Raw genomic sequence first — 1,153,433 nt, 5'->3', positions numbered from 1 at the left:
GTATTCAGCCACATGTGAAACGTCAACGACTAACTGCAACAAATGATGATTCCCAAGTAGATGTTTTAGCTGCTGTCGCGGCTAATCCGCACATCAGTAGCAGACAAACTGCGCGAGAATCGGGAATCCCAAAAACGTCGGCGTTGAGAATGCTACATCAACATCGATTGCACCCGTATAATATTTCTGTGCAACAGGAATTGCATGGCGACGACTTTGAATGTCGTATCAGTTCCACCACTGGGCACAAGAGACAGAATGGCGATCTACTTCCAACATGATGGATGCCACGCACATATCTCGCGTGCTGTTGAAGCGGTATTGAATGGCATATTTCATGGTAGGTGGATCGGCCGTCGAAGCACCATACAATGGCCCACACGTTCACCGGGTCTAACGTCTAGGGATTTCTTTCTATGGGGAAAGTTGAAGGATATTTGCTATCTTGATTCACCAACAACGCCTGACAACATGCGTCACCGCATTGTCAATGCATGTGCGAACATTACGGATGGCGAACTACTCGCTATTGAGAGGAATGTCGTTACACGTATTGCCAAATGCATTGAGGCTGACGGACATCATTTTGAGCATTTATTGCATTAATGTTGTATTTTCAGGTACTCAAGCTGTAACAGCATGCGTTCTCACAAGCGATAAGTTCACAAAGGTACATGTATCACATTGGAAAAACGGAAATAAAATGTTCAAACGTACCTACGTTCTTTATTTTAATTTAAAATCCTACCTGTTACCAACTGTTCGTCTAAAATTGTGAGCCATATGTTTGTGACTATTACAGCGCCATCTATCACAAAGCGAAAAAAGTGGTCCAATTAAAACATTTGTATTTCTTTATGTACTACACCAATATGTAATAAAAATGGGGGTTCCTATTAAAAAACCGCAGTTGATATTCGTTTGAAGTATGGCAACGCCATCTAACGGGCCAACCATAGCGCCATATGGTTTCCCGCTTGAAGCTAGAAAAGTTTCGTTCTTTGTAGTTTTTTCGTTTGACGCTTATTTCGCGAGATATTTGGCTCCGACACGGTCAATGGACCACCCTGTAGACATGTTTATCTGCGAATTCTGCCCAATACGTGTAAGTCCCTCGCCGTCATGTTCCCGTTTTCAAGATAAAAATATTCTGTAACAAGTGTCGATTTTAACTCATTCATTATTTAACTTTTTGTAAATTATTCGTAATGGACTGCCCTTCCATTGTCGTAGTTTATAAACGACGTATGAAAGTAATGCGCAGCAAAATACTCGCCAGACACTAGTCCATAATCAAAAATGTAGTTTCTTTCAAAAATGGTTCTAATGGTTCTGAGCACTATGGGACTCAACATCTGGGGTCATCAGTCCCCTAGAACTTAGAACTACTTAAACCTAACTAACCTAAGGACACCACACACATCCATGCCCGAGGCAGGATTCGAAGCTGCGACCGTAGCAGTCACGCGGTTCCGGACTGAGCGCCTTAACCGCGAGACCACCGCGGCTGGCGTGGTTTCTTTGCTTTATTTTTTATGAGATAAGGTGCATTACACATGGAAAACTGCGCTAAATATGGCGCGAATGTAAGCATTCCGCTACACTACAGGTCACTATGTTACTACAATCTTCATTTCACATTCGCACTCGTTCTCTAACCTTCACTTCAGGATAAGTTGTACATCAGTCTCAATGGCCACCAACGGAAAATGGTGTATCCAGTACCACACTTTAGCGTAAGTGAGTTGGGTTAAGATCATGCAAAAAATAATCGATTAGAAACCATGTTTTTGTTTTAATACTTTTTAACTAAGATTCTACATATTAGAAAAAAATAATAACAGATTCATCATGTACTTATATACCACCATTACAAACATTTATTTGTACACACATACATATCCACAGCGGAGAATACCAAGATATTTGTAAATTATTAGTATATTTTTTCGCTATTAGTCATCGTAACACTGATATGCGAGTGCAGCTACTAAGAGGTACACAGGGCCAGTGTAGTTCCTGGTAGCCGGTTGATGTGACAAGATAACTTTGTTGACGGAGCTACAGACGCTACCACTTTATATGGAAACAAATCTTGCACTCGAGTCATCACAAATGCACTCAGTTCAAAATTTGGCCCCAGCTGACCATTTTAACGATTTTCAGCTCTCGTTCATATATTACAACTGTTTGCTCAGTGTCCACGTTTCTTTCCAAACATCTTCTTCTCAAGAAAACCTGCATTTCTCCTTTCTAAGGACACAAGGAGTAAACACACAGTACACCTATTGAGTAATGGAGATGATTTACTGCCGGTCGCTGTGGCCTACCGTTATAGGCGCTTCAGTCCGGAACCGCGCGACCGCTACGGTCGCAGGTTCGAATCCTGCCTCGGGCATGGGTGTGTGTGATTTCTTAGTTAGGTTTAGTTAGTTCTAAGTTCTAGGCGACTGATGAACTCAGAAGTTAAGTCGCATAGTGCTCAGAGCCATTTGAACCATTTGACAGCAACGTGGGATGTTGAAGCCTCTCTGCCCGATAGACAGACGTCTTTCCCTCGTGCTATCCAAGTAACAGCTTGTGACGTGTGTAACTACTACCGTACCAAATTACTCATGATTCTATTTTCTCCAGCCCCCCCCCCCCCCCCGCCCCACCTCTCTTTCTGAAACGTTTGTATCCTGTCCTTTATGTTGCTGAGACGTCGCCAGTAGTCTACAACTCTGAAACAAGAGACTCCGGCTGAGGCTCAGACCACAGGATTTTAAATGTTACCTAAAGCCCTAGTTTTTCGTATTAGAGGGAAACCAGTCCATCAGATATTGGCTGCAGATAAATGCAAGCAACTCTAGCCCATCAGGCCTGGAAATTTCGCTCGTACTCGCTCGGTAGAGGAGAGAAAGGTATACACCTGGAGCTCGGAATACGAGATTGTTTACAGTGCCACAAGGGAGAAGAAATAGGCAGACAGCAGATGCGTAATTATAACAGAAACGAAAGACAAAGTGTGCTCCTTGACAGAAAAAAACGCTTTAGTCACTACAGGCCTACAGTGTGAGCCAAAGAAAACTGTCCTGGAATGTACTTCGTGCTGCTTAAAGCGCGATTCTCACTGAGGCGAGACGATATGCGATACGAAACGTAACGATGAAGATCGTGCAACGCGACAGTCACCCGACTGCGCGTGACACTTGTGTCCCCACAGCACCCAACAAGAGACAGCACGCGGTCACAGACTCACTGCGGACAATTTCCAAATATCTCACATATTTACTCGAGACAGGGAAGATGTATGGCTCCCCTTCCAGCGTTAAAAACAATTTCGCTATGTCAGCCACAATTCGTGTGTGACGTTGTTATGACCTAAAATGAATCAAACGTAAAGTAGCGACTACATTTTTACTGCAAATTTCCCGAAATCTCTGCTGCGTTTTACTTCATGTCACTACTACTCACTAACTACGGACAACAGCTATGATTCCGTACTATAAGATGCACGAAAATCGAGTGACAAAGATTGAATAACGAAGAACACGCTCGAATCACGAAACAGTAATATTAATTTTTTTCGAGAAAAGCAAAAGTTTTACTATGAAACCAACGCCGTAGAAGGATGTAGCATTGCTTCATCTACATAACAGTTTCTTTTAGTCGCATAAGGTGACTTGAAATGTCCTCCCCCGTGTATCGTACGATACCGTTTGGCGCAACCTGTACACTGTGTTGTGCCTGGCGATGTGACAGAAAATCCTATCAGTGTTCTACATCTACATCTACATGCATACTCTTTAAATCACACTTAAATGCCTGGCGGAGGGTTCATGGAACCACCTTCACAAAAATTCTTGATTATTCCTATTCCGAACAGCGCACGGTAAAACAACGCCTGTACCTTTCCGTACAAGCTGCTTTCTCTCATCTTGTGATGATCATCGTTGGCGTCAATTAAATATTTTCGCATTCGCAGAAAAACACTAACTGAAATTTCGTGAGAAGATTCCGCAGCAACGAAAAACACCTATTTTTTAATGTTGTCCACCCCAAACCATGTATAATTTCAATGTCACTCTTTCACCTATTTCGCTAAAGTACAAAACGTGTTGTTCTTATTTGAACATCCTCGGTTATCCCCGTTAATTCTATCTGGTAGGAATACCCGACTGCGCAGCAATTCTCCAGAAGATGACGGACAAGCGTAGTGTAGGGAGTCTCTTTAGTACATCAGTTACATTTTCTGAGTGGTCTGCCAACAAAACGCAGTCTCTGGTTTGCCTTTCCCAAGACATTTTTAGTGTGTTCTTTCCAATTTAAGTTGTTCGTAATTGTAATTCCTAGGTATTTGGTTGAATTTATGGTCTTTAGATTTGATTAATTTATCGTGTGACATAAGTTTAACGGATTCCTTCTAGCTCTCATGTGGATGACCTCACACTTATCATTATTTAATGTCAATTGTCAATTTACGCACGATTCAGATATTTTTAAAAAATGTTCAGATGTGTGTGAAATCTTATGGGACTTAACTGCTAAGATCATCAGTCCCTAAGCTTACACGCTACTTAACCTAAATTATCCTAAGGACAAATACACACACCCATGCCCGAGGGAGGACTCGAACCTCCCGCCGGGACCAGCCGCACAGTCCATGACTGCAGCGCCATAGACTTGGCTAATGCCGAGCGGTGATATATTTTATCTAAATCGTTTTGCAATTTCTTTTGATCTTCTGATTACTTTACTAGTAGATAAACGACAGCATGAACCGCAAACAACCTATGACGGCTGCACAGATTTGCTCTTAAATCTTTTATCTAGATACAGAATAGCAGAGGGCCTATAACACTACCCTGAAGAACGCCAGAAATCACTTCTGTTTTACTCGATGACTTTCCGTCAGTTACTGCGAACTCTGACCTCTCTAACAAAAAAAAAAATGGTTCAAATGGCTCTGAGCACTATGGGACTTAACTGCTGTGGTCATCAGTCCTCTAGAACTTAGAACTACTTAAACCTAACTAACCTAAGGACATCACACACATCCATGCCTGAGGCAGGATTCGAACCTGCGACCGTAGTGGTCGCGCGGCTCCAGACTGTAGCGCCTAGAGCCGATCGGCCACTCCGGCCATACGGGATGCCACTCGCTTTTTATTAGCAGAATACAAGAAACTGCATAATTATATTCCACTCTATGAATCACAAATAATCGCCTATCGTTACATTTCAATAAAAATAAAACAATGAACCGCATATTTGCGTAGTTACTATCAAATCGTTCTCAATTGTAAGTCCACATAACTAGAAATCGCTAATAAAGTCTTAACTGACACAGACCGCAGCAGACAACATGTCCGTTCTCCGAGACTGCCGAATCAGCTATAATCTTACAGCCGAACCAATTCACCGAGCACCCAAGTTAGGCGCGATCCGAAGATCACAAAAGTGCTTCGTCTGCCTTTTCGTTCAGCAACTGTTCATTATTCTGCTATCTATTAATGCTTGTCAAATAGTGGAATAATAGCACGCTGTTGAGAGAAGCTTTTATATGAAATGCAAGTAAACGCGCTGTTTAGTTTTTCTAGTATTAATAACAGAAGGCTGTCACTGTGGCGCAACTTCGGAATGCAACAACCAATCGCGGAGAAGGACCAGAATTTAGGCGGTCTTTCTCACGAAACCCGTACCGAACAAACCGTCTGTCATCGGTACCTCACACCGCACTACGTCATCTTCCCTCTGGTGCCTTCTCAACTGCTCTAAGAAGAGCTTCTTTTAGCTGAATACGTAAAGAAAGAAATATTACACTACGGAAGAAAATGAAAAAAAGGCTTCGCAGAGAAAAGAAAAACGTTGTCTGAGAACGAGTTGCGGTGAAATGTGTGTTCTCTGGGGAGCACTCCAGGAGAGCTGTACCTCAGGGTCGCAGACTGCCTTAGGGAGGCTGGTGCCATCAGTATGGGGTTTTGTGGGACACGGTGAGGATCAGAGCAAAGGGGGAGGCGGGGTGGAGGGGGGCAGGTGTCGGTTCCCAGCTGCTGGGCGACCCTGCGTTGCCGCTCACGCCTCGTAGCCGTCGTTTGTTTGTGTCCTGCAGGTGGCAGCAAGTGGCGAGGGCTGCTACGGCCACCGCTGCTGCTGCCGCTGTCTGCGATTTATGGCCGACCATTACGACGGGGGCGCTAACACCCACCTCCAGCCCGGCACACAAAGCGCGCGGGCAGACGGCGTGAGTGAAACGATCGCACGCCGTCATCTGTGCGAACTGCGTCATCCGTGAAGGATGGACCGATTGAATTCAGACTCATATAATGTGTGGAACGGTCCTCCTGCACCAGGTCATTAATACTGCAGCGAGATAATCTTAGTGTAGGACCTAAAATCATCCTCGCTTGTGACACGTGAGAGATCGATGTCGTACCAGACAGACAATTAAAGAGATGAAGAATTAAGCGGGAGGTGGAGAGCAGCGTCAGCGTGCCTTGCAGAGGCCAAACTAGGGGTGGAGAAAAAACTGACCGGTTAAAACCGATGCTGGTATTTAAGTTGTGAATAATCGGTTTTTACCGTTGTTTGTTCCGTCTCGGTTTTAACACAATTTTTTTCATTTTTTAGTAATAACCGGGTGTAAAGAACCGTATATCAGTTTACCACAGCAACAAACCAAACTTATTTTCTGTTTTTAAACGAGTGTTTATTCACTACTCTCCTGGGCATTAAAATCCCCGCACCAAGAAGAAATGCAGATGATAAACGGGTATTCATTGGACAAATATATTATACTAGAACTGACATGTGATTACATTTTCTCGCAATTTGGGTGCATACATCCTGAGAAATCAGTACTCAGAACAACCACCTCTGACCGTAATAACGGCCTTGATACGCCTCGGCATTGGGTCAAACAGAGCTTGGATGGCGTGTACATGTAAAGCTGCCCGTGCAGCTTCAACGCGATACCACAGTTCATCAAGAGTTGTGACTGGCGTATTGTGACGAGCCAGTTGCTCGGCCACCATTGACGAGATGTTTTCAGTTGGTGAGGGATCTGGAGAACGTGCTAGCCAGGGCAGCAGTCGAACAGTTTCTGTATCCAGAAAGGCCCGTACAGGACCTGCAACATGCGGTCGTGCATTATTCTGCTGAAATGTAGGGTTTCACAGAGATCGAATGAAGGGAAGAACCACGGGTCGGCCGGCTGTGGTGGCCAAGCTGTTCTAGGCGCTGTAGTCTGGAACCGAGCGACTACTACGCCGCAGGTTGGAATCCTGCCTCGGGCATGGATGTGTGTGATGTCCTTAAGTTAGTTAGGTTTAAGTAGTTCTCGTGTACGTTAACATTTTGCTATTTTATCCACATTCATTTCTTTTAATGTGTGTAATGGTGCTGATAATCTCGCCATTGAGCGTCCATAAGCTCCAAAAAACACACACACTCACACACACACACACACACACACACACACACACACACACACACACACACACACACACACACACACACACACACACACACTTGGAGGACGTTCTAGGGCACTGATGACCTCAAATGTTATGTCCCATACTGCTCAGAGCCATTTGAGCCACGGGTCGTAACACATCTGAAATGTAACGTCCACTGTTCAAAGTGCCGTCATTGCGAACAAGAGGTGACCGAGACGTGTAAACAATGGCACCCCATACCATCACGCCGGGTGATACGACAGTATGCCGATCACGACCACACGCTTTTAATGTGTGTTCACAGCGATATTGCCACATACGGATGCGACCATCATGATGCTATAAACAGAACCTGGATTCATCAGAAAAAATGACGCTTTGCCATTCGTGCACCCAGGTTCGTCGTTCAGTACACCATCGCAAGCGCTCCTGTTTGTGATGCAGCGTCGAGGGTAACCGCAACCATTGTATCAGAGCTGGGTAGTCCATGCTGCTGCGAACGTCGTCGAACTGTTCGTGCAGATGTTTGTTGGCTTGCAAACATCCCCATGTGTTGCGAGCAGCAATGTCGCGATACGATAAACCGCAATCGCGGTGGGCTACAATCCGACCTTTATCAAAGTCGGAAACGTGGTAGGCATTTCTCCTCCTTACACGAAGCATCACAACAACGTTTCACCGGTCAACGCCGGTCAACTGGTGTTTGTGTATGAGAAATCGGTTGGAAACTTTCGTCATGTCAGCACGTCACCACCGGCGCGAACATTGTGTGAATGTTCTCAAAAGCAAATCATTTTCAGATCACAGCATCTTCTTTCTGTCAGTTAAATTTCGCGTCTGTAGCAATTTTAATGGCCAGTAATGTAAATTTCCATTTCTTCGATATATTGAGTTAATATAGAACGTGAGAAAAGCAATCAGGGCTACTATGATTATACACCGGCTGAAACTAGCAAGAAATACTTGACAAGAGTCTGTACAGCATTGCTGAGACAATACTGTACTTACTGCCGTGTGGCGTGACTTATTGGACGGTACGTATGTACGTACTAAACATGACCAAACGTGTTCTATAAGTATTTTTCCGCTGTCATTTTTGGACATTATCACAGAATTGCAGTTCCGTAGTTTGGAAATATTTCTATGTAGTGCGGTAGCAATTAACTACGGTGCTCCATTCACTTTAAAAGATTAAAAGTAGAAGGAGGCAAAACAAACGTGCGACGTCATACAAGGAGAAAACACCAATGCTGTTCCTTGGAAGAGAAGATATATTTCGTTGTACCTATAATTTTATTGACCTGCTATAAACTTGGTGTAATAACTGAACCCTTAATTTTGCGGTTGCTTCAGGATGAAAACCTGATACCACCCAAAACTGATTATACAATGAAATCATCAATCTGTGACATTTCACTGATACTGTCGCAGCAGGTGTCTCCTTCAACTTAGTCATCCTTTCTGGAGACAGTGAGTACAATTTCTGCCACAGCCCCCAAACCCGTATCGAACGAAATCTCCTGCTCCATCACTTTCAGTAGACTTTTTCACTCTTTGTTCGAAGCCTACGTTTATTACCGGAAAAAATAGCAACAAAAAAATCTGAAAATGGGTTATTTCATAAACCAGTTTTTTTTAGCTGGTTTAACAGCCAGGTTGAACTGAAGACAAAAAAGAACCGATATTGTCTAAAACTGGAGGTGTTAGCAACAACCAGCTTCCTACGCCAAACGACAACACTACACCGTGCGAGCGAGTTCCCACTGGCCAGACTGTTGTGTGTAGTTTTGCTATACCACTACATCTCGACTAAGTAATACGTTTGAGGAACCAGAAGATAAGCGCATCGTCACGTGCAAGTGATCACAACAAGGGGTGACGAAAGACATCTTGTCCAAATTACACCGATCTACATCAAAATCTGCTGCTTTTTGATATGTAGTTCCACATGGATACGACAGGTTCTTTATGCAGATACATTGATCTGAATATGATCAAATTATGATCAAAGCTAATCATCATAAAATAAAATGTGCAACTGAGACAATATAAAGGATAAATTTTAAAATATTTAACGTATATTTCAGTTACAAAAAAACTTACTCTATTAAGCTGTTGGGCTCTGCCTATTCAACAGGTGAATATGTAATTGCTGGCGGTAAAACGAAGTTGGTTTCGTTATCATCTATTCCTTTTCATTGCCTGAAAAATTTCTCTGCGGCTACTGAGAACAGCTTAAACGGAATGTGACCTTGTCACCTGACTCCCTTACAATCCTGACTTCCTTCTTGAACCATGCATTTACTTTCAAAATCTTTTCTTAAAGAATTTACTTTATTTACTAGTGATTCATCAAAAACATTTACACATTTAATCATACTACTTGAGCGTGGAAGTAGTGGCCAGTGGGTAACGGCTCAAAACAAATTTCTTTCAACAAATGGAAACTTTATTCCTAAAAACCCTTTCGTTTTCTTAAAAGAAAAGAAAAACAGATTTAAAAATTATAATGAGAAAGCACCCTCTAAGTATCTAGTGACAATTTATTCAGAGGTAGAAATAACTTTTTTTTTTCTTTTTTGACAGTTTGAACTTTCGGGCTGAGAACCTTGCTGCTCCTTTTAGCACAGCTGTAGTCACGACCGCTCACAACAATCTCTGAAAGACTACACTGGTGCAAATCTGAACACACCAGATTACTTTAAACTAAAAATTTTAACAACTCACACAAACACATAAACTATGTACCCCGTAGGGGGGTTGGAAATGGTACAAAACACTCACATTAAAAACAATTACTTGCCACCGAAATTGCAACTTGTTTTTAAAAGAGAACTCTTACGGTGGAAGGATGGCAACATTATATACTAAAATGACCATTTAAATAAAAACCCATGAAATGCAGTCTTAAATAAAATGTACAAACATGCTCTACATTACACGTATACCGCCTCTCAAGATGGCAGGCAAGATAAAAACATATTTCAGGAGTTCGGCCTTTACACCTTAAGCAATAAATTCGCTAACATCGAATCCGAAAAACATGACAGAGGCAGCTATTAACGTATGGGAGATTGACAGGGGGATTACTGAACAACCCGAACCGCAGATTGCTCTAACCCGCCCCTACTCCACAAGGGAAAAACGGACCACCGAATTAATAAATAACCACCTTCCCGAGGGTGGGCAAACGGAGAAGAATGGTGTGACGACCCAGAAACAAAGCGACTGGTGATCTCACCAAGAAAACAAGTAGAATTTAACAAGTAAATGAAAAACATATCTCCAAACAACTTCTAATAAAATGTGATTTCTGGCAAAGACCTGGCGCAGCACCCCCAACGCTCTTCCGACCCGTCCGCTGCCAGCTGCTTCAACGGACGCAGGAAGGCCATCTCACGGCGTCGCAGCTCGCACTGGTCAGCCTGATGCCGTGGCTTGACTCCTGTTGCTCTCGTATCGACCGCCAAGCCACTACCTATTTCTACAGGGCACGGCCCATTGGACTGGGAACCTCACATGCGCCGACGCTCAAGACGCACAAGTCATCTTGTGTCTCAGTGCGCGACCACCAACCGATCGATCCAACCGCCAGTGACCATTGCCTGAGCAACTCGAGCAGACTGGCGGCCTAACGCGCAGACTCAGATGCAGGAACTAAGCCCCGACCAGGCGACCACTACCTATGTTCTGTTACTGGCGGAGTGGTAAGACTCTTTTTCTGGCTTAAAAGTTTGATCCAAACGACAGACATATCAGCACTCCGACGACAGACAGACACTAACTGCCGCACAGATGCGAACGAGAGACGGACCAGCAACTGGTGACGCGAGACTGACCCAGGCTCACTCCGACTGACCAACTCTCGCTGGCGAGCTCATAGCGCCCCTTAAATGCACGTGAACAGGCAACCTTTCCCCTTCCCCACCAGAGGGAGACACCAAAGCTGTGATTGCCACAGCGGCGCCACCGCCAGATACGGAGGGCGACTGCTTCACACTACGCGCTGCGGCGCGCTCTTCAAAACAGCAAATGTTACCACGGCTCACTTCTCACGTGACGAATTCTACTAACATATATCCAATCAATGTGTGCATGCCACATTTATCTTTCCAAAGATCTATCATCACCCTGACCCTGACCGTAGCTTCAGTTTCCACTTCCTGCATCCTCACACACTGTCACACGTGTCCCGCATACTGCAGTCGGATTGCCTTGTGCTTGAGCCGACAATAATTTGCCGTCCACTTCAGTATCAGAGGTGTCTTGAACATCACTTGGCACTCCCACGTCGATCTCTCCGCATGCGCATTTTACGGGTCTGAGCCACTGAACTACTGGGATTTACTTCCCTACATAAATCAGTGCCAGAAATGAAGCAACAGTTCTTTCAAATGGATGATCGGCCCGTGGATAGTTGCATTTCTCTTGGATACTGTAAAAATCGGCACGTTGAATCGAACCACCGACACCCACCGACCCCACTGCTCTCATCTATCATTCGCTTGAGTTCGTACACGGTGGAAAAAACCACTCTGTAGGTCACAGCCGGTACCGGTTGAGGGTACTCTGACGGCATAACGGTACACAGATGATATTCTGCTTCCCCGGGACGTGCCTCTCATCTGTCAGTGCTGTGGAGCCATTCTTCGCAAGGAAATGCTTGCTCGAATGTGACATGTGCCCCTATGAATTATCAGCGTGATGTTGAGTTACACCCGTGTCCAGCAGGATCTCCAGACCAATCGCCGTCTGAACACGTGTGGGACATCAGCTCTGACGTCAGCAGTGCTCTGGCGGCAGTATCCAGGATGTTCAGATCTGTGGACCACCTTGTACGAGGATAGGATGCAATGGCCTTATGACACACTTGTCAAACGAGAGAGTGCGTACATCCATTCCGGAGGACGTTGTGAGGTAACGGGCGACTTGCGGCGCCCTGGAAACATCCTAAGTTCAGAGTTGGCGGACACCTCTCGGGCCGTGCGGCACGGCCGGGCACGTTAGCATCCGCGTGTTGCCTCACAACAGCCGGAGCACGTGGTCTATCGAGCACGTGGCTGGCAATTCCTTGTTGATGCTGTGCGCCTGGACGGCCAAAGATGACGGACTGTGTGAATCCATCTTGGCAGACATTTCACAGTTTGTACAGAAATTAATAGAAGACAGATAAATCATGATACCTCAAAAAAACATGTACATTACTATTATTTGCACGACGATTCTGATGGTGTAATCAGATTTTCAATATCTTTATTAGTTTAAAGATTAATATCTGACTGTAAATTAGACAAGTAACACCCAGCAACGAATTTCCAAAATGTAAACGATTCCTCAGATTTCGTCGATCGATGTGTCTTAGGAAAGCTATCAGTGTAAACCTAAATTGGAAAAAAACTATAGGCATGTTACTTGAATAGTACATGAGTTATTGGAGGTCAAAGTGGCCGATTGCTATCGATCGCGTCAGGCCGTATGTACTCCACAATTACACGAAGAAACGGTAGCAGCATGCTTATAAATACATTTATTCTTCTATGCCTTTCATTACATCGGATATATACTATTTATGAAGAAATTGGTTAAATATTTACTGTGCTTTAGAAAGCACAGAGACATTAGGCTACTGGCCTACCTTTTCTTTTATTCCTTTGACATATGTTTATTTAATTTGTTTATGTATCTAATAATGTGTGTTACAGCGTGTTTATGGTCCAGCCGTAGGAATATTTATTTAATTTAAAATTATTTAAATGTAACTCCAATCTCTCGTATGTGTTTAAATATGTTTGTCAGTGTACGTAGGTTTGAAGACACGGCACAAGCACTCTAGCCAATCGCAGCGCTCGTGAATGGGGAGACTGGATGGAAGCGAGTTCGGGAGAGGGGGAGACGGGTTGTGCTGAGCAGTTCGGGGGCATACGAGGAGTGCAGCAGTTCTGGACAGTACCGCACAGGACACGGAAAGTGCTGGACGCGAGAGTCGATGGAGAATGGAGAAACTTGGAGAGATTGTGGGGAGGGTTTGCGATTGATCGCGACAGATAGAAATACTTAGGAGTGCCAACTTGTGCACTTCTGAGATTTCCGTGGCTTCTACAGTGGAAACGTAGTGTGAGTTTAGAAGTAAATATCTTGCGAATTATGTTGTCGTTCATATCTAATTACGTGCAGTAGGAATCTATTGTTTCCCTGTTATTCCACTTATATTTCTTTAAATTGCACCAATAAGTGTTTTGGAGAAATACTACTTCTACTATCATACTCATCATTCAAAGTCGTTAAAATAGTACCTGCAGATTGTATTTAATTCCAATCTTTCATTTATAAATTTCTATATTAATTCACAATTTCAGAGCGATAAGAACCTTCGACGATTCGATTAATGTGTGTATTCTTATCGTATACTGTAGACTCACCAGTGAAATGAAATGAGTGTATGGCATTGTTGGCCGGGAGGCCCCATCTGGGGAAGTTCGGCAACCGAGTGCAAGTCTTATTTCAGTCGACGCCACACATTGGGCGACTTGAGTGCCGGTGATGAGGATAAAATGATGATGAGTGCAACAAAACACAGGCAAAACCTCCAACCCCGCCGGGAATCGAACACAGGCCCGCTGCATGGGAGGCAAGCGCGTTACCACCAAGCTAAGCAAGCGGACGGCTCAGCAGTATTTAGCTTGTAATGTGGCAACTACGTATCCCAGCCCCTAGACAACTAAACCACCCAAACTTCAATATTGCATCTCTGAGTCTGAGGGTGCGTAGTTATTGGAAAGCCCGAAATGTGCAACGTCTTACACGGCCTAACACTGCGAAGTAGTTCGTAAATCTGACTCGATTTTGTGATCACTGAAATATCGTCATGTTTCCTCTCAAACTGCAAACTTACATTTCGTTTCCTCGTCTGCTTCTTGGTGAGTCACACTTTCTGCCAGGCAATGCACATTTTAACTACGATACAAAATCAACAAAAACTTTTGTTCCTCATCGAGTAGACCTACAGGCCGTTCGGTCTTTACTGAAGCCATCTGTTCCTCTGTCATCTTACATCTCCCTTCCTACAGTTTCATACTTTGTTACTTGGCTTAATGATATGTCATGCACTCTTCCTCATTTTTTTTCATTTATGCACTGTATGTTAAGTTCTTCACTATAATATATTGTTGTATTTGATCTCTGAGAGTACAATCTCTACTAATCTTTAAAAATTGCATTTCAGACAGTTGCAGTCGTCTTTTGTCTTTCTTCGTTAATGCCCAAGTTTCGATTCCATAACGACACAAGTTCTCCCATGTGCGATGGTCAGTGGTCAGTGATATTCCAAGAACGATCATTCGAAGCACAAATAGCCTATTAAACATGTTCTGTAAAATCCAGATCTTAAGAGCTATGAGCACTTGTTCAACTTCGATACTGTTAAACAAATTTCTTCTACTGCTAGCTCTTTGCTTCACTAATTTGGGGAGGAGGTAGTATGGTCCAAGAAAAGTTCTTAAAGGGAATTTTCCAATTGACTTCAAGTCAGCACTAAATGTACAATGTAAATAGCATGTGTCAAAATTAAAAAGATGCTACCGATATATTAAATAAGTTTCAAATGATACGTGGCACAATACGTAGAACGTTGGACCACGAGACAAGGAAGGATACAAAGTTAAAATCTTACAAAGTAATGTCTTCCTCTTTCCTAATATAGTATGTCCAACGAGGATGGACAAGTGTTCATAGTTCTTAAGATATGCACTTTACAGTCTATGTCCACTGGACACTATTTTCTTGTTTTGGTCAACATCTACATCTACATTTATACTCTGCAGGCCACCCAACGGTGCGTGGCGGAGGGCACTTTACGTGCCACTGTCATTACCTCACTTTCCTGTTCCAGTCGCGTATGGTGCCCGGACGAACGACTGCCGGAAAGCCTCCGTACTTGCTCTAATCTCTCTAATTTTACAATCGTGATTTCCTCGGGAGGTATAAGTAGGGGGAAGCAACATATTCGTTACCTCATCCAGAAACGCACCCTCTCGAAACCTGGACAGCAAGCTACACCGCGATGCACAGCGCCTATCTTGCAGAGTCTGCCAAACATCTCCGTAACGCTATCACGCTTACCAAATAATCCTGTGACGAAACGCGTCGCTCTTCTTTGGATCTTCTCTCTGTCCTTTGTCAACTCGGCCTGGTACGGATCCCACACTGATCAGCAATACTCAAGTATAGGCCGAACGAGTGTTTTGTAAGCTACCTCCTTTGTTGATGGATTACATTTTGTAATGACTCTCCCAATGAATCTCAACCTGGTACCCGCCTTACCAACAATTAATTTTATATGATCATTCCACTTCAAATCATTCCGTACGCATACGCCCAGATTTTTATAGAAGTAGTTGCTACCGCTATTTGTTCTCCTATCATATAATTATACAATAAAGGATCCTTCTTTGTTTGTTTTCTCAATACATTACATTTGTCTATGTTAAAGGTCAGTTGCCACTCCCTGCACAAAGTGCGTATCCGCTGCAGATCTTCCTGCATTTCACTGCAATTTTCTAATGCTGCAATTTCTCTGTATACTGCAGCAGCATCCGCGAAAAGCCGCATAGAACTTCCATACTATCATCTCTCAAAATATTGAAAGCACAGAGCACAGAGGTAAAGCGATTTTTTTTCAGAGTACGGGAGTATTATTCATAGTACTTAGGGTACGCATTTTATAGCCGATATTTACCAAACTTTTTTGCTTGGAATGATCTTTCCCGTCATATCACTGACTTCTGATTAGTCCTTCTTGGGCACACTATATTAGAAGAGTTATAATATTTTGGATTTGTATCCTTCCTTGTCTTGTGGCTCAGTGTTCTGCGTATTGTGACACGTATCATTTGAAACTTATTTAATTCATTATTAACATCCTTTTTGTTTTGACACCTGCTGTCTACCTTGTCCTATTAGTATTGTTTTGAAGCAAACTGGAGAATTTCCTTTGAAGAAAGTTAGCAAAATATTTTTAAAATCATAATTAGTTTCCTCCAGTTTCTTTTCGTTTTCCTGTTTTTATAGAATACATCATTTTATTAAAACTTTTATTCAATATGTACAACCGTCGGCTGAAAATTTGTTGTATTCGCTGTCGGGCCACCCCTTCGCGTGGAAGTGGAATAACAATAAAGAAGAAAAATGGCAGATGTGAAAAGACCGATGGCGTCCGCAATGTGAGCTGTATCCTTTCCACCGTGGGGAGGAAGTGCCTGCACCAGCTGGAAGCCACCCTCCGCCATTCGCCGCCAGCCAGCCGGCGGCAGCTGTAACGAATAGGAAGGGCTGGCGACACCCCCCAGCTGTGATCTACGGCCGCCGTATCCGCCCACACGCGCCCCGAAATTGAGTTTCACAACTCGCAGTCCCCTCCGCCGAAATGTTTCCGGATCGAGAGGCGAAAACGCGCGCGGCGCGCGGTGGATGGCGAAAATACGTCGCGGCGGCCGCCGCCTCTTCCCCCTCCGGTCGGAGGCGGAGACCTCGCGATCGGCTGTCTCATTTCTTTCTGATTCACGTCGAGATCTACCTAAGTTTATCTCAAAAACTGCATTAATACGAGCCCTCCAATAATTCCGTAGAATCTCACATCCAGAATTCTTCTGGATAAATTTATCTAGCGGTTGTTGACTGTCCGGGCTAGTAGTCCAACAAATGATATGAAATTTTGTGAACTGCTAGTTTATTTGTAAATATCTCACTACATCAGTGATGCTACCTTCAAATTATACAAAACAATACACCGTTACCATGAAAATAAGCAGATCTCTAGCTGTCAAAGCGTCTGCCTGCTACATTAATCGACATCCTATCAAGACTCTGACGATACTTCACCATCCTCATTTGCGGTTGCTTCTTTCCCCTCGTAGCGTGCTACGCCACTACCCTAGAGCCTACCAAGCCTTCCGTCACACATTCTTGTGAATGAAATTAAGTTCTACACTATCGGCCATAAAAACTGCTACACCAAGAAGAAAGGCAGATGACAAACGAGTATTCATTGGACAAATATGTTATACTAGAACTGACATGTGATCACATTTTCACGCAATTTCGGTGCATATATCCTGAGAAATCAGTACCCACCTATGGCAGAAATAAAGCCCTTGATACGCCTGAGCATTGAATCAAACAGAGCTTGGATGGCGTGTACATGTACAGCTACCCGTGCAGCTTCAACGCGATACTACAGTTCATCAAGAGTAGTGACTGGCGTATTGTCACGAGCCAGTTGCTCGGCCACCATTGACCAGACGTTTTAAGTTGGTGAGAGATCTGGAGAACGTGCTGGCCAGGGCAGCAGTCGAACATTTTCTGTATCGAGAACGGCCCGTACAGGACCTGCAACATGCGGTCGTGCATTACCCTGCTTAAATGTACGGTTTCGCAGGGATCAAATGAAGGGTAGAGCCACGGGTCGTAACACATCTGAAATGTAACGTCCACTGTTCAATGTGCCGTCAATGTGAACAAGAGGTGACCGACACATGTAAACAATGTCACCCCATACCATCACGCCGGGTGATACGCCAGTATGGCGATGACGAATACACGCTTCCAATGTGCGTTCACCGCGATGTCACCAAACACGGATGCTACCATCATGATGCTGTAAACAGAACCTGGATTCATTCGAAAAAATGACGTTCTGCCATTCGTGCACCCAATTCGTCGTTCAGTACACCGTCGCAGGTGCTCCTGTCTGTGATGCAGCGTCAAGGGTAACCGCAGCCATGGTCTCCGAGCTGATAGTCCATGCTGCTGCAAACGTCGTCGAATTGTTCGTGCAGATGGTTGTTGTCTTGCAAACGTCATCATCTGTTGACTCAGGGATCGAGACATGGCTGCACGATCCATTACAGCCATGCGGATAAGATGCCTGTCATCTGGATACGAGGCCGTTGGGATCCAGCACGGCGTTGCGTATTACCCTCCCGAACCCACCGATACCATATTCTGCTAACAGTCATTGGATCTAGACCAATGCGAGCAGCAATGCCGCGATACGATAAACCGCAATAGCGATAGGCTACAATCCGACCTTTCTCAAAGTCGGAAACGCGATGGTAAGTATTTCTCCACCTTATACGAGGCATCACAACAACGTTTCAACAGGCAACACCGTTCATCTGCTGTTTGTGTATGAGAAATCGGTTGGAAACTTTCCTCATGTCAGCACGTTATAGCTAATCATTTTCATATCACAGGATCTTCTTCCTGTCGGTTAAATTTCGCGTCTGTAGCACGTCATCTTCGTGACGTAGCAATTTTAATAGCCAGTAGTGTATATGTTTTCTAATTATACTGACGACCTCTTTTATAGATAATAAGTTATTTGCCCGCATCTACCCCTGCATATGCATATGTTATACAATTATACAGGGAGGTTCCGTAAGGACGTGAAGTCGCAGAGAATGCTCCACTGAACTATTCGAGGTAGGAACCTGGGGTCGGAGAAGCCAGCTTAAGGAGATATTGGAGTAAACTTATCTACTGATTTGTCTAGCTTTCCTGTTTTCCAGCCTATTTATAACAAACATGCTTACACGTTACACGCGCCATGCTGTTTATTTACATGTACATTCTTTGTTTTCTGTAAGGATACAAGGAAGACGAGCCTGATTACTAGAAAGTCATGATGCAGGGCTATAAGGTGGCACTGTTTTATCATACTTGCATTGTCCCCATGACAGAACGTGGTATGAACCAAAGACAGTTGCATCGACGACTCAGTGCTATTCAGAGACGTACAGTACAATACGATGGAGCAGTTTCGGAGAATTCACTGACATGCACTTTGTGCATGGAGAGATACGTTGAAATAAGCTCTCTGCTGAAAGGCTGTACAGACAACGATTTCCTAACAGACCTCACCCGACACGACGTGTGTGTATTTCTCTCGATCGACGAATGCGGGAGACGGGTTCATTGGAACGAGGAAACGAGGGACCTGCCAACGTGAGGACCGCTCTCACATCCGATTTTGAAGAGGAGGTGCTGGATGGCACGTGTTGCAGCAGAGCCCAAAACAAGTATTCTTCGTATTGTATGTGAAATGAGCGCTGCACATACTAGCGTGTGACAAGTACTCCACGAACAGCAGTTACACCCACATCACCATATCAATGCCTGTGACTTACTTTGCGCTAAGGGTTGCATTGTGTCAGTGGTGCTCCAAGAATAGATTGATACACCAGATTTCCTCCAAATCGTGCTGTTCACTGACAACCTCTTTTGATAGTGATGATATTTCAAACAGCAGGAATAGCCCTGTGTGGGATGAAGAAAACCCTCACCCTGCAGTACATTCAAACCTTCAAGAACGTTTTCCTGTGCATAGTCCGCAGCTCGTGGTCGTGTGGTAGCGTTCCCGCACTCGGGTTCCCGGGTTCGATTCCCGGTGGGGTCAGGGAATTTCTCAGCCTCGTGATGACTGGGTGTTGTGTGATGTCCTTAGGTTAGTTAGGTTTAAGTAGTTCTAGGGGACTGATGACCATAGATGTTTAGGCCCATAGTGCTCAGAGCCATTTTTTGAATCTTGTGCATATTTGGGCCGGCATTTTAGACGATAATCTCAATGGACCATGTCTTCTACCTGACCGTCTGAATGGCTACTTGTACTTACCTGATTGCTGCAGAACGTAGCCTTGACTGTTCGCGAGAGAATGTGGATACAACATGACGTACACCGCCTCACTTCGGTACGGATGTCCATAACCACCTCAATACTGTATTTCCTGGTCGCTGGAACGGAAAGGGAGGTCCTATTCCATGGTCTGTGTGGTCACTGACCTGAATACCGTTGATTATTACTTGTGTATGAGACCCCAGTGGACACGAAGATAGGATGAGTTACCAGAATTGTATCTGCCTGTGATGAGATTCGAAACACACCAGGGATATTTCTCAGAGTGCGTCAGAAACTTGATCGCTGATGTCATGTTGGCATTGAGGTTGGTGGCCGTCAGTTTCAGCACATTTTATAACATACTATACAGGTGGTACGTTCACTGTGTCAATGATGGTATTTGCTTTCAGCTGTAACTAATGCAAACAAAAAAGACACAGTAATATGATTTTATTCCTATTGTCTCCTTCAACTGTCTTCTCCGACCCTAGGTTTCCTACCTCATATTGTTCAGTGGAGCATCCTTTATGTCTTGTTAAATTTTTGCACCTTTTTCCGGAAACACTCTGTATTTCATACACATGTTCAGGATGTTAGGAGTATAATTGTAGGTATTTTGATCACTGGTACCTCAATATGCACGCACTTCGGTTTTTTCTTTCTTTATCTAACAGCGTTAGATACATTTTTTTACTACTTGATGTTTTCGTCAGGGTCCTAACTGCACCACTACGTGTACTTTGCCTGTTAGTATAGACTAACCGTTTTGTGTCCACTTATCCACTTTTCAAAACTTGACCTGCTGCCCAGGGCAAAATAAGCGTTAACACCCGAGCTGCTCGGAAAGCAAGATCCTATCAGTCGCAAAATGGAAACCACAGTAAAAATTGAAACTGATCTACTGGAATTTGCCACAAACTGCTACACCTTACAGCAACTTCTCCACATAATCGCCGCTTCGACTTAAACATTTGTCGTACCGTTGTACCAACTTTTCAAAACCCTCCTGATAGAAGGCAGCCGATTATGTTTTCTGCCACTTCTCTGCATCTCATCTGCAGTTCGTTGTCTCTGCAAAAATGTTGTCTTCGTGGCCAGCCGAACATGGTAGTGGAAATGTACATGAGATGAAGCTAAGTCCGGACTGTAAGTTGGATGATAAAACGATTCCCATCGAAAACACTGCAGGGGCGTCGTCATTGCCCTTGCAGTGAGAGGCTGAGAATTGTCTCAAGAAGAAGGAAAAGCATGACAGGTATGTTGTGTATGGTTTCATAAAATCGGCGTATCTCTGACGAGCAACTTTACGTGCTCACTGCATGCTCAGAACTGAAAAGAGCTACGTGACACGATCGACAGGCACACTAGAGGCACTGCTCAACACATACGTGCATATCTTCATCGGATGTTTCACTGTTGTGTCCATTTCGCGACCTATCAGACCTTACTTTCAGAACAGCCCTCGTAGCTTGCTCTTGCCACATGTACTAAAAGGTACTAACCAACCTAGAAATTTAAATATCTATACTTATTGGTCTGAAAATGAAGGAAATACTGATGTAATGTTGTTCAGCCCACTTTCCTCAGTCAGCAATAAAAATATCAGCATTTATAGTCCTAACACTATATTTTACACGTTTGTTTAACATTCTGCACAGATAGATAGTTATGTATGTATTAAATATAGTACAAACTGATCTAGATATTCCTCAGTTATGTCACTCCTTTTCACCCCTAACATCAGTATGTGTGTGTTAAGGCTTTTCTTTAGCGAGTCCCAAGTTCGGTACATATTTCTTCAAGTTTTACAGATATATGCTGACATCTCAATATCTTTGCACCCCCACCCCGTCTGTAGAGATGGAACGTCATGGGGCTTCAATCGGCTTAGCGACACATAGAACTATGGATTGGATACTAACATTGGTGATTATAGAATAGAAATGTTACACTTTCTCTCCTGCATCCCTAAGGATGGTAGGGGTAGATTACCTCAATAGTATTTTTATGAAAATAATTCTATAAATAATGTGTCACGTAAATAAAATTTTCGTTAAATTGCTCCAGGCGCTTCTGAGTTCTCTGGAACCTTGTTTCCACCCCTTTGGTATCCCATCATGCATCCTTCCAGATAGTGAATGTCATGTTTACTATGTTTCGCTGAAACAGATCGAGTGATTTAGGACTAGATGTGAAGTATTCATATACCCATACACATATCCATTTTTATAATACAGGGAGTTTCAAAAAGAACTATCTGATTTCAATACTCCAAATTCATTGATAAAAACATATTACAAACATGGGATGAATTGCAAAATTCTCACAAAATCTTGAAGTTTATCTATGCTATCACAAATGCTCTGTGTGTCTGGCAGCACCAACAACATCTTTTTTACATTTTTACCACGGTTAATTTTCAGTGATGAAGCAACATCTCATGTTAGCGGTAACGTGACGACTCCAGAAACCTCATGACATTATTGAGCACGAAAGAGATTCACCTGAACTGAACGTTTTTCGTGTCATTTTTCGTGAAAAAGTGTATGATCCCTTGTTTTTTGAGGAAAACACAGTGACTGGAATAAGTCATCTTCAAATGCTGCGGAATAGGGTTTTCCCACGACTTCAGGAGGATGACGCTGACTTAATTCTTCAACACGACGGAGCTCCATGACAATGGCACAGCAACGTCCGTCAGTTTCTCAGTGCCATTCTGCCTCAACGCCGTGTAGAGCGCACGGGAACCTGAGGCACCACGCTGAATTCTTGGTCTCAAAGGCCGGAAGGCGTCATCCCATGTGATTTTTTTCTTGTGGGGATTTGTGAAGGAAAGTGTGTTCACCTCCGCCTTCCCTCGTGACATATTAAAAATGAAGAACAGAATAACAGCCGCCATAATTTCTGTAAAAGCTCATATACAGTATACAGTTTATGCCGAAACTAGCCACCGTCTAGAAATTGTTCGTGCTGTTAGTGAGGGACACAGAGAGCATTTATAATAACATAGCTAAAAATTTTACGACTTTTGAGGATTTTGCAATTCATCCCACGTTTGTAGTATTTTTTTATCAATAAGTGCGGAGTTTTGAAATCAGGACAATTTCTTTGAAACAATCTGTATATGAAGACTTAAGGTGTCTAAATAACATTTGAAATTACTCACAAATTGCCACTTCTGGTCGCGTGCAAATCATGTTTACGACATATAAGATTATTCGTAAGTACTTCCAGGGATTCAGAAATTGACTTTAGGAAAAGGACAAGACACACTTGAAACAGACACACGTCAGTGGATGAAGCATCTCTCCAAGTTTGTAGCTCACATCACAGGTGCTCAGTATCGGGAATTGTTACTAATGCGGCAAACGTCACTGCACTGCGTGCAGTTCATTGCAGTCGCTGACCCGAACTTCCCTGGAGGGTGAGCCTGCAGCTCTTTTTGACGGTCTGTATTCGCTCGGTTGCCTATTTGCAGCCGCGAACTAGTTCACGGCGACAATACCGACCGGGTAATTAGGCTACATGTTCTGACTGGCCTGTCTCGTAATGCGTCGACGCCACGGCGAGTATTTTGAATTTTAAACTTGGAGGTATTAAAAGAGGTGCTTGCCAGTGTGAAGTAGCGTTATGGGATTTTTAGGAAATGATGCGTTCATTGAGTTGAGTCGCTCAATCAAAAAGGGATACAGAATTTAACGTAAAGGATAGGAAACATGCATAAATAATTAATATCTCACAATGTAACTCTCTTACTAATACACTTTCACCACATCAAGTGGATTTTGGTTTAGTGCCAACTAATGAGACACGTTAATTTTGCATGAGAACGAATGACAAATAATTCATATGTAGAGGTCTATCGCATGTGCTAGGGTCGTGCAGGATCGGAGAAATGATCTAATTCATCAAACAATACAGTATGGTACGGCAAAACCCGACCAACTGAACGACATGATTCAAGTTTCGTTATTTCCTTGACAAGAATTACGAAATTCTTAACAAGTGCTTTGCAAACACTCATATGTTAGTTATTTCTTGGGCGGAGAGGGGCGGTATTATCATTAAAGAAGAGATTTCAACGGCAAATATGAAACTTATTACAAAAATCGTCTTACATTTGGGTACAAATGACAGGAAAAGCTAGTTATTCCTATCCATTGTATAATCTCATAGTATAACCTGATCTGTCTGGATGTCATTTCAGCAGTGGTATCACTCTCAGTAAGGAATAAGTTAAAATGATTGTACCGGAAAAGGAGAGTGCGTATTGGAACTCGACCATTGAGGAAAGAAAATCACGATAGTGCTTGTGAAGAACTAGGAACAAGCATCGAAAATACTAGATTGATAGGAGAAGTCGATAGAGGAAGCTTAAAAGAACAAAGTGGCCTCCCATCCATTTTTTTTAAATAACTGAGCTGTGTTACTGCTCAAGTTACGTGCTAGAGAAACCAAAACTGCAATTTAACCACAGCTACTCAAAGAAGATAGGAAGCTAGGGATCTTTCCAGATAGACAAACTTGTGGTTCGTACACAATTTTAATTTTAACCAAAGAACAAATTTCATTATTCCAGAATTACACTATATGGACAAACTTGTGGTTCGTGCACAATTTTAATTGCAAACAAAGAACAAATTTCATTATTACAAAATTACACTATCAGATTAACAATATAAAAATTTTATTCGGACTTTTGCCTTTAAGAAAATATACAATTGACTTTAACCGTCTGCTCCTTTTTCCTTTTCCTAAAAAAAAAAACTTTAAATTTCGGACGCTTGTCCTTCACCAAACTTCGAAAAATTTTGTGAGTAGATCACGAATTAATATAACAAACAGTATTTTAAGATAATAATTAGATTTGATTGCGAAACGAACACAGTCACCACTATAAGCACACTATCAAGTCCATTGCTTACGTAACCAAAATTTCCACAACACTAATGATTCACCTTGAGTTACTTACGAAAACATCTCGTCCGTCCCGGCGCACGGGCCAGGTATTTAACTGAAGGATGGAAGCGCGCCTTATACGCGATGGTACACGGAAGAAACGAGTAAAAAGCAACCGCCAAGCAATTTCGAAGAAGATCAGGCTGCAAGGAGGGCAGAAAACACGCCGAACACACACACGGTTTGAGCCTGCCCACCAAGGCGACAAACCTCCTTCTGCCCCACATACCAGACCATTTCTGCAACAGCAAATAATTCATGCCGCAGACAAATTCAACTCGTGATTCAGGCTTACTACCTACGTGACTATCTGTAACATAACTGGAAACCAAACAGGGACCTTAACCGAATAAAAGAACAAAATTACACTGACTTAATATAAGCTCTGCCCTCCGTATTAGAAGAAAATCTAAAATCAAAACTGGGCGAAGATCACACTAATTAACATACTACATCAAATTAGTACTGCAAGGAACCTTTAAAACAAGCACAAAAATTCTATTCCGTTTTGCATTTGCCGAAATAATTAGACTCCACTCCGCGGAAACAACACTTCGAAGCCTTAGACTTTGTAAGTTCCGAATAACACTCTATTATCCAAAACCATCTTTAACTACTCTCCGGTAGATACAACATGCCACAATAAGTTTTACAAATCCTCACAGGTTAACATCAGAATATGAATCATAAATATCTTAATGCTTCCAGTTACGAGATGAGAAGATGTCCAGCATGAGATGACGGACCCGTCACCTCCGCAAGCAAACGCGTCGACTAATCAGCACCGTACACCCGGCGCGCGGCAAAACGACAAGAATGGCGAATAGAGAATAGGACCTGCCTTCAAAACATGTTGCCTCGTTGAACGTCGACCGCAGAATGACCCCGGCCACACGCCAAGCCCGAAAACCAACGGCGGAACAGTCAGAGATACAAGACCAGACGAGTGTCGATATCAGCGACGCAAGTGGAGCATAACTATCGCCAGCTGCCACCGCTCAATAACTGTAGATAAAATACTATCTCGAACACGTTTACGAGAGATATTCGCAAAGTAATGTCCGATCGGTCCCAAAACAAAAACGACAGCGAAAATCCGATGAAGTTTGTGCGAGGAGCCGGAGCTAGCAGTGTATTTAACAGTATATTCTTCTAGAATCTTCATATGGAAATGATGCTCTAAGCCCCTCTTTTCTAACTCCGACTTCTGCTGTTGCACGTGGATTTAGAAGAAACGCGAACTGCTCCCTAATCGACCCTCCAAGTAGAGTAGAAAAGAGTTTGGCACCTGCAATAATTTAATTTGATAAAGGAAAGTTTCATTAATGTAGTGAGAAATGAAAGGGTTGCTTTACCGATCAACAGAATGAAAGTTCTGTCCAAAATAACAATTTGATTTTTTATGACTAAGCTGGCCAGAGTCGCAGGTTCGAATCCTGCCTCGGGCATGGATTTGTGTGATGTCCTTAGGTTAGTTAGGTTTAAGTAGTTCTACGTTCTAGTGGACTGGTGACCTCAGTCCCATAGTGCTCAGAGCCATGACTAAACTGAAAATAATAAACAAAACACATGAAATATTTACAACACGTCAAATTGGATACTAAAATAAATGCTGTGAAGGTGAAGTTGTCCATAAACTAGCTTGTGACGTTTATGGTATGTGGCTTCAATTCCTTGCAATTCAAATCTTAAGAGAAACACCCAGCCAAACCAACATTAATTGTTGCTACAGTAGTAAGAACTCAGACAATGAACATCCAAGACAGAACCACGTAAGAAAAGGAGGGAACAGGAGCGTTCTGCTGAGCTCTGATTATCACAGAGCAAAATTCCCTAATCTGCCGGTGCTGCGGACATACATTACCAAGCTCTCTTCTTAACTTCAAGGACACGATCTGGCCTACCGGAGGCGATGGCTGGTTGCTTCGACGGCCCGTCGTGGAGATGATAATGTAGCGAGTATGGCCCGAAACAAATTATCGTGGTCTGGTCGTTCCAGACTGAAGACTTCCTGTCAATACAAATGCGCCTCTGAGGGAGACGGAGAAGGCTCGCCACACGATCACAGACGGTTCAGTGATTGATTTTAACAAGCAAAGTCACACAGTAACTCCGATACAGTCAACTTTAGCCAAAACTGCTCAAGACGGAAAACATAGACCGCTTGTACGCAGAACGCTCAATTGCCAACTGTACTCGGAAAGTTACGTTGAATTTCGTGAAACAGTTACAATGAAATGAAAATTTATTAGACAGCCAACGGAAGGCAGGCTGTCCAGAGCAGTTAGAGCTCACTCTTGTAACCTACCCCGACCGAAAGGCGAGAGCCGACTCCCTCAAGAACACACGTTCAAGCCGAACATAGAACATTCCCGTCCCTACGACAGTGGCCGTGGTTAACCGTTCCAATCAGCAACTCGAAAACCGGTGGAAAATTCCACTCTATTGCCGACGCACTACTATTCCACCAATGGAGATACTTGGCCCCAATTTCTACCCTGATTTTGCTACGTCACGGAGCTATCCAGTGAGCAAGCCAATCACAGTTATGGTTTTGCAGAAAACGCGGGAATTTGCCCGCCAAGACTGCCTGAGAACACAAGTCATTCCCACGCCTCGCTGGTAGCGCGTCAGAAAGTGTTTCCACTAAGTTTCTGCGAGGTAATGGAATCTCTAGCCGCCGCTGCTCCTTCAGGCCCCTGTGGGCGTGTCGCCCCCGCTCTTATGACAATGTCGGCGTCTGGAAAGCATCCACTCGACTCCCTCGCACCCGTCGGAATAACCCTTTCAAGATCAGCAGAACCCTCCTGTCACCGGACCACCCTGGTTACAAGAGACGCTGCATGGGGAGTCCGCGTATGAAGCGATAGCAACTTTTCACCACATGCAATTAGAGAGGAAAATATTCATATCTTCTCAATACTGGCCTTGTAATGAGAATACTCGGCCATACTTCTCCAAATCGAATCAGAGTAAGATAGAAACATGAGAGGGGGCTCATGCCACCACTCAATGTGTTGGGCTGTGTCTCTTTAGTATGCCAGTCGATCGTGTCACTTCGCTCTTTTCAGTTCTGAGCGCACAGTGAGCGCGTAAAGATTAGTAGAATAATAGTGTCTCCCGCCAAGTATGAGTGCCCGCCACGAAGTGTCGCCGATATCCTGCACCCCCATAACGTAATTGTCATGTATTTCCTTCTTCATGTCAATTCTCGGTTGCACACTGCTAGGACAATGAGCACGCACCTGCAGCGTTTTCGATCGGAAGTCCTTGATCACCCGCCATACAGTCTGGACTTGCCTCCATCTGACGTTCATCTCTACTCACATGAACAGCCGGCCAGGAAGACACCATTTCCCCATAGACGACGAACAGCAGAACAGCGTCGAGAAGTGGCAGGAGGCACAGGCCGCTGCCTTCTACGAGGAGGCTATTGGAATGTTGGTACAGCGATATGACAAATGCGTAATTCGAGGAGGCAATTATGTATGGCAGCAGCTATAAAGAGTACGAAGCTTTTTCAAATGAAACAGTTTTGATTTCCACTGTGACTTCCATTTCGCGCACCGTTCGGACCTTACATTCCAAATAGCCGTCGTGTGATGACTGTTGCACGACAAAACTACCGTCACTTGTTGTGGTCAGAAATGGCCAATAGAAACTTTTATGAAGAGCATTCTTGTCCTCAGGTTTCCACGCATTTCTACACGGGTCCACTATCACTATCGCATTCGCCACAAATCTGGATACAGCACGAGTCAATCTGCCGTTCAAATGGAGGTACCCAATAAGGCACCTTCCAAACTATCTCACATATGAGTGTCTTTGTGCTCTTCACAGTGATAACATTTAAGGCTGGTCACTCTCCTTATACGTCCTACTAGGCTTCGTAACAAAATACGAACCATACCGATGTACTCCGGTGAGCGTTCTAGCTGCCACAGAAAACTGCAGCTCCAATCATTTACGAGCATATACCTGGCAATAGTGTGTACTTGTACAGTGTTCAATTGACATCTGTCCACGTATTTCGGGTTCTTCAACTTTTTCTAGGGTAGTGTATAACACAAGGTACAAATATGAGGTGCAGGTATGCCGTCTGATGAGTCAACAATAAAGAAGTGCACATATGGAAGTTTCGTTTATGGAGCTATCGTTCCTTGGAAGCACGCTGCTCAGGTTATAAAACAGCTGCAAGACTCGCGCTCCCCCCACCCTCCATAACCACCACTCCCCATTCGCCACTCGTTCGCGTCTCATTCATTTCTCCTTAGTTTGCGGGCGCCTATATCTTAATCGGTACCGTTACCACTGCCGCTTTATGGGATATGTGATAGCGTGCTCTGATCCCTGTTACCTTGGAGTCAGACTTCCGGAGTCCTGCCTCGCCACTAATTCAACCACGCAGCGAGAATGTGGTATCGAGCTGCCAGCCACCTAAGTGCAGTCGATAAGCTGCTAAGCGCTACTGCCTGTGCCTGCCTCTTTAACTTTCATAGCTGGTTAACAACTATGATTATATCTCCACGTAGTTCTCCCCTTAGAACGTTTAAAATTCGAATCGTTTTCTTTGTTCCATACCCAAGCGCGGTAGTTATCTCATCTGATGCAATCTTGCTATTCTTTTTTAGATTCAGTACTTCGGTCGGTAAAAAAAAGTAATCCTTAAAGGGAAGCTTTGTTGTCCGTCTGTTTGTCTGTTCGACTGCCCAACTGTTACGACCCTTTTTTCTAAGGAACTGGTAGAGATGTTGAAATTTATGTGACCTACTGATGTCGACACCCTTCTGGTGATAAATTTGCATCAGAGCAATTGTAAGTAGGCTGTTCAGGTTTTTATGTTGGTAACACCACGTAGCGCTATGTATGAAAATCACTGAATGCGCTGTGTAAAGTCTGTGGCTGGTTGGCATTGTTGAAATATTCGCTATTGTAGTGTTGGGCAGTTGGATGTGAACAGAGCGTAGGGTTGCGCAGTTGGAGGTGAGCCGCCAGCAGTTGTGGATGTGGGGAGAGAGATGGCAGAATTTTGAGAGCGGACGATTTGGACGTGTGTCCATCAGAAAGTGTAAATTTGTAATATTGGACATCATGAACTGACATACATATTATGACTTTTGAACGCTGTTAAGGTAAATACATTGTTTGTTCTTTATCAAAATATTTCATTTGCTAACTGTGCTTATCAGTAGTTAGTGAATTCAGTAGTTAGAATCTTTTATTTAGCTGGCAGTATTGGCGCTCGCTGTATTGCAGTAGTTGGAATAACGAAGATTTTTGTAAGTCATTCATGAAAGGTATAGGTTATTGTCAGTCAGGGCCATTCTTTTGTAGGGATTATTGAAAGTCAGATTGCGTTGAGCTAAAAATATTGTGTGTCAGTTTAAGCACAGTCATTTATAATTTTTTAAGGGGACGTTTGATAAAGGTACGAGCATTTTTTGATATTCGCAAATTCACTGATCAAAATCCATTGGGGACTTCTCGCTGGCCCAGAATCATTAAATATGACAAGAAGCAATGTTTCACAGTACAAGTTACGGGAAATGTCCTACAATTATTAATTTGTAATCGTGTAAATATATACAGGTTGTGGCACTTAAATCCGGACAAACTTCAATTTGCGTTTCCCGCCATATCGTAGATCCGCCAGAGGTGGCGATTGGCGTTCTTGAAAGCCATAGGCATGTAGTAAACAGCCAGGACTTCAGAATGGCAGACATGTTACGGACAAGTGCCACGCGGTTAGAGGCACCATGTCACGAGTCGGGTGGCCACTTCCACCGGAGGTTCGAGTCCTCCCTCGGGCATTTGTGTGTGTGTGTGTGTGTGTGTGTGTGTGTGTGTGTGTGTGTGTGTGTGTGTGTGTGTTGTGTCTTTAGCGTAAGTTAGTTTAATTTGTGTGTAAGTCTAGGGACCGATGACAACAGCAGTTTTGTCCCATAGGAATTCACACACATTTGAACAATTGTTACGGACAGGTGCAGAGTACAACCGAAGAGCCGCGATTATCGAATGCCTTCGAGCTGGGCGTTTGTCCACTGAAGTAGTTCGATTCGTCGGGAACCAGAGATCAACTGTTTACGATATTGTGGCCAAGTTTAATGCTTCGAAGAAGTCTGGGGAAGGTTCCACTAAGCCGGCGAGGAAAACTCATTCGAGGAAACGCGTGTCACGCACTGTGGCAGTCAACGGAAAGGTTCAGGTGCTGATTTCGGAGGACCGGGACAATCGTTGAGGAAACTGGCGTCAGTATTGAATGGCAGCGAGCGAACTAGCCCTTACTTGAACCCCTTCGACTACAGTGTTTAGAGCGTTGTCCACATACTTACCAATAAGACAAGGTGCCCTAGTGTAGGACCTCTACGCATCGCTATTGAAGCAGCATTCGCGAATATGGACAGCGCTGTCGTAAAGAGTGCACGCGATAGACTGGAGGTGGTAATTTGCAGTTGAAAAGGGTTACATCTGCAGTGCTACTTTTGAAAGATACCAATACTTATATGTAAAAGGATTTTCATTTTTATTTGTATTTTTTCGATAAATGTGATTTTAAAAAAATTCTTTTTTCCGCATTTAAACGTCGCACTTGATCCGGTTTTCAGTAATAACTAGAGTGATTCGGGTAGATGGTTTGTGTCTATAATTTAAAAATACTTCATACTAATTGGTTGAGCTACGATGAAGAGAGGTCGCCTGCCACTGAAAATAATGCGTTGCCTACGTAGCCCTGATATGTGGAAGACAATCCAACAAGCGCCCCGAGCTCACGGTAACATTGAGAGGCACCCACAGGCCTTGCTCATACTGTGGCATCAAGCAGTCAGGCCTGCAAGAAGAATGGTCTGCCAAGCGAGTGGATTTTTTTTTCCTCGAGTAATGACTGATTATGAGCTCTAGTACCCTCATTAAGCTACAAGTTATTCTCCTGTTTGAATATTACGCAACGGAAACGGATAATGCACATCGGACTATTAGGAATTTACTCAACTCTGATTGTTCACTACGCTCTGGCAATACAATATTTTCTTTCTTACCCAACGGATTTGATCAACACGTGGCCATCGCACTGAATATGAATGGCGCACACATATATCATGATTACACACTATTCGAAGAACAAGTCCACCAATCTTTTTCTTTTCACTATCTTTTTTATTCCGATAAATTCTATTATGGTTCAAAGATAACCTAAACACACCATTACATTTTATACAACAATTACACATGAGAAACTCGGCCCAGTGGGCATGGCTTTACATTGGTGATTGTCTATCTTATGGTCTCGTAATGATCTAACGCTACAGTGCACTTTCTGGATAGGATAGTAGATCTTTTTCTATATCTCACACTTCGACTCTCACACCCATCATCACGAATATTTACTCCAGACCGAGCGGTACAAAAAGGAACATGCATAACCCACTGCCTCTGAACCTATCTAGCTATTCTCCCATGCAAACCACACATACGTAAATTATATGAAATACATCACACTGGCAACATGGAATACATCACAAAGAATAGTCACAAAGTTAGAATCACTACATCTTCAGCTTTCCCACTTCAATTAGTATTCATCCCAGTTTCACACGACACTGCCCCACTTCGTAACTTTTCTTTCCTACTACGAACTCTGGAGGATATATGCACGTCTTCCTGTGCAATTCAAGCCAAGTGGCGTTGCTGGATAGACGGCTGACTCATCTTGCTTCTCTCTCAGAGTATTAGAGTTTGAATCTAGCGTCACATGGAAGCATAACACGTAAAGTAATATTAAGATCATAGTCGTCACACACGCGAGTCCTCAACTGATACCTTAGACGTGTACTTATCTTTATCCTTTGTCTCATACACAGATTGAGACTCACACAGTACTCACAACGTGGAAGTGCTCGTCTGTAATTTGAAGTCCTGCACACGCCATTACTTAAATATTTCTAATTTGTAGTACACGTGCCAGCAATTCAGCTTAACTTTAGCACTCGGAAGTATTTCAACTTAGTACTAGCACTCGCAAGTATTTCAACTTATTGCTACACGTGGTTTCATTGTGACCGTTGGTCGCTTCCGAAGATTACTGCGATCACCTTAATATTACCTGCCTGTCATTTAATTCTCCCGCCAAAAGTTCCTGAAATACAGAAATAATTATTCCAAACTACTCTTAAGTATTTCACATGCATACCATTCTCTCCACTCTTTGGTCTTTACGGAGCACACTTAATACAGGTCTTACCAACACAAGATCCAGCACCAGAGTGCTGAAACATGGCCGTTCTCCAGGTCATCTCGCACCTCCGCCGAGTTGGGGGAGCACCGTGCTACCATATTGGTCAGCCACATTTCAGGTGCTCAAAGCTCAGGTAAATTTCATCTGTTTGGTACCACCAAAGGTGACCAAAGGATCGTCTCAAAGATGATCATATATTGCACATAACTATCTGCGCTTAGCAGACGACCATACATTCATTCATTTCATAAATCTCACCAAATTGGATGTAGGGATTTATTTTGTGGAAGTCCACATGTGATCAATTAAAGAAATAAATTGTCCTTTTTTCCTACACTGGTATCCGGCTTCGGTGTATTAAGTGAAATTGCGTTATTATTACAAAAAATATGTTATTCTGACAAGAATAACGAAGAATGTTGTACTTATTATCAATGTCGGGCGGTACTGTACCCATTCAACATCACAGATTCTTTCTGAACTGGCGATCCTACATAAAAACATTCTATGATAGTCCATGTAAGCGACAAGATCAGCATGTGTAACGTTTCCAACCAAATTAATACTGATGACTGACGCTGGACAGAGCCTCCATTGTTTCGGATGAGGTTTAGACATTCCATAAAAAATCCTTTCAAAAATTACGCAGAACAATTAGACATTTGCGTCACAGCAATCACCCTTCTGCAGGCTGCACCATTTCCTTCTCTAGAGACTTCCACCAAATCTTAGCAGCAATCGGAACACAGACGAGGGCAGACGAACTCAACGCAATTGCTATTTAGCGTGGTATGTTACTATAGCTCCAAGATTAACAAAATAAATGTAAAATTGTAATAGCGAATAGAGTTAAACTTAAATCTAAAACATTCTCGAAAAAATTCTCCGATATCTTACCAGTATCGATATCAGTAACAGGAAAAAATCATCCTCGTTCTCGATTCCTTCGATGCATCTATTTGCATAATTAAGTTTATAAGGAAACGTAGCATGAGTTCTGTTCGCAATTGCTTCCTTTTTTTAATACTTTTTCAGCTTGAACTTTTTCAGCTTAAACTTTTTCCTGTGTATTACAGAGTATTTACGCTGACAATCCAGCATTCTCCACTAGTTGCTCCAGCAATCAAAAGTTTGTGTTATAAAGTGAAGAGCCAAAGAAACTGGTACACCTGCCTAATATCGTGTAGGGCCCGTACGAGGACGCGTAAGTGTCGCAACACGACGTGACAAGGACTCGGCTAATGTGTGAAGTAGTGCTGCAGGAAATTGACACCATGAATCCTGCAGGGCTGTCCGTAAATCCGTACGATTACGGTTTGTCTGGGGAGTTTGGTGGCCAACGCAAATGTTAAGAACAGTGTTGCTGGAGCCACTCTCTAGCAATTCGGGACGGGTGGGGTGTCGCATTGTCCTGCTGGAATTACCCAAGTCCGTCAGAACGCACAATGGACATGAATGGGTGCCGGTGATTAGACAGGATGCTAACGTACGTGTCACCTGTCGTAGTCGTACCTAGACGTCCCATATCACTCCAACTGCTCACGCCCCACACCATTGTAGGGCCTCCACCATCTTGAACAGTCCCCTCCTCACATGGATTCATGAGGTTGTCTCCATACCCGTACACGTCCATCCGCTCGATGCAATTTGGAGCGAGACTCGTTCGACCATCCAACATGCCTCCGCTCACCAACATTCCAATGTCGGTGTTGACGGGCTCGTGTCGTGCAGTCATCAAGGATACACGAGTGGGCCTTCGGCTCCGAAAGCCCATATCGATGATGCTTCGTTGAATGATTCGCATGCTGACACATATTGATAGCCTCCCATGCAAATCTGAAGCAATATGCGGAAGGGTTGAATTTCTGTCACGTTGAACGGTTCGCTTGAGTCGTCGTTGGTCCCGTTCTTGCAGGATCTTTTTCCAGCCTCAGCGACGTCGGCGATTTGGTGTTTAACCGGATTGCTGATATTCACAGTAACTCGTGAAATGGTGTTGTGGGAAAAATGCCCATTGGAGTTCCAGTATAGCACTCGTGACTGCCGCATCGCGGTCACGAATTGACAATAATTTATGCACTTTTAGTTTTAGCTTGACGATGTCCACTGTGGACAAACGGTAGATACTGTTTTTCTTGAGAAGGTTGGGTTATCCAGCCTGAAAACTAGGTAAATGATAAGTAAACGGTGCAACTGAGGCTGTTCATTATTAAAATTCATATTTATATTTATACAGTTGCTGACAAGGCCGCGAAGTGTTGAAAATATTTACTAGTAATTTCCTTACGATCGAGATGTCCTGTTCGAGTACCCCGCTTGGAACGACAAAATCTTGCAGCTCTCCGTCAGTTCTGCCGTTCCCATGCCAACTGCAGGTGCGTCACGGACAAAACGTGTTATTCACAGACGAGTCCAGAGACCCTCAGAAAAAGATCATAGCCTTGATCGTATGCGGAGGCCCGTGGTGAGTGGTGCTTCAAAAAGCGTGTACAGGAAATCGACAGATTTCCAAGGTTCGAAGTGATGTCGTGGGGTGGCTTCAGTTTTGACAGCCACACGGATGTGGTCATTGTCCACTGCCAGGCAATACATCGAACAGGCCCTATTCGACTAGCAGCTACTGCCTACTGTGGTGGCCCTGGATTCCTGTTGATGCCGTGGCCCATGTGACAGGCATCATCAGGAATGTTTTGCGAAGCCTGGACATTGAAGCGATGGAATGGCCTGTGGTGAGCCCCGACCTAAACCCTGTCATTGAGTATGCGGGACATGTTTGATTGTCGTGTTCGTGGTTGTCCTGTTCCACCACAGACCGTCCAAGAACTCTGACGGGCTCACATTGAGGAATCGAAATGCAAGGCAAAGGGTGCCTGTAGAGTTATACGTAGCCTGCGACGTTAGTGTCAGACAGAGATAAACGTTGATGGAAGGCAGTTATTGAAGCTCTCAGAAATCGAATGAAATGCACCCAGTATGACGGGATGAACGATTGTTTCCACTTTATTTCTACAGCTGTCGGATATTTCAGTTTTTGTAAACGATCACGGATGTAATGATGTACACTCAGTTGCACAGAAAAGTGGACGCCATAATTTTAAATGTAACGTCCGCAGCGAGATCAACGGTAGTGGTCTCGAATCTGTACTCAGTGCGCTTTTGGACAGTGTACAGATAAACAGTGTAGGAGTTGAGTGTGTGCAGGTAAACGGTGTGTGCATGTTTGGGGACGTTTCTCTAAATGGTTTTGGTAATTTGCACTAATTTACAGCCAATTTATAGGCTGAAAAACTGTGCAGCATTCATCAGAAAAGTGTTCTGATGTCAGTTAAGAAGGTATTTGGTTTGAACGAGCCAAACTAGGTGCTTCAAGAGGATAATAACCCGAAACAACTCAGCCGTCTCTGTACAGCGTGGAAGCAAGACACTGGAGTTCCGCCTCGAGCTGCAAATCCAATCACAAATGTTTGGTCGTATATTAAGATGAAACTTAAAGTAAAGCCAATATATATACGTGAGTGGACGCTTTCTCGGAGAATTTCATATGTGAAGTCTTCACGGGTTGTCAGCCGAGTAGTGTCGTCGTCTCGTAGCAACGTTTCGATGGAATGCGTCTCCATCATCTTCAGGCGAAGATGGAGGTGATGGAGACGCATTCCATCAAAACGTTTCTACAAAACGACGACGCTACTCGGCTGACAATCCGTGAAGACTTCATATAAGCCAATATATACTTTGAAGCAGCTGTTGCATAAAATCAGAACGACATGGAGATCGCTAGCGAGAAAATACGCAGAAAATCTCGTGGAAAACATGCCGTAAGGCTATAATCGATAATGGCGGCGATTGTATTAAGTATTAATAAAAACATGTATTTTCCGATAAACATGTATTTGTAACAGTGTCCTTTATTTCATACAATCCGCCGCTCGTGGTCTCGCGGTAGCGATCTTGCTTCCCGAGCACGGGCTCTCGAGTTCGAACTCCGGCGGGGTCAGGGACTTTCACCTGCCCCAAGATGACTTGGTGTTGTTGTGTCATCATCATCATTCATCATCATCATCATCATCATCATCATCTTGCATTCCAGTTACGGTCGGAGGAAGGCAACGGCAAACCACCTCAGTTAGGACCTTGCCTAGTACGGTGGTGCAGGTCTCCTACATCGTTCCCCTACACTCTGTCAAGAACCATGGGACTTCCATATCTATTTCAGACGGATAACGGCGTGCACTTTCTTGTGGAACTGAGTGTATGTAATTAATTTGTGAAAGGTAAAGATTTCGTTTGGTAACATACTCTGTCTTCTAATATGGCTCAGTGGACTGTGGCAGACACCAATGGGTCATGTTCACCTAATTTTCTGAGTATTGTACGTTACCATAACATCAATGTACAGTAACTACCACAAGCAATAAGTCACACAATTTGTTTTACTTTCATTTCTTTTAGAAAGTCTCTACAATTTGCAATTTATTTTCTAAAATGATACTTTTAAAATGTTATGTTCAATATTTTTCGTGTACATACACTACTGGCCATTAAAATTACTACACCACGAAGACGACGTGCTACAGACGCGAAATTTAACCTACAGGAAGAAGATGCTGTGATATGCAAATGATTAGCTTTTCAGAGCATTCACACAAGGTTGGCACCGGTGGCGACACCTACAACGTGCTAACATAAGGAAAGTTTCCAACCGATTTCTCATACACCAACAGCAGTTGACCGGCGTTTTCTGGTGAAACGTTGTTGTGATGCCTCGTGTAAGGAGGAGAAATGCGTACCATCACGTTTCCGACTTCGATAAAAGTCGGATTGTAGCCTATCGCGATTGCGGTTTATCGTATCGCGACATTGCTGCTCCCGTTGGTCGAGATCTAATGACTGCAGAATATGGAATCGCTGGGTTCTGGAGGGTAATACGCAACGCCGTGCTGGATCCCAACGGCCTCTTTTCACTAGCAGTCGAAATGACAGGCATCTTATCCGCATGGCTGTAACAGATCGTGCAGCCACGTCTCGATCCCTGAGTCAACAGATGGGGACGTTTACAAGACAACAACCATCTGCACCAACAGTTCGACTACGTTTGCAGCATCATGGACTATCAGCCCTGGAGACCATGGCTGCGGTTACCCTTGTCGCTGCATCACAGACAGGAGCGCCTGCGATGGAGTACTGGACGACGACCCTGGGTGCACGAATGGCAAAACGTTATTTTTTCGGATGAATCCATGTTCTGTTGACAGCATCATAATGGTCGCATCCATGTTTGGCGACATCGCGGTGATCGCACTTTGGAAGCGTGTATTCGTCATCGCCGTACTGCCGTATCACCCGGCATGATGGTATGGGGTGCCACTGGTTACACGTCTCGGTCACCTATTGTTCGCACTGACGGTACTTTGAACAGTGGACGTTACATTTCAGACGTGTTACGATCCGTGGCTCTACCCTTCATTCGATCCCTGCAAAACCCTACATAGCCGGACGAGGTGGCCGAGCGGTTCTAGACGCTACAGTCTGCTACCGCGCGACCGCTACGGTCGCAGGTTCGAACCGTGCCTCGGGAATGGATGTGTGTGATGTCCATAGGTTAGTTAAGTTTAAGTAGTTCGGTTCTAGGGGACTGATGACGTTAGCAGTTATGTCCCATAGTGCTCAGAGCCACTTGAACCACTTTTGAAACCCTACATTTCAGCAGGATAATTTACGACTGCATGTTGCGTGTTCTCTACGGGACTTTCTGGATACAGAAAATGTTCGACTGCTACCCTGGCCAGCACATTCCCCAGATCTCTCACCAACTGAAAACGTCTGGTCAATGGTGGCTCAGCAACTAGCTCGTCACAATACGCCAGTCACTACTCATGATGAACTGTGGTATCGTATTGACTCAATGCCCAGGCGTATCAAGGCCGTTATTACGGCCAGAGGTGGTTGTTCCGGGTACTGATTTCTCAGGATCTCTGGACTCAAATTGCGTGAAAATGTAATCACATGTCAGTTCTAGTATATTTGTCCAATGAATGCCCGTTTATCACCTGCATTTCTTCTTTTTGTAGCAATTTTAATGGCCAGTAGTGTAATTTGTGAAAGGTAAAGATTTCATTTGGTAACATACTCTCCCCTCTATTATCGCTTAGTGGACTGTGGCAGACGCGTATGGTTATGTTCACCTACTTTTCTGAGCAGTTTACGTTACCGTAAAATGAATACTCAATGACTACCACAAGTAGTAAGTCACACAGTTTGTTTTACTTTCTGCTCTTTTTGAAAGTCTCTACAATTTGAAATTTATTTAATAAAATGTTACATTTAACATGTTGTGTGCAATATTTTTCGTGTCTATAGCTCTTTTACGTTATGATTTTCAGTAACGCATCATTTTTATTAAACCTTCCATACGAATTACAAAATTACATAAAAGTTGGCGGAAGATAGTTTTTCGGGGTCGGGGATGTGGGGGATGGGGTGTGCCGCTTTCGCAACTCCGTCGGGGACCCAAGACCACCTCGGTACGACTCTCACCTCGTGTAGTTTGATTATAGCTGTTTGTGTCCTCAGCGGCACACACTTCGCGCGCCCAGACAGGACAACCTCGTGCTTTGATTTGTTGTTTGCCCGCTGCCAGCAGGCGAGCGTCGGCCGGTGCAGTCGGCGCACCGCCCCCACCACCCCCGCGCGCTCGCTGCAGCACACCGCCCGCCGTGCGTCCACACTCGGTCGCACAGCCCCACCCTACCCCACCCCAACCTCCGCCCACGCGGCTCGCACGCGTCTGGCGCCGGAAATACGATTGGGCAGGTGTGGCGCGTTTGCAAGCGCCCCGCTGCGGCGTAATCAGGCGTGGCGCGCGGGCCAGTCGGCCCTTTTATCGAATTACCGGCTGCGACTTCAAAGGCCGCCGCCACCGCCGCCGCTGCTTTAATTGGGGACTCATATCCGACCCCCGAGCTAACTCGGTTACGCCCGCGCCAACCTCGCGAGCATTCGCAACGCACCGCCGACCTCTGCGAGTTTATTATTCGTCCTGAAAAATGGGGGAAAATAAAAACAGAGCAGAGAAGGGCACGTGCCCGCTAAGCAGCTAATGCCGAGGGGCAAACTCGATTACCGTTGAACCTCGCGAGATCTCCCCTTTTTTACGCTGCTGCTAACCTGGTTAGTGCGCCGTTCTGCGCGTCGCTAATCTTCTCCCACTCTGACGTAGGAAGCGTACATCATTTACGGCAGCTTATTTGTAGCGTCACACAACGTGTCTTACGGTAGCGCTGTAGTACTGACTCGTAGTGATCCTGAAGCACAGTAAATGTATAGTGTTGGAAGGAAGAAGTAACGGTGTGAGGACGAGAGGCGAGTCGTGCTTGGGTAGCAAAAGGTGAAAGACACAGGTTCGACTTCCGATGAGGCACAGAGATTTAATGTCGGGAAGGTTCACATCGCCGGTCGGAGTGGCCGAGCGGTTCTAGACGCTACAGTGTGGAACCGCGCGACCGCTACAGTCGCAGTTCGAATCCTGTCTCGGGCATGGATATGAGTGATGTCCTTAGGTTAGTTAGGTTTAAGTAGTTCTAAGTTCTAGGGGACTAATGACCTCAGAAGTTAAGTCCCATAGTGCTCAGAGCCATTTGAACCAAGGTTCACATCAGCGCACACTCCGCTGCAGAGAGAAATTTTCATTCTGGACACATCCCCCAGGCTGTGACTAAGTCAACATTCGCGCTGTTTCTTTTCTTCCAGGAGTGCTAGGCTTGCAACTTTCGCAGGAGGACTTCTTCGAAGTTTGGAAGTTAAAGATAGGTGAAGAACATTAAGGATCACCAAACCAGCTAATATTGTACTTTTAAAATCTGAATTTCTTTACACGCAAGTTGTCATTTTGCTACCGTATTACACCAGTAGGTAATCGGATGCTATGTACCGGCATGTACATGATCGGCAGTACGATGTATGAGTATCGTACATTGGTACACCTGCCTCATATCGTGTAGTGTCCCCACGAGCACTCAGAATTACCGCAACATTACGTGTCATGGACTATATTAATGTCTGAAGTAGTGCTGGAGTGAAATGACAACATGAATCCCGCACGGCTGTCTATAAATCTGCAAGAATACGACGGGGTGCAGATCTCTGCTGAACAGCAAGTTGCAAGTCATCCCAGATATGCTAGATAGTGTGCGAGCATCTGTGCTGGTTATGTGACAATCACTTTCTTTCATGTATTCTATGATGTTGCAATACAGTATGCGAGGTGCCGGGGCTAGCAGTGTATTTAAAACTAAATTCTTCTCGAATCTTCATATGGAAATGATGCTGTAAGCCCCCCCCCCCCCCCCCTTTTTTCTAACTCCGACTTTTGCTGTTGCACATGGATTAAGAAGAAACACGAACTGACAGTAATCCACCATGCAAGTGGAGTAGAAAAGAGTTTTGCACCTTCAATAATTTAATTGGATAGAAATTAATTAGATAAAGGAAAGTTTCATTAACGTAGTGATAAATGAAAGGGTTGCTCTACCGATTAACAGAACGAAACTTCTGTCCAAAATAACAATTTGATTTCTTATGACTAAACTCAAAATAATAAACAAAACACATGAAACATTTACAATACGTCAAACTGGATACTCAAATAAATCCTGTGAAGGAGAAGTTGTCCATAAACTAACTTGTGACATTTATGACCATGTGGTATGTGGAGCCAATTCCTTGCAACTCAAATCTTAAGAGAAACACGCAGGCACTAAACATTAATTGCTGCTACAGTAGTGAGAACTCAGACAGTGAACACCCAAGACAGAACCACGTTAGAACAGACGAGAACAGGTGTGCTCTGCTCAGCCCTGATGATCACAAAGCAAAATTTACTAATCTGCCGGTGCTGCGGACATACGTTACCAAGCTGTCTTATTAACTGCAAGGACACGATCTGGCGTACTGTAGGCGATGGCTGGTTGCTTCGACGTCCCATCGTGGAGATGATAATGTCACGAGTATAGCCAAAAACAAATTATCCTGGTCAGCTTGTTCCAGACTAAAGACTTCCTAGCAATAGAAATGCGCCTCTGAGAGAGACGAAGGAGGCTCGCCTCACGATCAGTGACGGTACAGTGATTGATTTTAACAAGCGAAGTCACACAGTAACTCCGATACACTCAACTTTAGCCAAAACTGCTCAAGATGGACAACATAGGCTACTTGCACGCACAACACTCAATTACCAACTGTACTCGGGAAGTTACGCTGAAGTCGAAACTTCAGCTACTAGGTCAAACAGTTACAATTAAATGAAAGTATGCCAATCAGCAACTCGAAAACAGGCAGAAAATTCCGCTCTATCACCGAAGCACTACTATTCCACTAATGGAGATACTTGGCGCCAATTTCTGCGCCGATTTTGCTACAACATGGAGCTATCTTCTGAGCAAGCCAATCACATTTATTATTTTGCAGAAAACGCGGGACTTTGCCCTCCAAAACTGCCTTGGAACACGTCATTCTCAAGTTTTCGCTGGTAGCCCGTCAGAAAAGAGTTTTCACTAAGTTTTTGCAATGTATCGGAATCTATAACCCCAGCCGCTCCTTCAGGCCCCTGTGGGCGTGTCGCCCCCGCTATTACGACAATGTCGGCGTCTGGACAGCATCCACTCGACTCCCTCTCACCCGTCGGCATAGCCCGTTCAAGATCAGCAGAGCCCGCCTGTCACCGGACCACACGGGTGACGAGAGACGTTGCGTGGGAAGTCCGCATGTGAGACAATAACAACTTTTCACCACATGCAATTAGAGAGGAAAATATTCATATCTTCTGAGTTCTCAATACTAACCTTGTAATGAACATACTCGGCCATACTTCCCCAAGTCGAATAACTCAGAGTAAGATATAAATATGAGAGGGGGCAAGTCACTGTGTGCATCGTAAAAGAATTCCACCTCTAAAATATTCAAGTCTGGGGAGTTTGGTTGCGAGCGGAAGAACGTAAGTTCCAAAGAGTGTTTCTGGAGCCACCCTCTAGTGATTCTGGGCTTGTGGGGTATCACATTATCCTACTGGGAATTGCCCTAGTTCTTTGGAATGCGCAATGGACATGAAGGGATGCACGTGGTCACACAGGCTGCTTACGGAAGTGTCACCTATCACAGAGCCGGCCGCGGTGGTCTCGCGGTTCTAGGCGCGCAGTCCGGATCCGTGCGACTGCTACAGTCTCAGGTTCGAATCCTGCCTCGGGCATGGATGAGTGATGTCCTTAGGTTAGTTAGGTTTAAGTAGTTCTAAGTTCTAGGGGGCTGATGACCACAGCAGTTGAGTCCCATAGTGCTCAGAGCCATTTGAAACTATCGCAGACGTATCTAGACGTACTAGCCGTCCCATATCACTCCAACTGTACACGCCCCACGCCAATACAGAGCATCCACCAGCTTAAGTAGTTCCTGCTTACACGCAGGGTCTATGAATTCATGAGGTCCTCTCCGTACCCGTACACGTCCATCCGCTATATAGAATCTAAAGCGAGACTCGTCCGACCAAGCAACATGTTTCCACTCACAAACAATCCAATATTTGATTTGACGGGCCCAGACGAGGCGTAAAGCTTAGTGTCGTGCACTCATCAAGGGTATACGAGTGGGCCTTCGACTCCCAAAGCCCACATCGATGATGTTCCGTTGAACAGTTCGCACACTGACACTTGGTGATGGTCCAGCATTGAAATCTGCAGGAATTTGCACAAGAATTGCACTTCTGTCCCGTTGAGCGATTCTCTTCAGTCGTCATTGGTCCCGTTCTTGGAGGTTGTTTTTCCGGCCTCAGCGATGTCGGATATTTGATGTTTTACCGGATTCCTGGTATTCGGGATACAGCCGTGAAATGGTTGTACGGGAAAATCCTCACTTCATCGCTACCTCGGAGATGAAGTGCCCCACCTCTCGTGCGCCGACTATAAAACCACGTTGAAACACCCTTAAATCTTGATAACCAGTCATTGGAGCAGCAGTAACCGATCTAACTACTGTTCCAGACACTTGTTTTATGTAGACGTTGCCGACCGCAACGCCGTATTCTGCCAGTTTACATATTTGAATACGTATGCCAGTACCAGTTTCTTTGGCGTTTCAGTGTAATTTCGTTCATGACGAGCAGGAGTTCTGGGGCGGAAGAGACTAGGCCATATATGTTTACGTAATGTGTATACATAAACATACGTTATAAACGTCCCCGTTCGTAGTCGCTAATTATGACAATATGTTTCTTTTGTGTTGAAACATATAGCTATAATCAGCGGTGGAAATAAATTTGCTAACGCCGACCGTGTGCAGCTGCCTCTTGTTGGATCTTCTGATCAGTCCGAAGTTGCATTGCAGAGGAGAAAAAATGCCTATTCAAAATATAATTACTTTTGGATAGCTCAACATGAATTTCCAAAGGGACCGTAGTTTATCATGCATTTACCAGTAGAATGTGGCGCGGAGAAAATATTTCGCCGCATACAACTTCCGTCCGATTTCGACGAAAGAATTCGTGACTGTGAACTCTCTATTTGGCAGAAACATAAAGAAAATTAAATAACTTCATGAAGGAGTGAGACATACATTCTATATTAAATAAATAGTCCATACACCAATTCCATTTAAATCTGAATTTATGGCAATTAATAGATGAACTTACACTACAATGAAGAATTTTAACATGGATGCCGATTTGACTGGCACATCTCTTCTCGTAATGACACTAATTCCTTTGACGTTTTCACATACACGTCACACAATAAATATACTGTTATGCAGTATTGCACTTTTAGTATAGCACTTTTACTTTACACTAAAATATTATTATTTTAACGATAATTATACGGCGACAAGACATGAGCGTCCGACACATGTTACAAGAGACAAGAGAGGACTGAGTAACTGTTCATCGAGAATATCTCGTACATAAAAAAGAAATGTGTAAAAGTGTTCTTCTTCTGTCCGTTTTTCGCGCCGCGGTTTTCAAAGTCAATAACCCACTGCATCTCTGACGGCGATTCGACAATAAACAAGTTACGTCACAGGTCGTTCACCTTTTACATTCTCGCAACATTATTTGCTAACTGTAGCTGTTGCCGATCGACTGCTCGATTAGTGAATGATTGAAAATGATAAGGCAATCACATAATGTTACAGAGTTCTGGGGTGGAAGAGACTAGCCAGTTGCTTCCTTGGCCGTCGCAGGCGTTGGTCACGTATTTTGCCGCCCTCGCTGCAGAGTAATTTCATTGACAAACGTATATTGAAATGGTCCTGTTGCCATCTTTAGTTAGTCCCGTAGCCCACTTTCACTAGCATTTCTCTTTCTTTCCCTTCTTTCTCTTTTGTCATAACTAATTGAATGAATGTGGTTGTGTGTCACGTTGCTATTCGATGGCGTAGTCTGCTGCAGAAGGTCTGCGATAGTCATATACATAGATTCAGCAGCAGTTGTACAGAGTAGCCAACTCTTACAGTGTTCAAGTAGGCAAAGACAGCTGTGCTCCGGTCGAAGAAGGGTGAGTCATACATTGAGCGCGTGGAGCGTTGTTGCTTGGCAAGAGGTGAGCTGTTAGCTTTTGGTCTCGCTTTTCAACTCTGAAACATTGCTTTACCTTGTCGCTGCTAGGAATGCAAAACTTTGGCAGATTTTTCTTTTAATAAATTTCTGTAGCAGACTTGGATCCACCGGAAGAGCGCCACACAAAGGTGAGCCCTCGCTTCTGTATGAATATCTGTTTGCCTTCAGTTGTGCCTGTATACGCTTTTATTTTTCTAAATATTAATAGCTTTGCCTTCTCGTAAATATTCCTTGCTTTATGTATCTTTCGTCCGTGGGGCGCTCACCACGTGGTTGAACAATAGTTTGTTGGGCTGCCGTCATCACTAACTGTCCGATCTTATGTGTGTTTTAAAGAAACTTAACTGTTCGTGATTGCGTGATGTGATATTGTTGCAACTTGGCGACGATACCTAGAAACTGCGTCTCTACAAACAACGTGGACACGCGGATGTACTGCGAAACGTTTACCGTTTCACGTGCTATTGCAATCAGTTATCAGGCAACCGCAGTTGTATGAATGATTCACACCAATGATTTTAGGTGTAGATTATAACGGTGAATGTATCGATGCTTTTCTTTAATGTCTTAGGAATTAATGTTATCAGGAGTTGTGTACATGCCTCACATCCATGTCTTAGGAATAAATGATTTAATCCACTATTTTCTCTTGTATTCCTAGGTTATGTGTTTGTACCTAAGCCACTCTCCCCGTAGCTTTCCCGTTAGCACATCCAACGCGTTTCCTTACGCACAGGTCCAGTGATTAGTTTCCCCTTCGATTTTAATACTAATGCTTTAGATTAACTCTTATTTTCAGGTGTGTTGCTGGGAGCTAATCTTATGCACAGTGATCATGAGATTCCTATTTTATTTTAAATGTTTCATCCTCGTGAACAGTGCACGGACAATACTATTAAATACATCGCATCCGCTATGAGCGATATAACAACGTAAGCACTATTATGAGTTTTTGGACTGTGATCAAATTACACTACGGGCCAATAAAATTGCTACACCAAGAAGAAATGCAGATGATAAACGGATATTCATTGGCAAACATACACTCCTGGAAATTGAAATAAGAACACCGTGAATTCATTGTCCCAGGAAGGGGAAACTTTATTGACACATTCCTGGGGTCAGATACATCACATGATCACACTGACAGAACCACAGGCACATAGACACAGGCCACAGAGCATGCACAATGTCGGCACTAGTACAGTGTATATCCACCTTTCGCAGCAATGCAGGCTGCTATTCTCCCATGGAGACGATCGTAGAGATGCTGGATGCAGTCCTGTGGAACGGCTTGCTATGCCATTTCCACCTGGCGCCTCAGTTGGACCAGCGTTCGTGCTGGATGTGCAGACCGCGTGAGACGACGCTTCATCCAATCCCAAACATGCTCAATGGGGGACAGATCCGGAGATCTTGCTGGCCAGGGTAGTTGACTTACACCTTCTAGAGCACGTTGGGTGGCACGGGATACATGCGGACGTGCATTGTCCTGTGGGAACAGCAAGTTCCCTTGCCGGTCTAGGAATGGTAGAACGATGGGTTCGCTGACGGTTTGGATGTACCGTGCACTATTCAGTGTCCCCTCGACGATCACCAGAGGTGTACGGCCAGTGTAGGAGATCGCTCCCCACACCATGATGCCGGGTGTTGGCCCTGTGTGCCTCGGTCGTATGTAGTCTTGATTGTGGCGCTCACCTGCACGGCGCCAGACACGCATACGACCATAATTGGCACCAAGGCAGAAGCGACTCTCATCGCTGAAGACGACACGTCTCCATTCGTCCCTCCATTCACGCCTGTCGCGACACCACTGCAGGCGGGCTGCACGATGTTGGGGCGTGAGCGGAGGACGGCCTAACGGTGTGCGGTACCGTAGCCCAGCTTCATGGAGACGGTTGCGAATGGTCCTCGCCGATACCCCAGGAGCAACAGTGTCCCTAATTTGCTGGGACGTCGCGGTGCGGTTCCCTACGGCACTGCGTAGGATCCTACGGTCTTGGCGTGCATCCGTGCGTCGCTGCGGTCCGGTCCCAGGTTGACGGGCACGTGCACCTTCCGCCGACCACTGGCGACAACATCGATGTACTGTGGAGACCTCACGCCCCACGTGTTGAGCAATTCGGCGGTACGTCCACCCGGCCTCCCGCATGCCCACTATACGCCCTCGCTCAAAGTCCGTCAACTGCACATACGGTTCACGTCCACGCTGTCGCGGCATGCTACCAGTGTTAAAGACTGCGATGAAGCTCCGTATGCCACGGCAAACTGGCTGACACTGACGGCGGCGGTGCACAAATGCTGCGCAGCTAGCGCCATTCGACGGCCAACACCGCGGTTCCTGGTGTGTCCGCTGTGCCGTGCGTGTGATCATTGCTTGTACAGCCCTCCCGCAGTGTCCGGAGCAAGTATGGTGGGTCTGACACACCGGTGTCAATGTGTTCTTTTTTCCATTTCCAGGAGTGTATTACACTAGAAATGACATGTGATTACATTTTCACGCAGTTTGTTTGCATAGATCCTGAGAAATCAGTACCCAGAACAATCACCTCTGGCCCTAATAACGGCTTGATAGCCTGGGTATTGAGTCAAACAGAGCTTGGATGGCGTGTACAGGTACAGCTGCCCATGCAGTTTCAACACTATACCACAGTTCAACTAGTGTAGTGACTGGCGTATTGTGAATAGCCAGTTGCTCGGCCACCATTGACCAGACGTTTTCAGTTGGTGAGAGATCTGGAGAATGTGCTGGCCAGGGCAGCAGTCGAACATTGTCTGTATCCAGACAGGTTCGTACAGGACCTGCAACATGCGGTCGTGCGTTATCCTGCTGTAATGTAGGGTTTCGCAGGGATCAAATGAAGGGTAGAGCCAGGGGTCGTAACACATCTGAAATGTAACGTGCACTATTCAAAGTGCCGTCAATGCGAACAAGAGATGACTGAGACGTGTAACCAATGGCATCTCATACCATCACGCCGGGTGATACTGCAGTATGCCGATCACGAATGCACGCTTTGAATGTGCGTTCGCCGCGATGTCGCCAAACACGGATGCGACCATCATGATGCTGTAAACAGAACCTAGATTCCTCCGAAAAAATGACGTTTTGCCACTCGTGCACCAAGGTTCGTCGTCGAGTACACCATGACAGGCGCTCCTGTCCGTGAACCAGCGTCAAGGGTAACCGCAGCCATGGTCTTCGAGCTGATAGTCCATGCTGTTGCAAACTTCGTCGAACTGTTCATGCAGAGGGTTGTTGTCTTGCAAACGTCCCCATCTGTTGACTCAGGGATCGAGACGTGGCTGCACGATCCGTTACAGCCGTGCGGATAAGATGCCTGTCATCTCGACTGCTAGTGATACGAGGTCGTTGGGATCCAACACGGCGTTTCGTATTACCCACCTGAACCCACCGAATGTCAAGATACGATAAACCGCAATCGCGATAGGCTACAATACGACCTTTATCAAAGTCGGAAACGTGATGGTACGCATTTCTCCTCCTTACACGAAACATCACAACAACGTTTCACCAGGCAACGCTGGTCAACTAAGCCGTGATGGTACGCATTTCTCCTCCTTACACGAAGCATCACAATAACGTTTCACCAGGCAACGCTGGTCAACTGCTGTTTGTATATGAGAAATTGGTTGGAAACTTTCCTCATGTCAGCACGTTTTAGGTGTTGCCACCGGCGCCAACCATGTATGAATACTCTGAAAAGCTAATCATTTGCGTATCACAGCATCTTCTTCCTGTCGGTTAAAATTCGCCTCTGTAGCACGTCAGCTTCGTGGTGTAGTTGGCCGTCCTGCAAGGAGTTGTACATGTTTTTCATGATAGCTCAGGTGCTACAGGGTCACAATTATTGAACTATACACAAAAAAACGCTTTACTCAACATAAAAACGTCACTACAGATATTCGGATTTAGGTTACGACACGTTCGATATGCCTGCCATCGTTGGCGGTGATGTGGCGCAGACGAATAGCGAAATTCTGCATGACCTTCTGAAGTGTCGAAACATCGTTACTAATGATGACCTCCTGAATGGCTGTTTTCACTTCAGCAACGGTTTTAGAATAAATGCTGTACACCTTGTCTCTAATATAGCCCCCAAAAAAGCGTTCAGGTCCGGAGAATACGGCGGACAATGAAGGCGACGCCCGTGGCCATTGGGTAGCCCAGAGCCAGTGTGCGGTCCCCAGAGTGCTCCTCCAGGACATTAAACACTCTGCTGCTTCGATGGGGTCGAGCTCCGTCTTGCATGAACCACACCTTGTCGAAATCAACGTCACTTTGGATAATGGGTATGAAATTATCTTGCAAAACCTTCACATACCGTTCCGTAGTCCCCGTGTCGTCAAGGAATATTGCACCAATTATTCCGTAACTGGACATTGCGTCATACCGAGGAGACATTAATACCAGAATTCCATGGTAACCAACTTTCCCTTTTGAACTATACGACAAAACTCAGCGGAAAACAGATTCTCAGTCCCCCAAATGGCCAATATTGCTTCTTGACAAACCCATTTGTATGAAAGTGGACGCTAAACCAAACCCTATTCACATCAAAGTCATGTTCGTCAGTTGTGTGCGTAATAATGTTGACGAAGCACAACTCCTGGCCCTGCGGCTTAATAGTGATGGGTTTGAATTTTGTATGGGAAGAGATGCAGGTCTTCAGCAGCAACTTACAGTATGGTCTCCCAGTCGATTTCCACCTGTTGTTCAGCTCGTCTGATCGATTTCCTGGAGCTGGTTTGAAACACAGCGTGTGTCTTGTCGATGTTTTCAGTGGCGTTTTCACCCTTTCTGAACGACCGCCATTTCCAACATTGTCATCACAGACACTGCCGGTCCTCTCAAACTTGCGAATCAAATTCTTGATTGTTAGCACACTTGCACCAGCAGTCTTCAGTTTGAACTCGGTCGCAAACTTCCTTTGAGCCGCAGTTGGGCTGTTATTGCTCGACTAGTAGGGCTCCACAAGCACTGTAGTCCCATGCACGCTGCGCCATGACATTTTCACGTGCAAATGGCCGACAACAGGAAGGCGCTAGCGCATGCGCATGCTAATTCCCATCATGCCCTGGGGCCAGCTGAGCAGTTTGAACGTCTTAATGCAAACCGTTCAGAAGTGTTAACGATTCTTTTTCATACAGTTCAATAATTGTCACCCTGAGGAAATAAAAAAAATTCGGAGTAGGTATTAAAATCCATGGAGAAGAAATAAAATGTTTGAGGTTCGCCGATGACATTGTAATTGTATCAGAGACGACCTGGAAGTGCAGTTAAACGGAATGGACAGTGTCTTGAAAGGAGGATATAAGGTGAACATCAACAAAAGCAAAACTAGGATAATGGAATGTAGTCGAATTAAGTCGGGTGATGCTGAAGGAATTAGATTAGGAAATGAGACACTTAAAGTAGTAGATGAGTTTTGCTATTTGAGGAGCAAAATAACTGATGGTCAAAGTAGAGAGGATATAAAATGTATACTGGCAATGGCAAGGAAAGCGTTTCTGAAGAAGAGAAAATTGTTAACATGGAGTTTAGATGTAAGTGTCAAGAAGTCGTCTCTGAAAGTATTTGTATGGAGTATGGCCATGCATGGGAGTGAAACGTGGACAATAAATAGTTTGGACAAGAGGAGAATAGAAGCTTTCGAAATGTGGTGCTACAGAAGAATGCTGAAGATTAGATGGGTACATCTAATAACTAATAAGGAGGTATTGAATATAATTAGGAAGAGGAGAAATTAGTGGCACAACTTGAGTAGACGAAGGGATCGGTTGGCAGGACATGTTCTGAGGCATCAAGAGATTACCAATTTAGTATTGGAGGACCAAGAGATGAATACACTAAGCAGATTCAGTAGGATGTAGGTTGCAGTGCGTAGGGAGATGAAGAAGCTTGGACAGGGTAGAGCAGCATGGAGAGCTGCATCAAACCAGTCTGTGGACTGAAGACTACAACATCAACAACAAAAACAACCATAACAACAACAACAGGAACGATCGCAACAGGAACGATCGCTCCAGAGACAAAACTACCCAAAAACGGAATACAAGGAAAATGGTCGATTATAACGGACACTTTTCACGTCGAGCAGTGATGAATTGGCAAGAGAAGCATGAAGGAGCCAAACAACAAAGGAAATTTTATTATCGATTACAATGGCCGTACTTATGCTCTGCATTTCGTCAAGTAGCGTGAGTGACAGAGCGGCTATAGCACATCGAAATGATCCTTCATTCCCTCCTGTTCCATCCAAGGTCATTATCAATATGCATATTGTCCATATGTGAGGAAATAAAATGTAGGGACGAAGGATTTATAATATTCTAGAATGTGTGTAACGATGGCTTTGCACTTGAGCTGTTTTGAAGGGAAATTACATTCTTCTGCAAACTTTATTCAGAGATCAACTTGCATCAGATTCAGTGGTCCTCTCGGCTGAAAGTGGTACACAAAGATACTCCTGGAAGGAAGAAAGGAAGAGCAGAAATTAAGGAACATTTCACCACGAAGTCGAACTGGAGAGGGATTGGTAAGGAAATCGGCCTCGATCTTTCGAAACCACCACTGTGCACTCGCCTGGCGTAATTTACATAGATCATCACTACCAGCGAAACTCCAAGATGCTTGCTGTGCTGGTTTTGAGTAGTTTCTCTGAGTTTGTGAAAATTACATACGACAAGGTATCTCTAGACAGTTATCTTTGAACCGGGAGAAGTAGTAAAACGGGGCGGGTGAAACGGACATCAACGAAGAAGTTGAGTACATTGGATACCGCGGACATCAGTAGTCACTGACACAAGGTAGAAGCAGACACAGTATCAAACTTGTTGAACAACTTACAACGTTGAAATAAAAAGGACGTTTCTGCCACCTGTTCTATGGTGTGAAATGAATTCTTGGAGTTCATGTTCAGTAAATCGCGCCCGTCATACCGAGGAGACATTAAATACCAGAATTCCATGATAACCACCTTTCCCTTTTGAACTACACGACAAAACTCAGCGTCACTCCAAACCAATAACTGATGGCAACTTTTCTGGCATTTCAACAATAGGGCCTGCAGTGCATAAGGCAGAACAGGGCAGCCGTGGCGTTGTTCACTCAGGGACGTAAAGGGCAGTGAATGACACAGTAAAGGGCCAGCTAGCGTCATGCAGGGGGCGGAGACCAAAGGGCAGGCGAGGCTGCATTTAGCGCCAAGTGTGCGAGGCGAGGCTGCCCCACAAAGGGTGGAAGGGCGGCTTTCTCACGGCGATTTTATTGGGAAATTCCTGGCCGGCAGGCGTAAGGGTGGGGAGTCTACTGGGCAGCGGGCAGTGGCGCGGGGGATGGAGGGGTGGTGAGAATTCTGGCGGGAGTTCGGAATCCTGGCCGCGTTATTGCTGGGGCGCTTTTTGTTCAGTTTACCGACAAACGCGTTTCTTTTTAGTGAGGTCAAACATCATCGATGGACTGTAATAGAGCATAGTAACAATTTCCTTTTCTTTCTAGATCCAAACAAAGTTAGTAACAAAATGCTTATAAGTTGATTTCACTTTTTATTTTATGATAACATGCGAAGAGGCAGTGAAGGGCAGGTGTAGAGGGTAAGGAAGGTGGACAGGGGTAAGCAGATGATAAGGATAATAATAATAACGAAAATTATAAATCGCCCCGTCCCTGTTTAGCAGAGCCTGTTCTCATGTCTCCTCTGTCTGTCTGTGTGTGTAGCTTGACAAGGCTTGTGGGTTCATGTTACGCGTGTTACTTTCTTAAATATCGGACGAGATATTATACAGTATTATCTATTTTACGATGCTATTTTCTTTTGATGATGTTTGTTGTTGATTTCTTTTCATATAACGTATGCTATTTGTACCTTGTTTTTCAGTATTGTCGAGATAATCGTTTGAAATGTGTATGCTCTCTTATATAGATTTAAACCAATTGATATTGAAGATAATTGCCCTATTGGAAAGACCCTCTTGTATTTATGAAAATTGATCCATAAAAATAATACCACGACACAATCTGACTACCCTTCAGAGATAACTTAACACAGACACACATACTAAGCGAAACTATAAAACTAGGCCTCTTGATCACTTAGTGTTTTGTAATAAGAAGCCTTCATACCACGAAACATTTCGTATGCTGCGTCTCATAGTCAAAAAGGTGCAAGAGGCACGCTTTGCTCTCGACCGTAATTCTATAAAGAAGCTGAGAACACAGAATTTTTATAAGACACTGCCCAGAATATGGGACTGCAACATCTGATGTGACGTTCTCGACGGTAACTTACCATCTAGAACCTCAAAGAAATCTTCTAGACTATTATGCGATGAAATGGGGATTTTCCCATACCACCATTTCACTAGTGTACCGTGAATATCGGGAATCCGGTAAAACATCAAATCTCCAACATCCCTGCGGCCGGAAAAAGATCCTGCATGAGCGGGACCAACGACGACTGAAGAGAACTGTTCAACGTGACAGAAGTTCAACCCTTCCGCAGATTGCTGCAGATTTCAATGCAGGGCAATTAACAAGTGTCAGCGTGCGAAGCATTCAACGAAACATCATTGATATGGGCTTTCTGACTTCATATCTCTGACGCTACCTCACCTAGCAACAAAAACCCAACGTCATATTATGGCCCCTGTTGTCCCATGCAACTCTTGCCTCACAAACTTTCCAGCTCCTATCATACTTTCGGAGTTATTCTAGGTGGCAATAGTTAGTGACTCACCCCGGTATAGGTGCTGCCGAACCGCAGCGCCGTATCTGCCTGTTTAGATATCCCTGTATTTGAATACGTATGTCTATAGCAGTCCATAGTAGTAGAACAATGCTTTACTTTCGCTGTGTGAAGGAGTCTTACTACTTTTTGAGTTTCACCACGTCCAGTCTTTCTGCATGTGTGGAGCACGTATAGGTGGCACAAAGCAGATGTCCGTTTTCACTTGGGGGTGGCGATGTTAATGGAGTAACAAGATATCCCGTGTCTAGAAATAGCACACCATTTTCGTTAAGGAACAGTTATTTTGAAACTGTAGTAGAACGTAATTTTCCTTTAACTTTGTAAAGAAATCTTACTACTAATTGAGCTTTCATCAGTTCCAGTCTTTTCTTTGATTGTGTGAAGCCAGTGTAGGTGGCACAATAACCGTCGAGCTGCACTGTCGAAGTGAAGCTGTGAATGGAATAACAAGATATGCGATGTGAAGAAATAGCAAAAAAATTTTTTAACACAACTAGTGTGCTATTGAGTTTATGTGATCGCTCTAAGCTTGTGCTTATAACTTGATACCAGAGCCTACCAATTTTAATTGTATATTACAGCACTGAGAATGGTCACTAAGTGACCGAAAATCTATTTTGCTGACAATAAAACAACAAAATACGGCCAATGCTGATTTTCCTTCCAATTCTATCCACTATTTAGTCGTGGTGCACACAAACGCCATGGAGTCGCCAATCAATAGTGTGCTTTTTCTTCACATGGGCATTCTTCGTAAGCAGTTGGTGCCACTAATGGACAAAAATCTAAATGAGAAGATTGGTCTTTGCGGTGGGCAGAGACGTGTGAGGGGAAATGCTGACATAGCCCCCGCTCGGCGTTACCAACACAAAACTGCAACGTTGAACTTCAGTTAGTCGTGACACTACGACTGCTAGATCGCTGCCGTTTACGGAAATTGAAAAACAAGGAAGACGTTAAGAAATATTGCACACAAATTCCACACGTTACGAAAGCGGACGACAGACCCATTGACACCTTCTACTGTGGACTGAACTTGCAATAACCATTGTTAGCGAAGTGGTAATCGCCAAGCGTGTTGTTGTTGTTGTTGTTGTTATGGTCTTCAGTTCTGAGTTTGATGCATCTCTCCATGCTAATCTATCCTGTGCAAGCTCCTTCATCTCCCAGTACCTACTGCAACCTACATCCTTCTGAATCTGCTTAGTGTATTCATCTCTTGGTCTCCCTCTACAATTTTTACCCTCCACACTGCCCTACAATGTTAAATTTGTGATCCCCTGATGCCTCAGGACATGTCCTACCACCCGATCCCTTCTTCTAGTCAAGTTGTGCCACAAGCTTCTCTTCTCCCCAATCCTATTAAATACCTTCTCATTAGTTACGCGATCTTCCCACCTAATCTTCAACATTCTTCTCTAGCACCACATTTCGAAAGCTTCTATTCTCTTCTTGTCCAAACTATTTATTGTCCACGTTTCACTTCCATACATGGCTACACTCCATACAAATACTTTCAGAAACGACTTCCTGACACTTAAATCTATACTCGATCTTAACAAATTTCTCTTCTTCAGAAACTCTTTCCTTGCCATTGCCAGTCTACATTTTATATCCTCTCTACTTCGACCATCATCAGTTATTTTGCTCCCGAAATAGCAAAACTCCTTTACTATTTTAAGTGTCTCATTTCCTAATCTAATTCCCTCAGCATCACCCGACTTAATTCGAGAACATTCCATTATCCTCGTTTTGCCTTTGCTGATGTTCATCTTATATCCTCCTTTCAAGACACTGTCCATTCCTTTCCCCGCATCTCGTGGTCGTGCGGTAGCGGTCTCGCTTCCCACGCCTGGGTTCCCGGGTTCGATTCCCGGCGGGGTCAGGGATTTTCTCTGCCTCGTGATGGCTGGGTGTTGTGTGATGTCCTTAGGTTAGTTAGGTTTAAGTAGTTCTAAGTTCTAGGGGACTGATGACCATAGATGTTTAGTCCCATAGTGCTCAGAGCCATTTTCCATTCCGTTCAACTGCTCTTCCAAGTCCTTTGCAGTCTCTGACAGAATTACAATGTCATAGCGAACCTCAAAGTTTTTATTTCTTCTCTCTGGATTTTAATACCTACTCCAAATTTTCCTTTTGTTTCCTTTACTGCTTGCTCAATATACAGTTCGAATAACATCGGTGAGAGGCTACAACCCTGTCTCACTCCCTTCCCAACCACTGCTTCCTTTTCATACCCCTCGATTCATAACTGCCATCTGGTTTCTGTACAAAGTGTAAACAGCCTTTCGCTCCCTGTATTTTACGCCTGCAACCTTTAGAATTTGAAAGAGAGTATTCCAGTCAACATTGTCAAAAGCTTTCTCTAAGTCTACAAATGCTAGAAACGTAGGTTTGCCTTTCCTTAATCTTCCTTCTAAGATAAGTCGTAAGGTCAGTATTTCCTCACGTGTTCCAACATTTCTACGGAATCCAAACTGATCTTCCCCGAGGTCGGCTTCTGCCAGTTTTTCCATTCGTCTGTAAATAATGCGGGTTGTATTTTGCAGCTGTGACTTATTAAACTGATAGTTCGGTGTCAACACCTGCTTTCTTTGGGATTGGAATTATTATATTCGTCTTGAAGTATGAGGGTATTTCGCTTTCCTCGTACATCTTGCTCACCAGATGGTAGAGTTTTGTCAGGACTGGTTCTCCCAAGGCCGTCAGTAGTTCTGATGGAATGTTGTCTACTCCCGGGGCCGTGTTTCGACTCAGGTCTTTCAGTGCTCTGTCCAACTCTTCACGCAGTATCGTATCTCCCATTTCATCTTCATCTACATCTACATTCTCTTCCATTTCCATAATATTGTCCTCAAGTACATCGCTCTTGTATATATACTCCTTCCACCTTTCTGCTTTCCCCTCTTTGCTTAGAGGTGGGTTTCCATCTGAGCTCTTGATATTCATACAAGTGGCTCTCTTTTCTGCAAAGGTCTCTTTAATTTTTCTGTAGGCTGTACCTATCTTACCCCTAGTGAGATAAGCCTCTACATCGTTACATTTGTCCTCTAGCCATCCCTGCTTAGCCATTTTGCACTTCCTGTCGATCTCATTTTTGATACGTTTGTATTCCTTTTCGCCTGTTTCATTTACTGCATTTTTATATTTTCTCCTTTCATCAATTCAATATTTCTTCTATTACTCAAGGATTTATACTAGCCCTCGACTTTTTACCTACTTGATCTTCTGCTACCTTCACTACCTCATCCCTCAGAGCTACCCATTCGTCGTCTACTGTATTTCTTTAGCCCATTTCTGTCAATTGTTCACTTATGCTCTCCCTGAAACTCTGTACAACGTTTAGTCGGTTTATCCAGGTCCCATCTCCTTAAATTCCCACCTTTTTGCAATTTATTCAGTTTTAATCTACAGTTCATAACCAATAGATTGTGGTCAGAGTCCACATCTGCCCCTGGAAATGACTTACATTTTAAAACCTGGTTCCTAAATCTCTGTCTTGCCATTATATAATCTATCTGAGCGCTTCTAGATCTCCAAGGTTCTTCCATGTACACAACCTTCTTTGATGATTCTTGAACCAAGTGTTAGCTATGATTAAGTCATGCTCTGTGCAAAATTTTACCAGACGGCTTCCTCTTTCATTTCTTAGCCGCAATCCATATTCACCTACTATATTTCCTTCTCTCCCTTTTCCTACTGTCGAATTCCAGTCACCCATGACTATTAAATTTTCGTCTCCCTTCACTACCTGAATAATTTCTTGTATCTCATCATACATTTCTTCAATTTCTTCAAGTCAAGCGTGAACGTGCATAATTTTCCTTTCTATTCCTGCCCTGACGGGTATAAGCAGGCTGATAGCTTGTTGATGTACAGAATACCTAATAACAGATCAATACTTAAAAATACAGCTCTAAAACTGGCAGCCAATAGTCTTTTTTTCCAGGGTACGTCGATATTTTTTCCATCGGTATACCGATAATTTTTTCTATATGTCGGGGGCGGCTAGTGACATATGCTCAAATATCTATATATCGGATTCCCAATATCTTAAAAAATATCTGATGAGACTAGTAGCGCCGGGGAGGAAGGGCGTCGGCGCCCTGAAGGCGCCTCTCGCTGTAGCTCGCGGTCGACGTGAGCCATCCCAGCAGCTCTGCCTACCGGCGCAGCGGCACAACTTCCCCAATTAGCGCGGCCCTCCCTCCACGCCTAACAGGCGGCCCGGCACTGATAGCAGGGGAGGCGGCTCCACCTCTCCGCCGGCTCCGCCTTCAGCGACAGGAGACGCCCGGGGAGGGCTCTGCGTTCATTAATATTCTTGTTCCTTCGAGGCTGACGACTCAACTACACGAACACGGGAACCACTCGCTGATCACTCTCTCGACCGTGGCGGAAGTTGGTGCTGTCCCGTAATTCTTCTTCTACGTTATAATGCTTGTGGTGCTACAGCCCTCTGTTCGCATCAGTAATCCTTCCTTTGCTGTAAAATTTTGTCCGGCACGGTGGTCTGGCGATAAAGTCCATTCGTGGAAATCGAAAAGCCGCTGCATCGAATCCCGTCAAAACCAGGGAGTTTTCAGTCTGCGATTTAACACAGACTTCACCTCTCGACGAGCTGAGGAGTCGCCAGAAGTGACATGTGATTCGGACTCCATTGTATACCAGGGGTAGAGTAAGGACACGCTAGCCACCGTAGAGCAGTCCAATAGGAGGTCTTGCACCAGAGCATTGACACACGAAATTATCGTTATTAGTGACAAAAATTTCAAACGTGAGGAGTGAGATGTCAAAAGTCGTCCACTGGAGACAGTGTCTAAATTCATGTTCATAGTGAACGAGTAACGAAGATATCATTCCCTTGTCTAGAAAGTGTGGTCAAAAACTAACGGGAATTTCGTAATTTCTCGTTTTATTAGCCCTACTCGCACTGATGTTTCGTTGTTATTTTGGTAAACTTTCCTGCAAAGTAACTCTGCTGTGACGGCCATGACGGATATGTCATTCATTACCAAAAAGGTTACATATGTTTTGGTAGTATTGTAAACTTATTTGTCCGTCTCTGACGTAGAAGAATGCAAACCTTCTTTCCTTCCCGTCTGGGCAAGCTGTGCAGCGACAAGAGTACATGTAAAGCATACTGGGATAGGGTAAATGCTAGCAACAATGAAGTCGATAATTCGATTTTAATATTGGCATTTTAATTTGATATTCTCCAGAAATGACAAAATTTACAAAAAAATATGAATCTCTTTGTCCACCCACACACTCCTGAGAATGGCACATTAACAATTTGCAATTATGCGCCCCTATTACCGGCAGCTGCGTTGATAAATACTCGGCACCTCGCAAGGATAACTACCATATCAAGAATATTAGGTAAGTTGTTGGAAGTGGTTAAGCGTTGGTGAAAATCTCACTTTTGAGCACACAAAGAGCTCTAACCGCAGAACTCTGCACGGAACACGCGTTGGTGCAGTGCTGCGATACAGACCGTATATCTCCCTTCGAAGGCGATGGCGAAGACGCCGTCTCCATGTATGTACCGCTCGATGGCTGAAGGCGAGGTCCTCACTCTCTAGAATTCCCCTGTCGCACACGCATACGAAACGCGACGGAAGAATACTCTGTTTCGGCCAATGTCGAACGCTCTATCATCGCCAAGATCCCTGAGATCTACCCAATGATCGAGTAGGTCATAACGCCCCTAGGCAAACGAAATTCCCGTCTTCGCCACGTGTTGCCCAGCACAGGTGGCTCCGGATGCCGGGCTATCCCCGAAAGCGCCGTATTGTCCCAGGTTTCCGGTGACCGCTACCTGCCGTCCACGGCGACCTGGCGAGCTACGACTTTACATTCCACAATTCTCAACTTCCGACGCTCTTCACCAACGCTTTACGATAGTGGCTCAATCATGCAGGGAGTTCCGCTCGAGAGTGCCTCATATTTATCGTAATTCAATAGAGTAATGAACTGATGCCCTTGCCGGTCCCTTTATTATTAATACTAACGTTGCTAAGCTAATGTGTAAATGCTCATGTCCTGGCACCTTACTGTATCGGCGAGTGTTTATTTTGCATAATAGTTGATCAGAAAATTTGTACTAAATTTTGCCACAATAACGGAATAATGTGCACGAAAGTGTTGGAAATCTTAAGTATTGCTATTGGTATTGGAAAAGTAAGGATGGAATGTAACAATTTTATGAAAAAGAAAGTTGCTACCCATCATATAGCGGAGATGCTGAGTCGCAGATAGGCACAAACTGTCACAAATAAAGCCTTCGACCAGTAACGCCTTAGTCAAAAATAGACGACAGAGCCACGTACACACACTCGCGCAAACGCAAATCACACACACGTCTGCAGTGTCAGGCAACTGGAACCACACTGCGGTGTGGCAACTTGGCATTTCAGGTGGCTCAGTCTATGAACTTTTCTGACGTTTTGTTCCAAAACTGTTCAATTTAGAACGAAAACAGTGGTAAACGCAAGTCGCTATATGAAGTCTACAGTACTCCAGAACTACTGAAAAGCCGGCCGCGGTGGTCTCGCGGTTCTAGGCGCGCAGTCCGGAACCATGCGACTCCTACGGTCGCAGGTTCGAATCCTGCCTCGGGCATGGATGTGTGTGTGATGTCCTTAGGTTAGTTAGGTTTAAGTAGTTCTACGTTCTAGGGGACTAATGACCACAGCAGTTGAGTCCCATAGTGCTCAGAGCCAACTACTGAAATGTGTCATAACAGATGATGAAGCAAGACTCTGCGAACGTGACGTCGAAACTAAGATTCATTCGTACGAGTGGAAACTTCCAGGATCGACAACACCGAAAAACATTGAAGCTATACGCTTGCTGTGTCATTCTTACCACAATGTCTTACGAGCAGTAACGATAAGTGCTTGCAACTCCAGTGCCGTTGTTTCCGTGAAATAGTCCGAAAAAGTTCCCGAAGAATTGGCGAAGTAGTCCATGACTTTTGCAATATGACAATGGACTTGTTCACACTGTGTTGTTTGTTGCTGAATATTTAGGCAAAAACAATACTATATTGATGGCACAGCATCTACATTAACTCAGTGTGATTTCCATTCCCAAAAATAGTGAAAAATTTAAGGGCTTGCTGTTTTAGAAGCTTAGATTAACAACGAGCCACTGAGGGACATAGAAAACTATCCAAAAGATCGAATTGGAAAAAGTGCCGTATAATATCTGATGGAGCTATATGAATGGTATGCCACTAATGTAGACAATACACAAAATTCTTTCAAAAAAAATTGTCGTTGTTTTTCGACACCACTCACATATCTTGTACTCTCGTGCTATGTTCCATGGGTACGTTCGGTCGCGAGGTTAATTCAAGCAATAGGAATTTGGTTATTTACGGGGTGAGAGAGGGGTGGAGGAGGGGGTAGTGGAGGAGTACCAAGGTCACATACAGGTAAAGATGTGAATGTTAAGATCGTTGTCCGTGTGATTTGTATCCATACCACAAGTCTAGTACGATTGCAGTTCCTTTTCTTCTTCTTTTAGTTTTGGCCAAAAGAGGACCATGTTAATTTGGGACACTTCTGTTCTTCTGATCTTCGTCCTTATCCAGTATTGTTTGGTTCTCATACTTCGCTCTTCTTTCCATTTCACTTTAATCACTATTTATTTTAAATTCAAACAGTCTACTGAATGAGCGTGGTCTTGCTTATATCATCCAGAACGAGCAAAACAGTTAAACACTTCGTTGTTTATGTGACGCGCTTTTCAACCATAAGACTTGCACTCCGTTGTCACACCCACCACTACAGATACAACACCATTTTGACCGTGCTTCGTCTTAGACTAAAGTGATCCCCTTAAAACCAATAAAAATTGTTGAAACGTCGTGTATTACAGTTGTTGTTCCTTATTATTTATACGCGAATGTGACATTTGCTTATTTCAGTCACAGTAAAGCAGGGCACTACGCCAATCATGACTCCCTATCGCAATATCTTCAGAAAAGGTTCAAATGGCTCTGCGCACTATGGGACTTAACTTCTGAGGTCATCAGTCCCCTATAACTTACAACTACTTAAGCTTAGGGACTGATGACCTTAGCAGTTAAGTCCCATAAGATTTCACACACATTTAAACATTTTTTGGCTGGAAATGGAGGAAACATCAAGAGCTCAGATGGAAACCCAATTCTAAGCAAAGAAGGGAACGCAGAAAGCTGGGAGTATATAGAGGGTCTATACAAGGGCGATGTACTTAAGGACAATATTATGGAAATGGAAGAGAATGTAGATGTAGATGAAGATGAAATGGGAGATACGATACTGAGTGAAGAGTTTGACAGAGCACTGAAAGACCTGAGTCAAAACAAGGCCCCGGGAGTAGACAACATTCCATTAGAACTACTGACGGCCTTGGGAGAACCAGTCCTGACAAAACTCTACCGTCTCGTGAGCAAGGTGTACGAGACAAGCGAAATACCCTCAAACTTAAAGACGAATATAATAATTCCAATCCCAAAGAAAGCAGGTGTTCACACCGAACTATCAGTTCAATAAGTCACAGCTGCAAAATACAACCCGAATTATTTGCAGACGAATGGAAAAATTGGTAGAAGCCGACCTCGGGGAAGATCAGTTTGGATTCCGTAGAAATGTTGGAACAAATGAGGCAATACTGACCCTAGGACGTATCTTATAAGAAAGATTAAGGACAGGCGAACCTACGTTTCTAGCATTTGTAGACTTAAAGCTTTTGACAATGTTGACTGGAATACTCTCTTTCAAACTCTAAAGGTGGCAGGGGTAAAATACAGGAAGCGAAAGGCTATTTACAATTTGTACAGAAAGCAGATGGCAGTTATAAGAGTCGAGGGACATGAAAGGGAAGTAGTGGTTGGAAAGGGAGTAAGACAGGGTTGTAGCCTCTCACCGATGTTATTCAATCTGTATGTTGAGCAAGCAGTAAAGGAAACAAAAGAAAAATTCGGAGTAGGTGTTAAAATCCATGGAGAAGAAATAAAAACTTTGAGGTTCGCCGATGACATTATAATTCTGTCAGAGACAGCAAAGGACTTGGAAGAGCAGTTGAACGGAATGGACAGTGTCTTGAAAGGAGGATATAATATGAACATCAACAAAAGCAAAACTAGGATAATGGAATGTAGTCGAATTAAGTCGGGTGATGCTGAAGGAATTAGATTAGGAAATGAAACACTTAAGGTAGTAAAGGAGTTTTGCTATTTGGGGAGCAAAATAACTGATGATGATCGAAGTAGAGAGTATATAAAATGTAGACTGGCAATGGCAAGGAAAGCGTTTCTGAAGAAGAGAAATTTGTTAACAACGAGTATAGATTTAAGTGTTTGGAAGTCATTTCTGAAAGTATTTGTATGGAGTGTAGCCATGTATGGAAGTGAAACATGGACGATAAATAGGTTGGACAAGAAGAGAATAGAAGATTTCGAAACGTGGTGCTACAGAAGAATGCTGAAGATTAGATGGGTAGATCACATAACTAATGAGGAAGTATTGAATAGGATTGGGGAGAAGAGAAGTTTGTGGCACAACTTGACCAGAAGAAGGGATCGGTTGGTAGGACATTAGGGTAAAAATCGTAGAGGGAGACCAAGAGATGAATACACTAAGCAGATTCAGAAGGATGTAGGCTGCAGTAGGTACTGGGAGATGAAGAAGCTTGCACAGGATAGAGTAGCATGGAGAGCTGCATCAAACCAGTCTCAGGACTGAAGACCAGAACAACAACATGGAGGAAAAAAGGTGTTATGAGCATGTGTTCGAAAATGAATCGTTGCCACGGTAGATGGTGCTTACTAAGTGTTCGTTGTGTGTTGCTGGATCGGTCATTAAAGCAAGCAGCAGTATAGTCCGTTATTCATGCCGGTAACAAGCCGAGATGGTGTTTGTGTACGTCCAAGTAGATATAAACGGTCGAGAGGCATCGCGGCTACTGCAAAACAAGTGCCCTCACAGACACCAAACACACGATGCAACATTTCAAGCCACTTTTGGGCGTTTGTGTTGTCATAAGTCCATTCAGAAAGAGAAGCATGCAGGGCGGCAGCGGACTGAGCGTACATCAGATTTGGAAGACCAGTTTTCTACAGGATATTGCGCGAACCTTAGTACAAGCTCCAGGCAAGTGGCCAGTCTACATGACCATACACATTGCAATTTCATTCCATTTACGTCTTATTTGCAATGGCACAGTATTCGTGTCCTCGACTTGATCGTATGACCTGTTTAGATTCGACATGTTTTCGTGTCATCTCACGCTAAGTTTAACATTGCCAGCCAACGATAGCTTTTGTGTTCAGTATAAATATTCTTTGAGTCCCAAATTTTATGCCGGCCGCTGTGGCCGAGCGGTTCTAGGCGCTTCAGTCCGGAACCGCGATGCTGCTACGGTCGCAGGTTCGAATCCTGCCTCGGGTATGGATGTGTGTGATGTCCTTAGGTCAGTTATGTTTAAGTAGTTCTAAGTCTAGGGCACTGATGACCTCAGATGTCAAGTCCTATAGTGCTGAGCGACATTTGAACCAAATTTTACACGAATACGTAATGATAGTCCGCCTTACTGAACTTTATTTAAAAAAAAAATAATCATTCTTATTGGTCCTTCGGGTCTTGTATGAAGAACAGCGCATTGTGTTGCTTCATGCTGATTTTGGCAGCGTAACCGCGGAGCCACACGCGGAACTGGAAATGCAGATTGTGCAGCAGCCACAGGTGACAGAGAAGCTGATTGGCCAGCCGCTGCAACGTCACGCGACCACAGCAGCGCCGAGCACACAAAACCGCTCGGCCAGTGTGTGTGTGTGTGTGTGTTCAACAGGTCCCCAGCCACAGGTAGCACCTGCTCTCTGCCTGGTTTGGCCGTCATGGTGCTGGAGGTGCTGTCACGAGCAGACGCTTTTCATTCCTCTCCCCACAGTTAATGACTCATTAACAACAAATCCAACTACCAGTTTCCTCAGTTATACGAAGGCTACAGCAAAATTTACAGGAAAAGTAAAGCAGCTGCACGAGCACCAGTAGCTCAGGTGAAAAGTCACTGTTAACCAAAACAGGAAATGCTGAAAGATGGAAGCAATATAAGTAAGCGATATGAGAAGGAAATGATACCAATATTATAGGAAGAAGAAGTAAGTGATGACGAGAATGATTTGATATAATTCGGAAGAATGGAACTGGAGTAGAGGACATCACCTCAGTATTATTGACATCCTTGGAAGAGGCCACCCATGACAAAACTATTCCAAACGCTGTACATGATATATCACACAGGCGAAATACCTTCAATAAATATGATAATACGAATTTTAAAAAAGGCAGAAATTGGCTGCTGTGAATATTACTATACTGTCAGTTTAGTACTAGTAATGGGAAGTATTTGATGAAGAATGGGAAAACTGATGGAATTCGATTACGAGGACTATCTATTTGCATTGCGGAGCAATGTAGGAACACCCGAAGCAATATTGCCCCTACTTCACACTTTGTACACCTTAAGTAAGCCATTCCAACAAGTGAAAGTAGTAAATTGACCCGCCAGGATAGCCGAGAGCGCTAATGCGCTGCTTCCAGGGCTCGGGTAGGCGCGCCGGCCCCAGATCGAATCCGCCTGCCGGGTTAACGACGAGGGCCGGTGTGCCGGCCAGCCTGGATGTGGTCTTTAGGCGGTTTTCCACATCCCTCTAGGTGAATACCGGGCTGGTCCCCACGTCCCGTCTCAGTTACATGTCTCACACACATTTGAAAAACATCCGCACTTTTCTATGATTTACACTAGACGCAGACAGAAGGGGTACTCTGATTCCGTCCCGGGGGAGTATGGGTGGCGGCAGGGAGGGCATCCGTCCACCCCTTAAACTAGACATGCCAAATCCGATTTAACCGTCCCAGTCCCGCGCAAAATGCGTGACAAAGGCGCAAACGATAGATATGTGCCAGTAGTAAGATGCACTATTCCGACGTCACGAGCAAATGAATTTTTTGAAAAATTCCTGTTTTTGCTTGAAGTTGTAGTGAACTTCATGGTATTCACATATTTACTGATTTTAATTGAATTTAATTATTGGAACAAACATATTTATAACTGACGACAAGTAAATCAAAAAATCGCATAGAGTGTTGTGGGAAATGCATGCCTGTCGTGATCTGCGAAATCCCTTGTTCATGCAATCTGGTAGGCTACCTGGAACTACTTTGCGCCTCGACGCTTCCTTCGAGCTGCAAACACAGAGGCAGGTCCCATTTGGCAGTTAACCTGCGTAGCAAGAACGAAGAGTGTAGGTGCAAATTTTTTGAATATCACTTGTACTGCAACAAACAAGTTTTGAGCGGGAATCGAACCGTCACCTCATACACGTAGCAAGCAGACAGCGGCTAAAATAGATTTCTGTTTCTGAATTCTGTTCAAACTGTTGCGGGGGACAATGCGTGATGACAAACAGTGGGGTGGGGAGGGTGACTTTTGCTGTGAAATTATGTTCCAAGACAACGGTTTTAGAATGAAGTATATATTCAAAAGACAGAATAATACTTCATTAGGTCTTCACACATAACAATCGTCTGCTTAACGAAGTGAACAACAATTTAAAAGGGAAAGAAGTTAACAGATAATTTCTATAAAAATAAAACAGTTTAATCAATTAATATGTTAATCCATGATTCAGGGAAGTGAGTTAGTCTTTCTCTTAGATCTGAGCGAGTTAACTGGCTGATAATCGTTCCGAAGAATTGGGTGCGCAGCGCTGCAGTCTTCCCTCAAACTTCTGCTCTTCAAAAATCATTAATGAACCGTGGTATTTACTTTCAAAATCTTTTCTTAAAGAATTTACTTCATTTACTAGCGATTCATCAAGAACATTAAAAACTATGTGAGCGTGGAAATAGTTGTCAAGGAGTAGCTGATGGAAGCAAATTAAATTTCAACCAATGGAAATTTTATTCATAGAAGCCTTTTCAAAAACAGATTTAAAATTTATAAGCAGAAAAGCACCCTAGAAACATCAAGTTACAATTATTCAGAGGCGGAATAATTTTTTTTTCTTACAGTAGGAGCCTACGGGCTCAGAAGCTTCCGCTCCCTTTCAACACGGCCGTAGTCACGACCGCTCACAACAGCCTCTGAAAGACGACACTGGTGCAAATCTGCAACACACCAGATTAGTTTAAACTAAGAATTTTAACAACTCACACAAACACATTGACTATGCACCCCGTAGGAGGGATGGAAATGGTACAAACACTCAGACTAAGAAATTATTTTCCATCAAAAGAACAATTTTTTATTAAAAGGACTCTTACGATGGAAGAGTGGCAACTTTATAAAAATTACTATTTAAATAAAACCCATGAAATTCAGACTTGCTTAAAGTGTACAACATGCTCCACATTACACATCTACCTCCCCGCAAGATGGTAGGCAAGATAAAAACATATTTCAGGAATTCGGCCTTTACCTTAATTCTATAAATTCGTTAACACCGAATCCGACAAACATGAAAGAGGCAGCTATTAACGTACGGCAGAGCGACAGACAGTCAGACCGACACTAACTGCCTAACAAATGCGGACGAGAGACAAACGAGCAAGCTGGTGACGAGAGGTTGACCAACAACACAAGTAGAGTTTTAACAAGTAACCGACACAACATATCACTAATCACTGAGCTTCTAAGAACTGTGATTTCTGGCGAAGAACTGAAGCAGCACCCCCAAAACGCTCTCCCGAACCGTCCGCTGCCAGCCGCTTCAACGGACGCAGGAAGGCGCGCCGATCTCCCGTCTCACAGCGTCGCAGCTCGCCCCGGCCAGACCGATGTCGTGGGTTGACTCCTGTTGCTCTCGTGTCGGCCGCGAAGCCACTACGCCTCGCTATACGGCGCAGCCCACTGGACTCACGTGGCGACCCCACATGCGCCGCCGCTCCAGGCGGACAAGTCATCTCGTGTCCCAGTGTGCGACCGACCAACGAACAATCCAACCGCCAATGAACTCGAGCAGACTGGTGGCCTAACGCGCAGACTTAGATGCAGGAACTAAGCCCCGAAAGGGCGACCAGTAGCTGAGTTCTGTTACTGGCAGAGTGACAAGACTCTCATTTTCTGGCTTTAAGGTTTGATCCAAACGACAGACATACTAGCACTCCGACGACAGATAGACACTGCCTCACAAATGCAAACGAGAGCCATACCAGCAACTGGTGACGCGAGACTGACCTAGCCTAACTCCGACTGACCGACCTACTAGACTCGCCGAGACTGACAGACTAATCCAAGCAAGTTTTTTTCTTTTTTTTCTTTATTGATTTTCAATTTCCCCCGTAGGGGGTGGTCTGGCAGCAGCTTAGTATGCTGCTCTACAGCCTACAGGCTTTTTTTTAAAGCGGAAGAAGAAAAGAAACCAGAAAAACAGGCGATAAAACGGTGACTTAAAGTGTAAAATGGCGGAAAAATGGGGAAAGTTATAACAGAAAGCAAAAGGGGCTGGCAATGTTAATAAAATACACAGGAATCAGACAAGTAACATAGTAGACACGCAATTGAAAAACATGGCGACAGTCTGGTTTCTGTTCGCAAGAGAGAAAAAAATCACGCCAGCGACAGTATGATGGCCGTTCGCAACACTTTCCAAAAGACACAACACTCACTGTAAAACACTGCACGAAAATGGCAGCACAAAGATGACACTCCCGAGCCAAAGGCAGATGGGGGGTAGGGGTGGGGGGGGGGGGGTGGGGGGGGGGGAGGCGAGCTTATAGCGCCCCTTAAATACACGTGATCAGGCAACATTTTCGCTTTCCCTCCAGAGGGAGACACCAAAGCGGCGACTGCCACAGCGGCGTCAGCGCCGGAACCGGAAGGCGACTGCTTCACACTACGCGCTGCCGCGCGCTCTTCAAAACAGCAAATTTTACCACGGCTCTATTGACATTATTCGAAATTTATATTCCTTTTCTACGTCATATTCATCCTTGATGTCCTTTCTTCACCTAACAGATACAATCACAAGTCAATGCACCGCTACTAAATACGTCCGTCACCTGACACACTTCAACTAGGTTCAAATGGCTCTGAGCACTATGCGACTTAACTTCTGCGGTCATCAGTCGCCTAGGACTTGGAACTAATTAAACCTAAATAACCAAAGGACATCACACACATCCATGCCCGAGGCAGGATTCGAACCTGCGATCGTAGCGGTCGCTCGGTTCCAGAACCGCACGGTGACTCCGGCCGGCCTTCAACTAGGAATGTATCAGACATCACACAGGCAAGAAACTATGCCACGACAAGAACAAAGATTGTTTAACAGTAAAGAAACCTGCACATCGGTGACATACAAAAAGCAAAATGACATGAGCACCTTACACTGAATTAAATAAGTCGTCGGGTACGGCTTATCTCCGTGTCTTGCAGCCTAGCGCACTGTGCGTTAAGCTGTGTGAGCAGAACAGGAACTCATTCAGGGTCAAATAATGTATCACATAACAGCACAATACATTTTCTAACACTTTATTTTTGGTTTCGTGTAGCTTTGTCAAAAGCGCCGCTGTGAAAGGAATTGAAGACGACATTTTACTAAGGTATCCGAGACACATTTTTAGAGGAAGTCCAAAGAGTTGCAGATTGTGTCCTCGGAGGGAGAGCAAAGTTGACAAGACGGCCGGTACCGCGGAGCGAGCGAGAGCTACTCGCCGGCAAGTAAAAAACTAATTGCGCGAGCGCCTTTGAGGGCGGAAGGCGTCGAGCTGTCGGTGGGCCGCCTTGTCTCCGGTGGCTGTTTGCGGGACAGCGTTGGGAGCCATTTGCCTAATTGCCAGCTGCCGCTTCTTCAAAGCGAGTCGCCAACTCCGGCACTGTTAAGCTGCGCAAACTCTCTGGCCGCTAGCCGCTTCTGAATGAACAGTGGATTTGGGAGGGGGGGGGGGGGGGGGAGGAGGCGACCACTTCTCGGCAGGAGGCGCGGAATCCCGGTGGCCGCCTGCTGCGGAACTGACAATGGGAAGCAGGGTGTGGGTGGGAGTCAACCAGGCAGCGGCAGCGCAGCTACCCGTTCGCTCACTCGCGGCACCCTGTTGTTTAAGTGCTGGCCACTCTCCCGTCACCTTAAGTAAAGCACAATACGTACAGGGCGTTCACAGAAGAGCAAAAGAAACTGGTACGCCTGCCTAATATCGTGTACGGCCCTCGCGGGAAAGCAATAGTGCCGCAACACGACGTGGCATGTATTCGACTAACCTCTGAAGTAGTATATACGAAGACAGTAACTTGTTCTCGAAAGAACAGTTACTGTTGATGACCGTGCAGCTTTTCTCTGGAATAAATGATGACTAACTGAAAACCTCAGCCCCAGACATGAACAGTACTGAGCATTCTGGGATGCCTTGCAACGTGCTGTTCAGAAGAGATCTCCGCCACCCCCCCCCCCCCCCCCCCCCCCGTAGTCTTACTGTTGTATGGACAGCCCTGCAGGATACATAGAGTCGTTTCGCACCAACACTACTTCAGAATTATGACTAACTGAAAACCTCAGTTGCCGACAGGTGCTGTTGATATACCTCGATGAGGACAGCTGAAAATGTGCGCCCCGACCGGGACTCGAACAATGGATCTCCTGCTTACATGGCAGACGCTCTATCCATCTGAGCCACCGAGGACACAGATGAATAGCGCGACTGCTGGGACTTATCCCTTGCACGCTTCCCGTGAGACTCTCAGTGGCTCAGATGGATAGAGCGTCTGCCATGTAAGCAGGAGATCCCGGGTCCGGTTCGAGTCCCGGTCGGGGCGCACATTTTCAGCTGTCCTCATCGAGGTATATCAACAGCACCTGTCGGCAGCTGAGGTTTTCAGTTAGTCATAATTCTGAAGTAGTGTTGGTGCGAAATGACTCTATGAATCCTGCAGGGCTGTCCATACATCAGTAAGAGTACGGGGGTTGGAGATCTCTTCTGAACAGCACGTTGCAAGGCATCCCAGAATGCTCAGTACTGTTCATGTCTGGGGCGTTTGGTGGCCAGCGGTGCTCCTGGAGCCACTCTGTATCAATTCTGAACGTGTGGGATGTCGCGTTGTACTACTGGAACTGCCCAAGTCCGTCGAAATACACAGTGGACATGAATGGATCAGACAGGATTCTTACGTACGTGTCACCTGTCAGAGTCGTATCAGGGATGCCACATCACTCCAACTGCACATGCTCCCACTATTACAGAGTCTCCACCAGTCCTCTGCTGACATGCTGAGTCCATAGATTCATGAGGTTGTCTCCATATCCATACACCCGCAATTTGAAACGAGACTCGTCCGGCCAGGCAACATGATTGCAGTCATCAACAGTCCAATTACTTTGTTGACGTGTGCAGGTGCGGCGTAAGGCTTTGTCATGAAGTCATCAAGAGTATACAAATGGGCTTTCGACTCCGAAAGCCCGTATCGATGCTGTTTCGTTGAATGGTTCTTACGCTGACACTTGTTGATGCCACAACATTGAAATCTGCAGCAACTTACGGAAGAGTTGCACTTTTGTCACGTTGAGCGATTCTCTTCAGTCGTCGTTCGTCCTGTTCTTGCAGGATCTTTCTCCAGCTGCACCGATGTTGGAGGTTTGATGCTTTAGCGGATTCCTGATATTCGCGCTGCTCTCGTGAAATTGTCGTATCGGAAAATCCCCACTTCATCACTACCTCGGAGATGTTGTGTCCCATCGGTCGTGCGCCGACTATAACAACATGTTCAAACTCATTTAAATCTTGATAACCTGCCATTGTAGCAGGTCTCTGTGTTTGGATACGCATGCCTGTACCAGTTTCTTTGGCGCTTCAGAGTAAAAGGTAGTGTCATGACGGACTGACTCATCTTCCCTAAGCCGCGAACATTGATGCTGCACGCGTCGTTTAAGAAGGGATTTTTAGTAATTCCATCCCTTAAGGGGGTGAAACAGGCGACGAGAGGTTTTTCAAAATATGATGCTGTAATGTTGTAGCTTTAATTTGTTATGTGAAAGCGGTGCTGATAGACAATAAAAGAGGGTTAAAAGCTGTGAGCTATCTGAGGAAGTTAACGTTGCATTACTGAGCAACTGTTTCACCAGGTATCCAATCTAGCTTACCAAATTTCCAACCAGACTAACATTAATTATAATCTTTTAATAGTCATACGAAAACCAGTAATACATATATAAAAAAGAGAATTTAAATAAAAATAAATAAATCAGTTTATATTTGGAAATTTATTTTAACATTGATCATTGAAATTTCAGCATATTAAACTTCAGTCATAACTAAGCTGGTGCCTTATTTTGAATTGTGAAAATGTGAGTTTGTAATCTTACGGAACACATCAAATAGGGAGCCAAGATTGGGAGACTGCATACAACACTAGATTCATAAAATAACACACGAAGAACATTGAAACATGTGTAAGAGGAAATTAACCACAACCAACCGATTCAATTTTCACCCAAAGAAGTAACGTTCGTAGCGCAATCCTGTCCGTCATGTAATAACCACACCCTGGTATACTAGATTCATACTAACTCTCTGTGAAATCTTCCTGAAAAGAATAGCTGAGAGCTACTTTGATGATTACACCACATGCTTCACGTGGTTAACTTGGTTTACACAAAGAGTGTAACTCCACAATATTTCTGATAATTAAAATAAATTAGATCGAAAAGCAATTTACAAAAGAAAAACCTCGAACTGATTACTATTAACCTGATGGGTCAAACAATTGTATAAGCACGTGGTACTGGTCTCACGAAGTACACCCCACGTGGGTTGAACATAAAGAAAAGTTGCTATATTGAAAAATATTGTTAAGGCGAGACGTTATAATCTCACGCACATTCGCATTTAAGATTGATGATCTTAATTAGAGTTACTGATCAACACGTGGTTCCACTTTACTCAAAAAGTAGTGACAAAGCAACTACTGTAAATTATTCGCACTCGAAATACACTGCGTTGCAACTTAAGATGACATTAGATATTTTAGAGCTAAACCTGAAATAAAGTTGATAAATTTTCAGTTAGGCTGAACTTAAGAAATCCATTGTCCTGCGGACTTAGCAGACACGCGCTTAGCCGGAGATCTTACCACTTCAGACGCTCCCCTTGGACAGACTGACCTGCGCTCCTACCGAGCGTGCTTCACGATACAAAACGGAAGTGACCAGAGGGGCAGCTTCCTATACCAACATGACAAGGGACGGACAGAACCATACTAAGGATAGAAACCTCTTTGCTTTTAGAAAGCATAGCTACCTGTTCCGACGTTGGTCCTACTGTTCTCTAGAAGACAGGCTTGTCTGCTACCCTCAAGCATGCAACTAGAAATACATTTGCTCATTCATCCTCTCACACAGAAGGGAAGGGGGATGACAGTATCTTATCATATACAGTACATAAAAGAAAGCGGATGTAGGTTCCGTATGAGACTGTGAGACATGAATTGCATATAAACTGTGTTCTAAAGTGTAGTAGTGTGACAGATCGTTCTTGTTTATGTGTAAAAGTAACACGTTCCACTACTCAGTCTCCTCGCAGATAGTCAGAAACGCCACAGTAAATTTAGAAGAGAAATTTATGCCGTAAATGACAACAGATTTAAGAAATTAACATGAAAGGAATCCAAGAGAGACCTTTCATAACCCCAACGCTCCGGGAAAAGACTGTGCAGGGAATTTTCTGGCCATGCTAGGACATTCCCAGCAGGCTTCTCACACCCAACTTAAACCAAAAATGTAAAGAAAAGGCTAAAGGTCACCAGCTACTTGCTAAAATACCACAATTTCAACACATCATTAGAATCTACTAATTTCAAAGAGAAAAATAAACAATCTGTGACACCTATTTAAAAGATAGTGTAGACTTAATTCGGTCAGCAAGTAAAAACAGTGGTTCCTGTGTCATTAATATGAAAACAATTTCTGGTTGTTACCCTTATGGAGTTCACCAGTATTTGCTCATTGCAAGAGCCAACTGATCACAGGAAATTTTATGACTGTTTATTAACAAGTAAAATTTATGAAAATGGCAAAGGTGCCACAGCAATTTAAAAAAAAAAAACATGAAAATAACATCAGTATTATAAAGCAGAACATTACAATGCACAATCCGCAAAAGCAAAAAAAAAAAAAAAAAAAGAGATAAGAGAAAACATGTTTTACAAAGTGGTTATCGCAAAAAATTCTATATCTCATAAAACTACTAATTTGTAGAATTAAAATAACTTTGTGGCACTAATTTAATCACTCTACTATACTTTAGTTAGTTATCAAACAGTGATCACTATGTCATTATACTGAAACTACAATTAATTATGTGAGTGTTACCCTTAAGGGGTTCCTCACTATAAATATGCCCCATGCAAAGGCAAATCGATCACAGTCCAATGAGAATGAATAGCTATCTGACTGATAAACGAACCAATGCCACAGGAATGAATTTACGAAACAAAATATCACAAATCTAATACAACACACAAAAACAAACATTGAGAAATAAAACAGCTCTGAAAGTACAGTAGTCAACTTCTAAAAAAAAAAAACACCAATAAATAAAATACCTGCAAAATACAAGAGTCAAAGTCTAAAAAAAAAGCACACCTGCAAAATACAAGAGTCAGTCTAATAAACACCAATAAATCGAACCCCTGCAAAACACACGAGTCAAAGTTTCTCTGACAGAACACACGTATATGCATTGGACTAAGAACCGTATAATCACTGTTCACTGACAGACTCAGTAGTTCCACTGTTCTGAGGCACAATATAAGGGGAGGGGGGTTTGTCGCCGCAGCTGTCAGTAGAGATTTTTGTCCATCTGTTGCGTGCAATCCCGCCTTCTCTGCCCTCTCCTGAAGTTTCTCTTGGTGGCCCGTGTCACCTATATCTCGATTTGGTTCCATGTTTGTGTTGTCAAATTCGTGCGGTATCCTCGTTTGACACGCGCTTAGCCGGAGATCTTACCACTTCAGACGCTCCCCTTGGACAGACTGACCTGCGCTCCTACCGAGCGTGCTTCACGATACAAAACGGAAGTGACCAGAGGGGCAGCTTCCTATACCAACATGACAAGGGACGGACAGAACCATACTAAGGATAGAAACCTCTTTGCTTTTAGAAAGCATAGCTACCTGTTCCGACGTTGGTCCTACTGTTCTCTAGAAGACAGGCTTGTCTGCTACCCTCAAGCATGCAACTAGAAATACATTTGCTCATTCATCCTCTCACACAGAAGGGAAGGGGGATGACAGTATCTTATCATATACAGTACATAAAAGAAAGCGGATGTAGGTTCCGTATGAGACTGTGTGACATGAATTGCATATAAACTGTGTTTTAAAGTGTAGTAGTGTGACAGATCGTTCTTGTTTATGTGTAAAAGTAACACGTTCCACTACTCAGTCTCCTCGCAGATAGTCAGAAACGCCACAGTAAATTTAGAAGAGGAATTTATGCCGTAAATGACAACAGATTTAAGAAATTAACATGAAAGGAATCCAAGAGAGACCTTTCAATGCTATTAAGGCAATTTTGTAGCTAAATATACGAAAATTAGTTTCGGTTTCTCGGTCAGAAATAAAGAAATACGAGTTTATGTGTTCTTGGAAATTGAATCCCCGATGGGTGAAATAGTGTGTGAAACTTTTTTCATTATTACAAAACTATTAAAGTATTTTTGAGGCTGAATGTAAGAAAATTAGTGTTTGGCTGATCGATTGTAAATAAAAAATTCATATTTCACTGTTTTTAGAAGTTCATCTCGTAAAGGGATCAAGTACGGGGTGAACTGTGTTTGGAAAACATTTCGCCGGCCGGGGTGACCAAGCGGTTCTTGGCGCTTCAGTGTGGACTCGCGCGACTGCTACGGTCGCAGGTTCGAATCCTGCCTCGGGCATGGATGTGTGTGATGTCCTTAGGTTTGTTAGGTTTAAGTAGTTCTAGGTTCTAGGGGACTGATGACCTCAGAAGTTAAGTCCCGTAGTGCTCAGAGCCATTTTGAAAACATTTCACTATGAAAGCAATTTCAAAGCTAAACATTAAAATTTGTATTTGGCTTCCCTGTTAGAAATAAAAAATATGTGTTTCACGGTTTCTGAAAATTCAATTCCTAAGTGGAACCAATAGGGGATGAAATTTTTAAGGGAATATTTCGATATATTAAAAAATTTCTGAAGCTAAGTCTACGAAAATTGGTATTTCACTTCGCGGTTAGATATAAAGAAATACCTTTTATGGATATAAGTGTATGTACTACGAAAACCACCTTTTGGTCAGAAGTACATTCGGAAAAGATCATGCCTCTATGGCTTTAGTTAGCGTGAAAAGTTTGAAAGGTGTTACAATTTGTGTACATTTGTGACGGAATATAAGACAACGACACCTGCAGAACCGAATGTCACACTCGCGAAACCTGTCAGCACGGAGGGAGCTCAATGAGCCGGCAATCGCTGGGAGGCCTGGAATTCCAGTACCACTCATCAGTGACGTAAATGCTAGTAGCTGGAAGACGGAATGCCGAAGCGATATAGACTGATGGCGCAGCAGTTATTTGGTAACGTGAGTCTCGTTTCACGCTGTTTCCAAACTGTCGCCGAGTTTACAACCCACCAGTTGCTGTGTTGGTTTGAGCAGCCATGTCGTGGCGTTCCATGAGCTCCATGGTTACTCCGCAAGGTCGTGTCACCGCCGAAAGTTATGCAACCATTTTTTCTGATCAGGCCCATCCTATGGTACAGTGTTCCCCAATGATGAAGCTGCGTTCCAAGAAGACTGGGCACTTGTTCACATAGTTCGCTGCGTTGCGATTAGTTTTTCTGAGTACGAGGATGAATTGTCACATCACCCCAGACTACTACGGTCACCTGATCTCATTGCTATTGAGACTTGGTGGACTAATTAGTAAACAAGGGTGTGTGATCGCTATCCACATCCGTTGTCGTTACATGAACTTTCCACCATTTTTCAGGAAGAATAGTGTAAGATTCCCTTTAAACCCTACATTCTGAGGCGAATGGAAGCTGTTTTGAATGACACGGTGTTAGGCATTGTCTGCGTATTCTTCTGTCTCCACCCATCCCCTCCCTAATACATACTGAGTAAACCAAAATTCACTCACTCACGATTTATTGTATACTAAGAAAACTTTTTATTGTGTGCACATTTTCGGTAGAAGAAGGGACATCAAAGAAAGGTAATTTGCTAACACTGTAACCACATATACGGGAAATATCTTCACTCAGTAGTCTGGGACACGGTTCCACAGTTAGTGTACTGGGCAAAGGTACGCGTTAGAATGCTGGAATTAGAGACTTCATTTCCGGGAATAAGGGTACCGTAACTTTTTATTTTATAATTATAGACTGTTTGATATGCTATTCGTTACATAACAATTACAGCAGGACTTATTGCAAGGCCGGCCGGAGTGGCCGAGCGGTTCTAGGCGCTACAGTCTAGAACCGCGCGACCGCTACGGTCGCAGGTTCGAATCCTGCCTCGGGCATGGATTTGTGTGATGTCCTTAGGTTAGTTAGGTTTAAGTAGTTCTAAGTTCTAGGGGACTGATGAACTCAGATGTTAAGTCTCAAAGCGCTCAGAGCCATTTGAACCATTTGAACTTATTGCAAGATACGAGCATTTATATAACAGTAAGACAAAAATCAAAAATGAGAATGTGCCGTTCCCCTATAAAGTTCTGAAACTTATTTTGTTCTTGAGATATAAGCGATGTCAGCATTGTAGCTATGGTGTCAACTTCACATCACAACTGTAGACAACAGATGTGCTTTCAACCAGTCTGTTGTGATGAGCAGTCAGTGTTAGATGGTGGACGTGCTAACTACTGTGTCAGCGCTATTGTGTCCAAACTTTACAGCAGCTCTTCTGTGAACATTGCAGAACTAGCACTCCTGAAAGAAAGGATATAGCGGAGACATGGCTTAGCCACAGCCTGGGGGATGTTTCCAGAATGAGATTTTCACTCTGCAGCGGAGTGTGCGCTGATATGAAAAGTTTGGAAGGATATGTAAAGTTTGGAAGGTAGGAGACGAGGTACTGGCAGAATTAAAGCTGGGAGTACTGGGCGTGAGTCGTGCTTCGGTAGCTCAGATGGTAGAGCACTTGCCCGCGAAAGGCAAAGGTCCCGAGTTCGAGTTTCGGTCGGGCACACAGTTTTAATCTGCCAGGAAGTTTCATTCTCCTTGACCATTTTTACTACCCTTCTCATTGACAGCGTGTGCAGGGCTTACTAGCGACAGACGTTCCACATCTGGAGCAGTTTTTTCACTTGTTTCTTCACAAGGCAACGACAATTCCGGGATTTGTGTCATCCATTCTATTCGCAGATGAGGCCAACTTCACGCGGAGTGGTATCTTCAACTTTCATAACAATCATTCGTGGGATAGTATTCCCACCCCATGACGGCGAATCATCACCATTGGTGCAGGAATGTGAGGGCCGGGATAATTTGCGACCGTATTTGGGGACCAGTCTCGCTTTCACGTCGTCTAACGGCCCGAACTATCGACTTTCTTGCGGGTGACTTCGCCTCCCCTGCTGGAAGAAGTGCCGTTTAACATTCGAAGGGTCATGTGTCTGCTACTTGACAGTGCTCCAGCCCACCTAGCCGTTAACGTCCGGAGGCGTCACAATCACTTCTTCCCTGGTCGATGGATCGGACAAGGGGTTTCAGTTGTAAGGCCGGATGGTTCTCCGGATCCTAACCCGCCCAATTTCTAGTAATGGGGCCATCTTAGAAATATCGTGTATTCAGAGCCCATTCCAGATGTGAAGACACTGGAGCAGCATGTTCATGTTACCTTTGACGCTGTTGGTATGCGGCCTTGTCGCTGTAAACGTGTGAGACAGAATACGGTACGGAGCATACACGCATGCGTTGAGGCACATGGAAACCATTTTTAGCACGTACTGTAACTGTGACCGCAGGGTATAGCGCGTATTAGACCGCACTCTCTGTTAACACGCCGGCCGCGGTGGTCTCGCGGTTCTAGGCGCGCAGTCCGGAACCGTGCGACTGCTACGGTCACAGGTTCGAATCCTGCCTAGGGCATGGATGTGTGTGATGTCCTTAGGTTACTTAGGTTTAAGTAGTTCTAAGTTCTAGAGGACTGATGACCACAGCAGTTGAATCCCATAGTGCTCAGAGCCATTTGAACCATTTTTCTGTTAACACAGTGTGAGTGACTAAATGCTCGCTAGCGTGGCAAGCGTGCATTTCCGGACGTAAATTAATTAGTCCATTTTGTTCCGGATCCTCTCACCGATCAATCCCTACATTTTGTGCACGGTGGAAAAAAATCACCCTTTATATCGTTTAAAAACGTTGCATATTACCTCTGTTTCTGGGTATCAGGGATCCGACAATTTGTTGGTCGGTTAGTGGAGGTATGTGGCATTGGGTGTCTAATCACATGGCGTAAATAACGGGCCGTTGACGTGCGTACGCGGTGATGCTACCCGACAGCGACCCAGGTCAGTATCATAGGTTTTATATCAGGCGAATTTGGTCGGTGAGACGTAAAAGTGAGTTTACCATAATGCTCCCCAAATAACTGTAGCCCAGTTCTGGCTCCGAGACACGGGCAATACTGCAATCGCCGTTGGGAAAGACATCAAGCATGATGGGATGCAGATCGTTCGCAGCTGTAAGCGCGTCGTCGATTACTACCGCATGTCCCGTAGAAGCGCTGGCGAATGTCTCCCACAGCATGATACTGCGCCCACCAGCCTGCGTCCGTGGCGCGCTGCACGTTTCGAGTCGCTGTTCACCTCGATAACGGCGTTCGTGGAGACGACCATGGATCTAGTGTAGCATAATTCTCCCGAAGAGCCGTCCCTTTTTCATTGATCGAGGTCGACTCCCGATGGTCCCGTGTCCACTGCAATCGTTAATGACGATGTCACTGGGTCAACATGTGAACACGTAAGGGTGGTCTACTGCGGAACTCCATGTTCAACAATATACGATGAACGATGTGCTCCGAAACACTTGTGCGTGCACCAGAATTGTGCTCTTTCGGCAGAGATGCCACAGATGACCAATCATCCTGCTTTACAGAGCAGGAAAGCCTCCGAACCCCGCCTTGTGAGAACAGCCGTGGACGTTCAACCATTTAACGCCCACTGTCCTTCTCCCTCTTTCGATAGGACCTCAGGACTGTATCACGTGAATATTCGACCAGCTTCGCTTTCGATATACTCGGCCTTTTGTGAAAGTCAGTTATCTCAATGGATTTCCACACCTACACTCCATATCTTCGCTGGGATATACCCCATCCGTGACTGGTACGCATTTATACTTTTGTTACAGCGTCACGTGCTCGCAACGCTCCAACGTCGTAGTAGATAGTGGTCATAATGTTTTGTCTTATGACTGTATCAAAGGTCATGTCCTGACTCACCTATTGACTGGTTGAGTGACCCATGGTCACCGATCCCAAACCACTAAGGGCAGACGGAAGCTTGAAAATTGATAGTACACTTTAGGCGTCGCCTAAGAAGGATTTTTTTGGAATGCCACGCCTAAGGGGGTGAAAGATGGGAAGAAAAATTTTTGAAAACATGTCGCTATTAAGAAATTTTGAAGCTAGAACTATGAAAAGTAGTATTTACTTCCACGGTTGGATATAAAATGCATTATACTTCTGCATTTTCTGGTAGTGCGTTGAAATTTATTTTGAAATTATTCAATGTTAAAATACTACTAAACCATTTTTAAAGCTATATCTATTAAAACTGGTATCTGACTTCTCGGTTAGAAGTAAAAATATGTGTTACAGTGTATTCGTGAATTCAACCCCAATGGAACGAAATACAGTATGAAAACTTTTACGAAGTAATTTCGTTGTGAGAGATTTCTGAAAGCTAAATTTAAGAAAATACTTTTTCGAATTCTCCGTTGAAAATTTAAAAAAAATAAGCGTTTCAGTGTGAGAAACAGCTGTTTCCATGTTAGAATGGTTCAAATGGCTCTAAGCACTATGCGACTTAACATCTAAGGTCATCAGACCCCTAGACTTAGAACTACTTAAACCTAACTAACCTAAGGATATCACATACATCCATGCCCGAGGCAGGATTCGAACCTGCGACCGTAGCAGCAGTGCGGTTCCGGACTGAAGCACCTAGAACCTCTCGGTCACAGTGGCCGGCATGTTTCCATGTTTTTGGACAGACATCTCCTAAGGGAATGAAAAAGGTGTAGATACAAAATTGGAATTTGATCTCCTATCTCTTTCTCCATAGTAAACATTGTGTAAGAATTAAAACTAGAAATTCTGGGAGGTTTTTTTCTTCAGGAGGCCATATTCGAAAGCATCATCACTTCTCCAAAGCAACATGAGCCTTGCAATTCTGTCGCCTGAGAGACCTTCAATATCTTCCACATAAACATTTGCTACAACTACTCTGAGTGATTCCAGCAGTGTACAAACAGTCCGGCTTGCTGAGCTTGTTTACGTTCGTGCCGCTATCTGAGTGTTTATAGTTTCTGATGATGTTTGCAGTACTAGAAGAAGAAGAAAAAGAAGAAACTTTAGGCAAAGGAATGCGTATTTTTATTGTAATCTTGATTAACTTAATTTTTTTTTAAATTAGTGGTTTTAATTTAAAAGGAACCATCCTCATACTTGTAGACAACAATAAAAACTAATTAATTTTTTTTCTCTGCGGAATACCTTGTTGCTACGTAATACCAAAATCGAACATCAAATGTACCAGAACGTTTCTGATTTTATTGGTAATATAAGTAAAAGGCTAATTATGTGACAGACACAATCAGATACGTTCCGGTACGTTTGATATATTTCAATGAGGAAATATTTTGTTGATTTTTTTCAAAATATCTGAGTGTACTTCGTCTTAAACTAAAACATGTCATTTAAAGAAAATTAAAGCAATGAAGATGGTGAGCAAAAAATTATTTTACAACCAGTGATTGCAGATTATCTCCAAGAACATTATGGCTGTTATTCCAAAGAGAAATATGTCTTGGACCACGACGTAATGCCCACAAAACGAAAATCAGCAAGGACGCAAATATTGGACGTGAAAGCCAGCTTTGTATGAGAACTATACTCCGCAATACAATTAATCACTTTTTCGAAACCATGTAATTAATTTTTTCTCATTAAAACGCAAAACTTTGAGATTCGGTTCAAAGCTAAATCATAACCTTCCTCCCTGATGGTGCAAGAGCGTGGCTCCCTCCGGCAAGGCGATGCTTCAGACAACCGTGTGTCGAGACGTGTGGCGACACGCCCATAGATCAGAAGTTCACATAAGCTGTGAGCTGGGTTAATGATGTGTCAGCCGGCCGGAGTGGCCGAGCGGTTCTAGGCGCTACAGTCTGTAACCGCGCGACCGCTACGGTCGCAGATTCGAATCCTGCCTCGGGCATGGATGTGTGAGATGTCCTTAGTTTAGTGAGCTTTAAGTAGTTCTAAGTTCTAGGGGACTGATGACCTCAGAAGTTAAGTCGCACAGTGCTCATACCCATTTGAACCAATGATGTGTCATTGGCACCAAATTTCATCACAATTCCGCCCAGCGCCACCGGGAACGTGTCACACAATAGTAAAGCCATAACACCCCCTCTCACCTACATTTCAACCATTCCATTAACGTCTTTGTGACGGAAGTCGAACCGCTACGGCTAGAATTGAAATCAGGCGGTTTTCTTGTGGGTGGAAGAGGAAAATTTGTCAGACCCACCGCCACTCACAATCGATTCGGAAAGGCCTCAATTGGTGGCGTACAAGGGTCAATGAAACCACCCTCTCTCCTGTGGAGCTCATTTACACTCATCTTTGGGCCGGAAACGACAGTTGACAGTGCTGCGTGCAAGACCACGACTTTCTTGGCAACTTCTGACACTGTTGATACTGGCTGAGTACATCTCTAAATTAGGCAAACATTTTCGGTGCCCTTTGTTGCACACTTTATAAACGTTGCTATACAGCACTGATTCCTAGTGCTGATTCCGTTCACTGATTCCTAGGCGCCGGTATTACAAGCAAGCACTTTGACACACCTCAGCGCAACGGCGCCGCCCATTACATAAGTGGCGCCTTCTGCCTACACGCGAAATGTAACGGCTGTCTAAAGGTACGCCTGTCAGTAAGTGACGGTCTCAGTACAAGAACAGTTTGAAAGTTCACAAGAAAGTTCCACAGAGGGTGATGCCGAACTAGGAAGCCATAGAGCGACCCTTTGCCATTTTATTGGCGCATGTGTCCTATTCGCAACCCCCACCTCCTTTATGGCACCCTCCCCCTCCCCCCCCCCCCCCCCCCCCCCCGTGACAACAACACCACACAGGAGGGCTGAAAACCCATAAACACCCTTTGGTGTTTCGGATCACTCTCAAATTTCTTCGAATGGTTTTGAACGGTTCCTAGAGTTCCAATCTGCACAGATCAAAAATTGTGGTTACGCTGCTCTCCATAGTGGTGTGACCAGGTTTAAGGGGTTAAAGGGCTCACGATGTCCGACACGGACAATATTGAGAGTTTATGGAAAAAGTTCAAGGCAACTGTAAAATGCGTTTTACACAGGTACGTGCCGAGTAAAACTGTGAGGGACGGCAAAAAACCACCGTGGTTGAACAACAACGTTAGGAAACTACTGCGAAAGGAAAGAGAGCTTCACTGCAAGTTAAAACGTAGCCAAAACCTCTCAGACAAACAGAAGCTAAACGTGGTCAAAGTTTGCGTAAGGAGGGCTATGGGTGAAGCTTCCGTGAATTCGAAAGTAAAATTCTATGTACCGACTTGACAGAAAATCCTAGGAAGTTCTGGTCTTACGTTAAATTAGTAAGTGGCTCGAAACAGCATATCCAGACACACTGGGATGATGATGATATTGAAACAGAGGATGGCACGCGTAAAGCTGAAATATTATACACCTTTTTCCAAATTTGTTTTACAGAAGAAGACTGCACTGCAGTTCCTTCCCTAAATCCTCGCACAAACTAAAAAATAGCTCTAATCGAAATAAGTGTCCAAGGAATAGAAAAGCAACTGAAATCACTCAACAGAAGAAAGTCCACTGGACCTGACGGGATATCAATTCGATTCTACACAGAGTACACGAAAGAGCTTGCACCCTTCTAACAGCTGTGTACCGCAAGTCTCTAGAGGAATGGAAGGTTCCAAATGATTGGAAAAGAGCACAGATAGCTCAGTTTTCAAGAAGAGTCGTCGAGCAGATGCGCAAAATTATAGACCTATATCTCTGACATCAATCTGTTGTAGAATTTTAAAAGATGTTTTTTACTCGTGTATCAGGTCATTTCTGGATAACCAGAATCTACTCTGTAGGAATCAACATGGATTCCGGAAACAGCGATCGTGTGAGACCCAACTCGCTTTATTTGTTCATGAGAACCAGAAAATATTAGATACAGGCTCCCAGGTACATGTTATTTTCCTTGACTTCCGGAAGGCGTTCGATACAGTTCCACACTGTCGCCTGATAAACAAAGTAAGAGCCTACGGAATATCAGACCAGCTGTGTGGCTGGATTCAAGAGTTTTTAGCAAACAGAACACAGCATGTTGTTCTCAATGGAGAGATGTCTACAGACAAAGTAACCTCTGGCGTGCCACAGGGGAGTGTTAAGGGACCATTGCTTTTCAATATATATATATATATATATATATATATATATATATATATATATATATATATATATGTGTGTGTGTGTGTGTGTGTGTGTGTGTGTGTAAATGACCTATTAGAGAGGCTTTTCGCGGAAGATGCTGTACTATACAGAGAAGTTGCAGCATTATAAAATTATAGCGAAATGCAGGAACATCTGCAGCGGATAAGCACTTGGTGCAGGGAGTGGCAACTGACCCTAACATAGACAAATGTAATGTATTGCGAATACATAGAAAGAAAGATCCTTTATTATATAATTATATGATAGCGGAATAGGCACTGGTAGCAGTTACTTCTGTAAAATATCTGGGAGTATGCGTGCGGAACGATGTGAAGTGGAATGATCATATAAAATTAATTGTTGGTAAGGCGAGTGCCAGGTTGAGATTCATTGGGAGAGTCCTTAGAAAATTTAGTCCATCAACAAAGGAGGTGACTTATAAAACACTCGTTCGACCTGTACTTGAGTATTTCTAATCAGTGTGGGATCCGTACCAGACCGGGTTGACAGAGGAGATAGAGAAGATCAAAAGAAGAGCGGTGCGTTTCGTCACACGGTTATCTGGTAAACGTGATAGCGTTATGGAGATGTTTAGCAAACTCAAGTGGCAGACTCTGCAAGAGAGGCGCTTTGCATCGCGGTGTAGCTTGCTCGCCAGGTTTCGAGAGGGTGCGCTTCTGGATGAGGTATCGAATATATTGCTTCCCCCGACTTATACCTCGCGAGGAGATCACGAATGTAAAATTAGAGAGATTTGAACGCGCACAGAGGCTTTCCGGCAGTCGTTCTTCCCGCGAACCATACGCGACTGGAACAGGAAATGGAGGTAATGACAGCGGCATGTAAAGTGTCCTCCGCCACACACCATGGGTGGCCTGAGGAGTATAAATGTAGATGTAGATGTAGATGTCTTGAGAGAAGGGCTGTGAAGGAGGGGGGTTTAGCAGTGTTAAAGGTTGTTGAGCAACGCATTTTAAACTGACGTTTTCGACTGCGAAATGTTTGGAATCAATGCATGAAGGCAAGGGGTGATTTCATTGACACTCCGTATGCTACCTACTAAGGCCTTTTCGGGTCGATTCTGTGTGGCCATGTGTGAACAAAACCCGAGTGGATTCAACTCCGGGCATCGCGGGCGTGAACTCCATCGTAGAAGCGCCAAAAGAATGGCTGAAATGTGGGTAACATGAGTTGTGTCGAGCTTTCGCTCGTGTGACACGTACACAGTGCCGTCGGGCAGAACAGTTGTGAAATTTCGTCCCATTATGACGTCTCTGACTCACCTTTCACCTCATATGCACTTCTGAGCTCTGGCCCTTTTAACGCGTTTGTCGAAACGAAAGGTGACATCGCTGGGCGCTAGGATAGAGAAACCTCGTCAGCACTATCGAGCCAAATTTCAAATTTCTGTCTTGCAGTAGGAGCCAATTACGAGGTTTTGAAAAAGTGACCGTTGCGTAAAGTAATTAGATCTGTGGCAGGTATCGGCGAAGAGAATACATCTTCGTCGCAGGTCCCCTTGAGCCATACCGAGCACCCGCTGGCCAGCCATCAACCGTGGCGCACCCAAATATTGACACGCCGCAGGGCCGGATGACACCCCTCACGCTCTGGGTGAGCGCTCAGCCGTCTTCTCGGCGGCCACCTCCCCACCCCCCACCCCCCCCCCCCCCCCCATCACCCGCTAGCCATTCCTACGTCACACGGCTCGACTTCTGCACGCGCTGACCGCCCATCCCGCATGACCCATGTTTACGGCTGCGCGGTGTTCTTCCGCCTCTTTACTGCCGACAGTATACACCGCCATAACGGCGGTTGTTACTGCGGGGCTTGGTCCGCAAGCTTTTTCATTCCGCACCTGAGGAAACCATTGTTTCGGCGTTATGACGCCGGAGCTAAGTTCTCAGTCAGCCCGCGAGGCCGCTTAGTTCCATCTCCATGGCAGCGGCAGCCTCCTCTGCGGCTTAATGAGCTTACCGTGTACCATCAGTCGAATGCAGTCGCTTCCATAAGAAAGTGTAAGTCATAATTTTAAGTGTAATGTACGCAGCGACGTCTCTGGTAGTGGTCTCAAATCTGTACTCAATGCGCTTTTGCACAGTGTCTAGATAAACAGTGAGAGATTGAATGTTTTCTCGGTTGCTGTTTTGGCTATTTGCACTTATTTACTGCCAATTTAAAGACTAAAAATATGCAAAATTTATCAAAAACGTCTTTTGAGGTCCGTTAAGAAGCTATTTCTTTCGAACGAGGAAAACTGGGTGCTTCGAGAAGGTAATGATCAGAAACATCCCAGCGTGGAGACAAGACATTGGGGTATCCACGGTGGATTGGCCTGTAATGTCTCCGGTTGCAAATCCGATAGGAAATGTTTGGTCGTGTATTAAGATGAAACTTAAAGGAAAGCCAATACACATTTTGAAGTAGCAGTCACATAACATTAGGACGATATGGAGGTCGTTACCAAGCGAATATGCAGAAAATCTCGTAAAAAGCATGCCAAAAAGGTGCCAAGCCATAATCGATAATGGCAGTGATTGGATTAACAATCAGATAATTGTGCAGTTACTAATAACATGCAAACTATGGGATAAAAAGTATTTGGACACCCACAGAAACATAAGTTTTTCATTTTAGCTGCATTGTGCTGCCACCTACTACCAGGTAATCCATGTCAATGACTTCAGCAGTCATTAGACATCGTGAGATAGCAGAGTGGGGCACCCAACTGAATTCACGGGCTTCGAACGTGGTCAGGTGATTGGGTGTCACTTGTGTCATACGGCTGTATGCGAGATTTCCACACTCCTAAACATTCCTAGGTCCACTGTTCCCGATGTGATAGTGAAGTGGAAACGTACAGTACAAAAGCGTACCGGCCGACCTCGTCTGTTGACTGACAGAGGCCGCCAACAGTTGATCGTAATAGGCAGACAGCTATCCAAACCATCACACAGGAATTCCAAACTGCATCAGAATCCACTGCAAGTACTATGACAGAGGTGGGAGGAGAGAAAACGTGGATTTCATGGTCGAGCGGCTGCTCAAAAGCCACACATCACGCCGGTAAATGCCAAACGACGGATCGCTTGGTGCAAGGAACGTAAACATTGGACGAGTGAACAGTGGAAACACGTTGTGTGGAGTGACGAATCGCGGCACACAATGCGGCTATCCGATGGCAGGGTGTGGCTATGAGTAATGACCGGTGAATGTCATCTGCCAGCGTGTGTATTGCCAATAGTAAAATTTGGAGGCCGTGTTGTTATTTGTGGTCGTGTTTTCCATGGGGGGTGGGGGGCTGGCACCCCTCGTTGTTTTGCGTGACCATATCATAGCACAGGCCTACATCGATTTTTAGGCGCCTTCTTGTTTGCCGCTGTTGAAGAGCAATTTGGTGATGGCGATTGTATCTTTAAACACGATCGAGCACCTCTTCATAACGCACGGCCTACGGCGGAGTGGTTACACGACAATAACATCCCTGTGATGGACCAGCCTGCACAGTATCCTGACCTGAATCCTATAGAACACATTGGGGATGTTTTGCAACGCCGGCTTCGTGCCAGGCCTCACCGACCGACATCGATACCTCTCCTCAGTGCAGCTCTACATGAAGAATGGGCTGCCATTCCCCAAGAAACCTTCCAGCACCTGACTGAACGTATGCCTGCGAGAGTGGAAGCTGTCATCGAGGCTACGGCTGGGCCAACACCGTATCGAATCCCAGCGTGCCGGCCGCGGTGGTCTCGCGGTTCTAGGCGCTGCAGTCCGGAACCGTGTGACTGCTACGGTCGCAGGTTCGAATCCTGCCTCGGGCATGGATGAGTGTGATGTCCTTAGGTTAGTTAGGTCTAAGTAGTTCTAAGTTCTAGGAGACTGATGACCACAGCAGTTGAGTCCCATAGTGCTCAGAGCCATTTGAACCAATCCCAGCGTGGATGGACGGCAGCACGAACTTGTAAATCATTTCAGCCAGGTGTCCGGATCCTTTTGTTCACATAGTGTACTTTCATGTAAACATATATTTATAATAGTGCCTCTTACTTCATACAGATAACGGCGTACTGTTTCTTGTGGCACTGACTGTAAATGGCGCAATATTCTTGCGAAGTTTCTCACTCTCTTTCTTCAGCGGAAGTGAAATGACTTTTCTAAGGTATGCTTCATGTAACAAGATTAATGTCTAATCTCACGGCGGATGCGCACAAGTAATAAGATATCGAGTTGATAAATATGGCTTTGCCTCGTAGGTCTGAGTGGTTGTAATTGAATATTTAGCCACTTGGATGACGCAACTGTGGTGGATGAGAAGAAAACCAGTTTGATTTTAGGACACGTAGGGGCTAGGATTGTTGATGTTTTTAAAAATATCTGGAATCCGATATACCGATATTTAAAGAGATATCATTATCGGCACTCAATATACCAAAAAAATTATCGATATATCTGTAGTGTCCTGCAGTCAGCGGGAAAGAACTGACGATCAAGTTTGGACACACTTTATTGAACTAAAACGTCCTCTCGGAGTACAATGATTTCCAAACGCAAGAAAAAGAAGCACAACAATTCTTGTGGTGGCAAACACCAAAGAAGATTATAATACAATGAAAAGAAGTAATAACTAGAATATTACTCTACACAATTACAAAGTGGCGTTACCCCCAACAAAATACAAATTTGTACTGAATGCTATGCCGAGTGTCTCTAGTTCCAGTTGCTGGATCTCTGTCACATGTCTTTTCACAAGGTAATCCCGTATTTACAGGGTGTTTCAAAAATGACCGGTATATTTGAAACGGCAATAAAAACTAAACGAGCAGCGACAGAAATACACCGTTTGTTGCAATATGCCTGGGACAACAGTACATTTTCAGGCGGACAAACTTTCGAATTTACAGTAGTTACAATTTTCAACAACAGATGGCGCTGCAAGTGATGTGAAAGATATAGAAGACAACGCAGTCTGTGGGTGCGCCATTCTGTACGTCGTCTTTCTGCTGTAAGCGTGTGCTGTTCACAACGTGCAAGTGTGCTGTGGACAACATGGTTTATTCCTTAGAACAGAGGATTTTTCTGGTGTTGGAATTCCACCGCCTAGAACACAGTGTTGTTGCAACAAGACGAAGTTTTCAACGGAGGTTTAATGTAACCAAAGGACCGAAATGCGATACAATAAAGGATCTGTTTGAAAAATTTCAACGGACTGGGAACGTGACGGATGAACGTGCTGGAAAGGTAGGGCGACCGCGTACGGCAATCACAGAGGGCAACGCGCAGCTAGTGCTGCAGGTGATCCAACAGCGATCTCGGGTTTCCGTTCGCCGTGTTGCGTCTGCGGTCCAAATGACGCCAACGTCCACGTATCGTCTCATGCGCCAGAGTTTACACCTCTATCCATACAAAATTCAAACGCGGCAACCCCTCAGCGCCGCTAAAATTGCTGCACGAGAGACATTCGCTAACGATATAGTGCACAGGATTGATGACGGCGATATGCATGTGGGTAGCATTTGGTTTACTGACGAAGCTTATCTTTACCTGGACGGCTTCGTCAATAAACAGAACTGGCGCATATGGGGAACCGAAAAGCCCCATATTGCAGTCCCATCGTCCCTGTATCCTCAAAAAGTACTGGTTTGGGCCGCCATTTCTTCCAAAGGAATCATTGGCCCATTTTTCAGAGCCGAAACGATTACTGCATCACGCTATCTGGACATTCTTCGTGAAATTGTGGCGGTACAAACTGCCTTAGACGACACTGCGAACACCTCGTGGTTTATGCAAGATGGTGCCCGGCCACATCGCACGGCCGACGTCTTTAATTTCCTGAATGAATATGTCGATGATCGTGTGATTGCTTGGGGCTATCCGAAACATACAGAAGGCGGCGTGGATTGGTCTCCCTATTCGCCAGACATGAACCCCTGTGACTTCTTTCTGTGGGGACACTTGAAAGACCAGGTGTACCGCCAGAATCCAGAAACAATTGAACAGCTGAAGCACTACATCTCATCTGCATGTGAAGCCATTCCGCCAGACACATTGTCAAAGGTTTCGGGTAATTTCATTCAGAGACTACGCCATATTATTGCTACGCATGGTGGATATGTGGAAAATATCGTACTATAGAGTTTCCCAGACCGCAGCGCCATCTGTTGTTGAAAATTGTAACTACTGTAATTTCGAAAGTTTGTCTGCCTGAAAATGTACTGTTGTCCCAAGCATATTGCAACAAACGGTGTATTTCTATCGCTGCTCGTTTAGTTTGTATTGCCGTTTCAAATATACCGGTCATTTTTGAAACACCCTGTATATGGAAAGTCTGTTGATGTTTATTCCACTGGCGACGTTTTGATCTGAGCTCTTGAAGGGCGGTCAGCAGCCCACCTTGCTTATCTGTTACACGGGTCCTCTAACTGATAAGGGGCCGCTACGACAATATCGACAAAAAAAAAAAAAAATCTGCTGCGCATTGTAAATATACAGCCAGTTTTAGAGCCGTATATTGAAGTATTGATTTGTTATTAGATGTTCTACCCATCAGCAAGCTAGCAGCCTGATGAGAATTGAAAGGAAAGCGATGAACGTTTGCACTTGGTGATAACCACTTTGCTAACAATGGTAACTGCAGGTAAGTGGCACAATAAACGGTGTACGATGGGTTGGTCACTCGGTTTCGTCACGTATCGGATTTGTCTGGAACAGTTTATGTCGACTTCAGTATTTTTTTCATTTCTACCAACACCAGCGAACTAGCAGCTGTAGTGTCAAAACTGCGTGCTGAAGTTACACATTGCAGTTTCTGTTGGTAGCACCGAGCACCCATTACCTCAGCATTTCCCCCTCATACATATCGGCCCACTGCAGAGACCAATCTTGTCGTCTAGATTTTTGTTTGTCAGGTTCAGCAGCTGTTTTGAAGAATGCCTATGTGAAAAAGTAGCACACTAGTTGCGTTAAAATTGTTTTTGCTATTTCTTTACATGTCACACCTTGTTATTCCATTGAAACCGCCAACGTGAGAGTGCAGTCGGACTACTTCTTTGTGACAACTATACTTGCTTCACACAAAGAGAAAGACTGAACGTGATGAAAGCTCAAAAAGCAGTAAGACTCTTAACCAAGTTGAAGTAAAATTATGTTCTACTACAATGTCAGAAGAACAAGTTCAAATATTTATCGAAAATTGCGAATAAATAGAATATAAAGCAAAAACATTGGCTCTCGGTATTGCCATTCACATATCAAGATATCTGTAAATAAATATCAGCGATACACATCTACATTCCCTTCTAGATTTTCCTTTTTAAGAAGTCAGGTACCAAGTGTAGAAACTGAAACCTAAACGTTTTTCATTACACACTTCAGTCTGGAGTAACAGCCGTGACTAAATGCAAGAGGTCGGAATTATGCAGTTACGACACGCGTAAGGCGTGATATATGGCTAAATGTCTAAATAAGACAAGAGAATTTTGAAAGGCTTGTGACTTTCGCTTAGTGGATCATATGTCGCCTCTTGCATAAGGAGATACGGTCCCTTTAAGAGCGCTGGGGTTCCATACTGGCAGCTTGAGGGACATTCTGGAACATCCACGCGACGTCTCAGCTACGAAGTGCATGCGTGTGCCGTCCACTTCATTCAATCATGCAGAAAAGAGCAAAGCGACAGCTTGCTGAAAGTGGGAGGGGCACGGGGAACGGAAATTCACCCTAGACTGGCACAAGTGTGCGGAGAGCACTGCATGTCAGTTACAAGGACGGACGTCGCTGACCAGTGAAAACGCCACACAGTATTACCGAGGACACTGGCCAGCAGCTGGATGCCCTCATTATTCATGACCGATGAGTTGCGGTAGGAGCCAGTGTCGCAGACGCCGGAATGAGCGTCGATGGTGTTCACGCCATCATTAAGAACAGGTTTAGATTCTGCAAACTGTGCATCCAGGTGCGTCGCAGTCTTCAACCAGCCCAGGGGTCAGACGAATAGGAGCCTCCCTTGAGCACCTCCAACGCTGTGCCGAGGGAGGAAGAGGTCCCTGGAGACGAGACATGGCGTCACCACCTCGAATCCCAGTCAAAACAGCGTCTTCAGTGGTTGTGTGCATGGTCGCCCCCACGGGAAACCTCAAATGCTGTCCACAAAAGTGCGGCAAAGGCTATACTCACCTTCTCCTTCGACTAAAAGGACCTCACTCGAATCGACTTCCTGCAACGTGGGGCAACGATGAATGCGCAGATGCACTCAGAAACGTTGACCACCGTTTTCAAAGCGATCAGTCTAAACGACCAAGTCCGCACACCTGCGGTGTCATTTTTCACAATAACAATGCAAGGTACCATACAACAGACGCTGTCAAGCAACTCTTTCAACATTCAAACTGAAAGGTACTCAGTCACTCTTCATAGGGTCTGGACCTATCTCATTCATACCACGCTAATTTTTGTTATCTAAAGGAGACTGTCTGAGGGAAACGATTTATCTCGGAGCAGAACCTCAAGCACTGCCCTCGGAACTGGTTCACATCACAGCGCCAGGAATTTTAGAAACTTTTTCGCAGGGAGGCAAGCACCACAACAGTGGCCGGCAATACTTTTGAAATAAAGGTACAAGTTTATGTTTGCAAGCTCGTTTTTGATGCCCCTCATGTGAGAGAAGAAAATAAAATAAGTACACAGTATTGTGGATCCAACGAAGAAAAAGGACATTCTATGAAAGGAAACAGCTGTGAATATCCAAGTATATGAGTCTTGAGACCAGTAAAAGAGTCACGCAAAATGTTTGGGCTAAACATCTGTGTAGACATGAAAGGACAACAAAAATGGCTAAATGGCTCTGAGGACTATGGGACTGCTGAGGTCATCAGTTCGCTAGAACTTAGAACTACTTAAACCTAACTAACGTAAGGGCATCACACACATCCATGCCCGAGGCAGGATTCGAATCTGCGACCGTAGCGGTCACGCGGTTCCTGAATGTAGCGCCTAGAACCGCTCGGCCACATCGTCCGGCGAAGGGAACAGGTTGACGGAAATGTAACGATTAGTAGCCTTTGAAATACTGAGTTACAGGATACTGTTGAAGGTCAAATGGACTGATCGAGAAGGGAACGAAGACGTCCTGCAACGACTCAACGACAAAAAATGCCTGAGAATACACAATGAATTGGAAACGTAGGATATTATATGACATATTAAAATAGGTGTTGTTGGTGGATACTACAATTACTATTCGGTGAAGCGAAAGAAACGTAGAGTTAGGCGTGGATGTAAGTTCACGAAACACTCTTTGCACGACGTAGAATCCTGAAATAAGTTACGCAGCTCGTGGTCGTGCGGTAGGGTTCTCGATTCCCGGCTGTGTCAGGGATTTTCTCTGCCTCGTGATGACTGGGTGTTGTGTGATGTCCTTAGGTTAGTTAGGTTTAAGTAGTTCTAAGTTCTAGGGGACTGATGACCATAGATGTTAAGTCCCATAGTGCTCAGAGCCATTTGAACCAGCCTGAAACAGGGGGGGGGGGGGGGTGGGAGGGGGGGGGGGGTTGGCAAACGACGTTCTGCGCATCATACCAAACATTTGGTCGATCGTCAAAGCAACAGTTGCAGTTCACGCCACTCGCTGTTGAGACGCCGAAACGTGATCACTCTTCCTTTCTTCACACACTTCCGTACGCTCTACTCAGATAACAAATGCCAGTTTCATTGTTGTGATGTTCACTCCGAAGACTGGTTTGATGCAGCTCTCAGCGCTAGTCTTCCCCGAGTAAATCTTTTCATCTCGTAACAACTACTGCAGAGTAAATCCACTTTGAAGCTGCTTATTGTAGTAAAACTTTAGCCCTCTGCTATTTTTGTCCACCTAAACGTTCCTCCATTACCTCCTGGTAATGGAGAAACGTTTAGGTGGACAAAAATGCCCCAGGAAATATAAAGTTGCTCCACAACATTCCTTCTTCCCCAGTTCGATTGGTGTCTCCCCATTAGCTGTCCGAACTACCCTTCCATTCTTCAGTATTCTTCTGTTATACCATATTTCGAAAGATTCTTGTCTGAACTGTTAATAATCCACGTTTAACCTCCGTAGCCCAGACAAATTTGTTCAGAAGAGACTTCCTTACTTTCAATTTTATATTAGATGTTAACAAATTAATTGTTTTCAGAAATGCTATTCTAGCTATTCCTCTCTGCTTCATTTATCGTTAGTTATTTCGCTGTTCAAATAGCAAAACTGTTTTAGTGGTAGTGTCGGATTTCTCAACGTATTTAGAATTTCCTTATGTAATTCGATTACATTCCATTACCTTTGGTTTACTTTGGCTGATGTTCATCTTACACCATTCTGATGAACTGCTCTTGCAAGTCCTTCGGCGTCTGTGACAGAGCTACCATTTCATGATCGGACTTCAAAACTTTAACTTCTTCCCCTTGCACATTAAATGCCTTTCCAAATTTTGTCTATGTTTCCCTAGAAACTTGCTCAATGTAAAGACTGAATAACATCGGGAAGCAGCAGCAGGATCCGATAAGGCTAACGCTGAAGTTGGCAAGTGTAGAGAATTAAAGTTAGAATAACTGAGGCTGTTGCATTTACTACAGGAATTTGGGAAGGAAGATGACGTCCGATTGTTGGAGAGTGGCTAGAGTAATATCACTTAAAACAGAAGGAACTGAAAATTACAGAGGAACACCGCTATAAATTATATGCACCAATAATTAATAACAGAGTGGAAAGAATAGGTGACGCCCACTTACTAAAGGAACAGACTGGTCCGAAAAGAGACGAGAGTGTCCTTTTGAGACTAATTTCGCATTTTTAGATTACAAACAGCCTTGGGTAGAGTGATGCTGTGGAATGTATTAGAAAGACGAGGTTATCCGAAACATTTAATACAAGTGATAATAAGTTGATACTTCGGTAACGAACTTTGCAATAATGCAGGCAGAGAGAGAACAGGAGCAATAACATGTATCAGAGGAGTATAAGTGAGCAGTCTCTCAACTAATTTGTTTTATATTAAGGTAGGTGTCGTTGCAAGCCGATGACTATCATATGAATAAAATGGAAAGTGCGATGTGTTGTATGGTTAAGTGTTTAATTTAGGCAAGTGAATTTTGAAAGCCTTGTGACATTCTCTCAAAGGATCGTAATGTCATTTCTTCTTCAATCAACTCCATGAGTGGGGCTTTCGTGGCCGTCTCCCCATCTTCATTCGGTCCTTTCTTTCTCACCGCCTCTTTCAGTATCGGGTTGGTAATGTGCTATCGGATTTGTACGTGCAGGAGAATGGTGTTCCTCAGGGCAGCGTTTTAAGTGTCACCCTCTTTGCCGTCGCTATTAACAGTATCACGTCCACTGTCCGAAGTCCTGCCCAATGCTCCTTGTTTGTGGACGATTTTGCTATTTTCTGTTCTTCCTCCAGTTTTGTCACTGCTAGTCGGCAGTTGCAGCTTACGATAAAGCGCTTAGAGGAATGGACTGCAAAGACGGGTTTTACCTTTTCTGCAGACAAATCTGTGTGTGTTCATTTTAATCGTTCTCGGCGTCTTTTTACCTCCCCTGAATTGCGTGTGAGGGACACCGTTCTTCCTTTTAGAGACATTGTGAGGTTCCTGGGCCTCACTTTTGATTCCAAGTTGTCGTGGTTGCCTCCTTAAAGACCTCAAGGTGTGGGCCCTGAAGGCACTGAATATTTTGAAGTGTCTGAGCCATCGGTCCTGGGGAGCAGATCGGGCGCGTCTGCTGCAGTTTTATAGGGCTTTCGTCCGATCGCGTCTTGACTATGCTTGCACCGTGTATGGGTCAGCAAGGCCTTCGTATCTGAAGATCCTTGACGCAGTACACCATGAGGGTATCAGGCTGGCCACTGGTGCCTTCCGTACCAGTCCCATCCCCAGCCTGTGTGCTGAGGCAGGGGAACCGCCGCTCGCCATCCGGCGGACACTCCTCATGGTGCGACGTGTGTGTCATTTCCTTGCCTGTCCTACCTCCCCTGCGTACCCTACCGTTGCCCGACCGCCTATGGAACGTCTCTTTTCCAGTCGTCCCAGGGCAACAAGACCATTTGGGATTCGTGCCAAGCATTTGCTTGAGTCCCTTGGTGTGGAGCGTGTGGCCCCCCAACGACAAGGTTTTACTCGCCTGCCTCCCTGGTTGCTCCAGAGGCCCAGCATCCTTCTAGACTTGTCGGAGAACCGGAGGAACTGCACTCCGGCGTTTGTTTTTACCTCCTTATTTTACGATATTTTAAATCAGCATCCGGACCATGTACCTGTATTCACAGATGGCTCTAAACAGGGGGACTCTGTTGGTTGTGCTGTTGTTTTCCCTGATCGAGTCGTCAAGTTACGGCTTCCTGCGGCGTTTACCATCCTCGATGCCGAATTGTTTGCAATCTTGCGGGCATTGGAGCAGATGAGATGTGTTACCAGTCTTAAGTTCCTCATCTTTTCTGACTCCCTGAGTGCCCTTCAGACCATGCGACACTTGTACCCAGCGGATACGGTCGTCCAGAACATCCATGATGCCCTACTCCACCTGCAACGGCAGGGGAAGGAGGTTTCTTTCTGCTGGGTGCCGGGGCACGTGGGTGTTAGGGGAAACGAACTGGCGGATGTGGCTGCCAAAGATGCATGTTCCCTCCCTCACGTTGTTGAATGTGCCGTCCCCCTCCATGCTGTAACCTCCCTTTTGCGTTTTCGTGTTATGCATCAATGGGAAGAGGAGTGGTTGGCAGTTTCTGACAATAAGCTGCGTCTGGTAAAGGCCACTACGCGACCATGGCGTACGTCCTACCAGTCATACAGGCGGGATGAGGTTCTCCTCACTCGCCTCCGCATTGGACACAGTCCCTTCACGCATGGTTTTTTACTCCGGCGGGAGGACCCCCCAATCTGCAGTGCTTGTGGCGTCCAGATTACTGTCCGCCACATTTTACTTGACTGTCTTTTATTCTCTGACCAGGAGGGCGGTGGTTTCTTTGCCACCGGATTTGCCCTCTATTTTGCAAGACGACGCAGCGACTGTGGTTAAGGTCTTACGGTTTTGTGTCCTGTCCAATCTGTTGCCTCGGATTTTAGGGAGAAGGTTTTAATGTGCTGCTGGGTGACTGGCTCACCCAGGTTTTAGGTAAGAGGTCCGCCAGTCACGATTACCTCCTTGTTTCCCTTCGGTATCTGTTCTCTTTTCCTTGTGTTTCCTTTCCTTTTTTAGTGTGTTTTGCCTCTGTATGTGCGCATTTGGAACTGCGTCAGGCCTGTGTCTTTTACCCGTTCTCCTTGTTCGGCGTCCGTCTTCGTCCCTTCACCGCTTGTGTTCCTGTTTCTATGCGTTTGGGTGCTGATGACCACGCTGTTTAGCGCCCGTAAACCTCAAACACACACACGCACACACTCTTGCGGAAGGAGGTACTCAACTGCGCCGCCAACAGCGCCCGTACAAAGTCAGAAATTTTACACAGTCCACTCTAGCCACTGTCACGAATAATGACGATGATGAAATGGCGAGGACAACATAAACACCCAGGGAAGAGGAAAATCCGCATTTCGGCCGGGAATCGAACCCGGGACCAAGTGATCCAAAGGCAGCAACGCCGCCCACGAGCTGCGGGCAGGGTCCTGTCCGTGCACGAGCTCTGAGCTCCCCCACTCGCCACTGGAGGAACACGGGTACACACCCATGTGATGACTCAGCTACTACGTAAGCTTCGACCCTCTACTTCGTTCAGTCACGCTGACAACAGGAAAGTGGAGGCTTCGAAACAAGAGCAAAGGGATGTTTTGCGTTTCCTGACAGCATGCACGGACGAAATTCGTAGACAATCGAAACAAGAAGTTAACCCGGGAATGAAATTAATTCCTAGAAACACACATTCAAATTCCGCACTCTTTGCTGATGACGAAATAATTTTGCAAAACACGACCGATGTTTTAAAATTTGCTCTAATCACTTGCATGTAATAGGCAAACTCTATAGGTGGAAAATATCAGGAAAGAAAACTATAGCATGTTCTAAAATAATGATAAATGGGAAGTCAGCTGAATAGGTATTTCACTTTCAGTTATTAGGTTTTGATGAAATTATGAATGTGATAAAGATATCTGTAGTAAGTTAAACGGGTTTCAAATGGTATGTGGCACACTATACATAGACCATCAGTCAATAAAACCAGCACAGATACAAAGCCAAAATTCTACAAAGTAATGGCGACGCCTGTCCCCACGCACAGGAGTGAGACCTAGGCAATAGCTAAGAAAGACCAAAAAAGGATACAGTAGGATGAAATGATTTTCTTAAGGAGAGCAAAAGTACGTACTCTGAGAGATCAAATAAAGAATCCTAAAGTAAGTAAAGAACTGAATATATTCTCCATTGATGAAAGAGTAGAATACTGGATAATAAAATGGGCAATGTATATTCCAAGCATGGGGACAGAGAGAACAGTAAATGATTATACACTGCTGGCCATTAAAATTGCCTGGTGATCAAATGTTGTTTTGAAGCCTCGTGTAAGGAGCAGAAATGTGTACCATCACGTTTCCGACTTTGATAAGGTCGGATTGTAGCCTATCGCGATTGCGGTTTATCGTATCGAGACATTGCTGCTCTCGTTGGTCGAGATCCAATGACTGTTAGCAGAATATGGAATTGGTGGGTTCGGGAGGGTAATACGGAACGCCGTGCTGGATCCGAACGGCCTCCTGCCACCAGCAATCGAGCTGACAGGAATCTTATCCGCATGGCTGTAATGGATCGTGCAACCACGTCTCAATCCCTGAAACAACAGATGGGGACGTCTTCAATACAACAACCACCAGCACGAACAGTTCGACGACGTTTGCAGCAGCATGGAGTAGCAGCTCGGAGACCATGGCTGTCGTTATCCTTGACGCTGCATCGCAGACAGGAGTGCCTGCGATGGTGTACTCAACGACGAAACTGGGTACACGAATGGCTAAACGTCATTTTTTCGGATGAATCCAGGTTGTGTTTACAGCATCACGATGGTCGCATCCGTGTTTGGTGACATCGCGGTGAACGCACATTGGCAGCGTGTATTCGTCATCGCCGTACTGGCGTGTCACCCGACGTGATGGTATGGGGTGCCACTGGTTACACGTCTCGGTCACCTCTTGTTCGCATTGACGGCACTTTGAATACTGGACGTCACATTTCAGATGTGTTACGACCCGTGGCTCTACCCTTCCTTCATTCGATCCCTGCGAAACCCTACGTTTTAAGCAGGATAATGCACGACCGCATGTTGCAGGTCCTGTACGGGCCTTTCTCGATACAGAAAATGCGGGACTGCTCTCCTGGCCAGTACATTCTCCAGACCTTTCACCAATTGAAAACGTCTGGTCAGTGGTGGCTGAGCAACTGGCTCGTCACAATACGCCAGTCACTACTCTTGATGAACTTTGGTATCGTGTTGAAGCTGCATGGGCAGCAGTACATGTACACGGAATCCAAGCTCTGTTTGACTCAATGATCAGGCGTATCAAGGCCCTTATTGCGACCAGAGGTGGTTGTTCTGGGTAGTTTTCTCAGGATCTACGTACCCAAATTGCGTTAAAATGTAATCACATGTCAGTTCTAGTATAATATATTTGTCCAAAAAATACCCGTTTATCATCTGCATTTCTTCTTGGTGTAACAATTTTAATGGCCGGTAGTGTAGATCCAAACGAAAGAGAATTACAGGAAGATCAATGGAAATATATATTTTGTCGAAGTAGAACAGTATATAAGCCTGTTGCTTGAAGTGAAGAAGAATTAGAAGAAGAAGAAGGGCACTAGGAACAGCCCCGTCTCACTTCTCAACTATTGCTTCTATTTCATGCTCCTACGATTCTTAGAAATGGAGCGTGGTTTCTTCAAAAGTTATAGACGATTTATCGTTCCCTATATTTTATGGCTTCGTAATACGAAAGAACGTATCCCACGACATAATGCGTTACAATTTCATTGGATACCTGGAGCGACTACTATAAAGAAGGGCGCAGCAAAAGCGGGCAGGCCGGGCTATTATGTTCGTACGAGTGGCTGGCTGCGCCGGCGGCAGCTGAGACCGCTAAAAATACGGGCCGTGCAGGCAGTCGATATGCGCCTCAGCGCACCCACGGCGGCGCCCGCTATCGATTGCGATGGACGGCGGGCGGCGCGGCGTCGTGTTCCGGCACTGTGTCCACGCCTCCACCTGCTGCTGCCGCGGCAGCCGACTGACCGCCCAAGGGCTCGTCGCAGCCAGCGGCCTGGCCCACGCGCGCACGCCTCAGCTTGCGCCACCTCTACAGGCCATCCGCCAGGCAACTCTCCCGCTATACTATCCGATCAAAGGTATCCACACACACCTGTTAGCCACTGATGTGGAATGCATCCACGCTTCGCCATTATAACGGGTCTAGCTCTGATGGGGACACTTTCAATGAATGAGGGGTCTGAATATCTGTTCTTTGTCTACGTGGATACTCTGCAAATCACACTTAATGTGCTGGCGTAATCTGTCACCAGCACAATTTCCAAGGTGCCGGGGCTAGCAGTGTATTTAACACTAAATTCTTCTAGAATCTTCATATGGAAATGATGCTATGAGCCCCACCCCCCTTTCCTAACTCTGACTTTTGCAGTTGCACATGGATTAAGAAGAATTGCGAACTGACTGTAATCGGCCCTGCAAGTGGAGTAGAAAAGAGTTTCGATCCTGCAATAATTTCATTTGATAGAAATTAAGTTGCTAAAGGAAAGTTTCGTTAACGCAGTGAGAAATCAAAGGGTTGCTTTACCGATCCACAGAATGAAAGTTCTGTCCAAATAACAATTTGATTTCTTATGACTAAACTCAAAATAATAAACAAAACACATTAAACATTCAAAATACGTCAAATCGGATACTCAAATAAAGGCTGTGAAGGTGAAGTTGTCCATAAACTAGATTGTGACGTTTATGACCAAATGGTATGTGGCGCCAATTCCTCGCAACTCAAATTTTAAGAGAAACACCCAGACAACTCAACATTAATTGCTGCTACAGTAATGAGAACTCAGACTATGAACACCCACGACAGAACCACGTCAGAAAAGACGGGAACAGGCGCGCTCTGCTGAGCTCTGATTGTCACGTAGCAAAATTCCTTGATTTTTCCGGTGCTGCGGACATACATTACCAAGCTGTCTTCTTAACTGCAAGGTCACGATCTGGCATACCTGAGGTGATGGCTTGTTACTTCGGCGTCCCATCGTAGTGATGACAATGTTGCGAGTATAGCACAAAATAAATTCTCCTGGTCTGGTTGTTTCAAACTGAAGACTTCCTAGCAACACAAATACGCCTCTGAGGGAGACGAAGAAGGCTCGCTACACAGTCACTGACGGTACAGTGAGTGATTTTAACACACGAAGTCACAAGGTAACTCCGATACAGTCAACTTTAGCTCAAGACGAACAACATAGGAGGCTTGTATGCAGAACCCTCAATTGCCAACTGTACTCGGAAAGTTACTTTAGAGTCGAAACTTCACCAACTTCGTCAAACAGTTACAATTAAATTAGACAGCCAACGGAAGACAGACTTTCCAGATCAGCGAGAGCTCCGTCTTGTAACCTGCTCTGACCGAAAGGCGAGAGCCGACTCCCTCAAGAGCACCCATAAAAGGCCGAACATTCCCGGCCCCACGACAGTGGCCGTGGTTAAACGTTCCAATCAGCAACTCGAAAACCGGCCGAAAATTCCACTCTATTGCCGACACACTACTATTCTACTAATTTCTGCGCCGCTTTTGCTACGTCACGAAGCTATCTCCTGAGCAAGCCAATCACAGTTATAATTTTGCAGAAAACGCGAGAATTTGCACGCCAAGACTGCTTGGGAACACAAGTCATTCCAACGTCTCGCTGGTAGCCCCCCGGAAAGTGTTTTCACTAAGTTTCTGCGAAGTAACGGGATCTCTAGCCCAGCTGCTCCTTCAGGCCCCTGTGGGCGTGTCTCCCCCGCTCTTATGACAATGTCGGCGTCTGGAAAGCATCCACTCGACTCCCTCACACCTGTCGGCTTAACCCTTTCAAAATCAGCAGAACCTGCCTGTCACCAGACCACCTTGGTGACGAGAGACGCTGCGTGGGAAGTCTGCATTTGAAGGAATAGCAGCTTTTCAGCGCATGCAATTACAGAGGAAAATCGAATCACTCTGAATAAGAGAGGGCCTCATGCCACCTCTCACCTTGTTGCCAAGGATGAAGCGCGAAGTGCGATTTGTAGGCGCTGGATCGAGCGTACCTATCACGAGAGAGGCCAGAGACACATCCACAAGTGAAACGCCGCCAACGAGCTCTCGACAGCATGCATTTAGGCCGCCGCCACTTGGCGGAGGGCCTCAATCAGTCATTCATTTTGGCAACTGTTAGTTTACGGTACATACCAGCAACATTACTGACTACAGTGGGACTACTGTTTTGTATGATTCTTTGATAGCAGAACAAACACAGTTAGCAGTTACTTCTGTAAAATATCTGGGAATATGCCTACGGAACGATTTGAAGTGGAATGATCATATAAAATTGGTGGTAAAGCGGATGCCAGGTTGAAATTCATTGGAAGAGTCCTTAGGAAATGTAGTCCATCAACAAAGGAGGTGGCTTACAAAACACTCGTTCGACATATACTTGAGTATTGCTCATCAGTGTGGGATCCATACCAGGTCGAGTTGACGGAGGAGATGGATAAGATCCAAAGAAGAGCGGCACGTTTCGTCACAGGGTTATTTGGTAAGCGTGATAGCGTTACGAAGATGTTTATCAAACTCAAGTGGCAGACTCTGCAAGAGAGGCGCTCTGCATCGCGGGGTAGCCTGCTGCCCAGGTTTCGAGAGGGTGCGTTTCTGGATGAGGTATCGAATATATTGCTTCGCCCTACTTATACCTCGCGAGGAGATCACGAAAGTAAAATTAGACAGATTCGAGCGCGAACGGGGTTTTTCCGGCACTCGTTCTTCCCGCAAACCATACGCGACTGGAACAAGGAAGGGAGGTAATGACAGTGGCACGTAAAGTGCCCTCCGTCACACACCGTTGGGTGGTTTGCGGAGTATAAATGTAGATAAAGATGTAGATGTACAACCAGAATTGCACTTTACGTCAGTCTGCAAGATGACTACTACCGATGAATTTGTAACACAACACATAGACTCTATTCAATTTAAGTAAATGTTTCAAGTTCATATAAATAAAGAGCCATATTTAACCACATGTGCATTTGTGTTGTGGAAAGACAATACCAGCCACCCATAACAACATCGCCTCTACTCTTAAGTGCCTGGCAGATAGTTAATCGAAGCACCTTCACAATAATTCTTCGTTATTCCAATCTCGAAAGGCGCGTGGAAAGAAATGAAGACCTATGTCTTTCCGTGTGAGCTCTGATTTCCCTTATTTTATTATGATGATCGTTCTTCCCTATTTAGCTCGGCGTCAAAACAACATTTTCGCGTTCGGAGAACAACGATGGTAATTGAAATTTCTTGAGCAGTTTCTGTCGCAACGAAAAACGCCTTCGTTTCAGTGATGTCCACCTCAAATACTGTATCACATCCGTGACAATCTCTCGCCTATTCCGCGATAACACAAAACGTGCTGCCCTTCTTTGAAATTTCTCGATGTAGTCCATTAATCTTATCTGGTAAGGATCCCAGACCGCGAGGCAGTAGTCCAAAAGATGACGGACAAGCATAGTGCAGGCAGCCTCTTTAGTAGGTCTGTTACGTTTCCCAAGTGTTCTGCCGATAAAACGCAGTCTTTGGTTTGCCTTCCCCACACACTTTCTATGTGTTCTTTCCCATTTAAGTTGTTCATAATTGTAATTCCCAGGTATTTAGTTGAATTTACGGCCTTTATATTTGACTGGTTTATCGTGTAACCAATGTTTAACGCGTACTCTTTAAGCACTAGTGTCGATGACTTGAAACTTTTCATAATTTAGGGCCAACTGTCAATTTTTGCACCATACATATCTATTTTCTAAATCGTTCTGCAATTTCTTTTGGCCTTCTGATGACTTTACTACTCGGAAAACGATAGCAGCATCTGCAAACAACCTAAGATGCGTGCTCAGATTGTCTCCTAAATCGTTTATGTAGATAAGGACCAGCAGAGTGCCTATAAGACTACCTTGGGGAGTGCCAGAAATCACTTCTCTTTGACTTGATGACTTTCCGTCAATTACTACGAAGTGTAACCTCTCTGGCAGGAAATAACGGATCCAGTAGCGCAACTGAGATGATACTGCTTAAGCACGCAATTTCACTATAAGCGACTGCGGTAAAGTGTAAAAAACTTTCTGCATATCTCGAAATACGAATTAAATTGAAATTTCTTGTCAATAGTACTCAACATTTCATGTGAGTAAAGAGCTTTCACAATAACGATGTTTTCTACATCCATGTTAACTGTGTCTCAACAGACCTTTCTCTTCGAAACAGAACAGTGTATATGAGCAAATACGGCAGCAATTCTTCGACAAGAGCCGAAACCAGAAAACAATTTTGGACGATGATGCCTGGAGCGGAGTCGACGTCCCGACTCACTCCGAAGTATTTCATTGGTTTCAGGTCGGGATTTTGGGCAGACCAATCCATTCCACGAATATCATTCTCAACAGACCGTTGCCCCACAGAAGGTGCTTCATGACAGCGTGCATTGGCATGCTGATCAATCGTAGTCTCCGAACTTTTCTTCTACTACACGCTGTACAAAATTCTGTACGTATTTTCCGCATTTAGCCTTTGATTAAGCGAAGTAAGGGAACCACACGCTATACGCAGGCGCGCTTGACATATGCGTTTCAAGTTGGCTAAACAAGTGAAGAACGAGAAGCGCGATGCGCCGGACGTTGGACGTGAACCAATCCAAGCGTGAGGACCGCTGCCAGTCGTGACGTCAGAACTCCCGCGTTGCCGCCTATTTTGGTGTCAACAAAAACAATGTGCGCTGTGGTCGTTTCCACTGTGTGCTTGCGTTGTGCCTTGCTTTGTTTCGCTGTGCTTTAGAAAATTCTGATACCCGAAAGAACTTCGTTCGCCTAGTGGCAATTTTTTGCGTCAAGGCGTGCCGCTAGAAAGCAAGTCATTGATGTTAACTATAGGGAACTCGTGAGTCCTGCGAGCAGTGTTGATGGAGAGTCATCTGTTCCTGCCGTTAAAGCTGTGGAAGGGAAATCAGAAGTTCTCGGAGTTAGTGGAAGAACAGATGTATTCAAGGGACTATTACTGCAAAAGTTGAAAGAAGAAGACGTGAGCTGTAACATTTACAAGCGGTCTGGATCAGATAATAGATTTTCAGCGACTCTTGGAAATAAGAAAAGGCAGCCTCTGTCACCGACTCGGATTCTTTCAAGAGTGAAGCAATTCGCAGGCCTATTCATGCTTACTGCGGCAGAAAAGAGAATCCTACGGTAGCAAAGCTACTAGTATCGTTAAAAGAAAGTGAAGTTTCCAAGGCTAGCAAAATGTCACTAAAAACTGTGCTGAAAAGTACGGATTTCCGTTACAATGCGAAAGACGGACGCAAAGTCGTGTGAGGAAAGATCCATACTGTTACAGCTCAAAGCATATTGTTGCAGAAAATTGTGGGCGAAGAGATTCGATCTGTGTTTGTGAGACAACCTTGAAGAATATTTTGGCGCTGATTCCGACACCAGTGACTATAGAAAGCTGAGTGGATTTGCGCCATTGTCACCGTAAAATGGCGAGTGAAAAGCTACGAATATCGATGATGTATTGCATCATAGAGCGAGAAATTACAATTTCGGTTATTACATACTTTGTAAACCATGTACTGTATTGTTTTCATATTATTGGTAATCATCAAATGCTTATTTTCCGTATTTCTTTGTTCCATTATTGAAAACGTGTGGTTCGATACGATTATATATACGTTATTATGCGGTTGTGTCTTTGCTGTCATTGTGATTCCAAGTCAAAAACCATTTCTTATACAGAGTGGTCCATTGATCGTGACCGGGCCAGGTAGCTCACGAAATAAGCGTCAAACAAAAAACAAAAAACTACAAAGAACCAAACTTGTGTAGCTTGAAGGGCGAAACCAGATGGCGCTATGGTTGGTCCGCTAGATGGCGCTGCCATAGGACAAACGGACATCAAATGAGCTTTTTTTTAAATAGGAACCCCTATTCTTTATTACATATTCGTGTTGTACGTAAAGAAATATGAATGTTTTCGCAGGATCACTTTTTTCCCTTTGTGATAGATGGCGCTGTGATAGTCGCAAACTTATAAGTACGAGATATCACGTAATATTCCGCCAGTGCAGACGGTAATGGCTTCGTGATATATTACCCGTGTTAAAATGGACCCTTTACCAATTGCGGAAAAGGTAGATATCGTGTTGATGTATGGCTATTGTCATCAAAATGCTCAAGGGCGTGTGCTATGTATGCTGCTCGTTATCCTGGAAGACATCATCCAAATGTCCGGACCGTTCGCCGGATAGTTACGTTATTTAAGGAAACAGGAAGTGTTCAGCCACATGTGAAACGTCAACCACGACCTGCAACAAATGATGATGGCCAAGTAGGTGTTTTAGCTGCTGTCGCGGCTAATCCGCACGTCAGTAGCAGACAAACTGTGCGAGAATCGGGATCTCGAAAACGTCGGTATTGAGAATACTACATCAACATCCATTGCACCCGGAACATATTTGTATACCAGGAATTGCATGCGGACCACTTTGAACGTCGTGTACAATCTCTGCCACTGCGCACAAGAGAAATTACTGGATTATGACAGATTATTTGCACGCGTTCTGTTTAGTGAAGAAGAGTCATTCGCCAACGTAAACCGGCTTAATATGCACTATTGGGCAACGGAAAATCCACGATGGCTGCGAGAAGTAGAACATAGCGACCATGGCGGGTTAATGTATGGTTCGGCATTGTGGGAGGAAGGATATTTGGCCCCTATTTTGTCGATGGTAATCTAAATGGTGCGACGAAAGCTGATTCCCTACGTAATGTTCTATAGATGTTACTACAAGATGTTCACTGCATGACTTCCAACATGATAGCTCGCGAGCTGTTGAAGCGATACTGAATAGCATATTTCATGACAGGTGGATTGGTGGTCGAAGCACCATCCCATGGCCCACACGTTCACCGGATCTGACGTCCCCGGATTTCTTTCTATGGGGAACGATAAAGGAGATTTGCTATCGTGATCCTCCAACAACGCCTGAAAACATGCATCGGTGCATTGTCAATGCATGTGCGAACATTACGGAAGGCGAACTACTTTCTCTTGAGAGGAATGTCGTTATACGTATTGCCAAATGCATTGAGGTTGACGGACATCATTTTGAGCATTTATTGTTCAAACGTATCTACGTTCTGTGTTTTAATTTGAAAAAAATACCTGTTGCCAACTGTTCGTCTAAAATTGTGAGCAATATGTTTGTGACTATTACAGCGCCATCCATCACAAAGTGAAAAAAGTGCTCCAACTAAAACATTCATATTTCTTTACTTACTACACGAATATGTAATAAAACTGGGGGTTCCTATTAAAAAAAAAAAACGCTGTTGATATCCGTTTGACCTATGGCAGCGCCAACTAGCGGGGCAACCATAGCTTCATCTGGTTTCCCCCTTCAAGCTAGACGAGTTTCGTTCTTTGTATTTTTTTGTTTGACGCTATTTGGCCCGGTGACTATCGATGGACCACCCTGTATATACTGTTATTGTTCAATAGCTTACATTAACAAGATTGAATAGAAAATCGTATAGCCTGCTATGCGTAATGACACTGCTGCTATAACATCGTTTTTGTAGTGTAGCCAACCTAACTCGACGTAATGCGAGCTGTCAGCTGCTACGTTTTGCCGGCGCAGGTATAACCGCGAAAAATACCTCCACACCGTCAGACCACCTCCTCCGTATTTCACTTTTGGTTCTGTACATGGTCGCTAGTAATGGCCTCCAGGCATTCGCCAGTGTTAAGTCCTTCCGTGGTATTGCTGCAGGTAATCACACCAGATCATTCCGTTCCAGACATCCACTGTGCAGTTGCGTCTATCTTTACACCCCCTAAACGACGCTTACCACAGACTACACAAATATGTGGCTTTTGGGGAGCTGCTCAAACACAGCGCCTCATTCTTTTTAACTCATTACACGCTGTCACTCTGCTAGCTGGGCTGCTGGTACCACTTTGAAATTTCCGAGTCAATCCATCTGATGATTTAATTCATATTTTATAACCTTCTGTTTGCTGATAATCCTTAAACATATTCTCAGTTCGAATATAATAAAGTTGGATTAGACTGAGAAGCTTATGTCCACGAAACAGCATGGTTTTAGAAGCATCATTCGTGCGAAACTCAGCTTTCCTTTTCCACATGAAATATGGATGAAGGGCAATAGGCATATATATTTCTAGACTTCCAGAAAGCATCTGACACGCTGCTCCAAGGCAGGCTGTTAACGAAGGTACCAGCACATGGAATAGGTTCACAGATATGTGAGTGGCTGGAAGACTTCTTAAATAATAGAACTCAGTACGTTGTCCTGGACGGCCAGTGTTCATCAGATACCAGGGTATCACCAGGAGTCCCCCAGGGAAGTGATACCGCTCTTGTTCTCTATATACATAAATAATTTTTCTGACAGGGTGGTCAGCAATCTGCTATTGTTTGCTGATGATGCCGTCGCATATTGTAAGGTGTCGACATTGAGTGAGTGTAGGAAAGTACAAGACGACTTAGACAAAATTCCCATTTGGTGTCACGAATAGCAGCTAGCCTTAAATACGGAAAAACGTAAGTTAATGGGGATGAGAAGAATATCAAACCTGTAATGTCCGGATGCAGTGTTGTTAGTGTCCTGCTTGACATAGTCAAGTCGTTTAAGAGCCTGGGCGCAATTTTTGAAATCAGTATGAGAGTGAACGAGCACGTGAGAACTGTAGTAGGGAAGGCGAATGGTCGACTTCGGTTTATTGGAAGAATTTTGGGAGAGAGTAGTTCTTCCGTGAAGGAAACCGCATATAGGACGCTGGTGCGACCTATTCTTGAGTACTGGTAGAGTGTTGGGATCCGAACCAGATCGGACTGAATGCAGACATCGAAGCAATTCAGAGACGGACTGCTAGATTTGTTACCAGTAGGTTAGAACCATACGTAATTGTTACCGAGATGCTTCGGGAACTGAAATGGGAATGTCTGGAGGCAAGGCGAGGAAGACTATTGAGAAAAATTTAGAGAACTGCGTCTGAAGTTGACTGCCGAACCATTCTAATGTGGCCAACATATGCACGTAAGGATCTTGAAGGTAAGATACGAGAAATTAGGTCTCATATTAAGGCATGTAGGCAGTGGTTTGTCCGTAGCTCTGTTTGCGAGTGGAAAAGGAAAGGAAATGACAAGCAGTCGTTCACGGTACTTTCCATCACGCACTGTACGGTGGTTTGTGGAGTATCTATGTAGGTGTAGTTGTAGATTACTCTACAGTCCATGCGCAACTTCAGTACATGAGCCTGCCTGGTTTTTGTTTAGCTTTGGTTGTTGCTTCACGTTTCCACCTCACGATCGACTTGGGCTGCTCTGAACAGGATGAAATGTCCCTGACGGATATGTTAGTCAGGTGACACCCAGTGACTAGTCCACGTCATTGAACTCTCATGCCCGCTTTCTACTGCTACTGCTTAGATACTCACGACACAATAGCGCCCACGTCCTTTTATAGTGGCGGTTCCCTCTCTTGTGCCGTCTAGTGGTGTATTCGGCATTACGTACGGCTGTAGCGACAGCTTTGATCAGACAGCGTAGCTGCCTCGGGGAAGCGTGAGATATACGCGTTTACTGCCAAAAGACAAAACGACCAGGAAAAGTAAGTTAATTGCATAAAAATATGACAGTCACGGTGAAAAAACTCTACGTTTCAACAGTTCCTCAATATTTGTTGTACGTTGAATCCTAAATATCTAGGATCAATGTTATGCACAATATAAAGGTCCCTAAGCTGAGTAGTTTGAGTTAACAAACTAAAGCTATTAAATTAGTATTTAGTTGTTGACTAACGTAAATCATATAAACGTTACAGCAATACCTCCAGTTTCTTGGAAAGACATTCATAAATGAACACCTACAAAAATAAAACAATTGTAACGGGGCGTATTCGAATTAAATCAAGCAATGGTCAGAGAATTAGATTAGATAATGTATGCACGGTTTCTTCCTCCCGTGGTGATACACTGGAGTTTGAGTGTATAGTGCGAGGGGACTCACTGTCCTCCCCTTATTTCCACTCACAGTAATTGGATGAAACTAATTATATTTTATGTTTCTTAGAATGAACTTTACAACGAGCACAGGCAGCGCACCGAACACGTAATGAGATACGTTTTTGGGCGGCAAAATAACTGATGACGGCCGATGTGCAGATGATACACACTGATACGCCAAACAAACTGATATAAGTATGGGTATTCAAATACAGAGATAAGTAAACAGGCAGAATACGGCGCTGAGGTCGGCAACGCCTATGCAAGGCAAAAGCGTCTAGCGCAGTTGTTAGTTCGGTTACTGCTGCTACAGTAACTGGTTATCAAGATTTAAGTGAGTTTGGTGTTAAACTTGGCTCACTAGCGATGGAACACAGCATCTCCGAGGTACCGATGAAGTGATGATCTTCCCATACGACCATATTGTGAGTGTACCATGAATATCAGGAATTCGGTAAACATCACCTTCCCGACATCAACTCGACCGGGAAAGGATCATGCAAGAACGGGACCAACGGCGACTGAAGAGAATCGTCCAATGCGACAGAAGTACAACCCTTCTGCGGATTGCTGGAAATTTCAATGCTGGGACATCAACAAGTGCCAGAGTGCGAACCATCCATCGATATGGGCTTTCGGAGCCAAAGGCACACTCGTGTAACCTTGTTGACAACATGACTCAAAGCTTTACGCCTCTCCTGGGCCTGTTAACACTGACATGGACTGTTGATAACTGAAAACATGTTGCCTGGTCGTACAAGTCTCATTTCAAATTTACCGAGCTGATGCACGTGTACGGGTATGAAGACAACCTCATGAAGCCTTGGGCCCTGCTTGTCACCGTGGGACTGTTCATGCTGGCTGAGGCTCTGTAATGATGTGTGGCGAGTGCAGTTCGATTGATAGGAGGGCCCCTAATACGTCTATATACGACTCTGACAGTAGACACACACGTAAGCGTCACCTGCATCTATTCATATCCATTGGTCAGTTCCAGCAGGACAAAGCGACATCTAATACGTCCACAAGAGCTACAGAGTGGGTCCAGGAACGATCTTCTGAGTTGAAACACTTCCGCTGGCATTTTTGAGCATATCTGGGATGCTTTGCAACATGCTGTTCAGAAGAGATCTCCACCCCCTCGTACTCTTACGGATTTATGGGCAGCCCTGCAGGATTCATGGTGTCAGTTCCCTCCAGCACTACTCAGACATTAAACGAGTCCATACCACATAGTCCTGCTGCAATTCTGCGTGCTCGCAGGTGGCCCTACACTGTATTAGGCAAGTGTTCAGTTTCTTTGCCTCTTCAGTGTATAATGCACAACGGCAATTGCAAGAAAATCATTCCTGAACAAGAGGGACTTATTAACATGTAATATCAGTTTAAGTGTTAGTAAATTATTTCTCAAGTTATGTGTCTGGAGTATAGCTTTGTACGGAAGAGAAGCCGAGCAGTCTAAGGCGCTGTTGTCATGGACTGTGCGGCTGGTCCCAGCAGAGGTTCGAGTCCTCCCTCGGGCATCGGTGTGTATGTGTGTTTGTCCTTAGGATAATTTAGGTTAAGTAGTGTGTAAGCTTAGGGACTGATGACCTTAGCAGTTAAGTCCCATAAGATTTCACACACATTTGAATATTATTGAACGGAAGTGAAACGTGGTGATTGCTCGGACAAGAAAAGAATAAATGCTTTTCAGTTGCGGTGCTTAGCAAGAATATTGAAGATTAGATGCAGAGATTATTAATAAAGACGTATTCACTTGAATTGAGAAAAAATTATGGCACAATTTCACTGAGAGAAGGGGTCTATTGAAAGGATCCATCATCAGATATCAGGGAATTTTCAATTGTTAGTGGAGAGAAGTGTAGAAAGGAGAAATTTTGGAGTGAGGTGAAGAGATGAATACACTAAGCAGGTTCAGATGGATGTCGCTAAGCAGAGACGAAGAAGCTTGCGCAGGATGAGATAGCATGGAGAGCTATACCAAACCAGTCTTCGGATTGAAGACCACAACATTGTTAACTCTTTTTTTTTTTTTTTTGGTCATCAGTCTACTGACTGGTTTGATGAGGCCCGCCACGAATTCCTTTCCTGTGCTAACCTCTTCATCTCAGAGCAGCACTTGCAACATACGTCCTCAATTATTTGCTTGACGTATTCCCATCTCTGTCTTCCTCTACGGTTTTTGCCCTCTACAGATCTCTCTAGTACCATGGAAGTCATTCCCTCATGTCTTAGCAGATGTCCTATCATCCTGTCCCTTCTCCTTATCAGTGTTTTCCACATATTCCTTTCCTCTCCGATTCTGTGTAGAACCTCCTCATTCCTTACCTTATCAGTCCACCTAATTTTCAACATTCGTCTATAGCACCACATCTCAAATGCTTCGATTCTCTTCTGTTCCGGTATTCCCACAGTCCATGTGTACTCATTAGACTGTTCATTCCGTTCAGCAGATCGTTTAATTCTTCTTTACTTTCACTCAGGATAGCAATGTCATCAGTGAATCGTATCATTGATATCATTTCACCTTTTATTTTAATTCCACTCCTGAACCTTTCTTTTATTTCCATCATTGCTTCCTCGATGTACAGATTGAAGAGTAGGGGCGAAAGGCTACAGCCTTGTCTTACTCCCTTCTTAATACGAGCACTTCGTTCTTGATCGTCCACTCTTATTATTCCCTTTTGATTGTTGTACATATTGTATATGACCCGTCTCTCCCTATAGCTTACCCCTACTTTTTCAGAATCTTGAACAGCTTGCACCATTTTATATTGTCAAACGCTTTTTCCAGGTCAACGAATCCTATGACCGTGTCTTGATTTTTCTTTAGCCTTGCTTCCATTATTAGCCGTAACGTCAGAATTGCCTCTCTCGTGCCTTTACTTTTCCTAAAGCCAAACTGATCGTCACCTAGCGCATTCTCAATTTTCTTTTCCATTCTTCTGTATATTATTCTTGCAAGCAGCTTCGATGCATGAGCTGTTAAGCTGATTGTGCGATAATTATCGCACTTGTCAGCTCTTGCCGTCTTCGGAATTGTGTGGATGATGCTTTTCCGAAAGTCAGATGGTAGGTCGCCAGACTCATATATTCTACACACCAACGTGAATAGTAGTTTTGTTGCCACTTCCTCTAGTTAACTCTAGCGTGTGTGAATTGCTAAGGGACCAAACTACTTAGATCATCCGTCTCTAGACTTACACACTACTTCAACTAAGTTATGCTAACAACTACACGCACACCCATGCCCGGTGGAGGACTCGAACCTCATCCGGGAGGGGTTGCGCAGTCAGGGACATGGCGCCTCTAACCGCCTCCCCTCCACTCCACTATAGTACATGTGTTCAATAGTCCCCTACGCTGCAGCTAAGCCTTGTTGTGGCACATTCCGATCCCGTGTCCTATTGAGCGAGCTATACAGCCCAATTCCTTATGACCATTGATATGAAGTCCACTCCAGCTGGTCTGCTTTTGCATAGAGTCAAATCCCAGAAACGCCGTTGTCCCCACTAAATAGATTTTCTACCAACGTGCTACTTGTGAGAGGTCCTCGTTTACTGACTCGCATTCACTCTCTCTCAATCATCCTACATGGTAAGACACAGCCTTCAAGTGACGTACCATAATTTAAATGTAAATTAATAAGGTAAGCTGCTGCGCTCAGCTGAATACGTGGACAAAGTAATCGTCGAGACGGTATTGCCAATATTTGACTAGATTATGCTAGGTAAGCAACTGAAATGTACACAGTCTTTTCATTTTTTTCTCCGAAGAATCCGGCCCATTAGAGAGTCATAGTTCATTTCAACAAAATAGCCAAGTGAGTTGAGTGTGGATCGGAGGGGTTTCCGATTGAGAATAAATAAATAAGAGTTTTTCAGCTGTTCCGCCATTCGCCTGACACCCACAGGAAAAATCTAAAAACTTGGTCAGATTTTGGGAATCGAGCAGATTTAATTTATTCAACATTCAAATTTCGTATGGATGGGGGTGTTGTGTGTTAATAGTACTGTGCCTAGTTATTTTACCAGTTGGCTTATAGACTCAGTGTAGCACATGGCTGCGAGGTGTAATTCAGTTAGACATTAAATATCTGGTAATTCAAAGCTTCTTGGTTAACATTAACTGTTTTCCCTGTTGTGTTTCAGTTATCCATATGGAACTTATATTGCCTTGCTATTGAGTTTCAATAGTTGGTCGAATGCTGTTGCCAATTTTTCAATCAAGTACTTCGCTCGCCGCAGTAGTTGATGGTTTACCTTCTTCAGCCGATCAATTATGACTACTTTTTCTTTCCTTTTTATGTTTAACTACAAATTTGTGTTGCCCGAAAGTAATAATCTTTCTACGCTTTTACTAGCTTTAATTCTGATCCCATTTTAGTAGCTGTATATTTCATACCTGTATATAAACACAGACGTACAAAGTTCTTAATAGCTACACAGTCTTTTCTTATAATCGCTGAGTTTCGTCAAAGATGAAAAAGCAGAGAGGTAATAGATAAGACTTATCTTGGGATGACGTAGCTTTGCTGATTTTGTTGCAATGAAATCTGTGACTGCCGCTAACGCCCAGACCTCCAGATGTCAGAACAGACACTCAGATCTGCACCAAACGTTGTATGTCAATAGAGTATCAACCAAAACATCGACTCAGTTCGTGCTATGTGCTGTTGTCGAGTAGGATATGAGTAAACGTGAATTAAAGTTAACAGCAAAGCAACGGAGCACAGGAAAAAGGTATCTGTTAGTTATTTTTGTAGATTTCGAGTGGGTGAGCAGGAAGAGTGTTCAGACCAAAGTGATGGTAATTTTTTTTAACTGTTTACTCGTCAAACTGTTATGTGGGAGAACATTTTCCTGACGTGTATAAGAACTTTCAAGAGTTTGTGGCAATGTTGTTGCGGCAGTCTGCTTTCGCTTTGTTAGATGAACGTTATGTTCAGTGAAACTACAAATGTAGTCTACAGGTTCTACTTTCAGCGAAACGAAGCGAAAACAGACTGCCGAGAGAGCATTGCTGTAAATTCCAAACAGACCTTTTGCATTTGATAAACACTTTATTCCATATAAAACTTTCATGCTCAACACAGTAAAGAAATAAGTTGTTAATGGTGTTTGAACCCGAGACCCTTGTTAGGGAATCTACCGCTGTAGTTACTTCCCCATGGATACAACACGTGTTTGTTAGTCACATTTATGCTTTTGATAGGCTCCGTAGTTGTGGTATTACGTTTAGCCCGTTCTCCTGGACGACGGCACATACTACGAACTACACTGAAGAGCCATAGACATTGCTACATATGCCAGAATGAGATTTTCACTCTGCAGCGGAGTGTGCGCTGATATGAAACTTCCTGGCAGATTAAAACTGTGTGCCCGACCGAAACTCGAACTCGGGAGCTTTGCCTTTCGCTGGCAAGTGCTCTACCATCTGAGCTACCGAAGCACGACTCACGGCCGGTACTCACAGCTTTACCTCTGCCAGTATCTCGTCTCCTACCTTCCAAACTTTACAGAAGGTCTCCTGCGCTCTCCTCCGCTGCAGAGTGAAAATCTCATTCTGGAAACGTCCCCCAGGCTGTGGCTAAGCCATGTCTCCGCAATATCCTTTCTTTCAGAAGTGCTAGTTCTGCAAGATTCGCAGGAGAGCTTCTGTAAAGTTTGGAAGGTAGGAGACGGATATTGGCAGAAGTAAAGCTGTGAGTACCGTCCGTGAGTCGTGCTTCGGTAGCTCAGATGGTAGAGCACGTGCCCGCGAAAGGCAAAGGTCCCGAGTTCGAGTCTCGGTCGGGCACACAGTTTTAATCTGCCAGGAAGTTTCATTGCTACATATGCCTAATACCGTGTAGGGACCCGGCGAGTACGCAGAAGTACCGCAACACGTCATGCCATGGACTTGGCTAAAGTGAGAAGTAGTGCTGGAGGGAACTGACACCATGAATGCTCAAAAATGGCTCTGAGCACTATGGGACTCAACTGCTGTGGTCATTAGTCCCCTAGAACTTAGAACTACTTAAACCTAACTAACCTAGGGACATCACACACATCCATGCCCAAGGCAGGATTCGAACCTGCGACCGTAGCAGTCGCACGATTCCGGACTGCGCGCCTAGAACCGCGAGACCACCGCGGCCGGCACCATGAATGCTGCAGAGCTCTCCATAAATCCGTAAGAGTACGATGGGACGGAGATCTCTCCTGAACAGCACGTTGCAAGGCATCCCAGGTATGCTCAATATCGAGGCTGGGGAGTTTTGTGAACAGCAGAAGTGTTAAACTCAGAAGATTGTTCCTGGAGTCACTCTGTAGCAATTCTGGACGTGAGGGGGTGTCGCATTGTCCATTTGTAATTGTCCACGTCCGTCGGAATGCACAATGGACATGAATGGATGTAGGTGATCAGAGAGGATGTTTACGTACGTGGGACCTGTCAGAATCGTACCTAGACGTATCAGGGGTCCCACACCACTCCAGCTGTACACGATCCACACCATTTCAGAGCCTCCACCAGCTTGAACAGTCCCCTGCTGACATGCAGGGTCCGTGGATTAATAAGATGACTTGACCATTCAGAACGATACTCGTACGACCAGGCAACACCTTTCTAATCGCTGTTGACGGGCCCAGGTGAGGGTTTAAAGCTTTGTGTTGTGCTTCGACATTTCGATCATGTTTCGTTGAATAGTTCGCATGCTAACACACTTGTTGATGGCCCAAACTTAAAATCTGCAACAATCTGCGGAAGGGTTGCACTTCTGTCACGTTGAAGGATTCGCTTCAATCGTCGTTGGTCCCGTTCTTGCAGGATCTTTTTCCGATCGCAGCGATGTCGGAGTATCGATGTTTTACCGGATTCCTGATATTCACGGTACACTCGTGAAATGGTCATACTGGAAGATTCCCACTTCAACACTACCTCGGAGATGCTGTGTCCCATCCCTCGTGCACAGAACACCACGTTGAAGCCGGCCGGAGTGAACGAGCGGATCTAGGCGCTACAGTCTCAAACTGCGCGACCGCTACGATCGCATGTGTGTGATGTCCTTAGGTTAGTTACGTTTAAGTAGTTCTAAGTTCTAGGGAATAATGACCTCAGAAGTTAAGTCGCATAGTGCTCAGAGCCATTTTTGAACCACGTTCAAACTCACTTAAGAGTTTATAACCTGCCATTGTAGCAGCAGTAACCGATCTAACAACTGCGCCAGACACTTGTTTTATATAGGCATTGCCGAGTGGAGCGCCTTCTTTATATATGTCTGTATTTGAATGCGCATGACTATATCAGTTTCTTTGGCGCTTCAGTGTGACTACGTAGGTGCTTCGGTTGATACTCTATCGACATGCAACGTTTGGTACCGATCTGAGTGTCTGACATTTGGAGGATTGAGTGTAAGCCAACAAAAAATGGGAGGTGTTACGGAATGAATAATGTTGGTACCCAGATCACTTTCGACTGATGGGTGAAACGTACAGTCCAGTTGTGTATCGAGTTCATGGGGAGAAGGGATGGCGGATGAAGTTGGACGGCAGCTAGCAGCCCATCACCGCTGGCGCGCTTCTGAAAAGCCAACTTGCTCCCAGTGTGCAGCGCGGGTCGCGGGACTGCTGGCCTTTTGTCCTGACGTCACACCCCCCACCCTTCGAGCCAGCATGCGAGGCTACGCGACGCGTCCAATGGCGGTCCGCCGCTTTGAGGCGGGGCACGCTTTACCGCAGCAGCGCGCCCACACGCCGCCGCCTGCTTCATTCATGGGGCGCAGGGCCAGTTAGCGTCTAGTGTGGTCTAGTGTCTAGCGCGGCCCCACGGGCACCAGCTCACATTCCGCGGTCCTCACTGCACGTGGCGCACCTGTGCGGGTACCGGTATTAACGGCACGTCCACGCCGCTGTAACGTCGGTATGCCGAGCGTGACAAGAAGCCAACTTCCACATTCAGCGGTCAGAGGGACTCCTACAGCTCTGCACAAATTAATGAGGGAACGGACCGAAACTGGTGAGCTGTGATGGCACGCCCTCCAGGCGCCGCAAACTACTATCCACCCACCAGAATTAGCTTAATTCTAAATGAAGAATCCTTTCAGGGTAGCAACGACGTTAATTAAAATGGTTCAAATAGCTCTGAGCACTATGGAACTTAACATCTGTGGTCATCAGTCCCCTAGAACTTAGAACTACTTAAACCTAACTAACCTAAGGACATCACACGCATCCATGTCCGAGGCAGGATTCGAACCTGCGACCGTAGCGATCACGCGGTTCCTGACTGAAGCGCCTAGAACCGAAAGGCCACACCGGCCGGCTACGTTAATTAAATTGGGTATAACTTGAGTGATGATTTCATGTGTTTTACGACAGTGAATCTACTAAATGGACAGTTACCACTAAGCGACCATCCCTCATCCTAGTCTGTTTAAAGAATCAAACTCACATGTGTAAAAGAGCTTCAAACGTCCGATTACTTTACAGATGTGTTAACCCTCGTAATACCAAGGTGGTGGTGGAGTGGGGTGGGGGAGGGGGGTGAGTATGGGGAGTTACTTTGTGTCCACATATTGAAAATATTGTAATTTAAGCAGTTACTTTACATTTTAAAATTTAGGAAAAAATGCTTTGCAAAAACAGACATAAGGCCTGATGGGATAGCAGAAATCAGTGATTATACAATGTTATTTATAATCCCTCATGATTGCAAAATTTTTATTCATATGACCGGTTTCGGTTCATCCAGAACCATCTTCAGATCTGATATTTCGGTTACAGCAGTAACCGAAATATCAGATCTGAAGATGGTTCTGGATGAACCGAAACCGGTCATGTCAATAAAAAAATGGCAATCAAGACGGATTATATGTAACATTGAAAAAATATTTATTCTTTTTGATGAGTTCTTTTACTATATTCCATTTTTTTCGTTTAACATTAACCCTAAAATTTAAGTGTTACTAGTAGATGTCACTACCCCAATGCCTGTCACATTGAATATTTTCAGGTTGAGGACTTCATTTACGCATCAGTATCTCATTAAATAATATGTAGTGAATTAAAGTCAACGACAATTAATTAAATATGAATTTTTAATTTTTTTTTTTTACGGTGGAAATAAAGTAACCCCTCCCTACCATCTCACACATTACTGAATGTGTATTGACACTGTTAACATTGCGCTAAAAGGTTTCTTCAGTTTCTGGAGTGGAGGGTGCTCACACGGCAGTGTGTCTTTAAAATGTATGATGTTGATGGAAGTCACCAGTGTATAGAGTGTAGAAAAATTGTGTCACCAAATTTTAACCCTAGATAGCTGATGTCAGTAGGAACCACAGTTATTAATGTTGTGTACATCGACAACGCATCATTTTGAAACTGCGAAAACTTGGCGCCACGCGCTCCGATTGGTAGTGAGATGCCCTGTTTCCGTTCATCGGTTGACGGGCAGCGCCATGGTTGTCGGTTCACATCAGGAATCTTTGAAATAGTTCGGCAAAACATCGTTCGACGTTACCAAGATCGTGTCGCGTCAGATGGTCGCCAGTTCGAGCACCTGCTTTAAGTAAGCCGCGCGTGACTAGCCGAGCGGTCCAGGGAGCTGCAGTCATGGACTGTGCGGGTGGTCCCGGCGGAGGTTCGAGTCCTCCCTCGGGCATGGATGTTCTAACAACCCTACCACAACAAAGGTCAAAATTTAATAATGATTGTTGTGTTGCTCTCGCTGCTAAATACTACATTTTCGGGCAACAACAAAGTTATTATGTAGCAGGTGTCATTAGAGCACAGTTAATAAAGTCATTTCATGTGATAATGAATAAACTAGCTACTCATCTTTTCGTGTTTTCCACGCTGGTATCGTAAAATCATGGCTCAATCGTCGAATATCTAGGTGGTGATGAATCGGATGCAAAGAGGCGTAGGTTTTATTATGCGATATCAAAAGTTTTGAAGATGCGCTTCACAAACCATTCTTGAAGATTACACTTGTGGAGGACAATGGTGATGTAAAAAAATAATCAGCACTCCACATTTACGTTACACTTCCTTTTTATTGCTTTTTTTTTGCAATATCACGTGACACACACAACTTCACAATACAAAACATCTTCCTCACTGTTGAAGTTCGCATTTTATAAGCTGATTACAATATGTGTCTTTTCAACATGACGTCCAAGACTTGACTTTCTCAAGGTCCGACTCTAACTAACTAATAATCGCTTACGCGCCAAGAAATCAAGAGTTACAAGTGCATCAAAGATCGTAGTGACAAAAGAAAGAATACACATAAGAATAATATTATTGAAATATAAACATATCGATGTATCAAAGTACCTCTACATTAATGAAATCAAATCTGAATGTTGTCTCAGAAATATGTCAACTACTTTACAGAGAGAGAGTAGAATATTGCTAGTATCGAGAGGTTCAGTTGAGGTGCCGTAATGGTTACGTAATTCAAGTACCATTACAGTGTGTGTGTTTATCCTTAGGATAATTTAGGTTAAGTGTGTATAACGTGAGGGACTGATGACCTTAGCAGTTAAGTCCCATAAGATTTCACACTTTTTGAGCATTTTGCTTTAAGTAAACAATGTCCTAGCTATAAAAAAAGGCCCTTTTCAGGGCCAATATAATTTGTAAAGGACTTTCTGTACGAGAACTAACAAGTGTTGACGGGTTTGTTCCCTGTACATGTTATTATGAAACTACAATGGATGTGTCGGTACCCCGGCGGATTCACCATCAGGCCCCCCAGAGAGGAAGGCTGGTGCGATACCACAGAGCGTGGTGGCCGCTTTGGATACATCGCGATCTCCGGTAGGCAAAGCATTCGCGGTCATGCGTTGTCAAGAGCATCCGGCAACAGCGCAATCGAGTCACGTGGCGCCAGGTTTCCGTAGTTTAAAAACCGTGCGTTGTCGACCTACACAACATTAGTAATTTTGGTTCCCTCTGGTATCAGCTACTCAGGGTGAAAATTTTGTGACACAATATTTCTCCAGCATCTATAATGAATTTTTCATTCAATGTTCCTTTTTCTTTCTTTTTACGATCATTATACAGTGCCCCCTCCCCACCCTCCCTTGGTAACGTGCGTTTCGAAAAAGATCTTCAACATTTCGCAGCCCTGTCAGACATTGTATAAATATTAATTTTAATTTTAATAATCAACAGCCTCAGTTTACCTAGGTTCCAGTCTGGATAACCTAACCTTCAAATGGTTCAAATGGTTCTGCGTACTATGGGACTTAACATCTGTGGTCATCAGTCCCCTAGAACTACTTAAACCTAACTAACCTAAGGATATCACACACATCTATGCCCGTGGCAGGATTCGAACCTGCGACCCTAGCAGTCGCGCGGTTCCGGACTGATGCGCCTAGGACCGCTCGGCCACCACGGCCGGCGCCTTACCTTCTTCAGAATAACAGTAACTACTGTTTGTCCATGGTGGACATCGTCAAGCTAAAAACTACAGATCCATAAATTATCGTCAGACGATGTCCACCATGGACAAACAGTAGTTACTGTTGTTCTGAAGAAGGATCGGTTATCCCGACTGAAACCCAGGAAAATTTGAGGTAAACGGTGCAACTGAGGCTGTTGGTTTTAAGTTAAAATTAAGTTTTGAAAAATGCTGTATTATAGCTTGGATTATTGGGTTACATATTTGACTTCAAGCACGTGAAAAGTTTATCGTTGAAGATGCAGTACCTTAATTATGTTGTTTCTACCTGTGTCAGACTATTCACCCACGGGTTAATGAAACAGCCAACGGGTGTTTAGTAAACGATAGACTGTTTCCATTTATTTATTTTGTGGGGCTGTAAGACTGAAACACTTTGTAATTATATTTAATGTCTGTTGGAAGTCGCTAAGTGCTCCTGCTAACAAACACTGCGTAATTTACGCTCCCTTTTAAGAAAACCTTGTTTTTCACGCACCTCATTGCCAATGAAATTATATCTAAAACATGGCTCTGAGCACTATGGGACTTAACATCTATGGTCATCAGTCCCCTAGAACTTAGAACTACTTAAACCTAACTAACCTAAGGACATCACACAACACCCAGCCATCACGAGGTAGAGAAAATCACTGACCCCGCCGGGAATCGAACCCGGGAACCCGGGCGTGGGAAGCGAGAACGCTACCGCACAACCACGAGATGCAGGCAAATTATATCTGCTGAACTGTGTATCGTACAATGATACAACATTTTTTTGGCGGTACATTCAGCGGCATATGTCGATACTGTCTTTTACCCAGCGTACACAATTCCCTGAAGAGTATGCCGCAGGAATCGGCTGAGTCGCTACACTCCACATTCCATTCTACAGTTTCTGCCAACCTTCGTTTCTGGCTTTACTGACTAAGATTTTTCCTGTAGATACACGAAAAAAGAGACTTTCTTTGATTCTATGACTAGTTTCAACAGGACAGTGCTGTTTCACACCTGCCACGTGTCTCTATGAACTGTCTGCGTGATACTCCCATGACCAGAAAAATACCAAGATACGTCCCGGATGGTAGCAGTTCGGATTTAAAGTCCGTCCCAGTGCCAGTACCGGGGATATCAAGGGCCAGATACCACATTTGTGCGCCGTCCTGCCTCAGGATGTGATACAACGTCTTTATGACGCCGTTACGAACTGAACCAGTGCGTGCATCGAGCGCAGGTTTAGTGCAGCGACATACTGGTAACTGGAGTCACTCAGTACAGTTCTTTCTAAATTTCACCTGAGTTTGTAATCTCTGAAATAACATCGCATACCCTCTAACCCGTGAAGTTCCATTTGGTTTACGCATCACCCTCTGTGTCTGTTTCACTTTTACTGTCGGAGATTGCGTGTCACAATCGCATAACACATTTTTGTAATACGCACTTACCTCGCATAATGTTCTTGTTACACTTATTTGACTTTTCGTAGGTATGTTCGTTTCTGTGCTGACCTGCTGCTGACATTCTGAGAATTTCGTGTATGTCGCTACATCAACCACCCGCTCTATGTGTGTAAAAGATTGTCCATGTCTTTGTCAAATTTTCGTTACCATTGGTCTACGTGAGTCGGACGTTTTCTGCTTGTACAGCCAAATAGCTTATTGATCAGCAACCTGGAACGCTTCTTATACCGTACAGTCCCATATGACGGTTGTATCTCAGACGTGCCCTTTTCAGCAACTGCTGACAAAGAGTGAGAATGAATAATAATTTTTTGTTATTTTTCTTAAGCATAGTCTAACTAAAAATTCCATAACACTAATCTGTGGTTGCTATGTCGATTGGGATCTCTCGCGTCCGTCGGCCGTCGTAATTTAATTTACTATTACGTGGTGGGCCCTAATCAAAGTGATATTTCATTCAATTTTGTGCAATTGCCTCTTTGTTCAACAATATTAATCTTCAGTGGAAATTAGTTGTTACGTTTACGACGTAGGACTCACTGCATCTTAAAACACGAGCATATAGGTTGAACAATGGAATAAACTTTTCATATTAATTTCCTAGGCTAGTCAGTTCACTTTAAAGCAAAAAATCTTTACTTATTAATTACAATTGAGGCCCACACACGCGCGAGAGTATTTCTTCTTACCTCCGTTAACCATTGTATTGTAGTCGGTGTCCTGGCTCTGACTCTCGGCTGTTGTACTGAAAACCAGAATCTTAAAGCTACGTATTTTCTCTTATATTAATAGCGGGCGACTTTTTCGCTTCCGCTAATTTTTATAAGTTAATATCGCCACGTAATGGCGTCGTTGGCTGCATCGGCCGCTGCGATTGTTGCTCTGTAAATTACTCGAATGCAGGTTAATTCAAGGAAGGCGGACATGAAATCGGGATCACCTCTTACAAATTAAAAGTGAACACTAATATTAAATCAATATATTCTCTGCTTAATTAGTACAAATATGCTTACATTTGTCAGCACTCGCAAGATGTCCGTCTACACACAACCAAGACAAAAGAAGAAGTGAAGACGATAAAAAATTAGCAAAAGAGCGCATCTTGTCGTGTCTTTGGATCATTTTGTTTCGAGTGCATCTTTGCCCTCGAAACTTACACAGAGAAATTATTACAATTTTTAAATGTCTCTTCTTTATAAGTACTGTTTTTAAGTCTTTTCTTAGTATTTCATTGGGGACGGTATAGATCATTAAACTACAATACAAACAAAACAGCTTTTATGATAATGGACGTTCTAAAAAATATTTTGTTAGGAGTTTACCTTTGCGCTGACTCCAAATATCTGGCAGAAAAAGTAGCTGGAAATATCTTCAGAATCGCCAGAAGAAAGTCACCTGGCGGCTTTTAGGAGGGAGACTGGGTATACAGCGTACAAATTAAATGTTCCTCCTATGAGTGTTAATGTAATCATGTTTTGGATAAACTGGTACTCGAAATGTTAAGTAATATGCGGGTTCACTTGAGCGTATTTCACTTGTGCTGTTACCGATCGTCTGTTTCTCACGCCATTGACGATGATGATGTTTGGTTTGTGGGGCACTCAACTGCGCGGTCATCAGCGCCCGTACAAATTCCCAATCTGTACACAGTCCAGTCCAGTCACTTTCACGAATGCTGATGGAATAATGAGGACAACTCAAAGACCCAGTCCCTGGAGAGAGAAAATCCCCAACCCGGCCGGGAAACAAACCCGCTTCCCCGTGATCCAGAGGTAGCAACTCAAGCCACTATACCATGAGATGCGGACGCGCCATTGTCGATTTGATATCCTCTCTTGTCCCATTTCTGGCGGTGTTACTGTTTAACTTAGATTATTTGGCTGCTGGTATTTCCAACTTTATGTTCATGTCTTTTTTATTTTATTATCATTCAGATACTAAAGAAGTAGCATTGAGATATTTAATATTTATCGACGTTTTTAACGATTAAACCCATGGTTGCACCGAGATTGTAAAACTTACTGTCACAATTAAAAAAAAAAAAACATCTACCACATGGCTATTACAACTGTTACGTCGTTGTCAAGTTCCGCCTGTGACGCGAGACATATACATCGAATATTTTCAGCTGTAGAATAAAATGTAAATTGTAGCGTAATAAATATAACAATATTCGGCACCTAAAGCATGAGAAATATACATCGAATGTTTTCGGGTGTAAAAAAACGTGTAAATTGTGGCAACGTAGCCATAAAAAGAAGTCGGCGCATAAAATACATATCAGGCTATGCATATCGATGCGCTAATAACCTTCCTGCGCTAACCACGTTTTTATTTCGATGTACGTGTGTATTAACAAACAATTTTTTCTGCATTTTGTAAATTGATGGTGGAAAGGAAAGAGAGGGAACTGATGGTACCTGCTGCATCGGGACCCTAGGCGGCGACCAGTGAAAATATATGCTGGACCAGGGCTCTAACTCGAAATCTCTTGCTTTCTAGGCGTTACATTAAGCACTGTGCCGCCGAACATAGACGCAGATGCGCAGACTATTTCGGCAAGTTCCCCGGACGATCCGCATTCCCACCTGGTGCCACCACCTATCCGCATTTCCCGTCCGTGTCCTTCGTGCTTGCTAATTTTAAATTCCCGACGGAGGTCGAACGTAAATGTGTAGCTTCCCGTCGAGACGTATCACTTAAATGAATGCGTAAAGTGTGCTGTTTCGGATATGTCCGAAAGAACAGTCATCAGGCATTGATATAATTTTTTGTAGCTGTAAAGATTCAACTTACATGTTACTTCACATCAGGATGCATCTAATCAGCTAAAACATATAACCATTGCCCACTGTTAGACAGAATGTCACCTGGTTCCGCTGCGGCCACATGACACGGTAAGGAAAGTACACATATCCAAAAAAAAAATGTGCACCACCTGGATTCTGAGAGTGCCAGAACCTGTACAGAAAATTGGAATAGAGATCAACGTAAACATCATTTCTGCCATTATTATTGCTCATGAAAACCACACATTGCATGTTGTGTCACTATACATTGAGACCTTCAGAGGTGGCAGTCCAGATTGCTGTACACACCGATACATCTAATACCCAGTAGCACGTCCTCTTGCATTGATGCAAACCTGTATTCGAAGTGACATACTATCCACAAGATCATCAAGCCACTGTTGGTTCAAATTGTCTCACTCCCCAATGGTGATTTGGCGTGGAGCCCTGAGAGTTGTTGGTGGGTCACGTTGTTCATAAACAGCCCTTTTCAACCCATCCCAGACATGTTAGATAGAGTTCATGTCTGGAAAACATGCTGGCCACTCTAGTCGAGCGATGTTGTTATCCCGAAAGAAGTCATTCACAAGATCTGCACTATGGACGCGCGAAATTCCGTCCATGAAGACGAATGCCTCACCAATATGAAGCCGATATGGTTGCACTATCTGTCGGAGGATGGCATTCACGTATCGTACAGCCGTTACCACCAGCGGCATACGTCGGCCCCACATATTGCCACCCCAAAACAGCAGGGAACCTCCACCTTGCTCCACGCGCTGAACAGTGTGTCTAAGGCGTTCAGCCTGATCGGGTTGCCTCCAAACACGTCTCCGACGATTGTCTGGTTGAAGGCACATGCGACACCCATCGGTAAAGAGAATGTGATGCCAATCCTGAGCGGTCCATTGGGCATGTGTTGGGCCCATCTGTACCGCGCTGCATTGTGTCGTGGTTCCAAAGATGGACCTTGCCAAGGACGTCAGGAATGAAGCTGCGCATCATGCAGCCTATTGCGCACAGTTTGAGTCGCAAGACGACGTCCTGTGGCAGCACGAAAAGTATTATTCAACATGGTGGCGTTGCTGTCAAGGTTCTTCCGAGCGATAATCCGGAGGTAGCGGTCACCCACTGCAGTTGTAGCCCTTGGGCGGCCTGAAAGAGACATGTAATCAGTAGTTCCTCTCTGTATCTCCTCCATGTCCTAACAACATAGCCGAGGCGCCTGGGCACTTGCCACGTTGAAAGCCCTTCGTGGCACTAAGTAACAATGCAGACGCGATCGAACCGCGGTACTGACCGCCTAGGCGTGGTTGAACTACGGACAACACGAGCCGTGTACCTCCTTCCTGGTGAAATGACTGAAACTGATCGGCTGTAGGACCCCTCCGTCTAACAGGCGCTGTTCATGCATGGTTGTTTACATCTTTCGGCAAGTTTAGTGACGCAGTCAAAGGGTCTGTGTCGCGATGCAATATCCACAGTAAACATCTGTCTTCAGGAGTTCTGGGAATCGGGGTGATGCAAAACTTTTTTTGATGTGTGTATATAATTGGGACAGAGATGAAGATGGGAGCCGTTCTAGCGACGGATACGGGCTGAAAATGAAAAAAATCCACTGACTTTAGCGACCCTGACAAAGGGCAGGCTGTTTTGGCCCGGCTCCTTGGAACGAACGTCTCAGACGCGGCGAAGGTGGTCGGTTGTTCGTGTGCTACTGCGTTAAGCATTTATGGAAAGTTGTTGAATGACGGTGAAACAAGAGTTAGACGACAGAGGGTTGCTCGTCCACGCCCAATCACTGAGCATGGAGACTGACGGATTTCCTTCCTCTGTAAAGTAGTATAGGCAGATCTGAATACAATACTAGTACAAGCTAAAGTACATCGGAGCTCAGTGAAAGTTGTTGTAATTCGTGTTCCGCGGCAGATGACCCCTCAATGTTCACTTGTTGACTCAACAAGGTCGTCAGATAAGTTTTTTATTTATTTTTTATTGAGGAGCAAGTCTCCAAGGACATGGACCCTGTCAGTACATGACATTACAATATAAAAGTAATAACAGATAAAATAAAATGTTTATGAACCCAAAACAGACAAGCCATAAGTTTATGTAAAAGCAGTCAATAATATAATACAGGAAAGCTTAATTTTTCAAGGAAACCCTCGGCAGAATAGAAGGAGTGACCCATGAGTAATCTCTTCAGTTTCGGTTTGAACGTGCGTGAAGTACTGCTAAGATTTTTGGATTCTTATGATGGCTTATTGAAAATGGATACAGCAGTTTATTGCACACCTTTCTACACAAGAGTAAAGGAAGTGCGATCCAAATGTATACTTGTATTTTGCCTAGTACTGACTGAAAGGTGCTAATTCTTGGGAATAAGATGATACTGTTAACAAGAAACGACAGTGAAGACTATAGGTATACTGAGAGGCCAATGTCAGAATACCATGGCTAGTGAGCAGGGGTCGATCAGAGGTTCACGAACTTACGCCACTTATTGCCCGAACAGCCCATTTCTGAGCCAGAGATACCCTTTGGGAATGGGAAGAGTTACCCCAAAATATACGAGGGTCACTCCAAAAGAAAAGCACACTATTTTTTTAAAATCCATCTTTTATTCTACATGTTTGAAAGTTTTACAGTGTGTAGATACGTCCGTTAGGAACAATATTTTCATTTCTCCACATAATTCCCATCCGTCTCAACTGTCTTACGCCATCTTGGAACCAGCCCCTGTATACCCGCATGGTAAAATTCTGCACCAACCTGTTGGAGCCACTGTTTGGCAGCGTTCACAGGGTACTCATCATCTTCAAACCTTGTTCCACGAAGAGAGTCTTTCAAATTCCCAAAGAGATGATAGTCACAGGTCAGGTCAGGACTGTAAGGCAGGTGTTTCAGTGTTGTTTATCCGAGTTTTGTGATCACTTCCATTGGTTTTCGACTGGCATGTGGCCGTGCATTGTCGGGCAACAGTAAAACATCCTGCTTTTGCCGATGTGGTCAAACACGACTCAGTCAAGCTTGAAGTTTCTTCAGTGTCGTCACGTATGCATCAGAATTTATGGTGGTTCCACTTGGCATGATGTTCACAAGCAAGAGTCCTTCGGAACCGAAAAACACCGTAGCCATAACTTTTCCAGCAGAAGGTGTAGTTTTGAATTTGTTTTTCCTTGGTTGAATTTGCATGACGCCACTGCATAGATTGCCTCTTTGTCTCTGGTGAAAAATTATGGAGCCATGTTTTATCACCTGTCACAATTCTTCCAAGAAATTCATCTCCACCGTTCTCGTACTGTTCCAAAAGTTCGCTGCATACGGTTTTTCTTGTTTCTTTGTGAGCCACTGACAACATCCTGGGACCCACCTGGCACAAACCTTATTTAACACCAACATTTGCAATATTCTACACACATTTTCTTCCCCTATCCCAACGTAGCGTGACAATTCGTTCACTGTGATGCGTATGTCAGCAGTCACAAATTCGTTAGTTCTCTGCACATTGTCTGGAGTGTGTGCAGTACGAGGCCTGCCGCTGCGAGGACAATCCTCAATATTGCCATGCCCGCTTTCATCACATAACCTGCTTCACCACCGACTAACTGTACTGCGATCGACAGCAGTATCTCTATACATCTTTTTCAACCTCTTGTGAATGTTTCCCACTGTATCGTTTTCACAGCACGTTGCTCCTGACGAACGTCAAGTGTAGCAGCCATCTTGAAGACATACTGTGACGGCGTCACTCACGAGAACCGCTTGAACTAAGTTTGAAAACAAGCGGGAAGGATGTATCTACATACTGTAAAACTTTCACATACGCAGAAAGAAAACTGTATTTTTACAAAAATAGTGTGCATTTCTTTTGAAGTGACCCTCGTAATACCATACGTCATAAGCGAATAAAAATAAGCAAAGTAGACTACTTTTCGGGTCGAACTGTCACTTCCTTCAGATACAGCTCGAGTACTAAAAATGGCAACATTAAGTCTTTGCACAACATCCTAAACGTGGGCTTTCCACGACAGATTACTATCCGTCTGAACACGTATAAACTTTAAATGTTCAGTTTCACTAATCATACGCCCGCTCTGTGAAATTGTAACATCGGGTTGTGTTGAATTGTGTGTTAGAAACTGTAAAAAGTGAGTCTTAGTGTGATTTATTTAGCGTTCGTTTCTTTTCTACAACCCATGAAATTAGGTCACGATTTGCACTATTTGAAACTGAGCCAATGTTATACACAACATCCTTTACTACTAAGTTAGTATCACCAGCAAACAGAAATATTTTATAGTTACCGGTAATATTAGAGGCCATAAGGAACAGGAATGGCCCCAGCTCTCATCCGTGAGATACCCCCCCCCCCCCTCCACCATTTGACTCTGCCCCCCTCAGACCTCATATCATAGCCATTCTCGACACTTGGATAATGGCTTTTTCCTGTCTCTTGTTAAAGTAAGAGGTCAAACAATTGTGAACTACTCCCCATATTCCTTAATGGTCCAAATTTGGGGCAACATTTTGTGATCAACACAATCAAACGCCTTAATTAAATTAAAAAAGATGCCTAGAGTTCGAAACTTTTCAGCAGGATTGCTGTCTGCGTCGCTGTACTAGAGTCGTACTGCAGTTATCTGAGGAGCGCAACACTGAACACACGCAGATTTCTTGGCGACCAAATTCGCCTGATATGTTCATGATTGTGGTCTCTAACAAATTCTTAGGAGCTGTGAAACAAAAAGAGACGTTTATACCTTCTTCACCAAACATACTGAACCAGTAAGAACTTTAGTTTTCCTTTCCCAGGAACACTTAGCATTTCTTGGTTACTGTGTTGGAATCAAAGCTTCCACTAAGGATCACTCTTCCGTCCCTGGACGGAGAGAGGATGGCGAATTTATTTCGGTCCTAACTGAAGCGCTGCTCCTGTTCTGTTTTGGAATGGCCTGGAAATGGATTCCTGGAGATCGTTATTTATCTGCAGCAATAACTGGAACCCATTAAGCGGGCGTATTGTGACAAATATGAAATGAATGTGCTGTCGAATTCCCCCCTCCCCTTCCGACCCCCTCAACTACATCAAAGGTCCGATGCCCTGGCCCTAAATCCCATGACGCATCTCTCTCCACCCGCCCACTCACGAGCTAACGCCACACACACACACACACACACAGAGAGAGAGAGAGAGACACGGACACACGCAAATATCCACTCTTCTGCAAAAGTTCAGTTGGCAGGAAATTGCCAAAGCTTCCATTCTCTCGCGAACTTCGTGCCGGAATTTATCGGCAATTTGTAGAGAATTCCATTGTCTTTTGCTTTGGCGAAACTCTCCACTTGATAGAAATCGTTAAAAGTTTTATCCCGCTTTTCAGAAAGTGATGAAATATTGTCTTCCTTTAAGTATGTCGGTATGTCGCGCAACGTATTTAAAAAATAACTTTACTGTCAATTTGGCAGTACGAATTCGTTCCTCACAACATACCAAAAATTAACGATGTTTACATCTTATGAGCATTTATATTTATTTTGTGGCGTGTATTATACTCTGAAATATTTTTGCTTCCTTCGCCTGCCGCTTGAGACATGCACGAATAGTACTTGGTGATCATTAAGGCCACAAGCTGAGTTGTTTCATCCTTTCTCCATCTGTTGTTCGAGGCATTCCAGCAGGCGTTTTCCTGTGATGTTCTTTCCTTCACTATACTTCAATGTTACTCCTAACACCATATTATACTTATGATCGTTGTCTGTCAATGTTTATCACCCCCTTTCGTCAATTACGAGAGAAATAGACACTATCAGCTTCAATTTGTGAAATATTAATCGGTTCTTTGACACAATAATTTATAAATCTTTAATTATACAGTGCATTTCACAGTCCATGTCATTGACGTCCAGGTGTTGTAGAGAGCATTTACTAGATAAAGCTTTTATAACGAACACGTGTCCGGAACTGTAACATTTGGACATAAAACAAGGATGAAGATCGGATCGCTTTCAGTGCCTTCTCTGCACTATAGCAATGGAAATACTATCGATGACAGGAGTGCTAAAGCAGAGTTACTAAACACAGCCTTCCGAAATTACTTCACCAAAGAAGATTTACTAAATATTGGAGAAATCGAATCAAGGACAGCTGTAAAGAACAGCAACTTAGAAGCAGATATCGTTGGAGTAGTGAAGCCACTTAAATTACTTAAAACACAAAGTCTTCCGACTCAGACTGTATCCCAATTAGGTTCCGTTCAGAGTATGTTGATGCAATACCTCCACGCTTAACAATGATATACAACCGCTCGCTCGACGTAAGATCCGTACCCAAGGCTTCGAATATAGCACAGGTCACACCAATAATCAAAAAAGGTAGTAGGAGTAAACCACTAAATTACCGGCCCGTATCATTAAAGTCGATATGCAACGGTATTTTGCAACATGTATTTTGTTCGAAGAGAACTGTCTAATGACACATATCGACGCGAACTTAAAAAACATCGTTCTTGTGAAACACAACTAGCTCTTTACTCACACGGAGTGCTTTTGAGAAGAAGTTTCAAACTGATTCCGTATTTCTAGATTTTTTGGCACTGTATCTAGCAAGCGGCTTGTAGTGAAATTGTGTGCGTATGAAATATCGTCTTAGTTATGTGGCTGGATACGTGATTTGCTTTCAGACAGGTTCGTAGTAACTGACGGAAAGTCATCGAGTACAACAGAAGTGATGTCTGGCGTTTCACAAGAAGTGTTAGAGGCCCTCTGCTGTACCTTATGTATATAAACGATTTAGGAGACAATCTGAGAGCCGTCTTAGGTTGTTTGCAGATGATGCTGTCGCTTATCGCCTAAAAAACTCATCAGGAGACCAAAACAAATTGCAAAACGGCTTAGAAAAGATATATGAATGGTGCGAAAATTCGCAATTGACATCAAATAACGGAAAGTGTGAGGTCATCCACATGACTGTTAAAAGGAATCCGTTCGTCGTTTACACAGTAAAATCAGTCAAATCTTAGGCCGTAAAAGCAACTAAATACCCGTTAATTACAATTACGAGCAAATTAAACGGAAAAGAACACATAGAAAATGATGTAGAGAAGGCAAACCGAAGACTCTACTTTACTGGCGGAACACTTAAAAGATGAAACAAATCTACTAAAGAGACTCCCTACACTACGCTTGTCCGTCATGAGGTAATATCGGCCACGCTATTTGAACGAGCTATAGAGGTTAAAAACTGTAGCGGAAGGTAGGGATTGTAATATAAGGAGCGATCAACGAAGGCCGTGTAGTCCAGAATCGGTATGCCTGTCGTGCAAAATCGTCTTGAGTACTGAGGCAATCATCTCACCAAGGTATCAGGTTGAAGATACTCGTTGGGTTAAACATCGTGTCCGGCTGCGTGAAGAAGTCCGGAACTGTAACATGCACATCTCCATGCCACAGGATTCTTCGAACTTTGAAGGCCTTTTTTAAGAGACCGAAGACCTGATAATCGCATGGAGAGATGTAAGGACTATAGGGCTGATGGTCGAGTCATCAACCACCGCAGTTTCCCACCCCTCCCCCCTTCGAAGTTGGACGGACCGGATTCTTTGCTCGAATAGCGACCAGCGCGGAGGTTGGCTCACCATTCCACAACGGAGGATTCCGGCACACCCATACACGCTCTTCATTGTCCTTGCCAGCCAAGGATAGAATACTAGCACGTCGTTTACTTTCAGGCATTTGGTGATAACGCCGCCATAGCTCACGTTTGCGCTCTTACCGCATGCACTTTGGAAGAAAACACGAATGAAACATTCACACCTTGCCTACAAGCCGGTGCAAGTATACCCGCATCAGAGCCCCGCGCGCTCGTCAGGTTTTGGGCCTTTGAGATGCATAATGGAACACTCTTTCTTCGCCGAACAAGCTCAGTGCAATTAAGGATTCTACAACTCCACGACGGTCGTCCATACGGGCCTCTCGTAAGGCCTATTTCGTTCTCTGACGGCTCCGCATCTGCCATACTTTTTTTACTTCTCCGTCGTGAGGACCCCCCCCCCCTCCCCCCTGTCCTTGTGGATCGATGTTGACTGTGGGTCACATCTTATTAGACTGTCCCAACTTAGCCACCCTACGACGGACTTTCAGCTTTCCAGAATCGCTACCCCGAGTGTTGGCTGACGATGCCTCAGCGTCGAATCTCGTTTTATGTTTTATTCGTGATGGGGGTTTTTATCGCTTGATTTAAGGGAGCGGCCTTCCACCTTATAGGTGAGTGAAAGGGATGGCATATTTCATGCTCTCCCCTTCACCCTCACTGGATTGGTTTCAACTGGGTTTGGTTGTTTACCCCGGACCTGCCTTCCCACTCCTTTCCTCATGGGGTCTGTTATGTCCTGAGCATCACTCTTGTCTCCTGTGCTTCTTCCTTCATGCCCTTTTTATTGTTTCTTTCCCTCCCCTCGTCTTCTGTCCTTTTCCTTCCTTCCCTGTCAATAGTTTATCAAATGGCTCTGAGCACTATAGGACTTAACTTCTGTGGTCATCAGTCCCCTAGAACTTAGGACTACGTAAACCTAACTAACCTAAGGACATCACACACATCCATTACCGAGGCAGGAATCGAACCTGAGACCGTAGCGGCCGCGCGGCTCCAGACTGTAGCGCCTAGAACCGCTCGGCCACTTCGGCCGGCAGTTTATCATTTTATGGATGTTGTAGTTCCCTCTTTTAATGTGGGATTTTATCGGTTTTAGTTAATCGCAGGTCGGAGGGACTGATGACCGCGTAGTTTGGTCCCTTCTCCAACCAACCGACCAACCCAACCAACCAACCATCGGAGCCGCGATCCCTTGCATATACGTGCAGCAAACTAAAGCTTTTTGATCGTCCGTTATATATCCCACAAACAAGGTGCAAGTGCTACTCTCAGATCGGAATGTCGAGGAACCCAAATACAAAAATTCTGGAAAAACTGGTAACAGGTCTGTTAGTTTCCCAACGCACTGTACACTAATCAGCGACGTAGGCTGCAACCGAAAGACGAACTGGGCCTTGATCTGGCGCGCAGCCGCTGCATAATCGTGGGGTGATTACGTATTCCGGGCGCTGAGTCACGCCTCACGAACTTGTGCAGGCGCTCTGCAAACAGTCCGTACTCCGAGTAACGGCCCGACGCGCTGGGCTGCCGAGGGGCGCTGCCGCCAGCTGCTCCACACTGTCGGAGCCTGCTTCTGGACATGAATGTGATAGATATGACACGCGCACCGTGTGAAACTGGAAGGACTGTACCAACACCGTACATAGGGTGGGCAAAATGAAACTGGCCCGGAAAACATTTCACGCACGTCAAGATAGGCAACTTACATACAGAGCGGATGATGTAAGGTGTGTTGCCTATCTAAACGTGCGTGAAATGTTTTCCGGGCCAGTTCTGCTTTGCTTAACCTGGGAACCGTGACGATGTGGAGTCCGAATGGAACGCAATCTAGATTAGTAGAAACTAATGAAAGTTTTATGCTTCAACTTAAAATAGTTAATCTTCGTTGATCCATTATGGATCATGCGACGACGGCTGGCATGAACTTCTTGATGCAATAATGTACTAACAGCCGTACGTATTGAAGAAATTTATTTTATTTTATGAACTTCTATCTGCTACCAGTTTCGGCATTACATTGATGCCATCTTCAGACCCAACTCGTCATAGTCGTAAAATCGCTGTACACGGAAGGATCCATATAATTGGATCCGTCAATGAAATCGCTCTGCAGCTGTTCTTGGTGTGCAGTTAAATTCTTTCAGAGCCTGTATATTAGACTTACACTGATGGGGATATACGACGGCCAGCAGCGGTGGTCTCGCGGTTCTAGGCGCGCAGTCTAGACCCGTGCGACTGCTACGGTCGCAGGTTCGAATCCTGCCTCGGGCATGGATGTGTGTGATGTCCTTAGGTTAGTTAGGTTTAAGTAGTTCTAAGTTCTAGGGGACTAATGACCACAGCAGTTGAGTCCCATAGTGCTCAGAGCCATTTGAACCATTTAACATGTTTTCGAATTATGACCGGAAACTGAAATGTCGTGCAGGTTTGCCTGTAGCCAAAGACAACGGATATTGTGCGCTCCACCTGCCACGCAGTCGAATAAGGCGGAAGTGACCCTGAACTCTGAAAGAAAGTACGTTAATATACTAGTGTGTGAAATGGACGTCGATTAATAAATTACAAGGTGAGAATGTGTCCGTGGGAACGACAGTCAGGAAGTTGCTGAAAATGATGTTCAGAGTGTGAAAGAAATATTACTAGTCTTATTGGCCGAATATTTACAAGTAAGCTTAAAAGAACAGCAAAAAGAATTTGTAGTTCCAATTATAATCATGATTGCGAATATACATGGCTCCTAACTGAAGGATCATAAGATTTGAAGACCTGTTGTTGAGGTACAAATCACACAAAATTATTCATCAAGCAGTTTAAAAATTTAAAAAATGTCGCAAGGGAAGATGTAAGGCATTGTAAACAAACAATGTGAGAAACAAGGAAATTCGCATAGTCCTGGACACACTTCAAATTATCAGCCAGCCAGTACACAAATTAAAGTGCAGATGTCGTGATCACGAAGCAGTATAAACCTAAAACTATTGTTTGAATTAATTATGACCTTAGATATATTCGATGATTAAAACAAAATCAGACAGCAAAAGATACTCCAGTTCCGCTGGAGTGCCCAAGTGCTTGGCCTGAAACGACTAGAGCAAATCTTGATTCATTGCACATTCGAAACTTAAGGCAACATTTACGCATGACTATTAAAAACAAATAAGCTGCACGCCTTTCACTATACGCATGGGATTAACTAATTACTATTTTTTTTTTCTTACAAACTCCGCAGTTCGCAACACACACTAGTTAACGCGCACGAGCCAGCGTACTGCCGAGGGAAAACCACCGCAAGAGTACTTGTTCTCACAAAGACGTTAATTGCGCAAACGTTTTTCCACTCATGTGCCAAAGGCAGTCCTCTCTTACTGAGATCAACTATCTGATAAGCAAGTCTCGACAACATCGGAATGTCAGAGAGTAATAGTGAGTTACAATGCAACAGTGCCACTGCCACCTCTCGCCGGCCGATGTGGCCGAGCGATTCTAGGCGCTTCAGTCTGGAACCGAGCGACCGCTACAGTCACAGGTTCGAATCTTGCCTCGGGCATGGAAATGTGTGATGTCCTGAGGTTAGTTAGTTCTAAGTTCTAGGGGACTGATGACCTCAGATGTTAACTCTCATAGTGCTCAGAGCCATTTGAACAATTTCTTGCCACCTCTCACAAAGTTTAACACTACCTTGCATTTTCGTTCCAAGCTGCATCAGAATACATGCGCTACGTTGTGTCTACAATGTGCTCCACAGTTCCTATTACAGACTCCCAGAGACTGTAGAGGAGACTCACGAAAAGCTATGATAAGGAATCCATATTCATAAATGAACGGTTTAATATGAAATGAGTCTCAAGACTAGATCACACTGAAATCTCCAGCTTAACAGCACGCACACAAGCCGATGTCGTCAACCCTCTGGGTGGCAATTATGACATCAAACATCATTTTCTTCCAGTTTTCCGGAAATAGCTTCGCCATGGAAACTTTATCTACTAATTCCTTCTACAACCCCTGGGACCCTGTAATAGAAACTGTGAAAAATCCACTGTAAAGTTTACTTTAGAACGTAGCACCCTATAGAGGTGAAGAGATCCACTACTAACGACAAGTCACTGGAAACAGTAACTACAGAAAAGTATCTAAGAGTAACTATCCAGAGCGACCTGAAGGCAAAAAGAAAGAACGCCAGATGCCAGGCTGGTATTCTTTGGGAGAATTTTGAGATGAAATTCATTCACGAAAGACGCGAATTACTAGTTCCACGGGAACGTTATCAAGTGGGACTAACAGAAAAGATTCAACGAAGAGCGGCGTGTATCGTGACAGGATCATTTACTCGACGCGAGAGATGTCCAGAGATCTCCTGTGACAGACGCGACAAGGGCGGCTTTGTGTATCACGGAGAGGTTTTACTGTTGAAGTTGGGAGCATGTACATTCTCAGAAGAGTCGGGCAATGTGTGGGTCGCACGAAACGAACGCAATGGCGACATCAGAAGAATCTGATGTCATACGAACGTTTACTGTCAAATGTTGTTTCCACAATCCATTCGTGAATGGAACAGGAAAGGGGCGAAGAGACAATGGTACAAGCAAATCCCTCCACCACACAGAGTAAGTAGGATTGTGGAGTGTACACGTAGATGTAGATGTTTCTTGTTTCTTCTTGTGGACTATCGACATGATTTGTATTCCTCAAAGGCATTCCTCATGTGCCGTTGACGTTACTGGACCTGGGTTAAGTTACCAGAAACTGGCCATCAGATCAAGGGAACCACCAGCGCACTAAGAAATAATTTATACACAGGTTATTTTTTATAACCTACTAAGTATAGTAGGCGAAATACCCTTAGGCTGCGTTCACACTGCCGGCCGGGCCGACGCGCTCTGGGTCGGCTCGTGCCTCAGGCCGACGTGCAGTGCATTCATATTTGCGCGGCGCGCCGAGCCGGGACGGCGAAATGGGGGGGGGGGGGGGGGGGGGAATCCACTTCTCCGATTTTCATGTTTTAAAAATTCTTTGCGGTATATAAGACTTCGCCACATCGTTTTATGAACTTATTTTTTTCCTTAAAAGAGTTACTTACGTTATGAAAGAAGAAAAAGTCTACTTCTCGTTTCGAGTGATTTCTTAGTTTCGTAACGCTTCCCAACCGATTTTGAAGAAAGTATGCAGCTAAAGAATCTGATTTTTGTACACGTGATAGTGCAACATCTTAGCTTCGTATTGAATCATTTAGCTTTCCATATTTCTTAACAGTCATTGTGAAATGCTGCTACTTGTCAACGTTGTGCACTTGATTTACAAACCTTGTAGTGAAAAAGTTGTGTAGCGGGTAGCTTACTGTTACATCCGTTTTAGACCATACATTGTTGGGAATGAAATGTAGCTAAAAGTACCAAAAAGTTTTTGAAATGATAATGATACTGATATCTGTCTCTGGTCTCAAGTAATGCGAGATATTCGGTGGCGTCAGTGACGCGTCCGTAAGCCACGGAGTTCGCGCGGTTACAGCTTGGTTTAATGTAGTCATATAATGCAGGACAGAAAAAAACTAATTACTAGTGATCAGCGCAGACCTAGTGCCGCTCCCTCGTATTATTTTAATGGTCTCATTCTCTAGATAAATCCAAATGTATAAGAATTTTTCCCTCGGCTACTGGACAATCATCTGCTATGCTTTTATAATTGGCCACACGTTGCATCACAAAAGACAAACAATTATTTGTCATCAACATCCTACAATTAGTATGATGTACATTTCGTATTTCGAACTAAAAGATAACTGAGGCGCAATTCTGTAGTCTCGTTGTCTACTCTGACAAAAAAAAAAAAAAATAATGGAGAGTTAATGAAACTACTGTAGATCGGTACAGATGTGCGTTTCATTGTTCTTCATTGGTTTTTTTTTCTTCCTTGGCGGGCTGCGCTGCACTGTCAAGGTAATCCCCACTCTTTGGCTAAATGTCTGGCCGGAGGCCAAATAAATAAATTTAAAAAGATCCCCACCCTTCGACAGCTGAGAAGCAAGTCAGTAGAAAACGCAGCTGCAGTCAACAGTTGCTCGCCTTTAGCTAGTATGTGCTGTTGTGTAGAACAATGTCTTCACTCTTTTATTGGTATTGTTTTGACTCTGCAGTAACTCGTCGAGTTTTGAAGTACAGAAGAACTAGGAGGTTATGGATTCATCCCATAAATAGCGACAGACATTTAGGAGAGTTTTTTTCTTTATATGAAGAACTTAAAAACTATCCGGAAAAATTTTATTCAAATTACAGAATGAATCAATACATTTCAGTATGTGCTGCAGAACATTCAAGAGAAAATTTCTAAACAGAACACAAATTTTCGCAGAACTATAACAGCAGAAGGAAAAATTGTGTATAACGATAAGGTAAGATTCGTTAGTACACACTTTTTGGTTTGCAGTAAAACTTTGTGCAGCATTCACTACCTCCAATTAATTGTAGTGATGCTTTTGTATTTTAAATTTCACAAACGCTTACCTCTGAGGGGAAGAGAGTTTATGGGACTCATGAGAATCATTAGGAAGTAATTAGCTTCGTCATTTTCAGTAATGTCTTGCTGTGCCTTCAACGAAGAATCGCAGAAATACTCCTTCAGAATTTTCAAACTTTTTTCATCTTTTTTCTTCATGATGCAGCGCTTGGCAGTGGTGATGGTTCACCATGTGGAGCCGCTGATGACCTTACAGAATTCTCTTCATTACCTTGTAAGATAGACAGATTGACAGGCGAAGAGTTTTGAGATAATATAATGCCCTTTGACTCACTGGTTCTATTTCCACTGATAAGGAACTGCCACTGCATGACTTTTCAATGCGTTATCATCTGGTAGGGACACATTTCCGTCCCTCAGTGACACTCATATCTGTCTCCGTTTACAAGTAAATGCGAACTATTCAGTAGCGGCAATGCCGCAATCGCTGGCAAGCTATTGTTGTAAATGAATGTAAATACGGTAGATTAAATAAATGAAATAAAAGTAATTTCGCATGTATCATTATAATAAACGAAATTTTTCTTCATTGATTGTGAAATGTGAGGTAACATCTTAAAATAAAAGACGTGTGCAGTCACACTTGTGATGAAAGCAGAAGGGAGACGTGTGATGCGTGCACTGCAGAAGCTGTAGCGCTGCTCCACAGGCTCGCGCCTGCGGTCGGCTCGCCCCGGCAATATTAAACACTCGGGATGTCGCCGGCTGGGCTCCGGGAGGCTCACGCCGTGTCGGCGCGGCCCGGCTGCCAGTGTGAACACCGCAATGCAAAACCATGTGTCTGACATCAAAGCAGGCGGCGACCCGGCCAGGCTCGGCTCGGCCCGGCCGGCAGTGTGAATGCAGCCTTAGACTTCAAGAAGAATGTAATAATTCCAATCTCAAAGAAAGCAGGTGGTGACAGATATGAAAATTAACGAACTATCAGTTTAATGAGTCACGGGTTCAAAACACTAACACGAGTTCTTTCCAGACGAATGGAAAAACTGGTAGAAGCCAACCTCGGGAAAGATCAGTTTGGATTCCATAGAATGTTGGAATACGTGAGGCAATACTGACCCAACGACTTATCTTAGAATATACACTCCTGGAAATTGAAATAAGAACACCGTGAATTTATTGCCCCAGGAAGGGGAAACTTTATTGACACATTCCTGGGGTCAGATACATCACATGATCACACTGACAGAACTACAGGCACATAGACACAGGCAACAGAGCATGCACAATGTCGGCACTAGTACAGTGTATATCCACCTTTCGCAGCAATGCAGGCAGCTATTCTCCCATGGAGACGATCGTAGAGATGCTGGATGTAGTCCTGTGGAACGGCTTGCCATGCCATTTCCACCTGGCGCCTCAGTTGGACCAGCGTTCGTGCTGGACGTGCAGACCGCGTGAGATGACGCTTCATCCAGTCCCAAACATGCTCAATGGGGGACAGATCCGGAGATCTTGCTGGCCAGGGTAGTTGACTTACACATTCTAGAGCACATTGGGTGGCACGGGATACATGCAGACGTTCATTGTCCTGTTGGAACAGCAAGTTCCCTTGCCGGTCTAGGACTGGTAGAACGATGGGTTCGATGACGGTTTGGATGTACCGTGCACTATTCAGTGTCCCCTCGACGATCACCAGAGGTGTACGGCCAGTGTAGGAGATCGCTCCCCATACCATGATGCCGGGTGTTGGCCCTGTTTGCCTCGGTCGTATGCAGTCCTGATTGTGGCGCTCACCTGCACGGTGCCAAACACGCATACGACCATCATTGGCACCAAGGCAGAAGCGACTCTCATCGCTGAAGACGACACGTCCCCATTCGTCCCTCCATTCACGCCTGTCGCGACACCACTGGAGGCGGGCTGCACGATGTTGGGACGAGAGCGGAAGACGGCCTAACGGTATGCGGGACCGTAGCCCAGCTTCATGGAGACTGTTGCGAATGGTCCTCGCCGATACCCCAGGAGCAACAGTGTCCCTAATTTGCTGGGAAGTGGCGGTGCGGTCCCCTACGGCACTGCATAGGATCCTACGGTCTTGGCGTGCATCCGTGCGTCGCTGCGGTCCGGTCCCAGGTCGACGGGCACGTGCACCTTCCGCCGACCACTGGCGACAACGTCGATGTACTGTAGAGACCTCACGCGGAACGTGTTGAGCAATTCGGCGGTATGTCCACCCGGCCTCCCGCATGCCCACTATACGCCCTCGCTCAACGTCCGTCAACTGCACATACGGTTCACGTCCACGCTGTCGCGGCATGCTACCAGTGTTAAAGACTGCGATGGAGCTCTGTATGCCATGGCAAACTGGCTGACACTGACGGCGGCGGTGCACAAATGCTGCGCAGCTAGCGCCATTCGACTGCCAACACCGCGGTTCCTGGTGTGTCCGCTGTGCCGTGCGTGTGATCATTGCTTGTACAGCAGTGTCCGGAGCAAGTATGGTGGGTCTGACACACCGGTGTAAATGTGTTCTTTTTTCCATTTCCAGGAGTGTAGATTAAGGAAAGGCAAACCTACGTCTCTAGCATTTGTAGACTTAGAGAAAGCTTTTGATAATGTTTACTGTAATACTCTCTTTCAAATTCTGAAGGCGGCAGGTGTAAAATACAGGGAGCGAAAGGCCATTTACAATTCGTACAGAAATCAGATGGCAGTTATAAGAGTCGAGGGACATGAAAAGGAAGCCGTGGTTGGGAAGGGAGTGAGACAGGGTTGTAGCCTCTCCCCGATGTTATACAGTGTGTATATTGAATGTGGGTATTAAAATAAAATTTGAGGTTTTCCGATGACATTGTAATTCTGTCAGGGACAGCAAAGTACCTGGAAGAGCAGTTGAACGGAATGGATAGTGTCTTGAAAGGAGGATATAAAATGAACATCAACAAAAGCAAAACGAGGATAATGGAATGTAGTCGAATTAAATCGGGTGATGCTGAGAGAATTAGACTAGTAAATGAGACACTTGAAGCAGTAAAGGAGTTTTGCTATTTGGGGAGCAAAATAACTGATTATGGTCGAAGTAGAGAGGATATAAAATGTAGACTGGCAATGGCAAGGAAAGAGTTTCTGAAGAAGAGAAATTTGTTAACATGGAGTATAGATTTAAGTGTCAGAAAGTCGTTTCTGAAAGTATTTGTATGTAGTGTAGCCATGTATGGAAGTGAAGCATGCACGATAAATAGTTTGGACAAAAAGAGGATGGAAGCTTTGGAAATGTAGTGCTACAGAAGAATGCTGAAGATTAGATGGGTATATCATATAACTAACGAGGAGGTACTGAATAGAATTGGGGAGAAGAGGATTTTGTGACACAACTTGGCTAGAATAAGGGATGGGTTGGTAGGAAATGTTCTGAGGTGTATCAAGGGATCACCAATTTAGCACTAGAGGGCAACGTGGAGGGTAAAATCGCAGAGAGAGATAAAGAGATTAATTCACTAAGCAGATTCAGAAGGATGTATGTTGCAGCAGTTACTTGAAGATGAAGAAGCTTACACAGGATAGAGTAGCATGGAGAGCTGCATCAAACCAGTCTCTGGACTGAAGACAACAGCACGCAAGTGTAGTTACAACATGGGTTATGATACCTTGCAATCGTGGTGACGCAGAGACGGGTAGAGTAAACAGGCAGTTCCTGCGCCGACAGTGGAAGAGTCCACAGAGTGAACGGCTTGCCACAAGCAAAGTTCAGAGCACAGAGAATTTCGTCGAATGCTTGTACAGCCAGTCCAGGTAGTGATTCGAACTGCAAACCGTAAAAACGGGTAAGGTGAATCACGTTGCTGTCAATGGCGTACATCGAAGACCTCACAGAAAAGCGAGAACTGCCCTACAAGCGCGGAACCGCGGCATTTACAGACGCTCCACTGGAGCAAGCTATAGCCGTAGTACATGGCCTGAGTATCGCTGACTTTTCCTCCCTGTTGATACTAAGGCTGTCTGGGGAATTTCAAATCATTGCCAGATATTAAAATAAGTTTTACGATATTTGAGAAGTGTACAGCACTGATTGAAGAGACGAAAAGGAATGGATTAAGACACAGCTGCTGTTTCAAAAAGGTGACGTAGATAGTTACCTGCTACGACTTGTATGCTGACCAATATGTTAATAATACCTGGCCGTCTGAGCACACCCTCAGTCTGTCCCGTTGATATAAAGCGAATATGGCCTCCATTGGTGAAACAAAAGGTGGTTCAAAAAAAGCTAACTGCAACGATTGATGGTGGCAAGTATACAGAATATGGCAACACTTGCTGAGAAGGGCAGAGGCCAGCTGTGGACCTTGGGCTAACGAAGGCACTGAAAGATGTGTCTGTACTCAGGTAATTGTGATCCTGCACACAGTAGCTATTCTAGCAGATAAAGCATCTTCTTATACCTTCATTTGGCACTTTCGCTGTAATTTTCGAGCATCTCTAGCCTTTTGTCAGGTTGAAGGAGAACAAGCAAACTTAATTCTAACGACTTATATGAGTTTTGCAAAAAAAGTGATAAATTAAACTACAAGGAATGACTGTGCACACAGAAAGCTGTGTTCTATCCACCTTACTCCAACAGGACACACTTATACATTGAGCCACACACAACATAAATGGAATCTGTGAGTGGACGCCACAAAAACTGAGATGGCCACACAGCATGTCAAGATACAATAAGTTGTGGCATCCAGTAAAACGCCATACCCTGGCCAGAAAAAAACATGGTAGTCTAGGTGTTGTGCCCATTCGTACACTATGAGATAACATAAGAAAGACCGAGTTTTAAAGAACTGAAGACAAACACCAAAAGTATGAGCTGAAGAAGAAATCAAAGTATCGATAATTACTAAGGGGACTGGTTGAGCACACTAGGACGCAAAAAACTGATCAATGTCATCTACATAAAACTCAACAACATCTCACATACCACCTGCATTGGTATAATTTAACAAAAAGATTAATTTCTGAACAAAAAATATTAAAAACGGATAGCCCAAGAAAACTACAGTAACAATAAATCAGGTGGTGGCAGCCAGTTTCAATCAAATCAAAAATTTATTATCACTATTTTCAATTTAATACTAACATCTTCCAAAAATTGAAAGTGCCAAGTAGCAATTAATTTCAACTATCTGTTTGATAAAATAATTTTAAATTTATTATCAAGCTCCATGCAAATTTTTCTCCATGTCTAGTTTTTAGGTAAAATAAATTATTTATTTCTAACTCATTAATCTTTTTAAACAAATTAGAATTGGATTTGTTACTGAGCATCTTCAGAAGGGCCTCCATTTATGTAGATTAAAATCTTATTAAGCACAAAAATATTAATATTCAAAATGTGTCTGATGTGTGGAATGAACTTAAATTGGACCAAATTATTTTTGTCGCGAGAAATATTGAAACAAACAATAAACAAATGAAATGTAATATCTGTATATATAATTTTAAATCATTATCAGTTACAGAAATTTTGCGAAGTATGTAACATAATGGTTGTGGAGAAGAATAGACACTTGAGGAAACTGATGTAGAAATATATGAAGAAATAGAAAAGTTACTCTCTGCTTTTATAACTGAAAATGTAGCAGGCAACATAGCAATTATCATTCACCAATAAATAATTTACCAAAAATGTTAAAATATAATATCAAAGTTTATTTATTACTTTCATAAGCTTCTCCCCCTACAACCAAAAGATCTATTCTAGAGATCTAGAAAACTGAGAATACAATAAAAAGCCACTAATAAATTAGAAATTGTTTCCTTAGCTCTAGACAACCTCTTCTCAGTATCACCACATCAGGAATACTATATTCGTTAATTTCTTTCCTTATATCGCATACAAAATTTCATGAGCTTTTTGACTAAACCATTTGAGAAAAACCTCTCTTTCTTTTGATTTCATTGTGTCAACACAATAATACTTGATATTGGGAATTGGCCCAATGGTATTTTGATTTTGCTGTGTATTGAAGAAATGTCAGAAGTAAACTTTCTTCACCTGTTTCAAATCAGATGTTTTTTTGGAAACTACAATCCATAATTTTTAGTTCTAAATGGTATATCTCGAATAACATCAGTTTAGATCCTGTGATGATAGTACATGGTTTTATCCTGAGTATATGAACTGTGTATCGAAACCTTTAGCATAATAAGCTAGAAATGTAAAATTATGATGTTTATCACATATCATCCACCTACAAATTTCATAACTTGTCTTAAATTTATAAACAGTATACTATGGGATATGTATACCAGTTTCTTGTTGAGTTTCATAATCAAACCACATGTATTTTTCTGTATAGGCGCACACTCACAGCGAATTTCATTGGAAAAACAATGAAAAGTCGCCACATTTCAATTAAAGTATTTGTAGATGGTACGTGTAACGTTAGTATTTCTGTTTCGGTTTCTTAAATGTTAAAATTTGGCCATTGAAAGAACTAATGCTATAAGGATTTTATAGGAAATTACATTTGGGTATAATTTAATAATAATGTTCCTACTCGTCTTTGCTGTCCTACTCACTCTGTCCAGCACAACTTACTTTTTTAACTCTTTATTCTAACACTGTAGTTTAAGGGACTTCACTACCTGTGCCAAGCTAATTGGCAGATATATTTCGTTATTTTTACCAACTTCCAGTTCCTCAAGTGTCCTTATTTAATTCCTGCGTAATGTCTTGTTTCTTTAAACTAATTTCGAAACTATTCTAGTACCTCTACAAATGTTTTGCACAGGTATGAGAAGATTTCTCGATGTGGCATGTTTTACCTGACCGAAAACTACTACGTCATGGCAGTATCGATATGATAATGTCCTGCAGTACATCTTAGCGTCCAGAGACATTTATGCAGAACTAATCAAAGAGTTTCATGAGTAAGGCTGGGTTTCCTCCGTCTCATGAATATTATATGAGTGGAGACACGGCAATAGAGAAAGGAAAATTCCAATCCGAGCGTTTTATTATGCGCCGCCAGCCAAGGCCCAGACTGGCGAGTTTGTCTTCCAGCCGGCTGCTTCTCGATTTCTCTCCCGCTTTCCGCCTTTTCCTTGCGGGAGAACCAGCCACGGAGACCGGCTCTAATCAAATAGTAGTCTCTTGCCCACCCCTCCCTCCCCTCCCGCACTCAAAATCTCTCATTTCCCCTCCCCTCAGGATAAAAATGTGGCCATCCTCCTTCGGCCCTGCTTCCTTAATGGAGCACTCCGCTGTCTATTCGTTACCAGTAATTGGCGAACGAGCAACCAGATACTCCTCTGCCCTGTACCCCTCACTCTAACTCTGCCAATACCCCTTCCCTTTTTACAACACAAACACAACACATACACACACACACATACACACACACACACACACACACACACACACACACAGATACACATACAGAGAAAACATACTTCAACACATGTCATTACAGAAAAAACAATTGAAAGCAAAACCTGAGAAAGTTGGCAACACGTACAGGGAAGAATGACACTCTAGATGAAAAATGAAAGTTACAGAGCTATATTTCGAAAACAGTTATCAGAAGGAATCCTGCAAATTTTCACTCAATGTCCCACATGAGAGAAAAATATTTATCTTACAAATAATGAATTAGACGCTGATCTGAAAGTACTTCCACATTTTATTATAAAAACTTCATGAATTGTTCTAAATCTATAACCTGTACGTTCAAACGATAATCTATATGTGTAAACGAAAATATTGTGTAATCTTTCAGGAGACTTACTGGAGATTCCTTCTAGGGCGGAACGCGTATGAGTGCGTAAGGGAAATAAACAACTTGATGTGCAGCATACGACAGACGTTTTTCTTTTGAACTGCTCAAGTTTACAAACATTTCATGTTTGCTGCTTTTCTTTTAGAAACCCACCATGGTTGCGACAATCTCAGCTCCCCTTTTGACACGATTGTCGCGTACAGACACGTACAAAATACAGGGTGTCCCTGACGAAAGACTGAGTGCTATCCATTACCATGTACATAGTCGCTCAGTCATTACTGGTAGCTGACTCTGAACTTTGATAACAAGAATTTCTTCTTGAATTTTTGGTTGTACCGCTCTGCCAGTCACTATCTGAACAAACTGACAACTAACGGCATCCACTAATCCTATATGAAATAATTGCTTAAGGTACCGCCGTCAGCTTAACGTAGCTCTGCAGTCTTTCTAGAAGAATAACCATAGATATTAATAAAGAAAGAAACCCTGTGAATCAAACGACTTCGTTTCAATTTTATTTGTAGCGTTGGGAAACAGTATGGTGACCATGGACCAATTACAGAGCTGGAAGGTGGATAGGGACAGCAGCTCACAATCTATTATTTGGGCTAGTCATGTAAAAAAAATTATGCACAGAAGAAACCTGTTGTAAACCGCTTATATCCTTGAAACAGATCAGTGCGCTAGTTATATATTGGAAAAATCTAATAGGTGTCCAATGAGCGTAGGAAGAAAGAGAGGAGTAATTACGTCTGGGTTCTGCTATGTACAGAGGGTTTGCCCTCGTACTGTAATGTTTGTGCAGCGGCGTCAGTAACCTCAGTGACGCACTGAGCCAGCGTCGTAAACAGAGGTTCATCGATCATGGAGGCGGCACATGTGTCTGCAAGCGGGCTCTTGAACCACCCCGAGAACTCTTGACCTCTCTTCGGTGGTTGGCTTCAAAGAGCCTGTAGTACTGGGTCATCCCATGTTGTCAACCAAATTGGAACCGGAGCCATGATCCTCCCACAGGAATAACAGAAGAATTCTGTTAACTTTCCTGAAAAGGTAGATTTTGCACCAGACCTGAGACTGACAATATCTCTGTCTCCCTACCGAGTTTGAACGTACCGTCTTCGTTCTCACTTCCTGCCATAAGAAGCGGCCACTGTGTCGCCAAATGTGCGCCCTGCGGTTCCTTCATCAAATCTCTGGATCACGGGTGCGACGGGTCAGGCTCTTATCGCGCAGTTTCCTTTCCCTGAAAGAAAATCCACCTACCTCGTTTCTTAGGTAGTTGCTGCACTCGCCTCTCCTGATAGCAGCTACTGGAAAAATTGCAGAAAAGCAGTGTTGAAGAAACTGCAATTTAATAGCCGCTCACCGGAGGCCGCGATACATGTTTGCTGAAATACAATCTATGAGCAATCTTCCTAAATAAATTGAGTTATTGGAATGGTAGTAATTGTTTACTCAAACGAGAACGCGAAGTTGGTAATTCTATTTAAGCTCTTTATTGTCTTTAAGCCTGATCATCAGCCCGCTAATCTACGTTTGAAGAAAGTTCAGTTCACAATTCTATCCACACTCAAACCCCGCCAGAATTAGCTTTCAAAGTTACGGAATTTACTTAACTGCAACACAGACGATTTTCTAACATACACGTTTGCAGTCGATGTTCAATAATAGTTCGTTTTTTAACGTTACTGCTCGCCATAAGCACTTAGTAAAAGTTTACGAAGTACCGCCACGCTTTTAATTATTAAAGTTACTCGCGTCTTTCGCGGAACGAAAAGTCACAACTCGCTCAAACTCACACTACGCGTTACTGGACTCTTCCAGTCTCAAATCGCACAGTACCGAACCGATGAAGCCGTTTTATGACTTCATTTTACACATTATTCGCGAGGACACATCAAGCATGTCTCTTCTCGATCACAGTTCCTTCGCGACTCCTCCTCCACTCGCGACTCACTCTCCTAGTCTGCTAACCGTCCTCGCATCTCATTGGCTCACACATCACACAGCCAATCAGAATTAACTCTTTGGGTGCGCCTCGCGCCAAAATCTAGCACGCACCAGTCATGACTTCTGAATCATTTACGTCATGATTTCTTGTTACACAAAATTTACTGTATAATTTAACAAACCGAAAGGAAAACTAGACTTTACTTTATTTCCAGAAATTATTTAAATACTCGCGAACGTTCTGGCTGCTTGTACAATACCATACACTCTTGGACATCCGACATTCACTAAGATGGGGAACCACTGGCGACTCTGTTCCCACGGTTACATCGTCTGAACACTTGCGAGTTCCAACCTAGATTTTTATACACTTGCAAAGAATGGCGAATGTCCCTCTTTCATTCACTCAGGCACACTCATTCACTCTCACCTACTCATATAAAATAACTGTTCACAAAAATTCAAAACATTTATGGTTTTAACAAAGTTATAGGTGAATTTCTAAAAGTAAAATTCTCAAAATAAATACAAAAGCACGGAAGGTGATTTTGTTTCATAGTTGGATGGTCACTGAAGGTGATCTATACATAATGGTATTTATTTAGACTCGAAAATTGTAGAAATTTGCGTTTTCTGCAAGATTTTTCTAATTTCCAAAATATGCAGGTTTCAAAGCTCAAATTTGGATGACTTATTTTTATTCATAACAGAAACTAGTATATTAACTTTTAATTTCCTCAGGTTCCTCAGTTAGAAGTTATTAAAGATGAAAGTTCCACGTTATACACGCGGCTAGTTAGCGCACAGGTCTTACATTCTCACGGTACAGACATGCCATATGGTCGTGACGTCAGACGAACGGACACCGGTAATCTGCCCGCTACAGCACATATGCTAATCTGATGGCTACTTTACAGTCTGTCTACATTTCACAGTAAATATTTGATAGAAAACTGTGCGCTCGCACTAGTTGCGACGCCACACACCTCCTGAGGAAACTAAATTTTTTCATTCATGACAAACTTTTAGTTTTCTAAAAAAATTTCTATTAAAGATTTACTCAAACAGCTATTTAACATTTATAGTTCCTGTACATCAATCATCCACTTATACCTAGGGCTGACGACCTACAAAACATCTTATATCTAAACATGCACTTTTATCATCATTCAAAAAAAAATTTTTCAGATTACAAAATTCTATTTACAAATTCCTGAAAGAGAAAACAAACCTAAATACTATCTTGATGTACGTCACACGCACACTAACACTACTATCGCTATGGTGAGCGTCACTTTTTTACCACTTACACTTAAGATTTTGATAGCACTCGTAGTTCGACCGGGTCCTGCTTGGGAGGTCCATTTCAAGTCTCGTGCTACCACCTCTGTTTACTTCGGCGCACCTGAAACATCAGCTGGCCTCAGTTCCCTTTCTAACTGCTACGTCTTAACCTACAGCAGCGATAAATGGCGCTATCTGCTTGACTCTAAAGTCTCATATTTTTGATAAAATTTACTTTACAGTATGTATAATTTTCAATTTTTTTTTTTTTTTTTTTTTTTTTTAATTTAAGTGAAAAGTGAATTGACTTTCCTAATGCAGTACCGAAGTGGCACATTTACTCTTTAATTACTTCTTCATCTCATAATCAAACAAGTTATGGTTACCTAAGAAATACTAAGAAAAACAATTCCTACAAATAGTTCACAAATACATAATAAATCTCCGCCAGCACTGGTGACTCTCCAGTTCCTGTACAATACACAACAATATAAAATATACACAAAATTATCAATATTACAATTCTGTCTCCAGGCAATCTCCTGTAGTCCTGTATCATAAATTAAACACTGAAAAATACATATTTACTTATTCATTTATCAACACTACAATCCTTATACTAATCTCTACGACAAACTTGGGGAGCTTTGTGTGTCTCTGGTCAAAAATGGAATCGATGTCATGGGTACTTTCCTCATCTCACATATCTGGAGTTACTTCAATTTCTTGTCAACATCAGGTTTTCTCTAGTCACATTCGGGTTTAATTTACAACTCTCATACTCATACTTCACACACTCAGGTTAGTATTTGTTAAAGCGTTTCCTACTAATCTGCGAAACCTCGTTACCCATACTTTCTAACATACATCCACCTCCTGAGTTACCAACGTCGCCTCAGCTCTGTTTACATTCGTAGCCTCACTTCCTTTTGTTTACAAACATCTCCTCTGTTTACCAACAAACGCCACCTCTGGTTACCAACATTAAGCTTTTTATTTACTCACCTTCGTAGCCTCACTTTTTCCTAATATCGAGCTAGCCAAACACTATGCTCATTCTCTCTCCTTTTCTCACATATTTCTCTTCATTTGACAGTCAGTCCTGCTGCACTGTCCCTTTAACTTAACTTCCTTTACCCCTTTGACAGTCAACCTTGTTGCACTGTACCTTTACTCATTTTACCACTAAATCACCTCCTGAGGCTCTGACTTCATTGAACAGACAGTTTTGCTGTACTGCTCCATTTCCTTTCCTAAACATTAGCTTAATGCTACGTCTTAACATATCGTTCTGTTACTTAACAAACAGCTTCAATGTTCGTCACCATATTTTCTGAGGCTCTTACATTTCTTAGTTATTTTACCTTTCTAAGGGCATTACTCACACCTTAGGCCAAACATTTACTTTACTGAGACTTATTACTTATCTGAGGTATCTTAATCCTTTTTGATTTTCTCTTACACTCATTCCTTACGCTTAACCTATACTGCACTGAGGTTCTTTCCTACTCATTACTTAAACACTTTATCACTTAAAAACTACGATAGAGAAGAAGGAAAGACGATAGAATTTTAGTTCTGAATGAAAGAAGAGGTAGGTTGACAATACGGAAAAGAAAGTGGAAGAAATATTGTCAAACGACTCGAGACCTAGTGCTCGTCACGCACTTAGCTCTGCAAAGAGTGCAAAGCTCTCTGAGGTATCTACTCACTCCTGGCCACGTCTCTCTTTTGAACATATCTTTTCAAATCCACAATGTTCCTAAGCCCTAACACCTTATGTGATTTCACAAACTCCAGTCTATAAGCATTTGGGTGAGGCTTCTCTACGATTCTAAATGGGCCCACGTACTCATCATAGCCCTCCAAGAATTTCTCTGTTTTACAAATACATATAGGAAAATCATTCTGCTCAGGATCCTCACATAGCTGCTTACCGATGAAAGGTATAGTAATTAGTTTACCCTTAATTTTTACCATAACATCATTGGTAGAAAAATTCACCCATCCTTCATATTTATTCAAAAAGTCAGCCCCCACCAATATGTCTACACTCAGTCCATTTATAACTAAGAAGTTCTGTCTTATTTCTACTTCCTTAAATGCTATGGGTAGAAACACTTCCTGTTTTACTGTCTTCTTAGTCTTACCGGTTGCTACTACAATGTTCAAGCCACTTACTGGCATCTTAACAATCTGTTTACTGTTAGGGAGTTCATTTACCAAGTTCTGGGATACTGCACAGACTTCCGATCCAGTATCTATCAAACATTTAACTGGTTCATTTAATACTCTTAGCTCTACTATCGGTTGCCCTAAGTACTCTTTATTTATTTTGGGTTCTGCTTCCTCCAATAAATCTTGCACAATTTCTCTCCTTTCGAAGCCTGTCTTTTGGGTGGCAATCACATTCACACTTACAGGGTTTATTTCATGCTTATTATCACCCTCAATTCTAGTGGCAGCTCCTATTAGCCTATCCACTATTGCTAAGTCAAAACATTTTTCCAATGTTTCCCCCTCTTTCTCATTAACCTCCTTTTCTACGACCCTATCCAAGGCGTCGTCATTAACCTCTACCTCCTCCTCTAATCTATCCTCTTCTTCGTAACTATCTACAACATCAATTATCTTATCAAGCACAGTCACAACCCTGCCATTATTACTGTTCTCACCCCTATCCGACAGCTCTTCATTAGTTTTACTGTGCATAATGTCTTTCTGATTATTACCCTTATAACTAGTACTTAGTTCTTCAATAAGTGGCTTCTTATGATTATTCTTACAGTTAATTGGTTCATTAACCTCCACTTGACTTAAAGCTACTATCTCTGTCTGTTTTACGTTATCCTCCCTAAATTTTGTAGCAACAACATTTATGTTAGGTGGTCGTTCAGGCTGCTTTCTTATGAATGGTTTTGCCAGCGGATTTAACTTTAAACGCTGTTGCCTACGATCGCCAGCACACTCGTAGACAATTAATGGTTTTCCGAGCGCGGTGCGTCATCACTATGCCTCCAGCTGACCGCCTCACCTCCTGACATCTGTCGGCCGCTGTCATACTGCTCGCGTTCATTGAACCGGTTAACATATGTTCTTCCTCTACCACGTGAACTGCCACGGTATCCGCCGCCTCTCTGAACACTCATCCTATTAATGTTTACATCCGCGCGATTGTCATTCTGCCTAGCAGGCGGGCGATGCTCCCTCCTCATGTTTTCTTCTTCTTTTTGGACGGATTCAACCCTTTCTAAATACTGTACGAACTTGTCAATGTTATCTCGGGGCGCAGATATGATCTTAGTTTTCCAGTTCCACGGTAGCTTATTTTCTACCCCTAATATGATCTGTTCTGTTTCTAACTTATTACTAAGGTAGGACAGAGTTGTTACCCACCTTTGAACAAATCGTTTGATGCCCTCTCTCTTGGGGTCATACTTCTCTCCCGACCAGAACCGATTAAGAACATCCATCTGCTTTCTCTTTCCCCAGTATTCCTCAAAGAACGCTAATTTAAATTCTGACAATTTCGCGTATTTTTCAGAGGCTAAATTCCCCCATACTCTGGCCTCTCCCATCAAATTTGAAGTGATAAAGCCTATCTTTTGTTTATCGCTCCATACTTTCGGCAAAACGTCTTCAAAATCGTTCCAAAATTCTCTGGGGTGCATGTTCTTACTTGGGTCAAATTTTAAAAACTGTCTGTGGGTAACATACGCAACCTCGGTAGATTCAATTATTCCACTGGAAATTATACTACCACTATGGTTAGAAACACACTGTTCTACTTTGGTTAGTCTGCATTCATGCCCACAAAGTTGCTCATTCACACTTTCACTGAAATGGCTTATGTGAGTCTCTAAATTATTGACCTTATTTACAACTTGCTCTCCAAGTTTCTCACACCGAATTTTGGTATCATTTACTTTACATTCTAAGGCGGCATGATTAATTTCATTGGAATTCTCTACCACTTTTATGTGCTCACATACTTTATCTAATTCTGCATCAACATGGGATTTAAATTGCTGTTGATCCTCAGTAACCTGTTCGATTCGTGTCGTCAATTCACTTTGCACTTGAACAATATTTTCTGTACATTCTAGTTTAACCTGCTGTATTTCAACATTTACTTTACTACTGAGCACTGCTAAATCTTGCTTCCAACAGTCTCTGAGATCGGATATTTTGGAATCTAAATCAGCGCCCATTTTAGTCATCTCATTACTTAAATCAGATCCTAATTTAGACATTTTTGAATCCATTTTACTTGACATATTAGTTTCCAATTTTGATATACTGGAATCCATCTTACTTGACATATTGGAATCCAACACGTTCATCTTAGTTAATAGATTCATCAGCATACTGGCGACATTATCCTTCGCCCCCTCATTTGCTGATACAATGTCCCTATTAACATTAACTACCGGCATGGGTAACTGTAACTCACTGGGCACTGACATATTTGGATCTGACTCCAAACTATAATTAACATAGGATGAATCAGTCAAACTACTACTGAAATTGGGTTGAGACACGTCTAAACTAAAATTCATGGGGTCATTTTCCCCTGTCTCCATCCCACTATCACAACTTAGTTCCGCCTTTTTGTCACTTGGTTGAAACTCAGCCATTTTTCTCAGTTTGACTCCACAAACACACAAAGTTTTCAAAAGCACTGTACTTAACTTTGTGCTTCGGCGTGCTGCGTTGCTGCTAGATGAAACTGCGGGTCCGTTCACCATACACTGCAATGCTGTACCAGTTTCCGGGTCCCCGCTCGAATCAACACTGCCAACTGCCACTGCTGTCGTCGCCTCTGCGTAGTCTCCGTAGCTCGTCGTCTGCCAGACGCCGTCGTAGACTGCTATTCCAATCGGCGCGTAGTCACCGAAAAATTCTTCCGTTCCGTACAACACATTACAGTTCACGGACACTTTCACTGTCCTTCCTATTCACGTGGCGATATCAATTTGTACGCTACACAGTTCCTACACATAGCGAGCACTTCTGTATTGTCCGGTAATTGTCACTACTGCTTTTTTTTTTGAAATTCACTGGAATTTACTATTTTTATTTCCCGGCCGATGCACCACTTGCGACGGGTCAGGCTCTTATCGCGCAGTTTCCTTTCCCTGAAAGAAAATCCACCTACCTCGTTTCTTAGGTAGTTGCTGCACTCGCCTCTCCTGATAGCAGCTACTGGAAAAATTGCAGAAAAGCAGTGTTGAAGAAACTGCAATTTAATAGCCGCTCACCGGAGGCCGCGATACATGTTTGCTGAAATACAATCTATGAGCAATCTTCCTAAATAAATTGAGTTATTGGAATGGTAGTAATTGTTTACTCAAACGAGAACGCGAAGTTGGTAATTCTATTTAAGCTCTTTATTGTCTTTAAGCCTGATCATCAGCCCGCTAATCTACGTTTGAAGAAAGTTCAGTTCACAATTCTATCCACACTCAAACCCCGCCAGAATTAGCTTTCAAAGTTACGGAATTTACTTAACTGCAACACAGACGATTTTCTAACATACACGTTTGCAGTCGATGTTCAATAATAGTTCGTTTTTTAACGTTACTGCTCGCCATAAGCACTTAGTAAAAGTTTACGAAGTACCGCCACGCTTTTAATTATTAAAGTTACTCGCGTCTTTCGCGGAACGAAAAGTCACAACTCGCTCAAACTCACACTACGCGTTACTGGACTCTTCCAGTCTCAAATCGCACAGTACCGAACCGATGAAGCCGTTTTATGACTTCATTTTACACATTATTCGCGAGGACACATCAAGCATGTCTCTTCTCGATCACAGTTCCTTCGCGACTCCTCCTCCACTCGCGACTCACTCTCCTAGTCTGCTAACCGTCCTCGCATCTCATTGGCTCACACATCACACAGCCAATCAGAATTAACTCTTTGGGTGCGCCTCGCGCCAAAATCTAGCACGCACCAGTCATGACTTCTGAATCATTTACGTCATGATTTCTTGTTACACAAAATTTACTGTATAATTTAACAAACCGAAAGGAAAACTAGACTTTACTTTATTTCCAGAAATTATTTAAATACTCGCGAACGTTCTGGCTGCTTGTACAATACCATACACTCTTGGACATCCGACATTCACTAAGATGGGGAACCACTGGCGACTCTGTTCCCACGGTTACATCGTCTGAACACTTGCGAGTTCCAACCTAGATTTTTATACACTTGCAAAGAATGGCGAATGTCCCTCTTTCATTCACTCAGGCACACTCATTCACTCTCACCTACTCATATAAAATAACTGTTCACAAAAATTCAAAACATTTATGGTTTTAACAAAGTTATAGGTGAATTTCTAAAAGTAAAATTCTCAAAATAAATACAAAAGCACGGAAGGTGATTTTGTTTCATAGTTGGATGGTCACTGAAGGTGATCTATACATAATGGTATTTATTTAGACTCGAAAATTGTAGAAATTTGCGTTTTCTGCAAGATTTTTCTAATTTCCAAAATATGCAGGTTTCAAAGCTCAAATTTGGATGACTTATTTTTATTCATAACAGAAACTAGTATATTAACTTTTAATTTCCTCAGGTTCCTCAGTTAGAAGTTATTAAAGATGAAAGTTCCACGTTATACACGCGGCTAGTTAGCGCACAGGTCTTACATTCTCACGGTACAGACATGCCATATGGTCGTGACGTCAGACGAACGGACACCGGTAATCTGCCCGCTACAGCACATATGCTAATCTGATGGCTACTTTACAGTCTGTCTACATTTCACAGTAAATATTTGATAGAAAACTGTGCGCTCGCACTAGTTGCGACGCCACACGGGGTCCCGGGTTCGATTCCCGTCTGGGTTGGAAATTTTTCTCTTCCTGGGGACTGGGTGTTTGTGTTATCCTTATTTCATCATCATTCGTGACAGTCGATCGATTGGATTGCGTGAAAAAATTGGACTGTTTAAAAATTAAGTCTCTGTACAGGTGCTGATAACCGAGTATTTGAGCGGCCCACAATGCTAATGCTTGGATGGGTAACCACATGGGTGCGCCATGTGTTGTTGACATTCTTTTGCATTTGCAGCGAAGTGGAGGATGGCTTGTGGCATGTTCTCTTCTAAGCTCATCCCATGAGCCCATGGTACTATAAGGGTAATTTAGTTGCCCCTACCTAAAGGTTTGATGCAACCTGCGACACCTTCAAAAACCACACGCGAAATTTTCATATGCTCTCGCAAACTACGATGTGCAGACTATTAGCCGTAAAGAAAAAATGAACACGACCTATTGTTAGGAGATTTACTCGGACACGCCTTCGATGGACGTCAGAATTCTTCAAGAAAAGTCAATTTTGTACTTTTTTCGTAAATAATTCGAAACAAACAGACGTTGTCACAGTATCATACGTCTGTCTACGTATTTAAGACCAGAGTATTTGTTATTGTTACTTTGAGACGAGGTGAACAAGAACTCCAAACGACAAATAAAATTTCATAGACAAATGTGGGATGTTTAATGGTATTTTGATATTCGCACGCCTGGTTTCTGGTGATTAGTTACAAAGTAATGACGTAATACTGATTTCTTCAGGTTGCTACCCAAAGTATCTTTTCTTCCCTGAAAATACTTTCACAATAGTGATAAAGCCTATAATTTGCAACCACTAAAATGATCAACACATATCCTCAGACAGATGCGAAAGTTCGGTGATGTGGACCATCGCTGCAGAAGGTGGCGGCGTAGTTCCGCTTTTCCATTTTAATCAGCGAATCTACACATGAGGTGCCTACTGGACAACTTTCTATCAGCAAACCTATCCATGCGCCTCTTTAACACGGTTAACATGCAACCAACAAAGCCGAGACAGTACTGATCTCTGGAATGAATATTGTTATCGGGAAGTATCGTGCATTAATGGAACAAGTCTGGAAACAAACAAGACATATACTGCATACTGTAGCGATCTGCGCTTTACTGCAGATATTGTCGGTGGAGTACAGGAACGAAGATAAATACAGTTAAGAAACCAAACAAAATGCCACTACTGTGCGACAAGGCGCTGGAGACCTGAACGCTCCAGACTCTGCTGGTAGACTTCTGACTCCCCTTGTATTTCAGTTTAGCCTGTGTCATTGACTGACACGTGCAGACATGACTTCGTTACAGTGCCCCACATACGAGTACGTAAGGGGAGGCTTCAAGCCAGAAACGACATTAAATTTTGAGGTGCCAAAGCTACCGTTCAGTTCCCATACAGCTGCCTTTGGTTCATTTTCGATATATTGTCTCATTATGAAAGAGTCCGTTTTAAAGTTTTGGAAATTTTTCCAATGATGATTGGACGCCGGATCGCACAGTCCCATTCCTCACTTTCGAGAAAGTAACGCCCGTTAACGACACCCGACGAAATTGCATACCGCCTCCTCACCTACGTATAAAGTGCGTCTATCTCCTGCACAAAGTTTTTTTTCTGTCAAGCGTCCATAGAACTACTTCTTTATGTAGGTTGTGAGGTTTTAATGACCTCGTGTAATATCCATTCACATCTTCGCCATTAACGTCTGCTGCTGCTCCTTCTTAATTGACTTCATTTGCTCGACGAATGCTAATGTGGTCTCCTTCGGTACCGAACAACAACTGTGCGAGGGAGGGACATATTTTCTGTACGCTCACAAGGCCGCTTTTCTTGACTTATATACTGCGGGATTTCCATTTGCCGTGGCATTACTGAGAATTACGTGACTTTTTGTTAACTTTAGGAAATGGCTTGCTCAATATTTCATCTAAGTGCCTCCTTGATATTCAGCCAACACTGAAGGTTGCCGTCAGTTTTAATGAAACACTGTAACCATTCTGCCTATACAGACTGAGCCACGTAATGCGATCACCTGCAGTAACTTCGCATAAGTTTCAAACACTTATTATAGCCTTTCGTTTCACTTCAGTGCGTTGTAGATGTATATACTTCTCCAAATCCTCATGTTTTACTTCCTTATTGAAAACTGTTGATTCCCTCGGGAAACAACATCGAGTCGACGAAGGACAATCGTGTGAAACTCATCTCCCTCTCCCTCCCTCCCTCTCTCTCTCTCTCTATCTCTCTCTCTCTCTCTCTCTCTCTCTCTCTCCGTCAGTGGGATCCACATTATAGTCTATAACTGAGCCCAATTTGATACCGCAGTCCTCGACTTTTGGAAGAAACGAATACTGATTGAGTACCACCATACAGACAGTGTGGTTGGACTAAAGACTTGCTGTCAAACAGGACTCAAGACGTATTTCGTAATGAATCGCCGTCAATGAAAATCACACTACTCTCGCACCAAGGCACTGATACAGTAGTGTTGCTGCTGACAATGCCTGTAAATGAGCTGGTGGTCAGTTTCTGACGCTCCACGAGGCTGTCCATGAGTGCTGCTGTTGTGCCTAGGAAACTTTCCATTCCAGAAACTTAAAAGCCTGGCACAGAAGCCACTGCTGAGAATAAGTGTCTGCTTGTGGTACTGGAAATTCACACACGATATTTATAAACATAACACATTGCATATTAACCCTTTCGGTGTGTTTGTCCACTTTAGTTAAGAATTTTGTTTTCAGTAGATACACGCTTTCTAAAAGCTTTGTAAGACACTGGCCTTGAGGTACATTCTCTTCTAAGAATTTTCATGTCAGTGCCATCTACTAATGGATTTTGAACTTACAATTAATGCATAAAGCGTCGATCGTGTAAAGGCTGAGGCTGCGTATACTACTTAGCGTTTAGAAACATATAAATTTATTTCTAAATGTTCAATGAATTTCTCGTATTTCTTTTCTAGTTGAAAGAGGATTCCATGATTTCAAAACTAGCTACAGTCGTAAGTTACCGATATTACAGTTGTCACAGTAAAATTTCAAAAATATCGTCAATGACAGTGGGCAAAGTGTTAGCTGTCCTCATCTTTGGTTTCCTACGACAATTTACGTGTTGCTTGTGTGCTGCTTCTAAGATTTTGCTCATAGTTTTACAAGTAAGTCGTTATTAGTTATTACTTAGAATTATCTCAACTATAAGGAATTAGAAAGTGAAAAAGATTTTAAAAATTCTGGAAAACGATGACATCTGATACTGAAGAACTTGAAAAAGACGAAAATCTTTCTTCAGTGGCGGACAGCAATGATGAATTCTCCCAGACAATAAATTTTCCCAAGGAGGAAGATTTAGATGAAGATAAGCATTCCGGTGGGCCTGATTTTGATACAGTTTCTGACAGTCACATTTTGAATGAATATCATTCTGTCTCAAGTCTTGGAAATAATGCCTCTGTTGAACAAGAATATTACAGGTTCGTGGACTGTGGCATGAAAACGGACTATAAAGAAGAGGCGCAGACTATCCAAGAATATTTGTCTTGAAAGCATAGAAATGACGTAAAATCAGGAGGGGATATCAGATATGATTCTGTCGACCATTTGCCATGCTTTGATCAGCAGAAACCAGCACCCAGGTGCAAAAAAAAAAAAAAAAAAACTGCGTGCAAATCTTAATATCATACGCAGTGTGCCTACTACAAGTTCCATCTTTGTCGAGCAAGAGAGCACAACTGCTTTCTGCAGTGCCATAAAACGTAAAGTTTGCGTGTAAATACAACGTCACCACATTGAAATCCATGAACGTAGGATGGGGTACGACGAAGAAAGCATGCAAGGGCGAACCCAGAATAGCAGAGTCATTTGTCGTTCCAGTGCTTAATTTTGTATAAGCACCACGTTATAGAATAAATAAATAAATACAATATTCACAAATAAGTGGCAGGGTAAGGGTAATTAGGTGCTTACAGCAGTTATCGTCTTTAACAAATTACTTTACCTCAACACTCCACAAAACACAGTTCCAAGATAGATCTAAGAGAGTAATTTTTTTTAAAAAAAAAAGGCCGCTAATGGTTTTTCGGAAAACTAATTATGTTTCTTTTATGAAACAGATCCTTAATACTAGAGAGAGCTAACACACTGCTAAAATCAGCGCAAAATCTACTGAAAATTTTCTCAGGTACCAAAACAGAGAAACAGACTTAGGTTGTCCACACGTGAGGCAAGTATAGTCGAAATTTAGTCTCAGGCCAGCAATTATGGGTCGATAATTAGGAAATATTCCAGTAAGATAATAATCAAGCCTGTATCTTGTGCTTAAGCACCTTTAGAAAAAAAACTTAACTACCAGAAATTTATAACATGGATAATAGAATCATATACCAATTGAGATATACAGCTTTAAGTAAGGTTCCACACATCAGAACATTAAGTAATACAACCACTACTTAACTTACAATTATTAGCCGGCAGTGCAAACTAGCGTGCTTATGCGATCGCGGACGCGCCTGAAAGGCAGCCAACAAACACCAAGGCGTTGCCTTACAGCAACAAGTACCCGCAGCTACCAGCCACCGAAAAACAGGCAGCGGATCTCAGAAGACAGGGCTGTTCACAAACACCACTTACGTGAAACATAGGCCGAACAAACAAGTTACGCAAATATTAACGGCCACCTTCTCGAGAAATGGTCAGCATAAGGCCTCTTAATATGCCACCAAATTTCTAAATTTATTTTTAACCAAATTTATCAAGAATGCATAAGAGTGGCGAAAGTAATGTCTCTTAAACCGTTTTGCTTAATTAAATTTGGTACAGGAAAAGGTAATAAATGCCAACGGCATGAGATCGGACAGTAGTTTAGCCAAACCACACGACAAAGTACCTTGCGTGAACCAAACAGTTATGTATGGCTGTTGGGGTTGTTTTGGGGGAAGAGACCAAACAGAGAGGTCATCGGTCTCATCGGATTAGGGAAGGATGAGGAAGGAAGTCGGCCGTGCCCTTTAAAAGGTACCATCCCAACATTTGCCTGGAGCGATTTAGGGAAATCACGGAAAACCTAAATCAGGGTGGCAGGACGCGGGATTGAACCGTCGTCCTTCCGAATGCGAGTCCAGTGTGCTACCACAGTTATGTATGAAAAATGACTACCTGTATGAGACGGTACTTAGTGAGCAGATCTTACAAGCAAAGGTTATTTCCGTGGTATTTAGACATGGAAATCTGTAACACAATTTTAACACATGTACTCGTATTAACTACACGAAATTTCTGTGAAAGCAAACAAAATATTAAGCAAAGCATTACGTGCAGTATCCTTAAAATCAGTGAAGATCACAATTTAACCTGCAAAATTTTTGCCACAGCTTATTGCCAACATACTTTCCCAGAACACTATCTCAAAGAAAACCGACGGCCATATCAGTGGGAAAATGGCTGCCAAACCAACGCTAGTCAAGGCCTACGTTAGGACTCGCTCTGCCAGAGATAATGAGTGACAAGTTGCAATAGATTTGCGCCAGTGAATAATGCCAGATATCAAGGCACTCGAACTCCCACCCTGAATTATCTTTTCATTTTTGTAAAGTCTCTTCTAATAGTTTTTGATAACTATTTTACAAAATATTACTTACATGTTCCATTCCTTTAAAACACATTTCAATAATTTCCGAGATTAAAAAATTCCTGGAAACTATGAAAAAGTATACCTATAAGTCACAGTGTCCTCCGCAGTGGACGATCCATAATTTGGATCTGGGTAGTTCAATTTTTGTTTGTACTGTATAACAAAGTTTCTAAAAGTAAGTTCTGCGACAGTACAAAACTACAGATTACCTGTACCAGAAATGAGAAAGTATGACTGAAAGGGTTAAAATGGACTACAACCCACTACAGATTGATCGAACCACTGGTCCTACAGCACTGTAATCAGCCACTACGTAGCCAGTACCTCGTCAGAACTGGAATGGCTGTGTATAGGGTTGTCAAAACTCGCCTGCAAGCCCCTTAAGACAGCCACCCCAGGGTACTGCGTGAACGTCTGGTTGCCTACCTTCAGGGGCATGAAATTTTTTTCCGAGACACTTTTATTCTGGCACCCTGTAAAACTAGTTGTATGGAAGCCACAACCGCGAGATTTGCTGGGAGAACCCCAAGAGAAACGATTTGGAAGAACATAGGGCACTGCCAATACCCAAAGATGAGTAGTATGTTTTTCTTAGACTCCTTTGGTAAATTCGGGAGCGTCCCAGAGGTGCCCAATAACTCCAGTGTCACGTGACAGAAGACGTGGGTTGTCCATCATGGAAAAGATTAGAGTCAACACTCCGAGATCGCATGTTTCAAGGAACGACAACGGGCGTGTTTCTTTCCCCAAATCCATCTCGTGAAATAACCACACGGTATAATCGTAGAAACTGTAATACCTAAGGAGGCTTTTTGACGCTGATTTACGAATTGAACCGATACATAAGGTACATAAGGTGGCTTGACATAAACAAAAACACGTAGTCATAATGTAATGGCTGACGTGCTTATCTAACAGTGTCAACCACTGTGATAAGGGTATTTAATTCGCAATCGTTATAGCACTGCTATTCCTAGTACTCCTCTGAGAAATGAATTCTACAACGTGGCACCGTTTTATGTGTGACATTAAATTACGTTATGAGACTGGATTTAGAATATCTAGTTATTTTTGTTTTCCGAACGAGTTATTAAAATTTCCAGACGTTTATCCTCTCATAAGAACTAAAATGTCTGATCGTTTATGAATTGCCTGTAGCAGGCTATGAATGTTTTAAAGGGAACCATTATTCTCGTAACCTTACTTTATTCATTACTGTACGGTGCCGGTGAGATATAAAGATCAGTACTTGAAAATATGCTACCACTTGGAGAAAAACACGGCTTCTGCTGCCCCTTTGATAATATTATAACAACGAACGGGTATTTTCTAATAACGAAATTTGCACATTCATGAAGTCTATTAATATCAGTGAAGAAGACATGATGGAAATAATAAACCATCCTGCATTCGATTCAAACGTTCTTGATGGATTTCGATAACATTTTTGTAATACCTTGTAAATCAGCTCTTAGTAAGAAAACATGTTTGTAGATCTGAAATCAATTTAAATGGCAATAAAAACTGGGCTTTGCTCATGTTTTACTATCCTCATTCTGTAAATGAAATTCTGGAGATACGATCTACATAGATAATGATTCGCAACGTGTGTTTCATTAAAATCATCGAAGGAAAATCCACAACTGATCAGTTACCTTCAATTACCTTCAAGCACTTTATTGTCGAGTCTGTCCGAATAATATGGCATTCAACCCACAGGATAATTTACAACCTATACCTAAATTCATTTCGTAATTTTATTTGTAATCAAAAGTAACATTCTTGTTTTTAAAAATTTGGTATCTATGTCTTTGTAAGTAATGAGATTAGGGAACAGTCTAGGCCATTATTTTGTCAGGTCATGTCATAGTTTATGTAAAATCAAATCATAAATACCTTCAAAAATTTTGAGAATATTTGCACCTTATGCAAGATACAATTGTTTTCCAAAATTATTCTGCCAGAATTCTTTGCAGAGGGATAACAAATGATCTGCTGAAACATGCACGAGTAAGGGAAAAATAAATGTATTGCGTCTTTGATAATGCCTAATATTTGTCCAATTTTTGTTCGCTAGCTACTGTTTCCAAAAGATGGTTCATACCTTTAACAGCTCAAAGGTAATTGAAGTGAAAAATAATACGGAACTGCCGTGTATTCAAAAATAAATACTTGCCATCTCTCTGTTAACGTAGCAGGATCGCGTATTACTGTAGCATACAGAGTAAATGCAGAGGCAAAATGATTCTCTCCGCCCGTTTATTTCCGCCGCTCTGATATCCCGCTTGCATGTAGCGGTGTTTGCTGTACGTTCGACAGAGCCCCGAGACGCATCATATCAGCCTCTGTGTCCAGATTTGCGGATTTCGGCGTAAGGACACCTGTTGCTACAGGGCGGACTGTTGACAAAGGCAGACCCAAAGCGGCCAAGTTGCCAACTCCAAGAGTCACTCTCTGCTGTGCTTAGGGCGTAGGGGGTGGGAGAGACTGTCCTCTGAGGTACTCGGCAGGCAAAAGTGCCAACACTCAGACCCAACTAAGATAATCAGCGTATCCACTGACTAGCTAGAACTCACGTCTGTGTTTCTGATCATTCGACACTGCGTCTCCGAAGACCCTGCTGTCTCAGATGCTGATAAGCTGAGGTTTTTACAATATCACCAAAGAAACTATTTCATGTTAGCAACGCTGCACTCATATGGCATACGTGGCAGACCAACATGTACTACACTGAAGCACCACAGAAACTGGTATGGGCATGAGTATTCATATACGGAGATATGTAAACAGGCAGAATTCGGAGCTGCGGTCGGCAACACTTACATTAAAAGTGTGTGGTGCTGTTGTTACATCGGTTACTTCTGATAAAATAGCAGGTTATGAAGGTTTAAGTTCGTTTGAACGTGGTGTTAAAGTCGGCTCACGAGAGATGGGACACAGCATCACTGAGGTAGCGATAAAGTGGGGATTTCCCGTACGACCATTTCACGAGTTTTCCGTGAATATTAGGAATCAGGTAAAACGTGAAATCTACGACATCGCTGAGGCCGGAAATACATCCTCCAAGAACGAGACAAACGACGACTGAAGAGAAACGTTCAACGCGACAAAAGTGCAACCCTCACGCAAATTGCTGCAGATTTCAGTGCTTGGCTATCAAAAAGTGTCAGTGTGCAAAACATTCAACGAAACATCATCGATACGAACTTTCGGAGCCGAAGGACCACTCGCGTACTCTTGATGACTGCACAACAGAAAGCTTTACACCTAGCCTAAGCCTATCAGCACCGACACTGGACTGTTGGCCACTGGAAACATGTTGCCTGGTCGAACGAGTTTCGCATCAAATTGTAACGAGTGGATGGACGTGCACAGGTATGGAGACAACCTCATGAATCCATGGACCCTGTATGTCAGCAGGGGACTGTTCAAGCTGGTGGAGGCTCTGTAATGGTGTGGGGAGTGTACAGTTGGGTTGATGTGGACCCCTGATAGTCTAGGTGTGGTCTGACAGGTGACATGTACGTAAGCATCCTGTCTGATCACCTGCATCCATTCGTGACCATTGTGCATTCCGACGGACTTGGGCAATTCCAGCAGGACAATGCGATACCCCACACGTCCAGAATTGCTACAGAGTGGCTACAGGAGCACTCTACTGAGTTTAAACACTTCCGCTGCCCCACAAACTCCCATGATATGAACATTATTGCACATATCTGGAATGCTTTTCAACATGCTCTTATGGACAGTCCTGCAGGATTCACGGTGTCGTTCCTCCAGCACTGCTTCATATGTTAGTTGAGTCCAGGCTACGTCGTGTTGCTTCACATCTGCGTGCTCGCGGGGACCCTACACGATATTAGGCAAGTACACCAGTTTCTCTGGCTCATCAGTGCATGTCGTTAATGCCTTAATGGTTAGAATGTTTGAAACATTCAGTAAGAACTAGAAACGAATCATTAGGCAGCATTTTAAATTCTTTTGAGGTAATCTGTTCTTCATCGAACTGTGCGTGGAAGTTAGTGCCGGCAGCGCCTGTTTCTGGGTCACCACTTCGGCATAAAACGTGAAATTATACGCTGAGGGAACGTAGTCGGAAAGTCTCACTATTTTGATTGTTATTCAGTGATCACGATCGCCAAAGGAATGGCTGGTGCTAGCAGCTGTGTAGACAGGCTTTGGCTCCTATCAATACAGTGTTCTGCAGCGTTGTTGTATGACGTTACCGGTCACAGGATCCTATCCTAAATTTGTTCCACATGACACACTCAACAACCCTCGAAGTTTGTCAGTATCATACCGTAACACTTCGAATATCGAGTTTTCGCCTCATCTCTTGTTCCTTGTGGAACTAGTATTAATGCTGGCCGAGATCCGTGCCTCTGATTTTGTAGCTACACACATATAAAGTCGGGACAAAATGGCAAAATTTTATATTACGCCTCTCCATCAACTTACGAAACATGTTCTTAATGGAAGTAAAAGATAAAAAGACGAAAATATTCATGGGCAGTACTAGCGTATGATCCAATTATAAGTGCGCTGCAGAAGGAGAATGTGTCAGTCCCTAGTGATAATGTGAACTGAGTTGTTTGCCAGTAGCTCAAAAACTATTTCACGGCACTTCAGAGTGGATGCAGGCAGTTTACTGTGGTCAGCTCGCCAGGGAAGGTTACCATCTGTCATGTGTGGTGGCGCAGGAAAGACACCTCATCTCATCGACTACTCACTTTTCTTTTCTATTGCCACGATTCCTCGATTCGTTCTACCCCAGCGACACTTACTACCCCTCTCTCCAGTAAAAAAACAAAAATAAAAAAACCTTTAGTACCTGTCTAGATAAGGAGTATCGAAGACTTCCTCAGCGTACCCAACAACGTGCACATCACCAGAATCGCTTTTGGAGTTTCTGCTAGTCGTGGCATGGCTCTTGAGTCCATTGCCAGTTTCTGTGCCTTAATGACACTGTTTCAGCATAAGAAATTGTGTAAGTTTCCACAGAACGATTTCTCTACGTCTATATACACTGAAGAGGAGCCAAAGAAACTGGTACATCAGCCTAGTATCGTATAGGAATCCCCGAGCATGCAGAAGTGCCGCAACACGACGTGGCATATACTCGACTAATGTCTGAAGTAGTGCTGTAGGGAATTCACACAATGAATCCTGCAGGGCTGTCCATAAACCCGTAAGAGTACGAGAGGGTGGAGATCTCTTCTCAACAGCACGTTGCAAGGTATCCCAGATATGCTCAATAATATTCATGTCTCGGGATTTGGGTGGCTAGCCGAAGAGTGTAAACTTTGAAAAGTGTTGTTGGAGCCAGTCTATAGTGTTTCTTGACGTGTGGGGTGTCGCATTGTCCTGATTTAATTGCCAAGTCCATCGGAATGCACAATGGACATGAATGGATGCAGGATGCTTATGTACGTGTCACACGTCAGCGTCGTATTTAGTATCAGGAGTCCCACATCACTCCAACTGCACACGCCCACACCATTACAGAGCCTCCGCGAGCTTAAACAGTCCCCTGCTGACGTGCAGGGTCCCTGGATTCATGAGGTTTTCTCCATACCCGTACTCGTCTTTCCACTCGATACAATCTGAAACGCGACTAGTCCAACAAGGAAACATGTTTCGAATTCGTACTCACGTCAACATACTTTCTGTTCGATGGGAACAACTACGAACAAACATATGGAGTAGCGATGGGCCGTCCGCATCATCAGTAGAAGCTCCCGAGTCGGCAGTCTACAAGTCCTCATGCTTCTTTTTATATGTAGACGATACATTCGTAATGTGGCCTCACGGACGACAACGCCTCCAAAACTTTCTGCAGCATCTGAACTCACTGCACCAGAACATGTTCACGGTGGAGGTACAAGGAAACAACCAGTTCCCATTTCTGGATGTACGCGTCAAGCGAAGACCAGATGGCACAATAGGACACAGCGTCTACCGTAAGACGACACATACAGATTTGTACCTGCCTGCCTCTAGCTGTCATGCTCCTTCACAGCGAGAGGGTATTCTGAGCACACTGGTGTACAGAGCACTTGCAGGCGATGTTCCGCACAAACGGTCACAACAATCGGCAGATAAAACGCGCCTTAAGACCGAAGAAGCCGAGACCGCAGCCTTCCGAGGACGAAGACACCCCGGTATCGACGAGTATCGTAGCGTATGTCGGGAACACATCGGCAAAGATCGGTAGAATACGCATAAAATATAATGTCAAGTGCGTGTTTCGCCCACCATCCGAAGCGGAAATATTATTAGGATCAGTCAAGGATGACTTAGGACTCCGGAAACCAAGAGTTTACAGCGTCCTTTGCCACTGCGGCAAAATGTACGAGTATGTAGGCCAGACCATCCGGATGGTACAGGAGAGATGTAGGGAGCATAAACGCCCTACCGACAACGCACAGCCGACCAAGTAAGCCGTGGCAGAGCACTGCAACTCACATGGAAATTACATGAACTACGATGGCACAAAGGTGTAATAGCAATCGAACACCTTCTGGGACTGTATCCTCAAAGAGGCAGTGGAGATCTGGCTGCATGACGAACTAGTAAGTAAAAACAGTGGTTTCCAGTTAAGCAAGGCCTGGGATCCAGCTTTGAATATGATTAAAACACAACGACAGTCTACACGTAAATCCGCTCCTGTCAGGACACCTGAAGAACGAGAAGAAGCATTGACACCAAGGTGACAGAGTTCCGCAAGCTGCCGTGGCCGTGGAAGGACTGCGGAGCATGATCTGTTGCGGGGCGCCGCACTTCCCCCACCACCCAGCGCCGACCTTCCCCCACCTTCGGCCGCTGACCGCTCGGAAGTGACCAGACGGAGACCGCGGGAGAGGGGTGGAGATTATATAAAGTCGGCATCCCTCAGAGATCAATCAGACTCCAAGAACGCCTGAGGATGGAATAGAAGTCGGCTAGCAGAAATATCGTGCCCTTTGGACGACGCTACCCGACTGAATACCCGAGAAATTTTCAAGAACAAGTTTCCAGTCATCAGCAGTCCAATGTAGGTGTCGACGGGCCCAGGCGAGGTGAAAGCTTTGTGTCGTGCAGTCATCAAAGGTGCACGAGTGGGCCATCGACTCCGAAAGCCCGTATCGATGATATTTCGTTGAATGTTTCGCACGCTGACACTTGTTGATGGGCAAGCACTGAATCTGCAGCAATTTGCAGAAGTGTTGCACTTGCATTGAACGATTCTCTTCAGTCGTCGTTGGTCTCTTTCTTGGAGGATCTTTCTCCGGCCGCAGTGTTGTCGTAGATTTGATGTTTTGCCGGATTTATTATATTCACAGTCCACTAGTTAAATGGTCGTACGGGAAAATTCCCACTTCATCGCTACCTTGAAGATGCTGTGTCCCATCGCTAGTGCGCCGAGCGATTGATTATAACACCACGTTCACATTCACTTAAATCTTAATGACTTGCCATTGTAGTAGCACTAATCGATATAGGCATTGTCGACTGCAGCGCCGTGTTCTGCCTGTTTATGTATCTGCATTTGGGTCAAACGGTTCAAATGGCTCTGAGCACTATGGGACTCAACTGCTGTGGTCATTAGTCCCCTAGAACTTAGAACTACTTAAACCTAACTAACCTAAGGACATCACACACATCCATGCCCGAGGCAGGATTCGAACCTGCGACCGTAGCAGTCGCACGGTTCCGGACTGCGCGCCTAGAACCGCGAGACCACCGCGGCCGGCTATCTGCATTTGGATACGGATGCCTATACCAGTTTCTTTTGCGCGTCAGTGTAGAAGATATAATGTGTTTATTTTGGATCACAGGTTTTTCTCGCCTAAACCGTGTGCAGCAGTATCCTCTCGGCTTGTGCACCGTGGGCAAAAGAAAACCAAAAGAGAAAATATTGCATGCAACTTACTGCAGGTGTCCCCAGCTTATACCATACGAAACACGGGAGAATGATGCTTGTTGGGTTGCCTACCTTAAGGTGCAAGAAAAATTTGACGGATTAGTTGAGTGTCGCCGACCCTGTAGGACGCGGAACTCGGCCAGGTGGGGGTAAGGGTTGTAGGGCGACCTGCCGAGGGCTCGCCTACCTGAGGCGACGCGGCGCAACGAGACGGAGACGGCCGCGGTGTGGCGTTAATTAGAGCGGCGACCCGGCGCTAATGAGCGGCTCTCGTTCCGCCTCCGATGGCCACCGGCTCACGGCCTCCAGCTTCGCACACCTCTAAGCGCCCGTGGTCCCACAACGCCCGTAGCCTGTAAAGCGATCCCCTGGCCTGGACCAAGTGTCTGTTGACTCGTGGCCTGTGTGTGTGTATGTGTGCCACAGAGAGAGAGAGAGAGAGGGGGGGGGGGATGAGGGAGAGGGAGAGAGAGAGAGAGAGAGAGAGAGAGAGAGAGAGAGAGAGAGAGAGAGAGAGAGAGAGAGAGGAGATGCCCCGGGCTAGTTTCCTCTGCTGAGCTTATTAAGGCCTTTGTTTATCTTCCTGATTTACAGAAGGGAGGAGCTACACGACGGCAAATGTGATTCTCCACTGTACAGTGAGATGCTTTGTCCCTAGCTCAAATATGCAATCATCCTTCGATGTTGACTTATTTCTGCCAAGCACGTTTCCACTGACTCATTCCATCCGTGAAACGCGCTTCTCCGATTTCTCTACAGTCTTGCAAATGATCTTCAAAATACACTCTACAACACAGTTAAACGATCAGTTTTTGAAAACGTCGTAATTGCACCCCATTGCTATGTGAAAATTTGAAATTTGGTTCAGAGGTGCCTACACCATTCATCTGTGTTGTCGCGAAAGCGTGGCACCCTGGCGACGTCACTCTTTAGCTCAGCGACACACCAGACACCAAGCTGTCGACACAGGCGAAGGTAAGCCCAGAGCTCAGAAGTTCATGTAAAGTGTAAGTAGAGTTAATAATGTCAAATTGGCACCACATTTCACCAAAGGTCTGTCCAATGTTACCTTGGAGGTGTCACATGATGGGAAGGTATTCCTCTTACCTACATATCATCTGTTATTTGCACGCCTCTACCACTGAAGTCACAATCGCGAAGTCCACCGTTGAAATTACGCGGTTTTCATATGGGTGGCGCACTACAAGACCGTCACCAAACCAGAGTGCCTTTGTGAGGCTTAAGCACTCAGTTTACAAGAAAGACGGGCGCTAAACTCATCCAAAAGATAGGATGGCAGTGAACCGTCAATTACGGTGGTTCACAAACAACAACTCAGGTAGACATGTTATTCCAAAAACGTTATCGTGGAAGTAGGGGCCAGGAGGTCCTGGTAAAGTAACACACACTCTTAAGGTTATCTTTTTATTTTAAAAGGCTTTGTCAATAGTACTTTTTAATTCTAGCATTAAAAAATTAATAAACAATTTCGAATAGCTGAGAAATTTTCTTTACGAAAAGGAGATTGCCAAGTATGACGTCAACAAATTCCCAATAGTAAGATTTTAATATATATGACAACAATTTAAATAAAACTCTTTTAAATAGCTGGAAAATTTTCTCTATGTAAAGGATATTGCAAGGTATGACGTTAACAAATGCCCAATAATAAGATTTTAAACTTTTTATATCTATAAGAGAACAATTCCTTAAAGAACGCCTTTAAATAGCTAGTTTGTACTAAAGCTAAAATAGTTGTCTCTCGCCAGTTAAGTAACTTATATTACACCTGTCAGTTGTTATAAGATAAATGTGGATAAGCCAGCACACAAACCTTCTCATTAAAGACATCTCCCAAAAAAATTGTCCTTAGCTCGGTGAGTGAGTGACACGTGTAAAGGGGCCCAAATCACAATAGGTGGATATCTACTGGTGGTCTACAGGTCCTCAACATATCATCCCCAAAACTTCCATTACAAGCCACCACCTCCCCGAGTTACCCAAAACCAAAGATGTAGCAACGGCGGTACCCGCACAGACTCTGAACCACAGAGACACGCGACACCGACGCTAAATCACCCAAGCGAGGTGTGAATGAAACGGCCCGACCAAGAAGCAATTACCACATTTCCGCGGACAGGCAAACGAAAACTGTGGGGGTAGACCGCAACAAAACCAGTGGTGATGAAACTCATACACTTCTCTAGAACCTGAAAAACCCTTTTTTATATATGTAGATATGTAGAACTAACTATGTTACATAAAAATAGTACTCAACTTCTCTCACTCCACCACATCGCCGGGAACACGTTGCACTTCCAAATGCTCGTCAGAGCCAACCGCTGCCAGTGGCTTCGACGGCCGATAAGAAGACATACGGTCCCATGCGCTGGTCTGCTGCACCACGGCTTCTAAGCTTCGTAAGACGCGTACATGCGGGTAAGGCAGACTTATCCCCTGACAGCCAAGAGGTCGGACAAAGCACGTGGCGAGCAGTTGATGACCTCCAACAGCAGGGCCCCGCTCGCGCCACCACCTCTGTCGGTCTCCGCCCAGTACGTACTGCCTATATCGTCACGCGACCGTACACTTTCTCCACCTCCCGCCCATAGGGCGGTAGCGATTCAAACAGCGCTCCAAACCGAAAGCGCCACCGCAAACACTAGACGCGAAGGAAAAGCACTCCACCTGGCGCGCTTTTCGAAGAGCGACACACAACTAAGGCTCAGGCAGTAATCAGAATAATTTTAGGTGCAAACTATACTGAAGAAGGGACATACAGACAAAGGAAAAATAAATAAATTGAAAACTATGTCAGTATTTATTTTGAATTTTTTTTAAAATAGCTTCATATAATTCTACAGATATATTAAAAGAGTGAAACTAACCAGATCCATTAGACAAGTTGTGGAATTCTAATTACAGTAAAGCTAATACTGAAAGAATAAGATGGATAGGCACAGTAAAAGAAAGCCGGAAGGAAGCAGCAATAACACAATGACACAACTGATACATCAGGCGGAAAGGATGTCAGGCAGCAAAGTCACGACTGTACGGCTGGCCTGGGGAAAAATCCAAAAAAGGGAGGAACTGCTTTAACTGACGAGCGGAACAAAGCGTGTTCTGAGAGCGTGTGATGTGGGCGCCAAGAAGAGCTAAAACAAAGTCGTCTGAAAATGACGCTTGTTGCACATCACTTAGTGCAAATGGTTCAAAAGTCTCTGAGCACTATGGGACTTAACATCTGAGGTCATCAATCCCCTAGAACTTAGAACTACTTAAACGTAACTAACCTAAGGACATCACACACATCCATGCCCGAGGCAGGATTCGAACCTGCAACCGTAGCAGCCGTGTGGTTCCGAACTGAAGCGCCTAGAACCTTTCGGCCACCGCCGCCTGTTGCTGAAAGAACAGCTTCGATCATAAACGTCTGCCCTTCTTTGTATTGCTTCTAAAACACTTAACAGTCGATATTCTCGCTGTCTGTTTTCCTTAAAGGAGTCAAGTGATATTGTTGGCTGAGAGAGCTCCACTGATTATCAAAATATCCACGGGTGTACTGCCGGTCTATTTTGATTATCAAATACGCCGGGAGAAACTCAAGAATCACAGCTCCACTGATTGTTCCTCCGCGTCCATAGCCTACGTGCCTTACCGTGAATGACAGTGGCGTGTCCAATCGTCTACCTCCACTTCGTGGGAAACGAAATACCTCAAGAATAAGCCAATGTGTTGTATTCGCCTATCTGTGACTATGACTTGGGGATAAAGTGTGATTACGGATAGTAAGTATGCTCAGATATAAAAGATAACATCATAAATGAAGACAAGGGAAATTAATTAGTCGTCCTTCCTCTTCCCTAACATCAAACATCTTAAATGAACTGCGCAGAAAATCATTCACCAGAAGTGAATGACTTTTAGCAGCACCAGATGATATTAACTGCTTGCCGGCGCGGATTAGCCGTGCGTTCAACGGCGTACCGCGCGGCTGCTTGGGCCGTCAGTTCGAATCCTTCCCCGGGCATGGATGTGTGTTAGGTTAGCAGTTTGGTCGCATAGTTCTTAGAGCCATTTTTTGACCTTTCGAGTAACTTTTCTTTACATAAACAGCCGTATTTTTAGAATGCGTTGACATAGAAGCTCACTTTTTTACACCAACAACGGACCGTATATCGCAGGAAGTGCGATACATTTCCGTTTATTATGTCTACCCATACTCGAGGTAATCGGGTTTTAAGAGTTGGGTAGACGATAGATGGTCAAGAAAGTGAGACTAGTAGGGTTCCATTTTAAACGATTTAAGTGACGAAATCCTAACAACGAAAATAGCTACGACAGCTACTGAAGATGAGGGCCGCATAAATAATTCCTCCTACTCTTTATTCGAAATGTTCTAGTTGCAGTCGATACATCAGCATATTAACCGCACCTACTCTTTCGATTCAAATTACGTTTACAGGAATGCATATAAAATCCATTTGCTTATACACGTGGTAATTCAAATCCCTGTATTAATAGCACCACGTTTTAGAAGTGCGAGCACTCCCACTGGTAGCTAGCTTAATAAACACTTTCTTCGGCTAATGAAAGTTTTCTGGCTGTGACGAGTCTAATGGAGAATTCTAAACATTGTAGAATACGTTTCACAGCTATGGTGCCTTTTATTTCCTGGGGTGGTGCAGAATTATCCCACTAATTATACTCGCTAACAACAATATTTTGTTATTTAGGTAAACAACCTCAAAGATTGTCACATAAGCGATGACATAAAGGCATAAAATTCATATTTTTGAGTCCAGAAATCTCTATACAACAGAAACTGCAGGTCATGTTGCCATTTTCATTGCGAAATTGTCGGCTTATTCATGTCTGGGGTAATAATAGAGGGCTGCTTGCCTGGGTTGTCTGATAGTGTTGTGAAAGTTGTTTGCTATTGCAAGGGAGGTCTGGTTTGTTTTCGGTTCTAATCTCGATGGAGGCAGATAGACTATCAGTAAAGCAATTTTAAGAAATTCTCAGGTCCCCATTACGTTTCATTGCTACATTTATTCTGTACCGGCGCCCTGTGGATGTCCGTATGAAACTCTTTGTAGAATTTCATACTTGTTACTGCCCACTTTTTCCGCTTCTGTCATTAACTGAATTGACTTAAAAGTGGCACTGAATGATTTTTAACTGAATATAGTTATGAATCTTAATGCATTGCTAAATTTGCACACTTTCATGGCAGGTCAGCAACGGTAATCCAGTACGACTGGTCTGAACGTTGACACAGGCCTTTTCACCGCCGAATGGAGATAATATTTTGCTAATTAGTAACGATCTGCGGTACTTTGTCTTACTAAAACAGTCATGTTATCTCGATAAGATGAAATTCATTTTTATTAGTACAGTTCATACTAATTAGCGTTTCTTCTTTCATTTATATCTTTTATTTACATGTTGTGTTTAACATACTAATCAGCATTAATATAGTCTTACAGATGATTGAAAATAGTCTGACAAAGTTCGGATAGTTTTTCAATTTCACGCCTGTGCATAGTATGTTGGTAGCACTTCGTCTCCTTGCCTGTTCTGCTGTGTAGCAGACTTTGAAGCTGTGCGGATCAGCATAAGCAAAAGGCGAGGGGTCTCGTTCGTTTTGTCCAAGACTGTACCTGTATACGTGACTGCAATTCTTAAGATAGTGACGCGGTGTCGTTGTTGCGTTGTATGATGACAAGAGGAGGCAGAAAATGAAATTCTGTGCCGGCAAGCAGCCAATTCCTCGCTGAGATTTAATGTCCCCAAATAATAGTCTGATCACCAAAAACATTGTTACTCCCCTCGCTTCGTGAGGCACTACAGAGAAGTTTTCAGTTTAATACTGGACATAAGCGCTAAGTCTCGTAACCATGATCTCGATGCTCCGCCCCACAATATCTTCTCGGCGATATACCACTGGTGCACATATCTTACACCATGTGTACTGGATAAAACAGAGCCCTCGACTCCCCCCGTCGGAGGTTCGAGTCCTACCTCGGGCATGGGTGAGTGTGTTGTCCATAGCGTAAGATAGTTTAAGGTAGGCTTAGGACCGCTGACCTAAGCAGTTTGGTCCCATAGGACCTCACCGCAAATTTCCAATTCCAAAAGCCTTCGAAACCATCCACTGACATTGAACACTGTCGTCATAACAAGCCCCAAAATGCAGACAAAAGTATTTCAGAATGGCGACCACGGACATTATCTGTTCCCACGGTGCGAAATATATACACGAATTACAGAAACGTACAAATTATTGATACTGGATGTTAAAGTTAAGAGGAGAAGGACGGAAAATGGGAGGCTTTGATCCGGGGCAATCTAAAATAACAACTGTAAAATACGTAAAAACGCAGAATTGACGTGAAACAACTTTATCGAAAATACCACTTGTCTTAAATAGGTCAACTTTAACTCGGATACCAATATAAAAATCGAAACATCACCAGCAATACAAACGTCGAAAAAGCCATACCAATACAGATGCCCGAAAATCACAGCAATTAACGAAACGTGATATCGAATTAATCACTTGATCTGTATATCTCAACTGAAAAGGCTGACAGCGGTGCAGAAACCTAGCAGTGGATAGCAGTTCACTAGCCAAAAGGCGACAGGAATACACACAACGAAAAATTGTGAGTACAAACGAAACGTAATGTTGAAAATATCAACATTAGAACGCCAATACCAGTACAAACGCCCAAAAACCGAAAGCACAAGAAATCAAAAGGCGATACCAATACACATATCCAAAATCGCGATAAACAGTGAAACTCGGAGTAGAAACCATCACTTTAGCAATGTACTTGAACTAGCCAAAAATCGCGTCGATTAACGAAAAGCTATATTGAAATAAAACAAGTGATTAATAGATTAACATCCCTATAAAACTGACCGCTCTTCTCCCAAAGCAAGTAGCCTGCCAGTCAAAAATTCATATACAAAGGGAAATGTAATTAGTAAATAATTGCAAGTGTCTGTAAAGTGTAATCACAGTTTTCGCTCTTTATTAGGACAAGGAAAGATAATGCTCAATTTCCGAGTGATGAATGAGCTCCGCCACCACAACAGTACATTACGGACGGTATCCAAGGCACAAGTTGACCCTTTGGATTCATACGAACTACCCTTAATGCTCCAGCACAGTCCTGAATCAGGGTTCGTAGCTAGTGTTTGGTGAGGATCAGGCGGTGGGTAACAAATATTTAAACTCGCATTCGAGACGACGACGGTTCAAACACGCGTCTGGCCATCGCGATTCCTTTGAAAGGTCATGCCGCTCTCCTTCTCCGTCCTTCCCTAATCCTAACTTGTGCTTCATCTCTGATAACCTCATTGTCGACGCGACATTAAAATTACTAATCACCGTTTTAACAAATATTTGTTTGTTGCACTCCTGACATCGAAATAAGTGTCCAAGGAATTACTCAACAGAGGAAACTCTACTCGACCTGGCGGGATACCAATTCGATTCTACACAGAGTACGCGAAAGAACTTACCCTCCTCCTAACAGCCGTGTACCGGAAGTTTCTAGAGGAACGGAAGGTTCCAAATGATTGGAAAAGAGCACAGGCAGTCCCAGTCTTCAAGAAGGATAGTAGAGCACATGCACAAAACAATAGACCTATATCTCTGACATCGATCTGTTGTAGAATTTTAGAACATGTTTTTTTTTTTCACGTATCATGTCATTTCTGGGAACGCAGAATCAACTCTGTAGGAATCAACGTGGATTCCCGAAACAGCGATCGTGTGGGACCCAACTCGCTTAATTTGTTCATGAGACCCATAAAATAGTAGATACAGGCTCCCAGGTAGATGCCATTTTCCTTGACTTCCGGAAGGCGTTCGATACAGTTTCGCACTGTCGCCTGATAAAGTAAGAGCAACGGAATATCAGACCAGCTGTGTGACTGGATTGAAAAGTTTTTAGCAAACAGAACACAGCATGTTGTTCTCAATGGTGAGTCGTCTACAGACGTTAAACCTCTGGCGTTACACAGGGGAGTGTTATGGGACCATTGCTTTTCACTATATATGTATAAAAGACCCAGTAGATAGTGTCGGAATTTCCATGCGGCTTTTCCCGGATGATGCTGTAGTATACAGAGAAGTTGCACCATTAGAAAACTGCAGCGAAATGCAGGAAGATCTGCAGCGGATAGGCACTTGGTGCAGGGAGTGGCAACTGACCCTTAACATAGACAAATATAGTGTATTGCAAATACATAGAAAGAAGGATCCTTTATTTTATGATTATATGACAGCGGAACAAACACTGGTAGCAGTTATTTCTGTGAAATATCTGGGAGTATGCGTACGGAACGATCAGAAGTGGAATGATCATATAAAATTAATTGTTGGTAAGGCGGGTGCCAAGTTGAGATTCATTGGGAGCGTCCTTAGAAAATGTAGTGCATCAACAAAAGAGATGGCTTACAAAACACTCTTTCGACCTATATAAGAGTATTGCTCATCAGTGTGGTATCCGTACCAGGTCAGGTTGACAGAGGAAATAGAGAAGATCCAAAGAAGAGCGGCACAGGGTTATTTGGTAAGCTGGATAGCGTTAAGGAGATGTTTAGCAAACTCAAGTGGCAGACTCTGTAAGAGAGGCGTTCTGCATCGCGGCGTAGCTTTCTGTCCAGGTTTCGAGAGGGTTCGTTTCTGAATGAGGTATCCAATATACTGCTTCCCCCTACTTACACCTCCCGAGGAGATCACAAATGCAAAATTAGAGAGATTAGTGCAAGCACGGAGGCTTTCCGGCAGTCGTTCTTCCCGCGCACCATACGCGAGTAGAACAGAAAAGGGAGGTAATGACAGTGGCACGTAAAGTGCCCTCCGCCACTCACCGCTGGGTGGCTTTCGGAGTATAAATGTAGTTGTAGATGTAGAAGTAGATGGCTTTGTCGACAGAAACAGTGTGACGCAGCGTCTAATGGAAGTGTCCCGTCTGCGCGTGTTGCAGAGGCTGCGACAGGAGGTCGCCATGAGCGGCTAGCGGCGGGCGCCACACGGCAGAGGATGCAGCGTCCGTGCAGGGCACAGCCGGGCAGCCGCCTGCGGTGATCGACCGCGCGGTCCCACCGTCACCGTGATCGCGACCGTGATCGCCACCGCCCCCGGGAACACCCGCACCCGCTACCGCAGCCGCAGCAGCACCGAGCGGAACAGCTGCCAGCCGCCCGGCACGGGGGCGGCGCGGGTCCGGTGCGGCCCATGTGAGAGCTCGCGGGCCCGCTGTCTGCGCTAGGCGAGACCGTCGGCCAGGGGGGCGGCGGGGGCGGTGGGGGCGGCGGGGGGCGGCGGCTGAGCCACGCGGTGGTGACGGCGTCGCGCCACACGCTGCAGCAGGTGGCGGCCGCGCTCGCCCGGCCCTCCGCCCCCCAGGCGCCCTCCGCCCCCGCCAGCGCCGCGGCCCCCGCGCCCTCCGCCTCCTCCAAGCGGCGCGTCTCCATGCCGGCCACCACCATGTTCTCCAAGTTCAAGCACGGCGGCGGCGGCGCCGGAGGCGGCGGCGACGGCGGCGCGGGCAGCGCGCGCGCCCAGTCGCTGCTCGAGGCCAACCCCATCGCGCAGTACTTCGAGATCGGCAAGCAGGTGGCCAGCGCCGGCCCCGAGCTCGTCTGGCGCATCCACGACGGCTACCGCAAGAGCGACGGCAAGGTCAGTGCCGCAGCCTGCCTCTCCTATCGTCGTCGAGTTTTCCACGTCTCTTCCCAAAACGTTATTAATCCGTAACAGTTCTAGCTGTTACGTTGCGCGCCTGTCCGTGACGGCCAGAGAAAGCACTGTTACGATAAACTGGCGACATTCTTTCGCAGTTTTTTTCACCTCTAGCCTCTCCCAGTCAGACGTAAACACAAATTCAACACTTTCCCCGTTTGGGCGTGCGATGTAACAAATGACGGTTGGAGTAGAATCTGCTTCAAACGTCCGATTGCAATTATGCATTCTGATCCTACTTTTTCATACTGTTGTGTACATAGTTCCACGTAGTCATCGCGTACAAACTTTCCCACTAGAGCGCGCCCCGCTAAGCACGACAGCGCAGGCGCACCGCTCGTCTGTCTCCGCACTACTAGATGGCGCTGCCGTAGAGACGGACCAAATTCTGCTTCCGCCGATCCGCGTATTAGTATGTAACGCAGCCAAGGAGATTGCTGCTTTCTCCTCGCAGATCACACACGTGCAGTGATACATGAACGCGCTAGGTATTATAACAATTGTACAGACCTCCGATTAGTCAGTCTACATTTGTCTCCACCAGTCTGTACCAGTCGGCATTTGTCTGCACCAGTCTGTACCAATCTGCATTAGTCTGTACCAGTCTGTACGAGTTCTACATTTGTCTGTACCAGTCTATAGTCAAAATTCAGTCTGCGCCTAATAAGGTTACCATATTACTGTACATAGCCATGAGGATAAATGAATAAACACTTTGTCAAGTATCAGAGATATGTGAGTACAAGATTAACGTTCCTACACCAAAGGAACTTCAGATTGTCAATTGTAAACAGCATCCAGAATCAAGTTAAGTAATTTTTATGCTTGTTATTATTTTAATAAATGTGTGCGAAAATTAATCAAGGTTTGTTTAAAGTTGCTCACCGTCAATCTGCTACTCTAAGCGTGCAAGTGGCATTGCTATCGTGTGACCTAACGGCAGAAGATAAACACTCCACGATATGACCACGAGACATATTGCTCACACTCGCCTACTTCGTTAGAGTGACGGGTCAAATAATCTGATGGTGTGTGTACCGAAGGTCTTACAGTACGCACACCACACATACCCTGTCTGTACGGCGTCATAGAGACGTACGATTTAATGGCACTGTATATCATGCTAACGTTGATTCATCAGACAAAAACCTGAGCACAAAATTGTTTCATACTTTCCAAATGTAATAAAAAAGTGTGCAATTTCAGTTTACTTGATATATTAATAACAATGTGCATCGGTAGTAAATCAAAAATTTAAGAGTATCATTTAAAATTTATTACTAACTAGAAATATATCTATACCCAGATTTACACAGATACTCCGCAGGACACCTCACGGTGGGTGGCAGAGGTTACCCTGTACTACTACTTGTCTTTTCCCCTCCTGTTCCACTCGCAAATAGAGCGCGGGCAAAACGCGTCTGTATCAGCCCAAATTTAATATGGGTACCTTTTTAATAGTTGCACGTGCAAGTAAATAATATAATCAAGGTTACCATTTTCACATTTTTGATTACAGCTCTCTTTCTGGTTACGTACAATATTTCAAGTCTACAGTCCATTTATGTTGTTCTACAACTAAACCCCTATGATTCCTTTATAAAAATACCTTGAACCCATAATTTTTCTGCGTAAAACTGAAAAATCCGCTTTCAATATTAATGCTCTCTGGTTCAGCTGCTACTTTCTGCTAACCATTAGTATTATCTCCTCTCCTCCTCCGTTCTTATTGCTCATATAGCGCATCTCCCTTGTCTAGTAATAGCAAATTTCGACAATCCATGCCCAAGCACTGACGGATCTAAGAAATAAAATAATTTTATGTATGAATGCATAGTTCCTCGGCGATATGAATTAATAAAATGTTCTCGGGCTGCCAGCCACCTCAGGTGGTTAAAATCCCACGAGCTTTCGACCGAGCTCTCCCCGGTCTTTGTCAAGTGCTAAGACTGACTGCTGTGTCGCCGTGGCCGCGTCGTTATATCGCGGCACTGCTGGCTGTGACGTCACTGGTGCTCTCTTCCTCGCCATATATGGTAAAGTTTTCATCCCGCGTCCGTTGCGCACATTTCAACCTCGCGAAGGCCGGGTCCCAGGCTGTGCTGAGCTGCAAACCGCCGTCCTTGTTGATGGTGTTTTCAGAGGTTTTTATTTCAATAGCTTCTTTTATGACTCTATCCCAAAAACCAAACGTTTACACAATGAAATTATGAATGTAAATACTTTACATAATAAGAACGTAGCAGTTTTGACACGAAAAATAGTTTTGCCTGCTCACGCTAGATAACGTATGGTAACTTTTCTCTTGACTTTATTTATTATTACAAAGGATCGATTGGATATGTATCGATATATACACAATAATCTGTCCCATTTTTTTGTTTATATGTCCGTGGATTTGAGATATCAGCCAAGAAGTAAATAATGGTATATAGTTTCACCGATTAGACGTTGTGAAGTGCCTCTTCCAATGAAAAACATGCATTTCAGGTAATATTGATTCATAAATTATCTCCAAAATGTTGGCTGTTGCGATAATGTAAATTATTTCCGCTAACAGTGCACATGTAGATCGATTATTGGAAATACGCAGCATGAGGAAAATACTTTATGCCAACGCGTGAAAGTTATAGGTATATTTCTTACATTTTTTACAGTTAGAAGGATCTCTACTGACAATCGGAATATTTATTTTAGATCTACAAAACTGACTAAATGGCAGTGGTATAGTTCCACTACACATCAAGTTCCAGCTGATCGTGAAATGGACTACTAAGAAGAGGTTACAGGAAAGCACGCGAAGATTCAGAATTTAGAGGAGACTCTGATGCATATGCTGTAACTACTGTTTCTACCGTTTCAACCATTTCTACAGTGTTAAGTAGAACAGTAGTTGAACGTCTAACAACAGATTTGGAGGGAGGATAGATTGGTTACCTGTGGTTTAAGACGCATTTCACGAAAGTTGTGAAACTAAGTCTCAGTTGAAGTGGATGCAAATATGGATTTACATGCATGGTCTAAAGTTGGGTACGAACCTCAGTCCTTTCGGAAATGTCTCCCTCCTCATGGCATATGTTTACTAACAGTAATTGACAATGATAATTTCCTCCATATTTTTTCCAAATTTTTCAGCATAGGTTTTGGCTTCAGATATATTGGTATGAATATTTATGACGCCATAAGTCATGGTGAACTTAGAAATAAATCATAAATTGAGCAGTTTTATTGATTTCAATTCCCAGAGAACAGTGGCACATATTTCATTGTTACTAGGAATAAAACATTTTGTCACTTAAAGGAAAAATAAGCTCTCTACATTTAGCCGTTCCTGGATTAGATCCAAACGGTGCGTTTTCATTTCCCCGAATTTTCTCAACGAGTGTGATGCCCTGGAACATCATGTGGACGAAACGTCATTGTTAAATAACTCCTGCCTCATTAACTGACAGAGTTTGGTTACATTCAGTGAAGACCTTTTCCAAAGGCTTTCAATAATATTTGTAAAGAGTATGTAAGCAGCAGCAAATACATTTTTAGATGTTAATGCTTCTTACCACATAACTACAATGTTGGTAGACTGAGTTAATGGAGCAAGGGTCTGGTGTATTCGCAGGCCTCGTTAACATGACGGTGAAACCTTGCTGTCAACCCGTTCGATGTAGCTGTTCTGGTTGAGGTACCAGCCACAAATTTTTCCGCGTTGCTATAGAATTAGCACGTAATTGTAAAATTTATATATCTCGTAGAGATGAGGGTTTGCGGAATCACTAACGGTCGCAAAATATGTCACTGTTGATAAACATTTAAGTCTGTATGCAACGAAATCCGGAGTATCTAACATAGTAAGATCTTAACGGCTCTACTCTGTCGTTCTGTGACTTTCACTTCTTCTTCATTCACACTTGTAGTGTATGTTTGGGTTTCAAGCCTCCAGTTCTATCTTGGTAACGTACACATTCAAACATACGCTTAAATCTGTAAATTTTTCGCGAACTTAAGTTTGCAACAGACATTCGTCCTTCATCTGTCAAGCACGAACATTCCACGATTACACAGAGCGCAACTTTCTTATAAACATAACAGCTTAACAACAGACACAAGTTCGCACGCTTTCACGGCCAGTGCCAGCTCGAATGAAATCATTTGAGTATGAGGCTTCGTCATTATGGAACACTAAGAACAACAAAAGTATCGACGTTTCGGCTGTATTTTTAGTGGTCCTCTTCAGGGCAACTAACTGCTGCCCTGTTTTAGTTGTTTCTAGCGTTTCAGAATGACGCAGCCTAATACCCATAATTATTCTCTACAAAATAGAAACTTGGAATAAGTTGTTTTGCCACTTTATAAAAGTTGTTAGTTATACACATATTAAGGAACCTCAGTGGATTATAAATTTTTCAAGACAGCCTTTACTTTTGCTCGTCATGAGTCATGCTTTAGCTCATACGTCAAGGACACTAGTTAAAAATATTTGGAGGATTATCTGAGCACAGCAACCTATACACGAGACCTAATTGTGAAATACAAGGAAACATAAAAAACACGCTATGGAAAAGGGTTATGTTTTTGGACGCTTATAGAATCTGAATGACAATAAGTTGCTGAAACAGATCTTCAAGTATCTCTGGGAAAAGAGATCAACATTAAACTATTAAGAGAAGAAGAAGCAGCGGAAAGAAACGTTTCCACAGGAATAATTTCAAAACTAAAAGGGGTCCATGGCAGAAATGATATGGAAACGTTGATACAAAAAAGAGGAATACCATACGAAAGAAAACAGCAGATGATAAAGACTTAAGACTGGCACGTTAACATAGAGAAAAAAAGAAAGGAAAATAACTGTCATACAGAAAGTCCGTACACCATTACAAATCCGAGAGAGGATCCGATACACCTTGACCTTGTGCTTACATTTCCTCCGTGAAAAAGGACCATTGTGTTTCATATTGTTGTTTCGGATTCCGCGATCGTTATTGTTGTAATGGACAAGAGAAACCGGAGGAAAGTGAAGGCCGACTCCATATTTCAAATCCGACAGTCACGTTACGTAATACCTTCTACAGACAACTCCAGATATTAGATGCCGGTACTACATCGTAAGTGATATGAAATAGTTGCTGCTTTTTTTTATTTCATGGCAGAGAAGAAAATGAGATCCTTCACACATTATCTTTTGTAGCAGCCATTTAATACAATTTTATAGAAGAATGTACAAACTGGATCATACTAGAACAGAGAAAACGTTATCTGTTCTTAATAACGGTGATAAGCAACAGATTTTTGTGGCTGTTGGAACAGTTTTTTAGAAAAAGATTAAGTAGAAATGTACATGTTCTTCCAGCACCGTGATGCTACCCTATAGGTGAAACAAACATGTCGCCCTTTGTGCTGCATTTCTCTGAATATGTCATTTCTGGTATGGGTACCACACGCTTCAACCAAATCCTGAGGCACATACGAATGTTTTATAAGCGTCTACTATATAAACTGACAAAATTTCTCAGTATACTGACAATGAACAGGAGTCAACTCATTCCTACGACCTTTTTCATTCAATACTCACAGAAATTTTTAGAATCAGCTGTTCGCATTAGTTGACTGGTTGTATCGTGCCTCATTGCTATTTTAGTGACAGAAATACGTCTCTGCATTGTGTGCATTGGGCAACTTAGGGGGGAATGTTGGCTAAATGGTAGAACTTTTGAGTTTTTATTTAGTATAGCCTAAATTTAAGCTACAAAACTATTCAATCAATGTCATCCTCAAACGATGTCGTTCTTGGCATGTGATATACAGAATGGAAGTTATGAGAAAAATGATCACACTACATGTAATTTTATAGAGTCCTGCAAATGGCACAAATTAGGAATCTTGTTTTCTTATTTTGAATCAGTGAGTGCATAAATTGTACCAGCTTTACAATCTGTCTCCCTGACCAAAAGATATGTGATACTCAAACCTTAGGGAAATGTTCCACATTTGGTTCACTTCTGTCTGCACGCATTACATTTTAGCATTTTATCTTCTTTCCCGAACCACGCAGACTTTTCGTGAAGCAACGTTTTGCATTTCATGTACCTGGCTTTTCTTTTCAATTTCATCTTCCTCTCACAATTCTAAGTTTTTTGAATGAGTTTCTGCAGTGGCTTTTCCACAGTCTCCAAGATACTCCCTTTCATAGGTAAAGTTGTATAGATTTATCTTTCGTTGCTTCGGTTAATTTTGTTTCTGACATAAGCTACTGGTCAGCTCACAGGCTCCTTGGTCAGATCTTCAAGTTTTGCTTTTAACTTTTATCATTTCTCTCTAATTCGGTGATATTTCTTGGTTGGATACCATCAGAACGGTTTTTGCCTGCCATGGATCTTCTGCACTGAAATTATGGTGCACTCTGTTGCTTTCTAAAATGCGGAAAGCAAATTTTCTTACGTGTGCCACACATAAACCACCACCATCGCTTCAAATGTCAGAACATACTATTCCAATTCATTTTCCACTTCGCTGGAAAACACTTTTTCTGCGGCCAAAAATATAGCCATGATCCTCATTTACATTTACTGTCCTGGTGTACTGTCGAAAACTTATAGGGGTACTTGTAGGCAACATCGGCAGTATTCTCTTCGTCAATTTCCTACAAACCTACAACGAATACTAACTCGTGACTGTGTCAAAAATAAGATTATTTTACGTACATTCGCCAATAAATAAAGAATTGTGTTGCCACTTGCCTTACAATATTAATTCCCTTCGCCATGTTAGATGAAAACTGCGACAGAATCAATGCTGTTCTCAGATGGACCGTTCCTCAACACACGGAGTTCATAGCAGTCCGGTTGGTATCGCACCGCTTTCTAGGGCTTCTCCAGACACGTCTTGACTAGAGTAGAGCTATTTTCAGCAGTGAGTCCCACTTCGAATAGCGAGCGAAGACGTGTCTGGAGAAACTATGGACAGTCGCCATATGACCCAACAACCTGGTTCAAACGGTTCAAGTGGCTCTGAGCACTATGGGACTTAACATCTAAGGTCATCAGTCCCCTAGAACTTAGAACTACTTAAACCTAACTAATCTAAGGACATCACACACATCCATGCCCGAGGCAGGACCGTAGCGGTGCCACGGTTCCAGACTGAAGCGCCTAGAACCTCTCGGCCACACCGGCTGGCCAACAACCTGGTCCGATGGCCTGGGGCGACATCTGTTTTCGTAGCAGGACTACTTTGTTTTGTCATCCGCGCCACCCTCACAACACAGCTGTACATCGATCATATCCCACCCCTTCACGGCATGCAACCTTGGGCTTCCATGTGAGCAAGGTAATGCCCGCCCACACACGACGAGAGTTTCAAATGATTGTCTTCGTGGTTCACAAACCCAACCTTGCGGATCTCTCCACAATTGAGAACGTTTGGAACATTAGGGCAGGGCCCTCCAACTGGCTCGGGATTTTGAAGATCTAACGCGCCAGTGCTATAGAATTTCGCACGATATTTATCAGACGAGCTCCAAATCACGTGTCAACCAATGACAAGCTGAATAACTGCTTGCATAAGTGCCAAAGATGGACCAAATCGTTAATGACTTGCTAAATTTGTGAAGCACTTTCTCTTGAACAAATCATCCAACTTTTTATAAAACTGTAATCATTTGTTCTTCAGCATACGAGCATGACGTCTACCGATTTCCATCCCATTTTGCTGATTCATTTGTGTTGCGTCGGTTTATTTCTCTTAGAGTGTATAGTCTGGATATTTACTTGTCGTGAGCTACAATATTTTTTTACTCGCATACCAACCCCTGAGACGGGACTGGTTCGTATCCCCACAGTGCTCCCCTCCAGACAGTAAATGATATGTGTGCCAAACTTAGATGAAATCAGTCCAGTTGTTTAGGAGGAGATGTGGAACATACATAGATACATCCACTTTTGCAATATACACATCAAATAAAATCTGTACAGGTAATTGGAAGAGGGATCAACGTAAACATCATTCTGTCCTTTTTATTGCTCATAAAAACCACACACTACATGTTGTACCACCATACAGACTGCTGTACACTCAGATACATTCTAATACGCTGTAGCACGTCCTCTTGCATTGAGGCATACCTGTATTCGTAGTGGCACACTATCCACAATTTCAGGAAGGCATTGTTGGTCGAGATTATCCCAATCCTCAATGTCGGTTCGGCGTAAATCCCTCAGAGTGGCTGCTGGTCACGTCGTCCATAAACAGCCCTTTTCAAACTACCCCAGGCGTGTTCGATGGGGTTCATGTCTGGAGAACATGCTGTCCACACTAGACGAGCGATGTCGTTATCCTCAGGGAAGTCATTCACAAGATGGGGGCGCGAATTGTCGTCCATGAAGACGAATGCCTCCTCAGTATGCTGCCGATGTGGTTAACTAGCGACTCGTTTCACCCGTTGTTACTCGGCGGTCGTGACGGATATCTGGTCGACACTGTGTGTTTTGTAATGTCAGTGCAATCGACGAGCGGCCGATCAGTGAACCGGGGTTGCGCTTCAGCTTCTCTGCACCGAAGAACCCTTCGTCCAACACAGGGCCAACAAGATATATGTGCCCTGCAACGAACTTGTGACGTCACAGTCTTGGGCTTGTCCTCCACACTTCGCAAATGCTCGGCTCGTTGTAACGCCCATAGGACACCAACATTTAAATTGAAAAGGTACGCACTAAAGGCCGTAATTTTGCCGTGTGCAGTTGAGAAGTTGATTGCATTTCAACATACTGTCAAGAATTATTAAACTCATCTGAAACAGTAGCCCGCTCCCAGCCGTAAACGGCAGCTAGTGCTCCGTGGTGCACTGCAGTGTCACGTGCTATGAAACTTGTGCCACGACCTGTCCGTGTTCTGGGCCTTCGTCTTATGATAGTGACCTCCATCGTAACTTCACTACACAACTTCTTCGGCTTTTCATGAATGCGACTAGGCATTTAGCCTTCTGCAATTCAATTAATAACGGTTTATTATACATACGTCAATGTCGGCCATTATTAAACTTATCACACTGTTGCCATGTATCGATGTACTCATGTGACACTATTGTTATATTGCGATTCACAAGAATCCTTGTGGAAGCGTGCCGCATTCGTGATAACTACATTACCAACCAAAAACTGGAGGCATTATTTTTTCTTTGGCCCTTGTACGAGTTGAGGTTGGAGAAAAATTGTTCGATTCCATTGTGGCTGGGTGGTATAGCAACCATTTTCGAATTACTTCGGAAAATATTTCGGTTGCGAAATTATTTAATGTCAATGACTTGTTTCACCCTTTTGGGGCATCATCAGATTGAACAGAAGTAGCCGGATATGTAACCCATTCGTCATATAGCCAAATGAAATGGGAAAAAAACGCTACTTACTGTTACGGCCTTCTTCCACGTCATATGGCTGTATTAGCACTTTCGATGTTTTAAAAAATCAGGAATCCCAGAAATCGATATTTAAAGAAAAATTATTATCGGTCCTCCGTATATCGAAAAAGGAAAAAACATCGATGTACTGGTCGAAGAAAATATCGGCTGCACATTGTGAATATACTGCCAGTTTTAGAGGTGTATATTTAAGTATACATTTATTATCAGATATTCTGAACATCAACAAGTTAGCAGCCTGCTTATACCACTATTTTTTTTTTGTCATCGGTCTACTGACTGGTTTGATGCGGCCCGCCACGAATTCCTTTCCTGTGCTAACCTCTTCAGCTCAGATTAGCACTTGCAACCTATGTCCTCAATTATTTGCTTGGCGTATTCCAATCTCTATCTTCCTCTACAGTTTTTGCCCTCTACAGCTCCCTCTAGTACCATGGAAGTCATTCCCTCATGTCTTAGCAGATGTCCTATCATCCTGTCCCTTCTCCTTAACAGTGTTTTCCACATATTCCTTTCCTCTCCTATTCTGCGTAGAACCTCCTCATTCCTTACCTTATCAGTCCACCTAATTTTCAACATTCGTCTATAGCACCACATCTCAAATGCTTCGATTCTCTTCTGTTCCGGTTTTCCCACAGTCCATGTTTTACTACCATACAATGCTGTACTCCAGACGTACATCCTCAGAAATTTCTACCTCAAATTAAGGCCGGTATTTGATATTAGTACACTTCTCTTGGCCAGAAATGCCTTTTTTGCCATAGCGAGTCTGCTTTTAATGTCTTCCTTGCTCCGTCCGTCATTGGTTATTTTACTGCCTAGGTAGTAGAATTCCTTAACTTCATTGACTTCGTGACCATCAATCCTGATGTTAAGTTTCTCGCTGTTCTCATTTCTACTACTTCTCATTACCTTCGTCTTTTTCCGATTTACTCTCAAACCATACTGTGTACTCATTAGACTGTTCATTCCGGTCAGCAGATCATTTAATTCTTCTTCACTGTCACTCAGGATAGCAATGTCATCATCGTATAATTGATATCCTTTCACCTTGTATTTTAATTCCATTCCTGAATCTTTCTTTTATTTCCACCATTGCTTCTTCGATGTACAGATTGAAGAGTAGGGGCGAAAGGCTACAGCCTTGTTTTACACCCTTCTTAATACGAGCACGCCGTTCTTGATCGTCCACTCTTATTATTCCCTCTTGGTTGTTGTACATATTGTATATGACCCGTCTCTCCCTATAGCTTACCCCTACGTTTTTCAGAATCTCGAACAGCTTGCACCATTATATACTGTCGAACGCTTTTTCCAGATCGACAAATCCTATGAACGTGTCTTGATTTTTCTTCAGCCTTGCTTCCATTATTAGCCGGAACGTCAGAATTGCCTCTCTCGTGCCTTTACTTTTCCTAAAGCCAAACTGATCGTCACCTAGCGCATTCTCAATTTTCTTTTCCATTCTTCTGTATATTATTCTTGTAAGCAGCTCCGATGCATGAGCTGTTAAGCTGATTGTGCGATAATTCTCGCACTTGTCAGCTCTTGCCGTCTTCGGAATTGTGTGGATGATGCTTTTCCGAAAGTCAGATGATATGTCGCCAGACTCATATATTCTACACACCAACGTGAATAGTTTTGTTGCCACTTCCCTTAATGATTTTAGAAATTCTGATGGAATGTTATCTATCCCTCCTGCCTTATTTGACCGTAAGTCCTCCAAAGCTCTTTTAAATTCCGATTCTAATACTGGATCCCCTATCTCTTCTAAATCGACTCCTGTTTCTTCTTCTATCACATCCCAGTTACACCACAGAATTGAAAGGAAAACGATGCTCGTTAATGCTTGGCAATAACAATTGTAACTGCAGGTAAGTGGCACCATATAAAGGGTCCGATGTGTCGGTCGTTCGGTTTCGTCACATATCAGATTTGTCTGGAACACTTCATGTTGATTTCCCTGTTTTATCATTTCTTCTAACCGCAGCACCCTAGCACTTGTAGTGTCAAAACAGAGTGGTAAAGCTAAATGTTGCAGTTTCAGTTGCTGGCACCGAGTGACGACTGCATCAGCATTTCCCCTCACACATCTTCGCCCACCGCAAAGACCGAACTCGTCATTTGGATTTCAGTTCATCAGTTTCAGAAGTTCATCAGCTGAAGAATGCCGATCGGAAGCAAAAGCAACAGTTTATTTTTTAACGCAACCATCGTGCTGTTTCTTCACATCTGAAATCTTGTTAATCCATTCACACCGCCCCATCTGAGGTCATAAGTCCCCTAGAACTTAGGACTACTTAAACCTAACTAGCCTAAGGACAACGCACACATCCATACCCGAGGCAGGATTCGAACCTGCGACCGTAGAGGTCGCGCGGTTCCAGACTGAAGCGCCTAGAACCGCTCGGCCACACTAGCCGGCTTCTTATATTCAAATGGGCTCTAAGCACTATGGGACTTAACATCTAAGGTCATCAGTCCCCTAGAATTTAGAACTACTTAAACCTAACTAACCTAAGGACATCACACAAATCCATGCCTGAGGAGGATTCGAATCTGTGACCGTAGCAGTCGTGCGGTTCCAGACAGAAGCTCCTAGAACCGCTCGGCCACCGTGGCCGGCTCCTCTTATATTCAATGCTTACATCCAGGAAGCTGTAGGCCAAGTTCGATAAACCACTGATGTGGGAATCAAAATTAATGGGCAGAAGATGGGTATGCTACGTTATGTAGACGATATTGCTAAAGTCACGGAGACAAAAGAAGATCTAGAGGAAGTCCGCAGAAGAATGGAAAAAATTCAATGCAATCAGTATGGAATTAGAATAAATAAGAAAAAGACTAAAGCGATGGTATGCAGTACAGGAGCAGAATACGAACCTCTGAGAATGAAAATTGGAAGAGAGGAGCTGGAAGTGCGAGAGGGGAAGCAAAATCACAAGGGATGGTAGAAGGCGGAAAGAAATTGCGAGCAGAATACAAAAAGCTGAAATTGCATTTAATCGGATGATGAACTTATTCATCAGCAGCAAAACCAGTCTGAAAATAAGGAAACGTATCATGAAAGGTTTCGTTTGGATTGTGGCCCTATAAGAATGTGAAACTTGGACAATTGAAAGAGAAGACGGCTAGAGGCCCTGAAGATGTTACACTATAGAAGGATGATGAAGATCAGCTGGAGAGATAAAGTAACAAATGAATAGGTGCTTAGAAGAGTACAGGAAACCAGACCTCTGTGGAGGCTCATCCAAAAAGAAGAGGCAAACTTGTAGGGCACATCCTGTGACACAACAACATCATTGGAACAATAGCAGAAGGAGCTATTGAGGGAAGAAATCGGCAGGGGTGACCAAGGATATCACACATGCAACAGATCATGAATTTCGTTGCATGTGACACACACGTGAAAATGAAGAGGAAGGCAGACAGGAGGGAGGAATGACACTCTTCTGCAAACCAACCTCAGGGTTGAACACTAAAAAAAAATAGAAGGAAGAAGAAGATATTTAGTCAGCCTCGCTACGACGCATGGGTTGCATATACAGCTACTGTTATTCAGTTTTATGATGCCTCGAAAGGATGAAGCGCACAATTGACATTAAATAATTTCGCAAAACAGACTATTTTCATTACCAAAGAAACTTGGATAAATGCTCTGTCCACTCATATGTGACTGTTTTCTTACTGTTTTCTTTGTGCTGACCTGAGTCGAAACAAGGCCCCCTGGAGTAGACAACATTCCATTAGAATTACTGATGGCCTTGGGAGAGCCAGTCCTGACAGAACTCTACCGTCTGGTGAGACAGGCCAAATACTTCAAGAAGAATATAATATTTCCAATCCCAAGGAAAGCAGGTGTTGACAGATGTGAAAATTACCGAACTATCAGTTTAATAGGTCACAGCTGCAAAATACTAACGCGAATTCTTTACAGACGAATGGAAAAACTGATAGAAGCCGACCTCGAGGAAGATCAGTTTGCATTCCGTAGAAATATTGGAACACGTGAGGCAATTCTGACTCTACGACTTAACTTAGAAGAAAGATTAACGAAAGGCAAACCTACGTTTCTAGCGTTTGTAGACTTCGAGAAAGCTTTTGACAATGTTGATTGGAATACTCTCTTTCAAATTCTGAATATGACAGGGGTTAAATACAGGGAGCGAAAGCCTATTTACCATTTGTACAGAAAGCAGATGGCAGTTATAAGAGCCGAGGGGTATGAAAAGGAAGCAGTGGTTGGGAAGGGAGCGAGACAGGGTTGTAGCCTATCCCCGATGTTATTCAATCTGTATATTGAGCAAGCAATAAAGGAAACAAAAGAAAAGTTCGGAGTAGGTATTAAAATCCATGGAGAAGAAATCAAAACTTTGAGGTTCGCCGATGACATTGTAATTCTGTCAGAGACAGCAAAGGACTTGGAATGTAGTCGAATTAAGTCGGCCGGCCGCGGTGGTCTAGCGGTTCAGGCGCTCAGTCCGGAACCGCGGGACTGCTGCGGTCGCAGGTTCGAATCCTGCCTCGGGCGTGGATGTGTGTGGTGTCCTTAGGTTGGTTAGGTTTAAGTAGTTCTAAGTTCTAGGCGACTGATGACCTCAGAAGTTAAGTCGCATAGTGCTCAGAGCCATTTGAACCATTTGAATTAAGTCGGGTGATGCTGAGGGAATTACATTAGAGAATGAGTCACTTAAAGTAGTGAAGGAGTTTTGCTCTTTGGGGAGCAAAATAACTGATGACGGTCGAAGTAGAGAGGATATCAAATGTAGACTGGCAATGACAAGGAAAGCGTTTCTGAAGAACAAAAATTTGATAACAATGGGTATAGATTTAAATGTCAGGAAGTTGTTTCTGAAAGTATTTGCATGGAGTGTAGCCATGTACGGAAGTGAAACGTGGACGATAAATAGCTTAGACAAGAAGAGAATAGAAGCTTTCGAAATGTGGTGCTACAGAAGAATGCTAGAGATTAGATGGGTAGATCACATAACAGATGAGAAGGTATTGAATAGAATTGGGGAGAAGAGGAGTTTGTGGCACAACTTGACAAGAAGAAGGGACCGGTTGGTAGGACATGTTGTGAGGCATCAAGGGATTACCAATTTAGTATTGGAGGGCAGCGTGGAGGGTAAAAATCGTAGAGGGAGACCAAGAGATGAATTCACTAAGCAGATTCAGAAGGATGTAGGCTGCAATAGGTACTGGGGCATGAAGAAGCTTGCACACGATAGAGTAGCATAGAGAGCTGCATCAAACCAGTCTCAGGACTGAATATCACAACAATAACAACATAAATTTCCGGCAGTCGCCTTTTGAGACCCTGGAGGTGTTTCTGAATAGCCGCGTGACAGCTGGCACGGGGCTTCGGTCAGACCGCCGGGTCGGTCGGTCGATGTAAGTGGCGCGCTGCGCGGCGGCGTGGCGTGTTGCTGGGTGGCGGCCTTTCAGGCGCCGAATAAAGCCAACCGCAGCCGGCCGACGCCCTCGCCTGAGCGCCGCCATTAAAATGATTGTTCGTGCAATGGCGGCGGCGGCGGCGGCACTCGCCTTAATTAAAAATCGCGGTTACTCTGCGCCCGTCCGCACCTGCCGAGGCTCACTCACTTTACTCCGCTTCCTCCGGTTACACTCGTAACGCCGCCCAGCAGCTGTCTTCTCCCGTCGCCTCTGAAACTTGGAACGCTAAGGCCACCGGCACAAGGATCGTACGTTCGAACGCCAACGTTGGGCGTGCCGAGTTCATCGTCTTGCTGAAACGATGTGCCTTGTCCACACGGCACGAGGGCCGCAACGTGGTGTACGTGATCGCAACGCGCTCCAGCGGCATTTGTTTACTGTATCTGGATTGTAAATGAACGGACGTACAATTCCCATGTTAGCTCTATTAAAACGTATTTTTCTCCCTTGTCCAGATGGTAGTCAGGTTGTTCTGTCTGTAGTACACATAAATAAAATTCTGTAAACTCCGAGAAAATATTACAAAACAAAAAGGGGCGTATTGTGTCCAGTCAGCAAGGACATCGGCTTATAAACGTCCCATTACAAATAGTGCGATACATATTTAGAATAGTTCTCCACACAAGATAAAAACTATTCATCACTGTCACGTTTTAGTAGAACACTAAGGTCATTCCTTGATCACCGTTCGTACTCAGCAGCAGAATCTCTACAACATGCGAATAACAAAAGTTGAAATAAAAAAAGGGCAAAATATCTTACTGCAAGTAGTTAAAGTGTCGTGCAGATTAAGCCAATCGAACAAAATTACCCCTTAAAAAAGAGCGCACTTTCATTTTCACAACATCGAAGACAGTAGTACTTATGTTATGTTATGTTATCCGGGGGCCTAGAAACGAAGGAGAGGCTCCGTCCCCATTGCAGCCTCAGTGTGCGCAACCCCACGACGACTACCGCAGTCCACTTCACCCCTCCGCCGCCCCACACCGAACCCAGGCATATTGTGCGGTTCGGCCCCAGGTGGACCCCCAGGGAACGTCTCACACCAGACGAGTGTAACCCCTATGTTTTGCGTGGTAGAGTAATGGTGGTGTACGCGTACGTGAAGAAATTGTTTGCGCAGCAATCGCCGACATAGTGTAGCTGAGGCGGAATAAGCGGAACCAGTCCGCATTTGCCGAGACAGATGGAAAACCGCCTAAAAACCATCCACAGACTGGCCGGCTCACCAAACCTTGACACAAATCCGCGGGGCGGATTCGTGCCGTGGACCGGTGCTCATTCCCGCTCGGGAGTACACACTTATATTTTTTAAAAAAAAAAAAAAACATATTAAGAAAGCGAAGATTAGAAGAATTTTTTTGTGTTGTAGAATGAAAAACATCAACACTTCAAAATTTCGATATGTCACTGTGACGCTATTCAGTGCGCTACCGCTACCACGAAGGATCATACGACGTATCTAGATTGCTACTGTATCTTGTAAGCTTCAATTGTAGTTATATTACTATTTCAAATTTAACCATAACAAATTTTACCAGTGACAATGCGTTTATAATGAATCCTTAACATGATGGTGATTTCAAGTGGACTACTCTCATTAACCCACAAGCAATAATAATTCTTTTAGCAGTAATATGTTGTTTCGTGTCATTTTATTACAACGAATCGTACAATTAACGGAGGGTTTTCGAGGGCTCCCCAGTGTGCTGGTTTTCAGAAATGGTATTTATACATACGGGCGTTAACTGGAAACCAGACGGCGCGTCACGACTCTGCACCGAAAGACATGCACGTGATGTTGGTGGCGTTCTGCCATCTCATTGGTCAACGTTCAGAGCATCTGACATACTAGATATTGCTGTGCACTTTCGGAAAGACTTTCCAACATGCTAAACTATGCTATGACGTTCAGATGCACTGTCCGTGAGTCGACGCGACAGCTTAACGAAAGGCCGGACCGGGCAGTTGGCGCTCGACTCGATCGTCACCAGCATGACTGCAGTTGGTGTAAATAATGTTCACCGCGAGGATAGAAAGGTGATCACCCAAAGTACATGATCTAGAAAGCAGGCGCCAATGTCCCGTAGTAAATACCAAATTCCTATGCAGTGCCACGTAAAGTAAGTGTACGTGACGTTGTTGATCTACATTTACATCTACACCCACACCCTGGAAATCATTGTGCAGTGTATGGCACGAAGTACTTCCCACTGTATTATTATTACTTCTTCCTATTCTGTTCACATGTGGAGTGCGGGAAGAATGGTTGCATCGACGTCTGTGCGCATGCTCTAATCTGTGTAAGCAAGCAGTCTCCTTTGCAGGACTGACTGCGTTTCCTTAGTGTGTATTCTCCTAATGAACCAGAGACTGCCACCTGCTTTATCTACGACTATTGTCATTTCATTTCATATCCCTACAAACTGTTACCTCCAATAAATTTCCTTTGTTTTACTTCTATGGTCACAAATGTTTTGTCATCAGGCTACCGGTTTCGGTCTATAATGACTATTATAAAAATATGTCCTGGAGTGCTAGAGTCATAGTGGCATTATCAGATTGGTAGACACCACTTTTGTGCCGGCCGTTCGTATTCTGCTCCTGTACTGCATACCATCGCTTTAGTCTTTTTCTTGTTTATTCTAATTCCACACTGATTGCATAGAATTTGTTCCATTGTTCTGAGGACTTCCTCTAGATCTTCTTTAGCAATATCGTCTGCACAACGTAGCATATCTATCTTCTGCCCATTACTTTTAATACCCATCTCAGTAGTTTCTCGAACTTGGTATATAGTTTCCTGGATGTAAGCATTGAATATAAGAGGAGCCGGCCGCGGTGGCCTACCGGTTCCAGGCGCTTCAGTCCGGAATCGCGCTTCTGCTACGGTCGCAGGTTCGAATCCTGCCTCGGGCATGGATGTGTGTGATGTCCTTAGGTTAGTTAGGTTTAAGTAGTTCTAAGTTCTAGGGGACTGATGACCTCAGATGTTAAGTCCCACAGTGCTCAGAGCCAGCCCAACACCACTTTCGACTAATTGGAAATGAACTCATAGCATACTCGTTTTTTTAGTTTATTTGATGTGTACAGTTTTACATTTCTGAACATTTAAAACAAGAAGCCAACACCTGAATCTCTACAAACCTTATCAAAAAGTGACTGAATACTTGTGTAGCTCCTTTCAGATACTAGCTCTTTATATAAAATGCATCATCTGCAAACTGTCTGAGGTTACTGTTAGTATTGTGTGGAAGGTCATTAATATACAACATGAAAAGTCAGGGCGCCAACACAGTTCCGTGGGACTGGTACTTGATCCAAGGTAACATGCTCAGCCCTCTCTGCTAAGAAATCTTCAGTCCAGGAACCAATTTTGTTGATACCCCATATGGCTGTATTTCCAGTAATAAGCTTAGTTGTCGTACTCAATTAAATGCTCTTCAGAATTCAGCAAACACTGCATCTGCCAGCCTGTCTAGAATCAAGACTTTCAGGTAGCATATGAGAAAAGCGCTAGTTGAGTTTAACATGATTTACTGTTTCAGAAGTCGTGGTGGTTGGCATGGAGGTGGTCCTTCTGTTCGAGATAGCTCATTGGTTAATTTTTCATCTATTGGACACGGTTTCTTGTTAGAGGTATCTACGGTATACTATCGTTAGAACAAGATCTAATTCTGCCCCAAAGTCGTTATAGAGCCTGATAAATAAGTCCACTGGTCCTTGGAGCTTCGTTCAGATTTGGAAATTTCAGCCTGTTCCTCAAGACCAGTAATTTTTGACCAGCCGGGGTGCCCGAGCGGTTCTAGGCGCTACAGTCTAGAACCGCGCGACCGCTACGGTTGCAGGTTCGAATGCTGCCTCGGGCATGGATGTGTGTGATGTCCTTAGGTTAGTTAGCTTTAAGTAGTTCTAAGTTCTAGGGGCTAATGACCTCAGAAGTTAAGTCCCATAGTGCTCAGAGCCATTTTGAACTAATTTTTGTAGAATTGTGGAATTAGTCCTGAACGTTCTTTTCTAAACTGAGTTCAGCATTTCTGTTTTTGCTTCTCTACCCTACTACTACTGTGACAGTCGTTGAAGGCTTGACGCATTGTCTGTTGACAGCCAATAATGTTTCATTCAAAATCTCTCTATCTACAGTGATATTTTTTTCCCTTTATTTTCAGTATCCTGTTTCTTTAGAAGTTTCCTTATAGAGACCGTATACAATGGAGATTCTCGACCATCACTAGCTGTTCCACCAGGTACATGCCGAACCTGCGAACGTAGTGGTCGCGCGGTTCCAGACTGAAGCGCCTACAACCGCTCGGCCACTCCGTACTGCCGAAAGTAGATAATGTAAGTTGGGTTGTCTATCATAAGGTGAATGAAATGTTTGACAATCCAGTTATTTTTTGCCCACCCTGCACATTACACACACAGCTCTCATACTTCATGAAGCAAACATGCCATTTTTGCTAAAGAAGAAAATCCTTTCCGGTTAGGCAGCTGAATCTCCCCCTCTCGCGCTTCCTCCCCTCCCTCAAATCCTCCAACCCACACAGGTTGCCTAGTGAACTATGCCATGCGACTTAGCATGTACCTCACAGTCGAGCTACAGGCACTTTATCGGTGTACTATTGAATCAACCTCTCGCAACGTTTCCTCACACACATAAATTGTAATCTGATACTTTCCTTCCGTTTTTCAGTTTAGATCTGCCTTGTCCAATTTTTTAGCCTACCTAGCCACACTGAAACAAGAGAAGTATTTTTGGGCAATATGTAATATAAGTAACACTAAGAGTAAATACTGAGGAAAAATGTATATATTTAACACATTTAAGTAACTTAGAATTTATTAATTTATGGTTCTTAATTCAACATGAGATTTCATTAATAATTCTATTTATAAGTAACTTCAAATCATCGAATTAATTTGTTATTTTACTCTGAAGTTGGGAAATTGATGCATCAGTATCCGGTTCGATTAAATTGGTTGCAATTCTCAGAGTTGACTGAACGTGTTCATCTCAGAGTTAGGTTCCATTTTTTACTCTTCTTCTGCTTTATTCTTGAAGACAACTGTTCAGAAACAAAAGTGCTTCCTAACAAATATGACACATATAATGAGTGACTGTGCAGCAAGGGATATTTTTTCTCTGTGTATGATTTCTCTAAGTCCCACGAAGAGACATAATCAAATTTTTTTCTTTTTGTTGGATGTCATACCGCAGCTCTATCCATTCCACCTGAAAATCTTCTGGCATGTTATGTACATTGTTTGTAAAAGGTGTCACATATTTGCAACGTTTTGGTTATTATTTCTAGAACCCTGAAATTGATTTTGAAATTAGAGCATCAAATTGAAAAGTGTGGCTGTGTCTTAGTTTCGCAATCGCAACTTCAGTAGCGCGACTGACTGGCGGATTGTAAGAATGAGTCCAGAATGATATTTTCACTCTGCAGCGGAGTGTGCGCTGATATGAAACTTCCTGGCAGATTAAAAGTGTGTGTCAGACAGTGACTCGAACTCGGGATCTTTGCCTTTCGCGGACAAGTCTCTACAACTGAGCTACCCAAGCACAAGTCGCGCCCCGTCCTCGCACCTTTACTTCTGCCAGTATCTCGTCTCCTACCTTCCAGACTTTACAGAAGCTCTCCTGCAAACCTTGCAGAACTAGCGCTCCTGAAAGAAAGAATATTGCAGAGATATGGCTTAGCCACAGCCTGGGGGTGTTTCCAGAATGAGAGTTTCACTCTGCAGCGGAGTGTGCGCTGATATGAAACTTCCTGACAGATTAAAACTGTGTGCCGGACCGAGACTCGAACTCGGGACTTTTACCTTTCGTGGGCAAGTGCTCTACCATCTGAGCTACCGAAAGCACGACTCACGCCCCGACCTCACAGCTTTACTTCTGCCTGTACCTCACAGCTTTACGTCTTCCATTTATGTATTTTCTGTACTCGTTAAATACTTTATTTATTGTGCCTATTTCGTCACAGTTAATGTGGGTTCCTAGTCAAAGTAAAAAGAGAGAAACTTGTTAAGTCTGTCAAAAATCGCATCATTATCCAACGAAGGATTTCCGATTCATGCGGCAGTTCACTTGTATTCTATATCTCTTATTAGGTGTTGAGTGGAAGAAAGTTTCCTGTTTCCCTTGTAACATCCTGTTTGGGGTGGTGGTCCAGTACCAAATGTCTGATACTGCAAATATATCTTCCTAAATGAATTTTCCTTTTGCAGCGGAGTCTGAACTGATTCGAAACTTCCCTGCAGATTAAAACTGTGGCCGGACCGATACTCGGGCTCGAAAGTGGGACCTCTGCCTTTCGCGGGCAAGTGTTCTACCGTCTGAGGCATCGAAGCAAGGTTCACCAACAGTTCGCCAGTACCTCATCTGCTACCTTCGAAACCACCCAAAAGTTTTCCTGCATACATTGAGCGCCTAGCATTCCTGGGAGATGTCTGCCTCTGGAAAGATTCACATTCAGGTATGAGTGCGTAAGGTCTTTGCTAAGAGTCCACCTATAGTTGAATAATTAACCTACGTTATTGGAAGTGACCTTCATCAGTATATGTGCATCTTTAATAAATTGTACTCACTGCTGCCCGTGTAATGCCTTAAGCACTCCGTCTTCAGGCCACAAGCGGCCCATCGGGACCATCCGACTGCCGTGCATTCCTCAGCTGAGGATGAGGATAGGAGGGGCGTGTGGTCAGCACACCGCTCTCCCGATCGTTATGATGGTTTTCTTTCCATTCGGTCGAGTAGCTCCTCACTTGGCATCACGTGTAATGCCTTAAAATGAGTGTAAATTAAATAAGTCGTAAGATAGGATTCCTGGAAGAGGGGACTGAAGTTCTTTATGAACAGCACACTATTTTATCCTAGACTCGAAGGTCATTGTATTTCGACTCCGCTATTGGTTTCTTCGATGCGTTGAGACCCCTCACTCCAATGTGCTATTAAATATCGCACTATGATGTTGTGTAACGCAATATTAATGTGAAGATTCTGACATCAGTGACATTTATTGTCACAATCACCAAATAACAGGTCATATTCCAATCGCGAATATCCATTCATTCCTAACGTATAAGCTACCGCACGAAACACAGGAAACTACAGAGGAGTCCGTTAACCCACACCTACGCCATAGCAAAGTATCCGTGTGAATCACACTCCATTACCGAGTATTTAAAAGTAGTCGCATAAGAAAGAGAAGTGAAGCAGGTACACAGATGTACTTCTTACTTTAGACACAATGATATCATATTGCAGCAATCGATTTTGCCCATACATTTGCTGTCTTCATTTTGCACAGCTAGTTTAGAATCCACTGCTTTGCTCGTGTAGACTGTATGTCCTGTAGAGATCGTTCTGTTTATTTACTAGAATTTTTATGTTGCTTAAATGTTTTTTTCGACACTAGAGTAGTGAAGCCGTAGTCACAGTACATAAAGTTTTTCTTTAAAAAGATAGTGTGTTACACTAGCTGTTTCAACGAACTACTTCATTTTCAACGAGCATATGGCTGATACAAATTCACAAGACAGTGCATATGGAGTACATGACAACGTTTACAGATCAATGGAACACCAGTTTTCCGAGTTACCAGGTATTGACCCATGCTGAAACACCCATAATGGAGCGTGGTGCTGCCTCCAGAGGCGGCAGTGCCGGCACTGACACTGGCATCCCGCCAGTCGTCCATGAGGCGAGAGCTGTCCTGGGATACGTTATACCACGCCTGCCCGACCTGTTCACGTAGTTCTGTAATAGTTGTTGCATGGCGAGTTGCACGAGTCACTTCTGGTCCGACCATATCCCACACGTGCTCGATTGGAGAGAGGTCTGGAGATCGTGGTGGCCAGGGAAGTTGCTTCACGTCTTTCAGAGCACGTTGCGTTTCACAGGCATTATGTGGGCAAGCATTATCCTACTGGAATAACACCTTCCTGCAGTAGAAATGGCAAATGAATGGGTCTAACTTCATTCCGCACATACCGAACACTGTTTAACATGCCCTGCAGGAAAAAACCAAAGGAGAAGACAGTTGTAGCTTATCACACCGCACACCATAAGGGCTGTGGTGGGGTCAGTGTGTCTTGGACGAACGCATTCTACGGTACAGCGCTCACCACGTCTACATCGTACGATCATACGACCATAACCTGCGTGCAGGTGGAATCTGGTTTCATCGCTGAAGACCACCGGGCCCTGTTCCACCTTCCAAGTGATCCTCTGATGGCACCAGTCGGGCCGTGCACGTCGACGCCGTGGCGCCAGTGGAAGAGGGGCTAGAGGTGTGCGTGCACGTAGTAGCTCTGCTACTAACTGGTTCGCAAAAGTTCGTATTGACACGGCTGGGCTGACAAGCCCTCTTACCTGTGCTGTGGTAACTATAAGATCTGCCACTGCTGCGTTCTGCATGGCGTATATGCTGCTCGGACGTGTAGAACCACTTCGAGGGGTGAGAGAATGTCCACGTGACCACTGATACTACCATTACTGCACAACTGTCGCAGGACGTCCAACTTTAATGGCAATTCTCCGTAAGGACCATCCTGCCACACCACAATTTGAATCATTTCTAACCCTCTCACTTGCCTGTAGAAGCACGGGCACGTCTCGGTGGCATGGTTGCCTGCTTGCTTCACACGCCTGCTCCATAATCAGCTTTCTAGCTGTGAAAATTCCCCATTAAAGAGACCTATACCAATATGCTGTATGTTGATTGACGACTTTGGACGACTTTGGAACCATTATCAGTACATCTTCTATCTTCCAGGTGAAATATGCAGTCCTCGGATCTAAATCGATGTCGTCTTTCAATATGCACTAATTTTTTCCAGCAGTGTACAATAAATTATTTATGAAAGATTAAAATTGTTGCCGATCGGGTTTTTTGCAAGTTTCTGCTTGTTACTGATTTTTCTTAGTTTAGATTATACTTTAAAGCAGTATCTGTTCGATTTTTGATAACCTACGATTATTTATTGTGCAGAAGTGGTACAAAGCTGTATCAATTTCCAACATAATCTCCCCTACACTCAATGGAAGTAATCCAGCGCTTACAAAGTGCATAAATTCCTTTAGAAAAAAAAATTCTTTTGGTAGTCCGCGCAACCACTCACGCACTGCGTGGCTTTCCTCTTCTTTCCTCCCACTGCATCTTTGAGTGATCCAAACATATGGAAATCACTTCGGGCAAGGCCTGGTGAATATGGTGGATGAGGAAGACACTCAAAATGCAGGTCTGTGACTATTGCAACTGTTGTACGGACTGTGTGGTGCCTTCGACAGTCATGTTGCCCAAAGACACCTGTTGACAGCAATCCACGTCGCTTTGATTTGATTGCAGGCCGCAGATGATTTTTTAGGAGATCTGTGTATGATGCACTGGTGACAGTGGTCCCTCTAGGCATGTAATGCTCCAAAATGACGCCTTTTTCGTCCCAAAAGAGAGTCAGCATAATCTTCCCTGCTGCTGGTTCCGTTAGACACTTCTTTGGTTTTGGTGATAGGAATGGTGCCATCCCTTGCTCGCTCTCTTCGTTACCGATTAGTGAAAGTTAACCCAGGTTTCGTCCCCAGTAACGATTCTTGCAAGGAAGCCACCACCCTCTCGTTCAAAGCGCCGAAAAACTTCTTCACAAGCATCAACACGTCGTTCTCTCATTTCAGGAGTCAGCTGCCATGGCACCCATCTTGCAGACGCTTTGTGAAACTGGAGCACATCATGCACAATGTGGTGTGCAGATCCATGATTAACCTGTAAATATGCTGCAATGTCATTCAATCCTTCACTACGGCTTCAACTGCTGAAATGTTCTGTGAAGTCTCAACTCGTTGTGCCTGACCTGGACGAAGAGCATCTTCCACTGAAGTCACACCATTTGCTAACTTCCTACTCCATTCCTAGACTTGCTGCTGTGACAAAACATGCATCACTGTACTGAACCTTCATTCGTCTATGAATTTAAAAAGGTTTCACACCATCACTATGTGAAAACCGAATAACAGAACGCTGTTCTTCCCTGGTACAAGTCGCAAGTGGGGCGGCCATCTTTATACTGATACTGCAACGGTATGTGTGCTTCTGCACTATGCTGCCCTCTACAGGCCATTCTGCACGCTGTTTGTAGTACGCTTACCAACTTACAGGATAACGGCGCGAAATTTCGATTTGTACTAAAAATTTAAAGTTATTGGTGTTTTAATTTTACCCTTCCTCGTACATAAAATGCGATGTAGTAGTACTTCTTTCCACCAGTTCGTCTGTTCTTAGTATTACAACCTACCAGTTGTCGAGGTGTTCCTAAATGAGGGTACCAGGAACTTAGACTGAGAACGAAAATACAGTCGACATATGAATGATAAGAAATCAAATAATTGTTCGTCTCGAAATTTCTGTGATTATGATGAAATCGGCCATGCCTCGTGGGTTATATTACTGGTGACACAAATGTGTCTCCTGGAGAGCTAGTGCTACTCGGACAGATGTATTTACCCCTCAAAAGGTGACGACTGTGGCCCGTTAAATCACAGCAGGACTGAGGGAGGTTTACGACCCTAATTCGCGCCGCTTCGCCTCGGACAGGGAAAGCGTGGACGTGAAGCGGTACCCCCGCCAACCGGCGTGAGGTGTCCACAGTAAAGACAGTGTAAACGGGAGGCCGGGCGCAGGGGCCCGGAGTGGCAGTGAGAGCAACAAGTGCGCCGCCGTAACGAGGCGCGTCGCCATGGCGACGGCCTGAGGGACCCGTCGTTACCCCGGCTCCTAACGAGGCGGTGGCAGTCCCTCCACCCTCTGTCCAGGTGCGGTGCGCTGCCGCCGCGCTCACATCCCGCTGCCCTTGTCCGAGTGCACGTCCACTCTGGCGCTCCTACTGCACAATAAAAGGTAACGCACGCCCATAAAGATAACTTGTAATTACGTTCTCAGTAAAATATATACTGCACTTTAAACTCAGCGGGTCGGAATGCAACATGTAATTTCACGGAAAAGAAAATGTAAGCTACTCACTCGGGTAATATACACCGTGCAGGCAAAAGTCATGGGACACCTCCTAATATCGTGACGGACCTCTTCATCGGCATCGTGCAGCAGCCAAACGTGGCATGGACTCAACAAATAGTTGCAAGTATCCTGGAGAAATATTGAGCCATGCAGCCGTCCATAATTGCGAAAGAGTTGCCGGTGGAGAATTTATGTCCCATATGTTGCCGGCCGCGGTGGCCGAGCGGTTCTAGGCGCTTCAGTCCGGGACCGAGCTGCTGCTACGGTCGCAGGTTCGAATCCTGCCTCGCGCATGGATGTGTGTGATGTCCTTAGGTTAGTTAGGTTTAAATAGTTCTAAGTTCTAGGGGACTGATGACCTCAGATGTTAAGTCCCATAGTGCTCAGAGATATTTTAACCATAAATGGTCAATGAGATTCGCTTGAATTGGCCAGAATGTTCTCCAAATCTATTGAAAACAATTGTGGCCCGGGGACATGTCATCGTTTTGTAGAAACATGAAGTCCATAAATAGCTACAAATTGTCTGCTTGTAGCCGAACACAGTCGTTTCCAGTCAGTGATCTTCAGTTAGACCAGGGAAAGTTCTCAGAAGACGTGATACAATCGCCAAACATCATCATAGTTTAGTTAGTTCGCACGAATTATACATTTTATTTTACATACAAATATTCGTCGTAAATCACTGTACATATTAGTGAAAACCGTATAAATGTCTCTACAGTAATTCCTGAGATTTGCCTTCAGGTACAGACAGAAAAACGTGACAGATGACTTTAATATAGTAACCAGGGATGACCAGGAATTAATGTCACAAGGCCCGTATTTCTGGCAATTCATCTATTGTAGGGAAGTTTGTAGCGTGCCGTAGATGTGATACCCGCAGTGGGCAAGTGTGCAGGGTTTCAGCCACCCGCCACCTTCAGCACTAGTTGTACGAATGATGACTGTTTTGGAAAACTGCACCCGCAAAGAAAGCCGCTCAGTTGTTCAATTTCTGTGCACGCTTTACTGCCACCACTTCTCTTCGAGGGCATCATCTTCCCTCACGACAAAGCGCCACCTCGTACCGCCCAGAAGACCACTACATTGTTGAAGCAGTTTCCTCCCTATAGACTGAACATCGTTCCAGGCCACTTTCACATTTTTCCTCACTTCAAGGAGCACTTAGGACGCCCACTATTCACTTCAGTCGAAGAGGTGAAAAACTTCACGACAACGTAGCTGAACACGTAAGGACAAAATTTTTACCAGGAGGGTATATTCAAACTCGTCCCACGAAGCGAAAAGTCAGTAAATCGATATGGAGACTATGTCGAAAAATAACCTAACGTGTGTACTACGAACACAGCCACATACTTATTGGGTGAAATAAAATGTACACGTTTCATTGCAAGCTTTGCAACCTTACTTTGTCATCACACCTTGTAGTGCAGAAAAGTGAAGATGAACTCCAGTTAACGGTACATTACCTTAACCAAATCTGAACATTTTTATCTGAAAATTTTATTACATAAGACGAACGTTATGGTCTTTCAGTGTAAATGACCAATACTGTAGAAAATAGTAGTTGGCAGCAAAGTAATTGATCAGGCATCACAGTAAAATATTTGGGCTACGATAATAGCAATGATTATAATAATGGTTGCACAAGAAGACACTGAAAGACTATTCAAATGAGTTGAATGAACACGAGGAAGAAGCGGAATATAGAGATACGTGAAAGCAACATGTTAATAGAATGAAAGACTACCCAAAAAAATCCTGAGCCATAACTCGAATGACAGGAGATTGACAACAGAAAAAAGAATCTTTGTGAAGCTGGAACGAGAAGATGGCTAACTCCTGAGTTATAGATTTTTTAATGAAGCGGTCATAATGGACATCACCTGGTTGAAATCTAAATCCATCTATTTAATTTCACGACAACAGCATTTGAATTTTTCATCTTACGATGTATAGGGACCTCGGTCCAATAATCAGCATCGGCGATGTGGTATCGAAACCGGTCCCAAATTATAAATGTACATGTTGTGATATCACTTACAAGTAAAACTTTTGTAGATAGGTTTACAGTATTCTATAAAATATGTGGCACAACACGTAGGAATATCTTATAGAACAAAGATTCTTAAACCGATAAAATGATTACAAATAATCAGTATTATACGGAAGTGGGACATGGGATGTTAGAACACAGAAATAGACCCTTGATACAGGCAGAGTTAATGAGATTTACACGTGCAATTAAGAACAGCTCCAATGTTGAAGTAACTGATCAACACGAGCGATGAGGATTAATGGAAAACGCATATTAAATAGCGTCCATTCTACCCTGTTCCACTCTGATCCACCTCCACCACACCCAAGAAGTGGGAGCCGTCTCGGAAATAAGGTGGACTGTTGAAATGGGCCAGTCTATACAACCAAATCCGCTGAAATGGTCATGATAATTATGATAAACGTAGTTGGTGCTGAGAAGGGTACCATTGCCCATGATGGGTGACAACCTGCACAGGATTCGGTGGAATTTTGTTTCATCAGTAACAGTAAGGCAACAGCGGTGGGCAGTGAAAGCAGATACCGAGCCACTATCGGTGGGTTCAGGTTTTGACATTTGTGCACACAAGACAGTACTGAATGTGCTGGACAGCGGAAGATACCTGTGCCACCCGTGCCGTTTGACGAAGAGGACGACTCTGTGGTCGTGCCCAAGCCGCACTATATGCTTCAACCAATATGCTGTATCACGATATTTAAAATTTTCCATACCCTTAATGAATAACGTTCTGTTTTGAATGTAGCATGAGACAGGAGCAAATACTGCGTTAGATGTAGTTACTGGGCATATTAACAGACATATGCCTGTTAGTTCACGAGCAGTTGTTGGAAGCACAAACGGAATACGAGAGAATCGATAAATTGTGCTTTTTCTGGCGTTTATGTGATCTTCAACATTGTTGTTCTTGGAATTGTACTAGAAAAATCTAGTAAGTCTCTGTCTTCATGGTATAGAGAGAGCTGTAGAATTTCGGACCTCAGTCAACGATTAGGTCATTAAGGGATAGTGGACCTCATTTGTGTGAGAAACCATCAAAAACTATTCCCCATTTCGTGGTTCTCTGTCTTTCTAGTGTGACGCACTGATCACACAAATAAAATGTATTCGCAGATTCTTTAGAAGAAACCTCTATCTCGTCGTTGTTAGTGCATTCTAACAATACAGTGCCGTAAACGCATCTTATTTCATCATTTCTGCATAGTCTTCCTTGTAAGGCAGCATAACACCTCTCTGAACTGTGAACGTTATTGGGTAAGAGGACAGCGGATTTTCGAGGGAGGCTAACTGCTTACCACTGGTCCGCAAGCACGTCCGTTGCGTGATATTCTCCCCTGACTCTTTCTCTCCCTGTAATCTTTCTTGATCGGCGTTGATCCCGATTGAGTCTCAGTCCCAAAACCTAAGTATAGTGTCATCATTCGGTTCTTCACTAGCTGAAGTAATGAGATAAGCGGTTGCCTGTTTTTATCTCGCAAGGGAAGGCCACGACGCTGGGACCACGGATTTACTTCAAACTTTGCACACCTTTAGTAGGCTATTAAAACAACATAATGTGCAACTTGTAAGGTGCACTAATGTGGCAATTCCGAGAAAATCGCAAGAGAAGTTTTACACGTCTATTATGTGCCTTACATATCTGTGCGAAGGTGCCGGACGTTAGAGTTCCTAGTGGTCACGTGATTAGCGTTTGAGTTTCGTAACGTGGAGGTGGCGGCGGTTTGACTCCAGCTCAAACTCTATTGTTAATCTGTTTTTTCATCATGGGTCATATTATTTAATTTATTTGCCATTTGAGAGGTAATATAATGCAAAAATACGACTTGTATTTGCATGAAGTTTCAATGTATGTTTCCCATACCTCTATGACAAATACCGTTCTGCAACGTGTGATGTCGGCGGCACATTACTCTTGTGGTCCGGCACATCGTAACTTCCTATATTACTGATTGTGAATAACATCATGTGCTTCATTATTTATCGGGGTTTCACTTCGCTTTCCAAGCCTTTCCCTCGTCCTTAAAAATTTCATTACAAATAGTAAGTAGTCAAATAACATATGAAATTCACTACGACTTCATGACATGGTTTTTCTTCACTGTATTACCTCTTAAATATCATATAATGAAAAAAAAATAAAGATTAAAAAATAAGGGTCGCCTCGTCCACGCCTCTCTTGCGAAGCGCGAACGTTATTTGACCACAATGACTTTCTACGTCCCGCAACTACGCACAGACACATCAGTTACATACTACCCGGGTAAAACTTCTCTTCCGATTTTCTCGGAATTGCCAGAGTAGTGCATCTTACTACTTGCTCATTACGTTGTTTTAATGGCCTACTAAAGGTGTACAAACTTTGAAGTAAATCTGAGATCCTAGTGTCGTGGCCACTCTTCGTAAAACACCTGGGAAATACCCATTGACAATCCACTCCAGAGACGGAGAAATGTGTAATGGTGCAGAGTCGCCCACAAATGCACAGCACTGATCGGCTCCAATAAGTAATTATATAGGAACATCACCTTCCCCTTCAGTGGGGTCCGACAAACGAAAATGTTTGATTTTTCGTTTATCTTGACATCTTTGGGGACAGCCAGATGCTTCGTGAAGCTGTGTAAACTCTTGAAAGCATTGAGCCTATGATCAGCTTTCTTGTAAGTGTTGCTTAGCTTGGAACGCGCAAATCTGAGAAGCATGGACGTCAAAGAAAATTCGAACGTATCTACTGACAGAGGCAGAGTATCGATAACTTGTAGGATTAGATGATCGATCAGACTTCGGCAGATAAACATGGATTGGACGTCTGCACCCACAACACAACCCGTGTGTCTGCTTTCGCCTGTGGGCCCATCTGGAGGGATACTTTATAAATCACACTTAAGTACCTGACAGAGAGTTCATCAGCATGGAAGCATATTTCCAAAAAGAAAAAAAAGGAAGTTGACGTCAATAAATAATGACTCGTTCCATATCATTACGATTTGTCGTGCAAATGATATAGGGAACATGAAACTAAGTAACTAATTATTGGTATATCACAATGTATGGTATGGACGTACATACTTTGAAAATTTCAAAGTGAAATTCAAAAGTAAAATCAAGCAAATGGTCAAAGTAAGCGCACATTCCAATTATACTGTATTTCGTTATTCCTAGAAAACTGACAGAGCTACTGGTAAAGAAGCAAACAGGCTACTGTTGGAAAGATAGACCTACGTCTTACACAGGTTTGGCTATCGTTACCAAAAAATTATTCACATGCACATTAAACCAAAATATCCATTTTACGGGGTCTTAAGCGTTTGAGACCATTACCTTTTTTTTCTTACCCTGTAAGTTGCCGTTATTGGGCACACACTGAATGACGCGTCATAGGCCAGATTTCAGAGTGAGAAGAAGGGTAAAATATAGTGAGACTAATGCACTGACAATCTAATAAAACAAGAGAATTCTATTCTGCATGGAGGTATACTTCTATGCAGTTCTGTTTCTTTGACTTTCCAATAATCATTCACTTTGCTGACATTCTCAAGATACGATAGTATGTCTTGCTTCTTTCCTCATTGCATACGCGTATGGGCTAGTATAAAATACGTCGGTACGTTGTCTGCAAACGTGAACACTAAAACTGTCTTGCATACGAGTTGAAAGCTGAAACTGTAAAGAAGAAGAAGCAGTACCGATACCAGTAAGCAAACGAGCAATGGTTTCGGTGTTCCAGTTTCATCTGCTATCGATGCAAATACAGTAGAAGTGGAATTAAATAGATTACGAAAGTGTGCTTTTCATATCAGTTCCTTCTGTTTGTGCAGCAAAAAACAAGTCCAGAGCGCCAAATGTGTCGTATTACTAGAGCATATACACGTTCAAGAACAGAAAAACATTAGAAATTGTCTTCCTTACTCGATGATATTCATGTGAGCTCTATAATTTTTAGTATTTAAAACCGCTGCTGTGCGCACGAACAGAAATAATGACAAGAAGCCATCGTAAACAGTAGTCTGCTAATGTTTTGGGCTTCTTAAAATGGCGGCAGGCCCCGCCCACTCTGGGTTCAAAACAGTCTGTATAGAGCTGTCTCCCTTCTTTTTTTTTACCTCCATGGATAAAGTGCCCAGGACAACGATTTACAACGTTTTTGATCTTGCACATCATCTATCTCCATACATCTACACACCTGTTACGTAACTCATTACGTTACTCTTATCACCCAATAATAATCTGACCAGGACTCTCCTTACTCCGATAAAATCTAGTAAAAATCGTCTAATGGCTAATGCGTCTTACAACGTGACGATAATGTATATGATAGCCACATATTTCTTAAAAGGAAACCTCTATTTAAAAGTACAGTGCTTGAGCGACGTTTAAGTTGATTTATTCGGTATAGAATGGCCTACAAATTCACAGCAGAGGCCATGTGAACTTTTCTCTCTTTATTTTGTATGTGGTCTCTACATTAGCTTGTTTCATTTTCAGATGAAACTTTTCGTCAGGACATCATATTCAATTTCATTCATTTCTGGCAGACGTGCAGCAACGATCCCTTCAGAACGCTGCCACTAAACCACCTCCGGAGCGTCCATTTGACAGTTTGAGCACACCCGTAGTAAGCATCACACTTCTCTGTAGCCAAGTCGTCTCGCAAAATTATGCAGTACTGAATCAGAAATTCCACCCATTTATCCTCCAAACGTCATGCTACCTATATCCACCCTTCCCTATAAAGCACTCAAATGATACCTGCGGTAAGAGTATATCGCTCGGTAGCAGAACAACCCGGCCTGCAAGGAACTTTTGAAAGTTTTCTTTTAGTGAGGCATCACACTTCTCTATAGCCAAGTCGTCTCGCAAAATTATGCAGTACTGAATCAGAAATTCCACCCATTTATCCTCCAAACGTCATGCTACCTATATCTACCCTTCCCTATAAAGCACTCAAATGATACCTGCGATCAGAGTATATCGCTCGGTAGCAGAACAACCCGGCCTGCAAGGAACTTTTGCCAGTTTTCTTTTAGTGAGGCATCACACTTCTCTATAGCCAAGTCGTCTCGCAAAATTATGCAGTACTGAATCAGAAATTCCACCCATTTATCCTCCAAACGTCATGCTACCTATATCCACCCTTCCCTATAAAGCACTCAAATGATACCTGCGGTCAGAGTATATCGTTCGGTAGCAGAACAACCCGGCCTGCAAGGAACTTCTGCCAGTTTTCTTTTAGTGAGGCATCACACTTCTCTATAGCCAAGTCGTCTCGCAAAATTATGCAGTACTGAATCAGAAATTCCACCCATTTATGCTCCAAACGTCATGCTACCTATATCCACCCTTCCCTATAAAGCACTCAAATGATACCTGCGATAAGAGTATATCGCTCGGTAGCAGAACAACCCGGCCTACAAGGAACTTCTGCCAGTTTTCTTTTAGTGAGGTATCGTCTGAGGATCGGCGAGGGTCTATGCTCCTATCCAGATCACAGCGATAGCAGTGAATTTTATAAGCGCTCAGTTTGTACTGCTCTTTCGAACCATATAGGCCATCAACAGTCATCTCTCTAATGTGAAATGTGTCAGTTGTTTATTCCCTTTGCAACGTTCGAAATCATCGAAACTATAGATCATGCGGTTTAAATGCATTTATTGAAATGTTCATGCTTCATTCTCTCCTACTCTCTAAGTCTCTTTCGCAATCTCGTAGCAAAATTACATCTTAATAGTCTTTTAGAGGGTGTTCTAAACTCTTAAGGTGGTAGGGCCGTTTCCAGTCAGTTCACCGAAATTAAGCGCTGTCGAGCTGGGCTAGCACTTGGATGGGTGACCATCCGGTCTGCCGAGCGCTGTTCGCTAGCGGGGTGCAGCCAGTTATTGTGAGGCAGACAGAGGAGCTACTTGACTGAGAAGTAGCGGCTCCGATCTCGTAAACTGACATAAGGCCGGGAGAGCGGTGAGCTGACCATATGACCCTCCTTATCTTCATCCAGTGACGCCTGTGGGCTGAGGATTTGACCGCTGGGCTTTCTTGGACTGTTCTGGTGGAGATTACTTTAGTTTTTAAGGTGGTAGAGAATCCTAAATTAAGCAACTTTAAATAGCTAACTAATAGTCGGGGACGTATATTTAATTTTTTATTGACGTAAACAACCAACGTACCCGTACCCCATGTGGTGGAAAGGATCCGGATATCTAGCAGAAGACATTAATATGGGGCGTGTCCATCCACTGCTTTTATGACTGCTTGAACTTTGTCGGAGACACTTTAAATGAGTTCTCTGACTGTCTGTCTCGTTTAGCTAGGTTCATCACTCCAAAATATCTCACATTTTCATCCACTGCCCAGTGGCGTCGGCGTCGCCCTTCATACTTCCTCAACTATCACTTAGCAATGACTACAGAAATGTCATGACCTATGGGAAGCTGCCCGGCCACTCTTCCCGTTATTTTTAACTCTCTACACGAAGTCATAGATGGACTACTGGTAGCACTTTGGAACTGATTACTGATTCCATCGGTGACTAGGTCGATTTTTTACAACCTCCTTCTTCAATGCTGGATGTTCCCGCGTAGTTGAGGTCTGTCTGGTCTTTCTTTATGTGTGGTTTTTCCACTGCGTTACCACTGCAGAAGCAGATCAGAAACTTCGGAAATTTAAGAAGGGTTGAAATGTCCCTGATGTATTTGTTACTGAGATGACAGCCAGTGATTCGTCCACGTTCGGAGCCACTGAGGTCTCTTGACTGGCCATTCCTGATGCTGCTACTGATGTTCTGGCAACACAATTCTCTCCGCCGTGCTGGCCGTAGTGGCCGAGCGGTTCTAGGCGCTTCAGTCTGGAACTGCGCGACCGCTCCGGAGGCAGGTTCGAATCCTGCCTCGGGCATGGATGTGAGTGATGTCCTTAGGTTAATTAGGATTAAATAGTTCTAAGTTCTAGAGGACTGATGACCTCAGATGTTAAGTCCCATAGTGTTCAGAGCCATTTAACCATCTCTCCGCCGTCTTTTAGAATGGCGGGTCGCCACTCAATACATCTAGCTGTCAATTTTGCATTGCGTGTGGGAGTCCGGATTTATGAAGTAGATTAAGAGAACTTAGGCTCAAGTCAGCAGTTGACAGTGAGTCTGAGCATGCATTACCGCAGCGCGTAAGCTTTCCCCCATCTTTCTAAAGTATTCCTGATCTGCGTGGCACGATGAGACACTCAACTGGAACACTATCAAGCAGTTCCACTTTATTAATTTTTTCATTTGTGTGGCCAAATTGTCCGTAGTTGCTTTGCAATTCTTGGGGGTGTTTTTGTTGTCGTTCCAACTGCAAAAATGAGTGTTTCAATTTTTTCTCACTAGACGCGTTTCGCTTTATTGAAGTAAAGCATCATCGGCGGTCTGTAATTAAGTTATTTACGTATTGATTTGTTTTAAGTTCAGAAACCAATTCGTTAACAATATGTCGGTTTGGACTTACAGTGATTTTCGATCGATTTCTCGCTTACATTGGGAAATGCCTTTGCTAATAGATCGTTGATGTTTTTCTTCTTTAGAAACTGATAGTTGTGCTTCAATTTCGAGCTGTTCTGCAGCACTATGCATTTCTTACATTTTCACAGCACACTTTTTCGCACACCACTGTTTTCTGTTTGTTTTTATTCTTTTAAGCATGGCTTGTGGTTTGTGTTTTGTAGTGTTGCCAACGTAACATTGCCAGCAGTTTGTCTTTGACCTAAACTCTTTCCTTATTTTAGATTATTGTATGTGTGTAATTTTATTTAATTTTGTTGGTGTGCATCTATAAACTGCGTAAGAATAGCGAAGAAATAGTGATGGGGTTCCTCATTTTTTGGTTCGGGGAACCGAGAAAGCGTATAGTAGTGTGATGGAGTGTGAGTTGGGGGAGAAGGTGAGGAGCAACAGGTGAAATGAAATTCGGAGCAGTTGGGGGCCGGAGCGGGGGGAGGGGGGGGGGGGGGGGTTGGATGGGAGAGTGGGTTGGGAGGCGGTAAAGATGCAAAAGGCTTCTTTTCTTTTTCATTTAATTTCATTAATTATATTATATAGAGTCTGGTTTTCCAATATTTATTTGATCACTGAGCAACTGTAAATTTTGTGTGTGTAGAAATTTTCTTGGAAAGAGAGGAGGTGTCTGTCTTTACCGATTCTTATGATATTCATATCTTTTTCAATATTGCTTGGTCTATAGTGTTCTTGTTTTAGATGATCTGCAGATGTTGAATGATTTGTGCCGTATTTAAATGCTATAACGTGTTCTTTATATCTTGTCTCGAATGTCTTGCCAGTCATTCCATTGACAATCTCTGCAACTTAGCTGACAGATACCAGATTGTTGATATCTGTCTGGTTTCGATTTCAGTTTTGGGATGTGCTTTTCTACTGAATTCTTTGTTTTATAAGCAAAGTTTATGCCTTTTTTTACCTACATTATGTCTCGTGTCGTTGTGGTATGCCATTGTACGCCATGTTTTGTAGTAGTGTAAGTTGTATGTGTTTGTGTTGTTTGGTTAGTTTTTTTTCATTATTTGTTTCTTTACTTTTCTGTTTATTTTGTGCCCGCATCTCGTAGTCGTGCGGTAGCGTTCTCGCTTCCCACTCCCGGGTTCCCGGGTTCGATTCCCGGCGGGGTCAGGGATTTTCTCTGCCTCGTGATGGCTGGGTGTTGTGTGATGTCGTTAGGTTAGTCAGGTTTAAGTAGTTCTAAGTTCTAGGGGACTGATGACCGTAGATGTTAAGTCCCATAGTGCTCAGAGCCATTTGAACCATTTTTTGTTTATTTTGTTTACCATTGTTTCTTTGTGTCCATTTTTAATGCTATCTGTTTTATAAAGGGTAGGTCTTTCTGGTAATCAGAAATGTCTGGGGGATCCTGTTCAGTCTGTTTAACATGTATATAATTCCTACCTGTTTGTGATTCTGCAGGTGGTCTAAGGTTGCATTTAAGATAGTGTGACTTGTTGTGGGTTTTCTGTACACGTCAACTGCCTGTTCGTTACTGTCTTTTCGTATGGTTATCTCTAGAAAGCTGAGTGAGTTTTCTAGTGCTTCTTCTACTGTGAACTTTTAAGTTTTTGTGTACAGTATTTATGTCTTTGTGTTCATTTTTATATGTTGTGGAGCCACTGTAAAACTGTGTCACAAGTCAGTTCTGAGAATATTCCGTATCTGTTGTCGAAATGTGGATTCATTAACCACATTACTTTTCGAGTCTACATTATCACATTATCGATTTATTACACTAACTTTAAGAACTCGAAAATAGGATGATGTAGTCTGGAAATATCTTGCGGTAATTCAATCACAGATTTTGACAACGGGTGCGGTATATATTCTCAGTAGCAATTCCTGTTCAGTTTCCACTGTGTTTTCACGCAACCCCAGCAGATAGCACATATAATGATGAAATACAGCAACCAGCCACTTTTTTGTACAGTTTTATTTGTGCCACAACTTGTTTACGGCATACTTCTCTATCTTCATTAATACAGCGTTTTTGTGCACTTCATTCTGAACGTTGAGGGTTCATTGTGAAAGTAATACATTCCTGGAAATGGAAAAAAGAACACATTGACACCGGTGTATCAGACCCACCATACTTGCTCCGGACACTGCGAGAGGGCTGTACAAGCAATGATCACACGCACGGCACAGCGGATACACCAGGAACCGCGGTGTTGGCCGTCGAATGGCGCTAGCTGCGCAGCATTTGTGCACCGCCGCCGTCAGTGTCAGCCAGTTTGCCGTGGCATACGGAGCTCCATCGCAGTCTTTAACACTGGTAGCATTCCGCGACAGCGTGGACGTGAACCGTATGTGCAGTTGACGGACTTTGACCGAGGGCGTATAGTGGGCATGCGGGAGGCCGGGTGGACGTACCGCCGAATTGCTCAACACGTGGGGCGTGAGGTCTTCACAGTACATCGATGTTGTCGCCAGTGGTCGGCAGAAGGTGCACGTGCCCGTCGACCTGGGACCGGACCGCAGCGACGCACGGATGCACGCCAAGACCGTAGGATCCTACCCAGTGCCGTAGGGGACCGCACCGCCACTTCCCGGCAAATTAGGGACACTGTTGGTCCTGGGGTATCGGCGAGGACCATTCGCAACCGTCTCCATGAAGCTGGGCTACGGTCCAGCACACCGTCAGGCCGTCTTCCGCTCACGCTCCAACATCGTGCAACCCGCCTCCAGTGGTGTCGCGACAGGCGTGAATGGAGGGACGATTGGAGACGTGTCGTCTTCAGCGTTGAGAGTCGCTTCTGCCTTGGTGCCAATGATGGTCGTATGCGTGTTTGGCGCCGTGCAGGTGAGCGCCACAATCAGGACTGCATACGACCGAGGCACACAGGGCCAACACCCGGCATCATGGTGTGGGGAGCGATCTCCTACACTGGCCATACACCTCTGGTGATCGTCGAGGGGACACTGAATAGTGCACGGTACATCCAAATCGTCATCGAACCCATCGTTCTACCATTCCTAGACCGGCAAGGGAACTTGCTGTTCCAACAGGACAATGCACGTCCGCATGTATCCCGTGCCACCCAACGTGCTCTAGAAGGTGTAAGTCAACTACCCTGGCCAGCAAGATCTCCGGATCTTTCCCCCATTGGGCATGTTTGGGACTGGATGAAGCGTCGTCTCACGCGGTCTGCACGTCCAGCACGAACGCTGGTCCAACTGAGGCGCCAGATGGAAATGGCATGGCAAGCCGTTCCACAGGACTACATCCAGCATCTCTACGATCGTCTCCATGGGAGAATATCAGCGTGCATTGCTGCGAAAGGTGGATATACACTGTACTAGTGCCGACATTGTGCATGCTCTGTTGCCTGTGTCTATGTGCCTGTGGTTCTGTCAGTGTGATCATGTGATGTATCTGACCCCAGGAATGTGTCAATAAAGTTTCCCCTTCCTGGGACAATGAATTCACGGTGTTCTTATTTCCATTTCCAGGAGTGTATATATCGCCAAGTAAAGAATGTGATACGCTGGTCGGAGGTAGGTGAATACCCCAAAGTGTTTTGATATAAACAATGCTGTAGAAAAAGTGGCTGATTGTTGTATTTCTTCAAGGAACTCTGTCCGAAGACAGGGAGCTCAAACACTTTAAATCTAGATTTATTAATGCCAGCAGGAAATACGAATGTCCATTGGAGTGCGGTGTGCTTTGCACTGGCGTTGGGTCACATCGTACCCTTCGAGTCGAGCGATGACTCTGTTACGCACCACTGTCTCGTTACCTCAAAATAGTTAATGGTCCTCTGCGACTGTATACACTGACCTTAAAAATGTCGGAGAACAGGGAAATTACAGAAGAGAAAAGTCTCAGCCAATCCGCAAACTGAACAATGAAGTGATGGTAAATATGCAAAAAACACCAAACAAATAATTGTAAACAAACGTACGAGACAAGTATGTCCTGTATGACGGGTATCATTTAACTTTTATACTGATGCCATTATTCATTGCCCATGACGTATAATAAAGAACTGCCAAAGATAAACTTAAGTAATTATAAAGAAATGAAAAAGTAGTTTACAAACGTCAGTCCACAAACTGATGACTACTAACAAAAATTAAGATTTTCAGATGTCCGTTAAACAAACTGAGATACAAGCATTCACTGCGAAATAGTTGATAACAGCAAAAATTTTGGTAGGGGGGAAACCTAACTAAGTCGTTAATGTTTTTCAATACTCGTTCGTAGTTTACAGAAAGACAAAATTAACTTATTCTCTATTTTATGGGGCACAGTGAAAAGAATTTTAGATGGAAATGCCGGCTGTGAAGCAAATATATGGTTTACAAAACCTCAGTATCCGAGGAAACAATACTTAAATTTGGTGTAAAAAGTATACTGAAAGAAAATGAATTAAATCAGGTAAAATGCATATATCATATTGAAGTAATGGCCAGTAGTAGATATCCCAAAATAAGATATAATTACAAATCCATAAGGCAGAAAGGTTAGCAATTCTGCCAGACGGTATAGAGGTCGTGCAAAGCCGGATACAAATACTGTACTCAGACATCAGGAAAATCAGGGTTACCAATACCCTTCGAAAAAACAAATGTAGTGACAAACAACAAAACTGAACGATCAGAATTAAACACGAAATATGGAAATGTCATAACGGCCTGTGACGACGCAGTTGACAATTCCTAATGCTATAGAAAGAACCCACACTAGTGAGTTCTTGAGGAGCACGGTCTGTCGTGAAGCGACGTGTAATGCTCCTCATCTGAGAACAGTTGTAAAAAATTGGCCGCACTACACGTGTCAACGGGGTGGACAGATATGTTTAAGTCTATCACACTGTTAAAGCAATTTAATTCACCAGGTCTAGCTGTAGCAACAGAATTAGAAAAAGTCCTTCAGTCAAAACATGTGTTCTGTGCTTTCTCTTTGTGTACACACTCTTGCTAAAAAGTCTGTCCTAGTATATGGTTCCAGAAATACACAAACAAAAATAAGCACTGGTTTTACTGATCCTCTCTCTCTCTCTCTCTCTCTCTCTCTCTCTCACACACACACACACACACACACACACACACACACACACACACACACACACACACACACTCTGCTAGCCAGTTTTAAGAGTTTCAACTCAGACTAGATACTAAAAGATCAGCACTTTCCATCATTTCATAAACAGGTTTTAAAAAGACACGGTACTTAATAGCTTTTAATACTAGTTCAGGCCCTATACAGGTCATCACTTTGCCCTTATAACTGCTCAGCACTGTACATGGAATTTAGACCCTTCAAAGGAAACACTCAGTTTTCAATAAAAAACCGAAAATTCCCTAGATGTCATCCATGAACGACCACAAACTTTTACCGATGACACATCTTCTCCAAAAAACTGCTACTACCCAGTCATAATGAGGCTGCGAAGATCTCGGTGCCACGCCATCTTCTGTAACAAGGGCAGCGCATCCCGACCCAATCATAGAGTTCCTCTCCCAGTACCAAAACGTGAGAAATATCTCTCCCCTGACTAGGCGAAAAACACAGCAGATAATCAGGTTCGTATTTCGTTTCACATGACCCGATACTCGTTCTCTTTGAACCAATCCCTTTTCGGAAGTTATTTTAAATAAAATCTCATAATAACCCATTTCAGAAAAGGAAAAAGATTATACTACGGTTAATCATCTTAAGGAAAATACCAAAAACAAATACCATTTTCTCCCCTCTTTTTGGATTAATCAACGGCAGTAAAATCTGATTCCCACAATGATTCAGTCTTAGTATGTAATTCATAATCACAACGATTCCTACTTCCCATCCGTGTCACATTCATTCCTTTACTCACTCAGAGAGTATGACAGACGAAAATAATAATATCAAACGCACTGAAAAGATAATTACTTTCTGGAAGCTGAGAACATTTGTAATTTACACTGTTAAACAAAATATTGTTTAGTCAGCTATTTTGGTCACTAATTACTGAGTTTAAGTCATCATCTGATTTACTTACAATAACATCTTAAAGGGCCTCAGTGCTGAATGTAATGAAAAGTTAGAAATTTTGGGTTTTAGGTAATTTTTAATATTTCCGAAATCACTTCAAATTTGAAACAGACTCGTAAAATAGTTAATATTGTCGTTTTGAAAGTCTCATGTCGGTTGGTGACCGGTGAATGACTTCATTAATTCCCAGGATGGTGAGTATTTTAGACTATGTTCAAAGCATATGAGAGGAGCTAGGAGCACATACAGCAGACGGCAGGCACCAGAGCGTGGGAAAACTTTCGGCAGAGCATCACAGCCACTGAGACAAATCCAGCCTAATAGGAAAAAACAGCAGTTATAGCCAGATAACGAAACCTGTTCACTTAACAAAAGCTGTTTACAACAAAAAATCGTTGGCTGTAAATGCAAAATTTCATCACCACAAGGCAGTAATTCGGCCAGAATGTACGTATGCAACCAAAACGGTTATTTTATGATAAGCAAAAAACGTGAAGAAATCGGGGAATAGGGAAGGGAGATGGTTGTTTTTGGTGTTGTGGTCTTAAGTCCAGAGACTGGTTTGATGCAGCTCTCCATGCTACTCTATCCTGTGCAAGTTTCTTCATTTCCCAGTGCCTACTGCAACCTACATCCTTCTGAATCTGCTTAGTGTATTCATCTCTTGGTCTCCCTCTATGATTTTTACCCTCCACGCTGCCCTCCGATACCAAATTAGTGATCCCTTGATGCCTCAGAATATGTCCTACCAAGCGATCCTTTCTTCTTGTCAAGTTGTGCCACAAATTTCTCTTCTCCCCAATTCTATTCAATAACTCCTTATTAGTTATGTGATCTACCCATCTAATCTTCAGCATTCTTCTGTAGCACAACATTTCGAAAGCTTCTATTCTCTTGTTGTCTAAACTATTTATCGTCCACGTTTCACTTCCATACATCACTACACTCCATACAAATACTTTCAGAAACGACCTCCTGACATTGAAATCTATACCCGATGTTAACAAATTTTTATTCTTCAGAAACACTTTCCTTGCCATTGCCATTCTACATTTTATATCCTCTCTACTTCGACCATCATCAGTTATTTTGCTCCCCAAATAGAAAACCTCATTTACTACTTTAAGCGTCTCATTTCTTAATCAGATACCCTCAGCATCACCCGATTAAATTCGACTACATTCCATTATCCTCGTTTTGCTTTTGCTGATGTTCATCTTATAACCTCCTTTCAAGACAGTGTCCATTCCGTTCAGCTGCACTTCCAGGTACTTTGCTGTCTCTGAGAGAATTACAGTGTCATCGGCGAAACTCAAAGTTTTTATTTCTTCTCCATGGATTTTAGTTCCTACTCCAAATTTTTCTTTTGTTTCCTTTACTGCTTTCTCGAATCACAAACTGAATAAAATCGGGGATAGGCTGTCTCACTACCTCCCCAGCCACTGCTTCCCTTTCATGCCCCTCGACTCTTATAACTGCCATCTGGTTTCTAAACAAATTGTAAATAGCCTTTCGCTCCCTGTATTTTACCCATTCCACCTTCAGAATTTGAAAGAGAGTATTCCATTGTGAGGCAGATATTAGGAAACAGAAGACACATTTAAATTAAGAAGTAACACAGTAGCATACAGTCACGTAGAAAAAAATTAGAAATGGACGTAGGAAAAAAATTGGTTTTGTATGACCACATACAAAAAATGAGTACTAGCAGACGTAAAAGAAACATTTTACAGCGAGTTTCAAAAATTAAAAAACAAACCTATCTGGCTTTACAAGGAGCATGAAGGGCCAGAACAAATTAACATAATTAAGCAAGAATTTGACCGTAGTGCAAGATAGGGAAGGCAAATAAGGAGTTGGGAGAAAAGTTACTAAGAGACAAAGAAGAAAACGCTCAGCAAAAAGAGAAAAAAAACTGAGTAGATAATTTGGAGAAAGCGTATAGCTAACCTGGTGACATGAACGTGACTCTTAGCTGGCCTTCACGAAAGAAGGAGAAGAAAGCCACAGAGAAGCAAGGTAGAGCAAGACCACAGAAAAGATGGAAAGACCGATTCTGAGATGAAGGCACAATAGCCTTAACTAGACTAATCGTTGATATTCGTGTTGATGGTGGTGATGAAGCTCTTAGAAGAAGAAAGAATGCTCCATGGAGAAAGGCAACAGTTGCCGAATGTATTAATGTTTTTTTTTCGAGGCACTCTTTTCGACAGCATGAAGTCAGAAGTTACTTCCACGTGCAGGCAGACAGTTTCGACAGTAGTGAACGACTGACGGTATTACCCTGGAGACGAACCGCTGGCTGGTGCACAAGTTGGTCCTCCGCTGTGAGCGCCGTTTGTGTGCGGGCGCCGCAGGGACGCAGGAAGTTGGCTCACTTTGCCGGCAAGCCGCCCCTGTCTGTCTCGAGCCGCGACCCGTAATTAAGAAGACGGGGCGCGCTTTGAAGAAGCATTCCTTTGTGCGCCGTGCCCTCCCGTGGAACCTCCGACCTCCCGCGGCCCGCTGCTGTTTTCTGCAGAGTTGGCACAGAGCAGAGGGCCATTTTCACCTCCACTTCGTCACTTCCGTAATTACGCACGCTACGCTTCCTATTTAAAACAGAGCACCGTCTGCTGAACTGGCAATTCACGACGGAAGTCTACACTTGATGAACTTCCGTTTGTCGTTACGTGGTGAGATACAATTACTTCGCAATGGCTCCCTGTGGCATCCAGGAGGTGTCAGGGGCAAAATAAAACTGTCCTGCAAAATATTTCGTGCACTTTAATCCTTTGACTCCCACGATAGGCTTTCAGAGAACCAAGTGGAATTCGTTGCTTCTCATTGCTGCGTATCAGTGTCTCACTTACCGACTAGTAAGGTCATCCGAAGACCAGTATCAGCTGCAAAGCGATTTAGAAAAGATTGCTGTATGGTGTGTCAGGTGGCAGTTGACGCTAAATAACGAAAAGTGTGAGATGGTCCACATGAGTTCCAAAAGAAATCCGTTGGAATTCGATTACTCGATAAATAGTACAATTCTCAAGGCTGTCAATTCAACTAAGTACCTGGGTGTTAAAATTACGAACAACTTCAGTTGGAAGGACCACATAGATAATATTGTGGGGAAGGCGAGCCAAAGGTTGCGTTTCATTGGCAGGACACTTAGAAGATGCAACAAGTCCACTAAAGAGACAGCTTACACTACACTCGTTCGTCCTCTGTTAGAATATTGCTGCGCGGTGTGGGATCCTTACCAGGTGGGATTGACGGAGGACATCGAGAGGGTGCAAAGAAGGGCAGCTCGTTTTGTATTATCGCGTTGTAGGGGAGAGAGTGTGGCAGATATGATACACGAGTTGGGATGGAAGTCATTACAGCATAGACGTTTTTCGTCGCGGCGAGACCTTTTTACGAAATTTCAGTCACCAACTTTCTCTTCCGAATGCGAAAATATTTTGTTGAGCCCAACCTACATAGGTAGGAATGATCATCAAAATAAAATAAGAGAAATCAGAGCTCGAACAGAAAGGTTTAGGTGTTCGTTTTTCCCGCTCGCTGTTCGGGAGTGGAATAGTAGAGAGATAGTATGATTGTGGTTCGATGAACCCTCTGCCAAGCACTTAAATGTGAATTGCAGAGTAGTCATGTAGATGTAGATGTAGATGTAGAAAGGGAACCCTACTAATTGGATGCAGAATTAGTTCAGTTACTAGTTGCACCTGTATGTTGTGCTGTCCTCAAGTTTCATATTTAACCCTCGTCACCGTATCGACACATCGAATTAGTTCGCACCTGCAGATAGGCAAACCAATTGCCAGATCCACAAAGCAGGCTGTCTTCGCACCTTCCGGGACACATCGCGTGAGTGACTCGAGTCGACGAATTGACGGTGCCACATCACAAAAGAAGCTCTTATTGAGCGCCTTCAGCGTCAGTTACAAACTTGGAGAGATGCTTTGTCCACTGATGTGGGTCGGTTTTCAGTATGTCTTGCAGTATCTGTGCAGTCGTCGTCTCACCCACTGGACATACTATCCCCAACCACTTCGGAAAACGAAACGACGGGGGGAAGTGTTCTTCTCATATTGTTACTTTTGACGTTATTTAAAATAACCATACATTAATGTTTTTGACACAAAATTGGCAGTCAAAGAGTTCAGGAAGGCAACAAGCCTTACACTATCCCCACCGCGGGCAGATGATGTAAGTTGGATTACTTACCTTGAAATGCATGAAGTATTCTGAAGGGCAGTTTTCTTTTGTCCACCCTACACGAACGTAGCGAAAACTTCACATACGGAAGCAGTGTATATCGTGGAATAATAGAAATTATTGTGGTTACGGAGACTCAGTCGCATTTGTGTAATTCTGCGGGGTATGCTCCAGTAAAACAAATTTACTCTGGGAACCAAACTAAAGTATAGCAAACACCAGTCACGGACTAGGTCTTTGGCGTAGCTGCTGCCTATAAGACAGTAGAAGGAGCGATGTGGGATCGTGGGACATTCGATGAGCATGTGACCAGTCTCTCCAGCAGATGAATGGTGATAATGCTGACGCTTTTTTTTATTCAAACAGTTGCTCATTTGGCCTCATAAGGGCTCAGTGGAACCCGTTCTAGATCCCAACTCTGAGAAATGTCAGGAACTACAGGGACAGAGCGAGGTGGTGAAATGGTTAGCACATTGGACTGGCATTCGGGAGGTAGGCGGTCCAAACCCGCGTCCGGCCATTCTGATTTTGGTTTTTTGTGGTTTCCATAAATCACTTCAGGCAAATTCCGGGACTTTTACTTTGAGAGGGCACGGCCGAATCCTTCTTCATCCTTCACTAATCCGATAGCAACAATGACCTCGCTGTTTGGTCCCCTCCCTCAGATCAACCAACCAATCATCTCCTGTGCCAACCTCTTCATACCAGAGTAGAAAGAATACGTACCGGGAATTCAACCCTGGTCCTTTTCTATCAAAGGCGGGGACGCTGAACACTCGGTTACATTTTTAAATATATTTTCGAGTACTTTATTAATGATTCATATTTTACAAATTCATAGCACTTCATCTTCTTCTTTATCTGATACTCCAACAACTGGACTAGTCTTCCTCAGACTCTTCTTCTTCACCACAAAGTCTGAATGGCCACTTCCAAAGTGAGACTCCAGTGAGAAATCTGTGTCATTTGGAGAGTACGCCATAACAATTAAGCTCACAGTATTGACAAACTGCTTGCGAACACGTACATGTCACTGCCGAGGAGAAATTTTGCATGCTCTTTTGATTTAGCAATAACTAGTTCGTAAATTTACATTGGTAAACTTCTCTCTAAGAAGTCTTCAACGTTCTAACCCAGAACATAACCATCATACGATCTTCATTCACTACTCCAATTGGTACCAACGTTCTCAACAATGCATTACCTTCAAATAAGCGACGAGGCTCTTCCTCCTCCAGCGTCAGCAATTCTCTACCAGCCTTCCGAATTTGGCCAATGTGTACTTCATACATCAAACGTTTCGCTTCGTAGGCCATATTCACCAACGATCTTTAATTCTTGGACAAGACGAGCCTATTCATATACATGCCTCGCTATGACACAGTTCTTCCTAAAGACCGAGGACATGCGCCCGTTAGTAAAGCAGGCCCTATCCTATACCAGCTTGAGACATGAAAACGATTACAGCTTCGGACGATCATCCACCTCCCCACTTGAACGCTACAGAGGTGATCCACTAATATTCAGCAGTGAGCGTTTATTCGTTAACAGAGATCCAAATATGACACGTTTTCCTACCCCTTGGAACTCCATTCGCATCAACATAGTCATTACTCCTGGTATCGAGTATAGTTTCTTTTCCATATTCTGCTCATGGACCGCCCCTATTATTTTTCGCCTCTATTACTCCTTTCAGCATGCATGTATGTGCAAAGGAACTTTCCATCGTAATTAGAATAACACAGGCAGTGCACTATCGTACTTCAATACATTTATCCCTCTATGAGACAGAACGATCACTGCCTTCATGGAAAGATGTTGGCAGCAGTCTATCTACATCTACACATACTCCGCTAGCCCCCAAGCGGCGTGTAGCGGAGGGCACCACCTATTCACGCCAAAGTCATATTTCCTCCCCCCCCCCCCCCCCCTCCCGCTCTGTTCCACTCGCGGATCACGAGAGGGAGAAACGACTGGGAGAAACGACTGTCTGAACGCCTCAGTACGAGGTCTAATTTCCCTTATCTTTGAATGTGATCATTGCGCGATTTGGAAGTTGTTGGTATTAATGTATGCTGTACATCCTCGGCGAAAATCGGATTTTGGAATGTAGTGAGCAGCCTGTTCCGTTTAGCGCGTCGCCTATCTGCAATTGTATCCCACTTCAAACTTTCTATGAGATTTGTAACGCTCTCGCGATGGATAAATTTACCAGTCACGAATCTTACCGCTCTTCTTTGGGCCTTCTCAGTCTGTTGAATTAGAGCCAACTGTTAAGGGTCCCATACAGACGAACAATGATCTTACTGAAGCATGCACCGTCCTTCAGGACTCCAAAAATATTTGGGCGAGCCCACAAGTTGCCAAGTTCCGACGACGCTGCAAAAGTTTCTTTGGGAAGTCCTTACACATTATCTATAGAGAAAAGATAGAAACACAGTATGGTTTTTGAAGTTTATGTAGTCTTCTTGCACTGATGTTTTGATGGAGGTAATATAGATAAGTTGTCTTCCACTGATTGTTGCCGTTGGGCACTGAATTGGTTTTGTCTGCGATTGCACTGAAGTCGAAATTGTCTTTGTTCGTCTCTTTGTGTGTCATTTCTCCTTCTGCGGTCTGCCAAACGCTCCAGTGGTGTGGAACGCCCTCTGGTTGGAGGTTCACTTTCGCTCTGCATGTTGCGCCCTGCGCCATCGTGGGAAACTGAAGTACAGAAGAAATTTAGCAGCTTGCATAAGTAAAGTAAACAACTCCAACCGCTGTAGTATAAAATAATAAAATGACATTGTCAATAGATGGCGCCTTATGAATACTTTGCATCGATATGTATGACTGTAATCGCGTGATAGATTACTCTTGTCATTACTCGCGAAAGAAATCTTGAAAATGAAGTCTCAATCATTAATTTTTGATAAGCAATTCGGGAGATATGCGTACCGACAAAAAACACCCTTCATAAATAAAATATTATTGTTATTATTATTGTTATAGTTCCTCTATTATTCCTTTTTTCTGTTGTGTGGTGTCATGTTATCGTTGATACGTAGGTTCACGGATATTCGGTGTCAGGCTTTTCATTCCACATTAACAGCTCTCTACGAATTTCAGTTACTTGCTTGTTACAACTGCTGGTACGAGCTATAAACTCACTTAATGGTACCGGAATATACTGCGACCATCGTTTCTGGAAGAGATTAATTCCGCTGCGGTTTGAGTCGCTGCATTCCTGTGGAGCGTCCGGCGTCCGATAGCAATCGGGGTGTTTGCTCAGCTGTCCGGGCCTACTTTAAAGGTCATCGCCAGTATTGATCTCTAGTCTGCACAACATCAACGGCCTTCTTCGTAACGTGCTAACCACTCCAGCATATGTATTAAAATACACATTTCATAATTAACGAAAGGCGAGTCGCTTTTTCAGTTACGATTATCGACCCGAAACTATTAAATTACACCAATACTTCATTAGATACTTGCCGAAGTAGCTTACTGTGACGTCACATTTAAGGAAACTTATAAGGCAGATGCTCCGATCCGCAACTTGGCAAGGGTCACAGTACTCTCACTCGGAATCTATTGCTGTCCTAGATCAACAGTCACATTGCTTCCTGGCAGATTAAAACTGTGTGCCCGACCGAGACTCGAACTCCCGAGTTCGAGTCTCGGTCGGGCACACAGTTTTAATCTGCCAGTAAGTTTCATATCAGCGCACACTCCGCTGCAGAGTGAAAATCTCATTCTGGAACAGTCACATTGTTTTCCTGTGGCGAACCTCATTTTTGGCTTGCAGGAGAGCATATGTCAATGAGACAAATTCAATTTTAAGCTGCCTGTTTCTGAACTTAATCTGAGTTAGCAGCAATGCCTGCTGAAATTTGCCCTGATTAAAATTCCCCTTTCAAATCTATGAATATTGACCCATGAAAGTACTAGTACACAGAACCTAATCACATTTTTTGAATAATTGGACACAGACAAGATTAATTCACTTTAATGATTAAGTTTTCTAACCAGACAATTACCACTTGACCTTCCAGAAGCTTAATATGTCTCACCTTGTAGGCAAAACAGGCTTAGTGAGCATTCTTGGCTCATAAATATGATTCTAAATGTGTTTCTGTGAGAAACTGAAAAAACAGGACTTTCGAAGAATTTTGTTTGTAATTCAATAGAGCATCTGATGCTCCGAATCTGTCGACGAAAACTTACCTTCTGGAATTTGTTAGGACATTACTAAAAATACTACAAGTCATCTTACGCTAACTGAATGAATGCTACACATGAAAGAAATTGCTACTGAGCTAATGACCACATTGAAGGCAAATTATCACACAATAATACATATTATTGAGTGATTTATAAGATCATGGCGCCATTGGTTCTTGAAAACAATCTCTATACACACAGGTGAACCTCAAGTCCACTGACAAACTATCAGAGGTGGTACTATGGACGATAATAAGAAAAATATTGTCTGCTAAACATGGACTCTAAGACACCTATCTTAACAGCTACGAGCACTTGTTCATCTTCGCTTCGACATAAAGCTCTTTGTTTCTCATATATTGGGAGGCTATAGTTGGATCAAAACAAGAACTGAATATCTAGTAAACATGGGCTCTAAAATGCATACTTTCAGAACGAAGAGCACTTGTTCATCTCCTCTTGCCTGCTATCCCTATCCAAGTCCTACTGTAGCTCCTCTCCCTAGACATCTCTTCCTGCCCACCTCTCGCTGTCCATCTTCTCCTCACTCCTCTTTATACAGCTCTTCCTCCGAATCTCTGTCCCTTCCCCTCCTCCTTCCCTCTCTCTATCCATCCCCTCCTATCCCCTCTCCCTGCCCATCCTGATACCACTCCCACAACATGTCTGACATGCAGGGCAACCTATCAATGGCTTAAAAAAACAAATAAATTAAATCTTTTTTCCCTTACGTGTAGGCAACCATGCAAAGAAGCCGAGAAAGCAGGCTGATACTATTCCAACGCAACATACATGTCGTGCAGTGCAGTCTACACGAGAGCGCTGCTGGCGCGTGACGAAGCCGCCTGAATAGCACTCGCCTACATCTCTTGCTGTGCACGCACACACGGAAGTACGTGATTGGCAGTTCGCTCACTCGGTATCAAATGTTACATACTCGCAGAGTGATGGGTGACACCCGCATGGCCTTGCCATGCGTCTAAGAAAACATACACGGGATGGGCAAAATAAAGTGAACACCTGTACTTACACGGGAATTGTTTATTAATAACAGGCAGGACCCACATTTGCCCGTAATACAGCTGCGATTTTTATTGGAATACTGGCATATAATGACTGTGTAGTCTCCAGGTGAATGTCATGCCACTCTTCGATCAGAACCTCTTCTACCTCCAGTAGCGACGAGAGAAGCGGAAATCTGCTCCAGAGTCTTCGCTCTTATACCGCCCACAAGGGTTCGATAATGTTGAAGTCCGGAGACTGTGCTGGCCAGGGAAGACGCTATAGTTCAGTTGCATGCTCCTCATACCACGATTGTAATGTCCTGGATGTGTGAATGGTTGCATTATCGTTCTCAAATATAGCATCACTGTTGGGGCACAACATTTGAATCATGAGGTGCACCTGATCATCTAAAATGTTCACATAATCGTTGGCTGTAACACGACCTTTGAGAGTAATGATCATCAGAAGACCATGACATGGCTGCCCCCACCATCACTCTTCCACATCATTCTTTAACCGTTGGAATCAAGCAATCAGGATAGAAGGGTTCATTTGTTGTTCTCCAGACGTAAACCCGGCCTGATGTTGGAAATAACGAAAACGTCGACTCATCGGACCAAATGGCCGTCCAGGATTTATGCTCCTGTACCATGTTTTGCGCTTCTTTGCGCTGATTCTCGTCAATAGTGATTTGGCTACAGCAGGTCGTATATGAACATTCGCTTTATGGAGTTGTCGGCGGATAGTGTCGATAGATACAGGTCTCGAAGATGGCTATTGAGCTCTGCAGTCACTTTACCCGCCATAGTTGTGTGCTGTTTTGACACAATTCGTGTTAGCATACGACATCTGTCATTTAGTTTTGATTTGCGCCCAATATTATGTATACACGATAATGTCTTTCCATGTTTTGTGTAGGCTGTCATGACTGTTGAAACAGTTGCTCTTGAAACATTCAATAAGTTGCCTGTCTTTGTTACTGACGCTGAAGGCAGTCGGACCTCCACAACCTGAACTGATGCCTAGTCCGTACTGAAAACGCAGTCCAACGCGACACGTTCCTTACCTGCGTTGATGACCGTCAAACACAACTAACCCATTACTACCACTGTTCACATTATTTTGCCTATCCCCTGTAGATTCTGTCTACACACCATCGACACAACGTACCGGCACTAACAGGCACGGCGAGCATTCAAATGCACTTACAATTAGAATTTCCTTTTAGCTCTCCGTTTCCCGCCGGCCGCGGTGGTCTAGCGGTTCTAGGCGCTCAGTCCGGAACCGCGCGACTGCTACGCTCGCAGGTTCGAATCCTGCCTCGGTCATGGATGTGTGTGATGTCCTTAGGTTAGTTAGGTTTAAGTAGTTCTATGTTCTAGGGGACTGATCACCACAGATGTTAAGTCCCATAGTGCTCAGAGCCATTTGTCTGTTTCCGTGTTTTACCACGGAGTAATTGTGCGCTGAACACCAGAGATTCAGAAGTGCAACCACGGTGTACCCAAAATTAAGATGATAAGCGAATGTCAAATGCTATTGATCATTATTTCAGTTGTGTAACTTTATATTTCCGTGAAATAATAGCCGATCGATTAATGGTAAAATCGCAATGACATTTAGACGTATTTTCAACAGAAAAAATTAAAAAGCTTATGCTGAGAGTGTGTAATTAACTAAAAAACATCAATACAGCTATTTCGTAGACTTTCAGGAGTAAATGAAGCGAGTGAACTAGTAGTACATTTGGAAATATGAACAGAAAGAGAAAGGGAATATATGGCGTAGTGGTGAAAGGAGATGAGTGTTATTTGAATAGATGTCTGTCTGGATAATTACTCGAATAAGAAGGTTATTCAAACAAATTTATTCTCCAATAAATTATCTGTGAATTAAATAAAAAATAGCATAGAATGCCACCGTATTTTCTTTGTTTACGTCTTCTACAAAATACCAGTTTCCTCGTCTCGGCGCATTTCTGTTTTATAAATAACTGGTTTGTCAAAAAATTCTCCTTTGTGGCTCAGTTCCAGACTACAAAACTTAGGGTTCGATCCCCAGTTAGTCCTACGATTTTCTCTGTTCTTACCGCTTCTTTCACCTATAACAATGATACGAGTAACATTGCCAAGTTAAGTTGTACCATATTTCGAAGTACGTGTTGAAATGTAGATCCCCTTCTAACTTGCTGTGTCTCTTCAGAGATGAGAGGAAGTCAGGGAAACACCACCATGCCTAGTAAAGCACTGCAGTGCTGAAACCATCTTCAAGCTGAGCATAGCTTTTCTTGATTTACAGCGTAACAAATTAAATATAAAAATGCTTATAAGCGGACGGTCCCAGCAGTTTGGCCTATAAAGTACTTGGCAGCTGCAGCGTTAAGTAACCAATTTAGTCAGCCAGCTGACGGTTAGTCGTGGCGAGATGGACGTGCCGTATGTGATGTCTTCTTCTCAAAACAAACTTATTTAACTACAATCATAAAAATTATTTTTCTAAAGTTTTATTTAGCAACAACATTCTTTCTCGATGATTTTCAGAATAGCCACATTTCTTCCTCAAAACGGCATTACTGTAGAGACAAGAAAGTAGAAGTATTTCCCAGAACTTTTCTTCGTTATCCAAAAACATAGGCTAAGATTTTCTCACTGGTCCCTTTACATTATTATTTGACGAACCACTGCACTCATCAAACAGCTTCTTTATAATGAGCTACGAATGGTCGCTCCACACATGTGGACCACTGGGGGCAGGCTATCGTAGGAAACCTGTTCGCGAGTTCACAGATAAGTAAAACAGGAGAAACTACAAGCCGACAATTTTAAGGGCCAATTTTTAATTTGTGGAATAATTTTTGGTTATACGAGTAATAAGAATCATATTTTCTGTTGTGCAAGTGATTTTCTTAATTACGTGTCACCTTAAAAACCCTCTTAAAGAAATGATGCACGGTCCAGTTACCGCTCAGGGTACGAAATGTCTCTGTTAATATCCTACAATGGGCGTCTAGTCGAGTATCACATGAGGCAGTTTTTCACAAAACATTTACACTGTCAGTCTCATGGGAGATTTGGTATAATGTTTACCGTTAAATACACGTCTTACGCCATTATAACTTATTAAAAGAAATCGGTAGCATGCTTGTGGAACATTGCAATCGAATTCAGAATGGTTAAAGGGTAGTTTCTGAGCAGCCGTTCCTATTTCAGTTTTTATGTAAGGTGGCAGACAAATTCCTCATATAAGAGCTGCATGGAGAAACTAATTTCTCTGCGTTTTTAATGTAGAACTGATCACGGCGTTCTTAAACATCCGCCGTTATGGAGGCTATTATAGCGGATAGAACTTCATCGGTTTACCCAAACTTGTTTCTTTGCCCAGATCGTTGGTGGGCAAATACGCACACCACATCCGTAACTAAGTTGACTTCATCAATAGACTGGGGGTTCTCTGTCTAAACAGTTCTAAACGTTTGGTTCGCTTTGATGTGATATCACGTTTTACAAACGTCCCTCTCTCAGATTCTTTGGGGCTAACTGACAGAAAGTTTCAGATGGACATCACTGCTCTGTTTCGGCATTCTCTCTCTATCCTCAGCCAATTTTATGTTCAACCAACACTATTGAATCGCCATGGGTAGCCATCTGTGTTCCTTGGTGGCCAATCTTTTTATGAAGGACTTGGAAGAGAAAATTCTCGAATCAGCTGCCCTTCGACCAACCGTCTGTTGAGGTATATGAACGATACTTTCATAGTGTGGCCTCAGGGAGGAGATAAATTCATGGACTTTCTTTATCATCTTAACTGCATTCATAAATACATCCGGTTCACTGCGGAAACGACGAACAGCTGCACATTAATATTCGTTACAACTCATTTGTCGTTAGAACAATATTTTTAATTGTCTGCCATTTTTCCATCACCTACAATGCAGAAACTATTACTCCAAGAGAAAGAAATGAATAGGACCTCATGTGTAGAATATTTAATTTATTTTAAGTCTCAACTTGCAAATAATTCGATGGAAGCAGTGGTTTTAGAGTTATTGGAGAGAAACATAAAAACATATAAAAGTGACTTTTAACCTCTCTCCCATCCCAACGCCCAAGCCACACCGATCAGTATTCTTAATATATTGTTCATAACACACACTCCTAACACTGTGCAAAAGTTTTCGACTACACGAATTTTTCCCCCACTCGACCATTTTCGGTCTTCGTTGACTGGGCTCTTCGTGGTCTCCTTTAGAAGGAGGGGTGTGTGTTCGGTATTCACCTTCACCACATTACCTAAACGTCCCTCTATTTTGCGGGAACGTTGCTACTGTACTTACCGATTCAGAGACGAACGGAAGCTGAAACGTCCTGGCAGATTAAAACTGTGTGCCGGACCGAGACTCGGACTCGGGACGCTTGCCTTTCGCGGGCAAGTGCTCTACCGCAGGAGAGTTTCTGTGAAGTTTGGAAGGTAGGAGACAAGGTACTGGCAGAAGTAAAGCTTTGAGGACGAGGCGTGAGTCGTGTTTGGTTAGCTCAGTCGGTAGAGCACTTGCCCGCGAAAGGCAAAGGACCCGAGTTCGTGTCTCGGTCCGGCACATTTTTAATCTGCCAGGAAGTTTCATATCAGCGCACACTCCGCTGTAGAGTTAAAATTTCATTCTACGAATGGAAGCTGTTTTGAATGCCAACGGTCGTTCTAAGCCGTATTGGATTCACTCCATGCTTGTGGAATTACCTATAAAATAACTGCTCTTGTCAAGTGCACGTATGAAAATTATACGTTCCAGGTTAAACATAAAGGTCCGCTTTCAGATCCAATAGGAATGAGAACAGGAGTTAAACAAGGCTGCTAGCTCTCACCGCCACTGTTTAACATAGTACTGAATTTTGTAATGACACAAACAGTGGATAAAGTGAGAGGAAAAACAATGGAACAGTGTAACACACCTACAAGAACTAGACTTTACACATGACCTTTGCCTTATATCCCACGCTTCAACGACATGAAAGAGAAACTAGAAGATCTGAAATCTGTGGTGTTTTGTTTGTAGGGCTCTCATTTACGCGGTCATCAGCGCCCGTACAAAGACCCAATTTTTACCCAGTCCATTGTAGCCATAGTCACGAACTGTGCTGCTGCTGCTGCTGCTGCTGATGATGATGATGATGTTGATGGTGATGTTGATGATGAAATGATGAGGACAACATTAGCAGCCAGTCCCCAAGGCAGAGAAAATCCCCAACCCGGGCGGGAATCGAACGCGCGACCCCGTGACCATGAGGCAGCAACGCTAGCTACTATACCGCGAGCTGTGAACATCTGTGGCGAAAGAAAGGCGATTTGAAAATTTATGCCGAATAAACAAAAGACATGCGGGCAAATTACAACAACACTGCAGAGCTTAAGCTGGGCAGCTACCTTGGAACCACGATTACACCAGTGGACATTAACAGCCTCATCAACGAAGCCAAAGGCACCTTTAGAACTCTCCGCTGTACCTGGAGATCGTAGGAAATAACGTTGAGGACAAAATTTCGGATATTTTAAACTAATATGAAATCTGTGTTTCTATATGTATATGAAACATGGAAAGTGACATAGCAGCTATTCCATAAGCTGCAGACATTCAACAACAGATGTTTCAGGAACATCGTAGGGATATGGTAGCTAAATGTCATCTCTTACGAAACGCTGTAGAAAGAACCAGCCAGAAGCCAATTGAGCTGCAAATGAGAAGCAGGAGGTGGAGACGGTTAGGACATGCACTTAGGAGACCAAATAAACACATAGCGATGGAAGCAGTTTATTGGATCCCACAGGGATGACCCAGAAGAGGATTGCTCAGAGACGATCAGTTGGAGTAGAATGTCAACAGCAAGGAATAGAATGGGAAGAAGTGAAAATGCTACTAGAAGACGGAACAAGATGGCTATCCTTTGTTGCAGCCCCATGCCCCACACAAGGAATTAAAGGAATTTACACAAATTAGGCGTGCTACTGTGATGTGTTTTCGGCGTTTCCATATTTTTATCCACCCCCTGTGTCTGGAGAATTCTGCCTGGCTGTGGCGCCTTTCACAGATGTCAGTGTTCCACTGGCCGCTCGCCCGGTTAGAGCGGACCAGATGATCGCGGGCGCTCACGTCGCAGTCAGTCCAGCGGCAGACTCTAGACGTAAACGGCTCATACGGCGCCGTGCGACGCCAGAACAGCGCATCGGCGCAGTGGCGCTGGCGCTACGCCGTTTTCATCCGCGGCCCGCGCGCCCGTTATTTATACCTGCGGGCCGGTAATTTGATTTGGTCAGGAGGCGCGCGCCAGTCGCACAACTCGATGGCACAAATTTAATTATCGCCGGCGTGGGAGGGGCTGGGGCTGCTGCAACAGCCGCATAATTACTCACCGGGGCAGCGGGGCCGCCACCTGCACGGCACGCGGGACGCAGACGTCGACGCCGACGCGGACGTGCGTAATTACGCAAATGGGCCGCGCGCCGCGCTTTCCGCGTCACTTGCCTCGCCACTGACGCAATACGGCCGCCCCGCGGCGACAAAGCCGCGCTTCTGTCGGACAGGGCGCTGCTGCAGTGTAACACCGCAGAAATGAGGACGTGCGTCTAAAAGCTGGCAAAGAAACACAATAGACGACACTTGTTCCCGCAATAGGCTACTAAACACAAGATATCTTACAACTATTTCTTTGTCCTTGACACTGAAAGACTTCATAGCCTAACCTTAAAATGATCAGTACTTTCTAATATCGTGTCGGACGTCTTTCGCCCGGCGTGCTATGTGCTACGTGCCTGATACCGAGAGTTATCGCTTAAATGGTATAATATTCTGTGAAACATCGTGAAAATGGTCCGCCCTCCGGTAGCTGAGCGGTCAGCGCGATGGACTGTCAATCCTAAGGCCCCGAGTTCGATTCCCGGCTGGGTCGGACATTTTCTCCGCTCAGGTACTGCGTGTTGTGTTATCATCATCATTCCATCCCCATCGACGCGCAAGTCGCCGAAGTCGCGTCAAATTGAAAGACTTGCACCAGGCGAGCGGTCTACCCGACAGGAGGCCCTCGTCACACGCCACTATTATTATTATCGTGAAAATACAACTGTTCTTGCAATCCCCAAGTCTGGAGATTGGTGTAGAAAACAAGCAAGCAAGCAGGTCGGGATCAGATACAGTGAAACTTTTGAGCCAAGGGGACCGACCCAGCCTCTATACAACAGTCTGCACGGTATATGTACGAGTGTCTCGCGAAAATGACATCATATTCTGGCAAACAATGTGAAATTATATATGTTCTTCTAATCCCAGAGTCTGGAGATGGGTGTAGAAAGCAGGTTTAGGACAGAAGTAGTAACACCTTTGGCTGAGGGAAACCGACCCTGACTTTGTACAACAGTTCTGAGAGTGATTTTGGTCCACTGAGGGTGCTCTGCTCAAGTGTCAGGAGTGGATGGCTTGTGACCATCGGCTGCAGTGCATGAACGCCCAACCTCACGGGAAATATCTATAGCAGTGAGAAGTACACTTACGGTGCATGTGCCTATGCTGCCTGTCTTCGTGGTATATGTACGAGTGTCTGTAGGTCGATAGCTATATGTATGATGCATAATGGGCGATTATGAATGGCATAGAATATGAATTGTATGTTTACTACATCGACACGGGGCACGGTGATATATAGCCATGTTGGAGATCGGTTTCACGCTTTAATATTCAAGCTCCCATTCTCAGTGGCAGACCAGCATAATTGAGCAAGTGTCTTTCCACATTTGACGATCTGTAGGCCACTTTTGCAGGATTAACTGTCAGTGCAATAAGGGATTCTCTACAAAACAGTTTTGCTACTGAAAGTCTCGCCTGCAGAAACAAAGAAGAAGGTGGACAGTGCTTCCACACTGGCAGCATCAACAATTTGGTGGGTAAACTCAGTAAGAGCGGATCAGAATGCTCCATTCATTCGCAAGACAATATTTCTGTAGGAGACGTCCAACTAAGTTCGCAGCTCAGTGTCTTGCAGTAGCGTTCTCGCTTTCCGAGCACGTAGTCCTCGGTTCTATTCCTGGCAGGGTCAGGGATTTTCACCTGCCTCGAGATGACTGGATGTTGTTTTGTCGTCTTCATCATCATCATTCATCTCTATAATGGTCGGAGGAAGGCAATGGCAAACCACCTCCACTAGGACCTTGCCTAGTATGGTGGTGCAGGTCTTCTGCATTGTTCCCCTATGCTCTGTCAAGGAGTGTGGGACTTCATCATCATCATCACATCCAACTACTTGTTGAGTCCAAGAAATGTCCACCTGCTGCCTCTATAATCGGCGACAACTGCCAGTGTAGGAGTGTGTGGACGAACTGACTTCTCAATTACGTCCACTAAATGTTCAGTATGATTCATGTTGGGCGATAAGGGTGGTCAAATCATTTTCTCACATTTACATTCTCCTTCAAAATCAGTCGTCAACAGTAGTGGTCCAGTAATATGACATCGTAGTTTGGGAGCAAGAAATCCATGAATGACTGCAAATGATATCCAAGTCGCCCAACGTAACCACTTCCAGCTAATGATCGGTTCAGTTAGGCCAGAGGACCCACCCCATTCCCTTCAAACACAGCCCTCACCATTACAAAGACACCAACAGCTTATCTTGCACAATGCCTTCTCGACAATTTGGGTCCGTGGCTCCGTGGGGTCTGCGCCACACTTAAATCCTACTATCAGCTCTTACCAGCTGAAATACTCATCCGACAAGGCCTTGAGTTGTCTAGGTTCCAACCAATATGGTCACGAGCCTAAAAGAGGCGCTGCAGGTGATGTCACGCTGTTACTAAAGGCACTAGCGTTGGTTTTTTGTTACCATAGTCTATTAACGCTATATTTTGCCACGGTGTCCTAATGGATTCATTTATCACACTCCCCACATTGATTTCTGCCTTTATACACCAAAGAGCCAAAGAAACTGGTACACCTGCCTAATATTGCCTAGCCCTCCACTAACATGCAAGAAATGCCACAACACAATGTGGTGTGACTAATGTCTGATGTAATGCTGGAGGGAATTGACACCACGAATCTTGCAGGGCTGTCCATAAATTCGTAAGAGTACGAGTCGGTGGAGACCTCTTCTCAACAGCACGTTGCAAGACATTCCAGATATGCTCCATAATGTTCATGTCTGGGGAGGCTGGTGGCCAGAGGAAGTATTTAAACTCGGAAGAGTGTTCCTGGAGCCGCTCTGTAGCAGTTCTGGACGTGTGGCGTGTCACATTATTCTGCTGGAGTTGCTCAATGGATATTAATGGCCGAAGGTGATCAGACAGGATGCTTACGTACGTGTCACCTGTCAGAGCCATATCTAGCGGTATCAGGGGTCCCATATTACTCAAACTGAATACGTGCCACACCATTACAGAGCCATCGACAGCCCCTGCTGACATGCGGAGTCCATGGATTCATGAGATTGTTTCCATGCTCCTAAAGGTCCATCCGCTGGACAAAATTTGAAATGAGACTCGTCCGACGAGGCAACATGTTTCCAGTCATCAACAGTCCAAAGTCGTTGTTGACGCGCCTACGCGAGGTGTAAAGCTTTGTGTTGTACATTCATCAAGGCTCCTAAAGATCAAGTCGATGATGATTTGTTGAATGGTTCGCACGCTGACGCTTGTCGATGGCGCAGCATTGAAATCTGCAACAATTTGCGGAAGGGTTGCACTTCAGTCACATTGGACGATTCTCTTCATTCGTCATTGGTCCCCCTCTTGCAGGACCTTTTCCCGGCAGCAGCGATGTCACCGGTTTTATTTTTTACCAGATTCCTGATAAATGGTTCAAATGGCTCTCAGCACTGTGGAACTTAACATCTCAGGTCATCAGTCCCCTAGACTTAGGACTATTTAATCCTAAGTAACCTAAGGACATCACACACATCCATACTCGAGGCAGGATTCGTACCTGCGACCGTAGCAGAAGCATGGTTCCGGACCGAAGCGCCCAGAACCGCTCGGCCACAACGGCCGGCGATTCCTGATATTCACAGAAAACTCTTGAAATCGTCTTACGGGAAAATCCCCACTTCACTGCTACCTCGAAGATGCTGTGTCACATTCCTTGTGCGCTGACTACAACACCAGGTTAAAACTCACTTCAGTTTTGATAACCGCTATTGAAGTAGCAGTAACCGATGTAACAACTGCGCCGACCGCAGCGAAGTATTCTGTCTGTTTACGCATCTCTGTATTTGAATACATATGGCTATTACCAGTTTCTTTGGCGCTTCCGTGTATCGCAGAGTGTTGCTTGACTGTTAGCACTGACAATTCTATGCAAACGCCGCTGCTCTCGGTTGTTATGTGAAAGTCGGTGGCCACGGCATTGTGAGTGGTGGCAGGAAATGCCTGAAATCTAGTATTCTTGATAGACTTAAAACTTTGAATTTCGGAATACTGAATTCCCTAACGATTGCCGAAATGAAATGTCCCACACGTCTAGCTGCAGGTACCATATTGTACCATCAGTGAATACTATAGTGCTAGAAAGACAACAGCTTCTTAATTTCCTTTTCAATGACCAAATAAATATCAATGGTAAAAATGCACTCCCATTGCATCTCTCCTGGTGTCGAGTTCTTATACAAATCTGTCAGTGCAGACTATTTTAATTCGCTTTGGGGAATGAGACCGGATTCCATCCCCTGCCTCAAAAAGGAAAAACGTTTTCTTTCATCCTGTGTTATACAAAGCCTTTCCATATTTATAACTCCACATAAACATCCGAAATACTACCTCCAATGCATTTTGAGTACCTCTCTACACCCTACTTAGATAATGCACAATCCTTCCGCAGTATGTTTATACATGCCAGTCACTTGCAGTAAACGGAAGATGATCGCTATCTTTGGTCAAATCTAAGGCGAAGAGCTATATTTGATCAAATAAATTTGGCGAAAGGCAACATTTGACAAAAGTTTCCTCTTACATTACGTATAATATATCTGACAAACCAACTTTGTCAAAGAAATTTGATAGTGTAATACCAGCCTAAAGCGGTCCCAAGGTGCCCAATGTCGTTGCGTAATATTTCCGGATGCAGAAGAATACTGAATGTGATGGGGAGAGCCTGGATTGCTGTACAATGATATTGAGCATACCAAAAACTTTGAAATATATTGCGCTGCCCGGAAATTTTGTGCGTTATTGACCATGTCCTTTGCAGTCTGTAGAGTAGCATCGTCTCTGGATATCTTTGTATTCGCTGTTCGTTGTTTTTGTATTGAAAATGAGTTCAAAATAAGACTTAAGAACCTTCTTGTTACATGGCATCTAAACGTATAAATCGTTATCAGGATTGTGGGATTTAAGGGCAGATGAATACAAGAACAGCAATATTAAGAATTATCGTATGATTTGTCACTCAGATAACAGAACCACGAAGGAAAAAGTGACACAAAAAGTTTGTAATAATATTCTAAGTTATGAATAAAACTATACGCAGTATTTATGTGCGTCTATACATTACTTAGGCGAATATAGTCCTTTAGTGCACGTATTATTACATGACACATTTCAATAAGTTATAAATTAGAAGTTTTTGAAAGAATTGCCAGTAGCAAGGTATCGTAGCGTGATGGATGAGCGCTCACTTGATTGCACTTCGTCTCTCATTGTAGTATTTTGTTTTTCAAACATTTATCAATGGGGGCTTGTCAAGACTTTGAAATTACCGCTTTTGTTATAAATATCTGGTCAGTTTCAAGACGTGTTTTGGCACAAGAACAAATTTTATTGGAGGCGCGAAAATTTCTTTTATACCTCAGAGAACTGATCGTTATCCACTGAATATTTGTTATCAGGAGATTACTTTGATACCTAAAAACCAGATAAAGCTATACGGGAATCGATTAAGCCACTTATTTGATCAGCCAGGTGATATCACATTTGGCTAAAAGAGAGGTTTAGCGGAATCACGGAAAGTAACTAGTGTAAGTGTATGACGGTTTTGTAGCGAATAAAACGACAGACTGCAACTTCCTGTACAGTATATGAGGACAACCCTTATCAGTATTATATCAAATGTTGGAAGATCAACAAGTAAGAAGTTATGATAATTTTTTACCCAACCCCAAATATTTCAGGAAGATTTTGTAAGTGATATTTTACGCTCCTTGATCCAAGTTTTCATCCATCCTGTCTTCTGCTTGCAGCAAGCTACAGCAATTACGACAGCAGCAGTGTCTTTATCCTCTAACGTTCCGTACCACAATATTATTGAGCTGTCGAGGGAGAACTTCAACAATATTCCATGGTATTATTGTACGATATTACTGACCGTTTAGAGGGGTGCATAAGGTTCACCTGAATGTCTCCATATCTCATTATAACCTGCTCTCTAGGCCCAGTACTCCCTCTCCGGCTGCGACGTGATCATACACTCCTGGAAATGGAAAAAAGAACACATTGACACCGGTGTGTCAGACCCACCATACTTGCTCCGGACACTGCGAGAGGGCTGTACAAGCAATGATCACACGCACGGCACAGCGGACACACCAGGAACCGCGGTGTTGGCCGTCGAATGGCGCTAGCTGCACAGCATTTGTGCACCGCCGCCGTCAGTGTCAGCCAGTTTGCCGTGGGATACGGAGCTCCATCGCAGTCTTTAACATTGGTAGCATGCCGTGACAGCGTGGACGTGAACCGTATGTGCAGTTGACGGACTTTGAGCGAGGGCGTATAGTGGGCATGCGGGAGGTCGGGTGGGCGTACCGCCGAATTGCTCAACACGTGGGGCGTGAGGTCTCCACAGTACATCGATGTTGTCGCCAGTGGTCGGCGGAAGGTGCACGCGCTCGTTGACCTGGGACCGGACCGCAGCGACGCACGGATGCACGCCAAGACCGTAGGATCCTACGCAGTGCCGTAGGGGACCGCACCGCCACTTCCCAGCAAATTAGGGACACTGTTGCTCCTGGGGTATCGGCGAGGACCATTCGCAACCGTCTCCATGAAGCTGGGCTACGGTCCCGCACACCGTTAGGCCGTCTTCCGCTCACGCCCCAACATCGTGCAGCCCGCCTACAGTGGTGTCGCGACAGGCGTGAATGGAGGGACGAATGGAGACGTGTCGTCTTCAGCGATGAGAGTCGCTTCTGCCTTGGTGCCAATGATGGTCGTATGCGTGTTTGGCACCGTGCAGGTGAGCGCCACAATCAGGACTGCATACGACCGAGGCACACAGGGCCAACACCCGGCATCATGGTGTGGGGAGCGATCTCCTACACTGGCCGTACACCTCTGGTGATCGTCGAGGGGACACTGAATAGTGCACGGTACATCCAAACCGTCATCGAACACATCGTTCTACCATTCCTAGACCGGCAAGGGAACTTGCTGTTCCAACAGGACAATGCAAGTCCGCATGTATCCCGTGCCACCCAACGTGCTCTAGAAGGTGTAAGTCAACTACCCTGGCCAGCAAGATCTCCGGATCTGTCCCCCATTGAGCATGTTTGGGACTGGATGAAGCGTCGTCTCACGCGGTCTGCACGTCCAGCACGAACGCTAGTCCAACTGAGGCGCCAGGTGGAAATGGCATGGGAAGCCGTTCCACAGGACTACATCCAGCATCTCTACGATCGTCTCCATGGGAGAATAGCAGCCTGCATTGCTGCGAAAGGTGGATATACACTGTACTAGTGCCAACATTGTGCATGCTCTGTTGCCTGTGTCTATGTGCCTGTGGTTCTGTCAGTGTGATCATGTGATGTATCTGACCCCAGGAATGTGTCAATAAAGTTTCCCCTTCATGGGACAATGAATTCACGGTGTTCTTATTTCAATTTCCAGGAGTGTATTTCTCTGTATCTAGCTGTATATATGCGCTCTGTGTCGTTTATCGCGGCCAATTATTGTGTTTAGTTTAGTGCTGTTTCATAGAGCAACAACATTTTCTTGCTGATCCATGTCCTTGTTATTAGAATTGTGACAGCCTCCCATCTTTCCCAGTATCCAAACAAATCAACCGCTGCGAGCAGGAACGTTGCCGATGCCTTTGTGTGTTGTGTATTGAACCGGGGACATAGAAACAACGGAGGGGCTTTGTCTCTCCACCATAGCGCTCAGTGGTTCACAACCCGACGACATGCCAAGCAGTCCACCCACCTCACCGCCGCCCCACACCGATCCCAGGGTTATTGTGCGGTTCGGCCTCAGTACTAGGCGTGACGTTTTAATTTATTACTTCTTTACTACCAACTTCAATGGCACCATGCTTTGCAGGCAGTATCCACATACGTCACTGAACGCACCTGGCTAATTATCTGATTGCATGAGACTCAGTTCAGGAGAGATGACGTCATAAACACTGAGATTATAAAAAAAACTTCTGTTTTGTACATGGGATTACTTAAAGAAATAAAGAAACAGTGCTGAGAGTAGGGGGCAGGCCACGGTATTAACCTGATCCGCCAATAGATGTCTTGTTAGACATGTTTCCACGAGCTCACACCGCATATGCAGCTCATCAAGAAATGAAAAAACCTCTCTTCTTGTATTATGTGTTGTGTGTTTGCCCGGATGCTGGTATCCTGAACTGTTTATGACTCTATTCTCTGGTTTGCACGTACACTTAAAGTTACTTGAGTACATTTTGAATAACAGTAACAAGTTTTACCAACTTTGATTCCACGCCGAACCGTTGTGCCAGCGTCTGCATTTTATTATAAGGAAGGACAGGAATAAAACCACCAGTCGTACTGTCACTGGATTTTTATATTCTTGTTTATCCATATTTCGGCTGTAAATAGTCATATTCAGCGTTAGAATACAAGGAAATTACAGACAGAATCAGAGTCGCGCGGGATTAGGCGTGCGGTCCAAGGCGCTGCAGTCACGGACTGTACGGCTGGTCACGGCGGAGAGTCGTGTACTTCCTCGGGCATGGGTGTGTGTGTTTGTCCTTAGGATAATTTAGGTTAAGTAGTGTGTAACCTTAGGGACTGATGACCTTAGCAGTTAAGTCCTATAAGATTTCTACATCTACATCTACATCCATACTCCGCAAGCCACCTGACGGTGTGTGGCGGAGGGTACCTTGAGTACCTCTATCGGTTCTCCCTTCTATTCCAGTCTCGTATTGCTCGTGGAAAGAAGGATTATCGGTATGCTTTTGTGTGGGCTCTAATCTCTCTGATTTTATCCTCATGGTCTCTTCGCGAGATATACGTTGGAGGGAGCAATATAATGCTCGATTCCTCGACGAAGGTACGTTCTCGAAACTTCAACAAAATCCCGTATCGAACTACTGAACGTCTCTCCTGCAGAGTCCTTCACTGGAGTTTATCTGTCATCTCCGTAACGCTCTCGTGATTACTAAATGATCCTCTAAGGAAGCGCGCTGCTCTCCGTTGGATTCTTCTCTATCTCTTCTATCGACCCTATCTGGTACGGATCCCACACTGCTGAGCAGTATTAAAGCAGTGGGCGAACAAGCGTACTGTAACCTACTTCCTTTGTTTTCGGATTGCATTTCCTTAGGATTCTTCGAATGACTCTCAGTCTGGCATCTGCTTTACCGACAATCAACTTTATATGATCATTCCATTTTAAATCACTCCTATCGCGTACTCCCAGATAATTTATGGAATTAACTGCTTCCAATTGTTGACGTGCTATTTTGTAGCTAAACGGTAAGGGATCTATCTTTCTATGTATTCGCAGCACATTACACTTGTCTACATTGATATTCAATTGCCATTCCCTGCACCATGCGTCAATTCGCTGCACATCCTCCTGCATTTGAGTAAAATTCACCATTGTTACATCCTCTCGATACACCACAGCATCATCTGCAAAAAGCTTCAATGAACTTCCGATGTCATCCACAAGGTCATTTACGTATATTGTGAATAGCAACGGTCCTATGACACTCCCCTGCGGCACACATGAAATCACTCTTACTTCGGAAGACTTATCTCCATTGAGAACGACATGCTGCGTTCTGTTATCTAGGAACTCTTCAATCCAATCACACAATCGGTCTGATAGTCCATATGCTCTTACTTTGTTCATTAAACGACTGTGGGGAACTGTATCGAACGCGTTGCGGAAGTCAAGAAACACGGCATCTACCTGTGAACCCGTGTCTATGGCCCTCTGAGTCTCGTGGACGAATAGCGCGAGCTGGGTTTCACACCACCGTCTTTGTCGAAACCTATGCTGATTCCTACAGAGTAGATTTCTAGTCTCCAGAAAATTCATTATACTCGAACATAATACGTGTTCCAAAATTCTACAACTGATCGACGTTAGAGATATAGGTCTATAGTTCTGCACATCTGTTCGACGTCCCTTCTTGAAAACGGGGATAACCTCTGCCCTTTTCCAATCGTTTGGAACGCTATGCTCTTCTAGAGACCTACGGTACACCGCTGCAAGAAGGGGGGCAAGTTCCTTCGCGTACTCTTTGTAAAACCAAACTGGTATCCCAACAGGTCCAGCGGCCTTTCGTCTTTTGAGCGATTTTAAATGTTTCTCTAACCCTCTGTCGTCTATTTCGACATCTACCATTTTGTCATCTGTGCGACAATCTAGAGAAGGAACTACAGTGCAGTCTTCCTCTGTGAAACGGCTTTGGAAAAAGACCTTTAGTATTTCGGCCTTTGGTCTGTCATCCTCTGCTTCAGTACCATTTTGGTCACAGAGTGTCTGGACATTTTGTTTTGACCCACCTACCACTTTGACATAAGATTTTCTGCCAAGTCAGTACACAGAACGCCTCTCGCATAGCCCTTCTCACACTTCATTTCGCTTCGTGTAATTTTTGTTTGTCTGCAAGGCTTTGGCTATGTTTGTGTTTGCTGTGAAGTTCCCTTTGCTTCCGCAGCAGTTTTCTAACTCGGTTATTGTACTACGGTGGCTCTTTTCCATCTCTTACGATCTTGCTTGGCACGTACTCATCTAACGCATATTGTACGATGGTTTTGAACTTTATCGACTGATCCTCAACACTATCTGTACTTGAGACAAAACTTTTGTGTTGAGCCGTCAGGTACTCTGTAATCTGATTTTTGTCACTTTTGCTAAACAGAAAAATCTTCCTACCTTTTTTAATATTTCTATTTACGGCTGAAATCATCGATGCCGTAACCGCTTTATGATCGCTGATTCCCTGTTCTGCGATAACTGTTTCAAATAGTTCGGGTCTGTTTGTCACCAGAAGGTCTAATATGTTATCGCCACGAGTCGGTTCACCGTTTAACTGCTCAAGGTAGTTTTCAGACAAAGCACTTAAAAAAATTTCACTGAATTCCTTGTCCCTGCCACCCGTTATGAACGTTTCAGCTTCCCAGTCTATATCCGGCAAATTAAAATCTCCACCCAGAACCATAACATGTTGGGTAAATCTACTCGAAATATTTTCCAAATTATCCTTCAGATGCTCAGCCACAACAGCTCCTGAGGCAGGGGGCCTATAGAGACATCCAATCATCATGTCTGAGCCTGCTTTAACCGTGACCTTCACCCAAATTATTTCATATTTCGGATCTCCGTCAATTTCCTTCGATACTATTGCACTTTTATCGCTATAAACACGCCTCCCCCTTCACTTTGTAGCCTGTCTCTGCGGTATGCATTCCAATCTGAGTTTAGGATTTCATTACTGTTTACGTCTGGTTTCAGCCAACTTTCTGTTCCTAGTACTATGTGGGCTTTGTGACCGTTTATTAATTAGAGCAGTTCTGGGACCTTTCTATAGACGTTCCTGCAGTTTACTATTAGCACATTAATATTGTTATTCCCTGTTGCATTTTGCCTACTTCTACCTTGCCGCGTCTCAGGAGGTGTCTTGTCGGGCCTAGGGAGGGAATTCTCTAACCTAAAAACCCACATGTGCACTCCACACGTATTCCGATACTCTTGTAGCCGCTTCCGGAGAGTAGTGAACGCCTGACCTACTCAGGGGGACCCTACATTTCTCCACTCGATAGCGGAGGTCGAGAAATTTGCATCCCAGATCTCCGCAGAATCGGCTGAGCCTCTGGTTTAAGCCTTCTACTCGGCTCCAAACCAAGGACCGCGATCGGTTCTGGAAACGATACTACAAATCGTTAGCTCCGATTCCACCCCGCGAGCGAGGATTTCCGCCTCCACCAATTCCGCCAACCGCCTGTACGAACTGAGGTTGACCTCTGAACCCAGACGGCAGGAGTCATTGGTGCCGACATGAGCAACAATTTGCAGTCGGGTGCACCCAGTGTTTCTCTATCGCCGGCAGGGCCTCCTCCACATCTCGGATGAGACCCTCCGGCAAGCAGACAGAGTGAACACTGGCCTTCTTCCCCGACCTTTCCGCTATTTCCCTAAGGGGCTCCATCACCCGCCTAACGTTTCACACACATTTAAACATTTGAACAGAATCAGAAATGACTGACACAAAACAAGGAGTAAAGCGCTATTTTATCCAAGAAGTGGTCCATTTTAGTCAACATGCCATCTGATTGAGTTATAATCCTATTCCCAGCAGTAGATGTCACCATACGACTTTAATGACGTCCAGGCAGTAAGAAACTGAGGCTGTTGTTTACATCAAGTACACCAGCCTCGGTTTGCGTCATTTAGTGTGAATAACGCCCTCTACATTACAAGAATTAAACCGGATTCTTTCCGGTATAGTAGTTTAAAATCCATGTTAAAATGTGTGTGAATTCGTAAGGGACCAAACTGCTGAGGTCATCGGTCCCTAGACTTACACAGTACTTTAACTTAAAGTAACTTAAGAACAACCCACACATCCATGCCCGAGGGAGGACTCGAACCTACGGCGGGAGGCGCCGCGTTTTACTAAGTAATTATTAAATGATATGCACGTGTACTTGCGTAGGGTGATTGTGATGAACTGCAGACGTACTGCCAAAAATTGATTACGTGACGCGTTGAGGCGACAGCGTCGGCAGACTGGAACGAGGAAGCGGTTGCACGTCATTTGGGACGCGTCGGTATCCAAGCGATGCAAGAGTCTGTCTCTCACGAGAGCTGAGAGGCTTTTAGAGACAGCCACCCCTCCTCTAGCCAGTTTGCATACCAGATGTCGCATCGAGGCGACGATTTGCATCTCCGTGTCTGCCTCCTGAGTGCCGTCATAACTACACCCACCGCGAATCCGCCCCGGCGTAGCGGCAAACCTATTACGCCGCGCACTCTCTCTGTGGTACAAATAACTGCAGCCCATTTGAGGCTTTATAGATGTCGCGGCGTTGTATTCCAGTTCTACATTTTCATGAGAACAGTATAGATTAGTGTCAACCCTTGAAGTTTTGTAGTAAAAATGCAGGATACCGTATTTGAATAAAAATATTCGTCAATCACCAATATTTTGGCTATTTTAACATCTGACAGCACGAAGGGAATCTTCTCCTGCTGAATGTTTATGCTTCTTACGCCACACAAGAAATTAGTTTGCTTTTATGTCAATGGTCTTTCTGCAACTTCATTCCAAAGAATCAGTTCCATCCCGGTTTGTGAGTTCCGGAACGCCCGCAATATACCCATCTATGGCCTGCATAAGCTCTAAATTGGTCTCAAAATGTCGTAAAATCGCTTTCTTTAGATAAAGAAATAGATTAAAGGCAATTGTTACTGGGGACGTGAATGCCACTTCAAGGGCTTAACTTTCTCAGATTTCTCATTACAGAACCACATTATTGGTAGATTATTTGGCCTTATTTTCATCTATTTCTTTTTTAATTCCGAAAACGAGCTTTGTACTTGCTAAGTATTTTTCCGTTTTACGCAACCATGTCGGGCGCTCTTCAAAAATAATTATTTAAATCAAAATAAAAATTTAATGTTAACTGCCTGATACGGTAAACAAGTACGTATACCAACATAAAATGCACCAACAGTCAGGTCGTAGATGAAGGACCGGGAAACTTATTGAACACCTCTTGTTACTTAGCAATCCTCATAAACCATTTACTGAACATCTTCATTAACAAGTGCAATGTCCAAGCATAAACGTCTCTTATCTTTAGAACAATACAAATCTTAAAAAACAAGTAGGATAAATGTCACTCTCTTTAGCATCAATAAAATTTAAGGAATAAAATTTTACTCTAATCTCACTTTAATCTCTAATAACGTTCCAAGTTTTCCCTGTCGCAGGACGTATGAATACATTACAGTTGGTACGCCGACGACGGATCGCGGCGTAAGCCCGCAGGCGGCACAATAGACTCAGACGGAGACATCGGGCACCTGTCGCAGGTCCCAACGAGACAAGCAAAGTGCCGATGCAGCCACAACACACATAGCAAGGCTGTCTCAGACTATGTCCGGACATAACAAAAAACCTTTGAGCCACCACAAGGATACCACACACACACACACACACACACACACACACACACACACACACATACACACACGCACAATCACGCATACACAGAGTCTTCACAAAGTAAAACGTAAAGGTAGGCGTAAGCATAAAATGCCCAGGCGTAAAATTTCGATGTAAATACTGTACCTCATTTAGTTCTATAAGGTTGCAGATGACAAAAATTGTGAAACAAAACAACTGCATTAAACAACATTAAAATCCAAGAAATTCACAGAATGTGGTAATAAAGAATATACAGAAAGTTTTTTGTATATTATTAGTTACCACATTCTGTATCTTTTTCAGATACGTAATTACTGACTTAAAACTCGAATTTATATGTGTACTTGTAGTAATGATTATTTTTCCTGTTTTATAGAAACATAATAAAAAATCCGCTGATGATGCTGTAATTTGAGCTAAACATGCCTGAGAAAAGAAAAACGAAACGCAGACCCTCTCTAAAAGAAAATCAGTTTTTTCCGGGTTGCAAGTTATATGTGTCCTCAGTTTGGTATTTATAGTAGGAGTTGTGTAGGTAATGTACGCACACTGCCCATCGTAGCCATAGTGCAGGAACTCCAATTGGGGAGATGGCGCTGTGCGTTGTACTTCTTCGTCACCCCATTTCCACTCCCACCCGATCGCCACATCGTTGGTAGATGGTTCCTACCACACAGTATTGCTACGTTATCCAGTTACAGGGTGTTTAAAAAATGACCGGTATATTTGAAACGGCAATAAAAACTAAACGAGCAGCGATAGAAATACACCGTTTGTTGCAATATGCTTGGGACAACAGTACATTTTCAGGCGTGCAAACTTTTGAAATTACAGTAGTTACAATTTTCAACAACAGATGGCGCTGCAAGTGATGTGAAAGATATAGAAGACAACGCAGTCTGTGGGTGCGCCATTCTGTACGTCGTCTTTCCGCTCTAAGTGTGTGCTGTTCACAACGTGCAAGTGTGCTGTGGACAACATGGTTTATTCCTTAGAACAGAGGATTTTTCTGGTGTTGGAATTCTACCGCCTAGAACACAGTGTTGTTGCAACAAGACGAAGTTTTCAACGGAGGTTTAATGTAACCAAAGGACCGAAAAGCGATACAATAAAGGATCTGTTTGAAAAATTTCAACGGACTGGGAACGTGACGGATGAACGTGCTGGAAAGGTAGGGCGACCGCGTACGGCAACCACAGAGGGCAACGTGCAGCTAGTGCAGCAGGTAATCCAACAGCGGCCTCTGGTTTCCGTTCGCCGTGTTGCAGCTGCGGTCCAAATGACACCAACGTCCACGTATCGTCTCATGCGCCAGAGTTTACACCTCTATCCATACAAAATTCAAACGCGGCAACCCCTCAGCGCCGCTACCATTGCTGCACGAGAGACATTCGCTAACGATATAGTGCACATGATTGATGACGGCGATATGCATGTGGGCAGCATTTGGTTTACTGACGAAGCTTATTTTTACCTGGACGGCTTCGTCAATAAACAGAACTGGCGCATATGGGGAACCGAAAAGCCCGATGTTGCAGTCCCATCGTCCCTGCATCCTCAAAAAGTACTGGTCTGGGCTGCCATTTCTTCCAAAGGAATCATTGGCCCATTTTTCAGATCCGAAACGATTACTGCATCACGCTATCTGGACATTCTTCGTGAATTCGTGGCGGTACAAACTGCCTTAGACGACACTGCGAACACCTCGTGGTTTATGCAAGATGGTGCCCGGCCACATCGCACGGCCGACGTCTTTAATTTCCTGAATGAACATCGATGATCGTGTGATTGCTTTGGGCTATCCGAAACATACAGGAGGCGGCGTGGATTGGCCTCCCAATTCGCCAGACATGAACCCCTGTGACTTCTTTCTGTGGGGACACTTGAAAGACCAGGTGTACCGCCAGAATCCAGAAACAATTGAACAGCTGAAGCAGTACATCTCTTCTGCATGTGAAGCCATTCCTCCAGACACGTTGTCAAAGGTTTCGGGTAATTTCATTCAGAGACTACGCCATATTATTGCTACGCATGGTGGATATGTGGAAAATATCGTACTATAGAGTTTCCCAGACCGCAGCGCCATCTGTTGTTGACAATTGTAACTACTGTAATTTCAAAAGTTTGTCTGCCTGAAAATGTACTGCTGTCCCAAGCATATTGCAACAAACGGTGTATTTCTATCGCTGCTCGTTTAGTTTGTATTGCCGTTTCAAATATACCGGTCATTTTTGAAACACCCTGTATGAGCTATGGTCAGAATTTAAAGCCCTTAACGTATCGGGAAGTAAGTTTAAAATCAGTTATTAAATTTGTACCAAAGAGACAGACAGATCGACCGACAAGAAGGAATGGAATGTGCCCACATCATTTTGTGCACTACCAACAGTGTGTTGCATAATAGACTCCTGGAAATTGAAATAAGAACACCGTGAATTCATTGTCCCAGGAAGGGGAAACTTTATTGACACATTCCTGGGGTCAGATACATCACATGATCACACTGACAGAACCACAGGCACATAGACACAGGCAACAGAGCATGCACAATGTCGGCACTAGTACAGTGTATATCCACCTTTCGCAGCAATGCAGGCTGCTATTCTCCCATGGAGACGATCGTAGAGATGCTGGATGTAGTCCTGTGGAACGGCTTGCCATGCCATTTCCACCTGGCGCCTCAGTTGGACCAGTGTTCGTGCTGGACGTGCAGACCGCGTGAGACGACGCTTCATCCAGTCCCAAACATGCTCAATGGGGGATAGATCCGGAGATGTTGCTGGCCTGGGTAGTTGACTTACACCTCCTACAGCACGTTTGGTGGCACGGGATACTTGCGGACGTGCATTGTCCTGTTGGAACAGCAAGTTCCCTTGCCGGTCTAGGAATGGTAGAACGATGGGTTCGATGACGGTTTGGATGTACCGTGCACTATTCAGTGTCCCCTCGACGATCACAAGAGGTGTACGGCCAGAGTAGGAGATCGCTCCCCACACCATGATGCTGGGTGTTGGCCATGTGCGCCTCGGTCGTATGCAGTCCTGATTGTGGCGCTCACCTGCACGGCGCCAAACACGCATACGACCATCATTGGCACCAAGGCAGAAGCGACTCTCATCGCTGAAGACGACACGTCTCCACTCGTCCCTCCATTCACGCCTGTCGCGACACCACTGGAGGCGGGCTGCACGATGTTGGGGCGTGAGCGGAAGACGGCATAACGGTGTGCGGAACAGTAGCCCAGCTTCATGGAGACGGTTGCGAATGGTCCTCGCTGATACCCCAGGAGCAACAGTGTCCCTAATTTGCTGGGAAGTGGCGGTGCGGTCCCCTACGGCACTGCGTAGGATCCTACGGTCTTGGCGTGCATCCGTGCGTCGCTGCGGTACGGTCCCAGGTCGACGGGCACGTGCACCTTCCGCCGACCACTGGCGACAACATCGATGTACTGTGGAGACCTCACGCCCCACGTGTTGAGCAATTCGGCGGTACGTCCACCCGGCCTCCCGCATGCCCACTATACGCCCTCGCTCAAAGTCCGTCAGCTGCACATACGGTTCACGTCCACGCTGTCGCGGCATGCTACCAGTGTTAAAGACTGCGATGGAACTCCGTATGCCACGGCAAACTGGCTGACACTGACGGCGGCGGTGCACAATTGCTGCGCAGCTAGCGCCATTCGACGGCCAACACCGCGGTTCCTGGTGTGTCCGCTGTGCCGTGCGTGTGATCATTGCTTGTACAGCCCTCTCGCAGTGTCCGGAGCAAGTATGGTGGGTCTGACACACCGGTGTCAATGTGTTCTTTTTCCATTTCCAGGAGTGTATATTGTGTGAGCTTCTACATAAGAGGACAACAATGAATTTGTAAGCAAAAATTATCTAGAAGTTTATCATTTCTGCAGAGAAAGGTACATCAATAATTACCAGATTGCGGATGTTCACATTTTCAAACAAAGTTTATACATAATAAACGTCATGCCTAAAAAGTTTTTAATATACTTAAAACGTATCTGATAGAGGAAATTATTTCTCTCAACGTATCAAGCAGAAGATAAACAATTGTTAATCTTCTCTAACAACAGCAAATATCATTTTATAATAAACAAAAGTATTACGAATTATCTATTGCACCTCGTCCACTTACAAGATTGACATCTTGTTTCATACCTACAAATCAGTAGCCATGAAGACCTGTTATGAAGTTAGCCCCCAAATCACATCTTGGAGCAAAATGTGTATGCAAATGGATGATAAATAACATGTACTACGTTTCAAGGGTAGCAAGCCAAGGACTCTGCAGCCCGTCCCGCACACGATCCTCGCGTACACGAGAGAAGAAGAGCAAGGGACGACGCTGCCACGGACCTTCTGTTGCATCCACTGGGTCTCCTGCGGCCAATCGAATTAGAGTACACCTCCGCAATGTCAGGGCTTACAAGGGAAAGGCCTCAGCCACGGCCAACCGATTCATCTCAAATTTGGCAGGTCGCTTTTGTACAACCTAAAACGAAGGAATCTAAGATATTTTGGGTCAACAGCATCACGTGTTTAAAGAAAATCACCCCTAAATGTATGACGAGCAATCGACTCAAAATTGGGGGGATCGACAGATAATTGTAAATAGAGCATTTTTAATCATCAGGTATGGGGTCCGAAAACGCATACTTTTCCAGAAATCGAGGTAAGAAACTTTTACAACTGCCTCTTCTGTACCCACATGGTAAACGCTTTTCACCGCCAGCACCGATAGCGCAACGGCCAAGGCTGTGTTCCGTCAGAGGGTTAACTGCCCTCTGCAGTAAAAAAAACTGAGTTAATGTATCAACGACGAACTGAAACGGGTGTCTTCCGACGTCCGCCCCAACCAGATACAACGAACGAAAACGAACAAAAATGAGATTAAAAAAAATGGTAACTGGCTGGGAATCTGAGAAACCGGGTTCGAATCTCGAATAAACCTAGCGGATGTTACTCTTCTTGCGTATATTTTTCCATATCTCAGTTGATAGGGATAGGAAGGTTAATACGGAAAGTAAATCAATAAGGAATGATAGTAGTAAGGTAAACAAATAAATTTCTCAAACCTCTTGGGATAGCAAACAACAAAAATGTTGACATGTGGAATAATCGGGTCTACTGCCGGATGTTTGTGTCGCTCTGGCACAATATTTCTGCCAGGTAACTCGTTGCCTTCTTCAGGTGCTACCAGAGACTGTCGTGTTGGAGGATCGTGTCCTGGACAAGATCCTCCAACACGGCAATCTCAGGTAGCACCTGAAGAAGGCAACGAGTTACCTGGCAGAAATATTGTGCCAGAGCGACACAAACATCCGGCAGTAGACCCGATTATTCCACATATCAAGATCTCGCGGGGAAAGCCTGAATAGTTACAACTAAAATGTTACTCCAGGCCACTTAACAATGGCTCTTCCAGTCACTGTTACGTGTCCTCACTTTTCTTCGAACAACTAGATGGATGGTGCTTGTCATATAAACATTCGAAACAAATATACTCACGGCACCAAAAACATCTCATGAATGCAATCTTTCGACAGCTACACTGTTCCCTCAGAATAGTCGGCGGAAAACACACTTGGTTTACATTCTCTTTTTCGAGAATTAATTTTGATGCGTACCACGCATACGATATCATTGCCTGAAAAATCTGTGCTGAAAGTTGGTTATGAATTATGCAGTGAATAGTTATTGCATCCGTGCAGTTGTGCAGTTCCCGCTGGGTTTCCAGAAGCACACTGCTATTCTGAATCCTGCAAATAAACTTTTTAACCTGGTGATAGAAATAAACATCACACGGCTGGCACACAGGTGTGCAGTTTGGCGGTATTACTTTTACTGTGTATATCGGCTACCCTCGCCATCTATATACATTGCGATATAATTTGTTGTATTAATTTGTCCACTTCAGGAATCCAATATCAGACAAAACTTGTTATCAGAAACGCATGACTTTAAAACATTCTCAAGAAATGTTCTGTAAATCGCATTCGTCAGTTTCCCGGATTTGGAGCAGGTAATGTAAACATTTTTCATCGAGTCGGTTAAACGATTGACCTCTTCTATAACCCGAAGACCAAATGTTCCGTTTTTTGTATACACAGGAAAATCTTAGGAAACACTTTCCCAGAGGCTGTGATGGCATACTGCGCCGTGTACGAACGTGTTAGTTTGTTTGTACTACCAACTGCGACAAGGGTTCGTTTTTCACCCTTATGCGATAACGCGATTCGAATGTTCACCCGATACTCCCATCCTGTTTGATCGGTGTTGATCACGTAATCACTTTTAAAACCGGTCATAAGTGACGCAGTTCGCGTGCTAAAAACAGCTGCCACTTTCTGTATATCTTCTATATTTTGTACCTCCTTATGACAGACGTATTTTGTGACGTGCCGTTGACGAATTTTATACTCCGATTTGAAATTTCTTGCCCAAGATAATGATGTAGCAAACGTAAAACCCTTGTTGGCCGTATACTGAAGCGCTGCACCTGCAACCCACTCCTGAAGTATTCTCGTTGTTACATTCTCGTTACAACGAGATTCGACAAATCGGTCGTATGTCCACTTAAATATCGCCTGGTATTTGTCGTATTTTGTCCCTCCTTTAACGACATCACTTTCCCACAATTTCTTCTTCCTGTTCAGGGTTGTTGTTGCTCCATAACTTTGCAGTGTTTGTAAGTTCCAATTTGGATGATTCCTGGCTAGCGCTATCGCCTTTACTTTTACTCCAAGGGGCATAGCGCCGTAGTTCAATCGTTTAGTAACCGGTTCATAATACTCATCGGGAACAGATGAAGCACATCGTCCGAGTGACGTTGAGATTTCCAAAGTGTTATGAACATTTTGCGATTCACTAATCGTGATATCTTCCACCGAATCACCTTCTGGTTCGTCTTCATGGTATAGTACTTCAGTATCAACAAAAGTCATTTCCTTCGTCAGCTCCAAAAATCGCTCCTATCAATCTGGAACGCCGAGAAACAGAACTGTCTGCTTCCAGTAGTGCATTGGTAATGCACCTGTCTTGCAACACTTTTACAAAGCAAAACACAGCGTCGTTAACTTCCCGCTTGCCATCGTCTGTGACAGGCTCCCAGCTATATGTTACAGCTCTAGGCGAAGAGAGTACATCCTCCATTATTCATATTATGCTTCTGAAAGATATGACACAACAAACAATAACTAGTTACTACGGCATAAACGTATTTCATTCGGCGCATTAACGATGGAAAAATCGCTACATGTATCCGCGAGGTTCGCGGCAGCCTAATGACGGAAAACAACTGTTTCCGATTGACTTCTATAAGGCTCGTGCTGGACACCTTCACTCTTCCCGGATCACAACTATGATATGACAAAGGGGCAACCGGGACAACATAACTCTCCGAGTGCATTCCGTCCCGTGCCTCGCTGTAACCAAGCGTTGCGTGGTTGGCTGTCTGTGATCCCTCGTGAGGAATTCGCAGCACTCTTACTCGGAGTTGTTTTCGTGTGACAAGGCTTAAAAGTTTAATACTTTACTAACTTACGGCATTTGGGAAATTAGTTTGCATACCTTATTATCATCATTCCTTATTGATTTACTTACCTTAGTAACACTCCTATTCCTATCAATTGAGACATCGAAAAAATACGAACGAAAAGAACAACATCCGCTAGATTTCTTCGAGATTCGAACTCGGGTTTTCCGATTTCCAGTCAGTTACCTTCGCCGTTGCGCTATCGGCGCCGTCGGTGAACAGCGTTTACCATGTGAGTACAGAAGCGGCAGTTGGAAAAGTTTCTTTCCTCGATTTCTGGAAAAGTTTGCGTTTGCGGACCCCATACCTGATGGTGAAAAATTCTCTATTCACAATTATCTATCGATAGCTCCAATTTTGAGTCGATTACTTGTCATAACCTTTAGGGGTGATTTTCTAAAAATTGCGGGAGTGTTGAGTCAAAATGTCTTAGAGTCCTTCGTTTTAGGCTGTACAAAAGCGACCTGCCAAATTTGAGCCAAATCGATTGGCCGTGTCTGAAGCCTTCCCCTTCTTACAACCAAACTGTCCCCGACCTCAGCAGTTCAGTGGCGGTGACTCAGCTGATGCCTTCTGCTACGGCCCCAACACGCAGGTTTCGCCTCCAGTGGACAGCGCTAAGATCGGCGACGTGCTTGCGCAAACTGCTGACATCACTCGTTACTTTCAGAGTCATCCAGCGAGATTGAGGCGACTTTGAAATTATACCGGTGTTGCCACAACCTCTAATTTCATTGCATGCATACTTAAGCCTCCCAGTCGGAGCGTGGAGTTTTCCGAGTGTCCGGAGGAGTGGGAGTGTTGTGTCAGATCATCTACATCTGCATGGGTACTCAGCACTTGTTAGTTCATCCAACCAAAGTGACAATAATTCTCTATTATTTCAATATCGAACAGCGTGAGGACAAAACAAACACCTATATTTTTCCGTGCGAGCACTGATTTCCCTTATTTTATTATGATGATCGTTCTCCCTGTATAAGCTGGCGTCAACAAAAGATTTCGCATCCGGAGGAGAAATTTGGTGACTGAAATTTCATGAGGAGATTCCGTTGCAACGAAAAACGCCTTTGTTTTAATGATGTCCACCCCAAATCCTCTATCATGTCCGTGACGCTCTCTCCCTTATTTAACGATAATACAAAACGTGCCGCTTTTCTTTCAAATTTGTCGATGTACTCCGTTAAACTTGTCTGCTATGGATCCCACACAGCGCAGCAGTATTCTAAAAGCGAACGGAAAGGCGTAGTGTAGGCAGTCTCCTTGGTAGATCTGTTACATTTTCTAAGTGTTCTGCCAATAAAACGAAGCCTATGGTTTGCCTTCCCCACAACATTTTCTATGTGTTCCTTCCAACTTAAGTTGTTCGTAATTGTAATTCCTAGGTATTTATTTGAATTTACATCGTTTAGACTTGACTGATTTATCGTGTAACCGACGTTTGAGGGATTGCTTTTAGTACTGATGTGAATGACCTCTCACTTTTCATTCTTTAGTGTCAGTTGCCAATTCTCGGACGGTACACATACGAATTCAGGCATGCATCAGTGCAAGAGGACGTGCTACAGGGTAGTGGAAGTACAGGTGTGTACAGAAATCTGGATCACCATCTCGGAAGGTCTCGCTGAATGGTTGTACAGCATGTAATGTGTAGTTTCATGAGTAATAAGAGCGGAAATTATGTTTGTTGATCTCTTCTCCAATTTTAGGTACAGGTTCTGGAACTCTCAGAACAGAGGTTATGCAAAACTTTTTTGATGTGCGTTTTAGCTATCGCAGAATCTAAAAATTAAATATAAAATAAAAAGTCGTTGTATGGATCCCACACAGAGTCAGCTACGTATGTAGCAGCCTCTGACGTGTAGTGTAGACCTGACCCACATAAGAGGGGGGGGGGGGGGGGCTACTGTCCTGAGGACAATGCTGCAAGCGGTTTGCTTTGTTCAGAAACTTCTCTGCCAGTCGCTGTAATGATCCAAGTATGACCTCGGAGCACAGACGATAGGCAACGTTTCTTTCAACCTGCAACACAGTCTGCAGTTGGTTTCACCCTATTGCCTCAAATGCTGATGAAATAACCTCATCCTGTTGATTAGGGTGTCTCTCAGTACACATGGTGTTTCTTCCCGTCTCCTACTACCTTTGTCTTAAGGATTGCCATATCCACTATATACCTGAACTGTCGGCCATTAATAGACCCCTATCGTTCTGTGTTTACCTCCGCTTGAGGCGGGACACAGAAGGTTTCCGAACAGGTGAAGTGAGTCGCTGTCTCAGTTTCGATGCACCTGGAACTTGTAGGTTAGGGGGCTCGATGTAACACCGTGAGTTCTGCCTGGTCCCTAAACTCCCCAGACGTAGCAGTAGAGATAGACCTGTACTTCCTGTAGAGCAGACAGAGTCAACAGGAGAGGTTAGAACTGGAGGTACCTCTTTTATCTCTGGTACACCAATCTCAGGAGATCTCCTAACGCAACCATTCGGAGCAGCTTCAAATCGCTTGATAGTCAGGGCGATTTCCGCGTGCTTATGAGCGCCAACAAACTCGTCCCACGTCCGAGAACAACATTTACAGTGGGGATGCAGTGCGGCTGGGATAATATTTTACATACACGAAAAAATTACAAAAACAAACTCTTTGATTCTCTTTTAATTACTGAATCTGTTAACCTTAAAGTATTACCAGGCGCCTTTGAAAACTGAAGCAAGTAATACGCAAAATGAAATACCTATAGAGACAACAGAAAGCCACCGATAAAAAGTACAGATTTTTTGAAACTTTTTGAGATTATGGTAACTAACAACAAAAATTAGCGTTAATTTATGATAAAAAAATTATATTTGGCCCAATATGTTACTTATAATACGCTCTACAGTAATTTCAGAACACAGCACTCGTAACTTCCAAAAATTCACTAAAATATACTTATTCACGCACAGATACAGACAAATTTCGGACCAACGATTTATTTGTGCAAGGACACTGCTGCAGAGACTGTGTGAACCATAAATGTAGATTACAACTCTGTAGATTACAAGTCTGTAGCACAAAATACTTTTCTCGTGGCTCTCAAGCATACGAAAACGCACGATATATTACCACTCACGCACGAGTTTTAAAAGTAACATGAAAAATCGCGTTTACTTTCTACGTGAAGCGCTCGAATCTAGATGTTAAAATGAATTTATTTCACATGTGATCCTACTGAAATACGAAGGAAATAAAGGATGCCGGCCTATACACGTAAATATAAGTAAATAAACCTGCGAAAGGCATGGATTTTGGGCTTAACAGGTTTCGTGACACCTGCCACACATCGTCTGCTTGGGGCAGCCAAAACGCAGGTTTTGTACCATTTTTCATGAACTAGTGTAAACTCTGTATATTTTCTACGAAGGGGCTTCAAAATCGTAAGACGTCGTGGTCTCCTGACCTTCATTGCTTACATATTCCGCCCTCTCAATCATATTCCGCACATGAAGACGCTTCATTCGAGCCCAAACTTGATAAGATAAAGTGAATGTTGTATGAATTCATGTCCCAACCCATCTACGTCGGTCGGTGGCCGTCCGTGGAGCGGACAGCGTGCGCCCGAGGGAAAGGAGGAACGACCCTGTGTTCGGCTTAAAAGCAAATTCCGCTACATTGTGTGGGAGCGGCCAGCCTACGCATTCTTTACACATAGCAAGCAGTTTCAGAGGTTTTCACAGGGAGACAGCAAATGCCAAACGCTGATACTACAGGTTTCCGGATTGGTCGCCTTAAACGAAACGTCATTCTCCCGTTTTAGAAGAGCAATGCTTATTGGCAGACGATATTTCTAACGACTTGAACTGAAGGCGTAATGGAAGAGACCGAAATATATACCCCTTCACGTCTGGTGTGGAGAGGGGCCGTTCCGTTGTCGCTCTTGGAGCGAGGAACAAGTCTCTCCTCAGTACTTCACTGGGAGAGCACCTCTGTCGAGATCAAATGGAAGTGTGACGCCATATTGAGTCCTTGCGATAAAGCATTGTTTACTGTGTTGGCCGACACTCTTGTTGTACGGTGTGAACGGACAGAGTTATAGTTAAACGCCTGCGAGCGAATTTTTGAGTGGCATCGTGGTGGACTGGTTATCTGACCGGTGCACCACGCCAATAGTTAGACTAGGGGCGAATAGGAGTCCTTGACTTCATCAAGGCGTAGGGACAGTTTGATTGGCGAAGGTCAATCCAGATAGAACGAGAGTTATCTTATTTGTCAGCAGCGAGCGGCGCAGACAGCAGTCATTGCAGCTTACGGTATTGTGCTCTAAAGCTCTTGTGAGTCCCATATTTCCTCCACACTTCACTGCATTTCACACGCGACAGCCTCGACCGTACCTAGCAACATTCTAAAGTCATGAACTAGTGTAAACTCTGTATTTTCTACGAAGGGGCTTCAAAATGTAATTTACACATTATAATGGCAGTCCAAGTAACTTTTACTGGATACTGCACTATACTTCGAAGAAACACATAACGCTGTGTTTCAGCAAGCCTTTGTACAGAATGGCCGTAACGTTCCACCGATCGCTCAGTTTCTCAGTAATATACACTGCTGTCCAAAATTGAAGTAACTATCCGAATTTTTGCAAGCCTGTGTTTATTTTGCCACAAAACAGTACAAGATGCATAACGGTAGACAAAAATGTTCTTCGTTTTTTTGCAACTTAACGAATTTATACACACATCCAACAATTGGTTAAGGCGTGTGTGACGACCTATGGAAGCAATACAGGATTCAAATCGGGAGAACGAGCAGGCCGCGCCATGCATGGAGTATCTTCCGTTTCCTGGAAAACATCAACCAGGCGTGTTCTACGGGGTCGAGCATTATCATCCAGCAGTACGAAGTCTGGGCCCAAAGCACGTCGCAACAACAGCACTTGAGGTCACAAGATCTCTCCAAGATAAGACGGTCACTCCAAAAGAATTGCACACTATTTTTTAAAAATACAGTTTTCATTCTGCATGCGTGAAAGTTTACAGTGTGTAGATACATCCTTCCCGCTTGTTTTCAAACTTAGTTCAACCTGTTCCCGTGAGTGGGGCCGTCACAGCATGTCTTCAAAATGGTTGCTATACTTGACGTTCGCCAGAAGCAACGTGCTGTAACAGAATTTCTATGGTGTGGAAACGAGACAATGGGAAACATCCACAAGAGGTTGAAAAAGGTGTATGGAGATGCAGCTGTCGATCGCAGTACAGTTAGTCTGTGGGCAAGCAGGCTACGTGATGAAAGCGGGCACGGCAATATTGAGGATTGTCCTCGCAGCACCAGGCCTCGTACTGCACACACTCCAGACAATGAGCACAGAGTTAACGAATTGGTGACTGCTGACAGACCCATGACAGTGAACGAATTGTCACGCTACGTTGGGATAGGGGAAGGAAGTGTTTGAAGAATACTGAAAGTATTCGCGTTAAAAAAGGTTTGTGCCGGGTGGTTTCCCAGGATGTTCACAGTGGCTCACAAAGAAACAAGAAAAACGGTATGGAGCGAACTTTTGGAACAGTACGAGAATGGTGGATGAATTTCTTGGAAGAATTGTGACAGGTGATGAAAAATGGCTCCATCATTTCTCTCCAGAGACGAAGAGGCAATCAGTGGAGTGGCATCATTCAAATTCGCCCAAGAAAAAAAATTCAGAACCACACCTTCTGCTGGAAAAGTTATGGCTACGGTGTTTTTCGATTCCGAACGGATCTTGTTTGTGGATATCATGCAAAGTGGAACCACATAAATTCTGATGCAAATGTGATGACACTGCAGAAACTTGAAGCTCGACTGAGTCGAGTTAAATCCCATCGGCAAAAGCAGGATGTTTTGCTGTTGAACGACAATGCACGGCCACATGTCAGAAAAAAAACAACATGGAAGCGATCACAAAACTCGAATGGACAACACTGAAACACCCGCCTTACAGTCCGGACCTGGTTCCATGTGACTCGTCTCTTTGGGAAACTGAAAGACTCTCTTCGCGGAAGAAGGTTTGAAGACGATGACTCCCTTGTGCACACTGCCAAACAGTGGCTCCAACAGGTTGGTCCAGAATTTTACCGTGCGGGTATATAGGCGCTGGTTCGAAGATGGCGTAAGGCAGTTGAGAGGGATGGAAATTTTATGGAGAAATGAAAATTTTGTTCCTAAAGGATGTATATACAAACTGTAAAACTTTCAAAAAACTTTTTAAAAAAATAGTGTGCATTTCTTTTGGAGTGACCCTCGTACCTGACAGCAGGTAAACCTTGCCTATTTCATGAAGAGACGTTCATGCAGTCAACATAATCCCTGCCCACACCATTAGGGATGAGTCTCCATATCAGTGTCTCTCCACTGTGGTTGGGATCCAGATGCGAATGTGTCGACAGTCACTGTCCAGAACAAACCGGGACTCATCCGAAGACCAGTATCAGTTGCAAAGCGATTTAGAAAAGATTGCTGTATGGTGTGGCAGGTGGCAGTTGACGCTAAATAACGAAAAGTGTGAGGTGATCCACATGAGTTCCAAAAGAAATCCGTTGGAATTCGATTACTCGATAAATAGTACAATTCTCAAGGCTGTCAATTCAACTAAGTACCTGGGTGATAAAATTACGAACAACTTCAGTTGGAAGGACCACATAGATAATATTGTGGGGAAGGCGAGCCAAAGGTTGCGTTTCATTGGCAGGACACTTAGAAGTCCACTAAAGAGACAGCTTACACTACACTCGGTCGTCCTCTGTTAGAATATCGCTGCGCGGTGTGGGATCCTTACCAGGTGGGATTGACGGAGGACATCGAAAGGGTGCAAAAAAGGACAGCTCGTTTTGTATTATCACGTAATAGAGGAGAGAGTGTGGCAGATATGATACGCGAGTTGGGATGGAACTCATTACAGCAAAGACGTTTTTCGTCGCGGCGAGACCTTTTTATGAAATTTCAGTCACCAACTTTCTCTTCCGAATGCGAAAATATTTTGTTGATCCCTACCTACATAGGTAGGAATGATCATCAAAATAAAATAAGAGAAATCAGAGCTCGAACAGAAAGGTTTAGGTGTTCGTTTTTGCCGCGCGCTGTTCGAGAGCGGAATAGTAGAGAGATAGTATGATTGTGGTTCGATGAACCATCTGCCAAGCACTTAATTGTGAATTGCAGAGTAGTCATGTAGATGTAGATGTAGATCTGTTTAAAAGAACATTGATGTGGTGGTATGTTGAAGGCTCCACTTTTGTCGTTCCCTTCTGTAAAGCTGCGTCAGAGGTCAATAAAGGCCACCCTGCCGAAGCCTTCTGTACGCCGTTTGCATCGATACAACACCTCCACTGGATGTTGCGAGGTCAGACGTCAGTTGCCGTGCAGTTCTAAGGCGGTACTGCTGTGCCCTTACAGCCAAATAACGGTTCCCTCTTCCCGATGTTACACGTGGTCGGCCCCTCCCTGGTCTTCGGCCAGATCCGAAAAACAACAGAACGATTCATACTAAGCCATCGGGCCACATGAGTTTGCGACTGTCCTGCTCCCATTCTTACCACCGGCCTCCAGCGCGGAGCGTCTGGTACGCGTCTTCTTCTGTGACTGTGTACACAGCGATTGTGGATGTCGGACTACCCGGAAAACCTCATCCCGTTTGATAGATGCTTGACGTCATAATCGCCGTGGTTGTCCGTTGAGCAGAATCCCATCTTCGGTGTAGAACACGACCATACGGATATTTGTTGACAGTTTGTATCGTTAATTAAGACACAGGATGGGGAGACAGTGGCTTGTTGCTTTAATTTTGGACACCAGTGTTAATCATCTCATTAGACACAGAGACATTCGCTAACCTCAGTGAAAACGTCCTCATCGCTGGAGAATGTTTTTCCCTTCAAATGTTCTTTCAGCTTGCCGGGAAGATGGAAATCGCTTTGCATAAGATGTTGGCTGTATGGTGGACTAGGCCCTCTCAAGCCTGTCCGGCGTTGGTGGAATTGTTGGCACCGTTTAACGGCGGCTGGACGCCACACTCCGTTTGGCCCTGTCACACACAGTGGTTACGGTTACTACAAGCCACACCACAAGTTGGGAAACGGGGCCAAATTTCTAGTAGTTTACTGTCCAGTTGAGATTTTCACACAAATGTTTTATTCATATCTTACAGAAACTAGCAGAACGGCAATAAACAGCCTTTTAAACACGCCGCTAACGGCAATCAAGTAACTTATAGCAATACAACAGTTTAAAAGATTTAAAGAACATTAGTAAACAGGCTACTAAAGTAAATACAGAACTTTGTTAATAAGGTACGATGAGGTAGTGAAGCTGCCGACACCACCATTATAAAAACTCAAAGGTCTCACCAAACACACGATTAATGGCAATAAAGGAATGGAGGAATTTAAAAAGGGTTTTTAAACAAAAGTGTCCTGGAATATCATTAGAACATCACAGATATGACGGACCCGTGTAAGGCGGCCACAAATCACACACTCTGGCTAGGCAGAATATTGACCAATTTAAATATGCCCGTAAACACAATTGCCACCCTCAGGCTAGTCACTGCACCGACTTTTAGCCAGCGAAAACTTGTAATAAGATGGCTTAACTTGCTGACAGAATTAGAGCTAACCTCGTGCAAGGAAACAATACACCACGCAGTCCTGAATGAGCGACCACATGGCCAACCAACAAGGAGCTTGAATTTACGCACAACACACGACAGAATAGCGAAACAATTCAACTGCCAAAACTACACCTCCCATCGCGCAGTAACGAGACGAGGAGGAAAGATCACTGTCTTCAGTTACACCGGTGCCGGGGGCAGGAAACCCGATCGCCGGAGGCCACAAGGCAGAAGAGACACTGGTTACACAAACTTATTACTTAATGATTAAACCTTCCACTAACTTAGCATGCAATTATGCTCGAACAGGCAGTACACGACCTCCGATGGCCAGGATCCACACATCCGACCACGCACGCGTCGCCAGTGTACCCAGCACGCCACGGTCACGCGACAACACGCTCTGTCACTAGAGTTCACGTCTTCTCTCCAATGTTGACGGGTAGTGACCGCTCCTTCATGTTAGGTGTCTCCTTTTTAAAATCCAGTGTTGAAACGGAGGGTTTAAAGAAGCTCGTTAACGCCCCACCAAAGTGAAATGAGCAGCAACTACTCGTGGGGCGATTCTGTATACAACCAACCCGCGGGGAGCTCTTCCGTCAAATCGACCCGCTCGTTACACACATCCGACATACATCACGTGGCGACTCGGTACAACACACCACTTCTGGTCCGCGCTGGCGAGCCAGACTGCCCTCCCGTGTCCACCACACTCTCTGCTCACAACGCCCCTACTTCCGCGCCACCACACGAAGTTACCACCGGTCAAAGATCTCACTTCCTCCATAGCAGTTTCCCGGAAGCATAAACGCAGATATCGATAGCAGAGGGAATAGACAACCAAGCAACCACTTAATGACAGACAACATATCAAACAAACATACCCGGGGAAGAAAAGGAAAACCAATGCAATTTAAACACAAGGTGTAGAACGAGTCGATACACGGCTCAGGCCCGTATCCGGCCAGAATTTTACAGTGGATCTGACTGAAATTCAGACATTTTGCCCACACTTCAACTTTGTAGCACGTTTCCTGTTGCCACACCATTGCAGTCGCATACTGCGATGCACCTAACGCTGCAGAACTGCGTCCGCAAGACACCTTGCTCTGTCTTCTGACACTGCGCCAAACTTGTCCCACACTGACCGACCTCCTGTCGGCCCTCTCGCCGCGAGGGGATCATTTTAGATAGTCTGCGTATTGGACACTGCCTTTTAACCATCACTGCTTGTTAAGTGGTGATCCCCCACGACTTATTTGTACCCAATATCGTCAACCACTGTAGGTTCGCCACACCCGACAGAACGCCCTTTTTTTAACCACATACGTTTTAATTTACGTTTGCCGTTTGAGTTACCGGCCGTTTTAGCTAACGACGCGCGGGCTGTCGACCGCGTTTTGCTTTTTATCCTTCGCAGGAATATGGCGAAGGACATTTAACCATTTCACGACCTACGTTGTCTCTATGGCGTATTTTATGACCATTTGTCCAGGAGGAAGTCCTGATTTTTGGCTGGTTTTTGTCCGTCGATTGATCTTAATGTGTTGTCGCTTTTAAGTCATTTCTCGTTTTCGTGTTTAACAGTTCTGACATGGGCACGTATGATCCTACTTGTTTTTGCGCCCTAAAGCAAAACTAACGAACAAACTTGTTGCGCAAGTATCTCAGTGCAACAGGAAACTGGTACACTTGCCTAATATCGTGTAGCACCCCCACGAATTATATAATGGTAAGACAGAGATTTAGGAATCAGGTTTTAAATTGTAAGACATTTCCAGGGGCAGATGTGGACTCTGACCACAATCTATTGGTTATAACCTGTAGGTTAAAACTGAAGAAACTGCAGAAAGGTGGGAATTTAAGGACATGGGATCTGAATAAGCTGAAAGAACCAGAGGTTGTACAGAGTTTCAAGGAGAGCATAAGGAAACAATTTACAGGAATGGGGGAAAGAAACACAGTAGAAGAAGAATGGGTAGCTCTGAGGGATGAAGTAGTGAAGGCAGCAGAGGATAAAGTAGGTAAAAAGACGAGGGCTGCTGGAAATCCTTGGGTAACAGAAGAAATATTGAATTTAATTGATAAAAGGAGAAAATATAAAAATGCAGTAAATGAAGCAGGCAAAATGGAATACAAACGTCTCAAAAATGAGATCGACAGGAAGTGCAAAATAGCTAAGCAGGGATGGCTATAGGACAAATGTAAGGATGTAGAAGCTTATCTCACTAGGGGTAAGATAGATACTGCCTACAGGAAAATTAAAGAGAACCACGTGTGTGAATAGCAAGAGCTCAGATGGCAACCCAGTTCTAAGCAAAGAAGGAAAGGCAGAAATGTGGAGGGAGTATATAGAAGGTTTATACAAGGGCGTTGTACTTGCGGACAATATAATGGAAATGGGAGAGGATGTAGATGAAGATGAAATGGGAGATATGATACTGCGTGAAGAGTTTGACAGAGCACTGAAAGACCTGAGTGGAATCAAGGCCCCCGGAGTAGACAACATTCCATTAGAACTACTGACGGCTTTGGGAGAGCCAGTCATAACAAAACTCTTCCAGCTGGTGAGCAAGATGTATGAGACAGGCGAAATACCCTCAGACTTCAAGACGAATATAGTAATTCCAATCCCAAAGAAAGCAGGTGATGACAGATGTGAAAATTACTGAACTATCAGTTTAATAAGTCACAGCTGCAAAATACTAACGTGAATTCTTTTCAGACGAATGGAAAAACTGATAGTCACGGACCTCGGGGAGAATCAGTTTGGATTCCGTAGAAATGTTGGAACACGTGAGGCAATACTAACCTTACGACTAATCTTAGAAGAAAGGTTATGAAAAGGCAAACCTACGTTTCTAGCATTTGTAGACTTAGATAAAGCTTTTGACAATGTCGACTGGAATACTCTCTTTCAAATTCTGAAGGTGGCAGGGGTAAAATACAGGGAGCGAAAGGCTATTTACAATTTATACAGAAACCAGATGGCAGTCATAAGAGTTGAGGGGCATGAAAGGGAAGCAGTGGTTGGGAAAGGAGTGAGACATGGTTGTAGCCTCTCCCCGATGTTATTCAATCTGTATATTGAGCAAGCAGTAAAGGAAATAAAACAAAAATTTGGAGTAGGTATTAAAATTCACGGTGAAGAAGTAAAAACTTTGAGGTTCGCCGATGACATTGTAATTCTGTCAGGGACGGCAAGGGACTTGGAAGAGCAGTTGAACGGGATGGACAGTGTCTTGAAGGGAGGATATAAGATGTACATCAACAAAAGCAAAACGAGGATAATGGAATGTAGTCAAATTAAATCGGGTGATGCTGAGGGAATTAGATTAGGAAATGAGACACTTAAAGCAGTAAAGGAGTTTTGCTATTTAGGAAGTAAAATAACTGATGATGGTCGAAGTAGAGAGGATATAAAATGTATACTGGCAATGCCAAGGAAAGCGTTTCTGAAGAAGAGAAATTTGTTAACATCGAATATAGATTTATGTATCAGGAAGTCGTTTCTGAAAGTATTTGTTTGGAGTGTAGCCATGTATGGAGTGAAACATGCACGATAACTAGTTTGGACAAGAAGAGAATAGAAGCTTTCGAAATGTGATGCTACAGAAGAATGCTGAAGATAAGGTGGGTAGATCACGTAACTAATGAGGAGGCATTGAATAGGATTGGGGAGAAGAGAAGTGTGTGGCACAACTTGACTAGAAGAAGGGTTCGGTTGGTAGGACATGTTTTGAGGCATCAAGGGATCACAAGTTTAGCATTGGAGGGCACCGTGGAGGGTAAAAATCGTAGAGGGAGACCAAGAGATGAATACACTAAGCAGATTCAGAAGGATGTAGAGTAGCATGGAGAGCTGCATCAAACCATTCTCAGGACTGAAGACAAAAACAACAACAACATCCCCACGAATACGCAGAAGTGGTGCAATACGACGTGGCATGGACTCGACTGATGTCTGAAGTAGTGCTGTAGGGAAATCAACCCGCGTATCTTGCACGGATGTCCATAAATCCGTAAGAGTACGAGGAGGTGAACATCTCTTCTGAACAGCACGTTGCAAGGCGTCCCAGATACGGTCAGTAATGTTCATGTCTGGGAACTCTGGTGGCCAGTGGGAGTGTTTAAACTCATAAGAGTGTTCCTGGAGCCACTCTGTAGCAATTTTCGCATTGTCCTGCTGGAATTGCCCAAGTCCGTCGAATGCACAGTGGTCATGAATGGATAGAAGTGATCACACAGGATGCTTACGTACGTGTCACCTGTCAGAGTCGTATCTAGACGTACCAGGGGCCCCATATCACTCCAACTGCACACCGCCCACATCAACCTGAACAGGCTCCTGCTGACTTGCAGGGTCCATGGACACATGACGCTGTCTCCATGCCCGCACACGTCCATCCGCTCGATACAATTTGAAACGAGACTCGTCCGACAAGGCAACATGTTTCCACTCATCAATAGCCCAATTTCGGTGCTGACGGGGCCAGGCGAGGTTTAGAGCCTTGTGTCGTGCAGTCATTAAGTTTACACGAGTCGACCTTCGACTCCGAAAGCCTATATCGACGATGTTCCGTTGAATGGTTCGCCCGCTGACACTTGTTGATGGCCGAGCAATGGAATCTGCAGCAGTTTACGGAAGAGTTGCGCTTCTGCTACGTCGGACGGTTCTCTTCAGTCGACATTGGTCCCGTTCTTGCAGGATTTTTTTTCCGGCCGCAGCGATGTCGGAGATTTCATGGCTTACCGGATTCCTTATATACAATCGTGAAACGGTCGTACTGTAAAATCTCCATTTCATCTCTACCTCAGAGATGCTGTGTCCCATCGCACGTGCGCCGACTGGAACACCACTTTCAAACTCACGTAAATCTTTTTTTTTTTTTTTCGTGTCAGAAGCATTTACAATATATAAAATAATGTACAATATTTACATGTTGTTTGTAGATACATTTACAAGATAATTATTTACACTTTTGCCGCCCAGAAGTTAGCGACCTCTATTGCATTTGGCTTTGCGTGTAGCAGGTCTTCTGTTGTGCATGTTGCTGGACGTTGGGTACACTGGAGCAGGTGGAAGGTCGTCTGCGTTGCTCCACACTGGCAGAGTGGCGGCCCCTCTAGGAAACCCCATTTGGTAAACCTTGATAAGCTGCCATTGTAAAAGCAGTAACCGACTTATCAACTACCACAGATATTTGTTGTTTTATATAGGCGATTCCGACCGCAGCGCCGTACTTTGTATATTAACATATCTGTATTTAAATACGCATGCCTATACCAGTTTCTTTGGTGCTTTAGAGAATATAGTGTGCCTCATAGTGTATATAGTGTGCTTTATAGTATCTATGTCGTTAGGTGAACGTAAAGTAAAATATGTAGCCTACCGTGTTAAGCCGAAGGAACTGTCTCAAGGCCCTTAACTTACACGATAAATAAATCAATAGATACAACAACATTAAATAAATACTAGATAACAGCAGACAGTGGGTCAGCAGTAGCCTCTTCGAATAGGAACCAAAGGCGTTTTAAATCTAGGGTGCGAACATAGCCGCTGCTCGAATTTTCAATAAAAACTGCCAGCTGTGGCAGCCAAATCCTTCCGGCGTAAGTAGTCTTTGTGGTTCTGCGAAAGGCCTCGTCAAAGAAACCAAAGGAGAGGACACAGATTTGGAGCACCCTGTTGCCTCTGGGATGACAAATTGTCTGTAAAAGGCGCAAGAATCAGCAGAGCATTCCGATCTTATGACTGTGGTGTAGCGTTTTCGTTTTCTGTCAGTTATTATATTTACTTCGTACTTAACTTTTAGCTGAAAAAAAGATTAACAGTACACTTTAAAGTGCACTGAATGCGGACACTTGATAGTGGGATTATTACAAAAATACGGGAACAACACTAACAACCGAGAGTTGTAAAATGGAGACTAGAGAGAAAGTCTACCGAAAACTATAGAAATTATCGGAAGCAATAACAAAACGAAGGTAAATCTCTTTTGATACTTCTACCTAGTGAATCAGAACAGGCTAACATTGCAAATGCTTGTACATTTCTGAATAAAAAGAAATCAACAGTTGTATGAATTCCAAAAAGAAAGAAAATAATTGAATAGGGAATCTAAGAACTAATCTTTTTTAACAAACCAGTTTGTCCAGATCTCATGTTTGTTTTTCTGATAACCGGTTTCTCATATATTTTAGAGCAGTATGTAGCTCTGAAATGAAGAAAGCAGAAATAGAACAGCTGTTCATCTTATACGGCATTAAACAAACATCACAGTTACAAAATATAAATAAAACTTGCATATACTCACTGCTGTCCCGTGGGTCGATGCACTGAGCCGCAGTACATGCTTACATGCATATGTCAAGTGCTAGCTATCTCAGGGATGTCAGGAGCTGCAAAGAGCAGTCTTGATCTAGGCTGGTGGTTTTTGTTAAATTACAATAAAAGATGGCTGTTGTTTCAGTTATCACTTAAATAGTTGTTAGTCTATTCCATGAATAAAATACCAAGTCTAAAAAGCTTTCAGCAAAAAAAAAGTGTACATGGAATATACTAAGAAAATGTTTTGAGAAGAAGAGAAAACAGTGGGAAAATAGGAAACAACGAAGAAGAGAAGTTGAATTGCAAAATGATTTAGACAAAATACTTGTATGGTGCAAAAAGTGGCAGTTGTCTCAGTATAAGGAGAAATGTCAGGTCATCCACATGAGTATGATAATCACAAAAAATTTAAAGGCTACTACGAAAAATTTTAGTTGGAATGATCACGTAGAGAGGGGTGGGGTTGGGAGGCAAACCAGAGATTGCGTTTCATTCCGAGAACACTTACAAGAGGCAACAAGTCTACAAAATAGAGTTCCTACACTACGCTTGTCCGTTCCCTGCTAGATTACTGCTGTGCGGTGTGGTAGCCTCACCATATAGGATTGATGGAGGCTATCGAAAAATTCCGAAGAAGAGAACTTCGTTTTCTATTATCACGGGTAGGAAAGAGACTGTCACCGATATAATAAAGAAGTCTGTATGGCAGTCATTTATTCAAAGGCAGTTTTGGTTGTGGCGAGACCTTTTTCTCCGAACGTGAAAATATTTTACTGGCGCCAACCTACATGTGAAGAAATGATCATCATAATAACGTAAGAGAAATCAGAGTTCGTATAGAAAGATTTAAGTGTTCATTCTTCCCACGCAGTGTTAGTGAGTTGAAAGGTAGAGAAATACTCTGAACGCTGTTCGAAAATCTTTCTGCAAGGCACTTGAGCGTTAATTTGCACAGTAGTCATGCAAATGTAAATGAAGTTGTTGCGTAATCTCGGTTAGCCAATTCTAAGATAAGAGGATGGGTAGTGTAATTTCATATAGTTTTTTACATTATGAAACAGTGCAATATTCAAAAACTTGTACACCAGCGGAAACGATAGCTTTTTGGTACCGAGGTGGAATAATAATCTGACTGCTTCAAAGCCCGGAAACACGAAAACACATAAAGAATCAGTTGGATACGAAATCCTGTCCACGGCGTGACAATAGCCTCTCCAATGCCGAAGGAAATTACAAAAGAAAGAAGCTGTGCGATTCTACCGAGTTTCATTGTCTGAATTTTGCTTTGATTCTGAAATTCGCCGCGATCGCCCACAGCGGACGCAGATATCCGACGGCCTCCCTCCCAGATTCCTGATCACACCGGCGTCTGCAGAGGCCCTCAGCGCGCGCCCTCCTGGGCCCTGACGACGCGGCCGTCGCCGGGCCCTGTAATCTGGCGCCCCTCACAAAAGCCCTCCCACTGCCGACTTGTTATTAGGCGGCCGGTGGTGGCCATTGTTCTGGAGCAGCGCTCATTACGGCTATCCGCCACAATGAGGCATCAAGGCAAAGCCGCCACACTGCATAAATAGTTGTCCGCGGTACCGCAGATACGTGTCTACGCTCACGCCGGTTACTGCCGCTCGACTTTAATTGACACATCTCTGTCAGTAGTTGCTGCGAGTAGTTTCGTGTAGTGCAGGGGCGTAATCCGGGCCACCTGCTTTAACATCAGCACTCGGTCCGTACGTCTGCGCCACTGTGCACACAGCGTGGTAAAGTTGACGGCGCACGTTCCCTCGTTCCAGTCTAGACGTCAGGAATAGAGGGTCGCCATTTCAAATAACGAATTCCTACATATAGGTCGAGTGCCCCAGTCTCTGTTATAGCTTTCGCTTGTAACACGAGTCTAGTGAAATGGTACGTGGCAGATTATATCTTCAGACAACTCAGAGCGTCCAGGCCTCGTTTCACGTATCAAATATTACATTGTGTAAGGCCCTTAGCTGAGAGCCTCACGGTTGCATAATGATGAGGCGTGAACTATAGTGGTGAAAGCCAGATGCCGCTAATGCCACACCATTAGCAAGATACACTACTGGCCATTAAAGTTGCTACACCAAGAAGACATGCAGATGATAAACGGGTATTCATTCGACAAATATATTACACTAGAACTGACATGTGATTAAATTTTCACGCAATTTGGGTGTATAGATCCTGAGAAATCAGTACCCAGAACAACCACCTCTGACCCTTATAACGGCCTTGATACCCCTGAGCATTGAGTCGAACAGAGCTTCGATGGCGTGTACAGGTACAGCTGCCCATGCAGCTTCAACACGATACCACAGTTCATCAAGAGTAGTGACTGGCGTATTGTCACGAGCCAGTTGCTCGGCCACCATTGACCAGACGTTTTCAGTTGAGAATGTGCTGGCTAGAGCAGCAGTCGAACACTTTCTGTATCGAGAAAGGCCCGTACAGGACCTGCATTATCCTGCTGAAATTTAGGGTTTCGCAAGGAGGGGAGTGTTTTGTGTTATTTTCTCTCGCCCCATAGGGTCTACCACGTCTAAGTATGTAAAATATGGGACTCTATCCACATGACCGTATTTTGTAGTCAAGTTTTGGGTGTCAGTTTTGTGTTGATGAGCTAGACTTTAGGAAAGATATTTGCAGACGAAATTCCTCTGCACGTTCTTTACGAGTTTCAACCTGTTCAATACCTGTTATCTCATCATCCGCTAGTAAGACTAAGCATTCAGCAAAAGCTAAACATGAAATTCTTGTATCATCCTTGACTCGCCCCTATATGTTTGCAGAAGTTTTATTCTTCAATTCCTTTTCCCTACGCGGATCTCCTTGTCCAACACAACGTTGAATAGGAGACGAGACAGACCCTCACCTTGTAGGACGCCAATTTTGATCAGGAAGTTCTCGGATGCTTCACTCATGAATTTCTCCTTATAGTTAGTATCGGACAGTGTTTCTTCGATGAGGTTAAGGGTTTTCGGATCTAGCCCTTGTTCTTCAACGATATCAAAAAATGCTTGTCGGTCAACCGAGTCATATGCCTTTTCAAAGTCATCAAACAGACAAATTATTGGGCTGTTTCTGACTGCTTTGTATTTTAGCACGGTCTTTACACTGAAAAATTGTTCAGGCAATTCAGTCCTCAGTTGCTGAGCTCAGTAACCGTTAACATGAATGAATTAATGAAACTGGTGCTGTTGAGTCTTGTATCATCTGTTCATAAGTGAGAGGAAAATGTCCGCAATGCAGGAGCAGATACCAGCTGTGCGGTAGAAGCAAAGGTAGGCTACGATGTGTTGAAGGCCTCCCCCCACTCCTCCCCTCGCCTACCCCCCCCCCCCCCTCCACCCACACACACACGCGCGCGCACTGCTAGAGGACGCGTTGCCGAAGCGGTTTTCCCGAGTGCCACGGCTGCAAGCGCCGCTCTAGCTCCTCCACCTGCATCGATCGCTGAGACGGGACACGAGGCCTCCGTGCAGGCGCGGAGGACGAGCGCCGCTACGCGACACCTGCTGTTCGCACAGCGCCGAGCCACCATGCTTCTACGTCGCTCTCGCACTGTTAAGCCTGTCGCACACGAGGGGTGTAAAACTTAAAAAAAAACTCTCTCTCATTTGCCGATCTGGAGCGTGTGTGGCTACGCTGAAGCAAGTCCTGTACGCTAACGGTGCAACATTACTAGCACCTTCTCGAGACGGCGTTCAAAGACTTGTGGATAAGTGTGGTACTGCGTGCGAGCTCTCCTCTATGTCTGCGAGTGTCAAGAAGACTGTGATTATAGCGCAAGCACACACAGATTTGCCTGCTGTAAGATTCTATGTTTGCCTCTTGAAATGTACGTCTGCCACCGTGTATCGCTACTGTCAGAAGATTCTCTGGATAATAAGAGGTGGTGGTGTTTGTGGTAAGTTCCTCCGGGGCCAAACTGCTGACGTAATCGGTCCCTCGGCTTACACAATACTCAATCTAACTTACGATAAGGACAACGCAGATACCATTGCCCGAGAGAGGACTCGAACCTCCGACGGGGCTAGCCGCGCGAACCCTGTCAAGGCGCCCCAGACCGCACGTCTACCCCGCGTGGTGGATAATATGGAAGACATACGATCTGGCAAAGCAGCCAACACTTCTAGCAGGATTATGAGACAAAAACACTTTGCAGCGACCACAAAAATTAATTTGCGGTGTTTACGAAATGCCTCACGGAACGTCAAAATGGCTCTGCGCACTATGGGACTTAACATCTGTGGTCATCAGTCCCCTAGAACTTGGAACTACTTAAACCTAACTAACCTAAGGACAGCACACAACAACCAGCCATCATGAGGTAGAGAAAAATCCCCGACCCCGCCGGGAATCGCACCCGGGAACCCGGGCGTGGGAAACGAGAACGGTACCGCACGACCACAAGATGCGGGCTCAAGGAACTTTACCGACTGGCGTAGGCCTCTTAATTGTATGGACCGCTCCCATGTTTCATGACGCACACTGTTTAGTGAGAGCATCTTCCAAAAGACGCACGGTATGAGCACGATTAATATTAACTGCGGCAAACGGAGCACGTGGTCAAAGATTGCAGCAGATGGAGGCAACAAGTTCCACAGTGGAGCTCGGCTCAACACCTTCTTTGTGAAAGGACCACTTACATATCCGTCTTTCGGGGTGTTATACACCTGCCAGACATATGATCACGAAGTGGGCTGTCGCATCGGATTCATAAGTCACCAAGCAATTCGGCTACATGATGCTGCTTGCATCGTTCATTAAGAAGCATAGGCCAATGATTCATCTGAGGCACTTAACAGACTTGTTCAATTTGTAATAGGTGTGAGTACTTCGAACAGATGTTTACTGCAAAAGAAGGGGTATACAACATGGCGTAAATAGAAGGTCGTTCATTAAGTAATACTACACATACGTTTCTCGCTCAGTTTCAGTTGAAGAAATGCATAATGTGTTGTGCGATATTGTGGAATATTACCACTTCAAGCTCCTTATAGTTTCATAAATTTCTGATAGGTGACAGCGCCGTAAGGAGTCTTCACCATAGCGTCTGTAACGGAGGTGCGATCCAAGCAGAGAGCTATGACTGAGTTTCTTTTGCCGGACGGAGTGGCCGAGCGGTTCTAGGCGCTTCAGTCAGGAAACGCGTGACCGCTACTGTCGCAGGTTCGAATCTTGCCTCGGGCATGGATGTGTGTGATGTGCTTAGTTAGGTTTAAGTAGTTCTAAGTTCTAGGGGACTGATGACCTTAGATATGAAGACCCATAGTGCTCAGAGCCGTTTGAACCACTTTTGCTGCCGAGTTTGCGTCCCAACAGTGAAATACACTCCTGGAAATGGAAAAAAGAACGCATTGACACCAGTATGTCAGACCCACCATACTTGCTCCGGACACTGCGAGAGGGCTGTACAAGCAATGATCACACGCACGGCACAGCGGACACACTAGGAACCGCGGTGTTGGCCGTCGAATGGCGCTAGCTGCGCAGCATTTGTGCACCGCCGCCGTCAGTGTCAGCCAGTTTGCCGTGGCATACGGAGCTCCATCGCAGTCTTTAACACTGGTAGCATGCCGCGACAGCGTTGACGTGAACCGTATGTGCAGTTGACGGACTTTGAGCGAGGGCGTATAGTGGGCATACGGGAGGCCGGGTGGACGTACCGCCGAATTGCTCAACACGTGGGGCGTCAGGTCTCCACAGTACATCGATGTTGTCGCCAGTGGTCGGCGGAAGGTGCACGTGCCCGTCGACCTGGGACCAGACCGCAGCGACGCACGGAAGCACGCCAAGACCGTAGGATCCTATGCAGTGCCGTAGGGGACCGCACCGTCACTTCCCAGCAAATTAGGGACACTGTTGCTCCTGGGGTATCGGCGAGGACCATTCGCAACCGCCTCATGAAGCTGGGATACGGTCCCGCACACCGTTAGGCCGTCTTCCGCTCACGCCCCAACATCGTGCAGCCCGCCTCCAGTGGTGTCGCGACAGGCGTGAATGGAGGGACGAATGGAGACGTGTCGTCTTCAGCGATGAGAGTCGCTTCTGCCTTGGTGCCAATTGTGGTCGTATGCGTGTTTGGCGCTGTGCAGGTGAGCGCCACAATCAGGACTGCATACGACCGAGGCACACAGGGCCAACACCCGGCATCATGGTGTGGGGAGCGATCTCCTACACTGGCCGTACACCTCTGGTGATCGTCGAGGGGACACTGAATAGTGCACGGTACATCCAAACCGTCATCGAACACATCGTTCTACCATTCCTAGACCGGCAAGGGAACTTGCTGTTCCAACAGGACAATGCACGTCCGCATGTATCCCGTGCCACCCAACGTGCTCTAGAAGGTGTAAGTCAACTACCCTGGCCAGCAAGATCTCAGGATCTGTCCCCCATGGAGCATATTTGGGACTGGATGAAGCGTCGTCTCACGCGGTCTGCACGTCCAGCACGAACGCTGGTCCAACTGAGGCGCCAGGTGGAAATGGCATGGCAAGCCGTTCCACAGGATTACATCCAGCATCTCTACGATCGTCTCCATGGGAGAATAGCAGCCTGCATTGCTGCGAAAGGTGGATATACACTGTACTAGTGCCGACATTGTGCATGCTCTGTTGCCTGTGTCTATGTGCCTGTGGTTCTGTCAGTGTGATCATGTGATGTATCTGACCCCAGGAATGTGTCAATAAAGTTTCCCCTTCCTGGGACAATGAATTCACGGTGTTCTTATTTCAATTTCCAGGAGTGTATGACAGTGATCTGACGATGATTGTGGTAGCCATGTCGTGGTACTGCCCTGGCCCCATGGTTACTCTGGAGGGTCACATTACTGACAAGGATTACGTGACCATTTTGGCTGATCAGGTCCATTGCATGGTACAATGTTCGTTGCCAAATGGTGATGCTGTGATCCAGGATGACAGGTTTCTGTTCACTCAATTCGCATCGTCCAGGACTGGTTTTGTGAGCACGAGGATGTACTTTCCCCTGGCTGTCACAGTCACCAGATCTCAATATTCAAAATGGCTCTGAGCTCTATGGGACTTAACTCATCAATCCCCTAGAACTTAGAATTACTTAAAGCTAACTAACCTAAGGACAGCACACACATCCATGCCCGAGGCAGGATTCGAACCTGCGACCGTAGCGGTCGCGCGGTTCCAGACTGTAGCGCCTAGAACCACTCGGCCACTCCTCCCGGCCGATCTCAATATTGTTGAACTTTTGAACGGAAGGCTGCGTGATCACTACCCACTTCAAGTATTGTTACCTGAACTTGAAAGTACTTTGCAGCGAGAATGGCACAAGATTCCCTTGAAAATCATCCACTCCGAGACAACTGGAAACTATTTTGAATGCCAGCGGGTTTCCTACACCGTACTGGGCACGGTAATGTATTTTTGGTGTAACCATATTTGTATCCACCACCTGTACGTGTACAACTCCTTGAAGTATACTACTCAAAAAGTTTTGCATCACCGTGACGACTTGCATAGTTCATTTCTCTATTTCCTTTCCACTCCTTGAATCACCACGTACAGTCGTGTGTACCATGGAACTGTCTGTTCTCCTCAAGCTACATTATGATGTGTAGCATAGGATGCCTCTGCTACGACTTTCTCTCCTCCTTATCGGTTCCATTCGTGGACGGTGTATTTGGAAGCCGACTGTCTATAAATTACCTCAAGATTTCTAATCTCACGGATTTCCTGTTCTCTCTGTCATTTCTCAAGACACTTTTGGGAGGAAATAATATGTTTCCGATTCTTCTACGAACGTATGCTCTCAGAACTTTAACACTGAAACTCTCAGCGATGCACAACGCTGGTCTTGTAACGTCTGTCGTTGGACTTCGTTGAGCATCTCCGTAACAGCGCTCGCAGTTACTGGACGGGACCCAGTCGGGACGTGTCGCTCTGAGTTCGATCGTCTCTATCTCATCTATTAGCCCTACCTGGTAAGGTTCCAAGGCTGATGAGCAATAATAAAAAATAAGTCGAATAAGTGTTTTCTGAGCCACTTCTTTCGTGTACGAATTTTGTAAAATTCAGAGGGACGACATCCAGATTTAGAATGCCATTTTGTTGTTTGGCTGGTTGATTTTGTGGGACCAAACTGCGAGGTCATCGATCTCGTACAATTAGGGAAGGATGAATAAGAAAGTCAGCCGTATCCTTCCAAAGGACCATCCCGACATTCCTGAAACGGTTGAGGGAAATGACTTACAACCTAAATCAGGATGACCGGACGCGGGATTGGACGATCGTCCTCTCGAATGCGAGTCCGCCTTGCTAGCCACTGCGCCACCTCACTCGGTAGCATCTCAGTGATTCCCCTAAATCGCTTAAGGTGCAATCCGAGATGGGACCTTTGGTAAGCCATGGTGGGTCTCCTCTCCCCCACCCACTACCCAACCCCCGCCACGCGGTCCAACACGCCTTGCTACCGACCGCGCGGCTCCCACCGTCGGAGGTTCGAGTCCTCCCTCGGGCATGGATGTGGGTGTGGGTATTGTCCTTAGCGCAAGTTAGTTTAAGTAGTACGTAAGCTTAGCAATCGATGACCTCAACAGTTTGGTCCCATGAGAGCTTACCACAAAAAATAACCCCCCCCCCCCCCCCCCCCCCAAACACCAACACCACCTTCCGTAATCCGCGCTAGTGCTCCGTCTCGTGTAAACTTTTCGTCGACGGAATCTCGGCCCTCGACTTCCTTATTGTTTCGTGACGAAGGTGAATGTAAACCTGTACTTTCAGGATAGTTCATTAGAGCGAACTGTGTCTCTAGATGTGAACGGGACACCGCGGCTTGCGTACGCTGTTCACTTTGCAAACCACCAGCAAGGGTCCTTTGGGCACACTGTCACTTTACGGCAAGAGTGATTCTTATCGCAGCAAATTAATCCGCGTAGGAAAACGTCCGCTTACGTGCTTCAAATGTAACGTTACTCCTGCACGTCAGAGATGTTTCGAAAATTCGAAAAGATTATAGAGCAGTAGTGAATCATCAACTTGGCGTCTGCAAAAGACACACGTTACACTCGACGTGCTGTTACTGAATTCTTTGTTACAGAAAAAGAACATCCATAAATGCTTGTTTGCAATGTATGATACTGCATAAAAGCAAGTCTTCTGGTCCAGACTGTATACCAATTAGGTTTCAAAATATAGCGCCATACTTAACAATCATCTACGACCGCCCGCTCGACGAAAGATTCGTACCCAAAGACTGAAAAGTTGCACAGGTCACACCAATATCCAAGAAAGGTAGTAGGAGTAATCCGCTAATTTACAGGCCCATATCATTAAATCGATATGCAGCAGGATTTTGGAACATACGTCGTGTTCTAACATTATGAACTACCTGGAAGACAACGGTCTATTGACACACAGCCAACACGGACTTAGAAAACATCGTTCTTATGAAATACAATTAGCTCTTTATTCACATTTTGAGTGCTATTGATGAGGGATTTCAAATTGATTCTGTATTTCTAGATTTCCAAAATGCTTTTGACGTTTACCACACAAGCGGAAGATTGCTTTTGGATTCTTCTCACAGCGAATTCGTCGGAAATGCAATGAATGTAACTCCATCTTCTGGTGGAGTACGAGACTACAGCTGTTCATTGTTCAATAAAAACAATACCAATCTTTGTTCTATACGTTTATTTTTAGGCAACCAGTTTCGACGTTACACTAAGTCATCTTCAGGCCTAAACTTCTCCAAACCAGTAACCTTCGTGTTATAAATATGGCAGTTACTGGATTGAAATAGATTACTCGATTGAATAGAATACGTTTATTTCTAGACAACCAGTTTCGACGTTACACTAAGTCATCTTCAGGCCTAAAATTCTCCAATCCAGTAACCTTCGTGTTATAAATAAGCCAGTTACTGGATTGAAATAGTTTCGGCCTGAAGATGACGTAGTGTAACGTCGAAACTGGTTTCCTAGAAATAAACCTCTACAACAGCGATTGGTACTGTTTTTATTGAACAATGAACAGCCGTAGTCCCGTACTCCACCAGAAGATGGAGCTACATTCATTGCATTTCCGACGAATTCGCTGTGACAAGAATCCAAAAGAAATCTTCCTCCAGCATGCCAACACACACCCACACACAAGTCTCAGAATCCAGGAATCCATCGCCAAACTGGATCGGACATCATTGCCTTAGCCGATCCTAAAACCCAGATCTGGCGCCCTCGGACTTTCGTTCAATTGGCTCAATTAAGCGGAGACACTTTGAAGGTCAGGTGAGCGTAATTCGAGCTGCGAAAACGTACCGAAATCATGGCACAATGCAGAAGCTTTACCAACAGGGAACACAACGCCGACCTAAGACCGTCGGCACACGGACCGTGTATTCGAACGTTGAGCGTTGAGTGTGCAGAGTTTCTGACGTCATAGCGTGGAACAGCACGTTTGGGAGTCTTTCCGAACGTGCACAGCAACATCTAGCACGTCAGATATTCTGAGCGTGCGTCTGAGCGTTGACCAATCAGGTGGTACAACGCCACCTACGTCACACGCACGCCACCTCCCTTCAGCACGGAGTTGTGAGGCGCCATATTGGCATTTATTTCAAGCTTATACGTATATATGCAGTTTCTGAGCACCAGCAAATTGAGAATCACTCGAAAACACGTTGTTAATTGTGTGATTCGTTGCAATAAAATAATGAGAAACAACATAATCGTGGCAAAAGACTTATTGTAACTTGCGTATTATGAGTCTATGCCACTCAAAGGCAACGACAAACTGAGGAGCTACCAAAAAAGCATTGTTCTTCCTACAATTTGTTATAATTAAATTTCAGTTAGTAACATAGCTACGATTACATCGTTTACCAAGTAGCAACATGCTACCATTGGCTGCAACATCTGGGCTGTCGGTTCAGCGTAGTAAATAGCGTGACTGATTCCTGACTAAACTGAACAGAATGTTGGAGGTTCGCGTCTTCCCCCGTCCAACAATTTTTTCCCTAACATTCGCGTAATTGGTTCTGATGCTTTATTATTAGTTTAATGTAAGTATATACTATAACATTTGATGTTATTTAAATACAAATTCACCTTTTTTATCATCGAGTTTGATCGATTGGCTTAATCTACAGGACAGCTTGCGCTACTTATATAAAGATATTTTGCTCCTTTTTTTTACGTTTCGTAATTCACATGTTACAAAGATTCTGCTACAAGGTATGAACAGTGATCAAGTAAGGATGACCTTGAGGTTTTACTATAATGTGGGAATGATGAAATAATGTTTATCTTATGTGGGAGAACTATTGCAAATTTGGATCGAGCGTTTGTACTGGAACGTTTGTAAGCCTTTGTGCTTATTGATTGGACATGGTACTTTCCTTTTCTTCTTAAAACATGTACATGGATATTGAAGTTTTTATTTGTGTATATTACATATAGAACAACGTGACTAGCATATGGACAATGGAGCAAATGTGCGTTTCAATAGAGCTAACGTGGGAATTTTACATGCGCCCGTTTAGCAAACAGTGTGATTTATAAACTAGAAACATTCCGCAATTGCCGCTGGAGTGCGTTGTGACCGCGTATACCACATTGGGGCCCACGTACCGTGTGCACAAGTTGCGTCGATCCTGAGCATTCAGCAGCACGTTGAACTCGGCACGCTCAACGTTGACGTTCGACAGCACGGTGCGTGTGCCGACGGCTTAAGGCCACAAAACGTGATAGACACTACTTAGGAAATCAGCACTCTTAAAAGAAACGTTCATTGATATAGTCACCGGGTTTTACCTCTTAAGAAGAAATATGTTAGGAGAAAAAAACTGTGGGGGCATTATTCGTTGCTAACTTGCCACTAGTCGCCCTTTTTTGCAGACAACGTAGCAGCTCGTGTAACTTCTCCAATAATCCAAAGAGCGATTGCCTCCTTACACAACGGATGCACTTCATTATTAGTTTCATTTCGAGCTGGAGCGCGTGGAGCGTTTCGGCAGCAGAACCGCGCGCCTCATATAAAGCACTAAGCAGCACAAACTCGCATCCCATCCCGAGTTTCCACTTTACGACGCAATAAAACGGGAGTGCCAATCTGCAAGCTCGGCAGAGTAATTTTCCAGGTTTCGTCAACAGCACTGCCGGAAATGGGCAAACACTAAACTGCGACAGCAAAATTAACTTTATAACATGTTCTTGTTTTTCTCACTTGTGAAACGGATAGAGAAAAGTCCGGCTCCACAGCGCTCATATTTACAGCGCTGACAGTTCAATGGTGGCCAGAACGTTTTTGATGTCTCTGTCTGTATCACATATCTGGCAGCGCTCTTCCGTGCCTGCTGGAGGATACGTAGCAACAGATTCTGTCCTGTTCTATTCAGGTGGTTAGCGAGAGGTGGAACGAGGGGGGGGGGGGGGGAATTACTGTCCACATGGCTCCGTAGACAACCTGACAACTTCCATCTCATACTCGTGATTCTCATCCGACATGCATGGTGGTGGTAGCAGAATTGATGCACAGCGCTCCTCATAATATTGTCTCTCTAAACTTATTCGACAGCATTGGTTAAAAACAGCCTTGGCTGCAATTTTAGCTTTTTATTTTTCAACTACGCGTTTCACCTTGTATAGGCATCTTCAGGTTGATCTTAATTTGGTATTTCCTAGACCGATCCTTTAGACAGTGTAGCCAAAAGGCATCGTTGAATACATCAGGCCAACTTCGCCTTTTTAAACTCAGTAAAAACTCGCGTCCATAAAGAAAAGTTTTTACTGTGTAAAAAATCGCTCTAAGAAATACCAAACTAAGATCAACGTGAAGATGCCTAAATAAGGCGAACGCGTAGTTGAAAAATAAAAAAAATTAAATTGAAACCAAGACTGTTTTTAACCAATACTGTTAAGCAATTGTTTACTGTACGCCACATATGGATTGGAAGAATTTCTTTACTCGACAGAGTTTCTACTTCCAAACATTCATATGTAATATGCAGTGTTAAAAAAATGGCTCTGAGCACTATGGGAGTTAACATCTGAGGTCATCAGTCCCCTAGATCTTTGAACTACTTAAACCTAACTTAACCTCAGGACATCACACACATCCATGCCCGAGGCAGGATTCGAACCGGCGACCGTAGCGACACCGGCCGGCTATGCAATGTTCCATCGGTACTTCCTACTGAACATACTCACATTAGAAATTAAGACATAGTGTGTTGATGTTTCACAGTTACAGTTATTTTATATTTTCTCCTGAACATTCTTTTTCTTGGCTTATGGATGAATAAATAATCTTCCTACTGTCGCTTATCTTTGGAAATATAGGTTTTTTGCACATTTATCAGATCGTCCTTGTTTGGTTAACGCTGCTGCTACGCCGCTGTGAACTGAATTCAAGAATATCCGGTCGTACTTTGTTAGTCTGTGTAAATGAAAATAATAGTAAATTCAAGACTCCGTCAGCACTGTAACATAGGTTAAATATCCATCATTTTAGTTATGTGGTGTTGTCATAAACATGTTAAATCGTCTGAAAATCTAAGTACTAGTATAGAAGTTTTCCACCAAAGCAGAAGACGAATGTTACGTGGTCAAACGAAGTTAATACGTTACAAAACTTTATTTTTCCCATTTTTTTTCTTTTGCATTCGTTCATTAATCCTGACTGAGACCCAGTTTTCTCGTTAAACCTAATAACTTTGTCGTTTTCTCAGTGTCAGGTGAAAGACTGAAGCAGACGTAACACCTGTTACGCCTAGACTATCCTTGAAAATGGAGTTGTAGCTCCGAAACTCGTTGGACACTGATCAGAAAATAAAATTCGTGACGGAAGAAGGAATATTAATTTACTTATCCCTAACCTAGAATTTGCAGTCACGGACAGTCCACGACTTAATGTCCGTTTATGACATAACATCCATTCCTCAGTCAAGTCCTTGCACGGTTATATGCATTCGTTGATATTGCGTGGACTGTTTGTTCAATCTTAAATTGGATAATGATGATCCAGAAAGACGAAAGCCGCATCGCAACAAAATGTAATGGAAAAATATTATTGTAATCTTGCAGTTTTTAAATTACATTTAAGTACCAATGCGTTCTCTCCTTATTACGAGGGCGTGCTGAAGAGTAACGTCTCCGAATTTTTATTTGAAAACTCTTCAAGCATTTAAATAAAGCAAACGTTATTAACATTCTACATATTTCTTCTTCATGGTTCAAATGGCTCTGAGCACTATGGGACTTAACATCTTTGGTCATCAGTCCCCTAGAACTTAGAACTACTTAAACCTAACTAACCTAAGGGCATCACACACACATCCATGCCCGAGGCAGGATTCGAACCTGCGACCGTAGCAGTCGCGCGGCTCCGGACTGAGCGCCTAGAACCGCTAGACCACCGCGGCCGGCTTTCTTCTTCATGTCTACGTATTTGTTTCTCAGCGTGGTCACTCTGTCAATAAACAAATTCCTCCCAAAGAGAGCCCAGTTTGTTGATATCGTCATTGTAGAATGTTTGACTTCGTTGACGGAGCCATACCTTCGTCTCTACTTGCACCGCTTCATCACTATAAAAGTGAAGTCCTCGAATGTGTTCTCCAAGTTTTTAAAACATATCAAAAAAAGGATGGGGCCAAATCTGGACTGTATGAAAGATCATCGATGACATGAACCCAAGGCACCAGATTTTCGTAGATATGGCGTTCACGTGTGGTCTGGCATTTTCGGATGCGAAACTCGATTACTGCACGCTGTTTCTCACACACTGACATAGTTAACGCTACACACCGCCTTCTTACTTGCAACAATTTGGAGCTTTATAGCGGCAGAGGCCTGCAAATATGTAGACATCAGAATTAAAGATTTAAGGGGACCACACCCTGCTTATCTAACCCATGTTAATTTAGGCAAGTATATGAACCATTTCTGAAGAAACTGTTTGATGCAGGTCCTTAATATTTTTACTGTATGTTACATGATGCTAATAGAGTCAACTGTACTAAAATCTACTTTATCTATTTTATAGTTTTCAAGAAATACTTTTTTTAAATTTATTAACAAAAATATAAAGCATTTTCTGCAGAAAATATTATTTTGTGAACTTCCTAATTGGGGGAATATTAATGAATGTAGTATCAGAGGTAGCTTTTTTGTTATGTAGAGTCTCTGAAAATAACATTCATTTATCTATGATAGTTTCTGATATAAATGGGGCATATGCACTGAAAATTTTAGTTTGCGGGAAATTGACTTCAAAGAAAAAACTTTTTGGAATTTGTTACTTACAGTCAATTAAAACTATCCTGCTGCATATGATAGTCCCTTCTTTGGCCTCTAGCAGATCTTCCAGCTTCTTTTTCGTCTTTCTGGATGTTTGTCTTGCTTTCTTGGCCATATTAGATGCAGAGCTGTCTGCATCGGCTATCCTCATTTTATCGTATTTTTGCAGCCCAGTGATCATATTTTCACCAGGATTAATTCCAGGCCGGACGCGGTGGCCGATCGGTTCTAGGCGCTACAGTCTGGAACCGAGTGACCGCTACGGTCGCAGGTTCGAATCCTGCCTCGGGCCTGGATGTGTGTGATGCCCCTAGGTCAGTTAGGTTTAAGTAGTTCTAAGTTATAGGGTACTGATGACCTCAGAAATTAAGTCCCATAGTGCTCAGAGCAATTTGATTAATTCCGAGCTTTTCCAGTACCCAACACTTTCCAATATTGCCGCAACCGAATGTAATAATAGGATCCTGAACTCCTAGGTTCATTGTATGCATGTCTACAAATACAGTTTTAGGAAGACGGTTCCAAATTATGCTGTTGAAACATTCATTTGGGTTCTGTGTCTGCCCCTGCAGACATTTCCTTAGAAGGTCAAAATGAGCCAAGTCTCTGAAAACAGGTTTAATTGCTGTAATAACAGCAGCAGGAAGAGAATGCTCGTGAGAATAAGATTCTCCAGTTGCCTGAGCCTTATTGTATTTGCACCACGAATTTTCTCCTGATGGACACAATCCATGACATGGCTTATCATTAGTAGAGGACTTATGGAAGAATATGGCCCAGACATCTCTCTTCATTGCCTCCAGAATTTCTTTATCTCTACTAATTGCCTGCCCATAGTATACCTGCAAGTTTTCTATTTCAGTTTTAGTTAACCGACCCTGTCCGGTCGACAGTTAGTTTTCTCAGCCTTGTTCCCAAAATCCCTAACGTGCAATGTAGGGGATATAAAGAGCTAAAATATATGCGGAAAAGTCGGTGACAGAAAAGTGGGGGTGGCACATAACGACACGTGGTAGGAAAATGCTCTAATTTTTTTTTTCAGCAAAATCCTTTTCAGAGTACTTCAATAAAACCTTAATCCAACGAAATATGATGAAAACTGAAAGTCAATTTTTTCTGACCTGAACCGCGGTGCGCTCCCGTTAAAATATCTGTGTTTTATTTAAAAAGCAGTAAGAATTTGCACATAAAAATTGGAAGGCATTGCTTTTCAACTTGCGTTCGCATTGTTGGGAACCGAAAAACTCATATGAGGTGAGCGCAAAATGTCCTCTGTAGTTCCATATCCACAAGCCTAGCACAGACTAACGTCAGCAATGTGTGCATACAGTTCACCGAATGATCATAGAAGCTGTACGGAAATGAAATGCGCTCAGTTTTCAATTGCTTCTTTTTTCCGGCAACGAGGAACTGATATTTAAAAATGGGGTCGTGCGTTTCCATAAGCACTCTTTGAGATACAACCCTCTCTCCTCGGTTGAGCGACATTAGTCGATTTTCTATTCGTTGGGCGTTTATAGGGTGCGTGGCCTAAATCCGGACAAATGAAACTTCTTTTAAAAATCAAATTTATTAAAACAAAATAGAAATGAAAATGAAAATCCTTATACATATAAGTAGTGCCATCTTTCAAGAAGTAACCCCCTTCAGCAGCAATGGCCGCCTCCAGTCTTCTACTGAAGCGATCTGTAAAACAGCACTGTCCATGAAACTTCCTGGCAGATTAAAACTGTGTGCCGGAGCGAGACCGAGACTTGGTAGAGCACTTGCCCGCGAAAGGCAAAGGCCCCGAGTTCGACTCTCGGTCCGGCACACAGTTTTATTCTGCCAGGAAGTTTCATATCAGCGCACACTCCGCTGCAGAGTGAAAATCTCATTCTGGAGCACTGTCCATATTCGGGAATGCTGCTTCAGTAGCGGTGCGTAGAGGTGCAACATTAGGATGTCTCGTCTTACTAGTAACTCTTTCGATTACGCACCAAAAACAATAGTCGAGGCTGTTCAAATCCGGGCTACTTGGGGACCACAACTCCTTTGATCAGAACATGTCAACGTCATTCGAGAGCGAGTTTTGAACTAAATGGCTCGTATGAGGTCTTACTCTGCCTTGCGACGCATTGGTCGCTCACTGACATTCAATACGGACGCCAGTTTCATCAGCGATTGTCCCAGGTCTTCCGAAATCAGCGCCCGAACCTTTTCGATGACTGCCACAGTTCGTAACACGCGTTTCATCGAATGAGGCTTCCTCGCCGGCTTAGCGGAACCTCCCCCAGACTTCTTCGAAGCCTTATACTTGGCCAAAATATCGTAAACATAAAGAAACTGACACAATTACTTTGCGCAAAGGAAACGAAACAATGACGTATTATGAATCTCGCCTGCAAAGTGAAGTACTAATACTTAGCAAGACCCCTACTAAAAACTAACTGCAGTATGTCCAGGGAAATTGGGTTCAAAATCTTGACACAGAATGCCAGTGAATCACATGGCTCAACATTCAGGTTCCGACATTTTAGTTAGGAAGAAATTTACATTACATAAATTATAGACTCCAACATTAAAATTGATTTAAATTAATAACTTCTGTGGTACAGGAAATTAACTCAGAAGATCAATCAATAGGATAATAGACAAAAACTCATCTGCGACGAGGATGAAGTGGACCAACAACACAAGTCTACAAAATAAAAATAAACTCTTTGTATGATCAAATAATACCTTGCTCTTCATTTCAAAACCTGTTTTATGTTCGTATACTATCCAACCACTGTTCCTCCTCGTTATAAATCTGCACCGTACATAGTTCCAAAAATGCGTCCATGCATTACACTGTACACTCAACGAGAAATTCCCTTACTGCACACTGCAGCTATTCACTGTTAGCTGTCAAAAGATTCAACGACTCCACAGGACTGCCGTCGCAGACACAGATACTGTTGCCTAACAACTGTTTTTCTGACCACAATTCTTCAAATATATCATTTCCCTCTACAAATATTAACACCTCCTATGACATCATGAAATGACATCCATCTTACATGGGTTCGATGGTCGGAATGACGAAAAAAATGTTTTATTCAAAGCGGCACTTAATTTGCCCTTGATTAGTACGACTCTCACATGAGTATTTCAGTAGACGTTTTAAGTACGCTATGCTACAAATTTGGATCTCGTGCGTCTATACCCGTTTCGCCGTCACTAATTGCACTTTCATATTTCTGGCATTCTTCGTAGGATGCTGATTCATTTCGATCCGTTAGGTACGTACATCGCTGATGTCACGTACACCTACACAAAACAATTCTATTGCGTGGGGCCTCGATTACGACATGTGACTTTCAGACGGAGTTCGGTATAAAGCAGAAGAGTGGACATATTTATAAGTGAAAGTGTTTACAGTTTCCACGGTAGTGAAATGTATGAGATGCCGTGTTTCCATAGCAGCTTTCATATTATTCCAATAGTTCTTTCCCGACCTCGATCATTTCCCAGTGGTGTTGTCGTTGACTACAAAGCAAACTTGGTTGGAACAGCTTAGTACTTATTCAAAAATTACTATTCCGTCTAAAAAAAATGTTCAAATAGCTCTAAACACTATGGGACTTAACATCTGAGGTCATCAGTCCCGACTTAGAACTACTTAAACCTAACTAACCTAAGAACATAACACGCATGCCTGAGGCAGGATTCGAACCTGCGACCGTAGCAGCAGCGCGGTTCCGGACTGAAGCGCCTAGAACCGCTCGCCCGCAGCGACCGGCTGTGGGACATACATTCATCCATTCATAGATATAGGGCTGTTCAAGAAGGAGGAAAAAATTTCAAACATTTACTGCTTCCAAACTACAGAAGATAGAAACACAATTCCAACGTTCCTGTAAGACAGAAGAAATGTTTATGCATTCAGTGGGAGAACCATGTGTTACCCGACAAATATTGAAACGTTGGTTCATTTCGTGCTACACACAAGCAGCTGGTCCCTCGCTATCGGATTCACAGCTCTAACAATGCAATGTCGCAGACTTTCAAGAGTGTCAGGCATAGGGGCTATAAAAAGCGGTCTTTTACATACCGCCACAGATCAAAGTGACAAGGTGTAAAGTCTGGGGACCTGGAAGGCCACCGGCGATGAAGCTCATCTTCTGCCCCTCCTCTTCCAGTCCAACGTCCCAGACCTCACATCTTGTGACGCATCTGTGGAGTTACATAAAAGATCACGTTTTTATCCACCTATGCCTGACACTCTTGAAGGTTTGCGACATCACATTGAGGAAGCTGTAAATTTGATAACTAGAGACCAGCTGCTTCATGTGTGGCAGGACATGAGCCACTGTTTTGATATTTGTTGTGTAACACATGGTGCCCACATTGAATGCATAAAAGTTTGAACATTTCTCTTTCCACGGACATTGGAACTGTGTTTCTATCTTTTGTGTTTTGGAAGTAATAAATTATTGAAATTGTTCCTTCTTTTTCGAATAACCCTGTGTATACATACATCTGCTTTTATAATAATATATAGATGTCACTGGGACGACATGATACCATAGCATGGAAGCTGTGGCAACAACTTGCGCTTACAGCCACGAATCGATGGAAAGGTTTCTACTTGTAGGGAGAAGACTGGAACGCAAGGATAGGAAAACTCACGTACTTCCTCCGTGAAATTTCTTCAGTCTTTCATTACTGTTTATTTCATTTATTTTTCAGTTTTTGGAGCCCCTCTGTGCCTGTTTGCTTGGCCTGGGCCTATCTGGCCACTACTCTGGAATGTCTTTGTACGTGACTCCATTTTTTAAGTGTTTAGTGTTGATTTGCTACAACTTTAGCTTAATTGACGCGGTATCTTTGTGAGTTTACATGCCTTTACACTTCTTTTTGGCGCAGCAGTTTTTGTTTTGCAGGCCGCGTAGCGTGGCCGCCACAGGTGCGCATTCGCCGGCTTCTGCGCATGCGCACAGGCAAGGCGAGACCCCCGCGGCGGCTGCTGCAGTTCCGAACAATCGGGAGTGACGTCACAATGCACGCTGCTAGCTCTTCACAAAGCCCGAATGGCGGGCGACGACGCGCGTAATTAAAACTGAAAAGCCGGCAGCCAGCCACACGCAAAGCAGTTACTTGTCTAGCGCTGCAGTCTTTTTTATTGGCCCACGCCTTTTGTTTCTCATTCAAAGAGACCCCATGCCACCGAGCACGGACGCGTCCCTAGTGGGTTAGACCTGGCAGACCGTATACAGAATAAACCAAAAAAAAAATTTTAAAAATTACGCACAGGCAAATCAGGAAGCAAATTTTTTTCTCTCTTGTTGTTCGCTGTAAACACGTGCGGCTTGGAGCAGTTTAGGTCACTAGTTCATACTGGAACAACCGCTAAATAACTCCCGTTACACAAGAGTGAGCTGTAGAAGGCAGGAACGGCAGAGGAGAACGCAGATTACAATATATGTAACAAACAGTTAATGCTGTTGAGTGTAATTACTACTCTAAGAACTGAGGTGAAGGGGCATATTATTTAGTTATTTATTTAACCGCTGTTACATCAAATCACTGGGAAAAGGCACAGGTCACACCTGTCTACAAGAACGGTAGTAAAAGTGGTCCACATAACTACCGTCCAATATCCTTGACATCGACACGTTGGAGATTCTTAGAACATATTCTGACCTCAAAAATAATGGGATATCTTGAACAGAATGACCTCCTCAATATCAACCAGCATGGTTTTCCACAACATCGATCATGTGAAACTCAATTCGCACTTTTCTCGCTTGACATGCTGAAAGTTTTGGATCAAGGCAACAGGTATATGCAGTTTTTCTTGATTTTCGAAAAGTACTTGGCTCCGTACCGAACCTACGCTTATTGTCAAAAGTACGATCATATGGGGTATCAAGTGACATTTGTGACTGGATTGAGGATTTTTCGGTAGGGAGGATATAGCATGTTATCCTGGATCGACAGTCATCGTCAAATGCAGAAGTAACTTCAGGTGTGCCGCAGTGAAGCGTGTTGGGACCTTTGCTGCTCATGTTGTGTATTAATAACCCGGCAGTCAATGTGAATAGTAAAATTAGGATTTTTCCAGATGATGGAGTTGTCACGTATGAACAGAAGTTGCATAAATATTGAATCAGATGTTGATAAGATTTGAATGTGGTGCAGAGATTGGCAGCTTGCTCTAAATGTTAGAAGTGTGAAATTTTGCACTTCACAAAACGAAAAAACGTTGTATTCTATGACTATAGTATCAATGAGGCACTGTTGGAAACGGCCAACTCACACAAATACCTGGGTGTAACACTTTGTATAGATATGAAATGAAATGATCTGAAAGGTTCAGTTGTGGGTGAAGCAGGTGGCAGACTGAGAAAGTACACTCAGCCTATAAAAGACATTTCTCGCAAATTACTTGTGCGACCATTTCTGGAATATTGCTGTAGTGTGTGGGACCCATAGCAGATAGGACTCACAGGGGATACTGAACGTATACAGAGAAGGACAGCACGAATGGTCACAGGTTTGTATCATCCATAGTATAGTGTCACAGACTTGCTGAAGAAACTGAAATGACAGGCTCTTGAAGATATACGTAAACTATCCCGAGAAAGCCTATTAACCATGTTTCAAGAACCGTCTTTAAATGATTACTCTGGGGATATACTACAACTCCATATGTATCGCTCACACAGGGATCGTGAGGGTTGTTGTTGTTGTTGTTGTTGTTGATGTGGTCTTCAGTCCTGAGACTGGTTTGATGCAGCTCTCCATGCTACTCTATCCTGTGCCAGATTCTTCATCTCCCAGTACCTATTGCAACCTGCAACCTTTTGAATCTGCTAAGTGTATTCATCTCTTAATCACCCTCCACACTGCCCTCCAGTACTAAATTGGTGATCCCTTGATGCCTCAGAACATGTCCTACCAACCGATCCCTTCTTCTTGTCAAGTTGTGCCACAAACTCCTCCCCAATCCTATTCAATACCTCCTCATTAGTTATGTGATCTACCCATCTAATCTTCAGGATTCTTCTGTAGCACCACATTTCGAAAGCTTCTATTCTCTTCTTGTCCAAACTATTTATCGTCCATGTTTCACTTGCATACATGGCTACACTCCATACAAATACTTTCAGAAATGAGTTGCCCGCATCTCGTGGTCGTGCGGTAGCGTTCTCGCTTCCCGCGCCCGGGTTCCCAGGTTCGATTCCCGGCGGTGTCAAGGATTTTCTCTGCCTCGTGATGGCTGGGTGTTGTGTGTTGTCCTTAGGTTAGATAGGTTTAAGTAGTTCTAAGTTCTAGGGGACTGATGACCATAGATGTTAAGTCCCATAGTGCTCAGAGCCATTTGAACCATTTTTGATCCAGAAATGAGTTCCTGACACTTAAATCTATACTTGTTGTTAACAAATTTCTCTTCTTCAGAAACGCTTTCCTTACCATTGAATATTAGAATAATTACTGCACGCACAGAGACATTCAGACAGTCATTCTAGCCACGTTCCATACGTGAATGGAAAACGAGGAAACCCTAATAACTGGTGCAATGGGAAGTACCCCCTGCGATGCACCTCACGATCGTTTTCAGAGTACATATGTAGACCAGGGTTTCACACCAACAGCACTTTCCTTATGTCACACTTACCTTAGAAATAGAAGTTTTAATATGTCATAAGGTATTAAAATAAGTAAGTGTATATAGTGGCAGTGTGAGTAAGTAATACTGACCACGAAGCAATGAAGTTAATACTGCCAGTCCTTGTACTGCAGCTTCCACAAATTGTGATAATCGTAGGTACACAGCAAATGCAATTACAACAGCCGGCCGGTTTGACCTAGCGGTTCTAGACGTTTCAGTCTGGAACCTCGAGACTGCTACGGTCGCCGGTTCGAATCCTGCCTCGGGCATGGATGTGTGTGATGTCCTTAGGTTCGTTAGGTTTAAGGGGACTGATGACCTCAGAAGTTAAGTCCCATAGTGCTCAGAGCCATTTTTTTTTTTTTTTTTTTTTTTTTGCAATTACAACAACTGTCCAATTCTAAGAGTTCACTAAACGACGTTTCTGTCCAGGACAGCTCTGATGTATAGCCCACTGAGCGAGAGCTGCTCTTGTATCTTGCGAGTAGGTTTCTGTCCGTTATCGTCAGGTCATTGGCGGATTGTACACGGCTGGCAACTGGCCGAGGTGAAGTCGGTATCTTCATCCTTAGCGCCACCCGAGGCGCTGATGGAACTTACGCAAGTGGCGAGTCTCTACGGCACCGGCACCAGCTCGCATCTTTGCGCCTGTGGTGCTTCTGCCCCGGCTGTGCCTTGTTCGAGCGACACAGCACTACGTTTCAGAAGTTCATTAGAACCTTTAACAACTCGGCGGTTCTCCACTACGGTTCCCCACTATGGTGTTGACTACTTCACACTAGATCAAGAACTGGGCAACAGCTCTTGCAAATTCAGCTCTATCTTGACCTTCTGGAAAGGGGGTGAAGGTAGAAGCGTGGTGTTCAGAAGAGCCTTCCATTCGTACGTGAGGACTGCAGCGAGACTTCGCTAACGTCTGTAGTATCGATAAGCGATGCCGACTTTGATGTGGCACCACAATCTCTGAACTAAACGTCAGTAATAATATTAATAATAATCATAGTGACAAATATAAAAAGACTTTGAAACTTCCTGGCAGATTAAAACTGTGTTCCGGACCGAGACTCGAACTCGGGACCATTGCCTTTCGCGGGCAAGTGCTCTACCAACTGAGCTACCCAAGCACGACTTGCTGTAGCGTTCTCCACCAGACATCACAGCGCCTAGAGTATCGGTAACCGAACTGACAGCTTTCAGTCGCGGGTTGCCCGCCCCGCAGGCACACTGAAGCACTACACAACCGACAGGCAATATTGATGAACGGCCACAGCAACAATCACAACAACAACACCGCAGCAAAGACACCAGCGCCACCAGAGGCCACTGCCTGCTCACATAAACATAAGGAAGAGGTCGCTGCAGATCCCGGAACTATTTTCACACATCAAACCACGTGATGGAAAATAGTTCCGAGGTACTCATCCGCTGAAGCGCTATAAAGGCCGGCGCTCGGCCGCACATCGGACTTTCCTGGACCCCCCCGTCTCCGGACAATCCAAGCCAAGGCACGCTCCCGACTCCGTCTCCTCAAGCTCCTTTCTGGCCGCAAGTGGAGTCTGTACCCCTCCACCATACTCCACACCTATAAATCCCTCATCCGCTCTATCTTTTGTTACACCCATCCGGCCTGAATCTCCGCCCCCCCCCCCCCCTCCTACCTTTTATAAATCTCTCCAAATCCTTGAACGCCATGCTCTCCGCCTCACCTATCACACACATCTCCCCTCCCCCACGCGGATCCTGTACGATCTCATACCATTCCCCCACCTCCTCCTCTTCCTTGAGAGGATACGGATCCTGTACATCTCCCGTGAACTCGATCTTCCTCACCAACTTGTCTCGCCCATCCTCTCCCGCCCCCGCCTGCTCCCGCGCCTGTTTTCCCACGTCCCACCCAGTTTCCATCTCTCCACCCTCCTTACCCTCCCCCAAGGTGGCTTCCGCCAGCTCTCCCTCCCTGATGATGCCCTCCTCCCATCCATATACCCCACCTACCAACTTTGATCCTCCCTCCCTCTTCCTCTGTCTGTTAATTTGGGCACCCTGTCTCCCTCCTCCCTTTCTCCCCACCCCTCCCCCGGGGCCTCCCCACCCCTGTCCCTCTCCCCCTCCTCCCATCTCCTCAGCCATTGGCATCTTGGTTCTCCCCTCCTTACCCTCTCCCCCTCACCTTTCTTCCCCTCTTGGCAGGTCACTCGACACGCACACACTACGTGGACTTTCGCGCGCTAGAGATCATCGCCATCTGTGTGTCGTGTGTGTGACGTCGTTTTGTGGTTTTAGTGTCCGCCGTCACGCTTATACGTTCACTTGTGCCAATAGATTCATTAGTGTTCTGTGTGCCATGTCAACGTGTTTTCAGTGTCGTTGTCGTCGAGTGTGAACGGCTCCGTGTTTTTTGTGTATCTGTGACCACTATTTTTTAGCTCGTCACTATGTTCATTCTGTTTCTTCAGCCTGTGTTCTGTCATTGTCAACACTATGGCTGAAGAGCAGGGTGGCATGCCGCTGACAGCCTACCTGGTTGTATAGGTAATAAAATAACAATAAAGGAAAAAAAACTGCACATCGGCAGTTCATCAACCGCCAGCATACTTGGATGGCTGCCGCCCCGGCAGGCCTGCTTCGATCTTCTCGCTGACCTCTGGATTAGGCTTGATATATCGGAGAAGTCTCTGGCAGAGACTTTTTTTTTTGTCATCAGTCTACTGACTGGTTTGATGCGGCCCGCCACCAATTCCTTTCCTGTGCTAACCTCTTCATCTCAGAGTAGCACTTGCAACCTACATCCTCAATTATTTGCTTGACGTATTCTAATCTCTATCTTCCTCTACAGTTTTTGCCCTCTACAGCTCCCTCTAGTACCATAAAAGTCATTCCCTCATGTCTTAGCAGATGTCCTATCATCCTGTCCCTTCTCCTTATCAGTGTTTTCCATATATTCCTTTCCTCTCCGATTCTGCGTAGAACCTCCTCATTCCTTACCTTATCAGTCCACCTAATTTTCAACATTCGTCTATAGCACCACGTCTCAAATGCTTCGATTCTCTTCTGTTCCGGTTTTCCCACAGTCCATGTTTCACTACCATACAATGCTGTACTCCAGACGTACATCGTCAGAAATTTCTTCCTCAAATTAAGGCTGGTATTTGATATTAGTCGACTTCTCTTGGCCAGAAATGCCTTTTTTGCCATAGCGAGTCTGCTTTTGATGTCCTCCTTGCTCCGTCCGTCATTGGTTATTTTACTGTCTAGGTAGCAGAATTCCTTAACTTCATTGACTTCGTGACCATCAATCCTGACGTTAAGTTTCTCGCTGTTCTCATTTCTACTACTTCTCATTACCTTCGTCTTTCTCCGATTTACTCTCAAACCATACCGTGTACTCATTAGACTGTTCATTCCGTTCAGCAGATCATTTAATTCTTCTTCACTTTCACTCAAGATAGCAATGTCATCAGCGAATCGTATCATTGATATCCTTTCACCTTGTATTTCAATTCCACTCCTGAACCTTTCTTTTATTTCCATCATTGCTTCCTCGATGTACAGATTGAAGAGTAGGGGCGAAATACTACAGCCTTGTCTTACTCCCTTCTCAATACGAGCACTTCGTTCTTGATCGACCATTCTTATTATTCCCTCTTGGTTGTTGTACATATTGTATATGACCCGTCTTTCCCTATAGCTTACCCCTACTTTTTTCAGAATCTTGAACAGCTTGCACCATTTTATATTGTCGAACGCTTTTTCCAGGTCGACAAATCCTATGAACGTGTCTTGATTTTTCTTTAGCCTTGCTTCCATTATTAGCCGTAACATCAGAATTGCCTCTTTCGTGCCTTTACTTTTCCTAAAGCCAAACTGATCGTCACCTAGCCCATTCTCAATTTTCTTTTCCATTCTTTTGTATATTATTCTTGTAAGCAGCTTCGATGCATGAGCTGTTAAGCTGATTGTGCGATGATTCTCGCACTTGTCAGCTCTTGCCGTCTTCGGGATTGTGTGGATGATGCTTTTCAGAAAGTCAGATGGTATGTCGCCAGGCTGATATATTCTGCACACCAACGTGAATAGTCGTTTTGTTGCCACTTCCCCTAATGATTTTAGAAATTCTGATGGAACGGTATCTTTCCCTTCTGCCTTATTTGACCGTAAGTCCTCCAAAGCCCTTTTAAATTCCGATTCTAATACTGGATCCCCTATCTCTTCTAAATCGTCTCCTGTTTCTTCTTCTATCACATCAGACAAATCTTCACCCTCATCTTTCAATGTATTCTTTCCACGTATCTGCTCTCTCCTCTGCATTTAACAGTGGATTCCCGTTGCACTCTTAATGTTACCACCGTTGCTTTTAATGTCACCAAAGGTTGTTTTGGCTTTCCTGTATGCTGAGTCTGTCCTTCCGACAATCATATCTTTTTCGATGTCTTCACATTTTTCCTGCAGCCATTTCGTCTTAGCTTCCCTGCACTTCCTATTTATTTCATTCCCCAGCGACTTGTATTTCTGTATTCCTGATTTTCGCGGAACATGTTTGTACTTCCTCCTTTCATCAATCAACTGAAGTATTTCTTCTGTTACCCATGGTTTCTTCGCAGCTACCTTCTTTGTACCTATGTTTTCCTTCCAGAGACTATTAGGAAATTATTTCAGGTGTTTACTATGTTATTCTTGTATGTAGTTACGTTTCGAAGACGGATCACTGTTTTGTGTTGGTGTTATACTTGGAGAATTAGTTTTGGTTAAGTGAACAGTCCAATAAATTGTTTTCGGACTTTGATCGTTAGTTTCTTCTGTTTACGCAGACATGTCACGACTGAGCTTTACCTCTGCCAGTGCCTCGTCTCCGACCTTCCAAACTTTACAGAAGTTCTCCTGCGAAACTTGGAAGGTAGGAGACGAGGTAATGGCAGAAGTAAAGGTGTGAGGAGGGTGCGTTAGTCATGCTTGGGTAGCTCAATTAGTAGATCACTTGCCCGCGAAAGGCAAAGTTCCCGAGTTCAAGTCTCGGTCGGGCACACAGTTTTAATCTGCCGGGAAGTTTCATATCAGCGCACACTCCGCTGCAGAGTGAAAAACTCATTTTATATAAAGACTTTATACGAGTACAAAATAGATGTTTCCTGATATAGTCACTTCTGGGAAAGGAAATTTAAGGAGACAGTATCAGCTAAGAAAACTGGGAAATAAGGTAGGCAGAGGAGAGGAAGTTGTTGGCGGCTATTTTAAGTCAGACAGAGAACTGATTTGGATAAAATTCAGTGACACTGTAGGAGCCACTACTGGATGGCAGTTTTCAAGCAAATGATATACCATTTTTGCAAAAAAGGGGAGCCAATTTGCATGTCGCATTAATGACCGTGTCAGCTACAGGGGGCGTTGTAAGCAAGTAACACACGAAACCGATGCAAGTAGCACAAATATGGCTTTATTCGTAAACATCTGAGCAATAACAGGAACACGCGTCTCGTGACTCCACACGCAACAATACATAGGCCTGCGCGATTCGCAGAACAACTGACGTGAGTGGTACAATCTAAAAAAGAACACAGTGGGAGTGAGTCAGCGCTGCTACGCGCGGAGATAGCCGCGAGCGAACAGTAGACGGCGCGGCGGAGACAGTGGCCGTGTGGTGCAGGCTGCCTACACGCGGCCCCTAGTGGCCGACCCACGCTGGTACGGCTGGCAGTTCATATGACTACACACGCGCGGCGACATGACATTTGGCGCACTAACACTCACACGCACTAATGGCAGGTCTCGTTTTCCGGTCCGAGAATCTGGACAGCCCGCCAGAAGGCTAGGAAGCGCCGAAATAACCTGCGGGAGTTGCTGTCGGCGCCACAGCGTTATGCGTGGGCCGGCAGAGCAGGGGCTCCCACAGTCATTCCTATGTCATCATTCATAATATCAATTCCAGTACCTTCTACCCTACCGCAGGGCTGCGTCCTTTCTCCACCCGTGTCCTGTACCTCCTGTACGCTGCTGATCTGCCCAAAACCTACCCCACCTCTCCATCTGCTTCAATATTCTGATGACACCGCCTTGCTTGCTCTCTATTCCCCGTAGATAAGCAACACAGAATGTCTGCTCTGTGTGCTGTGCTGCAGGGTGGTAGAGAATTTCAAATCGGGTAATTTGAAAAAGAAGAGTGGACAACGTTTCAGCTTCTCCAGACTACGATAAGGCACATCTTTCATCATATTAAAACGGCCAGTCAATGGCTTGTGTTTTGCCATGACAAAACATTTTCTATCATGGAGACATTGATGAAATTTCACACCACCACGGGTGACTACTAAGTCTTACTTTTTCGGGCTGACTGTTGTTGCCTTGGGCCTTGTTCAACGCCTTGGTCGTGAAAGCAATGAGGTGGTCAGAGTTTCCATTTTTGTGAGGTAAAACGGCCTCTATTCCATGTGATGATACACAACTGGCCATTAAAATTGCTACACCAAGAAGACATGCAGATGATAAACGGGAATTCATTGAACAAATATATTATACTAGAACTGACATGTGATTACATTTTCATGCAGTTTCGGTCCATAGAGCCTGAGAAATCAGTACCCAGAACAACCACCTCCGGCACTAATAACAGCCTTGATACGTCTGGGCATTGAGTCAAACAGAGCTTGGATAGCGTGTACAGGTACAGCTGCCTATGTAGCTTCAACACGATACCACAGTTCATCAAACGTAGTGATTGGCGTATTGTGACGAGCCATTTGCTCGGCCACCATTTACCAGACGTTTTCAATTGCTGAGAGATCTGGAGAATGTGCTGGCCAGGGGGGCAGCAGTTGAAAATTTTCCGTAACCAGAAAGTTCCATACAGGACCTGCAACATGCGGTCGTGCATTATCCTGCTGAAATGTAGGGTTGTGCAGGGATCGAATTAAGGGTAGAGCCACCGGTCCTAACACATCTGAAATGTAACGTCCACTGTCCAAAGTGCCGTCAATGCGAACAAGAGGTGACCGAGACGCGTAACAGTGGCACCCCATACCATCACGCCGGTGACACGCAAGTATGGTGATGACGAATACGCGCTTCGAATGTGCGTTCACCGCGATGTCGCCATACACGGATGCGACCATCATGATGCTGTAAACAGAACCTGGATTCATCCGAAAAAATGATGTTTTGCCATTCGTGCACCCAGGTTCGTCGTTGAGTACACCATCGTAGGCGCTCCTGTCTGTGATGCAGCGTCAAGGGTAACCGCAGCCATGGTCTCCGAGCTGATAGTCCATGCTGCAGCAAAACGTCGTGGAACTGTTCGTGCATATGGTTAGTGTCTTGCAAACGTCCCCATCTGTTGACTCAGGGATCGAGACGTGGCTGCACGATCCATTAAAACCATGCGGATAAGATGGCTGTCATCTCGACTGCTAGTGATACGAGGCCGTTGGGATCCAGCACGGCGTTCCGTATTACCCTCCTGAACCCACCGATTCCATATTCTGCTAACAATCATTGGATCTCGACCAACGTGAGCAGCAGTGTCGTGATACGATAAACGGCAATCGCGATAGGCTACAATCCGACCTTTATCAAAGTCGGAAGCGTGATGGTACGCATTTCTCCTCCTTACACGATTCATCACAACAACGTTTCACCAGGCAAAGCCGGTCAACTGCTGTTTGTGTATGAGAAATCGGTTGGAAACTTTCCTCATGTCGGCACGTTGTAGGTGTCGCCACCGGCGCCAACCTCGTTTGAATGCTCTGGAAAGCTAATCATTTGCATATCACAGCATCTTCTTCCTGTCGGTTAAATTTCGCGTTTGTAGCACGTCATCTTCGTGGTGTAGTAATTTTAATGGCCAGTAGTGTAAATGTCATAGTGCAATAAATCCATAGATGTCGTGAACTGAATCGTTTCATTAGTGCTTCATCTGAAGACTCGATACTGTGTCAATAAAATAAAATAATATCTTAAGTTACACTGCTGTTGGAGAATTTCATTGACACTGACATTTTCGCATTCGCAGTGACGTAATAAGTTGTGTGTGGCATAGCTTCCATCAACAAATCCTGCGAAGCCTGACATGAGAACAGACACTGTTCAACCTAATTTTAAACCGTTTCAGAAGTGCCTTTTGCCGCAATTGAGGTATTTTAATCGAAGCACAGTATCAAAATACCTCGATTCTGACAATTGGTTTTACTTAAGAGAGGGCTTTGATTACTATAAATTAATTAAAATATATGCAAAAGTACACTGATAACTCTCGTAATACTTTGCTAGGCAGAATCAAATTTCATCTTCGTGATCTTCTAATCAAACAGAATTGTATGATATGCATCACAATAACATTATTTTTAACTTTTATTTTGAAATTTTTCTACTGACTTTTGGTATTGTTTGTTTGTAGCCCCTGTATTCTCCTATCAACCCAATCCAGTCAGTATTACAAACGTGATTTGCATGTGAACAGAACCAGAAATTTGTAAAGGACTCGGAATGTCATTTGGATGAACTGAACTGTCCATGCACTGTAAGCATTAATAAAACCGACAAACTGCAGGGGACCTAACTTTGTTGTTGTGAGTGACGTATCGGAAATATTCCATTTCAGTATTGAAAAATGAAAACTTCTGTAACTTCATCCCTGCGTCGGTGAAAACTTGAAAAAGAGGTTCGAAATTTCTGAGATGCTCTTCCAGTGCTTTCCCGGGCACAATCATGTCATCCAAATAATTTTGACATGCCTGAACTTTAGACATCACTGTTTCAAAAAAGCATAGAAACAAAGTAGGAGCAGCAACGTTTCCAAACGGAAACAGCTGATTTTTAAGTCGTCACCATGTCACATCCATCCCGTTCGATTTTTTTGCGATAACCAGAAAAGAAGGCCATTCGCTAGCAAAAACTGCTGGTTCTCATCTGTTGAGTTCAGAAGCAGCTTCATTGCCAATGGCGTAAGGTACCGGACGTTCGCGGTAAAACTTTTGTTCAGCATTATCTTCGAGTGTAAAGTGTGGCTACAAGTTCTATGCATGTTCCAATGTGCCATCGAACACATGTCCATATTTTTCGCGCACCTCATGAATGATGTCACGGGAACTTTGCGTATCAATAGTATGGGCATTGTCCTGAACATAATCCAAAGTAATCAGATGCATCCGCGCCTAAAATATTGGGCCCCGGTCATGACTGAAATCATTCGAAAGGCACTGCTGGAGTCGTATTTCGATATTTTGCTTGCAAACTGCTCGCCCCAAGAAGAGACGCACTGTCGCTGTTATAGGCTGCCAGATGTAGACGTCATCTTTGGAACTGACTATCTCCTAGTTGCTCTAAGTATGATTAATGTGACTGAAGCATCAGTATCTCACTAAAATACACTCCTGGAAATTGAAATAAGAACACCGTGAATTCATTGTCCCAGGAAGGGGAAACTTTATTGACACATTCCTGGGGTCAGATACATCACATGATCACACTGACAGAACCACAGGCACATAGACACAGGCAACAGAGCATGCACAATGTCGGCACTAGTACAGTGTATATCCACCTTTTGCAGCAATGCAGGCTGCTATTCTCCCATGGAGACGATCGTAGAGATGCTGGATGTAATCCTGTGGAACGGCTTGCCATGCCATTTCCACCTGGCGCCTCAGTTAGACCAGCGTTCTTGCTGGACGTGCAGACCGCGTGAGACGACGCTTCATCCAGTCCCAAACATGCTCAATGGGGGATAGATACGGAGATCTTGCTGGCCAGAGTAGTTGACTTACACCTTCTAGAGCACGTTGGGTGGCACGGGATATATGCGGACGTGCATTGTCCTGTTGGAACAGCAAGTTCCCTTGCCGGTCTAGGAATGGTAGAACGATGGGTTCGATGAAGGTTTGGATGTACCGTGCACTATTCAGTGTCCCCTCGACGATAACCAGAGGTGTACGGCCAGTGCAGGAGATCGCTCCCCACACCGTGATGCCGAGTGTTGGCCCTGTGTGCCTCGGTCGTATGCAGTCCCGATTGTGGCGCTCACCTGCACGGCGCCAAACACGCATACGACCATCATTGGCACCAAGGCAGAAGCGACTCTCATCGCTGAAGACGATACGTCTCCATTCGTCCCCCCATTCACGCCTGTCGCGACACCACTGGAGGCGGGCTGCACGATGTTGGGGCGTGAGCGGAAGACGGCCTAACGGTGTGCGGGACCGTAGCCCAGCTTCATGGAGACGGTTGCGAATGGTCCTCGCCGATACCCCAGGAGCAACAGTGTCCCTAATTTGCTGGGAAGTGGCGGTGCGGTCCCCTACGGCACTGCGTAGGATCCTACGGTCTTGGCGTGCATCCGTGCGTCGCTGCGGTCCGGTCCCAGGTCGACGGGCACGTGCACCTTCCCCCGACCACTGGCGACAACATCGATGTACTGTGGAGACCACACGTCCCACGTGTTGAGCAATTCGGCGGTACGTCCACCCGGCCTCCCGCATGCCCACTATACGCCCTCGCTCAAAGTCCGTCAACTGCACATACGGTTCACGTCCACGCTGTCGCGGCATGCTACCAGTGTTAAAGACTGCGATGGAGCTCCGTATGCCACGGCAAACTGGCTGACACTGACGGCGGCGGTGCACAAATGCTGCGCAGCTAGCGCCATTCGACGGCCAACACCGCGGTTCCTGGTGTGTCCGCTGTGCCGTGCGTGTGATCATTGCTTGTACAGCCCTCTCGCAGTGTCCGGAGCAAGTATGGTGGGTCTGACACACCGGTGTCAATGTGTTCTTTTTTCCATTTCCAGGAGTGTAGTATGGATTGGTTGCAGATGTGTATAGGCATGAATTCACTGAACAGCGAAAGAAAGTGATACATTGAGATCTCTTCTGAACAGCACTTTGCTCAATAATATTCATGTCCGGGGAACTTGCTGGTCAGCGGAAGCGTTTAATCTCAGAAGAGTGTTCCTTGAGCCACTCTGTAGTAATTCTGGAAGTGTTGTGTGTCGCATTCTCCTGCTGGAAATACGCAAACCCGTCGGAATGTACAATGGACATGACCGGATGCAGTTGTCAGACAGGATGCTTACGTACGCTATCAGAGTCGTATCTAGACGTGTATAACTAGAGCTGCACTTGGCGCACACCATTACAGAGCCGCCGCCAGCTTCGACAATCCCCTGCTGACATGCAGCGTCCATGGTTTCATGAGATTGTCTCCACACCCATACACGTCCAACCGCTCCATACAATTTCAAACGAGACTCGTCTGACCCTGCAACATATTTCCAGTCATCAATAGACCGTTGTCGGTGTTGATGGCCCCAGGCGAGGCGTAATGCTTTGTGTAGTGCAGTCATCAATGATACACGAGTCCGCCTTCGCTCCGGTGGATGTTTAAAAAAATTTCCCATTTGCCTCTGTTCTTCATATGCATCTCCCTCCTCCTCTCTCGTGCCTGCTACACCACAAGCCGTCATACAGGCTCGAGCTCGGCAGCGTCATATTGTTTTGGCTCTTCAGTGTCAGTAAGTCCACCAGCCGAACTAAATCCCTCTTCATGCCTGGGATGCCGGGAAACGTGACGTCACAAACACTGAGCCGCCCTAAGGAGACGGCGCCGCTGGCGTGGCCGCCAGGAGCCAACCAGACGGCAGGTGTTGTGCCTTAAGCCCGCCGCGTTTTAATTAAGGAGCTGGAAACCTCATTCCGGCGGGACGGGCGCCAGATTGAGACGGCCTGTGTGCGGGTAATTAGTTTCGCATTAGGCGGCGCGGCCCGCGGCTGGCCTAGTGTTTGCCTGCCGGGGCGCCCTCAGCCGGTTAAACTCTGCCCCTTCTCACTGGCTGGTGGCCGAAGGGCGAGGCGCAGGGTGGGCGCTCCTCCCGTAGGCTGCCGAAATTCATCTGCAGTACACGGGAACAGCATGATGTCATGGATAAAAAAATAAAAGACAGTGTTTTGATGAACTACATCAGAGCCTTTTTCAAAAAATATTCAGAGAACAAACTGCAAAATATATTGTAGCACGAAAGAAACTGGTACAGACATGCGTATTCAAAGACAGAGATATGTAACCAGGCATAATACTGATCTGCGGTCGGCAACGACTATGTAAGATAAGTGTCTATCGCGACGTATTTCTTGAATAAAAGCCTTTCGGTGTACACGCCGCGTCAATTCAGGATAAAACTCCAAGCTTTCGACCACTACATCCTTGGAGTTTTATCCTGAATTGACGCGGCGTGTACACCGAGAGGCTTTTATTCAAGATCATCATAGATCGCCAAAACGTGGAATTAGATCGAAACAACGTGTCGTTACAGATAGTGGATAGCAAAACCTCTGCCATTTTGGCTTTTTGTAGGTCCAAAGACATCTCATTGTAAATTGTCGAGATAGTTATATGGCATGAAACAATCGCTGTGGTGCGTCGTCTTACCCCGCCATTCATCGGAGCTTTTTACACTAAGCTTTTCTGAATATACGTAATTACTCTGACATTTCCGCGCTACTAAAACAATGCATTAATAACATACGCTACTTTATATTCGATATTCTGTTTCACGCGTTAATGCAACTTAGTGAGAAATAACAGTCCACAATCAGTGAATAAATTAGTTAGAAGCTAGCTTGTCCTTGGAATATTACCTCCACCCACCAGCCCAATGCCCTGTTCACCAGTGATATTTTCGCTGAATTCACACACTGCCACCGTCGTGCAGCAACGAGAATGCTAGACACCGTGTAGCCCATCTCACACCATTCTGTAACGTGTGGAGCGAAAATGTGAATGTTAATGTTCTGATGACGATGATTTATCTTGTCTTCCCGTCTCTTGATAATGATAAGTTTACAGCTGTGTTCTGTGTATGACTGTAATCAGTGCCTGCGCTACACTAATATGTGGTCGAAACAAACCCTAGATAGGACTTTGTTTCTTTATGATTGTTGAAATATAGAAGTGTTCTCAGCGTCCCACTGTACATCGGTTTAAGAGTATAGCACATAGAAACTGACTGAGTGTTTGCTAAATGTCCAGATCTTGCCGGCAAAATGCAAGTGGCGGTGACTGATGCACACCGCACCTACTGACGGAGAGCCAATACGCCACTGTTGTTCTACATTTCGTGTTCTGACTACAGTGGCACATTTCTTAATGTTAGTTTAGACCCCTGTTAAATATTAGGCAGTCGGAGGAGACGGAAGAAAAGCCTGCTGTTTTCCCAGACATCCACGTCAAAACAACTGTTCGCTGTGGGTACTGTATGAGTCGACATTCGTGCAGGGGAGTACCGCGATGTTGGTATAAGAACCCCCAGAGGTGCAAAGCCTAATTGCACTCATACGGCACAGACGCAGAACGGAAATATTGCTACGGTCTCAATCAACGCGAAATTATGTCAAGTCTGTTTAGAGCTATTTTTATAATTGACCCTTCGTTAGAAACACTTGGAGGCAGGGAGCCCAATTCCCGTTTTACGCACACAACTCACGCCTAATCTTACATTTTATTCAACTCGCTCCAACTATCAGACTGTCTGACGTACAGATATGGGACTGGGTCATGTTTTCTGGAAGACATGTACTATGTTTTAATTTCAGTTTCATTTAAAATGACAAATTTTTAATACGGCATTTTGTAATGGCGTCACCGAATTTTCGAGATGCAGGCAACTTTTTGTTGCATTGAATTTAGTTGAATACATTGCGGGAGCAAAATCTTAACAATGCATTATACTTTCATCTGCGCCAAATCTGTATTCTGTCGGAACCCTATAGTATGAGATAATTTGAGTGAAGTTATGACGAATGACGCTGTGCTCGAGAGTGAAAATTTTAGCAAGGCCCATTTGGTTTCATCGAGAGAAACAAAGGACTGCCTTTATAATTAACCTACTTATTTCTAACATTTTTCTGTTTATTTCTAACATAATAGGAAATATACATGTTAATAGAGGAGAGGGAGCCTATCTGTTTGGAAGTATTGCAACAGTTATAATGTAAACATGTGAGAGACTTCTTTTGAGAGTTCCTGAGATGAACTTCTTTTTGGCATCGGTTACTAATAACAGCCTTTTTATTGATAGTCAAAACTTACGCAATTTTACTGAGTAGGTACTTGAACAGCACGCACCAAACAGTCAGCTGAATCGGTCTGCAGCTCTTTTGTGATGACATAGGAAAATCTACTGTCATTACTCTCGCCGCTATTACAGATGCTTGAGGTGACTCAGCTCCTGCCGTCATTTAATGACGTGAACGTTTCCTGTAACGACTGTTTTTTTTTCATACTGTTCCCAAGACGCCCTCTGGTTAATGACGGATACCTTCCAACTTTCAGAAGTGACTTTCATAACCGCAACGTCGCTGATTGCCTCGAACAATCTTTAAATTGAGTTCATGTCGTTTCTGCTGGGTTGGAATGGCAGTGACAAGTCTGCAGCCTAATGACTTGTCACCATACGTTTCTACCAGTTCGTCGATTTCGTTCGTGTGAACCGTGCTTCATGGAGATGTATCAGATCCATACGCTGTACCTTTCTTAAGCTAACAGTCAACTCAACGTTTCGAGACTAAATCTGAAACGTCCCCTTAGAAAAATTAGTGAATAACTTTGCTCATAAACCTCTTACATTATTTGATTTTCAAACAGTTGAGCAGAACTGAACGTACTCAGACATTTCGCATTTCGCTCTTTACCTATTCTGATCAACACTAAACTGACACCGAGCGTGGTGGCGCAGTGGTTAGCATACTGGACTCGCATTCGGGAGGACGACAGTTCAATCCCGTCTCCGGCCATCCTGATTTAGGTTTTCCGTGATTTCCCTAAATCGTTTCAGGCAAATGCCGGGATGGTTCCTTTGAAAGGGCACGGCCGATTTCCTTCCCAATCCTTCCCTAACCCGAGCTTGCGCTCCGTCTCTCATGACCTCGTTGTCGACGGGACGTTAAACACCCACCACCACCACTAAACTGACACACAATATTTTTAGCGCAACGCTATCTGACTTTTAATAATCCCTACAACAGAATGGCCATCACTAACATTAAACTATACCTTTCACAAATCACTTACCTCACAAAAATCTTCGTTACTCGAACTACTGCAATACAGCGAGCGCCAATACTGCCAGCTAAATAAAAGATTCTAACTACTGAAGGCACTAACTACTGATAGGCATAGTTAGAAAATACAAGATTTTGATAGAGAACAAACAATGGTGGAGAAATGTAGTGTCCCCCCCTCCCCCCCCCCCCCCTGAACAGGTCAGGCGTGCACTACACGCCATAAGCGGCTACGAGGGTAGCGGAGTACGTGTGGAGTGCACATGGGATTTTTTTTAGGTTAGAGAATTCCCTCCCTAGGCCCGACAAGACGCCTCCTGAGACGCAGCAAGGCAGGAGTAGGCAAAATGCAACAAGTAATGACAATATTAATGTGCTAATAGTAAACTGCAGGAGCGTCTGTAGAAAGGTCCCAGAACTGCTCTCATTAATAAACGGTCACAACGCCCATATAGTACTAGGAACAGAAAGTTGGCTGAAACCAGACGTAAACAGTAATGAAATCCTAAACTCGGATTGGAATGTATACCGCAGAGATAGGCTGGACAGTGAAGGGGGAGGCGTGATTGTAGCGATAAGAAGTGCAATAGTATCGAAGGAAATTGACGGAGATTCGAATTGTGAAATGATTTGGGTGAAGGTCACGGTTAAAGCAGGCTCAGACATGGTAATTGGATGTCTCTATAGGCCCCCGGAATCAGCAGCTGTTGTGGCTCAGCACCTGCAGAATAATTTGGAAAATATTTCGAGTAGATTTCCCCACCATGTTACAGTTCTGGGTGGAGATTTTAATTTGCCGGATATATACCGGGAGACTCAAACGTTCATAACGGGTGGCAGGGACAAAGAATCCAGTGAAATATTTTTAAGTGCTTTATCTGAAAACTACCTTGAGCAGTTAAACAGAAAACCGACTCGTCGCGATAACGTATTAGACCTTCTGGTGACAAATAGACCCGAACTATTTGAATCAGTTAATGCAGAACAGGGAATCAGCGATCATAAAGCGGTTATTGCATCGATGATTTCAGCCGTAAATAGAAATATTAAAGAAGGTAGGAAGATTTTCCTGTTTAGCAAAAGTGACAAAAAGCAGATTTCAGAGTACTTGATGGCTCAACACAAAAGTACAGATAGTGTTGAGGATCAATGGACAAAGTTCAAAACCATCGTACAATATGCGTTAGATGAGTATGTGCCAAGCAAGATCGTAAGAGATGGGAAAGAGCCACCGTGGTACAACAACCGAGTTAGAAAACTGCTGCGGAAGCAAAGGGAACTTCACAGCAAACATAAACATAGCCAAAGCCTTGCAGACAAACAAAAATTACGCGAAGCGAAATGAGGTGTGAGGAGGGCTATGCGAGAGGCTTTCAATGAATTCGAAAGTAAAGTTCTATGTACTGACTTGGCAGAAAATCCTAAGAAATTTTGGTCCTATGTCAAAGCGGTAGGTGGATCAAAACAAAATGTCCAGACACTCTGTGACCAAAATGGTACTGAAACAGAGGATGACAGACTAAAGGCCGAAATACTAAATGTCTTCTTCCAAAGCTGTTTCACAGAGGAAGACTGCACTGTGCTTCCTTCTCTAGATTGTCGCACAGTTGACAAAATGGTAGATATCGAAGTAGACGACAGAGGGATAGAGAAACAATTAAAATCGCTCAAAAGAGGAAAGGCCGCTGGTCCTGATGGGATACCAGTTCGATTTTACACAGAGTACGCGAAGGAACTTGCCCCCCTTCTTGCAGCGGTGTACCGTAGGTCTCTAGAAGAGCGAAGCGTTCCAAAGGATTGGAAAAGGGCACAGGTCATCCTCGTTTTCAAGAAGGGACGTCGAACAGATGTGCAGAACTATAGACCTATATCACTAACGTCGATCAGTTGTATAATTTTGGAACACGTATTATGTTCGAGAATAATGTCTTTTCTGGAGACTAGAAATCTACTCTGTAGGAATCAGCATGGGTTTCGAAAAAGACGATCGTGTGAAACACAGCTCGCGCTATTCGTCCACGAGACTCAGAGGGCCATAGACACGGGTTCACAGGTAGATGCCGTGTTTCTTGACTTCCGCAAGGCGTTTGACACAGTTCCCCACAGTCGTTTAATGAACAAAGTAAGAGCATACGGACTATCAGATCAATTGTGTGATTGGATTGAAGAGTTCCTAGATAACAGAACGCAGCATGTCATTCTCAATGGAGAGAAGTCTTCCGAAGTAAGAGTGATTTCAGGTGTGCCGCAGGGGAGTGTCATAGGACCGTTGCTATTCACAATACACATAAATGACCTGGTGGATGACATCGGAAGTTCACTGAGGCTTTTTGCAGATGATGCTGTGGTGTATCGAGAGGTTGCAACAATGGAAAATTGTACTGAAATGCAGGAGGATGTGCAGCGAATTGACGCATGGTGCACGGAATGGCAATTGAATCTCAATGTAGACAAGTGTAATGTGATGCGAATACATAGAAAGCTAGGTCCATTATCATTTAGCTACAAAATAGCAGGTCAGCAACTGGAAGCACTTAATTCCATAAATTATCTGGGAGTACGGATTAGGAGTGATTTAAAATGGAATGATCATATAAAGTTGATCGTCGGTAAAGCAGATGCCAGACTGAGATTCATTGGAAGAATCCTAAGGAAATGCAATCCGACAACAAAGGAAGTAGGTTACAGTACTCTTGTTCGCCCAATGCTTGAATACTGCTCAGCAGCGTGGGATCCGCACCAGGTAGGGTTGATAGAAGAGATAGAGAAGATCCAACGGAGAGCAGCGCGCTTCGTTACAGGATCATTTAGTAATTGCGAAAGCGTTACGGAGATGATAGATAAACTCCAGTGGAAGACTCTGCAGGAGAGACGCTCAGTAGCTCGGTACGGGCTTTTGTTAAAGTTTCGAGAACATACCTTCACCGAAGAGTCAAGCAGTATATTGCTCCCTCCTACGTATATCTCGCGAAGAGACCATGAGGATAAAATCAGAGAGATTAGAGCCCACACAGAAGCATACCGACAATCCTTGTTTCCACGTACAATACGAGACTGGAATAGAAGGGAGAACCGATAGAGGTACTCAGGGTACCCTCCGCCACACACCGTCAGGTCTAAAGGACGACTGATAGCTGAAATGTGTTATTTACAAGCTTTATAATTTTAGTAGGCTTTAACTTGAATGTTTAAGTCTGACACGTCTGCCCTTTCAAAAAAATAAGGATTAGTCCAAATAGCGACTCTGAGAGTCTAGCTTTTTAGATAAGATCACGGAACTGACACTTATATTTTGAATTATTGTCGGTCGAATTGGTACTTCGTAAATACTGCAGTGATAAGTGTCGCTGAATAATTCACTGTTATAAATAAGTTCCCACTGTGGATTCTTTTATTGATTTTACAGTTATATTACTCTAGAATGCATTCCGCATAACTAGGGTAACAATGAGAGGTTGAACCTTTACCATGCAATATTTCTCAAGATTTATTGTAACTGACCGATTCAACCAGTGCTAATGTGTCAGCCTAACCAAGATGTGTTGCAGTGATGGGGTTCATAAGATAACAGTAGTGTCTTTTATGGTTTCTAATAGTCAGCAAGTAGAAGGAAAATGACTACAGTAATGTTTGAACTACAATCTGACTCTACAATCTGACTCTACAATCTACAATCTGACTCTACAATCTGACTCTACTGACAGTCAAAAATATGGAAATTGGCAAAAAGTGACTCCAAATAAAATGAAATGTTGTAGTTGGCGTCTCGTAAATAAAAAAATAATGTTGGCGTGCATTATTAAGTAAATTATTTATGATGTGAGCACGTAACGCGTAAACCACTTTTGTGGGCTGGCCTCGAACCAGCCATCCTCTGGTCAAGAGAGAGACGTCGAACTTAACCATTGAATAACGTTTAACGAACTAGCTTCTGACTTTGTTCACTATAACAGTACACACCACAAAGTGATGAAGAAAAATATTAATCCTGCAACTGTAGAAATATAAAGAAACAAACACTCAGTGTACAACGAACGATGTCATAATAGAGCAAGCCACCTGCAAGCCGGTAGTGTTGTACTGGTACAGTGAAGGTCTGCCAATCGCGAGTGTTTGCTGCCGCTAGACATTAGTTCCCGTGAGGTTGGCTGAATGCGTGCGCTGTTCCGTGCTTGGGCCTCACCCCACTACTTGCTTCGTAGCTGTCAGTGTCAAAGTAATCATGAACAGACTACAGTGTGCGACCGCCTCTCGCACCACTCCCAGGATTAAAACTGAGCCCTCATAATTCACTGCCAACAAAGTCGATGTCCCTCTAGCTGTGCCGCGACGGAAAGTGGTCGGGCGTCCAACCACAGGCTGGAGGGAGCGCACTCTCCCCCAGACCCCTGCCGCTGCACAGCGTCTAGAGCGGCAGTTGTTTGCAGCAGACCGGGGCCGAGTACCTCGGCTTGCTGTGACTTACCAACGCTGTGTGACAAGCAACATCTACTCAAATTCATTGCCCTTTCGTTCTTACCATTCGAAAATTTTCATGTATGTTTGACATCAAATCAACTTCTCTCCTCGCATGACATTCTGAAAGCCACAGATCGAGGCAGTCTGGTACATTCAGTGTATCTCGACATCCGAAAAGTATCAGAGTCTGTATAATAGCTACATCTTTCGCTACTGCCTTTATCCCGCATATGCGCAGGGTCGACAGGGTTAAGTGCGAATTTGGCATGGTTAATTGTAAGGGGTGGTCAGAAGCCCTTCCTGCTGCCACCCCATACCCCCTGGGACGGAATTAGTGTCTGCGTCTAGTGTAAATCGTGAAATAGTGTGAATGTGTTTCAAATGGCTGCGAGTCGTGTGACTGAGGCAGGACGTGGGAACCAGCCCGGTATTCACGTAGGAGGATGTGGAAAACCACCTAAAAACCACGTCCAAGCTGACCGGCACACCGGCCGTCGTCGTTAATGCGCCAGGCGGATTCTATCCGAGGCCGGCGCGCCTACCCGCGTCCAGGAAGCAGCTAGTTAGTGTTCTCGGCTACCCGGGCGGGTAGTACAATTGCTACATCTATTATCGAAAATACGATCTTATAAGGTATCAAGCGAAATTGGTGAGTGGACTGAGAAGGATTTCTTGGATGCAGCAGGGTATCTTGCGTAGAGCGTCTACAGCTGTACAAGTAATATCAGGTGTGCCCCAGGGAAGTTTCTTGAGATCCTCGCTGTTCATATTGTGTATTAATGGCTTTGAGAACACAATCAATGGCAACCTCAGGTTTTCGCAGATGATGCTGTTATCTATAATGAAGCAGTGCCAGAGAAAAGCTCCGCATATATTCTGTCGGACATTGATGAGATTTCAAAGTGGTGCTGAAATTTACTACTTGCTTTAAATGTTCTTCGGTGCAAAAATGTGCACTTCACAAAACAAAATATTACATTATAGTATGACTAAAATATCAATGAGTCTCAACCTAGGATTAAACAGCCAACCGGCTGCACAAAAACGGAATCAGTATCAGATGTTGCTAAATCATAAAACTATATTACTAAAAAGCTATAGTCAGAATCTGGAGTAGCTATACTTATGTCAAAAGTAAAACATTAAGTTCTAGCCTTTTCCAAGAGTACTCACCCGGGAATAACATCAGGTTGTTCACAGCTGGGCCCACGTGGCAAAGGCTAGAACGTAATGTTTTACTTTTGACATAAGTATAGCTGCTCTAGATTCTAACGATCGCTTTTTAGCAATATAATTTTATTATTTGGCAACATCTCATTCTGATGAAGACACCCCTAGTAGGTGTCGAAACCTAGGTCAAAGTACGTACCGTTTATGTGCAACTGGTTGGTTGTTCAATCCTAGATTGAAACCAGTATACGGTTTCTAAATAACAGCCATGTTCAAAACTGTAATATCAATTAGTCTCAACAGGAATTTGTCAATTTGTACAAATAATAAGATGTAACAGTTTGTAGGCACTTGAGATAACACATCACATAAGCTCACTCGTAGGTAAAGTGTGTCGCAGACTTCGTCCAGTTGCCAGAGTAATAGGAAAATGCAATCAGTCTACAAAGGGAATTGCTTCCAAAACACTCATGTGACCCATCCTACAATATTACTCAAGTGAGTGGAGCGTGTACCAGATAGACTAGTGGGAGATATTGAATGTATACGAGAAAAGACGTCACGAATGGTTACATGGGAGAATGTCACACACATGGCGAAGAAACGGAACTGACAGATACTTGAAGGTAATACAAAATATTCAGTGAAAGCTAACTTACAAACTTTCAAGAACCAACTATAAGTGATAAATTTGCGAATACATCAAAACTAATCACAACCCACTCGAGAGTTGAATACCTCGTGTGCTTGTGTGGCTGCGCAAGTCAACCCATGTGCTATGCTTGGAGCTTCTAGGCAACAGAAGTCGAGAGTACGGCATATTGACGCTATTACGCTGCTTAAATCCACTTAAACGGCTAGTGCGCCCGGACCATCGCCGAACGGCGGCCAGAGATAACGCCGTTACCTCGCTAGCCAAGAGTATACTGCTCAGAATCCAACTTCATACGGCCCTCAACTCTCTGCCCACGAAAGCTGTGCATAGAGTAGGTTCTGTTGCCAGCGCGACGGGCGATAATAGCTGCTAAATCCATGACAAAGCGGGAGAAAGCATGCGTAACTTTCCTCCGTTTCCATACAAGATGCACATTTCCTAAGACGAAGTGTACTAATAGCAGAAGCAGATTTTTAGAATGAACACAACTAATTCACCCCCGAGGGCATAAAAGGAGAAATAGTGCTCTCAGCAATTGGCTGGGGGACGTAGCGTGGCCGTGGAGTACACTGGACCCCGGGATGCAGGTTCTAGCACAGCTTTCAATAGCCGCGGACCTGGTCGTTTTCAGGGTTATGCGAACTGTTTATTCTCCCCAAAACTAATGAGATCCAGCGGTATTATTTCTGCCGACAAGAGAAGCATAAGGACGCTTCCGGAGGCCAACTACCCCCCATGGTTGGTGCAAGGCTGCTTTTTCAGAAATGCTGCTCAAACCCATTCGATAAGGGGGAAATTGGCACAGAAAATGAAATATCACATAGTGATGTGCGAAAGTAACATCACAACATGTAGAGGCGTTTCAGTAATCAAGTCCTAAAAATTGTTGGGGAAAGTGTGCCCAGCCACGCGTTTCACAGTGATTTTCAGGGTATGACTGAATGTAGTTGGCCGACCAGTGTGGCAGAGCGGTGCTAGGAGCTTCAGTCCGGAAACGCGCGATCGCTACGGTCGGAGGTTCGAATTCTGCCTCGGGCATAGATGTGTGGGATGTCCTTAGGTTACTTAGGTTTAAGTAGTAGCGGCCGCGCGGTTCCAGACTGAAGCGCCTAGAACCACTCGGCCACGCAGGCCGACTAAAAGCAAATTATTAAAGCAATGTTTAATGTGTGTGTGTATGGTTTTTTTCCCGCTACAAGACGTACCTCAAAAATCACAGTCGACCGTTCGAAATTTTTGGCTTCTCATTTCGCAAGACGAGTGCACTTCGATGCTACAGTATTCTCAGTAGTGTATTGCAATGGCTGTCGATAGGAAAGTACAGGCGAGCGACTCTCTGCTGGAGGAAGGTGTAGGTGACTATGGCAGACATTTTGTTGTTTATTTCCTGTCATAAACGAACGTAGAGCAAAGTGTCTGCGGCGAGTGTCGAGTCACGGATCCAAGATCACTGGTTCAGATGCGCCTATACGAGCAACTCTCAAGGAGGCGAACGGTAGCGTGCAACTTTGCCAATTCTATCTCCACAGCTGAGCAGCTGAGTCGTCGGCGAGGCAGAACGGTATGCCAGGGGCTCGCGTTCGATTTGCGACCGGGTCAGAGGTTTTCTGAGCTTTGGGACTGGGTCTTGTCTTCATCATCATTTCACCCTCATCAACACGCAACTCGCCGAAGTGGCGACGATGTATCCGATGGGGGGCCCTAGCTACACGCACATTTCGTTTCACCTCTGGATTGTGGTGGTCGGCTGCTGTGTTGTCAGCATGGAAGGGCAGCGACACGACAACTGGTAGGTATGGTCAGGCATCCCAGACGAGCAGAAGATGGCAGAAGTGCCCATTCTGATGAACGCGGCGCGTGGCATCAGAACCTCGCGGCACCTCACCTCGTGCCTTGGTCAGAACACTGACTTTCAAGAGCCTGTTCAGTCAGGCACCAGTTGGCCAATAGAGGCCAAATGGTGGTGGTGGTTGTGTCGTAAGTTTGACGTTGACCATTATAGGCTGTACCTACAGTCTGCTCGGATGGCCCTGGGGTTTAGACACAGCTGCTTGGAACTGACCATGCAGAAGAAGTCGTGCTGCTGCGCTCCCATGTCCTGAGAAACCTTCCCAAAGGAACGTCAGACACAGCCGTAGGATCGTGTGCAATAGTAGCTGAGCAGCGGGAGTGCTGCATCGATACGACATCGACGGCAGCAATCAGCGGCGAATGACACCTAGTTGCGGCTCTGGGACCCTGCCTAGGCTTGTGTCGATGCAGTATATTTCAGTCAGAAATATAAGATGTAAAATCTCGTGCTGAAGCAGAGTCAGTGATGTATTCTTTGCTCCAAAATACATGTCAGTTGAAGTGATAGTTTTGCACTGCTACATCCACCACTGCTACATAAGATTGTGGTGACAGTTGATTCAGAAGTATTACGTTGACCTCGTACTGGAAGGAAAAACCCCGTTAAGTGGGGGACAAGTAGATAAAAGAATAAATGAGGAGCCGGCCGCTGTGGTCTGGAGGTTCTAGGCGCGCAGTCTGGAACCGTGCGACTGTTACGGTCGCAGGTTCGAATCCTGCCTCGGACATGGATGTGTGTGATGTCTTTAAGGTTAGTTAGGTTTAAGTAGTTCTAAGTTCTAGGGGACTGATGACCACAGCAGTTGAGTCCCATAGTGCTCAGAGCCATTTGAACCAATAAATGAGGGAGTAAACTTTTTGGAGACACGTACTTGAAGAAAGTAAAGGCCGGTGGAGCATCGGCTACAGCATATGAGAACTGTTATCTTGGCCCTGGAAGGAGCAGTAGGAAGAAAAAGTAGTTGTGATGGACACGGTGTAGAGTATGCAAAACGGGCTAAGTATCATTCTCGACGTGAAGATTAGCAGCAGGTAAGAAAACAACATCAAACGAAAAAAATGACTCTACGCACTATGGGATTTAATATCTGAGGTCATCAATCCCTTAGACTTAGAACTACTTAAACCTAACTAACCTAAGGACATCACACACATCGATGCCCTAGGCAGGATTAGAACCTGCGACCGTAGCAGCAGCGCGGTTCCGGACTGAAGCGCCTAGAACCGCTCGGCAACATCAAACCATTTGAAAGACAGGGTGCTTAAAAAATGAAAAAAGTCAGAAAATGGAAGTTAGTTGATGAGGTACAGTTACTGACTGCCGGACTTGACGCCATTGTTCTGTGATAAATGCTAAACATGTCCTCAGTGTCTTACAGGGTTCGGTCATGTGGCACTGATGATGATCTGTCCTTCGGATAGGCTCGTTACGTTCAGCTGCCCCATTAGTACTATTTCATAAAAGTAGGCTACTGCAGGCATTTGATTTTATCCTCTCCCTTCGCTTTCATCGATGTCAAGAGTGCAGACACGATATTAAAACTGCACTTCGTATAGGCATATTCAACACATACACTTAAGAGTCAATCCTCACTCGTAACAATGACAAGTAACTGTAGAGTACAAAGAATGAATGAAACCTTTCCAATGAGCTGAGCAAATTCATTGAGGTCTTTTGGCAGCTAAATTTACGAATGTTAGTCATCTTCTTTCTATTACGCACGTTAGTTCGTCAGTGTCTCCTGCCTCATTTAATGTGATATTTTTGTATGTCCATCGTTATGGTTGTGGTCTGCAGGCCTTCAGCCGGGGGAGGGGGAAGTAGGGTCTATGTACACTCGAGCTCCACACACTAATTTGGTGGGAATTGCAGTACGTGCAGATACCGTAGTCAACAGGTTTGCACAAGTTGGTCCATGCACCAACAACAAGGTAGCAGCCATTTGAGAGAGAGAGAGAGAGAGAGAGAGAGAGAGAGAGAGAGAGAGAGAGAGAGAGAGAGAAGGTGGTTTGCCAGGTATCAGATATCAAAAAGACGCACACATGTGCTCTAGGTTCGTTGGACTGTCCAAGTGATGACGCTCGAGGTGCTCCCTGGGTGGGTGAAACGTGAACTACTGCTCAGTATGCGTTTGGCCATCTTCATGATACCGTGGGCTATGAGCAGCACTTGGAGGAGCGTGCTTGTGTTCTCAAATGTCTCCTCGTTGGGTGCGCCGTGGGTGGGATGCGGATCTAGTGCCAAGCGGGAGCCTTACATACCACAATACCTTGTCTGCAGCAGGACTGATGGTGACTCCTTTCTTACGATGAAGCCTCTGTTTTTTGTGGAACACCTGGAGGATAAGTTTGGGGAAGGGGCGGGGTTGTCTAAAATGAGGAATGGGTCCATCCTCCTCAAGATATCCTCCCAAGCCCAGTCACGAGCGTTGCTCTTGTGTGATAAGCTGGATGACGTCCCTGTTACCGTCACTCCCCACAGTAGCTTAAATATGGTCCAGGGGATTATTTACCATCCTCACCTATTACAGTTCCGGTGTGACGTCAAGCCATACATCCCTCCCCAGATGTGGTGCTTCCAGTGCTGGAAGTTTGGGCATATGTCCTCCCATTGCCCATCCAGCACCACATGTCGAGATTGCGGAAGCCCCTCTCATCCCGATTCTCCATGTGCGCCTCCGCCTGTATGTGTCAACTGTGGGGAGCACCACTCTCCATGCTCGCCGGATTTCCCCGTTCTTCACAAGGAGCGGAAGATAATGGAATTTAAGACTCTGGACCGGATTACTTATTGAGAGGCAAAACTGAAATTTGAAAGGTTGTATCCTGTTTCCCTTTGAGCATCTTATGCTGCAACCACGTTATCGTCGCCCTTGTCGCCTCATCTGTGCCACCTTCAGTGGGCCCTCGGGACCGTTCATCTCTGTCTGCCCCCCCTAGTGTCTGGGGGCAAGCCTTCCTGTGTTGCCCCCTTAGCAGTTGGGGGCAAACCCTCTTCTGTCACTCCCCCCACACTTCCTTCGGGAGTGACATCTGCTCAAAAACCGGGGGGGCTGGATCCCTCACCCTCCTTCTCCACCGGCGTTGTCTCTGCCGGTTACTCTCTCGCGGATGGGGTCCCTCGGGGCTCTCCCTTCCTCTATTTCTTCTCCTATCCAGCCAGATGTCAGCCAGTGGCTGAAGGTTCCGCCACCTGCTGGTTGTAGGGCTTCTGCGTGGTCGTCAGCCTCCGACGCTCCTTCAGAGAGGCTCTCCCAGCACTCTAACCCTAAGGACAGATGCGAGAAGAAGGAACGGAACGTGTCCCAGAAGAAGAACATTCTGACGGTTTCAGTACCGCTACTGTAAATAGTTCTGGCTCCAGGGATGAGGTGGAGATCCTCGCCTCTGCCGCGGATCTCGCCCTCACGGAACCCTCAGGGGCCTTTCCTATGGACACAGCTGACTCTCCCCTGGTGGCGGCAGTTGGCTCTAAGGCGCCGTCTGCCTCTTAGTCGCCTTCACGCCCTCCAAGTGCCATACTGCTTCCATTCTCCAGTGGAATTTCGGCGGTTATTTCCGCCACCTGCCTGAGCTCCGGATGCTTCTGAGGGTTTCCCCTGTTCTCTGCATTGCTCTTCAGGAAACTTGGTTTCCAGCAATGCGGACCCCCACCCTTTGTGGTTATTGTGGATACTATAAGAACCGCGCTGCCTGTCAACGAGCGTCAGGTGGAGTTTTCCTCTTTGTTCACCACTCTGTCTGTAGCTCGCCAGTACCCCTTCTGATGCCTTTATAGGCAGCCGCTGTCAGGGTTGAGCTCTCGCCTGCTATTACTGTTTGCTCTGTTTACATTCGTCTGGATGGGGAGCTCCCCCAACATGTCTTGGCTGTGCTGCTGGCTCAACTCCCGCCACCATTGCTGCTTCTGGGCGATTTCAATGCCCACAATCCTCTATGGGGTGGTACTGTCTCCGATGTGTTGGCTCAGCTCGACCTTAGCCTCTTGAACACCGGTGCTCTCACGCATTTCAGTGTGGCCCATGGCTCGTTCTCGGCCATTGATCTCTCTCTTTGCAGCCCTATACTTGTCCCATCCCTCCACTGGAGAGTGCATCCTGACCTGTGTGGTAGTGACCATTTTCCCATCTATTTGTCACTGCCCCAGTGTCATTCTTCTGGGCGCTTGCCCCACTGGGCTCTCAACAGGGCTGACTGGCCAGCTTTTACTTCCACTGCCACCATTGAGTCTCCCCCACAGGATGACATTGACGAGGTGATCCGTGTCTTGACCACGTCAATCATTTCTGCGGCTGAGAGTGCCATCTCCCGCTCTTCTGGACTCCCTCGGAGGAAGGCTGTACCCTGGTGGTTGCCGGAGATTACTGAGGCTATTCGCGACCGTAGGGGGGCTCTCCAGTGTCATAGTCGGCACCTGTCTCTGGAGACGCTCATCGCCTTTAAGAGGCTCCATGCCTTGGCCTGTGGTCTTATTGCATGGCGTAAGCAGGAGTGCTGGGAGAGGGTTGTCTCATCCTTGGGCTCCCGTGTCTCCCCCTCGCTCGTGTGGTCCCGGATCCGGCGGATTTATGGATACCAGACCCCTATGGGTGTCACTGGGATCTCCCTGGATGGCGCTGTCTGCACGGACGCTGCCGCCATTGCTGACCACCTTGCCGCGCACTTTGCTACAAGCTCTGCGACTGCAACTTTCCCCCCCGCCTTTCGATCTCTAAAGGAGCGAGCCAAGCAGACGCCGTTATTATTCCACATGCGTCATTCTGAAAAATACAATGCTCCTTTCAGCGAGAGGGAATTCCTCACTGCTCTCGCCTATTGCCCTGATACAGCACCAGGACCAGGCTGCATTCATGCGCAGATGCTGAAGCATCTCTCCAGGGACTGCCAGAGACACATCCTCACCATCTTTAACCGCATTTGGAGTGAGGACGTGTTCCCATCGCAATGGCGAGAGGGTGTTATTGTCCCCATCTTGAAGCCCCGTGCGGACCCACTGGCGGTGGACAGCTATCGTCCCATTACCCTCACCAACGTTTTGTGCAAATTGCTCGAACGTATGGTGGGGCGGTGTTTGTGTTGGGTCCTTGAGTCGTGCGGTCTCCTCACTCCATCCCAGGGTGGCTTCCATCGGGGTCGGTCTGCTGAGGACAAATTTGGTGCGGCTGGAATCTGCTATCTGCACAGCCTTTGCCCGACCTCAGCACCTCGTTGCTGTATTTCTTGATCTGTGGAAGGCGTATTACACCACATGGAGGCATCACATCCTTGCTACGTTGCATGAGTGGGGTCTCTGTGGTCAGCTTCCGGCTTTTCTTCAAACCTTTTTATTGCGCCGCTCTTTCCAGGTGCAAGTTGGTGCCACCTCTAGTTCATCTTATATACAGGAAAATGGGGTCCCACAGGGCTCGGTGTTGAGCGTCTCCTTATTTGTAGTGGATATTAATGGTCTGGCTGCAGCCATGGGGTCGTCGGTGTCTTCTTCCTTGTATGCTGATGACTTCTGCATCCCATTTAGCTCAACGACTACGGGAGTCGCCGAACGCAGGCTGCAAGTAGCCATTCGCAAGGCAGCATCATGGGCTCATGGTTTTCAGTTCTCTACAGCCAAGACTCGAGTTATGCACTTCTGCAGGCGTCGGACGTTCCACCCTCATCTTGAACTTTACCTCGATGGCCACCTACTTGATGTGGTGGACACTAGCCACTTCTTAGGACTCGTCTTTGATGTCCGGCTCACATGGGTTCCTCATATTACTCAGCTGAAGCAAAAGTGCTGGCGACACCTAAACACCCTCTGCTGCCTGAACCACACGTCTTGCAGTGCAGATCGCTGCATGCTGTTGAGATTGTACAGAGCCCTTGTGCAGTTCAGGCCTGATTATTGGAGCCTGGCCTATGGGCCTGCATCAACCTCAGTGTTGACCTTGTTGGACCCCATACACCACTCTGGGGTTCGGCTTGCAACTGGCGCTTTCCGTACAAGCCCCGTGGATAGTCTATTGGTGGAGGCCGGGGTTCCCCCACTGCGGATTAGCCGCCATCGACTGCTCGCCGACTATGCTGTCCACGTGCATTGCTCGCCAAGCCATCCCAATCATCGCCTGCTTTTCCCTGCCATGGGCCTCCATCTGCCCGAACGGCGACCTAGGTCTGGGCTTTCCATTGCTGTCCGCATCCAGTCCCTGCTGCTGGAACTGGGGTCATTCCCTCTTCTGCCTCCCTTCCGGGTCTGTGCACCTATGCCTCCCTGGTGTATGCCCCAGCCGTCTGTCCGTCTGGACCTGGCATGCGGACCCAAGGACTCGGTTCCGCCTGTGGCCCTCCGTCGCCGTTTTCTTGCGCTCCTCGCCTCATTTTTGGGCTATGAGACTGTCTACACTGATGGTTCCCTGGTTGATGGACGTACTGCCGACACTTTTGCTCACACTGCCCATGTTGAACAGCGCTCCTTGTAGCTGGCTGCACTATTTTTACTACAGAGCTGTTGGCCATATTGCGCGCTCTTGAGCATATGCATTCCTGCTCAGGTACGTCCATCGTCATCTGCAGTGACTCCCTGAGCAGCCTCCAGGCTATCGACCGCTGCTGTACCTCTTCTCGTCTGGTATCATTTATTCAGGAGTCTGTTTCTGCCATTACCCGCTCTGGTCGTTTGGTGGTCTTTGTTTGGACGCCAGGTCACATTGGCATCCCGGGGAATGAACGTGTCGACATGCTGGCCAAAGGGGCGGTCGACGCACCAGCTTTGGAGATCGGCTCGTGATCTGCAGTTGATGTTGCGCCGTAAGGTGCTTGGGATGTGGAATGATGAGTGGTGTGGCCTGACATCCCCGAATAAACTGCGGGCTGTTAAGGAGATGACTGATGTGTGGCGGTCCTCCCTGCGGGCTTCTCGCAGGGGCTCTGTCGTCCTGTGTCGGCTCCGCATCGGCCATACCTACCTGACGCACAGCCATCGGTGTGGGTCACGGCTGACGGTCGCCCACATTTTGTTGGAGTGTTCCCGACTGCACTCCCTCCGGCTGTCTTTTAATCTCCCGGGCACTTTGCCTTTGGTTTCATGCGACGATGCCTCCATGGCTGACGATGTTTTAAATTTTATCCTTGGTAGTCCTTTTTATGGTTCCATTTAGGAAGGTCCTACTCCTTTCCCTTTCTGTGTCTCTTGTTCTCGAGTCTCTCATAATTGGTTGCAGATTTTGTTGTGTAGTCGGATGGTTGACTCTTTCCCGTTTTTTGTTCACGTGGTCAGTCAACCAGTCTCTGACCATCTTCTTTTCTTCTGTTTCTTTCTGTCTGGTGTTCATCTGTACTCTTCTTGTCTGTAGTGTTCTTTCAGTGCCTGGGGGGGGGGGAGTCTCCTTCCCCTTAGGGTTTTACCTGCTCTGCAACTTTTCGTCTCACCTGTTTTTGGAATGGGGGACTGATGACCTTAGCTGTTTAGTCACCCTTAAACATCCCAACAACCACCACCACCACCACCATCTCCCAAAATGTGTGCTTGGGAATATAAGAACATCTGACCTGCAGTCGGTGCAAATGCAGGACTGACAGATTTTTAACAATGTAATTATGTGTGGTGAGCTATGTTGACGTCTATTTGGTGTGGGATCGAAGAAAAGCAGTCTATTTAATTACCTGTTTTTTTTACAAGATCTGCATCTACCCAAACAGCAGAGACTGGTGAGCTTTCCTCACAAAATAAAAAACAAATTCAGCCCCAGCGAACTGAATTTTGTAAATAGACATCATATACTTTGGAACGTAATTGACATTGATTTGAATTTCCTGCCATCAGATAGACTGAGTCCTTTCCCACCAATTTCCAGGTGGGAGAGGGAAGGGCGAGTGGGGTGCAGTAGGAGAGGGCTGGGGAATTTCCCAGGAGGGGGAGGGCTCAATAAATTTATAGATTCAGTTAATTAATCAATTAATTTGATCTCGAAGATGTGCTTTTATCAGCAGAGGGATTTCCCAGAGGGATGGGACAGGAGGAGGGGGAGAGGGAGAAGGTTTCTCAGAAGGACAGATTATCCCCTGAGGTCATAAATCAATTAACAGAACGATAGGTTCAGGGGATGGGGAAGGGGTCGTAAATCAGTCAAGTCTGCCTTGAACACATGTAAGCTACACTAACAAATTGTCTTAAAACACAGCTTTCCCCACTACTCCTCATAACCTTCTGCTTTGTCACCACCATTGCCTTCAGGAGATTGTCCACAGATGACCTGAAAGTTTTGACTACATTTTTGACATGTATCGGCCCTGCTGGTTCCTTTTGAGCAGACACAACAGATACCAGTAAAAGGAGGATTTTCAGTATTCAGAGAAATGGAAGGCTTTTCAATAACCATGCCTTCATTATTGTTTTGGTTTCCTCTTACATGGATTGCACCCTCATCTTCGTCTTCTGCAGTGAGCTGTGCTTCTTGCACCTTTCTGCTGCTGTGTTGTTTGCATGCTCTCTGTTATTTTTTCCAGCTCTTCCTCAGTCTCTACCACTTGGAAAACGTCTGTCCTTTGAAGCAGGACAGAGCATCGTATGATGACCTGTTATTCCCAGAGTGAAAAACTGTTTTTAATAATTTTGATCCCAGCAGAGGTTCGAGTCCTCCCTCGGGTATGGGTGGGTGTGTTTGTCCTTAGGATAATTTAGGTAAAGTAGTGTGTAAGCTTAGGGATTGATAACCTTAGCAGTTAAGTCCCATAAGATTTAACACACATTTGAACTTTTTTTTCTTTTAATAATTTTGACGAAATGCAGTCCATCACTACAGCAGCTAGCTTTTTCATCTTGCATCCAAGCACACAACTCATGTTCTGATTTGCCTTGACGAATCTCTCCTACCTTTGTGAGTGGTGCAGTTTACAATGGACAATCTTTAAGGTACTCCTGCACTGCTTTAGGCTGCTTACCACATTGTTTGAAAACTTCCTACAATTATTGAATTGTAGAATAATTTGAGCACCAAGTAATGGAAAGAAGTCGGTGAGGCTGTAGGCTAATTCTTCCACTCTCTTTGATTTCAGAGCCCTGAGAACTACAACCTGATTGAGTTAATCTTGGTAGATCGTTATAAACTTGTACTCTCTTATCAGGATCGGATTGCAAATCAATGGGATCGACCTGACAATGTGAACTGAATTTAAAAAAAGAAAAAGAAAGAAAAAAGCATTGGCTTGACCAAGACACCTCGTTTTTAACAACCTTTAGCATCTTTTGGCAAGACTCACAAAAGTGATGTACAGCACAATGTCATGTTCTTACACTTGGGTGAAAATTCTGCCAACATCCTCTCTCACCCTTCATGATCAATAGCCAAATAGGCCTTACGGAGTATGTCAAATAACTAGGAGTCCTTAATGTAAAATTTAATAGCACTCTTACCTTCTTTAACAGGATAGATCAACTTATTCTTCAGCACCATTATCTCATAGTGTTTAGCAGCCAGTAATCCAGTGGTTCTTTCTTTTCGATCGCCTTAGTCTTTTTACATTGTAGACTAATTTTGGTACCTGGTTTCAGTTAGTGAAACAGTTATCAGCAGCACTGGCTGTTGCATGAGATAATTCATCACAGAACCGTCATGGAATGTCGGCATGGCGTGGTACCTGTCTTGGCACTACACTCTCTCCCAACAAGGTGACAATGAGAATGGATGGCGGGAGGGCGTCTGTGAAACTTTTGTTGGGTGCTACCCACTGAAGAACTATTATGGCGATATCCATGGCATGATCACTCAATGTCATACAACAATACGCTGTCTTCACAACCACTAAACAAAGACCCAAACACCATCGCAAACAGTGGTGGCGGGAAAAATATGGCAAGATTACACGATTATATACTTTTCCAGCAGACTATCCAGCAAAAGTTACAATGCCTAAGGAATGTATAAAACATCAGTCTTTCATACTTTGACATTCGATTTTAGGCGTTCTATACATTACTTAGTAATTCTATAGAATGCCAGATTTCACATGACGTCGGTAAAATATACAAAATTAAGAACTTATATTCTTACATCAAGACCCAAATTATCATTTCATTGTATACCTTTTTAATTAAGAACTTGTATTTGTAGATGTAGACTCAAAGTATCTTGGATACGATACTCTATATGAAACTACTGTAAGAAGAGATGTGTGCATAATGTAATCGCCTTGGTATATTGTACTGTCCCCGAAGCTAAATTATTCTCCGGTTTCAGTTTAACTCGAAAGTTCTGTGTTAAGTCTGTGCAGTTATGACTATTGCTGATTGTATAGTCAGTGTTGCGCTAGGCCATAAATAAATATAAAGCTATACATCCTACCAGTAGCGGCTACCGGAGGCGCGGCAGTAGTGGGGACTTTCCCCACGCTGCCAGATACTTCCCCCGCGGTGTCCGGGACTTCCCCGCGCGGCCGGCGGCCTTTGTCCTGCGGCAGCCTTTGGCGCGTCTTTCAGGCGCGCCGGCGGCGGCCATTCCGCTGATTACTTCGCCTTACACGCCTCGCCTCACATTGATTTCCTTGGAGACTGGTCGCGACCCTCGTGCCCGACGGCTTAAACGGTGTTCCCAGAGCTCCCCAGATGTTTCTCGCACATTTATCTCGACGTATATCCCCCCAGCGTAACAAGCAACGCAGTTTATAAATATACAGCTGTAAAGAATGTAGAATAGATCGGCGTTAAAAATTGAATGTCCAGTTCCTGTAACACTGGAAATTTACACATATGAAAGTAACAATATTAAACTATATTTTATCAAACTCACTTCAAGTTCTTCTTTACTTCACAACTTAAGTCTTCACTTAATTCGGACGTTTCCCATTGGTAACAGTTGGGATGGAAATTAATGCAACTAGAAGAATATATACTTCGAGCAGACCACGTTAGTGGTGATGTAATATTTAGGTTAATGGGAAGGAGCTTTATGTCCTCGTTGGTCCTCAGATGAATGCTGCTGGGAGCTTGAATTAATTCTCGCTGTTCGTTGGACAAAATTACTTGTTCATTTTAACATAATTGTTTAAGGTAGACTGGAGAATATGCTGGCCACTCCAGTCGAGCTGGTCGGTGTGGCCGTGCGGTTCTAGGCGCTACAGTCTGGAACCGCGCGACTGCTACGGTTGCAGGTTCGAATCCTGCCTCAGACATGGATGTGTGTGATGTGCTTAGGTTAGTTAGGTATAAGTAGTTCTAAGTTCTAGGGGAGTGATGACCTCAGTAGTTTAGTCCTACAGTGCTCAGAGCCATTTGAACCATTTTTGAAACAGGTCTTGTGTTGCTGTCCATAGTGCTGTACTAGTACAACTGCTGCCCACTTTTCATGAACAGTCAGAATTGATTCAAGTTCCCAATAACAACGTGTGTGAGTTTTCAGAGATGCAGTTGCTCTGCATTTTTCTTCATAGACGAAGCACCCCATAAGAACTGAGCTGGCATGATGATTCATACTCATGACACGGTTGACCAACTTCTCATCTGACACCAAAGTCTCTTCCAGTACTCTCCGCAGCTATTTTTCTGGGCTGCCATTGAACGTCATGAGTCACTCTTGCTACCTCCCAGATGGAATGTCAAGCATATGTGGCACATACTCAGTTAACTGTTCTGTGAGAGTGGAAGAGCACATCTTGTTTCGCACTTTTTTAAAACGGTTTTTTTGGTTTAAAATTGCAAGTTTTGAACAGTTTTGTTGCAAATGACACACATTAAGAAAAAATTGTTGCATCTCCTCGGTTTCGAGAGTTCCGGAACCTGTACAGAAAATTTGAATAGAGATTTCCGACCGTTTTATTACTCATGAAAACCACACATTGCATTTTGTACCACCATACAGCGAGACCTTCAGAGGGGGTGGTCCAGATTGCTGCAGACATGAGTGTCTCTAATAACCAGTAGCACATACTCCTGCACTGATACATGCCTGTATTCGTTCGTCGTGGCATTGTGTCCATAAGATCATCAAGGTACTATTGGTCCAAATTGTCCCACTTCTCAACGGCGATTCGGCATATATCCCTCAGAGTGGTTAGTGGGTCACGTCGTCCATAAACAGCCCTTTTCGATCTATCCCACGCACGTTGGATAGGGTTCATGACTAGAGAATATGCTGGCCAATCTAGTCGAGCTGGTCGGTGTGGCCGTGCGTTTCTAGGCGCTACAGTCTGGAACCGCGTGACCGCTACGGTCGCAGGTTCGAATCCTGCCTCAGGCATGGATGTGTGTGATGTCCTTAGGTTAGTTAGGTATAAGTAGTTCTAAGTTCTAGGGGACTGATGACCACAGATGTTAAGTCCCAAAGTGCTCAGAGCCATTTGAACCATTTTTGGACTCTAGTCGAGCGATGTCGTTGCCCTGAAGGAAGACAATCACAAAATGTGCATGATGGGGGGGGGGGGGGGGGGGGGGAATTGTCGCCCATGAAGACGAATGCCTAGCCAATATGATGTTGATATGGTGGCACTATCGGTCGGAAGATGGCATTTGCGTATCGTACAGCCGTTACGGCACCCACCAACGGCGTACGTCGGTCCCACATAATGCCACTCCAAAACAGCAGGGAACCTCCATCTTGCTGCTCTCGCTGGACAGTGGGCCAAAGGCGTTCAGCCTGACTGGATTGTCTCCAAACACGTCTCCCGCGATTGTCTGGTTGAATGCATATGCGACACTCATCGGTGTAGAGAACGTGTTGCCAATCCTGAGCGGTCAATTGGCCATGTTTCTGGACCCATCTGTACCGCTCTGCATGGTGTCGTTGTTGCACAGATGGACCTCGCCATGGACGTAGGGAGTGAAGTTGCGTTTCATGCGGCCTACTGCGCACAGCTTGAGTCCTAACTGGCTGCACCAAGAGCACTGTTCAACATGGTGGCGTTGCTGTCTAGGTTCCTCCAAGTCATAATCCGTAGGTAGCCGTCATCCATTACAGTAGTAGCCCTTGGACGGCCTCAGCTAGGCTTGTCATCGAGGGTTCCTGTCTCTCTGTGTCTCTTCCATGTCTGAACAACATCGCTTCAGTTCACTCCGGGACGCCTGGACATTTACCTTGTTGACAGCCCTTCCTGGCACAAAGTAACAATGCGGACGCGATCGAACAGCGGTATTGACCGTCTACGCATGTTTGAACTACAGACAACTCGAGGCGTGTACTTCCTTGCTGGTGGAATGACTGGAACTGATCGGCAGTCGGAGCCCCTTCGCCTAATAGGCGCTGCTCATCCATGCTTGTTTACATCTTTGGGTGGGTTTAGTGACATCTCTCAACAGTCAGAGACTGTCTCTGTGATACAATATCGACAATCAACGTCTATCTTCAGAAGTTCTGGGAACCGGGGTAATGCAAAACTTTTTTTGATGTGTGTATTTACTTTTTTAAGCACTCTCCCTGGCATCAGTATAGGAAATTTGTTCTCGTATTTTGATTATCTTTAAGCTTGTAGACACTACTGTAGATATATGTCTTTCTTCTAGATGAGATTAACACTAAGTAGTTGCGTAGCAGTTTGCTGGAGAAACGGGAGCATAGTTCTACTGAGAAACATCGGTGCATGTGCTCAAGTTCGTTGCAGTATTCAAAACTAAGTACCTTGACAAACCCATAACTGGAAATGAGTAGTTCAGGTGGTACAAAGTATAAAGTGGGAAAAATAAATGTTGTCCAGAAAATATTTCATGCACCTCAAGATAGGAAATCCAGTTTACATCATCAATCCTGGGAGCGGGGAAAAATGAAAGCTCATCGAAAAATATTCCATGCTCCTTATGATAAGCAACCCAACTGAGAAGTTGTCTCCGATTCCTAGTGACATGATGAAAGGCGTCCTTCCGTGAAATCCTAGACGTTGTTCACCCCCAGTCACACGAGTGCTTTGATATCTTCTGTCCACATTTTCTTTTGTTTTCCACTACACCTTCCTTTGGGAATACATGATGTAAGTTCGGGTGCCTGCCTTAAGTTGCCTTAAATATTTTCCAGGCATTTATTTGTGCCTCACTACTTGTGGCATGCATTTGTAAACTGCCTTTGTTTCACAAAATACAGTTGTCTGCCCCATCAGAAGTAATGACATCAAATTTTATATTTGTCGTCTGAAGCCCGCAAAGTACATCACTGGGGACAAAAATGTATGAATAACTGGTTTAACGAAATAAAAGACCAGAGCTCTCATCAAGGATTTTTCGGCGCAGTAGAGTATGAGAAATTAATCAAAAAGCAGCTGAAAGTCCATGAAAAGGGCACTCCGAAGAAGACAATGCAAGGGAGGAGGGGCTTTCAATTACATCCTTATCAAAATCAGTGTGTGTGTAAATCGTGACGCCAAATACTTTTAACCCATCTGTAGATTGTATTACTCGATTATACCGCGGAGAAGGTGGGTTGCTGATGTAGTTACTTTGACCTGCAGATGAACAAGAGTATTCGAAGGACATAATCGAATTAAAGAAGTGGGTAACTGAGACGGAACAATACATGAGCAGTAACGCAAACATTTACTTGTATGCAGCTGCTGTACGATTACGTAGATTGTAGTGTATACTTCGCTTTCTTGTAGATGATGAGTGGAACTTGAAACTAAGTAGTTAATGTCTCAGAGCCTGCAGTCTCAGCTTTGTCGGCACATGATTTTAAGATGTAATTGTAGTTGATAAAACTGGTCGTTACTTTTAATAGTCTTCATGATTTATTTTCGCTTCTTGCTTTTTATGTCTAAGAAGCGATAATGTTGCAACAAAGGTTGTAAAACTGCGCAACGCGATAACCTGAGGAGAATTTATACAACGAATCTGGATCCCAAAACATTTCGTCAGCGACGCCTTCCTCCATGTAACAAATATGTTGCCGTTTCTGCAACGTCAACAGAGCTTCTACAGTCTAGCTTTTTTACACAGATCACTAACAATTGTTTAAATCTCTGGTCATTACTCAGTAGAGATGGGAAATTTTAATGAAATATTTTTATTTATTTGGAATATCATATTCTATAAAAAATATAATGTAGCGTTCCTCTTTTCAACAGTCCAAGGAACTGGACCACGATGGTGGTCGTTGTGATACTTACTGAACCAAAACTACAAATTAATGTCAAATTTTATCTGAACATGACTTTCCAGGTTTTGTGCATTGTTTAAGTGTTACAAAAATCTAAATATAAGTATCCGCAGTTATGAGGATCAAGCGTGATTTAGAATTTCAATTTGAAAAGCAATGTACGTTTTTAATACTTGGATTTTATCCCAACTCAACAGTTTCGGCATAATCCAAAATACGTTGTGTTTACTCCATCCTCGAAGTTGATCAACGAAACATGAATTATCTCATGCTGGTGGATTATTAAAAAAATGTAAATATTGAAACTAAATGTTTCGTCAGTTCGAATCTCTGTTCTGTAATAGTTTGATTAATGTTGTTTTTTTCTTTTTTCCAAACAATATGTGATCATTTTGTTAAAAGTCTAAAATTAGTCACATTTAAATTTCATCGCAAGATAGTACTTTCAGATGTGCGTACGTCGTAAACATGACTGTAATTTTCCTTGAGAACACATATTCAGCAGTGTAAAATTATGTGAGTGAAGGTGGCAGGAGTAAAATACAGGGAGCGAAAGCATATTTACAATTTATACAGAAACCAGATGGCAGTTATAAGAGTCGAGGGGCACGAAAGGAAAGCAGTGGTTGGGAAAGGAGTGAGACAGGGTTGTAGCCTCTCCCCAATGTTATTCTATCTGTATATTGAGCAAGCAGTAAAGGAAACAAAAGAAAGATTTGGAGTAGGGATTAAAATCCATGGAGAAGAAATAAAAACTTTGAGGTTCGCCGATGACATTGTAATTCTGTCAGAGGCAGCAAAGGACTTGGAAGAGCAGTTGAACGGAATGGACAGTATCTTGAAAGGAGGGTATAAGATGAACATCAACAAAAGCAAAACGAGGGTAATGGAATGTAGTCGAATTAAGTTGGGCAATACTGACGGCATTAGATTAGGAAATGAGACATTTAAAGTAGTAAAGTAGTTTTGCTATTTGGGGAGCAAAATAACTGATTATAGTCGAAGTAGAGAGGATATAAAATGTAGACTGGCAATGGCAAGGAAAGCGTTTCTGAAGGAGTGAAATTTGTTAACATAGAGTATAGATTTAAGTGTCAGGAAGTCGTTTCTGAAAGTATTTGTATGGAGTGTGCCCATGTATGGAAGTGAAACATGGACGATGATTAGTTTGGACAGGAAGAGAATAGAAGCTTTCGAAATGTGGTGTTACAGCAGAATGCTGAAGATTAGATTGGTAGATCACATAACTAATGTGAAGGTATTGAATAGAATTGAAGAGAAGAGGAGTTTGTGGCACAACTTGACTAGAAGAAGGGATCGGTTGGTAGGACATGTTCTGAGGCATCAAGGGATCACCAATTTAGTATTGGAGGGCATCGTGGAGGATAAAAATCGTAGAGGGAGACCAAGAGATGAATATACTAAACAGATTTAGAAGGATGTAGGCTGCAGTACGTACTGGGAGATGAAGGAGCTTGCACAAGATAGAGTAGCATGGAGAGCTGCATCAAACCAGTCTCAGGACTGAAGACAACAACAACAACGACTAATAGCAAGAATTGTATCCTGACGTGTATTTACTCGTCTAATTCGGTGATGTTTCGGCGTGGAAGCTTCTATTGTAATACCGGATACAGGACATATTGTACTAACTGATACACGACCTGAGTATTATAGTACGCGGTACTCGGGGTAAAAAATTATAAGACGCTGCGCAGGTGGAGGCTACGAGTTCTGCGCCAGCAGAGGCCTCGGGCGGCCTCCAGTCACGCACGGTGAATGCGCCCCCGCGCTTCTTTGAGATCCGAGCGCCGGGTCGTTAGGGCTGTGTGGAGGGCCCTTGACCCCAGGCCAGCACAGTCCGGCCCTGCCGTTACCTGTGCTCCCCTTCCCTCCCCAGCCCTCTACCCGCCTACGCCCTCTCAGGAAAACCACTCGCGGTCAGACTCTGAAAGCACGCCGTGAGTGCCGGAGGAGAGAAAAGGGTGTGTCCGCTTAAGGCAAACACAGAGGAAGTGGAGCAAGCGGAAAATTAAGGCGGGACTTAGTTAACAAGTGTGCCTGCTTTTCACACACACACAAACACATAAACACACACACACACACATACACACACTCAACGCAGTTTACAGACAATGGAAACGTTACAATATGCTATGTAACAATATGCTTCTGTGATGAATGTGGAGCACCAAAATAAGATATATACAATCGCAAAGATACATTTCTTTTGTTACTTAGGACATAAAGGGAGAGGAAGTAAATAAGATGAGGAATTCAGTTCTGTAAGAATTTCACATAACGCTCAAAGACCTGTGTCAAAAAGGACACTCAATAGTCTACATTCCCTCAGAATTGTTGATCTGTTTGCTGTGCTTTTGGATGAAAAAAGAAATTTATTCTAGACACACAGCCAGTTTCGCAGGATGCAATCAACAGTTTTCACGTGATAGCACGTGTCAGCGCTGCAGATTGTCTAATACCGCGGATATCAGAGCGTAATCTTCAGTGAACTAGTCACGCTGGAGAGAGATTGAAAAGTTACACGTTCACTCTGGTGCGGGCGCTACCTAGACTCTCCAGAGCTTTTAGGACAACACTGACAAAATCCCTGTTTTGATTTTTGGAGTATGCCTAGTTGACATAATTATTTATTTCAAGTTTCTGCTACCAGTCACTTTTTATTTTATGCTTAATCTAACATAATGCAACGCGTTTCGAGCATGTTCTGTTCATCTTCAGGCGTTTATACATACATACATACATACATACATATAGAGAAATTTTAATTAAAAATAAACAAACTGGATTAAGCTAGAACTCTTTGTCCATTGTTTTTTACTGTAGATGCTGGTGTGACATCATTCGGGGCAGTGCGGTAGGCGCCCTTTAAGCTTAGTAGCTCGCCTCGTTGAACTCTTTTCACTACTGATTCTGGCTTCACTAGCTGTTTCATATCACCCCATCCTACGACTGATGCTAATATACTGTAGATTGGCGGTATATTCTGCCAATGGAAGCCGAAATTACCTATTTGCAATGGTTATAATTTTATTCATTACGTTGGTACCTTTCTTGCGTGCTTCCTCAATGTCATGTGTAAAGTTACGACGTTCGCCAAGAAATACCCCTACGTCTCTTTACTGCGCTTTTTCTAATCGTTACATCATTTAATTTTATATTTGGGTTTTTTATTAGATTCCCTTTAAGTGGGAAGTACGTTATTTTGTAAGGTGTTATTGACAATGTAACACTTCGACACCAGCGCTCCAGTACGTGGAGGACAGCATTTCATTTGTCTTCTACGATTCTTTTGCAGTCACCACTTACAACGAACAGCACGTCAGCTGAAAATGCCACCAGAGCCCTTTTGTTACCGTTGTCATACAACTTCTGTAGTATGGAGTCCAGTGCCAGAACCCAAGTCTCCGGACCAAACTCTGATCCCCGCGGATAGTCTCTTGTCTTTTCTCCGTCATTTTCTTTCCTAGGAATATTAAAGAAGTATGTCGTCTGTGACAATAATCTCTTCGGTAATTATACAGCACTTCTGGGCACTCGAAATCGCAAGGTAACCAAAAAAAGTCGGCCACCACAGGTTATCGAAAGCGCCAGCAATATGAATCATCATCGCTAGAGCGTACGTTGAATGAACATCTGGCGTTAGCAAAATCGCGTTACTAATGGCGTCTTCGGCTGACTCGCCACTTCTAAATCCGTACTGGTGGGGGCTCACTTCGCGTGGCAGTCTGTGATCTTTTGCATAACAGTTTCTCAAATATTTTGCTGGGACCGTCCAAAAGAGAAATTGCTCTGTAGAATTTGTGTATTATTGGATCCTTATCTAGCCCTTTACTAATTATTACCACTTCAGCGTTCTTCCATTTTGCAGGGACCCTTCCTTGCGAGACACACTCGTTGTACAGATCAGACAAGTAGCTATCTAGTCGGTAACATAAGGCCGAAGTATCGGCAGGGATCCCGTCCGGACCTGCAGATTTTTCTTTTTCAGTCTTAAAATTATTTATCTAATTTCTTCTTACGCGAAGGTGTACACAAGTTTATTATCCCTACATTCTTCCCATAACATTTCCCATAACCTACGCTGATCATTCGTCTCGCCTTCTTCTCGATCGTCAGGAAATAGTGTTACCATTAGTAGGGCAGCTGACTGCTCTACTTCGTGTTACAGTCCCATTACTCTTTCTGAGTGTGGCTAAGACTGTTGGTGATCGTCTTTTCTTTTAGACTAAGTTCGCCTCCACGAATTGGTTCGATCGTTTCATTTTTTCCCCCACAACTCTTCCTTGAAACGTTGCTGAAGATACCTATGTCTATGCAGCCTTTGTACTCTTCTTCTTGGGTCATGCTGCTCTGGCATAACTTCCTGGCTCTTCTTGTTTCGCAGCTTAATTTCTGCAGCTGGTCGGTCCAGATACAAGGTACTCCTTTAGAATGACCTCTGATGACCGTTATCGATGCCTCCATTGCCTTATGTACAGCAGCTGTCAGTTCTTGCGCTTTAACATCTATATTATCACCCAGCGATGGACTTTCCGGTCACTGAAACACCCTTCTTAGTTCTCCCCAGTTGGCATCCTAGATCTTATATTTGGGCCTTATGCGCACGTTTTCTCTGTCGTCTTGGATTTCCCTTCCAGTGTTTGTATAGCACGTGATATTGTGGTCGCTCGATATTATTCCACTCGCAACTTTCCATCCTTTCACACGGCGCGGCGCTGTCGTATTCGCCAAAGTGACGCCAATATTTGGCGTTGCTCCAACCCTCCCTTCATAGGTTGGCTGATTGTGAGGTGCAGTCAATACATGAAGGTTGAATCCTTTAATGGCTTCTTCTATTTGTCGTCCAGGGTCATCAGTCAGGTGGCTACGGCACAATACTGACTTCGCATTTGCATCAGTGGAGGTTTAGCTTGTCCTGGGTGACTAATATCCTCAGTTACTTGTCGATATCACCGAAAGCCAAGATGCAACTCTCCCTTCCGGTTACCATGACCATTCAGATTACGTGTTCTGAACAGTATTGTGATATTTTCGTCATGTTATGGCCTTGTTAAGAACTATTGTTGCTGCGATAGGACTAACTGGGCAGTTATTGGCATACTGGAGACCTTTCCTGCCTTCGTATACGGTCTTTCATATGATAGAGACAGAAGCCCGAACAACAGAGGACTGACGTACTAGAACATGAAATGGTGCGTTGATAATGGCTACGCACTAGCCGAAATCTAGATTTGCCGAATAAAACCTGCAAGGAAAGGGTGACCAATTGCTGTGTTCCATAATTTGAAAGTCATAAACAGTCGTCGAGTGCACTCGCGCTCCTAACACAAAGTAACCTGATTCGTATTCGGTTCTTGGAGGTTAATACATCTAACTGCAACTCCGCTGTCACTCTTCTGGCGTCATGCAATACGCTAACACTTCTCATGGCACTACGCTGTCCTGTATGTCCATAATGGCTGACGGTATATTTCACAGTCTTGCCCTACTCTACTGTAATCGAGTGCTATACGACCATGCGTCATTACAAAGTGCTTGTACAAAGTATATAAGAAGAATGTTTCATGTCTTCTGGTAGAAACCAGCTTCAGTAACTTCTCCGGGTTTTTCACTTCTGTTGACAGATTGTTCACTCTAAGATGGATTCTATCTACGATATCAGTTACAGGAAATGTAATACACACCTCTTCTGGATGCTTATACCTTACCGGATGTCTAGTGAGTTGCATAACGTTCTCTGTGCTTTCATAAATTTGTCGGGGATATATTCTGATCTGTGTTTTTTGTAGGTGTTTTTTTTTTCCTGTACAAGCTGAGTCACGTACTATTTTTTTTTTTTTTTTTGGTTCGCTTCCTACACTGGCGAACCTTCTTTTACTTCTCCAGGTAGTGCAGTGTCCTCCTCAGAATGTCTTCTGTCGCTTTCTACATACAACTGCCCAGTTTGTGTCACCAAATCCTGTTCGCCTATATCATACGTCACTCCTAAATCCGTCTCTGATCTTGCTTCTCTCTTATACCACATAGTTCTGAATCTTCGCTCTGTTGAAAGAGCACTTTTTTAAAGTCCCCAAAAGCGTTTCTCCTCAGTTGTGACAACTACAGCGTTGTTCTTTTTAATTTTATTTTCTTGTTTCTGAAACATATTCATACAAATATTATGTAGGTAGATATCAGATTTTGCTGTTCCTTAGATTGAATGTCTGCATCAGCTTCGTCTTACATTATGTGTGCCCTGTAACTGCCAATGAAAGTCAGCCACAATTATAACATAGGATGTCACCTGCGGCTCATGAATAGTAGGTCAACATCCGAACTGAATTGTTGTTTAGAATATAACCTCTGAACTGTGTATTCCAGTAAAACATTACCATAGGTCCCGTTTTGATGCTTATCATTTCTGTAACTGAGTTGTTCATCCTCATTTTGTACTTGATAAATGTGTTGTTATTGTTTTCATTGTCCAAGTGACATATGGAAATCGGTAATTTTTCTTGATGTTTTCTTTTGGAAACGTATTTTACGTGCTTTCCCATTTACAGATTGTTTTTCGGATTTATAACAGTGTTTAGTTTCGTTGTCCCGTGCTCATTGGCTAATTGGTGAAAAATGTTCGAAGTTTAAACAAAACAGAAAAAGTATTCTTCCAAAAAGGCGGAACCTCTTTAGTTTATTATCAAATTAAGAGCCATGTTAGCTCTACTAGACTTCTTAGCCTTACTCATCTGTATTGTCCTTGCTGCGTCCATCCTGCGTTATTTTTCTTCCGAGGTAGCAGAATTCCTTAACTTCACTTACCACACGATCTTCAGTCTTTTAGTTTCCGCTGATCCAATTTCTACCCGTCCAAAATACATTTATCTTTCGTTGATTTACTCTCAATCCTTACTCTGTAAGCAGTACACTGTTCATTCCGTTCAACCGAGCTTGTAATTCTTCCTGACTTTTAGAAGGAATACCAGTGTCACAACTCAGCAGCTAATGCTTTCGCTGCTATCCTTTCGCCTCCAATTTTAACCTCACGTCTGAATCTTTCTTTTCTTTTCTTTATTGGACACAGGCGAAACAGGTCACACAGTAGTTTTTCTTATCCGAAGACTTCTCTCCTGATCTGTTCTTCGTGTATGCTCTCGATCTGTGTTTACAATAAAAGCCAGTGAACCCACCACCTTCGACAACCGAAACAGCTTCAATAGCTTCGTTTTCGCAAAAGTTAGCTTTTCACGCATCCCAATATTTATGGCATCATCTATCCTGAACTATGCGTTGTACAATGCAAATAATTTTGCGGGTACTTTAAGTAGCACATGTGGATACCGAAGCAAAAATGTGTTGCCAATAGAGTTAGAAGTAAAGGAGTGAGAAATGAAATGTCATGCTAGATGTTGAAGTTCATGAACAGCAAAAATGTAGTAAGTCACAAACTATTTTCTTTTCATTATTTTGTAGGTGGTGTCAGTGAGAAGAAATCACAGAAAGGTCTGAAATTACTTGCAAAGTTTGTAGGAAGTCACTAAGTTCTGCATAAACGTACTCTGCATCATCTACGTGCCATGATTTGTGCTGCCTCGAGACACAAAGACTGTTTCTAACTTGAATACTTCACTTTTTATGTTTACCCATTAATATAAGATTATGCCTATTAATGAATAGAATACGACACCATTTTAAATTCGGTCAGAAATACTGAAATTTTTCGTTTTCCCTGGACACCTAGAACTCGAACTGCAACTGCAAACAGGTGACGGGCAACCGGTTTGCCATCTAGTAATAAGTGTCTGACAGAGAAGTGTAGCACCAAGAAGGGAACGAGGAAACCAAATAAAACTTCACGGGTCGAGAGGGTATGTGGTGCTATTCCAAAATCGAGACAAACTGAAACATGTACGTTTGAAATATGTACGTTTTAAATATGATTGAAGTTACGTAACTGACTGTAGTCTGAAACATAACTGTTAGAATGGGAATGGCATGCATACGTGTATTTTATCTCGTCGGTTATGTGCTTTGCCCTGTACTGAACTTTTAGGACTGTGAGAATGTAAATTTAATTTAGCTGCGAGAATGTAAAGTGTCAATAACTTTAAACCAAATCAATACACAGTGAATTTTCGTGACACAAGAACTGTATATTATGCAACACTATTGATTTGAAACTGGAGCTGGTAATGAAACAAAACTTGATAAATTTGAAAATCATTGTCCATGTGCTTAATGAATGCTATCGCTGAAATAATAAAATTTATTACATTTATCTGCGCAATGGTAAAGCTCTTTGCACTGTTCTTTGCTAGTACCTTAAATTTTATAGTTAGCAAACAGCTATCGTGCAAGGTTCTTGCTTAGCATACATTTTAATGAAACCGAATATAACTGAGACAATAACTTCTTGAGAAACATAGTTAATCAAAAGGGAGATGGATCTGAGAACTACTGTTGACCTGTGGTAAGTAACAATATGGCACTTACTTTAAAACTTGTATCTTGACTCTTTGAAAATTAATAATGCTCACAATTAACACACTTAATAAACTTTACCTTTACTAAATCGCTGGATGTGAGTGCTATACATTGTCTCAATCATCATTTGTGAATACACACATTGCATTAGTAACAAAACAACTTTCTTTACCTTAATTATTTCCATCTTCTTTTGAGATTCCTTTTACAGTTAGCAAACATCATAGTAGCTTGCAAATAAAAATTCATTATTGCCCGTATCAAATAAGTATATATGCAGCACAGATACAACGCGTCTTTACAATTGAGAGTCTTCCATACATCTCTCGATCTAAAGCTACTCTAAAACATTACCCGTAACACTTTGAATCAGCGATAACTGTTGAGCAGCGACACTACTATATGATCGATACTGCATTTGATCATCTCTGGTTCAATTTAACATTTTCTTACAAAACTTGAGTTAATTTACCGTGTGTATATAGCTTTCAAAATTTACAAAGAACTGGGCAGAATGAGCCCACATCATCGTGATGTCGCTCCTGGTCTGTCCTGGATGCATGCATTGATTCGGTTGGAAAGACGTTGTATCCTCTAGTGAGGAAAGCTGTCTCACAACTGTTATAAACAGACATTTATAAACGGATACTACCGCTGGGACGGAGTATGCGGTCCAAATTGTCCCACACATGTTGTATCAAGTGCACCTCTAGAGCTCAACATCATACAAGCCATTGATGGTGACATGAGCCACATGCAGACTATCTTTTCTTGAGTTCGAGATCTGGCCAGCCAGTTTGTGCTGTAGACAGATCTGTCAGAATCAGAAGATAAATAAAGAGTAGATGAATGTGTATAATTTCAAGCTGTATGCAATCTGTTTATTTAATCACTCTCACATACAAAAAATATAAACTCTATACTATGTGTTAATTTATACATCTTTTACAACAGGTATTCACTTATTACAACAACTTAAGCTTTTATGACACTTGGAGATACACAAGAGTTTCTTGTTTCTGCATTTTCAGCACATTGTGGCATATTTAGTAAAGCAACTGCATCAATGGTATCCTTGGCCACTGGTCAGTGACTATAAAGACGATATGGTTTGTAATGATTTTTCTTCTTTGGGCACGTATTCCTGCATGATCAGTTTCTCGTGCAGAATAGAGAACTCGTTTCCGGAAGATGGGAACTGAACATACTGAATTTTTAAGTATCTATGCACCTTGAGCTTGCAAATTGTAGTAACCTTGTGCCCCTTTCTTCATGATTCCTTGTTTATTATAACATAGTTTGTAAATAATTTTCCCTCTGTATACTTCATCTGCTTCATTACTTCTTCCACAAACTGTAAGTTCATCTTTGCGGCAGGATATACAACAATAAACTGCTCTACGCTCTTCTCCACAGATCACACAAAATTGTCAGGTAGCTGGTCTCGACTATCCTATAGTTCGACCTCCACAGCCGCAGCTTCATTGTTGGGAGTAGTCCGTACATTTACAGCATCCTCCAGTTCTTGTTCGACATGAAGGCCTTCATTTGTCACAACGTTCTAAACTACTTTTTTAGGCAGATTTGAAGTAATCAATCCCACATTTGGTCTTACTGCCAAACATTGCCTCATATGGCGACTGCTTATTTCCTTGATCAAAAGAACGGTGGTTCATGAATTTGATGAATCGAAGACTCTCAGCCCAATGTGGATTGTCTGCATCCATGTCATTATCATATTCTGCACATCCTGGTTGGCCCACTCGATGGAATCTTGTCTTTGGATAGCCGGCCGATGTGGCCGAGCGGTTCTAGGCGCTACAATCTCGAACGGCGCGACCACTATGGTTGCAGGTTCGAATCCTGCCTCGGGCATGGATGTGTGTAGGTTAGTTAGGTTTCATTAGTCTTAGGTTAGTTAGGTTTCATTAGTTCTTAGGTTAGTTAGGTTTCATTAGTTCTAAGTTCTAGGGGACTGATGACCTTAGAAGTTAAGTCCCATAGTGCTCAGAGCCATTTTTTGTCTTTGGCTATGTCTGGGTTTTCCATGTACCAATTTCAGTTCAAGCCACATGTTACTTAGCTCATTTCTAACTTGGTACGAAAGCTCCCTACCATTATCTGACTCCAGCACAATTGGGGCACCTATAGTGGTAAAGATGTCAAGGAAATGTAAGCAACTTCTTCTTCTCTTGTGTTTTTTAGAGGTCGCAATAATATAAACTTGGTTAAGTGACCTTGTAATTGACTATGAAGCCCAATTATTATAAAAGATAACATTTTGTTTTATACAATTAATCACGATCATAGACAGTATTAAAATATGTACTAGTCTCAATGTAGACTGTGATTTGAACTGATACGTGTGTATTCCCGGGATTCATAGATCCGAAAGGCGTGCCACACGAATGTCAGGTTTCATTTGGTTCTCTCCGAGAGCGGCCGGATTCATGCGTGTTAGCTGAGAAGGAGTCTTGATAATCTGCCACTCACAAATGTATGCTACTGTTTTAAAAATGGATTTGTACCATAGCTTTTATGATGTTTGCGTTAATTGACCTGCTGACAAGTAGAAACTAACGTCCCAGAGAAACGTTAATGTTTTGTGAAAGGAAGCTAATCTCAAGTTAACTGACAAGAATTCACCTAGTCACTACATAAATTTAAAAATTGAGATGGTACGTAACAATAAGGTTCGGAAGATGATGGAAACAATGTTGTCTTTCATGTGAACAGTAAGGTTCAGTGACATTAGTCTATATCAGTAAATGGTCTTTTTTTCGATCTGTTAAAACAGTTAGGTCTACTATTTCAGGAACCTTCTTGTCGGTCTGTCCAATAGTTATAGACGTGAATACTAGGGCCTGCTTAGGGTTGGTGTGTTTAAAGCAGATGTTTTCAGGTCTTAGAAAAGTGTTTAATACAGTTTGCTGCAGTAACATATTTCCAATAAAGTGTTTTAAATCAATATTGGGAGCAAATAAAAAGCTTTTCAGTGTATGTGTGTTCTAATGTTTGTCAGTAGAACGTTTTAAACATATTACAGTAGAGGAAGCACACATGGACTGAGTGAGGAATTAGCGACGGTGGTATCGCCCCATAATTTGTGTTTACTTGTTTGAAGAAATTATTTTCAAAAAACCGCGATCTTAGAGGGCCATTTGGCAGCTGTCAAAACCATCAACTTCATTAAAGTCGTTGTAATGAACGTCGAAATAAACTAGTCATCATTTTCTCTTCCACTTTCACAGAAAAACTGTAATGCATGAAAGGCAGGCTATAAGTATGTTTAGTAAATATATTTTCTATTTAAAATAGACAGGGTAGACCTGAAGTGAGGGGGCGGGGGGCGCTACATCACACTTCACGAAGCGAATAAAATAAAAAAAGAAACAGACAACCAAAAGACACCCGAGGCAATTATCCGACGTTCCCTTACCACATCTGAACCATGCACAAATTCCACAAACAAAAATACCAGAAAACGTAACAGGACTCACAATTAATCCAATGTGTCAGTGAGAAAAGCAAGGCGGAGAGGTAGGACCTTCTCCGACAAGCAGCAGCTACCACGTGCACGGCACGGCTAACACTGAAAGTGAGAGAAGTGCTGCCTACCGCACATTGTTGCCTCATAGCAGTACGTAGTGTGATTTCGCCAGGAATTTCCCGACGCATGTGCACGCAAGTCGGATATACGCCGATTCTTTAAAGTAACCGGACTTTGAGCAATACTCTCGGCCAAAGTGCGAAATGGCCGGCCAATTTGCGATGTGGACGGTCTTCGTGCTTTGGCCATAACAAAGATAAACTTCGTTATAAAATCGTTGTCTTGGAATATCATTTCATAGGTATAGTTACTCTCTCCATCCGACTGTTTAAAGAAGGTTTATCATAAAGCGTTACCACATTGCACCATATGGTATGCAATAGTTTGAATTGTTGCCTGCTTACTGTTTCTTGTTGTGCTTTCGAGAAACCTGTAACAACGAGGTAAGTGAAAATTTTAATTAGGCCAGTAATTGTTCTACGGTACTTGAGTTGCGGATTTAATATAAAGTTGTCTTCGGACTAGGTACACTTCAACTGGAATTAGATTCTGTTTACTCAAAGGATAGCATATTAGTTTAAGTTTGATAAGACTTTGTGGGTACATAATTTTGATAATACATAGATTTTTTGTAGAGTGAGAGGTAATTCTGGGCTAAAGTTCATACATAAACATATAGTGGGTAGCTCACAATTTATGTACGCGCCAATGGTATATATATGTGTACAAAATCGGATTGATATCCGACCATGTATTCTGTGTGCTTCACTCTTTTTGTCAGGCAGTGTAAATTGCTGAAGTGATCCTCTTGTATCTCTACCTGAGGGTTTAATTAAAAATATGTGTTTCTTCGAGTCTGTCTACGACTCTTGTTTACATAACTTTGTAATCATCCACCTTATCATTTAATCTGTATTAGTAGGTTCATAGTGTCCAAAGTTAATGACTCCATCAAGTACCAGAGGAAGCTGTTGCCTGGGTAAGGGCGAGATTACGGAGTTGTAGGGCGGGTATCCGTTTCATCAGGAGGCCGACGGTATTAAAGGAGCTTTTAAGGCTGTTCCGTTTGAAGACTGGCGTAGGTTCCACAAGGGGTTACTGCCAGGAAGCATACGAGGAGGCATAATCACGCAAACTTGAAACTGGGGATGGGTGAGAGTCACCAACAACCAAAACTTTGCAGGTTGGTTCGAGCATAGATCGAGAAACCACGCCACGATTGAGATCAGAGGTGAAGCCGCAGCGGTCCTGGAAAGGCTATGGGTGGAGCAAGGCAGGTTAACTGAGTAGGGGGAAGCCGGCAGACGACAAACCCCTCCTCGCTCTTAGGTAATCTCGCGAGTAAAGGAAACTTTAATTCAATTACTACATTTTAATGCAGCCAGTTAGAACGAGATTTCTGTGAAAGTTGGCGAGTAATCCTCTTAGAGGGCACAAAGGGCCTTAATTTTAGCGAACGCGGAAGGAAGCTCAGAAAGGAACAGAAATTTCGAGACAGGTGCAGGCAGAACAGAGGCAGCTACAAGCGTTATTAGGGATTCCCAGTGACGTCAGTGGCACGGGGGGTTCGTCTCAGGGCACGAGAGCAAAATAGCACCATCCAAAAGACTCCAAATGTCGCGTCTTTGATTATTAAAATTCATGTGATAGATACCGTGTAAGTCGTATTGCAAAATCAGAGTTTTCCAATGTAGAAATTTTTCTCACAATTTTAAACCATATATCTGCGACGAACTCTTGCTGTAGACAACTCACTTATCAGAATACTTCTAACATTTCAGGCTTCAGAAATCGTGCAGTCAACTGTGCTGTTCGCAGCTGAGAAGAATGTGAGCGATGTGAATCTAGCAGCGAGATGGCATAACACTCCTTTTGATTCTCCCGTCTCTCTAAAGCGCCAGAATAGCTCCACATCAGTTGTGGCTGTGCTTGTGGCTGGGAACTCTCCCTGAGGCGTCCAATGCCTCCGTTAAGGGACTTCCCGACCTGCGTCCAGTGTATAAAAAGTGATGGGACGCCTTCTTACACCGTGTCGGACCTCCTTTTGCCCTCCGTAGTGCAGCAGCTCGGGGTGGCATGGACTCAACAGGTCGTTGGAAATCCGTCGCAGATATATTGAGCCAGACTGCCTCTCAAGCCGTCCATAATTGAGAGTGTTGCCGGTGCCGTATTTTGCGCATGAACTGAGTTCTTGATGATGTCCCATAAATGTTCGATGGGATTTGTATGAGGCTATTTGGGTGGTCAAATTATTCGCTCGATTTTTCCAGAATGTTCTTCAAATCAATTGCGTCGAATTGTGCGTCCGTGACACAGCGTATTGCCATCCATAAATATTCCATGGTTGTTTGGTAATATGAAGTCAATGAATGGATGCAAGTGCTCTCCAAGTAGCTAGACATAACCATATCCGGACAATGATCGGTTCATTTGAACCACAGAACCGAGTTCATTGCATGTAAATTTATCTCACACCATGTGAGACCTTAACTTTTTCCGGCGAATTGAAAGTTCAAATAACTTACGGGTATGCTGCTGGGTGACGTCTCGACTACCACCGATATATCGACAGGAGCACACCCTGCCATTCTCGAGGCACAACTGCAAGGAGGAAGCAATGTGCAAGGGAATTTAATACCGCGGTTCACAGAGGAGAAACAAGGAAGCTACCACACACAGAACAAGTAAACGCAGAGTCAACTCACAACCAAAGATAACCAACGTCAGAAATATCGATAGTGAATATTAATCTGCAAGTGAGGTAGCACTAATTCTGCCCCTCTGTTTTTTGATGAGAGACAGAGCCGGATTCCGAGCAGCATTTAAACAAAATCCACCATCTCTGTTTATAAAGTTGCTTGATAGTTTGATTTTAACAGCTTCCTTAATAACAAATGGTTCAAATGGCTCTGAGCACTATGCGACTTAACTTCTGAGGTCATCAGTCGCCTAGAACATAGAACTAATTAAACCTAACTAAGCTAAGGACATCACACACATCCATGCCCGAGGCAGGATTCGAACCTCCGACAGTAGCGGCCTCGCAGTTCCAGACTGACGCGCCTAGAACCGCACGGCCACACTGGCCGGCCCTTAATAACATTATCCCAATAGGCTGGACGTGAAAGCCAGAATCTCACTGTTGTTGTATTCCATAGGATGACCGGCGTCAAGGCAATGTTCTGCAATAGCGGATTTGCTCGGCTGTTGTAAGCGTGTGTGACACACCGTTATCAAGCCACTGCCTGCTTACACAGTACCTAGTTGACTTCTTGGGTTCTGAGCCTCACTCGGAACATACCATCAGCTCTTCCCAGCTGAAATCGGAACTCGTCTGACCGGGCCTAGGTTTTCCTGTCGTCTAGGATCCAATCGACAGTGTCACAAGACCAGGAGAGTCGCTGCAGATGACGTCGCGCTATTAGCATAAGCACTCGCGTCGGTCGTCTGCTGTCATAGCCCATTAACGCCAACTTTCGCCGCACTGGCCTAACGGGTACCTTCTTCGTATGTCCCACAATGATTAATGCGTTTGTTTCAAGGAGTGTTGCCTGTCTGTTAGCACTGACAACTCTACGCAAATGTCAATATTTTTATTGTGTCGTTGTTATTGGTTTCTTTTACTCAGCCAAAGATGCTAAGCAACAACTTACATTGCAATGAAGTTTGCAAGTAAATGATTATTGGGATTCTTCATACCTAAACTCTCAACAAATGGTTCGTGTGATTGCTGAAATGATTTCCGTCCAAAACTTTCGCACAGTAATGAATGCTGCTCTTCCAAAGCATATGTTAAAAGGTCATGATTATTTTACTTCGTGTTTGTGTGATAAATTGTACAATAAGCTGGCAAGAAAAATGGAAAAATTTTCTTGAAGAATCTGAGAAAATAATTTTGACGTGTGGTCTGATCTCCATCCTGGAACTTCGCTACTTAGTTTGACTTATCATGGTATTTCAAAGGATTTTCACAAGATGTCCATAATTCTGAAATGTGAACTCATGACTGAGCTTCATACATGTGAAGTAATATTGGCAAAATTTGAAACGATACTTTATGATTGGGGCATAACTCACCAAGCAGTGCATTGTATTGTTCGTGATCGTGGATCTAACATAATTAAAACATTGTGCTGTCTGGCTTTGATGATGTGAGCTGTGCAATAGATCAGATGCAACTTTGTATTCGGGTTGCTGTGCAATCACTGAACTGACTCTTGCAACGTACTGCTAAACTGAAAAAAATTGCCACCCATTTCAGTCATTCCTTGGTCGCACAAACAGAGTTAAAATTCAATGGGGGCTCTTTATCTGTCATTCAGGATGGCCCAACATGGTAAATATTATGAAATATATAAAAATGAATTTTAACTTTATGGTATATTTTTAGAGTAAGTATTGTGTGTTTTGTTTTTATGGAAATCCTGTCAGTTACTTAGATTTCTTCAATTTCCAACTGGAATAGCACGTTCTATATGATGAAACAGTTTTGAAAGCTCAAAAATTAGCTAATTTCATATTTAGGTTAAAATCCAATCACGATGATCTCCTCTGAAGACTGGATAAATGTTCAAAAAATTGTTTAAGTAATGCAACCATGAGAAAAAACTACTAGAAACTTAAGCAGTTCTCAAGCGAGCGTTTCATCAGTCATACCGCTAATTCAAATTCTTGTGAGCACTTTACAGAACAGTTCCGAAAATTTTACGAGAAAATTACGCCATGAATTGAAATCAAGCATGAGATTTGGAGAACTGACCAGAAACGATAAGTACAAAATTACGACGTATTTAAATCAGCGATAACAGCCATAATTTTTCAGTGGCATCCTCACAGATCAAGTTGAGTCCCAAACACTTAATATGAATGATGATGAAAGCTAAGAAATCCAAACTCATCTCAAGATTACTGCACAGCTACTAGCTCTGAGAGGATCTGATTGGAAAGTGAAAATCAGCCTTCAACAATTTGTGGCTTAATCACAGAATCTCAATTAAAAACGTCGTTACAAACGTTAAATGTGAATGAAGATCAACAAGATCTGACTACTGTTAATGAAAACGACAGTCTGCTTTTGATGCTACAATTAAACCTGCTGTAGTACAAAAAGGAAGAAAAGACGTACTCTAAAAGGTGATCCGATAAAGTTGTGGAGATCAAATGGACACAGGTACCACTATCTGTTGCCACTAGCTCGCCAGTATTTGTCAGCTCCTCCCAGTAGCGCAGCCAGTGGACATTTATTCAGTGGAGTTGGCCGCATGTACGAAGAACATCGAAATAGATTGCAGGGTGAAAAAGTGGCAAAATTACTTTTTGCTCAATACAATCTGCCACTCATAAACATCGAGTGGGCATATCAAAAAGAATCATCCGATTTGGCACATCTATACTTCTGAAACTAATAAACACGTACAATGAATTTTGTTTTTTAAAGAATGGAAATCTCAAAAAGTTTTTTCATGCCTTATCATAGGTGGTCAGTCTAAATGAGAAGCCATCATGGCAGAATAGGATAAAAAAACTGAACTACGCAAAATTACATTACCAAAACAACATACAACAAAGAATCCTATCTATAGATGCAAAATTAAAACACTATAAAACAGTTACACGGCCAGAAATAACGTATGCAGCTGAAACTATCTTCAAAACAACTAATACAGCAGAAATGGACAGAATACTAAAAATAGAAAGAAGAATAATTAGGACGTATAAATAAACAGTATAAAATAAAGGGACATTGGAGAATAGCATCAAATGAAACAGTATATAAAAAAATAGAACAGTCATGAGCACAATCAGGAAGAAACGCATCTCATTCTTTGGATATCTGCTGAGAACTGAAGAAAACAGAATTAGTAAAAAAATAATACAAAAATTGTGGAATAGCAAGAGCGACATTAAATGGATCACAGAAATTAAGGAAGATATAAAAGAACTTCAAATTACAGTAGATGACCTAAAAAACAAGACAGAGAGAACCAGAATACTGCAAGACCCGCAAACCAGACTACAAATGAAAATCAATAAAAGGAGTACAGGAAGAGTGGTCTCAGATGAAGAAAGAAAGAAAATATCTGAAAGAATGAAGAAATATTGGGCAGACAGAAGAGCAAAACACCTTTCATATAAGAATAGACTCTAATAATTATATTACCTAAATATCATATTAATTTATTGTTGAACCAAATTGTATCCCTGTGTAACAACTTGTTTAGAACTTTGTATTTTTGATTAGAGTGGTCCAATGAAGGCCATAAAATAAATAATAATAAAAATAATAATAAATAGGTGTTCAGTATGTCCCCCTTGAGGTGCACAGCATATGTCAATGCGGTATTCAGATTGTTCCCACACTGCAGCAAGCATGTCTTGAGATACAGCTACCACAGCTGCTGTCACGCGCAGTTCATTCATTGTTGTTAGTAATGGAGGTCTTTTATAAACCCCCACAAGAAATAGTCAAATGCAGTCACGTCCTGTGATCTTGGAGCCCCGTAATGTAAGGCCGAATCATTTGATCCAGTGCGATCGATCCATCGTTCAATAATCCTTTGATTTCAAGAATCCCGCACTTCCAGACGCCAGTGTGGGTGTCCCCCGTCTTGTTAGTAAATGAAGTCGTTCGAATCAGTCTCCAACTCTACAAAATCAAATTTCTCAAGCATATTTCGACATGTGCTTCCTGTAACAGTGTTCTCGGCACAGAATAATGAATCATATACCTTCTCCCACGAATCTGCACAAAACACATCAAATTTTTGAGAGTCCCACTCACGTTGTACAACTTCATGTGGTTGTTCTGTACCACATATTTTCACATTATGACGGTTCACCTATCCATTTAAATGGAATTTTCCTTGCGACTAAACACTAAGCGCGGTAGAAAACTGCCATCCTCCATCTTTCCAAGAAAGAAATTACAGAACTCCACACGTTGCTGTTTGCCATGTTCAGAAAGAGCTTGCAGCAGCTGAATTTTTTATGGTTCCACGTGTGAACGTCGACGCAACACACGCCAGCCGGACATTGGGGCCTTGCGCTAACGAGCTGCCCGGCGAAAGTATTTCTGCCGACTCCATGTGAAACTATGGCGGATGCGGTTGACGTCTGTGTCAGACACTCTGGGAGGGCTCGACGAGTTGCCTTTAGTCAAGCGACGTATTTCTTGGAATTGTTCATGCCATCGTCTAATGCTCTGTACTGTAGGAGGATGCGCACCTTACATAGTACGAAAGTCTCGCACATCAGTTATTACTGACCCGCACTGCGCAAACCGACACCAGTTTTCCTAACCTGAAGTGGGCGCTCACTGCTGCTTCCTAGCGGGAACCAAGTGAAACTCGAGAGTTTCCTCTTTCCAACAGTACGTTTCTCATGCACGTATCCCAAATAATATAATAGTTATACACTACTGGTCATTAAAATTTTTACACCACGAAGATGAGGTGCTACAGGCGCGAAATTTAAGCGACAGGAAGAAGATGCTGTGATATGCAAATGGTTAGCGTTTCAGAGCATTCACAGAAGGTTGGCGCCGGTGGCGACACCTACAGCGTGCTGACATTAGGAAAGTTTCCAACCGATTTCTCACACACAAACAGCAGTTGATCGGCGTTGCCTGGTGAAACGTTGTTGCGATGCCTCCTGTAAAGAGGAGAAATGCGTAACATCACGTTTCCGTCTTTGATAAAGGTATGTTTGTGGCCTATCGCGATTGCGGTTTATCGTATCCCGACATTGCTGCTCGCGTTGGTCGAGATCCAATGACTGTTAGCAGAATATGGAATCGGTGGGTTCAGGAGGGTAATACGGAACGCCGTGCTGGATCCCAACGGCCTCGTATCACTAACAGTAGAGATGACAGTTACCTTATTAGCATGGCTGTAACGGATCGAGCAGCCACGTCTCGATCCCTGAGTCCACAGACGGGGACGTTGCAAGAGAACAATTATCTGCACGAACAGTTAGACGATGTTTGCAACAGCATGGACTATCAGCTCGGAGACCATGGCTGCGGTTACCCTTGACACTGCATCACAGGCAGGAGCGCCTGCGATGGTGTTAACGACGAATCTGGGTGCACGAATGGCAAAACGTCATTTTTTCGGATGAATCCAGATTCTGTTTACAGCATCATGATGGTCGCATCCGTTTTTGGCAACATCGCGGTGAACGCACATTGGAAGCGTGTATTCGTAATCGCCATACTTGCACCGAGCGAGGTGGCGCAGTGGTTAGACACTGGACTCGCATTCGGGAGGAGGACGGTTCAATCCCGCTTCCGGCCATCCTGATTTAGGTTTTCCGTGATTTCCCTCAATCATTCCAGGCAAATGCCGGGATGGTTCCTCTGAAAGGGCACGGCCGCCTTCCTTCCCCATCCTTCCCTTATCCGATGAGACCGATGACCACGCTGTTTGGTCTCCTTCCGCAAACAACCAACCAACCAACCATACTTGCGTAGCACCCGGCGTGATTGTATAGGGTGTAGACTTGGCCACTGTCTCTATGTTTCGATACAGTGTATCGATACATGGAACTGTTTCAGTGTTTCGGAACGGCTGTAGTTCACTGTTTCGAAACAGTGGTGTTTCATCCCGCCCCTGTTTCGGATAACCGGACCAGATTCGATCTCAAGCCAGACACAGGAACTGTATCGTTGTTTCAAAATAAGGCTGTTTCAGTTCACCTGTGCTTAGAACGGACTAATTGTATCGCAACAGTCATGTTTCATTCCGCTTTATGTCGGACGAGATTCGGGCTTGGCACAGGTACTGAAACACAACATACCACTTCATGAAACACTTTCCAGAGTGTCGAAATCTTTTTGACAAGCAATAGCATGAAGCTGAAGATATCCGAAAATAAGGCTTCGTTTCTAGCTGACTGTCTTATTCCGAAATGGCGTAACATCTGCTTTATAAATACTAACCAAACAATAAAACAACGCATATTATTCACATTCAAAATAATAAATATGTGAAAATCACTGTGTTAAATTAGACTTTTTTTATAACATACGCTTCTCTGTTCATGTACAATAATCATATTAATAAACGCAAGTAAGCCTACAACATTTTGAATAAAAAAAGGCGTATATACATAAATTTGATGTAGGTATAAATGCAAGCAATCTGTTTTACTTATCACAGATAGTGTAATTGTGAACGGGAAGGACTGGGACGCAAGGTGAATTAATAGTAACGGTTCGAAACACCTTGCAAGACAATTTTTTTTCCGTTATATTTTGTTATTTATTCGAATTATTTGGCGTTATTTGTGAGTCTATGGTCACTGTGCCTATTATCCACAATGATTCCCTTTGTATACATGGAAATTAGCAGGATCGGTATATTACCCATACTAACGGAATGTGGGAATCCCAGTAGCATATCTGCTGTTTCTGCAGTTTGCTCCCATCTCCAGTTCTGTTCGTGGTGGTTCTTCTGTCTTCAGCTATGGCTGACCTCAGCCAATTGAAAAGTATGAAAGTCACACGACACGAAAGCAGCGCATTTGCTGCAGGAAGTAAGAAACTGCCAAGATGCCTAAGTGATAGTTTCATACTTTCTGCGATATGATTAGCGCTCTCGCACCTCATTTGTGTTTATATGGACATACGTATACAGTAGACATTCAAGATGATAAAATGTGTAGGTTTATTAGAGTACAAAACACAAACTGTTTCACTGTTTCGAAACAGCGTATCGAAACATTACATTGTACTGTTTCATTTGTTTCGAAACAGTTAGGTGTTTCAGTTTGCCCATCTCTAATGGGGTGCCATTGGTCACCTCTTATTCGTGTTGACGGCACTTTGAACAGTGGACGTTACATTTCAGATGTGTTACGACCCGTGGCTCTACTCTTCATTTGATCCCTGCGAAACCCTATATTTCAGCAGGATAATGCACGACCGCATGGTGCAGGTCCTGTACGGGCCTTTCTGGATACAGAAAATGTTCGACTGCTGCCCTAGCAAGCACATTCTCTAGATCTCTCACCAATTGAAAACGTCTGGTCAATGGTGGCCGAGCAACAGGCTTGTCACAGTACGCCAGTCACTACTCTTGATGAACTGTGGTATAATGTGAACCTGTACACGCCATCCAACCTCTGTTTGATTCAATGCCCAGGCGTATCAAGGCCGTTATTACGGCCACAGGTGGTTGTTCTGGGTACTAATTTCTCAGGATCTAAGCACCCGAATTGCGTGAAAATGTAATCACATGTCAGTTCTAGTATAATATATTTGTCCAATGAATACCCGTTTATCATCTGCATTTCTTCTTGGTGTAGCAATTTTAATGGCCAGTAGTGTATTTTTTTGTTTCATGCTGCATAATAAAAATGGTGTTTGACAGACAACTGTTACTTTTTTCTTGATACATAGACCTCCCCTCCTTCGTCAGCATCCGTTTCCACCTCCACTACCATTGGCTTTCACTCGATTATGGAAGACGGGCTTCATTCACTTGTGGGCCGATATCCCTTCCATAATGGCGAGCATGCCGGTGTACTGTGATTTAAACGAATGCTGAAAGAACTTCCTCGATGTATTATTGTGAAGTTGCCTACAAGGCGTACCCCAATTGTAACGGAATCAAATTCCACGTAGCAGTCTCCAACAATAGCTAAACACAGCGCTTCGTGAATCATTGTTTCGTTACGAACAACCGCACGAGCTGGAACCTGCGTACTGCGTTATGCCTTATGCCTTAATGATCGCTTTCACAGCGGCTTTGTCGTCTTCCTCGCAAGAAGACATCAAAGAGTACGTTTCGACATTTTTTTTAAATTTATCATCGTACGGCCTGTTCACACACAGCTATCTCAAACTGGAAATGTTATTCTACAGCCTGCTCAGACAATTCAACGTCTGAATTGCTTCAAGCCGTATAACAGCACGAAATTACATAGGCTTAACAAAGGACATATTTTGACATAAAACAAATTTTACATACACAGTGAAGTGAACGAGTAAACAAGATCGAGATGGAACACAGGATACACAGAGGCAGTATGCTACTAAAATCGCCATTAGTACACATATGGGATATTCCTAATTCACAATTTCATATTGCTGGAAAGAAATGTAGCCTGCTTAAGGGAGCTTAGTGAGTTAGTTTAGTGCATTACGTTTATTAACAATATGCGACATTCCGGACACTCAGACTCGAAATGTGGCTAATCCCGTGAATTTCGGTAGGCTAAGACCAGAAATAACAACCATTCTGATTTTTCAGGTATGGCGTGAGGCAGCGACTGATGTTTTAAATAGTAAGCAGTTTGTCACAAGTCGTCAGCTGCAGCCATTTCTAAGTAGTTCTGACTTGGAGGAGACGGATGTACACCACTGTCACGAAAAGCACGCAAAACTGTCAGCTTTACACTATATGGAGAGCTCACCTGCAGTCTTTTCTCCTTATGTTTCGACACACATCTTCCGATATTGTCGATGTGGGTTCGAGGGACGATGGCATTGTAGTTAGGTACCAATATTGTAAATTGTTCTTCTCGGGATTTCCCAAATCATAATACAGGTTAGTTTCACTCTTCAATTTTCTAGTTGTATCTGACAACTAGATGTGCACTGAATGTTTACCAGTATTTGTCTTATCGAAACAGCTCACAAGAAATTTTGTATGCTGTGACATATATACTTCATGATTTACAGCTTGGTCAAGCTAAGTATTTCCTGAACGAAAGCGGCTCAGAAATACTATAGTACTGATGGCTTCTTATCCGAAGCAACACTGTGATACGATTTTTGCTCTGTTGTTGTGGTCTTCAGTCTTGAGACTGGTTTGATGCAGCTCTCCATGCTACTCTATCCTGTGCAAGCTTCTTCATCTCCCAGTACCTACTGCAACCTACATCCTTCTGAATCTGCTTAGTGTATTCATCTCTTTGTCTCCCTCTACGATTTTTACCCTCCACGCTGCCCTCCAATGCAAAATTGGTGATCCCTTGATGCCTCAGAACATGTCCTACGAACCGATCCCTTCTTCTGATCAAGTTGTGCCACAAATTCTCTTCTCCCCAATCCCATTCAATACTTCCTCATTAGTTATGTGATCCACCCATCTAATCTTCAGCATTCTTCTGTAGCACCACATTTCGAAAGCTTCTATTCTCTTCTTGTCCAAACTATTTATCTTCCATGTTTCACATCCATGCATGGCTACACTCCATACAAATACTTTCAGAAATGACTTCCTGACACGTAAATCTATACTCGATGTCAACAAATTTCTCTTCTTCAGAAACGCTTTCCTTGCCATTACCAGTCTACATTTTATATCCTCTCTACTTCGACCATCATCAGTTATTTTGCTCCCCAAATAGAAAAACTCCTTTACTACTTTAAGGGTCTCATTTCCTAATCTAATTCCCTCAACATCACTCGACTTAATTCGACTACATTCCATTATCCTCGTTTTGCTTTTGTTGATGTTCATCTTATGTCCTCCTTTCAAGACACTATCCATTCCGTTCAACTGCTCTTCCAAGTCCTTTGCTGTCTCTGACAGAATTACGATGTCATCGGCAAACCTCAAAGTTTTTATTTCTTCTCCATGGATTTTAATACCTACTCCGAATTTTTCTTTTGTTTTCTTCTCTGCTTGCTCAATATACAGATTGAATAACATCGGGGAGAGACTACAACCCTGTCTCACTCCCTTCCCAACCACTGTTTCCCTTTCATGTCCCTCGACTCTTAAAACTGCCATCTGGTTTCTGTACAAATGGTAAATAGCCTTTCGCTCCCTGTATTTTACCCCTGGCACCTTTAGATTTTGAAAGAGAGTATTCCAGTCAACGTTGTCAAAAGCTTTCTCTAAGTCTACAAATGCTAGAAAGGTAGGTTTGCCCTTCCTTATTCTAGCTTCTAAGATAAGTCGTAGGGTCAGTATTGCCTCACGTGTTCCAACATTTCTACGGAATCCAAACTGATCTTCCCCGAGGTCGGCTTCTACTAGTTTTTCCATTCGTCTGTAAAGAATTCGCGTTAGTATTTTGCAGCTGAGACTTATTAAAGTGATAGTTCGGTAATTTTCACATCTGTCAACACCTGTTTTCTTTGGGATTGGAATTATTACATTCTTCTTGAAGTCTGAGGGTATTTCGCCTGTCTCATATATCTTGCTCACCAGATGGTAGAGTTTTGTCAGGACTGGCTCTCCCAAGGCTGTCAGTAGTTCCAATGGAATGTTGTCTACTCCCGGGGCCTTGTTTCGACTCAGGTCTTTCAGTGCTCTGTCAAACTCTTCACGCAGTATCATATTCCCATTTCATCTTCATCTACATCCTCTTCTATTTCCATAACATTGTCCTCAAGTACATCGCCCTTGTATAGACCCTCTATATACTCCTTCCACCTTTCTGCTTTCCCTTCTTTGCTTAGAACTGGGTTTCCATCTGAGCTCTTGATGTTCATACAAGTGGTTCTCTTATCTCCAAAGGTCTCTTTAATTTTCCTGTAGGCAGTATCTATCTTTCCCCTAGTGAGATAAGCCTCTACATCCTTACATTTGTCCTCCATGCTTAGCTATTTTGCACTTCCTCTCAATCTCATTTTTGAGACGTCTGTATTTCTTTTTGCCTGCTTCATTTACTGCATTTTTCTATTTTCTCCTTTCATCAATTAAATTCAATATTTCTTCTGTTACCCAAGGATTTCTACCAGCCCTCGTCTTTGTACCTACTTGATCCTCTGTTGCCTTCACTACTTCATACCTCAAAGCTACCCATTCGTCTTCTACTGTATTTCTTTCCCCCATTACTGTCAGTTGCTCCCTTATGCTCTCCATGAAACGCTGTACAACTTCTGGTTCTTTTAGTTTATCCATGTCCCATCTCCTTAAATTCCCACCTTTTTGCAGTTTCTTCAGTTTTAATCTACAGGTCATAACCATTTTATTGTGGTCAGAGTCCACATCTGCCCCTTGAAAAGTCTTACAATTTAAAACCTGGTTCCTAAATCTCTGTGTTACCATTACATAATCTATCTGAAACCTATCAGTATCTCCAGGCTTCTTCCATGTATACAGCCTTCTTTTATGATTCTTGAACCAAGTGTTAGCTATGATTAAGTTGTGCTCTGTGCAAAATTCTACCAGGCGGCTTTCTCTTTCATTTCTTTTCCCCAATCCATATTCACCTACTGCGTTTCCTTCTTTGCCTTTTCCTACTACCGAATTCCAGTCACCCATGACTATTAAATTATCATCACCCTTCACTATCTGATTAATTTCTTTTATTTCATCATACATTTCTTCAATTTCTTCGTCATCTGCAGAGCTAGTTGGCATGTAAACTTGTACTACTGTAGTAGGTGTGGGCTATGAAAGCACAAATACCTACAAATCTATGAATCACTAGTATTACTGATAAACATAGAGATTTTTTCGTGTTATGAAAAAAGCTATAGCAAATGCTCTTGCTTTGCCTGCTACTACATCTACAATTCAACGATCCTTCATTACCCTAGGAAGAGTAAAACTGTGGTCGTATTCTACAGTGAGTGAAAAAAGGTTATGTGAGTCGTACATGCTAAGTGTTCACAGAAGAAAAGTGATCTAAAAATCTTATTTTACTAACATAGCTACTGACATATTTGTGCAACAGCCTCGGCAATTGTTATTCGCCTTCAAACAAGAGCAGATTATTATTGCATTTTGTATAATTAGACATCAGCACATGTTTCCGGAATGAGATTTTCGCTCTGCAGCAGAGTGTGCGCTGATATGAAACTTCGTGGCAGATTAAAACTGTGTGCCGGACCGAGACTCGAACTCGGGACCTTTGCCTTTCGCGCGAAAGTGCTCTACCAAATGAGCTACCCAAGCTCGACTCACGCCCCGCCCTCACAGCTTCACTTCTGACTCGTGCTTGGGTAGCTCAGTTGGTAGAGCACTTGCCCGCGAAAGGCAAAGATCCCGAGTTCGAGTCTCGGCCGGCACACAGTTTTAATCTTCCATAAGTTTCATATCAGCGCACACACTGCTGCAGAGTGAAATTCTCATTCTGGAAACATCCCCAGGTTGTGTCTAAGCCATGTCTCCGCAATGTCCTTTCTTTCAGGAGTGCTAGTTCTGCAAGGTTCGCAGGAGAGCTTCTGTAAAGTTTGGAAGGTGGGAGACGAGGTACTGGCAGAAGTGAAGCTGTGAGGACAGGGCGTGAGTCGTGCTTCGGTAACTCAGTTGGTAGAGCAGTTGCCCGCGAAAGGCAAACGTCCCGAGTTCGATTCTCGGTCCGGCACACAGTTTCAATCTGCCAGGACGTTTCACCATCACATGTGTTTCTTCATAACTCCTCAATGAGTGGAAGACGAACGACATCTAAAGCACTTACTAAACATTTACTAAACTCCGGGTCTCTTGTCACGTTGTGTTCTGCTTCTCCTAACTGTTCGGGATGTCGGAACCGTACATGACTTCGAGGGGCCAGGAATATATTCATCGTAATTCATCGCTAAATGCTTCATTTACTGATACTGGATACCCGTACACAGAGTGGCTAACACGCAACTGATTGAACGTTGCGACTGGTGCCAACTAGAAAGGCTCAAATGGTTCAAATGGCTCTGAGCACTATGGGACTTAACATCTACGGTCATCAGTCCCCTAGAACTTACAACTACTTAAACCTAACTAACCTAAGGACACCACACAACACCCAGCCATCACGAGGCAGAGAAAATCCCTGACCCCGCCGGGAATCGAACTAGAAAGGCAAACTGGCACTGTTGTGGGGACAGACACGGTAGCACCTGTTGTTTATATTAAATCTTATGGTTAAATAGTCTTGATTATAGGAAATTATGTTTTAAAAACTGTAATCTCAACACAGTATTTTCAATGGAGGCTGTTGTGTAACCTTTGAAACCTTGCGGATTTACTGGTGATTTTCTTTGAATGCGGTTAAACGCAATGTAGATATGGTAAACTGAAATGCACAGGAGTAAATCTACCACACAATATCACATTGCCACTCCTCTAGATTCCATGAAACTTGGCATCAGGGTCACGAGCACACCTTCCCTTGTGCACGTTGTAAGGAGCTTTTGCTCATGCGTAATTGGTGTGACTTAATTGCCTTACGGTCCAAATACGTAGGATTGATAAACACTGTGCATAGCTCCTGGCGTGCACAGTTAGCCCTTAGCACTCAACTGCAAGTTTACATCAATGCCACTGGGTGTTATTAATCCTGCTAGATGGAAGCACACTCTTCAGATATTGCAATACACTTACTATATAGCAAAATTAATTGGGCGTCAGTATATCTTATACTGATAGAAAAACCTGTTTTGTGAGATTCTGAATGAGATATACTACACTCCTGGAAATGGAAAAAATAACACATTGACACCGATGTGTCAGACCCACCATACTAGCTCCGGACACTGCGAGAGGGCTGTACAAGCAATGATCACACACACGGCACAGCGGACACACCAGCAACCGCGATGTTGGCCGTCGAATGGCGCTAGCTGCGCAGCATTTGTGCACCGCCGCCGTCAGTATCAGCCAGTTTGCCGTGGCATACGGAGCTCCATCGCAGTCTTTAACACTGGTAGCATGCCGCGACAGCGTGGACGTGAACCGTATGTGCAGTTGACGGACTTTGAGCGAGGGCGTATAGTGGGCATGCGGGAGGCCGGGTGGACGTACCGCCGAATTGCTCAACACGTGGGGCGTGAGGTCTCCACAGTACATCGATGTTGTCGCCAGTGGTCGGCGGAAGGTTCACGTGCCTGTCGACCTGGGACCGGACCGCAGCGACGCACGGATGCACGCCAAGACCGTAGGATCCTACGCAGTGCCGTAGGGGACCGCATCGCCACTTCCCAGCAAATTAGGGACACTGTTGCTCCTGGGGTATCGGCGAGGACCATTCGCAACCGTCTCCATGAAGCTGGGCTACGGTCCCGCACACCGTTAGGCAGTCTTCCGCTCACGCCCCAACATCGTGCAGCCCGCCTCCAGTGGTGTCGCGACAGGCGTGAATGGAGGTACGAATGGAGACGTGTCGTCTTCAGCGATGAGAGTCGCTTCTGCCTTGGTGCCAATGATGGTCGTATGCGTGTTTGGCGCCGTGCAGGTGAGCGCCACAATCAGGACTGCATATGACCGAGGCACACAGGGCCAACACCCGGCATCATGGTGTGGGGAGCGATCTCCTACACTGGCCGTACACCTCTGGTGATCGTCGAGGGGACACTGAATAGTGCACGGTACATCCAAACCGTCATCGAACCCATCGTTCTACCATTCCTAGACCGGCAAGAGAACTTGCTGTTCCAACAGGACAATGCACGTTAGCATGTATCCCGTGCCACCCAACGTGCTCTAGAAGGTGCAAGTCAACTACCCTGGCCAGCAAGATCTCCGGATCTGTCCCCCATTGAGCATGTTTGGGACTGGATGAAGCGTCGTCTCACGCGGTCTGCACGTCCAGCACGAACGCTGGTCTAACTGAGGCGCCAGGTGGAAATGGCATGGCAAGCCGTTCCACAGGATTACATCCAGCATCTCTACGATCGTCTCCATGGGAGAATAACAGCCTGCATTGCTGCGAAAGGTGAATATACTCTGTACTAGTACCGACATTGTGCATGCTCTGTTGCCTGTGTCTATGTGCCTGTGGTTCTGTCAGTGTGATCATGTGATGTATCTGACCCCAGGAATGTGTCAATAAAGTTTCCCCTTCCTGGGACAATGAATTCACGGTGTTCTTATTTCAATTTCCAGGAGTGTACCTTAAGTTTTGGATTTTATCATACAGTAATCCATTTGAGGTGCTCAGAACTACAAAGTACATCATCGTCGGTTATTAGTCATGCAAAGGCATCTGTTGGTCTTATCGCAGGTCAGGTTCTCTGTTCTGTAGGCGCTCATTGTGTACATGAACATTCACGAAAAGATGATTTCTCTGGTATCCATTTAAATGTGAGATCGAAGATAGTGTGCTTTCGGCCCTTATCGTTTTCAGTACCTCATTTGTATTCTAGTGAAGTGACCATGTTGATACTTCTTGAATGTAATAGCCGGCGGGGTGGCCGAGCGGTTCTAGGCGCTACAGTCTGGAACTGCGCGACCACTACGGTCGCAGATTCGAATCCAGCCTCGGGCATGGATGTGTGTGATGTCCTTAGGTTAGTTGGGTTTAAGTAGTTCTAAGTTATAGGAGACTGATGACCTCAGAAGTTAAGTCCCATAGTGCTCAGAGCCATTTGAACCATTTTTTTTTAATTCAATAATTTCGACAAACTGCAGTTCGTGTTTGGAGGTGGTTATTTACTGTGCAAGAATCGGATTTTGTGTGCAGTGTCAGCATGGACTCTGTTAAATTTGCTTTAGGCGCTAACAGGAAAGCAAATTACCAAGAAGAGTTAGGTTCAAAGGAACAAGGGCCTCCCAATCTGTTCATGGAGAAACTGACGAAATCAAATGAGATTGACTACAAGTGAACGTTTAACAAAGAAGTTATAATAATCGTAAGTTGTTGTGTGGGTGCGGCATAAGAATGTCTAACTTTGAGCCAGGAAATTTATTTGTTAACTAATATGTGTGTTAGGGACCTTGCACATTGGTCCGAAAAAAAGCACACACAAACTTCCAGTTACAAAAAAATAAAAAAAATAAAAATGCGAAACTGAGAGCAGCCACAGCTTAAACATTATTTCGTTCTTGCCATCAATTGTACTGAAGTATGTACAAAGGAAAAGTATTACGAAACAAAAAAAAATTCTATCTTTTTTCAGACAAGTTATGCATATCATTATTGTTATTTTCTTTTCTTTTTTTTTTTTGAGTCATCAGTCTACTGACTGGTTTGATGCGGCCCGCCACGAATTCCTCCCCTGTGCTAACCTCTTCATCTCAGAGTAGCACTTGCAACCTACGTCCTCAATTATTTGCTTGACGTATTCCAATCTCTGTCTTCCTCTACGGTTTTTGCCCTCTACAGCTCCCTCTATTACCATGGAAGTCATTCCCTCATGTCTTAGCAGATGTCCTATCACCCTGTCCCTTCTCCTTATCACATATTCCTTTCCTCTCCGATTCTGCGTAGAACCTCCTCATTCCTTACCTTATCAGTCCACCTAATTTTCAACATTCGTCTATAGCACCACATCTCAAATGCTTCGATTCTCTTCTGTTGCGGTTTTCCCACAGTCCATGTTTCACTACCATACAATGTTGTTTATTATATTATTATTATTATTATTATTATTATTATTATTACTGTTATTATTATTGGCAGTGGAAAACTGTTATACAGCAGGTGGTATTAATTTCACAGTCTCATATTTATCTGAACCTAAAACTTGGTGGACACCCACAATGTATACGCACGAGCCGCCATTGAATATTTCGTAAAACAATGATTTCTCATTGTAATTTTTATTATAGGTTTCCAAGAATCGAAACTTGTGACTTTTGTTGCTGGGATTGGCAGTCGGTCGGGCGTGCTTGTGTGGTTGATGAAATGCGTTCCGGCACCTAAAATTTTAGACTGGTCAGTTTTAGTTTTGCCCATTAGGAAAACAAATGTCTCTTGTACTTAGCTTAGTCAATGTTGCCAGGATATTAAGTAATCTAAAAATGAATATTACTGGACTAAATCAAAGCCCTCCTAAGCCCGCCCGGGTAGCCATGTATGCTAATGTCCCGTTTCCGGAACGGGCAATTCCGCTAGCCTCTGTCGAATCCACGGACTAAGGACGAAGGTCGGTGTGCTGGCGGCCTGGATGTGGTTTCCAGGCGGTTTCCCACATCCCACTAGGCAAACGCAGGATTTAATTTTAAGTGACGCTAATGGCCAGCTGTACAAGGTGAACATTAACAAAAACGAAAAACTTCAGAGACGCATTCCTGGCTGGAAATCGAGGAAAAAGGTCGTATGAAGATGTGTATGGAAATGAATATTTGCCACGTTAGATGGCGCTGACGAATGACAGTTGCCCTGACCACGTGCCGTGTGCTACTTGTGTGTTGCAGGCTGTGCAATTGACGCAGAGTACTGTAGGCAGCAGAATGGTCCCGTATTCATGTCGGGACCAAGCTGAGATGGAGTTTGTTTACGGCCAAGAAGGTGCAAACGATAGAGAGGTAGCACGACGTTACCAAAACTAGTACGCTCACAGACACCAACCACACCACACATTGTTTCAAGCCCTTTTGGGCGTTTATGTGATCACAGGTCCTTTCAGAGAGACTAAAGTGCAGTGAGGCGGCGGACTGACCGAACACCAGATTTGGAGGACGGATTCTACAGGATATTGAGACGAACCCTACTGCAGGAACCAGACAAGCGACCCGCTAACATGGTGTGAGCCGAAGTAGGCTTATGTGTATCTTGCATGGCAACCGCTACCATCCCTGTCACCTAAAATCCTATGGAGGCCACTTTTGAACATCTGTTATGACTTACATGCGATGCAGCTCTGTGCTCTGCTCCAGGACGATTTGTCGCAGTTCCATTCACACCATCCAATTCAGGACACATGTTTCCAGTTGGGGATCCCTCCCTGCAGTTTGTCGGTTTTATTAATGCTTACAGTGCATGGACAGTTCAGTTCATCCAAATGACATTCCGAGTCCTTTACAAATTTCTGGTTCTGTTCACATGCAAATCACGTTTGTAATACTGACTGGATTGGGTTGATAGGAGAATACAGGGGCTACAAACAAACAATACCAAAAGTCACTAGAAAAATTTCAAAATAAAAGTTAAAAATAATGTTATTGTGATGCATATCATACAATTCTGTTTGATTAGAAGATTACGAAGATGAAATTGGATTCTGCCTAGCAAAGTATTACGAGAGTTATCAGTGTACTTTTGCATATATTTTAATTAATTTATAGTAATCAAAGCCGTCTCTTAAGTAAAACCAATTGTCAGAATCGAGGTATTTTGATACTGTGCTTCGATTAAAATACCTCAATTGCGGCAAAAGGCACTTCTGAAACGGTTTAAAATTAGGTTGAACAGTGTCTGTTCTCATGTCAGGCTTCGCAGGATTTGTTGATGGAAGCTATGCCACACACAACTTATTACGTCACTGCGAATGCGAAAATGTAAGTGTCAATGAAATTCTCCAACAGCAGTGTAACTTAAGATATTATTTTATTTTATTGACACAGTATCGAGTCTTCAGATGAAGCACTAATGAAACGATTCAGTTCACGACATCTATGGATTTATTGCACTATGACATTTACACTACTGGCCATTAAAATTGCTACACCACGAAGATGACGTGCTACAGACGCGAAATTTAACCGACAGGAAGAAGATACTGTGATATGCAAATGATGAACTTTTCAGAGCATTCACACAAGGTTGGCGCCGGTGGCAACACCTACAACGTGCTGACATGAGGAAAGTTTCCTACCGATTTCTCATACACAAACAGAAGTTGACCGGCTTGGCCTGGTGAAACGTTGTTTTGATGCCTCTTGTAAGGAGAAGAAATGCGTACCATCACGTTCCCGACTTTGATAAAGGTCGGATTGTAGCCTATCGCGATTGCGGTTTATCGTATCGTGACATTGCTGCACGCGTTGGTCGAGATCCAATGATTGTTAGCAGAACATGGAATCGGTAGGTTCAAGAGGGTAATACGAAACGCCGTGCTCGATCCCAACGGCCTCGTATCACCAACAGTCGAGATGACAGGCAGCTTATCCGCATGGCTGTAACGGATCGTGCAGCCACGTCTCGATCCCTGAGTCAACAAATAGGGACGTTTGCAAGACAACAACCATATGCACGAACAGTTCGACGACGTTTGTAACAACATGGACTATCAGCTCGGAGACCATGGCTGCGGTTACCCTTGACGCTGCATCACAGACAGGAGCGCCAGCGATGGTGTACTCAACGTCGAACCTGTGTGCACGAATGGCAAAACGTCATTTTTTCGGATGAATCCAGATTCTGTTTACAGCATCATGATGGTCGCATCCATGTTTGGCGACATCGCGGTGAACGCACATTGGAAGCGCGTATTCGTCATCGCAATACTGGCGTATAACCCGGCGTGATTTTCTGGGGTGCCTTTGGTTACACGTCTCGGTCACCTCTAGTTCGCATTGACGACACTTTGAATAGTGCAGTCTATATTCCAGATGTGTTACGACCCGTCGCTCTAGCCTTCATTCGATCCCTACGAAACCCTACATTTCAGCAGGATAATTCACGACCGCATGTTGCAGCTCCTGTATGGGCCTTTCTGGATACAGAAAATGTTCGACTGCTGCCCTGGCCAGCACATTCTTCAGATCTCTCACCAATTGAAAACGTCTGGTAAATCGTGGCCGAGCAACTGGCTAGTCATAATACGCCAGTCACTATTCTTGAGGAACTGTGGTATCGTGTTGAAGCTACATGGGCAGCTATACCTGTACACGCTGCCCAAAAAATGGTTCAAATGGCTCTGAGCACTATGGGACTTAACTTCTGAGTTCATCAGTCCCCTAGAACGTAGAATACTTAAACCTAACTAACCTAACGACATCACACACACCCATGCCCGAGATAGGATTCGAACCTGCGACTGTAGCGGTCGCATGGTTGCAGACTTTAGCTCCTAGAACCGCTCGGCCACCACGGCAGGCCCACGCTATTCAAGATCTGTTTGGCTCAATGCCCAGGCGTATCAAGGCCGTTATTATGGCCACAGGTGGTTGTTCTGGGTACTGATTTCTCACGCTCTAAGCACCCAAATTGCGTGAAAATGTAATCACATGTCAGTTCCAGTATATTTGTCCAATGAATACCCGTTTATTATCTGCATTTCTTCTTGGTGTAGCAATTTTAATGGGCAGTGGTGTTGATTTTTTGAGAGACACTTATGGGGTTCGAAGGTGGTATAGTGAAATACTGAAACTTGTAGCCTTCAAAATATAGTAAAATAACATCTTAAGTTAAACGGCTGTTGGAGAATTTCATTGACATTGACAATTACTTAAACAGCCAACGTACCCTGTCCACGAAGGACCAACAGAGACCGCGAATAAGTAGTAGTAATTCTCTGACATTGTAAACAGAAGTAGAAAGCTTTACAGCCGCCCGGTGTGGCCGAGCGGTTGTAGGCGCTACCGTCTGGAGCAGCGCGAGCGCTGCGGTTGCAGGTTCGAATCCTGCCTCGGGCATGGATGTGTGTGATGTTCTTAGGTTAGTTAGGTTTAAGTAATTCTTAGCTCTAGGGGACTGTTGACCGCAGATGTTAAATCCCGCAGTGCTCAGAGCTATTTGAACAAAACTATACATGGAAAAGCACAGGTTACTTCAAGCAGTTTCACGTCGCGTCCGAAAATTCCTGTTACGCTACATTGGGAATCTATTCTTATTAAGTCATATTTTATGTTCTGATTTTGCAAAATCGATCAAGTATAGATCGAAGAATCGCATTTGACCTTGAACCACAGTATGTATAAAATAAAGGCAAGGGGAGGCCGTCCGTGGCAAAGAATGAAACACAAAAAGGCTGACAATGATATCGTGGCGAGGCAAGATTGTTTTGGACGGCCAGTAAGACGGACCATGGGCAGTAGAGATGAAGAAGGAAGCGAGGGGAGGGACTGCTTCTCCGTTGCCCACCTCACTCCTCGTAGGCGTTCTCAGGAGCTGCCTAAACTGCAGGAAAGTTATCTCACGATTACTGCATCGCACAACGTGGTATTGTTGTCATGATAGTTGTTTGAGCAGCAATAAGAATCAAAGAAGAGTAAGTATACAATTTCAGCACGAATCATCACTGTATGAAGGAATTCGCTGTGTTATGCACCCTTCGTTTTGTATGGGACGACAAACAAGTCACTGCCGTTTCCAACGATGTCGAAAACGGTGCAATGCACGTAAAATAATCAGCTTGTGACATCTCCATTATAGAAACGACACATTTGCTTTGCTTTATTTTATTTCGCAATTTCGTAATTTTACCAGAAATCAGAAAGTTTAAAAAATTTGAGAAAAAATTTCTTAATTGCCTGCTACATATTTCTACTGATACAATTACTTGGTAGGGAGGAACAGAAATGTGACAGCGAAATACGGTATAATAAATAACATTTATTAATAGTTATTATCAAAATTGTACTTTGGTAACAGTGTTATAAGAGTCACTTGATGTTTTGTGCACTATTGCAATCAAATCTAAATAACTTTGCTCTCTCAAAATGGCTCTGAGCACTATGGGACAGCATCTGAGGTCATCAGTCCCCTAGAACTTAGAACTACTTGATGATGATGATGAGTCCCATACTCCGTTTACCGAGCGTAGGGGAGCCACGCGGGAGACCCGCGCCGCCATACTAGGCAAGGTCCTAGTGGAGGTGGTTTGCCATTGCCTTCCTCCGACCGTAATGGGGATGATTGATGATGATGATGAAGACGACACAAACACCCAGTCATCACGAGGCAGGTGAAAAATCCCTGACCCCGCCGGGAATCGAACCCGGGACCCCGTGCTCGGGAAGCGAGAACGCTACCGCGAGACCACGAGCTGCGGACTAGAACTACTTAAACCTAACTAATTAAGAACATCACAAACATCCATGCCCGAGGCAGGATTCGAGCTGCGACCGTAGCGGTCGCGCGGTTCCAGAGTGAAGCGCCTAGAACCGCTCTGCCACACCGGCCGGCTTTGCTCTCTCTCTCTCTCTCTCTCTCTCTCTCTCTCTCTCTTTCTCTCTCTCTCTCTCTCTCGGCATTCTGTGATATTATTACTATGATTGAAAGTAACATCCAGACACTCGTGGTTTACTATGTTTATTGCACTGTAAATAGCGACTGCTAGTCAGAAGTGTAGTCTTGTAAACAGAAGCTCGTGGAAATGTCCTTCGTAACGTACTTACTGGTAATGCTGGCTGGCACTGTAGGAACGGTTGAACTGCAGCGGCAGGATCTGTGGCGCTGCAGATGCTGGCACAGTGTCGGCGGTCCGTCGTCAGTTCACAGGTGCTTCCCCATCTAGGTCAGCAGCAGGTGGAAGCGAAGTAGTCCGCCATTGAGAGCGCTCTCCCCGGCGGCTGGCAGCACCATCGGTGGACGAATACGGTGCGCTGAAGGACGTGTGAGAGAATCAGAAAGACAGCCCTGCTTGGCGAGTGCCATCTAGAGGCAGCTGCTAGACACAGAGCAGCCGTACAAACAGCAATCTCTTTTCTTTACCTTTATTGTCATTTGATACCCCTCACTCTGGCTGCTGTGGGCTGGCAGGGGATCAATTCGCCGCTCTTCACATAATAGGTTATATAAAATATCGCAGGAAAACGGTACATACATAAAACTTGGGGATAAAAGGTGAAGTCTATACATGACAAGGGGAAAAAAATTAGAGTTGAAATATACAAAAAAGGCGTAGTACGACGAGGCACGTTGACATAAAATTCACAAATAATTAAAATGACACTCGACAGAGGCGTAGCACATAAATATTGGCGGCGCGAATAACACATTTAAATACGACGTTCAGATTATGTGACGACGACACTGAACACACACTGCACTTATGTAATACACACGGCAGGCACACCCTTTACAAAGAGTAAATGGATAACAATTGGAAGAACTTGCCAAGGGAGGGGAGGTCAGAGAGGAAGGAGAAAGGAAAGAGAGAAGGGGATTTAGAGTAAGAGGGGGGGGGCAGGAAGGAGCACAAAGGGAGGGGAGCCGGTAACACACCAAGGGGCAGGAGATGGGGAGGGTACGGAGGGAGCAACCCAGAATGGAGCGCAAGGACTGAGAAAGAAGAAGTGAGAGGGTGGTTGGAGGGAAGAGCCAGCAGAGGGGGTGAGGAACGACATGGTTCCCTAGGGAGAACAGGAGAGGAAAAGGAGGGTGAGATTTGGATGGAAGCACATCATTCGTGATGGGGAGACACCAGTTTATTTGGGAGACAAGGTGGAAGGAGTGGAGATCGAGAGATCGTGGGTCACAAAGGTAGAGGAGCAGCAAGTAGGGAGTGGAGAGGAAAGGCGACACCAAGGGGTGAGAGGGATTAAGGTGGCGGTTGCTGCAGAGGATACAGATGTAATCAAGGAAAATAAGGGGATGTGGAAAAGAGATGTCATAGAGGATCATTGTGGGGAATGGGAGACAGATGCAAAACAAAGGAGGAGCACATGGTGTACAAGGATTTCGAGTACTTTGTAGAATTTAGGAGGGGCAGCGATCCATGCAGCACTAACATAACAAAGGATGGGACATTTCAAGGATTTGTGGGTGTAAAGGATGTTCGAAGGATGCAATACCCATGTCCGACTGGACAGCGGTTTCAGGAGGCGGAGTCTATCGTGGCCTTTCCGTTGGATTGTAAGGAGATGAGGAGTCCAGGTGGGGCGACAGTCAAGACAAGGCCAAGGTATTTCAAGGTGAGAGTAAGTTGGATAGGGCGGTCGTGGGCGGTGAAGTAGAAATCATTAAGCCGGAAGGAGGGGATGGTACATCCTGTAATGATTGCTTGGGTTTTGGTTGCACCAAGCGGTAAACTGGTCTAGATGAGTTTTGAGGGAACGCTGGGACCGTTAAAGGGTAGGATAGAGGATAATGAGGGCGGTGTCATAAGCATATTGAAGGAGATGGACAGGTGTGTTGGTTTGGGCATTTAAGCAGTGTACAAGAGATAAAGAAGAGGAGCATGTATGGAGCCCTTGGGTACAACTGCGGTAGCATAGAAGGCACGAAAATTTATATTATGGATGGTGGGAAACTCTAACCTCACGGTTGGTACCAAAAACATTTGGTTGCCAGACTGATATTAATTTCTTTTGCTAGGTTCCTTCTTTTCTTATATTTCTCACTTCTCTTCCCATACAAATCCAAGTGGACTGGCCAAACTGTTTTAGGTACTGGCTCATTCAAGAGCTTTGACGTTACAGCCAGATCACAGTGGCCCGGGATTACGACAGGTGTTCGCAGTTGTATCTGGAAGGGGGTCCCCAATTACAGCACTCTCCTAACGAACAAAGGAGACTCGCCTCTAATCCTGGCATTCTAAACGCACAGCTGTCACGACTCACCAGTGACAGCCACTGGTGAAGCTGCTACGTATGGCGTAATCTTACCAGCAGAAGGGAATAATTTACCACTCCACATACTGAAAACATGTGTCAATGCTGAAGGGAATTCAAATATGGTTTTTATTAAAACTGTGTAGGTCGCTTTAAATAGTGTTTTCGAAAGCGAAGCAGTCATCACCAGAACTACGCCCAGATCGTTAGAAGACAACGTGTCGCGGCCATGTGACAGACACGTGGACACCTTGGCCGTGAAACGTTACCTTCTGACAAGTTGGTTGTACCGTACTGTATACCGTACTGGGACTCTAACCTGGGACCTATGCCTTTCGTAGGCAACTGCTCTAACATCTGAGCTATCCTGAAACGACGCATTACCCGCCCTGACTGCTTTACTTCTGCCAGTACTTGGTCTCCTACCTTCCAAACTTCACTCTAGTTCTCCTTCTTACCTTGCGTCATGAGGACACCTGAAGAAAGGATACTGTTCACGAGAAAGGGGATTGTTCCAACAGCGGAACTGTACTGATTCAAACCTTTCTGGGAAATTAACACAGTTTTAATTTGCCAGTAAGTTACAAATCAGCGCACACGACCCTGCAGAGTAAACATTCATTCTGGAAGGTGGATGAAGTTCTAATCATGACTCATTAACAGGCGAAACCGGTCAGCTTTGCAATTATATTTAGTACGAGCAAGACGGTTTTAATGAAAACATATCTGAGTGTGCCAGATATAGTACTCTAACTGACAAAGTTATAGTTCTGGAGATAATTAGCCGACCTGTTATTTTACCTTGTAAGTCTCGTGGATGTTCACCTTCAAAAATCTTCTTTGGATAATTAATAGGTTCTAGAAGTAAGTGACACAGTCAATTTACGTTCCATGCATTTGCATTTATTGCTGTAAACCTACGATGATCATCTTGTATTTAGTAATTGTAAGAATTAGTCTCAGACTCCAGCACTGCACATAAAGTATAAATAGCTTAACAGAGTTTTTCAAGTGAAAACAGTGGTCATGAATATAGTAGCTGCTGACTATAAATAACGAACACTGAGTAATAATATAAGGACTCTACTGATGCGCTAGCGGAAGCTAACTAACTCACATATATGGTCACATTCTCACAAACTGACACGAACTCATTGAAAACTGCGTGATGGAAAACCTAACTGACTTACAACCCTTTCATTATGTCAGCTAAACACTGACTGCCTCAAAGTCCGTCCGTGACGCCTGTTTATGGACGATCCTACAGAGAGCTGCAAATAGATGAAATACGAATCTATACCATTTTATATATTAACGTAGAAGGTAGGACATAGAATAAGGCATAACACTAATTTGGATTCACTACCCGATGTATCATTAGAAAACGGTAAAATTAAGGATAGCATCTTGTGGGAGAGCAGTTTAATGTGTACGGTGATTCACAAAGGGCACGATACAGTTTCAAAATAAGTGAAATCTTCTAATTAGAATAATTAGCAAAATAACGGGTTTTTCTGTAAATTTATATATTTTTGGAAACTGAAAAATCACGATTACAATATAATGATACTGGGTTGTAGAAAGAATTATATTTTAAGATTTGAACATTCTGGAAAACGACAAGTATCACTATGAATAACTTTTGATTCAAATGGTTCAAATGGCTCTGAGCACTATGGGACTTAACATCTATGGTCATCAGTTCCCTAGAACTTAGAACTACTTAAACCTAACGAACTTAAGGACAGCACACAACACCAAGTCATCACGAGGCAGAGAAAATCCCTGACCCCGGGAACCCGGGCGCGGAATAACTTTTGAAACAAAAACGTTTTGGAAAAATTAAGACGTTTGTTGAAAAGACGAGAATGAGGGCTTTTAAATGCGCTATGTCAATCTTAAAACAAACAATTTTTAGTATAGCTGAATTTTTACGTTCAAATGATGTATGAGTAAAGTATATCACAAATACTTCTTTAAATAAAATGTTTTAATCTGGACTTAATCCACTGTTCTCATCGGCAAACAATAAATTAATCAATGAATTATGCATTTTAGTTATATACTGAATGAAAAAGAAATTACTTATTTCCTGTGATCATCGTGTATGTGCTATTATTAAAAGAGATCACAAAAGAAAAAATAATAATATTGGCATATGGAGAAATATAACAATGAGTAGGAAAAGTTCACCTTTCCTTGTTACACTGAGGAAAACGAACCTTAGGAATCCCGTAATACGAGCAACTTAATCAAACGTTTCGTTGCAATATTATTTTTATTTTTTATTCTTAAATAAAGGTAATAAATGCAGCGTTCCGAGCACCTAATCTGCTGTGAATCTTGGAAACTTAGGTAATGGAAATAATAATAAATTCATTCAGTTCTAGCCGAAAGATATATGATCAGTGTGGCAATAAAAGTTTTTTCAATTTATGTCTATTGTCACTTGCAATAGTCATTGTACCTTTCCAGTTTCTGCATTTAGCTAATGTTACAAAACCGAAGAGCATTTTGCAACAAAGAACTTCACAGATAGCACTCCGGGCACATCAAAGTGATGCGAGGAAAGTACGCGTTTAAACAGAAAAATGTCCAGCACTTTGAGGCGGATAGTGCAGCGGTATGGCCCTGTACGCGACTTGCAATTGGTGTAGAGGTGCCGCTAAAGACGACCGCGGCTAAGGGGTCCGCTATTTCTGTGATGGTGGCAGCGGCCACCAGGAATCCCGGCGCCGCCTTTGAAGCGGCTCGTTTCGCGGCTGGCTGCCTCCAGCTCCAGAGAGACGCTCTGCCCATGGAATCCTAATCGCGAAGATGAGACACCAAACCACACCTCCCCCTCCCGGCTGCGTGTCGGCGTCCGCTCTCAAAGAAACCCCCAACCCCGCCCTATATCGGCCGTCCTGGAGCACTCAGCGTAGCAAAAATGACTGTCTCAGCGACGCCGTTCTCTAACGTGAGTTTCGTGATTCCCTTACTACAGTACGTTTCTTAAAACCTGTAAGATGTTAGGTTGGTACCATGTAGCTTTGACGTGCGTTACGAAGCCTGTGTATGACAGAAAGTGACGACGAAAGCTGTTAGTACTAATTTTCTTTCATTTATTCAAACCTTCTTGAATGTCCTATTTCGGGTTTTTCCACCCGTCACCTCCAGATAGAGCATATATAGTCAGTGTGTACTAAACTGTCTCATTGATTTAGCCCATCATTATAAACTCTGATGCGCAGCTTGTTGTATAGTGCTTCACCGTTCGATCTCTCTGTATCACGTTCTTCCTACAACACCATATAAGTTGTATATGAGGGCGACTATATCGATGAGACATTGTTGTTGCCGTACATGATGAGCGTTAACGTTTGAAACGGTGCGGCAAAAACATTTGGACAAATGAACGGAAATTAATACACTACTGACCATTAAAATTGCTACACCAAGAAAAATGCAAATGATAAACGCGCATTCATTGGACAAATATATTACACTATAATGACATGTGATAACAATTTCACGCAATTTGGGTGCATAGATCCTGAGAAATCAGTACCTAGATCAGCAACCTCTGGCCCTATTAACGGACTTGATACGCCTATGCATTGAGTCAAACAGAGCTTGGATGGCGTGTACAGGTACAGCTGCCCATGCAGCTTCAACAGGATACCACAGTTCATCAAGAGTAGTGACTGGCGTATTGTGACGAGCCAGTTGCTCGGCCACCACTGACGAGAAGTTTTCAATTGGTGAGAGATCTGGAGAATGTGCTGCCTGGGGCAGCAGTCGAACATTTTCTGTATCCAGAAAGGCCCGTACAGGACCTACAACATGCGGTCGTGCATTATCCTTCTGAAATGTAGGGACTGAATGAAGCACAGAGCCACGGGTCGTAACACATGTGAAATGTATATCACACCATCTTCTCCCTGTCGGTTAAATTTCGCGTCTGTAGCACATCTTCGTGGTGTAGCAATTTTAATGGCCAGTAGCGTACATTCAACATTTGTCTTCACTCACGTACAAAAAAAGTAAGCTTCATCGCTTAAAACATTGGTCGCAAGAATCTGTCTGTGTCGTACGACCGCTCGCCGCCACATCATCATCGCCATCAAACGTAAATAGGTGTGTCAGCGTAAACACATTTCTTTTTCTCGTGGATTGTCGAGTACCCTTACACAGAATTTTGCTGCTTTTTAAAGATTTTATTGAATTTTCCGATTGTAAAAAGATAGAACGATCGATCTTCTGAACTTCCTAAAAATATTCTAAAGCCAAGATCGCATCAATATTTCTTTATTTAAAACTATCGGTTTCGACAGACTTTGCTGTCATCTTCGGGTCTGCAACAAAGCGCATATACGTGGAATACGCCTAATAACATAAATTGAGAAGTAACGTTTGAGACAAAAATTTTCGCTTGGCATTACAAAAACGAAAGTCGAACGATACGTTTGTGTACCTTAAAAAATCTTTTTGTTATCAGACACGTTCATTTTCAGTTGATCCTCACGCCAAATTGTCATGTTTGTAAAAATAGCACACTACAAAAGGTTTGTCATAACTAAAATATTTAAAACCAGAAAGCACCTCATGCAAAAGGCCATATCCAGGTTCAGGGTGTTTTCGTAAGAGCATGCAAAAAATGTAACAGGACACAGAGAATGCTCCAATGAGCAATTTGACCTTGGGAACCAGGGGTCGGCAAAGCCACCTTAAGGAGATGTGGAAGTAAACTTGTGCATCGCTTTGTCTAGCATTAATGTTCTCCAGTTTAGTTACAACTAACACGCGTACAAGTTTACACGTGCTGTGCTGTTTGTTCACATGTACAGTCTTTATTTCCTGCAGGGTAGCAAGATGGATGTGGCTGACTACCAGGTGGTCATGATGCAAGTTTTGTTTACTTTTCTTGTCCATAAGATTGCTCTGTTGTATCGTGTTTACACTGTCCCATGACAGAACGCGCAATGAATCAACGACAGACCCATTGATTACTCAGTGATTTTCATAGCCATACAGTACAGTACGATGGAGCAGTACCGGTACAGTTTCACAAAACTTGCTGACTTCACCTTGTGTATGGCGATGTACGTTGCAGTGCTCTCGTTGCTGGAAGCCTGTGCAGGCAACGATTTCCTAACAGGCATTACTAATCACGACGAGTGTTGATTTCAGTGTGGATGTCCGGCAACCATCTCAGTGCTGTATTTACTGGTCGCTGTATTGGAATGGAAGGTCCTATTCCATGGCCTGCGTATTCACCTCATTTGAATTCATTCCTACGTATGAGACACTAATAGATACAATTGTAGCTGCCTGTGATATGATTCGAAATACTCCAGGAATGTTTGTCAGGATGCGTACGAATATTGTTCGCCGATGTCATGCTTGCATTGAGGTTGACGACCGTATCCTTGTAAGATACAAATGGTGCACTGATTGTGTTAATGATGGTATCTGTAATTAACTGTAACTAACGTAAATAAAAAATTACACAGTAATATGTATTTATTCCTATTATCTCCTTAAGCTGGTTTCTCCGACCCCAGGTACCCTATCTCAAACTGTTCAGTGCAGAATCGTCTATGTCCTGTTACATATTTGCACCCTCTTACAGTACACAGTAGCACAGGAGCACATCTGTTTACATAAGGTGAACGTATTCTAAACGTTGGAAGTCCATCTTAAACGGCTTATAATGTACAACGGGAAAATAGTATTGCACAGATAACACTTACATTAAGTGTCGGAGCCACTAGATACCTCTTCCGTTGCTACCATGCAATCAGACTTCTCACATTTAAAATTAACTACTTTAGTGGGTGGCCTTTAAGAGTAGTAACAATTACAAAACTGTACTTTATTTAGAACTAAGACATATTTTTAATTCGCACAATCCCTTCCAGAACTTCTTATTACTGCACGCATAATACAAAAGTTAACAGTGAAACTACTTCTACTATGCGATAAATAGTTATACGTCCACGATTTTTCACAGAACGTGGAGTTTGTAGTCTTGTCTGCAGCCCCGGATCTACTATATTTCCAACCGGGGCAAAAACTTCATAGTGACGCCGCTCCGCACCCCCTCCCCCCCCCGCCCCCACCCCCCATCCCTCCTCCTCCCAGGTGTTTCAAATAGGACGTAAAAATTTTAAAGAATCGATTTTGCTGCTAAGGCCACCAGTCCCTAAGCTTACACACTACTTAACCTAAATTATCCTAAGGACAAACACACACACCCATGCCCGAGGAAGGGACTCGAACCTCCGCCGGGACCAGCCGCACAGTCCATGACTGCAGCGCCCTAGGCCGCTCGGCTAATCCAGCGCGGCTCGATTTTTCAAAAATAAGTTCAATTTGTAGCGCACGTCTTTCTCAAGGGCTTTATGTGTAAACATGTATGTTCGAGGAAATGTTATCTGTTCTTGGGTGTGCCAAAGAGCAGTGCCACGTCTCTTCACACAGCTTTCTTCTACCGTATGTCACTGTATTCACTGTTTCAGGCCGAACATCCACGACCTAGATCTTTCGAAGTCGAACATTTCATCCGAGAGGATCTACATTTGAACCCCCAGGACGTAATCGGCATACACGTTCCATCGCTGGAAGTGTTGTCTGCATCAAGATGTCGATGGAGGAAATCTGCACTGACATAATTCACCGTCATGCCACCGGACTAAAATTTAAACACTCTGGTGGACACATGGGTGCTGTGACAGTCGCCCATGCTGGATTCGGTCTCCGGACATTGCGGGTGTTTGAGCTCCTATTTGAGGTGCCCCAGGATGTAGTAATTGCCGCTTTCCAACCATATGGCATCGTCTTGGGTCACGTCGCGGAAAAGTGGCAAACATTTACTACCTACCCTGTACTAAATGGCGTCCGGCAAATAAAAATTGAGCTGACGAAACATGTCCCATCGTACCTGCTGATTGGCGGTGTGAGGGCCATCGTCATGTACGATGGACAGCCACGAACGTGCGCAGGGTGTGGCCAGGAGGGACATGTACGTTCCGAATGCTTACACCGCCGTTTAACACAACGCCGTTACGTGAAGAGACCCAGGCTTCGACGGTCACGCCCTTACCCATCACCTACGCCAAGGTTGCACAGGACCCCGTCGTGCCACTCCCGATTGCGCCAGCAGCATCGTCAACGCCACCTGCCACAGCACAACGCGCAGACGACACAAGCACGGCGTCGCCTCCAGTGCTCGCTTCAGGACCGTCCGGGTTGCAGACTGCAACCGCTGTTCCTGTTGGAACCATGGACATCGACGTCGCTGCCGTGCCGACGTCTGCCTTTGTCCAGACAGGTCCGGCGTCAGATGACGGGCGACCACATTCTGATTCAGAAGGCCACATCAGAACACAGCGGTCGCCTCGCAAACACAGGAAACGACGACGAACTCCTTCCGATGACGCCCTTTCCCAGACGGGCCCGCGAGATGTCGCCCCGATGTCTGACGGCGATCTCCCACATTGCGTCCAGTCACGCGATGTGGCAGCAACAGGCGCCCCTCCTGTGACGCCTCCTCTCCCAGCCTGGGACGTGTCCTCGCCTTTGTCAACGAATGATGACAGCGGTCCCCCTGCCACTCATGATGCGGCATCCAAAACACCCGTTCCAGAAGTACGTGACCGTAACACGTCCACGTCGTCAGCTTCCTGGGCCGGTGACGTTGAAGAAGAAGTGGAACAGACTGCCAGCGTGTCTGCACAGGAGTCCAACTCAGTACGCCCCGCCAGTAATTATCACCACTGAGGCACCACCGGCGGGTCTCCACCTGCCGGCTACTTCTACCGCACGTTCGGGAAATACTGAGGATGGCCGTACACAGCAATATCGCATCGCCACGATGAATCTTGCCACCATTCGTGCCTCCCACAAACTGGCCATGTTCCGAGACCCTATTTACTCTTCGGGTGTTGATATAGCACTCTTACAAGAGGTGTTTGTGGCTGACTTCCTAGTTCTTACCGGATACAACGCCCATGTTTCCCCCGCATCCGACACCGGCAGCGGCGTCGCCATCCTGCTACGCGACGGACTCCCTGCAGAGGACGTCATCTACCTCCCCACTGCGCGAGGTATGGCCCTCACACTGTTCGGCGTGCGTATTATTAATGTCTACGCTCCGTCCGGAAATGGCCGCCGTCATGACCGACAAACTTTTTTTGCCGAAAGCGTCACACCCCTTTTCACAGGTCCGCAAGACGATCTGGTACTCGGTGGGGATTTTAACTCGACACAAGAGCCCGCGGACCAACTCCCGGGACATTCACCTTGTGCATCTCTCTCAGTGGTCATCGACCGTCTATGACTTGTTGACACTTGGAAGAAGCTCCACGGAATTCAACCGGGCTATACATTCTACACCTCTCACTCGTCAAGCCGCATAGATCGCATCTACGTTACCCGCTCCCTTGATGATGGCACACGTCATGCGGAAGTCTGGCCCTTGGCCTTTTCAGACCATGATGCGTACCTCTGTGACGTCACTCTTGCCCGACAGCGATTGTGGCATAGTCGTGGTCTGTGGAAACTCAATGTCGCTCACCTGACCTCCTCAGACTGTCGCCGTATGGTCGAAGAAGCGTGGGCACGCTGCCGCCATCGTCGAGAAGCCTATGACTCCACCTTATCATGGTGGCTCTCCTGTGAAAAACTGGCCCTCAGGAAGACACTGATGAGTTATGGGAAGGAATTTAAGGCGGGGCAAACTAATACCCTGCACTTCTATTACACCATACTACGTGACTGTACGACGATGCCTTTCTCGCCAGCCCGTCAGTCGATGGTCCATCGCACGAAGGCGCAGATCTCCTTGATCATGCGGCGTTACTTGGAAGGAACCGTAGTCCGTTCTCGTGCTTCTAATCGTAACTCTCAAGAACGTCCGTCGATGTACCACCTCCTTCAGGAGCGACAACGACGACGACGAGCTCTGATCCAAGTCCTGACTGATGTGGAAGGGCGCCGGCACGACACCCAACAAAGCATCGGTCGTGCTCTCCATGCTCATTTTGCCGCGCTATACGCAGCCGTACCGCAATCTGCAGCACTGATCACAGAAGTCGCTCAGCTTACTACGAACATTCTTCCAGAGGATGCTGTGCATGACCTCCAAGACGACGTAACCACAGATGAAGTGGTAGATGCTATCAAGGCGGGTACCAATAACAGATCTCCTGGACCTGACGGTACACCCATATAATTTTATACAAATTTTCACTACTTTTTGGCTTCCACGTGGACGGCAATCGTACAAGAGCTGATATCACCGATGACAGTGGTCCGGAGCGCCTTTCTAGATGGCATTATTATCCCCGTACATAAATCGCACGGGTTATCGAGGGTACATGACTATCGACCAATTACTTTGCTCAACAGCGACATGAAAATATTGACACTGCTATCGGCATCGCGACTCAAGAAGGTCGCACGTTACATCACATCCTGCGGCCAGACTTCCCTAGGAGGCGACAACAGCATCCGTACGGCCGTTTGCCGTTACAGAGACATGATAGTATTGGCGCATTATCAACGTCTCCCTGGCGCCTTGGCTTCACTGGACTTTAGCCAGGCTTTCGACCGTGTTGACCACTTCTATTTACGAACATTTCTTGAGCATATGGGATTTCCTGGCGGTATTGTCACAGTGGTTATGCGCCTGTTGAGTAGCAACCTCTAAAATCATGTACAATGGTCGCCTCACACCGCCCCTGGTCGTCGCACGATTTGTACGACAAGGCTGCCCCCTTTCCACGATTTTGTATGCTTTCACCTTGGAACCCCTGCGCCAGGGCATGTGCCAACGTTGCAAGGTATGGCTGTGCACGGCCACCGTTTTTGTTTTACAGCCTACGCAGACGACATAGTACTATATCTGCGCAGTGAAGATGAAGTACGAGCAGCACTGACATGGGTGGCGACTTACGGCGAAGTGTCGGGGAGCTGCCTCAACGTGTCAAAATCCAAGGTCCTGCTCATTGGTGAGGGCTTCCAAGAGAGATGCGTGCCCCCCTTAGTGTCGCAGCCACCATGCGATGTCTTGGACTTGATTTCGCAGCAGATCTGCGCCGCTCAGCGACTATCAATGGTTGACGCTTGCTACAGACAATCAGAGCAAATATCGCAGATCACCGGCTACGAGCTCTCGACGTTATCCAACGCGCGCAATACGTGAACGTGTATCATGCTTCCCGCATACCACACGTGGCTCAAGTACTACCAGTCCCAAATCTCCTAGCCCGACGACTGTTGATGGCTTTGGGCTCCTTCGTCAGCTCGGGGATGTTATTCAAGGTGCAATGTGAATCCCTTGCACTGCCACGAGATCGTGGCGGGGTGGGGCTCAACCACGTGCCGACTCGTGTCAAGGCACTTTACGTCAGCTCGCAACTAAAACTTTGGCAACGTTGCCCGCAGGGCCTTACTAGCCTCCTGCTTCACAACTTTGCGCAGACCCCCTTGTCCGCCCCGGTACTGGTATCGACCATTCCAACCCCTTTTTATTAAATCCAGCGATTTTTCCTGAAGTGCAGCTAGCGCTGCCACCCTTAGTATTTGAAAGAGAGTATTCCAGTCATCATTGTAAAAAGATTTCTCTAAGTCCTCAAAAGTTATGAATGTAAGTTTGCCTTTCCTTAATGACGAGGCGTAGGGTCAGTATTGCCTCGCGTGTTCCTACATTTCTCCTGAATACATACCGATCTTTCCCGAGGTGAGCTTCTAACAGCTTTTCCATTGTTCTGTAAAGGATTCGTGTTAGTATTTGGAACCGTGACTTTTTACACAGATAGTTCGGTAATTTTCACATCTGTCAGCATGTGATTTCTTTGGAATTGGAATTATCAAATTCTTCTTCAAGTCTGAGGTTATTTCGGCAACCTAGTGCATCTTGTTCAGCGAGATATTGAGATAAAGGCACATATCATTGGATAGAACGTCTTTCCAAGCTTCGATATGCGCCGTGGCATAGATGTATTAACGGGAGAGCATGTCGAAACATGTAAATAAAACATCCATTTCATACTGTCTCAGCGAATTAGTTTGCTCGTACGGGTAGCCAATAGAATAAACAGATTTCGAAACTGGGCTGCTGTCGCACCTTCCTGGACAGTTAGTGTCAGTGGCTACAGAGAACTGCACCCACCTACCGACTGTGTCACAAACCTGTAATGGCATTTCAAAACTTGAAGAGATAATCTGTCCACTAATGTGTGTCTATTTCCTTCAACTCTCATAGTTTTTGTGCAGTCATCTTCCGAAACGCTGAGGACACCTGGGTACTTATAAAATCCTGTACTATCTACAGAGGCACGCGAATTGTTCTGCTTGCCTGCTCCAGTGTCAAGACTCGCTCCAGTCAGCAAAAATCAGGAACCATCTCTAAGACCTGTTCGCCGACTTTTTAGATCCTTCAAATTGTAGCTATATAGGAGCGCCACTGTCGATGGTAACAGCGGGCTGTGTAACCGGCAGCTGTGTGAATCGAGAGACCTTTTTTTGGGTTTGCTCGGGGCGGACGTCGTAAAACATACGTTAAAGTTCGTTGTTGATCGATGAACTCTGTTTTTTTTATTTTTTTATTTTTTTTAATTACAGAACGCACGTAACCCTCTGACCGAACACGCTGAGCTACCGTGCCGGCGATGGACGAAATCACTCTGTATTAACGAAGTTGCTACAACGGCGTTTACAGTCGATGGCCATGGGAAAGGATTCGTCGGTGGAAGATACAGTAGTAACAACCCGTACCTCTCACGGTTAAGACTTAAACCTTCCTTTTTCGGGTTCTCTTTCTGGTTAGTTTTTCAGTCCCATCTGTTCCATGTCGCCACCCACTCCGTACGGTCCTGTTTACAATCACTGACAACCTCTCGAAAAGCTGGGTGAGAACTGCAATTTTTGATATTTTTAAAAATATTGGGTATTTGATATATCGATATAAAGTATCGACATATCTACAGTATATATATCTAAGGGAGAAATATCGACGTACCGGCCTATAAAAATATCGGCATCATGTTGTAAATATACTGCCGGTTTTAGAGTTGGACATTTAAGTACTGATTTATTATCGGATATTCTGTACATCAACAAACTAGCAGTCTGCCTATCCCCCTTAGAGCAGGAATTGATAGAAAAACGATGGACGCTTGGAGATAACCACTTTGCAAACAAGGGTAACTGCATGAAAGTGGCACTATAAATGCTATTTCCTATTTTTCCAGTATTCCCTCATTTACTACCCATGAGGTTTCTTCCTTTCTTGTGTCCATGTTGTTTTACATTTTTTTTCTGTCAACATTTCCCCTCACACGTCTGCGCCCACAGCAAAGACAAATCGTATCATTTACATTACCGTTCATAATTTTCAGCAACTTTTAGTGAAGAAATAGCACGCTAATGGTGTGCTATTTATTCACATCGTAAGTCTTGTTATTCCACTCCACCGTCTACCCACATTGCAATCGTCTTCTTCTTTTGTGTCTCATATACTTTCTTCGCACAAAGAGGAATTTTGGGCGTTTTGAAAGCTCAGAAAGCAGTAAGACACCTTCACAAAGTGAAGAGGGACTATATTCTACTACAGTTTCAAAATAACATGTTCAAATATGTACCGAAAACTGTAAAGTATATATAATAAAAATACCAGCTCCTGATTTCGCCATATTGGTATCGATATATCAGAGCTAGTAGTGTCGTCGATATATATCGTCATTTCTGGAAGAAAGCATCGATATATCGATATCTTATCAACAGCCCTAGTCAGAACTGGTGTGCTACACTCCTGGATATTGAAATAAGAACACCGTGAATTCATTGTCCCAGGAAGGGGAAACTTTATTGACACATTCCTGGGGTCAGATACATCACATGATCACACTGACAGAACCACAGGCACATAGACACAGGCAACAGAGCATGCACAATGTCGGCACTAGTACAGTGTATATCCACCTTTCGCAGCAATGCAGGCTGCTATTCTCCCATGGAGACGATCGTAGAGATGCTGGATGTAGTCCTGTGGAACGGCTTGCCATGCCATTTCCACCTGGCGCCTCAGTTGGACCAGCGTTCGTGCTGGACGTGCAGACCGCGTGAGACGACGCTTCATCCAGTCCCAAACATGCTCAATTGGGGACAGATCCAGAGATCTTGCTCGCCAGGGTAGTTGACTTACACCTTCTAGAGCACGTTGGGTGGCACGGGATACATGCGGACGTGCATTGTCCTGTTGGAACAGCAAGTTCCCTTGCCGGTCTAGGAATGGTAGAACGATGGGTTCGATGACGGTTTGGATGTACCGTGCACTATTCAGTGTCCCCTCGACGATCACCAGAGGTGTACGGCCAGTGTAGGAGATCGCTCCCCACACCATGATGCCGGGTGTTGGCCCTGTGTGCCTCGGTCGTATGCAGTCCTGATTGTGGCGCTCATCTGCACGCATACGACCATCATTGGCACCAAGGCAGAAGCAACTCTCATCGCTGAAGACGACACGTCTCCATTCGTCCCTCCATTCACGCCTATCGCGACACAACTGGAGGCGGGCTGCACGATGTTGGGGCGTGAGCGGAAGACGGCCTAACGGTGTGCGGGACCGTAGCCCAGCTTCATGGAGACGGTTGCGAATGGTCCTCGCCGATACCCCAGGAGCAACAGTGTCCCTAATTTGCTGGGAAGTGGCGGTACGGTCCCCTACGGCACTGCGTAGGATCCTACGGTCTTGGCGTGCATCCGTGCGTCGCTGCGGTCCGGTCCCAGGTCGACGGGCACGTGCACCTTCCGCCGACCACTGGCGACAACATCGATGTACTGTGGAGACCTCACACCCCACGTGTTGAGCAATTCGGCGGTACGTCCACCCGGCCTCCCGCATGCCCACTATACGCCCTCGCTCAAAGGCCGTCAACTGCACATACGGTTCACGTCCACGCTGTCGCGGCATGCTACCAGTGTTAAAGACTGCGATGGAGCTCCGTATGCCACAGCAAACTGGCTGACACTGACGGCGGCGGTGCACAAATGCTGCGCAGCTAGCGCCATTCGACGGCCAACACCGCGGTTCCTGGTGTGTCCGCTGTGCCGTGCGTGTGATCATTGCTTGTACAGCCCTCTCGCAGTGTCCGGAGCAAGTATGGTGGGTCTGACACACCGGTGTCAATGTGTTCTTTTTTCCATTTCCAGGAGAGTAGGTCTGTATTTCGCCTTCATGGACTTACCACGCTCGTTACTTATAAAAAAGATATCCAAATTGAGTCTCCAGACCGTTTTCCTTTATTTCCTAATGACTGTTTTGGGCCAGCTGCCAGTCTTCAGATCATTTGGCACAGTTAGATAGTAACCTATCGAATATGGAACTGAAATTCGCTGTCATAATTGCACTTACAGAAGTAAACTTGCAGCTCCGTATTCTACATCTTACTCTGTAACTGTGACAAATGATCTCAAGATGGGCCGCTTGCGCGAAAACGCACGTATTGAAATCAAAGATCTGAAGATTCAGTTCGGGCACGTTTTCAACTGTTTCATTAGTTTTGGGTCAATATGTCTCAGACAAAATGGTTCGTAGTTTACTCGGGACAAGCACGTTAGCAGTTTCACGAGAGACTTCGTTCGCTACCCTGTGGGATACCCCATCGGGAAGTCGTTGAGTCCCCTTCTCCGTGGAGCGGTTGCGCTGTTTGCTGCAGTGCCCGGCGCGACCGCCGCCCACCTGGCGGAGGGGCGCGTTTATCGAGGCAGAGGGCCGCGGGCGGCTTTGTGCACGGCCCCTGCTTTGTGGCTGCGGTCGGCGGCTCCTTTATTGTCACACAGCCGCAGAACACTTGTGGCCGCCCGACCGCCGCCCACCGACCTCTGCCGAAACTTTCCGGGCCGCGCCGAGCGCTGCCACGCCGCAACCTGTTGAGTGCCCTCCGCATCAACAAGTCGCCCCGGCGCGCCAAACGTCCCCATTACGGCCATTACGTCGCTGTCAAACAAATTAGTAGTCGCAAAACCGGATGCCGACTGGAGTGGAGTGCCGCTCCAGCGGGACAGAGTTGCCCTGCCTGAAAAGGAAGCCGCAAAATGTCATCACCGTCGTGTCGCTAGACTGGTTGAGCGAGGGAACCGTGTTGGAGGAACAAACGACGCCAGTGGTCCAACAGACTGCACCCCAACTGGAAGTGTACATTCCCTCGGATTCCTAACTAAAATACTCCGATAACCAAACTGACCCATGTTTCGCACCCAGAGGATCCGGGAGACGCTCGATGAAATGAGTGATGAAAAACATAACAAATTCCAGAATGAGAATTTCACTCTGCAGCGGAGTGTGCGCTGATATGAAACTTCCAGGCAGATTAAAACTGTGTGCCTGACCGAGACTCGAAAATGGCTCTGAGCAGTATGGCACTTAACAGCTGAGGTCATCAGTCCCTTAGAACTTAGAACAACTTAAACCTAACTAACCTAAGGACATCATCCATGCCCGAGGCAAGATTCGAACCTGCGACCGTAGCAGTAGTGCGATTCCGGCCTGAAGCGCCTAGAACCGCTCGGCCACCGCGGCCGATCCGAGACTCGAACTCGAGACCTTGCCTTTCGCGGGCAAGTGCTCTACCAAAGGGCCCGAGTTCGAGTATCGGTCCTACACACAGTTTTAACCTGCCAGGAAGTTTTATAACATAGCAAATTTTTTGTTAGAAACACTTACGATTTGGCACGCTAAGAAGGCTCACGTTGCGTGAGACGTAGGAACACCTGGTATGCTGGCCTGCTGTGGACAGTAAATGCACTACAGTTCAATTCTTTTATCTTGGCGGTTCGCGCATGCCCGCCCGGACGCGGGAGATTGCTGCATTGCCAGTTGTACGCTCCAAGGGAAGCAGCGCCATGGTTGTTGTTGTTGTTGTCTTCAGTCCTGAGACTGTTTTGATGCAGCTCTCCATGCTACTCTATCCTGTGCAAGCTTCTTCATCTCCCAGTACCTACTGCATCTACATCTACATGACTACTCTGCAATTCACATTTAAGTGCTTGGCAGAGCGTTCATCGAACCACAATCATACTATCTCTCTACTATTCCACTCCCGAACAGCGAGCGGGAAAAACGAACACCTAAACCTTTCTGTTCGAGCTCTGATTTCTCTTATTTTATTTTGATGATCATTCCTACCTATGTAGGTTGGGCTCAACAAAATATTTTCGCATTCGGAAGAGAAAGTTGGTGACTGAAATTTCGTAAAAAGGTCTCGCCGCGACGAAAAACGTCTATGCTGTAATGAATTCCATCCCAACTCGTGTATCATATCTGCCACACTCTCTCCCCTATAACGCGATAATACAAAACGAGCTGCACTTCTTTGCACCCTCTCGATGTCCTCCGTCAATCCCACCTGGTAAGGATCCCACACCGCGCAGCAATATTCTAACAGAGGACGAACGAGTGTAGTGTAAGCTGTCTCTTTAGTGGACTTGTTGCATCTGCTAAGTGTCCTGCCAATGAAACGCAACCTTTGGCTCGCCTTCCCGACAATATTATCTATGTGGTCCTTCCAACTGAAGTTGTTCGTAATTTTAACACCCAGGTACTTAGTTGAATTGACAGCCTTGAGAATTGTACTATTTATCGAGTAATCGAATTCCAACGGATTTCTTTTGGAACTCATGTGGATCATCTCACACTTTTAGTTATTTAGCGTCAACTGCCACCTGACACACCATACAGCAATCTTTTCTAAATCGCTTTGCAGCTGATACTGGTCTTTGGATGACCTTACTAGACGGTAAATTACAGCATCATCTGCGAACAGTCTAAAAGAACTGCTCAGATTGTCACCCAGGTCATTTATATAGATCAGGAACAGTAGAGGTCCCAGGACGCTTCCCTGGGGAACACCTGATATCAATTCAGTTTTACTCGATGATTTGCCGTCTATTACTACGAACTGCGACTTCCCTGACAGGAAATCACGAATCCAGTCGCACAACTGAGACGATACCCCATAGCTCCGCAGTTTGATTAGAAGTCGCTTGTGAGGAACGGTGTCAAAAGCTTTCCGGAAATCTAGAAATACGGAATCAACTTGAGATCCCCTGTCGATAGCGGCCATTACTTCGTGCGAATAAAGAGCTAGCTGCGTTGCACAAGAGCGATGTTTTCTGAAGCCATGCTGATTACGTGTCAATAGATCGTTCCCTTCGAGGTGATTCATAATGTTTGAATACAGTATATGCTCCAAAACCCTACTGCAAACCGACGTCAATGATATAGGTCTGTAGTTAAATGGATTACTCCTACTACCCTTCTTGAACACTGGTGCGACCTGCGCAATTTTCCAATCTGTAGGTACAGATCTATCGGTGAGCGAGCGGTTGTATATGAGTGCTAAGTAGGGAGCTATAGTATCAGCGTAATCTGAAAGGAACCTAATCGGTATACAATCTGGACCTGAAGACTTGCCCGTATCAAGCGATTTGAGTTGCTTCGCAACCCCTAAGGTATCTACTTCTAAGAAACTCGTGCTAGCAGATGTTCGTGTTTCAAATTCTGGAATATTCCATTCGTCTTCCCTGGTGAAGGAATTTCGGAAAACTGCGTTCAATAACTCCGCTTTAGCGGCACAGTCGTCGATAACAGTGCCATCGGCACTGCACAGCGAAGGTATTGACTGCGTCTTGCCGCTTGTGTACTTTACATACGACCAGAATTTCTTCGGATTTTCTGCAACCTACACCCTTCTGAATCTGCTTAGTGTATTCATCTCTTTGTCTCCCTCTACGATTTTTACCCTCCATGCTACCCTCCAATACTAAACTGGTGATCCCTTGATGCCTCAGAACATGTCCTAGAAACCGATCTCTTCTCCTAGTCAAGTTGTGCCACAAACTTCTCTGCTTCCCAATCCTATTCAATACCTCCTCATTAGTTATGTGATCCACCCATCTAATCTTCAGCATTCTTCTGTAGCACCACATTTCGAAAGCTTCTATTCTCTTCCTGTCCAAACTATTTATCGTGCATGTTTCACTTCCATACATGGCTACACTCCATACAAATACTTTCAGAAACGACTTCCTGGCACTTAAACCTATACTCGATGTTTAACCATTTGATATCCTTTCACTTTGAATTTTAATTCCATTCTTGAAACTATTTTATTTCCATCATTGCTTCTTCGATGTACAGATTGAACAGTAGGGACGAAAGACTACATCCCTGTCTTACACCCATTTTAAACCGAGCACTTCGTTCTTGGTCCTCTAGGCCCTTGAATATTACCCATCTTTCCCTCCCGCTTAATCCTATTTTCCTCAGAATTTTAAACATCCCGCACCATTTTACAGTGTCGAACTCTTTTATCGTGTCGACAAATACTATGGCCGTTTCTTGATTTTTCTTTAATCTCCGTTCCGTTATCAACGGCAACATTAGAACTGCCTCTCTAGTGCTCTTACCTTTCGTAAAGCCAAACTGATCGTCATCCAGCACTTCCTCAGTTTTCTTTTCCATTCTTTTGTGTGTTATACTGCCCGGGCATTACTCGCAATAAAAACATATTATAACTGCATTCTTAGTCTACATTTATTACTGTTGCTGACCTCAAGTTTTGTTTCATTTACGACGTTTTCGCTGGTGTGGCGACTGCAAGCTTTAACCTTGTATACTAGTAACACAAACAGTTTGTAGTTGCAACACTTTACTGATTACACTTACACATGAATTCATCAGCAGTAATAATCAATTAACAACATTTGCCTGTCAAGGCCATGTCCACAATTAGTATTTACAATATTAACCGTCACATTTGTGACAACGGCCCCTTTATGTGCTGGTAACAACAACCAAAATAATAGATGAAATAGATAACCAAATTTTACAATGTTGGCTATCGCCTTTCTCACTCAGTTTTACACTTACTGAAAAGGTAAAATTAATTTGATGCTATCTGACCTAAAAGGTACTATTAATTGTTCTGTTTACACTTAGCATTCTACTACACGCAAGATTCTAGAATTTATGCAAGCTTAAGGCATAATGTCAATGTGATGAACATGTGATGGACGCGAACAAACGTTACTCTATTACGATTACACAAACATGCAATCCAAAGGGTGAACTTATACTTAACTTTGTGCAGTAGGAAATCTTCCGCCTAAAACAAGCCTCTCACTGAATGGAATAGAGAAATCGCACGTTAATGGTGTCCGGACGGCCCTGAATTCAAATCCTGAGATTTCCGTCACAGTGCAGGCTTGCGGGGCGAGGTTAGCTCGCGTCGTCCACTATACACATTCTGAAAACAGGAAAACATGAGCGGCAACTGTAGTACGTACCTTAATGTAAATGTATTACAAGTTTCCTTTGATCCCAAAAAAATCTAGATACTACTATAATATTGTTGCATTAATTTGTTGTGTAAGCGGGAAGCGGTGCTGCTATTCATGACCATAAAAATGGGATAAAAGCTGTGAGCTGTCTGGGGAAGTTAACCTTGCATTACTGAGCAACTGTTTCACCAGGTATCCAGTCTAGCTTCAAAATTCCCAACCAGACTAACATTAATTATAATCTTCTAATAGTCATACGACAATAGATGATTACAAAAAGAAATAAATCAGTTTATATTTGGAAATTTACTTTAATATTGGTCATTGAAATTTCAGCATATTAAACTTGATTCATAACTAAACTGGTGCCTTATTTAGGATTGTGAAAATGTGAGTCTGTACTCTTACGGAAGACATCAAATATGGAGCCAAGATTGGGAGACTGCATACAATACTGCATTCATAAAATAATACACGAAGAACGTTGTAACATATGAAAGAGGAAATCAAACACAACCAACCGATTCAATTTTCACACAAAGAAGTTACGTTCGTAGCCCAATCCTGTCCATCATGAAATTACCACACACTGGAATACTAAATTCATACTAACTCTCTGTGAAATTTTCCCGAAAAGAACAGCTGAGGGCTACTTTGATGATTACACCACATGCTTCACGTGGTCAACTTGGTTTACACAAACAGTGTAACTCCACAATAATTTTGATAATTAAAATAAATGACATCGAAACGCAATTTACAAAAGAAAAACCTCGAACTGGTTACTATCGTCTTATTATTAATCTGATGGGTCAAACAATTGTATAAGCACGTGGTACTGGTCTCACAAAGTACACCGCACGCGGGTTGAACATAAGGAAAAGTTACTATATTGAAAAATATTGTCAAGACGAGACGTTATAATCTCACGCACGTTCGCATTTAAGATTGATGATCTTAGTTAGAGTTACTGATCAACACGTGGTTCCACTTTACGCACAAAGTAGTGACAAAGCAACTATTGGAAGATATTCTAAAATTCACACTCGAAATACACTGCGTTGCAATTTAAGATAACATTAGATATTTTAGAGCTAAACCTGAAGTGAAGGTGATTAAATTTTTCAGTTAGGCTGAACTTAAGAAATCCATTGTCCTGCGGACTTAGCAGACATGCGCTTAGCCGGAGATCTTACCACTTCAGACGCTCGCCGCGGACAGACTGACGTGGCCCGCTACAGAGCGTGCTTAACAGATACAAACGGAAGTGACCAGAGAGGCAGCTCCCTATACCAACATGACAAGGGACGGACAGGACAATACTAAGAATAGAAACCTCTTTGCTTCTAGAAAGCGTAGCTACCTGTTCCGACGTTGCTCTTACTGTTCTCTAGCAGACCGGCTTGCCTGCTACCCTCAAGCGTGCAACTAGAAATACACTTGCTCATTCATCCTCTCACACAGAAGGGAAGGGGGATGACAGTATCTTACCATATATAGTATATAAAAGAAAGCGGATGTAGGTTCCGTATGAGACTGTGTGACATGCTACAGTTTACATGTAAACTGTGTTTTAAACTGTAGTAGTGTGACAGGTCGTTCTTGTTTATGTGTAAAAGTAACACGTTTCACTGCTCAGTCTCCTCCCAGATAGTCAGAAACACCACAGTAAATTTAGAAGAGGAATTTATGCCGTAAATGACAACAGATTTCAGAAATTAACATGAAAGTAATCCAACAGATACATTTCACTACGTGAAAAGATGTGTCAGTCCACACCCAATGACTTAAGGTCCACCTAACAAGATAATCTGTCTTTGCTGAATGGCTGACACAACATAAATCAAACGTGCAGTACCTAACGTGAGAATCAACCTTCAGATTGGTATTTGAAATTGCAATAGAAAACTAATGTCAGTCAATAGGCCACTAATCCAAGAAGCACTGCCCCTATGGTCACAGACCAAAATACACACTGCCTCTATCCGATCATAAAATGCAGTGTGACCTATATTTATCATGGCCACTTGCCTTCCATAGACATAAGAAATTATTAAGAAAAACAACTACCACTAATTCGTGAAACCAGAAAATGTAAATCTGTAACTAAATTAAGAAATGACGTTGAAGTGAACCAGCTACCTTCAGAGTGCCACTAAGCACCAAATCCAAACTTAAATATGCGAGGCGCTATTTGTAGCCACTTTTGTAACATAATTTCGTGACCGCTCGAGAACATAACTCGCCTCGCCACCACTGCAGTGAATGTTTTGCTGGCCACTAGCACGAGCAACTGCAACAGTCCTTAAATATACAATAATATTCACTATATATAGAAGGAGGAACCCACCACGAAATCTTGGCGATTAATTGTTTCTTCTTCGTGTGAAATTCACACGCCATCCATACACATAGCTCTCGAGATATTAGGAAATCCTGGTCGCCACTAGCCAGACGTGTCTACAACTTTAATACTTTCCAGAAGCGGCCCATGCTTCTTCGTTGCTCAAACACAACAGGTCCTCACGGCATACGGCCGTGCCACGTGACATGGTGTCGCCAACTCCCCACAACGACAACATCGAAAGCACGACACGTCACAGACTGGCTCGGCTCATGCACGGACTCACTCTCCTCGACTTGAGCACACGCGCCCCCCTTCGACCATAGATACCAGCAGACTGGCCCTGCTGTGCAGAAGCTATAGGGCTGGTGTGGCTCCAACATACACCACGTGACTCTTGGCAAAACGCGGGATTTCAAATCAGCAGCCTGCCATCCTATTTTTGTATAGTATTTTACCCACATTTCACAATTGACTGCCAAACGCTTCCAACAAAAATTACTTTTTTATTTGCGAAAAGTATGTCAAAACTACATTTGACCTGGATTTGTTCAGAGTACCATTTATAAAATCTACCAAATACATCGAACGCCCCTCTGGTGGGCAGCGGGACGAAATTACTATAAACTATCAATTAAAGTAAAATGTCGTCAAAATTCTTTTAAACAGTAAGAGTTGGCTCGGGTAAAACTTTAAGTATTGGATTTGCCGCGTTTTGAGATCTAGTCACTTATGAAAGAAGATGGGATATGGGAATTATGTCAACTACAGGTGTCAAAATTGTCGGCTTTAGGAGCAGGTCCATTTTAGAGTATTAATTTTAGGTGCACTTCAAAGGTTCAGTTCCTACTATTTTTACAAAAGTTTAAACTATCAGTTTAAAAAAATTATATTTTAGATGAAAGGTGAGACTCTGAAGTTTCAGAAAATAATTTTGGGGCCTACATTTATTTAATAGTATTGGAATGTAGAAAAAAGTTCTCTTCATGTGTCGACTGTAGGTGCTCTTACCTTATTATAATCTTACTTGTATATACAAAAAGGAGCGTATGAGCAAATGGCTTAAAGTTTTTCCGTCTCAGGGCCTGTATCCAAAGCTGCCTTCGGTTTTCATCCGTAGGGAACCTATGAGTAGGAACGAGAAACAGTTACACTTACTTCTGTAACCGATTTATCACAGATACTTTCCAAAATGTATTATGAGTCTGACTTTACAGGCATCACTTTCAACACTTTAATTTACCTGATACTCTATTTCAAGTGTAAAAAACATATAAGAGTCACATAAGCAGATTTCAATAAACGCGTCTGCACTATCATAGAAACACAAGTGAAATTTAATGCCATTTCCCCCCCGACAAAACGCTGAGTACAGCCATAAGCGCAACATGAAACAGCCATGTTTTGCCAACATTCACGTGACTTTAGCCCAGAGATGTTGGATCCACGAAAATGACGACAGGGCCAGTCTATTATATTTACGGTCGAACGCGCCACCATAAATAGCCTGCCTCAAAGATGCAAAGAGAGCAAGGCACAGGGACAACGATCAAAGATGGAAGTAAGAGTCGATTTCGCCTGGCGCCAGAAACCCACCGGCTCAATCACCCTATCTTTTGCTCTAAATATTTTTAAGTTAATATCTTTGTCCATGTTTTCTCGTTCATTCACTATTAATTGCGCGTCGTGCTCTAAAAATGATGTGTTCCCCGGTCAGTGAAAGAGCGCGGGGCTTGCGTGTTGCAGGAGGTGTCGGTGTTCGTGTTCGAGAAGCGGTGCGCGGAGAAGCTGCACAAGCCGAAGCGCAAGGAGATGGTGACGGAGGTGCTGCGCGGCAGCGTGCGCCAGCTGGAGCGCTTCCGCCACCCCAAGCTGGTGCAGGTGGTCCACCCGGTGGAGGAGTGCGCCGACACGCTCGCCTTCGCCTGCGAGCCCGTGCTCGGCTCGCTCGCCAACCTGCTGGCCGCCAACGCCAGCGCTGGCGGCGGGGGCGGCGGGGGCGGCGCCTCCACGCCGGACGGCCAGGCGCCGCAGGCAGGCCGCGAGTACCGCTTCCTCGACATCGAGTACAAGTACGGCATCCTGCAGGTGAGTGCGCGCCGTAGCGTGCGACCGAGTGGTTAACGTAAGCCGGCGGCACACGCACAGGGCAATATCTGAAGTGCGCGGCCGAGTTAAGGTTCGTTCTGCGCATCTGACGTCACAAAACACAGTCAGCCAATGAACAGAGAACGACGTTGCCACAGCTCGACTGCAGTGCAGAGCACGGACGAGTGTCTTCAGTTTTAGAAACGTTCAGTCATAAATAAAGTAATTGAGCAAAAGCAATGTCTTGATAGCAGACTTTCTTTTATACAACGTTTTGGTAAAAGCATTCTTTATACCAATTGCTTCATATTCTATTAATTAATTAAACCAAAAAAGCAATAAGCTTCCTAATTAAGGCGATAGCAAGGAAAGGCGTTTGTATCATTCTCACTAACCGCTTTTTCGCAATAAAGGACAGCGGTAATTGTTTATTTCCTGCTGTACTTGAACGAAACGTAATTCATAGTCATACAAAAATTGTTTGTCGGTATTTTCTGTGATAATTTAAAGTCCTATCGAATGGCGAGCTGCATTAGCGCCGGCATGGTAGCTCAGCGTGTTCTGTTAGAGGGTAACGTGCCCTCTGCAATAAAAGAAACTGAGTTAAAAGATCAACAACGAACTTAAATGGATGTCTTACGACGTATGCCCCGAGCAGATGCAACGAACTAAAGCGAACAAAATGAAAATTAAAAAAAAAGCGTAATGGTTATAGTGTGAGTCTGCTGAGCGAAAGCTTCTGAGTTCTAACCTTGATCGGAGCTAAATATTTTCTTTATTTTAAAAACAATATCGAAGTGTCTTACTTCACGAATTTTAATCGTTTTAATGTAATTTTTTGAAATTTCTAGTGGCAACTAAAATCGACCATACGGAAAGTATACACGATCGAGTTTTACCTCTGCAAACTCTTAAAAATTTCGTGCACTGGTTTACTACATCTAATGCTGCACAATAACTGCGTTGAACATCGAAACAAAATTAAGTCATTTATGGGGGGAAGAAATCAGTCAATAAGATGTGTAAAAATAAAATTTTTGTGCCAAATAGTTTTTGTGAAATCGAGTGATAAAGTGTGTCAAAGCAGTCGAAACACCATGTGTCCGCACAGGCGAACAGTGCAATGATGACAAAATCGCGCTCATCGCGGAATGCGGGGAGCACGTCTCTGTAGCAGCGAAAGGCTTCATGCGGCCGTGGTGGCTTTTACTTCATAAACTGCGCGCTCCCCCCTAAACGTAACTTTGCGAACTATACTATGGCGCTACTTCTTTTGGCGCGTACAGCTGGCAACGCAGCAATCTCCCGCGTCTGGGCGGGCATGCGCGAACCGCCAAGATAAAAGAATTGAACATAGCAGGTCAGATATTCTAAGCGTGCGGCTGAGCGTTGACCAATGAGATGGCGGAACGCCACCTACGTCACATGCACGCCATCTCTCTTCAGCACAGAGCTGTGATGCGCCATTTTCGCATTCGTTTCAAGCTTATACGTGTATATGCCGTTTATGAGCACCAGCAAATTGAGAATCACTCGAAAACCCGTTGTTAACTGTCTGATTCGTTGCAAAAAAATGATGAGAAACATCTTATTCGTTATTGTAACTTGCGTGTTAATGAGAGTATGCAATTTAAAGGCAACGAAACACCGAGTATCCACCAAAAACACATTTTTCTTGGTACAATTTGTTATAATTAAATTTCAGTTAGTAACATAGCTACGATTAGCGCTTTTAGCAACTCGTAATATACTAGGAGTGGGGATGGGAGCCTTCATGTCAGGGTATCGCGGTGAGTAGCATTAGCGACTTCTACCTAAAAACAGAAACTGTCGTTGGTTCGCGTCTCGCGCTGTCTAAATTTTCTTTCCCTCTAACATTCACGTAATAGGTTCTGACGCATTGTTATTAGTTTAATATAAATATATACTATTGCATTTGATGTTATGTAAATATAAGTCAACCTATTTTTGAGGAGTGAGTTTGTTCGATTTGCTTAATCTACAGGACAGCTTGCGCTACTTGTATAACGATATTTTGCTCCTTTTTCTTTTACGTTTCGCAAATCACATGTTGCAAAAATTCTGCTACTCCGTAGGCACAGTGATCAAGTAAGAATGACATTATGATTTTACTAAAATGTGGGAATGCTGAAATAATGCTTATCTTATGTGGAGAACTATTGCAAATTTGTATCACACTGTTTGTAATAGAACTTTTATAAGCCTGTGTTCTTACTTATTTGACATAGTACTTTCCTTTTCGTGGACGATGGAGTAAATGTGCGTTTTAATAGAGGCAGCGTGGGAATTTTAGGCCCGCCCGTTGAGTAAACAGTGTGATTTACAAACTAGAAACATCCCTCAACTGCTGCTGGAGTGCGTTGCGATCGCGTATACCACGTTGGGGCCCACGTACCGTATGCACTAGTCGCATCGTTCCTGAGCGTTCAGCAGCACGTTGAACTTGGCACGCTCAACGTTAACGTTCGACAGCACGGTCCGTGTGCCGACGGCTTTACAGCGACTAGTGTGCTTACGACATCGGCGTGGAAGTTGGTGATTTACTGACAATGTTTTAACCAACGCGCCGTGAGGGGAGGGGTGGGGAGGAGCAAGGGAGACTCCCAGATAATGACGGTAAGGACAATTACAAGGAGAATTCTAATTCGTGCCACACATATTTCAGTCGAACTGCGAGGGCTATTCGGTTAGTAATGTCCGCTAATAAAGGAAAGGAGCTAGTTTGCTATTGTCCTATAGTGCTACTTGTATTGTCCCCTTTAGTGACCAGTGGGAACTATAGTTACCACTTATTTGTTTTCGCTGTAAGTCCAGTGGTAATCCGTGTTCCCACTTCTAAGTTGTGCTACCATCTCTGTTAGAGTGTGCTAACTATGTGTAGATTGTCAACGGTTAGGTGAAAGCTGTTGTATTTCTACCTTGTGAGTCAATCAGTGCACAAGCGCAGTTCCCGCGTGAAAACGAGCCACTGTTTCGGCCGCTAGAGCGTTTTTTGGATAGTGTGCTTTCCTTTTGCGTGTGAAGTGACTTGTGTTGTATTTATTTACTTTTATTTTTATGAAGGAGATAGTATTCGTGTATATTTGCTGAATTTGACATAAAATTACATAAATATTACAAGCTTAGTGGAAGCAGAAGTGAAGTATTCTGCCCATTGGCTGTTGCAGAGTATAATAAAGTAATGGGAGGAGTGGATATATTTGATCAGCTGCGTGAACGGTACGCTGTAGGCCGTCGTTCATGGAAGTGGTGGCACAAACTGTCCTTCTTTCTTGTGGATTTGGCAGTTGTCAATTCCTACGTTGTGTGGAAGTTACAAAAGACAGAAGCAGAACAGCTAACATTTAGATTGCACTTAGCAAGGCAGCTTATCTCTGGCTTCTCAAGTCGTAAGAGAAGAGGAAGGCCGGTTCATTTTCAAACACCAAAAAGAGGTGTGTCTGGAGTACCAGATGAAGTTTGGCTGGAGAAAGTTGGAACTCATTTCCCTAAAAAAGGTACAACAAACAGAAGATGCTGCCAATGTACCATCAAGAACAAAGGAAAGAGAACATAAATAATGTATAGCAACTGTCGTGTACCATGCTTCTCTAAGTTCCATAGCACATCACCTTAGTGAACTCAAAGGACAGTATGAACTAATACAAATATAAATGTAATGTTTAATTACCATGTTTTTGTACTAAAAAATAAAGCAAATACATTTTTTTTAAAAATTTGCATGTGAAGTTACTCCAGATTTTTTTATACTCGTAGGCTAAACTCTCACTTTCAAGATTTAAACTATGATTTTATGAACGGTTTCTTAGCCCAATAAAGTGTTCATAAGAAGTCTACAACTTCCGGAAATAATTTGGTCACTAAAGGGCTAACCGTGAAAGGTTCCTTCTGTTTAGTTATGCATCGTTACTTTTTTGTATCTCTGTTTCCTTCTATCTATGCTAGAGCGTGCCGGACGTGTGTGTGGCCAAGACGTCTCATTGACACGTGCTTGCCCGATTGATACATTGCTCGGAAAGATTGAATTTAAGGGGCCGGCCCGACGTTTAGTTAAATGATCTGATGATTATTATGTTAATATTGCGCAACGGATAACGCGGCGGAGGGCTCAAACAACCAAGCGGGCAAGTCAGAAAAGGCCACACACTATCATGATCCATAAGGACACCACTTTGTTGGTAACATTGCTCTCTACACAGGACTGGGGTTTGTAATGATCATTAAATTCATGACATTGCTCTCGACACAGGACTGGGGTTTGTAATGACCACTAAATCCATGACATCAAGTTTATAGGACATTTATTGTCTACATTCCCAGAACCTTTACAAACTTAATATGTCATTTATTAACTATTCCCCAAAACTTTACAAATTTAACAATTCCAGCAAATAAAGTCTAGTCAAATAACATCTAGTTTTGTCTATCACTGAAGGTGCTTAAACTAACAGGCATCTCGATTCTACTTAAGCAATGGGAAAGAGGATGGGACTACGTTGCTGCCCTTGTGGTCCGTCTGCTGGGACAGTAATCGAAATTCGCACCCAAGATTACTAAGAGGACCGAATAACAAAAATTCTCTTTGGCGGAAAAACGGGGAAACAAAGCAGACATAAACATCTCCCATACTCACAAAAGAAAGCAAATTCTTAAAAAATGAAACATCCTGTGAAATACGGCGCACGCAAATAATCAATTAACAGCACAAGTAAGCATCCTCACCTTAATTAATTTCCAAGAACGAACAGGTATCTCGCTGTTAGTGCAATTCGGCACCACGTGGGTGGCCGATACCAACAGCTAATTTCTTTGTACTCACCGCTCTGTTCGTTCTTGCTTTCCATACTGTACAATCATTCACACACGCCAACCTATTCTCTGTCAAAATAGTTAGGACGTGCTCCTTGCAAATGGAGGTGAAAAAGGAACCGTGAACAAAATTTATGAGACGGCCTAGAAAATGCTCACTTCACACGCTTAGAACCTTTAGTATGTCACACACGCATCTCCTACCAGGTTTCACACGGAATCGTCATCCAAATTACTCATGAGCCCTTATGACCACCTGTTAACTAGGCGCAGTGAGGCCCTAGGTTACTTAAACATTGCAGAAAACGCTCCTTATAAAAGTGAAACTATACGATTTTTGTAGAGCTATTGCTGCTCTCGTACGCTGAAGGCGCCAAGTGATTGTAGCACTATAAATGGATTACTCGAGCCTCCATGCTCGCCTCTGAAAAAGAATCCCTAACTGAAAACTATATTGTACAGGCAAACGTTCTCAAAAAATGAATGACACGCTAACTATTTCAATTCTGAAAAAGAGCGAATTAGTAACAGTGTAACATGTAATACCTCATCCCACGGTGAAGTTGGCGGTAAAGTCGGATATCGCCCTCGATTCCGTCCGCTCAGTTCAGCCACTACGCCAAGAGTGGCTATCATGGCGGCTCTCAACGGCCGATCCCTTACATGGAGGGGAGGGGGACCTGTTACCAACCCCGGACCACCCCCTGGCAAACAGGTGCATCATCTCTGTCTTGACTACAGGATTAGCTTGGCACTAACCGACCTACAGCGTGACCACATCTCTGCCTTGGCATTACCAGCAGACGAGTTCTTAATACAAACCCCAAACTTAATCAACCGAAGGCAACGTAGTGGGAATTACGGAAAGGAAGTGCATTTATGTAATTATGACTTGATCTAAATAAACAGGTAGTCCACTTATTCACTCGAGATATCACACTATTTATACTAAAAAAATGTTTAAAGTATATTCAATATAATGCAACAAAAAACTAATTGTAATGAGATGGAACAAACTGTTCCCTGTCAACCGATTTACGGCTTGGAAGGCTATCTTCAGACATTTACTGACTATTGTCGTTAAAGAAGTTACAGCATTTCTAAACTACACTGCAAAGGAAGTTACCATCTACACTGAAGGAGAAACACAGTAAGTAAAAGCTTTGACAGTGTGGTTGTAATGCAGTGAATAACTATAAACGGAGTAAACAGGAAAAACTTTAACACAAAATTAGAACAACAAGCCTACATAACAGTTTATATTAACAAACAAAAGCAATAAAATAAAATCAGTACTTCACAGAGTTACTTCAGGAGGTAAAAACATGGAGAGTGATACACAAACCAACTGAAAGAAGAAAGGATTATCAATGTAATTACTGAATACAGCACGAACTTAAACAATATCATTAAGCTAAAAAGAAGTGATTAAATGCAGGAACATGGAGGAGTGCACGGGAACCTGCAGTAAATTCCATCTTTCAGAGTGTGGTGGTGCTACATTTTAGAAAGTAAAAAGTTTAACAATATGCGAATATAAAACGAGCAAACAGCGAAACATTAACACTAAACTGTGTAATACTGGCATTAATTTTAATACCTCTTGTAGTTGTCTCATCAAGTACTGCTTTTATTTTACTTTGTTCATTTATTAATTGCGAAGTATTAAACAGGCACAACTTTGAGTATAATGTAAATGTTTTTTTCTGTTTGCTCAGTTCATATTCGTATCTTGTTTTACTTTTTAAAATGCAGTACCACCACACTCTGAAAGATGGCGTTTACTGCATGTTCCCTCACACTCCTTATTGATATTGCTGAAATTCGTTATACGAGGGTCAGTCAAAAAGTAATGCCTTCTATTTTTTTTTTTCTACGTTTAATTGTCAGGAAATTTAAATGCAATTACATACGTTGAAAACCACAACATTGAGGATCATTTTGTCATTTTTCAATGTAATCTCCGCCCATCTCTACAGTTTTGGTCTATCTTTGAACAAGGGCATGTATCCCAGCACGGTAAAAATCACAGCTCTGCTTCCTAAGCCACTGACGCACGGATGTTTTGACGGCCTCCTCATCTTCAAAATGAATCCCACGATGAGCTTCTTTTAGTGGCCCGAACAGATGGAAGTCTGATGGTGCCAGGTCAGGGCTGTATGGGGGATGAGGCAAAACTTCCCATCCAATTTTGACAATCTCGTCAGAGGTGTGACGACTGGTGTGTGGTCTTGCATTGTCATGCAAAAGAAGAACATCTGCCATTGATTTTGTTGGGCGAACTCGCTGAAGACGTGCTTTAAGTTTTTTGAGGATTGTGACGTATTGAACAGAATTTATTGTGCATCCCTGCTCCGAAAAATCAACCAGAATCACACCCTCTGTATCCCAGAAAACTGTTGGCATAACTTTCCCTGCCGATCGCACAGTTTTGAATTTTTTCTTCCTCGGCGAGCTTGTGTGACGCCACTCCATTGACTGCCTCTTTGATTCGGGTTCAAAAAAATGCACCCATGTTTCGTCCCCGGTCACAATTTTTTTCAGAAACTCATCTCCCTCCAAACGGAAGGGCTGCAAGTGTTGGGAGGGTATTGTTTTCCTTGCCCCTTTATTCTGATCGGTTAACATTCTTGGAACCCACCGTGCACAAACATTTGAGTACCCCAATTGTGTAATAATCGTGATCACACTGCCTTTACTAAGAGAAATAATGCGACACACTTCATCTGCAGTCACCCGACGGTCACCACGAATGATGTCATCAACTTGCTGAATGTTGTGTGGAGTCACTGCACTCACCGGCCTGCCGCTCCGCTTTTCGTCAGTCAACGGTGTTTGCCCTTCAGCTTCCTTACAACGACGAACCCATCGTCTAACAGTGCTGACATCCACTGTCACAACACCATACACCTTCTTCAGTCTTTCATGAATGCGTATGGGCGTTTCACCTTCTGCATTCAAGAATTCAATCACACAACGCTGTCTCAAACGAACATCGATGTCGGCCATCTTACAAACTTCTGCTGTGCTGCCACCTGTTGACACAGAAAGTTACTACTGCAGTGGATTGCAGAAGAAGGTTTGAGGAATGGCGCCAAATTCAAATTTTTCACTTAACTTAATTTTTTTAAGTAGAAAAAAAAATGGGAGGCATTACTTTTTGACCGACCCTCGTATATTCAGCAGTTACATTGTTAATCTTTCTTCTTGCAATTGGTTTGTGCATCACTCTCCATGTTTTATACCCCCTGAAGTAGCCTTTTGAAGTATTAAGTTTATTTTATTGCTTTTGTTTATTACTATAAACAGTTATGTACGCTTGTTGTCCCAGTTTTCTGTTAAAGCTCTTCCTGTTTACTCCGTTTACATTTATTCTGTCCAACATTTACTTTCTACATCACATTACCACAACACTTTCAAAGCTGTTGTTTACTGTACTTTCCTCCTTCATTACAGACGTGTAACTGCTTTTCCAACCTGTTTAGAACCATTGCAACAAAAGTCTGAAGCTGGCTTTATAATCTGAAAACCAGTTAACGCAACTACTACTGTAGAACAAGAGCAAACTAGCTCTTTTCATTTGTTATGAATTTGTTCTACCAAGAACCGACGGAAGATTCAGTTATCATATGGACGGATATGTACCGAAAAACTAGAATCTCTTTACCCCTATCGATCTTGTCACGTCATAAAAAAAAATGGTTCAAATGGCTCTGAGCACTATGGGATTTAACATCAATGGTCATCAGTCCCCTAGAACTTAGAACTACTTAAACCTAACTAACCTAAGGACATCACACAACACCCAGCCATCATGAGGCAGAGAAAATCCTCTGACCCCGCCGGGTCATGTCATCCTTTTCAGTTCTGAGCACACACTGAGCACATAAAGATGTAAAGATGCCTAAAACAATAGAGTCTCCCGACGAGTACACTACTGGCCAGTAAAATTGCTGCACCACGCAAATGGCGTGCTACAGACGTGAAATTTAACTGACAGGAAGAAGATACTGTGATATGCAAATGATTAGCTTTTCAGAGCATTCACACATGTTGCCGACGGTGGCGACACCTACAATGTGCTGACATGAGGAAAGTTTCCAACAGATTTCTCATATACAAACAGCAGTTGACCGGCGTTTCTTGGTGAAACGCTGTTGTGATGCCTCGTGTAAGGAAAAGAAATGAGCACCATCATGTTTTAGACTTTGATAAAGGTCGGATTGTAGCCTATCGCGATTGCAGTTTATCGTATCGCGACATTGCTGCTCGCGTTGGTCGAGATCCAATGACTGTTAGCAGAATACGGAATCTGTGGGTCCAGGAGGGTAATATGGGACGCCGTACTGGATCCCAACGGCCTCGTATCACTAGCAGTCAAGATGACAGGCATCTTATCCGCATGGCTGTAACGCATCGTGCAGCCACGTCTCGATCCCTGAGTAAACAGATGGGGACGTTTGCAAGACAACAACCATCTGCAAAAACAGTTCGACGACGTTTGTAGCAGCACGGACTATCAGCTCGGAGACCTTGACGCTGCATCGCAGACAGGAGCGCCTGTGATGGTGCACTCAACGACGAACCTAGGTGCACGAATGGCAAAACGTCATTTTTTCGGATGAATTCAGGTTCTGTTTACAGCGTCATAATGGGCGCAAACGTGTTTGGCGACATCGCGATGAACGCACATTGGGAGCGTGTATTCGTCATCGCCATACTGGCGAATCACCTGGCGTGATGGTATTGGGTGCCATTGGTTACACGTCTCGGTCACTTCTTGTTCGCATTGACGGCACTTTGAACAGTGGACGTCAAATTTCAGATGTGTTCCGACCCGTGGCTCTACCCTTCATTCGATCCCTGCGAAACCCTACATTTCAGCAGGATAATGCAGGACCGCATGTTGCATGTCCTGTACGGGCCTTTCTGAATACAGAAAATGTTCGACTGCTGCCCTGGCCAACACATTCTCCAGATCTCTCACCAACTGAAAACATCTGGTCAATGGTGGCCGAGCAACTGGCTCGTCACAATATGCCAGTCACTACTCTTGATGAACTGTGCTACCGTGTTGAAGCTTCATGGGCAGCTGTACCTGTACACGTCATCCAAGCTCTGTTTGACTCAATGCCCAGGCGTATCAAAGCCGTTATTACGGCTAGTGGTGGTTGTTCTGGGTACTGATTTCTCAGGATCTATGCACCCAAATTGCGTGGGAAATGTAATGACATGTCAGTTCTTGTATAATATATTTGTCCAATGAATGCCCGTTTGTCATTTGCATTTTTTCTTGGTGTAGCTATTTTAATGGCCAGTAGTGTTTTTTGCAGGAGGAATTTCGAGTCGACTGGAAAATATTTAGGACGCGAAAGTGTTTCGTACACCGTATTTTGTACGGTAATGTGTTGTGATTCTGGCGTCCCCATATATTTGTCCATCCCCTTGTTGCAGGAGTTATGCAGCACTCTAGAGAGTTTCATAGCATAGGCTAACGTGGAAAGCTGCTTCAAATCGGGTCTCAGACTGAAGACAGCAGATGTAACGTGTTTATTGCACTGACGACGGTGACAATTTGAACACCTGGAAATACTTAAGAGAACTAACCTGAAAACCATGGCTGTGTAAAACAGTGTAGCATCAGTACGTGATTGAGATTACATACAGAGAGGCGCCGCCGCGCACATTCAGAAGACAAAAGTGGAAGCACGTGACATCAACCCTCGTGACGTGAATCGTCTCAGCACCAGGGTGTGACGGAGTTCGAGTAGACAAGAATAACCATTATACAAATAACTTCATAATATAGCATTTTCGGCTCTACCACGAAGTACTTGTATTTAGTGGGCGTGCAGAAATACCACATCGAATACACTCAGGCACGGTATAACTTCATGTCGTGTTACGCACTTCGACTGCAGTGTATTACACCATAATGAATTTTTAAAAGTTCAGAGTGGTGTACGATGTGGCCTATTTCACACCTTATTTTAATTCTATGTGCTGAGTATATTTATATGTTTTGACGATGCCATTACGGCCTTATGACTTAAGGACATGGTGTAGAAAAATCTGAGGCTGGTCATTACTGACTGAAACCGTCTCATCAAGAGAATTGATATTGTGATGAAAGACTGGAATAAAAATATTTGAGAGATCATATACACTTCTGTAACCCTAATCGTTTGTGGATCTTCACGCACTTAAACTGTCAAATTACAGAACTCTAGTCACGGTCATGTAAATTGTTATGAGTGTCCCATCTGGAATAGTTTTTTGCATGCACCTACATTCTCACTTGCATCCTAGAATAAGAACTACTGAGATTTTATTAGAGCGCCCCGAGGAACCTTTCCTCCTTGGAAATGCTGTAGCACTCAACATGTAAAATTTTGCCCAACACCTTCACCTGAATAAAGGAAAGAAACTTATCAGCTGCCTTTTATGTTCTGAATGTTTTTGAAACGTAACAGAATCGTTTACGCTCATGAGATCTTACTTCACGGCATTTCCTTGTAGATTTCCTCTTCAGTGGGAGTGGGCAACAATGTACATCATTTGTAGTGAGATTCCTCCTAAAACACAGAAGGTTATACGATATGGACGGCGGGCAGAAATGGGTAATCCACCAAGATTCGATGGTAAAATGTCAGTCCAGAAGAAGACAGCATGATATTAAGTGAAACAATAAATTTCAACTGTGGTGAAGTACAAGTTTCCGTGATCGGGAAAAAGTTAGAATGTACACTACTAGATAAATTCCTAAATCACGTCTGACAAACAAGTGTAAAGGTGTAAGAGACTTTTAAAATCAGTAATGAGTTGATGAGTCGTCTAAAGTGGTTACTTATCCCCAGCAAGAGTTTAGGAATTTATAAAACTGATTGGGTATAATAAACAATTACGAGGGCGTTCAGTAAGTAACGCAACACACTTTTTTCTGAAAAGAGGTTACTTTTATTCGGGATTCCAATACATCATATTATTCCCAACACTTTTGGCAACAAAAACCGTATTTTTCAACTAAATCTCAGTTCAATGCGACGGTCTTACGCGATCTTATAGGGAGGACCTGTACGATCACGTGGTACCACTTTACTGCGAGACGTCGGAGATGACGTCTTGTGCGCTGCGTCAGTAACCTCTCCACCATCCACGTACTGCCTCCCGCGGAATGCATCATTCAGTGGGCCAGACGGATGGAAATCGGAAGGCGTAAGATACGGCCTGTAGGATGGATCACACACATCCATGCCCGAGGCAGGATTCGAACCTGCGACCGTAGCAATCACGCGGAACAGAATGAAGTTCTGTGAGCTATACTCGTGTGCGCTCACTTGAGTGAGGCCTTGCGTCCTTGCGACTACATTTTTATCGCGACGAACACGCGGAAGTCGTTCCTTAAGTTTCCGAAGGGTAACACAGTACACTTGAGAGCGGATCGTTGCAGCATCAGGAGGGTCATAAAACAGAATAACCCCTTCGGAGTACCAGAAGGCTGTCGCCGTGCTTGTACCGGCTTTGAATATTTTCTTCAGAGGGGAGGTAATGTGCCGCAGCTCTACGGATTGCCTTTTTGTTTCCGGTTTGAAATGATGAATCCACGTTTCATCGCGTGTGACACTGTTCGACAAAAAATTGTCATGATCACTTTATTACGTGTAGGGAATCCCACACGGATGGTCCTTCGTTTCTCAGCGTCTCAGCGTGCTTTTGCTCACTGCCAGGTCTGCTTAGACATTCTGCAAGCGCCTGTGAATATATGCGATGCTGTGGCTTTCCGGCAAAAGAAACATATTGATAGCTCTCCGTTATAGACGCCACTGTTCCTGTGAAACACAACTAACTCTTTATTCACATGAAGTGCTGAGTGCTATTGACAAAGGATTTCAGATCGATTCCGTATTCTTGGATTTCCGGAAGGCTTTTGACACTCTACCACACAAGCGGCTCGTAGTAAAATTGCATGCTTATGGAAAATCGTCTCAGTTATGTGATTGGATTTGCGATTTCCTGTCAGAGAGGTCCCAGTTCGTAGTAACTGACGGAAAGTCATCGAGTAAAACATAAGTGCTTTCGGGCGTTCCCCAAGGTAGTGTTATAGGCCCTTTGCTGTTCCTTATCTATATAAACGATTTCGGAGCCAATATGACCAGCCGTCTGCGGCTGTCTGCATATAACGCCGTCATTTATCGACTAATAAAATCATCAGAAGATCAAAAATTGCAAAACGATTTAGAAAAAACATCTACATGGTGCGCAAAGTGGTAGTTGACACTAAATAATGAAAAGAGTGAGGTCATCCACATGAGTGGTAAAAGGAACTCGTGAAACTTCGGTTACACGATAAATCAGTCTAATCTAAAAGCCGTAAATTCAGCTAAATACCTAGATGTTACAATTACGAAAAACTTAAATTGGAAGGAACACATAGAAAATGCTGTGGGGAAGGCTAACCATAGGCTGCATTTTATTGGTAGGACACTTAGAAAATGTAACAGACCTGCAAAGCAGACTGCATACACTACGTTTGTCCGTCCTCGTTTAGAATACTGCTGCGCGGTGTGGGATCCTTACCAGGTAGGAGTGACGGAGTACGTCAAAAAGTTGAAAGCAAGCCAGCACGTTTTGTATTATCGCGAAATACGGGAGAGAGTGTCACAGAAATGATACACGATTTGGGCTGGATATAATTAAAATAAAGGCGTTTTTCGTTGCGGTGAAATCTTCTCACGAAATTCCAATCACCAACTTTCTCCTCCGAATGCAAAATATTTTGTTGACACCGACCTACATAGGACGGAGCGACCACGATAAAATAAGGGAAATCAGAGCTCGTACGGAAAGATATAGATCTTCATTCTTTCCGTGCGCTGTACGAGATTGGAATAACAGAGAATTGTGAAGGTGGTTCGATGAACCTTCAGCCAGGCACTTAAATGTGATTCGCATAGTATCCATGTAGATGTAGATGTAGATATAGATTTGGAAGTAGGCCTACTGTGAGAAAAGTGATATACACTATGCTGTGTTTTTGTAAGACAGCACAATCTCTATCATACGTTTCTCCACGTATATCGATGCCGCTTACAGTCGCCTGAAAAAAACATTTTTTGGCAACTTTGAAGTCTACGTATAGCGCTGCCATCTGTCGGAACTTCATGAAACTGTAGAGGCTAAAGTGGGGATATTCCACGATGTCCCACAATACATTCCGATTTTTTCAGCCGAAATTAGCCGAGAGAAGAGAAGTGTTGAATTACTCACTGAACTCCCCTCTTATTTACATCCCGATAATTGGTGCCCTAACTTCAGTGATTAAGGACGTAAGCAGTAAATTCAGCTCACAGTACGTACATCAACCGTGGCCGTTAGAGGGCCTTTGACGAACCTAGGTCATGTTTCCGCGCTGCGAGTGAGACGTCTAAATTTTTGGCCGCAATTCTGGAGTAGAAACTCCAGTTTTATGCGTATTGGAGACAAACCCACTCGCCTTCGTCACACCTCAGATGGCAGCCAGCACACGTAGGACCGTTTTTACTAGCACTGATGGACGAAGACAACTAACCAACACTCCAATTTTCGTGGACCGTGGAATACATTTTGCCTGTCGATATCCGCCATCGTAGCCTGGCGTTACGGAGCAGAAACTAGAATGTCAAGAATGAATGTTCAGTCTGCAGCGGTGTGTGTGCTGCTATGAAACTTCCTGGAGGAGTAAAACTGTATGGCCGATTGGGACTCGAATCTGGGACCTCTGTCCTTCGCGGGCATGTGCTCTACCGACTGAACTACCCAAGCACGACTACAGCCCTTCTTCCGCCAGCACCTAACCCTACCTTCCAAATTTCACACAAATTCTCCTCAATATCCTACCCGACTAATACTTTTGGGAGAAACAATATGCAGAATGAAATAACTTGAGCCACAACCTAGGCGACTGTTTACACAATGAATCGTCTCTCTGTAGCGATGTGTGCTAATTTGAGACTTTCTGGCAGATAAGTACACTTTTGATCTCCCAGTAAGTCTCAAATCCGCTGCAGAGTGAAAATTCGTTGTGGGAGCTGCATGAATTTCGATGTTTTCTTAACGGTGGAAACTGGCCAGCTTTTTCATTGTACACTCCTGGAAACGGAAAAAAGAACACATTGACACCGGTGTGTCAGACCCACCATACTTGCTCCGGACACTACGAGAGGGCTGTACAAGCAATGATCACACGCACAGCACAGCGGACACACCAGGAACAGCGGTGTTGGCCGTCGAATGGCGCTAGCTGCGCAGCATTTGTGCACCGCCGCCGTCAGTGTCAGCCAGATTGCCGTGGCATACGGAGCTCCATCGCAGTCTTTAACACTGGTAGCATGCCGCGACAGCGTGGACGTGAACCGTATGTGCAGTTCACGGACTTTGAGCGAGGGCGTATAATGGGCATGCGGGAGGCCGGGTGGACGTACCGCCGAATTGCTCAACACGTGGGGCGTGAGGCCTCCACAGTACATCGACGTTGTCGCCAGTGGTCGGCGGAAAGTGCACGTGCCCGTCGACCTGGGACCGGACCGCAGCGACGCACGGATGCACGCCAAGACCGTAGGATCCTACGCAGTGCCGTAGGGGACCGCACCGCCACTTCCCAGCAAATTAGGGACACTGTTGCTCCTGGGGTATCGACAATTCGCAACGGTCTCCATGAAGCTGGGCTACGGTCCCGCACACCATTAGGCCGTCTTCCGCTCACGCCCCAACATCGTGCAGCCCGCCTCCAGTGGTGTCGCGACAGGCGTGAATGGAGGGACGAATGGAGACGTGTCGTCTTCAGCGATGAGAGTCGCTTCTGCCTTGGTGCCAATGATGGTCGTATGCGTGTTTGGCGCCGTGCAGGTGAGCGCCACAATCAGGACTGCATACGACCGAGGCACACAGGGCCAACACCCGGCATCATGGTGTGGGAAGCGATCTCATACACTGGCCGTACACCTCTGGTGATCGTCGAGGGGACACTGAATAGTGCACGGTACATCCAAACCGTCATCGAACCCAACGTTCTACCATTCCTAGACCGGCAAGGGAACTTGCTGTTCCAACAGGACAATGCACGTCCGCATGTATCCCGTGCCACCCAACGTGCTCTAGAAGGTGGAAGTCAACTACGCTGGCCAGCAAGATCTCCGGATCTGTCCCCCATTGAGCATGTTTGGGACTGGATGAAGCGTCGTCTCACGCGGTCTGCACGTCCAGCACGAACGCTGGTCCAACTAAGGCGCCAGGTGGAAATGGCATGGCAAGACGTTCCACAGGACTACATCCAGCATCTCTACGATCGTCTCCATGGGAGAATAGCAGCCTGCATTGCTGCGAAAGGTGGATATACACTGTACTAGTGCCGACATTGTGTATGCTCTGTTGCCTTTGTCTATGTGCCTGTGGTTCTGTCAGTGTGATCATGTGATGTATCTGACCCCAGGAATGTGTCAATAAAGTTTCCCCTTCCTGGGACAATGAATTCACGGTGTTCTTATTTCAATTTCCAGGAGTGTATACCTGTATGATGCGATATCTGAATAACTCAAATGGCGTGCCATGAGTGACAATGTCCAGTTTCGGGAGATAATTACTGCTATGGAACACATCTGGAATGCTATCGCATGCCAGATCCGCGCCCGCAAATCAGCGGCCCGTAATTCACCGGAATTGCGTGACCTGTGAGTACAAATCTGGTGCCACATACCTCCGCAACCTGTCAACATGTCGTAGAGACCATGAGACTCAGAATGGCTGTTACGCCGCGTTCCAAAGGTGGATCAACACATCACTAAGCAGGTAACCTGGTTTATCAGTGTGCTTCTCTTTCTTTGACATCTAAACATGAATACCACGCATTTTTATAATTTTATGTCATGGATCTGCTCTTTCACTTCTTGAAAGTCATTCTCGTATTATTGTAACATACAAAAATATTGCATTTCGTTGGTTATGATATTAACCAAAACATACAAGGTTTTTTAAAAAAAATAAATAACGCACGGCCCTTGACAAAACGGGCATGTTCATGGCTCTAAATCGTCCACATATCAATGAATAGAAGATCTCAGCTTGTGCTAAAGTAGTCAGTAGCAACAAATTTTTGGAGGTGGCCGTTGGCAACTCTGCAAGGATCGCAGTAGCTGATTGATTAGCCCCATCGCCTATAAAGGGAAGCTAAATTTGGACGGAAATCTGTTTAACGAAACTCAAAAGCTCATTTGTAGCGCAGGAATTAGATCACTGTCACTTGCATTGTATTACAGGGTGCTGATTGAAACAGGGAAAAATAGGTATGCTTTGACATTAACTGCAAAATTTGAGTAGCAGTTAACAACCTCGAAATTTCATCAGATTAGCGCTAAATCGCACGTGAGTTTCATTTAGCCTGCTTCGTTGGCTACTGCGATCAGTGACAATATTACGCGCTGCTGTTTCCAACAGCTATATGCGCGATTTGGTCCGACATAATCCGTCCGAACAATTGGTGCATTCAAGCCATTCTTCTTTTTAATTTGTGTATTTCAGAACTGTGTACCTGTTTGGTGAACAGCTGGTGATATTTCGAATATAGATTGTTGTGCCGTATAGCTTAACGTCAGCTCTCCGGATTTTTGAAGTGGACGCGGTGGCAGTAATCATGAAAAAAACACAAAATATTTTTATTTGCTTATTTGAAAGTACATATATTTGGGACTATTAGTTCATATTTTTACTTTGAAATTCGAACTACAGACGTTATGAAAAATTAGAAGCCTAAGCAGTGTTATTATGTGCGGTGCCTACTTTTTAAGGTTTCCATTGGAGGAACGATTTTTTTGCTCGATCTTTATTTTGCTCTTAAACTTAAGAAACAAGTTTTCTGCTGTTTAGTGCAATCTGACTATAGTTTCAGTTAATTTGTCTTCGTCCAAGATGAATGTATTGATCCTTACTTACGTTGCCATGGCCTGGTAAACTATTTAATAAGCGTAGTACATCCAATATTACGAATTCAAAGAGGCAAAATGGTACTGAGTGCATACCAAGTAATACAGGGGACAGCATGGGACAGGTATTATGCCAGGAGAAGCATATAATGACAGAAACAACTGTTTCTGAGTTGTGGATCTGGAACTGCTAACAGAGGCACATAGAAAAGGTTGCTACTGCTCTGTTTGTGGAGGAAATTTGAATTTGGTGGATGATGGAAAGATAAAAGGTTTGGCTCGTACATGACACATTTTATGTCAAAACTGTGATGTTGACATATCATTCAAGACATCAGATGAAATTACTAGAACTATGAAGCCAATATAAGGTTTGGTTCTGGACTAGGATGTACAGTAATCCATTTGAAAGAAAGGGTGGAAACTTTTTATGTGATATCATGAACATGCTTGGTGCTCCGCCAAAATTTGCTGCAATGAACACTACTCTCCTCAAATCAGATATAGATGAATAGAGCATGAAAGTGGCATTGCAGGAGGCTGTTCCAGAAAACTGTTGGCAACTAACAGCAAAGATGTATCAGTTTCCAGTGCCGTTTTCCGGATGAACAGGGGACATACTTCATGTATCATTAGCGTCGACAATGGAAAAGTCTGAAGCGTAGACCTAATGTCGCTGTTCTGCGTGTTTCCATAGATCTTTGTAAAAGTACGGAGTAAGATGCATAAAGTACAGAGGAAATGGAGACTTTAGTGCTTCCAAAACTGTAGCCGCGTGTCAGCCCTATGGAAACGGCAGCAGTACTGAAAAATTGGAGTGCTTGGGCTTTATTTAGAAAGGTTTGTCACAGACAATTAGAGGCGAGCTTCTGGAGCATGGGAAGCAACTGGGAGGAAATACCCCGGCCAACAAAGGAGAGAACTAACAACCTACAGGTATATTATAGCGGAGCAATTAGAAATAATCTCACACACGTGGATAATAAGAGAAAGTCAGTTTTGACTCTTTGGTTTCGTTACTTGTCAACAAGCAATTCACCTGATCATGGACTATCAATAGTCCAACTTCCTGAAAAGTAAGAAATGTGGGAAAGTTATAGACATAAGATTAATCTTGCAGTGGCTGTTAAACCAACATCTCGACCACTAGACTCACCAGAGTTGCTAGAAAAATGTCTGTATGGAAAGTGCGGAACCCTAATGAGAGTTTCAGTGCTCCTACTTGGAAGAGATATCCAAATACTGTGTTTGTCGCTGACTTCGTAGTGAATATTACTGCTTTGGAAACTACAGCAGTGTTTAATGTAGGGTTGAAGCAAGACTTCACATCCTCAAGAATTTGGACTTTGTACCTGTGTCTCCACTGAACAGATAATGCGGATTATCGATGACCAAAGAACTGCAAAGGCACATCCTTCAATGCAGATTATAGAAAAAATTCTTAGACAAAAGTGCGAAGGAGCTGAAAGAGCTGCAGGAGATAGTGAAGAACGACCGGAATATGGATATTGGGAAGTTTGCTAAGATACGATTTTCATTCAAAATTTAAATTAACTTTTCTGTAAAAAAATTTTCATCTTTTAGGAATACATATATCAGAAACTGTAGAACCGATTTTGATTAAATTTGGCAAACTTATTGCTTTAAACAGATGCAATACTTAAGTGGAACTGAGTTTTAGTCTATACACTATAAATACTTTACCGGAGGAAAATATATGGAAAATTTGTCTTTAAAAATATTCAAATCCAGAAAAATCATAGCAAATAATTGAAATAATTCACCAGGGTGCCACTTCACGTAAATCTACACTAACTAGTGTAGATTACTTTACTGCACAAAAGAGAGAAATTTGCCCATTAATAATGAAAAAGTGTACCGCAAAATAATAATGTCATAAAAAATTCAAAATTCTCTCACATAATAGTAATTTATTTAAAATGATGTAAAAATTATTTAAAACGTTTTGGATCCGTCTAAATAAGCGTACAAAATTTGAGTGAGATTTAAGAAGAAATGTAAGAGATATGGATTTGCAAATATGTTAGTGCCAGTGTCTCCCCTTCAGAGACGCAGTTCACAGCAATCAGTTCTGAACGACGTTTCAGATTAGCGATTCTTTGTCTGGTATAACACACAGCACAAATCATATGTTTGAGTGGTTTCCCACGTTCGTGCAACATACAGTCAAATTCTTCGCGTTTTCATCTCAGAAACATCCCCCACACAGTAGTAGCTGAAATACGAAAGACATAGAACAAAATGTGTACTACCCATCAATCAACAGCCCAAACGAATTGTCTCGGTTGCGATAATTCGTGTTTGTGGCGACAAAACGGGCAATCAGCCACAGGATTTGCCATTCTCGTGACTCACATTAATGTTGCTACTTCCCCATCAAAGAACTATTGATGTACTCTTACATGTCTGCCAAAGTCAACGTCGACGTGTATAAAAAATTTTAATGTATTTTTGCCTCCAACATTCTGGCATAAAAGTAGCTGTAGACTTTTCAGTGATCATATCAGAGACGAAAGGAATTGATCGTCCAAATAATTATCGGATATTCTATAGTTTTCAGCATTCTGGTACTGCGATACTACTGTACTCCATTAGCATTTAAATATCAAATTCTCTTAGTAGCTGGAAAGATATATGCGTCCTTTGACCCCAAGAAGCAACAAGAAGACTTCTGTGCCTTCACTCTCTAAGACTAGCAAACCCGTTCCACAATACGTGCAAAACTGATCCACAATACGTGATAAACGCTCTTTCCCATTCGAATCAAGCCTCGAATGGTGTGTATTTGTCCTGAACGCAGACCACCACAGATTGCGTATCGTGTAACATTGATGGAACACCACCCTCTGAAGGGAGAGATCCGAGAATGGAGACACTTACATCTCAAAATTATCGTACGTTTGATTACAACGGAGCAGGAATCCGAGAGTCACCAGAACAAGGTAACACTGAAAAACATTTCTCGCTGCAATGGATCCCAGGAGCCGTTCGCCAGCTTTGTCCAAACCACACTCATTCCTACATCCAAGGGATTGACCATCATGTATCCTAAACTCCATCTCGAAGAAGACTTTTTCTGGATGTGGAAAGATGCGAGAATAAACTGCTAGGAATTCTAATTAAACAACACCAGACGACTTGTCCCTCTCCAAGCTATTTAATATAGCGAGATTAAAAAGGTAGCCGCTACTTTGAAAACTTTGATCCCCCGTCATTTATTTATGTCACATTGCAGGCTTAAAGTCTACGTGACCACATCGATCATAGCGTGGGGCGGTGGATAAATTATAGTCGCCGTTTACAAGAGTCTGAAAAATATTTTTGCGGTTAGCCAGAAAGCGCTGGAGAACACACTGACTGTAATTACCAGTCTGGAAGTCCGCATTATTCTTGTGGTCACTGAAAGAAAATCTTCCTACAATCTATTTATTCAGCGGGATCAGGAACTACGACTATAAATAAAAGTTTTGAGTTCTGACTGATGATATACTCAGTAAAAGTTCTAACGCACAGTGTAAAATAATACTCCTAATAGTAATAATAATAATAATAATAACGATGTCTCTATCAGAAACAACACTATTAGCGGTTCATAGGCGACCTCTACGGTATGTTGCAAGCATAATGGTCTATCACCCTGACTTTAATCATCAAAGTTAACTGTGGAAAATAGTCTCGCCATACGGTTTTGTTAACATCACGGGCGGCACGCAAATAGCTACTTTCGTGAAAAATAAGGTATCCAGGTCGTTGTACAGTTCTCGAAAGTTCACTTCCTACTTACACCGAAAATGCGTTCCGCGGCGTTCTCGCTTCCCGCGCCCGGGTTCCCGGATTTGGTTCCCGGCGGGGTCAGGGATTTTCTCTGACTAGGTGTTGTGTGCTGTCCTTAGGTTAGTTAAGTTTAAGTACTTCTAAGTTCTAGGGGACTGATGACCATAGATTTTAAGTCCCTTAGTGCTGAGAGCCAGAGCCGTCCCGCGGCTATCCGGCTGTGAGGTCATCCGAGGCACAGCGCAAACAGGCATTTGACTGACGCGGATTGATATTCCGGTGCGAAGTGTCTTCTCTACTGCATCTCTGACTGTATTTGTAATGTACACAGGCGCAGCAAACCGCCGAACAGAACATCTGCCGCCAACCGCTGTAGGTACAGGCAGCAGCATCTAAATGGCCCCTTTCTTGGACATAGGCCTACATTAATTAATAGTGCTGTCGTTTAACAATTTACAATTTTCTTAATTTTTATGTCAATAGAATTAGTTACAGAAAAAGTTTTACCTCTACTGCATTTAAATTTTGCCGGGTAGAATTTTTAGAATGGAACTGACAATAGAACACGAACTCTGAACTGACTCTTTACGATTCTTCGTAATGATTGTTACGTACACCAAAGTCTTGAAACTTGAGGCAGCTGTATTATTCCATCAATTTAAGTTACTTGAAAACTAGACATAGCTTAATGGAATCACATAGTGTTTTTATGTGAAACTGAGTCTACATACAAATTTTCATCTTTCTGAATCTAGTATTTAGCGCCTTCAGATTTTCGTAAAAGCGCCGATTTTAGCCAAAATATTGCCCCAGCCAGATTGAGACTTGTAACTTCTGATTGTGACATACATTTGCACATTATGAACAACTTTTAGCTTTCTAGTTTCATTATTTATCGCCACTTATTCTCTCTTAATATAATATATTTAGCGAATCATATTCGTTAGGCAGTGTTGGGACATGGCAATGTTAACATTAATATATTAAAGCAAAAACTGACAATGATTGGAAGAGTTGTTTTAATTTTTAATTTCATTCTTAGATTACAGCGCAACACGTTGTGCACTATGCACAGGCATGTTATGATGACGTGGCGCTGGTAGCAGTGAACTGGGGTTAATCCAACGGCACTCGCTCGCCTCTGTACCTCACACAATAACACAGCGCTTTTTTGCCACAATAGTACAACAATTATGTGTAGCAACTGAATCCCGATTATAATGAAAATTGCCGCTTTTTATGTGACTAACCTGAAACTTTATAAATCAATAAAATGAGGAAATTTATAAAACAGAGTATAATAAGTCAGGTTTCTAGTTGTTTTTATTGTTAATTTATAGCGATTATGTCAAATTAGATCATACTGAATACTAGAATACAAAAGCCTAGACTGAGGAACCCTAGGTCTTCTGCCAGCAGAAGGCCACAACATTCTATATTTAACTCGTGGGATGAGAATAGAATCAAAATTTTCATATTTCAGAAGCGATTGTGATGACAAAGAGATGATCTTCACACTTCATGAGGTTTCTGGTTGTGGATGACAGCGAATATCTGCCCATTCTTAAATCTGCCTTTGACGCAGGCATGGATATCAAATTGTGACAACAGCTCATTTCATATTATGTGTGGCTCACTCCATGTCTGCATTTTTCTAGTTTATTTAGAGGGGTTGGTACTCCCAGTTGTGATTTGTTACAAGCGCAGGTGCGTTCAAACTGAATGATTTATCAAGAACGGCGCTTTTGATCACTCTCGTAGGTTCTTTCGGCTTCACATGCTGTACGCGTGTCATGTCATGTCTTCGCCATTTCAAATTTTCAAATTCTCTAACTGTATACTTTTCTGGGCTTGTACACGCTTTCTGCTAACATTCTTTAAATATTTACCTCCCGACAACTGAAATGCAATGTCGATTCACTTTGACGTCTGACATCTACATCCCATATCTTGCGGCACAAATTATCTCAAAGCCACTGGTGCAGCAGATGTTCGTAGGACTACCAGATTGTCTACGCTCATTTTTACTCACAGTTGTCATATAGTGTAGGAAGTGATTTATCCGAGTTGCACAAAGAGGCGGTCATTATCTTTCGGGAAAAGGGGACAGTCTTTCTAACCAAGATAAGTACATAAACTGTTTTGTGTGCTTCATCAATGCGTCTCCTGAATGGGGGTTAGTAAAACACTGAAGCGCCAAAGAAACCCGTATAGATATGCATATACGGGGTGGTCCATTGATCTTGACCGGGCCAAATATCTCAGGAAACGTGAAACAAAAAAACTACAAAGAGCGAAACTTGTCTAGCTTGAAGGAGTACACCAGACGGCGCTATGGTTGGTCCGCTAGATGGCGCAGCCATAGCTCAAACGGATATCAACTCAGTTTTCTTAAATAGGAAACCCCATTTTTTATTAGATATTTGTGTAGTACGTAAAGCAATATGAATGTTTTAGTTGGACCACTTTCCGCTTTGTGGTAGATGGCGTTGTAATAGTCACAAACATATAGCTCACGATTTTAGACGAACAGTTGGTAACAGGTAGGTTTCTTAAATTAAAATACAGAGCACAGGTAAGTTTGAACATTTTATTTCAGTTGTTCCAATGTGATACATGTACCTTTGTGAACTTATCATTTCTAAGAACGCATGCTGTTGGAGCGTGATTACCTGTAAATACCACATTACTGCAATAAATGCTCAAATGATTTCCGTCAACCTCAATGCATTTCGCAATACGTCCAACGCCATTCTTCTCAACAGCGAGTAGTTCGCCTTCCGTAATGTTCGCACATGCATTGACAATGCGCTCACGCATTTTGTCAGGCGTTGTCGTTGGATCACGATAGCGAATATCCTTCAATTTTCCCCACAGAAAAAAATCCGGAGACGGCAGATCCGGTGAACGTCCGGACGACCAATCCACCTGTCATGAAATATGCTATTCAATACCGCTTCAACCGCACGCGAGCTATGTGCCGGACATCCATCATGTTGAAAGTACATCGCCATTCTGTCATGCAGTGAAACATCCTGTAGTAACATCGGTAGAACATTACTTAGGAAATCAGCATACATTGCACCATTTAGATTGCCATCGATAAAATGGGGGCCAATTATCCCTCCTCCCATAATGCCGCACCATACATTAACCCGCCAAGGTTGCTGATGTTCCACTTGTCGCAACCCATCGTGGATTTTCCGTTGCCCAATAGTGCATATTATGCCGGTTTCCGTTACCGCTGTTGGTGAATGATGCTTCGTAGCTAAATAGAACGAGTGCAAAAAATCTGTCATCGTGCCGTAATTTCTCTTGTGCCCAGTGGCAGAACTATACACGACGTTCAAAGTCGTCGCCATGCAATTCCTCGTGCATAGAAATTTGGTACGGGTGCAATCGATTTTAATGTAGCGTTGTCAATACCGACGTTTTTCAGGTTCCTGATTCTCGCGCAGTTTGTCTGATACTGATGTGCGGATTAGCCGCGACAGCAGCTAAAATACCTAATTGGGCGTCATCATTTGTTGCAGGTTGTGGTTGACGTTTCACATGTCGCTGAACACTTCCTGCTTCCTTAAATAACGAAAATATCCGGCGAACGGTCAAGACACTTGGATGATGTCGTCCAGGATACCGAGCAGCATACATAGCACACGTCCGTTGGGCATTTTGATCACAATAGCCATACATCAACACGATATCGACCTTTTCCGCAACTGGTAAACGGTCCATTTTAATACGTGTAATGTATCAAGAAGCAAATTCCGTCCGCACGGGCGGAATGTTACGTGATACCACGTACTTAATATGTTTGTGATTATTACAGCGCCATCTATCACAAAGTAAAAAAGTGGTCCAAATAAAACATTCATATTTCTTTGCATACCACACTAATATGTAATAAAAAACGGGGGTTCCTATTTTTAAAAAAAATGCTGTTGATATCCGTTTGACCTACGGCAGGGCCATCTAGCGGGCCAACCATAGCGCCATCTGGTTTCCCCCTTCAAGTTAGACGAGTTTCGTTCTTTGTAGTTTTTTCGTCTGATGCTTATATCGTGAGATATTTTGTGCGGTCACTACCTGTGGACCACCCTGTATATGTAAACTGATGGAATACTGCGCCGCGGCCGGCAACGACTATATGAGACAAGTGTCTGGCGCAGTTGTTACCTCGGTTACTGTTGGTACAATGGCAGGTTATCAAGATTTAAGTGAGTTTGAAAGTGGTGTTACAGTATCCCTCCAAAACCCAGGCGATCATTGTAGGCAAAACCACCCCTTCCTTCCGGCTCCTTGATTTCTATCACACCATGTATCGCCGTCCTATCGCCCTCACAACCACCCTCAAGTGCCTTGGTGTCACCCTCGACCGTCGCCTCTCCTGGACCCCCCATCTCCGAACAACCCAAGCCAAGGCACACTCCCGACTCCGCCTCATCAAGCTCCTTTCGGGCCGTACGTGGGGTCTAGACCCCTCTACCCTCCTCCACACCTATAAATCCCTCATCCGCCCATTCCTCTGCTACGCCCATCCTGCCTGGATCTCCGCACCCCCTTCCTTTTATAAATCCCTTCAAATCCAAGAACGCCATGCTCTCCGCCTCGCCTATCACATCCGTCTCCCCTCCTCCACACGGATCCTGTACGATCTCATTCCTTTCCCCCACCTCCTCCTTTTCCTTGAAAGGATACGGATCCTGTACACCTCCAGCAAACTCGACCCTCCTCACCCACTTGTCTCGCCCATCCTCTCCCAACCCTGCCCGCTGCCGCGCCTGTATTCCCACGTCCCACCCGGTCTCCATCTCTCCACCCTCCTTACCCTCTCCCAAGGTGGTTTCCGGCAGCTCACCCTCTCTGATGATGTCCTCCTCCCCTCCATCTACCCATCCTATCAACTTTGATCCTCCCTCCCTCTTCCTCTGTCTGTTCATTTGGGCACCCTCCCACCCTCCTCCCTTTCTCCCCACCCCTCCCCAGGCTTCCCCTCCCCTGTCCCTCTCCCCCTCCTCCCATCTCCTCAGCCATTGGCATCTTTGTTCTCCCCTCCCCACCCTCTCCCCCCTCACCTTTCTTCCCCTCTTGGCAGGTCCCCGGACTCGCATACGCTTCGTGGACTTTCGCGCGCCGGAGATCATCACCATCGGTGTCTCGTGTGTGTATGACGTCGTTTTGTGTTTTTAGTGTCCGCCGTCACGCTTCTACGTTCACTTGTGCCATCGGATTCATCAGTATTCTGTGTGCCGTGTCAACGTGTTTTCAGTGTCGTTATCGTCGAGTGTGAACGGCTCCGTGTTTTTTTTGTGTATCTGTGACCACTATTTTTTAGCCCGTCACTATGTTCATTCCGTTTCTCCAACCTGTGTTCTGTCATTGTCAACACTATGGCTGAAGAGCGGCGTAGCATGCCGCTGACAGCCTACCTGTTTGTATAGGTATTAAAATAACAATAAAGGGAAAAAAATGGTGGTACAGTCGGTGCACAAGCGATGGGACACAGCATCTCCGAGGTAGTGATGAAGTACGGCCATTTCACGAGTGTACTGTGAATATCGGGAATCCGGTAAATACCAAATGTCCGACATCGTTGTGGGCGGAAGAAGATACTGCAAAACGGGACCTCCCACGACTGAAGAGAATCGCTGAACATAACAGAAGTGCAACCCTTTCTCAAATTCCTGCAGATTTCAATGCTGCACATCAACAAGTATCAGCGTGCACACCATTCAACGAAAAATCATCGGTATGTGCTTTCGGAGCTGAAACCCACTAGTATATCCTTGATGACTGCGCGGCACATAGGTTTACGCCTCGCCTGGGCCTGTTAAGTCAGAGTGACCGAGCGGTTCTAGGCGCTTCAGTCTGGAACCGAGCGACTGCTACGGTCGCAGCTTCGAACCTGCCTCGGGCGTGGATGTGTGTGTTGTCCTTAGGTTAGTTAGGTTTAAGTAGTTCTAATTCTAGGGGACTGATGACCTTAGATGTTAAGTCCCATAGTGCTCAGAGCCATTTGAACAATTTTGGGCCCGTCAACACCGACATTGGACTGTTGATGGCTGGAAACATGTTGTCTGGTCGGACGAGTCTCGTTTCAGACGGTATCGAGGGTATGGATGTGTATGGGTATGGACACAACCTATGAATCCATGGACTCTGCATGTCATTAAGGGACTGTTAAGTGTGGTGGAGGCTCTATAATGGTGTGGGGTGTCAGCAGTTGGAGTGTTTTGGGAGCCGTGATATGTCTAGATACGACTCTGGCAGATGAGACGTACGTTAGCATCCTGTCTGATCATCTGCATCCGTTCATGTCCATTGTGTATTCCGACGTACTGGGGAAATTCCAGCACGACAATGCGACACCCCACACGTCAAGCGTTGCTACAGAGTAGCTCCAGGAACACTCTTCAGAATTTAAACACTTCCGCTGGTCCCCAAACTCGCAAGACATAAACATTATTGGCATATCTGGGATGCCATGCAACGTGCTGTTCAGAAGAAATGTCCCCACCCTCGTACTCTTACCGATTTATGGACATCCCTGGAGGATTGATGGTGGCATTTCCCTCCAGTACTACTTCAGACATTAGTCGAGTCAATGCCACATCATGTTGCGCACTTTTGCGTGCTTGCGGGGGCACTACACGATATTATGCAGGTGTAACAGTTTGTTTGACTCTTTAGTGTAATATGCTGCAGAAATCGCGCACCACAACTTCCCGTTGTTACTCGATGTGAGTATCCACTAGGAGAGTGCGTAAACGTCAGCTGACATTCAACAGTGGACTAGGTCGCAGCTAAAACAAACCAGGGACCAACCCACATATGTTAAAACTTAGCAGTACAGCGAAATCTGCTGCCTGTCAGGTACTGAAGTAGAATTTTGTAAAAGGAGATGGATGAGTGATTCGTTCTAAGGTTTTAGTTACTTTGACGCAATGGCTTTATATGACACGATCATAACTAGCTTCAGTCCACAATGTACATGTCTAGATGAGGAAGACATTAAGAGTTATAAGTCTTATCGACAGTAAGACAGAGACGGATCAGAAACTCGGATTACGGAAAGTTCGGGGCGGGAATCGCCCGTGCCCGTTTTAAAGGAACCATTCCGTCGTTTGCCTGGAGCAATTTAGGAAAATCATGGAAAACTTAAGTCTGGATGGCCGGACGGGAATTTGAACTGGTTTCCTCCCGAATGGGAGTCCAGTGTGCTAACATGTTTAGATGATAATGAGTGGCGTCTGTTCAACAAACGTTCATACTCTGTCAGATCTAGAACAATGGCACGTGAGCCAATGGAACGAGAAGAAAAGCACAGCCTGAAAAAAGGTTGAAACTTCACGGTTTGACAGGGCATGTGATGTTATTGCAGTGCTTCCATGATCGCGGCAAGATTTCAAAGAACTCAACAGTATGAATCCACTTATCAGCATGATGGTGCTCCCGCTCTGGCCTGCGTGTGTGCACTTGTGCAATTGAGAAGTGTGACACAAAGCCGTTTTACCCTCTCCTGGGGCACACTGACCCCAAACTGCTGTAATGGGTCTTAGGTATCCTGGAATTGGGGCGGAATTGACGTCGGAGCTGTTCCCGCACAACTTCTATCTGGGACATCTGGGGCTCTTGCTTGTCACGAGTATAACTCAACATCACGCACAAAATACAGATGTATGTGGACCATCATTCACCTGTTCAGAAAAATGGCAGCCCAATAGTGTCACATGAAACATATCACATGAGGACGCAGGAAGTCCGTGAGGTACTGTTTTGCAGTCAGAGCTCCCTCGCTCACTATCGGCGGTGACCTGAAGCTATACCCGATGGCTGCCCAACCCATTACGCCGTGAATAACACCGATGTCCCTCCCCGAAACATTGGGATGTCTCCTCAGATCCCACGATGTTCACCAATGATCGTCGTCTGTTCTAGTGTAGAACAGCGATACATCGACGAACACAATCTGAGGCCATTCATCAAATGTTCGCGCCTCCCGTTCATGGCACCACTTTAAACGTAACGTTTGCGTTGTGTTAAAGGCAGCCTACTTTTTTTGCAGTCGTTAGTCTTCTGACTGGTTTGATGCGGCCCGCCACAAATTCCTCTCCTGTGTCAACCTCTTCATCCCAGAGTAGCACTTGTAAAGTACATCCTCAATTATTTGCTGGATCTCTACAGTTTTTGCCCTCTACAGCTCCGTCTAGTAACATGGAAGACAGTCCCTCATGTCTTAACAGATGTATTATCATCCTGTCCCTTCTCCTTATCGCTGTCTTCAATATATTCCTTTCCTCTCAGATTCTGCTCAGAACCTGATCATTCCTCATCTTATCAGTCGATCTAATTTTCAATATTCGACTGCAGCTCGACATCTCAAATGCTTCTATTCTTTTCTGTTCCGGTTTTCTCACAATCCATGTTTCAGTACGATACAGTGCTGTGCTCCAGACGTACATTCTCAGAAATTTATTCCTCAAATTATGACCTATGTTTGGTACCTGTAGACTTCTCTGATCCAGAGGCATGCCTTTTCTGCTAGTACTAGTTTGCTTTTGATGTTCTTCTTGTTCCGTTCGCTATGAGTTATTTTGCTGCTTAGGTAACAGAATTGGTTAAAAATGGTTCAAATGGCTCTGAGCACTATGCGACTTAACTTCTGAGGCCATTAGTCGCCTAGGAAGTAGAAATAATTAAACCTAACTAACCTAAGGACATCACACAAATCCATGCCCGAAGCAGGATTCGAACCTGCGACCGTAGCGGTCGCTCGGCTCCAGACTGTAGCGCCTAGAACCGCACGGCTACTCCGGCCGGCGTAACAGAATTCCTTAACTTCATCTACTTCGTGATCACCAACCCTCCCGTTGTTCTCATTTCTGTTAGTTCTCAGTACTTTCCTCTTTCCTCTTTCTTCGATCCTGTAATCCTTCTTCACTTTCACTGAGGATAGCAATGTCACCAACCAGTCGTAACATTGATATCCTTTCACCTTGAATTTTAATTCCATTCCTGGACATTTCTTATATCTTCATAATTGCTTCTTTCATGTACAGATTGAACAGTAGGGCCGAAAGGCTTCATATTTGTATTACACCATTTTTAATCAAAACTTTTAATTCGTACTTGGTAGTCCACTCTTAATATTCCCTTTTGGGCCTTGATTCGTCTTTAGTCTTGCTTCCATTACCAACCGCAACGTCAGAATTGCCTCTCTGGTGCCTTTACCTTTCTTAAAGATAAACTGATTGTCATCTAACACACCTTCAATTCTCTTCTCCATTCTTCTGTGTATCATTGCAGTGCAGCCTAGTCTGGCTACTGCTAGTCTTTGACTAGTGGTGGGGGAAGACACAGATTATGGCAGGGAATCCACTAAATGTTCTCACATGATGGGCGCCATTGTGCAGGTGTTACACCTTCGTGCATAATACGGCGATCCTGCCTTGTGGAGGTCACATGTGGTCGATGTTGGCCTTGATGATGAGTACGGCTGCCCTCAGCTTGCCATGCAGTCCAGTGAGGGCTGGGCTGTCATATGCGGATGTTTTATACAGGGTGTTACAAAAAGGTACGGCCAAACTTTCAGGAAACATTTTTCACACACAAAGAAAGAAAATATATTATGTGGACATGTGTCCGGAAACACTTACTTTCCATGTTAGAGCTCATTTTATTACTGCTCTTCAAATCACATTAATCATGGAATGGAAACACACAGCAATAGAACGCACCAGCGTGGCTTCAAACACTTTGTTAGAGGAAATGTTCAAAATGTCCTCCGTTTGCGAGGATACATGCATCCACCCTCCGTCGCTTGGAATCCCTGTTGCGCTGATGTAGCCCTGGAGAATGGCGCATTGTATCACAGCCGTCCACAATACGAGTTCGAAGAGTCTCTACATTTGATACCGGGGTTGCGTAGACAAGAGCATTCAAATGACCCCATAAATGAAAGTCAAGAGGGTTGAGGTCAGGAGAGCGTGGAGGCCATGGAATTGCTCCGCCTCTACCAATCCATCGGTCACCGAATCTGTTTGTAAGAAGCGTAGGAACACTTCGACTGAAATGTGCAGGAGCTCCGTCGTGCATGAACCACATGTTGTGTCGTACTTGTAAAGGCATATGTTCCAGCAGCACAGGCAGAGTATACCGTATGAAATCATGATAACTTGCTTCATTGGGCGTAGGTGGAAGAACATTGTGCCCAATCAAGACATCACCAACAATGCCTGCCCAAACGTTCACAGAAAATCTGTGTTAATGACGTGATTGCACAATTGCGTGCGGATTCTCGTCAGCCCACACATGTTGATTGTGAAAATTTACAATTTGATCACGTTGGAATTAAGCCTCATCCCTAAAGAGAACATTTGCACTGAAATGAGGATTGACACATTGTTGGATGAACCATTCGCAGAAGTGTACCCGTGGAGGTCGATCAGATGCTGATAGTGCCTCCCCACGCTGTACATGCTACGGAAACAACTGGCTCTCCCGTAGCACTCTCCATACAGTGACGTCGTCAACGTTACCTTGTACAGCAGCAACTTTTCTGACGCTGACATTAGGGTTATCGTCAACTGCACGAAGAATTGCCTCGTCCATTGCAGGTGTCCTCGTCGTTCTAGGTCTTCCCCATTCGCGAGTCATAGGCTGGAATGTTCCGTGCTTCCTAAGACGCCGATCAATTGCTTCGAACGTCTTCCTGTCGGGACATCTTCGTTCTGGCAATCTGTCTCGATACCAACGTACCGCGCCACGTTTATTTCCCACTGCTAATCCATACATCAAATGGGCATCTGTAAACTCCGCAATTGTAAACATTGCGCTGACTGCAAAACCACGTTCGTGATGAACACTAACCTGTTGATGCTACCTACTGATGTGCTTGATGCTAGTACTGTAGAGCAATGAGTCGCATGTCAACACAAGCACCGAAGTCAACATTACCTTGCTTCAATTGGGCCAACTGGCGGTGAATCGAGGAACTACAGTACATACTGACGAAACTAAAATGAGCTCTAACATGGAAATTAAGCGTTTCCGGACACATGTCCACATAACATCTTTTCTTTATTTGTGTGTGTGAGGAATGTTTCCTGAAAGTTTGGCCGTACCTTTTTGTAACACCCTGTAGATCAGTATACTGCATGGTTCGACCAGCCAGCCAAATGGATGCCAAGAAATGTCAGGTACTGATAATGCTGTGTACTACGAGGACGTGGCATGTACGTGTACCTGAGAATGATCACTCAACATCTGACGCTGTTGACGATTGTTATATATACTGTCAGCCTTGTAACAACATTAAACATAAACAACATTAATGAATTTTCGTGGCCTCTCTCCCTGTCACAAACAGCTGTAGCTCTAACCCACTGATGGCGTATACTTGTACAAAGTTTTATTGAAATTTGATCACGTCTTTTATTTATTTCACTATTTTTGTCGTGCAGCCTGTATAGGAAACGTATGAATTTGTTGCAAACAGCCGCACGGGATTAGCCGAGCGGCCTAAGGCGCTGCAGTCATGGACTGTGCGGCTGGTCCCGGTGGAGGTTCGAGTCCTCCCTCGAGCATGGGTGTGTGTGTTTGTCCTGAGGATAACTTAGGTTAAGTATTGTATAAGCTTAGGGAGTGATGGCCTAAATAGTTAAGTCCCATAAGGTTTCACACACATTTGAACATTTTGTTGCATACAATAGAAGTCGTGTAATTTACAATTTCCAGTTTTTTTAAACTAATTTACTGTTTATACGAGACTCTTCACATACTTTGTGGGCAACACTTGAGAATGCGGCGCCGTGTATATTTTACCGATATTTAAACAATGCCAGACCTTTAGTAACTCACCGACTGGGTTACGTTGGGTCCTAATTTCCAATTACTCAGAAGCTATCGAAGAGCACAGTTCCGACGGTTTTCATCAGCTTCTGAAATGGAAAGGATCAGCGGAGAGTCTGGACAGGAGAGTAGGTTCATTCATAAAGTAGACCACATACAGGGTGTCTCCGTAAGAGCGTACAAAAATATAACAGGGCGTACAGAAGGCTCCGCTGAAGAATTAGAGGAGGGAACCTGGGTTCGGAGGAGCCAGCTTAAGCAGATATGGAAGGAAAATTCTCTACCGCTTTGTCTAGCATTACTGTTTCCACCTTATTTACAACCGTCAAGCGCACAAGTTTACACGTACTATGCTGTTTATTTACAAGGACATTCTTTATTTCCTGCAATGAAACAAGGAGGGCGAGCCTGGTTTTCAGGAAGTCATGATGCAGGTTTCTGTTTACTTTACTTGTCCATAACATGCCTCTTTCGTTTGGTGACAGAACGTGTTCTGAACTAAAAACAGACTCATTCATTACTCAGTGCTATTCAGAGACGTACAGTACTTAACGATAGAGAAGTACCGGTAAAGTATTTGCTGGTCGCTAGATTGGAACGGGAGGCCCTATTCCATGGCATGCAACATCAGCTGACCTGAATGCCCTTGATTATTTTCTATGGGGATATGTAAAGTCACTTGTGCATGAGACTCCAGTACATACGGAGATGGCATTAGTTGCCAGAATTGTAGTTGCCTATGAGGTGACTCGAAATACATCAGCCTGCCGCGGTGGACGAGCGGTTCTAGGCGCTTCATTGCGGAACCACGCTGCTGCTACAGTCGCAGGTTCGAATCCTGCCTCGGGCATGGATGTGTGTGATGTCCTTAGGCTAGTTAGGTTTAAGTAGTTCTATGTTTAGGAGACTGATGACCTCAACTGTTAAGGCCCATAGTGTTTAGAGCCATTTTAACCATTTTTGAAATGAACCAAGGATATTTGGCAGGGTGCGTCAAAATCTAGATCGCTGGAAACATCGTCACTTTGAAACAGAGCCTTCGAATGAGAACACTATTCCCAACCTGAACAAAGTCTGCTTTTGTTTGTTTGTCTTTTATATCACTCTTTTTTGGATGTGCAAATAGTCAGCACACTTCACTTTCATGTGGCCCCAGTCAGATGACATTTCAAATAGTTCTTTTCACAAAACACACTGCAACTGTGTCAACTGGCAAATTCCTCACGAAAACACAGAACTCACTGGATGGTCTCAGATTTCTTAGAAGTCTCTTCAGTAAACAAATTAGCTCTGAACAATTATGACAAAGAAACTGAGAAGAAACTACAGCAAAGTGTAAGAAATATCTGCAACAATTAAAGTGAAAAGAAATAACTGCAACAAAGAAAGTGCTAGGAAGGTTCAAATGGCTCTGAGCACCATGGGACTTAACATCTGAGGTCATCAGTCCCCTAGAACTTAGAACTAGTTAAACCTAGCTAACCTAAGGACATCACACACATCCATGCAAGAGGCAGGATTCGAACCTGAACCGAACCGCTCTTGCGGTTCCAGACTGTAGCGCCTAGAACCACTCAGCCACACCGGCCGGAGAAAGTGATAGGAAATAACTCCAACAAAGACAATGAAAATAAACACTGTAACAAAGAAAATAGTAAGAAACAACTTCAGTGAAGACATACATTGCCCTTGAAAGTTAAAAAATTATTGTTTTAAGCTAAAACCTGCCCAACTTAAAAGTGGAAGCTCTCCTTTACAGATAATGTAGTACTACATGGTCCTAAACAACAGAAAAACATCTAACTTTTCTTGATTGGCATTATTGAAAAAAATGTGTAATTATAAAAAAGTCAAAAGGCGGCAGTAAAAACTTTGACAGATATGTATAATCAGATGATACCATTGTAATCATAAAGTAATTATCTTTCAAACAAAAAAAACTAAAGCAAAAGAATACATGTTTCATTCTTACTGATGAATTTTAACATGTGCTAAATTCAGTAACACCCGAGTCTATGAAGGTAACCCCCTGCCTGAAGTGATATGGATTATGTCTCTAATTAAAGAGCGCACAGGGGCATTTAAATAGCGACCGTTCCTGCGCTCTATAATCTAATGTAGCCATTTCATAAAAAATAAAAAAAACACAATTTACATATTTTCTTCAAAACTACTTTGGCTGGTGACTTACTTGGCCAAATAACTAATACCCATACTGGTGAAGGAGACATACTTAGATAGCTGACAAAAACCTTTATCTTCATAATTTATCTTTACATTTGGTACATCATTAACAGGACTTGGGTACTTATTTCATCCCGACATTCCTTTTATTTTTTGCAGGATCAGGACAAAATTACAGATATTGTCGCAGCTGTCGCAGCTATTGATTTCACATTTCCTTCTTAGGAGACAGTATAAAGTGTTGTTTCCATAATTAGTTCCCCTTTTGTTTTTAACTACTTCCCTTACTTTAAAACAAATTATGTGGTGACGAACCTTTATTACTTAATGACAACTTAAAAAAAAGTTTCTAAAATTTACAACGCAGGCTGAATGAAACAATTAGGCGAGAGTGTTCTAGTTTTATACTCTTTTCAGGCATCCGCCCCTAGTCAGTCCCGTAACAGAAGTTTAATATCTTTCCTTAATCCCATTTTAAAATATGACATTCAATATTTATGCTGCAATATTTCCACAATTAAGAAACTTAAGGTTTTTACAGATGAGAAAACATGTTCCAAGGTACAACATGGTCATCTAGGAGCAAATGTTCAACTGAAATATGTGAGTGTTGCAAACGAAAAATCTTGCCACTACTGATCGTCTGTCTGTTACCTGTACATTATTACTCCAGAACACCAAAATAGTTGGTAATTCAAACCAGATTAAGCCAAAGTATTATCAAAAACCGGTTACAAGTTAAATACGCTTTTGAATATTTTCTGTTGAAATCGAACAAACTAATTTCCGTCTTCAAATTTTTGAGACATTAAACACACTGAGTGCATTTGCAAGTATCACGTGTTCCATGGCAAAAGACCTTCTTCTCTTCCAAGATACAAGATTTATATTGACTGTTACATGGGATATAAATAGTTCACCATAAAATTTTGCACCTGAAGAATTAGCAATATATTCCAAATAGCTTTAATATACACTCTAAGACAAAAGAAACGATGCACCACTAAAGAATTATCTGAGTGGGACGGAACTTGGTAGATGCGATGTACATGTACAGAAAAACAAAAGATTACAATTTCAGAAAAATTGGATGATTTATTCAAGACAAAGAGCGCGCGTTGTTATATATGTGGCTCATATACAACGAGTTATTCGGCTATCATTGATTGACAGACATGTCAGATGTCCTCCTGAGATATATCGTGCCAAGTTCTGCCCAGCAACCAGAAGCGATGTTCTGGGGTGGCATTTTATTTCATAGCTAAATCCCTTTGGTTGTCTTCGGCAGCACCTTTACAGCACAGCGATACGACGACAATATTCTACGTCCCGTTTTGTTGCACTTCATGGAAAGCCATCCTTGTCCTACATTTCAGCAAGATAACGCCCACCTGCACATGGTGAGAGTTTCTAATGCTTGTCTTCGTACTTGCCAAAACCTCTCATGGTCAGCAAGATCACCGGATCTCTCCTCAAATGTGAACCTTTGGACTATTAAGGGCTGGACCCTCCAGCCATATCGACATTGACAATATAACGCGCCAGCTGGACAGAATTTGGTATGATATCCCTCAGAAGGATTGTCCGACAACTATATCAGTCAATGCCAAGCCGAATAACCATTTGAAAAGGGCCAGAGGTGGAGAAACCCGTTATTCACTTGCTCCATTTGTAAAACCCTTTCTTTTGAATAACTCAAACATTTTTTCTGATATTGTAATAATCTTTTTGTCTGTACATTTACTTCACATCTACCGAGTTTCGTTCTATTCCGATAACTTCATCGTGGTTTGTCATCTCTCTCTCTCTCTCTCTCTCTCTCTCTCTCTCTCTCTCTCTCTCTCTCTCTTTCTCTCTCTCTCTCCCCTTGCTTTTTCTTAGAGTTTATTACACAGCTCTTAAGTGCGAATTATGTAGAACACGTAATATTTACAAGTACTGTAAAAATTAAATATTTACAAATGCCGCAAAAAATACAACAGCAACAAAAAGCAAATATGGTAGTCTCTAGTCTGCAATCCTTCATGTCGTAGACTGCATTATCGGCGAAATACAAACGTGTTCTAGATACACCATCCATTACATACAACACTCTCTTCTACTTATATCTGATTACATATACCACATAATCTAGATATAAGTTAGTATCGAGAGCTATAACCATCATTGGTTCTGACAACTCCAACAATCGAAATTAACTACCAGCCAGTTACATTTCAAACACAAAGAAGGAAAAGAGGAGTTGCAACATACGTAAGACTTGGACACAAATTCAAACATATTGAAACAAATAGATTTTGTGTTGATCAGAACCTTGGAGCCTGATCTTGTGAGTTGTTACCGCAGATTATCTCTGTGAAAGTTGTAGCGGTCTATAGATCTCATTTAGGAAACTTTCAGCTATTTATGAGAAATCTAGATGCATTATTGAGGTACCTGTCACACAAGAAGAAACAATTAGAAGTCTGCAGAGATTTTTATTTAGATTTCTTAAGTGATGTGGACAGTTTAGAATTGTTAATTGCGTGTTTTATTCTCATTTCAGTAGCCAATTTTCAACTCATTTGCAGTAAATGGTAAGATACTGATTGATAACATTTTTATAGACACTGCTCTGGTTGAGATAATTAATGAGATAATTAATGTGTACCCAGTTGCTAGTGAAATATCTGATCCTGATGCAAAATGAATGAAAATAAAGAGTATGGTATCTTAAACCCCAGAGGCAGGTTCATGGAAAGTAGTAAGGCTTATTAATGAGAACAGGATGAACTGTTTTAAGAGTAAGTCAAAAGGGGTGTTGTGGGATGAAATATATGTAAAAAGCGATACTAATCTCAAATTCAATTTATTCCATAGTAAATTTGTGTAAACATTTAAAACTTGCTATCCTAAAAAGTTATGCAAGAGATCCATTAAAAGACGCAAGTAAGCTATAGGTAACTCAGGGAATTAAAATCTCACGTAGAAGGAAGAGGGAAATTTATGTAATGGTCAGAGTAAGTAAAGATCCCACATTACCTGCTTGTCACAAAAAATGCTGTGTATAAGTAAAGTCATTAAAATGTCCAGAAGTATGGATGTCCTGACAGAAGTAAGTAAGGCAGGCATTTTTAAATGATAGACATGACCATCAGTCATTCTACATTACAAAAAAAATTAAACTAAATGACGTTTTTGTGACAGATAATTCACAAGTTACAAGTATTTTCAACGACCACTCTCCAAATATAGTAGAAAATATGGGATTGAATGGTTCAACTGCAGAAACAAGAGAATATGTTATACATATTACTCCACAAAACTTTAAGCGACTAGAAGTAGCACCAACATCGTTCACTGAAATTAATACAGTTAAAAAAATTCTAAAAACCAGATGCTCTTTTGGGTTTGATGCAATTTCAAACAGAATTATGAAAATGTTTATAAACTTAGTAAGTAATGTCCTTGGTAACATATGCACTGCATAAGTGACAAGGGGAATTTCTCCAGACAGGTTAAAATATGTAATTATTAAACAATTCATGAGAAAGTTGACAAAACGGATTTAGCTAGTTATCTTCCAATTTCCTTATTGACATATTTTTCCAAAATATTCGAAGAGGTAAGGTACACAAGAATAGGCGCACACTTAAGTGGAAACAATTTACTTGCATATCACAGTTTTCATTCCAGATAGGTTGGTCGACTGAGAACGCTATTTAGTACAAACCTTACATAATAACATATCGTCAGTTGGTATTTTTCGTGATCTCTTCAAGGCCTTCGACTGTGTAAATCATGATATGATGTTTGAAAACCCCGGGTTTCATGGAATTGGTCACTTTTCACACAGCTGATTTCAATCAAACTTGGCAAACAGTAAGCAAAACGTTGCGCTGAGTAAGTTGCACAATGTGGAGAATGTAGAAAATTTTAATAAGTGGGGTAAAAGTAAAATATGGAGTCCCACAGGTTTCAATTTTGGGTCCACTCCTACCCCTTATATATGTGAATGGCCTTTCACTTAACATTTAAAAAAACAAAATTTGTGCTTTTTGCAGACGATACTAGTGTTATAATAAATAGCCTCAGTGAAGCATCAACAGAAGACTTGGTAAATAATATTTTCTAATCAATTATTAGGTGGTTCTCTGAAAATGGACTCTCCCTAAATAAAAAAATTAAAAATAAAAAACCATCTACCTCCTATTCTGTACAACAAATAGAGTTATACCACCAGTTGATTTAGTAATTGAGTCGGTAAGTAGAATACTCCATATTTGTTGGTGAACATATTAACGAAAACGTGAACTGGAAGAAGTGTTTTACTGAGCTACTCGAAGAACTAGGTTCAGCTACTTTTGCTCCTCGTAACATTGCTGACCTAGGAAATTAATGTATCAATCTCATGACGTATTTTGCGTATTCCCACTCAATAATGTGGTAAGGAATAATTTTCTGGTGTTATTCACCACTTAGAAAGCAGGTATTGACTGCACAAAAGCGAGCAGTAAGAACAACATGCCCGTCATGTAAATACCTTTCCAAGGAACTAGTCAATTTTAACTGCACGTCACAATACATATTTTCGCTAATAAAATTCCCCATACATAATCCATCACAATTTGAGAAAAACAGTGACATACATACCTCCAACAACACAGGGAAAAAATGATTTTTATTACGCATTGTTAAAACTGTCACTAGCTCAGAGAAGTGTTCAATATGCACCAATAAATATATTTGATCATTTGCACACTAACATAAAATGTTTGACACGTAGCGAAGCAAGCTGTAAATCTAATTTAAAATAATTTGTCCTCACAACTGCTTCTTTTTCATTGGTGACATTCTACCAAAAAACTGGTAACCATTAAAAAAATAAAAACAAAAACAAACAAATAATAAAACGGAAGAAACGACTGGTTTTTAAATGTAGTTGCATGAGTAGGAATAAAGTGATAATGCGTTCATTAATGTTGACACTAATCATGCACACATATTCTGTAAACTAATTCGTTCCAACTCATTGCGATAAAGGAATTGTTCAAACGATCTATGATTCCATAGATCGTTTGAACGATTCCTTTATCGAATCAGTTTACAGAATATGTGTGCATGATTAGTGTCAACATTAATCAACACATTATCACTTTATTCCTACTCATGCAACTACATTACCTCATTTACTAACTGAATGTAGTACTCCAAGAAGTAACCTCCGTGATGGGGTTGACAGTGATTTTCAGAGAATAGAACTGCCTTATAGATGCAGGCTGTACTCCACAGTGGTGCGACGGCTGGCAGGACTAAACGATCGCAGCCTGTGTCCCCAGGGCAGAAACACATCGCTGGCAGCGTGACAGTAGAGCCACCCCCCCCCCCCCCCCAATGTGTAGCGGCGGAGATGCTCACAAATCGAGTTGGCGGGTCCAGTCATCCGACGAGAACTGGTTCGCGCAAACAGCGGGCGCCTCGCCCAATCACGCACGATTTTACCTGCAGCACATGGCCGCGTTTACTTGCTCGTCACCCAACTCGTTGATTGACTTAGTGGCAGGCAGAATTCTGGCGACTCTCCATTTTAGTTGGTGGCAAGAAATATTATTACAGCTGAACGCTGCACTGACGCGGACCTCTCTCTAGTGTTTACATGCGTTCTGTGTGGAGCGAGCAGATGTTAGCCGGCCAAGCGAACTGAAGACCAGACCACACTAGGATGGAAAGTGGGTCGCGAAAACGTGCGAGCAACTGGGAGGGAAGCGTCGCCACAGGCTACACCTCTACAGAGACAATGCCCTGCGTAGCACAGTAATTAAATATGGACCGACACTTTTCTTGGACAGCATTCCTCTCCAACTTTAACTTTCATTTACACTGTAATGTGTATGAAACCACGTTTCGTTTGGATAAGCCGGTGAACTCATTTTTTCCATTGAAATTCGTTGTAGTGTCTGTTTCTGAAACTCGTTTACTGTGGCACCATTCACAACCGAATACCACAGACAGAGAAACGTCTCTCACTGTTTTCGTCGTACCCTCTAAACCTAGTTCTGTGTTAAGTTATCGCAAAGTTGGTAATTCTGAGCACTATTCATAACAGCGCAAACGTTGTGCTTACGTACAACACTAGCAAACCCAGCAGTGCTTCGCAGTTGTTAAATACGTATTGTAATTGTTCTCTCCCCACTCTCTGTCAATCTCCTCATTCCCTCTATATCTATCTCCTCCATCGACCCCCACCATCCATACATCATCTCCTCACAACTCACGCAGTTTATCACCTCCTCCCCCTTGTTCAACTCTTCCTCCCCCTCTCCCAGACCACTTTCACTCTGCCAATGTCGTCCTCTCTCTCTCTTTGTCTATCTGCTCCTCGTCCCTCCACCCTCTGTACATCTTCCCCTGTCACAGATTATCATCTCCTCTGCCTCTTCCACTCCATCTCCTTCTCCCTGTCCACTCCCACCTTCCCTCCATATTTCTCTCTCTCTCTCTCTCTCTCTCTCTCTCTCTATCTATCTATCTCTATTTTATCTCTGTCCATCTCCTCCTTTCACGCCTCTGTCTGTCCATATCCTCCTCCCTTCACCCTGTCCACTTTTATCTCCCCTCTCTCTGTCCATCTCCTACTCCACTCTCTCTCTTTCACCCCTCTTTCTGCCCATCTTCTCCCTCCCTTCTCTCTGCAGTTTCACCCATATCCCAGTAGGAGGTTGCTGGTTCTTACCCTTACAGCGTTTTTTCCCCAATGACAAGTAGTATGGGTACCAAATTTGGTTAAAATCGGTACAGAGGTTTAGTAGGAGCTTTTTACTGTGGCTTTGCCCGAGTACACATATTTCACGTATATTTAACATATTTCACATATTTCTACACACAGTTAACCTGTGCCTCTAGCGAATTTTTTCCTCTCATTTCGATTTCACGCAGCTTAATGTTTATGACGACACACCTCCTAAACTATGAGTGGTACAATGATACAATTTTGCAGTTACATTCAGAGGTGGCTGTGAATACTGTCTACCTAATTCGTCGCGAATAAAGTTAGTACTAAGGAAGTAATAAGTTATAACGTCATGCCTTGTGACAGTTTTGCTGCGTAAACAGCGAAAATGAAGTAAGCGATAAACTTCCTTTCTTTCATCACTTTGTGGTGGCTGTCAGCAAGAAAGAGTTTCGTAAAGGATTGAAATTATGTGTAAAGTTTGTTGCAAGTCGGTGAATGCTCTCTTTCTCAAATACTGGACTACACTTCTTTTTCACCCCCACCCCCAGTCCTTTCATAAGTATGTGGTTCTTAACCACCACACCAATTCTGCCCAGACAGTAACTGATATGCAGAAAATATATGCACACATGCATACATATCTACATTTCATAACATGTATCGGTAGATTTACCCGAATATTTATGTGTTTATGTGTGCACTTTGCTTCTTCATCCGTCGGGTAGGTACTTGACTCCATCCCCCCCCCCCGCCCAGAATCATGTGCCTCCTATATTAATTTGCACACCATCGTCTTAGCCTATTATGACCTTGGTTTTTCTGTCGTCTTTTCCATGAGCCCGCAATGGAATTATAACCGAACAATTTCCTTTCCTGTACCACGAGGCAACGGTGCTCACTACTTTGAACTGGCAGGCGTCTGTAGACAGTTAGTGGCCGGCGTAGTCTATGGCCGGCTACAGATCTACGATATTTCCGAGCAGGGGCAGAAACTCGATAGTGCCACCCTTCCCATCTAGCGTTTGAAATAGGACGTCAAAATCTTTAAAAAAATATTTCAAAATTACGTTATATTTTGTAGCGCACATCTTTCTGAAGAGTTTGGTATATAAAACGATATGTTGGAGGAATTTGTATGTAAATTTGGAATCGTCATATCCTTCCATATAATTTGTGTGATGTCCCCTTTCCTTCTTCTTCTTCTTCTTCGCTATAAAAAACAATCTTGTTATCATTAATTTTGTAACTATTCCTGCCGTTGTGAAAACTTTTCCTCCAGTCAACTTCACTGACCGTGCTAGAATCACAGGTTCAATTATCCCGCGTTTATTCCCCCGCTATGCGTTTTTCGCACTTTCCGGAAATTGAAGCGGCTGCTGACCGGGGAGTGTACAAGTGGTAGTGTAGCGACCTGGGAAAATTTTCTGTCAAAGTTTCATTTTCTTGGATACAACGAGAAGATAATATGCAATCTTTATTACCTGTTTATTTCCACCCTGCTAGTCCGGATCTGTGTATGTTAATAATAATTACAACATTACTTACCATTCGCACACCCATTCAACCACATAACAGAGATTGGTATTCACCCGTTCGGGTTTATTCGGCTCAGCTCTTATAACGCTGTTCCCTTCTGTCTGCGGTAAAGTCTTTTATTTCTAGACGCGATGGGGATTCCCCTCGCAAAGACATCATGTACACTATGCACGCATTCAAAAGTCAACTTACGATTCTTTCAGAAATCAACTTAGAATATGTTCAAAAATCTTCAAAAACCAACTGGGATGTGTTCGGATATCATAGGAACAATCGATAGACCAACGCGCGTTGCATGCTCGGGCGCTTTGTGAAACAAGAATCTTTTCTTCAAGAATATGGATTTGGCGCCGCCTGAAATTGCCGCCCGGGGCAGATACCCCGGTCTGCCTTCCCCCTAGGTCCGGCTGTGTCTACGGCTGGTTCTAGATGTGTCTTTATCGAGTAGCAAATGGCGACCAGGCGCTGCAAACTTAACACTGTTTCGAGAGGCCATACTAAGAACATTGAACCGGCAGTGTATTCCACTTCCTAAACTGTTTTAAATTTTAGCCGTATAGTAACATAAAATTCGAGACAGGCGCCAGTTCTCAGCCAGGTGACAACATGTGCGTAGATTTCTCTGCCGTGTAAGCTTCATAACGTCAGTAGTTCTGACTCGATGTCGACCGACAACTTGTGATTCGCAAAAATTGGATATATTTTGTTTCACTTTTTTTGTTTGAAATGAATGGAAGTAAAATGAACCGCAAGATATATGTAATTAGTGTTTTTTTTATTGTTACGACCGGTTGCGCTTCATTGAAACAGCATCTTCAGGTGAACTACATAAGAAGAAGGATCCCATGTAATACAAATACTCTGAGAATCATTTAGAAACATTCTATAAATTTTTAATTTATAGAGAATTATTAAGAAAAATTTTCTACTATCATGTAGATTACATGTAAAGTATTTAAAGAAGCAGAAAAATAAATATTAAAACTTGCTTGCGACAGTCTCACATTATCGAGACGTACTCCAAGTTCGTAGTGAAAAAATCAAACCCCTGAAGAGGGGAAACCAATTCAATGAATAAAAATGGACAACGTGGCGAATAACGTGAGGCGCACTGCGAGGGAAAAAACAACATGTATAAGTGCATGAATGAAGGTGAGAGACATAAATTATGAGAGGTCAAAACTGGGGCTTCCAACAAGCTAAATAACCAACTCCACCTGTCTTGGACCCTTTCTCACACCATCCCGTTGCGATTTATTTTATTTCAATTCATTATGAAGTTTAATGGCTATGGCTGCCTGCGTTACATAGTTGTATTTCAATTTTACATACTGGTAGTATGTGTCTTTTTATGTCGGCTTTCGACTATCTTTGTGCCATCGCACCTGTGGGGCGGAAAAGTTTGGTTGTTGGGATGGAGGGGGGAGGGGGGGCGGCCGGAAGAAAAAGGAATGACATGATGTGTCTCGAAACTAATCACCTTATCAGCTCATTTATATCAAAAATGCCATGCTCACAACCTTCCACTTCTTCCCTCCCCCCCCCCCCCCCCCACCGTCCCTAATAAATTTCTGTCGATGCCCTTGATCATACCTCTCTTTTGACCTTTCAGTTGATTATGTATCGGAGGATGACTTACATAAGACTGAAGTCGATTATCCATCAAAATATAAAAGTGACTTGAACGTTGTTACTCCTTCTACACTATGGAAGTAGTCACGATGTCCCCCTGCTGATGATATGCATTTAAAACGTTATGGCGTTTAAAATAATAATGAGTGCAGCAGTAAACCGATCTTTCCTTTTTCTGTGTGTATCAGGACACTAGTGTAAATACGCCATTTACGGAAGGTGCGCCTTCTGAATTGCCGCTGCGGGACGGCACGCACCACCGCACTGGACTGACTGTTTCGGCCGGCCGCAGTTCGCCGGCTCGCCACCGGCCCTGGAGAGCGCTCTCAGCCGGCCGCGCCGTTGATTTCCGGCGCCGCCAATCCGCTTCCGGAAGCTGGCCGGCCGCCGCAGACGCGCTCTCGCGCTGTTTGTTTGTCTCTGCGGCTACGGCGGTAATTACGCCGCCGCCCACCAGGAGCGCTGCCGGCGGCCGAGCCGCAAATACCTCGTGACGTCACGCAGCGCGGTTTCTGCCTGTAATTACGGAATGCGAAACTAGACAGTAGTCGGCCGAGCGGTTCTCGATCTGTCGCTGAGACGGCTCCCTGTCAAATACAAAGGTCTGTTTCGCTTCTAGTAGGAGTTTATCCTGGGTCACTGAGGCACCTGGCGCCTGAGGTCATTGCGGTTTTCAGGAAGAGTCTTAAAGACAGATGCACATAATGTTAGCCCCATATTGCTGATGTCAATGTTGAAGACGTATGCAAAAATTTTCACGCTCACGTACACTTTGTGTACCAAATGTCACGAGAGGCGGACCCGACAGTATAAAAGGAGGCGGGGTGTATTGTGCTGTGAGCAGACATGCAGTAACAGCAGAACGGATTGGTCAGGAGCGGTCAGTGATATAGGACTAGCAAGTGGGTGTCATACGAGTAAGGGTACCATCACGGACATTTCAATCCTTCTAAAGCTGCCCAAAGCGAATGCTTATGATGTAATCATGAAATGGAAACGCGAAGTAACAGCCAGACCTAATGGAGGGTCGGAATGTATCGAACATTGCCGAGGGTGCTTGTAAAAAATCGTGTGAAATCAGTACTAGAAATCACTCTAGATGATGATGATGATTGGTTTGTAGGGCGCTCATCTGTGCGGTCATCATCGCCCGTACAAAGTCCCAATTTGTACACAATCCTATTTTTACACAGTCCAATCTAGTCACCGTCACAAATGACGATGGTGAAATGATGTACACAACACAAACATCCAGACGCCGGGCAGAGAAAATCCCCAAGCCAGCCGGGAATCGAACCTGGAAGCCCGTGACCCAGAGCTGCGGACAAATCACTCTAAAGTTCCCCAGGGCTATCAGCAGTCCACTTAGCGCAAGGAACGTGGGTAGGGAGTTGAAAAGAATGTAGGGGTCGAGCTGCTCCACGTAAGTCACATATTTCTATAGTCAATGCAAAGCAATACTTGAGGTGATGTAAAGATCGACGCCATTGGTCAATAGATGCCTCGAAACGAGTGACTTGCAATGATAAACTATACTTCAGCCTGTGGCAATTCGATGGAAGGGTTTGGAATCGGCGAATGCCTGGGAAAGTTACTTGCCGTCATGTGTATTGGCAACAGCGAAGTAAAGAGGACGTGAGGTCACTGCATGGGGGTCTTGTTGGGTTGTGCCCAGCATGCTCACCATATTACGTTCAAGAAAACGCTTAATGTGGAATAACATGTAAACATTTTACAAGCTTGTGTGCTGCATACGTTAGAGGATCCATTTGCAGATAATTAATGTACCAACATAACAATGCGCCCTCTCATAAAGCAAGAGTTTTGACACAGTTGTTTGTGGACAATAACATTTCTGAAATGTAAATTGTAGTTGGGGAGAAAGGAAAGGAAGGGGTCACTGCTGTCAGTTGCAATGAGACATTAAGTGGAATCAGTGGCGACGAGTGAAAATGTGTACTGGACCCAGATTCGAACCCAAAATCTCCTGCTTACGGGGCAGGTGCGTTAACCACTGCGGCATCCTGTATGCACCATTATCGCAACCATGCGCACTATCTCGCCACGAGTCACGGCCGATCCACATTCCCATCGAGCACCATCTATGTCCAATCCCTGTCCATTTGCTCTCTGAGATTCCCACAGGAGGTCGGGCGTATTTGTACATCCGCACTGAAGAAATGGCATTTGGCTAGAAGGAAGCGAGGAGAAGGAGGTATTCAGACAGTTGTACCTTGCGTATATAGAATAGATTTGACCAACGTTCTCTGCCTCGTGACGACTGGGTGTTGTGTGCTGTTCTTAGGTTAGTTAGGTTTAAGTAGTTCTGTTCTAGGGGACTGATGACCATAGATGTTAAGTTCCATAGTGCTCAGAGCCATTTTTTGAACCATTTGACCAACTGTCAGATTTGAGTGGACAGGAGCCTCTTGTAGCTGTAGATGTAGGGAACGTGCAGCAGTCCTCAGCAGTGAGGAGGCCTAGGTTAGCAGCAAAGTCTAACAGAAAGAAGGTTCTACTGCTAGGTAGTTTGCACAGTAGAGATGTGGTCCAGCAGTTGAAGGAAGTGTTGGGGAGTGAGTACCAGGTTACCAGCATTGTGAAGCCTAGTGCAGGGTTGACTCAGGTGAGTGACAGCACATGGGAGTTACATAAGAATTTTATGAAGGAGGATCAGGTAGTATTAGTGGGTGGAGCGGGGAATAGTCCAGATAGGGACGAGGAATATGATGTAGGTGCTGACCTGGTAAAAATAGCTACTCAAACTGCTGGCACTAATGTGCATTTCATGCAGCTGTTTCAGCGTCATGATCGGCCTCATCTTAATGCTGCTGTTAGGCGTGTTAACATGGAGATGGAGAAGGCACAGACGGTAGAGGGCATGGCTCACACTGCAGTGGTGCCAATTCAGCTTGTTAGTAGATCAGGTAAGCATGGCCTGCACCTCAATTTGTATGGGAAAGGGAGGCAGGGCTATGCTTATAGGCTACAGGGTAGTGGGTGGTGGTGTGATCACTCATGGAAAAATTCCTGTAATAGTTGGTGTTAGAGCTGCCCTTTTTTTTTAGACTGAAGTCAGCTGATAGGTACACGTGCTTAAAGACAGTCCCTCTGACTAAGGAATCACCTTCAGAGGGCGTCATGTTTTCTAGTAGAGAAGGAATTAGCAGATTTCATCAAAATATGAGGTATTAAAGATATATATGAAGATGGTATCTGTTCTTTCAGACATGTCTGGAAGAATAGATACTATAGGTGACCATGCAGCTCGTTAGCTGCCATGTAAGCAGGAGATCCTGGGTTCGAGTCCCGGTCGGGGCACACTTTTTCAACTGTCCCCATTGACTAAATCAACTCCTGTATGCAGCTAGGGGTATTCATTACATTGTAAGGTTTTAAAAGTAAAGTTAGTGAACTGCTTACAGATTTTGGCGCTGAAATGGAATAAAGCAGTACCACTTAAATAATTTAATTCAGAGGCTTCATTTACCAGGATGCAGATTAGCTTGCTGATTTTCAAGGACTTCCTTGTGGGGTGAGGGAGTAGCTATGTTTGTAAAAAAAAAAAGTATTCCACTTGAGTCCTTAAACGTGTCATGGCATAGCACTGAACAGATATTAGAATGTTGTGCAGTTGAAACTAAACTTCTAACTTTTGTTGTTTATAGGTGCTCTAACTCTGACTTCAGAGGATTTCTGATCCAGCTAGAGAGGGTTCTTGAAGCACTTTATAGAAACTACCAGAAATCAGTTATATGTGGTGATTTCAATATTCGTTTTGTATATAAATTTGCAAGAAAAAGATGTTGGTAGATCTCCTAAATTCATATGATCTGATGCAGATGTGTTCCTTCTAAGTAGGCTGCAGGGAACAGTACCACAGTCATAGACAATATTTTTATTCATTCTTCATTACTAGATGGGCATTCTGTTAGTAAAACGGTGAATGGCCTTTCAGACCAAAAATTTAACACTAAAAGGCTTTTGTTCTCAAACGAATGTAGGAAGGTTAATCCAACTGCAATAGAGGGTTTTCTGAACCTCGTCAAGCAACAATAGTGGCAGGATGCTGACAGTGCCGATAACATAGATGACAAATATTATGCTTTCCTTAAAACATTTCTCATGCTCTTTGAGAGTTGCTTTCCATTATAACGTTCTGAACGAGGTACTAGCAGTAAACGGCAGTCTGAGAAACTGACTAGTGGGATATGGATATGATGTAGAACATCATGATGTAAAACATCGTGACCGCTTCCTACGGGTTGTGGCTCAGAGGAACCCTGAAAGCAACGCCACCAAGTCGAATAATGCTTTCTGTGCAGCCACAGGACGTCATGTTACGACTTCACTCCCGAGGCCCATGGCGAGGTCCATCTTTTCAACCACGACACCATACAGCGCGGTACAGATGGGCCCAACATGGCGAATGGACCGCTCAGGACTGGCATCCTGTCCTCTTCACCAATGAGTGTCGCATATTCCTTCAACCAGACAATCATCGAAAACGTTTTTGGAGGCAACCCGATCAGGCCGAACGCCTTAAACACACTGTCCAGAGAGTGCAGCAAGATGGAGGTTCCATGCTGTTTTGGGGTGGCATTATGTGGAGCCGACGTATATCTCTGGTGCTCATGGAAGGCGCCGTAACGGCTGTACGATACGTGAATGCCATCCTCCGACCGATAGTGCAACCATATCTGTAGAACACTGTCGAGGCATTCGTCTTCATGGACAATTCGCGCCCCCATCGTGCACATCTTGTGAATTACTTCCTTCAGGATAACGACATCGCTCGACTAGAGTGGCCAGCATGTTCTCCAGACATGAACCCTATCGAATATGCCTGGAATGGATTAAAAAGGGCTGTTTTGGATGACGTGACCCACCAGTCAATGTGAGGGATCTACGCCGAATCGCCGTTGAGGAGTGGGACAATCTGGACCAACAGTGCCTTGATGAACTTGTGGATGGTATGCCACGGTGAATACAGGCACGTGCTACTGGGTATTAGAGGCCCCGGTGTGAAGGGCAATCTGGATCACCATCTCTGAAGGTATCGCTGTATGGCAGTCAACATGTGTGGTTTTCATGAGCAATATAAAGGTCGGAAATGATGTTTACGTTGATCTCTATTCCAATTTTCTGTTCAGGTTCCGGAACTCTAGGAACCGAGGCGAGGCAAAACTTTTTTTTATGTATGTATATAACATATATTGCTATCAAGTGTACAATTCGGCTTTGGAAGTCCTTTTTACAACTGAAAATGCTATATTCTCTTTTCTCTGTGAATTACTGGATGAAAAAAATGGTTCAAATGGCTCTGAGCACTATGGGACTTAACATCTGTGGTCATCAGTCCCCTAGAACTTAGAACTACTTAAACCTAACTAACCTAAGGACATCACACACATCCATGCCCGAGGCGGGATTCGAACCTGCGACCGTAGCAGTTGCGCGCCTCCGGACTGAGCGCCTAGAACCGCGAGACCACCGCGGACGTCAATTACTGGATGAGTTAAACAAAAGGTTTTGAACTCTAGGCATATTTTTATTTATTTAACTAATGCGTTTGACTGTGTTGATCACAAAATATTACTCCAGTAGTTGAACCATTATGGAATACGGGGTATATCTCAAAATTGGTTCACCTCTTACTTTAACAACAGACATCAGAAGGTCATTATTCACTGTTGATGATGGCTGTGACGTGAGAACACTCCTGTTCCTTATTTATATAAGTGATATGTCCTCTAGTATTACGGGTAACTCTAAAATATTTCTGTTTGCTGATGACACAAGTTTGATAGTAAAGGTTGTTGTGTGCAACATTGGCTCAGTTTCAAATAGTGCAGTTTGACACAAGTTCATGGCTCGTAGAAAGTAAACTAACGCTAAATCAGAGTACGACTCATTTTTTACTGTTTCTAACACGCAATTCAACAAAACCCGACGCTTTAATTTCACACAATGGACATATGACAAGTGAAACTGAACACCTCAAATTTCTAATTGTTCAGATAGATATCATACTGTTTTGTAAAGCCCACTTTCAGGATCTTGTTCAAAGACTTAATGCTGCCAATTTTACTATTCGAACAGTATCTGAAGTAAATGATCGTTCGACACGAAAACTAGTCTACTTTACTTATTTTCATTCGCTTATGTCGTATGGTATTATATCTTGGGGTAACTCTTCTCATTCTAAAAGGATATTTTTGGCTCAGAAACGGGCGGTCAGGGCGATATTTGGTGTAAGTTCGCAAACCTCTTGTCGAAACCTGTTCACTAGTCTGGGTGTTTTGACATTTGCTTCTTAATATACATATTCTTTACTGTCGTTTCTTGTTAACCAAATTAGCTTATTCCCAAGAAGAAGCAGCTTTGACTCAGTTAATACTCGGCAGAAATCTAATCCGCATTTTGATCTGACTTCCTTAACTCTTGTGCAGAAAGGTCTGCAGTATACTGCTGCATCCATTTTCAACAAGCTACCGAAAGAATTCAAAAGTATTAGCAGCAATCCACGCGCTTTCAAATCAAAACTGAAGGGTTTCCTCATGGGTTACTGATATTCTGTTGAGGAATTCCTTGAAAAATTAAACTCATTCTTGTGTGTGTGATTGCATTTACTTAAACGTATGGCTTGACATTTTTTGGGTTCATAAAATTTTTATCTTTATCTGATATTACTTTTATATTGTAATTTAATGTACTGACACGTTCCATGACCTTGGAGATTTGCTCCTCAATTTGGTTCTACGGAACTTGAGGTGTAAATAAATAAAACAAAAAGCAGTTGCAGTTCAATTCTTATTAGCTTCTGTTTAGTCAAAATTTAGCGTACGAATTTAAGTTGGATAACAGCTTGTAAGGACATAGTTTTTGGTTATACGTAGATTTTATGGAGTGGAACATAAAGTTGGGCTAAATTCCATACAGTAACGAAATATAGTGATGAGTTACAAATTCTCCTACCTTAATCCGTCAGAACACGCGTGTGATGCCGTGGCGTGTCGCCATCGCGATCACAAAACAGCAGCCTGTAGTTGACGGGAATTGCGCGAGTTCGTTGCCTCGTACCTCGGAAAGCTTTTCGAAGCTATGTCCCGCAGAATCGCTGTTGTTTTGTTTTCCAGTAACAGACGAACATGTTGTTAAGTACTTGGTCTCAATGTTTTTGCTCATCATTGTGCTATGTCATCGTGGATGGCGCTAGAATCGAGCCTTTTGCCGAGTTCTATTGCACGTATTCAGTCTGTTGCTCGTTAGGGCAGTCTAGATACTGTGTGCAGTTTCCAGCATTACGACACATGATGCTGTGTGTATGTCAAGTTCAATCTGTAAAATATCGCAGGCGCAAATACTGCTATCTGCGTAGAAAAATCTTTTTACTTCTTTCTCTTGTCCCAGCTGCTCTTAGAGTGAAGCTATTAAAATATATCTCTACCTCAGTGACATTACTTGACTGATCTTGCATGAATGCATCCGGACGGCAGGGTGAGACAGATGACAAACTAAAGTCACAATGCTACATATACATCTGGTGCAATGTCAAACTGTGTACAGAATTCCACTCTTGCTTGTATACAAATGGCTCAGTTTCAGTGGTGACTTTGTTGAGAACGATGTCCAGTATTGATATGTACGTTCGAATAAATGCTTGCGGTCAGATATGTTTTCTTGTACCTGAGAAAAACGGCTTTTTGCCATCCCTTGTCTATTCTATCATCGCAATTAGAACAACTAAGAGTCAGAGCCCTGGGAGAAGACGTCTAGTGAGAGCTGAAACTTCGTTTCTAAACCCCCGCCCCCTCACTCCCGGTGGCCAATAGCGAATAACGAATTGAGGCACACCGCAGTTCCAGTTACACGAAAAGCTGCCTACCCGCTAGGCGCATCGTTTCCGGCTCTTGTACCACGAGCATATACCAGATACCAGACACCACGTAGCAGGTAGATGAGGCGACAGGTACTGGTGGTGGGGAGAGGTGTTTGCGTGTTGCATTGTTTGGAAAGAACGCTCCGCTGACAGGCCCAGACCGCAGATGGACTTTCCCTTCGAGTGCCATTTCGCGGCACTCTCTGCGCACTTGTCTGCTAGAAAAGAAATAAAGCCAGCGGTCTGAGCACTCTGACTGCAGTAAACGATGTCTCGCGTGCGACAAAGTTTCCATTATGAACGGGAGGCTATTGTTCCCTGAAAGCCACTGCACAGTGAATGCCAAATGCACTCTTACTTGCGACCTAGTGTAGAGAACTGCAATTAATCAGCCTATCATGGAGTACTCAATCATTTAAATGTCCGGCTGCGTTTGTTAAAAGCCGTTAAATAAAAATTTTGACCGACGATTACAAGCTTGAAGAAATGGAAATCTTCATACGTACGTTTTAAAGCATGATTAAGCAAAATTTTGTGTTTTTATTTCAATGACTATCGTTAGCGATTTACCACCAGAAGGAGGTTCTTGCTCATTGGTCTGAAGATGACCGCAGTAGTGGGCGAAACCGGTCACCGTAACAAATAAATTGTGATCAAGACTGTTTTTGATAGTAAATACATATACAGGGTGTTTCAGAAGTGATAGTTAATATTCAGAGATATGACAGGAATGATCATTCAAAACAAAAATGTCAAGTAAACATGGGCTCTAAAAGGCATGCCTTAAGAGCTATGAGCAATTCTTGATCTTCGATTCTGTGAAACAAATGGAAAGCAAAGAGCTCACAGTTGAAGAGATTTGTTTCACTGTACAGAAGATCAAGAATTAGTCATAGCTCTTAAGGTGTGTGTTTTAGAGCACATGTTTACAAGATTTTTTGTTTTGAATGATCATTCCTGTCATATCCCTCAATATTGATCATCACTTCCGAAACACCCTGTATTGGTACGTCTCCCCTTGATGCAGGATACTTCGTCTTTGCCTTTGATTCGTGAAGTAGCCGATATGAGGAACAATCGGCAAAGGGTCGACCACATCACACAGCTTTACTGCCAGAAACAGAAGATGACGTCAACAACGACTGGGCCGGAGACAAGTAATTCACTTCTTTCAGTTCCTCACCTACGTAATCATAAAAGCCCCTCTGGAGAAATAAAATCTTCTACATAAAATCATTTTGCAATCAAAGACCATTGGAAACTGTTTTTATTTGTAGTACTGTTTCAAATGGCTCCGAGCACCATAGGACTTAACATCTCAGGTCATCAGTCCCCTAGACTTAGAGCAACTTAAACCTAACTAACCTATGGACATCACACACATCCATCCCCGAGGCAGGATTAGAACCTGCGACCGAAGCACCAGCGCGGTTCCGGACTGAAGCGCCTAGAACCGCTCAACCACTACGGCCGGCATTTGCAGTACCGCTAGTGTGTGGAACTTTTATGGACTTAAGGTTACTTCGTTTTTCGGTTTCTGGAATCATTACGTCTTTCTTCAATGTTTAGACTGAAAACCCTTCAGCTGTCCTCGAGTATTTAGTGAGTCAGTTATGACACTCTTCGTGGAGCGAAAGACGCTGTTTGGAAGCCCACTTTGGAAATGAAAGTGGATTTTAAATTTACTCTAACAGTATGCGTGATCGTAAATGCAATTGTAAACATACACTCCTGGAAATGGAAAAAAGAACACATTGACACCGGTGTGTCAGACCCACCATACTTGCTCCGAACACTGCGAGAGGGCTGTACAAGCAATGATCACACACACGGCACAGCGGACACACCAGGAACCGCGGTGTTGGCCGTCGAATGGCGCTAGCAGCACAGCATTTGTGCACCGCCACCGTCAGTGTCAGCCAGTTTGCCGTGGCATACGGAGCTCCATCGCAGTCTTTAACACTGGTAGCATGCCGCGACAGCGTGGACGTGAACCGTACGTGCAGTTGACGGACTTTGAGCGAGGGCGTATAGTGGGCATGCGGGAGGCCGGGTGGACGTACCGCCGAATTGCTCAACACGTGGGGCGTGAGGTCTCCACAGCACATCGATGTTGTCGCCAGTGGTCGGCGGAAGGTGCACGTGCCCGTCGACCTGGGACCGGACCGCAGCGACGCACGGATGCACGCCAAGACCGTAGGATCCTACGCAGTGTCGTAGGGGACCGCACCGCCACTTCCCAGCAAATTAGGGACACTGTTGCTCCTGGGGTATCGGCGAGGACCATTCGCAACCGTCTCCATGAAGCTGGGCTACGGTCCCGCACACCGTTAGGCCGTCTTCCGCTCACGCCCCAACATCGTGCAGCCCGCCTCCAGTGGTGTCGCGACAGGCGTGAATGGAGGGACGAATGGAGACGTGTCGTCTTCAGCGATGAGAGTCGCTTCTGCCTTGGTGCCAATGATGGTCGTATGCGTGTTTGGCGCCGTGCAGGTGAGCGCCACAATCAGGACTGCATACGACCGAGGCACACAGGGCCAACACCCGGCATCATGGTGTGGGGAGCAATCTCCTACACTGGCCGTACACCTCTGGTGATCGTCGAGGGGACACTGAATAGTGCACGGTACATCCAAACCCTCATCGAACCCATCGTTCTACCATTCCTAGATCGGCAAGGGAACATGCTGTTCCAACAGGACAATGCACGTCCGCATGTATCCCGTGCCACCCAACGTGCTCTAGAAGGTGTAAGTCAACTACCCTGGCCAGCAAGATCTCCGGATCTGTCTTCCATTGAGCATGTTTGGGGCTGGATGAAGCGTCGTCTCACGCGGTCTGCACGTCCAGCACGAACGCTGGTCCAACTGAGGCGCCAGGTGGAAATGGCATGGCAATCCGTTCCACAGGACTACATCCAGCATCTCTACGATCGTCTCCATGGGAGAATAGCAGCCTGCATTGCTCCGAAAGGTGGATATACACTGTACTAGTGCCGACATTGTGCATGCTCTGTTGCCTGTGTCTATGTGCCTGTGGTTCTATCAGTGTAATCATGTGATGTATCTGACCTCAGGAATGTGTCAATAAAGTTTCCCCTTCCTGGGACAATGAATTCACGGTGTTCTTATTTCCATTTCCAGGAGTGTAGTATGTAGAGCAGCTTGGTCCCAAGTAGTGACCAAGGCTTCCACATAACTCTTAACCTGGCTGTATGACCGAGTTTATGACAGCCGATTTTTGAAAAATACAATCATTTTTAGTTTTATGGGTCAAATTCCTTAACATAAAGAGACCGATCAGATCAGCAATGTTGTCCGAAATGAGTACACTTATCAAGTCGTACTCACTGCCTGTGTATTTTCAGCAAATTCTTAGCACCACTATGGTTTTTTGCGCTTGTACAAACAGAGAGGATTGCCTTTCATCAGTTGTGTAGAATGTCTAACAACGAATATTTTATCAAATTTGAGTTCGCTGTAAAATTTTTATGGTTTCTACAGACCAGTATCCAAAAACATTTTTTGAACCTTCGTTTCAGACAGTGTACTGAATATTTTATTTTTAGAAGTGTAGTTTAGGAGTCAAATAATCCCTTCAACTTTTGCTATGAAGAGCGAATAACACTCTGTCTTTGTTCATCGAGATTTTTTTTTCTCTTTGCCTCTATCTCCATTTCCTTATTTCTTTTCTCTCCTTCCTTCCTTTGCTTCTTTCCTTTCTTTCCTTCCTTTCTTTCCTCATTTCTTGTTTTGTTTTTCCTTCCATGTGTATGTGCACCTCATGCCACAAGCACAACAGGAGAAAAGCTGTTCGCGTAAATTTCCCTATCAGATGTTTACTTTACAGGAGCCAAGACATTGTTGTTTCCCCTGAAAAGAAACTTTGAATATTTGTAACATCAGAAAGTCACTTTCGATGGAATTATCGTATTTGTTTTATCTGATACAGGCGATTTAGCAGCGAACTTTGCCAACGTAAGCCACGTCGCAGAAGCGGCAATAGTTTGCCTTATTTTCCTGTGTGGCACCTCCGTACTCTTTCCCCCAAGATTCCGACCTGGAAGTCACCAGTAGAAAACTCTTTGCTATCGCCTGAGAAGTTGCGCTCGGCCGACGCGCCGTGCATCGGCCTACAGATGGCTCGCAGAAAGAGGCGTCTCCCCCCTCCCCCTTCCCCCCCCCACCCTGCCACCCTCACCACCATCCTCGGCAGCCAGCGCGCTCCACACCCACGTGACTCGCCTTACAAGCCGTGTTCCGGGCCAGTCTGCATCCACGGCTGGTGTGCGATGTTGGGATGTTGCAGGATGGCGTCTGTTAAATGGGGGACTGGAGATACTCTATCAGTGGGCAAAATGGTAAGGCGAGTTCAGAGCGTAATGGGAGTACTGTAATTTCTGCATCTACATGCATACTCCGAAAGCCACCAAATGGTGCTCCCCCTGCAGGTCCAGGAGCTAGAATAGGCCCGAGGTATCGCTGCCCGTTGTAAGAGGCGACTAAAAGGAGTCACACTTTTCGGTCCTAAAAGTTCAGGTCCCATTTTATGGTTTGACCTGCCACATTCCAAATTCTACAAAAGTGCGGACCTTATGAGGAAGAACGCCTTATGTGGTGCATGAGTTATCCATAGTGCCCTTAGATTCGATCTCCTGAACCTCTTGTCATGGCTTTGCCCCTCCACCTGCAGTTCAACTATTCCGGCATACGTCGTCTTCTTCCGTTGTCTCCTGTCCTATTTCACACCCATGACAGTATTGGATTTCTCTGCGCCGAATATCCAGCACGGTAGCCAGTCTGTTGTGGTGGGACCATCATCTACCCGCTTGGTGGTAGTCCCCTGACAATATAGGGATTGCACTGCTGATGCCTGAGCTATGAACTCCCCATGTGTGCTTATCTTCCTGGGGCATCAGGACTCCCAGCAACGGCCACCATGCCAAATGGCCTTTGCTGTGGCTGGGTGGCGCCCATGGGGAGAGCCCTTGACTGGAGTGGGTGGCATCAGGGCAGAACACCCGCAATAAAGTGGACTAAGTCATCTCTTGCTGGTGACCGTAAGGCGCCAGCAGCCTCTAAGAAGAGCAAGATCGAGTACATTGCTGACTGATGTGACCCTAACTCGTTTCCCTCCCTCATTACATCATGGGAGGAACGTAAGGCTACAGAAAGAAGGGAGCCATATTCGCCTTGGTATTTAGTCTGTAGCAGAATGGATGGGGACTCGTTTCTACCTATGAAGCCTCAATTTTTTTGTTGAACATCTTGAGGATAAGTTTGGGGAAGATGAGAAGCGGTGCAGTCTTGATTCAGATAGCATTCCCAGCCCAAACCCAGGCGTTACTCGCTTGTGTCCGGCTAGGTGATATTCCTGTTTCCTTCACTCCCCATAAAAGCCTCAACATGGTCCAGGGGATTATTTTCCATCGCGCCTCCTCTTGCAGTCTGATGACGAGCTCCGCGCCAATCTAGAACAGCGGCGTGTTCATTCCATCCGGCGCGTTTACAGGGGACCAACGACAACAGGGTTGCTACCGGTGCCTACATCTTGGCCTTCGAGGGTGTTTCATTGCCTGAAAAGGTCAAGATGAAGGGTTATCACTGTGACGTTAAACCATACGTCCCTTCCCCTGTGCGGTGCAGGCACATGTCATCCCGCTGCACTTCCAATGCCACAATTTGAGACTGCAGACGTCCCCTGCATCCAAATACTCCCCGTGCACCTCCTCCCACTTGTATCAACTGCGGAGAGCAGCATTGCCCCTGCTCGCCAGGCTGCACAGTACTACAAAAGTGTCGGAAAACCATGAGGCACAAGATCCTGGACTGACTGACTTACCAAGAGGCTAAACGTAAATTTGAACGATTACACCCGGTTCTGTTGACGTCCAGATATGCTGCAGCTACACTACTATCACCATCACAAGTACCAGACGTACCACACTCTGTGCCACTAACTGTGGGCCCTCCAGGCTTCCAGAATACATCCACTTCCATGGTGGTAGGAGGAAAATTTCCTTCCATCGGTCCCAAAGTACCTGCTTCGGGAACAGCCCCACCCCCAAATTGAGGGGACATCGGTTCCCTCCCCCCCATCCAGAGAAACAACAGCCTCCTCCAGCTCCTCTCATGCAGAAGGGTTCTCTTGGGACCCTCTCTTCCAGGGTCTCCACTAATGCCACAGCAGACACGCAACAGTGGCTAACGGATCCAAAAGCTGCTGGACAAAGAGCTTCACGGTCTTCCACAGTGCCTGAAATTACTTCGGAGAAGTCCTCCCAGCAAGCTCCTAAAGCGAAGTGAGGAAGCAAGCAAACAAAGACGTCTACTAAGAAAAAGGACCCTCCGGTGGCGCCAACACCACCACTCCCTACGAATTCTGCACCTGAAGATGTGGAGATCTCAGCGTCCCCTGAGGACCTGGGTCTCACTGACGCCTCATCAGCAATGGGAATGGACACAAATACTCAGTCAGTGGCACCAGGTGACCCTGAGGAGTAACCTGCCCCCTTGCAAGCTTCATGCCTTCCCAGCCTCACGATAACGTCATCCTCCAGTGGAATTGCTGCAGTTCTTTCCACCGCCTGGCTAAAATGCAGCAACTGTTAAGCTTTACACCTGCTTTTTGCATTGCCCTCCAGGATACCTGGTTCCCGGCAAAGTGTATTCCTGCCCTTCACGGCTATAGGTGATATTACAAGAACCATAGCGACTATACAGTGTCAGGTGTAGTTTGTGTCTATGTCCTGAACTCAGTAAGCAGTAAACCTGTGCCCTTCAAGCCCCTCTTGCAGCTGTGGCTGTCAGTTGTCACTATAAGGATGACACAGGAAATAACTGTCTGCAACGTATATCTTCTTCCAGGTGGTTCAGAACTCCTGCACTGATTCATCAACTTCCTGAACCTTTCCTAATTTTGGGAGATTTTAACGCCCATAACCCCCTGTGGTGTGGCACTGTGCTTACTGGCCGAGATAGAGATGTCGAAACTTTACTGTCTCAACTCGACCTGTGCCTCTTAAATACTGGGGACCCCACACAGTTCAATGTGACTCAGGCATTTACTCAGCCACTGATTTATCCCTCTGCAGCCCAGGACTTCTCTCAACTGTCCACTGGAGAGCCCACCATGGCTTGTTCGGTAGTGACCACTTTCCCATCTTCCTGTCATTCCCCCAGCGCCATTCGTACAGAAGTCTATCAATATGGGCTTTAAACAACGCAGACTGGGACACTTTCACATCTGCCGTTGAATTTCCCCCTCATGGTACCATCGATGTGGTGGTTGAACGGCTCACTGGAACTATCGTTACTGCGGCAGAAAACACGATCCCTTGTTCTTTAGGACGCTCCCAGCGAAAGTCAGTACCTTGGTGGTCGCCTGAAATCGCTGAGGCCATTAAAGAGCGTTGGCGAACTCACACCCTTCCCTAGAGCACCTAATAGCTTTTAAATGATTCCTTGCCTGCATTCGACAGCGGTAACAGGAGTGGTATGTCTCGATCATTGGATACCATACGTCACCTTCCCAAGTCTAGACGAAGATCAGCTACCAGCCCATCAGCCTCGCCAACGTTCTTTGTAAGCTGTTACAATGTATGTTAAGTTGGCTGTTGTGTTGGGTCCTGGAGTCACATGGCCTCCTGGCTCCATGCCAGAGCAGTTTCCGCCAGGGTCGCTCTACCATTGAAAGTCTAGCTTCCCTCGAGTCTGCCATCTGCACAGCCTTTTTCAGACGCCTACACCTGGTTGCTGTCTTATGAAAAGCTTACGACACGACCTGGCGCCATCACATTCTTGTCACATTATATGAGTGGGGTCTCCAGGGCCCATCCGATTTTTATCCAAAATTTCCTATCGCTACGTACTTTCCGTGTCCAAATTGGCGCCTCCCATAGTTCCCCCACATCCAGGAGAACGGAGTCTCACAGAGCTCCGTATTGAGTGTATCTCTATTTTTAGTGGCAATTACCGTCTCCTTTTGCCATCCACAGCAGTTCATCTCCTGCATCAGAGGCCCAAGTCAGGGCTTAGGATTGCGGTTCGTGTCCGATCTCTTCTGTCTGAAGTGGAGTCCTTGCCTTTATCACCTGTACACGAGGTCCATGGTGTACACGAGGTCCATGGTGTACACGTAGGCCAAAGCTTCGCCTGGACCTTTCACACGGTCCTAAGGACTCAGTTAACCCTACGGCCCTCTGCTGCCGTTTCCTCTCGATTCTAGACATGTACTGGGATCATGAAGTGGTTTACACAGGCGGTTCGATGGCTGATGGTCACGATGGTTTTGCGTTTGTTCATGGAGAACATACTGAACAGCACTCCTTACCAGTGTTTTCACTGCAGAAATGGTGGCCATTTCTGGTGCTCTTGACTGCATCCACTTATGCCGTGGCAAGTCGTTTCTTATCTGCACTGACTCCTTGAGCAACCTACAAGCTATCGACCAGTGCTACCCCCGGCATCGTTGTCCACAGCTCATGATCTCGTGGTCGAATTCTCGCTTTTTGAGCACGTGGTCCCAGGGATTCCTGGCAGTGTCAGGGATTTTCACCTGGCTTGAGATGACTGGGTGTTTGTGTTATCCTCATCATTTCATCGTCATTCAAGGAAGTGGCGAGATTGGATTCAGCAAAGGTTGGGAATTTGTATGGACGGTGATAACCACACAGTTGAGTGCCCCACAAACCAAACATCATCATCATCATCATCGTCACCATCCTTTGGTAGCAACCGTCCTGGAGTCCATCTAAGCCCTGGAACGGTCGAGGCGTTCTGGCGTGTTTGTGTGGACCCCAGGCCATGTCGGAATCCCAGGAAACGAAGTTGCTGACAGGTTTGCCAAAACAGGCTACACAGAACCCACTTCTGGAGATCGGCATCCCTGTAACTGACCTTAGATCATCATTACGCCGCAAGGTGTTTCAGCTTTGGGAGACGGAATGACATAATCTCGGTATGCACAGCAAACTGCATGCTCTTAAGGAGATTAGAAACGTATGGAAGACCTCCATGTGGGCCTCTCGCAGGGACTCTGTGGTTCCTTGGCTCCGCATTGGCCATACATGGCTAACACATGGCTATCTCGTCTGTCGCGAGGACCCACATCAGTGTCACTGTGGCTCAAGTGTGACTGTCATCTACATCTTGCTGGACTGCCCACTTTTAGCTGCTCTGCGGCGGACTTCTAACCTTGCCAGCATCCTACCTTCAGTGTTGGGCGACAGTGCCTCAACAGCAGATTTAGTTTTATGTTTTAGTCATGAGGAGGGGTTTCTATCATACCAGTTTAGGGTGGGCATTTAGCCTTCTCTCTGAGGTCGTCTCCCTCTCTCCATTTTAACTCTGTCGCACTTTCTTTGCATTTGTTAGTCTTGGTGGTCGTCTTTTCCCTACATGTGTTCATTTCATCTTGTCATTTTTGGATGGATATTTTAATGTTTAGGAGGGTGGCTGGCTCATCCTCTTTTATTATTGTGATCATCCAGCCCAGAACATTTGCACTATGGTTTTAATACCTTCTTCTACTTTTTCTTGTGGTGTATGTATTCCCAATTGTTTTAGGTGTGGTGTTGAGTGTTTTGTAATTTGAGCCTTGCTTGGGCCAGGAAAAAGAGACTGATGACCCTGTAGTTTGGTCCCTTTATACCCCAAACCAACCAGTCAACCATCATAAAGTGAACCTAGAGGGTATACCGTGCCACACTAGTCATTTCCTTTCTTGATACACTTGCAAATAGAGTGAGGGATAAACGACTGTGTGCCTCTATACTAGCCCCAATCTCTTCTCATCGTGGTCCTTATGCTGAATATACGTTGGTGACAGTGGATTCGTCGTGAGTCAACAGCATGCCGACTTTCGAAATTCCTCAGCGATTCGCTCTTGTCTTTGCGAAGAACTCCATAATATTCGCGTTTTGTTGGATCCTACTGGTAACAAATCGTACAGCCTCCATTCAATTGCTTCGATGTCTCTCTTCATTAAGACCTGCTGCAAAACCCAAACACTCAAACAGAGTGGATCGCACTAGTGATCTATATGTGGTCTCCTTTACACAAGAACCACACTTTCCCAAAATTGTCCCCACAAACTGAAGTCGACATTTCGCCTTCTCTTCAACCCTCCTTTCAGTAGTAGGGTAACACCAGCATCGCCCCACTCTGCATTGTTGCCAAATTTATTGATGAATGAATGGCGATATCAACCCACTCTGTTTTGTTGCCAAATTTATAATGCCACCAAAACCTGTTGCTGTCTTTTGATTGCCACTTATGTCTCCTTCACATGAGACCGCTGCTGCTGCCATGTTGTCATCCTGCAGGGAGGTCCAATCAGTGTGTGATTCACTGGGCCCTTCTCACAGCCTTCTCTGTTCTATCGTTCCCAAGTGACATGCCAGTGCTTAATGCCAAAACAAAATTGATATCAAATTAATTATGCAAATTAATTAAATTGATCAATTATCCCCAACCCAATGACAAAGTCATGGCTTCTCCTAAGCAAGCACATGGGGTCTTTCCATCTCTCCATACCTCCCCTATTCTGCCCTACCCCTTCCCCTCCCCTCCCTCTTCACCCCTGGCATCCCCTCCCTTGCACCAGCTCCACTCACCTCCCCTCATCTGCTCCTTGCCCTCCCCCATGTACCCCTTGCTGTCCCATCATCCCCTTTTGCCCTTCCCTCATCCCCCTTTACCCTTACGTCGTCCCCCTTTGCCCTCCCCTCATCTCTCTTTGCCCTCCTCTTTCCTACCCATCCCTACTCTCCTCCTTCCATCCCTGTAAATGGTGGGAAATTGATATTTTCGCGGGCTATTCAAAAAATGGCGGGAAATTCAATTTTATTGTCAGGGATATCAAATTTTGTGTGTTCACCTTGAATTTCTGAGACCAACTGACCCAATTCACAACAACGCCAAGAGCAGGCCCTTCCACATCACCTCCCATTCCCTCCCATCCAGACCCCATCTGGAAATTGGCAGGAAAAGGACTCAGTCTGTGCTGAGCTGCTGGATAAGACTGAAGTAAATCATTTATTTTCTACAGAGTGCAGTATATTGTTTATTTAAGAAATTTGATGTGTCAGTAATCAAGCAGTACATGCATTTTTGTATGATTGCACATGATAACTACTCTTGCAACAAAAGTAATTGCTTTGGTTAAATAATACACCAGAAGTTACGTGATCAAGTAATTTTTATTACTTGTAAAATGCAATTTATGTTCTGTAAAGATATAAAATGCACAATGAACTAACACTGAATGTGCAAATAAACTACCAACGAGTAAAATAAAAAAAAGAAAAGAAACAGGAAGGGAAGTCGTCGGCTTCAAGTTTTTCTGTTATACATTGATTTATGTTTATTTCCCTACTAATTCCACCAATACCTTTGGTATTTACTACATTTATTTAGATCACGGAAACAACGAACTTGTTTTAGTAGAGAGCAACGCTAGGAATACATCATACGGTATTGTATTGGCGGGGCATAACTGGTAGAATCGTGCGTGATACGTGCCGCTCGATGGCACAGTACAGCATGAGCCACTGGTGGTACATGGTCTATTTTAGGCATCGGTGATACATGCCGGCGAGGACGCGTTAAACGTGCAAGTTACAACATCATGAATGAAACGGCTCGATTCATTGATGTATCAACGCAGACTGTCCTACGTGTCTACTAAGAATTTTGCACTGCTCACAGCCGTGTGAAACAGCGAACGAACAGTGGTCGTGGAAAGATACTATTCAATAGGGACCGAAGTCGAGTGTCAAACGTCCTTTCGATGACAATCTATTTCAAATACACTCCTGGAAATGGAAAGAAGAACACATTGACACCGGTGTGTCAGACCCACCATACTTGCTCCGGACACTGCGAGAGGGCTGGACAAGCAATGATCACACGCATGGCACAGCGGACACACCAGGAACCGCGGTGTTGGCCGTCGAATGGCGCTAGCTGCGCAGCATTTGTGCACCGCCGCCGTCAGTGTCAGCCAGTTTGCCGTGGCATACGGAGCTCCATCGCAGTCTTTAACACTGGTAGCATGCCGCGACAGCGTGAACGTGAACCGTATGTGCAGTTGACGGCCTTTGAGCGAGGGCGTATAGTGGGCATGCGGGAGGCCGGGTGGACGTACCGCCGAATTGCTCAACACGTGGGGCGTGAGGTCTCCACAGTACATCGATGTTGTCGCCAGTGGTCGGCGGAAGGTGCACGTGCCCGTCGACCTGGGACCGGACCGCAGCGACGCACGGATGCACGCCAAGACCGTAGGATCCTACGCAGTGCCGTAGGGGACCGCACCGCCACTTCCCAGCAAATTAGGGACACTGTTGCTCCTGGGGTATCGGCGAGGACCATTCGCAACCGTCTCCATGAATCTGGGCTACGGTCCCGCACACCGTTAGGCCGTCTTCCGCTCACGCCCCAACATCGTGCAGCCCGCCTCCAGTGGTGTCGCGACAGGCGTGAATGGAGGGACGAATGGAGACGTGTCGTCTTCAGCGATGAGAGTCGCTTCTGCCCTGGTGCCAATGATGGTCGTATGCGTCTTTGGCGCCGTGCAGATGAGCGCCACAATCAGGACTGCATACGACCGAGGCACACAGGGCCAACACCCGGCATCATGGTGTGTGGAGCGATCTCCTACACTGGCAGTACACCTCTGGTGATCATCGAGGGGACACTGAATAGTGCACGGTACATCCAAACCGTCATCGAACCCATCGTTCTACCATTCCTAGACCGGCAAGGGAACTTGCTGTTCCAACAGGACAATGCACGTCCGCATGTATCCCGTGCCACCCAACGTGCTCTAGAAGGTGTAAGTCAACTACCCTGGCCAGCAAGATCTCCGGATCTATCCCCCATTGAGCATGTTTGGGACTGGATGAAGCGTCGTCTCACGCGGTCTGCACGTCCAGCACGAACGCTGGTCCAACTGAGGCCCCAGGTGGAAATGGCATGGCAAGCCGTTCCACAGGACTACATCCAGCATCTCTACGTTCGTCTCCATGGGAGAATAGCAGCCTGCATTGCTGCGAAAGGTGGATATGCACTGTACTAGTGCCGACATTGTGCATGCTCTGTTGCCTGTGTCTATGTGCCTGTGGTTCTGTCAGTGTGATCATGTGATGTATCTGACCCCAGGAATGTGTCAATAAAGTTTCCCCTTCGTGGGACAATGAATTCATGGTGTTCTTATTTCAATTTCCAGGAGTGTACGAGAGAAACTGCTGTTGTCAGTGAAAGCAGGTCGATATCAAACAGTTCCCTAACAATCACTGCGAAGGTAACTGCGAGCAACGGTCATTTGGAGATGTATTGCTTGCAAAGAACAATTGCTCACACTGGCAAATAAAATTGCACGCCGTTAAAAACGCAAACAACACAGAATCTCGAAAGGTCGTGACTGGGGGCGGATGTTACAGTCCGACAAATCGCGATTTGGCCTGCCTCTCACTTACGTAAGGTGTCGGAAGCACGGGGCACTGACAGCCCCGTGAGGCCTCTAACCAGCAATTAACAGAGCGTGCAGTTCTGGCCAGACGCAGGTGTGTGACGTTCTGGCGATCTCCTTCGTATCACGACGTAGATACACGGAGTCACGTAATGTGAACAAGAAGCTGGATGTTTATTTTGCGGCTCTCGGTTAGTACCTGTTGCCCTTTCGTTGGGGGTAACAGCGTGATGGGCATGCTGTGGACAGTCCAGTTTTCCAGGATGACAGCAGCCGTGTTTCCGCAGGACTACACTCACACGTACCTGATTTGACGAACGCTCGCCAGGCTTCCTACTACAAATCGATTGGCCTGTGAAATCACCCGATATTAACCTCATAGGAAATGCCAGTGACCATTTGCAACACTGGGTGAAACGTAACAGTCAGCATTCCCGCAATGTGTTTGCGCTAGCAGATCTGATCACCAATAAGGGACATCAGCAAGAACTGTTAGGAAGATCCGCCGTGTTGTGACACGCTGCTACCAGATGTCTCTACGGTGCCGCCATTTCAACAAATAAAACTGGCCGCAGGCGGGTAGGACTCGTAGGACCGTACAAACTTAATTACGTATACGAGAATACCCGGGAATCAAGTATCTCAACCATTTTTGCCTGTTATCGATCTCGATACTGTCGAGATATAGGTCCCAGGGATTCCAAGAATGTTTTAATGCTTTTATCATCTGTTATCTGATCAAGCTGAAACTGAAACAATCAGTAGTTCTCTATTAAGATTGATTGGTTCGCAATGGTAAAAGTCACACGTTAGGCTAGGAATGACTTTACTGTGCATACACTGAAGAGACAAAGAAACTGGTACACCTGACTAATATCGTGCAGAGCACCCGTGAGCACGCAGAAGTGCCGCAGCACGACGTGGCAATGACTCGACCAATGTCTGAAGTAGTTCTGGAAGGAATTAACGCCATCAATCCTGCGGGGCTGTCCAAAAATCCCAGGAGTATGAAGGGATGGAGATCTTTTCTGAACAGAATGTTGCAAGGCATCACAGATATACGCAACAATGTTCATGTCTTCGGGGTGTAGTGGCCAGCGGAAGTGTCTAAACTCAGAAGACTGTTTATGGAGCCATTATGAAGCAATTCTGGACGTCTGAGGTGTCGCATTGTCCTGCTGGAATTGCCCAGCTCCGTCGGACATGAATGGATGCAGGTGATCAGGCAGGATGCTTACGTACGTGTCACCTGTCAGAGTTGTATCTAGACGCACCTGGGATCCAACATCACTCCAACTGCACGCGCCACACACCAGTACAGAGTCTCCACCAGCTTCAACAGTTCCCTGCAGACATGCAGGATCCATGGATTCATGAGGTTGTCTCCATACGCGTCCATCCGCTCCATACAATTTGAAACTAGACTCGACCGACGAGGCAACATCTTTCCAGTCATCAACAGTCCAATGTCTGTGTTGAGAGGCCCAGGCGAGGCGTAAAGCTTTGTGTTCTGCAGTCATCAAGGGTACACACGTGGACCTTTCGCTTCAAAAGGACATATCGATGATGTTTCGTTGAATGGTTCGCACTCTGACTATTGTTGACAGCTCAGCACTGGAACCTGCAGCAGCTTGTGTAAGGGTTGCACGTCTGTCATGTTGAACGATTTCTTCAGTCGTCGTTGGTCTCGTTGTTTCAGATTCTTTCTCCAGCCGCAGCGATGTTGGAGATTTGATGTTTTACGGGGTTCCTGATATTCACAATACACTCGTCACCGCCATCTAGGAGATGCAGTGTCCCATCACTCTTGCACCATATTTAGCACCACATTCGGACTCACTCAAATCACGATAACCTGTCATCATATCAGCAGAAACCAATCTAACAACCGCTCCAGACACTTGTTGTCATATAAAGTCCTTGCCGACCGCAGCGCAGTGTTCCTTATCTGATATCTGACTTTTACCATAGCGAACCAGCCAGCCTGAATGCAGAACTGCTGGTATTATTGAAATTAAAACATTCTCGAAAATGGAACTCACAGTACAGTACACGTGGCTGCCGCATCGCTGTCGCGAAGTGGGGCGGAGGCAGTGCCAGATAAGTTTTACAGTTTGACGATAATTTATGGATTTGTAGTTTTAGCTTGACGATGTCCACTATGGACAAACAGTAGATACTGTTATTCTGAAGAAGGGTGGGTTATCCCGACTGAAAACTAGATAAATTCTAGGTAAACGGTACAACTGAGGCTCTTCATTATTATAATTATAATTAATTGTTAGGTATGTCTGCCGCAGTTTATTATCTCAAGAAAATGGCTCTGAGCACTATGGGACTTAATATATGAGGTCATCAGTCCCCTATAACTTAGAGCTACTTAAACCTAACTAACCTAAGGATATCACACACATTCATGTCCGAGGCAGGATTCGAACCTGCGACCGTAGCGGTCGCGCGGTTCCAGACTGAAGCGCCTAGAACCGCTCGACCACACCGGCCGGCTTATCTCAATACAATAATCAGCATTGACAGATCGAAAAAAGGTATTTTTAGACCACAAAGGACTCTAGGATGGGTTGTCTTACCACTTATAAGAAACCTACGACCAGGAATTCTGAGGCAGCAGCAAGAAAGGAGAAAAAAAGATACAGTGAGAGAAGAGAGAACTGCATAGGATGCCCAACATTGAAGTAAGTGCAAGAGATATTTAATGGTGCTCTGAGTAAATCGTAGATTGAAAAACGGAAGAGGAGGGAGAAGAACGGCAGCAAATCAGCAGGACTGTAAAAAAGGGAAAAAAAATCTAGCGATCTAACTGGTGACAATGGCAGAAGGAAGATTATAATAAGCAGATGACAAATTCGCGGTGGTCCCCTTCGTCTGTATACAAGTAGGGCGCGAATGCAGGGATCCGAAGAGTGTTTCCAGAGTCACATGCACGGAAGCGTTGCGGCCGGTTACCGTACGCCATATTGTTCCCGTGTGGGCTGTACTCACCGCTGGTGTTATCCACAATCCAGCGCGAAACAAAGCGAACAGTAGCAGGCTGGGCTGTAGCGTCAGCTGCTGCCCCGTGTGCAGATGGAGCGCAGATTAGGAGCGCGGCGACATTAATCACCCACGCAGATGTGCTACGTGACGCAAGCGTCGTGTGTTCGCCTTGCTGTCCCGCAGACTGCCCCAGCGCCACATCTGCCCCCCAAGTCACGTCCAGGCTACGACTAATCTCGCCGCTGCACGACAACAGCTGGAGTCTAGGTAACACTCGACTCCTGCTGCAGTGACTCCTTACTACGGTCCTTGTTCCCAAAACAAAGCCGTTTGGACTCTGCCGGCAATGGTAGCTGGTAGCCTGCTTGTTCTCACTGTCCAAACTCAGCACGTACGTTCACGTCCACACAGGAGCATAGAGATATCAATCTCTGTCACACTGTCTCACAAAAAAAGCGGAAGCATCCACAACACATGGTCGGACGTCAGTATAATTTCATACATGTACACACCATTGGCGGATATGTAAATGATTACAGTTGCAGTTCTCTGTGAGAGGTGGACGACCGTCAGATTGCAGCAGTGTTGTTTGTGTTTAGTGTTGTTGACAGGCCTGTTAGGACATATACTGACGTCACAGAAGTCATGCGATGCCTCCTATTGTCGCGTAGGACCTCTTTTTGCCTGGTGTACTGCAGCAACTCGCCGTAGCATGGACTACACAAGCAGCTCGAAGTCCCCTGCGTAAATATTGAGCCATGCTGCCCCTATAGCCGTCCATAATTGCGAAAGCTACTACAGGGTAACCCACCACCTGGGTTACTAACGTGAGACGTGTGCCACGTAAACCAAGTAACAAGCCAAATAGCACATAGGTCACTTAGCCGTCATGGCTGCCCACAAGTTCGGTTGGCTTGACAAGCCCCCCCCCCCCCCCCCCCCATGCCGTTGCCATTCTCCGCCACGAGGAGGCGAACCTGTTTCTGATTATTCTGCTGTGGCTGTTGCTCTGTGTGGCTGTATGCTATTTAATACAGTAAGTAATGTTTGAATTTCACGTAACTAATAACATCAATATAAATATATTAAAGTATAAACGAATAATATAAAAAAATAAAGATGAAATTTTAAAAATAATTAGAACCAACTTAAGCTGAATCCAAACGTATACCATTCTAGATGCAAAAAAATATTCGTGTAGCTGTAAGTTGTATATATCCAAATTTCTCTATATGAAATTGTGAATGAAGTATATCGTTACAAAATCAGCAATGGTTAGTGACAGATTTTCCAAAATACGAACATTGTCTTATACACTACTGGCCATTAAAACTGCTATACAAACTAAGATGTACTACAGACGCGAAATTTAACCGACAGGAAGAAGATGCTCTGACACGCAAATGATAAGCTTTTCAGAGCATTCTCACAAGGTTGGCGCCGGTGGCGACACCTACAACGCACTGACATGAGGAACGTTTGAAGCATCCTCTTAGAAAAATTAATGAATTACTGTGTTGATAAACCTCTTACCTTATTTCATTTCCAAACAGCTGAGCAAAACTGAACGTACTCAGACATTTCTCTCTTTACTTATTCTGATCATCACTAAACTGACACACAATATTTTTTTAGCGCAACGCAATCTGACTTTCAGTAATCCCTGCAAAAGAATGGCCCTGACTAACAACAACCTATACCTTTCATGAATCACTTACCTCACAAAAATCTTCGTTACTGAAACTACTGCAATACAGCGGGCGCCACTACTGCCAGCTGAATAAAATATTCTAACTACTGAAGGCACTAACTACTGACAGGCATAGTTAGCAAATGAAAGATTTTTAATAGAGAATAAACAATGTATTTACCTTAATAATGGTCAAAAGTATAGTTCATGATATCCAATAATACAAATTTACTCTTTCTGATGGACACACGTCCAGATCGTCCGCTCTCAAAATTCTCCCATCTCTCTCTCCAGATCCACCAGTGCTGGCGGCTCACCTCCAACTGTGCAACGCTACGCGCTGTTCACAGCCGACTGCCCAACACTACAATATCAAATATTCCAACAATGCCAATCACCCACAGACTTCACACAGCACAGTCAGTGATTTGGCGTTGCCAACACAAAAACCTAAACAGATTATTGACAAGTTTCCAACCGATTGCTCATACACAAAGAGCAGTTCACCGGCGTTGCCTGGTGAAACGCTGTTGTGATGCCCCGTGTAAGGAGGAGAAATGCGTACCACCACGTTTCCGGATTGTAGCCTATCGCGTTTGCGGTTTATCATATCGCGACATTGTTGCTCGCGTTGATCGAGATCCAATGACTGTTAGCAGCATATGGAATCGGTGGGCTCAGGAGGGAAATACGGAACGCCGTGCTGGATCCCAACGGTCTCTTATCACTAGCAGTCGAGATGACAGGCATCTTATCCGCATGGCTGTAACGGATGGTGCAGCCCCGTCTCGATGCCTGAGTCAACAGATGTGGACGTTTGTAAGACTACAACCATCTGCACGAACAGTTCGACGACGTTTGCAGCAGCATGGACTATCAGCTCGGAGACCATGGCTGCGGTTACCCTTGACGCTGCATCACAGACAGGAGCCCCTGCGATGGAGTACTCGACGACGAACCTGGGTGCACGAATGGCGAAACGTCATTTTTTTCGGATGGAACCAGGTTCTGTTTACAGCAGCATGATGGTCGCATCCGTGTTTGGCGACATAGTTGTGAACGCACATTGGAAGCGTGTATTTGTCATCGCCATACTGGCGTCTCACCTGACGTGATGGTATGGGGTGCCATTGGTTACACGTCTCGGTCACCTCTCGTTCGCATTGACAGCACTTTGGACAGTGGACGTTACATTTCAAATGTGTTACGACCCGTGGCTCTACCCTTCATTCGATCCCTGCGCAACCCTACATTTCAGCAGGATAATGCACGACCGCATGTTGCTGGTCCTGTACGGGCCTTTCTGGATACAGAAAACGTTCGGCTGCTGCCCTGGCCAGCACATTCTCTCACCAATTAAAAAGTCTGGTCAATGGTGGCCGAGCAACTGGCTCGTCACAATACGCCAGTCACTACAATTGGTGAACTAAGGCATCGTGTTGAAGCTGCATGGGTAGCTGTACCTTTATAAGCCATCCACGCTATGTTTGACTCTATGCCTAGGCGTATCAAGGGTACTGATTTCTCAGGATCTATGCTACCAAATTCCGTGAAAATGTAATCACATGTCAGTTCTAGTATAATATATTTGTCCAATGAATACCCGTTTATCATCTGCATTTCTTCTTGGTGTAGCAATTTTAATTTCCAGTAATGTAAAACATTAAATACAGATACAAATAATTAAAAACAGCAAATTATTAAAAGTATTACATTGTAGAACAAGTAATGAAAATCCCTGTAGGTAATATATCTTAAATGTTCTGAATATACTAAAAAGGAATTTGTTAAATTGTCAGACATCAAGGGTCTGTAAGACATGGAATACAATGTTTCAAAATATAGTTGAATTAATTCAATTAATTGCAACTAAATTCATATGGTTCATATATTGTTAACTAGGTTTATATGTTATATTTATATTGACGTATACAGAATGATTACATATAAATAACAATATATAAAAGTGGTACACAGGTATCTAGCAAGTCAAGTGACAAGGTTGTGAGCCGACTGAGGGCAACCTGCATTATATATCAATTGATATGTATAAATCAGTCTTAGAATGTTATGAAGCTGTGATAATGCATTTGGCCCTTCTACAACGTCGGTATCAGTGATAATCTATGTCTGTTCCAGTGTCCGTGCTTGTGCCGGGACTTGCGTCTTGCAATGTATTGCATTGTGGTATTGTTTCTAGCTGTGTTCTTGTTCTGGCAGCAGGATGTTGATTTTTATATATTTCAAGCAGCGTTCTTGACACTACGTCAACCAGATTATTTAGAGTATTCCATTTCTCGGGATCACAGACAATCGTGCTGAGATCGTCATCTCCCACAGCAGGTCTTGCGTTGTCAAGTAAATTACACCTTAGTACGACATGTTCAGATGTTCCCTGGACTGCCGCATGTAGATATCTCGGTTTGTCTTAGTCCCATACGGTGTAGATATGTTGGGTAAGGTCTGCGCCCTGTCAAAAAGTGAACTGCGCCACGACTAGGATCCAAATGGTTTAGTTTTAGCCTCTCCGACATATTTGGAAAGAAGAGATGACACGACGCCCTTTATCTGATATCTCCCATTCTCTTTGCCAGTTGTTTATTTTCCATTTGTGTAAGTGTTGTTTGGTTTGTGTTTTCCCCTGTTAATTGGAACACCGTTTCTAGTTCACCTTAGTTCAACCAATATGAGACAGCTCTATAACGAACAGTGAGGCCTACTGGACATGTTCCTAAGTCTACATACGTAGTCCCCCCTCCTGGTGTTGTGCTGAACGCTCCCTACATCTTACGTAGCACATTTCTTTGTCCTCTCCTGATTATAGTTTTGTTGCTCGCTAGGCGTAGGCACTGTGCCAGGGCACTAGCAATAAAGCATGAAATGGATTCAAATAATGATTTATGATACATAGTAATGGTAATCGGAACTGTACTGAATTTAATCTGGCAAGTTTGTGAATGATTTTAGTAACGTTGTATACAGTAAATTTTATGGGTTCATTGAAGGACAGCCGTACATCTAGATATGTCCAAAATATCTTGTAAAATGTTTTATTTGTATATTACTGTTATTCAGTTTTATACTTGGATTCCTCTGTAGTACTCCCTTATGCAATAAGTAAACTGTTTTTTCCTGCTATTTTCAATTTGTTCTGATTACAACGGTAATTGATCGTCTGCAATGTTTGTGTACATTTGTTTCTGATTCCAGTACGGACCGTGCAGAAACTACAACCGAAAGGTCGTCCGAAAAGGCGATCGTCCGCATAGGCGATCGTCCGCATAGGCTACAACACCTTCTATACCTGTGTCCCTACCCAAGATGTCCAACAGAGGCTCAGTCGCTATACCCCCCAAAATGGGCCCGTAGATTAATCCCTGTGGACAGCCCTTGGTTATTCTCTTAACCACCTTCTGTGTCTCTGTCCTCTATTCTACAATTCTTCCTATGCAGTAGTACAGTGATGGAAACCAAAAATTATCAAAAGCTGCGACAATATCAATAAGTGCAGTGACTGCATTTTTCTCTTTCGTGTTCTTCCTCCCTGCCGCCAATACTTGTAAGGTGCGGTTTATGGCGTCATCTATCGATTCATGTTCTCTAAATCAATATTGATGGGGTGTTAAGTCAAAAAGACGCCCAAGCGCCTGTAATCTATCACAGGAGCCTCTCCTGCACCTTAGCAGGTATGTAAGATTTCGGGTTTGTTGAATCCTTATCTTCGGACTTTTTAATAATAAAGTCGTTTGCCGTTTTCCAGAGTGCAGGGATTCTTCCTTGTAGAAGGGCTTCATTAAAAAAGTTAGCCAAATACGGAGTGATCAATGCACTGACGTTCTTCAGTGTTCCTGTGTATATCCCATCGGGGCGTGGCGCCTTTCTATTCTTATCTACTGAGAGAAGGGGAGGCTGATACCCTCATTTACGTACGCGTTTTTCATTTCGTCACTAAGGCCACTGTGATGTAGTTCGTCCTCTGTGTGAGTCATCTGCCAGGAGCTTACTTAGGAGATATTCCCCCGAACATCTCCAACCACTTGTGATGGTTCCGCGTGTCCGTGTTGCCGGCAGAGGATTTTGAGCACGAACTAACCACTCGATTATGTCCCATAAATGTCTGGTGGGATTCATGTCGGCGATACGTATGGCCAAGTCATTCACTCTAACTGTCCAGACCGTTCTTCAGAGGAATTCCGAACATCTGTGCCGGCCGCGGTGGTCTCGCGGTTCTAGGCGCGCAGTCCGGAACCGTGCGACTGCTACGGTCGCAGGTTCGAATCCTGCCTCGGGCATGGATGTGTGTGATGTCCTTAGGTTAGTTAGGTTTAAGTAGTTCTAAGTTCTAGGGGACTGATGACCACAGCAGTTGAGTCCCATAGTGCTCAGAGCCATTTTGAACCGAACACCTGTGCCCCAGTGACATGGTGCATTGTCATCCATAAAAATTCCTCCACTGGTTCGGAACATAAAATACATGAAAGGCTGCAAATGGTCTCAAGGTAGTCGAACCGCTCTCTCTCTACGTCCACCTTTTCAGAGATGTTGCGGGACTCGGCTGTTCAGTACAGAATTTCAAACACTATTTACAAAGTGTCGTTTTATTCTGCTACTAGTTTCGGCGATTCACTACGTCATCTTCAGGCTCCTGACCGACGCATAGCAAGATTCCAACCTCGGTTCCGGTCGAAACAGGGGCCAGCATTCAAAGACTGGTATCTGTAGATTCCTGCTTGACACAGCGGTCGCTTCACACATCATCTGCCGACCAGTCATGGGCAGGTGATGTTCGATGTGATGTCTGTGTCAAGCATGTTGTGACCGCTCAATGTCATTCAATACCATCACGACGACACCCCTCGATCGACGTTAGCACTCATGCTGTCACTCGACTTTATAGATGGCAGTGGACGTTTAAAAATTCGTGCCGCTAGCTCAATGGTCGTCAATTGATTTAAATGTTATTCCCGGCTGACTTAATTCACTTTCTGCCACGGGGGTGAGAAGAAAGAACACATCCTGGTGATACCAGCATTATGCGTATTTAGATGTTCGATTAATCTGAATGGTTTGCAATGTTCCAGCAATTCTATTCGAACTCTATGCTGATGTACCGACAAGGACCATGCAAGTACGTAATGGATGTTCAGTTTCTCAATATAGTTCGTCGCACTCACACATTACACATCCGCTGTATGAACAATTTGATGCATTTACATTTTTGGCGTCCAACAATACTGGCTAAATATTATGACGATACGTTGTATACAATTCCTACAGATATTGTTTATCATGTAGTCAAGACTAGGTGTTGAAGCCAAAATCGTGGATAAAATTGAAATGTAGTTTGTTTATTAACACTTTTCTTTTCCACTAACTAAATATGAAATATGAATCGGGATTGGAGGTGATGATTCTATCCTTCTTTTCAATATTAGAACGGTCGATATCGTGTTCTGAATAACGCGTGTCATATAATGTCCAAATATCGACACGACCCAGGCTCTCAATTCGGCACTTAAATGTCTATTCTTCGCTCTCGAAATGTTCGATGTGATTGTATTTCACATGCAGGGTTCAATTTAACAGTGTATGCACTGTTTTTAGTATTTTAGGTCCCCTTTAATTAATAGCTGGTAGTTAATAAGCGAACTATTTTTATGCTGGCGCGTTGTTTTGTATCAGTTACCCCCGCAACCGTCCAAGGATAAGATTCTCTTAATGTTCCGCGCACACGAGTTTCACAGTTTTATAAAATGCAGAATTAAGTAAACTATAGCTTTCCGTTGCCTACAACGTTCGTGGGTTCCGCAATCATAATAGTTTCCCAAGAGTATTTTTTCAGGCTAACACAAGGTTCGAATTATGTTGTGGGAATCATTTTCACTTCACCAGACAATAAACGTCTCTGATCACTTCGTCACATGTAATGTATTTTAAACGTGCTTGAAGAGTCTTTAAATAATCTCCTTAACGAATGTCGCAGTCGCGTACCACTTTTTATCGACTAGCCCGATCACGATAACTGAAAGTAGAGAGCTCAATAATGTGTTACACGGTCTTTTATATGAATTAAAAAACAAACGCGCCCCTATATCTTTCTGTCCCGCTTGGTGTTTGGTACTTTGCTTTTTATTACTTTTCATTATATTGCTTCTTAGTAATTCTGTGCAGTTATTAAAGTTTCGTACTACTTTCCACTTTCAATTCTTCCAAAATAAAGTCTATTTATCCCCCATTTTAATTAATATGATGCTAATTGACACGCCTGCCCGCAAAGTACCGTTATAATGTCAAGTCTACAATAGAGGTGATAGTGCAAAAATTGAGAATCATTGATGAGTCAGTTTTCAGCATCTTACATGAAATTTCCAACATGAACATAGGTCCCCGAAGCCAGGCTGTGAAAATGTATTCTATTGATCACGTTTTTCACGTTATTTTTAAAGAGATCAAATGGCTCGAAGCACTCTGGGACTTAACATCTTAAGTCATCAGTCCCCTAGACTTAGAACTACTTAAATCTAACTAACCAAAGGACATCACACACATCCATGCCCGAGGCAGGATTCGAACCTGCGATCGTATAAGGCGCGCAGCTCCGGACTGAAGCGCCTAGAACCGTTCCACCACAGCGGCCGGTTTAAAGAGGTCATTTGACAACGACATTCCACGAATCCAAACCCTTTATGGTGTGATTTATGTGAGCAAAAGCTGGAGAATTTCATTTCTCACTGCGAAAGTTTGTGAGTCGGTCACGTATTGCTAAGACACCAGCAGGTCTTTGGCTGTCGACGGCAGCGCGTTTTACCAGCCGAGACACGCCGGGGGAAGCCTGTAGAAGTAAAGCACTCGGCACGGAGTTCTAAAAACCGCGGCGAGACGCTGAAACGCGTTTAAAACACCGCCGGGACTCTGTTCTCACCCCCCCTCCCTCCCTCGCTCCCCTTCTCCCTCGCCAGCCCCACCTCGGTTCTCTCCCCGCCAGCGGCAGCCACGACAAAAGCTGCGCTGTTTCCCCCGGGTATACTCGCTCTCATTCCAGATGCGTCTCCGTGGAATTAAATCACTTTCCTGCGAAACTCGGAGTGCTGGCTTTCCGTTGATGGAGATGCCAGATACGAGCTGAGCTGCGGGCTGAGACGGAGGCGGCCGGAGCTGGCCCTAATCGATTGGATCAGTACTCAGCCCCAACCACCGCCCATTCTTTAATCTCACTTCTGTTACAGTCGAGAGCCCAGATAAACGCAGCTCCCATGTTTTCTAGCATTTTCTCCCGGTACTACGGTGGGATTACATACGAGTATCTTCGTCGAATCTGTTAAAACAAGACGGAGAGAGAACAAGAATAAGAAGAACAACAAGTGTTCACTGGCTTCGGGTGGAGTTTCGTTGCAGGCCTTCCTAGCTTCATTGAGCACAAATACCGGGTATCCACGAAATACAGGGTGACAATTATTGAACTATGTGAAATAAATCGTCATAATTTCTGAACGGTTTGCGTTAGGACGTTCAAACCGCATGTTTTGGCCGCGGGTTGCGATGGGAATTAATATGCTTATTCGCACACACCTTGTTGTTGTCGTACATTTGCACTCGACGGGTTTCTCAATAAGCAAAATTGGTGCATTTGGGGGATTGAGAAGCCGCGTTTCGCGATCGAGAAATCTCTTCAACGGGCGACTGTGCGATGAGCAGTATGTACTCAGGGATCGTCGAGGATCCAAATGCAGGTGGGAGGGGCATCGGTGAAAATTGATTCCAAGTCCTAGGTTCTATGAAGTCGAATCGCGTGACTAATGCAGCAACCAATAGGAGTGCAGCATTCTAGGGGTGGGGCGGGATTATGCGATCTACCCATCTAATCTTCAGCATTCTTCTGTAGCACCACATTTCAAAAGCTTTATTCTTCTCCAAACTATTTTTCGTCTATGTAGGTGACGAATGAACAAATTTTGATAGTGGGCAAATGTGTAACTTCTCATTTCATAATTGAATTGTTGTTGTTGTGGTCTTCAGTCCTGAGACTGGTTTGATGCAGCTCTCCATGCTACTCTATCCTGTGCAAGCTGCTTCATCTCCCAGTACGTACTGCAGCCTACGTCCTTCTGAATCTGCTTAGTGTATTCATCTATTGGTCTCCCTCCATGATTTTTACCCTCCACGCTGCCCTCCAATACTAAATTGGTGATCCCTTGATGCCTCAGAACATGTCGTACCAACCGATCCTTCTTCTAGTCAAATTGTGCCACAAACTCCTCTTCTCTCCAATTCTATTCAATACTTCCTCATTAGTTATGTGATCTACCCATCTGATCTTCAGCATTCTTCTGTAGCACCACATTTCAAAAGCTTCTATTCTCTTCTTGACCAAATTATTTATCGTCCATGTTTCACTTGCATACATGGCTACACTCCATACAAATACTTTCAGAAACTACTTCCTGACAAATCTATACTCGATGTTAACAAATTTCTCTTCTTCAGAAACGCTTTCCTTGCCATTGCCAGTCTACATTTTATATCCTCTCTACTTCGACTGTCATCAGGTGATTTGATCCCCAAATAGCAATACTCCTTCGCTACTTTGTCTCATTTCCTAATCTAATTCCTCAGCATCGCCTGATTTTATTCGACTACATACCATTATCCTCGTTTTACTTTTGTTGATGTTCATCTTATATTCTCCTTTCAAGACAGTGTCCATTCCGTTCAATTGCTATTCCAAGTCCTTTGCTCTCTCTGACAGAATTACAATGTCATCGGCGAACCTCAAAGTTTTTATTTATTCGCCATGGATTTTAATACCTACTCCAAAATTTTTTGTTTTGTTTTCTTCACTGCTTGCCTAATATACAGATTGAATAACATCGGGGAGAGGCTACAACCGTGTCTGACTCCCTTCCAACCCCTGCTTCCCTATCATCTCCCTCGCCTCTTATAACAGCCATCTGGTTTCTGTACAAATTGTAAATAGCCTTTCGCTCCCCGTATTTTACCCATGCCACCTTCAGATTTTGAGAGAAAGTATTCCAGTCCACATTTACAAAAGCTTTCTCTAAGTCTACAAATGCTAGAAACGTAGGTTTCTCTTTTCTTAATCTAGCTTTTAAGATAATCCGTAGGGTCAGTATTGCCTCACGTGTTCCAACATTTCTACGGAATCCAAACAGATCATCCCCGAGGTTGGCTTCTACCGATATTTATTATTATAATTGAATATAATTGAATATTGAAATTGTAAATTGATTTATTGAATATGATTAAAATTGAAATGGAATTAAGTAGTTAGGTAATTGATATTTTAGATGCGCGATGTGGGTGTTATTTTAGTTAGCATATTTACAGAAGACTATGTACGGTGCGTGTATGGAGGTGGCGGCCGAGGTTGTGTGACGTAAGCGGTCGGACGCCCGCGTGCCGGTAGCACAGTACGAGAGAGAGCGGACGACCTTGTGTCAACAACCGACATCACGGTAGCATCCTCTGGTGACCTCGATATGATCTAGGCCAGTTGTTCTCTGGAGTTCCTGGTGGATACATCGGGTGCAGCCATCTTTAATGACGGTACTTGCGTCATGATCTGGCGTCACGGTGGCGCCCTCTGCTGGCACTGATATGAGCTAAGCCAGTTGCAGTCCAGAGCCAACGGCGAACACATCTGCTTGAAATTGGTTAAATAATAAAGACAGGCCCTTTTTACCGCCATTTTCTTAAGTGTGATGCATTATCATGTTGTAATTCGAACTTCGCGCTATTTTTCTGGGCGGGGAGGGGGGGGGGGTGGCACTTTCCGACCAAAATTCAAAATTCTCTCCAAAATCCGCCATCTTGATTGTCGTCATCTTGGATGACGTCATCTCCGCCATCTTCGATAACGGTACTTTGGGGTAGAACCTAGGTTGCCCAATCCTAGTGTGTTCACAGTTCAAATTCTCGAAACATGAAATATTGCGAAACACAAACATTGCATAAAACTTTGCTTATTACTTCTGTAGTTCAGTCTCTCTTCAACAAAATATAAGCTGCTAGTTGTTTAATATACTGCCTCAGCGAATTCTCCGTATACTCGTATTTGTTGATAGCATCTTGTCATTCTCATCCTTTGGCTGTCTCGATTCTTCTGTTCTTCTAAGTCGAACAACCGACAAATTTTGATGTCTTAAATCTTCCATTTTGCTATCTTCTTTGTTGTAACCTCCCCCAACTGCGGCTACTCTTTTTCGTTGGCAACTTTAAAACCTGTTTCCCTTCTTGAAACTTGCTGTTTTTCTGAAACTCTGCCGCAAGATGTAGTCCAATCCTAGCACGAAACACGCGACCACAGAAATTGCAAATAATGGAAGGTTGAGGACGTGGCTGGACCTGGAGGAGTTGACGTCTCTGGCGATTGTCATTCTTCAGTCTTCGATGTTCCCGCTCAAAGTTCTTTATACATAAATAGCATAAAATCAGAGTTACGTCACATATTACAACGCATCTGTAAAATACATTAAATTTCATTTATACTTTAACACAAATCGATAGATTAATGATGTGCAAATTAAATGTAGTTATCATTGCACATGTAGTTAACCGTTGAAAATGCGCTTTGTTGTTATGAGTTGGAGGAAATCTCCATTATTATAAACTATGCTCTTTGCTTTGAAGAGCAAACTGAAGGAGCACGCGCACACACACAGACACGAGAGAGAGAGAGAGAGAGAGAGAGAGAGAGAAGGAGTGACAAGGGGGAGGGGGGTAGACTGCGGAGAGTTTGCATAATACATTTGTCGGTAAAAGTTAAGTGATGGACGCACCTTGCATTTCTCGTAAATTATGTTCGATATTCATACACAAAATGCAGCAAATTGCTAGTCGTAAGGCTATCCATTGTATAAGTTCTCTGAATTTACCTTTGAGGTACAATTTTTATAACGAGAAGTGCGTTAATTATGGCGTAAGTGTAGATATCAGCATATACCACAGGTCAATGTGTTACCACGGCATTTATTTCGCATTCATATTCATTGGCTTTGCTAACTAGCAACATAATTATCACGTTCCACCTTCCAGTTTATCACACACCTCGAGCTACGTTACACATCACTGTGTCACCAGAAACAGGATCTCAGAGGGTCCACTATCGCACTCTTGTCCAGTTGCCCCTTGCCAACATATTTTAGCCCTTCAGTGCCGTCTCTTGAGTCACAGACCAATGTAACAGTATCACAGAAAGTGGACAATATGACACAGATGAAGGTGGTAGCTGGGATCCTAAGTATTAAAATTTTATGCATGTTAATCTGAAGGCAAACTTTACCAAAGCAGCTTAATATGTATTAAAATGGTTGGACTCCTTTTGTGTTTTGTTTTTTTAGTCTGATTTTTGTATCCATTATCATGAAATGCATTCAGTCATCTGATTTTTTTTTCTCATATTGACCGTTTACATAGCGTAATACACGGCCTAGGTCTTCGTCTCTACATACATATACAGGGTGTGTTAAAAAGCATGGCGCAAACTTACACGGCAGAAACTACACGATAATGGAAGCACAAATGTCAAGTAAACATGGGTTCTAAAACGCATAGCTTAAGAACTATAAGGTATTCTTGATTTTCAATATTTTCAAACAGATCTGTTCTACTGCAATCTCTTTGCATTCCGTGTTCTGGGAAGAGGTAGTATGGACCAAAACAAGAAAAAAATATCCAGTAAACATGTGATCTAAAATGCATACCTTAAAAGTTATGAGCAATTGTTCATTAGAAGAGTTGTTCAAAAGTCCCGAAGATAAACAGGTGCTCAAAGCTGTTAAGGTATGCATCGTACAGCAGAAGTTTACTGGACTTTTTTCCTCTACCACTTACCAAAATATGGAAAGCAAAGAGCTTGCAGCAGAAGAGATTTGTTTCAGAATATGTATATAGTGTTTAGTACGAGAATTATACAGGACATGTATTTAAGAAACATGCTGAAATTTCACCCAGTACAATATTTCATGCCTTACAGCGCTTATTTAGTTCACAGTTCTTCATTTCACATTGCTAGCGGAACATACTTAACTTCTTATCTACTTTCAGTTTTCTGTTCTGTAAAGAGTTGTTAACTGCACCCTCTCACCTCTCCTCTCCACCTTCGACCGTCTCACACATACAGAAACAGTTTTCCTTTTCTATTGCGCAAAACATGGTTTCAGGAAATATTTCGCAAACACTGCACATTACTCGTTAGTATATTGCAGTTTAAAACAAGAAAACTTGCAATTAATAATGCAAATATGAGCTATCAGAAATTTATGAACGGGGGGGAGTGGGCACGGAAGGTCTAACATCCAGGTAGTCTGTTTTCAATTTCATCAGTATCAAGATGTGGATTTTCATTGCTTTCTATGTGTGTAAACACCAAACGGAGTGCACTAGTGCTCAACAGTCCTACACATTTTGCACATATAATAGATTTAATACATTCACTGAAAAATGCAAACAAACCAGCAAACAAACAGCACCTACGTCTTCTTCTTTCACGTATTTCCTTCTGAATTTGTATCAATAACAGTAATTCACCACGGCTATTACGTATACAACATGGACAGAACACAATGCTGACTCCAGAGGTATTCCTACTCTACGTTCGGTTCGAAAGACTTTCCTGCTTAAGGTTTATCGGTAGTGTTGGGGTACCTTTAGCTCAATAGACATCTTGTCTGCTGCATGCTGAAGCAGTACTGGCAGCGTGATGAAAGCTACTGTGCTAAAAGAATTAGCAGCATAATTCGCATAAAATGTTTATTTAAGACTACCGGTTTCGACAGACCTTGCTGTCATCTTCAGGTCTATAACAAAGTGTATATAGAAGGAATACCTAGCATAACATGAGTAATATTTGAGATGAAAGTTTTTGCGTGGCATTACAAAAACCGGAAGTGAAACCGTACATTTACATACTTTAAAAATATTTTTGTTGTAAAACGTCCATTTTACGTTGAAACGTCACGCTGTCAAACGGATAAAAATCAGCACATTATTAACAGATGGTCATAAGTATGATATTTAAAAATATAAAGTATCTTGTGCAAAGGTGCTTGTTAATAACAACACATCACATCGTAGTGCATCTTTTTACATAAGTTGGCCATAGCGTTAACAGTGAAAATCCACTTTAAACGGCGTATAGCGTACAGCTGGCAGTTATAACTGCAAAGATAACATCTCTACAGCGTGATACAGCCACTAGATGGCACTTAAATCGGAAACATGTAACTGACCGTAAATAATTCTTCTCATATTTAAATTAATCACTTCAGACCAGGCGAACATGGGGAGAGGTCACGGTGCATAGCTTCGGCAGACACCAGCAAAACACAAAGCATATAAAATCCTCCCAAGTAGGATAAACTACTGCAGAGTAAACACCTTACTTTTGCTGTCATGCCTGCAGCAGTAAGAACGTGCAAATGGGATTGTGAGTATTAAAAATGAGTTTCAGTTTTTAAGTAAAGTACAGTTTTTTGAACGTTATTGTTCTTAAAGGCCCCTCACTACAGTGATTAATTTTAAACATGAAGAGAGAGTTATTTACGGCGTGTTATATGTTTCCGGTGTAAGAGCTATCTAGTGGCTGTAACACGCTATAGAAATGTTATCTTTTCAATACTTCCTGGCATTTGTACCTTATACGCCATTTGAAGTGGATTTTCACTACTTAGATATTTCCAACTTATATAAGAAGATGCGCTACTGGGTAATTTGTTTTGTGAAGTAATAAGTACCATACCTATTACAAACCTTTTATAATGTGCTGATTTTTATCCACTTGACAACATGCATGAGATTCAACGTAAAACGAACACAATTTACAACGAAAAGGTTTTAAAGATATGTAACTGTACAATTACACTTCCGGCTTTTGTAATGACAAACTAAAACTTTTGTCTCAAATATTACGTTCTGACTCATGATAGGAGACATATTCCATGTACATCCACTTTGCTACGTACCTGAAGATGACAGCAAAGTCTGTGGAAACCGGTTGCCTTAAATAAATAAATATTTTATGCGACCTACACTGCTGGTTATTTTTTCTTAGCAAGTAAAACAGATCGCGCCTTCAGTAATTTCAAAATAAAAAAATCGAAAGCTACTGTGATGAAACTTTATTTGGGTGTACCCAGGCAATTTCAACTTCACTTTTATCACTTCTCAGTATTTCGTGAATGACGTCATCTTCTGTGTAGGCTGTTTTATTTTTGAAATAACCGGTTTATTTCATCATTTTTCCGGTCACTAATTTCACCCCCTTGGGCATTATCAAACTACCTACTGGTAGACAATATCACAAGTTAAGCAGCTTCAAGAAAAAAGAACAACAAATAAAATCAAAAGTATGCGTATGTAAAGATTTAAATACTCATGTTACTTGCATCGTAGTAAAAAAGTGTAAGCATATATACACCGAGGAAGCAAAATATCGTGTCACCCTTAACAACAGTTTCACACAACCATAGTCATTATGAACACAATCTGTATATTTAGCGTAATTCACACCAAAAAGTTAAAATATAAATTTCATATTATCGTCATACTCGTATGATGTAGGTTTCTACCTCAGGCGTCAAATCTGTGTCTAAAAAGGGAGAAAAGCTGCTCATTGTCTATGTAGGTCACCAACTCTTTCACCTTCTGGTCTGAATAAGGTCTACTAACACTCAAACCGATCACCAGTAATGAAATAAAGCGTTATTTGCAATAACGACTAACTATTTTCATTAAAATAAGATACAAATCGCTGCTGCTGCTAACAAGCTTTCAGAAATTATTTTATAGAAAACGTAAATACATTGAAGGCACGTGAAGGTTTAAAATGAGGATCCTACTTTTCCTCAAGCCGCTCGAACCTCCCCTACTGTTTCTTCCTTCTATAACCCCATCATTCTCACCTCAATGTTTAGCAAGTTCTTTGAATCCATCCTCCCCCGATGCAACCATGAACATCTGCTACCTGTTCACTAGTGTAGCTTCTGTCTCAACTTCGCCTCTGATGATAATCTCCTATACCTCACTCATCTACCCCACCATCCAAGCAACGAAAAATCCTCTATTCTTGTCTCCGTCGACCTGGAGAAAGCCTATGGCCGTGTATAGCATTCCGGACTCCTTTTCAAACTCCAGACTTACTCCCTTCCAGCTATGTCCACCTTATTGAAAATTCCACTCGAATCATTATATTATTTAATTTGTTGTGGTGTTTTATGTTGTGTTGGAATGTTACTTGGACGAGATTTTGGTTTCTACTGTTGGCTTTCTAGTGACGTACAGTTAACTAAACTCGTCGTTTGCGTAATATGTTTAGTGACAAAATGTCAGTAAAACGCTGGTAACACTATTTAAATGCAAGTTCTTGAGTCTATAAAGAGTCACCGTGTTACTGCATGTTCGTTCGCCACGACTCAGCGTTTCTCCAGATGCACATCAACGTAGGTGATAATGTAACTGTAGAAGAATAATCAATTTAGAGTCTCACCTATTATTCAGCTGTGATGAGCTCTTTTACTTGTTTCTGGTATAATACAATATATCTATAGAGCTGTAGTAGTTTCAATATAATCTTAATAAGAGCACTAGACCGAAGACCATTAGCCAGAATAATTAACATTCCAGATAACAACAAATATATAAATCAGCGGTAATAGTATTGTTCATATCTTTCTGCAAGATTATAGCTTCTTTGATACCAACATACATCGCATAACGTCAGTCATTTCACTAATAAAATTGAAGATAAAAAGTTGTGACTTTACCTGAAGGTTCTGCCCTCTCTCCCCTTGTTTATATCCTCCACAGTGCCGACATCGCCAAACCAACTCCACTAGTCCACCTTCTTCAGTATGCTGGTGACACTGCTTTGTTTGTTCTCTATCCTGTACTCCAGAAATACCGACGATCCCTCCAAATCCATTCCAGTCAAAGTACCTCCTGCCCACCATTGGCTCCCACAGATCAACCGCACCAAAACCCAGGCAATATTATAGGACACTGCACCCGTAACTGCCGCCTCCACGGTTTCCACCTCACCAATTAACAACCGCCCTACCCAGTTAACTAGTGTGCTACAGTGTTTTGGAATAATCCTCGATAGGTAGTTAGGATGTAAATCTCACCTACTAACTATCCAGCTGGCTTCAGACAATGGACTACAACTACTATTACAACTCATTGGCAAAACTCCAGGACGACAGCCCTGCACATGCTCCACACCTGCAAAACCTTGATACGAGTCATCTTCCTATAAGCGAATGCTGCAACGAATTCCACTCCACTTCTATCAGCCCTTCCAAATCCTTAAACGTTATGCACTGTGCCTCACTTCCGCATTCATTTACATTTCCCCACATGGAACCATTTGCAAATTAAGTCCAAAAAGGGGGTTACCTTCCAAAACTTATTGTAATTTTGGAAACTTTTAATCACTCAAGCAAGCCTCTCACATAGATAATCTGAGCTTGCTCCAACTTTTTGAATGGAGATCCTGTCTTGATGTAAAAAAACATCAGAATTTTGGAGTTTTTTTTTTAATTCCTTCAAAACTAGACGTTTTACCGAAAAAGGCAAAGTTTCCAAAAGTATAGAGCCTTCAATCCTGTATCGATCGAGTAGCAGAAATTTGCTATTTGATCAATTTTTTTCCTACAGAAAAGACGATAATTTTTCACGCCTTTCGATAAACACTCCTTTATCACAACATCTGAACATGGCCAGTTTGACGGAAAATGTTATGGGAGAAAAGTTGTAGAGCATCAAGAAAGTTACAAAAATAGAAAAATAGCTGGTAAGTAAATAGCGTGTTTACTTATTTAAATGTAAATCACATACTTAACGACCAACACCAACCTTTTACTTTCAATTCAATTAATTTTTTCCAATATTCACTTTCTTATTTTTTCTCTTGTTACATACTGCCTAACCTACACATTATCGTGATTACAGTTTATGAAATAACCATAATAATGTTATATAAAGGCAAAAAATTGGTTTACTAGAGCATTAGTGTAAAGAAATATCTTAGGTTTATTATTGTTTTATTGAGAAGTCAATTGTTACCAACCGTGCACAGGCAGGGTGACGACTCCAGCGAGCAACCAAATGGTGTAAATTGTCCTGAATATGATACCATCGCGGTTTGACGACAAAATAAACTAATTTAAATCTGTGGTCATCAGTCCCCCAGAACTTAGAACTACTTAAACCTAACTAACCTAAGGACACCACACACATCCGTGCCCGAGGCAGGATTCGAACCTGCGACAGTAGCGGTCACGCGGTTCCAAACTGAAGCGCCTAGAACCGCACGGCCAAACCGGCCGGCTGAATAGTTGATTAGAAGTAAATTAATCACTGTTATCTCCACACAACTATGTTGTCTAAAAACAGCAAACAGAAATACAAAACATGCCCAGAATAATCCATTAATTCTCTCTCTCTCTCTCTCTCTCTCTCTCTCTCTCTCACACACACACACACACACACACACACACACACACACACACACACACACACATATATATATATATATATATATATATATATATATATATATATATATATATATATATATATATATATATATGGTTGTTTCATAAACTGTAATCACGATAATGTGTAGGTTAGGCAGTATGTAACAAGAGAAAAAAATAAGAAAGTGAATATTGGAAAAAATTAATTGAATTGAAAGTAAAAGGTTGGTCGTTAAGTATGTGATTTACATTTAAATAATATATATCAAAGCAGCAATACACAACACAAACAAAAGACGAAAGATGAACGTGCGGTAACACTTGTTAACACAACACACTGTAAAGACACAAACGTACAACACGAACCGAAAAGTGCAACTCAAGGACGACAAACATAGATGAACAACATTGTAAATATTGTAACTTAAACTTACGAAACTTGTGTTGCAAAAGTGTTTCTAGCTTGAGTCTGGGAATTTTGGTGGCCAACGGAAGTGTTAGAAGTGTGATCCTGGAGCCACTCTGTAACATTTCTGGAAGTGTGGGGTGTCGCATTGTCCTGCTGGGATTGTCCAAGACCGCTGGAATGCAGAATGGGCATGAATGGATGCAGGTGTTCAGACAGGATTCTTACGTACATGTAACCTGTCAGAGTCGTATATATGGGTATCAGGGGTCCGATATCACTCCAACTGCACACGCCGTAAACCATTGGAAAGCATCCACCAGCTTGGACAGTCCGCTGCTGAAATGCAGTGTCCATGGAGTCATGACGTTGTCTCCATATCTGTACACGTCCATCCGCTCGATACAATTCGAAACGAGACTCATCCAACCAGGCAACACGTTTCCTGTCATCAACAGTCCAATGTCTATGTTGATGAGTCAAAGTGAAGCGTACAGCTTTGTGTCAGGCAGTTATCAAGAGTACTTCACACGCCTACGCTGTTGATGGTCCAGCATTCAAATCTGCAACCATTTGCGGAAGGGTTGCACTTCTGTCACGTTGAACGATTCTCTTCGGTCGTCGTTGGTCCCGTTCTTCCAGCATCTTTTTCCGATCGCAGCGATGTCGGAGGTCTGACGTTTTGCCGTATTCCTGAAATTCACGGTACAATCGTGGCATGGTCGTAAGGGAAAATCTCCACTTCACCGCTGCCTCGGAAATGCTGTGTCCTATTGCTCGTGCGCCGACAATAACAACACGTTCAAACTCACTGCAGTCTTGATAACCTGTTAATGTAACTGCAGTAACCGGTCTAACAACTGCACCAGGCACTTGTCTTATGAAGGCGGGGCGAATCACATTGCAGTATTCTGTCTGTTCACGTGTCTCTGTATTTGAATACGTATGCCCATACCAGTTTATCTGGCGGTTGAGTGCATATAAAAACAAACATTTATTACAGGTGACCGAAGATGGTTCGTAAATGAAACAAGCTAAATGCATATGGTAAACTAAACTACTGTCATTTAGTTGCAAAGACGGAATATACTTCCATGAATTTTGAAGCTGCCAAAAAGACAGTAACCTGAAACAAAGTGATAATTGTGATTCTTCAGTTTCTCCCGGCGCATTTGTTGCTCGAACAGTCCACGGATATACTACCAGTTCACAGTGACCAACGGGCCTGATATTTCGGCGATCAGACATGTCGCCATCGTCAGGTGCGCTGCCGAACTGAGCTCACATCATATACCTTTACGGGGAGGAGATGTATCGCAACATGAAGAAACTCGATAAGCTGCGCCACCGAAGATGACGTTTGCAGAGTGCTCTTCCATTCCTGAAGAAATGCCATACCGAGCAGATTGTGCCGAACTTTGGTCACGCATGACATCGAGTCTGCGGCAGCCAAGAGAATTAAGAGACGGGCGAGCCTTGCCTTGGTACGTGAGTGGGTGCACTTTACTGGCCGCAGCCTTGAATACAACTCCCAGGAACTATTTAAAGTTCATCTTAAACTGGCCAATCAGTTTGGATTGGGTGGATGGTGTTACCTGGACGACAGATGATTCTCCACATGAAAAGGCCACTGGACGTCAGATTTCAAAATTGTCACGTCTCTCCATCGCTGGAGGCACCATGCAAGACGATCAACAATCTCACTGACATGGAGCTGTCTCAAGAGGCGGTTTCGGTTCTGGAGAAGGGACTCAACTTTGCTCCCACCCCTAGGTTCACGCCGGTCGCGGACATCATCAGTGCAGTGGAACAGGTTGCAGCGCGATTGCCACCTGTAGCAGCAGAAGTGCGTCGGGAAAACTACCGGGCTCTGACCAGAACTAAACCTACGAAGACTAACATTACCAGTAGAGAGAGGGCAACCGTTCGGGACTTAAGAGAGTGCTCTGAGATTCTTATCTTCCTGCAGACAAAGGCAATGCCACTGTTGTTCTTTCCCGTAAGGAGACGATGCAGCACCTGCTAGATGACGACTCCTATAGGAAGTTCAACGCTGACCCCACGAAGAAGGTGGAGAACAAGACCAGGGCTCTACTCAAGGACGCGGATCTACCTGAGGTAGACGCCAAGAAATTGTCACCTCAAGAACCTGTACCACCAAGACTCTATGGACTCCCTAAGGTCCATAAAGAGGGGGTACCTATGAGCCCGATTGTCAGCAACATTAGGGTACCTAGTTACTTGCTGGGAAAATATCTGGCTGAATTGCTTAGCCCCTACATAGGTAAATGCCCTCACCATATCCGTAAATCCGTGGATTTTGTGAAACGTTTCGACAACTTCAGACTGAAAGACACTGATATCCTAGTGAGCTTCGACGTGGTTTCACTATTCACCAGAGTGTCTCTACGAGAGTCAGTCGAGCGTATTGCGCAGAAATTTGACGAGAAGACCACCGAACTCTTTAGGCATGTCTTGACCTCAACGTATTTTCTGTTTAATGGGGAATACTATGAGCAGACGGATGGAGTCACAATGGGCAGACCATCCTCGCCGGTGGTCACGAATTTGTACGTGGAGTACTTCGAGGAGGAAGCCTTGGCGTCATGCAATTGGAAACCTACTTGTTTCTTCCATTATGTCGATGACACGTTCGTCATCTGGCCCAATGGTAGGGACAAGCTCCTGGATTTCCTTACACACCTAAACTCCATACATCCAAACATCAAATTCACTTTGGAGACGGAAGCAGAAGGAAGATTACCATGCTTGGACATCATGATCAAGAGGAGAGCTGATGGTACCCTGAGCCACAGTGTGTACAGGAAGAAAACGCGCACTGACCTGCACCTACATGCAGACAGCTGCCACCAGCCTTCTCAGAGGAATGGAGTACTAAAAACACTAGTACACAGGGCGCGCCGACTTTGGTGGGGACGCGGTTCTAGGCGCTGCAGTCTGGAACGGCGCGACTGCTACGGTCGCAGCTTCGAATCCTGCCTCTGGCATGGATGTGTGTGATGTCCTTAGGTTAGTTAGGTTTAAGTGGTTCTAAGACCTAGGGGACTGATGACCTCAGATGTTGTCCCATAGTGCTCAGAGCCATTTGAACCATTTTGAACACAGGGCGCGCAGCATCTCAGACGCAGAGAATCTGCCCCACGAATTGGAACACCTCAAAACCGGGTTCCGAAAAAAAGGGTACTCGTAATGGCAAATTAGACTAGCTCTCCGTCCCAACACCACAGCACAACCTGTGGAGACGGATGAAGTAGCGGAAGAAGAGGTCGCCACTGAATTCCGTGCAATGGAGCACTACCGAGGAAAATCGGCCGTATATTAAAGAAACACCGAGTTAAAACCGTCTTTTGCCCGCCCTAAAACATGGGCATTACTGGGAGGTGTAAAAGATGACCTCGGTTTGAGGAAGGCCGGCATATACCAAATTCCCTGTGAGTGAGGGAAGACTTATATCGGACAAACAGTACGCACCATCGAAGATCGCTGCCGAGAACATCAAAGGCACACTCGACTGAAATGTCCAAATAAGTCGGCGGTAGCAGAGCACTGTTTGTCCGAGAAACACGAGATGGATTATGAATGTACCAAGATCCTGGCTAACACTTCTAAATTTTGGGACAGCGTTATCAGGGAGGCTATCGAAATTCGCACTAGAGAAGATCTTATCAACTGAGATTGGGCTACAATCTCAGTAAGGCTTGGGACCCGGCATTGAATGTAATTAAGAAGACTCTCAGCAGGAAGCGCGAACGGGCGACCAGGGTGGACGTAGCAAGCACATCGACGCTACGACAGATTCCCACGCCCACGTCATCGCGACCGCCGGCGCGCGGGTGCAGACGACGAAGAGAGCGGCCCGCGGGGGGGGGTGGGGGGGGGGGGAGGGGATTTAAATGCGTTGCCCGCCCTTAGGAGCTCAGTTCGTCATCGCACCTGACGATGGCGACATGTCTGATCACCGAAATATTGTGTGTGTGTGTTTTGCGGTTTTCGGGCGCTAAACAGCGTGGTCATCAGCACCCACCGAAATATTGTACCCGTTGGACCCCGTTGGACACTATGAACCGGCAGTATACCCGTGGACTGTTAGAGCATAGTGACAATTGTCTACAGCGTCGGGGCTCTCACTGTGCAGGTGAAAGTTAACTGACGCAGCATAGCTGTCGTAGGAAGAGGATTTCCCTGAACATTGTGTTAAATGAACTGCCCATCTGTCCAGTGTAGAAAGTGTCACGGTTAATGTTGTGTACTCGATGAGACTGCCGCGTACGCAAAAGCGCGGGGCGCCGACGTGAGCGCACCAGCAGGCAACGCACATCGCCGAAGGCCCCCCCCCCCCCCCCCCTGCGGGATGGTTCTGCGGTGACACACTCCCCACTTACCGCGGGTCGGCGTCAGCACAACACCTGTTGCTGGCGATCGCACCACTCTTGCTCGCCCGTTACGTGGCCTTCCGCAACTGGAACCGCTACGGGCCGCCGCAGCAGCAGCAGCAGACAGAACCTCGTCAATGTGCGTGTACTTCTAGTCTGGTAACCACCGTGCAGTTTCTAGCTGTGATCGATATTTAACGTAACTATTAAAAACAACGCCGTCACTGAGTCGTACCTATCAGGAAAATGAAACGTTCGACGCTCCACACCATCGAATTTGCAACATCATATAGCCTCCATCAACGGAAAAACGAATTTTTACGATTCACATCGTACCTGGACAGCAACGAGTGAACTACTCGGAATTTTGCTGACTACAAACATATGTGACTGAAGAATTAACAATATCCTCCAAACAGCTGTACTATATCATGTTGTTGTTGTTATGGTCTTCAGTCCTGAGACTGGTTTGATGCAGCTCTCCATGTTACCCTATCCTGTGCAAACTTCTTCATTTCCCAGTACTTACTGCATGATACATCCTTCTGAATCTGCTTAGTGTATCCATCTCTTGGTCTCCCTCTATGATTTTTACCCTCGAACATGTCCTACCAACCGTGCCCTTCTTCTTGTCAAGTTGAGCCACAAACTCCTCTTCTCCCCAATTCTATTCAATACCTCCTTATTCTTCTGTAGCACCACATTTCGAAAGCTTCTATTCTCTTCTTGCCCAAACTATTTATCGTCCATGTTTCACTTCCATACATGGCTACACTCCATACAAATACTTTCAGAAACGACTTCCTGACACTTAAATCTATAGTCGATGTTATCAAATTTCTCTTCTTCAGAAACGCTTTCCTTGCCATTGCCAGTCTACATTTTGTATCTTCTCTACTTCCACCATCACCAGTTGTTTTGCTCCCCAAATAGCAAAACTCATTTTCTTCATTAAGCGTCTCATTTCCTAATCTAATTCCCTCAGCAACACTTGATTTAATTCGACTACATTCCATTGTCCTCGTTTTGCTTTTGTTGATGTTCATCTTATATCCTCCTTTCAAGACACTGTCCATTGCGTTCAACTGATCTTCCAAGTCCTTTGCTGTCTTTGACAGAATTACAATGTCATCGGCGAACCTCAAAGTTTTTATTTCTTCTCCATGGATTTTAATGTCTATTCCGAATTTTCCTTTTGCTTCCTTTATTGCTTGCTCAGTATACAGACTGAATAACGTTGGGGAGAGGCTACAACCCTGTCTCACTCCCTTACCAACCACTGCTTCCCTTTCATGCCCATCGACTCTTATGACTGCCATCTGCTTTCTGTACAAATTGTAAATAGCCTTTCGCTCCCTGTGTTTTATTCCTGCCACCTTTAGAATTTGGAAGAGAGTATTCCAGTCAAGATTGTCAAATTGTTTCTCTTAGTCTACAAATGCTAGAAACGTTGTTTTGCCTTTCCTTAATCTTTCTTCTAAGATAAGTCGTAAGGTCAGTATTGCCTCACGTGTTCCAATATTTCTACGGAATCCAAACTGATCTTCCCCGAGGTCGGCTTCTACCAGTTTTTCCATTCGTCTGTAAAGAATTCATGTTAGTATTTTGCAGCTGCGACTTACTAAACTGATAGTTCGGTAATTTTCACATCTGGCAACACCTGCTTACTTTGGGATTGGAATTATTATATTCTTCCTGAATTCTAAGGGTATTTCGCTTGTCTCATACTTCTTGCTCACCAGTTGGTAGAGTTTTGTCAGGACTGGCTCTCCCAAGGCCGCCAGTGGTTCTAATGGAATGTTGTCTACTCCCGGGGCCTTGTTTCGACTCACGTTAGCTATAATTAAGTTATGCTCTGAGCAAAATTTTACCAGACGGCTTCCTCTTTCATTTCTTACCCCCAATCCATATTCACCTACTGTGTTTCCCTTTTCCTACTCTGGAATTCCAGTCACCCATGACTATTAAATATTCGTCTCCCTTCACTACTTGAATAATTTCTTTCATCTCATCATACATTTCATCAATTTCTTCGTCATCTGTTGAGCTCGCTGGCATATAAACTTGTACTACTGTAGTAGGCGTGGGCTTCGTTCCTTTCTTGGCCACAATAACGCGTTCACTATGCTGTTTGTAGTAGCTTACCCACACTCCTATTTTTTTATTCATTATTAAACCTACACCTGCATTACCCCTATTTGATTTTGTATTTATAACCCAGTATTCACCTGATCAAAAGTTCTGTTCCTCCTGCCACCGAACTTCACACACTCCTACTATATCTAACTTTAACCTATCCATTGCCATTTTTAAAAATTTTCCTTACTAACTGCCCGATTAAGGGATCTGACATTCCAAGCTCCGATCCATAGAACGCCACTTTTCTCTCTCCTGATAACGACGTTCTCCTGATTTGTCCCCGAATGGGGGACTATGCCCTCGGGTACCACCACCTGTACCGCTGAGGCACGCAAGCCTCCCCACCAACGGCAAGGTCCATGGTTCATGCGTATCATACAACATTTTAATTATTTATTTATTTAAAAATGGTTCAAATGGCTCTGAGCACTATGGGACTTAACATCTGTGGTCATCAGTCCCCTAGAACTTAGAACTACTTAAACCTAACTAACCTAAGAACATCACAAACATCCATGCCCGAGGCAGTATTCGAACCTGTGACCGTAGCAGTGGCGCGGTTCCCGACTGAGCGCCTGAACCGCTAGACCACCGCGGCCGGCTATTTATTTAACCTCATCTGATTATCGTTATCAGGTTCTCTTTTGCATCGGACGAGGGTTTCACACGTACAGTACCTTTTTTAAATCATAGTTTCACAGGAAAAAGCAATGTCAATATGACATCAAATATTAAAATGATTTGAGTGACTATAGTGACAATGTGGGTTAATAATAATGACTAAGAACTAATAAAGTTCATACTGATAGTATGTGTACCTCTACTGTCGTACTGTCGCCACTAGTACTGGTAACAGTAATAATAATAATAATAATAATAAATAATAGTCGCAGATTAAAGAATTTATACGTTTACAAAACAGATGTCTTCTGATATAGAGAGATCAGAGAAAAGGAAATATAAAGAGACTGCACCAGTAGAGAATACTGGAAAATGAAAAAAATCTAGTTGCAAAGAAGGATGTTCGAAGGTTAAAGATTTATACAGGAACAGTTATAATCGTTATTTAAGCTTTAGCACCCATGTCTTTAACTATCTTCTTAAGTTGTAAATGTTGTTCACTTCTCTAATGTAATGCGGTAGCTTATTTCAGATTCATGTTCTTGCTGCCAACAAAGATTTATAGAAAGTGCCTAATCGATGGAGTGGGACATAAAGGATTCTCGGAACGGGTGTTTCTACTGTGTTGTTAAGAGCGTTAATGCCCATGAAAGATATTGTGGAAAGTGTACTTTCTTAAGACAGTAGAGAAGACGCATGAATGAAAATCTCTGCGGTTGTCAGCCAGGACAATTGTGCATATGATGGTGAAATGCGATCAACTAGTCGAACAGCACAGATATAACGAACACAGGTTCTCATAACCAGTTCCAGGTGCCGTGAGCTGTCCTGAGAAATGCCTTGCAGGATAACAGCCTCTTAATCAACAGTTGGAAGTAAAAGTGTTTTTAGAAGTTCCTTTTTCAGATCAAGAGGGAGTAGATTTTTAAATTTTTGTAGGGCATCGAGAGATGCTGATGTCTTCTTACATGTTGCAGTTACGTGCTCAATCCAATTTAGATTTTCATTTATTACCATTCCTAGATCTTCTACTGAAGGAGTTGGCCGGCCATGGTGGCCGAGCGGATCTAGGCGCTTCAGTCCGGAACCGCAGGTTCGAATCCATCCTCGGGCATGGATGTGTGTGATGTCCTTAGGTTAGTTAGCTTTAAGTAGTTCTAAGTCTAGGGGACTGATGACCTCAGATGTTAAGTCCCATAGTGCTCAGAGCCATTTTTTTACTGAAGGAGAGAAATTTATATATGTCCCATTTAGGGTTAAAATGGTAGGGATTCCTAATATTTTGGGTTAATGAGACTAGAATGACGAACTAGAACCTACTGGTTTTTGGAATATTGAGCTTTCAGTGTACTATCCGGCTCTGAGTTAGATAGTGCACATATGTGTGGAACTGTGTAATATTTACAAACGCTGCACTAAAAGCAACTTCATGTCTCATAACAACAAAATTAACAAAATGTGCCTGAAACTGGTTTCGACGGTGCCAAGTCAGCGGTCCTTCACGTTATGCTAAAATCGGTTACTAGATTGAAACACAGAGCAGGAAACATAACGTGTTCCACGATACACTATCCTCCAGGTACAACGCTGCCCCTACTTCTTGGTCTGCTTCGAGTCTATTAAATAATTCATAGGTCTCTGGAAGCTGTTACTAGGTTGAAAGTGAAACATTGTGGCGTTTTAATTGTCAACCATATTTTCATTCATCTCTAACATTTAGCAACTGCGGGTGAATCGTGTACTACATTATTGGGAAATTATAAACAAACGTCTCTCACTGTGTTTCACGGAGTACAACAAAGCTACTGATCTGCACTGCCTTTCAATTAAGCAAATACGAAGTTAGCCGGTCACCTCAAAAATTCGCTACCTTCTTGAAGCGTTTTGATCAGAGTATTCCATGGAATTATCCTCTCGATTGCTGAAATAGTGACAGACTGTAGATATTAAATAGCAAATACCAATCCCTGTGATGTTGGCAGAATCATTATGGTTGCTTTATACATCATAGTTCAACTCAGGTGGCTCCACACTTCAAACTTCATCCAGTAAATGATGGATGGAAATCATATGACAAATTGACGTTCCGGATAGAGATTCTGAAGCTATAAGCCTTGCCACGCTGACGTACGACACTAACATAACCATAACTAACAAACACTTAACAAAGAACATATTCAGTTTGATGATAACAGGATATCTATTATTATTATTATTATTATTATTATTATTATTATTATAAGTTTCAGAGAAAAGATATGCTCATGCTGACTGAGTAAAATGTCAGTTGGCCTTAACGCCAGACGTCCGTCTTTCACTCTTTGACAAACTGCCCATTCACCTTTGCAGTGTGTCTTACCTAGCAGACAACTAATTCGAAAAAAGACGTGTATTCGTCACAGTAAATTATTTCCTGTGAATCTTCACTGATCAGGCTACTGTAGCCGGTGGTGTTCAAAAGTTTATAAATTTGATGCGCATGTGAACTTCTGCAAATAGTTAGCAGTGTTGTTGGATAATAATAACCGTTTCAACTGCATTCCATTATTATTGGACCACTACCGGTTTCGTGACACTAAAAGCCATATCTTCAGGTGAACATCTGTATAACAATGAATCCAGAACGAAAAACAACCCCGAGATACACAGTGGTATGGTAAATTATTTTAAGATTTTAAAATTGTTTGAAAAATATTAAAAACTTCTCCATGAGAAAATCAGCATGACTAAAACATTACAGCGGTAAAGCTCGGAAACTTTTTATTCGACATTCGTTGTCTGTCAGAACAAAATACCGCTAATGGCTCTGAGGTCATCAGTCCCCTAGAACTTAGAACTACTTAAACCTAACTAACCTAAGGACATCACACACATCCATGCCCGAGGCAAGATGCGAACCTGCGACCGTAACGGTCGCGCGGTTCCAGACTGAAGCGTCTAGAACCGCTCGGCCACATCGGCCGGCAAAACACAGCTAAAACGCGGTCGTAGACTAAAACAGCCGGATCCCCATATGGTGGATGGGTCCTAAGCAAACCGTACCATAGTGATCCATTGGCAAGGAGAAAATAAATGAAAACTACACCCATCTAAAATAGTTGTGCCTCATCTCGGAATTCCGGTACCTGTACAAAATATTGGAATAAAGATCAACATAAACATCATTTCCGCCCGTTTCATTGCTCCTGAAAACCACACGTTACATCTTGTACCACCACACAGCAAGACCTTCAGAGGTGGTGGTCCAGATTGCTGTACACATCGATACCCCTATTACCCAGAAGCACGTCCTCTTGCGTTGATGGATGCCAGTATTCGTCGTAGTATACTATCCACAAGTTCATAAGGCACTGTTGGTCCAGATTGTCTCACTCCTCAACAGCCATTCGGCGTGGATCCCTCAGAGTTATTGGTGGGTCACGTCGTCCATAAACAGCCCTTTTCAATCTATCCCAGGCATGTTCGATAAGGTTCATGTCTGGAGAACATGCTGGCCACTCTAGACGAGCGACGTCGTTATCCTGAAGGCAGTCATTCACAAGATGTGCTCGATGAGGGCGCGAATTGTCGTCCATGAAGACGAATGCCTCGCCAATATGCTGCCGATATGGTTGCACTATTAATCTGAAGATGGTATACACGTATCGTACAGCCGTTACGGCGCCTTACGTGACCAGTACTGGCTTACGTCGGCTCCACATAATGCCTCCCCAAAACTGCAGGAAAGCATCACCTTGCTGCACTCGCTGGACAGGGTGTCTAAGGCGTTCAGACTAACCGTGTTGCCTCCAAACACATCTCCGACGATTGCCTGGTTGAAAGCACATGCTACACTCATTGATGAACGGAACGTGATTCCAATCCTGAGCGGTATGTTGTTGGGGCCAACTGTACCGCGCTGCATGGTGTCGTGGTTACAAAGATTGACCTCGCCATGGACGTCTGGAGTGAAGTTGCACATCATGCAGCCTACTGTGCACAGTTTGAGTCGTAACACGACGTCCTGTGGATGCGAGAAAAGCATGATTCAACATGGTGGCGTTGCTGTCAGAGTTCCTCCGAGCCATAGGTAGCGGTCAGACACTGCAGTAGTAGCCCTTTGGCGACCTGAGTGAGTCATGTCATCGACAGTTCCTGTCTCTCTCTATACCCTCAGTGTCCGAATAACATCTGTTTGGTTCACTCCGAGACGCCTGCGCACTTTCTTTGTTGACAGTCCGCCCTGGCACAAAGTAATAATGCGAACGCGATCGAATCGCGGTATTGATCGTCTAGGCATGGTTGATCTGCAGACGAGTCGTGTACCTGCTACCTGGTGGAATGACTGGAAGTGATCGGCTGTCGGACCCCCTCCATCTAATAGGCGCTGTTCATGCATGGGTGTTTACTTCTTTGGGCGGGTTTAGTGGCATCTCTGAATAATCAAAGGGACTGTGTCTGTGATACAAAATCGACGGTGAACGTATATCTTCAGGAGTTCTGGGAACGAGGATGATGCAAAACTTTTTTTGATGTGTGTATTAGCACGTAATTGTGGGCCAGAATGAAAACCCAATAAGTGGTTCCAAGAAAGGGAGTTAGCTGTGTAATAATGCCACTGTTACAAGAAAAGGGAACTAGTGAAAGGCAAGAGCAAGAGCTACCACTTCAGTATTTATGCTTCTGTAGTGTTCCTCTAATTTCTGCGTAACACACAAATTTATAAGTTCAAAATCATTACTGACGTAATTGGCTACTTCTCATCCTTAATGCTGCAACACTGGTGACTCAGACGATATCTTTGCGAAAATCTCACGTGAAGGCATCTCATAGGTCCAGTCCGGCAATCGGGAAATCATTCTAATTGACAGAAAATATCGTAGAATACAGTGACCGCGTGTAATGTTCAATCAGGAGTTAAGGAAATGTTAAGCCTATGCCAAAGTGAATAAACTCACCCACCACGGCAGGTTTGAAAAGGCTAGCTTCTGGGGTGGAAACTATTTCTATAAATATGTAATTAAAGAGGCTCACCAGTAACAATTTTAGACCATCCTTCGTGTCTTTGGTCTACCATGAGATTGTCGGCCATTTATGTCCAGGTGCATAGTTGTTCTTGCCACCGAGTCCGCTTTGCTGGGCATGACGTGTCCGTGCCGTCTTAACCTGATTTCTCGTAGTTTGTCTGAGGTGGATGCATGTCAATGTCGCTGTTGAACGTCGAAGTTTGTTGCATGATCAAATCGGACAGGCCAAGGTGCCATCGGAGCATAGGCATTTCCGTCACATGGAGAGCCTGCTCATGCCTCGTTGTCGTTGGCCGACACTCCTACCCACGACGTGCGACTGGTGCTACTACAGTCCTGTGAACCTTTGACTTAAGTCGGAAAGGCATAGGCGATCACACAGGACGCCGGTCACCTGGAGCCATTTTATCCAGGCCGTGTCAACAAAGTCACTGACACCCGGTAGATTTACAGCGTCACTGCATATGAGTGAGCCAAGATACTTGAATTGCTCCACTTTTTTCAGGTGTTCTCCCATCGGTTTGAATACCACACACCATGTATTCACTCTTCGTGATGTTTAGTCGAAGGCCAAATATGCCAAGTGATTGATTCTATTGCTACGCATACTCTTGGAGATCTTCACGGTGTTGTCTTGCCAGTAAAACATCGTCAGGACTGGTGACTGTAGGTCGTAGGTCACAGTGTCCATACAGAAGATAACCGATAGAGGTGACAGTGCTGAACGCTGATGTAATCAGACATTGATAGAAAAAGGGGGTGATGTTCCCACTGCACATCGAACATTGCTGAAGACATTTCGATACAGCAGTTGGACCCATCGGACGTAGCCTTTATGAACATTGTGAGAGCGTAATGCATGCCAAATAAGCTGTTGTGGGATATGGTCGAAGGCCTTTTAGAGATATATTTATTTATTTATTTATTTATATATTTAACCTGATCAGAGTTACATCATGACAATAGTTTAAATAAGAAAATCACATTTCTCTAGTGACAGTATGAATAAAGAGTAATGACTAAGGAAATGCTGGCAGCATTTTTACAACACGTGCTATAGATACAAATTATGATAAAAGCAATAATAATATCAGTAAAAAAATCAAATAATAATGATAAACATGAGAAAAATTGGCAATAGTAATGAATATTTGTGGAGATGTACATTAATATCTTGGTTTGTAAAGTAGATGTTTACTAGTATAGCAAGTTTTGGGGAATGGAGATTTATGGAGGGGGGAAAGAGGGAAGTAATAGGGTGAAGTGCATTCATGTACAGAGGAAGGCATTACTGTTGCTTAAGTAGATACGTCATTAGCTGTTTTTTGAAGCCGGACATGTTTTTAAGTTCTCTAATATAACGAGGAAGGTTATTCCAGAGTCGGGTTTCCGCTACTGTAAAGAAGGTGACATCGACGAAGCGGAACAGAGAAGACTTTGTTATGATGGAAACGTGTGTTTATGTCATGTTGTTCCGACATAAGCGTTAAGGACGAGGAGAGATATGAGGGACAGTGTACATTTATAAGGCAGTAGATGAGAGAGAGTGTATGGAAATCTCTGCGTCTGTCTGCACGGAGCAAGGACAATTTTGCATATGCTGGTGAAATGTGATCAAGAAGTCGAACGTCACAGATATATCGGACGTAGGCATTTATGACCAGTTCCAGACGTCGCTAATTTTCCTGAGAGAGACCTTGTAGGATAATATCGCTGTAGTCAATGATTGGGATTATAAGCGTTTCTACTAATTTCTTTTTCAGATCCAAAGGGTTTTTTATATTTTTGTACGCCATGAAGGGATGCTGATGCTTTTTTGCACACTGCAGTTACGTGCTCTTTCCAATTTAGATTTTCATCTAAAACTCTTTGCTGAGGGAGAGAAGTTAATATTTGTCCCATTTAGGATAAGAGATGGTACGGATTCCCGATGTTCTGCGCTAATGAGCTTAGAGTGACCAACAAGGGTTTTAGATGGGTTTACTTTTAGTCCTATGTCCTGCGCCCATTTTGATAGTGCATCGAGGTCAGTACTGAAATTTTCAACAACCTCCTTAAGATTGTTTGGTTTCGCACTTAGATACAACTGAAGGTCATCAGCATAATATGATATTTGAAATAGGTCAGAACCGATGACACATCATTGACATACCGAGAGAAGAGTATAGGACCTAATACTGAGCCTTGGGGAACGCCTGACACTACCTGCCGCCATTGTGATTTTATACTGCCGGACAGGACGCGTTGCTGACGAGGCGCCATGTATGAGCGAAACCATTGCACTGCACTTGGTGAGAAATTTAGACCGCTAAGTTAGGCTAGTAAAATGTCAAAGTCGACAGTATCAAATGCTTTGCTGAAATCTAAGAAGCAAATGATAGTTGCTTCTTGTCTGTCCATGGCAAGTTTTAGGTCGTCTGTCACCTTTATCAGTACGGATGTTGTGCTTCGATGTTGACGGAAATCTCATTGGTATTCGTCTAGTAGGTTGTTAGTAGTTAGGTAGTTGGTGAGCTGGTCATGCACTATATATTCTAAGGGCTTTGATAGTGCAGGAAGAAGGCAGATGGAGCGGTAGTCGAAGGGTACTATGGCGATGTCCTTTTTAGGCGGTGGCTTAATTTGTCCAGACCTCAGGGAAAACAGTTGTGATTAATGAATCTTTGAAAATGTCTGTTATAGAGGGCAGTAGTTGATCAATAATATTTTTACCATCTGGCCTAGTGATGCCATCGTGTCTAGCAGATGCTGATCTAATCCGCATTATGGCTTTCTTGACAGTATTGCAACTGACGTGCTACAGTCGTTGAATGACATGAATATCTTTCTTCTTCTTAAGGTGTTTGACAGTAAGTAACCGTCTTCCATGAACGGCATCTGTCGTTCCATTTTCTTTAAGAAACCCGCTTTGATTTGGGGTGATAGAAACAATTGCGCGGAGCCTGGACTAAACACGCTCAAAGACCTTCATGGTGTGACAAAGCAGTCGATTAAGTCAGCAATATATGCAGCAAATAATTTACGATGTACAATGCAAGCGCAGATGCAGAAGTTGGCACATGAGAGAAATTCGTAGCGAGAAGTATAGAATCAGTTTGAACAATAATGACTAAAAAAGAAAGAAAAAGTCTGAAACATTATCGCTTAACCGCGAAGACGTGCGCTTGCTGAGATAAACTGAGGGCGACTGATTGAGTTGTGGGGTGGCCTCTGCTTTTAAAACACGTGCTCCATGTAGGCGGCGGCTGGAGCACCAGGAAGGCCTGAGGCCGCCGCCCACAGAGAGCAGCCGACCCTAATGGCCGCAGGGCTGCGCCGCCTCCAGCGCCGCGCCTCCAGGCTCGCTCCAGCCGTCCATACCGCTTAGCGCGCGCTGCCCGCATCTGATATTGCGCGAGGCGGCGTGGCGTGGGGTGGGAAGCGGCCAGCGTGTGCTTCGCGGCACTCCGCCCGCACTCGCTGCTCATTGCGCGCAGAGTGCAGCCGACAAGAGCTCTACACGGCTCCCCACTGGCCCTCGCGCGTCGGAACGCGACTGCAGAAAAAAAAAAACTCCGATGCATTACAGATGCCGGGATTCACTCAGACCGCCACTAGCACGAGTGGACGACACAGAAACAGGCGTCACTCGCGTCGGAAAGCAACTGAAAGAGTTGAAATTAAATAAGCTGCCAGGTCCGTAACGGATTCCAGTTCGGTTTTACAGCTTCGACAAGGCCCTTTACATAGCTTCCATGTATAGCGAATCTCTCACCCTGGGGCAAGTTCCAGATGAATGGAAAAAAGCGCCGGTGACTCCCTTGTATAGCCAGGGTAAAGGAATTGACACGTAAAATTTCAGATCGGTGTCCTTGACACTGGTTTTCTTCAGAATTTTTAAGAATATTGTAAGTCAGAGCAAAATATGTTTCGCTGGCCGGGGTGGCCGAGCGGTTCCATGGACTACGGTCAGAAACCGCGCGACCGCTACGGTCGCAGGTTCGAATCTTGCCTCGTCCATGGCTGTGTGTGATGTCCTTAGGTTAGTTAGATTTAAGCAATTCTAAGTTCTAGGGGACTGATGACCTCAGAAATTAAGTCCCATAGTCCTCAGAGCCATTTGAACCATTTTTGAGTAAAATACGTTTCCCTGAGAGAAAAATCTTCCGTCCTCTTTGGTTGCACGATACTCTGCCACCTATGGATGAAGGTTAACAGACAAATTCCTTATTTCTGGATTTCCGGAAAGCATTTGGCACGTTGCCCCACTTGAGATCGTTAACTAAGGTCCGGGTATACGGATTAGGTTCTCAGTACGTTGTCCTCAACAGCGAGTGTTCATCAGAGACAAGGGTATCATCGAGACTGCCCCAGGGAAGGGTTAGAGGAGGGTTCTTATTCTCTACATGCACTGGTGTCCAAAATTAAAGCATCAAACATAAATTTTACAAGATGTTTTTATTTTGCCACAAAACAATATAAACAGGTGATGCTAAAGTAGAAACATTGTAAAGAATACAGAACGTAAACAACTGCAACATGCATAGTGATAAACAACCATTTTCTTCGTTTTTTCCAACTTGTCGGATTTGTACACAAATTTTGACAACTGGTTAATGTGTTTGGGGTCTGACCACCTTTGGCAGCAGTATAGACCTGCGGGGCACGCTATATTATGTCATCAGTCTCATATTGAAGCAACAACGCCCGTTCTTCCCACAGAGCTGCTCGCAAGTCTTGTAGAGTGACTGGTGGATGCTGACGTGAAGCAATGTGTCTCCCTAGTGCATCCCAGACATACTCGATAGGATTCAAATCAGGAGAGCTAGCAGGCCACGCCATGCGTGCAATATCTCCCGTTTCCAAGGAAATATCAACCACCTGTGCTCTAAGAGGTCGATCGTTATTGTCCATCAGTACGAAGTCTCATCCGACAGCTCCTCGCAACAACCGTACATGAGATCCCAAGATCTAGTCACGATACCTGACGGCAGTTAAACCTTTCCGATTAACCCGTACGATTTCATGAAGAGATGTTCGAGTGATCAACATACCCCTGACCACACTGTTAGAGATCCTCCACGATATCGGTCTGTTACCAAAATGTTTGGACCCCGAAATCGTGTTCCACGTTCACTACAGATACGAATTTGTTAAGAATCACTCTCCAGATCAAATCGGGCTCACCTGTGAGAAGAACATTGGCCCACTGTTCGTCTACCCAAGTGGCATGTTGACGGCTCCACTCTAGACGTTCCCTTCTGTGAAGACGCGTCAGATGTACACAAGCAGCTCGTCTCCGACAATAAAGGCTACTCTGGCGAAGCCTTCTGTACACCGTTTGTCTCGATACAACACGTCCAGTGGATGCTGCGAAGTCAGATGCCAGTTGGCGTGCACTACTGAGGCAGTACCGTAGTACCCTTACAGCCAAAAACGGTCCTCTGTCTCTGACGTCACACGTGGTCGGCCCTGCTCTCGTCTTTGGGATACAGTTTCGATCTCTGTAAACTGTCGCCACGTCCGAGAAACAGCAGAACGATTCACATTAAGCATTGGGTCACATCTGTTTTCGACTGTCTTGCTTCCATTCATCCGGTGGAATTCCACCTCAGAGTCTGGTAACCGACGTCTGTATGGCATTCTGCATCGTCTCTGTGTACACAGCGATTGTGGATGTGAGAATACCCGGCAAACTCAGTTTGAGAGTTGCCCTGACGCCATTGTTGGCGTGATTGTTCGTTAACCGGAATTCCAACTTCCGTGCAGAACGCAATCGTACGGCCATCAGTTTGTGTGAATATACCGTGAATTAAACACAGGACAGGGAAATAACAGTTTGTTGCTTTAATTGCGTACGTAAATGATCTGTCGGAGAGGTTGAGCAGTACTGTGCGACTGTTCGCTGATGATTGGTGTGCGAGAACGTATCGTCTTTGAGTGAGTGTAGGAGGATATAAGATGATTTAGACAAAATTTCTAGTTCTTGCTGCGAGTGGCAGCTTGGTGTAAATGTAGAAGAATGTAAGATAATGCAGATGAGTAGAAAATAGTCCCGCAATGTTGAAAAACAGCGTTAGTAGCGTGCAGCTTCACTCAGTGACATCGATTAAAAATCTAGGCGTAACATTGCAAACATGAAACGAAATGTGCACTTAAGGGTGGTATTGGGGAAGACGAATGATCAATTTCGGTTTATTGCGAGAATTTTAGGTGAGCGTAGCTCATCAAAAAAGCAGACAGCGATAGTACACTAGTGCGACCAACACTTGAGTACTGTTCGAGTGTTTGGAATCCCCACCCGGTCGGATTAAGTTAAGAATCACTTCAGAGGCGTGCTGCTAGATTTGTTACCGGCATATTCGATCTGTAAGCGAGTGTTACGGAGGCACTTAGCGAACTCAAATGGGAGTCCCTGGAAGGAAGATGATGTTCTTTAGCAAAAACTCGTTAAGAAAGTGTTGAGAACCGAAATTTGCCACAGACTGCAGAACGATCCTACTGCCAGTAACGTATATCTCGCGTAGGGACCGTGAAGATCAGATCAGGGCCCGTACGGAACCAAATGGACAGTCGTTTTTCCCTCGCCGCATTTGCGAGTGGAGCAGCAAGAGGAATAACTAGCAGTGGTATAAGGTGTCCTCTGCCAGGCACCGTGTGATTGGGGGTTGTTTCGGGGAAGGAGGCCAGACAGCGAAGTCATCAGTCTCAGCAGATTAGGGAAGGATGGGGAAGGAAGTCGGCCGTGCCCTTTCAGAGGAACCATCCTGGCATTTGCTTGGAGTGATTTAGGGAAATCACGGAAAACCTAAATCAGGATGGGCGGACGCGGCATTGAACCGTCGTCCTCCCGAATGCGAGTCCAGTCACCGTGTGATGGACTGCGGAGTGTGTATGTGATGTACACGTATAATGCCACCATCAAGGATGGTCGGGATGAACATGTGGGCATCGACATGAGCCGTGGAATCGCCTCAGAGTATTGTCCGTTTTCCTGTTTTAGCCATCGTCACGCTTAATGATGAGTTTCGTGATTCGATGAGTTCTTGATCTTAATTTTTCGTGTCTTCAATAAAAGCTCGACTGATATCAGATGAAAAAGAAAAATTTCAGGAAGTGTATATCTGGATCACAGACTGATGCAGAAGTGAAACTTAAGCCATAGGAATTCAAGAAGAAACTGATATAATTTGAAATTTTGGGCTATCAAATGTTAAATACGACAATAAATAATCGATATATCAAATACGAAATAAATCAGTAGTAAAAAGAATAGATGATAGGTGACTATGTCTATGCAATTCCCTAAAATTGCGAGTCAGTGCGGTGGTCTGCGTCCATCGACCTCAGCTCGAGCGTATTTGGTAGTGGACGCAACAACGTGAGTTCACTGCTACGCTCCTCAAGCCAGTGTAGCACGACTCTGGTTTTGCGACATCGGCCGTTATACTACCGGAAGAGGTTATTGTCAGTAGGGAAGACATCAGACGCGAAACAATGCAGGTGGTCAGCGATAATCTTCACGTGGTCCACATCTGTCAGGGCGGTGCCTTCTGTCACTGCCACACGTCACACAGAAGACCGGATAAATGTTCTCCATAAAGTAATACCGCTCACTACATCCTGTGTCTGTGGCACAGTGCATGTTTCCAGCAGCCGTTGGCCTGGATAACGGCATATACGGTCACGGCCACAGACCTGGTCTAACAAGAAACGATATTCACTGGGCCAAGCGACACTGTCGAATCTCGACAGTCCCTTGGCAAGAGCAATCGCACTTAGCAATTCCGTCAACATCGGAACACGTTTGGCTCACCTGCCAACGTGTCCCAAGTTCAACGAAGAGCGCCGTGCGGTGAGCTCCGAAACGTTTATGCCTCCATCATCATTGTACTCTTCCGTCAGTTCTGCCACAGATCACTGACCTTCCTGCTTTATAAAATAAGCGAAGTCTCTGATCGTTATATTCTGTGATGAGATACAGACGTCCAGCATCTCGTCGCCTACTCGTGGTTCCACCGCCCTTCAACCACTTTCCAAAGATGATCGCCACCGTAGTACCCCAAAATCCGACTCGCTTCGTCGTTTGCGAGATGTTCGTTCAAGGAGAATGGCCGTAATCTCTGGTAATCCATCAAGTGGGACTGCAGCCTTACTCGTACTTGAATAGTGATGACAAAACCAGCGGTTGTATGTCAATCTAATGTCATTTATTCTTTTTAAAACCCGTTTCGACACCAAATGGTGTCATCTTCAGGCCCCAAACGTAAACTGCCGTCTACAACCGTTTTCAGGGGCAGTGAACAAAATCTCATGCAGCGTAAAGTTTGGCTCAATGTATACGGTTCTGCTAACTACAACTGGCAGTTTACTTTCGGGGCCTGATGATGACGCCTTGTGGCGTCGAAACTAGTAGCATGTTTTAAAAATAATAAAAGACGTTAGATTCAAATACAGCCACTGGTTTTGTCACCATTATCCAGTAATGGTCGTAATAATCGCCCCTTTTTAAGTCTATTTCCTTACTAATGACTCGTACCGTCGCTAGAATGGTTCCCCATTTGTCTATGCTCTGTTAAATACTTATCTAGATGCCTGCAGCACAATTAGGTGGCATTCAAACTCACATTGGGACGTGGTCATAATGTTTGGGTTCATAAGTTCAAATGGCTCTGAGCATTATGGGACTTAACATGTGTGGTCATCAGTCCCCTAAACTTAGAACCACTTAAACCTAACTAACCTAAGGACATCACACACATCCATGGCTGAGGCAGGATTCGAACCTGCGACCGTAGCAGGGCTCATAAGTATTTGCGCGTGTGTATGTAATCGGAGAGCTCTACAGATTGTAGTAAACGTTGCTACATTGATTCGACGTCCCGAGTTGCCAGACGAACATTGATTTTCCGTAGCCGAACCATTTTGTAAAATCCATCGAATTGCTTTTTCAGTACGAAACTTTTGTTGGCAAACCGACGAGTATGTACAGCTCCCACAAATACTGTTAGAGCGTACATTTACTTACATTGACCCTAAATTTTTATCTAAAGGTGAACTCGTTCTTCATTGGGCGGTTCGCTAAATAAGGTAACTTTATCCTGACCTGCGGCCGCGTGATTATTTTCTCGATCTCCTTCAGAAATACAACGTGTACATGTATTGGGGTGACAAGTCATGGGATAGCGATATGCACATAGACAGGTGGCTGTATCCTTTAAAGAGATTAATATCCACACGACTTTACCGACCTATCCAGTACAAAATTGTAGGATATTAGGAGCCATAGGTGGTAAATCCAAGTTAATTAAAATGCAAACCATGGTCGAAGTGCAGATTGAAGACATTGTTTTTCAGTCAATTTTTCTAGTTGTTGAAGGGTTGACAGAACGGTGCATTTTCGGCATGGACTTCTTAAGGGAAAAGTGTGCTAAAATTGACTTGGTATCTGGAAAGTGTCATTTATATATTAACGGAAAGAACTGTAGTGTGGATTTAATAAAAGTCAAGAGTAGGAACGACAAAGCTTGTCGAAATATACACATCCAAATCCTAAAGGTCAATACTTCACGAAATAGCGACTCGAGTGAACTGTGGTATCAGCAGGTAGAGCAGCATGAAATTGAACAGAAAATATCTGAATGCTCGGAAATCTCACAACAACAGAAGGGTGATCTTAGAAGTGTATTGTTACGCTATGCTCGTGTGTTTGATAAAAGACCCGGGGTCATTAGGACGTATCAGTATAGCATGGATGTCCGGCCCCACGACACTTTCTGTAAGAATACCTATTCTATACCTTGGTCACAAAGAGAGGTAGTGGCTCAAGAAATAAAGAAAATGCTCTCGTGTAATATCATAGAGACTTCATTATCGCCTTATTGCAGTCCACTATTAGCGGTCAAGAAAGCCGATAATTCGGTGAGACTCGTTCTCGACGCAAGGGAAATTAATAAGATTATAGTTCCAGTAACCACCCGAGCTGAAAACCTGGAAAAACAGCTGCAGCGTTTTCATGGGGTGCAATATTTAACTAGTGTAGACCTCCGTAGTTCATATTGGCAAATCCCACTATCACCTGATAGTAGGAAGTATACAGAATTCATATTTGCAGGTAGGTACAACCAGTATTGTGTTCTACCGTTCGGATTGAACGTTAGTGCCGGCGTTTTGATAACTGCGCTCGACACTGTTTTAGGACCTGACCTTCTTGACAAACTCACAGTTTATATAGATGACATATTAATAGCAACACCTACATGGGATGAACATATAGAGCTTTTGGAAAGAATGTTACAGAGGTTTTCAGCGGCAGGTGTCACAGCAAACCTTAGCAAATCGAAATTTGTGAGAAAAGACATAAAATTTCTCGGTCACATAATTTCGCCGGCAGGGATAAGACCCGACCCAGAAAAACTGTTAGCCATAAAAAACTTTCCCGCGCCGTGCACAAAACGACAGCTAAAGGCATTTGTGGCATTGTGTTCTTTCTTTCGCAGGTTCGTGCCGAACCAATTGCTCAATAGCCCTGCATTATTGGGCCTCTTAAAGAATTAAAAATTCTAAAATACTAGAACATCCTGACATGAGCAAAGATTTCTGTATAGCGGCGGATGCTTCATTTTCGGGACTAGGAGCCTGTCTATTTCAGCTGGACATAGGCGCTAGCTCCGACAATGTTAAGATAATTAGTTTTGCTAGCCGTACTTTGTCAGAATGCGAGCGCAGGTATTCCACAACAGAATTGGAAGCCCTTTCTATTTTGTGGGCTATTAAAAAATTCCACTATTATCTATTTGGCAAACATATACGAATCAACAGCGACCATCAGGCATTAAGCTTTTTACTCACTTGTAGGTTGCTACACAATCGCCTTGCGCGGTGGACGTTATTTTTGCAGTCTTATGATTTTGAAATTATATATGTGAATGGCAAGGATAACGTAATCGCCGACGCACTGTCAAGATTACCACAAGGACTACCTGAGTTCGAAGAATTGGTAGGAGAGAACACAGAATTTAAAGTTATGCTCATCAAGGACACAAAATTCAGGAAATATTTTTTGGATATGTGCAATAATATGGCCAAATTACAGGAAGAAGATGACCGGTGGAGAAAAGTTAGATTCCAGTTAAACAATAACCCCCCTTTACCCATAAGACAACATTACAAATTACACAAGGATGTATTATTTTACAGGAGGAACATGTACAGCGATACATGGTGCGTTTGTGTGCCCGAAGCATATGAGAAAAGTTTAATTTGGCATACTCACTACGCTTGGGGACACTACGGTGCCCGCAAGTGCTATAAGAAATTAAATATGTACTGTTACTTTCCCAATATGCTTCGACGCACACAACAAATTTTGAAAACTTGTATTATTTGTCAGAAGGTTAAGCCTGTCAATCTGAACTGCGAGACAGAGTTGTATCCTATTTTACCAAAAAACCCACTAGAGCTAGTATGCATAGATGCTATGGGTCCTTTACCCTCTGCCAGGGGAGGTGTAAAATATATTATTGGAGTATATGATGTATTTTCAAAGTATGTGAAATTATATGCCACGAAAACAACTGCAGCTAAGCCTATTATCAGACGTATGCTAAACGACTATTTCCCGTCTGTTGGGAAACCACAGGCGATCTTAACAGATAACGCAACCAATTTTACGTGCCATGCTTGGAAAAGATTTCTGAAAGAACAACAGGTTAAACAAATACTGATATCCCGGTATAGCCCGCAATCAAACCCTATTGAAAGAATATTCCGTGAATTGAATAGGTTTATGAGGACATACGTAGCCAACAAGCAGTCTAAATGGATTGAATACTTAAACGTTTTTGAACAGGTGGTAAACAATCTCCCAATATACGACACTGCAGTTACGCCGTCAGAACTAATATGCAATAAGAAAGAAAATAATGAATGGGTAAACCCTATCCCATCTTTTCCTAGACAACCCATCGACCTAAATGAAAAAATAAGGCAAGTATTAATCTCTATCACACAACAGGCCCAATGCCGAAAGAAGCATTATGATAAACGGCTACATGGTGTTACCAGATTTACAATCAGAGAAAAGGTGTTACTCAAAACTCACGTGAAATCTTCCTTGCTAGCTAAGAAAAACGCTAAGTGGCAAATGAAATATACTGGTCCATACGTAATCGCACATATTCCGCACGACGGTTGTTATTTACTTGCATACCCTCACAGTGGTAAGATCAAAGGGCTGTATGCACACAGAGACTTAAGAAAATTCTACTATAATTAAGTATCATACTTCATATCTAATAATGCACAAGTATAAAATAAGTTACTGTAAAAAAAGGAACGAGCACGATTAGGATAAAGAAAATACATCTTATGCAGCTAAGTGAATCAGAGCATTTCAATCCCGTGCACAAAAGGTGTCCAACGGGACTATGGTCGACTTTGAACGAAGGTGGAGCTAGCCGCAAGGGCCATTCCATTTCGGAAATCGTTTGACAGTTCCATATTCCGAGATCTACAGTATTAAGTGTGTCCCGAGAATACCAAACTTCTAGTATTACCTCTCACCACAGACAACACCGCGAGCATTGGTGTTTGCGTAGAGTTGTCAGTGATAACTGACAAGCACCACTGCGTGAAATCACCGCAGAAATCAAGTGGGGCTTACGACGAACGTATCCGTTAGGACAGCGCGGCGAAATATGGCGTTAATGGCTATGACAGCAGACGACAGACGCGAGTGCCTTTGGTAAGAGCAGAACATCGCCTACAGTGCTTCACCTGGGCTCGTGACCGTGTCGGTTGGACCATAGACGATTGTAAACCGGGGAAGATCTGATGATAGAGTTCGAGTTTGGCGCAGACCGACCTAAGCCATGGACCCAATGTCAACAAGGCACTGTGCAAGCTGGTGGTAGCTCCACAGTGGTGTGGGCGGTGTTTATAACTGAATGGATTGGGTCCTCTTGAAACGTCTCCTTAGAAAAATTATAAATTACTATGCTGGTAAACTTCTACGTTATTTGATACAGAGACAGCTGAGTAAAACTGAATGTACTCAGACATTTCTCTCTTTACTTATTCTGATCATCACTAAACTCACACACAATACTTTTAGCGCAACGCAATCTGACTTTCTATAATCCCTACAAAAGAATGGCCCTGACTAACAATAACCTATACCTTTCATGAATCACCAACCTCAAAAAAATCTTCGTTACTCGAACTACTGCAATACAGCGAGCGCCAATACTGCCAGCTAAATAAAAGATTGTAACTACGGAAGGCATTAACTACTGATAGGCATAGTTAGCAAATGAAAGGTTTTTATAGACAACAAACAATATATTTACCTTAATAATGTTCAAAAGTCATCATATATAGATCAGTTGATGATATCCAGTCTTACAATTTTCTCCTTCTGACGCATACACGTCCATATCGTCCGCTCTCAAAACTCTCGCATCTCTCTCCCCACATCAATCACTGCTGGCGGCTCACCTCCAACTGCGTAACGGTACGCGCTGTTTACATCCAACTGCCCAACACTACAATAGCGAATATTCTAACAATGCCAACCAGCCACAGACTGCACACAGCACAGTCAGTGATTTTCATGCAGAGCGCCACGTGCCGTTACCAACATATAAACATAAACAGCCTACTTGCACTCTGAACTGGCCTTGACTGGAAATGGCTATGTTCGGCCGCTTAGACACCATTTCCAGCCATTCATGGACTTCATGTTCCCAAACAACGATGAAAATTTGATTGATGATACTGCGCCTCGTTCTGATTCAAAAATGGTTCAAATGGCTCTGAGCACTATGGGACTTAACATCTATGGTCATCAGTCCCCTAGAACTTAGAACTACTTAAACCTAACTAACCTAAGGACATCACACAACACCCAGTCATCACGAGGCAGAGAAAATCCCTGACCCCGCCGGGAATCGAACCCAGGAACCCGGGCACGGGAAGCCCTTGTCCTGGGCCACAATTGTTCGCGATTGGTTTGAAGATGATTCTGGCCAATTCGAGCGAATGGTTTGGCCACTCCAATTGTCCGAAATGAATCCCGTCGAACAATTATCGGACATAATCGAGAGGTCAGCTCGTGCACAAAATACTGCACCGACAACGCTTTCCCAATTATGGACGGCTATAGAGGCAGCATGGCTCAATATTTCTGCAGCGGGCTCCACTTACTTGTTGAGTCCATGCCACGTCGGGCTGCTGCACTACGCCGGCAAAAGGACATTAGGAGGTATTCCTTAACTTTTGTCACCTCACTGCCTGTAGAACAGTTAAAGGAAACAGGGTGTTAAGAAATCGCTGCTATTGCGCTTGGAGTGGCTCTCAACGTCATAACTTAATCCACCACATGACTACAAAACATAAAACAACACTAACATTTTATTTTTCATTCTACTGGGATCTGGCGTGGGTAGCATTCACCTGCTTGCATGTTACAAAAGCGGCGCATCTGAAGACTAAACAAGAATCTAAAGAACACCCAGCAATAAAAGAGATATATTCAGTACTGTATGCCGTTTTACCTAGGAAGGCTAAATAAAATCTTTTTTGCCGGAATTCTAGGCTGCGACGTCAGCAGCTTTCAACCAAGTGTATTTTCACGTCTCATGAGGAGACGGCGTAAAACTGAGAAGACCTAACGTGTAAAAATATTCGCTAACAACCGAAGTTAACTTAAAGTCCGTTGTAGGAGGGGTGGGAGTGTGCAACGACAGTGACACATCAGCATCTCTCTGTAATACCTGGAGGAATTTCTATCACAATTGGCAAAACCTATTACTTGCAATCTAGAAAAAATTTACTCGGGCTGTAAGATAACCCTGTCACCCCTATTGCTGAGGTTTTGGGGGGAAAACTTGTCACATAAAACCTTAAATCAGGAATGTCTGGGGCAATTTTACCCATATTTCGTATGCATACGACATTATTTGCGCAACAATGCTGTGGGAGTAAGGTATTCACATTACTGCCAGAGGTGGTTGGGGCTATGAGAAGGAGTGAAATGTAGAAACGGCCTGCTGGTATTTCTTTCGTCTACTTAGCTGCCTTCCATACTTTAGAAGTATGAAGCGCTTATGGCTTTCATTTGTATCATTCAGTGCATCAATCTTATCGTGTTTCGGGGAAGAGGTCATGCCACACGGCTCAATACCACAAATACATTTAACGTGCGGCATCAACATTTCTTTTTCCTGAAACGACAGTCAGTTACATGCAGAATTACGAATATTTTCAGAATTCATATGCAACTGCAGAACGAAATTCACTAGAAAAACTGATGAAATGCGTGTACAGATGTGTACTAAGCCTTTAGAAATAGTCGTGTTTATAAACAATTCAAAATTACGAATTTAATTGTGTTCGGAGTCAGTCCTGCCACAATATCAACATTGTGTCCGCCCGCCGTAGCTGAGTGACTCAGATTCGAATCCCGGCCTCGGCACAAATTTAGAAAAACACCACTGACACCAATTCTGTGTGATACCTTCTCGTCAACGGCAAGTGTACTACAAGACAGAAACTGCATCGCATCGCACCGGTGGTCTCACCCCTGTGCCTCAAGTGCAATGTCGATGATACAGATTCACATCGTTTTGAGTGTGGGCCAGCAGCAGCTGTCTGGACACTCGTACTGAAGATTGTGGCTTTCTACCTCCGAGTACCACCAGATCACTTTTCTCCTACCATGATGATATATCCCGACACGACCTACTTTCCACCGGCTAAGTGGCACGCCATCACAGGGATCAGTGGCATGGCTGTCAACTACCCCTTCCGGGACGACATCGTGGATCCGGCAGACTTTTGGACACGCCTCCAAGTACGTCACCACACCCTTCGCCGACATCGACACTATCGGGCCACTTTCGCGAACTATTTGCAGAGTATTTTCACCAACCCGGCTCAAAGCTGAAATCTCAACGAACCGTGCAGCCAATACTGTACGATGCCACGTTTCCCTTTAATGGTCAATGATAGAATGCATTTTGTTCTGATGGCGCGCCAAAGTTGAGTATTCCTACTTTATTTCACTTCTCTTTTCTCCTCTTTTAAGTTTTTTTTCCTTACATATGTTTATCCTTTGCACGCATAGCTCTCTATCTGCAGCTTATTTGTTTTCTTTCTCCTATGTCCACCCCCTCCCCCCCCCCCCCCAAAAAAATTGGGTTGCTGCTGATGGCAAGACTGTATACTCATTTATGTTAAAAATTAAAAAAATAAAAAAAGAAGCCCTGAGCGGAAATATAGGTACCTTTTATGTTACACGTTTTCAAAGGATATTGTGTTATTTTATGAAGAACGTCGTCTTTTATTTTCATACACAAGAGGTTTTTATTTGTTTTCTCATTACCTGCAACGTAAAAAAAATAATTATATAAAAAGTAAGAAAACAAGTTGGTAGAGCACTTGCCTGCAAAAACTAAACAAAAAGTGGTCAACGCGACAAAATGTCAATCCTAAGAGCCCGGGTTTGATTCCCGGCTGCGTTGTTGATTTTCTCATTGCACAAAAACGTGTAATCAGAATAATTGCTGGAGCCCACCCACGGTCATCCTGCAGACATCTATTTAAGGATCTAGGGATCCTCACAGTAACCTCACAGTATATATATATATTCCCTTATGAAATTTTTTGATAATAATCCAACCCAATTCAAAAGTAATAGCAGTGTGCATACCTATAACACCAGGAGAAAGGATGATCTTCACTATGCAGGGTTAAATCTGACTTTGGCATAGAAAGGGGTAAATTATGCTGCCACAAAAGTCTTTGGGCACCTACCAAACAGCATCAAAAGCCTGACAGATAGCCAACTAACATTTAAAAATAAATTAAAAGAATTTCTAGATGACAACTCCTTCTACTCATTGGCTGAATTTTTAGATATAAACTAAGAAAAAAAAAACTTAATCATTAGTGTCATGCAATATTTTGTGTAATGTAATTTCTTGTACAGACATCTTTTATTAACCTGACACGTTCCACATCATTACGAAGTGTCGTATTCATGATCTATGGAACAAGTATTAATCTAATCTAATCTAATCTAATCAGGGACTGAGCGCAAGTCGCCGAAGTGGCGTCAAATCGAAAGACTTGCACCCGGCGAACGGCCTACCCGACGGGAGGCCCTAGTCACACATCGAGATCGACATTGTGTTGCGAAGCTTTAATTTTTCTAAATCGGTAAGTATAGAAAAAAAAATCTCCCAAACATCAGTTGACATACTGAGAGCGAAATAAAAGCGGGAACAGAATAAATGTGTATGTAACGCAGGCCAGATTACGTGTCGTGTCGGTAGACGGGTACACAGATTGAGAGACAGTGTCTGTTAAGTGCCTGCTTTGACGACGTTCTCGGCTGCGGGAATTGACAGTGAAGTGGCCGCTGTGTGCAGGAGGGTCCTCTGCTGGAAGACAATGAGGCACAGTGGTTACCGCGGGGAGCTCTTCACGGCTGCAGAAACGCGAGCAGCGGGGCGCTGATTAACCCGGCCTAACTGCGGCTTTAATGGCGCGACGGGAACGCCCACCTACTTCTGGAGAGTCGTAGCTGCTTCCCCTGCCCGCCTCTGCCTTTTGGGGCTTAGGTCTTTCATTAACACCGCTGTGTCCCTTTCCAGTCGGTACCGCTATCCACTCTTAACGACACCGCGAGTTTTGCAGTTTTTTGTGGGTTGTTAGGTCTCAGTTAATACCTTACTTCCTCACAGCTGGAAAGTAGCCCATAAAGTGATGAAAGATCTTACTATCACGGAGAAGGATACGGCCAACATAAATCCAATATCACAAGGAGATTGGGAGACACATTGCAAGGGCTTACGGTACAGTGAAAAATGGGTAGTAGTAGACAATATCACAGACGAACCTTACTCGCGTAACCTTTTGGCATATAAAGAACTTGAAGAAACTTTATCAAGATTAAAGAATAGAAAGGTGGCCAGGAATGATGGAATGAATCTTTGAGTTTATAAAATATGGTGGTACAGATAAGAACGCTCCATCTACTTAATACGGGCATTTACCTAGTGTATCGATGCCTGCAGTATTCATCACTATTTTAAAAAAAGATAAACGGAATAATTGTGATAAGTATAGATGCATAAGCTTGATAAACACAGCCTCTATGATGTACGCTAAAATGACTGGCAAGGTACTTCAAGCGATAAGCGAAACAAGTCGCTTAGAACAACATAATGATTACAGGAAGAGAAAGGGATGCACAGGCGCGAATTTAATCCTAAAACGCATGCAACCTTTTTTAGATTACACGAAAGCCTTCAGTCCTGCAAACAGGCAGATACCACGGAGCATACTAGGGAAACAAAGTTACCGCAAACAAGTCATAAAGGTTGCGAGAGATATATACACAAACACTAAAATAATGACAACAAGAGCAAGAAGTTAAAATATGGCACCTGTGAGTCAAGATGTCTGACAATGGTGCATTTTATCACCGCAGTTATTTAATTTATACGTTAATGACGTCTTAAGAAAATGGAAACAAGAAATACATAGTGAGTTGCAAATATCATAGTATGAAACCATGAACAGCAGACGTTCAGTTTATTGTACTTGACGATGAAACTAAATTACAATATGCCATACATCAGTTGCACCTGTTGCGCAACGTATACAATGTGAAAATCTCAGTTAGTAACACAAAGGTAATGACATTTAAAGGAATTAACCAATGATTGTGTAGGTGTTAGAAAATTAACGTTGCATGGAGATAGGGAAGGGAATGGACCATAAGAGACTCGCAGCAAGGTTATTGACAGCGAGATTCAAACCCAGTGAATGTTCCTCTCTTACATTTCAAACAAAGGGACTTACGGTAGTCAGTATCGTTTTAGACACAACAGAGAAGTGAACCGGCAATGGGAAGGATAGGCGAAAGCCGAGCCTGAAGTGAGAGAATGGTTGATCACACAATGAATGTCTCCCCACTAGTTTTTTAAACGGAGGGACCATTCTCGGGACTGCATGTTGGTAGATACTGAATATAAAATTAATGATGTGTTTGATGACGAACAGTTCGATTTTTGGAAAGATAAAGGTACCGAGAGGCAACTCTGACGTTGCGGTTGATAATAGCAGCAAGGCTAGAGAAAAATCAAGACACGTTTCTAGGATTTGTCGACCTGGAAATAGCCTTCGGCAATGAAAAATGGTACAAGATGTTCGAAATTCAGAGAAAAATAGTGGTAAGTTGTAGGAAGAGACGGGTAATATGACAATATGTACAAGACCCGAGAGGGAACAGTAAGAGTGGACGATCAAGAACGAAGTGCTTAGATTAAAAAGGGTGTAAGACAGCGATATAGTCTTTCGGCCCTACTGTTCAATCTGCACGGCAAAGAAGCAATTATGTGAATAACGGAAAAATTCAGGAGTGGACTTAAAATTCGAGGTGAAAGGACATAAATGATACGAATCACTGACGACATTGATATCATGAGAGAAAATAAAGAAGAATTACATGATCTGCTGAATGGAATGAAAAAACTAACGAGTACAGAAAATGGACTTACAGTGAATCGAAGAAAGACGAAAGTAATAAGAAGCAGCAGGAGTGAGAAAAGCAAGAAACTTAACATCAGGATTGACAGTCATGAAGTAGATTAAGTAAAGGAATTCTACTACCTAGGCAGCAAAATATCGAATGACATCTTATGAAAATGGAAACAAGAAATGCATAGTGAGTTGCAAATATCACAGTATGAAACCAAGAACAGCAGACGATCAGTTTATTGTATTTGAAGATGAAAGTAAATTACAATATGCCATACATCAGTTGCACCTGTTGCGCAAAGTATACAATGTGAAAATCTCAGTTAATAACACAAGGGTAATAACATTTAAAGGAGTTAACCAATCGTATCGAAAATTGTTATCAATAATAGTCACTGAATGAGTTAACACTTTTGAAACTTTTGAATACTTTGGAAGCCACATAATTAACTATAGAGATAGAGGTAACAAGTTTCTTAAAATTCAATATATGTATGGTACTATTAACCCTAGTAATACCAACGCATTACCGACTACGCTTACTACTAAGGGTGGGAGGGGGGGGGGTGACTTTACGCCCACTACAAAAAAAAGAAATACAAAAGAAACAAATACCGTCAATTGTGTTTACGTTTAACGTTTACTAACAACATCAATTCGGAATAGGTACTAATTACAAGCATGGTACAGAACATGGAAATATCTTTTAGTACAATCTTAGCAACACGCATTTTCCGGAATATGTGTATAGAGGGTAGGGGTACTTCACGGCCACAACAAAAAAATTAAAAAGGCGCAGATGTCGTTAATTGTTGTTGACCATTATTCACAATATACTTTTTGGATATAAATAGATGCATAAGAAGGGTCCTGAACTTGAAAATATGAATATGACAAATGTTGATAAACGTCGCATTCACTACTATAAAGTAATACTTCAATTTTTAGGTTGCGTGTTAAATAACATTTACAACAATTAAGGAATCTGGTATAAGGCCCCTACAAAACACAAAATATGTTATTGAAAATTTTAAAACGTAAGTCAATTGAATAGATAACAATATTTTCAAAAGATGGGCATAAAGTACCGCTTCCAACCTACCCCGCTCCCTCCCTCCGTTGCGCGGATTAATAGAAAATTACAGCACGGAGATAGAGAAAAGAAGTTTAATAAAACTATGGCGTGATGTCTATGCTGTCCGGGGAGAGAAACCTCGGTTCTGACAAAGAGTAATATAATCAAATGAAAGTGTGCCCATGCGAAGACCGCTTGGCCTCGAACAAAATTTGAACGTGCTTTTCCTAACTGCCATCGCCATTTTGGGATTGGTAACAGAAGTGCTTTATGAAAGCCACGTAACTATCCAGATACCACTGTCTGATAGTCCAACCCTCTCACAACACGTTGATATTTTCAGAGATTCGAGGTTAGTCGATAAGCGGAGATATCCATGTTAACTATGTACTTGCTTACTACAGATGTAATCGACTGCTGATTTTAGTCATTCAGTTTGTAATTTTGACAGCTAAGATCGGAATTTAAGTGCCATCACCTCTTTGTTTATAGAAGCTAGATGTAATGGTTGTCGTGGCCTTGCCAATGTGACCACGAATCGTCCCGGGAAAGTTTATGATGTAGACTACTTCAAAATCGCTTGATACGGGCAAGTCATCAGGTCCAGATTGTATACCGATTAGGTTCCTTTCAGATTACGCTGATACTATAGCTCCCTACCCAGCACTCATATACAACCGCTAGCTCACCGATAGGTCTGTACCTACAGATTGGAAAATTGCGCAGGTCGCACCAGTGTTCAAGAAGGGTAGTACGAGTAATCCATTTAACTACAGACCTATATCATTGACGTCGGTTTGCAGTAGGGTTTTGAAGCATGTACTGTATTCAAACATTATGAATCACCTCGAAGGGAACGATCTATTGACACGTAATTAGCATGGCTTCAGAAAACATCGCTCTTGCGCAACGCAGCTAGCTCTTTATTCGCACGAAGTAATGGCCGCTATCGACAGGGGATCTCAAGTTGATTCCGTATTTCTAGATTTCCGGAAAGCTTTTGACACCGTTTCTCACAAGCGACTTCTAATCAAGCTGCGGAGCTATGGGGTATCGTCTCAGTTGTGCGACTGGATTCGTGATTTCCAGTCAGGAAGGTCGCAGTTCGTAGTAATAGACGGCAAATCATCGAGTAAAACTGAAGTGATATCAGGTGTTCCCCAGGGAAGCGTCCTGGGACCTCTGCTGTTCCTGATCTATATAAATGACCTGGGTGATAATCTGAGCAGTTCTCTTAGATTGTTCGCAGATGATGCTGTAATTTACCGTCTAGTAAGGTCATCCGAAGACCAGTATCAGTTGCAAAGCGATTTAGAAAAGATTGCTGTATGGTGTGTCAGGTGGCAGTTGACGATAAATAACGAAAAGTGTGAGATGATCCACATGAGTTCCAAAAGAAATCCGTTGGAATGCTGTAATTTACCGTCTAGTAAGGTCATCCGAAGACCAGTATCAGTTGCAAAGCGATTTAGAAAAGATTGCTGTATGGTGTGTCAGGTGGCAGTTGACGATAAATAACGAAAAGTGTGAGATGATCCACATGAGTTCCAAAAGAAATCCGTTGGAATTCGATTACTCGATAAATAGTACAATTCTCAAGGCTGTCAATTCAACTAAGTACCTGGGTGTTAAAATTACGAACAACTTCAGTTGGAAGGACCACATAGATAATATTGTCGGGAAGGCGAGCCAAAGGTTGCGTTTCATTGGCAGGACACTTAGAAGATGCAACAAGTCCACTAAAGAGACAGCTTACACTACACTCGTTCGTCCTCTGTTAGAATATTGCTGCGCGGTGTAGGATCCTTACCAGGTGGGATTGACGGAGGACATCGAAAGGGTGCAAAAAAGGGCAGCTCGTTTTGTATTATCACGTTATATGGGAGAGAGTGTGGCAGATATGATACACGAGTTGGGATGGAAGTCATTACAGCATAGACGTTTTTCGTCGCGGCGAGACCTTTTTACGAAATTTCAGTCATCAACTATCTCTTCCGAATGCGAAAATATTTTGTTGAGCCCAGCCTACATAGGTAGGAATGATCATCAAAATAAAATAAGATAAATCAGAGCTCGAACAGAAAGGTTTAGGTGTTCGTTTTTCCCACTCGCTGTTCGGGAGTGGAATAGTAGAGAGATAGTAAGATTGTGGTTCGATGAACCCTCTGCCAAGCACTTAAATGTGAATTGCAGAGTAGTCATGTAGATGTAGATGTAGAACTATGCAACAATGTAATTGTGATGGTACTACTGGATCGCTTGCAAGGCGATCTACGACCTAGAAGATGTTCACCATGTCTCACTACATAAAAGAACGTTTACTATAAAAATAATCAATAGAATGTTCACGCAGTGGCTGACACTGCATGGAATTCCAGTGTACCGTCAGGGTCACTGAGCGGGCACGTGAATGGTAGGCAAGTTGCCACCTCAGTCAAGGTGTGGCCTGACATTCCATAAACAAATAATATAATACGTTGAATTACATACTTCAATATATTAATCACCATAGCCAGCACAATAACAATTCGGTTACCTGTACGTTTAATGTCGCCAGTAGTATCAGAAGCATGCCAACATTGGGTAGTCACCTCTGTACTACCTGGATGAAGAGTACTGCTCCCGGAGCATGTGTACATATTATGCCTTCTCTATAGATGCCTGCGTCAGCAGCGATTAGGTTAGGCAAAAGGTTGAATTGTACCCCCTGGTTCGTGTCATATAACTTGACTGAATTCATCACTTGCGCGTCATGTTTGATGGGCCGTTACCGAGTATGCCACGTTAAATTCACCATGGAAAGACTGTACTAAAACCTCTGGTGAGACGAGAGATCAGACTACATGTTTCATTTCGTTTATGCCCTTGGCTGCTATTTTAGTTTCCTTTGTACTGGTTCATGAGTGGCTGTCGTTAAGTGATCCTGCAGGTGTTAGAAAATTAACGTTGCATGGAAATAGAGAAGGGAATGAGCCATAAGAGATTCACAGTAAGGTTGTTGCCTGCGAGATTCAAACTCAGTGAATGTTCCCTTCTTACATTTCAAACAGAGGGACTTTCGGAAGTCAGTGTCGTTTTAGACACGACAGAGAAGTGAACCGGCAATGGGAAGGATAGGCGAAAGCTAAGCCTGAAGCGAGAGAGCGGTTGATCACCCAATGAATCTCTGCCCACTAGTTTTTTAAACGGAGGGACCATTCTCGGGGCTGCATAGTGGTAGATACTGAATATAAAATTAATGATGTGTTTGATGACGAACCGTTTGACTTTACGAAAGATAAAGGCACCGAGAGGCAACACTGACGCGGTTGATAATGGAAGCAAGGCTAAAAAAAATCAAGACACGTTCATAGTATTTGTCGACCTGGAAATAGCCTTCGGCAATGTAAAATGGTGCAAGATGTTCGAAATTCAGATAAAAATAGGGGTAAGCTATAGGGAGAGACGGGTAATATACAATATGTACAACAGCCGAGAGGGAACAGTAAGAGCGGACGATCAAGAACGAAGTGCTTAGATTAAAAAGGGTGTAAGACAGCGATATAGTCTTTCGGCCCTACTGTTCAATCTGTAAAGCGAAGAAGCAATTATGTGAATAAAGGAATTATTCAGCATTGGAATTAAAAGTCAAGGTGAAAGGACATCAATGACACGATTCACTAACGATATTGATCTCCTGAGAGAAAATAAAGAATTAGATGATCTGCTGAATGGAATGAAAAAAAGTAATGAGTACAGAAAATGCGTTGACAATGAATCTAAGAAAGACGAAAGTAATAAGAAGAGGCAGGAGTGAGAACAGCGAGAAACTTAACATCAGGACTGACAGTCATGAAGTAGATTAAGTAAAGGATTTCTACTACCTATGCAGCAAAATATCAAATGACGGACGGAGTAAGGAGGACATCAAATGCAGACTAGCAGTGGCAAAAAAAAAGCATTCCTGGCGAAGAGCAGTCTACTAGTATCAAACATAGGTCTTAATTTGAAGAAGAAATTTCTGAGAATGCACATCTGGAGGACAGCATGGTTTGTGGGAAAACCAGAAGAGAATCGAAGCATCTGAGATTGTAATAGATTCAGCAAATAATTGAGGACGTAAGTTTGTAAGTGCTAGAGATTGGCACAGGAGAGGAATTCGTGGCAGGCCGCATCAAACTGATGACTCGAAAAAAAAAAAATACATTGACATATCAGAAGACCTGCTCGGACAAGAATTTAAAAGTTATAACAAGAACGAGAGATTCTGGTTGGTCATTTTTAAACTCAACGTATCTCTCGCACCATCCCTAAGGTCTTTCCGCCAGCGGAGGTGTTTCCAATCATTTCAGAACTGAGTCAGTCAGCGGACGTGGTCTTCTGCGGATTTCTGTCTGATCTCTGGAGAAACGTATCAGACTGTGTTGGTTTTGTAACGTTTTCTACTGTCTTTACTTTAGGGACGCGTGTTACATTGTTATCACCTTTCACAATGATTTTTGAATTAAATAAGTCTTCCGTAGACTCTCATTTCCGCGTTAGGTAGTGCTATTTCCTGCTTAGTCAACTATGTTAGTAGTGAGCGATAATGAATAGAAAGGCATATTTATTCATTTGTAGCTGTGAATAATGCCAGAGAGTAATACATTACTGGCCATTAAAATTGCTACACCAAGAAGAAATGCAGATGATAAACGGGTATTCATTGGACAAATATATTATATTAGAACTGACATGTGATTACATTTTCACGCAATTTCGGTGCACAGATCCTGAGCAATCAGTACACAGAACAACCGCCTATGCCTTTGATACGCCTGGACATTAAGTCAAACATAAATTGGATGGCGTTTACAGGTATAGCTGCCCATGCAGCTTCAACTCGATACCACAGTTCATCAAGAGTAGTGAATGGCATATTCTGACGAGCCAGTTGCTCAGCCACCATTGACCAGACGTTTTCAGTTGAGAATGTGCTGGCTAGAGCACCAGTCGAACACTTTCTGTATCGAGAAAGGCCCGTACAGGACCTGCATTATCCTGCTGAAATTTAGGGTTTCGCAAGGATCGAATGAAGGGTAGAGACACGGGTCGTAACACATCTGAAATGTAACTAATGTCCATTGTTCAAAGTGCCGTCAGTGCGAACAAGAGGTGACCGAAACGTGTAACCAATAGCACCCCATACCATCACGGCGGGTGATACGCCATACGCCAGTATGGCGATGACGAGTACACGCTTCCAATGTGCGTTAACCGCGATGTCGCCAAACATGGATGCGACCATCATGATGTTAACAGAACCTAGATTCATCTGAAAAAATGACTTTTTGCTATTCGTGCACCCAGGTTCGTCGTTGAGTAAACCGTCGCAGACGCTCCTGTCTGTGATGCAGCGTCAAGGGTAATCGGAGCCATGGTCTCCGAGCTGATAGGCCATGCTGCTGCAAACGTCATCGAACAGTTCGTGCACATAGTTGTTGTCTTGCAAACGTCCCCATCTGATGACTCACCGCGTGGCTGCACGATCCGTTACAGACATGCGGATAAGATGCCTGTCATCTCGACTGCTAGTGATACGAGGCCGTTGGGATCGAACACGGCGTTCCGTATTGCCCTCCTGAACCCACCGATTCCGTATTCTGCCAACAGCCATTGGATCTCGACCAACACGAGCAGCAATGTCGCGATACTATAAAACGCAATCGCGATAGGCTACAATCCGACTTTATCAAAGTCGGAAACGTGGTGGTACGCATTTCTCCTCCTTACACAAGGCATCACAGCAACGTTTTACCAAGCAACGCAGGTCACCTGCTGTTTGTGTTTGAGAAATCGGTTTGAAACTTTCCTCGTGTCAGCACGCTGTCGGTGTCGCCACCGGCGCCATCCTTGTGTGAATGCACTGAAAAGCTAATCATTTGCATATCACAGAATCTTCTTCCTGTCGGTTAAATTTCGCGTCTGTAGCACGTCATCGTTGTGGTGTAGCAATTTTAATGACCAGCAGTGTAGTTGATTATGTCTCAAGACAGCCTCTCGCCCGCCTAAATGTCAGAGCTCCAGTAATGTTGTCGTTGTTGTGTTGTGCCGCAGATCACGGAGGCGCTGTCGTTCCTGCACTACTCGGGACACGTGCTGCACCGCAACGTCTGCCCCTCCAGCATCCTCGTCACCAAGAAGGGCACCTGGAAGCTGGGCGGCCTCGAGTTCACCGGTGAGTACCGCCCACTTGTCTTCCGCTCCGAGGCCGCGTCTCGACGGCGGGTGACGGGTCGTCTCAACTTCAGCACAGAGGCCGATGGTGCCTCTGCCTTCCACTTACAGTCATTTGTTTGCCGACTTGCCTGCGAAGGTTTCGGGATTAATGAACAATGGGATACAACCCGTCGGTTTTGAGCAATGACGTCGGAAGTTACCGGAGAGGATGTACTGCACAGATTTAACAGCAAAGACGAATGTTGAGATACAAAGGAATGCAGGAGACAGAAAACAGATGGTATACATCTATCACGTACATTTATACACTCCTGGAAATTGAAATAAGAACACCGTGAATTCATTGTCCCAGGAAGGGGAAACTTTATTGACACATTCCTGGGATCAGATACATCACATGATCACACTGACAGAACAACAGGCACATAGACATAGACACAGGCAACAGAGCATGCACAATGTCGGCACTAGTACAGTGTATATCCACCTTTCGCAGCAATGCAGGCTGCTATTCTCCCATGGAGACGATCGTAGAGATGCTGGATGTAGTCCTGTGGAACGGCTTGCCATGCCATTTCCACCTGGCGCCTCAGTTGGACCAGCGTTCGTGCTGGACGTGCAGACCGCGTGAGACGACGCTTCATCCAGTCCCAAACATGCTCAACAGAGGACAGATCCGGAGATCTTGCTGGCCAGGGTAGTTGACTTACACCTTCTAGAGCACGTTGGGTGGCACAGGATACATGCGGACGTGCATTGTCCTGTTGGAACAGCCAGTTCCCTTGCCGGTCTAGGAATGGTACAACGATGGGTTCGATGACGGTTTGGATGTACCGTGCACTATTCAGTGTCCCCTCGGCGATCACCAGAGGTGTACGGCCAGTGTAGGAGATCGCTCCCCACACCATGATGCCGGGTGTTGGCCCTGTGTGCCTCGGTCGTATGCAGTCCTGATTGTGGCGCTCACCTGCACAGCGCCAAACACGCATACGACCATCATTGGCACCAAGGTAGAAGCGACTCTCATCGCTGAAGACGACACGTCTCCATTCGTCCCTCCATTCACGCCTGTCGCGACACCACTGGAGGCGGGCTGCACGATGTTGGGGCGTGAGCGGAAGACGGCCTAACGGTGTGCGGGACCGTAGCCCAGCTTCATGGAGACGGTTGCGAATGGTCCTCGCCGATACCCCAGGAGCAACAGTGTCCCTAATTTTCTGGGAAGTGGCGGTGCGGTCCCCTACGGCACTGCGTAGGATCCTACGGTCTTGGCGTGCATCGGTGCGTCGCTGCGGTCCGGTCCCAGGTCGACGGGCACGTGCACCTTCCGCCGACCACTGGCGACAACATCGATGTACTGTGGAGACCTCACGCCCCACGTGTTGAGCAATTCGGCGGTACGTCCACCCGGCCTCCGGCATGCCCACTATACGCCCTCGCTCAAAGTCCGTCAACTGCACATACGGTTCACGTCCACGCTGTCGCGGCATGCTACGAGTGTTAAAGACTGCGATGGAGCTCCGTATGCCACGGCAAACTGGCTGACACTGACGGCGGCGGTGCACAAATGCTGCGCAGCTAACGCCATTCGACGGCCAACACCGCGGTTCCTGGTGTGTCCGCTGTGCCGTGCGTGTGATCATTGCTTGTACAGCCCTCTCGCAGTGTCCAGAGCAAGTATGGTGGGTCTGACACACCGGTGTCAATGTGTTCTTTTTTCCATTTCCAGGAGTGTATTTCCAATATACTGCTAACTATATCGCTACTTTGAGTCCTAGTATCGTATTTTTCAACTGACCTATATAGCTCAACTGAAGAATGGGATACTGGTGCTTAGAAACGTTAGCATAGAATACGTCAGTTGACATACATGAATTGTATCCCGAACTTCAGTTGATCTGTGTAGGTTAACTGCAGCGCGGGATACAAATTTAACGTATGCCCACTTCTTCACCTTTGCGAGCACTAGTATCCTATTCTTCAGTTCACCTACATACGAGGGTAATCCCAAAAGTAAGGCCTCTTATTTTTTTGTAAGTGCATAGACCTGTTTATTTCTACAATGGTTCCCAGCTTGAACATTTTCCTATTTTTTGACATAATCCCCATTTCTGTCGAGGCATTTTTGTAGACGCTGTGGCAGTTTTTGTATGTCCTTGTCATACCAGCTCGCCGCCATGTCGTTTAGAAACTTATGAAGCTCTTCTTTCACCTCGTCGTCGGAGCTGAATAGCTTTCCGGCCAAATGTTCTTTTAACCTAGGGAATAGGTGATAGTCACTGGGCGCCAAGTCAAGACTATAGGGTGGGTGGGTGATTATGTTCCACTGAAACTGTAGCAGGAAAGCAACGGTTTGGCGAGCGATGTGTGGGCGAGCGTTGTCACGCAGAATGTGTACGCCCTTGTTCACCATTCCTCTCCTCCGGTTCTGATTTACCCGTTTTCAGAGTCTCACAGTACCTTTCTGAGTTAATTGTGGTCCCAGTGGACATAAAGTCGACCAACAATACCCCTTTCCGATCTCAAAACCGGTTGTCATGACCCTACCGGCAGACTGTGTTTGTTTGAATTTCCGCGGCTTTGGCGACAGATGATGCCACCACTGGCGTGATTGTTGTTTGGTCTCAGGTGTAAAGTAGTGGTATGCCCAGGTTTCGTAACCCGCGACAAGTGAGTCCAGAAAGATGTCCTGTTCGGCTGCAGGGCGGTGAAGAAATGCGCGGGAAGCATCAACTCCTTGCCGCATATGGTCCTCAGTCAGCATGCGTGGCACCCATCTTGCGTACATCAACCGGTAGTTCAATGTTTCCGTTAAAATTCTGTGAGCGATGCTTCGGGAAACCTCATGAACCAACATGCAGAGTTCATCCAGGGTGATCCGCCGATCTTCACGCATGCTTTTCTCAAACTTCAACACTGTCTCCTCCCGCTCCTTTGTTCGTCGTGAATTTCGGTCCGACCAGCTACAACTCTCTGCACCACTTACGAACATTTTTCACAACCATGCACGACTCACCATACACTCCCGTCAGCTGGCGATGGATTTCAATCAGCGCAGTGCCCTTTGCGTTCAAATACCGTATAACTGCGCGCAATTCGCCCTTGGCGGTAACATCCAACGGGAGCTCCATTCTCAACGGCTGCCAAGCCAGGACTGAGCGCCTCAATGCGGCGTGCGCATGTTTACACCCAGCGGGTGAAGCACTCTTCATAACAGCGTGACCAACTGCCACACAAACAGAGTTCTGTACATACAAAAAAATTGGAGACCTTACTTTTGGGATTACCCTCCTAGTTCAACTGAAGTACGAGATACAAATTTTACAAGTGTTGCTTTTTTCGCCTTCGCTACTACTAGCATCCTGTTCTTCGACTGCACCAGTATCGGCTGAAAAATGTCGTAGTAATACTGGTCCTAGAGAAGGCGTAGTACAGTTGACGAACTCTGCTTCAAGTCTTCCACAGTCATAGGTATAGATAAATCCACACCTACAAACGAAAATCAAAAACTAAGAATTGCCTAGGACGAAAAACAATTCTTCTATAATATCTCAAATTCACTAAGAATGAACTCAAGTACCGAACGAATTGCAACGAACAGATGATTCGATTAATACAAGTGACAAAAGCCGTGCACAGTGTCTCGCCTTGTCTTTCAAATACACATTCATTTATTTGAGCTTGGGATGATGACGCGTCGCCGCAGAAGATAACCGATTTATTATCTATGGCTCGCAAATATAGACATCAGTATCTGTGAGTAAAATATGACGTCATTGGCCAAAAGCAACAGGTTGTAACGCATTCTGCAGTTGTCGCAAGGTTTACGCGCCGTATCACTCCGAGGAGACGAACGGTGCTACACACTGGGTTTTACCCACTGACAGCCCGCCCATTTGTGTGGAACTAAAGAACCAATTTAAAAAAAATGCACCACCCGCATCACCATCACACCATTATTGGCATCAGTGATTCTGTTTTAACTGCACTATAAAACAATTTAAAATGTTCCAAAAACCATAAAAATCCTTCACCAGAGAGTGTTTTAAGAAAGGTTGTTTACTTTCATCTGGTTTCCATATATTTCAATATTTCTGTCAAATATGTAGAACCATTTCTGAAAATTGATTACATCCGCTGCTAGCCCGCCTGTTCGTGCGCAATCGAAATACGAATGATACTGGGAAAATATGTTGTTGTTGTTGTTGTTGTGGTCTTCAGTCCTGAAACTGGTTTGATGCAGCTCTCCATGCTACTCTATCCTATGCAAGTTCCTTCATCTCCCAGTACCTCTTGCAGCCTACATCCTTCCGAATCTGCTTAGTGTATTCATCTCTTCGTCTCCGTCTACGCTTTTCACCCTCCACGCTGCCCTCCAGTACTAAATTGGTTATTCCTTGATGCCTCAGAATATGTCCTACCAACCGATCCCTTCTTCTAGTCAACATGTGCCACAAACTCCTGCCCAATTCTATTCAATACATCCTTGTTAGTTATGTGATCTACCCACTTCATCTTCAGCATTCTTCTGTAGCACCACATTTCGAAAGCTTCTATTCTCTTCTTGTCTAAACTATTTATCGTTCATGTTTCGCTTCCTTACATGGCCACACTCCATACAAATACTGTCAGAAACGACTTCCTGACACTTAAACATATACTCGATGTTAACAAATTTTTCTTCTTCAGAAACCCTTTCCTTGCTATTGCCAGTCTACATTTTATATCCTCTCTACTTTGACCATCATCAGTTATTTTGCTCCCCAAATAGCAAAACTCCTTTACTACTTTAAGTGTCTCATTTCCTAATCTAATTCCCTCAGTATCACCCGACTTAATTCGACTACATTCCATTATCCTCGTTTTGCTTTTGTTGATGTTCATCTTATACCCTCCTTTCAAGACACTGTCCATTTCGTTCAACTGCTCTGACAGAATTACAATGCCATCGGCGAACCTCAAAGTTTTTATTTCTTCTCCATGGATTTTAATCCCTACTTCAAATCTTTCTTTTGTTTCCTTTACTGCTTGCTCAATATACAGATTTAATAGCATCGGGGAGAGGCTACAACCCTGTCTCACTCAATTTCCAACCACTGCTTCCCTTTCATGCCCCTCGACTCTTATAACTGCCATCTGGTTTCTGTACAAATTGTAAATAGCCTTTCACTCCCTGTATTTTACCCCTGCCACCTTCAGAATTTGAAAGAGAGTATTCCAGTCAACATTGCCAAAATCTTTCTCTAAGTCTACAAATGCTAGAAACATAGGTTTGTCTTTCCTTAATTTAGTTTCTAAGACAAGTCGTAGGGTCAGTATTGCCTCACGTGTTCCAATATTTCTACGCAATCCAAACTGATCTTCCCCGAGATCGGCTTCTACCAGTTTTTCCATTCGTCTGTAAAGAATTCGCGTTAGTATTTTGCAGCTGTGCCTTATTAAACTGATTGTGCGGTAATTTTCACGTCAACACCTACTTTCTTTGGGATTGGAATTATTATATTCTTCTTGAAGTATGAGGGAATTTCGCCTGTCTCATACGTCTTGCTCACCTGTAAAGCTACAATAATTACGAAGTGTGGCCTGAAAATTAATTTCCAGAAGACGGGATATCTATATTGTGAAGATCACTAGAATAACTTGGGGACCGGTGGATATCAAATTAAAGGGTGTAAAGAGTTTAAGTATCTCGGTAGTATTCTATCACGTGATGTAAGATAGGACAGAGATATCTAACAGCGGACCTGGCAGAGAAGGGCGTCTATTCAAAAATTAAACTCTGTAATTTAGTCCTCAAAGATGTGTTGAAAGTGTAAAATGCGACTATACAAAACCAGCGTCGAATAAATAATAAGTTATGAAAGTCAGTGTTGGCAACACACGAAAATAAATATCGAGTAATTTCGTGGGAAATAATATCTAGATATGGCCATTCAATAACTTTATTTTTCTGTGGTTCATTTTTGTCTGTGGTTAAAGCTATTTAATCTATGGGACTGACATGTGTTTAATTGGTTTTATTTCTGAATAATGTGTCCACTAAGTTTTTAGGATAACCATTACTTATAGCCACATTTCGGGAAAGATCTATTTCTTTCTCAATTATTTATTTTTTTAGCGGTTAATATCAACACTACAGTATTATACTCCAGCTGCAGAAACAATAACAACGTTTATTGTGACACATACCACGGAAATCAGAACCGTTTTTGCAATAAGGAATTTCCAAAATTAACTGTGAAGAGAGCCCAAAAAGGAAAACTTAGTACATGATGTAAGAACACACGACAGTAAGGGACAATAACCAATCCACATTTGCTGCACACTTGAAAGACACCAATTACAAAATAAACACCTAATACAGATGGATCACTTCGAATATTGCATAAGTTACAGAAACAAAAAAATCATGGATGTAATGGACAAAATTGTAATTTATATCCAGCTAAAAGATCAGTCGGACAGAGTTGTAAATAGGCAAAAAGACCTGCGAAATGGGAAATTCCTAAACAATTTTTGCAGTTTTACGACGAAGCATTACAGAACCATAGAATGTAAAATGATTGCTATACTCATTAACAAATATGATTGTGATGCAAAAGATCACGCTACCGTAAAGCAGTTTTTACTCGAGTCCCGTAATTTTCACTACTGTTTCACTAGAGTACTACGATTGATTTTATATATGACATCTTTGTATCAACTAGTCAAAAATGACGTCCTCCCACAGCTAAAGAACAAATATTTACAAGTTATTTTAAAGAAATTGCATACAGTCATATTTACACCAATAATTAAATATAATTGAGAACGAAAGCATATGCAGGTTAATTAACAAATTTCTGTAAAATTAATTATTATCTTCCTAGTGTTAAGTACATTAAAATACGCATCGTTTATATAAGAGCTTTGCAACAACTGCTCCTAAAGTAGCGTAAAATCTCTGTAATGTATTTTTGAGTCTATCATGGAGTCAGAGGAGCAACGACGTACATGGCATAATTCACTACTAAAAATCATCCATGAAGTAAGCCATAATTCTCCTGGCATAACTACAGATATTACTTGTTCGCAAATCAAAAACAAAAGTGTCTGAAATTAATGCAATGTATAATGCTACCGTTTTAGACACTTGAAAATGGCATAAGGCCGAAATTGTAAAATCACACATGAAATAAAGAGAATGGCAGCCGAAAGCATCACGAAATCATTCAAAAAATTCATCGAAGCCGCAGACCCTATCGCACTGAAAATTACAATATCCTTTTAAGAAACGAGCGGGCCGGGTGTTCGTCCCTTGGTCGGCCTGGAACGCAGGAGGTCAGCCACAGAGTGTCTGGAGACGAGAAGTAGTCCTCCTCTGGAGGCAGATACCGTTATGCCACTGCAAGTCCCTGGACTGTAATACACTCCTGGAAATGGAAAAAAGAACACATTGACACCGGTGTGTCAGACCCACCATACTTGCTCCGGACACTGCGAGGGGGCTGTACAAGCAATGATCACACGCACGGCACAGCGGACACACCAGGAACCGCGGTGTTGGCCGTCGAATGGCGCTAGCTGCTCAGCATTTGTGCACCGCCGCCGTCAGTGTCAGCCAGTTTGCCATGGCATACGGATCTCCATCGCAGTCTTTAACACTGGTAGCATGCCGCGACAGCGTGGACGTGAACCGTATGTGCAGTTGACGGACTTTGAGCGAGGGCGTATAGTGGGCATGCGGGAGGCCGGGTGGGCGTACCGCCGAATTGCTCAACACGTGGGGCGTGAGGTCTCCACAGTACATCGATGTTGTCGCCAGTGGTCGGCGGAAGGTGCACGTGCCCGTCGACCTGGGACCGGATGCACGGATGCACGCCAAGACCGTAGGATCCTACTCAGTGCCGTAGGGGACCGCACCGCCACTTCCCAGCAAATTAGGGACACTGTTGCTCCTGCGCTATGCGCGAGGACCATTCGCAACCGTCTCCATGAAGCTGGGCTACGGTCCCGCACACCGTTAGGCCGTCTTCCGCTCACTCCCCAACATCGTGCAGCCCTCCTCCAGTGTTGTCGCGACAGGCGTGAATGGAGGGACGAATGGAGACGTGTGGTCTTCAGCGATGAGAGTCGCTTCTGCCTTGGTGCCAATGATGGTCGTATGGGTGTTCGGCGCCTTGCAAGTGAGCGCCACAATCAGGACTGCATACGACCGACGCACACAGGGCCAACACCCGGCATCATGGTGTGGGGAGCGATCTCCTACACTGGCCGTACACCTCTGGTGATCGTCGAAGGGACACTGAATAGTGCACGGTACATCCAAACCGTCATCGAACCCATCGTTCTACCTGGCCAGCAAGATCTCCGGGTCTGTCCCCCATTGAGCATGTTTGGGACTGGATGAAGCGTCGTCTCACGCGGTCTGCACGTCCAGCACGAACGCAGGTCCAACTGAGGCGCCAGGTGGAAATGGCATGGCAAGCCGTTCAACAGGACTACATCCAGCATCTCTACGATCGTCTCCATGGGAGAATAGCAGCCTGCATTGCTGCGAAAGGTGGATATCACTGTACTAGTGCCGACATTGTGCATGCTCTGTTGGCTGTGTCTATGTGCCTGTGGTTCTGTCAGTGTGATCATGTGATGTATCTGACCCCAGGAATGTGTCAATAAAGTTTCCCCTTCCTGGGACAATGAATTCACGGTGTTCTTATTTCAATTTCCAGGAGTGTATTTCGTTACGAAATCACTTCCCTGTTCACAGATTCAAGAATGGTCCACCATGGCATTGCTCCACCGCTCAGAGAAAATTAGTTGTCTTTCTCTCCAGATCTTGTCATCCAGTCTGTGCTATACAGGCAGTTTTACCGGACGCTGTCCTTAGATGTGATGCGTTCTACAAATGAGTGGAACACGGACGGCAGCCGAAGCCAGTCTCCTTCGTGTAAGAGGTGTTCTGTAAGCCAAGAATGGGAAATTTATACGGGGTTCCCCTGCAGTCATATAACTAAAGCGAAGTTCTCGCTGGCCACAGTTTCTGTAAAAGTGGGGAGTTAGGTTTAGAGGGGGAGAATTTTAGGGAATTCTCGTGAGAAAGCCTCTCACTGTCCACACGTTATGGCGGGAACTCTTTTTTATGCCACCCTCACGGCTGTCCTCAGTCAGTATTGACTGGTGCGGTCGGGCAAACCCTGTCTGAGTTCTGAGTAAGTGTTACATTTTGCATTTGCGCTACTCACTTTCTGAGCAGCTCACAATACAAGGGATTGCTTCACAACTTGAGTTGCCTGATTAATTGTATTATTGCGCAAGTCTTGGACTCTGTTACTTTCCATTTGTGAGCTGCATAGCTCCCAATCCGTCTTCCAGATAAACGAGTCTTCCTGTACGTACATAAACAAACTGAATAACAATCGATTTTTGTGTTCAGTGTTTCAGACGGCTGTGTGAAACTCTGGGAATGTGAAATGTTACGCTGACCCAGAAAACTAATTAAGAGTTGAACACGCCTTTAACATCTAATCTATAATTTACTGTGCACAACTTTAATAGAGACCACCAATTATTTATGAGGGAACAACTGGGTGACGGATGAAAATATTGCTCAATTTGAGTATTTTTTTCTCCCTACTGGAATGTAGTAGTCAGATGGGGTTTGCAACAATGAATAAACCATACATTGAAGCTTTTATTAGTATTTTCGTACTGAAAAATATTAATATGTTCACTGCGTAATTGGGATATTCCCGGGGCAACACTGAAAAGAAGTAGATCGATGACTGTCGCTGTAACTCCATTTGTGGTCATCTGAAACGTGAAATTACCATATTACACTGCTCCTTATAGATGTAATTTTAGTTCACCGTAGGGATTTTTTTTTAAATGGGTGAAACTATAGATATTTGAAATAAAGAACATTTTTCGAACGCTCATTTTTGGTGGAAAGAAAATACGAAATATCGACATAAAAAAATTTTGCTAGAGTGAATTGAAGAGAACTGTTTGTTGCAAGGGAGACAATAAATCCTTTAGAATCGGAGGAAAATTGTTGCGTGGGCAACGACAGCCATGCCGAAAAAGAATGTTTTGAGAAAAACGCGTTAAAAGTTTGCCAAGTATTTATCATATAAAAAAGAGGGACAGAGCTTAAAACTTATGCGATATCATCGATGTCTGGTAAATAATACCTATCGCCCCAGCTAGTGGATGACCGCTTTCTGCTACTTTGATCTGATAAGCTCTCGTTTTGCTCTTCAAAGCCCATTTCGTCGCTGAGTGCATCGCCGTTGGCTTTTCTGTCTTCACAGAAACGTCGCATTTCATCGCCTTTCCGGTTCATTTTTTGGCGATTTGAATGTGAAAAATACGAGACAAATCTGATTTTCACTTTACGCCCAACAATAAAAACATTCGTCTCTGAATGACGCCGGCTGATGCTAACTCAGCCATGAAACAGCTGACTGAGCGTCTACCAGAGTGCCAACACGAGAAAACTGAAAGTCTACTACGTATTCGAGACACTGATAAACACTTGCACCATTAGAAGCAGCCCTTGACATTTAATAGTTTTTTCATAATGCACGGCTACAGTCATAATATGTTTCTTTAAAGTCAGTACCCCATTAGACTGCTGTTTATTATTGTATGAAACAAAACAGTAGGCTCTGCCATAAATATTGATTCTTAGACAATGTGTCTAATAGTGGATTTTATATATGACAGTATGCCATCTTAGGCATTGTATAACACTTAAAACAGTTGATAGTGGCACTTCGAAGCCGAAATCATGTTTGTATAAGTGTATATGTAACACTGTAAATAAACAAGAGTCTAATGACGGTACTGACTTTAAAGGAGCCCTAAATATCTCACGGACGCAACGAAGGGGGCGTGACCATAGAACCGGTTCTCTGATGCCAATGCGTGCTGTGCACGTTCGGCTTCATACGCTCACAGAATCGTTACTTTTTGGAGTTAGCTCATAATATTTTGGCAAATAATTCTTCAATGTATATACATTCGAAAAGGTCGATTTTTTTTCTACCGATACTCTGTCCTTCCCCGTTAAGGCTCTAGCTGTAGATCCTTAAGTGGACGTTCGCACAGATAAATTATTTAATATGAATGGAAGGTGTTTAAAAGAATCTTTTGACTGACATGGGAATTTGTTGAATTAAAAATATAATTATTGCAGGCAGGTCATGAATGAATATGAGAAGTTTCACGTACTCTTTATGCAAACAGTAACTAGTGGACTTTGTTGATTTGCAGCGGTACTTGAACCAATAAGAAATGTGGCTTACTGACGCTAGAGGTGGCCTGAAGGTTATCTTAGAATCTTGTTAACTCTCACGAAAAACAGTGTCTGACACTCATACATTCACTACAGCAATGTTGAACCTGAGACAGCTGATGACACTGTTTCCCACAGGTGCAGACCGAGAAATGCTGTGTGTTGCCAGTGCTGCTAATAATGCTACCTGTAATTATTCACCTTCAGTCGAGGAGAAGGCTGCTGTCTTGCGAATGGCTCTGTGACAGGGTGGCACTACCGTTGTAACAACTCTGGACTCTGCTTCTCTACCAGGAGGCATGCCGCTGTCCCTCTGCAATGTACACGGCTAATATGCGCAAGATACGCACATCTCCGTTTCGTTCCAGCCACTCCCCAATGTATTCAAGCTCAGTCTTATGCCCTTATATAACTCCCCAGTAAAAAGGACGTGACCACCAATAGTGAAAATGAATACATGGCTGCCCAATAGTTAAGTTCCATCGAGCACACAAAATCCTGCGAAGACTGTGTATTGCGATAAAACGCCAACAGTATTAGAACATTACAACATCCCCTTATACTAACAAAAAAAAAAAAAGGTCGCTTCAGCTCCGTCTCCGCGACAACACTGACACATAAACACATTTACCAATGTCGCAGTTCCGTGCCCAGCAGCTAGCTCACTCAAGAGATCCTCTGAAATTAATCAGGTAGTCATGAGGCTAGGCCATTATTTCCTGCAAGCCATGTTTGTTTCAAGAAAACGTCAGATTGTTGCCTTCAAAGGGCTCTCTGCAAAACGTGAGGAAGCGTCGCTGTTCTGCCGTTAGGGTCTACATCTACATCCATACTCCGCTAGCCACCTGACGGTGTGTGTCGGAGAGTACTTTCCCTCTATCGGTTCTCCCTTCTATTGCAGTCTCGTACCGTTCGTAGAAAGAAAGATTGTCGGTATGCGTCTGTATGGACTCTAATCTCTCTGATTTTATCCTCATGGTCTCTTCGCGAGATATACGTAGGAGGGAGGAATATACTGCTTGACTCCTCGGTGAAGGTATGTTCTCGAAAATTCAACAAAAGCCGTTACCGAGCTACTGAGCGTCTCTCCTGCAGAGCCTTCCACTGGAGTTTATGTATCACCTCCGTAACGCTTTCGCGATTACTAAATAATCGTGTAACGAAGCGCACTGCTCTCCGTTGGATCTTCTCTATCTCTTCTATCAACCCTATCTGGTACGGATCCCACACTAGTGAGCAATATTCAAGCAGTGGGAGAACAAGTGTACTGTAACCCACTTCCTTTGTTTTCGGATTGTATTTCCTTAGGAGTCTTCCAGTGAAGCTCAGTCTGGCATCTGCTTTACCGACGATCCCGACGATCAACTTTACATGATCATTCCGTTTTAAATCACTCCTAAAGCCTACTCCAAGATAATTTACAGAATCAACTGCTTTCAGTTGCTGACCTCCTATATTGTAGTTAAATGATGAATGATTTTGCTTTCCATGTATTTGCAGCACATTACACTTGTCTACATTGAGATTCAATTGCCATTCTCTGCATCGTGCGTCAATTCGTTGCACATCCTCCTGCATTTCAGTACAATTTTCCATTGTTACAACCTCCCGATATACCACAGCATCATCTGCAAAAAGCCTCAGTGAACTTCCGATGTCATCCACCAGGTCATTTATGTATATTGTGAATAGCAACGGTCCTATGACACTCCCCTGCGGGACACCTGAAATCACTCTTACTTCGGAAGACTTCTCTCCATTGAGAATGGCATGCTGCGTTCTGTTATCGAGGAACTCTTCAATCCAATCACACAATTGGTCTGATAGTCCACATACTCTTACTTTGTTCATTAAACGACTGTGGGGAACTGTATCAAACGCTTTGCGGAAGTCAAGAAACACGGCATCTACCTGGGAACCCGTGTCTATGGCCCTCTGAGTCTCGTGGACGAATAGCGCGAGCTGGGTTACAAAGTGGCCCCCCGCCCTCAGTTTGAACGCTGGGCAGGGCTCGGTTGTGAGACGCACAACAACCTGCTGCGGCCCATAGCTGGACCGCGTGTGCTGACTTCAGTGGAGACAACAGCTGGGTCTCCAGTATGGGCTGACGGCAAGCGGCCGCTTCTTTCCCTGCGTACTCTGCTCTGCCTGTCCCACATCCAGTGCGCCGCGTCTTCCTACGCACACAGAAATCATCACAGAAATCATCAACAGGTGTAAGGGACTCTAACACCATGAACATAAACAAATGTAGCTAGAAACACGGTCACCCTGATCCAATATGCCTTGGTAAACATTCCTATTGGAATCTGTACCATTATCATCCTCCAATTACTGAATCACCCTCATATTAAATGATAACAGCGTCCAAAATTGCTTGCTGCATTTCATTTGCACTCATTCCATTGGAGCAATTTCTCAGTCAACGTTACGAGACTGCCGCGCGGGATTAGCCGAGTGGTCTCAGGCGCTGTAGTCATGGACTGTGCGACTAGTCCCGGCGGAGGTTCGAGTCCTCCCTCGGGCCTGGGTGTGTGTGTTTGTCCTTAGGATAATTTATGTTAAGTAGTGTGTAAGCTTAAGGACTGATGACCTTAACAGTTAAGTTCCATAAGATTTCACTCACAAATTACGAGACTGTGCTCATTTAGTTATTTTCTGTCATTTTAATGTAGTGTATGTAGAGATTTTGAGTAAATAAACGACTTATTAAACACAGACCTAATTTAGAAGCTCAGAACCAGACTATCGTCCTGCGACTGACCTTTTCTGCATAAGTTGTTACCTATTGAGTGTATAGCTAAAGTAAAAAGTAGAGATGTTTACAAAGAAAAGGTGAAGAATACATTATTATGTTGAAACAACTTATTGTTTGACAGAATAATATAAAAACATCAACGAGAAACTAACTGGAAACCAGAGGGGGAGTGGAAGAGAAATATTATGGCGCCACATGTAGCTTGGAATATGTGACGAAGGCGGTGTAATACAGGATGTGGAGCGATTGAATTTTAAAATGTGTAATCTGCTCATCGCGTTTTGTTAGCCGCTCCTTCCGGTCTGATTAATTTCAAAAAATAAACAAAAATAAACTCAGACTTCTCTTCTGAATGATACCAGGTTCCGGACACCCATATAAGAATAAACATAGCAAATTAGTAATGATAACACGCCAGTGGCGGATCAGTACCACATCGAAGTCTTGAGCCTTCCCTGCTAGAAATGCTGAAAGATTGTAAAATTAAATTAAACATGTGGAATGGAGGATTTACCACAAGACAGCATTTAGTAACTTACAATAAGTTAGTGCATTCTGAAATCAATACAACTACAGCTCCTGCCTCACGGAGTTTGAAAGCAGAAAGACGAGTACGAACAGTCAGGTTTCTCCTAGCTGCTGTCACAAAATTTGAAGGCTGCGCCTTCTTTTGTTACACAGATAATACAAATTTCAACATAGACAGTTTAGTTGGAAAACGTTTAGACCAATTTTTACATAAAATATAGGTTTTTAGAAAAGGGGCAGTACCATGTCCCCTGAATTACTATGACACAGTTCGTTGCTCCTTTGTGAGTGTCATTCAACCTTTACAGAACGGAAAAGAATTATATATACACAACTCTTTTTCTTGTCTGATAAAAACAATTTCAATAAGTGTTTAATTATGGTGAGATCTTTGGCATAGATTTGTCTTCTTTCGACGTGACATACGAGCAACGGAAAGTTCTGAGGCGAGCGTCGATTCCAAACACTTGTAGGCTTGCGTTCCCAGCGCACAACTGACTACGAGTTCGTCGAAGGAGTGACATCAGTCACGGATGGTGACGTCAAACGTATGCTATGGCGTCAGGCATGGTTGCGTAACGCCCCCACGCTGCGCCAGGCCGGCTGGTATGATTTCACTGGAACACTAGCAGAACACTGCTTTCTGTTCTAACCTCCATGATATAAGCGTCTTGAGCTGTAGTTCTCGGGGTCAATAAGCTCCATTGTGATAAGGAAATCCTAAAACATTGGAGATGGCGGAGATGGAAGCCAACTTACATTTTGCAGCAGCGTAAGTGAGAGAAAAGGTGTTTCTGTTTACATCCCGTTCCAACTGCGAAAGTTGGATATAAAATGCCGTAATTGAAGATGTATTTTATCAGTAAAACGAAATGTTCTTTCTTCTGTCAATAAAATTTTTCTGTGTTCGTAAAACTACCGAGTTTCGATCACTGTTGCAAGTGACCTACTTCAGGGTGCTTTTGTTCTTTTTTCTATTTGTATAGACGGATTTAAATGCCGGTAACAGTCATAAAGCAGCTACACACACTTTGGCCACACGTATAAAAAAAACAACAAGAGTTTCGCAAATCATGAGCAGCCCAATTGAACTAACTACGCAAGTGGAAATCCAACTGAAATTAGTAATCTCACACTCAATGCGTGTGTCGCTCAGAAATGTTATCTTATGCCGAGTAGGGAGCAGTTCCATTGAGAGATGCGAAGAGTGTGGGTGTGTGACACACTAACTATAGTCCGATTAAAATAACTTGACAGTTTATACTTCACGTGTTGTATCTGGTCACCTCTAATCAGAGCGCAGAACGTCAGACCCGAGCCGTTCGCCGTTGCCAAACAGCCACAACAACACTTCCAGTTACTTGTCCGGCTTTCTTTCTTCATGTGTTTGGTGTGTTTGGATCTGGAATCCTGGGTCTGGCACTTTTATTTCCTATTTCATCACACATGAAAACACGCCTCCCAAAACACACACACACACACACACACACACACACACACACACCTCCACGATGATGCTAACGAAATACACACGTTTCATACACGGCACTAACGAAACACTGTTATGTATCCTTCCGTACAGGACGTGATTCAGCGTCATTTATAACATTATTATAATCACAGAGATCGGCTTATGTCACATAAGCTTCGGACGACACTGCGTAAAGCCGTATTTTCGAAGGCTGCCAGATACTGTGACTGAGACACCAGAGACATAAATACGACACCGTTTCGCAGTGTAATGGCATAGTATTGTGGTTAGCGTACAAACCTCACGTGCAGAAGATCAGACTTTCGAATACTGTCAAATGCAACGAAGTTTATTGTTTTTCTCAATCTAATCAAAAGAGATTTTATCATTTTTATTCAATTAAATGTGGGAAATGTATTATTTTTATTTTTAATATTTTTCCGCGCCATTTTCATAATTGTAATGACTATTTTATTTGTTCTTATTTTTCTTCCTATAACTCTTTTTTCTTTGGGAATCTCCATGTGTGTGGTGGTGGTTAGTGTTTAACGTCCCGTCGACAACGAGGTCATTAGAGACGGAGCATAAGCTCGGGTTAGGGAAGGATTGGGAATGAAATCGGCCGTGCCCTTTTAAAGAAACCATCTCGGCATTTGCCTGAAACGATTTAGGGAAATCACGGAAAATCTAAATCAGGATGGCCGGAGACGGGATTGAACCGACGTCCTCCCGAATGCGAGTCCAGTGTGCTAACCACTGCGCCACCTCGCTCGGTACAATCTCCATGTTTCGTCTATAATCTGCAAACAAGCGCAAATCAGAACTGCTCATCGGTTGGTAACGCGGCATCCCGTGTAACCAGAGTGAGGAAGGATTCAGGTATCCAGTGACAGACAGAAATTGCAGTTTGCTTTTGCCGATAAAACTTAAATTTTGCTGTGATAGATGGCTATGCCAAGAAACATATTACGCAGTTTTTCTACTTTGTGTTTTCTCATAAAGGTTAGCCTCTTAAAGGCCGCGATCAAAGCGATTGTGATTTTAGTTGTTCGCCATTTCCTCGGATACATTGCACACCACGAAGTTGTGATTATGTTATACCATCAATTTAAATTCAAGGATAAGGAAACCTGTCATCTGCCACTGTTCAGTTATTGGTCACTTAAAGTCAGTTGTCAACAGAGATTCTCGCATTTCTGTCATAGCGGGCGAGATGGTGAAGTGGTTAACACATTGGAGTCGCATCCGGCCATAAAAATTTAGGTTTTCAGTGATTTCTCTAAATTTCTCTACCTAAATTCCGCGGTGGTTTCTTTCATAGAGCACGGACGATTTCCTTCTCAATCCTTCCCTAATCTGAAGCCGTACTCCGTCCCTAATGACGTCGATGTCGACGGGACGTTAAACTCAATCTTCCTCCCTCCTCCATTTCTGTCACACCTCGCGGCGGCCGCTTCCAACATTGCTCCGCGTGCGACATTAGCAGCACTTTTGAAGCAATCCCTTGTGTTTGTGTGATGCCTACAATCGAGCGGTTGTGGGCAACGAATGTTGCAACACTGAAGCGGGAAGTAAATTTAATACGTGGGTGAGTCAAATGAAAACCTTAAATTTCTAATAACAAATCGAAATTCCGCGCCGTTATCCTGTAAGACTTCAGATGGAAACCCAGTTCTAAGCAAAGAAGGGAAAGCAGAAAGGTGGAGGGAGTATATAGAGGGTCTATACAAGGGCAATGTACTTGAGGACAACATTATGGAAATGGAAGAGGATGTAGATGGAGATGAAATGGGAGATAAGATACTGCGTGAAGAGTTTGACAGAGCACTGAAAGACCTGAGTCGAAACAAGGCCCTGGGAATAGACAACATTCCGTTACAACTACTGACGGCCTTGGGAGAGCTAGTCCTGACAAAACTCTACCATCTGGTGAGCAAGATGTATGAGACACGCGAAATACCCTCAGACGTCAAGAAGAATATAATAATTCCAATCCCAAAGAAAGCGGGTGCTGACAGATGTGAAAATTACCGAACAATCAGATTAATAAGTCACGGATGCAAAATACTAACGCGTATTCTCTACAGACGAGTTGAAAAACTGGTAGAAGCCGACCTCGGGCAAGATCAGTTTGGATTCCGTAGAAATATTGCAACACGTGGGGCAATACTGACCCTACGACTTATCTTAGAAGCTAGATTTAGGAATGGCAAAGCTACGTTTCCAGCATTTGTAGACTTAGAGAAAGCTTTTGACAATGTTGACTGGAATACTCTCTTTCAAATTCTGAAGGTGGCAGGGGTAAAATACAGTTAGTGAAAGGCTATTTACAATTTGTACAGAAACCAGATGGCAGTTATAAGAGTCGAGGAACACAAAAGGGAAGCAGTGGTTGGGAATGGAGTGAGACAGGGTTGTAGCCTATCCCCGACGTTATTCAATCTGTATATTGAGCAAACAGTGAAGGAAACAAAAGAAAAATTTGAAGTAGGTATTAAAATCCAGGGAGAAGAAATAAAAACTTTGAGGTTCGCCGATGACATTGTAATTCTGTCAGAGACAGCAAAGGACTTGGAAGAGCAGTTGAACGCAATGGACAGTGTCTTGAAACTAGGGCATAAGATGAACATCAATAAAAGAAAAACAATGATAATGGAATGTAGTCGAATTAAGTCGGGTGATGCTGAGGGAATTAGATTAGGAAATGAGACACTTAAAGTAGTAAAGGAGTTTTGCTATTTGGGGAGCAAAATAACTGATGATGGTCGAAGTAGAGAGGATATAAAATGTAGACTGGCAATAGCAAGGAAAGCGTTTCTGAGGAAGAGAAGAAGAGAAATTTGTTAACATCAAGTATTGATTTAAGTGTCAGGAAGTCGTTTCTGAAAGTATTTGTATGGAGCGTAGCCATGTATGGAAGTGAAACATGGACGATAACTAGTTTGGACAAGAAGAGAATAGAAGATTTCGAAATGTGGTGCTACAGAAGAAAGCTGAAGATTAAATGGGTGTATCATATAACTAATGAGGAGGTATTGAATAGGATTGGGGAGAAGAGAAGTTTGTGGCACAACTTAACTAGAAGAAGGGACCGGTTGGTAGGACATGTTCTGAGGCATCAAGGGATCACCAATTTAGTATTGGAGGGCAGCGTCGAGGGTAAAAATCGTAGAGACAGACCAAGAGATGAATACGCTAAACAGATTCAGAAGGATGTAGGTTGCAGTAGGTACTGGGAGATGAAGAAGCTTGCACAGGATAGAGTAGCATGGATAGCTGCATCAAACCAGTCTCAGGACTGAAGACCACAACAACAACAACAAAAACAACATCCTGTAAGACGGTAAGCGTGCTACAAACAACGTGCACAATGGCCTGTAGGTGGCAGCATAGTGCAGATGAACACATACCGTCACAGTATCAGTATAAGGATGGCCGCCCCACTTGCGACTTGCACCAGGGAATAACAGCGTGGTGTTATTCGGTTGTTGCGTAGTGAAGGTGTGAAACCTATTGAAATTCATCGCCGAATGAAAGTTCAGTGCGGTGATGCATGTTTGTCACAGCAGCACGTCTACGAATGGAGTAGGAAGTTCGCAAATGGTGTGACTTCAGTGGAAGATGCTCCTCGTCCAGGCCAGGCACATCGAGTTGTGACTCCACAGAACATTGCAGCAGTTGGAGCCATTGTGAAGGAAAACCGCACAGTGACACTGAATGACATTGCAGCATGTTTACGGATTACTCATGGGTCAGCACAACACATTAAGTGTCTGCAAGATGGGTCCCATGGTAGCTGACTACTGAAATGAGAGAACGATGTGTTGATGCTTGTGAAGAACTTCTTCGGCGCTTTGAAAGCGAAGGTGATGGCTTCCTTGCAAGAATTGTTACTGGGGACGAAACCTGGGCTAACTTCGACCAACCGGAAACGAAGAGAGCGAGCAAGGAATGGCGCCATTCCTCATCACCAAAACCAAAGTTTCGAACAGAACCATCAGCTGGGAAGGTTATGCTGACTCTTATTTGGGATGAAAAAGGCGTCATTTTGGAGCATTACATGCCTAAAGGAACCACTGTCACCAGTGCATCATCCACAGATCTACTAAAAAAAATCAACCGGTCAGGGTGTCCGAGCGGTTCCAGGCGCTTCAGTCTGGAAACGCGCGATCGCTTCGGTCGCAGGTTCGAATCCTGCCTCGGGCATGGATGTGTGTCATGTCCTTAGGTTAGTTAGGTTTAAGATGACCTCATAAGGTAAGTCCCACAGCGCTCAGAGCCATTTTTGAACGTAAAAAATCATCTGCGGCCTGCAATCAATTCAAAGAGACGTGCATTGTTGGTAGCAGGTGTCGTTTTGCAACATGACAATGCAAGATCCCACACTGCCCGTACAACAGTTGCAACAATCACAGACCTGCATTTTGAGTGTCTTCCTCATCCACCATACTCATCAGACCTTGCCCCAAGTGATTTCCATATGTTTGGACCACAGAAAGACGCAATGGGATGAAAGAAGTTCCGTTCTGATGAAGATGTACGCCACGCGGTGCATGTGTGGTTGCACAGACTACCAAAAGAATTTTTTTTCTAAAGGAATTTATGCACTTTGTAAGCGCTGGAGGACTTGCATTGAGCGTGTGGGAGATTATGTTGAAAAGTGATACAGCTTTATACCACTTCTGCACAATAAATAATATAAAAAAATATTTAAGGTTTTCATTTGACTCGCCCTCGTAGGACTATACTCAGAAATTTTGCAAAAACAGACATAATATCTTATGGGATAACAGCAATCAGTGATTTTATAATGTTACTTAAAATCCGTCTTGATTGCAAATTTTTTATTCATAAGACCGGTTTCGGTTCATTCAGGACCATCTTCAGATCTGATATTTCAGTTACAGGAGTAAACCGTCGAAATCTAGCAACTTTCACATGCTGGATTTGGACGGGTTACTCCTGTAACTGAAATATCAGATCTGAAGATGGTTCTGAATGAACCGAAACCGGTTATATGAATAAAAAATTTGCAATGAAGACGGATTTTAAGTAACATTATACTCAGAAATGATTCGCCAATGGGGATATCAGCGGTTCCACTGAGAGACGAGAAGAGCTGATCTGTGACACAGCCTGCGGTACGGAAGCGGTCGTAAGACTCGCCGAAGCGTGGTACGCCCCGGTAGCTGGTGATCCTGTTGACTTGCGCCGATGCAGGTTTGCCTGGGCTCCCTTCTCCCTCGGGGTTGCGTCGCGTGAGACCGAGCGCAGGTTTCTGCTCCCCGCTGGCTGTCGTATTTCTCCTCCAACCTCTTTTTTCCCTTTTTTCCTTACCTGCGACAGCGGCGGCAGATCGCGGCTCGCGGCACGCGTAATCCCGCGGTGGGCGGTAAGCGCCTTACCACCCGTCTCTCCATCCCCATCCCCCCCCCCACCAACCCCCGGTATCACGTCACTGCCACCACTCTTGTCCCCGAGGGCAGGGAGGCCGGCGCGCCACCATTTTCCTTCCCGCACTTCCTCCTAGGAACACTCCTGAGACTCTGAGAACTATACGATTCATAACGCTCTTTGGACGCCTGATTCGTTCAGTTCGGAATACGTCAGTCGGTGACAATCAGAACATCTTGGCTCTACGGCCAATTCGCGTAATTTAGTTAACAGACTAATAGGAGAGGTATCTGAAGCTTTCTATGTGCGAATAGGTTATGGCCGAGCGGTTCTAGGCGCTTCAGCCCGGAAGCGCGCTGCTGCTACGGTCGCAGGTTCGAATCCTGCCTTGGGCATGGATGTGCGTGATGTCCTTAGGTTAGTTAGGTTTAAGTAGTTTTAAGTCTACAGGACTGATGACCTCAGATGTTAAGTCCCATAGTGCTTAGAGCCATTTGAACCATTTTAAGATGATAACGTATCACCTGAATCTACCAGGCAGATTAAAACTGTGTGCCCGACCGAGACTCGAACTCGGGACCTTTGCCTTTCGCGGGCAAGTGCTCTACCATCTGAGCTATCGAAGCACGACTCACGCCCGGTCCTCACAGCTTTACTCCTGCCAGTATCTCGTCTCCTACCTTCCAAACTTTACAGATGCTCTCCTGCGAACCTTGCAGAACTAGCACTCCAGAAAGAAAGGATACTGTGTCCGCAGCTCGTATTCGTGCGGTAGCGTTCTCGCTTCCCACGCCCGCGTTTCCCGGGTTCGATTCCCGGCAGGGTCAGCGATTTTCTCTGCCTCGTGATGACTGGGTGCTGTGTGCTGTCCATCGGTTAGTTAGGTTTAAGTAGTTCTACGTTCTAGGGGAATGATGACCATAGATGTTAAGGCCCATAGTGCTCAGAGCCATTTGAACCAAAGGATACTGCGGAGACATGGCTTAGCCACAGCCTGGGGGATGTTTCCAGAATGAGATTTTCACTCTGCCGTGGAGTGTGCGCTGATGTAAAACTACCTGACAGATTAAAACTGTGTGCCCGACCGAGACTCGAACTCGGGACCTTTCCCTTCGCAGGAGAGCTTCTGCAAAGTTTGGAAGGTAGGAGACGAGATACTGGCAGGAGTAAAGCTTTGAGGACCGGGCGTGAGTCGTGCTTCGGTAGCTCAGATGGTAGAGCACGTGCCCGCAAAAGGCAAAGGTCCCGAGTTCGAGTCTCGGTCGGGCACACAGTTTCAAGCTGGAAGGTAGTTTCATATCAGCGCACACTCCGCTGCAGAGTGAAATACTCATTCTGGAAACGTGTTACCTGTTCTGATGAACTGCGTTCTTGAAAATTTTACAACAATGAGATGACCAGATGCAACTGGGCTGTAAAAACAAGAATCTAAAATTCAGAGATTAGTTTTTGGCGACTATCCAGCTATGTAGCAATTGGAGAGAAGACGGTTCAACGGTGTGTGAAACCTTATGGGACTTAACTGCTAAGGTCATCAGTCCCTAAGCTTACACACTACTTAACCTAAATTATCCTAAGGACAAAGACACACACCCATGCCCGAGGGAGGACTCGAACCTCCGCCGGGACTAGCCGCACAGTCCATGAGTGCAGCGCTTAAGACCGCTCGACTAATCCCGAGCAGCTGGAGAGAAGAGAACTTTATGGCACAACTTGACTAGAAGAAGGGATCTGTTGGTAGGGCATATTCTGAGGTATCAATGGATCACAAATTTAGTATTTGAGGGCAGTGTTGAGGGTAAAAATCGTAGAGTGAGATCAAAAGATGAATACACTAAACAGATTCAGAAGGATGTAGGCTACAGTAGGTACTGGCAGATGAAGACCCTTGCACAGGATAGAGTAGCATGGAGAGCTGCATCAAACCAGTCTCTGGATTGAGGACCATAACGATAACAACATGTAGCAACGACAACATCAAACATCAGCATTTCCAAAAGAACAGCAGAAACAACAGGCCATTCATTATCTTACACAAAAAACAGAACATACACTGACGAAAAAAAAAGTCGCAGCACCAAGGAGGAATTGTGCGACACAAACAGAAGTTGGTAGGCCTGTTCCTACATCTGACAGATGTGCAATTTCGCATTTGCATAAGAGTGGCATTAGTAGCATCCAAATCAGGCTTGCTTTAAATACGCGCTGTAGCGGTCATGAGCGTTAGTTACCTTAGACGCTGGACGTGGTGAGTTGATGTTAGTCAAAAATGCCTTTAGGCGACAAATACGCCATCATCAACATCCCACTCAGTTTGGAAGAGGTCGTGTAATAGGGTTACGAGAAACTGGAAGAAAGACTTGGCACGAATGTAACCACTGTACATCATTGCTGGCAGCGATGGCCACGAGAGTGTACTGATGATGATGATGAGTTGGGTTGAGGGGGCGCTCGGCATCACGGTCATCAGCGCCCTGACGAAAAGTCAACATGAAATCTCATGGGTGGTGACGAAGGATGTCCCCACATGCAGAGCAGTTTATAACGTACTGAAGTCTGCCGCCCTTCGCCACCAGTTTAGGGATGAGGCCAGATAGTTCACTAAATTTCACCGCTGTGTTAACACTGGTATCGGTATCTGCAAGGACGGTGGGCACATCTCCAGCGAGACCGGGGGCTGCCCTATTATCGGTATACAGGACACACGTAGCCACAATATGCTGAATTGAAAGCGGCACGCGGCACGCCACAAACTTCACAGAAAGGTGGACCCTCCCCCTGGACAAGGAAGCTATGTGTGAAAGGGCTGTGCACGATGCGCAGTCTGGCACGAAGTCCGCCAAGCTTTTGTGGTCGGTTTGAATGACCGCAGTTTGTTGTCCGACACCATCAACCATTAAGTCTCCCACTGATTCGTGATGCATCTGTCAGAAAATGAGATAATGGCATGCAACGGGATGGGACATTGATGGACAGCGCCATCCCAACGTGCTTCATTGGCAGCTTTATCAGCTTTATCAGCCATGTCGTTACACTGTATCCCAACATGGCGAGGTACCCAGCAAAATATCACCTCCTTGCCACGGCGTTGGAGTGGCTGTAAGCAGTCATGGGTGAGCTGAATCAGCGGGTCTAACGGATACATTCGGTGAAGCGTTTGCAGTGCACTAAGAGAGTCTGAACAGACAAGAAAATTCGTACGGTGATGTCTGTGAACCCTCTCCATTGCCATTAGAGAATGTACTGTCGCAGGAATACCGGGCCCTAGGCGGTCATGCGGCACTACCGAGAGGAAAGGCCATCACGTTCGGCGTTTGTCTCTAGCACATCGTACTGCTACTGCATCTGCAGCGGCAGTTGGCACCATAGTGAAGCAGCTGTAACAAATCGGTTACTTCAAGACAGCTTCGATCCAGACGCCGTATAGCGTGCATTCCATTGACCCCAAACCACCACCATTTTCAACTTTATTGGTGTCAAGCGAGAGGTAATTAGGGGACAAGGTGGAGCTGTGTTGTGCTTTCTGGTGAAAGCTGATTCATTCTCGGTACCAGTGATGGCTGTGTGTTGTTTAGGAGTAGGCTAGTTGAGAGCCTGCAACCAACCTCTCTGCGTGCTAGACACACTGGAGCTACAGCTTGAGTTTGGGGTGCGATTTCGTAGGACAGCAAGATCACTCTCGTGGCTATCCCGTGCACGCTGATTGCAAATTTGTACGTCAATCTGGTGATTCGACATGGTGTGCTGTCATTCATTAGCAGCATTCCAGGAAGTGTTTTCCAAGAGGATAACGCTCGCCCATATACCGCAGCTAAAACCCGACAATGTTCTACACAGTGTCAGCATGTTGCATGGCCTGCTCGACCAGCAGATCTGTTCCCAGTCGAGCACATGTTCGACATCAACGGACGACAAGTGTAGCGTGATCCACAAACAGCATCAATCGTCCCTATATTGACCGAACAAGTGCAACAGGCAAGGAACCTCATCGCACAAACTGACATCCGGTACCTGTACATGTACGTTTGCATGCTTTCGTTCAATATTCTGGCTGTTACAACGGTTATTAATGTACCACCATTTCACATTTACAATGGCTTATCTCGGGTTTACATTAAGCTGTGATCCTGCAACGTCAATCGCGAAAATGTGTTACCTACACAAATGTATTCCAGAAATTGCTTTATTGAACATTATATTTTGTTGTTGCGATTTTTTTCTGACAGTGTTTGACAAATATAACAGGTGCTCCAAATTTGTACTGCCGTTGAAAAGGCGGCACATACAACTGGAGCACTGATATGTCCAGTTATCAGAAGCGCTTTAGTGACATACAGCATAAAAACAGATGTGACATATAAACGTAGATTTTTTAGAAACTGGTACACCACCACTAGGCTGGCTTAGAGTTCAAGCAGAATGAAATGACAGTCAAGTTCGTACCGTACAAGCTTAGTTAGAGTCCAGCCGTGTTCCGGCATTGTTTCTCACACAGGCGGTACCTCTGTGGAGTAAATTACGCACCCTGTATACACCCAAATAACCTACAGATTTAATCATGCATTCTTCCAGTTATAGTGTATTCCAACAATAAGTAAAATTTCGTTATTTGCTGTCCTCCTTGCTGTTGAAGAGTAAATGGTCAGCAATGTGTATTTTACTCGAAACGTTAGCACAATTTTCAACAATAAATAAATAAATAAATAAATAAAACGTACCCTGGGAGGATGAAATTTACTGCAAGCATACAGCACAGAAAATTAGCTCGGTTTGGTGGCTGCATGTCGCCTCTTTTGTGGCAAAGAAAGGAAGCCGTGCCTTTGTTCTCGGAAACAGAAGCGTGGAAACTATGTTGCGTCATTAAGAATTCGGGGTGCCCGCGCGTCATGTTTCTGGGAACGCAGTCGTTACAGCATTAGCGGCAATTACATTTCCACCCCAGCAGGCAGACTTGTTTTGAGTATCGTCTGGCTCCCCCACCATGGCAGTGAGAAGGGCCTCGGAGCCACCGTAGGCAGAATTCTCGTTCGTTCTTCTTTGTCCGCAGTGGGCTGCGAGCGAAATAATCGAGTTTCTGCTTATTTTGGAAGCGAAGTAATACAGCGGTCTTCTAAAAGAATCATGTGAAAAGAAACACTTGCGTCATTACATTGAAGTACGATCGACAAGCTCTAAAAAGGACAGTTTCCCGCCATTCCCATCCCATGATGAGTAGGAAGGACGGCTGTTTGCCTCAGTGCGCATAGGTGTGTGTGTGTGTGTGTGTGTGTGTGTGTGTGTGTGTGTGTGTGTGCGTGTGTGCGTGTGTGCGTGTGTGTGTGTGTGTGTGCGTGCTTGCAGAAGGTGTTCCGTACTGACACGCGAATTCACAGAGTTTTGAGAGTAGCAATCTCTGCGATGTAGGACTCGTCTTTTGCAGTGTCCACCACTATAACTCCAGGGTATTTCTGTAACGTTGCATCAGTGTCGAAAAAAACCTTTGACAATTTTTAACGACTCATTTTCCTTATTTAATTTTATTTTAGGTATTTAGCTGTCAGCACTCGAGCGTCAAGTCGCGTCTGCTTACTTGCTGGACCCCGCTACAACTTTGAGTTGTCACAGACACCTAACCTAAACACATGAATATTCTAGGAATATGATGTATTAACAGTCTTGGTTATTGCTTTTAATCAAACTGGTACTCATTTAAGAATTACTTTAATGATTTCTATCTAGCAAAGCGTTTAACGTTTTCTAACAATTATCCAAACTGCACTGCACAAAAGAATTATGACGGCTGCCATACTACTTTGAGCAATATTTGAGGACTGGGTATGGTACCAAATAATATCTTCATCTTTCAGAAATTAAGTAAGCAACAAAATATCATTATATCTAACATCGTTACCACAGAAAGAACTCAAATGCCCTACAGGTCTCGGAAACAAAGCGGAAATACTCATTCACATCCTCAATCTGGGTGCTTTTCGCTGAACTTCGAGGGTTTCAGCAACGTGTATGCCCGCTGTGAGCGTTTATCACTGCCTGGCACCTACGTGCGCTGTGTTAGTCTGCAGAGATCACCGTGTGCTGTCCGTTCCCATTCTTCAATGACAGCCTATGAGTGTTCTTCGAAAGACTGTCGTGTAACAGGACGAACACATGTCAGTCATGTTCCACGTACGCACGATGGCGTTAGATCGAGACTTACCGCCGGCAACTCCAATACTTCAACATCCAGGCATCCCGAGAGATCACTGTTGACGCCCCCCAAATAGACCAAGGCGCTATAAGGAGTTCAGGGCCATCGCCGTATGAAGCAGCCACTACATGGTCCGATAGGATCTGTTCGATGTACTGCCTTGCGCCAAGGCGAATATGAGCAATTGCAAGGTCCATGTCGCTGTCAACAATGAAGCCTACCCACATCGTCGAACCTTGGACTTCTGTTGATTTCCTGGACAACATTTGGCAGGTACAGCTCGGCACGGGTCTCTGCGCACGAACATGCTTACCATCTTACATCAGAAGATATGTGGACTCGTGGCGGCAGTGACGAAGCTGCCAGTTCACATGGGAATGGTAGAACTTAAAGCGAGCTGCAAAGTGTGTTAGGCAGGACGTCTAGATCGTAAGCTAATTCACTACAGTGTGATCGGACACAACGGCTCCAGCGGCTTTCCCGAGACAGTCTTGCAGTGCTCTGGCCGTATCCGTAGGACGCCGCAAAGCAGAGATGGCCAGATATGTCTTCACATGACGAAGTAATGCGTCCGTGACCTTGTCCAACTCGCTTTGGCGGACACACGGAGAGACATTGGCATCTGCAGTAATACGACCGAAGGTCAATCCTTTTCGGGTCAAACAGACCGCCCTTGCAATTTACACTGCTTCAAGATATTGCATTGCGTGTGCTTGCTGGAATACAACGTCCACAAATGAAAACTGTCACATGTCTATCTCTTTAAAAAACACTGAGACATCAGTACTCCCCGTCTTCTAAGGGGTCACTTGACACTGCAATGCATAACTCAGTTAATAGATGGCGAATTATTTTGTTACCTACATTCACAGCGAAGATCTCAAACCTTGCAGTAAGAGCACATGTACCGCCCATATCAAAATAGATACTGGACGTTGATACACGTGTTACTGTTATTCTTTTGAACAGCGTTTTGCAAAGATTATCGCCATTTTCCGAAATATCTGCATCTACATACATCATAAGTCACCACATGGTGTATGACGGAGGGTAGAAGGTACGATTACTAGACATTGTTTTTCTTTTCCACGTGTAAATGAAATGAGAGGAAAACAACTTTCTATGTGCCTCCATACGCTTCAGCGGTATTGTGATTACCCGTCAATTTCTGTAAGCTTCCTTTGTTCAACATTATATATTACATATACACTCTTATTATGCAGGGGTCTGAAGATGGCATAATTAAATAACGAAACTGGTTGCCTTCACAATAAAATAAATACTATCTTAAAGTACACGGTTGTTGGTGAACACTCAACAACAAATTTATGTTACCTTGTGTTCGTGGTCCTTACGCAAATTGTATATTGGTGATAACAGAATCGCTCTTTAGGCAGCTGCAAATACTTCTTCTTTAAATTTTCTCAGTAGTGTTTCGCGAAAAGAGTGTCGTCTTCCCTCCAGAATTCCTCATTTGAGTTCACAAACAATTGCCGCAACACTCGCGTACGTTGAAAGTAACAACTCTAACAGCACACATGTAAATTACTTCGGTGCCTGCCTTTAATCCTATCTAATATGGATCCCAAACACTTCATTACTATTCAAGAAGGGATCACACAAGTGTGTTACGATCATTATCCAAAGCATAATGATCGCTGCCCACCGTGATATTGGACGCCATCTGGTGGCGTTGCGGTCACTTGACGCGGTAACAAAAGTGTTTAAGCGGAGCAGACACTGACGGGATATCACCTTGGCGAAGGTATGGGCTGCAAATTGAGAGGCCCATTGAGGTAAGCGACTTCGACGAACAGATTATTATTACGCAGAACCTGTGAAAGAAATCTCGAAAACGGCGAAGCTGGTCGATGTTCGTGCTGATGTCGTGAGCATGTATGGGAAGAGGTAGGACAGTGAATCTACCACTAGGTGACAAGACGCTAAATGGTTGAATGTCCACGTCTCTTCACAGAACTGGGATTCGTAGGCTTCATTGCAATGCAAAGTAGGATAGATGGTGATGTGTAACATATCTTCCAGAAGAGCACAATGCTGGTCCATGCACAAGCGTTTCGGATCATACCGTTCATCGTGCAGTGTTGAACGCTAAGCTCCAGAGCAGACCACCACTATGTGTTCACATATTGACGCTACGACATCGTCAAATGGTTAAAATGGCTCTGAGCACTAGAACTTAGAACTACTTAAACCTAACTAACCTAAGGACACCACACAACACCCAGTCATCACGAGGCAGAGAAAATCCCTGACCCCGCCGGGAATCGAACCCGGGCGCGGGAAGCGAGAACGCTACCGCACGACCACGAGCTGCGGACCAACATCGTCAGTAAAGATTTCAGTGGGCATCATCGGGATTCGATAGTCAGTTATGAAAACGTTTCGATTCTTCGGGCGAATCACATTTTTTCCACACTAGATGGCTGATCGTCTCCACAAACACCTTCATTGAGGTGAACGGGGGCTCCGAACATGTAGCGCGCCACGGACTCAGCTGGAGGGAGCAGTATTATACTATAGAAGACACTCTCCTGTGCTTGCATGGGGCCTGTGGTTGTAATCGAAGATACACTGACAGCTGCGAACCACCTTCATCCCTTCACGTGTGATGTCTTCCTCGACGGCGATGTCATCTTTCAGCACTATAATTGTCCGTGTCTCTGCAGCAGGACCGTGCTGCAGCGGTTTGAGGAGCATCTTTGAAATCACACTGATGTCTCGGCGACCAAACTCGCCTGATGTAAATCCTACGGAAACCATCTGGGTCACTATCGGGCGCCATCGCCACTTACGCAGATCTGCGGCCCGTTATTTACGCGAATTGTATGAGCTGTGCCCAGACATCTAATGCCGCTTACCTCCTCAAACCTATCAACCAAGTGTCTGAAGGACACAAGCAAAATCAGTGATATATTTCGTTCCGAAGACGGACAAACAAGCTATTAAACAGTTGTCCATCTACATCTACATGGATACTCGCAAATCAAATTTATATGCCTGACAGAGGGTTCATCGAACCACCTTCACAATTCTCTATTATTCCAATCTCGTATAGCGCGCAGAAAAATCGAACACCTATAACTTTCCGTGTGAGCTCTGATTTCCCTTATTTCATTATGGTGATCGTTTCTCCCGATGTAGATCGGCGTCGACAAAATATTTTCGCATTCGGAGGAGAAAGTTGGTGATTGAAATTTCGTGAGAAGATCCTACCGCAACGAAAAAGTCTTTGTTTCAATGATGTCCAAATCTTGCATCATTTCAGTGACACTCTCCTATTTTGGGATACAACAAAACGTGCTGCCCTTCTTTGAACTTTCTCGATGTACTCTGTGAAACCTTTCTGGTAAAAATCCCTCACCGCGCAATATTGACACGTGCATTAATAAAATGGAAAAGGTTCCCTATAACACCCCACAGTTCAGGAACACACTCAGTGGCACCCGTTCACCTGTGTTGAGCACTTTAAATATGCTGTGACGTAAGTATTCCCTACTGCTCGTGCAAGATGACGCATACGTTCAACTCTATCGTCGGGCCACGAACATTATACGCTGCTTGATCATAAAAAAGGGAAAAAATGCCGGATGTCAATTAACTTCCAACACGTACGCTCTATCGGTAGAGTTGCAATAATAGAACATTAGTGTGAAATGATAATTAAATCAGGACCTTAAGCTGTCGACAGGCGTTGATATACATCAACGGGAACAGTTGAAAATGTGTGCCCCGACCGGGACTCGAACCCGGGATCTCCTGCTTACATGGCAGACGCTCTATCCACCTGAGCTACCGAGGGCACAGAGGATAGTGCCACTACAGGGATTTATCCCTTGCACGCTTCCCGTGAGACCCACATTCGCAACATAATGTCCACACACTACATTCGTAGTGCCTCTGCCCATTACACTCGTTACTCGCGTCAGACAATCTTACCGAGCCCCGTAAGAGTTCGAGCAATTGCGTGTGCATCCGCACAGAAGGAGGTCAATGGCCGGTTATCATTAACTATATGAAGAGGGCATCTGTTCTTTCGGACATGTATATATACCATCTTTATATTCATATAGAGCATTAGTGTTGTTCACTTACAGTCTGGAACCGCGTGACCGCTACGGTCGCAGGTTCGAATCCTGCCTCGGGCATGGATGTGTGTGGTGTCCTTAGGTTAGTTAGGTTTAAGTAGTTCTAAGTTCTAGTGGACTGATGGCCTCAGAAGTTAAGTCCAATAGTGCTCAGAGCCATCTGAACCATTTTGTTGTTCACGTATAGTATACCAATAGTAGCGTGCTGGAAAGTGATGGACCCCGACAGCCATTAGGATGGAACATCAAGAATGAACTAACGAAATCATGTGATTCTTCTGGTCACTGGGCGGTATTGCAAACTGAGTCCGCCAATGACAACGCCGCGAGAGGAGAAAATTTCCAGGAACGGTGGAGCTGAGAGATGGATGACGTGTGCAGGGGCAGACAACGCGACGATCGTACCTCGGTCCTGCCGCAAAGTCGCGGATTCCAATGTACATAGCTACTCGCGCCGCACAGCTTAGAAGCGACGCGTCGTACCGACGCAGCGCCTGCCGCCGACACCACTACACGAAGAATGGTCACGAATAGTGGCGAGACGACGTCTTCCCACCTCCCTCCCCTCAACAACTGAGTCATGTCCACGTCCAGTCAGAGTGGTCCTGAGATTTCTAGATTTTTGTTTTATATAAATACATTTCGTTCGTGTTTTAAGCATCAAAGCAATATGTTCTATTCATACGTCATCTTCTCAACAAGACAACATTTTGTTTTTGCTTTCATTTAATTACTGATGTCACGTAATTGTTGGTTCCCAGTGTGGAGCGATTTCATTGCTAATTTACATGCTATATGGTACCACAAACAGATTCCCCAGCTAACTACAATAAGGGGATGCAGTTAGTAATACCGCATATCGTGAGAACACTGGTATCAGTCTGTAAATGCGGTTGTGACTGCCGGGTTTCAGCTTTCAGAACCGGCTTTTCCATGAAACACGTTACCGCACTTGAACAATGTTTAGTTTATGAGATTGCTACGTGCTTTTTAAAATGTTGGTTATTGCGGACGAAGCGATTTCATTACTAATCGAAGACAGGCAAACCTTATCTTTATAGGAGGAAATAAATGAGGATACATTTACTGAAACGTAAAAACAAAACGGATTGGGAAACGTCCCTACATTTTGTACAACACGCTAATCATGAACTTCAACTTCTTATAGTGAAAAAGGCTTTCGTACATAAGCAGTGCCTTGTAACAAAACATTCGCTGATTACGCTAGCAGAAAAACGAATGTGTATATTTTCTAACATTACAACTCTACAAAATGTTTGAGTGCAATAATCTTGCAACAGTTATCTTCCCCCCCCCCCCCCCCCCCCCCCACACACACACACTTTTTCCTCAACTCGCTTGTTATGGGTCCATATAACACAACCATTTCTTTGCAAAAACAGACATAATGTCTTATGGGACAACAGCAATCAGTGAAATTATAATGTTACTTAAAAACCGTCTTGATTGCAAATATTTTTATTCATATGACCGGTTTCGGTTCATTCAGAACCATCTTCAGATCTGATATTTCAGTTACAAGAGTAACCCGTCCAAATCCAGCAGTTTTCACATGCTACGTCACATAAATGTGAAAACTGCTGGATTTGGACGGGTTACTCTTGTAACTGAAATATCAGATCTGAAGATGGTTCTGAATGAACCGAAACCGGTCATATGAATAAAAATATTTGCAATCAAGACGGTTTTTAAGTAACATTAGAACCATTTCTGATATATGAAGTGGCATTGATAAGGTGTTGAAACATCTCATCTTGTACCAGGTGGTTATACACTGAAGCGCCTAAGAAACTGGTATAGGCATGCGTATTCAAATACAGAGATATGTAAACAGGCAGAATACGGAGCTGCGGTTGGCAACACCTAAAATGAGAAGTGTGTGGCGCAGTTGCCCGCATCTCGTGGTCGTGCGGTAGCGTTCTCGCTTCCCACGCCCGCGTTCCCGGGTTCGATTCCCGGCGGGGTTAGGGATTTTCTCTCGCTCGTGATGGCTGGGTGTTGTGTGATGTCCTTAGGTTAGTTAGGTTTAATTAGTTCCAAGTTCTAGGGTACTGGTGATCAGATGTTAAGTCCCATAGTGCTCAGAGCCATTTGAACCTTTTTTTTTTTTTTTTTTGTGGCGCGGTTGTTAAATCGGTTACTGCTGCTACAATGGCAGGTTATTTAGATTTAAGTGAGTTTGAACGCGGTCTTACAGTCGGCGCACGAGCAATGGGACACAGCATCTCCGAGGTAGAAGTGAAGGGGGATTTTCCCGTACGACCCTTTCACGAGTGTGCCGTGAATATTAGGAATCCGGTAAAACATCAAATCTCCGACATCGGTGCGGCCGGAAAAATGTCCTGCAAGAACGGGACCAACGACGACTGAAGAGAATCGTTCAACGTGATAGTAGTTCAACCCTTCTGCAAATTGCTGTAGATTTCACTGCTGCGCCATCAACAAGTGTCAGTGTGCGAACCATTAAATGAAACATCTTCGATATGGGCGTTCGGAGCCGCGGGTCCACTCAAGTACCCTTGATGACTGCACTACACACAGCTTTACGCATCTCCTGGGCCCGCCAACACTGACATTGGACTGTTGATGACTGGAAACATGTTGCGTGATCGGAAGAGTCTCATCTCACATTGTATTGAGCGGATGGACATGTACAGGTATGGAGACAACCACATAAATCCTTGTATCCTGCACGTCAGAAGGGTCCTGTTCAGGTTGGTGCAGGCTCTGTAGTGGGGTGTGCAGCTGGAGTGATATGGGACCCCCAATGCGTCTAGATACGACTCTAGCAGGTGACACGTGCGTAAGCGTCCCTATCTGATCACCTTTATCCATCCATGTTCATCGTGAATTCCGACGGACTTGGGCAATTCCAACAGAACAATCCGACACCCCACACGTGCAGAGTAGCTATAGAGTGTCTCCAAGATCACTCTTCTAAGTTTAAACACTTCCGCTGGGCACCCAAAGCCCCAGAGATGAACATTATTGAGCATATTTGGGATGCATTGCTACGTGCTGTTCAGAAGAGATCTCCACCCCGTCGTATTCTTACGGGCAGCCCTGGAGGATTGATTGTGTCTATTCCCTCCATAACTACGAGGTGCATTCAAGTTCTAAGGCCTCCGATTTTTTTTTTCTCCGGACTGGAAAGAGATAGAAACATGCGCATTGTTTTAAAACGAGGCCGTGTTCATTGTCAATACGTCCCAGAGGTGGCAGCACCGTACGGCAGATGGAATTTTACCGCCAGCTGCGAGAATGAGAACTGTTTTAAATACTTTTTCCTTACTTGAACAGCGTGCAATCATTCGTTTTCTGAATTTGCGTGGTGTGAAACCAACTGAAATTCATCGACAGTTGCAGGAGACATGTGGTGATAGAGTTATGGATGCGTCGAAAGTGCGTTCGTGGGTGCGACAGTTTAATGAAGGCAGAACACCGCGTGACAACAAACCGAAACAACCTCGGGCTCGCACAAGCCGGTCTGACGACATGATCGAGAAAGTGGAGAGAATTGTTTTGGGGGATCGCCGAATGACTGCTGAATAGATCGCCTCCATAGTTGGCATTTCTGTGTGTTCTGTGCACACAATCCTACATGATGACCTGAAAATGCGAAAATGTCATCCAGGAGGGTGCCACGAATGCTGACGGACGACCACATGGCTGCCCGTGTGGCATGTTGCCAAGCAATGTTGACGCACAACGACAGCATTAATGGGACTTCCTTTTCGTCGGTTGTAACAATGGATGAGACGTGGATGCCATTTTTCAATTCAAAAACAAAGCGCCAGTCAGCTCAATGGAAGCACACAGATTCACCGCCACCAAAAAAATTTCGGGTAACTGCCAGTGCTGAAAAAATGATGGTATCCATCACGTTCTGGGACAGCGAGGGCGTAATCCTTACCCATTGCATTCCAAAGGGCACTACGGTAACAGGTGCATCCTACGAAAACTGTTTTGAAAAACAAATTCCTTCCTGCACTGCAACAAAAACGTCCGGGAAGAGCTGCGCGTGTGCTGTTTCACCAAGACAACGCACCCGCACATCGAGCTAACGTTACGCAACAGTTTCTTCGTGATAACAACTCTGAAGTGATTCCTCATGCTCCCTACTCACCTGACCTGGCTCCTAGTGACTTTTGGCTTTTTCCAACAATGAAAGACACTCTCCGTGGCCGCACATTCACCAGCCGTGCTGCTATCGCCTCAGCGATTTTCCAGTGGTCAAAACAGACTCCTAAAGAACCCTTCGCCGCTGACATGGAATCATGGCGTCAGCGTTGTGAAAAATGTGTACGTCTGCAGGGGGATTACGTCGAGAAGTAAAGCCAGTTTCATCGATTTCGGGTGAGTAGTTAATTAGAAAAAAAAATCTGAGGCCTTAGAACTTGAATGCACCTCGTACTTCAGACAGTAGTCGAGTCCATGCCACGTAGTCTTGCGGCATTTCTTGCCTGCTAGCTGGAACCCTACATGTTATTAGGCCGGTATGCCAGTTTCTCTGCCTCTTCAGTGTAATTAATGTGCACCCGTTCACAGAGGTGCAGTGTGGGTGTAATTGTCTTTTAGCAGCGAAACTTTGTAGATATTCTAATGCGCTAACGCGTAACCTACACTCCTGGAAATTGAAATAATAACACCGTGAATTCATTGTCCCAGGAAGGGGAAACTTTATTGGCACATTCCTGGGTCAGATACATCACATGTTCACACTCACAGAACCACAGGCACATAGACACAGGCAGCAGAGCATGCACAATGTCGCCACTAGTACAGTGTATATCCACCATTTGCAGCATTCCAGGTTGCTATTCTCCCATGGAGACGATCGTAGAGATGCTGGATGTAGTCCAGTGGAACGGCTTGCCATGCCATTTCTACCTGGCGCCTCAGTTGGACCAGCGTTCGTGCTGGACGTGCAGACCGCGTGAGACGACGCTTCATCCAGTCCCAAACATGCTCAATGGGGGACAGATCCGGAGATCTTGCTGGCCAGGGTAGTTGACTTACACCTTCTAGAGCACGTTGGGTGGCACTGGATACATGCGGACGTGCATTGTCCTGTTGGAACAGCAAGTTCCCTTGCCGGTCTAGGAATGGTAGAACGATGGGTTCGATGACGGTTTGGATGTACCGTGCACTATTCAGTGTCCCCTCGACGATCACCAGAGGTATACAGCCAGTGTAGGAGATCGCTTCCCACACCATGATGCCGGGTGTTGGCCCTGTGTGCCTCGGTCGTATGCAGTCTTGATTGTGGCGCTCACCTGCACGGCGCAAAACACGCATACGACCATCATTGGCACCAAGGCAGAAGCGACTCTCATCGCTGAAGACGACACGTCTCCATTCGTCCCTCCATTCACGCCTGTCGCGACACCACTGGAGGCGGGCTGCACGACGTTGGGGCGTGAGCGGAAGACGGCCTAACGGTGTGCGGGACCGTAGCCCAGCTTCATGGAGACGGTTGCGAATGGTCCTCGCCGATACCCCAGGAGCAACAGTGTCCCTAATTTGCTGGGATGTGGCGGTGCGGTCCCCTACGGCACTGAGTAGGATCCTACGGTCTTGGCGTGCATCGGTGCGTCGCTGCGGTCCGGTCCCAGGTCGACGGGCACGTGCACCTTCCGCCGACCACTGGCGACAACATCGATGTACTGTGGAGACCTCACGCCCCACGTGTTGAGCAATTCGGCGGTACGTCCACCCGGCCTCCCGCATGCCCACTATACGCCCTCGCTCAAAGTCCGTCAACTGCACATACGGTTCACGTCCACGCTGTCGCGGCATGCTACCAGTGTTAAAGACTGCGATGGAGCTCCGTATGCCTCGGCAAACTGGCTGACACTGACGGCGGCGGTGCACAAATGCTGAGCAGCTAGCGCCAATCGACGGCCAACACCGCGGTTCCTGGTGTGTCCGCTGTGCCGTGCGTGTGATCATTGCTTGTACAGCCCTCTCGCAGTGTCCGGAGCAAGTATGGTGGGTCTGACACACCGGTGTCAATGTGTTCTTTTTTCCATTTCCAGGAGTGTATTTACACTGTAGAAACATTAGTTCCACTTCTTGCCACGAGGTGTGTATGGAAGAAAGACGTATAGAAATGTTTCTTCATGAAATGGATTAGCAACGGGACCTGGACAGTAAAAGTGAAACAAGTGAGAAGGACCTAATGTTGATATTCTAAACCGCCGTTTACAAAACTAGCATCGGAGACACGAGACGCTGCATCCGTAAAACGACATGATCAACATTTGCTCACAGCAGTTCCGGTGGAATCGGAGCAGCGTATCCCTGTATAGCGACTGTCCTTCAGATCAGGTGGAGACCGAACCTGTTCCTGGTAAACGCGTTCTTTCGGATACCTCTAGAGCCAGAAGTCGCATGGATTCCGATCAGGTGTTCTTGCAGACCACGCAGCTCGAAAACCCTTCGTTCTTTGAAAGTTTCAGCAAGCAGTTGTTTCACTCGGTGAGCAAAATGAGATGTTGCCCCATCCACATCTACATGACTACTCTGCAATTCACATTTAAGTGCCTGGCAGAGGGTTCATCGAACCACAATCATACTATCTCTCTACTATTCCACTCCCGAATAGCGAGCGGGAAAAACGAACACCTAAACCTTTCTGTTCGAGCTCTGATTTCTCTTATTTTATTTTGATGATCATTCCTACCTATGTAGGTTGGGCTCAACAAAATATTTTCGCATTCGGAAGAGAAAGTTGGTGACTGAAATTTCGTAAAAAGCTCTCGCCGCGACGAAAAACGTCTATGCTGTAATGACTTCCATCCCAACTCGTGTATCATATCTGCCTCACTCTCTCCCCTATAACGCGATAATACAAAACGAGCTGCCCTTCTTTGCACCCTCTCGATGTCCTCCGTCAATCCCACCTGGTAAGGATCCCACACCGCGCAGCAATATTCTAACAGAGGACGAACGAGTGTAGTGTAAGCTGTCTCTTTAGTGGACTTGTTGCATCTTCTAAGTGTCCTGCCAATGAAACGCAACCTTTGGCTCGCCTTCCCGACAATATTATCTACGTGGTCCTTCCAACTGAAGTTGTTCGTAATTTTAACACCCAGGTACTTAGTTGAATTGACAGCCTTGAGAATTGTACTATTTATCGAGTAATCGAATTCCAACGGATTTCTTTTGGAACTCATGTGGATCATCTCACACTTTTCGTTATTTAGCGTCAACTGCCACCTGACACACCATACAGCAATCTTTTCTAAATCGCTTTGCAGCTGATACTGGTCTTCGGATGACCTTACTAGACGGTAAATTACAGCATCATCTGCGAACAACCTAAGAGAACTGCTCAGATTGTCACCCAGGTCATTTATATATATCAGGAACAGTAGAGGTCCCAGGACGCTTCCCTGGGGAACACCTGATATCACTTCAGTTTTACTCGATGATTTGCCGTCTATTACTACGAACTGCGACCTTTCTGATAGGAAATCACGAATCCAGTCGCACAACTGAGACGATACCCCATAGCTCCGCAGCTTGATTAGAAGTCGCTTGTGAGGAACGGTGTCAAAAGCTTTCCGGAAATCTAGAAATACGGAAACAACTTGAGATCCCCTGTCGATAGCGGCCATTACTTCGTGCGAATAAAGAGCAAGCTGCGTTGCACAAAAGCGATGTTTTCTGAAGCCATGCTGATTACGTGTCAATAGATCGTTCCCTTCGAGATGATTCATAATGTTTGAATACAGTATATGCTCCAAAACCCTACTGCAAACCGACGTCAATGATATAGGTCTGTAGTTAAATGGATTACTCCTACTACCCTTCTTGAACACTGGTGCGACCTGCGCAATTTTCCAATCTGTAGGTACAGATCTATCGGTGAGCTAGCGGTTGTATATGAGTGCTAAGTAGGGAGCTATAGTATCAGCGTAATCTGAAAGGAACCTAATCGGTATACAATCTGGACCTGAAGACTTGCCCGTATCAAGCGATTTGAGTTGCTTCGCAACCCCTAAGGTATCTACTTCTAAGAAACTCATGCTAGCAGATGTTCGTGTTTCAAATTCTGGAATATTCCATTCGTCTTCCCTGGTGAAGGAATTTCGGAAAACTGCGTTCAATAACTCCGCTTTAGCGGCACAGTCGTCGATAACAGTACCATCGGCACTGCGCAGCGAAGGTATTGACTGCGTCTTGCCGCTTGTGTACTTTACATACGACCAGAATTTCTTCGGATTTTCTACCAAATTTCGAGACAATGTTTCGTTGTGGAACCTATTAAAGGCATCTCGCATCGAAGTACGTGCCAAATTTCGCGCGTCTGTAAATTTTAGCCCATCTTCGGGATTTCGCGTTCTTCTGAACTTCGCATGCTTTTTCCGTTGCCTCTGCAACAGCGTTCGGACCTTTTTTGTGTACCACGGGGGATCCGTTCCATCTCTTACCAATTTATGAGGTATGAATATCTCAATTGCTGTTGCTACTATATCTTTGAATTTGAGCCACATCTCGTCTACATTCGCATAGTCAGTTCGGAAGGAATGGAAATTGTCTTTTAGGAAGGCTTCTAGTGGCACTTTATCCGCTTTTTTAAATAAAATTATTTTGTGTTTGTTTCTGATGGATTTGGAAGAAATGGTATTGAGCCTAGCTACAATGACCTTGTGATCACTAATCCCTGTATCAGTCATGATGCTCTCTATCAGCTCTGGATTGTTTGTGGCCAAGAGGTCAAGTGTGTTTTCGCAACCATTTACAATTCGCGTGGGTTCGTGGACTAACTGCTCTAAATAATTTTCGGAGAATGCATTTAGGACAATCTCGGAAGACGTTTTCTGCCTACCACCGGTTTTGAACAAGTATTTTTGCCAACATACCGAGGGTAGGTTGAAGTCCCCACCAACTATAACCGTATGAGTGGGGTATTTATTTGTTACGAGACTCAAACTTTCTCTGAACTGTTCCGCAACTGTATCATCGGAGTCTGGGGGTCGGTAGAAGGAGCCAATTATTAACTTAATTCGGCTGTTAAGTATAACCTCCACCCACACCAATTCGCACGGAGTATCTACTTCGACTTCACTACAAGATAAACCACTACTGACAGACACCAACACTCCACCACCAATTCTGCCTAATCTATCTTTCCTGAACACCGTCTGAGACTTCGTAAAAATTTCTGCAGAACTTATTTCAGGCTTTAGCCAGCTTTCTGTACCTATAACGATATCAGCTTCTGTGCTTTCTATTAGCGCTTGAAGCTCAGGGACTTTTCCAGCGCGACTACAACAGTTTACAACTATAATTCCGACTGTTCCTTGATCCAACCACGTCCTGTAATTGCCAAGCACCCTTTGACATTGCAGCCCATCCCGCACTTTCCCGAGGCCTTCTAACCTAAAAAACCGCCCAGTCCACGCCACACAGCCTCCGCTATCCGTGTAGCCGCCAGCTGAGTGTAGTGAACTCCTGACCTATTCAGCGGAACCCGAAACCCCACCACCCTATGGCGCAAGTCAAGGAATCTGCAGCCAATACGGTCGCAAAACCGTCTGAGCCTCTGATTCAGACCCTCCACCCGGCTCTGCACCAAAGGTCCGCAGTCGGTTCTGTCAACGATGCTGCAGATGGTGAGCTCTGCCTTCATCTCGTAAGCAAGACCGGCAGCCTTCACCAAATCAGATAGCCGCTGGAATCCAGAGAGAATTTCCTCAGATCCAAAGCGACACACGTCATTAGTGCCGACATGTGCCACCACCTGCAGCTGGCTGCACCCTGTGCTCTTCATGGCATCCGGAAGGACCCTTTCCGCATCAGGAATGACTCCTCCCGGAATGCACACGGAGTGCACACTGGATTTCTTCCCCTCCTTAGCCGCCATATCCCTAAGGGGCCCCATTACGCGCCTAACATTGGAGCTCCCAACTACCAGTAAGCCCACCCTCTGCGATTGCCCGGACCTTGAAGGCTGAGAATGATCCTCTGAAACAGGGCAGGCGGCTGCATCTGGCTCAGCCAGAGACAGTGCCTGAAACCGGTTTGTCAGACGCACCGGGGAGGCTTTCTGATCAGCCTCCGGGGACGCCTTTCGCTGCCTGCCACGCCTTGGAACGACCTCCCAATCAACCACAGGCGAGGGCTCAGCCCCACTGCGGGCAGCAACCGGGGCAACCACAGCGGCAGACCGATCTGGGGACAGACGGGATGAGGTTGACATCCCCGTGATACCCGAGTCCGGCTCCCCACAGTGGTGCCCATTGGCAACAGCCTCAAGCTGCGCGACCGAAGTCAGCGCCGATTGCAGCTGTGAGCGAAGGGATGCCAAGTCAGCCCTCATCCGAACACAGCAATCGCAGTCCCTGTCCATTCTAATTGATGTTTAACAACAGTTACTGAAACACGAGTCCGTGCCTAGATAACGCAAGCGGAACACACAAAGAATGTATCAACTAACCTGTACAAATGCCTAACGACTGCGCTACAATCTGCTGAATTTACGATTACAGTAACTAAAACTCGAAATTGCACCTCCTATACGAAACTCACACGCAATTTAAATAAGAATCTACGAAGTAAACACTAAAGCGCGATGCTACAACTGTCAAATACTATAATACGCCCGAAATATATGAATTAAACAATGCAAGTACCCAAAAACACGCAAAGAAATTAATTAAACTATCTAACAAATAAGTAAGCTAGGGTTATACGACTTGCTGCAGCAGCTGCTTATCCAACGGCGGCAGGGAGCACACTGACTGGCCAACCGACACTGGCCGTTCACAACAAAAACAGAAGACAGACGACTACACGAATTTGCACTATTCAGGTACTAAGGCGCGATGCTACAACCCTCAAATACTATAATACGCCCGAAATGCAATCATGCGTAAAGGTTTCGACTCAGTTCCGCTTTTCCATAGCAGGAATCACATAATGTACAAAGAGGTCTCGGTATCGTAGAGAGGTAACGGTACATATGACTGGCCCTCTGTGTGTATTTACTTCAAAGAAAAACGGACCGAGAATGAAACCGCCTGTGACTTCACATCACACAGCCACATTCGACGACTCCCGTGGTTCTTCGTGCACAACACGCAGTTTAAGAGTACCCCAAATTCAGCACCTCTGTGTATTCGTTGCTCCCTGTAGTGCAAAAATGTGCCTCGTCACTCCAAGAACATTGCCCAGCCACGTGATCAACTTCAACCCATGCAAGAAACTGAAGATCAAATTCAGAATGATGCTGCGGCTCATGAGCATTCAGTTGCTGCGCCGTCTGGGCCTTGCACGGGAACCAGTGTCAAATAGAACCGCTAAACTTTCCATACTGTTGACCGTGGGATGGACAATTCTCGTGACTGCCACTGCCCGGGAACGGGCTGCGTGGTCAGATACAGTGACAGCAACCTCGTCAAATAATTTCCATCGAGAAAGGACGCCTTTCTCTTTCAGGTGCCACACCAAGCTCATCTGAGTTCTCGAGTTTGATTATCATCTTCTTTAAACCACTTGCCGGCCGCGGTGGTCTCCCGGTTCTAGGCGCGCAGTCCGGAACCGTGCGACTGCTACGGTCGCAGGTTCGAATCCTGCCTCGGGCATGGATGTGTGTGATGTCCTTAGGTTAGTTAGGTTTAAGTAGTTCTAAGTTCTAGGGGACTGATGACCACAGCAGTTGAGTCCCATAGTGCTCAGAGCCATTTGAACCATTTTTAAACCACTTAATGATATCATGTCTCTTCCCAGACGTTTCACTCGGAAACACTGCAACTGCTGCCGTTCGCATAAAAAAGTTACACTAGTAGCGCACGGCCTCTCTTCTCGAAGCCGAATTGCTCACTCACTTCATGGCTTGTTAAACGGCAGCGTGGATCGTATACCGTCAGACAGATGGTTTTCATCCCCAGATTGGCACCTGAATGCCGAAACTGGAACTAATCTTTCTTTCCGGCGTAAATCGGTTCGCTTTAACGCATTAGCAGATGTCTCGTTGACATAGTATAATTACAGCCCACACTGCATGCCTAGAGTAGCTGCAGTTTAATTATGAGCGCCCTGTACAATCTGCTTTACTTCCTCCTTGTCACTGAGGTATCTAAGGAGTTAATACATTTTGAAAATTTTTGAAATTTTTTTGACGATACTTATAACCTCACTTCGTCGCTCTGATGAAATTGGAACCGCAAATGTTTTTACACCATTCGCGTGGCCAGCCGCTGAGGCCGAGCGGTTCTAAGTGCTTCAGTCCGGAACCGTGCGACTGCTCCGGTCGTAGGTTCGAATCCTGCCTCGGGCATGGGTGTGTGTGATGTCCTTAGGTTACTTACGTTTAAGTAGTTGTAAGTCTAGGGGACTGTTGACCTTAGATGTTAAGTCCCATAGTGCTTAGAGCCATTTGAACCATTTTTGAACAATTCGCGTAACACAACTGATGATCTGGAAACCAATTTTGAATTCGGTTAGCAAAATCGGCAAGACAGCGAAGAACGGTATCTAAAATTCTATTTTCATCTGTTGGTTGATTCAGGGGAGGGTTCCAAACAGCGAGGTCATCAGTCCTATCGGATTAGGGAAGATGGGGAAGGAAGGCGGACGTGCCCTTTCGAAGGAACCATCCCGACATTTGCCTGAAGCGATTGAGGGAAATGACGGAAAAGATAAACGAGGATTTCCAGGCGCGGGTTTGAACCGTGGTCCTCCCGAATGCGAGTCCACTGTGCTAGGCACCGTCTCACCTCGCTCGGTCGATTTTCGTCGATCGGAAGTTGTGTGGTACGTACACTTCGTGTCTGCGAACACATGCGGCACATTTCGTGTTTTCTTATAATTACGGACAATAATTTACTGCCACATCACGCTTCTGGGCATCGTAATTCAACATAACGTGTAGAAGACTATGGGAGAAGGATTTCTCTCCACCAAGAACTCATCCAGTTTTGCCCACAACTGCTTCAAGGTGAAAAGACCGATTTTCGATACAGCTCTTCAAGCATGTAGCATCGAATACGGCACGTTCCTCAAAAAAATGTGACAGCTAGGAGTATCATCTGTTAACTCTTTAGCTCTTGTGACACAACAAGCTCGAAATTCTGAAAAGAAATAGAAGTAAGCTATAAGGAAAGATGTGTACAAGATCAAGCGGGAACAATAACAAAGAAGAATGAAAATTTCACTCTACAGCGGAGTGTGCGCTGATATGAAACTTCCTGGAAGATTAAAACTGTGTGCCCGACCGAGACTCAATGTCGGGACCTTTTCCTTTCGCCGGCAAGTGCTCTACCATTTTTTTTCTCCTCAATCTCATTTTGTTAGCTTTCGTTCGTTGCATCTGCTCGGGGCGGACGTCGTAAGACATCCGTTTCTGTTCGTTGCTGATCGATTAACTCAATTTTTTTTATTATTATTACTGAGGGCTACTAATTCTCTGACTGAACACGCTGAGCTACCGTGCTGGCAACCATCTGCGCTACCGAAGCACGACTCACGCCCGGCCCTCACAGCTTCACTTCTGCCAGTACCTCGTCTCCTACCTTCCAAACTTTACAGAAGCTCTCCTGCGAACCTTGCAGAACTACCGCTCCTGAAAGGAAGGATATTGCGGAGACATGGCTTAGCCACAGCCTGGGGGAATGAAATTTTCACTCTACAGCGGAGTGTGCGCTGATATGAAACTTCCTGGAAGATTAAAACTGTGTGCCCGACCGAGACTCTAACTCGAGACCTTTGCCTTTCGCGGGCAAGTGCTCTACCATCTGAGCTACCGAAGCACGATTGACGCCCGGCCCTCACAGCTTCACTTCTGCCAGTACCTCGTCTCCTACCTTCCAAACTTTACAGAAGCTCTCCTGCGAACCATGCAGAACTTTCCGTATTTGAGTCTCGGTCGGATACACAGTTTTAATCTTCCAGGAAGTTTCATATCAGCGCACACTTCGCTGTAGAGTGAAAATTTCATTCCAGATATATCCCCCAGGCGGTGGCTAAGCCATGTCTCCGCAATGTCCTTTCTTTCAGGAGCACTAGTTCTGCAAGGTTCGATGGAGAGCTTCTGTAAAGTTTGGAAGGTAGGAGACGAGGTACTGGCAGAAGTGAAGCTGTGAGGGCAGGGCGTGAGTCGTGCTTGCGTAGCTCAGATGGTAGAAAATTGTCCGTGAAAGGCAAAGGTCCCGAGTTCGAGTCTCGGTCGGGCACACAGTTTTAATCTTCCAGGAAGTTTTAATAACAAAGTACTCTGAATAAGAAGTGGGAAGGCAGATATGTGCTCTTTTTGCAATACTTTTGAACCTATACACAGACGAGCAATGACTGAAATTAAAGAAAGGTTCAACGGTGGGATTAAAATTCAAGGCGAAAGAATAGCAATGATATGATTTGCTTGTGGCATTGCTATTCTTAGTGAAAGTGAAGAATGATAGGTTCTGTAGAAGACAATGTATAGTCTACTGAGGACAAGAATATAGATCGAGAGTAAAGCGAAGAAAGGGGAAATTGATGAGGAGCAGCAGAAATGAGAATAGCGCGAAGTTAATGTCAAAATTGTTGACGACGAAATAGACGAACTTAAGAAATTCTGCGATCTTGGAAGGAAAATAACCCATAGGGCCTAATGGACAGAGCAAGGGAGCCAGCCGTGGCGGCATGGATGTGTGTGATGTACTTAAGTTAGTTAGGTTTAAGTAAGAAACTTCCTGTCAGATTAAAACTTTATGCCCGACCGAGACTCGAACTCGGGACCTGACCGAGTTCGAGTCTCGGTCCGGCACACGGTTTTAATCTGCGAGGAAGTTTCATATCAGCGCACACTCGGCTGTAGAGTGAAAATCTCATTCTGGAAACAACCCCCAGGCCGTGGCTAAGCCATGTCTCCGCAATATCCGTCCTTTCAGGAGTGCTAGTTCTGCAAGGTTCATTTGAGAGCTTCTGTAAAGTTTGCGAAGTAGGAGACGAGGTACTGGCAGAAGAAAAGTTGTGAGAGCGAGGCGTGAGTTGTGCTTGGATAGCTCAGATGGTATAGCACTTGCCTGCGACAGGCAAAGGTCCCGAGTTCGAGACTCGGTCCGGCATACAGTTTTAATGTGCCAGGAAGTTTCATATCAGCGCACACTCCGCTGCAGAGTGAAAATCTCATTGTACGTTTAAGTAGTTATAAGTCTAGGGGACTTATGACTTCAGAAGTTAAGTCCCATAGTGCTCAGAGCCGTTTAACCCTTTGATTGAGCGAGGAGGACCAGCATAGGCAAAGAGGGAATTCCTAACCAAAACAAGTCTTCTGGTATCACACATTGGACTTAATATGGGGAAGACGTTCCTGAGAAAGTACACTTGTAGTGAAACGGACTATCGGGAAACCGGAAAGGAGAGAATCGAAGCGTTTCTGATGTGGTGTTACAGAGAAATGTTGAAAATTAGGTAGACTCACAACAAAAGGGATGACACGATTCTCCGCAGACTCATCGAAGAAGGAACATAAAAAACAGTGACACGAAGAAGGGACAGTGTGATAGGACATGTGTTAAGACATAAGCGAACAACTTCCATAGTAGTAGAGGGAATTGTAGAGCGAAAAAACTGTAGGAGAAAAACAGAGATTGGATTACATACAACAAACAGTTGAGGACGTAGGGCGTCAGTACGACTGTGACATGAAGAAGTTGGCACAGGAGAGGAATTGGTGACGGGTCGCATCAATCCAGGTGGAAGTCTGATGACCCAAAAACGTACAAAATTAAAAAGTTTATAACCTTTGTATGTAAAACTGACGACTAGTAGTTAACTGTCTCAGCGCCGATTCCGACATAGATTTTTACAAAAGTGCTCCCCGTTGTCGTGTATTCCAACCTTTGGACGGCAGTTTATTTACTGAGCGGCCACGGCAGTTTTAAGGCTTCTCTGTGAGAGGTCGACCCGGGAGACTGCTGGAGTCTGCCGGAGACCTCCGTTTGGAGCGCTGGACGCCCCTGCAAACAGACCGGCTGCGCCCGACTGGAAACTGGAATCGATTCACTGCCTCGGCCTCCTCCGTGTTTGCCCCTGGAAATCAGTCGCCGGCTGACCTGCCTCCTCCGGGGGCCGAGGGGTGCAGGTGCAGGTGGGGGTGGGGGCGGGGGCGGCCCTGCCCGGGCACAGGGCACGGCCTCCCGGGGGCGGCACTCAGCCCCCAGCCAGCCCGTGTTCCGGGACCGGCACCCGGCCGAGCGTGTAACGCGCTCAATCCCGAATCCTGGGTGACGATGCCTCCCAGAGCGGAACGATACAAAGAGCTCGCAAGGAATTGTCCAAGGAGGCACTGACCGGTAGTACAGCTCTGAGAGGGTACCAGACCATTTATACATACAATTCATTTGCTGTTTGTACTCTTTTAGACGCTATTACGCAATGTATTGCTGGCTTTCAAGACAGATATTTTCGTTATCGCTGATGTTCTATTTAAGGGCATTAGGTCTATCTCCAAGGCACAGTTCTCGGCCCAACGTTTCGTCTTCCATTACTGAAGACTTAATCAGAGGCTATAAAGACTCAAACAGCAGTTTCGAACTTAAACGCAGGTAACCGAACTCTTTATTCGTATCGACGTAACGATCGGTTAGTGAAGTCACCAGACAGGTAGTTAACATCGAGGGGTCTCGCTGACGTCTGATGTGGATTCACTTGTGAGGAGCCGCTCGGGATTAGCCGAGCGGTCTTGGGCGCTGCAGTCTTTATTTTTTTTTTTTTTTTTTTTTTTGCTTGTGGGGAATAGTTTATAGTTCACAGATTCCTTTAGGCCAGTAGCGCTTGTTGTACGTTAGGGATGCTGTGAGTTGACTTTCTGTTCGCTTATTGCCCTGAGGTTCCGTTTCTTTTTCTGAGTCCCTGTACATCTTAAAACTAAATTTGACCTCCTTTCCCCTTTTACACAGTTAACTCTGCATTGGAAATTTATAACGTAGCCAAAAGTTAGAAATTCTTTTTCTCCACGAAGCCACATAACGGAACTATCGTCAACGTAACGAAACCAACACTCTTCGCCCTCTGAAAGACTATTTCTTCAAATTTTGCGACATGAAAGTTCGCTACAACTACGCTGAGTCGACTCCCCAAAGCAACATCATCAGTTTGCTCATAGAATTACTTGTCCCATTGAAAGTGGGTTCTTGAGACAGTGTTTAATGAGATCTGCCGTATTCTTCGCGAAAATACGTTCCACTTCTGATTTCCAACCGTGAATCACTTCATTATGAAGAACGATAGTAAAAAGCAATGTAACAAACTGACCATAACATCTTTTGGATTCAACCTAAAGGATTTTAATCTTTCGATAGTAATACTATTATCTTTAATGTAAATATAAGTGTTTGCCAATCCCGTAGGTAGGGCAAGCGATAGCTCTAACAATAGGCTTAAACGTAAAGAGAGGTTTGTTAATTTTTAGTAAGCCGTGCAGACTTGGTGACGATGCTTCTAATTTAATGAGATCTTTCTTGCCAGTGAGGGAAAGCTTAAAGGATATTCCACAACTTTTGTTCTTAGAATAATAAACAAACTAATAAATACCTTGTAGATATAAGCGTAGAACCACCGTCTAATGGCCATAACTCGCCATAAGGTAAAAATCATTCCCTGTCTCAAAATTACTTTCGTTTTAGTATTAGAGTCAGTTATTAATTAAGAGCTGATGTTCCAACAGAAATGATTAATACTGGTGGAAAAGTAACACTAAACAAACATTCACAGCTGTGTACAGTTTACAGAGGAAAAGCACGCTTCTTTGCCATTGTTTTGCTCTCACTGTATTATATAGACAATTCCTAAACATAAAGTCTAAAAAAATGTGAGAATATCTCGTTCGCTAAACAGCCTCTGGAACTAAACACCGCGCCAAAATTTATAACCGTAAAAAACGAAGACAGTGTCTTCACGCAAGGTTGAATGCCTAGCAGAAGATTCGCAATGAATAGTATATAACTCTGGCAGCTATTTTCATTGATAGCTCTAAGTTTTTCGCCTTGTTTGTTTGTTTGTATTGGTACACCCAATAATATATTTGTCACTAACACTATGTAGGTAATGAATAACGAAAAATTTAGCTGGTGAATGCAAGAAAAAAAGGAAAAATTTAAGTCGAACAGTGCCAGACATGTGTTTTCCTTTGCTTTTGCTCTTTATGCTTGAAGTACCAGTTGTGCAGTCAACATAAAATATTAAATGGAAGACTGTTGAAGAAAACAATTCCAGAAACTGCCATACACACTGATGAGCCAAAACAATATGACCACGGGGTTAAGGGGATACAGAATTTGATTTTGGGTAGAAAAGTCGATTTGGTTTTATTGGCTTATTAGATTAATCCAAGTTTTGTCTTTAAAATCACATGTCATACACGACTCTACTAGAATTATAACTATTTTATTTTTACAGATTTGTCAGATCGGGTACTGCGCTTTTGTGATGCACTTCTGACCATAAACTTCTGGTTATATATTCATGTGACATGAAGTGAAATATCCTACTTTCCAGTGACTCTTTATCCACTATTTGTCCGAAAATTGTTCTCTCTTGTTTCACGAAGTTACTCTTTGTTTTTTGACTTTGGATTGTCTACTACCACAATACTGTACGAAAGTTGTTGTCTAGTTTTTTTAAATTTGTATTTAGTGCCTCATTTTTCGCAGTGGAGGTGCCTAGAGCTAGGGCAAAAGTGCTTAAAAAGCATGAGAACTAGCAAAAGAAACGAAATGATACTTCACGAGCAAAGCGAAGCATTTCTTCATCATCATCATTGTCGGGAAATGTGAGTGCACCTCTGATTTGTAGAACAGACGTACTCTAAACGAAAATAGTGGTTCTCATACAGCTCAGAGATTTCAAAGAGAAGCATAATTTATTTGATAAAGGGAAGAAATTTTGTGAAATCGTTGATATGAGTGTATTACGCGAAGCTCTTAAAACAGTGTGTGCTGCAAAAAATGTCAGGGAAACGTTTCTCTGAAAGTAGAACCGCATGTTGACCTTCCTCTCCAGTTTAATTTAACATGTAGTATTCGTAAATACAGCTGTAAATTCCTGTTTCAGTAGCTGTAAATAATGGGTACAATAAAACTGAACTTTACAGTCTGAATATTAGGTTAGTGTATGGGTTGCGAGGGGCAAAGCAGCAAATGATATGCTACGTGGTGTCCTAATTGTTCCCAGTGTTCCTTCAAAGTCTGATGTTTACATGTATGTACGCAGACCGAGTGTACTCTCATCCGAGAAGAGCACGCTGGTACAGTCCCTACGCTCCTGGCACCATCGAAAATCATGAACACAGTACACTCAGCTGTCAAGGATACCGTGACCCTGTTATGCTTCCGTGTGTGCCTCTTTTCAGATGTACTTTCGGCTCTACGGATGACAACGTGCGATGGCATCGAACTGTGCAGGTGGAATATCTGTTAGGGCGAGAGGATATTCTACAAATGAACTGTCCTGCCAGTTTCCCAACCTTAAATCTCATCGTTCAAGAGTTGGATGCGTTGCGGAGGCGTATTGCTGGACAGTCAACCACCCAGCATTTGGTAACCACCCTGGTTGAGCAGTGGATCACCCCGTCACATACTTTGCTTATCAACCTTCTGGCCAGCATGGAAACAGGTTCTAGACCATGCATCTTTGGTGATCACACGCAGTACTAAGAAATATGTCCCGCATATTTAACGTCCAGTCAACCTTATAAATCGCGGCGACTTTAGAATAATTGTTGAATAGTAGTGTAACGGTTGCGGAATAAGGCAACCCACGATCATTTATTGACGGCCTCGAAGTTCACATCGTCCAACATAGACAGATTAACATACAAAATGTCCGTTGCAATATTGGTGAGCCCTTGACACAGGCCCGATCGGTGTGTATCAGCACAGTGTTTGAAAGACCGCTTACCTAACTTTCAATGTGGATGCATGTTTAGCATGCCCTTAAGCCCAGACCTCTGTTATGCTCTGCGAGATGCTTTCAATCAGACCTAGGAATTGAGATGGTCTCCTGTTAGTGGTAGGGCAATGGCGGTATCACTCCACACGCTGGATTGCCTACGTCAGAGGCAAGCATACATTAAGGGGTAAACCTATTGTTCTCTTCTGATTGACCTGTTGTTCTGCTAAGCCGATTATGGCCCTTGCAAGTAATCTGTCCTTAACCTACTGTTTGTTTAAGTAGTTTTACATGGCACCTCCACCCTTCCCCCTCCTCCTGCTCCTGCTCCTCCTCCTTCTCCCAACCCCTCAGGAAACCTCCAACATTCCACCTCCCCTTAGCAACACAAGTACACTTTTGATATCAAATTAATTGACCAGTTGATTAAATCGATCAATTAATTAATCCTTTCCCCTGTAGTAAACATCCAGCTCTCGTCCACGCCTCTCTCCATGTGGAAATAGGCAGGAAAAAGTCAGTTGAATAGCCATTTGGCGGGAAATCGAAGGCAGTGTATGGAATACTGTTTAAACAATTTTTGGTAGACAAAACAATATGTGGACTATTGGTTATTTAAACAATTTGTGGGGTACAAGACCGTTTGTAATATAGTTTATTTATTTAAATAATTTGTCGGGAAATTGACTGCGCTATATAGAAAACTGTTTATTTATACATTTTGAGGGTAACAAGACAGTATGGAATATTTAAACAGCTGCAGCGCTTTTTCTTTTATTCCAACAGTGAAAGGAATATCACCATGAAACACTCATCACATTGTTATAAATGTTTAGATCACAGAGGACGTGCCATCCCTCACCTGCTATGTTCCACCTGTTGGCTACACAGCGCCAGCTCACACCCCCACATCAAACGCTGGGCCGCACTGTGTACCTATATCCAACTGACTGCACTTCGCCTGCTCGGACCCTTGCACCCACTGTCATGTCAACTATTGCACCATGCGGTGCACAGACCAGACGTCGTGGTAATCCCCAAACAAAAGCGTCAGGTACGGCATCCCTTTGATATTTAGTACCTGTAAACCCCCAGTTGTGGATGTCTAGGAAACATTCCCGCTAGGCGCTTCAGTCTGGAACCGCGCGACCGCTACGGTCGCAGGCTCGAATCCTGCCTTGGGCATGGATTTGTGTGATGTCTTTAAGTTAGTTAGGTTTAAGTAGTTCTAAGTCTTCGGTCCCGGGTTCAATCCCCGCCACTGCCTAAATTTTGATAAATAATCAGCATTTGCGGCTGAAGACTTCCGGCATAAGAAGTCAGCCTCATTATGCCAATGGCTTTGTCAAAGAGGGTCGAGGAGCGGATAGAGGTTCAGGGCACTCTCTTGTCCTAGGGGTAGGAAATTGCCCCTAAAGGTGGAAGAATCAGCAATCATCAACGACATGAGGATGCAGAAGGCAATGGAAACCACTGCATTAAAGACACGTAACGTGTATCCACAGTACATGTGGCCTGTAGTTGGAGAAGTCTCATGATGATCTCTCCATTGGCAAAAGATTCCGGAATAGTCCCCCATTCGGATCTCCGGGAGGGGACTGCCAAGGGCGAGGTTACCATGAGAAAAGGATTGAATAATCAACGAAAGGATAACGTTCTACGAGTCGGAGCGTGGAATGTCAGAACTTGAACGTGGCAGGGAAACTAGAAAATCTGAAAAGGGAAATGCAAAGGCTCAATCTAGATATAGTAGGGGTCAGTGAAGTGAAGTGGAAGGAAGACAAGGATTTCTGGTCAGATGAGTATCGGGTAATATCAACAGCAGCAGAAAATGGTATAACAGGTGTAGGATTCGTTATGAATAGGAAGGTAGGGCAGAGGGTGTGCTACTGTGAACAGTTCAGTGACCGGGTTGTTATAATCGGAATCGACAGCAGACCAACACCGACAACGATAGTTCAGGTATACATTCCGGCAATCATCTGAAAAGCGTATCGCCTTAGTTTTACCATATATTGTTTCCTTCTGCTTAAAAATCAAATGACATTCGAAGCTATATTATTCTCTACTCGTCTCTCTTTAGTTCTTTACTGCAACTGTTCACATCGCTGCAGGTTAGTTGGATCACTTACCTAGCCAGTGCTGTCAAAGCTAAATGCGACAATGAAGCTGTTGCCCCGAATTATCGCCGAGTCGACGCGTACCGCACAGCATCAAACGTATCCCCATTATCGTGCTTGACTGTACTAGAGACAACTTGGCTCCCGCTCTAAGTGAAACAAAATCCAATGAGGTCCCAGAAAAGGCGGAAAAATACATATTTTAATTTTTACACGAGGTTTATTCTTATGATGAAAGGATTATAGGTTACCGGAGCTTAACAGTAACACTAGAGCCGTGCAAAGTGCAGACGCTCTGGGCAGTTGTCCCAGGGGAGAAGTTTCATTTCAGAGAATTAACGCGTAACTCCACCCACCGCCTAGAGGTTGCTGTGAGGTGTCACAGTAGAAGGTGGTCGCGAAAAGGCACGTCGTAGCGGAGGGAGCAAGCTCGATACTTGCTCCTGAGAACTGCAACATCAGTGGCTTTACCGAGGTTAGAGTGCTACTGCAGCAGTCCCCACCCACAGAAAGGAGGAGGGTAGGGTCATGTGACGTAAAACACTGTTCCTGTTGGCCAAAATAGGAGTGGCAGTGACGTTTGGCTTTCAGCGGAACGCTGCCAAATTTGGAGCTTGTTAATGTAAAGTCCAGAAGCATCCCTACCTACCTAGTAGGAGAAGGGGAGGAGTCTAAATGTCGTTGGCCAGAGGCGCCCTGGAAGTGCAGAATGACTCGCCAGATTCGCGGAAGCTTGTTAAGCGTAGGTGGATTGGTATGGATCGACTGTAGGGAGGGAGAAATGGTGCGAAGCCATGATTATTTAAAAACCCATGTTTTTATATTCAGTCAGATCGCTGGGGCGCCGACTCCGAGTCGCTCGTGGCCAGCCTCGGTAAGCTCTGACATGTCTCTTTTCTTCACTTGGATTGCTGCTCTCAAGTTTGTACTTCATGTGCTGCTAGTGTTAGCTACTTTCATTAGCGTCCGCCCATGTGGCTTCATACACTGTCTTCTGTTGTCATACAAATTGCATCATTTCTTTTTCTAATATTTGGAATCAGTCTTCAGTGCAGTAGTTAGTCTGCTCCGTGACAAGTAGTGGTACTCAGACCCCTGAATTCCACGAGTCTTCTGATGCAAGCATCTGTCAAGTCCCAGAATCCGCGCCTCTCGTAAGTGACCTGTGACAGTGTTTGGCGCTGTTGGCGCCGATCCAAGTCATCATCTAAACATTCATGGTGGTTTCTGTTTGTTCTATATCGTGTCTCCCTACCACTTCCGCGCAACGACGCTCTGAGCATGTTTTTTAGGGAATTGACTAGTTTGAACCTGGGACCTGTTGGAGACGCCAGACCACACATGACATGTAGAATTCAGAAGAGTTCAGTGAGACTAGCGATGATATAACCAAATACTTAATGATTTAATCGTCAGCTCCACTGCACTCCCTGTAAAACAATCTTAATACTAACTAAATTTAGAGGAAGGGGTTCAAGGCTTTCCTATTTTTAGTTAGCTGGTAAAATAACGTCGAAAAAGCAGTTAAGTTTACCATTGGAAATTTTATTCTACTCACAAAACATTGTTTATAAATTGCACTATTGATAAAAGGAAGTGTTTTAATACAGGATGGTAAAAACCAACTGCGTTCAACAAAAAATTGAATGAATATTCCCTGAGTGGGTTACCAAGTTCTACAATGGATCGGATGACTATGCCATATCACATCTATAATCTCGTGAGACAGACGCAGTTCCGAGGGGAGAAAAGAGGACAGAAGCCGAGAGCAGAACCGTGTTAAGCTAGAAGGCCCTACGATAAGGGACGGACTGGACACCCACGTCGCCAGCTAACCACTAGGGCCACACCACCCGCATGTTTTAGCGTGAGACTTTTTCGCGTCTCTGTTACGTTAGGACCACCCCGAGCCAATGTTAAAGATAGAGCCCTCCAGAAGAACAGTATAGATCTTACGATAACGCTGAAAGGACCACACCAGCTGTAGGTTTTAGCGTGAGACTTTTTCGCGTCTCTGTTACGTTGCAAACTTTAAAAACATTGCCCCACCACGTAAAGTATAACGCTTCTCATTGGACAGACAGAATTTTTGTAGGCGGAGCTTAAGGTTAACATTGAGACCCTGATTGGTCAGATGAATACACAGCCAGATAGTTTTTTTTTAAACCAACTTCAGTAAATTGTAGTAAGGAGAAGTTAAGAGTTAGTTCCGAGACGGCGAGCTGGATGGCTGCTGCGCCGGCCGCCGCCCCCTTACTGTAACCAAATAGTTATAGATTTCAGCGTCAGCTCCACTGCACTCCCTGTAAAAGAATCTTAATTGTTGTTCTTGTTGTTGTGGTCTTCAGTCCAGAGACTGGTTTGATGCAGCTCTCCATGCTACTCTATCCTGTGCAAACTTCTTCATCTCCCAGTACCTACTGCAACCTACATCCTTCTGAATCTGCTTAGCGTATTCATCTCTTGGTCTCCCTCTACGATTTTTACCCTCCACGCAGACCTCCAATACTAAATTGGTGATCCCTTGATGCCTCAGAACATGTGCTACCAACCGATCCCTTCTTCTGGTCAAGTAGTGCCACAAACTTCTCTTCTCCCCAATCCTATTCAATACTTCCTCATTAGTCATGTGATCTACCCATCTAATCTTCAGCATTCTTCTGTAGCACCACATTTCGAAACCTTCTATTCTCTTCTTGTCCAAACTATTTATCGTCCATGTTTCACATCCATACATGGCTACACTCCATACAAATACATTCAGAACTGACTTCCTGACACTTACATCTATACTCGATGTTAACAAATTTCTCTTCTTCAGAAACGCTTTCCTTCCCATTGCCGGTCTGTAATTTATATCCTCTCTACTTCGACCATCATCAGTTATTTTGCTCCCCAAATACCAAAACTCCTTTACTACTTTAAGTGTCTCATTTCCTAATCTAATTCCCTCAGCATCACCAGACTTAATTCTACTACATTCCATTATCCTTGTTTTGCTTTTGTTGATGTTCATCTTATATCCTCCTTTAAAGACATTGTCCATTCCATTCAACTGCTCTTCCAAGTCCTTTGCTGTCTCTGACAGAATTACAATGTCATCGGCGAACCTCAAAGTTTTTATTTCTTCTCCATGGATTGCAATACCAACTCCAAATTTTTCTTTTGTTTCCTTCAGTTCTTGCTCAATATATAGATTGAATAACATCGGGGATAGGCTAGAAGCCTGTCTCACTCCCTTCCCAAACACAGCTTCCCTTTCATGCCCCTCGACTCTTATAACTGCCATCTGGTTTCTGTACAAATTGTAAATAGCCTTTCGCTCCCTGTATGTTAATACTAACTAAATTTAGTGGAAGAGTTTCAAGGCTTTCCTATTTTTAGTTAGCTGGTAAAATAACGTCGAAAAAGCAGTTAAGTTTACCACTGGAAATTTTATTCTACTCCCAAAACATTGTTTATAAATTGCACTATTGATAAAAGGAAGTGTTTTAATACAGGATGGTAAAAACCAAGTGTGTTCAACAAAAATGTGAACGAATATTCCCTGAGTGGGTTTACAAGTTCTACAATGGATCGAAGGATGACCTATGCCATATCACATCTATAATCTAGGTTTAAATTAAGTTTCACAATAGAGAAAAACTATCAAAATGGTCTACAGTGACCCTCAATTATCTTTAATAACTTATCTAACTTGTCGTAAATTACAGTGGCTGATGTGGCTTCTCAATAACTATATAACAGAAAAATCATCGCGTTTCAGATTTTTACTTCAAGTGGAAAATGTGAACACCATGAGCTTTAATTAACGATCGACACTAGTGTTACGCAAAAAGGAGGTGTAACAGATGAGACTTCTGCAGTTCTAAGTGAAGCTTTATGCGCTGTTATGCGGCATCGCGTGCGTTCATTACCTTGTCGTTGGTTAGGCAGCTTCAGCGGGGCAGCGGCCGGCGCAGCTCCGCTCACCTCGCCATCTCGAAACTAACTCTAACTTCTCCTTACCACAATTTACCAAAGTTGGTTTAGAAAAAAACTATCTGGCTGTGTTTTCATCTGACCAATCAGGGTCTCAATGTTAACATTAAGCTCTGCCTACAATAATTCTGTCCACCCAATGAGAAACGTTATACTTTTCATGGTGGGGCAATGTTTTTAAAGTTTGCAGCGTAACAGAGACGCGAAAACGTCTCACGCTAAAACCTGCAGCTAGTGTGGTCCTTCTAGCGTTATCGTAAGATCTATACTGTTCTTCTGGAGGGCTCTATCTTTAACATTGGCTCGGGGGTGGTCCTAATGTAACAGAGACGCGAAAAAGTCTCACGCTAAAATGTGGGGGTGGTGTGCCCTAGTGGTTAGCTGGCGACGTGGGTGTCCAGTCCGTCCCTTATCGTACGGCCTTCTAGCTTAACACGGTTGTGCTCTCGGCTTCTGTCCTCTTTTCTCCCCTCGGAACTGCTTTTGTCTCACAGTGGGAAGTTATGACATGCATTTAGGCATCCTTGTGTTAGTCTGTGGTATTCCATTTGCTCACTCATTACTCGTATTACTTTGGTTAATTTAATGTCACGATTTATTCGGAGCTATGTGACATACTACTGGATTTGCTTATCATGTCAGGGTTTTCATGGAAGTTGTTGGATTTGCCTGACACCTTACAATTTGCCTGCCTTCACTGGGAATTGTTTTTTTTTTTCGAATTTGTTCCTCGCCACTCGGAAACTGCAGATGGATCTCAGACCTCCTGTCCTCTGTGCTGTCAGGACGCGACGTCGTTGCAGCAGGCATACTCGTCGAGATTGAATTTAGGCATGTTGAACCACTACAAGGGTGCGTCATCGTATTGTGCACCGAGCACACGTCTTCACCTACCATCCAAAAAGAAGTAATGGTCATCTTCCAGCATTCTGTGTCATCTCGCACCACAGGTGGGAGACCAGCAGGAGTCGAACTAGGGAATTGCGGTCCCAGGCGCAGGCTGCCGTTGACACAACACAGAAGACTACACTTTGTGTGGCGTCGACACCGGGTAGGATGGACTGCTGGCGAATGGCATCAAACTTGTTGTGTTCTGCCCACTCGTCTAATATAGAATGCCTACAAAAGCTGCGTTCTCGGATCGACAGACAACAATTCAAGCAAATCGTATCAATGAAGTTTATTACAGTAAAATAAATGACAATACTTAACTTTGTGTATTCACAAGCAATTAGATGTTTTTGCTGTTTGTGGATTTCGATGTGTATGTGTGGTTAAATGAATCTGTTATGTTTTTATTCACAACGACAGATGGTTTCGGTTTACTTTAAGAATTTGATTGTTATCGCTAGTATGTATTTCACCTTTTAAGTTACGACAGATTATAGCGCATAATATTTGTGCCCTCTCTCGTTAGATGTGTTCTGTAGCGCAAGCTTCATTTGCTTGACACTAACAGACAGGAAAAATTGGTTTCATATTTTCTATTTTAAGTAGATGTTTTTAAATGGTTCTGATATGTTTTATTTATTAAGACAGAAGGTTTGAATTAGCACAACTTTTAATAATTTTGATGTGTATGTGTATGTATCCATGGGTTTTAATGTGCGCGAGCGTCTCGTGCATACCACAAGTGCCCAGTCTCTGTGAAACTGTCTGTTCTAGAGCTTTCACACCCTCTTCACGAAAGTTCACAGGCGAGATAATGATGCTATGCTGTGTTCGCATCAACCCTCTGTCCATAACTATGTTGTATAAATGGAGATGATGTTTTAAATACCGACGAAGCCTATTGCCAATTGTTTTACTTATCTTCAGTGCAGAATGTGATTTTAGAAAATGGCTAAAAGTTTTTGTGCTTATAATACTCTGGTAATTTCGTAGTTACTTAAGCTATAGTGTTTTTCTTTCTCAGTTCCGACGCAAAGTTTTTGCTAAAGAAGGTGTCTTCCTGGTCAGGTGTATTTGGATATACCGAAACCGTGGTCAAGAATTTTAACAAATCTTCATCCTGCAACTGTTTGACTGTTATCATTTAGCGTGAAGAATTTCGACAGGAGCTGTTTCAGCCATGTTTAGAATCTTGAAATTGGCAACATGCAAATAATCAATGTCCTTCGGTGTATACCATTCCAATCCAATCAAAACAACACAGTTCGTCCACGGCCAGGCGGCGTCGCGCTAGTTTCTCTTCGTGTAGAGACCGCTGCTGCCTCGGTGTCGCCCTACAGAGGGGTCCCTCAGCATCTCACAGCCCTCTCTGCTCGTCCGTTCTTCATCGTAATGCCGGCGCTTGTCGTTACGCCGAAACAAAACTAGTACGACTTCAGGGTGCAGTTGGTAGTGATTGGGGGTACAGAGTGTCAAATCCAATACCTTTCCGCCGTCTCATTTTCAAACTGTTATTTCATTAGGCTATCAGTTTCGGAGATTAATTATGCCATCTTCAGGTCCTTTGATGGACGTGCAGAAAGATTCGAACTTCGGTTGCCGTCAAAATAGGGGACAGCATTCAAAGGCGGATATCTGTAGATTTCTCCTTGATACAGGGTCACTTCAAACATCGTGTGCCGTCTGCCCATACTGCCAGATTCCCTGTAAACTTTAGTGAGTTTTGTAATCACTAAAATAATATCACTTTCAACCAGTGAAGCTACGTTTCTCTTTCTCCTCCCCTCGCTTCATTTTGTCCTTTTTTCCATATTGTGTATGTGAGCCATTGCGGCTAGATGATTCACGTTAAGGACCTTTTTCATGTGATGAAATTAACATTTTACGTTAGACTGAAGACTTGTTGACTGGTATATTCTCTTTGAAATTTTGGTCCCACAGTAATAAATAATCATTTTATCTTGAAACTCTTCCAGTTGTCCGTGTTTGCGTAAAAACAACAATATGTAACACAGTAACATCACCACAGTATACCCACAAATGCACTTCACAGTGGAAATCGAAAAGAATGCAAGAAACTATATTTTCTAGATCTTACAATTACAAACCACAACAGTCACCATGAATTTTCCGTCTACAGAAAATCGACATCCACAAGCTCTATCGTCCATAGCTCATGCAACCACATGAAGCTTATAAATATGCCGGTTTCACTCACACGTGCTCCACAGGATAATTGGAACACCTCTTAAACCAGATAACGGTACCCAGGAATTAAATATAATAAAATAATCAAACAAAGTTATGTTGAAAATGGACACGAAGCAGACACTACAAACAAACTCAACAACAAGGGAAACATAAAAGATAATAATAGGGATCACCCATTCAACTGCACAACCAAAGGACCTGAAAACATAGAGGCAGAACACAGAAAACACAGCAGAGCACATCACATCAGGAAAAAGAAATCTATGGTACACCCTAACGTACAATAATAAAATAGCACACAGAACTGAAAACATATTGAAAAAGCAACGTATCCCGATAACATTCAGAATAAACAACATACTTCAACACAAGCTAAGATGAGACACAGAAACGTCAGACAAATTCAGCGTTGCTGGAGTATACCAACTCATATGTAACTCCAGTCAGGCGAAATACATAGGACAAACGAGCAAAAACTTGCTAACAAGTACACAGAGTACATGAGAGCTCTATAGAGTGTCGGCGTACCTTCCACTATCCCAGAACACCTAGTGAATAAAAACCACAACCCCAGTAATATTCAAACTGATCTACACATCCTGCAACACGTCTACAGTTTATGCCAAAAACTAACAAGAGAAGAAAATTATTACATGCAAAAGGCTATAGCGGAAGGGCAAAACATAATAAAAGAAAACAAAAAACTTTGCAACAACACAACTGAAACAGGACACAAGACAGGAACAGACATAAACAACACAAACACACACACACACACACACACGCGCGCGCGCGCGCAACCCCATCACACACAGAGATATAAACAAGGAACAGAAGTCGCCAGAACTCCTCCTAGAATTTTCAAAACCTTCTCGCAATACGATATGCATTCTCGAAACCGCCGGCCGGTGTGGCCGAGCGGTTCTCGGCGCTTCAGTCTGGAACCGCGCGACCGCTACGGTCGCAGGTTCGAACCCTGCCTCGGGCATGGATGTGTGTGATGCCCTTAGGTTAGTTAGGTTTAAGTAGTTCTAAGTTCTAGGGGCCTGATGACTTCAGATGTTAAGTCCCATAGTGCTCAGAACCATTTGAACCATTCTCGAAACGAACAGTAAAGTGGCGTAATGTTTTGGTTTACGATCAAGGTGACAAAAGTTATGTTTTCCTGTGTTTAAAAGGAGCTGCATGCCGTCCAACGAACGCGAGTACGTGACAAATTACATAGCAACCTAGTGCACACTGAAACTCTTCCAGCAATACTACTGAAATCCCAGTAGTATAACTCTGACATGCGTAAGTTCACTTTTTCATACTTGGTTACTAACAGCCACTCATACAGCTGCAGGTAACATACTGTATACCGAAAAAACGGCAACAAAAAACACAGAAAATATATCTGTCACGGCGGCAACAAACGTGAAAACCATGCTGTGACGTAGAGTACATAAGGTATTATGAAACGGTTAACATAACGTAAAGTTTGGAACCAAACAGTACTCATGTAATAATGTTTTACAGTGTTTATAAGTTTGCTGTTCTTGACATATTTTAGAAGTAAAGAACGTACTGATGATGGCGATTTGGTTTCTGAAATGTGTTTGGAGAATAAATAAATAAAAAACATAAATATTTTGCATCAAGACGGACACACAATACCACTCAGTAATAATAAACAGAGGGTGAAATGTTATTTAAAACTTGTACAGAAACCGAACTCCAGATATAAGAGTCGAAGGACATGAAGAGGAAGCAGTGGTTGAGAGGGGAATGTGACAGGAATGTAGCCTATCCCCGCTGGCATTCAATCGTTACATTGAAGAAGCCGCGAAGAAAACCATCGATAAATTTGGAAAGGTAACTTAAATTCAGGGAGAAGAAATTAAAACCAAGAGCTTTACCGATGACAATGCCATTCTGTCAAAAGGATCGAAGTACCGTGCAGAGCTGTTGAACGGAATTGATAGGCTACAAAAGGAGCATCAACAAAAATAAAACATAGGTAAAATCAAGCAGTCGAACTACATCAGGCAATGCTGAGGGAATAAGATTAGGAAATGAGACACTGAAAACAGTAGATGATTACATTACTAGGGGCAGAAAAATAGGCGACGATGACCGAATTACAGAGGATATGAAATACAGCATGGCGATACCAAGAATGACGTTTCTGGAGAAGAGAAATTTGTTGAATATGGATTTCAGTGTCAGAAAGGCTTTCCCGGCGTATTTTGAGTGCGGCCCTGACGTAAGTGAAACATGGACGAAAATAATTTCAGACAAGAAGAAAACTTGAGTTTTTCAAATGTGGCTGTACAAGAGGATGACAAAAATTAAATTACTATACCGTGGACATAAAATAGACTTTCTATCTTAAGTGACTACAACAGAATTCTTAGCCGTAGCAGAGTGGTTGAATCCCTTAGTACAACTGACCTGCTCTCATTTTTTACTAGAGTGCAGCAAACTACTCCCTCGGGTTATTCCTGTCTTCAGTTCCGTCATATCGCAAGTTTGTTATAAGATATCGTTGAACTCAGTGACTTCTGTTACAAGCAAGCTCATTATTATAAAATTCACAGAAGTGTCTTTTTGTAATTTATTTATTTTAATGGCACGTCTGTTCCTTTTTTGATTAGGAACTCTCATGGTTTACTTCATCTGATGATTTCATTCCGATTCGTCATCGGTAACACATCTCTCAACTACTACATTTAGTTCTCCCTAAAATTACTCTCTCCATGTTGTTTGACATCTAGTAAACCTGGAATCTTTCATAAACCATGCCACGAATTTTCCCCAATGGATAACGACCTCCGTTTGCCTCACGACGTTCCTCAGTGCAAAGTCATTACAGGCATGAAGTCGTTTGATACCTTATAATTTCGCCAAACTACCTTACTCCACAAACGACGTTACGATCATATCACTTCCGTCAGCAGGGGATCAGTCTAATTCACAGTTAAAGCTTGCTCTACTCTGGCGCACAACCCCACTCTGCTTCTAGGTGCAGCGTCATTTAGGCGCCAAACTTCACGTCCTATTTAAAGTTCCGGCAGTCGCATTCATAAATTTCACGGCTCGTTAGTCACATTTAACAACCTGCGCTTCAACTGCTGCCGCCTCGCATAAAACTCCACGCGAATTCCACCGTTCCCTACTAGCCACCAGGAAGCTTGTGACTATATACGCGGAGCTCACAAAGTGATACGAACTCGTGTGTTTCGCAGAAAAAAACTTCTGATCTTTCTGACCTTTTGTGTATGACACGTGTCGATTGCCGTTCCAGGAAAGCAATTTAATTTCCTGTGCACCAGGCCATGTATTACCTAGTCGTTCGGAAAACTGGCAGCAGGAGATGTTTTTTTAACTATTAACTTGTGCTCAAATTATATTCGTGAGGAATATTTTATTCTGGAATGAGGCAACTGAACCAAAGATACGAATATTTCTGTAACTTGCAGTTAGGCAGTGGAATACGTACAGAAGCATTATGAACAAGAACCACTTGCGATTTACATTTGAAACTGCTACTGTTATCTAGTAGGCGCTTAACTTTGTAGCCCCTCACTATACTTATTGCTGTATGAAATTCAGCCCAACTTTACCCACCGCTCTGTAAAAATCTAAGTATTACCAAAGCTATGTACTGTATTCACAAACTGTTATCCAACTGACGCTCGTACGCTAACCTTTGACTAAACAGAACCTAAACTGAACTGAACTGTAACTGATCTGACTGGAGCTTGTTTTTGTACTAAATCCGCAACGGTAACAAAGTCCATTATCTGGCTGTAATCAAAATTTCCACTTATCTCGCGTCTTGACAACATTCTCGAAAACACAACAGCAAACAGCAAGCAGGGAGCGGCTAAGCGAGATTTCTGTTTCTAAATACATATTAAAACTGTTGCATTTGGTAATACGTAATGACAAACAGTTGGGTGAGGAGAGTAACTATTCCTAGGAAATTATATACCAAGGCAACGATTTTAGAAAAGGCAGAGTAATACTTCGCATGATCTTCACACACTATGCTTTAAGGAATTTCTATAAAAGTCAAACAGCTTAATCAATGCATCTAGGAACTGGGGCGGTCTTTCTCTCAGCTCTGAGGAAGTTAAATAGCTGACAGTAATCATTCCAACAAATTAGCTGTTCCCTGCTGCAGTCTTACCTCAAACTTCTTTTCTTCAAAAACAGTTCCATTGTTAAAAACTTATATTCCTTTCGCATTTCCTTGTGAGATGCACCCACATGCCTTGCTCATACTGTGGCATCAAGCAGTCAGGCCTGCAAGATGAGTGGTCTAAGCGAGTGGACTCATTCTTATTTATCGAGTAACACGAACTCTAGTACTCACAATTAAGTTATTCTCCTGTTTGAATATTACGCAACGGAAACGGAAAGGCATATCTGACTATTGGTAATTTACACAACTCTGTTCACTACGCACTGGCAATACCACATTTTCTTTCTTATTTAACGGCTTTGATCAACACGTGGCCATCGCACTGAATATGAATGGCGCACACATTATAAATTCTGGATATCATGACAACATACTATTCGAAGGCAAAGGCCACCAATCTTTTTCTTTTCACTATCTTATTTATTCCGATAAATTCTATAACCCAAACACACCATTACATTTTCTACAACAATTAACTCCGCCCGTGGGCATGGCTTTACATTGGTGATTCTCTATCTTATAGTCTCGTAATTATCTAACACCACAGTGCACTTTCTGGATAGGATGGTGGATCTTTGGTATATCTCACACTTCGACTCTCACACCCATCATCACAAAACTTTCCTACAGACCGAGCGGTACAAAAAGGAACATGCATGACCCACTGCCTCTGAAACTATCTTGCTACTCTCCCATGCAAACCACACATACTTAAATTACATGAAATACACCACACTGGCAACATTGAATACAACACAAGGAATAGTCACAACGTTATAATCACATCACTTTCAGCTTTCCCACTTCAATTAGAATTCATTCCAGTTTCACACGACACTGCCCCACTTCGTAGCTTTTCTTTCCTTCTATGGACTCTGGAGGATATATGCACGTCTTCCTGTGCAATGCAAGCCAAGTGACGTTGCTGGATAGACGGCTGACTCACCTTGTTTCACCCTCAGAGTATTATAGTTTGAATCAAACGTCACACGGAAACATAACACGCAAAGTAACATTAAGAGCATATTCGTCACACACGCGAGTCCTCAACTGATACCATGGACGAGTACTTCTCTTTATCCTTTGTCTCACACACAGATTGAGACTCACACAGTACTCACCACGTGGAAGTACTTGTCTCTAGTTTCAAGTCCTGCACACACCATTTCTTAAATATTTCCAACTTATAGTACACACGCCAGTAATTCAACGTAACTTTAGCACTCGGAAGTATTTCAACTTATTGCTACACGTGGTTTCATTGTGATCGTTGGTCACTTCCGAAGATTACTGCGATCCCCTTAATATTACCTGCCTGACATTTAATTCTCCCCATAAAAGTTCCTGAAATAGAGAAATTATTATTCCAAACTACTCTTAAGTATTCCACATGCATACCATTCTATCCACTCTTTCGTCTTTACGGAGCACACCTAAGACAGGTCTTACCAACACAAGATTCAGCGCCATAATGCTGAAACATGGCCGTTCTTCAGGTCATCTCGCACCTCTGCCGAAGTGGGAGAGCACCTTGGTACCGTATTGGTCAGCCACGTTTCAGGCACTCAAAGCTCAGGTAAATTTCATCTCTTTGGTTCCACCAAAGGTGACCAAAGGACCGTCTCAAAGATGATCATATATTGCACATTCACTATCTGTGGTTAGTAGACGACCATACATACATTCATTTCGCAAATCTCACCAAATTGGATGTAGGGATTTATTTTGTGGGAGTCAGGAATAACGAAGAATGTTGCACCTATTTTCAATGTCGGGTGGTACAGTACCCTTTCACCACCGGCTACCCATGCAGAAAAAAATGGCACGGTACTATCCTTGCAATGCATGGGTAGTTGCGAACATTTTTTTAAGAAAGCTGTATTAGAACAAACGTAGTAAGTCATCATAATAACCAGGAGGAGACCTTAGCCCCTGGTGACCTCAAATAGACGACCAAATGCTGATACTTTACCAAATGAGTGACACAGTTGTTGCATTATTGTACTCTCCACAATCCGGAGTAACGGACACATACAAAGTTACAACAATCCAAATGACAAATAAAACATTACATCATACAAATAAAAAAATAATGGTGAGATAAAAATTTGCTTAGTTACCGGGATCTGCGTTATTTTTAGGAGTAATCCACACTTCACTAATTCTATAACAAATAAAAAAAAATACTAATTGTACTCATAAAATTTTAAATAGCTCACCGTCCAAACACAGAACATGTAATCTGACATTCATAAATTACGTTGTAATAATCTTTGCACGGCAATGTCTAAATACAAAACAAAATCAACAAAAGAAAAGAAATTGCGTACACTAGTTACATGTAGAATGTCAGGCTCCATATCATTACTCTAAAATGTACATGAAACCTACAGAGAAATAAAACTGACAAGAGAAAACAATGAAATATACCGCAAGTTACATACTGGTTACGTAATATAGTTCATCTAAGACATCATGTCATACCTCATAAACTATCATCACTTAAGCAATTGCCACCACTACTCGACTGTGAGTTTAACCTTATCCTTGTCCACCAATACAAATACCTGCTTTCAGTTGTATATATCATATTCATCCTCGTTATCGTTTACGATAAACCTTTATCTAACAGATACCATCACAAGTCAACAAAGCACTACTGAATACGTCCATCACCTATCACACTTCAACTAAGGGTGTAACAGACTCCGCAGAGGCAAATATTGTACCATGAGAAGACCGAAGATTGTTTTAACAGTAACGTAACTTCGACATACAAAAACCATATGTCATGACCACGTTACGTAAAATGACGTCACCAACTTACAATTTGAACAGCCACGTTATAAAAAGAGTTCCATGTATTTTTATTTCTATCTGTTCGAAAATGACGCATGAAGTTCAGGCTTTAACGGAACTGATTGGGTTGGCAAGGGTGTCGTACAGCAGTTGTGTCCTCTGCTGAGGAAAGCTGGACCAGTATTGTTGTTACTGGTCCTCGATACCTCGGGCACTGGTGTCGCAAACACACATTGCATTGTGGACAGATATGGGGCCTTCTGAGCCACAGGAGTACATCATCACGTGGACAGCTCATAGAGACACGTGTTACGCGTGTGCGGGCACTGTCCTTTTCAAAACTGGCACCGCACTGTTTTCGCCTCAGAGGTAACTCGTGTCCATGACGTACCGTTTTCCATAAATCACTACCAGTCCTGACCTGAAGTCATACACAAAGATTCCCCGCATGACATGGGTATAACACCGCCATGCCTCTCCAAAACTGTAGAAGTATGGGACCTCTGACTCTCCCCCAGTCGGCAACATACTCGTCAACGATGTTCATCCGAAACAGTGCAGAGCCGCGACCCGTCGCTCCACGCAATACGCGGTCATTCGGCACGAGTCTATGCTTCCCGGTCACTTCCCCTCTAAACGCCGCCGTATGTGTTGAGGCGTTGACGCCAGCCTACGCATGAGACGGTAGTCCGGCTAGAGGTGGTTTGCGATGTGTGGTGAAGTATGACACAGAATGCTGCGAAGAGTCCATTACTCGCCCTCAGATGAAAGGCGCAGATGTCGTGGCTTAACCACGTGTTTGCTGCCTACTATGGCGATCTTCTTTTGTGGTGGTCAGATGTGGTCGCCCGGAACTAGTGCTTTGATAAAATATCGAAATATCGACATTTTTTCCAGAACCGTTGATATACACTGAAGAGTCAAAGAAACTGTTACACCTGCCTAGTGTCGTTCAGGGCCCCCGCGAGAAAGCAGAAGTGCCGTAACACGACGTGGCATGGACTCGACTAATATCTGAAGTAGTGCTGGAGGGAGTTGACACCCTGAATCCTGCAGGGCTATCTATAATTCCGTAAGAGTACGAGGGGGTGGAGATCGCTTCTGAAGAGCACGTTTCGAGGCTTCAGAGATATGCTCAATAATTTTCATGTCTAGGGAGTTTGGTGGCCAGTGGAACTGCTTGAAATCAGAAGAGTGTTCCTGGAGCCACTCTATACCAATTCTGGAAGTGTGGGGTATCGCATTGTCCTGCTGGAATTGCCAAAGTCCGTTGGTATGCACAATAGACGTGAATGGATGCAGGTGATCAGACACAATGCTTACGTACGTGTCACCTGTCAGAGTCGTATCTAGAGGTATCAGGGTTCCCAGATCATTCCAACTGCACATGCCTCACACCATTACACATCTTCCTCCACCTTGAACAGTCCCCTGCTGAAATTCAGGGTCCATGGTTTCATGATGTTGTCTCCATACAATTCGATACAATTCGAAACGACAAGGCAACCTGTTTCCAGTGATCAACAGTCCAGTGTCGGTTTTGACGTCTCCAGGCGAGGCGTAAAACGTACACGACTGAGCTTTCGGCTCAGAAAGCACGTAACTATGATGCTTCGTTGAATAGTTCACACGCTGATACTTATTGATGGCCCAGCCATGAAATCTGCAGCAATTTGCGGAAGAGTCGCACTACGGTCACAGTGAACGATTCTCTCCAGTAGTCGTTGGTCCCGTTCTTGTAAGATCTTTGATGTTTTACCGGATTCCTGATATGCACGGTGCACTTGTGAAATAGTCATGTGGAAAAATCCCCACTTCACCACTACCTCGGAGACTGTGTGTCCCATCGCTCATGCACTGACCATAACACCACGTTCAAACTCACTTAAATCTTCAGAACCTGCCACTGTAGCAGCAGCAACCGATCTGACAACTGGACCAGACACTTTGTCTTATACTGGCACTCCAGACCACAGTGGCATATTCTGCCAGTTTACGTACCCCTGTATTTGAATATGCATGCCTATAGAAGTTTCTTTGTGTTTAGATAGTTCAACGTAGCGAGTACACAACTATCCCACTAGAGCTCGCCCCCCTACGCACAACAGCGCAGGCGCAGCGCTCGTCCGTCTCCGCACTACGAGATGGTGCTGCCATAGAGACGGACCAAATTCTGCTTCCGCCCATCTGCGTATTAATATGTAACGAGCCAATAAGATTGCTGCTAACGTAGAACCTTTTCTCCTCGCGGATCACACTCGCGCAGTGATACATTAACACGCGAGGTATTACAACGAGTGTACAGACCTCCGATTAGTCAGTCTGCATTTGTCTGCAACGGTCTGTACGAGTTCTACATTTGTCTGTACCAGTCTATAGTCAAGTTACAGTCTGCGGTTAATAAGAGTACCATATTCCAGTACATAGCCAGGAAGATAAATGTACAGACACTTTGTCAAGTATCAGAGATTTTCGTGAGAATAAAATTAACGTACCAATACCAAGGGAACTTCAGATTGTCAATTGTAAATAGCAGCCAGAACCAAGTTAAGTAATTGTAAATAGCAGCCAGAACCAAGTTAAGTAATTTTTATGATAGTTATTATTTTAATAAATGTGTGTGAAAATTAATCAAGTTTTGTTTAAAGTTGGTTATTGTCAATCTGCTACTCTAAGCGTGCAAGTGGCTTTTCTATCGTCTGACCTAACGGCAGAAGATAAACACCCCACGATAAGACCAAGAGACATATTGCTGACACTCGCCTACTTCCTTAGAGCGACCAGTCAAATAATCTGATGGTGTGTGTACTGAAGCTCTTACAGTACGCACACCACACTTTGCCTCTTCAGTGTATATACAGGCGATATTTTTGTCACAAATGTATTGATATATCGATATCGAAATGGCAGTATCTAGTGCTGATACTTTTATTTTACATTGTATTTTTTTCGCAATTTTCGATAAATATTTGTCCTTTAGAAATTGTAGTAGACCATAATTTTACTTCCTCTGTGTGACGGAGTCTTACTACTTTTTGAACTTTCATCACATTGTCTTTCTCTTTGACGGTGTGCAGCAAGTATAAGTGGCAAAAAGAACTCGGATCGTACTGGGAGTGGCCTTGTGAATGGAATAACAAGAGATCCGATGTGAAGAAATAGGACACCAGTCCTGTTGAAAAATACTTTTTAACGCAATTAGTGTGCTATTCCTTCACATCGGCATTCTTCAAGAACAGTTGCTGAGAATGATGACCAAGCCGGGCGGTGTGGCCGAGCGGTTCTAGGCGCCTCAGTCTGAAACCGCGTGACCGCTACGGTCGCAAGTTCGAATCCTGCCTTGGGCATGGATGTGTGTGATGTCCTTAGGTGGACTGATGACCACAGATGTTACGTCCCATAGTGCTCAGAGCCATTTGAACCATTTGATGACCAAAAACCTAAATGACAAGATTGTTCTTTGCAGTGGGTGAAGACGTGCAAGCGGAAATACTGACGTAATCGGCGCTCTGCGCTACCAACAGCAACTGCGACGTTTAACATAACAGCACAATTTCGGTACTAAACGTACTACGTCGTTGGCGTTTACAGAATTGAAAAAACAGGGAAGTCGACACGAAGCGCTCAGGACAAATTCGATATGTGACGAAACCGAACGACGGACCCATCGGACACCTGTTGTTGTGCCGCTTATCCACAGTTCAGATTGTCAGCAAAGTGGTTGTCGCCAAGCGCGAACGTACATCGTTTTCCTTTCAATTCTTGCTCTGAGGGGTATAAGCAGGCTGCTAGCTTGTTGATGTACAGAATATCTAATAATAAATCAATACTTATACAGCTCTAAAACTGGCAGTATATTTACAATGTGCAGCCGATATTTTCTTTTTGCTCAGTAGACTGATTCTGTCGATATATCGATATTTATTTTTTAATATAGGGAGCTAGTAAAGGTAATTTATTGAATATCGATAAATCGGACTCCTGATGTGTTTAAAAATATGAACTGTCCTAACCGGACCCTTGGCCACTAGCCTGCTCCTTTCTCGTTTCCATACAGGGCCGCACATGCCCTACAAATCTCGATACTGCACGAATCGACCAGCCGGTCAATGAAGCACTACAATGAGACTCCTTATAAACTCTATTAGATGCTGATAGCGCTGTCTCACACGTGTAGCCAGCATTTCCGTCACCGTCTCGGTGATCGCTCAACATCTAACGTTGTTCACTCCTCTTGGGACACCACTGCACATGAACAACACTAACGCGCTCTTGTGGCCGTTCTGCCTTCCACAGACAGTTGCCACTCAGACCATTTAAACACCCGCCGATGGTGCCTACGTGTACTACGCTACGTGGACATCCGACCACGTCTTCTGGGTGCATCACGTTTTCTGTCAGGCAGTGTGGCGTCATGAACTTAACATTAATTAATAACTTTCCCGCATAGAATACTACTAGAACAATAACTTGCACCAAAACATTATCCTGTAGAATACCAGTCACTGCAAATATGTTGTTTGTTTTTGTTGTGTTAAGGCGAAGACTAGGTTGATACAGTTGTTCGCACTAGTCCATCTATCATCTCTGCATATCTACTGCAACGTAAGGCCACTTGATCCTATGTTCTGTTGTCAGCCCTTGGTCTCCCTCTTCAACTACTACCCCCACCATACTTCCCTCCAGTAGCTGTTTACACATACCTTAAAGCTCAGGGACGTTCCCTACCAATCTCTCTCTTAGTCAAGTTGCGTAATAAAGGTTGCTGTTCACTCCATTCCGACACGGTAGCTCCTCTTTAGTTACCGGAGCACCCATATAATCTTCTGCATCTTTACGTGGTACCACATTTAAGAAGCTCCTGCTGTCGTCTAATCTGTACTTACAGGCAGTATTGCTTACCTCCCATGTTAGTTTACTGATTCCTGTGTCTTTAAACCTGAAAATAATTACTGTATTGGAAACGTTGCCTGGGCCTAAATATTTTATCACCTCAATCACATATTTTTTATTGTTAAAACAGTCACTGTAAACACTTGTCAAAAATAAAATTTTGACACACCAGGCTGGCAAATATCTTCGCATTTCAGACGATCACAAGAGCTTGTGAGAAGGGAAGGAGATGGAATACTTATGGGATGATGAGAGGTCGGTGGGACTTCATGAAAAGATCAGCTTCACTTGTAAATTAGAAAATAACGACCTCAGTATTGCTATTGACAACGACGGATTTTGTTCGGAATTGTTTGAAAAGCCACTAATACGAATCAAATTATGGCCCCTAGTTCAGTGCATCCACATTTCCAGCAGAAAGCACTTTTCCCAAAGAAGGGCAGCTCGTCTTGTACTGCCGCGAAATAGGGGAGAGAGCGCCATGGATATGATAGGTGAATTTGGGGTGGCAGTAATTAAAATGAGAGTGGAAGAGAAGAGAAATAGCTTGAAAGTGGTTTGACGAACCGTCTGCAAGTCACTTGGAGCGTGAAATTATTAAACAGTATGAAAATAATATCGTTATAACTTCTGAACGGCTTGCCCTACGACGTTCAAACTACACGATTGGCCGCCGGGCATCATGGGAATTAATATGCGCATTATGATTTGGTTTAGCGACGAAGTCCACTTTCATTTGGATGCGTTCGTCAATAAGCAAAATTGGCTCATTTGGGTGACGGGGAATCCTCATTTCGCGGTTCAGAAGTCCCTGCACCCTCAAAGGGTGACTATGTGGTATGCAGTGTCCTGTCACGGAATGATCGGTGCGATATTCTTAGATGGCACCGTGTCTACCGAAAGGTACTTGAAGGTTCTGGTAGATTATTTCAACTCCGTTATGCAGAGTGACCCTGGTTTCGACAAGATGTGGTTCACGCAAGACGGAGCTCGACCCCAGCGAAGGAGACTTTGGGGAGCGCACTATGGCTCTTGGTACCCGCCGACATGGGCCTAGATTGACCGCCATGTTCTCCGGATCTGAACACTTGCGACCCTTTTCTGTGGGGCTCTGATAAATACAAGCTCTACACCAATAACCCCAAAACCATTGCTGAGCTGAAATTAAGGTGGTCATCGAAAGCATCGATGTTCCTGGCACTTCAGCGGGTCACGCAGAATTTCGCTATTTTTCTGCGGCACGTCATCGCCGATGGTGGCAGGCATATTGAATATGTCATAACCTAAATCCGAGAATCTGTAGCAACGTTTATATGTGAGACGAGTGTTACGATTAACTAAGGAAAACCCCCAGTTGGGAAACGGGGCCAAAATTAGTTGAAATTTACAATTTCTTTATTGATTACTTCAACCATTAAAAGTCATTTTTCTACCACTTGACCAGGAACAGATCCAAAAAAGCTAGCAGGCATGAATTCCTTTTCAAAACAATTTAGTTTACACTTAACGACCAAGCCATATTAGTTAAAACCAGCTTTGATAAAACATTTGATAACAAATGAAAATTTTCCAAGTAATGAAATTAAAAACTTTACTTTACCGTTAATAGCCATGCCATTTTACTTAAAACAGACTTTGATAAAGCATTTAATAACAAAATTGAAACTTTCCAAGTAATGAAACAAAAACACCAAATTGCATACAATTTCGCTACAGTAAATATAGGGAGCCATTTCTTTTAAATTTTGGCACAACAAGATATTAAATTACAAGGGCTCTCTAACAGTGAGGCAGAACTAGCATTTTCAGAGAATGCCAAGTAGATTAAAACAATCAAAGTAAAGATACAGTTATTCACCTTTTACAATAACTAACGATTTTAAAGCCAAGTAATTTTAAGAAACCCTCCAATGAAAGGCAAGCTTAACCTTTTTAAACAGTGGCCAAAGACAATCAGAGTAAAATACAACCATTTAACACTTACAATAACGAACAACTTTAATACCATATCCTGCCACCAAAATGTCCTAGGATAGAAATAATTAACGGACCGGGTGTAAGGGCGGCCACAATTGTCTCCCGAAGGATGCTCAGGCTAGAAGCGGACTAACAGACCCACAACGCCTCACATTCAGCAATCACATCGACCTCACGCGAGGCCAAGGGAGGAGGAGGCATCAAATCAAGAACCATAATCCCTACCCAAAAATACACTTCCTCCCCGGCAGTACGAATAAGAAGTCAAAAGATGACTGTCTATAATTACACTGGCGACAGGGACAGGAAACCCGAACGCAGGGGGCCACAAGGCAGAGAAGAAGCTGGTTGCACAAAAGATAATTCTTCAATTAACATCTACACCTTTAACCAACATAACTTCCAGTTTACAGAGAAACAGCAGGTGATGCAAAGGTTCCTCACACCCGATCGTGTACACGTCGCCAGCGTACCCAACTGGGCACAGTCACGCAGCCACGCGCTCTGTCACCGGAGACCCCGTCTTCTCTGCACCCACGGCGGCGAAATACCACTCCGCAGGTTAGGCGAGCTACCAGTCCATCATTCCCGCCTCCAGAGGGAAAATTTAAAGACGTCCGTTGCCGCTTCCACCAAGTAGTGACTCGGAACCACAGCCGTGGCCCCCGGGTGCTCACAGCAAGAGCTTACAGCCTTGTCCCGTCAACCTCTCCCATTCGTCTCCCACCGCCAGGATAGACCACACGGCTTCTCGGAACAACAGCCAACACTCCACCGCCACGCCACGCCGCGGTGTCCCCTGTACGACATTCTCTAATTCCCGATTTTAAAAACCGACCGACCGACTCGTCACCACTAGGCAACCAACCGGCCATCGTTCCAAAGATGTTATTCCCTTACACAAGGCTAACAGGAAGCAACGACTCGAAGATCGATAAGAGCAGACACGCCGCCAGAGGGGAATCTCAACAGAATCGTTCGCAGCCTAACGATAAATATGAAAGAATCAATTAACGATGGAATGGAAGGACTCCGAACAATCTTAGCAGCGCGATATATGTTGAGAGCCAACACACGGCTCAATATGTGTACAGGCCACAGTTTGTAACTAATTTACGTTTTTTTCATACAGTTCAATAATTGTCACCCTGTACTTGTAAACTGCAGACTAATCGTGCAGATGTGGGTGTAGTTGTAGATTATCTATGCTAGTGGTGGGAGTTTTTGTATAAACCAGTATCTGCTGAGGAAGCATTTCTCAGCCAGCTCCAGAATTTTTCAAAACAAATATTCCTGTCCAAGTTATCCCTGGTCCAAAGTTGGAGAGGCTCGTCATTGACACCTGGGAAGTTAGCCATGCTGCTCCGTAGCCGTAAATGGACGGCAGACGAAGCAACTAATCACGACGAATGCCTGACATTTGGCTGCACTGACGGCCAGTTTTCATTCGGCCGCCCCCGGCACCAGGTCACCCACCGCAGGTGCCGAGTGCGCTGCGCTACCTGGTGCCTCACAGCGCGCCAGTAAAGCACAGCGCCGGCGCGCCGAGTGCTAACTGCACGGGCGGACAGGTTGGCTGCCCTGAAGACGCGGTAATTCCCCTGAAACGGGCGACGAATCCCAGCACGCGGCGGCGGCCGCCGCCACAGGTCGCGGGCCCGAGCAGCAGGTGTCGACCCCAGGTATCGATCGGCCGCCCTCGCCCTCGCCTCGCCCGCTCCACCGCGGCACTCTGCTATATTTAGTAAGCGAGCTGCGCCGGGGCCGCCCTGCCCAGGCGGCCTGCAGGCCGGGCCGCGCCAAGCGCCCAACTCTTGTCAGCGACCGAGGGCGCGGGCGCTGCGCCACCCTCCCACTGTCAGCCGGCGGGCCATTACACTGAAGAGCTGGACCATTACCACCACCGCCCACCGCGGGCACGCGAACTAGTAACGAAAGTGAATCAGCGGAGCTGAGACGAATGGGGAATTATTCTAGAGAGGGTTATCACCTTGCGGAGTTACCAGGTCTGTTTGGAACATCCCATCATCCCTCCATCTACACCTCGATCCAGTCTTCTGCCTCCTTTCGCATACACTCCTTCTCTCCTTCCAGACCTGTCTCTCGTTCTGTTTCTCTTATCTTCGTGTGTGTGTGTGTGTGTGTGTGTGTGTGTGTGTGTGCGTGCGTGTGTCTTCTGCTTCATTCGCTTACAACAGGGCCGGCCAAACGCTGCACAGTGTGCAGACGTGTGCGACAGCGACATCTGTTATTAGACATGTGTCCTAAATGAACGGCGGCGGCCCGTCTTCCAAGTTTATGTGGTACAAGCAAGAGCACAACATATCCAGTCTCGTTTACCCCTGGTGACCGTAACCTTAACAGAGAAGTACTGAGAAATGGCAAGTGCTGTGAAAAAGCAAAGGACGGGAGATCTATGTTCTCAGTCGTTTCGATCAAGCATCAGCGATAAAATCTCCCCCCGCCCAAAAAAAAAAAAAACTGCTTGCGTTTGTCAATGAGCCGTGATTATGTGCCCGATATTAACTATATCATGTCTCATGACCAGTGATAAACGTGTTTGGATTTAGTCCTTTCATAATTAAAAATTATTGTTTACTAACTGTGCATTATTGCCTCATTCTGCTCCATGCTATATTATTATCAGGAAAATTGGTCATTAAACCGATTGTTGTATACTTACATTTACGTTTTTTTTTAATGTGTGATGGGCTACGCTCAGCTGAAGTCGACAAAACATAACTTTCATCTAATTGTCGGTTATTATGCAGATTTCAGACGGAACTGATGAAGGATATAGCAATAACGGTACAGGTGATCATCGAGAGGTCTGCGGTTGTCATTCTGTTCAGAGGTCAGTGTGGCAGATATTATGTGGGTGTAACTGAGGGCACCAAGAATTAGTTACAGGAAACCTTGCATTGGTTTAATGTTATTTGAAATCATGACTAAGGTTCGTTGGAAGTCGCTAAGTGCTCTCTTTCTTAAATACTAGATCAAAAACATTACGCGTATTTAGGTGCCGTCAGTCAAGCCACCTTAATAAAACCCATGGTTGTTAACTGTATTACTTGTCTTACTGGGTTAAACTGTTAATATAAAAGTAGACGTCACAATGAGTAGACTGTGACAGTATTTTAAATGTTTAATACGCGAAATACACTCCTGGAAATGGAAAAAGGAACACATTGACACCGGTGTGTCAGATTCACCATAATTTCTCCGGACACTGCGAGAGGGCTGCACAAGCAATGATCACACGCACGGCACAGCGGACACACCAGGAACCGCGGTGTTGGGCGTCGAATGGCGCTAGATGCGCAGCATTTGTGCACCGCCGCCGTCAGTGTCAGCCAGTTTGCCGTGGCATACGGAGCTCCATCGCAGTCTTCAACACTGGTAGCATGCCGCGACAGCGTGGACGTGAACCGTATGTGCAGTTGACGGACTTTGAGCGAGGGCGTATAGTGGGCATGCGGGAGGCCGGGTGGACGTACCGCCGAATTGCTCAACACGTGGGGCGTGAGGTCTCCACAGTACATCGATGTCGTCGCCAGTGGTCGGCGGAAGGTGCACGTTCCCGTCGACCTCGGACCGGACCGCAGCGACGCACGGATGCACGCCAAGACCGTAGGATCGTACGCAGTGCCGTAGGGGACCGCACCGCCACTTCCCAGCAAATCAGGGACACTCCTGGGGTATCGGCGAGGACCATTCGCAACCGTCTCCATGAAGTTGGGGTACGGTCCCGCACACCGTTAGGCCGTCTTCCGCTCACGCCCCAACATCGTGCAGCCCGCCTCCAGTGGTGTCGCGACAGGCGTGAATGGAGGGACGAATGGAGACGTGTCGTCTTCAGCGATGAGAGTCGCTTCTGCCTTGGTGCCAATGATGGTCGTATGCGTGTTTGGCGCCGTGCAGGTGAGCGCCACAATCAGGACTGCATACGACCGAGGCACACAGGGCCAACACCCGGCATCATGGTGTGGGGAGCGATCTCCTACACTTGCCGTACACCTCTGGTGATCGTCGAGGGGACACTGAATAGTGCACGGTACATCCAAACCGTCATCGAACCCATCGTTCTACCATTCCTAGACCAGCAAGGGAACTTGCTGTTCCAACAGGACAATGCACGTCCTCATGTATCCCGTGCCACCCAACGTGCTCTAGAAGGTGTAAGTCAACTACCCTGGCCAGCAAGATCTCCGGATCTGTCCCCCATTGAACATGTTTGGGATTGGATGAAGCGTCGTCTCACGCGGTCTGCACGTCCAGCACGAACGCTGGTCCAACTGAGGCGCCAGGTGGAAATGGCATGGCAAGCCGTTCCAGAGGACTACATCCAGCATCTCTACGATCGTCTCCATGGGAGAATAGCAGCCTGCATTGCTGCGAAAGGTGGATATACACTGTACTAGCGCCGACATTGTGCATGCTCTGTTGCCTGTGTCTATGTGCCTGTGGTTCTGTCAGTGTGATCATGTGATGTATCTGACCCCAGGAATGTGTCAATAAACTTTCCCCTTCCTGGGACAATGAATTCACGGTGTTCTTATTTCAATTTCCAGGATTGTACCTTCGCATGTTTGGCTTTGCAAGCTGTGGAAAGAGCACTAGAATGTGCCGGTAAACAGTATCTCAGCAGGTGGATAAAGCGACATCTGTGCGTAGAAACATGCACTACATGAATGCTGACGGCTGCGGCGTGCACGCTGTGACCCGGAAGTTGCAAATGTGCAGGAGCACCGCACGCGTGCAGAATTTCTGGTCGGCCCTGGCTTACAGTGTCAAGCAAACTTTTGAGCAAACGGCCCCAGCTTTTGGTCCGTTACGTCTCTGTTGTAGGCTACGATATGTGGACGACACATTCGTTATCTGGCCTCACGATGAAGCGAAATTGGGAAACTTCCTCCAGCACTTAAATAGCCTGCACAAAAATATAAAGTTCACACATGAGACTGAAAACAATGATACCTTGCCATTTCTGGATGTCGAACTATACAGAGCTGCCGAAGGTATAAACTGGGACACAAAGTGCACGCGGAGAGCCACCACCACCCAGTATTCTGTTCTGCATACGGTAACTGCCAGAGCCTACCTGATAAGCGAGGCAAATAACATCAAAGAAGAACTAAAAGAGCTACAAAACACGTTTCGTGTCAACGACTATGACCACAACATCGTAAGAAAGGTAGCTAAAACCAAAAGGAGCAGAACACGAAAGAAGGCAAAGAAGAGAAGCTTCCACTGGTACACTTACCATATGTAAAAGGCGTCAGTGAACGGCTAGGCAAAGTCCTCCGCCAACGAGGTTTCAAACCGATTTTTCCAAGCAGTCACAGGATCCACGAAATGATATGTTCCACCACGAATGCAATCAACAATCTTAACGCTGCACGTGTTTACGAACTGCGGCGTGAGTGCGGAGCTGCCTACATAGGAGAAACAGGGAGACCTGTCAACTTACGAGTAGCAGAACACGAAAAATTGCTCTGAGCACTATGGGACTTACCTTCTGAGGTCATCAGTCCCCTAGTACTTAGAACTTTTGGGTCTTCCTCTCTGTCCATACAATTTCCAGTTGGAATCATTTTATCCACACCTCTCCTGCTGGCCTCACAGTCACTACCCTCAGCTCATCCAAACCCTGTGCCTTCCCTCCCATCATGATACCTGTTCCACTTCATGTTAAGTCATTCTCTGTTTCAATTTCCTCTTATTCAATATCTTTCTCCTTATCCAAGTCTTCTTCGAGTAATACTTCGAAATACTTTCTCCAAGTGATCTCGAGTCCCTCCTTACTTTCCACTCCTTATACAATTTTATTGGCTATTCAAAGATATTTCATCTATAATCCCACGTCCTAATTTTAACCATATAATACGGGACCATTTTGAACCTTTACTATACGCTTCCATCACTATAGCCCACTCTTCAGTCCACCCTCTTCTCTCCTCTGTCACCATTCTTGTCTGGTACTCTTGTTTGTAATGCCCATTTCTAGTAACTGTACCCTAAAGGCTCTATTCATCTTATTATTCTTCTGTAATATATCTTCCGTTTGTTCTTTCCAGCATGCTGTTTCGTTACATCTTGGTTCCCAAATGGAGAAATCCACTGACGTAACTGACTTTGACAGAAGACAGATTCTTATGGCGCAGGGAGAACCAGCTCGGAAAGGGCGGCGTTGGTCTGCTATTCACAGGCTGCTACCGATGGAAAATGGCCGTGAGACAGTGAACCTAAGAAAAGGCGACAAGCTAATGGACGTACAAGTCTCTTGCCCAGCCAAGATCGGCTGCTATCTTTGGGAGAACTAGCGGCAGAGTACAATGGTGGTGGAAGCACAAGTGGTCAGTGCACATTACTGAACAGGGGGCTCTATAGCAAACCACTCTCTATGCGTTCCCATTTTGACTGAACTACATCGTCAACCACGACTGCAGTGGCTATAGGATCATAGACTGGCTGGCCAGCTGGTTTGGGGAGGGGACCGAACATGGAAGTCATCGGTCCCATCGGGTTAGGGAAGGGTTGGGAAGGAAGTCGGCTGTGCCCTTTCGAAGGAACGATCCCAGCATTTGCCTGAAGCGATTTATGGAAATCACTGAAAATCTACATCAGGATGGCCGGACTCGAATTTGAAACGTCGTCTTTCAGCGTGCTAACAAATGCGCCTCCTCGCTCGGTCAAGGATAATAGAGATTGTACTGTGGAATAAATGAAAACCTGCTTGAGTAAATCACGTTTCATGTTACACCAGTTCATGGACAGAGTAGAGATATGTCATTCAAGCGGACGTCGGCACCAAACGTGCACCACACCACGGACATAAACCAATGCGGGTAGTATTATGCAATTGGGAACAGTCACCTGGGCTTGCAACGAACCTCTGGCAGTAACATATGTTACCATAAAAAAGATGGCATCTTTCGGCAGGATAACAGTTCGTGTCAGAGGCCTCAGTCGTGCTACAGTGGCTTAAAAAGAGTATGGTAGTGATGTCGCTTTGATGTCTTGGTTTGATATGAACGCGATGGAGCACAATCAGCGCGCTACTGCATGGCAGTTCTGCACATACAAACCACCATCCAATAATTTACGGGAATTGCGTGACCTGTACGTAGACATTTGGCGTCACACAGCATCGGAAATCTGCCAAGAATCAACACGAAATTAAGCTGGCGCTCATACTGATTTGCCTCATCAGTCTATGTTGGAGTTTCGTAGCCTTCAAAAAATCGTCTCTAACAGTTGTTAGACAGATGTGCACTAAATTATCCTTTCTGGATGATTGCCAAGCTCACATAAAACGTGAACATGACGGAGTAGAACAGGATAATCACTCAGTCTATAGTTTAAAAAAATGTTTTTATGGTATTTTACCAGGCTATTTAAAAGAGACGCGTGGGGGTATATGTCGGCTAGTTAACTATCTCCCTCATTGTATCTTTAAATCCCGTCTACAAAGACACATTTCAGTGTACGTTGTAGAGGTGTGGGCGACCAAGAAAGCACTGGAGCAAAAGACTTCCAGGTGGAGAGATATTTCTTGTCTGTTCAGATTCTCTTACTGCTCTTCAGGCAACCCAGCAACGGATATCTGAACGCTTGTGGATGTTTTCTGACACTAGCAGTGAAATCTAAGTTGGAAACTTGTGAGAAATCAGTAACTGACAAGTAATATCCCACAAAAAGAAATTAAAAATAGCAAATGAAGAGAGTGCATGCTATTCATTGAAATGACTAATTTAGTACAACATAGTAGTGTACGAAATATGATGTTCACAGTACACAATATAGAAAACAGATCGCGCAGAACACATGTAGATCACAATTACCGCAGAAGGAATACATGCTTAGCAAAGTTGCATGAATGGGTGAGATTATCTTTGAGACGCCTCTCCACAAACAACGGTAACTATCTGAATGACTGTATGTGAAACTAATGGCCAACCGTGAAACTGAAAAGCTACGCCACGGATGATTCCCTACGTGCCGGAGCCGTATAGCTGTCCGTCACGGGTAAATCCTGTGCTCAGTGCTACGAAGAATCTGCAAGTCCACACCGAGGAAGTCCGTGCTCAGGCTAGAACGTCCGTCTTGAGAACCACCTGCCAAGCCATCTCCACGATGCCTGCACATTGCAATCAGCTCTTCTCCACAGAGTTCTGGAATGATCCCCGATGTGTACACAACATCGTACCCGAAATGCACTCCTCAATCCTTGGAGTTACGGAATGAAGCCACTATACAGGGTGTTACAAAAAGATACGGCCAAACTTTCAGGAAACATTCCTCACACACAAATAAAGAAATGATGTTAGGTGGACATGTGTCCCGAGACGCTTAATTTCCATGTTAGGGCTCATTTTAGTTTCGTCAATATGTACTGTACCTCCTCGATTCACCGCCAGTTGGCCCAATTGAAGGAAGGTAATGTTCGGTGCTTGTGTTGACATGCGACTCATTGCTGTACAGTACTAGCATCAAGCACATCAGTACGTAGCATCAACAGGTTAGTGTTCATCACGAACGTGGTTTTGCAGTCAGTGCAATGTTTACAAATGCGGAGTTGGCAAATGCCCATTTGATGTAGGGATTAGCACGGGACAATAACCGTGGCGCGGTACGTTTGTATCGAGACAGATTTCCAGAACGAAGGTGTCCCGGCAGGAAGATGTTCGAAGCAATTGATCTGCGTCTTAGGGAACACGGAACATTCCAGCCTATGACTCGCGACTGGGGAAGACCTAGAATGACGAGGACACCTGCAATGAACGAGGTAATTCTTCGTGCAGTTGACGATAACCCCAATGTCAGCGTCAGAAAAGTTGCTGCTGTACAAGGTAACGTTGACGACGTCACTGTATGGAGAGTGCTACGGGAGAGCCAGTTGTTTCCGTAGCATGTACAGCGTGGGGAGGCACTATCAGCATCTGATCGGCTTCCACGGGTACACTTCTGCGGATGGTTCATCCAACAACGTGTAAATCCTCATTTCAGTGCAAATGTCCTCTTTGCGGATGAGGTTTCATTCCAACGTGATCAAATTGTAAATTTTCACAATCAACATATGTGGGCTGACGAGAATCCGCACGCAATTGTGCAATCACGTCATCAACACAGATTTTCTGTGAACGTTTGCGCAGGCATTGTTGGTGATGTCTTGATTGGGCCCCATGTTCTTCCACCTTCGCTCAGTGGAGCACATTATCATGATTTCATACGAGATACTCTACCTGTGCTGCTGGAACATGTGCCTTTACAAGTACGACACAATATGTGTTTCATGCACGAGGGAGCTCCTGCACATTTCAGTCGAAGTGTTCGTACGCTTCTCAACAACAGATTCGGTGACCGATGGATTGGTAGAGGCGGACCAATTCCATGGCCTCCACGCTCTCCTGACCTCAACTCTCTTGACTTTCATTTATGGGGGAATTTGAAAGCTCTTGTCTACGCAACCCCGGTACCAAATGTACAGGCTCTTCGTGCTCGTATTGTGGACGGCTGTGACACAATACGCCATTCTCCAGCGCTGCATCAGCGCATCAGGGGTTCCATGCGACGGAGGGTGGATGCATGTATCCTCGCTAACGGAGGACATTGTGAACATTTCCTGTAACAAAGTGTTTGAAGTCACGCTGGTACACTCTGTTGCTGTGTGTTTCCATTCCATGACTAATGTGGTTTGAAGAGAAGTAATAAAATGAGCTCTAACACGGAAAGTAAGCGTTTCCGGACACATGTTCACATAACATATTTTCTTTCTTTGCGTGTGAGGAATGTTTCCTGAAAGTTTGGCCGTACCTGTTTGTAAGACCCTGTACATCCCCAAAGGAAGTAGTCACTCCTCTGCGTTCCCAAAAGGAACCCCGATGTGTACTCCACATTGTCCCCTAACGAAATCCTCACTCCTGTGCTCCTCAAATAACTTCCCTCAGTCATAATCCCCAATTCAGAGTAATGCCACTATACATGATACACGCTCAGAAACTTGTCCCGCCAACCGCATGAAGCACGGTCTCTTTAAGCCAATTGCGAAATCAAAAACAGCCACACTGTCTCCCTCCAGGAGCTGGGCAAAGCCAGTTCCCCAGTAGAAAGACCACAATTTACTGACGCCACCGATACGTCTATGTTACCACCTGATTCACAAACAAGGCGCTTACTTTTTAGCAACCGTTGTAAGTCATTTGGCAGCTTCCAAAAAAATACACCGGCTGCATTGGCGAAATCTCGTCAGACATCCAACAGTATGGGACTATCTCAGATTCAAAGAAGAACAATTTTCAGTGGCTCGCTCCATCATGCGAGAGGGCATGTAAGTCGTAAAAGCACCCAGGCCAGCATCGGCCACAATGTGCCGAGCAATGTTACCAGCAGATCACTTCCGGTTACCTGGCAACTCAAGGTGGCGTCTCCCGAGGCCTTTGCCCAAACTCCCGTAAAGTGAAAGCAGGTACTAGAGCCCCGTGGCCCCGTGGTAGCCGCCACTGTAGCTGCGCCTAGCCGCTTCCGAATCCCTGGGATTGACTGCGTGTGCAGGAGTCAGAGAAGCTCGTTTCTTTCCATGTAACGGCAGCACTGACGGAACGCAATATCTGAGTCTACAGAAGGCAACACCCGTCACTGCCAATTGTCAAATGGTTCAAATGGCTCTGAGCACTATGGGACTTAACATCTGAGGTCATCAGTCCCATAGAACTTAGAACTACTTAAACCTAACTAACCTAAGGACATCACACACATCAATGCCAGAGACAGGATTCGAACCTGCGACCGTAGTGGTCACGCGGTTCCAGACTGAAGCGCCTAGAACCGCTCGGCCACACCGGCCGGCCTGCCAATTGTCCAGTGCATCCAGATGCTGACATACACGTAGGCACGTGCATTTGATTAAATGTCATAACAGTAATAAAAATGAAATGGAAGCAAGCCCTCAGCACTTGCTGTCTTTCACTACCATCCACTCAGAATAATTTTTTGTGTAGGGCATGTTGTTGTTGTTGTTGTTGTAGTCTTCAGTCCAGAGACTGGTTTGATGCAGCTCTCCATGCTACTCTATCCTGTGCAAGCTTCTTCATCTCCTAGTACCTACTGCAACCTACATCCTTCTGAATCTGCTTAGTGTATTCATCTCTTGGTCTCCCTCTACGATTTTTACCCTCCACGCTGCCCTCCAATACTAAATTGGTGATCCCTTGATGCCTCAGAACATGTGCTACCAACCGATCCCTTCTTCTGGTCAAGTTGTGCCACAAACTTCTCTTCTCCCCAACCCTGTTCAACACTTCCTCATTAGTTATGTGATCTACCCATATAATCTTCAGCATTCTTCTTTAGCACCACATTTCGGAAGCTTCTATTCGCTTCTTGTGCAACCTATTTATCGTCCATATTTCACATCCATACATGGCTACACTCCATACAAATACTTTCAGAAACGACTTCCTGACACTTAAACCTATACTCAATGTTAACAAATTTCTCTTCTTCAGAAATGTTTTCCTTGCCATTGCCAGTCTACATTTTATATCCTTTCTGCTTCGACCATCATCAGGCATTTTGCTCCCCAAATAGCAAAACTCCTTTACTACTTTAAGTGTCTCATTTCCTAATCTAATTCCCTCAGCATCACCCGACTTAATTCGACTACATTCCATTATCCTCGTTTTGCTTTTGTTGATGTTCATCTTATATCCTCCCTTCAAGACACTATCATTCCGTTCTACTGCTCTTCCAAGTCCTTTGCTGTCTCTGACAGACTTACAATGTCATCGGTGAACCTTGAAGTTTTTGTATCTTCTCCATGGATTTTAATACCTACTCCGAATTTTTCTTTTATTTCCTTCACTGCTTGCTCAATATACAGCCTGATTGACATCGGGGAGAGGCTACAGCCCTGTCTCACTCCCTTCCCAACCACTGCTTCCCTTTCATGTCCCTCGACTCTTATAACTGCCACCTGTTTTCTGTACAAATTGTAAACAGCCATTCGCTCCTTGTATTTTACCCCTGCCACCTTCAGAATTTGAAAGAGTGTATTCCAGTCAACATTGTCAAAAGATTTCTCTAAGTCTACAAATGCTAGAAACGTAGGTTCGCCTTTCCTTAATCTTTCTTCTAAGATAAGTCGTAAGGTCAGTACTGCCTCACGTGTTCCTATATTTCTACGGAATCCAAACTGATCTTCCCCGAGACCGGCTTCTACTAGTTTTTCCATTCGTATGTAAAGAGTTCGTGTAGGGCATACCGCACTTAAATTCAGGTAGTGTGTCATGAACAAGTGAAATTTAGAAAAACAAGTTAATATAACTCTTAAACCCAAGTTGTTTTATGTACCTATGATAATCTGGGGTCAACCTTTCTAATCTCAACAAGAGCAATACATACATAGTAGGACGGCATCTAACACACAAACATTCTCAGAAATACCAGCACGTTCCTCCAGACAGTCACACTGATACTGGACACAAGGCTTAGGCAATGCTGGGTACAGTAATCATTTACCTTAGGGCCTCCTGGTCTCCACAATCATCCCAGATCGAAAGGATATTTCAGTGATTACACTTTGCAGTAAGAGCCCATGTACAAGTAAGACATTGTACCCCCCAACCCCGGCTCCCTTCCCCACCCCACCCCACCGCCTGTGGCTGTAGGCGTGCAATGATCCGGTTGGGAACCATTCCGTCTTCTCCTGCGGCAGCCTGATGAACAACTATTGATATCCTGGGCACCAGCACTGGGCCTTAGTTCACGTCTGGAATGGTCACACACAAGTTCTGTCGGGAACAGGTCTGGGGTTTTTCCTGTCCACAGGAGAACCTCAACATCCGGCAGACAGTGCAAAGAGACACGTGCCATGTGCAGAAGAGCACTGTCATGTGAAAAATGGCTTCTTGGCACTGTCGCCTCAGAGTTAACACATGAGGACGTCTGTGGCGTAGTGTTGTGCCATCAGAGTTCCATGCCTTCCCTTCCCTCTATACTTTCAATAGCACTTGCTAGTCGTATTTGGTATGGGTACCCCACAGTTGAGGAACATTATAGGCTGGGTCGCACTGCTGATATGTAAGCAGTCTCATTTGTATACTGACTGTAGCAGGTGTTTTAGTGTAGATATTTAAATTGCTAGTAATATAGATGTAAAGTTTCGGGAGAACAGAGGCTTACGTTCCACGTGAAAAACATCTTATTCTGCTCAAAACAACTTATTTTTTCCTTACTGTCGTCGAAAGAACTTAAGTCTTGGCGCACTGAAGCGAACAACAGATCGTTCGTTTTCCTGCGTTGCAAAGTGTTAATTAATTTTATGCCTGTTTTCTAAAAGTAATAAAACTGAAATGTAAATAAAACTCAGTTTTCTATGCTGCTATTGTTAACCATTAAAGTCTCTTTTCGACTTATGTTAGTCTTCCTTCCGTTCAAAGGTAGAAAATTTGAAGCTTTCGCAACATTCCTGTTTGAACCTGATCACGTTATGGAATTTTCTCACATGAAATGTAGAAAACGTATCTCCTTTGAAACTAATGTTTGAAAAATCGAAGTGTTTCATTAACGTATGTTTGTATTATCGCGTTATAGGGGAGAGAGTATGGCAGATATGATACACGAGTTGGGATGGAAGTCATTACAGCATAGACGTTTTTCGTCGCGGCGAGACCTTTTCACGAAATTTCAGTCACCAACTTTCTCTTCCGAATGCGAAAATATTTTGTTGAGCCCAACCTACATAGGTAGGAATGATCATCAAAATAAAATAAGAGAAATCAGAGCTCGAACAGAAAGGTTTAGGTGTTCGTTTTTCCCGCTCGCTGTTCGGGAGTGGAATAGTAGATAGTATGATTGTGGTTCGATGAACCCTCTGCCAAGCACTTAAATGTGAATTGCAGAGTAGTCATGTAGATGTAGATGTTGGGGAATCAGATAAGTGAAATACGATTAAACACTACTCCCAGAACTCGCGAGTGTGTATAGGGCCTATAGTCTTAACTGTAAGTCCATGTACCCCCACTATCATTTTCATTCATGGGTTGCGGTAATAAGCGTTCAGAACGCTGCTGCAGGTACTATAATGCCTTCTCATGATTATTTTCAACTGTCAGATATGCATTACTGTTGCAAAGTGTTAATTAATTTTTATGCCGGTTTTCTAAAAGGAATAAAACTGAAATGTAAATAAAACTCAGTTTGTATGCTGCTGTTGTTAACCATTAAACTCTCTTTCATACTTTCGTTAGTCTTCCTTAGACGACATCCCCTTCAAAGATAGAAAATTTGGAGTTTCGGTAACATTTCTGTTTGACCCTCGTCACGTTATGAAATTTTCTCATATAACTTGTAGAAAATACATCTCCTTTGAAACTAATGTGCGAAAAATCGAAGCGTTTCATCAACGTATGTTTGTTGGAGAATCAGATAAGTGAAATCCGATTAAACACTACTCCCAGAACTCACGAGAGTGTAGCCTATAGTCTTAACTGTAAGTCCATGTACCCCCACTATCATTTTCATTCATGGGTTGCGGTAATAAGCGTTCAGAACGCTGCTGCAGTTACTATAATGTCTTGTCGTGATTATTTTCAACTATCGGATATGCATTACCGTGCGTCAGTTGTGCACATCCTTTCCTATGAATGTCTTTAGCACGGGGAAAGATCACTGAGAAATAAAACTCACGAATTGTGACATACTTTCGCGAAATAGCAGACACGTGTCAATGTTTTTTCCGACGTAGTGTCGGAAGAAGTGTCACTACGGTCGGACACGTGGTCTTCAGTTTAATCACGCAAGCCACTCCGCGACCCGACGCAATTACTCTCGCGAAAGAGAATGAGCACGTTTTTAATTGGCGTGTTCGGATCCACCTGCTGCTCTATTGCGTTCATTAAACTGTTTTTGTTTTGACCTGCGGCACAAGGCTAATTAGTGTGCTCCCCTCTACCACTGCACTCGGGGAATCCTCGACCTGACCAACGGGCCGCAGGTCCCCACTTATCGGCCTACTGGTTTCAGTTAAACTCCCAGAATATCTGCGGAGGAAACTGTCAAGGCAACGATTAAAAGACGGATAGCAAAGACGAATGAGTACGATTACTTTACAGTTATCGAAGGAGATCGTTACGGGTCCTCAAGTTCAGACAGGGCAAGGATAGGGAAGAGAATCGACCGCGTCCTTTACAAGACGATCTTCGCGGCATCCATTTTAATGAAATCAGGTAAACCGTGGTTAACCTAAAACTGGATAACTGTGGAAGGTAATGGCTACCGCACCTCCCAAGTACAACTCCAGCTCGGCAACCGCCCCACTGCGTCTGCATCAGTGGTTCACAGCTTTTCTGAGACAATTAAATCAGCATCCTCCAACGAAGTATAGCAACTAACTAAGCACTGTACTAAAAATGTTTAGAATTCCAGTCTTTAAAATTCACAAAGCATAAATATTATTTAGTTCATGTACAAATAAGAAAAACTCACCTGTGTATTTAGATTTTCAATCATTCAAAAACTAATCAGTGGAAAGGTTCACCCTTCCGTCTTACACTTTATTTTAGATTTTGTTTGGTCACGTCCATTGCCCATCGGTCGAAAATCCACTGTCAGATTTCTAAGTTGTGTTCTATGCAAGCAGTATTATTACCATTCCTCCAATACGGATTACTACTCGTCACTAATCTTTTGTCGAAATGGAGAAAAAAATGACAGTTTTGTCCTCAACAACTCGTATATTAAAATATTCCCCTATTCTCTGGAAATCTATTAGAAGTCAGTCTTCTCTTTCAGGTTTCCAGACATTTTTAATGAGTACATACTGCAATGTATTGTTTATTGATTGAAAAATCGAAGTGATGAGGGGGATGGGGGGGGGGGGGGGGAGATCTGAGGAGCAGCAGCGCCTTTCCTGATGTTGGCGTAAAGCCTTCACCTCTCCTGTTTCCATAACGCTACCTTCCTAGAGGAATAAACTAAAAATTCCCGAAGACAGCTACTCGTTTTAATCAGTCGACGCTGTTCAGCTACCAAGCGAAGGAAAGGCTCGATTTGCGACAACTCGAACCGATTTTCATTAATTTTTTTACTTATTAATTTTGTTTGTTTTCCGGCAAATCAAATTTCATCAGATAAATTATTTCATATAATTATACACGCAGGACATCTGCCTGAACTCATTACAAATTATAAAAACATATTTGAACGAAACGAATAGCCAACGAAGTACATTAGTCTGACTGAACCATTCCAATAAAAAGACACCATATGTTAACATAAAGTACAGTTCTATATATACGAAATAAAAAATAAGAAAAGATGCTCTAATTGTAAAGCTTCCTTTCAGAAAAACCGATAAAATAGTAAATACACGTGGCAACAGAATTCTTCATAAAGATCTATAACCTTTTCATGAAATTCTGTTAATGGTCCTTAATTTTTTAAATATTGTGCAGTGTAATTACTCTCTGGATGATTTATTTATCACACTCTATTAATTTATGTACAATTTCCTCGTCAAATATGCTGAAATCACAGCCTGGATAAACATTTTAACAAATGACTTGTTTTATTAGTACTGATTATTATAAGGATGATAGTCGAAGAATGACTTAAAATCTGTGTCGTGGCCGGAATTCGAAACACGGTCTCCTTACTTACTAGGCAGAAACGCTGATCCTTCTACCACCGCAGCACGGTAGTCAACATTGCTGCACGGACTACCCACGTCAGCAAGGAGACTCAGGTTCGAGTTCCGACCATGAGGCAAATATTAAATCATTTATTCACTTTTCATCCTTATCGTAGATAAAGATGAGACAGTAACGTCTCAGGGAAAATTTAATTATAAGATGTTTTATTAGTATTCATGAGACCTGTTCTTGGTCTGTTAATAGTAGCAATTACTCTTTCCGTGAGAGCTGAGATGAGAAACCAAGGGTGGCAAGAAATCTGTTGTCGAATGACGTGCCTTTGAGGTTACAGTCCATGTTCACAACTTTTGTCCATCCCTTTTTTGCTTGGTTGGCGAGTCTACTATGAACATCAGTGTGTGGTAGTAGTACATCGATGGCAAGTACATGGTGCACCATTTTCACCAGCTGGTCTGCACGTTCGTTGCCTTTGATTCGAATAAATCCCGGTATCCAGTGCAGAGGAATCAGCTGATGGCACGCCTTTATTCGACAGACATTTCCTGTGCCATATTTTAACACTTTTTAGTTCCGTTTCCGACGTAAGAGACTTTGGGGCACGAGTTATATACTCCTGAAGAAAGACATTGACTGTGAATATTGTATCACAGACACACTCTCTTTGTCATTGACTGTTCAGAGGTGTCACTAAACCCGCCCACCCGGCCAAAAATGTAAACAACCATGCTTGGGCAGCGTCTCTTAGACGTAGGGCCCCGATAGCCTATGAGTTCCAATCATTCCACTAGGAAGGAGGTACGCGGCTAGTGTTGTCTGCAGTTGAACCATGTCTAGACGGTCAATACCGCGGTTAGATCGCGTCCACATTGCTACGTTGTGCCAGGAAGGGCTGTCAACAAGAGAAATGTCCGGACGTCTCGGAATGAACCAAAGCTCTGTTGTTCGAATAAGGAGGAGATACAGAGAGACAGGAACTGTCGATGACGTGCCTCACTCAGGCCGCCCAAAGGCTACTACTGCAGTGGATGACCGCCACCTACGGATTTTGGCTCGGAGGAACCCTGACACCAACGCCACCATGTTGAATAATGCTTTTCGTGCAGCCACAGGACGTTGTGTTACGACTCATACTGTGCGCAGTAGGCTTCATGATGTGCAACTTCACTCCCAATGTCCATGGCGAGGTCCATCTTTGAAACCACGACACCACTCACCGCGGTAAGATGGGCCCAACAACATGGCGAATGGACTGGTCAGGATTGGCATGAGTGTGGCATATGCCATCAACCATACATTCGTCAGAGACGTGTTTGGAGGCAAACCGGTTAGGCTGAACGCCTTACACACACGGTCCTGCGAGTATAGCAAGGTGGAGGTTCCCTGCTATTTTGGGGTGGCATTATATGGGGCCGACGTACGTCTCTGGTGGTCAAGGAAGGCGCCGTAACGGCTGTACGCTACGTGAATGCCATCCTCCGACCGACAGTGCAACCACATCGGCGGCATATTGGCGTGGCATTCGTCTTCATGGCGCCCCCATAGTACAAATCTTGTGAATGACATCCTTCAGCATAACGACATCGCTCGACTAGAATGGCCAGCATGTTCTCCAGACACGAACTCTACCGAACATGCCTTAGATAGATTTAAAAGTGCTCTTTATGGACGACATGACCCACCAACCACTGAGTGATCCACGCAGAATCGTCGTTGAGGATGGGACAGTCTGGACCAACAGTGCCTTGATGAACGTGTGGATAGTATGCCTCTACGAATACAGACGTGTATCGATGTATGAGGACGTGGTACTGGATACCACAGGTACCGGTGTGTACAGAAACCTGGATCACCACCTCTGAAGATCTCGTTGTATGGTGATACAACATGAGTAATAAATAGGGCGGAAATGACGTTTATGTTGATTTCTATTTCAATTTTCTGTACATGTTCCGGAACTCTCGGAACCGAGGTGATGGAAAACTTTCTTTTATGTGTGTGTGTGTGTGTGTGTGTGTGTGTGTGTGTGTGTGTGTGTGTGTGTGTGTGTGGTGTGGGGGAGGGGGGGGGGATTGAAACCCGGGTCTCTTGCTCACTAGGTAGACGTGCAAACCACTACGCCACCTTGTGACAATGGCTGTGCACAACTGTACAGACCATCCTAGCACGCCTCTTTGCTCAGTTCAAATTCCCATTCACCTCTCTGCCCACTTGATATTCACCCTGAACTGAAACCCAGGCAAAAGCGCTTTTCTGTTTCGTTCGATCCTGAGATGCTACTCCAAAACAGTTGGAGAGCCTCTACAATGCTGTTCGAATTTAGGGGGGAATATCAAGTGGGTAGAGATGTAAATCGGAATTTTGATTAAGGAGGGATGCATGGTAGGGCAATCCGTCCAGTCGTGAGAGCACTGGCCACTGTTCCGTAGTGGCGTAGTGGTCAGCACATCTGCCTTGTGAGCAGGAGACACTAGTGCGAAACCCGTCCTTGGTAGAAATTTTCATTCGTCACTTGAGTCTGCATATATACATGTTTGCGACTTGAAAATGTCTCTGGAGCCATACAGTTTCCTTTTAGGTGAATAATGTAGTTTGATAAATGATGTAGAACAACGCGGTTGATGTCGATGCCTCTATTGGCAAGAGGAAAGATTTTTGACGCCCTATTTCGTCATCAAAACATGACGCTCCTACAGAGAAATGTATTTTGGAACAATCCGTATACAATTTGTACCAGCCACGCCGCTTACAATCAAAGTTTGACAGTGTGTGTCTTAGTTATATGACCATTATATACAACACAGTGCATTTTTGAAGATATATCGTTTAAATAACCGATGATGGTAAAATAGGGAGGATATAAAATGTAGAGTGGTCATGGTAAGAGAAGCGTTTCTGAAGAAGAGAAATTTGTTAACATCGAGTATTAATTTAAACATTAGGAAGTTCTTCCTGAAAGTACTTTATGGAGTGTATCCATGTTTGGAAGTGACACATGGATAATAAACAGTTTTGACGACAAGAGAATAGAAGATGCTTGTACAAGATAGTGTAGCATGGAGAGCTGCATCAAACCAGTCTTTGGAATGAAGACCACAACAACATCGTTTGGTTGACACGGCATGTTCTCTGCGAAACCCATATTAACACTGCGCTGTCGGGTGTTCTAGGATTTCACCATACCATGTGTTAGTTGTAGCAGGGATTTAGATTTATTGGACCAGTCTGACTTAGTCTACATCAGACGTAATAATCGAGGCGATGCTCGAAAGCGTTCCGCACTCTCTCTCTCTCTCTCTCTCTCTCTCTCTCTCTCTCTCTCTCTCTCTCTCTCTCTCTCTCTCTCTCTTTGGAAGAAAGGCGATTATACACGTCATAACACTATGTCACATGATACATCAGATTGACATACAGAAGGCCTGGTATGCTACTACGAAATCATACCTCGGAAATTAGGCGTTAAAAACGAACTCCATAAAACGGATTTAGTCCTCAGCAGGTCGGGGAAAATGGTTATGGTGATATTGAGAGGCAAAGAGTAATTCTAGTAAAATCTATCACTTCTGCATAAAACTGGTTATACAAGTAAGTGTATTGCGAATATTTTAGAAGATGCTAGCGGTGCGGAAGACGCGAAAGCAGTCCACTTTGTAGCAGTTTAATAACGCGTGAGGGAGCCAACGAGGCCAAATTAAAATTAATTTGAAACGGCTCTTTTGTCTCCGGGAGTGAAGACACGAGAGGAGCCCACTCCACCCCTCTAGACGGCAGACCGTCTAATAAGCGCCTGAGCCCAGCAAACAGGACTCCAGGGCGCGCCAATTCTGGCCGGAGGGTGCAGCGAAGCCCCTGCGAGGCGGCAAGCCACTCTACACGGTTGCTTGCGGGGAACTGGCATACCAGGCGTTTACTGGGTGAAGCATTATGATGTTTCATAGCATTTTCATGGCCCCTTACCTCTTAGGTTTTCAACACGAGGCCATTCTGATGTTACTAACTCTGTGGAGGGATTCTATCGGCTGTTATGATAAGATAAATTTGTGAGTTGCAAGGGACCTCATCCTTATGTTAATACGCTGATGAGCCAAATGATTTTACGATCACTAGTATATATATAGCTAGTTGGTCCACCTTTGAAACGCAGTACAGCAGTAATTCGGCGTTGTGTGGATCCGATATTTCCTTCATCTCCTTCTGGAGGTGTGTGAGGCCAGGTGTACTCTCATTTAACGCGAGATTGCCGGAAATTGCCGGCCGGTATCATGTGAGCGCGTTGTTGGCCCCAGCTACCACTATCTGTCAGTATTCGTTCAAGTTCACATCTCTCAAAATTGACCGACAAATGCGTGGTCTCCAAACCACTGTACCTTGTTTCTTCCGTGACATGGACAGCTATCGTGATGGAAGCTGTTACCGCCATAAGGGAAGAAATGAAGCATGAAGGAATGCAGATGGTCCACGACTGTCATTCAGCCTTCGATTACGACCAAAGATTCCGCGGAAACCCAGCTAAACGTCCCCAATAGAATAATACTGCCTCAATCAGTCTGCATCCCTAGTGTGTTGTGGTGCGGTGCGTGTTTCGAACAGACATTCTCCCGGATGGTGTAACAGGAAATCCGATTTATCCGACTAGGAGACACGTTTACGTTGACCCAGGGTCAAATCTCGATGATCCCGTGCGAACAGAAATCATAACTGATGATGATCTGCTGTGGAGCCCCAAGTTTATAAATTAGTTATTTAGTCACGTGTTCCATTGATCAGTCTCAAGGGAACCGTTATCATGTTGAACGAGTCAAGAGCATAAGAAATGCTCACATGAATCAAGGCTTCTCTTTTTTTTTTTAATCTAAAACTTGTCTTAAATGGCACAAACTGTGTATATTATACCTATAAATTTATTTATTCCTATTTAAGAATTCATCTATAGTATAGAAGGAGTTGTCAAGGAGGTTTGACTTCAGTTTATTTTTTGAAACTGTTACTACTATCTGTCAGACATTGTATTTCGTCTGGTAATTTATCGGAAAGTTCTATAGCAGCAAATTTTACCCCTTTCTGTGCCAAATATAGGTTAAGTATAGGATGGTGTAAGTCTTTCTTTCTTTTGGTATTATAATCGTGAATGTCCATATTTCTGGGAACAAACTTCATTACTGAGTAAATATACTGTATGTTGTAAGCTTTTAAACGATGCCTACAAGATGTGCGACTATGAGCACCATACATTATTCTAACCAATTTCTTTTGAGCAGTGAATACTCTTTGCCTAAGTGTTGAGTTACTCCAAAATATTATTCGACATGACATCAGAGAGTGAAAGTATGCAAAGCGTGTTAGCTTACTAATTTCTATACACTGAAAATTGGCAGTTATTCTGATTTCGAAAGTTGCTACACATAGTCGCCTTAGGAGGTCCAAAATATGAATTTTCCAATTAAGATTCTCATCTATATTTACACCAAAAAAAACTTAATACACCCTACTCTGGCTACTGACTTCTGTAGATGTGTTACGTTTACTGAAGGAACTGTACTGCTTGCAGAAAAAAGTTGGATGTACTGTGTTTTCTCAAAGGTCAGAGCAAGTCCTTACGTAGAAAGCAATTAATAACTTTTTCAAAGACATTATTTGTATTATTTTCTATTGGGATTACTTTTACTGTATTAAGAAATTAATGGCTCTGAGCACTATGGGATTTAACATCTGAGGTCATCAGTCCCCTAGAACTTATAACTAGTTACACCTAGCTAACCTAAGGATATCACACACATCCATGCTCGAGGCAGGATTCGAACCTGCCATCGTAACGGTCGCGCGGTTCCAGACTGATGCGCCTGGAACCGCTCGGCTATTGTGGCCGGCAGGATTAACAACAATGCTTGTATCATCAACAAACAGTGTCAGTCTAGCTTCTTGTTTCAGATAACAAGGGAGGTCATTCACATATATCAATTTGCGCTGAACGCTGTTCTCCGAGATACATGCGCCTCCACAGACCTTGCACTGCGTAATCAGGTCTGCCACAGATCATAGCATATCTTGTGTTAGAAAGTGGGCGAGCCTCTGATTTCCCTGTTCCGTGATGGGACGTGTAAGTTCATCACCTTGCCGTCTACTCCTATGTTTCCATTCTTCAACCATTTTCTGTACATGCTCACGAAAGTAACACGGAAACAGCCAACCAACTGCGCCGTTTCCAACAGGCTGTGTACCGTAAAAACCTGCCTTTTGCCGGAGTCTCCATGTCAGTCGATTTTCGCATTTGTGGCCCTTATCGTCGCTAGCAAGTTTCTCCATTCGTCTCCGTCCCGCTTGCATACTTTCCTTACCGCCAACATAAACACTGAGTCACACGGTGGGCAGCGGTCTCAATGTTTTCGCTCTTCAGTGTAATCAACTGCCTCAAACCGTTCAGAAGAGGAAGATGTCTAGTGTCTATTGTTATCTTCGTCTCAGTTCAATGCAGAGCGAAGGCATAAAAATCTTTCTGTGCAGCAACTACAGAGTAACCGTTATTGAACTATATGAAATAAAATCTTCATAACTTTTGAATGGTTTGCGTTGGGACGTTCAAACGGCGGGGTTGGCCGCGGGGCATGGGTGAAATGGTATGCGCATTATGTTTTGGTTTAGCGACAAAGCTCACTTTCATTTGGATGAGCTCGTCAATAAGCCAAAGTAGTACATTAGGGGGACTGAGACGCCGCATTTAGAGATCTAGAAATCTCTTAACCCTCAACGGATGAAAATGTGGTGTGCAATGTCCAGTCACGGAATAATCGGTGCTTTATTCCTTGATGACATGGCGATACCAAATGGCACGTGAAGATTCTGGAAAATGATTTCATCCCCACTATCCAAAGCGATCGTGATGTCGACACGATGTGGTTCATACAAGACGGAACTCGACTCCACCGAAGCAGGGGAGTGTTTGATGTGCTGGAGGAGTACCCAGAATGTATTACATTCTGGCTGTGGAGTACCCAGAATGTATTACATTCTGGCTGTGGAGTACCCAGAAGCCACTGGCATGGGCCTCGAATGGCCGCCATTTTCTCCGGATCTGAACACATGCGACTCCCATTTCTGGGGCTATATTAAAGAAAAGATGTACAGCAATTATACCAAATCATTGCTGAGCTGAAAACAGCCATTCAGGAGGTCATCGGCAACATCGATGTTCCGGCACTTCAGCGAGTCATGCACAAATTCTCTATTCGTCTGCGTCACATCATCGCCAATGATGGCAGCAGCGAACGTGTCATAATCAGAATCCGAAAATCTGTAGAGACGTTTACGTGTCGAATAAAGTGCGTGCACGCCGTAGTTTGTAACTAATTTGCGTTTTTTTCGTATAGTTAAATAATTGTCGCCCTATATCTGGCGTGACTGCGTGCAATGATATATTGGTGGCAGTCTCGATAAGCTCCGAATACTTGCTAAAAGGATCGGATGACGTACTTGGTGCAGAATGTAGTTAAAAGAGTGAGGTCTTGGAGAGCAGTGAAAATAACGAATTGCTTATGATTAGATTTAGTAACGCCATAGCAGTGGAAATAGCGAAACGATTCTACTGTCTAGGAAGCAGGATTAGAGAAGTTAAGATGGTGTCAGGCACGGGTCAGCAAAAGCGATGAAAACATCTTGAATAAAAGAAGTAGTATCAGATGTTGATTTTTCGGCAATGCAGAGACGAAGGAACTGGGCTCGTTAGAAATGTAGTCCTTTGGAGTAATGTTGGAAATAGAAGTACTACAGGGTGAAAAAAATGAAACTGACCTGCCTTAGGATGGACAGCACAACTTACATGATCTACCCTGCCCTGGCTGTGGATGGTGTACGTTTGACTGCCTATCCCAAGGTGCGTGAAATATTTTCCAGGTCAGTTTCATTTTTTTTTTCATTCTGTACGAACTGGATGAGCAAAGGACCGTGTGGAACATGCTTATTAAACGAATGGGTAGTTTTGCGGGACATCTCCTACGCCGTTAATGAATAGTTCACTTGGTGCTTGAAAACAATTGTAAGAGCCGACAGACGCTTTATTATCCAAAAAGAAAAGGTTATAGAAGACGGTGGGTATATTAATTACCAAACAATGAGTTGTGGAAGATTTTGGTCACAAACGGACTTTTTGGGGCGTTTCGATACATCACTATCAGACATAGCTGTTTCATGAACAAACACATACAATATAAAAGATGCGTCAGTGAAAATATATGCCCCAGTCGCCAATAGTTTCAATCAATGTGTACAATGAAGTACAATGGCCAATCACACCAAACTGGGCACATAAGATACTGAAAATATAGCTCCCATGTATGTGGAGCCAGGTACCATACTGACCTTATTACGGTATATTGTTAATCAAACGGTTCAAATGGCTCTGAGCATTATGGGACTTAACTTCTGAGGTCATCAGTCCCCTAGAACTTAGAACTACTTAAACCTAACTGACCTAGGGACATCACACACATCCATGCCCGAGGCAGGATTCAAACCTGCGACCGTAGCGGTGGCGCGGTTCCAGACTGTAGCGCCTAGAGCCGCTCGGCCATTCCGGCCGGCATATCGTTAACTTTTACTTGTTAACCGTGTAACTCTAACTAAACGAAACACAATTTTCGTGACATACGCGTTTCGCTCAGTAATATGGACACTTGTTGTGTCTATAGATAACAGAGATGTTTAAGTCTGCACTGCGTCTTTCGAATCGTAACACCTCAGGAAATGTGTAGTTAACAAATACATGGTCCTGCTTAAAGGTAACGGCCCCGCAAGGAAAGAGGGTTTCATTTACAATTCCATATTAACAATTTGCCATTGCTATATATTTTACCCAGTTGATTAATATAACAATATAGCATTAATGATAATTAAATGGACACCCTAGCTGCAGCAGGCGTTGATGTACTTCATTGGGGACATGTAGAAAATGTGTGCCCCGACCGGGACTCGAAACCGGGATCTCGTGCTTACATGGCAGACGCTCTATCCTTTTGAGCCACCAAGGGGCACAGAGGATAGTGCGCCCGCAGGGACGGGGCCCACAGTCCCAGCATGTCGGGAATAGATACTACCGTCATATACAGTTAAAATATGGCTTCCCGGCCATTGACCTTCTTGTGCTAACGCACACGCTATGCCCGAACTGATACGGGACTTGGTAGATTAATCTGCCGCGAGCAATGAGTATGATGGGCAAACATCTATTTGGCGCACTACTCGATTGTGAAGGATCCATACCAAGTGGGGCTAACAGTGGACATTGTATGTGCACAAAGAAAAGCAGCACATATCGTCGCAGGCTTGTTTGGTTCGTGGGAAAACGTCGCGATAAACTTCAACGGGGAGACATCTGAACACAAACGTCAGCTATCCTGTGACAAAGTTTCAAGGCCAGTCATTTGGAAGTGAGAAATCGAGGAGAATACAGCAGACACATATGTATCGCTCCTGCAGAAAGACAAGATTAATACTGGGGCTGGGACTGCATTGTATTGCTGTTGGCGGAAGTTAGGTTGTCTTCGAAGGAAGAGAATGAAATTTCATTGCGAACTTTCATCTGTATTTCAGTGTTGAGACCATAATGCTGTTCTGTTTGCCGAAGTTGTGCATTTAGCTCTTCTGCCGATAACAGCATCAAGCTATGAACGGGTTTAGCTCTTGTTCATAAAGGGGGCCGTTATTCTCCCCGACAGTGGGATTTTATGTCTAAGAAATTATTTTATGATTGATTCGACAATTTCAGCATTTCCTTGGCGATTGGCTGGATTGAATTCTTGGACAAAGTCTGACTGGCATTCGGCTGCGCTTGGAAGTTCTTGTGGCCCGGACTGTGATATCGCGTTGCGACGTTCTGCGATCAATCTCGCGGAAAAATCTTTAAACGACACAACTTTATCTGTGCGAGTGAAAGGTTTGAACTTTGCAATGGCGTCTAATTGCTGGCCAGTTGTTGATTTTAATAGTCTTCTCGAGCAAGCCGTTTCTAAACTACCTCCAGACGCCACCGTCGAATTTAGGAAGGAAGCAAATCCTACGTCGACTGGGGCACGTTCGAGAGAGAACATTATTACGAGAGATGAGAGGGCTGCTCTGCCTTCACTCCAAGTGGATCCTGATATTTTTATCCGCGCATAAATAGAGTGCTGCAGTTTTGTTGGACAAGCAGCAAGATCGAAAGATGCAACGTATGTTACCTGTTCCAGCCTATCGCAGCCTCAGTGTTGACCCAACAAAACAATCTCTTAAAGGAAAGTTCGTTGCCACAAGAGATTACAAAGAGTCTTTTATTGTGCTGGGCGTCCTACATTATATTTCCTTCCAAGGATCCACAAGGAAGGGACCGCTCTTCGGCCTATTGTCAGTAACGTTGGTGCTCTGACATACTGTGCAGCAAGACAATTTCCTGATCTGTGGAACGTACTATGAGGTCGGTGTGTCTGCATCACATTAGAAACTCGATGGATTTCTTGCATCGATTAGAGGGATTTAGTTCGTATGATTCTGGAAATTAGTAACTTTTCTCTCTACTTTCATGCCTAGTTCCTTAAAGTTAACTGATGTTGGGCCTGATGTTGAATTAACTAACCATTTTGACATGTGCTGACTTCAGTTTTAAGTTCTAAAAGGAAAGAGATGGTGCTGTGAAGGAGACCCCTCTGTAACCTACTATTGCTAATCTGTTTACAGAAGAGCTCGAGGAATATGTCCTGTAATCTGTGGCATTGAAACAGGTGTGCTAGATACGTAGATGGTAGTTTTGTGGTTTGGCCTCACGGCAGCCAGAATCTGAACAGCTTTTCAGAACGTCTGAACTCAAGCCACCTGAATATTTGTTTCATTACGGAGGACAAAAAGGATAGGTGCCATCCCTGCCTTGATGTGTCGGGTCAGCAGAAAGGATGTTGCTCTGAGACATGTCGTTTATAGGATCTCAACTCACACTGATTTTCATCTTCATCCTCGCAGTCGTCACCATTTGGCTCGGCGTGAAGAAATGTGTAACCCTTTGGTTCATGTCATGTCTTGAAAGTTTTTCAGATGAGTCAGTCCATCTCGAAATTTTCGGCACAATAGTTGTGATGAAACACACATCAGACGCGGGTTGCACTATCGACCAACCGATGATCCGGTGAGTAATGAAAATAACATGATTCTCCGAAAACCTGCTGTGAAGTGTTTTCTTCTACATCTTAGAGATCCTTTGGGGTCTTAAAGGATCGTCTTGGTTTGTGTAAAGTGCGAGTCTGCCGCCTCGCGCGCAGCTGTGGCACGTCGTAGATGGGTTAGACCACCAGGACGATGGAAGACAGGTGTATAGACCACAAGCGACACACACACTTGGAACAGCCGAGCAAATGTGCCATTGCATATCATTGGCGGGTACCGTTCATCCTATGCAATCCAACAACACAGAGATTCCAGCGTGCGCTTCCAGGTAGTAGGACAGTGTTATTAAGGATGCAGTTGAGGTTAAGTAAGCACGTGACCTTATGAATACAGACGGATTTCTTTGCTTAAATTCTGAATGGCATCCTGCTATCTTCCTACTCAAACAACAGAGGGACAGAGACTTAATGTTACTTGCTCACCATAGATGTCTAATATTCACTGTGTGGCGGCGCTATTTCTATACGATGTATGTATGTATGTGTGTGTGTGTGTGTGTGTGTGTGTGTGTGTGTGTGTGTGTGTGTGTGTGTGTGTGTTTGATTTTCTTCATATGCCGCATTATGGTTGTGATCGGCGTAGCCCTGCCTAGGAAAGATTCAAATTTCCATGCACAGCGTTCTTTAGAGATGATAGCGTTTTCACCTGTCCGAGTATCAGCAGTTCTGAAAACGTCACAGTGCTGTATTCCCCTAGGGTTTTCGAACAACATTACAATAATTACAGCATGCACAGAATGCACTGTGCTGTTATTCAGCCCATTCTCCATACGTGAATGGAAAGGGACGAAACAATAAGATCCGGTTTTCACCACAGCCAACACAGGTAACGATCAACAGCGGACGAGAAGGTTAGCGATAGCAAAGTGCTTTCGGTCGTATTTCGTTCACTTCCGCTAGTGTTCGCACGTATTTCTCTGGCTGTCGGTCTGCTGTTGTTCTTGTTGAGTTGGGCGAGTGATCGGTGGTCTCAAGACAATGAAATGTTGTTGAGGCACAGATATGGTTATTATAACTGCTTCTGACGTGTGGGAGACACACAGCACAAATTCCGAAACAAATTGAGTGAGATTGGTGGAAACTGCCGAAAAACACACAGAGGTCGCACTGGGGACCTGAAAAAGAGGATAAATTTACTAGATGCTCGTATGAGACGTGAACAAAGTGCAGTACCACGAGTTTTGTAATTCTCTTTGTTGCAAAGGAAAAGCACGGTAAATTTCCTTGAAAGTAAACAAGTACAAATACGTATCTACACTCCTGGAAATGGAAAAAAGAACACATTGACACCGGTGTGTCAGACCCACCATACTTGCTCCGGACACTGCGAGAGGGCTGTACAAGCAATGATCACACGCACGGCACAGCGGACACACCAGGAACCGCGGTGTTGGCCGTCGAATGGCGCTAGCTGCGCAGCATTTGTGCACCGCCGCCGTCAGTGTCAGCCAGTTTGCCGTGGCATACGGAGCTCCATCGCAGTCTTTAACACTGGTAGCATGCCGCGACAGCGTGGACGCGAACCATATGTGCAGTTGACGGACTTTGAGCGACGGCGTATAGTGGGCATGCGGGAGGCCGGGTGGACGTACCGTCGAATTGCTCAACACGTGGGGGGTGAGGTCTCCACAGTACATCGATGTTGTCGCCAGTGGTCGGCGGAAGGTACACGTGCCCGTCGACCTGGGACCGGACCGCAGCGACGCACGGATGCACGCCAAGACCGTAGGATTCTACGCAGTGCCGTAGGGGACCGCACCACCACTTCCCAGCAAATTAGGGACACTGTTGCTCCTGGGGTATGGTCGAGGACCATTCGCAACCGTCTCCATGAAGCTGGGCTACGGTCCCGCACACCGTTAGGCCGTCTTCCGCTCACGCCCCAACATCGTGCAGCCTGCCTCCAGTGGTGTCGCGACAGGCGTGAAAGGAGGGACGAATGGAGACGTGTCGTCTTCAGCGATGAGAGTCGCTTCTGCCTTGGTGCCAATGATGGTCGTATGCGTGTTTGGCGCCGTGCAGGTGAGCGCCACAATCAGGACTGCATACGACCGAGGCACACAGGGCCAACACCCGGCATCATGGTGTGGGGAGCGATCTCCTACACTGGCCGTACAAATCTGGTGATCGTCGAGGGGACACTGAATAGTGCACGGTACTTCCAAACCGTCATCGAATCCATCGTTCTACCATTACTAGACCGGCAAGGGAACTTGCTGTTCCAACCGGACAATGCACGTCCGTATGTATCCCGTGCCACCCAACGTGCTCTAGAAGGTGTAAGTCAACTACCCTGGCCAGCAAGATCTCCGGATCTGTCCCCCATTGAGCATGTTTGGGACTGGATGGAGCGTCGTCTCACGCGGTCTGCACGTCCAGCACGAACGCTGGTCCAACTGAGGCGCCAGGTGGAAATGGCATGGCAAGCCGTTCCACAGGACTACATCCAGCATCTCTACGATCGTCTCCATGGGAGAATAGCAGCCTGCATTGCTGCGAAAGGTGGATATACACTGTACTAGTGCCGACATTGTGCATGCTCTGTTGCCTGTGTCTACGTGCCTGTGGTTCTGTCAGTGTGATCATGTGATGTATCTGACCCCAGGAATGTGTCAATAAAGTTTCCCCTTCCTGGGACAATGAATTCACGGTGTTCTTATTTCAATTTCCAGGAGTGTATTATAACAATTAAAATTACAAAAAAAATACGAAAATCCTTGCCACTGCCGCTGCTAGGGTCCTTGGTATCTGTAATTACATGACTGATGTGTCACGGTTACATTGGCAGTTTTTGTTGTTAAATAAAAATGCTTTACCTGAGATCATACTGTCTGCCATCTAACAAACTACATTGACGGAAAAAATCGCAGCGCCAAAAAATAATTAATGTAGAGTAACGAAAATTCGAGAATACATTTGTCAAGGTAACATATTTAAGTGGTAAACATTGTAAGATCACAGGTTAAAGTAAGTGCGAGGTAACCCATTCAAAATGTGAAACGCTGGTACTTCAGTGACTGTTGTGACCATAAGCAAGTTGCATGCAAACATACATGCATTTTGTCGTACAAGTGCCGGATGTCAGTTTTTGGATGGAGTTCCATACCTGTTTCAGTTCGTCAGTCAATAAAAGGTCGCGTAATACTGTTTGTGCATGACACTGGGGATGTCTGGGGATGTCGTCCGATGAATTCTGGTGACCGAGCAGGCAAGGGCAACATGTTGACCCTCCGCAGAGCATGTTTGGCTGCAATAGCAGTATGTGGGCGAGCGGTATCCTGTTGGAAAACATCTTCTGGAATGCCGTTCATGAACGGCAGCACAATAGGTCGAATCACCGGACTGAAGTACAAATTTGCAGCCAGGGTGTGTGGGATAGCCACGAGACTGCTCTTGCTGTCATACTGAATCGCACCCCGGACCATAACTGCAGGATAGGTCCAGTGTGTCTATCACGTAGGCGGTTTGGGTGCAGGTCCTCAACTGCCCTACTTCTAAGGAACATACGGTCATCACTGGCACCGACGTAGGCCAGGCTTTCATCAGAAAACACAACAGACCTCAACTCCACCCTCCAGACTGCTCTCGCTTGACATTACTGATGTCGCAAATGGCGGTGTTTTGGGTCAGTGGAATGCACTCTACATGCGTCCGGCTTGGAGCTCTTCTCAAAGTAATCGATATGTAATAGTTCGTTTTCTCGCTGTGGTGCTAATTGCTGTTGAAATTACTGCTACAGTTGCAATACGAAAAATGGTTCAAATGGCTCTGAGCACTATGGGACTTAACATCTATGGTCATCAGTCCCCTAGAACTTAGAACTACTTAAACCTAACTAACCTAAGGACATCACACAACACCCAGCCATCACGAGGCAGAGAAAATCCTTGACCCCGCCGGGAATCGAACCCGGGAACCCGGGCTGCAATACGAAGCCATACGTTGAACACGACAGTCTTCCCTCTCGGTAGTCGACATGGCCGTCCGGAGCACGGTCAAAATGGTTCAAATGGCTCTGAGCACTATGGGGCTTAACTTCTGAGGTCATCAGTCCCCTAGAACTTAGAACTACTTAGACCCAACTAACCTAAGGACATCACACACATCCATGCAAGAGGCAGGATTCGAACCTGCGACAGTCGCGGTCGATCGGTTCCAGACTGTAGCGCCTAGAGCCGATCGGCCACTCCGGCCGGCCGAGCACGGTCATCATGAGACCGTACCTTCTCCTGACCACCGCTGCCAGCAATCATGTACAGTGGCTACGTTCTTGCAAAGTGTTTCTGCAGTATCGCACAAGGAACATCCAGCTTGCAGCTTGTTGTAACGCTATTACAAGACTTCGTTCAAGCTCAGTGATGTGTTGATAATGGCCTATTTGTCATCTTAAAGGAATTTCTGACTAACTATATATGACGGCAGTATCTGTTCCCCAAAGAACAGCTACCGTTGATGACCATGCAGCTTTGTTAGAATGAAATTATAATTAAATGGACACCCTAGCTGCAACCAGGCGTTGATGGGCAAACATCTCTTAGGCAAACAACTTTTAGGCGCACTACGAATATAGTGGTGTGGACGTGTTGGGAATGTGCGTCTCACGGGGAGCGTGCAAGGGATAAGTCCCTGAAGTAGCATTATCCTCTGTGCCGTCGGTGGCTCAGATGGATAGAGCGTCTGCCATATGAGCAGGAGATCCCGGGTTCAAGTCCCGGTCTGGACACACATTTTCAACATGCACCCAATGAAGTATATCAACGCCTGGTTGCAGCTTGGGTTTCCATTTAATTATCATTTCATTTCTGACTATCATCAACCCACCACGTCTAATGTAATGCCGTACAGAAGATACCGTCGCCGTTCTAAACGTACAGTGTACAAAACTATCTAGAACATTGAGTTTGCTACAACATCTGGAGACAAGAAGAATCGTATACCAGTCAAGTCTGTCGCTGCTCAAGCCATGTTGGACGGACCGTCTGTGTTCTGTGGTTGTCGTCTCAATTTTAGTTTAGATATTAATGATTCGTTTGGCCATGGTAACGGATGGTTCACCGTAGCCATTGTACGTGGAGGTACAGGAGTACCTAGTGTTGGTGGACTTGAAAGTTTTGTTGACAGAGACATTACATGTAACTAACGCTGACAAAGTCTTTTAAGCCAAACCTGATTTGCACCCTAAAAGTGGCTTATTCACCCGCGAGAGATTTTAATAGGCATCACCTTTCAGATGTAGAAACACACCTACCGATTTTCGTTTATGTGGCTCAACTCCTTTTTGCTGCAGAATTTTTTCCCCATCGGTGTATATAACAGATTAAATGACTATGCGACAGGTTGAATGTATATTTCGCATTTCATTAATCATATTCTATTGACACTAAATTCCAAATACGTACTTTAATAAAATCCTTGAAATGCTTCTCATGTATCACTGCAGATATCAGAAACTACACTCCTGGAAATTGAAATAAGAACACCGTGAATTCATTGTCCCAGGAAGGGGAAACTTTATTGACACATTCCTGGGGTCAGATACATCACATGATCACACTGACAGAACCACAGGCACATAGACACAGGCAACAGAGCATGCACAATGTCGGCACTAGTACAGTGTATATCCACCTTTCGCAGCAATGCAGGCTGCTATTCTCCCATGGAGACGATCGTAGAGATGTTGGATGTAGTCCTGTGGAACGGCTTGCCATGCCATTTCCACCTGGGGCCTCAGTTGGACCAGCGTTCGTGCTGGACATGCAGACCGCGTGAGACGACGCTTCATCCAGTCCCAAACATGCTCAATGGGGGACACATCCGGAGATCTTGCTGGCCAGGGTAGTTGACTTACACCTTCTAGAGCACGTTGGGTGGCACGGGATACATGCGGACGTGCATTGTCCTGTTGGAACAGCAAGTTCCCTTGCCGGTCTAGGAATGGTAGAACGATGGGTTCGATGACGGTTTGGATGTACCGTGCACTATTCAGTGTCCCCTCGGCGATCACCAGAGGTGTACGGCCAGTGTAGGAGATCGCTCCCCACACCATGATGCCGGGTGTTGGCCCTGTGTGCCTCGGTCGTATGCAGTCCTGATTGTGGCGCTCACCTGCACGGCGCCAAACACGCATACGACCATCATTGGCACCAAGGCAGAAGCGACTCTCATCGCTGAAGACGACACGTCTCCATTCGTCCCTCCATTCACGCCTGTCGCGACACCACTGGAGGCGGGCTGCACGATGTTGGGGCGTGAGCGGAAGACCGCCTAACGGTGTGCGGGACCGTAGCCCAGCTTCATGGAGACGGTTGCGAATGGTCCTCGCCGATACCCCAGGAGCAACAGTGTCCCTAACTTGCTGGGAAGTGGTGGTGCAGTCCCCTACGGCACTGCGTAGAATCCTACGGTCTTGGCGTGCATCCGTGGGTCGCTGCGGTCCGGTCCCAGGTCGACGGGCACGTGCACCTATCGCCGACCACTGGCGACAACTTCGATGTACTGTGGAGACCTCACGCCCCACGTGTTGAGCAACTCGGCGGTACGTCCACCCGGCCTCCCGCATGCCCACTATACGCCCTCGCTCAAAGTCCGTCAACTGCACATACGGTTCACGTCCACGCTGTCGCGGCATGCTACCAGTGTTAAAGACTGCGGTGGAGCTCCGTATGCCATGGCAAACTGGCTGACACTGACGGCGGCGGTGCACAAATGCTGCGCAGCTAGCGCCATTCGACGGCCAACACCGCGGTTCCTGGTGTGTCCGCTGTGCCGTGCGTGTGATCATTGCTTGTACAGCCCTCTCGCAGTGTCCGGAGCAAGTATGGTGGGTCTGACAGACCGGTGTCAATGTGTTCTTTTTTCCATTTCCAGGAGTGTATTTGAGATAGAGTATCTGCTGGAATACGAAACAATCAGTTACGTAAATATGTCCAGTCGATAATAATCAGCTAGCCTTTCTACCTCTTATGACGGTGGTAGCTAATTAATGCTCTTCTGTTCAGTTTCCTCCTAAGTTGGTATGAGACAGCAAATAGCATCAACCGTCTATTCTGCACAGTTTTGCAATAATGTTAAGGAAAGCTGAAGGTTCAATTCTTTGTTAATTGTGCTACCGACACATATTTCACACTTACATACAAAGTCAGGCACACAAATTGTTCCTTACCTACGCCACTTTAGTTACTTCGTCATGAATAGTGCCTGCGCCATGTGAAATAATCCTCTATGAATATTAAAGTTTTACGGGTGCCGATTTTTAGCATTAAAGAACCCGCTAGGATAGCCGAGAGCGCTAATGCGCTGCTTCCTGGACTCGGGTAGGCGCACCGGCCACGGATCGAATCCGCCCGCAGGATTAACGGCGACAGCCGCCAGCCTGGATGTGGTTTTTAGGCAGTTTCCCACATCCTACTAGGTGAATACCGGGATGGTCCCCACGTCCGGCCTCAGTTACGTGACTCGCATAAATCTGAAACACATTCACACAATTTTTTTACGAATTACACTAGATGCAGACAGCTGGGTACACTAATTCCGTCCTGGGAGCGGTTATGGGGTGGCGGCAGGAAGGGCATCCGGCCACCGGTTAAAACAAGCCATGTCAACTCTGTACTTAACCCTACCGACCCTGCACACAATGCGGGATAAAGGCAGTAGCAAAAGAAGAAGAAGATTGTTAGCGTTAAAGAACAATAACGGAGCATCAAGCAGATATGCTCGTTATCTCATATTGTGTTTGTTCTACATCTACATCTACATCTTCATCTACTTTGATTCTCTGCAGATCACAACTAAGTGCCTGGCAGAGGGTTCGTCGAACCACATTTGCAATAATTCTCTATTATTCCAATGTCGAACATCGCACGGAAATAAACAAACACTTATACAGGGTGCTTTTTAGATGGGATAGTATTAGTACCCCCCCCCCCCCCTGAACCATGGACCTTGCCGTTGGTGGGGTGGCTTGCGTGCCTCAGCGATACAGACAGCCGTACCGTAGGTACAACCACAAAGGGAGGGGTATCTGTTGAGAGGCCAGACAAACGTGTGGTTCCTGAAGAGGGGCAGCAGCCTTTTCAGTAGTTACAAGGGCAACAGTCTGGATGATTGACTGCTCTGGCCTTGTAACAATAACCAAAACAGCCTTGCTGTGTTGGTACTGCGAACGGCTGAAAGCAAGGGGAAACTACGGCCGTAATTTTTCCCGAGGGCATGCAGATTTACTGTATGATTGAAAGATGATGGCGTCCTCTTGTGTAAAATATTCCGGAGGTAAAATAGTCCCCCATTCGGATCTCCGGGCGGGGACTACTCAAGAGGATGTCGTTATCAGGCGTTCTACGGATCGGAGCGTGGAATGTCAGATCCCTTAATCGGGCAGGTAGGTTAGAAAATTTAAAAAGGGAAATGGATAGGTTAAAGTTAGATATAGTGGGAATTAGTGAAGTTCGGTGGCAGGAGGAACAAGACTTCTGGTCAGGTGAATACAAGGTTATAAACACAAAATCAAATAGGGGTAATGCAGGAGTCGGTTTAATAATGAATAGGAAAATAGGAATGCGGGTAAGCTACTACAAACAGCATAGTGAACGCATTATTGTGGCCAAGATAGATAAGAAGCCCACACCTACTACAGTAGTACAAGTTTATATGCCAACTAGCTCTGCAGATGACGAAGAAATTGAAGAAACGTATGATTAAATAAAAGAAATTATTCAGATAGTGAAGGGAGATGAAAATTTAATAGTCATGGGTGACTGGAATTCGAGTGTAGGAAAAGGGAGAGAAGGAAACACAGTAGGTGAATATTGATTGGGCCTAAGAAATGAAAGAGGATGCCGCCTGGTAGAATTTTGCACAGAGCATAACTTAATCATAGCTAACGCTTGGTTTAATGATCATGAAAGAAGGTTGTATACATGGAAGAACCCTGGAGATGCTAAAAGGAATCAGATTATATAATGATAAGACGGAGATTTAAAAACCAGGTTGTAATTGTAAGACATTTCCAGGGGCAGATGTGGACTCTGACCACAATCTATTGGTCATGACCTGTAGATTAAAACTGAAGAAACTGCAAAAAGGTGGGAATTTAAGGAGATGAGACCTGGACAAACTGAAAGAACCAGTGGTTGTACAGAGTTTCAGGCAGAGCATAAGAGAACAATTGACAGGAATTGGGGAAAGAAATACAGTAGAAGAAGAATGGGGAGCTCTGAGGGATGAAGTAGTGAAGGCATCAGAGGATCAAGTAGGTAAAAAGACGAGGGCTAGTAGAAATCCTTGGGTAACAGAAGAAATATTGAATTTAATTGTTGAAAGGAGAAAATATAAAAATGCAGTAAATGAAGCAGGCAAAAAGGAATACAGACGTCTCAAAAATGAGATCGACAGGAAGTGCAAAATGGCTAAGCAGGGATGGCTAGAGGACAAATGTAAGGATGTAGACGCTTATCTCACTAGGGGTAAGATAGATACTGCCTACAGGAAAATTAAAGAGACCTTTGGAGATAAGAGAACCACTTGTACGAACATCAAGAGCTCAGATGGAAACCCAGTTCTAAGCAAAGAAGGGAAAGCAGAAAGGTGGAAGGAGTATATAGAGGGTCTATACAAGGGTACTTGAGGACAATATTATGGAAATGGAAGAGGATGTAGATGAAAATGAAATGGGAGATACGATATTGAGTGAAGAGTTTGACAGAGAACTGAAAGACATAAGTCGAAACAAGGCCCCAGGAGTAGACAACATTCCATTAGAATTACTGACAGCCTTGGGAGAGCCAGTCCTGACAAAAGTCTACCATTTGGTGAGCAAGATGTATGAGACAGGCGAAATACCATCAGACTTCAAGAAGAATATAATAATTCCAATCACAAAGAAAGCAGGTGTTGACAGATGTGAAAATTACCGAACTATCAGTTTAATAAGTCACAGCTGCAAAACACTAACACGAATTCTTTACAGACGAATGGAAAAACTAGTAGAAGCCGACCTCGGGGAAGATCAGTTTGGATTCCGTAGAAATACTGGAACACGTGAGGCAATACTGACCTTACGACTTATCTTAGAGGAAAGATTAAGGAAAGGCAAACCTACGTTCCTAGTATTTGTAGACTTAGAGAAAGCTTTTGACAATGTTGTCTGGAATACTCTCTTTCAAATTCTGAAGTTGTCAGGGGTACAATACAGGAAGCGAAAGGCTATTTACAATTTGTACAGAAACCAGATGGCAGTTATAAGAGTCGAGGGACGTGAAAGGGTAGCAGTGGTTGGGAAGGGAGTGAGACAGGGTTGTAGCCTCTCCCCGATGTTATTCAATCTGTATATTGAGCAAGCGGTAAAGGAAACAAAAGAAAAATTCGGAGTAGGTATTAAAATCCATGGAGAAGAAATAAAAACTTTGAGGTTCGCCGATGACATCGTAATTCTGTCAGAGACAGCAAAGGACTTGGAGGAGCAGTTTAACGGAATGGATAGTGTCTTGAAAGGAGGATATAAGATGAACATAAACAAAAGCAAAACGAGGATAATGGAATGTAGTCGAATTAAGTCGGGTGATACTGAGGGAATTAGATTAGGAAATGAGACATTTAAAGTAGTAAAGGAGTTTTGCTATTTGGGGAGCAAAATAACTGATGATGGTCGAAGTAGAGAGGATATAACATGTGGACTGGCAATGGCAAGGAAAGCGTTTCTGAAGAAGAGAAATTTGTTAACATAGAGTATAGATTTAAGTGTCAGGAAGTCATTTCTGAAAGTATTTGTATGGAGTGTAGCCATGTATGGAAGTGAAACGTGGACGATAAATAGTTTGGACAAGAAGAGAATAGAAGCTTTCGAAATGTGGTGCTACAGAAGAAAGCTGAAGATTAGATGGGTAAATCACATAACTAATGAGGAAGTGTTGAACAGGGTTGGGGAGAAGAGAAGTTTGTGGCACAACTTGACCAGAAGAAGGGATCGGTTGGTAGCACATGTTCTGAGGCATCAAGGGATCACCAATTTAGTACTGGAGGGCAGTGTGGAGGGCAAAAATCGTAGAGGGAGACCAAGAGATGAATACACTAAGCAGATTCAGAAGGATGTAGGTTGCAGTAGGTACTGGGAGATGAAGAAGCTTGCACAGGATAGAGTAGCATGGAGAGCTGCATCAAACCAGTCTCTGGACTGAAGACCACAACAACAACAACAGTATTAGTAATTCTGAACAAAAAACTTCGTGTGGACATATGCCCTATTGCGAACTGTTTCCGAGATAGAACACGCTTAGTATCACTTTTGTACATTTTTCTTTAATAACTCGAAAACCTCACACTCCAACGAAAATGTGTCTCACTACACAACGGAACTAAGTTAAATTTGCTACAAAAAAGGTCCTGTTAATTTTTTGTCTAGGACTTGCAGTTTGTGCGGAGAGAGGCCAAAATACTAAAAATCTCGCGCGACGAGCGTGCGCTCCAGCTTAGGTGCTTTTTGTAGGCCAGTTTGAGGTAGTTTTCGGACTTGATAGACCACAAGCGTCCTGTATCAAAATGTTCATCTCAACTTCCTCTTTATTACTGTGGTACGCTGCAAACAATGACAGTGAATAATACAGAAAATAAGTAGAAATGTACATTAAAAGTGTTTTATCTCGGAAACCATTCGGAGTAGGGCATATATCCACATCAAGTTTTCTGATCAGAATCAGTAATGCTATGACCCATCAAAACGCGTACCTTTCCCCCTGACACACCCTGTATCTTTCAGTGCGAGCTCTGAGTTCCCTGATTTTATTATGATCATCGGTTCTCCCCTATGTAGGTTGGCATCAACAAAATATTTTCACATTCGGAGGTGAAATTTAGTGATCGAAATTTCGTGAGAAGATTTCGCCGTAGCGAAAATCGGCTTTGTTTCAATAATGTCCACCCCGAATCCTGTATAATGTCAGTGACACTCACTCCCCTATTTTGCGATAACACGAAACTTGCTGCCCTTCTTTGAACTTTCTCGATGTACTCCGTTAATACTATCTGATAAGGATCCCACACCGCACAGCTGTACTCTAAAAGTGGATGGACAAGCGTAATGTAGGTATATCTGTTATATTTTCTAAGTGTCCTGCCAATAAAACGCAGTCTCTGGTTTACCTTCCCCACAACATTTTCTATACGTTCGTTTCAGTTTAAGTTGTTCGTAATTGTAATTCCTAGGTACTTAGTCGAAGTTACGGCCTTCAGATTCGACTGATTTGTCTTGTAGCCGAAGTTTAATGGATTCCTTTTACCGCTCATGCGAATGAGCTTACACTTTTCATTATTTAGGATCAATTGTCAATTTTTGAACCATATAGATATATTTTCTAAAGCGTTTTGCAATTTGTTTTGATCTATTGATAACTTCACTAAATAACAAACGATAGCACCATCTGCAAACGACATAGGACGGCTGCTCAGATTGTCTCCTACATCGTTTATGTAGGTAAGGAACAGCAAAGGGTCTATAACACAATCTTGGAGAACGACAGAAATCACTCCTGTTTTACTCGATGACTTTCCGTCAATTGCTACGAACTATGACTTCTCACGAATCTAGTCACATAATTAAGACGATATTCCATAAGCACGCAATTTCACTAGAAGTCATTTGTGTGGTAAAATGTCAAAAGCCTTCTGGAATTCTAGAAATACGGAATCAATTTCACATTCCTTGACAATAGCTAGTTGTGTTTCACAAGAACTATGCCGGCCGCGGTGGTCTCGCGGTTCTAGGCGTGCAGTCCGGAACCGTGCGACTGCTACGGTCGCAGGTTCGAATCCTGCCTCGGGCATGGATGTGTGTGATGTCCTTAGATTAGTTAGGTTTAAGTTGTTCTAAGTTCTAGGGGACTAATGACCACAGCAGTTGAGTCCCATAGTGCTCAGAGCCATTTGATCAATTTGATCACAAGAAATATGTTTTCTAAATCGGTGTTGACTGTGTGTCAATAGACCGTTCGCTATCAGGTAGTTCATGAAGTTCGAACATAATGTATGTTTCAAAATCCTGCTGGATATCGACGTTAATGATGTGGGCCTGTAATTTAGTGGATTGCTCCTACTACCTTTCTTGAATATTGGTGTGACCTGTGCAACTTTCCAGTCTTTTGGTACGGATCTTTCGTCGAGCGAGCTGTTATGTACAATAGTTAAATATGGAGCTATTGCATCATCGTACTCTCAAAGGAAGCTAACTGGTACACAGTCTGAACCGGAAGACTTGCTTTTATTAAGTGATTTGAGTTGCTTCACTTCTCCGCGGATCGTTACTTCTGCTCGTTCTAGTCACTCCGTCGTAAATCAGGCTTAGAGAGTTCCCTGTGCTGAGCAGTGCACATTTCTTTGGCAGATCTAGGCAACAACTCCACGATACGTAAGACTACGGCATGCAGAGGCACCCGAGATGCGGCCGGCGCTCGCCAGAACGGAGCCAGCACACGTAAGGCGGGACGGTCGGTGTGCCGGTGTTTGCTCAGATTTGGCTACGTCGCCGGAGCCTCAGATCCCCAGGGGAGCTCAGAAAACACGGCTCAGGGGCGAGCCTAATCCGCAGCCGACGGTCCAGGCCGGCGCTCAGGCCAGCAGAGTGTTTTACTGCCTCGCTGGCGATCACTGCTCCCTTCAAAAGCGTTGCCCACGTACCGTACCACTGTTTTCCTTCGGTTTTCCTTATCGCGGGAACTCCAACCTTAATACAACGACGTCGGCCTTGCTTTCTAGTCCACAATCCTATCCTCTCTCGGTCTATCCGTTTAGCTGATTCCGACCCTCTGTGACCCCACGAATTAAGGCGTGCCACTTTGTCCCGTAGACTTTCCAAGTTGAAAACCTTTGCTTCTGCGGTGCCATCCATCCATCCATCCATCCATCTCATCTTTTGTCACCGTCTTCTCGTTGTCCCTTCGATCTTTCCAGATTCAAGAGAATCGTGTCTTCACGTTGTTTATGTTGTGGGCTTCAGCCCAAAGTCTAGTTTGATGAATCTCCCCTTGCTGCTGTACCCTGTGCTAGCCTCTTTATCTCCGAGTAACTACTGCAAACTACATCTCTAAATCTGTTTACTGTATTTATCTCTTCGCCTCCCTCTACGATTTTTATCCCACACGCTTCCCTCCAGTACTAAGCTGGTTATCGCTTAATGCCTCAGAATGTCTCCTACCATCCGATCCCTTCTTTTATTCAGGTTGTACGACAAATTTCTCTTCTCCCCAATTTTGTTCAGTACATCTACCTACATCTGCATCCTACTCCAGAAGCCAACTAATGATATGTGGTGGAGGATACTTTCGGTACCACTATCTGATCCCTCCAACCCTGTTCCACTCGCGAATAGTGCGTGGAAAGAATAATTGCCGGTAAACCTATTGCCTTCAATTTCTCGAATTTTCTCCTCGTTGGATCTTCTCTATCTCCTCTATCAGTCCTACCTCATAGGGATCCCAGACAGACGAACAATAAGAAACGGGCGAAAAAGTGCCTTATAAGCCACTTATTTCGTGGATGAGTTACAGTTCCCTAAGATTCTTCCGACGAATCCGAGTCTGGTGTCTGCTTTTCCCACTATCTGTTTTATGTGTTCCTTCCACTTAAGGTCGCTCTGGATAGTTACGCCTAGATATTTTAGGGCAGACGCTGTCTCGAGCTGTTTGTCATCAATAGTGTAGCTGTACAGTAGTGGATTTCTTTTCCTATGTATGCGCAATATGTTACATTTATTTACGTTCAGGGTCCACTGTCAGGGTCTGCACCATTCATTAATTCTCTGTGTCGTTTTGCAAATTCTTACTATCTTCTGGCATTGCCACTGCGGTGTAGACAACTGCATCGTCTGCGAATAGCCCTAAAGAGCAACAGACGCTTTCTGCTAGACCATTAGTATATATTGTAAACAGCAACGGTCCAGTCACACTTCCATGTGGTACTCCGGATATTTCCTTAACACCTGTCGATTTAGTTGCTTTAAGAGTTATATCTGCAAGAAACACTAAAGTCCAGTCGCAGGTCTGCTCCGATACTCCGTAAGCCAGTATTTTTTTCATTAAACTGCACTGCGGGACGGGGTCAAATGCCTTTCTCATTAGTTACGTGATCTACACGTCTAAACTTCAGCATTCTTCTGTAGCACCACATTTGAGAAGCTTCTATTCTCTTGTCTAAACTGTTTCACTTCTATACATGGCTATACACCGTACAAATACTTTTATAAAGGACTTCGTGACACTTAAATCTATACTCGATGTTAGTAAATGTCTCTTCTTCAGGAACGCTTTTCTTGGCATTGCCAGTCTACATTTTATATCCTCTCTACTTTGATCATCATCAGTTATTCCCTCAGTGTCACCTGATTTAAACTGACTACTTTCCATTATCCTCGTTTTGCTTTTGTTGCTGTTTATCTGATATTCTCCTTTTCAGGATGGTATCCATTCCATTGAACTGCTCTTCCAAGCCCTTTGCTACCTCTGACAGAATTACCTCAAAGTTTTTATTTCTTTTCCCTGGACTTCAATTCCAACTCCAAATTTTTCTTTGGTTTCTGTTATTGCTTGCTCAATGTACAGATGAAATAACATCGGGGACAGACTGTAACCCTGTTTCACCCCATTCTCAACCACTGTTCTCTTTCGTGCCCTTCGACTCATAGCTACCATCTGGTTTCTTTAAAAATCGTAAATAGCCTTTCGCTGCCTGTATTTTCTCCCTTCCACCTTTTGAATTTGAAAGTCTACAAATGCTGTAAGCGTAAGATTGCCTTTTCCTATTCTATCTATCTTTGAGAAGGTGTTGGGTCATTATTGCCTTGCGGGCCCGCAGCTCGTGGTCGTGCGATAGCGTTCTCGCTTCCCACGCCCGGGTTCCCGGGTTCGATTCCCGGCAGGATCAGGGATTTTCTCTGCCTCGTGATGACTGGGTGTTGTGTGATGTCTTTAGGTTAGTTAGGTTTAAGTAGTTCTAAGTTCTAGGGGACTGATGACCATAGATGTTAAGTCCCATAGTGCTCAGAGCCATTTTTTTGCCTTGCGCGTTCCTACATTCCTCGGGAATACTAACTGATCTTCCCCACGGTGGGCTTCTACCAGTTTCTCCATTCTTCTGTAAGGGATTCGTGTTAGTATTTTGCAGCCGTGACTAATTAAACTGAAAGTGCAGTAATTTTTACACCTTTCAGCCACTGCTTTCTTTGGAATTGGGATTATTATATTCTTCTTAAAATCTGGCTTTATTTCGTCTGTCTCATACATCTTGCTCACCAGATGGAAGAGTTTTGTCAGGGCTGGCTCTCCGTAGTCTGTCAGTAACCCTAACGTAATGTTGTCTACTCCCAGGGCGCTGTTTCGATTTAGGTTTCTCAGAGCTCTGTCAAATTCTTGTCGCAGTATCATATCTCCCATTTCATCTTCATCTACGTCCTCTCCCCTTTCCATAACATAACCCTAAAGTATGTCTCCATTGCATAGACCCTCTGTATACTCCTTCCACCTTTCTGCTATCCCTTCTTTGCTTAGGACTGGTTTGCCATCTGAGTTGATATCCGTACGGGTGATTGTCTTTTCTCCAAAGGATTCCCGTAGGCAGTATCTATCTTACTCCTAGAGATATATACTTCTACATCTTAACATTTGTTTTCTAGCCATTCCTGCTTAGCCATTTTGCACTTCCCGCCAACTTCGCATAACATCTTCACACTGTGTCCCAAAATAGGTTAGTTTTTGTTTCAGTATCAGACCTACCAAGGATCAGTCTGTTTTTATTCGCTGTAGTACTGTCCTACTCGTTGTCTATGCGGTCCACACAACTCTGCGGAGTTTGCACCAACAACACAATTCAAAGGAGTCTATTCTATGCCGTTTGGCCTTTTTCTGGTCCAAGTCTCACATCTATACAACACAAATAAAAGACAATTGCCCATGCTATACGGATCTTTCTTGTTAAAATATGTCTCTGCTCTTAAAACCATTATCAAGATTGGACTTCCCCTTTCTATCAAGTGACAATGATCTCTAGATTTCGTGGCAGCAACAGGAGAACCAGATAACTAAACATAGAAACTACGTAATTCCATTGTTTCTCCTCCTATAAGCCATGAAGTGAAAGGCGTAGAAGCCATAATTTTCGTTTTCTTGATATTATTATTCCAGCCTTTGCACTTTCTCCTTTTACTTTCACTAAGGTGATATCTAACTCTTGTTCACTTCCTGCCATCAGTACGGTCTCATCTCCGTGCCTAGGGTTATGTGCTGCTATCCCAGCTATTTTTAATTCCGGTTTCTTTTTCATCCAACCCGGCAGTTCCTCATATTGTGCTCTGCATAGAGACTGAATAAATAAGGTGACAATATGCTGCCTTGTGTACTGCTTTTTGAACCTCGATCCATTTAGTTGCTACATATACGTTCCTTACTGTACCTTCTTGGTCAGAGTATTAATTCCATGTGAGGTAAATGAAGAGCTCCGGTACCCTCATGTTTTTGAGTACTTCCCATGGTTTATTGCGGTCGACACAGTCAGAGGCCTTGGCACAATCAATAAACAGAGATACACATCTTTCTGGATTTCCAGAGGTTGCTGGCATTCGATCTGTGGTCTCTCTTCCTTTGCGAAATCCAGCTTGTTCTTCACGTAGTTCTCTATATACTGGTGAAGTCTATTTTGTAAGATTTTAATTATGAGTTTGCTGGCATTTGTCATAAGTGCAATTTTTCGGTCTATAGAAATTCCGTTATTTGGAAACTGAGCTTTTCCAGTCTTTTGGCCACAGTTTATTTCACCATTTCTTTCTGACTATTCAATGCAACACTTTCACTGCATTCTTTCCAATGATTCTGAACAATTATTCTGCGATTCACTTCAGCGTCTTTGCACTGTTCGTTTAAGAAGATGTTCTTGTCTCTTCTAGATAATTTCCGATACTCTAGATGTAATTCGAACATCGTTAATATATCCTCTCCGATTTTGGTTTTCTTTGGTTCTTCTGCAATTTGCGCTGCCTCAGCCTATAACCATCTGGCCTTCTTGCAATTCGTTAACCTGGGAAAGTGTTTTTCTGCTTCCTCCTTGACGGCGTAAGCTACGTCTGTCGACATCTGTTGTGGGTTTTTGTCGTCTTACTCAAATGCATTAAATCTGTTGTTGACTTCTATAGTACAACCAGAAGGTATGCTCTTAAGATCGTATCTGTAAGATGGAATACTTTGTGTGCTCTTCATAGTTACAGCCGGAATTTTGCAATTAAGAGATCATGATGTGATCCGAAACGGGCCGCAGGTCTTGCCATAGTTGAGTGGATAACAGTCATTCACTTCCGTAACAAAGTTTTATAGCGATTTGAGAATTATTTGATGTCTTGCATGAAATGGCATGCTGAATATTCCTCACATTGCCCCGCATTGACAGCTAATAATTAAGTAATATCAATAAATCAATGGAATCATAATTAGGGATGAATAAGCGAATGTAACAGATAGTTTAGATGATCAAACATCAAATGATTGCATTCATTTTAGTACCTCTTACACAAATATTGCACATATCAAGGCTGATTTGACTCGGCGTGGACTCGACTCAGGTGAGGCCACGACGTTGGAATCAAGGATTTACTTCAAACTTTGCACACCTGTAGTAGGCCAGTAAAACAACATAGTGAGCAGGTAGTAAGGCGCAGTACTTTGGCAATTCCGAGAAAATCCCAAGAGAAGTTTTGCGCTTGTGTTATTTAACGGATGTACCTGTGCGTAGGTGCTGGATCTCCAAGTTCATGGTGGGCAAGTGATGCCGGCACGGTACCGATGAACTCGAAAGCGTGTCATGAGACGTCCGCCCAGAACAACTGCAACCAACAATAACGAAGAAAATGACATAAATAAAGAAGTGGTTAGCGTTCGAGCTACATAAGAAGAACGTGTATAAGGCGACGGTTGTAGTCCTGTTCAGACCTTCATCTTTGTAGTACAAATGTAACTTCTGTGATACTCAAAAAATTTTCATCCATTCCATTCATTCTTGGTACATTAGCAAAGTCTCCCCGCTCTGTGTCTGTGGGTCGAAGTGTCGAGGAGCAAAGTAGTTCCGGGTACCTTACCAGACTGCATGTATAAGGGATTTCGCAAATGACGACAGGCATACATTTTCAGGAAAACTCTGTGTTTCTTCATTTACGTGTCGTTAGTTGTAAGTACGTTTGTGCTACTAATTAAATCTAATTAATATAAGTAATTAGTTAAATAGCATAAAATTCACTAAAACGTCGCAGGCCGGAGTGGCCGAGCGGTTCTAGGCGCTTCAAAAAATGGTTCAAATGGCTCTGAACACTATGGGACTCAACTGCTGTGGTCATCAGTCCCTAGAACTTAGAACTACTTAAACCTAACTAACCTAAGGACATCACTCACATCCATGCCCGAGGCAGGATTCGAACCAGCGACCGTAGCAGTCGCACGGTTCCGGACTGCGCGCCTAGAACCGCGAGACCACCGCGACCGGCTCTAGACGCTTCAGTCTGGATCCCTGGAGGTTCGAATCCTTCCTCGGGAATGAAGGTGTGTGATTTCCTTAGGTTAGTTAGGTTTAAGTAGTTCTAAGTTCTAGGCGACTGATGACCTCCGCTGTTAAGTCCCACAGTGCTCAGAGCCATTCGAACTAAAACTTCATACAAACGCACGTGGTTTCAATTGTAATACCTCTCAGATTCTTATAAATTAAATAAAACGATTAGTGATGGCAAAAATATAGATTATCAATTAAGCTTGAGCGAGAGTCGGAACGTCGCCTCATACTCATTTGTGTTAAGAAGCTCGAACGCTAACCACTTTTTATTAATCTCATTTTGTTATTGGTCGTTAAACAGTCCTGGAAATTGAAATAAGAACACCGTGAATTCATTGTCCCAGGAAGGGGAAACTTTATTGACACATTCCTGGGGTCAGATACATCACATGATCACACTGACAGAACCACAGGCACATAGACACAGGCAACAGAGCATGCACAATGTCGGCACTAGTACAGTGTATATCCACCTTCCGCAGCAATGCAGGCTGCTATTCTCCCATGGAGACGATCGTAGAGATGCTGGATGTAGTCGTGTGGAACGGCTTGCCATGCCATTTCCACCTGGCGCCTCAGTTGGACCAGTGTTCGTGCTGGACGTGCAGACAGCGTGAGACGACGCTTCATCCAGTCCCAAACATGCTCAATGGGGGACACATCCGGAGATCTTGCTGGCCAGGGTAGTTGACTTACACCTTCTAGAGCACGTTGGGTGGCACGGGATACATGCGGACGTGCATTGTCCTGTTGGAACAGCAAGTTCCCTTGCCGGTCTAGGAATGGTAGAACGATGGGTTCGATGACGGTTTGGATGTACCGTGCACTATTCAGTGTCCCCTCGACGATCACCAGAGGTGTACGGCCAGTGTAGGAGATCGCTCCCCACACCATGATACCGGGTGTTGGACCTGTGTGCCTCGGTCGTATGCAGTCCTGATTGTGGCGCCAAACACGCATACGACCATCATTGGCACCAAGGCAGAAGCGACTCTCATCGCTGAAGACGACACGTCTCCATTCGTCCCTCCATTCACGCCTGTCGCGACACCACTGGAGGCGGGCTGCACGATGTTGGGGCGTGAGCGGAAGACGGCCTAACGGTGTGCGGGACCGTAGCCCAGCTTCATGGAGACGGTTGCGAATGGTCCTCGCCGATACCCCAGGAACAACAGTGTCCCTAATTGGCTTGGAAGTGGCGGTGCGGTCCCCTACGGCACTGCGTAGGATCCTACGGTCTTGGCGTGCATCCGTGCGTCGCTGCGGTCCGGTCCCAGGTCGACGAGCACGTGCACCTTCCGTCGACCACTGGCGACAACATCGATGTACTGTGGAGACCTCAGGCCCCACGTGTTGAGCAATTCGGCGGTACGTCCACCCGGCCTCCGGCATGCCCACTATACGCTCTCGCTCAAAGTCCGTCAACTGCACATACGGTTCAAGTCCACGCTGTCGCGGCATGCTACCAGTGTTAAAGACTGCGATGGAGCTCCATATGCCACGGCAAACTGGCTGACACTGACGGCGGCGGTGCACAAATGCTGCGGAGCTAGCGCCATTCGACGGCCAACACCGCGGTTCCTGGTGTGTCCGCTGTGCCGCGCGTGTGATCATTGCTTATACAGCCGTCTCGCAGTGTCCGGAGCAAGTATGGTGGGTCTGACACACCGGTGTCAATGTGTTCTTTTTTCCATTTCCAGGAGTGTATTTTTTCGTAGCGGATGTCCTACGACACCTTTTCAAGTTCCTCGTTGAGCCATTTACTCAGTTTCTTTTTATTACAGTTTCTCTTTCGACCGAAACGCTGAGCTACCGTGCCTGCGACCACTGGGCCACCAAGAACTCGCAGATCCAGCACCTACACAAGCACAGATAAATGCGTTAAATAATATTCGCGTAAAGCTTCTCTTGCGATTTTCTCGGAATTGCCAGAGTAATGCGCCTTACTACTTGATATTATGTTGTTTTAATTGCCTGCTAAAGGTGCACAAAGTTTGAAGTAAATCTGTGATCCCAACGTCTTGGCGTCCCCTTGTCAGTTATTACGGGGAAGGAAGGAGGGATGAATCATTCCACCATTCTTCACAGTCGTTTGTCGTGTGATGACGACGCTGGGTCGCTACGGCGCGGCGCTTCGGGTCAGAAAGGTGTGGTGGGCGAACCGCGGCTTTACGGCGAGGCCCAGTGTGTCCTCCGCGTCGATTGCTCGCCGTGCGTTGCGTGGCCGAAGCTGCGATATCACGGTGTCGGGAGGCGGATGAAGGCGACAGGTAGCAGCTGCCCCTTGTCCTCCTGCTTCCTCGCTGTCTCGCCGACTCCTCTTTCACTTCTCATCGCTCTCCAAATTCGCCGACTCGTCGAATTTTTCCTCCTCTCGGTGTTGTCATTGGCTGACTAAATCTGCAATGCCGTTTCATGACGACACCTCCCAATGCAGGATGGAAATTTTCTGTCTTGTGTGGACTGGTGTGTGACTTCTCCCTCACGTTTCCACTGTCAAGCCCGCTTACAGCATTGTCCACATGGTTTTCTGCATTCCTAGCAAGGGAAACTCCCCGTCGCAGCCCCCTCAGATTCAGTGGTAAGATGGCCCAGTGGATACCCGTCAAATACTGAACGATGCACAAGCATGAAAACATGAAAAGCATGTACTGAATGAAAAATGATGCAAAATAGAAACACTGAACAGGACAAGCTCAAAGTGTGCAGAATCCAGCTCATTACAGAAACTGCGACGTCGTGGTTCTGTGGTCACGTTGTCACATTGTACATCGCTTACAGAACGTGCGTCATATGGTACGGATATACACTGAAGAGCCAAAGAAACTGGTACACCTGCATAATATCAGGTAGCGACCCCGCGACCACGCAGAAGTGCCGCAACGCGACGTCGCATGGACGCCACTAGTAGTGCTGGAGCCAATTGACACCATGAATCCTGCAGCGCTCTTCGCAAATCGGTAAGAGTACGAGCGGTTGGAGATCTTTTCTGAACAGCACGTTACAAGGCATCTCAGATATGCTCAAGAATTTTCATAGCTGGGGAGTTTGGTGCCCAGTGGAAGTGTTTAAACTCAGAAGATTGTTCCTGGACCCATTCTGTGTGGGGTATCGCATTATCCTGCTGGAATGGCCCGTCGTAAGGCACAATGGACATACATGGATGCAGGTGATCAGACAGGTTGCTTACGTACGTGTCACCTGTGAGATTTGTATCTAGATGTATCAGGGGTCTCATATCACTCCAACTGCACAAGCCCCATGCCATTACAGAGCCTCCAGCAGCTTGAACAGCCCCTGCTGACATACAGGGTCCATGCATTCATGAAGTTTCTCCATACCGTACACGTCCATCCGCTCTATACAATCGGAAACGAGACTCGTCCGACCAGGCAACATATTTCCAGTGATGTCGATGTTGACGGGCCCAGCCGAGGCGTAAAGCTTTGTGTCGTGCAGTCATCAAGGGTACACGAGTGCGCCTTCTGTTCAGAAAGCCCATATCGATGATGTTTCGCTTAATGGGTAGCTAGCAGACGTTGATGGCCCAGAATTGTAATCTGCAGCAGTTATCAGAATGACTGCACTTCTGTCACGTTGAACGATTCTCTTCAGTGATCGCTGGTCGCTTTCTTGCAGGGTCCATTTCCGGCCACAGTGTTGTCGGAGATTTGATGTTTTACCGGGATCTTGATATTCACGGTATACTAGTGAAATGCTCGTACGGGAAAAGCCCACCCACTTCATCAATAGCTCGGAGATGCTGTGTCCCATTGCTCGCGCGCCGGCTATAACATCACGCTCAAACTCATTTAAATCTTGATAACCTGCAATTGTAGTAGATCTAACAACTGCGCCAGACACTTGTTGTCATATATATATATATATATATATATATATATATATATATATATATATATATATATATATATATATATATATATATATATACCTTAAATGAATTCAAGAGTCACAGCTTCCAAAACGGAAACGGAAACGCTACAGTCACAACACGTGGTACTTGTGTACTTCTTTTTTTTTACAGTTCAACACATTTTATCGCTGTTCCAAAGGGATGTTACAGAGCAACACAGACACAGACTTGAATACACACGAAGCCTAGGTTCTTGAGATTCGCTCAATGTTGCACATGTTGAGGTCGGATCGTTCACTCGTTCTATTTTGCTTCTTTTCTTACAGTTCAACACATTTTCTTCCTGTTTTTATGATGGATCTGTGTTCTGTTTTTGACTTGGCCACCTTATCCCTAAAAGCTACGTTTATGGAGTTTCCCTTGTAAGTTGCTGTCAAAGCAGAAACACAAAACTTCTATGCAATTGCTATCTCTGAAGGAGGCCTGGATAGTCTCATGTTTGTGCATCATCTAAGAATCTGCTGACGTTCGTGATGTATAAGCAACTTCCTTACTATCCAGAAAATACTCTTTTACTTTTTATTTAATTTTTTTAAGCGAGCAGACGTCTTCTGCAGTCCTTTAGTTGCACACGCATCCTTGTGTGATTTCTTGGCGGTTGTGTCTACGCTTCATCCCAGTGCATGTGGGAAACATTCTCGCTTTTTATGAGGCAGGTAAAAATGGCTGCTGCCAGCTAATAGACAATCACACACCTCCGCGAGTGCATTCTTGACGCGTTTATATCTACGCTTTTTCTAAGTCCCTACAGGGGTCCACAGCTATCTGCACGGGTTCTCATTGTCCTCCAGGTTTTTCACAACGAGTCCATTCTTAAGCGAGGCAACACTCACCAGCCTCTCTCCTGCATGTCAGCATGATTCCCGACATTCCCCTCATCCCGGACCACCGGCGCTGTGAGTCAACGAAAGTGGTCCCCGTCACAGGTATCACAGTATGTAATTTATTAGACTCCGGTATTGCGCGTCTGGCGAAGCCCAGGTGTACAGGTGTCGTTTTTGTGGTTGGAACAATGTGTTAGTAATAACCAGCGAATTATCTTGTCAGAATTCTAGGAGTCTGTCCTTTTTCGTTTGTTGTACCAAAACTGAGCTTTCCCATTACATCTTCCACAGTTTGATTTCCTACTTAGGTCTTCCAATCTCCCACTGTGAAGAAATTTTTTTTTTTTGGCAGCGTCAATAGTATTTCTTCCAAATCTCCATAGAAACGGCCAATAATGTCCTCATCAGCATCAGTGGCTGACACATAATCTTGAATGACTGTGATATTAAGAGGTTGCCTAGAATTCTTATGGATATTGTGGTGTGCGTACTGTAAGACCTTCGGTACACACACCATCAGATTATTTGACTTGTCGCTCTAACGAGGTAGGCGACTGTCAGCAATATGTCTCGTGGTCTTATCGTGGTGTATCTTCTGCTGTTAGGTCAGACGATAGAAATGCCACTTGCACGCTTAGAATAGCAGATTGATGGTGACCAACTTTAAACAGAACTTGATTAATTTTCACACACGTTTATTAAAATAATAAAAAGCATATACATTACGTAACTTGATTCTGGATGCTGTTTACAATTGACAATCTGAATTTCCTTTGGTCTTGGTATGTTAATCTTATTCACACATATCTCTGATACTTTACAAAGTGTCTATTCATTAATCTTCATGGCTATGTACAGGAATATGGTAATCTTATCAGGCGCAGACTGAAACTTGACTATAGACTGGTACAGACAAATGCAGACTGGTGCAGACTAATGCAGACTGACTGTCTGTACAATCATTATAATACCTCGCGCATACAGGTATCTCTGCGCGAGTGTGATCCGCGTGGAGAAAAGGTTCAACGTTAGCAGCAATCTCATTGGCTGCGTTACATATTAATATGCGGAACGGCGGAAGCAGAATTTGGTCCGTCTCTAAGGCAGCACCATCTCGTAGTGCGGAGACAGACGAGCGCTGCGCCTGCGCTGTTGTGCTTAGCGAGGCACGCTCTGATGGGAAAGTTGTGTACGCGCTGACTATGCGGAACTATGTACACAACAGATTTCGTTATATCTTTTTTTTTTGTAATTGCACACCATTACAGCTTTTCTTCCTCTTATGAACTACGAAGCTACTCCATTACTTCTGATTTCTTCTTGTCTAGAACAGTATGCTGCATAGCCATCAGAAACAATTTCTCCCATGCTAGACCACCTCATTTCACTTATATCCAATATATCAGCTTCAACTGTCTCCATTTCTCTATTGAATACGTCCAGTTTTCCGTGACAAATGTATCGTACACTCCATCTTCCTAAACAATATTTCTCCTCACAGCAGCTTACTCTTCGTGAAGCATCTCTCAACCTGATACCCTTCCCTGGAGAATCTAATGGGGAACTTAAAACTCGAGAACTTTGTTAGTTGAGTAGTGCCTTGGGGTTTTCTAGGGATAATTTCAGTGGTGGTTTCCAGTGACCTTCCACAGTCCTCCAAAGTCATTCAGCTCACCAGTTTCCTCTGAGGTTTTTTACCCAACCTTCAACTGACTCACTCGGTTTAACGGGGGCACCATGTGGAAGTTGGGGAATTGATGTGACGAAGGCTGAGAGAACTATCTTCCGCAGTTCTTTCAACCCGCATATCACCCCCCAATACTGCCAGAGTTTCAAAGTGTTTGCAGAGTCTCCCTGGTCATTTCCTAGGACCACATACCCACACAGATTCGTAATAAGAAGTTCACGCAATTGTTGGAGGATTTAAAAAGCTCTATCTTGAGTGGCCATGGGTGTTCTATAGGGTGTTTCAATCTGATACAAAACTCTTGTAATGAAAAAGTGCTCGTAACTTTTTAAGGTATCCATTTTAGAGCACATGTTTACTGGACTTTTTTCTTGTTTTGGTTCGCACTACCACTTCCTAGAATATGGAAAGCAAAGAGCTAGCAGTAGATTTGTTTCACAGTATATAAGATCAAGAATTGCTCACAGCTTTTATGATATGCGTTTTAGAACCGTGTTTATTTGACTTTTTTGTTTCTATTGATCATTCCTGTCGTATCCCTGAATATTTACCATAACTTATGAAACGCTTTGTATCTTCCTGTGCAATTAGTCGACTGTAGCCTGCCCTAACGTTTTTTTTTTTAGATTACTACCATGATCTTACATCGTAAGTAAGCAGGTGTGATTTATGGAGCCGCAGGTGCAACGTACTTTTGTGATTTAGACCGGTCGATTTCTCGCATACTCCCTTGTCATGTATCGCAAAAAAAGTTTTTTAAACATACACAATGATTTTGCGACAGCAGAAGGAAAGAAATTAAACGTAACAAATGATGATATCTGGCTTGGTGACCTACAGAAGGCACATTTTTCAAGAGGATTCAAGTTCGTTGCCCGTCTGTTTGTCCGAATGTTAAGATCCCTTTTCCTGAGGAATAGCCAGTGGCACCAAGTTGAAATTTGTGCAAAATACGCTCTAAAGCCCATTTTACATAATCGACATTCTTGTCTCAATTGATTACTCGAGACAGGTGCGTCTGCTCCAGAGCCCGTGGCGTTTCACTCTCTTACTGAGTCTCGTCTGTTTTGAGTGGTCGTTTCCGTTTAGACCTCAGCGCCAAAATTACCGGTGTTGTGAGAGCCATCTCTGGTCTGAGTGGTGAAAGTGAGGCTATGACGGACTACCCATTTTACGGAGTAGTCGAAATGTAGTAAGGAAATGTAGGAACAAGGCATGACAATAGAATTTATTAACAACAAAAGCGGAATTCATAGTGGAAGTTCTTGTCAAAGGTCGTACCGTAAATTGTTCACTTAAAAGAATAGAAGAAGTGTTATTGCAACATTTCAGATCATATACATTTACTTTCTCGAGAAAGTGTATGCTTGCAAACACATCAGGCAATATCTACAACGCAGTAAATAGTGCCTTTATGCTTTACCCCTTATATCTTGTTCTCTTCTTAGGTGGCAAATAACGAAGAAAAATATTCACTGTTGAAATAATTTTCATTAAAACGTGTTTATCTGTTCACGTCCTGATTTATGCAGAGCCTTGTCGTTTTTCTCTCTAAAGCGTAAATACTTTTTGATTTCAGATATGTAGTCTCTTCTGTTGGAGGACACTAACACGGAAGATACCAGGACCCTGTGTAACTTTTCAGTCTGCCACAAAAAACAAAGCAAACAACACAGTAATGATTCAAAAGACACTAGAGCACAAAACCTATTTCTTTAATAGGAATGAGCTGGACCAGTATAGGTTATATAACTTCCAGTGTTTTCAGACGCCTCCCTAGTGCCTTGTCTTTACGCATGCCCAGCGTGCAGCATACTCGAAACATTAGAACTCCACTATCGCCACAATCTTTTTTCCACCGTGTACAAACTCTAGGGCTGATCAATGAGAGAGTACGGAATAAAAAAGGTCTAATGAACTTATGTTCGGAGACGTCTGGTTTCCATGCTAGAGACCATTTATTCATTGCTACAGAGATTGCGGTCTAACACGCTAGTATGCATGGTTTCCTCCCATCTACATCTACGTGATTACTCTGCTATTCACAATAAAGTGCGATACCCCTTAGGCACGCAGTTTGGTTAGAAGACGCTTGTGAGGAACGGTGTCAAAAGTCTTCTGGAAATCTAAAAATATGGAATCAATTTGACATCCCCTGTCGATAGCACTTACTACTTTATGAGTGAAAAGAGCAAATTGTGTCTCACAAGAACGATATTTCTTGAAACCATGATGACTATGTGTCATTAAATCGTTTTCTTCGAGGTACTTCATAATGTTCGAATACAGTATATGTTCCAAAACCCTACTGCAAATCGACGTTAGTGATATAGGCCTGTAATTTAGTGGATTCCTCCTACTTCCCTTTTTGGGTATTGGTGTGACTTGAGCAATTTTCCAATTAGGTCCGGATCTTTCTGTGAGCCAGTGGTTGTATATAATTGCTAAATATGGAGCTATTTTATCACCATTCTCTGAGAGGAAGCTGACTAGTATACAATCTTGACCAGAGGCCTTGCCTTTATTAAGTGATTTAAGCTGCTTCGTTACTCCGAGGATATCTACTTCTATGCTTCTCGCCTTGGCGGTTGTTCTTGATTGGAATTCAGGAACATTTACTTCGTCCTCTTTAGTGAAGGAGTTTCGGAAAACCGTGTTTAATAACTCTGCTTTAGTGGCACTGTCATCAGTGACTTCACCGTTGTTACCGCGCAGTGAAGGTGTTGATTGCGTCTTGCCCCTGGTGTGCTTTACGTATTACCAGAATCTCTTTGGGTTTTCTGCCAGATTTCGAGACAGAATTTCGCTGTGGAAATTATTAAAAGCATCTCGCATTGAAGTACGCCCCATGTTTCGAGCTTCTGTAAAACTTTGCTAATCTTGGGGATTTTGTGTTCTTTTAAATTTGGCATGCGTTTTTCTTTGCTTCTGCAACAACGATCTGACCCGTTTTGTGTACCATGGAGGATTAGTACCATCACTGATTAATTTATGTGGCATATATCTGTCAATTGCTTCCTATAGTATCTCTTTGAAAACATTTCACAACTTTTCTAAATTTACATGATCAGATCGGAAGCAGTGAAGACTGTCGCTTAAAAAGGCGTAAAGAGCATTTTTATCAGCTTTTTTTACATAGGTATACTTTGCGATTCTTTTTGATGGTTGTAGGTGTTACGGTATTCAGCCTAGCAGCAACTGCCTTGTGGTCGCTAATCCCTGTATTCGTCACAATACTCACTATTTGTCCAGGATTATTTGTTGCTAAAAGGAAAAGTATGCTTTCGCAACCATTTACGATTCAAGTGGGCTCATGAACTAATTGTTCAAAATAATTTTCTGAGAAAACATTCAGTACAATTTCGGCTGACGTTTTATGCCTGCCGCCGGCTTTAAAAGTATAATTTTTCCAGCATATCGAGGGTAGATTAAAGGCACCACCGACTATAATTGCATGAGTGGGGTACTTATTTGAAATGAGACGCAAGCTTTCTTTGAACTGTTCAGCAACTATATCTTCTGAGTCGGGGGGGTCGGTAAAACATCCAGTTAATAGTTTAGTCCGATTGTCAGGTATAGCCTCTACCCATACTATTTCACACGAACTATCTACTTCAACTTCGCTACAAGGCAAACTACCTCTGACGGCACTAAATACTCCACCACCAACTGTATTTAATCTATCCTTTCTGAACACTGTTAGATCCTTTGAAAAAATTTCGGCTGAACTTATTTCCGGCTTTAGCCAGCTCTCTGTACCTACAACTATTTGAGCTTCAGTGCTTTCTATTAGGGATTGGAGCTCTGGTTCTTTTCCAACACAGCTACGATAATTTACAACTACAATACCAATCGTTTCTAAAACTACCTTACTGTGTTTTACCTGCCGACTTTTAGACAGACGTCCCTTCTGTGGTTCCCTGAGACCCTCTAACCTAAAAAACCGCCCATTCCCTTCCACACAGCCACCGCTATCCGTGTAGCCGCCTGCTGTGTGTAGTGGACTCCTGACCTATTAAGCTGTACCCGGGCACCCACCACCCGATGGCGCAAGTCAAGGAATCTGCAGCCTACACACTCACAAAACCGCCTAACCCTCTGATTCAGACCATCCATTCGGCTCTGCACCAAAGGAGCACAGTCGGTTCCAGAGGGGGTACTGTTCCCCATACGTCATGTCCTATCGTTACCTCCTGCCGTAGTAATTTGTAATGCGTCAGATACACTTATCTCGCTAATTCACCTTGAAGGGTATGTTATACAGACAGGTACACAATGGTCGACAGTTTGCCGACACGGAAAGTCATATGGCAACGCGCGGCAGGCAGCTATGTTTTATCAGGAGACATATCTCTGCTGAGAACAACCACAGCATTCAATGTTTCCAACAGTGTTTCGGCTGGTCCTTTCATTAAGGAGGAAATCACGAAGAATGTGGTGTCACCGCCAGACCGAGCGCCGCCACACGGCAGGTCTAGTCTAGAGAGACTCCCTAGCACTCGCCCCAGTTGTGCAGCTGACTTTGATAGCGATGGTTCACTGATTACATACGCTCTCATTTGCAAAGACGACAGTTTAGCATAGCCTTCAGCCACGTCATTTGCTACGACCTAGCAAGGCGCGATATTCACTTATTATGTCTTCTGAACAGATAATATTGTGATTCATGTACCGTCAAGAGCGACGTTCATCATTAATGGATTAAAGTTAAGTATCAAACTAAGTACGTCCGCTTTCTGAATTCTAATTCCTTGTCGTGTTCCAGACCTCACGTCAGTATAGTCCTTCCCTCCTCACGCCAGCCTGCGTAAGCTAAAACTCGTGCATTTCGGCCTCCACTAGTAACACGGTGTTGGCTCTTCTGCCAACACAACAGGTTCCGTATGCGAATCTAGAGTTTCCCGACATATGGCATATGGCAACGGGCGGCGGGCAGCTATGTTTCATCAGGAGATCTATCTCTGCTGAGAACAACCACAGCGTTCAACGTTTCCAACAGTGTTTTGCCTTTTCAGGGCCCTTTCAGGAAGCAGGAAATCACGAAGGGCGTACCCGAAGAAAAAATGTGATTAACACTGTGGAATGCGACCGTCGTGTCAGTAGCAGGCAGTTGGCCCTCCAGTATGGGGTGAGCGAGACGACCGTGTGGAACACTCTCCATGACAATTGTTACTACCCTTACGGCTATAGCGCGACAGACTTTCCACATCTGGAGCTGTTTAGTCACTGGTTTTCTCAACAGGAAACCACGATTCCAGGATTTGTGCCGTCTGTCCTATTCACAGATGAGGCCACCTTTACGCGTAGTTGTATTTTCAACTTTCATAACATTCATCTGTGTAATAGTACCGCTGTTTCGGGGTTGGCATTATGTTTGGCCTAAGTTTCTGTAACAATTTTCTTCCAATAAATGGCCTCTGGCATGGAAACCATGCATTTCCGGATGTAAGTTCCGTACCCTCTCATCGATCAATCCTAGAGTTTGTACACGGTGGAAAAAAATCACACTGAATAGATCACTGACGTCACAGACATACTCGCAATGTGATTGTTCGCCCAGCCGGAATTTGTGGGCCGGGATAATCAGCGACCGTATTTTGGGACCATTCTTGCTTCCACGTCGCCTAACAGCCGGAACCACCGGCGTTTCTTGGGTGTAACTTTGGCTCAGCTGCTGGAGGAAGTGCCATTGATGATTCGAAGGGTTATGTGGCTGCTACATGAAGGTACTCCGGCCTACTTCGCCGTTAACGTCTGGACGCATCTCAATCATTTATTCCCTCTTCGATGGATCGGACGAGGGGGTCCAGTTGCATGGCCTGCTCGTTGACCGGTTCTCAATCCGTGTGATTTCTCGTTATGGGCCCATCTCAAAAGTATCGTGTATGCAGAGCCCATTCCAGATGTGGAGACATTTGTACAACGTACTCATGCTACCTTTCACATGTTGGGATGCAGCCCGGCTGATTTGAACATGTGAGGCAGAACATCCTACGTCACGTCCACACATGCGGTGACGTACATGTAAACCATTTTCAACACATACTGTAGATGTTGCTGCATAGTACAGCACGTATTTGGCCTAAGTTTCTGTAACAATTTTCTTCTAATAAATGGCCTCTGGCATGGAAACCATGCATTTCCGGATGTAAGTTCCGTACCCTCTCATCGATCAATCCTACAGTTTGTACACGGTGGAAAAAAAATCACACTGAATAGATCACTGACGTCACAGACATACTCGCAATGTGATTGTTCGCTAATTGAAACGCACTAAAGGCGCACGCACTTCGAGTAGTAGAGTTTGACCAGGAAGTCGTTCGTGTAAAACGGGCTTTCGACAAGGAAACGACACGCCACCAACAAATTTTCAGAATGGCACGGAAATCGGTAGATGTGATGTACATGTACAGGCAAACAAGTAATTACAATTTCAGAAAAATTGTATGATGTATTCAAGAGAAAGATCTTCACTAACTGAGAAAATCGATAACACGTTGGTCAGTCTCTGGCCCTTATGCAAACAGTTATTTGTCTTGCCACTGACTGATTTGTTGCATGCCCTTCAGGGGGACATCGCGCCATATTCTGTCCAATTGGCGCGTTGTCAAAATCTCGAGGTGGTTGGAGGAGCCTGCTCATGAGGTCCAAACGCTCTCAGCTTAGGAGAGGTCCGACTATCTTGCTGGCCAAGGTACATTTTGGCAATCACGAAGACAAGCATTAGAAACCCTCGCCGTATGCGAGCGGCCATTATCTTGCTGAAATGTAAGAGCAGCATGGCTTCACACAACACAAAGTTTGCATTTTGTAGTGTATGAATGTTGTATGAGTGCCGCTCTCTTCACACGACACACATCAAAGCGACAGTCGTTCCTTACCTTTTGTAGTAACTCCCTGTAAATGTCTCACAGTAGCGTTGATGAGATTTATGAGCTGTTCCAGCTTTCTTGGCAGTGAAGAAAAAAGTCGCAAGGTGTTCGGTCAGACGACATGGGGCGCCCAAGGGAGAACAGCCCCATCACCATAACAACCAATCCAACGATGATCAAGTTCATCGTTTAGGTAGCGACGAACACAGATGCTACAGCGAGGGGTGCTCGTCTTGTTGGATGATGATAATTCTCGGAATCAGGTAGGAGGTACTCGTCACAGTTTTCTCACAGAAGAAAAATGGCCCGTACTTTTTCCTCTGTGACACTGCACAGAAAAGATAGACAAATCTAGTTCACGTGTCACAATTTCATGAAGATGTTCAGTGTCAGATGCTCTCTCGCTGTGGCGAGTAACCTTTCCAGCTCAATGGAAGGTGGCTTCGCCGCTGTATATCAGCTTGGAGGCAAAATGCTCATCCTCAAGTACTCCTTGCATTGTAATGCAATATTTTAGTAATGTGCCATAATCTTGTGGTTTTAATTGCCGCACGAGCAGCAGACGGTGTGGTTTGAAATGTAATCGTCGTCGCAAAACCTTGCGCAGACAACCAGTAATATATTTTTCTGACACTGTCAGTATGGGGGCCATCTGCAATGTATGAAAACTGAAGAAAACTTCAAAAGCCAAGATCACTGAAAAAACATTTTATCGGATGAGTTATGCTGTTATCATCACGTCCTATGCTTTAAAATATTACAGCATAACATCCGATGATTGCAGCATGGTTCTGTCGAAACAGGTCACCCAGTAAAATGCTTTTTAGCCATCTTCACTTGTGAAGTTTTCTTCAGGTATCATACTACCAATGTCCCTAAATTGTCGATACCAATGCACAACGCTCTGTTTGTATGTGCGGTTCTTCTTCATACTTCATTCCGAATGCGCACTGCATTGCCGTAACATATAAACATTTCCATATTCAACAAACAAAAAGTCTTTTCTAGCATTATAGTCAGTTTTTCAATGCACTCCAGGCCTAACGACAACTGATGGGCGCAATGGAGACTCGCTAACTTTGCAGTTAGCACCATTGTACATGTAATACTTTATAAAATATGCAACTCTTAAAACGAATGAATCGTTTATAGTACCGCTGTACTTGTGTTATTTTCATAAAATTACTGATGTTTAAAAAAATATACTACACATATAAAAAAACCTCGGTTCCTAGAGTTCCGGAACCTGTACAGATAACTGGAATAGATATCAACATAAATGTAATTTCCGCCTTTTTTATAACTCATGAAAACCATACATTGCATGTTGTACCACCATACAGCCAGACCTTCAGCGGTGGCGGTCCAGATTTCTGTATATACCAGTAGTACGCCTCTTACATTGATGCATGCTCGTATTCCTCGTGGCATACTATCCACAAGTTCATCAAGGCACTGTTGGTCGAGATTGTCCCACAGCTCAACGGCGATTCGGCGTACATCCCTCAGGGTGGTTGGTGTCACGTCGTTCATAAACATCTTGTTTCAGTGTATCCCAGGGTTCATGTCTGGAGAACATGCCACTCTAGTCGCACGATGACGTTATCCTGAAGGAAGTCATTCACAAAAAGAGCCGATGGGGATGCGAATTGTCATCCATGAAGACGAACGTCTCACCAATGTGCTCCCGAAATGGTTGCACTCTCAGTCAGAGAATGGCTTTAGCGTATCGTACGGTCTTCCATACCAACAGTGGCGTACGTCGGCCCCACATAATGCCAACCCCGAAACAGCAGGGAACCTCCACCTTGCTGCACTTGCTGGACAGTGTGTCTAAGGCGTTCAGCCTAACCGGTATGCCTCCAAACACTTCTTGGATGATTGTCTGTTTGAAGGCATATGCGGCACTCATCGGTGAAGAGAACGTGATGCCAATCCTGAGCGGTCCATTCGTCATGTTCTTGGGAACCATGTTACCGTGGTGAGTGGTATCGTGGTTGCAAAGATGGACCTCGCCTTGGATGTCAGGAGTGAAGTTGCGCATCATGCAGCCTATTGCGCACAGTTTGAGTCATAACACGACGTCCGGTGGCTGCACGAAAAGAATTATTCACCATGGTAGCGTTCCTGTCAAGGTTCATACGAGCCATAATCCATAGGTAGCGGTCATCCACTGCAGTGGTAGCCCTTGGGCGGCCTGAGCGAGGCATGTCATCGACATTTCCTGTCTCTCTGTATATCCTCCGTGTCCGAACATCATCACTTTGGTTCATTCCGAGACGCCTGGACACTTCCCTTGTAGAAAGACTTTCCTGGCACAAAGTAACGATGCGGACGCGATCTAACCGCGTTGTTGACCGTCTACGCATGGTTGAAATACAGATAACATGAGCCGTTTACCTCCATCCAGGTGGAATGACTGGAACTGTTCGGCTGTCGGAAGCCATCGCCGTCTATAGGTGCTGCTCATTCATGGTTGTTTACATCTTTGGTCGGGTTTAGTGACATCTCTGAACAGTCAAAGAGACTGTGTCTGTAATACAATGTCCAGTGTCAACGTCTGTCTTCAGGAGTTCTGGGAACCGGGATGGTGCAAAACTTTTTTTGATGTGTGTATTATAAAGTTTTTGATCACTTCTCATGGTGGCAAAGCTTTTGAAATGGTAAAATGCTGTATACAAAATTTTTACTTGCTTGATAATGAATTGTCATTCCGCCATCCAGCATCAAATTTCCATCAGACCGACGAGAACGTTGAGAGAGGGCTTTGTTTAGAGGCCAGCGATGAATCTGAAAATTACCCAGGTTGCGTTATTACTTTTCCCGGATGCTGACAGAAAAGATCGATAAAAGAGATGTCTGGGACGCTGTAATAAAAGTCTCATAAAGTAAATGCCGTTTGAACACTAGTAGCCTTCGGCTGAGGCCACCAAACAATTCGTTGGCAAGTCTCCTTCGCTGCAACGTGCACAAGTTCTAAAATGCAACATAGTACGAGGGTTTTCTCCAACAGTTCTTCATTGAACATAGATTTATACACACGAAAGAATGTGTTTTATCTACACAAACTATTTTTCTACGGAATCTCCATCCCGTTCCATGGCCATCCTCCAACGCGAAACAAGGGCATGAATGCCCTGTCGGTACATTCCTTGTCCTGATGGTGGAGCCAGTGCTTCACTATGTGAAAAACCTCCTCATCTCCTCCAAAAAGTCCTCCACGAATGGCATCCTTTAATGGACCCAACAACCTTAGTTCGCTGCAGCATGTCTGGTGTGACAGCCGTGGATGGTCTCCCCGACCGCTACAAATCGTGGATCTCTGCCGAACCGCCTTTGATGACTTCACCCTCCGTACTCAGCGACTAACTGTACTTCTGCCGGCAGCAGATGCTCCTTAGACATTGCACAAGCATTTGTGAACATTCCCCACGGTTTCTTTCTATGCAGTGAGAAATTCAATGGCGGCATAATGCTTCTAACGCACATCACCTACAAACGCCATGTTGAAACTGTCCTGCAGCTACGCTATCAGTCGGAAGTGACGGAAACTCTGCGCGCTCATTCACGAGACTTAAAATAAAACACTCGTCACGTTTCGCATTCGTAGCATTATATCGTCTGAGAAAAAAAATGCAGTGCATTACTTTCTGGGCAACCCTCGTAAATTGAGTTGTGGCGTTAATTGAAGAGGAAAGCAGGTTTCTTGATTCAAACTTGGCTGTTATCATTAAATTAACTTTATTGTTTAACGAAAAGTTACAGATACGATAGCGACATATACTCTTCATGAGACAGCAATCAAAAACAAGCGAGAGGGACCGAGAAGGATCACAGATCCTGCTTTTATAGGGCGAAACGAATTATTGTGACTGCCTAGAACTTGCTTTACAGATTGTCCCTTATTATGTTTCGATAGATAAACAAACATCTCTATGGAACATTCTTTATATGAACAGTATAAAAAAATTTTTTTTTTAATTATGACCTTTTCTCCTTACTTGCAGATTTATTTACACAGAGAACATCTAATCTTAATGTCTTTTGTCATTAATTGAACGTTTGAGGGGTATTTTATGAATTATCCAGAAAGCAACATTTCATTTTGTTAAATCCTTAACGTAAGATTAGACGTTTTAATGAGCGCATTATGACAGCATTTTAAATTTAAAAAAAAAATCCGCCGTCGGCTTAGCATCGATGTAATTCAAGGCAATGACGCGCCTAAGATTTTGCCAGTCTACGGACACAAAATTTGATGCACAGTAAGTACTCGTTCAACCAACTTGCTGTATATGTTTATTTTTTTTTTCCTGGCCACTTGCTGATAAAAAAATCAGTTCTCAGTCGAAATGACTCTACACGCAGACATATGTCTGTTACCGTATTGTGCCTCTCTAAACCATCTGGACGCTACAGCTTGCGTGTAAAGCCGCTACCTTCAGGCCTTCGGTTGCATTTCGAGCGCGAATGCGGGAACGTTTGTTGCGTGACGAATAGTGGCGGTGGCTACCAGCGCCTCACGGCGGCTCTTTTGTATCTCGCCGTGTGTGTGCGTGACGCGGCCGCAGGCACCTGCAGGAGCGCCGCATCGCACAGCGCCCGCCACTGTGGGGCTCTGCAGGTTCACCACAGCGCATAACGCGCTGTTCGCGTGACGCCGCGCCCCTTGTTCGTAGGCAGCCCCCACGACAGCTCTCGTCACCCCGACTCACAAATGTCATCGGCTGCGAACACGGCGCCGCCAACTATCTGTCCAACTGCGATGGGTCACGTACGAGGTCCTTTGAATAATTAAACAGGCGAACGTTTACGGCGAAGGCAACGTCTAATACAGGACAGTTACGCTTTGTCAAGCGTTAGTTGGCAATATTGGGAAGACTGCTACCCATTTTTTAAAATTAATATTTACCTAAATGTAACAACTGAGGTCTTAGCAAGGGCACGTCACGGGCTGGCCATTTTCGAATGCCTTCATAAAAAACTTTAAAAAGTCAGCTTTTAAGATTAGAGTTCCGACCGCTGTGAAGTAGAAGACATAAATTACTTTTTTTTTCAGTACTCAGTCTCTTGCCTGATTTGATGCAGCCCGCCACGTCTCGCGTCTGTCGGTCGTCGTAATTTAATATGTTATTATTATTATTTTTGACTGTTGCCGACTTACGTGGTGGGCCTTTATAAAACTGATATTTCATTCAATCTTGATTAACGATTAAATGCTTTCGTGAAGTTCTCCTTTTTAACAATATTAATCTTAAGTTATTTGTTACGTTAATGAATGTTAGAAACGCTGAATCTTAAAACATATAAGTTGAACATTGGAATAAACTTTTCATATTAATTTCCTCGCCTAGTCAGTTCACTTTAAAGCAAGCAATCCTTAGTTATTAATTACAATTGCGGCCCACACACGCGCGTGAGTATTTTTTCTTACCTCCGTTAACCATTGTATTATAGTCGGAGTCCTGGCTCTGCCTCTCGGCTGTAGTACTGAAAATTAGAATCTTAAAGCTACCTTTTTTTCTGAAACGTCGTGCGACTGTGGAGAAAAATGAATATTATGTTAATAGTTTTCCGCTTCAGCTAATTTTTTATAAGTTAATATCGCAACGTAATTGCGTCGTTGGCTGCATCGGCCGCTGCGATTGTTGAACTGTAAATTACTTGAATGCAGGATAATTCAAGGAAGGCGGACATGAAATCGGGATTACCTCTTACACATTCAAAGTGAACAATGATATTAAATCAATATATTATCTGCTTAATTCGTACAAATATGCTTACATTTGCCAGCACTCGCAAGATGTCCATCTACACGGAACCAAGACAAGAGAAGAAGTGAAGACGACTAAAAAATTAACAAAAGAGCGTATCTTGTCGTCTCTTTGGATCATTTTGTTATATTTCTTTGCCCTTGAAACTCACACAGAGAAATTATTATAATACTGAGAAAAAAATGTATATTATTCAAGTTTTAAATAGCTCTTTTTTATAAATACCGTTTTTTAAGTCGTTTCGTATTGTTCACTGGGGACGCTATACACGAATTCCTCTCCTGTGCCAGCCTCTTCATCTCAGAGTAGCACTTGCAACCTACGTCCTCATTTATTTGCTCGATGTATTCCAATATCTGCCGTCCTCTACAGTTTTTGCCCTCTGCAGCTCCCTCCACTACCATCGAAGTCACTCCCTAACGTCTTAACAGATGTCCTATTATCCATTCCCTTCCCCTTGTCACTGTTTTCTACATTTCCTTCCTCTCCGATTCTGCAAGGAACCTCCTCATTCCTCACCTTACCAGTCCACATAATTTTGAACAGTCTTCTGTCAAATGTTTCGTTTCTCTTCTGTTGCGGTTTTTCCACAGTCCGAGTTTTCCTAGCATGCAATTCTGTGATCCAATCATAAATTAACAGTAATTTTAGTCCTCAAGTTAAAGTCTGTGTTTGTTATTAGTAGACGTATCTTGGCCAGGAATGCTTTTAGTCTGCTTTTGATGTCCGCCGTGCTCCGTTCGTCGTTGGTTCAAAGTGCTCTGAGCACTATGGGACTTAACATTTGTGGTCATCAGTCCCCTAGATCTTCGAATTACTTAAACCTAACTAACCTAAGGACATCACACACATCCATGTCCGAGGCAGGATTCGAACCTGCGACCGTAACGATCACGCGGTTCGACTGAAGCGCCTAGAACCGCACGGCCACACCGGCCGGCCGTCATTGGTTATTTTATTGCCTAGATAGCAGAATCCCTTAACTCCATCTACTTCGGTATTATAAACCCTGATATTACGTTCCTTGCTGTTGTCATTCCTGCTACTTCTCTTTACTTTCGTCTTTCTTCGATTTACACTCAGTCGAGATTCTGTACTCATTAGACTGTCCATTCTATTCAGCTGATCCTAGAATTCTCCTTCACTTTCATTCAGAATAACAATGTCATGAGCGAACCGTATCACTGATATCTTTAAACCTTGAATTTTAATTCCACTCGTTAAGTGGTAGTAAAACCTGTGTGGCGTGGACAGAGCGGTGTTTTAAGTTGGAAGGTCTCGGGTAAGCACAAGAAGGGCTTCAATTTCAAAGGGCGCAGGGCCGAACACAGGAAGAACGTAGATACAGGGACCATCGGCGTAACAGTTTTAAATTGTCGTAGCTGTGTTGGGAAAGTACCAGAGCTCCAAGCGCTAATAGAAAGCACTGATGCTCAAATCATTAAAGGCACTCAAACCTGGCTAAGGCCGGAGATAAATTCAGCCGAAATTTTCGCGAGGAACGTAATGGCATTCTGTAAGGACAGCCAAAACACAGTTGGCGATGGTATGTTTCTTGCTGTTAGAAGTAGTTTATCTTGTCATGAAATTGAAGTAACTAGTTTCTGTGAGTTAATATGAGCATAGGTCATTCTTGGCAACCAGAATAAAATAATGTTTCGAACATTTTACCGACCTCCCTATTCAGATGATGCAATTGCTGAAAGGTTCAAAGAAAACTTACAGAAGAACTAAGATATTCACAGTGCGCTCTTAAGAGAAATGGTTACTCTAGTTAAGAGGTGCAACGAAGGACAAAGAGTTCCAAGGCTAATGAGGAACAACGACCACCAACGAGGGAAGCTTTCCTCCCTTTCATTAACAAGATTACTGATCACATCGGAAAAGTTCTGGCCAAGCAGAGAGATCAAATAATTTTTAAGCCCACCAGAAAAGTAAATGAATTTCTTGGAACTGCAGGAGATTATTTCATTCTCTAGCAGCAGAAAGTGTATGTAAAATTGCCCGCAGTTTACGATAAGTATTTTGGGTGACGCAGCCAAGACAGACGACTTAAGTATATTTATGTATAAAGGTGAGGATTTCTCTAAACTGTCCACATTGTGGACAATGTGGTGAGTTTTATGACGAACGTAAGTAATTCTAAGCGTATTACAGTTGTAGCTGCCGAATTACGAGAACGGTTTTTTAAAAAGGGAACTGTCTATTTCTTTTCTGTGGTTCTCCAAAGCGTGTCTCCGTAGCGTCTCATGAGGGCATGTGACACTTGCAAAGGGACAGTTATTGAACTATACAAATGAAACCTAAATTAGTTACAAGCTATGGCGTGCACACACTTTATTCAACATGCAAGGGGCACTATAGATATGCGGATGTAGGTTATGACATGTTAGATATGCCTGCCATGATTGGCGATTATGTGGCTTAGACGAATGGCAAAATTCTGCATTACCCGCTGAAGTGTCGGAACATCGACGACATCCTAAATGGCTGTTTTCAGCTCAGAAATGGTTTTTGCGTTATTGCTGTACACCCTGTCATTAATACAGCCCCAAAAAAGGGGTTGCATGAGTTCAAATCTGTAGAATATAGTGGCCAATCGAGGCATATGCCAGTGGATTCTGGGTACCCCAAGAGCCAGAATTCGGTCCCCAAAGTGCTCCTCCAGGACATCACTCTCCTGCTTCAATGGGGTCGAGCTCCGTCTTGCACGAACCACATGTTGTCGAAATCAGGGCCACTTTGCATAATGGGGATGAAATCCCCAAATCTTCACGTACCGTTCGGTAGACACCGTGCCATCAAAGAATATCGCACCGATTATTCCGTGACTGGACATTGCTCACCACACAGTCACCCAATGACGGCGAAGATACTTCTGGATCGCAAAATGGGATTCTCTGTCCCCCAAATACGCCAATTTTGCTTATTGACAAGCCCAAGGAAGTGGGCTTCGTCGCTAAACCAAACAACGCATGCGCATACTAATTTCCATCATGCCCCGTGGACAACGGTGCCGTCGGAACGTCGTAACGCAAACTGTTCAGAGGTTAAGTTCACCCTGTATTCTAATAAAAGTACGAAAATGTTGCTAGTGGCTAGAAGAGAACAAGCGATGTCAAAATTACTACGATTTCACTTTACTCAATTATCTTTCGGCCATTTTGTTGAATTGTACGAATCGGATAGGTGGAAAGACTGCTCTGAAGGCCTCTGTTAGGAGGAAGACTTGTCTGATGTGATAGAAGAAGAAACAGGAGTCGATTTAGAAGAACAGGGTATCCAGTATTAGAATCATAATTTAAGATTGTTTTGGACGATTTAAGATCAAATAAGGCAGAGAGGACACTCCTTCACAATTTCTAAAATGATTGGAGGATTGGATTTAGACTCCTGACCTATTCAGCGCAACTCAGAGCCGAACCCCCCTTGGCGCAAGCCCAGGAATCTGCAGCCTACACGGTCTCAGCCCCTGATTCAGGCTCTCAACTCAGGTCTGTACCAGAGGTCCCTAATCGGTCCTGTCGACTACGCTACAAATGGTGAGCTCTGCTTTCATCTCGCAAGCAAGACTGGCAGCCTTCATCACTGCTGTTAGCCGCTAGAATCCAGAGAGAATCTCTTCCAGTCCAAATCGACACACATCATTGCTATCGTCGTGACCCAGTACCTGAAGCTGGTTGTACCTTGTGCTCTTCATGGCATACGGGAGGACCCATTCCGCGTCTGGAAAGAAATGGTTCAAATGGCTGTGAGCACTATGGGACTTAATTTCTGAGGTCATCAGTCCCCTAGAACTAAGAACTACTTGAACCTAACTAACCTAAGGACATGACACACATCCATGCTCGAGGCAGGATTCGAACCCGCGACCGTAGCGGTCACGCGTTTCCAGACTGAAGCACCTAGAACTGCTCCGCCACACCGGCCGGAGTCTGGAAAGACTCCACCTAGTATACCAGTCTTTCCAGTACACATTGGCTTTCTTCCCCTTCTTCGCAGCTATGTCCATAACGGTCCCCAAACCGCGTCTAACATTGGAGCTCCCAGTTACCAATAATACCACCCTCTGTGATTGCCCGTATCTTGCAGACTGACAAGTTTCTTCTGAAACAGGACAGGTGACTGCATCTGACTGAGCGACAGTAGTAGCCACAGACAGGACCTCCAACATGTTTGTCAGACTGACCGGGGAGGTCCTACGTGCCGCCCTCTGGGATGACGTTCACCGACTGCCACGCCCCGAGGCGACCTCCACGGCTCAGGGGTCAGCCTCAGTGCGAGCAGTAACTGGTCAGGCCACCAGTGCGAACCGATCCGGGAAGTCTGATGTGCTGGACGTCCGTTGGATGCCCACGGCTGGCCCACAGCAGCTTCAAGCTGCATGCCCGCAGCCATTGCAGCCTGGAGCTAAGAACAAAGTGTCACCAACTCGGCTCGCATCCGCACACAAGATTCGCAGTTCCTATACATAATAAAGACCATGGAAAGCTACACTAATGAGACAAACGTACACTGCTGGCCATTAAAATTGCTACACAAAGAAGAAATGCAGATGAAATACGGGTATTCATTGGACAAATACATTATACTAGAACTGACATGTGATTACATTTTGCCGCTTTTTGGGTGCATAGATCCTGAGAAATCAGTACCCAGAACAACCACCTCTGGCCGTAATAACGGCCTTGATACGCCTGGGCATTGAGTCAAACAGAACTTGGATGGCGTGTACAGGTACAGCTGCTCAAGCCGCTTCAACACAATACCACACATCATCAAGAGCAGTGACTGGCGTATTATGACGAGCCAGTTGCCCGGTCACCATTGACCAGGCGTTTTCAATTGGTGAGAGATCTGGAGAATGTGCTGGCCAGGGCAGCAGTTGAACATTTTCTGTATCCAGAAAGGCCCGTACAGGACCTGCAACATGCGGTCGTGCATTATCCTGCTGAAATGTAGGATTCCGCAGGGATCGAATGAAGGGTAGAGCCACGGGTCGTAACACATCTCAAATGTAACGTCCACTATTCAATGTGCCGTCATTGTGAACAAGAGGTGACCGAGACGTGTAACCAATGGCACCCCATTGGGGTGTGACGCCAGTATGGCGATGACGAATACACGCTTCCAATGTGCGTTCACCGCGATGTTGCCAAACACGGATGCGGCCATCATGATGCTGTAACCAGAACCTGGATTCATCCGAAAAAATGACGTTTTGCCATTCGTGCATGCAGGTTAGTCGTTGAGTACAGCATCGCAGGCTCTCCTGTCTGTGAAGCAGCGTCAAGGGTAACCGCAGCCGTGGTCTCCGAGCTGCAAACGTCGTCGAACTGTTCGTGCAGATGGTTGTTGTCTTGTAAACGTCCCTATCTGTTTACTCAGGGACCGAGACGTGGCTGCACGATCCGCTACAGCCATGCGGGTAAGATGCCTGTCATGTCGACTGTTAGTGATACGAGGCCTTTGGGATCCAGCACGGCGTTCCGTATTACCCTCCTGAACGCACTGAGTCCATATTCTGCTAACAGTCATTGGATCTCGACCAACGCGAGCAGTAATGTCGCGATACGATAAACCGCAATCGTGATAGGCAACGCCTGCTGTTTGTGTATGAGTAATCGGTTGGAAACTTTTCTCGTGTCAGCACGTTGTAGGTGTCGCCACTGGCGCCAACCTTGTGTGAATGCTCTGAAAAGCTAATCATTTGCATATCACAGCATCTTCTTCGTGTCGGTTAAATTTCGCGTTTGTAGCACGTCATCTTCATGGTGCAGCAATTTTAATGGCCAGTAGTGTACTATCTACTTGTGCTGCAGAAGTGTACTGTAGATCCGCAAGAGCTGAGTCTAATAAATTAGATTAATACGCAGAGATTCAGAAGTCGAACTACGGAAGTACTCAGGTGAGACTAAATAATTCACTCCTAATTAGGAACTTGTAATATGTCACAAAATCAGTTTACTTTCAGACGTAAACAAAATCACGAGAACTGCATCTATTAGATATTATATAAACATGCAGAAACTCAAGAAACTATCAAAGTACGCAGCTGAAATTATAGAATTCGCTCCTGTTTAGGAACTCCTGAAAGTCACAAAATCGGTTACTTCCCTGTCGCTGCGTCTGTCTCGGCCGGCTGCTTCTGCCTGACTGGCTAACTAACGCCAAGTAAGTTCTACTTGCCGTATTATCGACAGTGTTTCACAAAACCTTTTTTTCCCTCTTATTACTTCTACTTTTTCCAATTAACATTTAGTTATTTATAAAATAATTCTTCAACTCTCTCAAATGGAGCCTCCTATTTCATAAAGACTACCCTGTATTAAGTCAGAAGTAACGTAATACAAATATTTTAATCAACAACTGTAACAGACTATACTAAATTGTCGATGTCGAACAATTGGTGGATTTTACATTAAATCAAGAGTGCACAGCTGTTGACAAATGAATCCCGATACGTTTGGGAATGTAGGGAGGTAACTTTTTTAATCTCCTTTCCAATATTTACTCTGCGGAATTTTACAGTAGTTCTGGTCTTATCTGTTGTCCGCTCTCGTATGATTCGAGATCCCGTTTAGTCCAAGGCTACTTTTTAAATGTATGTAATTGTCCAAAACATTTATTTCTAACACGTGTTTGTGGGAAATTGTTATATCCCTCCGAGAGTAAGCTGATCATATGGCCCTAGACCCTACTTTGTCAGCAGCTTTTTTTCCTTTGTCCCACATTCAGTATGACATGTAAACTTTGTTCCAGTCCGATAAATGGATTTGATACAGTCTGCAACCTGAGGCAAAGTGCTACATGGAAAGGTCTTTATTTCCACACACCCTCAGTCACGGAACACCCGAAACAAATGCGCCTACCGAAAGACATTTCTTATTGTTGTTGCCACTGATCGAGAATTTCTCCGTTTAGTCCTCATGTATTAAATAGTCACTGAGCTGTTGGCAGTCTATTTCTTTTTTGAATGCTGTTATAAAAGAAGTTCAAAAATTATAAATACATGGAAACATTTACGTTTATTATTATCATCACTCGGAAAGCGACACAGATATTACCTAATGGCCGATTTCAATGGGCACAGACATGACTCACTTATTAGAAAAGTAGAGGGTGGGGGATTAGATGGATCGTCTCACCATTTTTGAGAGTCACTGGTACGTGCTGGCAGGTGGAAGTAACACGATGTCGGAGTGGCGTGTCGATGTCCTTTGTCGTCGTTTGGCTGCTGCGTGACTGCCAGCAATCGTCATATCTTCCATGCCCCGTGGCACTGAGATGGTACTCGCTGCAGCTTAACTCGTTCCTTCACCTGCTGCTTGACCCGGCCTTATCCCTCTCCAGGTGGAACACTTCCCGGTGGCTGACACACGCACGGCGCCTGTTGCTTGCATACATCTGCGTCCATATCTACAACTGCACAGATACTCCGCAAGCCACCGTACCACTTATTGTCATTTCCCCTCCTGTTCCACTCGCAAACAGAGCGAGGGAAAGATGACGGTTTGTACGTCTCCGCATGAGCGCTAATTTTTCGTTTCTTATCTTCGTACATTGTACGTCGGCGGCGGCAGTAGAATCGTTCGGCAGTCAGCTTCAAATGCCGAGTCTCTAAATTTTCTCAGTAGTGTTTCTCGAATAGAATGTCACCTTCCGTCCAGAGAGTCCCACTTCAGTTCCCGAAGTATCTCCGTAACACTTACGCGTTGTTCAACCTTGTTGTTTTTGTTTTCTTCAGTCCAGAGACTGGTTTGACGCAACTCTCCATGCAACTGTGTCCTGTGCAAGATTCTTCATCTCCCAGTACCTACTGCAACCTGCATCCTTCTGAATCTGTTTAGTGTATTCATCTCTTGGTCTCCCTCTACGATTTTTACCCTCCACCCTGCCCTCCAACACTAAATTGATGATCCCTGGATGCCTCAGAATATGTCCCTTATTCTAGTCAATTTGGGCCACAAATTTCTCTTCTCCCCAATTCTATTCAGTACCTCGTCATTAGTTATGTGATCTACCCATCTAATCTCCAGCATTCCTCTGTAGCACCACATTTCGAAAGCTTCTATTCTCTTCTTGTCTGAACTATTTATCGTCCATGTTTCACTTCCATACATGGCTACACTCCATACAAATACTTTCAGAAACGATTTCCTGACACTTAAATCTATACTCAGTGTTAACAAATTTCTTCAGATACGCTTTCCTTTCCATTGCCAGTCTACATTTTATACCCTCTTTACTTCGACCATCATCAGTTATTTTGCTCCCCAAATAGCAATACTCATTTACTACTTTAAGCGTCTCATTTCCTAATCCAATTCCCTCAGCATAACCCGATTTAATTCGACTACATTCCATTATCCTCCTTTTGCTTTTATTTATGTTCGTCTTACATCCTCTTTTGAAGACACTTTCCATTCCGTTCAGCTGCTCGTCCAGGTCCTTTCCTGTCTCTGACAGAATTACAATTTCATCGGAAAACCTCCAATTTTTATTTCTTCTCCATAGATTTTAATCCCTACTCCGAATTTTTCTTTTGTTTCCTTTACTGCTTGCTCAATATACAGATTGAATAACATCGGGGATAGGCTACAACCCTGTCTCACTCCCTTCCCAACCACTGCTTCCCTTTCATGCCCCTCGACTCTTATAACTGCCATCTGGTTTCTGTACAAATTGTAAATAGCCTTTTGCTCCCTGTATTTTAGCCCTGACATCTTCAGAATTTGAAAGAGAGTATTCCAGTCAACATTGTCAAAAGCTTTCTCTAAGTCTACAAATGCCAGAAACGTAGGTTTACCTTTCCTTAATCTAAGTCGTAAGGTCAGTATTGCCTCATGTGTTCCAACGTTTCTACGGAATCCAAACTGATCCTCCAAGAGGTCGGCCTCTACTAGTTTTTCCATTCGTCTGTAAAGATTTCGTGTTAATATTTTGCAGCTGTGACTTATTAAACTGATAGTTCGGTAATTTTCACATCTGTCAATACCTGCTTTCTTTGGGATTGGAATCATTATTGTCTTCTTGAAGTCTGAGAGTAATTCGACTGTCTCGTACATCTTGCTCACCAGGTGTCAGTTTTGTCAGGGCTGACTCTCCCAACGCAATCAGTACTTCTAATGGAATCTTGTATACGCCCGTGGCCTTGTTTCGACTTAGGTCTTTCTGTGCTCTGTCAAACTCTTCGCGCAGTATCATATCCCCCATTTCATCTTCATCTACATCCTCTTGCATTTCCATAATATTGTCCTCAAGAACATTGCCCTTGTAAAGACCCTCCATATTCCACCTTTCTGCTTTCCCTTCTTTGCTTAGAACTGTGTTTCCATCTGAGCTCTTGATATTCATGCAAGTGGTTCTCTTTTACCCAAAGGCAGTATCTATCTTACCCCTTGTGAGATATGCCTCTACATCCTTACATTTGTCCTCTAGCCATCCCTGCTTAGCCATTTTGCACTTCCTGTCGATCTCATTTTTGAAACGTTTGTATTCCTTTTTGCCTGCTTCATTTGCCGGTAACAAATCTAGCAGTTCGCCTCTGAATTGTATCCATGTCTTCCCTTCATCCGACCTGGTACGGATCGCAAACACTCAAGCAGTATGAAGAATATGCCGCACCAGCGCCCTACATTCGGTCTCCTTTACAGGTGAACCACTGTTTCCTAAAATTCTCCCAACAAAGCGAAGTCGACCATTTGCATTCTCCACCGTAGTTCTCACAAGCTCGTTCCATTTCATGTGGCTTTGCAACGTTATGCCCACATATTAATCGACTTGGCTGTGTCAAGCAGGCCATTAGTAATACTGTATGCGAACATGACAGGTTTGATCTTACTACTCATCAGCATTAACTTATTTATAATTTTCCACATTTAGAGCTAGCTGCCAGTCCTCACACCAACTTGTATCTTCCTACAGTCACTCAACTCCCACACCTAAGCGTACACCACAGCATATTCAGCAAGCAACCGTAGATTGTTGCCTACCGTGTCTGTCAACTCATTTATGTACACAGACAACAACAACGGTTCTATCACACTTCCCTGGGTCCCTCCTGACGATACCCTTGTTTCTGACGAACACTCGCCGTCGAGGACAACACGCTATGTTCTATTATTAAGAAGTCTTCGAGCCACTCACATATCTACGACATTATTCCATATGCTCGTCCCTTCGTTAACACGTATGTTGTGGGGCGCCGTGTCAAATGTGGAATCTGCGTGTTGTCCTTCATCCATAGTTCGCAGTATATCACGTGAGAAAAGGGAAAGCTGAGTTTCTCACGAGCGATGCTTTCTCGTGTATGCAGTATCAACCCAATATTCGGAATCTGAATACAGACGAGGGTTACACACACAGATGCTTAATGATTCAAGTATTGTACCGCAAGAAAATCTATCCGGCATGGAATGGAAAGTGAGTATATCACTAAGTAACAGTAGACATTGGAATGAATGCAGGGATCCAAAGTCTGAAAACTGAGTCGACAGTAGGCTTGCATGCATCCAGAGGGCAAATACAGAATCCTTTGTACGAAACAGCACGCAAATAGTACGATAGATGAATGGCTTACCTCACAAGAAAGTTGTCACTCTGTCTCCACTCCTCTGCAACTCACTGTAGCCCCAGAGTTACCATTCTTCACTCACCAGTCACAGCACTCAGTCTTACTCTTATTCCTCTGTCAGTAATCGATCATTTGCACACTAAACACTCACTGACCTTGCGCGGCAGTTTTGTTCATTTTCACCCCACTCTGTCCTCCAAGTGGCTGAATTTCCCGTAGTATCGTCTTTGTCATTGGCTACCTCATTTTGCAAATCTAATCCAACGAAAGATCGACACCGGGTAACCATGCCTACCAGCCTTCATACTGGCTGATGTAGTTTCCAAAGCAGTGAGTCGAAAATCCACTGGGCAGCGTTTGGCGTACAGCATCCGAAATCCCTTGTCGTTTTCACGCGGGATCCTTATTGTATCACGCCATGTGTTGCATACTGGTACCATTGCCAATTTTCTCGTGGACACCGCTAGGAATTTCTTAAGTGTTTATTTGCAAACATGAACCGACGAGACGGCTGCCGTCCACCAACAAACCTGTTTGTTTCTTGAGGGAACACTTGTAAGCGGCGCTCAGGGTTTGGAAAAGCCCCACTGCTGTCAGTCACTCTTTAAGCGGCAAAACCCTTTCAGAGCGGATCAAAGACTTCAGTTAAACTGTACCTGTATGTCTTCTGTTTCACTATGACCAAGTGAGGCTTAAGAGAAGTCCTTTTGTCCTGAGCGACTAGTGGCGAAGTATTACAATACCTGGTCCTGTCTGAGGTTCGAGTCCTCCCTCAGGGATGGGTGTGTGTGTGTGTGTTTGTCCTTGGAATTTAGGTTAAGTAGTGTGTAAGCTTAGGGGCTGATGACCTTAGCAGTTAGGTCCCATAAGATTTCACACACATTTTTAAAATTACAATACCCAGCTTCTTTAGCCAATTAAACACAATTTTCAAGAAAATTAAATAGTTAAAGGGCACACTATTACGAGTGGTTTATCTTTTGTAGTTATTTTAAAAGCTCTTGTACTTATCAGACTAATGTATTTTCTTCGCAGTTTCACAAGGTAATACTGACGAGCTCACACGCAAGAGATATAGCTGACCATTATGGCAAGAAAATGGTTAGTATACAATTTTACGACAAATGGTGACACGTGGAAATATCACCTAAGACCTTTTTAACATATTAATGTTGTCTTTCCCCTCCGTTACTCAGTGCTAGCAGACAAGGAGAAGGTCTCAGGCACGGCCAACCGATTGCGCTCATATTTGGTAGATTTCTTGGGTACAACATGAAATGAAAAGCTCGAAGATATTTAGGCTCAACGCATCCCCGTTTTTGAGAAAACCATCCCTGAACTTAATGACTCGCAATCCACTCAAAATTGACAGCATCGATAGATAATTGAAAACTGATCATTGTTCATAACGGTATATGGGGTCCGCAAACGCATATTTTCTTAGAGACTTTGGAAAGATTGACTGTACATTTTGCTATCCTAAGGTAAACGCCAGGCAGCGAAAGCGCCGCTCGTATAGCGACCATGGCATTTGGGTGGGGAACCAGTGTCCGATTCTCAAACGAATAGTCTTTTACTCATTTATTCCGTTTGAAATTGGTGGGAATATGAGGCTAAATAAAGTAAGTAAATCAGTAAGGAATACTAACGAGATAGGCAAATAACTTTCTCAAACGACTTGGAGTTCAAATGGTTCTGAGCACTATGCGACTTAACTTCTGAGGTCATCAGTCGCCCAGAACTTAGAACTAACCTAAGGACAACACACACATCCATGCCCGAGGCAGGATTCGAACCTGCGACCGTAGCGGTCGCTCGGCTCCAGACTGTAGCGCCTAGAACCGCACGGCCACTCCGGCCGGCTGTGTCATTGTGCCTTAAGCATATTATCAGTGGCCCAGTATTTGCACCACAGAATATGGGCTTACGCATTGATTAAGGACGGTGGACCGTAGCTATTATTTTACGTAACTAATGTATCAGGGGATCATTGACTCTCCACTCAGCGCCTACAGCAGTTTTCCAGGAACCTATACCGTAGCCGCGGACATAACCTTTGTCTATAACGGGAGACAACATAATCACTAGAGGCTGCCGAAATATCAAACATGATACCAAATACCAAACTGAAATCCCTGGGCTAACAGGACAGAGCGGATGAGGTTATATACGTGGAAAGGAGCCAAAGTAAGTTAGTGTCAGTTGCACTCAACACATAAACTGCGGCCAAAATAAGTTACTGTCAGTTTCACTCAACATATCAACTTTATTTGTTAAAACACACAATCACACAAGCAAGAATCAAAAACTCTCAAGGTTTTAACGAAAGACCTCCTTTCATTTAGTTTAGATCGGCTGAAGGCCACATCTACAATCCAGGGCACAAGGCCTAAGAAAGGAATTGAGGTACAGGAGTTCTTCTGGAGGTTTCACTTCTTTAGAAAAAAACAATTTTATCTTCAATATAAACAGGTTGAAAGACTTAGCTTAAATTCTTCCCATAGAAATCGACTGAAGGCCACATATTAATCAAGAACAATTTTACGGGGCCGAGGCAAAGATTTCCAATGTTTAATCTATATAGGTTGAAAATTCGGCTGAAGGCCTCATATCGACAAACCAATTTAAAGGGTTAAGAACTAGGATGACGATTTTCCAATTTGAAAAGGCTGAAGTCCTTATCCTAAAATATTTCTTGTAAAACTCGGCTGAAGGCCTGATACTAAAGAATAACAATCACTTAAGGGCACGACAAGAATTTTGAGTTTTTAATTTAAGAGAGATTAAAACTCGGCCTAAGGCCACACATCATGCAGAAAACAATTTTACGGCTTAATGCCTAAAGGGAAGAGCTTGTAAATTTCAACTAAGATAGGCTTTATCCTGAAGTGCTTCACATAAAACTCGGCTGATGGCCACATACGAAACCCAAACAATCGCACGGCTTAAGGCCCAGACAAAGAAATTTTGAAATGTTCAATTTAAGATGGAAAACTCGGCTGCCCGCATCTCGTGGTCGTGCGGTAGCGTTCTCGCTTCCGACGCCCGGGTTCCCGGGTTCGATTCCCGGCGGGGTCAGGGATTTTCTGTGCCTCGTGATGGCTGGGTGTTGTGTGATGTCCTTAGGTTAGTTAGGTTTAAGTAGTTCTAAGTTCTAGGGGACTGATGACCATCGATGTTAAGTCCCATAGTGCTCAGAGCCATTTGAACAATTTTTTTGAAAACTCGGCTGAAGGCCACATACAAACTAGATCATATTTGTTCAAAATGTGTGTGAAATCTTATGGGACTTAACTGCTAAGGTCATCAGTCCCTAAGCTTATACACTATCTAACCTACATTATCCTAAGGACAAACACACGCACCCATGCCTGAGGGAGGACTCTAACCTGCGCTGGGACCAGCAGCACAGTCCATGACTGCATCGCCCAAGACCGCTCGGCTAATCTCGCGCGGCTAGAAAACATTTCTTACGGCTTAGGACATAGACAAAATTTTTCAACTTTTAATTTTAAAAGCCTGAAAACTCGGCTGCAGGCCACATACCAAACCAAAAACAATTTTTTTAAGGCTTAAGGCCTACGTATCTTATAATTTGTAATTCAATTCCTTTCCACGTATACTTCACGCAAGCCAACGACCTGATTCTTTAGACAAGAAATTTGTCCGAGTCATAACTCTCACTCCTCGTGCAGATCTTCGCATTCTATGGCGCTCAGTAGAGCCTGGTATTAAGTCCAAGTACATACTTGAATGGCAACGATTTTTCTGTAGATATCAGAATCGAGGCCAATTCCTACTCAGCATACCAATGTAAGTGGAAATTCTCGTCCAGTATTCCTGACGTAGGGAATTTCTGTCCAAGGAAGTCCATTTTTACTTTTGCTTCTCTGACTCACATGAATGGACATACGTTTGATTTGTGTTTGCATAGAACATTGTAGTGTGATCGGTAACCGCAATGATCTCTTCATCTCTCTGGTCTCATGAGTGTTCATACTTTGTTACCATAATCTGTTGCACCGGTACTTCATTTCCCCCCTCCACTGTTACAGAATGCATATACTTCCAGTGTAATTCGGACATCAGCAGATTAATAAAAGCAGGCTACAGTTCTTTTCTGGGACACAGCCATATTCGATTTTTTGCCAGTGGCACAATTTAGGATGTGTGTAATTATTCTGAATGAGAAAGGAGTTTGTCTCGTCTACGCCGAGGCTATTACTATTAGTTCAGTAGGCAGAAGAAGTTGAAGAAAATTTTCCTTTGTCTCCATGAAGCAGTTATCCGCTCACAGGCCTGAGCTGCTTTAGAGGCGGCAGAGAAAACGTAAATCTCGGCAGTCTGAGGGGAATTCGAACAAAATTACTGGCTATTTTATATGCAGCCGCCGTCTCAATCGCTACGCCCGTTCGTTATGAACTTATTACGCCAAGTAGTGCTGGTCGGTGAGAGTAGGGTACAACAAAAACTAAAATCACAATGAATATTGTAAACACAAAGTTATCCATAGGTGTGGACCAATTCTTTTGATCAAGCGGTACAAGATGATACACGGGGAAAATCTCTGAGGTTATGTTACCTAACTTTTGAAAGAGGCCATCTTGGATGGAGTTCGTAACTTTCGGATGCAAAAAGGGTCATGTGACTTATTAAGCACACAGAGAATTACATGTGGATAATAATGGTGTCTTTCATTTGAGTGTAGCTCTTATTCATTCTCATTTTACATCGCATTTTCAACAGAACAAGGAAAACTCTGGCAGAGAATATATAAAGGCTAGAAGGAGTGCTAGACGTGTTACGTAGCACGTAGTAAGGCGGTTGTTACCCACTCGCCCATCCTCGTCAACTTTGAACAACTCATGTGCCGGAATGCAAACACAGACGACAACAATCCGTTGCATAAGGTGTGCAAGGTCCCTGTATACACAGTTGTCTTCGCATCTCCCTACAGCTAAAAATCTATTGCATTTAAACAGGGAGAACGTGGCAGCCACCCCATCGGACCTCTACGACCCACCCATCTCCGGGGAAACTGGATATGGCCAGAGCCCACCTTGCTGAACGGAAGTTGGAAATGTCCCTTCTTCAGACATCAGCAGAGGGAACAAATCTTGGTCTAGCAGTTGCTGTTATTGTACCCTGAATGCAGAAGGGCGAACAAAACGAGAACTCTATATCCCATACCAGAATCATTTTACTTGCGCGTAGTATCTTCAATGGCTCCATCCAGGGAACGCTCACACCACACCGGTAAATGTCATTCCAATTATTTACCTCTCCGTTTACCTACAAATTAGCTTCATCCGTAAGGATTATGTCCTCTCTCTTGATATCAGGACAATTTCAATGCATTTGGCTTGTATTAGGACCATTACCTTTCATGTCACTTGTAAGAAAGAAACACCAGTCATACCTCGAGAATGAATAAAGCTACGCTCGAATTAAAACGCCATTGTTTTACTCGAATAATTCTCTACCTTTTTGATATGTCACGTAACAGTCTGTCCATTCGAAAATTAAGAGTTGCATCCAAGATGGCGGATTCAAGACGAGTGGTGTTTGCTGCAGGATTGTAGTGCCAGTCGTTTACGAGGTATCGTATTTTGAGAAGTTGTCACACCGACACTTGTCCAGTACCTGTTGGAGCACACACTAACCCGTAACGAGGCGACTGACCATCACGGGTTGTGGTCAAAATGACCACCGGCAGCGGCAATGCACACTTCCAGGGTGGTATCAGAAGACTGCTGCACACGTGCTAGCGTTTCAGCGTAAAACTCCGAGCAGGCTGCAGTAATACTCATACGTCGTTGATATCGTCTGGTGAAGTTAGTATGTCCTTTCAACAGCGTCTTTTTGTTTTCCCCACTGTAAAAAGTATACAGGCGTCAAATCTGGTGGGAAGGGCCGGGCGAGATGCAAGTCCTCTGCATCCAGTCCAACGATTTGGAAGAAACTGGTGAAGACATGCTGTAGTACTTGGTGCGCAATGTTACCAAACGTTCCTCCTAGTTTGCACAGGATGGTCTTTTAGAATCCGTGGAAGATGGTCTGTTAGGAGGCTGTGATACATGTGCGTGTTCAGCGTTCCGCCTCTGAAACACGGGCCTACGAGCTGATGGTCCACTGTCCCACACCACACATTTACACTCCATGGACGCAGACGTTCCACCTGACGGTGCAAACGGGGATTGTCATCAGATCAATACTGCATGTTTCGGCGGTTTACCTGGTCATGATTAGTAAATGTGGCTTCATCACTAAAGAGGATACATGATACATCTGGAATATCTAGTCTTTATGGCCATGTACAAAAATTAACACGATTCTCATTGTCGTTTCCACGCAGTTCTTGATGGAGAGAAATGTGATAAGTATGGAACTTATGTCGCAGGAGAATACGTGGGACACTTTCCTCACTCATGCCACTTCCACGTGCGCCATTGCGCGGGAGCTAACGTGCGGACCAACTTCAATAGCAGCAAGAACAATCATTTCCCTCTGTTCTGTATTTACTTGTTTCCTTCTGTTACTTTGTCTAGGAATTACACTAGTACTTTCATGTAAATGATTGAAGCGGTCGATAAATAATTGTTGAAGTGGTTGACGTCTATTGGGATATCTTGCCACACAGACACGTACAAGAACTAACTGCAATCATCCTACGCTCTCCGTATACCATGAGTATGTCGGTTTCTCTGCACAAACAAGTGTCAGTGTGGAAACTTGTCAAAATATGAAATTTCGTAAACGACTCTCACTAGAACGCTATAATAAACACCACTGACATTCTGATTTACTATACTTTTAGACTGTTAATGTCAACAGCCATTGTTTCATTTAAAAGAGCGTATGTTTGCACAAAATATACTTTCTAAGAATTATTACAATCTATTTCTTGGCTGACAGCACGAACCACCGGTTTCTAATCCATTCTGTGAAAACCGCACATCAGTAACACTTTACATTTCCGCAATATTTTTGGTGCAAGTTTAGATGATTCCCCCTGTGCACCAGGAACGACACGGGATCCAGCATGTAACACTGTGGTTCAGAAATCAAGTTTGTTTCTGCGTGTCCTTTAATACGTGGCCGATAGGAAACAGGTACACATTATTTTCTGTGGTACAGATAACAACTGTTAACCTGCTATATTTACTGTTTAAAAAAATTTGTTTCAGGATGTCATGCTGCACATAGTGAAAAGCCTTAGCAAATTCTCAATATGATTCCATTGTTAATAACGTTATACTGATTTAATACGAGAGTTGGAACTTTAATAGTGGCAACTATTATTTACAGCTTGTACAAAATAGATACGTGTTTCAAAGTTTTACTGACCCTCAAAGTAGTCACTAGCATTGGGTATAAGCCGTTGCCAGCGATGTGGAAGTCGTAGGATACTCTTAACACTGCCAGTTGTGTTGACAGTACGAGCGGCGCGGGCTATTTCCTGACGAATTTGTAGCAGTTCTGAAGCGAATGCCGTGAAGTGTGTCCTCCAGTTTACAAATCGAGTTGAATCTATGAGGGCTTAACGCAGGGGAGTGCAGTAGGTGGTATAGCAATTAGCAGCCCCATCAGCCAAACAAATCAGTAACGGCTTGCAAAATGACGGTCAGGTGCTGCAGAAAGTGTCATCACCTCTGTCTCTAAGCTGGTCGTAGGTTGTGTCACAAAAGTGAACAGCACAGAGACGGAAGTGATGGCACTTTCTGCAGGACCTGACCATCATTTTGCAGAACAATGCTCAAGCACGTACAGTGCAAGCCATTACTGATTTTTTGGATGATAGGTCTGCTAAGTGCTATACCACCTACTACACTCCCCTGACTTAAGCCCACGTAAGTTCAACTCGATTTCTAAACTGAAGGAAACACTTCACGGCATGATTCGGAACAGCTACAAATTCGTCGGGCAACAGACCGCGGCGCTCGAACTGTCAACACGACTGGCACTGTTAAGAGTATCCTACGACTTACGGGTTATACACAGTGCTGGTGACTACTTTGAAGGTAAGTGAAACTTAGAGACACGTACCTATTTTGTACGAACTGTAAATAAATAGTTGCTACTATTAAAGTTCTAAACCTCGTATAGCATTATTGCAGGAAAATTTTTGTCATTTCAGAATATGATATCATACATATTATTGTATACGTACAACATTGGTCACCAGCATTGGGTATAACCCGTTGCCAGCGACGTGGACGTCGTAGGATACTCTTAACACTGCCAGTTGTGTTGACAGTACGAGCGGCGCGGGCTATTACCTGACGAATTTGTAGCAGTTCTGAAGCGAATGCGTCAAGTGTGTCCTCCAGTTTAGAAATCGAGTTGAATTTATGAGGGCTTAACGCAGGGGAGTGCAGTAGCTGGTATAGCAATTAGCAGCCCCATCAGCCAAACAAATCAGTAACAGCTTGCAAAATGATGGTCAGGTGCTGCAGAAAGTGTCATCACCTCTGTCTCTAAGCTGGTCGTAGGTTGTGTCACAAAAGTGAACAGCACAGAGACGGAAGTGATGGCACTTTTTGCAGGACCTGGCCATCATTTTGCAGAACAATGCTCAGTACAGTGCAAGCCATTACTGATTTTTTGGATGATGGGTCTGCTAAGTGCTATACCACCTACTACACTCCCCTGACTTAAACCCACGTGAGTTCAACTCGATTTCTAAACTGAAGGAAACACTTCAGGCATGATTCGGAACAGCTACAAATTCGTCGGGCAACAGACCGCGCCGCTCGAACTGTCAACGCAAGTGGCACTGTTAAGAGTATCCTACGAGTTACGGGTTATACACAGTGCTGGTGACTACTTTGAAGGTAAGTGAAACTTACAAACACGAACCTATTTTGTACGAACTGTAAATAAATAGTTGCTACTATTAAAGTTCTAAACCTCGTATATCATTATTGCAGGAAAATTTTTGTCATTTGAGAATATGATATCATACATATTATTGTATACGTACAACACTGGTGACTGAAGTGGGTGTTGTGTGGCAGATCGCGTGAACGACATGGACGGGCTGGAGTCGGTGCCGTGTCAGCCGTGGTCCAGCCGCCTGCCCAAGATGGCGCAGCCGGACCTCGACTACATTGGTGAGTTCAGGCAGCGCAGCTGAGGAAGCGGCAGCCTTGCTGCCGAAGTCAGATCCGTCAAGGGGGCGTCCCGAACTACTGAATGCTGCATAGGATTAACCAACACTACAGTAAAAGTCTGGGCGTTTAGCACGTACTGGCGAAACCGAAAAGGTTCTTCTCTACAGACACTACAATAACGAAATCATGTATTTATCTGGGGAAGAAGGGATTGAAACATATTGTTTAAAAAGAGTTGAGGTTAGTGAATGTTAGATAAAATAAAAACATTTTTCAGACTGGCATGTGTTTGGTGTTTTGAGTGCACATTGAACTGCAGCTCCTCCTATAAATGTCTGGATTGTTAAGTCACTTCGAAGGTCGAATGGAGGCTACGGGATACGACTTTCAATACGACACGCCTAATAAAGCACTGTGGACTTCCCACCTACGTTTGTATATTTTTTTTAAAATATAGGTGCATGAATTCAAACTCAGTGTGCTTGTGTTAAAGGCAATCCGTGTGATTAACGTCCAGTATCTACTGAAATGAATACAAACGAATAAGTGAACGATGTGTCACTGAATTTAATACTTGTTGCAAAATCTCCCTTGTACACCTACTACGAAAGTGTTCGATGAATTTTAAGAGTGGTCTATGCAATTTGTGTGACAGTTTCGTTAAATACTGGCCGAAAACAATTTTCTAAAATGAATTTATCGTAAATGTTTGCACCGTTTCCAAACCAATACACTTCATCCTGCGTGCCAATTTGTTATTCAAGATGATACGGGGAACTACCCCTCCACGGCGGAGTAGGTCATCGTCAGCTTGCCTTGCAACGCGATATGGACTGTTCCTACTAGTTACCTACAACTGGACTATCTAAATAACTACGCACGTATTCTGCAGCAACAGACGAATACAGGTGAAGATATAAGCATAGAATGTAAATTAAAGAAAAAGGAACAGGTCCTCATGTTAAATCACCTGTTTATAAAGACACTTTCCGAATGTAAACGTAAGCTACTTGAATTTTGTTGTTTTCTTAAAATATAACTAAATTCCGCCTCTGTGACATTTATTTTAGATGAATTTTCATTCGTTGTTTTGCCACATGTACTGCAGTGAAACTGTGTTTCGTTGTCCCTTTACTCGCATTTGTGTAAGGACAGCAGGTTTCCATTTTACGAAGTAACATGACTATTCATGGGCGTTGAAGTCGTAATTTGTTCCAAATCCACTTCCCAACATAAACCACATTTTCAAAAGTCTAATGCAACATCGTCGTCACAAATGAAATGCTTTTGGTTATATTGGTTAGTAGGCACGTTAATTATGTGTGAAGTAGACTACATGGATGGAATTACAGGACTATTTTGGCGTGTTACATCACAGTCCTTAGTAGTCACAGGATAATTTGATGAGAAGTGTTCAGTTAAAATTACTAGATTAGTTTGTAAAAATGCGGCAGAATAAAAACTGAATATTTTTCTGGAAACGTTCACCTGCAGGCATGTATGTATCCATTTCAGCCAAATTTGGCACACAAATAGCAAACTTCGAAAGTATCAGCATTGTGGGGTTTTTACCTCCTAGATGCAATAGGAATGTGCAAAAAAGTGTTTAGGCTGGCCTTCACAGCAGGCTTATTGTGTGGGACTAGTATCGACATACCTTCTTTACCTGCTGTGCATGGCAGCCTATATATCAGATGCAAAAAACTGTAATCAAGCCCATGACATGTAGGGTGCCCCACATAACACTCATGCTGTGTTGGAGTAGTATTGGCATACTTCATCAACCAGTTTAGGAGCACCTACACATAACACATGCAGGTAGACTTGGCTGAGGGAAGGGTAAGATGGATAGTGGACGAAATAGACAGAGAGGGAGGGTTGAAAAGAGAGAGCAGGTATGGATGGACAGAGAGAGGGAGGGAAGATGGGAAGGAACAGGGTGTTAGGGTGCAGGTGATAGATAGGGGTAAGTTGTTGAGCATACAGACAGAGGAGATAGAGAAGGTGGACAGAGAGAGGGTTGAGGAGGGGATGGTCAGAGAGAGATGTAGAAGGTTATGTATAGAGTAGGTGGGTGGAGGAAATGGTCAGAGAGAAGGCGAGGAGAACATGGAAAAAGAGAGAGACAAGGAAGGAGGTAGCAGGTGTTTTGAGGTTTAAGGGAGATGGAAAAGGTAGGGCATTTGGAGGAGATGGAGGGGGGAAGAGAATATGGACACATAGAGGGGGAAGGAAGATCTAGTCAGAAAAACGGACCAGATGGACCAAGAAAGGGGGCAGGAGAAGATGAAAGGACAGACAGAGTGAGGAGGAAAAGGCAGACAGAGATGGGAGGATAAGGTGGACAGAGAGACAGAGGTAGTATGAAATGGACACTGAGAAGAGGTGGAGGAGGTGTGCACAGTTATGTGAGTCGAATACATTTGCACTTGGAACCTTGGGGTAAACAGGCCCATGTGGAGAGAGGAAATAAATAAATGTCTAGGAAAAGCATCTTAATGTATATAAAAGTGAATGTATGGATGGATATGTAAGAACTTCTCCTAGGTCGCTGGACTGAATTGGGTCACACAAACTTCTTGCCCAGAGAGGATCAACACAGGGGGCTTATAATGCTCTAGCTCTAATATTTACAGATACTTAAGCACTTGCCATGTAGGTTGCTCTTTAGGATAGGTGTGTTCTGTGGTAATAGTATTGACCTGCTTTGCAGGGCAGGCTACACATCACTGGTAAGAAACAGTTTTCCATCCCACCACATGTAGGCTGCCCAGCACAAAAAGCATGTTTTGTTGGAGTTGTATCAGCCTGCTTAATTGGCTGGCTTTGTATGGCAACCTACAAGTCATGGTAAAATAGCGGTTTTCAAGCCCTTGACACACAGGTCATGCCTGGAAGAAGGTTGAGATGGATAGGAGATGGAGAGAGATGGCAGGAGGTTATGGATAGGCAGAGAGAGGGAAGAAGAGGATGTAAAGACAGGGAGGGAGTGGGAGGAAGTGATGTACAAAGAGAAAGGGGGTGGAGGAGATGAACAGAAAAAGGCCAGGGAAGAGGAGATGGGTTAAGAGGATATGAATATATAGCAAGGTGAGATGGTGATGGATAGAGAGGGAGGAAGAGCAGGTGGACCATGAAATGTGCATATTATATGTGATATACAAGGACACAGGCGAAGATAGAAAATCTAATATGTGTAAAGCAGTACACATGTGTGTATGCCCAGGTCTCCTTCCAAACCCCTAGATCGATTTCAACAAATGTGTCACACAAACAACATACTCCATAAGTATCGGCACCAAGAGTTTTATAACTTCCTATGTCCAATAGGAGCTGATATATAGGCAGAATCTTTTTTCATCTCCTGCTTTGTATGCTGCAATGCACAACAAGCACGTTGAGTAGCAACTGCCTTATGGACTTGCACAGCAGGGCAGCCTACAGACCTGCACTGCTCAGAACAGTTTTAAAGTCTTTAACATGTAGTCTGCACTGTACATGTGATTTGTGAGAGTAATATCAGTATGCTTTATCAACCTTTTTTCCAGGATCCACATGCACTGATGGGAATGAGTGGGGGAAGGCTGAGATGGATGAAGGAGGGAATGGACAGAGAGGAGGGCAGAAGTGCTTGGACAGATATATTGGGGCGGAGCTGGTAAGCAGAGAGGGGTAAAGAGGAGAAGAGAGGGAGGAGTAAGAGATAGGCAGAGAGGAAAGGAGAAATAGATGGTCAGGGAAGAGTTGGAGGAGATGGCCAGAGACTGGGAAAGGAGGATATGGGTACATAGTGTGGAAAGATGCGATGAACAGAGATGGGAGAATGAAGTGTACAGAAATAGAGAAGAACAAGTGGATGGACAGCAAGAGGAAAGCAAGAAAGAGCTATAGAGGGAGACAGGACAGAAGGGGATATGCAAAGGCTCAAAGAAGATGAACAAGGTGGGGGCGGGGAGGGGGGGAGGAACTGAAAGAGATGGACCAAGATGGGCAAAGAGAGTTGGACAGGGAGAGAGGACAAGATTAGATAGGGATGGGAGGAAATGAATAGTGAGAGGGAGAAGAGGATACAGACAGAGAGGCCGGTCAGGATGAGAAGGATAGCTAGAAGGGACAGGAAGAGATGGACACGAAGAAACAGGAAGGAGGACATGGTCAAAGAGAGAGAGGGAATTAGACAGTGAGAGGTGGGAGGAGATTGTAGAAAGTCAGGAGTAGGAGATGGGTAGAGAAGGAGAGGAGATGACTGTGGGGAAGGAGGAAATGGGCAGAAAGTGATTATGGGGATGAGGATATGGACAGACAAAACAGCGCATGAGGAGGTAGACAGAGAGAATGGCATAAGGGGAACTGGATAGTAAGCAGGAGGAGGTGAACAAAGAGAGGTGGGTGAAGAAGGTAGACAAAGAGAGGTGGGTGGGAAGATGGAGCAGAAAGAAGGGGAAGAAGACTTATTCAGCAGGCAAAAAGAAAGTGGAGATAAGAATGTAGCTGAAAGGGATATATGGTGTGAAGTGGGAGATGTGGGGTGTGTGAGTGGCCAGGTGGCAGGACGACACATTCTGAGGACATGTGTGCCAGATGATATCTACAAATACTCAATGTGTTGTCTGTCCCAAATGACTGGCATATTGTGGGAGTTGTAATAGCCTGCTGCATCAACCCATCAACCTGTTTCACAGGAGCTACGTCTGGGGATGGGCATAGTTAGTGGGGGGAGGGGGAGTTGAAAGGGACAGTTGTTTGAATGAACAGAGTGAGGTTGCAAAAGGTAATGGACTGAGGGAGGGGGTTAAGACAGGATAGAAAGAGAGCAGGAAGAAGAGAAGGGACAAAGATAGGTGTGGAACTAGTGAACAGAGACTGAAGGGAAGAGGAGATGGGCAGAGAGGTGGAGGAAGAGGAGATGAGGAGTTGACAAAAAGGGAAGATGAGGAGATGCAAAGAGAGAGAAGCAGCAGAAGAGATGGATGGGGAGAGGGGGGGGGGGGAGGAAATGGAGATGGGAGTGGCAGATGGGGGGAGGGGGAGCTGGAGACGGACCAACAGAATATGGGGAAAAAGAGGTGTGTGCATTATATGTGTTGAAAGCATATGCCATAGGGAAAAGGCTACTATATAAATAGAAAAGCATGTATGTATATATCCAGTACCTCCTCCTAAACAACTGGATTGATTTCAACTAAATTCTGTGCATACTCTGCTTACTGCATAAGATTGAGCAATGTTGGGCTTAGGACCCCTAGCTCCCATGTGAGCTGTGACAGGACAAACCAAGGTTTTCTACCGCCCACTTGATGGCTGCTCTGCACTACAGGCATGTTGCGTGGGCAATATAGGGCCTATAAATGGTTCAAATGGCTCTGAGCACTACGTGACTTAACATCTGAAGTCATCAGTCCCCTAGAACTTAGAACTGCTTAAACCTAACTAACCTAAGGACATCACACACATCCATGCCCGAGGCAGGATTCGAACTTGCGACCGTAGCAGTCGCGTGGTTCCGGACTGAAGCGCCTAGAACCGCTCGGCCACCGCAGCCGGCATAGGGCCTATATAAGCAGATGGGCATAGCTGAGCAGAAGTTGGACAGAAAAGTGGACTGTGATCATCTTTTACTGTTGACACTATGTAGTTACGTCATTTATGTAGGGAACGGAAGCAGAAGCCACAGGCTGGTATAGCCCATATGAAAGTGTAACAGAGATTCTCGGGGAACGTGTATCAGAAACTATGGAAGAGAAACAACATACCTCTCACGAGATTGTCTTAGGTACATTTAGAGAGCAGGTATTCGAGGGAGACTGCGACATTTCCGTTGCCACCATTGTGCACCTTGCAACGTCGTTTTGACAGTATGTAGCTGTAGTCAGTCCACACAAGTACCGCTCATCATGTCTACAATCTTGTCTACCAGGGGCGCCCAGAGTAGAGGGAAAGTGTCGGTCTGTTTCTTATTACAAAAAACATTATTTTTAGAGTGGAATGTTACGCGCCCATTCCACACAGCAGTTAGAAATTTGTCTAGTTTGATATTTGTTTTATCGATATGTATTGACAGGGACAGTAAAACATGAACAATAATCAGTACTCCAGCAGATGCGATACAGTCTCGCAGACGATCTATGTATCACAGCCTTCCAGATGTACCCCTTCAAGTTTTCACGAAAGCGATGCAAGGAAGCGTTATTCAGCCAATAATGAAGTGAGGCTTCGAAAAGTGGACGTGGCGGGAAGGTCGCTTGATACTTTTAATTATTTTTGAGGTAGTTTGGATGCGATTTCATCATCGAAACTTTCGGAACTTATTGTCTGTGAGTTCTATAATTAAATAAAGATTAAATTGAAAATTGACATTTTCGGTCAATTTTGCTCATTTCGGATGATCACAACAGTGGTTTGTAGGCTACGAAGCCGAATACAGAACAGGGTACATGGGCACGCTACAGAATACCAATGGACAGTGGAATAATTGAATAATCAAACACATTTACTTCTCTTTTGAGAAGCAGTCATGTAGAACATTATAATCATTGCCATTCTCTGAATAAAATCTTTTGTCAGCTCTATAGTAAACTATCTTCCTAGTTGCGGTGGTTCTCGTGGAGGTAACTAAGTGTGACGTCGTCAGCATGACCCGAGCTGAGGACACGACCAGTGCTGACGAACTGGCACCCGAGGGCTATCGTCGGCTTCCTTGATGCCAGTGCCGGAGAGGGCCCTGGTGTCGCGTAGTCCTTCCGGAGAGGGGAGGTGCGGCACCTGATTTAAGCCCAGTTTACACGACGGCATTGGATTGCGCCACTCGTTCCGTGGGATGAGTTGCACGCAAATGGTTTCATATTTGACTGTAGACACGGTGAAACTGAGTCGTGTCTGAAATGAAAGTTTCGGCAGCTGCACGTCGCACGAATTTTGATGAATTTAAAGCTTGTTGCTTTGAATCACTGCGTAAGAAAAAAATACGAAACGTGTTTCCATTCGTGACTGGATGAATAAAAGACGTCAGCTTGGTTGCTCAACAAGTAATTTGTAATGGAAGATCCAAGAAGTTCTTTTAATTATCTTAGAATGTCACCATAACTGTTCACGTTTCTTCTAAATAGAGTTAGTTATGCGATAAGGAATAAAGATACTGTAATGCTTGAAGCACTGTCGCCAAAACTGAAATTACATACCACATTGCGTACATTACAATCGAGAACACTCGGCATGCTATATGATGCGGTTTTAGATGGTGATGACGCTTTTTCATTAAGACCAATAATTGTATACATTAACAGTAATAATTATTAACATTAACGGCCGCATTAAGAAGAGAATTATTTGCAAACTACTCTCTTGAAGATAGATATGTATAGTGGCAATATTTCAAAATTCAAACATATGTGAATGTGGAGCACTGCTACGACGTTTTAAATAGGTAAATATTGAATAAAGAACGCAGCTTATTGATTCGTGTAACGTTCCCTCGCGTCAACAAAATTCCTTAAAAAAATGTCGCCCAACTCGAACTATGGGCTTTTAGTCTTGTAGAGTAGAGCATTTTCACAGCTAGAATTACATTTGCTTGTATTTTTCTTAATTCAGTTGCATATTTGCTTCTAATTCAATAAATTTTGCCCTGCAGTTCAGATATTGCAAACTGTGTTCTGATCGCATGTGAAGGTCTCAGAAGCAGCAATATGTTGCTTATTTTTGTAATCAGCGTCACTGAAATCCTACGAACACCTATGCAAAGCATAGATATCCAAAAGCGAATATTATTATCCATTCTCCACTGCATATTTTAGTTTGTCTATACTCTACGAACAAACATAACCCCAAAACTCATGCAAGTAGTGTCGCCGAAGTTGGAACACGCCGAAAGTGTTTAGTTTCACCGACGAGTTGCGCAGTGGGCGGTAGTGCAGTTGCCTAAAACCTAGTGTCGTCGTGTAAACTGGGCTTTACGCATGCTGCCACGCTGGCGCCACACCTCGGGGCCGCAGATTCTGACGTTAGAGCTGGCCTGCTTTTGACAATCAGCCCACGAGTGGTTTCTTATGATGACATCGCAAATTCCATGAACGACACCCTCTGAAGACGAGTCCTGGGTCATGACGACGTGGCATGGACTCCACTAATGTCTGAAATAGTCCTGGAGGGAACTGCCACCATGAATCCTGCACTGCTGCCAAAAATACGTAAGAGTACGAGGGGGTCGAAAAGCACGTTGCAAGGCACTCTAGATATGCTGAATAATGTTCATGTCTGCCGAGTTTGTTGGCCAGCGGAAGTGTTTAAATTCAGAAGAATGTTCATGGAGCCACTCTGTAGCAACTCTGGAAGTGTGGAGTCTCGCATTGTCCTGCTGGAATTGCCCCAGTCCGTCGGAATTCACAATGGACACGAATGGATGCTGGTGATCAGACAGGATGCTTACCTACGTGTCACTTCTCATAGTGGTATCTAGGCGCATCAGGGTCCATATACCACCAACTGCACACGTCCCACACTATTACAGAGCCTCTACCATATTGAACAGTCCACTGCTGACATGCAAGGTCCATGGATACATGAGGTTGTCTCCATACCCGTACACGACCATCCACTCGATAGAATTTTAAACGAGACTCGTCGGACCAAGCGATATGTTTGCATTCATCAAGAGTCCAAAGTCGGTGTTGACGGGTCCAGGCGAGGAGTACACATCGAGGGTACACGAGCGGGTCTTAAGCTCCGAAAGCCCATTTCGATGACGTTTCGTTGACTGTTTTGCACGCTGACACTTGTTGATGGACCGACACTGAAATCTACAGCAGTTTTCGGAAGGATTGCACTTCGGGGTTAATGTTTACCGAATTCCTGATATTCACAGTTCAGTCGTGAAACGGTCGTACGGGAAAATCCCCGCTTCATCGCTACGTCGGAGATGCTGTTTTCCGTCGCTCGTGCACGGCCGTAACACCACGTTCAAACTCACTTGAATCTCAAAATTTTCTACATGGCTGCACGTTCAGAGACCGTGAATAGTTACAATTGAAAGAAAAACAGCCCTCGGTCACTATTTTTAACGAGTTAACTGGGTTTCAACACTGCTAGGAGTGTCTTCCTTAGAATTTAAATAAAAGAATGGTCTATTTTCATGGCCACAGAACTATGATTAAGAACGTATGACAGAGTATAAGTACGGAATCATTGTGAATGACTGGCCGTACTTATATGTAGTAATAAAATAATAAATATGCCAAAAGGGCATTAGTCACAAAGATATTTAAGATAAAGAAACATGTGATGGCGAGTCACCAAGGGCTGCTCGTTACTTGCGTGGTGCAGGTTGCAAAACGGACTGAGGCGCCCGCGTTAACAAATGCGGTCAGGTGACCATGGCACTGCAACGAGCGTGCCACCTACTAGTCGTAGATACAATTAGGCTACTTCACATTGAGCTATAGGCAGAAATGATTATAAATAAACAGTATTTTGTACATAATGGAAAGCAATGTTTGTTTGATAGGAGCATACAACATAACACTTTGTCTACATCAAAGCTTACAACAGTAAGGTACAACATGAAAACAACATTATGAAAATGTACATAGGACTGAGCGACAACTTGTAGCGAGCAATACTGACGTAAAACGCAGCCAAGAAACAATTGATAATTGAAAAATATAGGACTACCTTAGAAGGAAAAGAACATTTCGGCAACCTGCACAAGGAGACCCGAAGTCAGACATCGAGTAACGGCTTTATACCGTTGAAAATATTTTGTTACGTAGCTGTAGCTGTTCGTTAATGATGAGGCTATCCTTTCGAGCAAAATACTTGAAAATCAGTAATTCTTCTAGAATATCTAGTCTCCACCCTTTCTTTTCGGTGTGCAAAATGTTGCTATCGTGGATGGCTTTAGGTGAATGACCTGTAATTAGAAGATGGTCGGCAAAAGACGAATTTTGGGGGCTAGTGCCATTTCTTCTTATCAAGTGTTCTTGATATCTGGTAGTGAAGGCACGCCCTGTTTGTCTATATAGTAAGAGGAGCAAGTATCGCAGACAATTTTGTAGACACCGTAATCTTACTGTCATAAGCTTAGATGTAGACAAAGTGTTATGTTGTATGCTGCTATCAAACAAACATTGCTTTCCATTATGAACCAAATACTGTTTATTTGTAATCATTTATGGCTGTAGCTCAACGTGAAGTGGCCTAATTGTATCTGCGACTACTAGGTGGCGCGCTCGTTGCCATGGTCACCTGACCGCATTTGTTAGCGCGGGCACCTCAGTCCGTTTTGCAACCTGCACCACGCAAGTAACGAGCAGCCCTTGGTGACTCACCATCAAAGTTTTCTTTATCTTAAATATCTTTGTGACTAAAGCCCTTTTGGCATATTTATTATTTTTTAATATGACATATAAGTACGGCCAGTCATTCACAATGATTCCGTACTTATACTCTGTCATACGTTTTTAAACATAATTCGGTGACCATGTTATAGAATATAGACCATTCTTTGATTTAAATTCTGAGGAAGACACTCCTAGCAGTGTTGAAACCCGGTTAACTCGTTAAAAATAGAGACCGAGGGCTGTTTTTCTTTCAATTGTTGTCTTTGCCTCTTGATAACGTGCCATTGTAGCAGCAGTACATCTACATCTACATCTACATCTACATCCATACTCCGCAAGCCACCTGACGGTGTGTGGCGGAGGGTACCCTGAGTACCTCTATCGGTTCTCCCTTCTATTCCAGTCTCGTATTGTACGTGGAAAGAAGGATTGTCGGTATGCTTCCGTGTGGGCTCTAATCTCTCTGATTTTATCTTCATGGTCTCTTCGCGAGATATACGTAGGAGGGAGCAATATACTGCTTGACTCTTCGGTGAAGGTATGTTCTCGAAACTTTAACAAAAGCCCGTACCGAGCTACTGAGCGTCTCTCCTGCAGAGTCTTCCACTGGAGTTTATCTATCATCTCCGTAACGCTTTCGCAATTACTAAATGATCCTGTAACGAAGCGCGCCGCTCTCCGTTGGATCTTCTCTATCTCTTCTATCAACCCTACCTGGTGCGGATCCCACACTGCTGAGCAGTATTCAAGCATTGGGCGAACAAGCGTACTGTAACCTACTTCCTTTGTTGTCGGATTGCATTTCCTTAGGATTCTTGCAATGAATCTCAGTCTGGCATCTGCTTTACCGACGATCAACTTTATATGATCATTCCATTTTAAATCACTACTAATGAGTACTCACAGATAATTTATGGAATTAACTGCTTCCAGTTGCTGACCTGCTACTTTGTAGCTAAATGACAAGGGACCTATCTTTCTATGTATTCGCATCACATTACACTTGTCTACATTGAGATTCAATTGCCATTCCGTGCACCATGCGTCAATTCGCTGCAGATCCTCCTGCATTTCAGTACTATTTTCCATTGTTGCAACCTCTCGATACACCACAGCATCATCTGCAAAAAGCCTCAGTGAACTTCCGATGTCATCCACCAGGTCATTTATGTATATTGTGAATAGCAACGGTCCTATGACACTCCCCTGCGGCACACCTGAAATCGCTCTTACTTCGGAAGACTTCTCTCCATTGAGAATGACATGCTGCGTTCTGTTATCTAGGAACTCCTCAATCCAATCACACAATTGATCTGATAGTCCGTATGCTCTTACTTTGTTCATTAAACGACTGTGGGGAACTGTGTCAAACGCCTTGCGGAAGTCAAGAAACACGGCATGTACCTGTGAACCCGTGTCTAAGGCCCTCTGAGTCTCGTGGACGAATAGCGCGAGCTGGGTTTCACACGACCGTCTTTTTCGAAACCCATGCTGATTCCTACAGAGTAGATTTCTAGTCTCCAGAAAAGACATTATACTCGAACATAATACGTGTTCCAAAATTCTACAACTGATCGACGTTAGAGATATAGGTCTATAGTTCTGCACATCTGTTCGACGTCCCTTCTTGAAAACTGGGATGACATGTGCCCTTTTCCAATCCTTTGGAACGCTTCGCTCTTCTAGAGACCTACGGTACACCGCTGCAAGAAGGGGGGCAAGTTCCTTCGCGTACTCTGTGTAAAATCGAACTGGTATTCCATCAGGACCAGCGGCCTTTCCTCTTTTGAGCGATTTTAATTGTTTCTCTATCCCTCTGTCGTCTACTTCGATATCTACCATTTTGTCAACTGTGCGACAATCTAGAGAAGGAAGCATAGTGCAGTCTTCCTCTGTGAAACAGCTTTGGAAGAAGACATTTAGTAATTCGGCCTTTAGTCTGTCATCCTCTGTTTCAGTACCATTTTGGTCACAGAGTGTCTGGACATTTTGTTTTGATCCACCTACTGCTTTGTCATAGGACCAAAATTTCTTATTATTTTCTGCCAAGTCAGTACATAGAACTTTACTTTCGAATTCATTGAAAGCCTCTCCCATAGCCCTCCTCACACTACATTTCGCTTCGCGTAATTTTTGTTTGTCTGCAAGGCTTTGGCTATGTTTATGTTTGCTGTGAAGTTCCCTTTGCTTCCGCAGCAGTTTTCTAACTCTGTTGTTGTACCACGGTGGCTCTTTCCCATCTCTTACGATCTTGCTTGGCACATACTCATGTAACGCATATTGTACCATGGTTTTGAACTTTGTCCACTGATCCTCAACACTTTCTGCACTTGAGACAAAACTTTTGTGTTGAGCCGTCAGGTACTCTGTAATCTAATTTTTGTCACTTTTGCTAAACAGAAAAATCTTCCTACCTTTTTTAATATTTCTATTTACGGCAGAAATCGTCGATGCAGTAACCGCTTTATGATCGCTGATTCCCTGTTCTGCACTAACTGATTCAAATATTTCGGGTCTGTTTGTCACCAGAAGGTCTAATATGTTATCGCCACGAGTCGGTTCACCGTTTAACTGCTCAAGGTAGTTTTCAGATAAAGCACTTAAAAATATTTCACTGGAGTAACCGATCGAACGACTGCGCCAGACACTTCTTGCTTGTATAGGCGTTGCCGACCGCAGTGCCGTATTCTACCTGTTTACGTACCTCTGTATATGAATACACACGTCTACACCACTTTCTTTGGCGCTTCATTGCATAACCACTCCGTCCACTGCACGGTATAAGCATAGCGAACAGTGACAGTACATATTTTGCTGATAAATTAGTTTTGTGCGTCTTACCAATCTGGCCTCATGTGCGTCCTAAGACCAAAGCACAGTGGGGTCGGTGGCGATGATGAGAGGAGCGGCACCCCCGTCTCCTCGCTAGCCCCCCCCCCCCTTCCCCGGGTACAGAGTAAACCTGCCGTCTGCACCCGAATGACCTCCGCAGTCCCGACCAGTAACTGCATCAGACCGACAGGAGTAGTGGAGCGGTGGAGAGGAGCAGGTGTTGGTGGGCACCGCCGCACACGCCCGCCTATAATCCGCCCCCACCTGGTGGCGTATAAAAACTTTTATACGCGCAGCAGTGACTGGGGGGCGGTGTTCTGATTTACGACGGCGCTGGATGGGAGACGCTTCGCCGACTACACGGCTCTCTACCTGTCGTAAAGCCGACCCAGGAACAAAGCGCCTCTGATCCGCGCAAAGTACCCTCCGCCGCTCCCCGCTCTGCTGCGTCGCCCTCCGCTCCCCCAGTTCTTGTGTTGGAAGGCCGCGTTTCTCACAGAATTTTAAAAATGATAATACAGTATCACTATTCTATTAAAAGGCTTTATATAATTTATTTAAAATAGTGCTTAGCAAATACATTACTGGCCTTTGAAGTTGCTACACCAAGAAGAAATACAGATGATAAACAGGTATTAATTGCACTAATATATTATACTATAACTGACATGTGGTTACATTTTCAGGCAATTTGGGCGCATAGATCCTGACAAATCAGTACCCAGAACAACCACCTCTGGCCGTAATAGCGGCCTTGATACGCCTGGTCATTGAGTCAAACACAGCTTGGATGGTGTGTACAGGTACAGCTGTCCATGCAACTTCAACACGATACCACAGTTCATCAAGAGTAGTGACTGGCGTATTGTGACGAGCCAGTTGCTCGGCCACCGTTGACCAAACGTTTTCAATTGGTGAGAGATCTGGAGAATGTGCTGGCCGGGGCAGAACTCGAACATTTTCTGTATCCAGAATGGCCCGTACAGGACCTGCAACTGCTGAAATATATGGTTTCGCAGGGATCGAATGAAATGTACAGTCACGAGTCGTAACACATCTGAAATGTAACGTCCACTATTCAAAGTGTCGTCAATGCGAACAAGAGGTGACCGAGACGTGTAACCAATGGCACCCCATACCGTCACGCCGGGTGATACGCCACTATGGCGATGGCGAAAACAAGCTTCCAATGTATGTTCACCGCGATGTCGCCAAACACGGATACGACCATCGTGATCCTGTAAACAGAACCTGGATTCATCCGAAAAAAATGACGTTTTGCCATTCGTGCACCCAGGTTGGTCGTCGAGTACACCATCGCAGGCGCTCCTGTCTGTGATGCGACGTCAATGGTAACCGCAGCCATGGTCTCGGTGCTGATAGTCCATGCTGCTGCAAACGTCGTCGAACTGTTCGTGCAGATGGTTGTTGTCTTGCAAATGTTCCCATCCGTTGAGTCAGGGATCGAGACGTTGCTGCACGATCTGTTTGAGCCATGCGTATAAGATGCCTGTCATCTCGACTGCTAGTGATACGAGGCCGTTGGGATCCAGCACGGCGTTCCGTATTACCATCCTGAACCCACCGATTCCATATTCTGCTTACAGTCACTGGATCTCTACCAACGCGAGCAGCAATGTCGCGTTACGATAAACCGCAATCGCGATAGGCTACAATCCGACCTTTATCAAAGTTGGAAACGTGATGGTACGTATTTCTCCCCGTTACACGAGGCATCACGATAACGATTCACCAGGAAACGCCGGTCAACTGCTTTTTGTGTATGAGAAATCGGTTGGAAACTTTCCTCATGTCAGCACGTTGTAGTTGCCGCCACCGGCGCCAACCTTGTGTGAATGCTCTGTAAAGCTAATCATTTGCTTATCACAGCATGTTCCTCCTGTCGGTTAAATTTCGCGTCTGTAGCACATCATCTTCGTGGTGTAGCAATTTTAATTGTCAGTAATGTAGCTTCAGAATAATTATAAGAAACTGTAATTTAGGTCGACATGTCGTCTCAAAAGCATTTGTCGAAAAGTTTTAGAAGTACTTGTGTCATGCAGGTGGTGTAATAACTATGATGGGTACTTTCACATATGAAACCGAAGTGTCCACATACGATTATTACTTTATTAGTATTCCCCTTACAAGCGGACCGTGCATATTCGTTATCACTCTATTCTGTCCAAATTTGTGGTATACTCAGTGCCTGCACAGAAATGACAGTGACAGAAGTGTCAACTCAAGATGGCCAAACGTTGAGTAAAATAGCATTTCTGGCTCGCGTCGTGCGAGATTCCAAACAGATACGTCGTCGTATTTTGTATAGATTCTAGACATACATTTCCACATTGCCAAGCGTACAGAACTTTAACCCGAGGGTCGACTCCTCGAGTAGGAAGATTTTCTATGTCAGTTTTTACGTTTCTTACGCTGCAAGCAAACCGAAATAAAGGTTAGTGTATTGTATTTATTAATACGAGGGCTATCCACAAAGTCCATTACATTTTGGAATTAAAAATAAATAAAGTATTGTTAATTTTTTTTATTATATACGGATGAAAGCCACACTTCAATTCTACTTTTCTACATAGTTGCCATTTAAATTAAGGCACTTGTCGTAGCGATGGACGAGCTTGGAAATTCCTTCGTCGTAAAATTCGGCCGCCTGCGCCTTCAACCACGTGGTTACCTCTTCTTGAAGCTGTGCGTCGCCATCAAAACGCTGCATAGCCAACCACTTCTTCGTTGCTGGGAATAAGTGGAAGTCGCTCGGTGCCAGGTCGGGACTGTACGGCGGATGAGGAAACAACTCTCACTTAAAAGATTCGAGAACTTCACGAGTGGCATTTGCCGTGTGGGCCCGGGCGTTGTCGTGAATCAGCAAGATCTTTGAGTCCAACTTTCCCCTGCGCTTGTTTTGTATTGCTCTTCTGAGGTTGTGCAGAGTTTGGCAATATCTTTGAGAGTTTATTGTAGTGCCTCTTTCCAGGAAATCCACAAAAATCGTATTTCTAAGGGTTACTGATTAACCACGTGGTTGAAGGCGCAGGCGGCCGAATTTTACGACGAAGGAATTTCCAAGCTTGTCCATCGCTACGATAAGTGCCTTAATTTAAATGGCAACTATGCAGAAAAGTAGTATTTAAGTAGCTTTCATCTGTATATAGTAAAAAAATTTCCAATACTTTATTTATTTTAATTCCAAAACGTAATGTACTTTGTGGATAGCCCTCGTATGTCCATAAAACGCAGGAAAATGAGAGCCACACAAAATTTTTTGATTGGAAATAAATTTCGAGGAAGGGATTTTAAAGCAAACACGAGAATCTGGTGTATGAAATTGCATACTTTCTTCATTTTATAGTTGATGCATTATATACGTGGTGGAGTGATATTCGTCATAAATACAGGAAAAGCAGTAACTTCCTCGGCATTTTGCAATCGCTATAAATGTCATATTTTAACAAGTACATAGTTGCTCTAACGATTCTGTAGAAAAACAAGCTTGCTTTTCATTCGTTAAAGGTTCTCTCTCTCTCTCATTGCACGGTTTGGCACTAGAGCATGCGTGACGCATCGTTTAGTAAATATTCGTCAGGACACATAGTGCTGTAGAGTGATATTTTGATGAAATCTTCTTGCAATGTCATTTTTTATGTCAGTGATATAGGAGCGGTTTTGAAGCTTTATGGTCAAATTCTTAACCTGACGACAAAAATAGACATGCACCGTCGCAATAGTTGTCGTGGGCTTCTCAGAGGTTAAAATGAAACTAACGGAATACAAGTATCTGTACGCTTTAATTGCAATCCCATGTTCTAAAGTAATTTGTAGAGCCCTCGTGGACGCTGTAAGTACAATCCTATCCAAAACATTTATTCGCAGTCCCAAATTTTCCTTTGCCTTTCTTTTTGAAGCCTTTTATCAAATTATTAATAAATACAATACAGGGAGATTTCTTCTAACTTGTACAAACTCTAAGGTATGACCATGAGAGGATACCTAACTTATGCCCGGAAATGCATGGTTTTCATGCCAGAGGCCATTTATTCGACCAAACAATGTTACAGAGACTGTGGTCTAATACACGCTGTATCATGCAGCCACAGTTACAGTATGTGTTGAAAATGGTTTCCATGTGCCTCAACGCTCGTGTATACACGTTCACATCGGCCAGGCTGCATCCGGCATGAATACGCCGTTCCAGGTCTCTACACGTAATAGGCTATGCATACACGATACTTTTGAGATGGCCTCATAACCATAAATCGCACGGATTGCGAACGGGTGAACGAACAGGCCATCAAACTGGACACACTCGTCCGATCCATCGACTAGGGAAGACACGATTTAGATTCATCCGGACGAAGTGGACTGGAGCGCCATCACGTAGTAGCCAGATAACCCTTAGAATCATCAGTGGCGCTTCTTGCAGCAGCGGAAGCAAAGTCACCCGCCAGAAACGCCGGTAGTTCCGGCCTGTTAGGCGACGTGGAAGGAAGACTGGTCCCAAAATACAGTTTCCAATTACCCCAACCCACATCCGGCTACACCGACACTGATGATTCGCTGTCATCATACCATGCGGGGGTTCTGCATACGATCTCACAAAGTACTTGTATGAAAGTTGAAGATACCACTTCGCGTACAGGTGGCCTCATCTGTAGATGTATGATGGATGACACAAATCCCGGAATCGTCTTTACAAGGTGAAGAAAGCAGTGACAAAACAGCTCCCTATGTGGAAAGCCTGTTGCTAGTAAGCCCAGTAGACGCTGTATGTGATAAGGTTAGTATCAATTATCCTGGAGAATATTCCAGGCGGACGTCTGGCTTACCCTGTACTGGCGGGCCAACTGCCTGGTGCTGAGACGGAGGTCGCCTTCCACAGTGTTAATCACATTTTCCACCAAGTTTGGTGTCCTACCATTTCGGGTACGTTCTTCACGATTTCCTGCTTCCTGAAACAATACTGTCTCAGACTAACGGTGAAAGACTGTTACAAACATTGAATCCTGTGGTTGTTGTCGGCGGCGATAGGTCTCCTGATACAACCTTCTTGGCAGCCGCTCGTTGCCATTTGCCTCAGTTGCTCTTGATTCGAAAACGGAACCATTGTGCACAACGCTATATCACATCCACTACAAGGTGAGTCAGCAAGAGAAGTGAATCGGACACAACACTAGCATGCTCTATGGCACGAGGGGACACTAGGGGCCACGACGGGAATTAAGACTCTGGACGTGGAATGTTAGATGGAGCTGAAATCGTTAGGCAATTCAATACTCCGAGACGGACAATGTCAAGAATGTGCCGAGAACACCAAATTACAGGCATTACCTCTCGCCTCGGACACTGCAATGGCGACGACCTCCACAACAAACGAGAGCGACCGCGTTTGGCATAGAGTTCTCAGTGGTAACAGACAAGCAACACTGTGTGAAATAACCGCAGTAATCGATGTGGGACGTCCGACGAACGTATCCTTTAGGAGAGGGCAGCGGAATTTGGCGGTAATGGGCTACGGCAGCAGACGATCGACGCGTTTGCCTTTGCGCCCGCAGCGTCTCTCACAGCTCGCGACTATATCGGTTGGATTACAACGGCTGGAATACCGCTGCCTGGTTAGGTGGGTCCTGGTAAGAGCTGACGTTATGGTTACTGCGTGGCGTGGATGGGCATAAACCATGGACCCAAGCTGTCAACAAGGCTCTGTGAGAGCTGGTAGGGGCTCCATAATGGTGTAGACTGTTTCTACCTGGAATGGATTCGTTCTCTGGTCCAACTGAACCCATTATTTACTGTGATTAGTTATCTTAGGCTACTTGGAGACCACTTGCAGCCAATCGTGGACTTCTCAAACTACAGTGGAATTATTATGGATGACAATGCTTCATGTCACCGGGCCACAATCGTTCGCGATTGATCTGAAAAACGTTCTGGACAATCTGAGTAAAGGATCTGACTACCCTGATAGCTCGACATGAATTTCATAGAACATTTAGGGGACATAATCGAGAGGTCAGTTCGTGTACAACCGGAACATTTTCGCAATTATTGACGGCTATAGAGGCAGCATTGCTCAGTATGTCTGCAAGGGAGTTCCAGCGACATGTTGAGTCCATGTCACACCGAGGTGCTGCATTACATCAGGCAAACGATATTGGGAAGTATACCATGACTTTTGTCATCTCAGTGTATGTGGGGGCGTGTTGTGAATGAAGTTACGTAACAGTAACAGGGCTATGGCTGTTAGTACTGATCACCTGCCCATCCTCAAGACCCCATACAACGCCACCGCTCATCCTGAACCAGATTCCGTGAAAAATAGTGTCTGAAGTTGGTTCCCCAGGTACCTTTCCATCACCTTTCCTGAGGAGAATAGGAAACACAGTTCTTCATAGCCTGTAGCAGAGATCGGTATTATTCGCCGGATTCGTACGTGGTATTCGTACGTGGAACTAGCCAAGGCTGATGAAGACACCATTCCTCGGTCGTAGCACTTCTCTTCGGCGATTCAGTGGAGGGAGGCCGAACACTGAAGGAAGGACTGCTGCAGATACTGGCTTTGTTGTAGTAATGCCAAATTTTTAATCACTAGAGTAACCAAGTAATAAATCGTGACAGAGAAACAGCAAGGTGTGGAATTGCAGGCTGTTATGGCGTAATTACTCTCAGAAATCCAGCAATTACAAGCAAATGCATAATGTAGGAGGGACATGTCTGACGTAAATAGCACCTGTAAGAGCATAATCGATTAAATTAAAATGGACTCAGTGGTAGTCAAGAACTTTTCTTTGATGCCTACAATTACAGTCTTTCGCGGCAGATACGATGAGGATACTCACGTGTTTTTAGTAAACTGGAAAATGCAGTGAGTTTAGGCTCCTGGAGTGACTGGGACAAAGTAACAGTGGCAAAACTAAGAATCCAAGATGAAGCATTCGATTTCGTCGTGGATGATACCACCTGCAGTAATGTAGCTGTCCATGACGAATTTAAACAATAATTGGGCAACGGAACAAGAGAAAAAGTACACCAAGGTTTTACAGCGAGAAACTCAAAAGCATGACGGAGAATCAGTCGAGCATTATGCGGATCGAATTAGGGATGTTAATGCTAACACGTACGAGGTCAGTGAGAACGATTGGCACAATGACGGAAAAGTCTTTGAAGCTGGACGATAGACATTAAATGCGTTTTTGAACGTGCTACAGGGTGAAGTCAACCAAACAGTCAGATTGGCACCTTGCAAGACATTTGAAGAGGCCGTACTAATAGCAGTTCGATTTGTTGAACTGCTATAGAGACCTGTGGGATGGAAGGCCACATAGCGCCAAACCTCAATAAGAGAACTCGAGGCCGAAGGTGGAGAGCTTTGGGAAGCGTACGTTGAATGGCCACCGTTACCTCCAACCTCTAGGAAGCAGCAGTCAACTCCACTGATGACAGTTGTAAAGGTCTGCTCGTTAAGGCAGTTTACCGCGGACAAAATGTCCATTCCCTAGTCGATACAGGGGCTGAAATTTCTTTGATGTGGTGCCGCATAATTAAGGAAGAAACTTAGCGGGAGCCAAGCTCTACGATTGAAGTGTTACATGGCAACCAGGCGCATAATTACCAAGAAGTTGTAACTAACTTAGTAGCAGGCCAATATCGATATGTGGCCAAAATGCAAGCTATAAGGAGCAAAGAGAAACGGTACGAAGATACATTGGGGTTAGATTTCCTGGCAGGTAACCACGCTCATATCAGTACGACAGAAAAAAAAACGATTGGGTCTTAACGATTACGGCCGTAATAGCAGCTAAAGGTCAGACTCAAAGGAATGTTAGCGCCGCTGATGTAATGCACAAACCCAGCAGCGGCACAAAACTCTGTATATCGACGTTAAGTTGTCAAAGAGCAATGGGAAGCAATTTGCTGTTGACAGAGCCATCAGTACATGATGATTTGCTAGACCAGAGGCATTGATATGTAGCGAGAACTGTCAGTGTCATTGAAGAATAACCGACTAGGGAACTGCCTGCCGCGCGGGATTAGCCGAGCGGTCTCAGGCGCTGCAGGCATGGACTGTGCGGTTGGTCCCGGCGGAGATTCGAGTCCTCCCTCGGGACTTCGGTGTGTGTGTTTGTCCTTAGGATAATTTAGGTTCAGTAGTGTGTAATCTTAGGGACTGATGACCTCAGCAGTTAAGTCCCATAAGATTTCACACACATTTGAACTTTTTTTTTTTAACTGCCTAGTCTACTAAGCTTTCCTAATATAAGTGAGGCAGGAGCTATCACGACGAACTATTTCAGCAACAGTACTGAACCTATGTCAACAAGAAATGGTAGAATGGAGGAAGACGTGCAGGTAGTAAACTGTCCAGCTAATGACAGAGCGAGGAAATCAGTTGATGAAGCACTCATACTAACAAGAGGTGCTTACTAAAGTAAATCATTTGTCGGCAGAGAACCAGGACATACTTTCAGCAGTGCTACTTAACTACTCTGATATTTTCAGAAAAAGGGATAACTTTCCAACAAAATGGTTCAAATGGCTCTTAGCACTATGCGGCTTAATATCTGTCGTCATAAGTCCCCTAAAAGTACTTAAACCTAACTAACCTAAGGACATCACACACAACCATGCCCGAGGCAGGATTCGAACCTGCGTCCGTAGCGGTCTCGCAGTTCCAGACTGAAGCGCCTAGAACCGCTCGGCTACTGCGGCCGGCTAACTTTCCAACAACGCCATGGTTCAACACAGGATACATACATGATGAGCGGTACCCGTTGCTCAACGATCATATAGAATTCCGTATAGTCAACAAGCCTCAATTGAAAATATGATCAGGGAACAGCTAGAAGTGGGTTTTCGTTCAACCTAGTGAACTGTCAGATTCGCCTTGGGCATCAACTACAGTAATTATAAAGCACAAATCACCTAAAGGAGAAGTAGAGGTATTGTGTTGATTATGAGAAGGACAACTTTAATGGATATTCATCCACTGCAAAACAGTGTACACCCCTTTGATATCTTGATTCGTGTATAATTTTCTCTGACTGTGACGTAACCGGTAGGTAAAGTCAGGTGACTGCATCCAGACGAAACAGTTATAACATAATTTTTATGCCTGCAGATGTATACAACAACAACGATCTTACTTTTGGTCTTTGGATTCACCGGAAAAATTTCAAGAACTGATGGATGCAGTACTCGGAGGATTAACACCCTTTCAATGTCTGGTTTACCTTGGCGAACTTATCATTTTTAGCCGAGACATGCGACAACGCGCTGAATAACTATGTGCCTTATCTGAGAGACTGTGTAGAGTACATCTTTCCCCATCCGTGTCAAAATAATCTAGCAAAAGCATTTTTAACTTTTAAGCACCATCATACATTCTTTTCTCCATCCTGTTCGTACATATCACTTCACTCAAGAGGCACATTTGCATACATATGTTCGTAAACAGTTAACAGATCTTTTTGAATATGATGCGATCAAAGATGAATTTATTAGTAGTGCCAGAGCTCTAATTACTAAACAATTGACATATGCAGGGAGAACGAAACTGTTACTTTGGTTTTAAACAAATGGCAACACTGTGAAAGAAGAGAAAATATTTGCCAGTATCCCATACCTGGATCCCATATCACAAAAACTCACTTACCTTCTCAAAAAAAAAGTAACAGTAATAATAAGTTAGAAAACGTACCAGTCCATAACATAAGAACAAATACACAAACACACAACAGTGGAGTGTCCAATGTATCATGCCACAGTTTTACTGCCTAATTCGTAGCAAAGCAGGCGGAAACTTCAAAACCCGTTTCCAAGAAAAATGCTTTCATGTTCAACCACTTCGAAAAATCAGTTATTGCACAGCATATGTTGGAAAGAAAACGTGTCATCAACAGTCTACAAATCAATTTGGTAGTACTACATAATGAAGCCAAAGGTAAGACCCTAAATCTGTAGAACAATTGGAGATATACCTCCTCAAAATCATAAACTCGAATCTATGTTAAATGCAGAGCCAGGAGTTCGCAAGCCACAGTTATTTCGGTAGTTTTAAAGACCTATTCTAAGGTTATTCCCTGCATATGTCAATTTATTAGTATTATTCATCTTTGATCGCACCATGTACAAAAACATATGTAAAATATTTAAAAGTATGTGTTTGCAAATGTGTCTCTTGGGCGAATTCAAAAATGGCTCTGAGCACTATGGGACTTAACATCTGTGGTCATCAGTCCCCTAGAACTTAGAACTACTTAAACCTAAGTAACCTAAGGACACATCCATGCCCGAGGCAGGATTCGAACCTGCGACCGTAGCGGTCACGCGGGTCCAAACTGAAGCGCCAAGAACCGCACGGCCACACAGGCCGGCTTGGGTGAATTGATATGTACCTAAAAAGGTAAAAGTGCTTTTTTGGATATGTTGTAAATTTACATTTTTTTCATTTTTCTACTATTTCGCTCATTTTTTACAGATTTGACTTATGAAATTCATAACATAACATGAAACCTTTTCATGACACGAATACGCAGTTCACCTCATTCAAAAGATAAACCCTCCATTAAGATAAGCTACATCTGATGATGGACACACGGGATCCGAAATGCATAGTGTATTTAATGAAATACAAAAATTTGAACTGAAGGCGCTTTCTAATTCATACTTTCAGTAAAATAATTCTTGTTTTTGTTTTGATCCAGTTTTTTTTTAGTGTTGTCTGTCTGTCAGAAACCTTCCACATCAGACTAGTGTTCTTCTCTTGCTGCAGTCAAGTATGGTTGTACCTAGTGGTTACCTCAAACTCACTTAGAAGTAAAATTTAAGTGTTGTAGAAGAGCAGTTCCAGAACATACATTATCTCACGAACCTTGTCGAGTTAATTGCCGTCAACGATACGATATGGGGCCCACATATCTCATGGTACGATGGGTTGCAGCCAACACGCAAGTTAAACTAGCATTTATGGACTATAAAGGTGAAACAGGTTTTTAGAATTTTACATTTAAATATTGATTTATTATTAAACGTTCTGTACATCAAGAAGCTAACAACCTCCTTATCGCCCTTAGAGCAGGAATTGAAAGGGAAGAAAGTTCATGCTTGGCGACAACCACTTTGCTGATAATCGTAACTGTATGTAAGTGGCGCAATAAAAGGAAAAGGTATCCGATGGGTCCGCCGTTCGGTTTCTTCACATATCGGATTTCTTTGGAATACTTCATGTCGATTTCCTTTATTATTATTATTATTATTTTCATTTCTGCAAACGCAAACGAACTAGCGGTCGTAATGTCAAAATTGCGTGGTGAAGCTAAACGTTGCAGTTTCTGTTGGAAGCGCCGATTACGTCAATATTTCCCCGCACCTGTCTCGGTCCACCGGAAAGACCAATCTTGTCGGTTAGATTTTTGTTCAACAGTTTCATCAACTGTTCTTGAGGAATGCCCATTTGAAGAACCAGCACACTAGTGTGCACTGGTGCGCTATTTCTTCACATCGGATATCTTGTTATTTCATTCACACCGCCTTCCCCCAGTGCAGTTAGACTTCCTCTTTGTGCAATGTGTACTTGATTCACACACCTAAAGAGACTGACGGGGCGTGATGAAAGCTCGAAAAATAGTAGGACACCTGCACACAGTAAAATTATAATTGTGTTCTACAACAATTTAAAAACAACAATTTCAAATATTTACTGAAAATTGCGAAAAAATTAATATAAAATAAATATATCGACATTCGATATTGTCCTTTTGTCATCAATATATCGATGTCCGCGATACATATCGCCGGTATTATAAATATTTTTTAAAGAAAACATCGATATATCGATACGTTGTCGACAGCCCTAGCATGTACAGTCGTGTGAATAAGTTACACAGAAGTATCTGGACTATGGCTGCGAGTGCTGATCACCACACACCACCACAGCTCATCCTGGACCAGTTCTCTTATAATTCCATTAATTTGTACGAAATCAGAGATGACTGGTAGGCGAGGCCATCTTGCTAGCTGTTAAGACTGTGGAGACAGGTCCACAAGACTGCGATTAAATGAGCGTATAAATGGCGGGAATTCTGTATCTTTCCGTCACTTTCACCAGTTTTCCGGGAAAGCAGTTTTCCTGTTGTACGTTTCTTACCAGAGCATATTTTACCTCCTCTCTTGCGTTTCTTCAACTGCCTGTGGTTGTCTCTCCAGATGTTGACTGAAGATCCCGATTAGCCTCGATGCTGTCACAATTCACGTGGGCCAACCGTCGGGGAAGTAACAGAAAAGAACCCGGTGTTAAGAGAATCTCGCGCTTTAGAGGTGAAAAGTGTACTCGCTCGCCGGTTGAACTTTCCTATGCGACAAAATACTTTTAGATTTGAATGGCTAATGACTTCGACACTAACAACGCGTAAACAATGGTTGACCGCGCAACTGAAGGATTCTCTCTTTACGTCTTCTTCGCGCAGTATTTGTTTTTCCAGTGACGTCATGCAGTAGTACCAGTGTAGGTGCATGCGCTGACTGTTATGCATCATCTTCGTCTGAAGTTGTAAACTGATGTAGCGTCGAAACGCGTTTAACTAGGACATTGATCCGGGCGTTCACGCTTACAGAGCACCACCAGGACATGAACTGAGACAAAAATATTCCCTTTAATATCAGTATTAAATTCAAAAGTGAAATATAAGTTGTCTTATATGACTCGTAAATGTGCCCAGAATAATAGGAAACGCAAGTCAGAGGAATGCTCGCGCACAAAAAGCGTCAAACGTCCAGTGCCAAACTAACGCGACGGCTAAGACAGTGTCAAACAGCAAATCAGAAAACGGCGCAGAGCGATTACGTAGCTAGCAAACCCATCGAGCATGCAGCAGACAGCGACAGTCCAAACTAGGGCAGTTGACAAAATTTTTTCCAAAAAATGTCGATACATATCGACGATATTCTTTCCCACAATATACCGAAGTTAAAAATGCAATATCGAATGCCGATATTTTTACTTGTATGGTATTATGTTCATGATTTTCGGAAAGTATTTGAGGTTGTTTTCTTTTTCTTTTTGAAACTGTAGTAGAACATATTTTACTTTGACTGTGTGAAGGAGTCTTACTACGTTTCTATCTTTCATCACATCCAGTCTTCCTCCTTGATTGTATGACGGAAGGAAAAGTACCACAAAAGTAGTAGTCCGACTGCACTAGGGGGAAGGGGAGGGTGTGTGTGTGAAAGGAATAAGAAAATTTCCGATCTGAAGAAATAGCACATCAGTTGCGTTAAAAAACGACTTTTAACACAGTTAGTGTGCTATTTCTTCACATCAACATTCTTCAAAAAACAGTTGCTGAAAATAATGAACTAAAGTCTAAGTGACAAGATTGTCCTTTGCGGTGGACAGAGACGTGTGAGGGGAATTGATGACGTAGGGGCCGCTCGGCACTACCAACAGCAACTGCAGCGTTTAACCTCACCACAACTGCTAGGTCGCTGGCGTTGGCAAAAATGAAAAAAACAGGGAAGCCGACAAGGCGTGTTTCGGAAAAAAAACCTATATGTGATGGAACCCAACAATGGACGCACCGGAGACCTTCTACTGTGCCATCCATTTATCAATGTTAGTAAAGTGGTTACTGCCAGATGTGAACTTGAATCGTTTTCCTTTCAGTTTTTGCTCCAAAGGGGAATGAAGGCTGCTAGCTTGCTGATGAACGGAATATCTAATCAATACTTCAATATACAGCTTCAAAACCGACGGTATATTTACAGTGTACTGCAGACATTTTTGTGGCCGTTATTTTTTCCGTCGGTATATCGATGGTTTATTTCCATATATGAGAGCAGGTATGGTTTTTTATTTTAATTGTCGATATATCGGATTCCCTATGTTTTTAAAAATATCAACAATCTTAGTCCAACTTTGGCGATTTATCTACTGTGTAACCATTACACTAGTCTATGTAACCGATGTATTAAAGAGACTGCTAGATGGGCGCGTCCCCTTTAAGACATTCTGCACTTGGGAAAACCGTAAAATATGACACACATTATAATAATATTTCATTCAGTTAGCCATAAAGTATAGAAGTAGAACACAAATCGTTAAAACAGGGAAACCATATTTAAAACGGAGAGGTCTTTACAGTAAAAGAGACGGAATAGCAAGCCCTAACGGTACATAGTTCTGATGCCCGGTGGCACTGCACTTCACGGCTATTACATGTTTACGTCACTCGCCTTAAGATTAGGAGAACGGGCGACCAACGCAGTTCCCTGTTGCAGTTCGCTGGCGCTCTTCTTCGTCGGCAAGGTGAAGAAGAGTCTTCATCTGCACAGAGAGGAAGTCGCTCAACGGCGGTGGTTAGCAACTCCTCGTTTTCCGAAACTTTTACTACCTCCTCTCCTCGTTGCTTTAATGCTTCATCGCGCTGCGGAACTTCAAACGCGTTCTGCAGCAGCCCAGTCTGCTCTCACAAGGCGAGGCCGCGATGCCGGGATCGCAGACTTTCGGCAAACTTTGTATACCTTTAGTAGGCCATTAAAGCAAAATACTATGCAAGTAGTACGGCGCACAACTCTGTAAATTCCGAGAAAATCGTAAGAGAAGTTTTCCGCGCCTATCATGTTCCTTATGTATCTGTGCATAGGCGCCGCACGTTAGAACTCATGGGAGTTAAGAAGCGTTCGGGTTTCTAAGACGAACGTTTGTGAGGTGATGGTTCGGCTCCCGTTAACACTTATTTTCTAATCTATATATTTTTCATCACTGAACATATTATTTAGTTTAGATGACATTTGAGAGGTAATATAAAGAAAAAACCCTTGTATTAACATGAAGTTTCAGTTTATGTCTTCCATATCTGTATGACAAATACCATCCTGTAACACGTGATTGTGACTTACTACACTCCTGGAAATGGAAAAAAGAACACATTGATACCGGTGTGCCAGACCCACCATACTTGCTCCGGACACTGCGAGAGGGCTGTACAAACAATGATCACACGCACGGCACAGCGGACACACCAGGAACCGCGGTGTTGGCCGTCGAATGGCGCTAGCTGCGCAGCATTTGTGCACCGCCGCCGTCAGTGTCAGCCAGTTTGCCGTGGCATACGGAGCTCCATCGCAGTCTTTAACACTTGTAGCATGCCGCGACAGCGTGGACGTGAACCGTATGTGCAGTTGACGGACTTTGAGCGAGGGCGTATAGTGGGCATGCGGGAGGCCGGGTGGACGTACCGCCGAATTGCTCAACACGTGGGGCGTGAGGTCTCCAAAGTATATCGATGTTGTCGCCAGTGGTCGGCGGAAGGTGCACGTGCCCGTCGACCTGGGACCGGACCGCAGCGACGCACGGATGCACGCCAAGACCGTAGGATCCTACGCAGTGCCGTAGGGGACCGTACCGCCACTTCCCAGCAAATTAGGGACACTCTTGCTTCTGGGGTATCGGCGAGGACCATTCGCAACCGTCTCCATGAAGCTGGGCTACGGTCCCGCACACCGTTAGGCCGTCTTCCGCTCACGCCCCAACATCGTGCAGCCCGCCTCCAGTGGTGTCGCGACAGGCGTGAATGGAGGGACGAATGGAGACGTGTCGTCTTCAGCGATGAGAGTCGCTTCTGCCTTGGTGCCAATGATGGTCGTATGCGTGTTTGGCGCCATGCAGGTGAGCGCCACAATCAGGACTGCATACGACCGAGGCACACAGGGCCAACACCCGGCAGCATGATGTGGGGAGCGATCTCCTACACTGGCCGTACACCTCTGGTGATCGTCGAGGGGACACTGAATAGTGCACGGTACATCCAAACCGTCATTGAACCCATCGTTCTACCATTCCTAGACCGGCAAGGGAACTAGCTGTTCCAACAGGACAATGCACGTCCGCATGTATCCCGTGCCACCGAACTTGCTCTAGAAGGTGTAAGTCAACTACCCTGGCCAGCAAGATCTCCAGATCTGTCCCCCATTGAGCATGTTTGGGACTGGATGAAGCGTCGTCTCACGCGGTCTGCACGTCCAGCACGAACACTGGTCCAACTGAGGCGCCAGGTGGAAATGGCATGGCAAGCCGTTCCACAGGACTACATCCAGCATCTCTACGATCGTCTCCATGGGAGAATAGCAGCCTGCATTGCTGCGAAAGGTGGATATACACTGTACTAGTGCCGACATTGTGCATGCTCTGTTGCCTGTGTCTATGTGCCTGTGGTTCTGTCAGTGTGATCATGTGATGTATCTGACCCCAGGAATGTGTCAATAAAGTTTCCCCTTCCTGGGACAATGAATTCACGGTGTTCTTATTTCAATTTCCAGGAGTGTATATTACTGATTGTGAATAACGCCATTCGCATCATTATTTACCGAGATTTGACTTGGGATTTCCAAATCTGTCCCAAGGCTTTGAAAATTTATTTAAAACAAGCAAACAAATAGTCAAATAACATATTAAATATATGAAAATGCACGTGGGACGATTTTTCCACTAATTTACCTCTCAAATGTCATATAAATTACATAAGGTGGCACGTGGGAGTAAACAGTATAGATTACAAAATACTTTTCTGCGTTCTGTTTCGTTATTGTTCGGTACATTTGGTCGTAGAGGACGTCACATAAGTTCATCGTTGTTCCCTTCACTCAGTTATACACGTATAATGAAGAACTGGTACACCTGCCTAATACCGTGGAGGGCACCGCCGAGCGCGAAGAAGTGCCGCAACAAGACATGACATGGACTCGACTATTCTCTGAAGTAGTGCTGGAGGGAATTGACACTATGAATCCTGCAGGGCTGTCCATAAATCCGCTAGAGTACGAAGGGGTGGAGCTCTCTTCTGAACAGCACGTTGCAAGGCATCCCAGGTATAAATAATGTTCATCTCTGCGGAGATTGGTGGCCAGGGGAACTGTTTAAACTCAGAAGACTGTTCCTGGAGCCACTCCGTAGTAGCACTGGGCGTGTGGGGTGTCGCACTGTCCTGCAAGAATTGCTGCAGTCCGTCGGAATGCACAATGGACATAAATGGATGCAGGTGATGAGACAGGATGCTTACGTACGTTTCACCTGTCAGAGTCGCGTCCCATATAACTCCAATTTCACACGCCACACACCATTACAGAGCTTCCATCAGCTTCAACAGTCTCTTGCTGACTTGCAGTCCATGGATTCATGCAGTTGTCTCCATACCTGTACACGTCCATATGCTCGACATAATTTGAAAAGAGATTCGTCCGACCCGGCAAAATATTTCGAGTCATCAACAGACCAATGTCGGTTGATCGGCCCACGTGAGGCGTAAAGCTTTGTGTCGCTCAGTCATCAAGGGTACACAAGTGGTCCTTCGAATGGTTCTCACGCTGACGCTCGCTGATGGCCCAGCATTGAAATCTGCAGCCATCTGCGGAAGCGTTGCATTTCTGTCACGTTGAATGATTCTCTTCAGTCGTCGTTGATCCCGTTCTTGCAGTATCTTTTTCCGGCAGCAGCGATGTCGGAGATTTGATGTTTTATCGGATTCCTGATAATGAAAACGAGTCTCTCTTCCAAAAACTAAACTGAAAACCGATAAAATTTATAGACTCAAAACTTAGACACATAATTCCCTTGATAACTGAAGGTAATTACTGCGCGAATAACCTAAGAAACGACTAGTTGGAAACGCAAGCAAAATGTTTCATCCTAAGTGCGCTCAGAAGCAGTACGCGCTAGACCAAGAGATCATAAAACTTTCTAAATATTCCCAACTCTATGGCCTGATGCAACATCCCCGGAGTGGGTGTGGCGCGTGGTGTGCTCTCACGAAAAACAACACCGCGTTGCCAAACGCTTCGCCGAATCGGGAGAATGCTAAAAAATGCCAGCGGCCGTTACTCAAGTCTTGCTAGAGATACCAAACGAAATTCGAAACAAGAGTTCGGTGGAAAATTCCACAGTTCACACATTGTCCTACTCTTTGCTTACTGTAGAGCCACGTCTGGAAGAAGGATTGCGTAGGGAATCTACCGCAAGACGCCAGAAACCAACGCTGAAGGCTTTCATTCAACGGACAGACCCACACTTCTAGCATTAGAAACAAGAAACCTTCACCGATTCTACGATCGCACATGCACTTTCAACAACCACACATTCATACATCACATAGCTATCCGTGATTAGGTTATGAATAAAGGTTAACATACAGTTGGTTCCCTATGCAATCCTTCTTGCAGGCGTGTCTCTATGGTAAGCAAAGTGTAGAGCACCAATCAGGTGAACTAGGGGAGGCCAAGTTAATCATTACAAACAATACATTCACGAAAGGCGGCTGAGGTACACATCTTTCAAGATATGCTGAAGAAAAAAACTATTGTTGATTCCTGCACCTTAATCGTGCCGTCTTTCAAATGGGAAAGGGCATCCCGTGTAAGATGTAATATTTTCAAACTTCTTATGTGGCCATCAGACGACCAGCTGATAGGAGTAAACTGACACTTTCTACCGTAGACACAGGTAGTCAATCATGTATCATTCACCAGTTACTGATCGAATCTCTACAACTTAGTCACGCCAAAACTCTGGGGATACACTTCATCCCTCGCAAGACGGAAGGATGAATGGAAAAGATATTGCTTAGTTGGATGACTAACGTTAATTGTGACACTCGGTCAATGGTCCGTCCACGTGAATGGCTGCCAAAACATGCAGTGTGCTACAGACTAAGGCTGATGGACATTGTATTATTCTACAGGTGACATACACCAAGTCACAACGAAAGCGCCATGACAGCTGTCGACTACGTGAATATTACTGTGGACTATCATGCTTTGTCTTTCACAAAGCCAATGTCATCTTCCAGGAGGATAAATGTGCTTGTCACAAGGCCAGAATCGTGGTACAATGGTTTAACGAGCATAATAGTGAACTCATATTGATGTCTCTACCACCATATTCGCCTGATCTAAGCCTGATGAAACACATGTGGTACACTAGTAGTAATGTAACAGGTGTTCTACGCCATTTTTATATCAAATTAATTAAACTGAGACAGCTGATTGATTTATTACCTTAACCTATTGTTCTACTAACTGTATTTTCATGTAACCTTCCACCTCCCCTTAACCTAATGTTCTCTTAATTTATGAACCCAGGGGTTGATTTATGACCCCCTGGGGATAATCCGTCCTTCTGAGAAACCCCTAACCCTCCCTCTCCCCCTCCTCCCCCTTCCCCTCTGGAAAATTACAATACTAGCACAACTTCGATATCAAATTAATTGATTGTTTAATTAAATCGATAAATTAATGAATCCCTGCCATCAGAGAAATTCCTCAGCCCTCCCCTCTGATTCTCCACTCCCCTTCCCCGACAACACCTGGAAATTGGTGGGAAAAGGACTCAGTCTGTGCTGGAGAGGAAGGATCTCATGATACAAAATTGAAGTCAATGTCAATTACATAGCAAGGATACACTGTTTATTTATAAAATTCAACTTTAAGGAGTTGGCTTTGTTTATTTGGGGGAAAAGGATCACATCCTGCGACTACGTGTTCTAATTACATTATTACTTTGCTGCTGATTGGAGGTGTTGTCCTATTCGACATTTTTTTGTGTGTGCACCCTTGACCTGCAGGGATCGACTGAACTAGTGCTAAATGCCACCACCAGAGGATGTCCCACCCCCAACCGTCGCCCCTTCATTCACCACCCCTCTGAGCTAAAAAGGTGAGAGAAATACTCAGCACTCAAGAGGAAGGATTTCATGACCGAAATTCAATTTAATGCCAGTAATAATCAGATGCATATTCTCTATTTAATCAGTTTGCTGGAGACAGGGCTCGCCCACTTTGGTAGAGATCACATCTGCACTTCCCACCCCTGCCTGTTGGCCTAAATATTGTGCCATCAACCAAAGCCTGAAGTGGTGGCTTCCTGTTTATCAGGAAATTCTGGGCTTGCTTCCTGTGTCTGCCTCTCTCAAGAGGCTTCTTGCTATTTGTGTGTGTGTGAACCAATGTCTCCAAACAGGCAGATGTAGGTTTTAATTCCTCCTCAGAATACTGTGTTCCTAATGCTGGGGAGAAAGGGAGAGGTGAAGCAATTTAGATACCAAAAATAGAAAGAACTGGTCCATTTGCACTCCCTACCGAATTAATAGTTAACAGTTTACAGGAGTCAAAAAGATCACTTAAAACCCACACCACCACCTTGCAATATATTTATTCATAATCAAAAATATTTTCAATGTATGAGACCCACACACAAAAACATCGCTAACTATGTAATTAAATTTCTGCCTCAAATAGATCACAGTGCTAAATATATCTCAGGTCTTGTATGCACCAACGTTTAAAAACACAAGCACACTCTTACACCACAACGTTTTCAATAAGGATATCTGGTGACAAACTCCAACTGAGCACACATACCTGTGACTGCGAAGAGTGTGCCATCTGCCACTGAGCTCGCGACCACAGTGCACCATGGAGAAATAGCTGTGCCGCTTAGAGTATGTCAAACACACTGACAGTTTAGCACCATCTCCAGGTATTCACGTGTTTACTGTACAAGACCTTAAGGGGTCAGAGACAGTATCACCAGCTCTAGTGGTTTCAGTCTGGAACAGCACGCAGCTTCGAGTCGTGACTCAGGCATGGATGTGTGTGATGTCCTTAGGTTAGTTAGGTTTAAGTAGTTCTAAGTTCTAGGGGACTGATGACCTCAGATGTTAAGTCCCACAGTGCTCAGAGCCATTTGAATCATTTTTGAACCAGCCGATCAATTAACATGATGGGGAACAATTTTCCAGTGCAAACACTAGCCATATTGAATCTTCCCAAGCAAAACACATGTTCGTTTCTCTTGCTGCTCGCCCAGATTTTTATGAAGTATCCTTAGCTAAATATCCTTGTATTGCCAGCTTGGGACCTGCAGTATTCAACTACAGAATGGATCGCATGTTTAACCCTATGCTAGACTTTTTAGGTGTTTTTAAACTCTAACAAACAGTATTTAAATGTGCTTCACTGTACTCTCTACCAATCATACGTATGTGGTGTCAGTTAACGAATACCTTACAGAACACTTGCTGCATTGTTTTAACGACTTTCTACTGTGTGTCTGTTAAGATAATAGGAATACATACAAGCTGACTGCTGTCCTTGATGCTTCCCTGGAAAAGAGGACCATCTGCCTCTAAACTGTAGTGGATTTGCATTAAAGGATGATAGAAAGTAGATGGAGTAATCAGTGGAGAGGGGTTGTAACGAGATATGACTTAATGGTAAGCTGACGATGTATTACTTAGAGAGAGAGAGATGTTGCAGCAGCTCATTTATCAATCATTTAACTGGTTTTTTTTTCGTTTTCTCTCGGGATTTATGAGTTGTGTGGTATAAACTGCATCAGACTAGGATAAAATTGCCTGTTTTGAATGACTTAAGAGCAATATCTGCCTGCGATCGTTAACAGCAAACCTCTCCATACTGCGCTCAGCAGAAGAATTCCAACGCATGTGTCATAAATCATGTCTATCAAACTGATGGAAAACCTATTTCGGCACCCTCCTCTAGACAAACGATGATGTGTTCAAAGTAGTCCAACCCCCTACCACATGTTTGACATAGATCCAGTCTTTGGTTTTATTCCTGCAGTGATTATAGGTTAGTGGCAGGGGTTCATGCATTACTGCAATTCCTGTGTATACATTTTCTTGACAGATGTTGTGTGTGGAAGACACCGTAGTCTGCTCTCGAAGTTAGAGCAGCATGGCATGTAATTTTATGTGCCAGACACCTCTGCTATGCATTTGTCTATTTTCTCATAAGGTGTCGTTGCTTCATACATTTTCCGTTGCCGACTAGCATTTAATAGGACTGATGCGAGCAAAGCACAATTTCCGAACAGTAATCTAATGTGAACAGTGGAAGCTATATACCTCTAGAAATCTATGTAGTGCGTTTTATTTCTATGTTTTATTTCCATTTGGTTAGAAGGTAGTAATTTTATCACCATAGTGAGTGGGATAGAAAACCTGCAGGTGAATGTATGTCATGTCGCCAATACGTTTCCTGTATTGGAGTATTAACAGCTTTTCATTCCACACAACTAATTTATTGGGAACAACACTGCTTTAAAATTATAGCGCCGGCCGGAGTGGCCGTGCGTTTCTAGGCGCTACAGCCTGGAGCCGAGCGATCGCTACGGTCGCAGGTTCGAATCCTGCCTCCGACATGGATGTGTGTGATCTCCTTAGGTTAGTCAGGTTTAATTAGTTCTAAGTTCTAGGCGACTGATGACCTCAGAAGTTAAGTCAGATAGTGCTCAGAGCCATTTCAACCATTTTTATAATTATAGCATGCCTAAGTACAGAACGTTGTAGCCTTAGGAGTGTGTTCTACTCGTATGATCGTTTCTCGCTTTCTAGCACCTTCTTGGTATGGAATCCAAACGCTATGATAATTCTACAGAATTGACAGCAAAAGAGTTTTACGTAAAACGTCTCAAGCACCTTCCATCTGGAGCTCCATTACGCATAAGTCATACGTGTCTTCTTCTTCTTCTTCTTCTTCTTAACAGTCTGTTATATCGCCACAATACTTTCAAGCGTATCAGGTTCAAATCTAATATACACCAGTAAAGAGTACTAAACTCCTCAGCATGCAAGCACCCAGAAATTTGGTGTGGAACTGGACAGGTGACATGAGTAAGACTGGTATGGAAAGTCTTTGCCGAACGGCAGGTACAGTTCGTTGGTTGGTTGTGTTGGGAGTAAGGGATCAAACAGAGAGGTCATCGGTCCCATCAGACTTGGGAAGGAGGCGCTATTTCAAAGGAACCGTCCCAGCATTTTCCTGAAACAGGGAAATCACAAAAAATCTAAATCAGGATGGCCGGGTGCGGGTTTGAACCATCGTCCACCTGAATGCAAATCCAGAGTGTTAACAACTGCGCCATCTCACTCGACCCAGGTACAGTATTGGTATGAGAGTACCGGTCTATGTCACTAGCGTCAGTCAGTACAAATTTGGAACTCTTGTTATACGCTTTCCGAAAGCAAAATATCAAAGTGTACTGATTACGTGGAACTCGGCTCGTTCTGTTCCTTAATGAGTCATCGAATGTAGCAGGTATAGTAAACCTCCTACTTCTGGTCAGTTCCAAATCAAATTGGAGACAATGTTGCAGGGAGGGTTGATTAAAGACAGATTATGAATTATGAGATGGCTAGAGAGAGGCCATCTAGAGTTTTGATCACGATCTTTAACCGATGAGTTGAACTAAGGGGTAGATCGTTTTGAAATAGAGTTAATGTCAGTTCAACACTTTTCACAGATCTCAAAATTATAGAAAACAAAATGTGTGATGGTGTACAAATTTGTAGTCATAGACAGCTTGGATGTGTTACAGCAGAAAAACAATGATCAGACTGCTTATGGGACAACAACAGAGGAACCCTCTCTTAAAGGTGCCGCTTATGTCGCTGCAGAGCTCGCCGATGCTCCTTAATTGCTTCAGCGACTTCCGGCGACCACCAAGGGACTGACTTTCGCTAGGGGCATCCTAAAGTGCGAGGGATCGCTTTTTCTGCCGCAGAAAGGATTGTTGCAGTCACCTGTTCAACCATCACATCGATATACCCATGTGTGGCAGATTCAACAGTGACAGCAGAGGTGAAAGTTTCCCAGTCCCCGTTGTTTAAAGCCCATCTGGGAAGGCGTCCGTGGGCCTGATGCTGGGGCAGCGACAGGAAGGTGGGGAAGTGGTCACTACCACACAGGTCGTCGTGTGCTCACCAGTCGATAGTTCCTTGGCTGCAAACTGATAAATCAATGGCCGAGTAACTACCATGAGCCACACTGAAAAGTTTTTTTAACAGAGGTGGAGCCCCTCCACGCCCACACCGGCATGATGGCCAACTCAAAAGGTCTACTGCCATCTCTGCATAAGGGTTAGTATTCACTAATGTGAGGTGTCGCAGGATGTGGGTACTGCGATGTGTGCGTACGTCTGGTTATGGTTAACCATTAATACGCGCTCATCTGGAGATAGATCGGGTCGAAAAGCGAACGAAGGGTAGCGGTTTGAAGGGCAGAGGAAAAAAAGTGCCAAGGCAAGAGCCATGGGAAAAAAAAACCTCTGCGATAGTTAGGTCGGGTGGTAAGAGCAGTAGCGGATGTCTTGCTGCCTGCGATAGGTCGTGCAAGGGTAGGCTTTGTTGGTAGTGGGTATCATGCTTGTCGATACCTTTACGTAGTGCGTTGCTGCTGCTCGGCGGCTGCCGCTGGTGGCTGTGTTGGGCTCTTGCTCAGCGTCAGCAACCTGCAACAGTTAGGTTTGTCATCATTTTGTGTCAAATAGGTCATATATCGGAAGCACAGTGTTGGGTGATGTTGGCGATTGTTTGTGCGTCAGTGGGCGAGCTCGTCGGTTTTCCTGCGATAGCCTGTTTGCCGGCTTTGATAGCAGCTGGTACTTCCAGTCAATGTTGCTGATAAACAGGGGCTTACCGAAGTTTTGTCGCTTGTTAGTGTAGGTTATCTTGCCATAGGTGGTTATGCCCTACCTAGGAGTGTTTTTGGCCGTTTATGCTTCCACCTATGGTTGTGATCGTAGTTACCCAGAGTAAGAATGAAAGGATTGTTCGAGTGTCTCGAGTTCCTGTATAGTCGTGTGGCGTGTTTTTTGAATACTTCCTTGAGAGTTTCAAGGCGGTATTCATTGTGAAGGTCCACGTTGCGTGTGTAGCGTGGAGCGTTGCTAATGATTCGTAGTACTTTGTTCTGTATGATCTGCAGGCGGCGCAGTCGTGTAGGAGCCGCATATCCCCAGACGGGAGCTGCGTACGTCATCAGAGGTCTAATCAGTGTCATGTAGATGGACCTCGACACCCTCCTATTCAGTGTGCTTTCCTTGTTGAGCATTGGGTAGAGCTGTTTGAGCCTCGCGTGCGCTCTGTTGGCAACGTATGCAATGTGGTCCCCCCATGTAAGTTTCCGGTCCAGCCAGACACCGAGATATCTGACCTTCTCTCGGAAACGTATTGGGCGTGCATGTAGTGTTATTTGTCTACTGTGTTGGTGTTTGCGCAGTAGTTTCGGTCTGCGTGTAAACAGAACTGCTTCGCACTTGTCGACGTTTACTTTAATACTCCATCTCTCCAACCAAGGCTCAGCAGTTCTGAGTGCCGTCTGTATTCGTGAATTTATGTTCGACGGTTTCCAATCTTGCGCAAGGATGGCTGTGTCATCCGCGTAGATGGCTAGCGTCGTGTTATGTGTTGCTGGGAAGTCGTTAATGTACAGGTTGAACAAGATGGGCCCCAGGATGCTTCCCTGGGGTACTCCAGCTTGAATACCGTGTTGTGTTGATTGTTTGCCCTGCACGTCAGTGTTGAAACATCTGTTAGTGAGGTATGAGTGTATGAGACGCACGAGTCCGTCTGGGAAACCAGCTTCGCTTAGTTTGCGTATGAGGCCGTTGTGCCATAGACGATCGAAAGCCTTCTCGATGTCCAGGAACACCGCACCGGTTGCTTTGTTCATGTTGTAGCCGTGTGTTATGTGTTCGACTACGCGTAGAAGTTGTTGTGTTGTCGAGTGGTGATTCCTAAAGCCGAATTGCTCCGGTCTTAGGGTGTCATTGGTGATGCAGTGCCTAGTTATGCGTTTTAAAATCACCTTCTCAACAATCTTTGTGAGCGAGCACAGCAGACTGATGGGTCGGTAATTTTGTGGGAGGGAGTGGTCTTTCCCTGGCTTCCTGAACATCAGGACCTTGGCCGCCTTCCAAAAGTCAGGGAAGTGTTGGTGTTTTAGGATGGCATTCGTTATGTGTGTAAGGTATTCTACGGCTCTATCCGTGAACTCCTGGAGGACACGGTTTTGAATGCCATCAGGCCCAGGGGCTTTCCTAGCGTTGGTATGCTTGATAGCCCATGTGACTTCGTTTGTGCTAGTGCGTCTAATGTCGTCGCGCGTGGGCTGGGCTACAAGTCGTGTAACCTCCTGGTCCGTTTCAAGTGTGAATACTGGATCTGAAGGAGCCAGATTCGGCATGAAAGACGCTGCAAGTGTGGTGGCCATAAGCTCTGCCTTCTCCATCGCGGAGTAGGCTGGGCCGTCTGGTCCTTGTAACGTTGGGATGTAGTGTTTCTCCCTGGTGAAGTGTCTGGCTAGCTTCCACACGCCAGGACGTGTGGTATCTAGCCCAGCGAGTTTCTGCCCCCATTGTTCGTTTTTGAATGTTTGTATTTTACCCCGTGTTACACCCTGGAGTCTGTTGACGTGCAGTTTATAGAACGGGCGCCTGGTACGCTGCCAGTATCTCCTGCGGCGGTTCCTCATTGAGATAAGGCCCAGGATCTCCTGGGGCAGGGCCGTCGAGTGTTGTTTCGGTGTTGTTTGTGGAATGGCGTCGGACATTGCGTCTTGGACGGCAGCAGTGAGAGCCTCCACTGCCTCATCGATTTGTTGTGTGTTGTTAATTTCGTGGGTGTCAGGAATGCGACTATCAAGCGTTTCCTTGAACAGAGTCCAATTCGCGCGCTTGTAGTTCAGCATCCTGCGTGGTTCAGTGTCCTGCAGTGTTTCTTCCGTGTGCAGTATTACAGGCATGTGGTCTGAGTCCAGATCGTTTTCAACCGTGAGGTTGAGTGTGCATGTGATGCCCTTGATGAGGGCTATGTCTAGCACGTCTGGCCTGTGTCGGGCCTGTGTAGGCACGAACGTGGGGACGTCCGGCCCGAGTATAATGTAGTTTCGGCCTAGTGTGTGTTCGTACAGTTTTTTGCCGTTGGAGGTACGTATTCGTGAGTTCCAGTCGGGGTGTTTTGCGTTTAGACCTCCAGCGGCGATTACTCGCGGTGCAATGTTGAGAACTGTGCTGATATCGCGTCTTACTATGTTTTTAGGAGGATTGTATAGCGATACCAGTGCGGTATTGGCTCCGTTGAACTTGACCCTGACGGCCGTGGCCTCTAATCTCTCAAGCACGGGGAGCTCTATGTTCGTGTGGTCTATGTCTTTGTGTATGATGATCGCCGTGCCGCCTCCCCTCCTGCCATCCATTCGGTCGGTACGATAAACGCAATAGCCCGGGATGTTTAGCTGTTTGCGAGGCGTGAGCAGTGTTTCGTTCACTAGAGCGATTCGGATACCCTTTCGCTCCATGAACGCGACCAATTCGGTTCTTTTGCTTGCGATCCCGTTGGCATTCCAAAACAGTATCTGTGAGTTCGTGTTAGCGGCTGCGTTTCGGGGCTGGTGTAGTGTATATCCATGTATTGGTGTGAGAAGTGGTGTGATAGTGGCTTGGATGCTAGTCCAGTTGAGCGAGCCCGACATGAACAGCGTGAAGAGTTGTGTGACACACCCCATAATCTTCATGACTACTTCGGTGGTCGTGAGACCGGGGAATAATGTGTCCATTATTCTCTGGATTGTTGTGGTAATGTTGGGCGTGTCAGCCTGAGAGTTGTTGGTCGTGTTAACGGCCGCTGGTGCTTGTGTTGGCGTTTGGTGAGGGCTGGCTTGTGTGTCGGGTGCCTGGGTTACGTTTGTGGGCGCCTGTGTGTTCTCTGTGATGAGTGGGTGTGTTGTGTGGGTCGTAGTATTGGTGTCCGGGTTGTGTTCATGTGTGTTGGTGTTCTGTTGGCTGTTTCTTTGTTGTGGTGCGGTCGTGTTCCTCCTGATTTGGTTGTTTCTCCTTCCCCTTCTCTGGCGTTGTGGTCGTCCCTGTGTGGGTGCGTCTTCTGTGGCCAGTGGTTGGGTGCAGTCCGTGATCTGAGGGGGTAGGGTGGTGTTGTTAATGGTGTTGCGTGCGGTGCTCGCTGCGGGTGTGGTGTCGGGTGTTGTCTGTATTGACTGTATGTCTGTTGCTGGGGGTGTTTGTAGTGCGTGTTCGGAGCTCTGAGGTTCCGCTGCGCGTCCCGCGCTGCTGGCGTTGCCAGCGATCACTCCAGCGAAGGATATTCCACTTCTTACTGGGCGCGGGGGCGGTTTTGGAGCTGTGATGGCGGTAGTCTTTGTTTGTTTGGCTATTTTGCGCCTCAGAGCTTCTTTGTACACAATGCACCCCCTGTAGTTGGCCGGATGGGCCGCGCCACAGTTGGCGCACTTGCGTGGCGCTGTGTTTGGGAGTTTACAGCGTTGGGTTGTGTGGCCGCCAGCGCATCTGCGGCAGCGGGGAGCGAGACCGCATCGGATACCCGCGTGCGCAAATCTCTGGCAGTTGTGGCACTGTTGGGGGGTGCGCGGTGTGTTGTACACCTCTACACTTACGACCATGTGAAGAAAAAGCTTTAACTTCAGCAGGTCGCGGGACTTGGCCGTGTCGGCCAACTCCGCCATGTAGTTATGCGACGGTCTCGCTGTGCCGAACTCTGTCATTCGGTTTACGCGAATGCAGTCCCATCCGAGGGCGGTGAGTTCTTCGTGTACTGTCTCGGTAGGGGTTCGTGAATCTATCCCCTTAATCACGTACTGCTGTGTTTTCTCAAATACAGTTCTGTACGTGAAATGCTCTACCTTTCTTTCTTTGAGAAAGTCCAGCAGAGCTGTGAAATCTGTCTTGTTTGCCACGTACAGTGCGGCGTGGTCCCCAGTGAGTTTAGAGTAGTATGTTGTGGGCTTGTGTTTTGAACTGAATTCTTTGTTTAAGAGACTGAGATCTCCATAGTTATGTATGATGACTGGTGGGAAGCCAGCCGAGGATGTGTTTGGATTCTGCGTAGCTGCTTGAGAGTTTGAGGGTGCTGCAGACGCAAGGTCGTTCGTGTTGTTCCCTCTGTTGCTGGTGTTGCTAGCCTGCGATGTGGTAGGAGTTGGCAGAAGCGCTGGGCGCTTGCCTTGTGAGTTTGTGGGCTCACTTGTTTGTGTGTTTACTGGTGGTTTGCGTCGTGGACCGACCTGCTGCCATGGTCCGTCTTCAGTGTTGTTGTCATCCCCTGTCGGCTCTGGCTCCGGTTCCTTCGGTGCCTGTGCCGCCAGAGGTGTGGGTGAGGGCAAATCTATTGTGTTTGCAGCAGGCGTCTGTGTGTACGGAGTGCGTTTCTCTGTTTGTGTGTGTTCACTCCCCATCAGTTGCTCGATCAGCCGTTGCTGGTCCGCAATCTGCTGGTCCTTTGAGGCGACTGCCTCTTGGAACGTGGAGAGTGGGACGGAGATGACGGCGGGAGTAGCCGGCATCACCGCCTCTTGTGCTGCAGCTTTGCTGCGGGTTACAGGAGGGGATATGCAGGGAAGATCAGAGATCTCTGCATAGGGAAGTTTTATTAGGATAGAAGGAGTGCACGACAATTTTGCTCTTTTCGAAGCGACAATTAATGCTTTTTCTGCGAGAGTGCAGTTTATCGTGTACCTACGGAAGAGGGGAGTCCCTACGACCTATCTGCGCGAAGTGCAATGCGCGGCGCAAGAGAGCGCGGAAGGGAGAGAGCGGCCTACAGGGCGCGGGGTTATCCGACGTGAACGGGCCCCTGACACTGAAATACCCTACCAAAGAACGGGAGAGTCCCGCTGGGGAATTTGCAACAAGAGTTGCGGGGTGTTGAGCCGAAGCTCTTGCCGTTAGCGCTCGGAAGCGTTTGACGGCTAGCACTGGTTCGCGTCGCTCGGACGAGCGTTACCGACAGCTACGCCTATGAAGCTTTTTGGGACCACTCCGAAGAGCTATCCAACGGGCAGCAACGGAAAAGTGTGGCGACCCCAGTATTTAAGAGGCTGATGTCGAACTGAGACAGTAAAGTTTAGACATCTCAGGCAGTAAGCACAGTGCCACCTCACAATGGGTTAAGGGCTTTAAAATCTCTCAAAACTAGGAAAGGTTTAGGGTGTTGATCAATCAGTGCAGTTAATGTATTCAGGGGTTCTGTACCATCTGGAGGAAGATATACATTGCACACAGTTATTTCCTGCATTGTCCTTATTCTGACAGCCAAAGCTTCAAGAGGGGTTTGAAGGGGCACAGTTTCACTACAGACTGAGTTTAGGACATAAACGCGAACTCCACCTGACACTCGGTTATGGTCGCTACTGTTCCTTAGTATCCCTCATAGCCACAGAGGGCAGGGGTCCACAAGGCCAGGACAAGTATATAGACTGGGACACTCAGATGTTTAGGACAGGTGGTAGGGACAGAGCATCGAGTGACATTATACTGAGTGCACTATCCGAAAATTATCTCGATCAATTAAACAGAGAACCGAATCGTGGAGATAACATCTTGGACCTACTGATAACAAAGAGACCCGAACTTTTCGACTCTGTATGTGCAGAACAGGGGATCAGTGATCATAAGGCCGTTGCAGCATCCCTGAATATGGAAGTTAATAGGAATATAAAAAAAGGGAGGAAGGTTTATCTGTTTAGCAAGAGTAATAGATGCCGATTTCAGACTACCTAACAGATCAAAACGAAAATTTCTGTTCCGACACTGACAATGTTGAGTGTTTATGGAAAAAGTTCAAGGCAATCGTAAAATGCGTTTTAGACGGGTACGTGCCGAGTAAAACTGTGAGGGACGGGAAAAACCCACCGTGGTACAACAACAAAGTTAGGAAACTATTGCGAAAGCAAAGAGAGCTTCACTCCAAGTTTAAACGCAGCCAAAACCTCTCAGACAAACAGAACCTAAACGATGTCAAAGTTTGCGTAAGGATGGCTATCCGTGAAGCGATCAGTGAATTCGAAAGTAAAATTCTATGTACCGACTTGACAGAAAATCTTAGGAAGCTCTGGTGTTACGTTAAATCAGTAAGTGGTTCGAAACAGCATATCCAGACACTCCGGGATGATGATGGCATTGAAACAGAGGATGACACGCGTAAAGCTGAAATACTAAACACCTTTTTCCAAAGCTGTTTCAAAGAGGAAGGTTCCAAATGATTGGAAAAGAGCACAGGTAGTCCCAGTCTTCAAAAAGGGTCGTCGAGCAGATGCGCAAAACTATAGACCTATATCTCTGACGTCGATCTGTTGTAGAATTTTAGAACATGTTTTTTGCTCGAGTATCATGTCGTTTTTGGAAACCCAGAATCTACTCTGTAGGAATCAACATGGATTCCGGAAACAACGATCGTATGAGACCCAACTCGCTTTATTTGTTCATGGGACCCAGAAAATATTAGATACAGGCTCCCAGGTTGATGCTATTTTTCTTGACTTCCGGAAGGCGTTCGATACAGTTCCGCACTGTCGCCTGATAAGCAAAGTAAGAGCCTACGGAATATCAAACCAGCTGTGTGGCTGGATTGAAGAGTTTTTAGCAAACAGAACACAGCATGTTGTTATCAATGGAGAGACGTCTACAGACGTTAAAGTAACCTCTGGCGTCCCACAGGGGAGTGTTATGGGACCATTGCTTTTCACAATATATATAAATGACCTAGTAGATAGTGTCGGAAGTTCCATGCGGCCTTTCGCGCATGATGCTGTAGTATACAGAGAAGTTGCAGCACTAGAAAATTGTAGCTAAATGCAGGAAGATCTGCAGCGGATAGGCACTTGGTGCAGGGAGTGGCAACTTACCCTTAACATAGACAAATGTAATGTGTTGCGAATACATAGAAAGAAGGATCCTTTATTGTATGATTATACGATAGCGGAACAAACACTGGTAGCAGTTACTTCTGTAAAATATCTGGGAGTATGCGTGCGGAACGATTTGAAATGGATTGATCATATAAAATTAATTGTTGGTAAGGCGGGTACCAGGTTGAGATTCATAGGGGGAAACCTTAGAGAATGTAGTCCACCAACAAAGGAGGTGGCTTACAAAACACTCGTTCGACCTATACTTGAGTATTGCTCATCAGTGTGGGATCCGTACCAGATCGGGTTGACGGAGGTGATAGAGAAAATCCAAAGAAGAGCGGCGCGTTTCGCCACAGGGTTATTTGGTAACCGTGATAGCGTTACGGATATGTTTAACAAACTCAAGTGGCAGACTCTGCAAGAGAGGCGCTCTGCATCGCGATGTAGCTTGCTCGCCAGGTGTCGAGAGGGTGCGTTTCTGGATGATGTATTGAATATATTGCTTCCCCCTACTTATACCTCCCGAGGAGATCACGAATGTAAAATTACAGAGATTCGAGCGCGCACGGAGACTTTCAGACAGTCGTTCTCCCCGCGAACCATACGCGACTGGAACAGGAAAGGGAGGTAATGACAGTGGCACGTAAAGTGCCCTCCGCCACACACCGTTGGGTGGCTTGCGGAGAATAAATGTAGATGTAGATGTAGAACCCGGTTTCCTGGAGGGCAATGCAGAAAGCAAGTGTGAAGCTTAACAGCTGCTGTAGCTCAGGCAGGTGGTGGAAAAAACCGCCACAACTCCACTGGAGGATGACGTCATCGTGAGACTGGGAAGGCAAGGAACATTCAATGAGTCAGTTTACGCCTCAGGGTCACCTGCTGCCACCGACTTATTGCCTTAGCAGTCTACATTCATTGTGTCTGAGGATCCGGCGATATCTAGGTCCTCAGTGGATGCCAGAATCTCCATCTCACCTGTAGACGCAGAGATTATATGTAGCGGTGGTGTGGGCGCCTCTGCGTATCCCTTGGTCTTGGGAATTTGTTTTTGGATTTCTTTCACAGCCTCCTTGGGTTTCCCTGGCTGGGAGAACTTCACTGATTCAGTCTCCAGACTGAGGATAAACGTGAAGCCCTACGACCAGCTGCTTTTTGGCTCTTCAGCCACTGGTAGGTGTTATCTTTCCGACTAGCAGAAACATGGGAAGGGAGTGACCCAAGGGACACATTCCTTGCGAGAGGAGCCAAAGAAGTTGTACACTTCTACAACTTAGAAGTGGGGATGGATGTCCCTGATGGAGGTGGCAACAGGGATTGAAGTGCGCCCATCCTCCCCCTTTCCCCTCACCATTAAGGGGTCGGGTGTAGACTTCTGGCTCTCAGAAATGACTGTGGTTAGTGGAGCTGATGGGACTAGAACTGTTGTAGTGGCCCTGTAAGATGATGTCATGCATACAGGATGTAGGCATTCAAATTTCCTCTTAGCTTCAGTGTAGGTCAGTTGGTTCAGGGTCTTGTACTCCATGATTTCCCTTTCTTTCTGGAGAATCTTGCAGTCTGGCAAGCAAGACGAATGTTGCTCTCCACAGTTGACACAGATGGGTTGCTGGACACATGGAGTATTAGGATGGGATGGGCGTCCATAATCTCGACATGTGACGATGGAAGTACAGCAGGAAAAGATATGGATGAACTGCCAGCATTTAAAGCACCACATTGGGGGAGGGATATAGGGCTTTACATCACACTGGTAGACCATCACCTTGACCTTCTCGGGTAATGTACCACCCTTGAAGGCCAGAGAAAAGGACCGTTGGCAACCTGATTATCCCTCAGACCCTAGTGGAGAAGCGGAATGAAATGTACACCTCACTGTTCTAAATTGGAGCACAGCTCATTGTCAGACTGCAAAAGAATGTCCCTGTGTAATATGATACCCTGGGCCACATGTAAGCTTTTATGGGGCATGATGGTTGTAGAAACACACACCCCCCCCTCCCCCACGCTTGTCACAAGCGAGTAACGCCCATGACTGGGCAGAGGATTCTGTTTTGATCAAGACTGATTTTGGACAGTCCCTCCACCTCCCCAAACTTGTCCTCTAAATGTTAAACAAAAAACTGAGGTTTCGTCATCATGAAAGTTTCCCAATCAGCTCTCGAACACACAAGGTTCCGGGGCGAATAAGAGTCGCTGCCATTCTTAGCCTGACGTTGCTACCAAGGTGGGGAACGATTTGGGGTCATACTTCTATGGGCTGAATGAGGCCGTGAATGCTTAGAGACTGCTGCCATTTGACCACCAACAAGAGATGACATACTACACTTCTTCATCTGTCATCCACCCTAATGCCACTGACTCTGACCAGGGGCCATCCCTATAGGCGCCACCCAGCTGCAGCAAAGGCCACCAGGCAGGATGTCCATTACTGGGATTTCTGATGCCCCATGGGGATAGCCATCTACCCCTTGGCCTATGTGGGGAGTTAATGGTGCAGGAATCAGCAGAGTAATCCCTGTGTGGTCAGGGGCCTACAACCAACAGGGTACATGGCGGCCCCACCATAACAGACTGGCTACCGTGCTAGATGTCAGGTGCAAACAAGTCCGTTACCATCATCAGTGCAAGAAACGATACTGCACAGTGATTGGAGGATGACCTCGCCTAATAGCAGGAAAATGAGAGGAAGTGCAGATCCACATCGACGTAGGATGTGAAAGATCTCAGCACATGATGGACATGATGCACCCTTCACCAACTGGCTGGGAAAGTTTTGAAATTGGAGGTCAAACCCAACAGGGGACCATCACATAAAGCCTGAAACGTGAGAGTCCTTTTAGTCACCTCCTATGACAGGTGGGCATACCTCAGGCCTATCCTAACCCGCAGACCTGCAGGGAGGTATGGCTCCAGGGACAAGTTCCAGCAGGGGCCCTCGCCACGGAATAATGTAGATAGAGAGGTAAAAATTGAAACACATGCTTGGAATGACATGGGGTTTTACTAGAAACAAAAAAAAGTTCACAAAATGTCCGGCAAATGGCGCTGGACAGCAAAACGTCAGTGACTGCGCATGACAATCGTGTATAAAAGGAGTTGTACTGAAAGAGAGAATCAGATGCGCCAGCAGTCGCAACATGTTGACGTTACCTGAAAAGGCGCTTTTAGTGAAGCTGTATTATAAGAATGGGGAATATGCTAATTCAGCGTTACGATCCTATCACCATAGGAAGGGGATTTGAACGGGTAAAGGTACGTTGACAAATGCAGCTGTGACGAGAATGATTTCGAAGTTCGAAGCCACGATAGACCGCGTAATAGCAGATCGAGCGCAAGGCGTAATGCTGCTGAGACAGTTCAGGAAGAAATGGAGACTGTAGCGGGTTCGTCTATGCACGCCCCACTAGAAATCTGCGAGCTCTCCGCCTCGTACCTGCGTCCATTCTGTCCTACCTGCAGCCGGGCCGTCCTAATCACCATGCTCTCCCTGTTCCCTGGACTCGGCCGAACTCCGCCCGCACAGCTCCGTCTGCCTGTTAGTATCACTCAAGTTTCCGTAGACTTCACATCGTGCCACTTGGATATTACCATCTCAGTAGGTGTGATATGGAAGCTTCAACGACAATATGTGGTAAGCCTAGTTGCCACTTACAAAGTGAAGAAAACGAAGGAAGATGGGACTGTGATTTGGCGCTGTTCAAAACAGAAAGATATATTTTGCCGAGGAAAGCTTAAAGCCAAGGATTCTCCAGTGATCTTTTCACATGAGCATCAATATGGAACTCTAGATGACGCAAGGATGGAAGTACAGAAGACTCTGAACGAAGTTAAGAAGAGGACACGAGAGGAAAATACGTTTATTTCTAAAATCTATTCAGAAGAGTTAGGTAGCTTGCATAATGGAGGGTACAACTTTGTGACAGAAATGCCAGAGCAGCGAACAACGAAGAGGACATTATACAAGCAAAGGGAAAAGGGAAGTGAGAGGGATCCAGGCACAAGAGAAGAGATTGAACTTAGAGCACACCTATTAACTGTGGATGAAGGCAGGAGTTTTCCGTTAAGCGACAATAAATCAGGAGACAGGATAATAGTTTCTTGTGGAAGAGCAAGGAGAGAGGCTCTAAGAAGTAAACGAGACTTTTTTATGGATGGTACGTCCATGTGCTGTAGCGAACAATTTTCACAGATATATACAGTTCATGCAGATTTTGGAAGTAATAAAAATGAGACTAATATCGACCCAGTTGCATTTGTATTACTACCAAATAAAAGGAAAGAGACATACATCCGATGTGCTGGAAAATACTGCAGAATGGGACCTTGCAAGTGTGACTAGATATTGAGTCAGCAGCGATTTCTCCAATTATACATATGTTACCAACTTCCTCAGTGCATGGACGCTATTTCCACACGAGAAAGTCTTTCTGGAGGAAAGTACAAGGTCTTGGACTCACTCGCGAATATAAAGAAAATGAAGAAGTGAGACAACAAATTCGCATGTGTGCTGTGCTGGTGTTTCTACGGCCTGAAGATACATGTGATGGCAGACTGGAGATACATTCACAGGCACCGCATGTTCCTAGGTTTTTTGATTTTTTCGACTATTTTGTAGAGAGATGATTGGAAAATAAACAAAACCCTATCAGCGTTTAGAGCTGCTACAAACGGCTCCATCGAACAACTGACTCCGTAGAGGGCAGGCATAGCAAAATTAATAATACGCTTTCCAAACCAAATCCACAAATTAGTGATGAATACTTGCATGAAAACAGAAGCAGAAAATTCAGCGTGCGCGTTAATGTGAACAGAGCTGAGTATGGAAGGTAAAAGGAAGAAAACAGTGTACATGAAACGGGATGAAAGGCCGGAGAAACAATTGAAAAACTACGAAGAGGATGGTAAGATAAGAGCTTGCTTGGAGGCTATCTCCTACCTACAAAAATTAGACTAAATAATGTATCAGAATATGATAAAATAAAAAATATATGAAATGTAAATAGCAATCTTAAAAAATACAAAAAACATAAAAAATATTTTAAAAAATGACGAAGCTTATAAGCTGATTTTAAACACGCCTAATTGACAATAAAATTACGTTTGCCATTTAGCCAGTCCAAAGCCCAGATAAAGTGCGATGGGAATCAGATTATTTTTAAAAGTGTAGGTATGTGATTTGTAACGCATCTAAACCCAGAGCACCACTAGTCCCATGCCTCAGTATTGTTAACAAATTAACAGTTAAAATTAAGCTACACTACACATGTGTGTATTTTATAAGTGCATTTTTATGAAAATATATCTATTGACAATAACTGCTGTCTGGTGCTGTAAAAGAACCGAATCTTCTTTGTGTACTGAAATATTCTAAAGTCTCTGTGAAGTCTTATTTTGTTCTATCTAGTGTCTATTTGTTGTTTATCGCACCAAGCGACGTCAGCGCAGTGGCTAACCAGGGCTCAATCACGTGGCCGCCCACAGTCTAGTGTATTTGGTTTTTGTTGTTTAAGCAACTGCTGTGAACATTCCTTAAAGAGTTCATGGTTGCTTCCTCCCCCGACCCCCACCCCGTCAACCTCTTCCGTAACCAACAATCCGAGCGAAACCTAAATCCTTAATGACCACAACTGTGGACGTGACATGAAACACCAAATGATGAATGATCATATACTGAGCTAAAATGAAGCTTATCTTTGGAATGTAAGCTTGCTTTTTGTGAGTTCCCATTCACTTTAGAAAGATGCACACTAATGATGCAATGATAAGACTCTCGAGCTATTTAAATATTAAGTTATTGAGTGACTTGGCGATATTTGCCGTGATCAATTTTGAGCTCACACTTAATTTCCTATTTTGTTACCTACAAGTCGAATCTTTTGTCCTACTTCAGACTGATGTTTACGCAGTGGTTTAGCTACGCATTTTGGAACCCAACGCGGACTTATGTCATCCTCACCAATTTGCATGCTCACAAAATCATTTATTTATTTACTAATTCCAATAGGACCATTCCTCCGTTTGAGGTGCTGCCTAGGTAAAGTATTTCTGTTTGCAGTTAGAGTTGTTACTAAGGTTTTAAGGTTTAAAATTTCAACCACGCTTGAAAACTTTTAACAAATTTACGAGTAAATGCATTGTTCAAACTCGTGCCTGTTGTAAAGAGACTGCAACAATAATATTTCAAACTACGATTTTTGGTTGAATGTGCCATCGAAGTTCTAAAAATATTCTCATGCTGTGGCTGATATAGAAGGAGTCAACCGTTAACTGTTAGTTAACGCTTTTTTTATCTCATTGTCTGTTAAACAAAAACGAATAAGTAATGTTTGTTTTTGAATTTTTTGCCACTTATTATTTTGATGACTCAATTGTTAGATTTCCAAGACAGTCAAAGGTCACTGACAGATGTCAGAAAAGAAAATATTACCACTACTTTCATTGCATTTTTCTGCATTTGCTCTTTCTTCAACTAACACACTGTCTTCTTTCGCATGACAGTTATGTGCAACATTTTCTACTTTTTCTTTAAGTCCTTCAGTTTTATCAAGAACCACCTCCTTAATAGGTTCTAAATTTTTGTTCGTCTCGTCAATTTTTTGAGCATCTACAAATGCACTCTTGAACTATAATGTTTTTAAGCCTTCTTTTATGTCCTTCTCTGGCGTAAGTTTAACAAATTTCAGCATTGAACCAGCCAACAAATAGATCTTCAAAAACTTGACCACAATTAACTTGTTCATTTATTTATTTACTTACTTTGTGCTCCACTTGGGTAACGTCACTGTGTATGTGTTCTAAACCAAATTTCTGCATAAATTAACAGGGTCTTTTTTTTAGTCAGTAAGAACTCTCTATGTTAAAAGCGATACATATCAGAACTAATAACACTGAAATTGTTACATGCAACATATAGTATGTCTACTTCCATATATCTTGAGCATGCTAGATAGCGTCCCCAGGGGATTAGTGGGCCCTTCCTCGACCTTTTCTGGGCGGAAGTTTCACAGGGCGGAAAATTCATAGGGCGTAGAATACACGGGAGTTTAGTGGGCCCTTCTTCGAACTTTTCTGGGCGGAAATTTCACAGGGCGGAAAATTCACAGGGCGGAGAATACATGACGCCATATAAATTTATTACTCTACATTTGGTGATCATCCACGTTAAGAAATCTGTTCCAGCTGCCTTATTTCTGTCTACAAAAAATGAATATGTCCCTAGTTCCCAGTGCTTCCATTTCAACTTTATCTTGTGTTCCTCTTGCTGTTATGCACTCATTTCCCATGTACAAGAATTTTCCTGCACCAAGCAGACATGCAAGTACTCCCTCATTCCCCCTCAGTTTACCCACATTTTGGAGTATTTTCCTTTAATTTATACGTATCTTCCATCAATTTTTGTACTGTTACCGATTTTATATCACTTCTGCTCATGTGATCATGACATCACTTCTCATCACGTATTCTAAAATTGCTTGGAAATACAATACTCAACATCTAAATCAACTGTGCTATTTTTCTTTAATGCATGTCCCCTAATTGGCTTCACATGGGGTCCCCAGACCACACTCCAAACCTACCATCACTGAAATCCTCTTCAGACACTACCTCAGACATACAGGGAGTAGATTCACCTTTAAACCTTATCCCAGCCATACAGCCTGGTAGATAAAGCTCCATGTCATATACCAGCCAGAACACATAGTGAATCCACTATCGAACAGTATACCAACAGTAATATATGGTGGATACACCTCCGAACGCTATCCCTGATCATAACACATGGTGGAGTTACTTTTGAACCCTATCCTGACCACAGCGTATGGTGGACCCATGCTCTTCCCCTATTCCTTATGTAGTGTGTGGTGAATCCACCAACAAGTTCTATCCTGATCCGATCCTGAACTTACCCTGTGCCTTGGGGAAATTTTCCCACAAACAACACCTCCAATCAGTAACTGTGTAATTTCGTAATTAGGACATTTTGTTGTTGGATGTGAGATTTTCCCACCAAATAGAGAGACCCCACCAAAGGAAATTGAATTTTATAAATATACAGTATACCCTCTGCTATATAAATGACATTGACTTCAATTTCTCTTCATGAGACCCTTCCTCTCCAGCACAGACTCAGTCGTTTTTATGCCAACTCTACGTGGGGAAGGGGAGGGGGAGTTGGGGTTGGGAGGGGAAAGCTGGGAGATTTCCCAGAGGGGAATTAATTAATCAATGAATCTGATACCAGATTGTGCTTATATTGGGGAGGAAATTTCCCAGAAGGGTGGGGGAGGAGAAGGAAGGGTAGGGTAGGGAATATTCGGGAGGATGGATTGTCCCCAGGGGACATAAATCAACCCCTGGGGGTCATAAATCAATAACAGTACAATAGGTTAAGGGAAGGGGGAGGGTTACATGAAACATCACTTAGCAGAACAATACGTTAAGGTCATAAACACCGAGCGAGGTGGCGCAGTGGTTAGACACTGGACTCGCATTCGAGAGGACGACGGTTCAATCCTGTGTCTGGCCTTAATCATTTAGGTTTTCCGTGATTTCCCTAAACCGCTCCAGGCAAATGCCGTGTTGGTTCCTTTTAAAGGACACGGCCGACTTCCTTCCCCGTCCTTCCCTAATACAATGAGACCGATGACCTCGCTGTCTGGTCTCCTTCACCAAACCAACCAACTAACCTAAGGTCATAAACAATCTGCTGTGACAATTTGATTAACTTGCATATCAATTTTATATCAAAAGTGATGTAGAACCCCTGTTACCATACTACTCACTCTTTCAGGAGGCAGTTCTTGACCCACAAATCACCTGCTATAATTTACAGGAATTGTGTGACCTGTGCTTTCCAAAGGTGGACCAATGTGCCACTAAGCACGTGGTCATAATATCATGACAGTAAATGACTGCGATGACGAAACTAGAGAAAACGAAACTTAAACCAGCTTCTGGAAAGGGAGAGCACTGGACAGTGCAGGGTATGGTTGGCGGGAAAACGGAAGATGTTTTTCGGAGTAGATGTAGAGTCTTGAAGGCAGGTACGGTTGTGGCTCGCCATTGCCGATTTCTGGCAGCTGCTCGCTACTGCCACTACACTGCAAAGTCAACTAGCATTGTGCTCTGAGACAACAGAGCTGAAAGCAAGCGGCGCTGTTTATTCCAGCCAGAAGTTGGTATTGTTGTCTGCGGGCGAGCCTAAACAAACGCATCTCGGCTGTTTACTTTGAGTGAGCGGCGGACAGGAAAGCGGCTGCCAATAACAGAGGCTGCGTGCTGAGCTAGATGGGGGAGGAGGGGGATGGGAAAAGTCCAGCATCTCCGTGGCCACGCGAAGGGCGGCTATACAGAAGGAGGCGAACTGAAGACCACGGATCGTACTGTGAGATCGCTCGTGAAGTGGATGGACAATAGTTAGACGAAACACTGATTTGCGGCTGAAAGAGCAGTTATTCAAAACGCCATTATCTGGACGCAATCGAAACCACGAAGGAAGCGTGAGAAACTTGCGGGACCAGCTCTACACAACTTAAACCCTGGGCAAGTGACGTACAGAATGACCATTAAGTCCAGTTACGATTTAAAAAAATCATAACTTGGAAACCATTTGTTGTAAAAAGTTTAGTAGCTCTCAAGGTGTTTTTCTGTTACGCCAGAAATTCACTGTGTGTCCCACTCATCATTTTTAGAGCGCCAAGGCGCCATTCGAGCTCTGTCCCTGTACAGATCAACATTGCGGCATCACCAGTTCTGATTCCTTCACTGTTTTGTGCAGGATGGTTAGCAATGGCAATGACTGGGGTCATTCACACGCGATCCTAACCCCAAAAAATGAATTCTAATTGCGTGATCACGGGAGAGCACGGAGTCCATGCGATGGGACCATCACGATCTATACACCTCTCACTTCTGTTTAAAGTAATGTAATGTTGCCAACTGCGTAATGTCTGTGAGCAAAGATTATTTTCGTGTGAGGGTGCGTCATCTCTAAGGCCAGGGTTAGCAGTGAGTTGTTGTTTCACATCTGTCAGAACTTTTGCTCTGTGTATGTGGTGTGATAGCTGTAGTGCTTTAAGTAAACTAAAATAGACTTCATTGAGATGCATACAGATGACAATAACCTAAAAATCACTAATATTAGACCATTGATGTACTTGCCTATGCTGTTCTTGTCTCACAACCTGCAATGTGGCTATGTTTCTGGCTGCAAAGCAGACTGGAAAATACTCAATATGTGCATTTTACTCATCAGTAATCTAATATCAATATCAACTGAGGATTGACAGATCAACAACGTTGAAGATGTTACATTGCTGGTATAGGCATGCGTATTTAAATACAGGCAGAGTACGGCGCTGCCGTCGGCAACGCCTATATAAGTTAACAAGTGTCTTGAGCAGTTGCTAGATTGGTTACTGCTGCTACAATGGCAGGTTATCAGGATTTAAGTGAGTTTGAACGTGGCGTCACAGACGGAGCACGAGCCATCGGAGACAGCATCTCCGAGGCAACGATGACGAGGGGATTTTCCAGTACGAATATACCGAAAATACGAGGGGCGTTTGAGTAGTCTGTGCAAAAATAAAAACTTCTTAGGTGTTTGGGGTAAACCTTTTTTTTATTTTTCCTCATAGTCTCCTTTTAGACTTATACACTTCTTCCAGCGCTGTTCTAATTTCTTGATGCCTTCCGAATAATAGGAATTGTCCAAGTCTCCAAATTAGCTAATAGTTGCTGCAATCACCTCCTCGTTTGAATAAAATATTTGTCCCGCGAGCCGTTTCTTCAAAGTGGGGAACAAATATTAGTCCGAGGGAGCCAAGTCTGGAGAATAGGAGGGATGTGAAAAGAGTTGGCATCCTATTTACATTAATGCTGGTGCACTGTCGTGATGGAAAAGGACTTTTTTGCGGTCCAATCGCCGACCTTTTTCTTGCAGCTCGGTTTTCAAGCGATCCAATAACGATGAATAATATTCACCTGTAAGAGTTTTACCCTTTTCCAGATAGTCGATGAGGACTATCTCTTGCGAATCCCAGTAGACAGTCGCCACAGCCTTTCCGGCCGAAGAAATGGTCTTCGCCCTTCTTGGTGCAGATTCTCGCTTGGTAACCCATTGTTTAGATTGTTCTTCGGTCTCAGAAGTACAGCAATGTACCCATGTTTTATCCACAGTGACGAAAAGACGCTTAAAATCCTGTGGAATCTCCCTGAACAGCTGCAAACCATCCTTGCAACACTTCACGCGATTCCTTTTTTGGTAAAGCGTTAGCAATCGCTGAACTCATCTTGCGGATAGCTTACTCATGTCCAAATGTTTATGCAAAATATTATGTACCCGTTCATTCGAGATGTCCGCAGCAGTAGCAATCTCACGCACCTTAACTCTTGTATCATCCATCACCATATCATGCATTTTATCAATGACTTCTGGAGTCGCAACCTCCACAGGGCGTCCAGAACGTTCAGCATCACTTGTGCCCATATGGCCACTCCGAAAATTTTGAAACCACTTATAAACTGTTCTAATCGAACGTGCAAAGTCACTGTAATGTTTATCAAGCTTCTCTTTAGTCTCCTGAGGCGTTTTACCTTTCATAAAGTAATGTTTAATCACCACACGTTATTCTTTTTCTTACAGTTTTTAACAATTACTTGACTTCCCTGATTCACATGAATGCCAAACACAAAGAAATAGACCAATATGGCTGAAACTTGGTGTGCGCTCTTTCCGAAGATGCCATTAACTTAACATTACCTCGACACGCATCGGTGGTGCCATCTCTCGGGCTTTGCACGAACTTTTCAAACTCCCCTCGTATCAGTAATCCAGTAGAACGAGGACCAACGACGACTGAAGAGAATTGTTCAACGTGACAGAAGTGTACGCTTCCTCAAATTGCTACAGATTTCAATACTGGGCCATCAACAAGTGTCAGCATGTGAACCATTCAACGAAACATCATCGATATGGGCTATCGGAGCAGAAGGGCCAGTCGTGTACACCTGATGACTGCACGACACAGACCCCTACGCCTTGCCTGAGCCCGTCAACACCGACAGTGGACTGTTGATGGCTGGAAACGTGTTGCCTGGTCAGATCAGTCTTGTTTCAAATTGTATCGAATGGACTTGTACAGGAATGTAGACAATCTCATGAATCCTAGGACCCTCTATGTCACCAGGGGACTGTTCAAGCTGGTGGAGGCTCTGAAATGGGATGGGGCGTGTGCAGTTGGAGTGGTATGAGACCCCTGATACATCTAGATTCGACTCTGTCAGGTGAGACGTACGTAAGCATCCTGTCTGATCACCTGCATCCATTCGTGACCATTGTGCACTCCGACGGACTTGGGTAATTCAAGCAGGACAATGTGACACCCCACATGTCCAGAATTGCTACAGAGTTGCTTCAGGAACCCTCTTCTGAGTTTAAACACTTCCGCTGGCCACCAAACAACCCAGACATGAACATTATTCAGGATATCTGGGATGCCATGCAACGTGCTGTTCAGAAGAGAGCTCCACCCCCTCGTACTCTAGCGGATGTACGGACAGCCCTGCAGGATTCATTATGTCAATTCCCTCCAGCACTACTTCAGACATTAGTCGAGTCATGTCACGTCTTGTTGCGGCACTTCTGCATGCTCGCTGATGCCATACAGGTTATTAGGCAGGTATATCAGTTTTTTTTTTTTTTTGGCTCTTCATTGTATTATTGTTTGCGTACAGCAGAGTAGGAACACCCTGCTACTGGCCACATTGTCCGGGTATTATGCGGACAGGCGCTTGTGTCGCAATGAGACACCCTGTTCAAATTTCCCACACAAGCTGGAAGGAGTGCAGCCTCCTTTAGCCTGTGAGATTCAACTGACTGACAGCAAACTCGCTGTTCTCTTGTGGCGTGATGAACGATGAGCCAGTGAGAGACTGGCTGTTAACAGTAGGCTTGTCAGCCCACAACTCATCTGCGACAACAGGTCGGCTCGGTCCTGCCATGAAATGTAAAACATCACCATGCCATTTCACAATCTTCCCATCACTCGTTTATCTTCTTGTAACCTCGAAAAAGATTTTCATTTTCTGTGCATTGTATTTGTACACAGAAGTAATTAACACGTCGAATGAAATAATTCGTTTTTTTTCAGTTGAAACGCCTTTTCCTTGCTGCCATCTACAGGGTGTTCCCGTAAGCGCGAGAAAAAATGTAACAGGTCGTAGAAAATGCTCCACTGAACAAGGAGATATGGAAGTAAACTTGTCTACCGCTTTGTCTAGCATTACTGTTTTCCAGCTTATTTACAACAAACATGCGTATACGATTACACGAACTGTGCTGTTTATTTAAGTGTACATTCTTTATTTCCTGCAAGGAATTAAGGACGACGAGCCTGGTTGCTAGAAAGTAAAGATGTCATCTGAATGGCCACCTGTATTTGAGGTTCGTGCAAATACTTCTACCTGTGTTGTTGGAGAACGTACCCTTGCCTGTTCGTGAGAGTATGTGGCTACAATATGATGGTGCACCGCCTCACTTCAGTGTGGATGTCCGCAACCACCTCAGTGCTGCATTTTTCGGTCGCTGGATTCGAAGGAGAGGTCCTATTCCATGTCCTACCAGGTCACCTTGTCTGAATCCCCTTGATTATTTCCTATGGGGATATCTCAAGTCACAAGCGTATGAGAACCCTGTGAATACGAATATGCAATTAATTGCCATAATTGTAACTGCCTGTGATGTGATTCAAAACACACCAGGGATATTCGTCAGGGTGCGACAGAATCTTGTTCACCGATGTCGTGCTTGCATTCAGATTGACGGCCGTCAGTTTCAGCACGTTTTGTAAGGTAGAGTACAAATGGTACGTTCATTTTGTCAGTGATAGTATTTGCAATTAACTGTGACCATTGTAAATGAAAAAGTACACACTAATGTGATTTTATTCCTATTATCTCCTTAAGGGGGTTCCTCCGGCCTCAGGTTCCCTACCTCAGACTGTTCAGTTGAGCATCCTCTATGTCCTGTTGAATTTTTGCACGCTCTTACGGGAGCACCCTGTATACCTATTTAAATTTGTTTTGGATGGTATCTTCCTTGAGAAAAACACAGTTTAACCTTTCTTCTATTACCCAGACAGCTAGCGCTGAAGTTTCAGTATCATCAGGGGGTTTTAACTTTTTTATATTAAGCAACGCGAAAAATGCTATTTACTACTTTCAACTAAGTATTTACAAAATTGAAAAACAAGCAAAATTATTTTACTGGCAACATTATGGTCGTATTGAAGTGACATTTCAGCTTCTAACCTGTGACCAGATAATAAGAATCGCACTTATCTGCCGTAAAAACGAGAAACTGTAAGTAGTAATTTATTAATGAAAAAGTTAGGACTTGAACTGTTTTCGAAACTACAAGTATCGCTTATGAAAGCAAAACTGTGTTAGCGACATAAATCCACAAAAATGCGTTAGCGTAAAACGTGAAACACGTGTGGGATATTAATAAATATATACTGCGGCAAAAGAATGGCATTCAAATTTATGAAACGAAAAGAGTGTACACAAAGTCCGGGAACTTTCAATTATTTATTGCACAAGAACTTAAAATTGTACACATATCATACATATTGCATTTTGAAGAGAAACTCTGAAAGTTTCTTTTTTTCTTTTCACAAACATTCGATATTCGAAGCATGAGCGACCCGGCAGATGTCAATGCGGTAATCGAATTCTTGCCATACCCGACCGAGCATGGCATCGTCAACTGTGACAGCCGCTTCCCGTATTCTCTCCCGGAGCTCTGCTACATCACGTGGTAGAGGCGATACATACACCAGATCTTACAATGTGTCCCCACAGAAAAAGGTCACGGAGTGAGCTCTGGTGATCGGGGGGCCATTCAATGAAACCCAGTGTAACACGGGCGATTCATCGATGCGGCATCTCCGTGTTCAGGTACCCACGAACTCCACGATGAGAATCAGGTGGAGCCCCATCCTGCAGAAAGATGAACCGAGAATGCGATTGCATTTGAGGCATCAGCCACTGCTGCAACATGTCCAAGTAGGAATACTCAGTGACAGTGCTCTCGGCGAAGAAGAATGGACTGTACAGTTTTCGACGTGAGAGACACAAAAAACATTTACCTTTGGGGAATCACACTCAAATTCCATGCATTCGTGTGGATGCTTTCTACCCCAGATTCGACAACTATGCCTTTCCTCTTTCCCATTAGTGTAAAAAGTGGCTTCGTCGCTAAAAATTAAGCGATCACCCTCATTCAGTTGTTGCCACTGCGAACAAAACTCAACTCGCTTCTCTTTGTCGTCGTCATTGAGATTCTGCAGCAGCTCCAATTTGAATCGTTCCATAGACAGCTTCTGTCTCAGGACTTCCCACACCGTCACTGGAGGCATTTCGAGTTCACGGGATGCACGACGCACCGATTTCTTTGGACTCCTTATGAATGTCTCTCGTACGCGCTCCACATTAACTTCACCCGCGCTGGGACGTCCGCTTCTACTTGCCGGGCACAAGCAACCCATCGTAACGAATTTATTGTGCCATTTGTAAATGGCCTTCCTTGTTGAAGGTTTCTTACCGTACTTGGTTCTAAACATCCGTTGAACAGCTGTAGCACACTTATTTTTGTCGAACTCCAACACACAGAAAGCTCGCTCCGTACCTCAACTCGCCATGTTTGCGACTAGCGCTAACTATCGGCAAATTACCGAACTACGCTGTGGCGGTATAGACGAAAAAAAACTTTCAGGGTTTCTCTTCAGAATGACATATGTATGATATCTGTACAATGTTTTATTCTTATCCAATAACTAATTGAAAGTGTTACCGGACTTTATGCACACCCTTTATTAATATGCGTCTATGTCCACGCCAATAAACTTTTTATAGAAGCAATCTCTTAACGGCCTAAACTAATCCCTGTACTGTGCCGCAACTCAAAATATGCTTGTATTCCAGCTTCCTCTACATAGTTGTTGGCTGTAGTAGTTTAACTCAGTCAACAACGGAATTTCTGCATCTTACACAAACATGTATGATAACGTTGCTACATGATAAATTGTACGCACACTAGAATTTAATAATGACAGTATACGGAAGACCACATTATCGGACAACTAGTGTGTAAGAGCCACAGTAAGGCCCTATTCACACAGGGATGCTGAAATCAGGTCTCCAGCTACCTGACAAGCAAGATATGGGAACACTGGACGACTCGAATAGCCTATCACATTCACACAGACACGACACCAGTCTCTACTACTGCCAAGTCACTTGCGGTGCGAAAAGAAAAATCAGTCTCATTGGGCGTGGGCTAACGGCGTTATGTAGCGCGCTTTTTTGTGTACCGTGGCCCCAATAACACAATGTCTAGTGACATTGGTGATGTTATTATAATACGGCATTATTGTGAGTTCATCCTTACATTGAGAATAATACAAACTGTAGGTTACAAGTTGCTGCAAAAGTACTGCAGGAATCAGGTTCCTAGTTTTGTTACACACACTATGAACCACAAGACCACGGCATTTAGCTGTATACTCTTTGTTGTTGACTCTCGCAAATAATGCGATAGGCATAACCTTCTGAAGAAGGGCTGTAAGTGCCTGAAACCTGTAAAGAAATTAAATTTCATGCAACTGCTTGCTTATTATTTCATTATATTAATATGTAATTACAATTCTTTTAGTTACGTATTTATTACATGTATTGTATAATGGGTGCTTATAAATCTTTGACTATTTTTTCGATTAAAGGGATCATTGCGAGTAGGGCGTATTTACTTTACATTAAAATTTTAATTACTGACAGTGAACCTACCCGATAATATTAACAAAGTTATGTAAAAAGTCTACAGTTAGTTGAATAACATGGTAGATAATGAAGTTTTGAACACTAACCACATGGGAAAATACTCTGTTTGCTTCCTGTCATTTGCCAAAATCTCATTTCGATATCTCGAACCTTTAATGAAATATAAGGAATGTTGTGAATGTTTCATTCTGGCTTTATCGCTGGTGCGCGCGATCGCCGTTGACCGTACTACATGGCATCAATTTTATCCAGGTTAGTGAATGATAGAGAGGAAGAGAGAAAGATCCAACCAACCCTAAACAAAATTAAAAAATTCAGTATATCAGCTACATTTCATACTCAGCATATTTCATATGCACCAAACGCAAAATCATAGCGACCTCTATTTTTCATTGGAAACTTTTTCGAATTTTGCACAGTGTCTAATTTACATGCAAACATCACATTAACTATGACCATTACCGAAATGATGGACATATGATCGTAAAGCTGACATATTAAGGTATAAGAAATGCAGAACATAATTTTTTTGCCGAATAGTTTCCGTAAAATCTTTTGAGACAGATTGCACGGCGTGCGCCTCGATTCTGCCAACGCTGACCGGCCGAAAGGAGGCAGACACGTCGGTTTCCAACTTACGAACAAACAAATTAAATCACACAGCTCTTTGGACGGGAACTGGGCAGTGCACATCGGCCACCGTATCCTGTGCGGACTCTGTTACGGAGACACTTGGGGAACTGAAATGGGAACCCCTGGAGAGAGGGCGACGTTCTATGTGAGGAACTCTATCGAGAAAATTTGCAGACCCAGCATTTGAAGCTGACTACAGAACGATTCTACTGCCGTCATCGTACTTTTCGCGTAACAAGTACGAAGATAAGATAAATTGAGGCTAGTGCGCAGACGCGAGACAGTCGTTTTTCCCTCACTCTGTTTGCAACAGGAAAAGGAAAGAAATGACTGGTAGTGGTACGTACAGCAGCTTGCGGAGAACGTATGTAGACGCAGATTTAAACTGTTCACTATTATAATATTATGAAACAGTTTTATCTGTATTGCACAACGTCATCATATTCTTTAGGCCGGCCGGAGTGGCCGTGCGGTTCTAGGCGTTATAGTCTGGAACGGAACGACCGCTACGATCGCCGGTTCGAATCCTGCCTCGGGCATGGATGTGTGTGATGTCCTTAGGTTAGTTAGGTTTAATTAGTTCTAAGTTCTAGGCAACTGATGACCTCAGAAGTTAAGTCGCATAGTGCTCAGAGCCAGTTGAACCATGCTCATTAGGGTAAGGTTTGCTCTATTAGTAAACAAACACCGGAGTACAGCTAAGCGCACAGGCATCACAATGTCGATTATTTAAATTGTTATTTACGTAATTACCTGTTTGTGAATAATAGCCGTAGCCATGCGAAAAATAGCCATCAGCTTCACTCCTCTGTAGAAGGTACAATATTACGTAGTCTAAAAGGAACGAATAATTGAATTGTGTCTGCTGAAAAAAAAAATGGTTCAAATGGCTCTAAGCACTATGGGACTTAACATCCGAGGTCATCAGTCGCCTAGACTTAGAAGTACTTAAACCTAACTAACCTAAGGACATCATACACATCAATGTCCGAGGCAGGATTCGAACCTGTGGCAGCAGCACGGTTCCGGACTGAAGCGCCTAGAACTGCTCGGCCACAGCGGTCGGCTGTGTTCGCTCGTTGTGTAGTTAATGTGAGGATACATACTCTCTTATTTCTAGCGTTTGTAATAAGGTCAGCTTTCTACTCTGTCGGTGTAGAATTTCTACGTGGTTCTTATATTGGCGCTTCTGGTCTAAGCAATGTATAACAAAGGATGAATCTGGCCTCTTCAATCCTCAGTTTTTGCTGTTTTCTCTGATCGCAGTGCAGACTGGCTGCCGAGCCTGCCTCACATAGCAAAACTGACAATATTGGAATACGATCTTACGAATTCTCCCCGTCCAGACAATGGCGAGGTCGTTAGTGCACTGGACTCACCTTGGGGAAGACGGCGGTTCACACCCCCGTCGCACCATCCAGGTTTAGTATTTTCGTGATTTCCCTAAATCGCATAAAGGTAAATGCTGGGACGGTTCCTTTGAAACGACACAGCCAATCTCCTTCCCCGTTGTTGTTGTTGTTGTTGTTGCAGTCTTCAGTCCTGAGACTGATTTGATGCAGCTCTCCATGCCACTCTATCCTGTGCAAGCATCTTCATCTCCCACTACCTACTGCAACCTACATCCTTTTGAATCTGCTTAGTGTATTCATCTCTTGGTATCCCTCTACGAATTTTACCCTCCACGCTGCACTCCATTACTAAATTGGTGATCCCTTGATGCCTCAGAACATGTCCTACCAACCGATCCCTTCTTCTCGTCAAGTTGTGCCACAAACTTCTCCCCAATCCTATTCAGCACCTCCTCATTAGTTATGTGATCTACCCATCTAATCTTCAGCGTTCTTCTGTAGCACCACATTTCGAAAGCTTCTATTCTCTTCTTGTCCAAACTATTTATCGTTCATGTTTCACTTCCATACATGGCTACACTCCATACGAATACTTTCAAAAATGACTTCCTGACACTTAAATCTATACTCGATGTTAACAAATTTCTGTTCTTCAGAAACGCTTTCCTTGCCATTGCCAGTCTACATTTTATATCCTCTCTACTTCGACCATTATCAGTTATTTTGCTCCCCGAATAGCAAAACTCCTTTACTACTTTAAGTGTCTCATTTCCTAATCTAATTCCCTCAGCATCACCCGACTTAATTCGACTACATTCCATTATTCTCGTTTTGCTTTTGTTGATGTTCATCTTATATCCTCCTTTCAAGACGCTATCCATTCCATTCAACTGCTCTTCCAACTCCTTTGCTGTCTCTGACAGAATTCCTTCCCTAATCCGAGCTTCTGCTCCATCTCTGATCACCACGTTCTAGACGGGACGCTAAACACGACAATCTCCCTCCCTTTTCATGATAGCATATTGTTTATCCTTTGAACTGAAGGAACATCTTCCTGATAATTACTGAACTTACAGAACCAGAGAGAAATCATTTGCCTTCAGAATTTTACTTAATCATTTGGAAACTTTAGCTGAAAAACCTAACTGCATGTGCTTTTTTGTCTATATGGTTCACTAGGTACAGTAAGAATCTGGCTAGTTTGTTTATATATTTCATTGAGAATGTTACTAATAATGTTCCGTTTTAATTCACTATTTGAGGCTATTGCCTTCATTTTATTGAGTTCCTGGTCACATTGGTCTTCCGTCATCGCGATTGAAAGAACGCGGTGGTTCATGTGGTGGAATGCAGCTGTTTGTAAAATGTTGAGGGTAGGGAGGAAGCTACCTTAAATCAGTAAGGGAATCTTTTCGGTAAACGTTATATTTATCTTCACTATTTTGTGTCTATAACTTCATATCTAGAAAATTAACGATGAAGCTTTCTAACTTCATGCTCACCTTTATATTAGTATGCCACTAGCATATACACTCCTGGAAATGGAAAAAAGAACACATTGACACCGGTGTGTCAGACCCACCATACTTGCTCCGGACACTGCGATTGGGCTGTACAAGCAATGATCACACGCACGGCACAGCGGACACACCAGGAAACGCGGTGTTGGCCGTCGAATGGCGCTAGCTGCGCAGCATTTGTGCACCGCCGCCGTCAGTGTCAGCCAGTTTTCCGTGGCATACGGAGCTCCATCGCAGTCTTTAACACTGGTAGCATGCCGCGACAGCGTGGACGTGAACCGTATGTGCAGTTGACGGACTTTGAGCGAGGGCGTATAGTGGGCATGCGAGAGGCCGGGTACGTACGGCCGAATTGCTCAACACGTGGGGCGTGAGGTCTCCACAGTACATCGATGTTGTCGCCAGTGGTCGGCGGAAGGTGCACGTGCCTGTCGACCTGGGACCGGACCGCAGCGACGCACGGATGCACGCCAAGACCGTAGGATCCTACGCAGTCCCGTAGGGGACCGCACCGCCACTTCCCAGCAAATTAGGGACACTGTTGCTCCTGGGGTATCGGCGAGGACCATTCGCAACCGTCTCCATGAAGCTGGGCTACGGTCCCGCACACCGTTAGGCCGTCTTCCGCTCACGCCCCAACATCGTGCAGCCCGCCTCCAGTGGTGTCGCGACAGGCGTGAATGGAGGGACGAATGGAGACGTGTCGTCTTCAGCGATGAGAGTCGCTTCTGCCTTGGTGCCAATGATGGTCGTATGCGTGTTTGGCGCCGTGCAGGTGAGCGCCACAATCAGGACTGCATACGACCGAGGCACACAGGGCCAACACCCGGCATCATGGTGTGGGGAGCGATCTCCTACACTGGCCGTACACCTCAGGTGATCGTCGAGGGGACACTGAATAGTGCACGGTACATCCAAACCTTCATCGAACCCATCGTTCTACCATTCCTAGACCGGCAAGGGAACTTGCTGTTCCAACAGGACAATGCACGTCCGCATGTATCCCGTGCCACCCAACGGGCTCTAGAAGGTGTAAGTCAACTACCCTGGCCAGCAAGATCTCCGGATATGTCCCCCATTGAGCATGTTTGGGACTGGATGAAGCGTCGTCTCACGCGGTCTGCACGTCCAGCACGAACGCTGGTCCAACTGGGGCGCCAGGTGGAAATGGCATGGCAAGCCGTTCCACAGGACTACATCCAGCATCTCTACGATCGTCTCCATGGGAGAATAGCAGCCTGCATTGCTGCGAAAGGTGGATATACACTGTACTAGTGCCGACATTGTGCATGCTCTGTTGCCTGTGTCTATGTGCCTGTGTTTCTGTCAGTGTGATCATGTGATGTATCTGACCCCAGGAATGTGTCAATAAAGTTTCCACTTCCTCTGACAATGAATTCACGGTGTTCTTATTTCAATTTCCAGGAGTGTATTTTCCAAGAACTTCTAGAGTTGTATAGTGTAATCTTTCCACGTACAAAGATTATAATCGGTATATCTGTTCCGACACACTGCACGTTTTGCCAGTCATTATCTCTCAAGTGAGTCCGTTGCAAGACCTCTGGCTGCTTGCAACACTTCCCTTGAAAGCAGAAATAATAACTGTTTTAAGCAACATTCTACTGTGCTGGCTATGATCCGTTCTTCACCTGGGTGAATGGTGTGTACATACATTGATGGTGAGCAAGTATCTTTACAGTGTCTCAGAGGAACGCTTGCGAAAAGACCGTGTACATCAGAAGAGACTACTTTAACATTTGTTGGATTCTTAACATGTTAGCTTGTTTGCTAAACCTAAACTGTTCTTAATGCTATTTTTCCTTCGAAGTTCACTTTTCTCTTCATTATACTGTTGATCCGCTTGGCAATACTGTGCACTTGTGCACAATTAGTGAGTATTCAGCTGAAGTCAGATGCAGACATACAACTGTCTAATTGTTTTATAAATTGTTCCTCTTGTCGTAGTGATATCCTTTCGACGTATATGACACTAATTTACGGTGATTGTACACTTAACCTATATTGGCTATAAAATTACGATCAACTTAGGTATTTCTTGGATTAATGTTGTTCTAGTCTTTTAACGCTTCACCAAGTGCAACTATAAATGTGCAGTATTTCGTGCTATTGCTATTAAGCTGAACCACATAATTTTTTTCTTCGCTTGTCGTATTTGTCTCTGTTTTATGGTGAGCACATTATACTTAGTTTGCTTCTCAAGCCACCAGAATATCAATTAGTTTTATTCCGTCTCCCTTTCTCTCATACTCTCTTATCTACGCACTTACAATGTCCAATGATGAACTGTTTCACACATTCCAATCTGAGGCCTCCCATATGCTTATTTATTAACTCTTCATTTCGGCCGGCCGCTGTGGGCGAGCGGTTCTAGGCGGTTCAGTCCGGAACCACATTGCTGCTACGGTCGCAGACTCGAATCCTGCCTCGGGCATGGATGTTTGTGATGTCCTTAGGTTAGTTAGGTTTAAGTAGTTCTAAGTTCTAGAGGGACTGATGACCTCAGAAGTTAAGTCCCATAGTGCTTAGAGTCCCTGGAACCATTTTTCTCCATTTCGTTCTCTAAATGCCTACCTCGTTTCGAGATGCTTATTTACCGGTTATTCCGTAGTCTTTCTTTATCCTCTTTTACAAAGTTGTACTCCAGATGAACACTTTCCTACATTCACTTCTTTACTTGACAAAATTTCTGCACATATTCTTTTCTAATTCCTTCCTTGTCCGTTCGTCTTGTTTCATGTTGCTTGCGATACAGCTCTTTTGATTAATTTTCTTTCGTCTATATATCCACCTGATTTGATGTAAACATACCCTTATTCTCCTTTCTGCAACTCTTCTTGACTAGTTCACTTTGTTTATAACCTTATTCTGAATAGGGTATTCTGTCTTTTTCCTTTAATCTTCTGAATCTTTCTCAGCAATACCGAGAACAAACGCGTTGTCTGCAGATTTTACCATAGCTCTTATTCTGCATATGTTCTTATTATTATTATTTCTTTTTCATTTTCTCAGTTCTTTCTTTCGCTCCTCGTTAACGTAGATCACTATTATTTATTTACATCTCTTATTACTGTCACTTTGCTCTTCTAGGTATGCAGTATTTTTGATCTGTTGCTGCACTTTTGCCCCCTTCTCTCAATATTTCGTCTCTGTTTCAGCTCACATTGTCCGTGGGTTTCTGTAGGCCTAAAACTATTACGAAGATGTCGTTCATTCTTTACAGCGTTACTAAATGCGAGCTACGAATTAATTCTCTGATATATTTATCTTTTCTGAAATCTTAGTGCTTTTTGTTCAGTACATCTTCACGTTTCCAGCCTCCTTGCTACAATATTTACTGTCCGCTAGTGGTCCTAAACCCAAATCATTACATTACTCCAACCAGAATCTTACAGGTGTAAGTTCGACAGTTCGTCCAACACTTCAGACTACTATCTGCTTGCCTTTTCTTCTGAATTTGGACGATACTTGTTTCCGATAAATATAATGATGTATCCTGTTCGATAGATTTCTGTCGTCGGATATAACAATTTTGTAGTTCTTATACCCCCAATTCGTTTTAGTGAATTTTAAGATATCTCATCGATAGTAGATGAGCTGTCATCATAGCTCTGTCATAGTGTGAACGCACTACTCGATCACTGATTTCTTCCACATCAACATTCTTTCAGAGTTCCTGAAGTTCAAATTTTCTTCCAGCTGGAAGTATAGCTCCCACTATGTCATGCACGATATTGTGAACGTATCACTCAAATTTAAAAGTAAACGTTTATGCTGCATTCCTTCCGTTTTTATATGTATGTTAATACGAAGCATATTACTGTATCTTTGAGGTGTAAGAATGGCAGTTAACGTCTAGTTTCGTCCCTCATAATACGAAGTTGCAAAGCACGGCCTGCAGCAATACGATATACGTTCGCTGTGACTTTAACATAAAGCACACTTAAACCATCCTTAGATTATGTGGTGACCGCCTGCCACCAATACAATAACGTCATTAGAGGTATGTATCATGTATGGTCTAATGTTTGACTCCGTTATACAGTTTTAATATCGGTACTCTTCTGGAGCGGTTAGTTTTGGTGGATTTTGAACTTTTGCGAGATCTCGAAATACCTATGTGACATTCATAGCTGATGAAACTGTGGTACGTTTCAGACTCGCTTCAAAACGTACTGAGATTGAACACTGCAAAGCAGGATGCAAATGACGTCTTGGTGTCATTATGTTGAAAACTTCTCCGTGACGCGATATTCTGCTCAGAACAAAAGTTTAAACACTGTCATTGAACCCCCCCTCCCCCAATGAATTCCTTACGTTTGAGTCTCGTAGCTGCTCTGAGCAGGGAATACACTTCTTCTATCAATACAGCGCAATTTCGGTGTGTTGAGAATTCTTGACCGTCATTTAACTGCTCACTTTTTCTCATCCCGATTTCTTTTTTCACATTTAAGTTTATCCTTTAGACGAGAATTCAAATACACTACTGGCCATTAAAACTGCTACACCAAGAACAAATGCAGATGGTGAACGGGTATTCATTGGACAAATATATTATACTAGAACTCACATGTGATTATATTTTCACTCAGTTTGGGTGCACAGATCCTGAGAAATCAGTACTCGACCTTGATACGCCTGGACATTGAGCCAAACAGAGCTTGGATGGCGTGTAAAGGTACAGCTCCCCATGCAGCTTCAACACAATTCTACAGTTCATCAAGAGTAGTGACTGGCGTATTGTGACGAGCCAGTTACACGGCCATCATTGACCAGACGTTTTCAATTGGTGAGAGATCTGGAGAATGTGATGGCCAGGGCAGCAGTCAAACATTTTCTGTATCCAGAAAGGCCCGTACCGGACCTGCAACATGCGGTCATGCATTATCCTGCTGAAAGGTAGGGTTTCGCAGGGATCGAATGAAGGGTAGAGCCATGGGTCATAACACATCTGAAATGTAACGTCCATTGTTCAAAGTGCCGTCAATGCGAACAAGAGGCGACCGAGACGTGTAACCAATGGCACCCCATACCGTCATGCCGGGTGATACGCCACTATGGCGATGGCGAAAACAAGCTTCCAATGTACGTTCACCGCGATGTCGCCAAACACGGATACGACCATCGTGATCCTGTAAACAGAACCTGGATTCATCCGAAAAAAATGACGTTTTGCCATTCGTGCACCCAGGTTGGTCGTCGAGTACACCATCGCAGGCGCTCCTGTCTGTGATGCGACGTCAATGGTAGCCGCAGCCATGGTCTCGGTGCTGATAGTCCATGCTGCTGCAAACGTCGTCGAACTGTTCGTGCAGATGGTTGTTGTCTTGCAAACGTCCCCATCTGTAGACCCAGGGATCGAGAGGTACTGCACAGTCAGTTACAGCCATGCGGATAAGATGCCTGTCATCTCGACTGCTAGGAATACGAGGCCGTTGGGATCCAGCCCGGCGTTCCGTCTTACCATCCTGAACCCACCGATTCCATATTCTGCTAACAGTCATTGGATCTCGACCAACATGAGCAGCAATGTCACGATACGATTAATCGCAATCACGATAGATTATAATCCGACCTTTATCAAAGTTGGAAACGTGATGATTCGCATTTCTCCTCCTTTCCTCACACGAGGCATCACAACGTTTCACCGGGCAACGCCGGTCAATTGCTGTTTGTGTACGAGAAATCGGTTGGAAACTTTCCTCATGTCAGCACGTTATAGGTGTCGCCACCGGCGCCAACCTTGTGTGAATGCTCTGAAAAGCTAATCATTTGTATATCACAACATCTTCTTCCTGTCGGTTAAATTTCGCGTCTGTAACACGTCGTCTTCGTGGTGTAGCAATTTTAATGTCTAGTAGTGTATGATAAGTAAGGATACAAATCCCGCTTTTACTTTCCTTGTTGTTTACCTAGAACTAGAAGCAAAACTGTCAGTCAGAATGCAGATGGTACAGAAAACGTCAGTAGCAAATTTTGTTATACTTGGGATTGCGGCTCACAGAAACAAAATTTTCAGTGCTCCACTGAAGATAAGGACTAATTCTCATTTCTCTCGTGTGTGACAGGAAGTGGCAGTGAGCCACCTTAGAGCGATTCCGTGTTAAAACGCTTAAAATTGTTGGGCGAAATTTGTTATTAAACCTGCAGTTTGGTTAGTCAAATAACAGGATGAAACAAATAAATCATTCGTGGCTGGAATCTGATACATTTAATTGGGGAAGCAGTATAGAAAGGGTACCTTTCAATTACACTAACCACAAACCATGGGAACGTGAGATTCTGAATATCCGCCGTGTGACTTTATTTCAAAGACAAAGCAACACCAACGGAAGTTTTCTTCTACCTCCTATATTTCCAGTCTCAAAATCTTTTTCTGTTTTTTCTTTTTACAGAAAATGTTTGACGCAGGTTTTCGTTTACCTTTACCTAATAATAGAAGCGTTTGGAGTGATAAAGGATAAAGTAGTTCCTCTCTTTGATGTTGCCACCTGTTGCTAGCTACTTGTTGCTACGCTTTGTCGTTCTATGTGGAGGCTTAACTTCGCATAAACTTGACAATAGCGCCAGCGAAGTGTGGGACATGAGCTGTGTAAGACAAGTTGTAAAATGCTGCAAAGAAAGGAAAGGAGGAACGAAAAGTACGGTTTAATGCCAGTCGAGGAGGAATTTAATAGAGACGGCCGCTCAGATTGGACGAGAATGGGAGTGATACCGGCCGTCTGCTTCTAGTGCATCATTTTTAAGCGATTTATGGGAATCACGGAAAACGTAGTTGAGCAGCCGCACAGGGATACTAACCACGATCTCCCTCACAAACTACAAACTACCAGGCGTTGTTGGAGCTGTTTGCTGGATGTTTTGATAGACTGTACTCTTGCTCTACCGCACCTTTCAGGAAAGAAATTCGTTTATTTTGACGTTACAGTTACCTCTTCGAATGTTTTTCACTGAAAGAACTTGCACACCAGTAACAATTAATGGAATGTGTCGTGTTCCTAAAGAATACATTTGCACTGAACCAGTGAACATCGAAGTATAAAGTTGCGACGGTGCGTCGTGAGTCGGGAGAGCACTTGCCTGCAGAGGTCACAGGACGAGTCCCGCTCCGGGGAGTAATTTCATTCTGACAGTAAGTTAAAAATTCTGTGTCTGTACTTGTGCCGGCCGGAGTGGCCGAGCGGTTCTAGGCGCTACAGTCTGGAACCGCGCGACCGCTGCGGTCGCAGGTTCGAATCCTGCCTCGGGCATGGATGTGTGTGATGTCCTTAGGTTAGTTAGGTTTAAGTAGTTCTACGTTCCAGGGGACTGATGACCTCAGAAGTCAAGTTCCATAGTGCTCAGAGCCATTTTTCTGTACTTGTATCCAGCAATGCACAGAGTTGTCCAGTGTGCTTCAAGACGCAAGAGCAGTACAGTGACATGAAGAGCTGTTCCCAGAGCGACTGACCCTTTTCATTTACACTTATTTTCAGTCTGTCGATCGCCCTTTCACTGTCTAAGAATTATCGGTTTCGGGTACTGTCGCTCGTCATTCACGTACAAGGCCGTGCTGAAAATTAATGTCAAGTATGTTAGCGGCAAGAAAAGAAAAGAAATAAAACTTCATGCCTCCTCTGCACGATAGCGATGGAAATGCTATCAACAACATTGCTGATAAAGCAGAGTTACTAAACGCAGCCTCTCGAAATTCCTTCACCAAAGAAGATGAAGCAAATATTCCAGAACTCGAATCAAGAACAGCTGCCAACGTGAGTAACATAGAAGTAGATATCTTCGGAGATGTGAAGCAACTTAAATCAGTTAATAAAATCAAGTCTTCCGGTCCAGACTGTATACCAATTAGGTTGCTTACAGAGTATGTTAATGCAATAGCTCCATACTTAAGTATCATGTACAACCGCTCGCTCAATGAAAGATCCGTACCCAAAGATTGGAAAGTCCCACAGGTCACACCAATATTGAAGAAAGGTAGTAGGAGTAATCCATTAAATTACAGGCCCATAACGTTAACGTTGATATGCAGCGTGGTTTTCGAACATATATTGCGTGCGAACATCATGAATAACCTCGAAGAGAACAGTGTACTGACACACAGTCGACATGGATTTAGAAAATGTCGTTTTTGTGAAACACAACTATCTCTTTACAAACACGAAGTGTTAAGTACTATTGACAAGGGACTTCAAATTAATTACGTATTTCTAGATTACCAAAAGGCTTTTGGCGCGGTACCATTCAAGTGGCTTGCAGTGAAATTCCATGCTGATGGAATATCGCCTCTGCTATGTGACTGGATTCATGATTTCCTGTCAGAGAGATGACAGTTAACGGAAGTTGACGGGAAGTCATCGAATAAAACAGAAGCTATTTCTGCCGGCCGCGGTGGTCTCGCGGTTCTAGGCGCAGTCGGCCTTTGGCTGTGGAGCGGTGCGGTACGTCCCGGCCGCTCCGTGTCGCGTTTCCGGGTGTGTTGTTGTTTACCGCGCCGGCGCGCTAGTGTTACGTATTGCCGTCACGTTCCTGACACACGATGGCTCTTTCGTATCGGAAAGCCACGATCAAGCTGCAGTTCGACACTACGTACTCTAGACCCAAGGCCCACGAAGTAGAGCGTTTTTTACGCGATGTGGTACATGTTGATCCTAACGAGCTGATCGGTATCCACTTATCTATTGTCTCCAGCGTCGTATATCTTAAGTTCACTGACGACGAAGCATGTGACAAACTTCTCAGACGCTCGACGGCAGGTTATCGGTTCTGCCACTCAGACGGAAACGTGGGTGTGGTGACGCTTGAACGTGCTGGATTGGGAATCCAAAATGTGCGCGTGTTTGAGCTCCCTTTTGAAGTTCCAGCGGATTTGGTCACCCTTGCTCTTCGACCCTATGGAACAGTTCTCGGCCACACGGCCGAAAAATGGAAGACCTTCGACACCTACCCTGTCCTTAACGGGGTGCGACAAGTCCGTATTGACCTGCATCGCCATATTCCTTCGTATCTCACGATCGCTGGTTGCAGGGCAATAATTATTTACGACGGTCAGCCGAGAACCTGCTCCGGTTGTGGCCAGACGGGACACATGCGTACCGAATGCCTGCAACGCCGTCTCGCGCAGACACCCTCGACCGACCAGATTCGTCCGTCGACACCGACCTCTCTGCCGATTACGTATGTTGCGGCGGCGAGACGGGAGGCGCCAGCTGTATATGACGACCAAACTGTATTGGTGCGAGCTTTGGAGGACCCTGCAGTAGCTTCCACGGAGCCCCAAGCGTCTTTCAGTGCTGATGCTACTGATGTCCTTTCGTCGGACCCCGGCGCACCGTCACAACGGCTCGCCGACGGTGCGATGGAAGTTGAAGCACAGGATGCAGCGTCCTCCCCTTGCCCTACGTCGGAAACAGAGGCGCGGCAGCGTAAGCAGAAATCACCCAAGCGTCATAAGAAGCGGCGCAAGACAACCGACGACGTAGAACAGCCCGAGGCGACACCGCTGGATGACGAGGTGCCGACACAGGCGACCCTACCGTCTCACACGGTTCGACGTCTTCTCCCACTACCGCTGGGTCTGGACCACATGGGGATGCGGGAGATCACCGCAGCTCCGACACCGGGGATGCACCCTTGCCTCCGTCTGCCTCTCGAGATCCAGTGGTGTCAACGTCCCTGGGCGACTGGGCGCAGGAGATGGAGTTGCAGGATGCATTTCAGAACCAAGACGATGCACCGATGCCGATGGCAGCGTCTACGCGGCCGGCGACAGACGCCTAGGACGGCATGAGCACCTCTCGTCGCTGCCTAGCACTTCGCAAGACCGGCGCTCCACGTCACGACTACTGCCCTCCTGTCATACCATGGTCACCTCCCGAGACTTAATGGACCAGGCATACCGCCTCGCCACGATCAACGTCAATGGCATTACATCTGATGTCAAGACCCGTATGCTGAAGGATACGTTACGCGCTGCGGATCTGGACGTTGTTTTCCTTCAAGAAGTCCGATCAGGACTCTGTCTCGATGCCTACGGATATGACGCCTACACTATGCCTGCAGATGTGGGCGGCGGAGGTACGGCGATTCTACTGCGGGAAGGGATAATGGCCACTGATGTCTCCTATTTACCGTCGGCCCGGGGGGTCGCACTCACGATTGGTACAGTACGTCTGGTGAACTTATATGCTCCTTCAGGCACCGGCAAAAGGAGAGAACGGCGCACCTTTTTTGCCGAAGATATAGCCCCGCTCTTCCAGGGCAATACCGACCACTTGGTAGTAGGCGGCGATTTTAATTGTGTGCTCCGCCCATCCGACCAGGAGCCACACTATACCACCTGCCCGGCACTCCAGGCACTTGTACAGGACTTGGCCTTGTTGGACACCTGGATCATCCAACACGGCGACCGTCGAGCACACACCTACTTTACTAGTCACTCCGCGAGCCGTTTGGATCGAGTCTACGTCACCCGCGGCCTACGATCGGCCGTTGTCGACGCTGAGATGTGGCCGGCAGCGTTCACGGATCACCTCGCATATGTGTGTACTCTCACCCTTCCCCGCCAGCGCGTCCGCCGAAGTAGGGGTCCGTGGCGCCTCAATGTGGCCCTTCTTGATGAGATAAATTACAGACGCGCAGTCGAGTCCACATGGAGCAATTGCCACCGGCGTTTACCCGCCTACTGTTCTGTACTTCAATGGTGGTTACGGTGTGCAAAACCCGCACTGTGCCGGACATTAGTCAGCTATGGACGCGACCGAGCGCGCTGGTATACTGCGACTACTGATTTTTACTATACTGCGCTCCGCGAACTGGCTGTACAACCGCCGTCGCCAGAGCGACAATCAGCAGTACAACGCGTCAAGGCACAATTGCTTCGTATCAACGCCGTACGTCTTGCGGGTGTGCGGGTGCGAGCGAGGACGACTGATAATGTTCGTGGTGAACGACCTTCCCTCCACCATATCATTCAAGAACGCCGAAGACGCAAGAGGCAGCTCATTACCGAGGTTGAGACGGAGGACGGGCGACGCGTTGACGCACAAATGGATATCGTCCGAGCGTTCACACAGTCATATAAACTTCTTTACGAGAGGGAGTCCCACATGAATGTAGGGGTCAGGGAAGTCCTATCTGACCTACCAGTCTCTCGGAACCTACAAGATGATGCTACGCTCTTGTCGGCGGTGACTTTGGAAGAACTGCGAGAGGCTCTGTTGCGTGGCTCTCCCAACAAAACGCCTGGCCCTGACGGCCTCCCTCTTGAATTTTACAAGCGGTTCTTTGATCTCATGGGCCCAATGTGGGTCAGGATGTACAGTGAACTCCTGGACGCCGATTTTCAGGTACCATCTGACTTTACTGAGGGTCTCTTGATCCCTGTGCCCAAACCCGGCGGAGGCCGTCGCCCTCTTGATTTTCGCCCGTTGACAATGCTAAACACTGACTATAAGCTGTTGACACGCATGCTCCGTGAGAGGCTCAAACCTACGGTAATGGCGGCCATTCACACTGATCAAACCTGCCTCGGGGGCGACACTAATGTGTTTACGACTTTAAGCACCTATAGAGACGTGGTGGCGCTCATGCAAACTTGCCGCCTCCAAGGCGCTCTTGTTGCGCTGGACTTCGACCATGCTTTCGATCGCGTTAACCATGGTTTCCTGCGTGCTGTTATGGAACACATCGGTGTCCCGCGTCTGACGACGTCTGTTGTGCTTCGATTGATCCATGGGGCTGTCACGAGGATTATGATCAACGGCTATCGGTCCGCCCCCGTCCGTGTCAACAGGTCCGTCCGGCAGGGTTGTCCTCTTTCTGCCATGCTCTTCGCCGTTGCCCTCGAACCAGCTCTTCACGGACTACGGCGACGCTTAGAAGGACTTACCCTCCGTTCCGTAACCTTTCGATGTGGTGCATACGCCGACGATGTGATGTTCTTAGCACGGTCTGGTGACGAAATACACACGGCGTTTTCCTGGCTCCACCAGTATGGGGCGGTGGCAGGCAGTGTGCTCAACCTTCGGAAATCACGCTACATGGAGGTAGGACGAGGAATGCCTGCAGGTCTGGCCGTACCTCTGACAAAGGTCCCGATGCTCAAGTGTTTAGGGATATCACTCCATCGACAAATACAACGCACGGCGGCCTTTACGTATCGTATGGTCTTACGACGACTCCGTTTAGAGGCTCGTCTCAATAAATTCAGATCATTGAACATTTTGCAACGCGCCCAATACGTTAATGTGTACATGGCTTCTCACCTTAACCATTACGCCCATGTACTGCCGATAACGGACACGATGGCTTCCAGGATACAGGCAGTGTTTGGACACGTGGTGAACGATGGTGCTGTTTTCAAGATCCGTTTTGTTACGCTTACTTTACCCTTCGACAAAGGCGGTGTTGGACTCACTCACGTCAAGCACAGAGCGCTGGCACTGTATCTTCGTTCCATGAGGCGACTCTGGCTTTCACCAACAGCCAGTCTCCCAGGCCTACTGATTGAAGAAGTGGCCCCACGTACGCTGTACCCACCGGTACCAGTTGGACAGTTATCGCCCTCGCTGTCACACATTAGAACATTTTTCGTAGAGCATAGCTATGTGTTGCGGGTTATATCGGAGACACGGAATCCGACAGCGAAGACTTATTATAGTGCTCTCCAGCACTGGACTCCGGATAACGACATTGTACGGCGCCACCCTACGGTCGACTGGCCACGAGTATGGCGCGCCATCCACGCGCCGTTCCTGTCTACTTTCGTGCGGTCGACGTGGTATGTGGTCGTTAACGAGAAACTTCCAACCCGACAACGGCTGCATGCCATTCACCTAATTGACGACCCTGTGTGCCCCCGTTGCACGACGTTAGACACGGACGAACATAGACTGAACTGTGGCCCCGCGCGTGAGTGCTGGAAACTGATCCGCCAGATCCTGGCTTTCCTGCTCCGCCGCCCCTACGTTTCGATTTTACCCCAAGAACTCTTTCATCCCGACGCTGTCTATTTCCCTATGACCCGGATGAATGCGGTCAATTGGGTACGAGGAATGGCGATACACTACATATACCGCGATGGAGACAAAGACGTCCTCGATTTATGGTACTATATGATCGACGAGTTTCTGGTCTTAACGAACAGACAGGATTACCGGAACCTTTTTGCGAACTATTTGGGTTCGTCATTCATGGACCCACCACCCAGCTGGGGTGTGCCGGGTGTGAGAAGACATTAACTTGTAGATGTGATCTTTCCACGATTCCCCTATGGTAACAGAAACAGTCTCTGACTGTGTGCAGCGGCCCCGGGCGCTCCAACGATTGGTGGCTGGTGATGTCCAATGCAATGACGACCGCCCGTTCCTGGCCGCCCGCCTAGCAATGTGACCGCGGCGAGCAAGATGGCCCTTTTTAGTTCACTTTATTGGCAAATTTTTCCGCATGGCTGCCTTGTTTTTTTTATGCATTCTCAAAAAAAAGATGTAGTTAGTAGTTTGTGAAATAAGCATTGTAGGCTGTGATTATATTTTTGTTGAGCTTAATAATTAGTGTGTGTAGAAACACCATTTTCTTTAAGTATTCATTGACATATTTCTGTACATGTTATTTGCATAAGTGCCTTAGTACAACTTCAGTTTTGTGGCTTTGTCATCGCATTTCCATGAAAGTAACCAAAAAGATGGGAGGTTATTTTATGCACAGACTGAAAAAAAAAAAACAAAAAAAACAAAAAAAAACGTACCTGGACTGCACAATTTTAATTTCTATATTCGGTTCGAGTACATTCTAAAAAAAAAAAACAAAAAAAAAGGCGCGCAGTCCGGGACCGTGTGACTGCTACGGTCGCAGGTTCGAATCCTGCCTCGGGCATGGATGTGTGTGATGTCCTTAGGTTAGTTAGGTTTAAGTAGTTCTAAGTTCTAGGGGACTAATGACCACAGCAGTTGAGTCCCATAGTGCTCAGACCATTTTTTAGAAGCTATTTCTGACGCTCACCAAGTTAGTGTTACAGGCCCTCTGGTATTCCTTATCTACATAAACGATTTAGGAGACAATCGGAGCACATGTCTACGGTTGTTTCCGAATAATTCTGTCGTTTATCGCCTAGTAAAGTCATCAGAAAACCAAAACAAATTGCAAAACGATTTAGATAAGATATGTGAATGATGTGAAAATTGGCAGTTGATCATAAATAACGAAAAGTGTGAGATCATCCACATGAGTGCTAAAAGGAATTCGTTAAACTTCGATTACTCGAGAAATCAGTCTAATCTAAAGGCCGTAAATTCAACTAAATACCTAAGAATTACAATTATGAACAATTTAAACTGAAAAGAACAGATAGAAAATATTGTGGGAATGCGAACCAAAAATTGCGTTTTATTGGTAGAACACTGCCTACACTACGCTTGTCCATCTGCTTTTGGAGTACTGCTGCGCGGTCTGAGATGCTTACCAGATAGGATTAACGGACTACATCGAGAAAGTTCAAAAAAGCGCAGTCCGTTTTTTTATACCGCGAAATAGGGGAGAATGTGTCACGGACATAATACAGGATTTGGGATGGAGAGCATTAAAGCAAAGACTTTTGTTGCGGCGGAATCTCCTCACAAAATTTCAGTCACCAAATTTCTCCCCCGAAAGCAAAAATAGTTTGTTGACGCTCTTCTACATAAGGATAAACGATCATCATAATAACGTAAGGAAGTCAGAGTTCTCACGGAAGAATACAGATATTCGTTTCTTCCACGCGCTGTTCGAGAGTGGAATAATAGAGAATTATTTTGAATTTGGTTCGATGAACCCTCTGCCAGGCACTTAAGTATTTTTTGCTAAGTGTCAATGTAGATGTAGGTGTGAATGTACATGTAGATGAGTTCATCGGAATTATGTGAAAACTCTTAAAGCTTCTTAAATAAAGCAAACTTCCACGTCTTTATTCTTGATGTCTACATATTTATTTCTCAACATAGTCACCCTGGCACCGAACACATTTCTCTCAGCGAGAGACCAGTTCGTTGATACCGTCACTGGAGAATGTTTTACTTTGTTTTTATGGAGCCACAACCTGACGTCTGCTTTCACCGCTTCATCAAAGTGAAGTCCTTGATTTTTTTTAAGTTATGGAAATAGGTTAAAAAAGGATGGGACCAAGTCGGCACTGAATGGAGGACGAGTACGTGGGATTAGCCGAGCGGTCTGGGGCGCTGCAGTCATGGACTGTGCGGCTGGTCCCGGCGGAGGTTCGAGTCCTCCCTCGGGCATGGGTGTGTGTGTTTGTCCTTAGGATGATTTACGTTAAATAGTGTGTAATCTTAGGGACTGATGACCTTAGCAGTTAAGTCCCGTAAGATTTCACACACATTTGAACATATGGAGGACGATCGATGGCAGTGCTCCAAGTGTGGACGAACTCTTCGGTTTCGAAACTCGATTACAGCACGTTGTTTCTCACGCTCCGACATAGTTACGTTACACACCGTCGTATTACACGCTACATTCCGGAGCCCTCTAGCGGCAGAGGGCAGCAAATATGTGGACATGAAGAAGAAAGACGTATGATGTAAGCAACGTTTGATTTATGTGTTAAGGTTTAAGGATTTTCACGTAAAAATGCGGAGGGATTATATTTCAGCACTCCCTCGTAGCTACAGAGTAATAAGAGTTACCGGATCACTACCAGCTTCACCCTCACATGATGATGACAGTGCAATTAGTAGTATGTCCGTTAAGGCTGATGACACTCTAGCTGTCACTAGGATCTGAAGATGACCGATATTGCCCAAAACCGGCAATTTTGAGACAGTAAAACTTTTATCGATAGACTGAAAATAAGTGTAATTTCTAGAAACAATGATCGCCGATCAGTCCCTACTGATAATATGTACGGTTGTGATAATACATTCACTTCTTCCTACGATTCTCATTGGCCACCATATTGCGGATTTCAATTAATGAATGAGGAACTAATGCCAAAGAACCAAAACTTTCTGTACAGTTATTCCTTCACCTGAGGATGTTATTGATAGTTCCCCTCGTCAGTCCAAAGAAATTAGTTAGATATGTATAATTCGACCATAAAGTTTCCTTCAATCTAAGCTGACATATCTACATTTCAATTGTATGATTAGCCGCTCGCTGTGGCCTAGCGGCTCTAGGCGCTTCACTCTGCAACCACGCGACCGCTACGGCCGCAGGTTCAAATCCTTCCTCGGGCATGGATGTGTGTGGTGTCCTTAAGTTAGTTAGGTTTAATTAGTTCTAGGTTCTAGGGGAACGATGACCCCAAATGTTAAGTACCATACTGCTCAGAGCCATTTGAACAATTTGAAATTGTATGAGTACTTCCCTCTCATTTACACTGAAGCGTCAGAGAAATTCGTATTGGCATGCGTATTCAAATACAGAGATATGTAAACAGGCAAAATACGGCGCTGTCTATATAAGACAATAAGTGTACGGCGCAGTTATATCAAGATTTAAGAGAGTTTGAACGTGGTGTTATCGTCGGCGAACGAGCGATGGGACACGATATCTCCTTAGTAGCGACGAACTGGGGATTTTGCCGTAAGACTATTTCAGGAATGTACCGTGAATATCAAGAATCCGATAAAACATCAAATCTCCGACATCGCTGCAGCCGGTAAAAGATCCCGTAAGAACGGGACCAACGACAACTGAAGACAATCGTTCAACGTGACAGAAGTGCAACCCTTCGGCAAATTGCTGGGGCTTTCAATGACGGCCCATCAACAAGTGTCAGTGTGCGAACCATTCAACGAGATATCATCGATATGGGCTTTCAGAGCTGAAAGCTCACTCGTCTACACGTGATGACTGCACGAACAAAGTTTTGCTCCTCGCCTCGGCCCGTCAGCAGCGACATTGGACTGTTAATGACTGGAAATATGTTGCCTGGTCGGAAGAGTCTCGTTTCAAATTCTATCGAGCGGATGGACGTGTAGGGGTCTGGAGACAACCTCATGAATCCATACTGTTACGAATTTATGGACAGCCCTGCAGGATTCACGGTGTCAGTTCCCTCCAGCACTACTTCAGACATCAGTCGAGTCCATGCCACGCCGTGTTGAGGGACTTCTGCGTTCTCGCGGGAACCCTACACCATATTTGTCTCTTTATTTTATATAAATTAACTGATACGACGGACAGACAAACGAAAATTGAACACCCACCACAACGGGGCCATGTAATGGTTCCATTCAAAAGTAATCAGCACACATTTTAAGACATTTATCCCACTGGGAAACCAGACCAATTCCTGTTTCGTAGATTGGCCGCTGGCGGATCCACAATCGCACAGACTCTTATACTTTCCCATCCGACTGAAACCGACATCCAAACATGTCTTTCTTCAGGTCATCAAAGATGTAAAAATTACGCAGTGGAAGCTCCAGGCTGTACGGAGGATGTTGTGGTGTTGAACTAAATCGCTGAAGGATAGCCTCCGTCCGGTTGGCAATGTCGACGCGGGCGTTATCGTGCAACAGGATAGGATGATTGCATCTGATAGCATTCCGACTTACCGAAAGCAGACGGCAAAAACCAACAATGGAAACATCCCACATCTCCCTCACAAAAGAAATTTGAAGCTATTCACACAAGTTCCGGTGAGGTCACGATAATCTTCTTCTACTGCAGGGGACCTCTGCTTGTCGAGTTCTTAGAGCATAGACACTTTGCAGAAACTGTGACGCCTCATAAATTCAAAACATCCAGGAATGGTACCTGACGGAATGATCCTGTTTCACGATAACGCCCGCCCCTACAGTGCCAATCAGACAAAGGCTAATCTTTAGCGATTTGGTAGAGAAACCCTGCAAGAGCCTCCATATAGCCAGAATCTTTCACCGTGTGCTTTTCACACCTTTGACGAGGTCGGTTTTAGTCGGAGGTGGAAGTGGAAGAGCGGACGAGATTGCACATCTTTCAGCGGCTGACCGCGTTCTAAGAAACAGGAATTGATCGTTTCGTTTCCAAGTGGGATAAATGTCTTAACGCGTGCGTCTAGATGTAAGTAGAATACAAGATAAAATCTTGTAGTACTATCACAAAGACGCAGAAAAAATGATATATAAATGTAGTGTCAGCAGGGACACTTGATAGTGACACATGTCGAAACATCGTGAACTTGTGTAATCAAGAAATAATGACATTGCCAGAAGTACAGAGAAGATGGATATCATATTAGGGAAGATGTTCAAGATGGCGACTACCGCATTCAGTACAGGCACAGCATCTTCGTGGAGACTTCAAGACCACTATGAAAAGTTCAGCAGGCATCGTGCGTACCTTATCAGAAGTGCGTAGTGTTCAGTGCCCATTTTACTGCTCCTGATACTGTTACTTTAGGGAAAGCTTTCGATATTTGTGGTGCTAAAAGAGGTTTGGGTTGTAATTCAGGACATTGTCACAAAATTTGGCGGTCAGGAACTTTATAATCACGACCTCGACTCCAGTTTCAAGCCAAATAATAGCAGCGAAAATTCCTTCCACCCACCAAGATTCGAGCCACCATACAAGTATATGTTGTATTGTATTGTATATTAACCGGGGACCTAGAAACGACGGAGAGGCTCCGTCCCCACCGCAGCCGCAGTGGTCCACAACCCCACGACGACTAACGCGGTCCACTTCACCCCTCCGCCGCCCCACACAGAACCCAGGGTTATTGTGCGGTCTGGCCCCCGGTGGATCCCCCAGCGAACGTCTCACACGAGACGAGTGTAACCCCTATGTTTGCGTGGTAGAGTAATGGTGGTGTACTCGTACATGGAGAATTTGTGTACGCAGCAATCGCCGACATAGTGTAACTCAGGCGGAATAAGGGGAACCAGTCCGCATTCGCCGAGGCAGACAGAAAGTCGCCTGAAAACCATCCACAGACTGGCCGGTTCACCGGACCTCGACACAAATCCGCCGGTTGGGTTCGTGCCGGGGACCAGGCGCTCCTTCCCGCCCGGAAAGCCGTGCGTTAGACCGCACGGCCAACCGGGCGCGCACAAGTATATGTCAGTAACCTCGGCTATAGTGTCTGCAGCTCGTGGTCTCGCTTCTCGAGTGCGGGGTCCAGGGTTCGGCTCCCGGCAGGGTCAAGGATTATCGCTTACCTCGAGAGGACTGGGTGTTTTTGTTGTCCTCATCATTTCATCATGATTTATGAAAGTGGCGAGACTGGACTCAGCTAAGGTTGGGAATTTGTACGTGTGCTGATAATGGCGCAGTTGAATGCCCCACAAACCATTCATCATCATCGGCTATGGAGGCGGGTGCTATACAGGGGAGTACAGACGGTCACTCAAAAAAACTGTCAAATACACAAGGATTAAACCGAATTCTAAAACATACTTCAAGAAAATCAGAGCAAAATAACAAGAACAGTATGGCGTAATCATAGCATTCGAAGAACTTGTTTTCTAACTTGTCTGTAGTGCATTCACGTTGTTCCTTTCTTCGTACTACACCTTCTAATGCGTGCGACCAAAACGTCTGTGGTGGTTGTGGTATTCCGTTCATTACTGCCAAGCTGGATTTTAACAGAATAATAACCAATGGAGATTGTTGGCATCCTTTTCATTTGTGGACGAGTAGCAGATCTGCGAGAAGTATTCGGAGTTACTGTGATGCGGTATTAAAAGGGAAATATCGCCTGTTAAACGCATCACTTGCTGTCAGAGAAACGCCTTTAGTTTGAAGACTCAAGGAGAACACCAGCAGGAGCATACAGGCTACGTTATTTCCTTCAAAAGGAGGAGCATGGCGGAGGGTTACCAACGATTTAACCAGCCTGTGCCTGCTACGATGGGATAGAAAGAAAACATGTGTGTAGCTGCTTTGAAACCACATTAGGTGACCATTTTTGTTCAGTTGTGAAGCGTTCTTTTGAGTACGGCAGGGTGCTGCAACTTCGTAGTTGATAACGCCCTCACTTACACGTCCACTAATACATAAATTTAATATTAAAATCGTGAAGGAAGGCACTCGCCCTATCCCGCAGAGCACCGCCGCTGCCCCGGTACGTCGCGCAGGCTCGTTTGGTTACGTGACAGAAAAAAGTATTTAACAACCTCTCCTATTACTTAAAAAATTCGTTCGAGAATAGGTTTCTTTCGAAGAAATGGTAAAAAACCTTATAGAATTAGACTTTGCATTCGTACACGGGGTGATTCAAATGGTTGGGCAAAAATTGAAGCAGTTGATATAGGAGTAGAGACACAGTAACTTTGGAATAGGAACTTACGATCTTTGAAGTATTCCTGAGATAGTGGGAGCTTTTGTAACATCAGGAACACCAAGGAGTTTAGCAACTATAGTGCACTGTTTGTGGTTCAGTTTCATTCCATCTGTTGCCAGGCCAGCTGCTCTGTACGTACGTAGCCCATCCGCTGGAGTGGAAGGGATATTCAAGTGATTGGCAATCTCGCTTCCGTAATCTAAAGCGTCTTGATTTATTCATATCGGAGTCCAACACACGCATGATACCCGTTTCCAACTGAGAAACACTTCTCCCCACGATACTTGCACCAGCTGATAAGGTTCGTGTTATGCCTGCTGAACTTTCTATTGTGGTCTAGAATTTTCTACGAAGATGATATGAATGTATTGAATGCGGTGGTCGCCCTCTTGAACACCGTCTCTACTATCACATCCATCTTCTTTATACTTCTGGCAGAGTTACTTGCAAGTTTTTCATTACTTGCTGATTACATACGTTCACGACACGGTTGTCATTATCAAGTGCTCCTGTGGACATTGATGTATATATCATTTTATTCTACATCTCTGTAACAGTACTATGAGACCTTATAATCTACTTACATCTAGATTGATGGTTCAGATGGCTCTGAGCACTATGGGACTCAACTGCTGTGGTCATCAGTCCCCTACAACTTAGAACTACTTAAACCTAACTAACCTAAGGACATCACACACATCAATGCCCGAGGCAGGATTCGAACCTGCGACCGTACCAGTCGCACGGTTCCGGACTGCACGCCTAGAACCGCGAGACCACCGACGGCCGGCACATCTAGAGTGAGTGGCGTCTATAAATCATCTTTGAATAGAAACTCTTTTGTGTACTGCGTTCTTAACATAGGTCACGTACTTACTTCCTGTAGAAGAATAATAGCTAATTTTCGTATTATCTTTTTGACAGTTATAAAATGATAGATTCGTTCCAATTTCTGTGTAATAATAGAATGGGATTTTATCTTAGATTATACTTACGTCTAGACGGAGTGACGTCCATAAATCATATTGCAACATAAGTTGTTTTATGTACTATGTTGTTAACGTAGGTCACGTATTTAGTTTCTGTAGAAATACCTTGTTAGTTTTTAGTACTTGTAAAATGACACATTGTTCCAATAATGCAATTAAATTATATCTTGGGTAGTCAGAGATATGATTTGCCAGCGATAGCGTGCATTACATAGATCACAGAGTATGTGTATCTCTGGCGTGGGCATAGTCTACTACTCACGTTCCCAACATCGCAGCCCACTAATCACGTGATTTTGGGGCGATGCTGCTTGTCTACAATTAGCGGTAATTACGAAACTTTAATATTACACGTATTCTCCTTGTTTTAATACGTTTCTGCACATTTGAATTTTTGTAACAGCTTTGACGCAGTATTTTCGTTGCTACGGAAGTAAAGAGATGTGTGTGAAAGGAGGAGCAGTTTCTTATCGAAGGTATTTACAAGAAATGTATAATTGTAAATGTCATATTGATGTGAAGCCCTTTATATGTTGAAAAATGTGGAGACACGATATTAAAAAGACGTGTATTGTAGAGATAATTTCTGCGACTTTATGGCCATCTGTTTTATTAGACAAGTGCTAGATAAATTTCCAAGTGTGTTTAAGTCAACGTATACATATTGATGCCATGTTCATAGACACATAAAATTTATACATGACAGTCTGATTAATTTTCCTCATTTTTATGTAGGTTCAAACCCTTGTGTGTATCTAAGAATTCCTGCATAAGACAGTGTCCTATACAGGGTCATTGTAACGTAGTGAATTAGAACAAATTCGACAGTGTGAATCAGTGCAATAGCAAACCAAAAAATCATAATGTTGGCTGTCACGTCCTTTATTACTCCAAAACTGAGCTTTGATCTTGTATTTTTTGTTTTTTTGTGTGTATTGAATAGTTTCACTTTGCAAATGAAATGGCAACATAATATTATAGCTTTTCACTAGTCTATAAAAAGCAGAAGAATAAATAATGAAAAACTGAAAGTAATAACGGACAAGCAGGAGGTGCAAATCGCTTACCGTGTTTACTGTAACAATTTCATTGTTCCAAACCCGTTGTTTTGTCGAGACGCTTCGGCGCCGTCTACAGTGTCATTGTAGCTTGATTAATTAGAACAGAGATTCGACAACATAAATAACTGAAAAAGAAAAAGTAAAAAAGTGTTGCTGGTCACTTCTAATCCCGTCACTGAAGAAACTTAAATAAAGAGTAATATGAGTTATGACACTATGGCGAAAAAGAAAAATAACATTATCTTTCACAACTTTAAACCAACTTCCGTTCCTAGTATCAAATTGTTAAGATATCTGTAAAACACATATACAGAGTCTTACGGTACTTCTATAAGTGATATTTCTGTAGCAGCGAAGTAATAACACTCAAAACACGCTAAAAGCTATACGAGCCAAAACGCACCTTCCCAAAATCAGCTGACTGGAGCTGCAGCATACGTTGCAGACAGAATTCTTGTTGTGCGCATCCGATTGGTCACTCGACAGTTATTTATACTCTATGATGTAGTAGTGTGATCTTAATATTATCTACTGTTTTTTGTTCATCATGTGGTGTTGATGTCATTCAACTTCTTCAAATAGGTTCTTGGTTTGTCCATTTGATATCCTATGTAGAATTTTCAATGGCCTTCGATGGCCTTCGGTGTAGGGTTTTTATTTTTAAAGTATAGATAAGAACCTGAATGGTTGCTTTCACAATCTCTCCTGTGTTCTTGAAATCTTATACTGAAACTTCATCTTGTTTGTCCGATGTAAAATGGTTCAAATGGCTCTGAGCACTATGGGACTTGACATATATGGTCATCAGTCCCCTAGAACTTAGAACTACTTAAACCTAACCAACCTAAGGACATTACACAACACCCAGTCATCACGAGGCAGAGAAAATCTCTGACCCCACTGGGAATCGAACCCGGGAACCCGGGCATGGGGAACGAGAACGCTACCGCACGACCACGAGCTGCGGACTGTCCGATGTAAAAACTACTACAGTCGCCGCAGGAAATTTTGTAGGCAACTAGATTAGAAAAGATAAGGACGTCGCTTTTTTGAGATTGCAGTTCTTTTCTTAAGTTACTGGTAGGCGAAATGCTAGTTATATTTTCGTTTTCCATAACATTTTTTTTTTATTTTCTGTGATATGTTGCCGACATAGGTTGTTGGTACATAAGTCGGTTTGGCTTCAATTTTGTAATCTCTTTCCAGTGTTGTGTCTTTAGGTATAGCCTATTATTTGCTTCAGTTTGGCGTGGTCTATATGCATAGATTTTGAGTACCATAAACCAGAAATATTTTGACCGCCATGGTTACTTCCAACACTCATATACCAAAAGTTTTACAGCTCTCTGCTGGCTCTCAGTTGTGTGTTTCATATACACTTTAGTATATGTTAGATGGCGCCATGTAGTGCTGATTTTCTTGCGCAGCAGTTAGAGAACCTATTGCGACTTACAACTGTACACGAAAAAGTGTGTTAAAATTTGGTTGTTCAAAATACATCAATATCATTTAACTGCAAAACCATGAGAGTTTTCAATTGTATCATGCATGTTACTTGAATAATTTTCCAAACAAGCAACTGATTAGTTTTTTATATTACGATTTCTGACGTCAAGTACATGATTTTTCTATTTCGGGGTTATTTTGGCCACTGATCATTGTCACTCCAGGATTGCAGATACACAGTTTATTATTATGATAGTGTGGAACTAACTAATTCAAACATAATTATCCGTATATAGAAAATGGCTCATTTGTATTTCTTAATGTGCCTACTACTAAGAAAAACAAATTTCAGTCATATAATGCTCAAAATGCCAGCTGTTGTGGTTCAGACAGTGATTCAGGTATAAGATATAAGGTCAAATATCTCTGGAAATGGAGAATGAATTTAGTTTGGCAAGAAGTGCCAAATATTGACTCGATTAACTAAGAATAGATAAATTTAGTTCTAACAGCAAGAGATGTTATGGAACGAAGATTTAGGTTGAGGTAGATGACATCGAAGTTATGATGCTCAACTGAATTCAGAGCTAGGTGTGTGGTACTCCTTTGTAGTATCTTTCATTATCTTTGTAACTCTGATGATGGATCACACTGTTTGATTTATGTACCATACTAGTTTTATTATTTTATGAAGTTTAATAAAACACTTTAGAAAAGTTTAAATCAATGTATTTATTTCTCGATAGTAAAAGTCAATGTATCAATGTACCCCCAAAGCCATGCTAAATATGACCACCTACAACTCTTTTCCGTTATTTCCTTTGCATTTCACAAAATGTATTAATAACTAGTACGTAACTCTTTGATACAAGCCTCTACGTCCACTAACATAAATATCACAGTAATTAAAAAGGTTTCAATGTGACACATTTGAATCAGAAACTCTGCAAAGTTTGTGGTCCTATATCTCGATCGGAATCATTTTTTGTGCTACATATTGTAGTGTTGCAATTTCTTTTTTACTGGTTGTTCTTCCAGCGGTAAATTTATGACTCTATTGATCATCGATTTAAAATATGCATATTTATGCTGCATGAAGTGGCATGAACTTTATTGATTCAGAGGACTGTCGTTGTACGTTTCCTGTAAATTTCAAATTTGCGTTAGTTATTATTGTTGCTTATTTTTAGGTCCAAATAACTTCACTTAAGTGCAAATCTTGTGTAGAAGACCCACTCTGCTCACTGTATGACGGTTAAGACGCCAGATCCCGTACCACGCGGACTACTTTTGTCAACCAAAAACAACTAAGCCACGACGCAGAATCGAACCATCGAATTTCTAATTCTAACCCAAAGCTCTATCCATTGCACCAACTGCACAGAGCTACTACTATCCCCTGACGAGGTAGTTAGGGTACACGTGATTACAGTGTTGCCAGACTGCCGATCTTTAACGTGTATTTACTGCCCGAAATATGCGCAGGAAGAAATTTTAGGAGAGACATTTTTGTATAGCCAGTATGTAAGGAATCGCGCTGCGATGTCCGAGTGCGCGAATTTTTCCTCATCCTGTATAGTACCCATAACTGGCTTTTTCATTGGTAGATATGAAATTGTGTTACTAAGTAGGCGTCGAAGAGACATAATTCTGTGCCACTACCTGTGTTGACAATAAAGCTGCTGCGAGAGAACGATGATCGCGCTGTGACGTCACAAATTGCTAACAGAGGAGGAGCAAGTGGCCGGGACATCCACTTTGCGATGAGTGGCGCGACAGCACTGGAGCTGTCGGAGAGGGGAGGAGTGGAGTGGACGAGCTGAGTGGGTCCACTGAACAGCAGCTGGGGAATGGAGGCGAGGGAGATTTTCCGGCTTGGCGCTCACAGCTGCCAGGCCGGTCGCATCGGGCGACTCGCCTCGCTGCCTGCTTGCGTTCTGCCGAGCCCAACCCGCTGCGGATTGCGAGGTGCCGTAGCTTCCGCAACTTTCAACACTTCTCCCCTTAAGGGGGGTAGGATGTCAAACGGGCCGACTTGGAGCAGTAGAGCAACCACAGGGCATTTTATTTTCTACTGTCTATACTTTGACAAATAAATTCATAATACTTTGTCAGCATGACCAGGAAGGATTCAGGATTCACACCCTTAGCATTGGAAGTGCAAAAACATAAAAAATATTTTTTTTAGATATGAAATTTTATCATTTTTTTCACTTACTGTTGGCTGCATTTGTTGCTATAGGCACATTTTTCTTCACAAGTAAGGGAGATTCTTTGATTAATTTTGCACAGCATACGAACCATATGAAACTCTAGAATTTTCCAAATCTATTAAAAACTGTGGTAAAAATTGAGATAATTAATTACAAAATTTTATTTTTTTCTAAACATAAAGTTTAAAATGTAACAACTCATCCATTTTTTCATAAATTAAATAGACTCTAGAGTTTCAGACACCTGTAAGTATGGTTTGTATGCTGTGCAAAATTCATCGAACAGTATATCTTACTTATGAAGAAAAGTGTACCTATAACAACAAATTCAGCCAATAGTAAGTGAAAAAATGATGAAATTTCACATGAAAAAAGTTATTTTGTTATGTTTTTGAACTTCCGCTGCTACGAGTGTGAATCCCGAATCCCTTCCTGGTCATGCTGACAAAGTTTTATGAATTTACTTGTAAAATTATAGACAGTGGAAATTAAAATTTCCTGTGGTGCCTCTCCTGCTCCAAGTCGGCCCGTTGGACGTCCTACCCCCTTAAACTCCGCACTGTAGACACCCCGTTACACATCTGAGAATATTAGCTATGCAAAACGGTAAGACTGTGATTCACTAGCACCTACGATGTTACGGAAGACGACTGCAAGAAAACTACGAGACAAACAGAAACATATTTTTTATTGTTATTTTATTCCAGATGCGTTTAGTTATGCTGGCGACTTGTTTCGAACTACCAAGTTCATTTTCAAGTCACGCCTATTGAAGCTGCACTAATAGGGCTTGATTGGATCTGAAAATGAACTGTTGTGGTTTATATTATTTCCCTCTGTCTGAATGTTTAACATCGCAGAATTTTGGTTGTAAATAAGTTTTCTACAGACTGTTTCCGTAAGAGCGTGCAGAAATGTAACAGGACACAGAGAATGCTCCACTGAAGAATTTCAGGTAGGGCACCTCGGGTCAGAGAAGCCAGCTCAATGAGCAGTGAGAGTAAACTTGTGTAACGGTTTCTCTGGCATTACTACTTTCCAGCTTATTTACAGCCAACTTGCGTAGAAGTTGACACGTACTGTGCTGTTTATTTAGGTATACATTCTTTACTTCTTGCAAGGAAACAAGGAAGACGAGCCTAACAAGTAGGAAGTCATGATGCAGTAGGTTGTCTGAATCACCACCTGTACTTGAGGTTCGTGCAAGGAGCTCTACCTGAATCGTTGGAGAACGTATCTTTGGCTATTCGTGAGAGGAAGCAGATACAACATGATGGTGCACCGCTTCACTTCGCTGTGATGTCCACAACCATCTCAATGTTGTGTTTCCTGGTCGCTGGAGGGGGAGGTCGTATTCCATTGCCTGCAAAGTCACCTGACCTGTATCCTCTTCATTGTTTCCTGTGTGTTAGTACTTTGTAACCGTGACTTATTTAACCCATTAAGTCCCAAATTAATTTTTTTTTTTTTAAATTGAGGACGCAGTGGATACGGAGATGGAATTAATTGCGGAACTGTAGCTGTTTGTGATCTGATTCGAAAGACACCAGTGTTATTTGTTAGGGTCCGCCGACGGGAGTGGCCGAGCGGTTCTAGGCGCTACAGTCCGGAACCGTGCGACCGCTACGGTCGCAGGTTCGAATCCTGCCTCGGGCATGGATGTGTGTGATGTCCTTAGGTTAGTTAGGTTTAAGTAGTTCTAAGTTCTAGGGGACTGATGACCTCAGAAGTTAAGTCCCATAGTGCTCAGAGCCATTTGAACCATTTTGTCAGGGTCCGTCAGACTCTTATTCGCCGATGTCATACTTGTACTGCGGTTGATGACCGTTTCAGCACATTTTGTAAGATACGTTCATTGTGTTAAAGAGGGTATTTGCCGTTAACTGTAACTAATGTAAACAAAAATGTGCACAGTAATGTGATTTTGTTCGTATTATCTCCTTAAGCTGGCTTCTCTGACCCCAGGTTCCCTACCTCAAATTGTTCAGTGGGGTATACTCTATGTCGTGTTAACTCTTTACTCGCCCTTACGGAAACACCATTTATATTAAATTCCCCAAGACTGCAGATTTATATTCAGTACCTCCTTTTGCAACGTTACCTACCCATCTAATCTTCAGATTTCTTCTGTAGCACCATATTTCGAAAGCTTCTATTCTCTTCTTGTCTAAACTATTTATCGTCCATGTTCACTTTCATACATAGCTACACTTCATACAAGACTTCCTGACACTTACGTCTATAGTCGATGTTAACAAACCTCTTTTTCAGAAACGCTTTCATTGACACAGGCAGTCTACATTTTATATCCTCTCTACTTCGAGCATCATCAGTTATTTTGCTCCCCAAACTCATCTACTACTGTAACTATCTCATTTACTAATCCAATTCCATCAGTATCACCTGATTTAATTCAACTACATTCCATTATCCTTGTTTTGCTTTTGTATATGTTCATCTTGTATACTCCATTAAAGATACTCTCCATCCCTTTCAGCTGCTCTTCCAGGTCCTTTGCTGTTTCTGACAGATTTACAATGTCGTCGGCAAATCGTAAAGTGTTTATTTCTTCTCCATGGATTTTAATTCCTACTCCAAATTGGTTTCCTTTACTCCTTGCTCAATATACACATTGAATAACATCTGGGATAGGCCACAACTTTGTCTCACTCCCTTCTCAATGGCTGCTTTCATTTCATGCCCCTCGACTCTTATAACTGCCATTGGTTTCCGTACAAATTGCAAATAGCCTTTCTCTCCCTGTATTTTACCCCTGCCACCTTCAGAAATTGAAAGAGAGTATTCCGGTCTACAACGTCAAAAGCTTTCTCTGAGTCTATAAATGCTAAAAACGTAGGTTTACCTTTCTTTAATCTATCTTCTAAGATAAGTCGTAGGGTCAGTATTGCCTCGTGTGTTCCAACAGTGCTACGGAATCCAAACTGATCTTCCTCGAGGTTGGCTTCTATTAGTTTTTCCATTCGCCTACAAAGAATTCGTGTTAGTACTTTGTAACCGCGACTTAATTAACGTGACTTGTTAACGTTGTATAATTTTTTTTTCACCAAATGAATTCGTTAAAAATCTGAAATTCTATACGTGCAGACAGTAAAGAGTAATTTTTCCTGCTACTTGACAGAAACCGAGTAAAAAACACTCAAGATGCAGTGGGTCCATGCGGAACATATCCGAAAACAAATTTATTTACAAGCAAACGCGGACGGAAGAATGTGGTTCAAATTGAACAGTATGTGTGCTTTGAAGCAGATTCCGTGGCATGACCTTCGACTTTTTGTTTTGTTTACGGAAACCGAAAGGCGGCTACCCAAACACTTCCACATGAGATATTTCTCGGGTGGGTCGTGAGTAAAACTCCGGCGCTTGTCGAAGTCGGCGAGTCTGCCCTCTTCTTTTTATGGCTGCAGCCACGGGAACTCTCTCGGTCGTCGAGGCGCCGGAGAGACGCGCGACGTCTCGGATAAACGAGTAATTGCGTTGCTCGACTTTTGGCGCTCGCTGCAGTTTGCTGTCGACGGGAGCGGCGCCGCAGTGTCGGACTGCCGGTGGAGGAGGAGGAGAAGGGGGCGGGGGGAAGTAGAGGAGAGGCAGAGGCGCCAAACGCAGGGTGGAGCGCAGCAAGGCGACTCACACACGAGTGCAGCCGTTCCGGCGGCGCCAAACCGCGCCGGCTTCCCAGCCAAGTACGAGGGCCGTCGCGGGCGACGCGACGCCACTGTGGCGCTGCGTGTTAAACTTGGCGGGCCTCATTCCAAGTTGGGCGGTCGGCGTGTCGCCTGGGAGCTCGTTCCACTGCAGAAAGGTGCACGGCCGAGCGAGCGAGTTACGGCCTCTTGTGAACGCTAATAATTTTCACAGCTAACGCACCCTCGCTGCTGGAGAGTAAGTCGAACTGCGAGCAGACGGGAAACTTTTCATTCGTATACATCTACACTACTAGCCATTAAAATTTCTACACCAAGAAGAAATGCAGATGATAAACAGGTATTCGTTGGACAAATATATTATACTACAACTGACATGTAATTACATTTTCACGCAATTTGGGTACATAGATACTGAGAAATCAGTACCCAGAACAACCCCCTCTGGCCTTCACACGCCTGGGCATTGCGTCAAACTGAACTTGGATGGCGTGTACAGGTACAGCTGCCCATGCAGCTTCAACACGATACCGCAGTTCATCAAGAGTAGTGACTGGCGTATTGTGACGAGCCAATTGCTCGGCCACCATTCACCAGACGTTTCCAGTTGGTGAGAGATCTGAAGAATGTGCTGGCCAGGGCAGCAGTTGAACATTTTCTGTATCCAGAAAGGCCCGTGCAGGACCTGCAACTTGCGGTCGTGCATTATCCTACTGAAATGTAGGGTTTCGCAGGGATCGAATGAAGGATAGAGCCACGGGTCGTAACACATCTGAAACGTAACGTCCACTGTTCAAAGTGCCGTCAGTGCGAACAAGAGGTGACCGAGACGTGTAACCAATGGCACCCCATACCATCACGCCGGGTGATACGCTAGTATGGCTATGACGAATACGCGCTTCTAATGTGCGTTCACCGCGGTGTTGCCAAACACTCATGCGACCACCATGACGCTGTAAACAGAACCGGGATTCATCAGAAAAAATGACGTTTTGCCATTCGTGCACCCAGGTTCGTCGTTCAGTACACCATCGCAGGCGCTCCTATCTGTGATGCAGTGTCAAGGGTAACCGCAGCCATGGTCTCCAAGCTGATAGTCCATGCTGCTGTAAAGGTCGTCCAACTGTTCGTGCAGATGGTTGTTGTCTTGAAAACGTCCCCATCTGTTTACTCAGGGATCGAGGCCACTGTCATTTTTAAATTTTTCAAAGGGGACGTTTCATATGCTGGAAAAACTCTTACATTATTTGATTTTCAAACAGCTGAGTAAAACTGAACGTACTCAGACACATCTCCCTTTACTTGTACTGATCATCACTAAACTGACATACAATATTTTTAGCGCAACGCAATCTGACGACTAACAGTAACATGTACCTTTCATGAATCACTTACCTCACAAAAATCTTCGTTACTCGAACTACTGCAATACAGCGAGCTCCACTACTGCGAGCTAAATAAAAGATTCTAACTACTGTAGACACTACTGATAGGCATAGTTAACAAATGAAAGATTTTGATAGAGAACAAACCATGTATTTACCTTAATAATGTTCAAAAGTCATCATACATGTATCTATCAATTCATGACATCCATCTTTACAAATTTCCTTTTTCTGGCAGACACACCTCCACATCGTCCGCTTATAGAAACCTCTCAAAACTCTGCCATCTCTCTCTCTCTCCATATCCACCAATGCTGGCGGCTCACCTCCAACTGCGCAACGCTACGCGCTGTTAACAGCCAACAGCCCAACAATACAATACCGAATATTCCAACAATGCAAACCAGCCACAGACTGCACACAGCACAGTCAGTGATTTCCATGCAGAGCACTACGTGGCATTACCAAATAAAAACCTAAACAGCCTATTTACAAAAGGAATAAAGTGAAATATTTAGTTCCATGGCATTTACTGCCAGGGTCGCCTGAGTAGGTTTAGACGACAACTTTTTATATTTGGTTGGCATCAGGTTGAGGGAGGGGGGGGGGGACGACAATTATTTGGTAATTTACTTCAAGTGTGGTGCTACTGTCTGTTTATTTGGGGCAGAGGTGATTCCCCATCTTTTCTTCTCCTCATATACAAGATGCTAAAAAAGAAAATATTCCATATTTTAAGAGGTGGCAGTATGGACCAAAACTAGACAAAAATATCCAGTAAGCATTGACTTGAAAATGCATAATTTATGAGGTTCGCCGCTGGGTGAAACATACCTCATCCTCTGTAAGATCTGTGCTGTTACGGGCGCCCTGCAAAATACAGTAAACAAATGAGAACGCACTGTTTTAATAATGCGAAACTACCGAGTTTCTAGTGACATCTGATTGTAGTCACGTGCAGCCTATACTTGGAGCCATCGCTAAATGGCTGTTCAGGGTGGTGTCCAAAAATGCTACGGATTAAGATCGGTGGGACGAGCTAGCCAAAATAACTGGACCACACACCTACGAATCCATAGCCCAACAACTGTCTGTGTCAGGTGTTCCAGAACATTTCGGAGCAAATGGGCTGGTGCGCCATCATGCATGCATTTCCAGCCGTTTTTGCAATGGTACTTCCTGTATCAGTTCAGGCAACTCGTTTGGTAGAAATTGAACGTATCAGCATCAGGCAACCTGTTTGGTAGGGTGTGCGCAGGAAAGGGTTGTGCTCTCACTATCCTTTAAACAATCAGTCCACCTACCTGTATAATTTTAATCTGCTCCTTCGCTCTGCGATGGTAAATATTGTTTTAGCCGACAAAAGCAGTGTCGAACAAAAGCTCGAGTTAATAAGTACCACGCAAAGGCCACATAACTACAGTCAGTGGGTAGTAACTGAAAATTAGTTAAACTGTCAGGCGATGGGGATTCTTGCATGACTCGATTGAAAAAAGTCTAAAATTACCTGTGAGTTGGATTATTGTCTTTAAAACAAAATTGCTTTCAAATCCATAATGAATATACCGACGTCAATTATGTAATATTACTGACTATATCAGTTACAAGTTCACACCCGAAAGCAGCCAGAAGATATTTAGTCAGACACGATATTTTAAACGTCCTAAACAGTCACTGACCCACGACTACTTGCGATTTAACGTATTGAGTTGTTCAGTAGGCGTCTTCTGAAGAACTGCTCACCATAATCTTCCGTAATTTGCACGAAACACGCCACGCAGAGATTATGCACGGCATCAAATGTTGACACGCGAAATCTCCTAAAATAAATCACTCACAAAGGTGAAACTTTCAAAAAATAGTGAACACTGTACTCGCTTTTCATGGATTACACGAAAACCGACCAAACGCGCGGATTTTTTCAATTCGGTACAAATTTGATTACCGCAGTTCAACATAGGTGTTTACCAGAAGATGGCTCCCGAGTGTCTATCTCGATTCATAGGTCTAAGGCACAAATCCCTACTCAAAGGCGGGGAAACATTGAATTCCGATTGGCTAGTATGTTAGGCAGCCAATCAGATCACTTCGAGCACTTCTATACTCGAGGTATTTCTAATGTCAGCCAATAAGATTACCACAACTAAATTAGACTATAAATTCCGTAATTACGAAGCTAAATAAAATTTAATGAAAACCAAAATACGATTTCTTTCCGCAAAATAAATTCTTAATACATTCAATAGCGATAGCCCCTTCTGGCTTATTTTTACAAAATCATACGCATACTGGATGTTACCTGTGACTTCTTTGTTTAATCGCCGGCCGGAGTGGCCCTGCGGTTCTAGGCGCTTCAGTCTGAAACCGCGTGACCGCTACGGTCGCAGGTTCAAATCCTGCCTCGGGCATGGATGTGTGTGATGTCCTTAGGTTAGTTAAGTTTAAGAAGTTCTAAGTTCTAGGGGACTGATGACCACAGATGTTAAGACCCATAGTGCTCATAGCCATTTGAACCATTTTTTCTTTGTTTAATCATGTTGGTTCCTCAAAGAATAAAGAAGCATAGCATCGTTCTCTAAAATGAGTCAAAGAGACTCAGCAGCACTGATTACGCTATTGGCGGCTGATAGGAGAAATATCAGAAGAACTAATAACAAAGTACCGAGCGCCTACGCAGAAGAGTTTAGGACTGTATATTCACCCGGAAAGCATCAAAAAACATTCCTTATCCGTCATCTTCTCTATTGCAACCTGACAAGAGTCAAAGTTGTGTTAGCGATAAATTCATGGCTGCAGCTGCATTCGAGATTATTCACAATGTTTTTGGCAATGAGATGAATGGTTGCTACGGCTGAAGGTAAGTATTATAAGGTTCGTAGTGAGGCTCCTACTGATATTGTGTCAGATAACCAAGCCTCTAGAAAAATAATCTGCTGAAGAGCGGAGATCTTCTCGATTTTGATAGGATCATAGTTGAGCCGTGGTAAAAACTGCTGTTTTGGAGAGCGCGCCGGAGCGCGTAGTGTGAAGCAGTCGCCCTCCGTTTCTGGCGGTGGCGCCGCTGTGGCAATCGCAGCTTTGGTGTCTCCCACTGGTGAGAAAGGGGAAAGGTTGCCTGTTCTCGTGAATTGAAGGAGCGCTATGAGCTCGCCAGTGGGTCAGTCTCTCGTCCCCAGTTTGCTAGTCTGTCTCTCGTCCGCATTTCTTAGGCAGTTAGTGTCTGTCTGTCGTTCGGAGTGCTGGTATGTCTGTCGTTCGGATCAACCTTTAAAGCCGGCAAAATGAGAGTGTTTCCACTCCACCAGTAAGAGAACTCAGTGAGTGGTCGACCGGTTGGAACTTATTTCCTGCATCTGAGTCTGCGCCTTAGGCCGCCAGTCTGCTCGAGTTTGCTCAGGCAATGGCCATTGGCGGTTGGATCGACCAGATGGTCGGTCTCGCACTGAGACACCAGACGACATGTCCGTCTTGAGTGTCGGCGCATGTGACTTCGCGGTCGACACGAGAGCAACAAGAGTCAACCCACGACATCAGTCTGGCCGGTGCGAGCTGCGACGCCGTGAGACGGGAAATTGGCGCGTCTTCCTGCGTCCGTTGAAGCGGCTGGCAGCGGACGGTTCGGGAGAGCGTTTTGGGGGTGCTGCGCCAGGTCTTCGCCAGAAATCGCAGTTTATTAGAAGTTAAGTGATTGGTGATATGTTGTTTGATTTACTCTTGTTAAATTCTACTTGTTTTCTTGGTGAGGTCACCAGCCGTTTTGCTTTGGGTCGTGCCACCATTCTTCTCCGTTCGCCCACACGCGGGAAGGTGGTTGTTTATAAATTGGGTGGTCCGTTTTTCCCTTATGGAGTAGGGGCGGGTTAGAGGAACTTGCGGTTCGGGTTGTTCGGTAATCTCCCTATCAATCTACCGTACGTTAGTAGCTACCTCTGTCATGTTTGTTGGATTTAGAGTGTTGACGAGTGTATTGCTCGGAGTGTAACGGCCTAATACCTGAAATGTGTTTTGATCTTGAGAGGCGGTATCTGTGTACTGTAGAGCATCTTAACTATTGTTTGGCCAACCTTGTAGAATTCTATATAAGATTGCATTCCATGGGCTTTTATTTAAATGATCAATTTAGTATATAAAGTTGCCACCCTTTCACCGTAAGACTTTCTTAGAATTTAAAATCAATTTGCACCTTCGGTGGCAAGGTTAATATTTTAATTGTTAGTGTTTTGTATCATTTCCATCCCTCCTACGAGGGCTGCATAGTAGGTGTGCTTGTGTAAATTGTTTAAACTCATAGTTTAAAGTTATCTGGTGTGTTGCAGATTTGCACCAGTGTAGTCGTAACTACGGCCGTGTCAAAAGGGAGCTGCAAGGTTCTGTGCCCGAAAGCTTACACAGTCAAAACTTGTTCGTTTCTGCCTCTGAATAAATTGTAACTTTGATTTTTAGAGGGTGCTTTTTGATTATAATTTTAAATCTATTTCTTTTAAAAAATGCTTTCAGGCACTATTAAAGTGAATAAAATTCCCATTTGTTAAAAGGAGTTTGGTTATGATTTCATCAGATACTCCCTAGCAACTACTTCCACTCTTACATAGTGTTCTTGATGAATCGCTAGTAAAGAAAATAAATACTTAAGAATATCCTTTGAAAATAAATCATAGTTCAATAGTGTTTCCTGATTCCTTTCCAAAACCATCAAATTTTATATGTGGCTAACGAAACAAGATCAGACGAATCTGCCTTGAGAGACACAAAGTCCCACGTTCATTGTCACAGGTAGATCCGACAATTTCTCGGACTAACCAGTGAGAATTTTTCTCCGACTGAATTTGTTTGATCGTCCACTAGCCGAGCAGAGCTCCGGCCTTTAATTGCTCGGAGCATTGCTTTCTCTTCAGGAGATACCAAGGTGAAGTGTTTAGTGTTTTATGTCGACCACGTGCGGAACGCGAAAACGAAACGGCGTGCTGATGCCCCGCGGTGTCAAAGAAAACATTTGTGGAGCCGCTTCCAGTGTTGCGTTCATGAAATCGTTGGAGTCAGGATCGTCAGCCTCAATTACTCAAATGTAGGGTTGTCAGTTCCTTCAGAAAAATCACAAAAGATGTTCCTTCCGTTGGACAAAGACTTCTTCGTAGCTTGTGCTTGCGGCCAAACACAGTATTTCCATAAAAATATCTCACGCACTCAGCATAAAGGAGAATCAAACCTCTCCAGAGACCTTGTCCGCAGTAATTGTGAAGTGGATCGTAACAGTGACGTCTCATTCCCTGTATGTTGTTAAATCGTGATTCCACATGTCCCATTGGAGTATATTTGGAGCCTCTGAAAAAGCATAGTTATCGACAGCACAGCACCCACCACTTTACGCCCTTAAGCCCTTAAGGGATCCAACATTACTATGTTTGCTGCTCTCTTCTACTCACTGCACACGTCTGCCTGGGATCTCCTTATTAGTGATCGCAGCATAAAGTCCTGAACACACTCCTTTGACGTCTCTAGAAATCTGTCTCTAAGGTCAAACGTACCCGGAACTTATGAGCATGCACGGAAAACCTTAGTGACAGCCGAACAGTTTTTTAGATGAAATGGCTTAAAAAAGCGATCTGCCACTGCGTAATCACTAATTATCCCAGTGACAAGGCATTGTACCCATCGGGCTACAGTTTGTACCCAAAATCAATATTAGGATTAAAAACTGAGTCGGAAAGTAAACAGTTTTTTTTTTAAATTATGTCTTCACTGGGTAATTTTTTAACATATTGCAACAAGTGCTAGAAATCTTTTCCCACATCTGTGAGAAATGATACATTACAAACGCAGACATCTGGCATTGTCTCCCTTGTTTTTAAACACATAGATATACTTAGTATTCTTGCCGAAGCTGCAGCCGCACAGTACGATCATCCTGACGCTCTATTTCGGCTGTCCATTTGGCCGCCATCATTAGGTTTAGTATCTACGCACACTGCACGCGGTTGCCTTACATTAAGAGCCGGTGGTCTGTGGACGCTCAACTGGCGCAGATAGCGCGCCAGTTGGGTTCAGAACAGCTGAATATAGTGGCCAGTACGTCATCGCGAGTTCGCTATAAAGCTCCTCAAACCACTATAGCACTGCTATACGCAGAGTTAACTCGGTGGAAGGTGCTTTCGCTATTGGAGAAGACATCGGTAAACGAGGGGATGCTGGTGGTGCACAGTTTTGAACACGTAGTCCGCAGCTGTCGTGGTGCCTCCGATTAGTATAGTCCGATGGAAACCAAAGTCCGTGTCCCTCATAGTATAACACTGTCCCCACCGACCGGCTTCCTTGGCGCGGTGCGCGTTCAAGCAGCCGTTCCCGTGGATGAGGTGCATCCAGGAACTAGTATTGACCTGGCGTAACAAGAAACGTGGTTCATTCGATCAAGAGCCACCCTTCAATTGGTCCCCGGCAGTCTCTGTGATCCCTTGCCGTCTGCCGTCGTAATTGAAGATTCCGTTGGGCCAGCGTGGGAACATGAGGGAGTCACCTGCTGCAGAGCAGTGTGCTCTGAACGGTGTGATCAGTAATACTTGGGCCTCCACCGGCACTGTGCTTTGTCCGTACCGCTGAAATATCGTGTCAACATGATTGTGCGATCGTACTGCAGGACCAGTAAGGATACAGTTAATGCACCGGGAAGGTTTACGCAGCTACGCCTCGGTGTACAGTGTCCACAGCTGATCGAGTACCTGTTGTGTGTTGCAGCGCCCGAGGTGCAGACGACCTCGTCGTGCAGCATCCTGAGCGACATGTTCTCGCTGGGCATGGTCATCTGCTCCATCTTCAACCAGGGCCGGCCGCTCATACAGGCCAACCACAGCGCCTCCACCTATCTCAAGCAGCTGGAAGTGGTGAGTACACCGGCTACAGTAGGTGCCCACTGCTCGTAATTGTGTCGTCCCACACAACACGTATGCGCTAAGGAACGCAGCTGAAACCCAGTTTCGCCGCGAGGGTAGTGCCGGAAACACGCAACGATCTCGTGGAAAAAGTCCCATCCGAGATTGTAATGGCACCTATTAACTTTGTTATTGTTATTATTTCTTTCTTATCTCAGACGTTATGTCTGGTCAGAAGCTGAAAGTGACGCGGACCTTGATCAAGCGTGACTTCCTTTTAACTGTACGGTATATGTTATATTGCATTTAGGAACTTTCGGGTGATTGAACATGTATCAGTAATTACGGATTTCTGTAGTTGTATATATAAGTTTGGCTGTAGCTGTATTGCATTAATGTACTGGTGGATATTGTGTGGTATGACTCCTGTAGTTGATAGTATAATTGGTATAATGTCAACTTTATCCTGATGCCACGTATCCTTGACTTCCTCAGCCAGTTGGATGTATTTTTCAATTTTTTCTCCTGTTTTCTTTTGTATTTTTGTTGTATTGGGTATGTATATTTCGATTAGTTGTGTTAATTTCTTCTTTTTATTGGTGAGTATGATGTCAGGTTTGTTATGTGTTGTTGTTTTATCTGTTATAATGGTTCTGTTCCAGTATAATTTGTATTCATCATTCTCCAGTACATTTTGTGGTCTATACTTGTATGTGGGAACGTATTGTTTTATAAGTTTATGTTCTAAGGCAAGCTGTTGATGTATTATTTTTGCTACATTTTCATGTCTTCTGGGGTATTCTGTATTTGCTAGTATTGTACATCCGCTTGTGATGTGATCTACTGTTTCTATTTGTTGTTTGCAAAGTCTGCATTTATCTGTTGTGGTATTGGGATCTTTAATAATATGCTTGCTGTAATATCTGGTGTTTATTGTTTGATCCTGTATTGCAATCATGAATCCTTCCGTCTCACTGTATATATTGCCTTTTCTTAGCCATGTGTTGGATGCGTCTTGATCGATGTGTGGCTGTGTTAGATGATACGGGTGCTTGCCATGTAGTGTTTTCTTTTTCCAATTTACTTTCTTCGTATCTGTTGATGTTATGTGATCTAAAGAATTGTAGAAGTGGTTATGAAATTGCAGTGGTGTAGCCGATGTATTTATATGCGTGATTGCTTTGTGTATTTTGCTAGTTTCTGCTCGTTCTAGAAAGAATTTTCTTAAATTCTCTACCTGTCCATAATGTAGGTTTTATTATGTTATTATTATTATTATTATTATTATTATTATTATTATTACTCGTATTATTCATGTATGGGCCTAATAGGACTACACGAGGTACAATTAATCAATGTCGGTTTTGATGATCGGACTTCCTTGGTGTCCAAATTTGCTTCATCCTTTCAGAATGAAGTCTCTTTCTTTCATCAGATCACAGTGCTCGAGTCCGCTTTCTAGTTTCACTCTGACCAACTTCACAATGAAATATCTTTTGTCTGAAGGTTTTTCTATCTGTTGCGTCTGCCTGAATTATAATGGTTACTTTAAGATCCTTCTTAATCGCAACGATCCATTTAATTGGCTCAGTTTTGGCCTTACTTCTGTTTTCATAGAATTCTACTATTAATTTTCTCAACCAAGTGGATGTAATTCTTTAATGTTCCCAAAAAATTTAGGTCTCCGTTTTCTCATGTCACCATGTATATTTGTGTATTCTTCTACCTCATTACTTCTCAGCCTATGTCTGAGTTCCTCCATCAGTGATTTTGAGGCCTAATATTTTCCTAATAATCTTTATCTCTTTTGAAGTCCTTCAATAACCATCTTTCTACTTAAAATTAAAGTTTCTGCTCCATAAAGCCATTCACGTTTGATTACAGTGCTGTAATGCCTAAGTTTACTGAATGTAGAAAGCGATTTTCGTCTTGAATATGTTGTGTTAATATGAACGTAGTTGCCATTTTTGACAGCTAACTTCGTTTGCAGCTTTTTCCAGACCGTTTTCTTGTTTGATTTCCCCTACGTATTTAAATTGAGAAACCCTTTTTTATTTTTCCATATTTCGTGTTCAAAAACTTTGGTGCTTGTTTGTTCCATGTCATATATTCAGTTTTTTCGAATGATATTTGTAGTCCTACTTTTTCTGCAACTTCTTTAAGAATTTCTATTTGTTCTGAGCTGTGGTAATATCACTAGTTAAAATTTGCAGATCATCTGCAAAGACGAGGGAATCCACGCTAATATTAGTTCTACATAATTTGATTGATTTATTTATATTTTGACTCGACTTTTGCCCTCGCCATACGTTTCCCAAAACACAGTTAAACACTAATGGGGAGAGTCCATCTCCTTGTCTGACACCGGTCTTTATATCACATGGTTCAGAAATTTCTCCCATGAACTTTAGTGCTAGTGTCAGTTAAGGTTTCCTTAATCACTGTTACACTTTTATTATCTAGCCCTTGCTTTTATCCTTTCTTGTTTTTACGCCAAATGAGTTGGGATTATTATGCCAACGTTCAGTGCCGTTAGAACCGTGCATTCATTTTTATGCCACTTACTGGTGTCATTTTATGTTTAGAATTAATTTACATTAGTAATAAAATGACATATTTGTAATCTATCCCTACTTTATCTCAGTATCTGACTAGCTACCTAATGAAACAGTTACACTGTTGCTAAATCGTGACGTATTCACAGTGCTAAAGCAATCGAATTCTGAAGACAAACCGACACATCGAACAATGGCTGTTAAATGTATATGTAATTTCCTATATCATCATTTCACTCAATATCATCACAGTCTTGAGGTAGTGTAGTGCATACAGGTTAAGACAGAAGCCAGTATTTACCATTAGACACTCCGCCAGACAGTTTTATATTTTTGGATACATACAAATATAAATATTAAAATATTATCTGCCTAACCAGGGGATATTATAATTTCTTTGCTGTAATTGCTACAAATTTCTACTGATACGATTTACGTAGAAAAATAAAGAAGCAAAAATGTTGCAATAATGACATGGAATCGATAAATACAATAAATGCTATTAGACAAATAGACATTCAACAAAAAAGTATAAATGTGTGTAAGACGTGTAGTGTAGTTACGTTACAAGGTGTTTTGCTGTTGTCTTGAATGCGTTAGGTCACATCCCTACGAGAAAAGTTCACAGAAAAGATGTGGCTGACAATGAAATTTTGATGCTATATTGTTGTGACATTGCCTACTAAGCTAAGTCAGTAACTTTATCTGCGGAATTGTTTTTGTCTGGCACGTATAAGTAGTTCTGTTTTCTGTTATATGGTGAAACTGGCAATCTGGAATACAACGCCGCCCTGAAACACATTACCTGAACTGTTTATCGAAAACCGAGATCCATCCAAAGACGGATGTTCCTTCACTGGACTGTCGTGGTTAATGGAGTGTGAACAATCATATGTCACACGCTGTAGCCTAACTGTTGTCTCAAACAAACAAAGTATATTAATTATTAATTACAGCCGATTCTCTGGCAAGTCCAAATGAAAACGCATGTGACTATAATTAAGGTGCCGACAACAGCTAACTTTTCCAAGTGCAACGGAGATTCGCGTGTCTCAGAAAGAACTGATTAGTTAGTACAACAAGAAGAATAACTGGAAATAAGAGGAACAAAGATTATGAACTCTTTTACATGATTCCGCGCAATGCACATGTTTACGTAGATTATATAATTTGAAACAACTGTGAATATTACAGAAATTCAAAAACTCTGGCCTCTGAGCACAAGAGAACGTTTCTAAGAGCATTTCATAAAGCTGATCTGCAGCGTATGCTGACTGCGCTGCTATATTGCCATCAGTCCGCTGTACGAGAGCTTACCGAAAAAATTTTGAAAAATCAGGTAATACGTACTAATACTAGTGGCGAAATGTGACGAAATATACAGACATTTGCGAGCGGCGGTGGAATTAAAAAGGGCATGGAATCATTGTGTGCCTGTCGCAAGCCATGAGTTTGTATGAGCATGTGGTTGGGGAAAAAAGAGCAAAGTCATTCATTTTACAAAATATGCACAGGGCTCCATTTTCAGTGTCGAAATTCAAACAGAGCACGAATGAAATACATTGCTTTCTACGATGCGCCAATATAGGAACATGAAAGAATCGAACTGACTTTTACCGGATTTTGGGAGTCAGTATCTATCATGATCATGGATGGCGTTAGCTTGATGGATATTCCGATCCACCTGAAACTCAAATTGATCCACACAGAAACTAAGCACTGTTTTCTATGGGAAGGATAAACATTTGCAAGAGAGTTAGTGTGCCTAAACGCGACAAGAAAACAGACTCTTTCTACGTGAATGCAACCGATTATATTTGCAATGCGTTGCTTTATCAGTAACATGTAGCAATCCCAACAGTTTTGTGGCAGCATGATGTGGAACAGCAACCTGCGACCACGTGGCTCAACAGAGCCAGTATCGTAAAAAAAGTGTGTAAATCTCATGAGCAGCTGGGGCAACCTCCAGACTGGCCTCACGGCTCAGACCAAGCCAAGTTCGGCCCTCAGATTGGCCATCGCTAACCAAAGAGAATCCCACAAGATATATCACGCCTCCCGCCAGGTCACCACATAGGACCGTGTGGATACAGGACAGCGCCATGTTAATCTATCAACGAAACGAGTCAAAGTAAAACCTGAGGTATTTCAGGGCATATCACAAGACACATTGAGAGAGTATGGTCCATTTTACTAGCAGAATTTAATTATGAAAAATCTTGAGCAATATCGTCCATTCTAACCACAACTACGTGTCCTCCCTACCGCCAATTCATTTTTACTGCTGTTGTAATTACGTGTACGTCTCTACTTCCAGTCCGGTCCCTGATACGTGATTTGGTTATCCTGTCCCTTCTAGTTTCTCCAGCATACTTCTTTCCATTGCTCAGTGAAAAAACTCAGTATTTAAATGTCCATTCTAGACACATTATAGCATTAGACAAGTAACTATGGAAACACTGTTTACTTGCTTGAAAGTATTCCATCCTGTTTTATACCATGTTTATTTACTTTGCTCCCCAAGTAATCATTGACTTCAATCACCTTAAAAGCAAAAACCTATAAGCCACTGTAGCATCTTTATTATTATTTTAAATTTTCTTTTCGATCTACTGAATACACACTATTTTTATCTAATTGTAACTGATCATCAGGCTAGTGTACAATCATTTGTCTTTGTTCTACCATTACGTTTACGTGAGATAAAGCAAATAGAACAATGTTTGAGTAATATTCCATCGTCATTTATTCCTTCTTTCCAGCTCACAGTCTTGCAAAAACAGTTTTCCCTGTAGAGCTTACCTTTACCTCAGTATGTTTATGTATATCGTGCATTAAATTCAGTACTGGAATTTATCCTTACAGTGAGAACTTGGGTTTGTTGTAAGGGTTCACCTTCGTGCCTTATGCGTTTTGAATAATACTCAATACGCAGTTTTGTGTCCACTCACTGCTTTGTAATAGCGCAATACATAGAGGTGCTGGTACAGTTGATTTGCGGCTATATTGATATACGTATTTACTTACCAAAAATATTTTTTTTTACGTTTCGCTCGAGTACTTCCAGGCCTGTGTCCCACCACGCATACAATTGCTGCTCCGGAGTATGTAATTTCTGGAACTACTTTTAATTTCCTATAATACGCCGGTTTTTCAGGATGTTTTCCAAGTTCCTGTTTCGTCACATATTTCATATGAACTGGCGTGTTCCTTCATTTTTTCGTTTTATAGTATATTTACATTTGGCTATAAATCCATACTGTCAGTTTATTAGTTTGATGAATCAATGATGTTTCTATTTACACGCCACACATTAATGTTGAACGTGAATATTTTTATTACGTAATTATGTTTTGTGTTTAATTATAAGTTGACAAATTTTGCTGTCTCCCGTTGTGACAGATTTGTCATATCCTGTGTGCTTGACTTTAGTTCTATTCATGATATTCTACAATGGATTCCGATTTTTCTGGCTTCGTTTGGTTACAGTACAAGCCTGATCGTAAGGCTAGTGTACAATCATTAGTCTTTGTTCTACCATTAAGTTTGTGTGAGATAAAGCAAATAGAACAATGTTTGAGTAATATTCCATCGTCATTTATTCATTCTTATTTTTCCCAGTCTAAGGATCTGAAAATGAGGAAAACCGTATACGATGGTACAGAACGTACTTCTTTACTTTTTTGTTTTCTTTTTTGTTTAGCACTATGGGACTCTACTTCGGAGGTGATGATTCCCCTAGAACTTTGAATTACTTAAACCTAAGTAACCTAAAGACATCGCACACATCCACGCCCGAGGCAGGATTCGAACCTGTGATCGTCGCGGTCGTGCGGTTCCAGACTGTACATCTACATCTACATCTACATGACTACTCTGCAATTCACATTTAAGTGCTTGGCAGAGGGTTCATCGAACCACAATCATACTATCTCTCTACTATTCCACTCCCGAACAGCGAGCGGGAAAAACGAACACCTAAACCTTTCTGTTCGAGCTCTGATTTCTCTTATTTTATTTTGATGATCATTCCTACCTATGTAGGTTGGGCTCAACAAAATATTTTCGCATTCGGAAGAGAAAGTTGGTGACTGAAATTTCGTAAAAAGGTCTCGCCGCGACGAAAAACGTCTATGCTGTAATGACTTCCATCCCAACTCGTGTATCATATCTGCCACACTCTCTCCCCTATAACGCGAAAATACAAAACGAGCTGCCCTTCTTTGCACCCTCTCGATGTCCTCCGTCAATCCCACCTGGTAAGGATCCCACACCGCGCAGCAATATTCTAACAGAGGACGAACGAGTGTAGTGTAAGCTGTCTCTTTAGTGGACTTGTTGCATCTTCTAAGTGTCCTGCCAATGAAACGCAACCTTTGGCTCGCCTTCCCGACAATATTATCTATGTGGTCCTTCCAACTGAAGTTGTTTGTAATTTTAACACCCAGGTACTTAGTTGAATTGACAGCCTTGAGAATTGTACTATTTATCGAGTAATCGAATTCCAACGGATTTCTTTTGGAACTCATGTGGATCATCTCACACTTTTCGTTATTTAGCGTCAACTGCCACCTGACACACCATACAGCAATCTTTTCTAAATCGCTTTGCAGCTGATACTGGTCTTCGGATGACCTTACTAGACGGTAAATTACAGCATCATCTGCGAACAAGCTAAGAGAACTGCTCAGATTGTCACCCAGGTCATTTATATAGATCAGGAACAGTAGAGGTCCCAGGACGCTTCCCTGGGGAACACCTGATATCACTTCAGTTTTACTCGATGATTTGCCGTCTATTACTACGAACTGCGACCTTCCTGACAGGAAATCACGAATCCAGTCGCCTAGAACCGCTGGGCCACTCCAAACGTACTTCGAACAGACGAAGAAACAATAGTAAAACGTGGCTTTTCGTTGAGACTCGATGGTAAACGATCTATTGGGAGACCGAGGTAACGTTGGCTAGGTAGCCTCCACATAGATAATGGAAAGTAGACTGTGGTGGCGTGTGTGGGTCCCTAGCTGACATCCAAATTAAGACCACAGTAAAACTCTGATACGTACCACATTCATGAGGATGCACATCACTTATACGCAAGGAAATATGCTGAATCAATTTGGCCGCAATGCAACCCGTCTTCAACAAGCTCAACTTCACACAAATTTAGTTAAGAGATCGATTATTGTTTCCCCTCAGAAATAATGATGAGTTGGAATTCAGGGAAATAGTGTGGATCAACAGAGAAAATTGTAACTGGAAGTATTACAATGAGATTTATTGACTCAAAGACAAACATTAACATTAAGTGTAATCGCAAATAACGTCTCAATGATCGATCGCTTTGCCACCCCACTGCTAATGAAGGGAATGTGATGGTAAGTGAATCTGCTGTGAAGACAAAGCTTCTGGCTTGCGGGTGTGAAATCGACTGACCGATTCCCTCTGACCGGAGCAGCGTATATTCCCACAAACAGCAAATTCCGGCGAAGAGGCGACAGCTGCGATTCGTGGCCGGGTGCGTTGCGATGAGACTGACGGCGTCCTAGGTAGAGGGCTCCAAACTCTACCGTGAAACTCTATTTGTCCGGCTGACCTCTTGCATTTATCGTGAATATTTCGCCCACCACGAAGTCCCAAGCGACTGGAGAAAAGCGTAGGTGACGTCAGTATATAAGAAGGGTAAAAGAACGGACCCACAAAATTACAGGCCAATATCCCTAACTACTGTTTGCTGCTGAATCCTTGAACATACTCTCAATTCGAATGTAATAAACTTTCTTGAGACTGAGAAGATTATGCCCACGAATCAGCATGGTGTTAGAAAGCATCGCTTGTGCGAAACTTGCCCTTTTCTCACATGATATACTGAGAACTACGGATGAGAGACAATAAGCAAATTCCATATTTCTAGATTTCCGGAAAGCATTTGACACCATGCCACATTGCAGGCTGTTAATGAGGGTACGAGCAGATGGAAAAAGTTTTCAGATATGAGAGTGACTATAAGACTGCTTAAATAATAGAAACCAGTATGTTGCCCTCGACTACGATTGATCATCAGAGACAAGTGCATCGTCAGGAGTGCCCCAGGGAACTGTGACAGGACCGCTGTTGTTCTCTCTATACATAAATGATTTGGCGGACAGGGTGGGCTGCAGTCTGCGGTTGTCTGCTGATGATGCCGTGGTGTGTCGAATTTGAGTGACTGTACGAATATACAAGACAACTTAGACAAAACTTCCAGTTGGCGTGTCTACTGGCATCTACCCCTAAATGTGGAAAAATGTAAGTTAATACTAATGAATCGGAAGAACAAACCTGTAATGTTTGGATACAGTATAACTACTGTCCTGCTTGGCACAATTAAGTCGTTCAAACATCTGGGCGTAACGTTGCAAAGCGATACGAGATGGTATGAGCATGTGGTAGGGAAGGTAAGTCATCGACGATTATCGGGAGAATTTTAGGAAAGGGTGGTTCACGTGTAAAGGAGATCGCATATAGGACGCTGTTGCGACGTATTCTTGAATAGCGTTCGACTGGTTGGGATCCGTATCAGGTCGGTCTGAAGGAAGACATCGAAGCAATTCAGAGACGGGCTGCTAGATTTGTTACCGGTAGCTTTGAACAGGGACATTTCGGGAAACTGAAATGGGAATCACTGGAGGACAGGCGGCGTTCTTTTCGAGAACAGCTGCCAACATAACTAACGTAAAAGTAAATATACTCGGAGTAGTGAAGCAAGTCAAATCACGTAATAAAAGCAAGTCTTCTGGTCCAGACTATGTACCAATTAGGCTCCTTTCGGAGTATGCTGACGCATTAGCTCCATACTTAACAGTCACATACAACCATTCGCTCGACGAAAGACTGGAAAGCTGGACAGGTCACACCAATATTCAAGAAAGGTACTAGGAGTAATCCACTAAATTACAGGCCCATATCGTTAAGATCGATATTCAGCAGGATTTTAGAACATATATTGTGTTCGAACATTATGAATTACCTCGAAGGAAACGGTCTATTGACACACAGTCAACATGGGTTCAGAAAATATAGATCCTGTGAAACACAACTAGCTCTTTATTCACATGAAGTGCTGAGTGCTATTGACAAGGGAGTTAAGATTGATTCGCTATTCCTGGATATCCGGAAGGCTTTTGACACACACAAGCGGCTCGTAGTAAAATTGCGTGCTTATGGAATATCGTCTGCTATTGACAAGTGACTTCAGATCGATTCCGTATTCCTGGATTTCCGGAAAGCTTTTGACACACAGAAGCGGCTCGTAGTAAAATTGCGTGCTTATGGACTATCGTCTCAGTTATGTGGCAGGATTTGCGATTTCCTGTCAGACAGGTCATAGACGAAAGTCATCAAGTAAAACAGAAGTGATTTCAGGCGTTCCCCAAAGTAGTGTTGTAGGCCCTTTGCTGTTCCTTATCTATGTAAACGACTTGGGAGACAATCTGAGCAGCCGTCTTCGGTTCTTTGCAGATGACGCTGTCGTTTGTCGACTAAAAAAGTCATCAGAAGATCAAAACAAACTGCAAAACGATTTAGAAAAAATATCTGAATGGTGCGAAAAGTGGCAGTTGACCCTAAATAATGAAAACTGTGAGGTCACCCACATGAGTGCTAAAAGGTCTCGTTAAACTTCGGTTACGCGATAAATCAGTCTAATATAAAAGCCGTAAATTCAACTAAATATCTAGGTATTGCAATTACGAACAACTTAAATTGGAAAGAACACATTGAAAATGTTGTGGGGTAGGCAAACCAAAGGCTGCGTTTTATTGGCAGGACAGTTAGAAAATGTAACAGACCTAGTAACGAGCCGCTTGTCCGTCCTCTTTTAGAATACTGCTGCGCGGTGTGGGATCCTTACCAGATAGGACTGACGGAGTACATCGAAAAAGTTCAAAGAAAGGCAGCACGTTTTGTGTTACAGCGAAATATGGACGAGAGTGTCACAGAAATAATACAGCATTTGAGCTGGAAATCATTAAAAGATAGGCGTATTTCGTTGCGACGGAATGTTCTCACGAAATTCAAATCACCAACTTTCTCCTCCGAATGCGAAAATATTTTGTTGACACCGACCTACATAGGGCGGAATGATCGCCACGATAAAATAAGGGAAATCAGAAGCTCGTACGGAAAGATACAGGCGTTCATTCTTCCCGCGCGCTATACGAGATTGGAATAATAGAGAATTGTGAAGGTGGTTCGATGAACCCTCTGCCAGGCACTTAAATGTGATTGCAGAGCTGCAGAACACCTGACAAAATTTAGTGAACCGGCATTTGAGGCTGAGTACCGAACAATTCTACTGCCACCAGCATACATTGCGCGTAAGCACCACGAAAGATAAGATACGAGAAATTAGGGCTCATACGGAGGAATGTAGGCAGTCGTTTTTCCCTCGCTCTATTTCCGAGTAGAACAGGAAAGGAGATGAAAGGTAGTGGTGCAGGGTACCCTCCGCCACGCACTGTACGGTGGCCTGCGGAGTATCTATGCAGATGTAGATGTAGACCGGACGGATAAGACTCTAACCAACTACTCTCCGATGGGGTAACGAAGAGTAATTAATTTCCGACTCTGCGACGATCACGACGGCTCTGTGTTCTGTTTTCTTAGCCATGGTCCTCCAGACCTGCTGCACTGCGCCAGTAACCAGGCAGTCGCGCCCCAACAACAATTTTGCCGCCAATCGTCGCTATCAAACAGAACGGCAGATCTGCCACTACAAAACTTCGTCTCCGTAGCAGCCAATTACAGCTCTTCCCGCTAATTTCCACGGCGGCCGTAAGCATAACTTGCCGTAAGAGTCAACCTTCCATCACAGCCTCTGAAATGTCTACAAGGGAAGCTCTAGGGCCTCGGGATATCAACGGGCTTTGCTAAGTACACTGGTGTCCAAAGCTAAAGAAATAAACCAGTATTTTCCCGTCCTGTCTCTAATTGACGATACAATCATAAAAGCTGTCAACAGATGTTCGTACCATAGTGTCCTACACTAAAGACGGCATTCTGGACAACCACGCCAACGGTGACGTCAGGGCACCTATCAAACGGCATTCTGCTTGACGGGTACTCTCACATCCACACTCCCTGTGTATACAGTCACAGATGGTGCCGTATGGCAGAGAGAAGACGCCTACCAGGCTATCTGCGGTGGAGGGTAATGAGAAGAATGGAAGCAGAACAGTCTCAAACTGAGATGGCCCGATGGCTTAGTGTGAACCGTTCTGTTGATTCTGGGATGAGGCTGCAGTTTACAGAGACCGAAACTGTATCCCGGAGACCAGGACAGAGCCGACCAGGTGTGACATCAGACAGAGTCAACCGTTTTTTGGCTTTAAGGGCCTGACGATACCGCCTCAGTACTGCACTGTAACTGGCAACTTACCTCGCAGCATCTCCTGGACTTGTTGTACAGAGGCAAACGGCGTACAGAAGTCTTCGGAAGAGTAGCCTTTACTGTCGGAGGCTCGCTGTATGTGTACCTCAGATGCGTCTTCACAGAAGGGAACGTCTAGAGTGGAGATGCCACCTGTGCAATCGAACAGTGGGCCAGTTTCTTCCCACAGATGATAACCGATTTGGTCTGGACAGCGATTCTCGACGGATTCGCATCTGGAGGAAACATGGAACATGGAACACCATTTCGGGACCAAACCATTGATATCGAAGTCGATCCCTAATGGCGTGGGTAGTGATTATATTGACCACTCTGACATCTCTTTATGTACACTACTGGCCATTAAAATTGCTACACCAAGAAGAAATGCAGATGATAAACAGGTATTCATTGGACAAATACATTATACTAGAATTGACATGATTACATTTTCACGCAATTTGGGTGCATAGATGCTGATAAATTAGTACCCTGAAAACCATCTCTGGCCGTTATAATGGCCTTGATACGTCTGGGCATTGAGTCAAACAGAGCTTGGAAGGCGTGTACAGATACAGCTAGCTACCCATGTAGCTTCATCAAGGTACCACAGTCCATCAAGAGTAGTGACTGGCGTATTGTGACGAGCCATTTGCTCAGCCACCATTGACCAGACGTTTTCAATTGATGAGAGATCTGTAGATGTGCTGGCCAGGACAGCAGTCGAACATTTTCTATATACAGAAAGGCCCGTACAGGACGTGCAACATGCGGTCGTGCATTATCCTGCTGAAAGGTAGGCTTTCGCCGGGACAGAATTAAGGATAGAGCCACGGGTCGTAACACATCTGGAATGTAACCGTTCAAAGTGCCGTGAGGGCAAACAAGATGTGACCGAGACCTGTAACCAATGGTACCCCATACCTTCTCGCCGGGTGAAACGCCAGTATGGTAATGACGAATACACGCTTCCTATGTGCGCTCACCGCGATGTCGACAATCACGATGGCGACCATCATGATCCTGTAAACAGAACCTGGATTCATCCGAAAAAATGACGTTTTGCCATTCGTGCACCCAGGTTCGTCATTGAGTACACCATCGCAGGCGCTCCGGTCTGTGATGCAGCGTCAAGGGTAACCGCAGCCATGGTCTCCGAGCTGATAGTCCGTGCTGCTGCCAAAGTCGTCGAACTGTTCGTGCAGATGGTTGTTGTCTTGCAAACGTCCCCATCTGTTGACTCAGGGATCGAGGCGTGGCTGCACGATCCGTTACAGCCATGCGGATAAGATACCTGTCATCTCGACTGCTAGTGATACGAGGCCGTTGGGATCCAGCACGGCGTTCCGTATTAGCCTCCTAAACCCACCGATTCAATATTCTGCTAACAGGCATTGGATCTCGACCAACGCGAGCAGCAATGTCTCGATACGATAAACCGCAATCGCGATAGGTTGCAATCTGACATTTATCAAAGTCGGAAAGGTGATGGTACGCATTTCTCCTCCTTACACGAGGCATCACAACAACGTTGCACGACCAACGGCAGTCAACTGCTGTTTGTGTATGAGAAATCGGTTGGAAACTTTCCTCGTGTCACCACGTTGTAGGGGCCGGCACCGGCGCCAATCTTGTGTTAATGCTCTGAAAAGCTAATCATTTGCATATCATAGCATCTTCTTCCTGTCGTTTAAATTTCGCGTCTGTAGCACGTCGTCTTCGTGGTGTAGCAATTTTAATGGCCAGTAGTGTAGTTGTATGAGTGAATCAGCAATACTTAATTGCTGTGTGGTATCGTGGCGAGGTCTTGGGAACTCATGTGCAGCTGTGGTGAGGTGCTTTGGGCCCCGACTTCGTATTACTGGACGATAATGCTCGACCTCGTGACTGATGTTTCATGGACGGGGCAGATATGCGCACGCACCTCTGGGATGCACTAGGGGACGGGTTGCATCACGTTAGCATGCACAAACCACTCTCTAAGACTTTCGATCATCTCTGCAGGAAGAATGGGCAAACAGCGTAAATTTATCCGGTGACGTTAGCGGCTTAGATAAACCGGGAGTTTCGCACAACATGTACGAGAAGTTCCACCCAGATCCATAACAATCCATAACACCCGATATTGAGGAAACGGTGTTACGCTTTGTACACTAATGTCCGAGTACGTCAACAAAGTGGATTGCTACCCAAGAGGGTCTCCTAATCACTGTAGTGTGTGGTGCATTTTACATCGGCAAGTACTCTATCCATACCATCTACAGCGAGTGCAAGCCCTCAACAATGCCGGCCGGTGTGGCCGAGCGGTTCTAGGTGCTTCAGTCTAGAACCGCGCGACCGCTACGGTCTCAGGTTCGAATCCTGCCTCGGGCATGGATGTGTGTGTTGTCCTTAGGTTAGTTCCGTTTAAGTATTTCTATGTTCTAGGGGACTGATGACCTCAGATGTTAAGTCCCATAGTGCTCCTTAACAATGTGGACTTTCCTCCTAGAGAGAATTTCCGCCAAAAGGTGCAACAACAGTGTAGCTTGAATCCCCCGTTTGTAAACAGTATTCTGTTCACGGATGAGTCTGGATTTACCCGTGACGGTAGTTTTAACTACTGCCACATTTGGACCGGTGTCAATCCTCATGCAACACACGTATCACGAGATCAGCAACGTTATTCGTCGAACGTCTGGGTAGGACGGCTCTGATACCCATAACCACAAAGACTAACCGCAGCAGTACATGCGATTTCTGCGGACTGTACTTCCAGATGTAAATGATGTTGTCACACTGAACCAACGGCTGAACATGTGTTTCATGCATGACGGTGCTCCAGCACATTTTCGCTTACCAGTGCGCCGGCTTCAAACTCGGACGTTTGCTCAACATTGGATAGATAGAGGGGGGCGTGCGCCATGGCCTCCAAGGTCTCCGGATTTAAATCCCGTGGATTTTTGTTTGTGGTCGAAAGGCTGCTCTATGTTACTGAGATCTACTCTGTTGGTGTACTAGCCTTGCAGATTGAAGCAGGCTTCCAGCATTTATAAAATTCCCCTGAATTACCTGAGAGGATTCGCAACTCAGTGCTGCATTCAGACGTATGAACAGCGTTTCGAAGACCTACTTTACTGTTTAGAGATGCCATATGTTTCTAGATACTGACGAAGCGCCACATAAAATATGCTGTATCTCGACAGCGGTTGATTTGTGGACCCATATTTATTGGAGCTTTTTAGCTATTTATGGCCTGTGCTTTCCATGTGTGAATTACTGACCATCACTTCTGAATAACCATGTATATAGATACTCGGACCAGGGCTCTTCTTATGTCTGTGACCACTGCTTGTTTTCGTAGCTCTAAAGCGCGCTACGCACGCAGTGATCGAGCCAAAAGTGGGATGAATCGTGGCCATCAGCCAATGCTAAACCGGCCCACCTTGCCACGCTTGCGCCTCGACATTAACCGTGTTCAGACACGGAACAGCATAATAGAGAATTTTGTTCTGAAATACTGAAATTGGCGGAATGTTACTCTGAATCTGGGACCATAATGCTCACATTAAAATGATGTTCTCTTTCATAAACAAACGCTCAGTGGACCAAGGAATGCAAAAACTGCAAACCAAGACAATAGCAATGGGGATTTTCTTGTGTAACTTATAATCATGCTGCCAAGAATTTCAGGAAATGATTTTTAAAAAAAAAGTCTTCTCAATAAAGTGAGAAATATTATTACTTAACTACAGACTGTTATTTCTTTATAAATCTGACTGAACTGACGTACCTTATTAAATATCTTTTCATTTTCGACTACTGAACACTTAATTGCCATAGTAATCGGCAAATTATAACAGTGTTTACAGTTTTTTTAGTTTAATCTAGCAAGAAATTAATTGTAATTGATTATTAAGAGACAAATGGAAATACCCAATGGCCTATTTCTACGTAAAATAGATAGTCCGGCTTTTAGGGCAAAATGTAGCGTTAAATACAGGGTGATTTTTCCACTCGAGGGGTTGATCGATGAGAGGATATGGAACAAAAAAGGTCTAATGGAGTTATATCCCGAAATGCTTAGGTTCTATGGTAGAGATAATTTATTCAATCAGACGGCGGTTTAATACGCGCAGTGAAATGCAGCCCCATTTACAGTAGGTGTTGAAAATGGTTCCCATGTACCTCAACGCATGCGTGTACGCGCCGTAGCATGTTCTGTATCACACGTTCACATCGGCCAGGCTGCATCCGAACAGTGTCGAAGGCGGCATGAATACGCTGCTCCAGTGTCTCCATATCTGGATTGGGCCCTGTATACACGATACTTTTGAGATGGTCCCATAACCAGAAAACGCACGTGTTGAGCCTTCGACAGTGTTTATCACATCTTCCTCCATGTCTGGTGTCCGTACATTTCGAGTACGTCGTTCATGATTTCCTCCTTTCTTAAACGACCCTGTCTCAGACAAACGGCGAAACACTGTTGCAAACATTGGATGCTACGCTTCTTCTGATGTAGCCTTGCTGCTCGCTGCCCGTTGCCGATTGTCTTTCCGTAAGTAAATGTCATGTCGGCAAGCTCTCGATTCGAATACGGAACCATTGTGTACAACGCTGTTTCACATCCACTGCAAAGTGAGTCAACAAGAGAACTGAGTCGGATGCAACATTACCATTTACTGTGGCAGTAGAGGGGCTAGGGCATGACGTAGGAGGAACAGTACCACCCTCTAGGAGGCAGTCACGCATAGTGTAAGTGTGGCTGCATCGTAGAGCGCGTATTAAACGGCCGTCTGATTGAATAAATTGTCTCTAGTATGGAATCCATGAATTTACGGACATAACTTCATTAGACCTTTTTTGTTCCATATCCCCTCATCGATCAACCCCTCGAGTTTGTACAAAGTGCAAAAATTCACCCTGTATAATACTGAGTCTGGCTTTTCTGTTTTTGGACCAACTTTGTAGGGTGTCAAACTCTCTGTTAAATAAATACTTTTTTAGTATTTCTTAAGTCCAACAGTCTTTCAACTGCTTTTGATGCTGTGCCCCATCGTAAGTTTACGTGTACTAGCAACGAGGACTCCACAATAAATGGGCCATGGAAATGTAATACTCTTTACAATGAAATGAACACCCTTAGCTGCTTACAGGCGTTGTCACGCGAACGGTTTACGAACTTTGCCTTTCCGGGGATGCTTCCACACTTGACCCGAAAGCCAATGATCATGGCCTTTTGGAAGTCGGAAAAATTGCACCGTTTCTGCACAGCGACGACAACTGCCCGGTTTTCCGCCGTGTAGAACATCGAGGGACTGATCGATGGTAGGATACGGAACAAGAAATGTCTAATGGACTTACGTCCGGAAGTGTATGGTTTCCATGCTAGAGACCATTAACGGAATCATACTTTGTTACAGAGACTACTGTCTATTGCGCGCTGCACGACACAGCTGCAGTTACAGTATCCATGCTTCCCTCCTAGAGTGTGGTACTGTTCCTCATACTTTATGTTCTAGCGACCTCTCACGCTGGACTCGCATTCGGGAGGACGACGGTTCAATCCCGCGTCTGGCCATCCTGATTTAGGTTTTCCATGATTTCCCTAAATCGCTCCAGGCAAATGCCGGGATGGTTCCTTTCAAAGGGCACGGCCGACTTCCTTCCCCGCCCTTCCCTAATCCGATGAGACCGATGACCTCGCTGTCTGGTCTCTTCCCCGAAACAACCCAACCCAACCCCCCTCTAGCGCCCTCTCCTACCCTTGTCACTGGTAATCATGTGTACGATTCACTTTTCTTGTCGTCTCACCTTGCAATGGATGTAATTCCTAGTTGTCCACAATGGTTTTGTATTAGAATCGAGAGCTTCCCAACATAGTGTTTACTTACGCAAAGGCAAATGGCAACGGGCTGGCAGCAAGGTTGTATCAGGATACCTATCCCCGCCGACTACAACCACAACATTCAATGTGTCCAACAGTGTTTATCTGAGACAGGGTCGTCTCAGGAAGCAGTAAATCATGAAGGACGTACCCGAAGTGTTCGGACACCAGACTTGGAGGAAAATGTGATAAACACTGTGGAAGGCGACAGCCGAGTCAGTAGCCGGCAGTTGGCCCGCCAGTACAAGGTAAGCCAGACGACCGTGGTACATTCTCCATGACAATTGTTAGTACCCGTATCACTAACAGCGTGTGCAGGGCTGGCTAGCGACAAACCTACCATATGGGGAGCAGTGCTGTCACTCGTTTCTTCTCCAGGTAACCACGATTCCGGGATTTGTGTCATCCATCATATTCAAAGATGAGGCCCCTTATGTGAAGACGTATCTTCAACTTTCACAACAGAATGTCTTCAACGTCCAGAACAGTCGTCTGTGGGATAGTAAGCAGAACCCAGATGGTTTGATGACAACGAATCAGCAGCATCGGTTGAGCCGGAATGTGTGGGCCGGGGTGATTTGCGAACGTATTCCTTCCACGTCATCCAACAAGCCGGAGCTACACTACTGACCATTACAATTGCTACACCACGAAGATGACGTGCTACAGATGCGCAATTTAACTAACAGGAAGAAGTTGCTGTGATATGCAAATGATTAGCTTTTCAGAGCATTCAAACAACATTGGCGCCGGTGGCGCCACCTACAACGTGCTGACATGAAGAAAGATTCCAACCGATTTCTCATACACTAACAGCAGTAGACCGGCGTTGCCTGGTGAAACGTTGTTGTGATGCCTCGTGTAAGGAGGAGAAATGCGTACCATCACGTTTCCGACTTTGATAAAGGTCGGACTGTAGCCTATCGCTACTGCGGTTTATCGTATCGTGGCATTGCTACTCGCGTTGGTCGAGATCCAATGACTGTTAACAGAATATGGAGTCGGTGGATTGAGGAGGGTAACACGGAACGCCGTGGGTGATCCCAACGGCTTAGTATCACTAACAGACGAGATGACAGGCATCTTATTCGCATGGCTGTAACGGATCGTGCAACCACGTCTCGATCGTAGACTCAACAGATGGGGACGTTTACAAGACAACAACCATCTGCACGAACAGTTCTACCACGTTTGCAGCAGCATGGACTATCAGCTCGGAGACCATGGCTGCGGTTACTCTTGACGCTGCATCACAGACCGGAGCGCCTGCGATGGTGTACTCAACGACGAACCTGGGTGCACGAATGGCAAAACGTCATTTTTTCCGATGAATCCAGGTTCTGTTTCTGGCATCATGATGGTTGCATCCGTGTTCTGCGACATCGCAGTGAACGCGCATTGGAAGCGTGTATTCGTCATCGCCATACTGGCGTATCACCCGGCGTGATGGTATGGGGTGCCATTGCTTACACGTCTCGGCCACCTCTTGTTCGCATTGACGGCACTTTGGACAGAGGACGTTACATTTCCGATTTGTTACGACCCGTGGCTCTACCCTTCATTCGATTCCTACGAAGCCCTACATTTCAGCAGGATAATGCGCGGCCGCATGTTGCACCTCCTGTACGGGCCTTTCTGGATACAGAAAATGTTCGACTGTTGCCCTGGCCAGCACATTCTCCAGATTTCTCACCAATTGAAAACGTCTGGTCAATGGTGGCCGAGCAACTGGCTCGTCACAATACGCCAGTCACTACTCTTGATGAACTGTGGTATCGTGTTGCAGCTGCATGGGCATGTGTACCAGTACACGCCATTCAAGCTCTGTTTGACTCAATGCCCAGGTGTATCAAGGCTGTTATTACGGCCAGAGGTGGTTGTTCTGGGTACTGATTTCTCAGGATCTATGCATCCAATTTGAGTGAAAATGTAATCACATGTCAGTCTTAGTATAATATATTTGTCCAATGAATACCCGTTTATCATCTGCATTTCCTCTTGGTGTAGGAATTTAAATGGCCAGTATTGTATATGTGTTATGACAAGAATGAAACTGAAAACGAGCATCCTGCAATAATTATGCGTCCTAGTGAATTCGTTAAAACGGTTACGCTCACTGACAATGACTGTCAGCCGCAATTTGAATGCATCTCATAACAGTTTACAGTTGCTGAACTTAGTTTCTAAGCAACTAACTACAGTGCAGCACTTACAAGGCGAGAAATCATAGTATTCCACATTTTTACTTCTTCCTGTACTGTAATCACTTGATAATTCACATTTCCAATCTGTACGGGTCGTCGTGCCGTAGTGGATACACTGGTTGCCGTGAGACCACCGAGGTAAAGCGCTGTTGGGCGTGGCCGGCACTTGGATGGATGACCATCTATCTGCCATGCGCTGTTGCCATTTTTCGGGGTGCACTCAGCCATGTGATTCCAATTGAGGAGCTACTCGATCGAATAGTAGCGGCTTCGGTCAAGAATACCATCACAACGACCAGCAGAACAGTGTGCTGACCCCATGCTCCTCCTATCGGCATCCTCCTGTGAGGATGACACGGCGGTCGGATGGTCCCGGTAGGCCACTCGTGGCCTGAGGACGGAGTGAGTGCCGGGTCGTCGTACAGTGTAGAACACGCCAAGAGAATAATTGGGATAGTCCAGGGTCCAGAAAATCCGCCAATACCTCGTAGCACAACAGTGAGAAACGTAGTTCCGATGGTAGACAGTAAGCAGGCGGGTCACAAAGGCGCGGTGTAACTGAGGCAGAGACTCCAGCACAGCACGATTCGATGTATCTCGCAGGTGCTAAGACGGTTGAAGTCTGCGGCCAGGCCCATGGGGGAGCCCGCTGGTGTCTCTTATTGGAGGAGTCACGAATAGTAGACAGCGTAGTGTGTAGACCTCCGGGCGATAGAGATACGGCAAGTTCCTTGCACAGTTTTATGGCACTTCTCGTCTTCGGTAAATAATGGACAAACACGGAAAATTTACTGAAGGGGGCAGAGTCTCAATATGCCCAGAAGATAATCCTTGACGAAGGACGTTAAGTATCATGATAGTTATTCTATTAAAGTTTCGGGGATCAGGGTATAGAAATTATTTAATGATGAGATTTTCTGTTTTTTTTCTTTTTGTCGATGGTCATACATCGTACCACGCAAATACTGTAATATGAAAAGAGTTAATGGATTTATATATTAATTAACAGCGTGTTAAATTCACTCCTGTGATGCTATAGCGTTTGGGAGTTGATTACAGAGGCGATAAATTAATTAATAAATACGGAATTTGAGCGGGAAGTAATTACTACCTGTGATGTGATAAACGGTATTATCCGCGGTTTTGACAACAGAGAGGCCGTGGGCCGTCTGTTTGGGCGGGCGGACAGCGATTGCATTACTGGGGACGGCGGCAGACCGCAGGTGAGCGCCCGGGGGCAGTGCACCGGCTCCCGCTGCACAGCGGGCCGGGACACCCGAGCATGCATGCGCACAAACACACACACACACACACACACACACTGGCTGTGTCCACCCGCATCGCTGCTTGTGAAAGTTACTCATCGAGTTCTACCAATATATCATCAAGGTATTGCGATACCTCATCGACAAATAGTCACAACCTACGTCTAACTTTTTACGAGCATTTCAGCTGATTGCCACACGAAGGAAGATTTGCCGCTACGTCCTTAAAACGTTTCGGAACGTGTTTTCGCAGGATGTGAAATTGTGACTGTGGTTGTGGTTGTGATTGTGCAATCACTCTTTCAGCCGAAACCCGACTATTGCAATGTACATCTGCAACTCCATAAGCCACCGTACGGGGCGTGGTGGAGGGTATCCTGTACCACTTCTGGTCATTCCCTTTCTTGCTCCACTCGCAAATAGAGCGAGGGAGGAACGACTGTCTGTATGGCTCCATATGAGCCCTTCTTTCTCTATCTTATCTTCGTGCTCCTTACGCCTAATGCATGTTGGCGCCAGTAGAATCGTTCGGCGGTCAGCTTCAAACCCCGGATCTCTAGATTTTCTCAACAGTCTTTCTCGAAAAGAACATCGGCTTCCCTCCAAGAACTTCATTACAGTTCCCGAAGCATCTCCGTAACAAAATGGTTCAAATGGCTCTGAGCATTATGGGACTTAATTTCTAAGGTCATCAGTCCCCTAGAACATAGAACTACTTAAACCTAACTAACCTAAGGACATCACACACATCCATGCCCGAGGCAGGATTCGAACCTACGACCGTAGCGGTCATGCGGTTCCAGACTGTAGCGCCTAGAACCGCACGGCCACCCGCCGGCTCATCTCCGTAAAACCTACGTGTTTTTGGACCTACCGGTAACAAATCTAGCAGCCAGCTTCTGAATTGCTTCGATGTCTTCCTTCAATCCAAACTGGTACGGATTCCTAACACACAAGCAATACTCAAGAACTGGTCGCACCAGCGTCTTAAATGCAGTCTCCTTTGTAAATGAACCACTCTTTCCCAAGCAATTGCTTTCGCTAGTAATGTTCTCATGTACTCGTTCCACCTCATACCGCTTCGAAACGTTACGCCCAGGTATTTAAACGACTTGGCTGTGTCAAGCAGGACACTGCTGATACTGTATTCGAACATTACAGGTTTCATCTTCCCACTCATCCGCATTAACTTACATTTTTCCACATTTAGAGCTAGCTGCCATTCATCACACTAACTGGAAATTTTCGTCTAGGTCGTCTTTTATCTTCCTACAGTCACTCACCTTCGACACCTTACAGTACACTACGGCGTCATCAGCAAACAACGGCAGAGTACTGCCCACCCTGTCAGCCAAACCATTTATGTATACAGGATTTCTACGTAAGGGTGTGCAAGAATGTAACAGGACATAGAGAATGCCCCACTGAACAATTTTAGATAGGGAACCAGGGGTCGGAGAAGCCAGCTTAAGGAGATATCTAAGTAAACTTCTCTAGTGGTTTGTTTGTCATTACTGTTTTCCAGTTTGTTTACAACTATCATGTGTAGAAGTTTGTAGAAGTTCCTGCAAGGAAACAGCAGGACGAGCCCGATGCCTGGGAAGTCATGATGAAGTTTATGTTTACATTACTTGTCCATAAGGTGGCTCTCTTGTATCGTATTTACAGTGTGGGCTTCACTGTTTGTGAGGGGATCTTGATACTACATGTCAGTGCACTGCCACACTTCAGTGTGGATGTCTGAAACCATCTCAATGCCGTATTTCGTGGTCGCTGGATTGGAAGCGTGGTTCCTATTCCGTTTCCTGCGATGCCACCTGACCTGAATCGCCTTGATTATTTCCTCTGCTTATATCTTAAGTCATTTGTTATGAGACCGCAGTGGACACGGAGATGGAATTAGTTGTAAGAACTGCCTATGATGTGATCCGACGCATACCGAGGATATTTGTCAGGGTGCGGTAGAATCTTGTTCGCCGATGTCGTGCTTGCATTGAGGTTGATGACGGTCAGTTTTAGCACATTTTTTACGACAGTTTAAAACTGCTACGCTCATAGTTCTAGTTAATTGTAACTAACGAAAGTACTAAAGTACACTGTAATGTGATTTTATTCCTATTATCTGCTTAAACTAACTTGTCTCAGACCAAGTTCCCTACCTCAAATTGTTCAGTGGAGCATCCTCTATGTCCTATTAAATTTTTGTTCGCTCTTACGGAAACACCGTGTATACAGAACAACGCCGGTTCTGCCACACTTCCCTGGGGCGCTCCTGACGATACCCTTGTCTCTGACGAACACTTGTCGTAATCAAATGCGGTTAGACATGAACCCCTGTGTGCATTGCTTCTGGAACATTCTTCTGTATGACACTGGCCGTGCTTCATACTTTCAGTTAAGTTGGTTGCGGCCAGACACGTTACGAGACTACCTCCCGCTGTGTGTGCTTCATCGGCGTCCAGTGCAGTAACATCAGATGTTGAGTACCTATCACCGCATCACACTCGGAACACAATGTCTCACTCATCTAGTACCCCAGCTGCGGCCATTCGTGAAACAAAAACATTGGTAAACTTTGTGTCTGTCTCTGTTGCTGGCCCCCGCCTCTGTAGCAAGCTCTGCGTACAATTAAGTGCCCTGTGTCTTTGTGATAAAAGCTGAAATACTTTCCCCTGTCACCTTCATAACGGTTCCCCAAAAGTTGACGAGTTTTCCTTCAGTCAGGAACTAAAGCAAATTTGCGTTTCTTGTTCTGCTCATTTCCCACCCAAGGAGCTACCGTTTTTCCCCATCTTCATAATATTGTGCTTTATCATATGTCTCCTTTTCTCTTTCCCTGCCATTTCTTCCATCATGTCCATTGTTGCTAGCCCTATAAGATTAAAACTATCTTCCCGTAACTTGTACCAATGAAAGACAGTAAACTGTGTTTCTTGTTTCTGCAGTGTAGTAATTACTAAATTTTACAGAACATTGCATTCTAGGTGCATATAGGGACACGCTAAGACCAGTGCGCAACAAGAGTGGCACACTGACAGCTGAAGTGCGTGTTCTGGGTTTCCTCTGGAGGCAGTTCTGCTGCTGCACGGGTGACACGTGTGTCATAGTGTGAGTGTGGAATGGCACAGGGTAGTTGGGAACGTACTCCAAGGTACGTGGGGCAGTACAATTCTTCTTGGTAAAACCACTAAATTTCAGACAGATTCATCTTGAAATTTTGTAGCTGCACGGAGCAAATGCAATGTCGCGTCCAGTCGCAGTGAAACAGTGCCAACAACTTGACCGAGGCTGGACAAACATTGGTGATTACTTATCTGGAAGACAGGCAATCGATATCGGCCAGCAACAGTGTCCACGCAATCGGCAACCTGAGAGAATGTCTGGGGAGAAACAGGTTGTCCAGCGATTAGGAGGCTCACACAGCAATCATGACCGCCAAGCGGGTTTCTTTAGTGGAGGAATTGAACGATAGGTGGAAATGTTACAACCAAATGCGGTACACTCAGCTGTGGCGTTCACCAGTAGTTCCGTGATTCTCAACGGTAGAACACTTAGAAGATGCGACAGATCTACTAAAAAGACTGCATACACAAAGCTTGTCCGTCCTCTTTTGGAGTACTGCTGCGCGGTCTGGAGTCGTTACCAGACAGGATTAACGGAGTACACCAACAAAGTTCAAAGAAGAGCAGAGCGTTTTGTATGATCGCGAAATAAGGGAGAGTGCGTCACGGACATGATACACGATTTGGGGTGGACATAATTGAAACATAGGCGTTATTCGTTGCAGCGGAATCTTCCCTCGAAATTTCAATCACGAACTTTCTCTTCCGAATGCGAAAATATTTTGTTGGAGCCGATCTACATACGCAGAAACGATGATCGTAATAAAACAAGGAAAATCCGAGCTCGCACGGAAAGTTATAGGTGTTAGTTTTTTCCGGATGTTGTCCGAGAGTGGCCTAATAGAGAATTATTGTGAGTGTAGTTCGATGAACCCTTTGCCAGGCCCTTAAGTGTGATGTGCAGTGAGTGTAAATGTAGCTGTAACGCGCTACGGCCGCAGCCAACTGAACTGTAAGGAACGGTTTGTAACGAGTATTATATCACAGGGTGCATTGAGGTACAGTCAATATCTCTTTGAGAAGGGACAAAACCTGCAGTAGAAGAATGTTAACACTGAGAACGTATACCTGTATGTAGTCGACGGCCTTTTGACTGGTCTGACGCGGTCTGACACGACTTCCTCTCCCGTGCCAACCTCTTCGTCTCAGAGCAGCCTGTGCACCTGACGTTCTCAATTATTTTATGGATGTATTCCAACCTCTGTGTTTTTCCTACTGTAGCTCCCTCTAGAACAATATTATTGTCTTAACACACTTACCCTATTTCTAGTCCGTTTTCCTTATACATGGTGTTCGAAAAAGCGTCACGTATCCCTACAAGAGATAGTTCTGGTGAAAACTAGAACAATTATTTCTGCAATGAAATGGCCAGAAACCTGTACCTGCTGTGACATGGGCCAATCTGCCTCCTTACTGTCTGTTTGTTATGTAGAAGAAGACAATGCAGGCATTACTGCATGTGGTTAGCATGCATTCTGACGCATCCCTGGCCAGTTAATCATGCACTCTTTCAGACGCACGTAGTTCCGTTTGGATAGCACCACATGCATTGTTCACCACTCCTGTAACGTCTGTACATTGTCGATGGGTTGGACATAAACTAATGCTTTCAGCTAACGGAGGCAGCTTCGGTAAACCCAACCCGTCATTCACCAAACCTTGCAGTAACTCACTGTAGCACGATCCCCAGAAAATGGCTCAGTACCCCGCCATGCTTTGCAATGCTATGTTCTCCAACAGCGCTGGTCGTTCATGGCACAGTACCTGATGATACACAGCACTTGTTAATCTGTTTGATAAAGTGTATATCACTATGAGTCTGTCAGCGACATTTCATGTCATATATTGATACTAAAGCCATTCTGATCCCTCGCCCCCATGGTTGCTCGAGGATTTATATTGCAGTCATGCAGACACGTGCAATGAACTAGAGCGTTGAGATGGCTGAATGCTACATGCAAATAAAATGGCCCATATATATGAGTACGTATTCATTTCTGGACATATTGTTATAAAACATATTGTTATAGGACATATATTTCCAGTTTTGACCAATAACACCTCAGTAGTAAACACTGAGAGTTCTGGAGCAAAGGCAGGTCACCAGTCGAAATCCATAACTAAAATATTCTCACTAGAAAAATAAATTGACACACAAACATAGAATTACCATTTTCTGGGAAAATTAGCCACTATCCCGAAATTTGTATCTACTTTAAAAATATTAAAGGGAAAATAACTGTTTCTCATTCTTCATTTTCCCTAACATTTTACTAAGAAAAAAAAGGAAATGAATTCATTTATTAGAAAAAAATTCTTTATAAACTTATTGTAGTTTTTTCTTTCTGAAAAAATAATTTGGTCTTCCATCAAGATTTTGTAAGAAATAAATCAGACCTGGCTCACTTTATTTCAATATTGAACTAAATTTCTTTTAACTTTTCATGATTTTCTGGTACTGGTCTCCTATTGCCTGAAATTACATAATAAATGAAGCATAAAATATCATTAATAACCTATATATTTTTCTTTTTACATAAAATAAGGTAATGTAAATAAGTGTGGTAAAAATTCAAATGGATTTAAGCTCCAGTTTCATTTATACTAAAAATTTGCAAACTTCCAAATTCATTATAGTTATTTTTAAATCTCCTCATTCCCTTGCATATCAATTTAACCTTTCTGTCTTCAGAAAATTGAAAATACTGACCATTGATCAGTTTCAAATATCTATCTGGTAAAATAAAAACTAATTATTGAGCTCCATACAAATTTTCTTTCCAAATCTGGTATTCAAATATTCACCACCAGTAGTATTACACAAGACAACTATTTGTAGCTCAATAAGTTCTTAAGCGAATTAGAGTTGTTGCATTATAGATCTTCTTGAGCAGTGCATCAATTTACAAATAAAAAATTTCTGCTACAGTAAAAAAATTATGAACTCATTCTCTGCAAGTGCAAAGCCTCTCAGTGAGATTAGGACAAAGATGACAAAATCGTATTAAATCTTCTTTTGTATTTCATTTTCTCACAATCCTAATAAATTTTTGTTGTGTATAATTGTATGACTTGAGAACTCCAACTGCGCTGAAAGCTAGAGATAAAAGATTGGGAATTCAAGGATATTACAAACTTACTAAATCTCAACTATTGAAATTCTCAGCAAGAATTATAATATGCTACCAGAACCACCATCAACCACATTAACTGTAAGAGAACTTAAAAATACATATGAGAATACAGGCATCAAAGGTTATTCTAACCTTAAAAGATTTCAACAATCAAACTTACAGACGATACTGAAACTGCTTCCATAAATACTTTTAAACACTATGATTTTCAAAAATCAGAATACTTTCAAAAATCAGAATATAGAATACTATATAACCAATTTATAAAGAACTTTGGATTATGATTTCTATAATAAAACTACAAATATTAATAGAACAGCTATAGAATCCAAATAATATTCATAAACGAAGCGAATTTTGAATCGAGTTAAAGATTCTGTAATTTAAAAAGTAAAAAATTTAATACCTGAAAGATCAATAACAGTCAATATTACATTTTACTGTAAATTCAAAAGATATGAAGAAACATAAGAATTTAATTTTAAAACAGCAAACTAAGTGATATTAAGATCAACAATTTTAGAAGAATATTATTACAGTTCTACAGACAGAATATTAACTGATATTCAAACCTGTCAGAGAAAATAATCTGCATGGGTTCTACATTTAATAAACAATTTTGCACTGAGCATTAATAAACATAACCCAATTTTTAGATCTGCATATATTGATCTACTGAAGAAAAATCAAGGATAAGAAAGTTGTAATGAATGTTAAAAATAGTGATCAAAAAAGTCTTCTCTATGCAATAAAATCAGCTCTATATCCAACAGGACATGCTGTGGAGAGAGTATGCAAATACAGAAATATTGGTATACAACTCGACAAGATTTCTTAAAGATGGAAGATAGAATTTAGTATAAAAATAAGAAATATAGAAAATGTGACACAAAATGGATTATGTCCGTCAATGTTTATACTTATAAAGAAGATTTCACGATTTTGTGGTATATCCACTTTACCATACATAAACAAACAATGTAGCCATGTTAATCTACTTCTGATAAAAAAGAAGTTACCTCATATTATTATTGGCTTAAAGGTTTATCTGGACTGGTTACCTGTTAAATATATAAACATAAAGGGGAACGTTATTTTTCTCATAGATGTCTGTGATATTATTCTAAAAAAATTAGGTAAACATGAAATCGATTGTAAGTTACAAAAAGAAGTAAAAAATCTAAGGCTTATAAAGATCATACAATAAAATTTGAAAATTTCAGTCGTTCACTGAGTTTCACATGTATGTTATGCAGATTCTGAATGTTTTCTTAAAAATTATTAGCACTTTTGATACCAAATATTTACATAAATATGAATTAATTATAAACTGTGATATTGTAACACAGGATCAGACAGATTCTGGAATGTACATAGAAATATTATGAGAAAGATATAGCCAACAATTCAACAACACTGAATTAAACTTGAAATATAAGTCTTATACACACAAATACCAAAAGCATACGCCAAACACAAATTGCCACTACATATAGAATTCTCATGGAGATTATATGCCACACGTTATACACTATGTGATCAAAAGTATACCGACACCCCCAAAAGCATACTTTTTTTACATTAGGTGCATTATGCTGTCACCTATTGAAAGGTGGTCCATATCAGCGACCTTAGTAGTCATTAGACATCATGAGTGAGCAGAATGGGGCTCTCTGCAGAACTCAGGGACTTCGAATGTGGTCGGGTGATGGGGTGTCACTTGTATCATACATCTGTATGCAAGAATTCCACACTCCTAAGCAAACCTAGGCCCACTGTTTCCAATGTGATAGCTCTGTATTATAATTCAACAGAAACCAAAAAAAAGTAATTGATAGCAAATATGAATAACAAAGAATCATAGAGCACGATGGTTTAAATGAACAGCAGAAAAAAAAATGAGCATGCAATCGATAGCTCTGCTCTATAAATGAACAAAAAGAAAGACCATCAAATCGATAGCAAAGATCATATAGGAAAAAGCAGTGCTCTATGAATGGACAGCAACAAAAATGAACATGAAATCGATAGCTCAGTACTACTGCTACAGATTACAGATGATATTTTATGTTTTATTCATTATGGACTTTCAGGAAATACGAGGCCAGTGCCTGAAAATTGCTCAAAAATTATAAGAAATTTAGTTCAATTTTCACAAAATTTTATTGTTTCTTAATTGAGCCACATCTCATAAACTTCTTACAGAATCTTGAAAGATGTCCAAATTGTTTCTTGGTAAAGAAAAATGATAAAATATTTATATATATAAAATCATTTTTCTTATAAATCAATTCTTTTCCCTTATTTTCTCAAGGAAATCGTAGGAAAAAGAAAGGAATTAATAGTTATGTCCCCTTCCATATTTTTATAGTAGATACAAATTTGGGGACTGGAGGCAATATTTCCAAGGAAATTTAATGCTATTTTTGTGTCTAAGATTATTTGTGTCTAAGAGGTTATTTTGTATATAAATTTCGACTGGTGGCCTAGTTTGTGTCAGAATATCAGACTTTACCTACTTACCACATGTAAGAGTTTGTGGTATTTTTTTTTTTTTGTAACGGCAATATTTCCCAGCGATCCAGCAGAGAACCTCTTTTTTTTATCAAGACACTCAGTTTTCAGTGATCACTTCCATACCACAGTCGGCTTTAAGCAGTGGCAAAGTGAGGGTGTCTGCTGCATCTTGCCTGTGGGGCCATCTGTGAGTAGTTTCTGTTTATTTCCTTGTCATTCTTGTTATTCTTGTTTTCGCATTCAGCGCACTATTGCACATCCCTAAAGGCATGACAGAATAAACATCACTTTTTAACCAGATCATGGTTAACCACATGCTTACAAAGTAGAGCAATACCTTCAAGACCAACTGACAGTGGATCCAACACTTACAGTTTTCCTCACGGCCAGTACCGTTCATGTAAAGATGATTTCTGCAACCACGTGCACTTACATGGTCAACAAGTACATCAAACCCCTAAGTCCATATATTCCATATCGCAGCCTTCACAGTGGACTACGTGGGGCTTGGCAGGTGGACGCTGTCAGTATTTGAGCTTCCTTTTGAGGTGCTAGAAAATTTCATGGCAGTTTTCGATCGAATGGCAATGTGATCGGTCATATGGCGGAAAAATGGCAAACTTGCGAAACTTCCAAGGTCTACAACGGAGTATGTCAGGTGAAAATCGATCTCTCGAAACATCAAAGATGACCATAGGTGGATGTCATGCCATCATGATGTATGGCAGCCAACCCCAAACGTGCTCCATGTATGGGCAAGAAGACCATGTTAGGTCGACGTGCCTTCAGTATCATCTTACCAGCTCTCCTCCGCAGGATGTTGTCATAGGCTTGCAGACCACGATTCTCCCTCTACTTTAAGTCAAGCCTCCCACACTGCCCTCGGTGGGAGTTTAAAGGAGCAATGTGCTGAAGAAAATTGTACCTGCAGGAGGGAAACACCTCACAATCTCGGAAATTTCGACAACTTCGACGACGTTCACTGCCTCCACCGACAACCAGATGCCTGTAGGTTTATCTCAGAATAAGACTGACGTGGATGCTAGGGTTGTGCCAATATCGACCTTCTTTACAGATAATGAGGTACCAACAGAATGTCCAATACACACAGACCCTTATGTCCATGTCCATAAACAGCGATCACCTTATGATTCTAATTCGGAAGACACGCTGAAGGACGTTACTGAATGACCACTTCCCCACCTTGGTCATGCTACTGGCAGCAAATCAGCCCCCAGCCAGATGCTGGCATGAGACAGCCTGAATGGCTATCCAACAGCGCCGACCAATGACGTGGCAGCCCATGATGAAGGGAAAGTTGAGTCACCACTCAGACTGTCTTTTGTCCCATGGGCTGATAACGTTGAGAATGCTGATGATGTAGTGCTGGGGGAGATGGAGGGTCATGGCATTCGTCTACCACCTCCGACCACCAGCTCTGTTAACTGCAGTTGCAGGCTGTGAAGTTCACGGATTTTCTCTCTCCCGCTTGTCTGCTATGACAACACCTCCAGCTGGTGGTCATAGACAACAGACCTTCTGTCTAGCCACTATTAATATTAAAACAGTCTGAATGATACATTGACCTTCCTCCAACAAGTGCTCCCTGCAGCAGATATAGAGGTTGCGTTCTTACAAGAAATCTATGTAGCAAGCTTCTCCGATTTCTTTGGATATGCGGCTTGTGTCTCACATGTGTTCCCCAGAGGCAGCGGGATTGCCAGTCTTGTACATGAGGATTTGTCGACCACTGGTGTGCGATACCTCCCAAATGCAAGGGGCATGGCCATTGTGATCAACGTCGTGCGTCTCGTTGACATCTATGTTCCTTCTGGGTTGGGGCGACAGAGTGCGTTTACGTTTCTTCACAGAGGGTGTAGTGCAACTCTTCCAGGGACGACTGGTAGACGTGGTGGTAGGTGACAACTTCAATTGTAAGCATGCACTTGGCGACCAGCTGCCACGCCATTTACGGCTCCCTCACCCTAAAGGACAGGAGAGGGCTCGGGGGCATCAACGTCTATGACAGGGCAGTGACCACTTACATAAGTGCCCACATACCGCTGTGGCGTGGATGCCTTATGAGCTCGTTACTGATTGCGATGGAACCAGCCTCTCGTGACCCACCAGGTATCTTAAAAGACCTCGCAGCTCCCTTCACTCGTCTTGGGCGATTCTGTGTGTACCACAGTTACTTGCCCCAAGTAACCCTAACACCACCGTTGGTTGTAGTAAAACAACTCTTTTGTAAAAACAGTGAAACCGCCGGCCGTACGTGATCGAATCCAAATATCGTAATACATTGTGGCAAGTTATTCGAAGAACAGCACACCATCCGTTGCTTGACTCTGATGCACAAGCTGCATGGTATGTGGCCGTTAACAGGAAGACAAATTAACGCCTTTATAAGATCAACCTGGCGCACTCACTTGCCCGAAATGCCCAGAAGTTAATACCAACGAACACTTGCTCACCCGTGGGGATGCAGAGTATTGTGGTATCTTGTGTGCCAGATTTTAGCGTATATCCTAGTCGCAACGGCGCACCATACCGACGCACGCATGATTCTTCTACCGGATGAAACGTTCCACCTGGGGCTCGCACGAATGCAGTCTTGTGGCTCCGCGGCTAGGCAGTGAAATATTTATACCCTGACGACATCAAACAGGTTCTTGATTTCTGGTGTTATCTTCATCAGCGGCACCACACTATTGTTTGGCACCCATAATATGGTCAACATTTTTTAAATGACCTGTGGAGTGTCCTGCACCATCCACCAAATAGCTGGAATGTCACTGGCGAGAGAAGCTGACATGAATGATTATGTACTTTAATCAACGAACGTGAGAAAACACGAACAAATGAGATGACACGCGGGGTGACCTGGCGTCACGTATGATTGTGCGTCACTTATGATGTGTCTGTTACTATTTTGATTTTCAGTTTTCTCATTATTGTCTATCACACAACAGAAGTATTATTTCGGTCTCCCCATCTGACTACCTCTGCCTTTGCTAGTGTGCTTTTTATATCCTCTGTCAGTTATGTGTTACTTTGCTTCCACGGTGGCTTTCGTCTTCGAAGACTGTTTCTTAATATGAGGATAAAGAGTAGTGAAATAAACTGGAGGTGGACAGAGAATAGAAAAATGTTTCAAATGGCTCTTAGCACTATGGGACTTAACATCTGTGGTCATCAGTCCCCTAGAACTTAGAACTACTTAAACCTAACTAACCTAAGGACATCACACACATGTATGTCCGAGGCAGGATTCCAACCTGCGACGGTAGCGGTCACGCGGTTCCAGACCGAAGCGCCTAGAACCGCACGGCCACACGGGCCGGCGGAGGATAGCATAAGAACCAGATGAGTAACATGTGAAGTACCCTAAATATGTCGATAGCTTGTTGCTGTGATCGTTCCCTGAATAGTTTCAAGAAACCGTTCTTCTCCAATGGCTCGTTACTGACTAACCCATTCTGCTTGCTGCCCCCAAGTTGCCTTTCTGACTTCACTGCAATGAAAACACTTCTACATCAGTGCAGATTCTAGTTATTCGGAAGTGGGACGTGTTTGTTAAGCAAAATTTTCCAGTTGTTACTCACAGCGCTCCCTGTTGACTACGCAATTTTGCTCATTCCTGTACTTCTTAGTTACGTCTTCAGTGTGTGCATACTACTTTGCAGTGTTCTTCAGTCAATAGGCAGACACTGGAAAATACAGACACTGCAAAATTGCATTACATGTCACACCAGGCGGAAACGACGATAGTAATAATGTCTCTCCCTGTGCGAGAATTGCAGAAAATATGCGAGCGCTAAGGGAAGTATGAAGTTTGAATGAGTCTGAGAAGCGTGCTTGGATAGCCCAAGCAGTTAAGGCGATCCTTCACATTGAGCACGAAATCCGAGTTCGAGTACCACTCCAGCACATATTTCCATGTATCCCCAATAAATTCTACAGCTGACGTTTCATCGTATTCCCAGTTGTGGATACATCTCTCCAATTACAGTTTTGTATCTCTCCAGTCACAGTTTTGTTTCTTTCTAGACGCACCTCGCACATGTACAAAATATCCTTACCTGTACACAAACCTTGCTCTTAATTTTCTTGTACTGTAACCAAACGCAGCAGGAAAATTCGGTATCCATTATAGAATATCATGAATAGGACTATAGTCAAGCACATAGGCTATGACAAATCAGTCACAACGGGAGACAGCAAAGTTTATCAACTTATAATTAAAAGCAAAACATAATTACATAATTAAAAATTTACGTTTAACATTAATGTTTGGTCTGTAAATAGAAACATCATTGATTCATCAAACGAATAAACTGACAGTATGGATTTATAGCCAAATGTAAATATACTATAACATGAAAAAATAAAGGAACACGCCAGTTCATCTGAAATATGTGACGAAACAGGAACTTGGAAAACATCCCGAAAAACCGGCGTATTATAGGAAATTAAAAGCAGCTCCAGAAATTACATAATCCGGAGCAGAAATTAAATGTGTGATGGGACACAGGCCTGGAAGTCCTCGAGCAAAACATAAAAAAAATTTTTTCGTAAGTAAATACGTATATCAATATAGCCACAATCAACTGTACGTGCACCTCTACGTAATCCGTTACTACAAAGCAGTGAATGGACACAAAACAGAATATTGAGTATTACCCAGAACAGATAAGATACAAAGGTGAACCCTTAGAACAAAACCAAGTTCATACTTTAAGGATAAATTCCAGTACTGAATTTAATGCAGTGGACGATGTACATAAACGTACTGAGGTGAAGGTAAGCTCTACATGGAAAACTGTTTTTCCAAGACTCTGAGGTGGAAACTTGATTCAACTCTGCCCCTTCTAGAGCTTAAACAGCTCATTTACTGCAGGAACTAAAATGTTGGAGGAATTATCACGTTGGTAACGTTAGTAGCAGAGCAAAGCAGGCGTCAGGGCAATATTTAGTGCGGGTTGCCGACATCAGGAGCAGGTATGCACTCAGGGGAAAACCTATTGTTCTCCTATGATAGACAGGTACTTAACCTCTTGTTCTCCTTTGATTGAGTGGTCCTTAACCTATTCTTCTGGTAAAAGGATCCTTCCTTTTGATTGACAGGCACTTAGTCTATTGTTCCCCAGCCCCTCCCCATCCCCTTTCAGGTCAGAATTTTATTGAATAGCCCATCTCCCTCTTGACTAACACCCTCCTGTCCCCACTCCACCAGAAAATGGCGGGAAGTTCAAATTCCATCAGCACAATGCAACACACCACAGCTACCTTCACTATCCTAAGAAAATGATAGAAAAATTGATCACATGGGCTACCTCCACTAACTTAAGTCATCCGTCCACCACCTCTTTCTAAGAATTGACGGGAAAAGGACTGAGCCTGTGCTGGACAGGATGGATGTAAGTTTTTATCTTGCAGGCAGTCTTTATTTCAACAATTTGAGGCAGTACAGACATTCAGTGTGTCCACCACGAAGTCCAGAGTCCAACTGACCTAGTATACAGCACTGCCACCAGAGGGCACTGTCGTCCCTCCCGTGACGTAATCCTAGATGGCGATCTGGAGGGGGAAAAATGGGTAGAAAATGACTCAGTCTGTTCTGGCTCACTGGAGATAGGAAGGAGCGTGCTTTATTTATTTTGGAACAATTCATTTAGGTACGGGTTTGATATAGTATATTTATTACAGTGATACAAAACACTCGCCCTGACGTGCTTGAGGTCACAGTAAATAGTCTACAGACTTGCAAATGCAGTAGACTGATATGCAGAGACACAAACAACTCTGAGGCAAACATGTTGCATAACCCAATGTTCAGCACTGTACTCTGAGCATCTTAACCTAATGTTCGGCCTTTTGTCGACAGTTAACCTATTATTCTATTAAGTGGTTTTCCACGTCACCCTCATTTTCTTAAGTTAGTGTACCGCCTTTTATAGCAAATTAAGTAATTAGTTATGTTCACCCATCATTTTCTGGTACACTTCCCGAATTTCACATGCTTTTGAACGACATTTCTGGCGCATTCTTCTTTGTCACCCTCCCCCTTAAACTACTGTCCTGTGTTTTACATAACAATTATGCAAATTAACCTAGTGTTCTGCACTTAACCTGCTGTTTTGCTCCATGCCACTCACTCGCACACACCCTCCCCTTAACTATTGTACTGCTAACACCATGTTGATATAAATTATGCAATATAATTAAATCGATATCATTGTCATGTATGGGGTCATTTTTTTCATTCGCAGCACTCTATTGTCCAGTGAAACTGATGGAATATAGTTTAAACAAAAGAACGCTACTAAAAAACACATTCCGCCATCCCCTGTCCGGTGGACCGCGCAGGACACTACCGCACACACTCCCAAGAGTCAGGATACTCCAGCAGCCCCCATGAAGTGACGACGTCGCTGAACCACACACACATGTCAGTTCACCCCACAACGACGTGGTGGCAACATCCCTGTCGAAATACATGTTCACCTAGGCACCGTTGCTGGCGCTATTATGCAGAGCTGCATGGCCAGCGCTATAGAAATCTGTTCCTATGCTTCCCAGAATAGCACAGGGTGCATTGCTCCTAGTGATCCTAACGGGATATACGAGCTGCGTCTAGCAGGACACCCATGCTTACCTGCCCCGAATGGCTGTGGTATTGCCGTGAAATGTTCGTCCTGCTTTCAACATACGTCTCAGAAACGTTAAACGTTCTTTCCGCTAAAAGCCTTCATCATATCTGTGCACACTCGGGAAAACACCGTTAATCATAAAAGCATTCTTTTCGTTTGGAAATAGGGAATTCGAACCACTGTCCTACAGAACAGAAAAATGGGGGGGGGGGGGGGGGGGGATTTACGGGATTCTACAGCTACTGGTCTCGAGATGCCACAGTGGCGGATGAGTGACGAAATCCCCACCAGAGATGGACGGTCTGCTTCAACTTGTCTTTGATACTCGCTTTCTCAGAACTCTCTGTAGATACCTAGCCTCCATCTTGTTCGATACAGTTTGTAGATGCTCCTAAGGCCTAGCATGAAGGACATGTTGTAAATGAATGGAACATTCTGATTGGCCCTTATTGAATTTACACATCAAACTACAGCTGCTGCGAGTGTGCGAGCGCCATCCACCATTGGTTTCTGCAGACTTTCAGAGGCAGATCGCCATATTGCACTGACAGTTAAACCCTGCCAAAGTGGCATACAGATCGTTAAATACTTACAGACTCTTGCTCAATTACACTCCTCTGCCACAGAGGACGGAAGCTTGAATATTAGAGCGTGAAGTCTATCTCCAACCCGGCAATATATCACCGCATACTGCGTCGATGTAGTACACATACAGTTGGAATATTGCGCCAGACAAAATCGCCCCTTTTGCGTCATTCAAATAGCTATCGACCGCGAGGCACTCGTACATATAAGGCGAAGACAGGCAGCGCCGTGTATACTCGTCAGTGCACTAAATATTTCCGGCGAGGTCGGGCGGTTATCCACGCCCGACAGGTGACCAGAACGCCCTCAGTGGACCGAAGTCACTCGCAGAACTGTTGTACAAAGGCTGAGTCTGTGCCCTCAACACAAAGACATTACTGTCTCTGGTCCCGAACTGACTGCTCGCTTGCTTGCTTTTCTACACACATCTCCAGACTCTGGGATTACAAGAACATTTGTATTTTTTCACATGATTTGCCAGAATATACCATTTACGCGATACTTCTCGATAACAAGCACATAGCAGTATCCTACCGATCTCTCGTGCAACATAATTTCGAAGATATAGACTGGCAATTATTTCTCTAGAAACCTGAATCTTTAGCGAGGTGGAGTGTGCTGTAAACCACTGAGTAACTAGAAACTTCTCCCGTCAGCGAAGACCTTTACGTGAAAACTCGAAAAAACATTAGAAGAAACCGATGTCGGTGCTATAACTGGTTCCAATTCATCCCTGTAATTTACAAAGGCAACTAAGGTATTTCTCATGTCTAGAGAAGCACCAAACGTGCCGTGCACCTGTCTTTCACTTGATAGATGCACACACCATAATCGATGTTCCCTCAACTAAATAAAGGCGCACAATGTGCAGAAGCAGTCAGCAGAACAATTTACATGGGAGGGATTAACGGTCCAGTGCAAACACAAGTCCGTATTGAATCTGCTCAAACTTCCAAGCGATCACGAAAGTGCTCCAACACACACCAAGTATTAGTCCGCTATTTGGCCGTCTAGACGACGACACGGGTAAGTCAGCTACAATTCTACACCCAAACAGGCCATTCGGACAGCTTCTACTATTAGCCGGAAACGTGAATCATCCCACCACAGGTCACTGGCGCTGCTCGCCAAGCGCACGTAAGTAGAATCGTCATAGGAAAGAAAACCTGCCTCATATATATTTTATCCCTGTACTTACAATTAAATGTTACGGTCGCGGTCTCAATTGAATGACATTAGGCAATGAGCGAATTATCGGAAATACTCCCTGCTGAGCCGGTAGGGGTCGCCGAGCAGTTCTAGGCGTTACAGTCTGGAACCGCACGACCGCTACGGCTGTGGCTCTGGAAATAGAAATATCTGTACCATTCTTATGACTTGACATACTCTTCCCTTTGCTATCACAGTACTCCACGTCAAATCCATAGTTTCCTTACGACCGGCGATAGTCACTTCCTTTGCACATGTAGGAACACAAACACATACTATATAAACCTGATGCTCAAGGCGAACCTGTCACACATCCTCCACTAATATGTAAGTATAATACTTCGCCAATAACTGATTGCTGTCGGTACGAAATAATACTAACCGAAAATCCACGATGTGTGGACATGTCTCATACGTGTTTCTTGCGAGTGCTACCACTGTACAGAAAACAGAGCAGACGCTCTGCAAATGTGGAACATGGGGGTGGAGCCGACTGAATACAATCGAGTACAGAGCCATATTATACCTCTTGATCAGTGCGTTTACGCTAGGATTTAGCATCTGTACTACATTTACAAGCAGTTTTAGAACATGAAGTCAGAGGTTATGTCATGATTGCGTGGGTAGAACTGACATTAAAAAATCTGTAGAATTGCGGAAAATACTGAAATATTGACGGAATATACATCGAAATCCGGGGAAATTGAGGAAGTACTTGAGTGTCTTCTGTTTCGCGCAAAACAATTTGTACATAGGAACAAGTTTGCGTTCAATCCCGCGTCCGGCCATCCTGATTTAGGTTTTCCGTGATTTCCCTAAATCACTCCAGGTAAATTCCGGGATGGTTCCTCTGAAAGGGCACGGCCGACTTCCTTCCCCATCCTTCCCTCATCCGATGAGACCCATGACCACGCTGTCTGGTCTCCTTCCCCAAACCAACCAACCAACCATCAAGTATGCGACAGCAAGAGGAATTCGAGAAAACATTGACATTGAAGGGAAGGGAACCAGGGAAACAGTCATTTGTTTTTCGTCGAGGCAGCATTTCACTGCATGTCTGTTGAGGTAACAGTGATACACCCGAGTTGACGTATTTGACGCTTTTCAAGAACACAGAGAACCATCCGCTTCCAAGCTTACTTGCATTTGCGTTGAAGGATGACATAGAGTGGATGGATTGGTCGTTTGAGATGGAGTTGTAATGAGGTACGATTTAATGGTAGACTGATGATGCATTTTAGAGAGAGAGAAGGAGAAGTTGCTGCAAGTCATTGGATCATTTTTTCCTGATGTTCCGTCAAGATGCATCAGTTGTGTGACATAAACTTCAAATCGTTCAAATGGCTCCGAGCACTATGGGACTTTACATCTGAGGTCATCAGTACCCTAGAACTAAGACGTACTTAAACCTAACTAATCTAAGGACATTATTCAGAGATTTAGCATTACCGTATCACAGATTTTGACAATTGTTTCCTTTCTGGAGACCTCAAGCGGACGATCAGAGCGTGTGTCATCCTGGTGCTTGTTCGAACACGTTTAAATTTATCAGTCCAAAGCTAAATAGCCTTCGGTGTTGGTGCAGAGTCCGTGTGAACTTCATTCAGTTCTGTTTTGATTTGTGTGGCTGTGCAAATCTTCAAATGCAAATGTTTTATAACAGCATGAAACTCAGTTTTCCCCATTTTCAATCGCAATCGGCACAATGACCAATTCAGATCTTTTTTTCTTTATTGTTATTTCACTCCCCAAAATGGGAGGGCTGGCATCGGCACAATATGCCACTCTTCAGCTAAGAGAGTTAGAGAGAAAACATACTCAAATGAGAAAATAACACATATCACAGAATGGTATAAAGTGATGAATAAGCAAGAACAAAAATAGATGAGTAGAAACAGTAGATTTAAAAACAACATAGACGAGAGCCATACACACATGTGGAGAATGAACTCTCTGAGTCGACACGAAAACAAAGAAACACCACAGTTGGAACACAAATGAATGATGCTGGTGACACTGCTGGTGGAACGTAGAAATGCACGCGGCCCTGGAGTAACACTGACACCACAATGAAAACTTTAAAAATCACTGCACCAAAAGGGACCTACCACCAGGTGAAGGGAGGATGGGGGAAAAAACGGGGGAGATACCGTAGGGAGAAACCAGGAGGGGGGTTTTATGGTTGGCAGGAGAGCCAACACCGTGTTACCAGAGGAGGCCGAAAGGCATGTGATTTAGCTCACGCAGGGTGGCGTGAGGTCTGGAACAGGACAAGGAAATTAGAATTTAGAAACAACGGACGTAGCTGGTGGAATATTTAACTTTAATCCACTAAGGATGAACGTCGCTCTTGACGGTACATAGTTCACAATATCAATAGTAACTGATAATGGCGCCTTGCTAGGTATTAGCAAATGACGTAGCTGAAGGCTAAGCTAAACTATCTTCTCGGCAAATGATAAAGTATTTTGTCAGTGAACCATCGCTAGCAAAGTCGGCTGTACAACTGGGGCGAGTGCTAGGAAGTCTCTCTAGACCTGCCATGTGGCGGCACTCGGTCTGCAATCATTGATAGTCGGGACACGCGGGTCCAACATATACTACCAGACCGCGGCAGATTTAAAGGCTACCACCAAGCAAATGTCTGGTGGTGATAGCACATGGGGTAGGAGGGGGGCAGTGGAGAGGAGAAGGAAAGGAGCTGGAAGCCTGGGGGTGGGGGTGAAAAGGAAAAAGAAGGTGTTCGGCAGAGGAAAAGGAGGAAGAAGGGAAGGGGCAGAGATACGGGGAGAAGGAGTCGATAGGAGGGGGGGAAGAAGGAGGGATTAGTTCTGGTTGGAGGGTAGACGGAAGGCACAAGGACATCATTTGGGAAGGGGAGTTGGCAGAAGCCACATTGGGTGAGGGTATAGAGCATGTGGAGTGGAGACCGGGTGGAACACTGTGGTACAGGCGCAGCAGTGGGCTATGGTGAGAGGATGGGGGATACCAAAGGATGGGGGGGAAGAAGACATACAGCATCCGCATTCATTCTAGGAGCAGGAGGAGATGGAGGAAGGGAATCAGATCATAAAGGATCTGCATGGGGATGGGAGATGGATGCAATAAGCGAGGCGGAGTGCATGGCGCTCAAGGGTTTGGAAGTATTTGTAGTAGTTGGGAGGGGTGGAGATCCAAGTGGGGTGGGTATACATAGGATGGATGAGGGACTTATAGGTAGGTAGGATAGTGGAAGTGTCTAATCCCCATGTTCAGCCAGAGTGGAGTTTGAGGAGGCAGAGACGGTTACATGCTTTTGTGTGGACTGTGAGGAGATGGGGGGTCCAGGAAAGGTGGTGGTCGAGGGTGATGCCAAGGTACTTTAGGGTGGGAGTGAGGGAAATGGGGCGGCCATAGATAATAAGGTAGAAATCTGTGAGTCAGAAGGAGTGGGTGGTGTGGCCTACGATGATTGCCTGCGTCTTGGAGGGACTGATCTTAAGGAGCCATTGGTTCCACCATGAGGTGGTCAAGGTGGGACTAGAAGAGGCGCTGGGAAACTTGGAGGGAGGAGGCAAGAGCAAGGAAGGCGGTATCATCGGCATATTGCAGGAGATGGACAGGTGGCATGTCTGCCGTGTATAAGAGGTAGAGGAGAGGAGAAAGGACAGAGCCTTGGGGCATGGAGGGGTAGAAGGTGTAAGAGTTGGAGTTCTGGCTGGTAACAGAGGAGGGGCAGTGAGTGAGGAAGGAGGCTATTTGAAGTGGAGTATGGGATGCCATACATGGTCGTAGGGACGTTCAAGGTCAAGGGACACAAAGATGGTGGAGCGACGGGAATTGAGGCGAGTGGAAAGCATGCGGTTCTAGGCGCTTCAGTTTGGAACCGCGTGACCGCTATGGTCGCAGGTTCGAATCCTGCCTCGGGCATGGATGTGTGTGATGTCCTTAGGTTAGTTAGGTTTAAGTAGTTCTAAGTTCTAGGGGACTGATGACCACAGATGATAAGTCCCATAGTGCTCAGAGCCATTTTTTTGCGTGGAAAGGAGGTCTGTTAGTTAGAGGAGGAGATCGTCGGCAGAGAAGGAAGGTCTGAAGCCACATTCGGTCAAGGGAAGGAGGCGGTGCTGGTGGAGATGGTGGTGAATGCGGTGGGTAAGGACGTACTCCAGCGCCTTGCTGAAGACCGACGTGAGACCTGTTTGATGTCGTCAGGGTAGAAATATTTCACTGTCTAGCCGCGGAGCCACTAAGGCGATAGGAGAAGGTATCAGAATGGGGTTTGGCAGATTTGGGAAACATAAGGATCTGGGAAGTCTTCCACAGGTCGGGGTGGAAGCCAGTGGAGAGAATAACATTATAGAGGGTGGCTAGGACTGTAAAGAAGGAGAGGAGGGCTTCTTTGAGGAGGCGGTATGTAATATGATCGTGGCCGGGAGCTGTGTTGTGATTGGTGCAAAGTGTGGTGACGATGTCTTGTGTGACAGCGGGGGCGTTGAGATGAGTTAGTGATGCGGGCCCCAAGTACTGGAAGGTAGAAGCAAGTGGGGGGAGAAAGGTGTTAGTGTGGTCCTAGATGTTAGGGGAGAGGGAGTAATCAAATCAGGGATCGTCAAGGATGGAAAGGACGTCAGAGAGCTGAGAGGCAAAATGATTGGCCTTACTGGTATTGTCTAGAAAAGGGTGGTCATTATGTAGGACAGGATAGTGGGGAGAAGGTTTCATGCGAATAAGGTGGTGGAAGGCTGACCAGTACTTGGAGGAGTTAATAGGCATTTAACCATTAAGAAAGGTGCATGTCTGTGGCAGTGAGCAAGTTTCTGATATGGCATTGGTGTTGCCGGTGGTGGAGGAGTGTGTCCTGGTCCCGGGTACGGAGGAAGGAGCGGTAAAAGGGACAGGATTCGTGGAGGAGGAATACGGCCTGTGGTGGTAAGGTAGGACAGTGAGGGTGGATGGCTTTGATGGAGACGTGTGCCTCGACGACTTCTGACAAAGTCCAATGGAAAAAGGAAGCGACATGGATGATGTCATTAGGATGCCGATAGGTGAGAGGGTGGCGTCCGACCTCGGTATCGAAGGTGTCCCGGTAACCATCCCAGTTGGCACGGGGTAATCACGGACGAGTCTCGGGGGTGGATCTGGGTTGTGGGCAGATTGAGGGCGAGGTCCACCTGATAGGGTGAGCAAGATGGGAAGATGATCGCTACCTATGGTCAAGGACATCTCAGTAATGCGCCCAAGGAGGTTTGGAGAGGCAAGGATTATGTCATGAGTGGTATTGGATTCTGGGTGGGTACGTTGAGGGAGAGGTAGGAGGTCACCTCGGAGGGGGGGGGGGGGGGGGGGGGAATAAACTGATGCCACCACCGTAAGTGTGCGGGTGTGCAGCTGTGGATGTTGAGGTCGGCGGCAATCACGTAGGAGGAGAAGGTGCGGTCTCTGTGGGTGAGGGAATCATATGGGATCGGGGTATTAGGGCGGATATAAATGGTAGCACAGGTGACGGCAAGGCCAGGGAAGAAAGACTGAGGATCAGGCGTTCGGTAGGAAGAGAGGTTGAGGTCGAACAGAGAGATGCTGGAGGTGGCCAGCGGTAACTCCGCCACGCGCAACAGGCAGGGGATTTAGATCGTTGAGAACAATGAACTTTTCACTGTACATAGTTGAAATTCCTTATACGATGCTTGGAATAATCAAGCTTACCAACCTTGAAGACGGAACAAAAGCGTTCAAATGTTCAATAAGAAACTCCTGTACAGTGGGTGTCCACTGCGGGCTGCTGAGCTGGCACCCCTCGCTGACAGCTGCGCTCTGCCGTGCTGTTGCAGCTGGAGGAGCAGGTGCACAACGTGCTGCCGCGGGTGCCGGTGCCGCTGCAGGAGGCGGTGGTGCGCCTGCTGAGCCGCGACACGCGCCAGCGGCCCACCGCCCAGCTGCTCTCCCTCATCAAGTACTTCAGGTGAGTGCTCGCTGCCGCGCCGTCGACCTCTGCAGCCCGCTCACCAGCGGCGCTCTGCGTCTCTAAAGGCCATTCCACACTGCACGGGGCGTGCGTGTCCGGACGTACGCTAGCTACTTTCAAAAATATCGCTTCCCTTGTTATCAAATGAGACCGTTCACACTGCAGGGCCACGGCCACGGGCTGGACACGCGTGGGTTCCGTTCGCTCCCTGGGCGATCTTTCTAAAGGTGGCGGACACGGTTTCAGTCCGCGCATGAGCAGAGCTAAGGTTAGACCTCGTGTAAGCCAAGCTTCGTGCACTACACAGCGCGCCATCATTGTTGTCTGAGCTGTTTGTTTATTGTGGATTATTTGCAAGTAGCAGGTGTGAGATTGTGCTTTCAGTAACATGGAACTCAAACTATATCTTCAACTGACCAAGTGTGTGCGGTGCGTCTCCATTTATAACGGTCCTCTCTTTCTAATGTCACACGTGGTCGGCCCTGTCCTGGTCTTCGGGATCCAGTTTCAGTCTCTACAGACTGTCGCGTCATCCGAGAAGCAACAGAAAGATCCACATTAAGGCATCGGGCCACATTAGTTTGCGACTCCCCTGCTTCCATCCTTTCTGCGGCCATCCACAGCAGAGAGTCAGATAGGCGTCTTCTCTGTGCCATACTGCACCGCCTGTGACCGTGTACACAATGACTTTGCATGTGAGGCTACCCTGCAAACACTACCCTCCTTGATAGGTGCCCGACATCGTTGCTGGCGTCCTTGTCCGTTGAAGTTGCACAGGTCACACCAATATTCAAGAAAGGCAGTAGGAGTAATCCACTAAATTACAGGCCCATATCGTTAACGACGATATGCAGAAGGAGTTTGGCGTATATATTATCTTCGAACTTTATGAACTACCTCGAAGAAAACGGTCTATTGACACACAGTCAACATGGGTTTAGAAAATATAGTACTGTGAAACACAACTATCTTTTTATTCACATGAAGTGTTGAGTGCTATTGACAAGGGATCTCAGATCAATTCCGTATCTCTAGATTTCCGGAAGGCTTTCGACACAGTACCACACAAGCGGCTCGTAGTGAAATTGCTTGCTTATGGAATATCGTCTCAATTATGTGACTGGATTTGTGATTTCCTGTCAGAGAGGTCACGGTTTGTAGTAATTGACGGGAAGTCGTTGAGTAAAACAGAAGTGATTTCTGGCGTTCCCCAAGGAAGTGTTATAGACCCATTGCTGTTCCTGATCTATATAAACAATTTGGGAGACAATCTGAGCAGTCGTCTTCGGTTGTTTGCAGATGACGCTGTCGTTTATCGACTAATAAAGTCATCAGAAGATCAAAACAAACTGCAAAATTATTCAGAAAAGATATCTGAATGGTGCGAAAAGTCGCAGTTGACTCTAAATAACGAAAAGTGTGAGGTCATCCACGTGAGTGCGGAAAGGAACTCGTTAAACTTCGGTTACATGATAAATCAGTCTAACCTAAAAGCCGTAAATTCAACTAAATACCTAGGTATTACAATTACAAACAACTTAAATTGGAAGGAACACATAGAATATGTTGTGGGGAAGGCTAACCAAAGATTGGGTTTTATTGGCAGGACACTTAGAAAATGTAACAGACTTACTAAGGAGACTGTCTACACTAAGCTTGTCCGTCCTCTTTTAGAATACTGTTGCGCGATGTGGAATCCTAACCAGGTAGGACTGACGGAGTGTATAAGAAAAACTTCAAAGAAAGGCAGCACATTTTGTATTATCGCGAAATATGGGAGGGAGTGTCACAGAAATTATACAGGATTTGGGCTGGACATCATTAAAAGAAAGGCGTTTTCCGTTGCGACGAAATCTTCTCACGAAATTCCAGTCACCAACTGTCTGCTCCGAATGCGTAAATATTTTGTTGACACTGACCTACATAGGGAGGAACTATCACTGTGATAAAATAACGGAAATCAGAGCTCATACGGAAAGATCAAGGTGTTCATTCTTATCGCGCCCAATACGAGATTGGAATAATAGAGAATTGTGAAAGTGGTTCGATGAACCCTCTGCCAGGCACTTAAATGTGATTAACAGAGTATCCATGTAGATGTGGATGTATATGTAGATCGGAATGCCATCTTCCGTGTGGACAACAATCGAAACGAAATCTGTTGACAGTTTGTATGATTATATCGTGAATTACACACAGGACGGGGAAATAGCAGTTAGTTCCTTTAATTTTGGACAGCAGTGTAGTAGGCACCATTGGCGGTGGCGCGGCGAAGAAGTATAACGGCAGATCGCTGCACTTTATGAGCTGACATGTTACGGTCAATGACGTAATCCGAGCAGGATTCCTTCACCACTTCGTAAGTTATTAATAAAGGGTACAGTTCACTTTCAGATAATGGCGTTTCGTTAGTCAACTGATACGGCACGTACAACTTGAGTAGTGCTTATTTTAAACATTTTGTGGCTGTGCACTCAGCAACCGTGTATGTAATTACATGAAAGTAATTGCCAGCCAGCCAGTTGAACGAAACTTTTTAAAAAACACATTAACCAGGTTTCGACAGTTCTAAGACTATCTTCATCAGAATGGTAAAAGTAACATGAAATCATGTAACAACTTTTATACTTCAGCAACAGTACTATCGTCAAATGACATGTTTGTGTTCCATGAGTCAAGAATAAAAATCGTAATAAAAAAGACAAAGGGTTATCACACAATGATAAAAAAGATGTTTGCAAATGGCTGCACTAGTAAACTGCTGCGGCCGGCCAAGACAGACACATACACAGCGAAAGAGGCATCAGACTGAGCGGCACGTAAGCCAACAGTGCCATGACATGGACTCTAATCCTCGTATCCATCTCATGGCAATGTCGGCTTCCTTTCTGATGAAGAGAGTCTTAGAACTATCGAAACCTGGTTAACGTGTTTTTAAAAAATTTTATGCAAAAGTACTGCTTGTTATTGTTCCGTAAGGCGTGTTTGGTAACCGTAAAGCCGGCCGCCATGGCCGAGCGGTTCTAGGCACTACAATCTGGAACCGCGCGACCGCTACGGTCGCAGGTTCGAATCCTGTTAGTTAGGTTTAAGTAGTTCTAAGTTATAGGGGACTGGTGACCTCAGAAGTTAAGTCCCATAGTCCTCAGAGCCATTTGAACCATTTTTGTAACCGTCAACACACCGATTCTCGCGCCGCGATTGGTAGATGTGTACTGACCACTCGAGAACGCGGTCTTCCCAGCGTGGGTCGTACGTGACGTCGCCAAAGAACAGGTGTGGAGCAACCTGCCACCTGCGATCGGAGATCTATACAACTTCATAATAATACAATACACTGGCAACGTTCTTGTTCAGAAAATGTCGAGAGATGATCGTAAGTCTTGCTTCGCCTTTCTACGTCTGCAAATGGAGGTTTACGACAGGCTACAGACATAGTATAGCAGAAGAAATATCGAAGAAATCGGGTCAGGTGTTTCAAATGAGGTTACGTCGTAAATAGAGCGTTTTATTTTGAGCGCTATTCGGGAAGTGCAGCTAACGTGTACTCACAATTAATTCTTTGGAAAGAGCTTTCTTTAACGTTTGGCAAGAGTCTGAAGGTTCTTCTGTCAGATTCATCCATTTCTCCTGATTACTGCCATAAATCCTCACCCCTTCTCCTTATCCCTCCCTTGTCCCTAGCCTGAACTCCCAGAATATTTTCTATTTTCATATCGTTCCCTTTCTTAGTCCAGTACCATGGTGCTTGCTCTCGAATTTTAATGTCCAGAGGACAGAGCCCCCTTATCACTAATAGATGGAGATGTTCTATAAGCCCCCTCAGATCTTAACAGCATGTTCCTCTGTACTCTTCTCACTGTCATGGCAGGCACCACCCTTGTGAGCCTGTGTGCCCAGACTCCTCAGCTGTAACCGACTTTTGAAGTTAGTATACTGTTATGGTACTATTTTATTAGTTGGGGGGAAGATGAAATCTTTTGTGTCCTATGGAGATGAGGTCTTTATCAGGTCCTTTTTTAATAATTACTACATTGGCTACATTCCAGATCTTAGGGAATTTTTCTTGTCTAAGACATTCATTGAATAAGTGGGTAAGTGGGACTACCAGTTGGGGTGCACAACCTCCGTCACAATGCCGTCTGGCTGGGGGGGGGGGGGGGGGACTTTCCCTTTTTTCAGTGATTTAATGTGGGCAGCCACCTCCTCTTCGGAATAGGGATAGATTGCCCTATCGTTTACAAGTCTGTCAAAATCCTCATTCCGTAGTTGATACTGATCTTCGGTATCTCCAATCATATCGGCATCAGGCAAAAGGGACCGGAGAACGACCTCGGCAGTCTCCTGCCAGGTTTCCGTCATCTCGTCCCTATGCCTGGTCGTTGATATCATCATTGAGGAGCGGATCTTTTCCCTAACTATTTTATAGGGCACACCCCATGAGTCCAGTGCTAATTGATTTAATACAAAGCTCTCCCAACTCTGTATTCTAACTGCTCGAAGTTCTTTTTGAAATTTCTCTTTTGCCTCCCGGTGTTGCAATAGCCGTCTTTGCTTTTCCCGCCAGACGACACTGCGCTGGTAGTGTCTCCTCAGCCTTCTGACAGACTGACGCAAATCCTCTAGCTCAGCTGACCACGGTGACGGGGAATGTCGCTCTCTCTCGCTAGTCGCTCCCAATCTGCTCTTCTGTAATTCAGTTGCAGTTCCCACCCCATAGCCCAGTGGTACTTTCTGTCTCCTAAAGTAAACTTTCCAGTTATGTATCATGTTTGCAGCGTTCGGTGTGACTAGTGTCACATCGATGTTGGTATCTTGGCCCCCTCCCGCCGAAAGGTAGGAGGATTACAAGGTTTATTAGCCACCTCAAGTTGTAAAGCCATGATCATCTCCTCCACTTTACCACCATTTTTATCTCTTGTGCCAATGTACCATACGGGGGATTTTGCATTTATGCCAGCCGTTATAGCCATTTTCGCCCCCGAAATGCCGTGGCTACTCTTGTTAATCGTTCCAAGTTTTGTTCAATGTTATCTCCATACTGGAAATACAATTTATGATAGTTATAACTCCCGCAGGAGAATGCATCTCCACGGCGGTGCGATGAGTGTCGGGGTGTTGCGAGAGTGTTGTTACCCATAGGGTTTGGTTAGTGACGACTATTGCCGCTCTGGGGGCATCCCCACTGCTGACAGTCTGCCATGTAGCGGCTGCAAAGGGTAGTTTCCCGGCTTGAGAGTACGGCTCCAGTAGGCAGAGCACATCAAGCCTCCTCTCCTCCACCTCCTTTCGAAGCTCCTGCATGACAAGACTGCTGTTATGTGCGTTCAGTTGTCCAATGCATTTCTTTAATAAACGACAATGAATTGAATAGTAAATGTCACTGAATTTAAAATTATTATATTAATCGCTCCACCCCGCGACGTAACTCGCGGTTAATACCGAAGCTCACCACCCACGTGTATGCGCCATTACAAAAGTTATCCCTTGTACGTATTGATGAGCGAGCCACTTGCGGCTGAGGAAACCGCACTTCGGAAAAAAATCTGAAACGATATGAGAGGCTTACAGAATACATCTTGCTCACAAGTTACTCGTTTACTTGAGGAAAATATATCTGCGCAAGCATGTAGAGAATTACGATATGTGCCGGGGGAGGGTGTAAGTAATTTCACAACTGTCTGCGACGTGCCCGGCACGGAACACATGGTAATTGTCTTGATGTGTATGGAGAGCCAGAAATTTACTGTGATACGTCTCTGTAAACATTTCGAGACTCTGTGTATATACAGAGACCTCTGGCGCTGTATGCACGCGAGCAGCCAACGTGGAGCTGTCCGTGGGGAAAACTTGGTGGCAGACGCAAGATGCGGTAATTCTGCAATACTTGGAACTCTCTCTCTCTACAGTTTATATCTAGAAGCATACAAGTGGTCCCAGAGGTCTCGACACATCTCCTGTCCCTTCTGCTCCGTATTTTCCATATGTCCCTCGGCAGTCCTGTTGAGGAGCTTCTCATTTCTTTTTCTATCAGTCCATTCAGTTTTGAGCAGTATCCCGCTTCAACACCACCAACAGTTAGCGCTAACTATTGCTGCTGGCACTCCAGCAGAGGGCGAGTGCACAACCTGTTAAATGGCTCGTCTGCACAGGGGTTTCGTTGCACACCGATGTTTTATATCCTTACATAAAGGATTATTAAGATGGTCTGTGAGGTCAGTAACTGGAATTCAGATGTATAAGAGTAAACTGAGCAATGAAGTCGATAATTAAGGATATTAATGTATGTTTAGCACACGTTAGATTTATATCATTGCTTTATTTATAGAAACGTTCTTAGCAATGAATGATGGTCCTACACACAATGGTCCGAACGAATCTATAAATAGTTTTGGCACAGCAGTGACGGGCAATAAACAGCTCACTGCATCACAGTCACTGTAATTTCACTCTGTTCACAGCTCACAAACTTATAAGCTGAAGACAAATTTCTGAACAGGCCTACAGGCCTGATCCTGCCTCGGAATCAAAAGGTGTTGCCCCAGGCCGTTCTAGCCCACCTTACCAGCAAGGCTCCCAGCACGCCAAAGATCACGGTCTCTGCCTTGTGTCCTTGTCCCGCATTTTTTTTTCACGTGATAAACTACTCTAGTCAAATTAACATTCATATACTAGAGCCGCGCAAGGTAGCTGCGCCGTCTGGGGCGCCTTGCCACGGTTCGCGCGACTCCCCACCTCGGAGGTTCGAGCTCTCCCTCGGGCACGGGTGTGTGTGGGTGTGTTATCCTTAGCGTAAGTTAGTTTAAATTAGATTAAGTAGTGCGTATGCCCACGGACCGATAGAAACTTGCCATCACCACCATATACCAGAGCATCATTCGTTTACAAATACTTTTCACACTATACAAATACTTAAACCAAATACATTACACAGTTCTCTACACACTTATTCTATTATATTTTCTGGTTAAATGTATTTTTATTTTAATATGTTGGACGAACCGTAACAGCCATCGCTTGTCAAAACAAGTACTTCATTGTATCTTTTGCATTACGTTGTTCAAATCCATCTACAAGTATTAATACATAAAATTATTATTAAATAAAAGTATTAATACATAAAATTATTATTAAATAAAGTTAGAACATGAAATATCGGTACAAATTACCCACGCAAAGTCTAATAGCTTTACGTATTTCTGGATGTCTAACATTTTAGTTGCACAGTTTCACATGTTATATTACGCTGTAATACATCATCTCAAACATCATTTTCCGATTTTCCTGCCACTCATGATTCACTTCCATACAACATTTTGCTCCAGACGTTCATTCCCGTATCTTCCTCAAACTATGACCTTAGATACTAGGACGCTTCTTTTACCGAGGAATAACACTCTCTCTGCCTTTACTAGTCTCTAATTTTCTCCCTGTTCAACACGTTACACGTTATTTTGCCTACAGGGAGCAGTTTCCTGATCAGTTTCACTGATAATCTCAGTTCCGCCACTGCACAGTCTTTCTTTGGACTGTTTCTAATACGAAGTGAATGCACCGGAATGGGACGATGGAAGAGTATTCCCGGGGCCCTCATTGTCCCCTTCTGCTCCGTGTTGTCCCATTTTGTCGTCGATGATTGACATACAGGCTTACCTGTACAACTGTGTGATACTAGTTCGGGAGGCATTTTGCGCCTAGTACTATCTGCCTGTACCAATAAACCGCTAAACCGTTCAATTAATTACCTGGTCAAACGGAATAAGTTCAAGGTTGCTATCTAACTGCTCACAGGGATGATAGCAGTTTTTGTTTTGGTATTTCACATAATTATTGACTGAATTTGGAAATTTAAAATAATATCGTAATCTACTTATTAAGAGGTTATAATACTACTTTGGTGTTTAATACAGTAAGTGAGCTGTTGATGTTGGAAATTGTCTGTACATACTGAGGCAGAGTGACCAGACTACATTCAGTCAGTGTTTGGCAGCCAGAACACTTACCGACTTACAATTAATTTTACACGTAATTTTTAACCACATTGAAACTTTTTCTAGTTGATATTCCCAGAAAAATAATGACAGAGAAAAGTTTATGTCTTCAGACATTTTCGCTGTGAAACGTCCCCTTAGAAAAGTTATTCATGACTGTGCTTAAACTGACACATACTATTTTTTAGCGCAACGCAATCTGACTTTCAAAAATCCCTACGACGAATGGCCCTGACTAACATTAACCTATACCATGCACAAATCACTTACCTCGCCAAAAATCTTCGTTACTCGAACTACTGCAATACAGCGAGCGCCACTACTGCCAGCTAAATAAAAAGATTCAAACTACGGAAGGCACATACTACTGATAGGCATAGTTAGCGAATGAAAGATTTTAATAGAGAACAAACAATGTATTTACCTTAATAGTCATAATATATATATATATATCAGTTCATGACATCCATTCTTACACATTTCAAAACTCCGCCATCTCTCTCCCCACATCCACCACTGCTGGCGGCTCACCTCCAACTGCGCAACGCTACGCGCTGTTAACAGCCAACAGCCCAACACTACAATGACAGACAACAATGCAAACCAGCCACAGACTGCACACGGCACAGCCAGTGATTTTCATACAGAGCGCTACGTGGCCGGGGCGTTACCAATAAAAAAACCTAAACAGCCTACTTACAGCTGTTCTTGCAGTAAACAGTCAGCATCGCACATGGCATTTTAATTTTGTTACTTCTTCTTCTTCTTCTTGCGTTAGGGCCTCTGTAGGACCACGGGTAGCCCCTTCGTGAACTGCACTTTCCTACTTTTCTCCCAGAACCTCTTCATTCTTTCTCTTCTTCTATCCCGCTCTTCTTCCGAGATCTTCAATGTCAGTTTCTCCTGCCGCTTCCACAGGTGTCACTCTAATCTTTTCCTGTATTCTTCTCTGTCATTGATCTCCGGCATTTTGGTCGGTGTATATTTGTTCCTCCAATTTTCCTTTCCCTTGATCCCCAGTTCCAACCAGTCCTTCCGAAGTTCAACAACCCACTTGGTTCCTGTCTTTCCCCTTGTCCTCCCTGTTGTTTCCTACACTCTCTTCGTCATTCTGTCCATACTCATCCTAACTACATGTTCAGCAAATCTTGCCCTTTCGAGTCAGATTTCCCTGGATATTGTTCTCATGTTCCTGTATAATTCTTCCCTAGGTCTTCGTATCCACCTCTCTCCACCTCTTTTGGGACCTAGTATTTTTCTCAGTATTTTTCTCTCTTTTTTCTCTAGTTGTTCTGTCCCATTTCTACCTAGTGTCATCGTCTCAGCAGCATATAATACTGCATTCCTCAGCGTTGCCTAGTAGTGGCTTATCTTTGCCTCTGTGGATATATTCTTTTCATTGTATATCTCTCTCGTCATGCAGAAGGCTGACCTCATCTTCTTTATCCTCTCTGTTATTCCCTCCTTGCTCCTGTTCGTTCCTGTTGTAAATTCTACCAGGTATTTAAATTTGTCCACCATTTGCACAGTGCCTTCCGGTGTTTCCCAGTCTGCAGTGGTATTTAATGTCTTTGTCTTGTCATAGGTGATCCTCAGTCCCACCTTTCTCGCTACCTTACTTAAGTTGTCGAATTGTGCCTTTGAGTCTTCTTCCGTCTCAGTTACTATTGCTACGTCATCTGCAAAGGCTAGGCAGTCCACTTGAGCGCTGTTGTCCTTTTTGTCACCCATATGGGTCTTTAGTATTCCCATTTCCTCGTTTATTGCTCGCCACTTCCTGATTTTGTTACTACTTTAATACTAAAGCTATTTGCAATAGACTTTGCAGGCAATATCTACAAATATAAATGAATGTGTTTGCAGAAATGACCACATAAACAATGAGATTCCTGAAAAACTACAATGTCTTCAGTCATAAAGGTTGTACACGTTTAAAGTAAAAAATATATAAGACATTAACTCACTGGTTAAACGATCAGACGTTTCGAGTTGTTTTGTACATAAGCATTCGTTTGCTTAAGAAACTGGGTGTGGGGGGGGGGGGGGGGGGGAGGGGGGCGGTCGCTAGACACTATTCGAAGTCCACTGAAACTGCTTCATTCTTTGATGACGCCAAGACGTCGCCTATAGTAAGTAGGTTATTTTCACATCTGCAGTTATCAAATCTAACAGCGCCATGTCTGCACGTTCCCTCATAAAGTGTGACAGCATGGTGTCTGTCCTTTCGAACGTGTCCAAAAGAGCAGACGCCACTCATTCGCATAATTGATGCTCCTCAATGGGCAACATATCGACCATCTTCAGTGCGAATGCGCAATTACGTCCGACCTCGTGCGGAATCTCAAAGTAGCGAGCGTGGAGGACGTGGATAGGGGCTGCGGATAAGTGGCGCGAGGTAGTCCGCAGTGTCCGGGTGGCGTAGTGGTTAACACAAGTGCCTCTCAGTAAGCACGAGATCCTGGGTTCGAATCCTGGTCTAGCCCACATTTTCACTCTCCACTGCTGATTCCTCATAAAGTCCCTCCCCTTTCCTTTCCCTTCTGCCCCCTCCACCTTCAACTGAAATAAAATCCCTTTAATAAAAACAGTAGCAGCCGTATTTCAGACCAAGCCGGTTATGGCCTAAGATACGTACCTTAAATTCAGCTGTGATGGTTTTTATTAACATTTATCAGTGGATCTTATAATCTCCTTGCTGTAAAATGGGCTTGTAAGACATTCCCGAGAAGTACAGTGTGTTGTTACACTTACTTTTTGTCATCGATGTTTACAACGGTGGTTGATAACAGCACACATAAGTCCCGTTGTCTCACGTCTGCTGTTGCGATGTTCTTGCTTCCTGATTCTGTAATCGGGTTGCTCCTTGTGTAGCCATCGGGGCTGCTGCTAAATTTAGATGTATCGATACATCAATATTTTCTCCAAAAGACTCAATATCTGCAGTATTCCCTTCACACATATATCGACATATAGATACAGCAATGGCAATATCAAATGCAGACATTTTTAATTTATATTGTCTTTCTTTGCAATTTTCGATAAATATTTGAAGTTACTCTTTTGAAATTGTAGAAGAAAACAATTTTACTTTCACTGACTGAAGAATTGTTAATACTTTTTGAGCTTGCATCACGTCCCGTCCTTCTCTTTGACTGAAACAAATATAGGTGGCACATGGAACAAAACCGATCGCTCTGGGGAGTGACGGTGCGAATGGGATAACAAATCATCCGATGTGAAAAAATAACACACTACTTGCGTTAAAAAACAATTTTAACGCCACAACGGTATTCTTCGGAAACAGTTGCTGAAACTGATGAGCAAAAATCTAAATGACGAGACTTGTCTTTGCGGCGTGAGGAGACGTGTGAGGGGAAATACTGACGTAATCAGCACTCGACGCCGGCCGATGTGACCGAGCGGTTCTAGGTACTTCAGTCCGGAACCACGCTGTTGCTACGGTCGGAGGTTCGAATCCTTCCTCAGGCATGGATGTATGTGATGTCCTTAGTTAGGTTTAAGTAGTTCTAAGTCTAGGGGACTGATGACCTCACATGTTAAGTCCCATAGTGTTTACAGCCATTTGAACCATTTTGGGAGCTCGGCGCTACCAACAGAAACAACAACGTTTAGCTTCACCACGCAATTTTGACACTAAGACTGCTAGGTCGCTGACGTTTGTAGGAATGTAAAAAACAGGGAAGTCGACATTAAGTGTTCTGGCCAAAATCCGATATTTGACTAAACCGAACAACATCTTTTACTGTGCCACATACATTCAGTTACCATTGTTAGCAAAATTGTCGTCAAGCGTGAATGTGTATTGTTTTCCTTTCAGTTCTTGCTCTGGGGGGGGGGGGGGGGATTAGCAGGATGCTAGCTTGATGTACAGAGTATCTACTAATAAATCAGTACTTAAATGTCTGCCCCCGGTATCTGAGTGAACGCCGGCACGGTAGCTCAGTGTGTTCGGTCAGATAGTTAGATGTCCTCTGTAATAAAAAAAACTGAGTTAATGGATCAACGACGAACTGAAACGGGGGTCTTGCGACGTCCGCCCCGAGCACATGAAACGAACGAAACCGCACGAAATGAGATTAAAAAAAAAAGTCGTCAGCGCGACAGAATGTCAATCATAAGGGCCCAGGTTCGATTCCCGGCTTTGTCGGAGATTTTCTCCGCTCAGGGACTGGGTGTTGTGTTGTCCTAATCATCATCATTTCCTCCTCATCAACGCGCAAGTCGCCGAAGTGGCGTCAAATCGAAAGACTTGCACCAGGCGAACGGTCTACCCGACGGGAGGCCCTAGTCACACGACATTTATTTGTTTAGTACTTAAATGTACAGCTTTAAAACTGGAAGTATACAGGGTATTCATGAAGATATGCAAATATTTTAACACGTTATTCTACAAGTAAAACTAAAGAAAAAAGTTCATATAAACATAGGTCGGGAAATGTTTAGTTACGGAGCTACGGCTCGTAAAAGATTGCCTGAAATTTAGTAAATTCGCCAATATGAAGTCAGAAAACAGTACGAGGTTAAAGTAAAGCACAATTCCCATTTATGTTGTTGTTATTGATCTCGTGTATCTATTAAAACATGTCCCAGACGTGTATCTGCAGTAGTTTTCCAGAACATCCAGAGAAGCAAAAATTATTATACAAGTATATTTGTTTACTTTCCCTTAAGAATGTAGAAAAGGTAATGTTATTGTTGGCAACCGTTAGTTAGTTGTTTCAGTAGTTTCCTAATCTTGGAACGAGTTAGTATTCTGAATTGTTCAGTGAAAGAACATAATAACAACAGTCCATTTAAGTGAAACCACATAGTAACTGTTGTAGTTCATGGATTATTTATGAAATAGGGATGCCTTTTAAATTTACGCAGCAGGGATACGCCGATATGGTGTTTATCCATGGCAAATGTAATGCTAATGCTAGGGCTGCAGTTAACGAATATCGCGTACATTATTCAACTCCGAGGATTCCGAATGTACGAACCATTAGTTGGGTATTTCGAATGTTACAGGTACTCACCATAACGTACATAATCTGAATGTTCTGGAAAACTACTGCAGGTACACTGCTAACACATGTTTTATTAGATTCGCCAGATAGATAACAACAAAATAATTGGAAATCGCGCTTTACTTTAACCTCGTACGTTTTTACGATGGCTTCATATTAGCGAAGTTTCTAAATTTCAGGCAGAATCTCTTACGAGCCGTAACTCGGTAACTAAACATTTGCGGACCTATGTTTATACGAACTTTTTTCTTTAGTTTTACTTGTATCATAACATATTAAAAATATTCGTATGTCTTCGTGAATCACCCTGTATTTACAACGTGCAGCCGATATTTTTTTGGCCTTTACATCGATATTTTTGTCGTCGATATATCTATACATAGATAACTTTTTTCGACCCATCTTGTGCAGATAATGATACTTTTTTAATATCTATTTATCAGATTCCCGATATTTTTAAAAATATCAACAGTCATAGTAGCCATCAAGTGTATTGTTTCTTACGAAAAAGAAGGCAGCTCCCGGAACAACAGAGAGTTTAAACAAAATGCTAACTGTTCACCAAGTCTATCCTGCTGGCTTCACTGCCTACTTTTTCTACATGGTGAAGTACAGAATTCATGGTAAGAAGCCGTGAGGTGAAAAGTTCGTAACTTTCTGCTCTGGTACGGCTGCTGGGCGTGGTGTAAAATTCCGTCTGAATGACGGCGCTCTTAACTTCTGACAGTTTGTTTCTACGAATTCTGCCTGACCTATCACGTGGGGGAGTGTGCTGTTAGATCTTTTACATCCCCAACTCTTCCTTAAATTCACAATAATTTAACCCAACAAGTTGAGCGATAGCAATATCTTGTACACTGTAACTTCAGAACAAAATCATTGATTTTCGTATGTCTCATTAACTAGCTGTTTAACTTTCTTACGGGGTTAGTATACGCGGTTCAGCAGATACAAGGCAAAAAGTAATTATATTGCTGTAGACCAGTTAAGGCCTAGTTGATAGTGAAAAGCGTCTTACAGATATCGAAAAAGCATATGAATTCTGCAACGATACCAGTGAATTTTGCTATCATAGTTGTTAGGAGCTTTACTCCGTGTACACTGCACAAACTCGCAGGGTGAGAACATAAGGTAACATCCGCCAGCAATATAACTGTTATTTCTAAATGGCACATTATCTGTATCATGAGATCCTTCTACGTCGTTAATGTATAACTGGTTTTTGATGTCGTTATCAGCAACCTTGCCTTCACTAATGTCATTAAGACCCGGTACCTTCTGGGACCTACTAGCTAATGCGGACAGTATAGTCGCTTATGTCTGGATGCTTTCTCTTTTTCGTTTAAGATTCGTCGAGATTCACAATTAGGGATATAAGTAAAATGGAAAATACATTATGTACTTCGAATGAGGGTCCTTATATAGCAAGACGATAGTATCGGAGATGCGTTGCCACATTCATTGTCAGTGTGTGAGTCCTGCATCGCCCACATCAGTGCCTTGCCACCTTCCACAAGGTCTGAAAACCAAGGAGAGATTTCGAAAGGGAACTGAAGTTCGAGGAAAAGAAATAAAAATTGTGAAGTTTGACGACGACATTCTTAATTCTGACACAGGCCGGAAAGCACTTGGAAGAGTAGTGGAACAGAACGGATAGTGCCTTGAAAATACGTTATTAACTAATGTAAAAGAAGTGTAATGGAAAGTTCTGAATTAAATCAGGCGATGCTAAGGGGATTAGAACAGGAAATGAAACACTAAGATCAGTGGACTAGTTTTGTTGTTTCGGCCACCAAAGTAACTGATGCTGTCCGAAATGCAGAATATACGAAATGCTGACTGCTTATAGCAAAAAGACTTTAAAAAAAAGAGCTTGATAATATCGAAAAGTGTAAGGTAGTCTTTTGTCAGGATACTTATCTGTAATACAGCCTTGTATTGGCTTAAATCGTGGACAGTAAGGAGTCCAGACAAGACGAGAACAGAAGCTTTCGAAATGTGGTGCTAAAGACGAAAGCAGAGATTACATCACGTAACTGATGAGGGGTACTGAATCGAACTGGAGAGGAAATAAATTTGTGGCACAACATGACAAAAAGTGCGTATAGGTTGATAGGACACGTTCTGAGATATCAAGGATTCGTTAATTTGGTACTAGAATGAAGTGCTTGGTGGAAATTTTTTTAGCGGAAGACATACATGAGAATGCAATAAGCAGGTTCAAACAGATGTAGGTTGTAGTAGCTGTTCGGAGACGAAGCTGCTTTTTGTCAGATGTCCTATCATCCTGTCCCTTCCTGTTGTCAGCGTCTTCCATACGTTCCTTTCCTTGTCGATTCCACGCAGAACCAGCTCAATCTTTACCAGTCCACCTAATTTTCAACATTCTTCTGCACCACCACATCTCAAAGGCTTCGATTAACTTCGGTTTTCCCACAATCCATGTTTCATTACCATATAAAGCTGTGCTCTATAGGTACATTCTCAGAAATTTCTTCCTCCAGTTAAGACCTATGTTTGATACTAGCAGACTTCCCTTTGCCCGGAATGTCCTTTTCGACAGTGCTAGTCTCCTTTTTATGTCCTCCTTGCTCCGTCCGTCATATGTTATTTTGCTGCCTAGGTAGCAGATTTCCCTAAGGTCATCTACTCCGTGATCACCAGTGCTGATGTTTAGTTCCTCAACGTTCTCATTTCTGTTACTTCTCATTACTTCCATTTGATCTCAAGCCATATTCTCTACTCATTAGACTGTTCTTTCCATTCAGCGTATCCTACAATCCTTCTTCACTTTCACTGAGGGTAGCAATGTCATCAGCGAATCTTATCATTGGAATCCTTTCAGCCTGAATTGTAATCCCACTCTAGAATTTTTCTTTTATTTCCCTCATTATTTCCTCGATCTATAGATTGAACAATAGGGGTGAATGACTATATCCCTGCCTTACTCTCTTTTTAACCTGAGCACTTCGTTGTTGGTCTTCCAGTCTTATTGTTCCCTCTTGATTCTTGTACGTATATTACCCGTCTCTCCCTACAGCTTACCCCTATTTATCTCAGAATTTTGAACATCTTGCACTTTTTTAGATTGTCGAACTCCTTTTCCAGCTCGACAAATCCAATAAATGTATCTTGATTTTTCTTCGGCCTTGCTTTCTTTATCAATCGCAGCGTCAGAGCTGCCTCTGTTTAGCGAAGTTGAAGGTACAACTTTTCTAAAGCCAAACTGATCGTCATCTAATATATCCTCAGTTATGTTTTCCAGTCTTCTGTGTATCGTTCTAGTCACGAAATTGGATGCATGGGCTGACTGTGCGATAGTTCTCGTACTTGTCGGCTCTTGTTATCTTCGGAATTGTGTGAATGACGTTTTACCAAAAGTCTGAGGGTATAAGACCAGTCTCACATATTTTACACGAGTGTGAGTAGTCGTTTTGTTGCCGATTCCTCCAACGATTTTAGAAATTATGATGGAATTTTATCCCTCGTCCGGTCTGCTTATATGATCGTTAATCTTCCAGAGCACCTGAATCTATTCCTCTCTCTTCTCTTATCACATCAGATAAATCTTCAGTACACTCTTTCCATCTGTCCGCTCTCTCCTCTGCATTTAACAGTGGAATTCTCGTTGCACTGTTAATGTTACCACCCTTGCTTTTAATTTCACCTAAGGTTGTTTTGACTCGTCTGTCTACTGAGTCAGACCTTCCGACAATCAATTCTCCACGTTTTTCATACAGCCATTTCGTCTTAACATCCTTACACTTCCTATTTATTTCATTCCTCAGCGACTTGTATTTCTTCGTTCCTCAATTTCTCTGAACATTTTTGTACTTCTTTCTTTCATCGATCGACTGAATTATTTCTTCTGTAACCCAAGGTTTCTTCGCAGTTATCTTGCTTCTGCTTATGGTTTTCTTTCCAACTTCAGTGATTGCCTTATTTAGAAGTGTCCATCTCTTGTCAACTGTACTGCCTGTTAAGCTATTCCTCACTGCAGTTACTACAGTCTTAGAGAAGTTCAAGGCTATGTCTTCCCACTTCTTCGAGTATTGATTCTTCCTGACAAATCTGTTAAACTTCAACCTATGCTTCATCACTAGTACATTTTTATATGCTCCTGGGTATGCCTTACAATTCAGTATCCGCTGCGGAACCTCTGTCTGACCATGGTGTAACCTAACTGAAATCTTCCCGTATCTCTCGCCCTTTTCAAAGTATACCTTTTTTAACAGCGTATTCGCTATTACTAGCTAATATTCATTGTATAACTCAATTAGTCTTTCTCCTCTCCAGCCCCTACTACCAAACCCACATTCTTCGGTAATCCTTTCTTCTACTCCCTCCTCTCCAACCGCATTCAAATTCCCCATGATAATTAGATTTTCATCCACCTTTACGTACTGCACTGAGTATCCTCATATACTTCCTCTGTCTCTTCCTCTTCAGCTTGCGGGGACTGATGACCTCAGAAGTTAAGTCCCATAGTGCTCAGAGCCATTTGAATCTCTTCAGCTTGCGACGTCGGCACGTACACCTGAACTATCGTTGGCGTTGATGGTTTGTTGTCGATTCTGATAAGAAAAACCCTATCACTGAACTGTCCACAGTAACACACTTTCTGCCCTACCTTGCTATTCGTAATCAATCCTACTCCCGTTATGCCATTTTCTGTTGCTGTTGATACTCATCTGACCAGAAATCCTTGTCTTCTTTCCATTTTATTTCACTGACCCTCCACTATACATCGATTAAGCCCCTGAATTTTCCCTTTCACATTTTCTCGTTTGCCTACCAAGTTCAAACTTCGACTATTTGCCAGTGGAGAGATCATCATGGCACTTTTTTCAGTTACAGGTAACATGGCCTGTGGATACATATTACGTGTCTTTAATGCAGTGGTTTCCATTGCTTCCGCATCCTCATGCCCTTGATCATTGCTGATTCTTTCGTCTTTTAGGGTCAGGTTATCACCCCAAAGGCAAGAGAGTGCCCTGAACCTCTGTCCGCTTCTTCGCCCTCTTTGACAAGGCAGTACGGGGTGGCTTTGGTGTTGGAAATCATCGGCCGCCGTTGCTGGTGATTTTTGTTCAGAATTTAAGAATTGGCGAGGTTCGAACCCGGGACTGAGGACGTTTCGATTACTAGTTCTTTTTTGCTAAGGCTGGTTAGGGGGCAAAGTGCGCATGGATCACAGCCCGAGGCCTGGCCACAATGCCCCGTTCCCCCCTCAGAACTAAAAAGGGTGGAGGGCATATGATCCAAAAGGCCAAAAATGCATCAAGGATAACAAGGAAAGGATATATTTTTTTATTTTTTTATTAATTTTGTTTACCATGACCAACTTGTTGCAAAAGCTCTTGCTATGGCATGTCTCATAACATCGAGGCGAAGATAAATCAAAGCCAGTGGGCTACCAAACAACAAAAAAACAAAAGATGTCGTTTCGTTACGACGTGAGAACGCTCTATGGTACTATTCGCTGCAGAATTATCGATGCATATCTTCTCATATCAATGTTGTTGCTGTTGGTAGTTGCATCTTAACAAATAAAAAGAACGTTTCGTGGTTGGACCTCTCCTCTCATGGATAATCCAGTTGAGATGTGAGTTATGAAATGTGCTCCAGAGAAAATTTTGTCAAGTATTGCTGATATTTGTGGTTCTGTACGACTGCATGATGTCGTTCGTTCATGTAGTTCCAAACCTCGAGGACTGTCTTCTCACAGTCACCAAACAAGTTGCGGACGGCATGGCCACGTATGCAAGTCACAGTATTCGTTTTTGCTCTCGGAAAATTCTCATCATCCGTGAAGAAAAGCGGTTGTGCAGTTACCCGATCGGGAGCAACGCGTGTGAGGAAAGCCAACATTGGCACACCAAATGCAGGCCCGGATCCTGTGGGGAGGGGGGGGGGGGGGGGAGGGAGCAAACAGGAGTATCTTCTCCGAGAGGCAATTTCAAGGGGGCCAAATTCATATTCTTGAAGAAAAAAACTCTGTTTCATAAAGCGCCTAGCATCCATCACACGATGGTCTATCTGTTATTGACATGATTTTGAAACGCATTCCTGTTGGTTTTTGAACATTTTTGAATGTTGATTTCTGAACGAATCATAAGCTGATTTTTGAATGCGTGCATAGTGTACGTAATTATACTAGGTGAATCCCGTCGCATCTAGAAATAAAAAACTTTCCCGCATACAAAAGGGTATGGGGCTATATTAGTTGAGCCGAATAAACCCGAACGGGTGAATGTCAAATCGCTGTTTGTTCATGTGGTTGACTGGATGTGCAAATGGTCACCGTTGTTGTAATTATTAGAGAAATCCGTAGATTCAAACTACCTGAGTGGAAATCATCGGCTAACAGGAATAACTTAAACAAAATATTACATATTATCTTCTCTATGTATCTAAGAAAATTAAATTTTGACAGAAAATTTTTGCGAGGTCGCTACACTACTGAAAGCCAGTTGTGTAGTCCCCGGTCAGCAGCCGCTTCAGTTCTCAGAAGAGAGGGGAAAACGATCACGTAATGATGCCGCCAGTGTTAGCGATGTTAACCGGAGAACAAGTTTTGAAAATCGCAGAAATAGTTGCAGAATTAGTGATGACGAGATTGTTTGTTAGTACGAGGAAGTCGAAGAATCGGTGACATCACATAAATTATATGGAAGAATATGACGATTCCGCTTTCGTATAAAAATTTCGTACTACATACATCAAAAAAAAGTTTTGCATCACCTCGGTTCCTAGAGTTCCGGAACCTGTACAGAAAATTGTAATATAGATCAACATAAACATCATTTCCTCTCATTTTATCGCTCAACGTTGCGTATTGTACCACAATACAGCGATACCTTCAGATGTTGTGGTCCAGGCTGCTGCACACACCGGTACCTCTAATACCCAGTAGCTCGTCCTCTTGCATTGATGCATGCCTGTATTCGTCGTGCCATACTGTCCTAAAGTTCATCAAGGCACTGCTGGTCCACATTGTCCCACTCCTCAACCGAGATTCGGTGTAGATCCCTCAGAATGGTTAATGGGTACGTCGTCCATAAATCTAACCCAGACATGTTCGATAGGGGTCATGTCGAGAACATCCTGGCCACTCTAATCGAGCGATGTCGTTATTGTAAAGGAATTCATTCACAAGATGTGCACGATGAGGTCGCGAATTGTCGTCCATGAAGACGAATGTCTCACCAATATGCTGCCGATCTGGTTGCAGTATCAGTCGGAGGATGGCATTCACGTATAGTACAGCAATTACGGCGCCTTCCATGACCACCAGCGGCGTACATCGACGCCACAAAATGCCACCCCAAAACAGCAAGGAACCTCCACGTTGCTGCACTCACTCAAAGTGTGTTTGAGGCGTTCCGTGGACTACAGCTGTGCCATATACTCTGACGGTTGAGGTTGATGTCAAATATACAAACAGCGTGGTCGGTAAACGCTATGGGCCGCACACTTCGGCAGCTCTCGTCCCCGTAACAATGGAGAGCGAAACGTAAACCCGATCGCTGCAGGTAGATGAATGGCTAGTATAGTGTGTAAAGCGGGACCGTTCTCCTTGAACGTCTTTCCATGAGTCCACAAGGTTATCGACAATTGTGGCAAGATCAGCTCACAGAGAATGACGCAGTAACAGGTCTCTGGGCGTTACAGTGCAGTTTAAATCCCCTTCTAGTACCGAGGCGTCCTGCCGTCCTAGAATGAGGGCCACGACCCCACCTAAAAAAAATAAAAAGTGGTTCTCTCCCGACGCCGACCCAATCCGGGCGACTCATAGTATGATTCCTTTAGATCGTGAGATCAGTACATCTGGCGTCAGGGGGCAGCTACACCCTCAGGAAGGAGGACTGCAACTCCACTACAGTGGTAGACACAAGTGAAACATAAGTGCCTGAATGGTTGTGTGAGATCTTCGACATGCACCTCCCGAAGACGGGCAGCGTCAATGTAGTGTGCGTTGAATGTATCCAGGAGCGTGGCCGGTTTATGATGTGCACGTATCTTACTGATATTAACTGTAGCCAGACGTTAAGTGATCGGTCGCCACCTCCAGAAGTTGTTGGGTGCAGCGTTTGAGGCCACCAAGGTCAGCCTCATCAAAGCTGCCAATGCAGCCGTGGTCACTGTGACGTCACCGTACCAGATACAGCTGTGGGGGCGCCTCCGCCATTGGCGTCCACAGGGTACCCTGATTCTTCTTCGTGTTGCCCGCCCGGGTGTCAGATATGGCACTCGGTAGCCACTGGAGAGTACTGTCAGTGGAGAGCTCCGCGCATGCTCAGTGACAGCAGGCGAGGGCACTGCAGTCGCTGCGACTTCGTGAGGGGGGGTGGGCTGCCACATTAGGGATGCGGTGTAGTCCTATCCGACGCCTGAATGGCAGTCTTTCGCATCATCCGATGGCGAGTCCTCGTCCTGTTTATGCATTCGAAAAGGCAATGATTCTTAAATGGCTCTGAGCACTATGGGACTTAACTTCTGAAGTCATCAGTCCCCTACAACGTAGAACTACTTAAACCTATCTAAGCTAAGGACATCACAAACATCCATGCCCGAGGCAGGATTCGAACCTGCCGCCGTGGCGGTCGCGCCTAGAACCGCTCGGTCACCCCTGCCTGCGCGGGCGGCAGTCATCCGACGCTATCTCGTCGGGAGGATGACAGATGCCGTTACAGCTCCTGGTTCAACAGCCATCTTCTCAGGAAGATCAGCCTGTGGGTGCGAATCGTCGTTTTCCTTAGACAGCTCAGCGCGAGAGAAAGTGGAAAGATGTGTCTGGTCCGCCGCGCTGACTGCGACCATCGATGCCGCCATGGTGTGTCGGCACTGGGCATGAACATTTGTCGTTTTCACAGTCGCCGTGTAGGTGAGAGGAAGTGCAGTGGGCGTCGCAAGGGGCCAGTGTCTGAAGCAATCTGTATTGGCCTTCCTCGTCGCAAGCATGCGGCTGTCCGTCGTATATATGAGTATGACTGCAGTTTGCGATAAGTAAGGACTTCAGTCTCGATTTGTCCCACGCGCCTTAAGACGTAGTATATCTCAAACCTTTGCTGGGTGGCTGACGACGTTACTATGCGATTTTAGCGCTGTCATCAAATCTGGCGTCATTTAGAACAGGCACTCGAAGACTCTCAGACTAAATCCAGCGTGTTCTACCCTCACAGCACCTATATGGTCACCACAATGCCTAAATTTGAGATCACGAGCGTGTCTGCGCAACTTTTTCAGTACACATCTTCACATTTATCAGTTTTATGTAGACGAAGCTGCTAGTAATCTTCATTGTGGCCTGGCAGTACGACTGTGCCACGGCGCTCACTAGAGAGTGACGTGATGCACTTGCTCCGGGGAGAAGGCAAGCAGGAAGCACTCGCGCGCTGCATGACAGGCGGCACGTAAACAAGACGTCCTGCCTCACAGCTGCCTAGAAGCAGGATACCTCTAGACAAAGGATCTACAGCACCAGGCCAGCATAGAGAACTACCCGTATATGCAAACTGACATCGGACAGAAGATCACGACTGTAATGTAGAGGTCCTATGCGATGCCACTCATGCTGACGTTTTTTGTGAGTGTAGCTGTCAGTGTTTTACACAGACGTCATCCTCTGATAACAACGTATGTCATGTCGGAGATTTAGAAATGTGTTACTGTGTTACACGGAACGTATCAGTAATTCACCGCTGGACATGATAGTCTGAAAACCAACCGCACCTTACTTTTCTGAACTATGCTGGCTATAGCGCACAATTTATGAGGAAAAACGTAAAGAGCGCAAAAAATTCTTTCCAGGTATGACTTTTTGACAGTGAAGTAATCAGTACGGTTTCAGCCTGGCGTGAATTTTCACGGCTTACTCTACACTTGCATCCTCTATAGAGTAGCTCGAGTTTCCGGGCCGCGTCACCTTCTCCCTCATCGCCTCCCTGGCTCCCCCTTTCCCCTGTCCTCCCACCTTTCAGCTTACATGTACAACAACGTCAGTGTCTATACAAAGCACCGTGAATTGCATCTCAGACTACACTTCCTACATTCTTCAACGTATCAGGGTTCCTTCTCTATCCAGTCGCGTACGCAGTACAGGAAGAGTGGCTCCATGGACTGCTCTGTGCGCCCTGTAATAACTCTTGTCGAGCCTTCGCGGTCCTTGCGCTAACGATCTGTACCCAGGTACGAGTGTATTCTCAGATTCCTCAGTTGGTAGCTGCCCTTGAACTTTTGCGAGCAAGTTTCCGCGTAATAAGTGCGTCTTTCTTCGGGTTTTTCGCCGTTCCACGATCGATTACCGCTGGAATTCTGTTACCTCTCCAGGTCGACCCAACTTTGGTGAATCCGTTAAACCAACTGGCACATACAAGGCACCGTCATTTCACTTCTACAACTTGCGTCAGCCCAGGCGAGTAAGATACACTCCTGGAAATTGAAATAAGAACACCGTGAATTCATTGTCCCAGGAAGGGGAAACTTTATTGACACATTCCTGGGGTCAGATACATCACATGATCACACTGACAGAACCACAGGCACATAGACACGGGCAACAGAGCATGCACAATGTCGGCACTAGTACAGTGTATATCCACCTTTCGCAGCAATGCAGGCTGCTATTCTCCCATGGAGACGATCGTAGAGATGCTGGATGTAGTCCTGTGGAACGGCTTGCCATGCCATTTCCACCTGGCGCCTCAGTTGGACCAGCGTTCGTGCTCGACGTGCAGACCGCGTGAGACGACGCTTCATCCAGTCCCAAACATGCTCAATGGGGGACAGATCGGGATATCTTGCTGGCCAGGGTAGTTGACTTACACCTTCTAGAGCACGTTGGGTGGCACGGTATACATGCGGACGTGCATTGTCCTGTTGGAACAGCAAGTTCCCTTGCCGGTCTAGGAATGGTAGAACGATGGGTTCGATGACGGTTTGGATGTACCGTGCACTATTCAGTGTCCCCTCGACGATCACCAGAGGTGTACGGCCAGTGTAGGAGATCGCTCCCCACACCATGATGCCGGGTGTTGGCCCTGTGTGCCTCGGTCGTATGCAGTCCTGATTGTGGCGCTCACCTGCACGGCGCCAAACACGCATACTACCATCATTGGCACCAAGGCAGAAGCGACTCTCATCGCTGAAGACGACACGTCTCCATTCGTCCCTCGATTCACGCCTGTCACGACACCACTGAAGGCGGGCTGCACGATGTTGGGGCGTGAGCGGAAGACGGCCTAACAGTGTGCGGGACCGTAGCCCAGCTTCATGGAGACGGTTGCGAATGGTCCTCGCCGATACCCCAGGAGCAACAGTGTCCCTAATTTGCTGGGAAGTGGCGGTGCGGTCCCCTACGGCACTGCGTAGGATCCTACGGTCTTGTCGTGCATCCGTGCGTCGCTGCGGTCCGGTCCCAGGTCGGCGGGCACGTGCACCTTCCGCCGACCACTGGCGACAACATCGATGTACTGCGGAGACCTCACGCCCCACGTGTTGAGCAATTCGGCGGTACGTCCACCCGGCCTCCCGCATGCCCACTATACGCCCTCGCTCGAAGTCCGTCAACTGCACATACGGTTCACGTCCACGCTGTCGCGGCATGCTACCAGTGTTAAAGACTGCGATGGAGCTCCGTATGCCATGGCAAACTGGCTGACTGACGGCGGCGGTGCACAAATGCTGCGCAGCTAGCGCCATTCGACGGCCAACACCGCGGTTCCTGGTGTGACCGCTGTGCCGTGCGTGTGATCATTGCTTGTACAGCCCTCTCGCAGTGTCCGGAGCAAGTATGGTGGGTCTGACACACCGGTGTCAATGTGTTCTTTTTTCCATTTCCAGGAGTGTACATCCCAGTTCTTCACTGTTTGACAGAACAGAGAAATTTTTGGACAGAAATAATCACAGGAAATGATGGACGACATGAAGCAAAGTACACACGTAATCGAGATGGAGCGGTTCGGTTATAACGAAACGTGGTAGAGATTTCACCACACTTGGAAGAAAGATAACAGACATAAATAATGTTCGTGGTCGACACAGGTCAGACTCCCAGCATGAAAACCGATATCCAACTCTCAGAAAGAAATATGCCTTCTTCGGGCACTAATGCACAATTTGCATCTGTTATTCATGGTGGCTACCAAACTGTTCAGTATTGTTTGCAGGAAAATTTCCCACTCCTCCCTAAAGGCGGTTTTCAGTTCTTGCCCGGTCTGGGGAGGTGGCATTCGTTCTGAACACGTGTGCATCCCAGGCATACTGCATAAGGTTTAAGTTTGGGAGCAAGGAGGCCATTCCATACGTTCATCACTTTCCAGTGTGTCCCACATCTCAGCAGTCTCACGTGGGCGACATAAACCACCCATAAACAGGAAATAGCGACCTAGCGCATCCTTAAATGGACATCATCTAGAATAATCTCCCTGCAGTACTGTTGTGCTGTATGTGGTGACGGTACTGAAGATTCAAGACAGAACCTCACCACAGTCGATAAGTGGCGCTCGAAATACTCGTAGCACAGGGGCTGTTTGGGTTGGCAGTACGAACTATACCGAGGTCCGTCAGGGGCCACGGCTGCCAACCCATGGGGATCACGTGTGCTCATAGCGATTGGTCGATACCTCGTTAAATACCGGAGCACTGAGCTATGGCGGTCTCTTCATTACGCCGAGTCGTTTACAGTCTCCCAGTTACCAACGAGTCTTCAAGCTGCAGTGTTCGTCCGTCGTCTCCGAGACTTGCGTTCCATAGGCATCGTAGGTCCACTCTGGAAGCTATATGGCACCAGTCAGAGGCACAGTGACAGGACTTCAATATTTTAGAGGCCTTATAATAATTTCCAACGTCTAATTGTACTGGACATTTCAGAAGAAGAAGCATCATTTAAATTGAGTATTTCTTCATAAATAATAAATATAATTTTTTTTGCTAAGTGTTGGAAATCTTTCTGATTGAATATAACCTACGCTGTCCTCCTGCATTCCCTACAAAGTGGCACACTCGGCAGTGTACTCGGCACAAAAATGAGTGTTTAGCCAGTAATCATAATGGCTGCTCGCACCGTAACGCCTAGGCCGTACCGATGACTTTCATGGAAGTGCAACGTGTCCCCCACCTTCATCAGCCTTTCTTAATCGCGAGATGACAGTTCTGGGCATACCCATTACTGTGGCCACAGTAGGACACTTTGACCATTAGCGAGACATCCATCTGTTGCCCATGTTCGTAAACACTCTAATGATGTCTCGCAGGCGTGTTTCCGTATCACACAGAAGGTCGCACTAATCGGTTCCACAGAAACTTTCGTCAAACACCGTATTGCACGAACCGTTGAAATCGTTCAGAGCATACAGGCTTCGCTGCAGTTCGCGTCCCGTCTTCTACATTTCCTTTTATGACCATTGATCGGGTGTTCGGAGCAATTGTCAGTTGTTCCAAAGCGAACGTCGGTTGTTCCTTATCAGTTGTCAAGCAGTGTAATTCTACACCTTCTACAGCGTCCCTTGCAAGACCGCAAGGGGGAATGACTAATATTTTGTCGATTAAACCTGTTAACATACACACTCACCTTAACAATAGAAAGGCCGAAGCAAAGTTTAAGTCACTTAAATGGTCCAATCCTCTACTAGAAAAAGAGTCCCAAAATATCTAAGAGTAACTCTTGATAGAACCTTGTGCTACAAGAAAACACCGCAGCAAAGCTGAGAACGCGCAGTAACATCATAACAGAATGCGAGCGGTTTCTATTGCGGCACAGGAGCTACAATATTTCGATGTTCTTCCTTAGAACTCAACTACTTTGCTGTTGAGTACTGTGATCCATTCTCGCTTAATGATTTACATGTGAGAAAAATCGATGTTTAGCTTTAACGGGCGCTCAAAAAGAAACGAGCCGGAGTCTGGAATGGGCAAACCGGTGGTAGGAGGGTAACATCGTGGCATGAGTAACGAGGTGTGGTTCCGACCACCAAAGCGTGTCATTTCACAGCCCTTCGCTACAGGGCACGCGAGCACGTCACGTCACTATACAGAGCCAGCAGCAGCACGCATTAACGCTGCCAGTCGCATTGCAAACAGTGACATAGAGGTGTCGAAAGAAGAGCAAAGAGATGTTGTTCGTTTTCTGACAGCGGAAGGAGTAGGAAGAACGGACAATCGACGAATATCACAAGTGTACGGCGAACACTGCATGTCCCTTGCAAGGATCAAGGCATTGCCGAAACGTCCAGGTGGTGGATGCACTCATTACCCACGACCGCAGAGTGACAGTAAAAGCTATAGACACTGTGTCGGATTGAGCGTTGGAAGTATTCACACCATCATGAAGGAACGGCTGCACATGTGCAAAGTGTGTGCCCAAAGGGTGCCCCACAGTCTTCAACCACACCAGGAAGCATGTCGAATGGCACACTGTCTTGCTCATCTGCAGCGCTATGCTCGGGAAGGGAATGCGTTCCTGGCACGAGTGGTGGCTAGAGATGAGTCACGGTGTCATCACTTCGAACCAGAATCAAAACGAAAAAGTCTCCAGTGGAAGCATCCGGAGTCACCACCACAAAAAAAAAGCCAAGGCCATCCACACGAGTGCAGGAAAGGTTATGCTGACGTTCTTCTTTGACCAAGATGGTCCCCTTCTGATCCACTTCCTGCAGCACGTGACAACAGTGAATGCCCGGTGTTACTCGCAAACCTTGACCACCCTTCGCCAAGCGATCAAATCAAAACGACCGTGCAATCGCACCCGTGGGGCCATTCTGCTCCACGACAGTTCAAAGCCTCATATGGCCAACACAGTCGCGGCACTCCTGCAGAAATTCAAACGGGAGGTTCTCGGCCACCGTCCATACAGACCGGACCTCTCTCTCTATGATTATGTCATTTTTGGTCCTCTTAAAAAGGCTCCTAGGGGCAAACGATTCACCTCGGACGACGGTGTCCAGCTGGTTCACATCGCAGTCCCGGGAATTTTATGAGACAGCCATTCACCGCCTTGTGTCACAGTGGGACAAGTGTCTCAACAGTCAGGGTCAAAAGTTGTAGCATAGAGTTACTGGTTTCTGTAATTATGCCTCCGGCTCATTTCTTTTTGAACCCCTTTATGTAGCGATGAGGACAATTACAGGTTCCGTCATATCTACCCCACTTCAATAGCTTAAGCACACTCCACCCCAGGATCTTCGAAGCAGAATGCGCTTCTCAAGAATCTAATTAAATCCCGTATCTCCCAATTCATTCAAGTGTACCTGCACTTAGAATAAGCACATTACAGTCCAGGCAGCCACCTATAATATTGGCAGAATCGCTGTAAGCAGTGTATTACCAAACGAGGAGGCAGTTGTCAGGAACGTGGAATAACATAGCCCGTGAGGAATATCACACCCTCGTAAGCCTTGGTACAAGACCAGTCGGCATGGAATTACTGCGACGTGCTTGGACGAAATTGACAAGATTCATACAGGCTGTGATATCTGTGCAAAGAGTCTCTTCCGTAGGGAGAGCCATCATTCTCTCAATGTGACTGTGACAACGAACATCAGACCATCAGACACACTATCACTAAGCCGTAGCAGACGAGCTTACCGTAGAAATCTAGAAGATTCCTTCGAAGCAGCAGAGGCAGTCCTTGAATGGATTAAAATCTGAGATAGTAATTTGTAGACTTAGTGTCTTAGTTCCATTTATTTTGTAAAATTTCTAGATGTTAGGTGCACTTCAGTTCACATTGGCGCACGCTACATAAATTCATACTTACACACGAGCAAACGAGAAAGTATCCGCGATTACATTAGTTGGAGCAGAAGAATTAGTTTTGTACCTCCGAATAACGTTTATTCCTAGTTCTGGTTCTAGTAAATGACATTGGACGGCAGGTACACACTCACAGAAGCGACGCGAAGCGAACAGCTCGGTGTAGAAATAGCCGCAAAGGGGAGCGGCACGGAACACGTGCGGTGGACACACCTGCGCGCTTTGACCGCCTTCATTAAAACGCGCCCCGCCCGTGTGCTTTTATCCGCCTGGGCTTCGTAGCCTGACGATAGAACTGAATAATTCAGCGCCAAATGGCTGTTTCATAAGCTGCCCCGTAAAAAGGCTCGGCGGTCTCCCCACGTTGACGTGTATCCCCCGCCCCTCCCCCCCCCCCCCCATCCCCCACCACCACCTCATTCCTCTCTATTTATATCGTCGGGTACGCCTGGTCAAACTACAGTCCTGTGTTCCCGCTTCATGTCGAACGATTACGCGCACACTTGTACAGCTTGATCCACACCATGGTACCGGCTGTCGTGAGCTACACACAACCGGCCACACACGACGCCGTAGACAGATATGAGCACTGTTTTCAATGTAATGAATTAATTAAAATGATCTCTTTGATCTGACTACAAAAGCCATAGTTTCCAGACAGCTGCAATTTCACTTATTAAACAACCAGTTTCGATCATAAACGAGCCATCTTCGGGTATAATCTGACATCATAATCAGATGTATCGCAAAAAATAACCAACCAAATAACAACCATCATGTCATAAACCACTATGTTAACCCACCTATTAACCTGGACCACATACAGTACACAGTAGAACTGTGGTAAGCACACGACATTATGTGAAAAGCGACAAACCAGTGATATTTTATTGTAACACGAATAATTAAAAGCTGTCCCTGACGGAAGATTTTCGACGGAGACATCTGAAAACTTTTGAATGACTCGAAAGATGAGTAATTATAAACTTACTTGAAATCTGAGTCAGTTCATAAAGATAACGACGCACTTGTAAGAATTGCTGTGGCCAAAAATTTTCATGGTTGCACTAGATACACTTGTATAATTTTATACTCCCCGGTGCGTCCATTACGAGGAGCTGGCACCAGTTCAATACCTACATCTACATAGATACTTCGCAAGCTACTGTACGGTGAGTGGCGGGGGGTACCTTGTACCATTACTTGTCGTTTCCTTTTCTGTTCCACTCGCAAATAGACAGAGGGAAAAACGACTGTGTGTATGCCTCCGTACAAACGCTAATTTCTCCTTTCTTATCTTCGTGGTCCTTACGCGCAGTATAATCGTTCCGTAGTCGGCTTCAAATGCTGATTCTCTAAATTGTCTCAGTTATGTTTCTCGGAAAACAAAGTCTCCTTCCCTCCAGGTATTAGCATCTCAGTTACCGAAGCATCTCCGTAGCACTTACGTTGTGTTCGAATCTCCCGGTAACAAATCTAGCAGCCAGCCTCTGAATTGCTGGGATATATTCTCTCAATCCGACCTGGCACGGATACCGAACAGTCGAGCAGTATACTCGAGAATAAGCAATATACTCAATAATAGTTCGCACCAGCGTCCTATATGAAAGCTGTTTTATAGGTGGACCACCATTTCCTAAAATTCTTCTAACAAGCCGATTTAGACCATTCGCCTTCTCTACCACAGTTCTCACATAATCGTACCACCTCGTATGAGTTTGCAACGCTACGCCCAGATATTTAAACGACTCGACTGTATCAAGCAGGACACTACTAATACTGAATCCGAACAGCATTAAATTACATTTTTCCATTCCATTCCATTCCATTCATCAGACCAACTGGAAATTTTGTGTAAGTCGTATCTTCCTACAGTCATTCAACTACGACGCCTTACCGTACACCACGACATCATCAGCAAACAACCTAACTGCTACCCACAGTGAACGCCAAATCATTTGTGTATACATCGAACAACAGCGGTCCTATCACTCTTTCCTGGGGCGCTCCTGACGATACTATTGTCGCTGACGAACACTCGCCGTCGAGGAAGACATACAATAGTGTCGAGGTCCGGTGTGCCGGCCGGTCTGTGGATGGTTTTTAAGCCGGTTTTCCATCCGCCTCGGCGAATGCGGGCTGGTTCCCCCTATTCCGCCTCAGTTACTCTGTCGGCGATTGCTGCGCAAACACGTACACCATAATAACTCTACCACGCAAAAATCTGGGGTTACACTCTTCTGGTGTGAGACGTTCCCTGGACGGGAGGAGGGAGGGCCTGGGAGGGGGAGGGGGTGAGGGCCTGGGAGGGGGGGGGACTTGGGGCCGAACTGCACAATAAATGGTTCAAATGGTTCTGAGCACTATGGGACTTAACACCTTAGGTCATCAGTCCCCTAGAAAGTAGAACTGCTGAAACCTAACTAACCTAAGGACATCACACACATCCATGCCCGAGGCAGGCTTCGAACCTGCGACCGTAGCAGTAGCGCGGTAACGGACAGAAGCGCCTAGAACCGCTCGGCCACCACAGCGGCGAACCGCACAATAACCCAGGGTTCGTTGTGGGGCGGCGGTGGGGTGAGTGGTCTGCTGTAGCCTGTCGTGGGGCTACGGCGGGGACGAAGCCTCTCCGTCGTTTCTAGGTCCCCAGTTCAATGCAATACAATTTCGTGTGAGAAAAGGGCAAGCTGAATGTCGCACGAGCGATGCTTTCTAAATCCATGTAAATTCGTGCACACAAGCTTCTCAGTCTCAATAAAGTTTATTAAGTTCGAACTGAAAACATTTTCAAGGATTCTGCAACAAATAGGTTAGGTTAGGTTAGGTTAGTGTTGTTTAACGTCCCGTCGACAACGAGGTCATTAGAGACGGAGCACAAGCTCGGGTTAGGGAAGGATGGGGAAGGAAATCGGCCGTGCCCTTTCAAAGGAACCATCCCGGCATTTGCCTGAAACGATTTAGGGAAATCACGGAAAACCTAAATCAGGATGGCTGGGGACGGGATTGAACCGTCGTCCTTCCGAATGCGAGTCCAATGTGCTAACCACTGCGCCATCTCGCTCGGTGCAACAAATAGAAGTAGTTTTGAAGTTAATGAAGTAGTTTTGAAGTTTATGAGGAGACGGGAGAGAAAATGAAAGGACAGGATTAGCCACTGTGAAAATAGTTGCATCAAACAACCGTGTCACGGAACGGCACTAAGCCGTGGATTCACAGCGTCGTACTAGGCCAGTATATATGGGAAATCAAACCCTATTCGCTATGATGGTGGCAGAGAGCTGAACGACTTCATGAAAAGGACAGCAAGACAAGTCACTACAGCGCTCCAGGGCTGGGATCGCAAGGGTGTCCAGAAAGCAATAGCTGTAAGGGAAACTGCCCAGATCAGAGGAATGACTTTTGTGCAACGATTTCCCTGGGTGCGTGAATTGTGTCTGGCAGCGAGACGTTTAGATTGAGCCATTTCCAGATTTTCTAGCTCCCCTACCATGTCCAAGCTTCTGACGTTTCACGGCCCGACTCATAGAACATTATCCTTTCGTTGGTTGTTCAGTCTTTCACTCATGGTCACCTCTCCTGTGGCCGTCCCCTCCTGGAGATCTGATTGGGGGACTATTCCGCAATCTTCTGCCACTGGAGAGATCATCATAACACTTTGTCAATTACAGGTCACACGTCATGTAAATACACGTCAAGCGTCTTTAATGCAGTGGTTTCTATTGCCTTCTGCATCCTCATGTCGTTGATCATTGCTGATTCTTCCGCAATCCAAACTGATCTTCCCGGAGGTCAACTTCTACCAGCTTTTCCAGTCTTCTGTAAAGAAATCGAGTTAGTACTCGTATTGTACGAACATGACTTATTCAATTGATAATTCGGTAACATTCGTATGTGCCAGCACCTGCTTTCTTTGGAACTGGAATTATTACATTCTTCGTGAAGTCCAAAGATATTTCGCCCGTCTCATAGGTGTTCCACATCAGATGGAAGAATTGTTATGGCTGGTACTCCTAAGGCTTTACGCCGGCGGAGTATCGTCTGCTCCCGGGGACTTGTTGTGACTTACATCTTTCAGTGCTCTGACAAATTCTTCTCGCAGTATCGTGTCTGCCATCACATTTTTATCTACTTCATCTTCCATTTCAATAATATCGTCCTCAAGTACATTTTCGTTGTATAGATCCTCTATATACTCCTCCCACCTTTCAGTTTTCCGTTCTTTGATTAGGACTGCATTTAGATCTAAGCTCTTGATACTCACACAGCTGCTTCTCTTTAATTTTCCCGTAGACGGCATTTATCTTTCCCCTAGCGATATATGCTTCTAATTCTTTACATTTATCCTCTAGACATTCCTACTTAGTTATTTTGCACTTTTTATCAGTGTCATTTTTAAGACGTTTATATTTTCTTTCGGCTGTTCCGTTTACTACATTTTTATATTCTCTTATGTCATCGATTAAATTCAATATCTCCTCTGTTATCAAAGGATTTCTATTAGGCATCGCCTTTTCGCCTATTTGAACGTGTGCTGTTTTCACTATACCATCTCTCAGAACTACCCATTCGGATTATACTGTATGCCCTTCCTCGGTTCCTGTCAAAAATGTCTCGTCCTTTCAATTTTACCAGATCATATCTACTTATTTTCTTCAGTTTTAATCTACAGTTCATAACCAATAAATTATAGTCAGAGTCCACATTTGCCCCTGTAAACGTCTTACAATATAAAATCTGGTCCCGAAATCTTACATTATTATTTTCTTATCTTATTATATACCGAAGGCCAAAGAAATTGGTATAGCCATGCGTTCAAATACAGAACAACAAATCTTTGGCGCAGTTGTTAGATCGGTTACTGCTGCTACAATGGCACGTTATCAAGGATTAAGTGAGTTTGAATGTGACGTTATAGTCGGCGCATCTCCGATGTAGCGATGAAGTGGTGATTTTTCCCTTAGGACCATTTCACGAGTGCACCGTGGATATCAGGAATCCGGTTAAATATCAAATCTCCGACGCCGCTTCAACCGGAAAAAGATCCTGCAAGAGCGGGACCAACGACAACTGAAGAGAATATTTCAACCAGACAGGAGTACAACCCTTCCGCAAATTGCTGCAGATTTCAATGCTGTGCCATCAACAAGTGTCAGCATTCGACCCATTCGACGAAACATCATCGATATGTGTTTTCGGAGCCGAAGGCCCACTCGTGTATCCTTGCTGACTGCACGATAAAAACTTTTATGCCTCGCCTGGGTCTTTCAACACCGACACTGCGCTGTAGAGGACTGGAAACACGTTGCCTGATAGGAGGAGTCTCGTTTCGAATTGTATCGAGCGGATAGACGTGATCGGGTATGGAGACAACCTCATGAATCCATGGACCCTGCATGTGAGCAGGGGACTGTTCAAGTTGTTGTGGGGCGTGTTCAGTTGGAGTGCTATGGGATCCCTGATAGGTCTAAAAACAATGTGACAGGTGAAACGTACTTAAGAATCCTGTCTGATCAACTGCATCCATTCGTGTCCGTTATGCGTTTCGAGCAGGTGTTGATAGGTGTGAAAATTACCGAACTATCAGTTTAATAAGTCAAAGCTGCAAAATACTAACACGAATTCTTTACAGAGGAATGGAAAAACTGGTAGAAGTCGACCACGGGGAATATCAGTTTGGATTCCTTAGAAATATTGGAAAACATGAGGCAATACTGACCTTGGCACTTATCTTAAAAGAAAGATTAAGGAAAGGCAATCCTACGTTTCTAGCATTTGTAGACTTAGAGAAAGCTTTTGACAATGTTGACTGGAATACTCTCTTTCAAATTCTAAAGGTGGCAGGGGTAAAATACAAGGAGGGAAAGGCTATTTACAATTTGTACAGAAACCAGATGGCAGTTATAAGAGTCGAGGGGCATGAAAGGGAAGCAGTGGTTGGGAAGGGAGTGAGACAGGGTTGTAGCCTCTTCCCGATGTTATTCAACCTGTATGTTGAGCAAGCAGTAGAGGAAACAAAAGAAAAATTCGGAGTAGATATTAAAATCCGTGGAGAAGAAATAAAAACTTTGAGGTTCGCGGATGACATTGTAATTCTGTCAGAAACAGCAAAGGGCTTGGAAGAGCAGTTGAACGGAATGAACAGTGGGTTGGGAAGGAGGATGTAAGATGAACATCAACAAAGCAAAACGAGGATAATGGAATGCAGTCGAATTAAGTCGGGTGACACTGAGGGAATTAGATTAGGAAATGAGACACTTAAAGTAGTAAAGGGGTTTTGCTATTTGGGGAGCAAAATAACTGATGATGGTCGAAGTAGAGAGGATATAAAATGTAGACTGGCAATGGCAAGGTAAGCGTTTCTGAAGAAGAGAAATTTGTTAACATCGAGTATAGATTTAAATATCAGGGAGTCGTTTCTGAAAGTATTTGTATGGAGTGTAGCCATGTGTGGAAGTGAAACGAGGACGATAAATAGTTTAGACAAGAAGAGAATATAAGCTTTCGAAATGTGGTGCTACAGAAGAAAGCTGAAGATTAAATGGGTGGATCATATAACTAATGAGGAGGTATTGAATAGAATTGGGGAGAAGAGGAGTTTGTGGCACAACCTGACAAGAAGAATGGTACCGGTTGGTAGGACATGTTCTGAGGCATCAAGGGATCACAGATTTAACAATGGAGGGCAGCGTGGAGGGTAAAAATCGTAGAGGGAGACCAAGAGATAAATACATTAAGCAGGTTCAGAAGGATGTAGGATGCAGTAAGTACTGAGAGATGAAGAAGCTTGCACAGGATAGGGTAGCATGGAGAGCTGCATCAAACCAATCTCAGGACTGAAGACCACAACAACAACATTCGAGTAACCTTTCGATATTCGTTTATATTGAACCCAAAAAGTCATTGCTGTCAAGTTTTGTTTTAAGTAAATTTCTGTGCCTAGTGTTCAAATGGCTCTCAGGAGTATGGGACTTTACATCTATGGTCATCAGTCCACTAGAACTTAGAACTACTTAAACCTAACTAACCTAATGACATCTCACAACACCCAGCCATCACGAGGCAAAGAAAATCCTTGACACCGCTGGGAGTCGAACCCGGGAACCCGGGCGTGGGAAGCGAGAACGCTACCACACGTGCCTAGTGTTGTGTGAGTTCAACTGCTTTTTAGGACTGCTTAAAACTCTGGAACTTTTTTGCTAAATATTCGCCAGTTAATCACAACGATTTTAATAGTCTTGTCTGAAAGAGTATTTCTTTGGCTCTTGGCTCTTACACTAACACTTCTGGTACTTCAATAACTCTCATTAGTAATCAATACGTATATGCACCCGGTTTCGAAATCTACCAGAGCTTAAATTTTGATTCATGACCAGCACTGGCAATGCTGACCCTATGAGTTATTATCCAAGGTATGCTAAGGAAATGCAAACCTACGTTTATGGCGTTTGTAGACTTGTTGACTGGAACACTCTCTTGCAAATCCTCAAGAGAAGACAGAGATAAAATACAGCGTTAAGTGGACCAAGGCTGTCGTAATTCACTGGCGGTTGTGGATGTCTGTCAGGTTCTTAGGCACCGAGCTAAAAGTAACTTTACGAAATCTTAACGTTTTACGCACAATATCGTACACCGCACCATCGCAAATGTCGAACGGCTGCTATAAGGTTCGCAGTAGCACACGCCTGTCGTTTAAAATTGGTGTCTGAATAGCTCCGACATTTCGCGGGGCTGCCGCTGTTTCTGCGCGGAGCGTGGTATATCACTAGGGTTCAGTCGGTGCTCTTGGAATAATGCACACCATCTGGAGATATTGCTCCCGTCCGTGCAGTCGTCCTCACATACGGCACACATGTACCTGTGAACGTGATTCGGTTTACACCCTTTGGCACACAAATATCGGCCTACACTCCGCTACTCTTCGTAAGTTGACGACAGTAACATACGCGCCATGTTTATTTCGTAGTTCGGGCTGCTCTCGCTGGAGCTACACGTGAAAACGAAATACACTGTGTAGTCCAAACTTAAAGCAATCCCGTCGTGAAATTTCAACATACTATCTCCAAAACTAGAGGATAAAAAGGTTTTGTGCGTTACTTTCCGCTCCTTCCTCATATTTGTAAATGGTTAGATAATTCTAACGAGCTGTCAATAATCACTACAGATTTCCTGTAAATAAACATATATAATGAAATAGTTTTCCTTTTACTGTAGACCACTGAAGATGCATAGTATGAATAGGCGAAACATGTTTGGTGGGTTTGGTAGACACAAATAAAACATTCAGCTCCAAATGTCTCAACTTTTGCTCGTCTGCCTGATGAAGCACAGTTGATGTAGATTAAGTCAGCTAAGATGATCATCTCTGATGATCTCAGATCGTCGGGGAAAATTTAGTTTCATAGCGAGTAACTGTAGGCTAACTATGACGACTTCTGAAATAACAATTTAATTAACACGTGACGCATATCAAACGAAACATAATTTTCTGAATAACTCCAATCGAATATTAATACTATTCATTTAGTTTACTAGGTGCACTATCCCCTTGTCACTGAGTTGGACCATTCTGCGGTAGAGGTTAGACACAGGCCTTGTAGGCAGTCCATGGAAAGTCTGCTCTCTACAGTAAAAACAGGCAGTCCGTTGAAAATGGGAATTAATGCAGTCGAAAGGAAAACTTAGAAACGCTCGAAGTTTTCCGGGTAAGTGTGGCGCTTCTGCCAAGACACTAGTGCATCGAACTCTAGACTATTGTCCCAGTTATTGAGGTCCGCATCAAGTAGCGGAGAAAGCACGCACTGAATAAATTCACAGACCCACTACCAGTGTCGCAACGCGTCGATATGGCACATAAGAAACTCTAACATATACGTTAGAAGGACTTAAATGGGAAACCTTGGAATAAAGACGTAGCTTCACTGAGGCGCCGAAGAAACTGGTATAGGCATGCGTATTCAAATACAGATATATGTAAACTGGCGGAATACGGTACTGCTGTCGACAACGTCTATATAAGACAAGTGTCTGGCGCAGTTGCCAGATGGCAGGTTTGAGTTTGAACGTGGTGTTAAAGTCGGCGCACCAGCGAGGGAACGTAGCGTGTCCGAGGTAGAGATGAACTGGGGAATTGCCCGTACGGCCATTTCTCGACTGTACCGTGAATATCAGGTAAAACATGCAGTCTCCGTCATCGCTGCCACCGGAAATAGATCCTACAAGAACGGAACCGACGACCACTGAAGGGAATCGTTAAACGTGACAGAAGTGCAACCTTTCCGTAAATTCCTGCAGATTTCAGTGCTGAGCCATCAACAAGTGTCAGCGTGCGAACCATTCAACGAAACATTATTGATATGAGCTTTCGGAGACGAAGACCCACTCGTGTACCCTTGATTATTGCACAACACAAAGCTTTACGCCTCGCACGGGCGTTCTTGTGGTAGGGCGTCTCACTGCTGGAGGGTTGTTGATGCATACGGACATGCTGCAGCACATCTCCCCTATTGGTGACTGTACGATGTTTAAAGAATTGGAGCTTCGTACGCCCACGCAACGTTAGGGTTCTTCACATCATACCATCATGTTCGACAACGTTCCTGTGTGTATGATACGACTTCTGCCATATGCGGGCACGTCCAACATTATCGAACATAAACACCTTAGTGGTATAAGTGTTTTTGGAGAGGAATAATGTTGCATGGGCGTACTGACTTCCACGTCTTTGAACAGGTACAGTCACTGCACAGCTTTGTTCTTCCACTGTACTCGTTCTCCGTATGCATCTTTTCAGGAATGCATTAGATGCGCACTTCATTTTGCTACCGCAAGGAAAACCTCAGGTGGAAGAGCTCTTGGAACGAGAGAATATTTGGCGAACAGACTCACTTGGCCGTTCCCGAACTTAAATCGCATCAACCACGTATCGATCACTGATCAGTCTGGACATTATGACCGCCTACCTAATAGCCGACATGTCCACCTTTGTCACGGACAACAGCGGCGCGCAGTGGCATGGAAGCAATGAATCCTTGGTAGATCCCTGGCGGGAGTTGACACCACATGTGCACACACAAGTCACCTAATTCAAGTAAATTCCGGGGAGGGGGCGATGAGCTCAGTCACATCCCAGAAGTGTTCGATCTGGTTCATATCTAGCGAATTGCTGGAACCAGCACATCAATTTGAATTCGCCACTGTGTTCTTCGATGCACTCCATCAAACTTCTGGCCTTGTGACATGGCCCATTATCTTGTTGGAAAATGCAACTGCTGTTGGGAAACATGGTCATCATGAAGAGGTGTTCTGCAACCAGCGCACGATACTCCTTTGCCGTCATGGTGCCTTTATCGAGCTACGCTGGACCCATGGATGCACACGTGAATGTTCCCCAGAACTTAATGGAGACGCCGCCAGCTTGTCTCCATTCAACAGCACAGGTGCAAGCAGCTGTTCCTTGGAAGACGAGAGATTCGCGGCCATATTGGGATTCATCAGACCATGTAACGCTCTACCGCTGCGCCAACGTGTAGTGCCGATGTTCACATGCCTATTCAGTCGTAGTTGCCGATGTCGCGGTGTTAACATCGGCGTATTCAATGGGTCGTCGGCTGCGGAGGCTTAGGAGGGTTCGGGGCACTGTGTGTTCAGACACAATTGTACTCCGTCCATCATTAAAGTCTGATGTTAGTTTTCCACAGTTCACCGTTGTTCCGTTTTACCAGTCTGCCCAGCTTACGATGTCCGGCATCTGTAATGAGGGATGTCCGCCCAGCCCCACGACGTCTGGAAGTGGTTTCACCTTGGTTTCGCGACGTCTTGAAAACAGCTGCAGCTCTCCTCGAACACCCGACACGTCATGCCGTTTCCGAAATGTTCGTACCCAGTCTCCAGGCCATCACAATCTGCCCTCGGTCATACTCAGATAAATCACACGCCTTCTCCATTCTAACACGGACAGCACGCTCACTGATACTACACTACTGGCCATTAAAATTGCAACATCACGAAGATGACGTGTTACAAATGCGAAATGTAACCGACAGGAAGAAGATGCTGGGATATGCAAATGATTAACTTTTCAGAACATTCAGAAAAGGTTGGCACCGGTGGCGACACCTACAACGTGCTGAGGAAAGTTTCCAACCGATTTCCCCTACACAAACAGCAGTTGACCGGCGCCGCCTGGTGAAACGTTGTTGTGTTGCCTCGTGTAAGGAGGAGAAATGGGTACCATCACGTTTCCGACTTTGATAAAGGTCGTATTGTAGCCTATCGCGATTGCGGTTTATCGTATCGCGACACGACGGCTCGCGTTGGTCGAGATCCAATGACTGTTCTCAGAATATGGAATCGGTGGGTTCAGGACGGTAATACGGAACGCCGTGCTGGATCCCAACGGCCTCGTATCACTAGCAGTCGAGATGACACGCATCTTATCCGCATGCTGTAACGGATCGTGCAGCCACGTCTCGATCCCTGAGTCAACAGATGGGGACGTTTGAAAGATAACAACCATTTGCACCAACAGTTCGACGACGTTTGCAGCAGCGTGGACTATCAGCTCTGAGACCATGGCTGCGGTTACCCTTGGCGCTGCATCACAGACAGGAGCGCCTGCAATGGTGTACCCAACGACGAACATGGGTGCACGAATGGCAAAACGTCATTTTTTCCGATGAATCCAGGTTCTGTTTACAGCATCATGATGGTCACATTCGTGTTTGCAGACATCGCGGTGAACGCACATTGGAAACGTGTATTCGTCATCGGCATACTGGGGTATCACCCAGCGTGATGATATGGGGTGCCATTGGTACAAGTCTCGGTCACCTCTTTTCCGCATTGACGGCACTTTGAACAGTGGACGTTACATTTCAGATGTGCGACCCGTGGCTGTACCCTTCATTCGATCCCTGCGAAACCCTACATTTCAGCAGGATAATGCTCGACCGCATGTTGCAGGTCCTGTACGGACGTTTCTGGATACAGAAAATCTTCGACTGCTGCCTGGCAAGCAAATTCTCCAGATCTCTCATCAATTGAAAACGTCTGATCAATGGTGGCGGAGCAATTGGCTCGTCACAATGCGCCAGCCATTACTCCTGTGCTATCGTGTTGAAGCTGCTTTGGCAGCTGTACCTGTACACGCCATCCAGGCTCTGTTTGACTCGATGCCCAGGCGTATCAAGGCCGTTATTACGGCCAGAGGTGGTTGTTCTGGGTTCTGATTTCTCGATATCTATGCACCCAAATTGCGTAAAAATGTAATCACATGTCAGTTCTAGTATAATATATTTGTCCAATGAATACCCGTATATCACCTGCATTTCTTCATGGTGTAACAGTTCTAATGGCCAGTAGTGTACTTACACGGTGCGCCTGTGTGACTAGTAGCCATTCCTCGCCAGGTGACGCTGCATTCGCCTGGACGGGCTTATGTCGCTAGTAGTTCGGTGGCCACAATGCTCTGAATTATCAGTCTGTGTCTCCACATACAGCAATGGTCGTCCAGCAGTGTCAGTTGGGCTGGTGGAGGAATGGAACGTCCTACCTGAACAGCTCCTTAGAAACCTTGTGGCCAGCACTGGAGCATGTTCCACAGCAAGCATCGGTCTAGAGCATGTATCCGCGGTGATCACACACGCTATTACGAAACACTTATGGTTTTTTGCAATGTCTGGGGAGCCTTCTTAAATCGCGATGATATCAGTCTTTGAATTAAAGTGTCATTTCTGTTCCTCTCATTGCGTATTTCATTCAGTTACCTTGAATACTCTATTGTAGCATTTCTGCCTGTACATCGTCCAATTGTTATCGAGCTATGTTAGTTGGCAGTGACACTCATGAGTAAATGAGAAAGTTACTTTCCTCCTTTCCTCATTTTGCACACCTGTGTAAATGAACAGTGTTAAAAGCTTGTGGCTCCTCAGTTTGTTTACTACTTATTACGGTTCTAAGAAAAATTTTAGGAAGATAAATTCATATTCTCAGCGGGTCAATACTGGTGTAGAGACCATTTAGTTTTGACGAGTTACCTCCCACTCCCGATACCTTAAAGAATCCGTCGCGTAATCCCCACTGCACTCCCTTTTTACTTTATATGCAGTTTATGTGGCATAACATTTTAATCAATTTTATATCGCTTATTGTTGCGAGGAAGACTGATAAAATACGATTCTCACTATTAGTTTCTGCAGTTGAAAATATTGTAACTTCATGTCCTTTGACCTTTTATGTGGGGAAACGTACAGCACCGAAAGATTTCCTGCTGTTGACGTACAATCTTTAATTTGCAAACTATTTTTATATAACACTGATCTGACTTGTTAGATATGGACCACGGTATCATTACCGTAACTAATTATGGAATTAAAAAAATGCCCTTCGCTACTTTCATCTCTTGAATGCACAGAAAATTACTCTTATTGCCTGTACGGAAGTTACAGTATGTCATGTTCACTAAACATAAAAGCTGCAGTGGATTGTTTTTTTTTTTAATATATGAACACTAATAACTGCAACGACAAACATGAGAGCATGAAACTAAAAAAAATTAAATTTGATTATTATGTTATTAGCAAGAACTGGTTTTGCACAGCAGTCTTTGATCACACACAAGTAAAACTTTACCACTCATGGATTATTTACGAAACTGATAACATGATAGCAGCTGCCCATGTCCATCTGAAAATGACATAATAAAATCCACAACTTCCCTCTGAAGCCTCAAGGAAGCTGAAAGAGAGAATTTTAATGTACCGTTACCTACCGGCTAAACTGCGGGAAAACTGCTTTCATTCCATTTAATTTGAATTTGCTCTACAATCGCCGCTCGGCTCCGCGTCATGAAAAATTAGTAATATGCTGATAACGGCTAAGAATGTGGAATTAAATCTTTGGCAAGCTAGCAATAAATTATTATAGGTAATAATTTTAACAATTTCTATATTCAAAAAAATCAACATAAATTGAAAGTACACACCTTTTACAAATATCAACCTCCAATGGCGTCTTTCTCGATCAAAGGACAAACGAAGGCTACCTACGCATTCCAACGAGCGTCACAAGCTCTTACAACTTTACCAGGCTCTTACAACTTTAACGGCTACAAGACGACAGAGAGAGTAAGGTTTTAACCTCCACTATTTATAGGCAATTTAATAAGCATCTTTGTATTTACTTTTCATTATCTGCTTTGATACATACTTTCGCCGATCATAGACGTTATTTGTTAAATATAGATACATAGATATTGCACAAACATAAAAATGAAAAACTGTTATTTCCTTTTATACATAATCTACAACCATTCATACAGTAATGAAATAATAATAATACAGATAAATATTTATTTTTATTAATTTATTTTATTTGTTACAACGATTTTGTAAATGTCTTACCAGGAGACGTCACAAATCGAATTCCCGTACCAAACGTTTAATTACATTACAATTGAGTTAATGTGTTACATATTAAGCAATAAGGTTACAAGTGAGAAAACTGTTGAAATCATGTCTGACGTTGTTGGAAGTCGCTAAGTGCTTTAATTTCGAAGTATTGGATCGATATAGTCAGGGTGATACGCGAGCCGTGAGTTACACAACCTCGAGACATGTACACGCATTCCAACTGTAATACTTGTCTTAGTATGTTAAACCTTCGACATAAAATTATGCCTCTTAATGAGAAGAGTATGACGGCATTTTAAGTTTCGAAATTTGGTCAGTAATTATGTGAATTTCTGAAAAACCAATTTTTTTCGCTGCCGGAAGCAGGTAGACAGGTCACCTGCAACTGGGTCTGTCCGCCGTTTACTAATATCGATTCCAAGTGACGTGCGCTGCGCCGGCCCTTACGCTGTCTATCGACAAATGTCACCCTATCGCTGGCAAATTATTTCTCGTCCTGATAATTCCAATCAGACGTCCGGACGCAAGCAGTCGCGCGTAACACGTGACTAACTGTTTGTTGCAGCGACCCCTCGGTGCACGCGCTGCAGTTCCTGGACGTGATCAACATGAAGGACCCCACCCAGAAGTCGCACTTCTACCGCAACACGCTCAAAGACGTGCTGCCCTACGTGCCCAGGGTGAGTACTGGCCCACCTTCCAAGACTGTAGGGTAAAATGACTTTTTTTTCAAATAATAATATCAATATTTATAACTCTTGGTTCAAGAATCATGAAAGAAGGTTGTATACATGGAAGAACCCTGGAGATACTAAATTATGTAGCTATTAGATTATATAGATTATACTAGATTATATAGATACTAGATTATATAATGGTAAGACAGAGATTTAGGAACCAGGTTTTAAATTCTAAGACACTTCCAGGGGCAGATGTGGACTCTTACCACAATCTATTGGTTATGAACTGTAGATCAAAACTAAAGAAACTACAAAAAGGTGGGAATTTAAGGAGATGGGACTTGGATAAACTGACTAAACCAGAGGTCGTACAGAGTTTCAGGGAGAGCATAAGGGAACAATTGACAGTAATGGGGGAAAGAAATACAGTAGAAGAATGGGTAGCTTTGAGGGATGAAACAGTGAAGGCAGCAGAGGATCAAATAGGTAAAAAGACGAGGGCTAGTAGAAACCCTTGGGTAATATAAGAAATACTGAATGTAATTTATGAAAGGAGAAAATATGAAAATGCAATAAATGAAGCAGGCAAAAAGGAATACAAACGTCTCAAAAATGAGATCGACAAGAAGTGCAAAATGGCTAAGCAGGGATGGCTAGAGGACAAATGTAAGGATGTAGAGGCTTATCTCACTAGGGGTAAGATAGATACTGCCTCTTGGAACATTAAAGAGACCTTTGGAGAAAAGAGAACCACTTGTGTGAAGGGAAAGCAGAAAGGTGGAAGGAGTATATAGAGGGTCTATACAAGGGCGATGTACTTGTGGACAATATTATGGAAATGGAAGAGAATGTACATGAAGATGAAATGGGAGATATGATACTGCGTGAAGGGTTTGACAAAGCACTGAAAGACCTGAGTCGAAACAAGGCCCCCAGAGTAGACAACATTCCATTAGAACTACTAACAGCCTTGGGAGAGCCAGTCCTGACAAAACTCTACCATCTGGTGATCAAGATGTATCAGACAGGCGAAATTCCCTCAGACTTCAAGAAGAATACAATAATTCCAATCCCAAAGAAAGCAGGTGTTGACAGAAGTGAAAATTACCGAACTATCAGTTTAATAAGTCACAGTTGAAAAATACTAACGCGAATTGTTTACAGATGAATGGAAAAACTGATAGAAGCCGACCTCGGGGAAATACTGGAACACGTGAGGCAATATTGACCTCACGACTCACCTTACAAGAAAGATTAAAGAAAGGCAAACCTACGTATCTAGCATTTGTAGACTTACAGAAAGCTTTTGACAAAGTTGACTAGAATACTCTCTTTCAAATTCTAAATGTGGCTGGGGTAAAATACAGGGCGAGAAAGACTGAGCAAGCAGTAAAGTAAACAAAAGAAAAATCGGAGTAGGTATTAAATTCCATAGAGAGGAAATAAAAATTTTGAGGTTTTTCCAATGACATTCTAATTCTGTCAGAGACAGCAAAGGACTTGGAAGAGCAGTTGAACGGAATGGATAGTGTCTTGAAAGGAGGGTATAAGATGAACATCAACAAAAGCAAACGAAGGATAATGGAATGTAGTCGAATGAAGTCGGGTGACACTGAGGGAAATACATTAGGAAATGAAGCACTTAAAGTACTAAAGGAGTTTTGGTATTTGGGGAGCAAAATAACTGATGATGGTCGAAGTAGAGGGGATATAAATTATAGATTGTCAATGGCAAGGAAAGCGTTTCTGAAGAAGAGAAATTTGTTAACAGCGAGTATAGATTTAAGAGTCAGGAAGCCGTTTCTGAAAGTATTTATATGGAGTGTAGCCATATATGGAAGTGAAACGTGGACGATAAATAGTTTGGACAAGAAGAGAATAGAAGCTTTCGAAATGTGGTGCTACAGAAGAATGCTGAAGATTAGATGGGTAGATCACATAACTAATGAGGAGGTATTGAATATAATCGGGGAGAAGAGGAGCTTGTAGCACAACTTGACTAGAAGAAGAGATCGGTTGGTAGGACATGTTCTGAGACATCGAGCGATCACCAATTTAGTATTGACGGGCAGCGTGGAGGGTAAAAATCGTAGAGGGAGACCAAGAGATGAATACACTAAGCAGATTCAGAAGGATGTAGGCTCCAGTTGGTACTGGGAGACGAAGAAGCTTGCACAGGATAGAGTAGCATGGAGAGCTGCATCAAACCAGTCTCAGGACTGAAGACCACAACAACAATATCAATAGTTATATACACTCCTGGAAATTGAAATAAGAACACCGTGAATTCATTGTCCCAGGAAGGGGAAACTTTATTGACACATTCCTGGGGACAGATACATCACATGATCACACTGACAGAACCACAGGCACATAGACACAGGCAACAGAGCATGCACAATGTCGGCACTAGTACAGTGTATATCCACCTTTCGCAGCAATGCAGGCTGCTATTCTCCCATTGAGACGATCGTAGAGATGCTGGATGTAGTCTGTGGAACGGCTTGCCATGCCATTTCCACCTGGCGCCTCAGTTGGACAAGTGTTCGTGCTGGACGTGCAGACGAATGGAGACGTGTCGTCTTCAGCGATGAGAGTCGCTTCTGCCTTGGTGCCAATGATGGTCGTATGCGTGTTTGGCGCCGTGCAGGTGAGCGCCACAATCAGGACTGCATACGACCGAGGCACAGGGCCAACACCCGGCATCATGGTGTGGGGAGCGATCTCCTACACTGGCCGTACACCTCTGGTGATCGTCGAGGGGACACTGAATAGTGCACGGTACATCCAAACCGTCATCGAACCCATCGTTCTACCATTAATGACCGGCAAGGGAACTTGCTGTTCCAACAGGACAATGCACGTCCGCATGTATCCCGTGCCACCCAACGTGCTCTAGAAGGTGTAAGTCAACTACCCTGGCCAGCAAGATCTCCGGATCTGTCCCCCATTGAGCATGTTTGGGACTGGATGAAGCGTCGTCTCACGCGGTCTGCACGTCCAGTACGAACGCTGGTCCAACTGAGGCGCCAGGTGGAAATGGCATGGCAAGCCGTTCCACAGACTACATCCAGCATCTCTACGATCGTCTCCATGGGAGAATAGCAGCCTGCATTGCTGCGAAAGGTGGATATACACTGTACTAGTGCCGACATTGTGCATGCTCTGTTGCCTGTGTCTATGTGCCTGTGGTTCTGTCACTGTGATCATGTGATGTATCTGACCCCAGGAATGTGTTAATAAAGTTTCCCCTTCCTGGGACAACGAAATCACGGTGTTCTTATTTCAATTTTCAGGAGTGTAGTTTCTGGAGAGCCGAAGCGAGTTAATGAAAACTCGAGTGATAGATTTCGCTGTGATGCCTTTTGTAGGCAGGGTTTCTACACAGTATTCGACTGTGTCACTTACAGACGATACATACTGGTAGCCTTCCAGTTCCAGGAGGGGCATGATGATGCTCAAGTGTCACGTGCCGGAATCGAGCATGCAGTATGCCGAAGCAGTCGAGGGGAGCTTGTGCACGGCGACCAATCATGCTACGTTGGCACATCAGGCACATTGCAACCAGATCCAGGCAATCACGTTTGACAATCGGCCAAACACACCATCTGGTTACAAGCCACACTGTTGTTTGAACAATCAGTTGATCTAGGTTGTGAAACTAGTCGAAGATTGGACAGTTTAAGTACTTAGGCGATGATAGGTCGTATTTCATTCTTTGAGAAGTCACAGAGGATTCGGGCGTCAGTGCCGCGAAGCCCTCATTGTCCGATGAGCAAATTAGATGTGTCACTGTTAAGTAAATCTGTGATGGATGGATCATGGTCTTGTTCGTCCACCAGCGTGGCATAGTCGAGGAGGTGTCAAATAGCTCTGATCCACGAAAGATAGTCGGCGATGATGATGTTGGCTCCATGTAGATGAGAGATGTCCGTTGTGTACTGTGCGATGAGATAGAGGTGGCAAAAGCGGCTGGGCTTTACATCCGTCGATGGTTGTCATACGGAATCGGCGAGTGGTTTGTGGTCTGTATGGATCACAACATGTCTGCCTTCGATATCTTCACTGAAATATCGAACTTCTTCGTACACTGCAAGTAACACGATCGAACATGGATCATTTTGACCAATGTTCGATCCATTTTTTCAGATGTGACTGTCTTGGAGAAGAAGCGAAGTGGTTGCATTTCACTTGCCACTACCTGTTACAAAACACCCTGACGGCCGAATCGCTAACGTCCGTTGTGGCAGTGAGTTGCGCGTCTGGTTTCCAGTGTTCCGTATTTGGCATGCTCGATTGCAGCTTGAATATTAGCAGCCCACAGAAGTTTCCTCTTTCCTTTTGCATTCGGTCCAGCGAGAGCCTAATTGAAAGGAGCCTGGATCGCCGCCGCTTGCAGTAGTTGGTGTTAGTAAAAGTTTAAGATGTCTAAAAAACATTGTAGTTTGTGATGATTCTGTGGGGTTAGGTACTGGAGGTACTGGAAAGAGCTCCATGGGATTGATACCATCGTCATTGAGGAGATGTCCGTGAACGGTCACCTCAGCCCTTTGCACCTGAGATTTCTCTTCTTTAATGACCACCCCGCATCTTGGAGACTAGTGAGAACTATATCGAGATGCTGTTCATGAACTTAGGAGGTGGCAGAAATTTTTTTGCGGTAGACGATACGCTTTGATTCTTTGTCGACGTAGCCGTCCTAATCTTTGACTCTTTGTTGCCATTGTCAGCTGTGTCAGTAAAAGATGACGGTGGATAAACAACGTGGAGTGTGAACCTTGACCATGAGAAGTGAACCATTTGTGTTTCATAGTCGTCTCATAATAACGAAAAATGTGTTGTATGAAATTAATGAGTTTACTGTTGTTTTTTTTATAATCCTGGTTAAGACGAATAATTTTCTTTTATTGCATGTCTTTTGTTTATGTTGATATGTTCCTTTTCAAGAATCTTACGTACCAAATTTATAAAATTTGTATGTCATGGTCCACCAATGGTCCACCAATTAAAAAATGTATTATATGTATTTTGCACCCAAGTAAAAAATAATGGGTATCGGTATTGAAGAGTTTGAAACGTACTTCGGTGTGCGCTGTAAAGCGTCCTCTTATATTATTATGTTTTGCTATTGTTATTGTTAGAAAAATCTTTATTCAGTCGGTCGTCGAAATTTTGAAACAGAAGTTATTGTGGATGTCGCGTAATAAGTATTTCGCGTAAAGCGCTGTTGCGACACAGGCAAAGATCAATTGTGGAAACTAAGCCACTGAATACTACAAATAATGTTATTAAAGAATATGGCCGACTGACTACACCAAATAAGAGGGCACGAACATTCGCGAATGAGTGGTCAAAAATAAATAAATAAGCGTTAATACTGTGTCGGAAATTAGTGTTAAATATAGTTACGCTTGTACACACTCAAATATATGCGAACATACGAACGGGATAGAGGTACGTACATTTTGAGTGCAATCATCCCCCGTGGCCTGGATAAAAAGAATTACAGTTAAATGCATTTACTCATCTTAAAACGTAAAAGCGTGGACTTCGAAATTAAATGAAAACAAAGACTGCAGGTTCTGAATGTCACGGCAAAAATTTTAAAATTGACGGTAGCGGCCACAAAAGGAAAAAGATGAACACATTCACGTACCTCTAATGTTGAGCAGCGTCGCCGTGAAGATCGTCGCCTCCATCTAAATTCTCTGAATAAAATTAAAGTAATAGTAATAATTTTCCAGAATTTCAGGATCTGGGACCCATGGTATCACAAAAGACGAAATTGCTCTGCTTGAAAATCACTTGCATTATTTCACCCAATTTTATCAGTAAGAAATGGCGCAACGCGTCTTAACACTAGGAGAGGATAACAGCGAAAGGTAACTTATTCTAAAACTAATAAACGAAGAGCGTAAAGCTTCTTTTGTTCAGCAAATGCTTTACACATTAATCTCTGGTAGTTGAACTAGTGTCTATATATTCATAAAACAATTTTATATAAAACTTCCTGGCAGATTAAAACTGTGTGCCGGACCGAGGAACGAACTCGGGACCTTTGCCTTTCGCAGGCAAGTGCTCTACCACCATTTTTTATTATTTTTTTTTCTTCACCAGGAACAGGGTAAATGAACAAAAGATCTTTATTGGTACAAACTTAAATACAAGAAAAATGCCATCCTTCCGGCGAAAATAACACAAGACATGATACTCGTATAAGGTGAGCAAGTTTTTTTAGTATGAACAAGGTGTGGAAAAAAAACTAATAATACTGATGGAAGCTAAGAGGTGTAAAGCAATTTACAGTGGAGTGAGGGAAAAACCAGTGTTTATCTGGTGTAGTGCATAAAAGAAAGGAGGCGTGTGTCCATGCGCCTACTCCACTATGGGTTACAATGTAGAAAGCAGCGCGAGGGGTCTCAGATGTCATCAGGGGGGGCGGGAGTGCTGTCGGCGTGTGGTACCATCCAACTGAGCGGGGGTGACGTAAAGATCGCGTGTAGGTAATTAGCGAAGAAGGCGCGGTAGCGCGGTCGCTGTTCGATTTCGCTGTGGGCGGTTTGTAAGTACTGCCAGAAATCAAGGCGTGATTTGTCGCCATCATTATACATGTAGGTGATGGTCCATCCCTTGACCCATACAATCGCATGATTTTTGGTGGCGGGGAAATAAGTATTCTCAGGATGGATAAAAGTCCATGGGTCAATCGAGTCCGGCGGAACACGGAGGTAACAGGCAACGAACTGTCGGGCATGTTTCCAGACGTCACTGGTGGCAGCACAAGTCAGTTGATGGACATCGTCATCCATGAGGTGGCACATGGAGCAGAGTGGAGAGTCCTTTAGTCCTATGGCGTGAAGACGATGATTTGTGGCGAATTTTTCATTTGCGACCTGGTACCATGTTGTCCGGACTTTGGAGGGAAGAAAAGGCTGGTGGATGTGACGCCAAACCGTGGGCCACCGCGTGGACGGATGTCGCAGTTCGATATTGTTGCTGGATATGGAACGAAGGAGTGGGGTGTAAAAATCTTTAGGTCGAGGAGAACGCGTGGTCGGTAAGTGTGTGAGAGCATAACTGAAGTCGACGATGAAATCAGAAATGTGCGTCAGATGGTGCTTGATGTGTCCGACTGGTACTGGTGGTGTTATGGTCGCGGGCACAAGAATTTCCAGCAAGCTGCGCGTAAGGGAGGTGCCCCCGTGCCACTGCTTGTGCATGGTGGACATGTATAAGGACGCCGCGCGGAGTCGCACATTGACAAGACCGAGGCCACCCGCTCGCGGGGGAAGGGTGAGCGTGTCGTAGCGGACCTTAAAGAGCGTACCAGCCGTAAGGAAGTATCCGAAGGCAGCCTGGAGGCTACGTCCAATAGTTGATGGCAGCGGGAGGACCTGTGCAATGTGGACCATTCTGGACGCCACATGTTGATTGAGGTATTGGACACGTTGTAAAGAATCGAGTCGTCGGAGAAGATTTTGTCGCACCGTCGTGCGGATGGTTTGAAGAGCACGCCGAAAATTGATGGCAGCGGAGCGGCGCACGGTGGAGGTGAAAATGATACCAAGGTATCGTAGTTTCTGTACACACGGGAGAGGTGCTAAGTCGTCGTGTGAGAGGCCGCGTCCAATGGGCATCGCCGCGGATTTAGTCACATTCATGTTACTGCCCGCTGCAGTGCCGTACGTTGATATCAAATCAAGTACCGTGTGTGTTTCACTCTGTGAGCGGATCAAGAGGAGGAGGTCGTCCGCATACGCACGACATCGAAAACTGTGCTGTCGCAAAGTGAGACCAGAAAGGTGGCTCGTCAGACTCCCGATGAGTGGCTCCAGGCTGATGGCATAGAGTAGGGTCGAAAGTGGGCAGCCTTGCCGTACGGAACGTCGGATCGCCACTGGTCCTGCCACACGGCCATTAACCTGAATCAGCGATTCGGCGGTGCCGTACAGGCGTCGGATTACGTCGATAAAGGCTGGTGGAAAACCCATGCGGTTCATCACGGAGAACAGAAAAGGATGCCGCACTTTGTCGAATGCGCTGTCAAAATCAATGGCAACCACTGCGGCGCGGAGTCTGCACGCCGCTGCCAGTGCAATTAAATCGCGACATTCTCCTGTGGCCGTTTGTACATTAACTGACCCGCCCGGAGTTGTCTGTTCCGGGGATCGAATGCTAGGCAGGACCTTGCGGCATCGCGTTGCCAGGAGGCGTGTAAAAATTTTACAGTCTGCGTTAAGCAGAGTCAGGGGACGGTAATGTGCTGTCGTCACACCTGGTGTCGGTTTGTGGATGGGTATAATAATTCCCGTGACGAAGGACGGCGGTACGCCGTTCCCCATCGTCAGCAGTTCATGAAACATCGTTGTCCACCGTGACGCCATTAGTGTGAAGAAAGCGCGATAAAATTCTATCGGCAATCCGTCGACGCCAGGTGACTTATTCAGAGCACCTTTTTTGATTGCATCGTGGGTTTCGTCACGCGTAATGGGCTCCATCAGCTCATCCGCTTCGTCGCTGGTGAGGGTGCGAGTTACGTGTGGTAACACAGACTCCTCAGCGTGGTTGTTGGTAGACTCCTCCTGGTACATTGTGCGGTAGTGGTCAACAAAGGCACTGACGATTTCGGCCTGGCAAGTGACGTGCTGGCCGCGACAGGTTGTGATCTCGGTGATGAGTTGTTGTCGCCGATGTTTCCTATCGGAGGCGATACGATGCATGGTCGGATGTTCCTGTTCCGCCGAATCTTGATATCGGGTTCGCACCATAGCCCCCTGCAGTCGACGGTGTGTCAAAGTTACAATTTGGGCCTTAATCCTGCTGCGTTCCCTCTGGGTGTCGGGTGTGGGCGGTTGGGCGTCCAGGTCGCGGAGAACGGCGTAGAAATAGTCGGTAGTGTGCCGGCGCCACATAGCAACTTCCTTTCCATACTGAATCAAAGTACGTCGAATGGCAGGTTTGGCATATTCCAGCCACCAGGTCAAGGTCGTGCAGTATTTAGGTAAGCGACGTTCACAGGTGGCCCATGTCTCGGTGACACGTTGAAGACATTCGGGATCATGAAGATGGGAGGTGTTTAGCTTCCACGGTACACGACTACGCCAGACCACTTGCTTGGGGAAGAGAATGTTGCAGATGTAGGCACAGTGGTCCGAAAAGGCCAGGGGCCAAAGTTCTGCACCTTGGACTGCAGGTGTGAGTTCCCGAGAGACGTAAATTCTGTCCAGGCGGCTCGCGGAGTGACTCGTTTTGTAAGTATGTCCAGGGGCGTCGCCGTGCTGAACTTCCCAAGTGTCGCGGAGCAACAGATCTCGGACGACAAGTAGCAGTTCTTGACAGGTGTTGTAGTGGGGCACTTGATCTTTAGGGTGCAAGACACAATTAAAATCACCCCCAAACAAGTAATGGTCGCAGCGTCCAAGAAACAGAGGAGCGATTTCTTCTGAATAGAAGAGTGCCCTGTCGCGTCTGCGGGTGGAGCCCGACGGAGCGTAAATGTTGACGATACGCCTCCCCATGACGGTGACGGCCATGCCTCTGGCAGATGGAAGGTATGTGATATCGGCCACTGGAATGCCTTCTCTGGCGTAGATGGCTACGCCGCGTCCCAGGTGGTCACCAGGAGAAGGATAAGTGTTATATCCCGCGACGTCTGGAAGTGTGGCCAAGTGTACTTCCTGTAGTAGTGCTATATCGACGTCTGACGCCCATATCATCTCTCGCAGCAGTTGAAGTTTCACGGGTGAGCTGATGGTGTTAGTGTTGATCGTCGCTATTCGGTAGGTTTGGAGCCGTCCCCCGCCGTGAAGGGGAACTCCACCGGCGGAGGATGAAGAGGGGCGAGGCAACGGCGAGTCGTGCCGTGCGCCACCTGACGGCGTTATCAGCGGCGTAACGATGCTTCCGTCTGGGGTAACTCTGTCCCCAGCGTGTGGTCCGGGTCCTCATCGACGTCCTCGCTCCACACCATTGAGGGCGCTGTCGTTGTGATGGTCGTACGTTCCACTTCGGTCGTAGAGGCGGAGGACGTCTCGGCGGCAGTAGCATCGGTGGAGTCCATTGGTTCAGGAGCACCTGAGCGAGCCAGTAGAGTTGGCATCGAAACATCCACAGTCGGCGTCATGTTGTCGTCATTCGTATCGTCGTGTAGGTTCTCTGAGGCCTCGTCGTGTCGGACGGCCTCTGGAGCATCAGGGGGAGGTGTGATCCGTCTCGTTCCGAGACCGTACGACGCCTCCTCTTGCGCCTCTTAGGTGAACGTTGTTTGCGGGTTCGTCCCTCTGTGTCGGAAGACGGAAGGGAGTCGCGTCGCTCTGAGAGGAAGGCCGTCGCGGGAACGTCAAATGAAGGGGTGTCCATATGTTCAGGCTGGTGGCTGTCGGAAGTCGTCGCTGTTGGTAGTGGCGCCGTAGTAGCGTCTGGCTTTGAGCGCGACGTGTCGGCCCCGGCCGTATCCATAGCAGCTGGAAGGGTCACCGGTACATGGTCCGATGAGCGGCGGCCGGTGGGAGGAGAAGAGAGTGCCGATGCGTAGGTGATCGGTAAAATCGTCGTCGGAGCCGTAGGTGCCACGGTAGCGCCTGGCAATTGGGTGATCCGTCGCTGAAGACACTCAGATCTGAGGTGGCCTTCTTTTCCGCACCCGGAACAGGTCTTGGGTTGGCCGTCGTATATGACAACCGCTCGGCACCCGCTAATTTGCAGGTAAGATGGCATGTGGCGATGGAGGTCGATGGTGATCTGCCGTACACCGTTAAGAACGGGGTACGTTTGGAATTGCGCCCAGCGTTCGGCAGTGTGGCCATGTACAGTGGCATAGGGGCGGAAAGCCGCGATAACGTCTTCCGCCGGTAGCTCGAACGGGAGTTCGAAAACTCGTATGGTGCGCATTCCTAAGCCGGCATGGTCGACAGTGACCGCTCCGACATTGCCGTCGGCGTGGCAAAAGCGTAATCCATGGTTGGTGTCACGAAGTATTCTTTCACACACCGCGTCGTTGACAACTTTCACGTACACAGTACTGCTTAATATGGACAAATGGATGCCCAAGATGTCGGAAGCTGGGATCTTAGCAACGTCGCGTAGGAAGCGTTCCACTTCCAAGGCCTTTGGTCGTGCGTAATCGTTGCAGAAGTTGAATCGTAAAGTTGATTTTCGAAAACGATTGGCCATGGCTCTAGTGCACGTAAGCGACACGTAAGTGACGGCCGCTGAAATGTAAACAACAGCGAGAGCGCGCGCTCCGCAGGCGGAAACAAAAACACGTCCGCACTGCACGGCGGAGAAAGCCGGACTGTCCTGAGCTACCCAAGCACGACTCTAGCCCCGTCCTCACAGCTTTAATTCCGCCAGTACCTCGTCTCCTACCTTCCAAACTTCACAGAAGCTCTCCTGCGAACCTTGCAGAACTAGCATTCCTGGAAGAAACGGTATTGCGGAGACATGGCTTAGCCACAGCTTGGAGGATGTTTCTAGAATGAAATTTTCACTCTACAGCGGAGTGTGCGCTGATATGAAACTTTCTGGCAGATTAAAACTGTGTGCCAGAACGAGACTCGTACTCGGGACCTTTGCCTTTCGCTGGCAAGTGCTCTACCAAGCTGTGAGGATGGGGCGAGAGTCGTGCTTGGGTAGCTCAGCTGGTAGAGCACTTGCCCGCGAAAGGCAAACGTCCCGAGTTCGAGTCTCGGTCCGGCACACAGTTTTAATCTGCCAGAAAGTTTCATATCAGCCCACACTCCGCTGTAGAGTGAAAATTTCATTCTAGAAAACGCCAAAGGAAAAAAGGTTGAATAATACGGCTTTAGATGTAAATATTTACTGTGTCTAAATATGTTGAGCCGTTACGGACAATATTAATAGGTAGAGTTATTGGACACGATGAAGTAATTCCAATTGCAAAACAAGTCGAACTGAGCCACTTGAGCAATTCGCGTTTATTCCAAGATCCTATCTACCACGCGTTTTAAATTCTGTAACCTTACCTCGCATGCGCGGCTGCGAAGTGTAAACCCTTTTAAACGCTGCCGCAGAGTTCAAACACGCTCCGAGAGCTCTCGTCAGACTCTGTGCAGTGGGCCCCGGACTGTAACAATACCACAGGCACAGCAGGTATTTGCTCAACAAACAAGGCCAGCCGCGGCAAATACTATCCCTGTTGTGTTTTAACCGGCCGACCGCCTGCATCCACACTGTTACGGCCCGCATAAACGCATCGCCCGACGCAATGGGCAACTTGCGTAACCTAACCTTTCTCGTCTTTTTTTTTTTTTTTTTTTTTAATTTACAATGCTTTGTTAAATTCTTCTCATGTACAGATGCGATGAGATGCATGTCTTGTCGATTTGACCCCCCCCCCCCCCCAACTGTCTGGCACCACTCGCTTTCTCTCTCTGTCTCATTTCTCTTCTCTCCTCTTCTTCTTCTTCTTCTTCTTCTTCTTCTTCTCTCTCTCTCTCTCTCTCTCTCTCTTCTCTTCTCTCTTTTTCACGTTCTCTGTCTCTGTCATACTCTTTATGTTACTGTCTCTTTCCTCTCTCTCTCTCTCTGTCTCTCTCTCTCTCTCTCTCTCTCTCTCTCTCTCTCTCTCTCTCTCTCTCTCTCTCTCTCTCACTCCCTCTCTCACTGTGTAATACGCGATTAAGGTCTGTCTTACCAACATTAATCGCTTCCTCTTCTATCTCAATAGCAAATCGAGCGAGTGAAAACGTGTAATCTATATTACTTTCAAATAATCTGTGCCAGAGATATGCGATGGTCACTTCAGAATTGTTTTTCAATCTTCAACGAATAGCACTTTTGTAAATTTGCTCAGTAGATTCCTTATATGATCCGACTCGTCTTACAAAGACGTCCATTTAAGGCACCTGAGCGCCTCTACTGCAATTTCAAATGAGCTGTAATTACTAGCAGAGCGTCTCTGTGTCCATCAGATTTTTTTTATTGTGTGGCTAATATCATATTAAACAAGAATACTTTTTTTCTTTAACAATACAATTACACGTAGTCTATTTAACACAAAGAACAATTTCATCATTAGAAGTTAATTAAATTTGCCGTTTTTACAAAGCACAGAACGTCACATGCATACATCCAATTGTTGAATATACTCAACTGATGGTTTTGTTTGCCATTAGGAAGCCCCCGAATCGCCAGGGAATGATCGTTTCGGATGCGCATCTAAGAGATATGAACAGTTCTGCACCACCACAACCACAGCTGACTCTGTTATTAACCGCTATTTGTACATTGAGTCAGCACTTCTTCCGCTGTTGGTTCTTATCATGTTGAATGCAAATCAAGTCTTGAGATCCGACGTCTGCAGTTAAGACTGCTCGGTAAGAACTCAAAACGCGGGGGCAGTACTCCAGAATTGAGCGCAGTAACGTTATGTATGCGTTTCCTTTAAAAATAAACTACGGTATCTCGGTATCCCCCCCCCCCCCCCAATAAAAACTTTCCATACGCCTTCCTTGCTACGGACTTCATGGATTCGTTTTCATGTCATATCACTTCGTGCGCTTACGTATTTAAATGACGCCATAGTGTCCAGGTGATTTCTGGTAATGTTGTCAGCTCCTACGAGGTGCGACAATAAAGAAATGAGACTGGTGTGAAAAAAAATGTTGCTTGCCGTTTTAGGCAAGTTTAGTGTTGTCTCCTTCAAAGTAGTTCCCTTCTGACTGCACACACTTTTTCCACCGCTTCTGCCACTGACGGTAACATTTCTGGAACTCATCTTCTATAATATCCTCCAAGACCTTAGTCACAGCTTTTTGGACAGCTTGTGTTATTTGGAAATGGTGTCCCTTGACCGCCATTTTGACTCTTGGAAAAAGAAAAAAGTCGCACGGAGCGATATCTGGTGAATAAGGTGGCTTCTGGTGAATAAGGTGGCTGTAGTAGTACTGAAATTTGTTTTGAGGTTAAAAATTTCTGTACTGACACAGCAGTATCGGACGGCGCTTTATTGTGACGCAGAATCCAATTATCAGCACTGTTGGCACGGACTCGAAAAATTCTTTTACGAAGTCTTTCTAAAATTTCTTTGTAGTAATATTGGTACACTGTTTGTCCAGGAGGGTCAATTCCCTTGGAATCAAAGAAGCACACAAGCATGCATTTCACTTTTGACTTTGACATGCGAGCTTTTTTTTTCCTCTGGGTGATTCCCTTTGAGCACAATTTAAAACTTCGGCGTTTTGTCTCTGGATCGTACTGAAAACCAACATTTATCACCAGTGATAATGCCGCTCAACTATTCTGGATTAATTTCCGTTTGCTCTAACAGATCGGCTGCCGCATTTTTTCGTGTTCGTCAATGTTGTGGTGTGAGATTTTTGGGGATCATTTTTGCACAAATCTTTCTCATACCAGGATATTCAGTTATTACTAGACGAACCGTTTCTCGATTGATGTTCAGTTCTTCCGCAATCATTTTCACAGATGATCTTCGATCAGATCGTATGAGTTCACACACCCTGGCCAAGTTGACATCCGTCCGTGAGGTTGATTGTCGTCCACTGCGATCTTCATGTTCAACATTCGTTCTGCCTTCACCAAACATTTTATGCCAACGAAAAACTTGATCTCTTGACATAACCCCTCCCCCCCCCCCCCCCTCCAAAAGCCTTCTGAAGCTTACCGTAAGTTGTCGTCGCGTTTTCACACAATTTAACACAAAAAGAAATGGCATACCATTGTGGAATATTATGAGGTTCCATTTCCGTGACGAGAAACTGAAACACTTGTTAACTTATTACAGCACATCTCACGACTGAGCAGTTGCACCGATGTACTGCTTGAACTAGAAGCAGCTTATAGACCAAGGTCATAAATATTGTGCGTACTATAACATTTCAGCTCCTCAACACCAAATTAAAACGTTCCACTTCAATTTGTTTGCACTTATAGCGATCCCAGCTTCCTCAACCAAATTAAAACGTTGCATTAGGAGGTGTCTGCTTCGTGCAAAAGGTCTTGAGTTCATATTGACGACAACAAGTAATTCTTCATTACAGACGTTTATTTACGAACAGAACTGACAGACTTCACAGACTCAACAACTGACTCTCAGAGCTAACTGCACTGCATATCCGAACTGGCAACTGACAACTCCTAGGTGTATTAATATCTTTCCAAACAATGAGAGTCTTTGAGAATGTTTTGTTTACAATACGATAGCAATTCACGACTTAAAACTAAATTAGACATTACAGAATTTTAGTACAGATTAAAGTACGAAAAAGGATCAGTACATATAAATTCTTACAAGCATAATTTCCAAATAGATTTTATAACATTTTTCTACCAGCTTCTAGATAACCTTCACCAGATTTGTACCGATGTTTCCAGAAATATCTTGACATTTGATTCTGGATATTTCTTGAGTGATTTAGAACAACTATTTATATGTAAAATGATTTAAATCGTGTTTCAAAACGTAAATAAATCTTTTTAGCAATATTTCATGATACAAATCGTCTTTCGAAATTAGGTTATGAAACAGTTTTTACAAGTTTTCGTATTTTTGCGATCATAATATAGAATTTCTCCATAGAAAGTTCCAGAAGTGTGCATTAAACGTTCATTTACAGACTTTCTCTTTAGCTGGTGAGTTTTTAAAAGTATCTTGTCCATATTATACGAAATAATTTAGCTCAAAACTGATAATTTATACAATTAATCAGAGCTACAGCAAACAGTGAGTTTTTCTTTTACAAAATGAAATAAAATTACAAAATTGAATGAAAATAGGTTACTAACACTAATATATATTTACATTAATTCTATTTTTGTTCCTTCTGTGCAAAATGTCCTAATATTGACACAGTACAATATTTAAACATCACCAAAGTTTCCCTTTACATTTTGCATATCTGTATCGACATCCCCTAAAAGTCTACAGTATCGAATACTTCAATATGTCCCAATATGTCCTGTAATGTTACACTACGCAAGCCTGCAGGGTTGCCACATCTTGCAAAGAAAATCAGTCTCATTACCTTATTGTCGCACCTCATATTATTCGTCCTTTATGACCTGTCTAAGCATTATGTTGCATTCATCTGTGTGTAAGGAAAGCAGCCCTTCAGTATACCAAGTGGAGATATTGGAAGTCTTCCTGTAGACAGCAGCCTCGATAGCGTGAACTCTACCTAGTGGACTGTAATATACTCAAACCTGTCAGCCAGATAATATATAAAACATATAGAATCTTGCATTCCTTAAGCTATGTGTCAAACGAAGGAACATAAGTTGACAATAGACGAGACTGTTTCGCTATTTCTCCTAGTCATTCACGACAATGGGATATACTGTGTTGTAATCTCTACTCTTTCCATAAATCCGATGTGGACTGCGACTTCTCACTCCATTCCAAATCTATTGGTTCAGAGGGAAGTCCTTTTGCTCGTCAAAACCTACATGTTTACATAATGAAAGTTTGTTATCAGGCAACATGACAGACATCTTTGATAACTACATAAAAGTACTTGCCGTTATCCGTCTCTTTCCATATCAGTGTTTTAATATACACATACGTTATCAACTTTCTTCGTGTCACTCAAGTTTTCGTACTTGGTTCCTCTCTCAGAGCCGGCCGCTGTGACCGAGCCGTTCTAGGCGCTTCAATCCGGAAACGTGCTGCTGCTGCTACAGTCCCAGGTTCGAATCCTGCCTCGGGCATGGATGTGTGTGGTGTCCTTAGGTTAGTTAGGTTTAATTAGTTCTAAGTCTAGGGGACTGATGACCTCAGATGTTAGCCGGCCGGGGTGGCCGAGGGGTTCTAGGCGCTACAGTCTGGAACCTGCCTCGGGCACGGATGTGTATGATGTTCTTAGGTTAGTTAGGTTTAAGTAGTTCTAAGTTCTAGGGGACTGATGACCTCAGAAGTTAAGTCCCATAGTTCTCAGAGCCATTTGAACCAACCTCAGATGTTAAGCCCCATAGTGCTTAGAGCCATTTGAATCTCTCTCAAAAATTATCCCCAGCGTTACTATGTTGTTGTTGTTGTGGTCTTCAGTCCTGAAACTGGTTTGATGCAGCTCTCCATGCTACTCTATCCTGTGCAAGCTTCTTCATCTCCCAGTACCTACTGCAACCTACGTCCTTCTGAATCTGCTTAGTGTAGTCATCTCTTGGTCTCCCTCTACGATTTTTACCCTCCACGCTGCCCTCCAATACTAAATTGGTGATACCTTGATGACTCAGAACATGTCCTACCAACCGATCCCTTCTTCTGGTCAAGTTGTGCCACAAACTTCTCTTCTCCCCAATCCGATTCAATACTTCCTCATTAGTTATGTGATCTACCCATCTAATCTTCAGCATTCTTCTGTAGCACCACATTTCGAAAGCTTCTATTCTCTTCTTGTCCAAATTATTTATCGTCCATGATTCACTTCCATACATGGCTACACTCCATACTAATACTTTCAGAAATGACTTCCTGACACTTAAATCTATACTCGATGTCAACAAACTTCTCTTCTTCAGAAACGCTTTCCTTGCCATTGCCAGTCTAAATTTTATATCCTCTCTACTTCGACCATCATCAGTTATTTTGCTCCCCAAATAGCAAAACTCCTTTACTACTTTAAGTGTCTCACTTCCTAATCTAATTCCCTCAGCATCACCCGACTTAATTCGACTACATTCCATTATCCTCGTTTTGCTTTTGTTGATGGTCATCTTATATCCTCCTTTCAAGACACTATCCATTCCGTTCAACTGCTCTTCCAAGTCCTTTGCTGTCTCTGACAGAATTACGATGTCATCGGCGAACCTCAAAGTTTTTATTTCTACTCCATGGATTTTAATACCTACTCCGAATTTTTCTTTTGTTTCCTTTACTGCTTGCTCAATATACAGATTGAATAACATAGGGGATAGGCTACAACCCTGTCTTACTCACTTCCCCACCACTGCTTCCCTTTCATGCCCCTCGACTCTTATAACTGCCATCTGGTTTCTGTACAAATTGTAAATAGCCTTTCGCTCCCTGTATTTTACCCCTGCCACCTTCAGAATTTGAAAGAGAGTATTCCAGTCAACATTGTCAAAAGCTTTCTCTAAGTCTACAAATGCTACAAACGTAGGTTTGCCTTTTCTTAATCTAGCTTCTAAGATAAGCCGTAGGGTCAGTATTGCCTCACGTGTTCCAACATTTCTACGGAATCCAAACTGATCTTCCCCGAGGTCGGCTTCTACCAGTTTTTCCATTCGTCTGTAAAGAACTCGCGTTAGTATTTTACAGCTGTGACTTATTAAACTGATAGTTCGGTAATTTTCACATCTGTCAACACCTGCTTTCTTTGGGATTGGAATTATTATATTCTTCCTGAAGTCTGAGGGTATTTCGCCTGTCTCATACATCTTGCTCACCAGATGGTAGAGTTTTGTCAGGACTGGCTCTCCCAAGGCCGTCAGTAGTTCCAATGGAATGTTGTCGACTGCGGGGGCCTTGTTTCGACTCAGGTCTTTCAGTGCTATGTCAAACTCTTCACGCAGTATCGTATCTCCCATTTCATCTTCATCTACATCCTCTTCCATTTCCATAATATTGTCCTCAAGTACATCGCCCTTGTATTAACCCTCTATATACTCCTTCCACCTTTCTGCTTTCCCTTCTTTGGTTAGAACTGGGTTTCCATCTGAGCTCTTAATATTCATACAAGTGGTCCTCTTTTCTCCAAAGGTCTCTTTAATTTTCCTGTAGGCTGTATCTATCTTACCTCTAGTGAGATAAGCCTCTACATCCTTACATTTGTCCTCTAGCCATCCCTGCTTAGCCATTTTGCACTTCCTGTCGATTTCATTTTTGAGACGTTTGTATTCCTTTTTGCCTTCTTCATTTACTGCATTTTTATATTTTCTCCTTTCATCAATTAAATTCAATATTTCTTCTGTTACCCAAGGATTTCTACTAGCCCTCGTCTTTTTACCTACTTGATCCTCTGCTCCCTTCACTACTTCATCCCTCAAAGCTACCCATTCTTCTTCTATTGTATTTCTTTCCCCCATTCCTGTCAATTGTTCCCTTATGCTCACCTTGAAACTCCGTACAACCTCTGGTTCTTTTAATTTATCCAGGTCCCATCTCCTTAAATTCCCACCTTTTTGCAGTTTCTTCAGTTTTAATCTACAGGTCATAACCAATAGATTGTGGTCAGAGTCCACATCTGCCCCTGGAAATGTCTTACTATTTAAAACCTGGTTCCTAAATCTCTGTCGTACCATTATATAATCTATCTGAAACCTGTCAGTATCTCCAGGCTTCTTCCATGTATACAGCCTTCTTTTATGATTCTTGAACCAAGTGTTACCTATGATTAAGCTGTGCTCTTTGCAAAATTCTACCAGGCGGCTTCCTCTTTCATTTCTTTGCCCCAGTCCATATTGACCTACTACGTTTCCTTCTCTCCCTTTACCGAATTCCAGTCACCCATGACTATTAAATTTTCGTCACCCTTCACTACCTGAATAATTTCTTTTATTTGATCATACATTTCTTCAATTTCTTCGTCATCTGCAGAGCTAGTTGGCATATAAACTTGTACTACTGTAGTAGGTGTGGGCTTCGTATCTATCTTGGCCACAATAATGCGTTCACTATGCTGTTTGTAGTAGCTTACCCGCATTCCTATTTTCCTATTCATTATTAAACCTACTCCTGCATTACCCCTATTTGATTTTGTGTTTATAACCCTGTAGTCACCTGACCAGAAGTCTTGTTCCTCTTGCCACCGAACTTCACTAATTCCCACTATATCTAACTTTAACCTATCCATTTCCCTTTTTAAATTTTCTAACCTACCTGTCCGATTAAGGGATCTGACATTCCACGCTCCGACCCGTAGAACGCCAGTTTTCTTTCTCCTGATAACGACATCCTCTTGAGTAGTCCCCGCCCGGAGATCCGAATGGGGGATTATTTTACCTCCGGAATATCTTACCCAAGAGGATGCCATCATCATTTAATCATACAGTAAAGCTGCATGCCCTCGGGAAGAATTACGGCTGTAGTTTCCCCTTGCTTTCAGCCGTTCGCAGTACCAGCACAGCAAGGCTGTTTTGGTTATTGTTACAAGGCCAGATCAGTCAATCATCCAGACTGTTGCCCCTGCAAGTACTGAAAAGGCTGCTGCCCCTCTTCAGGAACCACACGTTTGTCTGGCCTCTCAACAGATACCCCTCCGTTGTGGTTGCACCTACGGTACGGCTATCTGTATCGCTGAGGCACGCAAGCCTCCCCACCAGCGGCAAGGTCCATGGTTCATGAGGGGGGAGCGTTACTATATTTGTTGAAATTCAGTAGCACCTCTTATGCATGAGAGACGTAACAGGTTTTGAGACACATGGCTTCCGAAAACTAATCCAGCAAAAATGAATATGAACAGTCACAACCACAATACACATTTTTTATGGTTACCGGTTTCGGTCTCTTTTAGACCATCTTCAGATCTTAAACCACGATGGTAGATGGTGGCTGTGAACAGAGCAGGCGCTACACCTACACTTATTGTAACCGGTAAACTTTTATAAAACTTTATAGCGGTTTTGACTTTTCATAATCATTTTTAAGTGATAAATAAAGCGCTATACTCCAGAGAGACTTGTTCTCAAAAATCATTAATCCACCAAATCCTCAAATGACAACACTGCCTTCTTTTCGACAGTTTCTATGAAAATCCTTCTGAAGCAACTCAAACTTCAGAGTCTATACACTATATGATCAAAAGTATCCGGAACCACCAAAAACATACGGTTTTTTTCTTATTAGGTGCATTGTGCTACCACCTATTGCCAGGTACTCCATATCCGCGACCTCAGCAGTCATTAGACATCGTGAGAGAACAGAATGGGAGCTCCGCGGAACTCACTGACTTCGAACGTGGTCAGCTGATTGGGTTTCACTTGTGTAATACATCTGTACGCGAGATTGCTACACTCCTAAACATCACTAGGTCTACTGCTTCCGATGCGATAGTGAAGTGAAAACGTGAAGGGTCACGTACAACACAAAAGCGTACAGGCCAACCTCGTCTATTGACTGACAAAGACCGCCGACAGATGAAGAGAGATACACAATGTGGCGATTCGAAGGCAGGGTGTGGGTATGGCGAATGCCCTGTGAATGTCATCCGCCATAGTGTGTAGTGCTACAGTAATATTCGGAGGCGGTGGTGTTATGGTATGGTCGTGTTTTTCATGGAGTTGGGTTGCACCCGTTGTTGTTTTGCGTGGCACTATCACAGCACAGTCCTACATTGATGTTTTAAGCACCTTCTAGCTTCTCACTGTTGAAGAGCAATTCGGGGATGGCGATTGCATCTTTCAACACGATCGACCACCTGTGGATAATGCACGGGCTGTGGCGGAGTGGTTACACGACAATAACATCCCGGTAATAGACTGGTCTGCACAGAGTCCTGACCTGAACCCTATAGAGCACCTTTGGGATGTTTTGGAACGCCGTCTTCGTGCCAAGCCTCACCGACCGACATCGATACCTCTCCTCAATGCAGCACTCCGTGAAGAACGGGCTGCCTTTCGCCAGGAAACCTTCCAGCACCTGATTGAGCGTGTGCCTGCGAGAGTGGAAGCTGTCATCAAGGCAAAGGATGGGTCAACACCATATTGAATTGCAACATTACTGAAGGAGGGCGCCACGAACTTGTAAGTCATTTTCTTCCAGGTATCCGGATACTTTTGATCATAGCCGGCCAGCGTGGCCGTGCGGTTCTAGGCGCTTCAGTCTGGAACCGCGTGACCGCTACGGTCGCAGGTACGAATCCTGCCTCGGGCATGGATGTGTGTGCTGTTCTTAGGTTAGTTAGGTTTAAGTAGTTCTAAGTTCTATGGGACTGATGACCACAGAAGTTAAGTCCCATAGTGCTCAGAGCCATTTGAACCATTTTTGATCGTATGGTGTATATAAGGTCGAAATACATCCGCACAGTGAATTTATTTTAGCGAAGCGACAGCGTTCTACATATTTTCCACATATCTGGAACATCTTTTCTTCCCCTTGTGTTTGTAGTTAACTGAACGTAGCCTATTTCGTGTCAATTGCAACAAAATACACTCCTGGAAATGGAAAAAAGAACACATTGACACCGGTGTGTCAGACCCACCATACTTGCTCCGGACACTGCGAGAGGGCTGTACAAGCAATGATCACACGCACGGCACAGCGGACACACCAGGAACCGCGGTGTTGACTGTCTAATGGCGCTAGCTGCGCAGCATTTGTGCACCGCCGCCGTCAGTGTCAGCCAGTTTGCTGTGGCATACGGAGCTCCATCGCAGTCTTTAACACTGGTAGCATGCCGCGGCAGCGTGGACGTGAACCGTATGTGCAGTTGACGGACTTTGAGCGAGGGCGTATAGTGGGCATGCGGGAGGCCGGGTGGACGTACCGCCGAATTGCTCAACACGTGGGGCATGAGGTCTCCACAGGATATCGATGTTGTCGCCAGTGGTCGGCGGAAGGTGCACGTGCCCGTCGACCTGGGACCGGACCGCAGCGACGCACGGATGCACGCCAAGACCGTAGGATCCTACGCAATGCCGTAGGGGACCGCACCGCCACTTCCCAGCAAATTAGGGACACTGTTGCTCCTGGGGTATCGGCGAGGACCATTCGCAACCGTCTCCATGTAGCTGGGCTACGGTCCCGCACACCGTTAGGCCGTCTTCCGCTCACGCCGCAACATCGTGCAGCCCGCCTCCAGTGGTGTCGCAACAGGCGTGAATGGAGGGACGAATGGAGACGTGTCGTCTTCAGCGATGAGAGTCCCTTCTGCCTTGGTGCCAATGATGGTCGTATGCGTGTTTGGCGCCGTGCAGGTGAGCGCCACAATCAGGACTGCATACGACCGAGGCACACAGGGCCAACACCCAGCATCATGGTGTGGGGAGCGATCTCCTACACTGGCCGTACACCTCTGGTGATCGTCGAGGGGACACTGAATAGTGCACGGTACATCCAAACCGACATCGAACCCATCGTTCTACCATTCCTAGACCGGCAAGGGAACTTGCTGTTCCAACAGGACAATGCACGTCCGCATGTACCCCGTGCCACCCAACGTGCTCTAGAAGGTGTAAGTCAACTACCCTGGCCAGCAAGATCTCCGGATCTGTCCCCCATGGAGCATGTTTGGGACTGGATGAAGCGTCGTCTCACGCGGTCTGCACGTCCAGCACGAACGCTGGTCCAACTGATGCGCCATGTGGAGATGGCATGGCAAGCCGTTCCACAGGACTACATCCAGCATCTCTACGATCGTCTCCATGGGAGAATAGCAGCCTGCATTGCTGCGATAGGTGGATATACACTGTACTAGGGCCGACATTGTGCATGCTCTGTTGCCTGTGTCTATGTGCCTGTGGTTCTGTCAGTGTGATCATGTGATGTATCTGACCCCAGGAATGTGTCAATAAAGTTTCCCCTTCCTGGGACAATGAATTCACGGTGTTCTTATTTCAATTTCCAGGAGTGTATATGGTTTTACATAACCAGCAGAACAGTGTGAAACAAACTGCCTTTATCAGGAAATTGAAGCCTAGCAGGGGTGCAAAACTCTGCTGCAACATATAAATACCTGTTGGTACTGTGTCTTCAATGTCTGTCCGCACTTCCTCGACTTATCTGCAGTGTGGTTGCGAGTATGCTGTGCTCAAACATATGAACTCTGATGATGAATTACTCTAAGACAACAGCACTCTGGGAGAGGATGATATGACAGCAAACGACTATCAAACGAATCTAACAAAAACTTAACATATTGTTGAGGTTCAGTGGTCTCCGGTTTGGTGGACATTTATTACATGAATTGCTCAAAGTTACAAGTGAGTTTATCAGAATTGGCGGAGTTCACGAGACCTTAAATATATCCGACCAACTTGCCACTATCGCCCGTAACGAAACAGTCGCATACGTTCTTGTAAGTCTAAGCTGCCACAACACTGTTACGTTTTGCTTCATACGTTTTATGCTCTCTGCCACGCGGGACTGACTTAAAAGAACAACGCAAGGATAGTTTAATACGACGAAATCTTTTAAGACACAAAAATACACTAAGGTGAAAAAAGTCATGGGACAGCGATATGCACATATACAGATGTCGATAGTGTCACGTACACAAGGTATAAAAGAACAGTGCATAGTTGGAACTTTCATCTGTATGATGGATGTGAAATAGGTTTCTGACATTATTATGGCCGCACAACGGGAATGAACAGGCTTTGAACGCCGAATGCTAGTTAGAGATGCATGAGACATTCCATATCGGAAATTGTTAGGAAATTTAATATTCTGCAATCTACATTGTCGAAGTGTGCTCAGGATACGACATTTCAAGCATCACCTCACACCGCAGACAACACAGTGGCCTCCACATTTTCACCGAGAACAGCGATGTTTGCGTAGAGTTGTCAGTGCTAACAGACAAGCAGCACTGCGTGAAACAACCGCAAAAACAATGTGGGACGTACGACGAACGCATCCGTTACGACACTGTCTCGAAGTTTGGCATTAATGAGCTGTGGCAGCAAACGACCGGTATAATTGTCATTGCTAACAGCACGATGTAGCCTGCAGCGCATCTCCTGGTCTCTTGACCAAACCGATTCGACCCTAGACGACTGGAAAATCGTGGCCTGATCGGATGAGGCCTGATTTCAGTTGGTAAGAGCTGACAGTAGAGTTCGCGTGTGGCGCAGACCTCATGAAGCCATGAACGCAATTTGTCAACAAGGCACTGTGCAAGCTGGTGGTGGCTGCATAATGGTGAGGGCTTTGTTTACATGGTATGGAGTGGGTCCTCTGGTACAAATGAACCGATCATTGACTGGAACGGCTTATGTTTGGCTACTTGGAGACCATTTACAGTAATTGAGACTTAACAGCTGAGCTCATCAGTCCCCTAGATTTAGAACTACATAATCCTAACTAACCTAAGGACATCACACACATCCATGCCCGAGGCAGGATTCGAACCTCCGACTGTAGCAGCAGCGTGGTTCCAGACTGAAGCGCCTCATTGCCCATCGAGGCCAATTGGTAATATGAATGCGTCATACAAAAGAAATTTCAGGACGTCCAGCCTACCTAACCCTTATACAGCATCCATCCTCTGCTGTAATTATCGCCTAATTTCACCTCCGAGCTTTCAACGGGAAGCCTTGTCTTACAAACGTGTCCTTACAAACACCTGAAGAACAACAGCCTTCTCATCCCTGACCAGTATATACCATTACCGAATGGTACATGACATACAGGCTTTAGGTATCTAATAGACGATCACCTATTTTATACTGTACGCCACACAGGTACGATCTGAAAAAATACCGTTTCAACACACAATTAAGTACATCACACAGTGCAGACATTAATCACACATACATACTTCCCAGCGATTTAGCAAGTTACTTTTCAAACACATCAAACCAAGCAAGAACATTTACTCGCTAAACTGACTTGCGCTTGCGCGACAAGAGATCTCACATTGTCTCCGTCCATATTTATTCGCGACCCTGATACAGACGTCAGTCTTTTATTTATTCATCAACTATGTCATATTTATGACTGTATGCTCCATTATCCTCTTACGTTCAGAACACAGCCTTGTTTCATATTTTACAGAAATGCCCATTAAAAATTCAGGGAGCCCTAATTCGCAACAGAGCGTTAACGTCATCGTTTCTTTACTGCAGCGGATACTCTTCTGACGTTATTTTTTAGGTTTTTTTTATAATATCGAGTTTATCAACAGATCCATATACCCCACATTTATCCCGAGCCCCATTAACAGTGTATCACAATTTATCAAACTAATTATTTATGAAAACGAAACAGAACTGAGCAGGATCGATGTCTCATTTAAAATACGTAATACTATAGAGATGATACTGCATTATTCATCTGGGAGAGGGTGGACGTGCTTTCAGAGCCCGCCCTTCTATGAATATGTAATGAGCCCGTAATGTGCGTTATTAAACGAGATTTTGCCATCGCAGCACAGGGCTTTTAATATCCTGTGACGTTCTTGCAAATTAAATACGGTTAAACGCTGGAGAGCCGCGGATTTTGGCTTTACCCCGTCTCTCCCAACTTGGACGGAATGAAGTCCCTTCAGATGGAGAACAAAGTATATTGTAGAGAAGACACTGTAGCCTAGGGCTAGGGAAATAATTACGAGACCGTGTTGTATATTTTAAACACCAGGATAAACGCGATACTGTTTTCCTGAGTATTATGCAAGAAATCATATTTGACAGTATTTAATCATCGAAACTGGATTAGGACCGATACTGAGATTTTAAATATAAAATGTGAAACACTGTAACCTCTTTAACCCTCTCCGTAATTGGCTATGCAGATGACTGTGATTCGTGTGAGCCTAATCGGATCAAGTGATCGTTTCAGATATAATAACGCCTGACGTGTGGAACAAGTTCCTCTACAAATGTCTACTCTTTCTTCTTGGTATGTTACTTCTGAAAGATCATTATAAAGCTGTACAAATCACGCAAGGCAAAAGACAAAGAAAAGCACAACGAAATTTTAAGCAACCCACAGCAAACCGATGAAGCTACTTTTAATTTCATCATCATTCCAACTGGAGAAAAACACCGTTTTTGAGTAGTTGGTTACCAGAGAAGAAAATTATCATGTACATAATAATATCAACAAACGTGTATTATTAAATAATTCTCACACGTTACCAACAGAATAATTTTACTAACAACGAAATATACGAGGACTAACTAGGGTTTTAAATTACTAAAGAAAATCAGATGCAATAATTTGGAAAAAAATTCAAATTGCTGTTAAAGTAATAGTTAAATGATGAGCTCTAGCGCTTACAGACACAACTGATTTCCTCACAATAATCTTTACTGCACAGACAAAACTCATGAGCTTCACAAATAGCAGCCGACCTCGGTGGTCTAGCGGTTCTAGGCGCTCAGTCCGGAACCGTGGGACTACTACGGTCGCAGGTTCGAATCCTGCCTCGGGCATGGATGTGTGTGATGTCCTTAGGTTAGTTAGGTTTAAGTAGTTCTACATTCTAGGGGACTGATGACCACAGATGTTAAGTCCCATAGTGCTCAGAGTCATTTGAACCATTTCCACAAATAGCTTTTAAATAATGCACTCTTTGCGTGAAATCATTATAACCAAAAATCATGAAATGAAAAGTTTACCAGTATTATTACATTTCAATTATGTTACTACTAATTTCATCACACTTTCATTTACATTACAGTAATCTTCTCTGTCTCTGAATGTATACTGAACAAACTGATTGCAATGATATTGCTGAACAAGTTAGCTAGTTTCCAATAAAGCAAAACTGACATAATTTAGAAATATGTTTCTTTCCTTTTTTAATTGACAGATGCAGGATCCTAGTCCAGATAACAATGACTAAGGTTGTGGTTCCGTAGATTTTCCTGTCGTCTTACATGTATACGTTCTCCACGGGTACGTCGCCGGATATGATCGTCTTCACAACACGATATTTCGGCGATTCATCTGACCGTCATCTTAAGGTGCGATCACTGAGTACACTCTCATGCCGGAACTACATGCACATCCCTCCCAAGCGTTGTCAGGAGCATTGTCTCAGGCTCTTGCAGTTCGGTTTTTGCAGTGTGTAGCTGGTCTCGGCCCAGACTAACACGGCTCACCACGTCACTTATACGACGTCCGTGTCGACGATAAGCGTCGGTTTCTTTTCCTGTTAAAAACATTCGATTGAGCGGTTGCAGATTAGTCTTGTGCGATATTTGTTTTATCGATATGAATTACGAGGAGCAGCAAAACACGAAGAATAATGAGTAGGGCAATAACCGTAAATATCTGGATTATTATCAATGACCCCACAGTGTAGCAGAGGGCGCTAACGCGCTGCTTCCTGGACTCGCGTAGGCGCGCACCAGCCCCGAATCGAATCCGCCCGACGAATTGACGACGAGGGCCGGTGTGCCAGCCAGCCTTAATGTGGTGTTAGGCGGTTTTCCACATCACGCTAGGTAAATACCGGGCTGGTCCCCACGTCCCACCTCAGTTACACGACTCGCAGACGCTTGAAACACGTTCGTATTATTCCATGGCTTACACCAAACGCATACAGCTGGGGTACACTAATTCCGTCCCGGAGGGCTCGGTGTGGCGGAAGGAAGGGCATCCGGTCACCCTCTGCAACTAACACTACTAAATCAATAGCAATAAGACCGACGCCGCAATGCCATTCAATAAATATGACGATTACCGAAATGATAGGCAGTTCATCACGAAACTGACGAATTGAGCTGTAAGCAATCAGAGTTTACTACCGAACAGTTTCTTTAGAATCGTTTGAGAAACCTCGCACATCGACCCGCCTGCGCGACTTGCTGTCCATGCAGTCAAGCGGACCAGGCAGTTTCCGCGCCGAGCAGGCCTGCCGTTACTGTCACCTGCTGACGCGCTCAGCACACGCTAGGTTCGCTTAAGCAGCTGCCATACAGCTTGAATCGCATGCGCAGAGCTGAAATCGCGTGTAAGCAGCTTGTCTTCCCGCTGCTATCTGCTTGGTGTATGGCTGTTGGATGAGCAAGCAGTGACAGCAAGCAGCCAGAACCTACCCGGAAAATTTTTTCTGGCGCTGCCAAGCTGCCAGATTCGCGTATGCGCACAGCTGTCTGAGTTAGAGTGGGCGTACCCTTCACGTGTCTCGTGTTTGTCTGTGTCGCGTTTTCAATCTTTTCGAAGCTTTTTCAGGTCCCGCGTTCGGCTAATTCATGTTTACACTTCATTGGTAATAAAAATCAAGTGTTCATCCACCACTATGCTCGGGAATCTAACCAGAAATGGGACGAGATGCGTTTAAGCAGTGCAAAGACCAAAAACGGATTTCTACATTGCTGCGCATGCGCACTAAAGCCTGTCTTTTCTTAATTTTTTTTAGCTGTTGAAAGTAGCAGTCTGCCAGCTGCTTAAACGAACCCGTTAGCAGCCACGCTTCTCCCCACTCGCTCCGTTCTGTTTTCTCAGAAGTCGCAAGTAATTTTAAACACGCTATAGCTCTCCACATCACGGCCTTTTACACGGTCCCGTGTAGACGTCTGCCAGGCATACGTGAAATGGATCTCACAGTTTACTGACAAATGTAAAAACACTTAACTCTAACAGTTCCCTACTGGCACACACAGTGTAATAATAACTTGCATAAAATAGCAGCGGTTGTTACTGATAATTTCACAAAACGCGTATCAAATACTTGGAACATATTTTGTTTTACTTGCAGGTGAAATTTCGAAGCTACAGGAAAACAAATATTTTTGCTTGTATAAAGTGACACTTCAAAAAAAAAAATATAGCTTTAATGTTATGGTGTTACAAAATGACAATGCTGTAAACATACAATATAGTATTTCTTCGCAGAACAAAATCCGTCACAAAATTCACAGGTCTTTCGTACTTCAGGTGACATTTCTGTATATGCGAACAACGAACTGCAAAGAAGCGGCCAGGATTTAGCGTAGCTGTACGGCCAGATTGACGTAGCTACAGCTGGATCATTGTAGTGAGTTTGGACTAAAGGTACGCTGATTACAGTGCTCAAGACGAAAACAGCCATGCAAATAACTGGCTCTATGCAGGCTACCAGAATTACAGTCTAAAGGCCAACCATGGTCAGACGCGAAAGTATCATGCAGAGATGATAGTAAACACAACTTGTATGTAGTAACATTGCCGCGCGGGATCAGCCGAGAGGCCAGGGGCGCTGCACTCATGGACTGTGCGGTGTGATGTCCGGAATTACAAAAAAAAAAGGGGGGGTGGTAATTTTTTGTTTTTTATTTTGTTGAAAGGAAAGAAAGAAAAAAGGGTGAATAAAGGTGAAGGGAAGTGGTTCTATTTTTACTGGAATGAACTTATTGATGGACATCACAAAAATTTATTTTACCTATATATTTTTTTTTTACTCATCGAAGAAGACAACACAACACATATAAAAGAAATCATCACACTAATATTATCCACAGAATGATCGTTTCACAAGACACTTTCTAGCTCGACTGACTCTTAAGACTGAACAAGACTCGACTGACTCTACTCTCTCTCTGGACCACAGCCTCTTCACGTCCCTCTGGACCAGAGATTTCAACTGTGATTAGCACGCCGATTATTTAATTAATCGTACAGCCGCTGGGCGCGCGCTTGGCGCGTCATTTAAATGGGGTTAAACGCACACCGCGAGAGGCGTGGGCTAGCGGTGTCTTACAGGTATCGCCACAGCGGCTGGTCCCGGCGGAGGCTCGAATCCTCCCTCGGCATAGGTGTGTGTGTTTGTCCTTAGGATAATTTAGGTTAAATAGTGTGTAAGCTTAGGGATTCTTCTAGTTACACAGCGCATATAAAAATAATACACATGAAACTCATTTAAAATGTCCTTACATTAACTATCATTTGCTTATGAATTTGGTATCAGTTTAGCAGTAATTAAATGTATTATTTGGAAAGAATTTCCAAGTCCCATAAGATTTCACACACATTTGAACATTTTTTGTAGTGACATTGCACACGGAACTGGCCATGGATATTTTATTTTCTTTATTGTTTATTTAATTTAAATCTCATTATTTTTGTTGTTTAAATATTGCGGTATTCTTTCTGTTAATCCATGGTGCTTCATTCTTTTCACACGCCGAAAGAAACTGACCCGCCTTCTCTGGATTGCATCTGAAAGCGAGAGTTTCCTAAATTTGCATAGTTCTTTGTTACTTCTTAACTTGTAGTTGCCAGTTTCGTTTATGGTGGGTCCCAGAATTTTTCATAAAATCCTCTTCTCTTTTTTCTCCACTTTTCCTATTTCTCCTACTTTATGTGTGGCAGTCAGCTCTCGGGCACAGTGGTTTTATTCATAGGATTACATGAATTTTCAATTTGGGTATCATGATTATCATTGCCAAGTGTAGGTAACAGTCGAGACTGCCTTTTTATCATAGTACTCAGTTATGCCTCCGGAATGAACCAAAAGGAAATTGGTCTTTCACTTTCGTGCTTAAATATTCATCGCGCTTATAGCAATTTTAAGAGGCGTATTTCACTTGCAAATTACTGAAAACAAGTCAGCTCGCTCCGCGTGCATAATTAAAAAGCGCTGTCCGCCTTGTGCTTTCTTTTTTCTAGCTACGTATCCATACTTACTCGGAAAAGTATTCATAGCAGATTTCGCTTCAAGAAATACAGTGGCACCTTAGTTAATGACGGAGGTCCATTCCAGAATTACAGTCATAAAACAACACCGTATTTATCCTACAGACGATTCCAAAAAAGCATTTGACAGAAAACTGATAAATTTCTTTCGGATTCTTCTAGTTACACACCTCATATAAAAATAATACACATGAAACTCATTTAAAATGTCCTTACATTAACTATCATTTGCGTATGAATTTGGAATCAGTTTAGCAGTAATTAAATGTATTATTTGGAAATAATTTCCTATTTTTACCTCCAGAACAAGACTTTTTTGGAGCTGTTTTACATATGAGCTTGAAAATAAGTCAAGGGTTTATTACTTCTGCCACTTCTTTTAGCTGTTTATTGCAAACCGCGTGATCTTCTCATTATATACATTTGTTATGTTGACTGCAGACATTTGGATTTCATTTCATGACCACATTTGCAGCATATTTGTAATTTTTAAAGCCAACTTTATTTCGGAATTAGTTTTCTTTGCCCGAATCTCTTGTCGAATTTCGAAGGTACGCAGAAGCTTTGCACTCCGAGCAGTTTGTGCCTGGGACACATGGCGTTCTCTGGTCCATATCTCAATCTAGTGATCGATTTCGGAATCGTGTGAAGCGTTCCGCACAACAGGCCGGCAAAGCGGTTTCCGGCGTTTACTACTGTTTTTGATGTTAGATATGACGTGTGTTTTGTGGAGAATCTTCAGGTATTTTAACTTCTGTACATGAATTGCTGTATAAAATATTATAGCTGTTTGGAAAAGACTGCTAATTCTTCAGTAACAGAATTTTATATCGAGTAAAATTCGACATATTTTTAAAACTACGTATACACATGTGGGTAAAACATAAGGATGACGGTAACTTTCGCATGATGTGACACTGCCAAGTATCACAACTCTATAAAACTTGGACTATAACTACAAAGAACTGCTACAGTGTACTGCAGGAGATATCTGAAACAAATACGCAAATAGACGAACAAAACTGACCCTTTTAGGGTGGGTGATTCGTGGGAGGGAACCGAACAGCGAGGTCATTGGTCTCATCTGGTGAGGGAAGGATGGGCAAGGAAATCGACCGTGCTCTTGAAGCGGTACAGTAGTTACCGCTCTATAAGCAGCAGGTTTCGCTGCTCACTCGCACCGAGGAGTACAAACAGAGGCGGCTCTGCCGTCAATTTTATTGCACGACACGGCAGGCCGCTGGTGCAACAGAACCCATGTGGACGGGTGGAAAGAAATGTGTCTGGCTTCACAATACTTATCTATATGTGACGTGTATTATGCATTAATTGTACTTGAATGTGAATCTGCACATGAACTTTCCTAATCCTCCTCACACCTTTCCGTAAAGCGTGGCCAAATCTTAGTAGGGAAGTAGTTCTGTAGTATAGTAGTGCCAACCTCACTCCTGGGTAGGGGATCAGAGAGACAGCACAGGCAGGTAAAAGTCAAAGACGTTCCAGTGTCACAAGATTTGGGGTGGAGAGGTTGGTCACGGCCAAGTGGTTGGACCACCCCCTCCACCGGGGCTCCGGAAGACCTCCTGGTGCCCGCCTTATTCGAGGGTGTGTTACAGAAGACGGGTAAGTGAGCAGACGTGTCCTCAGTGCGTCTGTCTCAATTTTCAAGCATGGAAGAGAGGTATTTGTTGTTTGTATTAATTCTTTTATTTACAGCTTCGAGTTGTGAAAGGAAATAAATGTTATCGTTTAATTTCGGAAATTTGCCCCCCTTTGTTAATGTATCTGGTCCCCAGTTTGCCCGTTATCCTCCTCACGTAGTGGATGTCCCATGTAAAATATTGGGAGACTTTGGTGGTATACATATGGCCAACGCAATTCCGTCTTGCCCGTAGAGATGTGCGTGCAGATTAGTATACAATAGACCTGAGCTATAAGTTGTAAAATTGTAATATCTGTAAACTGGACCATTTCTGCAATCGCTGTAAATTCGAGTGACAATGTTTAAAATAAACAGGTAATCAAGTGTCATCAATCTTTAACATACCCTAAAAATCACATAGGAGTCTAGTTAAAGGAATTCATTTAAAAATAGAAGATATTGAATGCAGGGACGCACACATCGGCGTTTGAGCCCTCCAGCCCCTTGCCTAGTATCGTACAGAATAGGGCACGCTCTCTAGGTAGCGCTCTCAAGCTCCCCTCCCCAGTTATCCGTTGCGCCATTTTTCATTCAGGGCTTGACGACATCAACTTTCATCTGGCGTCCCTAGACAAGGAGGTTAGACGGTAAACTTTCGCCCTTTCAAAGGAACCAGCCCGGAATTTGCCTGAAGCGATTTAAGGAAATAACGGAAAACCTAAGTCAGGACGGCGGGACGCGGATTTGAACCGTCGTCCTTCCGAATGTGAGTCCAGTGTGTTAACCACTGCGCCACCTAGCTCGACTGACACATTATGGTCCTCTGGACATTACAAAAGGCGGGAAATGGTTCTTGATGCGGTGTGTCCTCACCACAGACGGCACCACTTGTGAAACGAGCTCCCACGCCGGCCACAACGTTGGTAAGGAGTCCTGGTAGGGCATCCACTCCCTCACCAGCGCAGTTTAAAATTTCTAGATGGTCGACAGTGCATGTGAATGTGCTGTAATACCCCTACCCAATGCATGTCACACATGCTCGATGGTATTTAATTCAGGCGAATGGACAGACCAAGCCAATCGCGGAATGTCGTCTCGTTTCAAGAGCTCCCTCATTCGTGCTCCTCAGTGCGGCCGCACGTTGTTATCATCAGGGAATAACTTACGTGGTACTACAGGGAGCTGTAGAGGGTAAAATAGGCCGAGACAGGATTGGAATACAGCCAACATATAACTGAGGATATAGGGTGGAAAAGCTACACTGAGATGAAGACGTTAGCACGAGAGAGGAGTTCGTGTCTGGCCGTATGGAATCAGTCAGGAAGCTAGTAAATTCGAAAACAAATTATTTGTTATTTGATTTCTAACCGGTTTTGGTCTGCAATGACGCCCTGAAGATATAGTTGATTGCTTAGTACGTACATAAAATCTTGCCATTCATTTTCTGTGGCCAGTCCTTGCGACACGTTCACAAAAGCAAAGGTCTCGGCGAGTTCTCCACGGTGGCTTCACCTGCAGTGGAGCTCGTGTTGGCCATAAACGCCAAACTCAATATGCGTCAATCACCATCAATTATTATTATTCTCGAATCAGAAACATACAATTCTACAGTAGCCATACACATCAATAAATATATTCCCAGAGGTACAAATTGTATTTATATTACAGGCGCATGGGGTGGCTTGCAGGAGATCGTTCTTCGCGCAGGATGTAGAGCACAAAGGGCACTGAAGCACTTAGCTTGTGGTTTGTCCTTGTCCACAATCACAGAAAGTGACTTCCTTATGAAGCCCCATCTCTTTCGGTTGTCTTGGATTGTCCTGCTCCTGATCGTTATCTGATTACAGATTTCCACAAAAACCAACTTTCATTGCGTCCAGGTGGTAGTTGTTCAGCTTCTGACATCCATCCGCGCAGGTGAGGCGTCGACACAACACCCAGTCATCACGAGGCAGAGAAAATCCCTGGCCCCGAAAAGCTAATGATTTGCATATCACAGCATCTTCTTCCTATCGGTTAAATTTCTCGTCTGTAGCACGTCATCTTCGTGGTGTAGCAATTTTAATGGCCAGTAGTGTAGAAAAGTCAATTTCTTTCAATTTCTTTCTTGTCCTGCTCCTGATCGTTATCTGATTACAGATTTCCACAAAAACCAACTTTCATTGCGTCCAGGTGGTAGTTGTTCAGCTTCTGACATCCATCCGCGCAGGTGAGGCGTCGACACAACACCCAGTCATCACGAGGCAGAGAAAATCCCTGGCCCCGAAAAGCTAATGATTTGCATATCACAGCATCTTCTTCCTATCGGTTAAATTTCTCGTCTGTAGCACGTCATCTTCGTGGTGTAGCAATTTTAATGGCCAGTAGTGTAGAAAAGTCAATTTCTTTCAATGTTGTTAAAGACCCGAATACTGCACAACGTAATAAAACAACAAAAGAACACGAAATATACCATTTTCACTTATTAAATATTCTCAAATTTTCTCTTGTGAAACCCAGAGCTCTATTAAATGAGGCTGCCGTAGGTTTTCGAATCGAAACATCGTTTCTGTACCACTTCAAGGAAAGGTGTAACCACCCTCATCCAGCGTCTTCACCCAAAAATGGATTCTGGATATTACTGGCTTTGGCAGACTGAAATGCGGTCTGCTGAAGACACTTTAGGGTAAGTCCAAAAAGTTTTTGCTCCCTTAAAGTAATGCATCTTCTTTTCTCTAACATTTTTAATAGCTGTTTGCATAGCAGACTCATCCCACTGCTTTCGAGATTGTGGAGTCATTTCTGAAGCAATACCTATAAATGAAACCGGTTGTGGAAGTACGGTACAAATGTGGAATACTAGTGCGCCATATTAGTGACATAGCCATCTTAAAATTCAGAACCGCAAATATGAGTACAAACGAATATTTAATTTAAATAGGCAGCATACACGGCATTTTACAGGTAAGTGTATCAGATAAACGTCTATTTACAAAATACATCAATAATTTGAAAGTTGAAGCTTCCTGGCCGATTAAAACTGTGTGCCGGACCGAGACTCGAACTTGGGACCTTTGCCTTTCGCGGGCAAGTGCTCTACCGACTGAGCTACCCAAGCACGAGTCATGCCCCGTCCTTACAGCTTTAATTCGGCCAGTACCTCGTCTCCTACTTTCCTGACTTCGCAGAATCTCCCCTGCATATCTTGCAGAACTAGCACTCCTAGAAAAAAGAATATTGAGGAGACATGGCCTAGCCACAGCCTAGGGGATGTTTCCAGAATGAAATTTTCACTCTGCAGTGGAGAGTGAGCTGATACCAAAGTTCTTGGCACATTAAAACTGTGTGCCGGTAGAGCACTTGCCCGCGAAAGGCAAAGATCGATAGTTCGAGTCTCGGCCCGGCACACAATTTTAATCTGTCAGGAAGTTTCATGTCAGCGCACATTCCACTGGAAAGTGAAAATTTCATTCTGGGAACATTAATAATTTATTTATTACGAGAAGAATGAAACTGAAAACCTCCAATTACTCCTCCTATTGAATTCGTTGAAACAGCTTCACTACTCGGAGTGGCTGCCAGCTGCCACAAGAATGCATCCCAAAGCAGCCTACAGAGCACTTACAAGGCGAGAAATCACAGTATTTCATATTTCTATCCCTATTTCATATTTGTACCTCTTCCTCTACAAATTTTCGTGAGTGAAACACTTTAATGAAGGTCATTTTAATGAAATGTTGTAGTGAGAAGTTGCAGTATGAAAAAATCTCTCCTGCTATTCTCCTATTTCGTTTTCCAACACAGGGAGTGAGGGGGGGGGGGGGGAGGTGATGGCGGTAGAAGAGTATTGATAAATACCTCCAGGGATTTAGAACATGAGCACACGAAAACTCCTACAGGAAACAGGTACACATCAGTGGACAGAGCATCTCGCGAAGTTTTTATCTGACATTACAGATGCTCAGTATGGGACCAGTTTGTCACGTCGCGTGTTTAATTCACTGGCACAAATTCTCCAGGAAGGCGCGCGACGGCGGCCCGCTTTGCCGATCTGTTCACTGAGTTGCCTGCTGCGGGTACGACGATAACGATTGCATGATTTGTCTAAATGTTGTGCACGCCTGCCTCTTAGTGCAACTACTCCATAGCGCATATTACGAACTGAAACGTGGAAGCACAGTCATCTTATGAAACCTCGGACTTACTTATGGGTAACCCTGTGTGCATTCCACTGGTACTTTGACACAGGACCTATATCTCCCTGTGGTAATGACATGAATGATTACCCTACATTTTCATTTAATATATATATAAGTCCGTTAATTCCCGTCATGCGGCCATAATCACGCCGGAAACCTCTTCACATGAATCATCTGAGTGTAAATGACAGCTCCACCAATGCACTGCCCTTTTATATCGTGTGTATGCGGAACTACCACCATCTGTATATGTGCATATCGCCATGGCATGACTTCTGTTACGTCAGTGTTATGTAGCCAGTGTGAAAATGCTTTCCGCAGAAAATGTTTCACTCCTGTTTCACAAATCGGTGTGACTGTCACACGATACACTCGAATTTTCGTGTAATGATAAAGAGTTTGTCGTCATTTGAAATAATTTGCCTAAATGTTAAATACCTTTGTAAACATCAGTACGACCCATGTGATTTTCTGAATATATATATATACCGGGTGATCAAAAAGTCAGTATAAATTTGAAAACTTAATAAACCTCGGAATACCGGGCACTACCATGGGTATGCGGAGCAGTGACTGGAGAGACTGAAAGTGAAACAGAACAGTGCCGATCCACCGAACAAACATAATCCACCACAGCAACGGCTGAGCTCGCGAAAGAGCTTCCTGAGGACGTCCGAGAAGCTCACCGTTTCACCAGAGAAGGCAAGGCTGGAATTATGGATGTGATGTCCTTAGGTTAGCTAGGTTTAAGTAGTTCTAAGTTCTAGGGGACTTATGACCATAGATGTTAAGTCCCATAGTGCTGAGAGCCATTTGAACCATTTGATCAGCTTTTCAGAGCATTGACACAAGGTTGGCGCCGATGGCGACACCTACAACGTGCTGACATGAGGAAAGTTTCCAACCGATTTCTCATACACAAACAGTGGTTGATCGGCGTTGCCTGGAGAGAAGCTGTTGTGATGCCTCGTGTAAGGAGGAGAAATGCGTACCATCACGTTTCCGACTTTGATAAAGGTCGGATTGTAGCCTATCGCGATTGTGGTTTATCGTATTGGGACATTGCTGCTCGCGTTGGTCGAGATCGAATGACTGTTAGCAGAATATGGAATCGGTGGGTTCAGGAGGATAATACGGAACTTCGTGCTGGATCCCAACGGCCTCGTATCACCAGCAGTCGAGATGACAGGCATCTTATCCGCATGTCTGTAACGGATTGTGCAGCCACGTCTCGATCCCTGAGTCAACAGATGGGGACGCTTGCAAGACAACAACCATCTGCACGAACAGTGGCCGTTACATTTCAGATGTGTTACGACCGTGGCTGTGCCCTTTATTCGATCCCTGCTAAGTTCTACATTTCAGCAGGATAATGCTCGACCGCAGTTTGCAGGTCCTGTACGGGCCTTTCTGGATACAGAAATTGTTCGACTGCTGCCCTGGCCAGAACATTCTCCAGGTCTCTCACCAACTGAAAACGTCTGGTCAATGGTGGCCGAGCAACTGGCTCGTCACAATATGCCAGTCACTACTCTTGATGAACTGTGGTATCGTGTTGAAGCTGCATGGGCAGCTGTACCTAAACACGCCATCCATACTCTGACTCAATGCCCAGGCGTATCAAGGCCGTTATTACGGGCACAGGTGGTTGTTCTGGGCACTGATTTCTCAGGATCCATGCACCCAAACTGCGTGAAAATGTAATCACATGTCAGTTCTAGCATAATATATTTTTCCATTGTATACCCGAATATCATCTGCATATCTTCTTGGTGCAGCCATTTTAATGGCCAGTAGTGTATATCTGTACCCAAAAATCTTAAGAGGAAAACCTGTCAAACTTTGTGTTAAGCATAATTTAGAAATTTTCCTAATGTGGTATATGTTCGAAGATATGGGAAGCATTGAAGTACATCCCGCAGTATGATCTACAGATATTTTGTTTGCTCATCGTGAAAAACTGAAAAATTTGTGAACGAAAAACAAAATGGTATTCTATATTTGTACTACTTCCTCTGCTGAAAGGGTTAAGGCAGTAAGAGCTTAGCTGCACGCGCAGCCTTTACAGTGTCTCTCACTTATTTCTGCTAGCGTGACATCTGTGCGCTCGGTACTAACGGAGTGTGGCGCGGTGCGCTTGTTGCAGAAACTGTGGTTCCAGCACGTGTGGCCGAGCCTGCAGCAGGAGATGAAGACGCAGGAGGTGCTGGCCGCCGTGCTGCAGCCCATCATCTTCCTGGTCCAGGAGTGCACCATCGAGGAGTACGAGTCCATCATCCTGCCCGCCTTCAGGTCAGACCCGCTGCTCAGCCTGACTCGGTGCCGCAGCCGGGAACCGCGCAAACTTGAGCGGGGCGCCGCGCGCGAGGCAAATTACGCATTCCTTTTGCCTGCAGATATACTCCGTAAAGTTTGTTGGCGAACCTGGATCAATTTTCTCCGCCGTTAAACTTATAAAGTCAGTCTGAATATGGGTCGCCAGCCTCCCCTCATCCTGCGAGACAGGAATAAACTTGCCGCTACTACCAAAACCAACGATTGTCTGCTCTAGTTACCTATGCTTATATAGAATGTTTCCGAGGTCTGGTCACTGGACTGGAATATGTAGAGCACTCACATTTCATACTCCGCTTGCAACTGGCTGCTAACTTAAACCAACAACCTCCACCTTCCCCCCTCACACACACACACACACACACACACACACACACACACACATACACAAAGCTGCATAACAATCCAAATTAAGAGCCAAAACTCACAAAAACGCCACGCTACAAGGCACTGCAGAAACAAGTATAATTTTTTTGCTTTCACTGAGACTGCAACAGAAACCACATGCTAAAGGCTATCGGATGTAATGAGACGCCGCATCCCATCGACCCATGCGGTCTCACTGAACCGCAGCACTCACCTAGAAAGTCATAAAACGACTAAGCAGCATTACACATCCGCACAAGGAAATGTACTTTTGGATCCTAGTTTCGCTATAAGAAGAATGACTTCATTGATGATGAATAATCACTAATTCCCTAGTTAACTGTTGAATACTTTCGAACACCACCTCCACCTCAGAGGACACACGACTTGCCTCCTGTCGTATTCACCAACTTCATCCTACATGTCCACAGCTCGTGGTCGTGTGGCAGCGTTATCGCTTCCCCTGCCCGGGTTCGATTCCCGGTGGGGTCAGGGATTTTCTCTGCTTCGTGATGACTGGGTGTTGTGTGATATCCTTAGGTTAGTTAGGTTTAAGTAGTTCTAAGTTCTAGGGGACTGATGACCATAGATGTTAAGTCCCATAGTGCTCAGGGCCATTTGAACCATTTGAACCATCCTACATGAAACATGCAAATGTGGTACGAACAGAGCCCCTACCACCGAAGTCGCTGTTGTTAACTAAGTGTCTTGCTTACATACAGCATATATACAGACTCCTCACTTAGTCAACAAAGGAAAACTGTGGGAAAAAATTCGTGTAGTCGCAAATTTTTATAGTGGTAGCAGGAACTGTCATGAACAGCATACTAAAAATCGCGACGATTGGGTGTGCGTGCAGCGGCGAGGAGGCATTTAAAGGTTAGTTTTTATGTTTTTTTCTCGAAAACTGCTGCTTCCAACAAAAATGTTTACCGGTGAAAAATTAAAGTTGATTAAATTTCCAACAAAAAATATCATGTCTATGTTTTCTCTACGACTAATAATTTCCGTGTTGGATTCCTGAATGGAAGAGTTTTTTGCAGTCTACCTCTAACACAATTAATGGCGATAGAAATGCAGTAAGTTTGCGGTCATTCATAATTCACCAGCAATTAACTACAACGTGGCTATATGGCTTTACAGCATTCTATCTACAAAAGACAGTAGCAACATGGCATATTTACCAGTCCAGCACCTTTCCTACCAACACTACACAGGTCACTGAAAACATCACACATACAAATTAAGCACTTGTGAGCCATTGTTTATAGGAAGGTATTTTGCGTTAAACCTCTCTCAATAACTGCAAATAAATTCTCAGCAAACTAAAAATTACTCCACTATATAAACACGAGTTCAGTGAGCTCATTTTTTCTGTTCATGTAAGAGAGCTGAACATGTCATGCTGGGAGAGTGTAGTCTATCAGAGTAAACTGAAGTGGGGAAAATTGCCTGTCCTCGAAGAACGCTACAGGATGACTGAATAAATTTCTCTCTAACATTGGAGAAGAGTATGCAGAGACTTACGTAGATTTTGTCCATATACGTCTGTTGCGTTAGTATTATTAGTAATGCAGACAACAGTAGCGTTAACGCAGTGTGTGGAAAGCAACGACCCCCAAGTATGTATTCGCACTGCATCGCCGGTGATTAATAAGGCGAGAAGCGGAAGTATCGGTATAATTTTGTGAATGGCCCTATAGTGGCATTTTTTGACGTAGTGCGGTTGAGAGGATGAGGAACTGCCTGTTCGCTCTTCATTTTTCAGACCTACCATAAAAGAGGGAAGTGCCCGACCACAACCCGGCGACGTAGCTTCCCTCACGCTTCTAACCTCCACCTCTGCTTTTCGACACTGTTACATCCTCGGGACGCAATTTATCTCTTAATAAGGTTCTACTGCACTTAGATGTGTACAGACATTTAATATTTATTCTTAACCAAGTTCGTTTAACAATAAACGTCACTTTCATACCACTAAAACACTTTTTTTAATAATCTACAATTTATCCGTGTCGTGGAACGCGGAAATTGTTAGTTCTAGATGAAAAATTGTTGTATGAAATTTAATATAGTTTTATTTTATACTGGGAGACATTTTCGCGGCTGTCGAGATGTTAAAGAAAAACCGAAAAAAGAGGCCGTTACGCCCCTATCCCCCCCCTTTCCCCATCCACACAACCCCCACCTGTCAGGACATTTTGTATGGTCTTCGTAGTTCTGATGCCCCCTTCTACGCCTGTATAAAAATTTGCGACTACACGAGTTTTTCTCCCAGTCGACAGTTTTCGGTCTTTGTTGGCTAGGTTAGGCGACAGCTATGGCAAAAGTAGCTGGCAAAACAGATTAGCAACAATTTCGAGTGATTTATTGGTAGAACTTTTAAGTGCACAACTGGAACATCAAGATAGTGCGTGTCAATATAGTTCAAAGTTCTCTTGTACTGATCTGCCATTAAACACTGGTATAATTCTAAATTCACTGAATTATGATCAACATCACTTGTATAATGTTGTTTTTGGCTCATCTAAATGGAGACTGTATATGAGTCCTGAGATACTCGCTGAAACACAGACCTTATACTGCCTGGGTTTGTCTCATGATTGACTTGAGGTACTGTATGCAGCAGTGTGTGTGCTCATGTTCACGTTTGCGGATTGATGTCACATGCTAATTATTTGTTTGATGTAGGAGGGAGGCATAAGAAAGTCCGTGTCCTGTGCCCCCTCTCTATGTTGCTACTGAGTTGTAGGCTGCTCGGTGTTCTTCTATGTGGGCTGTGCACCGTATCATCCGGAGGAGGTAGCACCGACACGCAGAAAGGACGCCAGCCGACTCTGCGCTTTAGCAAGGCCCCCCACTTGAGACGGATTGGTGGAAAGGCCAACCTATGTCCTTCAAACTGAACAAAGACGACAATCAGTGGCTACCACAAGTCGGCTCTTGTGTAATGGCAAAGAGAGAAACCCCGCGAAAAAACTGGGAACTTTATGTTATACATCAAGCTGCGCTCTCCTACGTACATGCAGCTACATCGTAGGACGAAGGTTTCATTGAAATTCTTGCACTGAATTGAGTCTTTTGTCGAGTTCCAGGATGAGAGTAGTACTTCGAGAAACCAACGTAATGGACTCTCTCAGGGTGGTGGTCTTCCAACGTGTACAGCCAAGACTAAAAGCTTCATTTTTGGTAATGTCGTACCTTAAACGTTTTAGTGCTTTGATTTTAAGATTACTGAAAGAATACTTTTTTTATTTATCAGTCTACTGACTGGGTAGATGAATCTTCAACGAATTCCTCTCGTGTGCCAACCTCTTTATCTTACAATAGCACATGCACCCTACGTCCCTTATTATTTTATCGGCTGAATTTAATGTCTTTGCTCTTAGTTTTCACCCTCTACTGCTATCTAAAGTGCCATGAAACTTCTTCCGTAACGTCTTGAAACACGTCTATTATCTTGTCCCTTCGTCTCGTAAGTGTTTTCCATACGTTCCTTTCTACGCCGTTTATGTGAACCTCCTCACTATCTTATCATTCCACCTAATTTTCAACATTCTTCTGTAGCACGAAATCTCAAATGCTTCGATTCTCTTCTGTTCCAGTTTTGCCACAGCCCACGATTCACAGTGCTGTGCTCCTAATTCTTCAAACTAAGACGTATGTTTGATACCAGTACACCTCTCAAGGCCAGGAATTCCCCCTTTGCCTGTGGTGCTCTGCTTCTTATATGCCCCTGGCTTCGTCCGTCACGTGTTATTTTGCTTCTCAGGTAACAGATTGCCTTGACTTCAACTATTTCGTGAACCCCATTCTTATTGTTAAGTTCATCACTAATCTCATTCCTGTTACACCTCGTTACCTTCGCCTTTCTTTAGTTTACTCTCAGTGCATATTCTGCACTCATTGGACTGTTCATTCCGATCAACATGTTCTGCAATTCTTTTTCATTTTCACCGAGGACATCAGTGTCATAAACGAAGCTTACCTGTGTTATATTTTCATTTTGAATGTTGTAATCCCACTCTTGAACCTTTTTGATATTTCAGTCATTGCTGCTTCGGTGTATAGAATGAACAATAGCGGTGGATGACTATATCCCTGTCTTACGTACTTTTTAATATCAGCACTTCATCCTTGGTGTACCGTTCTTAATGCAATCTCTTGGCTCGTCTACGTATTTTGTAGTTATGTGTCTTTCCCTATACCTTACCTCTATTTTTCTCAGACTTTCGAACAAAGATTTTTTTGGTGCAAGACTACTTACAGCTGCACTAAATGATGTGTCAGCATGTTTCCTGCTAGCTGAACCGGCAACCACATAGTTTTTCCAAGACCCAAACGATACTATACCTAACAGAGAACAGCATGTGATCTGGGAACTTAAGAGGACTACTTTACCTCTAGATATATTCGATTCTCCTTGAAACTGGCTTTAACATTTAACAAAAGAGTGCTAATACAAAGCAGAGGCCATCAGCGCAAAATAATATCCACTTTCCTCAAACAGAGAGTATTAAAAACATTCTTGGTCCCACTTTTTCTGCTACGCGGTAACCGCCTTTCTTCGATGTCCTCAGCTCATACAAGCGGGATGGGTACGTCAGTAATAAAACCTGCAGAGTGAATACCAAACGTTTGAAATCACCACCACAATAAAACATTTACTGGCCACTGAAATCAAGGGGACAGTGCTGTACCTGGCCCATAGTGCACCTTAGAACATTTGATGTTTCTTGGTCGGTATTTCAATCAGGTGACCGATTTTAGAAACAGATGAAGGTATACGTACTAGGGACAACCATTTGCAATTTCTAACATTTCCAGTTATTCTCGTTGTAGTGGAGTCTTGGGCACCATTCAGTTCAACACTCACGAAGAGCCAAAGGATCTGCTAATATAAAAGGAAATGATGATGACATTTTAATGCCACATAATGTATTAAAACTGTTTTAAAGATATTGTTAAGTCTTCAGTAACAGAATTTTATGGCACATAAAAGTCTATACATTTTTAAAAGTAGCTATATAACGTGTGAACGGTTAAGCCATACTTCGTCGGTCGTACTCCATCCAGTACCTTGGAATAGAAGACACTCTTTTATCGTGGAAACTTGATATCTGCAGATGAATTGAGTCTCTTTAATATCTTAGCAATTCTACCCGTCTTCCTTATGCAGTTTTGTGTTAGTTTTGAATAACTTGTATCTCAAAACGTGTATAGCTTGTAAATGGCTTTTGATTTCACTCACTGATTATTTTGGTGTCACAGAAGAACAATGAAACAGAGAGACTGTTAAATACGGTACTGGCAAGATTTCCTCAAATGCAGCACTTTTAAATTTCAGTGGTGTATATTTTCCTAGGTACGTGACGAAGTTATGCCTTGGACCACTTTTTCACATTTCGAGAAACTTTACTTTTCTGGGGTAATTCTTGTAATTTCAGAAAAAGAAAATGGAATAATAAAATATATTAAATACTTTTTACAAAGCTCGATAGCGGTCAAAGTCCGAAAAGTGTTCCAAGTTTCAACACTCCCCGCTGCGCTTGAGGTGTAAAGAACAAAGGCAGATCTCAAATGAACCCTTCCATTGTTTGGACGTTTGAATTCCACCTACGATATTTGCGTCTGATAAACGTTTGTTCCCCACTTTCACTGCTTAAGATAAACTGTGGATAAAAGCAAGTGGACCATTTTGATTAAGACACGATGCAGGGTGGATAACTTCCGCTCTCTAGAAGTGCATGTACTGGTTACGAAATTCTGATGATTCAACTGAAACCTATTAGGACATGCAACGTTCTGCAAAACTTAAGAAAGAGACACATAAAGTAAAATGATATATTAACAACTCAGTGACAGTGATTGAAAGTGGGTGAGCATGTTTTCAGAGGTCTCCCAGTTAAGCACAGGAAGTTGGACGTCACATGGCGAGTGGCTGCCCCCGCAACTCAAGGCAGTTGATGGAACGAGAAAGTTCAATTGCACTGCAAGGTTGAGTACATTTCTATGTCATTTCCTGTCTCGTGGATCTCTCGTACTGATTTGAATCCTTCGTCTGCTCGCGTATATCGCTAATTCATACGCAATTTTGAAATGACCTCATTTTAGGGGTACTGTAATATGGTCATGTTCTAGTTGTAATCATTCTAAGAATATTCTTGATTAATCAACTAAGTAAATTTGAAAATTGGCTTTGTCAAAATTAAAGCACCTCCTTAATTGCTTTAGACATTTGTATATAGTTTTATTTAGGAAAGTTGGCTACCCAAACCTTAAAAGTCTGTATTCTTACCCTTAATCTGTTCCTCAGCTGATTGGAAGTAATGAGAGTTCTGATGAGAATTGTATTGACAGTTGTACTATTTAGTAAAGCTTTACCTGAGTATATTTATCTAGACATATTCAAATGTTAACTTTTGTGGGTCTTGTTCCGGTTAAAGAAATCTGTTATGTGTCCAAGTGATCTGGCGTTGTAAGGCAGTCTCCTGTATTAGTGTGATTGTGATTTTATAATGCTTTCGTTTGCAATACTATGTGCAGCAACTACAACGGATTAAACGGATTACTATCGTGTTTTTGGTGTGTCATTACCATTACCATATATCACTGGTAGCAGAGCGTGGTTACGATCCACAGACCTCTGGGTTATGGGCGCTGCACGCTTCCACCTACTTTAACCACACTTCATGTCGGTTGGTTGGGCGTAGCCGCACTCGCTCAACTGCCGTCAAGATAGTTAGTCACGACACCGAGATAGGTGATAAACAACTAAAACAATTCCAAAGGATTTTTTGTACATTGGCATATTCAGTTAAGCCGCACGCCACCCACCGAAGCTACTCGGCGACTAGAATTCAATCGGCCGGCGTAGCTTTTAACAGACTCGAAGGAGCTTGTCCTTCCGACCTCTAGGAAAACCAAATCACCATGGGCGGTGGATCTGCCCTCACGACTCAACACGCCGTAGCCGCTGGCCCCGCTCCTACGTTGTCCGCCTCGTCCTCTTGCCGCCCTACCTTCGTACACAGTCCCACGTGACTCGCTCACCGCCGAACCCCCCCACACCTCACTAGCAGAGCGCATGCGCTGGCGTTAAATCCGCGCCGCCAAAGATGAACAAAAGACAAATAAGCATCGAAGTCGACTCAAAGATCAAAATGACAATAGATGGAACCTGCGCCAGGAAACGCACCAGCTCACAGAGTGCGTATCAATCAACTAGCAGTGTGGTCGTGTTCCTCATTACGACATGGCACTGAGGCAACATTTGCGTCATTTCACATGGGAAGACTTTTGGAAAATTGGAAGAGGGCTTGGTATTGTCCGCAGCATTATTTGACGTGCATGAGGAGCATTCCGAATCACAGGCACTGGTGCCCGAGGGAGAGAAGGTGGTCGAGCACGGTCAACTACAGCAGCAGATGACCGCTACATGTGCAACGGGCGAGAAGGGTCCACGTCAAACAGCGGGTGCAGTTGCAGTCAGATTTAAGAGGACCGCAAGGCACTTAATTACGCTCCGCAGCGCTACGGTAACTACATGTGCCCAACGACCAGTGTGTTGTGTTCCGATGACATCCGCATATCGGCGGCGGCGTTTGCAATGGTTCCAAGACCGTAGGAATTGGACCGACGAGGCGTGGTGGGGTAGCGCGCTCTTCTCAGACGAGAGCAGATTCAGTTGGAGTGGTGATTGTGGACGTAACCTCATACGGTGAGAGGTGGGAACACGTAATGCGCGCAGGGATGTTGTCGCACATGATCGTTTTGGTGATCCAGGTGTTACAATGTGGAGAGCCATAATGTGGCAAGGGCTTAATGGACAAATTCTTGAAACTCAGTAGACTCACGTGCTAACGTTATTATGACACTGTATTCGTCCCCCACGTGCGTATTTTCAGCGGTGCATTCGGCACTAACTTCATTTTTGTGAATGACAGTACACGACCACATCGAACAGTGCAGGTGGAAGAGCTCTTTTAATGAGAGGATATTCGGCGAATTTCACTTCACTTAAATCCCATCGACCACATATGGCATGTGTTGGGGAGGCGTACTGCAGTACGTACACGTCACGTGCACCAACGGCCATTCACCAATCGTCAACTGCGCAGGTGGAGAAATGGCACACCACAGCAAAACAATTCTCTGCCAAGCTTGTGGATAACTTGGGAGCACTTTGTAGAATGTGCACTGCCACCCGTTGTGTTCACACACGCTATTAAAAACCATGCCCCGCAGCTTGTAACGTCCAGGGGACTGTAACGTCGCGAGTCAATACGCGAAAACTTTATTGCACTAAGCTACTTTGCAGAACAGCCCGCAGCATTGAAGCCACTGGCTGTGAAGGAGACAGCCAGTTGTGTCTTCAGCAATGACTCATTCGCATCTGTCGCTATGCTAGCCGTGGGAAGCGGTATCTGTATCACTTCGTGCGGCTGAATATTCAAATCCTTAAGAATCTAAATCAACTATATTAGCTATTGTTTAAAGTCGATACACTGACTTTTGTTATTCAAGAGAATATGGTATAAAAGTTTCAGCCTTCTATCTCTCATACTTTTAGAGTTAAAGGAAATTACCTAAAACACCCCAAACTGACACTTAGACTAAAAAACTCAAATAGGAATAATAACAGTTTGTCTTTTAGAATCATTTGAAACAATTACTGGAGTTCACAAAATGTCAGGTCAATTTATTTGGATTTTTCACATTAAAAACGTTAGCTACTTTTCATTTTCGTCATATAAAATCCAGAAAAGATTATTATTTAATTAATATTTATTTGCTTTATTGCTGTGGAATGAATGAAAATGAGTGAGAGTGTGTAAGTCGCACATACGCAGAAATTCAATATTATATAACGTAGCACATTATGCAACTGTGTAGTGGGAAAGTTGTGTTTCCCCTCATTGCTGATGATTTATTTCTAAGAGTACTTTCTTTTGTAAGATGGCAGCCAGAACAGCAGTTTGCAGAGTAATAGTTTCCTAAATAAATTCCCAGATTAGTTTTCCTATCGTTTGGCTTTGTTAAACATCATATTAATATTTGCATATTGAAATGATGTGATTACAACTGGGAATAGTGATTGTCGTAGGACAGTTTTGGCGCGAGAATGATCTCGAACGATTGTTCTGATTGGCTGGTCACTTTGATCATCCAATCAGAGTTTAGCAGTTCCCACGCACTGCCAGGTAGTTGTTGGCTGTTGAAGGAGCAGCGAGAAGGAGTCGCTAGTCAGCTATTGGACGTACAGGTCATGTTGAACGTTAGAAGAAGTTATTATAATTTCGCATCCAGACTGTGTTGCCGAAGAAGCAGTTGCATTTACGGAGAGTTTTGTGAAGTTTGGTAGTTCTTGATTTGTTTTGTTGGAAAGATAAACGCGTATGAACTTTCCGCCTTTGTAAAATTCCACGTGACATGTTTCGTATACGTATATGGAATATTTGGTGAGCAATTACTTTAATAGAAATCCACTGAAAAGGATTGAATGTGAAACTCAGATATAGTAGCGGAGTATTGACTGTGAAATCACTTAATTCTACGGGTTGGACTTCAGTACATTTCTGCCTGCCTGGTGTGTGTACTGGGTTGCATGAACTGTGAACTGAGGACAGTGATGTTGTTCGCTAATTACATGTGGGCTAATGGTAGGTATTTTTTTAACTGAAATAGAATAAAGACTCGTTTCAGTATTTTGACATTTTACTGAGAGAACGAAACAACTACTTTCCGCCCGAAAAGTATTATAAGACCTTACAGAATAGCTTGCTACCAGAGTTTGTAACGTAAATATTGACGGCGTTTTCTTCAACGCCGCTTTTACGTCGTCAGCGCTGTACGTACGTATGCAGAGAAGTCGCTGGCCTGTTGTGGAAGAGCGGTTCTAGGCGCTTCAGTCTGGAACCGCGCTGCTGCTACGGTCGCAGGTTCGAATCCCGCCTCGGGCATGGATGTGTGTGCTGTCATTAGATTAGTTAGGTCTAAGTAGTTCTAAGTCTAGGGGACTGATGACCTCAGATGTTAAGTCCCATAGTGCTTAGAGCCATTTGAACCATTCTGGAGAGAAGTCATTGCGATTTACGATGGCCCCCTGCACATTACAAAAGGTGAGACATGGTTGTTAATAGGGAGTGTGATCAGCACAGATGGCAGTGCATGCTCTACAACTTGCTCCCACGCTGGCCACGAGGCTAGTGAGGAGGTCTTGTGGTAGCAGATTCCATTCTTCCGACTGCTGGATGGTCATTGGTGCATGTAGACTTGCTGCTCAAGGCACACTACAAGTGCTCGGGGGATCTAAGTCGGGAGAGCAGGAAGGTCAATCCATTCCCAAATTATCCAATCATTGCAAGGGTTCCTCCACCTGCGATCGTCGTTACGGTCGCACACAGTCATCCACAAAAATGAAGGTAGAGCCGAACGAACCACTGAATAGACGCTCGTGGGAAGGAGTACGTGTCACAATAAGTTTGATCAATGCATGTACTGAGATCAAAGGTTCTGAGGTCAGTACATCACTGGTCACTTAATACCCTCCTCCCCCACCCCCACCCCCTTGCACACATCTTTGCACCAGGACCACTAAAATGCTCATCTGCTACAATGCTGGACGTATCATGATATGATGAGAGGTGGTTCATATTTGAGCTCACTTTACTGGCAGTCACAACGTTCCCCATCTAGTGCGTTTTCAGCCATCTATATATCGTTGATCTTGCTGTGCACTCACATCATGGCTAGCATAATTTGAATCACGCTAGGACACAAACATAGGTATTTAAACTGTAGACCAAAACGGTGCTACTCCGACATCATCCTCAGACAGCTCGTCCGCAACAGATGGATTGTTAACGTTACGCCGTATAGAATTTCGTTTGGCAATTCTGACATCTTTCTTTTCTCGAAACTAAAGCATCCTGGTAAAAGAGCCAGACACAGGTCCATCTAACGACATAACAGGCATATATGCTGAAAACTTCTCAAACACAATGCAAGAATTTCTTGAATGAACCAAAGTGTATCTTGAAATACACAGTTTTGCACATCAGCATGTTTGAATTGATTCACCTTCCCGTAGATTTGATTAGAAATCTACATGTATTCAGGTAATAGTGTTTTGAATAAATCTTGTCGTGATGTTTTCAAGAGTGTGCCACTATTTCCTTGCTAGTCGACACTTGTCTTTATCCTGTGCCTGCACTATTTCTACTCTGCGCTCGATGCGGCACTCACAGAAAGTTTCTGTTTTTTGCAGGAGCGTCTTCTCGATCCCGAAGTCGATCCAGGCGACGGTGACTCTGCTGGAGAACCTGCACGTCATCCTGGAGAAGACGCCGAGGGACGACATCCGCAGCGAGGTGCTGCCCATGCTCTACAACGCTTTCGAGAGCACCACCATACAAGTGCAGGTGGGTCGTTACGTCCTCAGTTCCCTCAAATCGTTTCAAACTACTTTAGTTTCATTCTGGAAACATCCCCCAGGCTGTGGCAAAGCCATGTCTCCGCAATATCCTTTCTTCCAGGAGTGCTAGTTCTGCTAGGTACGCAGGAGAGCTTCTGTGAAGTTTGGAAGGTACGAGGCGAGGTACTGGCGGAATTAAAGCTGTGGGGACGGGCGTGAGTGGTGCTTGGGTAGCTCAGTTTGGTAGAGCACTTGCCCGCGAAAGGCAAAGGTCCCGAGTTCGAGTCTCGGTCCGGCACACAGTTTTAGTCCGCCAGGGAGTTTCATATCACCGCACACTCCGCTGTAGAGTGAAAATTTCATTCTGGCAACATCCCTTGGCTGTGACAAAGCCATGTCTCCGCAATATCCTTTCTTCCAGAAGTGCTAGTTCTGCTAGGTTCGCAGGAGAGCTTCTGTGAAGTTTGGAAGGTACGAGGCGAGGTACTGGCGGAATTAAAGCTGTGGGGACGGGGCGCGAGTCGTGCTTGGGTAGCTCAGTTGGTAATGCACTTGCCCGCGAAAGGGAAAGGTCCCGAGTTCGAGTCTCGGTCCGGCACACAGTTTTAGTCAAAAATGGTTCAAATGGCTCTGAGCACTATGGGACTCAACTGCTGTGGTCATTAGTCCCCTAGAACTTAGAACTACTTAAACCTAACTAACCTAAGGACATCACACACATCCATGCCCGAGGCAGGATTCGAACCTGCGACCGTAGCAGTCGCACGGTTCCGGACTGCGCGCCTAGAACCGCGAGACCACCGCGGCCGGCAGTTTTAGTCTGCCTGGAAGTTACTTTAGTAAAAATTAGCAAGAGTGGTTTTCCAGGAAATGTCAGGATGATGGTCGCAGCACAACATTTTTTTTTCACAATGTAAGTATACACGATATTTAAACAGCACACAACACAAGAGACGCCTAAGTCAATTGTAGCATCATGCATTATGCATTCGGAAACTGCTGTATATTTTTCTTTAATAGCAAGTTACACGAAATTTTACTTAGAGAAATATATCCAAGACACCATTTTTTCCCAAGTCTCAGGATCCTGATCGTCCACCTTCTTTCACAGTTCAATGTAAAGGGTGGGGCAAGCAAAAGAGGCCTGGAGAACAGAGTTCCAGGGTACAAAGAGACACAGCAGAGGAAAGGAAATACAACACTAGCCTGACTAGAGCACATGTTGAAAGTGATCGCCGTTCATCTCTTGGCACTTCTGGGCCCTGGTCAACAAGTTGCTGAACGCGGAAAGAAGCTGGACTGTTGGAATTGCTGCAGTCTCATCCGAAATGTTCTGCTTCAGTTCGTGAAGACTGTCAGAGTTGTTGCGATACACCTCAGACTTGAAGGCTCCCAGCACAAAAAGCAATCGCACACTGACAGATCAAGTGACCTGGGTGGTCATCTAGGGCCGCGACCAAACTGACCTCTGCTAACAATACTGTCAGTTGCGAAGATTGTGTAAATGTACCTCAATGTTCGGCCGGCCGTATGGGCAGTTACTCTATGTCGTTGGAAGTAACTGTAGGTCTTTTCCTTCTACTTTAATGCAACCACAAATGGTTTCAAAATGTATTCACTCGTCCGGCCCATTTTGATTTGCCGCACCCTATATATACATGAGGTTGGCACAAGAGAGGAATATATATATATATATATTAAAAACAATGATTCCAAGACTTACCAAGCGGGAAAGCGCCGGCAGACAGGCACATGAACAAAACACACAAACACACACACAGAATTACGAGCTTTCGCAACTGGCAGTTGCTTCGTCAGGAAGGAAGGAAGGAGAGGGAAAAATGAAAGGATGTGGGTTTTAAGGGAGAGGGTAAGGAGTCATTCCAATCCCGGGAGCGGAAAGACTTCCCTTAGGGGAAAAAAAGGACAGATGTAGACTCGCACACTCACACACACACATATCCATCCGCACATACACAGACACAAGCACTTGTGCCAACCTCATGTATATATAGGGTGCGGCAAATCAAAATGGGCCGGACGAGTGAATACATTTTGAAACCATTTGTGGTTGCATTAAAGTAGAAGGAAAAGACCTGCTTGTGTCTGTGTATGTGCGGATGGATATGTGTGTGTGTGTGTGTGTGTGCGAGTGTACATCTGTCCTTTTTTTCCCCTAAGGGAAGTCTTTCCGCTCCCGGGATTGGAATGACTCCTTACCCTCTCCCTTAAAACCCACATCCTTTCATTTTTCCCTCTCCTTCCTTCCTTCCTGACGAAGCAACTGCCAGTTGCGAAAGCTCGTAATTCTGTGTGTGTGTTTGTGTGTTTTGTTCATGTGCCTGTCTGCCGGCGCTTTCCCGCTTGGTAAGTCTTGGAATCTTTGTTTTTAATATATATATATATATATATATATATATATATATATATATATATATATATATATATATATATATATATATATATATATCAAGTGCTACTCTGATACGAAGAGGTTGGTACAAGAAAGGAATATATATATATATATATATATATATGCTACCTACCTCAATTATTTGATGGATGTGTTTCAATCTCGTCTTCCTGTAAATTTTTTACCCTCTACAGCTCCCGTGCAAGTGATTCCTGATGTCTTAGCAGACCTCATATCATCCTGTCCCTTCTTCTTGTCAGTGTTTTCCGTATATTCCTTTCCTCTCCAATTCTGCAAAGAATCTCCTCGTTCCTCACCTTATGAGTCAACCTAATTTTCAATATTCATCTGTAGAACCACCTCTCAGATCGATCGCGGTTTTCCCAGAGTCCATGTTTCATTACCATACAGACGTACATTCTCAGAAATTTGATCTTCAAATTAAGATCTATATTTGATTCTAGGAGATTTGTCTTGGCCAAGAAGGCCATTTTTGCCAGTGCTAGTCTGCTTTTGATGTCCTCCTTGCTCCATTCGTCACGGGTCATTTTGCTGCCTAGGTAGCAAAATTCCTTAACTTTTTATGTTTCGACACCATCAGTCCTGATGCTAAGGTTTACATAGTATTCTCATTTCCGCTACTTCTCATTACTTTCATCTTCCTTCGATTTACTCTCAATCCATATCCTGTTTTCATTCGACTGTTCATTTCATTCAGCAGATCCTATAATTCCTCTTTACTTTGACTGAGGGCAGCAATACCATCAGCGAATCTTGCCATTGATATATTTCACATTGAATTTTACTTTCACTGTTAAACAGTTCTTTTCTTTCCATCGTTGCTTCTTCGATGTATAGATTGAACAGTAGGGGCCAAAGACTACAAGCCTGGCGTACACCCTTCTTAATCCGAGCACATCGTTCTTGGTCTTCCACACTTATTGTCTCTTGGCCCTTGTTTATGTTGTGTATTACCTGTCTCTCCCTATAACTTACCCCTATTTTTCTTAGAATTTTGAACATCTTGCACGATTTTACATTGTTGAACCTTCTTCCAGGTCTAAAATCCTATGAACGTGTCTCGATTTTTCTGTAGTTATTAGGTATCGTTAACTTCTGCAGTTTGACGTACCAAATTTATCCTGACAATTGGTGCCTTCTTTTCGTCAAGTTGTGCAATAAATTTCTTTTCTGCAATTCGTTTTAGTATATTCCCCTGTAATCGTCAACGTTCTTTTATAGCACCACACTTGAAAAGCTTCTATTCTCTTCTTTTTTGAACTGCTTATCGTTCAAGTTTCATTTTCGTACAAGGCTACAGTCTATACGAATAATTTTAGAAATACATACAGCCAATTAAATTTTTATTAGATGTCAACAAATTCTCTTTTTCAGAAATTATTTTTTTGCTACGGCTACCTCTACTTCGGCCATCATCAGTTATTTTTCTGCTCAAATTGCAAAATTTATCTATCAATTTTAATGCCTCATTCCCTAATCAAAGTCCTTCAGCATCACCTGATGTAATTCGACTACATTCCATTAAACTTGTTTTGCTTTTGTTGATGTTCATCATCTATTCCCCTTTCAAGACACTGCCCATTTCGTTCAACTTCTCTTCGGAGTTCTTTGGTGTCTGACAAAAATACAGTCCCATGGACAAAGTTCGAAGTTTTTGTTTCTTCTCCATGAATTATAATCCCGTCTCCAAATTTTTCTTTAATTTCCTTTAGAGCTTCACAACTCACAGATTGTATAAACTGGGGATAGGCTTCAACCTGTCTCACTCCCTTCTGAAGAAGTGCTTTCCTTTCAAGCCTGTCGACTCTTACAACTACCATCTAGTTTCTGTACAAGTTGCAAATAACCTTTCGCTCTCTATATTTTAGCCCTACTACCTCCACAATCTCAAAGAATGTATCCCAGCCAAAATAATCGAAAGCTTTCTGTAAGTCTATGAAAGCTATAAACGTAGGTTTCCCTAAGAGGAACTGTAAGGTCAATATTGATAATTGTGCTCCTACATTTCTCCAGAGTCCAAACAGATCTTTGGCGAGGTCGATTTCTACCAGTTTTTCATGTGTATACAACCATCGTCCAGTGGAAAAACTACACCACCGTACTGTCACATAAGAAGTTGCGTAAGAGGTTGCATATGTCGGTTGTGCCATGAGAGTTCCAGTTACTACTAGCTGTGGCTGAAGTCATACACACGATGATTCCCCACCTCATAATGACAGGATGAACACAGCAGTGCTTCTCAAAAGTACTGGAAGAGTGAGACCTCTCCCTAGGTCTCTGCCATACTTGCCGACGGCGGTCATCCGGGGCAATGCAGAACCAGCACTCATCGCTGAACACACAGTGCGCCGCCACTCGCCAACATTCCCTGCTTCCCGGTGACTGCACCGCTGCAGACTCAGCCGTCTGTGTTGTGGTCGTAATGGCGGCCTACGCACAGTACGGTAACACCCTAGTCCCGCTCCTGTTAGTCTCCGATCAGTGACGCGGGATGACACTGAAGGTTGCGGGGAGTCGATTACTTGTTCTCGGATGGCAGACACAAATCTGAAGAGGCTACGATGAGTTTCGTGCATAATTCGGCGATCCTGCACTGTCATGGTCAGAGGTGGTCGAACAGAAACTTAAGACTCTGACGGCGTCACCTGCGCTCACGTTGCTACATCCGGCCCGTGTCACACCCGAATCCCCCAAAAAGCTGGTCATTGCACAAGTGGATAAGCTGGCCAAATGGCGACCCACAATGATGCTCTGCTTTCAGCCGCGGTCAGGTGGTGGTAACTGTCTCACATGGCATCTCAGTATGTTTCACAGTGATCACTGATCTGAGTGTTTACGCCCCTCATACACCCTAACAGGCCTGATACCAACACCAAGTACGAACAATGCTAGTGCACGCTCTCGTCTGTTCTGCCTGTCACAGAGTATTCCAAGTCATCATTTACGTACGCACGGATAGTGAAATGCAACGTAAAAAAAAGGAGTAACATTGCCGTTGGCGGAGCATGTGTAGTACGCATTTCTGCCGCTAGCCGTGTACAGTGCTTTTTTTCTGAAAACAAGTTGGTTTTATTCAGGGTTCCAGTACATCATAATAGTCCCCATTCTTTTCGCTACAAAACCCTATTCTTCAACTTAATGCCCGTTAAATGAGACCGCCTTTCGCCACCTTACTGGGCGCGCCTGTGTGCCCCCGATACCACTCTACGAGTCGGCGTCAGAGCCAGCGTCTTGCTGCATCGGTAACCTCCCCGTCAAGCACGTCATGCTTCCGGCGGAGTGCATCCTTCAATGGACCGAAGAGATGGAATTCGGAAGGTGCGAAACCCAGCATGTAGGGTGGAAGCGGAACAGCAGTCCAATGAAGTCCGCTTCAGTGCCGTCTGTGTTGTCGACCTGGCTTGTTCTCTTCATCTGCAATGACTGTTTCTGCTAGCGCTGATCTGTTCTTGTTTCGTTTTTTATGATACCAAATCAACGTGCAGCTGTGAAATTTTGTTTTGTACTCGGTAAAAACGCTCTGGAACTGTGTTAATGTTGAAAACAGCTTACCATGATGACGCTATGGGATAAACTCAAGAGAGTAGGAGTGGTTTGCTCGATTTAAAAATGGCGACTTGTCGATTGATGACAACCCTCGTTCTGGACGTCCATCAGCTGCCAGAATCGACGAAAATATTGAAAACATTAGAGAGCTTGTGTTCACATACTGTCGGCAGGTAATTGATCAACTGTCAGAGATTAGTGGGTTATCTTGGAGCTCGGTTCAGTCAAGAAAACACTCGCTTTCTGACAGAAAGGAGACTGGTCCTTCCACCACAACAACGCACATGGTCACACAGCCGTCTGTATTACACAGCTTTTGGCTAAAAATGGCATGGTTCCGTTGCTGACGCACCTTACTCGTCTGAATTGGTTCTGTGCGACTTTTTCTTATTTCCACGCATGAAAAAGGGCATGAAAGTAAATCGATTTTACAACATTGATGAAGTCAAGAAAACAACGAGGAACAATTCGTCAGTTATTTCTAAAGGCGACTACAAAAAATATTTCGAACAGTGAAAGGACCGGTGAGACAAATCCTTAGTTGTAAGGAGTGTAGTTTGAAGGGTATAAGGTTATTTTGTAAAGAATTTGAAAATAAGTAACTTTTAAAAAATAATTCCGTTTTTTTCGGGTACTCCCTCGTATACGTGTACGACGTTAAGCCGTCGGCACATGGGCCGCGCATCCAAACGTTGACCGTTGAGCGTGCCGAGTTTCTGACGTCATAGCATGGAATAGCACATTCGGGAGTCTTTCCGAACGTGCAAAAGCAATATTTAGCATGTCAGATATTCTGAGCGTGCATCTAAGCGTTGACCAATCAGGTGGCGCAACGCCACTACGTCACATGCACGCCTTCTCCCTTCAGAACGGAGTTGTAAGGCGCCATATTGGCATTCATTTCAAGCTTAAACGTATATATGCCGTTTCTGAGCACCATAAAAATTGAGTCTCACTCGAAAACACGCTGTTACCTGTGTGATTCGTTGCAGTAAAATAATGAGAAACATCATAATCGTGGCAAAAGACTTATTGTAACTTGCGTCTAATGAGACTATGCCATTTGAAGGCAGAAACACACTGAGACTCCACCAAAAGCGCATTATCCTTGGTACAACTTGTTATAGTTAAATTTCAATAAGTAACGTAGCTACGATTAAATCGTTTAGCAAGTAGCAACATGCTACTATTGGCTACACCATACGGGTTGTCGGTGCAGTGTAGTCAGTAGCGTGACTGATTCTAAAACAAGTTGAATAAGATGTTGGAAGTTCGCTACTTGTATAAAGCTATTTGCTCCTTTTTCTTTTACGTTTCGTAATTCACATGTTGCAAAGATTCTGCTACTAGGTAGAAACTGTGATTAAGTAAGGATGACATGTGGGTTTTAATATAATGTGGGAATGATGAAATAATGTTTATGTTATGTGGAGAAGTATTGCAAATTTGGATCGCGCTGTTTGTAATGGAACGTTTATAAGCCTGTGTGCTTACTGATTGGACATGGTATTTTCCTTTTCGTCTTAAAACATGAACATGAAGATTTTATTTGTGTTTATTACATATAGAACAACGTGACTAGCATATGGGCAATGGAGCAAATGTGCGTTTTAACAGAGGTAACGTGGGAATTTTACGTGCGCCCGTTTAGCAAACAGTGTGATTTACGAACTAGAAACATCCCGCAACTGCCGCTGGAGTGCGTTGCGATCGCGTATAGTACGTTGGGGCCCACGTACCGTATGCACGAGTCGCATCGATCCTGAGCGTTCAGCAGCACGTTGAACTTGGCACGCTCAACGTTGACGTTCGACAGCACGGTCCGTGTGCCGACGGCTTTACACTGACATCCGACCGTGCCTTCACGCTGGTTCCCTTTTTTTTGCCGGCAGGGTGTGTGATAAAAACATATTACGATGCGGCCGCTGTGCTCCCGTAGGCAATATACTCAGCGTGTGTTCGTTTTCTTTACCGGCGTGTTGCATGACGTCAGCGGTGAGACGCTAGCTAGGCCAGAGCGCCTCCGTGCCGTGTCTGAGCTCAGTGGCTCTTCCAGTGGCCTTTTTGCCGTCTTTTGTTTCTAACGAGGCAAGTTACTCGCCCTGTCATCAACTTTAAACAAATGTTCTGCCGGCGACGTAGAGAGCCGGTGGGAGCCGTCCGCTGGAAGAAGCGACTGCAAGAGAAGTAATAACAAGCTTTCTGCAGCAAGTTGCCGTCGGCTGACACGCAGTGGTAGGGGACCGGCGTCGGAGAGAGGCGCGAGTTCCGCGAGTCTGTAACGTCTCACCGGATGTTTTGAGGGGCGAGGGGTGAGTGGAGGGGGGGGGGGGGCGACCAGACGCTGCAGCAGTTCCCGCCAGCCGGACAGGACGCGCTGCAAACCGTTGGAGAACCTCCGCCCTGGGAAAAAGGGCGCCAGATCCACTTCGGGACAGAGCGGCATCGGGTCTGCTGTTTGCTTAAGGTTCGTGACATGATCAAAAGACAACTTGGTTATCAGATAAGACCCAATCTAACCTCTGTCTTCCACTACACTTTTTTTTTAACACTCTGCCGCTCCCTCTAGTACCGCAGAAGTTATTTTCTGATGCCTTAAGCATCTCCAAGCATCTAACATTCTGCGTGGTGTCAGTTTATTCTATGTCGTGTCTCACTACCACTTTCGCGCAACGACGCTCTGAGCGTGTTTTTTAGGGAACTGACTAGTTTGAACCTGGGACCTTTTGTTCACACGACTTGACAAACCATTCACTTACTTGTTGGGTCAGAACCAACTTGTCAACGACGTATCCGCCACCTGTGCGCTTGCATTGGAGCGAAAACTTAATTCTAAAAATATTAAAACTCATAACTTAATTACGCTATTGTCTCTGCTAGAGCTCTCACTTTTTCTTGAATACTTTTACTATCTATCGCTGCAGCTACTGTTTTCGACTATGTATAACTTTAGAAAAAAAATTTTACTACGAAAATTCTTCAGCAGGATATTTTTCTGACCTAGTTAGGCACGTGGTCGACCTTCAATCATGGTATTTTACCATCCTGGCAGGGTCGCCATTTTCTAAACATTCATGGTGGTGTCTGTTTGTTCTTTATCATGTCTCCCTACCACTTTCGCGCAACGACGCTCTGAGAGTGTTTTTTTTTAGGGAATTGACTAGTTTAAACCTGGGACCTGTTGCTGGTAAGGAGACGCCAGACCACACATGACATGTAGAATTCAGAAGAGTTCAGTGAGACTAACGATGATATAATCAAATACTTAATGATTTCAGCGTCAGCTTCACTGCACTCCCTGTAAAAGAATCATAATACTAACTAAATTTAGTGGAAGGGATCAAGGCTTTCCTATTTTTAGTTAGCTGGTAAAATAACGTCGAAAAAACACTTAAGTTTACAACTGGAATTTTTATTCTACTCACAAAACATTGTTTGTAAATTGTACTATTGATAAAAGGAAATTTTATAATACAGGAAGATAAAAACCAACTACGTTCAACAAAAACGTGATCGAATATTCCCTGAATGGGTTTCCAAGTTCTGTAATGGATCTAAGGATGACCTATGCCACATCACATCTATAATCTAGGTTTAAATTAAGTTTCATAAAAGAGAAAACTATCAAAAATGGTCTACAGTGACCCTCAATCATCTTTAATTAGTTATTCAACTTGTCATAAATTACAGTGGCTGATGTGGCTTCTCAATAATTGTTGTTGTTGTTGTGGTCTTCAGTCCTGAGACTGGTTTGATGCAGCTCTCCATGCTACTCTATCCTGTGCAATCTTCTTCATCTCCCAGTACCTACTGCAAGCTACATCCTTCTGAATCTGCTTAGTGTACTCATCTCTCGGTCTCCCTCTACGATTTTTACCCTCCACACTGCCCTCCAACGCTAAATTTGCGATCCCCTGACGCCTCAAAACATGTCCTACCAACCGATCCCTTCTTCTAGTCAAGTTGTGCCACAAACTTCTCTTCTCCCCAATCCTATTCAATACCTCCTCATTAGTTACGTGATCTATCCACCTTATCTTCAGTATTCTTCTGTAGCACCACATTTCGAAAGCTTCTATTCTCTTCTTGTCCAAACTAGTTATCGTCCATGTTTCACTTCCATACATGGCTACACTCCAAACAAATATTTTCAGAAATGACTTCCTGACACTTAAATCTATACTCGATGTTAACAAATTTCTCTTCTTCAGAAACGCTTTCCTTGCCATTGCCAGTCTACATTTTATATCCTCTCTACTTCGACCATCATCAGTTATTTTACTTCCTAAATAGCAAAACTCCTTTACTACTTTAAGTGTCTCATTTCCTAATCTAATTCCCTCAGCATCACCCGATTTAATTGGACTACATTCCATTATTCTCGTTTTGCTTTTGTTGATGATCATCTTATATCCTCCTTTCAAGACACTGTCCATTCCATTCAACTGCTCTTCCAAGTCCTTTGCCGTCTCTGACAGAATTACAATGTCATCGGCGAACCTTAAAGTTTTTACTTCGTCTCCATGAATTTTAATACCTACTCCAAATTTTTCTTTTGTTTCCTTTACTGCTTGCTCAATATACAGATTGAATAACATCGGGGAGAGGCTACAACCCTGTCTCACTCCTTTCCCAACCACTGCTTCCCTTTCATGCCCCTCGACTCTTATGACTGCCATCTGGTTTCTGTACAAATTGTAAATAGCCTTTCGCTCCCTGTATTTTACCCCTGCCACCTTTAGAATTTGAAAAAGAGTATTCCAGTCAACATTGTCAAAAGCTTTCTCTAAGTCTACAAATGCTAGAAACGTAGGTTTGCCTTTTCTTAATCTTTCTTCTAAGGTAAGTCGTAAGGTCAGTATTGCCTCACGTGTTCCAACATTTCGACGGAATCCAAACTGATCCTCCCCGAGGTCCGCATCTAATAGTTTTTCCATTCGTCTGTAAATAATTCGCGTTAGTATTTTGCAGCTGTGACTTATTAGACTGATAGTTCGGTAATTTTCACATCTGTCAGCACCTGCTTTCTTTGGGATTGGAATTATTATATTCTTCTTGAAGTCTGAGGGTATTTCGCCTGTCTCATACATCTTGCTCACCAGCTGGTAGAGTTTTGTCATGACTGGCTCTCCCAAGGCCGTCAGTAGTTGTAATGGAATGTTGTCTTCTCCGGGGGCCTTGTTCCGACTCAGGTCTTTCAGTGCTCTGTCAAACTCTTCACGCAGTATCGTATCACCCATTTCGTCTTCATCTACATCCTCTTCCATTTCCATAATATTGTCCTCAAGTACATCACCCTTGTATAAACCTTCTATATACTCCTTCCACCTTTCTGCCTTCCCTTCTTTGCTTAGAACTGGGTTGCCATCTGAGCTCTTGATATTCATACACGTGGTTCTCTTCTCTCCAAAGGTCTCTTTAATTTTCCTGTAGGCAGTATCTATCTTACCCCTAGTCAGATAAGCCTCTACATCCTTACATTTGTCCTCTAGCCATCCCTGTTTAGACATTTTGCACTTCCTGTCGATCTCATTTTTGAGACGTTTGTATTCCTTTTTGCCTGCTTCATTTACTGCATTTTTATATTTTCTCCTTTCATCAATTAAATTCAATATTTCTTCTGTTACCCAAGGATTTCTAGCAGCCCTCGTCTTTTTACCTACTTTATCCTCTGCTGCCTTCATCACTTCATCCCTCAGAGCTACCCATTCTTCTTCTACTGTATTTCTTTCCCCTATTCCTGTCAATTGTTCCCTTATGCTCTCCCTGAAACTCTGTACAACCTCTGGTTCTTTCAGTTTATCCAGGTCCCATCTCCTTAATTTCCCACATTTTTGCAGTTTCTTCAGTTTTAATCTACAGGTCATAACCAATAGATTGTGGTCAGAGTCCACATCTGCCCCTGGAAATGTCTTACAACTTAAAACCTGGTTCCTAAATCTCTGTCTTACCATTATATAATCTATCTGATACCTTTTAGTATCTTCAGGGTTCTTCCACGTAAACAACCTTCTTTCATGATTCTTAAACCAAGTGTTACCTATGACTAATTTGTGCTCTGTACAAAATTCTACTAGGCGGCTTCCTCTTTCATTTCTTAGCCCCAATCCATATTCACCTACTATGTTTCCTTCTCTCCCTTTTCCTACACTCGAATTCCAGTCACCCATTACTATTAAATTTTCGTCTCCCTTCACTATCTGAATAATTTCTTTTATTTCATCGTACATTTCTTCAATTTCTTCGTCATCTGCAGAGCTAGTTGGCATATAAACTTGTACTACTGTAGTAGGTGTGGGCTTCGTATCTATCTTGGCCACAATAATGCGTTCACTATGCTGTTTGTAGTAGCTTACCCACATTCCTATTTTCCTATTCATTATTAAACCTACTCCTGCATAACCCCTATTTGATTGTGTGTTTATAACCCTGTAATCAGCTGACCAGAAGTCTTGTTCCTCCTGCCACCGAACTTCACTAATTCCCACTATATCTAACTTTAACCTATCCATTTCCCTTTTTAAATTTTCTAACCTACCTGCCCGATTAAGGGATCTGACATTCCACGCTCCGATCCGTAGAACGCCAGTTTTCTTTCTCCTGATAACGACATCCTCCTGAGTAGTCCCCGCCCGGAGATCCGAATGGGGCACTATTTTACCTCCGGAATATTTTACCCAAGAGGATGCCATCATCATTTAATCATACAGTAAAGCTGCATGTCCTCGGGAAAAATTACGGCTGTAGTTTCCCCTTGCTTTCAGCCGTTCGCAGTACCAGCACAGCAACGCCGTTTTGGTTAATGTTGCAAGGCCAGATCAGTCAATCATCCAGACTGTTGCCCCTGCAACTACTGAAAAGGCTGCTGCCCCTCTTCAGGAACCACACGTTTGTCTGGCCTCTCAACAGATACCCCTCCGTTGTGGTTGCACCTACGGTACGGCCATCTGTATCGCTGAGGCACGCAAGCCTCCCGACCAACGGCAAGGTCCATGGTTCATGGGGGGGTCTCAATAATTATATGACAGAAAAATCATCGCGATCCAGATTTTAACTTCAAGTATCAAATGTGAATACCACAAAGTTTAATTGACGATCGACACTAGTATTACATAAAAAGGGATGTAACAGAGGAGACTTCTGCAGTTCTGAGTGAAGCCTTATGCCCTCTTACGCGTCATCGTGTGAGTTCATTACCTTGTCGGTGGTTAGGCAGCGTCAGGGGCGGCTGGTGGCGCAGCTCCACACACCTCGCTGTCTTGGTAGCAACTCCCTCGAACTTATCCTTACTACTGTTTATCGAAGTTGGCTTAAGAAAAACGTATCTGGCTGTATTTTCAACTGACCAATCAGCGTCTCAATGTTAACCTTAAGCTCTGCCTACAAAAATTCTGTCTATCCTATGAGATACATTATACTTTTCGTGGTGGGATATGTTTTTAATGTTTACTACGTAACAGAGACGCGTATAGTCTCACTTTTAGCGTTATCGTAAGATCTATACCGTTCTTATGGAGGGCTCTATCTCTTAACATGGGCTGGGGACTTGACCTCTTGGCGGTCGGCCTGTGATCCGGGTGTCCCATTGTCCCACTCTTATCGTAGGGCCTTCTAGCCTACAGGCTACAGGGCTCTGCTCTCGCCTTCTGTTCTCGTTTCTCCCCTCGGAAATGCGTCTGTTTCATGGTGGGAAGGTATGACATGCATATAGACGTTCTTGTGTTAGTCTGTGGTATTCCATTTCCTCACTCGTTGATCGTATTAATTTGGTTAATTTAGTGTCAGGGTTTATTCGGAGCTATGTCACATATTGTCGGATTTGCTATCATGTCAGAGTTTTCATGGAAGGTGTTGGATTTACCTGACACCTTACAAGCATCCCATACCTTCTTCTTGTCAGTATTTTTCAGCAAGTCTGTGGAGAATCTCCTCAGTCCTCATCAGTCTAACATAATTTTCAATATCTCTCTACTGTATTACATCCCCAAAGTTTCGATTTTCTTCCTTTCCGGTGTTACCACTGTCTGCGACAAAAAGCTGTCCTCCACCGTACATTCTCAGAAATTTCTTCCTGAGATTAAGGCCTATGTTTGATAGTACACAGTTGTGCAAAATTTAAGAACGAGATACATAAAGTAACTTAAAGTACTCGGTGGGAATGAATGAAAGTTTGGGAGCAAGTTGCCAGACATCTCCCAGTCGTGCACGCAAAGTCGGACGTCACGTGGCATAAGGTGAGTGCTGGTGCTGGCACCGCAACGCGAAGCAGCTGAAGGAACGGAAAAAACGCAGTATCTGTATCAATCAGCGAGCTGTTACAGTGCACTGTGGTGGTGTTCTCCAATTCTACATGGCCTGCAAACAACATTAGGATGACTTCACACTGAAAGATCCTTTAAATGTTCATTTTCGTTTCATTTTGAACTCGTACTGGCTTGCTTGGTTGTAACTTTGCTTTGGGTAAATTGTGCATTTACAACTGCAATAGAAACCAAATATATCTAACTGCGACAATACAACCTGAATCTGGCCCAGTTTTTAATTTTTCTAAAAAAAATGTGCAAACTTATTAAATACAGAATTTTACTATTAATCTCTTTAATTTAACAGCGGGCCCTGTGCGTTAATGGTCTGCCTAACAACGCTCTTCATGAAATGGTCCCTGTACGTTGATAATTTCCGTAGCAAACTGATCTTGAAATGAAAATACCTTACCTCATAATGCAATTGCTTGAAAAGGCGGCTTGCTGCTCTCTCTGCACGTTGCAAATGTCTAACTACCGCTGTCGAGAGCTTAGTTCAATGCTACAGACATGTTACAACACTCATTAACATTGACTAAGGGCAACATTGATATCAAACTCTAACTCTCACAAACTTCAGCCAAATAATTGATGAACATAACAAATACCTTACAGTGAAAATTACTCAACCTTTAATGAAAAGTCTAAAGTTCCCTGATTTGGATGTCTCATTGAACAATGAATCCTAACTACGCACTACGGTAGTGCCACTGAATAAAAAGTATTTCCTTCATTTCTCTTCATACCCTTTCTTTAATATCCTTATAACGCATTTCGTTCTATATTGCGAATCAACTCTTTCTCCCGTATTTAACAATATTCAACCACAAATCATTTTACTTAAACACAGATACTCTTACCTTTAAATCTACATTCCTACGAGTCCTCTGCTCGGTGTCTGTCTCATTACTACCATCACGCCAGAACTCGAGGGCTCCTCAATGCCAAGCAGCGACGAGAAAACAAACAAATCTTCCAGCAACATAGCTACTCTGTCCAAGGACTGCGCCCCAATAATAAGCGATTCAAAACTGTCTCTTAGCGTTTGAGACATCCAAAGTGTGTACAAATTCCAGAAACGCAAGTACAGTAGAGTCTCGATTATCCGATCTTCGGTTATCCGACCTTCTGTGTTATCTGACCCTTTCACCGCGCCGGCCGTGCGCCAGCCGACAACAGGTCAGTGAGGAACGTGTTGTTTGTTGATACTCTGTTCATTGTCGACGTCTGCTACGTCCCACTCCTCAGTGCTGACTTAGATCTGTAGTGGAGTTGACGTGCTGCACTTTCTTTAATGTAAAAATTTGTGGTGATGGCTTCAAAACGAAAAAAGGTGGTCGTTTCGATGGAAGAAAAACTTAAAGCTTTAAAAAGAATAGACAATAGTGAAACTTTGTTAAAAGCGGCGCAAGATTATAACGTCGGGAAAACAACAGTTGGAGACTGGAAAAGGAAACGAAATGAAATTGAGAATGGTGTTCGCAGCGTGCAGCCTCGGCTGTATTGGAAGATCGGAAAATCATGAAAAAATGTGATTATGAAAAAGTAAGTGAAGCTTTGTTCCTATGGTTTACTCAACATAGAGATAAAGGTGTACCCATGTCGGGACCTATTTTGCAGGAAAAAGCCTTAAAGTTTCGTAACAAACTAAACGAAGATGAACCTGATTTTACAGCTAGTGTGGGCTGGCTCGATAGATGGTAGAAAAGATACGGAATTCGGCAACTCAATGTCTGTGGTGAAAAGCTTTCAGCAAATTTTGAAACTGTTCAATTGTTTAGGAATAAACTTCAGAAGGTATTGAACGAGGAAAACTTAACAGGCGATCAAAATTTTAACTGCGACAAGACTGGTCTCAATTACAAAATGCTACCGGAAAAAAATAGCGTCAAAGGCCGAAAAGGCAGCGCCAGGCTACAAACGTAGCAAAGAAACAGTGACAATTCTTGCATGCAGTAACGCCACAGCAAATTTGCAAATGAAACTGTCTATGATAGGTAAGCCAAAAAAACCGAGAACATTTAAAAATGTATCTAAAAATGCTTTACCGGTGAAATATTACAACAACAAAAATGCTTGGATGAGCTCATACATTTAAAAAAATGGTTTTTTAACGAGTTCGTGCCACAAACTGAAAAGTTTTTCAAAGCCAACAACTTGCTCCGCAAAGCACTGTTGCTTCTAGACAATGCCACTTGTCATCCTAATGAAGATGAACTTCAGGATCAAGATATAAAGGCCATGTTTTTGCCTCCAAATGTCACATCCTTATGTCAGCCTATGGACCAATGGAGCTTAGAGACACTGAAGAGAAACTACCGCACAAACTCGCTTTTCTCTTTAATTAATGCTATGGATAAGGGAGAAGATATGCTAGAGCAGTTGTGCCGTATTAATCTGAAAGACGTAGCTTATGACTTGGCCCAAACTTGGGAGAGTGTTGGAGCAAATATAATTCCAAAATCCTGAAAAATTTTGCTACAGGAATATCAAGAAAATTCTCCAGATGATGAAAATCTACAGCAGAAGACCGAACTATTACCGTGCTTCCATTGTTACGAAAAGATGGCATAAATGAATGGATTGTCCAAGATGAAGAATTTGAAGAGACAGATGAAGAAATAGTCAAAATGGTAAACGAAAAAGAAGACGAAGAAGCGGATGTTGTGGAGGAATGTGCGCCCGAGATTTCTTACAACGAAGGACACAAGGCCTTAGAAACTGCTTTAAAATATGAAGAGCAACTGGAGGAAACATCGTCTACCGAGGTTTTACTTCTTAAGAGACTACGTGATTTATCGGCAAAAAAAAAAAGGCAAACAGCAGCAAACAAAAGACAATTACTAACTTTTTCACACAGTAAATATCTACTCAGTCTAATTAGATTTGTACTGTATTAAATGTCTAACTCATTTGGCCTACTTGAGTTTAATTTTGTGTTTTTTGTATTATTTTTCGTGTTATCCGACCTTCCCGCTTATCCGACCTTGCCGCGGCCGGTTTAGGTCAGATAATCGAGACTCTACTGTAATAAACTTCCTGTAGATCTGTTTCAACACGGCGACGAATTGTCGGCAAACTGGAAGAAGGGCGAAGTGTGACGAGTGTAGCCCAGGAGTTTGGTGTCGCTCGTAACAATGTTCCACGTGCTGGAGGAGCGTCCCGAATCACAGGAAGTCTGCTGCGAACGAGAGGAGATGACCGACCACGCTCAGCTACAGCAGCAGATGACCGCTACGTTGGGCAACAGGCAAGAAAAGACGTACTTCAAATAGCTGATGCAATTGCAGCCACACTTAACAGGATTGCGAGGCACGCAGTCCCACTCTCCGTAGTGGCCCGGCGACTTCTCGGGATGGTCTCTTTGCCCGACGACCAGTCCGACCTGGACATCGGCGGCACAGTTCCCGACAGTGCCGAGGGCATAAGGAAACGACCGTCGAGGAGTGGGGTCCTGTGCTCTTCTCGGATGAGCGTAGATTCAGTATAGGTAGTGATTCTGGACGTACCCTCAAGCGGCGAGCGGTCGCAACACATAATGCACCCAGGAATACTGTCGTACATTATCGTTTACGTCGTCAATGTCTTATGATGTCGGGAAGGATAATTCTGCGCTAGCGTATTGACTCCAGCCCTTCGAAAGCGGTACAATCACCGGCCAACACTGTACTTCTTCCCGAGTGCATTCGGTCTCGTCTTCTTTTCTATGGATGACAATGTGCCACCGCATCAAGCAGCGGAGGCGGAAGAGCTCTTGGAACGACAGGTTATTCGACGAATGGACTGGCCTTTCGTTCGCCCATCTTGAATTCCATCGAACGCGTGTGAGATAGGCAGACGCACTGTTGCGCGTCCACATGTACCAGCGACCATCCAGTATTTGTCAACCACGCTAGTGGAAGAATGGAACGCCGTACAACAAGAATTCCTCACTGGGCTTGTGCCCAGCATGGCGGCAGGTTGTGGAGCACACACTACTGCCTCTGATCATCACACACCCTACTAAAATCCATGCCCTGCATTTTGTAATGTCCAGCGGTCCATTGTGAGTCGCGGTGGTTTCACTGAGATTATTGTATGTGAATAAAATTGTAATTTCTGTACGTCTCAGTCCTAGGCACTTCAGTCTGGAACCACAGGATCGCTGCGGTCGCAGGCTCGAATCCTGCCTCGGGTTTGGATGTGTGTGATGTCCTTAGGTTATTTAGGTTTAAGTAGTTCTAAGTTCTAGGGGACTGATGACCTCAGTTGTTGTCCCATAGTGCTCTGAGCAATTTTTTTTTTTTTTTTTGGTCCATCTCAAAGCGTTATTATTGCAAATACCTTCCGTGCTATACTGGAGCAATCCTTTCTATGTACGGTCCAAGGTTCATCGACCTATGTTACTTACAGTGACACATCATCCGAAAGTTACTTTCGTCCTTACGTTTTGCACAGCACTAGAGCAGGCTTCTCGTGGCCAGGAATTCCCTCTTTCTCAGTGCTTTTATGTCATCCTTGCCACATCCGATATGTGTTATTATGCTTCCAACGCATCAGAATTCCAAAACTCCGTTTACTTCGTGATCCCAAATTCTGATGTTAAGCTCGACGTTAATTTCGTTTCTGCTGCTACTTATTACTTGCGTACTTCTTCAGTTTATTCTCAGTCCACATTCTACACTCGGCAGACTTCATTTCATTCGCCGTCACCTGCAATTCTTCTTCACTTTGAGTTAGGCTAGCAATCTCGTCAATGAATCTTATCCTTTTATCTTTTCGCCCTCAGTTTTAATTCCACCCTTCAACCTTCCATTTACTTCCATCACTGTTTCTACGGAGCATAAAATGAACTAGCAGAGGCGCAAGACAGCATCCCTGTTTTACACCCTTTTTAACACAAGTTCTTCGCGTTTCATTCTTATTATTATGTATTGGTTCTTGTACACATTGTACACAACTGGCCATTAAAATACCTACACCACGAAGAAGACGTGCTACGGACGCGAAATTTAACCGACAGGAAGAAGATGCAGCGATATGCAAATGATTAGCTTTTCACAGCATTCACACAAGGTTGGCGCCGGTGGCGACACCTACAACGTGCTGACATGAGGAAAGTTTCCAACCGATTTCTCATACACTAACAGCAGTTCACCGGCGATGCCTGGTGAAACGTTGTTGTGATGCCTCGTGTAAGAAGGAGAAAAGCGTACCATCACGTTTCCGACTTTGATAAAGGTCGGATCGTAGCCTATCGCGATTGCGGTTTATCGTATGGCGACATTGCTGCTCGCGTTGGACGAGATCGAATGACTGTTAGCAGAATATGGAATCGGTGGGTTCAGGAGGGTAATACCGAACGCCGTGCTGGATCCCGACGGCCTCATATCACTAGCAGTCATCATGACAGGCATCTGATTCGCGTGGTTCTAAGGGATCGTGCAGCCACGTCTCGATCCCTGAGTCAACAGTTGGGGACGTTTGCAAGACGACAACCATCTGCATGAACAGTTCAGCGACGTCTGCAGCAGCATGGACTATCAGCTCGGAGACCATGGCTGCGGTTACCCTTGACGTTGCATCACAGAGAGGAGCGCCTGCGGCGGTGGACTAAACGACGAACCTGGGTCCACGAATGGCAAAACGTCATTTTTTCGGATGAATCCAGGTTCTGTTTACAACATTATGATGGTCGCATCCGTGTTTGGTGACATCGCGGTGAACGCACATTGCAAGCGTGTATTCATCATCAGAATACTGGCGTATCACCCAGCGTGACGATATGGGGTGCCACTGGTTACACGTCTCGGTCACCTCTTGTTCGCATTGACGGCACATTGAACAGTGGACGTTACATTTCAGATGTGTTACGACCTGTGGATCTACCCTTCATTCCATCCCTGCGAAACCTTACATTTCAGCAGGATAATTCACGACCGCATGTTGCAGGTCCCTTACGGGCCTTTATGGATACAGAAAATGTTCGACTGCTGCCCTGGCCAGCACATTCTCCAGATGTCTCCCCAACTGAAAACGTCTGGTCAATGGTGGCCGAGCAACTGGCTCGTCACAATACGCCACTCACTATTCTGAATGAACTGTGGTATCGTGTTGAAGCTGCATGGGCAGCTGTACGCGTACTCGCCATCCAAGCTCTGTTTGACTCAATGCCCAGGAGTATCAAGGCCGTTATTACGGCCAGAGGTGGTTGTTCTGGGTACTGATTTCTCAGGATATAAGTACCCAAATTGCATGTAAATGTAATCACATGTCAGTTCTAGTATAATATATTTGTCCAATGAATACCTATTTATCATGTGCATTTCTTCTTGTTTTTCTTTCGGTCTTGTTTCTGTTATCAGTTGCTGCAACATTTCTGCGTCTTTGGTACCCTTACCTTTCCGAAAGTCAGTTTTCTGTATTTTATTCTTATCAGCAACGTGTATACTCAAGCTGTGAGGCTGATGGTGCGGTGGTTCTCACACTTACGTGCCCTTGCTGTCCTCTGGATCGTGTGGATGACATTCTCGCCAAAGTCCGTTTCCAGCCTCATAAGCTACACACCAACTTGATTAGTCGCTTGGTCACCAATTCGGAAATGATTTCAGAAATGTCTTCCATATCGACTACATTTCTTCCTCAGTCACGCCAGCAGATCGTTGTGACTTTGTTGTAAGCTGAACCAGTCCTTTTGTCGACTATTTCTATCTCGCTTTCTTCACATTTTTCCTACGGCCATTTCGCTTGGCGTCCCTGGACTTCCTGTTAATTTCATTTATAAGTGACTTATACTTCCGTAACAGTGAAATTGCATGAACATTCTTGTACTTCATCTCCCATCCATCGACTTACTGATTACGCAAGTGGAGCAGGATTGCCTCGCAAAGTTTCCACAGACTTTGGTCAGTATTTCTAGGCATCGTCAGGTTGGGTCGTCTATGGTCCAACTCGCTGAAATTCTCAGTGTCTGTTACTGGAGTGGAATACCTGCACCCTGGGTGTGCCGCAGTTTGCATGTGTTCGATATTAGATGCCTTGTTGTAGCACTGCACTTCAGAAGTATTTATTTCCCAGACCAGTATTGAGCCATACAGCCCATCAGCAGTGGCATATGTTGTGCACCTCTATCTCAAAAGAAGCGCCTGTCAGAAGCAAAATCTTTGGTGATTGCAAGTGACGTTGATCTCAGCAATAAACAGATGGTCGATACATATGCCATAAACGGTGAAACGCAAAACGGAACAAGAACGAGCATGTGTCTAAAGTACAGGCAGAGACGGCCACCAGATCGATGCTTGTGTCAGTTGTGTGTGAAGTGGAATCTCACTTGTCTCACGACGTTGGGATCACGGATTTACTTCAAGCTCTGTACACCTTTAGTAGACCATTAAAACAACGTAATGTGCAATTAGGAAGGTGCACCACTCTAGCGATTCCGAGAAAATCGAAAGAGAAGGTTTATGCATCTTTTATCTCATTGATTTATCTGTGCGTAGGTGCCGCATGTTAGAGTACATGGTGGTCAAGTGGATGCCGGAACGCTGACTCAGCGAGGTCGGTAGAGAACTAGCTTGTCTCTGTAAGAAAAAATGACTGACTGAAGGGATCAACAACGAACTTCAACGGATGTCATGTGACGCCCGCTAGGACCAAATACAACGATAAATAACGAACAAAATGCAAAAAAAAGTGGTTGGCGTTCGAGCTTCGCAAGAAAAACGTATATGAGACGACGGTTCTACTGGTGCTTAGATTTTGTAGTACAAGTGCAATTCTGTGATATTCCAAATAATTGCAACTACACGATTCGTTCTTGGTGCATTATCAACTTCTCACCGCTGCGCAAGTCAACTGCCAAATGGGACCTGCCTCTGTGTCTGCAGCTCGAAGCGTGGAGGTGCAAAGTAGATCCGGGTACCTTACCAGGTTGAATGTATAAGAGATTTCGTAAATTTAGAAGGGCATCCATTTTCACGAACACTCTATCCGTTTGTTCGTTTAGTTGTCGATAGTTATAAATATGTTTGATCTAAGAATAATTTAATTAGAAATAGTAAGTTTTTAAATAACATGAAATTCGCTAAAAAGTCATGAAATACACGTGGTTTTTTCAAAGTTATATGAACTTTGACATTTCACAGAAATTAAATAATATGACCATTGATGAAAAAATGTTGATTAAAAATTAATTTGCGTGGGAGTCGAATAGTCGCTCCATACTTGTTCGTCTTACGAAGCTCGATGCTGTTCGTTTGACCACCATGAAATCTAACGGACAGTGCCTACGCAAAGACGTATTTATTTATTTATTATTTTTTTATATTTCTCATCAAAATTCTGACTGGTTTGATGCGGCCGCCACGAATTCCTCTCCTGTGCCAACCTCTTCATCTCAGAGTAGCACTAGCAACATACGTCTTCAATTATTTGCTGTACGTATCCCAATCTCTGTCTTCCTTTACAGCTCCCTCTAGTACCATGGAAGTCATTCCCTTATGTCTTAACAGATGTGCTATCATGCTGTCTCTTCTCCTTATCAGTGTTTTTCACAAATTTCTTTCGATTCTGAGCAGAACCTCCTCATTCATTACCTTATCAGTCCACCTGTATTCGTCTGTAGCACCACATCTCAAATGCTTCGGTTCTCTTCTGTTCCGGTTTTCCCACGGTCCATGTTTCACTACCATACAATGCTATACTCCACACGTACATTTCAGAAATTACTTCCTCAAATTAAGACCGATATTTGATATTAGTAGACTTCTCTTGGCCGGGAGTGCCCTTTCTGCCATTGCTAGTCTGCTTTTGATGTCCTCCTTGCTCCGTCCGTCATTGATTATTTTACTGTCTAGGTAGCAGAATTCCTTGACTTCATCTACTTCGAGACCATTAATCCTGATGTCAAGTTTCTCGCTGTTCTCATTTATACTTATTCTCATGACCTTAGTCTTTCTTCAATTTACTCTCAATCCGTACTCTTAGTCATTAGACTGTTCATTCCGTTCACCAGGTCATGTAATTCATCCTCACTTTCACTCAAGATAGCAATGTCATCATCGAATCGTATCACTGATATTCTTTCACCTTGAATTTTAATTCAACTCCTGAACGTTTCTTTTATTACCATAATTGCTTCCTCGATGTACAGATTGAACAGTGGTGGCGAAAGTCTACATCCTTGTCTCACACCCTTTATAATAAGAGCACTTCGTTTTTGGTCGTCCATTCTTATTATTCCCTCTTGGCTCTTGAACATATTGTTTATTACCCGTCTCTCCCTATAGCTTACGCCCACTTTTATCAGAATTTCGAACATTGTGCACCATTTTACATTGTCGAAAGCTTTTTCCAGTTTGACAAATCCTATGGACGTGTCTTGATTTTTCTTTACTCTTGCTTCCATTATTAGCCGCAACGTCAGAATTGCCTCTCTCGTGCCTTTACTTCTCCTAAAGCCAAACTGGTCGTCATCTAAAGATTCCTCAATTTTCTTTTCCATTCTGCTGCGTTATTTTAGGAGCTATTAAACTGAATGTGCGATAATTCTAGCACTTGTCAGCTCTTGCTGTCTTCGGAATTGTGTGCATGACGCTTTTCCGAAAGTCAAATGGTATGTGGCCAGATCCATACATTCTACACACTAACGTGAACAGTCGTTTTGTTGCCTCCTCCCCCAAAGATTTTAGAAATTCTGATGGAATGTTTTTTATCCCGTCTGCCTTATTTGATCTTAAGTCCTCCAAAGCTCTTTTAAATACTGATTCTAATCCTGGATACCCTATCTCTTGTAAACCATATCCTTTTTCTTCTTCTATCACATCAGACAAATCTTCCCCCTCATAGAGGCTTTCAAAGTATTCCTTCCACCTATCCGCTCTCTCCTCTGCATTTAACAGTGAAATTCCCGTTGCCTTCTTAATGTTATCACCCTTACTTTTAATGTCACCGAAGGTTGTTTTGACTTTCCTGTATGCTGAGTCTGACCTTCTGACAATCATTTCTTTTTCGATGTCTTCACCTCTTTCCTGCAGCCAATTCGTCTTTAGCTTCCCTGCACTTTATATTTATTTCATTCCTCAGCGACTTGAATTTCTGCATTCCTAAGATTCCCGGAACATTTTTATTTTTCCTTCTTTCATCGATCAATTGAAGTATTTCTTCTGTTACCCATGGTTTCTTTGCAGTTACCTTCTTCGTACCTATGTCTTACTTTCCAGCTTCTGTGATGACCTTCTTTAGAGATTTCCATTCCTCTTCAACTGTACCGCCTACTGAGCTATTCCTTATTGCTGTATCTGTAGCCTTAGAGTACTTCAACCGTATCTCGTCATTCCTTAGTACTTCCGTATCCCACTTCCTTGCGTATTGATTCTTTCTGACTAATGTCTTAAACTTCAGCCTACTCTTCATCACTACTATATTGTGATTTGAGTCTATACCAGCTCCTGGGTAAACCTTGCAGTCCAGTATCTGATTTCGGAATCTCTGCCTGACCATGACGTAATATAAGTGAACTCTTCCCGTTCCACCTTCTCCTCTTGTGATTCTTACACAGAGTATTCGCTGTTACTAGCTGAAACTTGTTACGGAACTAGTCTTTCTCGTCTCTCATTCCTTGTCCCAAGCCCATATTCTCCTATAACCTTTTCTTCTACTCCTTCCCCTACAACTGCATTCCAGTCCCCCATGACTATTAGATTTTCATCCTCCTTTACATACTGTATTACCCTTTGAATATCGTTATACACTTTCTCTATTTCTTCATCTACAGCTTGCGACGTCGGCATATATACCTGAGCCGGCCGGAGTGGCCGTGCGGTTCTAGGCGCTACAGTCTGGAGCTGAGCGACCGCTACGATCGCAGGTTCGAATCCTGCCTCCGGCATGGATGTGTGTGATGTCCTTAGGTTAGTTAGGTTTAATTAGTTCTAAGTTCTAGGCGACTGATGACCTCATAATTTAAGTCGCTTAGTGCTCAGAGCCATATATATATGAACTATCGTTGTCGGAGTTGGTTTGCTGTCGATTCTGATAACAACAACCCTGTCACTGAACTGTTCGCAGTAACACACTCTCTGGCCTACCTTCCTATTAATAACGAATCCTACTCACTTTATATCATTTTCTGCTGCTGTTGATATTACCCTATACTCATCTGACCAGAAATCCATGTCTTCTTTCCACTTCACTGACCCCTACTATATCTAGATTGAGCCTTTGCATTTTCCTTTCCAGCTTTTCTAGTTTCCCTACCACATTCAAGCTTCTGACATCCCACGCCCCGACTCGTAGAACGTTATCCTTTCGTTGATTATTCAATCTTTTTCTCATTGTAACGTCCCCCTTGGCAGTCCCCTCCCGGAGATCCAAATGGAGGACTTTCCCGGAGTAGTTTGCCAATTGAGAGATCATCATGACACTTCTTCAGTTAAGGCCACATGTCCTGAGGAAACCCGTTGGGTGTCTTTAATGCTGTGTTTCCCATTGCCTTCTGCATCCTCTTGCCGTTGATCATTGCTGATTCTTCCACCTTTAGGGACAGTTTCCTATCTCTAGGACAAGAGAGTGCCCAGAACATCTGTCCGCTCCTCCGCCCTCTATGACAAGGCCGTTGGCAGAATGAGGGTGACTTCTTATGCCGGAAGTCTTCGACCGGCAATGCTACTTATTAATCGGCCCGCATCTCGTGGTCGTGCGGTAGCGTTCTCGCTTCCAGCGCCCGGGTTCCCGGGTTCGATTCTCGGCGGGGTCAGGGATTTTCTCTGCCTCGTGATGGCTGGGTGTTGTGTGTTGTCCTTAGGTTAGTTAGGTTTAAGTAGTTCTAAGTTCTAGGAGACTGATGACCATAGATGTTAAGTCCCATAGTGCTCAGAGCCATTTGAACCATTTGAACTTAATAATCAAAATATAAGTATCGGTGGATTCGAACTCGGGACCGAAGACCTTTTGACCATGAATCAAAGACACTAACTCTTTTTTATTATTTTATTTTATTAATCTCATTTTGTTCGTTTATGTTCGTTGTATCTGTCGGGGCGGACGTCACAACACACCTGTTTTCAGTTCGTCGTTGATCCATTGACTCAGTTCTTTAATTACAAAAGGCAGCTAACCCTCTGACTGAACACACTGAGTTACCGTGCCGGCATCTAGACCACGAGTGCAGTCACATAAAGCACAAAATACAGGTGTAAAATTTCTCTTGCGATTTTCTCGGAATTACCAGAGTAGTGTACCTTACTACTTTCAGATTATGTTGTATCAATGGCGTACTAAAGACGCCATGGCCTCCCCTTGTGAGCCTCACTTTCGTGTAGTATTGGACAAAATGGTTCAAATGGCTCTGATCGCTCTGAGCACTATGGGACGCAACATCTGAGGTTATCAGTCCCCTAGAACTTAGAACTACTTAAACCTAAATAACCTAAGGACATCACACATATCCATGCCCGAGGCAGGATTCGAACTTGCGACCGTAGCGGTCACGCAGTTCCGGACTGAAGCGCGTAGAACCACTCGGCCACTGCGGCCGGCAGTATTGGACAAAAGGATGGTAAATGTTGAGTATGTAGGGCTGCCCCCTGCATATTGCCGCCAACACATTTAACACATTTACGAATATATATCAAGATGCTATCCGTTCTTTCGGATTTCGGATATATATGACCATCTTCTTCTTCTGTGCGGATGCACAAACAGTGCCCGAACTCACGGGAATCAAAAAGCTGCGAGTATAATGGGCAGGGGCCTTACGAATATAGTGCGGGACAATAAGTTGGGAATGTGAGTCTCGCGGGAGGCGTGCCACAGTTAAGTCCCTGCAGTTGCACTATCCTCTGTGCCCCCGGTGGCTCGGATGGATAGAGCGTCTGCCATGTAAGCAGGAGATTCCGGATTCAAGTCCCAGTGGGGGCACACATTTTCAACTGTCCCAGTTTTCTTATATCAAAGCCTGTATGAAGCTAGGGGTATTCATTTCTTTGTAATTTCATTTACGAATACGTTTCGCAGCCCAGGTACAGACCCTACCCCTCACCTAGCAGGTTTTCTGTAAACAGAAGAGACGGGGTGCTGTGTACAGTCAAGCCGCAAGCAGTGGCCACAGCGTCCGGAGGCGGCAGCTTCGCCACTGCGTGGCGTGCGAGCCGAATCACACGGCGCTGCAGTGGCAGGCTCTAGTTCACGTCCGCACAGTCACATGCTCAGGTGATGCCACGCATGTACAGCGGTGTACTTACGTCGGCGCTCCGCCGACGGAGAGCCAGTTGCGTCTCGAGGTCTGAGCAACCTACAGCCGCCTCCAGTCTCCGCTGAGGGCACCGCCTGATACCGCCGCTTCACTGTCCGATGAAGTGCCGCGCCGCCCGCGTCTTGAGGCAAGCCCGACGCTGCGCTTCTACCAGCCGCTCCGAGGGCATCGCTTCGCAGCATTTGTTGTGGCTGCCCACGTTTTTGGTGGGACAGCCTCGTTACCAACAGACTGCCTACAAGCTCTCAGCCTTAAAGGGCCATGTCGCCACCGCACCTGCTGCTCATCAAGAGTCTGCCTATGGGCTACCAGCGCGTGGGACAGTGTCGTGTTAATTTTCCGTGCTCCTCAGTACAATACGGTTCTCATGTTCCGCAGACAATATTCTCAGACGTTGTATTTAGCTTAGCTCCTCTAACAAAACGTTGTTATTTCACAGGGTCAGATGACGATCAGCTTAGCGTTAGGAAATTCAAAGGCACCAGAGAGGTAGTTCTCTAGTTTCTGTTGGTAATAGACTACTGGCCATTAAAGTTGATTCACCACGAAGATGACGTGTTAACGACGCGAAATGTAACCGACCGAAAGAAGATGTTGTGGTATGCAAATGATTAGCTTTTCACAGCATTCACACAAGGTTGGCGCCGGTGGCGACACCTACAATGTGCTGACATGAGGAAAGTTTCCAAGTGATTTCTCATACACAAACAGCAGTTGACCGGCGTTGCCTGGTGAAACGTTGTTGTGATGCCTCGTGTAAGGAGGAGAAATGCGTAACATCACGTTTCGGACTTTGATAAAGGTCGGATTGTAGCCTATCGCGACTGCAGTTTATCGTATCGCGAAATTGCTGCTCGACTTGGTCGAGATCCAATGACTGTTAGCAGAATATGGAATCGGTGAGTTCACGAGGGTAATACAGAACGCCGTACTGTATCCCAACGGCCTCGTATCACTAGCAGACCAGATGACAGGCATCTTATCCGCATGGTTGTAACGGATCGTGCAGACACGTCTCGATCCCTGAGTCAACAGATGGGGACGTTTGCAAGACAACAACCATCTGCACGAACAGTTCGACGACGTTTGCAGCAGCATCGGCTATCAGCTCGGAGACCATGGCTGATGTTACCCTTGACGGTGCATTACAGACAGGAGCCCTGCGATGGTGTACTCAACGACGAACCAGGGTGCATGAATGGAAAAACGTCATTTTTTCGGATTAATCCAGGTTTTGTTTACAGCATCACGATGGTCGCTTGCGTGTTTGGCGACATCGCGGTGAACGCACATTGGAAGCGTGTATCCGTCATCGCTATACTGGCGTATCGCGGCGTGATGGTATGGGGTGCGATTGGTTACACGTCTCGGTCACCTCTTGTTCGCATTGATGGCACTTTCACAGTGGATGTTACATTTCAGATGTGTTACGACCCGTGGCTGGTCTGGCTGGAGATGCGTCATGCCATAAGCCACGAAACGCTACAAGTGGCCAAACGAGAGTTTTAGCGGAGCCACGGGAAACCGCTTCTAGACGTGTCTGAGAATTCTGCAATGAATAAGAACTCTGCAGTCCGGATCCAAGGACGCCCGTTGTTGGCCCCCTCCCCAGTCTATACCTTCACCGCCAGCACTGCAACACTTGTCGCGTGCTCGCAGCTCGCTGTTTTCCAACATCGTCAGTGGCCCATTGATATTTTTCTTTAATTTCTTACAGTTGCGGGGTATACAGTTTAATTTTGTTTCTGTTGTGCGATACTGGACAATGTCAGAGGCAAGGTTGTCAAACATATTCAGTGGAAAATCTCCACGTAGCTCTCCCGGCCAGAGCACTGCCGTGGAAGGTAAGTCGAGAGAAATGGTTTGCGCGTTTCGTGCCTGCACGTGAATAATTGTTACTGATAATTCTGCAAACCATTCTGTCGCTGTTAACGACACGCCGAACATGGCACAGCAAGAGGACGAACCGATTGGCTTCGTCGTCGAAACGTGGAATTAAGTGATAAATTAAAAAAGTTACGCTGTCTGCAGTCGAGGCAGTCAGCAACGAAGCTGTTACGAGAGTCACCTCTGAAGGCAAAAAGGAAGCCGTCAATCAAACGCAGCATATCGTGTAAAAAGCTTGGCGGCACGAAGTTACGTTTAAGAAATCAGTCGTTATAGGGATCGATCGCGTCATTAAATGACGGCAGTGACTAAGTCACCCGCTTCAAGCACCCGTGACAGCGGCGAGAGCGGTCACAGTAGAGTTCTTCCTTTGCCATCACAAAAAAAAGTTGCTGATGGATTCAGCTGACTGTGTGGTGTAAGAACCTGCACAGCAATATTGTATTTGCATAAGTTTGGACTATAAATGAAAAGACTGATATCAGTAACTGAATCCAAAGGATTTTCGTCTGAGGCACTCAGACTTAATCTCGCCTAGGATATACCCCTCCTCTTCGCATTGTAACTGTTTCAGTACTGTGTTACTGTATTTTTTCCATTTTACTTTCTTCCAAATATGCAACGTAAGTTTCATCACTTCAATTAGTAGGTACATTTTTATGATGATAGAAATAAGTAGAAAATTTGATAAGAAAACGGAGTAACAGATTAATTATGAACGTGGTGCTCTGTTTCTCTCAAGAAAACGAAAGGGATAACCACCGAAGTTTGGAATCACGAGCACATCATTCGTCATACGAGCTGTCAAAGACAAGTAATGAGACAGATTTTTTTATCTACCAAACTATTTTTTTTTCATGCGATAATAGTGTCCCCTTCAAAGTAGTTCCTTTCGGTAGCTGTACACCGGCGGAGTCGTTGTTCCCAGTCTCCAACTGGTAGGGCCTTCAACAAGTAGATCACATTCTTCTGAACGTGTTTCGGAGTCCCAAAATGACGTCCTCTTGAGACATTTTTCAATTCTGGGAAAAGAAAAAATCGAAAAGACTCAGATCAGGTGCATAGGTTGCCTGTGGAACAATAGGAATGCCTTTTGGGGTCAAAAATTGCAAGAGGAAATGGCCCTGTGGCATGGGGCGCTGTCATGGTGCAGCACCACTTGCCTGCAATATCTGGTCTCACTCGATTCACCTTTTTCCTCAGCCTTTCAAAGAGATCTTTGTAAATCACTCGGTTGTCCTGGAGGAATAAATTCTTTACACACCATACTCTTTATGTCAATGAAGCAAATCAGCATTGTTTTGATCTTTAAAATCCTCATTTCAGCTTCTTTCGGCCGAGCAAAAGTCTTAGTGTGCTACTCGTCACTTTGCCGCTTTGTCCAAGGATCCTACTAAAAAAAATTCAATATTCGTCGCCTGTCATCACACGGGTGAATCATTCCACGTCATTGGCAGTCCTCTGAAGAAGATAAACGCTCACGTTTCTTCGATTGTCCTGCTCAAGTGTGAGGCTTTTCTGCACCATTTTGGCACAAACCTTTCGCGTGTACAAAACTTCAGTCAAAATTTTATGTTCGGTGAAAGTGCTTAAGTTTAACTGGTCACCCATCATCCTCTTTGCTAAACGTTGGTCTGATCTGACTATAGTACGCACACTTTGTGTTTTGCGTTTTTGAAGGTATGCCTGAGCGAGGTACATCGTCAGGTTGTTCTCTGCGTTTCAAAAATCATGAGCTCTTGAAAAGAAATATTCCCCATAGGTCTGTCTGAACTTTTCAAAGATCACACTCTTGACTGCATAATGTTGCTCCAAATACCGCGGTTCCATTTTCGTAGCACACAACAAAAACACATCTTCATTGATGGCGCCCCCAAGGATCACTTGATGCCTGTACGGAGCTGCAACTGCGACCGAGCATCTGGAAGGGATGAACACACTCCGGCTAAGCAAGTGGAACAACACAGCGTTGCCGGATCACTCACAGTGTTGTCAGTCTCATTGCTTTTCTCACACGCCTCGTAGTTTAACTCAAATTATCTCGCGTCACAGAACTGTGGCAGAGTTCTATTTGGAGCAGATTAAAATACATGTATTCTTCAGATTTCGTTCCTGTAATACACTCACCTAAATTTAATAACAAAAGAGTTTCCTGCATATCAAACATTTCTCTAACGTCGTCAGGAATGCATTCTCGTAAACTTTCTGTTTCTCGTCTTAAAAGTTCATTACCACCGATAAAACTTAAATTAAAACATTATGGAGCTCCTCCGGAAGGCGCTAATACGAGTTCTGTCTTTGTACGTTGACTTTGAGCGAGCTGAAGGAAATTTAAGATTGGGCGTGTGTAACGGATTTGATATGATAAGTGTGGTCCGCGCCTCCATGTGTGTTAATCTTAAAGTATGTCTGGACAGACAATATGTTGATGCACCGTCTATGCCTACTGTGTACGTGATAACTGCGTTAGAACTTACAGAAAATAATCTCTGGAAGTGAGTTGTTCGCAACAAGGCGATTAGGTTTTTTCATAATTTCTTTTATTTATTTATTTATTTATTTATTTATTTTTTTTTTGCGTGCAAATGCTGTGTATGCGCTTCCATAGGATGACGACACGTCCGGATAGATCCAGGCAACTCCTCCTATTTGTCTCTTTGCCTGAGGTCCGGACGCATTTTTGCATTTCCTCCTTTTTCGCGAAGTTCACCGTAATAAATTTATATTTGCTATTATTTCCGTTGTGTTGCTCGTTTCTTAAATAATTCATCTGTATATGGCAGCAGGATCGTCTATATTATCGATCACATTTTATATAACGCATGTCAGGATGGAGCTGATAATCTTCCTTTTGATTAGTTGTGTGTCATCGTGAAAATTCATAATTATTTTTTCTATTTACTGTGTTTGAACGGAACATCTGCACTCTTTCTGCTAATTTGTTGAGGTAAATTACAAACAAGTCCTGTCTCATATGAAAACTCGATGGTTGTCTCTTTTCCCAGCCATTGAAGGGGTATTGGAAATGTATCCAGCTCTGAAATCTTACTTTCTGTCTAAAAGCAATCCACCAAACGTTTTGTTTAGGTTTTTTGACAATAGTTTATGTGAAACCTACTTAAGGCATTGCATTCATTGATGTCTGTTCAACTGAATGTTCTTCAAGTAGAAAAGAAGAACAGTTCTGTGCTTGAAGTGATTCATATTTTATATTCTGCATGTAAGGTGCCTGAGGACCGATTAAACGAAAAATCTGTTTGCCTAAAGGTTAAACATAAGCTGGAAATTGCAGCGGAATAAGGCTTTCACAAAAAAGTTAAAGTGTACATGAAGGAATCTGTGTCGTTGTATAAATTATGCCATGAATTTTTAAAACTATTGCTCTACATGTTCACGACTTCTCCTGTTTGAAATGGGTGTCTCTTCAAAAAGATGTTAACTACAGTGATGTTCAACAAAACGTTTTGTATTTGGAAGCCGGACGCAGTGGCCGAGCGATTCTAGGCGCTTCAATCCGGAACCGCGTGACCGCTACGGTCGCAGGTTCGAATGCTGCCTCGGGCATGGATGTGTGTGATGTCCTTAGGTTAGTTAGGTTTAAGTAGTTCTAAGTTCTAGGGGACTGATGACCTGACCTCAGATCTTAAGTCCCATAGTGCTCAGAGCCATTTGAACCATATTTCCACGATAAATGTAAAGCTTTCGAAATTTAAGGTGTAAAACGTTATAACCAATTTGTAATTTTGGCATCTTCTGAAACAGAATAGTAACTATCCTGAATTTTTGTGAAAGTAGGTCTGTTGATTTTCACTGAGAATTGTTAAAACTTGCGGAATACTTTTGCAGTATATCAGGGCACAATGGAAATGCAGAAGACGTACACTCCTGGAAATTGAAATAAGAATACCGTGAATTCATTGTCCCAGGAAGGGGAAACTTTATTGACACATTCCTGGGGTCAGATACATCACATGATCACACTGACAGAACCACAGGCACATAGACACAGGCAACAGAGCATGCACAATGTCGGCACTAGTACAATGTATATCCACCTTTCGCAGCAATGCAGGCTGCTATTCTCCCATGGAGACGATCGTAGAGATGCTGGATGTAGTCCTGTGGAACGGCTTGCCATGCCATTTCCACCTGGCGCCTCAGTTGGACCAGCGTTCGTGCTGGACGTGCAGACCGCGTGAGACGACGCTTCATCCAGTCCCAAACATGCTCAATGGGGGACAGATCCGGAGATCTTGCTAGCCAGGGTAGTTGACTTACACCTTCTAGAGCACGTTGGGTGGCACGGGATACATGCGGAATTGCATTGTCTTGTTGGAACAGCAAGTTCCCTTGCCGGTCTAGTAATGGTAGAACGATGGGTTCGATGACGGTTTGTATGTACCGTGCACTATTCAGTGTCCCCTCGACGATCACCAGATGTGAACGGCCAGTGTAGGAGATCGCTCCCCACACCATGATGCCGGGTGTTGGCCCTGTGTGCCTCAATCGTATGCAGTCCTGATTGTGGCGCTCACCTGCACGGCGCCAAACACGCATACGACCATCAGTGGCACCAAGGCAGAAGCGACTCTCATCGCTGAAGACGACACGTCTCCATTCGTCCCTCCATTCACGCCTGTCGCGACACCACTGGAGGCGGGCTGCACGATGTTGGGGCGTGAGCGGAAGACGGCCTAACGGTGTGCGGGACAGTAGCCCAGCTTCATGGAGACGGTTGCGAATGGTCCTCGCCGATACCCCAGGAGCAACAGTGTCGCTAATTTGCTGGGAAGTGGCGGTGCGGTCCCCTACGGCACTGCGTAGGATCCTACGGTCTTGGCGTGCATCCGTGCGTCGCTGCGGTCCGGTCCCAGGTCGACGGGCACGTGCACCTTCCGCCGACCACTGGCGACAACATCGATGTACTGGGGAGACCTCACGCCCCACGTGTTGAGCAATTCGTCGGTACGTCCACCCGGCCTCCCGCATGCCCACTATACGCCCTCGCTCAAAGTCCGTCAACTGCACATACGGTTCACGTCCACGCTGTCGTGGCATGCTACCAGTGTTAAAGACTGCGATGGAGCTCCGTATGCCACGGCAAACTGGCTGACACTGACGGCGGCGGTGCACAAATGCTGCGCAGCTAGCGCCATTCGACGGCCAACACCGCGGTTCCTGGTGTGTCCGCTGTGCCGTGCGTGTGATCATTGCTTGTACAGCCCTCTCGCAGTGTCCGGAGCAAGTGTGATGGGTCTGACACACCGGTGTCAATGTGTTCTTTTTTCCATTTCCAGGAGTGTATTTTCGGTCATTACAACATAGTGGACTGTTGACAGGAACAGACTGAACCTTGAATGTTTTAAAGGTATGTTGACGGTCCAGTATAATTTAAAAGAATTTCTCTGCGTATCTTTTTTTACAGCTATCTGATAAGCCAGCCAATAAAAGTTAAGGAATGTACTTATGTCTCTTAATTGATTCATTTATTAAATTTCAGCGTGTTTTTCCGTGTGTCTTCTTTCTTCTGACCTTGTCCTCCTTTTTGAAGCTGTTTTTCCTCTCTTTTATGCGTCTACATCTGGTCACCCTGTGCTTGCGTTGCCTCTGCAGGGTGAGAGATGCCGCTTCACGGCTGAGAGCTCTCGCTGGGCAAGCAGCAGGTGGGGGAGTGCTGAGCAGGATCTGGGAAAGCGACGCCCGCCACGGGCTGTCATCGGACGCCGGCAGCGCAGCGGAGACAAAGAGCTGTCGAGAGGCGCCGATGGGCGCGCGGGTGGCAGGTGGGGGTGGAGGTGGGGGCCGCAACCCGAGAGGGCCGCGTGCGCAAACTTTGCCCGCCGGGTCAGCCTGCCCTGCCAAAGCACTCTCCTGTCGCCTGCTGCACTTCTACGAGGGTAATCCCAAAAGTAAGGTCTCCTATTCTTTTATAAGTACATAGACTTATTTATTTATACAATGGTTTACATCAATTTACAGCTTGAACGTTTAGCTATTTTTCGACATAATCACCATTTCTGCCGATGCATTTTTGTAGACGCTGTGGCAGTTTTTGTATGCCCAGGTCATACCAGCTCGCCGCCATGCTGTTCAGAATGTTTTGAACCTCTTCTTTCACCTCGTCGTAGAAGCTGAATCGCTGGGACCGCAATTACCGCTGACAGGTACTGTGAGACTCTGAAAAAACTCAAACGGGCGATTCAGAACCGGAGAAGAGGAATGTTGAGCAAGGGTGTACACATTCTCCATGACAACGCTCGCCCACTCATCGTTCGGCAAACCGTTGCTCTCCTGTAACAATTTCAGTGGAACATAATCACCCACCCACCCTATAGTCCAGTGACTATCACCTGTTCCCTGGGTTAAAAGAATATTTGGTCGGAAAGCGATTCAGCTCCGACAACGAGGTGAAAGAAGAGGTTCATAACTTTCTGAACAACATGGCGGCGAGCTGGTATGACATGGTCACACAAAAACTGCCACACCGTCTACAAAAATGCATCGACAGAAATGGTGATTATGTCGAAAAATAGCTAAATGTTCAAGCTGTAAACTCATGTAAACCGTTGTATAAATAAACAGGTCTATGTACTTATAAAAAATAGGAGACCTTACTTTTGGAACTATCCTCGTAGTAAGAGTAACACTTTCCTGCGAGTTTAGTGTTTACAGGGTGCTTAGACTATGTGGCTTGTACACCACGCGCAAAATACGACTGGTCCAAAAATATTTCGTGCGCCTTTAACATACAGAGCGTAAGGTGTCAACATTATTTAACAACCTGGGGTCTTCGGGGAACTCCAGCGTAAGGTGTCAACATTATTTAACAACCTGGGGTCTTCGGGGAACTCCATATTTAATTTCCTAATTTCTCAGCTTAGTAATGTAGAAGGTTACTCAGACTAGGTTCTTTGGATGTTAAAAATACATTTAAAATAAATACGCGTTGTTGCCGCATTGCTTTATCGTCAGACTTGATAAACTGACCAATATACAGCGCGTTTCCATAAGAGCGTGAAAAAAATAACAGGATTGAAAAAATTGAGGTAGGGAATCTGTGGTCGGAGGAGCCAGCTTAAGGAGACAGGGAAGTAAAGTAAACTTGTCTACGCCTTTGTGTAGTATTACTGTTTTCCAGCTTATTTACGAGTAACATTCGTACCAGTTTACGCGTACTGTGCTGTTTACTTATATGCACATTCTTTATTTCCTACAAGGAAACGAAGAGGACGAGCCTTATTGCCAGGATACCATGATGCAGGTTTTGTTCGAAACTTCCTGGCAGATTAAAACTGTGTGCCGGACGGAGACTCGAAAATGGCTCTGAACACTATAGGACTTAACAGCTGAGGTCATCACTCCCCTAGAACTTACAACTACATAAACCTAACTAACTTAAGGACATCATGCACATCAATGCCCAAGGCAGGATTCGAACCTGCGACCGTAGCAGTCACGCGGTTCCAAACTGAAGCGCCTAGAACCGCTCGGCCACCACGCCCGGCAGGAACGAGACTCGAACTCGGGGCCTTTACCTTTGGCGGGAAAGTGCTCTACGATCTGAGCTACCCAAGCACGTCTCACGCCCCGTCCACGCAGCTTTACTTCCGTCAGTACCTCGTCTCCTTATTTCCAAACTACACAGAAGTCTCCTGCGAACCTTGCTTCTGTGTAGTTTGGAAAGTAGGAGACGAGGTACTGGCGGAAGTAAAGTTATGCGGACGGGGCGTGAGTTGTGCCTGGGTAGCTCAGATGGTAGAGCACTTGCCCGCGAAAGGCAAAGGTCCCGAGTTCGAGTATCGGTCCGGCACACAGTTTTAATCCGCCAGGAAGTTTCATATCAGCGCACACTCCGCTGCACAGTGAAAAACTCATTCAGGTTTTGTTTGCTTTAATTGCCCGTAATTTGGCTCTGTTGTTCGTTTTTACATTGTCCCATTGCGGAACGTGCTATAAGTCAACGACAGACCTGTTCATCACTCAGTGCTATGCAGACACGTACAGTACAATACGAAGGAGTTTCGGTAGAGTATTCCCTGGTCGCTGGATTGAAAGGGAAGGTCAGATTCCATGGCCTGCAACGTCAGCTGACCTGAATCCCCTTGATTATTTCCTATGGGTATATCTAAAGTCACTTATGTATGAGACTCCAATCGATATGGAGATGGAATTAGTTGCCAGAATTGTAGCTGCCTGTGGTGAGATTCAAAACACACCAGGGATATTTGTGAGGGTGCGCCAAATCTTGTTCGCCGATGTCATGCTTGGATTGAGATTGATGGCCGTCAGTTTTAGCACACTTTGTAAGATACAGTACAGATGGTACGTTATTGTGTTACTGATGGTATTTGCACTTAACTAATGTAAATAAAAAAGTACACTGTACTGTGGTTTTATTCCTATTATCTCCTTAAGTTGACTTCTCCGACCCCAGGTTCTGTACCTCAAATTGTTCAGTGGAGCATCCTCTAAGTCCTGTCAAATTTTTGCACGCTTTTACGGAAACACCCTGTTCGCAAATCAATTCTTTGCGAAGCCGGGAACAAAAACTGTATGACTCATATTTTCGTCTATTGTCCACATTTCGGGAATTGATTTCTTTCAGGAGCGAAGAGCTCCAGCAATCAGTACCACACCAAGAAACACTCTCAGTTTGACAGAACCTTTATCTATACAAATTCTCGTTCGGCTCGCAGCAGTATTTGCATCGTAATGCAGAACAACACGTTGCGCTTCAGAATTGGTGAAGATGCGTGCAGTGTCTGCAATTCGGTCATCAAAGAACGTGTTGAAAATTCTGACATTATGAGTGCAAGATCAGTTGCGTCCATTGACCCTGGAGATCCACTTCCAACGTTATATTGACAACAGCGAGACAACCGGGGATATGGAACTTGTTAACTTTCGTCCCCACTTTACAATTGTGTCATCTTCTTCATCGGACTTTATTCTGAATCCACTTCAATGTCATCTTCCGACCCTTCTTGTTCTGGAACAAAGTTCTCATCACGTTCAGTTGATGCCTAATTCCTATGGGACCAAACTGCTGAGGACATCTGTCCCTAGGCTTACACTCTACTTAATCCAACTTAAACTAACTTACGCTAAAGACAAAAACACACACACACACATTCTCGAGGAAAGACTCGAAACTCCGACGGGGGGAGAGGCACGAACCTTCGCAAGGAGCCCTAGACAGCGCGGCTACCCCACGCGGCCCATCACGTTCAGTCAGGATACCTTCCCGGTCACTAAGATTACATTCATCCAGCATCGAAGTATGTAGCGATCTGAGATTTTTTGGCCGACCATTTCTGAAAATTTGTGGCATTCACGTTATGAAAAGTAACACCAAAATATATCCACCAAAATAGGTAACATACACTACTGGCCATTAAAATTGCTACACCACGAAGAAGAAGGGCTACAGACGCGAGATTTAACCTGGCAGGAAGAAGATGCTGTGATATGCAAATGATTAGCTTTTCAGAGCATTCACACAAGGTTGACGGCGGTGGCGACACCTTCAACGTGCTGACATGAAGAAAGTCTCCAACCGATTTCTCATACACAAACAGCAGTAGAGCGGCGTTGCCTGGTGAATCGTTGCTGTGATGCCTCGTGTAAGGAGAAATGCGTACCATCACGTTTCAAAAGGTCGGATTGTAGCCTATCGCGATTGCGGTTTATCGTATCCCGACACTTCTGCTCGCGTTGGTCGAGATCCAGTGACTGTTAGCAGAATATGGAATCGGTGGGTTCAGGAGGGTAATACGGAACGCCGTGCTGGATCCCAACGGCCTCGTATCACTAGCAGTCGAGATGACAGGCATCTTATACGCATGGCTCAAACAGATCGTACAGCAACGTCTCGATCCCTGACTCAACGGATGGGAACATTTGCAAGACAACAATCATCTGCACGAACAGTTCGACGACGTTTGCAGCAGCATGGACTATCAGCTCGGAGACCATAGCTGCGGTTACCGTTGGCGCTGCATCACAGACAGGAGTGCCTGCCATGGTGTACTCAACGACGAACCTAGGTGCACGAATGACAAAACGTCATTTTTACGGCTGAATCCAGGTTGTGTTTACAGCATTGTGATGGTCGCATCCGTGTTTGGCGACATCGCGGTGAATGCACCTTGGAAGCATGTATTCGTCATCGCCATACTGGCATATCGCCCGGCGTGATAGTATGGGGTGCCATTTGTTACACGTCTCGGTCACCTCTTGTTCGCATTGACGGCACTTTGAACAGTGGACGTTACATTTCAGATGTGTTACGACCCGTGGCTTCACCCTTCATTCGATCCCTGCGAAAACCTACATTTTAGCAGGGTAATGCACGACTGCGTGTTACAGGTCCTGTATGGGCCTTTCTGGATACAGAAAATATTCGACTGCTGCCCTGGCCAACGCATTCTCCAGATCTCTCACCAACTGAAAACGTCTGGTCAATGGTGGCCGAGCAACTGGCTCGTCTCAATACGCCAGTCACTACTCTTGATGAACTGTGGTATCGTGTTGAAGTTGCATGGGCAGCTGTACCTGTGCACGCCATCCAAGCTCTGTCTGACTCAGTGCCCCGGCGTATTAAGGCCGTTATTACGGCCAGAGGTGGTTGTTTTGGGTACTGATTTCCCAGGATCTATGCACCCAAATTGCGCCAAAATGTAATCACATGCCAGTTCTAGTATAATATATTTGTCCAATGAATACCCGTTTATCATCAGCATTTCTTCTTGGTGCACCTATTTAATGGCCAGTAGTGTGGTACGCAAAGTGGGGTCCTGCCAGGATGATGTCTCTGTGTGCATGCCGCAAAAAGCAGTATAACACCCTCAAGGGCTGTGTTCAGCGGCACAGGGGTTTAATGTGTGCATACTGAGGGGCTGTACTGTTGCTGATTAATTTGTCATGCTCATTGGCAATCAGATGGCGCTCAGGAGGTCTGTCTGTGTCTCCTCTGTCCTAACCACGCGGAACACAGGCAGTGACTGTGGTAAGTTTAGAGGTGAACAGGAACAGTGTCTACCACACTCATTCTATTGTACAAACATGTCCCGACGACGAGTACATATTGCTCTTGCACTGTTCCAGCCATTTCAACACAGTCGCATTATGGTACTGCAGCAAGCTTCATGAAATAAATTCACAGATATGTGAGTGTCTCGAAGACCTCAAATAATAGAATCCAATATGTTGTCCTCGACTATGAGTGTTCATCAGAGAGAAGGGTATCGTCAGGAGTGCCCCAGGGAAGCGTTATAGCGCCGCTGTTGTTCTTTATATACAAAAATCGCTGCTGTTCTCTATACACATAAATGATTTGGCTGGTAGGTTGAGCAGCAATCTGCGGTTGTTCGCTGATGGTCCCATGGTGTACGGTAAGGTGTCGAAGTTGCGTGACTTCAGGAAGATACAAAACGGCTTACACAAAATGTCCAGTCGATGTGACGAATGCCAGCTAGCCCTGAGTGTGGAAAATGTAAGTTAATGTAATGTTCGGATAGAGTATTACTAATGTCCTGCTTGGCACAGTCAATTAGTTCAAACAACTGGAGGAACGTTGCAAAGAAATATGTGAGGCTGTGGAAGAGAAAGTGAATGGTCGACCGGTTATCGAGAGGATTTTAGGAAAAAGTTGTTGACCTGTAAAGGAGACCGCATATAGGACTCTGGTGCGAGCTATTCTTGAGTACTGCTCGATTTATAAATTATGGAGCGCAACCTTTTTTGGGGGGGAGGGGGGGAGGTTTTATTTGGCAAATCCAGATTTCGGCTAGTGCCTAGCCATAATCAGTGCACTATTTTCTAGTCTCGATGCATCTTACTTCCCTGTTGTGCGAGCGTAAGTCACTGCTCCAGTGTTTGGGATCTGTACCAGGTCGGATTGAAGGAAGACATCGAACAAGTTCAGAGGCAGGGTGCTAAATTTGTTACCGGCAGGTTCGAACAACACATAAGTGCTACGGAGATGCTTCAGGAACTCAAATGGGAATGCCAGGAGGGAAGGCGACGTTCCTTTCGAGAAACACTACTGACAAAATTCAGGGATCCTGCATTTGAAGCTGTCTGCCGAACGATTCTACTGCCGCCAACGTACAATGAGCGTAAGGACCATGAAGATAAAATATGAGAAATTAGGACTCCTTCGCAGGTATACAGACAGTCGTTTTTCCCTCGCTCTATTTGCGAGTAGAACAGATAAGGACGTGACAAGCAGTGGTGCAGGGTAACGGTATGCTGTATTGACTATTTTTTTGGTTGTGGAGGGCGTTTTGTTAACTTTGCTTGAAACATGTGTCTTCGACTTTGGAATTTTGTATACTAAACGTTTTATGATGAATTTGTACCTCGTTCTGTGACCCTTCCATGGACTACACTCTCATTTCACGACTGCGGTTCGCTCTGGGCCATTGGCGTGTATGACTTCCGTGGTGATTGGTGCACACGACACCTATGTACATGTATGTGCGTTTGTGTGCGTGTGCAGAGCGCGGCGCTGGTGGCGGTGACGAACGTGTCCGAGTACCTGGACGAGGCGGCGGTACGGCGGATGGTGCTGCCAAAGACCAAGGCCGTCTACGAGAAGAACACGGCCGACCTCAAGCTCGTGATGAACGTGCTGAGCTGCATCGAGAAGACGCTGGACAAGCTGGACAAGTCGCAGATCATCGACGAGGTGCTGCCGCTGCTCTGGGACGTCCGCCTCGCCGACCCCGAGATCACCATCCGCGTCGTCAGTGAGTAGACGAGTAGACGAGTAGACGAGTAGCCGAGCAGCCGCCGCCAGCTTGTCGCGCGCCGCAGTCGCACGCTGCAGGGGTCGACTCAATGAAGCGAGTGCGGCTGAGGATGAAGTATCGATATATCGATACCTTTTCCTAAATGTAACCTTATGTGACACATTTTTTATCGATACACCGATATATCGACATCTAAACGGCTATATCGAGAGCCGATATCTTTACGTTGTATTATATTTTTTACGCAGCTTTCGATAAATATTTGTAGCTGTTCTTTTCACATTGTAGCAGAACATAATTTCAGTGTGTGAAGGAGTTTAACTTCTTTTTGAGCTTTCATCTAGTCCCTTCTTTCTTTATGAGCGTCTGAAGCAAGTATAGATGGTATAAAGAAGAAGTCCGATTACACTGGAGGGGGTTGGCGTTGTGAATGGAAGAACGAAGTGTCCGATGTGAACAAATAACAAACCAGTTGCATTGAAAAACAATTTTTAAAGCAACTATTGTGTTATTTCTTCAAATTGGCATTTTTTAGAAACAGATACTGCAACTAATGAACGAAAATCTAAATAACTACAATGGTCTTTGCAGTGGATGGAAACGTGTGGGGGAAAATGCTTACGTAATCGGCACTCGGTGCTACCAACAGAAACTGCAACGTTTAACTTCACCACGCAATTTTGACACTGCAGCTGCTAGGTCGCTGGCGTAGGGATTTCATACGGTTTTCACTAATCTCTATCACTAAATAGCGAACCTGGTTCATGGTTCATAGTTCGTGGCTCAGAATCCAAACTGACTGTCTCAAGTCTTAAAGGGGCAAAAAAAACTGATTTTTAGTACTTCGTATAGTTACTTATCGAATCTAAAAATTTTATATGCTGTCATAATCTGCCCATTCTGAGGTATCATTTGTGTTACAGTTTTAACACTGTAGGACAACTATTACGGTTACAAACTGTTTACATGTCTACACACAAATTACCCTACTATCCAGTATTTGGGAATGAGAGCACTTAGACACTTCCAACAAGCTTCAAACATAGTTTCAAACTTTTATGAGGATATTTCTTGCTGATAATTCCCAAAAAATTATGAAAGGGAAAAAGTTTGTCGCTTAGTATATCTTTGCCGTTCTTGTTGTCTGACATCAGCTCTGGCATTACGTTTTATTTTATTCCTTGTTTTATTAAATAATTATTAGTGCTTCCGTCAATTTTTACTAATATTTATTTTGTGTGACATGTTTCAGCAGCTTGCTCTCGTAATCAGGTGAATTCCAGTTCCATGTAAATAACGTTAAGCGCTAATTACGTTCATTTGCTGTATGTACCAGTGAGGTTATGTATCGAAATACAATCCTGTACAGAAAGATGCTTATATTTCAGTGTGTACATCAAGTGATTTGCATGTTTAGATAATTTCATTAGTGAATATTTCTTGGAAACTTGGTTGTCTGGCGCACTGAGTGCAACACCGAACACGTCACAGTTTATGCAGTGAAGACAAAATATTTTCTATCTAAATTAATGTATGTCATGACACGTATTAGATAATTTGATTACTTGGTAAAGACAATTTCTTATTATTAAACGCAATATTTCTTCAATAAAACCAGAATCCACATTAGAGAAGTTTTTGAAGATATTAATATTCTTACTTTTCTGGCTTAAAATGTAGTAACACATTATCATATATAGCGATTTTGACGAAATGATATTAACAACGTACCTGATACACTCTATAAACAGGGCCGAAATATAAAATTCAATGTGGAATATGGAAACAATGGTAACATTAAATTTGTTCTAATTCAGCAGAAAACTGCAACAACAGACACCATCATACACAGCTCACTTTGCCACCCTGTGGCGCACAGATGTGCTTCATAAAGAGCACTAGTTAACAGAGAAATATAGCAATGGTTAAATATGTGAAGCTTCTTGAACTCAGCACAATGAAACAAATAGGTGCAGCAAATGGCTACGATGACACACTTATTTAACAACCTCGCACAGTAAAGACAAACAATAATAAACCAACTGCCTCACAGAAAATGAAAAAGAAACCCACTGCTTGCATATCGTCCACAAGCAAACGCCCCTACAAAATAACAAACATTTTCAGACTGCGCGAGATTAACAAGGCCTCCACAACACATAACTAACTGCAACACACACTGAGACTCAACGTTAACAAAACACACAAACACACACACACACAATCAGGTATTTATAAAACGGTATGTACTACATACAAAGTTCTGTATGTAGAACAAACTTGGGAGACTTTCAAAAAATATACAATGAACATATAAATGCTTACAACTCAAACAATTACAATAAATCAGCAAAAGCCACCCACATAAAGGATACTGGCCACCTGTTTCATGAAAGACCTTCATCTATTGCATAGGGGACATCAAATGGACTTATATGAAGAATTAGAAATTTTAATCTACGGCACATTGCGTGATACTATGTTACTAAATCATAAACTAGAAAACAACAGTATTAATTTCTTCAAAAACTTCTCCAATACTGAATGGTTATTTCATTGAAGGAACATTTTCTTTAATAATAAATAATTGGCATTACGAAGTAACCATAGTATCTAATATGATCCAAGACATAACTGCATATAACTAGAAAAAGATTCATCTTCACTGCATATTACTTTCTTAGCAATGAAAACTACTTTTCTTGGTGATAAACGTTTTGGAATCATGTAAACATCTCACTGTGAAAGCGGTAAGCTGTAATGCATTTGTTACTGTGCTATGTGTGCCAGACATCTAAGTTTGCAAGAATATATATATATAATGTGTACAGGATAGTATACAGTATTTCGAAGCACAACTTCACTGGCACACACAGCAAATGAACCTGATCACACTTCCAAGTAACGTAATGGACATGTAACTGCAATGCGCCTGATGATGGCAACATGCTGCTGAAATACGTTACTAACAACTGACTGAAACGGTAGAAATTATTTCATAAATTTAACAGTCACAATCCTCATACCATTCCATATAACATGGATAAATTTAAGTATTACTTCTTTAGTACGCACTCTGTTCACATCATATTTTGCAGACAATATTCACGTATGCTACTGAATGTATCTGTAAAATTATATCAATGTACAACATATAATTCTGGTGAGATGGCACAAACATTAAGATGCATGAAAAACAAGCTTCTTCTTACAATGCGGTGCGAATTGCCATGACTACATTGATCCAGAGTTTCACAAAGGAAACACTTAACGACTTCCGACAAACTAAAAACACAATTTCAAAAATTTTTCTCGTTTACATGCATAACGACAAATATTTAACACACTAACTCATTTGCAAAGTAATGAGACGTTTGAAGCTTTTTTTTATACATGGTTATTCGATTCTTGAAAGAGTAGGGGGTTTACTGTTGGGTAACTGATTCACCAGGAAGGTTTGTTTGTACAATTTACCACCACTACGCCAGACAAGTCGTCCGGCCGTAGATGGTTGGTGCCACCCGTGCGAAGCTAGAGCGGGTCGGAAGCTGCATGTAAATGTCTGGCGGTGGTTTCTTGTGTGACCGATACTGGCAGGGAGTAGGATTTACCTGTTGTACCGCATCACGATTTTCCGAATTATATTTAAAACCTATAAAGCCTTGACGCAGTACAATAACGTAAAAACTCTTTCACTGGAATGAGAACCATATACACGTGGTCGTTACTAGACAGTCCCCTCGAGAGTCTGTACACTACCAACATTGGTGCCATTCTTCCTAGCAACAATTCCAGTCTCTGACGGATGCACTGTCCATCGTTGCCTGACTCAGCTGACTTCCCCAGATTGCGTTGTACTGATTTACTTCAGATTAGTGGACCCGGCAATGGATATAGGTCCTGACCCCCTTCTGTACGTCTCGTCGTATCCCCTCTCTGTGTCCATTCTGCCCTCCCCCGCTCTGTTCCTCTTCTTCCCCCCGCCCCTCTCGCTGACCTTCAGCATTGTATATTGTTAGACCCAAGAAACATCGATTGGGAAGTGAAATCGCTTAAAATAAATGGATGTGACTGTGGGGACCACAGAGTAGTAGCCTCAATGACAGTATTTCGCATACTTTTAATCTGTAAACGGGTAGCATTACAAAGTTTTGGATGATTCAGATCCCTCACTGCTATTCTAATCATAAGCCGTTAAACCATAAGTTCTACTTTTTACTTTTCTTCTGATATTGACTGCGAGGAAGAAAATGAAACGGCACATAGTTGCGTATAGAATTATTGATTAAAATTACGTATAAGAAGAAAGAAGAACATATGAGACAATCAGTCCATGGCTTAAATGCCCTGTTCCTATCGTAGTTAAAACTGACTGCGAGAAAGAAAACGAAACCGCAGGTCTACCCAGCATAGTATGGCAGACTGTTTTAATAGAAAACATAATCGTTGTTGTTTAACAGAATGTAGAGCCTACGTCCGTGTGAATTTTTATTATTGTGTCGTGTAAAAAGTTGAAGTAAATCGGTCAAGAATTTTTCGATATTTTTGCTGACAACGTTAAACATCGGCTTGTCATTGTTACTGTAGATTATAGATTTCGGGGCCTTTCGTCGCATAATCAGATTTCCCTTAAAACTAAAACGGAACGTATACTTCACAGTTATAGCATGACCCTTACTTCTATTTGCATTTCTCGACTGTTCTGTTTTGTTTCGCCTTATGTGATCTACCAAGTCATTTACAACTGGAACCATATCACTACGAAGTCAGTGTTCGTAGGCGTATGTTCATCGCAATTGTAGCATATACTTTATATTCTTCAAGTTTATCACATTGTTACGTGTCATTTCGGACTGCATGTAGAAACGCTAATTATAGTCGCTGCATTTGACTGTCAAGCTTCATACAGGATGTATGAAATAAGGCGTTTTTCTCTGTGACTTACAAGATAACGAGAATACAACTTAACAGCCCAACTGGGGTCTTCTTGTTACTGTGAGTTCGTATGCAGGTAAACGTAAGGAACTTTCCTCTTTCTCTGGACTTCTAAACTTAGTTTATTTATTTCTTTTGTAGATAGTTACCGCAACGAATTACGTTTTTTTAATACAACCTTTTCGCTATCATGTAGGTGATGTATTTAGTGCAACTGTTAAAGATCAATTTTTAATTCAATTTGTAACAGTTTTTGTTATGAAGCTAGAAACGTTGAAAGTGTTAGGGTTGGATGTAATGCGCTGCTTATAAATGTCTGCGTTCAGGTGAACGGTCTGCTGGCACGCAGCCGTACTCGCGGGATGTGTGTGTGCCACAGTTACTGCTCTGCGTCAGTGTACGTGTCAGGCCGAATCTCATTTCAGGTTACCCTCCATTCAGAGGCTGTTGCACGCTGCAACCGTTATTTTGATTTGTAAATAATAGATTTCAGCTATCAGTCGTCATTTGGAATTTTTATTGGCAGATCTAGATTTAAGCTAGCATCTAGCCATTCTCAATGCTAAGAGTACAACAGGTACATAGTTAGATGATGTCATAAAAAAGTTGCAATTATTCGCTTAACTCATATAGTTTGTATATTACATACCACTATCCTCCTTTGGTCAAGGCATGTAATGCCTGTTGGTCCGGCTTTGTACACAGTTCATTGAATACTTATGTTTGCGTAAGGCGGGCTGTGTGGAGAATCCATCCATTGGTTATATGTGAACAACATATAAACCTCAATGGAAGTAAACCACTTCAAATTTAATTACATAAAATGGAACATAAGTACAGTTCTTACATTGTCGTCCGACTTATTTCAGCTTTATCGTCAAGTAATAAAATTGCCATGTTCACTTCATGTGAGTCCGTTAGTATTACTAAAATATTTAAATTACGTCAGGTGGCTAAAACAGTTACATCGCATTGTAAGAGAACATTTGCGAGCCTCCAACTAATTAGTGTTCCTAGCGGACAATCATTCGATTTGCATTTTAATTTTGTAACTAAATCTAGATCGGCCAGTAAAAACTCCAAATGAGGACTGATAGCTGAAAACTATTATTATTTACGAACCTCACTTGTTTTTGCATTGCGATCTGCCTTGTATATGGCAGCGTAGACTACAGGCATACATTATAACCGAATATGACTTCAAACAGCACATCGAGGAAGCCTCTCGCTCCGTGACACCTGTAACTTTATATCTCGTTGCATTCAGGAAAAATGGCTTCTGATTCGAACACCTCACTTACGAGCATTCCGAAACCAGAACACAAATCTGAGCACAGCCAGTTGTGTACAACACTTTGAACGTTTTCAGCTTCTTAACTAAAATTGACAGAAATCTAAGTATATTTGTACACAGTGGGTTTCAGTTCGTCAATTAAACGATGAAAATAATATCCTATTTTAAAAAATAATAAATCGTTGCGATACCTCTGGAAAATAATAAAGTAAACTTTGTTCTTAAGTCAGCAGAAAGAGTAACGTTTCCTCCATTCATCGAACTAAAAAAACATCCGTTTCACTTACTATTTTACAAGATGCAGAGAAAAACGCCTTATTTGAAACACCCTATATCTTGCATTTTATGTCATTAATTTCATCAGGCAACTGTTCGCGCAGTTTAATTTGTTTGGAAATATTGTAGCTAGGAGACAGTATACGCTTACCGCTTACAACAATCCTTAGTTTCATCAATATAAAAAACTGCTACAACGTTATAAATTTAAATTTGAGTTCCAATGTTTGATCACTTCCAAGTCTTACTTTCTGCTCTAAACATTTCAGTGTGAATTAACCGACTGTAATATGATTCAGGCTCAGCCATTTCTCTGGCAAGAGTGGAAAATAATCCTTCGCCTTTTACTTAAGAACAGTAGCTGTTAGGATAAGAAGGCTATCAGTTACGTCGCATTGTAAGAGAACATTTGCAAGCCTCCAACTAAATAGTGTTATTAGCGGACAATAATGCGTTTTTCATTTTAACTTGGTAACTAACACGGCCTTGGAGCAGTGGTAACACTGGTTCCCGTCACATCACCGAAGTTAAGCACCGTCGGGCTTGGCTGACACTTGCAAGGGTGACCGCCCGGTATCCCGAGGGCTGTTAGCAAGCCCTCGTGAGGGAAACAGAGGAGCTACTTGCTCGAGAAGTAGGGGCTCCAGTCACGAAACCTGACAACGGCCGGGAGAGCAGTGTCCTGAACACATGCCCCTCTGTATGCCCATCCAGTGACGCCTGTTGGCATAGGATGACAGGGCCGTCGGTCGGTAACGTTGGACCTTCCGAGCCTGTTCGGGAGCACTTTAGTTTAGTTTTAATACCACGTTGGCACAGTGTGTTAGGTGATATATCAAATGTACCGGTATATCTACACTTTACCAGCTACCATAATCCAGCACAAAAACCATCTGTTTTGAGGACGTTGTTGCACCCAGTGCAAGGAGTATCAGTCGCTATAAAACATTCCGAAAGAACTGACCCACTTACGGAAAGTTTTCAAACGGAACGGCTGCAACTACCAACAAATTTCGCAAGCTACGCTACTGGCCATTAAAATTTCTACACCACGAAAATGACGTGATACAGACGCGAAATTTAACCGACACGAACAAGATACTGTGATATGCAAATGATTAGCTTTTCAGACCATTCACACAAGGTTGGCGCCGGTGGCGGCACCTACAACGTGCCGACATCAGGAAAGTTTCCAACCGATTTCTCATACACAAACAACAGTTGACCAGCTTTGCCTGGTGACACGTTGTTGTGATGCCTCGTGTAAGGAGGAGAAATGCGTACCATCACGTTTCCGACATTGATAAACGTCGGATTGTAGCCTATAGCAATTGCGGTTTATCGTATCGCGACACTGCTGCTTGCGTTGATCGCGATCCAATGACTATTAGCAGAACATGGAATCGGTGAGTTCAGAAGGGGAATACGGAACGTCGTGCTGGATTCCAACGGTCTCGTATCACTAGCAGTCGACATGACAGGCATCTTATACGCATGGCTGTAACGGATCGTGCAGCCACTTCTCGATCCCTGAGTTAACAGATGGGGACGTCTGCAAGACAACAACCATCTGCACGAACAGTTCGATGACGTTTGCAGCAGTATGGACTATCAGCTCGGAGACCATGGCTGCGGTTACCCTTGACGCTGCATCACAGATAGGAGCGCCTGCGATGGTGTACTCAATGACGAACCTGGGTGCACGAATGGCAAAACGTCATTTTTTTCAGATGAATCCAGGTCATGATGGTCGCATCCGTGTTTGGCGACATCGTGGTGAACGCACATTGGAAGCGTGTATTCACCATACCGGCGTATCACCCGGCGTGATGATATGGGGCGCCATTGGTTACACGTCTCTGTCACTTCTTGTTCGCATTGACGGCACTTTGAACAGTGGACGTTGCATTTCAGATGTGTTACGACTCGTGGCTCTACCCTTCATTCGATCCGTGCGAAACCCTACATTTCAGCAGGATAATACACGACCGCATGTTGCAGGTCCTGTACGGGCCTTTCTGGATACAGAAAATGTTGGACTGCTGCCCTGGACAGCCTATTTTCCAGATCTCTCACCAACTGAAGACGTCTGGTCAATGGTGGCCGAGAAACTGACTCGTCACAATACGCTAGTCACTACCCTTGATGAACTGTGGTGTCGTGTTGAAGTTGCATGGGTAGCTGTACCTGTACACGCCATCCAAGCTCTGTTTGACTCAATACCCAGGCGTGTCAAGGCCGTTATTACGGCCAGAGGTGGTTATTCTGGGTACTGATTTCTCAGGATCCATACACCCAATGTGAAAATGTAATGACATGTCATTTCTAGTATAATATATTTGTCCAATGAGTACCCGTTTATCATCTGCATTTTTTCTTGGTGTAGCAGTTTTAATGGTCAATAGTGTGTTTCACCAAAAACTCGTAAGCAGAAGGCACCTCTAGGACGATACGAAGTAGCTTGCGTCTTTGCTGTTCTGTGGCTCGGTAACTGGAAAGATAAGTTGGCTTCTAAGGAGGCATATAAACGACTCAGTCTTCAGGGGTACAGCAAAAATTCGACAACTAGTGAGGCTTATGGAAGACCTTGGAAGCTGTGGAATGCTAGGAATTTAGAAACCTGAGTGAGCGTGGACCACTACTCTACAGCACCGTATAGAACAAGGCAAGTTTCCGAATACGGTATCCCGAGAAATCAGTAATAGCAAAGCCTCCTCTAGAAAACGAACACCGAATTGCATTTGAGGAAGCATCTCTCATTAAACGGACACATATGCTATAAAAGAACGATGGAGATAAAACTTGCTGAAAACGTCCTCGATAAAGACGGCGGCTTGCAGATAAGCACAAATTGGGGCCCAGCCATCATAAGGTTGAAGAGGGCGCCGGTGCTCTCGCCACGAAAACATGTATCTACATCTACATCTACATGATTACTCTGCAATTCGCATTTAAGTGCTTGGCGGAGGGTTCATCGAACTACAATCATACTATCTCTCTACCATTCGACTCCCGAACAGCGCGCGGGAAAAACGAACACCTAAACCTTTCTGTTCGAGCTCTGATTTCTCTTATTTTATTTTGATAATCATTCCCACCTATGTAGGTTGGGCTCAACAAAATATTTTCGCATTCGGAAGAGAAAGTTGGTGACTGAAATTTCGTAAAGAGATCTCGCCGCGACGAAAAACGTCTTTGCTTTCATGACTTCCATCCCAACTCGCGTATCATATCTGCCACACTCTCTCTCCTATTACGTGATAATACAAAACGAGCTGTCCTTCTTTGCACCCTTTCGATGTCCTCCGTCAATCCCACCTGGTAAGGATCCCACACCGCGCAGCAATATTCTAACAGAGGACGAACAAGTGTAGTGTAAGCTGTCTCTTTAGTGGACTTGTTGCATCTTCTAAGTGTCCTGCCAATGAAACGCAACCTTTGGCTCGCTTTCCCCACAATATTATCTATGTGGTCTTTCCAACTGAAGTTGTTCGTAATATTAACACTCAGGTACTTAGTTGAATTGACAGCCTTGAGAATTGTACTATTTATCGAGTAATCTAATTCCAACCGATTTCTTTTGGAACTCATGTGGATCACCTCACACTTTTCGTTATTTAGCGTCAACTGCCACCTGCCACACCATACAGCAATCTTTTCTAAATTGCTTGGCAACTGTATGGAGTTAGAGAGGGCGTCAGCAACGTTACAGAAGGCAGCGCTGTTATGTGGGCTTGTTATAATTAAACTGACGATGTTTCTGAGTGCTGCAACGCGTGTTGTATAAATTGCAGGATGTTCATTAATCATGGCGCTCGCAGAGTATGCTCAAAAGACTAATAGTTTCACTTTCTACCATCAGCTGAGTGGAAATGTAGAGCGTGTGCAGGAAGAAGGGAGGGACGATCAAACACTTCATAACGGTGGTTGTGGCACCTTTATTTGGCTATAGTCACAAGTTAGAAATGCGTCCAGTACCGTCTCCCGACACAGCAAGATGCTCCATTCGGAACATGGCGTCGTCGACAGTTGCTTGCTGCATATCTGGTGTAATCAGAGCGATTTGTCGTCGTATGCTATCCTTCAGATCAGGTAGAGTCCAGAAAGTCCCTGATAGGCACGATCTTTCAGTTCTCCACGATCAGAAGTGACATGTATTTGAGTCAGGGAAACTGTAACGCCACACATCTTGAGATCGCCTGGAGATGATGCAGACGTTACTGAAAGCTTCCCGAAGTAAGTTTTTCACCTGATAATCGACATGTGGTGTCACTTGATCTTGCATCAAAATAGTGGTGTGAATACAGCTGCTTTCTTGCGTAGCTGGAATCACAAGAAGATCCCTATAACATGCAGACGTCACTGTCCGCCTAACAGGACTGCGTGAAACCACGCTAACAGTAACGTAAGGCGAGTGCAGTGGATGTTCCTGCACAACATGTGATGGAATAGAATCCCATACGCGACTGTTCTGTGCAATCACAGCAAATTGCAGAGTAAAATGGTCCTCATCCTTACAAAGAATATTCCCCGGCCCCATGTCTTTCATTTCCATGCATGCCATAACACGAAGAGCAAAGTCATGCCGTTGTAGCCTATCTGGAGTTTCATTTCGTGTGCATTCTGAATCTTGTTCGGATACCAGTGTAAATCTTTTGAACTGTTGAGCAGTTAAGAGAGAATTCCCCTGACATAGCTGGAGCACTGGCATGCGGAATTTGAGACATGTGCCATGCGGTCGGCTACAATTACAGCAACTTCATCACTTCGTCAACAACTGACATAGGAATAAGCCGCCTCTCTCTCCCTTCTGCGCCACCTAATTCTACTGTTTCTTCAGATTTCTTAATCGTATTCTTTAACCCATTTATGGACATGGGCCCTCTTGGCAACTATTTCTGTGGGCGATATTCCTGCAATGCACCGCTGTATTACTGCCATTCTGACAAAGCGACTTTATCAGCAGTTCTCAATAGCCACAGCATTTCGTATGGACGCCAAGTCACTTCAAAAAAAAATCAACACACGCCACCAAGTGACAAACAGCTAGTAACATCAAAACAGGAATTATTTCAAGTTCTGCATGCTTTCAGCAACTTATTTCCACTTGCTGAACTATTATTTTTTCAACATACTCCGTGAGCGCATCGATTAATGAACATACCTACTATTTTTCAGAGTCGCCCAATGTACAGGGCCCGCACTGCAGCACTCGGAACACCATCAGTTTAATTTTGCCTTTTCACAGGGATTCGACTTACATATGGTACTCAGTTTAAAGTGGCTTTATATATATATATATATATATATATATATATATATGTGTGTGTGTGTGTGTGTGTGTGTGTGTGTGTGTGTGTGTGTGTGTGTGTGTGTGTGTGGTACGATGGACAGTATTGTGCCAGAAGTAAATTAAAATAGCTCCGACTTACAGGACTGATGATCAAGGTTTTTGGGAGGTTTCCCTCGGTCATTAGATAAATGCCACAATGGGAAAACACTCCCAAACATTCCCAGTTAGGATTTCATCTGCTCCATTCCTAGGATGGTAGGATATTTTACTCCAAAAATCGAATTCCTACAACACCCTGCCCTGCTCTCTTGCGCTGGGACAAAAAAATCATCATCAGTGCATTCAGGCCAGAGTAGTAACGCTCCTGCATTATTAGAGTGAGGGGGTGCTGGGTGCAATTTTGATGTCAAATTGATTTACAAATTAATTAACTTTATCCATTAATTCCCCCACCCCTCCTTCACCTTCCCACCCTCCTTCCCCTCCTCCACCTACCGTACTGGCGGGAATTTGAATTTTCGTGGTAAAATCGCATTTTTGCTGTACAGGTCAGTTGTCGAATCAGAGGACATAATATTGACGGAAACTTTATCTTAATGACGATCTTCTCGCTGTAGTGGAGACATATCGATTCTTAGGACTCGTGTTGGACATCCGATTGACTTGGCTTCCTCACCTTCGAAGCTTAAGCGGAAGAGCTGGCAGCACTTCAGTGCCCTCCGCTGCGTGAGCAACACCAACTGGAGTGTAGATCGCTCTATGGTGCTGCAGCTCTGCGGAGCCCTTTCTCAATCCCGCCTTGACTATGAGTGTCTGGTTTATGGTTCGGCGGCGCCATCAGCGTTGCCTTTACTCGACCCAGTGCAACACTGTGGCGGTAGCCTACCGACAGGAACTCTTAGGACGAGTCCCGTGACCAGTGTCCTTGTGGAGGCCTGAGTCCCTCCATTGCAGGTTAGGCGTACACAACTGCTGGCCAGTTACGTTGCACACTTTCATAGTTCTGCACATCCGAATTACCGTCTCCTTTTCCAATCCACGGCGGTTCATCTCCCGCATCGGCGGCCCAGGTGATGGCTTCCAATTGCAGTTCGTGTCCGATACCTTCTATCCGAACTGGAGTCCTTGCCTTTACCACCTATACTTGATGTCCATTCAGGTACACGTCCGTGGTGTACACCTACGCCGCGGCTTCGCCTGGACCTTTCACATGGCCCTAAGGACTCAGTTAACCCCGCGGCTCTCCGCTGCCATTTCCTCTCTATTCTTGACATGTACCGAGGCCACGAAATGGTTTACAACGACGGCTCGATGGCTGATGATCACGTCGGCTTCGCTTATGTCCATGGAGGACATACTGAACAGCATTGCTTGCCCGGTGGCTGCAGTGTTTTCACTGCCGAGCTGGTGGCTATATCTCGTGCTCTTTAGCACATCCGTTCATGCCCTGGGGAGCCGTTTCTTCTGTGTACTGACTCCTTGAGCAGCCTACAAGCTATCGACCAGTGCTACCCTCGTCATCCTTTGGTAGCGACGATCCAGGAGTCCATCTGTGTCCTGGAACGCCCCAGTCGCTCAGTGGTGTTTGTCTGGACCCCAGGTCACGTCGAAATCCCAGGCAACGGACTTGCCGTCAGGCTGGCCAAACAGGCTATGCGGAAACCGCTTATGGAGATCGGCTTCTCTGCAGCTGACCTGCGTTCAGTACTTCGCCGCAAAGTCTTGCAGCTTTGTGAGACGAAATGGCATAACTTCAGTACGCACAACAAACTGCGTGCCGTTAAGGAGACTACGTATGTGTGAAGGACCTCCACCAGGGTCTCTCGCAGGGACTCTGTGGTTCTCTGTCGACTCCGCATTGGGTGACACACGGCTACCTCCTGCGCCGTGATGACCCATCTCAGTGTCGGTGCGGTGACCGGCTGACAGTGGCCCATATCTTGGTGAGCTGTCCTCCTTTGGCTGCCCCGCGACGGACTCTTCCGTCACCTGACACGTTGCCATTAATTTTAGTTGACAACCATATCGGCTAATTTAGTTCTACGTTTTATACGTGACGGTGGGTTTGATCATTCTACATTAAGTTTTCGCTCATGTCCTTTATCCCTTTGTGTTCTCCAGTCTAATGCTTTTAGGCTGGATGTGTCGCAGAGTGGTTGGTTTAAATGGCTCTGAGAACTATGGGACTTAACATCTGAAGTCATCAGTCCCCTAGAGCTTAGAACTAGTTAAATCTAACTAACTTAGGGACATCACACACATCCATGCCCGAGGCGGGATTCGAACCTGCGACCGTAGCAGCAGCGCGGTGCCGAACTGAAGCGCCTAGAACCGCTCGGCCACATCGGCCGGCGCGAGCGGCTATACATGATTAGTAAGTACGGAGCTATTGCGACGACATGCTCTGAAAGAAACCCAATTCGTATCCCGAAAGACTTGCTTTTGATAAGTGATTTAAGTTGCTTCACTACTCCGAGGATACCTACTTTATAGTTACTCACGTTGAGAGCTGTTCTTGATTCGAATACTGGAATATTTACTTCATTTTCTTTGGTGGAGGAACTCAGAAAGGCTCTGTTTAAAAACTCTTCTTTAGTAGCACCGTCATCGATAGTGTTTCCATTGCTATCGCGCAGAGCAGACATTGATTGTATCTTGCCACTAGCGCATTTTACTTGCGACCCGAATTTCTTTGGATTTTCTGTCAGGTTTTGAGACACTTTTGTCGTGGAAATTATTATAAACATTCACATTGAAGTCCGAGCTAAATTTCGAGCCTCTGTAAAAGATCGCCAATCTCGGAAATTTTCCGTTCGTTTAAATTTGGCCGCGCATGGTAGCCGTGTGGTGTGGGCACCTTGCAACGGTTAGTGCGGCTCCCCCTGTCGGAGTTCGAGTTTAAGTTTGATTAAGTATTGTGTAAGGACCGATGACCTCAGCGTTTGGTCCCATAGGAATTTAACACAAACTTCCAAAAACAGAACAGTTTAAATTTGGCAAGCTCTCTTCGTTACTTCTTCAACAGTGTTCTGACCTGTTTTGTGTGCCAAAAGGGATCAGCTCCGTCGTTTGTTAATTTATTTGGTTCAGACTCTCAATTGCTGTCAATACTATTTCTCTGAATACAATCCACATCTAGTCTACAGTTACCGGTACATTGCTTCTTTGGAAGGAGTGGAGAATGTCTCTCAGTTTGAAAACACACAGCTTTTAAAAAATAATTCCGTTTTTTGTGTACTCCGTCGTATTAACTGGCAATGAGCATTTGAACAAGTGGTAACTTACTGACCGACAGACGTCTGTGCATTCTACGAGCGCAAGTGGCTTTAAGCACTATGGGACTTAACACCTGAGGTCATCAGTCCCCTAGACTTAAAACTACTTAAACCTAACCTAACCTAAGGACATCACACACTTCCATGCCCGAGGCAGGATTCGAACCTGCGACCGTAGCAGCAGCGCGGTTCCGGACTGAAGCGCCTACAACCGCTCGGCTACAACGGCCGGCCCAGCGCAAGTGCTCGAATTTGTGCGCGCAACGACCGGATCGGCTGACTGCAGTGCTAAATAACTCGGAAATGGAACTTCTTCCTCGACCACTGTTGCTCAGCATAACATCCCCTGTGACACCCTCACAAGCTTTCCAGGCTCTTTCTGAGAGGCTCGCTGTGACCAAGGCGCCGGACACCGGAGCCTCCTTGTGGCCTCGACCTGGACAAGGCGCGCCGCGCCGCCCTTCTCGGAATCTTATTACGGCCGGAACGTGCCGGTCGGCGGCAGCGGCAGCTGTGATGTGCGGGGGCTCGTTACAGCTGGGCGGCGGGCGGCCGAGCTCTCGTTAGCAGCCCGCCAGACCGCGGCCTCGTTAGCGCCTCGCCCTCCAGTTGCTCCTCCGAAGCCTGATGGCTTTTCTACACACTTCATTACACAGAAAATGTGGATAAGCTGTTGTCTTTTGATAGTCCAGAATTCCATTCCGCGTCGCGTCGTTCTAAATGGTAGGATACAGTGAGAGAAGTACCCAGAGTCAAGCCGGTTCGTCAGTATTTGTAGAACAGCAATAGAGACCGTTTTCCAGTTGAAATCTAGTGAAAGAACTAGGTGACTTCAGTCCAGGGTAAGTGGGTGGACACTCCAGCATAGCACGATGCGGTCCGGCCGCAGCGCTGTAGCCCGGTTTTGTCTTCGACTTCCCAAGATCAGTCTGCATTACGTGACTGCCTCCTGGCGCCTCTTAGTGGCCGCTGGAGGAGTCTTTGATAGCAGAAACTCATATAGGACGTTTCTCACTCTCTTAACTTGTACACTACTGGCCATTAAAATTGCTACACCAAGCAGAAATGCAGATTATATGTGATTACATTTTCACGCAATTTGGGCGCATAGATCCTGAGAAATCAGTACCCAGAACAACCACCTCGGGCCGTAATAACAGCCCTGATACGCGTGGGCATTGAATCAAACAGAGCTTGGATGGCGTGTACAGGTACAGCTGTCCATGCAGCTTCAACACGATACCACAGTTCATCAAGAACAGTGACTGGCGTACTGTGACGAGCCAGTTGCTCGACCACCATTGACCAGACGTTTTTAATGGGTGGGAAGATCTGGAGAATGTGCTGGCCAGGGCAGCAGTCGAACATTTCCTGTATCCAGAAAGGCACGTACAGGACCTGCAACAAGCGGTCGTGCATTATCCCGCTGAAATGTAGGGTTTCGCAGGGATCGAATGAAGGGTAGAGCCACGGGTCGTAACACATCTGAAATGTAACATCCACTGTGAAAGTGCCGTCAATGCGAACAAGAGGTGACCGAGACGTGTAAAAAATAGCACCCCATACCATCACGCCAGTATAGCGATGACGAATACACGATTCCAATGTGCGTTCACCGCGATGTCGCCAAACACGCAAGCGACCATCCTGATGCTGTAAACAAAACCTGGATTAATCCGAAAAAATGACGTTTTGCCATTCGTGCACCCAGGTTCGTCGTTGAGTGCACGATGCCAGGCGCTCCTGTCTGTGATGCAGCGTCAAGGGTCATCGCAGCCATGGTATCCGAGCTGATAGTCCATGCTGCTGCAAACGTCGTCGAACTGTTCGTGCAGATGGTTGTTTTCCAAACGTCCCCATCTGTTAACCCAGGGATCGAGACGAGGCTGCACGATCCGTTACAGCGATGCGGATAAGATGCCTGTGATCTCGACTGCTAGTGATACGAGGCAGTTGGGATCCATCACGGCGTTCCGTATTACCCTCCTGAACCCACCGATTCCATATACTGCTAACAGTGATTGGATCTAAACCAACGCGAGCAGCAATGTCGCGATACGATAAACCGCAATCGTGATAGGCTACAATCCGACTTTTATCAAAGTAGGAAACGTGATGGTACACATTTCTCCTCCTTACACGAAGCATCACAACAACGTTTCACCAGGCAACGCCGGACAACTGCTGTTTGTGTATAAGAAATCGCTTGGAAACTTTCGTCATATCAGCACGTTGTAGGTGTCGTCATCGGCGCCACCCTTGTGTGAATGCTCTGAAAAGCTAATCATTTGCATATCACAGCATCTTCTTCCTGTCTGTTCAATTTCGAGTCTGTAGCACGTCATCTTCGTGGTGTAGCAATTTTAATGGCCAGTAGTGTATATTCCTAGCCTCAAATGGACGATAATTCTCGACATCTTAGAGTATGGCTGGTCTTTTTTTAAGGGGGGGGGGGGAGGAAAATATTGCACTCATGGCGTGGCCTGATCGCTCTCCCGATTTAAATCCCATAGAGCATTTCTGGGATGCACTAGGGAGACAGGTAAAACGTCACCATCCACCAGTTTTAAAGACTTGTTAGCAGCATGCACAGATTCTACACTAGTGTTGAAAATTAAAACAATAAACGGAAATTTTGCAAGGTGGCGTTTATTTTGCCACAAAACAGTATAAATAGGTGATAGTAAAGTAGAAACAACGTAAAGAATGGAGATCGTAATCGACTGCAACGTGCATAACGATAGACAAAAATGTTCTTCGTTTTTTACAACTTACCGAATTTGCACATACATTCTGACAGCTGGTTAAGGTGTTCAGCAAGCGGTGTGACCATCTCCGGCAGCAATACGACCCTGGCTACGACGGGCCTTGGTTTGAACGATGTCATCAGTCTCATGTTGAAACAATAACACCCATTCTTCCTGCAGAGCTGCTCACAAGCCTTGTGGGAATCGATGTGCTACAAGGCGTCCCCTAAGTGTATGCCAGACATGCTCCATGGGGTTTAAATCGGGAGAAGTGGTTCAAATGGCTGTGAGCACTATGGGACTTAACTGCTGAGGTCATCATTCTGCTAGAACTTAGAACTACTTAAACCTAACTAACCTAAGGACATCACACACATCCATGCCCGAGGCAGGATTCGAACCTGCGACCGTAGCGGTCGCGCGGTCCCGAACTGAAGCGCCTAGAACCTCTCGGCCACTCCGGCAGGCGAATCGGGAGAGCGGGCAAGCCACGCCATGTGTGCAATATCTTCCGTTCCCAAAAAAACATCAACCACCAATGCTCTATGAGGTTGAGCATTATCCTACATCGATACGAAATCTGGGCGGACAGCACCTCGCAACAACCGTACATGAGGTCCCAAAACCTCGTCACGATAAATGACAACAGTGAATTCTTTCCAATTTCATGAAAAGATGTTCCAATGGTGAACATAATCCCTGGTCAGACCATTAGGAATACTTCTCGATATTAGTTTCTTTGCACAATTCTTGGGTCACGAAATCGTGTTCCGCTTGTCCTCCAGATGCGAATCCGTCGAGAATCAGTCTTCAGGCTAAATTGGAACTCATATGTGAAAAGAACATTGTCCCACCGTTCAATCGTCCTGGTGGCACGTTGATAGCTCCGCTATAGACGTTCCCTTCTGTGAAGACACGCCAGAGGTAAACAGACAGCAGCAGGTCTCCAACGGCAAAGGCCGCTCTGCCCAAGCCTTTTGCACACCGTTTGCCTCGCCACAACAAGTGCAGGGAATGCTCTGGGGTCAGATGTCAGTTGCAATGCGGTAATAAGGCGGTACCGTCGTGGCCTTACAGCCAAATAACGGTTCACTCTTTCTGATGTCACACGTGGTCGGGCCTGCCGTGGTCTTCGGGATACAGTTCGGTCTCTATACACTGTCACCTCATCCGAGAAACAACTGAACGATTCACATTAAGCCATCAGGCCATATGAATTTCCGATTGTCCTGCTTCCATTCTTCTTATTGCAATGTAACCTTTTACTACCGGCAATATTGCTAATGTTAAAACTCGCACGTGGTAGGAAGATTATCGACACTTGTCATGTCCCACAGGTCCTGCGAGCTACCCTCTGTAGTAATGGTTTAACAAATTCGTGTGGTCCACGAAATTATAGGCCTCTGCGAGTTAAGAATATCTATCGCGAAGGTTTAACCAACCGGTAAAAGTTTGAACGCAACAGATAACGCAATATTTTTAAAACCACTACAGAAGGCTCCTATGGAGGGCTTAATGGGCAGCATAGAGCCTTTGTTTACTTTCATGACCCAGCATTACACTGTGGTACTGACTTTCGTCTATTCTTTTTGATGAGGGGAGGAAATAATCAGTCGAGGGTATAGATTAATTGATATTTATTCAATACCGATGGCATTCCAACAACTAGCCGTGTATCTTGTGGGATATACATAATCACAACTGGTCTCTCTAGTTAACATGACTCACTTTCGCCAAGTAATTATGGGAAGGGAGAGGGGAGCGCAGACCTAGCTTCAATGTAATTTTATGCAGGCACACAATTATACTTAAACCCTTGCTTATTACATTCAATTACTATAGGTCACGCGGAACAAGTTCAGCAAAGACTCTACGAGCGAACTTGGTCAGGGAGGAAGAGTATCTGCCTAAATATTTCAATTTTCATTAAAAAGTAGATGAAGAGGCGATAGCAAGTGGTGCACTTGACTTTGACTGCAAATTATGGTTTAATCTTGCGTTTAGAAACAACACCACGTTACTGAGCTGTGGGGAGGGCGAAGGACATTTACTATCATATGTCGGGAAAATTTTGCAAGTCTTTATTCTTTCAATGGGCATTAAAATCTGAATCCTCCTAGATACAAGAGTTTAGCTCGTATATTTTATGTAACGTGCAACATTGCCAGCAAATCAAATATATGTGGGGCCACAGAAACATTAATTCATTATCACATTAATGCTATTCCACACTCGTTACGACGTTGCAGTAGACAACAGAAATGCAAAAGATACTGACACAAAAGATTATTCCTTCCCTATCTTACACTCACCCACTACCGTATGGTTATTAACTCGTCTACTATACGTTTTCAGACCGAGACTAGACTTTACCAATGTGGCGTTTGCTCCAACCGACATACGAAAAAATAAAAAAGCGCCCCTCAAAATATTACTGTAAAAGAAAGACCACATTAAAATATATTAAATGAGTGAACTGTTAAGCACAGAGCAATAATACGACCGTGAACTTAAGGCCCATGGTGCGTGCCCTGACCAAGGCACAAACGCAAAGTTCTTACTCAAATGTGACTCAATTATGAAAATAAACTCCCTTATGGGGGTTTGGTGGTACTATCACACCTGATTTCAACATCTGGGCTTTATCAACGAGCAGTTTTGAGACATTCTGATACCTTTGTTAACATTACCAAAATCGAGAGATGCGTCTCCAAGTTTGTTCAGGACCACTACCCAGGAACAAATGGACCTAAGAACATCTCGCCTAACCGTTGTTCGTTCAAAAGATGGTGGAGGGGATGATTCGCCAACCTGACAGAGCCCATATTCGTGCCTTCGCGACCTTTCTGACCTGACTTGCACACTATATTTGCCAAACTTGTTCGCGTTTATGTGTTTGGTTCTATCCTACCCCAGAACTCATGCAGCCTCTGACCAAAGGTCTCAGTTACTTTACCTAATATCTCATTCATACAGTCCAAGGTAGCATAAGGGAAAGAATGCAAGGAAACGTGGCACACACGAAATAAAAAATCAATGAATAAATAGATAAACACCGTTTGGTCCATTGTCTTCTGCTTGTTACCCACAGAGTAAAAACACTCTCACTATAATTCTCCTGTACCGGAATTTATTGAGGAAAACCACACGGCCACTCCGGCCGGCCGAACCCTGCTTAATAGGTGCCCCTGACGTCACTGCTGCCATGGTTTTCCGTTGATCGGAATGCCATCTTCTGTGCAGAACACAATCGTGACGACATCAGTTGACAGTATGTGTGATTATACCGTGAAATAGACACAGGACGGGAAAAGCACAGTTTGTTGCTTTAATTTTACACGCCACTGTACTTGGGTACTGTTTGCTGTGAAATGCCGAGAAGGATTATTGAAATAATTTCTGTTTCACTTGCATATATTGACGGGGCACCACAAGTAATCTCGAGATCACTGGAGAAGGTGGAATGCATTTGTACTGAGAAATCCCTCGTCTACTGTGACTACCTGAATGCCAAGCATGCAGATACACTGCCTGACAAGAAAACGGAAGCACCATGGAGATGACGGTCAAGTGAAATGAAGCTTCACGATTTGAGAGAGTATGCCATGTTATATAAGTGATTACAAAATCAGCTTGACGTTGCACCACCTGAATGCATGCACTGATTCAGTTGTGAAGGCTGTCATAAAGCTATTGTATCCTTTCCTCAGGCAAGCTGGCCCACAGCTGCTTTAACTGGTTCGTGACACCTCGGACACTAGCACTAGGAGAGAGGTGGCATCCGAGCTGGTGCATGTTCTGCTGGGAACATATCTGTGAATTTTCTGGGCCCGGGAGTGCGTCAAGACTACGTAGCCAGGTGACAGACTAGGAGCCGTTTGTGGACGAACATTGTCCTATTGAAAAATGGCACCACGGTACTGTCGCACGGGCTGTAACACGTGAGGACGCGGCGTGTCCGTTCCGTCAGAGTTTTCTCAATCACTGTCAGCCACGACCTGAAGTCATACCCAATAGGTCCCCACACCGAGACGCCAGGAGTAACACAGTTGTGCCTGTCCAAAGCATACGAAGAATGGGACCTCCCTCCAGGTCAACGACAATGGCCATCTGGAGTAGAGCGAACAACGATTCGTCGCTGAACACAAGGGGACGCCGTTCATCAGTAGTCCACTCCAAACGCACGCTGATGTTAATGGTAGCTTACGCATGGGACTACAACTGCCTACTCTCGGTGCTACGAGTCCCTGACCAGTAGTGTGGGGGGACACAGAATGTTGCAGGGAGTCCATTACTGTACATGTGGGGACGGGGGCTTACCACGTGCTTGGTGTACAACACGACGATCGCCCATTGTGATGGTCAGACGTGGTTGACCAGAAGCGGGATGACGAGTATTCCTGCCCTCGCATTCCCTCACAATCCGACGTCAGGCTACTGTCGCATCCGAATACCTCACAAATCTGAATGTTGCACGATTCGACCAGCCGGTCAAATGGCACAAACAGTGAGGCTTCTTGCAAACTGTGTGAGATGCATGAGACGCGGTGTCACACGAGTACGTGGCGCCTCCATGTCCTTCACAGTGATTCGCAACGTCGGGCTCTGTTCATGCCTCTTACACACCCTTCCAAATCTGGTAACAACATTAAACACTAACAGCACTAGCGCGTGTTTTTATGTTCATCCTTGTGATTGGAGGTCTCGGGGCTACGGCAGTTCACTTATGTAACGAAATGAAACATCTACAGCCGTCCTTCTTGTGTGACTACCAGTTCCGGTGCTTCAGTTTATACTTGATCGTTGGACAGACGACATTGCAGTTAGGGGTAGTATGCGAAAGCGAGATACAGATGTTGGCCACGTATACGGATGGTGTTAACCCCCTCTGCATCAGCTAAGGGCTGAAGATGGTGCACTGAAGCAACGGGACTGGTAGAGCACTTTCTCACGAAAGGCAAAAGTCCCTAGTTCGAGTCTCCGTCCGGCACACAGTTTTAATCTGCCAGGAAGTTTCATATCAGCGCACACTCCGCTGCAGAGTGAAAATCTCATTCTGAGAACTGGTATTCATACAACAAATGACATCTTAAGGGCGGCTGCAGTTGTTTCATTTCCTTAAATAATACTAACGCAGGCTGTGGCAGACAGTTGGAACTCCAGTTCTTTACATACTCGCCGATGTGTGTCTCTGTAAGTAGACAGATTCACATCCGACAACGCCTTCTGCGTGCTTCACTTCTTTCCTTAGGCAGTGCATGTCCAAAACATGCAGGGCTCCCTTCTCCACCTACAAAGGGGAAGCTGCTATCATCGTGGTGTGTAACAAGGCACCTGGAATTTCACAGAAATGAACTATCGGATACAGCAGCCAAGGAAGCATGTATTCAAAATCGTGTGACAGTCTGCCGTCTCTTTACATGATGTATCCTCGATATTGACGTATGTCATATACTGACGACATAATGACTTGTACGTTGTTACGCTTAAGGCTATTTGGAGCCGTAAGGAGCACTCCAAGACAGCAAATCAGAGACACAATGCACAGAGCAGGAAAAAGTGGTAGCGTTTAGGTCACCGGAGAAAATAGTTACTAGAGGCCTGAAAATTGCAGACGGTTTGGGCAGCTGTCCCAAGCAGAAGTTTCACTTCACAGAATTAACTGATAACTCAATCCACAGCCGAGACGCTGCCGTAAGGCGTCACTGCAGAAGATGGCCACGAAAAGGCACGTCTTATCAGAGGCAGCAAGCTTGATACTTGTTCCTGAGAACTGCAACATCACTGGTTTACACAGGTTAGAGTGCTACTACAGCAGTCCCCACCCACAAAAGCAATGAGGGCGAGGCCAAGTGACACTGTTGTTGCTGGCCATAATAGGAGTGGCAGTGACGTTTAGCTTTCAACTTGGAGCTGGTAAATGTAATGTCCAGAAGCATCCCTACCTACCGAGCAGAAGGGGACGAATCGAAATCTGGTTGGCCAGAGGCGCCCTGGAGGTGCAGAACGACTCACCAGATCGGCCAGGGTGCCAGTGTGTTAATGGATCGACTATAGGGAGGGATAAATGGTGTGCGGACGCGGTTCTTTAAAAACCCGTGGTTGTGTATTCAGAGGGAGTTCTCAGATCGCTGGGGCGCCGCTCGTGGCCTGCCTCGGTAAACTCAGACATATCTGTTTCTCTCACTTGGAGTGCTGCTCTCAAGTTTTTACTTAACGTGCTGCTAGTGTTCGCTACTTCTGTTATCACCATCCTGACTGGCTAAACTATGCAGATGTTAAGCCTCTATTCAAGAAAGGGGATAAAGAGATACGTACCAATTTCACTTTTGCCAGCATTCTCAAAAATTTTAGAAAAAGTAATGTACAGGCAGCTTCTTAACCATCTGAGCACAAATAACATACTATTAAGAACAAGGTTTGGATTTCTGAAGGGTTCTGATATCGAGAAGGCTATTTACACCTACAGTGAAATTGTACTTAATTCATTAAATGACAACTAACAAGAAGCTGGTATTTTATGTGACTTGTCAAAGGCATTCGATTGTGTGAACCACAACATCCTTTTACATACATTAGAATTCTATGATGTCACGAGCAGTGCCGCAAAATGGTTCAAGTCGTACCTCGCTAACAGGAAACAAAGGGTGTCAGTGCAAGGAACTAGTGAATTAAGTCATGTCTCATCATCAGAATGGGAAGGAATTACCTGTGAGTTCCCACAAGGATCCACCTTAGGGCCATTGCTTTTTCTTGTGTACATTAATGATCTCTCATCGGCTACACTGCCAGAAGCTGAGTTCGTTGTGTTTGCAAATGACACAACTATTGCAATGAATACACTCCTGGAAAAGGAAAAAGGAACACATTGACATCGGTGTGTCAGACCCACCATACTTGCTCCGGACACTGTGAGAGGGCTGTACAAGCAATGATCACACGCACGGCGGACACACCAGGAACCGCGGTGTTGGCCGTCGAATGGCGCTAGCTGCGCAGCATTTGTGCACCGCCGCCGTCAGTGTCAGCCAGTTTGCCGTGGCATACGGAGCTCCATCGCAGTCTTTAACACTGGTAGCATGCCGCGACAGCGTGGACGTGAACCGTATGTGCAGTTGACGGACTTTGAGCGAGGGCGTATAGTGGGCATGCGGGAGGCCGGGTGGACGTACCGCCGAATTGCTCAACACGTGGGGCGTGAGGTCTCTACATCGATGTTGTCGCCAGTGGTCGGCGGAAGGTGCACGTGCCCGTCGACCTGGGACAGGACCGCAGCAACGCACGGATGCACGCCAACACCGCAGGATCCTACGCAGGGGACCGCACCGCCACTTCCCAGCAAATTAGGGACACTGTTGCTCCTGGGGTATCGGCGAGGACCATTCGCAACCGTCTCCATGAAGCTGGGCTACGGTCCCGCACACCGTTAGGCCGTCTTCCGCTCACGCCACAACATCGTGCAGCCCGCCTCCAGTGGTGTCGCGACAGGCGTGAATGGAGTGACGAATGGAGACGTGTCGTCTTCAGCGATGAGAGTCGCTTCTGCCTTGGTGCCAATGATGGTCGTATGCGTGTTTGGCGCCGTGCAGGTGAGCGCCACAATCAGGACTGCATACGACCGAGGCACACAGGGCCAACACCCGGCATCGTGGTGTGGGGAGCGATCTCCTACACTGGCCGTACACCTCTGGTGATCGTCAAGGGGACACTGAATAGTGCACGGTACATCCAAACCGTCATCGAACCCATCGTTCTACCATTCCTAGACCGGCAAGGGAACTTGCTGTTCCAACAGGACAATGCACGTCTGCATGTATCCCGTGCCACCCAACGTGCTCTAGAAGGTGTAAGTCAACTACCCTGGCCAACAAGATCTCCGGATCTGTCCCCCATTGAGTATGTTTGGGACTGGATGAAGCGTCGTCTCACGCGGTCTGCACGTCCAGCACAAACGCTGGTCCAACTGAGGCCCCAGGTGGAAATGGCATGGCAAGCCGTTCCGCAGGACTACATCCAGCATCTCTACGATCGTCTCCATGGGAGAATAGCAGCCTGCATTGCTGCTAGGGGTGGATATACACTGTACTAGTGCCGACATTGTGCATGCTCTGTTGCCTGTGTCTATGTGCCTGTGGTTCTGTCAGTGTGATCATGTGATGTATCTGACCCCAGGAATGTGTCACTAAAGTTTCCCCCTCCTGGGACAATGAATTCACGGTGTTCTTATTTCAATTTCCAGGAGTGTAGTATGTCGAGTGTAGTTCTAGGAAGATCTCCTAATGATATTTTCATGGATATTAATAAATGGTATAAAGCCAACTCACTCACATTAAACTTCGAAAAGACTCACTATATGCATTTCAGAGCCTGTAAAAGGTTTCCACCCAACATATGCATAAAGTATGAAGAAGAGCAGATAGAAGAGGTTGACAGTCTTAAATTCCTGGGATTACAACTTGATAATAAATTCAGTTGGGAGGAGCACACCACAGAACTGCAGAAACGCCTTAACAAATCTGCATTTGCAATTCGAGTCTTAGCAGACATAGACGACATAAAAATGAAAAAGCTTGCATACTTTGCCTACTTCCATTCCATAATGTTATATGGAATAATATTTTGGGGTAACTCTTCAAGTCAAACAAAAGTTTTCACAGTCCAAAAGCGTGTAATACTTATTATTTGTGGAGTAAATTCAAGGACGCCCTGTAGAAACCTCTTCGAAGAAATGGGTATACTAACTACTGCCTCTCAGTATATTTACTCCTTAATGAAATTTGTCCTAAATAATATATCTCTTTTTCCCAACAAACAGCTCATTTCATACATACAATACCAGGAACAAAAATGATCTGCTCAAGGACTTAAAAGCACTTACTTTAGTTCAAAAAGGGGTCAGCTACTCAGGAACACTCATCTTCAATAATTTGCCAGCAAACATAAAAAATTTAGTTACAAATAAAGATCAGTTTAAAAGGAGCTTGAAAGACTTGCTAGTGGCCAACTCCTTCTACTCCATTGACGAATTTTTTAATAGAAACAAATGACATATTGTATATATTCATACTATTACTATTGTTATTTCAGCTTTAAAAAAAATTGGCATGTTCCACATTCACGAGGATCTCCTCAGCACGGATCCATGGAACGACAAAATAATCTACTCTAATCCAGCCGCGTATGACTCCTGTTGTGCAACCAGTTGCCTCCTTTGCTTTTTTTGCAATGTCTAGAATTAGTCTGATCGCAAATAAGTAGTGCTAACCAGATCACTGAATTCCATGAGTCTCCTGTTGCAAGCATCCTGTCGAGTCCCAGAATCCACATCTCTCGTAGTTGACTTGTGACAGTGTCTGGCACTGATCCAAGTCATCAACCTGCCCTCACTGGGAATTTGTCTTTCTGCATTTGCTTCTCACTGCTCGGAGATTGCAGACTGACCTTAAATCCTCTGTCTTCCCTCAATCCTGTGTCAGGACACGACAAGCAGAGCGACATGCGTATGTGGGAAGGAGAGCGTCTGAATGTGACGGACAATAGGCTGTGGCTGGTAAAACCACCTAGTCAGTCATGTAGTACCTCATTCCGACCACCAGGTCGACACTTAGTTCTTCTCACTCGACACCTTCCGTCCAAAAGGTTCCGAGACTGATTTTACTGTTCTCGTGCAAGCGATGTCAGCGCACTAGCTAAGGTGGTAGCTTGGAATGACAGTTGTGCAGTTGTGCATTTGACTAGTCACTTGTAAGCACGCAGTGCTAGGTAGTAGACTTGCGATCAGAATAAATCAACATTGCATCGGTCAGAATATGTCATCATTGTATCACAATTGAGCAATGTACTGAGCATCTCATATCCCAGAATTTTTTGCACAAAGAAAAACTTTGTACAAATTTTGTTCCTCTCATCTTGACGCCTAGAAGAAAAAGCGACTCGTGAACGTCTGCTGTGACTTGACTGAAATGCAAATGTGGAGAATTGTTTTCCGGAAAAAAAATCATCACAGATGACGGGACTTAGCGTTATCAGTATGGTACGAGCTTATTCCAGAAAGTCAACTTGCAGAATGGGTCTCTGATGGTTCACCAAGACCGAAGAAGGTGCGGATACGACGCTCGAATTGAACATCCAAAAGAAGGACTATTCTCGCATTTTCACATGGTTGTGTGAACGTTCTCTGCGTTGTACTCAAGTGGGAGAAGACTACGTAGAACAGCTCAAGCAACACCACCTTAACTTTTCTGTTTTGTTTTTTTTAATTTCTTTTTTATTAACTCAGCCTAGAAACTTCTGGACTTACGGAGTATTTCAGCTAGTAAATCCTCCAGTACAGGACATAAGTATGTAGCATACAGTATTCAGTTTGACCTATGTATTGTACATCAACCGAAAATAAACTTTACTATAACCTGCCACATTTATTATTATTCTCACTATCCGTATTGGATGATTACGCCTCCATTACCAGGTGGATTTATGTTAGCTCATAAAGCATGGACGATTTGCACATATAACGTTTGGATAAACAGTTGCCCTCCCTTATAATATTACGATATTTTTGCTTAGTTCCGTTGACAGAAACACTATCAGACGCAAATACGACTTGAAAAGCGGCTTGCGGGTCCTCAAAGATAGTGAGTGCTGCAGGCTTCCCAAAAGTGCTAGATACAAATTGCCGATGTCTTACTGATTAACATCCATCCATCTGGTGATGGAGGTATAATCCTCAAAAACATCAGAGCACCAAACGCTCTTAAGATATTGCGGCAGTGTTGATCTTCCATTCTAAATGCCATTCCGGCGCGATCTGCGAAGAAGTACGGTCCTGTTACATTCTCAGCTCAAATGCCACACCACACAGTCACTCGTTGTGGATATAATGGCTCCTCCATTATTATGCGAGAGTTTTCAGTGCCCCAAATACCGTAATTTTGCTTGTTCACGAGGCTATTCAACACAAAGAGCTCCTCATCAGTGTCCATTATTTTCGCGATGATATTTTTGTCCACTCTTTGTTCCGCAAATACCCAAGGGACAAATGCACGGCGCTTTTCGTGATGGTTCGGCTTCATTTCTTATGTCGGTTGGATTTCATAGGCCTAAAGGTGCAGAACTTGTCTCAGAATTCGTTGCGTGCTGTTTTCGGAAATATCCAAACGTCGTGGTCGTCGGCGAAAAGATTTTGCCGGACTACTGCAACATTACCACTCACGACGGCGAAGTTTTCTGCATAAAGAGTAACACGAGGATGCCATATTCGCGGTTAGGGGACAAGAACGATTCTCAGGACGTAAAGAAACAGAGTTTTAATCATTTTAATTGAGTCAGGCGTGGGTTTTGGGTGAAACATTGAAAATTAACTGAGAAACACTATTTTTTGCCTTGTTTCACAAATTTTATTATGTTTATCGCACCAGATAGGTTTCGGGTTATAGGCCCATTTTCAAGTACATTACTGATATCAAAGACGATAATGTAAAGATGAACGTGATGATAAGGCGAAAGTAGTTGTCTCAACTTCTTAATGTAGCGATCTTTGCCTTAATGTAAAATTACTCTAATGACCGCTTTTGACAAACTAAATATGGAATTGCACAATTCAGCAAACATTAACGTGACTAAGCATACCTAGGAACAGATAAAAAGTTCGTGTATGATGGATAACTTAATTCCAAGATATGTTTAGTCACGTTAGTGTAATTCCTGAATTGCGCAATACCATATGTATTGTCAAAATTGGTCACTGAAATCATTTTACATTAAGCCAAAGATCGATACATTAAGAACTTGAGATGACTTTCTTTGCCTTATCATCATGTTTATCTTTGCATTGCATTTTGGAATCAGTAATGTGCTTTAAAATGGGCTTGTAACCCGAAACCCAGGTTATACAGTAACCACAATAAAATATGTGAAACAAGGCAGAAAACAGTGTTTATTTAGTTAATGAAACAGAGTTTATTTCCTGTCAGTAAACGCAAATCCCTTTATAGTGTTGGCAACCTTGGCTGATGTCCGAAATAAGAAATAACAATTAGTCGGTGGCCGAATTACAACAACAACGAATAAATTCTGGCTAAATGCCCAGAAAACAAAATAACTCTTGGCAGAAGGCCAGTTCTAGTAGAACAACAGGTAAAAATGGTTCAAATGGCTTTAAGCACTATGGGACTTAACATCTGAGGTCATCAGTCCCCTAGACTTAGAACCACTTAACCCTAACCAACCTAAGGACATCACACACATCCATGCCCGAGGCAGGATTCGAACCTGCGACCGCAGCAGGCGCGCAGTTCCGGACTGAAACACCTAGAACCGCTCGGCCACAGCGGCCGCCAACAACAGGTACTGCCCCCGTTGAAAGTCTGGCGGAATGCTGTTATTGCAAACTGCTTAACCCAGCTTGAATTAGGCTGTCAGTGTAATTCAAAAAATACGTACGTCTGTTACGTTTTCGGGAGTTGTACATTAATCACTGATAGGGGAAGTCAACAACTAGTATAATTTACAGATCCAGACTGTTGGTACGGCATCGTAAGCCGCACGTTGACTGATAATAGTCCGGAGTGTAGTGGTGGCCCCAGATACACGGCAGGGCAGCGACGGTGGACTGCGACGCGTCTTCCCGAATATACTGAGTTACTGGCCGTTTTAGCAAAGGCGCGAGTGTTGCCGACCACTTTTTACTTCTTATCCGTAGGCAAAGGAGAAGGACATTTAATCTCTACAGCGTATTTTGTAGTTCTTCCTTCAAGGGGAAGTTCTTGTTTTTAGTTCTCTTTCCTTCCATCGATTTGGCTCAACGTGTAGTCGCTTTTAACTTCTTTTACTCATTGGTGTTGTAAGATTATGACATGGCCGCTTATGACCTCAGTTGTTTTTGCGCCCTAAAAGAAAACCCAAAGTCAGCTACGCGGCGAAGACTGCATTCTGTGGTTCGTGCGCAGCCTTAAATGGGCTGCCTGTGGCAGGATGCTCTGCGCACTATTTTCAGTCACGTTGTCTACGCGCAATAAACTAGGCCTTGAGCGTCACGATCTCTAGCGGCGTATCTGACGCCTGCTGCCGGCTGCCGGTAAGACGTGGATCCAGCTTGCCGGCCGACACGCTGCCTCCTACTGGGTCCGGGACCCGCCTGACGGATCTGTTGCGCAGGTGGCCGATACGTACAGGCGCTCCGCCGATATACACGAGGACTATCCGCAAAGTAAAGCCCGATCGATCGTGAAATGAAAACCACAGTGAAAATCCGATGAAGCTTTGCACAAATGTTTTGGTCTGTGTCTCTAGCATGCCCGTCAATGGCGCCATTTCTTTTTTTTCAGTTCTGAGCCCACAGTGAGCACCTAAAGATGCCTAGAAAATAATGTCTCCTGCCAAGTATGAAGTCCTGGTGAGAGATATCGCCGGATGTCATGCAGCCCACAGAACGTTACTGTCATGCGTTTCCTTCTTCATTAAAATTCTCGGCCGCTCTCTGCAGGGGCAATGAATGACAATACGCGGCAGCGTTTTGGATGGAAAATGTTTCATCATCCACAATACAACCCGTAATTGATTCCCCTGAATTTCATTACGGGTAACACGAACAGCTGTCTATAAAGACAATATTTTGGCACAGAAAACGAGCTGCAGACCAGCGTAGAGAATTGGCGGAAAGCAATAGTGGCTGCCTTCTCTAGCGAGGTTATTGGAAAGTTGGTACAACACTACGACAGCTGTCTAAGTCCGAGTGGCGACTATGTAGAGAAGTATTTTGAAGGTGTAGCGAAGAGTTGCAAATAAACTGTTTTTGACTTTCACTGTGGTTTCCATTTCGCGACCGATGAGACCTTTCTTTCCCAATAGTCCACTCCGAGCTGGCCGAAGTGGCCGTACGGTTCTATGCGCTGCAGTCTGGAACCGCGAGACCGCTACTGTCGCAGGTTCGTATCCTGCCTCGGGCATGGGTGTGTGTGATGTCCTTAGGTTAGTTAGGTTTAACTAGTTCTGAGTTGTAGGGGACTAATGACCTCAGAAGTTGAGTCTCATAGTGCTCTGAACCATTTAGTCCATTCAGAAGAATTCTCGATGGATTGATGGCCACAAACGAACCGGCTTTGTCAAATTTATCAGTCACTCACGACAGTCGACTTATTCAGTGCATTACGTTGACCAAGTACTCCACGGAACTTGCAGACAGCATCGGCACATCATTCACCACATTTGTAATATGTCTTCACAATGACAACACACAGTTCCGCTGTGAAGCGCTCCATTATTATACGAACAGTATATCGTGGCAGTCGGCCGCGACCGTAACGAACGATAACTTATACTGCCCCAGGGGAGAGGTGCGGTGAGGGGGAACAAGCCCCGCCTCCCTCCTGCAGGGCTGCCATCCTACTTCCGAGTTCTGTGCTTCCGCGAAATTAGAACTGTCATAACGGTTGTAGAGATCGCTGATTCCTTTTTGTTGTTGTGAGTGTAACATTCGAATTCCTTTGTGCACCCGCATTAGCCTCTTACTCATTTCAAAATAAGAAAAACATGCAATCCATAAGTCAAACCAAACTGGACTACACAAAGCATTTGGAAATGGTTACGGCGCAACTGTTTGCTGTGTTGTATTTCAGGCTCGACCTCTACTTGTATCTTACCCAACCATAGTTCAAAACATTCCCCACCTAAAACTGCCACGGTATAGTGTCTAAATAGTAGTAAACCACAAAACTGTCCGCCCCCGGTAGCTGAGTGGTCAGCCCGACAGACTGTCAATCCTAAGGACCCGGGTTCGATTCCTGGCTGGGTCGAAGATTTTCTCCGCTCTGGGACTAGGTGTTGTGTTCTAATCACCATCATTTCATCCCCATCGACGCGCAAGTCGCCGAAGTGTCGTCAAATCGAAATACTTGCACCAGGCGAGCGGTCTACCCGACGGGAGGCCCTCGTCACACGACATTATTACCGCAAAGACGTCAGATTAAAATCATGCACCGTTCAGGGCTGCTGACTTACTACAACAGAAATGGCAGGCATTCTAAAAGTTCCCTTCTTTTAGAACGTTAAAGTCCTTGTCGGCGCCGGTAGTAAGTAGGCAGCGACAGCACGACTGAGAATCTCCTGTTGAGTGAAGAAGAGGCGCGGCAGTGAGAGAGGTTATCTCGTCGGAGCAAGGAGGGGCTTTCATTAGCGCAATTTAGCCGGCGCGCCTCACAGCCAGCCCGTGGAAATAACGGCCGAGTTTCTCCCCTCTGCCGGCCGAGTATTAAATTAATAAGGCGACGAGGCGGGCAGCCGCCGCCACCCCTCCCCCTCCCCCTCCCCCTACCCCTACCCCCCCCCCTCTTCTTCTGCTTCTGCTGCACCTCTCCTAGAGGTGGAGTCTCTTCATAAGGCCGGCACACCACTGGTGGACAAGCGCCACTCTTCTACGACCCGCTGAGAAACTTCCGTCACAATCTCTTCCACACGTGCTAAATCCGCTTCAACGTAAGGTGTTGGTCAGTAGCCGTCGTTCCTTCGTGTTGCAGCAACATGGTCTTTAACGAAGCGGGCACGAACAAAACGTCCGCGTGGATTAATAGTCTAGGAGAAAAAAGTGTACAAATCTGGCCATTAAAACTGAAACGCCATAAAAGCGGCACCATGAAAAACTCAAATGTGCAAGCTACGTGCTCGGCTACGCTAATGAAGAGCAGTTCACCTAGGACTTGGTAGCAGTAACGCCCTCCTCATTCTGCATTTCTTTTTTCTTCCTCTTTTGAGTCATCACTCTTCTCACTTGTTTGATACCCCCTGCCAACCTTTTTTTTCTCAGACTTACAACATACGTCCTCCATTAGTTGCTGGAGGTATCCCAATCTCTGTCTTCCTCTGCAGTTTCTACCCTGTACAGCTTCCCATAGTACGATGGAAGCTAATCCATGACGTATCAACAGATGTCCTGTCATTCTGTCTCTTCTTCTTGTTAGTTCTTCCCATATATTCCTTTGCTGTCCGATTCTGCAGAGAACCTCTTCATTTCTTACATTAAAAGTTCACCTAATTTTCTACGTTCTTGTGTAGAACCACATCTCAGATCCTTCTATTCTCTACTGTTCCGGGTTTCCACAGTCCATGTCTCATTGTCATAAAATGCTGCGTTCCAAACGTAAGTTTTCAGAAATTTCTTCCTCAAATTTAAGACCTATGTTTGATACTAGTAGACTTTTCTTGGTCAGGAATGCCCTTTTTGCGAGTGCTAGTCTTCTTTTGATGTCCTCCTTGCTCCGTCCATCATGCGTTATTTTACTACCTAGGGATCATAATTCCTTAACTTCATCTACGTCGTGATCACCAACTATGAAGTTAAGTTTCTCTCTGTTCTCATTTCTGCTACTGCTCAACACTTTCGTCTTATTTCGATTTATTCTGAAACTATGTTCCATACTCATTAGACTGTTTATTCCATTCTTTACTTTCACTGAGGCCCGAAACGTCAGCAGCGAATCTTATCATTGATATCCTTTCACCTTGAATTTTAATCCCTCTCTTGAACCTTTCTTTTATTCCCGCCATTGCTACTTCGAATTATAGACTGAATAGCTGCGGCAAAAGTCCACATCCCTGTCTTACGCAATGTTTAATCCGTGAACTTCGTTCTTAGTCTTACAATCTTACTGTTCACTCTTGTTCTTTTACATATTGTATATTAATAGACTTTCCTTATAGCTTACCCACATATTTCCAGAATTCGAACATCTTGCACCATCTGACATTGTCGAACGCTTTTTCCAGGTCGATAAATGCAATGAACATGTCTTGGTGTTTCTCTAGTCTTACTTCCATTACCAACCGCAATGTCAGAATTGCATCTCTGGTGCCTCTACCTTCCCTCAAATCGGGGCAAGATCTGATATTAAAGATTACTTTAATGCAGAAAAATTATTAAAACAGTACATGTCTTCGGAAGATATGAAATAGGTGGAATGCTTGAACGCAGTCTGTTAACTTCTAAACAATCTGTAAAATCACCAACTTTCCTGGCTAAAATGTATCACTCATTGTAATTGTATCTCAAATAATATGGATCGACACTACAATGTTTTATATAGAATTGCAGAAGGGTATAATGTAACTTTTACGTAATATAACTAACACGACGTGCAGTCATACACCAGGCACAATGAACACTATACAAATAATTAAAATTCTCACGACTAACCTCTCTGACATAGCTCGTATTCTCAAAAATAAGTTTGCAGGGACCGTACCATCAAAATGGAATAGCTGTATGGTTGACCACAACACACAAAGAAAGCTGCACAAATAAACTAACATTCCCCCAGAAACTGCTTCGCGAAAGATTCTGAATTTAATTTACTTTTAATGAAACGTGATAACAACAAAATATAATCCTAGACTAAATAAGATCACGTAAGACAAAAGTTGCAAACTTGGTCTCAGTCACAAATCATGAAAGAAACAATGAAATTAAATAAAATTGCCCCTCAAAATTACTGTAGTTGTGACTATTGGCTTTAACTGAGTTTACAACTCGATGGAAGAGACACACCAGTACAGTTTAACCACACTTCAGAAAGCATGCAACAAATGGCGCCAACATGTGCCCAAGTACATTTTCATGCAAAGAAAAGGCTTAAAATTATTTAACTAATGTACCAACATTATATTGTTACAGCAACAGGAAAACATTTTGTTGTGGTTGGCAGGAGACCGTGTTACTACAGGAGGCCGAAATGGACGCGTTTTAGCTCACGCAGGCTGGCGTGAGGTCTGGAACATGACAATGGAATTAGAATTGAGAAAAACGGACGTAGCTGGTGGAATACTTAACTTTAATCCATCAATGACTAACGTCGGTCTTGACGGTACTTGATTCATAATATAAATAGAAACTGATAATGGCGCCTAGCTAGGTAGTAGCAAATAACGTAACTGAAGGCTATGCTACTATCGTCTCTGCAAACGAGAGTGTATGTAGGCAGTGAACCATCGCTAGCAAAGTCGGCTGTACAACTGGGGCGAGTGCTAGGAAGTCTCTCTAGACCTGCCGTGTGGCGGCGCTCGGTCTGCAATCACTGATAGTGGCGACACGCGGGTTCGACGTATACTACCGGACCGCAGCCGATTTAAAGGCTACCACCTAGCGAGTGTGGTGTCTGGCGGTGACACCACACATTTTATATAAATGAAAAAGAAATAAACACTTCTAGCAAAAGGAACAACGGCGAGAACTGAAGCCCCACACTGTACATCCCCTCAAGACTAAATCTCTACTTTCTACTACTTATTCCAACAAAATCATGATCATTAACCCGAAATTAAACGTTTCTCAGAACAAAATCTGTATTGGTTGCGAAATTATTTAACGTGAATGACGCGTTTCATCCTTTTGGGGCATGATCAGATTGTCTGCAAAGACAAGAAACCAGTCCATTGGATACAATATACATGACAGACTGGCAGAAGGTTCAAGACCAGGTTCAGGGAGCACTTGTTGGCTAAGGAAGGTCAGACAAAGCAAAATTCCGCGTTTGCTGAGCATCTAAAGTCTACCAATTCCCCCACACTAGAAAACCTAAGGATACTACATCTTGCTCAGAAGGGAAAAACTTGCATCTATTAGAGGAACTGGAAACTGTTAAACATCTCGATGCAGACGAAGATAGGTAGCTGAACGATCAACCGATCAGCAGTAATCAAATATATTATGATACAATGTTACCAGTGTTCCGAATGTCGCTGCAGTGATTATTTTATGTCGAGAGCATCAATCTCAATTTGTTGGTTTTTGTGTGGCAAACTGGGGAGATCATGTTTAAAAGGGAGCTGACTTTACCTCTTTACATATTATAACTTATGTTTTCTTGTTTTAACTGCTAAGTATATTTTTGTCTCTTGTTTGCGATGCTTAATACTGGCCCCGAAGCTGGTATACTGAAGTTTTATCGATTCAGAATGCGTACACTATGAATGTACTCCAAAATTTAGCTGTTTTACTCCGTGTGACCGAGTTTTAATGGCATATTTTGATTCGTTGTTTTTCGTGTAATCATCTTATCTATTCTTTGTGCTTCGTATGGGGATACTCCTATTTTATTTTTGCATTTTATGTGTCTGCACTGGTTTGCTTATATGCATTTTAATTACTAGTTTTACGCACTTTTGTTTTTCGAAAATGTGCCTCGAACCGGTCATGCGCACCACCTGTGTACTTCTCGCCGCACTATAGGCAGCACCTGTATCTCAATTTGTCATAGTAATGTTTCTATGCACTCCAATACACACATTGTGTCGTGTGCGGCTCTTACCACGGTGTGACCCTGTGTTATACTGCCAAGGCGGAGCCGGCTCGTATGCTTCAATACGCGTAGAAAATTTTTGCGGCACGTATTTCTATTCTTTCGTTGTTATTCTTGCTGTTTCTCTCCTTTCACTAGGTCCACTGCATGGTTTAGATGTTTCATAAGGAATGAATTATGTACCCAGTTGCCTTGGTGTCTATTTTATATTATGAGTTATTTTATGACTGATGGGTCACGTATCCAGCTACTTTTACGTATGTTTTTATTACTTTTAGTTCACTTTGTGTGCGTAGCCGTGCAAGATAGGACCACGCGCTTTGGTTTCTTGTTCTTGTACACAATCTGATGATGCCCCAGAAGGATGAACCGCGTCATTGATATTATATTATTTCGCAACCCAGACAGTTTTTGTTCTAAAACACTTTTAAACCGGTTGCTGTAACAGCTTGCCACGATGCAATGGGAATTTTTTTTACTGAAATTAAAAGTTTCATTGGCAAAAATAAGCTTAAAACCCACATCATTCGCGTTCTTCACTGCGAAATAGTACGTTCTAATACCTTCCTTTGTGACCCAGATATGAAGAACTGCACCCATCTGCGTCCGCTAATCCTCCAGGTCCCGTTAGGCTAGGACGTAGCGTGCTCCCCGACAACGGCTGTCCAGTCCACACTTTGGCGGTGGGGGAACGACGACCTCTCATTCTGCCAGCTGGGTTATCTTTGGTGGCACCTTCCCTTTCCTGATTTTATCCCAGCAGGTTAAGTCGGTATTGCCTCTACACTGCTGTGTCTACCTCTGGTCCGCCCTCATCCCGCTAAATTCACTCTCACACGGTCACTCATACAAGGATGGAGATGGAGAAAAGGGAATGTGGAACGTAACACAAAATAAATAAGAGAGTCCAACTTTTCTTTCGCCAGGCGAAGTATATCAATGAAAAGTACTAAATGGTTATTGATAGCACATTTTTCGATATCATAACTATTATTACTCGAAAGTAACGATATGAAGTGAAACAAAAGCAACACTTCAGTGTGACAGGTTTGATTTCCTGTTGGTAGGTGCCATTGTACCGAGGAAAAACAAAGTGCATGTAGGAGTAGACATCATCGCCAAGGGTAAATGAATACTTGTGTTGATAGATTGTGCCTTCCAGAATGACGAGATCACTCAATGAATGGCACGAAAATGTTCCTCAGACCATAGCGCTTCTTCCTCTGAGCTGGACCCTTCCGAAGATTGTTGAAAAATTGTCATCTGTCCGATGTAGCATAAAACGTGATTCCTGTGAAAGAGCCATCTTTTGCCACAGAGTGGACGTCCAGTTGTGGTAGTGGCGTGAAAATTCCAGTCTTCGTCGCCGATGAGTAGCACCCAGCAAGGGTGCATGTTCCAGACAGCTGCTGCGGAGGCCCACAGGCAGCAACGGTGAGGAGACACTTTTGGTAGCTCCGGTCAGTTCCTCTATCGTTGCACGTCTATTCGCCCTGTGCACATCACAGACGCCGTTCATCCTTGTCATCTACGGCCCGTGGAGCACCACGGTTAGCCGACCGGGGTGGCCGAGCGGTTCTAGGCGCTACAGTCTGGAACCGCGCGACCGATACGGTCGCAGGCTCGAATCCTGCCTCGGGCATGGATGTGTGTGATGTCCTTAGGTTAGTTAGGTTTAAGTAGTTCTAAGTTCTAGGGGACTGATGACCTTAGAACTTAAGTCCCATAGTGCTCAGAGCCATTTGGACCAAAGCACCACGGTAACCTCGTTACCGGTTTAGGACAGAGTCATTTTGACATGCACGGAATACTTTAACCACAGCGGCAAGGAAACGATTTACAAATTTTGCCGTTTCAGAAATGTTTCCACGGTTTGGGAAAGGTTTGAAATTATGCTTAATGTTTGATGGAAGTAGCTAAGTGCTATCATTCTCAAATACTGCACGAATGTAATCTGGGTAACTGTGCACTGCCTCGAGAAAAAGAGACAGGTTGTAACTGTAACGCTTGTCTTATTGAGTTAAACTTTTGACACAAGATTATAACTTTCAATGAGTACATTATGACGGCATTTTAAATGATTAGATTCGGTCAATAGTTATGCGCAATACTGAAAATCTAATGTTTGTGACCGCAGGAAGCCGTTAGATAGGAAAGCTGCTACTGAAATTATGTGCCGGGATAGCGGCTCTGTGATACAGATATGAATTTTACCTCGGTGACGCGTGACCGTAACGCTAACAGTTCTAAACTAGTACGATGCAGTTCTCAAAAAACCTGATAAACGACCTTTTAAGAACTGGAATACTTGCAAGCTATGTTAGGTACAAAACATTTTGAACAGTTTCAAAGAATACCCATACCTGAGTGTGGTGCATAAACGGCTTGTAATTGTGAGGTCGAAAGTTCGATTCTCGGTAGTTCTAACTGTTTTCACTTTTATTTACATTCTTTATTTATTATCAAATGGGAATCTTAACTAATAAACAATGAAACACATATCTTCTAATAAAAGTAATATGTTTTTATTTTCAGTAACTAAAAGCATAAAAATTTGCAACAGACATGTGAAACGTCTTATTAGCAGATGAAAGAGAATTACACACAACTAGCTGTTGGCTTCGGCTGCATTTGCGTATCAGAAGTTTTGTTCCGATGGGTATTCGTAAATAAGCTAATGTACATGTAATAATGTCAGCAGCCCTCATATGTTTGCCTGTTTGGGTAACCATAGATCAGGACCTGCACTCCCTCCCCACACCTCGCCCGGTCCAACACTACGGGCACACAGTACGCGCAGGATCGCTTTCGAGCAGTTTGTGTGTGTGTGTGTGTGTGTGTGTGTGTGTGTGTGTGTGTGTGGAGTGGAGTGGCGTGGGCACGTACACGTCGTACAACATGTACATTATGCAACAAATTTAATAATTTTTTAACATAGTTTATGTTCAGTGATGCAAAAAGAGATGTTCCATTCCTTAGCAAACCATCTTAAGGACCGATTTTTTCTTCCTTTCTAAAGTAGTCCGCGCTGTTCCTCAGGGTCTCTCCCGTCTCCATACCACATTTAATCAAGATCAGTTCAACGGTTCAGTCGTGAAAACCTAAACCTTACGGAGTCTTCCGCATTTAATAACAGCAGTATGGATTTAATAAGCTGATAATTGCATAAGCATTGTAATCCACCCGTTACCCGTGGCTGCACTCGTATATCAGTAAAATGAAATGTAATGTGCTTTTGGCTTTCATTGGGATATTACGCCGATCAGTGGAAGTCTTTTTATTTGATGCCACTTCATCGATGTGCACATGTATAATTATAAAAGTATGAGGACTTTTGTGACGCCTAGCTTTCACTGTAGTCTTGTACTACAGGAAGCGAGAAGAGGACGCTGATTGGTGGCCGGTATCCTCTTACTATAACACAAACTGCACACATATATGTAACTCAAGATAGTCCAGGAGTTGTGGTACAAGCTCTCCCGAAGTAGACCACTTTAGCCTCACTGCTGGTGAGTACAAGTCTGCTATGTACGCTGGATGACTGGAAATGACAGGGTGCGATGGAGATCTAAATACTGGCGGACGAGAGGGCATTGGTAGCACGTTTCCTGCGAGTCTGTCTTTGGTCTCTATCGATCTTCTCGCAACCTCTTTGCCGCCTGGTGTGCTGGCGCCAGTTTACACCAGCGCATGGACGAGAACCGAACCTCGCATCCTGTGATCGAGGGTCAGTAACACCAAACACAAGGCCAGGAGCTCTTTCTGAATATCAGCGCTTTTGATATGATGAATGATGGTGATGGTACTAAAATAAAATGTGGGCTTTCTAAAATTATTAAATAGTGTTACATTGAAGAAGAAAGAACATAAACAATTTGTAGTTCGGTGCAGTACAAATTTGGTAATATTTGTACATGCAGTAACGTCAGCTGCCATCATTTGCCGCTACCAAAGGGCAGATTAAAAGACGGGGGGGGGGGGGGGGGGCGGAGGGGACTTACGTCCCCTCCCCTTCCGCCCTCGAGAGGTGAAACTAAATTAAAATCAAATGGTAATTTTCGTAATCTGGGCCAAAGTTAAGCACGATAGAATCTTGGTTAGTGGATTTAGTCATTTATTTCAGCATACCTCAAATCATCTTATTTTGTGTGCCTGAGAGAATGTACTACCTGTGTCACTGTCCTGTTCGAATTGTGGGCACCAAATATTAGCAGGGCTTCCCAATCTGCCAAAGCAGAACGCGCTTGACGTTTCCCTTAGGGCATTATCTGCTTAGCCCCAAATTGTTGTCATTGCTACTATTGTTAGACTCCTTGCCCAGAAGTCAGGACGGCCAGAGTGGCCGTGCGGTTCTAGGCGCTTCAGTCTGGAACCGAGCGACCGCTACGGCCGTAGATCGTAATCCTGCCTCGGGCATGGATGTGTGTGATGTCCTTAGGTTAGTTAGGTTTAATTAGTTCTAAGTTGTAGGCGACTGATGACCTCAGAAGTTAAGTCGCATAGTGCTCAGAGCCATTTGAACCATTTGAGCCAGAATTCAGGAGCATGTCCAAACAGTTCGGGCGCCTTCACGTGACGCCAGCGGGAAGTGCTTTTCTGCAGCGTCTGAACCTTCACACAACGGGTCGTGGTACGCCGCCGTCGAAAACAGTTGCTGCTGTTGCGATCAGCGTTTGATACTACCGCGAGGAGCATTGTAGGTGCAGTTACTGCTACTGGTACGCTGATGACGCGTGCCGACGTTTCATAGGCTGCGATGAGAGGCTTTGTCGGTCAAATACGCCACGGACTGGTCTCATGTCAATGCCCCTGTTGCAAACAACGATCCGCCAGCAGTAGCGTAGTGTGAAGGGGACGTTCGCTTGGCAGTGCAGTTTTTCAGATTCGTGCGACATCAAACGGGTTTCAAAAATAACGTCTTTCTTCACCAAAAAACAAAAGACAACATGTAAGTGCTCCTTGCGTATTACATTGACCAGTGCTTTTTGTTCTTACGTTAGTTAATTTCGGAATCAATGTTACTAAAGCAACATTAAAATGAGATTACTCAAAAAATTTTACGCCTTCTCGTACATAGTGGATTGTTTTTGATGCTGTGACTGTTAAGTTAAATTAGAAAATACAGACGATTTTTATATCAGTCATCTGACTTGATAAGCACAAAGCATTTTGTTGTTCACCCATCGTCTTCAGGTGGTAAACTGATCAAATTACTTGATGAAATTAATTATTTTTCTATATTTACGTAGGCAGTGAAAAGTGAGTTTTCATGGATAGACGCATTCAAAATGTTCAAATGTGTGTGAAATCTTATGGGACTTAACTGCTAAGGTCATCAGTCCCTAAGCTTACACACTAAATAACCTAAATTATCCTAAGGACAAACACACACACCCATGCCCAAGGGAGGACTTCAATCTCCGCCGGGACCATCCGCACAGTCCATGACTGCAGCGCCTAAGACCGCTCGGCTAATCCCGCGCGGCGATAGACGCACTTGTTAGTGTAATGAACCCTCTTGAGTGAGTGATGGTTCATATTTTCTTGGATTTTTCTGAACGACTACACCTGGATCAGAATAAAAATGTGAATGATAATGAAGCTTTTGTTCCATATTTTTAAGTGTCAAATCAGCTTAAAACAATAGTTTTTGAGCGGTTTTTCCCTTGACTTTCAAGGGGAGAACCCCTGAGTCGTCTTTCTCTTGTAGCCAACCCCCCTCCCGAAAACGTCGTTAATCCGCCCCAGCCGTTACCTGAGGCTGTGCTTACACATCGTAATCAAATGTAGTCTCCTACATTCTGGAGGTGGCAGGGGTAAAATACAGGGCTATTTACAATTTGTACAGAAACCACATGGCAGTTATAAGAGTCGAGGGACATGAAAGGGGCGCAGTGGTTGGGAAGGGAGTGAGACAGGGTTGTAGCCTCTCCCCAATGTTATTCAATCTGAATATTGAGCAAACACTGAAGGAAAGAAAAGAAAAATTCGGAGTAGGTATTAAAATCCATGGAGAAGAATTAAAAACTTTGAGGTTCGCCGATGACATTGTAATTCTGTCAGAAAGAGCAAAGGACTTGGAAGAACAGTTGAACGGAATGGACAGTGTCTTGAAAGGTGGGGTATAAGATGAACATCAACAAAAGCAAAACGAGGATAACGGAATGTAGTCGAATTAAGTCGAGTGATGCTGAGGGAATTAGATTAGGAAATGAGACACTTAAAGTAGTAAAGGAGTTTTGCTATTTGGGGAGCAAAATAACTGATGATGGTCGAAGTAGAGAGGATATAAAATGTAGACTGGCAATGGCAAGGAAAGCGTTTCTGAAGAAGAGAAATTTGTTAACATCGAGTATAGATTTAAGTGTCAGGAAGTCGTTTCTGAAAGTATTTGTATGGAGTCTAGTCATGTATGGAAGTGAAACATGGACTATAACTAGTTTGGACAAGAAGAGAATAGAAGCTTTCGAAATGTGCTGCTACAGAAGAATACTGAAGATTAGATGGGTAGAACATATAACTAATGAGGAGGTATTGAATAGGATTGAGAAGTTTGTGGCACAACTTCACCAGAAGAAGGGTTCGGTTGGTAGGACATGTTCTGAGGCATCAAGGGATCACCAATTTAGTATTGGAGGGCAGCGTGGAGGGTAAAAATCGTAGAGGGGGACCAAGAGATGAATACATTAAACAGATACAGAAGGATGTAGGTTGCAGTAGGTACTGTGATGAAGAAGCTTGCATAGGATAGAGTAGCATGGAGGGCTGCATCAAACCAGTCTTAGAGCTGAAGACCACAACAACAACAACAACAATATTCTACAGCCTCGATCTATGACTTTCAGGACGTCATTTGAGAAAAGTGCAACTTGTGTCTGACATGATGTTTGTCTTTTCTAAACCAGGTGTACATCATGTCATGGAGATACGAGATCTGAATAAAATCCGGGAGGACTGTAGCCTCGGCGAGCTTCCCTGTCCGCGGGCTGAGCCGGCCCCTCTACCTGTTGCTGGCCCGGAGCTCTGCCGGGCTGCCCTGGTGACGGGCCATTGTGCCGCAGATTAATTGGGCGGCGCGGCGGGCCCGCGGCGTCGACAATCGATACATCGACCCGCGCGGCCGCCGCCGCTGCTGAGCCTACCACGGCCGCCTCCCCTCTGTCCTGCAGTGCTACCAGCCGAGCGCCACGCATTTGTCTTACATATCGCGTTACTCTCATCAGTATGGGATCCATGTCAGATTCTATACGAAATGGCAGCTGGGTTAGCTCTAATTTTAACCATACGGGCAATGCGGCTCGTGAATATACATTCTGGGAGTTCCAAATTTTTAGATTCAGTAAATTTGAGAGTGTGAAATTGATAGCATCTGCCCAGTAATAATAATAATAATAATAATAATAATAATAATAATAAGATGCATAACGTGTCTGACAAAATAAATAATTGTTGTTGTGGAATTTTGTATTTTTTTACATAACTACGTTTAGGCGATAACGAAATAATGTGTATGCTTTCTCAACTCTCCGTTTCGCATTTTTGTACAAGTGGGAGTTTTCATGCTTTTCCATTTTTTTGGGCAAATGTACAAAATCCCTAACAGATGTATTAGTTCACGAATTTACTTCCCGGCTGAAATTCGGATATTCTTACGCTGCACCCACAAAACAACGTACACTTAATTGTTAAATGTTCGCTTGTAATCAGGCTTATTTAATTTCGTCTCTCTCTCAGCCAAAGGATCTGTTCTCGGAGACTCTAGTTGCTTTGCGGTAACTTTTTCTGGTAAGTTACTCTTCTGTTCATGAGATTTTCACTTTGCAGCGGAGTGTGCGCTGATATGAAACTTCCTGGCAGATATATAGCTTTAATCTGCCAGGAAATTTCATATCAGCGAGACTCGAATTCCGGACCTCTGCCTTTCACGGGCAAGTGCTCTACCGACTGATCTACCAGCACGACTCACGACCTGGCCTCACAGCTTCATTTTTCTATTAGAATTTGAAATAGATTCAACATAGTTCCTGTTTACACTGCACATGAAAGCCGATTACCGCACAGTAAATAACAAACTACAAACACAAACTGCCGTTTGTCAAAATGAATAATCTCAAATAGTAATGTCTACCAACACGGTCACTTGACTAGAATACAGATGAGGCGCTGAGATCCATAAGGGTCTAAAGCACAGCGTCGCACCGAGCGAGGTGGCGCAGTGGTTAGCACACTGGACTCGCATTCGGGAGGACGACGGCTCAATCCCGTCTCCGGCCATCCTGATTTAGGTTTTCCGTGATTTCCCTAAATCGCTTCAGGCAAATGCCGGGATGGTTCCTTTGAAAGGGCACGGCCGATTTCCTTCCCCATCCTTCCCTCCCCCGGAGCTTGCGCTCCGTCTCTAATGACCTCGTTATCGACGGGACGTTAAACACTAAGATCCTCCTCCTCCACAGCGTCGTCGATCTCACATGTAAGTGGATATAAGAGGAAACCGTGATACAGCTTTTTTGTGAATTTTCATGTACATAGTGTGGGCTTACAGCACAGATAAACCTGACTCCTTACAACATCAACAGATTTCAGAAGCATGAATAAATGCTAGAATCTCACAATCGACGGTATGTGCTTCAGGTCGTTATTGTATGAAAAAATTCATAACTTAATATAATACAAATCATTCAGAAACCGACAAAATTGGTTTATTGTCAGTCCAACTGATCGTGTACATACGTCCGATCTAATTTTACTACAGTACATAGTGAGTGAATTAGCGTATCTGAGGTTGTGCTATCGCAGTGTAATAAAAACAGTCACGACACTCTCAGTTGCGAAAGTTGTTACCGTTTGATAGCTGGAGCGCTACTAGCGTTCGAAGCGATGAGAAAGCAGACAGTCACTTACGTCGTAAGGATAATTGCAGATTATGCTATTACTCATAATGCTACTGTCTGAGAAACGGCTGCAGAAACATTCAACAAGATCTTGATAAAGTTCAAAAATGGTTCAAATGGCTCTGAGCACTATGGGACTTAACTTCTGAGGTCATCAGTCCCCTACAACTTAGAACTACTTAAACCTAATCCTAAGGACATCACAGACATCCATGCCCGAGGCAGGATTCGAACCTGCGACCGTAGTGGTCGCGCGGTTCCAGACTGTAGCGCCTAGAACAGCTCGGTCACTCCTGCCGGCTGATAAAGTTTCTAACCGGTACAAAACTTGGTACTTTACATTAAATATACCGAAGTTTAAAATTCTGGACTTCAAAATAATGAAAAATTACGTAATATCACATGAATACGTTATTTATAATTTACAATTAGAATCTGTCGGCGACACACATTCCTGGATAAGACAGTATGGAGCAATCGCTTAGGCTCAGTTGTACGGAAAGCAGTTGGCAGGCATCGGTTCGTTGACAGGACATTGGAAGGACGTGGCCAGACTACAAAGGAAACTGCTTACAAATGACTTGAGTGTGACGTCTTAGATTACTGCCACAGTGTGCACGACCCATACCAGACGGGACCAAGTGAAGTGGGGATTTCAGACACATACAAAGAATGGTCACATGCTTTTTGACTCACAGAATGTCAAAAACCTGAACTGGTAGACTGCGTAATGATCCTACAAAAGCCATACCAAATTTCAGGTGTCAGTACGACGTGAAGCATGTAGAGATACTCTTCGTCTCTCTATGTATCATAGCGTGAAGAAATAATTCGCCTAATTAGTACAGCAGCCTTTAAGAAGCCATTCTTCCCGCGTTCCACACGCGATTGTAACCTGAAGACACATGCGCTACCACGCTGAGTACCGTACGTAATTAACATGACTGTCTTTTGGCGTACGTACGTTGATGTAAGTGTAGAACAACATTACCGTTCTCGTACTTATATTTATGGTAGCGTTTCCATTTTGTAGCGTCAAAGTTATCCAGACTCAAACTGCATGTTTTGATGTACATAAAACGAATAGAACTTTTTATATTGTTCCCATTTATTTTTACTTACTTCCGTAAGTCAAATAAAATTTTAATGAGGGAAGATCCTCCAGCAGTCAAACTGACCTAAAGTACTCACCGATGACTAGCGTATTAATATTATTGGCTACTTTTCCACTGATTAAAAAGAATTACATTCTCATAAGACAGTAAGATTCAACATATTATTCTTGCAGAAAATAGTACCAATCTTGATGCCTGTATTGGAAACCACCAGTTGGTCTCGAATAGCCATCAACTCTAGCAAAAGCCTATTGAAAACGCAAACAGAAGATGCATGCCGTCTTTGTTAAACAGTTCGTAAATACACAGTCCACTCACATTAAAGTGACCATCGCCTATGTTCTGGCCGGCCATAGTGTCCGAGCAGTTCTAGGCGCTTCAGTCTGGAACCGCGCGACCGTTACGGTCGCAGGTTCAAATCCTGCCTCGGGCATGGATGTGTGTGATGTCCTTGGGTTAGTTAGGTTTAAGTAGTTCTAACAAGGGGAAGGCCTCAGACACGGCCACCCGATTCGGCTCACATTTCGCAGGCCGCTTGTGTACAACCTAAAACGAAGGAATCTAAGATATTTCGGGTCAACAGCCCCGCGTTTTTGAGAAATTCACCCCTACAGTTTATGACAAGCAATCGACTCAGAATTGGCAGGATCGATGGATAGTTGTAAATAGAGCATTTCATCAGGTATGGGGTCCGAAAACGCATCGAGGTAAGAAGCTTTTACAACTGTCACTTCTGTACCCACATGTTGTTGTTGTTGTTGTTGTTGTGGTCTTCAGTTCTAAGACTGGTTTGATGCAGCTCTCCATGCTACTCTATCCTGTGCAAGCTTCTTCATCTCACAGTACCTAATGCAACCTACATCCTTCTGAATCTGCTAAGTGTATTCATCTCTTGGTCTCCCTCTACGATTTTTACCCTCCACGCTGCCCTCCAATACTAAATTGGTGATCCCTTGATGCCTCAGAACATGTCCTACCAACCGCTCCCTTCTTCTAGTCAAGTTGTACCACAAACTTCTCTTCTCCCCAATCCTATTCAATACTTCCTCATTAGTTATGTGATCTACCAATCTAATCTTCAGCATTCTTCTGTAACACCACATTTTGAAAGCTTCTATTCTCTTCTTGTCCAAACTATTTATCGTCCATGTTTGACTTCTATACAAGGCTGCACTCCATACAAATACTTTGAGAAATGACTTCCTAACACTTAAATCTATACTCGATGTTAACAAATTTCTCTTCTTCAGAAACACTTTCCTTGCCGTTGGCAGTCTACATTTTATATCCTCTCTACTTCGAACATCATCAGTTATTTTGCTCTCAAAATAGCAAAACTCCTTTACTACTTTAAGTGTTTCATTTCCTAACTTAATTCCCTCAGCTACACCCGACTTAATTCGACTACATTCCATTATTCTCGTTTTGCTTTTGTTGATGATCATCTTATATCCTCCTTTCAAGACACTGTCCATCCCATTCAACTGCTCTTCCAAGTCCTTTGCTGTCTCTGACAGAATTACAATGTCATCGGCGAACCTCAAAGTTTTTATTTCTTCTCCATGGACTTTAATACCTACTCCGAATTTTTCTTTTCTTTTCTTTACTGCTTGCTCAATATACAGATTGAATAACATCGGAGAGAGGCTACAATCCTGTCTTACTCCCTTCCCAACCACTGCTTCCCTTTCGTGTCCCTCGACTCTTATAACTGCCATCTGGTTTCTGTACAAATTGTAAATAGCCATTTCGCTCCCCGTATTTTACCCCTGCCATCTTCAGAATTTGAAAGAGAGCATTCCAGTCAACATTGTCAAAAGCTTTCTCTAATTTTACAAATGCTAGAAACGTAGGTTTGCCTTTCCTTAATCTTTCTTCTAAGATAAGTCGTAAGGTCAGTATTGCCTCACGTGTTCCAGTATTTCTACGGAATCCAAACTGATCTTCCCCGAGGTCGACTTCTACTAGTTTTTCCATTCGTCTGTAAAGAATTCGTGTTAGTATGTTGCTGTTGTGGCTTATTAAACTGGTTGTTCGGTAATTTTCACATCTTTCAACACATGCTTTCTTTGGGATTGGAATTATTATATTATTCTTGAAGTCTGAGGGTATTTCGCCTGTTTCATACATCTTGCTCACCAGATGGTAGAGTTTTCTCAGGACTGGCTCTCCCAAGGCCGTCAGTAGTTCCAATGGAATGTTGTCTACTCCCGGGCCCTTGTTTCGACTCAGGTCTTTCAGTGCTCTGTCAAACTCTTCACGCAGTATTGTATCCCCCATTTTATCTTCATCTACATCCTCTTCCATTTCCATACATAATATTGTCCTCAAATACATCGCACTTGTATAGACCCTCTATATACTCCTTCCACCTTTCTGCTTTCCCTTCTTTGCTTAGAACTGGGTTTCCATCTGACCTCTTGATGTTCATACATGTGGTCTCTTATCTCCAAAGGTCTCTTTAATTTTCCTGTAGGCTGTATATATCTTACCCCTGGTGAGATAAGCCTCTACATCCTTACATTTGTCCTCTAGCCATCCCTGCTTAGCCGTTTTGCATTTCCTGTCGAACTCATTTTTGAGATGTTTTTATTCCTTTTGCCTGCTTCATTTACTGCATTTTTTAATTTTCTCCTTTCATCAATTAAATTCAATATTTCTTCTGTTACCCAAGGATTTCTACTAGCCCTCGTCTTTTTACCTACTTGATCCTCTGCTCCCTTCACTACTTCATCCCTCAAAGCTACCCATTCTTCTTCTATTGTATTTCTTTCCCCCATTCCTGTCAATTGTTCCCTTATGCTCACCTTGAAACTCCGTACAACCTCTGGTTCTTTTAATTTATCCAGGTCCCATCTCCTTAAATTCCCACCTTTTTGCAGTTCCTTCAGTTTTAATCTACAGGTGATAACCAGTAGATTGTGGTCAGAGTCCACATCTGCCCCTGGAAATGTCTTACAGTTTAAAACCTGGTTCCTAAATCTCTTTCTTACTATTATATAATCTATCTGATACCTTTTAGTATCTCCACGATTCTTCCATGTATACAACATTCTTTTATGATTCTTAAATCAAGTGTTAACTATGATTAAGTTGTGCTCTGTGCAAAATTGTACCAGGCGGCTTCCTCTTTCATTTCTTAGCCCCAATCCATATTCACCTACTACGTTTCCTTCTCTCCCTTTTCCTACTCTCGAATTCCAGTCAGCCATGACTATTAAATTTTCGTCTCCCTTCGCTATCTGAATAATTTCTTTTATTTCATCATACATTTCTTCAATTTCTTCGTCATCTGCAGAGCTAGTCGGCATATAAACTTGTACTACTGTAGTAGGTGTGGGCTTCGTATCTATCTTGGTCACAATAATGCGTTTACTATGCTGTTTGTAGTAGCTTACCCGCATTCCTATTTTCCTATTCATTATTAAACCTACTCCTGCATTACCCTATTTGATTTTGTGTTTATAACCCTGTAGTCACCTGACCAGAAGTCTTGTTCCTCCTGCCACCGAACTTCACTAATTCCCACTATATCTAACTTTAACCTATCCATTTCCCTTTTTAAATTTTCTAACCTACCTGCCCGATTAAGGGATCTGACATTCCACGCTCCGATCCGTAGAACGCCAGTTTTCTTTCTCCTTATAACGACATCCTCTTGGGTAGTCCCTGCCCCGAGATCCAAATGGGGGACTATTTTACCTCCGGAATATTTTACCCAAGAGGACGCCATCATCATTTAATCATACAGTAACGCTGCATACCCTCGGGAAAAATTGCGGCCGTAGTTTCCCCTTGCTTTCAGCCGTTCGCAGCACCAGGACAGCAAGGCCGTTTTGGTTATTGTTACAAGTCCAGGACAGTCAATCATCCAGACTGTTCCCCTTGCAACTACTGAAAAGGCTGCTGCCCCTCTTCAGGAATCACATGTTTGTGTGGCCTCTCAACAGATACCCCTCCGTTGTGGTTGTACCTAGGGTACGGCTATCTGTATCGCTGAGGCACGCAAGCCTCGCCACCAACGGCAAGGTCCATGGTTCATGGGGGATGTACCCACATGGTAAACGATTTTCGCCGATTGCGCCACGGCCAAGGTAGCTGGCACGGTATTTCAGTGTGTTCGGTCTGCGGGTTAGCCAATCTCTGTAATGAAAAAACCGAGTGAATGGATCAATAATGAAGTTCAACGGGCGTCGGGGGACGTCCGTTACGTACAATTGCAACGAACAATAACTAACAAAATGAGGTTAGGGGTGATTTTCTCGAAATTGGTGGAGTGTTGACCCAAAATATCTTAGAGGCCTTCGTTTTAGGTTGTACACAAGCGACCTGCCAAATTTGAGCCGAATTGGTTGGCCGTGTCTGAGGCCTTCCCCTTGTACGTTCTGGGGGACTGATGACCTCAGTTGTAAGTTGGTTCAAATGGCTCTGAGCACTATGGGACTCAATTTCTGAGGTCATCAGTCCCCTTGAACTTAGAACTACTTAAACACACATCCATGCCCGAGGCAGGACTCGAACCTGCGACCGCAACAGTCGCGCGGTTCCAGACTGTAGCGCCTAGAACCGCTCGGCCACCCCGACCGGCAGATGTTAAGTCCCATAGTGCTCAGAACCATTTGAACCTATGTTCGACATTAGCGTGTATTAACCAAGTACAGGCGGCAGCACTGGGCGTGGAGGGTATATAAACTGTCCCGAGGGACGCGGAGAAACAGTGCAGTCCTTTTCGTAATACGGAAAGGGAACGATTTTTACAAAAGGGCGTGATCATCTACTTTTGGCCCAAGGATGGAAGCATTTCCGAAACGGCTAAGGCTCTAAACCATTAGCATGTCGCAGTGGTTCAAGCAAACCAGGTATTGCAAAATGGCGCTGTAGAAAATTGGCGCCGAGGTAGCTGCGGCGCACCACTGGCCTTAGATGCTAGGGGTGTGGATGTGACGGGCGAATAGATGTGCAACTGTTGAGCAACTGACCACTCGGGTCAGCCAAGGGGCTACCAATAGTGTCTCCTCAATGACCAGCGAATTTTCCTGCCTACTGACCTCCGCAGCAGGCGTCTCATGCTGACGACGACGAAGGCTGGAATTTGCACGCCAGAACCGCGACTGGATGTCCACTGTGTCAGGACAAATGGCCTTTTGAGAGGAATCACGTTATTTGCTCCATCGCACAGGTGGCCGTTGGCGTGTACGGCGTGGTACATGTGAAAGCAAACATCCTGCAACAATCTTCTGAATGGTCGAGGCCGGAGGAAGGTGCAGTGTTGTGTAGGGAATGTTTTCATTGCATTCCCTGGGTGATCTCGTCGTTCTGGAAAACACAATGGATCAACACAAGTATTCATCTATCCTTGGGAACCATGTCCACCTGTACATACAGTTCGTTTTTCCTTGGTGCGATGACATCTACCAGCAGGACAATGCTACCTGTCACACGGCTCGCAGTCCGAAGAGCAGCAGGATGAATTTACCGTACTTACTTGTCCACCAGAGTTCCCGGATTAAAACCCAATCGAGAACCTACAGAACCTCAACAATGGCACTCTATGCGCCATGGGTTCTCAACCGAGAAACATGGCGCAGCTGGGCACAGCACTGGAGTAGTCATGGCTCCACATCCCTTCTGGTATCTTCCAGAACCTCAATGACTCGCCTGCGCTGCAAAAGCTGGTTCAGGGTTTTGACAGGTGGTCATATTAATGTGACATAAACATCGTTCCCCCACATGCTCCTATAAATAGTTGCTTTTGGTCCTTTTAACCAAATTATTGTTGTTGTTGTGGTCTTCAGTCCTGAGACTGGTTTGATGCAGCTCTCCATGCTACTCTATCCTGTGCAAGCTTCTTCATCTCCCAGTACCTACTGCAGCCTACATCCTTCTGAATCTGCTTAGTGTATTCATCTCTTCGTCTCCCTCTACGATTTTGCCCTCCACGGTGCCCTCCAATACTAAATTGGTGATCCCTTGATGCCTCAGAACATGTCCTACCAACCGCTCCCTTCTCCTTGTCAAGTTGTGCCACAAACTCCTCTTCTCCCCAGTTCTATTCAATACCTCCTCATTAGTTATGTGATCTACCCATCTTATCTTCAGCATTCTACTGTAGCACCACGTTTCGAAAGCTTGTATTCTCTTCTTGTCTAAACTATTTATCATCCATGTTTCACTTCCATACATGTCTACACTCCATACAAATACTTTCAGAAACGACTTCCTAACACAAATTAATACTCGATGTTAACAGATTTCTCTTCTTCAGAAAAGCTTTCCTTGTCATTGCCGTCTACATTTTATATCCTCTCTACTTCGACCATCATCAGTTATTTTGCTCCCCAAATAGCAAAACTCCTTTACTATGTGACAGAATTACAATGTCATCGGCGAACCACAACGTTTTTATTTCTTCTCCATGGATTTTAATACCTACTCCGAATTTTTCTTTCGTTTCCTTTACAGCTTGCTCAATATACAGATTGAATAACATCGAGGAGAGGCTACAACCCTGTCTCACTCTCTTCCCAACCACTGCTTCACTTTCATGCCCCTCGACTCTTATAACTGCCATCTGGTTTCTGTACAAATTGTAAATAGCCTTTCGCTCCCCGTATTTTACCCTTCCACCTCTAGAATTTGAAAGAGGGTATTCCAGACAACATTGTCAAAAGCTTTCTCTAAGTCTACAAATGTTAGAAACGTAGGTTTGCCTTTCCTTAATCTTTCTTCTAAGATAAGTCGTAGGGTCAGTATTGCCTCACGTGTTCCAACATTTCTACGGAATCCAAACTGATCTTCCCCGAGTGTCGCTTCTACCAGTTTTTCCATTCGTCTGTAAAGAGTTCGCGTTAGTATTTTGCAGCTGTGACTTATTAAACTGATAGTTCGGTAATTTTCACATCTGTCAACATCTGCTTTCTTTGGGATTTGAGTTATTATATTCTTCTTGAAGTCTGAGGGAATTTCGCCTGTCTCATACATCTTGTTCACCAGGAAAGATTATTGTTATCAACCACAAATCTCAAGAACAGTTCGTTATTTTTAGATGTCAATCTAAGAACCCTTACTTGTGAAAAATCTGACAATACAAGATTCGCAAATTAACACAACGTCCGGATCTGACGGCTAGATTCCGAGGTAAAATAAATAAAAATAAAAACGTAACTTCCTCTCCCAGAATTGAATTGGCGCTATACCCTATAGGGCAATGGTAAAGAGCTATAATACTAGGGCTGACTTTAATAAGGACGAAATCAGTTTGTCCGCTATTAAAATAACTTTTTTTTCTAGACTACGTAACACGGTCTGCCGCCCCCCTCCCCCAACCCCTCCCCCGCCCCCCTCCCTCGTGCCACTCCCAAAATACATCAAGCCAATCACATAGTTTTAAGAGTTTTCCTGCACCATTACTGAAACTAAGATTCGATTTCTAGGTCAAGTATTCGGTACCGGTGAAACTTGAGGCTTTTAGCCAGAGCTGATAATTAAATTTGACTGTGACCGCCAACGCATCATCACGAATTAAAAAATTCTATTTGGAACATATGTCACAGCAGTTCGCTATTGTGGTTTCATGCGAAAACTACCCAGTGTACCGCACGAAAATGAGCATCGCTTTCCTGGAGCTGCAGTATTTATTCGCCACGGGAACGCTCGCCGCACATGGGAAATGTCATTAACTACCACTATCGGAAAATATTCCATCACGTTTTCTACAGTCCATGCCTTATTCTTGATCTGAAACAACCAATGCATAGAACTTGTTTTTTGTCTCTGGATCAACTTTGAACCAGTCCATTCGATAGGTGAAAGGGATGGTGCCTTCCTAGAGGCTGGAACTAGGATACTGACAAGCAAGTAAAGCATATTGAGGGTTCTAAAGAGATGTTCTAAAATAAATAAAATACTGATTGTTATTTACAAAATTACATTATTGGGATAAATAGCAGCAGAACCTATGATACATTTAAACTTTTAAAAATCTAGTCGTACTGTATTTTAAAATATCTTTCGATACGCATGTGCATCAACTTTGTTTCTGACACGCCTTTTGTCGATGTAATCGTCACCATAACTGACTGCTAAACGAATCATACAGTCGTCACTGGGTTCGGTTCCCATTAGCAATATAGACTTATCCTTTCAGAAATACAGAAATGAGAGAATACCGTTCAGCCCCCCCCCCCCCCCCCCTCCCATGAAACATGGACCTCGCCGTTGGTGGGGAGGCTTGCGTGCCTCAGCGATAAAGATAGCCGTACCTTAGGTGCAACCCAACAGAGGGGTATCTGTTGAGAGGCCAGACAAACATGTGATTCCTGAAGAGGGGCAGCAGCCTTTTCAGTAGTTTCAGGGGCAACAGTCTGGATGACTGACTGTATGGCCCTGTAACGCTAACCAAAACGGCCTTGCTGTCCTGGTACTGCGAACGGCTGAAAGCAAGGGGAAACTACAGCCGTAATTTTTCCCGAAGGCATGCAGCTTTACTGTATGGTTAAATGATGATGGCGTCCTCTTGGGTAAAATATTTCGGAGGTAAAATAGTCCCCCATTCGGATCTACGGGCGGGGACTACTCAAGAGGATGTCGTTATCACGAGATAGAAAACAGGCGTTCTATGGATAGGAGCGTGGAATGTCAGATCCCTTAATCGGGCAGGTAGGTTAGAAAATTTAAAAAGGGAAATGGATAGGTTAAAATTACATATAGTGGGAATTAGTGACGTTCGGTGGCAGGAGGAACAAGACTTTTGGTCAGGTGAATTCTGGGTTGTAAATACAAAATCAAATAGGGGTAATGCAGGAGTAGGTTTGATAATAAATAAAAAAATAGGAGTGCGGGTAATCTACTACAAACAGCATAGTGAACGCATTATTGTGGCCAAGATAGACACGAAGCGCACGCCTACCACATTAGTACAAGTTTATATGCCAACTAGCTCTGCAAATGACGAAGAAATTGAAGATATGTATGATGAAATAAAAGAAATTATTCAGATAGCGAAGGGAGACGAAAATTTAATAGTCATGGCTGACTGGAATTCGAGAGTAGGAAAAGGGAGAGAAGGAAACGTAGTAGGTGAATATGGATTGGGGCTAAGAAATGAAAGAGGAAGCCGCCTGGTATAATTTTGCACAGAGCACAACTTAATCATAGTTAACACTTGATTTAAGAATCATAAAAGAATGTTGTATACATGGAAGAATCGTGGAGATACTAAAAGGTATCAGATAGATTATATAATAGTAAGAAAGAGATTTAGGAACCAGGTTTTAAATTGTAAGACATTTCCAGGGGCAGATGTGGACTCTGACCACAATCTACTGGTTATCACCTGTAGATTAAAACTGAAGAAACTGCAAAGAGGTGGGAATTTAAGGAGATGGGACCTGGATAAACTGAAAGAACCAGAGGTTGAACGGAGTTTCAGGGAGAGCATAAGGGAACAATTGACAAGAATAGGGGAAAGAAATACAGTAGAAGAAGAATGGGTAGCTTTGAGGGATGAGTGAAGGCAGCAGAGGATCGAGTAGGTAAAAAGACGAGGGCTAGTAGAAATCCTTGGGTAACAGAAGAAATATTGAATTTAATTGATGAAAGGAGAAAATTAAAAAATGCAGTAAATGAAGCAGGCAAAAGGAATACAATCGTCTCAAAAATGTGATCGACAGGCAGTGCAAAATGGCTAAGCAGGGATGGCTAGAGGACAAATGTATGGTAGTAGAGGCTTGTCTCACCAGGGTTAAAATAGATACAGCCTACAGGAAAATTAAACAGACCATTGGAGAAAAGAGAATCACCTGTATGAATATCAAGAGCTCAGATGGAAACCCAGTTCTACGCAAAGAAGGGAAAGTAGAAAGGTGGAAGGAGTATATAGAGGGTCTATACAAGGGCGATGTTCTTGAGGACAATATTATGGAAATGGAAGAGGATGTAGATGAAGATAAAATGGGAGATACAATACTGCGTGAAGAGTTTGACAGAGCACTGAAAGACCTGAATCGAAACAAGGCCCCGGGAGTAGACAACATTCCATTAGAGCTACTGACAGCCTTGGGAGAGCAAGTCCTGAGAAAACTCTACCATCTGGTGAGCAAGATGTATGAAACAGGCGAAATACCCTCAGACGTCAAGAAGAATATAATAATTCCAATCCCAAAGAAAGCATGTGTTGACAGATGTGAAAATTACCGAACTATCAGTTTAATAAGTCACGAGTTCTTTACAGACGAATGGAAAAACTGGTAGAAGCCGACCTCGGGGAAGATCAGTTTGGATTCCATAGAAATATTGGAACATTTGAGGCCTTACTGACCCTACGACTTATCTTAGAAGCTAGATTAAGGAAGGGCAAACCTACGTTTGTAACATTTGTAAAATTAGAGAAAGCTTTTGACAACGTGGATTAGAATACTATCTTTCAAATTCTGAAGGTTGCAGGGAGACCAAGAGATGAATACACTAAGCAGATTCGGAAGGATGTAGGTTGCAATAGTTAGTGGAAGATGAAGAAGCTTGCACAGGATAGAGTAGCATGGACAGCTGCATCAAACCAGTCTCAGTACTGAAGACAACAACAACAACAACAACAGCTGTTCAGGGGTTCCTTAGGTCGCTTGCCGTCAGGATCGCACGATCTTCTGGACCACATCGCCGAGTTGTTTCGTTTTGACTGAGGGGTATAACTCTTTTGGTGGGTTTCAAACATGCAAGAGAACCATCGGATATCAAAGATTTTCCAAATGGCGTCTTACTGTAGTATAGCAGACAATTCGTAAATAAATGAAGATTCTGGGGCAGTTGGAATTTGCACAGTTCGGTACACTTCTAACATCGACCTGTTCCGTTATCGTATAAACGTTACCAATTATGTATGATCAAATCAGCTGGCAAATTGTGTTTGATCAAGGTTAACTTCGCTTTCCCAAGTCAAAACGTCGCGCCAACAATGCGATCACTAAAGGCAAACACAGCCTTGATTTGGGCATGGACTGGTCAACCTCGTATTTTAATCGACATAGGGAAACTTCGGAAAACTTCAATTACGATGATGGAATTGCGATATGAGCGACGCTCCCCCCAAATTCTAGTGCGTTAGCTGCTGCGAATCCTCGCTCGGTTTCGGTTTCAAGATGCTGTGTATGCTGTGAAAAGAACGCGGTCACCACTAAAAAGATATTTAAATTGTGTTGGCAGCAAAATTTTAATTCTGAGAAATTTGATGAGCGATATTTCATCGTTTGAAACTTCTGATAAGACATTTTAAGCCTAATTTATTTATTTATTTTCTTTTTTGGAAGCGAATTGCGTTCTTTCACAATTCTTTTAATAAATTAAAATAGACAATCGTGTTCCATGTTGGTGCCTGGCGCAGGGGTGAGTCTCCATTTGTTACCAGTAAATCGTAATTAGCGGCCGGCTCGTGTGTACATTTTACCAAACGGCTGTTGAGTTATCGGCTTATTGGCAGCTGTTGGTTTTCACGTTAAGACTATTTTTCGATCTCCATTCTATAGGATGTTAGTTACACAACGCGGACTGCGAAGTGCTCGCACAACTAACGCGAATTTGGTGCCAGATGGAATTGTATGCCGAGGAAACAGCTGCTGCCCGATTAAACAGCTAGATTTACTTGTTAGCAGCTAGATAATCAGGGAGACAGTTCTGAAACTAAATGGGAAAGAAGAAACAGAGTAAATATTGCTCCGTGGGCCATGTAATTATCCCGGTCAAATTTAGAACTACTCTTTAACATATCTGTTTTAGAAAACACTAGTGCGGTAGAAAATACACTACTAATATCAACACCGTGATAAACTGTCCGAAACATGTTCTTTTACGACATTGGCTGTCATTGTATGGATGAAAACTTCCCCTTATTTAGTTTCGATTGTCGCCAGTGTTGTCTCTCATGGCATTTGCAAATATTTTCGTAAGTACGGTCAATCCATCAACTGGACGTGTTTGGGTTAGAGTACCAGAACTCACAAAATTACACAGTGGTGTGTATCTGATGTCCCCAAACGTTTTGTCTCGTAGAGTAGACTCCCTTTCTTTCATATATTGTATTTCTACAAATTCATCAACTTGAAACGTGTTTTTTTTTAAAACTGATACAGTTATACTCGCTTTGATAGGTTTAACTGTAGAAGTAGAGAGTGAAAAACTTCAAAAATAAACATGTTAAGTTTTATGCATTTATCTAAGAAACGACACAAAATGCAAATGTAGTAAAATTAATATATAAATGCTTTTAAAGGGAAGAATGAATCTGGTACTTCATTAGCAAATTTTAAGTATTCGGTGTCAATTTAGTTAGTTTAACATTAAATCTCTTCGGTCAGTGATTCAGTGATTTACAATGCGTTTCTTTGTATTTGTGTGAAAGAAGATTGGCAACCGCGCTGAAACCGCTTTCCACGAGGTATGAAGGCTGAAAAGTTATCAAAACATTCTTGCGGTAGTCTATAACAGCCCAATAGGCCTATGCGATAAGTAACAGGTATGTCTCTCTGAAGCCAAAATTGCTGATACCCCTTTCCAAACAGTACCTTGAGTTCTTCGTTAGTGCTTATTCCGATTAGTTTCATGCAATACGACATGCCTTTCTTCAATACCACTTTATGAACTGATAATACACTGTATTTCCATAGTCAAAACACCTTCAAACTTAGTTTCAAAGTGTGTGAGAAGAACATTTAAAGGTAGCTTGAAAAGTCACCATAGTGGCAGTTTGTCTATGACAAATTGGCTAACTGAGAAAAATCATATAGATATATCACAGAGAGCAGTTTTTAAAACCTCTCCAGTGGCTGACAAAATTAATTGTTCCTCGATACCTTGCAGTTTTGCGTATGTCGCCACTGTTGTGCCGTTTGCGTCGTGTTCCAGTTTAATACATCTCTTGATGTGTGACGAAGCGGTTCCTGGCACAACACCGGCTGTGCCAGATACGCTTTCTACTCCTCGAAGAAGGACTATGGACAGTACTTATCAAGTGAAACTAGCAAAATTGTTGATAATGTCGCGTTATGTTGCCTGCAGGAGAACGAAAATGAAGATTTGCTCCACCCCTCTCTCAGGAGATGAGACAAGCAGTGACACACTTAGGGGCGAGCTACAACTCTGTGAGAAGACTGGAATTTTTGTTGCGACCTGCCTAAATGGGATCCACTCTAGTGGACCGCCCTTGTCGCGCCGTTTGTGTCGTGTTCAAAATTAACACATCGCTTGATGTGTGACGAAGCGATTCCCGGCCCATCACAGGCAGCGTAAAATACTCTTTCTGCTTCGCGGAGAATGGCAAGTGGTAGCAGAGCTTTGCAGGTTGACTGTGGTTGCTATGTCTTATAATATTTTCATAAATAGCTAAATTTTTGGTCCTCAGTGCATCTAATGCACCCCTTTTTCTTCCACTGACATGGGCTCATCGAAGGTGGAATCGATCGTGGAGGTCGATATAGACCACATTGGCAATCACTTGGGTAGACGAAGGAGATTCGCCACATTATCGACCATCACTTTTAAAGACATAACACCAATAACTGTTTCCGAAGTAGCAGCTCAGCATACGAGGCATAACTGTATCAACGTAATTAGTCACACGCTACACCCAGAAAAATTACACTTCAAATCAAGAACCGGTTCGCCTGTCAGTTAAAATGTGTGATTACACGGGGCAACGAAAAAATATTATTATCACTATTTGTTACATGACAGATTAATTCTATGGCGTTTAGGGGAACTGAATCAATGTCTCACCTCAGTTTGATATTTCTATCACGTAGTTTTGTCACAATATGACTTCGTTAAAAAACGGAAATTTTATAATACTGATTTAATTTTTTCAGCGTGAACCTCTTGATTAGTAAGCATCATGTATCAACTGATGACCATTTCATTTCTCTCTTTCCATAAAGTATCTATTACCGCTTTCCTCCAGTGAATTGGTTGTTCTGCTGCTCGGTGAAGTGATCAGCAGTAGTATTCAAGTGCTAGTCAAGTGGCCCTTGTATCGTCACGATGTCTTCGTGAAAGTATTCACCTTGTTCGTCAGTGACATTAATCAAAATTTCAGGTATAAAATCAAGGTGAACGTAAAACAAGTGAATCGTGTAGTTCAACAAACAATCATGTTGGTATCCCACATCTGTCAAGGACGTCTTCAGACACGCTTTCGCCGAGTATCTTTGCTCAGTTCGAAGCGGGACTCATCACTGAAGCTAATTCTATGCAGTCAATGAGATTCCAGGCCGAAGACGTGTCTGGAGACGCCCAGACAACTGTGGGACACCAACCTGACTGTCGCTTGCCATATGGCCCGACAACCACGAGTGACTGACTGTGGTGCCATTTGTTCGTAGCAGGAGCTCTTTGATTGTCAGCCGTGGCACCGTTACAGCTCGGCGGTACATCGATAATATTCTACTCCTCTTTGGTTGCCCTTCATGGAAAGCCATCCTGAACTTACATTTCAGCAGAATAATGTCCGCCTGCACACGGTGAGAGACTGCTTGTCTTCGAGATTCCCACACTCTCCCTTGGCCAGTGAGATCGCCAGGTCTCTCAATTGCGAACATTTGGAGCATTATGGGCAGGAACCTCCAACTAGCTCGGGGCTTTGGTGATCTGTCGCGCTAGTCGGACAGAATCTGGCACAATATCCCTCAGGAGGACATTCAACAACTCCGTCAATCAATACCAAGCTGAGTAACTGGCCACAGGTGGACCAACGCGTTTTTGACATGCTAAATTTGTGACGCTTTTTCTCTTCGATAAAACATCCGATTTTTCTGAAATTATAATCATTGTTTGTCTGTACATGCATTTCAGTCTACCGATTTCCGTCCCTTTCGGATAATTTTTTTGAGGTGCGTCGTACCTTTTTTTTCCTTTTCTTTCTTACAGCGTATACCTTCTTGAAATTTGGCGGTGTTTCTGTTGTCTCAACAAATGGTTCAAATGGCTCTGAGCACTATGGGGCTTAACTTCTAAGGTCATCAGTCCCCTAGAACTTAGAACTACTTAAACCTAACTGACCTAGGGACATCACACACATCCAACCCCGAGGCAGGATTCGAACCTGCGACCGTAACGGTCGCGCGGTTCCAGATTGAAGCGCCTAGAACCGCTCGGCCACACCGGCCGGCTTCTGATGTCTCATACCGTGCACCAGATGAAATAGTTTTGTCATGGCTGACTCTTTCAAAGAGATCTGTAGTTCTAATGGAATATCGTTAAGCCCAAGGACCGTGTTTCGAACCTTCCCATATATGATAGAGGAGATCGAGTATATCCGAAAATCACACGCTTGTTTCGTCACAGGTTTGTTTAATTAGAATGGAGGAGTCACGGATAAGCTTATCCAATTCCTGTAGCATCACTACCGTGGAGGTGTTCTAAATCACGTTACGGTTTACTATAAAATTTCCAGGGGTGTAAGCTCCTAGAAGGGTCGACCACTGTATTACCTTCTCCTAGGTATATCTCGAAAAAAGATCTTGAAGGTAATACTAGAGACATTCGAGCTTACATGGAGGCCTAGCAACAATCGTGTTCCTACGCACCATGTGACGGGAACAGGAAAAAGAGGGCTGGAGGGGGGGGGGGTGATACACACTTAGGTATTTTACGGACTGTTCGTGTAGATGTACAGTCTTCATCCTTTCTCAGTGTTGCAGCTCTTACATTTGTGTATAAGGTTGCAGCGATCAGTGTGAAACAGAGGAGCACGTGGTGAGGAGGGATGCTTGTGTTGCAGACATCTACCGGCTGATGCTGAGCGACAAGAAGTACGGCCTGTCGGTGAACCTGATGGCGACCCGCGTGATGCCGTCGCTGCTGCCGCAGACGGTCAACCCCAGCCTCAACCTCGACCAGTTCACCAACCTCCTCGAGGTACTGCAGGAGATGCTCGACCATATCGACAGGTGCGTGCAGATAGCCTTCACAAGACCTTCTCTTCACCCCCCCCCCCCCCCCATCCTCCCTCTCCAACACTAGAGATTCACACCTCTACATCTACATCCATACTCCGCAAGCCACCTGACGGTGTGTGGCGGAGGGTACCTTGAGTACCTCTATCGGTTCTCCCTTCTATTCCAGTCTCGTATTGTTCGTGGAAAGAAGGTTTATCGGTATGCCTCTGTGTGGGCTCTAATCTCTCTGATTTTATCCTCATGGTCTCTTCGCGAGATATACGTAGGATGGAGCAATATACTGCTTGACTCCTCGGTGAAGGTATGTTCTCGAAACTTCACCAAAAGCCCGTACCGAGCTACTGAGCGTCTCTCCTGCAGAGTCTTCCACTGGAGTTTATCTGTCATCTCCGTAACGCTTTCGCGATTACTAAATGATCCTGTAACGAAGCGCACTGGTCTCTGTTGGATCCTCTCTGTCTCTTCTGTCAACCCTATCTGGTACGGATCCCACACTGCTGAGCAGTATTCAAGCAGTGGGCGAACAAGCGTACTGTAACTTACTTCCTTCGTTTTCGGATTGCATTTCCTTAGGATTCTTCCAATGAATCTCAGTCTGGCTTCTGCTTTACCGACGATCAACTTTATATGATAATTCCATTTTAAATCACTCCTAACGCGTACTCCCAGATAATTTATGGAATTAACTGCTTTCAGTTGCTGACCTGCTATATTGTAGCTAAATGATAAGGGATCTTTCTTTCTATGTATTCGCAGCACATTACACTTGTCTACATTGAGATTCAACTGCCATTCCCTGCACCATGCGCAAATTCGCTACAGATCCTCCTGCATTTCAGTACAATTTTCCATTGTTACAACCTCTCGATATACCACAGCATCATTCACAAAAAGCCTCAGTGAACTTCCGATATCATCCACGAGCTCATTTATGTATATTGTGAATAGCAATGGTCCTACGACACTCCCCTGCGGCACACCTGAAATCACTCTTACTTCGGAAGACTTCTCTCCATTGAGAATGACATGCTGCGTTCTGTGATCTAGGAACTCTTCAGTCCAATCACACAATTGGTCTGATAGTCCATATGCTCTTACTTTATTCATTAAACGACTTTGGGGAACTGTATCGAACGCCTATGGGAAGTCAAGAAATACGGCATCTACCTGGGAACCCGTGTCTATGGCCCTCTGAGTCTTGTGGACGAATAGCGCGAGCTGGGTTTCACACGATCGTCTTTTTCGAAACCCATGCTGATTCCTACAGAGTAGATTTCTAGTCTCCAGAAAAGTCATCATACTCGGACATAATACGTGTTCCAAAATTCTACAATTGATCGACGTTAGAGGTATAGGTCTATAGTTCTGCACATCTGTTCGACGTCCCTTCTTGAAAACGGGGATGATCTGTGCCCTTTTCCAATCCTTTGGAACGCTACGCTCTTCTAGAGACCTACGGTACACCGCTGCAAGAAGGGGGCAAGTTCCTTCGCGTACGCTGTGTAAAATCGAACTGGTATCCCACAGAGGTCCGTTCAGGAAAGTCAGCGTTTTACACTGGCTGTCTTTCCTCGCTCCAGTCGATACTGACAAATTTTAATGGATTGTATAAGATATCATGAGGAACAAAAAATTCAAGATAGGATCTCGTGCCCAGAACATGGAAGAATTTCCAATCTTTGTACCCATAGACTGAATCTGTGGTATGGGCCCCACCAGACAAAAGTTTGTTATAATTAACCCACCAAAAATGTCGTGTGTCTGTGTCACTTTGAAGTGTAGCGCAGCTTTCTATAAAGTATGGCCTGCCACAGCAATGGGTAATTTACTATATTATAAGTCGCCTCCTAGTCAAAAAATGTTATTAATAGTGAAATACTGATTTTTGTATGAACATGAATCTCAGCCTTTTCGTTCTTTCTCTCCCTCTCTTTCTTTAAACAGTTGTTTATAGCATGTTAAGAAATCCGGTTGAGAAACTTAATGATTTCAGTTTTCTCCATATATTTTCATCTCGTCAGTTTACTAAATCACAAACTGTGTACTGAAATTTTATAATAAACCTTAAATGTTCCGTTATAAGCTTTCAATTGGAAAAATGTCTAAAATGCTAACATTTTTTGACTACGAGGCGACTTATAATATAGTAAATTACCCATTGCTGTGGCAGGCCATACTTTATAGAACGCTGCGCTACACTTCAAAGTGACACAGACACACGACATTATTTTTCAACATAGTCGCAAAGTCTCTGAAAAGAACGGTCACAATATTCTCCTTCTACCAATTAGTCCCTTGACGATAGAAATCCTATCGTTGGTCCCGGAGCCATTCGAGAAGTGCTGTGTGAACGTTCTCTTCGACGCAGAGCCTCTTCTCCCCTGATCTACTTTCACCCTGGCGAAAAGATGGAAACCATACGGTGAAAAATCAGTATTTCCCGAGACACACTCAGCCAATCGTTCTCTTCGAGATGTGATAATGATTGCAACGTATTTGAATCATTGTGGCACTCCGGTCGGAAAGCAGGTTGTATGGATTTTAACCTGTCAGCGTATGTGTGACATTTTAGGGGGACCTTGTGAACTGCCCATGTTCGATTTTCTTTACGTACATTATTGGATCCGAAAATCTGTGCCTAGACATCAGTTTCCTAAAGCAGTGCTGCACAATTCTTCAAGGAAAGAAAAACTCAAACAAGTTGCCTCTGAAAATGAGTTGATTTCCGACAGCTGCTAAGTGCAAAGCATTTCACATATCATATCAGCGCGTACTCCGCTGCAAAACATTTCACACCTGTTTCGTAGATGCCTGTAGCTGAGTGCGTAAGGTTTCTGGTCCGAATTACCTGTAATTTGTTCTACTTTTATTGAAATTCTGTATCTTTGTCAGGTTGAAATTGTAATAAAGAAATACAGAACCGTAATTGTGTAATGAAAGTAACATTGTTTTAAATTATGGGTCATATGAAACAAATTGATATTTGATATATACATGTGAAATGACTTACATTCATCAATAACACTCGACTATGAATTTGTCTCTATATCTCCTATGTTTACGGCTAATATCTACTATTTTTCTTTCTTCACTCCATGGAGAAACGAGCATGTGAAATGCACCAGTATTATTGACGAAACTACATGATAGAATAATCTGGTTTTAATCTGTGAAGAAGTTTCATTTCAGTGGAACTTCGCTGCAGAGTGAAAATTCTTTCTGCAGTATTATTGAAGAATATGAATCATTCCATATTCTATGTGACCCATATTAAAAAACAATTATTGTTTTCGGTAGAAAATTATAATTCATTATTTCTGAATTGTAATTTCCACTCGACAAAAATATAGAATTTAAATAAAAGTAGAAAAGAATGTTGTTAAGAAAATTCAAACCAGAGACTCTGCCATGACCAGTGTTCGACGTTACACATTCTGCGAAAGACCTTTGAAATGTTTTGCGTTTTGAAACTGTGTCGCACTGATTTAGTAAACTCATGGCTGGGCACAGACTTTCATGTTCAACGAATATACGTAAAGGAAATCGAACATCGAACATAGCCAGTCCATCTAGTCCCCTTGTCAGGTAAAAGCCCATATATACGTTCACAGGCATAAAATCTATACAGCCTGCTGTCTGAGCAGAATGCAAAGCTGTGGGTGTGCGTAACAAGTCCGACAATAACTTCAATGCGTTGCAGTCATTTTGACATCTTGAAAAGAACAGCTCGCTGAGTTTGTCATCTAACGGCAGCGTTAGGTACTTGGCGGCTCACGTCACGAGCTGTGATCCGAGGCCGACGATTCTTTTTCGGAGAGCCTCGCTGCGAGCCCAGAAAGCTCAGGATTCAAGTCGAGTCTGCTTACGACACGTCAGCGTCAAAACTGATGTTTGTTGCCAGGCGGGTAGCCTCGTGACAGGCGCTGTCCCTACTGATTCGACGTTCTGCAGTATCTTTGGACGACGTTTCCAGACCTGAGTTTCTAACCTCATAGTGCTTCTCAAGATACCCTCTACTGCCATTCCAAATTTGTAGGTCTTGTTTTGTTACAATATATATAGAATCACCATTCCACTGTCAAAAAAACTAATCATTCTTCTAGCTAGTTTTGTAACTTATGTGTACAGGACTCATCCAAGCCGAAAAGGACACTCAAATAGTACATCAGATCTACTCAGTAATACTGTGTACTAGAACAATGAAATTTAGTAAGTAGAAGCACTGTTTCTTAACCTCTTTAGTTGAAATGTGTGTGAATTCATAAGGGACCAAACTGCTGAGATCATCGTTCCCTAGACTTACACACTACTTAAACTAACTTATGCTAAGAACAACACACACATCCATGCCCGAGGGAGGACTCGAACCTCCGGCGGTAGGAGCCGCGCAGTCCGTGACATGGCCCCTCTAACCACGCAGCTACTCCGCGCGGCTACCTCTTTTGAAATGACGCACAATGTACGAGACATGCATACAGCCATTTTTGTTTGCACAAAATTTTTCCCATGCAGATTAGTCTTTACTTATCCCGACAGGCAGAACCCTAGTCATGATACATTGTTACTGAATCGGAGTTATCATATCACTGTCCATCCCATTTGACAAAGCTCCTCAGCCTTCACATGAAGTCCTCAAATTTACCTTGTTGGCCGGACGTTTTGGCCGAGCGGTTTTAGGCGCTTTAGTCCGGAACCGCGCTGCTGCTACGGTCGCAGGTTCGAATCCTGCCTCGGGCGTGGATATGTGTGATGTCCTTAGGCTAGTTAGGATGAAGTAGTTCTACATTCTAGTGGACTCATGACCTCAGCTGTTAAGTCCCATAGTGCTCAGACCCATTTAAACCATTTTTATCTTGTTGTGGTGCTTCTCCGAGGACGAAAACGATCGTTATTTCGTAATGCTCGAGAAATTCCGTGAAATTCATTTTTCCCATAATCTCAGAGATATGTCACCAACAATTTATTTCATGATCTGGTAAGTCCCAGCTTATCACGAATGCTCCTACTGCGCCAACTAATTTTCGCTAAGACTAAACAGTTTTGATGGACAATTGTAGAAAATAATTCACACAGTTTTACTACTCCACCAAGTACGTTCTTCTTGGTTTTCATTATCTCCTGATGACAAATGTTTCTCTGTTCAAATAATACGGAAATTATTCTGTAATTTACGACAGTCGAAAGTCTTATTAGGACCAGACGCTTTTCATTTTATTTAAAGCATCTTCAGTGTCAGTTTTTGATGTCTACATTATTTGCACGTTTTTCTATACATGTACACGTACTAACAAACAATATTTTCTCTTGTTTATGTTTATAGTATACAAGATGTAAAACATTTACCTACATATGCGAAATTTTAGAGCGTTTAGACAAGATAAGAAGTAATACTTTTTATGTAGCAAAAATGTCACAGGTGCGCCGCTTCGCCCCCCCCCCCCCCCCCCCCCTCAGGTGACCATGGAAGTTTTGACGCTAGTGATGTTCAGATACGGTTCCCAAACTGCCATGTGATAAATATTGATTTAGAAACGTTGCTGAGAACGTCGTCCGTTTACATTAATACACAACTGGCATTTGCATGCTAATAATTGTCTAACAAACTGAAAGCAAACCATGTGTTTCACAAATAATGGCTGCAGCTTCAACCAACCAGGCAATCAACTCAACTCCTCTGGAGTGTCTATCGTTGTCTCACAAACTAAACGCTTGACCCCCTCCCACTAAAAGAAAGCCATAGGGTTGAGACCAAGAGAACGTGGTGATTTAGATACTGGCCCATCCCTCACAAACCAAAAACTGGGGGAAAACAATGTCTGAATGTTCCTCTTACATCAACGACAAAGTGGAGTGAGGTCCCGTCATGTTGGAACCATTATCATTGTCTGACTGCTTGCGGTGGACACTCTCCTGCATTTCCAGTAGCATTTCATGGTAAAAGGTATAGTAATTTCCTCCACCGAGTGTGTAAGGCAAAGGTTTCAGCCGTGAACAATACAAGCCCACATAGTTTTGTGTCGCTTCAGAATTCAAATGGTTCAAATGGCTCTGAGCACTATGGGACTTAACTTCAGAGGTCATCAGTCTCCTAGAACTCAGAACTACTTAAACCTAACTAACTAACCTAAGGACATTACACACATCCATGCCCGAGGCAGGATTCGAACCTGCGACCGTAGTGGTCGCGCGGTTCCAGACTGTAGCGCCTATAACCGCTCGGCCACTCCGGCCGGCGCCTAAAGGATTTTCCAACTCCCAGACATGGCTGTTCAATATTCCTTCCCTTGTGAACACACCCTCATCAGTAAACAAAACACACGTCTAGAAGAAAGAAATCTTTGGAATTTGATGTAAATCCACCGGCAGAAATGCACGCAGTAGAGAAAGTCATTAACTGACAGGTCTTGTACCTCCTGATATTTGAATGGATGCATGCGTGTGTCATGCTGGGCGTTCCATACATCTGCATTTGATGTATTTAGTGTCAGCCCTCAAGAACCCGTAAACATCAGTAGAAACTTTCATCTAAATACTAAATCATGTAAACAATAACCATGTAATTGTTTATCCATGGATGTGGCCACTGCTAGCCGTAATGAAATTCCAACCTTCATAGCATTAGGACTTAATTCTGTAGTAAATCAGATTCGATTTTCAATGAAAAAAAGTTAAAACAGTTTTGAACATTGGGCTAAGAAAATCATGTCCAGCATCAAAGTCTTCAAGGGCCCAACTGTACCTTTGACATCTGTGTCACATAACAAAAATGTTTGTTTTTATCTCCTCTAATAACTTGACAAATTTGTAAATGTAGTAATTTACAGTTATTATGATAAATGGAGAAAACTGTAGGAACGATCACTGGAAGATTAGGAGCAAAAAAGGTCATATGGTCTTATTGTAGGCACATACGGTATTCACATCCACTTGAAGGTGGAGATAAAATATCTTTGACAGTGACTGTAGTGTCAGCACCAGACAGGTGCCCTGCCAGCATGGGGTAGGCCAGACAACAAGTGTGAAGTATTCTTCACGACAGTTGCCACTGTCTGTATCACTTACAATGCATACAGAACTTATTACTCACAGACTTGGCTCTGCGGCGACAGTTTTGTTGCTTCTAGTCACTCTGGTCACCGTAGTGCTGGGAATTCTTTCATCCATCCTATTCACAGATGAGGCTACCTTTACGAGAGGCAATACCATCATCCTTCGCAACGCCCACATGTGGGTTTTGTAGAATGGCCATGGTATGATGACAGAAAGCCATCAGCGCCAGTTCAGCTCAATATGTGGTCCAGGGTTATGGGCGACTGCCTCATGTGACCAGTCATTCTCCCACAATGCCTTACAGTCAAGGCATATCTGCACTTCTGTGTGTGACATTGGTGCCCCCGCTGGATGACGTGCCTTCATTGGTACGAAGGGTAATGTGGCTACTACATGATGGAGCTACAGCTCACTGCCCTCTGGAGAGTGGAACTAAAACATTTCCACTAGCCTGCTGTGTTCCCTTGCGAGCTTTCAGTCAATGAAACCTATACTGACGAAGATCTTTATATCTCCATCTTCTAGCGGGTGTACCGTCCTTGAAACACGTTTCTGAATGGATACTAATTTGGTACTAATCAACCCAGGATCGTTTCCTGGTATTTGTCCCCATTTATCAAAATTGCAACAACGAAAAATAATTAATGCAGAGTTATTAAATTTCGAGAATACACTTATGTATTTAAGTGATCAACATTACAAGATCACCGGTTAATATAAGTGCGAGATAAACCGCTGCAAATGGGAAATGCTGGTACATTAATAAGTGGTGTAACCAACACAGTGTTGAATGCAAGCATATAAAAACATGCATGCATTGTTCTGTACATATGCCGGATGTCAGTTTGTAGAATGGAGTTCCATGCCTGTTGCACTTGGATCAGTCAAAATATGGATGGTTAATGCTGTCTGTGGATGTCACTGGAGTTGTCGTAATTGATATCCAATATTTGCTCAGTGATCAAGTGGGCCGAGGCAACATCTCGACTCTCTGTAGAGCGTGTTGGGTCTGCAGCAGTGGGTGGGCATTATCACGCTGGAAAACATCCTGGAATGCCGCACGAATGACAGCAAAACAGGTCGAACCAACTGACCGACATAAAATTTGCGTGAAATAACCACGACAGTTCTCCTGCTGTCATATTAAATCGCACCCTAGATCATAACTACTGGTGTAGGTCAGTGTGTCTAACACGCAGACAGGTTGATTGCAAGACTTCAACTGCGCCCTTCTAACCAACATGTACATCATTGGCACCAAGGCAGAACCACCCTTCATCAGAAAGCACAACAGAAATAATCCAGCAAGCTGTCGCTTGATGCCACTGTAGTCACAAATGGCAGTTGTTTGGGGTCAGTGGAATGCACATTACATTCTAGCTTGGAGAGGTCCTTGAAGTAACCGATTTGTAACAGTTCGCTGTGTCACTGTGGCGCCAACTGCTGTTCACACCGCTGCTGCAGATGCAGTACGATGCGCCACAGCCACACATCGAACACGATGGTCTTCCCTCTCGATAGTGACACGTGTCCATCCGGAACATGGTCTTGTTGCGACTGTACATTCTCGAGAATATCGATGTCATGTACAATGGCAACATTTCTGCCAAGTCTTTCTGCAGTATCACAGAAGGAACAACCAGCTTCTCGTAGCCCAATTACATGAACTTGGTCAAGCTCAGTGAGGTGTTGATAATGGCGTCTTTGTCACCTTAAAGGCATTCTTGGCTAATATCAACTCACCATGTCCGATTGCAAAGATAAACAATAATCACGACCGTTACAGTGCCTCTTTAGAGCAAACCTGAATAGCATCTAGACATCTTTCAGATGTAGAAACATGCCTACCAACTTTAGTTTATGTCGCACAACTCCTTTTCTTTTTCCGTCAGTATATATAATGTGTGTGTGTCTGTATATATGTGACAATCACATAGACAAACAAGTCATTAGACACCGGCTGCAACAGTGGAGAGTGGGTGAGGAGAGTGAGGACTCGAGTAGTGATGTGGACGTGCGGTGTCCACAGGAACCAGCGCAACAAACTGAAGTTGGACAACCTGACACTGCCGAGCCCAGAGCGCCACCGCCCGCTGCGCCACCAGTACAGCTCAGATAACATGCACGTGCCACCCTTCAACATCCCCAACCTGCGCATCGAGCAGCGCAAGACCTCCAGTGCCGAGGACATGGCACGCAAGAACTCAGCTGGTGAGACAACTTTGACTATACAAGCTCACACTGTGTATTTTACTTGTCTAATTTTTGTCATCCCATCGAAACTTGTACTCTCAACTGTGTACTCATAACCCTCCATTGTTCAAGTATTGTGTGAGAGAAAATATCTGTCTTTCATCGACATTCAAAATAACTTTCATTGATGTTCAATAAACTAATATGAGATACGGGTACCATAATCTGTGTTCAGAAAGCATTATGTATGGACAACAGTAATTTCCATACCAAACTAATGTTTTTATGATTACATTGCCATCAGATGTAACAAGGTAGCATATAACCACTGCTATTCTGTTCAAGTAAAAATTGCTCACTTGAAATGACTAGGAAAGATGTTGATAATACAATGATGTTAAGCTGTAAAGTGTAAGTGTCTGATTAATTACTATTCAGCACTTCCAGATGAAATGGTGACTTTTTCATTATCTCTTGATGCAGCTGCTAAAGACATCTACTAACTTCTTATGGATGCAACATTTGCACCTCACAGCTCATAATAAACATCAAGCCTGCATAAAGAGCATTCATTGCTGACCAATCTGACTAAAATAAAACAAGTAGACTAAATATATACACAAGTCAGCAGAGCCCAAACTCTCTGATAAAGAGACCTTTGACTCAGGAATCAACAGAATGAAAATTGTATATGCGTACCCATTAATTATTTCTAGACATCATGTATATTAAACATACTGCACAAGAAATTAGTCACCACCTGGAGACACAACACTAATACCTCGTAACACTGCCTGTAGCATTCATAATGGCCTCAGTTCATTGAGGAAGAGAGTTCACAAGTTTCCACCAGTTTGCTAATCCAGCTCAAGTTACTCATTGATGATTAGATCCAGCAGAGCTATCAAAATGCAGGAATCATTTTACCTATTGTTCCAAATAGACACAAGCAATTTCTAGCAGATAATGATTGGACTTTTTATAAGGCCAGTCAAGGTGCAACAGGGAGCGTAAGTATTTGTTAAATGAGAAATGTATGCACACAGCCTTGTGAACATGACTGTTTTCATCTTAGAGGACAGTAGTGTTCGTGGTGTATTCATCATCAAAATGTACAAGGAAGGGCAGCACTTGGCCACCGAGTATGCTAAAATAACAACCTGGTTTGTATCCATGGTAATCCAAAGGAGTGATCTCCAGCCATAGCACACTCCCAAAACATCTCATAACCACCTCCATCCTGAATTATGGCATCCACACACTGTGAGTTCAACACGCAATAAGTGCACTCAAAATCTTGCTTTATTTCAAAAGAGACAAAATCACTACTCTCATCGGGTTGCACAAATGCCATCAGTTAGTTACTATTGAGTTTCTGTGCCATTTGGCCCAATGAAGATGTGCAATTTTAAAGGTCACTGTGAGCAATGGCCTTTTGTGAAGAACCTGACTGCATGACCATTGCAAATAGCTCTCTTCACAATTATCACTGGAACACTGTTGAGATGCTTTTACATACACTGACTACAGTAACTCCTGTATAGTTTGAAACCGGTTGTCATTGATGTGGCATGACAATCATCAGAATCAGAGTCTTTATCCTTATTCACAATTATCCACATATACAATGGAATAAGCTACATAATTACAGACGTATATAATTTCAGATATACAGAGTGTAACAAAAGGGTATGGCTAAACTTTCAGGAAACATTTCTCACATGTAGAAGAAGAAAGAATGTTATATGGACATGGGTCCACAAACACTTTGATGTTATAGCTTATTTCTACTTTTCTTCATAATCACATTAATCATCAGAAACACAACTTTTGATGGATAATTCAAGCTCCTCTATTCGTGAGGAATGTTTCCTGAAAATTTGGTCATTCCATTTTGTTACACCCTCTACTTAATTATAGACATCATAATAAAAGATATATATACTCATGAATTTTGAATTTGAACATTGCAACAGAGTAACAGAAAGGTAGAAAGGCTGGTTGCCTAAATGGGTTATTCTTAATGAATTTTACTAGAACAATCAACTTGCAATACGTACAATATGTAATAACAATATTCATACAATCAACATAGGTATTGCCTCCAATTAGTACAAGTTTTAAAAAACACAAACAAGTTTGTTATTTGCAATGGCCAAATTTAAAAAAAAGCACAGATTTTGTAGACAACATCAAAATTTAACAGATAGGATTCAACTGGATATGTACTACAGCCAAAACTGAAAAGCCACACTAAAGCTGCCAGTGGCACCAGTACTCAAATAAGAAAAAGACAAATGGCAATTTTACGGTATACATACTCAGGGTTGCCCTTAACACATGATTACAAAAGCTCTTCTTTGTGTCCTTTATTAGCATGTGGCAGTTGCATCTCGAAACTTGTTAATGTGGTCATGTAAGAGGACCTCCACCACACTTGACAAGTCTTCCAAGTGTATCACCTGTGCTAAAGACACTGCTCTATCTGGAAGCAATCACCGGCCGAATCACCCATCCCATGTTTTCAGCTCAGGCCCAAGAGTCATACTGTCTTCGAGTACCTCGCTGCTCTAAGGCCCACACTGATCTTATTTCCCCTATCACTCACTAGGCAGTCGATGTGGTCACCGCAAAATTCAAACTTGCTCAAGGGGCACAAGTGTAGTGGTGCTGTGTCCATCACAGCACAACCTCCTACCCTCAAAACATCTCCATGGGAGCAAGTTTCTGGGCAGGGCAATTCAGACAAACAATGTTAATTTCTGTGAATGTATGCTTTCCTGGCATATACAGCTGACGAAGAGTTCTCAGGCTTCCAGCCGGGTGGTGGTGTCTTCAAACAGCGACGTTTCGACGAGTGACATACTCATCATCTTCGCCAGAAGAGAGAACAAACTGTGCTTCAGCAAGGTCATTTCAACAATATGTCTTAACTGTAGTCCCATCATTGAGTACAGAAATTAATATTGGCAAAGAGTTCTCGTGCTTCCAGCTGGGTGGCAGTGTCTTCAAACTGCGACGTTTCGACAAGTGACATACTCATCATCTTCGCCAGAAGATGATGAGAAGCCCGAGAACTCTTCGCCAATGTTAATTTCTGTACTCAATGGTGGGACTACAGTTAAGACATATTGTTCAAATGACCTTGCTGAAGCAGCTCTTTCTTTATTTTACCATTTTCGTGACTCCAGTTAATTATAAATGTCTAAGCTTAAAAAAGATACAAAAAATAGCACATTTTGAGATTGGGTTAGAGCTTAAAGAGCTATCATGACTTCTTTAGTAATATGAAATTTAATGCACATTAAAAATCCATGTTTATACATAAATCAGTGGCAGTTCAAATAGGAACAACATTTTTAATAAGTTTGTTGTTTTCCTTACATAGGCTCAAAACCAATATAAATCACTTCTTAGACTATTTCTTACAGGTTTAGTTTGGAATAAATAAACACAGAAAATCTGCTTTGTGGGTTTTTGACCAGAGAATTTGTACCAGCTACATACTCTATGGCAGGAACTTCCTAATTACTGTTTAAATTCTCCTTAGTCACCACCAGAAAGTTCTGCACCCACACCCTGCCACCCAGACTGAGATCATATGGACACCTCCTCTTGGTATCTCTGGGCATCTCAGCGAAAGACTATGCTTCAGATTAGCCCTTGCCCACTTCCAAATGTCACAATTTTGCCTTCAAAAGTGAAGAAGTTGTGGGTCAGGATGAATCTGGCTAAGGTAATGAGGAAAGAGGTTTTAGGTAGGTGATTGGCATGAAAGGAAGTGCTCCATCGCAGCGAGGCCCTGCACGTGCAGAATATTTGTGTATAAGGAAGTGGCATCAATGGTTACAAGGATGGTTTCTGGGGGTAACAGATTGGGTAAGGATTCCAGCCACTCAAGAAAGTGGTTGGTGTCTTTGATGAAGGATGGGAGACTGCATGTAATGGGTTGAAGGTGTTGACCTACATAGGCATAGTTACGTTCTGTGGGGGCTTGGTAACCAGCTACAATTGGGCGGCCAGGATGATTGGGTTTGTGAATTTTACGAAGAAGGTAGAAGATAGGGGTGCGGGGTGTTGGTGGGATCAGGAGGTTGATGGAGTCAGGTGAAAGGTTTTGTAGGGGGCCTAAGGTTCTGAGGATTCCTTGAAGCTCCGCCTGGACATCAGGAATGGGATTACCTTGGCAAACTTTGTATGTGATGTTGTCTGAAAGCTGACACAGTCCCTCAGCCACATACTCCCAACGATCAAGTACCACGGTCATGGAACCCTTGTCTGCCAAAAGAATGATGATGGATCGGTCAGCCTTCAGATCACGGATAGGTTGGGCTTCAGCAGTGGTGATGTTGGGAGTAGGATTAAGGTTTTTTTTAAGAAGGATTGAGAGGCAAGGGTAGTAAATCATTTAGATAGTACTTAACAAAATCATTAAAGTGTACTATATGACCTAGATCCATGCACTACCCACTGATACAGATTCATGCACTACCCACACCATAGCAAAAGGAAGAAAGTAACTTGTTCTCTGATGAACACAAATTGGCAGACTACACTATACCTCACTACTACCCAGTGATGTTAGATAGCTTCTTCCATTTCTTACGCTCCACACTATGTGGCACTTTACTCTCAGATTGTACTATTAATCTTCTCTTTAAATTTGCGCCGCGTGGGATTAGCCAAGCAGTCAAAGGCGCTGCAGACTGTGCGGCTGGTCCCGGCGGAGGTTCAAGTCCTCCCTCGGGCATTGGTGTGTGTGTGTTTGTCCTTAGGATAATTTAGGTTAAGTAGTATGTAAGCTTAGGAACTGATGACCTTAGCAGTTAAGTGTCATAAGATTTCTAACACATTTCGACATTTTTTTAAAATTTGTTTTCATACTTAAATTACATCACCTCTGAACAAAAATTGATATGGCTTTACTTTCACCGATTATGGTTACTCTCTCTCTTGAAACAAGCGTCAGCTCAAAGTAACAACATTTATCATTAAAAACAAGCATTCCATACAAATTAGCTACATCACTCAACAGTGTTGTTACAGTATTGCTTCAAAATAAGTTTGTGTAATTTCTTATCGGTGACAAATACGTGAGTGAAAATTACAGAATTTCAGATCAGAACTTGATGTTGTGCATGAATCCATTCATAACATTACTTTAAACCTCTATACTACTGTTTATAAAATGGCTATCGAAAAAAAATTCATTCAGGTACTTTGACCAGCAGTTAAGCTGTAACTGTGTGTGAAACTTTAATAATCTTTGAAAAACAGATACAGTTTTCAGATACTTCTTTCCATACAAATCCTTTGAAGTGACAGATTCCAAACATTTATCAATAAATAAGGTTGGAAGTTCATCTATTTTTGATTATTCAGCTAAGAATTTATCTTTCACAACAGGAAAACATTTCATTTGATATTAGTTTTAACATTAGTGGTACAAGTTTTGAAATTTTCATCTATATTTTTGATTTCAGCATAACTATTTTCAGTGTTAATTTGGACTCATTTCTGTCTGCTCTAATTATCTCTATTATTTGTTTAAGTTCACTACTCAGTTAAGATTCTACTTCCCCCTTACTCATTTCTACAGCCAAAACTCCCACTTCCAAACCCCCTACTTTCTCTCCAAGATTATGAATCTGATTTCCAAATAGTTGTTAAAGAATTGCAACTTTCTAGTCTGTAGACAGTTGGAGATTAGCAACTGACTAATTAACACTCATAATTAATTGTCCCATATTTTGAAATTGTTCCTGATTTTTTATTAAACTCTTATTTTAAAAATGGTACTATTCCCACTAATATAATGTTTACATCATCATGTCTCTGTTCTATTATTTCAAACATTCCATCTTCTTGTGGGCACATCGAAACATGGCAGGAGCTGCCATTGTATCAAGTCTCCACATTAACCGATATTCATGCGCTAATTCGGTACAACTGACTGGCTCGTATTTTACTGCTATGACTTATGTCATCAAGTGTCACATGACTTTGTGATATAAGTTCTACACCATTTAAAATACTTCAAAGTGAACAGTAAGCTCTTTTAGGGGAGTGACATATTTGTCCACTGTGATTATGTGTTGGTGCATACACTCCTGGAAATTGAAATAAGAACACCGTGAATTCATTGTCCCAGGAAGGGGAAACTTTATTGACACATTCCTGGGGTCAGATACATCACATGATCACACTGACAGAACCACAGGCACATAGACACAGGCAACAGAGCATGCACAATGTCGGCACTAGTACAGTGTATATCCACCTTTCGCAGCAGTGCAGGCTGCTATTCTCCCATAGAGACGATCATAGAGATGCTGGATGTAGTCCTGTGGAATGGCTTGCCATGCCATTTCAACCTGGCGCCTCAGTTGGACCAGCATTTGTGCTGGACGTGCAGACCGCGTGAGACGACGCTTCATCCAGTCCCAAACATGCTCAATGGGGGACAGATCAGGAGATCTTGCTGGCCAGGGTAGTTGACTTACACCTTCTAGAGCACGTTGGGTGGCACGGGATAGATGCAGACGTGCATTGTCCTGTTGGAATAGCAAGTTCCCTTGCCGGTCTAGGAATGGTAGAACGATGGGTTCGATGACGGTTTGGATGTACCGTGCACTATTCAGTGTCCCCTCGACGATCACCAGAGGTGTACGGCCAGTGTAGGAGATTGCTCCCCACACCATGATGCCGGGTGTTGGCCCTGTGTGCCTCGGTCGTATGCAGTCCTGATTGTGGCGCTCACCTGCACGGCGCCAAACACGCATACGACCATCATTGGCACCAAGGCAGAAGCGACTCTCATCGCTGAAGACGACACGTCTCCATTCGTCCCTCCATTCACACCTGTCGCGACACCACTGGAGGCGGGCTGCACGATGTTGGGGCGTGAGCAGAAGATGGCCTAACCTATTTCTGATAAGAAGATCTCGTATACTGGAAGAAAAAAGAACTTTGAACAGCAGTTGCAGTAAATTAAAATTGTATTATTTGTATCCATGATAAAAATATCAATATGTTTTTTTATTATTATTTCTAAGACTCACAGTATCATAGCCCTACAGCAAAACTAGTTGAATTTAACTGTTTATGAAGCTCAAATATGTATTTGTCAGCTTAATTTTCATCAAAATTCATGAGTATAAATTTGGAACAGATTAAAAAAGACTTTAAACCAAACTCTGTGTAGAGCAAGCTATCCACTACAAAACAACACAAATCACAATCTTCTAGAGTAAATACTCTCAGAAATATGCCCATTCAAATGAAAACTGTTTCCTCCCATACAATATATTTGTCAAAAGAGCCACTATACTGAGTCAGCTAGTTATTCATTCACTAAACACATAATAAGTTATTTAAATGTCAAAATATCACCAGTTCAGCTCTTCTGTAACTTATCAAAGACATTTGACTGTGTTAATCATAATATTCTATTACAGAATGCAGACAGTTACACCATACTGTTCCAAGTAATATAAGGATGAAGTCTATGTCATCCACACAGAGAGAAATTACAATGTGAGCTCTGCAGTGTTCAATCATTGGCCCAGTCTTGTTTGTCCATTATGTTGATGATTTACTAGTTTGATCCACTGTTTTTTTAATCAGGAGGCATAATATTACTCCTACTTGTTCATGATACAAGCATTATCGTAATGCAAAGCAAAGAAGCATATAGTTTTGTGCCACAAAGCAAGCCCTTGACATAAATTTGTTATAGAATTTTAGAACTTATTCTGAGCTCAAATGTAATGAGCTCCTCATTGTCAACCAGCATGAATTCCAAAAACATTGATCATGTGAATCCCAACTCACAGTTTTCTCACATGATGTACTGAAATCCATGGATCAAGGCAGTCACGTAGATGCTTTGGTTTCTGAAAAGCATTTGACTCAGTACAACTTCTATGCTTATTACCAAAAGAGTGATTCTGTGGAATATCAAGCAAAATTTGTGAGTGGATTTTTTGGTAAGGACACAACATGTTACATTGGATGAGATGTAGAAGTAATTTCAGGTGTGCCCAAGAGAAGTGTGTTGGGACTCTTGCTGCTCATTTTGTATATTTATTACAATGTGGACAATATTAATAGCAATTAAGGCTTTTTGCAGATGATGCAGCTATCTGTAATGGAGTACTGTGTGAAAGAAGCTGCATAAATTGTTCAACTCATACAAATATCTGGGCGGAACAGTTTGTAGGGTTATGAAACTGAATGATCATGTACATGAAGTTATTGGTAAAGCAAGTGGTTGACTGCAGTTCATTTGTAAAATAGTAGGGAAATGTAATCAGTCTACAAAAGAGATGGCATACAAAACATTTACGCAACCCATTCTACAATACTTCTCAAGTGTGTGGGACCTGTACCAAATAGAACTAATGGGGGATAGAGAATGGATACAAAAAAAGAGCAGCACAAATGGCCCACAGGTTTGTTTGACCCTTGGAAGTGTGTCCTGAAGATGCTGAAAGAACTGAACTGGCAATCTCGTGAAGAAAGACAAAAACTATCCTCTGAAAACCTATTTAGAAAGGTTTTTAGTCAACTTTAAGTGATGAATCTAGGAATATATTACAACCCTCCAAACATAGTCTGCATAGGGATTGTGAATACAATATTAGACTAATTACAGCACACACAAAGGCATTTAAACAGTCCCTGCACTCCATACATGAACAGACTGGGGAAATGTCCTAATAGCTGGTACATTGAGATGTACCCTCCACTTTGCAATTCGGAGTGGTTTACAGGTTACAGATATAGATGTAGATATTTTCTGTTCCAGGTCCACCCCTACCCTTTAAAAATTCTTGTAAATAAAACTGTCTACATCTGACTTTGGCAAAATGTACTGTGTGCAGACTCAGGTGTGCTAGGTGGCTGGTGGTTTGGTGCATCACCATCGTCACCAGACAGCAACTTCCTGCGCGTACATAACGCCTTCCCCAACCGGCGGCTGTCGGACAATGCACTCATGATGCCACCCAAGATACGCGTGGCACCTAGCTGCGCCTCATCGCCTGGTGGCACGCCTGGCGGTGGCCTGCCTGTGCGCCGGCATTCCAGCATTGGCCCACAGGAGCGGCGTGGATCTGCTGTCAACCTGTCGCCACCAACGGTCAGTCGCCACTTCAGACTCTGCTGCTCTCATCACTGTCACATCACACTTATTCAAAAATTTTCTGGACTTCCAACCATATCACGTGGTTCAAACTAATAGAGAGTGCGGCTTTCTACCCCGCATGCCATTTCAGCTTACTACACCACATCTCCTGTTTGCCATGTTATCACTGCTGCCTTGTCAATCAAAATATAGTATTATATTAAAAACAAAGATTCCATGACCTACCAAATGGGAAAGCGCTGGTAGACAGACACAATAAAAAAACACACACACAAAATTTCAAGCTTTTGCAACCAACGGTTGCATCATCAGGAAAGAGGAAAGGAGAGGGAAAGACGAAAGGATGTGGGTTTTAAGGGAGTGGGTAAGGAGTCATTCCAATCCCGGGAGCAAAAAGACTTGCCTTAGGGGTAAAAAAGGACAGGTATACACTCGCGCGCGCGCGCCACACACACACACACACACACACACACACACACACACACACACACATATCCATCCACACATATACAGACACAAGCAGACATATTTAAAGGCCAAATATGTCTGCTTGTGTCTGTATATGTGTGGATGGATAGGTGTGTGTGTGTGTGTGTGTGTGTGTGTGTGTGTGTGTGTGTGTGTGTGTGTGTGTGAGTGTATACCTGTCCTTTGTTCCCCCTGAGGCAAGTCTTTCTGCTCCTGGGATTGGAATGACTCCTTACCCACTCCCTTAAAACCCACATCCTTTCGTCTTTCCCTCTCCTTCCCTCTTTCCTGAAGAAGTAACCATTGGTTGCGAAAGCTTGAAATTTTGTGTGTGTGTTTCTGTGTTTTTTTATTGTGTCTATCTACCAGTGCTTTCCCGTTTGGTAAGTCATGGAATCTTGTTTTTAATATATTTTTCCCATGTGGAATGTTTCTTTCTGTTTTATTCATATCATCAAAATATAGTATTATTCATAAATACCTCTGGGGTTTCATAAGACGTCTACCCAAAAATTAAAAGACACAGTGAGAAGTGACACATATCAGTGGAAGGAGCACCTCTCAAAGTTTTAACTCTTAACACACGCTGTGCTGATGTTTCAGATTACATCACTGTAGGGAGAGGGGGGGGGGGGGGGCACAGGCATGCAGAAACACAACATCTATAAGAGTGACACATTGATTGTGTGTTCCTGAATTCACTAAATGCAAGTCAGTTGTGACAGTTCAAGGTCAATTTCATACCAGATATCAGGTAAAGGCTCCAACAGACAAAACAGTCAGTAGGTAGTACAACACATTCCATGAAATTGGCTGCTTATATGGAGCAAATAACAGGCGAGCCATGGCAATTGTCATCAGAGAAGGTGAAGTTTGTATGGAAATCATTCATCAGGAGCTCAAAGAAACTGCTGACAAGTGCAAGCAGAGAACTGAATGCTGACTATATGAGACTCTGAGCTTTGTTTTTGCTTTTGTAATGACTTGCAGCAGCTACTGTAATGTGAGCTAAAAACTCGGAGAGCTGTACCATCCACTGATACCCAGTTATTTTCTATATGTCTTGTACTTTTCATGTTGTTGTCTTTTTAAACCCCAGAGCTACTAATGAATAGCCCCGTATAAGTCAGTGTTTTTGCTCCTCATCTGCTGCAAACTACAGCATTGAAGATCGCCCTTCACAGGCTTCAGCAGTTGACAGATTATTGTGGAGGATTGAAATCTGATTTATCAATGTCTTTCTTTAACATGTCCACCTCTGAGCTGTCAGTGTGTCTGTCATGCATAGGACATGGGCTGAATTCTTTGTACTGCCAGGGATTTTGTCTTGTTTGAGGACTGGAAAGGGGAGCACTCAGCCATGTATGGCTAACAGAGTAGCTACTCAAATGAGATACAATGCCTCCAAGGTTCACAGTCCTCTGGTTTTGATAGTGGAGTGACTTCTGTTGTTTTACTCTTTTCCTATCTGTGAGCCCCAGAACATGAGGAATGCTACATTTATTGCTGTTTCTTCTAGCTGTCTGCCTCCATAGCCGAGGTCGCTAAAATAAGGAACGCATGTTGTGATGTTGCACTTGTTCTGTGATAACTTGAAGTTTCATGTCATGCTGTACTGTAAATATATCCAGGAAACTAATGATATGAAGGATATTATCAAATGATTAGACTGAACAAGAAATGAATTTTAAAAGATAATTATGTCACTTTTTTTTTGCAATATACCATAGTTGATGGCCTGTTCCGGTTTTACAGTTTCCAGTTTATACAAGTAAAGGGATGCACACCTCTTCCATTGTGAACACATAAGAGAGAAAACTCACCCAAATATTAATCATAGTCACAGAATTGTTAAGTTTCACAGTGGCAAAATATGCAGTGACAGAACAATGAAAGTGACAGTGCACATGAAATAATTTGCAGTAAAATGAACAACATTAATGACATGATCCAGTAACTAAAAGAACACTTTTAGGCTGCATATTTACTAGTTCACCCAAGATTTTAAGACATAAAGATATTCCTCAGTTTCAGACTATTTACAAATGTATTTGTCATGAATATTATGTTGGGGAGCAGAATGTCCTTTCATGGATACAATGTTAGTATCATGCTATGTAGGCACAGTAGTTCAGTCAAACTAACATAACAGTGTTATCCGAATGCTTGCCTATCACAAAATCTAATGAAATCTGTTACAGAGATATCTGTGTGCTGGCCAGTTGCAGACAGCCAATTTCGGGAGAGGGGTGGCTATTTAAAGAGAAGTATAAGAACATGATGTGATTTCCAAAACTACTTAGTGTTTTGAGATTTGGCCAGGTTAGATTTTACTACATATTGAAGGAGGGTCGATGGTTGGCATCCATTTATCAGCTCTGCCAGGCTCTTGTCTCCCACCAGAATGAAATGGTACAAATTCAAAAAACAGTCTAAAACAGCTTCAGGGGACCTGCCGCATATATTCTTCTGCATCTGAGTTTTAAACATCCCCACCACTTGTTCAGTATCACCATTAGACTGAGGATGAAATGGAGGAGTTGTGAGATGATGAACAACAGTAGCCTGAGAAAAAGATATAAATTCTCAAAAAAATAAATCACAGTATGCACAAGTCCCTCAATTGTAAAAATCTTAGAGAGGGCCGAAATAGTGGCCACTGTGGACATGGATGAATAATGCACCATGAAGGAAGATTTGGAACAGTCATCCACTACAATGAGCCAGTACTGAAGAGCACATCAAAATCAATATGTAGACACATCCACAGATGCTGTGGCATTGGCCAGGGTGAAAAAGACACTGTCATGACCACATGTTGCTGAAAACAGTGAGCATAAGCACAGCAATAAGGCATGTGATGTCCCCATCTGTGTGCAGTCAGCACACATGCTAGGAGCCAAATCTGTGATATAAGTAGTCACCTAATGACTCCCATGCAGAAGCCATAGTACATTATGGCATATGGAAGTAAGAATCTCAACAGGGGAGCAGTATCCTTCACAGTTAACTATAGAACCCCATCAGATGCTGAAAGGCAGAGCTGGGAGACATAATTATGCAAGAGATCCAAGGCAGGGCCTGGAGGTTCTTCTGGCCATCTGGGCTGCACGTAAGAGAGTATCCACTTAGTACAGCATCCAAGGCAATGGTCAATTCCATTGTGGAACTAGTGATCAGAAAACTACAGACAGCATTCTGCTTCTCATTATCTAAATAGAAACAAAGCATCTCATCCTCATCAAACATTGGGTCTGGCCCAATTGGAAGGTGAAATAAGGCATCAGCATTGGTGTATTGCGACATCAGCTGGTAATGGATCTGATAATGATAACAAGAGAGGAAGAGAGCCCACCACTGCAAACAATGCACTGCCTTGTCCAAAACCGAAGCTTAAAGGTTAAAAACAGCAACTAACAGCTTGTGATCTGGGATTAATGGAACTTAGAGCCATACAAGAAGACGTGAAATTTCTTGAGTGCATACACAATTGCTAAAGCCCCCTTTTCAATCTGAGAATACTGCTGCTTGGGAGGAGTTGAAGTTTTAGAAGCATAAGCAATGAGTCATTCAGATCTGTCCATATATTTTTGCACCAACAACATGCCAAGACCATTCTGAGTGGCATCTGTAGCCAACATGAGATGCTGACCCAGCTGAAAAGCTGCCAGACACAAGGCAGATTGAAGCTTAGATTTAAGCAAAATGAATACTTGGTCACAAGCTGGGGAGCAAAAAAGGGCAGAATATAATGCATAAGTGTGTGCAGGGGTTGAGCAGCAGTGGATGCAGGGTTGAGCAGCAGTGGATGCAATCAGTAAAACCGTATGGTAGTACGCAACTTTGGCTAGAAACTCCCCTAGTTCCTTAATGGAGGTCAGCTGTGGCAAAGCCGCAATTGTGTCAACATTATGATGCAATGGCTTGACCCCTGTACAAAAAAATTGAGATTTGGAAAGGTTGCACTTGAGACCCGCAGACTGGAAAAAAGAAAATGATGACCGAGATGATCGAGGTGGCCTTTGGTGAAAGAACCCAAAACATTGATACCATCTAGGTAATTGATGCAGCCAGGTACAGAGGCTATCAGCTGTTCTACAAAATGCTCAATAATTGTGGGCATGCTAGTGACACCAAAAGGCAAGTACTGATATTGGCACAGGCAGAAATTTGTATTGACAACAAGAAGGCATCTGGTGGCCACATCCAAGGGGAGTTGGAGGTACGCTTCTGACAAATCACTCTTGGAAAAGTAGTGGCCACCTCACAATTTTGCAAGCAACTCATCATGGTGGGGCAAAAAGAATATATCTGTCATGAACTGTGCATTAATTGTGACACTGAAGTCCCCTCAGAGGTGAAGATTACCCATCAGCTTCTTAACAATGACCAGTGGTGTAGCCCATTCATTGGAAGAAATAGGCCAAATGACATCAAGCAATGTCAGTCTACTCAGTCTTGACAGAGTTGCACAATGTGACAGGTGCCTGTCATGCCAAAAAAACCAAGTGGGAAGACTATTTCACGGTAATGTGGACCTGAAAACTGGAAGCCCCTGTGATGCTGAGTTGAAGGTTGTACTGCTGCAATCGCTCCCTTGACATCCTGAACACCTACAGTGTGCCTAACAGGGGTTGACTGAGCAGCTTCCAATGCATGCATCACATCAGTCACATGCATTCTGCCACAGTAATTGGTTGAGAGAAGCTTGCACATTTCATCAAATGATAAGCTGGCCAGTTCTTGCACAGGCACAAGTTGGCACAACAATTGATAAATACATGGTGAAAGACAGGAAAGGAAGAAAGCTCTATACAGGTTTGCATCATTCATATGAAAAAGCTAGAAATGTTGGTATAACTGTGTCTCATAAGAGTCCGAGTCTTCAGTCATTCATCGTATGCCGGGGGAGGATGACCATTGCACAGATGGGAGAGTGACCTGCCATGAACATGGAGAGGCCACTGGACTTAGGGCGGTGGTGGGAGCCAGCTGTTGTTCTGCAAAAGCCTGCTGGTCAGCAATGATAGGTTGGAATATTTACTCCATTGAGACATTCATCAGGTGACTTAGCACTGATGCTAACATGCAGAGAAAACGTAACCCTCATTTGTCACCAATATTTTATAGCAAGAACAAACACGATTTATGGAGCGTAGTCCTTTATAGAGAAACGTGTAAGATGCAATAAAATGCAGGTTGTAAATGGCACTGGGCACATTGACTGAACAACAGTAAGATGGGTTACAGAATAGGCTCAGCACTCATTAGGAATCATATAATACTGTTTCTTTGGTGGCTCAGCAGAGTGTGACAAGTGGTTGACCCAGGTGGCCTCTATAAGCAGAATGTGGACTGTATGAATGCATGATCTCTGAAATCATGCACATCATGCATGGACTCATAAGACTTGATTTTAGGTTGGCTTATGAATAACATATTTCAGGTTATCCACAAAAGTACAGGGAACATTGTAATTATGTCTCATCTAAAATCCCCTATTTGTAAGTATGGCATCCATTGTGAAATAACCATTTCATGATTCTAAATTATTCAAAATCCCAATTATTGACTGAATTAATAAGTGAGTGGTATTGTTTGATTCAAAAAAATTATGTTAATATAGTTATATTGTCAAAGTTCAAAACCTTGCAGTCGTAAAGGAGAATAGGTGATTGAAATTTAGAGAATCTGAATCTTTATGTCAGTTATTTTGTCAGTTAATTAAATTTGGTTAATTCCAATTATGTTCTTGGAAAGACAGGAATTACTACTGCCCATGGCTTCATGAAAAGTCTGCCAACTTTTAAAGCCTTGTAACATATGACCCTCAAAAAACACAGTGGCCTGCTGCAGTTGTGTAATTATTATGTGTAGACAGCAGTCATTCACAAGCATTAGACTACATTAGACTAATACTGTTAGATGCATGGTAAACATCAACCATTGTCTAAAGATGACTGTGCAGTCTTGAGCCAAAAGCTCATGAAGTTTGAACCAGCTCATTTTGTTGGAAGCCCAGAATGATATAATAGTATTTAGTTCCACTGAGATCCCTTAGCTAGTGCTATGTATCTAAATATGTTACAACTAATCCTCATACTCTAATTAATGGCTAATGTTTTTCTTGTTAAGGTATGATATGAGGACAGTATATAACTGAAGTGTGGATATCAAAAGTAATGGTAAAGTGTGTCGGCATGTCAGTTATGTTTATATAGTTCAGATTTGTTGGAAGGTACACTGAAATGAATTCACAGTATGTTGTTAATTAAGCACTTTTGCATTTGGTGGCAGCTCACAAACAGATTAAATGCAGCAGCTGAAAGAAGTGCAGCATCTTCTGATACACTTGAAACATTTTTACTCCAGATACATTTTTTCAGATCAAAACCTGTATTCATATGAAGCCTTTGGACAGCACTGGTAAAGTTGAAAAAATCTGGACAGCATATAGTCACAAAATCATTATGTTTTCCATTATGTTGCTCTTCATGCATTTAATGACTTTACCTCTTGTTAATAACTTGGAAATCATTACTTCATTATGAAAATCTTTGATGATTCTAAATAAGTTATGAATTGATACTTATACAATAGTGAAAGTATTTTATGAATAATTTGCTGTGTATGAGCTTCTGTATAGCTTCCAGCAAATGTCAACTTCATAGATAGCATACTTAATTCAAATTCTTCAATGGACAATAATGTAGATGAAGTGTCTTTCTTTTTTGCCAATTGATTTGACTTCTGTGTGGAGCATAACCTTTGCTGAGGTGTCTGTTGCATGTTTAGGATTCTGTCATTATTTTGTTGTATTGGGAAGACTGATTGACATAACACTTAACACTATTAGAAATCTTCATGTGAAGAAGGATTCACACATTTTACTGCACTGCACAATGAACACTAAAAGTTTATTACATATCAAAAGCAAAGATAAAAACAACCATATTAAATGAAAGAGAACATACAAAAGATAGTGGCTCACAATATATACAATGAGACCACAGATACTCGTTTAAATTCTTGGGCAAATCTTAACACACTCCCACTTCAAAACATTTAAATAATCATCTTAAAAATACCTAGACCCATTTAGTCCACAAATTCATAATGTTTTTCTTCTTCCTCAATCCCTTCTACTACTGGCATATCATTTGTCTGTAAGTAAAGTATTTTTACAGGTTTGTTGGATACACCTTCCCATGTACTAATGATTCGAACATTATCGGAATGCTTTGACCTTTTATGCTTTGGTGGATTGACAGGAAAATTTAATACACTCTGGTTACAAATAAAGTTTTATGCTTATTATAGCTTATCGGTTCATATAAAAGCTTCTTCAATAAATAAGTCTCGACAAGCCTCAGAAAGAACCATATATCCAGCCTTTGTGTTAGAAAGAGCAACAGTTGCCTGCTTAGCACTTTGCATAAAACTACAGAGTCACAAAACTTAAAAATAAAAGCAGCACATGATTTTCTATCTAAAGAACAATTTGCCCAGTCTGCATCTACAAAACAACAGAATTCTAAATCAGCTTTTGTAAATTACAGATAATAAATCTTAGTTTCCTTCAAATATATCAAAATGTCTTAGCACATTTCCAATTTTTATCATAATATGAATTATGAAACTGACTAAAATAATGCACATGGAAACAAATATCTGGTTTTATGAGTACTGGCAAATACATCTAGCTTTTCATTAGGGCTTTATAAAGGAAATCATCATTCTTATTTTCTTTTCAAATCATAAAATCAAGTATAGATCCAATAGTAGTTTTTGCAATTTTACAATTTGTCATACTGAACCTTTCCAATAGCTGATTATTTACTTCTCTTGATTTCAAGCTAACACTTCACTAATCTTGTTGTTGTTGTTGTGGCCTTCAGTCCTGAGACTGGTTTGATGCCATGCTACTCTATCGTGTGCAAGCTCCTTCATCTCCCAGTACCTACTTCAACATACATCCTTCTGAATTCACTAATCTTATCACATTTAATTTCCATCCCTAACCAGGTTTTAGCTATTCCTAAGCCCTTTGCTTCAAACCAAGCTTAATTTTTCAAGAATTCACTCTCACAGGCATCATTTGAAAAAGTGTATAAATCATCGACAAATAAGATTGTAGTAACTTTTGTTTTATTAATTAGCAAGGTACTAGTCTATACCTTTTGTACCCAAGACAGTTAATAACATCAGTTACCCTTTTATTCCACACTCGGGATGATTGTTTTAACCAATACCCCTTTTGAACTTCAAAACTTTATCTTTATTATTATAAAGATTATACCCTTCAGATTTCTTTGATAAAGTTTTCTCTTTGAGAATGCAATTTAAAAAAGCCACATTCACATGAATATGTGTGATGTTTAAATCTACTTCAACAGATATAGCTATTAGAATTCTAAGCGTAGAACACCTTACCACAGTTTCATTGGAGTAACTCCCAGGAGTCTGGTTTCTGATTTTACCACAAACTTAGCACAATGCCACACTTTACCTTCACTGCTGACTCCTATCTTGAACACCACTTACACTGCACAACACTGCCACTTTCTGGAAAATTTGTGATTTACCAAGTACTGTTGTCTTCAAAATGTTGTATCTCTTTGTTCATAGCATGTCTCTATTCTTCTGCATCAGGTCTGGAAATGGCCATCTGTACAGTTGTGGGTCTTTGTTTTGATCTGAAGTTCCAGGAGAAAAATAAGTCTCATAATTATTAAACCTTTTATTTCATCAACAGAAATAATCATTCATTAGTTTTTGAAAATATAATTTAACTGGATAGACAAAAAATCTACTGACTAAGCAACAGCAGGATAACACACACTTAGAAAGGCTAATGAACTTTGCAAGCTTTCAGAGCTGTGGCTGCTCCTTATGGCAAAATGGTACAAGAGGATGGAAAAGAGGTGAAGAAAAAATGAGTGGTGAGATTTAGGAAATGGGGAGCTAGTGTTATCAGCAAACAGAAATATTTTAGAATCACCTGTAATACTAGAGGGCACATCATTTACATAAATAAGGAACAGTAGCAGCCCCTGGCCCCAACACTGATCCCAGGCACACTCCCAATTTGATTGTGCCCCACTCAGACCCCACATCATAGCCATTCTCAACACTGTGGATAATGATCTTATGCTGTCTGTACTTACATCTTCAGGGACACTCTGTGAATCGAACAATGGTAAACCAGGATGGAATGTAACAATATAATGAGAAGGAAAGTTGCTACTTACCATATAGCGGAGATGCTGAGTTTCAGATAGGCACAACAAAAAGTCCCTCACAATGAAAGCTTTCAGCCATTGGCCTTCATCAGTAACACACACACACACACACACACACACACACACACACACACACACACACACTCATGCAAATGCAACTCAAACACATGACTGCAGTCTCAGACAACTGGAACCAGTGGTTTCACTGGAACTAGTGGTTTCAGTTGCCTGATACTGCAGTCATGTATGTGAGTTGCATCTGCAAGTGTGTGTGTGTGTGTGTGTATTATTGACAAACGCCAATGGCTGGAAGCTTTAATTGTGAGAGTCTTTTTGTTGTGCCTACCTGAGACTCAACATCTCCACTATATGGTGAGTAGCAACTCTCCTTTCATAATACTGATACTCTGTGAATCACAATTAAATGCTTGGCAGAGGTTTCATAAAACCACCTTCACAATAATATGCTGTTGTTCCTCTCTCAAACAGTGCAGAAAAAATTAACATCTATATCTTTTCATGCAACCTCTGATTTCCATTATTTTATTATGATGACCATTTTTTCCAATATTTTTGCATTCGGAGAAAGAAGTTAGTGACTGAAATTTTTGAGAAGGTCCTGCCACAAGAAGAAATGCCTTTGTTTTAATGATGTCCACCCCAAATACTGTATCATGTCTATGACACTTTCTCGCCTATTTCTTGATAATAAAAAACATGCTGCTCATCTTTAGACTTTCTTAATGCACTCTATTAGTCCTGTCTCGTAAGATCTCACACTGCACAGCAGTACTCCAAAAGAGGATGGACAAGCACAGTGTAGGCAGTCTCTGTAGTAGGTCTTACAGTGGAAAATCCAGGATGGAATGTAACAACATTATGAAAAGGATAGTTACTATGCACCATATAGTGGATATGATGAGTCACAGATACGCATAAAAAAAACACTGTCACAAAATAATTTTTCAGCCAACAAGGCCTTTGTCAAAATTGACCCCCCCCCCCCCCCCCCACAGACACACAATCACTCATGCAAACACCTCACATACAAATGACCACTCTCTCTGGGAGCTGGAGGCAGACTACGAGGAGCATCAGCACATGGTAGGAGAGGCAACTGGGTGGGGGTAAGGAGAAGGCTGGGGCAGGGAGGCGGCAGGATACCAAGGTAGGAGTAGGTGATGGTGAAGTGCTGCTGGGAGCATGCAGGGATGAGGTGGAGAGAGGGTAGGGCAGCTGGTCACAGTTGGGAGGTGAGATAGAGGGCTGAGGAATGGGTGTAAATGAAAAGGAGAGAAGTAAAAAGACTGTGTGCATTAGTGGAATAGAGTGCTGGAATAGGAACAGGGAAGGGCTAGATCAGTGAGGACAATAACTAACAAAGGTTGAGGTCAGGAGGGTTATGGGAATGTGGGATATATTGCAGGTAGAGTTCGCACCTGTGCAGTTCAGAAAAGCTGGTGTTGGTGGTAAGAATCCATATAGCATAGGCTCTAAAGCCGTCACTGATATGAAGAAATTCATACTGGGCAATGTTCTCAGCAACATGGTGGCCCACTTGCTTCTTGGCCACAGTTTGTCGGTGGTCATTCATGCAAAGAGACAGCTTGCTGGTTGTCACGGCCATGTACAATGCAGCACAACAATTCCAGCTCAGCTTGCAGATCTTATATGATTGGTTTCACAAGTAGCCCTGCCTTTGATGGGGTAGGTGACATTTGTGATAGGACTGGAGCAGGTGTTGGTGGGAGGATGTATGGGACATGTCTTGCATCTAGGTCTATTACAGTGATGAGCCATGAAGCAAGGGATTTGGAGCAGGGTTTGTGTGGGGATGAATGAGTATATTGTGTAGGTTTGGTGGGTGACAGAATACCAGCATGGGAGGGGTGGGAAGGGTAGTGGACACGAAATTTCTCATTTTGAGCATGATGGGAGGTAATTGAAACCCTGGCAGAGAATGTAATTCAGTAGCTCCAGTCCTGGATGGTACTGAGTTATGAGAGGAATGCTTCTCTGTGGCTGGACGGTGGGATTTTGGCTATGGTTGGCAACTGGAAAGATAAGGCATGGGAGATTTGCTTTTGTACAAGGTTGTCAGGGTAATTACATTCAGTAAAGGCCTCAGGGTGGCTAGGCTGTATGAAAGAACCCCCTTCTTGATATGGAACTGGTGGGAGCTGTTGAAGTGGAAGTATTCCTGGTGGTTAGTAGGTTTGATATGGACAGAGTTAGTGATGTAGCCTATTTTGAGGTGGATGTCAACATCTAGGAAGGTGGCATGTTGGGTTCAGTAGGACCAGCTGAAGCGAATGGGGGAGAAGGTGTCAAGGTTCTGGATAGGGTGTCCTCACCCTCGATCCATGTCATGGTTTGCATCTTTTATATAGGAGGGTAGGTTATGGGTAATAGGTTGAAGGTGTTGGTCTATGAGAGTGGATATTCTTTCAGTGTGGGCACAATGGCTGGCCATCATGAGTGGTTGGATTTGTGGACTTTAGGAAGCATGTAGAAGGCAGAAGTGTGGGGAGTGGTAGGGGTGAGCAGAGAGATGGATTCTAGGGAGAGATTCTGGGATGGGCCTAAGTATTTGAGGAGAGACTGGAGATGCTGCTGGATTTCTGGAATGGGGTCACTGTGGCTATCTGACAGCTAACAGAGTCCTTCTGTCAGGTAATCCTTGCCTGTCAAACAACAGTGGTGGAGCCTTTGACTGCAGGTTGTGTCATAAGGTTAGGATCAGGTTTTAGTTGGTGGACTGCAGTTCTTTCTGTGGATGTAAGATTAGTTTGGATGTTGAGGGATTTCTGGAATCATGGTGATGCAAGGTTCGAGCTTAAGAAATTCTGGAAAGTTAACAGGGGTTGATTTGGGGCACTAGGGATGGATTACAGTTGGATGGAGGAGTGAACTGAGTCAAGCACAGTTCAACATTGATGTTTGGTTGAGTCTGATTGGTAGGATTGGTGGTGGAAAAGTGTTTCCACTGTAGTGACTGAGAGAAGGAGAGAAGAACTTTAACAAGTCCTGCATGACTGAATTTTAGAGCAGTGCAAAACGTCAGGCATTTGAAAGGGACTGATATTTCTGTGGGCCTTAGGGTTTTGGAAGGAAGGTTCATAATGGTGTTTCATGTCTGTTTAGGTTCTGGATTCTGTGTGGTAGTGGGAGGGCATTTTGGATGGTGGGGTAAAAGTAGTAGGTCTGCGAGACAGGGTTTGAGGGAGGTTTTGAGGTTGTTGTATATGTGGTGGGCAGTGGTACTCCAATAAAGAAGTAGGAAGTGAGCAGGGTGGAGAGTTTTCTGAGGTGCATTGTGCATGTTACTGTAGTTCCCGGAGGGCAAAGGTTTCAGTGTGTGTTATTCCTGTAATAGACCTAGATAAAAGACCTGTCCCATACATCCTCCCACAACTACCTACTCCAGTCCAGTCACAAACATCACATATCCCGTCAAAGGCAGGGGTACCTGTGAAACCAGTCATGTGATCCATTAGCTAAGTTGCAGCCACTGTGCTCCATTCTTCATGGGCATGGCAGCCAACAAGCTGTCTGTCTGCATGAATGGCCACTGACAAACTGTTTCCAAGAAACAACTGGACTATCCCATTGCTGAGAACACCATCCAACACCACATTCTTCATTTCAATGATTGCTTCACAATCTGTGTCGTATGGATCCTACCCACCAACATCTCAATCTTCATTAGTCATTGTCCTCACTAATTTAGCTCCTTCCCAGTTCCCATTCCAGCACTACACAACCCTCTGTTCCACCAATGCACCCAATCTTTTTATTTCTCTCTTTTTCCTCTACCCCCCTCTCCTCTGCCCTCCATCAAATCTCCCAGCTGCACTTCGCTGGCCTACCCTCTCTCCACCTTGCTCCTGCATGCTCCCCAGCAGGACTTCACTGACAACCATCCCTACCCTGCTCTACCTCCCCCTCCCCACCCCAGCCTCCTCCTTATGCCTACCCAGTTGCTTCCCCCATCACGCGCTGCTGCTGCCGCTCGTAGTCTGGCTTCAGCTGCCAGAGGCTGTGGTCATATGTGCATGAGTTGTGTTTGTGTGAGTGTTTGTATGTGTGTGTGTGTGTGTGTGTGTGTGTGTGTGTGTGTGTGAGAGAGAGAGAGAGAGAGAGAGAGAGGGAGAGAGAGAGAGAGAGAGAGAGAGAGAGAGAGAGAGATCTATTTTTGAAATAGGCCTTGTTGGCTGAAAGTTTATTTTGTGACAGTCTTTTGTTGCGCCTATCTGCGACTCAGCATCTCCACTATATGGTTTGTAGTAGAACTGTTGCATCTTCTATGTGTTCTGTCAGTAAATCACAGTCCTTGGTTTGCGTACACCACAACATTTTCTATGTACTCTTTCCAATCTAAGCTATTCTCAATTGTAATTCATAGGTATGTAGTAGAATTTATGGCCTTCATATATGTGTGATTTATCATGTAATCAAAGTTTAACATCTTCCTTTTAACACTCATGTGGATGACTTTACACTTTTTTTCACGGTACAGATATCTTATCTAAATCATCTTGCAATTGGTTTTGATCTTCTGATGACATTACTAGATGATAAACAATAGCATCACCTGCAAACAACTAAAGGTGGCTACTCAGATTGTCTCCTAAATCATTTATGTATATAAGGAACAATTTGGGACTATAACACTACCTATGGGAATGCCAGAAATCGCTTCTGTTTTATTCAGTGATTTTCCCTCAGTTACTACAGCTGCTGGTCACAACTGTTCTGCTGTGGAATGAAACATGATAAAACGTTCTATGTCAGTTCAAAGCATATGCACAATTTTTGAAGCAACCTGTGTATCTGAACAAAAGAGTAGTATTAAACCATAGCTTCAGAGCTTCTTAACCCTCAGATGCAAGGTAGTATATAAAAGATTGAAATATTTGAATTTTATGTGTAAATGGTTACAAATTAACTGAAATACCACTAGGTGTCTCTCCATACACCAGTGTAGAGTGTGGTGGTGAGCTGAGTGGTTTGGTACATTGTTAGTGTTTGTAATGTTTCCATGAGTTTGCAGTTTTTGAATGACTGTCCCGAAAGAGTAATGTGTCTGCATGCAGTTTGGTTTAAAACTTTGGAAAAACCACTGCAGAAATGCACAAGAAAGTGGAGAAAACTTTTGGTGACAACACTTTATGCCAGTCACAGATTTATGACTGGTATAAGTATTTCAAAAATTGGCATACACCAATTGATAGTGACAACAATTCTGGTCAGCCAGCAAATTGCATCACACTATAAAATGCTCAGAAAGTGAGGGATCTGATTCTGAAGGACTGCAGACAGACTGTCCTAGACCTCTGTAACACCTAGGGAATAAGTTGCAGCTTAGGGTTAAGCTACATGTGAGCATATTCTGTCAGAAGAATTAAAGATGAGAAGGCTTGCAGACAGGTTTACACCATGACTGCTTCAAGGCAATCAGAAGGAACATTGTTTGGAAGTCTGCTGGGAACTTAAATAACTGCTTCAGTACAATCCAAACTTGCCACTGGTGAGGAAAGTTGCGTTTATGGATATGACCCTGAACTAAGGAGAAAATGCCTCTGAAGCTCAGACAAAGTAAGCTCAATATGTCAAGAGTGACATTAAGTAATTGAGGGGAAACATGAGGATCCTAGTAAGAGTCAGTCAGGCTCCTACTGTCATCTCGTACAGACCTGCAAAGTAGCAAGTTACGTATTTAGCTTCTTCTGTGTTTTCTTAGTGGTACATTTCTTAAATTTCGTGCATGTTTTAGCTATTTAAAAGGCATAATCTCATGTTTTTGCAACTGTAAAGCATTGTCAGGCAATCCATACCACAGTTTTCTTTTCTGCTGAACAGCCAGTTTCACAGCTCATAGAGCATCAGTCTCCATTGATGACATGTGACATGCTTAACAAGTTGCATATCTCGGTTTCTACCTGTTGTAACTGCAACCGAAATTGTTGCGGGGTAGCTGAGAAAGCTTGGTGGGACCAAATGGAGAGCGGCCCATGAACAAACAAACGAACGGAAAGGACGGACACAAACCAACAACGGACGATTGAGAGAGATCTTACAATGACAACACATAAGAAGCAACAGGGTGACAGAGACAACCAAATGAATCCAAGACGTCCACTAGTAATGAAAACAAAGAATGGTAAACACACCGTCTGTTGTCGAGGCAATATGTCAATATGCACGCAGCAATAAGACTCACTGGCTGAGCGAGAGGCAGGCGCTTAAATACATGATCGTGGGCTCCACTATTGGCTGCTGGGACCACGTGTTCCACTGTGGTGCCCTCACACTAAATGTGGGCCAGGAGGCGCGCGCTGCCACGGCTTACGAGGCGATGGTGCAGAGGCCTCTAGGGGTCTTTGACGTCCATGATGACTAGCACAGATTCAAATTCCATGGCGCACGGTACCAAACTACCTGTGCTTTTATAGTCAATTCTTAAGTTAGTAATACTGGAATGGATAGGATATGTGCATGTTCCATGTAGACACAGAAAGAGCTGGCCACAGTTCACGAACAGCTGAATGTGGATTTGGATATGCTGTCAGTTGTCTTCAGGCTGTTGTCTCAGGGTGTAGTGGTGGCACAGAATCTGGTGCATTGTGAGAGACTCCTCAGGGTTTGTTCATGTCGCCCACAGGTTCTGCTACCGATGCACCTCCCAGTGCATCCGACATGGTGGGTTAGTGCTCACAGATGGATGAGTGTCAGGTGGTAACATGTTTGTGTCACTTGAGGCAAAAGGCCACAGACATTCGTACTGTAAATGGACAGATGGGTGCTCCTCCAACAGGGTCCAAGCAGGCACACAGGGACAGGGGCTTACTAGTTATTGGGACCTCCAGTGTTAGTTATGTTATGGAGCCCATTAGGGCCAGAAAGAAAGCCAATGTGCACTCATTGTGTCTCTTCTGAGATGTGGAGGAGGCACTGCCTGCAGTTATCGAGCAAGCAAGGTGCAGTCATCTGCATGTCATGGCTCATGTTACCACAAATGATGCCTGTCACTGGGTTCTGAAGCCATCCTCAGTTCATACAGGCAGCTGGCACAGGTGGTGAAGGCTGCTGGCCCCATGCATAGGGTGCAAGTGGAGCTCACAATCTGCAGCATTGTTCCCCGAGTCAATCAGGGTGCTTTGGTTTGGATCCATGTAGGGGGGGGGGTCTCAACCAGAGGCTTCATTGACTTCAATGGCTGCAAATTTCTGGACCTGCATTACTGGGTAGGGAATTGTAAGACTCCCCTTAATAGGTCAGGGGTACACTACACAATAGAAGGAGCTACTCTAATAGCAGAGTGCTTGTGGAGTGAACATGGGGGCTTTATATGCTGTACAGTAGGCTGAGATTCTCTGATGAACACTTACCAGATGACTCACAGATATCAAAATCAGATCAAGTTCAGAGTAAAGACACTTCAATTGTCAAAATTTTATCAGTACATTGTATTAATAACAAATTGTATTTGTTACTAATTTCCTAATTTCACTGCCCTATAGGAAACTTATCACACTCAAATTATTCTCAGGGCTGAGAGCTGGCTGAAACCCAAAGTAGAAACTTCTCAGATATTTAGCAATTCATGGAATTTATATCGAAAAGATAGATTTGATGCCATAGGATGGGGCATGTTTATTGCATTTGACAAAAATATTGTCTCTAATGAGGTTGAATTTGAGTCTGACAGTGAAGTTATTTGGTCATTTAGAACAGGTCTAGGTAAAATCAAGTTAATTGTTGGATTTTTTACTGGTGACCTGACTCTGCTGTGACAGTTTTAGAGTCATTGGTAGAAGGTCTATAGTCAGTAATGTGGAAATACCCAGATCATGCAATATTAGTTGGACATGAAATATATGGATTCATACCAGAAGATAGAGGCAGACAGTCTTGCAAAGTCCTTCTGAACATGTTTTCCAAAAATTGTCTTCAGCATCTAGTTCGACACCCCACATGCACTGGAAATATTTTAGACCTTGTAACTACAAACAGGTCTGACCAAATTGATGCCATCAGTATAGAGATTCTAATGTTACGTAACATCGCTCCTATCCAGTCACTCACTGGCCAGTCTGATGTGACAGTAGAAGACAGCAAAAGTAAAGCTGAAGCTTTAAATTTTGCATTTAAGAAATCATTCACATAGGAGAATCATAAAAATATATCTTCATTTGACAACCTCACAGACTCCCATGTGTGAAGAGAAACAACTGAAACAGTTGAAAGAAAATAAGTCACCAGGTCCTGATGGAATCCCAATTTGGTTTCACAAAGAGTATTTTACATCATTGGCCTCTTACTTAGCTTGCATTTATCACAAATTTCTTGTCCAGCCCAAAGTACCAAGTGACTGGAAAAATGCTCAGGTGACTCTTGTGTGTGAGAAAGGTAAAAGAACGGCCCACACAACTACAGACCAATATCTTTGACATTGGTTTTCTGCATAATCCTTCAACAAATTCACAGTTCAACTATAACAAATTTCCTTGAGAAAGAAAAACTCCTGCCCACAAATCAGCAAGGTTTACAAAGCATCAATCATGTGAAACTCAGCTTGCCATTATCTCACACAAGATCCTGCATACCACGCATGAAAGGCAACAGGCAGATTCCATATTCCCAGGTTTTCATAAAGCATTTTACACTATCCCACACTGCTGACTGTAAAGAAGCAACAAGCATACATAATATGTTCCCAGGTATGTGAGAGGCTTGAAGCCTTCTTAATTAACAGAACCCAGTACATTGTCCTTGATGGCAGATGTTCATCATGACAAGGATATCATCAGGAGTGCCCCAGCGAAGTTTGACAGGACCACTGTTATTTTCCATATACATGAATGATCTGACATTCAGTGTAAGCAGCAGTCTGCAGGGTAAGCAGCAATCTGCAGCTGTCTGCTGATGAAGCCTTGGGTGTATGGGAAGGTGTCATCATTGAGCTACTGTAGAAGAATACAAGATGACATAGGCAACATTTCTGGTTGATGTCAAGAATGGCATCTAGCTCTGAATGGTAGAAAAATTGTAGAAAAATGTAAGTTACAGTGGATGAGTAGGAAAAACAAGCCCATAATGTTTGAGTACAGCATTAATAGTGTGTTGCATGATACAGTTATGATGATTAAATATATAGACATAATGCTGCATAGCAATATGAAATGGAATGAGCAAGTAAGGATTGTAGTAGGGGATGTGAATGGACAACTTTGGTTTATTGGGATTCTAGAGAACTGTGGTTCATTTGTAAAGGAGACCACTCATAGACACTAGCGTGACCCATTGTTGAGTACTGTTTAAGTGTTTGGGATTTGCACCAAGTGGGATTAAAGGAAGACATTGAAGCAATTCAGAGATGGACTGCTACATTTGTTTCCAGTAGGTTTGAAAAGCATGCAAGTACTATAGAGATACTTTGGCACCTCAGTTTGGAACCCCTGGAGGAGAGATGATATTCTTTTTGAGGAACAGCATGGAGAAAATTTTGAGTTCGGCATCCATCCGCCAAACTCTTTACCTTTACAAATGTCTACTTGTGTCTGTGTAGGTGCAGATGGATATGTGTGTGTGTGTGTGTGTGTGTGTGTGTACCTGTCCTTTTTTCCCCCTAAGGCAAGTCTTTCCGCTCCCGGGATTGGGATGACTCCTTACCCTCTCCCTTAAAACCCACATCCTTTCTTCTTTCCCTTTCCTTCTCTCTTTCTTGAAGCAACCGTTGGTTGCGAAAGGTTGAATTTTGTGTGTATGTTTGTGTTTGTTTGTGTGTCTATCAACATGCCAGCACTTTCGTTTGGTAAGCTACATCATCTTTCCTGACGAAGCAACCGCCGGTTGTGAAAGCTCAAAATTTTGTGTGTGTGTTTGTGTGTTTTTTATTGTGCCTATCTACCGACACTTTCCTACTTGGTAAGTCATGGAATCTTTGTCTTACACACACACACAAATTTCAACCTTTCGCAACACAAGGTTGCTTCATCATGAAAGAGGGAAGGAGAGGGGAAAGATGAAAGGATGTGGGTTTTAAGGGAGAGGGTAAGGAGTCATTCCAACCCCTGGAGTGGAAAGACTTACCTTAGGAGGAAAAAAGGACAGGTATACACTCGTGCACACACACACACACACACACACACACACACACACACACACACACACACATCCATCCGCACATATACAGACACAGGCAGACATCTCCATTTTCTGCGATCCATTGCTTCCTTCTTAAAGCTGCTGTATGTTGTACCATCCATCACATCATCCAGTGTCTGAAATCTCTTCCTTCCCCGCTTCTGTTTCCTTTCTACATAACCTTCTAACACCGTTTTTATCAGTCCGTCATTCTTTCGTAATATGTGCCCAATCCAATTTCTTTTTTTTCTTTTTATTACATCTAGTAACTGTCTTTTCTCTCCCTCTCTTCTCAGTGCCTCTCCATTTTTTACTCTGTCCATCCAACATATTCTTAACATCCTCCACCATGTCCACAGCTCAAAAGCCTCCAGCCCTTCTCTGACTTTCTTCCTCAAAGTCCATGTTTCAGCACCATACAGAAGAACACTCCATACAAAACATTTTATGAGTTTTTCCTCAGCTCTCTGTCCAGACTGCTGCACAAATTCTCCTTCTGTTATAAAATGCATCTTTTGCCATTGCTATCCTTGTTTTAATTTCTGTGCTGCACTTCCAGTTGGTGTCTAATCTGCTTCCAAGATATTTAAAATTTTGCACCTGTTCTAATATTTCACCATTCAGCATAATTTTTATTTATTTATTCCCTCCTAGTGCCAATACTTTTGTTTTCTTTGGTTAATTTTCATTCCATAATTTTTCCCTTAGCTTCAGTGGGTTCCACTTAATTCTGTAACTATTTTTCGCCTGTGGTTAGAAGGACCATGTTATCAGCAAACCTAAGACACCCTACTCTTATTCCTCCAATTTCTACTCCTTTGTCATCTAATAAGCATTGGTCAATCAAATTTTCCAAGTAGAAGTTGAAAAGGGTAGCTGATTGACAGCATCCTTGTCTTACTCCTTTTCTTAGTCCAATCCAGTTTGTACTTTCTCCTCTCACTTTAACTCAGGCTTTTTGATTCAGATATGAGTTTACAAGTCTTCTGGTTATCAGTCCACTCTCTTTTCTCTCATTATAGTCGCGAGCTTGTCCCAAGCCACATTGTCAAATGCCTTTTCTAGATCGATAAAGCACATATGGAGGTCTCTCCGTTTTTCAATAAACCTTTCTCCCAATATTTGTAGGAGCCCTATTGCATCTCTGGTGCCCGTATTCCAACTAAACCCAAACTGCTCCTTTCCAAGATTCTCCTCCATTACTTTTTCAAATTGTGACCTCCACTTCTCTCTTTGCTCCATTTCTTTCACTGATCTTTCCTCTTCTTTCTTCCTTCTTCATACTGCGGCTGTATATCAGGGTTTTCAATGCAGAAATGTAGTGAGAAGGGGGCACATGTATGTGGTGGTTCATGATATCGTAGTGCTGTGAGGGAGCGTCAGTCGTGCCTCTGGTTTGAGAAGACTGATGACTGAAGTATGAACATTTCTCAGAAGAAAAACAGGTATGTGCTCTCTTTTCTTTTAAAACTATAAATAGTAGCGTATCTAGTACTATCTCTCATTCTACTAAACTGAATGAGTGTGACACCATTGTTGAAGTTTCAACCTCGAAAGAAGTTTATTAATACCAATTAGCTGAAATAAAAAAAATAATGCATCCAATCCAGAAGTCACTCACTGTTAGAGTAATTAGTTTCTTATGTGTGTGTGTGTAGTGGTCTTTGATACTTAAAAGATCATTTCAGTAATTTTATCACTGTCCACTTATGAGTTGTTAAGCAATGTATCAACAAGCTAACTATGCAATGATTAATATTTGCTGTTTTCCAGCAGTAAATCGCTTCTCACTTGCTTTAAGCATCAACACAATTACTATGCCACTCATATAAGTCTTTGATAGTTATTATCAAGCTAACATCTGTAAATTGCAGTTAATGTTACTGAATCCTACACGCGATGATAACGCCCAATATCCAGCCACGTATCTGAAACTCCTCGCTGATACTTGAGAATTCGTGCGCGATTTGTTTGCACCAAAGTTGAGTTGTGGTCCCTTGAATAATTTTAAATCAGCTTAGGTTGTAAATTAACAATTCTATGCCCATTCACGAAAGTTACTGCAGATCCACACTCGATGACTACATGATCGCGCACTCGAGCAACATGGCAGAAGAGAAAACATATCACGCATAATGCAACAAGGTGATTTGCTGTGTCAAAACACATTTATATCTATCTCATTAAAACTCATTACCTATTAAATGTTGTACATAATCAAATTCTTTACTCTGCAAATAATCAATAAAATTTAGAAATGAATTACATGTGTAAAAAAAATCTCACGTTGATATGACATCATGGGTCACTGCTTTTTTTCAACTCCCCTAGACTCATGTGATGCAAAGTAGATCCAACTATATTGGACATACTCGTGTAATGCCACAAAGTCTCTTATTAATTATTATCAACATCACTTTGGCTGCATGTGAATGATGAAATGAGGTTAATTGACCTGTGCTCACTGCATTTCTTGGTTCCTTGGTTTTTTCTTTTTTTTAAAAAAAAAAAATAAAAATAGAATCATTACTGTTGTCAGAAAGTTCTCAGGCCATTCACCACTGTCATATATTTTATTACATAACCACAATATTTCTCTTATCCCATCCCAGTTCAAGCATTTTAATATTTCTCCCTGTATTGTATCTGTAACTACCACTTTGCCATTTTTCATTGCAGCTATGGCAGACTTTACTTCTTCCATTATGATGGTTGGTCCTTTCTCATCATCACTTACACTGTTGAGTGATTCAAGTTCCAGAGTTTCTGGTTTGCGATCTGTGTCATATAGCTCTTTTAGATATTCTTTCCATCTCTGGAGGACATCATCACGATCTTTGTACGCTACCCTCCTCTTTACTCAAAATTTCCATAGCAGCAGCAGCACTTTCTGCTCTGTTTTAATTCCATGTCGTAGTCTTTACTCTGTTGTATAGTAAGTCATATCTTCCCTTTCTGTCCAGTTCTTCAGCTGCATCACATTCCTCTTTTTCTGTTGTTCTTGGCAGTTCATTATTTAACCACCAGTACATCTTTCTTGTATCTTCAGTGTTCTTGTTTTTGAATTTTCTTCTTTTACATATCCTATATTTTGCTGTCCTGCTTTAATGATTCCTTCTTTCAGCATATTCCAGTACTCACTGACATTATCAGGTGGTTCTTTGTCTCATAATGTGTTTATAAATTCAAGTGACAGCATTTCTATAATTTGTTCTTTGTTGGATCTTATCTTCTCTTGATCCCACTTCTTCAGCATGGTCACTTTCTTCAGGTTCTTCAATCTTATTTCTATGTCTGTCATAAGTAAGTTGTGGTTGCAATTAATATCTGCACCTGCTAATGTGTGCACCTTCTTGATTCCATTCCTGTATCTTTCTTCTACCAGTATAAAACCGATTTGATTTCTGTATTTATCCCCTGGTGATTTCCAAGTGTAGAGCCTCCTCCTTTGGTTCTTGAACCATGTTTGTGCCACATACACCTCTAGAATCAAATGTGATTCTGATTGATTTGAGTTTTTTTGGAAAAAGTACTTACTTGTGTTTTAAGAGTACAGTGAATCGATTTGTTCACCATTGTACTGTAAACAAATTTCCATATCGCACCATATTCTTCTTGACGTATTTTTTTGTATGTCTACTGTTGTGGTGCTGAACACATCCTCAACGGCATTGTGCAATGTTTTATAGCATAATTACATTGAGATATATGTGCCTTAATGACTCCCCAAAATTAGTTGTCAAGTGTGGTAAGGGCAGTTCTTCTTTATCACCATTTCAAGGGAGCTGGCACTGCTGATGAACTACAACTATCCTGGAAACACACACACTGCAAGAGTGTAATGAGGAGGCACTCCATCTTGCTGCAACCATATGCACTCTGTTTTGCCCCTTTCCTCAAGATGAGGTGGTAGTGCTTTGGCCCACATGACAATATTTCTAGCATGTGAGTTGCGATAAGTAGCACATCCATCTGAAAGTATAACCTTGGCACAGTTCACTACACCTGAAATTGAGTTAATAAAGCACAGCATGCTAAAACATGCTCATTCCAGTCTGTAATCATTAAGTTGTTTATGAACATTGGTCAAAATGGTCTGAGCTTGAGGTCTATTTTCATGTGATCTTGCATTGTTGTCCTCAGTGTATTGAATTCTGAAGCATCTTTACATGTTGATTTCAAATGAGATTGTGCAATTGAAGCAGAGATTGTGGCACGTTTTTCTTCCTTCCACTCCACGGCCTGTCTTTTTAACATTGCCAAAAGCAAAAGCACATCTTTTCCAGTCCAAAAGTGTTGCCTTTTATGTTTAAATCTTTCGTGGAATGCTCTCATAATCTGTCTCATTGTCTGCCCTGTGTGTTGTGATTTGTGCACTTGCACGGTTGTCACCAAGTACTCCTCAACAGTGTAACTATAACCACTCACATCTGCCATAGCTACAAATTAAAACTTGACTGCAAGTGCGAAAACATGCAAATATGAAGGTACGAAGGAACATAGCTACCAACCTGCATAATAACATTTTATACTACATGGAATTACAGGGGTACTGGGACTTCTGACCTACCCTGTACAGTGGAATGTAATAGTTAATATGTGCATTTGGAGATAGTTAAACACCAATGTCTGATGAAGAAACTGTGTACATTTGATTTTTACGAAATCTTTTGAACTTACAGAGAATTCCATAATGAGTGAAAACAAAACATTTTTCTCAGTGAGAGACCTGCAGGCACACTGGTAAATTCTGGTTTCTCCACAGACATTACTGTTAGTGACTAATAAACAAAATAGTTTTTCAAACGGTATCACACCAGATACCTAACTGGCCTGAAGAAACTTAACTGAAAGAAGTCACCTTATGGATGTCATGAAAGGGCAAGCAATATCAAGCAACCCTCAAGAAAATATAGCTGCACCATCATTTTTCAAGATGTTCTCGTGTCCGTCGGCTGTCGTAATTTAATATATTATTATTGTTATTATTATTTTTGATTGTTGCTGACTTACGTGGTGGGCCTTAATAAAAATGATATTTCATTTTATTTTGATTTATGATTAAATGCTTTCCTGAAGTTCTCCCTTTTAACAATATTAACCTTAAATTATTTGTTACGTTAATGAACATTAGACTCACTGAATCTTAAAAAATGAGCATATAAGTTGAACAAGGGAATAAACCTTTCATATTAATTTCCTTGGCTAGTCACTTCACTTTAAAGCAAAAAATCTTTAGTTATTAATTACAATTGCGGCCAACACACGTGCGACAGTATTTTTTCTTAACTCCATTATAGTCGGAATCCTGGCTCTGGCTCTCGGCTGTGGTACTGCAAATAATAACCTTAAAGCTACGTATTTTCTGCAACGTTGGGCGGCTGTGGAGAAAAACGAATATTATGTTAATAGCGGGCGCGTTTTTCACTATCGCAAAATTTTTATAAGTTAATATTGCCACGTAATGGTGTCGTTGGCTGCATCGGCTGCTGCAATTGTTGAACTGTAAATCACTCGAAAGCACATGAAATCGGGATCACCTCTTACAAATTAAAAGTGAACAATATTAAATCAATATATTATCTGCTTAATTTGTACAAATATGCTTACATTTGACAGCACTCACAAGATGTACGTTTACACGCAACCAAGTCAAGAGAAGAAGTGAAGATGACTAAAAAATTAACGAAAGAGCATATTGTGTCGTCTCTTTAGATCATTTTGTTATATTTCTTTGCCCTCAAAACTTACACAGAGAAATTATTATAATATAGAGAAAAATGTATGTTCGCCTGAGCGGCTAATGTCCACTTATTAATCAAATTTTAAATGTCTCTTCTTTATAAATACCATTTTCTAAGTCTTTTCGTAATATAGCACTGGGGATGCTATAATGTCCAAGACATGCCATGGAGAGCGAACAATGTAAATATGTAATAAACCTGCAAAATATCAGAACAATGTTTTTAATAACTGTTAGTTACCAAAGGGGCAATTTTTTCCGGAACATCCCCTTTAAATGATTACTCTAGGAATTTACCACAACCCCCTATGTATCACTCACACAGAGATAGTGATGATAAGATTACATTAATTGCTGCACACACAGAGGCATTCAAACAGTTATTCTTCTTGCACTCATTACGTGAATGAAACACAGCAAGAAGAGTTTAAAAGCTTTTGAATACTACTAAAAGAAGGAATCAAGTAGAAGATCACATCCTCAGACATCCAGGAATAGTTAATATAGATGGAAGTGTGTGCAAGCATGGAAGGGGCAGCAGAAGTAGGATGTTTGTAGGCTGCAATAGATGTGCAGAGATGAAGAGGTTTCCATAGGAGAGACTAATGCAAAGAGCGACATGAAACCAGTCTTCTGGCTGCTGGCCTTAACAACAAGGGTCACCTTTTACATTTTTACAAATAACCATGCATGGCACTGTTGAGATGTAATTTTAAAAATTGTCATATTTATTGCTGAAATGAAGGATTATAAAGAATAGCCGAGTAGCTTTTTTACAGTGAGTTTTTAAAGCAACTACTTGTGAAAAAAAAGTAAATTTCACATGAAGGCTTTTGCTGGGTGATTTATTGTGGCATCCTTGACTCTGAATAGCATTTGACTGAGTGGGACTCCAACTCTTATTTTCAAAGGGTATCAAGTGAAATTTGTGACTGGATTGAGGACTTCTTAGTGAGGAAGATGCAGCATGTTATCTTGGATGAATAGTCACCAACAGATGTAAAAGTAACTTCCGGAATGCCCCTGGGCAGTGCGTGCAGACATTTGCTGTTGTATATTGAAGGCATCGCAGACAATATTAATAGTAAGCTCAGACTTCTCATAGACAATGTGTTTATCTGTTATGAAGTAATCTCTGAAAAAAGTTGCACAAATAATCAGTTGGGTTATGTTAAATTTTCAAAATGTTGTAATTTTTGGCAGATTGCTTTAAATGTTCAGAAATGAGCCACAACTGGAATCAGTTGACTTATACAAATAGCTGGGTGAAGCAATGTGTAGTGATATGAAATGGAACAATGACACAGGCACAGTCATTGGTGTAGCAGATGGAAGACACTGGCTCATTGGTAGAATACTAGGAAAATGTGATTAGTATACAAAAGAGAGTGCTTACAAAACTCTTAAGTAACCCACCATAGAATATCACCCAAGTGCAAGAGACCCACACCAAACAGGTCTAACATAGGTATTGAACAGCATGAATAGTCACAGGTTTGTTTGACCCATGGGAAAGTGTCATGAAGATGCTGGAAAATGTGAAATGGCAGATGTGTGAAGACAGATGCAAACTATCCCATGAAAGGCTACTTACAAAGTTTCAGGAGGTAGCTTTAAGTGAGGCCTCTAGGAATATACACGGAAGTGACAAAGAAACTGGTATAGACATGTGTTTTCAAATAAAGAGACATTTAAACAGGCAGGATATGGCATAGTGGTCAGCAGTGCCTATATAAGACAACATGTGTTTGCCACATTTGTTAGATCAGTTACTGCTGCTACAATGGCAGGTTATCAAGATTTAAGTGAGTTTCAACATGGTGTTATAGTCGCCGCAGGAGCGAAGGGACACAGCATTTCCGAAGTAGTGATGAAGTGGGGATTTTCCTATATGACCAGTTCATGAGTGTACTGTGAATATCAGGAATCTGGTAAAACATCAAATCTCTGACATTGCTACAGCTGGAAAAAGATCCTGCAAAAACAGGAGCAAAAATGACTGAAGAGAATCATTCAATGTGGCAGAAGTGCAACCCTTCCACAAATTTCTGAAGATTTTAGTGCTGTGCCATCAACAAGTGACAGTGCACAAACTGTTCAATGAAACGTCATCAGTATGGTCTTTCTGAACCAAAAGTTCACTAGTGTAGCCTTGATGACTGCACGACACAAAGCTTTACAGCTCATCTGGGCCTGTCAACAATGACATTGGACTATTGATGACTGGAAACATGTTTCCTGGTCAGACAAGTCTCATTTCAAATTGTATCAATTGGATGGATGTGTACAGGTATGGAGACAACCTCATGACTCCATGTACCCTGTTCAAGCTGGTGGAGGCTCTATAATGGTGTGGGGCATGTGCAGTTGGAGTGATATGGGACCTCTGATATGTCTAGATACAACTACAACAGGTGATGCATACATAAGCATCCTGTCTGATTACCTGCATCCATTCATGTCCATTGTGCATTCTGATGGGCTTGGGCAATTCCAGCAGGACAATGCAACACTCTATATGTCCAGAATTGCTACAGAATGGCTCCAGGAACACTCTTCTGAGTTTAAACAGTTCCACCCACTGCCAAACTCCTCAGACATGAACATTATTGAGCATATCTGGCATGCCTTACAACGTCCTGTTCAGAAGAAATCTCCACCCTGTTGTGCTCTTATGGATTTATGAACAGCCCTACAGGATTCATGGTGTCAATTCCATCCAGCACTACTTCAGACATTAGTCGAGTCCATGCTACATCATTTTGTGTCATTTCTGCATGCTCACGGGGGCCATACACAACATTAGGCAAGTGTACCAGTTTCTTTGGCTCTTCAATGTACTATATCCCTCCACACATCACTCGCATAGGACTCTTGAATGCAAGGTTAGACAAATGATAATGGGCACAGATGTGTTTAAGCATCATTCTCCTCATTCACAGGTAGAACACTAGGAAAATGCAATCAGTCTACAAAAGAGACCGCATACCAAATATTAATGCAGCTTCTCCACAAATATTGCCCAGTTGTGTGGGATCCATAACAAGTAGGACTAACAAAGAGTATTAAACAGAAACAAAGAAGGACAGCACAAATGGTCACAGGTTCATTCAACTAATGGAAGAGTGTCATGAAGATATTGAAAGAACTGAACTGGCAGATGCTTAAGAAAGACACTAACTGTCCCACAAAAACCTGCATACGAAGTTTGTAGAACAAACTTTAAGGAATGAATCTAGCAATATAGTACAGCCCCCTACGCATTCTTACCGCAGGGACTGCAAAGACCAGATTAATTACAAGACACACTGAGATGTTTAAGCAATCATTCTCCCCATGTTCCATAGGTGAATGGAGTGAGAAAAACCCTAATAACTGATATAATGGGATTTACCATCTGCCATTTACTTCACAGTGGTTTTGCAGAGTATGGATCCAGATGAAATAGCAATTGTATGTACAATGATCTTAAGGGCCTCACTAACTTGAATCTTGCAAAAACGCTTTTTTTTATTTTTTTATGTATTTTTTCTCCTTAAGAACCAAAATCAGAATGGAAATCTTGTTTCCAGATTCAGTATGTATGCTTTCTTTTATTGTTTCTCTGAGAACTTAAATTTTGGCTCTCTTACGTGCACACAGAAATTATGTTCTGATTTTATTGCTGCAGTATACACAGTCCAGTGACTAAATATCATTCACAAAAATCATAATATGTGTCGCTCCATGCTATATTGTGACAGCTGTCAGTGATAGCTGTGGTGACATATCACTGTGCTTCATTAGAATTTTTTATACTGTTTTCTAGCATGTTGCTTTGCATTGACATGAAATTTCACCAATACTACACAAAGGATCAAATTATAAGACAAATTTTCATTGATAGCAGTATCCTGCATCGCATTACTGATGTATCATTTCAAGTTACATAATGAATACAGTACTTGTTTCTGGTATGTTCTAGAAAAACCTTCTATTTCTAAAACTTTAATTTTGTTGTCTTTTACTGGTACATCTTAAATAATGCTCATCTAAAATTCAGCTAGATCGGGTCCTACAACAATAATTCTCTAATATGGCAATCTGTGCACAGATATTATTCAATCCTCTGGAAGTTATATTCCAATCTTTCTGTGCATATGAAGGTCAATTATCAGATATTCAAATATCTGATTGTTATTTTTCTCTTCCACTCTCTATCTTCATTGCTGCAACCCTCCAGAAAACTCATTTGCAGGTCACACAATCTGCTTATTTATGCAGCAATTTTTACACATATGAATTATGCTCAGTTTCTTCAGAGAATTTCCAAGACTGGAACAAGGGTTTAGAAAAAATTGCATTCATTCTACTTTCTGTATTATCACCCTCTCTGTCAAAACACAGTCCTTATCATTTGAGAAATTTTTTTAAATGGATTTTAGAGGTCTTTCTTTTTAGATTTCTTACAGGTAATTGATCATTGCCTTTTAAAGCTAGAGATTTACTCATATTTGGTTTCTTTCAGGGGACCCTTCAGTTTTGGGAAAAGAAAGTAGTCTGTAAGTGCCAAATTAAGTGACACAGAAACAGAGCAGGGCATCACTTGATTTTTTATTAGAGGCAGACCCATGGTAGTTGAGGCATTCACCAAAGCATTTTTGTGCTGTACTAAACATTCCATGCTTTTCTAAATTTTGAGCTCTACATACATCTTAATCTTTTGAAGAAATGATACTTGTCATTAGAGAATTCAACAGCAACAGTCTGTCAGTCTGTATAGATGACACTGTGGAAGGCAAAGACCGTTTGTCATTTCACACCTCTCATTTTTGTTGGGTTTATGTTTTCCTCTTCTTGTTTCACTGGTTAAGTGTAATGTGTATGGATCAAAGTACCATGTTTTATTATGACTGATTAAGAATGTAATAAAATTGGAATTAGGCTCTGGCTATTTGATAGAGTCACTTTTGTTTGTGTATAAGGAAATGTAGCATAAATTTTACCCATGCTTTTTGCCTTACAGTGACATTATAGGTGCACACTTTTTGTTTCCTTGTACCACTCAGGTAAATTCAACTGCAACAAACACTATCATCATTTTAATATGTTCAGTGCAGTTTTCACACATTCATATGAAAATATGATAGCGGCATGCTGGTCCATTTTCCAACAGTAGTGAACAGATATGCTGCAACAAAGGGAAAAAAGAAATTCTGCCTCACTCCTCACAACAGTCACCACCATGCCAATAGAAACAACTGCTCAACAAGGTTTCCAGGACACAGTATCTACACATTGAAAATTTATTCTGGAAACTTTATGGATGACCTATGTACATTCTAAGATCCAAATATGGTATGTTGTGTAGCCATTTACTTGTCTCCAAATAATACAAAAACCTTCAGGTCTCACTACAGTTACCGCCACAGACATAATAAGTTACAAAACTGCCAAAATTAACTGCTGGAGGACTTTCTAAAGAACAATTATCCAACAAAAAATGAAAATTAATTAATTAAATTTTGCCACAGTTATGTTACCTTCTACTCCATCCTCTCAGATTCTTCAAGAAAGTTTAAAAAAATCAAATGTAGCTATGTTTTTCCTTCTTCATTGTCCCTATGTTGTTGTTTTGTTATGTTATTGTTCTGGTTACGAGGTGGTTGTCTGAGAGATTTGTCCATAAGCTTTCTTCAGAAGAAAAAGATGTGGAAGCAATGAAGCATTTTTTAGACCAGAGATATTTTTTAGTCTTTTCATATTTATGCATTATAAGCCATTTGCAAGTGAGATTTTACCACCAACCAAGTGTACCTACATTCTTTCTATAAATTGGGGTGAATATACAATAGCACTTTTCATTTCTTTTCAATCAGTGTCTAGTATCTGATCAATATTTTCAATTTTATATACAATACAAATAATTTTCACTCCTATTTATTACCATTTAATTTCAAAATTCTAAAAACTATTTTTCTGACTACATGTGCTAAGAGTTTAATGCCTAAATGTGTTTTGAACAGATTAATTTAATACTGTTAAGTAAATTATATTATCCTTAAGTTGTAACTTTAAGCACAGTTGATACTGGCAAGAATGTTGAACTTAAATATATAACTGTTATTTATAATAATTTGATTTAGCTTGGTACAAAGGAAAAGAGTCTCTCCCTTACAGATTACTCTACAATTATATCAAATAACATGTACATAAACAATTGTGGAATTGTTCATATGTTACTTTCAAAAAAAAACTGAAAAAGAACAAAGCTAATCCAAAAAAAGCTGTCAGGCATGAGAATATCCAGGTACTTTTCATTACCACTTTTGCTATTGACAAAAAAACTGTTTGGTATGCTATAAATTATTCCCAGAGGTAATGGATACTTACATAGAAGTTCATGTATGACAACACTGAAAAGGGAAAATATCTGATGAACAATAAAACTGAAACATTTACAAAGGAAGAAACAGTATTTGTATCTTGCAAAACACATATTAAATGTTTAGTGTCTAATTACATAGATAAGACAATTTTTTTCATATGTTATAGCCACAATCTGTACACATAAAATGGAAATGTAAAGTGAAATTCACATTGTTTCTAGTAGATGTAATGTAAAATGTGTCTACATACCACATCATCCACTGTCATAACAGTTTTGATTTATTATCTGTGATCTTTGAGAATAACTATTCTTTCATTGATGCAGAAGCAGGCTAAGAATTGAACAATTATAAGGAAAGAATGTGATCTGAAGGCTGTCTCTCATAGTTGAGATCCAAGCAAATATTGTATGAATATAAAAAGTTAAATTCAGTCCCATAATAAAATGCATACCATTAAATTAGAATGTACAAGAAAACATAAGATAAAAAATGTAGAGAAGCAAAACACCACATGCAAATGAAATTTGCTGCTTTTTTACTGTCAAATTACAGAGATAGTCCATGTTGTTATCTCTTGTCTGTAACATTACAGACAATATTTGCTTGTAAGGGGTACAATACCATACTCTACCATCACTGAAAATATACATAACATTCTGATGTGAGCATATATGATGTACATAAATTGTTCTCTCTCTCTCTCTCTCTCTCTCTCTCTCTCTCTCTCTCTCTCTCTCTCTCTGCCTCTCCTTTTATCTATTTATCTGTAATTCTCTCATGCACAAAACACAAACACATATATATGTATATATTTCCCCCCCTCTTTATCTGATTACTGGCTCTGCGTGAATGAGGTTACATGCAGGTCTGAATTTGATGTTGTCCCCTACAGGGCCTCCACTACAGTTCAGTGTCCAGGGAAGGTTCCAGTCTGTCTGTGCCATCGACGTATGTAAGTCACAACGAACGCAATGTGTGTCCTGTGTTCCTGTGACGTCATTTATTTTCTTTCTCTTCCAGCTCACAGTTAGCACAAAAATACTTCCCTGTATGGCTTGAGTTGCAGGATGCTTGGATTACTTTTTTCATTTTTAATTTTCAAAACATAAAGATTTTTCTAGAAGTAAGAGGCAAGTGTTTTTAAGACACTTTTCTATTCTTCACTGTAACAATAGATGTCATATTACAATTTATTTAATTTCTTTATATTTCTGTAATGATACTACAAAGAGAAGTGTTAACCATTTCCAGCGAATAGGGAACAAAAGCAACAATTCATTATATTTAATTGGCTACACAGTTGAAAGTCACATTCCAGTAAATTTAGACAAAAAGGGGTATTGCAAATTGTTGGAGAAAAAGGAAAGATGTTACAAAAATCCATATGGTAAACAGCAAAATGTTTTAACAACTGAAGAAAAGCACTATCAAAAAGAAAATATGATAGACCATTAAATTAAACTTACAATATCACATGTGAGCAAATATATTGGAATGTTACTGTCAAAGCAGAGCATTAAAAGTACATAGTGTTCAATGTAAAAACTTCCACAAAAGACATCAATGTCTTAATCCATTCAAAGACAATGAACTATAACAATAAATGTGTACAACTGTGCTCAGTGATCATGCAATATACATTTTTATGTCATACATTTGTCTTTATAAATAAAATCTGCTTCAGACTTATCTACCTACAAGTATTAGTGTAATACAGGCATGACAGAACCGATTTTTCACAATTCCATCTTTTAATGCAGCATCTGGAGCTGTAATATAAATGTTGGTGATGGTCACCATTACAACAGATGAGCACTTCCTGCAGTTAACTCAAGCCTTACAGGGCAGTCCTATGTGTTCTGCCATTGATGTTTTGTCTATGTGTGTACCTGTGTGTGTGAATGTGAAGATCTATTAGAAAACTTTTATGGTCCAAGCTGGGTTCAAATGTGTATGTGTGTGTCCTTTGTCTTTGTCTTGAGTTGATGTTCCTTGGTGACTTTATTATTTGTTGTTTCAGTATGCACATATTAATTTTATTGATTTTGTATCAGTTCAAATCACAAACATTTTTCTTTATTGCTCAAGGACACAAAGAAAATATATTCAACAGTAACATCACACATTTTAAAGATGTTTATCACAATTTGATTTTCCTTGTGTTATTTGACCTTGAAATATCCAGGGGAAAAAAGAAAAAAAGGCTTATAAACTCCAGTGTCTCACATATGAAATTAGAGTTTCAGTGTATGAAAGACTGAGTGCTAGTTGTATGATCTATGTTTTCTGATTGTTGCTTATCTGTTCTTTTCTATCCAGCTTGCACGGAGCATGATCGTGAGTACCATCTCTGTGGAAACAGCAATGCTATATGTTTTGGTGTTGTCTGCTGATGTTTGCATTTCAGTCACAATTATTACCATTGCAGCCTCAAGTAATTTTGAAGTATATCATCTAATTAAGATGTTATGCCTTGTTTACGAAGGTGAGTGCAAATATGCTGCTTTTTAACACACACTGCACAGCTCATTCCCTCACTTTAACCACAAAGTCAAGCATTTTACTTGTTTTAGTTTTCCTTCTCCAGAATTAGTGACAATTTTCACCAGAAAATGTCCAACCCCCATTTACCACTGAAGTTAGTACACTTTATCTCATATCATACTTATAAAGACCCTAAAGATGCCTACTAGACACGCAGTACTTTTTTGCTGTCAGTTTGTTAATCAATTATTGACAGCCCTTTGCCTTTTTACATACAGACCTTTTCATTTCATTACAAGCTGAAAAAGGGCACATTACTAAGTCTTTTTTCCCATTTGTTTCCTGCACTGGAAAAAATGTGCAATTGATCTTCTCATTCGTATATGCTATAACTTATTCAAAGTACAGTCTTATAAACTACATTTGCTGTTAAGCCTTTGGGTACAAAGACAAATAAGTTGTCCATGGCAGAAGAAACGAGTCTTCTAAATGCACTCCACAGCAACAGAATATTTGCCCTTGTGCTTCATTGACATTATACTACACATTAATTTTACTGGGAATTTGAGACTTTATAGCTGAATGGTAAGTTATTTGAAATGAGTGGAATTCGTAAATGACATCCCTCTTTCTTTTGTGTTTAATATTTCTGCTTCTATGATGGTTTTTAGAAGCTTTTTGGTAAGACCATATTAGGGGCCTTGAACAGATTTAGTAATTCTGTTGGGAAGTTGACACTTTTATCTTGGTACATCACTGTATCATTGGAGTTAAATATTTTTCATATTTTTTCTTTGTCAATTTTTTTTATTGAAGGAGGGTTTGAAGGATAGCATCAAACACAAAAACCAGTGTCTAGTGGCGGGTAGTTTCAGAGGTATCACCAGACTTACCCACATATACTTTTACACACACACACACCCTCCAACCCCTCCCCCCCCCCCCCCCCCCCCTCACACACACATACACATACTGTAATTCATAAGCCCCCCCCCCCCCCCCACTCATCAAACACTGTGATTATGCCTGTACAGTATCAACAGTACCACAAATCTGTCTGTGATAAAGAAAAATAGTCTCTAAATATTAACTGTCTAATTACATGTTAGAGATGAAGCAATGAATGATATCAGTACTGGAAAGTGGTAGATGAAATACAAAGATGGAATGAGTAACAATAACCACTCACTTTACACAGAAGGTAATACGTGGTAGACAGGCACATAAACAAGAGCAGAAATAATTATCTCAGCTCCAAAACTTGTGTTCTACAGCTAGAGCTAAATCTGTACTCTGCATACCACTGTGAAGTACATGGTACAGGGTATGTAGCTTTGTACCAGTTATTAAGGTTTCTTCCCATTCCATTCACATATGGAGAGTGGGAAGAATGCCTATGTGCATGCTGTAATTATTCTATTCTTATTCTCACGATTCTTATGTGAGCGATATATAGTGTGTTGTAGTATATTCCCAGAGCCATCATTTAAAGCCAGTTCTTGAAACATTGTTAGTACACTTCCTTGGGATAGTCTACATCTATCTTCAACAGTATGTCAGTTCAGTTTCCTCAGTACCTCTGTGACACTCTCCCATGGATCGAACAAACCTATGACCATTCATTCTGTCCTTCTCTGTATATGCTCAATACCCTTGTTAGGCCTGTTTGATACAGGCCCCACACTCTTGGATAATATTATAGAACCAATCACATGAGTCATTTGTAAGCAATTTCCTTTGTAGACTGCTTGCACTTTATCAGTATTCTACCACCTGCTTTACCCACAAATGAGCCAATGTGATGATTCCATTTCATATCCCTATAATGTGTTACACTAAGGTACCTGTATGAGTTGGCCTATTCCAACAGTGACTCATATATTACAGTTTTTTTTTTTTTTAGAGGTGCACAATTTTACATTTTTGAACATTTAAAACAAGTTGCCAACCTTTGCACCACTTTGAACTACTCTTACAAGGATCTGTCTGATTATTTATGCAGCTCCTATCAGACTGTATGTAATTATAGATAACTCCATCATGTGCCAAAAGTCTGGTATTACTCCTAATATTGTCTCCAAGGTCATTAATATACAATGTGAACAGCAAATATCCCAGAACACCCAAAGCTACTTCTACTTCTGATGATGACTCTGCATCCAAAATAAACATGTTGTGTTCTCCCTAACAAAAAGTCCTCAATCCAGTCAATAAACATAGGTATGGTATTGAGTCAAATGCTCTCCAGGTGTCAAGAAATACTGCATCTGCCTGACTACCTTGATCCAAGACTTTCAGTATGTAACATGAGAAAAGTGCAAGTTGGGTTTCATATAACCGATGTTTTTTGAATCCATGCTGGTTGGCATGGACGAGGTTATTCTGTTCAAGATACCTCGTTATGTTTGAGCTCAGAATATGTTCCAAGAGTTTACAACAAATTGACATCAAGGATACTGGACGGTAGTTTTGTGGGTCACTTCTACTACCCTTCTTGTAGATGGGCATGAACTGTGCTTTTTTCCAATATGTGGACACAGGTTTCTATTTGAGCGATCTATGATAGATTATAGTTAGAAGAGAGGCTACCTCAGTTTCAAATTCAATATCTAAACTGATAGGGATACTAGCAGGTCCTGGAGCTTTCTTCAGTTTTGATGATTTCAGCTGTTTCTCAATACCACTGACACAAATGCTTATTTCACTCATCTTTTCAGTGGTAGGAGGATTAAATTGAGGCAATTCTCTTGAGGTTTACTTTGTAAAGGAACATTTGAACACCAGTTCAGTATTTCAGCCTTTCCTTTGCTAAGCTCTGTTTCAATTCCTGTCCTTTCCATTAGTGGCTGGACACTAGCTTTGGTGTCACTAATAACCTTTACACACAACAGGATTTCTTTGCATTTTGTGAAAAATGCTTCGACAGCATTCTACTACAGTAATTACTGAAGGCTTCATGCATTGCTCTCTTGACAGCCAAATGTATCTCATTCAGCATATCTCTGTCTGTAGCCCTCTGCTTTGTATTATATCCATTATGTTTCTCTAGAAGTTTCTTTATAGTGACTGTCTACCATAGAGGGTCCCTCCTATTATGAACTGTTCTACTGGATACATATCTTTCCAGTGCATTTCAACTGAACTTCAGCCATAGTACCTCTACATGCTCTTACCCTGTGCTGGATGTTTCAAGTTCCTCATTAAGATATGACACAGCTGATTGTTTACCTAGTTTACTGAATATAATATATATATATATATATATATATATATATATATATATATATATATATATATATATATATATATATATATATATATATCTTTGTGCTTGGTTAAATTGTCCTTTGTACTTTGGTAATGATTGTTTCCGCAACTGTGTCATGGTCACTGATACCAGTTTCAATGTAGACATCCTCAAAGAAGTCAACTCTGTTTGTTGCCATTAGATTCAATATATTTCAGTCATGAGAAGGATTCTGAACTGTCTGTTCCAGATCATTTTCTGAGAAATCATTTAGTAATGTTTCACAGGTTGACTAATCACATTCACCACTAACTAAACTGTGATTTTTCTGGTTGACTGTTGGGTTGTTAAAGTGTCCACCTATGCTTACTGTATGATTGATCAACTTATAAAATTTTTGGTTACATTAGAATATGAGACTTGTGGGTGATAGAAGGATCCAATAATCGTTTTATGCCAAAACATAATAGTAAGTGTTGCCCAAATAATCTCACACACAGTTTCAATTTCTATCTTGGTGGATTTGTATTCCTTGCCTACAGTGTCAAATACACCACTTCCATTTCCAATATGCCTATCCTTTCAATATACACTTAAATTTTCTCCAAAGATCTCACTGCAAGCAATTTCAAATTTTAACCAGCTTTCTGTACCTAGTATTGTGTGAGATTCACTGCTTTTCAGGAGCACTTCAAACTCTGGTGCTTTGTTGTGAATACTTTGGCTGTTTATCACTAGGATTTTAAAACTCTCATCTGTGGGAGGCATTTCTTTCAATCTTACATCGATTCCTCTGGGTTTCCTACAGCTATTGTTACTTGGATTGCATGAAGTTTCATCTAATCTAAAAGGCCGTCGCGTGTACCACATATACAGTCAGCTACCTGAGTAGCAGATTCTGATGTGTACTGTACCCATGACCGATTTAGGGGGATCCTGTAGTTCTCGACAAGTCCGGAACTTGCAACCTAGCTCATCACAGAACCTTTGAAGTCTCCAAGCCAGTCCTGTGATTTGACTCAAAACCAAACTGCACATGGCTGGTCTTCCCAACCTTCTCTGCCAGCTGCTAGTATGATTCAAGTATGACCTTGGAGCCCAGACAACAGATATCAATGTGAACCACAGTCTGCAGCTCGTTGCACTCTGGTCCCCCACAGAATAGCCTCTTCAACATGTTGAATGAGACCCCCTGGCATGCACACTGAGTGTACTCGGTGTCCTTTTTTGTCCCTTGCTGTCACTTCCTTAAGGGGTACTATAATCTGCTATATGTTTGAACAGCTGGCGATTAATAGACCCTTACCCTTCTGTGTTTGCCCCCTCTTGACAATGGACAAAACAGGTATCCTCAAAACAGGTGACCTGAGTTTCAATGGCTTAGTTGCAGTTTCAGTGAAAGGCTGCACCTCAAACTTGTGGTTATGGGAATCGGCACAACACCCTGAGACCTCCCAAGTCCCCATCCACCCTTACAGGATCCCTAGCTGTACCATTGGAATGCCAGTTACAAATATCAACCAATTCATTTCATGTTCAAGGACATCATTCACAGTGGGGCTGCATTTCAGCTGGTGCATTATAAGGCAGTCAAAAAATAACTTTAATTTAGTCCTGCTAATCAGACCATCTTTTAATCTGTTGAACTAAATAATTGTAATTACCTGGAAGAACTGAAGCAAATACACAAAACAAGATTTATATTGTGGCAGAGTTTCACAATGAAGACTTTTCTTTCTTCATGACTGAGATATACTAGTCATAAGCAATAGTTTGACCACAGTGGTTAAACATCAATAATTTATATGGGATAATATTCATATGATTAACATACTTTGAAATATTAAGTATTTTAAAGTTTGTGAGTTGTAAAATTCACTAAAATTAAATCCCAAGCTTGGTTAAAAACACAGAATTCCCTGAGATTTTATGAAATTCCCTAAGATTTCCTCAATTTTTCCAAGTAATAAGTAATTCCCTGAGATTTACAGGTTTTCCAGAAGAATTGCCATCCTGTTCAGTGATCTTCTTCCTATGACAGCAATTATTTTCCTGGGAGTCTCTGTCACCTATGTCATCCTCACTCATGAGGAAACCCTTCCCTTTGTGCAAGTCCTTCTGAATTCTCAATGGATGAAGCAACTTGTGTTGGTCCAGGCATCATACCAGCAACACCCTTTATCTATTATTATGGTGAACAGGAACAGTCATGAGACAAGTACCCACATTTGCCTTCACCCAGATATCCTTCACATGAATTGTTCACTGTTCACCTTTGAAAGAAGATTAACTGGCAAGATAAAACACATCAGAAAGTGCATCTATATCAGCAATGATAAGTACAGGCACCAATGGGCCACTATTGTTGCCGCAGAGATCCAACTAACACGTCCCTATGCATATCTTACTGACAGACAGAATTAACTGAACATCTTAAAGAATCAAAAGAGCTGTCATCATTTAATAAAGTAAGCAAACTAAATGATTAGACAAAACTAATACCACAGGTGCTGTGAACAGAAAAAGAGTTGAGTACATCTTCAAATGTTCCTTCGTGAATGAAGTACTGCACCACTTCAGGAATGAGAATCAAATCAGTTCTCAGGAATGACAAAATATTACAGGTCATAGTCACCTACAAAAATACAGCAGAAAAAAGAAGGAAAAGGCAGACACTCAAATAATGATGCAATACATCCTGCCAAACCCTGCTCAAATTACTACAAACATAAGTAGTGTATATTTTTCATCCCTTTTCATATTTTTGCTGTGGAGATGCTGAAGATAGAATTTGGGTACTAACCAATCACTCTCGATCTGTTTTCATGCTTGGCATGTGAATAGAATAGTGAGAAACACTAACAAATGATAAAATAAAAATTTCCTCTGGTACACTTCATAATTATTTGAAGATTATGAATACAGATGAATTGCTGCTTCCTAAAATTATTACATTATGGTGACTGGCATGTAAGAATTCTTACTTCTTTGTGCATACTGGTATTACTGATATTAAACTGTAGCAGAGAATCAGTTTTATTAAGCCATGCATTCATTCCAATGGCTTTATCACTTTGGTTTCCACCAAATCACTAAAGTTAAGCAATACCAGGCATGGCCAGTACTTGGATGGGTAACCACACAGATATGTCACAACACTTTTGGCAATTTTCCCTTTGCCTCTCCAGCAAAATGGACGAGGGGTGGTGGCATCAAGTTTCTGACCACCAGACTTTGCGCAAATGTCCGGTATTAAATTCCAAATCTCTCCACAGTGTCTCATGGAGGGAGTGCACATGACACTGATAATGCTGATATGTTCATTGGATGGTAACATTAAGGTCGGTGGCTCTCTTTGTGCTGTTTGAGGGAAGTAGGCCATGTGCTGGCACTGGTTGCACCCACTCCCTTCTCTCATCATTGTACAGTACAAACATGATACCATATAACAAACACACACACACACATTACAGCCAAATTAATCTATCAGATACACTTATGCACACAAAGCTACCACTTTGTAAAGGAAGTTTGCGTGAAGGATAGGAAAAACCTCTCCCACTAGGTGGCTGAACCTACCCCTTGGGGTCTCCCAGCCAATTACATCATATGAGTTGACTTCTTTGATTAATATTATGGTTGCACAGAAAGTAAAAATACAAACCTGATACAATCAAAAGGAAACTTACTTGTCACAATCATTGGCACTACTTTTTCCACTGTTGTTTGCATGATGCACCACTATTATCCACAGCTATTATGCACTACTGTTGTGCTCAAAAGGTACATTAAAACCAGGATTTTACAGCCAATATTGGTACTTTTTAGTGTCTGACTGTGACGAGACAATAAGATGGCTTTCTGTGTTATACAGTGAAAGGGGAGTTTGGGAAGGTCACAACACACCTTTTCTTAAAAAAGAAAGAGAGAAAGAAATGGAGGGAGGGAGGGAGAGAGAGAGAGAGAGAGAAGAAGAACAAGTAGAAGAAGAATGGTACACAAACTCAGTGTCAAAGAAAAATTCAAATCAAGATAATGTTTGTTGTTAAGTGTTATAGAAACAGTACCGAACTGATAAAACAGACAACCTGAAATGCTGCATACCTACACCTACCCACAAACTGATGTAGCACCCAGGAACAGTCCTCTCCCTCAGGCGGAAAGCTCTGACATGTAGTCAAGTTTCACTTATTTACAAACTTCAAGAAATAAGTGAAGAATAAAATAGATAACAATTAATAATGAGAGGTGGTAAAAAGGGTAACTGAGCAAGCACATGGAATATTGAAAGCAAAACTCATACCCTGGACCACAAAATGTATGGACATTGATGGTTATAGAGAATATAAATATAGCTTCAGAAAAATTTTATTTGAAATGAATGTTTACTCCCCAGACAACACTCATACTACCCAACGGAAAATTTTTCACAAAATTTTTGTTTTCCCTTACCTGGTCCAGTGTCACTTATAATTGATATATTTGTTAACCAAGCATACAAACTGGGAGCTCCAAAAAAATATTATCAGACAGTTTTTGTGAACTATAAAAGTATGATATTTCCTACACATTAGCCAAGTTCTTGTTGCCTAGCTCAAAATTTGTGTTGTTTGCTTTTAATTAACACACAATTAGAGAACTTGATCACAATGAATGCACCTAATCAAGAAAGGTACTTGCCAGTATAATTTGAATATTACATTGTAATTATATCATCTGTTGTCCTGCATCTAAAAAAGTCTTGCAGTTTATTTTTGTGTGAGATTTATCTGCCTATTTGCCCCAAGTCATCTGGTTGTTTCTATAAACTGTGAGAATTCTACAGTACTTAATATTTTTAAAGGGATGAAGTTATTTGGAAACTTTATATTCTGTGGTTCAACCTATCTGTTTTCCTTTGTTAGCATTAGTTTCAGCAACAATAACAAAACAATGTTTTCTTTGTTTCATGCAAAGAATGAAATGGGAATATTGGCTACACTGATGGTTGTGTGTGATTCTCCCCAGTGGTACCACTGATTCAGTCAAATGTCCCATTAGTTAATATCTAGCACTGTGAACACAGAGGCATGCTAATCTAACAGTGTTAATAACTGTGGCTTGAAATGCTTGCTTTCTTAGTTAATACACCTTTTGAAGACTATAGGAATAGATGTAGTAGAGATTGTAGTGAAAAGTCTTGCTTGCTACTGAATGTTTCCATCATTATCTAATATTTCTGTTGTTCCTATTTTTGCTATATTATTGTACCCGTTGAAGGAGAACAATCACATATTATTCCTTCAAAATGAAAGTATCATGATGTACTTGTTATTGTAAAATGAATATTATTTTCAAAATCACCAACAAAATATAGACGTAAACATTTGTAGTTGTCATTACTATGGTGTACATTAATTTTCCATCTGTCTTCACATGCACTTTTACATGAACACATGTTGACCAATACAAGCTCAAGCTTGTACAGTTCACTGTACTTTTAATTGTGAAGCAAAAAGAGACAGCCAGAGTTGCAACTAAAATGAATGTCTATTTAGTTGGTGAATGGCTTCAGAACATGCCCATTCTCAAACCAACCATGTATGTCAGTTAAAATGTCCATCCAAAATAGCAATAAAGTGGGTACATATGTGTATGGTCCCAACTAATGTTCATTAATGAACAGGCATAGCCCAAAACTGTTCGCCAACTAAATAAACATGCATTTTAGTTGCAACTCTGGCTCTCTATTTTTGCCTCACAATCTAAAATCAGTTGCTGTCTCACAAGACTCAGCACACTGTAGTTATGCAGTTACTTTTAATTATTGCCCAAATATAAAAATGCATCTGTCTCTTAAATACCATGCTGAACAGTTTGGGGAGCCACAGTACATATAAATTCATTTTGTGGAAACATATGAGGTATAAGACTCAAACTCTAAATGACATTTTTAAGATGATTTTCTGTATCATATCAGAAAATGCAAAACTTCAAAACAATTTCACACACACACCATACATTATACTCATCTGCACAAATATTGTGAAAAGGATAGATTGCTACTCACTATACTGTGGGGATGTTGAGTCTCAGACAATCACAACAAAGAGACTGCTAAACTAGTAAGTTTTTGACCAAGAGGCCTTCTTCTGAAGTAGACAATACACACACATTCACACAGACACAACTCACACACACACGGCCACTGTCTCTGGCCGCCAAGGTCAGACTGCGAGCAATTGTGGATGATGGGAAAAGCAATCTGAATGGTGGGGATAAGGAGGAGGTTGGGCTATGAAAGGGTAAGGCTAATGGGCATACGGGAGCATACAGGGGTGTGGTGGGGAGAGGTTAGGGCAGCTTGGTGCAGTGCAGGCAGGGAAGAGAGAGAGGAGAGGGGTGGGTGGGGTGGGGGGGGGGAGGGGGGGGGGGGGAATGGAAAAGGAGAGAAGTAAAAATACTTTGGGTGTGTTGGTTGAGTAGTAGGCTGTAGTGCTGGGGTGTCAACATGAAAGTGGATATGTGCACGAAGAACAGTGACTAACAAAGGTTGAGACCAGGGGGGTTATGGGAACATAGATTATACTGCAGCAAGGGTTCCCACCTGCGTAATTCTGAATGACCAGGCTGTGTCACAGTCACTGAAATGAATAACGTTGTATTGGTCAGTGTGCTCATCAACTGGGTGGCCCAGCTGTTTCTTGGCCACAGTTTATTACTGGCCACTTACGCAGACAGATGGCTTGTTGGTTGTCATGTCCACATAGAATGCAGCACAGTGCTACCAGCTTAGCGTGTAGACCACATGACTGCTTTCACAGGTAGTCCTGTCTTGGATGGGTAATACGATGCTTGTGATTGGACTGGAGTAGTTGGTGATGGGAGTATGTATGGAATAGGTCTTGCACCTGGGTCTGTTACAGGGATATGAGCCATGAGGCAAGGTGGTGGGAGTGGAGTTGGAATAGGGATGGACGAGGATATTGTGAATGTTCAGTGGGTGATAGAATGCCGCTGTGGGAGGTGTGCAAAGAATAGTAGGTAAAATATGATTCATTTCAGGGCATGGCTAGAGGTATCCAAAATCTTGGCAGAGAATGTGATTCAGTTGTTTCAGCCCTGTATAATACTAAATCATGAGGGGAATGCTCTTTTGGGCTGGACAGTGAGACTCTGGGAGATGGTTAGTGACTGGAGAGATAAGGCACAGGAGACATGTTCTGGTACAAGTCTGTGAAGGCCTCAGTGAGACCCTTGTTAAATTTCGAGAGGGACTGATCATCACTGTAGATGTGATGGCTGTATATAAGGGACTTCTTGGTATGGAATGGATGACAGTTGTCAAAAGTGGAAGTATTACTGGTGGTTGGTCGATTTGATATGAACAGAGGAGCTGATGTAGCCATCTTTGATGCGGAGGTCAACATTGAGGAAGGTGGCTTGTTGGGTAAAGGAGAACCAAGAGAAGAGAATTGGAGAGAAGGTGTTGAGGTTCCAGAGGAATGTGCATAGGGTATCCTCACCCTCGATCCAGATCACGAAGATGACATCCATGAATCTGAACCAGGTCACGTGTTTTGGATTCTGGATGATTAGGAAGGATTCCTTTAGATGGCCCATGAATAGATTGGCATAGGATGGTGCCATGTGCCGGCTAGAGTGGCCGTGCGGTTATAGGCACTACAGTCTGTAGCCGAGCGACCGCTATGGTCGCAGGTTCGAATCCTGCCTCATGCATGGATGTGTGTGATGTCCTTATGCTAGTTAGGTTTAATTAGTTCTAAGTTCTAGGCAACTGATGATGTCAGAAGTTAAGTCGCATAGTGCTCAGAGCCATTTGAACCATTTTAATTTTGTTTTTTTTTTTTAATGGTGCCATGTAGGTACTCGTTGACATACCATGGATTTGTGTGTAGGTGTTCTCTACAAAGAGGAAGTACATATGGGTGAGGATGTAGTTGGCCATGCCATGTTGTCCAGGAAGGAGGTTGTAGGTTTGGAAGCCATCAGGTACTGGGAAGGGTAGAGTTCAAAAGCAGAAAAGCCATGGGCACTAGGAATGTTAGTGTAGAGGGAGGTGGCATTAATGGTGACATGCAGGGCATCATGTGGTAAAGCAACAGAAACTTTGTAGAGCCCGTGGAGGAATGGTTGGCATCTTTTGGGAAGGTTTCAGATAACAGGCTAAAGATGTTGGTCTATGAGACCAGAGATCCTCTCAGTGAGTGCAGGCATGGTAAGCGGCCAAAAGTGTACTGGGTGGTTGGGTTTATGGACTTTAGGAACCATGTGGAAGGTAGGAGTGCAGGGAGTGGTGGGGGTGAGGAGAGAGAGAGACTCAGGGGAAAAGTTCTGGGATGTGTCTAAGGATTTGAGGAGAAACCAGAGATCCTGTTGGATTTCTGGAATGGGGTCACTGTGGCAGGGTTTGTGGGTGGATGCATCTGACAACTGGCAGAGTCCTTCTGCCAGGTAGTCCTTGGGTTCAAAACAACAGTGATGGAGCCTTTGGCAACAGGTATAATTACAATGTCGGGGTCAGTTTTTAGTTGGGGGACTGCAGTTCTTTCTGTGCACAAAGCTTAGCTTGCATGTTGAAGGATTTGGGGAATAATCGTGAGGCAAGATTCAAGGTTAAGAAATTCTGAAAAGTTAAGAAGGCATGGTTTTGGGGCAGTGGTGGTGGATCACAGTTGGATGGGATACAGGAATTTTGGATGCACAGTAGGAGAATTTTATGAATGGAGTTCATCATTGGTTTTGAGTTGAGTCTGACTGGTAGGATTGGTGGTGAAAAGGTGTTTCCACTGTAGTGAGGGACTTAGACTTTTGGAGGGAAGGTTCATGACTGTGTTCCAAGTCTGTTTAAGTTCTGGATTCTGTTCCAAGTCTGTTTAGGTTCTGGATTCTGTACGGTGGTGGGAAAGAGTTATGAAGAGTGTGCTAAACATTGCAGTGTTTGTCAGCTATGAGGGTATGTGGGAGTGGTTTGGAGCCTGTTGTAGAGGCAGTGAATAGTGGTAGTCAAAGGGAAGAGTAGGAGGTGAACAGGTTCCACAGTTTTCAAGGTGGCAATGCACATTCTGCTATAGTGTCTGTAGGGCAAGAGTCTGAATGTGAGATATGGGATACAGGAACTTGGGATGCACAGTAGGAGAATTTTATGGATGGAGAGGGGATACTGCGAGGAGGTTTGGGCTTGATTTACTTGGTTTTGCAGGGCTAGGTTGGTGAAGGTTAAGAGCTGGCGAAATCTAAACTGGTGGAGGTCATAGTGGAAGGAGAGGTTGTAGGCAGAGCTGGGTAATTCAATGGTAAGGTCATTTATGGGGGGATTCCATGAGCCAGACAACACTGCATAAACAGTGTGTGAGACTGGTTTCTGCCTATGGATAAGGAAAATTTTCTGTATTAGCTCAGATGGAAAGAGTAAGAATCCAAGGAGAACAAAGGTGGAGATAAAAACACATAAAAATTTGCAAATAACCTAGAAATTCATGTGAAAAAATTTGCAAAAATATGGGAAAGAAAGTAACAAAAATGAGAGAATGGATGAAGTATGGGGAAACAATATGAGACCTGTGGAATTTCCTACCCACTGTCCTTCCCACCCTTGCCACAGTGATATTCCAGAACTCAATGAACCTACACAATATCCTTATCCATCCCTACTCCAGCCCTTCTCCCAAACCCTTGCCTCATGGCTCATATCCTTGTAACAGGCCTAGATGCATCTCCCACACCCACCTACCCCATCAAAGGCAGGGGCATGTGTGAAGGCAGTTATGTGATCTACAAGCTAAGCTGCAGCCACTGTTCTGTGTCCTATGTGGGCATGACAGTCAACAAGCTGTCTGCCCACGTGGATGGCCACCAACAAACTGTGACTGAGAAATGGCTGGACCATGCAGTTAATGAGCATGCTGCCAAACACAACATTCTTCATGTCAATGTCTGCCTCACAGCCATGCCATCTGGATCCTTCCTACCAACCAACACCAACTTTTCTGAATTGCATGGGTGGGAACTCTCACTGCAATGTATCCCATGTACACATAATCCCCCCATGTCCTCAACCTTCATTAATCATTGCTCTTCACCCAGGTATCCCCCTTCCTCTTGCCACTCCAGTACTATATCACCTTCTGCTTCACCAACACTCACACAATCTTTTTACTTCTCTCCCCTGGACGGCACCAAGCTGCCCTACCCCCTCCCTACCATGCCCCTGTATGCTTCCACAAGCAGCACTTCACCGTCCCCACTCCTTCCATGCTATATGTGCACCTCCCCACCCCAGTCTCCTCCTTATCCCCACCATCCAGACTGCTTCTCCTGCCACATGCAGCTGCCCGCAGTCTGTCCTTGGCACTCAGAGACAGTGGTCAGGCATGTGTGAGTTGTATTTGTGTGTATGTAAGTGTGTTCTCTACTTCAGAAGAAGGCTTTTGGCCATAAGCTTACTTATTTAGCAGTCTTTTTGTTGTGCCTGTCTGCGACTCAACATCTCCACTACATGGTGAGTAGCAATCTATCCTTTTTATAATATTGTCATTAGTCCATCCTGGATTTTCAATTATTCATTTATACCTGCATACAAAATCAACAAATCACAATGTCAGAACTGTATTGCTATTAATTTATAATCAAATAAAATGTAAATAAAAATGCAATAGCTCATTAAACGATGAGATCTCTGTTTCATACTAAGGTAAGTGAAACACTTTTAGTGTCACATACAGCAGCAACAGATTATCATGGCAAGTACAGTGCAACACACAGAGTCCATAAGCCATTTTGGTGCAGTGAGATAACTTAACACATAGTATTTGCATTATTATATATGAGCTTGTACAGAAACCAAATTGCTGTTGATAAAAATTTACAGGACATGATAGGGAAGCAATAGTTGACATGATTTTACCCCATTTCCAATGCACAATGTTATTCATGCTCTGATCTAGCTGTGATGAAAAACAAGGAGAATTTTGGAAACTGAATTAATGTTCAAGAAGAACAAATAAAATTTTGAAGTTTTTGGATGACACTTTAATTCTGTCAGAGACATCAAAGAACTGGGAAAAGCGGTTGAATAGAATGGATAGTGTGTTGAAAAGCAGTTGTAAGATAAACGTCGATTAAACTAAAACGTTAAGTAGTGAAATGTAACCACATTAAATCAGGTAATGCTGACAGAATTAGATTACAAAATGACACATTAAAAGTGGTAGCAAAGTTTTGTTATTTGGACAGAAAAATAACTTACAATGGCCAAAGTAGAGAGGATATAAAATCCAGACTGACAATATTTTGTGTCACCAGTTGTTGCTGATCAGTTTATGGTTCAGATCTGTATGTGGCTCTACTAAAAATATGTGGTGTCTTTGGGCTAAGTAAATGACATGTTAACATCTACCATGAAAGTGAGAAGTACATTCTGTTACCAGATACTCCAGCCACTAACCAAGCAACACAAGCCGCCACTTGGGGCGCCAGCAGCACCACAACTGTAAGATTTCTAATACAGGACTTATCACAATTAGAAAGGCCACTTGAGGCACCAAGCAGAGATGGGTGCCAAGGGGCACCCAAGTACAAGATCTGTATACACAGTATATCACAATTAGTAGTGAAAATAGGCACTGGGGGAAATGTATGAGGAAAAAGGAGGAAGCAACGGTGCCGAATGATAATTCGCTTGTGTGGAGATATGTTCTCAAACCAGCCCTGATTTCAGCTGTATGCAAAAATGAGGAATTAAATGAGCACATTATATACAGCAAGTCTACACTTACTGACATGAACCAATATGGACTATGTTGCTACTGGCAAGAGAAGCAAACCCATATTCTGACTACACTTCCACATACAATGTTATACACTAGACTAGCAATGTTATGTATGACTAAAATCACTAATGAAATACTAAGCTTAATGAACAATTTTATGGTTGTAATGAGGAACAGCAACATTTGGTACAGAAATGTATTCAGCTAGAGGTGTTTAATTTTTTTGGTACTACACATCCCAAGATTTGAAAAATTGAAATAAATGGGTAATTTTTGTAAAAGGTGAAAGCTTGCATATGAAAAGACTAAAGATAATATTTAGCTGCATTGATAATTGGATGAAATGGAAAGATGAGGTAACAGTAGCTAAAACTGAGGATATACAGAAACGTTGAAAAATAAAAATCTCTCAAGGGATCAGGGGTTATGGGAAATTCTTCATTTGAATTAAATACAGGAAAACATGAGGCTTTCAAAATAAAAAAGGAATTAAATGACAATGAAAATTGGTGTAGAAAAGAGTCACTGGTAATGAGAAAGGAACAAAAAAGCTTTACTGATAACTGGTCACAGAAATAAACGACAGTAGATCCCCCAACATTAGTGGTGGATATATAATGCGAAAGACAAAATGAAAATGTGACACATAAATAAAAAATTGAATATGGTAAAGCATCAAATTAAGCCGAAAGATTCAAATGAAGTAAATGTCTCTTCTGGATTATTGAATTGTTACAAATTAGTACCAATAAATTGGAGAAAACTATAAAAGTTATATGAGCAGGACAAGGAATCAAGCCTGAAAAGTGTAGAACAACTTTATAACAAGGTACACTATCTGATCAAAAGTATCTGGACATCCCTATGTAATGCAAAATTGGTCACTAGATGTCACAAGAGGCAGACCTACCAATATAAGAAGAGGCAAGGAGAATTGTGTTGTCAGTACTGAATCAGTACCAGCATAAAGGGTCTGTCAGGAAAGCTCAGTGGCTTCGAAAACACAGACTGGTCATTGGATGTCACATGAGTAAATTAATCCATACACAGCATTTCAACTCTTCTAAAGCTACCCAAACTGACTGTTGGTCATGTGATTTTGAAGTGAAAATATGAAGGAACAGTCATAACTAAGCCAAGACCAGGTAATACTCATCTACTATCCGACACGGTTCACCAAGCACGACGGAGGTTGGTTGTATAAAATCACTTTAAATCAGCAAAATGAATTGCTTGTGAGTTCCAAAGAGCTATCGGCAGTTCAGCTAGGATAGTGGTTGTATGGAAGGAGTTAAAAAGGACAGCGTACAATGGTCAAGCAGCTTCTCATAAGCCACACATTTCTGTAATCAATCTGCCATTACTCATAGTGCCAATGCTGGAGTACAGAGGAGCTGGTGTTACAATTTAGGGATGTTTTTCGTGGTTAGGATGTGGTCTCCTTCTTGCAGTAAAGAAGACACTAAATTAAGAAGGATGTGGAGACCACTTATAGCACTGCATACTATGTTCAGTAGAGGAACAATCAGATACTGACTGTATCAGCATGGAAATTCACTGGCATAAAGTAGCATCTGTGAAGCAATGGTTTGTGGATAATAACATTCGTGAAATAAAGTCGTCTGCCTAAAGCCTCAACCTGAATCCAATGGAACATTTTTGGGGTTAGACATTGAATTCACTCCAGGCCCCAGTATCCAACATCACTTCCATATCTGGTTGTGGTTCTTGAGAAGAACTAGCTGCCATTTCTCCACAGACATTCCTGTATCTCAATGAAAGTGTCCCCAGTGGAGCATAAGCTGTCATGAAAGTGATGGCTGGACACTTCCCATATTGACATCTACTACCTAATAGGTGTCTGGATACTTATGATAAGATAGTGTGCATGTTAGAATGTATAAATCAAAGAAGGGAAGCAACAGGAAAAGAACATGAGAAACAGAAAGACTGACACAGTGGATAGTTTCAAACAAGGTAACAATAGATAAAAGGGAGATTTAATGTAGATGAAAGAAAGATTCATCAGGATACTATACATTCAGTGCTTAACACTGACAACTACTGCAAATACTGAAAGCAGTTCTTAATTTCATGTGTAGTTTAAATACCCAATGGACAGTTCAGTAATTTTTTGTAAATAATAATTTCTTCTTAAGTGAATGCAAAATTCTGCCTGTGTGTGTGTGTGTGTGTGTGTGTTTGTGTGTGTGTGTGTGTGTGTGTGTGTGTGTCCGCATGCGGGCACGCGCGCTCGCGTGCGTTTGTGTATCACAGAAGCTGTTTATAGCAAGAGGAGGGGCAGAACCTTTTTTTCTTACAGATTTCTGTTCCTGCAGATTTACTTATGGTGCAAGGTAAGGCAGTAGTTTCAACTAAAAAATGAGGTCAAACTAACAGCTAACTTTTTGCATGTTTGTTTCTGTATGAACTAGAACAATAAATCAGGTTTTATAAGCAAACTGAAAAAAAAATAGTCAGTGTGAAATTCAAAATTCTTACTGTTCAGAAAGAAACTGAGTACTTTTTTCATAACTACTTTGCACACAAGGAAAAAATATGAGATTGGGTCTGATCTTAATTAAACAGACATAGAATTCCCAGTCCACTGAAACACACTATTTTAATTTCAATTTGGATGTAGATATCCCAAAAATGTATACTCATAACTTCATAACTGAAGACTGCAATGCATGGAAAGAGTAGAGGATGTCTTCATTCACTGGAAGTCAAATGGCTAACGAAGACAATGTTGCTCCAGAAATTATGTGTAGATGCCAGACAAAATGAAGGTAACTGTCAGAATGACAGTAAGCATCATTAACCAACAATGAGTACATTGTCCAAAATATATTACTGCTACAAATAAAATAATCATAAATATTTTCACAATGTGAGAGGATTGTTAATAAAACGAACTCTTGAGTAACACAGCAGGATACAAATAAAAAAAGATTTGATAAGCTATTACAACATATTTATATCTGCAAAAATCAAACAATGGAAAATTCAGAATGGAATAACAATATGAATCTTAGGATAGATTGCTATTCACCATATACATGAGGCATTGAACAGCAGACAGGCACATCTAATAGGGCTGTTAGATTGAGCTGTCAGAGAAAGTCCTTCATCAGATGGAGAGCAGGAGGGCAGAGGGTTAGGGAGAGGATTGGGGGGGGGGGGGGGGGTGCAAACACACTTGATTCATAGCAAAGAAGGGAAAGCAGAAATGTGGAAGGAGTATATAGAGGGTTTATACAAGGGCGATGTTCTTGAGGACAATATTATGGAAATGGAAGAGAATGTAGATGAAGATGAAATAGGAGATATAATACTGCGTGAAGATTTTAACAGAGCACTGAAAGACCTAAGTTGAAACAAGGCCCCAGCAGTAGAAAACATTCCATTACAACTACTGGCAGCCTTGGGAGAGCCAGGCCTAACAAAACTCTACCATCTAGTGAGAAAGATGTATGAGACAGGTGAAATACCTTCAGACTTCAAGAAGAATATAATAATTCCAATCCCAAAGAAAGCAGATGTTGACAGATGTGAAAATTACCAAACTATCACTTTAATAAGCCATGGCTGCAAAATACTAACACGAATTCTTTACAGATGAATGGAAAAACTAGTAGAAGCCGACCTCGGGGAAGATCAGTTTGGATTCCATAAAAATGTTGGAACACGTGAGGCAATACTGACCCTACGACTTATCTTAGAAAATAGATTAAGGAAAGGCAAACCTACGTTTCTTGCATTTGTAGACTTAGAGAAAGCTTTTTACAATGTTGACTGGAATACTCTCTTTTAAATTCTGAAGGAGGTAGGTGTCAAATACAGGGAGCCAAAGGCTATTCACAATTTGTACAGAAACCAGAAGGCAGTTATAAGAGTTGAGCGGCATGGAAAGGGAGCAGTGGTTGAGAAGGGAGTGAGACAAGGTTGTAGCCTGTCCCTGATGTTATTCAATTTGTATAATGAGCAAGCAGTAAGGGAAAAAAAGAAAAATTCAGAGTAGGAATTAAAATCCATGAAGAAGAAATAAAAACTTTGCTGTCTTCGATAGAATTACAATATCATCGGCGAACCTCAAAGGACCGGGAAGAGCAGCTGAATGGAGTGGACAGTGTCCTGAAAGGAGGATATAAGATGAACATCAACAAAAGCAAAAAGAGGATAACGGAATGTAGTCTAATTAAATTGGGTGATGCTGTGGGAATTAGATTAAGAATTAAGAAGGTTAAAATAGTGAACGAGTTTTGCTATTTGGGGAGAAAAATAGCTGATGATGGTCGAAGTAGAGAGGATATAAAATGTAGACTGGCAATGGCAAGGAAAGTGTTTCTGAAGAAGAGAAATTTGTTAACATCGAGTATAGATTTAAGTGTCAGGAAGTATTTTCTGAAAGTATTTGTATGGAGTGTAGCCATGTATGGTAGTGAAACGTAGACGAGAAATAGTTTAGACAAGAAGAGAATAGAAGCTTTCAAAATGTGATGCTATAGAAGAATGCAGAAAATTAGATGGGTAGATCACATAACTAATGAGGAGGTATTGAATAGAATTGGAGAGAAGAGAAATTGGTGGCACAACTTGACTAGAAGAAGGGATCGTTTGGTAGGGCATATTCTGAGGCATCAAGTGATCACCAATTTGGTATTGGAGGGCCGCGTGGAGATGAATACACTAAACAGATTCAGAAGGATGTAGGTTGCAGTAGATACTGAGAGATGAAGAAACTTGCACAGAATAGAGTAGCATGGAGAGCCGCATCAATCCAGTCTCTGGACTGAAGAGTGCAACAACAAGACATGTATGGCCACTGTCGTCTCCAGGAGGTGTGTGTGTGTGTGTGTGTGTGTGTGTGTGTGTGTGTGTGTGTGTGTGTGTGTGTGAGTCTCTGGACTGAAGAGTGCAACAACAAGACATGTATGGCCACTGTCGTCTCCAGGAGGTGTGTGTGTGTGTGTGTGTGTGTGTGTGTGTGTGTGTGTGTGTGTGTGTGTGTTCTCCATTTGATGAACTGTTTTGCTCCATAGCTCAAATCTAACAATCTACTATTAAATGTGCAAGTCTGCTGTTTAACACTTTCTCTTTGTGGTACATAGCAATCTAACCTAATATTCATACTTTTGTACTTGGTGTGAACATGGAATCATCATCCTGATACTCTGAAATTGTCTTATAACACAAACTGAATGTAAATACAGAAAAATAATATATAATAACTATATTACCATTGAGCAAGGAAGCAGTAAGAATAATATCAGTGTACTTCAACATACTACATGCCAGTGAAGTAAATGGCCATCTAGAGTAAAGAATCTTTATTGGTAACTGATCATACAAGGTGAAATAGACTTCATCTTTGGTAATATCAAAATAAAATCTGCTAGCAACATTACTCCACACAAACAATAAATAAGTTAGCATTCTATTGTAAACTAATGAAACTTTTCAGTCAGTAAATCATATTGTGCAGAATAAAACACATCTACGTGTCACATGCACTAACAGAAATGATGCACCTATACATATGTAATATGTGCAGCTAATAAAAAATTGTATTCATGTCCTATGCAGGGGGGAAGCATGCCAAACACAAGCAGCAGTGTTCCATTCTTGCTGAGTTCCAGTATGAGCAGCATACGCTCACGGCGACCATCTGCGTGCTTGTCCAGCTCTCAAGGATCAGGACTACTGCAGCAGCTCGGATCAGGCATGGTAAGACAGATTACACTAGGACCCTCTTACCACCATCCTGTGAATGGAAGGGCATTACCCACGACTGCTAGTGTCAGGAAATGTCCTTCTTGGATGTAGAAAATGAAACAGATAAAAAAAATAGTGGTGCAAGTTTTGCTACAATTATGTTTTTAACTTTTGGACATACACACTTGAGTTACATATGTATATTTTATACACTGACATTTACATGCATAAAACTGATACATTTCCATCAAGCTGGTCTTTGTTGCATGAAGTCTATCTGTAAAAAGTGAGTGATACAGTCCCCACTTCATAATCCCACTGACTGTATGCAACAACATACTTATAAAAAATACAAATTTATTTTTTCAAAGAGGAATATTTATATACACACACAAACATACACACACACAAACACACACACACACACACTTAGATACCTAGACTGGTAGAATTCTTAGACCAATAATGACATTAAATGCTACTTTCCTACAAAAAGTATCTATTATATAAATGTAATTCTCAATAATTCAATCATAACAGGTATAAATCCATGACCAATGAGGTTGGACAACACGATTTTAATATTTCTTAACAGAATATTTTTTGCATCAGTCTATTCTGATACCTTTTGATACTAATTAGGAGACAGAACTCTTTAGTCAAACCATGCTGTCTTGTTTCCAATAATGACTACATATTAGCAACTGTTAATATTAATATCACATGACATATTGCTTGCTCCTCCTTCTGTACTATTTCCAGCACCTACATTTCCAGTGTACCTGCATTTCCTGAAATGTGGTAACAGTAGAAATAACCAAAATTTGGCATTACACTTCAGATTGTGTGCCTCTAATCTAATACATGGATCTCTACTGACATTCCAGTCTTTGATGCCTTTTCTCTTTCCGTCCTCTAGCATTTCAATTTTACTAATACATATCTGTGTCACTGTGCATAATATGGTGTGAAATCAATAATTTTTGGAAGAAGTGACTTTTTAATAACTGAATTTTAGCTCTCATTACTAAACACACTACACTCACATTTTTTCTCATACCTGTTCCTTCTAAGTACAGTGAGTGCACATTATTTATTGACAGTGAGAATTCCTCTTCTTACAGTTAATGTAGTGCACTCATGGCCAGTGTGTATGCAATCAATATACTATAATTTTCTTAAAGCATATCTTTAATAAAAGTGACCAAATCATGTCACAACTATTATTGTGCCTGTCCTACATATTTAGTGCCTAACATTTGATTTCAGTCAAAAGTTAAATTGCTCTTATCTATTAAAATAGTTAAACACACAGCTTGTTTGAAATATCAGCACAAACTGGTAACTTGATAATTACCAACTCTATATCTCTCAGGGTTACTATTTCACAAAAATCTCATGACTTCCAAAACCAAAACCTCAACTGTCTTGAATGCTCTTAATTTAATAGATGCTTCAAATATCCAAAAATATTTGTTGTTATTAATAGCATAATTTTGTAAAATCTGTCCCTTTATATTAAAAACAAAGATTCCAAGACTTACCAAGCGGGAAAGCGCCGGCAGACAGGCACATGAACAAAACACACAAACACACACACAGAATTACTAGCTTTCGCAACCGATGGTTGCTTCTTCAGGAAGGAGAGGGAAAGATGAAAGGATGTGGGTTGCGAAAGCTAGTAATTCTGTGTGTGTGTTTGTGTGTTTTGTTCATGTGCCTGTCTGCCAGCGCTTTCCCGCTTGGTAAGTCTTGGAATCTTTGTTTTTAATATATTTTTCCCATGTGGAAGTTTCTTTCTATTTTATTTACATCATCATTAATTTGAAGTAACTGTGGATGACTTCCTAATTTTGTTATGTAACATATGTTAATCTTGGCTTAGTCATCCAAAAACCAACAGAAACTAACATAATATAATTTTCATGTTCTTCTCCTAGCAAGTAGAAAGTGAAAAACCTTATTGTATCAAAATAGATATAGTCATCTCTTAAAGCTTTAATAACCAGCAAAAGTCTTCCCATAAGTTTTATTTTTCTCTGAGTGTAAAACTCTGACAACATAACATATAAGATTACAAACAAGTTTAGAAGTATCCATTCAGAAGAGTAACAAATATGAGATACTAAAATGAAAGCTTCCAGAAGAAAGATGTATTACTCTGCAAAATGAGATCACAGCACAGCAAACAAGTGCAAAGAAACATTGATAACTGTTTGCTCACATAGGATCTCATGTAAGTTTCCTTATGCAGAATAAAATAAAATAAATTACAACAGTATATGTGAAAGGAAGAGGTTCGTCAGTTACTAATCAATGGCCTACATTTCAGAGCAAGGCAAGGAAGATGAAGTATAAATGACATGTAATTAAGAGTCCCAGTTCAGCAGCACAGAAATGAACAACAAGAAATGAAAAACGCAGATAGGATAGGAAACATCATAAATGAAAATTGCAAATGCATAAGATGACTGTAAAGAAAAAAAATATCCTCATAATATTATAATACCTATAAGGAATATGTAATCAGTTGAACAGAAATAGCAAAAGAAATGAGAGGCTCAATAGCAACTGCTGACAACTTATTATTACTCTTTCCTGCACCCTACATTGCTACATGTAATATGTACATCCATTCCCTTGCTCATTTTCTTTTTCTTACTTCATTCTCTCTGCATTTATATTTTTATCTTTTTCCTTACTGCCTATATAATTGCCCTTAAAGATTTCTCCCTTTTTATCCTGTCTCATATTCTTAAATTACATTTGTTTACAAATATCTGTCTTATATATGCTTTCATTATGTATTGTGAGTCTTCATTTTTTAGCATTCACCTAACCTTACCTTCTGGATGCAAACATCGTACTACTCCTGTCACTCTTGTCATTCAGTATTCAGTATTGCTTTATGTACATCCAGTGCCTCTGTATGTAAAGTTGCTGTTTTATTCAATCTTGTTTGATAATTCAGCAAGAGAAAAATCCATTTAACATCAAATATTACAATCAGTACAGACCAGGAAACCATTCTTAGGTGAAGATGGACATACTGAATGATTGACTTCATTCTTTAAATAAATACTTTTGAGACGGATATGTTTCACTTAACTTCAAGGTGCTGTTAAATGCTTGTGATCTTAATGACTGATAGCAGCATAAAACAGGGCATTTAACATTACATTACATGACTGTTTCATTTGTGATGTTTCTTAAAACAGTTTTTGGTTTTGAATTACTGGAAATAATGAAAGAACAGCTTGTTCAAAAACAATAGTGCTTTCATGGCAAATAACTTAAAATGCATCTGTCTGATTGACGGGGGAATTGTCTTTTTGTACGTGCAATTCACACAGTTTACTTCTTTTGTCCTGTTTTACTAAAAAGTATGTGATCCTGGAGACTCCATAGTTGTGGGACAATGAATTGAAAAGTTCAGTTCTCAGATTTTTCTAACAGTAATTATATTAATTTTTGTATTGAGTACATTAAAATTTTTACTAGTTTCTGTTTTATTGTAACTGGTTTCAGTAGCTAAACAATGACTGGAAGTAAATTTTGTGTTGGTTGAATACTGCCACTAAGTAGCATACTCTTAACTTTCCGCATTGTCTATACAACCACTTATATCTTATACTCTTCATTCTTCTGACTTATACTTCGCCATAAATTGTTATCAGACATACTTGCTCATACATTTTTATCTCCCTGCTTGAGGGCCTTTGTTTCAACAAGAGAAAGGAAGAAGACAGACAAAATGTGGTCACCTTGTTTAAAAAATCCATAATCATATTATTGTATGTGCTTTATAAATATCAACTTAGTATTTTGCTGGATATTAATTAGTTCACAGTAAATGGTGGATGGACATATGCTGAGTTTTGATGTTCCACTTCTATTTTATTTAACTATTCATTAGGCTATTCAATGCCTCCTCAGTATATAGAATAGTTATTTGTGTTTACTCATTTCATATTTTTTGACGGATTTCTCCTTCTGTTGCACTTTACACCTCTTAGCTTTGTCAATAAGAATTCATAAAAGAGCTCAGAGTATAACATTAGTTTAAAAATGTTCATCAACTCTACACTGTTCTGAACAGAACAGTATTTTACTACTTGGTAATATGGCAGCTGATATGTTCCTGTATAGCAATGAGTTGAAAACCAGTTCAGCCTAACATCTGTTGAGGTATTGACAGTATCAACACAGAATACAACATGATACAATTTACCATGTCTTGCTGACATAATAAAGCATGATTTGACATGGAGATCATGTTATATGAAAAAAGGATGTCTGGACTATGTGAGAATCAAGCACAAACCCTTTTTGTTCCTATGTTGATGCTATACCAGCTGAGCCACCTAGCTACAACACTGCCAGCTATGTTAGTTTAAGTAATTACTGAGCTCAAAATGGTATTCAATGACAACTTGGTCCTATCCTAACACGGGAATACACCAAGAAAGGAAAATGTGAACAGAAAGATGAGAGCACAATTATCATTATATTATGATTTCAAGTTATATTTTTACTTTGTGTAAGAATGCCTGTTATTATTTCTGTACAATTGTTATAAGCCAAAGCAAGGCATGAAAAGTGAAACTAATATAGTCTTTACATGGTACCGGGAACTATTTCTGTGATATTTACAAATGGATATGAAAAACAAAGATCTAAGGAGTCAGTATAAAGTGGAGAAGCATCCATTAACATGGCATACTCATAACACTGAAATTTAATTGCCTTTTGAAGCAATTATGCATCTGTGTTATCCATTAGTTGCAAAATACAGCCCATTCTAACCAATCAAATTTTTTTATGTTATCTTGTAAATAAGTTGACAAGCAAATGCTTAATATACTACATTAGAGCCCAACTGCTGAAACAGTCTCTACAGATACACAACAAGAATACAGCAACAGCAAACAACCTTGTTTTTGTCAGATTTGTGATTTAGGTACACAAGACAGATAGCTAAATTATATTCAATTACAAACATAAAATATCTTACATAATTATTCTGAATTTGCAATTTCCAATAGTAAGTATTTGTCAAGTAAAATAAGGTATAGGTAAATTTCACAAATATGACTGACTTTGAAGCCAATATATTAAAAGGAAGTAAAGTGTGTTTTGGACATCTTCCAAGATGCTAAACATATGTAGTAAACAACATGATTTTCAGCAAAACTTGCATCCTCACAGATAGGAAATACTATACAAGTTGCATTCTTGCCACTGTGTTTGCCAGTTGAACCTAGCATTCACACCTGCAGAATATCTTAGTATGAAATCAAAAAGTATATATATACATATATTTCTTCTACAAATGTAAAAATATATTTTAAAATGGTAAATTTTCAAATGTACTTGAAGATAAAGGCAATTGTAACATGACAAATTCCATGTAACAGTTAAATGGAATGTTTACCTTATATAGGAAGTTAACTTGTTGTTCTGTGTTGTGTCTTTTGTGCCTAAGACATGTATCTCACTTTAAAAAACTTATCTTACTCTTGTTTCGAGCATCATATATGTGTAAATTAACACTGAGATCTTTCTTGTTGAGTCTTTACTCCTACTGTTTATCTGATGGTAATATTTATTAATATGGAAAAATATTTTAGCATTGATTGTTGGTTGATAGATAATTATATAAGACTGTTACAGCTCAGAGATTTTATGCTGTAGATGGTTAAATATTGATTCAGCTCATTTGTGATATGGCTGCTTTTGCTTGGCATTTGACAATCATGGAATGCAATTATTAGAAAGTCGAGAGCATGACAGTAGGTGTACAAATATCACAGCCCCTGTATATCTTTGAAACAACCTTTGGGTATAAGATTATTCGGCTCATATCTCATAGAGAACCAACTAATTTCATGGTAGAGATCCAGTTGAATTCAATTTCATGTTTCCCATAAAGTAGTACAGTATACTACTGCATGTTCTCCCACTCCTCCTGTTGTTTTATATTCTGCTTTCTCTGTTAAAAGATAATTGAGATAATTTTGCCATTTTACAGCTCCTTAAAAAAAATACCTTGTAAAAATCTATTTTCCTGATGATAAACACAGACAGGACAATAACTACGTAGGCTTCCACTGCCAGTGTCATGATGATTAAAATTCTTCTAAGTGTTGTACCATGTCACTGTACAAAATACTTTAATTATGAACAGTAAAACCAACATTTCAACTATATTACCAGGGCCTTCCTCAGGGCAGGACTCATTTTGGTGGATGAAAGTTTATTGCACACAATCGGTTCAATATATCATTCTTGTGAAATTTTATTAGGCCTAGAATATTGTAAGCTATTCATGATAAAAGGGGAGAGGTTAGGAAAGAAGCTATTCATTGGCTAGCCACTTGTCAGTTACTGGCAGCAGTCAGCGAATCACCGCTTGCATTCTTGTGGGCACACTTTCTTTGTGGTGTTCCCCTATAGCCGTTTAAAAAAAAAAAAATGTCTGTTGTGTCTGTGCCACAACCACTCATAACCCACTAGACAGGGGTAGCTAGCAGCCAGGATACCAGAAGTTTGTAGCCATCTTCTTTATAGATGGTGTCTGGCTGCCTTATTAATAACTTCAGTTAACTTTCGACTTTTGCGTTGGTTCCTCCGTGACTCTCTCATCAGGAAACGGGCGCCCTGGAAGAAGGTACGCTGCCCACTGTCATGCTAGTGTTCTGCTATTTAATCCCACATACCATTCATTTTAACAAAGAGATAGAGGGGCTGGCCAGTGCTTACCTCAGCTCAGTACAGCCGATAGATACACAAAAAACAACCGAAAATTTACGTTCCTAGCTTTCGGAATAAATGTTCCTTCATCAGGGAGGAGAGAGGGTAGAGAAAGGGAAGAAGGGAAAGTGGATTTAGTTACTCACAACCCAGGTTATGAAGCAACAGGGAAAGGAAAACAGGGAGGGTAGCAAGGATGGAGGCATGGTTGTCAGAGGGAAGCCAAAGATATTCTATTGTAAGTACTGTGCCAGCTTCAAACCAAAGAGGATGCATACAGAAGTAAAGAGGTATATAGTATAAAGGTGTAGGATGAAAAGATGCATGAATGGCTAAAGAGGAAAGGGAAAGAGGAGAAGACTGAAGAGTAAATGGGAGTCAGGTTGTTTAACGTAGGTTCAGTCCAGGGGGATGACGGGATGAAAGGATGTGTTGGAGTGCAAGTTCCCATCTCCGCAGTTCAGAAGGACTGGTGTTGGGTGGGAAAAGCCAAATGGCACATACGGTGTAACAGGTTCCTAGGTCCCTAGAATTATGCTGAAGGGCATGCTCCGCTACTGGGTATTGGACGTCTCCTAGGCGGACAGTTCGTCTGTGTCCGTTCATGCGCTCAGCCAGTTTAGTTGTTGTCATACCAATGTAAAAGCCTGTGCAGTGCAGGCATGTCAGCTGATAAATGACATGTGTAGTTTCACATGTGGCCCTGCCTTTAATTGTGTATGATTTACCAGTAGCGGGGCTGGAGTAGGTGGTTGTGGGGAGATGCATGGGGCAGGTTTTGCAGCGGGGTCCGTTACAGGGGTAGGAACCGCTGGGTAGAGAAGGTAGTCTGGGAATATTGTAGGGTTTAACAAGGATGTTACGGAGGTTAGGGGGGCGACGAAAGGCAATTCTGGGTGGTATGGGGAGAATTTTGTCAAGGGATGATCTTATTTCAGGGGTTGACTTGAGAAAGTCATATCCCTGGTGGAGCAATTTATTGATCTATTCGAGGCAAGGATAATATTGGGTGACAAGGGGGATGCTTCTGTGTAGTCTGAGGGTGGGAACATTGTTGTTGAACGGGGAGGAATGTATTGCTCGGGAGATCTGTTTGTGGACAAGGTCTGCAGGATAGTTGCGGGAGAGGAAAGCACTGGTCACGTTATTGGTGTAATTGTTGAGGGATTCGTCACTGGAGCAGATACATTTGCCACAAATACCTAGCCTGTAGGGAAGGGAGCATTTGATGTGGAATGGATGTCAGCTATCAAAGTGAAGGTACTGTTGTTTGTTTGTGGGTTTGATATGGACACAGGTGTGGATGTGAGCTTCAACAAGATGAAGGTCAACATCCAGGAAGGTGGCTTGGGTTTTGGAGAAGGACCAGGTGAAACTCAGATTCGAAAAGGAGTTGAGGTTATGGAGAAAATTAAGGAGTGTTTCTTCACCATGAGTCCAGACCACAAAGATGTCATCTATAAACCTATACCAGGCCAGGGAAAGCAGCTGTTGGGTCTTCAGGAAAGCCTCCTCCATGCGACCCATGAAGAGGTTGGCATAGAATGGAGCCATCCTGGTTCCCATGACCGTTCCCCTGATTTGTTTGTAGGTCTGGCCTTCAAAAGTAAAGTAATTATGAGTGAGGATGAAGTTGGTAAGTGTGATAAAGAACGAGGTTTTTGGAAGATCTTCGGATGGGCGTTGGGAGAGGTAGTGTTCAAGGGCACAGCCAGGGTTCTTTGCCCTTGAGCACTACCTCTCCCAACACCCATCCGAAGATCTTCCAAAAACCTCGTTCTTTATCACACTTACCAACTTCATCCTCACCCATAATTACTTCACTTTTGAAGGCAAGACCTACAAACAAATCAGGGGAACGGCCATGGGAACCAGGATGGCTCCATTCTATGTTAACCTCTTCATGGGCCGCATGGAGGAGGCTTTCCTGAAGACCCAACAGCTGCTTTCCCTGGCCTGGTATAGGTTTATAGATGACATCTCTGTGGTCTGGGCTCATGGTGAAGAAACACTCCTTAATTTTCTCCATAACCTCAACTCCTTTTCGAATCTGAGTTTCACCTGGTCCTTCTCCAAAACCCAAGCCACCTTCCTGGATGTTGACTTTCATCTTGCTGAAGCTCACATCCACACCTGTGTCCATATCAAACCCACAAACAAACAACAGTACCTTCACTTTGATAGCTGACATCCATTCCACATCAAATGCTCCCTTCCCTACAGGCTAGGTATTTGTGGCAAATGTATCTGCTCCAGTGACGAATCCCTCAACAATTACACCAATAACGTGACCAGTGCTTTCCTCTCCCGCAACTATCCTGCAGACCTTGTCCACAAACAGATCTCCCGAGCAATACATTCCTCCCCGTTCAACAACAATGTTCCCACCCTCAGACTACACAGAAGCATCCCCCTTGTCACCCAATATTATCCTGGCCTCGAATAGATCAATAAATTGCTCCACCAGGGATATGACTTTCTCAAGTCAACCCCTGAAATAAGATCATCCCTTGACAAAATTCTCCCCACACCACCCAGAATTGCCTTTCGTCGCCCCCCTAACCTCCGTAACATCCTTGTTAAACCCTACAATATTCCCAGACTACCTTCTCTACCCAGCAGTTCCTACCCCTGTAACTGACCTCGCTGCAAAACCTGCCCCATGCATCCCCCCACAACCACCTATTCCAGCCCCGCTACTGGTAAATCATACACAATTAAAGGCAGGGCCACATGTGAAACTACACATGTCATTTATCAGCTGACATGCCTGCACTGAACAGCCTTTTACATTGGTATGACAACAACTAAACTGGCTGAGCGCATGAACGGGCACAGACGAACTGTCCGCCTAGGAGACGTCCAATACCAAAACCTGGGTTGTGAGTAACTAAATCCACTTTCCCTTCTTCCCTTTCTTGCTCCTCTTTCTTTCCTGATGAAGGAACATTTATTCGGAAAGCTAGGAATGTAAATTTTCGGTTGTTTTTTGTGTATCTATCGGCTGTACTGAGCTGAGGTAAGTACTGGCCAGCCCCTCTATCTCTTTGTTAGTATTTGTTTCACATCTTTATATGAGATTTTCCATTAATTATTTAGACACCATTCATTTTGTGCTACTCATGTCCTGACTGGCCCTCCTGTCTCCACTATGTAGGAAACTCTACACTCACAACATATTTTGTATACTCATGCAGTCTTTAGTTTGTTGACTGCATCCCTGGTGTAACCTACCATGTTGTGCGTCATGTGGCTGCTGCGGAAAATTAGTTTGAAACCTTGTCGGAGACGACATTGCCTGGTCATTCACTGACACCCTCCATATATGGTAAGTGCTCTACTGGAAGCTTCTCTTCCTTGCCCCTCTTTCCTCGTTTCATTTCAGATGGCATTGGTTGCCTTTCTTATAATATTGCTGTCATAACCATTGCTGCTAAACATGTAGTGTAGCTTCCTCAATTCTTCTTTGCTCTTGTTAGTGTCTCTTACATGGTATGCACAGGTAGTCAACAAGTGCAGAACTGAATACTTCTGAGCTGGGTGATGGTGGCTCTCCATGTGCAGGTACCAATTTGTTTGAGTCAGCTTCCAGTACACTTACCATCCACAGTTTTGGACAAGGAGATATACAGAACTGTGACTGGTACACTAGGATACAAAGTGAAACAGAAGCCAACCCAAAACAAATCAGTACCTGCATGCTGACAGCCACCATCACTCAGCTCAGAATCCATTCAGCTCTGCACACACTGACTACCAGTCCCTGTCAGATAAGTGACACTAAAAGCACCAAAGAAGAATTGAAGTAGTTACACCACCCATTTTGCATCAACAATTATGACACGAATGTTGTAAGGAACATGACCAAGGCCAAGCAAAATAAACCGATAGAAGAAAGCAAGGAAGAGAAGCTTCTGCTAGTGTACTTACCATACGTGAATGGCATCAGTGAATGGCTAGGCAACATCTTCTGTCAACAAAGAGTCAAACCTATTTTCCACAGCAGCCACAGGACCCACAGCATCATAGGTTCCACCAGGGATGAAGTCAACAAAATAAACATTGCAGAAGCATATGAATTATGTTGTGAGTGTGGAGCTGCCTACATAGGGGAGGCAACAAGAACGTTATCACACAAGTACCAGAACCTGAATAGTTGTGCGATTAGTACAGCATAAGAAATCTACTATAGTGGAACACCACTATCACTGTGGACAACCTTTATTGTTCCAGGAAGCCCATGTGCTGGCAAAAACGTCATAAATGTGACAAAGCAAAATTCGAGAGTTGCCTGAAATTATTTAACACCAAATAACATTAACAGAGTGGATGGCTATAAGTTTATGCCATCCTGGATGTCAGCTATCCCTGTCCAGGAGGCCATGAGTGGTTGCAGAGCAAAAGCCTCACTGGACACGGATGTGACACTCTAACCAAGCACCTACATGAGAATTGTCACTGCATTTTCATACATACCAGGAAGAAAACATGCCCACCAGGTGCCAAGAGCTGATTTGCTGTCACCAATTACTGACAAGTTGGCTAGCCCACAAATATCTTCTTTCCTGCCTTCTCCCAATAGGTCTTGACTAGCCTATTATATTCTAAGGCCAATAATAAAAGTTCACAAATGTGACGTACTGACACCAATCATCTGCTATAAATAGAGCCACCCTTCCTCCACCAAAACAGGTCTTGCCATGAGGAAGGCCACTCTAATATGGTCAAAAAATTAGTTTTGCAGATTGTAATTAATATATTTTATACAAAGATATGGTACAATACCTTGAAGAATTTAAATCGACAGACAGGAAAAATTTATTTTTACGTAAAACATAAATACTTTAAATGCAGTATTACACTGTATATGAGTTATGGTAGTTTGTAATGTGCAGACTAAAGCACCTAACTGCATAAGCAAGACAATACAGGAATAAAATGATCAATCCAGTGCCAGAAGAACTCAAAGACAATAAGAGAAAGCAACTATTTTCGAAAAATAACTTGGGAACATTAGCAATGAAAAGGAAATCCTAATGTACATGTACACACAACACCACAGCAAAAATAGAAGTAGAGTGACAGAGAATGGGATTCACATTTTCAATCTGCTCTGGCAAATAATGCCCCAATTCAAGTTAGCAGATTAAAATATCATCTGAATGAGTCTGGGAAACAAATTAAGAGAGGCTCTGAGTGTTTACAGAGCTACATAGGTTATCTGATTATTCCTTTCCAGTAATACATTCTCATGTGAACAGAAAAGAATAATAAATTGTACACATACCATCAGTTACACTAGATTTTCCATGTATTTGGGTCATCTTCAACTAAAACTTTGACTGACAGAATCACTCATTAATTGCTGAAAAGAGCACAATATTGTACTCACACACATGTAGATACAACAGAACCAGAGAAAAAGGGATAAAAGAACTACTCCTGTGAAGTAAAAACAGATTTGGTTAAAGAAATCCTATGTAAAGTAGATACTACAAAATGTGTGCCTTCAGAAAATGAATATACATCCACTCTGATTTACTATGTGTGCCTCTGCTGTAGAGAAAGAGAAATACTTGCATATCATGCCATCACTAAGATACTTTCTTCAAGGCTGGTATTATTAAGTTCTACTTCCAACAGTTAATTAGTTACTTTTTCAAAAGCAAGTATACATTGCAATAATTCATACAGGTATTATTATCTCAATTATTTTTGAGCTGTCACTTGGAATATAAAATAACAACTTCAATCAAACAAACATCAAATCCAATGTCAAGCTAAAATGGCCAACAATGACTTTTGACATACATACCTTGTAAAATATTGTTCCTCAATCTTATTTGTGGTACAGTGAGAAAAGGATCTGTTTCATGTTATACACTTCCATTAGTAATGAAAATGAATAGTGATTCAGGACAACATATCTTCATTATTTGGAAATGTGGTCCATATTTTTACTATTCAAAATTACTGTATGCAGACTAGATGTAATGAAAAATTGTTAAAGGTGTATCAGTGTTTTGAAATGTCAGTATTTACAGTTAATGGTTTGACATACTTTATATTAACATATTTACAACATCAGTTTTCATTGTTATCCATGTACTTATAGGACACTACCATAAATAAAAAATTCTTTAGGATAGCAATGAACAACCAACGTCATGCATGAAAATAAAATGATTTTGCAGGTACATGCAATGTAAAGAGACAAGTAATTCTCCAAGAATTTCAACAATAATGTGAGGAATGAAAGAACCATAAATCAACTAAATAAACAACATTAATCTGATCATTGTGCGTATCTAATTTTTTTATACATAATCGGTAAAGTTACCCAACACTTTTTAATATAACCAGTATCCAGAAAGATATGTATCAGAGTGTAATTACTGTTTACTTTATTAGAACATTTGTATATTTTAAAATAGCCTTATTGCATAAAATGCAGCGCAAGAAGAGAGCATTTTTACACTTCTCAGAAAATTATATTTCGGCAATCTACTGTGGTAAGTTTTAATTTCAAACTTCGAGAAGTTCCTTAAAATTTGAAAGCCTTCATTACATTTAAAGAAACTCTTCTCCACTTTTCATCATGTGACAAGTAGCCAAAATTCAATTTTTGGTTTTCAGTGGATAAGTGTGGGAAAGTCAGAAAATATCTTCCAGTACATTTTAATGACATATAGCAAGGAAAAACTAATTTCATGATGTTCTAGCTTAAATATTGGTTACAGTTTCATAACCTCTTTCTTTTCCCATTAATCTGTACTCCTATCTTTATCTCTGGGTGATACCATCTGATCATCCAAACAACTCCTGGTGCTCAAGACTCATCATTTGCTTCTCAAAATATTATTTTCATTTTATATTTCCATTACTCTTCTGTCCACTGCCCACAGGAAAAGAAAGAACATTATAGGCAACTCTCTTCCCAATAATTCCATGAGCAGTAAGCAAACTCACAATTCCTTACATCCTGTGAAAGAAGGCTGACAATTTATTACTTAAAAAGTCATATTTCTTGTATTGTTACCAATGAAACTTCCAATGTCTGCACTACAACAGTGAGCAAACAATTGCAAAATTCATACCTATCCAGAAACTAATTGTAATTCAATGAGATCACACAGAATGAAATCTTCAGTTTTCTTCAAAGTCAGGCTTCAATGATCAATTTTCTCTGTTGTAATCAAGATCCAACCATCATAAATGAACATGTAATGTGTCTATCAACTGGGCAGCATGCATATGCAGAAGTAAAAGAATTTGTATATACAACCACCAATTACACTGATGCTAACAGTGAAGTGATAGTTTTAGCACCACATATCATTTGGAAAAGTAAAAACACAGCGTACCTCTGTGTTGCCACTCAAAATTGAGAGCATGTTCCTATATTCCACTAAGAGTATATCTGCTGTTAAAGTAGCTGTTGTTTTTGTTGTGCATTCTAAGCATAATAGCATTCTCAAGACCAAAAAGATGGTGCAATGAACAAGGTTTACATCTCATCCAACAACTGCTAATTTGTTCAAATCTCAATATATATGTTGTGTCAGTGATTTGCACAATATCCTGATACTGTATGTATGAAGAGACCAAGCTATTTCTGTTCCCACTAGGAGTGTTACAAATCTGGGGAACTCTCAGACCAAGATTGTCTTTTATTGAGCAGAGTGTGCTCTTGGGTTGTCAGAAAATGGGTGACTTTCATATCTACCCATAATGCTTCTATTTTGTTGTTCAACAGACAGTTGAGTTATGGTAGTTTACTTGAATCACCTTGCAAATGTTTCTTGCACAGCATTAACTCAATGTCTTGTTCATTATAGCTTTTCTTTTGGAATATATTCTGCCAATTTTAGAGTGCAGGTGTTCCTCATTAAAAAACTGTTCCAGTTATTTAAATACTGATGCATTCAATATCTGTCAAATCATTGTGTAATTTCGTTATTAGCAGGGGCAAAGTTGCATTTTTATATCTGTGATGTGTAAAGTTGTGTAGTCATGTGCCATTTGTTTATTTCTCTCAAATAGTCTTTGTACGTTACTGACAGTACAGTTAGCCGTCTCCCGCCGAGCAGTGTGTCAGCAGTGTGCAAGTAGCATTACTGCATTTACTAGGCGGTCTTGTATTTTAATAATCGTTTAAATTTTGTGACGAATTGTTTGTTCTCTCTGTAGATTAGCTGAGACGTTCTTTACACAACAGTGTTAGCATAGATAGGGGCTGCGCCTGTTGTGTTCGGATGTGGGCCATTTGGCATACCTTCTCTCCCAGCTTCAGGCAGTGTTGGCTTCGGTCACACAGCTTGAGGCTGTTGCCAATGGGCATCATTGTGGGTGTCTGGATGGGGGTTTGTCGGGGATGGCCAGCTCGTTCCATGCATCCCCCGATCGGACTACGGCCATGGCTGCCCGGGATAATGCTGACATTGAGGCTGACCCCTCTACCATGGTGGAGGGGACGAAAGACATTATGGAGGGCTGAACGGAAGGCCTCTGCAGTTTGTCTGATGAATCGGTTTCAGGCTCTGTCTCCAGCTGATACTGATCTTCGGCCGGACATGGCTGCACGTCCTGTTCCAGAGGTTGCCCCTCAGTCTGCATGCTCTGGGTGGTCGCAGAGGGTGGGCTTACTGGTAGTTGGGAGCTCCAAAGTCAGGCACGTAATGGGGCCCCTTAGGGTTATGGCTGCAATGGAGGGGAAGAAAACCAATGTACCGGGGGGAGTCATTCCAGATGTGGAAAGGGTCCTTCCGGATGCCATGAAGGGTACAGGGTGCACCCATTGCAGGTGGTCGATCATGTCGGCACTAATGATGTGTGCCACTATGGATCGGAGGAAATCCTCTCTGGCTTCCGGTGGCTATCTGATTTGGTGAATACTGCCAGTCTCACTAGCAGGATAAAAGCAGAGCTCACCCTCTGCAGCATCGTCGACAGGACTGACTGCAAACCTTTGGTACAGAGGTGAGTGGAGGGTCTGAATCAGAGGCTGAGACGGTTCTGCGACCGTGTGGGCTGCAGATTCCTCGACTTGCACCATAGTGTGGTGGGGTTTTGGGTTCTGCTGGATAGGTCAGGAGTCCACTACACACAGTAGGTGGCTACATGGGTAGCGGGGGTTGTGTGGCGTGGACTGGGCAGTTTTTTAGGTTAGATGGCCTCAGGCAAGTACAGAAAGGGCAACAGCCTCAAAGGGTGCGGATCAAAATCAGCACATGTGGGGACAACTAGCAATCGGTATTGTAATTGTAAACTGTCGAAGCTGCATTAGTTAAGTACTGGAACTTCAAACGGTGATTGAAAGCATCAAAGCTGAAATCATTTTAGGTACAGAAAGCTGGCTGAAGCCAGAGATAAATTCTGCCGAAATTTTCACAAAGGCACAGACGGTGTTTAGAAAGGATAGATTGCATGCAATCAGTGGTGGCGTGTTTGTTGCTGATAGTAGTAGTTTATCCTGTAGTGAAATAGAAGTGGATAGCTCCTGTGAATTATTATGGGTAGAGGTTATATTCAACAACTGAGCTAGGTTAATAATTAGTTCATTTTACCGACTTCTCGACTCAGCAGCATTAGTGGCAGAACAACTGAGGGAAAATCTGGAATACATTTGACATAAATCTCCTCAGCATGTTATAGTCTCAGGTGGAGGTTTCGATTTACCAGATATAGACTGGGACACTCAGATGCTTAGGACAGGTGGTAGGGACAGAGCATCGAATGACAGTATACTGAGAACACTATCCGAAAATTACCTCGAGCAATTAAAAAGAGAACCGACTTGTGGAGATAACATCTTGGACCTACTGGTAACAAACAGACCTGAACTTTTTGACTCTGTAAGCACAGAACAGGGAATCAGTGATCATAAGGCAACTGTAGCATCCCTGAATATGAGAGTAAATAGGAATATAAAAAAAGGGACGAAGGTATCTGTTTAGCAAGAGTAATAGGAGGCAGTTTTCAGACTACCTCACAGATCAAAACGAAAATTTCTGTTCTGACACTGAAAATGTTGAGTGTTTATGGAAAAAGTTAAAGGCAATCGTAAAATGTGTTCTCGACAGGTACGTGCCGAGTAAAACTGTGAGGGATGGGAAAAACCCACCATGGTTCAACAACAAAGTTAGGAAACTATGGCGAAAGCAAAGAGAGCTTCACTGCAAGTTTAAACACAGCCAAAACCTCTCAAACAGAAGCTAAACGATTTCAAAGTTAGCGTAAGGAGGGCTATGCGTGATGCGTTCAGTGAATTCGAAAGTAAAATTCTATGTACCGACTTGACAGAAAATCCTTGGAAGTTCTGGTCTTACATTAAATCAGTAAGCGGATCAAAACAGCATATCCAGACACTCTGGGATGATAACAGCATTGAAACAGAGGATGACATGTGTAAAGCTGAAATACTAAACACCTTTTTCCAAAGCTGTTTCACAGAGGAGGACCGCACTGCAGTAACTTCTCTAAATCCTTACACGAACGAAAAAATGGCTGACATCAAAATAAGTGTGCAATGAATAGAAAAACAACTGAAATCACTCAACAGAGGAAAGTCCACTGGACCTGAGTACACGAAAGAACTTGCCCCCCTTCTAACAGCTGTGTACCGCAAGTCTCTAGAGGAACGGAAGATTCCAAATTATTGGAAAAGAGCACAGGTAGTTCCAGTTTTCAAGAATGGTCGTCGAGCAGATGCGCAAAACTATAGGCCTATATCTCTGACATCGATCTGTTGTAGAATTTTAGAACATGTTTTTTGCTTGAGTATCATGTCATTTTGGGAAACCCAGAATCTACTCTGTAGGAATCAACATGGATTCGGGAAACAGCAATCGTGTGAGACCCAACTCACTTTATTTGTTCATGAGACCCAGAAAAACCCAGATAGATGCCATTTTCCTTGATTTCCTTGACGTTCGACACAGTTCCGCACTGTCGCCTGATAAACAAAGTAAGAGCCTACGGAATATCAGATCAGCCATATGGCTGGATTGAAGAGTTTTTAGCAAACAGAACACAGCATGTTGTTCTCAATGGAGAGACGTCTACAGACGTTAAAGTAACCTCTGGCATGCCACAGGAAAGTGTTATGGGCCCATTGCTTTTCACAATATATATAAATGACCTAGTAGGTAGTGTCGGAAGTTCCATGTGGCTTTTCGCGGATGATGCTGTAGTATACAGAGAAGTTGCAGCAATAGAAAATTGCAGCGAAATGCAGGAAGATCTGCAGCGGATAGATACTTGGTGCAGGGAGTGGCAACTGACCCTTAACAGAGACAGATGTAATGTATTGCGAATATATGGAAAGAAGGATCCTTTATTGTATGATTATATGATAGCGGAACAAACACTGGTAGCAGTTACTTCTGTAAAATATCTGGAAGTATGCGTGCAGAACGATTTGAAGTGGAATGATAATATAAAATTTATTGTTGGTAAGGCGGGTGCCAGGTTCAGATTCATTGGGAGAGTCCATAGAAAATGTAGCCCATCAACAAAGGAGGTGGCTTACAAAACACTCGTTCGACCTATACTTGAGTATTGCTCACCAGTGTGGGATGCGTCCCAGGTTGGGTTGACAGAGGAGATAGAGAAGATCCAAAGAAGAGCGGCACATTTTGTCACAGGGTTATTTGGTAAGCGTGATAGCGTTACGGAGATATTTAACAAACTCAAGTGGTAGACTCTGCAAGAGAGGTGCTCTGCATGGCGGTGTAGCTTGCTGTCCAGGTTTTGAGAGAGCACGTTTCTGGATGAGGTATCGAATATATTGCTTCCTCCTAGTTATACCTCCCGAGGCGATCATGAATGTAAAATTAGAGAGATTTGAGTCCGCAAGGAGGCTTTCCGGCAGTCATTCTTCCCGCGAACCATTCACGACTGGAACAGGAGAGGGAGGTAATGACGTCCCCTTCACCACACACCATTGGGTGGCTTGCAGAGTATAAATGTAGATCTAGATGTAGACTATCCCCTGGGCCAACTTATGGAAGCTGAGCACGTAGCATTATAAAATAACACCACAATATTAATTACAATAGAATTAGTTATGACAGTCAGCTCTGGAAGGTGACAGATACCATCAATGCTTGATGTGACAAGAAAACCAAGACTGTTTCATTCAGGAAAGTCCGGCAACTCTACAGAATATAAATCGTGAAAATTTCTATAACTGGAAAAATAAGCCAATAAAAATAACCAGACAAAAATTTAACAGTGATAAATCGATTTGGGCTGAAAGACAAACCTTGAGAACAGTATGAAATATAACTGGTGAAAAGTTAATTGACAAGAGAAAGGCACAGCTGTAAAATTAAAAAAAAAATCTAATTTACAGTAAAAAAAAGCATACACACCATTAGCAAACTTGTACCTATGTTTGTTGATTACAAAAAAACAGTATGCTTATATGTGACTAACAGACATAACAGTCAGAAAATATACAGCAATGTTGCACAACAATTGTTAAGATGGATGATGCGCCAGCACATGCCCATAAAAAGTGTAAGAGGAAGTTATTGAAATAAAGAGATCAACAATTTAACTGAGTGTGAACAAGTAGGTAATTAGCCAACATATTGAGAAATGTACCATTTTAAGGCAAGGCATTGGTTTTAGGAGTGTTACATAGTTTTGCCATATAAATAGAAAAACTATAAATTATTGATAGAATTTTGCTATGGGTTGTCTCGTTCTCATGTTTCATCTTGCATTGAAGAATGAATCACTTATCTCACTCTCATTGCACACTTTTTTATTGTTGTTGTTGTTGTTGTGGTCTTCAGCCCTGAGACTGGTTTGATGCAGCTCTCCATGCTGCTCTATCCTGTACAAGCTTCTTCATCTCCCAGTACCTACTGCAACCTACATCCTTCTGAATCTGCTTAGTGTATTCATTTATTGGCCTCCCTCTACGATTTTTACCCTCCATGCTGCCCTCCAGTACTAAATTGGTGAACCCTTGATGCCTCAGAACATGTCCTACCAACCGATCCCTTCTTCTGGTCAAGTTGTGCCACAAACTTCTCTTCTCCCCAATCCTATTCAATACTTCCTCATTAGTTATGTGATCTACCCATCTAATCTTCAGCATTCTTCTGTAGCACCACATTTCGAAAGCCTCTATTCTCTTCTTGTCCAAACTATTTATCGTCAATGTTTCACTTCCATACATGGCTACACTCCAAATACTTTCAGAAAAGACTTCCTGACACTTAAATCTATACTCGATGTTAACAAATTTCTCTTATTCAGAAACGCATTCCTTGCCATTGCCAGTCTACATTTTATATCCTCTCTACTTTGACCATCATCAGTTATTTTGCTCCCAAATAGCAAAACTCCTTTACTACTTTAAGTGTCTCATTTCCTAATCTAATACCCTCAGCATCACCCAACTTAATTTGACTACATTCCATTGTCCTCGTTTTGCTTTTGTTGATGTTCATCTTATATCCTCCTTTCAAGACACTGTCCATTCCTTTCAACTTCCAAGTCCTTTGCTGTTTCTGACTGACTTGCAATGTCATCGGCAAACCTCAAAGTTTTTATTTCTTATCCATGGATTTTAATACCTTTTGTATCCTTTACTGCTTTCTCAATATACAGATTGAATAACATCAGGGAGAGGCTACAACCCTGTCTTACTCCCTTCCCAAACACTGCTTCCCTTTCATGTCCATCGACTCTTATAACTGCCATCTGGTTTCTGTACAAATTGTAAATAGCCTTTCGCTCCCTGTAATTTACCCCTGCCACCTTTAGAATTTGAAAGAGAGTATTCCAGTCAACATTGTCAAAAGCTTTCTCTAAGTCTACAAATGTTAGAAACATAGGTTTGACTTTTCTTAGTCTTTCTTCTAAGATAAGTCGTAAGGTCAGTATTGCCTCACGTGTTCCTATATTTCTACGGATTCTAAACTGATCTTCCCCGAGGTCGGCTTCTACTAGTTTTTCCATTCGTCTGTAAAGAATTTGTGTTAGTATTTTGCAGCTGTGGCTTATTAAACTGTTTGTTCAGTAATTTTCACATCTGTCAACACCTGCTTTCTTTGGGATTGGAATTATTATATTCTTCTTGAAGTCTGAGGGTATTTCGCCTGTTTCACACTTCTTGCTCACCAGATGGTAGAGTTTTGTCAGGACTGGCTCTCCCAAGGCAGTCAGTAGTTCCAATGGATTTACTCCAGGGGCCTTGTTTCGACTCAGCTATTTCAGTGCTCTGTCAAACTCTTCATGCAGTATCTTATCTCCCATTTCATCTTCATGTACATCCTCTTCCATTTCCATAATATTGTCCTCAAGTACATCGCCCTTGTATAGACCCTCTATATACTCCTTCCACCTTTCTGCTTTCCCTTCTTTGCTTAGAACTGGGTTTCCATCTCAGCTCTTGATGTTCATACAAGTGGTTCTCTTATCTCCAAAGGTCTCTTTAATTTTTCTGTAGGCAGTATCTATCTTACCCCTAGTGAGATAAGCCTCTACATCCTTACATTTGTCCTCTAGCCATCCCTGCTTAGCCATTTTGCAATTCCTGTTGATCTCATTTTTGAGACATTTGTATTCCTTTTTGCCTGCTTCATTTACTGCATTTTTATATTTTCTTCTTTCATCAGTTAAATTCAATATTTCTTCTGTTACCCAAGGTTTTCTACAAGCCCTTGTCTTTTTACCTACTTAATCCTCTGCTTCCTTCACTACTTCATCCTTCAAAGCTACCCATTCTTCTTCTACTGTATTTCTTTCCCCCATTCCTGTCAATTGTTCTCTTATGCTCTCCCTGAAACTCTGTACAACCTCTGGTTCTTTCAGTTTATCCAGGTCCCATCTCCTTAAATTACCACCTTTTTGCAGTTTCTTCAGTTTTAATCTACAGGTCAGATTGTGGTCAGAGTCCACGTCTGCCCCTGGAAATGTCTTACAACTTAAAACCTGGTTCCTAAATCTCTGTCTTACCATTATATAATCTATCTGATACCTTGTAGTATCTCCAGGGTTCTTCCATGTAAACAACCTTCTTTTATGATTCTTAAACCAAGTTTTAGCTATGATTAAGTTGTGCTCTGGGCAAAATTCTACCAGACGGCTTCCTCTTTCATTTCTTAGCCCCAATCCATATCCACCTACTACGTTTCCTACTCTCCCTTTTCCTACACTCGAATTCCAGTCACCCATGACTATTAAATTTTCGTCTCCCTTCACTATCTGAATAATTTCTTTTATTTCATCATACATTTCTTCGTCATCTGCAGAGCTGTTTGGCATATAAACTTGTACTACTGTAGTAGGTGTGGGCTTCGTATCTATCTTGACCACAATAATGCCAATAATGCGTTTACTATGCTGTTTGTAGTAGCTTTCCTATTTTCCTGTTCATTATTAAACCTACTCCTGCATTACCCTATTTGATTTTGTGTTTATAGCCCTGTAGTCACCTGACCAGAAGTCTTGTTCGTCCTGTCACCAAACTTCACTAATTCCCACTATATCTAACTTTAACCTATCCATTTCCCTTTTTAAATTTTCTAACCTACCTGCCTGATTAAGGGATCTGACATTCCACGCTCCGATCCGTAGAACGCCAGTTTTCTTTCTCCTTATAACGACATCCTCTTGGGTAGTCCCTGCCCCGAGATCCAAATGGGGGACTATTTTACCTCCGGAATATTTTACCCAAGAGGACGGCATCATCATTTAATCATACAGTAAAGCTGCATGCCCTCGAGAAAAATTACTGCTGTAGTTTCCCCTAGCTTTCAGCAGTTCGCAGTACCAGCACAGCAAGGCCATTTTGGTTATTGTTACAAGGCCAGATCAGTCAATCATTCAGACTGTTGCCCTTTCAACTACTGAAAAGGCTGCTGCCCCTCTTCAGGAACCACACATTTGTCTGGCCTCTCAACAGATACCCCTCCATTGTGGTTGTACCTACGGCACGGCTATCTGTATTGCTGAGGCACGCAAGCCTCCCCACCAAAGGCAAGGTCCATGGTTCATGTGGGGGGGGGGGGGGGGGGGACTTGATAAATATTGCAACAAAATTGCTGACACTTTTTAAGTCTGTAGTCTCCATTATCCTCTAAAAATACACTTGCAGCAAAATAGAAAATCTAATGCCTTGTACTTCTGGTCTATCAGATATTAGTGATTCATTCAAATAGTAATCCTAAAAATAATACAGGGTGTTTATAAATGAATATCGGGGTTTAAATGCTTTATAATATTTATTATATTAAACTTACAGTTATAAATGATATGTCAAATGAATGACCAACTCAAACAGTTTTACCAAGAACCTAATAAATTTTCAATGTGAGCACCTATTTGTCGCACGCCACACATCAAGTCCATAGTCAAGTTCTTCCCAAACATTGATAAGTGTGTCTTCAGTGATTGTAGCAACAGCTGCTTCAATCCGATTTCCTAATTCAGGGAGGTCTGTTGGTAGGGGAGGCACGTACACATGATCCTTGAGGAAGGAAAACATCACATGGCGTTACGTCGGGTGAATGTGGAGGCCATGCAAAGCAAGCCCTGTCATTGGGCACCTTGCAGCACTTGGGTACAGTGAAGTTCAACCAGCTGCGTACTTCACTATTATTTAACATTTATAAGGTTCTTGGTAAAACTGTTTGAATTGCTCTTTCATTTGACATATCATTTGTAACTGTAAGTGTAATATAATAAATATTATAAAGTGCTAAAACCCCAATATTCATTTATAAACACCTTGTATACTAAAATAGTTCAAAAATCATTTGTAAATCTTAACAAATACAGCATCTGTTACAGTTTCGTTACATGAAACTCAAATATCTTATAGAAATTTAAGTATAATACTGAATACACAAAATCAAATCTGATTCATTTCTGATGAAATCCATTATAATCATTGCTTTTCTTCCTATTTGGTGTTCTTACAAAATACACAATTTATGAACATGTCTTAGTTCTGCTATTTGCATGATCCGAGCCTCATATAAGAAATATGAGATCTGCAGTAAAACATAACATGTGTTGAAAACCTCAGATACTGATTTTCATAAGCAGTCGAGATATACCTTTGACGTTCTTCTTTCACAGTCTACTCCTTGACTGTCCACTGCTTTTTTGAACCACATTTTTGTCCTCATTTTTCATCAACATTACAGGTCAACACTGTTTACTGAGAACAATATATAGTGAAAATAGGAAGACATGACTTTCATGTTGTATCATAAATATTAATTATAACCAGTTACTGTGCTACACATTTGTTTTGAATTCATTTCTGTTTTACAGTACTCACTATCCCTCTTTTGAATTTTCCCACCATTTCATGGATACAGGAAAAGAAAACTGTGAGCCTATAACCAAAAGAAAGATAATATGCTGTAAATGAAGAAAGGCACATTACACACAAGAGAAGGAAATGATAAAAAAGAAATAAGCTTGAAAGGATTGGTTAAGATGCTGAGAAAATCAATGACAGTCCTTAGAAGGAAGATTTCCAACTGCTAAATATTGAATGAGACTGATCAGATCTCTTAACTGGAGCAAGGACTGAGATTATAGTGGTGAAGTGAATCAAAATACTAGAAATTAAATTACTGACACGAGCTAAATTGAGAAACAGAGAAAAGGAAAATGTTATACATGAATGGATGGTTGTAGGGGAGAACCAATACCGTACATGGCAGTAAACATGGGGAATGCTTAGGGGCTGACAAGAATAAAGACAAAAGCCAGGAAATATAAGGACATGTAGAACAATATGGAGTACAGGTGTGAGAAACATCAGAAACATATGGCTTGTGCTTGCACATCCAATACCCAAATCTGTTCTCTGCATTCATTCACTATTATATTATTTTTCCAAGATACTGACATAAATGTAATTGTAGGGACATGTGTGCTCCCCACCCCCCCTTGCCCCACCAAAACAGACATACATATACCCTTAGTATAAGTTGCACCTTTTCTCTGTGCCTTAACGCTACTTACTTGACTTTTTCTCTGCCAGGGATCTCACCCACTTTCTTTCGTGTATCCTCTTTAATTCATTGTTTCTTAGTATCACAGTATTCATCTTTTTATAAAAAAAAAACCTAATGTCCTTTTGTTCATGTAAATTTTATTTATTTTTTAATGGAAAATCCAGGATGGAATGTAACATGATTATGAGAAGGAAAGTTACTACTCACCATATAGTGGAGATGCTGGGTCGCAGATAGGCACAACATAAAGATTTGCACACATAAAGCTTTCAGCCAATGGCCTTTGTCAACAATAGACATACATACACATGCACACACTCACCCAAATACATCTCACACACATGACTGCAATCTCATGCAACTGGAATCATACTGTGAGCAGCAGCACCAGTGCATGATGGGAGTCGCAACTGGGTAGGGAAAGGGGGAGGCTGGGACAGGGAGGGGGAGGGCTAGTGTGGTGGGGATGGTGGATAGTGAAGTTCTGCAGGTTGGTTGTCATGTAGGGGGGGAGGGGGGGGGAGTAGAATAAAAGGAGAGAAATAGAGATAAATAAATAAAATAAAATAAATGAAAAAAAGGAATGGGTGTGGTGGTGGAATGACAGCTGTTTAGTGCTGGAATGGGAGCAGGGAAGGGGCTGGATGGGTGAGGACAGCGACTAACAAAGGTTGAGGGCAGGAGGGTTATGTGAATGTAGGATGTATTGCAGAGAAAGTTCCCACCTGCACAATTCAGAAAAGCTGGTGTTGGCAGGGAAGGACCCATATGGCACAGGCTGTGAAGCAGTTATTGAAATGAAGGATATCATATTTGGCAGCGTGTTCAGCAACAGGGTGGTTCACTTGTTTCTTCGCCACAGTTTGTCGGAGGCCATTCACGTGGACAGACAGCAGGTTGGTTCTCATGCCTACATAGAATGCAGCATAGTGGTTGCAACTTAGCTTATAGACCACATGACTGGTTTCAGAGGTAGCTGTGCCTTTGATGGGATAGGTGATGTTAGTGACTGGACTGAAGTAAGTGGTGGTGGGAGGATGTATGGGACAGGTATTGCATCCAGGTCTATTACAGGGGTATTAGCCATGAGGTAAAGGATTGGGAGCAGTGGTTGTGCAAGAACCAACAAGTATATTGTGTAGGTTCAGTGGATTGTGGAATACCACTGTGGGAGGGGGATAGTCGGCAGGGCATTTTTCATTTCAGGGCACGATGAGAGGTAATTGATTACCTCTCATTGTGCCCTGTTGCTGAACATGCTGCCAAACATAATATCCTTCTTTTCAATGACTGCTTCACAGCCTGTGCCATATGGGTCCTTCCCCACCAACATCAGCTTTTCTGATTTGCACAGGTGGGAGCTTTCCCTGAAATAATCCTACATTCCCATAACCCTCATGGCCTCAACCTTTGTTAGTTGCTGTCCTCACTCATCTAGCCCCTTCCCTGCTCCCATTCCAGCACTACACAGCCATCATTCCACCATTTTTTTAAAATTTTTGTTTATTTCTCTCTATTTCTCTCCTTTTCCGCTACTTCCTCCCTCCCCCCCCCCCCCCCCTCCCAACATCTCCCCTGCCCGACACCCAACCTGCAGCACTTCACTGTCCACCATCCTCACCACACTATCCCTCCTCCTCCCACCCCAGCCTCCTCCTTTCCCACACCCAGTCACCACCCTCATCATGCACTGGCACTGCTGCTTGTGGTGTGGATTCAGTTGCTTGAGACTGCAGTCGTGCATGTGAGTTGCATTTGTGTTGAGTGTGTGTGTGCTTATGTGTGTCTATTGTTGATAAGGCCATTGGCCAAAAGCTTTAAGTGTGAAAATCTTTTTGTTGTTCCTATCTGCAACTCAGCATCTCTGCTGTGTGGTGAGTAGCAACTTTCCTTCTCATAGTATTGCTATTTATTTTTTATTATTTCTGGGTCTTCAGACAAGTTGTCAATTTAGACTTATTTTTCAGCAACTGACATAGACATAATCATTGGATCCTGCAACTTATATTATTTTGCACTCACTATCTTGACTCCAATCAGCATGTGGAATACTGTTGGTGCCACAAGACTATTTACGGCTGAGTTTGACTCGAAGCGTGCCGTATACAGTTTAATGTTCATTTCTCTTTCACAGCATACTCTGTTATTCTGTAGATCATATTCAGAGTTTTCCTGCTCTGATTGATGGGATGGCTGGTAATATCTTAGTGGAGTGCTGGATCCAGTGGCATTTGCATAACAATACCGGTCTTTCATAACATAAACAAAAGCCAAGAATCACTTATTTCGCTTACACTGAACAAATCTCTAGGAAGATCAATAGACTCCAATGGAAAAACAACATTCAGTGTATTTTGCTCCCGTTGACAAGGGTACAAAGTTTTATTTTTAATGTTAAAGATGACTATGTCTCCAAAAGTTGGGTGTGTTCTGCGTTCCATTTGAAAGTGGGATGTCTTACGTGAGGGCAGACTATTAGACTAGTCAAGAAGAAATGCAGAGAAAATGAGCAATACACCTGACTAAAACAACTGAATAAATCACCTGTAGCCAAGCAATGCCTCAAATGTAATCATGAAATGAAACACAAGTTTCTGGGCCAGTGTAATTAAGGAGTCTCTCAAAATAAAGATGATACAAAACCTAATAAAATCATGACAGAAATTTCAATTTAAAGAAAACTTTGAATCTAACATACAATTTCTTAAGATCTCTTTGGCCATCTCATCAATCAAAGGCGGAAAACACTGAAAGAATGTGTGCATCATCGAATAGCAGTAGATGTTCCAAAAAACTAATAAGCATAAGCATAGATGATGACAGGAGTCAAATTCAGACATAAATAGTGATGTGACAACAACATTCCATAGCCTGGTTGAAATCCCAGTGTGAATATGCATAATAACACAGCTCGCAGCACCTGAATCAGACATATAGGTCAGTTGTCATAATATTATGAAGGAAAATGGAATCCACAACTCATCTGAACACTGAAAAGCACACAACATAAGAATATTTGGAACTAAGTACTTTCATTTTATAATGTCAAACAGTCTTAGAATTTTAGAAAGGTCATGGTTTGTACAAAGCTGTATTGTATTAACAACTGGGTGGTGTTGGAAACAGACTGTCTTCATGTATAATGTGACATCATTAATGAGATGCATGAGAAATCATAACTACAGGGGTAATCCCAAAAGTTAGGTCTCCTATTTTTTATAAGTACATAGTTTACATCAGTTTACAGCCTGAACATTTAGCTATTTTTCCACATTACTCACCATTTCTGTCAATGCATTTTTGTAGACACTGTGGAAGTTTTTGTATGCCCTTGTCACACCAGCTCGTCGCCATGCTGTTCAGAAAGTTATGAACCTCTTCTTTCACCTTGTCATTGGAGCTGAATTGCTTTCCTCCCAAATGTTCTTTTAACCTAGGGAACAAGTGATAGTCACTGGGCACCAAGTCAGGACTATAGGGTGGGTGGGCGATTATGTTCCACTGAAACTGTTGCAGGAGAGCAACGGTTTGCGAGCGATGTGTGGGTGAGCATTGTCATGGAGAATGTGTATGCCCTTGCTCAACATTTCTCTTCTCCAGTTCTGAATTGCCCATTTGAGTTTTTTCAGAGTCCCACAGTACCTGTCAGCATTAACTGTGGTCCCAGTGATTCAGCTCTGACTACGAGGTGAAAGAAGAGATTCATAACTTTCTGAACAGCATGCCAGCAAGCTGGTATGACATGGGCATACAAAAACTGCCACAGCGTCTACAAAAGTGCGTTGATGGAAATGGTGATTATGTCGAAAAATAGCTAAATGTTCAAGCTGTAAACTGATGTAGAGCATTGTAGAAATAAACAGGTCTAAGTACTTATAAAAAAATAGGAGACCTTACTTTTGGGATTACCCTCATACTAAAAAGGATCACGCCACCAACATGTTAAATCCAACTACAACACTGGAGCACATTACCTATTGTGTGGTATATTGTTTTATGGTATGATGTTTGTTAATATTTATGACCTGTCAAGCAGATGATTAATAATGTCACATTTCGCCTGAAGGCGTGTTGTTTAATAAAGTGACAATACAACTGTGTGCAAACCATCATTGTCCTAAAAAGTTACAGAGGCTCTAAATCACTACCTCCTCAAAATAGAGTGAGTTTTGGAATATACACTCCTGGAAATTGAAATAAGAACACCGTGAATTCATTGTCCCAGGAAGGGGAAACTTTATTGACACATTCCTGGGGTCAGATACATCACATGATCACACTGACAGAATCACAGGCACATAGACACAGGCAACAGAGCATGCACAATGTCGGCACTAGTACAGTATATATCCACCTTTCGCAGCAATGGAGGCTGCTATTCTCCCATGGAGACGATCGTAGAGATGCTGGATGTAGTCCTGTGGAACGGCTTGCCATGCCATTTCCACCTGGCTCCTCAGTTGGACCAGCGTTCGTGCTGGACGTGCAGACCACGTGAGACGACGCTTCATCCAGTCCCAAACATGCTCAATGGGGGACAGATCCGGATATCTTGTTGGCCAGGGTAGTTGACTTACACCTTCTAGAGCACGTTGAGTGGCACGGGTATATGCGGACGTGCATTGTCCTGTTGGAACAGCAAGTTCCCATGCTGGTCTAGGAATGGTAGAACGATGGGTTCGATGACGGTTTGGATGTACCGTGCACTATTCAGTGTCCCCTCGACGATCACCAGAGGTGTACGGCCAGTGTAGGAGATCGCTCCCCACACCATGATGCCGGGTGTTGGCCCTGTGTGCCTCGGTCGTATGCAGTCCTGATTGTGTCACTCACCTGCACGGCGCCAAACACGCATACGACCATCATTGGCACCAAGGCAGAAGCGACTCTCATCGCTGAAGACGACACGTCTCCATTCGTCCCTCCATTCACGCCTGTGGCGACACCACTGGAGGCGGGCTGCACGATGTTGGGGCATGAGTGGAAGACGGCCTAACGGTGTGCGGGACCGTAGCCCAGCTTCATGGATACGGTTGCGAATGGTCCTCGCCGATACCGCAGGAGCAACAGTGTCCCTAATTTGCTGGGAAGTGGCGGTGCGGTCCCCTACGGCACTGTGTAGGATCCTACGGTCTTGGCGTGCATCCGTGCGTCGCTGCGGTCCGGTCCCAGGTCGACGGGCACGTGCACCTTCCGCCGACCACTGGTGACAACATCGATGTACTGTGGAGACCTCACGCCCCACGTGTTGAGCAATTCGGCGGTACGTCCACCCGGCCTCCCGCATGCCCACTATACGCCCTCGCTCAAAGTCCGTCAACTGCACATACGGTTCACGTCCACACTGTCGCGGCATGCTACCAGTGTTAAAGACTGCGATGGAGCTCCATATGTCATGGCAAACTGGCTGACACTGACGGCGGCGGTGCACAAATGCTGCGCAGCTAGCGCCATTCGACGGCCAACACCGCGGTTCTTGGTGTGTCCGCTGTGCCGTGCGTGTGATCATTGCTTGTACAGCCCTCTCGCAGTGTCCGGAGCAAGTGTGGTGGGTCTGACACATCGGTGTCAATGTGTTCTTTTTTCCATTTCCAGGATTGTATATGAATCCAAGATCAGAAATTACAAGATTATTGTTAGTGCATTACATACATTACTTAGAAGCACCATCCAGAAGTGCAAAACACAGGCCAAACTCAAAACAGATTGTGGAACAGAACCTACAATAGTTTTGTGAGGGAACTGAATTAATTATAACTCCTTTTATGTGGTTGCTGGTCGTTTTTTAAATCAGGTACAGTTAGTTATATTCTCCACTTTCTGGGGCCTTATATTGCTAATAACAGAAACAGGAATAATTAACATAACAAATATATGATTGTACAATTGTGAGAAGTGTCATTAACAGTAAGTTATAATTTATGTGTTTGGACCCATACATCTAAATAGAACCAGTCCCTTTACAGATAATATCACTTTAGTTCTGCCAAGTATAAGTCACATCTAACAAGTATGCAAGATACTTATCAACCACTTGTTTGACAATTCACTTTTAAATGTGTGGTACTTTTGCTGATAATCAACTATAGAACTCTACTTATGGATGGTGATGGAATTGAAAGGAAGCAAAACTTGTGAGTGGTGTCTGTACCAAGCACTTGCAAAGCTTTTTCCTAACAAGAATTCTTGAACAAATAGCCATCACGATTAATCATCCACAGTACTGGTTCAGCTGTTTGAGCTGCAGCATTCTCTTTTTTCTGTAAGGGATAGCAACTATTGTTCAAATGACAATGAAAGTCCTTATGATATTGGTTGTTTATTGTACAAATAGAACATCAGTTTCAAGTACAAAAATTTAAGAAAAGTACCCTCCATAATACAATGTAGTCTTAATCTATAGTAACAAGACTACTTCAATAGCCGCCATCTTAGGAAAGTCACAGTATCATGGAAATAACAACTCTGCCACCTTTTATCTGAATTTCAGAAACTATGGCCACTATACGCATTATAGTTAGTCAATCAATAATTCATGTTTAAAATGCTATTGATAATTTTTATTTCAAAATCTACAATTTGCTATACGGAGAACTTTCCACTTAAATACTGCTTCAAAATGTTGCCTTCTCGAGGCTTTTTATGTACGAACTGTGCCATACATTTTGGTGCATTGAAAGTGAGCTATTCATCCTGTCTCTCTGGAAGCTGCAGGTCACACTTCCAGGAAGCTCTCCCAGCATAATCATTCAATGCTGCTAATAGTACACATTTGCCACATGTTTTCCTGTGTGTGGGAAACACATTACAATGTTTCTTTCATGTTTACAAAGCTGAATTAAAGGCAGCTACAAGAGCTTTGTACGATTATTGCCAGAATATTGCCAACAGTGATAAAATATTTTAAAAAAATAATTAACTACTATGCTGTGACAGAATGTGTCGCAATATTTACAGTGGTAGGAAAGAGCTCTGATATAGTATAATAAGATACGGAATTGACAAGAATGTAGCATGTATTGTATTGCACAGGATAATCTCAACTTTTGTCACATTAAATTAACACACATCTTGTAACCATGTACTGTAAAAAGAGCAACCTTTTCAATCAAGATTAAAATGAAATTGTACAATGTTGATGAATCCTAGAAAAAGCTCAATTTGTAGTGATATTGTGACTTAACATTAAATGTCACTGTCTTCTCACTAAAGTGATTTATCATTCTACGTTGGGTTTTACAACCATTTTTCATATGTGAATCATTTCATTGTGAGTCAAGTACGTTCACTGGCATATGAGTGATTATGATACATCATTGAAATCTGTTGCTGCAAGACTCTGAAGAGTTAAGATGTTATAATACACACTTATATGGCATTACTTATGAGCTACAACTAAGCCTTGTTAAGCAATAACTTTGACTAATTTTCTTCTCATATTCTCCTTCCAAAATCATCCAATACTAAATGGTAGTTATTTAAGTCATCAACATGTTGTCCTTTCTGTTTTCTTTGCTCCACATTCTCTGGTGGCTCCCTTCCTTAATATTCTGCATCCAATCCACAGTAAAAAACTACATGATGTACTAACAGCAATTTGGTCCAATAATTTATGCATAAATAATAAAAATTGTGTTTTAAGGTTATAAAAATACAAGTATTGTTAAGTTCTGTAGTTGACACTGATAAGAGCCATGGCTAGAATGATCATAATCTATCTGCATTTATAGCAAAAAGTTTTTTGCCGTGTTTGGATTGAGATTCTTCCTTAACATTAGCCAAAAATACTAATGTTTAAAAGACATAAATCTACTCATCTAATACCTGGTTTTTTATAATTCACACAGGTTTGTTTCTGAACCTCTACTCTGAGTTTCAATAAATTCTTCCAAGAGTGTGTAAGAAAGCCAACATTCTGACCATATTGTAAATGACCTTCTTCATGGCGTCAATTTATACTACCCAGTACTGGTCTAGTACCAATATAGCTTTCTATACATTGCTCTTAATCTGATTTGTACTGGGTAAATCAAACTTGTTATCAATAAATTAAGACAATTATCTACGCCCTCCTCCAATTTTCTATAAACTGCTTTTATTTTGACTTTTATCAAATAAATAAATTTACCTAAGACCACACCCTCGTCCTACCATCCCCCACAAAACAAGTTTATTGAGACACCCATCACATGATAATAGGGGCAGGAGAATGCAATAGCATATAGCGTAATACAGATTATCACCCTGACTGTCATCTGCAATAGTGGTCAAAACATTTGAATGTGTTCCATATTTCATATTATACATCCAGAGGAAATTTGATATCAGATTGCACCAACATTTGTCTACACACATTATCAAAAGTAGGTGATGTGTGCACAATCACTTTGCCATACAGTTATTTGTATATGACATTAAACATTTTACTTTCTGTGTGTCTAAATGTATTTAAAACAAAACAGACAAATAAAGAATAATGGTTTATTTTAAAACCAACAACCTTTCTTTCATTTGCATGATGCATAAGCAGACTAATAAGGTGTGGGACGAGAGAGCAGTATTTAGTTTCAACTGAAAATCAGTGTCTACACATAGTTCTACAGTGGACATAAAATAAAATAACCTTCATAATTATTTACTATACACAAAAGACTTTTTTTCATACTAAAAATTCTGTAGCATGTATGGCCACTGTAATGTACTCAGCACTTGTAGCCAATTTAAAGTTGTTCTTAGAACTGTTGATGTTCAGCCATCATTATCAATGTGTCTGCTGATATTGAAACAGCTAGATCTGTATCCAGCGAGGCACCTTACTGTCAGTCATGGAGGCTCCCCCATTTCCCCTTTTCTTTTCCCACTTTCAGATGGTTTACAGGAAAGAACATTGTCAGTGTTCTTCTGTAAAAGCCCAAATTTCTTAGTCCATACGAGAATTTTGAGGGTGGGCTCTCCACAAAAGACAATGTCTTTATCATAGTACTGGAGTTGTTTACCTGTTTCTGTGCACTCTCACAGTGGCAGAACAAACTCATGATGTGAGGTTCTTTGCTCTGCGCTCAGTTATCATAAGTTAGTAAGGATATCACACCAACAATTTCAAACAAGGGTTATGTTTAAGTGAACTCCTTCTTAGGTGAACAATATCTCTCTAGTATTTTCTTTTTAAGTAATTGTCCAATGCCTTCCCTACTGTTGTATTGACATGGTCATTCAACTAACACATCAGACAGATATTGTTAGATATTTGATGGTTGGGAGTGGAACAGTGAAAAGTCAGTAATTATGTAATTCAATTATCTTGGATTTTTAGATATATCTAGGTGCATAACGTTACATATTCTTAAATCAAGGGAGAAATACCAGTCTTTGCATCAAGCACTGAGCTTCGTAAGTCTTCCTGAGATATATTACATTTTTACAATCACTTGACCTCCCTACATTGAGGAATCAAAACAGTGTGACCATCTGTTTAATGGCACAGTGGTCCACGTGCAAAATGCAATACAGCAGAAATGCTGTGTGATATGGATTCAAAAAATCCTCAGTGGGTTTTCTGAGGTTTGTGGCTCTAGGTGTCTATGTACCATACAAATCCTGTAAATTATGGTCTGGTGGTTTGCAGCTGTATATTCCTAACCAATAGCATCCCAGATATGTTATGCTTGGTTCAGATCAAATGATTTTAGTGGCCAAGGTGTCAACGTGAATTGATAATGCTCTTCAAACCACTGTAGCATGATTAACACATTGTGGCATGGACAGTTATCCTTCTGGAAGATGGAATCACTGTCAGACAAGGCTTTAAGCACAAATGTAAGCAGTGGAAAAGTCCCTGTCTTCTAAGTTCTATAATGAGGCATGGACATCCAACATTTTGCCACCTATTTGTGATTTCAACATCCTTAAACCACTTTCCATAGATGCTGCTGATAGCGGTGTCTGGGCAACTTAACAGTTTCACCATTTCAAGCTGTTTATTCCTAGGCACTGGGCCATAACAATCTGTCCTCTGTCAGAGTTGCTTAAGTCAGTGGATTTCCGCAGTTACAACCCTTATACCATCCATGGAATCATTCTGCATTTGTCTGTTCTGCTAACACACTTTGTAAGGCACCACTCTGTATTATTTGATTATTACTTGCCATATCCTGGCTCACTACAAAAATAAGTGTCAGACATAGTCAGTTTGGGGGGTGAACTTACTCCCCAAGGTACATGCACCGATAATTAAAGTTCTGATTGTGTGCATATGATATGTGCCCTATCTATTCTTCCACACTGTTATGTAATTCAGTCCTTGGCAAAATATTCTAATAGGAAATGAAAATGTTGCAATATGTGAACATTTTTGTATGACATAGTTTTTTATTTCATTTTAATTTCAAAACAGTCGATTTTCCCACATACATGCACATCCTACTTGTGTGATGATTCTAGCACAACTGACTCACTCCTTCATGCCATATGATCTCCAGGTGCCACGTTGTCCCTTCTAGAACTATGGGGCACCCCTGTACATGAGGCAGTTGTGCTGTAGCAAAGAAGCGTAAGGGCATATCTAATCCATCAAGTACAGGATCAATACCAGTTCGATTACAACTTTTCGTACAGCATCATGTGCTTGCTAGGCCACCAAATGGCCTTCAAGCCCACAATGGCGAGTGAATAAAGTTTTGGCCTATATATATAGTAACAATGACTGAAAGTAAAAAACAATAGAAATGTAGTTACGTAAAAGAACATATAATGATGTGGCAGTGTGCGATCATTTGGCTACATCAGTGCACTTTTACAGATTATTTAGAAATAAAGGAGACAACTCACCGTAAGCCAGAACCACAGTGTCGTCAATAGGTACACAAACAAAAGGTAAAGCACTTTGCTAGCTTTTGGAACGAACTTCCTTTTTTAAGCTTGTAGGAGAAACATGCACACAAACACACACACAATCACTCACATGGACATGCTTGTCTCCCTACACCATGCTCAGCTGACTACCAGCTCTTTCCTTGCCCACAGTAAGTGTACCAGGGTAAGATGGGGGTGCAGGGTGGGGTGAGGGATGAAGCAAGGTGGGAGGCATAGAGAGGTCAGGGGAAAGTGTCTAGTGTCTCGTGGGAGCGTGGGGAGTAATCTGTGGATTAGCCATGGGTGCAGGTAGAGGGGCAGGTGGTAGATGGCTGGGCACGTGATTTAATTGGGCAGGAGCAGTGGGGCAGGTGTTTCTCTTATGAACTTGAAAAAGGAAGTTCATTCCAAAAAGTATACATTAGGAGATAGTCATGTGCATGTGAGGGAGTGCATGTGTGTTGGTGCGCATGTTTCTCCTACAAGCCTGAAAAAGGAAGTTCATTCCAACAACTAGCAAAACTTTTGTTTCCATACCTATTGACGACACAGTGCTTCTGCCTTTCTGCAAGTCATCTTCTTTATTCCTAAATAATTTATAATCCTCAACCAGAACTTTCCATACAGTTATATCAGTACGCTTTTAATGACCTAGAAGAAAAGATGCAACTCTCCAAAGTTACTAATGTAAATGCAAAAAGTATTTACCAGGTTATCGCAAATTATATGTGATTACCACTGAATGCAATAGGAAGATTACACACAACCAAGTACTATAAATACTATAATAATTTTTGCACAATAATGAAGGAACTAGCAGTAATGAAACCTTGCGAATGACCCATAATTTACAATCAGTTTACTTATTTTTCTAGAATACAAATGAGCTTTTGGTATGAATTTTCTTAAATTAAGCAATAACTGGCTGACATCATGGCAGAAATCCTGTCTGAGCCATTTCACTTATAAATGCCCCCCCCCCCCCCCCCCCCCGCCCGCCCCCCACCACACACACAAACATCCTTATAGGTAACATTTTCCATTTGGACCCTGGACGTAGGCGGCTTCTCTTTGGTTGTATTTCACCATTACATAGTTTTAAATAAAATACTTTTGATCACTAAATCAATAAATGTAGTTAATACATGCATGCATCCCTCAGTTTACTGCTATGCTGAGGCACACTATAGCATACATAAACTTAACTACCCTGCATCACAGACAGAGATAAAATCACTTTTAATACAGTAAGCACCATACCTTCAGAAATGAACTGCAACTTGTGTACCTGTCTAGTTTCCAGTAGGATTATAAAATATATAAATATGGTACAGAATCACTATAAATTTTTGTAGAATCATTACAAGTAAATTCACCATCATATCTGTTTGTGCATTTTGGTAGTATGCATGCTTTACACTTACTTTATCTTTACACTCATGTGAAATTCCTAGGAAAGAAAGACCTAAATTCTGAAAAATTACGTAGAGCTTTCTTAAGTTATATTAAAAACGACTGTGCCAACTGCATTCTATTCAGCAGTCATTTATTTTAAGTGTTGCCACTTCTTGAGGCCACTAATGTACTAGAGGATCTTAGAGTTTCAAAGCCTGCACAAATTATGCAGGGTTTCACCTATTTTACCATTGCTAATAACAGCAAATACTAGCTCTGTAGTTTCTTCAGCAGTACTGAATGTAGCATGAGCTGGCAGAGAGAGAGAGAGAGAGAGAGAGAGAGAGAGAGAGAGAGTGTGTGTGTGTGTGTGTGTGTGTGTGTGTGTGTGTTTGTGTGACCTCATTCCCACAGTTAGAAGTATTTTGTAGTGCCAAATGTAAGACAGTGCATATGAGTACATTATTTGCATTATACATTCCCCTTAGTCCTGTGTAGTTTCCAAGAAACATAAGCTTTGCCTGTATGTTAATTGATTTCATTAATGTTTCAGTATCAGCTATTTTCTGGAAGATCATAGACAGATCAGTGATTATGCGAAGACTATGCAAACCAAAATATTTCTTGCAATAAAGACACAGACCTCAAAAAACCTAGTGATTTAACATATCTTTTTTGAAATGTGTGATGTATAACCAAACTTGATGTGTGTGTATTTAGTAAATGAAGATGGCTAAAGAAGACGATATTTATAATTGCAGTGGAAGGATACAGAGCTGAAAATTATGCTTACATTGGGCTACAGATAAACAAATATTGGAAAAAAATATTTTTGAATTTTTATGTAGCAAGCTGATAATGTTCTTTTGAGTTCTGGCTGAAATTATTCTCTTGAAATCTTTTTATGGGCAAATTTCTACATTACTTCATAGCCCATTATTCTATTATCTGTAATATATTTGATTCAATATATTTAACTGGAGGATCACCTATTTTCACAAATAACCCAAACTATTACATGATTATATGAATAGTACAGTCAATGACAAGTTCCAGTTTACCTGTACATTTTTGGGAGGAAAAGAAATCACACATGGCACAAATCATTCACACGTTTCTTACAAGGTGATGGTGAAGCATTAAGGGAAATTAAATAGTGATCTTGGTAGTAGACTTCACTCTTGTTGTCTGATTATACAGCTATTATAATGAATAGTCATTTACAATTTGTTAGATAACAACTCTATCTTCAATAAATGGGGAAAACCAGTCCAAATCTTCCTTTCTAAAATGTTAACATAGTTTCTTTCAAGCCACAAATAAACAGTTAGCTTCAGACATCTCGTCACCTAAAAAATAATTTGCCAAAATCCAACACTGCAATTTGCCAACCTGTACATGCATCACATTTCATTGCTATGAAATCATGAAAAATGTGTCATTATGAAGACTAACATATGCATTCAGGGTCATTTCCTGGTTTACACTGGCTATTACACTATCACCTGATGTGTTGATGAGTTTATGCACACTTTCTGGACTCCCCCCTTGTGTAATGATCATGTTGAACCATTCAAATACAGTTAGTAAACTCAGATAATTATGGTTCAATCACTTAGTATGGCACAAAATCTGGAGTTATATGTCCTCTACTGCATACCTATGGATATCAAATTGGAACACATTATCTCTGTCACAGGTGGATATTTTCAACTTCTAAGTTCCACTTTCAACATTTGGCAGCAACTCAATTTGAAAAATCATTTGGTATTAAATCAAATAACCTTGATCAACCTGTGTGAATAAAATTTCTCAGGACCACATAATAGGGCTTCAGAATGAGACTTCACCCTGACTACTGAAAAGATTTAGCCCATTTCTACTGAATCCCATATTAAGTGCACAGGAATTTAGTAGTCTCTGACAAAGTGAAATTCTATGTGCTATAACCATTACTACTCAAATGTAAATTCTTAATCATACCAAGTTTTCTTAAATAAATAAATATTATTTCTAAGTGTACATTATCTTCCTCTTAAAGCTTTACACTCTCTTTTCTTACATCACTTTCAAGAAGAAAGAAATGAACTAGATAAAAATATGTGCTTCTGTGCAAGAATGGATTCATAGAAGAGATGCAGATGCACAACAATAAAATCAATTATAATTTGAGAAAACATGTAACAGAAGGAAAGACAGATTGAGTCATGAAGCTGCTTCCAATGTCAGTCCACATTTTCAATGTGATTCAGCAATGACAAGTCTTCAGAATGCATTATGATGATTCATACACACTGTAACTTCATTGACTTTACATGACACCACACTACATTATTAAAATGAAAAGACAGCACACAGTTCTTTGTCTTTTGCTGCCATTTACAATAGTACTGTCAACATTTCCCTTGCACTATTGAGCATTTGGATACAGCAGTGTTTTCTAAATAGAACTATTGTTATTAGAGATCAACATTATAAACTGAATGGTAGTGATATTGTTGCTGAAGAACATCTCATAAGCGAATAATATTCTGATCTCATTACTGTTTCAGTTTTTTCTGGATAGCTATTCATTTTGCTTCCTACTTGTTGATTCTTAGGACTTCTCTCTTCTGCAGCAAAATCCAGTGACTGTATTTATGTTTATTAATTTTTTCTCTCTAAATGAGGGACTTTCTCACATTGGTCAAAGAGAGTGATTTATTTAGCTCTGCATATTCTTCACTGCCTATATTTTCAGTTATTTTTTTATAGAAATTGCCTTTTGTATGGACATCACACAGTACAATTTATTTTATTATTTTCTTCTTTATTAAGATTTGATATTCCCAAACTGTACATTTTAGGCTAAAATGGTCCATTATTAATGTTGTCACCATCTTCTCGTACTACAACTGCTGCACTTCTGACTTCTCCTGTGCTAATTTATTCAGCTGGAAGGCATCACATATTTCTTGTTTGAAACTCTCTGCTGCAAACACTCAGTTTACATGTAACATAGAAGTGAATACTCCAAACCACTTTAATTAAGTTTTTCTTCCTTTCTTTTGTCATTGCCATATTTCCTTGTTAACATAACTGGCACCATGGTGCTTTTCATTTCCAAGTTATTTTTTCTAGTGATTTATTAACTATAAATAAAACAGAATAATATGTGTCTTTTTCCAGATAATTTAGCTAATTACCTTGTCACAGATCCAAATTTGTGAATCTGGTGCAACACTGACTGTGTCCTATGTGTTGTGGCTGTGATGATATATAGTTGCAATGATTACTTTTTGTATTTATATTTTGTGATAAATCACATTACAAATACAGCAATATTTCAGTTTCTGCACTGTTAAATGCTTTATTTATTCTAAGATTTTTTTATTTACAAAACTGAGAGTTTGTCTATATATGTTACTAGATATAATAGAATGTTGTTTACACAATATTCCTTCTAAACAATATAAATGTAATTTTAACTGCAACATGTCTTTGCATGTTTCTTTTTATAATGATCACCACCTGCTAATCTATCTTCTACATGTTTCAATTCAACATCATTCTTGAACTTGGATACATGACAGAACATTATTTAGGCAGAAACACATGATGGGCAAAAATAAAATACAGTTTCTGTGCTATGAACACTGTCCATTAGAGACATTCAGGAGTACATCACAGGCAATTAACATACAAGTAACACTGCAAAAATTAAGCTACCCATAAAGATCCATATTAGGTAGCCTTTGCATTCCTTAAAATTTCAACAAACCAAGATATGGCTCTTAGAACTAATACTAACAGTTGCAATGAACTTATTTAAATGCTAGACTTAAGATATAAAAAAAGGCTCTTTCATCCTATCATTAAGAAAGGAAAATATATTTATGTCTTGTCCCTCAATGCAATACTTTCCAATAATCACCTTTTAATTTTTGAAGTTGTTCTTCCATGTTGTCCTGTCTTTCATTTATTTCATGTAAATGCTAAAACTACACAACTCTGCTCTAAACCCAAAAAGCATAAGATAACAACTTCTTTTAAAAAGGCAATAATAATAAGCAGGAAAACCATGGCACAGAGCACTTCACATCTTCATACTATATATAAGCATGCGAATCACGTATGGAACATGAGTTGAAAAATATTTGGAAGAATGGCTTAAACAGATCATTCTGCATCAATACTCTACAAAGACTGTCATTTATTGCTACAGGAACTTGTGGACATGAGGTGAAATCTTTTTAATGATTCAAAACCACCCACTGATACACAACAAATGCAGAAAGACAAAGTAAAAATTTTAAGGTATTCAGTACATCTGTGGCAGTATGTAAACCTCATCTTAGTTTGTACTACTCCTAACAGGACTGGATGCACAATGGAACATTTTATTCTACAAGTCACCCTTATTAGTAATGCAGTGCTCTCACCATGAATGAGAATAATCAAACTATTGTCAGACAGTTGCACAGCCTCTGAAAACCACAAGTAATTGTAAAATGATTGTGCCATGAAAATGATAGGAACACCTCAGTTAAGGGAGGGTACTTAATATATCGAATTGTTTTAGTACAGAAACACCAGTGGTATATTTTAAACTAATAAAATGATATTCCTCTATATCAAAGCTATATGACAGTTCTCAGTTCTCATTTACAGCATGCTTGGAGGCTTTTACAACCAATAATTTTCATAAAAATACAGCAACTATGAAGGCAACACAATGTCAGCTAAAGAAAATTTTTCAACTGGAACTCAAAATATCTTTATCAGCTTAGGTTATTATTTAATCTAATATTTCTGTCTGTAGGTAGCTGATAATTTTAGGCAGTTTTATCTCAGTCAATGACTGAATACACCAATTGTTACTTCCTATTAGTATTACTGCTCTTTATAAGGAAAAAACCAATTCTCAGATACAACTCCATAAATAGTTTAGTGATTTCTGAATGGAAGTCATCTTTGTGTAAAAATATTTTTTAAGAGTTATTGTCATGGTATTAAAAATGTATAATATAGGAATATATCTCCAATAATGCATACACCAATTAATATGTAAGATAATTTATTCTTATATATAAATATTCTAACATCATGTTGCTAGGTCACACATTATTGCATCTGTGACTTCAAATAATGTTTAATTACAACACTGGGGCAATAAGCAATTGGCTTTATTTGTATTAGAATACTACCACAAATCAATTTATCGTAGAGTGCCTTTTAATTGAAAAATTTATTCATTTATCCACTCCATCAATTATTACAATTTTGTGACTTTTGGTTTGTTTTAAATGCAGATTATAAAAACTTAAAATTCAAATTAGATTGAAATCAGGAAAGCAATAATGTTAAATCAGGGTCCAAAAACCAAAATTTTATTGCCCAGGAATGTACGATAGTTACTCCAGTTTGTGATACTATACAAAAATAGCACCATCATATGCAATATTTATACAGGGCATGGATAAAAATCTGGGAAAAACACAATAATTAAGTAAACAAAAATAAAAAGACTGCTGAAAAATTTGGAGTAAATATTCACTTTTCTAAACATGATAAAATGAAACTGTGAAAGACATATTTATGGCTGTGGCCAAGCCATGTCTTATTAAGCATCCAAAATACCCTCCAAGTTCAGTTAAAATAATTTGTGAACTAAATGTAAGAGTGAAACACAACTTCATAATTGTATCAATTTTTCCGGGGGCAT

General features: G+C 43.6%; 1 protein-coding gene and 1 non-coding gene across 2 annotated transcripts; one reads left to right on the top strand and one right to left on the bottom strand.

The window, feature by feature from the left end:
• Positions 1–181,816: 181,816 nt before the first annotated feature.
• On the top strand, positions 181,817–1,148,600 carry LOC126267614 (SCY1-like protein 2). The gene is made up of 19 exons (XM_049972914.1): positions 181,817–181,861; positions 182,230–182,382; positions 182,428–182,544; positions 399,952–400,293; positions 528,557–528,677; positions 689,441–689,536; positions 792,322–792,467; positions 836,788–836,918; positions 880,672–880,786; positions 919,972–920,117; positions 931,795–931,948; positions 973,845–974,094; positions 1,036,973–1,037,141; positions 1,046,230–1,046,411; positions 1,055,279–1,055,535; positions 1,088,407–1,088,466; positions 1,089,834–1,089,851; positions 1,110,606–1,110,746; positions 1,148,283–1,148,600. The coding sequence occupies exons 1-19, from the start codon at positions 181,817–181,819 to the stop codon at positions 1,148,307–1,148,309; spliced, it is 2,670 nt and encodes an 889-aa protein (XP_049828871.1). The 3' UTR covers positions 1,148,310–1,148,600.
• Positions 560,039–560,113, bottom strand: Trnat-ugu (transfer RNA threonine (anticodon UGU)). Its single transcript has one exon. It is a non-coding gene; the product is annotated as a tRNA-Thr (tRNA).
• Positions 1,148,601–1,153,433: the final 4,833 nt, after the last annotated feature.

Source organism: Schistocerca gregaria, chromosome 4 (assembly GCF_023897955.1).
Source record: "Schistocerca gregaria isolate iqSchGreg1 chromosome 4, iqSchGreg1.2, whole genome shotgun sequence".
NCBI lineage: Eukaryota > Metazoa > Arthropoda > Insecta > Orthoptera > Acrididae > Schistocerca > Schistocerca gregaria.
The sequence above is the reverse complement of the archived record's forward strand: the minus strand, read 5'-3'. Positions and strand labels throughout refer to the sequence as shown.

What these genes read in the sequence shown, in the direction of transcription:
- LOC126267614 (XM_049972914.1), top strand. Translation starts at nt 181,817, where the DNA reads ATGGAAGTGTCCCGTCTGCGCGTGTTGCAGAGGCTGCGACAGGAG. An exon ending in ACCGCAAGAGCGACGGCAAG is followed by an intron (nt 182,545 to 399,951) that starts GTCAGTGCCGCA and finishes TGCGTGTTGCAG; the next exon opens with GAGGTGTCGGTGTTCGTGTT. An exon ending in ACAAGTACGGCATCCTGCAG is followed by an intron (nt 400,294 to 528,556) that starts GTGAGTGCGCGC and finishes GTTGTGCCGCAG; the next exon opens with ATCACGGAGGCGCTGTCGTT.